This window comes from Stomoxys calcitrans, chromosome 1 (genome assembly GCF_963082655.1).
Source record: "Stomoxys calcitrans chromosome 1, idStoCalc2.1, whole genome shotgun sequence".
In the NCBI taxonomy this organism is placed as follows: Eukaryota; Metazoa; Arthropoda; class Insecta; order Diptera; family Muscidae; genus Stomoxys; species Stomoxys calcitrans.
Window position 1 is genome coordinate 166,749,029 of NC_081552.1, and position 1,153,433 is coordinate 167,902,461.

General features: G+C 38.6%; 11 protein-coding genes and 1 long non-coding RNA gene across 16 annotated transcripts; 5 read left to right on the forward strand and 7 right to left on the reverse strand.

Moving 5' to 3' along the window:
- Nucleotides 1-84,286: 84,286 nt before the first annotated feature.
- Nucleotides 84,287-962,326, forward strand: LOC106090296 (uncharacterized). The gene is made up of 9 exons (XM_059360384.1): nucleotides 84,287-84,480; nucleotides 555,537-555,631; nucleotides 612,224-617,800; nucleotides 622,879-623,136; nucleotides 831,918-832,105; nucleotides 946,840-947,541; nucleotides 952,774-953,281; nucleotides 953,337-953,485; nucleotides 961,415-962,326. The coding sequence occupies exons 1-9, from the start codon at nucleotides 84,362-84,364 to the stop codon at nucleotides 961,502-961,504; spliced, it is 7,686 nt and encodes a 2,561-aa protein (XP_059216367.1). The 5' UTR covers nucleotides 84,287-84,361; the 3' UTR covers nucleotides 961,505-962,326.
- On the reverse strand, nucleotides 631,249-631,632 carry LOC131994098 (probable insulin-like peptide 1). The gene is made up of 2 exons (XM_059360383.1): nucleotides 631,528-631,632; nucleotides 631,249-631,467 (listed from the first exon to the last, which is right to left on the reverse strand). The coding sequence occupies exons 1-2, from the start codon at nucleotides 631,586-631,588 to the stop codon at nucleotides 631,259-631,261; spliced, it is 270 nt and encodes an 89-aa protein (XP_059216366.1). The 5' UTR covers nucleotides 631,589-631,632; the 3' UTR covers nucleotides 631,249-631,258.
- On the reverse strand, nucleotides 869,342-927,546 carry LOC106093292 (uncharacterized). Of its 3 annotated transcripts, none has more exons than XR_009396433.1 (5): nucleotides 927,344-927,545; nucleotides 927,164-927,280; nucleotides 908,526-908,680; nucleotides 907,845-908,440; nucleotides 869,342-869,541 (listed from the first exon to the last, which is right to left on the reverse strand). It is a non-coding gene; the product is annotated as an uncharacterized LOC106093292 (long non-coding RNA). The 3 variants fall into 3 exon arrangements; XR_009396432.1 differs by having other exon boundaries at nucleotides 908,526-908,727; XR_009396434.1 differs by lacking the exon at nucleotides 869,342-869,541 and adding an exon at nucleotides 903,348-903,866 and having other exon boundaries at nucleotides 908,526-908,727; nucleotides 927,344-927,546.
- Nucleotides 962,327-1,009,717: 47,391 nt separating the features above from the next.
- Nucleotides 1,009,718-1,057,725, reverse strand: LOC106093160 (protein phosphatase inhibitor 2). 3 transcript variants are annotated; one of them, XM_059360169.1, is made up of 5 exons: nucleotides 1,057,396-1,057,725; nucleotides 1,030,409-1,030,693; nucleotides 1,029,854-1,030,018; nucleotides 1,029,699-1,029,790; nucleotides 1,009,718-1,010,762 (listed from the first exon to the last, which is right to left on the reverse strand). In XM_059360169.1, exons 2-5 carry the CDS (start codon nucleotides 1,030,531-1,030,533, stop codon nucleotides 1,010,494-1,010,496), a joined length of 651 nt encoding a protein of 216 aa, XP_059216152.1. In that variant the 5' UTR covers nucleotides 1,030,534-1,030,693; nucleotides 1,057,396-1,057,725; the 3' UTR covers nucleotides 1,009,718-1,010,493. The 3 variants fall into 3 exon arrangements, 2 of the variants coding, with proteins under 2 accessions (XP_059216152.1, XP_059216158.1); XM_059360175.1 differs by lacking the exon at nucleotides 1,057,396-1,057,725 and adding an exon at nucleotides 1,056,267-1,056,404; XR_001222645.2 differs by lacking the exons at nucleotides 1,029,699-1,029,790; nucleotides 1,029,854-1,030,018; nucleotides 1,030,409-1,030,693; nucleotides 1,057,396-1,057,725 and adding an exon at nucleotides 1,014,992-1,018,110 and having other exon boundaries at nucleotides 1,010,677-1,010,762.
- On the reverse strand, nucleotides 1,037,328-1,041,229 carry LOC106093159 (slo-interacting protein 1). Its single transcript, XM_013260175.2, has one exon. It carries the CDS (start codon nucleotides 1,040,830-1,040,832, stop codon nucleotides 1,037,926-1,037,928), a length of 2,907 nt encoding a protein of 968 aa, XP_013115629.1. The 5' UTR covers nucleotides 1,040,833-1,041,229; the 3' UTR covers nucleotides 1,037,328-1,037,925.
- A 6,211-nt stretch (nucleotides 1,057,726-1,063,936) lies between the features above and the next one.
- On the forward strand, nucleotides 1,063,937-1,080,203 carry LOC106093158 (trypsin beta-like). The gene is made up of 2 exons (XM_059367723.1): nucleotides 1,063,937-1,063,966; nucleotides 1,079,166-1,080,203. The coding sequence occupies exon 2, from the start codon at nucleotides 1,079,215-1,079,217 to the stop codon at nucleotides 1,080,118-1,080,120; it is 906 nt and encodes a 301-aa protein (XP_059223706.1). The 5' UTR covers nucleotides 1,063,937-1,063,966; nucleotides 1,079,166-1,079,214; the 3' UTR covers nucleotides 1,080,121-1,080,203.
- On the forward strand, nucleotides 1,070,911-1,071,762 carry LOC131997191 (trypsin alpha-3-like). Its single transcript, XM_059367714.1, has one exon. The coding sequence runs from the start codon at nucleotides 1,070,911-1,070,913 to the stop codon at nucleotides 1,071,760-1,071,762; it is 852 nt and encodes a 283-aa protein (XP_059223697.1).
- A 7,709-nt stretch (nucleotides 1,080,204-1,087,912) lies between the features above and the next one.
- On the reverse strand, nucleotides 1,087,913-1,088,952 carry LOC106093157 (trypsin delta-like; the record flags this gene model as incomplete). Its single annotated transcript, XM_013260174.1, has 2 exons — nucleotides 1,087,913-1,088,755; nucleotides 1,088,883-1,088,952. Coding segments are annotated over 2 exons (876 nt in total), but the record flags the coding sequence as incomplete, so codon positions are not given.
- Nucleotides 1,088,953-1,099,740: 10,788 nt separating this feature from the next.
- LOC106093156 (trypsin alpha-3-like) lies at nucleotides 1,099,741-1,100,592 on the reverse strand. Its single transcript, XM_013260173.2, has one exon. The coding sequence runs from the start codon at nucleotides 1,100,590-1,100,592 to the stop codon at nucleotides 1,099,741-1,099,743; it is 852 nt and encodes a 283-aa protein (XP_013115627.2).
- A 19,036-nt stretch (nucleotides 1,100,593-1,119,628) lies between these two features.
- On the reverse strand, nucleotides 1,119,629-1,120,501 carry LOC106093155 (trypsin alpha-3-like). Its single transcript, XM_013260171.2, has one exon. The coding sequence runs from the start codon at nucleotides 1,120,499-1,120,501 to the stop codon at nucleotides 1,119,629-1,119,631; it is 873 nt and encodes a 290-aa protein (XP_013115625.2).
- Nucleotides 1,120,502-1,131,660: 11,159 nt separating this feature from the next.
- LOC131997196 (uncharacterized) lies at nucleotides 1,131,661-1,132,029 on the forward strand. Its single transcript, XM_059367737.1, has one exon. It carries the CDS (start codon nucleotides 1,131,661-1,131,663, stop codon nucleotides 1,132,027-1,132,029), a length of 369 nt encoding a protein of 122 aa, XP_059223720.1.
- Nucleotides 1,132,030-1,139,305: 7,276 nt separating this feature from the next.
- On the forward strand, nucleotides 1,139,306-1,145,358 carry LOC131997201 (uncharacterized). Its single transcript, XM_059367745.1, has 2 exons — nucleotides 1,139,306-1,142,489; nucleotides 1,144,892-1,145,358. Exons 1-2 carry the CDS (start codon nucleotides 1,139,306-1,139,308, stop codon nucleotides 1,145,356-1,145,358), a joined length of 3,651 nt encoding a protein of 1,216 aa, XP_059223728.1.
- The last annotated feature ends 8,075 nt before the right edge of the window (nucleotides 1,145,359-1,153,433 follow it).

The following is a 1,153,433-nucleotide window of genomic DNA, read 5'->3' on the forward strand; positions in this document are numbered from 1 at the left end:
TAGAGGCTCAAGAAGTCAAGACCCAAGATCGGTTTATATGGCAGCTATATCAGGTTATAAACCGATTTGAACCATACTTGGCTCAGTTGTTGGATATCATAACAAAACGCGTCGTGCGAAATTCCATTCCAATCGGATAAGAATTGCGCCCTCTAGAGGCTCAGCTATATCAGGTTATAAACCGATTTGAACCATACTTGGCACAGTTGTTGGATATCATAACAAAACACGTCGTGCACAATTTCATTCTGATCGGATAAGAATTGCGCACGCTAGAGGCTCAAGAAGTCAAGACCCAAGATCGGTTTATATGGCAGCTATTACAGGTTATGAACCGATTAAAACCATACTTGGCAAAGTTGTTGGGTATCATAACAAAACGCGTCGTGCGAAATTCCATTCCAATCGGATAAGAATTGCGCCCTCTAGAGGCTCAAAAAGTCAAGACCCAAGATCGGTTTATATGGCAGCTTATCAGGTTATGGACCGATTTGAACCATACTTGGCACAGTTGTTGGATATCATAACAAAACACGTCGTGCAAAATTTCATTCCAATCGGATAAGAATTACGCACTCTAGAGGCTCAAGAAGTCAAGACCCAAGATCGGTTTATATGGCAGCTATATCAGGTTATGGACCGATTTGAACCATACTTGGCACAGTTGTTGGATATCATAACAAAAAACGTCGGGTCAAAATTCATTCCAATCGGATAAGAATTGCGCCCTCTAGAGGCTCAAGAAGTCAAGACCCTAGATCGGTTTATATGGCAGCTTATCAGGTTATGGACCGATTTGAACCATACTTTGCAAAGTTGTTGGGTATCATAACAAAACGCGTCGTGCGAAATTCCATTCCAATCGGATAAGAATTGCGCCCTCTAGAGGCTCAAGAAGTCAAGACCCAAGATCGGTTTATATGACAGCTATATCAGGTTATAAACCGATTTGAACCATACTTTGCACAGTTGTTGGATATCATAACAAAACACGTCGTGCACAATTTCATTCTGATCGGATAAGAATTGCGCACGCTAGAGGCTCAAGAAGTCAAGACCCAAGATCGGTTTATATGGCAGCTATATCAGGTTATGGACCGATTTGAACCATACTTGGCACAGTTGTTGGATATCATAACAAACCACGTCGTGCAAAATTTCATTCTGATCGGATAAGAATTGCACACGCTAGAGGCTCAAGAAGTCAAGACCCAAGATAGTTTTATATGGCAGCTATATCAGGTTATGAACCGATTTGAACCATACTTGGCACAGTTGTTGGATATCATAACAAAACACGTCGTGCAAAATTTCATTCCAATCGGATAAGAACTACGCACTCTAGAGGCTCAAGAAGTCAAGATCCCAGATCGGTTGATATGGCAGCTATATCAAAACATGGACCGATATGGCCCATTTACAATACGAACCGACCTACACTAATAAGAAGTATTTGTGCAAAATTTCAAGCGGCTAGCTTTACTCCTTCGGAAGTTAGCGTGCTTTCGACAGACAGACGGACGGACAGACGGACGGACATGGCTAGATCGACATAAAATGTCGCGACGATCAAGAATATATATACTTTATGGGGTCTCAGACGAATATTTCGAGTAGTTACAAACAGAATGACGAAATTAGTATACCCCCCATCTTATGGTGGAGGGTATAAACATACTTAGCACAGATGTTGGAAGTGATACCTAAACACCACGTGCAAAATTTTAGTCGAATCGGACGAGAAAAGCGACCTCTTGAAGCTCAAGAAGTCAAGACCCAAGATCGGTTGATATCTAGTTATATCAAAACATGAACCGATTTGGCCCATTTACTATCCCAACCAACCAACACTAATAAAATTTTTTGTGCAAAACTTCAAGCGGCTAACTTTACTCCTTCTAAAGTGAAAATTATAAGCAACTAGGATGCAAAATGTCAATAAAATTAACCTATCTCCATGCTTATTTGGAAAGATTTGCATTTTTAGGACAGCTGAGTGACGAGGCAAGGTGAAAGATAAGTAAGGAAAGGTAAAAGTCGGGCGGTGCCGACTTTTTAATAGCCTTCACCCATCCTATACATACAAAGTGGGAGCCATATCTAATTCTGAACCAATTTTGATAGACCTCGGCGGATGTATTCATATGGGTTATTAAAATTCCTGTATCAAATTTCGAGCAAACCAAATATGTTCAAAATTAATAACTACGGTTGACAAATGCCAACAAATTACCCAAGATCTGACAAACATATATATGGGAGCTACATCAAAATCTAAATCGATTTTGACCAAACTTCTTAGATTTTGTGGTAGTTGAGCAAAGAGGTGTGCACAATTTTGGTAAGATTGACCAATAAATGCGTTTGCAGTGGCTTTAGAAGTGAAAATCGGGCGATATACATAACTGACAGCTACATCTAAACCTGATAAAATTTCTGTGAAATTCACCAGTAATATTAAGAGTCATAAGAAAATCCTTCGTGCAAAATTTAGAGAGAATCGGTTAACAAATTAGCAATTTATTGCAATATTTCTCAAAATCGAACGGACATATACATGGGAGCTATATCTAAATCTGATCCGATTTCGACCAAACATTATGGATATTGTAGAAATCATCGAGGAAAACGTTGAAAAAATTTTTGGGAAAATTGGTCAATAAATACGCTTGCAGTGGGTTTAGGAGTTAAAATCGGGCGATATATATATATGAGAGCTATATCTAAATCTAAACCGGTTTCTATGAAATTCGCCAGTAATATCGAGAGTCATAAGAAAACCTTCCTGCCAAATTTTGAGTGATTCGGTTAACAAATAATCATTTTATTGCTGTATTACTGCAAATCGGGAGAACATATATATGGCAGCTATATCCAAATCCGAGCTGATTTCTATGAAATTTACCAGTAATATCGTGAGTCATAAGAACATTAATTTTTTCAAATTTCGAGAGAATTGGTTAACAAATGACAATTTTATTGTAAAGGGTGATTTTTTTGAGGTTAGGATTTTCATGCATTAGTATTTGACAGATCACGTGGGATTTCAGACATGGTGTCAAAGAGAAAGATGCTCAGTATGCTTTGACATTTCATCATGAATAGACTTACTAACGAGCAACACTTGCAAATCATTGAATTTTATTACCAAAATCAGTGTTCGGTTCGAAATGTGTTCAAATTTCATCAACATCAAATTATATGGACCATACTATCGATTCAAAAAAATGCATGAATTTTCTGAATTTTATGCGTTTTTATACCCTCCACCATAAGATGGGGGGTATACTAATTTCGTCATTCTGTTTGTAACTACTCGAAATATTCGTCTGAGACCCCATAAAGTATATATATTCTTGATCGTCGCGACATTTTATGTCGATCTAGCCATGTCCGCCCGTCTGTCCGTCCGTCCGTCCGTCCGTCCGTCTGTCTGTCGAAAGCACGCTAACTTCCGAAGGAGTAAAGCTAGCCGCTTGAAATTTTGCACAAATACTTCTTATTAGTGTAGGTCGGTTGGTATTGTAAATGGGCCATATCGGTCCATGTTTTGATATAGCTGCCATATAAACCGATCTTGGGTCTTGACTTCTTGAGCCTCTAGAGTGCGCAATTCTTATCCGATTGGAATGAAATTTTGCACGACGTGTTTTGCTATGATATCCAACAACTGTGCCGAGTATAGTTTAAATCGGTCCATAACCTGATATAGCTGCCATATAAACCGATCTTGGGTCTTGACTTCTTGAGCCTCTAGCGTGCGCAATTCTTATCCGATTGGGATGAAATTTTGCACGACGTGTTTTGTTATGATATCCAACAACTGTGCCAAGAATAGTTCAAATCGGTCCATAACCTGATATAGCTGCCATATAAACCGATCTTGGGTCTTGACTTCTTGAGCCTCTAGAAGGCGCAATTCTTATCCGATTGGAATGAAATTTAGCATGACGTGTTTTGTTACGATATCCAACAACTGTGCCAAGTATGGTTCAAATCGATCCATAACCTTATATAGCTGTCATATAAACCGATCTTGGGTCTTGACTTCTTGAGCCTCTAGAGGGCTCAATTCTTATCCAATTTGAATGAATTTTGGCACGTAGTATTTTGTTATGATATCCAACAACTGTGCCAAATATGGTTTAAATCGGTTCATAACCTGATATAGCTGTCATATAAACAGATCTGGGGACTTGACTTCTCGAGCTTCTAGAGGGCGCAATTCCTATCCGATTTGGCTGAAATTTCGCAAGACGTTTTTTATTGTTACTTTCAACAACTATGGCAAATAAAGTACAAGTCGGTTCATAACCTGATATAGCTGCCATATAAACCGATCTGGGATCTTGACTTCTTGAGCCTCTAGAGGTCGCAATTATTATCCGATTTGCCTGAAATTTTGTACGACGGATTCTCTCATGACCATCAACATACGTGTTTATTATGATCTGAATCGGACCATAGCCCGATACAGCTCCCATATAAATCGATCTCTCTATTTTACTTTTTAAGCTCACAAAGAGCGCAATTCTTATTCGAATTGGCTGACATTTTACACAGGTCTCCAACATATAATTTAATTGTGGTCCAAACAGGACCATATCTTGATGTCGCTCTAATAGCAGAGCAAATCTTTTCTTATATCCTGTTTTGCCTAAGAAGAGATGCCGGGAAGAGAACTCGACAAATGCGATCCATGGTGGAGGGTATATAAGATTCGGCCCGGCCGAACTTAGCACGCTTTTACTTGTTTTTTATTTTTTTGAAAAACTTTCCTGTTGCTCTAAAAAAATCGCTCTTTATATCACTATTGGTTTTAAAAGATTCGATTTAACTTTTTCAACAAAATTGAGCCGTGTAAATGACCATGAGAATTATGTTAAGCGAAAAGACATGAGTATTGAAGAGAGTTACTGGAAAGAAATTGCCTGAATAACAGATCCTTGGACATAGACATAGCAGCCATTGATATCCATTTAGTTCCCAAAGGTGTCTTAACTTTCTTGTTCGCTGCCATGGCTTTTGCTCATTACTTCTGTGTCTCCCGGCTTTGTAGCTCATTTTTGTGATACTTATTCAACATCCTGTGGAAATTGGCATATGTGATGCTGAGAAGACCTTTTTTGATTTTTGTATGAAATCAATTTTCAATATTTGTCCATTATTGCTGACTGTGTAGCTTCCACCGCGTTACCCCTATCGGGGCGTAGAGCTTATGTGACAGTTGGCGCTGCTAGAGTCTGTGGAATGAGAGAGAGAAAGAGAGAGTGCGTTTTTTCGCCGCTCAGTGTGTGCGGAATTTAAAAATATTTTCATTTCCATAGAGTCGAAAATACAGTGGAGATTATTTTTAGATCGAAATGAAATAAAAATTAACAGAGAATTTGGTATTTGTTGATGTTGGCTCTAGAAAAACTTTTTAATGTAGGATTTTTTTAGTTTTGAATAAATATTAAGGTGTGACAGAAGTGACTTGTAGATTAAAAAGAAAAAAAAAACTATTGTTTTACAAAGCTGTTGATGCATTCTTCGAATTCTTTTTATTTACCAATTACTATTATAAATACATTTTTTGCTGGAGTCGATGCACATAAATCCAATGCCGTGTTAACAATGGAACTTTTGCTGTGACGTTAAATTTCTGCAGTACAACACACAAACGAAATATTATAAAAATCATAAAAGCGAAATAAACAAAAAAAAAAATATATATATATACACATATCTCCCCTTACAATTTTTTTTTTCATAAATTTGATGTCCAGTTGTCATTTGGAGTGTTTTTGTTTCTTTGGAAAGGGCCACATATTTACATTGTAGTTTTCTTTGTGTTAAGGTTAGGTAATTGTTAGATAAGAAAATCGCCAAGATACCATCATTCTATGCAAGGATGTGAAGAGCTGAGTTTTAATTTGAGGTAATTTTCAGATACATTGGAACAATTTGCCTATAAATAAAAGCGCATTTTATTTTGCCTAACATTCGGCTGTTGCATAGCAATAAAAGCTTTTAGAGATTTTTCTTGTGCTTTATGTACTTTCATGCATTTCAATTTTTATACCCTCCACCATAAGATGGGGGGTATACTAATTTCGTCATTCTGTTTGTAACTACTCGAAATATTCGTCTGAGACCCCATAAAGTATATATATTATTGATCGTCGCGACATTTTATGTCAATCTAGCCATGTCCGTCCGTTCGTCTGTCTGTCGAAAGCACGCTAACTTCCGAAGGAGTATTGCTAGCCGCTTGAAATTTTGCACAAATGCTTCTTATTAGTGTAGGTCGGTTGGTATTGTAAATGGGCCATATCGGTGTATGTTTTGATATAGCTGCCATATAAACCGATCTTGGGTCTTGACTTCTTGAGCCTCTAGAGTGCGCAATTCTTATCAGATTGGAATGAAATTTTGCACGACGTGTTTTGTTATGATATCCAACAACTGTGCCAAGTATGGTTCAAATCGGTAAATAACCTGATATAGCTGCCATATAAACCGATCTTGGGTCTTGACTTCTTGAGGCTCTAGAGTGCGCAATTCTTATCCGATTGGAATGAAATTTTGCACGACGTATTTTGTTATAATATCCAACAACTGTGCCAAGTATGGTTCAAATCGGTCCATAACCTGATATAGCTGCCATATAAACCGATCTTGGGTCTTGAATTCTTGAGCATCTAGAGTGCGCAATTCTTATCCGATAGAAATGAAATTTTGCACGACGTGTTTTGTTGTGATACCCAACAACTGTGCTAAGTATGGGTCAAATCGGTCCATAACCTGATATAGCTGCCATATAAACCGATCTTGGGTCTTGACTTCTTGAGCCTCTAGAGTGCACAATTCTTATCCGATTGGAATGGAATTTTGCACTACGTGTTTTGTTATGATACCCAACAACTGTGCCAAGTATGGTTTAAATCGGTTTATAACCTGATATAGCTGCCATATAAACCGAACTTGGGTCTTGACTTCTTGAGCCTCTAGAGGGCACAATTCTTATCCGATTTGAATGAATTTTTGCACGAAGTATTTCGTTATGATATCCAACAACTGTGCCAAGTATGCTTGCAATCGGTTAATAACCTGATATAGCTGTCATATAAACAGATCTGGGGATTTGACTTCTTGAGCTTCTAGAGGGCGCAATTCCTATCCGATTTGGCTAAAGTTTTGCATGACGTATTTTATTTTTACTTTCAACAACTGTTTTAAATAAGGTTCAAATCGGTTCATAACCTGATATAGCTGCCATATAAACCGATCTGGGATCTTGACTTCTTGACCGCTAGAGGTCGCAATTATTTTCCGATATGCCTGAAATTTTGTACGACGTATCTTCTAATGACCATCAACATACGTGTTTGTTATGGTCTGAATCGGTCTATAGCCCGATACAGATCCCATATAAATCGTTCTCACTATTTTACTTCGTGAGCCCCCAATGGGCGCAATTCTTATACGAATTGGCTGAAATTTTACACAGGTCTCCAACATATAATTTAATTGTGGTCCGAACCGGACCATATCTTGATATCGTTTTAATAGCAGGGCAACTCTTTTCTTATATCCTTTTTTGCATAAGAAGAGATGCCAGGAAAAGAACTCGACAAATGCGATCCATGGTGGAGGGTATATAAGATTCGGCCCGGCCGAACTTAGCACGCTCTTACTTGTTTAATGTTAATTTATGAACATTTTCTGTGCTTTGCTTATTCTCTGAATCATCTTCTTCACATCTCATTATATCCAGTGAATGAAAAAAATAAAAAAAATCATACACATTTTTTTGAATAATTTAACACATAGAGAAGATCTTCTTCTCTGCGGGCAAATTTTTAAATGTGCCATCAACATGTATTTTGGGGCTCATCTGGAAAAACATTCGATTATGTAGTATCGTAAATTAACAAACCGAATAGTGTCTATAACAATGTTCTAGAAATAAACATCAATAATTTATACATTTGTACATACTTATGCTATAACAAACAACAAATAATCTATATTGATCATAGCGTATAAAAGGGTGCTCATATACAGTCGGGAGCAAAACTAGGGCAGTGCTAGATTCCAAATTGTGTTTCCTTTCATATTTCCGCAATACGTTGTCATGCAATGTTGTTTTCTATTTAGAAGTGATATCCGCCAATGTTGGTTCCTATTTAGAAGTTATACCCGTCATATTTCAACTGGATTGCGGTATAAATTTCGACCGAATATTCCTTGTTGATGTAGCCTGGTTGGAACTGCAAAGTTCAACGTAGCTATGTGATTTTGAAAGACGGTCGGACCGACGAACATCGCTAAATCGTTTCACAATGTCAAGACGATGAAGAAAACATATACATATATATGTTACGAAGTATTACAAAATGGCAAATATGCACAATATAAAGGGTGATTTTTTTGAGGTTAGGATTTTCATGCATTAGTATTTGACAGATCACGTGGGATTTCAGACATGGTGTCAAAGAGAAAGATGCTCAGTATGCTTTGACATTTCATCATGAATAGACTTACTAACGAGCAACGCTTGCAAATCATTGAATTTTATTACCAAAATCAGTGTTCGGTTCGAAATGTGTTCATTCACCGTTCAGCGACGAGGCTCATTTCTGGTTGAATGGCTACGTAAATAAGCAAAATTGCCGCATTTGGAGTGAAGAGCAACCAGAAGCCGTTCAAGAACTGCCCATGCATCCCGAAAAATGCACTGTTTGGTGTGGTTTGTACGCTGGTGGAATCATTGGACCGTATTTTTTCAAAGATGCTGTTGGACGCAACGTTACGGTGAATGAACACATTTCGAACCGAACACTGATTTTGGTAATAAAATTCAATGATTTGCAAGCGTTGCTCGTTAGTAAGTCTATTCATGATGAAATGTCAAAGCATACTGAGCATCTTTCTCTTTGACACCATGTCTGAAATCCCACGTGATCTGTCAAATACTAATGCATGAAAATCCTAACCTCAAAAAAATCACCCTTTATTAGCAAAAGCAAATAAAAGCATGCTAAGTTCGGCCGGGCCGAATCTTATATACACTCCACCATGGATCGCACTTGTCGAGGTCTCTTTTTAGGCAAACAAAGGATAAAAGAAAAGAATGGCTTTGTTATTGGAATAATATCAAGTTATGGTTAATTTTGGACCATAATTGAACTGAATATTGGAGACCATCGTAGAAGTCCTTGCGTAAAATGTCAGCCAAATCTAGTAAGAATTGCGCACTATAGAGGCTGAAGAGGTAAAATAGGGAGATCGGTTTATAGGGGAGCTGTATGAGGCTATAAACCGATTCATGCCATATTCGACACGTATGTTAAAGGCTAGAAGCCGTTGTACAAAATTTCAGCAAAATCGGATAATATTTGCCCTCTCTAGTGGCTCAAGAAGTCAAGACCCCAGATCGGTTTATATGGCAGCTATATCAGGTTATGGACCGAGTTGAACCATTCTTAATACAGTTGTTGGAAGTCATAACAAAACAAATCATGAATATTTCAGCCAAATCGGATAGGAATTACTCCCTGTAAAGGCTCAACAAGTCAAGACCCCAGATCGGTTTATATGGCAGCTATATCAGGTTATTGATCGATTTCAACTATTCTCAGCACAGTTGTTAAAAGTCATAACAAAACATCTCATGCAAAATTTGAGCCAGATCGGAAAATAATTGCGTCCTCTAGTGGCTTAAGAAGTCAAGACCCCAGATCGGTTTATATGACAGCTATATTAGGTAATGGACCGATTTAAACTATTCTTAACGCAGTTGTTGGAAGTCATAATAAAACTCGTCGTGCATAATTTTAGCAAAATCGGATACGAATTGCACACTCTAGACGCTCAAAAAGTCAAGACCCCAGATAGGTTTATATGACAGCTATATCAGGTTATGGACAGATTTCGACCATACTAACCACAGTTGTTGAAAGTTATAATAAAACACCTCATGCAAAAATGTTATAGCCTACCCCATCCTATGGTAGAGGCTATAACAAGTAAAAGCATTCGACCGGGCCGAATATTGGAAACCCACCACCATGGATTCTGCAAAAAATTTATTCAAAATAAGCTTAGTTGAAGGGCATAATTATACCCTCCACCATAAGATGGGGGTATACTAATTTCGTCATTCTGATTGTAACTACTGGAAATATTCGTCTGAGACCCCATAAAGTATATATATTCTTGATCGTCGCGACGTTTTATGTCGATCTAGCCCTGTCCGTCCGTCCGTCTGTCTGTCTGTCTGTCGAAAGCACGCTAACTTCCGAAGGAGTAAAGCTAGCCGCTTGAAATTTTGCACAAATACTTCTTATTAGTGTAGGTCGGTTGGTATTGTAAATGGGCTATATCGGTCCATGTTTTGATATAGCTGCCATATAAACCGATCTTGGGTCTTGACTTCTTGAGCCTCTAGAGTGCGCATTTCTTATCCGATTGGGATGAAATTTTGCACGACGTGTTTTGATATGATATCCAACAACTGTGTCAAGTATGGTTTAAATCGGTCCATAACCTAATATAGCTGTCATATAAACCGATCTTGGGTCTTGCCTTCTTGAGCCTCTAGAGTGCGCAATTCTTATCCGATTGGAATGAAATTTTGCACGACGTGTTTTGTTACGATATCCAACAACTGTGTCAAGTATGGTTCAAATCGGTCCATAACCTTATATAGCTGTCATATAAACCGATCTTGGGTCTTGACTTCTTGAGCCTCTAGAAGGCGCAATTCCTATCCGATTTGAATGAATTTTGGCACGTAGTATTTTGTTATGATATCTAACAACTGTGCCAAATATGGTTCAAATCGGTTCATAACCCGATATAGCTGTCATATAAACAGATCTGGGGCTTGACTTCTTGAGCTTCTTGAGGGCGTTTTTTATTGTTGCTTTAAACAACTATGTCAAATAAAGTACAAGTCGGTTCATAACCTGATATAGCTGCCATATAAACCGATCTTGGGTCTTGACTTCTTGAGCCTCTAGAGGTCGCAATTATTATCCGATTTCCCTGAAATTTTGTACGACGGATTCTTTCATGACCATCAACATACGTGTTTATTATGGTCTGAATCGGTCCATAGCCCGATGCGGCTCCCATATAAATCGATCTCTCTATTTTACTTTTTGAGCTCACAAAGAGCGCAATTGTTATTCGAATTGGCTGACATTTTACACAGGTCTCCAACATATAATTTAATTGTGGTCCAAACCGAACCATATCTTGATATCGCTCTAATAGCAGAGCAAATCTTTTCTTATATCCTATTTTGCCTAAGAAGAGATGCCGGGAAAAGAACTCGACAAATGCGATCCATGGTGGAGGGTATATAAGATTCGGCCCGGCCGAACTTAGCACGCTTTTACTTGTTTTATTCTACAAACCAAACTTCTGTCAAACCGTCAATGATTAATACTTTTAGGAACCAAACAAAGATAACCGAAAGACCGGTTTATATGGGAGCTATACCAGGTTATACACCGATTTAAACCGTACTTGACATAGTTATTGTTAGTCACAACGGAACACCACATGCGAAATTTCAGCCTAATCGGACAAAAGTTGCGGCTTGTAAGGTCTCAAGAAATCAAATTGGGTGATTGGTTTATATGCGAGCTGTAGCAGGTTATAGACCGATTCACATCGCACTAGGCACAAATATTCGATAAATATTGCGGCTTCCTGGGGCTCAAGAAGCCAAATCGGGAGCTATATCTAAATCTGAACCCATATGGCCCATTTGCAATATCCAACGACCTTCCTCAATATTTAGTATCCGTGCAAAATTTCAAGCGGCTAGCTCAACGCACGGCCAAACTTGGATATAATAATCATCATATTTTATTATAACTCCACTACTATATCCATAGTTATATCTAAATATAAGCTGGCCTCGATCATATTTTATTCAGGGCCCGAGAACTCATATAAAGTAACAGTTTCAGTGAAATCTGGCGATAAACCCACTTTTTAGGGGATTAAGGCACTAAATTGGAAGATCAGTCTATATGACAGTTATATATGTATAGTCTGAACTGAACCATATTTGGGTCGAATGTCGGAAGTCACTATCTCAAATTTCAGGAAATCGGGTGATAAATACATCTTTTATAGGATTCAGACCCTTTATCGGCAGATCGGTCTCTATAGCAGCTATATCCAAATATGGTCCGATTTGGTCCATCAATAACTTAACCTGCGTACAACAAAAAGATGCATTTTTGCCAAATTTCAGCTCAATTTCCCAATTTTTGAAGGTTGTAGAGTGATACAACAGGCGGACGGAAGGACAAGCGGACAAACACGCGGACATTGTTAAATCATCTTTGAATTCTACGACGATCCGAAATATATATACTTTGTAGGGTCAGAAATGGATATTTCGATGCAAACGGAATAACTAAATGAATAAATCTCCTGTCCTATGGTGGTGGGTATACAAATTTGCTTAAAATGAGGCGCACTCATTTTTTTATTGATTCACCAAACATATTCTTTTTATACCCTCCACCATAAGATGGGGGGTATACTAATTTCGTCATTCTGTTTGTAACTACTCGAAATATTCGTCTGAGACCCCATAAAGTATATATATTCTTGATCGTCGTGACATTTTATGTCGATCTAGCCATGTCCGTCCGTCTGTCCGTCCGTCCGTCCGTCTGTCTGTCGAAAGCACGCTAACTTCCGAAGGAGTAAAGCTAGCCGCTTGAAATTTTGCACAAATACTTCTTATTAGTGTATGTCGGTTGGTATTGTAAATGGGCCATATCGGTCCATGTTTTGATATAGCTGCCATATAAACCGATCTTGGGTCTTGACTTCTTGAGCCTCTAGAGTGCGCAATTCTTATCCGATTCGAACAAGATTTTGTACGGCGTGTTTTTTTATGATGTCCAACAACTGTGCCAAGTATGGTTCAAATCGGTCCATAACCTGATATAGCTGCCATATAAACCGATCTTGGGTCTTGACTTCTTGAGCCTCTAGAGGGCGCAATTCTTATCCGATTGAAATGGAATTTCGCACGACGTGTTTTGTTATGATATCCAACAACTGTGCCAAGTATGGTTCAAATCGGTCCATAACCTGATATAGCTGCCATATAAACCGATCTTGGGTCTTGATTTCTTGAGCCTCTAGAGTGTTCAATTCTTATCCGATTTGAATGAATTTTTGGCACCAAGTATTTCGTTATGATATCCAACAACTGTGCCAAGTATGGTTAAAATCGGTCCATAACCTGATATAGCTGTCATATAAACAGATCTGGAGATTTGACTTCTTGAGCTTCTAGAGGGCGCAATTCCTATCCGATTTGGCTGAAATTTTGCATGACGTATTTTATTTTTACTTTCAACAACTGTGTCAAATAAGGTTCAAATCGGTTCATAACCTGATATAGCTGCCATATAAACCGATCTGGGATCTTGACTTCTTGACCCCTAGAAGTCGCAAATATTATTACCGATATGCCTGAAATTTTGTACGACGGATCCTCTCATGACCATCAACATACGTGTTTGTTATGGTCTGAATCGGTCTATAGCCCGATACAGATCCCATATAAATCGTTCTCTCTATTTTACTTCGTGAGCCCCAATGGGCGCAATTCTTATACGAATTGGCTGAAATTTTACACAGGTCTCCAACATATAATTTAATTGTAGTCCGAACCGGACCATATCTTGATATCGTTTTAATAGCAGAGCAACTCTTTTCTTATATCCTTTTTTGCCTAAGAAGAGATGCCGGGAAAAGAACTCGACAAATGCGATCCATGGTGGAGGGTATATAAGATTCGGCCCGGCCGAACTTAGCACGCTTTTACTTGTTAATAATTTTTATTTGCAAATTTTTGCCCATGAATGTTGCACTACGGAACAGGGACAAACTTCTTACATATCAATTAGTGCAGTTGGACTCAAGTTTAAGCTCAATGATAAGGGGCCTGCTTTTTATAGCCGAGTCCGGACGGCGTGTCGAAAGCGACACCTCTTTGGAGAGAAGTTTTACATGGCAAAGTACTTCACAAATGTTGCCAGCATTAGAAGAGGAAAACCACCGCTGAAAATTTTTTTTGATGGTCAAGCCAGAGTTCGAACACAGGCGTTCAGCGTCATAGGTGGATATGGTAACCTCTGCGCTTCGGTGGCCTCCAATGATTTGTATATACTTTTAAAATTTAACTAGCCCAGCATGTTCGCTATGCCCGCTTTCACAATACGCTGAAAATTTTTTCTGATGGTCTCGCCAGGATTCGAACACAGGCATTCAGCGTCATAGGCAGACCTCTGCGCTACGGTGGCCTCCTGTAAAAAAAGGATTTTTCGCTGGAAATGGGAAAGCAAAAATTTTTTGCAAAAACGGAAAACATTTTCTGCTGTTTTCAAATGTTAAATGTCATAAATACTTTGAGATGATGTACATATCACCTTATCTTTAAATTTTGAGAGTTTCAAAATTAAATTTTATCAAATTTCTAAAACAAAATATCTAGTAATATTGTATTTAAGCTTTTTAATCAAAAATATACGTCTAAAATTGACAAAAATGTACATAAATATTTAGAAAATGAGTTAATTATTGTTTAGAAGTTCGAAAAGTTGAAAATGTTTCCTGCAAAGTTAAAAAAACCAGTAAGGTCGGCACCGCCCGACTTTATAATACACTAAATCTACCCTATTAATATAAAGTGGAAGCTATTGTATATCTAATTCTAATCCAATTTGGATGGACCTCAGCGTATATATTCAGATGGGTTATTAAAATTCGTGTATCAAATTTCGAGCAAAGCAAATATGTTCAAAATTGATAACTACGGTTGACAAATGACAACAAATTACCCAAAATCTAACGAACATGGTGAATTCCATAGGAATCGGTTCAGATTTGAATATAGCTCTCATATAGCGTTTGATATCCAAATTTCGGATGGGGTACCTAGGGGGGCTGCCCCACCCTAAAACCCACCAAACATAAATTTAAACAATCACGACAATATGGGACTTAAATAAAAGGTATTTAGGACAAGAAAACGTATATGATATCCAATTGTCGGTCCAAGTGCTAGGCGGACCACCCCAAGCCCCAAAACACCCCTAAATCGGACATATTAACCGACCATGGCAATATGGGATTCAAATGAAAGGTATTTGCGAGTAGAGTAGGAATCTGATATTAAAATATGGGACCACGTTTCTGGGGGTCCATCCCTTTCCCAAAACACCCCCCAAACAGGACTTATTTACTGACCATGAATCTGATACCCAAATATGGGACCAAGTGCCTGGGGGGCCGCCTCTCACCAAAAACATCCCCCAAAGGGGACAAATCTACGACCATAGGAATATGGGGCTCAAATGAAAGGTCTTCGGGAGTAAGGCACGAATTTGATATCAATATTCGGGAAAAGTGTCTATGGGGCCACCCCACCCCCACAACACCGCCCAAATAGGAAGTATTTGCTGACTATAGCAATATAAGGCTCAAATAAGAGGGTTTTTAGAGTCAACACTAATCCGATATATATTTTCAAGGCCAACTCACTCAATGGCCGCCCATCCCCCAAAACACCCCCCAAGCCGGTAATGTTTGCCGACTATGGAAATATGGGGCTCAAATTAAAGGTGTTTGGAAGTAGACCACGTATCTGATATCAACATTAGGAGCCAACTGTCTAGGGAACGTCCCACCACCATAACAAACCCCCATTGGACGTATTTGCCCACCAAGACAATTTGGGTCTTAAAGAGAGTGGAACTAAATATTTATAGTTTAAATAAGTTTAGAAAACGAATTTGATATCCAATTTTGAGGCCAATGGCAATATGTGGTTCAAATGAAAGGCATTTGAGATTAGAAAACAAATTTGTTAACCTATTTTGGGGCCATGTGTTTGGGTGACGCCTCATCCTGTAAACTCCCCTGAACCAATGGCAATATGGGGTTTTAATAAATGGTATTTGAGAGAATAATACGATGGCGATATTTTTTCAGGGCCAAGTGTCTCACCTACGAAAACACCCCTACAGCAGACATCATGAGAATATCGGGCTGAAATGAAATATTTGAAGAATGGAGTACACCATACATCCAAACTTAAATTTGTAGACCAATAAAGATCATATGGGACTCAGATAAATGCACTTATATTGTTAAACTGTTAGTCGATCGATATACTATTTTTGTGGCATGTTAATTCACTAAAAGCCCTTTAATTGTCGACAATAAATATTCCAAGGAAACTATTGATCCATATAAAGTAAAAGAAGGCGCAGCGGAGCGGGCCCGGGTCGGCTAGTATATATATATATATATATATATATATATATATATATATATATATATATATATATATATATATATATATATATATATGGGAGCTATATTCATATCTGAACCGATTTCTATGGAATTCACCATTAATATCAAGAGTCATAAGAAAACCCTACCTGCCAAATTTCGAGAGAATCGGTATAAATTTCCAAGCCTTCAAAGATCCTTCAGGGTCTCATCCTTATAATTTTTTGTGGCTAATTTTAGACGACTTCTCGAACTCCTACTCTACTATTACTTAAACTAAAATCGCTATGTCCTTACTTAAAATAAACAACAAGTAAAAAGGCTTTAAGTTCGGCCGGGGCGAACCGATTCTGCATAATCGGGTAAAAAATGCATAATATATGGCCCCCTAGCAGCTGTATCGAAATATGGTTCGATTTGGACCAAAATTCGACACGGATATTGAGTGGTTATTACAAGTTATTGTTAAAATTTGTAAAACTAAATATTGGTCTTTTTGGTAGTCATATCCAAATATAGACCGATCTGAACCGTATACAACGTGAATGATGAAAAGCCTTACATAAGTCACTGAGTCAAATTTCAGCGAAATTGGATTATAAATGTGCCTATTATGTCGCCAAGACTTTATATCGAGAGATCAGTCTATGTGGCAGCTGTATCCAAATCTGAGCCTATCTGGGCCAAATTGAAGAGGAATGTCGAAGGGCCTCACACAACTCACTGTCCCAAATTTCGGCGAAATCGGACCATAAATGCGTCTTTTATGGGCCCAAGACCTTAAATCGAAAGATCGGCCTATAGGACAGGTATTTCCAAATCTGAACCAATCTGGTCCATATTGCAGAAATATGTTAAAAAACTATCTTATCTCACTGTCCCAAAATTCGTCGACATCGGTCGAAAAAAGCTCTTTTTATGGATCCAAAAACCTTATATCGAGAGATCGGTCTATATGGCAGCTATATCCTAATCTGGACCGATCTGCGCCAAATTGAAGAAGAATGTCATAGGGCCTGACAAAACTCATTATCCCAAATTTTGGAGAAATCGGACAATAAATACGCCTTTTATGGGCCCAAAACCTTAAATCGAGAGATCGGCCTATATGGCAGCTATATACAAATATGGACCGATCTGGGCCAAATTGAAGAAGGATGTCGAGTGGCCTAATAAAACTCACCTTCCCAAATTTAAAAGCCAAGGCCAAAGCCCCTAAATTGGCAGATCGGTCTATATGGGGGCTATATCAAGATATAGACCGTTATAGCCCATCTTCAAACCTGACCTGCTTATGGACACAAAAAAAAAAATAGCGCAAAGTTTCAGCTCATCTATTTTTTAAGACTGTAAAGTGATTTCAACAGACGGACGGACGGACGGACGGACATGCCTAGATCGTCTTAGATTTTTACAGTGACCAAGAATATATATACTTTTAGGGTCGGAAATGGATATTTCGATGTGTTGCAAACGGAATTGCAAAATGAATATACCCCCGTCCTTCGGTGGTGGGTATAAAAATTGCTATTTCTGTTTAACTGAAACAAGAGAATATAATTTCAATAACAAGTAAAAGCGTGTTTAACTCGGCCGGGCCGCTTCTCGGGAATTTATTCAAAATAAATTTAGTTTAAGGGCATAATTTTAATCTACACACCAAACTTCTGTCAAACAAAAATTAAAACTTCTAGGAACCGAACAAAGTTGATCGAGAAAACGGTTTATATGGGAGCTATACCCGGTTATAGACCGACTTAAACCGTACTTGATATAGTTGTTGGTAGTTATAACGGAACACCACATGCGAAATTTCAGGCTAATCGGAAAAAAATATCGGGTTGTAAGGGCTCAAAAAGTCAAATCGGGAGATCGGTTTATATGGGAGTTATATCAGGTTATAGACCGATTTCAACCGTTGTTGGAGGATATAACAGATTACTATATGCAAGATTTCAGCCAAATCGGGAAAAAATTGCGACTTCCAGGGGCTCAAGAAATCAAATCGGGAGATCGGTTTAAATGGGAGCTATATCAGGGTAATGACCGTAGTTGGCACAATTGTTGGAAGTCATAACATGTCCATGCAAAATTTCAGTTAAATCGGACAAAAATTGCGGCTTCGAGGGGCTCAAGAAATCAAATCTGAAGGTCGGTTTATATAGGAGCTATATATAAATCTAAACCGATATGGCTTATTTGTAATCGCCAACGTACTACATCAATTTTATTTATCTGTGCGAAATTTGAAGCGGCTAGCTCTACGCGTTCGACCGTTATCGTGATTTCGACAAAAGACGGACGGACGAATATGGGTAGATCGACTCAGAACGTCGAGACGATCTAGAATATAAATGCTTTATGGGGTCTAAGATGAATATTTCGAGGTGTTACAAACGGAATGTCTAGATTAGTATACCCCCATCCTATCCATTATAGGATGTATATAGATGGGTATGAAAATGAGGTCCAATTGATTGGTACCCACACCCAAAAACACCCTAAATGGAAATATTACTCGATCATAGCAATATGAGACTTAAATGAGCCAATTACGAATATGACATTAAACTTTGTGCCCAATAATCTAGATGGTGCTTAACCTCCTTTAATCGCCTCCAATAGGTTTTTTTTGACCCATTTAAACAATGGCGGATCAAGTGATAGATATTTTTGAGTAGAGTGCGTCTTTCAAATTTGTGCTCAAGTGACAGATTGGATGTGGCGCACAACCCTTCTATAGACGACTTCCACCAAATGCCTGTATGAACCAATAGTGACATTATGGGGTTCTAATGAAAGGAATTGGGTTGTGGACTTCGAATCTGATATAAATATTCTGCTCATAAATTTAGTGGACCACTTCACTCCCAAACAGTCGTGTAATCAGAACGACCTAACATGACACATATCCCTAAAGTTATGATGTTCAGTGCGAAAGAAGGAGTTACAAACCTTAAAGTTAAGGTTGCCACCATTTTTAGCTCATCGATAAGTGGTCTTCTTTTCCTAGACAAGTCCAAACGACGTGTGCTGGGTAACACTTTCTTGTTCAAAAGTATTAAATGGTTTTATTACCAAGAACTGTCGCCACCGCATCAAATATGTAGACCAGAAAATTAGTTCTTTACCACGCGAAATCGTTATATATGACAATTTGATTTGATTTAAAAACAAGTAAAAAGGCGTTAAGTTCGGCCGGGCCGAACCACCTCGGGCATATATGTAAACCACCTTTCGTCAAATCCGGTAAAAAATGCATACCATATGCCCCATAGCAGCTATTTCGAAAAATGTTCCGATTTGGACCAAATAATAATAAGTACAAGTCATTGTTCATTTGTGTATAACAAAATATTAATCTTTTTAGTAGCTATATCTAAAAATAAACCGATTTGAACCATATACGACACGGATGTCGAAAAGCCTAACAAAAGTAACTGCGGCAAATTTCAGTGAAAGCGGATTATAAATGCGCCTTTTACGGCCTCAAAACCTTAAATCGAGAGATCAGTCTATATGGCAGCTATATCCAAATCTGGACCGATCTGAGCCAAATTAAAGAAGGATGTCGAAGGGCCCAACATAACTCACTTTCTCAAATTTTGGCGACATCGGACAATAAATGCGCCTTTTATGGGCCCAAAGCCTTAAATCGAGAGATCGGTCTATATGGCAGCTATATGCAAATCTTGATCGACCTAGGCCAAATTGCAGAAATATGTCTAGGGGATTAATTTAACTCACTGTCCCAAGTTTCGTCGACATCGGACAATAAATGCGCCTTTTATGGGCGCAAGACCTTAAATCGAGAGATCGGTCTATTTGGCAGCTATATTTAAGTCTGGACCGATCTAGGCTAAATTGAAGAAGGATGTCGAAGTGCCTAATATAACTCACTGTCCCAAATTTTGGCAAAACTGACAATTAATGCACCTTTTATGTGCGCAAGACCTTAAATCGAGAGATCGGTCTATATGACAGCTATATCCAAATCTGGACCGATCTAGGCCAAATTGCAGAAAGAGGTCGAAGGGCCTAACACAACTCACTGTCCCAAATTTCAGCAGAATCGGAAAGTAAATGTGGCTTTTATAGGCCTAATACCCCAAATCGGCGGATCGGTCTATATGGGGGCTATGTCAAGATATAGTCCGATATAGCCCATCTTCGTACTTAACCTGCTTATGGACAAAAAAAGAATCTGTTCAAAGTTTTAGCTTAATGTCTATATTGTTAATGACTGTAGCGTGATTTCAACAGACAGACGGACGCACATGTCTAGTTCGTCTTAGATTTTAACGCTGATCAAGAGTACATATGCTTTATGGGGTCGGAAATGGATATTTCGATGTGCTGCAAACGGAATGACAAAATGAATATACCCCCATCCTTCGGTGGTGGGTATAAAAAGACTAAGTGATGAATATTTAAAAAGTAGAGACAATTACCACATAATGATCAATGTTATAAGCGTTAAGCCACTCCAAGCGAGTACCACTAACGTTTAAATTAGCATCATCTACAGGTAAGTAGATGGATCAATTGATCCAATTGAAAATGGCCAGTAGATGGCGCTAATTTGGAGAAGCCAAAATAAACAGAGGGACGACAGAGTGAACAAAATTGATCATACAGCATTTATCTTTGTTGTGACAACCCATCGGTGCTTTAAATAAAAACAAGTAAAAGCGTGCTAAGTTCGGTCGGGCCGAATCTTATATACCCTCCACCATGGATCGCATTTGTCGAGTTCTTTTCCCGGCATCTCTTCTTAGGCAAAAAAGGATATAAGAAAAGATTTGCTTTGCTATTAGAGCGATATCAAGATATGGTCCTGTTTGGACCACAATTAAATTATATGTTGGAGACCTGTGTAAAATGTCAGCCAATTCGAATAAGAATTGCGCCCTCAAGAAGTAAAATAGAGAGATCGATTTATATGGGAGCTGTATCGGGCTATAGACCGATTCAGACCATAATAAACACGTATGTTGACGGTCATGAGAGAATCCGTCGTACAATTTTTGAGGCAAATCGTATAATAATTGCGACCTCTATAGGTCAAGATCCAGATCGGTTTATATGACAGCTATATCAGGTTATGAACCGATTTAAACCATACTTGGCACAGTTGTTGGATATCATAACAAAACACGTCGGGCCAAAATTCATTCAAATCGGATAAGAATTGCGCCCTCTAGATGCTCAAGAAGTCAAGACCCAAGATCGGTTTATATGGCAGCTATATCAGGTTATGAACCGATTTGAACCATTCTTGGAACATATGTTGGATATCATGGTAAAATACGTCGTGCGAAATTTCATTCAAATCGGATAAGAATTGCGCCCTCTAGAGGCTCAAGAAGTCAAGACCCAAGATCGGTTATATGGCAGCTATATCAGGTTATGAACCGATTTGAACCATTCTTGGCACAGATGTTGGATATCGTGACAAAACACGTCGTGCGAAATTTCATTCAAATCGTATAAGAATTGCGCACTCTAGAGGCTCAAGAAGTCAAGACCCAAGATCGGTTTATATGACAGCTATATAAGCTTATGGACCGATTTGAACCATACTTGGCACAGTTGTTGGATATCATAACAAAACACGTCGGGCCAAAATTCATTCAAATCGGATAAGAATTGCGCCCTCCAGATGCTCAAGAAGTCAAGACCCAAGATCGGTTTATATGGCAGCTATATCAGGTTATGAACCGATTTGAACCATACTTGGCACAGTTGTTGGATATCATAACAAACCACGTCGTGCAAAATTTCATTCTGATCGGATAAGAATTGCGCCCTCTAGAGGCTCAAGAAGTCAAGACCCAAGATCGGTTTATATGACAGCTATATCAAAACATGGACCGATATGGCCCATTTACAATACCAACCGACCTACACTAATGAGAAGTATTTGTGCAAAATTTCAAGCGGCTAGCTTTACTCCTTCGGAAGTTAGCGTGCTTTCGACAGACAGACGGACGGACGGACGGACAGACGGACGGACATGGCTAGATCGACATAAAATGTCACGAGGATCAAGAATATATATACTTTATGGGGTCTCAGAGGAATATTTCGAGTAGTTACAAACAGAATGACGAAATTAGTATACCCCCCATCTTATGGTGGAGGGTATACAAATAAAATATAGGAATTTCGTTGCTGTTTTTTTCGGTGTTAATTTTTAACTTTTCCACCCCAAAGCGGGCCTTTGCCATTGAAGCCATCACACCTAATATGGTTGAAAATTCTTCTAACCGAAGACGAAACGCGTCCCATAGTGGTTGGTGTGTGTTGCTATCTCTGGCTTTCCCTTTCGATTTTTAAAGAAAATCTCGTCTCGAAAGAGAAACAAACAAAATTTGTAAAATTTAATGATCTTCGGCCTAAAAGGCAAAAAAATTTAAAATGAAAAATTTTCGACACAGCTCTGCCGAGATTCGTACTTGGGCAACGTTGCCGTTGTCTAGCGTTCGAAGCCGTCAATACAACTTACAACAGATGCACAGATGATGTGTAGCATGGAAGTAATGTAATTTTCACAGAGAAAAAGTCTGTCATTACATAAAAACACATGCAATGGGAAAAAACACAGTTAATTGACAGGGTTGTCGAGCGTGGTTAATGTGGTAATTGTATCATAGAGGCGTTTTCGCAATTAATAAGATTCAAATACAACATACCAACGCACGGCCCTTGAAGCCATCACACCTAATATGGTTGAAAAGTCTTCTAACCTAAGACGAAACACGTCCCATAGTGGTTGGTGTGTGTTGCAATCTCTAGCTTTCCTATTCCATTTGCAAAGAAAATCTCCGTAATTGAGCTCGTTTGGAAAAAACAAACAAAAATAGATATAAATAGCACAAATTTCTATATTAATATGGTATGGTTTAAATCGGTCCATAACCTGATATAGCTGCCATATAAACCGATCTTGGGTCTTGACTTCTTGAGCCTCTAGAGCGCGCAATTCTTATCCGATCAGAATGAAATTTTGCACGACGTGTTTTGTTATGATATCCAACAACTGTGCCAAGTATGGTTCAAATCGGTTCATAACCTGATATAGCTGCCATATAAACCGATCTTGGGTCTTGACTTCTTGAGCCTCTAGAGTGCGCAATTCTTATCCGATTGAAATGAAATTTTGCACGACGTGTTTTGTTATTATATCCAACAACTGTGCCAAGTATGGTTCAAATCGGTTCATAATCTGATATAGCTGCCATATAAACCGATCTTGGGTCTTGACTTCTTGAGCCTCTAGAGGGCACAATTCTTATACGATTTGAATGAGTTTTGCACGAAGTATTTCGTCATGATATCCAACAACTGTGCCAAGTATGGTTGAAATCGGTTCATAACCTGATATAGCTGCCGTATAAACAGATCTGGGGATTTGACTTCTTGAGCTTCTAGAGGGCGCAATTCCTATCCGATTTGGCTGAAATTTTGCATGACGTATTTTATTTTTACTTTCAACAACTGTGTCAAATAAGGTTCAAATCGGTTTATATCCTGATATAGCTGCCATATAAACCGATCTGGGATCTTGACTTCTTGACCCCTAGAGGTCGCAATTATTATTCGATATGCCTGAAATTTTGAACGACGGATCCTCTCATGATCATCAACAAACGTGTTTATTATGTTCTGAATCGGTCTATAGCCCAATACAGATTCCATATAAATCGTTCTCTCTATTTTACTTCGTGAGCCCCAATGGGCACAATTCTTATACGAATTGGCTGAAATTTTACACAGGTCTCCAACACATAATTTAATTGTGGTCCGAACCGGACCATATCTTGATATCGTTTTAATAGCAGAGCAACTCTTTTCTTATATCCTTTTTAGCCTAAGAAGAGAAGCCGGGAAAACAACTCGACAAATCCGATCCATGGTGGAGGGTATATAAGATTCGGCCCGGCCGAACTTAGCACGCTTTTACTTGTTTATTTTACATTCCCTACCCAAGACTGTCTTTAATATTAGGTGTTTTACTTTTGTGACTTTATTGTTGACCTTTGGGATTTTATAATTTTGTCTTCGAGGTCATCGAACAAATAAAACAATTATATAAAACACCAACACCTGTCTTAGTAAATTGTTCGATGACCTCGAGCCAAACCAAGAAGACAAAGTTATTAGATGTTTTAGGTAGTTTAAGTTTCAATCTGAACCATAGATAAAAATAGAAAAACACCAGATCTCGGAGATGGCTAGGACGATTTAAGCAAAATATTGTTTGCTCACTTACAGCAACCTAAAGACAAAAATTTGGTATCAAAATTGGTTGGGTTGGTTGGGCGGCCCTCCAAGGCACCCCAACCCAACCCCAAAGCCCGCCAAACGATTTATAGACAAATCACTACAACGTAGGTATCAAATTTAAGGTATTTGAAAGTAGAAAACGAATCTGATATCCATTTGTGGGATTTAATATTTCGTGGGTCCCCCCACCCCCAAAATACCTCTCAAATCGGACATATCTACCGACTATAGTATTTTTGGGCATTTTGGGAAACTGAGATATCAGCACAGATAAGCATATTCTGAAGTATTTCGAAAAGGATCAAATTGGCAGGCAATATTTATATAATTGTGCTTACATTTTATGTCACCTCCGATGGGGCATGTCCTGGTCACACGATTTTCCATAAAAAATTGGAAGTATCTTTATCCATTTAATAGTTTGCAGAAAGATTTTGAGAACGTTTCGATTTGGAAAAACCAATCTCCAGATTATACGTCTTGAGCCTCTAGAGGGTCCAATTCTTACCCGATTTGGCTGAAATTACATGCAACCATCTCTCCTAGGACTTTCAGCATACATGCCAAATATGTTCTGAACCGGTCCATAATTTGATAAAGCCCCCATATAAACCGATCTCCCGATTTTACTACTTAAGACCCTATAGGGCGCAAGTCTTCTCGGATTTGGCTGACATTTTGCAAATTAACTTCTACTTTGGTCTCGAATATCCAAACTATGTATGGTCCAAATCGATCAATAATCTGATTAGCTTCAAAAGCATAGCAAAACAGGGCACCTTAACTCAGAGGTTATCACGTCCTCCTATGATGGGTTCGTATCCTGGCGAGAACATCATAAAAAATGTTAAGCGGTGGTTATCCCCTCCTAACTTCTCACCAAAGAGATGTCCCACTGCGGCTCACCGTTCGGACTCGGCTATTAAAAGGAACCTTCTTACCATTGAGCTGAAACTTAAACGGACAGCACCGACTAATATGTGAGAAGTTTTCCATGTTCTTTAATGGGAGGTTCATGGGCAAGTTTGCATTTCCAGCATAGCAATTCACATCCATTTTCCTTTGTTTGCCTATAAAGAGATACTGGGCAAAGAACTTGACAAATGCGCACCATAGTGGAGCGTATGTAAGATTCGGCACGGCCGAACGTAGCACGCTTTTACTTGTTTTTCATTCTCTCATAACTGCATACTTATCACTTACATAGTATTTATTACTGTGTAGGGTATCAAGAGATTGGCTTTGCTCAAGTTTAACTGCTGCGAGCAATCTTATAGGAATTACTGTGGCAAAAGTGTCGTTAGATTTCTTTTTTTATTTCTTTCAATGAACGTCCTCGAAGCCATTATAAAGCCGAATGGAAAAACGTCGTCTTTTTCAATTTCCAATCGCATTCATTATTTACTCCGTTCATTCATGCCAAACGATTATCACATTTCCTGAAAACAACAATAATTGTTGACCTGTGTCATGTGAGATGAGTTTTTCTCACCCTGGTTGGATACTTAATATTTCACAGACCATTTTGTTGCTGCAGTTATTCACATTAGATTGAAATGTCTCATTTACATGCAAATTCGTATGCACTTATATACACATGTACAATACACACTGGTGGAAATGGTGTGAGGCCCATAAAGGTGGTTAGTTACTCCAAGAATATATACATATACACGTACAACATGTGCGGGATCTTTGTGTGGGGGGATGTTGCTATCTTTAGTCATTGCACTATAGTCCTTTGCGTTCTATGCAACACTTTCGCAGAACATTAGAATAAACACGTGTTGGTTGTTGCTTTTGTTGGGGTCGTTTTTGTTTACCTACAAAATGGATGTCACTGTGGTTGCATTAAAACATGGCCAAAGGCAAACAAAGGCAGTTACCAACACCGAGACAACCATCGCTACCACAACCACCATCAATCTGTCTCTACAACAAAAGAAAGAGCTTAAAAAAGCCACAAAAGGCAACACAGCACACGACGACATATAGTCATACATACCAATAACAAACACATTCCAACACATCCTAAGAAAGTTATAACGAGTAACGACCAAGAACATGAAAATAGAAAAAACAAGTAAAAAGGCGTTAAGTTCGGCCGGGCCGAACTTGGGATACCCACCACCTCGGGAATATATGTAAACCACCTTTCATCAAAATTCGGTGGAAATTTCATACCTTATGTCCCATATCAGTTATATCACAATATGTTCCGATTAGGACCAAATACTAAAAGTACACTAGCTATATCTAAAAATAAACCGATCTGAACCATATACGCCACGGATGTCGAAAAGCCTAACATAAGTCACTGTGTCAAATTTCAGTGAAATCGGATTATAAATGCGCCTTTTATGGGGCCAAGACCTTAAATCGCGATATCGGTCTATATGGCAGCTATATTCAAATCTTGACCGATCTGGGCAAAATTGAAGAAGGACTTCGAAGAGCCTAACCAAACTCACTGTCTCAAATTTCAGCGACATCGGACAATAAATGCGTCTTTTATGGCCCCAAAACCTAAAACGTATATATCGGCCAATATGGCAGCTATATCCAAATCTGAACCGATCTGTGCGATATTGCAGAAGTATGTCAAGGGGTTTAACTTAACTCACTGTCCCAAATTTTGGCGACATCGGATAATAAATAAGCATTTTATGGGCCCAAAACCATAAATCAAGAAATCGGTCTATATGGCAGCTATATCCAAATCTGAAGCGATCTGGGCCAAATTGAAGAAAGATGTCGAAAGGCATAACACAACTCACTGTCTCCAATTTCAGTAAGATCGGATAATAAATGTGGCTTTTATGGGACTTAGACCCCAAATCGGATGATCGGTCTATATGGCAGCTATATCCAAATCTGGACCGATCTGAGCCAAATTCACGGAGGATATCGAAGGGCCTAACACAACTCACTGTCCCAAATTTCAGCAAAATCGGATAATAAAAGTGGGTTTTATGGGCCTAAGACCCTAAATTGGCATATCGGTCTATATGGCAGCTATATCCAAATCTGGACCGATCTGAACCAAATTCACGGAGGATGTCGAAGGGCCTAACACAACTCACTGTCCCAAATTTCAGCGAAATCGGATAATAAATGTGGCTTCTATGGGACTTAGACCCTAAATCGGATGATCGGTCTATATGGCAGCTATATCCAAATCTGGACCGATCTGAGCCAAATTCACGGAGGATGTCGAAGGGCCTAACATAACTCACTGTCCCAAATTTCAGCAAAATCGGATAATAAATGTGGCTTTTATGGGCCTAAGACCCTAAATCGGCCGATCGGTCTATATGGGGGCTATATCAAGATATAGTCCGATATAGCCCATCTTCGAACTTAACCTGCTTATGGATAAAAAAAGAATCTGTGCAAAGTTTCAGCTCAATATCTCTATTTTTAAAGGCTGTAGCGTGATTTCAACAGACAGACGGACAGACGGACGGACATGTCTAGATCGTCTTAGATTTTTACGCTGATCAAGAATATATATACTTTATAGGGTCGGAAATGGATATTTCGATGTGTTGCAAACGGAATGACAAAATGAATATACCCCCATCCTTCGGTGGTGGGTATAAAAAGATCAGAGTTATAATAACATGTTTATATGGATGGACGAAGACATTTGTATAAATGTCCCCTTAGCAGTGTGTCAGAAAAAAAACAGAAAGGATTTAGAACTACATTGTAATAGACGAGCTTGTTAAAACACGGATTTAAGAACGCAAATAAAAAATATATATGAAGACAAGTATGTGTGGACTTTAGTTGGGAAAATCGGATTTACACCCAGAGAAAAGTTCATACCAAACCTGCTCATTTCAGTACCATATGGTATTGATAGTAAAGCAACACCATATGGCACAGAATCAATACCGGATGGTATGGATGAGCCAAAAAATGATTAAAACCGTTTGGTACGAGCCTTATTACCGAACAGGTATTGGTGTTAATAACAATCTGTTATTGCTTTTAGTACCAGACCGTTACTGGGTTTAGTATCAAACCGTTTTTGATTATTTCACCCCCTAATGAAACAAAAAAAAAACATTGAAATTAATTTTAATATAATTTTATTTTGATTCGATTATTAATAATTACAAAAAGTAATGTCACATTGTGACCAACCTCAATTCAGCAATTGATTCCACATCCATTGATTCCTAGAAGTTGTTGTTGTTTTCATATGGATACACCAACACAGCATCGTTCTCTAAACAAGATCATGTTTTTGATGTAGAATGTCATTAAAATTTGTACTATTTCCATTTTCACCGCTTTCGAGTATTTGAACAGAGTTTTACGCACCCAAATTATATTAAAAGATTTTATTTATTTGTTTAACAAATATTTTACAATGAAGTCTATATTTTAAGTACAAAGCCCAACAACACTTCTGGCGCAATAACAAGAATACAAATGTGACGCCGTCAGTTACTAATAGCCTCCTTTGTCTGGTATTGAATTGATACCAAATGGTATTAAAAACATTCGCAAATGATGCGAAGAAAATAATACCAGGCGGTATTGGCAAAGTACCGTCATATTTCTATCAGTGTACATATAAATTTTGGCCCATATCCACAATTATTTTAGCGAATCAATCACAGAATGCGTGAGGTGGTGTGGTGTTAACGCAAGGACGTTGGGTTTTAACACGTTGAGTTTTAGGAACAGTAAACTGGCCCTCAGGACAACAACAGCCTGGGAGATAAGGTCACGAACACTCTTGGAGTGTAAAAATGATATTAACGGCTTCTATGAAGATGGCACGATCCGCATAGTTCGGATGGCGGGCCATAGCGGAGTAATGGGGAATGGAAGAACAGACGATTTGGCAGTGAAGTCTAGAGGACTGCCTTCAATATAAAGAATTACTTTTTAAGAGCTATAGGAATGTTTTTCAAAAAGAAAAAACACATAAAATTCAGAAAAATTCATGAAATCTTTATTTGAATTGATAGTTAAGTCCATATAATTTAATGTTTGTAGATTATTTCATGCAATGTTGACCGTGACTGCGGCTCAAATGGTCCATCCGCTAAGTCCAATTTTGGCTTACTCTTTCCAACATTTCGCCTGGTATCTCACTAATAAATGCTTCAATGTTGTCTTCCAATGCCTTTGATAGTGCTCACCATTCACAGTTACGTTACGTTTCGCATCATATTTGAAGAGTACGCTCCAATGATGCCACCATCCCATAAACCGCACCAAACTGTGGCTACTTCTGGATGCATTGGTAGCTGTTCCAATGCTTCTGGCTGAATTTCACCCCAAAATTGTCCAATCTCCTTACTTACGTAGCCAAAAGTTAGCTCCGTCATAAAATGGAAGAAGTTCTCGATGAAATTTCTTAACAGAGCACACATTTTGATAATAATATTCAATAATTTGAAAGTGTTGTTCGTTTGTAAGACGATTCATGGTTAAATTATATACCAAGCTAAAGATGTTTAACAGTGAAACAAAACCCGGAACGTGAGTTAGTTGTTTAAACCAGTGTTGCCGAAAAGATAAAAGCTAAACAAGTAAAAGCGTGCTAAGTTTGGCCGGGCCGAATCTTATATACCATGGATTGCATTTGTCGAGTTCTTTTCCCGGAATCTCTATTTAGGCCAACAAAGGTTAAAAGAAAATAATTGCTATGCTATTAGAGTTCTATCAAGTTATGGTCTGATTCGGACCATAATTGAATTTAATGTTGGAGGCCATAGTAGTAGTCATTGTTTAAAATTTCAGCAAATTCGAATAGGAATTGCGTCCTTTAGCGGCTCAAGAAGTAAAATAGGGAAATCGGTTTATATTGAAGTTGTATCAGGCTACAGACCTATTCAGGCCATATTTGGCACGTATATTGAAGGTCATAGGAGAAGCCGTTGTTCAAAATTTCAGCCAAATCAGATAATAATTGCGCCTTCTAGGGGATCAAGATCCCAGATCGGTTTAAACGGCAGCTATATCAGGTTATAGACCGATTTGAACCATATTTGGCACAGTTGTTGGAAGTCATAACAAAACACCTCATGCAAAATTTCAGCAAAATCAGATAAGAATTGCGCCCTCTAGTAGAAGCCATGATCCCATATCGGTTTATATCGCAGTTATATTAAGTTATAGGCCGATTTGATCTTGACATCTTTTTATCCGATTTGGATGAAATTTAACATAAGGCTTTTGTTAAGATTTCCTATTAAAATTCATACATTTTGATACCAAAATAGGTACCATTTGGTACTTTCTTCATTGATGGAGCTAGAGCTCTGCAATTTGACATGTAGGTACAACTAAGAAATATATGTTTAGTGACTACATGATCTATTAAAATTCATATATTTTGATACCAAAATAGGTACCATTTGGTTCTTTCCTTACAGATGGAGTCTGAAATTTGGCATGTAGGTACAAGAAGGAAATGTATGATGGGTGACTAAATAATCCATAAAAATTCGTAAATTTTGGTACCAAAAAGTGCAAAACGGTACGAAACAACTTATCTTCGGCAACAGCGGACGGGGACTGCTAAGATTAAACAATTTGACAAATTTATCCCAATCTTGACAAAAACACGATATGTGGAAGAAAACGAACTTCTTGTGGGGAAATTGGTACCATGAAGGAATGTATTGAGCAACTTGAAGATATTTTTTATTCGTATATTTAGGTACTCAAACCTACAAAATGGTACTTTCTTGACGGAGTGAGCGAAGGCTCTCAAAATTGGGATACAAAATTGGCTATAAATTTTGGACAACCAGAATATTTTTTTTTCATAATAGTACATTTATGTACTGAAACATACAAATTGTTACTTTCTTTACGAATTGAGCTAAAGCGCTTAAAATTGGGATTCATTTATATCTTGACAATATATATTGGGCGATTTTTCCGATGTATTGTTATTCTTGGTACTATTGGCACTTTCTTTACAGAAAGCGACAGATTTCTGAAATTTTATACGCAATTATTACCAAATTTCATAATCTTATAAACTGACTATCTAGATTTTTAGAAGTACACTGAAATGGGGGTATCAAAAACAGGGATAGCGAAGCGGACCACCGGGATACTAGTTTTGTATAAAATTTTAGCAGAATCCATGGTGGTGTGTTCCCAAGATTCTGTCCGGCCGAACTTAACACGATTTTACTTGTTTTTGTATTATGTTAATTTTTGGTTATAACCATGGAGGTCTCTCGATTTTAAGGCCTTGAAGGTTCTATTCTAGATGTCGCAATTCTTGCCCGATTTGGCTGAAATTTTGCTCGTTGCGTTTTGTTATGACTTCCCACACCTGTGCATAGTTTGACTCATACCGGTTTATAACCTGATATAACTGTATATAAACTGATGTCCCGATTTGACTTCTTGAGCCTCTGGAAAGCGCATTTACCTTCCGATTTCATTGATAGTTTAAAGTGACTTTTCTATGACCCTAAACACGCGTACCAAATATCCCCTCAATCGGTTCATAACCTGATATAATTTCCATATAAACCGATATCCCGATTTTTCTTCTTGAGCCTTTAGAGTGCGCAATTCTTAACCGCTTCGGCTGAAATTTTGCCTAGTAACTGAGTGTATAACCTCAACATACCTGCTAAATATGGTCTGAATTGGTCCATAATCAGATATAGTTCCCATATAAACCGATCTCCTGATTTTACTTTTAAACGACTAGAGGGCGCAATTCTAGTCCAAACCAAATATGGTTTGAATCGTTTTATAACCACTAGCAATCCTTATCCATTTTCCTTTGGTGGAGTTTATATAAGATTCGGCCCCGTCGAACTTAACGCGCTTCTACACGTTTTTTGTATTTTTATACCCACCACCGAAGGATGGGGGTATATTCATTTTGTCATTCCGTTTGCAACACATCGAAATATCCATTTCCGACCCTATAAAGTATATATATTCTTGATCAGCGTAAAAATCTAAGACGATCTAGACATGTCCGTCCGTCTGTCCGTCTGTCTGTTAAAATCACGCTACAGCCTTTAAACATAGAAATATTGAGCTGAAATTTTGTACAGATTCTTTTTTTGTCTATAAGCAGGTTAAGATCGAAGATGGGCTATATCGGACTATATCTTGATATAGCCCCCATATAGACCGATCGGCCGATTTAGTGTCTTAGGCCCATAAAAGCAACATTTTTTATCCGTTTTCACTGAAATTTGGGACAGTGAGTTGTGTTAGGCCTTTAGACATCCTTCGTTAAATTGGCCCAGATCGGTTCAGATTTGGATATAGCTGCCATATAGACCGATCCTCCGATTTAGGGTCTAAGGCCCATGAAAGCCACATTTTTTACCGATTTCGCTGAAATTTGGGACAGTGAGTTGTGTTAGGCCTTTAGACATCCTTCGTTAAATTGGCCCAGATCGGTTCAGATTTATCGCACAGATCGGTCCAGATTTGGATATAGCTGCCATATATACCGATTTCTCGATTTTGGGGCCATAAAAGACGCATTTATTGTCCGATGTCGCTGAAATTTGAGACAGTGAGTTTGGTTAGGCTCTTCGACGCCCTTCTTCAATTTTGCCCAGATCGGTCCAGATTTGAATATAGCTGCCATATAGACCGATCTCTCGATTTAAGGTTTTGGGCCCATAAAAGAGGCATTTATTGTCCGATTTCGCCCAAATTTAGGACAGTGCTTTGTGTTAGGCTCTTCGACATTTTTATGCAACTTGGCCCAAATCGGTTCAGATTTGGATATAGCTGCCATGTAGACCGATATCTCGATTTAAAGTCTTGGCCCCATAAAAGGCGCATTTATAATCCGATTTCACTGAAATTTGACACAGTGACTTATGTTAGGCGTTTCGGCATCCGTGTCGTATATGGTTCAGATCGGTTTATTTTTAGATATATCTAGTGTCCTTATTATTATTTGGTCCAAAAAGGAACATATTTTGATGAAACTGATATGGGACATAAGGTATGCAATTTTCACCGAATTTTGATGAAGGTGGTTTACATATATACCCGAGGTGGTGGGTATCCAAAGTTCGGCCCGGCCGAACTTAACGCCTTTTTACTTGTTTGAAATTAAGGTGGAGATCGCATTTGTACCCAACCATTGCGAACTTTTGCACATATCACATTTTTAGCCTAAAGACAAACGCTGTAAGTTTCGATAAAAATCGGTTCAGAGTTAAATATAGCTCCCATATATATGAATCGCTCGATTTCCACTTATATGTAAGTAATTACTATAATTTTCAACTGGTTTACACGAAATTTGGTTTTACCACGCATCTGAAAGCCTCTGCCAAATTTCATTTAAATCAGTTAAAATTTTTAATTATCTTACTAATTTCGAGCTAGGAGCTTAAATGTTTAGAAAATCCGTTGATAAGTTTTAGAAAATCGGTTGATACATATAAATGGGAGCTACATCTAAGCCTGAAAAGATTTCTAAAAAATTTAATGTAATTGATATCTATACGCTTTTATCTATATAGAAGGTATATCGAGAATATGTTTTCTTTTTAATCTTCTTCATTAGTTTCAACTAAAAGTGTGATTGCCAATATGTTTGAATGATTGCTTAGTTTTTGCAAATAACTACAGTTCATAATGCTGATATCAGTCTTTAACAAGTAAAAGCGTGCTATATACCCTCCACCATGGATCGCATTTGTCGAGTTCTTTTCCCGGCATCTCTTCTTAAGCAAAAGAGGGTATAAGAAAGGATTTGCTCTGCTATTAGAGCGATATCAAGATATGGTCCGGTTTGGACTACAATTAAATTATATGTTGGAGACCTGTGTAAAATGTTAGCCAATTCGAATAAGAATTGCACCCTTTGGGGGCTCAAGAAATAAAATGGAGAGATCAATTATTATGGGAGCTGTATCGGGCTTTTGACCGATTCAGACCATAATAAACAGGTATGTTGATGGTCATGAGAGAATCCGTCGTGCAAAATTTCAGGCAAATCGGATAATAATTGCGACATCTAGAGGCTCAAGAAGTCAAGATCCCAGATCGGTTTATATGGCAGCTATATCGGGTTATGACCCGATTTGAACCTTATTTGACACAGTTGTTGAAAGTAAGAATAAAATACGCCATGCAAAATTTCAGCTAAATCGGACAGGAATTGCGCCCTCTTGAAGCTCAGGAAGTCAAGTCCCCAGATCTGTTTATATGACAGCTATATCATGTTATGAACCGATTTAAACCATACTTGGCACAGTTCTTGGATATAATAACAAAATACTTCGTGTAAAAATTCATTCAAATCGGATAAGAATTGCGCCCTCTAGAGGCTCAAGAAGTCAAGACCCAAGATCGGTTTATATGACAGCTATATCAGGTTATGGAGCGATTTGAACCACACTAGGCATAATTGTTGGATACCATAACAAAACAGGTCGTGCAAAATTTCACTCCAATCGGATAAGAATTGCGCACTCTAGAGGCTCAAGAAGTCAAGAACCAAGATCGGTTTATATGGCAGCTATATCAAAACATGAACCGATATGGACCATTTACAATACCAACCGACCTACGCTAATAAGAAGTATTTGTGCAAAATTTCAAGCGTCTAGCTTTACTCCTTCGGAAGTTAGCGTGCTTTCGACAGACAGACAGACGGACGGAAGGACGGACATGGCTAGATCGACATAAAATGTTGCTACGATCAAGAATATATATACTTTATGGGGTCTCAGATGAATATTTCGAGTAGTTACAAACAGAATGACGAAATTAGTATACCCCCCATCCTATGGTGGAGGGTAAAAAAATGGAATGTCAAGGTCTTTGTGTAGTGATTTATTTGTATCACTAAAATGGAGCGTAAGTACAATAATTGAGCGTAATGACTTGTTTTGGAATATTTGCAAAATTTCTATCTTTGAATTGCTTGTTGTTCTCCACAACTGGATTTCCAGTTAGGTTTTAAAATAGTCTTGAAACGTAAAACTTTGTTTAGCTTGGACTAGTAACCAATTCATCTGCTTAAATTGTATATCAAGTGCCTTCCTCTTTGTGGTTTTTTGTGGTTTCCTTGTTAGGCCTAAATATTTAACTTCGATTTTGGTTGGAATAAGATCATTGTTTAGGAAAACAGGTGGGCAAGATAGTTTACGAAGAGAAAATGTCATATGTGTTGTTGTTGATGTTGTAACAGTTTATTGTGTTCTATCTTTTGTCTGCTTGATTTTGTTGAGTGTCAAGACCCAGGAACTCTGCGACTAAGATGGGGTGCGTCCACAGGGATCCGGGTCTAAGTCGAGTGGGTCTGCCTGGACAGTTAAACAAGTGTGGTCGTGTGGTCCCTGGTCGCAATCGGGAGATCAATTCTGCACGTTGGCATCAATCCTTCCTTTGTAGGAATTGAGGCGGCTGCATCTGCCGGACCGTAATTGAGCCAGAACTATTCTGGTTCGCCGGGGGAGGTCAATTTCTTCAGGTGCAATGGGAGGCGGTCGTTCTTCAAGCACTACATTTACCCTGTAGCTGTTCACCGCATCTGCATGAATGTTGTCTAGACCTGTTCGATATGTCGCTTGATCTAGAGCTTCTCTCTTGTAGCGCTGAACCTCACGCTCTAGATCATGTAGATCTATCTTAAGTCTTCTGGGCGGTGGATATCTATCCACAAGATGATGATTTGGATGGTCTCTGCGATAACAGCCCAAAAGACAGCCCGTCGCAGTTCAGAGGGCGGCATTCTGACAGATCTTAATATTATTCCACTACGTGTCACAAAGTTGACGAGAGCACACTGGCGCTGCATAACTTACCATAGACCGGCAATTGCTTTGTACGTGATCAACAAGGTTTCTTTATCTGCACCCCACGTGCTGCCAGCAAGTGATTTGAGAACCTTGTTTCTACTTTTGACTTTATCGTAAATTGCTGTGGCATGAGGGGAGTATGCCGTCTGGAGGGGTTGGAATGGAGGATAGGTAGAGGTTGAACAGTGTCGGAGATATCACCCCACCTTGGGCGGCTGTTTCACTCTACGTTGATTCGACTTCTTAATCCCTAAATTCCTCAAATCACTGGCGACCACACAGATAATTCGCGACCCATCGTTTCAGGCCTGGCTGGAGGAACGTGTTGGCGATAATTTTGCATTGCAGACCGTGTTGAATGCCTTCGATAGATCCAGTGCCACGAGGACCGTCCTTTCACATGGCCTGGGCTGATTGAAGCCACGGCAAATGTGTGCGGTGATGGCATGCAAAGCTGTTGTTGTGCTGTGCAGTCTTCGAAATCCATGTTGATGCTCGGCGAATGGAAATTCTACGAGGCTCGGGAGGAGTAATACCACAAGCGTCTTTGCTACTGGTAAGAGAAGGGAGATCGGTCTGTACGACTATCCCAAACTCGGGTCCTTCCAAATTCAGTAGCGGGATCACTCTGCCCATTTTCCAGACATCGGGAACTATGAGAGTGTTCAAAGACAGGTTGAGGACAGTAGTAAAGTACTCAACTCCATATGAATCCAGATTCTTCTACATCAATGTAGAGATTCCGTCGGGGCCCAACGACTTAGAAGATTTGGCGCCACGGATGACATTCATAACTCTGTCCACGTAAATTGTGATGGCTGTTCATCGGCTCGGAGACCACGAATACGGCGAACGGCTCTCCTCCTTGCCCTGTCTCTCTCGGGATGCACAATAAATTGACGGTTAAAAAACCTGGCGCATTTCTTCAGATCAGTCACGGTTATCTCGCCAAAAGTGACTGAGGTCCTGTCATCCCGTCTACCGGGATTCGAAAGTGGCCCACAGTTTGCCTACACCGGTGCCTAAGTTACATTGCTTCAAGTGTTCCAGCCACAAATTCCGCTTATGTTCGTTGACTACTCTGTTTATTTCCAGATTCAGTTCGCTGATTCTGGGGTTAGTGGGGTCCATATCACGCACGTCTGCGAGTACCACTGCATGCGCCGGGAAATTGGGCAGCACTTGGGGTATTCGACCGGCTGGTATAAAGCGAGCGGCTGCTGCGTTAATGATGTCTCGGAATTCCCTCTAGGCCACTAGCATATCCGAGGGGGGTGGCAGTTCACTGAAGCGGCGATTGGTATACTCTTTGAAGCCAGCCCAATCGGCCTTCTTATGATGTACACGTGGTATAGCTCTATTTCGGACCTGACTGCTATCCCCATGCACTCCATGTAGGGTGTCACAAGCGCCAGGAGCAGGCGAGATGGGTCTATATTGCACGGAATGGTGTATCACGATGGCCAATCCCCCACCTTCACTCCTTGTGCGATCCTTACGTAGCACATTGTATCCGTGACAACTGTCCAAACTGCAGGTGTTGGTCAGCTTTGTCTCCTGGATCGCTGCGACCAATATATCCTTGCGACTCATGAAATCCACAATCTCATCGATCTGGCCACGGAGTCCGTTGCAGTTTAGCTGCATAAACGATACACTCCCGGCATTGGCCTGGCAATATTTTGGCTGGGATGCTGCTGTTGCGTATATTGCTGTACAGGAGAGGTCGGGGGGGTCACATAGTCCGACGACGAGGACGCAGAAGGCGACGACGACGACGCTTGTGACACACTGTAGGCTATGTTCGCACAGCACCTTGCGACATAACCAGTATGACTATACTTCAGTAGTGGTAAACGAAGTACTCAAAAATACGAAACATCTCTCAGGAACAACCATATTCATTGAAAGAGATTTAAGTGGCTATCGTCTGGAAAATAAAAAAGTTATGCTACAAATGAAAAAAGAACTGCTAAAATTCGACAAAAATAAGAAGGTGGGAGTACGAGGCCATCAAATTGCTATTGAAGGAAGAATTTTTTACTGGAACGGGAAAAAGGAACTAGTTTGCGGCCAAAAAACTGGAAGAGAAACTCTGGTAACTATTTATGGAGATGGTATAGATAATTTAAAATTAGATTATGATACTCTTTTATACAACCTAAAGACAAAAAACTTCTAAAAGATAACGAAAGAAAGAAACCTATAGAAAATAAAAAATATAATTTAAAAAATAATACCAAAAAATACAATTCGGTCATAAATATAGTGGCATATAATGTTCATGGTCTAGGAAACAAGTATCTTCACCCCGAATTTTATGATTTTTTAGAACAGTTTGATATATTTATTTTATTGGAAACTCATGTGGAAGAGAAAAACCTAGTAAACTATGGGAATAAATTTAAAAACTTTAATACCTACTGGAAACCTGCTTCTAGAACAAATAATAGAGGAAGAGGAATTGGAGGACAAGTATGTGGGGTGAAAAAGGATTTGCGGGAAGCAGGCTTCAAGCATACATTAGTACATCGAAGAAGTTACGATATCATTTACTGTGAACTAAACACAATCAAATTTGAATTAATCCCTATATATCTAAGAGGAGTAAAATGGATGGAAGATTTCAATGAAATGAACAAAGTTGTAGAAGACAATGACTTTAAGAAAATTATTATTGGTGATCACAACATTCGTATTGGAGAGGAACAGCTGCTGCCTGAAGAAATTGGGGAGGAATTCCAGGTTCTAAATACTGGTAGGAAATCAAATGATAAAATTTTAAACGCCCACGGCAAAAAATATATCGAATTCTGCAATAACAACGGCCTAGTGATTCTAAACGGAAGAACTTTTGGTGATGAGGAAGGATGTTTCACATTTACCAACGGAAACGGAAGCTCGGTGATAGACTTATGTGCTGTATCCTTGGACATAATAAATAATGTGCAGTCTTTTGAAGTAAAACCTCAATTATGGTCAGATCATTTACCGATTGTAATAACTCTTAGGGTAAACAGTGATTTAGAAACAGGAATGGAAAAGTTAAAATTACTGCCAAAGCTAAAGTGGAAACAACAAAACAAGGAAAATTACCAAAAACAATTAAATGATGAACTATCAAGCTTAGAAAATAACCCCTCCCTATCAGACTTTACACGCCTTATCATGAGGGCGTACCCAGCCCCTTCAATCATAAGGAAGCCGGAATACCATAACCGATGGTTTGATAAAGAATGTATGAAAGCTAGAGATAAAACCATGAAACTTCTTAATAAATTCAGATCTTCGAAGAACTCTTCAGATAGAGAAGCTTACGTGTCACAAAAAAACCTCTACCAGAAACTTTGTGGAAAAAAACGATTGGATTATTATCGCAGCATAGAGATTAGACTAGATTTCATATCTGATAGCAAATCATGGTGGTCTTTGGCAAAGGAAATAAGACAGAAGGAGAATTGTATAGGCTGCGCCATTGCAACGGGCGCTCTGAAAACATATTTTGAAACTTTATTAAACCCAAAGGTCAACTCACAAGAGATTCTTTACGCCCCAAATCAAGTTCTGAATGAGATGTTGGATAGAGACTTTACTCTTCCAGAATTGCAGTGCCAACTGAAAAAGGTGCAAGAGAACAAAGCCCCAGGTGATGACAGGATACCATATGAGTTTTTCATACACGCAACAGATGAATTTTTAAATGAACTGTGCAAAACATTCACAAGAATTTTCAACGGATATGATGACTTTAGTAATTTTAAGTCAAGTATTATTTTTCCCATACACAAAAAAGGTGATCCCAATATCCCAAGTAACTATAGAGGAATCACATTCATGAATTGCATTGGTAAGCTTATGATTGGCATGATTAATACAAGAATAACTGAATGGACGAACGAGTACTGTATACTAAATGAATTCCAGGCTGGTTTCAGGAAAGGGTATTCAACGATTGATAATGTGTTTAATTTAAAATCAATAGTAGACCTAAAAAGATTGGAATCAAGAAAAGTCTACGCCTTTTTTGTTGATTTCAAGGCCGCGTTTGATAGAGTTCCGAGAAACCAATTAATTTATAAATTATATGAAATGGGCCTTTCGACAAAAATAGTGAATTTTATAGAAAAGCTATACACATATACGAAAACTGCAGTATGGAACGGCAAGGAGTTATCTGATCATTTTATAACTAAAACGGGAGTAAAACAAGGTTGCTTACTATCGCCATTGCTATTTTCTATATATTTAAATGATCTCCATGAGTCATTGGGTGGTGGACTTAGCATAGACGAAATTGACATCCGCCTGTTAATGTATGCGGATGACATCGTGATCCTAGCCGATGATCCACTGATATTGCAACGAATGATAGATAACCTATCATTTTACTGCAAAAGATGGGGGATGGAGGTCAACCAGGCAAAATCTGAAATAATGATATTTCGTAATAGCGGAAGATTAGCTGCAAATGAAAAATGGATATTTAACGGTGAACATCTGAGAGTTACTAATGAGTACAAGTATCTTGGGATCACGCTTACACCAAAACTGTCATTTAATAAGCATGCAATGGAAAAAAACGAAGCCGCCAAGTCTTGCCTAAATTCAACATGGGCAAATTTTATAGGCAAACCTAAAATTTCGCTCAAAGCCAAGTGGAAAATGTTTTTATCGGTATGCCGATCTATCCAGAGCTACGGTGCACAAATTTGGGGAAATGGATATTTTGACGAAGTTGACAAGCTATATAGATTCTTCATCAAACGTATACTTAAGCTGCCGGAAAATACCCCAAACTATATCATCGCTCTGGAGACTGGGTATGAACCAGGATATATATATACATACTCTTTGCACCTTAAATATTTGGCAAAAGTACTGTTCGATTTGGAAAATCATAGACTTCCACATATCCTTGCGGTGAAAATAATGCAGAACAATACCTCCTGGTATAAAGATTTTAAAGACCGATTGCAATGTTACGGAATAGAACACCAAAATGTCAACACAGATAAAATTTATTGGTACGAAGCCTGCCAACTATTAACATGCGAACTCCAAAACAGCAACTACCTCCACCATAGCCAAAAATCACAAGAAAGTGAAAGCCGAATATACAAATTACTTGACCCCACAGTAGGTTCATCTTATTGTAATGACAAATTTAGTCAAATACAAATATCTTATATAATGAGAGCTAGAGCTGGTGCGATGGGGCTAAATGGTGTTAGTTACAGAGAAGAACAAGCTCGAATGTGCTCCATCTGTAACCTAGGAGAAATAGAAACCACGCAACATTTCATAGGGGTATGTCCAATATTTAGTAGAATTAGAAGCAAGAATTTCAAAAAAAGCATTCTATCAGACACAGAAATTATATCTGTTTTAAACGGCGGTGAAGATAATTGTTGGATTAGACTATTTAATTTCTTACGAGAGGCAATGAATTATAGAAGAACTCTTATAAATGAATTTAATTACTAGCTAAAAAATAAAACTCACTTCTCCGGCAGACGGTTTACAAAAACCATGCCGTACATTTTCAAAACACATTTTAAATATTGATACTTACATTTAAAATATATTGTATATATAGTATTATAACGTTTTTGAAAAATTAATAAAAAAAATAAAATACTTCAGTAGTGAAGTGAAGACTGGGCAAGATCGGAAATGTACCCACTTCATGCACCGGTTACAACTCACCGACGCCGACCAATGATGGAGGCGGTTCTGGCAAACCGAACAGGTTTGGATGTGCCTCTCCCATGACGAAAAAAGACAAACACGTACACTGAGGGGGCAGCCCTTGGCGATGAGGGTTCCATCAGGTCAATCCGGGGCGTACAACCGGCTGCCATGGGATTGATCATATGTGTTGATTTACAAGATTGGTCCAAGTACACTGCCTTTGGAAACTCCGGCTCATTTTGACATATACGTGATTCAATCCCATTGATATTCACATAAAAGTATCTATTTTCTAGATACGTCTTAAAAAACATGAAGAAGGGAGCTGGTAACATTGTTTTAAGTTTATAAAGCAGTCCAGGGTGCCAAACTTTATCAAAAGCTTGCTTTATGTCGAGAAATACCACAGAGCAGTATTTTTTGTCTAAAAGCTGTAGTTATTTCTGGGGCATTGTTGTGGAGTACCGTGTTTGTGTCTAAAACCAAATTGGCGATCAGGAATGATATGGTTTTTGTTCAAAAAATGCTATAAACGTTTTAGTAACAATTTCTCGAAGATTTTTGAAAAAATTGGCAGGCCTGTATGACGAGACAACATTCTCAGGTTTTCCGGACTTCAAAATCATTATTATTTCTACGCAATCGGGTGATAAATGCGTTTGCAAAGTCTCTAGAAGTGAAAATAGGACAATAGCTACATCTGAATTTGAACCGATTTCAATCAGCTTCACTAATAATTCTGAGACTTATAAGACTCACTTGTGCCAACTTTTGCGAGAATCGGATCACAAATGCCGATATAATTTAGTTCAACATTAGTTCAAATTGGACGAACAAATATGTATATGGGAGATGGATATCCAAAACTGAACTGATTTCTTTCTTCAATAGGCTTCGTCTCTAGGCCAATAATAAAGCCTATGCCAAATTTGAAGCCGATCGGATGAAAATTGCCACCTGTACTTTGTATACAAATTAACATGGAAAGATGGATACACAAATAGACAGACAGACGGACGTAGCTTAATCGAATTAAAAAATTCTGAGTCGATCGGTATATTTATCAATGGGTCTAGCTCTTTTCCTTCTGGGGGAAACAAGCAAATGCACTAAGTTATAAAATCCTGTACCACAGTAGTGGAGTACAGTATAACAAATTGTCTATGCGAGCCTGGCACTGGAATGACAGGAACCTAAAACATCACGATTCCACTGTCACACCCAGTTGTAAACCTGAAATCAGCCCAAGGAAACCGAATAATAAAGATATCATTTTCTTAGCAAAAGATGCACACTCATGCATTTTTTTGCATGCATTATGTTGGCTCTCTTCCGTCTTTTGTTAAGTGTAAGGAAACCCCTTGAATAACCCCTGGGTCGTTGGCGGTGAGATACTTGTCACTTGGCTTTGATTCTTTTGCCACTTGTTTGTGTGTCAGTTTCTTAAGATTTTTTTTCGCATATGAGGCGGGGCATTGTAGGTCATAAGTTAATTGGCCTGGCAACACTTATTTGTGAAGCACTTTTCACACGTCCATGTATCGTTATAGATAAACAAACGTATATACACACACACTTTTTGTGGTCCTGTAAAATGGTTGTGAGTATGGTTGTTTGAACGAAAAGCATTTACTGCAATGTTTTGCATCGTTTATGCAATTGTAAACATTTCCGGTACATGTTCAGTATTGGCAACAAACTTTGTTTGTGGTTTTTTGTTTTGTCCCCTTCAAAAGTGTATGTATGTGTGAGTGAGTTTGTTCATTCGATATACAATATATTTTGTATGCATTAGATGGTTATATTTGTATGTTGGCAATTCATAATAAGGTAGATCTGAGATTTTTCAAATAGAATATCGACTTATGAGTATGAATTTTAGTCTCATAATTTCGTTCGTAACGTCTTGAAATTTTGATCTAAACGCCACCAATTATAAATGTAGTATACATGTTATGGCTTTATACTGGGCACTCGTTTGCCAGTAGAGTGATTGGAAAACATACGGTTCGAGTCGGAATCACTTTGTTTCTAATTTTGCTATATATGTGTATCTCCTTGTCCATCTCAATTTGTATGCAAAGTGCAGATCGCAATTTTCATAACACTGGCATTTTTTGTCTAAGAGCAGTGATGGTCACACTACCCCTATGGAAAAGACTAAACAGTGTTTGTGTGAGTACCATCAAACATCATCTTAATGCAATAGCTTTGAAATAGAGTCAGCCATACGAAGAAACACGAAGTTGTTTACACTGACCGTATGCTTCTGTTCGTTTTTTCTATGCACACGGGCATAAGGATTTATGCGTGGATTTGTATGCAGCCCATCTTAGTCTTATTCAAAAAGTGGGAACCCACCGCCATAGATTCTGTTAAAAATTTATACAAAATAAAATTCGTTGAAGGGCATAATTTTATTCTGTCAAACCAGCAGAAATTAAAGCTTCTAGGAACCGAACAAGGATGATCGAGAGACCGATTTATATGGGAGCTATATCAGGTTATAGACTCACTGTGCCAAATTTCAGCGAATTCTGGTAACAAATTCGCCTTTTATAGACTCAAGAGCTTAAATCTGCTGAACGGTATAATTGCCAGCTATGTTTATCCAAATATAGTCCGATTTATATGTATAAGTCAATACACAGTAACAAATTTCCACGAAATTGAGCAATTAATGTGGCTTTGATGGACCTTGGGCCTTTGCCCCATTTTAATTCATTACCCGTTCTTGTGGTTCAATCTCTATGAAACTTTCCATGTGAGAAGCTTTCGGCTCCCTGACAAAAAAAAAAAAACAGCCTCGGTGTTTTTATATAGTACTAGCTGGACCGTGCCCGCTCCGCTGCTCTTCTTTTACTTTATATGGAACAAAATTTTCCTTGGAATATTTATATTCGACTATTAAAGAGCTTCTTGACAAAAAGTGCTTTAATCTGAATCGCATATGATCTTTATTGGTCTACGAATTTAAGTTTGGATGTAGGTGTACTCCATTCTTAAAATTCTTTATTTCAGCCAGATATTTTCATGATGTCTCATTTAGAGGTGTTTTTGGGGGTGAGGTGGTCCCCCAGACACTTGGCTCTGAAAAATATCAGCATCGTGCTCTTCTCTATAATACCATTTCTTTAAACCCCATATTGCCATTGGTTTTGAAGGAAGTTTACAGGATGAGGCGTCCCCCAAATACATGGTCCCAAAATTGGTAATCAAATTCGTTTTCTAATCTCAAATACCTTTTATTTGAGCCACATATTGGCATGGTCGAAAAATGTTTACCATTGGGTGGTGCTTTGGGGAAGGGGTGATGCCCTAAATACATGATCCTACATTTGGATATCAAATTCGTATTCTACTCCCAAATACCTTTATTTGAGCCCCATATTGCGATGGTCACTAAAAAATTGCTGTTTGTGGGGTATTTTGGGAAAGGGGTAGACCCAAATTGTCTTGGTGAGCAAATACGTCCTACTTGGGGTTATTATGATGTTGGGACGTCCCCTAGACAGTTGGTCCCAAATGTTGATATCAGATTCATGGTCTACTCCCAAATACCCTTCATTTGAACTCCATTTTTCCATAGTTGGCCAACATGACCACATTCCCGAACACTGATACCAGATTCGTGCTTTACTTCAAAATACCTTTAATTTGAACCCCATATTGCTATGGTCGTAAATTTATCTTCTTGGGGGATGTTCTTGGGGATGGGCAGCCCCTTACTTCGTCCCACATCTGGATAACAGATTCTTTTTCTACACTCAAATACGACCCCCCCCCCCCCCCCCCTCCCCTAGGTACCCCATCTAAAATTTGGATACCAAATTTTTTTTGTAGGTTACTATAAGAAAGCACACAAAATTTCGGTTAAATCGCAGAACCCATCTTCGAGATCTAGCGTTTCTGAAAATTAGGGTAAGGGGGAGGGTCCGCTCCACCTTCAGATATCAAAAAATGTAGTACCCTATTTTCACCACGTGATTATGCACCATCTGTGAAAATTTCAAGAAAATCGGTTCAGCCGTTTCAGAGTCTATAAGGAACACACAAACAAATTAATCTTGTGGATTTTTCTACACTCAACTACCTCTCTTTTAAACCCCACATTGCAATGGTCAGTGAAAGTTCTTCTTGGGGTCTGGTGGATCCCTAGTGACTTGGTCTCAAAGGTGAAAGTCAATTTCGTGCTCTAGTCCCAAAGACCTTTCATTTAAGATCCATAATGCCACGGTCGGTAAATATGTCCGATTTGAGCGGTTTTTGGGGTGGGTTGATCCAAATATGTCCGATTAGAGGGGTTTTAAAGTAGTGGGGTGACCCACGAAACACTTAGTACCAAAATTGGATATCAGATTCGTTTTCTACTCTCAAATACCTTTAATTTGAGCCCCATATTGTAGTGGTTGGTCTATAAATCCGTTTGCCGGGTTTTGGGGGTGGGCGGCTCTGCTAGGCATCCCACCCCAAATTTTGATACCAAATTTTTTGCTTTTAGATCCCTCCTATCTTCCTATATTTTATATTTCTTTTCTTTGCACGGATTCTTTTTTTGTCCATAAGCAGGTTAAGTTCGAAGATGGGCTATATCGGACTATATATTGATATAGACCCCATATAGACCGATCCGCCGATTTAAGGTCTTAGGCCCATAAAAGCCACATTTATTAACCGATTTTGCTGAAATTTGGGACAGTGAGTTGTGTTAGGCCCTTCAAAGAGATTCGTAAATTTGGGTCAGATTGGTCCGGATTTGGATATAGCTGCCGTATAGACCTCCTCCGGTTTGGGGTCTTAGTCCCATAAAAGCCACATTTATTATCCGATTAAACTGACATTTGGGACAGTGAGTTTTCTTAGGCCCTTCGACATCTTTCTTCAATTTGGCCCTGATCAGTTCAGATTTGGATATAGCTGTCATATAGACCCATTTCTCGATTTAAGGTTTTGGGCCTATAAAAGGCGCATTTATTGTCCGAAGTCGCCGAAATATGGGACTGTGAGTTAAGTTAAGCGCCTCGACATTCTTCTGTAATATCGCACAGATCGGTTCAGATTTGGATATAGCTGCCATATAGACCGATATCTCGGTTTTAGGTTTTGGGTCCATAAAAGGCGCATTTATTGTCTGATGTCGTCGAAATTTGAGACAATGATTTTAGTAAGGCTCTTCGACGCCCTTCTTCAATTTGGCCCTGATCTGTTAAGATTTGAATATAGCTGCCATATAGATTGATATCTCGATTCAAGGTCTTGAGCCCATAAACCACGCATTTATAATCCGATTTCATTGAAATTTGACACAGTGGCTTATGTTCGGCTTTTCGACATCCGTTTCGTATATGGTTCAGATCGGTTTATTTTTAGATATAGCTACTAAAAAGTTCACTATTTTGTTATGTACAAATGAATGACCTGTACTCTTTAGTATTTGATCCAAATCGGAACACATTTCGATATAACGGCTATGGGACATAAGGTAATGAAATTTTCACTGAATTTTGATGAAAGGTGGTTTACATATATTGTTTTTAAATCATATTAAATTGCCATATTAAACGATTCTCTGTGGTAAAAAACTAATTTGCCAGTCAACATATTTGGAGTGGTGGCGATAGTTCTTACCTTATCGTAAAGGTTTGCAACACCTGTTTTCACGCTGAATGTTATAACTTCGGTGCTATGGCGGCCTACACATTAATTAAATTACACAGTGTCCCGTTAAGTCATTATAATGTATGAGCAGAATAATGATATCAGATTCGCAGTACACAAGCTTATACCTTTAATTTAACCTCATATTGTCATGATTGGTGTATACAGCAATTTGATTGAAGGCGTCCATATGAGGGTTGTGCGCCACAATGCCACTTGAGCACAAATTTGAATGACGCACTCAACTCAAAAAAATCTATCATTTGATTCCCGATTGTTTTAATAGGTCAAATAGCCTATTGGAGGCGATTTTAGAAGGTAAAACACCACCTCACTTCTTGGATACAAAGTTTAATGTCATATTCGTAATCTGCTTTCAAATGCCTATCATTTGAGTTTCATCAAGCTATGGTTGAGTAGTATTCCCATTTGTGGAGCTTATCGGGGATGGGGCGACTATCAATTACTTGGACCTCGTTTTTTATGTCATATTCTTAGTCTACTCCCGAATTACTTTCATTTAAGTCCTATATTGATATATACGTCCAATTTGTCTATTTGGAGCAGTTTTCGAGGTTAGGCTACCCCTTGGATACTTTAACCCATGTTTTTATACCACATTCGTTTTCTACTCTCCAATATCTTTCATTTGATACCCATATTGTCCTTATCGGTAAACTTTTGATTTTGGGGTGGCGTTTTTGGGGTAAAGGGGGAGGGTCCGCCCCCCTCAAACATCAAAAAATTACATGCCTATGCATCCTTCCTAACCATATTCGTAATCTGGTCGCGAATACTTTTCATTCGAGTCCCATATTGTCATTATCGTCCAATAAACCAATTTGAGGGGTTTTTGGGGTCGGGGCGGCCCCAAATTACTTGGACTCAATTTTTAATATGGAAATCGTACTCTACTCTAGAATACCTTTCATTTTAGTCCCATATTGTCCGAATCGGTCCACTTATAGTTTTGGGTGGTACTTTTGGGGTAAGTAGGAGGGTCCGCTCCCCTTGCGATATCAAAAACTAATATAACCTATTGCTCCTTCCGGACCATATTCGTAATCTACTCCCCAATACCTTTCATTCGATTCCCATATTGTCATTAATGTCCAATAAACCTATTTTGGGGGGTTTTTGGGGTCGGGCAGCCCTCAATTACTTGGACCCAATTTTTAATATGGAATATATACTCTACTCTTGAATACCTTTAATTTAAGTTCTATATTGTCCCAATTGGGTCCACTTTTATTTTTGGCTGGAACTTTTGGGGTAAGGGGAAGGTCCGCCTCCAATTAGATATTAAACAAGTAAGAGCGTGTTAAGTTCGGCCGGGCCGAATCTTATATACCCTCCACCATGGATTGCATTTGTCGAGTTCTTTTCCCGGCATCTCTTCTTAGGCAAAAAAAGATATAAGAAAAGATTTGCGGTTTGGACCAATATTAAATTATATGTTGGAGACCTGTGTAAAATGTCAGCCAATTCGCATAAGAAGTAAAATGGAGAGATCGATTTATATGGGAGCTGTATCGGGCTATAGACCGATTCAGACCATAATAAACACGTACGTTGATGGTCATGAGAGGATCCGTCGTACAAAATTTCAGGCAAATCGGATAATAATTGCGACCTCTACAGGCTCAAGAAGTCAAGATCCCAGATCGGTTTATATGACAGCTATATAGGTTATGAACCGATTTGAACCTTATTTGACACAGTTGTTGTAAGTAAGAATAAAATACGTCATGCTAAATTTCAGCCAAATCGGATAAGAATGGCGCCCTCTAGAAGCTCAAGAAGTCAAATCCCCATATCTGTTTATATGACAGCTATATCAGATTATGAACCGATTTGAACCATATTTGGTACAGTTGTTGAATATCGTAACAAAATACTTCGTGCCAATATGCATTCCAATCGGATAATAATTGCGCACTCAAGAGGCTCAAGAAGTCAAGACTCAAGATCGGTTTATATGGCAGCTATATCAGGTTATGAACCGATTTAAACCATACTTGGCACAGTTGTTGGATATAATAACAAAACACGTCGTGCAAAATTTCATTCCCATCGAATAAGAATTGCGCACTCTAGAGGCTGAAGAAGTCAAGACCCAAGATCGGATTATATGGCAGCTATATCAGGTTATGGACCGATTTGAACCATACTTGGCACAGTTGTTGGATATCATAACAAAACACGTCGTGCAAAATTTCATTCCAATCGGATAAGAATTGCACTCTCTAGAGGCTCAAGAAGTCAAGACCAAAGATCGGTTTATATGGCAGCTATATCAAAACATGGACCCATATGGCCCATTTACAATACCAACCGACCTACACTAATAAGAAGTATTTGTGCAAAATTTCAAGCGGCTAGCTTTACTCCTTCGGAAGTTAGCGTGCTTTCGACAGACAGACGGACGGACGGACGGACATGGCTAGATCGACATAAAATGTCGCGACGATCAAGAATATAAAATATAAAAAAAAAAAAATATAAAATAAAAATATAAAATAAAAAAAAAATAGAGAGATCGATTTATATGGGAGCTGTATTGGGCTATAGACCGATTCAGACCATAATAAACACGTATGTTGACGGTCAAGAGAGAATCCGTCGTACAGTCAGTTTATATGGCAGCTATATCAGGTTATGAACCAATTTGAACCTTATTTGACACAGTTGTTGAAAGTAAGAATAAAATACGTCATGCAAAATTTCAGCCAAATCCGATAGGAATTGCGCCCTCTAGAAGCTCAAGAAGTCAAGTCCCCAGATCTGTTTCTGTGACAGCTATATCAGATAATGAACCGATTTGAATCATACTTGGCACAGTTGTTGGATATCATAACAAAACACGTCGTGCAAAATTTCATTCCCATCGAATAAGAATTGCGCACTCTAGGGGCTCAAGAATTCAAGACTAAAGATCGGTTTATATGGCAGCTATATCAAAACATAGACCGATATGGCCCATTTACAATACCAATCGACCTACATTAATAAGAAGTATTTGTGCAAAATTTCAAGCGGCTAGCAATACTCCTTCGGAAGTTAGCGTGCTTTCGACAGACGGACGGAAGGACAGACGGACGGAAGGACAGACGGACGGAAGGACAGACGGACGGAAGGACAGACGGACGGACATGGCGAGATCGACATAAAATGTCACGACGATCAAGAATGTATATACTTTATGGGGTCTCAGGCGAATATTCCGAGTAGTTACAAACAGAATGACGAAATTAGTGTACCCCCCATCCTATGGTGCAGGGTATAACAATTATATAGCCTTCCGGGTTACTCCCCACAATCTGTGAAAATTTCAAAGAAATCGGTTTAGCCGTTTTTGAGTCTATGCGGAACAAACAAATTTACAAACCCACAAACAAACAAACGAACAAACAAACAGACAAACAAACATACAAACAAACAAACAAACAAACAAACAAACATATGTACAAGCAAACAAACAAATACATTTATATATTTATATAGATAGTTTTTGATAAATTGGGGTTGAAAAAAAAAAAATAGGGCAGACTTTAATTTAAATTTAAGAGAGTAGTCTAATATAAACGTGTATTTCTGTCGTTATTTTATAAGTGGGCCGTGAAGCCTAAAATTACGAAATTGGGCGGGGAGGTTCCGACTTTATAATACTCTAAACCTACCCTATATGTACAAAGTGGGAGTTATATATAATTCTGAACCAATTTTAAGTAAGCTCATTCAAAAACTAATAACTACTCATTTTTAGGCATCGTTTCCAATTACTTTTACATGGCGATGTCCTAGGAGGAAAGTCCTTCCGCACAAGCGTACCAATACTTATAAAATGGGTACTTATGCCTAAGCATACAAGTTGTCAAAACATAATGACATATTATCTTAATTGAACGTTGCTAAAAATAACTACTTAGAATCAAACGTGTTTGCTCCTTTCAGGTTTTTGCTCATTTAAATACTCATATATCTCCTGATGAACAACTCTTTCAAAAGCTTTTGACAGCAAATATGTTCAATCTCTTATAGACAAATGACAACATTATTGCAAATTATTTAAAATCTTACAAACATATATATGGAAGCTACATCTAAATCTGAACCGATTTTGACCAAACTTCTTAGATATTGTGGTAGTCGTCGATCAAAGCGTTGTGCAAAATGTTGGCAAGATTGGTAAATATATGCGCTTGCAATGACTCGGGCGATATACATATACGGCGGCTATATAAAAATTCGAACCGATTTCTATGAAATTCGCAAATAGTATCAAGAGTCAAAAATATTCGTATACCCTACACCACTACTGTGGTACTTGGTATTATAACTGAGTGCATTTGTTTGTAACACTCAGAAGGAATAGAGATAGACGGAATAGAGATAGATTGATAAGTATACCGATTGCCTCAGAATCACATTCTGATTCAATTTAGATATGTCCGCTGTGTACAAACTACAGGTCGCAATTTTCGTCCGATCGTCCTAAAATTTGGTACAGGCATGTTTTTCGGCCTAGAGACTAAGCCTATTGATATTGAAAAAAAATCGGTTCAGATTTGGATATAGTTCCCATAGATATATTCATCCGATTTGGACTAATATTGCAATAATGTGGTCATTTGTTAACCGATACTGTCGAAATTTTGCTGGAAGGATGTTCTTTTGACTCTGGACAATACTATTGAATTTCACAGAAATCGGTTCAGATTTAGATATAGCTCTCATATATTTCTTTCATCCGATATGTCTTTTTAGGGCTGTAGCAGCCACAATTTTCGTCATATTTTTACAAAATTTAGCATAAGGTGTTTTATGTGACCTAAATTTCATAAAAATCGGCCTAGATTCAGATATAGATTTTTTTAGATTTAGATTTTGGTGTGGGGGGGCCCACGCCATATTACTTCAAAATCGATAATTGCCAAAATTTTTCCGTTACTGTGAAATTGGTAAAGATACCTTAAATATTTTATTTTTGAAAACTGTGGTCGCTGTGGGTGCAGGAACTGACCCATCGGCGACAATATTTGGTCATAAAGTCAGAGCTGAATGCACATTTGCACTGATTGCCAAAACTCTATGTATAGGCCCATCCTAATCTTTCAAAGCCTCCAAAGTGTTACAGATTATTGCTTGTGTCGGTCTATTGGTTTTAAATGTCTTTTACTTCGGTAAAATTTTACATAAACAAACTGAAAACATTAAGCAACTGTAATTGTTAAATATTTCGAAAAATTAATTTTAACACATATTTACGAAGTTTTATCTACATTTTGCTTTAGCGATGTCGCTAATTTTTTTATCGATCTTTATTAAAGTCTGTTTTGGAAGGAAAAGATGTCCGGCAAATATTGGGTCCAACTATTGTCGTATATGCTTTTAATTTTCCTCATATCTTTATAAGCCCTAAAGTTTTCCTAATTTATTAGAGATAAAATAAGAAAAAGTTGAAGAACGTCAAATTTATACGTAATTGCAGTTGTAAACTTTTTCTTTCTTTGCCCACTTATTGGTGTCAAATGACCAAACGTAAATGCTCTCATAGATAAAAGTCTGCCGACTGATATAACTTTAACACATTTCCTTACTTAAGGTGGGTATTAAGTTTGTGTTTTCGGCTCTCGGCTCTCGTCAGCTGATTTTATTAAGGGAAAACAGATGATCGATCCATTAAATCCGGATTTAATGTGCAGCGTAAATGGGGTTTAATAGATTTTGAAGCAAAAAGACTATCTGATATCAATCATTAGGGCAATCCTATTATTTATGAAGAAATATTAATAAAAGTGTTGTGTTATCAGCATTATTTTTGTAGTTTTTGAGAAAAGTAATGGTGAAGAACATGAGTATTTAACAGTGAAACACGAACATAATACCTACCTTTTTGTGAAAACGCAATATGGCTCGTCAAATTTCATTGAAAATTTCCGTACATAACACATAAGGAAATCATTATTCCCAAAATATTTTCATTGTAAAAAGATTTTCTTGGAAGAAAATCTAAAATTCTAAAAGCAAATTTTAAAATATTTTGAATAATATTTCACTGTGCTCAAAGCTGCGGTCAAAGTCAACAGAAATAGCAAATTTCTACTAGACTTTTCATTCCATATTCACTATGAGTCCAGAATCAAATGCCTTAAGTACTGTGTTATGAATTATGGAACTTCAAAAAAAATATGGTTTTGTTTGAAATAATTGTTAAAAAATGTAAATTAATCTGGGTGATTATTTCGGGGTGTTCAAATTGTGTTTCCGAGTTCTTAAAATTTGTCATTCATTGCTGATGTAGTTCAAATAATTTATAATTAACAAGTAAAAGCGTGCTAAGTTCGGCCGGGCCGAATCTTATATACCCTCCACCATGGATCGCATTTGTCGAGTTCTTTTCCCGGCATCTCTTCTTAGGCAAAAAAAGGATATAAGAAAAGATTTGCTCTGCTATTAGAACGATATCAAGATATGGTCCGGTTTGGACCACAATTAAATTATATGTTGGAGACCTGTGTAAAATGTCAGCCAATTTGAATAAGAATTGCGCCCTTTGGGGGCTTAAGAAGTAAAATAGAGAGATCGATTTATATGGGAGCTGTATCGGGCTATAGACCGATTCAGACCACAATAAACGCGTATGTTAATGGTCATGAGAGAATCCGTCGTACAAATCGGAGAATCTGTCGTACAAATTCAGGCAAATCGGATAATAATTGCGACCTATAGAGGCTCAAGAAGTCAAGATCCCAGATCGGTTTATATGACAGCTATATCAGGCTATGAACCGATTTGAACCATACTTGGCACAGTTGTTGGATATCATAACAAAACACGTCGTGCCAAAATTCATTCAAATCGGATAAGAATTGCGTCCTCTAGAGGCTCAAGAAGTCAAGACCAGAGATTGGTTTATATGGCAGCTTTATCAGGTTATGAACCGATTTGAACCATACTTGGCACAGTTGTTGGATATCATAACAAAACACGTCGTGCAAAATTTCATTCAAATCGGATAAGAATTGCGCCCTCTAGAGGCTCAAGAAGTCAAGACCCAATATCGGTTTATATGACAGCTATATCAAAATATGGACCGATATGGCCCATTTGCAATACCAACCGACCTACACTAATAAGATGTATATGTTCAAAATTTCAAGAGGCTGGCTTTACTCCTTCGGAAGTTAGCGTGCTTTCGACAGACAGACGGACGGACATGGCTAGATCGACAGAAAATTTCACGACGATCAAGAATATATATACTTTATGGGGTCTCAGACGAATATTTCGAGTAGTTACAAACAGAATGACGAAATTAGTATACACCCCATCCTATGGTGGAGGGTATAAAAATTACTAATTATTTTTTGTCTTTTTATACCCACCACCGATGGATGGGGGTATATTCATTTTGTCATTCCGTTTACAACACATCGAAATATCCATTTTCGACCCTATAAAGTATATATATTCTTGATCAGCGTAAAAATCTAAGACGATCTAGACATGTCCGTACGTCTGTCTGTTGAAATCACGTCTTCAAAATAGAGATATTAAGCTGAAATTTTGCACAGGTTCTTTTTTTATCCATAAGCAGGTTAAGTTCGAAGATGGGCTATATCGGACTATATCTTGATATAGCCCCCATATAGACCGATCGGCCGATTTAGGGTCTTAGGCCCATAAAAGCCACATTTATTATCCGATTTTGCTGAAATTTGGTACAGTGAGTTGCGTTAGGCCCTTCAACATCCTCCGTCAATTTGGCCCAGATCGGTTTAGATTTGGATATAGCTGCCATATAGACCGATCCTCCAATTTAGGGTCTTAAGCTCATAAAAGCCACATATATAATCCGATTTTGCTGAAATTCGGGAGAGTGAGTTGTCTTAGACCCTTCGACATCTACCGTCAAAATGGCTCAGATCGGTTTAGATTTTGATATAGCTGCCATATAGACCGATCCTCCGATTTAGGGTCTTAGGCCCATAAAAGCCACACTTATTATCCGATTTTGCTGAAATTTGGGACAGTGAGTTGTGTTAGGCCCTTCGACATCCTCCGTCAATTTGGCCCAGATCGGTTCAGATTTGGATATAGCTGCCATATAGACCGATCCTCCGATTTAGGGTCTTAGGCCCATAAAAGCCACATTTATTATCCGATTTTGCTGAAATTTGGGACAGTGAGTTGTGTTAGGCCCTTCGATATCCTCCGTCAATTTGGCCCAGATCGGTTCAGATTTGGATATAGCTGCCATATAGACCGATCCTCCAATTTAGGGTCTTAAGCTCATAAAAGCCACATTTATAATCCGATTTTGCTGAAATTCGGGAGAGTGAGTTGTCTTAGACCCTTCGACATCTACCGTCAAAATGGCTCAGATCGGTTTAGATTTTGATATAGCTGCCATATAGACCGATCCTCCGATTTAGGGTCTTAGGCCCATAAAAGCCACATTTATTATCCGATATTGCTGAAATTTGGGACAGTGAGTTGTCTCAGGCCCTTCGACGTCCTCCGTCAATACGGCTCAGATCGGTTCAGATTTGGATATAGCTGCCATGTAGACCGATCTCTCGGTTTTAAGTTTTGGGGCCATAAAAAGCGCATTTATTATCCGATGTTGCCGAAATTTGGGACAAGGAGTTAAGTTAAGCCCCTCCACATATTTCTGCAAGTTGGTCTAGATCAATCAAGATTTGCATATAGCTGCCATATAAACTGATCTCTCGATTTAAAGTCTTGGCCCCATAAAAGGCGCATTTTTAATCCGATTGCACAGAACACATTGACACACTGACTTATGTTATGCTTTTCGACATCCGTGTGGTATATACTTCAGATCTGTTTATTTTTAGATATAACTACTAAAAAGACCAATATTTTGTTATATACAATTGAGCAATAACTTTTACTTATTAGTATCTGGTCAAAATCGTAACATAGCTGCTATGGGGCATAAGGTATGAATTTTGCACCGGATTTTGAGGAAAGGTGGTTCACATATATATCGAAGGTGGTGGGTATCCAAAGTTCGGCCCGCCCGAACTTAACGCCTTTTTACTTGTTCAGACTAACATGGTATGTTAGTCTTAAAAAAAACATTTTCAAAATAATTTGCTTTCTACAGTTAAAATTTTAATTAAAATAATAAAATGAGAATTAAGAGAGAATTTATATATTATTATGTCTTAGAACGATTTTTGTTAAATGTTTGACTTTAGGAACAATTTTTTTTATAAAATTTCATGAAGATGTTAGCTTAAAGAAACGTTTAAAACAATCACAAGAATTGTACCTTTTGAAAAATTTCATTGGCTTTCTGTCTTAAAAAAATTTGCATAAACCCAACAACGAGGAAATATAACCAAGAGTAGTGGTGCCTTAGAAAAATATTTATCTCGAGTTAGGAAAGAGGTATTGTAAAGAAATTTGTATTGGCCTAAAGTGGACGAAAAAACCAGTTACAACAATTTTTCCCCTCATGGTTTGGGGAAAATTGGCTTGCCGAAAAGTGGCAATATTTTATATACCCAGAAATCAAACTAAAATTTCTCGAAATTCCTAGGAGAAGTTATATGTGCAAAATTTCATCAAAATCGGCGTAGATTTATATAGATTTATTTATATTGCTCTCTGAGGCTGTAGAAATCCACAATTTTTATCCCATCGTTAGAAAATCTTAAAGGTTCTATGTGATATTTGGAGATAAATTCTATATATTAAAAGTAGTACGTAGACAAGGTGGCGAAAGGTATTATGTAGTCGCCTCCGCCCGAGTTTTGCCTTTCCATACTGGTTTTTTATTTAAAAGCATACAATGTAAGATTGTATTCTGAAAACCATTAAAACTAAAAGCAACTATGTAATGTAGAAGTTTTTAAAGTAATGTTTGAAATTTTGAGGGTACAAACAACATTTCATCATCTGAGAATAGCACAAACTCTTTGCTGCCTACGCCAAAAATTACTGCTGTAACATTTTCAGCATACTTTTAATTATCACAGCAAAAATTTTTGCTGTTTAGCAAATTTCTCTGAGTATAGTTATTTCAACAAATTACAAAATTGTGTTTATGTATTTGATAAGGCCACTCTATGGTTCATATGTTTGCTTGTGGAAGGATGTACATGTGTACTTAACAGCACCACAAGGCGGGGAATATTCATAACATGTTGGGTCACAGAACGACGCTGATGTAAATCTTCATATCCTAATTTATGGTCAATTTTCGCAATGAGTTGTGGTTAAGGGTTATTTTATACGTATTTATTTAATTAAGAATTTCGAATATAGTAACAAAGAAATATCGCTGGCCAGCTAAATTAAGAAACAACAATAAATAAAAAAGCATCGAAAATACGAAGGACATCGAATATATGAGGAGCATCGAACATACCTCTTATGTTCAAATCGGTGGATGTGTTTTAATGTTTTTATATAAACCGAAAATGTATATATAACATTTATTAAAAGCTTTTTGAAAGTATCTCAACTCCCTTGGGCGCAAAGCTTGAATTGGTGAGGAAGGTGGATATCCCACAGCTCACAAGGCGACAGTCTTCATTAAAGGATGGGACAAACGTTTGCGACGGACCGCATGGTGGAAGTCTTAAGCAAACAAAACCATAGCTACATTAGGTTTAGGAATCCGAATTCGAGAAGTTTCCACATTAAGGCGAAACCCAACTAGACAAAATTCGGAAGACCACAATAAGATGATCAGAGCGAATGATCAAAACTTACTTTCTTCTGAAAACAGAAATTCAAATTGAGAAATTTTTAATAAAAAGTTATCTAAAGATAACTATTAAGTTATCTCTAGATAACTTAATAGTGTTTGTTTATTTGTGGGTATGTAAGTTTGTTTGTTCCTTATAGACTTAAAAACGGCTGAACCCATTTTCTTGAAATTTTCACAGATTGTGGGAAGTGGTCTGGAAGGAATAATTGGGTATATAATTTTTTGATATCGGAAGGTGGGTGGACCCTCCCCCTTACACCAAAAGTACCACCTCACCGATCCGAAGAATATGGAACTTAAATGAAAGGCATTCGGGTGTGGATTACAAATGCGATATCAAAACTTGGGTGCAAGTACCATCCCACAAGTACCGTCCAAAATCAAAAGAGGATTTCGGGCGGGGCGGATATTAATCCGCCCCATTCCGCTATGGATATTCACCTAAGCTAGTAATCAGCTTGCTGTGCGCTCTTAAAACTAAAAAAAAACATCTAAAAAGAAAATTTGAAGTAAGGAATTCCGTGTTATTTACAAAAACCTTAATTGTTTTCCATACCACTCCCCTAAGTTGGTTCATGTCTGGTATTGTGTCCTCACCTAAGTACGGGTGTCTTTTAGCCGCGAAAGCCGGACAATAACGTAGGAAATGCTCCAATGCCTCATCATCTTACTCACATGCCCTACACATGCATAAGTGAGCACGTAGTCCTATATGTTCCGTTATGATACCAAAAGCTCTACTGACCTGCTTCTTACTTTACGATCCCGATCACCTCATAGGATTTTCGCCGTCCTACCGACCGTTTCGCTGTTCCACAACGTTGCATGCGCATTAGTCGCCCACTCCCTTAACTCGGACTGCGTCGACCCGAAAGGCTTTGGGTTAACCAAGTTTATTGACGGCAGTCCTCTGGCCTTCACCGCCAAATCGTCTGCCATTTCATTCCCCCTTGCTCTGTTATGGCCCGACACCAATACGATGCCATCTTGAGAGAAGCCGTTTTTTTATTGCCCTTATGGCCTGCTTACTGTCCGTAAAGATGTTCGTACTCGACGTCCTCGCGTTAACACCACACCACCTCACGCATTCCGTGATCGCCCGAATCTCTGCCTGCAGGACCGTATTATGTTGAGGCAATTCAAAACAGATCTTAGTCTCTGGGTTCCCAATGTAGACCCCAGGCCCACTCTGTTCTTCCAGATGGCATTACTAGGGTTCCGTCAGTCCAAGACTTTGCCGTTGGCAGCAGTGCCTCGCTCTCGACCTCATGTTGTCGTCTCCGGTATCAGATCGATCGGAAACCTCTTCCCTTCCTTCCGATTTTCTTATCGTCGCCTCGATTATCCGCGATAGTATGCGCTGCTCCCATCCTCAATCCATTCTCCCATCACCTTAAGTCTCATAGTCGCAGTGGCTTTCTCACACTTTCTCTGTATGTCAATAGGTCGGATATCTAGAATAGTCTTCCGTGGTCCTCATCGCTCCGACTACGCCAAGACAACATTTACTGTGAACCTGTTGTATGGTCCTTATATTGCACTTTTTCTCCATAGCAGTCCACCCAACTACTGAAGCGTAAGTAAGTATTGGTTTAACCACGCTCCTGTAGAGCCAGTGGACTATCCTCGGATTCAGACCCCATTTCGAGCCTACGGCGCATCTACATAGTGCCCGAGATCTGTGAGCCTTCTCAGTATACTCCTGAATGTGACAATTCCAATTCAGTTTCCTATCCAAGATCACTCCTAAGGTATTCGGGAGTAGAGTGTGAAGATGATATTATAAATTGGGTCTAAGTACTTAGGGGGCTCTCAAGCCCAAAGTCCCCCAAATAGGCATATAGACGATCATGCCAATATGTGACTCAAATGTAAAGTATTAGAGAGTTGATTACTAGTATGACATTAAAAATTAGGCCCAAGTAATGTGGGCGGTTTCAAGCCCCTAAACCCTTTCCAAAATGGGAATGGGAAGCCGATCATGGCTATATGGGGTTCAAATGAAAGGTACTTGGGAGAAATTTACGAATATCTAATTAAAATTTGTGTCCAAGTATCTATGTTGCGCTTAAACCAACCCAAATAGGTCAACTGACCAATCTTGGCAATGTGGGGATCAAGTGACAGATATTTTTAAGTAGAGTGCAAACCTATTATTAAAACTTAACCTACTGGTGGCGGACAAACCCGGCCTCAAAAAAGTGCTGGGGAATTATACATGATACATAGTAAGGAAATAAGGTAACTTCGCCCTTAACCTAATTTCAAAAAGTACCAGATCTCGGAGATGGGTGGTTAGTTGAAGGGTATAATTTTATTCTATATACCAAACTTCTGTCAAACCAGCAAAATATAAAGCTTCTTCAACCAAACATGGATGATCGAGAGACCGGTTTAATGGGAGCAATATCAGGTAATAGACTGATTTGGACCGTTTTTTTACGCAATTGTTGGAAGTCGCAAAAGAACACCGCATGCAAAACTTGAGCCAAATCGAACAAAAATTACGGCTTGTAAGGACTCAAGAAGTTAAATCGGGAGATCGGTTTATATGGAAACTATAAATCAATATCAAGTTTCTAAGTAAATCTTCAAGCGGCTAGCTTTACGAGTTCGACCGCTATCGTGGTTTGGACAGACGGACGGACGGACAGGGCTAGATCGTCTCAAAACGTCGATACTATCAAGAAAATATATACTTTATGGGGTCTTAGACGAATATTTCGAGGTGTTACAAACGGAATGACTAGATTAGTATACCCCATCCCCCATGTCAGATTAAAAACGAATCTGACATTCAAATGTGGGACCAAGTGTTTTGGGGGCCGCCCCACCCTCAAAACACCCCCAATCCTGGCCTATTTATCGACTATGGCAATATAGGGCTCAAATAAAAGGTAATTTATTGTAGAACTCGAATCTGGTATTTTTTAAGGGCCAAGTCGACTCTTGCATATTTGCCGACCATGGCTTCTTCTCAATGAAAGATATTTGAAAAAAGATCACGATTCATAGAAGCCACCGTAGCGCAGAGGTTTGCATTTGTGCCTTTGACGCGGAACGCGTTAGAATCCTTGTAAAAAAATCAGAAAAAAGTAAAATCGTACTAAGTTCATCCGGGCCGAATTTTAATATCCTCCACCTTGGATCGCATTTGTCAAGTTCTTTACCCGGTATATCCTTATATGCAACACAGGATAACGGATAAAATTTGCCATGGTATTAAAGCTATACCAGCTTATGGACTGATTCAGGCTATACATGGATTGGATGTTGGAGACCATATTGAAAGTCATTGAGCAAATATTCAGCCAAATCTGGTAAGAATTGGGCCCAGTAGGGGCTCAAGACGTAAAATCGGGACATCGATATTTTTAAGAGCTATATATGGGTTTGGACCGATTCCTGCCAGATTTGTATGTATATTGAATGTCAAAGGAGAAGTCATTGTAAAAAATTCCAGCCAAATCGTATAAGAATTGCTGCTTCTACGGGCTTATAAAATCAAAACTGAAGATCGGTTTATACGGGAGGTTGCAAAGATTCAGCTAAATCCGATAATAATTACACACTGTAGAGGCTCAGGAAGTCATGATCAAACATCGGTTTATATGGGAGCTGAAAATTAGCACAGTTGTTGAAAGAGATAACAAAACACTTCGTGCAAAATTTCACCCAAATCAGATAAGAATTGCGACCCCTATAGTCTCAAGAAGTCCAGATCCTAGATCGGTTTATATGGCAGCTAAACCAAAATGAAGCGATTAGGCCCATTTCAAATCCCATCTGACATGCACCAATAAGAAGTATTTGTGCCAAATTTCAAGTGCCTGGCTTTACTACTTCGAAATTTAACATGCTTTTGACGGAAGGACGGATGGACATTTCTAAATCGGTTTAGAAAGTTCAGACGATCAAGAATATATATACTGTGTTGGGTCTGATGGAATGACGAAATTAGTATGCCCCCATCCAATGGTGGAGGGTATTACAATTTTCAGCCGTGATTATCCCCTCCTATCAGTCAGCTTAAACATGAATCGGACAGCACTCATCGATACGTGAGAAGTTTGTCCCTGTTCCTAAATGGAATGTTCATGGGCAAATTTACAGAGCACGTTGAATCTGATATTTGTTTTAGAGCCAAGTATTTGGGAGACACCTCATTCCATATGGAGCTCAAATACCAGTTATTTGGAAGTTGAGTACGAATCTGTTATTCACTTTTGCGGCAATGGGTCTAGCCATCGCAATTCACCATCAAAACCAAACAGGATATACTTACCGACCATATCAATATGTGTCACAATTAAAAAGTGCTTGGGAGTAGAGAAAGAATTATGTATCCACATTCGAGGTGAAATGTTTGCGGGGACGTCCCACTTCCAAAATCGATGGGATATCGGGCTCAAATTACGGATTTTCGGAATGGACTACATCTAAAATGTAAACTACAATAAAATGACCCAAAACTCCCCATAGCTATTTAAAGGTACAGTTTTTAAGAGCTATAGAAAAGTTTTTTAAAAAAGAAACACATAAAATTCAGAAAAATTCATGGAATTTTTATTTGAGTCGATAGTATGGTCCATATAACTTAACACCGCCCAACAAACAGGAAGCCGACAAAGAGATAATCACGGCGTCTCATAATATTGGAAAGACTAGGAGAAGCAAAGATCATAATACTAAAATATCAGGCAGTGCAGTGGCGAGAGACCCAACACTGCCAGACAAACAAACTGGACCCATCACCGGCTTAAAGATTCGAAATACTGGGTAATGATCCTAATAATGAAACATTAGGCAGCTTAGAGACAGAAGTATCAATTCAACCCAACGTACAGGGAGCCGATGATGGTACCATCACCTCTTCCAAGAAGCCCATTAACTTAAGATTTGGACGGCTAAGATAGGCATAGATCCTAGTATTGAAACACCAGGCAGTACAGGGAATGGAAACCCAATAAAACTTAACGAACAGGAACCCTACGATGGAACCGTTACCGACTTTATAAAGAGCCGGAAGACTAGACTAGGCGAAGAACCTAAAACGACGACATCAGGCAGTGCAGTGACAGGAAAGTCAATGCAGCCTAAGCTGGGACAGGGAGCAGACGATGAGATCTTCATCTACTTTCAAGATGCCCATTTACTGGAGGACCAATGATTGAGGTAATCCAGATAAACCTCCACCGGAGCGAGCAAGGGCAAGATTCATATTGCCTTAAGTCAGGAGCCATGGACGCCCCGGAACAAAGTTTCTGAACTGAACCATATCAACTACCAATTATTCTATGCTAACACTAGTACTCGGCAGAGGACCTGCGTTATCTTATATAAAACAAGTAAAAGCGTGCTAAGTTCGGCCGGGCCGAATCTTATATACCCTCCACCATGGATCGGATTTGTCGAGTTGTTTTCCCGGCATCTCTTCTTAGGCTAAAAAGGATATAAGAAAAGAGTTGCTCTGCTATTAAAACGATATCAAGATATGGTCCGGTTCGGACCACAATTAAATTATGTGTTGGAGACCTGTGTAAAATTTCAGCCAATTCGTATAAGAATTGTGCCCATTGGGGCTCACGAAGTAAAATAGAGAGAACGATTTATATGGGATCTGTATTGGGCTATAGACCGATTCAGACCATAATAAACGCGTATGTTGATGGTCATGAGAGAATCCGTCGTACAAATCGGAGAATCCGTCGTACAAATAAACACGTTTGTTGATGATCATGAGAGGATCCGTCGTTCAAAATTTCAGGCATATCGGATAATAATTGCGACCTCTAGGGGTCAAGAAGTCAAGATCCCAGATCGGTTTATATGGCAGCTATATCAGGATATAAACTGATTTGAACCTTATTTGACACAGTTGTTGAAAGTAAAAATAAAATACGTCATGCAAAATTTCAGCCAAATCGGATAGGAATTGCGCCCTCTAGAAGCTCAAGAAGTTAAATCCCCAGATCTGTTTATATGGCAGCTATATCAGGTTATGGACCGATTTCAACCATACTTGGCACAGTTGTTGGATATAATAACAAAACACGTAGTGCAAAATTTCATTTCAATCGGATAAGAATTGCGCACTCTAGAGGCTCAAGAAGTCAAGACCCAAGATCGGTTTATATGGCAGCTATATCAGGTTATGGACCGATTTGAACCATACTTGGCACAGATTTTGGGTATCATAACAAAACACGTAGTGCAAAATTTCATTTCAATCGGATAAGAATTGCGCACTCTAGAGGCTCAAGAAGTCAAGACCCAAGATCGGTTTATATGGCAGCTATATCAGGTTATGGACCGATTTGAACCATACTTGGCACAGATTTTGGGTATCATAACAAAACACGTCGTGCAAAATTTTATTCTGATCGGATAAGAATTGCGCGCTCTAGAGGCTCAAGAAGTCAAGACCACAGATCGGTTTATATGGCAGCTATATCAGGTTATGGACCGATTTGAACCATACTTGGCACAGTTGTTGGATATAATAAAAAAACACGTAGTGCAAAATTTCATTTCAATCGGATAAGAATTGCGCACTCTAGAGGCTCAAGAAGTCAAGACCCAAGATCGGTTTATATGGCAGCTATATCAGGTTATGGACCGATTTGAACCATACTTGGCACAGATTTTGGGTATCATAACAAAACACGTCGTGCAAAATTTCATTCTGATCGGATAAGAATTGCGCACTCTAGAGGCTCAAGAAGTCAAGACCCTAGATCGGTTTATATGGCAGCTATATCAAAACATGAACCGATATGGCCCATTTACAATACCAACCGACCTACACTAATAAGAAGTATTTGTGCAAAATTTCAAGCAGCTAGCTTTACTCCTTCGGAAGTTAGCGTGCTTTCGACAGGCAGACGGACGGACGGACAGACGGATGGACATGGCTAGATCGACATAAAATGTCGCGACGATCAAGAATATATGTACTTTATGGGGTCTCAAACGAATATTTCGAGTAGTTACAAACAGAATGACGAAATTAGTATACCCCCCATCTTATGGTGGAGGGTATAAAAATCAATTTGTGTTTGTTTGTCAGTTTCTTTGTATGTTTGTGTGTTCCTTATAGACTCAGAAACGGCTGAACCGATTTTCTTGAAATGTTCACAGATGGTGCATAATGATCCCGTGGTGCAAAATAGGGTACTTCATTTTTTGATATCTGAAGGGGGGCGGACCCTCCCCCTTACCCTAATTTTCAGAAACACCAGATCTCGGAGATGGGTGGTGCGATTTAAGCGAAATTTTGTGTGCTCTCATAAAGTACCCTAAAAATAAAATATTGATATCCAAATTTCGGATGGGGTACGCCCCGTCCTAAAACCTACCAAACATATATTTTGACCAATTACGACAATATGGGACTCAAATGAAAGGTAATTAAGATTAGAAAACTTATCTGATATCCAATCGCCGAACCAAGTGTTAGGAGGACCACCCCAACCCCCAGAACATCCCTAAATCGGACATATTTACCGATCATGGGACTCAAATGAAAGGTATTCGCGAGTAGAATACAATATCTTATACACAAATACAATATCTTATACACAAATGTAGGACGACGTTTCTGGGGGTCCACACCTTCCCCAAAACAAAGGTATTTTAGTGTAGAATTCGAATCTGATTTCCAAATATAGGTCCAACTGTTTAGGGGGCCGCCTCTTCCCAAAAACATCCCCCAATGGGGACAAATTTACGACCATAGCAATATGGGGCTCAAATGAAAGGTATTTGGGAGTAAAGCACGAATCTGATATAAATATTCGGGAAAAGTGTCTTTGGGGCCACCCCACCCCCACAACACCACCCAAATAGGAAATATTTGCTAACTATTGCAATATGAGGTTCAAATAGGAGGGTTTTTAGAGTAGAACACGATTCCGATATATATTTTCAAGTCCAACTCACTGAGTGGCCGCCCATCCCCCAAAACACCCCCAAGCCGGTCATGTTTGCCGACTATGGAAATATGGGGCTCAAATTAAAGGTGTTTGGGAGTAGAACACGTATCATATATCAACATTAGGAACCAATTGTCTAAGGGACGTCCCACCAGCTTAACAATCCCCAATAGGACGTATTTGCTCACCAAGACAATTTGGGTCTTAAAGAGAGTGGAACTAAATATTTATAGTTTTTAGGGCCAATACCCCAAACGGAACATATTTGCTGACTTTTGCAAAAAGGAGTTTAAATCAGATTAGAAAAAGATCTGTATATCCAATTTTAAGGCCAATGGAAATATGGGGTTTAAATAAATCATATATAAATACATGAGAATAGAGTACTTTGCTGATATATTTTCCGGGCTTAGTGTTTGGGGGATCACTCCAATCCCCAAAACACCCCTAGATCGGGCATATTTACCGACCATGTCAATGTGGGGCATAAATGAAAGGAATTGGGGTTTAGAGCAAGAATTGATACCCACTTTCGGGACCAATTTTCTGGGGGTCTACTCCTTTCCATAAATACCCCACAAACAGCAATTTTTTACTGACTATCACAATATGGGGCTCAAATAAAGGTATTTGGGAGTAGAATACGAATTTGATATCTAAATGTAGGACCAGGTATTTAGGGCATCACCCCTTTCCCAAAACACCCTCCAAAGGGTAAAAATTTTTCGACCATGGGAATATGTTGCTCAAATGAAAGGTATTTGAGATTAGAAAACTAATTTGATAAACAATTTTGGGACCATGTGTTTGGGGGACGCCTCATTCTGTAAACTCCCCTTAAGAAAAAAGCAATATGGGGTTTAAATAAATGGTATTTGTAAGAAGAGCACTATGCTGATATTTTTCAGGGCCAAGTGTCTGGGGGATCACCTCACCCCCGAAAATATCCCTAAATCAGATATCATGAGAATATCGGGCTAAAATGAAGTATTTTAGGAATGGAGTACACCTTACATCCAAACTTAAATTCGTAGACCAATAAAGAGCATATGGGATTCTGATAAAGGCACTTATATTGTTAAACTGTCAGTCAAGCGACATACTATTTGCGTAGCATGGTATTTCACTAAAAGCTCTTTGTCGAAATTTGATATTCCAAGGAACATTTTGTTCCTTTTAAAGTAAAAGAAGGCGCAGCGGAGCGGGCTCGGGTCAGCTAGTTTGTCATAAAAATTTGAATTATATATTTTCCCCAGAGTTGTCAACGTCGGATGCAACAGTGGTGAGAAAGGGAGACGGTGGAGCATACCTGGCATCACTTTGTCTGTCTTTCGACTCTCCGACAGCGCCACCCACGTCGTAGCAGCAATGGCTGGTGAGGAAAGCAAAACAGACAGGAAACGAGGTACTAATACCAATACTAATATGCGGGGCCAAGCCCTGGCAGAGTTCTTGAATATTAACGGCCTAATAACACTTTATATTGGTAACACCGTTACCTTTGTTAATAGCATTAGGGAGGAGGTATTAGATGTGACGATATGTTCGGAAAATCTAATCGATGAGGTTCGGGATTGGAGAGTCTCCATGAAACACTCTCTCTCTGACCATCGCATCATTAGGTTTAGAATAGCTCGGCCAGCGCCGAATCCGATAAACTTCCGGAATAAGTTGAAAACCAACTGGACAAAATTCGGAAGGCTAATCAAAAGAAGACTTGAGCAAGATAATTTAGATTGTCCAAGCATAGAAGAGATTGACGAAAATGTCAACAGGATTACCACTGCACTGGTGGGGTTCTTCGAAGATAGTTGTCCTCTTAGAGAAAGGAAATCAGCCCAAGAAAAACCGCAGACTTTTTAACAGAGCACGTCGTATAAAATCGGAAGTTTATTGGAATGTGTATTATACACAGCTTAAGGTATAAAATAAGATTACCAGAGCGGTGCCTTCTGGAAGCTTTTCTGCGAACAGGTCGATAGCGTTAATGATGCCGCCAAGATAAAAAGTTTCTCTCAAAAACCATGTCCAAACTGAATCTTTAGTAGACGACGTGGAAGTGAGAGCAGAGACAACGTAAGACATGTTGAGGCTTTTGATGAAAACCCATTTTCCACAGAATACGAAGGGACTCACGGAGACACCGATCGAAGGTTTATAATTACGGAATTTGTTGTGAAGGAATCCTTGAAGAGCTTCAAACCATTTAAGTCACCCGGATCTGAAGGAATATTTCCGGCGTTACTACAGAAAGAGGGAGACTATCTGGCGCCTCATCTGGCCAAAATTTTCACAACGTGCCTAGGACTTGAATATACTCCGAAAGCCTGGCAGGCGGTAAGGATGGTGTTTATACCCAAACCCGGCTAGGCAATTTATGCGACATCAAAGGCCTTCAGATCCATAAGCCTAACGTCCTTTCTACTCAAAACTATGGAACGTATTGTGGACACCATGATAAAGAGTAGCACATCCAGCGAACTGCTCCAATACAAATAGCACGCCTATGTCAAAGTAAAGTTGGTGGAGACTGCCCTGCACGAAGTTTTGCATAAAATAGAAGAATCTTTCGATGCCAAAACGTACACCCTGGCGGTATGCATTGACGTCGACAGGCTTTTAACAATGTGCGGACCGACACACTGATCCAATCAATAGACCTGTACCGGGTCGACCCAGTCCTTAGAGACTGGATAAACCATTTGCTAAGGTGGTTAAATTGTGTATCCCATGGCGTAAATATAAGGGAGAAAGTGGCACAGGGCACGCCACAAGGGGTCATTTTATCGCCACTCTTATGGGTGACCGCCATAAATGACCTATTACTGATGCTGACTGAGGAGGGATTTGAACCCGCCTGCTACGCAGACGATGTTATAATACTTCTAAGGGGTAAGGATCCCAACGATCTATTCAGAAGGGCCGAAAGGGTCTTGCATATGGCATATGACAGGGCTAGACCCAGAGGTCTCAATGTTAACCCAGAGAAGACTGAAAACTGCCTATTCACGAGGAAGACGAAGGTGGGCCAATTGAACGCACCACGTTTCCTCAATAAGACGATTTCTATATCTGACAAGGTCAAATACTTGGCAGTGATGTTGGCGATAGGAAACCTGGAGGGAAGGGAAGAGTTTTCCGATCGAATACCTGAGATGAACCTTGAAGTGGAGTGCGAGGCACAGCTACCGTTGGCACAGTCTTGGATTGACGGAACACTAGTATTGCCATCTGGAAGATCATGTTACACGGAGGGATCAAAGCTAGAGGACAGGGTGGGCCTGGGGAATTACATTGAAAACCCAGGAACTGACATCTGTTTTAGACTGCCTGACCATAATACGGTCCTGCAGACGGAGATCCGGGCGATCACGGAATGCGTGGGATGGTGTGGTGCTAACGCGAGGACGTCGAGTGTGAACATCTTTACCGACAGTAAAATGGCCATAAGGGCAATAACAGCCAGGACGGTAAGGTCACGAGCAGTCTTGCAGTGTAAGAAAGAGATTAATGCCTTCTCTGAGGATGGCAAAATCCGCATCGTTTATGTGCCGGGCCATAACGGAGTATGGAAAAATGAAAGGGCAGACGATTTGGGGATGAAGGCCAGAGGACTGCCGTCAATAAACTTGGTTAACCCGAAGCCTTTCGGGTCGACGCAGTCCGAGTTAAGGGAGTGGGCGACGAATGCGCATGCAACATAGTGGAACAGCGAAAGGGTCGGTAGGACGGCGAAAAACCTATGGGGGAGATCCAGATCGTGAGAAGACGAGGCTATTACTAAGAAGGAGGTCAGTATAGCTATTGGTATCATAACGGTACACATAGGACTACGAGCTCACTTATGTAAAATCGGTGCGGCAAGTGAAAGCATGCGGAGAAGATGATAAAACGTTGGAGCATTTCCTTTGTCATTGCCCGGCTTTCGCGTCTAACATATACCGGTACTAACGTGAAAACACAATACCAGACATGAACGAACTTACGGGAGTGGTATTGAAAACAATTAAGGATTTTGTAAGTAACACGGAATTCCTAACTTAAAATTTTCTTTTTAGAGTTTACTTTATAGTTTTTAGAGCGCACAACAAGCCGATTACTGGCTTAGGTGTATGTCCATAGTGGCTTGGGTCGGATTAACATCTACACCCTCGTTTCAACCTAACCTAACCTAGTCCAATTTTGGCATACTCTCTCTAAAATGTCCGCCGGCATCTCATGAATAAATGCTTCAATGATGACTTCCAATGCGTCAATTGAAGCGGGCTTGTGTCTATAGACATGAGTTTTAACATAGCCCCCCAAAAATGGGTTAAAGGTCTTAAATCGCACAATCTAGGCCGCCAATGGACCTGTCCCGAATGTGAAATAAAATGTTCACTGAACTCTCCACTCAATAAATACATTCTTGTGAGGCATGTCCCCCGTCTTGTTGAAACCACATGTCATATAAATCAAGGTCTTGCATTTTGGGCAAAAAAAAAAAAATGGATATCATCTCACGGTAGAGCTCACCATTCACAGTTATGTTACGATTCGCATCATCTTTGAAGAAGCACTGTTCAATGATGCCAGCAGCCCATAAACCGCGCCAAACTGTGGGTTTTTCTGGATGCATTGGTAGCTCTTGCAATGCTTCTGGCTGATCATCACTCCGAAATCGACAATTCTGCTTATTTACGTACACATTGAGCCAAAAGTGAGCTACGTCGTAAAATAGAACAAGCGCGCGATGAACTTTCTTAAGAAAGCACGCATTTTGATAATAAAATTCAATAATTTGCAATCGTTGTTCGTTTGTTAGACTATTCATGGTTAAATTATAAACCAAACTGAAGATGTTCGACAATGAAACAAAGCACGAAACGTGCATGAGCTGTTTAAACCAGTGATGAGAAAAAGATAATAGCTAAAAGATCACCCTTTAAAAGTCTTTATTTTTATGGTCCCAGACGTAAAAGAGTTACTTCTTAAATTTTTTTTTTTTTGGATACACGTTTTTAAACTTTTTTTGCATATCATTTTTCCCACTATGTATTCCGTTCTTTCTGTAACTGGAAATATAAAAGCATATTTCCAAAAAAAGGACAATGCCTCTCAATTTCAAGGAAATTTGCATACTTTTCTTATGACGTTATTTGTAAAGATACGTGGACATAGCTTAATCGTTTTTTTTACCACGACCTGTAGTGGTGGGAATAAAACTTAATTTTTATATAAAACTAAATAATCAGTAAATCGTTCCCTTTGAGGGATTTTCTTCGGAGAACAACTCTTTAGTTATGGATTTTTTGGGATAATTTGTTTATAATTTTGGGGATCTCTCTCTAAAGAAATCGGGCAACCGTGGTGGTGGGAATAAAAAGTTTTGGTAGCCAGAACAAAATTCGAAAGCCTAAGGTGGCCAACTTTAGGGGTCTGCGAAGAGGCGCCCGGACCAACCAAGGCCTTGAAATTTTTCACGTTATCTCGTTAGCACTCAGTACTAACTGCTTAGAAAAATTGTCTCTTCCCGTTTATAACGGCAGATTATTCTTTGGTTCCATACTGTACAACATCGATGAGAATTGTCATTTCCTAACCCATTTCCTATATATTAACGTTTGAAATAGTATAACCATTTTTTTGCATAACACATGTGTACGTGTACTTTATTGAGTAACTGTATATGTTCTGCTGTCATATTTTCCCTTAGCAGGGCTTGGTGTATTAAAAATAAGCTTCCCAACTAAAAACCAGTAAGGAAAGGTAAAAGACGGGCGGTGCCGACTTTATGTTACCCTACACCTACTCTATGTACAAAGTGGGAGCTATGTCTACTTCTGAACCAATTTTGATGGCCTCGCCGGATGTTTTCAGATGGGTTATTAAACAATCCGTATCATATTTCGAGCAAATATGTTCAAACTGTAATAACTAGGGATCACATATGACAACATTATCGGAAATTATCCAAAATCTGACGAACTTATATATAGGAGCTATATCTAAATCTGAACCGATTCAGAGCAAACTTTTTAGATAATGTACTCGTTGGCAAAAGCGTTGTGCAAAATTGGTCACAAAATGCACTTGCAGTGGCTCATCTATAGTTTTGAGAGTCAAGAGAGAATTCTTATTCTTCCTGCCATATTTCGAGAGAATCGATTAACAAATGATCTTTTGATTGCAATATTACTGCGATTCGAAAGAACATATATATATAGACATTGTGAAAGTCGTCGAAGAAAGTTGTACAAAAATTTGGGAAGATTGGTTAATAAATGCGCTTGCAGTGGCCCTGGGAGTGAAAATCTGACGATATATATATATATATATATATATATATATATATATATATATATATATATATATATATATATATATATCTATATATATATATATATATATATATATATATATATATATATATATATATATATATATATATATATATATATATATATATATATATATATATAATATATATATATATATATAGTATATTTATACCCACCACTGAAGGATGGGGGTATATTCATTATGTCATTCTATTTGTAACACATTGAAACATCCACTTCCAACCCTATAAAGTATTTGACCGATATAAAAATAGAAGACGATCTGGGCATGTCGGTTCGTCCGTCTATCTGTAGAAATCACGCTACAGTCTTTAAAACAGAGATATTGAGCTGAAACTTTGCACAGATCCTTTCTCGGTCCATAGGCAGGCTATTTCGGAGACGGGTTATATCGGACTATATCTTGATATAGACTATATCTTGATATAGACTATTTCTTGATATAGACGCCATAGACGTCTTAGGCCCATAAAAGATACTTTTATAGTTCGATTTTGCTGAAATTTAGTACAGTGAGATGTGATAGGACACTCGATATCCTTCTTCAGTTTGGACCAGATCGGTTCAGATTTGGATATAGCTGCCATATAGTCCGATCTCCGATTTAGAGTCTTGTTCTTATAAAAGGCGCATTTATTGTCTGAGTCCGAAATTTGGGACAGTGAGTTGTTTTAAGCTCTTCGATATCCTTCAACTATTTGGCCCAGTTCGGTGCAGATTTGGATATAGCTGCCATATAGACCGATCTCCCGATTTAAGGTTTTGGCTCAAAATTTGGGACAGTGAGTTGTGGCTGGCCCTTCAATATCTTTCTCAATTTGGCCCAGATCGGTTCAGATTTGGATATAGCTGCCATATAGACCGATCTCGTGATTAAAAGTCTTGGGCACATTAAAGACGCATTTATTATTCGATGTCATTGAAGATTGGAACACTGAGTTGTTTTAGGCCTTTTGACATCGTTCTTCAATTTCGCCTAGATCGGTTCAGATATGGATATAGCAGCCACATAGGACGAACTCTCGACTTAAAGTCTTGGCTCCTTGCAAGGCGCATTTGATAATCCGATTTGGCTGAAATTTGACACAGTGATTTATGTTAGGCTTTTTGACATCCGTGTCGTATATACATGGTTCAGTTCAGTCTATGGATATAGCTGCCAAAAAGAGCAATAGTTTGTTCTACAAGATTGATCAATTACTTGTCCTTAAATTTTTTCTGATGGTCTCGCCAGTATTCCAACACAGGCGTTCAGCGTCATAGGCGGATCTGCTAGCCTCTGTGCTACGGTAGCTAAGTGCATTTGTTTGTAATATCCAAAAGCAAGGGAGAAATGTCCATTAATAAGTATACAGATCAAATTCTGGCAACATTTGTGAGATACTATTTATGTTTCTTTATTTGAATAATATCAATATGTAAAAATGCAAGAAGATCGTGTCTTTTAACACAAAAATGTTCTACAATATACAGAGAAATATCCAGCTAGGAACTGCAAATTGCTTTCACGTGTCTTAAACTGTTATGAACAATGACAACATGGTGAAATAGCTCCATGCCTGTCAATAACCAAAAGCTGAACGATGCAGTCTTATCCATTTAATTCAGTGAATCCTCGTAAATAAAATGTGCGCCAATTCAGACTTATAATTGGCACAGTTGTTGGAAGTAGTAACAAAACACCGCATTCGAAATTTCAGCAAAATCGGACAAAATTGCGGCTTTTAAGGACTCAAGAAGTCAAATCGGGAGATCGGTTTATATGGGAGCTATATCTAAATCTGATCCAATACGGCCCATTTTCAATCCCCAACGAACTTCATCAATATTAGGTGTTTGAGCAAAATTTCAAGCGGCTAGCTTTAGTTATCGACTGCTATCGTGATTTAGACAGACGGACATGGCCAGATAGGTTCAGAACGTCGAGACATCAAGAATATTTATATTTTATGGGGAAGTGTTGCAAAAGGAATCACAAGATTAATATACCCCCATCCTATGGGGGTATTTTATAAGCAATAAAATAAAACAAAATTGATGCCGGCTACCATTGCCGGTTTCAAGGGTTGCTTATATAATTTTTTTTTGTCATTTTCCTCACTATAAAAATAGTACTACTTTTTCGTCCATTCTTTTACTATTTTTCTCCTCCGTTTGCAAAAAAAAAAAAAAAACAAGTAAAAGCGTGCTAAATTCGGCCGGGCCGAATCTTATATACCCTCCACCATAGAGCGCATTTGTCAAGTTCTTTTCCCGGCATCTCTTCTTAGGCAAAAAAGGATATAAGAAAAGATTTGCTCTGCTGTTAGAGCGATATCAAGATATGGTGCGGTTAGCACCACAATTAAATTATATGTTGGAGTCCTGTGTAAAATGTCAGCCAATTCGAATAAGAATTGCGCACTTTTGGGGGCTCAAGAAGTAAAATAGAGAGATCGATTTATATGGGAGCTGTATCTGGCTATAAACCGATTCAGATCATAATAAACACGTAAGTTGATGGTCATGAGAGGATCCGTAGTACAAAATTTCAGGTAAATCGGATAATAATTGCGACCTCTAGAGGCTCAAGAAGTCAAGATCCCAGATCGGTTTATATGGCAGCTATATCAGGTTATGAACCGATTTGAACATTCTTTGACACAGTTGTTGAAAGTAAGAGTAAAATACTTCATGAAAATTTTCAACCAAATCGGATAGGAATTGCGCTCTCTAGAAGCTCAAGAAGTCAAGTCCCCAGATCTGTTTATATGACAGCTATATCAGGTTATGAACCGATTTGAACCACACTTGGCAAAGTTGTTGGATATCATAACAAAACACGTCGTGCAAAATTTCATCCCAATCGGATAAGAATTGCGCACTCTAGAGGTTCAAGAAGTCAAAACCCAAGATCGGTTTATATGACAGCTATATCAGGTTATAAACCGATTTGAACCATACTTGGCACAGTTGTTGGATGTTATAACAAAACACGTCGTGCAAAATTTCATCCCAATCGGATAAGAACTGCGCACTCTAGAGGCTCAAGAAGTCAAGACCCAAGATCGGTTTATATGGCAGCTATATCAGGTTATGGACCGATTTGAACCATACTTAGCACAGTTGTTGGGCATAATAACAAAACACGTCGTGCAAAATTTCATTCCAATCGGATAAGAATTGCGCACTCTAGAGGCTCAAGAATTCAAGACCCAAGATCGGTTTATATGACAGCTATATCAGGTTATGAACCGATTTAAACCATACTTGGCACAGTTGTTGAATATCGTAACAAAACACGTCGTGCAAAATTTCATTCCAATCGGATAAGAATTGCGCACTCTAGAGGCTCAAGAAGTCAAGACCCAAGATCGGTTTATATGGCAGCTATATCAAAACATGGACCGATATGGCCCATTTACAATACCAACCGACCTACACTAATAAGAAGTATTTGTGCAAAATTTCTGCAAGCGGCTAGCTTTACTCCTTCGGAAGTTAGCGTGCTTTCGACAGACAGACGGACGGACGGACGGACATGGCTAGATCGACATAAAATGTCGCGACGATCAAGAATATATATACTTTATGGGGTCTCAGACGAATATTTCGAGTAGTTACAAACAGAATGACGAAACTAGTATACCCCCCATTTAATGGTGGAGGGTATAAAAAATTATTATTCGCTTCACGGAAAAGAATTTTTTCAACCGTGGGTGATTTTTCTCGTGAGTCGTGATTTTTTCGTGAATCGTGCGTAATGTATAATTTTCTCGAGTATATGGGTGAAAAATCACTCACGTTCACATCTCTAGTATAAATATTTGTTCTTTATAGGGATTTTTTGTGTTGTGATTATGGAATACAATACGGACGGGCATAATAAACATCAAAATTACTTTTTATTTGGAAATATGCCCTGTGGTCTTCTGTCCTACATCCCTTCCATGAGTTGGACTGAAATTTATTTAATTATAGCGAACATGTTACAATTTATTTGATGTAACTTTTGTTATTAGTGATGGCGTTGTCTTTCTTAAAAAAACAATTAACATTTCGAATCAGATAGCCTCCAGTGAATATATTTCAAACAACAATCCAATTGAATTTATCAATATTTGATCTTTTTGTGAGTGAATATAGTTACGTTTTTGACATATGCATAGCGAAAAAAATTAGACATTACATTTTCTCAGCTCATATGTAAATTTTTTAAGCCTTGAATAATAAAATTGAAGTAAACAGCGAAATACCACATCCCTCCAACCACTTTTTCCATCCAGTAGGTTATTTAAAGAAGAAAACATTGCCCAGAGAGTTTCTGCTATAGTTGAGTAAGAAGTTTGTACGAAGAAACCTTGGTAGCGAAATTGAAATTGCTAAAAGTAATATATGTCTTGGAGTTAAACTGTCATAAAATCATTCCTTTAAGAAACACATTCAGAGGAAGCTTTCTGCCTAAAAACTTGCTATAGATTCTACATGGGGAAAGTATATTGATCATCCTAAGATTTCGAAGGAAAATAACATGAAAGTATTTAACATTTTTTTTGATCCATTCTGTGCTATACTGACCAAATCTGGAAATATGAACCATATACAGATGTAGAAAGATTATTGCGATCTGTTATCAAGAGAATGCTTTACCTCTCTTCTAATACACCGAAATTCGTATTGGAGTCAGATAAATTGAGAGAGTACTCAATCTTGGTCTACATCGCCTTCCACGTATTCTGGCTGATTAGGTAATTGAATTAAATGTTTATTGGGCAAGAGAGTGGTTAAATATTTGTCAGAGAGTCGATTAAAAAGTTCCAAATGCCACAATTCCGGCATGTGTGTACCGGCAAGATATAATACAATCTTTGAAATCCAAGGTTTTGATAGTGTCTGTATAGATGTGTCCATTCACAGTTTCACGATCTTTATCGACTATTGAGTAATAAAATCTCACCAACACTTTCCACTTTTCTTCATGTCGTGCTACAGGTTTAATTATTTGTGCTAGATGTGGTCTTTTTGACCTGTAGGAGTGAACGAGAGATGCTTCAAAACAATACCGATGGCATTTTTACTCAACACTCAACCAAATTTGTTATTCAAAACAGCATAAATGTTTCAGCAAACATAGAGCTGCTGTATTAGATATTTCAACTAAAACAAGTAAAAGCGTGCTAAGTTCGGCCGGGCCGAATCTTACATACCCTCCACCATGGATCGCATTTGTCGAGTTCTTTTCCCGGCATCTCTTCTTAGGCAAAACAGGATATAAGAAAAGATTTGCTCTGATATTAGAGCGATATCAAGATATGGTCCGGTTTGGACCACAATTAAATTACAAGTTGGAGACCTGTGTAAAATGTCAGCCAATCCAAATAAGAATTGCGCCCTTTGGGGGCTCAAGAAGTAAAAAAGAGAGATCGATTTATATGGGAGCTGCATCGGGCTATAGACCGATTCCGATCATAATAAACACGTATGTTGATGGTCATGAGAGGATCCGTAGTACAAAATTTCAGGCAAATCGGATAATAATTGTGACCTCTACAGGCTCAAGAAGTCAAGATCCCGGATCGGTTTATATGACAGCTTCGTGCAAAAATGCATTCAAATCGGATAAGAATTACGCCCTCTAGAGGCTCAAGAAGTCAAGACCCAAGATCGGTTTATATGACAGCTATATTAGGTTATGGACCGATATGAACCATACTTGGCACAGTTATTGGATATCATAACAAAACACGTCGTGCATTCCAATCGGATAAGAATTGCGCACTCTGGTGGCTCTTGAAGTCAAGACCCAAGATTGGTTTATATGGCAGCTATATCAGGTAATGGACCGATATGGCCCATTTACAATACCAACCGACCTACACTAATAAAAAGTATTTGTGCAAAATTTCAAGCGGCTAGCTTTACTCCTTCGGAAGTTAGCTTGCTTTCGACAGACAGGCGGACGGACATTGCTAGATCGACATAAAGTGTCGCGACGATCAAGAATATATATACTTTATGGGGTATCAGACGAATATTTCGAGTAGTTACAAACAGAATGTCGAAATTAGTATACCCCCATCTTATGGTGGAGGGTATAAAAATCTGCTGTTTTGAATACACAAGTCTGCTGAAAAAAAAATGTTATGCTACATTTTATGGAGGTGATTATAAACTTCCACTAGGCACACATTTACATGTATCAATTTTTCTTCTAACAACCCCTTCATAATTAAGCAGCAGTCATTTTAGGCAAACAAAACGGGTCGAACTTTGGATACCTACCTCCTCAGACATATATGTAAAGCACTTTTCATCAAAATCCGTTGAAAATTGCATACCTTACGTCCCATAGCAGTTATATCGAATTATGTTCCGATTTTGATCAAATACTGATAAATACAAGTCATTGTTCAATTGTGTATAACAAAATATTGGTCTTTTTAGTTGATATATCTAAAAATAAGCCGATCTGAACCATATACGACACGGATGTCGAAAAGCCTAACTAACCTAAAGTCACTGTGTCAAATTTCAGTGACATCGGATTAAAAATGCGTCTTTTATGGGGAGAAGACTTTAAATCGAGATATCGTTCTATATGGGAGCTATATCCAAATCTGGACCGATTTGGGCCAAGTTGTGGAAAAATGTTGAAAAGACTAACACAACGCACTGTCCCAAATTCGGAATCGGACAATAAATGCGCCTTTTAAGGACCCAAAACCTTAAATCGAGAGATCGGTCTATATGGCAGCTATATCCAAATCTGAACCGATCAGGACCAAATTGAAGAAAGATGTCGAAGGGCCTAAGACAACTCACTGTCCCAACATTCAGCAAAATCGGATAATAAATGTGGCTTTTATGGACCTTACACCTTTTTCGCAAATCCGCAATTACTTTTTGGGCAACCCAATATTTGATGGAGTGAATGTAGTCACTCGAAATTTGATATTACATATACTTCTTATATTTGTGTTGGTCGCTTGCGATTGTAAACTGGCCAGATCGGAATCTAAATGAACCAGTTCGGTTCATATGTATATATAACTCCTATATAAGCCGATCGCTTGTTTTCCTAGAGGGCACAACTATTATTCCTTTTGATCGATCGAAAAATATCGATCAAATAAACCGCAATTAGAATGAAATATTCCCCAAATTATTTTTGGGGGTTATTTAATTTGTATACCATACACAACGACTTTGGTACTGGGTATTATAACTTAGTGCATTTGTTTGTAACACCCAGAAGGAAGAGAGATAGACCCATTGATAAGTATATCGACCGAATCAGAATCACTTTTTGATTCGATTTATCTATGTCCGTCTGTCAGTCTGTCCATATTAATTTGTGTATAAATTAGAAGTCGCAATTTTTGTCCGATCGTCTTAAAATTTAGTACAGGCATGTTTTTTGGCCTAGGGACGAAGCCTATTGAAATTGGAAAAAATCGGTTCATGGCAGAATAAAGCTCCCATATATATGTCTGTCCGATTTGGGTTAATATTGCAATAATAGGGTCATTTTTAACTGATTCTGTCGAAACTTGGCAGTAAGGGGTTTGACCCTCGACATTACTGGTGAATTTCATAGAAATCGGTTAGAATTTAGATATAGCTCACATATATTTATATCGCTCGTTTTTAACTCCTAGAGCCACTGCAAGTGCATTTATCGACCAATCTTGCCAAAATTTTCCACAACGCTTACCTCGACGACTACCACAATATTTAAGAAGTTTAGTCGAATTCAAATCAGATTTGGATAAAACTCCTATATATAAGTTCGTCCGATTTTGAGAAATATTGCAATAATTGGTCATTTGTGAACTGAGTCTGTCGTAATTTGGCAAGAAGGATTTGTTTTTAACTCTCGATATTACTGGTGAATTTTATAGAAATATGCTCGGATTTGGATATAGCTCACATATATATTTATCGCCCGATTTTTACTTCTAGAGCCACTGCAATCGCATTTTTTGAACAATCATGCCAACATTTGGTACAACGCGTTCCTCGACCACTACCACATTATCTAAGATGTTTGGTCGAAATCGGTTCAGAATTTGATATAGCTCCCATATATATGTTCGTCAGATTTTGGGTAATTTGCAATAATATTGTCATATGTCAACCGTTGTTATTACAGTTTGAACATATTTGCTCGAAATTTGAAAACATCCGCCGAGGTACATCAAAAATGTTTCAGAATTGGATTTCGCTCCCACATTGTGCTTGTAGGGAAGGTGTGGGTTATTATACAGTCGGCAACGCCAGACTTTTTCCTTTCTTTACTGTTTTTTTGTTTTCGAGGTTATTTCTTTTGGTTTATTTTGCAGTGCCATAAGTTTCGTATTCCAATTATTGAATATTTGTATATCCTCCATTATAATATGGTAGAGGGTATAAAAATATGAAATTCGTTTTGTAACAACTCCATTTGTAACACCTCGAAATATTGGTCAAAGACCCCATCAAGTATATATATTCTTGATCTTCATAAAATTTAAAGTCGATATAGCTATGTCCGTCCACTGTCGAAAGCACGCAAACTTTCGAAGGAGTAGAGCTAGGCTCATACTTCCTATTGGTATAGGTCAGTTGTGATTATACATGGGAGATCGGTTTACATTGCAGCTATATCAATACATGACCTGACATCATGTTTTGATATAGCTGTCACGTAAACCGATCTCCCGATTATGCTTCAAGTGCCTCTAGAGGACGCAATTGTTATCCAGTTTGGCTGAAATTGTCCACTTCAACTCTTTTACGACTTCCAACATACATTACAAATATGGTCTGAATGACCAGATCTCCCGATTTTTATTCTTGGGCCCCTATAGGGCGCAGTTCTTATCTGATTTGCTTGAACATTTGCACAATGACTTCTCGTATGACTTCCAACATGCGTGCAAAGTATAATCTAATGTAGGTCTAAAAGCATATGAATTATTAACAATTATCCTTATTTTGCCTATAAAGAGATACCTGTCATAGAACTTCACAAATGAGTTCCATGGTGGATGTTAAATAAGTTTCGGCCCTGCCGAACTAAGCATGATGTTACTTGTCATAACCTACCTTCTTCTAGGACAAACACTATGGATGTAAGGTCTTCGAGTGAAGGAGCTGGTAAACGAAGTTGCTATTCGTGTGCCCTCTAACCTAAACTCTCCAAAGGTAAAACTTCTTCTGTTCGCCAGTGCGGGACCCACACCAGAACTGGCAAATTGTCGGTGGTGGCAACATTCGATATTTTCGATTTTCCAAAAACAATAAATATTGATATCATTAAATAAAATCCTATCACCTATAATTGAAACGAAAATCAGCTGTAACAAGTAAAAGAGTATTAATTTCGACCGGGACAAATGTTATTATCCTCTACCATGGAATAACTCTTTCTATATATATATATATATATATATATATATATATATATATATATATATATATATATATATATATATATATATATATATATATATATATATATATATATATATATATATATATATATATATATATATATATATATATATATATATATATATATATATATATATATATATATATATATATATATATATATATATATATATATATATATATATATATATATATATATATATATATATATATATATATATATATATATATATATATATATATGTGTGTGTATATATATATATATATATATATATATATTTATATATATATATATATATATATATATATATATTTATATATATATATATATATATGTATGTGTACATATATATATATATATATATATATATATATATATATATATATATATATATATATAAAGGGTGATTTTTTTGAGGTTAGGATTTTCATGCATTAGTATTTGACAGATCACGTGGGATTTCAGACATGGTGTCAAAGAGAAAGATGCTCAGTATGCTTTGACATTTCATCATGAATAGACTTACTAACGAGCAACGCTTGCAAATCATTGAATTTTATTACCAAAATCAGTGTTCGGTTCGAAATGTGTTCATTCACCGTAACGTTGCGTCCAACAGCATCTTTGAAAAAATACGGTCCAATGATTCCACCAGCGTACAAACCACACCAAACAGTGCATTTTTCGGGATGCATGGGCAGTTCTTGAACGGCTTCTGGTTGCTCTTCACTCCAAATGCGGCAATTTTGCTTATTTACGTAGCCATTCAACCAGAAATGAGCCTCATCGCTGAACAAAATTTGTCAAAATTTGAACACATTTCGAACCGAACACTGATTTTGGTAATAAAATTCAATGATTTGCAAGCGTTGCTCGTTAGTAAGTCTATTCATGATGAAATGTCAAAGCATACTGAGCATCTTTCTCTTTGACACCATGTCTGAAATCCCACGTGATCTGTCAAATACTAATGCATGAAAATCCTAACCTCAAAAAAATCACCCTTTATATATATATATATATATATATATATATATATATATATATATATATATGAGTTACTTCAAGTTAACTATATGGACCACTGTTGAAAGTCATAGATAAAAACCACATCAAAAATTTCAGGCAAATCGAATAAATATTATGCCCTCCAGTGGCTCAGGGTGTCAAATTGGGAGATATGTTTATATGGCACCTATATCAGGTTATCAACCAATTTAGACCTTACATAGAGTTGTTGAATGTCATACCAAAACGACATGTGCAAATTTTTAACCAAATTGGAAAAGAATTGCGCTCTTTAGAAGCCCAGGAAGTCTAATATGGTTAATATTGTGACTATATCAGGTTATCGACTGATAACTGTGGGGCCCACATGAGCATTTCCTTTGTCATTGCCAGGCTTTCGCTGCTAAAAGACACTGGTACTTAGGTCTGGGCACAACCAAACTTGGGGGCGTGGCATGGTAAACAATCAAGGATTTTGTAAGAAGCACGAAATTCCTAAATTAGATTTTGTTTTTCGAGGTTTCTTTTTTAGTATTTAGAGCGCAAAACAAGCCGATTACTGGTTTAGGTGTATATCCATGGTGGCATGGAGCGAATTAATAGTCGCACCCTCTTTTCAACCTAACCTAATATAATTATTAATAATTATTTAAATTATATGCCGCTTTGTTAAATCGTTTAATTAATATTTTAAAATACATACAGTGCTTTATATATCATATAAATGTAAAATAACTTTTTTTATAATTTGTACTAATTTTGTTTTCATTATTTATTTTATTTATAGAAAAATACACATGTATCACCGGGACAATAATAATAAATAAAAACAAAAATACCAGCTGAAGAATAACATTAAAGGAAATTTAAGTTTATTTTAAAATTATTTATTTGTTAGGACAGCAAAATTTTGTAAACTTAATTTTTCAGAATAACCTCAGGAAAGAAGTCAGATAATTTTTTTAAGTAATTATTTATTTACCAAGGCACGCACGTGTATAAAGCACAACACCAATATCTACGCCTAAATAGGTCTAGAGTTTACACAAATATATTTCTTATTTCTTATTCTTGCTCAAGTTTAGCTTTGCTTGCTCAGCTCAGTTAAGGTCATTTGAAAAATTTCGTGAAGACTACAGAAAAATATTAACAAACAAAAAATGGCAAATGTACAACGTAAATTGGTTCACATGCAATTCAACTCTCCCATCGGATTGTACTCGCAGCAAACTGTCAAGGAGACTTTGAATCGCGAATTGAAGGCTTTTGGAACAGATGGGTAAGTCTACGAATCGATATACAAAGAAGTAAAAATAGTATATAAATCATAATATTTAGCAGTAAGTTTAAAACGGAAACAAATTCAATGCAGATCGCGTCTTATGCCAAGGGTCTAACTTCAATTAACATTTTTCAAAACAAAAACAAGTAAAAACGTTTAAAGTTCGGTCGTGCTGAACTTTGCATAGCCACCACCATGGATATATTTATTAGCCTATTTTCTTATAACTCTACTATATCCAGATTGGGTTGGGGTTGGTTGAGGTAACGCGAAACCTTAAAAAAGCTATGGATTCAAATATCAGAGAAAACGTTGAGTGTATGAGGCTTTTATGAGCGTAAGACCGCAAAACGGCATATGGGACTAGACGGCAGCTATATCTAAACGAAGTCTAATGTGAACCATATTCGGTTCGGATATCGGTTGACCTAGCGCAACTAACTGTTTTAAATTTCATACGCTTTTTATGTTCTTAAGGCCTTAAAAGAAAAAATCGTTCTATATGGCGTCGTTCTATTTGACTGTACTCGGTTCGGATACCGGGTGCCTAATCCAACTCACTGATCCAAATTTTAGCGAAGTCGGATAATAAATGCGTCTTTTAAGCGCTTAAAGCCCAAAGTCGGTAGATTGGTCTTTATGGGAGCTATATGCAAGTGTGGTCTGATGTGAACCATACTCGGTTCGGATAACGAGTTGACTTGTCGAACTCATTGATACAAATTTCAGATTATTCGAATGATAAATGTGGCTTTTATGGGCTTAAGTCTCTGAATCCCCAGATCGGTCTTTATTATACTCCGTTCTTATATCGCATAATCTGCACTGATACAAATTTGTTTGTAAAAGCAGCAAAATTGTTTGCTGCTACAGCAGAAGGTCTCGTGAAAATGGGACAGCAGTAATTTCTTGCTAAAATGGTAAACATTTTCTACTGTTTTCAAACGGTAAAAAATTAAACAAGTAAAAGCGTGCTAAGTTCCGCCGGGCCGAATCTTATATACCCTCCACCATAGATCCCATCTGTCGAGATCTTTTCCCGAAATCTCTTTTCAGGCAAACAAAGGATAAAAGAAATAATTGATTTAATATTGGAGCTATATCAAGTTATGGTCCGATTCGGAACATAATTGAATTGAATGATGGAGACCATTGTAACGTTAGAAGTCATGTATAATTTCAGCCAATTCGAATAAGAATTGCGCCCTTTAGGGGCTCAAGAAGAAAAATAGGGAGATTGGTTTATTTGGGAGCTGTATCAGGGTCAAGGGAGAAGGCGTTGTACAAAATTTCAGCCAAATCCGATAATAATTACGCCCTCTGGAGGCTCAAGAAGTCAAGATCCCAGATCGGTTTAAATGGCAGCTATATCAGGTTATTGATCGATTTGAACCATATTTGACACAGTTGTTAGAAGTCATAACACAACACCTCATGCCATCTAGTGGCTTAAGAAGTCAATATTCATGATCGGTTTATAAGGCAGCTGTAACAGGTTATAGACCGATTTAAAGCATACTTAGCACAGTTGTCGAAACTCATAACGTAACACGTCGTGCAAAATCGGATAGGAATTTCGCCCTCTAGACGCTCAAGAAGTCAAGACCCCAGATAGGTTTATATGACAGCTATATTAGTTTATAAATCGATTTCACTCATACTCAGCACTGTTGTTGGAAGTCATAATAAAGCACCTCATGTAAAATTTCAGCAAAATCGGACAAGAATAGTGTCCTCTTGTGGCTCAAGAAGTCAAGATCTAAGATCGGTTTATATGGCAGCTATATCAACACATGGACGAATATAGCCCATTTACAATCCCAACCGACCTACACTAATAAGAAGTATTTGTGCAAAATTTTAAGCGGCTTGCTTTACTCCTTCGAAAGTTAGCGTGTTTTCGACAGACAGACGGACGGACAGACATAGACAAGATCGACTTAAGATGTCATGACGATCCAGAATATATATACTTTATCCCCCCTTCCTATGGTGAAGGGTATAAAAAAAAGTCTAACAAGTAAAAAGCCGTTAAGTTCGTCCGGGCCGAACTTTGGATACCCAACACCTCGGGTAAACCACGTTTCGGTACAATCCGGCGAAAAATGCATACATTATGCCCCAAAGCAGCTATATCGAAATATGTTCCGATTTGGACCAAATACTAATAAGTACAAGTCATTGTCCAGTTGTGTATAACGAAATATTGATCTTTTTAGTGGCTATAGCTAAAAATAAACCGAAACCACCGATGTCGAAAAGCCTAACTGTGTCAAATTTTAGTAAAATCGGATTATAAATGCGCCTTTATGGGGCCAGGACTTTAAATCGAGATGTCGGTCTATATTTCAGTTATATCGAATTTTGGACCAATGGAAGGGTCTAACAGAACGCACTGTCCCAAATTTTGGCAAAATCGGACAATAAATGTTCCTTTTATAGGCGCAAGACCTTAAATCGAGAGATTGGTCTATATGGGAGCTATATCCAAATCTGGACCGATCTGGGCCAAATTGAGGAAAGATGTTAAAGGCCCAACACAACTCACTGTCCCAAATTTTAGCGAAATCGTATAATAAATCCCTGAATCGGCGGATTGATTTTTATGGTAGCCAGAGACGCAGCCAGGATTTAATTTTTTTTTTTTTTTTTTTGATTTTTTCAAAATCGAAAATTGCAAAAATGTTTCTATTACTGTGAAATTGATAAAGATACATCAAAAAATATTTTTTTTGTGGTCACTTTTGGGCGCAGCAGCTGAAGCATCGGCGGTGACATTTGGTTTAAGTCAAAGCTGTAGTGATTGCCAACGCACTATTTATAGACTGATCCTAATTTTTCAAAGCCCCCAAAGTGTGGTTGTCTTTGCGAATATCTTATTTTTATAGTGAGTGTTTCGGCAAATTAGCTTCAATATTTTGATGACATTTTTTCGTTCGTGCTCATATTTGCTCTCAAACTAGTTTAATGATTACAACAGGTTATTGTTTGTATCGGTCTATTAGGTTTAAACTACTTTTATTTTCATGACATTTTACGCGAACAAACTGAAAACATTAAGCAACTATAATTGTTAAATATTTGAAAAAATAAATAACCATCCATATTCTGCTTAAATAATGTCCCTAATTTCTTATTCAAACTTAATTAAAATCGATTGAAAATACGTTTTTGATGGAAAAGATCTCAGGTAAAAATTGCATCCAACTATTGTCGTATATGCTTGTAATTTGTATCATATCATTATAAGACCTAAAATTTTCCTAATTTATTGGAGATAAAATAATAAAAGGCTACGTCCCTGTTGGCAGCTTTATCCAAATCTATACCGACCAGAGCCAAATTGGTAGGGGATTACACTACTCACTGGCCCAAATTTCAGCAAAAGCGGATAATAAATGTATCTTTTATGGGCCTAAGGCCTTAAATCGGCGGATCGGTCTATATGGGACCTATGTCAGCATATAGCCCATCTTCGTTCCTAACCTGCTTATGGACAAAAAAAAAAAAAAAAAGAATCTGTGCAAAATTTCAGCTCAATATCCCTATTTTTAAAGACTGTAGCGTGATTTTAACAGACAGACGGACGTCTTAGATTTTTACGCTGGTCAGGAATATATGTACTTTAAGGGTCGGAAATTCTTATTTCGATGTGTTGCAAACGGAATGACAAAATGAATATACCCCCATTCTTCAGTGGTGGGTATAAAAATGTCATAAATATTTCAAAATTTTTTATATCACATCTTATCTATCATTTTTACAAGCATATAACCCCAGCACTAGTCGGTTGTAAGCACTAAACAGGCTGGAATATTGAGGTCCGATCTGTGTGGTGTTTATTGCTGCCACGAGAAGCTTAGCTGGCAGCTACTGAGCGCGTCCACAGGTTGAAGATAGTGGAATGCTTCATACGGAGTAGCTGCAACGGCAGATGCGGGCAATGAGCGGAATCGAGCGGAGAATGTCATTAAGAGGCCGGGTGGCACGGGCTCTTGCACAAATGCCGAGTGCCTATGATGCTCGATGTGACAAGGCGAGTTATTGACGCCTTTAAATGACCAATAACCACTTTGTTCACGCGCGATCGGGAACATTGTATATATGTATATATATATATATAGAATAAGAACTGTTATGCTATTGGAGCTATATCAAGTCATAGTCCGATTCGGACTATAAATGAATGCTGAACATTGTAGAAGTCATTATGTAATATTTTAGTTCATTCGGATAAGAATTGCGCCTTGTTTGTAGGGGCTCAAGATGTCAAGATACCAGATCGGTTTATATGTCAAGATCCCAGATCGGCTATATCAGGTTATGTACCGATTTGCGCCATACTTAGCACAGTTATGGGAAGTCATAACAAAACGCCTCATGCTACATTTCAGCCAAATCGGGTGAGAATTGTGCGCTCTATTGGCTCAAGAAGTCAAGATCCACGAACAGTTTATACGACAGCTATACCAGATTATGAACCGATTTGAATCATACTTAACACAATTATTGAAAGTGATACCAAAACACTACTTGCAGTCAAATCGGATGAGAATTGCGCACTCTAGAGGCTCAAGAAGTCAGGACCCAAGATCGGTTTATATGACAGCTTTATCAAAATATGAACCGATTTGAACCTTACTAAGAGACGTTATTGGAAGTGATGTCAAAACACCATGTGCAAAATTCCTGTCAAATCGGATGAGAATTGCGCCTTCTAGAAGCTCAAGAAATCAAGACCCAAGATCAGTTGTTATGCCAGCCATATCAAAACATGGACCGATTTGGCCCATTTACAATCCCAACCGACCTACACGAATAAAAAGTATTTACGCAAAATTTCGAGCGGCTAGCTTTACTTCTTCGAAAGTTGGCGTGCTTTCAATAGACAGACGGACGGACAGACGGACAGACATGGCTAGATCGACTTAGAATTACATGACGATCAAGAATATATATATTTCATGAGTTCTCAGACGCATATATCGAGGTGTTACAAAGAGAATGATGAAATTAGTGTACCCCCATCCAATGGTGGAGGGTATAAAAAGCATAAAACAAAATTTTTCCAATTTTATACAATTTGCTCATTTTTGATCGAATTTGAATAACAGCGTACAAAATAACTACCGCTTTTATATTTATGCCTTTAAACCAAAAATTAACGCCATAAATACGCAATTTTTTTTTTTTTTCTATAGAGTCAATGCCTCTATTTTTGTGTAGAAGTTCAAAAAATTTTTAATTGATTTATTCGATAGTTTAAAATTTTTTATTAAATATCATCAGACAATGTTTGCTGAATCCACAGACAAATTTTTCTGAGTCTACTACAACTCACTGTTACCAATTTAGGCGAAATCGGGCAATAAATTCGGCTTGAGACCCTGAATCAGCAGATCGATCTATATGGCAGCTATATCTAAACATGGTCCGATCTCGACCTTATTCCGTTTGGATATCGGGTGCTACACTGCAACGCACTGTTCCCAATGTCGATGAAATCGGTTTATAAATGCGCCTTTTATGAGCTAAATCAGAAGATCGGTCTATATGAAAGCTGTATCCAAATATGATCTGACCTAACCTGTTGAAGAACTAGGCCTGTGTATTTATGAAATACGGATTGCAAAATTTCACCTAAATTTTGACATCGTTACATCGTCTTAGAATTTTATGAATTTTCGTCCAACTGCCACAAATTTCTGGATTTTGGATAAATCTGGATTTTGATATATATATATATATATATATATATATATATATATATATATATATATATATATATATATATATATATATATATATATATACATATATACATATATATACATATATATATATATATATATATATATATATATATTTATATATATATATATATATATATATATATATATATATATGTTCGTCCGATTTAGTCTAATACGCAAATAATTTGTTCGTTTGCTTATTAGGCACGGAGGACTCCAAATATTACTGGTAAATTTTATAGAAATCGGTTCAGATTTAGATATGACTTCCATATATATGAATCGCCGGATTTCCACTTTCGCAAGATAATTTATCAAACGATATTTTCTAAATATTACACAACGCTTTCCTCAACGACTACGACAATATGGCGGGATAACCCAATAGATTTGAATATAACTTCGTTGCTGGTGAATTACTGGTGAATTTCATAGAAATCGGTCCATAATTAGATACTAAATTTAGATGACAAAGGCTCTTACGCTAAAAATCAGGTGATACATCTCTATGGGAGCTATATCTTTATCTCAACCGATGGCTCTGAAGTTCACCAGTAATGACAATCTTCATAAGAAAATGTTTCGTGCTAAATTTCCTGAGGCTGAGCTGATTAATAAATTTGTATTGCATACAAATATGGCTGTCCCAAAATTTCCTTTGCATGGTAGAAAGGTGATGAAATGACGAATATTTTGAGGTAAGTTTAGAAATTGAAGAGGGCATTAAAAATTTTAATTTTGGAAAAAAAACTTTTAATTTTGCGATACTTAGTTAAGAATTTAGAAAAAATTCTGCAAAAACCAATCTTTTGGTGTTTTTAAATCCATTCATGTAATTTAAAGTTATGGTGGCTCAAAAATTATTTTGCAAAAAATGTTTCTTTAGTATGGCAACCCTGCATTACGCGACCTATAGTCATGCTCTTTCTTTTAGTTTTTACATGTACTAAAACATAAATATTGTAATTACCTAAAAAATGAGTACCTGTTTTAAGTGTTTTTTTTTTCAGAGAATGCCTGATATCTTAATCTAAACCGATTCCGATGAAAATTCGTACATATTGTGGTAGTCGTACAAGAAAACGCTGTAAATAATTTTGAGATCGGTTGATAAATGCTATTGCAAAGTCGCAAGAAGTGAAAATATCTAAACCGATTTCTACGAAATTCACTTGTGATCTCAAAAGAGGGTCGGTTAATAAGTGAAGTTATTGCAGTATTAGTTATAGTCGGACGAATATATGGGAGCTTTATTAAAAAATATAAACCGATATCTTGATTCAAGGCCTTTGGACCATAAACGGCGCATTTATTGTCCGATGTAGCCGAAATTTGTGACAGTGATTTGTGTTAGGGCCTTCAACACACTTCTTCAATTTGGCACATAAAATACGCATTTATTGTCCGATATCGCCGAAATTCAGGGCAGTGAGTTGTGTTGGGCCATTCGATATTCTTCTTCAATTTGGCCTAGATCGGTCCAGATTTGGATATATCTGCCATATATACCGATCTCTCGATTTAAGGTTTTGGGCTCATAAGAGGCGCATTTATTGTCCGATGTCCCCGAAATTTGGGAAAATGAGTTGTGCTGGGCGCTTCGACATTATTCAGCTATTTGGCTGAGATCTGTCAAGGTTTTTATAAAGCTGCCATATAGACCGACCTCTCGATTTAAGATTTTGGGCCCATAAAAGACGCATTTACAATTCCATTTCGCTGAAATTTGACACTGTGACTTATGTTAGGCTTTTCGACATCCGTGTCGTATATGCTTCAGATCGGCCTGTGTTTGGATATAGCTACCAAAAAGACCAATATTTTGTTCTACAAAGTTGAACTTGTACTTATTGGACTTCTCAATGTCCGTGCCGAATTTGGTCCAAATCGGACCATATTTCTATATAGCTGCTAGGGGGCATAAATTATGCATTTTTTACAGGATTATGACGAAAGGTGGTTTACATATATACCCGAGGTTGTGGTTTTGTTTTAATGAAATGTTTACTGTTTTTATACCCTCCACCATAAGATGGGGGGTATACTAATTTCGTCATTCTGTTTGTAACTACTCGAAATATTCGTCTGAGACCCCATAAAGTATATATATTCTTGATCGTCGTGAAATTTTATGTCGATCTAGCCATGTCCGTCCGTCTGTCCGTCCGTCCGTCCGTCCGTCCGTCCGTCCGTCCGTCCGTCCGTCCGTCCGTCCGTCCGTCTGTCTGTCGAAAGCACGCTAACTTCCGAAGGAGTAAAGCTAGGCGCTTGAAATTTTGCACAAATACTTCTTATAAGTGTAGGTCGGTTGGTATTGTAAATGGGCCATATCGGTCCATGTTTTGATATAGCTGCCATATAAACCGATCTTGGGTCTTGACTTCTTGAGCCTCTAGAGTGCGCAATTCTTATCCGATTGGGATAAAATTTTGCACGACGTGTTTTGTTATGACATCCAACAACTGTGTCAAGTATGGTTCAAATCGGTCCATAACCTGATATAGCTGCCATATAAACCGATCTTGGGTCTTGACTTCTTGAGCCTCTAGAGTGCGCAATTCTTATCCGATTTGAATGAAATTTTGCACGACGTGTTTTGCTATGACATCCAACAACTGTGCCAAGTATGGTTCAAATCGGTCCATAACCTGATACAGCTGCCATATAAACCGATCTTGGGTCTTGACTTCTTGAGCCTCTAGAGTGCGCAATTCTTATCCGATTGGAATGAAATTTTGCACGACGTGTTTTGTTACGATATCCAACAACTGTGCCAAGTATGGTTCAAATCGGTCCATAACCTGATATAGCTGCCATATAAACCGATCTTGGGTCTTGACTTCTTGAGCCTCTAGAGTGCGCAATTCTTATCCGATTGGAATGAAATTTTGCACGACGTGTTTTGTTATGACATCCAACAACTGTGCCAAGTATGGTTCAAATCGGTCCATAACCTGATACAGCTGCCATATAAACCGATCTTGGGTCTTGACTTCTTGAGCCTCTAGAGTGCGCAATTCTTATCCGATTGGAATGAAATTTTGCACGACGTGTTTTGTTACGATATCCAACAACTGTGCAAGGTATGGTTCAAATCGGTCCATAACCTGATATAGCTGTCATATAAACCGATCTTGGGTCTTGACTTCTTGAGCCTCTAGAGGCTGAATGAATTTTGGCACGTAGTATTTTGTTATGATATCCAACAACTGTGCCAAATATGGTTCAAATCGGTTCATAACCTGATATAGCTGCCATATAAACCGATCTGGGATCTTGACTTCTTGAGCCTCTAGAGGTCGCAATTATTATCTTATTATTATTTGCCTGAAATTTTGTACGACGGATTCTCTCATGACCATTAACATACGTGTTTATTATGGTCTGAATCGGTATATAGCCCGATACAGCTCCCATATAAATCGATCTCTCTATTTTACTTCTTGAGCTCACAAAGGGCGCAATTCTTATTCGAATTGGCTGACATTTTACACAGGTCTCCAACATAAATATAATTTAATTGTGGTCCAAACCGGATCATATCTTAATATCGCTCTAATAGCAGAGCAAATCTTTTCTTATATCCGTTTTTGCCTAAGAAGAGATGCCGGGAAAAGAACTCGACAAATGCGATCCATGGTGGAGGGTATATAAGATTCGGCCCGGCCGAACTTAGCACGCTTTTACTTGTTATACCCTCCACCATAAGATGGGGGGTATACTAATTTCGTCATTCTGTTTGTAACTACTCGAAATATTCGTCTGAGACCCCATAAAGTATATATATTCTTGATCGTCGCGACATTTTATGTCGATCTAGCCATGTCCGTCCGTCTGTCCGTCCGTCCGTCCGTCCGTCCGTCCGTCCGTCCGTCCGTCCGTCTGTCTGTCGAAAGCACGCTAACTTCCGAACGAGTAAAGCTAGCTGCTTGAAATTTTGCACAAATACTTCTTATTAGTGTAGGTCGGTTGGTATTGTAAATGGGCCATATCGGTCCATGTTTTGATATAGCTGCCATATAAACCGATCTTGGGTCTTGACTTCTTGAGCCTGTAGAGTGCGCAATTCTTATCCGATTGGAATGAAATTTCGCATGACGTGTTTTGCTATGATATCCAATAGCTGTGTCTAGTATGGTTCAAATCGGTCCATAACCTGATATAGCTGCCATATAAACCGATCTGGGGTCTTGACTTCTTGAGCTTCTAGCGTGCGCAATTCTTATCCGATCAGAATGAAATTTTGCACGACGTGTTTTGTTATGATATCCAACAACTGTGCCAAGTATGGTTCAAATCGGTCCATAACCTGATATAGCTGCCATATAAACCGATCTTGGCTCTTGACTTCTTGAGCCTGTAGAGTGCGCAATTCTTATCCGATTGGAATGAAATTTCGCACGACGTGTTTTGCTATGATATCCAACAACTGTGCCAAGTATGGTTCAAATCGGTCCATAACCTGATATAGCTGCCATATAAACCGATCTGGGGTCTTGACTTCTTGAGCCTCTAGAGTGCGCAATTCTTATCCGATTGAAATGAAATTTTGCACGACGCGTTTTCTTAATATATCCAACAACAGTGCCAAGTGTGGTTCAAATCGGTCCATAACCTGATATAGCTACCATATAAACCGATCTTGGGTCTTGACTTCTTGACCCTCTAGAGTGCGCAATTCTTATCCGATTGGAATGGAAATTTTGCCTGAAATTTTGTACGATGGATCCTCTCATGACCATCAACAAACGTTGTTTATTATGGTCTGAATCGGTCTATAGCCCGATACAGATCCCATATAAATCGTTCTCTCTATTTTACTTCGTGAGCCCCAATGGGCGCAATTCCTTTACGAATTGGCTGAAATTTTACACAGGTCTCCAACATATAATTTAATTGTGGTCCGAACCGGACCATATCTTGATATCGTTTTAATAGCAAAGCAACTCTTTTCTTATATCCTTTTTTGCCTAAGAAGAGATGCCCTGAAAGGAACTCGAGAAATGCGATCCATGGTGGAGGGTATATAAGATTCGGCCCGGCCGAACTTAGCACGCTTTTACTTGTTTTATTTTTATACCCTCCACCATAAGATGGGGGGGATACTAATTTCGTCATTCTGATTGTAACTACTCGAAATATTCGTCTGAGACCCCATAAAGTATATATATTCTTGATCGTCGTGAAATTTTATGTCGATCTAGCCATGTCCGTCCGTCTGTCCGTCCGTCCGTCCGTCCGACCGTCCGTCCGTCCGTCCGTCCGTCCGTCCGTCTGTCTGTTGAAAGCACGCTAACTTCCGAAGGAGTAAAGCTAGCCTCTTGAAATTTTGTACAAATACTTCTTATTAGCGTAGGTCGGTTGGTATTGTAAATGGGCCATGTCGGTCCATGTTTTGATATAGCTGCCATATAAACCGATCTTGAGTCTTGACTTCTTGAGCCTCTAGAGTGCGCAATTCTTATCCGATTTGAATGAATTTTGGCCCGACGTGTTTTGTTATGATACCCAACAACTGTGCCAAGTATGGTTCAAATCGGTCTATAACCTGATATAGCTGCCATATAAACCGATCTTGAGTCTTGACTTCTTGAGCCTCTAGAGTGCGCAATTCTTATCCGATTGGGATGAAATTTTGCACGACGTGTTTTGTTATGATATTCAACAACTGTGCCAAGTATGGTTCAAATCGGTTCATAACCTGATATAGCTGCTATATAAACCGATCATGGGTCTTGATTTCTTGAGCCTCTAGAGTGCGCAATTCTTATCCGATTGGGATGAAATTTTGCACGACGTGTTTTGTTATGACTTCCAACAACTGTGCCAAGTATGGTTCAAATCGGTCTATAACCTGATATAGCTGCCATATAAACCGATCTTGGGTCTTGACTTCTTGAGCCTCTAGAGTGCGCAATTCTTATCCGATTGGGATGAAATTTTGCACGACGTGTTTTGTTATGATATTCAACAACTGTGCCAAGTATGGTTCAAATCGGTTCATAACCTGATATAGCTGCCATATAAACCGATCTTGGGTTTTGACTTCTTGAGCCTCTAGAGTGCGCAATTCTTATCCGATTTGCCTGAAATTTTGTGCGACGGATTCTCTCATGACCATTAACATACGTGTTTATTATGGTCTGAATTGGTATAAATATAAATATAAATCGATCTCTCTATTTACTTCTTGAGCCCACAAAGGGCGCAATTCTTATTCGAATTGGCTGACATTTTACACAGGTCTCCAACATATAATTTAATTCTGGTCCAAACCGGACCATATCTTGATATCGCTCTAATAGCAAAGCAAATCTTTTCTTATATCCTTTTTTTGCCTAAGAAGAAATGCCGGGAAAAGAACTCGACAAATGCGATCCATGGTGGAGGGTATATAAGATTCGGCCCGGCCGAACTTAGCACGCTTTTACTTGTTTAATTTGGCTTTTTTCAATGCAAGCTCGGGGTCTTTCCGTTTTTATACCCTCCACCATACAATGAGGGTTTACTTATTTCGTCATTTTGAGTCGATTAAACCATGTCCACCCGTCCGTCTATCTGTCCTCCTGTCCATTAGTGTATGTTGGTTTCTAAAACGTGAATGTCAGTTGGGATTGCAAATAGGTCATATTGGTCCATGTTTTGATATAGCTCCTATTTAAAATGATCTCCAGATTAAACTCCTTGAGCCCCTACTACTACTAAATTTCCTATGAATATTCTACAATGAACAGGGCTTCAAAAGAACACAATTCCTATCCGATTAGGCTGAAATTTTGCACAATGACTTCTTTTATGGTCTCCAACATCCAAAGCAAGTATGCCCCGAATCGGTCCGTAACTTTATATAGCTCCAATAACATAGGAATTCTTATCCATTATCCTTTGTTTGCCTATACGGAGATACCGGGCAAAATACTTGACAAAAGCGATCCATGGTGTAGGGTATGTAAGATTCGGCCCGGTCAAACTTAGCACGCTTTTACTTGTTTATGAGACATTAGCATATATAAACATATCAAAATACAACTGTTGCGTTGGCTATGTCATGTTGTCAAAATGAATGAAAAGATGCGGCGAGCACTGTGGTAAACACATACCGGGACCACCAAAACGTCGATGGCAAGATCAAGCGCTGCGAGACATCTTGAAAATTGGTGTCAGAGATTGGAGGAAGATCAAGGCGCTTGGAACGCTATTCTACGGTTGGGTAATGGGACAAATGTTCGGTCATAGCCAGTTAGTCCCATGTAATAAATCTGATATTAACAGAATCCATACAATTCTACATTGATACGCAGTCCTTAAATGGAATTCCTCTTGTTTACAAGTGTGAGGCGCTCACTCGGTAGCGTCGAAATCTTACCCAAATGTTTCAAAATCATTTGAAGTAGCATACACAGCCAACATTTTAAAAGCCTTAAATGCACTTCGAGTTCTCAAAGGCCTGGAAAAATACTCGTACTGCAGATGCTCTTTTCCAAGTTTTGTGAATTGTCCGGCTTTGTTGTAATGAAAATACCAGATAAAATGTTTCACGAATGATTCTAAAAATACAACAAAACTCTTGCACTTATCCTCCTTTTATTCAATATTGGACTGCTAAAAGTCAGTAACAAATTCCAATCAGGAGCTTTTTACTAAACGAAAACATCAATCGCAAGTAAGCCAAATCCAATGGAAATACTTGCACACACCCATGTTAGGAGATTACATTGCCAATGTTTTACTTGATGGTATCGAAGTATCAAAGAAGAAACCCACAAATACTCATAGAAGAATAAGGGAAGCGAACAAAGCATTTAAAAGTAAAAAACCTCAAAACATTTGAAAAACAATATTGTAGTTCAAATACTGAGAAAATTCACTAAGCATCGATGAACATCAAAGCAATAAAGGAAGAAATAAACATTTGCCAAGTTGAAACCTATGATCGATTCAGGTAGCAAAACAATATACAATAACATTAGATTTGTACAGGAAAATGAAAAACAAAAAATTTGCAATAGTATGTTGTGTCAAAACAAAGATGACAAGCATTATTAAAATCGAAAAAATCTGCAATTTTTTTGGGAACGAACAATTACGGCCTTATTCACAAAACCTAACCTTAAAATAGGGTTATTTGTCAAATAAACCTATTTCAATACTATTTATATTTTCCAAAACCGCCACATAGCCATTTACAACGAGGCATGTTCGCAGTTACATTTCCGCTTACATTCTCATTATATTTCGCCGGAATCTTATATACCCCCCCATCACGACTCGCATTTGTTGAGCTCTTATCCCTGTATCTTTTATTAGGCAAACAAGAGATAAAATAAAAGCATTGCTATGCTACTGACCATAATTGAATTGAATGTTGGAGACCATAGCAGTTGTTATAGTAAAATTTCACCCAATTCAAATAAGAATTGCGCGCTTTAGGGGCTCAAGAAGTAAACTAGGGAGATCGGTTTTTATGGGAGCTGAATCAGGCTATAGATCGACCCGGACCATATTTGACACGTATGTTGAAGGTCATGGGAGAAACCGTTGTATAAAATTTCATCCAAATCGTATACAAATTGCGCACTCTAGAGGCTCACGAAGTCAATACCCCAGAACAGTTTATATGGTAGCTATATTAGGCTATGGACCGATTAAAACCATATTGAACAAAATTGTTGGAAATCATAAAAAATCACCTCATGCAAAATATAAGCCAAATCGGAAAAGAAGTAAGTACTGATCGGTTTTTATGGCAGCTATATCAGGTTGTAGGCTGATTTGAACCATACTTAGCACAGTTGTTGGGAGTTATAGCGAAACACGACATTCAAAATTTCAGCTAAATTATATGAGAGAAGTCATGACCCCAGATCGGTTTATATGGTAGTTATATCAGGTTATAGACCGATTTGAACCATACTGAGCACAGTTGTTAGAAGTCATAGCAAAACACGACGTGCAAATCGTATACGAATTGTGGACTCTACAGACTCAAGAAATCAAGGTTCAAGATCGGTTTATATGGCGCTATTTCAGATTATGAATCGATTTGAACCATACGTTGGAAGTCGTAACGAAACACGTCATGCAAAAATTCAGCCAAATCAGATAAGAATTGCGCCCTCTAAACGCTTAAGACCCCAGGTCGATTTGTAGAAAATTATAGTCAAATGTTTGATACCAAACATGTATACATTAGCTCCTATGAGGTTAAGCATTTCAAAAGTACGCATGTTATTAATTCGGTCTAACGATACTCTTAAAGTATAGCAACAAAAGATAGAATATGTAATTTCTTAGTTTCAGTCGTGCTTTAACCCTTTGAGGACGAAGAATTAACCCCTCGATAAAGTTTTGGTTTTATTGCATATTCGTTCTTAGAATAGTCCTATCTACAAAGTAAAGTGTCGCCAAAATGGTAAAAATGCTGCTTTTTCTATGAGAAAAATATGAAAAAAACATTCGTCTGTTTAGACTGCCAGAGATGAAAACATAAAAATAGTTCATGCGCGATTTGTTGTGGAGAGGTGGTGGGTATGATGGGGTATACAGTGATCGTCAAAATAAAGTGTAGAAAAGCATTTGATTATCAAAAACAATTTTCCATCTATATCTAGTTATACGGAATACGAAAATTATAAACTTTGCTTTCTGAAATAACTTTTATTTAATGATGAAAGTAAGTTTGTGGTATTTGGCAAAAAAAAGCCTGTACGAGTATGGCTTTTGTACACTTTATGTTGGCGCTCACTGCAAGCTTCCTTATATAACAACAAGTAAAAGCGTGCTAAGTTCGGCCGGGCCGAATCTTATATACCCTCCACCATGGATCGCATTTGTCGAGTTCTTTTCCCGGCATCTCTTCTTATGCAAAAAAAAAGGATATAAGAAAAGATTTGCTCTGCTATTAGAGCGAGACCTGGAGACCTGTGTAAAATGTCTGCCAATTCGAATAAGAATTGCGCTCTTTGTGAGCTCAAAAAGTAAAATATGGAGATCGATTTATATGGGAGCTGTATCGGGCTATGGACCGATTCAGACCATAATAAACACGTATGTTGATGGTCATGAAAGAATCCGTCGTATAAAATTTCAGGCAAATCTGATAATAATTGCGACCTCTAGAGGCTCAAGAAGTCAAGATCCCAGATCGGTTTATATGGCAGCTATATCAGGTTATGAACCGACTTGTACTTTATTTGACACAGTTGTTGAAAGTAACAATAAAAAAACGTCTTGCGAAATTTCAGCCAAATCGGATAGGAATTGCGCCCTCTAGAAGCTCAAGAAGTCAAGTCCCCAGATCTGTTTATATGACAGCTATATCAGGTTATGAATCGATTTGAACCATATTTGGCACAGTTGTTGGATATCATAACAAAATACTACGTGCCAAAATTCATTCAAATTGGATAAGAATTGCGCCCTCTAGATGCTCAAGAAGTCAAGATCCCAGATCGGTTTATATGGCAGCTATATCAGGTTATGAACCGACTTGTACTTTATTTGACACAGTTGTTGAAAGTAACAATAAAAAAACGTCTTGCGAAATTTCAGCCAAATCGGATAGGAATTGCGCCCTCTAGAAGCTCAAGAAGTCAAGTCCCCAGATCTGTTTATATGACAGCTATATCAGGTTATGAATCGATTTGAACCATATGAGGCACAGTTGTTGGATATCATAACAAAATACTACGTGCCAAAATTCATTCAAATTGGATAAGAATTGCGCCCTCTAGAGGCTCAAGCAGTCAAGACCCAAGATCGGTTTATATGACAGCTATATAAGGTTATGGACCGATTTGAACCATACTTGGCACAGTTATTGGATATCGTAACAAAACACGTTGTGCAAGATTTCATTCCAATCGGATAAGAATTGCGCACTCTAGAGGCTCAAGAAGTCAAGACCCCAGATCGGTTTATATGGCAGCTATATCAGGTTATGAACCGATTTAAACCATACTTAGCACAGTTGTTGGATATAATAACAAAACACGTTGTGCAAAATCTCATTCCAATCGGATAAGAATTGCGCACGCTAGAGGCTCAAGAAGTCAAGACCCAAGATCGGTTTATATGGCAGCTATATCAGGTTATGGGCCGATTTGAACCATACTTGGCACAGTTGTTGGATATCGTAACAAAACACGTCGTGCAAAATTTCATTCCAATCGGATAAGAATTGCGCACTCTAGAGGCTCAAGAAGTCAAGACCCAAGATCGGTTTATATGGCAGCTATATCAAAACATGGACCGATATGGCCCATTTGCAATACCAACCGACCTACACTAATAAGAAGTATTTGTGCAAAATTTCAAGCGGCTAGCTTTACTCCTTCGGAAGTTAGCGTGCTTTCGACAGACAGACGGACGGACGGACATGGCTAGATCGACATAAAATTTCACGACGATCAAGAATATATATACTTTATGGGGTCTCAGACGAATATTTCGAGTAGTTACAATCAGAATGACGAAATTAGTATACCCCCCATCTTATGGTGGAGGGTATAAAAAAATTATTTATCTGGAATCTCAAGAAGCAAATTCGGGGATATATTTATATATAAAACTATCTGGGCCGTATCTGGTTTGAGTACTTGAGGCAATAAGTGTACTATGAATGGTAAACTCCAGCCAAATTGGATAAATATTAAGGCTCGAAGAGCGAAAACTGGGGATTTTGGAATACATTCTTATATATGCCCCATTTGCCCCGATATTAAAAAAATATCTTTACAAAGGCTGTAAGACTAAAAGCTTATTTCGCTAGTACGCTCATTATTTCGATAGACGGGGTATACATAGATTGACTAAGAATGTGAAAAATATCAGAAATATATATCAAATGGGGTCGAAAATCGATGTTTTGAGGCGAGAGGAGTAAAAATGTTCTTCCTATCATATGGCGGTGAGCATAAACAAGTAAAAGCGTGCTAAGTTCGGCCGGGCCGAATCTTATATACCCTCCACCATGGATCGCATTTGTCGAGTTCTTTTCCCGGCATCTCTTCTTAAGCAAAAAAGGATATAAGAAAAGAGTTGCTCTGCTATTAAAACGATATCAAGATATGGTCCGGTTCGGACCACAATTAAATTATATGTTGGAGACCTGTGTAAAATTTCAGCCAATTCGTATAAGAATTGCGCCCATTGGGGCTCACGAAGTAAAATAGAGAGAACGATTTTTATGGGATCTGTATCGGGCTATAGACCGATTAAGACCATAATAAACACGTTTGTGGATAGTCATGAGAGGATCCGTCGTACAAAATTTCAGGCATATCGGATAATAATTGCGACTTCTAGGGGTCAAGAAGTCAAGATCCCAGATCGGTTTATATGACAGCTATATCAGGTTATGAACCGATTTGAACCTTATTTGACACAGTTGTTGAAAGTAAAAATAAAATACGTCATGCAACATTTCAGCCAAATCGGATAGGAATTGCGCCCTCTAGAAGCTCAAGAAGTCAAATCCCCAGATCTGTTTATATGACAGCTATATCAGGTTATGAACCGATTTCAACTATACTTGGCACAGTTGTTGGATATCATAATACTTCGTGTAAAAATTCATTCCAATCGGATAAGAATTGCGCACTCTAGAGGCTCAAGAAGTCAAGACCCAAGATCGGTTTATATGGCAGCTATATCAGGTTATGGACCGATTTAAACCATACTAGGCACAGTTGTTGGGTACCATAACAAAACACGTCGTGCGAAATTCCATTCCATTCGGATAAGGATTGCGCACTCTAGAGGCTCAAGAAGTCAAGACCCAAGATCGGTTTATATGGCAGCTATATCAGGTTACGGGCCGATTTGAACCATACTTGGCACAGTTGTTGGATATCATAACAAAACACGTCGTGCAAAATTTCATTCTGATCGGATAAGAATTGCGCACGCTAGAGGCTCAAGAAGTCAAGACCCAAAATCGGTTTATATGGCAGCTATATCAGGTTATGGACCGATTTGAACCATACTTGGCACAGTTGTTGGATATCATAACAAAACACGTCGTGCAAAATTTCATTCTGATCGGATAAGAATTACGCACGCTAGAGGCTCAAGAAGTCAAGACCCAAGATCGGTTTATATGGCAGCTATATCAGGTTATGGACCGATTTGAACCATACTTGGCACAGTTGTTGGATATCATAACAAAACACGTCGTGTAAAATTTCATTCCAATCGGATAAGAATTGCACACTCTAGAGGCTCAAGAAGTCAAGACCCAAGATCGGTTTATATGGCAGCTATATCAAAACATAGACCGATATGGCCCATTTACAATACCAACCGACCTACACTAATAAGAAGTATTTGTGCAAAATTTCAAGCGGCTAGCTTTACTCCTTCGCAAGTTAGCGTGCTTTCGACAGACAGACGGACGGACGGACGGACGGACGGACGGACAGACGGACGGACATGGCTAGATCGACATAAAATGTCACGACGATCAAGAATATATATACTTTATGGGGTCTCAGACGAATATTTCGAGTAGTTACAAACAGAATGACGAAATTAGTATACCCCCCATCTTATGGTGGAGGGTATAAAAAGATTTCCGCCTTAAACTTTGCCATTGGCAAAATTTAAAATGGGGACTGACACGATAGTTATTGGTCTATATCTATTTCGCGACAATTTTAAAATTACTGTACCACTATAACCGATTGGAACTACGATATCCCTGGTAACAGAAGTTACATAGACTTCTATACGGATGGTTCCAAACTAAACGACCAGGTGGGCTATGGGATGTACTCTTAAGATCTAGAACTGGTCATATCGAACAGGTTACCCGACCACTGCAAGGTGTATCAAGCAGATATCCTTGCAGTTAGGGAAGTGGTGGAATGGCTAAGACATGATGTCATTACGACTATTGGCATAAATATCTTCTCAGACAGCCAGGCAGCCATTTAATCCCTGGTGAACGAATTTCTGAACACAAAAAACCGCCCTCGACTATCGAAGATGGCTGAACAGTTCAAAATCCACCTGTTTTGGGTTCCGGGCCACAGATCTCATCTCAGGGAATTCTAAAGCAGACGAGCTTGCGAGACTAGGAACTACCTTACACATTCCAGGGATACTGGAACCTCTGGGTATGCCTCTAGCGACATGTAAGCTAAGTTTTCAGGACCAGGCCCGAAGGGCAACGATTGATAGATGGTAACAAAGAAGGGTATGTGAGCATACCAAAACTATGTGGCCTAATCTAGGCTTGAAGAAATCTATCGCTTTGCTGTCACTGGCTAGAACGGACGTCTCAGTCATTGTGCCCGTCATTAGAGGTCACAGACTAATCGGAAAACATGCTGACAGACTTAAGGTTGCCAGCAACGACTTTTGCAGAAGCTGTGAGGACATCGAAGAAGAAGAGACTATAGAACACCTTCTGTGTGTGTGTCCCGCACTAGCAGTCAGAAGGAGCTCCACTTAACGTTCTCATTTCTCTGAGAACCCATCAGATTTAGCGGATGTGAACATTCGCAAGTTATTGGGCTTTTTAAAGCGATCTGGATGGTTCAACGGTAGGAACTAGAAGGCATCTTCTTTCTTCTGTTCCTGTGGTATCACAATGGGCGAAAACGTCTAAGTGAGTCTGATGGCAGACTGCCACCAGAACACAGCATGTAAAATGCCAAATTGGACAAATATTGCAGCTCGTAAGTCAAATCGGCGGATCGGTTTATATGATTGGTTGACCTATTTGAACCGTACATGGCACAGTTGTTTTGGCTTCCTGGGGCTCAAGAAGTCAAATCGGGAGATCGGTTTATATGGGAGCTATATCAGGCTATAGACCGATTTGAACCGTACTATGCACAGTTATTGGAAAACATAACAAAACACTGTGTGCAAAATTCCAGGGTATCAAGAAGACAAATCGGGAGATCGGTTTTTGTGGGAGCTATATCAGGTTTTACACCGATTCGGACCGTACTTGGCGCAGTTTTTGGAAGTCATAACGAAACACAACATATAAAATTTCAGCCAAATCGGTTAAAAATTGCGGTTTCCAGAGAAGAAGTCTCAAGAAGTCAAATCGGGAGATCGGTTTATATGGGAGCTATATCCAAATTTGAACCGGTATGGCCCATTTGCAATCCCCTACGACCTACTTCAATATTAAGTGTCTGTGCAAAATTTCAAGCAGCTATCTTTTCGCGTTCGACCGATATCGTTATTTCGGCAGATGGACGAACGTACGGACATGGCTAGATCGAATCAGAATGTCGAGACGATCCAGAATGTATATACTTTATGGGGTCGCAGATCAATATTTCGAAGTGTTACAAACGGTATGACTAGGTTAGTATACTCCGTCATATGGAGGTGGATATAAGAAGAAGTAAAAAACAATATATTAGTAAAATACAGTGATCAAATTTATATTGAACAAATTCTTTGAATAACTTTTTATACCCTCCACCATAAGATGGGGGGTATACTAATTTCGTCATTCTGATTGTAACCACTCGAAATATTCGTCTGAGACCCCATAAAGTATATATATTCTTGATCGTCGTGAAATTTTATGTCGATCTAGCCATGTCCGTCCGTCTGTCCGTCCGTCCGTCTGTCTGTCGAAAGCACGCTAACTTCCGAAGGAGTAAAGCTAGCCGCTTGAAATTTTGCACAAATACTTCTTATTAGTGTAGGTTGGTATTGTAAATGGGCCATATCGGTCCATGTTTTGATATAGCTGCCATATAAACCGATCTTGGGTCTTGACTTCTTGAGCCTCTAGAGTGCGCAATTCTTATACGATTCGGTTGAAATTTGGCACGACGTGTTTTGTTATGATATCCAACAACTGTGCCAAGTATGGTTCAAATCGGCCCATAACCTGATATAGCTGCCATATAAACCGAGCTTGGGTCTTGACTTCTTGAGCCTCTAGAGGGCGCAATTCTTATCCGATTGGAATGAAATTTTGCACAACGTGTTTTGTTATTATATCCAATAACTGTGCCACGTATGGTTCAAATCGGTCCATAACCTTATATAGCTGTCATATAAACCGATCTTGGGTCTTGACTTCTTGAGCCTCTAGAGGGCGCAATTCTTATCCAATTTGAATGAATTTTGGCACGTAGTATTTTGTTATGATATCCAACAACTGTGCCTCATATGGTTCAAATCGATTCATAACCTGATATAGCTGTCATATAAACAGATCTGGGGATTTGACTTCTTGAGCTTCTAGAGGGCGCAATTCCTATCCGATTTGGCTGAAATTTCGCAAGACGTTTTTTTATTGTTACTTTCAACAACTGTGTCAAATAAAGTACAAGTCGCTTCATAACCTGATATAGCTGCCATATAAACCGATCTGGGATCTTGACTTCTTGAGCCTCTAGAGGGCGCAATTCTTATCCAATTTGAATGAATTTTGGCACGTAGTATTTTGTTATGATATCCAACAACTGTGCCAAATATGGTTCAAATCGATTCATAACCTGATATAGCTGTCATATAAACAGATCTGGGGACTTGACTTCTGGAGCTTCTAGAGGGCGCAATTCCTATCCGATTTGGTTGAAATTTCGCAAGACGTTTTTTTATTGTTACTTTCAACAACTGTGTCAAATAAAGTACAAGTCGGTTCATAACCTGATATAGCTGCCATATAAACCGATCTGGGATCTTGACTTCTTGAGCCTCTAGAGGTCGCAATTATTATCAGATTTGCCTGAAATTTTATACGACGGATTCTTTCATGACCATCAACATACGTGTTTATTATGGTCTGAATCGGTCCATAGCCCGATACAGCTCCCATATAAATCGATCTCCATATTTTACTTTTTGAGCTCACAAAGAGCGCAATTCTTATTCGAATTGGCAGACATTTTACACAGGTCTCCAGGTCTCGCTCTAATAGCAGAGCAAATCTTTTCTTATATCCTTTTTTTTTGCATAAGAAGAGATGCCGGGAAAAGAACTCGACAAATGCGATCCATGGTGGAGGGTATATAAGATTCGGCCCGGCCGAACTTAGCACGCTTTTACTTGTTCAATATATATAGGAGCAACATCAAGTAATTGATCGCTATGGACAGTACTTGTCATAGCAGTTAGAAATCACAGTCACATTGCCCCTTCCAGTGGCTCAGGATTTTAAATTGAGAGATCGGTATATATGTGCAAAATTGAAGCTAAATTGGACAGAAATGGCGGCTTCCAGGGTCTCAAGAAGACAAATCGGGAGTTTGGTTTATGTGGGAGCTATATCAGGTTATAGTCCGATTTGAACCATACTTCACACAGCGGCTGAAAGCCATGCCACAACAATATGTGCAAAATGGACGAAATTTGTGGCTTCCAGGGTCTCAAGAAGTCAAATTGGGAGATCGGTTTATATGGGAGCTATAGCAGGTTATGGACTGATTTAACCATACTTAGGGTATGAGATGTAAGTGATACCAAACCACTTCATCAAAATTTCACCCAAATCGGATAAGAATTGCGTCCTCTAGAGGTTCAAGAAGTCATAACCCAAGATCGGTTTGTATGGCATCTATATCAATGGACCGAATTTGCCCATTAACAATCCCAACCGACCTACACTAATAAGAATTATTTATGCAAAATTTCAAGCGCCTACCTTTACTATTTCGAAAGACGGACGGACAGACGTCCGTCTGGTAAATCGACTTTAAATGCCATGAAAACCAAGAAAATAAAGTTTGCTTCTTCAGCTATTATCTCTTTGGCAACACTGGTTTAAACAGCTAACGCACGTTTCGTGTTTTGTTTTACTATCAAACATCGTCAGTTTGGTTTATAGTTTAATCATGAATCGTCTTACAACCGAACAACACTTGCAAATAATTGAATTTTATTACCAAAATGCGTGCTTTGTTAAGAAAGTTCATAGCGCGCTTCTTCAATTGAGAAACGAAGCTCATTTTCGGCTCAACGGGTACGTAAATAAACAGAATTGTCGATTTTGGAGTAAAGATCAGCCAAAAGCATTGCAGGAGCTACCAATGCATCCAGAAAATCACAGTTGGGTGCGGTTTATGGGCTGGTGGCATCATTGGACCGTACTTCTTCAATGATGATGCGAATCGTAACGGTACTGTGAATGATGAGCGCTATAATTAGATGATCAGCTTAAAATGTTCAGCCGGCATCCCATCGGCTCCTGCTGCCAAATTGTTTTCAGGCGGGTTTCTACTTTGTGAACCTCGTTTTGACCAGATGGTACACATTCTAAACCATCATCATTAAATAAACAGAATTGTCGATTTTGGAGTAAAGATCAGCCAAAAGCATTGCAGGAGCTACCAATGCATCCAGAAAATCACAGTTTGGTGCGGTTTATGGGCTGGTGGCATCATTGGACCGTACTTCTTCAATGATGATGCGCATCGTAACGATAGTGTGAATGATGAGCGCTATAATTAGATGATCAGCTTAAAATATTCAGCCGGCATCCCATCGGCTCCTGCTGTCAAATTGTTTTCAGGCGGGTTTCCACTTTGTGAACCTCGTTTTGACCAGATGGTACACATTCTAAACCATCATCAGAAATTGGTTTCACGGTATATTCATGTCAACCATTATCGGATACCAGCAGCTAGTGATAGTGTTCTTTCCATATCTTCAGCACACTATCTGTATCAGTTACCAGATTATCTACATGTTTATCAAAATTACTAAAACAAAATAAAGATAAAACAGAAATTTTTGAATCCAAAATTAAACCCCGAAAAGTCCCAGTTTTCGCTCTGAATCCCCAATTCGGAAATTTCATCCAAATTTTCGAAAATAAATGTTTTTTCTATATCCTCAGCATACTATCTGTTACAGTTACCAAATTAATTATATGTTTATCAAAAATTACTAAAATGGATGAAGATAAAATAAGACATTTTTAAAACAAAATTCCTCTCCAAAAAGTTCAAATTTTTGCTCCGAATCCCCAAGTCAAAAATGTCCTCATTTTCGAATATAAATCCTCTATTTAGGGAGAAATCTCCAATACTGGTAGCACTGAAAAGTGTTACCGAATTGCAGAATTAAAGTTTTCAAACGCATACCTATGAAAGTGGCATCTTCAATTTTTGACGTCAGTGCGGCATGTGTTATCTTTAACTGACCGCCATAATATTTTGATTTTCTCTTATTGTAATAAAAAAAAAAAGGAAATTAAACTCTAGTTAATATTATCATATCTCAATGATGGAATATTTTCAATTGGTTCTATGAACTACAGATAAATAGCACTGGTGGGGTTAATAAGACCTCAAGCAATTTTGCCTTCAAGTATTTGAAAGTACGCATAATGTTGGACGCATTGATGACACTTTGTGGTCTGGCTGTGTATCTTTATGCCAAAATTGGTATCGATACAGAATTCTCTCATTCCAAATCTGACCAAATCTCATTCCAAAATGACCAAACATATACTCTTTCTGCCAGCACTTGCAGTAGATAATATCTCCTCTTGTGTGACCCAACTAAATTTATTGATGGTCGATTACATGTCCTTAAACGCAGTTCAAGTTTTCATTGTGGTACAGCAACACTTCATGTAAACGATTATTTCACGTTACTCTTTTGACAATAAAGGAATCAAGAATCGAAAAGTTTTTCCACTGCATTGCTTCTCCCTCACTTTGCGGAACAACTTTAAATATCAAATTTTCGTTGTACATCATCAATCTTTTCAAGTAATTTCTCCTCAGCATTGTGTTAACAAGGTGAAGCAAAAATTAAACCAGCAAAAAGAAGAAAGAAAATCTCACAAAGGCAAAGCAAAGGAAAAAATATAAAATCTAAGTCAGAACTCAAGTCATACATTTACGACCTATTGATACCCTAAGAAAAAAGAAGAATAATATGTTATATGTCTGGACTAGAGTCATGCAATTCCGATCTACTGGTAACCTATGCCACAGTGAATATTGTAAATGCAAAGAAGTTTTAAAAAAGTCAGAAAAATAAGGAAAAAAAGGCCTTTGTTGGACCGGACCGAATTTTGGATAACTACCACCTCAGGTATATTTTATTTTAGCACATATCACCAAAATCGGATGAAAATTAATCATTTGTGAACCCGTATCAAATATATCGAATTATGGTCTGATCTAGACCATGCCGAAATGAACGTCGAAAATCTAATTCATGTCACTAAACCAAAATTCAACGACACTCGGTAATAAAAAAAAACATTTATAGATGAAAGAGGTTAATCGGGAGATTGGTGTATATGGCTGATATATTAACATATGATACTCTGCACAGACGGCGAAAGGCCTAAAACAGCTCTTGGGGCAAAATTTAAGCAAAACCGATTAATAAGTGTTGCTTTTATGGTCCAAAGACCTTACATCGGGAGATCAGGCTGATTTAAACCATATTCGAAGCGGATTTTTAGGCTCCTTACACAAAACACTGTGCTAAGTTTTTGGGAAATCGTGCATTAAATGCGGCTTCTATGAGTCTTCGAATTTCAACGGGATAACGGTCTTTACAGAAACCATATTAACATATTGTTAGATGTAAACCATATTCGGCATGATTGTTAAGGGTTCAAACGAAATTCTTGGTGATGATTTCAACTAAATCAGGCAATAAATGCGACTTTTATAGGCCCAAGGCCATTTATCTGGAGATCGGTCCATATGGAAGCTATAGTTGTACCAGTAGTAGAATCTTTATTTAATCTATTTCAAATCATATAGTTTAACAATAATTATCAGGAATTGAGTATAAGACAAGTAAAAGTCATAATTAATTCTACATACCAAACTTCTGTCAAACCAGCAAAAATTAAAGCTTCTAGGAACTGAACAAGCATGATCGAGAGACCCGTTTATATGGGAGCAATATCAGGTTCTACACCGATTTGGACCGTACTTGGCACAGTTGTTGAAAGTCATAACAGAACAACACATGAAAATTTCAATCAAATCGGACGGTCGGAAGAAGTAAAATCGGGAGATCGGTTTATATGGGAGCTATATCAGGTTATAGACCGGTTTGTACCTTACTTGGCACAGTTGTTGCAAGTCAGAACAGAACAATAATTGCAAAATTTCAGCCAAATCGGACAAAACTTGCGGCTTGTAAGGGCTCAAGAGTCAAATCGGGAGACCGGTTTATATGGGAGCTATATCTAAATCTGAAACGGTATGGCCCATTTGCATACCCCAACGACCTACATAAATATTAAGCACCTTTGCAATATATCAAGCAGCAAGCTCTACGCGTTCGACCGCTATCGTGATTTCGACAGACGGACGGACTTTTACCCATGTTTACTGTTTTATCTATACTCGTGAGTAGTTAGTTTTATTTGTATAAAGTCAATTTTCTAACTGTTTAAGAATTTTTAATTAAAAATGGATATATGGTTGCCCAAAAAGTAATTGCGGATTTTTCATATAGTCGGCGTTGACAAATTTTTTCACAGCTTGTGACACGGTAATTGCATTCTTTCTTCTTTCAATTATCAGCTGTTACTTTTAGCTTGCTTTAGAAAAAAAGTGTAAAAAAGTATATTTGATTAAAGTTCATTCCAAGATTTATTTAAAATGCATTTACTTTCTTTTAAAAAATCCGCAATTACTTTTTGGGCAACCCAATATATCATAAACAAATATGTGGTATGTTAATAAACTCATAGTTGCGATAAGCATTTTCCTGAGTGTACTACTTGATTATGTAGGTTGTTGGGAATTGCAAGTTGACCATTTTGGTTCAGATTAGGATATAGCCCCCATATATGCAGATCTATCAATGCGGCTTCCTTCCTTACACTATGTCCTCTAACATGCATGATATAACTCCCATATAACCAACTTCTCGTTTTGACTTCTTGAGCAACTATGGAAAACAATTCTTATAATTTTACTGCCTATCTGCATATTAATATATATCGTGCACCGTATAACTATAAGCACCACACAGACTGGAACTTTAATGCGGAGTTTACTTGCACATATGATGCATGGTCATTGTAATAGAATTGGTGAAAACAAAGATGTATGCGTCACATGTACAAAGACCCATCAGTCATGTCTGAAAAACCATAATCATTTGATTTTTTCGATTACCGTTTACAAAGAAATGAGTAATCAATAATTGGCATATATTGAAAAACACGCACTGCGCCAACAAAGTTAGAAAAAGTGGGAAATAAAGTGTGAAAAATTAAATAAAATCAAAGAAAAGAAAAAATCTATGCACCATTTTTGGCAAAAGCTGTAATCAACATGTACACATGATCAGTACGATCATGAAGTGCCGTCTAAAAGGCCATAAGCTCCGATAGTGTTCATTGTTATCACGAGAAGCTTAGCTGCTAGTTACAATGCGCGTCCAAAGGTTGCGGATAGTGGAATGTTCCAAACATAGTTGCTGCAAATGCAGTCGCGGCCAATCAGCGGTATCGAGCGGAGAGTCTCATTGAGAGGCAGGGCGGTACCGGTGAACATAAGGCTTGTTGTAGGAAGTAATGTTCGGATATCATGTTATTGATGCTGCAGAAGTGGTCCCTCGCCTATACAGAAGAAAGCCGGATTCAGAAAAATACCGGCACGGTTTCTGTATGACTATCCTTTCTAGACCAGAAAAGGAAGTGGAAACTACGGAGGACATTATGGTTAATCGGATCACGAAGGCCCTGATTGACTTGTGTCAACATGTCCTAGAAGTGGTTGGTCTTAGGATGGACTGCGGAAAACTCTTCAACAGGGCGAAAGCCACAATGGCACAAATCTTGGGTGAAATTCTGCAGCTCCGTGGAGGATACATCAGAATCCTCTAGGCTAAGGAGGATCCTATCCTCGAGACCAATTATGGTGGGTTATATTCAGATGTCAGAGAATGTATGGGCAATGTCTAGTGAGGATATATTAGAACTGCTCGTCACTGATACGCATTCATCTGTTATTGGGGAAAATGTGTCTGGGTCGAAAAACCTTCGGGCGATAAGAAGTTTCAATTCCTTTAGGTCCCCATGCCCTAATCATATATCACCTTTTGAATTACAAGCTGTGCCTGATAGACCGGATCCTTGGCTTAGGGAGATATGCTCTGATTGTTTCAGCATGTCAGAGATACCTGAGAAGGCACACAAAGGATATTTTCTTTCCAAAAGCAGAAAAACTTTACCACTTGAAAGCGAAAGATTTTTATGCTATAGTCTGGAATATTTTATTATAAAGGCTCTGGAGAGGTTAATAGAAACATGTCATAGGGCAAACATCCCTAGAGATCATATGACTCGGCAACCGCATGCGTATAGTAAGGGCAAGTCCACTGAAACAGCCCTTCACGACCTAGTCGACTACATAGAGGGTTCTTTCGTTATCAAGGAATATACAATGGTAACAAGGAATATACAATGGTAACAAATCTCGGCATTGAAGATGCTTTCAATAATATAAAACCGATGTCAACCATGCAGGAGCTGAAGTTGTTAGGCATCAACATTACCGTAAGATAGTTTATTAATAACTTACTTGCTAAAAGATGCATTACGGCTGGTTTGGGATCTGTGGATCTAAGAAGATGAGTCAGCATAGGAACACCTCAAGGAGATGTACTCTCTCCTTTACTTTGAAATATAGCCGTTAAAAATATATTATTGTCTCTGGAAAAAATGCGTAAAAGTGGTCGCATATGCTGATGACGTGGCAATTGCGGTCAAAAGAATGTTTCCCTGATATAGAAGTGGTCAAGGCGTAAATCCGTGCAAGACAGAAGTAATTATTTTCAGCAGGAGACACAAGTTGCCTTGGGAGGAGAGAATGTTCCATATACTGGAAGCTCAAAAAACTTGGGTTTTTTGCTGGACAAGAAATTGAACTTACAACTAACATTTTGGAAAGAGAAAGAAATCCACGTGTTATGCACTGCAGTTGTCAGACCTATATGCTATATTGTATGTTGCTCTGGAGGATGGCATCAAAAGTCCACCTACTGTTCAAGACTCAGCCGGATCCAAAGGATGGCTTGTTTGTGCATCACAGCCGCACTGAGATCAACGTCATCTGATACATTGAATTTAAAGCTACACCTATCGCCTCTGGACAAGTTGCTGCCAACACTGTTGTGAGGTTAAGAGAGTTTCATCCTTGTTCATGCGGCTGCTATGGGCACTGTGTTATCTTTAATACAATGCGCGAAGTTGCAGGCATTGTGGAGTACACATTGTACTGTACTACTTTTCCTTATAGAATCGATTGGAATTACAATATTCCTGGTAATAAAATTTGCATAGACTTCCATGCGGATGAACCCAAACTAGATGACCGTGCGGGCTTTGGGATACTCTGAGAACATGGACTGGTCATATCGGGAAGGTTATTCGACCACTACAGTGTGTATCAAGAGAAGATCCTTGCAATCAAAGAAGTGCTGGAATGGCTTTGATGAAATGTCATAAAGATGATTGGCATTAATATCTTCTCAGACAGCCAGGCAGCCCTTTACTCCGAGGAGAACGTACTTCTGGTTTCAAAACCATCCCTCAACTGTCTCAGATCTTTCAACGATTTGGCTGAACAGTTCTAAATTCGACTGTTCTGGGTGCCAGGACATAGAGATATCATAGAGAATTGTCGAGCAGATGAGCTTGCGAGACTAGGAAGTACCTTACATATTCCAGGCGAACTGGAATCTGTGGGTATACCTCTAGCGACATGTTTATTTAAGATTTCAGGATCAGGCCCGAAGGGCAACCAATGATAGATTGGTATAAAGAGGAGTTGTGAACATTCCAAAACTATGTGGCTTCGTCTAGACTTGAAGCGGTCTGACAGAATTCTCAGTCATTGTGTTCGTCATCACTGTTCGATCGGAAAACATGCTGATAGACTGAAGGTTGCTAATAACGACTTTGCAGAAGCTTTGAGGACGTTGAGGACGTTTTTTAAGCGATGTGGATGGTTCAGCGATACGAACTTGAATGTAACTTCCGTATCCTGTTGTTGTTGTATCACAATACACGAAAACGTTTAAGCTAGTCAGTCGCTTAAACCTTACCTAACCTATCCATGTCTGTCCGTCTGTAGAAATAACGACAGCGGTCGAACGCGTAAGGTAGCCACTCAAAATTTTTCAGAGATTTTTTTTTTATTGATAAAGGTCGTTGGACATTTCAAAAGGCCGCATTGGTTCAGATTTAGATATAGATATTGGTTCAGATTAAGATACGACCTCCAACAATCGTGTCAAATATGGTCCAAATTGGTGTATAATCCCATATTGCTCCCATATAAACCAATCCCCCGATTTGACATCTTGAGCCCCAAGAAGCCGCCTTTTTCACCCGATCGCTCTCTTTTTCACCCGATCATTCTGCGTCACAAAAAAGGTTTAATTTGTATCTGGTTCGGCAGAAATTTGGTACGTAAAGTACAACTATGCCCATTCTTTAAATTCCTCATAGATTTTACTAAACTCTGTTTCAATATCTCTCTCTTCTCAAATGTACCCGTATTTGGGGGTTTTCCCACAGTTCTGATCGATTCGTTCATGTGTTTGAATAAACTTTTGCCATGCCCAGAAAATTTCATGTGCTAAATTTAATACCAAATACATTTTCCTGAAAGCCAATGTCTTCTTCTACAAATGGCTACAAAAATTAGTACCACTCAAATCAACAGATAAAAAGTTGTGGACAATTTTTTTCCGTTTGGACCACTGTGCGACCAGCATAATCCACCAAAATTTGGCGCAATATTGTTAAAAATTGCCATTTTTGCGAAATCAAGGATTGGAATTGTAAGGTCGGTCTATATAAAATTTCTGTCATACAAAACAAAAGTTAAGTCATCATTTCCTGTCGGTATTACATTATTCAATACCAAACGTCATCAAATTTGGTATGGATGCTACTATACGATATTGTTTTTGCAAAAAGGGGTTCTTTCACTATCAGTTCCAGTTTTTATTAATTCTTTATTCAGTGTTTAACCTTAACCTGCTCTCAGTTTGAAACACAGCTCCTGATCACATGCTACAGAGATATGGACAAACAATAATATATTCCTCCTCCTCGAAATCCTCGAAATTTTCGTCTAAGATCCTCGAAATTTTCGTCTAAGACCCCATAAAGTATATATATTCATGTCCGTCCGTCCGTCTGTCTATCGAGAGCACGATAACTTGGAGTGAAGCAAGCCACTTAAAATTTTGCACAAATACTTCTTATTAGTGTAGGGATTGGGATTGTAAATGGGCTATATCGGTCCATGTTTTGATATAGCTGTCATATAAACCGATCTTGGATCTTGACTTTTTGCGCTACTAAAGGGCCAGTTTTTGTCCGATTTGACTGAAATTTTGCACGAGTTGCTTTATTATAACTTCTAACAACTGTACTGAGTATGGTTAAAATCGGTCTACAATCTGATATAGCTGTCACATAAACCTATCAGGGGTCTCGACTTCTTGAGCCTCCAGAGGGCATAATTATTACCCGATTTGAAATTTTGTACAACGGCTTTTCCCATGACCTTCAATATACGTGTTAAATATGGTCCGAATCCGCTAATAGCCAGATACAGCTCCCATATAAACCGATCTCTCTATTTTACTTCTTGAGCCCCTAAAGGGCGCAGTCGAATTGCCTTAAATTTTACACATTGACTCTACTACTACTATGGTCTCCAACATACAATTCAATTATGGTTCGAATCGGACAATAATTTGATATAGATCCAATATTAAATCAATTATTTTCTTTTATCCTTTGTTTGCCTAAAAAGAGACATCTTGAAAAGAACTCGACAATTGCGATATATGGTGGAGGGTATATAAGATTCGGCCCGGCCGATCACAAATCAAAAAATAACTTGACTCTCATACATTTTTCCTCTTTTCCTTTATAATTTTTTGCTTTACTCCCACTTGATTTGTAAACTATTTAAAATAAACAAAAGGGAATAGCAAAAAGCAGAAAATGTTCGTTATTATTTCTTTCGAATTCCTTGCTGGCAATAGAAGCAGTTAACGAGTGCCAATGAAAACGACTTTCATAACAAACAATTTAATTTTGCCCCTGCCAGTTCGACAAGTTTTGCAAATAACTGAAAATTGGAAATGGGTTAGTATCCCGTATGGTGCATTCGCAGCGATGGTGGCAATAACTTAAAACGAGAATATAAAACAAAAACTGCAGTAAACATTTTTCCTTTAAATAACAAAATTGTTTGTGGGAAGGGTTAATCAACTTTACGATAGGAATTTTACAAGCCAACTGAGTTGTTACCCAAACATACAATCATACGGTAATTGATTGAAACAGCAAATCAAGAGATTAACTTACATGATAGCTGACACAAAATGTAACCAAACTGGTCTATCGTCAAACTAGTAATGCCACTTTCATTCATTCATTAAGCTTGCAATCCCACAAATATATTTGCTTCAAAAAAGAAAGTTATTCCTGATGGAGTTAATGCGTGTGATTCCGTTATATTTGCCTGGAATATCACAACCATTGTTGGCGAACTTAAACACCTCAAAGTGAACAAAATATTTGTGTAACGTTGACAAACGCCATGGTGGTGGACCAAAAGAAAACTGCATTAACTCCGTAGTGGCAATCAAATGGCTAAAGATCTGAAATGAAGCAAAATACGGCGAAACGGTCGGTAGGTCGGTATGGGGAAACCCGGTTATTATACCCTCCACCATAGGATGGGGGTATACTAATTTCGTCATTCTGTTCCTCGAAATATGCGTCTAAGACCCCATAAAGTACATATATTCTTGATCGTCGTGACATTTTAAGTCGAACTAGCCATGTCCGTCCGTCTGTCTGTCGAAAGCACGCTAACATCTGCAGGAGTAGAGCTAGTCGCTTGAAATTTTGCCCAAATACTTCTTATTAGTGTAGGTCGTTTGGGATTGTAAATGGGCCAAATCGGTCCATGTTTTGATATAGCTGCCATACAATCCAATCTTGTGTCTTGACTTCTTGAGCCTCTATAGGCCGCAATTCTTGTCCGTTTTGACTGAAATTTACGTGTGCAATATGGTCAGAATCGATCTATAGCTTGATACAGCTCCCATATAAATCGATCCCCCGATTTAGCTTCTTGAGCCCCGAATCGACTAAAACTTGATATAGCTGCTCCTCCGTCTTTATGCATTATACTTTGTTTGCCTAAAAATAGATACTGCGCAAAGAACTCGACAGATGCGACCATGGTGGTTTCGGTCCGGCCGAACTTAGTAGATCTTACTTATTACGAACGAAACTTTACATAGATTCTTTTTTGTCCATAAGCAGGTTTAGTTCGAAGATGGGCTATATCGGACTTTATTTTGATATAGCCTCCATATAGCACGATCCGCCGATTTAGGGTCTTAGTCCCATAAAAGCCACATTTATTATCCGATTTTGCTGAAAGTTGGGTCAGTAAGTCATGTAGAACCCTTCGACAGTCTTCTTTTATTTGGCCCTAATCGTTCCAGATTTGGATATAGCTGCCATATAGATCGATCCGCCAATTTAGGGTCTTAGGCCCATAAAAGACGCATTTACTGGCCGATTTTGCAAAAATTTGGGACAGTGAGTTTTGTTACGCCCTTCGACATCTTTCTTTCATTTGGCTCAGATAGGTTCAGATTTGGATATAGCTGCCATATAGACCGATCTCTAGATTAGAGGTTTTGGGCCATTAAAGGCGCACTTATTGTCCAATGTCGCCGAAAATTGGAACAGTGAGTAATGTGAGGCCCCTCGACATCTTTCTGCAATATGGCACAGATCGGTCCAGATTTTGATATAGCTGCTATATAGGACGAACTCTCGATTTAAGGTCTTGGCGCCTTAAAGGCGCATTTATTGTCCGATTTCATCGAAATGTTGGACAGTGAGTTGTGTTAGGCCCTTCCACATCCTTCTTCAATTTGACCAAGATCGGTCAAGATTTTAATATAGCTGCCCTATAGACCGATCTCTCGATTTAAGTTTTTGGGCCCATAAAAGGCGCCTTTATTCTCCGATTTCGCCAAAATGATTTGGTAGTTCTGATAAGGCTAACAGTTTATAGCCTTTAAATATACTGAATATTCGTAATGTTTCCGTTTTATAAGGCCAGAATTTATTATTCATTTGGGTATTAATTTCATTTCATCAAATTAAAACAAGTCAGTCAAGTTTCTTTAAAAACAATAATCGTAATGTTTCCGTTTTATAAGGCCAGAATTTATTATTCATTTGGGTATTAATTTCATTTCATCAAATTAAAACAAGTCAGTCAAGTTTCTTTAAAAACAATAATCTCAATAGCTTTCTTGGTATTTAAGATTCCATTTTCTAATATTTATACATATTCATCCTTCGTTTGAAGTTATGCTGATAGGATACCGCAAAACTGTAAAAGCTTATTGTGACAAGGAGATCTACAATTCGTAATAACACTGTGACTTAGGACATCAACACTGCCCTTGCAGTCTTGAATTTGTCGACAATATTAGCCTGCATTCTTTCTTGCTATCATTTCTTATGCTCTCCTTTTATGAGTGTGCGTGCAACGAGTTACCGAGAATAATGCAATGATTCACGTTGCTTATGTTATTATGTGGGTATATGTCGCATTATACAAAGACTATCTCAGCTCTTTTTGGTTTGTAATATTTGCCAGGCTACTTGTACCGGAAAATAGGTTTCACAAACGACAGATACAGTGTGTATCAAAATTTCATTAAATGCATTTTAAAGTATAATTGTAACATGGATTTGGACTAAAAACATTAAAATATGAATATTCATGATGATTATTTATAAGAAATTCCCGGTCACTTAAGGTCGAACTGGCCAATATCGAACATTATTTGGATATAGGCGGCAAATCGACCGATCTCCCGATTCAGGGTCTTTAACTCCAACAATGTGTGTTAAAGTACCGATTTAGATATAATTTGAAACAGTGAGTTGCATTGTGTCTCCTGATTCAGAAAGGAGAAGGGTTCATAGCGGACAATTATTAAATACTCGTATAGCTGCACTCAACGCAAAAATGTTCGTTAAAAAAAAAACAGTTTTTGTCTGCTGAAAATAGGAAGTAAACAAAATCTGTTGTTTTAACTACAAAATCTGCTAAAATATTGAAGGCGTTTCAATGCTGAACTGACAAAACCGTTTTTGCTTTTTGTTTTATTTAGAGGCCTTTTTTCGATGGGCTTGGCTGAAATTTGGCCAAGGGCTTTTGTTCTGACTTCCAACCTCCACGCTAAATATGATCTGAATCGGCGTATAAACTGATATAGGCCTCCATATAATCCCAACCCCCAATTTGAATTCTTGAACTTTTAGAAGCCTTAAATGTCTCCTCATTTGGCAGAAATTTGGCGCAGACTTCAGTTCTGACTTTCCGCAACCGCGTCAAATATGATATGAATCGGAATCGGTGTATAAGCTGATAACGCCTCCATATAAACCGATCCCGGATTTGACTTCTTATTTTTGGCTAAAATTTAGTGCATGAAGTATACTCTCTAACACTAACGCCTATTTCTAACCAGGTAGTTTCATAAATTTATATAAACTTCTCATAAATCGGTCGCCAGATTTGAATTTTAGAGCTCCTAGAAACTCGGCACGTGCGCTTGTTTCCTCCAATACTTAGCAATACTCACAACGAATCAAAAATAGATAAAGACTTCTTAAAACCGATACCCCGATATGACTTCTTGAGACCATGGAAGCATAAATCAATACCTAATTTGATTGATACACAATAATGGAAATACAAAGTGAGTTAGTAAGTGTATACGAGGGTTTCCTTTTATATTTTGGAATAAGAAAACAACAAGTAAGATCATGCAACATAAGAGTTGTATTTTTAGCAGAATCCATTTTTACCAAATTTAACTTCTTTAAAGCGAACTTCTCTAAAACGAATACTTTTCTGTGACGAATTTTTTTAAAGCGCAAATTAATGACATTTTTATACCCTCCACCATAAGATGGGGGGTATACTAATTTCGTCATTCTGTTTGTAACTACTCGAAATATTCGTCTGAGACCCCATAAAGTATATATATTCTTGATCGTCGTGACATTTTATGTCCATCTAGCCATGTCCGTCCGTCCGTCTGTCCGTCCGTCCGTCTGTCTGTCGAAAGCACGCTAACTTCCGAAGGAGTAAGGCTAGCCGCTTGAAATTTTGCACAAATACTTCTTATTAGTGTAAGTCGGTTGGTATTGTAAATGGGCCATATCGGTCCATGTTTTGATATAGCTGCCATATAAACCGATCTTGGGTCTTGACTTCTTGAGCCTCTAGCGTGCGCAATTCTTATCCGATTGGAATGAAATTTTGCACGACGTGTTTTGTTATGATATCCAATAACTGTGCCAAGTATTGTTTAAATTGGTCCATAACCTGATATAGCTGCCATATAAACCAATCTTGGGTCTTGAATTCTTGAGCCTCTAGAGAGCGCAATTCTTATCCGATTGGAATGAAATTTTGCACGACGTGTTTTGTTATGATATTCAACAACTGTGCCAAGTATAGTTCAAATCGGTCCATAACCTGATATAGCTGCCATATAAACCGATCTTTGGTCTTGACTTCTTGAGCCTCTAGCGTGCGCAATTCTTATCCGATCAGAATGAGTTTTTGCACGACGTGTTTTGTTATGATATCCAACAACTGTGCCAAGTGTAGTTCAAATTGGTCCATAACCTGATATAGCTGCCATATAAACAGATCTGGGGATTTGACTTCTTGAGCTTCTAGAGGGCGCAATTCCTATCCGATTTGGCTAAAATTTTGCATGACGTATTTTATTTTTACTTTCAACAACTGTGTCAAATAAGGTTCAAATCGGTTCATAACCTGATATAGCTACCATATAAACCGATCTGGGATCTTGACTTCTTGACCCCTAGAGGTCGCAATTATTATCCGATATGCCTGAAATTTTATACGATGGATCCTCTCATGACCATCAACAAACGTGTTTATTATGGTCTGAATCGGTCTATAGCCCGATACAGATCCCATGTAAATGGTTCTCTCTATTTTACTTAGTGAGCCCCAATGGGCGCAATTCTTATACGAATTGGCTGAAATTTTACACAGGTCTCCAACATATAATTTAATTGTGGTCCGAACCGGACCATATCTTGATATCGTTTTAATAGCAGAGCAACTCTTTCTTATATCCTTTTTTGCCTAAGATGAGATGCCGGGAAAAGAACTCGACAAATGCGATCCATGGTGGAGGGTATATAAGATTCGGCCCGGCCGAACTTAGCACGCTTTTACTTGTTTTTCTTGAAGAGAAACAAAACTCATTAAATGTTTTATCATCAACCCACTTGCTGGCCGCAACAAAATTATAATCGCTGCAAAATACGACACGTTTTCCGTGACTACTATAGCCAGTTTTCTTATTCACCAAACAATGCTTTGGGTTAACTTTGCGTGTTAAAAAAGAACAAAACAGTGGTGTGTGAGAAGTTCAATTGTATTTTAGTGGTGGAGGTCATATAAGATTCGGCCCAGCTTAACTAAACTCGCTTTTTCTTGTTAGATATACGTTGGCCCCTTAACATTCTTGCCAAATATTTTCCAAATAGGAGCAGATTTTCACAAAGCTGTCATATAGGCCGATCTCCCAATTCAAAGTTTTGTTTCATAAATAAACCATTAATGGGGTTTTATATGTTGCTCCGGGGACATTTTTTAATATTTTAATATGGGGCTGTAGCTTAAACTGTATAATATAAGAGATCTTCGTCTAATTCCAAAATGCGATATTTACGGGAATGTAACAATCACATAAAAATTGGTTTAGTTTTTACCCCGAAACCTTGTATTATTATTTACCTTAGTGTAAATCGTACATTCATATTCAAAGGGAATAACTGTAATGGTAATTTTAGAAGAAGCTACAGCAGCAACAATTCGCTTTGATGATAAAAGGCTATCCCATTATGGTATTTCTTTGGTTGCACACTCCGTTGCAAACAATGCCATTATGTGTTGCACACTTAATCTGCTTAAAGTATAGCTGCTTTTGCTGCAGTGACTGCTTACTGACTCAGTTGCCGTTCTTGCTGCTTATGCATATTCCTTTTGTATGTCCATCTTGATGTCCTTCCTGAACGGCTATAGCAAATCCTGTTTGTATTGTATGTACACATACAGCTACGGATGGAATAACCAAGAGAGGCCAGATGAAGACAACACATCAAAAGGAGTCGAGTGTTAGTAGGCCTTATAAGGAATCCCTTAAAATTTGCTGATACTATTTTGTTTTTATACCCTCCACCATAGGATGGGGGTATGCTAATTTCGCCATTCTGTTTGTAACACCTCGAAATATGCGTCTAAGACCCCATAAAGTATATATATTCTTGATCGTTGTGACATTTTAAGTCGAACTAGCCATGTCCGTCCGTCCGTCCGTCTGTCTGTCGAAAGCACGCTAACTTTTGAAGGAGTAGAGCTAGCCGTAGTGTAGGTCGGTTAGGATTGTAAATGGCCAAATCGGTCCATGTTTTGATATAGCTGCCATATAAACCGATCTTGGATCTTGACTTCTTGAGCCTCTAGAGGGCGCAATTCTTATCCGATTTGACTGAAGTTTCGCACATAGTGTTTTGATATCACTTCCAACAACTGTGAGTAGTATGGTCCTATTCGGTTCATAACCTGATATAGCTGCCATATAAACCGATCTTGGGTCTTGTCTTCTTAAGCCTCTAGAGGGCGCAATTTCTTCCGATTTTACTGAAATTTTGCACGTAGTGTTTTGATATCACTTCCAACAACTGTGAGTAGTGTGGTCCTAATCGGTTCATAAACTGATATAGCTGCCATATAAACCGATCTTGGGTCTTGACTTCTTGAGCCTCTAGAAGGCGCAATTCTCGTCCGATTTGACTGAAGTTTCGCACATGGTTTTTTAATATCACTTCCAACAACTGCGAGTAGTGTGGTCCTAATCGGTTCATAAACTGATATAGCTGCCATATAAACCGATTTTGGGTCTTGACTTCTTGAGCCTCTAGAGGGCGCAATTCTCGTCCGATTTGACTGAAGTTTCGCACATAGTGTTTTAATATCACTTCCAACAACTGTGAGTAGTGTGGTCCTAATCGGTTCATAAACTGATATAGCTGCCATATAAACCGATCTTGGGTCTTGACTTCTTGAGCCTCTAGAGGGCGCAATTCTCGTCCGATTTGACTGAAGTTTCGCACATAGTGTTTTAATATCACTTCCAACAACTGTGAGTAGTGTGGTCCTAATTGGTTCATAACCTGATATAGCCGCCATATAAACCGATCTTGGGTCTTGACTTCTTGAGCCTCTAGAGAGTGCAATTCTCATCCGATTTGGTACAAATTTTGTACAACGGCTCCTCCCATGGCCTTGATACAGCTCCCATATAAACCGATCTCCCGATTTCGCTTCTTGAGCCCCGAATCGGACTATAACTTGATATAGCTGCTCCTCCGTCCTTATTCATTATACTTTGTTTGCCTAAAAACAGACACTGCGCAAAGAACTCGACAGATGCGACCATGGTGAAGGGTATATACGATTCGCCCCGGCCGAGCTTAGCACGCTCTTACTTGTTTCTTCTAAAATTATATTAATTATGTGGTTGTTAAAATTAACCATAATTTATCTCTCCAACTTTCTAGAAACTTAATCCATCGTAACGCATGTCCGCCGATCACCTGGGTTCGAATCCTGGCGAGAACATCAACAATAATTTTCAGTGGTGGTTATCCCCTCCTAATACAGGCGACATTTGTGAGACACTATACAATGTAAAAACTTCTCCCCAAAGAGCTGTCGCACTGGGGCATGTCGTTCGGACTCGGCTATAAAAAGGAGGTCCCTTATCATTGAGCTTTAACTTGAATCGGAGAGCACTCATTGATATAGGAGAAATTTTGCCCCTGTTCCTTAATGGAATGTTTATGGGAAAATTTTCATTCGTATAACTTAAATGGTGCTGAGACGATTTTTATCACTTCTTCCGTGTTTCCGTCGAAATTACATATAAACAAGTAAAAACGTGTCGGGCCGAATCTTACATACAATCCACCATTGATTGAATTTGTCGAGTTCTTTTGCGTTGCAATCGGAGCTATATCAAGTTATGGTCCGATTCGGACCATAATTGAATTAAATGTTGGGGACTATAGTAGAAGTCGTTTTGTAGGGGCTCAAGAAGTAAAATAGGGAAATCGATTTATAGGCAAACTGTATCAGACAATAGACCGTTTTAGACCATATTTGATGGTCATGGAAGGAGCCGTTGTAAATTTCAACAATTTCGAATAATAATTGGGTTCTCTAGAGGCTCAAGAAGTCAAGGTTCTAGATCGGTTTATATGACAGCTATATCAGGTTATGAACCGATTTAAACCATATTTAGCACAGTTGTTGGAAGTCATAACAAAACGCCTTGTTCAAAATTTTTGCCAAATCGGATGAAAGTTGCGCAATCTAGTGGCTCAAGAAGACAAGATCCCAGATCGGTTTATATGACAGCTATATTATGTTATATAAAGATTTGAACCATACTTAGCACAGTTATTGGAAGTCATAACAGAACACCTCAAGCAAAATTTCAGTCAAATGGGATAAAAATTTAGCCCTCTTGTGGCTCAAGAAGTCAAGATCTTAGATCGGTTTACATAGCAGCTATATCAGGTTATGAAACGATTTGAACCATATTTTTCACAATGGTTGAAAGTTATAGCGAAACATGTCGTGCAAAATTTCAGCCAAATCGAATAAAAATTGTTCCCTCAAGAGGATCAAGAAATCAAGACCCCAGATCGGTTTATATGACAGCTGTATCAGGTTATGGACCGATTTCCACAATACTTAGCATAGTCATTGGAAATCATAACAAAATACCTCATGCAAGATTTCAGCCAAATCTAATGTATAAAAATCAATTTGTGTTTATTTGTCGGTTTGTTTGTTTATTTGTTTGGGGGGGGGGGGGAGCGGCCCCTTCCCCTTACCCTAATTTTCAGAAACGCCAGATTTGGGGCCAACTCCCTTCCCCAAAACACCCCATAAAAAGCAATTTTTTACTAACCATCGCAATATGGGGCTCAAATAAAGGTATTTGGGAGTAGAATATATCCATATCCAAATCTGGGACCATGTATTTTGGGCACCAACCCTTTTGCAAAACACCCCCCAAAGAGTACGAATTTTGGGGCCAAGTGTTTGAGGACGCCTCATCCCATAAACTCCCCTTAAACCAATGGCAATATGGGGTTCAAATAAATGGCATTTAAGAGAAGAGCACGATATTTTTTTCAGGGCCAATATTTGTTCGGTTCAGCGTATTAAGATCCAAGATCGATTTATATAGCAGCTATATAAAAACATGGGCCGATGTATCGAAACATGGGCCATTTACAATCCCAAACGACCTACACTAAAAAGAAGAGTATGTGCAAAATTCCAAGCGGCTAGCTTAACTCCTTCCAAAGTTTGCGTGTTTTCGGCAGAAAGACGGACGGACGGACATGGCTAGATCAACCTAATATTTCGAGGAGTTACAAACAGAATGACGAAATTAGTACACCCCCATCGTATGATGGAGGGTATCTTATATATAAAAATCGTTTTGTGTTTGGTTGTAGGTTTGTTCGTTCGTTTGTTTGTTTGTATGTTTGTGTGTTCCTTATAGACTCAGAAACGGCTGAACCGATTTTCTTGAAATTTTCACAGATGGTGCATAATGATCCCGTGGTGAAAATAGGGTACTAAATTTTTTGATATCTGAAGGGGGGGGGGCGGACCCTCCCCCTTACCCTAATTTTCAGAAACGCGAGATATCAGAGATGGGTGGTGCGATTTGTATGCTCTCATATAGTACCCTAAAAATAAAAATTAGCATCCAAATTTCGGATTAGGTACCTAGGTGGCCCGCCCCACCCTAAAACCTACCAAACATATATTTAGACCAATCACGACAATATGGGATTCAAATAAAAGGTATTTAGGATAAGAAAACGTATCTGATATCCATTTGTCGAACCAAGTGCTAGGGGGACCACCCCAAGCCCCAAAACAACCCTTAATCGGACATATTTACCGACCACGGCAATATGGGACTCAAATGCAAGGTATTTGTGAGTAGAAAACGAATCTGATATCCAAATGTGGGACCACATTTCTGGGGGTCCACCCCTTCCCTAAAACAGCCTAAAAAAATAAAATAAAAGGTATTTGAGTGTAGAATTAGAATCTAATATATGAGACCAAGTGTTTGAGGGCCGCCTCTCCCCAAAAACCTCCCCCAAAGGGGACACATTTACAACCATAGCCACATGGGGCTCAAATGAAAGGTTTTTGGGAGTATAGCACAAATCTGATATCAATGATCGGGGAAAGTGCATATGGGGCCACCCCACCCCCATCACACCACCCAACCGCCAAAACACCCCTAAATCGGACATATTTACCGATCATGGCAATATAGGACTCACATGAAAGGTATTTGCGAGTGGAATACGAATCTGATATCCAAATGAGGGACCACGTTTCTGGTGGACCACTTCCCCAAAACTCCCCCAAAACAGGACTTATTTACTGACATGGGAATATGGAGCTTAAATAAAGGATATTTGAGTGTAGAATTAGAATCTGATATCCAAATATGGGATCAAGTGTTTGGGGGGCCGCCTCTCCACGAAAACATCCCCCAAATGGGACAAATTTACAACCATAGCCATATGGGGCTCAAATAAAATGTCTTTGGGAGTAAAGCACGAATCTGATATCAATATTTAGGAAAGTGTCTATGGAGCCACACCACCCCACACAACACCACCCAAATAGTAAGTATTTGCGGACTTTTGCAATATGAGGCTCAAATAAGAGCGTTTTTAGAGTGGCACTCGAATCCGATATATATTTTCAAGGCCAACTCACTGAGTGGGCGCCCATCCCCCAAAACACCACCCAAGCCGGCCATGTTTGCCGACTATGGAAATATGGGGCTCAAATAAAAGGTATTTGGGAGTAGACCACGTATCTGATATCAACATTAGGGACCAACTGTTTAGGGGACGTCTCACCACAGTAACAACCCCCAAATAGGACGTATTTGCTCACCAAGACAATTTGGGTCGTAAAGAGAGTGGAACTAAATATTTATAGTTTTTAGGGCCAATAACCCAAACCGGACATATTTGCTGACTTTTGCAATAAGGACATTAAATGAGAATTTGATATCCAATTTTGAGGCCAATGGCAATATGGGGTTCAAATAAATGATATATAGATATATGAGAATAGAGCACGTTGCTGATATATTTTCTGGGCTTAGTGGTTGGGCGACAACCCTAATCCCCAAAACACCCCTAAATGTCAATGTGGAGATTAAATGAAAGGTATTGGGGGGTAGAGTAAGAATTGATACCCACTTTCGGGACCAATTTTCTGGGGGTCCAACCCCTTTCCCAAAGTACCCCACAAGCAGCAATTTTTTAGTGACCATCGCAAAATGGGGCTCAAATAAAGGTATTTGAGAGTAGAATATGAAATTGATATCCAAATTTAGGACCATGTATTTAGGGAATCACCCCTTCCCCAAAAAAGCCAGGCAAAGGGTAAAAAATTTTCGACCATGCAAATATGTGGTATTTAAGATTAGAGAACAAATTTGATAACCTATTTTGGGCCATGTGTTTGGGGGACGCCTCATCGTGTAAACTCCCCTAAACCAATGGCAATATGGGGTTTAAATAAATGGTTTTTGAAAGAAGAGCACGATGCTGATATTTTTTCAGGGCCAAGTATCTGGGGGACCACCTCTCCCCCGAAAACACCACTAAATCAGACATCATGAGAATATCGGGCAGAAATGAAGTATCTTACACCAAACTTAAATTCGTAGACCAATAAAGATCACATGGGATTCAGATAAAGGCACTTATATTGTAAAACTGTTTGTCAAGCGATATACTATTTTCCTAGCATGGTATTTCACTAAAAGATCTTTAATTGTTAAAAATAAATATTCCAAGGAAACTTTTGTTCCATATAAAGTAAAAGAAGACGCAGGGGAGCGGGCCCGGGTCAGCTAGTAACAATTAAAAGCGTGCTAAGTATATCTAATATGCCCTCCAACATGGATCGCATTTGTCAAATTCTTTGACAGGTATCTCTTTAAAAGCAACAAAGGATAACGAATAAGAATTGTTACGCTACTGGAGCTATATCAGATTAGGAACCGATTTGAGCCATACTTAGCTTGGATATTGGAGGCCATAGTAGATATCATTGTGCAAAATTTTAACCAAATCACATTAGAATTTCGCGATCTATAGGCTCAAGAATTAAGATCGGGAGATCGGTTTATATAGGAGCTATATCAGACTATGGACCGATTCAGACCATATTTAGTACTTATAATAGAGGTCATACATTTAGTTATAGTGCACAATTTCAGCAAAATCGGATTAGAATTTCGCCCTCTAGAGACTCAAGAAATAAGGCCGGGAGTTCGGTTTATATGGGAGCTATTATAGGTTATGGATTCAGACCATATTTTGCGTATATATTAGAGGTCATAGATACAGTAATTTTGCAAATTTTCAGCGAAACAGTGACTGTGCAAACTTCAGCAAAATTGGATAAGAATTACCCCCTCTAGAGGATCAAGAATTAAAATCGGGAGACCGGTTTATATGGAAGTTATATCAGGTTATGTACCGATTCAGTCCATATTTGGAACGTATGATAAGGGTCTCTGTACAAAATTTCAATCAAATCGGGTGTTAAATGCTCTATCTAGAGCTCTATCTAGAGGCTAAAATCGATAGATCGGTTCATATTGCAGCTATATCAATTTAACGTACTTGGCCCCGATGTTGAAAGTCATAACAACACGCAACGTGCAAAGTTTAATCCAAATCGGTAAAGAATTACACCCTCTAGAGGGCCGAGAAATCAAATCGGGAGATTGGCTTATATGACAGCTATTGGCAGCTATATCAAGTTATTAACCGATTTTGACCATACTTAGTGGCTAACAATACTTAGTGGTTAACAAAACACCTCATACAAAATTTCAGCCAAACCGGATACAAATTCCCCTACCTAGAGGCTTCAGAAGTCAAGATCCGAGATTGGTTTATATGGCACATATATCAAAACATGGACCTATTTGGCCCATTTACTATTCCAATCGACCTACACTAATAGGAAGTATTTGTGCACATTTTCAAGCGCTTAGCTTAACTCCTTCGCAAGTTATTATGCTTTTCTCAGACGGACGGGCATGGGTTTTATACCAATATTTCGAGGTGTTACAAACGGAAAGGGTATAAGAATACCACGCTTAAAATTTTAATCAAATTATTGGGAACCATAGAGGCTCAAGAAGTCAAATCATTCGATCGGTTTATACGGTAGCTATGTGAGATTAACCGAACCTTTCAATACCAAAAGAGGTTTCAGACAATGGGACATCTTATCGTGTGATCTCTTTAATATCCTGCTGGAGAAGATTATACGAGATGCGAATGTGAGTATGGCACACTGCTCAAAGGAGAACACCTGCTACTTGCCTTTACCAACGACATCAATATCATAGGTTGTTCGCCGGAAGAAGTATTTACAGTCTTTGAAAGAATCGAAATAGAATCGGTAAAAGGGTCTGGCAGTAAATGGAGATAAGACATGGATGGTGGATGGATGGTATCAACTCCCAAAACGCCTTGTATATCCGAATAGATAATGAAGTGAGATAATGAAGATATTCACAACTTTAACATAGCCAGCAACTTTATCTACCTCCGCACTTCCGTAACCGGAAGGAATGACACCAGTTTTGAAATGAAGCGTAGAATAATACTGGCGAACAGATGCAAAATTGGATTGTGAAAGTAGGAAGCAGTGCTTGGAGTGCTTAAGAGAAAGATTCTTCGTAAAACTTATGGACCAGTCTGCATTGATGGGGTGTATCGGCGTCGTATGAACCACGAACTGTATGACGACATTAGCGTAGTTAAACTCATCAAAATAGAACGGCTGAGTTGGCTAGATCATGTTGTCAGACTGAATGAAGAAGCTCCAGCTAAAAAGTCGGTTGAAAGGAGATCACGGTGGTACTCGCAAACCGGGATGACCAAGAGCCCGATGGAAAGATCGAGTTGTGAAAGACATCTCGAGACTTAGTGTCAGAGATTTAAGAAGATGCGCAGAAGATCGACGCGCTTGGAACGCTGTTCTAAGTTCCGCTAATGTTTTATAGTCGACGTCCTCACAGCTTCTGCTGATGTCGTTACTTGCAAACTTCAGTCTGTCAGCATGTTTTTCTATCAGATAGTGACCTGTCGTGACGGACACACTGACTGAGACGCCTGTTCTAGTAAATCACCCAGAACAGGTGAATTTTGAACTTGTTGGGAGATCTGCGACAGTTGAGAGCTGCCGACAGCCTGGCAGCTCTCAACTGAGAAGATATTTATGCCAGGATCAATACTTGACATCTTGAGCCTCTACAAGGCGTAATTACCACCTGATTTAACAAACATTTTTAACGTAAAGTTTTGTTATGGCTTCCTACAGCCGTGCTAAATATGATCTAACTAGGTTTATATCCTGATGTAGCTCTCATATAAACCGATCGCCCAATTTGAATTTTCAATTCAGTTGAAATTTAAAACGTGGTGTTTTTTCTGACTTCTAAAGGGTGATTTTTTTGAGGTTAGGATTTTCATGCATTAGTATTTGACAGATCACGTGGGATTTCAGACATGGTGTCAAAGAGAAAGATGCTCAGTATGCTTTGACATTTCATCATGAATAGACTTACTAACGAGCAACGCTTGCAAATCATTGAATTTTATTACCAAAATCAGTGTTCGGTTCGAAATGTGTTTCGCGCTTTACGTCCGATTTATGGTCTACATAATCGACCAAGTGAGCAAACAATTAATGCGATTGTGACCAAGTTTCGCACTCAGTTTACTTTATTGGACATTAAACCAACCACACGAATGCGTACAGTGCGTACAGAAGAGAATATTGCGTCTGTTTCTGAGAGTGTTGCTGAAGACCGTGAAATGTCGATTCGTCGCCGTTCGCAGCAATTGGGTTTGTGTTATTCGACCACATGGAAGATTTTACGCAAAGATCTTGGTGTAAAACCGTATAAAATACAGCTCGTGCAAGAACTGAAGCCGAACGATCTGCCACAACGTCGAATTTTCAGTGAATGGGCCCTAGAAAAGTTGGCAGAAAATCCGCTTTTTTATCGACAAATTTTGTTCAGCGATGAGGCTCATTTCTGGTTGAATGGCTACGTAAATAAGCAAAATTGCCGCATTTGGAGTGAAGAGCAACCAGAAGCCATTCAAGAACTGCCCATGCATCCCGAAAAATGCACTGTTTGGTGTGGTTTGTACGCTGGTGGAATCATTGGACCGTATTTTTTCAAAGATGCTGTTGGACGCAACGTTACGGTGAATGGCGATCGCTATCGTTCGATGCTAACAAACTTTTTGTTGCCAAAAATGGAAGAACTGAACTTGGTTGACATGTGGTTTCAAGAAGATGGCGCTACATGCCACACAACTCGCGATTCTATGGCCATTTTGAGGGAAAACTTCGGAGAACAATTCATCTCAAGAAATGGACCGGTAAGTTGGCCACCAAGATCATGCGATTTGACGCCTTTAGACTATTTTTTGTGGGGCTACGTCAAGTCTAAAGTCTACAGAAATAAGCCAGCAACTATTCCAGCTTTGGAAGACAACATTTCCGAAGAAATTCGGGCTATTCCGGCCGAAATGCTCGAAAAAGTTGCCCAAAATTGGACTTTCCGAATGGACCACCTAAGACGCAGCCGCGGTCAACATTTAAATGAAATTATCTTCAAAAAGTAAATGTCATGGACCAATCTAACGTTTCAAATAAAGAACCGATGAGATTTTGCAAATTTTATGCGTTTTTTTTAAAAAAAAAGTTATCAAGCTCTTAACAAATCACTCTTTAGTAGTCATGGAAAGAAGGGTTCACTTGTATCGGTATCTCCTATATATTTGAAAAAGTCGTTCATAGAACGTGCCAAATGCGGTATATAAGATTCGGCCCGGTCGAACTCTCCGCGTTGTCGGTGGGTACCCACCACAGTGAATTGGGCTAAAATTCTTCGCAACATTTGATGTGAATGGAGATTCTTGTTTGAACCGTTGAGTGGAGCGGACATATTGTTATTTCACTACGATACGCTACGATAGTTTTATCCATTAGGCGGTTGTTGATCTGCATCTGTTTCCAGTGGAGCGGCAGTTCAAGAGCCTGCTCCAGGCTCCGCTAGCCGACATACGACTGGTCAACAGGGGCTTTCGACGAAGATACCTGGTTCGAGTCTCAAGGACAAGGCCGGACCTATTATTTCTTTGCATGCCTATAATTTGCCTAGGCCATCGGTCTTCCCCGGCAAACCAACACGCTCTTTAATAAGTTGGAATAATAGAAGACGCATCGCTCTCAGGTTTATTGAGAGGCTTGGTGCGAATGATCCTAAAATTCTCACTAATAGGTAGAGAGACTTCCTAAATTGCGCTCGGGAATTCGCTCCACAGGCTACCCCAAAGACTACACGTCTTGATTCGGAAACTGCACCGCAGTCAGCCAAAAGGCTGCTGTCACCTGGAGGCCATCCCATGCCTAAAAGAACTAGGGCGAACAACAGTAAAATGGGTCTTAGAACCTTTGCTTATGTCGCTAGAGACAGTTTGGTGATGGCAGTTGTCAACAATAGAAAAAAACAGGGCTGCATACTTTGGAATAACTGGAGTGGGATAGTCAATGGACTGTCATCAGTATACTCCGATGTCCTTGCGGTATTTCCTGTGACGGTGAAGGCTGGTATCGAGGTCGATACATGCTAATTGCCTTCGTCGATCAACGCTCAATTGAAATGTATCGTTGTACTAGGTTTAGTCAAGAAGGAAGATATTCCTTCTCGACCAATGGCGCATGCTTGGATACCAAGGACTCCCTCAGATCCTGAAGCGAAACTTGGAAGACTAAGGGAATGTAATCCCAATCTTTCAACCACCGACTAGAAGATTGGTAAACTGGATGAGGCTGATGTGACCGGAGGCATGCAGTATGCGTACTAAATTCCGACTGTCTCGCAGATCTCAACAAGTCTGAAGGGGTTGTATCCTACGGATTCAACAAGTTGAAACTGAAGGTCTGTAGAAGCGGTGGGGTTGGGGAATCAGGAGACAAGGAATCAGCATTTGTTGCCGAACACTTGCCTGAGGAACTATAGACTACATCGCTTAAGTCTGGCGGATTGCAGGAGACTGAAAACTCCCCTGCCACAATCGAGACAGGAGGGGATGGCATCGACACGGGACCCGACAAGCCCTCTGTGGGTGCCTCACAAAGTTGGACTGGGCTCAAAGTGTGCGCCATCGGGGAAGTACGGAACTCAGAAAGTATTTCGACAGCAGCAGTTAGTGAAGAATCTAAGGAAAAATCGTCCACACCGCAAGTGGCCAGTGTACTGAGGAATAGTGGTTCCACAGCTTTCTCACCTGCCCCTGGATGCGTACGGAAGCTCATCATGACAAAGTTTTACGCTCGCTTATATCAGCATGTCCTTGTGCCAAGCTTAGGGCTAAACAGCGACCGCCGTGGTGGACCCCAGAACTAGTTTGTCTAAGGAAGGACTGCAGAAAACTCTTCAACAGAGCAAAAGCCACAAGAACACCACACGATTGGACATCTATAAGGCTGAGCTAAGAAAATATAAAGGCGAACTGAGAAAGGCTCAGAACAAATCCTGGGTGAGATTCTGCAGCTCCGTGGGGGATACATCTGAGGCATCTAGGCTAAGGAAAATTCTGTCCTCGAGACCTATTACGGTGGGGTATATTCGGAAGTCAGAGAATGTACGGATATTGTCTAGTGAGGAAAAACTAGAACTACTCGTTGATACACATTTTCCGGGAAATTCTCCAACGGACAACGTGTCGCCAGAAGAGGTTGCCACTGATATGCATTAGGGAAATTGTGTCTGAGCCGAAAATCCTTTGGGCAATTAGAAGCATCGACTCCTTTAAGTCGCCAGGCCCTTATGATCACTTAGGGAAATACTCTCTACTTGTATCAGCATTTCATATATACCTGTGGGACGGAGGGACACGAAGGTCATTTCATTCCGAAAACAGGAAAACCCTACCACACGAAGGCGAAAGTTTTTCGTCCTATTTGTCTGTCATCCTTTATGCTGAAGACTCTTGAGAGGTTGATAGAAACATATTTTAGGGCAAAGATCCCTGGAGATCGCCTGTCGCGGCAGCAGCATGCATATAGTAAAGGCAAATCCACTGAAACAGCTCTTCATGACCTAGTCGGCTACAGATAGCGTTCTCTCGTTGTCAAGAAATACACAATGGTACCATTTCTTGACATTGAAGGTGCTTTCAATAATGTAAACCCGACGTCAATCACGAAGGAGTTGGAGTTTCTAGGCATCGACTCTAGCGTAAGAAAGTTTATTAATAACTTACTTGCTAAAGATGTATTACCGCAGGCTTGGGATCTGTGGACCTAAATAGATGGGTCAGTAGAGGTACTGCTCAAGGAGGTGTACTATCTCCTCTACTTTGGAATATAGCCATTAACAATATATTATTGTCTCTGGAAGAAAAAGGCGTAAAAGTTTGCAGATGACATGGCAAATGCGGTTAGGAGAAAGTCTCCCATCACTCTAAGAGATATATTTCGCGAAGCTCTTCGTGCAACAGCAAAGTTGGCTGCTGAAAGTCGTCTAGGTGTAAATCCGTGCAAGACAGAAGTAGTTCTTTTCAGCAGGAGAGCAGGAGAAAGCAAAATACCTGGATGTTTTTCTGGTCAGGAAATTGAGCTTCAAATCCAACATTTTGGAAAGGGCAAGAAAGTCCAATCTTGCCCTATACACCTGCAAGAGAGAGATTGGCAAAAGTTGGGGGTTGAGACCGCGTGTCATGCATTGGGTATATACTCCAGTTGTCAGACCTATAATGCTATATGGTGTTGTGGTCTGGTGGACGGCGCTTCAAAAATCCACCTTCTGCCGCACTGAGGACGACACCATCTGATCCACTGAATTTAATGCTATCTCTTATGCCTCTGGGCATTGTGGCTACCCAAATTGCAGCGACCACTGCCGTGAGGTTAAGGGAGCTTTCTTATTGGTCATGTAGCGGCTACGGACACTGTGTAATCCTTGATACAATATCCGATGTTCCAGTGTGGATTACACCCAACCTGAGCCGCTTTTTGGTAAAGATTACTGTAACACTATTCCTGATAAAACCGATTGAAACTACGATATACCTTGTAACAGAAGTTACATAGACTTCTATGCGGATGGTTCCAAACTGTACTTTAAAGATCTAGAACTGGTTATATCGAAAAGTTTATCCGACCACTGCAGTGTGTATCAAGCGGAGATCCTTGCAATTAAGGAAGTGGTGGAATGGCTAAGATATAATGTCATTATGACGATTGGCATAAATATTTTCTCAGACAGCCAGGCAGCCATTTAATCCCTGGAGGATGTATTTCTGAACACAAAACCGCCCTCGACTGTCGCGGATATCTCAACGAGATGGCTGAACAGTTCAAAATTCATCTGTTCTGGGTTCCGAGCCACAGAGATATCCCAGGGAATTCAAAAGCAGATGTGCTTGCAAGACTAGGAACAACCTTACACATTCCAGGGATACTGGAATCTGTGGGTATGCCTCTAGCGACATGTAAGCTAAGTTTTCAGGACCAGGCCCGAAGGGCAACGATTGATAGATGGTCACAAAGAAGGGGATGTGAGCATACCAAAACTATGTGGCCTAATCTAGGCTTAAAGAAGCCTATCGCTTTGCTGTCACTGGCTAGAACGGACGTCTCAGTCATTGTGTCCGTCATTAGAGATCACAGACTAATCGGAAAACATGCTGACAGACTGAAGGTTGCCAGCAACGACTTTTGCAGAAGCTGTGAGGACTTCGAAGAAGAAGAGACTATAGAACACCTTCTGTGTGTGTGTCCCGCACTAGCAGTCAGAAGGAGCTCAACTTTGGGTTCTCATTTCTTTGAGAACCCATCTGAATTAGCGGATGTGAACATTCGCAAGTTATTGGTTATTAAAGCGATCTGGATGGCTCAACGGTAGGAACTAGAAGGCATCTTCCTTCTTCTGTTCCTGTGGTATCACAATGGACGAAAACGTCTAAGTGAGTCTGATGGCAGACTGCCACGTGAACCAAACCTTACCTTACCTTGATGTGATTATTGAAAGACACATTCGCTCGAACGCTACCGTGCTTCAGATAGTGTAATTTGCATTGTTGAAGGCCTTAACGTACCTGTAAGTCCTTGCCCATCACGCCGCTGAAAATTATTGCTGCCTTATATAATTCTTTCTAAAGACCATCATGCGTTTGAACAGGGGTGTGAGTTCGTTGCAGTCGTTTGTCTCGCTTTCCATTGAATTTGCATTGTTGAAGGCCTTAACGTACCTGTAAGTCCTTGCCCATCACGCCGCTGAAAATTATTGCTGCCTTATATAATTCTTTCTAAAGACCATCATGCGTTTGGACAGGGGTGTGAGTTCGTTGCAGTCGTTTGTCTCGCTTTCCATTGAATTTCAGTTGCTAGTTGTCCTAAGTGCCTTGCCATGTACTAGAATTATTTATTTGCATTTATTTGACTAGGTGGCTTTAGGTTGTTGCAAACGCATTTCATTATTGCAATAATGTTGTAATTTCATGATGAGTTGTAGTGGCGTTACATTACTTTGTGTGCTGCAATTTCGCAATTTGGACTACAAATTGGATATCTTAATTAAATTAAGACATTTCTTCATCACTCGCTACACTCCTTATGCCATTACTGTACATTTTTCCAAGAACATGCTTTTGGTCACTATTCTTCTTCTGTTTGACAATGGAGGGTTCAAATCCGTTTGAAGAACTCCAAATATTTATATCTTGTCCCACAGGCTTTAAAAAATAATGACATTTTGAAATGCTCCGAGCCTGATGGTGAGCTGGTAGGTTTTTTATACGCATAACCATAGGATGGCGTTGGTGGGGGTGGCGGGGGGTGATTGTTGAATTATAATCTAGTCATTCCGTCTGTAACACCACATAAGGTTTATAAGTATACCCAGCAAAAAGTCAGATTACCGGGTAAGTCAGTGGATAACACAAATCAAAATTAAGTAACCAATACTTTCAGGTATACCCTCTTTATTACTTTAACATGGGCACGTCATTGCAAGAAAGTACTTCAGAGTAAACAAACCACCAAATGAGATATATATATAATTCAACTACCAATGTTTAATAGAGGCGATTTTGTGGTATATATTATTGTCAAAACGTCTGAATGTATTCTAATGAATTGGATATCAATCGAAAGATATTTTTCCATAGAAGCGACGTATGAGAATTAATTTTCCTTAAAAAAAGCCATCAAAAGGAGGAATTAATTTTCTATAAAACAAGAAGAAGCATAAACACAGAAAATTTTTGTTGGTTTTTTTTTCTAAAGCATTCATTATGGGTGTGAATGCAAAGCCATGGGTGGGAGTATTAGTGGTGAGAGTAAGAGAAACAACTGGTAGATGTAAGAGAGAAATAGTAGCTGAGGGTGTTGGGGGAGTGAGATAGGCCCTACTCGGCCGTTGGCCAGCCAATTTCTAAAGACTCGGCTTTGTGTGACATTTGCAATTTTGTTGTTTGTAAATATATAAATATATCTATGGGGAGCCTACACAAGAAAAAAACATTTTAACTAAAGTACAGGTCGTATGCAGTAGCCAATGCTCTTTGCTGATTTTATAATAAAACTTTTTAATATTGCAGGAAACAATTTCAACTTTTCGAAGTTCTTAACAATACTTAACGCATTTCTTACATATTTACATATGTAAATTTATGACAACTTTAAAGTTACATTTTTGGTTTAAAATATTTAATGTTTTGCTTAAGAAAATTGAGTTTGGAACTCAAAAAATTAAAAGATAAGGAGAAATATACACATATAGTGGCATTTAACATATGAAAACAGTATAAATGGTTTGCCGTTTTTGCGAAAAAAATGTTTGCTTTCCCATTTCCAGCAGGCTATCTTTGGTTGCTCCAAATTTTTTTTGATTTTCCTAATAAATTTCTCTGAGTGTAACTTTTTCTTTGCAATATTGTATACAAACCTTTAAATCCAAGATGCAACCACGAACTAGAACTGGCAAACTGTCGATAATCACAACATTCGATAGTTTTAATAATATTGGGTTGCCCAAAATATAATTGCGGATTTTTCGGTCGGCCAAATGAAGTTGATGATGACCAAATCAAAGCATTAATCGAATTGGATCGTCATTATCACATAAAAAGTCTTGGACTGGTGAAAAATCTTGATATTTGGGTACCACATGTATTGAAAGAAATTCATTTAACAAACCGAATCAACGCTTGTGCACCTTATGTACCTTAAACGCAATGAATTCGATCCGTTTTTAAAACGAATCATAACTGGAGATGAAAAATGGATTGTTTACAACAACGTTAGTCGAAAACGATCATGGTCCAAGCATGGTTGGATAGGAATTGCGCCCTCTAGAAGCTCAAGAAGTCAAGTCCCCAGATCTGTTTATATGACAGCTATATCAGGTTATGAACCGATTTGAACCACACTTGGCACAGTTGTTGGATATCATAACAAAACACTTCGTGCAAGAATGCATTCCAATCGGATAAGAATTGCGCACCCTAGAGGCTCAAGAAGTCAAGACCCAAGATCGGTTTATATGGCAGCTATATCAGGTTATAAACTGATTTGAACCATACTTGGCACAGTTGTTGGATATCATACCAAAACACGTCGTGCAAAGTTTCATCCCAATCGGATAAGAATTGCGCACTCTAGAGGCTCAAGAAGTCAAGACCCAAGATCGGTTTATATGGCAGCTATATCAGGTTATGGAACGTTTTGAACCATACTTCGCACAGTTATTTGATATTATAACAAAACACGTCGTGCTAAATTTCATTCCAATCGGAAAAGAATTGCGCACTCTAGAGGCTCAAGAAGTCAAGACCCAAGATCGGTTTATATGACAGCTATATCAGGTTATTGACCGATTTGAACCATACTTGGCACAGTTGTTGGATATTATAACAAAACATGTCGTGCAAAATTACATTCCAATCGGATAAGAATTACGCACTCTAGAGGCTCAAGAAGACAAGACCCAAGATCGGTTTATATGGCAGCTATATCAGGTTATAAACTGATTTGAATTATACTTGGCACAGTTGTTGGATATCATAACAAAACACGTCGTGCAAAATTTCATCCCAATCGGATAAGAATTGCGCACTCTAGAGGCTCAAGAAGTCAAGACCCAAGATCGGTTTATATGGCAGCTATATCAAAACATGGACCTATATGGCCCATTTACAATACCAACCTAACTACACTAATAAGAAGTACTTGTGCAAAATTGCAAGCGGCTAGCTTTACTCCTTCGGAAGTTAGTGTGCTTTCGACAGACGGACGGACGGACTGACATGGCTAGATCGACATAAAATGTCACGACGATCAAGAATATATATACTTTATGGGGTCTCAGACGAATATTTCGAGTATTTACAAACAGAATGACGAAATTAGTATACCCCCCATCTTATGGTGGAGGGTATAAAAATCAATTTGTGTTTGTTTGTAGGTTTGTTTGTTTGTATGTTTGTGTGTTACTTATAGACTCAGAAACGACTGAACCGATTTTTTTTGAAATTTTCACAGATGGTGCATAATGATCCCGTGGTGAAAATAGGGTACAACATTTTTTGATATCTGAAGGGGGCGGACCCTTCCCCTTACCCTAATTTTCAGAAACGCCAGATCTCGGAGATGGATTGTGCGATTAAAGCGACATTTTGTGTGCTCTCATATAGTACCCAACAAATAAAAATTTGGTGTCCAAATTTCGGATGGTGGTACCTAGCGGGGCCGCCCCACCCTAAAGACAGCCACACATATATTTACACCAATCACGGCAATATGGGACTCAAATGAAAGGTATTTAGGACAAGAAAACGTATCTGATATCCATTTGTCGAACCAAGTGCTAGGGGGACCACCCCAAGCCACAAAACACCCCTAAATCGGACATCTTTACCGACCATGGCAATATGGGAATCAAATGAAAGGTATTGGCGAGTAGAATACGAATCTGATATCCAAATGTGGGACCACATTTCTGGGGGTCCACCCCTTCTCCAAAACTCCCCCCAAACAGGACTTTTTTATTGACCACCGGAATATGGGGCTTAAATAAAAGGTATTTGAGTGTAGAATTAGAATCTGATATCCAAATATGGGACCAAGTGTTTGGGGTCAGCCTCTCCCTAAAAACATCCCCCAAAGGGGACAAATTTACGACCATAGCCATATGGGGCTCAAATGAAAGGTCTTTGGGAGTAAAGCACGAATCTGATATCAATATATGGGAAAAGTGTCTATGGGGCCACACCACCCCCACAACACCACCCAAATAGGAAGTATTTGCTGACTTTTCAATATGAGGCTCAAATAAGAGGTTTTTTAAAGTGGACCACGAATCCGATATACATTTTCAAGGCCAACTCACTGAGTGGCCGCCCATCCCCCAAAACACCCTCCAAGCCGGTCATGTTTGCCGACTATGTAAATATGGGGCTCAAACTAAAGCTATTTGGGAGCAGACCACGTATCTGTTATCAACGTTAGGGACCAACTGTCTAGGGGACGTCCCACCACCATAACAACCCCCAAATAGGACGTATTTGCTCACCAAGACAATTTGGGTTTTAAAGAGAGTGGAACTAAATATTTATAGTTTTTAGGGCCAATAACCCAAACCGGACATATTTGCTGACTTTTGCAATAAGGAGGTTAAGTGAGATTTGAAAACGAATTTGTTATCCAATTTTGAGGCCAATGGCAATGTGGGGTTCAAATAAATGATATATAGATATATGAGAATAGAGCATGTTGCCAATATATTTTCCGGGCTTGGTGTTTGGGCGACCACCCCAATCCCAAAAACACCCCTAAATCGGGCATATTTACCGACCATGACAATGTGGGCCTAAATGAAAAGAATTGGGGGGTAGAGTAAGAATTGATACCCATTTTTGGAACCAATTATCTGGGGGTCTACTCCTTTCCCAAAATACCCTACACACAGCAATTTTTTAGCGACCATCGCAATATGGGGCTCAAATAAAGGTATTTGGGAGTAGAATACGAATTTGATATCCAAATGATAACCTATTTTGGAGCCATGTGTTTGGGGGACGCCTCATCCTGTAAACTACACTTAAGCCAATGGCAATATGGGGTTTAAATAAATGGTATTTGAGAAAAGAGCACGATGCTGATATTTTTCAGGGCCAAGTATCTGGGAGTACATCTTATATCCAAACTTAAGTTCGTAGATCAATAAAGATCATATGGGATTCAGATAAAGGCACTTATATTGTTAAGTGCCCATGTGTTTGAGGGACGCCTCATCCTGTAAACTACACTTAAGCCAATGGCAATATGGGGTTTAAATAAATGGTATTTGAGAAAAGAGCACGATGCTGATATTTTTCAGGGCCAAGTATCTGGGAGTACACCTTATATCCAAACTTAAGTTCGTAGATCAATAAAGATCATATGGGATTCAGATAAAGGCACTTATATTGTTAAGCTGTTACTCAAGCGATATACTATTTTCGTAGCATGGTATTTCACTAAAAAATCTTTAATTGTCGAAAATAAATATTCCAAGGAAACTTTTGTTCCATATAAAGTAAAAGAAGGCGCAGCGGAGCGGGCCCGGGTCAGCTAGTAGTGCAATAAAATAGTCATTTGTTAATCGATGCTCTCGAAATTTAACAGAAGCGATTTTCTCTGTACTCTCTACAACACTGGTGAATTTCATTGAAATCGGTTCAGGTTTAGATATAGCTCTCACATATATATATCGCCCGATTTTAACTTCTTGAGTCACAGCAAGCGCATTTATTGACCAATCTTTTCAAAATTTTGCACAACGCTTTCCTCGTCAATTACCACAATATATGAGATTTTTGCGCGAAATCGGTTCAGATATAGATATACTCTACATATTTATGTTCGTCCGAATTTGAGAAATATTGCAATAAAGTGCTCAATTGTTTACCGATTCTCTCGCATTTTGGCAGGAGAGATTTTCTTATTACTATCGACATTACTGGTGGATTTCATAGAAATCGGCAATAATTTAGATATAGCTGTCATATATGTATATCGCCCGATTTTCACTCCAAGAATCAATCCATGCGCATTTATTGACAAATCTTGCCCAAGTTTTGCACAACGCTTTCCTCGACGACTACCACAATATCTGAGTTTGCTCAAAATCGTTTCAGATGTAGATATAGTACCCATATATATGTTCGTCAGATTTTAGGTAATTTGTAATAATATTGTCATTTGTCAACCGTAGTTATTACAGTTTGAACATATTTGCTCGAAATATGATACGAAATTTGATCGTCCCGGTTTGCGTGTATCACCGTGATTGCCTTCAAAAGACTTCTTTGCTGGATCTTCTTCATCCATTCTGACAACATGACCTAGCCAACGCAACCGTTGTATTTTGATACAACTCCCTCTAGAAGGAGCAATTCTAATCCAATTTAGCTGAAATTTTGCACAACGTCTTCTTGTATGACCTTTAACGTACGTGTTATATATGGCCTGCATCGTTCCCGAACCTGATATAACTCCCATATAAACAAATCTACCAATTTTATTTCTTGAGACACTATAGGGCGGTCGAATAGGACAATAATGGACTTAAATATAAGGTGTTGTGCGAATATTACATACCAAGTGTCTGAGGTCTTCCAAATATAACCGAAATCCTCATGTGGAATGTCTGGAACAATTTTGGACTTAAATGAAAGGAATTTGGGACTATTGTACCAATCTGATATCAGAATTGAGGGAAAATTATCTGGAGGCTACCGTGGCGCAGAGGTTAGCATGTCCGCCTATGATGCCTTCTTTACCATGTGGTGTCGCTATGCGGCACACCGTTCGGACTCGGCATGAACAAGGAGGCCGCTCATCATTGAGCTTAAACTTTAATACGACTACACTCATTGATATGAAAGAAGTAGCCCCTCTTTCTTAATGGAATGTGCATGGGAATTTTAGTAGTTAGTATTAGTATCTGGTAACCGCTACAATATACCTCTAACGGGCTTGGAGGCCGGTCGGGACAATATGGGACTCAAATTACTATTTGATAGTAGAGTACCAATCATACATACATCCTGAGAGACTTTGAAACTGTTGTATGCGACATAGCATGCATTCTAGCAACATATACGACAAAGTAACGTAGGTCCAAGAAAGACCGGTATCTCTGGGCAATGTTTCCGAAACATTTAAAGAAATATTCCATTAAAAAAGCCACTTTAGGGTGTAGCGAAGCGCATTTAGCCAGTTACTCTGCAATCTCTTGACAAAAATGAAAATGGGAATATGTATGCCGCCCTTTTGTCAATGATTATATACGAGTACTTAATGTTATTAACTTGGTCTGCTTGAAAAGACAAACAAATCGCTATTGAAATTTTCCAATCTAACATTTGCTACATCATAGAAAATTTCTCTAATGAGATTTGAAAACTTTCTAATGTTTGTTTTGTTTTCGGCAACATTATCTATTGTACATTATGTTTGAATTAGCAATTTTAGATCAATTGCATAATAGTTGCATATCATAATGGTGGGGAATATTTAAAATTGAGCTAATCCAATTAAATGTAGATAAGAGACATGTTAAGATAGGCTAATCTCGGACTGAGGCAGCCGTATGATATAACTGATATGCGTTCGTCGGGGATTGTTGGGGAAATTGGGTCTAAGCCAGTAATCTTCCGGACGATAAAAGAGTTTTGACACCAGGCCCTAATACTGTATCACCGGTTGAATTGCCATCTTAGCCAGTGAGTCTGGATGCTTGGCTTGGGTGGAAATACTCTGTTTGTATCGGAATGTCGTATATAACTGTGAGATGAAGAGGCACAAATGTCATTTTCATTTAAAAAGCAAGAAAATCGTACTTCACGAAAGCGAAAGTATTTTTGTTCTAAAGTCTGCCATCCTTTATGCTCAAGACTCTAGACAGGTTGACAGAAACATATCTTAGGGTAATGATTCTGCAAATTGCCTGTCTCAGCAACAGCATGCATATAGTAAGAGCAAGTCCATTAAAAAGACCTTCACGACCTAGTCGGCTACTCAGAGGTTTCTCTCCCTGTCAAGGAATATTCAGTGGTAGCTATTATTAATATTGACGGTGGGAGGGAGCTGGAGTATCTAGGCCTCATTACCTAAGGTAAAAAAATGTACCAGTTTTTGATGTACCAAGACAGACTTGAGATCTATAAAGATGGGTCAGCAGGGGGATACCAAAAGGAAGTGTACTCCTTTTACAAATTTTGCGAAAATCGAATAACAATTGTGTCTAGTATATAGTGTGAATATATAGAAAGATGTTTTTGAGAGCTACATATATCTAATTCTTAACCATTTTCTTCAAAGTCAATACCGTTCATTTGGCTCAAAAAAGTCAAATGTGGCAAATTTACTTTAATTGACAACTACAGAGCACAGAGCCGAATTTAGATTAATTTTCAGGCACCCGGATTTCCGCGCTTCTGCGCTTCAATTGCTGACACCTAGTTTCGTGATGTATCTCTCGTTTTGATCTTTCCCAAGGACTTCTTCGTTGGAGTTTCTTCAATCATTCTGACAACATGACCTAGCCAACGCAATCGTTGTATTTGGAATCGTTTATCGTCTGTATATTTTATGAAGGATCTTTCTTTCAAACCCTACAATTACTACTTCGTCTGCTTTCTTAAGTAGAAGTATCAGTGTCTTGTAGTGTATATTGTATTTTTTAGTTTGCCGAGAGTTGGTTTTAAACCTGAACTGCTTGCTTCCATATCATCTGTTTTCCATTATTATACATTGTCTTACTTTAAAACGGATGTCATTCGTTTCGTTCACGGTGGTGCGAATGTATTGTAGATGAAATTGCTGACAATCTCAAAGTTACAGTTTCCAACTTGCATTGTTTGCCCGATTGTACAGAGGATTCCGAGATACCTCCCACTTAATCTTATCTTCATTTTCTGCCATACCCACTTTCACTGATTCCCTTTCGATCTTCTCAAAGGCTGCAGTTCCTTATTCTGGTATCTGACCCAGAGCATCAATGTCGTCGGCATAGGTGAGCAGCATGTGGTCTCTTGTAAGTAATATACATTTGCATATGGTATTATTTTCTCCAGCACACGATAAGCTGTCTCCCTGCCCGAAATCTCTTTTAGAATTGAATGGTTTAAGGAGGTTGTTTCCTATACTTTTTGAGATACGTGTATCAGGAAACGCCACCCTGCAGAGTCTTGTCAATTTTGCAGGGAAATCAAGCTCAGACAAGGTTTCAAATACCATTTAACTTAAGGAGCTTTCGAAAACGGTTTTAAAGTCGACTATGAGATAGTAAGTGTCGACGTGCCATTCGCGGGTCTTTTCCAGGATTTGACGCCGTGTCGAAAGCAGCATTCAAAATTTTATGACAATCAGATCATAAATGCAACTTTTGCCTCGCAATAGATGGACGTTAAACTGTCCCACGCTTAAAAAAAAAACACATAAAAACGTACTAAGTTCGGCATGCCGAATTTTTGAAACCCACCACTATTTGCTAACAATTTATACAAAATAAATTTAGTTGAAGGGCATAATTTTAGCAAAAATTAAGGTTTGTAGGAATCAAATAAGCATAATCGACAGATGGACGGAGGGACATGGCTAGATCGGGCTTCGGGCCCGAGTCCCACATTTGAGGCAAATGGGATAACAATTGCGGTCATGAAGTCATCTCAAAAGACCATTTTATATGGAAACTTTTTCCTAATTTGCCCATTTGCAATTTCGGATAACTTGCATAAATAAAAGGATCTGTGCAAAATTTCGAGCAGCTAGCTTTATGCGTTCGGCCGTTTTCGACAGACTGAGGGACGGACGAATGGGCATGGCTAGATCGGATCAGAATATCGATCAATAATATATATTTTTTAAGGGGTCGCATATCAATATTTCGTGGTGTTACAAGCTAAATGACTAGATTATTATATCCACAATCCTAATGGTGGTGCTTATAAAAATGAAAACATCAAGTTACATAAGTAAGGTAAACTGAAAACCTCCAAGGAATTCCAATAAAATGGTGGACCCAGGTATAAAGAATACCTAATTGAACCGAAGTTTTGAGCGTTTGGCCTTCAATTGTATATTACAGTGTTATCGTGCATTATTCTGTATTTTGAGGATTTTGGCTAGGAAAACCACTTACGAGTTTGAATTGAAGTTTGTAATTTCAGTTAGAATGTTCATTTCTTTTGTGGACATGTGTGCTGGTGATTTCAAGTGGTAAACAATATGAGACAATGATGACAACATTAAATGATACTCCATAGCACTTAAGCCATATTGGACAGAAATATTAGCAAACACTTACATTTCCACTCTGCCAATCTGTGAAATTTAAGAACTCATTTTAATGCACCCATAATGCTAGCAATAACTACAAGAGTAAGCAGAGTATAAATAATGACAATAATTTGTTGTCAAACGGACGGACGGACAAATGGATTGTTTCCATTACCATTTTTGCTCTCCAATTTCGAAATGAACAAAAGATAGACATGAAACATACTCAACATTGTCCTTAATTTTGTGAATGTGTCTTTCTTGCTGCTTATACATACAATCGCATACATACATAAATTTCAAAGTTTGCATAGATTTCCAAACGGTTAGATATGGAAAATGTCATTTTGTGCCAAATCGCATACAAGATGGTTATAATGCTCCTTTTATTCCCCTACATAAACTAACATTAGACATTGTAAGAATTTCGTGTAAACAAAAGTATCAAATATTTTTGGAGGCTATACGATAAGAAAACAACACAATCCTTGGTGAAAATTGTGCAGTCATGCCTGAGACTAGACAAGGATTCAAATGTGGAACTAGGCAATAATATGAATTTTATTTCTATCCACACTTGTACTACTTTGGGCATAAGCCACCTACCTCCATCCGAAACGGCAGGCAGTATAACCATTGAAATTACAATATGGCAGCGATAAAAGAAAACATTTAAAGACAATTTATTTGGTATCAGCAAATGTAGAATTTTGGCAATATTCAATATGTGTAGATGCATGTGTGGTTGCCGACGCTGCGAAATAATCTCCAAAACTAAAAAAATTAATTAACCCTCAAAAGTAAGTTGGGGAATATTTCATCTTTTTTGCTTTAAACTGTAATAAATTCGGTTAACAAATGACAAAATTGTTGCAAATTACCAAAACTGACGAACATGCATATGGCAGCTATATTTACTTCTGAACCGATTTTGACCAAACTTCTTATATGTTGTGGTAATCGCCGAAGAAAGCGTTGTTCAAAACATTGGCAATATTGGTCAATAAATCGGCTTGCAGTTGTTGTGTGAAAGTGAACAAGTAAAAGCGTGCTAAGTTCGGCCGGGCCCAATCTTATATACCCTCCACCATGGATCGCATTTGTCGAGTTCTTTTCCCGGCATCTCTTCTTAGGCAAAAAAAAAGGATAAAAGAAAAGATTTGCTCCGCTAATAGAGCGATATCAAGATATGGTCCGTTTCGGACCACAATTACCTTTTGAGCCTCCAGAGGGCGCAATTCTCATCCGATTTGGCAGAAATTTTGTACAACGGTTTCTCCTACGACCTTCAACATACGTGTCCAATATGGTCTGAATCGATCTTTATGAAATATTCGACGGACTGAAATATTACACAATGACTACAATGTTAAGCATTGAAGTCGTTTATGGTCCGAAACGGACTTGATATAGCTCCAATAGCATAACAGATCTATTCATTATTCTTTGTTTGCATAAAAAGAGATATCGCGCAAAGAACTGACAAATGCTATCCATGGTGGAGGGTATATAAGTTTCGGCCCGGCCGAACTTACTACGCTTTTACTTGTTTCTTTAAATTTAGATAGAAAAGGACATGCCAGTCATGTGCACATTAGTAGAGCAATAACAACAAATGTGAGCTAGCTCAGTCACATTTTGAAATGTATACCAACAGATGGATCAGGTAGCATCTTTACAGTAATATTCAACAAATTAAAATAATCTCTTCCAAAAAAAATTCCAAAAAAATTTAAAAAATGACTAAAGTAATCAAAACGAGTAACAGACAGCCATAAAAAAGTATCATAAAAATTTATTTTTCAGCAGACTTGTATACTCAAAAAACAGATTTTGTTATTTGAAATAGCACTAAGAAATGTTTGCTAATACAGCAGGCCTATTTTGAATAACAAATTTGGTTGAGTGTGATAAATTCGACTGGGCCGAATCTTATATACCCTCTAACATTGACCATATTTGACACGTATGCTGAAGGTCATGCGAGGAACCGTTGTACAAAATTTTAGCCAAATCAGGTAAAAATTGCGCTCTCAAGAATTCAAGATCCCAAATCGGTTCATATGGCAGCAATATCTGGTTACAGACAGATTTAAACCATACTAAGCTCAAATGTTGGAAGTCGTAGCAAAACACGTCATGCTAAATTTCAACCAAATCGGATAAGAATTGCGCCCTCTAGAGGCTTATTAAATCAAGACCCTTGATCGGTTTTAATGACAGCTATGTCAGTTTATGCACCGATTAAACCCATTCTTAGTACACCTGTTGAAAGTCACAAGAAAAGACTTCATGCAAAATTTCAGCCAAATCGGATAAGGAGTGCACCCTCTAGAGGCTAAAGAAGTCAAGTTCCCAGATCGGTTTATATGGCAGCTATTGTATATCATGTTATGTACCGATTTAAACCATACTTAACACAGTTATTGGAAATCATAACAAAACACCTCGTGCAAACCTTCAGCCAAATCGGTTAAAATTGTGCCATCTAGTGGCCCAAGAAGTCAAGATCCCAGATCGGTTTATATGGCAGTTATATCAGGTTATATACCGATTTGCGCCATACTAGGCACAGGCATTAAAAGTCATAACAAAACACCTCATGCAAAATTTCATCCAAATCGGATGAGAATTGCGACCTCCAGCGGTTCAAGAGGTCAAAAGAAGAAGAAGAAGAGGTTTGTATGACAGCTATATCAGTTTATGAACCGATTTGAACCTTACTTAGCACAGTTGCACCAAAACACCACGTGCAAAATTTTTTGTCAAATCGAACGAGAATTCCGCCTTCTAGATGCTCAAGAAGGCAAGACCCAAGATCGGTTTATATGGCAGCAATATCAAAACATAAAAAACATTGGCCCATTTACAATCCCAACCAAACTGCACTAATAAGAAGTATTTGCGCAAAATTTCAAGCGGCTGGGTTTACTTCTTCGACAGTTAACATGATTTCGACAGACAGAAGGACGGGAGGTCAGACGGACGGAAGGACAGACGGACGTAAGGACAGACGGATGGACTAGGCTAGATCGACTAAAAATGTTATGACGATCAAGTATATATTGTATATATTTTATGAAAAAAAAACGGAATGACGAATTTAGTGTACTCCCATCCTATGGTGGAGGCTATAGAAAAACAAGTAAAAGCGTGGTAAGTTCGGCCGGGCCGAGTTCGGTAAATATTTTACTTCACGTTCGGGACCTGTCAATTGGCCGCCTGGATTGTGCGGTTTGACGCCTTTTGAATATTTTTTCTGAGACTATGTTAAAGCTCATGTCTATGCAGACAAGCCTGCTACAATTGACGCACTGGAAGACAACATTGAAGCATTTATTCCTGAGATACCGGCCGAAATGTTGGAAAGAGTATGTCAAAATTGGTCTAAGCGGATGAACCATTTGAGGAGCAGTCACGGTCAACATTTGCATGAAATAATCTTCAAACCTTCCATTCCACCATAGGATTGGTGCATACTTTTATCGTCGTTCCGTTTGTTCTCCATATGATATATATATTCTTGATCGTTATGACATTTGAAGTCCATCTAGCCATGTCCGTCCATCCTCTCGTCCATCTGTCTGCAGAAAGCACGCTAGCCGCTTGAAATTTTCTTGAGCCTTTCAAGGGCGGAATTCTTATCCGATTTGGCTGACATTTTTTCAACAATTGTGTTGAGTATGGTTCAAATCTTTGCATAATCTGATATAGCTGCCATATAAACCGATCGCAGGCCTTTACTTCTTGAGCTTTTACAGTACGCAATTCCTATCCGATGTGGCTGAAATTTTGCGCGAGGTGCTTGTTTTGACTAAATCGGTTCATAACCTGAAATAACTGCCATATAAGCCGATCTGGGATCTTGACTTCTTGTCCTGAAGGGTGCGCATTTATTTAGCTGAAATTTTGCATGAAGTGTTTTGTTTCATATTCCAACAACTATGACAATGATGGTCTAAATCGGTTTATAGCCTGATATGGCTCCCATATAAACCGATCTCACGATACTTATCCCATTTGGCTGAAATTTTGCTCAGTGACTTCCACTATGGTTTCCAATATCCAAACTAAGTATGTATATTCTGAATCAGTTCATAAACTGATATAGCTTTAATAGCATTTAAAACTTTATTCTTTGTCCCTTGTTTGCCTTTAAAGAGATACTGGACAAAGAATATGCCAAATGCGATCCATTGTGAAGGGTATATAACATTCGGTCCGGTCGAACTAAGCACGCTTTTATCTGTTTTACTTATATTTTATTCGAAATTATTTTCAAATCCCTTAATAGATATAGCAGATTAAAGAATTTTTTTCTCATCACAAAAACAAATCATATATTTTAATCGACAATAGCATAAAAATCTAGCGTTCGTCACGCAGGATTCTCCCATGTACGTCATGTTGATACAAGTAAAGTATACCTCCCTAAGTCAAGAAGTCAGTCTAAGGCACACAGCTTGTTATTTAACCGGTGATTAATCATTGGGGCATGGCGACTTAAGGAGTCGAAACTTTCTATCGCCCAAAGGATTTTCGATTCCGATACAATTTCCCCAATAAACTTCGACGAATGCATACCAGTGACAACCGATTTTAGCGCCACCTTTTCCGTTGGGGAATTTCCCGGGAAATGTGTGTCAACAAGTAGTTCTAAGGTTTCTTTAACTTCTGAATGTATACTACCGGTTTCGAGAGGAGGCCAACGTAGCACAGAGGTTACCATGCCCGCCTATGACGCTGAGCGACTGGATTCCAGTCCTGGCGAGACCAAAAAAAAAAAAAAAAATAAATCAGTGGTGGTTTCCCCTTCTAATGCTGGCAACATTTGTGAGGTACCATGTAAAAATTTCTCTCTTAAAAAGTGTCGCACTACGGCACGCCATTCGGACTTGGCTATGAAAAGGAGGTGCCTTATCATTGAGCATAAACTTGAATCGGACTGCACTAATTGATATGTGATAGTTTGCCCCTGTTCCTTAGCGGAATGTGCATGGGCAAAATTTGCAATAGGTTTCGAGGATAGGATATCCATTAGCTTAGAGGTTTCAGAAGTATTCTCCATGGAATTGGAGAATTCCACCTAGGATTTGCTCTGAGCCTTTGTCAGCTCGACCTTGGTAACAACACTGATTTTGGTAATAAAATTCAATGATTTGCAAGCGTTGCTCGTTAGTAAGTCTATTCATGATGAAATGTCAAAGCATACTGAGCATCTTTCTCTTTGACACCATGTCTGAAATCCCACGTGATCTGTCAAATACTAATGCATGAAAATCCTAACCTCAAAAAAATCACCCTTTATATTCTTAGCTCAACCTTATAAACGCCCCAGTCGTGTGGTGCCCTTGTAGCTTTCGTCCTGTTGATCAGTTTTATGCAACCTTTCTTGGCCAAACCACTTTGGCTCCATAATGGCCGTTTTCTTGTAAGAGCTCAAGAAGTCAAATCGGGTGATTGGTTTGTATGGAAGCTTTATCAGGTTGTAGACCGACTTGAACCATGCTTGGTACAGCCAAATAGGACAAAATTTGCGGCTTCCAGGGGGCTCAAAAAGTAAAATCGGTAGATCGGTTTATATGGGAGCTATATCTAAATCGGAACCGATATGGCCCATAGGAATCCCCAATGACCTACGTCGATTTTAAACATCTGGACAAAATTTCAAGCGGCTAACTTTACGCGTTCGACCTCTATCGTGACTTCGACAGACGGACGGACATGGCGAGATGGACTTAGAGCGTGGAGACGATCAAGAATATATATACTTTATGCGGTCTGAGCCGAATATTTCGAGGAGTTACAAACGGAATGATTATATTAGTATAACCCCATCATATGGTGGTGAGTATAATTACACCACGTACCTCCTGCCTGCTCCTGGTAATAAAGGTCGGTCTAAATCCTTTATTACAAATCGCCAGATTGCAACTCATAATATGTTCGAAAAGCAGATCTCCTCTTTCGTTTATATCCGAACATTCCCATATCTGGTGATGTGCATTAGCATCATTTCCTACAATGAATCACGTGCGATATATAACAATGTCAGCCAGTAATGGGATTTATTTATTACAAGGTTGGCTACTATTGAATTTTCAGAGCCTAGCGACGGAGGAAGAAAATCATTTTGATCACTCTTTACAAGAATAGAGGTTCTCCGTCTCCCATTCTCCGTACGCTTGAGTAGTTTAAATCCCGGAATTCTTACTCCACGAACCATTCCTCCGCACACCCATGGTTAATGGACAACAACCACGTCAAATCCTCCTGCCTTCAGAAGGACCTTAGTGCTGCTGAAGCAGACTTACATTTGAAGAGATTTATCTGCCGAAATCGAACCATTGTCAGGATTCAGAATTTCCACCACTATAGAGCTAGCCTCATCTGCTGCGATCTCGATCTTGTCATGATGAGTTTCCTTACCATCCGCTGAAATTTAATCGCGAGCGAAATTTAATGTTTTCCCGATTTCCACACGAATGTATTCCCGATTTCCACACCTAGAGCCCCTGCAAACGCATTTATTGACCAATCTTGCCAAAACTTTGTGCAATGTTTTCATCGACGATTACCACAATATCTGAGAAGTTTTTCGAAATTGGTTTAGATTTAGATATAGCTCCCATATATATGTTCGTCAGATTTTAGGTAATTTGCAATAATGTTGTCATTTGTGAACCGTGGTCTTTACAGTTTGTACATATTTTCTCGAAATTTGATACGGATTGTTTAATAATGTAATAATGAAAACATCCGCCGAGGTCCATCAAATTAGGCTCAGCACCGGCCGACTTTTGCCTTTCCTTACTGGTTTTACATAGAGTTTTACAGCATTTCGCCTAAACAGCTGAACAGAATACTCATCTTTAGATGCTTCATTAGCTGCTGTTGCCGAAGTACTTTTTGAGTTCCACACTTCCCCGCTGGCGCACACCTTGAGCCCAATCCAACAGAATAGTCCAATTCCGCAAGAATGTTGGAGTACACAAATGACAGACTGTTGGAATTGTTCCTGGGCAAACAGCCCTCTTCTTCTTCCTTGTCGACAACTACCATCACAAAGCAGACATTAGCAAACGTTCTTAGACCCGTATTACTATTATTCGCCTTAGTTCATTTGCCTCAGCCATTCGTCAGATAGTGGTACCGTTTACAAATCTACACGTGTAGCTTGTATAGGGAATTTCCGAATCTCTCTCTCTCTCCCTCAATTAACCTTAGAACAATGCGCCTTAATTATTCCAAACTCTCAAAGAGCGTACTGGTTTCCCACAGAAGTTCAAAGGCCAAGGCAATTAAAGAGATGCGAAGACAAAACCTACTTTATTATGTTTGTTGCGTTCTCTTTGTTAGTTCAAATACTTTTGAGACCATCCCTGCATAAATGGGGCAATTCATATATATCCATTCACATTGTGAGAGTCGTAGAAAAAAACATTTCGCAAATTTTTTGCGAAGATGGGTGATAAATGTTATTATTGTACATAAACTTTAGAAGTAAGAACCGGGCGATTTATATAAATATATATATATATATATAAATATATATATATATATATATATAAATATATATATATATATATATATATATATATATATATATATATATATATATATATATATATATATATATATATATATATATATATATATATATATATATATATATATATATATATATATATATATATATATATATATATATATATATATATATATATATATATATATATATATATATATATTTATATATATATATACATATATATATATATATGAAAATCTGAAGCGATTTGCACTGACCATCAAAAAAATTTCCGAATATTTTAAGCAAATGATGGTAGGCGTCCTATGCTTATTGGACAATTGCATTTAATTATGCAGCGATTAATATTCACATTTTTCAGATACAAATCGAGATTTGTTTTTCACACAGCATTGCCATGGCAGATGTTGAATACATTTTCTGTGGAATTTCCTCTTTGTGCTTTCGTTCATATTGCTTTAGTGAAATTATGCAGAACTAATAGAAATGTGGCATAAATGCAAGTTTTTCAAACGCATTTTAATAACGATACTCACCGTTGCTATTACGGGTGTTGTAGTTGTTCGCTCACAAACAGATTGGCGTTATGGACGAAGGGTAAAAATGCAAACTACACTGCAACGGAAACGGAAGTGTTACTAAAAAGCGGAAAAATACCAACAACAGCATTGAGTATTCCCACAGCAACACAATACCCTACGTAAGCAACAACAGAAATTTACCCTTAGGATATTTCAAGGTGTGGCATAGTTAAAAAACCACAAACATAAAAATTAAATTCCTTTAATATGAATTATAGGAGTAAGGAAGTTTGTTGGTATTAAATGTGAAATCAACGAATTGGTAAAGGGTGATTTTTTTGAGGTTAGGATTTTCATGCATTAGTATTTGACAGATCACGTGGGATTTCAGACATGGTGTCAAAGAGAAAGATGCTCAGTATGCTTTGACATTTCATCATGAATAGACTTTCTAACGAGCAACGCTTGCAAATCATTGAATTTTATTACCAAAATCAGTGTTCGGTTCGAAATGTGTTCATTCACCGTAACGTTGCGTCCAACAGCATCTTTGAAAAAATACGGTCCAATGATTCCACCAGCGTACAAACCACACCAAACAGTGCATTTTTCGGGATGCATGGGCAGTTCTTGAACGGCTTCTGGTTGCTCTTCACTCCAAATGCGGCAATTTTGCTTATTTACGTAGCCATTCAACCAGAAATGAGCCTCATCGCTGAACAAAATTTGTCAAAATTTGAACACATTTCGAACCGAACACTGATTTTGGTAATAAAATTCAATGATTTGCAAGCGTTTCTCGTTAGTAAGTCTATTCATGATGAAATGTCAAAGCATACTGAGCATCTTTCTCTTTGACACCATGTCTGAAATCCCACGTGATCTGTCAAATACTAATGCATGAAAATCCTAACCTCAAAAAAATCACCCTTTATATAAAGAGCAATATTGTTTAATTTTAATTTGTTTAATTTTCAGAAGGCCCTACAAACTGTATATATATATAGTTATATATATATATATATATACTAGCTGACCCGGGCCCGCTCCGCTGCGCTTTCTTTTACTTTATATGGATCAAAATTTTCCTTGGAATATATATTGTCGACAATTAAATAAAGAGCTTTTAGTGAATTAACATGCCACGAAAATAGTATATCGCTCAACAAATAGTTTAACAATATAAGTGCCTTTATCTGAGTCCCATATGATCTTTATTGGTCTACAAACTTAAATTTGGATGTATGGTGTACTCCATTCTTCAAATATTTCATTTCAGCCCGATATTCTCATTATGTCTGTTGTAGGGGTGTTTTCGTAGGTGAGACACTTGGTCCTGAAAAAATATTAGCATCGTGCTCTTCTCTCAAATACCATTTATTTAACCCCATATTGCCATTGGTTTAGGGGAGTTTACAGGATAAGGCGTCCCCCAAACATATGGCCCAAAATAGGTTAACAAATTCGTTTTCTAATCTCAAATGCCTTTCATTTGAGCCACATATTGGCATGGTTGAAAAATGTTTACCCCTTGGGGGTGATTTGGGAATGGGGTGATGCCATAGATACATTTTTGTAATTTGTAATTTATTGACACCCGCACAACAAGAACGCATGTTCTTATGATTATAGTACGGGAAATTAATCCTTTTAAAGTTACAATGTTAGACAAAGTATAAATAAATAAATGTAAAAAAAAGAAAAAAAAATCAAATATAATAAGCTTGAAACTAACAAAATATAAATAGGATGTTAATTTGAGTAATAAATCAAAAATAAGAAAAATATTGGTATACAATTATTTACCGCTCACAAATCAAAATTAACACTTGACATATTTATTTTTAACAAGACTTATCTAGAATCCCTAAAGTGATCTAGTAATTTACCTTTAAATGTTACAACGTTACTGATGGTTTGAAGGTCGTGCGGGAGAGAGTTCCAGAGCTGAACGGCGAATATAAATAGATGCCATTGAGAGACTAAGCTACGGTGTATCATTGGAATCAATTTGTTTCCTCGGTTCGACCTTGCAAATCTGATTCTCTCAAATAAATGAGATGGTGCCTGTGTATATATTATCCTATGTAAAAAGGTCAATGACCTCATGAGCAAAACATCACGAAATGATACACCATATAAGGATCTGGAGAAACGGAAAGTGGAGTCTCGTCGACGAAGACCATATACATAGCGTACCACACTGTTGAAGAAAGTATCGATCTTACGACTGCTTCGAGAATCACAGTTTGCAAATAGCTCACAACCGTAGAGTAGGCTAGGTATAATATATGACTTTGCCAAAAGTATTCTTACCCAAAGAGGAGTAAGTTGTTGAGTGGACCAAAGCGAGCGAAGCTTTGAATACCCTTGACCAACAGCAGCATTAATATGGTCTGTCCACGACAAGGTACTGTTGAAAGTCACCCCCAGGTTCTTTGCACGAGCCACGATCTCTAACCTCTCATTAGCAACAACAACAACAGGATCGCAAGTGAAACGTGAAACCCTTTTCTTAATAACCATGCACTTCGACTTGAGAGGATTAAGGCACAAGCCATTAGCATTTGCCCATTCATAAATTCTGGACAGGTCATGGTTCAGCATCCTGACATGGTCGTCTAAGCATTCCTTCGTGCTACTTATATAGACCTGCACATCATCAGCATACATGTGGGTCTTACAAAATGAGAGCTGGTCTGGCAGGTCGTTGCTATATAAAGAAAATAGAATAGGACCCAAGATTGAACCCTGGGGCACTCCTCGAATAACAGGCAAGGGACTAGAAACTGATGACTTCGAAACCACGGATTGGGTACGATTGGAGAGATATGACATGATTAAACGAACAGACGAAGACGAGAAATGAAACAGGTTTTTTAATTTTGCTGCCAACATGGTTCTACATTTGGATATCAAATTCGTATTCTACTCCCAAATTCGTTTATTTGAGCCCCATATTGCGATGGTCAGTAACAAATTGCTGTTTGTGAGGTATTTTGGGAAAGGGGTAGACCTCCAGAAAAATTTGTCCTGAAAGTGGGTATCAATTCTTGCTCTACCGCCCAATAACTTTCATTTAAGCTCCATATTGACAGGGTCGGTAAATATACCCGATTTAGGGGTGTTTTGGGGATTGGGGTGGTCCCCCAAGCACTAAGCCCGGAAAATATATCAGCAACGTGCTCTATACTCATATAACTATATATAACTTATTTAAACCCCATATTGCCATTGGCCTCAAAATTGGATATCAAATTCGTTTTCAAATCTCATTGAAACTCCTTATTTGGCCCTAAAATCTATAAATATTTAGTTCAATTCTCTTTGAGACCCAAATTGTCTTGGTGAGCAAATACTCCAATGAGGGTTTGTTATGGTGGTGGGACGTCCCCAGGACAGTTGGCCCCTAATGTTAATATCAGATACGTGGTCTACTCCCAAATACCTTTACTTTGAGCCCCATATTTCCATAGTCGTCAAACACGACCGGCATGGGGGGTGTTTTGGGGGATGGGCGGCCACTCAGTGAGTTGGCCTTGAAAATATGTATCGGGTTCGTGTTAATGAGCTTCATATTGCAATAGTCAGCAAATATTTCCTATTTGGGTGGTTTTGTGGGGGTGGGGTGGCCACATAAACACTTTTCTCGAATATTAATATCAAATTCGTGCTTTACTCCCAAATACCTTTCATTTGAGCCCCATATTGCTATGGTCGTAAATTTATCACCTTTGGGGGATGTTTTTCCTGAGAGGCGGCCCCCCAAGCACTTGGTCACATATTATGATATCAGATTGGTATTCTACATTCAAATACCTTTTATTTAAGACCCATATTCCCATGGGCAGTAAATAAGTCTTGTTTTGGGGGGTGTTTTGTGAAAGGGGTGGACCCCCAGAAACGTGGTCCCACATTTTAATATCAGATTCGTATTCTACTCGCAAATACCTCTCATTTGAGTCCCATATTGCCATGGTTGGTAAATATGTCCGATTTAGGGCGTTTTGCGGATTGGGGTGGTCCCCCTAGCACTTGGTCGGACAATTGGATATCAGATACGTTTGCTTATCCTAATAACCTTTCATTTGAGTCCCATATTGTCGTGATTGTTCTAAATATATGTTTGGTGGCTTTAAGGGCAGCCTCCCACCCTTAGGGTACTATATGAGAGCACAAAAAATTTCACTTAAATCGCACCATCCATCTCCGAGATCTGGCGTTTCTAAAATTAGGGTGAGGGGGAGGGTCCGCCCCCCCTTCAGATATAAAAAAATGAAGTACCCTATTTTCACCACGGGGTCATTATGCACCATCTGTGAAAATTTCAAGAAAATCAGTTCAGCCTTTTCTGAGTCTATACACAAACACACAAACATACAAACAAATAAACCTACAAACAAACACAAATTGATTTTTATACCCTCCACCATAACATGGGGGGTATACTAAATTCGACATTCTGTTTGTAACTACTGGAAATATTCGTCTGAGACCCCATAAAGTATATATATTCTTGATCGTCGTGAAATTTTGTATCGATCTAGCCATGTCCGTCCGTCTGTCCGTCTGTCCGTCCGTCCGTCCGTCGGACTGTCGAAAGCCCGCTAACTTCCGAAGGAGTAAAGCTAGCCGCTTGAAATTTTGCACAAATACTTCTTATTAGTGTAGGTCGGTTGGTATTGTAAATGGGCCATATCGATCCATGTTTTGATATAGCTGCCATATAAACCGATCTTGGGTCTTGAATTCTTGAGCCTCTAGAGTGCGCAATTCTTATCCGATTGAAATGAAATTTTGCACGACGTGTTTTGTTATGATATCCAACAACCGTGACAGGTATGGTTCAAATCGGTTCATAACCTGATATAGCTGCCATATAAACCGATCTTGGGTCTTGACTTCTTGAGCCTCTAGAGTGCGCAATTCTTATCCGATTGGAATGAAATTTTGCACGACGTGTTTTGTTATTATATCCAAAAACTGTGCCAAGTATGGTTCAAATCGGTTTATAACCTGATATAGCTGCCATATAAACCGATCTTGGGTCTTGACTTCTTGAGCCTCTAGAGTGCGCAATTCTTATCCGATTGAAATGAAATTTTGCACGACGTGTTTTGTTATGATATCCAACAACTGTGACAAGTATGATTCAAATCGGTTCATAACCTGATATAGCTGCCATATAAACCGATCTTGGGTCTTGACTTCTTGAGCCTCTAGAGGGCGCAATTCTTATCCGAATGGAATGGAATTTCGCACGAAATTCCCAACAACTGTGCCAAGTATGGTTTAAATCGGTCTATAACCTGATATAGCTGTCATATAAACAGATCTTGGGTCTTGACTTCTTGAGCCTCTAGAGTGCGCAATTCTTATCCGATTGAAATGAAATTTTGCACCACGTGTTTTGTTATTATATCCAACAACTGTGCCAAATATGGTTGAAATCGGTCCATAACCTGATATAGCTGTGATATAAACAGATCTGGGGATTTGACTTCTTGAGCTTCTAGAGGGCGCAATTCCTATCCGATTTGGCTGAAATTTTGCATGACGTATTTTATTTTTACTTTCAACAACTGTGCCAAATAAGGTTTTAATCGGTTCATAAACTGATGTAGCTGCCATATAAACCGATCTGGGATCTTGACTTCTTTACCCCTAAAAGTCGCAATTATTATCCGATATATATATGAAATTTTGTATGACGGATCCTCTCATGACCATCAACAAACGTGTTTATTATGGTCTGAATCGGTCTATAGCCCTATACAGATCCCATATAAATCGTTCTCTCTATTTTACTTAGTGAGCCCCAATGGGCGCAATTCTTATACGAATTGGCTGAAATTTTACACAGGTCTCCAACATATAATTTAATAATTTAATTGTGGTCAGAACCGGACCATATCTTGATATCGTTTTAATAGCAGAGCAAATCTTTTCTTATATCCTTTTTTGCTTAAGAAGAGATGCCGGAAAAAGAACTCGACAAATGCGATCCATGGTGGAGGGTATATAAGATTCGGCCCGGCCGAACTTAGCACGCTTTTACTTCTTATATATATTTATATACATACATACATATATATATATATATATATATATATATATATATATATATATATATATATATATATATATATATATATATATATATATATATATATATATATATATATATATATATATATATATATATATATATATATATATATATATATATATATATATATATATATATATATATATATATATATATATATATATATATATATATATATATATATATATATATATGTGTTCATTCACCGTAACGTTGCGTCCAACAGCATCTTTGAAAAAATACGGTCCAATGATTCCACCAGCGTACAAACCACACCAAACAGTGCATTTTTCGGGATGCATGGGCAGTTCTTGAACGGCTTCTGGTTGCTCTTCACTCCAAATGCAGCAATTTTGCTTATTTACGTAGCCATTCAACCAGAAATGAGCCTCATCGCTGAACAAAATTTGTCAAAATTTGAACACATTTCGAACCGAACACTGATTTTGGTAATAAAATTCAATGATTTGCAAGCGTTGCTCGTTAGTAAGTCTATTCATGATGAAATGTCAAAGCATACTGAGCATCATTCTCTTTGACACCATGTCTGAAATCCCACGTGATCTGTCAAATACTAATGCATGAAAATCCTAACCTCAAAAAAATCACCCTTTAAAATCGGGAGATCGGTTTATATGGGAGCTATTTCAGTTTATTGCCCGATTTAGACCGTACTTGGCACAGTTGTTGGAAATTTTAACAGAACACATGCAAAATTTCAGCTAAATCGGACAAAATTCCAACTTGTAAGGCTCAAAAAGTCAAATCAATGGGTTTATATGAGAACTGTATCAGGTTCTTAACCGATTTGGCGCAGTTGTTGGAAGTTACAGAAAAACACTATGTGCAAAATTTCAGCCAAATCGGATGAAAATTGCGGTTTATATTAGAGCTATTCCCAAATCTGAACCGATTTTGCGTATTTGCAATCCCCAATGACTTGACTTACATCAATATTAAGTATCTGTGCACAATTTCAAGCGGCTAGCTTTACGCGTTCGACCGCTATCGTGATTTCAACAGGATGTCGAGACGATCAACAATACATATACACTATGAGTCCTAGATCAGTATTTCGAGGTGAAATGACTAAAATAGTTTATCCCCATCCTATGGTGGTGAGTATAAACATCTTTAACAAGTTTAGGTTAGGTTGGACATTACACTATGGACATACAGCTAATCCAGTAATCGGGTAGTTGTGCGCTCTATATACTAAAAAGTAACCTCGAAAATGAAAATCTAAGTCAGCAACTCCGTACTACTTACAAAATCCCTTGTTGTTTTCCATATCGCGCTCCTAAGTTGGTTCATGTCTGGTATGGTGTCTCCATTTATGTACCGGCGTCTGTTAATCGCAAAAGCGGGGCAATGACTTAGGAAATGTTCCAACGCACAGTGGGAGAAAATCTTAAAAAAAAAACTTTAAAAAAATATGGAGTGTGAGAACGGGTATAGATATCACTTTTAATTTTAAAACGGTAAAAGGTGAGGTATCACCGAGATCATGTGCATAACTTCAAGGCCCTAGGTTGTCCTGGCGAGTTTTGAGAGCCCCTGAATTGGTCACCTCTGTGTCGAAATTTATTGGGGCAACAATATCTTCTTTTGTCGTCCGATTTACATTTTTTTGCTTGATAGTAATCATCCTTACAAAAAAGTTCTTTTGAGTTCAACAGTATCTCCACTGGCTTCGGGGTAATTTTTGAAATTTTGTTATTGCAATTTTGACCGAGACCTGCTTTGTATTTTGCAATTTACGAAAGCATTTGTTGTGCGATTTTCATTTTAATGCATGATTTAAATCTGTGACAAATATTACAACAGCTTTGCCGCAACAAGTGTCACAAATCTATTGGGTTGCCCAAAAAGTAATTGCGGATTTTTCATATAGTCGGCGTTGACAAATTTTTTCACAGCTTGTGACTCTGTAATTGCATTCTTTCTTCTGTCAGTTATCAGCTGTTACTTTTAGCTTGCTTTAAAAAAAAAAGTGTAAAATAAGTATATTTGATTAAAGTTCATTCTAAGTTTTATTAAAAATGCATTTACTTTCTTTTAAAAAATCCGCAATTACTTTTTGAACAACCCAATAAATCATGCATTAAAATAAAAATTGAACCACAAATACTTTCGTAAATTGCAAAATAAGAAGCCAATCTCGCCCAAAAATAGCAAATAAAAATTAAAACTCGTATATACCCGAAACCAGTGGAGATATTGTACTCCTCAAGCAGACTTTTTGTTATCGATTTTAGATAGTATCCGGCAAAAAACAAAGGATTAAAAATTAGACCACAAAAAATTAAGTTTTGGCAGCCTGAATAAATTTTCGAAATACCGAGGTGACCAAATTTAAGAGCCTGTCAAAAGGCGCCCAGATGACCAAGATCCTTGCACGCCATCTCCCCAACATCATTTTAAATTGCAGAGAGTTATCTCTACCCGTTCCCACATGGCATATTTTTAAAATTTTTTTTTAAGTTCTCCCACTGCTTAACGTCACATATTTCCCAAATTCCCTGCTGTCAATTGCCACACCAGCAGCCTTTTGTATCCAGTTACGATACCGAAGCTATACTGACCTCCTTATTACTTCCTTTCAGAAATAGGCTCCTCTTCTTACGATCTGGATCACCTATTGTCCAAAAACAAATCAAGTATAGTTAATCTTTAGATCAAACAAGTAAAAGCGTGCTAAGTTCGGCCGGGCCGAATCTTATATACCCTTCACCATGGATCGCATTTGTCGAGTTCTTTTCCCGGCATCTCTTCTTAGGCAAAAAAATGGATATAAGAAAAGATTTGCTCTGCTATTAGAGCGATATCAAGATATGGTCCGGTTTGGACCACAATTAAATTATATGTAGGAGATCTGTGTAAAATATCAGCCAATTCGAATAAGAATTGCGCCCTTTGTGGGCTCAAGAAGTAAAATAGAGAGATCGATTTATATGGGAGCTGTATCGCGCTATAGACCGATTCAGACCATAATAAACACGTATGTTAATGGTCATGAGAGAATCCGTCGTACAAAATTTCAGGCAAATCGGATAATAATTGCGAACTCTAGAGGCTCAAGAAGTCAAGATCCCAGATCGGTTTATATGGCAGCTATATCAGGTTATGAACCGACTTGTACTTTATTTGAAATAGTTGTTGAAAGTAACAATAAAAAACGTCTTGCGAAATTTCAGCCAAATCGGATAAGAATTGCGCCCTCTAGAAGCTCAAGATTTAAGACCCCAGATCTGTTTCTATGACAGCTTTATCAGGTTATGAACCGATTTGAACCATATTTGGCAAAGTTGTTGGATATCATAAAAAAACACGTCGTGCAAAATTTCATTGCAATCGGATAAGAATTGCGTCCTCTAGAGGCTCAAGAAGTCAAGACCCAAGATCGGTTTATATGGCAGCTATATCAAAACATGGACCGATATGACCCATTTACAATACCAACTGACCTACACTAATAAGAAGTATTTGATCAAGCGGCTAGCTTTACTCCTTCGGAAGTTAGCGTGCTTTCGACAGACGGACGGACGGACGGTCGGACGGACGGACAGACGGACGGACATGGCTAGATCGACATAAAATTTCACGACGATCAAGAATATATATACTTTATGGGGTCGCAGACGAATATTTCGAGTAGTTACAATCAGAATGACGAATTTAGTATACCCCCCATCTTATGGTGGAGGGTATAAAAATGATTTTTATTTGTCCTACATTCGATGACATATAAACTTTGGGTTTCATTGTATAGCTCCCATATTAACCGATCTCCCGACTTGACTTTTTGAGCCCCTTGCAGCCGCAATTTTTACTCCATTTGGCAGTAATTTTGCATGCTGTGTACTATTAAGGCTGCCAACAACTGCGCTAAGCACGATCCAAATCGGTTCTATTCTATGGCTATTATGGCTTTCCTTATTCGGTTCATAGAAACTTTAATGTTTGCTTGTTTGACAGAAGATTAGTATGTAGAATACAATTATGCCCTTTAGCTAAATTTATTTTGTATCATTTTTTAGCAGAATCCATGTTTGTGGGTTCCCAAGATTCAGCTCTGCCAAACTTAGCACGCTTAGCACTCATTTGAATTGTTTTTGGACACAAAAATGTGTCAAACAAATGTGTCTAATGTGAATACAAAATCATTAATATACGATTGTTACATATTTTTGCACAAAAATTATAAAACAAGTTAGCTCGATATATAAAGGTATAGTCCGTTGTAGCCCACCATTCAACTTTACCTGCCTATAAAAAATTATCTGTGCACCGTTTCAGATGGGCAGACAAACTGACGGACATTACTTGATCGGCTTAGAACTTAACGCCGACCCAGAATATATATACTTTATAGTGCTGGAAATGTATGGATAATTTAATCTATTACAAATGAAATGATGAATACTACCACTAATCCGGTCATTCCGTTTATAACACTTCGAAATATTTATCTAAGACACTATAGAGAATATATATTCTTGGTCGACCTACTGAGTCGACTAGCCATGTCCGCCCGTCTGTCGAAATCACAATAGTGATCGAACGCGTAAAGCTAACCGCTTGAAATTTTGCAGAGATACTTCTTATTGATGTAGGTTTTTGGGGATCGCAAATGGACAATATCGCTTTAAATGTGGGTATATCTCCCATATAAATCGATCTTCCGATTTGACTTCATTAGCCCCTGGAATTCGCAATTTTGTCCGATTTGGCTAAAATTTTGCAAATAGTGTTCTGTTATGACTTCCAAAAATGTCTAGTACGGTCTAAATCGGTATATAACTTGATATAGCACCCATATAAACCGATCTCCCGATTTCTTGAGCCCCTGAAAACCGTAATTTTTGTCCGATTTATCTAAAATTTTGCAGAAAAGTGTTCTGTTTTCACTTCCAATAACTGTACCAAGTACGGTACAAATCAGTCTATAACCTGATATAGCTCCTATATAAACCGATCTCCCGATTTTACTTCTTGAGCCCTTACTATCCGTATTTGTTGTCCGATTTGTCTGAAATTTTGCATGCGATGTTCAGTTCTTATTCTACGACGATCCAAATCAGTCTATAACCTTATATAGCTCCCATATAAACCAGTCTCTCGATTATCCTTGTTCGGTTTCTAGAAGCTTTAATTGTTGCTGGTTTGGCGGTAGTTTGGTATATAAAATAATGCCCTTCAACTGAACCTAATCGATGAGGTTCAGGATTGGAGGGTCTCCATGCAGAATTCCTTCTCACATTATCCCTACTTTAGGTTTAGAATAGCACGGCCAGCGCCGAATCCGATGATTTTCAGTAATAAGTTGAAAACCAGCTGACCACAATTCAGAAGACTACTCACAAGAAGACTTGGGCAAGATAATTTAGATTGTCCAAACATAGAAGACATTGACGACAATGTCAACAGTATTACGACTGCACTATTGGTGTCCGCTTCGGAAAACGAATTTAGCCCGAAAAAAAAAACACAGGATGAACGGAGAGATTCGTAACGTTGGGAAAGAGGTCCGCAGACTTTTTAACAGAGCACGTCTTAAAAAAGAGGAAGTATAATGGAATGTGCATTACACACGGCTTAAGGAATACAATATGATTACCAGGCGACAGAACGTGCCTCCCGGAAGCTTTTCTGCGAACAGGTCGATAGCGTTAATGACGCCGCCAAAATAAAAAAGATTCTCTCAAAAACCCGTATCCAAACTTTAGCAGACGACATGGGAGTGAGAGCAGAAACAACGGAGGACATGTTGAGGCTTTTAATGAAAAGTCATTTTCCACAGAATTCGACATGACTAAGGGAGACACCGGAATCTTGGAATAATGAGATTGATGGAAGGCTTATCATAGCGGAAATTATGGTCAACCCTTGAGTAGCTTCAAACCATTTATGTCACCCAAACCTGTAGAATATTTTCGGCGTTACTACAAAAGGAGACCGACTATATGGCGCCTCATCTGGCCACTATTTTCACAACATGCCTAGGACTTGTATATACTCCGAAAGCCTGTCAGGAGGTAAGGGTGGTGTTGATACCCAAGCCCGACACCCAAGGCCTACAGACCTATAAGCTTTACGTCCTTTCTACTCAAAACCATGGAACGTATTATAGGGGCATTTTATCGCCACTCCTATGGGTGACCACCATATATTACCTATTTTGAATGCTGACTGCGGAGGGATATGAACCCTTTTGCTACAGAGACGATGTTATAATACTTCTAAGGGCTAAGGATCGAACCAGCTATGTAGAAGCGCCGAAAGGGTCTTGCAGATGGCACACGACTGGACAAGACCTAGGGATCCTAATGTTAATCCAGAGAAGACTGAAATCTGCCTGTTAACGAGGTAGACGAAGGTGGGCCAATTTGACGCATCACCTCACAGATGTTGGGCACTATGTACACGAGCCGTAAGCTCGAAATGGAGACTGAAGCCGAGAATAGTCCACTGGTTCTACATCAGCGTGATTACGTCAATACTTACTTACCCCTAAGTAATTTTATGGACTGCTATGTAGAAAAAGTGCAACGTTAGGACTTCAGAGAACTACCCCAAACCTACCAAATATATATATAGACCAATCATGACAATATGGGACTCAAATGAAAGGTATTTAAGATTAGAAAATGTATCTGATATCCAATTGTCAGACCGAGTGTTTGGGGGACCCACCAAACCCCAAAACATCCCTAAATCGGGCATATTTACTGACCATGTTAATATGAGGCTTTAATAAATGTGGGACCAAGTGTTTGGTGGGCCGCCCCTCCTCAAAAACATTCCCCAAAGAGGACAAATTTACGACCATATCAATATGGGACTTAAATCAAAGGTCTTTGGGAGTTAAGCAGGAATCTGATATCAATATCGATATTCGGGAAAAAGTTTCTATTGGGCCACCCCCGCGTCACTGAGTGGCTGCCCCATCCCACAAACCGGTCATGTTTGCCGACTATGGAAATATGGGGCTCAAATGAAAGGTATTTGGGAGTAAACCATGAATCTGATATCAACATTTGGGACCAACTGTCTAGGGGACGTCCCAACACCATATAATTTTATAATAATTTTTTTCCATATAAAGTAAAAGAAGGAGCAGCGAAGCGGGCCAGGTTCAGCTAGTAAGAAGTAAAGAAAATAAAAAAAAATTCAAAAATGTGTCTTCATATTTTCGTTGTATGAGTCGTATTTTCTTCACGAATTTCATTCACCCATCACACAAAAATTTCCTGACACACACCCCTACCTTGAATCTTTACAAGCTGCACAAACTTAGGTGTGGCATAATTGGTCCCAAAAGTTTTATAAAAAAACACTCAAAGAGCCACTCAGTTTCATAAATCATTTAATATCTTGAATTCATAAATATGCAAAATGACACATTTTTACCAGATTTAAAAAGCAAACAAACACGAAAAACACATTGACTAGCAGCAGCATTCAACCATAAAACCGCGTTGAAACCGCATTACATTCACCACAATAAAGCAAATTGTTCGGTCACCCGAAAAAGTCAAACAGCCAAGCTAGAAACAACGACAGTCTGCCAGTTTACAAAAAAAGACACCAAAATTACTGTGAAACGTAAACAATGACCCGCACAGCCACAATGTTTTAACCGCAAAAGTCACAAAATCACATTAGTAAAATGAAATAAAAAAGCAACAATAACAAAAGTGAAAAAATTTTAAATAAACTTAAAATTGCCCCACACATTATCATCGAAATCCACAATATGAAGATTAGGTAGAAATTCTTTTTTAGATTTTATTTGCACTAAATTTGTCAATGTCAAAATGGAGGCCACCATAGCGCAGAGGTTAACATGTCCGCCAATGACGCTTGTGTTCGAATCCCGGCGAGACCATTAAAAAAAAACAATTTTAGCGGTGTTTTTCCCATCCTAATGCTGGTGAAGTACTATGACATGTAAAACTTCTCTCCAAAGAGGTGTCGTACTGCGGCACGCCGTTCGGACTCGGCTATAAAAAGGAGGCCCCTTATCATTGAGCTTACAATTGAATCGGAGTGCACTCATTGATATGTGAGAACTTTGCATCTGTTCCTTAATAGAATGTTCATGGGCAAAATTTGTATATGAAATTTGCATTTGCAAATATCTGAAAATAGCTGTCCATAGAATCATATTCGTGGTATTGAACATATGAAACCATATGGAATATTGTCCAGCCCTAGCATGCCCGCCTGTGATACTGAACGCCTTAGTTCAAATCCTAGCGGGAATATCAGAAACAATTTTCAGCAGTGGTTATCTCCTCCTAATGCTGACTACATTTGTGAGGTACGGTACCATTTGGTATGGCAGCCATGTAAAAACTTCGAACTCGGCTATAAAAAGGAGGCCCCTATTATTGAGGTTCAACTTGAGTCCGACAGCACTCATTGATAAGGAATAAGTTTGCACTTGTTCCTTAACGGAATGTTCATGAGCAAAATTGCATTTGCAAGAACAATATCTCTATTCAGAGAATGAAAATGCAAAAACCATATTTAAGAACTAAAAAGTAAGAGCGTGCCAAATTCGGCCGGGCCGAATCTTATATACCCTCCACCATGGATCGCATCTGTCCATGTCCCATTTAAACCATACTTAGCACAGTTGTTTGAAGTGTATCAAAACACTATATGCAAAATTTCAGTCAAATCGGACGAGAATTGAGCCTTCTAGAGGCTCAAGAAATCAAGACCCAAGATCGGATTATATGGCAGCTATATCAAAACATGGACCGATTTGGCCCATTTACAATCCCAACCGACCTACACCAATAGGGAGGATTTGTGCAAAATTTCAAGCGGCTAGCTCTACTCCTTCAAAAGATAGCGTGCTTTCGACAGACAAGCGGACGGACGGACGGACAGACGGACGGACATGGCTAGTTCGACTTAAAATGTCACGACGATCAAGAATATATATACTTTATGGGGTCTTAGACGCATATTTCGAGGTGTTACAAACAGAATGACGAAATTAGTATACCCCCATCCTATAATGGAGGGTATAAAAATGCATTAAGTTTGGCCGGGTCAAACATTGGGTATATATGTTAAACACCTTTCGTCATTGTCCGCAAAAAAATGCTTTATTTATGAACGCATTGCAGTTATATTAAAATATGGTCCAATTCGGACCACACTCGGCAAGGACGTCGATTGGTCTAATAAACACACTCCACTGTTTAAGTTTTTAAAACAAATTATTGGTCAATATGAAAGCTATATCAAAATGTAGACGGATCTGAACCATATAGCTTACGCATGTCGAAAAGTCTAACATACGCAAGATGCCAAATTTCAGAGAAATCGAACAATAAGTGCGCGTTTTTTGGGCACACAACCTTAAACCGGGAGATTGGAAAATGACAGCTATTTCCAAATATAGGCCGATCAATACCATACTCAGTACGAATGTCGAGGAGCCTAACGCCAAACATTGTGCCAAATTTCAGGGAAATCGGATAATACATGTGCCATTAAAGATACTTAAACCTTAAATCGGAAGATCGGTCTATAATGGGGTTATATCAAGAAAAAGTCCGATATAATCTATCTTCGAACATAACCTGCTTCTGAACAAAACAGGAATCTGTGCAAAATTTCCGCTTATTTTATTTTATTTTTTAAAGCCTGCACCGTGATTTCAACAGACAGAGGAACATGGCTGAATTGTCTTAAATTTTTGCGACGATCAAGAATATATATACTTTATAGGGTCTGAAACGGATATTTTGCTGCACTGCAATCGGAATGACAAAATGAATAAACCCCGATCATTCGGAAGTGGGTATAAAAATAGGGTAATATGTACTCTTGGTAAAACTAGCCAACAAAACGAAAAAGTAGGCTTCTTTAGAATTTTTTTATACTCAGTATCATAGGGTGGGGGAATACTAATCTAGTCATTCCGTTTGTAACACCTCGAAATATTGATCTTAAACCCCATAAAATATATATATTTTTGATCGTCTCAAAGTCGATCTAGCCATGTCCGTCCATCCTTCCGTCCGTCTGTCTGTCGCAGCCATGATAGCAGTCGAAAGCCTAAAACGAGCCGCTTGAAATTTTGCACAGATACCGATCTCCCGATTTGACTTCTTGAGCCCTTGGAAGCCAGAATTTTTTCCGATTTAGTCAAAATATTTTCCGTATGGTGTTCTGTTATGACTTCCAACAAGTGTGTAAAGTACTGTCCACATCGGCCTATAAACTGATATAGCTCCCATATATACCTATCTATTAATTTCACGTAGTGTTCTGTTTTGACTTTCCAACAACTTTTTCAAGTACGGTCTAAATCGGTCTATAACCTGATATAGCATGTATTCCCGTATAACATATTTCCCGATTTCAATTCATGATTCCATAAAAGCAGCAATTTTTGATTGGTTTGGCTTAAAATTTCCATATAGTGTTCTGTTGTGACTTTTAATAGCTGTGCCAAGTATGTTTCAAATCGGTATATTACCTGATATGCCTCCCATATAAACCGATCTCCTGATTTGGCTTCTTGAGCCCTTGGAAGCCACAATTATTGTCTGATTTGGCTTATATTTTGCACATAGTCTTCTGTTATGACTTCCAATAACTGTGCCTAGTACGGTCCAAATCGGCCTATAACCTGATATAGCTCCCATATAAACCGATGTCCCGATTTGACTTTTGGCTGATGTTTTGACGTTTTAGCTGATATGACTTTCAACAACTAAACTAAGTAATGTCTTAATAGGTCTATAACCTGGTTTAGCTCCCATATAAACCGGTCTCTCGATTATCCTTGTTCGGTTCCTTGAAGCTTGAATTTTTGCTGATTTGACAGAAGCTTGAGATGTAGGATAAAATGATGCCCTTAAACTAAATTTGGTCTGCCTGAATTTTTAGCAGAATCCATGGTGGTTGGTTTCCAAGATTCGGCTCGTCCGAGCTTAACACACTTTTACCTGTTTTTTTTAAGAGCTATCCATTCGAAGGCATATTTTAATATGCGGCTATAAATATACTGATGTCCTTAATTGAGACTTCGAGTTAGTTATTAAAAAAGTGAATATCCTTCCAAATTGATTGATTTGCTTGCATGTGACTGAAATAAAGCGAATATCTTGAAACCATACATTCCATCGAATGATGACTCCCTATGGCTTTGTATTGTTATCACAATTAAACACAAATTTATACAAAAACAGCCGAGAATTTGGTTGGAATCTTGGAGTTGCTGTCCTTCGATTTCAATAAATAATCGACCGCATAACTCCACCACAGTATTTTGGCTTCCATTTCGCAAGCGTTTTTATTATATTTGATCGCGTCACGGGGGTTTCATTTTTGCATTGTTTGCGGTTCCGTTAGTGGCATCTGGCGCCGTTGTTTTATGAATTATTTATATGTCATACTGGTTTCTGGTTTAATTTTATTGGGCAAAATGTGGAATACAATAACGAGAAAGCAGAAGTGGTCATAAATAAAATATAAAATTGGTGAATTTTCCTGCATGCACGAGAAACATAATTGGAAAATATATTTTGGATTCCTTGCTTTGCAATCATTTTTCGATGAATGAAAATTAAGAAAATCTGAAGAAAATCTGAAGAAAATTGAAAAACAGCAAAAAATTAAACATTGTGATGGTATCATAAGTTAACGATACGTATCCCAAAATGTGAAAATTGGTTCTATCTCTAGGAAAACTTTTTTTCTTACAGGAGGCCATCGTGGTGTGTAGGTTAGCCTTGAGTACTGAACACCAGGATTCAAATTCTGTCCAAAAAATTTATTTAATTATTTAATCACTCTACTTAGTTTGAACTCGGATGCAAATATTATAGAGCACTTATTTATGCAATAGAAGTAGTCCTTGCTAAACGTAGCCAAATTGTAAATTAATTATTGATAAATTGTAATTTTTTAATGAGTTAAATTTTTCGGGGTGTCATTAACACTTTTCCATAAATTTGCTTTGTAATTTACTATGGTGGATGTTCAAACTTAACTGCACGCTACAAAATAATTCATTAAACTTAAGAAAATTTTTGACAAATAAACTTCTTTTGTAAAAAAAACATTGGAGCTTTGTTTACAACAAAATTCCAGGATCTTTTATGTTAAATTCAAACAAATCTTAGTGACGTATACAATATTTCGATCAAATCTGTCAACAATTTTAATGACTAGAGCTTAACAGTGTAAATCGGACGATGCATATATTAAAAAGGATCTATATCCTGATCTGGTCTGATCAACAGTCATGAGAGAATGCTGTCCGCAAAACAAAATAAAACATTTGAGGCATTTTTAAGAGAAACAAAATACTTTTTATTATTTCTTTTATTGTAACTAATATGTATCAAACGGTAGCCATAAACATAACTTTATTGAATATAACTAACTTTGTTTATTTTTAACCTTCCAGCAAATTCGCTTACGATAAAAGTACCTTTCTTTTGATGCAAAACTCAAAAACTTTGTAATAGCGAAAGGGTCGAAGCCCCAATCGATTATTCGTTTACGGGACCAATAATTATTCCATTGTGCCTCTCCAATTAGATAGAGGGAGAGGGTGAGTTTTAAAACGTATGGATCGGTGATGGGTAAAAAGTGATCGGCGCATAGTAAACTCGAAAGTAGAAAATTTTTAAAGTTTCGCCTTAGGTACGCCTTAGGTAAGCCTGAACCTATTTCCACCAAGATTGGTGAATAAATGCGTTCGAAGTGGCTCTAGAAATGAAAAGCGGGCGATATAGATATATGGCAGCTATATCTAAATCTAAACCGATTTCTATGAAATTCACCAGTATTAATAAGAATAAGAAAATCCTTCCAGCTCAATTTCGAGGGAATCGGTCTTTAACATGCAGACCAAGCTTACATAGCTCAAATACTATAGCAATTCTTATCCATTATGCTTTGTATGAAGAGATACCGGGCAAAGAACCATGGATGGTATATAAGATTAGGCACGGCCGAACTTTGTACGCTTTCACTTGTTTGCGTTGGTTTTCAATAATATTGTTGTTAACTAATTTCGTCGTTGGTTTTTCGACAAAAGTTTTTGTTTTCCAAAATTATTTTTATCTGTGTAGCGTCTATATTGTGACACCATCGGCTGATATCATCATTTCTAATGCTTATGCTTCTGATTCCAATGATCGCACTTAAATGAATCTTCTCTGTTTGAACGTTCGTCCCACATCAGATTTGTTTGCTCACAGCTACTTAACCAATTTTCTTTGTAGTGCTCTTTGAGACCATCTTTATTTGAATCGATAGTACGATTTCTATAATTTAATGTTTGAAGATTATTTCATACAAATGTGGACCGTGGCTGCGCCTTAAATGGTCCTTCCGCTTAGTCCAGTTTTGGCATACTCTTTCCAACATTTCGGCCGGTGTCTCTCGAATAAATGCTTCAATGTTGGCTTCCAATGCTTTAATTGAGGCGGGCATGTCTGTATAGACATAAGCTTTAACATAGCCTCACAAAAATGGTCTAAAGGCGTTAAATCGCACGATCTAAGCGGCCAATTGACCAATCCCGAAAGTCAATTAAATGTTTACCGCACAAGTCTCTCAATAAGTCCATGTTACTCTTGCTAGGTGGCATGTGGCACCGTCTTGTTGAAACCACAAGTCAAGCTGCAATTTGGGCAAAAGAAGTTAGATATCATCTTACAATAGCGCTCACCATTCACAGTTACGTTACGATTCGCATCATCTTTGAAGAAGTACTATCCAATGTTGTCACCAGCCCATAAACCGCACCAAACAGTGAATTTTTCTGGATGCAATGCTTCTAGCTGCAATGCTTCTAGCTGATCTTCACTCCAAAATCGGCAATTCTGCTTCTTTAAGTACCCATTGAGCCAAAATTAGCGATGAACTTTCTTAACAGAGCACATTTGTAAAACGATTTATGGTGAAATTATAGACCAAGCTGAAGATGTTTGACAGTGAAACAAAACATGAAACTTGCGTGAGCTGTTTAAACCAAAAAGTTGCCAAAAAGATAATAGCTAAAACAACACCCTTTATATTTTAATTTTAACGAAAGATTTTATATTATATCTAATGAAATCCATTTAATTTTGTATTTCCAGGTATGTTCTATGTGACCTATTTAGCTTTAAATAATTATATTTATATATGGTTTGTGGTTATAAAACATTTATGCGCCCTATTTCATTTGAATATTTGACCCAGATTGTTTTATCATTTCAACCCAAAATATGTCAATTTGTGTGTGTCCGATCTCTTCTAATTTTGTATGAGGTACTTTAATTGACGTCGCAATACCTATGTTCATCAAAATCGGTTCTGATATATACACAGAAAAAAGTACTATAAAAAAGAACCAAATTACCAAATTTGTATGTCAAACAATATAAAGGGTGATTTTTTTGAGGTTAGGATTTTCATGCATTAGTATTTGACAGATCACGTGGGATTTCAGACATGGTGTCAAAGAGAAAGATGCTCAGTATGCTTTGACATTTCATCATGAATAGACTTACTAACGAGCAACGCTTGCAAATCATTGAATTTTATTACCAAAATCAGTGTTCGGTTCGAAATGTGTTCATTCACCGTAACGTTGCGTCCAACAGCATCTTTGAAAAAATACGGTCCAATGATTCCACCAGCGTACAAACCACACCAAACAGTGCATTTTTCGGGATGCATGGGCAGTTCTTGAACGGCTTCTGGTTGCTCTTCACTCCAAATGCGGCAATTTTGCTTATTTACGTAGCCATTCAACCAGAAATGAGCCTCATCGCTGAACAAAATTTGTCAAAATTTGAACACATTTCGAACCGAACACTGATTTTGGTAATAAAGTTCAATGATTTGCAAGCGTTGCTCGTTAGTAAGTCTATTCATGATGAAATACTTATACTGAGCATCTTTCTCTTTGACACCATGTCTGAAATCCCACGTGATCTGTCAAATACTAATGCATGAAAATCCTAACCTCAAAAAAATCACCCTTTATTAACATCGAATTGTAGCATTGGATAAAAGACATTAACGGCCTTATCACAAACCTTAATGAAGATTTGAAATAGGTTCAAATAAACCTACTTTAAAGTTTCAAAAAGTTTTGTGAATAACGCCGTAAATGTTGTAGTAGGTTTGTAAAGACTTGAGAGACAAAAGTTTAAATTCTGTGAATTTCAGTAATTTTTATACCCACCACCATAGGTAGGGGTACACTAATTTAGGCATTCCGTTTGTAACGCCTCGAAATATTCGTCTAAAACTCCATAAAGTGTATATATTCTTGATCACCCCGACGTTCTGAGTCGATCTAGTCCGTCCGTCAGTTGAAATCACGATAGCGGTCGAACGCCCAAAGCTTGCCGCTTGAAATTTTGCATACATATATAATATTGATGTAGATCATTGGGGATTGCAAGTGGGCCATATCGGCCCATATAAACCGATCGCCCGATTTGGCTTCTTGAGCTCCTGGAAGCCGTAGTTTTTGTCCGCAGTGTTCCGTTAGGATTTCCAGTAACTGTGCCAAGTACGGTCTAAATCGTTCTATAAGCTGATATACCTCCCATATAAACCGATCTCCCGATTTGGCCTACAAGCCGCAATTTTTGTTCGATTTGGCTGAAACTAAGCATGTAGAGTTTTGTAATGACTTTCAACAACTGTGCCGAGTACTGGAGATGCGTACAAGAGTACTCAAATATCCGCAGCGCCAAAATTAATAAAATTGTTTTTAGAGTTCTAGTAGGGAGACGGAAAAAAAACCCGTGACCAAGGCAGTAAACGAAAGAGTAGAGGTAGGGCGTGCAAAACAAAGAAAATAAAACAAATCACAAACGGAACACCAAGGCACAAGCAAAGAGCGTTAGAAAGAAGAAGAGCTGGCATTAGAGCCCTATTCGGGATGAAGAGTAAAAAGTTTAAAGACACAACATGTTTGAATTGCTTACAATATTTCGTTTTTCCTTTATTCCAACTTTCGGTTGCAAAAAAACAAAGCAAAATACGAAAAAATGTTCGAACGAATGACCGAATCAAAACAGAATAAGCCGAAAATGTTGTAACCCTCAATGTGAATCCAATTGGAATACACGAAAAATGTTGTGTCTATAACGCGAGTCATTTTCAAAGAGCGTAAGAAAAAAGAAGAGCTGGCATTAGAGCCCAATTCGGGATGACGAGAGACAAAGTTGAAATTCACATATACATCTTTTATCCGATACGCGATTTTAAAACTACAGCAGCCACAATTTAGGTTCAATCGTAAGAAATTTTGCATGGTTCCGTTGAATATTTCATTAGGTATACAAAATAACTCTGATATAGGTTCCATGTATTAAAGTTAGTAGGTATGTAGACTCGGTGGAGTAGGGTATTATACAGTCGCCCCCTAGTCCTAACCTAAGGCATCAATGGTCATTTCGAAATATATAAGTGATATATCTTATTGATTCATCATTTATTAAAATTTTTTCACAATTAACCAGATATTCTTCATAATTGTGAATTGTTTAGCGGCTGCCTCTTCTGCCGATAAAATATTTTTTGTAAGAAAATAGTAAAAAATACATAAATAAAGGCAATTAGTTTTTAATCCACAAGCAACCTATGCGAACATAAATATTTGAACTGAATTTCCACTTACACTAATAAGCACAATGAACAATAACCTATTTGTATCGTGCCTCAATTCCTTTAAGCGGGCACGCGTGCATGCGATTTGGATAATGTCCCTGGTGAAATTTAGACAATATTCAACAAGTCCAATTCACATCTCATTCACCCTCATTCAGATGCTAATTTTGAATGCTGTTTATATTAAGATTTGATGATAATGCGATACTCTACCATTAAGCATGTGTAGGAAGGTGTAGGCCGTGTATAGTCTGTGCAACAAATAAACGGCATTGTAAGGTAAGTACGATTTTTATCGTTAATTAACCACATGCCATCTACAATAACAATATCTATGACAACAACAGCGTAAGGGCTTCAGGCGATTATGCCATCGACTCTATTTTCTCTGGCAGAGGTAACTCCATCGTCATATAGGCACTTTAATGTTAGGGTTTTACATGGTTTCAACACCTGAAACATTTCGTATCAGATAACCATGAACAGAATACCGCAACCTCAACAATGTCAGCACAATTATGGCACTAAAGGTTTATAATGTTCTAATGGTCATATTTAAAATTATGAGAAAATCCCACAAATACATGCATGCATGTGAAAGGTTATTCAAAAATCTCTGGCAAGGAATTATTTGTTAAAACTTCGTAATTTGTTAACGATATTCCTACTGAAGTCACCTTAATATACAAACGAATAAATTGACTTATTAATTTATACCAGAGATGGGCAACAAGACACAACCACATTAAAATTCCTGTGCCAGCGGGCCTAGGAAAAGAAACAGTAACACACGTACGTGTAAGCAACTTCGTGTGCCATCGTTCGGTCGACGAACTTTTGTTATTTTACACTTGGTTGATAGTTCGGGATTTACTACCCTCACTAATTTACACAGATACTTTCTAGACCGGTTGAAAAAACACCAACAAGTGGAAAAAGGTCTGCAAGTGTCAAAGTTTGAATTTGAGCACTTATAATTGTTCAATTTCTAGACTATATCCTACTGTCTCTGAAATTTAATCTAAAAAGTGGTGACAAACAGTTGACCACATTTCGTGTCTGTCGTTTGGATTTAGCTACCAAAAGCTGTGGCAGGAAAGCAAAATTAGGGCTAGGGAGTCGGAGTCGAGCAATTTTGCCCAGAAAATGTTTCAACAAAAAAAAATTAATTCTAAAAACTTTAAGTATTAAAACAAGTAAAAGAAAGTTAAGTTCGGCCGAGCCGAATCATGGAAACCCACCACCATGGATTCTGCTAAAAATTTATACAAAATAAATTTTGTTGAAGGGCATAATTTTATTCTAAATGCCAAACTTCTTTTAAACCAGCAAAAATGTAAGCTTCTAGGAACAGAACAAAGATGATCGAAACACCGGTTTACATGGGAGCAATATCAGGTTATAGACTGATTTATACCGTATTTGGTACAGTTATTGGAAGTCGTAACAGAACAATAATTGCAAAATGTCAGCCCAATCGGACAAAATTTGCGTCTTCCAAGGGCTCAAGAAGCCAAATCGGGAGATCGGTTTAAATGGGAGCTATATCAGGTTATAAACAGAAATGAACACTACATTCAAAATTGCAGTCAAATCGAACAAAAATTGGGGCTTCCAGAGGCTTATGAAGTCAAATCGGGAGATTAGTTTATATGGAAGCTATATCAGGTTATAAATCGATTTAGACCGTAATAGGCAAAGTTGTTGGAAGTCCTAACAGAAAACTACGTACACAATTTAAGCCAAATCTGACAAAATTTCAAGGGTTTAAGAAGTCAAATCGGGAGATCGGTTTAAATGGGGGCTATATCAGGTCCTAGACCGATTCGGACAGAATTTGGCACAGTTGTTAAAAGTCATAACAGAACACTACTTGCAAAATTTCAGCCAAATCGGAAAAAATTGCGGCTTCCAGGGGCTCAAGAAATCTAATCGCTATATCGGTTTATATGGGAACTATATCAGGTTATAGACCTATATGAACCGTATTTTGTCATAGTTGTCGGAAGTCGCATTGCATGCAAAATTTCGGCCAAATCGGACAAAAATTGTGGCTTTCAGCCGCTTAATCCCCATTGACCTACGTTAATATTTAGTACCTGTGCAAAATTTCAAGCGGCTAGTTTTACCGGTTCGACCGCTATAGTGTTTTCGACGAACGGACGGACAGATGGCTAAATAGACTCAGAACGTAGAGACGATAAAGAATATATGTACTTTAGGGGTCCTAGATCAATACTTCGAGGTGTTACAAACGGAACGGACTAGGTTAGTATACCCCCATCCTATGGTGATGTGTATAAAAATTCATTCAAATTTGCGTTTGGAAAATTGTCATTAAAATTTTATGTCTATAAAAAATTTCATTGAAATTTGTGTTAAAAAATTGACATGAAATTTTATTTTTGGGATAATTTTATTGAAGTTTGGAAAAATTGTATTAAAAACTTTTTTGTGTAGAATTTGGAGCAAAATCCGTACATATTTTAGCAGTCATAGAGGAACTAGTTGCGAAAATTTTTGAAAAAATCGGTAGATAAATACGTTTCAAAATGCTCTAGAAGTTCTTATCCGATTTGGTTGACATTTTGTTCTGGTATGACTTCCACATCTGTGCCATTTATAGTCTAGATCAGTCTATAACCTGATAAGCTGCCATGTTAACCGATCTTCCGGATATACTTCTTGAGCTTCTAGAAGGCACAGTTCTCATCCGATTTTGCTTAAATAACACGGATATTTTTCTTACCTATTTTCATATTAAAATCTCTCAAAACGATTTTAATATCACGGTTATATTCCCTCTCTAGGCGCTCGTAAAAAGTATCCTTGGTTTGCTCGTTCTTTAATGGGAGCATGGTCACATGTTGTCATGTTGAAGAATTTGGCCTTTTTGTCAAATTCTCTCATCCACCGGAGAAAACCTGAAGATAAAGTGTTTCAAGCTTCGACTAACAACAAATCGACAGCCTAATTCATGCCTCGTGTCTTGGCAGCTTTAGTTTAGTTCGCCCGATCTATCGCACTTCCTATATGGCGGTAATGTGTGCCTCGTACTTTTCCTATATGGCGGTAATGTCTGCCTCGTACTTTTCCAATACAATCTGCTAATGCGTATACTGCACCTTCTCTAAAGAGAATCTGGACATTCCAGGTGCCGATCTGTAGATCATGGTCTTTTTTCGTTTGCGTGAGTCGTTTACGTTACGGGAGTCCGTTACGGGAGTCCGTTACGGGAGAGGGTTTTCCGGGTGCGGGTTACTGTCCCGGCGCCCCAACCACAAGGTTTATGTGGGATCACACATGCATCCCTCGATGTTGCGACCCGCTGGAATCAAAATCTGAGGATAGACGCTAATGTTTGAAATTAGTTATTCGAAGGCTCCAATAATTTGCCTTGTCATTTCGGGAATCTATGTCACTTAGTATTTAAGAAATAGTCAGTGCCACCTGACCCCTCACTGACACTTTCCTCTCGAAATCGCTCTTTGCCGCATTTGCAGCTACTTCGCATAAATACGAAACTTTTAGCTGTCCGCAACCGTTGCTATCAGCTAAGCTATAATGATGAACACCAAGCAAGTCGGAGCTGAAAGTTTTAGCCTGTGTGGCGCTCACCGTAGATCCGACAAACTATCGATAATATGATAGTTTAGTTTTTGTCTCAATATCAATACTTTTTAACACTATCGATACTATCAGTAAAATTTAATTTTTTGGTAAATGTGCCCTTTTCATACCCCAAACCACAACTGTGGTACAGGGAATTATAACTTTGTGCAATTGCTTCCAACGCTAAGAAGGAGTCGAGCCAGAGCCATTTTTAAGTATATCGATCGCTTAGAATTACTTAGTGATACGATTTAGCTATGTCCGTGTGCCTGTCCGTGTATTCTTGTAGCCAAGGTACAGGTCGTATTTGTTGTCCGATTACCATAAAAGTTTGCATATACCATTTCTTTGGGTCAAGGACAACCGCTATCGATTTAGGAAACAATCGATTCAGATTTAGATATAGCTCCCATCTATATCTTCCATCCAATGTGAGCTATTATGGACGTAGCAGCCACAGCTTTGATACGATCTTTATAAAATTTTAAGTGATCTTTATAAAATTTGGCGTTTCAATTTGTCCGCATAATTGCATCAAAATCGGTCTAGTTAAAATATAGCTCCCATACATATCTTTCATCCGATATGGTCTATTATGGCTGTAACACCCACAGTTTTCATCCGATCTTTACAAAATTTTGCACGAGGTGTTTGATTTAACGTCTCAACTTGTCCACAAAATTTCGTCAAAATCGGTCTATTTTAGATACAGCCCCCATATATATCTTTCATTTGATATGTCGTATGACTGTAGAAACTTTAATTTATTATCTTCTATTATAAATGAATAAATGAAATTGCTGCCCTTTGTTTGTTTGTTTATTTATTTGTTTACGTGTTTTTTTAGTTTGTTTGTCTGTTCCGTATAGACTCAAAAACTGCTGAAGCGATCTTCATGAAATTTTCACAGATGGTGGGGGACGGACCCTCCCCCTTGCCCCAATTTTCAAAAACGTCAGATCTCGGAGATCCGTGCACCAATTTAAGCAAACGTTTTTATGCCGCCTCATGGTACCCCAAAAACACGAAACTGGTAAAAATTTTGAGAGTCAACTAACCTGGGGGGACGCCCCATTTCAAAACCCACCCGAACGGACAAGTTTACCGACTGGGGCAATATGGGTATCAGATGAAAGGTATTAAGAGTAGGGAACGAACTTGGCATAAAAATGTCACACTTAGTGTCGGGGGGTCCCCCACCCCACAAAAACATCACCCAACAGCACACTTTCACTCCTTTGGGCAATATGCGTATCAAATGAAAAATATTTAAGAGTAGAGTACTTTCTTGGATATAATTTTTTGATATCTACCTAAAAATAAAAGTGAACCAATCGGGACAATATGGGATTCAAATGAACGGTATTCAAGAGTAGAGCACGAATTTTGTAGTAAAAATTGGGTCCAAGTACTTGGGGCCGCATCAGCCCCATAACCTCTTAACATAGGTTTATTTGACGATCATGACAATATGGGACTCCAATGAAAGGTATTAGGGAGTAGATTACGTATATGACATTCAAATTTGCGTTTAAGTCTAGATGGCGCTTTTCCTCCTAAAGATACTTCAAATGGGTTATTTGACCCATTATGACAATATGGAACTCAAATGAAAGGTATTTGAGAGTAGAAAACAAGTTTGATATCCAATTTTGGAGCCAAGTGTGCTCTAAAGCACCCCCCAAGCTGAACTTCATTTTCGTTGGGAATAAAGAACGAATTTGATATCTATTTTCTGTGCAAAGTGCCGGTGGCCGCCCTAGCCCTATATAAAAATGTATTCCTTGGTATCTGAGGCTCCCCCCACTCCCCAAAAAAATCCTCAACAGGACATATTTACCGATTGACATATTTATCGGCCATAACAGACATGAATGTCCAACTTTATACCATGGGTATAAAATGAAAGGTCTTTGAGATTTGACTACGAATCTGATATACACATTTGGAACAAAGTCTGGGACCGGCGCACCCACCTAATACGCTTCAATAAGATGTGTAGTTCAATCGGGATAATATGGAAATTAAAAGAAAGGTATACAAGTGTCACCTTAAATGTCGAGGGGTTTCCCATCCCCAAAAACATCATCCAACCGAACAATTTTACAGCTTTTAGCAAAGACGTGTAGTTCGATCGGGAAAATATAGAATTTAACGGAAGGTATACAAGTGTCGCCTTAAGTATTGAGGGGTTCGCCACCCCCAAAAACACCACCCAACCGGACATTTTTACCGCTTTGGGCAATATGGGTAGAGTTTAAATCTAATGTTGGTATAAGAATTCAAGTATCTGGGTCACGTCCTTACGTTCTGCAGGACATGTTGATAGCGACAATGCAGGACTCAAATAAATTGTCTTCCAGGTCTTAGCATCAGGAGGACCAACCCTAACCTCACAATAGAAAGAACACCAAACTATCATATGGGAAGACGGAGAAAATATTGTACTCAAATGAAATGACGTGTCATATATGAAGGCCGATCGGGATAGAATAGGACAGCAATAAAAGGTCTTTGGTAGTAGTGTACACTTTTTACCTTCTAATCGGGAGAATCTGCGGATTTTTAAAAATATGTTATCCTAAGTGGTAGCTTTGAAATATGATTTTGAATGTGGATTACCAGTAAAAAAAATTAATTAGTGTGGATCTGAAAGAGACACGTAACCCTGGATATCTTGATCGCCACCTTCAAAATGCTTGACATAATGGGGCTCAAACAAAATCTTGCTCTAGCAAGATGCTGATATTATTTCAGGGACCGCTGCCTCAACTCCCTCCAAACCAGCCATGTTAGCTAACTGTGGAAATAATGGGTTTAAAAAATAGATATTTGATAGGAGAAAACGAACTTGATATCCAATTTTGAGGCCAAGTGTTTGGGGGTCGTCTTACACTATAAACTCCCCCTAAACCGATTGCAATTGCGGCTCAAATAAGAGGAATTTAACGGTAGACCACGATGCTGATATTTTTTTAGGGCTAAGTGCGTGGGTGGCCGCCCCACCCCACATACACCTCAAACTGGACATATTTGTGGATTATGGCAAAAAGGGGCTAAAATCTGTTATCTGTTTTTTGGCCAAGTGTTTCAGGGACGACTCATCTCATTAACTCCCCCTAAACCACACATGTATACCGACTATAGCAATATGTAGCTCAAATGTGGTTTTTGGAGTAGAGTACGAATCTGATATCCACTTTTGGGGCAAAGGGTTTGGCTACTCCAATCCATCACCAAAACAAAGGGAATGGAGTAATATTAACATCAAAACTTTAGTGGGAGGAACCTTCCCTTACCCTATTTTCAGAAACGTCAGATCTCGGAGATGGTTGGAGCGATTTACGCGAAATTTAGTTTGTTTATAATAACTCAAAAACGGAAATTTGGTATACATACTTATTTAACGTGGGATGTCTAGAGCGGCTCAAAGCCCCCAAATGGAAACTTAAACCAAGAATGACAATATTAGGCTCAAATGAAAGTTATTTGAGACTTTATCGAACATATTTATGGACCATTGGGAGTAGAGCACCAGTATGATATCCACATTGGGGCGAAATATCTGAAAGGCCTTACTAGCACCCCTAAACAGGACTTTTTCCTGACCGTGCCGGTACAGGGCTCAGATAAAATTATAGAGTCAAAGAAGGCGGGCCCTATCCAGCTAGTAATATACATAACAAATTTGTCGATACTATTATCGATAGTTAGAAATAATAATACCCAAACTATCGAATGGGGCGAATATCGATAGTTTAACATCTCTAGGTCACTGTTATCCCGTGTCAAAACAAACCCTTTTCTAAATAATGTAATTACATAGAGTTGAGCACCAATTAGTTGAGACGTAGATTTGAAGCAAAATGTGGTCCTTCGAATTGACTTGAGCACCTAGAAGACGTAGTTTTCTGTTATGACTTCCAACAATCGTGCCTAGTATGGTCTTAATCGGTGTATAACCTGATATAGATCCTTTATAAACTGATCTGTCGATTTGACACCTAGGGCCTAGGAAAACGCAATTGTTATACGATTTGGCTCTCCCCATTGGGAGAAATAACATATAAGAAGTTTTTGCATGTTGTGTTTTAATATAACTTTCAACAACCATGGTTAGTATTGCTTTTGACTGATTTGGCAAAAATTTGTTGCGTAAAGTACACGTCTGCCCTTCAACTATTTTATTTGAGCAAATTTGTAGGAGAAGTCATGGTTTTGGGTCTCCAAATTTGGGACTGCCGAACTTGGCACATTTTCACCTACATTGAATTCTTTTTATTAGAAGTATTCTTGAAACGATAAGTAAATAATTTTGATCTTCGATTTTTGTACATTGGGCCAACTCTGTGTGCGTTCGGACTCCGCATAAGAAAGGAAGTCCCTTACCAATAATTTAAAGCAATAATCAGACTTCACTCATTAATATGCGAGAAACTCTTTCCAATGTTCCTTAATGGAATATTTGCTAAAACATTTGTTCTAACGGAATTGCAAATTTAGTATACCCCATTTCCAATGGAGGAGGATGTAAAAACATTGAAGATTGACATTTCCCAGTCGAATTTTAAATGAATTACCTTCGTGAACTATTTAGTCAGAATAGCATTGAATATTTACCAAAACGAATTGCGTTGAATAGGAACTGAATAATGTGATGTGAATCATTCTATTTAAAATAAGCGATTAGTTTAGAATGTCAACAAATGTTTCTACGAAGACAGACAAATCTGACGTATTCAAAAAAATATTGCAAGCACAAAAATTGGCATCGTTTTAGCTCATTGATAAGCACTACCTTTAGTATCTTTAAACGAATAAATTGAATGCATTTATAATGTAAAACAGATTATATGCAATTGCTATTCAATGATTTGTTATCAAAATAAAAAAAGTATATACAACATCTGTGAATTTCTTTCAATTAAACTACAAATTGTCTGCAAAATAAGAACGCTCCGGCAGGGACAACATCTACCTGGATAAAAAACTAACAAGTAAAAATGTGCTAAGTTCGCCAGGGCCGAATCTTACATACCCTCCCCATGGAGTCCCAAGTTGTTTGGACTGCTTTTCTTTATAGGCAGAAACTAAACAAATAAAAGCATGCTAAGTTCGACCGGCCGATTCTTGGAAACCTACCACCATGGATTCTGCTAAAAATTTATATAAACTAAATTTAGTTGCAGGGCATAATTTTATTCTACATATCAAATTTCTGTCAAACCAACAAAAATTAAAGCTTCTAGGAACCGAACCGGAGCTATATCAGGTTATTAACCGGTTTGAGCCATACTTGGCACAGTTGTTGGAAGTCATAACAGAACACTTCGTGCAAAATGTCAGCCACATCGGACTAAAATTGCGGCTGGTAAGGGCTTAAGAAGTCAAATCGGGAGATCGGTTTATATGGGAGCTATATCTAAATCTGACCCATGTGACCGATATGTCCATTTACTCTTTCGAAAGTTAGCGTGCTTTCGACCGACGGAATGACAAGATTAGTATACCACCATCCTATGGTAGAGGGTATAAAATGGTATTAAGTTCGGCCGAACCTTAGATACCCTCCACCTCGAATATATATATTACTAGCTGACCCGGGCCCGCTCCGCTGCGCCTTCTTTTACCTTATATGGAACAAAAGTTTCCTTGGAATATTTATTTTCGACAATTAAAGAGCTTTTAGTGAAATACCATGCTACGAAAATAGAATATCGCTTGACAAATAGTTTAACAATATTATAACAAAATTATCTGAATCCCATATGATCTTTATTATTCGACGAATTCAACTTTGGATGTAATGTGTACTCCATTCTTAAAATACTTTATTTCAGCCCGATATTCTCATGATTTAGGGGTGTTTTCGGGGGTGAGGTGGTCCCCCAGACACTTGACCCTGAAAAAATATCAGCATCGTTCTCTTCTCTCAAATACCATTTATTTAAACCCCATATTGCCATAGGTTTTGAGGGGAGTTTACAGGATGAGGCGTCGTCCAAACACGTGGTCCCAAAATTGGTAATCAAATTCGTTTTCTAATCTTAAATACCTTTCATTTAAGCCACATATTGGCATGGTCGAAAAATTTTTACCCTTTGGGGGGTGTTTTGGAGAAGGGGTGATGCCTTAAATACATGGTCCTACATTTGAATAGCAAATTTGTATTCTATTCCCAAATACCTCTAAATTGAGCCCCATATTGCGATGGTTAGGAAAAAATTGATGATTGTGGGGTATTTTGGAAAAGGGATAGACCCCCCTGAAAATTTGTCCTGATAGTGGATATCAATTCTTGCTCGACCCCCCAATACCTTTCATTTAAGCCCCACATTGTCATGGTCGGTAAATATGCCCGATTTAGGGGTGTTTTGCGAGTGGGGTGGTCCCCCAAATTCTAAGCCCTGAAAATATATCAGCAACGTGCTCTATTCTCATATATCTATATATCATATATTTGAACCCCACATTGCCATTGTCCTCAAAATTGGATATCAAATTCGTTATCTAATCTCATTTAAACTCCTTATTGCAAAAGTCAGCAAACATGTCCGGTTTGGGGTATTGGCCCTAAAAACTATGAATATTTAGTTCCACTCTCTTTAAGACACAAATTGTCCTGGTGAGCAAATACGTCCTATTTGGGGGTTGTTATGGTGGTTGGACCTCCCCTAGACAGTTGGTCCCTAATGTTGATACGTGGTCTACCCCCAAATACCTTTGATCTGAGCCCCATATTTCCATAGTCGGCAAACATGACCGGCTTGGGGGGTGTTTTGAGGAATGGGCGGCCACTCAGTGAGTTGGCCTTGAAAATATATATAGGATTCGTGTTCTACTCTAAAGACCCTCTTATTTGAGTTTCATATTGCAATAGTCAGCAAATACTTCATAGTTGAGTGGTGTTGTGGGGGTGGGATGGCCCCATAAACACTTTTCCCGAATATTGATATCAGATTCCTGCTTTACTTCCAAAGACCTTTCATTTGAGCCCCTTATTGCTATGGTCGTAAATTTGCCCCCAATGGGGGATGTTTTTGGGGAGAGGCGGCCCCCAAACACTTGGTCCCATACTTTGATATTAGATTCGAACTCTACACTCAAATATCTTTTATTTAAGCCCCATATTACCATGGTCAGTAAATAAGTCCTGTTTGGGGGTGTTTTGGGGAAGGGGTGGACCCCCAGAAACGTGGTCCCACATTTGGATATCAGATTCGTATTCTACTCGTAAATACCTTTCATTTGAACCCCATATTGCTATGGTCGGTATATACGTCCGATTTAGGGGTGTTTTGGGGCTTGGGGTGGTCCCCCTAGCACTTGGTCCGACAATTGGATATCAGATACGTTTTCTTATCCTAAATACCTTTCATTTGAGTCCCATATTGTCGTGATTGGTCTACATATATGTTTGGTAGGTTTTAGGGTGGGGCAGCCTCCCTAGGTACCCCATCCGAAATTTGGATACCAAATTTTTATTTTTAGGGAACTATATGAGAGCACACAAAATTTCGCTTAAATCGCACCACCCATCTCCGAGATCTGGTGTTTCTGAAAATTTGGGTAAGGGGGAGGGTCCGCCCCCCCCTTCAGATATCAAAAAATGTTGTACCCTATTTTCACCACGTACCATCTGTGAAAATGTCAAGAAAATCGGTTCAGCCGTTTCTGAGTCTATACGGAACACACAAACATACAAACAAACAAACACAAATTGATTTTTTAAGAAGAAAGATACACATTTCGTCATAGTACGGTGTAAAATCCATAATTTATAAACCCATAGTATATATATCTAAATATAGTCCGCTTGCCATCACATTCAAGAAGGCTATGTAAGGGTCTCACGCACCCCTTTGTACCAAATTCATCGTAATAATGCATCTTTTGTGGACCTAAGGATTTAAATAAGGAGATCGGTATATATATATATAGCAGCTTTATCCAAATATGTAGTGTTTTGTTACTACTTCCAACAACTGTGCCAAGTTCGGTCTAAATCTGTCTATAACCTGATATAGCTCCAATAAAAACCGATCTCTCGATTTGACTTCTTGAGTCCTTACAATATGCAATTTTTGTCCGATTTGGCTGAAATTTCCATGCGGTGTTCTATTAAAACTTTCAACAAGACAAGCGGTCCGAATCGGTATATTACCTGATATAGCTAACATGTAAACCGGTCTCTAGAACATCCTTGTTCGGTTCCTATAACTTTAATTTTTGCTGATTGGACAGAAGTTTGGTATGTAAATAGAATAAAATTATACCCTTCAACTAAGTTTATTTTTCATAAATTTTTAGCAGAATCTGAATTTAAAACTAAAACGTGATTTCAAGAGACTGACGGCCCGACGGACAGACAGATGGACGGACATAGCTAGAACGTGTAAGATTTTTACGACAATCAAGAACATGTAGTGGCACAGAAAATTCCACATACTCCAATGAAAAAATTGTTTTACATAACCAATTTTATTATGATAATTTTCTTTTGTCAAAAGTAATAGAAGATTATATAAAAATAAAATTGTTGCGTTTTGTTTGTTTGTTTGTTAGTTTGTTTGTCAGTTCCGTATAAACTCAAAAAACGGCTAAACCGATTTGTATGAAATTTTCAAAGATGGTACAATTTGGGCCCCCGGTGGAAATAGGGTACTGCAATTTTTGATATCCGAAGGGAGGACGGACCCTCCCACATACCGCAATTTTCAGAAACGCCAGATCTCGGAGATGCGTGCACGAATTTAGGCGAAATTTTGTATGCCACCTTATGGTACCCCAAAAACACGAAATTGTGATAAAATTTTGTGGTCAAATAATCTGGGGGGACGCCCCATTCAAAAACCCACCCGGACGGACATGTTTACCGATTAGCACAATATGGGTATCAAATGAAAGGTATTTAAGTGTAGAGCACGAACTTGGTATACAAATTTGGCCCAAAGCGTTCGGTGATCTCCCAGCCCCAAAAAACCCCCAACAGGTCTTTTTCACCGCTTTGGTATCAAATTGGTATCAAATGAAAGGTATTAAAAAGTAGAGTACAAATCTGACATAAAAATGTATTCCTTCGCGTCTGAGGGGCCTCCCCAACCCCCAAAACCCCCACACGGATATGTTTACCGGTTGGTAAACATTACCGCTTTGGGCAATACGGGTATCAAATGAAATACATATATTTAAAGGAAGAATACAAATCTGATATAAAAATGTATTCCTTGGTGTCTGAGGGGCCTCCTCACCACCTCAATTTGGGATAGACGCAGGAGGACCTGAGGATCTTTAAAAATGTTGTATCCCAAGTGGTAGCTCTGAAATATGATTTTATTTTTAGATAAAGAAAACAAAAGAGACAAAAAAAAAAGAAAATAATTAGTGTGGATCTGAACGAGACCCGTTGCCCAAAATATATTGATCGCCATCTTCCAAATGCCTGACATTATGGGGCTCAAACAACACCGTGCTCTAGCACAATGCTGATATTATTTCAGTGTCTGGCCCCTACATTTCCTTCAAACCGGCCATGTTTGCCTACTATGGCAATAAGGCGCTCAAATGATAGGTATTTGATAGTAGAAATCGAATTTGATATCCAATTTTGAGGCAAACCAACGCCCCCTAAACTGCAATTGCGGCTCAAATAATAGGAATTTAACAGTAGAGCACGATGTTGATATATTTTCAGGGTTAAGTGCGCCCCACCCTACTTACCCCTCAAACTGGACATATTTGTGGATTATAGCAAAAAGGTGCTCCAATTTGATACCCGTTTTATGGCCAAGTGTTTCAGAGACGAGTCATCTCATAAACTCCGCCTGAACCACATATATACCGAATATAGCAATATGTGACTCAAATGTGGTTTTTGGGACTAGTGTATGAATCTGATATCCACTTTCGTGCAAAGGGTTTGGCTACTTCGATACACCACCAAAGCCAAGAGAATGAAGTAGATCTAACATCCAAACTTTAATGGATGTTAGATCTACATCATCCATCCAGATCTCGGAGATGGATGGGGCGATTTATGCGACAAATGACAATATTAGGCTCAAATTAAAGAAATTTGGAAGTAGAGCACAAATATGATATCCATATTAGGGTGAAATATCCTTACCCATATCCCAATTTTCAAAAACGCCAGATCTCAAAAATGCGTGCACCGATTTAAGCGAAATTTTGTATGCTACCTTATGGTACCCCAAAAACACAAAAATGTTAAAAATTTTGGGGTCAAATAACCTTGGATAATAACCATTCCAAAACCCACCCGAACGGACATATGTACTGATTGGGACAGTATGGGTATCAAATGAAAGGTATTTAGGAGTACAGTACGAATTTGGTATACAAATTTTACTTTTAAATTTCAGAGGGGCCCCCCACCCCCAAAAACACCACCCAGCAAGACACTTTCACCACTTTCCGAAATATGGATATCAAATGAAAGGTATTTAGAAGTAAAATACAAATCTGGCACAAAAATTTATTTTTTGGTGTCTGCGGGCCCTCCCCATCCCTCAAAACCCCCCAGCAGGACAAATTTACCGATTGAGACAATATGGATATCAAATGAACGCTTTTTCAAGGTAGAGTCCAATGCTGATATAAAAATGTATTTCTTGGTATCTGAGGCGCCTCCCCACCCCCCAAAACCCCTCAACAGGACATAATATTTACCAATTGGGACAATATGGGTATCAAAGAAAGATATTTGGAAGCTGAGTACACATTTATTTGGTTCAAGTTGTCAACGGGGCCTTCCCATCCTCAAAAACCATCAAAACGGGCATACATATCCAACGTCACAAAATAGATATCGAATGAAAGGTCATTAGGAGTTGACTTCGAATTTGGTATGCACAATAAGGACAGAGTCTGGCCAACCCACCCTTCAATAGGACGTATAGTTCGATCGGGACAATATATTTGGAATCTAATGTTGGTATAAGGATTCAAGTATCTGGGTCATGTCCTACCGTTCCGCAGGACAGTAGATCGCGACAATAAAATAATCAAATAAATTGTCGTTTGGTTCTTAGCGTCGGGGGGAGCGACTCTCTCCTCCCAATAAATGCAACGCCAAACTGTCATGTAGGATGACCCAGAATATATGGTACTCAAATGAAAGGACGTGTCAGAGGGCAATATGAATAATATGAAATAATATATGAAGGGCGATCAGGATGGAATAGGACAGAAATAAAAGGTCTTTGGTAGTAGAGTATACTTTTTACCCTCAAATTGGGATGGACACAGAAAGACCTGTGGATCTTTTTTGAGAATGTGGTATCCCAAGTGGTCGTTTTGAAATATGATTTTGAATGTAGATAACCAATACAAAAAAATTAAGTTGTCTGAATCTGAACGAGAATATCCTGAATATTTTGATAGCCTCCTTCAAAATGCTTGAAGGGCCTCAAACAAAATCGTGCTTTACCGGTCATGATTGCCTACTACGGCGATAAATGTTTGGGGGTCCTGTCACTCCATAAACTTCCCGTAAACCAATGGCAATTGGGGCTCAAATTAAAGAAATTTGAGAGTAGAGCACGATGCTGTTACTTTTTCAGGGCTAAGTACGTGGGTGGCCTCCCCACCCTGCATACCCATCAAACTGAACATATTTGCGGATTATAGCAAAAAGGGGTTTAAATCTGCATCTGTTTCATATCCAAGTGTTTTAGAGACGCCTCATGCAGCTTTAATATGTTTTTTCGGAGTGGAGTATGAATCTGATATCCACTTTCGGGACAAAGAGTTTGGCTACTCCGAGAATGATATAGATCTTTCATCCAAACATTAATGGGCGGACACTCCCCATACACTATTTTAAAAAACGCCAGATCTCGGAGATGGGTGGGGCGATTTAAGCGAAATTTAGTTTGTTTATAATGACTTAAATACAGAAATTTGAATCCTTATTTAGGATGGGATATCTAGGGGGCCGCCCCACCTCCAAAGCCACCCTCCCCCTTACTTTTAAAGTACGACCCCAAAATAAAAGTGAACGGATCAGGACAATATGGGATTTAAATGTAACTGGTGGGCCGCCCCGACCCCAAAACTCCCTAAAATAGGTTTATTGGACGATAATGACAATATGGGACTCGAATGAAAGGTATTTGGGAGTAGATTACGAAAATGGCCAGGAAGGAGGAAAAGGCTTTTTAGTTTGTTGATATTGGAAGGGGGCGGGCCCTCCTCCGTTACCCCAAAAACACCACTTAAAATCAAAAGTGGACCGAAAGGGACAATATGGGTATCAAATGAAAGGTATTGGCTAGTAGAATACGAATCCATGGGCCACTCACCCCAAAAGTTCCCAATCAACCATATTGAACGTACATATAAATACGGGACTCAAATGAAATTTTTTCGGGAGTTGATTAGAAATATAAAATAAAAATTATGTCTAAGTGTTTGCGGGTCGCCCCACCCACAAAAAGCCCCCCAAATACGAATTTTACTCGATCATTGCTATATAAGACTCAAATTAAAGGAATTTGAGAGCAGATTACGAATATGACATTAAACTTTGTGTCCATGAATCTAGGTGGTACTCTACCTCCTAAAATCGCCTCCAATAGGTTATTTGGCCTATTAATTTGCGTCATTCAAATTTGTGCTCAAGTAGCAGTGTGACGCACAACCCCCGTATAGACGCCCTCCCCGAAATGGCTGTATACACCAATCATGACAATATGGGTTTAAATTAAAGGTATAAGGTTGTCAACTGCGAATATCTAGCGGACCACCTCACCTCAAAACAGTCGATCAATTATAATGACCTAACGGGACACAGTGTGATTTAATTAATGTGTTAGGACACAAAAAAATACAGACTGCCATAGCTCCGAAATTGTGACGCTCAACGTGACAACAGGAGTTGCAAACCTTAACGTTAAGTTTGCAATCATTTTTAGCTCATGGATAGACAAAACCAAACGACGTGTTGCTGGGCAATACTTCTTTGTTCAAAAGTTTTACATGGCTTAATAGTAAGAACTATCGCCACTGCACCAAATATATAGATTGGCAAATTAGACTGGTAAATTAGTTAATATTTGATTTGATTAAAAAAAGACTAAATGATGATTATGGTATCGTCTATGAATAGTCATTCATAGACAACCACCACGTGATGATACGCTCTAAGAGAGTAGCACTAATATTTAAATTAGCGCCATCTGGCTGTCTTCAATTAGATTTACTTGATCCAATTGGATTTAGTTGATCCAATTGAAAGCAGCCAGTAAATGGCGTGAATTTTGAGAAGCTAACATGAACAGAGAGAGGGCGGAGTGGTAAAAATTAAATTAAATTTTAGAGTAAGAATAAGAAACGTATTTTTCGCGAAAATAAAGGCACAGCGATGTGGGCTGGGTTCAGTTATCTATCTCTATATATCTTATATATAAAAATCAATTTGTGTTTGTTTGTATTTAGGTTTGTTTGTTTGTGTGTTCCTTATAGACTCAGAAACGGCTCAACCGATTTTCTTGAAATTTTCGCAGATGGTGCATAATGATCCCGTGGTGAAAATAGGGTACTACATTTTTTGATATCTGAAGGGGGGGGCGGACCCTCCCCCTTACCCTAATTTTCAGAAACGCCAGATCTCGGAGATGGGTGGTGCGATTTAAGCGAAATTTTGTGTGCTCTCATATAGTACCCCAAAAATAAAAATTTGGTATCCTAAAACCTACCAAACATATATTTAGACCAATCACGACAATATGGGACTCAAATGAAAGGTATTTAGGATAAGAAAACGTATCTGATATCCATTTGTCGAACCAAGTGCTAGGGAGACCACCCCAACCCCCAAAACAACCCCTTAATCGGACATATTTACCGACCATGGCAATATGGGACTCAAATGAAAGGTATTTGCGAGTAGAATACGAATCTGATATCCAAATGTGGGATCACGTTTCTGGGGGTCCACCCCTTTCCTAAAACACCCCCCAAACAGGACTTATTTACTGACCATGGGAATATGGGGCTTAAATAAAAGGTATTTGAGTGTACAATTAGAGTCTGATATTCAAATATGAGACCAAGTGTTTGGGGGCCGCCTCTCACCAAAAACATCCCCCAAAGCTGACAAATTTACGACCATAGCCACATGGGGCTCAAATCAAAGGTCATTGTTAGTAAAGCACAAATCTGATATCAATATTTTGGGAAAGTGTCTATGGGGCCACCCCACCCCCACAACACCACCCAACCCCCAAAACACCATTAAATCGAACATATTTACAGATCATGGCAACGTGGGACTCAAATGAAAGGTATTTACGAATAGAATACGAATCTGATATCCAAATGTGGGACCACATTTCTGGGAGGGGGTGGACCCCTTCCCCAAAACACCCCCCAAACAGGACTTATTTACTGACCATGGGAATATGGGGCTTAAATAAAAGGTATTTGAGTGTAGAATTAGTGAGTTAGAGGCGGCCACCCAAGTGTTTTGGTGGCCGCCTCTCCCCAAAAACCTCCCCCAAAGGGAACAAATTTACGACCATAGCCATATGGGGCTCAAATGAAAGGTCTTTGGAAGTAAAGCACGAATCTGATATCAATATTTTCGAAAAGTGTCTATGGGGCCACCCCACTCCCACAACACCACCCAAATAGTAAGTATTTGCTGACTTTTGCAATATGAGGTTCAAATAAGAGCGTTTTTAGAGTAGAACACGAATCCGATATCTATTTTCAAGGCCAGCTCACTGAGTGGCCACCCATCCCCAAAAACACCCCCCAAGCCGGTCATGTTTGCGACTATGGAATTATGGGGCTCAAATTAAAGGTATTTGGGAGTAGACCACATATCAACATTAGGGACCAACTGTCTAGAGGACGTCCCACCACCATAACAAACCCCAAGTAGGACGTATATTTTTGGCCATGTGTTTGGGGGACGCCTCATCGTGTAAACTCCCCTAAACCAATGGTAATATGGGGTTTAAATAAATGGTTTTTGAAAGAAGGGCACGATGCTGAAATTTTTTCAGGGCCAAGTGCCTGGGGGACCACCTCACCCTCGAAAACACCCCTAAATCAGATATCATGAGAGTAGCGGGCTGAAATAAAGTATTATAAGAATGGAGTACACCTTACATCCAAACTTAAATTCGTCGACCAACAAAGATCATATGGGATTCGGACAAAGGCACTTATATTGTTAAACAATTAGTCAAGCGATATACTATTTTTGTAACATGGTATTTCACTAAAAGCTCTTTATTTGCCGAAAATAAATATTCCAAGGAAACTTTTGTTCCATATAAAGTAAAAGAAGGCGCAGCGGAGCGGGCCCGGGTCAGCTTGTATATATATATAAATGAATTTTTGTTTGTTTCTCGATTTCTTTGTTTGTGTGTTCCATATAGGCTCAAAAACGGCTGAACCGATTTTCTTGACCCTTCCCCTTACCCCAAAAGTACTTCCCCAAAAATAAATGTGAGCCGATCGGGACAATATGGGATTCAAATGAAAGGTAGTCAAGAGTAGAGCACGAATTTCATAATAAAAATTGGGTTCAAGTACCTGGGGGCCGCCCTAGCCCCAAAACCTTTTAAAATAGGTTTATTTGACGATCATGACAATATGGGACTCGAATGAAAGCTATTCGGCTATATAATTTTTCGGTATCGGAAGGGGGACGGGCCCAAGTGCCCAGCGCCAATTCTCACCAAATTTTGCACGAGGGATTCTCTTATAAGTCTCAACATCATTGGTGAATGTCATAGAAATCGGCTAAGATTTATATATAACTCTTATATATATGTTCATCCGATTTGGACTAGTATTGCAATAATATGGTAATTTGTTAACAGATTCATACGAAAATTGGTACAAAGGATTTCCTTATGATTCCCGGCATTGCAATTAAATTTAATAGAAATTGTCTTAAATTTAGATATAGCTCCCTTATATATTTTCGTCCGATTTTGAATAATACTCAATAATTTAGTAATTTGTTAACCGATCTTGACAAAATTTGGCACGAAGGTTTCTCTTATAGCTCTTCTGATGACTGATGAATTTCACAGGTATTTGGTCAGTTTTAGATACACGTCCCATATATATGTATCTCCCGATTTTCACTTTTAAGGCCTTTGCTAAAACTTTTATCACTCGATCTTTTCAAACGACGACATTCTAGTCGATCTAGCGATGTCCGTCCGTCCGTCCGTCCGCCCGTCTTTCGAAATCACGATAGCAGTCGAACGCGTAAAGCTAGCCGTTTTAAATTTTGCACAGAAACTAACTATCGACGTTGGTAGTTGGGGATAGCCAATGGGCCATATCGGTTGAGATTTGGATATAGCTCCCAAATAAACTTATCTCCAGATTTGACTCCTTGATAGATCTGGAAAACTATAGATAATCGCAACATTCGACATTTTCGATAGCTTAAGTAATAAATATCGATAGTATTGATACTATCGTTAATTTCCCACCACCTATATTTCAAACGAAATTAAGAAGTAAATCTAGAGATAGATTTATATAGAAGCTATTTCAATGCACAGACCAAATAAAACCCAGGTAAATAAAGTCAGTTGGAAGACATGAGAGAAATCATTGTACAACATGTTAGTCTAATCGGATGAAAATTGCGTCTTTAGACGCAATGTATCTTAGAGAATCATTCAGTGTCGTATTGCTTATTATACCCTCCACCATAGGATGGGGGGTATACTAATTTCGTCATTCTGTTTGTAACTACTCGAAATATTCGTCTGAGACCCCATAAAGTATATATATTCTTGATCGTCGCGACATTTTATGTCGATCTAGCCATGTCCGTCCGTCTGTCTGTCGAAAGCACGCTAACTTCCGAAGGAGTAAAGCTAGCTGCTTGAAATTTTGCACAAATACTTCTTTGTAGTGTAGGTCGGTTGGTATTGCAAACGGGCCATATCGGTCCATGTTTTGATATAGCTGCCATATAAACCGATCTTGGGTCTTGACTTCTTGAGCCTCTAGAGTGCGCAATTCTTACCCGATTGGGATGAAATTTTGCACGAAGTGTTTTGTTATGATATCCAACAACTGTGCCAAGAATTGTTCACATCGGTCCATAACCTGATATAGCTGCCATATAAACCGATATTGGGTCTTGACTTCTTGAGCCTCTAGAGTGCGCAATTCTTATCCGATTGGAATGAAATTTTGCACTACGTGTTTTGTTATGATATCCAATATCTGTGCCAAGTGTGGTTCAAATTGGTCTATAACCTGATATAGCTGCCATATAAACCGATCTTGGGTCTTGACTTCTTGAGCCTCTAGAGTGCGCAATTCTTATCCGATTGGAATGAAATTTTGCACAACGTGTTTTGCTACGATATCCAACAACTGTGCCAAATATGGTTCAAATCGGTCCATAACCTGATATAGCTGCCATATAAAACGATTTTGGGTCTTGACTTCTTGAGCCTCTAGAGTGCGCAATTCTTATCCGATTGGAATGAAATTTTGCACTACGTGTTTTGTTATGATATCCAATATCTGTGCCAAGTGTGGTTCAAATTGGTCTATAACCTGATATAGCTGCCATATAAACCGATCTTGGGTCTTGACTTCTTGAGCCTCTAGAGGGCGCAATTCTCATCCGATTTGACTGAATTTTTGCACATAGTGTTTTAGTATCACTTCTAACAACTGTGCTAAGTATGATTCAATTCGTGCCATTACCTGGTATAGCTGTCATATAAACCGATCTTGGGTCTTAAATTCTTGAGCCTCTAGAGTGCGCAATTCTTATCCGATTAGAATGAAATTTTGCACCACGTGTTTTGTTATGATATCCAACAACTGTGCCAAGTATGTTTCAAATCGGTCCATAACCTGATGTAGCTGCCATATAAACCGATCTTGGGTCTTGACTTCTTGGGCCTCTAGGGAGCGCAATTCGTATCCGATTTGCCAGAAATTTTGTACGACGGATCCTCTCATGACCATCAACATACGTGTTTATTATGGTCTGAATCGGTCTATAGCCCGATACAGCTCCCATTTAAATCGATCTCTCTATTTTACTTTTTGAGCCCCCAAAGAGCGCAATTCTTATTCGAATTGGCTGACATTTTACACAGGTCTCCAACATATAATTTAATTGTGGTCTAAACCGGATCATATCTTGATATCGCTCTAATAGCAGAACAAATGCGCTTCATGGTGGAGGGTATATAAGATTCGGCCCGGCCGAACTTAGCACGCTTTTACTTGTTTTTTTATATTCTTGTTATACCCTCCACCATAAGATGGGGGGTATACTAATTTCGTCATTCTGTTTGTAACTACTCGAAATATTCGTCTGAGACCCCATAAAGTATATATATTCTTGATCGTCGCGACATTTTATGTCGATCTAGCCATGTCCGTCCGTCTGTCCGTCCGTCCGTCCGTCCGTCTGTCTGTCGAAAGCACGCTAACTTCCGAAGGAGTAAAGCTAGCCGCTTGAAATTTTGCACAAATGCTTCTTATTAGTGTAGGTCGGTTGGTATTGTAAATGGGCCATATCGGTGTATGTTTTGATATAGCTGCCATATAAACCGATCCAACAACTGTGCCAAGTATGTTTCAAATCGGTCCATAACCTGATGTAGCTGCCATATAAACCGATCTTGGGTCTTGACTTCTTGGGCCTCTAGGGAGCGCAATTCGTATCCGATTTGCCAGAAATTTTGTACGACGGATCCTCTCATGACCATCAACATACGTGTTTATTATGGTCTGAATCGGTCTATAGCCCGATACAGCTCCCATTTAAATCGATCTCTCTATTTTACTTTTTGAGCCCCCAAAGAGCGCAATTCTTATTCGAATTGGCTGACATTTTACACAGGTCTCCAACATATAATTTAATTGTGGTCTAAACCGGATCATATCTTGATATCGCTCTAATAGCAGAACAAATGCGCTTCATGGTGGAGGGTATATAAGATTCGGCCCGGCCGAACTTAGCACGCTTTTACTTGTTTTTTTATATTCTTGTTATACCCTCCACCATAAGATGGGGGGTATACTAATTTCGTCATTCTGTTTGTAACTACTCGAAATATTCGTCTGAGACCCCATAAAGTATATATATTCTTGATCGTCGCGACATTTTATGTCGATCTAGCCATGTCCGTCCGTCTGTCCGTCCGTCCGTTCGTCCGTCCGTCCGTCCGTCCGTCCGTCTGTCTGTCGAAAGCACGCTAACTTCCGAAGGAGTAAAGCTAGCCGCTTGAAATTTTGCACAAATTCTTCTTATTAGTGTAGGTCGGTTGGTATTGTAAATGGGCCATATCGGTGTATATTTTGATATAGCTGCCATATAAACCGATCTTGGGTCTTGACTTCTTGAGCCTCTAGAGTGCGCAATTCTTATCCGATTGGAATGAAATTTTGCACAACGTGTTTTGTTATGATATCCAACAATTGTGCCAAGTATGGTTCAAATCGGTCCATAACCTGATATAGCTGCCATATAAACCGATCTTGGGTCTTGACTTCTTGAGCCTCTAGAGTGCGCAATTCTTATCCGATTGGAATGAAATTTTGCACGACGTATTTTGTTATAATATCCAACAACTGTGCCAAGTATGGTTCAAATCGGTCCATAACCTGATATAGCTGCCATATAAACCGATCTTGGGTCTTGAATTCTTGAGCATCTAGAGTGCGCAATTCTTATCCGATAGAAATGAAATTTTGCACGACGTGTTTTGTTATGATACCCAACAACTGTGCCAAGTATGGGTCAAATCGGTCCATAACCTGATATAGCTGCCATATAAACCGATCTTGGGTCTTGACTTCTTGAGCCTCTAGAGGGCACAATTCTTATCCGATTGGAATGGAATTTTGCACGACGTGTTTTGTTATGATACCCAACAACTGTGCCAAGTATGGTTTAAATCGGTTTATAACCTGATATAGCTGCCATATAAACCGAACTTGGGTCTTGATTTCTTGAGCCTCTAGAGGGCACAATTCTTATCCGATTTGAATGAATTTTTGCACGAAGTATTTCGTTATGATATCCAACAACTGTGCCAAGTATGCTTGCAATCGGTTAATAACCTGATATAGCTGTCATATAAACAGATCTGGGGATTTGACTTCTTGAGCTTCTAGAGGGCGCAATTCCTATCCGATTTGGCTAAAATTTTGCATGACGTATTTTATTTTTACTTTCAACAACTGTTTTAAATAAGGTTCAAATCGGTTCATAACCTGATATAGCTGCCATATAAACCGATCTGGGATCTTGACTTCTTGACCGCTAGAGGTCGCAATTATTTTCCGATATGCCTGAAATTTTGTACGACGTATCTTCTAATGACCATCAACATACGTGTTTATTATGGTCTGAATCGGTCTATAGCCCGATACAGATCCCATATAAATCGTTCTCACTATTTTACTTCGTGAGCCCCCAATGGGCGCAATTCTTATACGAATTGGCTGAAATTTTTCACCGGTCTCCAACATATAATTTAATTGTGGTCCGAACCGGACCATATCTTGATATCGTTTTAATAGCAGAGCAACTCTTTTCTTATATCCTTTTTTGCATAAGAAGAGATGCCAGGAAAAGAACTCGACAAATGCGATCCATGGTGGAGGGTATATAAGATTCGGCCCGGCCGAACTTAGCACGCTTTTACTTGTTTTTATATAGTTTTGGAAACAATTTAACATTTGCGATAGTATCCATCAAAAAATATCAATCTATATTTAGTCAAAAAACTAAATATCGTTAGTGCCATCGATATTTTGTCAGCTCTACTTCTTGGGCGCCTGGAAGCCGCAATTTTTGTTCGATTTGGCTAAAATTTTGCACATAGTCATATCTGATTCCCACTCTCCTATATGGCTGCGAAGTTTTCTACAACTGTGATTTTGAAGATAATCGCAGACTTACTGTTGCCTTCAATGACATTAACAGATACATCTTTGATAGAAAACGTCATGAAAGTATTTCACAATTTGCGCTACAAGTTTTTAATGTATCCTTTAAAAATTATCTAAATATTAGAAGACTAATTCAGCGTCACAAAATTATCCAAACGAAAGGAATTATCCAAAATTATCGCTCATCTAAAATTTGCACGATCTAATAGACGACTGAAAATTATACCACCGAGAATAAACTGCCTGAACTCAGCGAGACAATTCTTCATTGCTACAATACGTCTCCGGAACAACCTTCCTTCGATCATTCAACACATAAACAATTTTACAACTTTCAGAAAAGAGCTTTTCTCATCTTTCCAATAATATTAATAATTAAAATTTTTATTTTTAAAAATTTAATTATTGTATTATTTAAATTTTATATCTATTTTTTTAGTTTTATATATTTAATTACAATATATAATGCTTTAATTTTAATAATTTTTTTGTAAACTAAACTTAATTATTGTCCACACATCTATGAAACCAACACTGTCATATATAAGAGCATACCTTGTTGTGTTGGTATCACAAATAAATTGAATCGTAAATAGTGTTGTGTTGTGATGTTCAACAACTAAGCCAAGTACGGTCTAACTCGGTCAAGAACCTGATACAGCTCCCTTACAAACCGATATCTCGATTTGAATTTTTAAGCCTCTGGAAGCCATAATTTTTACCCGATTTGGGTGAAATTTTGCACAAAGTGTTATGTTATGACTTCGCACCGATATCAAGATTTGTTTTCTAGATCCCCTGGAAGCCGCAAGCTTTGTCCAATTTGGCTGAAATTTTGCATGTATTGTTCTGTTCAACAACTGTACTCAATAAAGTCCAAATCGGTCTATAACCTAGTATAGCTCCCATATAAAACGATTTGCCTATTTGACTTCTTGGGTCGTTACTAGCCGCAATTCGCAAGTCCGATTAGGCTGGAATTTTGCATGCGGTGTTCTGTTACGACTTCCAACATCTGTGCCAAGTACGGTCCAAATCAGTCTATAACCTCATGTAGCTCCCATATAAACTGGTCTCTCGATTATCATTGTTCGGTTCCTAGAAGCTTTAATTTTTGCTATTTTGACAGAAGTATGGTTTGTAGAATAAAATTATGCCCTTCAACTAAATTAAGTTTGTATAAATTTTGAGCACAATCCCCAAGGGTTCCCAAGATTTAGCCCGTCCGAACTTAGCACGCTTTTACTTGTTGGTACTACAATGTACGAATTTTGAATAGATGATTTAGTCCCCAATTATATATGTATTTCCTTCTTGTCAGTTCTCTCAATGTGAAAAATTGCAATTACAACATTGTTGTAATGCTAAAATAAACATAAAATAAGAAAATATATTAATTTTTCTTACGTTCCAAGCGTTAAATCAGTAAATATCATTATTATACCCACCACCGACGGATGGGGGTATATTCATTTTGTCATTCCGTTTGCAACACATCGAAAAATCCATTATCGACCCTATAAAGTATATATATTTTTGATCAGAGTAAAAATCTAAGACGATCTAGACATGTCCGTCCGTCTGTCTGTTTAAATCACGCTACAGTCTTTAAAAATACAGATATTGTGCTGAAATTTTGCACAGATTCTTTTTTGGTCTATAAGCAGGTTAAGTTCGAAGATGGGCTATATCGGACTATATCTTGATATAGCCCCCATATAGACCGATCCGCCGATTTAGGGTCTTAGGCCCATAAAAGCCACATTTATTATCCGATTTTGTTAAAATTCGGGGCAGTGAGTTGTGTTAGGCCCTTCGATATCCTTCGTCAATTTGGCTCAAATCGGTTCAGATTTGGATATAGCTGCCATATAGACCGATCCTCCGGTTTAGGGTCTTAGGACCATAAAAGCCACATTTATTATCCGATTTTAGTGAAATTCGGTACAGTGAATTGTGTAAGGCCCATCGACATCCTTCGGTCCAGATTTGGGTATAGCTGACATATAGATCGATCCTCTGATTTATGGTGTAAGGCCCATAAAAGCCACATTCATTATCCGATTTTGCTGAAATTTGGGACAGTGAGTTGTGTTAGGCCCTTTGACATATTTCTTCAATTTGGTCCAGATCGGTTCAGATTTGGATATAGATCGGTTCAGATTTGGATATATATAGACCGATTTCTTGATTTATGGTTTTGGACCCATAAAATGCTCATTCATTGTCCGATGTCGCCGAAATTTGAAACAGTGAGTTAAGTTAAGCCCCTTGACATACTTCTGCCATATCGCATAGATCGGTCCAGATTTGGATATAGCTGCCATATAGACCGATATCAAGGTTTTAGGTTTAGGGGCCATAAAAGACGCATTTATTGTCCGATGTCGCTGAAATTTGAGACTGTGAGTTTGGTTAGGCTCTTCGACGTCCTTTTTCAATTTTGCCCAGATCGGTCCAGATTTGAATATAGCTGCCATATAGACCGGTCTCACGATTTAAAGTCTTGGCCCCATAAAAGGCGCATTTATAATCCGATTTCACTGAAATTTGACACAGTGACTTATGTTCGGCTTTCCGACATCCGTGTCGTATATAGTTCAGATCGGTATGAGGTATATGAGTATAAGGTATGAAATTTTCACCGAATTTTGATGAAAGGTGGTTTACATATATACCCGAGGTGGTGGGTATCCAAAGTTCGGCCCGGCCGAACTTAACGCCTTTTTACTTGTTTTTAAAATAAAACCAGAAGAGCGATGAATATATATGTGCTGTCTCAACAACGACTTAAACAAAGAGAATAACAATACGTATGACTTGCAATCATCGCTACCGTAAGGGCTGGACATTACTGTTCTAAAGGCCTAAACAGAATGACGATCGTAGCGTTGAAAAATGTAACTCTGCAAACAAATGGCAAAAAATCAACTAGCAAAAGTTAAACAATTTTTAAGTTTGCCGATTAAAAACTACTACTTCATGTATAGCAGCACAGAATGACACACGGTTTCAATCTTCAAAGTTTAATTTTTTAACTTTTCCGCTTTGCTTTTGTGGGATTTGTGCGCAGAGTTGCATATTTGCAACTTGACGCTCAAAAACGAAGCTTCAAGCGCTGATTCTGTTTCGGCCTTAATTCGTTCAGTGTACTTATTCAAGGGTTCGTCTTGTTTCCTTCTGCATGTTACGAATAAATGAACTAAGCCATAATTCGCTATTTCGCTAAATACATATTAATTTTCGTACACTATTTAAATCATTGTAGTACATAAAATCCCAAAACTTTCCCTCATGTTAGCCACAGCAATGACACATATTGCTTAGATGTATTATTCAAAAAACAGGTGTTTAAATTGAATTAAAAAATTTTTGCCACATATTTGTTCATATAAGATATCCCCATACAAACGAAAATGAGATAATATGTAAAATAGTCTTAGGTAGAATCATCGACTTAACAGCATAACACAGACAAATCTTGATGCTAATAACTATACAAAATATCTTAAAATTATTTTTAATTGTGAAGGTTGTTTGGCATTGTAGAGGGATAAATATGAAATTTATGAAATCTTCCAAAATATATTCTCATTAGCTCATTATATTCATTCTTCTTAAACAATAGAAATATGATATTAGGGAAATATGAATATAAGGGAAATCGATCGAAAAATGTAACAACCATTGCGTTATAAGAGAAAATCGAGCGGTACATATACATGGGTGTTGAATGAAATTCTGAGCCAATTGCTTCCAATTTGCGTATATGTGGTGGTAGCCATAGAAGTAAACGTTGTGCACTATTTTAAGAAGATCGACTAATAAATGCGCTCCTCAAGATTTTTGATATGAACATCGGGAGACATATATATTTATTTTTATTTATTTTATTTATTAAATATCTGAAATCCTAGTACAACAAGACATAATATCTTATAAATTACAGTACTAGGTATAAGATGAAGACTTTTAAATACAGTAGATACAATTTCAAACTATAAATATATAAAAATTAAGATTAAAAAATTATGTAGATTACGCATTACTGCAAATATGTTGACAAATCCTTTTTGAAGCGAGATGCGTTGCTAACTATTTGTAATGTTGTGAGGAGGTTGTTCCAAAGACGAATGGTATTTATCAAAAACTGGTATTCAGACTTAGTTTTTCTGTAGCGTAACTGGATAATTTTTCTTCCACGATTGGAACGAGCGAATTGCAATTTCGTATAAAGGTATGACGGTTCGCGAGTGTAGATTATTTTGTGTAGGAATGTAATACACCTAAATTGGAGTAAGTTGTCGAAACTCATGTTAAAAATTTTATACGAGTATGACGATATTCTCTCCCGCCGACTTTTTTGAAAGATATATCTAGCTATGTTATTGTATGCTACGGTCAACAATCGTTTATCAGCACTATTACAGTTGGCAAATAATTCGCATCCATACAGGAGCACTGGGACCAAATAGGTCTTTGCAAGCAGCATTCGAATATTCAGTGGGGTTGAGTTTTGTACAGCCCATAGATTTCTTAACATGCCATATGTCTTTGCAATATTTCTTTGGATGTGATTAGTCCAGTTTAAGCGTTCGTTAAAGATTACACCGAGATTTGTTGCATTCAACACAAATTCAATAACCGAGTTATTAATGTGTATTGGGGGTAGACTTTCTTTGTTTACTTTGTTGTTTGATATTAAAATGCATTTTGACTTTGTTGGATTGATTGTAAGATGGTTGCTGCTGGCCCATGTATATATGTATGTTTAGTAAATCATTGTTTATATCATCAATACACTGGGCTATATTGTTTTTTTTGTGAGCTGGCATACAATTGAACGTCATCGGCGTAAATGTGAACATCACAGTTACGTAAAATTGATGGTAAATCATTCACATACATGCTAAACAACAAAGGGCCCAAGATAGACCCTTGTGGCACTCCTCTATTGACTGTTATTACATTCGATGTTAGATTATTATGGCATACAGATTGTGTTCTATTATATAGATATGTTGATAACAATCGACAAGCAGATTTAGCGAAATTGAATAATTTTCTTAGTTTCTCGAGCAAAATTTTGTGGTTAACTGTATCAAATGCCTTACTGTGATCTAGTAAAACTAGAATGCACGTCATATTCTCATCCATTTTGCATCTTAATTCCTCAACTAAGTCAGTGAGAACTGTAATACAACTTCTTTGTGCCCTGTATCCAGATTGACGTTCAGTTAATAAATTGTGTCTGGCTATGTCATGATTGATCTGTTCGCATAAAAGTTTCTCCAATACTTTTGACAAAAAAGGTAAAATTGCAATTGGTCTAAAATCGCTATTCTTTTTTGGAAGTGGTATTATTTTCGAATACTTCCAGGAAGCAGGGAAATAAGACTTTGTTAAAATTGTATTAAATATATGTGTAAAGAAAGGTAGACATCTGGGTAACAATAATTTAAGAAATTTTGGGTTTAACCCGTCCATTCCTTCAGCGTTGGACTTTATTGAGCGAAATGCATGCAAAACTTCTGTCTGATCTACACAACGAAAAAAAAAGGAGTTTTGTGGAACAAAACAATTTCTCAGTGTCAATTGGTTTGAAAAGTTAGTGACTGGATCAGTGGTGTTTAAATTAGCAAATTGTGAGTTTAATTCATCCAAGTTGATTTCAACAGGTGCTTTATTTTTTTGTCCTATTCCGATGTTGCGTATGATCTTCCATTTAGATCCACTATCGACTGCAGTAGAGAATTTTTGCTGATAATATTGGTTTTTTGCAGTCTTTATTGAATCCGAAACTTTTTTTCTTGCCTTTTTGAACTGATCGTAGAGCAAGTGGGTTTTAAAACGTTTCCATCTCTTGTACAGCTCATCTCTGTAGTTAATTAGGCGTCTGATCTCTTGGCTAAACCATGGCTGTTGATTGTTGCACACAATTCGAGATTTTAAGGGAACACAAGCGTTGTAAAGATTTGTGATATGATACTCCATATAATCTATTTGATCTTCGACAGAGTCTAAATTATAGACCACGCTCCAATTAATTTCATTTTCTAATGTCCAGAGACTGTGGAAGTCAATTTTGCTAAAATCTCTGTACACTGTTTGAGATTTTGCTCTGTCAACAAAGGTGTCATAAGTAATGAAAATCAGATCATGTTTTGAGAATATATATGTATATAAGCATATATATGTATATATGGAAGCGATATCAAAATGTAAACCAAAATGTAAGCTTCGAAAAAATTCTACAGTAATGTCTAGAATCAGACAAAATCGTATAAGCTAAATTTAGTTTGCATCGGTTAGGTTAGGTTAAAAATCGGGTTCGGATATTAACCTTCCCCATGCCACTATGGCCATACACCTAAGCCAGTTATCGGTTTGTTGTGCGCTCTAAAAACAGAAAAAAGTAACATCGAAAAAAATCTAAGTCGGGAATTCCCTGCTGCTTACAAAATTCTTAATTTCGACCTAAGTGCCGGCGTCTGCTAACCGCGTAAGCCGGGCAATGACATGGGAGATACTCCAACGCACAGTGGGTAAAATCAAAAAGAAGAAGTAAAATACATGCCGTGTGAGAACGGTAAGAGATATCTCTTTGAAATTTCGTTTGGTAGAGCTGAGGTGTAAGCGAAACGTGTTTCGAGGCCCTAGTTTGTCCGAGCGGCTTTTGGCAGGTCTTTTGGCACTTGCGAGACTAGGAACTACCTAACACACTCCAGGGACACTGGAATCTGTGGGTATCCCTCTAGCGACATGTAAGCCAAGTTTTCAGGACCAGACCCGAAGGGCAACGAATGATAGATGGTTACAAAGAGGGGCCTGTGAGCATTACAAAACTATCTGGCCTCATCTAGACTTGAAGAGGTCTACTGCTTTGCTGTCATTGGCTAGAACAGACGTCTCAGTTATTGTGTCCGTCATGACATGTCACAGTCTAATCGGAAAACATGCTGACAGGCATGCTGGCGACATTTGTCAGGTACTTTGCCATGTAAAAACTTCTCCCCAAAGAGGTGTCTTACTGGGGCACTCCATTCGGTCTCGGCTATAAAGAGGAGGCACCTTATCATTGAGCTTAAGTGGACAGCACTCACTGATCTGAGAAGAAGAAATTTTCACCTGTTCCTTAATAAAACGTTCATGGCAAATGAATTTGCATTTATCAACCGTTTCGCTGTTTCATGCGATCGTGACCCTTGTCCTTAACTCGAACTGCGACGACCCGAAAGGCTTCGTGCTAACCAAGTTTATTGATGGCAGTCCTCTGGCCTTCACTGCCAAATCATCTGCTCTATCACGGTTAGTCTGTATGTCTAGGGATCGAATATCTAGAATAGTTCCAAGTGCCCTAGTGGGCGTGGTCCTCATCGCTCCGCCTATGCCAAGAACTCATGTTCTCAGAACCTGTTGTATTGTCCTTACGTTTCACTTTTTCTCCATCGCAGTCCTCCAAACTTCTGAGGCGTAAGTAAGTATTGATGGATCGGTTAAAATTTACTAAATTATTGCAATATTACTATAAATCAGGCGAACGTACACTCAGAGAAAATTTTTGCTGTAACAACAAAACTGGACTGAAAATGGGACAGCAATAATTTCAGGTGGTAAAATGTTACTTGTTACTTCAAAATGTCAAAAAAAAAAAAAAAACATTAAGAAAAATTATGTATTACATCTTATCTTTATATTTTAAGTGTTTTCGTTACACAATTTTAACAAATTGTCCACAATTTAATAATTTTTCTATGATGTAAATACCAGCAGACAAAATATCTATTAAAATCATATTTTTGCATTCAATTCATTCTAGAAAATTAATTGAGTTTCTGAATTTTCAATGTTCACAAAACAAAAATGTAAAATAATCTGTGGAGTGATTTTAAAATTAACCCTCTTTGAAAATTCGTGAGCACGAAGTAGGATTAAGTTTATATTTTCGAAAACGAACACTCAATTTAAAAAAATTAAAAACAAGTAAAAAGGCGTTAAGTTCGGCCGGGCCGAACTTTGGATACCTTCGGGAATATATGTAAACCACCTTTCATCAAAATTCGGTGGAAATTTCATAACTTATGTCCCATATCAGTTATATCAAAATATGTTCCGATTTGGACCAAATACTAAAAGTACACTAGCTATATCTAAAAATAAACCGATCTGAACCATATACGACACGGATGTCGAAAAGCCTAACATAAGTCACTGTGTTAAATTTCAGTGAAATCGGATTATAAATGCGCCTATTATCGGGCCAAGACCTTAAATAGCGATATCGGTCTATATGGCAGCTATATTCAAATCTCGACCGATCTGGAATTGAAGAAGGACTTCGAAGAGCCTAACCAAACTTACTGTCTCAAATTTCAGCGACATCGGACAATAAATGCGTCTTTTATGGCCCCAAAACCTAAAACCTAGATATCGGTCAATATGGCAGCTATATCCAAATCTGAACCGATCTGTGCGATATTGCAGAAGTATGTCAAGGGGTTTAACTTAACTCACTGTCCCAAATTTTGGCGACATCGGATAATATATAAGCATTTTATGGGCCCAAAACCATAAATCAAGAAATCGGTCTATATGGCAGCTATATCCAAATCAGAACCGATCTGGGCCAAATTGAAGAAAGATGTCGAAAGGCATAACACAACTCACTGTCCCAAATTTCAGCAAGATCGGATAATAAATGTGGCTTTTATGGGCCTAAGACCCTAAATTGGCATATCGGTCTATATGGCAGCTACATCCAAATCTGGACCGATCTGAGCCAAATTCACGGAGGATGTTGAAGGGCCTAATGCAACTCACTGTCCTAAATTTCAGCGAAATCGGATAATAAATGTGGCTTTTATGGGCCTAAGACCCTAAATCGGCCGATGGTTCTATATGGGGGCTATATCAAGATATGGTCCGATATAGCCCATCTTCGAACTTAACCTGCTTATGGACAAAAAAAGAATCTGTGCAAAGTTTCAGCTCAATATCTCTGTTTTTAAAGGCTGTAGCGTGATTTCAACAGACAGACGGACAGACGGACGGACATGTCTAGATCGTCTTAGATTTTTAAGCTGATCAAGAATATATATACTTTATAGGGTCGGAAATGGATATTTCGATGTGTTGCAAACGGAATGACAAAATGAATATACCCCCATCCTTCGGTGGTGGGTATAAAAAGAATAAATATATCTTAATGATTTTATCTGCGTTTTGCAGTGTCCTAAATAAACCAAAAATAAGTACTGCCCGAATTTTTTCACAAAAATAGCCAAAATGCCCATTTCAGGTAAAGATGGTTTCGAAATCACCATTTGTTGTAAATTGGCTGTGGAAGCTACAAATATTGCTTGAGCAAAAAATTTTTGTATGAGTTTAGAGTAAATGCGAAGTAAAACAAGTCAAAAGGCGCTAAGTTCGGCCGGACCGAAGTTTGAATACCCCCACCTCGAGTACCACCTTTCGTCATAATCCGGTGAAAAATTTATTATGTATGCCCCCATAGCAGCTATATCGAAATATGGTCTAATATGGACCAAATTCGGCACGGACATTGAGTGGACATATAAGCCTTTTTGGTAGCCATATCCAAACAAAGACAGATCTGAACCATATACGAAACGGATATCGAAAAGCCTAACAAAAATCACTGTATCAAATTTCAGCGAAATCGGATTATAAATGCCCATTTTATGTTGCCAAGACTTTAAATCGAGAGTTTGGTCTATATGGCAGCTACATCCAAATCAGCACGAATCTAGGCCAAATTGAAGAAGGATATCGAGTGGCCTTACACAACTCATTGACTCAAATTCTGTCGACATCGGATAATAAATGCGTCTTTTATGAGCCCAAGACCTTAAATCGAGAGATCGGTCTATATTGGCAGCTACATTCAAATCAGTACGGATCTAGGCCAAATTATGCGCCCAAGACCTTAAATCGAGAGATCGGTCTATAAGCCAGCTGCATCCAAATCATCACGGACCTAGGCCAAATTGAAGAAGGATGTCGAAGGGCCTACTACAACACACTGCCTCAAATTTCAGTGAAATCGGACAATACATGAGTCTTTTATGAGCCCAAGACCTTAGGTCTGTGTTGCAGCTATATTTAAATCTGAACCTACTCATTGGCCCAAATTTCCGCAAAATCGGAAAAAAAGTCTTGCTTTCATGGGCCTAAGACCTTAAATCGATGGATCGGTCTATATGGGGGCTATATCAAGAAATGCATATGTACAAAGTTTCAGCTCAATATCTCTAGTTTTAAAGACTGTAGCGTGATTTCAACAGACAAACGGTTTATAGCTTCCATATAAACCGATCTCCCGATTTGGCTTCTTGAGCCCTTGGAAGCCGCAATTTTTGTTCGATTTGGCTTCCAACAACTGTGTCAATTACGGTCCAAGTCGGTCAAAAACCTGATATAGCTCTCATATAAACCGATCTGACTTATTGAGCCCTGACAATCCACGATTTTTATCCGATTTGGCTGAAATTTTATGTTATGACTCAATGCTCAATTTCAGCCAAATCGGATAAAAAGCGGCTTGCCAGGGCTCAACAAATTAAATCAGGCGATCGGTTTAAATGGGAGCTATATCATGTCCTTGACCGATTTGGACCGTACTTGGGACTGTTGTTGGAAGTCATACAGGACACTATGTGCAAAATTTCTGCTAACTCGGATGAAAATTGAGGCTTCCAGGGTCTCAACGAGTCAAATCGGAAGATCGGTTTATATGGGAGCTATATCAGGCTTTTGACCGATTTGGACTGTGACACAGTTGTTAGAAGTCACAACAGAACCTTATGCGCAAAATTTCAGTCAAATCGGACAAAATTTGCGGCTTCCAGGGGGTCAAGAAGTTAAATTAGAAGATCGGTTTATATGGGAGCTTTATCAAAATCTGAACCGATATGGCCCATTTGCAATCCCCAACGGCCTACATCAATATTAAGCATCTGTGCAAAATTTTAGGCGGCTAGCTTTACGCGTTCGACCGCTACCGTGATTTCGACAGACGGACGGACTGACGGACATGGCTAGCTCGACTCAGAATGTCGAGACGATGAAGAATATATAGATTTTATAGGATCCTAGATCAATATTTCGAGTTGTTACGAACGGAATGACTAGATTGGTACACCCCCATCCTATGATGGTGGGTATAAAAAGAAAAAATTAATGTATTTAACACTAGAAAGTCCAAGCCGGTCACATGACCGGTTACAGTTTGGTTTTATCTTATATTTATATAAAAATCAATTCGTGTTTGTAGGTTTGTTTGTTTATATGTTTGTGTGTTCCTTATAGACTCAGAAACGGCTCAACCGATTTTCTTGAAATTTTCACAGATGGTGCATATAAACCTCGTGGTGAAAATAGGGTACTACATTTTTTGATATTTGAAGGGGCGGACCCTCCGCCTTACCCAAATTTTCAGAAACGCCAGATCTCGGAGATTGGTGGTGCGATTTAAGCGAAATTTTGTGTGCTCTCATATAGTACCCTAAAAATAAAAATTTGGTATCCAAATTTCGGATGGGGTATCTAGGGGGGCTGCCCCACCCTAAAACCTACCAAACATATATTTAGACCAATCACGACAATATGGGACTCAAATGAAAGGTATTTAGGATAAGAAAACGTATCTGATATCCAATTGTCGGACCAAGTTCTAGGGGGACCACCCCAAGCCCCAAAACACCTCTAAATTGGACATATTTACCGACCATGGGAATATGGGGCTTAAATAAAAGGTATTTGAATGCAGAATACGATTCAGATATCCAAATATGGGACCAAGTGTTTGAGAGGCCGTCTCTCACCGAAAACATCCCCCAAAGGGGACAAATTTACGACCATAGCAATATGGGATTCAAATGTAAGGTATTTGGAAGTAAGGCACGAATTTGATATCAATATTCGGGAAAATGGTCTATGGATCCACCCCACCCCGTCAACACCACCCAAATAGTAAGTATTTGCTGACTTTTGCAATATGAGGCTCAAAAAAGAGGGTTTTTAAGTGGAACACGAATCCGATATATATTTTCAAGGCCAACTCTCTGAGCGGCCGCCCATCCCACAAAACACCCCCCAAGTCGGTCATATTTGCCGACGATGGAAATATGGGGCTCAAATTAAAGGTATGTGGGAGTAGACCACATATCTGATATCAACATTAGGGGCCAACTGTCTAGCGGACGTCCCACCACCATAACAACCCCCAAATAGGACATATTTGCTCATCAAAACAATTTGGGTCTTAAATAGAGTCTAAATATTCATTGTTTTTATGGCCAATACCCCAAACCGGACATATTTGCTGACTTTTGCAATAAGGAGTTTAAATGAGAGTAGAAAACGAATTTTATATCCAATTTTGAGGGCAATGGCAATATGGGGTTCAAATAAATGATATATGAGAATAGAGCACGTTGCTGATATATTTTTTAGTGACCATCGCAATATGGGGCTCAAATAAAGGTATTTGGGAGTAGAATAACAATTTGATATCCAAATGTAGGACCATGTATTGAAGGGCATCACCCTTTTCCAAAATACCCCCAAAGGAAAAAAAATTTCGACCATGCCAACATGTGGCTCAAATGAAAGGTATTTGAGATTTGAAAACGAATTTGAACGCCTCATCCTGTAAACTCCTCCTTAATGGCAATGTGGGGTTTAAATAAATGGTATTTGAGGGAAGAGCACGATGCTGATATTTTTTCAGGGCCAAATATCTGGGGGACCACCCCTCCCTCGAAAACACCCCTAAATCAGACATCATGAGAGTATCGGACAGAAATGAAGTATTTTAAGAATGGAGTACATCTTACATCCAAACTTAAATTCGTAGACCAATAAAGATCATATGGGATTCAGATAAAGGTATTTCATTAAAAGATCTTTAATTGTCGAAAATAAACATTCCAAGGCGCAGAGGAGCGGGCCCGGGTCAGCTAGTTATATATAATAATGGGTTTTAATTTTTCCTTGAAAACCACACATCTGAAAAAACATCCATTGCTATGCCGCTTTGGGCAAAGTAGAAAAAGTTTTTTTCCAACTATGCAATACCTTGAATAAACTCATTCATGGTGGTGATCGTACAAACGCATCATAATGCAACGTTCATCGTTCTGTAGCATCTATCAAGGCATGAGATGCAGTGGCAACAAAGGCAACAGCACCCATATATAGCTGATGCTTAGACCGCGACAGTGCCAAAGGCATTCGCAATGAGTCACACTGCACAGTTTGCACACCATTGTTGTTGCGATTGTCGTCTAATACCGCATCATCATTAGTTTTTGTGTTGCCATGAATTTAGTTAAGCTCTGACAGCACTCAGATGCTATTTTGAAGTTTGTTTTTTTTTTTTAAGGTATCTATGTGCGTGTGTGTCTACGTTATCATCCAGTGGTGATGTAATTGGCGAGGCCTTACAGTTGTTCAAAAAATAATACGAAACTAAATCCCAAAAACGTTATATATAGAATCTTGTTTGAACGTTTGAGTGTAGCGGACGTATTTTTTTTTTTCGCTCCGCAAGAATTTTCTGTAACTCCTAATAGGTAGTTATTTTCGGAGAAAATTGTAAGTCACTCAAAGATATGCGGTTGAATGGACTCCAAGGACCCATGGGTTGCAGTGGTAGTATCAGGCCGTAGCATGTTGTTTGCTACTGAGACCGCGACTGGCGGAGCCAGCCTCCACTAATCGACAGATGTCTGGTCAGCAGATGCTTTTGAAGAAGACACCTGGATCGAGTCTTCAGGATAAGGCCGAAACTATTTTATCTTCGCTTGCCTATAATTTGCTTAGGCCCTCCGCCTTCTTTGACAAATAAATACGTTGGATTAAGAGGTTGGAACAATAAAAGGGCGCATTGCTCTCTGGTTTATTGAGAGGCTTGGTGCGAATGATCCTAAAACTCTCATATAAGGAGAGAGTCTCTCTTGACTGCGCTCAGAGATTCGTGGCGTGGGCCACCCCAAAGGCTTTGCGTCTGGATTCGGAAACGGCACCGCAGTTAGCCAAAAGGCTACGTTCACCGGGACGGCATTACAGCCCAATTGAACTAAGGCGAACAATAGCAATACGGGTCGAAGAACCTTTTTTTATGTCGCTAGGGACAGCTTGATGATGGTAGTTGTTGACAAGGGAGAAGAACAGGGCTGCATACCTAGGAACAATTAGAGTGGAATAGCCAATGGATTGTCAGCTGCATACTTTGATATCCTTGCGAAATTGCCTGGGCATTCTCTGGTTGGTGACGATGCAACTGAAGTGATGCGAATGCGTATCACTAGATATGGGGGATATCAACTAAAGGAGTGAGCTGCTTATCGGATGTATAAAAGGTTGCAATCAGGCGAGTTGTAATAAATGCAATAAACCGTACTTTATTACCAGGAACAGGCAGGAGGTACTAGATGTGACCGTTGTATCGGAAGATATAAGCGGAAGGATATGCGACTGGGAAGTGCTGAATACAGCTTCTCTGATAAACTTTATATTAGATTCAGTCTTGGCGAAAATACTGCAGAAGTAGTCCCTCGGCTAAACAGAAGAAAGGCGGATTTGGATAAATTTCGGCACATATTCTGAACGACTATCCCTTCTAGACCATAAAAGGAAGTGGGAAATGCGGAGTACATAGACACAAAGGTCAAGCGGATCACGAAGGCCCTGAATGGTACGCTTGTGTCAGCATATCCTAGTACTAAGCCAAGGGACAAACAGCGACCGCCATGGTGGACCCCAGATCTGGTTGGTCTGGGTAAGGGCTGCAGAAAACTTTTCAACAAGGCGAAAGCCATGGGGTCATCACACGATTGGGACGAACTCAAAAAAATCCTGAATTCTCCTGAAATTCTGCAGCTCTGTGGAGGATACCTCTAGGCTAAGGAAATACTATCCGCAAGACCTATTACTTTGAGATACATTCAGAAGTCAGAGAATGTATGGGTAATGTCTAGTGAGCAAACATTGGAACAACTTCATGATAGACATTTCCCGGGACACTCTCCAACGGACAATGTGGCGCCAGAAGTGGTTGTCACCGGTATGTATTCGCCGGAGGTTATTGGGGAAATTGCATCTGGGTCGAAAATTCTTTAGGCGATAAAATGTTTCGACTCCTTTAATTCGCCAGGCCTTGTGCAAAATTTCAGCTCAATGTCTCAATTTTTGAAGGCTTAACCTTGATTACAATAAACGGACTGCCAGACGAACGGAAGGACAGTCACACGGACATCGATAATCGTCTTTTAATATCCTCCACAAAAGGATGCGGGTAATATCGTTATTCCGTCTGTGACACCTCGAAACATGCATCTAGGACCCCATTAAGTAGATATTTTCTTGGTCGTCACCGGGATATCGATAATCGTCTTTTAATACCCTCCACCAAAGGATGCGGGTAATACAACGTAATTCCTTCATTCCGTTTTTGACACCTCGAAATATGCATCTAGGACCCCATAAAGTAGATATTTTCTTGATTGTCGATGAAGTCGATCTAGCCATGTCCGCCCGCCCGTCCGTCTGTCTGGTCGAAATCGGACCATAACTTGAAATAGCACAGCAATAACTTTATTTTTGTTGGCCAATAAAGAGAAACCAGTCAAAGAACTCGATAAATGGTATCCATTGTGTTGGGTATATAAGATTCTGCCCTGCCGAACTTAGGAATCGTTTACTTGTTATACCCTCCACCATAAGATGGGGGTATACTAATTTCGTCATTCTGTTTGTAACTACTCGAAATATTCGTCTGAGACCCCATAAAGTATACATATTTTGATCGTCGTGACATTTTATGTCGATCTAGCCATGTCCGTCCGTCCGTCCGTCCAAAATACTTCTTATTAGTGTAGGTCGGTTGGTATTGTAAATGGGCCATATCGGTCCATGTTTTGATATAGCTGCCATATAAACCGATCTTGGGTCTTGACTTCTTGAGCCTCTAGAGGGCACAATTCTTATCCAATTGGGATGAAATTTTGCACGACGTGTTTTGCTATGATATCCAACAACTGTGCCAAGTATAGTTCAAATCGGTTCATAACCTGATATAGCTGCCATATAAACCGATCTTGGGTCTTGACTTCTTGAGCCTCTAGCGTGCGCAATTCTTATCCGATCAGAATGAAATTTTGCACGACGTGTTTTGTTATTATATCCAACAACAGTGCCAAGTATGGTTCAAATCGGTCCATAACCTGATATAGCTGCCATATAAACCGATCTTGGGTCTTGACTTCTTGAGCATCTAGAGTGCGCAATTCTTATCCGATTGGAATGGAATTTCGCACGACGTGTTTTGTTATGATACCCAACAACTGTGCCAAGTAAGATTTAAATCGGTCCATAACGTGATATAGCTGCCATATAAACCGATCTTGGGTCTTGACTTCTTGAGCCTCTAGAGGGCACAATTCTTATCCGATTTGAATGAATTTTTGCACGAAGTATTTCGTTATGATATCCAACAACTGTGCCAAGTATGGTAGAAATCGGTCCATAACCTGATATAGCTGTCATATAAACAGATCTGGGGATTTGACTTCTTGAGCTTCTAGAGGGCGCAATTCCTATCCGATTTGGCTGAAATTTTGTACGACGGATCTTCTCATGACCATCAACAAACGTGTTTATTATGTTCTGAATCGGTCTATAGCCCGATACAGATCCCATATAAATCGTTCGCTCTATTTTACTTCGTGAGCCCCATTGGGCGCAATTCTTATACGAATTGGCTGAAATTTTACACAGGTCTCCAACATATAATTTAATTGTGGTCCGAACCGGACCATATCTTGATATCGTTTTAATAGCAGAGCAATTCGTTTCTTATATCCTTTTTTGCCTAAGAAGAGATGCCGGGAAAAGAACTCGACAAATGCGATCCATGGTGGAGGGTATATAAGATTCGGCCCGGCCGAACTTAGCACGCTTTTACTTGTTTTTTCTCTCGTAACCAATACTTAGGGAAAGTTAAGGATTGGAGGAGGGAAAGAGGGAGTAGTGTTTATTGATATTCCTTTTAAATTTGTGAACGTTAATGCTGGTGGGAAACACCAGTCGGAAGTTTTGGTCAACTGGTCTTAGAATTTTAGGACTATGCAGAAATAGAAAGTTTGTAGGGTTGGAAGTGGACTAAATGAATTTTAGGGGAATAAAACCCATGTTTTTTGCGATTTCTTTTTTAAAAACTACACAATTTTCAATGGTAAATGTTATTTTATGGGACAAATGTTCTGTCTAAGTCAAGTAATAGTTATAAGAATTTTATAAAAATGTTGCCATAAGTAATGAGGGAATGTCCAACTGAATGAAATCAACTAGCTTTTATACCCTCCACCCTAGGATAGGGGTATACTAATCTAGTCATTCCGTTTGTAACATCTCGAAATATTAATCTGACGTTCTGACGTCACGTCCGTCCATCCGTCTGTCGAAATCACGATAGTGGTCCAGAAGCTTTTCCGGTTCTTAGAAGCTTTAATTTTTTCTGGTTTGACAGAAGTTTAGTATGCAGAATAAAATAATGCCCTTCGACTAAATTTAGTTTGTATAAAATTTTAGCAGAATCCATGGTGGTGGGTTCCCAAGATTCGGCCCGGCCAATCTATTATCTATTAAAATTAGTCTGTGAAAAATATCGCGAAAAGCGAACGTAATACCAGCATTTAGATATTACTGACACACCCATAGATAAAACTTAGCACGGAGTATACAAATTGACTGCATTGGCTCATTAAAGTGAACCAACAACAAATGCTCATAAATAAACAGCAGTTTTCCTTAACGAAAATTTCACAGGCTTTTACATTTTCTCAACATATAGCATACAGGTTTCTTAAAGATTATGAAAAGTTTTTGTGTAAGAATCATTTCAACTTAAGATTGTTATACATACACATTTTGTAGGAATAATGTTCATAACGGTGGGTGCATGAAATAAACAACCCTCCAAACATTTGGAAGTGACTTTCTCACCCCCTCCCAGAATAATAATTTTTTAGGTCCTTTTGTATGATAGTTTTTAGAGATTTCATGATTTAAAACAACAAATTTACATTACTGTCGGAATTCTATCATTCATGTTTCGCTAATTAGTTTCTCATAATCAACTGTTATTGCTACAAATTTAAAAATAGATTTTTTGTTGTTATTTTGGACGCTTACTCAAGAATCCCCACACAAGAGAATGTATGTTTACTTAGCCTTCGGTAATGAAGAAAGGTCGGTAGTACAGAGGGATAGCATACGCCTGACAATCGTAAGGTTGGCTGTTCAAATCCCAGTCAGGGAAAATCATTGCAAATGAAATCTTCGATTATTAATTTTGATTTGGAAAAGAAATAAATTAGAAAGAAAAATAAAAATAAGCCTCACTCTAAAAGGTAAAAAAAACATTAGGCAAATAAAAAATTATTTTTATTAATGACGTTGATAATCGAATTTTAAACTTTTTTTAGCTCCTATTTAGTCACTCATGGGTATATATCGCCAAGTGGCAAGTTTTCTCCCGTACCGAGATACTAATTAGAGTAAAAAAAGTATCGCCTGAGATTGTTTTCAACTTACTTGAGTGCAGATTTAGTGACTCGCACGATAAAAATTGTTTGCAGGGAAAGTGCGTTTACGAAATTGTTCCATTACATGTTGACAATATTACCAACAACGCATGTGTATGATAACTACAATATTGGTGCCACTCTCTGATGATTTGAAATTTCTAGTGAATTTGATCAAAACCGATTCAGATTAAAATTTAGATTAGTTATAAAAATTTTCCATGTATTTTACGGAATTATGGTACGGATTGTTTTATTACCCATCTGTATATCTCTGTTCAGAACTAGATAAAGCTTCCATATAATGATATGGCTCAATTAACACTTCTACGGCAGGTGTTGGGTATTATAAAGCCAGCACCGCCCAACTATTACCTCATTTTACTTGTTTTTATACCCACCACCATAAGATGGGGGTATACTAATTTCGTCATTCTGTTTGTAACTACTCGAAATATTCGTCTGAGACCCCATAAAGTATATATATTCTTGATCGTCGCGACATTTTATGTCGATCTAGCCATGTCCGTCCGTCCGTCTGTCTGTCGAAAGCACGCTAACTTCCGAAGGAGTAAAGCTAGCCGCTTGAAATTTTGTACAAATACCTTTTATTAGTGTAGGTCGGTTGGTATTGTAAATGGGCCATATCGGTCCATGTTTTGATATAGCTGCCATATAAACCGATCTTGGGTCTTGACTTCTTGAGCCTCTAGAAGGCACAATTCTTATCCGATTTGAATGAATTTTTGCACGAAGTATTTCGTTCTGACATCCAACAACTGTGCCAAGTATGGTTCAAATCGGTTCATAACCTGATATAGCTGTCATATAAACAGATCTGGGGATTAGACTTCTTGAGCTTCTAGAGGGCCCAATTCCTATCCGATTTGGCCCAATTTTACATGACGTTTTTTATTCTTACTTTCAACAACTGTGTCAAATAACGTTAAAATCGGTCCATAACCTGATATAGCTGCCATATAAACCGATCTGGGATCTTGACTTCTTGATCCCTAGAGGTCGCAATTATTATCCGATATGCCTGAAATTTTGTACGACGGATCCTCTCATGACCATCAACAAACGTGTTTATTATGGTCTGAATCGGTCTATTGCCCGATACAGCTCCCATATAAATCGTTCTCTCTATTTTACTTCTTGAGCCCCCAATGGGCGCAATTCTTATTCGAACTGGCTGAAATTTTACACAGGTCTCCAACATATAATTTAATTGTGGTCCGAACCGGACCATATCTTGATATCGCTCTAATAGCAGAGCAAATCTTTGCTTATATCCTTTTTTGCCTAAGAAGAGATGCCGGGAAAAGAACTCGACAAATGCGATCCATGGTGGAGGGTATATAAGATTCGGCCCGGCCGAACTTAGCACGCTTTTACTTGTTAAAGTACAAATATGAGTTTATCCAATATTTTGTTTACAGTTTTCCTTTTTCTTTAAATCAATACATAATAATCAAATTGTCGAACATTATAAAAAAACTTATACTTTTCTAAAGCTACCATTTGAAACACGCAGAAAATTGTTGCTGTATTAGCAAAATTACTGCTTTCCCTATCTGTTGTTACAGCAAACATTTTTACTGTTTTACAAATACAAAATTTCTCTGAGTGTTTCTTATTTGGCGAGTGCACAAGCCATAAAAAATGCTGTGTATAATATTCGTGCCGTACAGTAGACTCGAGTTCACTTCTTACCATAAATATATAAAAAGAACTGACATAAGGAGGCCTTTTGTTACATTTCTTTTCCCTTTGTTAGCGTACCTTGGCAGTGGTTTTGTTTTAGATGTGTCGCGGAGCAGGCACCACTGCATTGGCATAGGCGACCGACTGCCAAGAACCACCAACTTACTTTTATTACATACGACAGGTGTTTGTGTGCATTGGTATGAGTGAGTTAGTTTAGATGTTGTCAACTTGAATTTTTTTTTTTAAATTTTACTATGCCAAAAAGCAACCATTCGAAGAAAACATCAAATGCAATGAATCCCATTGTGTAATAACATAGCATAATGTTTCTCCTCACTTTAAAGTGTGGAACCAATCATTACAAACATAAATCGAAGATGCCCAATTTTCAACTATTTGGGCGATAAAAACGATAACATGTGCCTTTGTTAAAATCACAATAAAGCTCTTCAAATAGGGGCGTCTTTCAATATTAATATTTTAAAGTAATGATGCTATATTTATTGTATAAATAGAACTTTTCACAAAAAAAAAATGGAATTGAAAGTTATTGACCAATCTCCTGATTTTACTTTTTGAACGTCTAGAGGGGGCAATTTTAATCTGATTTGATGAAATTTTGCACAATGACTTCTGCCATGAACTTCAACATTCGTGCTACCAAATACGGTTTGAATGGGTTTATAACCAATAGCAATTCTAATCCATTATACTCTGTTTGCCTATAAAGAGATAACGGGAAAAGAACTCGACAAATGCGATACATGGTGGAGGGTATATAAGATTCGGCCCGGCCACATTTAGCATGCTTTTACTTGGTTTTATATGTACATGTTCCTAATGTAGTGTAAGAAGATTAACGTCTTTTCTAAGGATGACCCAATCCGCATAGTTTGGGTGCCGAGTCACAGCGAAGGTAAGTAGAAATGAAATTGTTTTTAATTGCCCTCTTTAAGGAAACGTTTTTTTGAATTTGACAATTGTACGAAAATAATCTATTGTAGTTGACAACACTGCTGTGCTATCAAGAGTACTATTGCAAAGAGAATTTAGCAATTTTTTGTTGCATTTTACCACGACTTGCATATTTTGGCTTAAATATTTTGCGGTGGATACAAACAGAAAAATTGCACACTTTTAACCTATATAGTCATCATGAAAACAAATTTTAAAAGTGCCACAGGTAAAAAACTCTTGGCAACATTTAAAAGTTCAACGTTTACTACTAAACATGTGTTTCAGTGAGGACAATTATGGTGAGAGAAGAGTGTCAATAGCATCCAAAAGTTATGCTGCGTGCTATGCAAATTTATGAGTGCACTCCGTGATGACCATAGGAATATTCATATTGTGGAAAGCTTTTTAACCTCAAAAAATTCGGTAAAATGCATTTCATATGTATTTTTATATTCTTTTGCTATAGCTGGAATTTCAACTTCAAAATACTAGGTATGGTGTCTTGCATCATTATGTATTTGAGACAAAATTAATTTATATGACATTGCCAAGCCTTGTTGGTATGGCCATGGTTTACGACCGAAATATTTGCGTGCCCACAGCTCCAAAGGAGATATCAAAATGTTTTTTCGATAATAAGTCGTATTTAGTATGACACCAGGTTCGATGAGAATAATTGGAAAGCGCCCATATCATCACTTGAGATGGAAAATTACTTCGGGTGGCCGTTCGTAAACTCGTACATGCGCTCTACTGATTAAAGGCGCAATTAAATGATCAGAAATGTCATATGAGCTGTCACTTTCTGTAATCATACGACTTGTCTTTTGTACGTCACTTACGAATAGAGCGCGCTCTAATCGGTATGTGGTGGGTTTATACCCACCTCCATTTATACCCACCACCACCATAGGATGGAGGTAGGTATAAACGTCATTTAGACATTCCGTTTGCAACATATCGAAAAATCCATTTCCGACCCTACGTAGGATATATATATATTTTTGATCCTCGTAAATTTCTAAAACGATTTAATGACGTCTGTCCGTCCGTCTGTTGTTATCACGCTACAGCCTTCAGGTTAAGTTGCCATATCGGTTCCGATTGCGGTTCTCAAGCACAAAAAAAGTCGTATTTATTACCCAATTTCGTTGAAATTTGGAATAGCGAGTTGCAGAACTCGAAATCCGAGCGGAGAATGGTTCAGATAGGACCATATTTGAATATAGCTGCCATATAGACCCATCTAGACATCTAGACTCAGGCCCATAAAAGCCGCATTAATAACCCGATTTCGCATAAATTGGGAACGGTGAGTTGGACTCCACCGTTGAGTGCAGCAGTGCGGTGGTGGTACCAGGCCGTAGCATGTTGTCTACTACTGAGACCTAGACTGGTAGATCGACTGCGCCAGGCTTCACTAGCCTACAGACGACTGGTCAGCAGAGGCTTTTGACGAAGACACCCTGTAATTCGGTCTTCGTCTACAAGCGAATACGCTATTTAAGAGGTTGGAACAATAAAAGGAGTACCGCTCTCAAGTTAATTCAGAGGCTTGGTGCGAATGATCCTAAAACTTCCACCGATAAGGAGAGAGAGAATCCCTTAATTGGGCTCGGAGATTCGCTGCACAGGCTACCCCAAAGGCTTTCGGTGATGAACGCTCAATTGAGATGTATCGTTGCGTCCTAAATGGCATACGCTTGGATACCAACGATTTCCTCAGATCCTGAATCCATACTTGGGAGATAGAATAGTTTGAATAACAAATATTAATAGAATCGATACTATCATTAATTTCCCATCACCTATGTTTCAAATGAAAATGAGAAGTAAAAATCGGGACCGATTTATATAAAGCAATATTTATGCACAGACCAAGTAAAACGGAGGCTAACAAATCTGTTGGAAGTTATAAGAGAAATCATTGTTGAAAATTTTAGCCTAATCAGATGAAAATTGCGCCCTCTATAGGCGCAATGTATCTTAAAAGATACATACAGTGTCGGATTGCTTATTTTTTTTTTGTTTTGCAAAATATTAAACTTTTGCGATAGTATCCATCGGAAAAATATCAATCGATAATCAGTCAAAAAATTAAATATCGATAGTATCAATAGTGCCATCGATATTTTGCCAGCTCTACCGGAGACCGGAATATTGCATTCCTACTAAACTCTGGCTGACCTCAACAAATCCGAAGGAGTTTTATCCTACGAATTCAATAGCTGAAGGATTGCAGCTGAAGGTGTATAGAAGCGTTGGGGTTGGCGAATCAGGAGACGACCCATCAATCGATCCTGAACATTTGTCTGAAGAACTATGGACTATATGTCTCAAGTTCGGCGATTTCCAAGAAGCTGAATATTCCCTACCATGATAACAACATGAAGAAAAGGCGTCGAAATCGGAACCGATAAGGATTGTATGGATGGGTCTCCCGGTGGGATTGGGCTGAAGGTTAGATTGGGCTCAAAGGTACTTCGACAGCAGCAGCATTTTAGTCTGAATCCTGACTATGAACCGGTTTCTGTAGAAAAATCTCCACCATTGAAAGACCGTTTCGGCGGCACTAAAGGTCCTTTGACGTGTTTCTTATCCACGAACCATGGGAGTATGGAAGAATGGTTCGTGGATTAAGCATTTCTGGACTAACGGGATATGGGACACACAGAAGACTGTATTCTTGCAAAGAGTAGTCTAAATGTTCTTTATCTTCCGTTGCTAAGCACTGAAGATTCAGTGCTAGCCACCCTTGAAATTAATTAGTCTCATTACTGGGTAGATTTCCGCTATATATGACACATGATTCAGACATAACGCCTTCAAACTTTAAGTTGTTAGTTAAAAGCGCTTCCTCAGAGAAAAAGAACCTCATTGTAGGAAGTGATGCTAATGCACATCACCAGATATGAGGTCAATCTCATGGCAGCCGGATTGACCCGATGACGTATATCTTCGGCAAGGACTGCCGCCTCAGTGTACAACACACTGCTACAACAACAATAATACTACAAGGTTTGGGGAAGTTGGGATACCAACGAATGAGTCGCTTGTGCCAGCATGTCCTAGATCTAAACCAAAGGGCAAACAGCGACTGCCATGGTGGACCCCAGAACTAGTTGGTCTAAGAACAGACTGCTGAAAACTTATCAACAGGGCAAAAGCCACAAGAGCACCATACGACTGGGACGTCTATAAGGCTGATCTTAGTCACGGAACAAATCCTGGGCAGAATTCTGCAGCTCCGTACAGAATACATCTGATGCCTCTGGCTAAGGAAGATCCTATTCTCGAAGCCAAATACGGTGGTATATATTAAGAAGTCAGACAATTTATGGACAACTTGTAATGTGGAAACACTAAAACTACTCGTTAATACACATTTCCCGGGAAACTTTCCTACGAACAACGTGGCGCCAGAAGGATTGTCACTGGTATACATCGGAGGTTATTTGAGAGATTGTGTTTGAGTTGAAATTTCTTAGGGCGATAATTAGTTTCGAATCCTTAAAGTCGCGAGGCTCTGATGATTTATCACTGGTTTATTTACAAGCTGTGTCGACAGACTGACTCCTTGGCTTAGGGAGATATACTTTGCTTGTATCAGTATGTCGTATATACCTGTGGGATGAAGTTACACAAAGGAAATTTTCATTACAAAAACAGGTCAACCATGCCACACGAAAGATGTTCGTCCTATAAGTCTGTCATCTATTATCATCAAGACTCTAAAAAGGTTGATAGAAACATATGTTAAGGCAAATATCCCTGGAGATAGCCTGTCTCGTCAACAGCATCCATATAGTAAAGCCAAGTCCGCTGAAACAGCCCTTCATGACCTAGTCACCTACATAGAGGGTTCTCTCGGTGTCAAGGAATACATAATAATAACATTCTTTACATTGAGGGTGCTTTCAATGATGTAAACCCGACGTCAATCATGAAGAAGATGAAGTCTCTAGGCATCAACAATACTTTAAGAAAATTTATTAATAACTTACTAACTAAATGTGTATTACGGCTGGCTTGGAATCTGTAGATCACTAAAGATGGGTCAGCAAGAGGTTGTACTCAGTCCTCTACTTTGGAATATAATCATTAACAATACATTATTGTCGCATGAAGAAAAAATTTTAAAAGTGGTTGCGTGTGCTGAAGAATTGGCTATTTCAGAAAGGAGAAGTTTTTCGGCGCACTTTGATATATAATTTAGGAAGCTCAAAGTTTCGCTACCAAAATTGGTTGAAAGCCGCAATTTTTGTATGCAGTGTTCTGTTATGACTCTCAACAACTTACTAAGTACGGTCCAAATCTGGCAATAACCTGATATAGCTTCGATATAAACCGATCTCTCGAATTGATTCTGGAGCTCTTACAAGCCGCAATTTTTGTCCGATTTGGCTGAATTTGAGCACGCGGTCTTCTGTTATGACTTCCAACAACTGTTTCAAGTGCGGTCCAAATCGGTCTGTACTTGATACAGCCTCCATATAAACCGATCTGCGGATTTGACTTCTTGAGCGCTTACAAGCCGCAATTTTTGTCCGATTTGGATGAAAATTTGCGCGTAGTATTGGGTTGCCCAAAAAGTAATTGCGGATTTTTTAAAAGAAAGTAAATGCATTTTTAATAAAACTTAGAATGAACTATAATCAAATATACTTTTTTACACTTTTTTTCTAAAGCAAGCTAAAAGTAACAGCTGATAACTGACAGAAGAAAGAATGCAATTACAGAGTCACAAGCTGTGAAAAAATTTGTCAACGCCGACTATATGAAAAATCCGCAATTACTTTTTGGGCAACCCAATATTTTGTTATAAATAACTCCGAACAACAGTGCCAAGTACGGTTTAAATCGCTCTATAACCTGACATAGCTCCCATATAAATCGATCTCCCGATTTGACTTCTATAATCCCTACAAGCCGTAATTTTTACCCGATTAGGCTGAAATTTTGCATGCGATGTACTATTACGGCTTCCAGCAATTTGTGCCAAATACGTCTAAAATCAGTCTATAACCTGATATAGCTCCCATGTAAACCGGTCTCTCTGTCAACCTTTTTGGGTTCCCAGAAGCTTTATTATTTGCAGGTTTGGCAGAAGTTCGGTATGTAGTATAAAATTATGCCCAACAACTAAATTTACTTTCTTTAAATTTTTAGCAGAATTCATGGTGGTGGGTTCCCAAGATTTTGCCCGGGCTTGTTATAGCCGTTCATTAGAATGGGATAACCACCACAGAACATTTTCTTTTGTTTTCTCGCTTGGATTCGAACCCAGACGTTCAGCGTCATAGAAGGGCATGAAAACATGCACTACGGTAGTATCTTTGTTTCATTTTTTGAAAGCGCAAAAAACTGATTTTTTTGCTGGACGAAAATTGAACTAGGACAAGAAAGGCAACCCTGTACAACTGCAAGAGAGCCATTGGCAAAAGTTGAGGGCTTTAACCGCGTGCCATGTACTGGCAGTCGTCAGACCTATTATGCTATTAGGGTTTGTAATCTGGTGGACGGCGCTTCAAACATTCACCTACTGTTCCATACTCAGCCGGATCCAAATTATGGCTTGGTTTCAAGCTGGACGACCAAATAACTCCGAACAACAGTGCCAAGTACGGTTTAAATCGCTCTATAACCTGACATAGCTCCCATATAAATCGATCTCCCGATTTGACTTCTATAATCCCTACAAGCCGTAATTTTTACCCGATTAGGCTGAAATTTTGCATGCGATGTACTATTACGGCTTCCAGCAATTTGTGCCAAATACGTCTAAAATCAGTCTATAACCTGATATAGCTCCCATGTAAACCGGTCTCTCTGTGAACCTTTTTGGGTTCCCAGAAGCTTTATTATTTGCAGGTTTGGCAGAAGTTCGGTATGTAGTATAAAATTATGCCCAACAACTAAATTTATTTTCTTTAAATTTTTAGCAGAATTCATGGTGGTGGGTTCCCAAGATTTTGCCCGGGCTTGTTATAGCCGTTCATTAGAATGGGATAACCACCACAGAACATTTTCTTTTGTTTTCTCGCTTGGATTCGAACCCAGACGTTCAGCGTCATAGAAGGACATGAAAACATGCACTACGGTAGTATCTTTGTTTCATTTTTTGAAAGCGCAAAAAATTGATTTTTTTGCTGGACGAAAATTGAACTAGGACAAGAAAGGCAACCCTGTACAACTGCAAGAGAGCCATTGGCAAAAGTTGAGGGCTTTAACCGCGTGCCATGTACTGGCAGTCGTCAGACCTATTATGCTATTAGGGTTTGTAATCTGGTGGACGGCGCTTCAAACATTCACCTACTGTTCCATACTCAGCCGGATCCAAATTATGGCTTGGTTTCAAGCTGGACGACCAGGTGGGGTTTGAGGTGTACCCTGAAGAACTAGGACTCGTCATATCGATAAGGTTACCCCGCTGCCTTCGACTGTCGCGGATCTCTCAACAAGATAGCTGAACAGTTAAAAATTCACCTGTTCTGGGTGCCAGACCACAGAGATATCCCAGGGAATTGTAGAGCAGATGAGCGTACGAGACTAGGAAGTACCTTACACATTCCAAGGAAACTGGAATCTGTGGCTATGCCTCTAGCGACATGTAAGCTAAGTTTTCAGGACCAGGCCCGAAGGACAACGAATGATAGTTGGTCACAAAGAGGGGACTGTGAGCATTTCAAAAGAGGTCTACTGCTTTGCTGTCATTGGCTAGAACAGACGTCTCAGTTATTGTGTCCGTCATGATAGGTCACTGTCTAATCGGAAAACATGCTGACAGGCTGATGGTTGCCAGAAGCGACTTTTGCAGAAGCTGTGAGGACATCGAAGAAGAAGAGACTGTAGAACACCTTCTGTGTGTGTGTTCCGCACTGGCAGTTAGGTTCTCATTTCTTTTATAACCTTTTTGATTTAGCGGATGTGAACATTCGCAAGTTCTTGGGCTTTTTAAAGCAATCTGGGTGGGTAAACGGTAGCAACTAGAAGGCATCTTCCTTCTTCTGTTCCTGTGGTATCACAATGGACGAAAACGTCTAAGTGAGTCTGATGGCAGACTGGCACTTAAACGTAATCTTCTGTATTTATTACTAGATTTCCATTAATCTGTTATAGCTTTTATATAAACCCATCTCCCGATTTGACATCTTGAGCCCCTGGAAATCGTAATTGTTGTATGATTGGGGTAAAATTATGCGCGCACTGGGTTATTTTGACTTTCCATATCCATGGTAAGTATTGGCCAAATTGGTCTGTATCCTGATACAGCTTTCAAATAATTCGATCCCCCGAACATTCTTCTGTCGCCTTTTGAAGCTTAAATTTTTGCCTGATTTGGCAGAAATTTGTTACATAAAGTACTCATATGTCCTTTAGCTAAGTTAATGTGTGGAACATTGTCGCAGAATTCATGTTGGTGAGTTCCCAAGATTCGGCCTAGCCGAAATAAACACTTTCTACTAGTTCAGTGTCCACATCATTGAAGATATATGACATCTTTAGCAAATGGTTGGAAGTGAGCGATAGAAATAAATAATAAACGACTTCAGCAATTTAAGAATTGATTGAAGATCATATAAAAAGGAAAGTGGGTAAAACGAAAACGACAAACCTTAACTCTATTCATGCTAAACTAACCACAACCAAGAAACACAATGTACGAACTAGTTATCGAATAAGAATGATCTACAAAAATAACCAATAAGGAAGGGCAAAGGGTGCCGACTGTATAATACCCTACAAAATCGGGCGATATATATAAACATGAGAGCTTTATCTAAATCTGAACCGATTTCTATGAAATTCACCAGTAACGTCGAGAGTCATAAGAAAATCCGTCGCGCCAAATTTCGAGAGAGTGGGTTAACAAGTGACCATTTTATTACATTATAACAGCAAATCGGACGAACATATATATTGGAGCTATATCTAAATCTGAACCGATTTCAAACAAACTTCTCATATATTGTGGTAGTCGATGAGGAAGGCGTTGTACATATATATATATATATATATATATATATATATATAAATTCACCAGTAATATCGAGAGTCGAAAAAAATCCTTCCTGCCAAATTTTGAGAGAATCGGTTAACAAATGACCATTTTATTGCATTATTACTGAAAATCGGACGAACATATATATGGGAGCTATATCCGATGCCTGTACCTAATTTTAAGACGTCGTGGACCAAAACTGCGACCTGTACTTTGTACACATGATGGATGGACGGACAGACAGGCAGACGGACATAACTAAATCGAATCAAAAAGTGATTCTGAGTCGATCGGTATACTTATCAATGGGTCTATCTCTCATTCTTTTGGGTGTTACAAACTAATTCACTACGTTATAATACCCTGTACCACAGTAGTGGTGTAGGGTATAAAAAGAGTTTGCTGATAACAGCAAACAATGTCTGCTGAGTATAAGTAATTCATTTTTCTGCTACTCTAGCAGTAGTTCTGCTTTTACAGCATTAATTCTGCAATTTCAGAGCAGCAGGCTTACTTCTGAAAAGTGTGTTGTTTGCTGAAAATACGAAGGGGATGTCTTGTTTCTTAAAATTTAAACACAACAAGCCAATCCAGTCACGTGCACATTAGTAGAGCAATCAAAAAAAATCAGCGATCTCAGCCACATTTCAACATATATACCAATGGATGCGATGTCATGTGTACAAGTAATCTGCTTACCAGTAATATTCCATAAATTATATCATCTCTTCCAACAAAAATTTAAAAAAAATGCATAAAGTAATCACAACAAGTAAAAGCGTGCTAAGTTCGGCCGGGCCGAATCTTATATACCCTGCACCATGGAGGGCATTAGTCAGTTCTTTTCCCGGCATCTCTTCGTAGGCAAAAAATGATATACAAAAAGATTTGCTCTGCTATTAGAGTGATATCAAGATAAGATCCGGTTTAGACTACAATTAAATTATATGTTGGAGACCTGTGTAAAATGTCAGCCAATTCGAATAAGAATTGCGCCCTTTGGGGGCTCAAAAAATAAAATAGAGAAATCGATTTATATGGAAGCTTTATCGGGCTAAGACCGATTCAGACCATAATAAACACGTATGTTGATGGTCATGAGAGGATCCGTCGTACAAAATTTCAGGCAAATCGGATAAGAATTGCGCTCTCTAGAGGCCCAAGAAGTCAAGACCCAAGATCGGTTTATATGGCAGCTACATCAGGTTATGAACCAATTTGAACCATACTTGGCACAGTTGTTGGATATCATAACAAAATACGTGGTGCAAAATTTCATTCTTATCGGATAAGAATTGCGCACTCTAGAGGCTCAAGAAGTCAAGACCCCAGATCGGTTTATATGACAGCTATACCAGGTAATGGACCGAAATAAACCTTACTTAGCACAGTTGTTAGAAGTGATACTAAAACACTATGTGGAAAATTTCAGTCAAATCGGATGAGAATTGCGCCCTCTAGAGGCTCAATTAGTCAAGACCCAAGATCGGTTTATATGGCAGCTATAACAGTTTATAGACCGTTTTGAACCACACTTAGCACAGTTATTGTATATCATAACAAAACACGTCATGCAAAATTTCATTCCAATAGGATAAGAATTGCGCACTCTAGAGGCTCAAGAAGTCAAGACCCAAGATCGGTTTATATGGCAGCTATATCTGGTTATGGACCGATGTGAACAATACTTGGCACAGTTGTTGGAAATCATAACAAAACACGTCGTGCAAAATTCCATTTCAATCGGATAAGAATTGCGCACTCTAGAGGCTCAAGAAGTCAAGACCCAAGATCGGTTTATATGGCAGCTATATCAAAACATGGACCGATATGGCCCATTTACATAACCAACCGACTTACACTAATAAGAAGTATTTGTGCAAAATTTCAAGTGGCTAGTTTTACTCCTTCGGAAGTTAGCGTGCTTTCGACAGACAGACGGACGGACGGACGGTCGGACGGACATGGATAGATCGACATAAAATGTCGCGACGATCAAGAATATATATACTTTATGGGGTCTCAGACGAATATTTCGAGTAGTTACAAACAGAATGACGAAATTAGTATACCCCAATCCTATGGTGGAGGGTATAACAAGTAACAGCCATACATAAAACAAGTAAAAAGGCGTTAAGTTCCACCAGACCAAACTTGGATACTCATTACCTCGGGTATATATGTAAACCACCTTTCGTCATAATCCGGTGATAATCCCCATAGCAGCTATATCGAAATATGGTCCGATTTGGAGCAAATGCGGCACAGACATTGAGTGGTCTAATAAATACAAGTCATTGTTCAATTTGGTAGAACAAAATATTGGTCTTATTGGTAGCTAAAGGGTGATTTTTTTGAGGTTAGGATTTTCATGCATTAGTATTTGACAGATCACGTGGGATTTCAGACATGGTGTCAAAGAGAAAGATGCTCAGTATGCTTTGACATTTCATCATGAATAGACTTACTAACGAGCAACGCTTGCAAATCATTGAATTTTATTACCAAAATCAGTGTTCGGTTCGAAATGTGTTCATTCACCGTAACGTTGCGTCCAACAGCATCTTTGAAAAAATACGGTCCAATGATTCCACCAGCGTACAAACCACACCAAACAGTGCATTTTTCGGGATGCATGGGCAGTTCTTGAACGGCTTCTGGTTGCTCTTCACTCCAAATGCGGCAATTTTGCTTATTTACGTAGCCATTCAACCAGAAATGAGCCTCATCGCTGAACAAAATTTGTCAAAATTTGAACACATTTCGAACCGAACACTGATTTTGGTAATAAAATTCAATGATTTGCAAGCGTTGCTCGTTAGTAAGTCTATTCATGATGAAATGTCAAAGCATACTGAGCATCTTTCTCTTTGACACCATGTCTGAAATCCCACGTGATCTGTCAAATACTAATGCATGAAAATCCTAACCTCAAAAAAATCACCCTATATATCCAAATATTGGTCTTATTGGTAGCTATATCCAATCTGAAGCATATACGACACGGATGTCGAGAATCCTAACATAAGTCACAGTGTCAAATTTCAGAGAAATGGGATTGTAAATACGCCATTAATGGGCCCAAAATCTTAAATCAAGAGATCGAGCTACATGGCAGCTATATAAAAATCTTGACCGATCTGACTGCAAATTGCAGAATGATCTCGAATGGCCTAGCATAACATACTTTCCAAAATTTCAGCGAAATCGAACAATAAATACGACTTTTATGGGCCCAATACCTTATCAAAGGATCGGTCTATATGGCAGCTATTTCCAAATCTGGACCGATCTATACTAAAATGAACAAGTAAAAGCGTGCTAAGTTCGGCCGGGCCGAATCTTATATACCATCCACCATGGATCGCATTTGTCGAGTTCTTTTCCCGGCATCTCTTCTTAGGCTAAAAAGGATATAAGAAAAGAGTTGCTCTGCTATTAAAACGATATCAAGATATGGTCCGGTTCGGACCACAATTAAATTATATGTTGGAGACCTGTGTAAAATTTCAGCCAATTCGTATAAGAATTGCGCCCATTGGGGCTCACGAAGTAAAATAGAGAGAACGATTTATATGGGATCTGTATCGGGCTATAGACTGATTCAGAACATAATAAACACGTTTGTTGATGGTCATGAGAGAATCCGTCGTACAAAATTTCAGGCATATCGGATAATAATTGCGACTTCTAGGGGTCAAGAAGTCAAAATCCCAGATCGGTTTATATGGCAACTATATCAGGTTATGAACCGATTTAAACCTTATTTGATACAGTTGTTGAAAATAAAAATAAAATACGTCATGCAAAATTTCAGCCAAATCGGATAGGAATTGCGGCCTCTAGAAGCTCAAGAAGTCAAATCCCCAGATCTGTTTATATGACAGCTATATCAGGTTATAGACCAATTTCAATCATACTTGGCACAGTTGTTGGATATCATGACGAAATACTTCTTGCAAAAATTCATTCAAATCGGATAAGAATTGTGCCCTCTAGAGGCTCAAGAAGACAAGACCCAAGATCGGTTTAAATGGCAGCTATATCAGGTTATGAACCGATTTAAACCATACTTGGCACAGTTGTTGGATATCATAACAAAACACGTCGTGCAAAATTCCATTCCAATCGGATAAGAATTGCGCACGCTAGAGGCTCAAGAAGTCAAGACCCAAGATCGGTTTATATGGCAGCTATATCAGGTTATGAACCGATTTGAACCATATTTGGCACAGTTGTTGGATATCATAACAAAACACGTCGTGCAAAATTTCATTCTGATCGGATAAGAATTGCGCACGCTAGAGGCTCAAGAAGTCAAGACCCAAGATCGGTTTATATGGCAGCTATATCAGGTTATAAACCGATTTGAACCATACTTGGCACAGTTATTGGATATAATAACAAACCACGTCGTGCAAAATTTCATTTCAATCGGATAAGAATTGCGCACTCTAGGGGCTGAAGAAGTCAAGACCCAAGATCGGTTTATATGGCAGCTATATCAGGTTATGGACCGATTTGAACCATACTTGGCACAGTTGTTGGATATCATAACAAAACACGTCGTGCAAAATTTCATTCTGATCGGATAAGAAATGCGCACGCTAGAGGCTCAAGAAGTCAAGACCCAAGATCGGTTTATATGGCAGCTATATCAGGTTATGAACCGATTTGAACCATACTTAACAAAGTTGTTGGATATCATAACAAAACACGTCGTGCAATATTTCATTCTGATCGGATAAGAATTGCGCACGCTAGAGGCTCAAGAAGTCAAGACCCAAGATCGGTTTATATGGCAGCTATATCAGGTTATGAACCGATTTAAACCATACTTGGCACAGTTGTTGGATATCATAACAAAACACGTCGTGCAAAATTTCATTCCAATCGGATAAGAATTGCGCACTCTAGAGGCTCAAGAAATCAAGACCCTAGATCGGTTTATGTGGCAGCTATATCAGGTTATGGACCGATTTGAACCATACTTGGCACAGTTATTGGATATAATAACAAAACACGTCGTGCAAAATTTCATTTCAATCGGATAAGAATTGCGCACTCTAGAGGCTCAAGAAGTCAAGACCCAAGATCGGTTTATATGGCAGCTATATCAGGTTATGGACCGATTTGAACCATACATGGCACAGTTGTTGGATATCATAACGAAACACGTCGTGCAAAATTTCATTCTGATCGAATAAGAATTGCGCACGCTAGAGGCTCAAGAAGTCAAGACCCAAGATCGGTTTATATGGCAGCTATATTAGGTTATGGACCGATATGGCCCATTTACAATACCAACCGACCTACACTAATAAGAAGTATTTGTGCAAAATTTCAAGCGGCTAGCTTTACTCCTTCGGAAGTTAGCGTGCTTTCGACAGACAGACGGACGGACGGACGGACGGACGGACAGACGAACGGACATGGCTAGATCGACATAAAATGTCGCGACGATCAAGAATATATATACTTTATGGGGTCTCAGACGAATATTTCGAGTAGTTACAAACAGAATGACGAAATTAGTATACCCCCCATCTTATGGTGGAGGGTATAAAAAGGATCTCGAAGGCCTTAACACAACTCCCTGTCTCAAATTTCGGCGAAATCGGACAATAAATGAACCTTTTATGGGCCCAAGACCATAAATCGAGAGATCGGTCTATATCCAAATCTGGACCGATCTGTGCCAAATTAAAGAAGGATATCGAAGCCCTTAACACATCTCACTGTCCAAAATTTCGGCTACATCGGACAATAAATGTGCCTTTTTTGGGCCAAAAGCCTTAAATCAAGAGATTGTATGGCAGCTATTTCCAAATCTGGACCGATCTAAAACAAATTTAAGAAGGATTTCGAACACATTTCACTGTCCCAAATTTTGGCAAAATCGGTAAAAAATGCGTCTTTCATGGGCCCAAGACCTTAAATCGAGAGATCGGTCTATATGACAGTTATGCCAATCTGGACCGATCGGGACCAAATTGGAGAAGAACACCGAGTAGCCTTGCACAAGTCAAGCTCTTGAATTTTGGGCAAAAAAAAGTTGAATATCATCTGACGGTAGTGCTCACCATTCACAGTTACGTTGCGATTCGCATCATCTTTCAAGAAGTACGGTAAAATGATGCCACCAGCCCAGAAACCGCACAAAACTTTGTCTTTTTCTGGATGCATTGGTAGCTCTTGTAATGCTTCTGGCTGATCTTCCCTCCAAAATCGACGATTCTGCTTACTTACGTATCCATTGAGCCAAAAAAGAGCTTCGTCGATGGAATGGAAGAAGCGTGGGATGAACTTTTTTAACATAGCACGCATTTTGATAATAAAATTTATGAATTTTCAAGCGTTGCTCGTTTGTTAAATTATAGACCAAACTGTAGATGTTTGACAGTGAAACAAAACAGGAATCGTGCGTGAGCGGTTTAAACCAGAGTTGCCAAAAAGATTAAAGCTGAAAAATAACATTTTATTTTTGCTGTGACTTCCAACAACTGTGTCGAGTACGGTATAATTTCGTCAATATCCTAATATAGTTGCCTCTAGAGTGCGCAATTCTTTCCGATTTGGCTGAAATTTTGCACACATCGTTAATGTATGACGTCCAACAACTGTGTCAAGTATGGTCTAAATCAGTCCATAACGTAATATAGCTGCCATATAAACCGATCTTGGGTTGTTAGTTCTTGAGCTTCTAGAGGGCGCAATTCTCATCCGATTTGGCACATATCGTTTTGGTATGACTGGTGGGTTCCATACCCACCACCATGGATTCTGCTAAAAATGTATTCAAACTAAGTTTAGTTGAATAGCATAATTTTATTCTACATACCAAACTTCTGTCAAACCAGCAAAAAATAAAGCTTCTAGGAACTGAACAAGGATAATCGGGAGAACGGTTTATATGGGAGATATATGAGGTTATATAGACAGATTTGGACCGTACTTGGTACAGTTGTTGGAAGTAGTAACAGAACATGCAAAATTGTGGGTATAAAAATTATCTGTGTCAAGTTTCATCTATCTACGATGACTCCTTCTATTTTGTGATCAACTTTTCTATTAACTCACGACACTGTGCCCTGTGATCTTGTCTACACAATGAAATAACGAATCTGGAGTTCGGACATTCCAGGTGCTGATTTGTCTAGAATCGTTTTCGGGGTTTCATACAAAAGGGGGCTTATTTTTTTTTCTCTTCTTTACTTTTTTCAGCGGACGGGCATGGATAGATTGAATTAAAATATTAGATCGATACCTCAATATGCTAGCAATGGACTTACGAGATAAGCAACCATTGAATTTCTACGGTGGTAGTTGTTCAACTTAAGTGTCATTCGGTAATAAATGGGTTCTGAAGACATTACTTCGCCCGACCTTCTGAGAACTAAACCATTTGGAATATTAACCCCAATTTCATACTACAACCCTGTCTCAAATAGCGTCATTTTACATTAAGTTAAGATAGAAGAGATATCGCCAACAAAGAAACAAGCGCTACAATGAACATAATGCTGTTTTACACTTGCATTGCTTTTCTTTTTGTTTGCTTTGCGTTTGGCAGTCGTACAAGTGCAGTGCAATTCGGTTGCCAGGGAATGTCTGAGAATGACTCAATTTATTTGTTTCTTTAGAATATATTTTTGTTTTTGTGTTTCTAAAAGAGTCTTTTCGGTGCATAGCTTCAGAACATTTTTCTTTCGTGAAAGTTCACAAGTTGAAGATTTTTTGTTTTGTTATATTTGTTATGGGTTTTGGCGCTCTGTTCGACAACAAATGCAACAGAAATTAACAAAAACAAGTCTGGCAGCAAAGAAAAAAACTTAAAAATTAAAATATCCCGTGGATGTTTTAAAGGTTCTTCCGGTGCCAAACTTTATGAAGTTGTGCTCATAGACACAGACACAATTGTAATCAAAATAAAAAGGTAGTTATTTTGTTGAGCGCATGTAGAAACAAGCACATCCTGTACTACGCGTGGATACTACACAAACAAGAAGAGAAGTAAGGTGTAATAAATGGCACTTAAGGCCCCATATCGGCAGGGTTCTTAAAAACTTAACCAGCGTATTGAAGAAATAATCTGTGCAAAATTTCTTCTCAATATGACAATTTTTTAGGCTGTGGCGTGATTACAACAAACGGACGACCCACCCCATCCTATAGTGGTGGGTATAAAAAGGATAGACAGAAAAACGAATTTGTAGAAGTTTCTGAGACGATCCGTAACCTGCATGACTACCATAACAGTGGTGCAAGGTATAGAACATTAAGCGACTTTATATTTAAGTTTTATTAGAGGTAACAATTCCGCCCTCTAGAGGCTGAAGAATTCAAGATTCCAGATCGGTTTATATAGCAGCTATGCCAGGTTAAGTACCTAGTTGAACCAGTCAAATGTGATTTCAGTCAAATCGGAAAGAATTACGGTTTATATGGCAACTATATCAAAACATGGACCGATATGGGCGATTTACAATCCCAACCGACCTGCACTAGTAAAAAGAAGTATTTAGTCGTACTCCTTCGAAAGTTAGTGTGATTTCGACAGTTAACGTGATGACTTCCAAACGGATGCCACAGCCAGCATGAAAGGAGAAGATGGTCGCTGAAACGGTAAGCACCCACCCAATTATGTGGGAGAAGCAGAGCAAGCACAACAGAGACAAGCTGACGTATGCAGTCATCGATAACAGCAGTGCCTCCGGTAGGATTCCTCAAGATCATCGGTTCCAAGTGGAGGATCTGATTAACGATCGGATTATGGAACATGTGTAGTAGTCCGAAGAGGGTCCACCAATACAAATTATGAGCTGCGAGTATAGAGAGGACATCTTGATACTACGCTTTGCATCAGCAGAATCTATTAATACCATCAAAAGCTCGTTGGATGTATTCACAATCTCTGGGAGGAGCTCGAAGGAGACTCAATATCTGCTAACGAACAGGAGCCAACGAAGGGACTATCACTGGCTTTTTCAACATTGGGAAGACAAGGATAAGCAAATATACTTATACTAGCTGACCCGGGCCCGCTGTGCCTTTCTTTACTTTATATGGAACAAAAGTTTTCTTGGAATATGTTTTTTCGACAAATTAAGAGCTTTTGGTGAAATACCATTCTTCGAAAATAGTATATCGCTTGACTGACAGTTTAACAATATAAGTACCTTTATCTGAATCCCATGTGATCTTTATTGGTCTACCAATTTAAGTTTGGATGTAAGGTGTACTCCATTCCTAAAATACTTCATTTCAGCCCGATATTCTCATGATATCTGATTTAGGGGTGTTTTCGCATAGTATATCAGCATCGTGCTCTTCTTTTAAATACCATTTATTTAAACCCCATATTGCCATCGGTTTGGGAAGTTTACACGATGAGGCGTCCCCCAAACACATGGCCACAAAATGGGTTATCAAATTCGTTTTCTAAACTCAAATACCTTTCATTTGAGCCACATATTGGCATGGTCGAAAAATTACTACGCTTTGGGGTTTTTTTGGGAAAGGGGTGATGCCCTAAATACATGGACATACATTTGGATATCAAATTCGTATTCTAATCCCAAATACCTTTATTTCATCCCCATATTGCGATGGTCAGTAAAAAATTGCTGTTTTTGGGATATTTTGGGAAAGGGGTAGACCGCTAAAAAATTAGTCCCGAAATTGGATATTAATTCTTGCTCTACCCCCCAATACCTTTCATTTAAGCTCCACATTGGCATGGTCGGTAAATATGTCCGATTTAAGGGTGTTTTGGAGATTGGGTTGTCCCCCAAACACTAAGCCCGGAAAATACACCAGTAACGTGCTCTATTCTCATATATCGATATATCTTTATTTGAACCCCACATTGCCATTGGCCTCAAAATTGGATATAAAATTCGTTTTCTAATCTCATTTAAACTCCTTATTGCAAAAGTCAGCAAATATTTAGTTCCACTCTCTTTGAGACCCAAATTGTCTTGGTGATCAAATACGTCCTATTCAGGGGTTGTTATGGTTGTGGAACGTCGCCTAGACAGTTGGTCCCTAATGTTGATATCAGATACATTTTCTACTCCCAAATACCGTTAATTTGAGCCCCATGTTTCCATATTCGGCAAACATGATCGGCTTGGGGGTGTTTTGGGGGATGGGCGGCCACTCAGTGAGTTGGCCTTGAAAATATATATCAGATTCGTGTTCTACTCTAAAAACCCTCTTATTTGAGTCTCATATTGCAATTGTCCGCAAATACTCCCTATGGTGGTGTTGTGGGGGTTGGGTGGCCAAATAGACGCTTTTCCAGCATATTTACATCAGATTCGTGCTTTACTCCCAAAGACCTTTCATTTGAGCCCCATATTGCTATGGTCGTAAATTTGTCCCCTTTGGGGGATGTTTTTGGGGTGAGGCGGCCTCCCATACACTTGGAGCCATATTTGGATATCAGATTCAAATTCTACATTCAAATACCTTTTATTTAAGCCCCATAATCCCATGGTCAGTAAATAAGTCCGGTTTGGGGGTGTTTTGGTGAAGGTGTGGACCCCCAGAAACGTGGTCCCACATTTGGATATAAGATTCGTATTCTATTCGCAAATACCTTTCATTTGAGTCCCATATTGACATTGTCGGTAAATATGTCCGATTTAGAGGAGGTTTTAGATGCGATAAGATGTTTGGAAGAGCTAATCGATGAGATTCAGGAATAGATGGACTCCATGGAGCACTATTTCTCAGACCATCGCCTTATTAGGTCTAAAATAGCACGACCATCGCCTAATCCGATAAGCTTCCGTAATAAGTTGTAACCCAACTGGACAAAATTCGGAAGACAAGTCAGAATGAGGCTTGGGCGAGATAATTTAGATCGTCGAAACATAAAAAGACATTGATATATACGACCATATCAACAGGATTATGACTGCAATAGTGGGGTCTCTCGAAGATAGTTGTCCTCTTCGAGAAAGGACATCAGCACATGAAAAATCCTGGATGACCAGGAAATTCGCAATATTGGGAAAGAGTATCGCAGACTTTACAACAGAGCATGTCGAAAAAAGAGGAAGTTTATTAGGATGGTTATTAAACTCCATTCAATCAATACAATAAGATTACTAGAGCAGCAAAAGTGGCTCCTGGAAGCTTTTATTCAAATAGATCCATATCGTTAAGGACGCCGCCGAGATGAAAATTACCCTAACAAGTAAAAGCGTGCTAAGTTCGGCCGGGCCGAATCTTATATACCCTCCACCATGGATCGCATTTGTCGAGTTCTTTTCCCGGCATCTCTTCTTAGGCAAAAAAGGATATAAGAAAAGAGTTGCTCTGCTATTAAAACGATATCAAGATATGGTCCGGTTTGGACCACAATTAAATTATATGTTTGAAACCTGTGTAAAATTTCAGCCAAATCGTATAAGAATTGGGCCCATTGGGGCTCACGAAGTAAAATAGAGAGAACGATTTATATGGGATCTGTATCGGGCTATAGACCGATTCAGACCATAATAAACACGTTTGTTGATGGTCATGAGAGGATCCGTCGTACAAAATTTCAGGCATATCGGATAATAATTGCGACCTCTAGGGGTCAAGAAGTCAAGATCCCAGATCGGTTTATATGGCAGCTATATCAGGTTATGAACCGATTTAAACCTTATTTGACACAGTTGTTGAAAGTAAAAATAAAATACGTCATGCAAAATTTCAGCCAAATCGGATAGGAATTGCGCCCTCTAAAAGCTCAAGAAGTCAAATCCCCAGATCTGTTTATATGACAGCTATATCAGGTTATAGACCGATTTCAACCATACTTGGCACAGTTGTTGGATATCATAACGAAATACTTCGTGCAAAAATTCATTCAAATCGGATAAGAATTGCGCACTCTAGAGGCTCAAGAAGTCAAGACCCAAGATCGGTTTATATGGCAGCTATATCAGGTTATGGACCGATTTAAACCATACTTGGCACAGTTGTTGGGTATCATAACAAAACACGTCGTGCGAAATTCCATTCCATTCGGATAAGAATTGCGCCCTCTACAGGCTCAAGAAGTCAAGACCCAAGATCGGTTTATATGGCAGCTATATCAGGTTATGGGCCGATTTGAACCATACTTGGCAAAGTTGTTGGATATAATAACAAAACACGTCGTGCAAAATTTCATTTCAATCGGATAAGAATTGCGCACTCTAGATACTCAAGAAGTCAAGACCCATGATCGGTTTATATGGCAGCTATATCAGGTTATGAACCGATTTGAACCATACTTGGCACAGTTCTTGGATATAATAACAAAGCACGTCGTGCAAAATTTCATTCTGATCGGATAAGAATTGCGCACGCTAGAGGCTCAAGAAGTCAAGACCCAAGATCGGTTTATATGGCAGCTATATCAGGTTATGAACCGATTTGAACTATACTTGGCGCAGTTGTTGGATATCATAACCAAACACGTCGTGCAAAATTTCATTCCAATCGGATAAGAATTGCGCACTCTAGAGGCTCAAGAAGTCAAGACCCAAGATCAGTTTGTATGGCAGCTATATCAAAAGATGGACCGATATGGCCCATTTACAATACCAACCGACCTACACTAATAAGAAGTATTTGTGCAAAATTTCAATCGGCTAGCTTTACTCCTTCGGAAGTTAGCGTGCTTTCGACAGACAGACGGACGGACGGACGGACGGACGGACGGACGGACGGACAGACGGACGGACATGGCTAGATCGACATAAAATGTCACGACGATCAAGAATATATATACTTTATGGGGTCTCAGACGAATATTTCGAGTAGTTACAATCAGAATGACGAAATTAGTATACCCCCCATCTTATGGTGGAGGGTATAAAAACTCATGTGCAAACTAAAACGTTAGTAGACGACATGGGAGTGTGAGCAGAGACAACGAAGGGCATAATACGACGACACTCACGGAGATATAGGAATTTTAGAAAAATGAGATTGATCGAACGTTTTTCATGACGGCAGTCTTGTGAAGTTTCTATCCATTAAAGTCAACCGGACCTGATGGAATATTTCCAGCGATACCACAGAAGGAGGCCGACTATCTGGCGCACCGTCTGATCACTATTTCAACAGCGTATCTAGGATGCATATCTTCGAAGGCCTGGCGGTAGACAATTTCACGCTTCACGGATGAAATTAAGCTAAACAACAAAGAGGACCTGGTCTACATTGAGAACCCAGGAACTCATATTTGTTTCCAACTGTCAGACCATAATACAATACTGCAGGCGGCGATACGAGCAGTAAACTAGCCATTATGGCAATAATAACCAGGACCGTAAGATCACGAACAGTCTTGGACACGATGGTAGGACGACGAAAGTCAGGGATATCCGGATCGTTAGAAGACGATGCTATTACTGAAATGAAGTTAGAAGTAAGAAGTATAGCTTTCGGCATCATAACGGGACACAAAGCACTACCATGTGGTACCATGTGTAGGGCCCTTGCAATAACGCATAAAGAGACTTAAACCGACTTAGTGGCGTAGTTTGGAAAACAATTATGGAATTTACTAGTACTACAGAATTCTTGACATAGATTTTCTTTTTCGATGATACGTTTTAGTATTTAGAGCACACAAAATAGCTTTGGTGTACGTTCATAGTGGGATGAGGCGGATTAATATCCTCACCCTCTATTCAATCTAACCTAAGACCGGAGGCGATGAAGAACCCATACCGATAATTGCCATCTCAGCATACCATCCCGTACCCAAGAAAGGAGGCAAGCCAATATGTGCCAACTGAAAGGGAATGAGTCTCTTTGCAATTCTTATCCGATTTGGCTAAAATTTTGCACATATCGTTTTGTTATAACTTTTAATACCTGTGACAAGTATGGTGTTAATCGGTTCATAACCTGAAATAGCTGCCATATGAATCAGATTCCCAATTTGATTTTCTGAGCCTATGGGGGACGCAATTATTATTCGATTTGCCTGAAATTTGGCAAATACATTTGAAAAAGTCATTTAAAGAATTTGTCACATTCGATCCATTTTGAAGGGTATATAAGATTGGGCTTGGTAGTACTTAAAGCCCTTTTCCATGTTCATACCAAATTTATCTTATTTATCATACGATATGTGCAACTTTCTGGAGTTGCCACATTTTAAAAAAACATATGAGAATACATGTAAAACTGGTGTTGTTTGTTTCGGTGACGGCGGTCGTTGTAGTGTCCAACTCTCTTCATTTTCCTTATCTGATCGGGTTTACAGGGCGTTGTTAGAGTTGATATCATCCACTCTGTCTTATCTCCATTTTCTGCCAAACCCACTTTTGTTGATTCTCTTTCGATTGCTTCTTCGAGTGACCGACCTATAATATCGATATCGTCGGCTTAGGTAAGTAGCACATGTTCTCTCGTGAGTAGGGTGCCTTGCCTATTTTAACTGAGGAGCGTGTATTATTTCGTTGTTTTCAGACTGTAATCTTTCACAAAGTACGCCCGATATTATCTTATATTCTTCCGTAGTTGCCACATACCATCTTGACCACTTTCATGTGTACGGGACAAATTCTAGCCAAATTGCGCAGACGAGCTGATGCATTGGCCTTATCAGCGTGTCGCCAGTTTTGAAATAAATCAAAGGATAATATTGACTGACAGATGCTATTTTGGACTGAGAAGATGAGCAGCGAAACCACCTCTCGACAAACAAAAATTTCACTATACAAGACACTGATAATACCTGTGTTGTTATATGGCTCCTTAGCATGGCTATTTGCGAAAGCAATTGAAAATACAACGTTTGCTTGGCTAGGTCATGTTGTCAGAATAGAGCTTCTTCTCCAGTAAAAAAGTCTTTGGAGGCGACCACAAAAAAAAAACGTAAAGGGGAAGACCAAAACTCTGATGGAGTGACCAAGTGGAGAGCGACATCTCGAAACTGGGTGACAGAAATTGGAGAAGAAGTGCAAAAGATAGAGGCGCTTGGGCATCTATTCTACGTTCGGCTAGAGTGATAAAGTGTAATCAGTAATAATCAAATTTCGAAACATGGATTTTGTAATTGAAGGTGCTAATGAACATTCCATTAAGGAACAGGGGCAAAACGCTCACATATCAATGAGTGTTGTCCGATTCAAGTTTTTTAGCTCAATGATAAAGGTCGTATTTTTTTAACTGAGTCCGAACGGCGTGCCGCAGTGCGACATATCTTTGGGGAGAAGTTTTTACATTGCATAGTACCTCACAAATGTTGCAAGCATTGGAAGGGGAAAACCACCAATGAAAAATTGTTTCTGATGTTCTTGCCTGGACTCGAACCCAGGTGTTCAGCGTCATAGGCGGACATGCTAAAGAGAGCATTTTATATACTTCCGAAGTGACAAAGTGTGTTCTACTCCTACATCTTGTTAACTAATGTAGAATAGCATTGAATACGTTTAGTTCAAACGCTTCCGTGGAGTGTGATCTGAGGGGAAGTTATGAGTGAATTGCTTTGTTTGTAGTTTCAAATCGACATATCATTGGTTGAGTGCTGTGTATCCCATACTCCATTTTTGACTATTTCAGTAAGATGCTTTAAAAGGGGTTTTGTCGTACTTTTCTTGGATGGTTTTCCTTTTATAGTTTCTATAGTACATTTTTTCTATGCTGACTTTACATCCCACCTTGTAAACCGATTTAGGAAGCATTGAAACTCAATGAAATTTGTTATTCAAAACAGCAAAAATGTTTGCTAAAACAACAGTTTTTTTTTGCTGAAAAAGGGAAAGCAGACATTACTGTTGTTTCGGCAAACATAGTGCTGCTATTTTAGCAAACATTTCGTACTGAAATTTCAACTAACAAAATCTGACGTTTTAAATACAAAAACCTGCTAAAATATTGAAAAAGTATTGAAAACAAGTGAAATCGTACTAAGTTCGGCCGGGTCGAATCTTGGGAACCCACCACCATGGATTCTGCTAAAAATTTATACAAATTTAGTTGAAGAGCATAATTTTATTATACATACCAAACTTCAGTCAAATTAGCAAAAATTAAAGCTTCTGGAAACCGAACAAAGATGATCGAGAGACCGGTTTACATGAAAGCTATATCAGATTATAGACGTAATTGGAGCAGTTGTTGGAAGTCATAACAGAACACCGCATGCAAAATTTTCGTCCGATGCCAAATTGCGGCTTGTAGGGGCTTAACAAGTCAATTCGGGAGATCGGTTTATATGGGAGCTATATCCGTGTGGCCCATTTGCAATCCCCAACGTCAATATTAAGTATCTGTGCAAAATTTCAATCGGCTAGCTTTACGCGTTCGACCGCTATCTTGATTTCGACTTCAAGAATATATATTCTTTATCGGGTCTTAGACGAATATTTCGAGGAGTAACAAACGGAATGACTAGATTAGTATACCCCTATACTATAGTGGTGCGTATAAAAATATGCTAAATGAAAATATTTTTTGCTTTTTATTTTGTGCTATTATTTGTTTACATTTGACGGCCACTCATGTATTTTAATTACGGAGGGAGTCAAGCTAATGATAATGCCATATTATGTTGGAAAGGAGATTTTAATTTGTGTAATATAACTGAAAGGAAATTACCTGATCGACAGATCCTTGCACATCCTTGCGGCTATTGGTATTCATTGGCGAAAATCGTCTCGTCAATTTTATTGCTCTGCTAATGCCCACACTATCTGGATTTGAAGTTGATTTCTACTAATATCGATATATTATGAAAAACCATATGGAATTTAACAGCCATTTGCCTACTGGTCAATATCTCACTAAAGAAACTTCCTTAAATCTGTATATGAAAACATTTTTTTTTTGGACTACCTTCGTATTGTACCTTCTTACTCCCTGTTTTTGCGAGGAAACCCATATGAATGGGTTTTCTGATATTTTGCCATTTAACTGAACAACAATCTATCTTTCGTGTGCAGTAAAGTACAACAACAACAGTGCAAAGGTATTTTAAACAGGGAAATGCCGCATAACTGCTTTATAGCTTTTTCAGGTGTTATAAACGGAATGACTAGATAAGAATACCCCCATCCTTTGGTAGTGGGTATAACAACAAAAGGATAACATATCAGTGTTGGTGTGTGACCAAAACTTTTTATCTCATTTTTTTTTTTTTTTTTGTCAAAAAATTCCTCCTTCATTTTATTTCTTCAACAAACTCATCATAAATCATGCAGCATTCATTTTCAGCAAACAACTGACTTTTCAGCAGTAGGCCTGTTGTTCTGAAATTGCAAACATTGTTTGCTATTTTCAGCACATTTTTTCTATGATTGTACAAATTCCCCTTTTTGACAGTATTACAATTAAATACTGTCAAAAAGGCCCCACCACCATTATTCGTTGGTATTTTAATGGCAAACACGTTTCGCAAATATTTGTCAAATGCTACAACGTTCGCCTTTTGAATACACGTCATGTATAAGCTTCAAAATTCTAACTTGGCCTCAATCGCGAGCATACATATAAACATAGTTTTTGCAATATTCTATAGAATTGAAAGCTATTTGTAGTGTTAACTAGACTCAGGCGAGCATTTTTGTCAGGGCACAAGAAGGAAATCTCATGAGTGTTTTATTATCCTGTGAAACACAGCAACCTTCACTAGTATACCCAGTACCATTGACTCTCTGGTCATCGTATGTATGGCAGATCAGTTTATATTTATGGACTTAAGAAAAATTGCTTATACAGAGATCGCCCAATCGTTTGCATCAGATGAGGATATAATTTATAGCTCAGTCTTCATTAGATTGGTATCTGGTGAATTGGACCACAAGTATGTGAACGAAATGAAGTGTGGAACATGCTTTTTTAGCCATTCTTGGCTTACTCATACTTTATATTACAGCCCCGAGTCTTGTTGGTACATCCATCGTCTTCAACCGAAATGTTTCTCCAGAGTAAGTTGAATTTACTTTGACGCCATGCTCGATGAAAACGATTAGAAAGCGGCCATCGGAAGTCACAGCTGCCCATAGCACCACTTGAGATGGAAAATTACTTTAGATGGTCGTTTTTAGGCTGAAGTTCTCATACGTGGGCTCGGTTAAGTAACCACGATCATTTTGGAGGCATGTCAATTCCTCAATTAGAAAATATTGGATCGCGTTTGTCAAGTTCTTTGCCCGATATCTCTTTATAGGGAAACAAATGATTATGGATAAGAATTTCTATGCTATTGAAGTTTTATCAAGTTATAAACCGATTAGGGCCATAATTGATTTGGGTGTTGAAGACCAAAGTGGAAGCAAGAATTGCGCTCTCTATAGGCTCAAGATGAGGTATCGGGAGATCTGTTTATATGGGGGCTAAATCAGGTTCAGAAACGCAATCCCATAGCAGCCGGTTGAACGCACCGGATTGACCCGATGGAATCCTTCATCGGCAAGGACTGCCGCCATAGTGTACGTGTTTATCTTTTTTCGTCATGGGAGAGGCACATCCCAGAGTGCCTTCTCCGCACGCTTCTGGTCCGTGTCGGGATTGAAAAGAACCCCGAACCCTGGTTCTGTTCGGTTTGCCAGAACCGCCTCCATCATCGGTCGCTGTCGGTGAGGTGTGACCGGTGTATGGAGTGGGTACATTTCCGATCTTGCTCTGGCCTTACATCACTACGGGAGTATAGTCACACTGAATATGTTGCAAGGTGCTGTGCGAATATAGACAGGAGTGGGTTACAAGCGTCGTGGCCGTAGGACTATGTGACCCCCCCGGAGTGCATGGGGATACAGTCAAATCCGGTACTGCCAAGATGGAGCTATACAAGGCTTGCAAGACCGACAAAAGTGGGCTACTATCTAGCCATAATCGTCTGGTTCTGGGGGACTTTAATGCGCATCAAATTTCATGGCATTCTCCCCTAGGTAATGCAACTAGCGGGGCATAGCTTTGGCGGAGCAGATTGGAGGCTCCACGTTTTGCACGGTGAATTTGGATGCCCCCACTAGGATTACGAGAAGGTGTAGCGTCTCGCGAGATATTTCCATTGCATCCCCTGATCTCCTGAGTGAGTCATTCTTTGGGATTAGACCACCTCTCTTTAATATTCACCATCGACCGACCACCTAACTTCATAATCTCTGAGCGCCGGACGTTTAGGCCGATTGGGCTGGCTTCAGAGAGTACACCAATCGCCGCTTCAGTGAACTGCCACCCCCCCTCTGATGTGCTTGTGGCTGAGAGGAAATTCTGAGACATTATTAACGCAGCAGCCGCTCGCTTTATACCAGCCGGTCGAATACCCCAAGTGCGGCTCAATTTCCCGTCACAGGCAGACGTCGCAGACGAGCGTGATGAGATTCGTTGTACGGACCCCACTAACCCCAGAATCAGCGAGCTGAATCTGGAAATAAACAGTGTAGTCAACGAATATTAGCTGAATTTGTGGGTGGAACATTTGGAGCAATATAAAATAGGCACCGGTTAAGGCAAACTGTGGTCTACTGTTAAGTCACTCCCGAACTCTGGTAGACGGAATGAGAGGTCCTTTCATCACTTTTGGCGATGAAACCGTGACTGATTCGAAGACATGCGCCGGGTTGTTTAACCGTCAATTTATTGTGGATTCTTAGAATGACTAGACAAGGAGAAGAGCCATCCGCCTTATCCGTGGTTTCCGTGCCGATGGACAGCCATCACAATTTACCGTTGGTGAAGTTACGAATGTCATCCATGGCGCCAAATCATCCAAGGCCCCGAGGGAATCTCTACACTGGTGCAGAAGAATCTGGATTTACCTGGAGTTGAGTACCTTATTACTGTCCTCAACCTCTCTTTGAACTCACTTATATTTCCCGATATCTGGAAATTGGACGGAGCGATCCCACTACTGAAGCCTGGAAAAGACCCGAGTTTGAAGGAGTCGTACAGACCGATCTCCTTTCTCTCACCAGTAGTAAAGACGCTTGAGGTATTACTCCTCCCGAGCCTCGTAGGAGAATTTCCATTCGCCAAGCATAAACATGGATTCCGACGACTGCATAGCACAACGACTGCTTTATGCCATCACCGCATGCAATTGTCGTGGTGTCAATCAGCCCAGGCAATTTGATAGGACGGTCCTCGTGGCACCGGACCTATCGAAGGCATTCGACACGGTCAGCCATGCCAAACTATTTGAGGACATCGCCAACACGTCCCTTCAGACATCTGCGATAGGTTAAACGTCTACCTCAACGAACTAGCCTCATATTTCGCTGAAGAAGATATCTGAAGATATCTGCCACCAAATCTTCAGCCACATTGTTCACTACAAATACGCGTGAGGTGAATACTGAGTTGAAAGTGATGGTCGATGGAGAAATGATTCCGACCATCAAGTGTCCCAAAAAACTGGCAAACCAGAATAATTCTGGCTGAATTACGTTCGGGCAGATGCAGCCGCCTCAATTGATGCAGACGTGCAAGATGTATGTCCCGATTGTGACCAGGGACCACACGACACAAGTTATCTGTTTAACTGCCCAGCCACTCCCACTTGACACAGACCCAGATCCCTCTAGACTCACCCCATCTTAGTCGCAGAGTTTCTGGATCAGGACACTCAACAGAATCAAGCAGACGAAAGATAGAACATAACAAACAGCTACAACAACAACATGAACCGAACTGACCATACTTGGCGCTGTTGTTGGAAGTTAAAACAAAACACTTCAATTTTAGACAAATCGGACAAAAATTGCGGCCTCTAGTGGCTCAAGATTTGTTTATTTCACTGTCAAACATTTTCAGTTTGGTCTATAATTTAACCAAGAATCGTCTTACAATCGAACAACGCTTGCAAATGATTGAATTTTATTATCAAAATGCGTGATCTGTTAAGAAACTTCAACGTGCGCTTCGACCATTATATGGACGAAGCTCATTTTTGGCACAATGGGTACGTGAATAAGCAGAATTGTTGATGTTGGAGTGAAGATCATCCAGAAGTATTGCAAGAGCTAAGAATGCATCCAAAAAACGACAGTTTGGTGCGGTAAATGGGCTGGTGGCATTATTGGTCCGTACATCTTCAAAGAATATGCGAATTGTAACGTAACTGTGAATGGTGAGCGCTACCGTGAGATGATATCCAACTTTTTTTTGCCAAAAATACAAGGAATTGACTCGCATGACATGTGGTTTCAAAAAGACGTTGCCACATGCCACACAGCACGCGTAACAATCGACTTATTAAGACGCGAGTTCGGTGAACATTTTATTTCACTTTCGGGATTGGCAGCCAAGATTGTCCGATTTAACGCCTTTACACTACTTTTTGTTAGGCTATGTTAAAGCTAATGTCTATACAACAAGCCCGCTACAATTGACGCATTGGAAGACAGCATTGAAGCATTTATTAGTGAGATACCGTGCGAAATTTTAAAGAGTTTGCCAAAATTGGACTAAGTGGATGGACCATTTGAGGCGAAGTCATGGTCAATATTTGCTTGAAATAATCTTCAAACATTGAATTATATGGAACATACTATCGATTAAAATAAAGATTTCATGCATATTTCGGAGTTTTATGTGTTTTTTTTTTAAACTTTCCTACAGCTCTCACTCTTTACATCGACTTAAAGAATATACATTCTTTAGGGGATCTTAGCCGAATTTTTCGAGGTGTTACAAACGAAATGACGAAAATAGTAAACCCCCATCCTATGGCAGAAGGTATAAAAAAGGGTTTACTTATTCGGTCATTCATATTGTAACGCATCGAAATATTGATCTGAGTTTGAACAAAGTATATATATTCTTGATCGGAATGACATTTTTAGTGGATATAGCTATGTCCATCCGTCTGTCGAAAGTACGTTAACTTTCGAAGGAATACAGCTTGGCGCTTGAAACTTTGCTCGAATACTTTCTATAAGTGTGAGTCGGTTGGGACTGTAAGTGGACTATATTAGTCCATGCTTGAATATAGCTGCAATATTAACCGATCTCGGATCTTGACTTTTTGAGCCTCAAGGTGGCTTAATTCTCATCTGATTTAGCTGAAATTTTGCACCAAGTATTTTTATACCTTGCACCACCGGATATACTAATTTCGTCATTCTGTTTGTAACTCCTCGTAATATTCGTCTAAGACCCCGTAAATATATTATTGATTGTCATGACATTTTAAGTCGCTTTAGCCATGTTCGTCTGTCTGTTTGTCAAAAGCACTCTAACATTCGATGGAGTAAAGCTAGCCGCTTGAAAATTTGCACAAATACCTCTTATTACTGTAGGTCAGTTGGGATTGTAAATGGGTCCGGTCTATGTTTTGATATAGCTACCATATAATCCGATCTTGGATCTTAACTACTTGAGCCAATAGAGGGCGGAATTCTTTTCCGATTTTGCTGAAATTTTGAATGACGGGTTTTGTTATGACTTCCAATAACTGTGCCAAATACGGTTTAAGCCGGTTTATAACCTTATATAGCTTTCATATAAACTGATCTCGGATCTTGACTTCTTGAGCCTCTAGAGGGCGTAATTATTATCTGGTTTGACTGCAATATTGTACAACGAATTCTGCTATGACCTTCAACATATATATCAAATATGATCTGAATTGGTCTATAGCCTGATACAGCTCCTATTTATATAAACCGATTTCCCTATTATAGTTCTTGAGCCTTTCGAGGTCGGAATTCTTATTCGATTTGGCTTAATTTTTCACAAAGTCGACTTCTATGGTCTTAAACATATGTTGTAAATATGTTTGAAATCGATCCATAACCTAATATAGCTCCCATATAAACAGATCTCTCGTTTTCATTTTGTTTTTTTTTTTTTTGAGTGACAATTCGTATCCGATATGCCTGACATTTGGTAAACAACTTCCACTTTGGATTTCAGCAGCCAAACCAAATATGACCCCAATCGGTTCAAAAATTGGTTTTGTTCCAATAGCATAGCAATTCTTATCCCTTATCTCGGGCAAAGAACTTGACAATTGCGATCCATGGTGAAGGGTATATAGGATTCGCCCCGGTCTAACTTAGCACATATTTACTTGTTTTAATGTTAGGTAGAAAATGTGTTTTTGCTTTGTTATAGCAATTGACTGGCTTCCTATATCGCGATTAATGAGTGCAGTCCGTTTAAGCTCAATGATGAGGGACCTCCATTTTTATGCTGAGTCCGAACGGCGTGCGATACCGCTTGAAGTTGAATCGGGCCAAAATGGACCTAAATTACAATTGAGACCCATTGGCAAAGTCTCTTTAAATTGATCTACCTGGTCTAATGTATTCGCAAATTCTGTCAAATTCTTGGCAATTTTCACTGTCGACAAAAAGATGAATACGAGAAACACCAAAAACTAAAACAAAAAGTGTACCAAAGATAAATATGAATGTAGCCAAAGTTAGAAATTTGTCTCTATTTTCTAACACCATCAGCGCCAAAAGCGTTTTAGAGCATTTAGGGCGACAGGTTTTTGCCATCTTTTTGTGTCAGGGGAATGCAAGATTGGCCAGTTTTCCTCGATGCACAGCCTTCACACACATGCATGGGGCAAGCAGTACTCCACTAACACGAAAGTGAGCGAAACTTCCGTAAACACTACAGTTCACGACAACGAAGAGCGAAAATTTATTTTTATTACTTTTGAAGTTTTAGTTCTCCTGGCATTTTGCGTAAGTTGTGCAGCAGCATTAGTTGAAGTGAAGATATAACCATTTTCCACTATTCAAGTCATCTTTTCTGGCAATCCTTATGGTCCATTTTAACCATTTCCCGTAAGCATTCAAGTGTATCTTTGAGAGAGCGCTTGTGAAATGAGTGCCTTCAACCACCACCAAATACCACTTACTCACTTGCTGTGTTTGTCTGTGATGACTTCATATAAGGCAAAATGTTAGCCGGAGTTGTAGCTGCAGCTGAAAGTATGTAATTATTTTTTATTTGCTCAAACTTTGTCCACTCTTAGGGTCTTTAGATTTTCAGTGTTAATGTATATACACTCAGAGAAATGTGAATATGCAGGATGCTTTCATAAGGTAGTGTCATGTACACATATGAGCGGCAATTCGCCCCATTTCAGCTGCCAGGGTCCAGAGCCATCGAAGGGTGGCAAGAAACGTAGCGGCCGACGAGCTTGCCAGGAAATTTCTGATTTTCAACAATACCTAGAGAGAAATTGATACCAAATGTGCTTATTTTAGTACCATACGACAACACCGTTTTGTATCAAAACAATACCGTATGGAATTAATGAAATATAAAACAAGTAAAAGCGTGCTAAGTTCGGCCCGGCCGAATCTTATATACCCTCCACCATGGATCGCATTTGTCGAGTTCTTTTCCCGGCATCTCTTTTTAGGCAAATCAGGATATAAGAAAAGATTTGCTCCGCTATTAGAGCGATATCAATATATGGTCCGGTTTGGAGCATAATTAAATTATATGTTGGAGACCTGTGTAAAATGTCAGCCAATTCGAATAAGAATTACGCCCTTTGGGGGCTCAAGAAGTAAAATAGAGAGGTCGATTTATATGGGAGCTGTATCGGGCTATAGACCGATTCATAATACACACGTATGTTCATGGTCATGAGAGAATCCGTCGTACAAAATTTCAGGCAAATCGGATAATAATTGCGACCTCTAGAGGCTCAAGAACTCAATATCCCAGATCGGTTTATATGACAGCTATATCAGATTATGAACCGATTTAACCCTTATTTGATACAGTTGTTGAAAGTAAGAATAAAATACGTCATGCTAAATTTCAGCCAAATCGGATAAGAATTGCGCCCTCTAGAGGCTCAAAAAGTCAAGATCCAAGATCGAATTATATGAGAGCTATATCAGGTAATGGACCAATTTGAACCAAACTTGGCACAGTGGTTGGATATCATAACAAAACACGTCGCGCAAAATTTCATTCCAATCGGATAAGAATTGCGCACTCTAGAGGATCAAGAAGTCAACACACAAGATCGGTTTATATGGCATCTATATCAGGTTATGAACGGTATTAAACCATACTTGGCACAGTTGTTGGATGTCATAACAAAACACGTCGTGCAAAATTTCATTCTAATCGGATAAGAATTGAGCACTCTAGAGGCTCAAGAAGTCAAGACCCAAGATCGGTTTATATGGCAGCTATATCAAAACATGGACCGATATGGCCCATTTACAATACCAACCGACCTACACTAATAGGAAGTATTTATGCAAAATTTCAAGCGGCTAGCTTTACTCCTTCGGAAGTTAGTGTGCTTTCGACAGACAGACGGACGGACGGACATGGCTAGATCGACATAAAATGTCGCGACGATCAAGAATATATATACTTTATGGGGTCTCAGATGAATATTTCGAGTAGTTACAAACAGAATGACGAAATTAGTATACCCCCCATCCTATGGTGGAGAGTATAACAAGTAAAAGTGTGCTATGTTTGGCCGAGCCGAATCTTATATAGCCTCCATCATGGATCGCATTTGTCGAGTTCTTTTCCCGGTATCACTTTTTAGGCAAACATATGATAAAAGGTTCGAATTGCCATGGTAAAAGTCTTTGTGTAAAATTTCAGCCAATTTGAATAAAAATGGCGCCTTTAAGGGGTTCAAAATTTCAGTAAAATCGGACTAGAATTGAGCCCTATAGAGGCTGGAGAAGTCAAGACCCCAGATCGGTTTATATGACAGCTATATCAGGTTATGGTCCGATTTGAACCACACTTAACACGGTTGTTGGCAATCATAACAGAAGACGTCATGCAAAATTTCAGCCAAATCGGATAAGAATTGCGCCCTCTAATGGCTGAAGAAGTCAAGATCAAAGATCGGTTTATAGGGCTGCTATATCAAAATATGGACCGATATTGCCCATTTACAATCCCAACCAACCTACACTGATAAGAACTATTTGCGCAAAATTTTAAGCTCCTAGCTTTAAACCTTCGAAAGTTAGCGTGCTTTCGACAGACAGACGGAATGACATGGCCAGATTGGCTTAAAATGATATGACGATCAAGAGCATATATACTTTATGGGGTCTCAGATATTTCGAGGAGTTACAAACAAAATGGCGAAGATTTAATAAAAGGTAGAACAAAAACGGACATCTTTTCCATCTAAATGGATTTTCGATCGATTTTAATATATTGTTCGAATAGTTCGAATAATAGTAGTTCGAATAGTTCGAAGAATAATTTAGCGCCATCATTTAAGCAGAATATAGTTAGCTATTCGTAAAAATTGGTGAAAATTTATTTTTTTTAAATATTTGACAATTATAGTTCCTTAATGTTTCCAGTTGGTTTGCGTAAAATTAATGAATATGGATGTCTTTTAAAACCAATTGATCGACACAAACAAAAACCTATTGAAATCATAAAAGTAGTTTGAAAACAAAATTTAAATGAGCGCAAAAGCAACAAGTTGTAGTCCGATTCGAATCATAAATGAATTAAATGCTAAACATTGTAGAAGTCATTGTGTAATATTTCAGTATATTCGGATAGGGGCTCAAGAAACAAAATCGGAAGATCGGTTTACATGGGAGCTGTATCAAGCTATAAATCGATTCAGACCATATTTCACATGTATATTGAAAGTCATGGGAGAAGCCAATGTTAAAAATTTCAGCCAAATTGGATAATCACCGCGCCCTCTAGAGGCGCAAGAAGTCAAGATCCCATATCGGTTTGTGTGGCAGCTATATCAGGTTATGTACCGTTGTGCGCCATAATTAGCACAGTTATTGGAAGTCATAAAAAAAAGACGCCCTAAAGCGGCTCAAGAAGTCAAGATCTAAGATAGGTTTATAATGTAGCTATATCAGGTTATTATCCGATTTAAATCATACTTAGCAAAGTGGTTGGACAATAAATGCGAGAGATAGGTCTCTATGGCAGCTGTATACAAATCTGGACCGATCTGGGGCAAATTGAAGAAAGGTGTCAAAGAGCCTAACACAACTCACTGTCCCAAACTTCAGCAAAATCAGATAATAAATGTATCTTTTATGGGCTCAAGAACCTTAGTCGGTGGATCGGTCTATAAGGCCGATATATCCAAATCTGGACCGATCTTGCCCAAATTGAAGAAGGATGTCGAAGGGCCTAACACAACTCACTCTCCGAATTTTCAGCAAAATCGAATAATTAATGTGGCTTTTATGGCTCTAAGACCCTAAATCGGCGGTTCGGTCTATATGGGGGCTATATCAAGAAATAGTCCGATATAGCCCATCTTCGAATTTAACCTGCTTATAGACAAAAAAAAAATTTGTGCAAAGTTTCAGCTTAATATCTCTATTTTTAAAGACTGTAGCGTGATTTCAACAAACAGACCGACAGACGGACGGACATTGCTAAATCGTCTTAGATTTTTACGCTGATCAAGAATATATGTACTTTATAGGGTCGGAAGTGGATTTTTGGACGTGTTGCAAACGTAATGACACCCATCCTTCGGTGGTGGGTATAAAAATTAATAAATAATTTGGGACCACCCAATTTATTTTCCTACCTATATTTATGCATTATATATTTATTTCATTATAGAACATTCAAATGTTTTTATACCCCATACCACTACTATGGTACAGGTTGGAGGATATTGATCTAGTATATATTTATTGCCCGATTTTCACTTTTAGAGCCTCTTTCAGCGCATTTATTAACTTATCTTTTCAAAAATTGTTTTATTATCCATCTGAAAACCTCCGCCGAAGTCCAGTAAAAGCAGTTTAGAATTAGATATATCATTCATTCAGTAGTATTACCCAATTTGTATACACTACATCACTACTGCGTACAGGGTATTATAACTTGAATTTATTTGTGACGCCCAAAAGGAAGAGACCCATTGATAAGTATACCGATCGACTCAGAATCACATTCTGATTCGATTTAGCTACGTCCGTCTGTCCCGTTAATTTGTGTACGAAGTACAGGTCGCAGTTTTCATCTGATCGTCTTCAAATTGAAATTGGAAAAAATTGGTTCAAATCTGGATATAACTCCCATATATATGTTCGTCCGATTTTCAGTAATAATGCAATAAAATGGTCATTTGTTAACCGAAATTTGGCAGGAAGGATTTTTTTACGACTCTCGACATTCCTGATGAATTTTATGGATATCGGTTCAGATTTAGATATAGCTCTCATATATATATTGCCAGATTTTCACCCCAAGAGCCACTTCAAGCTCATTGTTTGACCAATCTGCCAAAATTTTCCATAACGCTTTCCTCGACGACTTCCACATTATCTGGGAAGTTTGCTCGCAATCGGCTCAAAATTAGATATAGCTTCCACATATATGTTCTTCAGATTTAGGGTAATTTGCCATAATGTTGTCATTTGTTAATTTTTACCCTTCCTTACTAATTTATAATGAATGAACTTTGTTCGAAAATGCACATTTTTCATTCATATCAAAGGCATCTTCACAAATGTTTAATATATTTGTCTTGGCATTTGTTTTTGTAAACACAAATTTAGTGTTATAAATTTCTCTCCTTAATGTAATTTTCCAATACAAAATATAAATTACTAGCTGAACCGGGCCCGCTCCGCTGCGCCTTCTTTTACTTTATAAGGAGCAACATTTTCCTTTGAATATTTATTTTCGACAATTAAAAATCTTTTAGTGAAATACCATTCTACGAAAATAGTCGCTTGACTACGAAAATAGTCGCTTGACTAACAGTTTAACAATATAACGCCTTTATCTGAATTCCATATGATCCTTATTGGTCTACGAATTTAAGTTTGGACATAAGATGTACTCCATTCTTAAAATACTTCATATCAGCCCGATATTCTCATGACGTCTGATTTAGTGATGTTTTCGGGGAAGAGGTGGTCCCCCAGACACTTGGCTCTGAAAAAATGTCAGCATCGTGCTCTTCTCTCAAATACCATTTATTTAAACCCCATATTGTCATTAGTTTAAGGGGAGTTTACACGATGAGGCGTCCCCCAAACACATGGCCCCAAAATAAGTTATCAAATTCGTTTTCTACTCTCAAATACCTTTCATTTGACCCTCATATTGGCATGGTCGAAAATTTTTCTCCCTCGGGGTGTTTTGGGAAAGGGATGACGCCCTAAAACATGGTCCTACATTTGGATATCAAATTCGTATTCTACTCCCAAATACCTTTATTTGAGCCCCATATTGCGGTGGTCACCAAAAAATTGCTCTTTGTGGGGTATTTTGGGAAAGGGGTAGACCCCCACAAAATTGGCCCCGATACTACCCCCCAATACTTTTCATTTAAGGTCGACATTGACACGGTCGGTAAATATGCCTGATTTAGGGGTGTTATGGGGATTGGGGTGGTCCCCCAAACACTAAGCCCGGAAAATATATATAAGCAACGTGCTCTATTCTCATATATCTATATATCATTTATTTGAACCACACATTGCCATTGGCCTCAAAATTCGTTTTCTAATCTCATTTAAACCCCCTTATTGCACAAGTCACCAAATATGTCCGGTTTGGGGTATTGGCCCTAAAAACTATACATATTTAGTTCCACTCTCCTAGGCATCCCACCCCAATTTGATACCAAATTTTTAGCTTTTACAATAGATACTTCCTATATTCCTATATTTTATTTTTCTTTATTCAAAGGACCGATAGGTTGTCATAACAAAGATACATGCTGATGATTAATTTTTACCACTCTGCCCTCTCTCTGTTCATGTTGGCGTGCTTTTAATTGGATCAACTAAATCCAATTGGATCAAATAATTTCAGTTGAAGACTGCTAGATGTCGCTAATTTAAATGTTAGTGCCACTCGCTTAGAGTGGATCATATGGTATAGTGGTTGTCTATAAATAGTCATTCAAAGATAACCACAATACCATATGACTACCTATTAAATAGTCCGCCCTGGGGGTGTATTCATTTTATCATTCTGTTTGCAACACATCGAAATATCCATTTCCGACCATAACTTTGAAGATGGGCTATATCGGACTATATCTTGATATAGCCCCCATATAGACCGATCTGCCGATTAAGGGTCTTAGGCCTATAAAAGTCACATTTATTACCCGATTTTGCTGAAATTTGGGAAAGAGAGTTGTGATAGGCCCTTCAAAATACTTCGACAATTTGGCTCAGATCGGTCCAGATTTGGATATAGCTGCCATATAGACCGAGCCTCCGATTTAGGGTCTTAGGTCGATAAAAGCCACATTTATTATCCAATTTTGCTGAAATTTGGGGCAGTGAGTTGTCTAAGGCCCTTCGACTTCTTTCTTCAAGTTGGCCCTGATCGGTTCAGATTTGGATATAGCTGCCATATAGATCGATTTCTCGATTTAAGGTTTTGGGGCCATAAAAGGCGCATTTACTGTCCGATGACACTGAAATTTGAGACAGTGAATTTAGTAAGGCTCTCCGACGTCCTTCTTCAATTTTGATCAATCGGTCCAGATTTGAATAAAGCTGCCATATAGATTGATCTCTGAATTTAAGGTTTTGGGCCCATAAACGGCGTATTTAGTGTCCGATTTCGCCGAAAAGTGTTGCCCAAATTTAACCTCATATTGTCATGATTGGTGTATACAGCCTCCTAGGTTCTTGGACACAAATTTGAATGTTATATTCGTAATCTGCTCTCAAATGCCTATCATTTGTGTTTCATCAAGCTATGATTGAGTAGCAATCCCATTTGGGGGGCTTAACGGGGATAGGGCGACTATCAATTACTTGGACCTCGTTTTTTATGTCATATACGTAGTCTACTCCCGAATACCTTTCATTTGAGTCCTATATTGATATATACTCCAATATGTCTATTTGGAGCAGTTTTTGGGCTTGGACTACCCCTTGGATACTTGAACCCAAGTTTTTATACCACATTCGCTTTCTACTCTCCAATATCTTTCATTTGAAACCCATATTGTCCCTATCGGTCAACTTTTGATTTTGGGTGGTACTTTTGGGGTAAGTAGGAGGGTCCGCCCCCTTGCGATATCAAAAACTTATTAGCCTATTGCTCCTTCCGGACCTTATTCGTAATCTACTGCCGAATACCTTTGGGGGGTTTTTGAGGTCGGGGCGGCCCTCCAATTACTTGGACCCAATTTTTAATATGGAGTTTGTGCTCTACTCTTGAATACCTTTCATTTAAGTCCCATATTGTCCTAATCGGTCCACTTTTGTTTTTGGCTGGTACTTTTGAGGTAAGGGAGAGGGTCCGCTCCCAATGTGAGTAAAAGCGTGCTAAGTTCGGCCGGGCCGAATCTTATATACCCTCCACCATAGAGCGCATTTGTCGAGTTATTTTCCCGGCATCTCTTCTTAGGCAAAAAATGATATAAGAAAAGATTTGCTCTGCTATTAGAGCGATATCAATATATGGTCCGGTTTAGAGCACAATTAAATTATATGTTGGAGACCTGTGTAAAATGTCAGCCAATTTGAATAAGAATTGCGCCCTTTGGGGGCTTAAGAAGTAAAATAGAGAGATAGATTTATATGGGAGCTGTATCGGGCTATAGACCGATTCAGACCATAATAAACACGTATGTTAATGGTCATGAGAGGATCCGTCTTAGAAAATTTCTCTAGAGGCTCAAGAAGTCAAGATCCCAGAACTGTTTATATGACAGCTATATCAGGTTATGAACCAATTTTAACCATACTTGGCACAGTTGCTGGATATCATAACAAAATACTATGTGCAAAATTTCATTCCAATCGGATAAGAATTACGCTCTCTAGAGGCTCAAGAAGTCAAGACCCAAGATCGGTTTATATGACAGCTATATCAGGTTATGAACCGTATTAAACCATACTCGGCACAGTTATTGGATATTATAACAAAACACGTCGTGCAAAATTTCATTCCAATCGGATAAGAATTGCGCTCTCTAGAGGCTTAAGAAGTCAAGACCCAAGATCGGTTTATATGGCAGCTACATCAGGTTATGGACCGATTTGAACCATACTTAGCACAGTTGTTAGAAGTGATACTAAAACACTATGTGCAAAATTTCAGTCAAATCGGATGAGAATTGCGCCCTCTAGAGGCTCAAGAAGTCAAGACCCAAGATCGGTTTATATGGCAGCTATATCAAAACGTGGACCGATATGGCCCATTTACAATACCAACCGACCTACACTAATAAGAAGTATTTGTGCAAAATTTCAAGCGGCTAGCTTTACTCCTTCGGAAGTTAGCGTGCTTTCGACAGACAGATAGACGGACGGACATGGCTAGATCGACATAAAATGTCACGACGATCAAGAATATAAAGGGTGATTTTTTTGAGGTTAGGATTTTCATGCATTAGTATTTGACAGATCACGTGGGATTTCAGACATGGTGTCAAAGAGAAAGATGCTCAGTATGCTTTGACATTTCATCATGAATAGACTTACTAACGAGCAACGCTTGCAAATCATTGAATTTTATTACCAAAATCAGTGTTCGGTTCGAAATGTGTTCATTCACCGTTCAGCGATGAGGCTCATTTCTGGTTGAATGGCTACGTAAATAAGCAAAATTGCCGCATTTGGAGTGAAGAGCAACCAGAAGCCGTTCAAGAACTGCCCATGCATCCCGAAAAATGCACTGTTTGGTGTGGTTTGTACGCTGGTGGAATCATTGGACCGTATTTTTTCAAAGATGCTGTTGGACGCAACGTTACGGTGAATGAACACATTTCGAACCGAACACTGATTTTGGTAATAAAATTCAATGATTTGCAAGCGTTGCTCGTTAGTAAGTCTATTCATGATGAAATGTCAAAGCATACTGAGCATCTTTCTCTTTGACACCATGTCTGAAATCCCACGTGATCTGTCAAATACTAATGTATGAAAATCCTAACCTCAAAAAAATCTCCCTTTATATACTTTATGGGGTCTATGGGGACGAATATTTCGAGTAGTTACAAACAGAACGACGAAATTAGTATACCCCCCATCCTATGGTGGAGGATATACAAATTATATAGCCTATTTCTCCTTCCGGACCACTCCCCACAATCTGTGAACATTTTAAAGAAATCGGTTTAGCCTTTTTGAGTCTATACGGAACAAACAAATTTACAAACCCACAAACAAACAAACATACAAACAAACAAACAAACAAACATGCAAACATACAAACACAAATTCATTTTTATAGAAATAGATTCAGAATATAGGTGCCTAATTTTCTAAGTGTAGCCACTGGCATATGCATTGAAAGAGTGCTAGTTTGCCTTTTATGGTTAGTGCCGTGCCATGAAAAATGTCAAACGTTATAGCTGCAGGTTGTTATCTAATGACAGCTTCAATGCATTTTGAGAATTTAAGGTCACTATGAAGCCACAGGCACTGCAATTCTGCGAAATGGAAATGAAGGAAAAAGATTCTTCTTAAAAGTTACTTTTAATGTGGTTTTGTAGAAAGTGGAGTACTATGTTTGGGGCGCTTTCTAAACGTTATCATAACGCTATAACTTTCTCACTATATTTAAAGAACACAATGATATGACCAACAAATATTGCTAAAAATATACAGTTAAAGAATGGGAGAGTTCTCTAGAAACAAGTTCTGACATTTAAACATTTTTTTTTTGCCCTAACATCTTTCAATAGCCGCAGTTTTGTTGTTGATTAGTAGCTGTTGCGTATTTCTATTATCGAATCTAAGGCATAGTTTTATGCACTTGATACGATCTAGTGATTTTATATTTATATTTTGGACAGCGCGTTGGGCCCCATAACTCTGTAAGAGGTTCACTATTCGATTTAATTAGTCCAGTATACAAAATAATAGCCAAAAAAGCATCGAACTCTTTCAAAGTGATTGGTTTCCATTCGTTTCCATTTTGTTAGATGTTGGATTTGTCAAATTCCATCCAGCATTCACTTCCCTGCCTTTCCCATTTGATTCGCGTATAATGATGTGCGCCATGTCTTCGGTGATGAGCGAGCGGAATATGGTAAAGGGATCATATGTGGTTCCTACTGGTCCCGAAAAACAAGCCAAAAGATAGTGAATTTATTTACGATTTCTTTAAATTTTCAGTACAGCAGAACTTTTCACACGTTCCCGTACTAAACAATGAAAAAAGGACCCCAGGACCTTCTTATCCGCCGGAGGGTTAAATTATAGACAAACGTTAGAGCATTATACAAAATTATATTCGGAGAAAAAGCTTGTATTAACTACACTAAGCGGCGTCGACATTCGGAAACCTGTAGGGCCACAGAAGTTTTCAAAGCAATTTGTTTCGCCACATTGTCCAGAGGCATTAGGTGCAGTGTTAAATTCATATGTGTATTAAACAGGAGGTGGACTTTTGAAGAGCCGTCCAACACACTAAAACACCACTCAGCAGTATAGATCATACAACTGCAATATTCAGTGCATGACGCGCTATTTAAACCCTCAACTTTTGCCAATGGCTCTCTTGCAGGTGTATGGGACAAGAATTGCCTTCTTACCCTTTCCAAAATATTTTATTTTAGGTTCAATTTTCTGCCCACCCAAACAACCAGGAATAATCGCGTTAAATGGAGCAATCTCTCCTCCAAGAAGTGGCACTGTGGGTAATTTGTATCTCCTGCTGGAAAGAACTACTTCTCCTTAGACGGATTAATGCCTAAAGCACTCTCGATAGCCCACTTCGCTGTCGCACGTAGAGCTTCCTGAAGTATATCTCTAAGAGTTCCCTAACCGCAATAGCCACCAAGTCATCAGCATATTGCTAATGGCTATATTCCACAGCAGAGAAGACAGTACAAATTCTTGAGAAACACTACGAAACATGCATATTTTAGCAAGAGTTATAAATAAACTTTCTTATGGTAGTGCTGATGCCTAGAAACTCTAGCTCCTTCATCTTTGACGTCGGTATTATATTATTGAAGCACCTTGAATATCAAGAAATATTGTCTTTGTTCATTCCATGACTTTGTTATTTGGCTTCCCATCAACTGATGTAGTGGAGAAATGTTGTTGTTATTTGATTGTTTTATGATTTTGTTTCTTTTTTATCGCTAGACATTTTTTTGAAATTTTGTCTCAATAAAAAAATGTTGTATTTGGCAAAAATTTCTTTGAATTTTGTATACAGAAAAAATTCCCTTGATATTTTGCCTTTAGAAGATATATCATTAAAATTGTTATACCCACCACCATAAGATGGGGGGTATACTAATTTTGTCATTCTGTTTGTAGCTATTCGAAATATTCGTCTCAAGCCCCATAAAGTATATATATTCTTGATCGTCGCGACATTTTATGTCGATCTAGCCATGTCCGTCCGTCCGTCTGTCTGTCGAAAGCACGCTAACTTTCGAAAAAGTAAAGCTAGCCGCTTGAAATTTTGCACAAATACTTCTTATTAGTGTATGTCGGTTGGTATTGTAAATGGGCCATATCGGTCCACGTTTTGATATAGCTGCCATATAAACCGATCTTGGATCTGGAATTCTTGAGCCTCTAGAGTGCGCAATTCTTATCTGATTGGAATCAAATTTTGCACGACGTGTTTTGTTATGATATCCAACAACTGTGCCAAGTATGGTTTATATCGGTCCATAACCTGATATAGCTGTCATATAAACCGATCTTGGGTCTTGAATTCTTGAGCCTCTAGAGTGCGCAATTCTTATTCGAATTGGCTGACATTTTGCACAGGTCTCCAACATATAATTTAATTGTGGTCCAAACCGGACCATAAGTTGATATCGCTCTAATAGCAGAGCAAATCTTTCCTTATATCCTGTTTTGCCTAAGAAGAGATGCCGGGAAAAGAACTCGACAAATGCGCTCTATAGTGGAGGGTATATAAGATTCGGCCTAGCCGAACTTAACACGCTTATACTTGTTCAGTCGATACGGAACAAACAAACCGAGTTCCATATATCCGTGATTGGCTAATGTGCCCATGTTAGGCGTTTTTGTGGAGAGGTGGGGTCCTATGCGTCGACATGAATTTGTGTGCCAGATTCGTTACATACTCCCGAATGCTTTTCATTTGATAACCATATTGTCTTTATCGGTCCACTTTTGATTTTGGATGGTGTTTTTGGGGTAACGTTATCAACAAATTATAAAGCCTTTTCCTACTTCCTGGCCATATTCGTATTGTCATGATCGTCAAATAAACCTATTTTAAGGGGTTTTGGGGCTGTGACCCAACTTTTATTATAAAATTCGTATTATACTCTTGAATACCTTTCATTTGAGTCCCATTTTGTTCCGATCGGTCCACTTTTTTTTTGGGTAGCACTTTTGTGGTGAGGGCGATATCAAAAAATGATCTGGCCTATGTTTCCTTCCAAACCAACCTACACAATCTGTAATAATTTCAATGTAATAATTTCAATGTAGTCGGTTCAGTCGTTTTTGATTCTATACGTAACAAACAAACAAACACAAATTGAATTTTATATATCAGAAGAAGAAGATAAGGTCTGAAATGAATATTTCGATGTGTTGCAAACGGAATGACAGAATAAATATACCCCCATCCTTCGTGGTGGGTATGAAAAAAATTATTAAAATCTTGTCTTTACAATAAGAAACATATGATTATAATTTCGAGCTGTTATTGTAGCTTCACTAGTTAAAAATTAAGTGTGATTTCGACAGAAAGACAGTTGTATAAACATATCAACTAAATTATGAAATCCTCTCTGGCATTGTATAGGTGTAACAAAATACCGCAGACAATCATTTATATCAGTCAATCAATTGTATTTAAATTGTATACTTGAATTTTTGCTAATTGCCATACTCTCAATAATAACTTTCTAATTATGCATACAATTGTGTTATCCGAACTATTTTACCTGTGTTCAATTTCAACGAAAATATGAAAATATTTCTCTCCATTTGCTCGCGGAGTGACCAGAATGGTAGTCGCAGGAAACGAATGATATGCTAAAGCTAATTCTTCAACTATTGTGGCACATTGTATTTCCACAAACAATAACAATTAAAAACAAGTAAAAAGGCGTTAAGTTCGGCCGGGCCGAACTTTGGATACCCACCACCTCGGGTATATATGTAAACCACCTTTCATCAAAATTCGGTGAACATTTCATACCTTATACTCATATACCTCATACCGATCTGAACTATATACGACACGGATGTCGAAAAGCCGAACATAAGTCACTGTGTCAAATTTCAGTGAAATCGGATTATAAATGCGCCTTTTATGGGGCCAAGACTTTAAATCGAGATATCGGTCTACATGGCAGCTATATCCAAATCTGGTCCGATTTGGGCCAAGTTGCATAAACATGTCGAGGAGCCTAACACTAAGCACTGTTCCAAATTTCGACGAAATCGGACAATAAATGCCTCTTTTATGGGCCCTAAACCTTAAATCCAGAGATCGGTCTATATAGCAGCTATATTCAAATCTGGACCGATCTGGGCAAAATTGAAGAAGGACGTCGAAGAGCCTAACCAAACTCACTGTCTCAAATTTCAGCGAGATCGGACAATAAATGCGTCTTTTATGGCCCCAAAACCTAAAACCTAGATATCGGTCTATATGGCAGCTATATCCAAATCTGGTCCGATATGTGCGATATTGCAGAAGTATATCAAGGGGCTTAACTTAACTCACTGTTCCAAATTTCGGGGACATCGGGCAATAAATGAGCATTTTATGGGCCCAAAACCATAAATTAAGAAATCGGTCTATATGGTAGCTATATCCAAATTTGAACCGATCTGAACCAAATTGAAGAAATATGTCAAAGGCCTAACACATCTCACTGTCCCAAATTTCAGCAAAATCGGATAATGAATGTGGCTATTATGGGCCTTACACCATAAATCGGAGGATCGATCTATACGGCAGCTATATCCAAATCTGGACCGATCTGAGCCAAATTAACGAGGGATGTTGATGGGCCTTACACAATTCACTGCCCCGAATTTCATCAAAATCGGATAATAAATGTGGCTTTTGTGGGCCTAAGACCCTAAACCGGAGGATCGGTCTATATGGCAGCTATATCCAAATCTGGACCGATCTGAGCCAAATTGACAAAGGATGTCAAAGGGCCTAACACAACTCACTGTCCCAAATTTCAACAAAATCGGATAATAAATGTGGCTTTTATGGGCTTAAGACCCTAAATCGGCGGATCGGTCTTTATGGGGGCTATATCAAGATACAGTCCGATATAGCCCATCTTCGAACTTAACCTGCTTATGGACAAAAAAAGAATCTGTGCAAAATTTCAGCTCAATATCTCTATTTTTAAAGACTGTAGCGTGATTTCAACAGACAGACGGACAGACGGACAGACGGACAGACGGACGGACATGGCTAGATCGTCTTAGATTTTTACGCTGATCAAGAATATATATACTTTATAGGGTCGGAAATGGATATTTCGATGTGTTGCAAACGGAATGACAAAATGAATATACCCCCATCCGTCGGTGGTGGGTATAAAAATAATTTGAAATGAAACTATATGCATAATTGTAAATATGGATGGATGAATAAATTAATTAGTGAACGGATGCTGACTGCAAATAACAATACAGCAATCAAATAAAACAAATCATCGAATATTTAGAGTTCCAACAAAATAAGGCTATAACCACATACACAAAAAACAATCATAAAGACCTTATGGAAATATTTCAAAATAAAATAGAGAACAAACGCAAGAGCTGAAGTTTATGCCTCAAGCTCTACACGCAATTGATTGAATGTGGCATTGAAATCTGCAAATGCGATTGCGGTCGATTGTAGATATTGTGTTTACCATACGAAAGAGGATATAGTAAACAAAAATAGATCTAATATTTTGATTTCTTTTTATACCCTCCACCATAAGATGGGGGGTATACTAATTTCGTCATTCTGTTTGTAACTACTCGAAATATTCGTCTGAGACCCCATAAAGTATATATATTCTTGATCGTCGTGACATTTTATGTCGATCTAGCCATGTCCGTCCGTCTGTCCGTCCGTCCGTCTGTCTGTCGAAAGCACGCTAACTTCCGAAGGAGTAAAGCTAGCCGCTTGAAATTTTGCACAAATACTTCTTATTAGTGTAGGTCGGTTGGTATTGTAAATGGGCCATATCGGTCCATGTTTTGATATAGCTGCCATATAAACCGATCTTGGGTCTTGACTTCTTGAGCCTCTAGAGTGCGCAGTTCTTATCCGATTGGAATGAAATTTTGCACGACGTGTTTTGTTATGATATCCAACAACTGTGCCAAGTATGGTTCAAATCGGCCCATAACCTGATATAGCTGTCATATAAACAGATCTGGAGATTTGACTTCTTGAGCTTTTAAAGGGCGCAATTCCTATCCGATTTGGCTGAAATTTTGCATGACGTATTTTATTTTTACTTTCAACAACTGTGTCAAATAAGGTTCAAATCGGTGCATAACCTGATATAGCTGCCATATAAACCGATCTGGGATCTTGACTTCTTGACCCCTAGAGGTCGCAATTATTATCCGATTTGCCTGAAATTTTGTACGACGGATCCTCTCATGACCATCAACAAACGTGTTTATTATGGTCTGAATCGGTCTTAGCCCGATAAAGCTTCCATATAAATCGATTTCTCTATTTTATTTTTTGAGCCCCCAAAGGGCGCAATTCTTATTCGAATTGGCTGACATTTTACACAGGTCTCCAACATATAATTTAATTGTGGTCTAAACCGGATCATATCTTGATATCGCTCTAATAGCAGAACAAATGCGCTTCATGGTGGAGGGTATATAAGATTCGGCCCGGCCGAACTTAGCACGCTTTTACTTGTTTTTTTATATTCTTGTTATACCCTCCACCATAAGATGGGGGGTATACTAATTTCGTCATTCTGTTTGTAACTACTCGAAATATTCGTCTGAGACCCCATAAAGTATATATATTCTTGATCGTCGCGACATTTTATGTCGATCTAGCCATGTCCGTCCGTCTGTCCGTCCGTCCGTTCGTCCGTCCGTCCGTCCGTCCGTCCGTCTGTCTGTCGAAAGCACGCTAACTTCCGAAGGAGTAAAGCTAGCCGCTTGAAATTTTGCACAAATGCTTCTTATTAGTGTAGGTCGGTTGGTATTGTAAATGGGCCATATCGGTGTATGTTTTGATATAGCTGCCATATAAACCGATCTTGGGTCTTGACTTCTTGAGCCTCTAGAGTGCGCAATTCTTATCCGATTGGAATGAAATTTTGCACGACGTGTTTTGTTATGATATCCAACAATTGTGCCAAGTATGGTTCAAATCGGTCCATAACCTGATATAGCTGCCATATAAACCGATCTTGGGTCTTGACTTCTTGAGCCTCTAGAGTGCGCAATTCTTATCCGATTGGAATGAAATTTTGCACGACGTATTTTGTTATAATATCCAACAACTGTGCCAAGTATGGTTCAAATCGGTCCATAACCTGATATAGCTGCCATATAAACCGATCTTGGGTCTTGAATTCTTGAGCATCTAGAGTGCGCAATTCTTATCCGATAGAAATGAAATTTTGCACGACGTGTTTTGTTATGATACCCAACAACTGTGCCAAGTATGGGTCAAATCGGTTCATAACCTGATATAGCTGCCATATAAACCGATCTGGGATCTTGACTTCTTGACCCCTAGAGGTCGCAATTATTATCCGATTTGCCTGAAATTTTGTACGACGGATCCTCTCATGACCATCAACAAACGTGTTTATTATGGTCTGAATCGGTCTATAGCCCGATACAGATCCCATATAAATCGTTCTCTCTATTTTACTTCGTGAGCCCCAATGGGCCCAATTCTTATACGAATTGGCTGAAATTTTACACAGGTCTCCAATATATAATTTAATTGTGGTCCGAACTGGACCATATCTTGATATCGTTTTAATAGCAGAGCAACTCTTTTCTTATATCCTTTTTTGCCTAAGAAGAGATGCCGGGAAAAGAACTCGACAAATGCGATCCATGGTGGAGGGTATATAAGATTCGGCCCGGCCGAACTTAGCACGCTTTTACTTGTTAATAATACTTAGAATGAACTTTAATCATATATATAATCGCCATTTTGTTCGATAACCTTTTGCCATCTTCCTGGCAAATTTAGTATTCCACGCTCATAGAAATTCTGGCCTTTATCTGCAAAAAACTGAACCAAGTGCAATTTTATAGCCTTATCATTGCCGAAAGTTTTACCATTTAAGGAGTTCTGCAAAGATCGAAATAAATGGTAGTCTGATTGTGCAAGGTTAGGGCTATATGGTGGATGTATCAAAAGTTTCCAGCCAAGCTCACTCAGTTTTTGGCGAGTGACCAAATATGTGTGCGGTCTAGCGTTCTCCTGGTGAAATATGACACCTTTACGATTGACCAATTCTCGCTTCTCGTTGATGACTGTATTCAATTTGTCCAAGTGTTGACAGTAAACATCCGAATTAATCGTTTGGTTCCTTGGAAGCAGCTCAAAATATACCACACCCTTCCAATCCCACCAAACAGACAGCATAACCTTCTTTTGGTGGATATCAGCCTTTGAAGTGGTTTGAGCTGGTTCACCATGCTTGGACCATGATCGTTTTCGACTAACGTTGTAATTTCGTAACTTTTTAGCAACCTGCTCCGCGTTTTTTCCTTTACGGAAATAATAAAGTAAAATATGACGAAAATGCTCCTTTGTGGGCTCCATATTAAAATTGACGCCAAACAAGCAAATGTAAACAAAATTTCGCGCACTTTTTTTCTAAAGCAAGCTAAAAGTAAAAGCTGATAACTGACAGAAGAAATAATGCAATTACAGAGTCACAAGCCGTTGAAAAAATTTGTCAACGCCGACTATATGAAAAATCCGCAATTACTTTTTGGGCAACCCACTAAAAATTTGGATGGGGTACCTAGGGGGGCCGCCCCACCCTAAAACCTACCAAACATATATTTACACCAATCACGGCAATATGGGACTCAAATGAAAGGTATTTAGGATAAGAAAACATAAATGATATCCATTTGTCGAACCAAGTGCTAGGGGGACCACCCCAAGCCCCAAAACACCTCTAAATCGGACATATTTACCGACCATGGCAATATAAAACTCAAATGAAAGGTTTATGCGAGTAGAATACGAATATGATATTCAAATGTGGAACCCCATTTCTGGGGATCCACCCCTTCCCCAAAACACCCCCCAAACAGGACTTATTTACTGACCATGGGAATATGGGTCTTAAGTAAAAGGTATTTGAGTGTAGAATTAGAATCTGATATCCAAATATGGAACCATGTGTTTAGGGGCCGCCTCTCCCCAAAAACCTCCCCCAAAGGGGACACATTTACGACCATAGCCACATGGGGCTCAAATGAAAGGTATTTGGGAGTAAAGCACAAATCTGATATCAATTTTCGGGAAAAGTGTCTATGGGGCCACCCTACCCCCACAACACCACCCAACCCCCAAAACACCCCAAAATCGGACATGTTTACCGATCATGGCAATATGGGACTCAAATGAAAGGTATTTGCGAGTAGAATACGAATATGATATCCAAATGTGGGATCACGTTTCTGGGGGGATGAACCCCTTCCCCAAAACACCCCCAAACAGGACTTATTTAGTGACCATGGGAATATGGGTCTTAAATAAAAGGTATTTGAGTGTATAATTAGAATCTGATATCCAAATATGGGACCATGTGTTTAGGGGCAGCCTCTTCCCAAAAACCTCCCCCAAAGGGGACAAATTTACGACCATAGCCATATGGGGCTCAAATGAAAGGTCTTTGGGAGTAAAGCACAAATATGATATCAATATTTGGGAAAAGTGTCTATGGGGCCACACCACCCCCACATATGGGGCTCAAATGAAAGGTCTTTGGGAGTAAAGCACAAATATGATATCAATATTTGGGAAAAGTGTCTATGGGGCCACACAACCCCCACAACACCACCCAAATAGGACGAATTTGCTGACTATTGCAATATGAGGCTCAAATAAGAGGGTTTTTAAAGTGGAACATGAATCCAATATATATTTTCAAGGCCAACTCACTGAGTCGGCGCCCATCCCCCAAAACGCCCTCCAAGCCGGTCATATTTGCCGACTATGGAAATATGGGACTCAAATTAAAGCTATTTGGGAGTAGACCACGTATCTGATATCAACATTAGGGACCATCTGTCTGTCGAGTTGACGTCCCACCACCATAACAACCCCCAAATAGGACGTATTTGCTCACCAAGGCAAGTTTTTAGGGCCAATACCCCGAACCGGACATATTTTCTGACTTTGCAATAAGGAGTTTAAATGAGATTTGAAAAATAATTTGATATCCAATTTTGAGGCCAATGGCAATATGGGGTTCAAATAAATGATATATAGACATATGAGTTTTTGGGCGACCACCCCAATCCCCAAAATACCCCTAAATCGGGCATATTTACCGACCATGACAATGTGGGCCTAAATGAAAGGTATTGGGGGGTAGAGTAAGAATTGATACCCATTTTCGGAACCAATTTTCTGGGGGTCTACCCCTTTTCAAAAATACCCCACACACAGCAATTTTTTGGTGACCATCGCAATATGAGGCTCAAATAAATGTATTTGGGAGTAGAATACGAATTTGATATCCAAATGATAACCTATTTTGGGGCCATGTGTTTGGGGGACGCCTCATCCTGTAAACTACACTTAAGCCAATGGCAATATGGGGTTTAAATAAATGGTATTTGAGAAAAGAGCATAATGCTGATATTTCTTCAGGGCCAAGTATCTGGGAGTACACCTTATATCCAAACTTAAATTCGTAGACCAATAAAGATCATATGGGATTCAGATAAAGGCACTTATATTGTTAAACTGTTACTCAAGCGATATACTATTTTCGTAACATGGTATTTCACTAAAAAATATTTATTTGCAGAAAATAAATATTCCAAGGAAACTTTTGTTCCATAAAAGTAAAAGAAGGCACAGCGGAGCGGGCCCGGGTCAGCTAGTGTATGCATAAAGGCATATTATTTAAAGATAACCGCATCAGTAAATTGTTACAACAAAGCATTTTTTTGAGAACTCGAAGTGTCAAAATTTGTAAACAAGGCGAATAAAATCAGTTCCAAAATGCTGAACCCATTGCCATCTCCAAGATGAAAATAACGCAAATAACATGCAGTCACATTCCAAACAATAGTCGAAAAATGCCCACGAAAGTAATAGGAATCAAATGGTTAGGAATAAGCAGCGCATCAGGCAGCGTTATTTCACGAGGACAGGGTGTATGTATGGCCGTTAACTTCACACGGTAATCAAGAGTGGTTGCAATCGATGTGATAATGATCAGGGACTATGCACTACGTATTTCATATACAGGGTTACCAAACGTGACGATTTTAAATCATTTGACGTTCTATTATTACCAAAATTTGGCCTTTTGATGCTTGTCGATTTTTGCTTAAAATCCCTTAAAGTTTTAGTTTTTTTTTACTTTTCAGGTCACACATAATAATTAAGATTGGTTGACATTGGAAAACAGGTTACGTTTTTTTTTGCTATATATGATAGTTCAGATAGGTTTCTAATACCTCGATTTTTGTGCCAAAAATGGGCGGTCTTTTTTAAGATGTATTATTACTTGTTCTTTGTCAGTATTCTATTAATAGAATAAAATCTATGAAAAAATCAACAATTAGAAGCGTGATTAATTGGGCCGGGCCGAATCTTATATTCCCTCCACCATGGATCGCATTTGTCAGTTACTAATGGATAAACATTGCCATGTTATTGGAGCCATATCAGATGATGGGCCGATTCGGACTATATTTGGTTTAGATGTTGGAGACAATAGAAGAAGTCTTTGTAATAAATTTCAGTCAAGTCGTATACGAATTACGCCCTATAGGAGTTTAAGAAATTATATCGGGAGATTATTTTATATGGGAGCTATATCAGGTTTTGAACCGATTAGGACCATACTCGGCAGTGGTTGAAAGTAAAAAAAAGACTTCATAGTAAATTTTAGCCATATAGGATGATAATTGCGCTCTCTAGCGGCTCAAGAAGTTAGGATCAAAGATCTGTTTATATGGCTGCTATATCAGTTTGTAAACCGATTTGAACCACCGTCAGCACAGTTTTTGAAAGTTAAAACAAAACACCGTGTGCCAAAATTCAGCCAAATCGGATAAGAATTGCGCTCTCTAGAAGCTCAAGAAGTCTAATCGGGAGATCGATTACAATCCCAACCGACCCTCACTAATAAGAAGTATTTGTGTTAAATTTTGAGCTGCATACTATACTCGTTCTTAAGTTCTAGCACGAGTATAGTATGGGCTAGAATGACTTAAAATATCGTGACAATCAAGAATATATATACTTTAGGGGATCTTAGACAAATATTTCTTGGTGTTACAAGCGGAATGACGAATGACCCTCTACCATCCCATGGTGTTTAAGAAAATTTCAATTCAATTTTTTCCATGTAGAAAATTTTATTGAAATCTTGCCTCTAGAGAAGATTTCATTGATAATTTATGTTTACAGAAACTATATTGAAATATTGTATCTGGATGGAAAAAAACAAGCAAAAAGTAAAACAAGTTCAAGGTCAAATTTGCATTTGCATTTGTTTGTAACAGTTAAAAATAATAGATTGACCCATTGATATGTAAACGGTTCAACTCCAAAACGATGTATGCATTAGAGATTCTTCTCACTATCCTGACAAAACGGGAATACAAGGTTTTGATTTCTCTGGGAATCCCCATGAATCAGCTTTCAATATTTCCATTAATAAATATACTAAATGGTCCAAGATTTTGACCTCAAATATGACATTTATACTAATCATTCATGAATTTGTTTTTGGATGATTGTTTTCAGGATTTTGTATTCGACTATTTGTTGATATTAAAGACCATGTGATATGATATAAACACATTAAACGATCGCTTGGTTAGGTTAGGTTGAAAAGAGGGTGCGGATATAAATCCGCCCATGCCACCATCGACATACACCTAAGCCAGTGAATGGCTCGTTGTGCGCTCTAAATACTAAAAAAAATAACCTAAAAAAATCTATATTAGCAATTCCGTGCTATTTACAAAATCTTTTTTGTTTTCCATACCACGTCCCTAAGTTGGTTCATGTCTGGTATTGCGTTTCCACCTTAGTGCCGGTGTCTGTTAGCCGCGAAAGCCGTGCAATGACATAGGAAATGTTCCAATGTCTCATCATGTTCCCAAGATACAAGTATAATTCCCATTACATAAATTCGTTCGAATTCGAATAATATTGAATGCCATCACTAACAGCATTTCATTTCAGCAAATTTATTAAACATTTCAGCGTTAAGCGCATGATTATGTTGCTGAAATGTTTATTGACTTTTTTTAAGGATTCCGATTAATATAGATCTCCCATATACATCTCCCATATCATTTCGTCATTCTGTTCGCAATGCATCGAAATATCCATTTCCGATCCTGAAAAGTATATAAATATTCTTGATAGTTTTTATTTTTCAAGTTTTTTACCTGTTAGGGCGAGATCATTAAATTTTACAATTTTTGTTTGTTTCTCTTTCGAGACGAGCTCAATGATTGGAGATGCAAATTAGAAAAGGAAAGCCAAAGATAGCAACACACACCAACCACTATGGGACGCGTTTCGTCTTTGGTTAGAAGACTTTTCAACCATATTAGGTGTGATGGCTTCAAGGGCCGTGCGTTGGTATATTGTATTTGAATCGTATTTATTGCGAAAACGCATCTATGATACAATTACCACATTAACCAAGCTCGACAACCCTGCTTATTAGCTGTACTTTTCCAATGCATTCATTTTTGTGTAATGGCTGACATTCTGTCTGTGGTAAATTACACTTTCTTCCGTACCACACATGATTTAGTTCATCTGTTGGAAGTTGTATTGATGGCTTCGAACAATGGCTCTCGCTATTCTTCTTGATAGTGGTAAAAATCTAAGACGATCCAGCCATTTCCGTCCGTCTGTCTTTGAAATCACGCTGAAGGCTTTAAAAATGGAGATCATTAGCTGAAACTTTGCACAGACTCTTTTTTATCCATAGGGTTAAGTTCAAAGGTGGGCTATATAGTCCGATATCTCGATTTAAGGTATTGAGCATAAAAGGCGATTTTATTTTTTTTTTTTTGAGCATAAAAGGCGAATTTTACACAGTGACTTATGTTTTTTTACACAGTGACTATTAGGTTTTTCGACATCCGTGTCCTAGCTGTTTCAGAGTTGGATAACGATGGCAAAAATACCAAAATTGAACAGTGACTTGTATTTATAAGACCACATCGAGCCATATTTCCATATAGCTGCTTTGGGTGCATAAATAATGCATTTTTTCATCGGTTTTTTACGAAAGGTGGTTGACATATATACCCGAGGTGGTGGGTATTGATGCCTTTTTACTTGTTCACTTATTCAATAGATATACTCCAAATTTGACACGGATTATTTTATACATCTAAAAAACCTCTGCCAAAGCCCATCAAAATCGGTGGTATTGCCCGTTTTCTTTATATATGACTAGCCGAACCGAGCCCGGTGCGCTGCGCTTTCTTTGACTCTCTAATATCTTTTTAGGGTGGGGACACTCCGCCCTAAATGCGGATATTGAATTTGTGCCATTGTAGACATGACGCTGAGCGTAATCGAATCCTGGCGAGAACATCGGGAAAAGGTGTGGTTGGCGATATTTGCGAGGTACAATGCCATACATGGTCATTTAACAAATTTTATACAGAAAGGTGGCGCACGGCGGGACGACGTTCGGACTCGGCTATAAAAAAAGGTCCCTTATCATTGAGTTTAAACTTGAATCGGAAGGCACTCATTAATGTCTGAGAATTTTGCCCCTGCTCAGTTCGTTTTTAAAAATTAAGGGTAATGAGAAATGCTTTTAAGGGGAGGGATGGCACTTCAGACATTTCGACTCAAATATGGATATCAAATTCGTGCTGCACTTCCAAATCCCTTTAATTATAGCCCCATATTGCCATGGAGGGTGTTTTGGGGCTGGGGCGACCACCGGAACTTTGCACTGAAAATAGATATCAAATTCGTTCTGTATTCCCAATGAAATGAAGTTCAGTTTAAGGGGTGCTTTATGGCTTACCCCAAAACACTTGGCTCAAAAATTGGATACCAAATTCGTTTTCGACTCTCAAATACCTTTCATTAAATCCCATATTGTTTAATGGGTCAAATAACCCATTTGACGTATCTTTAGGAGGAAAAGCGCCACCTAGACTTGAACGCAAATTTTAATGTCATATTCGTAATCTACTCCCAAATACCTTTCATTTGAGTCCGATATAGCCATGGTAGGCTTATATGCCCAGTTGGGGGTATTTGGGGGTGGGCGGCCTCCCATTACTTGGACCTTATGTTTTATGCCATATTTGTAATCTACTGCCTAATACTTTTCATTTGAGTCCCATATTGACAGGAACTTCGAATATATCTGTTTAGAGTAGTTTTGGGGTTGGGGGCCGCTGGGTACTTGGACCCAAATTTTAATACCATATTCGTTTTATGGTCTCCAATACCTTCCATTTGATACCTTTGTTGTGCCCATCGCACTACTTTCGGATATGGGTGGCGATTTTGTGGTAAGGGGGAGGGTTCGCCTCCACCCGATATCTAAAAATGATATAGCCTATGTTTCCTTCCAGACAAACGTACCCAACCTATGAAAATTTTAAGAAAATCGGTTCAGCCTAGTATCATATAGTCATAATGGGTCTAATTGCGTTTTTGAGGGGTGGAGTGGCCCTCTATACTTCGATCTGATTTTGTATGTCAGTTTCGAAATCTACTCCCGAATATCTTTCAGTTGTGCCCCATATTGAAATGAACGTCCAATATGTGTGCTTGGGGGAGTTTTGGGGATGGGGTGGCCATACACTCAAATTATAATACCATATTCGCATTCTACTCTCCAAAAGCTTTCCTTTGATACCTATATTGTCCTGATCGGTCCACTTTTGATTTTGGGTTGTGTTTTTGGCATAAGGGGGAGGGTCCGCCCCCCCGTCCAATATCGAAAAATTATATAACCTATGTTTTCTTCCAGACCAACCTACACAATCTGTGAAAATTTCTATGTAATCGGTTTGGCCGTTTTTCAGTCTACTCGGAACAAACAATCCGACAATCCAGCACAAATTGATTTTCATATATGAGACTAGCTGAGCCGGGCCCGCTCTGCTGCGCCCGATTATGCTATGTTGGAGAGAAGTACTCTAAATTGGAACATTTCTGCGTAATTGTAGTTGAAAATGTATTCCAATTTTCCTATGGATTTTTCTACACTCAAGTTCCTCTTATATAAACCCCACATTGCAATGGTCAGTAAAAGTCCTTCTTGGGGTGTGGTGGACCCCCAGACACTTGGTCCCAAAAGTGAAAGTCAATTTCGTGCTCTATTCCCAAAGACCTTTCTTTTAAGATCCATATTGCCATGGTAAATATGTCCGATTTGAGGGGTTTTATAGTGGTGGGGTGACCCATGAAACACTTAGTTCCTCAATTGGATATCAGATTCGTTTTCTTCTCTCAAATACCTTTAATTTGAGTCTCATATTGTGTATTGTAGTGGCAGGTCAACTGAAATTGTTTGATCCAATTGGATCAAACCAGATGACGCCAATTTAAATGTTAGTGCTACTCGCTTAGAGTGGATCATATGGTATGGTGGTTGTCTATGAATAGTCATTGATAGACAACCACCATACCATATGACCACCTATTAAATACTCATCATTTAGTCTTTTTTTATATACCACCACCGAAAAATGGGGGTATATTTATTTTTTCATTCCGTTTGCAACATATCGAAATGTCCATTTCAGACCCTATAAAGTATATATATTCTAGATCAGCGTAAAAATCTAAGACGATCTAGACATGTCCGTCAGTCTGTCTGTTGAAATCACGCTACAATCTTTAAAAATAGAGATATGAGCTAAAACTTTGCACAAATTCTTTTTTGTTCATAAGCAGGATAAGTTCGAAGATGGGCTATATCGGACTATAACTTGATATAGCCTCCATATAGACCGATCCGCTGATTTAGGGTCTTAGGCCCATAAAAGCCACGTTTATTAACCGATTTTCCTGAAATTTGGGACAGGGAGTTGTGTTAGGCCCTTCAAGATCCTTCGCCAATTTGTCTCAGATCGGTACAGATTTGAATATAGCTGTCATATAGACCGATGCTCCGATTTAGGGTCTTAGGCCTATAAAAGCCACATTTATTATCCGATTTAGCTGAAATTTGGGACAGTAAGTTGTGTTAGGCCCTACGCCTAAGGTTTTGGGTTCATAAAAGGCGCATTTATTGTCCAAAGTCGCCGAAATTTGGGACAGTGAGTTAAGTTAAGCCCTTTGACATACTTCTACAATATCGCACAGATTGGTCCAGATTTGGAAGCTGCCATATAGACCGGTATCTCGGCTTTAGGTTTTGGGTCCATAAAACGCGCATTTATTGTCCGATGTCGCTGAAATTGGAGACAGTGAATTTAGTTAGGCTATTCTTCGTCCTCCCAGATCGGTCCAGATTTGAATATAGCAGCCATATAGATTGATCTCTGGATTTAAGGTTTTGTGCCCAAAAAAGGCGCATTTATTGTCCGATTTCGCCGAAATTTGGGACAGTGAATTGTGTTTGGCTCTTTGATGTTTTTCTGCACCTTGGCCCAAATCGGTCCAGATTCGGATATAGCTGCCATGAAGACCGATATCTCGATTTAATGTCTTTGACACAGTAACTTACATTAGGCTTTTCGACGTCCGAGTCGTTTATGGTTCAGATCGGTTTATTTTTAGATAAAGCTACTAAAAAGATCACTATATTGATATGCACAATTGAGTTGTACTTATTAGTATTTGGTCCAAATCGGAACATATTTCGATATAACTGCTATGGGACATAAGGTACAAAATTTTCACCGAATTTTGATGAAAGGTGGTTTACATATATACCCGAGGTTGTGGGTATCCAAAGTTCGGCCCGGCCCTGCCGAACTTAACGCTTTTTTACTTGTTTTTAAATCATATTAAATTGCCATATTAACCGATTTTCTGTGGGAAAAAACTAATTTGCAAGTCTATATATTTGGTGCGGTAGCGATGGTTCTTACCGTGTAAAACTCTTGAACAAAAAAGTGTTGGCCAGCAACACGTTGTTTGGTCTCGTCTCTCGGTGATCCATAAATGGTTGCAACCTTATCGTTAAGGTTTTCAACTGCTGCTTTCACGCTGAATGTTATAATTTCGGGGCTAAGGCGGCCTTCACATTAATTAAGTCACATAGTGTCCCGTTAGGTCATTATAATTGATCGACTGTTTTGAGGTGAGGTGGTCCGCTATATATATGAGCAGAATAATGATATCAGATTCGCAGAACACAACCTTATACCTATAATTTAACCTCATATTGTCATGATTAGTGTATGCAGCTGTTTAGTGGAGGGCGTCTGCCACTTGAGCACAAATTTGAATTACGCACTCAACCCCATTGTTTTGATAGGTCAAATAACCTATTGGAGGCGATTTTAGGAAGTAAAACACCACCTAGGATCTTGGATACAAAGTGGATAATGTTATATTCGTAATCTGCTCTCAAACCTCGTTTTTTATTTCATATTCGTAGTCTACTCCCGAATACCTTTCATTTGAGTCCTATATTGATATATACGTCCAATATGTCTATTTGGCCCGAAAACTGGGCTTGGGCTACCCCTTGGATACTTGAACCCAAGTTTTTATACCACATTTGCTTTCTACTCTCCAATATCTTTTATTTGATACCCATATTGTCCCTATCGGTCAACTTTTGATTTTGGGTGGTACTTTTGGGGTAAGTAAGAGGGTCTGCCCCCCTTGCGGTATCAATAACTTATTAGCCTATTGCTCCTTCCGGAACATATTCGTTATCAACCTCCGAATACCTTTCATTCGATTCCCATTTTGTCATTATCGTCCAATAAACCTATTTTGGGGGGTTTTCTGGGGTCGGGCGGCTCACCAATTACTTGGACCCAATTTTTAATACGGAATTTGTACTCTTGGCTTTCATTTAAGTCCCATATTGTCCCAATCGGTCCACTTTAATTTTTGGCTAGTACTTTGGGGTAAGGGGGTAGGGTCCGCCCCCAATGTGATATCAAACAAGTAAAAGCGTGCTAAGTTCGGCCGGGCCGAATCTTATATACCCTCCACCATGGATCGCATTTGTCGAGTTCTTTTCCCGGCATCTCTTCTTAGGCAAAAAAAAAAAAGGATATAAGAAAAGATTTGCTCTGCTATTAGAGCGATATCAAGATATGGTCCGGTTTGGACCACAATTAAATTATATGCTGGAGACCTGTATAAAATGTCATCCAATTCGAATAAGATTTGCGCCCTTTGGGGGCTCAAGAAGTAAAATAGAGAGATCGATTTATATGGGAGCTGTATCGGGCTATAGACCGGTTCAGATCATAATAAACACGTATGTTGATGGTCATGAGAGGATCCGCAGTACATAATTTCAGGCAAATGGGATAATAATTCCGACCTCTAGAGGCTCAAGAAGTCAAGATCCCAGATCGGTTTATATGGCAGCTATATCAAGTTATGGACAGATTTGAACCATACTTAGCACAGTTGTTGGATATCATAACAAAACACATCGTGCAAAATTTCATTCCAATCGGATAAGAATTGCGCACTCTAGAGGCTCAAGAAGTCAAGACCCAAGATCGGTTTATATGGTAGCTATATCAGGTTATGGACCGATTTGAACCATACTTGGCACATTTATTGGATATCATAACAAAACACGTTGTGCAAAAGTTCATTCCAATCGGATAAGAACTGCGCACTCTAGAGGCTCAAGAAGTCAAGCCCCAAGATCGGTTTATATGGCAGCTATATCAGGTTATGAACCGATTTGAACCATACTTAGCACAGTTGTTGGATATCATAACAAAACATGTCGTGCAAAATTTCATACCAATCGGATAAGAATTGCGCACTCTAGAGGCTCAAGAAGTCAAGACCCAAGATCGGTTTATATGGCAGCTATATCAAAACATGGACCGATATGGCCCATTTACAATACCAACCGACCTACACTAATAAGAAGTATTTGTGCAAAATTTCAAGCGGCTAGCTTTACTCCTTCGGAAGTTAGCGTGCTTTCGACAGACAGACGGACGGACGGACGGACGGACAGACGGACGGACATGGCTAGATCGACATAAAATGTCACGACGATCAAGAATATATATACTTTATGGGACCTCAGACGAATATTTCGAGTAGTTACAAACAGAATGACGAAATTAGTATACCCCCCATCTTATGGTGGAGGGTATAAAAATTATATAGCCTATTGCTCCTTCCGGACCACTACCCACAATCTGTGAAAACTTCAAAGAAATCGGTTTAGCCGTTTTTGAGTCTATACGGAACAAACAAATTTACAAACCCACAAACAAACAAACAATCACAAATTAATTTTTATATATATAGATGGGTAGGGTGTTATAAAGTCGGCATCGGCTCACTTTGCCTTTTCGAACTTCTTTTGAGAATCATGATTAGGAAGTCATTGATCTCGGAAAGTCTAAGAGTCAGGCTCATTTATTGAAGGGCTTTATCTAAATATGCCACGATTAGAATTATCACATACAACTTTTGCTGGCTCATTTTACGCTATTTTCTTTTCAGTTTAGTAAACCAATACTATTTTTTTAACCCTCCTCCCTTGTATGTGGGTATACTAACATCGTCATTCCATTCGTAACACATCGAAATATTGGTCTAAGACCCCATCATGTATTAGAGTATACATATATCTTGATTGTCATGACATTTTAAGTCGATCAGCCATGTCCGTCCGTCTGACCGTCTGTCTGTGGAAAACACACCAACGTTCGAAGAAATAAAGCTAAGCGCTTAAAATTTTGCACAAATGCTTCTTATTAGTGTAGGTCAGTTAGGATTATAAATGACAAACTGTGCAAAGAACTTGACGAATTCGATCCATGGTGGAGGGTATTAAAGATTCGGCCTGGCCGAACTTAGCACGCTTTTACATGTTATTACAATATTTAACTATATCTTATTATACTTTATTTACTTCCAGGTATGTACACAACAACGAATATAATTGTTGCCAGTAAATCCATATATGTATGTAAGTATGTACTCAAACAGCCTTCCCCTTGGTGGAGCGTATCACTTTTTATTTGACAATGGTCCATAAGATGAAAGGAATGCCACTTCAAGGTGCTACAACTATTTTAACAAAACGTATATGGATTCTGTCCCAAGATAGATGTTAGAATAACTAAATCATTGGAGATTACAGCAGTAATGACTATAAACTGCAAACAGTTGGATCTATAAAATGGCAGAGAATTCGCACAAATTCGAGTCATTAAATAACTGTAGATTATAATGAGGGATAGTCTTTGTAGAGCAACTTAAATATCAACAATTTTACAAAGCGAAAGTTACTTCAAAAATTGCGGTTGAACTGAAAAGGGAAATTTAATAATTCCTTCACTTACCACTTCTTTTGAAATATTAGTTTACCCTACTCCATAGCTATGGTACATGGTATTATAACTTTATTAATTGTTTGTAACAGGAAAAAGGAGAATAGATAGATTCATTAATAAGGGAACCAATCCACACAAAATCACTTGCTGATTCGAAATAGCCTTTATCGTCTGTCCATGTTCATATCCCTGGTAATTTCAGCCAAATTGTAGAATAGTTGCACCTTCTAGGTGCTGAAAAATAATAATCGGGAGATCGGTTTATATGGGAGCTATATCTAAAGAGTACGAAGATAAGATAAGAAGTATCTGTATAATATTTCAAGCGAATCGGTTTATAAATCTAGACGCTATCGTGATTTCCTCAGTTGGACATAGCAAGATCGACTTAAAATTTAATGATGATCAAGTATTTATGTATATACTCAGGATTGTAAATCAATACAATCAATACCTTTTACAACAAGCGTTGAATATTTATTTCATCAGTCAGCCCTTTACTGTTCCCTAGTCCGTCAGTTAACCCCACAGCCTGGATACCCATCATTCAGATGGGTAAATATATGCTTCTTATGGCGGGTTTCTCGTAGAAAAAATAAAGTTCGTGTAAAGTAACCAGGAAAAGTAATTTATCGTGTGGATAAACCTCCTGTTAACAAATTTGCTTTTCTCGTACATTTTTAAGGTAATTAAGAAGATATGGCAGCAGTACGCAGCAATATTCGCGTACTCAAAAATGTACATAAACGTTACGGAGAGTCGTTCGTTTTCTTGTAAGAGAGAGTGTGAAAACGAAAAACACATGGAGAATTTTGAAAATGAGAGGTTGCAAATATCAGCTGAATGTTTTTTCCAAAGCAAACGTTTTTTACACTTTTGCAAATTTTTGCAGGCAAATTGTTACTGGATAAATACGCGAACATACGCTTATATAACGAAGCAATCGGTAAACAAAAAACAGCTGTATTTCTCACTAACCGCCACCTATCTGTCGGTTTAGATTTATAGTTAGGATAAGCTATAAAGCATATGTTCAGATAACCAAATTCCTTTAACCAGACGAATATCGATCCGACAAATTGTAACCGGAGAATGGGAAACCCTGTCTTATAATGAAACCTCACAATTTACACTTATAGTGTAAGTAAAGCATAGTGCATAGTCGGAACGGCCCGACTCTTGTCTTAGCTTGCTTTATTTCTACAATTTTATGTGTCACTGTACATCGACGCACATCCATGTGCACCCAGTGACATACTGACATGCTTGTTGAAAGATACACTTGCGTATATTAGTTGTGATGCCATTACCAAATATCTTAACCGCCAAAAAGAGCAACCAAAAGATAAACACACTCAAGTACCGGCTTCAATAGTTAACGTAAACAGCAATGCGTCGCTTGCTTGCAGCAAAACAGATTTGCTCGCACTTAATCGTAGATACCAAAATTGTTCATTTCTCAGATTGCCACAAAACGGTACACTAATACTTAAGGATATTAAAGTGGCTCACAAGAGTTAAAATAATATTTAAGTGAGTCGATTTAAAAACACGGGCGTTATGTAAGCGGGGAAGAAGGTTCGTAAAATTGCATTAAGGAACAGCGGGGATATTTCGACGGCTTAGCCTGCATATCCAATAAGGTGTTGGGTATCAAAAGGTCGGCTGCGCCCGACTTTAGCCCATCCTTACCTGGTTAAAGCTGATATATTTCGGGATTAAGAACACAAAAACAAATGTTAATTATTGAAAATCGATTTATTGTTTTTCAAAAATATTCCCCTTAAAGATCTATGCGGGTTTTTTTTTTTAATTTCGGGATTAGGGATCACAAAAACAAATATTAATCATAATAATGTTATTGTTTTTCAAAATATTCGCCATTAAGATCTATACACTTTTGCATGCGTTTGAACCAATTTCCGAACCGCTTTTTCAGGTGTAGTTTATTCTTTACATACAGGAATAAAAAGAAGTCGTTCGGTGCTAAGTCAGGATATACGGCGGATGGCTCCTCAAATGGATGTTTTGAGTGCTCAAAAATGCAGTTGCTTCGTATTTTTGGAGCATTTCTTTCGCCAATCGACACGAGCCTTTTTTTGAGCGAATGACAAATTATGTGAGATCCAACGCGAACATATCTTTTTGACGGTCAAATGCTCATGCAATGTTGGATGTATGCTGGTCCCACTAATGCCTAAGGTTGTCCCAATTTCAAGATAGGTTTCTTGACGATCTTGTTGCTTTTTAAACAACAACAGATTTTGGACAACCTCACGAAATTCGTCTTTGAGTGAACTACGACCTTGGTTGAATTCACCATACCATCGATAAACACTGGTGCTTGATGGAGCTTCATTGCCAAAAATTTAATTAAGTTCATCGATGCACTTTTGTTGAGTTAATCCACGTTGAAAGTTGTAAAAAATAATCGCACGAAAATGTTCACGATTTAATTAAATTTTTTGGGGCAGATGAATCTTTTATTTTACTGTAAACGACACAAATAGCGTTCGTAAGTCAAAACGTTCTGAATACGTATAACCTCAAAAATGTCAAGCTTTACGATAGAGCTGTCAGTTGGCAGATTGCAACACAAGGGTTGCCCAATCCGGAAATACATATAAAAGGCAACCCTCGTATGTTTATTTGAAAATCGAACTTAATTTGGTAAATCGTTAGCATACTTGGAATAGAGTGGTGGCCCAAGAACTGAGCCTTGTGGGACACCTCTTTTCAGTGGCAGTAAATTCGAGTTATAAGAACCCTTGTAAGTATATTTCAATCTTTGCGATAAGTATGAGGAAAATAGCCTTGTGACAATCCTAGAAAAGTTAAAATTATTTACCAATTTTTGAAAGGTTGAGGCAGTTAAATGCCTTCGAGTGGTCAAGCAAGACAAGAACCGCAATCTCATTGTTGTTCAGCCCTATTCGTAGAGCTTTAACCACATCAATGAGGAAGCTGTGATTTGGCCTAAGTCCGGATTGTTGAGTGGTCAGAAAGTCAGTTTCGTTTAGATAACTCTGTATTTGGTTATGAAGAAGTTTTTCAAAGACTGGACAAATATGATAAAATCGCTATTAGCCGAAACTCTCGTTTTTTTTTTTTTTTTGACAAATTTAGGATTGATGTCGTCATAACCAACAGAATTTGATGTTACTGCCTTTGTGCTGTAGTAGACTTCTGTTTGTGTGACCAATTGAAAAGCGGACTCAGACTCTCGCACTTCAGGGATTATATGGTCAATTGGAATGTTTATAAAGCGTTAAAGGCGTTGAGCTCCTTGACGTCAATGTTATTATTATTGTGGTTATTGTAAAGTAACTTAATGTAAGTGTTCAAAATATCCAGTTTTTTTCGCACCTGCGTAACAAAAAATGTTATCCCAACGCAGTGTTGATATATGAATTGATATTTGTACTTTTGAAATCCCGGTAGGTGAAGAAACATACCAATTATATGGCATGAATATCATATAACGTTTTGGAAAAGCAGAACCACATTGTTGACAAGGTAAATATCAAGTAACATATTAGCTGTTGATGAGAAGTGCGTTGGAGTCACTTTATTCACAGGCGTTAAATTATGAGCATCCATCGTTTGTTATAAGATTATTTTCTTTGAGAATATTACTATTAAGGTCAGAAAAATGTTAAGTAATGTAATAGCTGTAGATGAAAAGTGTGTAGGAATCGCTTTATTCACAGGTGTTAAATTAAAAGCATCCATCATTGTTTTAAGATTATTTTCTTTAAGAAGACTACTATTAAGGTTCCGCATCGTTATAAGAAATATCGATTTTTTTGCCACCAATGTTTGGATATCGATACTCCGGTGAGGTCTGCATATACATCCAAAAAGCGCCTTATTGTCAACACCATGGATTTTAAGAAATATGTACTCAATTTTATCATTGGATCTGAATTTCGATATTACTTTACATGCATTGGTATTTTTGAGATGTATGGCAACTCCCTCTCCGTGCGTAATTTCAGTTATATATGGTATCACTGATGTCATGATGGAACCATGTTTCTGATACGCATTAATAAGTCATATATAAAGGCCTTTTGTCAATTTCGCCAGAAAACGTAGCATGTGAAAATTCCCGTCTCTATTCCCAGATTTTTTTTTTTTTTTATTTAGGAGCAACTTAATGGTATGTCCTGAAAACAGCGACGCAGTGAGTTTTAAGAGTATTTAACGTTATATAATTAGGTTGTAATATCAAACGCATTTGAAAATAGGAATTTTTTAATAGTAATAAGGTTATATTTAAAAAGAATGAAATAAGTTATCTTAAGAAAAATGTTTCAATATTAATAATAAATCGTTTAAATAATATTTGTTTTTGATATGGTGTCTTCGACACGACTAAAATCGTCCCGAAAAATTGTTGCAGTTCAGCAGGAAACTCGATAAGTTTTAGGGTCTCAGTGTTGGTGATTTCCATATACACTAAGGTTGATCGCTGTTAAGGCCGATGTCACGTAGTATTAATTGTCTTTTATGTTCTTGTTTGAAGTTCAGAATTAGTTTCACAACAAAGATTCTTTTTGAACATATTTGCTCTAAATGTGATTCGGTTTGATTAATTATCCATATGAAAAAATTCGGCGAGGCCCATCAAAATTGTTTCAGAATAAGATATAGCTCACACTTTATACTTAAAAGGTAGGTGTAGGGTTTTATACAGTCGGTACCGCCTGACTTTTCGCTTTTCTTACTGGTTTCAGCATGCATCGGTAACTCTTGTACGGTTTGTGGTTGTTCTTCACCCCAGATACGACAGTTTTGCTTGTTTACTTATCCATCTACCCAGAAATGAGTCTCATCGCTGAACTTATCGAAGGACCACTTTATATGGAAGCTATATCCAAAGACCTACACCAATAAAATGTATCACTTAAAATATTCAAGTCAATATCTTTATTCGTTAAATCGCTATCGTAGGTCTATGATTAGACAAAACTCTTCCAACTTTACTTCTTGAGCCCCCATAAGGCGCAATTGTTAGCACATATGTCTGAAATTATACATGATGTGCATCTGTTATGCCATCTAATGTTCTAATAGATCTAGGTTCTAGACTCTTGAACCATTTTAGATCACTATTTCCCCAGCCCATCTTATTTTTAAGACCCCATCTAATATACACGGATAGATATGAGAACAGTATAGTCACTCAGTAGACAACTATAGTGTCATTTTGATAGTATCTATTATCTGCTAAATTGTTTGCTTGAAAATTTAATTGTATTTCAGCGATGCCAAGGAGCCAAGAGAGGTAACGCCAACTCGGACGCCAGACCACAGCGCTGTTACGAACCGCAGATTCGGTTGCCAGTGGTGATGCTGATGCTCCAATTGTATTTATCATTTTATATGCCTTGTAGTTGTTGTTGTTGGTGTTCATTTTATTTGTGAATGTCGTTTTACCTGTGAATCGCATTGGAATCAAATGCTGCTGCAGCTGTTGCCGCCGTTCTTCTACAGTCGGACAAACGCAGCGCTAGTTGCGTTTAAGGCGAGATAACAATGAGCGACGACGGCTTGTGAAAATCCACACGGACAACAAGTTTTTTAGTCTTTTTCGTGTTTTTACGTGGAAAACTTAAAATATCGGTGGCAACCAACTAAACGAAAACTCATCTCAGTTAGAAAAAACAACGTGTTCACACCTCTTTCACCATTAGTTTTGGCTGTTTTCGTAACTTTTGTCCAAAAACAAGTGCAATTTCTCTAATTGGTTAAATTAGCAACAGAATCGCTAACGACAGAACTAACCAACACGAAATAGAAGTTATACATAACAGCGTCAATTAAAATAAAATAAATTGCACAAACAATATAGGAGAGTGTCTTTTTAAGAATACCAAATATAATTGGCTGAATCAAACAAGAAAAAAGAAAACAAAAAAAATTAAAAGAATTCGAAGTTCATAGTTCATAAGAGTTATAAATTTTCTATCGTCGGGCTGAACAAGAAAAGTGATATCAAATATATCTACAGCTGTCACCGACATCGACAGTGTTGCGCATTAAACGCCGAAATATCAAAGAACTGCCAACAGTTAAAATGTAAGCCTGATCCAAATAAGTTTTAAATTTTCACTTCTAAAAGCCATGTACAATTTCGTTCGCTGGATATAAAACTAGCAATCCGAACTTAACAAGTTTGGTCGAGACGAACTTTCTCAAAATTCATTTAAAAATTTCCCATTTCTGAACCCACAGTAGCTTTATTCAAATATGAATCAATCTGGAACCAAAAACTTCAATCGATAGATCCGATATGCACTTAATTCCGTACGGATGTCGTTCCAGATTTGAATGAAACCGCATAATACATTCGCCATTTGTTAGATCAAGACCTCAATTCGACATATCGATATATATGGGGGTTGTATCAAGATATATTCCGATGTGGCCCATCTTTGAACTTAACCAGCTATGGTAAATATTTTATCTGTACCAAGTTTTAGCTCAACATCTTAATTTGTGCACTTAATACTATAGGATAGGTGGTATATTTATTTACCCATTTCGTTTGCAACACATCGAAGTATCAATTTCCGACACTACAAGCTATATATGGGGTTGCCCAAAAAGTAATTGCGGATTTTTCATATAGTCGGCGTTGAAAAATTTTTTCACAGCTTGTGACTCTGTAATTGCATTCTTTCTTCTGTCAGTTATCAGCTGTTACTTTTAGCTTGCTTTAGAAAAAAAGTGTAAAAAAAGTTTATTTGATTAAAGTTCATTCTAAGTTTTATTAAAAATGCATTTACTTTCTTTTAAAAAATCCGCAATTACTTTTTGGGCAACCCAATACATATATTCTTGAGAGGTGTTCGGCCCCTGGGGGTCCAGAGGCCTTTATTATAAAAAAGAACTTCAGGTTCGTGTTCCTGGGGTCAAACCAAATGTCAGCGAAATCGGAAGAATGACCTATAAAGTGCAGGTTTGGCAAAATATGTCACCTAATAGGATTAAATGCAATAAACCTTATTGAGAACCAGCCCTCCTCAGTTATGACACGTTTTCCACTACATCTAACGAAAATAAAAGGAAATTGTGTCGCACTTGCAAAGAAGTCTTCTGTTTGGTATTCCGAATGTGATGCTCTATGTCATTGTTAAATTTGTTAAGCATACATAATAACACCAGATATACAACGTAGAAACTCTTTGGGAAAATGTAGAACAACATTGAGTATAACCGAACAACAAATATGCGAACGGCAACATTTTTGTGATCACAACTAAAATCTTCACATGAATGTGAACTTTGTAGAAAAAAATCACAGAAAACGAAAATAAAAAATTCAAGCGATTTATACAGTTTTAGAAAAAATTTCCAACATGATAGAAATTGTGTGTGCCATATTATTTATAAGACAAGTAAAAGTGTGCTAAGTTCGGCCGGGCCGAATCTTGGGAACCCACCACCATGGTTAAAAATGTATACAAAATAAATTAAGATAAAGGGAATAATTTTTATACCCTCCACCATAGGATGGGGGGTATACTAATTTCGTCATTCTGTTTGTAACTACTCGAAATATTCGTCTGAGACCCCATAAAGTATATATATTCTTGATCGTCGCGAAATTTTATGTCGATCTAGCCATGTCCGTCCGTCTGTCCGTCCGTCCGTCTGTCTGTCGAAAGCACGCTAACTTCTGAAGGAGTAGAGCTAGCCGTTTGAAATTTTGCACAAATACTTCTTATTAGTGTAGGTCGGTTGGGATTGTAAATGGGCCATATCGGTCCATGTTTTGATATAGCTGCCATATAAACTGATCTTGGGTCTTGACTTCTTGAGCCTCTAGAGTGCGCAATTCTTATCCGATTTGAATGAAATTTTGCACGACGTATTTTGTTATGATATCCAACAATTGTGCCAAGTATGGTTCAAATCGGTCCATAACCTGATATAGCTGCCATATAAACCGATCTTGGGTCTTGACTTCTTGAGCCTCTAGAGTGCGCAATTCTTATCCGATTTGAATGAAATTTTGCACGACGTATTTTGTTATGATATCCAACAATTGTGCCAAGTATGGTTCAAATCGGTCCATAACCTGATATAGCTGCCATATAAACCGATCTTGGGTCTTGACTTCTTGAGCCTCTAGAGTGCGCAATTCTTATTCGATTTGAATGAAATTTTGCACGACGTATTTTGGTATGATATCCAACAATTGTGCAAAGTATGGTATAAATCGGTCCAAAACCTGATATAGCTGCCATATAAACCGATCTTGGGTCTTGACTTCTTGAACCTCTAGAAGGCGCAAATCTTATCCGATTGGAATGAAATTTTGCACGACGTATTTTGTTGTGATATCCAACAATTTTGCCAAGTATGGTTCAAATCGGTTCATAATCTGATATAGCTGCCATATAAACCGATCTGGGATCTTGACTTCTTGACCCCTAGAGGTCGCAATTATTATCCGATTTGCCTGAAATTTTGTACGACGGATCCTCTCATGACCATCAACAAACGTGTTTATTATGGTCTGAATCGGTCTATAGCCCGATACAGATCCCATATAAATCGTTCTCTCTATTTTACTTCGTGAGCCCCAATGGGCCCAATTCTTATACGAATTGGCTGAAATTTTACACAGGTCTCCAATATATAATTTAATTGTGGTCCGAACTGGACCATATCTTGATATCGTTTTAATAGCAGAGCAACTCTTTTCTTATATCCTTTTTTGCCTAAGAAGAGATGCCGGGAAAAGAACTCGACAAATGCGATCCATGGTGGAGGGTATATAAGATTCGGCCCGGCCGAACTTAGCACGCTCTTACTTGTTTTATTCTACAATACTTACCAAAAATCTGTCAAACCAACAAAAATTAAAGCTTCTAGGAACCGAACAAATATAATCGAGAGACCGGTTTATATGGGAGCTATGTCAGGTTATACAATGATTTGGCCCGTAATTGGCTTCAGTTGTTGGAAGTCGTAACAGAACAACCCATGCAAAATTTCTATCAAATCAGACAAAAATTGCGGCCTGTAAGGACTCAAGAAGCCAAATCGGGAGATCGGTTTATATATGAGCTATATAAGGTTATTGATCGATTTGGACCGTACTAGGCACGATCGTTGAAAGTCATAATGAAACACTACATGCCACATTTCAGTCAAATTGGACAACAACTGCGGCTTGTAAGGGTTCATAGTTAGATCGGTTTATATGGGAGCTTTATCATTTGGACCGTATTTGGCACAGTTGTTGAAAGTCATAATGAAACACTGCATGCAACATTTCAGTCAAATCGGACAAACATTGATGCTTGTAAGGGCTCCAGATCTCATGTGGGGAGATCGGTTTATAAGACTAATTTAGTTTAAATGACTAAATTAGTATTCCCCCATCTTATGCTGATGTGTAAAACAAGCAAAAGTGTGCTAAGTTCGGTCTGGCCGAATCTTATATACCCTCCAACATGAATCGCATTTGTCAAGTTCCTTGCCCGAACACATGCATATAAAGGATTATGGAAAAAGAATTGTTGTGCTATTGGAGGTATACCAAATTATGAACCGATTAGGGTTATACTCTGTTTGGCTGTTGAAGGCCAAAGTGAAAGTCATTATGTATAACTTCAGCCAAATCTGATAAGAAGAAGAAGAGATCTGTTTACATTTGAGCTATATCAGTTTATTGGCCGATTCAGACCATATTGAATACACTTAAAAGAAGTCGTTGTACAAAATTTCAGCCAGGTCGAAAAAGCCCTCTAGATGCTCAAGAAATATTATCGGGAGATCGGTTTATATGGGACCTGTATTAGGTTATGAACAGATTTAGACTATATTTGGCACAGTGCTTGGATGTCATAAGAAAACGCTTGGTGCAAAATTTCAGCCAAATATGCACATTCCACTAAGGAACAGGGGCAAATTTCTCACAAATCAATGAGTGCTGTCCGATTCAAGTTTGAGATCCTCCTTCAACTAATCGGCTTTTCCGTATGAAGTTTTTTTTAACAAATGAATGCTACATATTTTTTCCCAAAAATTCAAATTTTTGTTAATGTATGCAAAATGGATTTTTCAATTGGGGTACCAAAATAGACAAATGTCTTAAAGAGAACATAACTGAAAGCTCATTTGTCCACGGCAGATGTCACATACATGAACATATGATTAGCAATAACTGTCAAAATTGAAATTTTCAGCAGAGTGGATCTAAAAAGGGTCGTTTGTCAATGAAGTGTCCTGAATCAAAAAAAAAATTTCAGCTGCACGAACTTCCACCAATTTAACGTTTTGGGTTATTTTGTGAAAAATGATTTTTCTGTCGCTTTTGGAAACTAGTTTAAAAACTCTTTTAAATTGGGATTCTAACACATTAAAACATTCTACAAACATGTTCGCCAGAAAATTCTACTATAGTCTCCTGGAAATCAGTAAAAGGGAGAACACAATTCAGACGTAAGTTTAAGTAAACGCCTTCTATAGGCTTAATTACTCAAATCAAGAGATTGCTATATCAGGTTATATACCGATTTGTACCGTCTTTGGCGGAGTTGTTGAGAGTCACAGTAGAAGTCATTGTGCAAAATTTTATCGGATAATAATTGCACCCTCTGGAGGCTCAAGATGTTAAATCAGGATATCGGTTTATATGGGAGCTATATCAGCCTCTAGACTGTTTTGGACCATGCTTGTTGTAGTTGTTGAGAAACTTGAACAATGTTATTATGTTAAATTTCAGACAAATCGGGTAATAGTTGCGACCTCTTGAGGCTCAAGAAATTACATAGGGAGATCGGTTTGTATGGGAGCTATATCAGGTTATAGACCGATTTGGATCATACTCCACTTTTTATACCCACCACCGAAGGATGGGGGTATATTCATTTTGTCATTCCGTTTGCAACACATCGAAATATCCATTTCCGACCCTATAAAGTATATATATTCTTGATCAGCGTAAAAATCTAAGACGATCTAGACATGTCCGTCCGTCTGTCCGTCTGTCTGTTGAAATCACGCTACAGTCTTTAAAAATAGAGATATTGAGCTGAATTTTTGCACAGATTCTTTTTTTGTCCATAAGCAGGTTAAGTTCGAAGATGGGCTATATCGGACTATATCTTGATATAGCCCCCATATAGACCGATCCGCCGATTTAGGGTCTTGGGCCCATAAAAGCCACATTTATTATCGGATTTTGTTGAAGCTTTGAGCAGTGAGTTGTGTTAGGCCCTTCGACATCCTTCGTCAATTTGGCTTAGATTGGTCCAGATTTGGATATAGCTCCCATATAGACCGATCCTCCGATTTAGGGTCTAAGGCCCACAAAAGCCACATTTATTATCCGATCTTGCTGAAATTTGGGACAGTGAGTTGTCTTAGGCCCTTCGACTTCCTTCGTCAAATTGGCCCAGATCGGTTCAGATTTGGATATAGCTGCCATATAGACCGATCCTCCGGTTAAGGGTCTTAGGCCCACAAAAGCCACATTTATTATCCGATTTTGATGAAATTCGGGACAGTGAATTGTGTAAGACCCATCGACATCTTTCGTTAATTTGGTTTAGATCGGTCCAGATTTGAATATAGCTGCCATATAGATCGATCCTCCGATTTATGGTGTAAGGCCCATAAAAGCCACATTCATTATCCAATTTTGCTGCAATTTGGGACAGTGAGTTGTGTTAGGCCCTCTGACATATTTCTTCAATTTGGTCCAGATCGGTTCAGATTTAGATATAGCTGCCATATAGACCGATTTCTTGATTTATGGATTTGGGCCCATAAAATGCTCATTTATTGTCCGATGTCGCCAAAATTTGGAACAGTGAGTTAAGCCCCTTGACATACTTCTGCAATATTGCATAGATCGGTCCAGATTTGGATATAGCTGCCATATAGACCGATATCTAGGTTTTAGGTTTTAGACGCATTTATTGTCCGATGTCGCTGAAATTTGACACAGTGAGTTTGGTTAGGCTCTTCGACGTCCTTCTTAAAATTTGCCCAGATCAGTCCAGATTTGCATATAGCTGCCATATAGACCGATCTCTCGATTTAAGGTTTAGGGCCCATAAAAGAGGCATTTATTGTCCGATTTCGTCGAAATTTGGGACAGTGCTTTATGTTAGGCTTTTCGACATGTTTATGTGGCCCAAATCGGTTCAGATTTGGATATAGCTGCCATGTAGACCGATATCTCGATTTTTTTTATATTACAATCAAATATACCTCTGCGCAAAATTTTAGAATTCTATGTTAACTTTAACTATTTTTGCTCAAGGAATGCACTAAGAGGCAATACTGTGCGGCCTGCCGCAGTGCGACACTTCTTTGAAACGAAGTTTTTACATGGCTGCCATACCATTTTTTTCAATTGGCATAGTTCCTCCCAAATATCGACAGCAGTAGGAGGGAAAAACAACCGCTGATTATTTTTTTCTGATGTTCTCGCCAGGATTAGAACCCAGACTTTTAGAATCATAGGCGGACATGCTAACCTCTGCGCAACGGTGTCCTCCAAATTCTGATAAAGTTTCAGATATGAATATTTCGAAGTGATGCAAAGGGATTGACAAACTAAATTTTTACCCAATTCCTTCGACAACTATGATTTTTATTACGGTTGCCTATTATGGCTTGGTCATAGACTTCATATATTTCTTCCATTCAAATCACGAAGGAGAGAGACACGGACTGCTGACTATTAGAATGAATATCACTAGAATGATAATTTTGTTTATTAACAAGAACATTTTGAGAACCAATGCCTTTGTATTGGTCCTTCTTCTTTAAAATTAGGGTTGTTTACTAATGCAATGAATATGTTAAGTTTCAACGACCATGTTAAATTCTGCATCCATTTGGGTTAAATTATGCTATTCTAATAAACTTTTAATCTTTCTTTGAGTAACAAACAAAAACAAAAAAAAAATAACTAATATAAAAACCCATACTACAACGCAATTGTCAAGCATCATAGTATTAATATGCGGGATATTAAAAAACCATATCCGACAAATGGTATAACTTGTGCATCATCTTACCCATCCCCAACCGTATTCAATTTTCAATTCCTTTTTAATGAAATTCTCCCTTTAGTCCCTTTGTCATTGTTTGTGTATGCAACTCCATTCTCGGCTCAGCCTTCCATCGATGCAAAGCACTCTATTTCAATGTGAGAAAAATGACATGCAAGAACTGCCAAAGGCAAAATTACGAAATAATATCCCATTATCATCACGTGTCCGTCTGTAGAATATTCCAGTCGGTACGTCGGTTTGCTATACAACCTTCAAAAGACCAGCCGGAAAGTGGGAATGTTTCATTGCATATTGCAAACAATGCTGGATAGGGATTGAAGTGAAAAACGAACGTACGAATAAAATCATGGTTGTGCATAAAAACAATAGCGAAAAGCAGCGTTATGAATATTGGATTAAAAAAGAGAAATTCAATTGAAAGATAATCGGAAGGGAGTATTATGCAGAGGAATGTTGGCGATATTGTCCGCAAGTGAATATAGCGATCTGTGTGCATCACAAAATAAATTTTTCCGGACCCAAACAATATATCATTTCAATTTCTTTTACACAGTAATGGAAAGGGAGAATATTCGTTCGTCATTTGTAAATAACAAAATAAAGATTTTCGGTCTAACAAAATTTATATATATTTTTATATTCTGCATCGTCCTAAAATTCCTAAATGATGCCGTAAGCCCAGTACATGGGACAAATCGGTTCATTCTTATATATTACATACATATCTCCCACAGGAGTTCGGCATATCGTTATTTTGTTAGTAAGAAACATGTCCGTCCTAATATAGTACATGAATTAAATTAAATAAAATTGAAACTTTTCGTGATTTGTCGAGATCATATTCAATGTTTTCTATTCAAAGAATAGCACAACAAAGAACTTATAATAGTTTGCATGGTGGATCGCTATTTCAGATACGCCAGTATCTTCATCAACACATTTGTCAAGTTGATTAAGGTGCCCTACATACCCAACGACTATTGACTATGGTGAAAAGCGCGCTTTCGTTTTGAAACAGAGCTCAATAAGTCCTCTAACTCTCGTTAGAACAGAAAGAGAGAAGAAAGCCTTACATTTCACTATTCCGACAACAAGCACATAAACATTGTCAAACTCTTTTTGTTGTGCAGTTGAATAGAAAGCATTGAATGTAATCTCAAGCTAGAATATGTTCATAAAATCACAAATAGATTTTAACGATCAAAATAAGAGAGCTCAAACAGATAAAATTTAAATATTATAAAAATTAAAATGGAAGGTGCATATTTGGCGATACAATTCTATAGATTTCAAGGGTTTACAAGTTTCACATGGTCCACGCACATAGCGTATAATACATGTTCAGCTTGCATTGCCGCAATGAGGGAGCTCACAAAACAGGCACTAAATATGTCTTTGCCAAAAGATAACGTACTACAATAATTTATAATTAAATTTCCCATGAACATTAAGGAACAGGGGATAATTCTCTCATAGCAATGAATGCAGCCCAATTAAAGTTTAAGCTCAATGATAAGAGGCATTCTTTTTTATGCCGAGTCCGAACGGCGTGCCCCATAGCGACACCACTTGGTAGAGAAGTTTTAACATGGAAGGATACTTCACAAATGTAGCTAGCATTAGTAAGGGCACAACCACAGCGGAAAATTTTGTTGATGTTTATTCCGGGATTTGAAGGCAATCGGCGTCATAGGCGGACATGGTAATCTCTGCGCCACGGTGGCCTCCGTATTTATGTGATATTTCCAGCTCAGAGAACTGTTACAAACTGCACGCAAACTCTAAGCACTGATAACTATTGCAATCCTTTTACCACTAACAGTGCCTCGTAATGACAATATCTAATAGAAGTCAGGTTATAAACATATTTAGACCATCTTTGGCACGGCTGTTGGAAGCCATAGCAGCTTATTGCAGCTGTATCAGGTTAAAAACCAATTTAAATCATATTTGGCAAAGTTGTTGGTAGTCAGGACTAAGTACCTCATGCAAACTTTCTGCCAACTCTGATAAGAATTGCGCATTATAGAGGCTCAAGAATATATATATTCTATTTATATGAATTTCTGCCAAATCGGGCAAAAATTGCGGCTTGTAAAGGTTCAAGAATTCAAATCGGGAGATCGGTTTATATGGGTGCTATATCAGGTTAAGGACCGATTTGGACTTTACTTGGCACAGTTGTTGGAAGTCGTAACAGAACTCTACATTTAAAGCTTCAGACAAAAATTGCGGCTTGTATTGTCTGAAGAAGTCAAATCGGTAGATATGGGAGCTATATCTAAATCTGAAACGATATGCCACAATTTGTAATTCCCAACACCCCACATCAATATTAAGTATCTGTGCAAAATTCCAAGCTGCTAGCTTTACGCATTCGACCGCTATCGTGATTTCGACAGACGGACGGACATGGCTACATCGACTTAGAGCGCCCAGACAATCAAGAATATATTTACTTAATGCGGTCTTAGACGAATATATCGAGGTGTTACAAATGGAATGACTAGATTAGTATACCCCCATCCTGTGGTGGTGGGTATAAAAACGAGTAATAGCGTGCTAAGTTCGGCCGGGCCCAATATTATGTACCCTCCACCATTGAACGCATTTGTCAAGTTCTTTGAATAACTTTTTCAATATCTTATACATATATAAAAATCAATTTGTGTTTGTTTGTTTGTTTGTGTGTTCCTTATAGACTCAGAAACGGCTGAACCGATTTTCTTGAAATTTTCACAGATGGTGCATATTAACCCGTGATGACAATAGGATACTACATTTTTTGATATCTGCAGGGGGGCGGACCCTCCCCCTACTCTAATTTTCAGAAACGCCAGATCTCGGAGATGGGTGGTGCGATTTAAGCGAAATTTTGTGTGCTCTCATATAGTTCCCTAAAAATAAAAATTTTGTTTCCAAATTTCGGATGGGGTACCTAGGGGGGCTGCCCCACCCTAAAACCTACCAAACATATATTTACACCAATCACGACAATATGGGACTCAAATGAAAGGTTTTTAGGATAAGAAAACGTTTCTGATATCCAATTGTCGGACCAAGTGCTAGGGGGACCACCCCAACCCCCGAAACACCCCTAAATCGGACATATTTACCTACCATAGCAATATGGGACTCAAATGAAAGGTATTTACGAGTAGAATACGAATCTTATATCCAAATGTGGGACAAAGTTTTTGGGGGTCCACCCCTACCCCAAAACACCCCCAAACAGGCCTTATTTACTGACCATGGTAATATGGGACTTAAGTAAAAGGTATTTGAGTGCAGAATTCGAATTTGATATCCAAATATGGAACCAAGTGTTTGGGGCCGCCACTCCCCAAATGCATCCCCCAACGGGGACAAATTTACGACCATTGCATCTGATATCAATATTTGGGAAAAGTGTTTCTTGCTTACCAAGACAATTTTGGTTTTAAAGAGAGTGGAACTAAATATTCATAGTTTTTAGGGCCAATACCCCAAACCAGACATATTTGCTGACTTTTGCAATAAGGAGTTTAAATGAGATTAGAAAACAAATTTGATATCCAATTTTGAGGCCAATGGCAATATGGGGTTCAAATAAATGATATATAGATATATGCGAATAGAGCACGTTGCTGATAAATTTTCAGGGCTTAGAATTTGGGGGACCACCCCAATCCCCAAAACACCCCTAAATCGGGCAAATTTACCGACCATGACAATGTGGGGCTTAAAGGAATTGGGGGGTAGAGCAAGAATTGATACCCATTTTCGGGACCAATTTTCTAGGGTCTACCCCTTCTCCAAAATACCCCACAAACAACAATTTTTTACTAACCATCGCCTTAAGGGGCTCAAATAAAGGTATTTGGGAGTAGAATACGAATTTGATTACCTATTTTGGGGCCATGTGTTTGGGAGACTGTAAACTCCTCTTCAGAAAATGGCAATAGGGGGTTTAAATAAATGGTATTTGAGACAAGAGCACGATGCTCGGGCCCGGGTCAGCCAGTATAGCTATATGTGCTACATCGAGTTATTGACCGATATGAACCGTTCTTAGAAGTCATAGAAAATTAGCACCACCAACAATTCAGGCAAATCGAGTAGAAATTGGGCCTTCCAGTGGCTCAGAGTAGAGGTGTGCACGTAAGTTGTTGGTAGTCGTGTAATGCGTGAGTGACGTGATTCGTGAGTGAGATCCAAATCCAATCGCGTGACCGTACGTAAGCGAAATTGAATTAAAACTCTTGGTGCGTGAGCGTGAATCACGATCACAACGCTAATCACGAGATAATCACGAACCACGAGATAAGACGACTCATAAGAAAATCACGACTTAGGGTAGGTATTATTTTCTGCTAAGGGAAATGTCGCTAAAAATTTTAATGGTTTCGCGAGAGAAAATGACAGCAATCAAATGTTTTTATTATCATACCAAAACACGTTTTTCATCTGCATCTATTTAACTTAATTTTTTTCGGAAATAATTAAAAAAAAAATTTCATTTAAACCAACAAAACAAAACAAGTAAAAGCTTGCTAGGTTCGGCTGGGCCGAATCTTATATACCCTCCACCATGGATCGCATTTGTCGAGCTCTTTCCACGGTATCGCTTTTTAGGCAAACAAACGATAAAAGAATATTGAATATTGGAGACCATAGTAGAAGTCATTGTGTAAAATTTCAGCCAAATCTACTAAGAATTGCGCATTTAAGGGGCTGAAGAAGTAAAATGGGGAGATCGGTTTATAGGGAAGCTGTATTATGCTATAAACCGATTCACACACGTATGTTAAAGGTCATGGGAGAAGCCGTTGTACAAAATTTCAGCCAAATCGGATAATTCTTGCGCTTTTTAGAGGCTCAAGAAGTCAATATCCCATGTTGGTTTATATGGCAGCTATATCAGGTTATGGACCGATTTGAACTATTCTTGCCGCAGTTGTTGAATGTCATAACGAAACACCTCATGCAAAATCTCAGTTAAATCGGATAATAATTGCTCCCTCTAGTGGCTCAAGAAGTCAAGACCCCAAATCGGTTTATATGGCAGCTATATCAGGTTATGAACCCATTTGAACTTTTCTTAGCACAGTTGTTAGAAGTCATAACAAAACGGGTCGAGCAAAATTTTAGCCAAATCGAATGGGAATGGCGCACTCTAGACGCTCAGGAAGTCAAGAGTCCAGATATGTTTATATGAAAGCTGTGTTATAGACCGATTTCAACCATACTCAGAACAGTTGTTGGAAGTCATAATAAAACAACTCATGCAAAATTTCAGCCAAATCGGATAAGAATTGTGCCCTCTAGCGGCTAAAGAAGTCAAGATCCCAGATCGGTTTATATGGCAGCTATATCAAAACGTGGATCCATTTAGCCCATTTACAATTCCAACCGACCTACACTAATAAGAAGTATTTGTGCAAAATTTCAAGCGGCTAGCTTTACTCCTTCGGAAGTTAGCGTGCTTTCGACAGACATACGGACGGACGGACGAACGGACGGACAGACGGACGGACATGGCTAGATCGACATAAAATGTCACGACGATCAAGAATATATATACCTTATGGGGTCTCAGACGAATATTTCGAGGAGTTACAAACAGAATGACGAAATTAGTATACCCTCATCCTATGGTGGAGGGTATAAAAATTATGCCGGCGATAGCTATAATGGTTTCAGAGGTTGATAATACAATTTTTTATGCCATTTTCCTCACTCTAAGAAGAGTACTATTTTTTCGCCGTGGCGAAGTCCGTGGTTATGGACTGATTTAGACCATACTTGGCACAATTGTTGGAAGTCATTCCTCAAAGATATGTGCCAAATCTCAGGCAAATCGGATGAGAATTGCGCTCTTTAGGGGCCCAAGAAGTCAAGTCCCACGATCGGTTTATATGGCAGCTATATCAAATCATTGATCGATTTGGCCCATTTACAATCTCAACCGACCTACACATATTAGAAGAATTTATGCAAAAATTCAAGCGCCTAGCTTTACTTCTCCGAAAGTTAGCGTGCTTTCGACAGACAGACGGACGCACATGGCTAGATGGATTTAAAATGTCAAGACGATCATTAATATATATACCTTATGGGGTCTAATACGCATATTTCGAGGTATTACAAACGGATTGACGAAATTAGTATAGCCCCATTCTGTGGTGGAGGGCATACAAATATTGAATTCTTCTTTGAACCTATGAGTGGAGCGAACGTATTTTAATTTCGCTCCCAAGAGTTTTCGTTATAGCTCTTAGCACCAAGGCCGAACCTATTTTTTCTTCGCATGCCTATAATTTGATTAGGCTATTGGTCTTCTTCGGCAAATCAATACGCTCTTTACGAGGTTGGAATAATAAAAAGCGCATCGCTCTCAGGTTTATTGAGAGGCTTGGAGCGAATGATCCTAAAACTCTCATCTATAAGGAGACAGGCTCTCTTTGTTAGCCTCGGAGATTGGCTGCACAGGTTACCCCATAGACTACACGTCTAAATTTGAAAACGGCATCACAGTCAAGCAAGAAGCTGCGGTAACCTGGAGGGCATCTCATTCCCAAAAGAACTAAGGCGAACAATAGTAATACGTGTCCAAAAACCTTTGCTAATGTCGCTATGGACAGCTTGGTGATGGTAGTTGTCGACAAGGGAGAAGAATAGGGCGACATACCTAGGAAGTGGAGTGGGATAATTAATGGACTGACCTATGGCACATGTTTGGATACCAACAATACCCTCAGATCATGAGTCCATGCTTGGGAGACTAAGGGACTGCAATCCTAATCTTGTAACCCATGACTGAAAGTTTGTTAGATTGGATGGGGCCGATGGCTACCGGAGACATGCAGTATTTGTATTAAACCATAGCTGTCTTGCAAACCTCAAGTGTGATGGAGTTGTCTCCTACGAATTTAACAAGTTGAAGCTGAAGGTGTATGGAAGCTGGGTGTTGGGGAATTGGGAGATGACTCAGCAGTTGTTGCTGAACAATTGTCTGAGGAACTATCGACCACATCTCTAAAGGCAGTCGGCGACGTCTTCCCCTCATGTCTCGATGGACAGGAGGGGAAGACGTCGAAACGGGACCCGAAAAGCCCTATGTGGGTGTGTCATCCGGTAGTTTTGGCCTCAAGGTGTTCGCCAGCGGGGAAGCTACTTTCACAACTGCAGCTAGTGAAGCATCTATGGAAGAGTCGTCCACACCGAAAGTGTCCAGTGTTCTGAGGAAGAGCGTTTCCAATGGTTTATCAACTGCCCCTGGATGCGTAAAGGAACTCATCATGGCAAGATGTGACTCAGAAGATGAGGCTACCGCAACAGTGGTGGTAATTCTGATTCCTGACTATGGTCCGGTTTCTGCAGATATTACCTTTGTATAGGAAGATATAAGCGCAAGAATATGAGACTGGGAAGTGTTGGATGATCACAGCTTCTCTGATCATCGTTATATTAATTTTAGCCTTGGAGAAAATGATGCAGAAGTGGTCCCTCGGCTAAAGACGGAAGAAAGAGGGATTGGGATATATTTCGGCACAAATTCTGCACTTCTATCCCTTCTAGACCAGAAAAGGAAGTGGCAACTGCGGAGGATATAAACATAGTGGTCAAGCGGATCACGAAGGCTCTGAATGATTCGCTTGTATCAGCATGTCCTAGTGCCAAGCCAAAGGGCAAACAGCGCCCACCTTAGTGGACTCCAGAACTGGTTGGTCTAAGGAAGGACTGCGGAAAAAAGGGCACCACACGACTGGGACGTCTAATAGGCTGAGCTAAGAAAATATAAGGGCGAGGTGAGAAAGGCTCAGAACAAATCCTGTGTGGAATTCTGCAGCTCCGTGGAGGATATATCTGAGAGCTCTAGGCTAAGAAAAGTCCTTTCCTGGAGACTTATGACATTGGGATATATTCGCAAGTCAAAGAACGCATGAACAATATCTAGTGAGGAAACACTAGAACTACTCGTTGGTACACATTTCCCGGGAAACTCTCTAACGGATTACGTGGCGCCAGAAGAGGTTGTCTTTGTTAGGGCAAAGATCCCTGAAGATTGCCTGTCTCGGCAACAGCATGCATATAGTAAGAGCAAGTTCACTCAAACAGCCCTTCACGAACTAGTCGCCTAAATAGAGGGTTCTCGCTCTGCCAAGGAATATGCAACGGTAGCAATGTTGACCGTGGCTGCCCCTCAAATGGTCCTTCTGCTTAATCTAATTTTGGCATACTCCTTCTAACATTTCGTCCGGCATCTCACGAATAAATTCTTTAATGTTGTCTTCCAATGCGTCAATTGAAGCGGGCTTGTCTGTATAGACATGAGCTTTAACTTAGCCCCAAAAACAATAGTCTAAAGGTGTTAAATCCCATGATTTAAGAGCTGTCAGTTGACAAGATACAACACAAGGGTTGTCCAATCCCGGAATATTAAAGGCAACCCTCATGTACACCAAACTAAAGATGTTTGACAGTGAAACAAAAAAAAAAAAAAGAAACGTGCCTAAGCTGTTTGAAACAGTATTTGCAAAGAAAAAAAGATAGCTAAAAAGTCACACAGACAGGGCTTCAGAGTCCACCTACAATACTCAGCCGTATCCAAAGGATGGCTTGTTTGTGCATAACAGCCGCACTGAGGGCGACACCGTCTGATGCACTGAATTTAGTGCTACACCTAACGCCTCTGGACATCATGGCTAGACAAACTGCCGTGAACACTGTTGTGAGGCTATGGAAGCTTTCCCTTTGGTCATGCGGAGCCTATGTACACTGTGTTATCCTGGAGACAATGCCAAGAAGCGGAGATCTTTGCGATTAAAGAAGTTGTAGGATGGCTAAGATGTAATGTCATAACGCTCTCACACAGCCAGGCATCCATTAAATCGTTGGGGAAAGTATTTCTGAATTCAAAAACGACTCTCGACTGTCGCAGATCTCTCAACGAAATGGCTGAACAGTTCAAAATTCACCTGTTCTGGGTAGCGGGCCACAGAGATATCCCAAGGAGTTTTAGAGCGGACGAGCATGCGAGACTAGGAACTACCTTACACATTCCAGGGGATCTGGAATTTGTATAAGCTAAGTCTTCAGGATTAGGCCCGAAGAACAACGAATGATAGATGGTCACAAAGGAGGGTTTTGGGCATACCAAAATTATTTGGCCTGGTCTAAACTTTAAGAGGTCTACCATTTCACTGTCTCTGGCTAGAGCAGACGGATGTGAACATTCGCAAGTTGTTGGGGTTTTCAAAGTGACCTGCATGGTTCAACGATAGGAACTAGAAGGCATCTTCTTTTTAGTGTACCTGTGGTATCACGATGGACTAAAGCGTTAAGTAAGTCAGGTGATTGCCACTTAAACCAAACCTAGCAAAAAAATTGATGGTTAAAACAAAACACTCCATGCTGTTTCCGCCAAATCGGATAAGAATTGCTCCCTATAATAGTTTACAAAGTCAAGATCCGAGATCGGTATAAATGACAGCTATATCAGTTTATGGACCGACAGGTACAAAAAGTAGTATATAGTCTTGAGCTTGTATTGAAAAAGTAGGTGAAATGTTGTAATAAGTGCGGAAGAAGTATAGGTATAAACTTAGGACCAATAAGTAAATGCATGCTAAGTTCGGCCGGGCAGATTCTTCATAACAGAACATTACATGCAAAATTTCAATCAAATCGGACAATTCCAGGGGCTCAAGAAGTGAAATCGGGAGATCGGTTTATATGGGAGCTAAATCTGAACCGATATGGCCCATTTACAATCCCCAATGACCTACATCAATGCTAAGTATCTGCGCAAAATTTCAACAGACGGACGGACGGACATGGCTGGATCGACTTATTATGTCTAGACGATGAAGAATATATATGCTTTATGGGGTCTTAGTTAAATATTTCGAGGTGTTACAAACGGAATGACTAGATTAGAAGCTACTTTCACAACTGCAGCTATTGAAGCATCTATGAAAGAGTCGTCCACACCGAAAGTGTCCAGTGTTCTGAGGAAGAGCGTTTCCAATGGTTTATCAACTGCCTCTGGATGCGTAAAGAAACTCATCATGGCAAGATGTGACTCAAAAGATGAGGCTACCGCAACAGTGGTGGTAATTCTGATTCCTGACTATGGTCCGGTTTCTGCAGATAAATCTCCACTATTGTAAGGCCCCTTCGGCGGCACTAAAAGTCCTTCTGATGGCAGGAGTATTTGATGTGGTTCTTGTCGAGAACCATTAAAGTGCAGAAGAATGGTTCGTGGGCTATGAATTCCTGCATTCATACTACTCATGGGTACGGGGAATGGGAGACACAGAGCCTGTATTCATGCAAAAAGTAGTCGAAATGTTTTTATACTTCCGACGCTAAGCACTAAAGATCCAGTAGTAGGCAGTTCTTCTCTTCTCTTTCTCTTTATATGGCACACGATTCAGAGATGCCGCCTTTAAACCTTAAGTTGCTGGTTGTAACCGCTTCTGTAGGGAAGAGCCTCATTGTAGGAAGTGATGCTTATGAACATAACCAGATATAGGGAAGTTCGGATGTCAACGAAAGGGATGAGCTACTTATCGAATATATTATAAGTTGCAGTCTGGCGATTTGTAATAAAGGGCATAAACCGACCTTTATTACAAGGAACACGTAGGAAGTCATAGATATTACCTTTGTATAGGAAGATATAAGCGCAAGAATATGAGACTGGGAAGTGTTGGATTAGTACACCCCACCCTATGGTGGGTATAAAAATGGGAATCCCAGAATATTACATCACACAATCATGAGTGTGGTGCATGGTTAATAGAGGGAGCAATATTGACGCACGTATAATAAAGGTAAAGCACTGTTAGTAGAGGTTCAAAATCAAAAGCCCAGCGTGCCGATTAACGGGGGCAACCGGTTAATTCAGGCCCGTATAATCGAGGTTAAACTGTATATATATCGCCCGATTTTCACTCCTAAAGCCACTGCAAGTATATTTATTAACCAATCTTCCCAAAATTTTGCACAACTCTTTCCTCTACGTCTACCACAATATCTGTAAAGTGTTCGAAGTCGTTTCAGATTTAGATATAGGTCCTACATATATGCGGTTTAAACTAGAGCTAGCAAAATATCGATGGCACTATCGATATTTTATATTTTGTCTGTATATCGATTGATATATTTAATATCGATACTATCGGAAAGTTAATGCAAAATTTAACAAAAATAAGCCATTCGAAGCTGAATGCATCTTATTAGATACAATTCGCTTATAGATGCCGCATTTCATCTGTTTGGGCTAAAATTTTGTACATGATTTCCAACTGACTTATTAAATTCCATCTTAATCGGTCGGTAAATTGATATATCCACCGATCTCCTGTCGTTCCGTTTGCAACACATCGAAATATCCATTTCCGACGCTATAAAGTATATATATTTTTCATCGTCGTAAAAAAGATCTGCCATGTTCGTCCGTCTGTCTGTTGAAATCACGCTACAGTCTTTTATATTGACATATTGTGCTGAAACTTTGCACAGATTCATTCTTTGTCCATAAGCAGGTTAAGTTCGAAGATAGGCTATATCGGACTATATCTTGATATAGCCCCCATATAGACCGATCCGCTGATTTTGGGTCTTAGGCCTATAAAACCCACATTTAATATGCGACCTTGCTGAAATTTGGGACAGTGAGTTGTGTTAGGACAGTAAACTTTCTTCTTCAATTTGGCTCCGATCGGTCCAGATTTGGATATAGATGTCATATAGACCGATCTCTCGATTTAAGATCTTGGGCCCATAAATCCGATGTTGCCGAAATTTGGGGCAGTGAGTTAAGTTAGGCCTCTCGACAAATTTCTGCAATATGGCCTAGATCGGTCTAGATTTGGATATAGATGCCATATAGAGCGATCAATCGATTTAAAGTCGTGGCCCCATAAAAGGCACATTTATAATCCGATTTCGCTGAAATTTGACACAGTGACTTATGTTAGGCTTTTCGACATCCGTGTCGTATATGGCTCAGATCTGTCTATATTTGGATATGGCTACCAAAAAGACCAATATTTTGTGCTACAGGATTGCACTATGACTTGTACTTATAAGACCACTCAATGTCAATGTCGAATTTAGCCCAAATCGAACCACATTTCGATAGAGCTGATATGGGGGCATAAATTATGCATTTTTCACCGGATTATGATTAGAGGTGGTATTTATTTATATCCGAGGTGGTGGGTATCCAAAGTACGGCCCGGCCGAACTTAGCGCTTGTATATTGGTTAAACCCTCCACCATAGGATGGGGATATACTTATTTCGTAATTCCGTTTGTAAAATCTGGAATATTCATTTAAGACACTATATATATTCTTGATAGTCATAACATTTTAAGTCGATCTAGCCATGGCCGTCCGTTTGTGTGTCTGTCGAATGTACGCTAACTTTCGAAAGGGTAAAGCTATGCGCTTGAAATTTTGCACAAATCGATTTTATTAATGTAGGTCGGTTTGTAAATGGGCCAAATCGGTCCATGTTTTGAAATAGCTGCCATATAAACCGTTCTTGGGTCTTGACTTCATTAGCTTCTAGACTGCGAAATTTGTTTTGGTATGACTTCCGACGACTGTGCCAAGTATGATTTAAATCAGTCCATAACCTGATTAGACACAATTTAAACCGATATCCCGATTTTACTTTCTGAGTCTCTTAAAGGCAATTATTGCTCAATTTTCCTGAAATTTGGAGGTGATGTTTTTCTATGACTTGTACGGCATGACAGGTACGGTCCATGTCGTTCAATATTCAATAAGATTCGGCCCGGCCGAACTTAGCACGCCCTTACTTGTTACTTCTTATTTTCGTTTGAAATATAGGTGATAGGAAATTAACGACAATAACGATACTATCGATATTAATTTATTGAAATGTCGAAAATATCGAATGTTGCGATTATCGATAGTTTGCCAGCTCTAGTTAAAACACATGCAAGGTTTATTTGGATTTTTTGATATACAAACAGAACGGAACAGAGCTTGTCCCATTGATAAGTCTACGGATCGACTCAGAATCACTAACTGATTCGATTAAGCTATGTCCATCTGTTTGTCTGGCCATATAAATTTGAGTACTAAGTATATGTAGGTCACAATTTTCATCCGATGGTCTTCAAATTTGTCATAGGCATCTATTTTGGCCTTGAGGCGAAGTCTATTGAAATAGAATTTGGTTAAGATTTGGATATAGCTCCCCAATATATGTTCGACCGATTTAGACTAAAATTGCAATTATAACGTCATTTGTCAACCGATACACACGAAATTTTGCACGAGGGCTTTTTTATGACCTTTGACACCACTGTAGAATTTGATAAACATCGGTTCAGATTTAGATATTGCTCCAATTTATATGTTTTACCCGATTTTCACTTCTAAGCAAGGTCATCATCAACCGATTTTCTATTAACAATTATCAATTTTGCTGAACTTTTTATTTTAAAACTTTTAAACTTGTGGATTTTGGTGGAAATCGGTTCAGATTTGGATATAGCTTTCATGTATATGTTCATCTGATTTTACTTTTTTTTACAATTACTAGCTGACCCGGGCCCACTCCGCTGCGCCTTCTTTTACTTTATATGGAACAAAAGTTTCCTTGGAATATTAATTTTCGACAATTAAAGAGCTTTTAGTGAAATACCATGCTACGAATATAGTATATCGCTTGACTAATTGTTTAACAATATAAGTGCATTTGTCCGAATCCCATATGATCTTTATTGGTCTACGAATTTAAGTTTGGATGTAAGTTGTACTCCGTTCTTAAAATACTTCATTTTAGCCCGCTACTCTCATGATATCTGATTTAGGAGTTTTTTCGGAGGTGAGGTGGTCCCCTAGGCACTTGGCCCTGAAAAAATATCAGCATCGTTCTCTTCTTTCGAAAACCATTTATTTAAACCCCATATTGCCATTGGTTTAGGGAAGTTTACTCGATGAGACGTCCCCCAAATACATGGCCCAAAATAGGTTATCAAATTTGTTCTCTAATCTTAAATACCACATATTGGCATGGTCGAAAAATGTTTATCCTTTGCGGGGTGTTTTGGGGAAGGGATGATGCCCTAAATACATGGTTCTACATTTGTATTCTATTCGTATTCTACTCCCAAATACCTTTATTTGAGCCCCATATTGCGATGGTCACAAAAAAATTGCTGTTTGTGGGGTATTTTGGGAAAGGGGTAGACCGCAGAAAATTGGTACCGAAAATGGGTATCAATTCTTGCTCTACCCCCCCAATACCTTTAATTTAAGCTCCACATTGACATGGTCGGTAAATATGCCCGATTTAGGGGTGTTTTAGGGATTGGGGTGGTCCCCCAAACACTAAGCCCGGAAGATATATCAGCAAAATTTTATTTTCAATTATTTGAACCCCATTGTCCTCAAAATTGGATATCAAATTCGTTTTCTAATCTTATTTAAACTCTTAATTGCAAAAGTCAGCAAATATGACTGGTTTGGGGTATTGGCCCTAAAAACTATAAATATTTAGTTCCACTCTCTTTAATGTCTCCCTAATGTTTATATCAGATACGTGATCTACTCCCAAATACCATTAATTTGAGCCCCATATTTCCATAGTCGGCAAACGTGACCGGCTTGGTGGGTGTTTTGGGGGATGGGCGGCCACTCAGTGAGTTGGCCTTGAAAATATATATCGGATTCGTGTTCCACTCTAAAAACCCTCTTATTTGAGCCTCATATGTAAAAGTCAGAAAATACTTACTATTTGGGTGGCGTTGTGGAGGTGGGGTGGCCCCATAGGCACTACTTCCAAAAACTGATATCAGATTTGTGCTTTACTCCCAAAGACATTTTATTTGAGCCCCATATGGCTATGGTAGTAAATTTATCACCTTTGGGGGATGTTTTTCCTGAGAGGCGGCCCCCCAAACACTTGGTCACATATTATGATATCAGATTGGTATTCTACATTCAAATACCTTTTATTTAAGCCCCATATTCCCATGGTCTGTAAATAAGTCCTGTTTGGGGGGTGTGTTAGGAAGGGGTGGACCCCCAGAAACGTGGTCCTACATTTGGATATTAGATTCGTATTCTACTCGCAAATACATTTCATTTGAGTCCCATATTGCCATGGTCGGTAAATTTGTCCGATTTAGGGGTGTTTTGGGGGTTGGGGTGGTCCCCCTAGCACTTGGTTCTACAAATGGATATCAGATACGTGTTCTTATCCTAAATACCTTTCATTTGAGTCCCATATTGTCGTGATTGGGCTAAATTTATGTTTGGTAGGTTTTAAGGTGGGGCATCCCCCCTAGGTACCGGATCCAAAATTTGGATACCAAATTTTTATTTTTAGGGTACTATATGACAGCACACAAAATTTCGCTTAAATCGCACCACCCATCTCCGAGATCTGGCGTTATCCAAAGTTCGGCCCGGCCGAACTTAGCGCTTGTATATTGGTTAAACCCTCCACCATAGGATGGGGATATACTTATTTCGTAATTCCGTTTGTAAAATCTGGAATATTCATTTAAGACACCATATATATTCTTGATAGTCATAACATTTTAAGTCGATCTAGCCATGGCCGTCCGTTTGTGTGTCTGTCGAATGTACGCTAACTTTCGAAAGGGTAAAGCTATGCGCTTGAAATTTTGCACAAATCGATTTTATTAATGTAGGTCGGTTTGTAAATGGGCCAAATCGGTCCATGTTTTGAAATAGCTGCCATATAAACCGTTCTTGGGTCTTGACTTCATTAGCTTCTAGACTGCGAAATTTGTTTTGGTATGACTTCCGACGACTGTGCCAAGTATGATTTAAATCAGTCCATAACCTGATTAGACACAATTTAAACCGATATCCCGATTTTACTTTCTGAGTCTCTTAAAGGCAATTATTGCTCAATTTTCCTGAAATTTGGAGGTGATGTTTTTCTATGACTTGTACGGCATGACAGGTACGGTCCATGTCGTTCAATATTCAATAAGATTCGGCCCGGCCGAACTTAGCACGCCCTTACTTGTTACTTCTTATTTTCGTTTGAAATATAGGTGATAGGAAATTAACGACAATAACGATACTATCGATATTAATTTATTGAAATGTCGAAAATATCGAATGTTGCGATTATCGATAGTTTGCCAGCTCTAGTTAAAACACATGCAAGGTTTATTTGGATTTTTTGATATACAAACAGAACGGAACAGAGCTTGTCCCATTGATAAGTCTACGGATCGACTCAGAATCACTAACTGATTCGATTAAGCTATGTCCATCTGTTTGTCTGGCCATATAAATTTGAGTACTAAGTATATGTAGGTCACAATTTTCATCCGATGGTCTTCAAATTTGTCATAGGCATCTATTTTGGCCTTGAGGCGAAGTCTATTGAAATAGAATTTGGTTAAGATTTGGATATAGCTCCCCAATATATGTTCGACCGATTTAGACTAAAATTGCAATTATAACGTCATTTGTCAACCGATACACACGAAATTTTGCACGAGGGCTTTTTTATGACCTTTGACACCACTGTAGAATTTGATAAACATCGGTTCAGATTTAGATATTGCTCCAATTTATATGTTTTACCCGATTTTCACTTCTAAGCAAGGTCATCATCAACCGATTTTCTATTAACAATTATCAATTTTGCTGAACTTTTTATTTTAAAACTTTTAAACATGTGGATTTTGGTGGAAATCGGTTCAGATTTGGATATAGCTTTCATGTATATGTTCATCTGATTTTACTTTTTTTTACAATTACTAGCTGACCCGGGCCCACTCCGCTGCGCCTTCTTTTACTTTATATGGAACAAAAGTTTCCTTGGAATATTAATTTTCGACAATTAAAGAGCTTTTAGTGAAATACCATGCTACGAATATAGTATATCGCTTGACTAATTGTTTAACAATATAAGTGCATTTGTCCGAATCCCATATGATCTTTATTGGTCTACGAATTTAAGTTTGGATGTAAGTTGTACTCCGTTCTTAAAATACTTCATTTTAGCCCGCTACTCTCATGATATCTGATTTAGGAGTTTTTTCGGAGGTGAGGTGGTCCCCTAGGCACTTGGCCCTGAAAAAATATCAGCATCGTTCTCTTCTTTCGAAAACCATTTATTTAAACCCCATATTGCCATTGGTTTAGGGAAGTTTACTCGATGAGACGTCCCCCAAATACATGGCCCAAAATAGGTTATCAAATTTGTTCTCTAATCTTAAATACCACATATTGGCATGGTCGAAAAATGTTTATCCTTTGCGGGGTGTTTTGGGGAAGGGATGATGCCCTAAATACATGGTTCTACATTTGTATTCTATTCGTATTCTACTCCCAAATACCTTTATTTGAGCCCCATATTGCGATGGTCACAAAAAAATTGCTGTTTGTGGGGTATTTTGGGAAAGGGGTAGACCGCAGAAAATTGGTACCGAAAATGGGTATCAATTCTTGCTCTACCCCCCCAATACCTTTAATTTAAGCTCCACATTGACATGGTCGGTAAATATGCCCGATTTAGGGGTGTTTTGGGGATTGGGGTGGTCCCCCAAACACTAAGCCCGGAAAATATATCAGCAAAATTTTATTTTCAATTATTTGAACCCCATTGTCCTCAAAATTGGATATCAAATTCGTTTTCTAATCTTATTTAAACTCTTAATTGCAAAAGTCAGCAAATATGACTGGTTTGGGGTATTGGGCCTAAAAACTATAAATATTTAGTTCCACTCTCTTTAATGTCTCCCTAATGTTTATATCAGATACGTGATCTACTCCCAAATACCATTAATTTGAGCCCCATATTTCCATAGTCGGCAAACGTGACCGGCTTGGGGGGTGTTTTGGGGGATGGGCGGCCACTCAGTGAGTTGGCCTTGAAAATATATATCGGATTCGTGTTCCACTCTAAAAACCCTCTTATTTGAGCCTCATATGTAAAAGTCAGAAAATACTTACTATTTGGGTGGCGTTGTGGAGGTGGGGTGGCCCCATAGGCACTACTTCCAAAAACTGATATCAGATTTGTGCTTTACTCCCAAAGACATTTTATTTGAGCCCCATATGGCTATGGTAGTAAATTTATCACCTTTGGGGGATGTTTTTCCTGAGAGGCGGCCCCCCAAACACTTGGTCACATATTATGATATCAGATTGGTATTCTACATTCAAATACCTTTTATTTAAGCCCCATATTCCCATGGTCTGTAAATAAGTCCTGTTTGGGGGGTGTGTTAGGAAGGGGTGGACCCCCAGAAACGTGGTCCTACATTTGGATATTAGATTCGTATTCTACTCGCAAATACATTTCATTTGAGTCCCATATTGCCATGGTCGGTAAATTTGTCCGATTTAGGGGTGTTTTGGGGGTTGGGGTGGTCCCCCTAGCACTTGGTTCTACAAATGGATATCAGATACGTGTTCTTATCCTAAATACCTTTCATTTGAGTCCCATATTGTCGTGATTGGGCTAAATTTATGTTTGGTAGGTTTTAAGGTGGGGCATCCCCCCTAGGTACCGGATCCAAAATTTGGATACCAAATTTTTATTTTTAGGGTACTATATGACAGCACACAAAATTTCGCTTAAATCGCACCACCCATCTCCGAGATCTGGCGTTTCTGAAAATTAGGGTAAGGGGGAGGGTCCTTTCAGATATCAAAAAATGTGGTACCCCATTTTCACCACGGGATCATTATGCACCATCTGCGAAAATTTCAAGAAAATCGGTTCAGCCGTTTATGAGTCTATAAGGAACACACAAACAAACAAACAAACAAACCTACAAACAAACACAAGTTGATTTTTATACCCTCCACCATAAGATGGGGGGTATACTAATTTCGTCATTCTGATTGTAACTACTCGAAATATTCCTCTGAGACCCCATAAAGTATATATATTCTTGATCGTCGTGAAATTTTATGTCGATCTAGCCATGTCCGTCCGTCCGTCTGTCTGTCGAAAGCACGCTAACTTCCGAAGGAGTAAAGCTAGCCGCTTGAAATTTTGCACAAATACTTCTTATTAGTGTAGGTCGGTTGGTATTGTAAATGGGCCATATCGGTCCATGTTTTGATATAGCTGCCATATAAACCGATCTTGGGTCTTGACTTCTTGAGCCTCTAGAGTGCGCAATTCTTATCCGATTGGGATGAAATTTGGCACGACGTGTTTTGTTATGATATCCAACAACTGTGCTAAGTATGGTTCAAATCGGCCCATAACCTGATATAGCTGCCATATAAACCGATCTTGGGTCTTGACTTCTTGAGCCTCTAGAGGGCGCAATTCTTATCCGATTGGAATGAAATTTTGCACAACGTGTTTTGTTATGATAACCAACAACTGTGCTAAGTATGGTTTAAATCGGTTCATAACCTGATATAGCTGCCATATAAACCGATCTGGGGTCTTGACTTCTTGAGCCTCTAGAGTGCGCAATTCTTATACGATTGGAATGAAATCTTGCACAACGTGTTTTGTTACGATATCCAATAACTGTGCCAAGTATGGTTTAAATCGGTCCATAACCTTATATAGCTGTCATATAAACCGATCTTGGGTCTTGACTTCTTGAGCCTCTAGAGGGCGCAATTCTTATCCAATTTGAATGAATTTTGGCACGTAGTATTTTGTTATGATATCCAACAACTGTGCCAAATATGGTTCAAATCGATTCATAACCTGATATAGCTGTCATATAAACAGATCTGGGGACTTGACTTCTTGAGCTTCTAGAGGGCGCAATTCCTATCCGATTTGGCTGAAATTTCGCAAGACGTTTTTTTATTGTTACTTTCAACAACTGCGTCAAATAAAGTACAAGTCGGTTCATAACCTGATATAGCTGCCATATAAACCGATCTGGGATCTTGACTTCTTGAGCCTCTAGAGGGCGCAATTCTTATCCAATTTGAATGAATTTTGGCACGTAGTATTTTGTTATGATATCCAACAACTGTGCCAAATATGGTTCAAATCGATTCATAACCTGATATAGCTGTCATATAAACAGATCTGGGGACTTGACTTCTTAAGCTTCTAGAAGGCGCAATTCCTATCCGATTTGGCTGAAATTTCGCAAGACATTTTTTTATTGTTACTTTCAACAACTGTGTCAAATAAAGTACAAGTCGGTTCATAACCTGATATAGCTGCCATATAAACCGATCTGGGATCTTGACTTCTTGAGCCTCTAGAGGTCGCAATTATTATCAGATTTGCCTGAAATTTTATACGACGGATTCTTTCATGACCATCAACATACGTGTTTATTATGGTCTGAATCGGTCCATAGCCCGATACAGCTCCCATATAAATCGATCTCCATATTTTACTTTTTGAGCTCACAAAGAGCGCAATTCTTATTCGAATTGGCAGACATTTTACACAGGTCTCCAGGTCTCGCTCTAATAGCAGAGCAAATCTTTTCTTATATCCTTTTTTTTTGCATAAGAAGAGATGCCGGGAAAAGAACTCGACAAATGCGATCCATGGTGGAGGGTATATAAGATTCGGCCCGGCCGAACTTAGCACGCTTTTACTTGTTATATATAAGATTAGAAGAGGGAAAGTGCATGGGAGCGAATAAAATTTTCAGAATATGGTTGTTGGGAGCTTGCAAAATTCTGACCCGAATAGATGTTTTATGATAGCCAGCAGTTTTACTTATCTCCTAAAAAATTATACCGTAAAAGTACCCAAAAACACCTATTGTATAATGAAACATTCCATGCATAGGAATTCTTGCTGTTTCCACACTGACAGCGCCGTTGTTGTGGTGGTTTTTGTTTGTTCATATAAACATTTTCCTACCTAAAGCGAAAATGTGAAATTTTTCAAAGTTCACATCCGAATACGACCGAATTCATTTTCCAATTTTGACAGACAGCCAGCAGTCAATATTGCTCAATGAAAACCCCAAACATGGAAAGCACTCAAGAGATAAGCAAATTTCACATAAAAGAGATATCCTTTCCACAGATGTAGTTTCTTAAGGTTACGGTTCAACCTTAAGAAACTAAATCTGTATGAAATGAGCTTTACTTCAAAATTTAGCAAATTCATGGGAAAATGCTAGGTTGCCCAAAAAGTAATTGCGGATTTTTTAAAAGAAAGTAAATGCAAATATGTATACTAATCAAATATACTTTTTTACACTTTTTTCCTAAAGCAAGCTAAAATTAACATCTGATAACTGACAGAAGAAAGAATGCAATTACAGAGTCACAAGCTGTGAAAAATTTGTCAATGCCGACTATATGAAAAATCCGCATACATAGTTACCATAAAACAAGTAATTCCCCAACAAAGCAGGTTGTTGATAGCAAAGATATTCCAAACGTTTTTTTTCCAGTACAGGTAATCGTAAAGAAGGCCTAACCAACATCTTTTTATACCCTTCATCATAGGATAGGGGTATACGATATTAATCTGGGACCCAACAAAGTATATATATTCTTGATCGTCCCGACATTCTAAATCTTTTTTCTCATTTCCTCCCATCTGTCGAAAGTACACTAATTTCCGAAGAAATAAAGCTAGGCGGTTGAAATTTTGCACGAATATTTCCTATTAGTGAAGATCAGTTGGAATTCTAAAGGGTAAGTATCGGCCCATTTTTTTGTGTAGCTGCCATACAAACCGATCTCGGAACTTTACTTCTTGAGCCTCTAGAAAGTGCAATTCTTATCCGATTTGGCTGAAATGTTGTATGAGGTCCTTATCAGTCCATAATCTCATATAGTTCCAATAAAAAGAGATAGCGGGAAAAGAACTTGGCAAACTCGATCTATGGTGGAGGATATATAAAATTCGGCCCGGACGAACTTAGCACGCTTTTATTTGTTTTATTAGATTTAAGTTCAATAATCAAATTTTCTATCCTGCCATCTGGGTACGATTTAAATCGAAACCTTAGATTAACAAGTAAAAGCGTGCTAAGTTCGGCCGGGCCGAATCTTATAGGGTATCCTCCACCATGGATCGCATTTGTCCAGTTCTTTTCCCGGCATCTCATCTTAGGCAAAAAAGCGTATAAGAAAAGATTTGCTCTGCTATTAGAGCGATATCAAGATATGGTCCGGTTTGAACCACAATTAAATTATATGTTGGAGAACTGTGTAAAATATCAGCCAATTCGAATAAGAATTGCGCCCTTTGGGGGCTCAAGAAGTAAAATAGAGAAATCGATTTATATGGGAGCTGTATCGGGTTATCGACCGATTTAGACCATAATAAACACGTATGTTGATGGTCATAAGAGAATCCGTCGTACAAAATTTTTGGCAAATCGGATAATAATTGCGACCTCTAGAGGGTCAAGAAGTCAAAATCCCAGATGGGTTTCTATGGCAGCTATATCAGGTTAAGAACCAATTTGAAGCTTATTTGACACAGTTGTTGAAATTAAGAAAAAAATACGTCATGCAAAATTTCAGCCAAATCGGATAGGAATTGCGCCCTCTAGAAGCTCAAGAAGTCAAGTCCCCATATCTGTTTATATGACAGCTATATCAGGTTATGAACCGATTTGAACCACACTTGGCACAGAGTTTGGATATCATAACAAAATACTACGTGCAAAAATTCATCCCAATCGGATAAGAATTGCGTCCTCTAGAGGCTCAAGAAGTCAAGGCCCAAGATTGGTTTATATGGCAGCTATATGAAAACATGGACCGATATGGCCCATTTACAATACCAACCGACCTACGCTAATAAAAAGTATTTGTGCAAAATTTGAAGCGGCTAGTTTTACTCCTTCGGAAGTTAGCGTGCTTTCGACAGACAGCAAAAATAAATTTTTTCAAATGTTTAAAAGTGTTTTTTAACTGACAAAGTTTAATTTTTGTTCATACTGTTTGCTTGGCAAATCACCGTCGTGTTATTTACAAAAAAGAATACAACACAGGCTTCAAATACAAATTCAAAACAAAACAAAACCACATATCAAAGTGCTAAACTAGAAAAAAGTGAAGAACTAAAACAACAACAACAACAATTAACCCTGAGAAACATTAAAGTTAACTCATCATGTCTGAAGTGCCATCAGTGAAAATAATATCTTCATCCAACAACAATATTTCTCCTGGAGAGTCTCTGTTGTTGGCGCCAAAACGAATGAGAGAGGGGATGAGCATAAGTGAGGAAAGTGTCAACAAAACTCCGCGGCTTTCAAATTATGACTCTCCACACCGAATGCTTATGTTAATCGATAAGAGATTTGAGAAGCAAACAGAGCTTTTAAAATCTCTTTTATCTGAAACTGAGTCGCGTCTCTTAGCTGTCATAGATAAGAGTATGGCCGACATCATGTGCGAGATATCTAAATTAAATGAAAAATATGTGAAACTCAATGAAAGGGTTGACAAAGTAACAACAGTCGTGGACAAAATTGATTGACAAAATTTTAGAACCTCACAACTACATGAACATTTTAAAAATGCTAGAAGAGCTGTTGGAAAGTGTATAACTGAGGCAAAGACATTGTATTTTCATAATAAATTTCAGAATGCTGTTAATAGTCGCTCTAAATGGAATGAGATACGAAAAATTGGCGTTGGAGAAAAACGCAATACTCAGCTGGAACCCAACATGAACATAAATGAACTAAATGAGAATTTTGTTTCAATAAACACTGTCTATCCTACTGAAAATATATATGAAAATATGTGCATGATAGCTGTTGAAAATCCTTTTTCCTTTCGCTGTGTAAATGAAACTGAGGTTCTACACAGCATTCTGTCCATTAAATCTAATGCGATCGGAACTGATGAAATAAATCCACGATTTATTAAAATAATTGTGCCAAAGATTCTGCCATATTTAACATATATATTTAACACTGTTCTAACTAAATCCACTTTTCCGCTTGAATGGAAACATGCAAAAATTGTACCTATTCGCAAATCAAAAAATGAGTACCGTCCCATCGCCATTTTACCATACCTGTCTAAAGCACTGGAACGCATAATGGCTAACCAAATTGAGCATTTTCTGAAATCTGAAAATTTGTTATCTAACTGGCAATCTGGATTTAGAAAGAAAAGAAGTTGTACCACTGTTCTGATTGATGTAATTGAAAACCTTCGTCAAAGTATGGATAACGGAATGATATCCTTTCTCCTTCTTTTGGATCACAGTAAGGCCTTTGACACTGTAAACCATAATATTCTTGTCCTAAAACTTATGAAATTATTTAATTTCTCCGAGACGTCTTGCAAGCTGATATCATCATATTTGACGCAAAGATCGCAGTCTGTTTTTTATAACAATAGTTGGTCTAACTCTCTGAATGTCCTTAAAGGAGTACCTCAAGGTTCTATCCTTGGCCCTCTTTTATTTTCCATGTATATAAATGATCTGCCTGATGTGCCTGCAACATCTAAAATCCAAATGTATGCTGACGATGTCCAACTTTACACATACTGCAAACTGAAAGATATCCAAACCTGTGTGTCTAACATAAATATTGATTTAGACTTAATACATTGTTGGGCTGTTAATAATGCATTATGTTTAAATCCATCCAAAACCAAACTGATTCTGATAAGTAAAAGAAATGTGACAATAACTGATGATCTCGTTGTGAAAATTGGTAACTCTGTAGTGAATCTTGTACAAGTAGCCACAAATTTAGGATTGACTTTTAATTCAACCCTAACGTGGACAAATCACATTAATGCAACAGTTGGCAAAGTACGTGGGATGCTGCGAAATTTATGGACTGTTCGCTTGTCAACTCCTTTTCACATCCGAATGTTACTTGCAAAAAGTTATTTAATTCCCACACTGTTATATGGATGCGAGATATTTGCGAATTGTGATGCAGACACCAGTAGAAAGCTTAATGTTGCTTACAATGATATTGCAAGATATGTGTTTAACAAAAGTCGACAAGCTCGTATATCACAATTTACATACCAAATATTTAACTTAACTTTTTCAAACTTACTGAATGTCAGATGTCTACTTCTTCTGCACAAGGTAATCTACACAAAAGAACCTGAATACCTACACAAACATCTGAAATTCGCCAGATCCAACCGTGGCCTAAAACTCATTCAACCACGATTTGCCACACAAACCTCTGAACGACAGTACATTGTACATAGTACGCGTCTCTGGAACAACCTACCTCCCAACATACAGAGCATAAGCAATGCAACTTCATTCAAAAATGAGCTATTTAAATTTTTTAAATGAACTACGAATTATTTTTCTTTAAATGTCCTTAATATTTACTACTATAATTTAAAATGTTAAGATTAGTTAATATCCTTTTAAAAAGAATAATCATTATTTTATATACTCTATTGCGAATCAGCACATTAACATATAAGATATAATCTTGTTGTGCTGGTGTTACACTCAATAAACAAACAAACAATAAACAAACAAAGACGGACGGACGGACATGGCTAGATCGACATAAAATGTCGCGACGATCAAGAATGTAAAGGGTGATTTTTTTGAGGTTAGGATTTTCATGCATTAGTATTTGACAGATCACGTGGGATTTCAGACATGGTGTCAAAGAGAAAGATGCTCAGTATGCTTTGACATTTCATCATGAATAGACTTACCAACGAGCAACGCTTGCAAATCATTGAATTTTATTACCAAAATCAGTGTTCGGTTCGAAATGTGTTCATTCACCGTAACGTTGCGTCCAACAGCATCTTTGAAAAAATACGGTCCAATGATTCCACCAGCGTACAAACCACACCAAACAGTGCATTTTTCGGGATGCATGGGCAGTTCTTGAACGGCTTCTGGTTGCTCTTCACTCCAAATGCGGCAATTTTGCTTATTTACGTAGCCATTCAACCAGAAATGAGCCTCATCGCTGAACAAAATTTGTCAAAATTTGAACACATTTCGAACCGAACACTGATTTTGGTAATAAAATTCAATGATTTGCAAGCGTTGTTCGTTAGTAAGTCTATTCATGATGAAATGTCAAAGCATACTGAGCATCTTTCTCTTTGACACCATGTCTGAAATCCCAAGTGATCTGTCAAATACTAATGCATGAAAATCCTAACCTCAAAAAAATCACCCTTTATATACTTTATGGGGTCTCAGACGAATATATCGAGTAGTTACAAACAGAATGACGATATTAGTATACCCCCCATCCTATGGTGGAGGGTATAAAAATATTACCAGATTGTTTTCAGTTCAACTATCTTGTTTGTACTTTCTTTCCAAACTAATGTTTTATTGTTTATTGTTTTCCTTTTTTACAGGTAAGTCTTCATTATGCATTGCAAATGAAATGTGGTGAGTTTGTTGCTGTTAACTCAACTTCGACCGCTTTACGGAAAAAGATAAGTCATTAGCTTAACGTATTTTGCAACAAAGCTTTCGACAAAAACAAACTTCTTTTGCAAAAAAAGTTGTAACTTTGTTTACCATAGTATTTTAGATATTGTCTGTTAGTCTGATAAATTCATTCATGTGACGAGTTCAATACCTTTTTGCTCGAATAATACCATCTATTACTGATAAATAACACATGTTATTGCGAACTTCATGTGGCTTTATATGTTTATTCATAAATAATACCATATTTTCATATTGTTTGGGGTCAAACTAAGGGTTTTGCCTTTCGAAATAAAAAATCAGAGGGAGAATTAGGTTTAAAATTCAATGCTGTTGTAATGGTTTATTGTGTTTGTTGCTCATTTCATTATTTATAAGTAGTAAATCGAATTCAGTCCTTTGTTGTAGGTAAATTTAGATAGACAATTGTACATGTAGCATTAAGTAGTTAATTTCTTTTAGGATGAAGTAGCACAATTTATTCTTAGTTTAAGTAGCGAATTTTACCTTTAGTTTTGGATAGGAAATTTTAACTTTAGCTTTAAGTAGGAAAATTTAATTTTAGAGGGTAAGTAGGTTATTTCACATTTTGATTTTGGGTCTAAGGATATAGGAATTTGTTGATGGTGTGTAGAGTGGCCCGCACTTGTGTTTATTTTTGGTGTCCCGCACTTTGATGGTTTAACCATGTGTTGTGTTGATTTTGGGTCTTCTTGTGGGTTTATGTTGTATCTTAGTGTCTTCTTCACGTCTGAAAATTGAGTTTGTTAATTTTTGTTTCACTGTTTGTAATGTTCTTTTCTTTAACGATTGTTTATATGTATATATGTAAGATCACTTTTTTGCTTTTCACTTCACTTGGGTTCACTTTGAGGGGGAGAGAATACGATGCGCGGGTTTGAGATTTAAAAGCGAGACTGATCTTTTTTTGGTTGTTGCTTGTCACTTGGACCCCGCGAAAACGGTCAACTTTCCAAGCTACAAGCAACAATTCCAGGTAAACAAATATGAAGTCAAGGCGGAATCAGCGATTAAGAACTTACTTCAATGTACCGTTATGCACAGTGGGTCATGTGCATACGTGAACGCATGTCTGCACATGGGTGCACATGACTTCATGTTCAAACGTACTTTGAACATTCTCCCCCTCCAAGTGACGAAGTGACATCTTACCTTTTTAATTTTGGTTTCTTGCCTGTGAGGTGACTGGGCCGACGAACACGTATCCCCAATCTGTCTCCTGGGCGAAGACGGCTCCCAATCCGGGTTGTACAACACCACTCCTCCGGAGGTGGGCGTAGGCATCGGCCCCTACCTCTACATCGATTGGTTCGTTGCCCCTAGGGTCAGCATCTGCCAAAGAAAGGGATCTTAGGCTGCTTGTGGGGTCGGGAATGATGGGATCTGAATAGGGTCGTCGCGGCAAATCCCGGGTCACCACTGCCCGGATGGTATACATGGTCCCCCTCGACGCATGCCTTGACCGAAGTCTTATTGTTGCCAGACGGTGCCCTCTGCGCTCTCTCGTTGGTATCCCCAGGCGAGTTACTGTGGCTGCCGCGATTCGGGTGATGGTCGATGCCTGGCACAAAAGTACCCGTACCCCAGCCCAATCGTCCTGCTCCTCGGGTGCCAATTCCACCATCGCCGTGGGTACAAAAACAGTGGCCCGGCTGTAAGGTATCTCGACCGGGGGAGGGCCTTGGACGATGGGCATCTGGTTGGCTGGTTCGATTGCAAGTTGCCGTGGGTTGGCAATCTCCATTGGGGGCGGGCTGTAGCTGCCGTATGTCTCCCTAAGCTGTGGGGCTCCATGCAGCATTGTGTGATGGCGGTAGTCGCATGTTCGGCAGGCAGTGACCACGGGGCAGTCTGGGGCCAGATGGCTGCGCGCCAGACAGTTCCGACAGTAACTCCGTCTCTCAACCGTCTCGTATCTCTGATACGGTGTCATTTGCCGGAACCGCGGGCATGACCGTATGGCGTGGTCCTCCTGGCAGAGGCCACAGGCATACTGCCAAGATGCGGGGCGATACCTGGGTTCCCGTGGGTCGAAGCGAGGGCGTGTGGGTCTGGCGGGTCGTGGGGACTCTGGGCGAGGTAAATATCCGGCCATTATCTGTAACCAAAATCTCGTGAGTACCGTGTTTTGATGTGATTATGAATTGCTAGGGGTGTCTGAGAATAATTTGACAATCTTAGTTATGGGTCGACTGACTATGCCATTGGAAGTTCGAATATCTACAACTCGAGTGTTCTGATCAACACCGGGGTATGTTTTAAAAACTCGTCCTAACTTCCACTCGGTGGGATATCTCTCATCCCTGATGACAACTAAATCATTGACCTGTATGTTATCTTGCTGATACTTCCATTTGTATCTACGGTGAAGCTCATTTAAGTACTCTGACTTCCACCTCTGACAAAAGTTTTGGGATATAATCTTTAATCTCTTCCACCGATTTGCAAGCGTTATGTCCTCCTCTGAGATGTCGGGTTCTGCCGGGGTCAAAAGGGAAGAGCCTATAAGGAAGTGAGCTGGGGTCAAGGGTGCTAAATCGTTAGGGTCTTCAGAAGCTGGACTAAGGGGTCGTGAATTGAGGCAGGCCTCGATACGTGCCAATATGGTTGACAGTTCTTCGAACGTGAAGTTCATTTTGGGCATAGACTTCTTAAGGTGTATCTTGAATGATTTAACTCCTGCCTCCCACAATCCCCCCATATGGGGAGCTCCTGGAGGAATAAATTTCCACTCTAAATTCTGATGAGCATGTTGCTGAATGGCGCTGCTCTGTAAACTTTTCATAAACTCTTTCTGATCTTTCTTGAGCATTTCTGCTGCGCCTATAAAATTCTTTCCATTGTCGGAATATATCTTTTCTGGGCACCCTCTCCTTCCTATGAAACGAGCTAATGCCGCCAGAAATGATTGAGTCGATAAATCACTTGTTGCTTCTAAGTGGATGGCTTTTGTCGCAAAACAAACAAATATGCAGATATAACCCTTGGTTATTAAACACGCTCGTGCTGTTAAGCTTTTGATTCCGAAGGGTCCTGCAAAATCTACCCCTGTATTCGTAAAGGGTCTGGATAAAGTAGTACGCTCGGGTGGAAGAGATGACATAATTTGGGTCTGAGTCTTTAATCGATATAGGGTACAAACTCTGCAATTGTGTATAACTTTCTTGATCAACTGTTTCAATCTGAATATCCAAAACTCCGTACGGATGAGCCGGGTCATAAGTTGATTGCCTCCGTGCATTGAGACTTTATGAACAAATTCCACTAGAAGGAGTGCAAATCGCGAATCATATGGGATTAAGATTGGATGACGTTCGCTGTACGTCAAAGCTGGCGATTGAACTAAACGACCATTGGATCTAATTACTCCTTTTCTATCTATGAAGGGGTTGAATGGTAAAAGACTACTTCTAGGTGAAAGCCTTTTCTTTTGGGTCAAAGAACTGTATTCCTCAACGAAGTAATGTTTCTGAGTTGCCACTATAAGACGCATCTTTGTGTCTATGAGCTCTGGGCTGGTTATTTCTTGCGATGAAATTTTAAGTGAGGATCTAGTTGAACCTGTGTTACGCCAGAACCTAACTGCGTAAGACAAAACACGATATGCTCTAGCTAAAGACGAAAATCGAGTCAAAGGGTCATCAAAAGTGCCTGTTGCGAATACTTTAACTTGTTTTGCTTCAAGATTAGTGTCTGTATTAACTCGGTCTTGCGGCCACTGATCATGCGGCAATTTGAGCCACTGGGGTCCCGTCCACCATAAATTATGAGATATTAAGTCGTCAGGAGAACAGCCACGACTTGCTACATCTGCAGGATTATATTCTGAGTCAACATGTTTCCAATTCTCACCACCGACGTTCTCTAATATCTCTGAAACCCTGTTACCAACGAAAGCGCTCCATGAGCATGGTGGCTTTTGTAGCCAGGCTAGAACGATTGTAGAGTCGGTCCAGAAATGGGTCGTAAACTTTGATAATCGAAGCTTAGGCACAATGGCATTTGCTAACCTTGACAACATAACTGCACCGCATAATTCTAACCTTGGCAGAGAGATTTTCTTAACTGGGGCTACTCGGGTCTTGGCTGCTAGAAGAAAAGTGTCTACAGTTTTATCGATGTGTTCAACGCGTATATAAATTGTGGCTGCATATGCGCTTTCTGACGCGTCGCAGAATCCATGTATCTCCACAATACCAGCAGGTGTAAACCGAACCCATCTTGGTATCGATACAGTGTCTATAGAATGGCTGCCTCTCACAAAGTTATTCCAGTTCATTTGAGTCACTGGCTTCAACGAGTCATCCCATTCTACCTTATCTAGCCAAACCTGCTGCATGATTAACTTGGCTACAACAATTACTGGCGCTAACCATCCACATGGGTCGAAAAACCTTGCTATCGTTGATAATACTTCTCGCTTGGTGCTCATTTGCTTTTCTTCAACTGTAGGGGCCGTAAAAGTGAAATTATCACCTGATATATTCCAACGAATTCCTAGGGTCTTTGTCGAAGAAGCTTCGGAAATATTTAACCAATCTATTGGAAGAAGCATGTCTTCATTTAAATCCTTTAACAAACGTGTGTCATTTGACGCCCATTTTCTTAGCCTGAAACCAGCTGATTCTAATGCGGAGGCTAATTCTTTCCTAGCTGCTGTAGCTTCTTCTATGGAGTGTCCGCCCGCTAATACATCATCGACATATAAATTTTCTTTAATAATTCTTGATCCTAACGGATGAGAATCTTTCACGTCTTCTGCTAACTGGAGAAGGGTCCTAATCGCTAAAAATGGGGCGCAATTTATGCCGAAGGTAACAGTCAAGAGTTCGTAATCCTCAATTGGGTGGTTTTCTGATTTGCGAAAGAGGATCCTTTGAAATGCTGTTTGATTGGGGTCTACTAAGATCTGACGATACATCTTTGTCACGTCTGCATTGAAGACGTACTTAAAAAATCTCCAGTTCAACACTTGTACGACAAGGTCTTGCTGAAGTATGGGTCCTGTATGTAAGATATCATTAAGACTTTTCTTGTTTGATGTTGGGCTAGATGCGTTAAAAACCACTCTAAGTTTTGTGGTAACCCTATCTGGTTTGATAACTGCATGGTGAGGTAAGTAGTAGTGAGGGGTCTTGTATACGCTGTTTGGGTCTACCTTCCTCATGTGTCCTAATTCCAAATACTCTAATATGGCTGCATCATAATGTGCTTTAATATCTGGGGTCTTAGACAACTTTTTCTCCATTCTATGAAACTGTGCCAATGCGATGTTCCTAGATGAACCGATCTCTGAACAGCTTTTAAAAGGTAAAGTTACGATATATCTCCCCGCCTCATTACGTCGTGTTGTATTTTTGTAATTATTTTCGCAATAAATATCTTCTGCTGACCTCAAAACCTTTTTTGGGGTCTCTTCCACCTCCCAAAAGCGAGTGATTATCTTTTCTAATGATGATGCACTATAAAGTGTGATTTGTCTGTCGGATTTAGGGTCTTCCGTAATGGGTCCTCCTATGATCCACCCAAAAACGGTGTCCTGCGCTAAAAGTGATCCACAGGATTTCATAGTACCGCCTTTTGTGTATATAAGGGGTCCAATATCTAATCCGATTAACATGTCCACGGGTCGACTTTCAAAGAATCGAGGGTCCGCGAGACTAAGGTGTGCAAAATCTCCAAATTGATTTTGCCTTAAATCGTGTGTTGGTAAATGAGAAGGTAGGGTCTTTAAGACTGGTGCCCAAACCTCCAGCTCAAAACTAGGATTTACTCGTGAGCAAAGATTGAAGACGCAAGCTTTTGTCGATGTTTCAGAAACTGCGTCGTTTAAACCTGTGACGTGAATTAAATTCTTAACTGTTGGAAGTTGTAGTTTGTTTCTAATTTTCTCTGAAATGAAAGTTGATTGTGACCCAGGATCGATGATTGCCCTGGCATCATATCTATGTCCTCTAGATTTGATTTGAACTATTGCTGTGAACAAAAGTGTCTCTTTGGGTTGCGGAGTGGGTCTGATTTCCTGAAGTGTCAAAGTCGTTGAACAAGGTGCTTCTAAACAAGGTGTGGACTGTATATTTGGCGATACCGATGGTTGTACTAGGGTGGTTAAAGCGGCAGCACTGGTACTAGGGCGTGCGTATTCGCTAACCGGTTGAGCTAGGGTGGTAGGATCAGTAGCACTGGTGCTAGGTCGTTCTTCCTGTCTACCGGGTTGAACTAAAGTGTTGAGAGCGGCAGCACTTGTGCTGGGTCGTGCTCCGTCTCGTTGGAGTGTGCCTGTTGTAGGGTACTGGGTCTGGTTGCCTTTATGTATCAAACTGTGGTGTCGTTGACTACATTCCCTACAACTAAAACGACTTTTACACTCCCTGACTCCATGATCCGAAGAAAGGCAGTTATAGCAAAGATGACTGGTCTTAACAATGTTTATTCGATCGTTGATCGACCTTTCTAGAAATTGAGGACATTCTCGCAAAGAATGATTGGATTTACAAAGTTGACAAACCGGTTTGTTATTCTGAGCATTATAGTGTGATTGTGTGTTGTTGCTGGGTCTTGAGCCCGTGTTCTTGAAATTGGGATTTACATTTGTTTGAAAACTATTAACTCGCTTTTCCCGCTTATCGTACTCCGATCTGGGTTGATTATATCTCGAATATTGTGGCTTGATATTGCCGACTGATTCTAGGGTCTTGAATTTATGGGTCAAAAATACATCTAGTTGATTCCACGATGGAAGAGACGAACAATCTGCTAGGCTGCTTTCGAATTCTTCTAAAAATATTCTTGGTAGTTTGGTTGACACAAGATAAACTAAGATTGGGTCCCATCCCCCCGTTTCTACTTCAAGGGTCTGTAAAGTTTGGGTACAACTACCTATAGTGCGCTGTAATTTCTGGATTGTTGACGCGTTATCAACGGAAACCGAAGGTAAATTAAAAAGAGCTCGCAATTGCTCATTTACCTGCATGCGTTTATTTTCGTACCTATGAACGAGATTTCTCCACGCTATGTCGAAACCCTCATGGGTCAGTGGAACATTGGAAATTATTTCGCGGGCTTCTCCTGCTGTTTTCTGGGTTAAGTGAAACAACTTCTCGACTTTACTTAATTTTGAATTGTTAATGTAAATTGCTGAAAATAAATCCCTAAAGGTAGGCCATTCGCGATATCCCCCTTTAAAAACATCTGTGTCACAGGGCGGCAATCTTAGAGCTGGTGAAAAATCATTAGTGTCTCGCTGTTGGGTCATCGATATTCTCTCCTGTTTTTCTTGATCTTGTTGCTCGTTAAGGGCCAAAATTTCTCCGTTAAGAGAGCTTAAACACCGTTTATAAGTTTCTAGTGCCTGTTTGTAGCTATTTCGAAGCTTAGTTTTATCTATAGGTGTCTCATCCTTTTCCGGAATGCGATCCCTACAATCTAAGTATGCCTTCTTGATTTGATCCCATAAAGAATTGAGTTCTACCCGCGTGATTTCTAACGAATGTATATTATCATCCGACTTAGCCGCGGAGTAAACGGTCTCAAAATCCACTAAATCATCCACACAGTTTACAAATCTTTCGCGTAAATTCTTATCCATTTTGTAATTGGCTTGTATATGTTTTAAATAGGGTCAAAAAACTATAAAACCAAGGAAAATTTTACAACAAAATGTCCTAAAAAAAACTGGTTATTTGTAGAAATCAAATCTATTTCAAAAAAAACCTAATGCGAGAAAAAAAAATGTGTGTCTTGATGATGGGTCAAATATCTAAGGGTCAAACCTGAAACTTTTTACAAAATTCGTAATAAATGTTTTATCTGGGTCACTAGAAAAAAAAACAGGTTAATATTTCTGATGATATCGATTATACAATAGCCGCAAAAAATTGTAAGAAAAATTTTCCTTTCAAATCGCAATACACCAGCAATTTAATTCCGCTCGAATTAAAGTTGCAAAAAAAATTTATTTTTCTCCAAAAAAAATTAAACTTTCACTTTTCAAAATTTGGCATACAGAACTAGATGATTCTTTACAATAATACTGCTTTGACTCGTTGGGTCAATTTGCTTTCTGTATAAAAAACAACAAAGGATTGCACAAACAACCACAGTCCTTTCCGACCGTTTCCACTTAAATTTGTGCAATAGAATGAAGTTTTAAAATTTCGAAGACAAATGAGGCCAGCACGCAATATTATTTTCGTTATTTCTCACACAAAAACAATTCTTGATAAAAAAACTTCTTCTTTTCTAAAAGCACTTCGATTTTTCTTAGACACTTTTCCTTTTCTTTATAAAAAATTTCAACAAAAAATCTCGTGGATGTCTGTCCCGAAAATCCTACACACTGCCTTGAAAGTAGGGTCTGCTATATTGGGTCAAATTCACTTGGATCAAATTAATTTGGGGCAAAATTAATTGGGTCAAAATTTATCAGACAACCGAATTAGCGATTCATAATCAGAAAACGATCAAAAACAATATTAAAGTACGCTGGGTAAATGTATGAACTTTTCCTTTTTTGAAAAAAAAGTTATGTATGACGTAATACCCAAGCGCACTTTAATAGAAAAACAAAATGGTACTCACTTTGAAGCTTCTTTTTTGATGTGTGTGTATGTGTGTGTGTGTGTAGGTGGGCGCTTGGCTTGGGTCCAGAATTGTGTGTTGGCGCCTTTTGCAATTTTTGTAGCTTTGTGTCGTTAGAGTCTTGGATTTTGTTGTTTTAGTGTTTTTGATTTGATGAAGTTTTGGGAATTTAACCGTTGTAGCGGGTTTTTCCGTTTTTATCCCAGAGCGTAGATTTTTTGTTTTTGTGTTTTTACACGGAACGCACGAATTTGATTTTGTTGGGGTTTTTTGAAAATGCACAATATTTTATGTTTGATAGAAAAAGAAAGAATTAGTTTGGGATAAAATTTACAAATTTATCGAGCAACCCATAATTCTGTTTTAACACTCTAATTTGTTTTTTAAGTTAAAATACTGAAAAATTTATGATTTTTAGAGAAAAAAAATTTTTCAAAATATGTAGAAAAAAATTAACATAAATTTTGGGTTGGACGATAAATTGTTAAATTTTTCAATTTTTTAGCTCTTTTTTTTCAATTTAACACAAAGAAACTTCTTTAAACAATTTAAAAATTTTTGATTTTTATAATTTTTTTTGAAATTCCACTTTTTTCCACTTCTGTTCCACTGTGCGGGTCACTTTACGTTTTTTGGGTCTTTTGCACACTTCTTTTTTGATTTACCACAACTTCTAATGATTTTGGGGTCAATTTTTTGCACATTAAAATTTAATTAATTATTTTTATTTTTACACGGGTCACCCTGTTAATTTAATTAGTTTTTGTTTTATTTGAGTCTTTATGTACTTTAATTGTCACTTTGCAATTTGGTTATTATTTTCTTTTGTTATTTCGTTTTGATCTTCATTTGGTTGGAATATTTTATCAAATTTTCAATAAAATAAATGCCACAACCAAACGATGAACACTGAGAGCCGCTATATATTTTTTAATTTGTGATTTGTGTATTATTTTGTTTTTAATAAATTGCCAAAACTGATCTTTTATGTGTTTTGATATTTTTGTGTTGGCCGTCCGTCCATACGTGTATGTATGTACGGTTGTGTGTAACCAACCCTTTTTTCGCACTTTTCTCTATTTCATTTGCTTTTAATTGTTGGGTCACTGCACTTTTGTTGTTGCGAATTTTTTTGTGTTTCGGTCACTGGGTCTTTTGAAATGAAAATGAATTATTTTTGGGCACAAAACAGAAAAATTTTTTTTTGATTTTTGGTTTTTTAATTATTTAAAAAAACCACTTATCCGGCTCGAAGGACCAAATGTTTGGGGTCAAACTAAGGGTTTTGCCTTTCGAAATAAAAAATCAGAGGGAGAATTAGGTTTAAAATTCAATGCTGTTGTAATGGTTTATTGTGTTTGTTGCTCATTTCATTATTTATAAGTAGTAAATCGAATTCAGTCCTTTGTTGTAGGTAAATTTAGATAGACAATTGTACATGTAGCATTAAGTAGTTAATTTCTTTTAGGATGAAGTAGCACAATTTATTCTTAGTTTAAGTAGCGAATTTTACCTTTAGTTTTGGATAGGAAATTTTAACTTTAGCTTTAAGTAGGAAAATTTAATTTTAGAGGGTAAGTAGGTTATTTCACATTTTGATTTTGGGTCTAAGGATATAGGAATTTGTTGATGGTGTGTAGAGTGGCCCGCACTTGTGTTTATTTTTGGTGTCCCGCACTTTGATGGTTTAACCATGTGTTGTGTTGATTTTGGGTCTTCTTGTGGGTTTATGTTGTATCTTAGTGTCTTCTTCACGTCTGAAAATTGAGTTTGTTAATTTTTGTTTCACTGTTTGTAATGTTCTTTTCTTTAACGATTGTTTATATGTATATATGTAAGATCACTTTTTTGCTTTTCACTTCACTTGGGTTCACTTTGAGGGGGAGAGAATACGATGCGCGGGTTTGAGATTTAAAAGCGAGACTGATCTTTTTTTGGTTGTTGCTTGTCACTTGGACCCCGCGAAAACGGTCAACTTTCCAAGCTACAAGCAACAATTCCAGGTAAACAAATATGAAGTCAAGGCGGAATCAGCGATTAAGAACTTACTTCAATGTACCGTTATGCACAGTGGGTCATGTGCATACGTGAACGCATGTCTGCACATGGGTGCACATGACTTCATGTTCAAACGTACTTTGAACACATATATTTTAAATTTTAAGTGGATTGTGGCTATTCCAACTAAAATAAATGTTGCAACATGAGAACATGTGCACTCAACGAAAGCGAAACTCAAATAAATGTTCCAATATGAGAACATGTACACGGAAATTGTTATTCAAAACAAAACATATGTTCTAAAACAACAGTTGTTTTTTTCTTTTGCTGAAAAAGGGAAAGAGGGCATGACGGCTGTTTAAGCAAACATAGTGCTGATGTTTAGGGAAACATTTCGTACTGCTATTTAAGCTTACAAAACCTGCTGTTTTAAATATAACAAGTAAAAGAGCGCTAAGTTCGGCCGGGCCGAATCGTATATACCCTCCACCATGGATCGAATATTTCGAGTTCTTTTCCTGGTATCTTTTTTTTAGGCAAACAAAGAATAAAAGATAAGAATTGCTATGCTATTGAAGCTATATTAAGTTATGGTCCGATTCGAACTATAATTGAATTGAATATTGGAGACCACAGTAGAAGTCATTGTGTAAAATTTCAGCCAATTCGAATAAGAATTTCAGCCAAATCTGATAATAAATATGGCTTCAAGAAGTCAAGATCCCAGATCGGTTTATGTGACAGCTATATCAGATTAAGTACCGATTTGAACCATACTTAACAAAGTTATTGAAAGTCATAAAAAAACATGTCATGCTAAATTTATTCCAATCGGAAAAGAATTGCGCCCTCTAGAGGCTCAAAAATTGCTGATCCAAGAGGACAGAGGCACGGACATGGCTAGGTCGAATTAAAATGTCATGTCGATCAAGAATATATATAATTTATGGGGTCTTAGACGAATATTTCAAGGAGTTACAAACAGAATGACGTAATTAGTATACCCCTATACTATGGTGGAGATTAAAAAATCGGTTAAAATGTTGAAAAATAAGTAAGAGCGTGTTAAGTACAGCCGGGCCGAAACCTATATATACCCTCAACCATGAATCTCTTTTTAGGCAAACAAAGAATAATGAATAAGATCTGTTATGGTTTTCGAGCTATATCAAATTATAGTCCGATTTGGAACATAAATGAATTTAATGCTTAACATTGTAGAAGTCATTGTGTAATATTACGCTCCAATCGGATAAGAATTTCGCCTTGTAGGGGCTCAAGAAGCAAAATCGGGAGATCGGTTTATATAGGAGCTGCATCAACCTCGCCTCATGCTAAATTTCACCCAAATCGGATGAGAATTGCGCCCTCTAGCAGATCAAGAAATCAAGATCCAAGATCGGTTTATATGGCAGCTATACCAGATTATGAACCGATTTGAAACATATTCAGCAAAGTTGCTGAAAGTGATACCAAAACACCAAATCGGACGAGAATTGGGCCCTTCAGACCCAAGATCGGTTTATATGGCAACTATATAAAAACCATGAATTCTAACCGACCTACACTAATAAAAAGCATTTGTGCAAAGCTTCAGGCGCCTTGCTTTACTCCTTCGAAGTTAGCGTGCTATCGACAGACAGACAGACGAACGGACAGGCATGACTAGGTCGACTTAAAATGTATAGTATACCTTAGAATGTAACATTTTTTTTGCTTTTTTATGAAACTTTCTTTCTTCGGATGAGAAGCTTTCGAGGGAGTAAAGCTAGGAGTTTGAAATTTTGCACAAATACTTTTTATTAGTGTAGGTCGGTCGGTATTGTAAATGGGCCAAATCGGTCTATGTTTTTATATAGCTGCCATATAAACCGATCTTGGGTCTTGACTTCTTCAGCTTTTAGAGGGCGCGATTCTCATCCGATTTGGCTTTCGAGGGAGTAAAGCTAGGCGTTTGAAATTTTGCACAAATACTTTTTATTAGTGTAGGCCGGTCGGTATTGTAAATGGGCCAAATCGGTCTATGTTTTGATATAGCTGCCATATAAACCGATCTTGGGTCTTGACTTCTTCAGCTTTTAGAGGGCGCGATTCTCATCCGATTTGGCTGAAGTTTTGCACGTGGTATTTTGGTGTTACTTCCAACCACTGTCCAAAGTATGGTTTAAATCGGTTAATAACAGGGTAAAGCTGCCATATAAACCGATCTTGGATCTTGATTGATCTCATGACTTTCAACATACATGTGAAACATGGTCTGAATCGATCTATAGCTTGATACAGTTCCCATATAAAACGATCTTCCGAATTTGCTGCTTGAGCCCCTACAAGGCATAATTCTTATCCGAATGGACTGAAATATTACACAATGACTTCTACATTGTTCAGCATACAATTCATTTATGGTCCGAATCGGACTATAACTTAATATAGCTCCAATAGCATAACAGTTCTTATTCATTATTCTTTGTTTTCCTAAAAAGAGATACCGCGCAAAGAACTCGACAAATGCTTTCTAAGATGGAAGGTATATAAAATTCGGCTCGGTCGAACTTAGCACGCTCTTACTTGTTCTTTTGTGCTATTATTTACGTTTGCCTTTTAGGGCCTGTCACGTGTTTTGATTACTTTGGGTATCCTTCCCAAATTTTTTTCCATAGTCGAGCTAATGACAATGACAAATTATAAGAGAAGATTTTAATTTGTGGAATATTACTGACAGGAAATTTTCTGATCAACAGATCCTTGTACACCTAGCCATTGAGGCCATTGGTATGAAGGTAGCGAAAAGACTCTTTTCAATTTAGTTGATCTGCTAATGTCCACAATGTAGTGGCTACTGGCTTTATAGCTCACTTTCCAAACCGGGTCCGCTCCACTGTGCCTTCTTTTACAATGTAAGGATTCCATGGTTGGTATATGTTGTCTTGTTTAGGGTTTTTAAGCAGATGGAGCGGCCTCAGATACTTGGTATAGAAAGATTTTATCGGTTTCTTACTTCAGTCCCAAATACCTTTCATATTAATCCCATATTCCCATGGTCGTTTAATAAGTTCTGTTTGGTCCGCTAATATATTCCGTTTTGATATAAGATTCGTGCTCTACTTTAAAATAACTTATATTTCAGCCCAATATTGTCGTGGTCAGTAAAATGTCTTATATGTGGGGTGTTTTGGGAGTGGATGGACCTAAAAGACTTAGCGAAGCAAATATATTCAGATTCTCTACTCACAAACTCCTTTTCTTTGAGCCCTATATTGCTATGAACTGAAAATAAGTAATTTTTGGGAGTGGATGGAGCGTTCCCCCAAACACTTGGCCCCACTATTGGATATCAGATTCGTTTTCTACTTACAAATATCTTTCGTTTGAATTCTATATTGCCCTAATTGGTCTACAGAGCTATTTGGCTTGTTTTAAGGGTGGTAGCACTGTACCTCAAATTTGGATACCATTTTTTTTTTGTTTTAGGTTACTGTAAAAGTACAATACAAACAACTGTAAAAGTACAATACAAACAACTGTAAAAGTACAGTACAAACAACTGTAAAAGTACAATACAAACAAAATTTCATTGAATCGCACCAGCCATTTCCGAGATCTAGCGTTTCTGAAAATTGTGGTAAGGGGAATGGTCTAGTAAGGAAAGACTAAAGTCGGGACCACATCGAGTCTACCTACTACTCTTGATTATAACAATTATGTCTATATCTTCTCAAACTCTAATTTTGTATACTTACTGAAATATCGAACAGCAAGATGTTTTTACAATAGGATCCAAATTCTGGCTATAGCAGTTTTAAAGGCGAATGTCGGATAAGAAATATATATGATAACGGCGTTTAAATCTTATCCGATTTTAATGAAATTTAGCACATATATTGGGACGTCAAATACATCACATTATGCTATATTTTGTAATGATCGGACCAAAATAGTGGCTTTTACAGCCTTAAGAGGCCATATCGGATGAATGATATATATGGGAGCTATATCTAAATCTAATCCGATTTTAACAAAATCTTTAATACATATTGGGAAGTCAAATAGATCAACTCATTCCAAATTTTGTAACTATCTGACCAAAATTGTGGTTTCTATAGCCTTAAAGCGTCATATCGGATGAATGATATATATGGAAGCTATATTTTCCTAATTTTTTGAAATTCAATAGAGTTTGTCCTTGGATGAAAAAAGTGACTTGTGCACAGTTTTATGACAGTCGGACAGCAAACGCGACATGAAACATAATTGAATTTGCTGACGAATTGTGTGGACTTTTCCATTAATCCGTTAATCAAGGAAACTAGATAAAAAAAAAGTACCTTTACTATACCGGCCAGCCATGAATCCCGATTTGATTCACATTGATGATCCATGGTACTGATACTATCTGCAAAGGTTTTTCTAAAATACAAACCCTACAGGACGCTGAAGAACTTGAAACAAGCGATAATGACGAAATAGTACATGACCATATTTTTGCCTATCTATGCCATAGATACTCCAAAATTTCCTTGTAAACAAGGACAAACAAATATTTTCTTAAATATTTAATTGAAGACAAAAAATAAAATAAAACAAATTTTAGTTATTCAAAATTTGTTTTCATATTAAAACCAGTAAGGAAAGGCAAAAGTCGGGCGGTTCCGTCTTTATAATACCCTTCACCTACAGTATAAATCCAAAGTTGAAGCTAAATATAATTCTGAACCAATTTTGATGAACCTCGGCGGATGTTTTCAGATGGGTTATTTAAATCCCCGTATCAAATTTCGAGCAAAGCTAATATATTAAAAATGTAATAACTGCGGTTGACAAATGACAACAATTTACCCAAAATCTGAGGAACATGTATATGGGAGCTATATCTAAATCTTAATTGATTTTGATCAAACTTCTTAGGTATTGTAGTAGTCATCGAGGAATGCGTTGTGCACAATTTTGGCAAGATTGGTCAATAAATGCGTTTGCAGTGGCCATAAAAGTGAAATCGGGCGAAATACATATATGGCAGCTATATCTAAATCTTAACCGATTTCGACCGAACCTTATGGATATTGTGGAAGCCGTCGAGGAAAGCGTTTTATAAAGTTTTTGAGAAGATTGGCCAATAAATGCGCTTGCAGTGGCTCTAGGAGTGAAAATCGACCGATATATATACATATGAGAGCTATATCTAAATCTAGACCGATTTCTATGAAACTCACCAGCAATGTCGAGAGTCAAGATAAAATCCTTCCTAACAAATTTCAAGAGAATTGGTTAGCAAATGATAATTTTATTGCGTTATTACGGAAAATCGGACCAACATTATAAGGGAGCTATATTCAAATCTAAAGTAATTTCTATGAAATTCAACAGTAATGTCGAGAATCAAGAGAAAATCCTTCCTACTAAATTTCGAGAGAATCGGTGAACAAATTACTATTTTATTGCAGTATTACTGCAAATCGGTCGAACATATATATAGGAGCTATATCCAAATCTGAACCGATTTTTTCCAATTTCAATAGGCTTCGTCTCTAGGCCAAAAAACATGCCTGTACAAAATTTGAAGACGATCATGAAAATTGCGACATGGACAGACGGACAGACAGACGGACATAACTTCATCGAATCAGAAAGTGATTCTGAGTCGATCGGTATACTTGTCAATGGGTCTATCTCTCTTCCTTTTGGGTGTTACAAACAAATGCACTAAGTTATAATACCCTGTACCACTGTAGTGGTGTAGGGTATAATATATTGGTAATAAATAGGGTATAATAAGTTAATTGAGTTCCCCCGGAATTTTCTGATTTTCAACTATACCCAGAGAAAAGTTGATACCAAACGTACTAATTTTAGTACCATACGACAACATCGTATTGTATCAAAACAATACCGTATGGAATTAATGAAATATAAAACAAGTAAAGGCGTGCTAAGTTCGGCCGGGCCGCATTTGTCAAGTTCTGTGGCCGATATCTCTTTATGGACAAACAAAGGATAATGGAAACGAATTGCTATGCTATTTCAGCTATATCAAGTTATGAACCGATTGGGGCCGTACTTGATTTGGCTGTTGAGGACCAAAGTGGAATTCGTTGTGCAAAATATCACCCAAACCATATAGGAATTGCGCCCTGTAGTGGCTCAAGAAATAAAATTGGGAGATCTGTTTATATGGGAGCTACAATATATCAGGTTATGAACCGATACGGCGAAATTTAACATGCATGTTAAAGGTCATACAAGAAGACGGTATTCAAAATTTCAGCCAAATAGGAAAAGTTATCCCTATAGAGGCTCAAGAAGTATAATCGCGAGATCGGTTTATATTGGATCTTTATCAGGTTATGAACCGATTTAGACCATACTTGACGCAGTTGTTGACGGTCAAACCAAACCACTTCAAAATTGCAAAATTCCAGCTTAATCGGATAATAATTGCACCCTCAAGAGGCTTACGAAGTCAAGATCCGAGATCGGATTATATGGGAGCTACATCAGTTCATGAACCGATTTAAACCATACTTGGAGCAATTATTAGAAGTTAGGATGAAGCTTTTCATGCAAAAATTTAGCCATCTCGGATAATTATTGTGCCCTTTAGAGACTTAAAGTCAACATTCGAGATCGGTGTATATGGGAGCTATGAAATGGTCAAACCAAAACAGGCCGTGGAAAATTTCACCTAAATCGGATAATGATTACGCCCTCTAGCGGCCCAAGAAGTCAAGATTCGTGATATTATTTTCATGTATATAATTTTTTTGCAAAATAAAATTTGCTGCACTTTTCATTGCTTTGAAAGAAAAAGGCAGCCATAAATCTATCGCCAATGTTGAAATCCTCTTTGATCTGCTTTCATATGCACATCACGTTCGTTTAGATACGCGACAAAATACCTTCAAACATTTTACATCATTTGTAAATCTTGTTTGGTGTTTCGAAGACTACATATGTATGTTACATACGTATGTAAGAGTAAACGAGAAAATAAAGAGAGGTCTGATGTTTCGTTTAGTTGTTTTTAACACTTACTTTCACCCCCATGTTGGGGATTTGTGGCATTATGGAAGCATCTCATGGTATTTGGCGAAATCCGAAGAGGAAGTACAACTAGAGGTAAAATTTATTACCTCGATTAGAATAAGCCCTGTTTTGCAAGTCAGTGCGAATACACATACATAGAAGACTGCTTTGTTAGGTGGATTGTGTTGTATCAGCAGGTCATCGCATAACTCACATGATATCGAAGGCAACTGCTCGTCACATACACAACAGATATTTTTTCGAATGTGACGATTTCTTTAGCATGATTAAGGTTGCAATTGCAGCGAATTCGGCGATCTATTTAAAATTTGTGTTGACAAAATAGAATAGGATTCTAAAGAAAACATAATTTTTGGGTTAGAGGTAAAGCGATAACAGTCAAAATTCAGATTTTCGGCTGTGTCGACTCGATTAACCTTAACTATCTTTACGCGTTCTGAGTCATATTCCCTGAATCAAAATCGAATTGTGTATACCCTCCGCAATGGATTGCATTTGTAAATTTTTTGCACGATTAATCTTTAAGGGCAGAAACAAAAAAAAAAAAAAAAAACAAGTAAAAGAGTGCTAAGTTCGGCCGGGCCGAATCTTATATACCCTCCACCATGGATCGCATTTGTCGAGTTCTTTCCCGGCATCTCTTCTTAGGCAAAAAAGGGTATAAGAAAAGATTTGCTCTGCTATTAGAGCGATATCAAGATATGGTCTGGCTTGGAGCACAATTAAATTATATGTTGGAGATCTGTGTAAAATGTCAGCCAATTGGGGGTTCAAGAAATAAACCAAAGAGATCGATTTATATAGGAGCTGTATCGGACCGATTCAGACCATAATAAACACGTATGTTGATGGTCATGAGAGGATCCGTCGTACAAAATTTCAGGCAAATCGGATAATTATTGCGACCTCTAGAGGATCAAGAAGTCAAGATCAAAGATCGATTTATATGGCAGCTATATTGGGTTATGAACCGATTTGAACCTTATTTGACACAGTTGTTGAAAGTAAGAATAAAATACTTCGTGCAAAATTTCAGTCAAATCGGATAGGAATTGCGCTCTCTCTGACGCTCAAGAAGTCAGGTCCCAAGATCGGTTTATATGGCAGCTATATCAGGTTATGAACCGATTTAAACCATACTTGGCACAGTTGTTGGATATCATAACAAAACATGTCGTGCAAAATTTCATTCCAATCGGATAAGAATTGCGCACTCTAGAGGCTCAAGAAATCAAGACCTAGAATCGGTTTATATGGCAGCTATATCAGGTTATGAACCGATTTAAAGCTTATTTGACACAGTTGTTGAAAGTAAGAATAAAATACGTCATGCAAAATTTCAGCCAAATCGGGTTGGAATTGCGCCCTCTGGAAGCTCAAGAAGTCAAGTCCCCAGATTTGTTTATATGACAGCTATATCAGGTTATGAACCGATTTAAACCATACTTGGCAAAGTTGTTGGATATTATAACGAAACACGTCGTGCAAAATTTCATTCCAATCGGATACGAATTGCGCACTCTAGAGGCTCAAGAAGTCAAGACCCAAGATCGGTTTATATGGCAGCTATATCAAAACGTGGACCGATATGGCCCATTTACAATACCAACCGACCTACACTAATAGGAAGTATTTGTGCAAAATTTCAAGCGGCTAGCTTTACTCCTTCGGAAGTTAGCGTGCTTTCGAGAGACAGACAGACGGACGGACGGACATGGCTAGATCGACATAAAATGTCGCGACGATCAAGAATAAATATATACTTTATGGGGTCTTAGACGAATATTGCGAGTAGTTACAAACAGAATGACGAAATTAGTACACCCCCATCCTATGGTGGAGGGTATAACAAGTAAGAGCACGCAAAGTTCGGCCGGGCCGAATCATATACCCTCCACCATAGATCGCATTTGTGGAGTTCCTTGCACGGTATCTCGTTTTAGGCAAACAAAGTTTTAGGGATAAGAATTGTTATGCTTTTGGAGCTTTATTAAGTTATAGTCCGATTTGGACCATATATGGATTGAATGTTGATGACTATAGATCGATGCTTTAGATCGATTCAGACCATATATGACACGTATGTTGAAAGTCATGGGAGAACCGTTTTACAAAATTTCAGCCAAATCGGATGAGAATTGCGACCCGCAGAGGCTTTAATATTCAAATTCCCAGATCGGTTTATATGGCAGCCATATCAGATTATGTAACACAACAGTTGGAAGTAATAACAAAACACTTCATGCTCAATTTCAGCCAAATCGGATAGTAACGGCGTCCTCTAGTGGCTCAAGAATTCAAGATCGGTTTATATGGCAGCTATATCAGGTTATGGACCGTACTTCTTGTAAAATTTCAACCAAATAAAATAAGAATTGCGCCCTATAGTGGCTCAAGAAGTCAAGATAACAGATCGGTTTGTATGGCAGCTATACCAAAATATGGAGCGATTAGACCCATTTCAAATCCTAACCGACCTATATTGATTAGAGTTTTTGTGCTAAATTTCAAGCGCCTGGCTTTACTCCCAAAGTTAGCTTTCGACAGACGGACGGACGGACGTGGCTAGATCGAAAAACGTCATGACGATCACGGGGTCTCAGACGAATATTTCGAGTTGTTACGAACGAAATGACGAAATTATTATGCTCCCATCCTATGGTGGAGGTTATAATAAATAAAAGCGTGTTAAGTTCGCCCGGGCCGAATCTTGGGAACCCACCACCTTGGATTCTGTTAACAATTTATAAAAACTAAATTTATTTGAAGTGCATAATTTTATTCTACATACCAAATTTGTCAAACCAGCAAATTTAAAGCTTCTAGAAACTCAACGTGGATAATTGACTGGTTTGTATGAGAGTTATATAAGGTTATAGACTGCATTGGAAAGTACTTGGCACAGTTGTTGGAAGTCGTACACAGGAAAAAAACTCTTAGAAAAAATTAACTACCAAATTTGTATATGAAACTTTAAATTATTATTGAAGTACGTAAGTAAGTCACTACAAGAGACTTGATAGACATAATTTTTGAAATTTTGTTGACTTTCAAAAAATTCTTTAGTTGAGGTAGTTGTAAACAAATAAAAGCGTGCTAAGTTCGGCCGGGCCGAATCTTACATACCCTCCACCATATATCGCATTTGTCGAGTTCATTTCCGGGCATCTCTTCTTTGGGAAAAAAGGATATAAAAAAAGATTTCCTCTGCTATTAGAGCGATATCCAGATATGGTCCGGTTTGGACCACAATTAAATTATATGTTGGAGGCCTGTGTAAAATGTCAGCCAATTCGAATAAGAATTGCGCCCTTTGGGGGCTCAAGAAGTAAAATAGAGAGATCGATTTAAATGGGAGCTGTATCGGGCTATAGACCGATTCAGACCATAATAAACACGTATGTTGATGGTCAAGAGAGAATCCGTCGTACAAAATTTCTGGCAAATCGGATAATAATTGCGACCTCTAGAGGCTCAAGAAGTCAAGATCCCAGATCGGTTTATATGACAGCTATATCAGGTTATGAACCGATTTGAACCATACTTGGCACAGTTGTTGGATATCATAACAAAACACGTCGTGCCAAAATTCATTCAAATCGGATAAGAATTGCGCCCTCTAGAGGCTCAAGAAGTCAAGACCCAAGATCGGTTTATATGACAGCTATATCAGGTTATAGACCGATTTGAACCATTCTTGGCATAGTTAATGGATATCATGACAAAACACGTCGTGCGAAATTTCATTCCAATCGGATAAGAATTGCGCACTCTAGAGGCTCTAGAAGTCAAGACCCAAGATCGGTTTATATGGCAGCTATATCAGGTTATGGACCGATTTGAACCATACTTAGCACAGTTGTTGGATATTATAACAAAACACGTCGTGCAAAATTTCATTCCAATCGGACAAGAATTGCACACTCTAGAAGCTCAAGAAGTCAAGACCCATGATCGGTTTATATGGCAGCTATATCAGGTTATAGGCCGATTTGAATCATACTTGGCACAGTTGTTGGATATTATAACAGAACACGTAGTGCCAAAATTCATTCAAATCGGATAAGAATTGCGCCCTCTAGAGGCTCAAGAAGTCAAGACCCAAGATCGGTTTATATGACAGCTATATCAAAACATTGACCGTTATGACCCATTTACAATATTTTTGCAAAATTTCAAGCGGCTATCTTTTCTCCTTCGGAAGTTAGCGTGCTTTCGACAGACGGACGGACGGACATAAAATGTCACGACGATCAAGAATATATATACTTTATGGGGTCTCAGACGAATATTTCGAGTAGTTACAAACAGAATGACGAAATTAGTATACCCCCCAACTTATGGTGGAGGGTATAAAAAGAGCGTACTACCATGTAGAGCACAAAACTCCCATGCCATTTACGACTTCCAAATCGAGGTTCAAGTCCTCCGGGTGGCAAAAAAAAAGTTTTTTTTCATTAAACTTATTAAAGAAAATTGGGCATAAAAAAACATGAATTTCATATTCAGAAAAAATTTCTTGAGTGGTTTTTTACCTTTTTTATACCCTCCACCATAGGATGGGGGGTATACTAATTTCGTCATTCTGTTTGTAACTACTCGAAATATTCGTCTGAGACCCCATAAAGTATATATATTCTTGATCGTCGCGAAATTTTATGTCGATCTAGCCATGTCCGTCCGTCTGTCCGTCCGTCCGTCCGTCCGTCTGTCTGTCGAAAGCACGCTAACTTCCGAAGGAGTAGAGCTAGCCGATTGAAATTTTGCACAAATACTTCTTATTAGTGTAGGTCGGTTGGTATTGTAAATGGGCCATATCGGTCCATGTTTTGATATAGCTGCCATATAAACTGATCTTGGGTCTTGACTCCTTGAGCCTCTAGAGTGCGCACTTCTTATCCGATTTGAATGAAATTTTGCACGACGTATTTTGTTATGATATCCAAAAATTGTGTCAAGTATGGTTCTAATCGGTCAATAACCTGATTTAGCTGCCATATAAACCGATCTTGGGTCTTGACTTCTTGAGCCTCTAGAGTGCGCAATTCTTATCCGTTTTGAATGAAATTTTGCGCGACGTATTTTGTTATGATATCCAACAATTGTGCCAAGTATGGTTCAAATCGGTCCATAACCTGATATAGCTGCCATATAAACCGATCTTGGGTCTTGACTTCTTGAGCCTCTAGAGTGCGCAATTCTTATTCGATTTGAATGAAATTTTGCACGACGTGTTTTGGTATGATATCCAACAATTGTGCAAAGTATGGTATAAATTGGTCCATAACCTGTTATAGCTGCCATATAAACCGATCTTGGGTCTTGACTTCTTGAACCTCTAGAAGGCGCAAATCTTATCCGATTGGAATGAAATTTTGCACGACGTATTTTGTTATGATATTCAACAATTTTGCCAAGTATGGTTCAAATCGGTTCATAATCTGGTATAGCTGTCATATAAATCGATCTTGGGTCTTGACTTCTTGAGCCTCTAGAGGGCGCAATTATCGTCCGATTTAACTAAAATTTTGCACGTAGTGTTTTGGTATTACTTTCAACAACTATGCTAAGTATGATTCAAATCGGTTCATAATCTGATATAGCTGTCATATAAACCGATCTTGGGTCTTGACTTCTTGAGCCTCTAGAGTGCGCAATTCTCATCCGATTTGGCTTAAATTTTGCATGAGGTGTTTTGTTATCACTTCCAATAACTGTGCTAAGTATGGCCTAAATCGATATAGAACCTGATATAGCTGCCATATAAACCGATCTGGGATCTTGACTTCTCGAACCTCTAGAGGGCGCAATTCTTATCCGATTGGAATGAAATTTCGCATCCGATTTGGCTAAAATTTTGTACAAGGCCTTCTCTCATGTCCTTCAATATACGTGTCTAGTATGGTCTGAATCGATCAATAGCTTGATACAGCTCCCATATAAACCTATCTCCCGATTTTGCTTCTTGAGCCCTTACAAGGCGCAATTTTTATCCGAATGAACTGAAATATTACACAATGACTTCTACAATGTCAATCAGCATTCAATTATGGTCCAAATCGGACTATAACTTGATATAGCTCCAATAGGATAACAGTTCTTATTCAATTAATATTATTTGTCTAAAAAGAGATACCGCGCATAGAACTCGACAAATGCAATCAATGGTGGAGGGTATATAAGATTCGGCCCGGCCGAACTTAGCACGCTCTTACTTGTTTAAATATATTTATTGAAGCACTTATTACCGTGCAGCAGTACTTATTGATTTATTTAATCCTAAAAAATATGATGTAGGTTAAGGGATGCGTGCAAGACTGCCAAACATGAGATCATGAGTTCAATACTCTGCGGCACCAAAATTATTAAAAGTTGTTTTTATTGGTAGTAGTAGAGAGTGACAGAGGAAAACCCGAGAGCACCAGTAAAACGAACGAGACAAAGCAACGCGAGCCGAACAAAGAAAACAAAAACACCACCACTCGAAGCAAAGCAGATGCGTTGGAACTGGTTAGATGGTTTTTTGCCTTGCTTATGGATATATTGTTGTTGTTGTTATATGTTGGACTGCAAAGAGTGCCTTTCACCAACAAATTTGTACTTTGCGTCGTTGAGATTTAAAATAAATTGTTGCAGGAAAATTAACAATTTTCGTAGTCTTTTTTCGACCAAATTTGTTGTTTTTCAAAATTATTTTTATCTGTGTAACAGAACACTGCACGCAAAATTTTAGCCAAATCAGACAAAAATTATGAGACCGGTTTATACGGCAGATATATCAGGTTGCTAAAAGTCATAAGAGAACACTATCTGCAAAATTTCAGCCAAATCGGACAATTGCGGCTTCCAGGGGTTCAAAAAGTCGAATCGGGAGATCGGTTTATATGGGAGCAATATCCAAATCTGAACCGATGTGGCTTATTTGCAATCCCCAACGTCCTACCTCAATACTTAGTTGCTGTGCGACATTTAAAGCTGATAGGTTTACGCGTTCGACCGCTATCGTGATTTCGACAGACGGACGGAAATGGCTAGAAATGTCGAGACGATACTTTATAGGGTAACCGATCAATATTTTGAGGTGTTCAAACGGAATGACTAGATGAGAATACCTCCATTCTATGTTGGTGGGTATGACAATAAAAAAATTCTCTAAGTACTCATTTCTGCTCGTTAAAGCAAACACCAAATAATAGTACTTCATTTAGTTGACGATTTTCTATTTGTTTGCGAAAACAGCTGTTATGTCGATTATCGTTAAAAGTGGCAACTGGATACCAAATTCGATAACTTTTCTGTTATCACTTTTTAACTATATAATTTTCGTTTAAACACTCTACCGAATTTCAAGCACAAGTTAATTAACAAATTAGCCCACTGTAGCGCAGAGGTTCGTCTATGAGACTGAACGCCTGGCTTCGAATCCCAGCGAGAACATAAGAATAATAAGTTTTCAGCGGTGGTTATCCCTTCCTAATGCTGGTGACATTTGTCAGGTACTATGCCATGTAAAATCTTCTTCCCATAGAAGTGTCGCACTGCGGCACGCCGTTCGGCTATAAAAAGGAGGACCATTGCCATTGAGCTTAAACTTGAGTCGTACAGCAGTAATCGGTAAAGACCAAAAAAGTAACCTCGAAGACGAAAATCTAAGTTGAGAATTCCGTGCTACTTACAAAATCATTAATTGTTGTCCATGCCACTCTCCTAAGTTGGTAAATGTCTGGTATTGTATCACCACCTAAGTGCAGGTATCTGTTAGCAGCGAAAGTGACATTGGAAATGCTCCAACGTCTCATCATCTTCCGCGTATGCCCTACAGATGCTATCACTTGCCGCACCGATTTTTTCATAAGTGAGCTCGTGGTCCTATGTGTCCCATAATGATGACATAAGCTATACAAAACTCCTTACATCCATTCACTAATAGTCTTGTCTTCTCACGATCTGGATCATCCAATAGGATTTTTCGCCGTCCTACCGACCCTTTCGCTGTTCCACAGTGTTACATGCGCATTTGTCGCCCATGCTCTTAACTCGGACTGCGTCGACCCGAAAGGGGTAACCAAGTTTATTGACAGCACTCCTTTGGCTTCACTGCCAAATCGTCTGCTTTTTCATTCCGAGTTACTCCATTATAGCCCGGCACCCAAAACTATGCGAATCGTGTCATCCTCAGAGAAGGCCTTAATCTCCCTCTTACATTCCAAGATTATTCGTGATCTTACCGTCTTGGTTGTTATTGCTCATATAGCCTGCTTATTGTCCGTAAAGATATTCTCACTCGACGTCCTCGCGTTAACACCACACCGTCTCACGCATTCTGTGATCGACCGGATCTCTGCCTGCAGGACAATATCATGGTCAGGCAGTCTAAAACAGATCTCAGTCCCTCGGTTTTCAATGTAGACCTCCATATCCACTCTGTCCTCTAGCTTTGATCCACCTGCATAGCATGAGCTTCCAGATGGCAATACGAGAGTTCCGTCAATCCAAAACAGATCCGCCGGAAGCGGTGCCTCGAACTTAAATGTCGCTTCAAGTATTTTATCCGAAAACTTTCCATTCCTTCCAGGTTTCCTAACGTCACCTCGATTACAATGCGATGATGTGAGCTGCTCCTATCCTCAATCCATTGTCCCATCGCCATAAGTCTCATAGCCGCCGTGGCTTTTAAAATCAAAAAGTCTCCTCGACATACTCACGGCTTCTGCAGAAGTCGTTACCAGCAACATTCAGTTTATCAGCTTGTTTTCCGATCAGACAGTGACCTTAAACGACAGTCAGAATGACCGAGACCTCTGTTCTGGCAAACAAGAGCATAGTCTATATTAGGCTACATAATTCTGGAGTATCCACAACCCATACTTTGTGATAATCTGTCATTCTGAAGAATAAGCTTACTTGTCGCTGGAGAAATACCCACATATTCCAGCTCCCCTGGAATGAGTGAGTTCTTAGTCTCGCAAGTTTGTCTTCTCTTCAATTCCTTGAATTATCTCTGTGGGCCGGCACCCGGCATTTGCAACAACTTTAGATACCAACCACCTCGGTTATATTTGTAAACCACTTTTCGCCATAAGCCGGATAAAAGTGCTGAACCCATTGCAGCTATATTGAAGTATGGTCCGATTTGGACCAAACTCGGCACGGAGGTCGAGTGGTCCAATAAATACAGCACAGATGTTGAAAAGCCTAGCATAGTCCACTATGCCAAATTTTAGCAAAATCGGATAAGTGCGCCTTTTATGGGCCAAAGACTTTAATTCGGAAGATCGCTATATATATGGCAGCTATATCCAAAGACTGGTGGGAGCCATATTGAACGCGGATTTCGTAGGGTCTGCTCACTGTGTCATATTTCAGCGAAATTGGGTAAACAAGCTGCTTTAATGGTCCAAGGACTAAAGTCGGAAGATCGGTATATACGACATCTATATCCAGCTATAAGCCGATCTGAACAATATAGGGCGCAGATGTCGAAAGCCTTAAATAAGTCACTGTGTCGAATTTAAGCGAAATCGGATAATAAATGCGCCTTTTATGGGCTCAAATGACGAGATCAGTATATATGGCAGCTATACTTTAAATGGCTGGCGAAATATACTTTAATTGGCTATGACAGAATATTTGTTCCACTAGCCGAACGTAGAATAGCGTTCCAAACGCCTCGATCTTCTGCGCTCATTCTAAAATCTCTGACACCAAGTTTCGAGGTGTCTCCCACAACTTGATCTTTCCATCGGGCTTTTGGTCTTCCCGGTCTGCGTGTACCACCGTGTTTGCCTTCAAAAGACTTCTTTGCTGGAGCTTCTTCATCCATTCTGACAACATGACCTAGCTAACGCAACCGTTGTATTTTGATGCGTGTAACTATGCTATCGTCGTCATACAGCTCATACAGCTCGTGGTTCATAAGTCGCCTATATTCTCCGTTAACACAAACTGGTCCATATATTTTACGAAGAATCTTTCTCTCAAATACTCCAAGCACTGACTCATCTGCTTTCACAAGTACCCATGCTTCAGAACCATATAACACCACGGGTAGTATCAGTGTCTTGTAAAGTGTAGTCTTCGTCTGTCGAGAGGTGGCCTTGTTTCTAAACTGCTTACTTAGTCTAAAGTAGCATCTGTTTGCCAGTATTATTATTCGCTTTATCTCAAAACTGGTGTCATTCGTTTCGGTTACGGCGGTGCCGATGTAGATAAAGTTACTGACTGTCTCAAAGTTGTGGTTCCCAACTTTCTCCATTTTCATTATCTGCTCGGTTGTGTAAGGCTTTTTGGGAGTTGAAACCATCCATTTCATCTTATCTCCATTTACTGCCAGACCCATTTTCACTGACTCTCTTTCGATTCTTTCAAAGGCTGCAGTTACTACTTCCGGTGACCGACCTATGATATCGATGTCGTCGGCATAGGCGAGTAGCATGTGTTCTCTTGTGATTAGTGTGCCATATCTACTCACATCTGCATCTCGTGTAATCTTCTCCAGCAGGATATTAAATAGATCACACGATAGGCTGTCTCCTTGTCTGAAACCTCGTTTGGTATTAAATGGTTCGGATTCGTACTGAGGAACGCGTATCAGCAAGTGTCATCCTGCAGAGTCTTATTAATTTTGCAGGGATACCAAACTCAGACATGGCTTGAAATACCTTTGAACGTAAAGAAGTATCGAAGGCGGCTTTGTAGTCAACAAAGAGATGGTAGGTAGTAATTTGTCCTTCTCGGGACTTTTCCAGGATGTGGCGCAGTGTGAATATCTGGTCTTGGGTGGATTTACCAGGTCTAAAGCCGCATTGATAGGGCCCAATTATCTCATTGACTTTAGGTTTTAATCTTTCACACAGTACGCTCGAGAGTATCTTGTATGCGATGGGGAGGAGTCTTATTCCTCTGTAGTTGGCACATACCGTCTTGTCTCCTTTCTTATGTACGGGGCATAGTATGCTGAGGTTCCAATCATCGGATATGTTCTTTCCATATCCTCAGCATGTTATCTGTGTCAGTTACCAGATTTCCTTCTTTGTCTCTGCAGGAGGATGTGCCTGCACCAAAGCCATCGGTTTGGTGTTTAATTTTTTGGTAGAATTTCCGGACTTCATTCTGACTCTTGTACATCTCAATTCGCTCACACTCACGTCTTTCCATTTCCTTTTTCTTTCTGCGGAATAGAAGTTTCTCCTCTCTCCTTTTCTCCAGATACTTCTCCTTCATCCGGCGCGTTGCTACTGATTGCAAGGTTGCTCTATATGCCGCATTGTTGGCTTCAGTAGCATCACTCTTGGTCGACACTCTTGGTTGTACCATGGGTTTTTTGGAGGAGGCTTCCGGTACCCAAGTATGGATTTCGCGGCATTTTCCATGGAGTGGGCAATAGTTTGCCACGGCGCCATTATATCATCGGAGCAAGGAGTGCTTTCATGAAGCAGTTGGGTCAGTCGAGTGGAGTATGCCGCTGCCATTTGTTGTGTTTGCAGCTTTTCAATGTCCAGCTTCCGTGCAGTGTCAGATCGTACTTTCCTCGCCATGTTCAAACGGGTGCAAACCTTTGCTGCAACAAGGTAATGATCCTAATCTATATTCGCTCCACAGATCGATCGTACATCTAACACGCTGGATGAATGCCTTCCATCTATCACAAAGTGATCAATTTGGTTTCTCGTTTTGGTTTGGTTTTGATCGGGTGACAGCCATATGGCTTTGTGAATATTTTTATGTTGAAATCTGGTGCTACTAACTACCATGTTTTTTGCCGCGGCGAAGTCTACCAGCCTCAACCCATTACTGGATGTTATCTCGTGGACGCTAAACTTTCCGACTGTTGGACCAAAAATGTCTTCCTTCCCTATTTTCGCATTAAAATCTCCCAGAACAATTTTAATATCATGGGCGGGGCAGCGGTCATATTCTCTCTCTAGGCGCTCGTAGAAAATATCCTTGGTCTGCTCGTCTTTGTCTTCCGTCGGGGCATGGGCACAAATAAGACTGATGTTGAAGAATTTGGCTTTTATGCGGATGGTGGCTAGCCTCTCATCCACCGGAGTAAAGCTGGAGACAAGGTGTTTCAGTCTTCGACTAACCACAAATCCGCAGCCAAATTCATGCCTCGTGTTATGGCAGCTATAGTACAGTTCGTCACCGTTTGGTGTTGTAGTGACGCCATTCCCAGTCCATCGCACTTCCTGTAAGGCGGTTATGTCTGCCTTGTACTTCTCTAACTGGTCCAGCGCGTATACTGCACCTTCTCTATAAAGAGTGCGGACATTCCAGGTGCAGATCCGAAAATCATGGTCCTTTTTTCGTTTGCGTGGGTCGTCAACGTTGGGGGGTCCGTTTTTACTATTCCTTTGTTTTTCACAGTAGTTCTATGTTATCCGGGGGCGGGTTACTGGCCCAGCGACCCAACCGCATGGGTTTGTGGGATTGCATGTATCCCTCGTTGTGGCGAGCCACTTGCTTCGAGATCCGACGCTCGCCGCCAGCCGCCCCTAACCTGGGAACAGACGCTGATGTTGGCCATTGGTAATTTGAAGGCGCCAATAACTCGCCTTGTCATCTCGAGTATCATTGGCACTCAGTATTTAGTTAAGAGCCAGTGCCACCTGACTCCTCACTGAGACTCTCCTCTCGAAAATCGCTGACTGCCCGCGGCCGCATTTGCAGCTACTCCGCATAAAAACGGAGCTTTCCACCATCCGCAACCTGTGGACGCGCCCGGTAGCTTTCAGCTAAGCTTCCCGTGATAACGATGGGCACCACACAAGTCGGAGCACAAAGTTCCAGCCTGTGTGGTGCTCATAGTCATCAAGTATCGGCCGAAATATAGACCGATTGAGACTATATTATACACGGATGTTGAAGGGTCTACCACAGCTTACTGTGCCATTTCAGCGAAATCGGTTTATATACACTCCTTTTATGGGCCCAAGACCTTAAATCGGGAGATCGGTATATATGGCAGCTATATCCAAATACGTACCGATCTGAAACATATAGAGCACGGATGTCGAAACCATTGTGCCAAATTTCTGCGAAATCGGAGGCCGATATGGCCCACCTCGAACTTTACCTGCCAATGAACAAAAGAAGAATCTGTGCAAAGTCTCAGCTAATTATCATAATTTTTAAAGCTTGTAGCGTGAAGTCAAGAGACCGACAGACCAATGGATAAACGGACGGACATGGCTAGATCGTCTTAGATTTTTACGACGAACAAGAATAAATATGCCTTATAGGGTCGGAAGTAGATATTTCGATGTGTTTCAAACTGAATGACAAAATCCATATACTCCCATTTTTCGGTGGAGGGTATAAAAACTTTCTTCATAGACTTAGTGGCTGTCTGCGAAGATATATATGCCAATCGTAGTTATGACATTTTTTTGAGCCATTCCACTATTTCTTTTATTTCTGGCATCTCCGCTTGATAAACGATACAAGGGTCGAGTAAATTATTCGATATGGTCAGTCTTAGTTCTTTGAAATACACTCCAAAGCCCACCAAGTTATCTAGTCGGAAACCAAACGTACGTTCCTTCTATTACCAGCGATGTTGTAGTTCCAATCAGTTCTATCAGGTATCAGGTATTTTTGATACCCACCACCATAGGATCGGGGTATACTAATCTAGTCATCTCGTTTGTAACACCTCGAAATATTGATCCACGACCCCATAAAGTGTACCTATTCTGGATCCTCTTGACATTCTGACTTGATCTATCCATGTCAGTCCGTCCCTCCGTCTTTCGAAATCACGATAGCTGTCGAACGCGTAAATCTACCCGCACGAAATTTGGAACAATACTTACTATTGATGTAGGTCGTAGGGGATTGCAAATGGGCCATATCAGTTCAGATTTGGATATAGCTCCTATATAAACCGATCTCCCGATTTGACTTCTTGAGCCCCTGGAAGCCGTAATTTCTGTCCGATTTGGCTGAAATTTTGCGTGTAGCGTTTCGTTATGACTTCCAATATCTGTGACAAGTACGGTCCAAATTGGTCTATAACCTGGTATAGCTTCCATATTAACCGATCTTCCGATTTGACTTCTTGAGTCCCTGGAAGCCACAATTTTCATCCAATTTGGCTGATATTTTGCACATAGGGTTCTTATGATTTATCGTTTCCTAGAAGCTTTAATTGTGCAGGTTTGACAGAAGTTTGGTATGTAGAATAAAATTATGCCCTCCAACAAAATTATCTTTGTATACATTTTTTGCGGAATCCATGGTGGTGGGTTCCCAAGATTCGGCCGGCCCGAACTTAGCACGCTTTTACTTGTTTTCAACTAATAGCGGCTCAGCCAATATGTTATCCCCGCTTCGAAAACGGCATACCGGAATCGTGTGACGTACAATGTGGGGAAGCCAGCCAGTAGCGAGATTTATAAATTTCTCCGAAACTCTAAACACTTAACACGAACTCCAGAAATACCTAAATAATAAAAATTTTTTTAATGTTAAAAAGCAAGGTAAAGTGTCTCATATCAAATCAAATATGCTTTGGCGGAGGTTATGAAAACAAAATGGGGTCGAAAACTGGACAGTACCATGTGAAAACAGAAAATGAGTATATATAATCTTCAATAAAAACAACAACATAATTATTTGAAATAAATGTTCGAAATTCCGATTTTCAATGTTGACAAATACCGCCGATGGATGTCTTTGCAATATTTATGCGAAATCAAAAAAAAAAAAAAAAAAAAAACAGCAAACAAAACAAGTAAAACCGTGCTAAGTTCGGCCGGGCCGAATCTTACATACCCTCCACCATGGATCGCATTTGCCGAGTTTTTCTCGCGGCATCTCTTCTTAGGCAAAAGAGGATATAAGAAAAGATTTGCTCTGCTATTATTATATTATTACATGTTGGAGACCTGTGTAAAATGTCAGCCAATTCGAATAAGAATTGCGCCCTTTGGGGGCTCAAGAAGTAAAATAGAGAGATCGATTTATATGGGAGCTGTATCGGGCTATAGACCGATTCAGATCATAATAAACACGTATGTTGATGGTCATGAGAGGATCCGTAGTACATAATTTCAGGCAAATCGGATAATAATTGCGACCTCTAGAGGCTCTAGAGGCTCAAGAAGTCAAGATCCCAGATCGGTTTATATGGCAGCTATATCAGGTTATTAACCGATTTGAACCATACTTGGCACAGTTGTTGGATATCATAACAAAACACGTCGTACATGTCATTCCAATCGGATAAGAATTGCGCACTCTAGAGGCTCAAGAAGTCAAGACCCAAGATCGGTTGATATGCAGCTATATCAGGTTATGAACCGATTTGAAATATACTTGGCACAGTTGTTGGATATAATAATAAAACACATCGTTCAAAATTTCATTCCAATCGGATAAGAATTGCGCACTCTAGAGGCTCAAGAAGTCAAGACCCAACATCGGTTTATATGACAGCTATATCAGGTTATGAACCGATTTGAACCATACTTGGCAAAGTTATTGGATATCATAACAAAACACGTCGTGCAAAATTTCATTCCAATCGGATAAGAATTGCGCACTCTAGAGTCTCAAGAAGTCAAGACCCAAGATCGGTTTATATGGCAGCTATATCAAAACATGGACCGATATGGCCCATTTACAATACCAACCGACCTACACTAATAAGAAGTATTTGTGCAAAATTTCAAGCGGCTAGCTTTACTCCTTCGGAAGTTAGCGTGCTTTCGACAGACAGACGGACGGACGGACGGACGGACGGAAGGACGGACGGACGGAAGGACGGACAGACGGACGGACGGACGGACAGACGGACGGACATGGCTAGATCGACATAAAATGTCACGACGATCAAGAATATATATACTTTATGGGGTCTCAGACGAATATTTCGAGTAGTTACAAACAGAATGACGAAATTAGTATACCCCCCATCTTATGGTGGAGGGTATAGAAACACAATGTGTGCATGTGAACGTTTATATCTAAATAAGAGTTAAGTTGTCGCATTATTGTCGGTTAACATCGTCTTTAGCGGTTCGCACATCATTCTTGATTTAGTCTAAGCATATAAACGCGCTTATTCAGTGTGTTACACATGCCTTAGATAAAATTGATACTTTGCGTTCTTCTCAGCTTCCGTGTTTCGCTTTTTGAGTTCTACTGCAAAAGAAATTGCACGGATCTTAGTTTGAAAATGTGACATACTCTGGATGACGTATGCATGCCTTTGTCACCTTACATGAACATATACTCGTAAACATATCCTGATAGGCGAGGAAAACAATCACACCCACTCTCACCCAGACACACTCACACATTCCCAATGTGCACTATAGCGCACATGTACGTAAATACTCTCTGACACGTTTTGATTCCTAAATCACGTGCAAGTTTATTCGATTGTTGTCAGACGCTTTTAGTAACTTAACTTGTGATTCAATTCCAGATTTTTTACGTTTCCGTCTCATGTTGGTATGTAGTTTTTTTCTTTTTTTAAGATTTCCTTTCAGCTGTCGTTCATGTCAATCCAACGTTTATTTTTTTTTTTTTTCCTTAAAGACGAAATACTCCAATAAACATCTGGGGATGAAGTCGGTCGACTTTCTAATACCCCATGAAAGTCAATAGCAAATCAGTGTCTGCTACACAGAAAAGTTTTAGTAATAGTATTATCTACCTTCCAGAATTATTTACCATTGGTTCCGATATTTTCATTGAACAAAAAATGTTTCGGATAGCACAATGTGCACGGTATCAAAGTCACCTCTTTAAACAGGTGACACGCAATACGAATATCCTTTAATCCGATAAAATGAACAAGTGAAACGTGCTAAGTTCGTCCGGGGCGAATCTTGAATGCTACTCAAAGTTGAAGGGCACATGTGCACTTTACGTAAAAAATGTCTGCAAAATCAGCCCAAACTTAAAGTGTCTAGACCATACTCACCACTCATATTTGGAGTTATAACAGAAAACTACTTGGAAAACTTCAGCCAAGTAAGTCAACAATTGTGGCTTCCAGACGGATGGACGGACGGTCATGGCTAGATCGACTTAGGCATCTTCGCAACGACATCGATAAAGATACAACCTACCAAATGAAGAACCCCTTTAACCAAAAGGTCGAAACGCGTCATACCATTGTTGGTATGTGACACCTCTTGCCTGAGGTGAGGTATAATTTTCCAAAAAAATTATATATTACATGATTTTCAATATACGTGATGGTTAGTAATAAATCGTATTAAATGGAACTCATCAATTATTTGCTGCTGGAATCACTAAGAAAATAGTAATCAGATATAATTCGTAAATAACTATTGTAATTACTAATGTTTTTTCTCCAGAAACGTCGATTACTGTCAAAAAGGGCACTTAGGATGTCACTAAGGATGATATTGTTCTCTACCAATACCATCTTTAGTGCAATTATCTTTGTTGTCGTCGATAAATTTAGCCAAACGACTTTATTATAAGTTTCAGAGTTTCATCCTGGGTAAAGGAGTATACAATGCACTAAGGGAAAAAATCGCAAAACAGCGGCAAAAAGTCAAATTTTCAAAATTAATTTTTTTAAATGTTCTATTTGTAGATGCTTTGAAACCCCTTGAAGAGTAAAAATCACAAGTTATTAAGAAAATTTGCATTACTGGTTATTAGCAAACAGCTGTTAATTTTTACGAAACAACTGGTAAACAACAAACGGAGTTGAAATTTCAAGTACTTCGTTGCTTATATATTCTTTGAAGTTATTTGAATTTCAAAAATTTGTTTATTTGAATTCTAATGATAGAGGCGAGCACCTTTAAAATGTCGTCAACATTTTTATAAACACCACCATGGGATGGGGGTATACTAATTTCGTCATTCTGTTTGTAACACCTCGAAAAATGCGGCTAAGTCCCATAAAGTATATATAGTTCTGATCTTCATGTCATTTTAAGTCGATTTAGCCATGTCCGCCCTCCGTCCGTCTGTCTGTCGAAAGCACGCTAATTTTCGAAGGAGTAAAGCTAACCAGTTGAAATTTTCCACAAATACTTTTTTTTAGTGTAGGTCAGTTGCGATTGTAAATGGGCCAAATCGGTCCATGTTTTGATATAGCTGCCATATAAACCGATCTTGTTTCTTGACTTCTTGAGCCTCTAAAGGGCGCCATTCTCGTCCGATTTGACTGAAATTTTGCATGTGGTATCACTGCCTACAACTGTGCTAAGTATGGTTTAAATCGGTTCACATCCTGATATAGCAGCCACATAAACCGATCTGGGGTCTTGAATTCTACAGCTTTTAGAGGGCGCAAATCTTATCCGATTTGGCTGTAATTTTGTACGTGGTATTTTGGTATCACTTCCAACAACTGTGCTAAGTATGATTCAAATCGGTTATTAACCTGGTATAGCTGCCAGATAAACCTATCTTGGATCTTGATTTCTTGAGCCGCTAGAGGGCGCAGTTCTCATCCGATTTGGCTGAAATTTTGCACGAGGTGTTTTGTTCCAATAACTGTGCCAAGTATGGCGCAAATCGGTACATAACCTGTTATAGCTGCCATATAAAACGGATTGGGATCTTGATTTCTTGAGCCTCTATAGGGCGCAATTCTTATCCGATTTGGCTCAGATTTTGTACAAGGGCTTCTCCCATGACCTTCAACATACGTGTCCAATATAGTCTGAATCGATCTATAGCTTGATACAGATCCCATATAAACCTCTCACCCGATTTTGCTTCTTGAGCTCCTACAAGGTGCAAGTCTTATCCAAAAGAACTGAAATATTACAGAATGACTTCTACAATGTTCAGCATTCAAAATGGGAATCGAATGAAAGGTATTCGGGAGTAGATTACGAATATATTCCGGAAGGAGCAATAGGCTATATAAGTTTTTAATATCGCAAGGGGACGGACCCTCCTACTTACCCCAAAAGTACCACCTAAAACTAAAAGTGGACCGATTGGGACAATATGAGACTTAAATGAAAGGTATTCAAAAGTAGAGTACGATTTCCATATTAAATATTGAGTCCAAGTAATTGTGGCTTTTATAAGCCTAAGACCCTAAATCGGAGGATCGGTCTATATGGCAGCTATAACCAAATCTGAACCGATCTAGGTGAAATTAGCGAAGGAAGTCAAAGGGCCTAACACAACTCGCTGTACCAAATTTCAGCTAAATCGGATAATAAATGTGGCTTTTATGGGCCTAAGACACTAAATCGGAGGATCGATCTATATGGCCTATAAATATGGCTATATAAATTGTCGAAGGATTTTGAAGGGCCTAACACAACTCCCTGTCCCAAATTTCAGCAAAATCGGATAATAAACGTGGCTTTTATGGGCCTAAGACCTTAAAAAGGATCGGTCTATGTCGGGGCTTTATCAGGATATAGTCCGATATAGCCCATTTTCAAACTTAACCTGCTTATCGACAAAAAAAGGATCCGTCCAAAATTTCAGCTGAATATCTCTATTTTTAAAGACTGTAGCGTGATTTCAACAGACAGACGGACGGACATGTCTAGATCGTCTTAGATTTTTACGCTGATCAAGGGATAAGGTCGGAAATGAATATTTCGATGCGTTGCAAACGGAATGGCAAAATGAATATACCCCCATCCAATTGCGGAACTAAGTGTTTCGTGGGTCACCCCACCACTATAAAACCCCTCAAATCGGGCATATTTATCATGGCAATACGGTTCTTAAATGAAAAATCTTTGGAAATAGAGCACGAAATTGACTTAAATTTTTGGGACCAAGTGTTTGGGGGGTTTAAATAAGAAGTACTTGAGTGTAGAAAAATCCATAGTAAATGTCTCAATTACGCAGAAATGTTAAAATTTAGAGTACTTCTCTCCATAGCATAATCGGGCGCAGCAGAGCGGGCCGGGCTCAGCTAGTACATATATATATATATATATATATATATATATATATATATATATATATATATATATATATATATATATATATATATATATATATATATATATATATATATTGGATGAAATTTTGAGCACATAATGTGTCAAATAGAATATCTCATGCAAAATTTTGAAAAGATCGGAGCAAACTTATTACTTATATAGCCATAAAAGTACACATCGCATAAAATGTATATCAATATGGGAGCTATTTATAAATCTGATCTAATATTTTTAAAAAAAATTTTATCATTTGTTACATTTTTTGTGATAAGAAATGGCAATACAAAAAGTTTAGAAATATTGGCTAGATTGGAAATAATTTTTGCTGCAAATTTTCCATTTTCACACATAGTGCAATAGTGGCGTTCATTGCCAAAGTTTATCATGTATAAAATTTATAATGAACTTACACTGTCTGCTGAATATTAGTAATAATTTTGCTGCTATTGTAGCAGTAGTTCTGCTATTATAGCAGTAGCACTAAATTTTAGGAGTAGCAGGCTTACTGCTGATAAGTCAGTTGTTCGCTAAATATGACTGCTGCTTTGTTATGAAGGAGATATTAGAAGAAACAAGTAAAAGCGTGCTAAGTTCGGCCGTTGTTGTTGGGTATAATTACAAAACACGTCGTGCAAAATTTCATTTCAATCGGATAAGAATTGCGCACGCTAGAGGCTCAAGAAGTCAAGACCCAAGATCAGTTTATATGGCAGCTATATCAGGTTATGGACCGATTTGAACTATACTTGGCACAGTTGTTGGATATCATAACAAAACACGTCGTGCACTCTAGACGCTCAAGAAGTCAAGACCCAAGATCGGTTTATATGGCAGCTATATCAAAACATGGACCGATATGGCCCATTTACAATACCAACCGACCTACACTAATAAGAAGTATTTGTGCAAAATTTCAAGCGGCTAGCTTTACTCCTTCGGAAGTTAGCTTGCTTTCGACAGACAGACGGACGGACGGTCAGACGGACGGACATGGCTAGATCGACATAAAATATCACGACGATCAAGAATATATATACTTTATGGGGTCTCAGACGAATATATCTAGTAGTTACAAACAGAATGACGAAATTAGTATACCCCCCATCTTATGGTGGATGATATAAAAATAGAACACGTATGTAAATGTCTCAGTGGATGTTTATAATCACCACTGAATGAATACTTTCCATCAAAGAGCGTAAGAAAGAACAAGAGCTTTCGTTAGAGGGCAATAGGGGATGACGAGTGACAAAATTTAAAGACACAACATATTTGAAATGCTTAAGATATTTCGTTTTTCCTTTATTCCAACTTTCGGTTGCAAAGAGACAAAGCAAAATACGAAAAAATGTTCGAACGAATGCCCGAATCAAAACAGAATAACCCGAAAATGTTGCAACCCTCAATGTGAATCCAGTTGGAATACAATAAAAATGTTGTGTCTTTAACGCGAGTTATTTTACGGTACGGGGAAGACAAAGCAGAAACCCTCTCTTGTATTAGATCTTATACTCTTTGCTTTCCATTACCTTCTTTCTTTAAATTTAGATACAATCATAGCAATCATGTGCACATTAGTAGAGCAATAACAAAAAATGCGAGGTAGATCAGCCACGTATCGAAATGTGTATCAATGGATGGATCAGGATGCTTCTTTACAGTAATAATTCACAAATTAAAATTATCTCTTCTAAAAAAAATTATCAAAAACGCCAAAAGTAATCAGAACAAGTAAGCAGCAACCATAAAAAAATAGCATAGAATTTTTCAGCAGACTTGCGTACTCAAAACAGAAGATTCCGTTAGTTGAAATAGCAGTAAGAAATGTTTGCGAACACAGCAGCCCTAAGCTCGCTGAAACAGCAGTAATGTTTGCTTTCCCATTTTCAGCAGACAAAATCTGCTGTTTAAGCAAACATTTTTGTTGTTTTAAATAACGACTTTGGTTGAAGTACTTACTGGACAACATATTATGGGATCTGTTTATAACAATGCACCTTGGAAGAAAATCGAAAAAATAAAAACTATTACAAAAATATGCCATTTGATAATGGTTTGAGATAAAAAATTCAAGGCCCTAGATTGACCGGGCGCATTTTGGCTGGCCCGAACCACCTAGGGAAATGAAATTTTGCACATTGTTAGATTAGGTAAGGTTATTTAGGTTTAAATGGCAGACTCTCTGAGACGTCTTCGTCCATTGCCATACCACAGGAACAGAAGAAGGAAGATGCCTTCCAATTCAAACCGTTGAACCATCTAGATCGCTTCAAAAAGCCCAACAACTTGCGAATGTTCACATACATTCAATCAGACAGGTTCTCAAAGAAATGAGAACCTAAAGTGGAACTCCTTCTGATAGCCAACGCGTGAAATGTTGCATTTAATTTAGTGCATCGGATGGTGTCATCCTCAGTGCGGCTGTTATGCACAAACAAGCCATGCTTTGGACCCGGTTAAGTATTGAATAGTAGGTGGACTTTTGAAGCGCAGTCCACCAGACCACAACACCATATAGTATTATAGGTCTGACAACTGCAGTATATACCCAATGCATGACACGCCAATGGCTCTTTTGCAGGTATATAGGGCAAGAGTTGCCTTTCTTGCCCTTTCCAAAATGTTGGATTTGAAGTTAAATTTCCTGTCCAGCAAAACACCCAGATATTTTGTGTTTCCGTAAATGGAACATTATCTCCTCCCAAAGAGACAGGTGCCACTGTAGGTATCTTGTATCTCCTGCAAAAAAGAACTACTTCTATCTTGCACTGATTTATACCCAGACCACTTTCAGTAGCCCACTTTGCTGTTGCACGTAGAGCTTTCTGAAGTATATCCCCTAACCGCAATAGCCACGTCATCAGCATACGCGACCACTTTTACGCCTTTTTCTTCCAGATACAATTATATATTGTTAAAGGCTATATTCCAGATAGAGGAGACAGTGCACCTCTTTGAGGAGTTCCTCTGCTGACCCATCTTTTTAGATCCACAGATCCCAAGCCTGCCATAAGTCTTCTTTTGGAAGGTAAGTAAGTTATTAATAAACTTTCGTACGGTAGAGTAGATGACTAGAAATTCCAGCTCCTTCATGGTTGACGTCGGTTTTACATTATTGAAAGCACCTTTAATGTCAAGAAATGCTACCATTGTAAATATATTCCTGTGAAGGGCTGTTTCAGTGGATTTGCCGTTACTATATGCATGCTGCTGCGGCAACAGCCGATCTCCGGGGATCTTTGCCCTAAAATATGTTTCTATCAACCCCTCAAGAGTCTCTAGCATAAAATATCACATACTACCTGCTTTCCGAACGAGAATGACCTTCATGTCCCTCCATCCCACAGGTATTTATGACATGCTGAGACAAGCAGAATATATCTCCCTAAGCCAAGGAACCAGTCGTTCAGACACAGCTTGTAAGTCAATCGGTGATACATCACCTGGGCCTGGCGACATAAAGGAGACGAAACTTTTTATTGCCCAAAGGATTTTCGGCTCAGACATAATTTCCCAAATAACCTCCGACGAATGCCACTTTGTCCGTTGGAGAATTTTCGGGGAAATGTGTATCACAATCAAGATTTTGCACTGATCTTGGTAACACCTCAGCTTTAACCACTTCAAATTTCGAAGTGTTACCTCTGTCCGTTCCCAAATGGCATCCTTTTTACTAGTTTTTTTTTTTTGATTTTCTCCCACTGAGCAATGTGGGGAAATCTTAAGAAGTTGTTTTGTCTCAAATTTTTTCGTAGTACAAAGAGCGAGCTTACGAAAATGGCGTTAATCTATCACAGATAGAAGTTGTTCTTTTCTTCGGAAGATATAAGATACCGATGGTGGCACATATCTCTTTGAGAGAAAACAAGTCAAAAGTGCTTAGTTCGGCCGGGTAGAATCTTGAGAACAAATGGAATGACGAAATTGGTATACGCCCCATCCTATGGTGGAGGGCATATAAAAACTCATAAGCAAATGATTTTGGTGCCTTGTTATCATGCTCTCAATTAATGTAGCTGTCATTTGTAGTTTGACAGATATAGCAGTGTTAATTTGGTAAAATTTCATCTCAGCTACTTTGTACAATATATGATAATATCGGAAACCGAGCCACAACATCAAACATAAACCGTCCATACTTTAAGTGTTCTTTGGAAACGTCAACTAGATTCGTTAATAGCTAGTATCGTACAATGTCCACTTTAAACTTCAAAATGTACCATCCGTTGTCGACTGTTGATTCAAATCACCTCTAAGCAATAGGTAACGCCAAATGTCCATGAACTTGTGACCATAAAATTACTATTCCCTAGTTGAATTTATTTTGTTTAAAATTCTGAAATAGAAGCATTTGATGCTTGATTTGGACACTACATGTTTCAATTAATTTCATTAATTTAAAACTATTTTCGAATTCAGTGGCAATTGTCTTTCTCTTCTTGGCCATAGTCGTGGCCCGAAGACATCCGTGTCTAAGACCTTGTAAAGCAAATGGATGAACTGTGTCCTCAATTCCCCGTAGTTTGTTTAAACATTTGCATTCGTAAAAAGCAGATTTTCGAAGAATGGCTTTTGTGCATCTTCGGAAGGTATAAGAAAATTGACAACTATTTACACAAGCTCACAGCTGACTACTTGCAACATTTGCCACAAAAGTTAAGATGTCGCTGTTCAAGTGCTGCTCTACCTAAATCGATTTGTTAGTAAGGGGTTGTAGGAAGAAATTTAAAACTTTTCAACAGCTATGTTGAGGGTTATTGCAAAACATCCAATCACTACAAAGGGAAGTTAACAATTGCCCTGGCTGTCTCCATTCTATATTTTTCATTCAATTACGAAAATTCAGTTAACCTTTCATTATTGAAATCACGAGTTGAGTGGACCTTTTTAATCAGTCCCTTGAGTAGTTGGTGTTTACTTACGTAGCAGTACATTTTGACAGAGCTAAGGATTTCTGAAAAGGATTGTGTTTAAAGGAAGGAAGCCAAAAAAATCACGTTTTCTGTTTAAATAAAGAATAAAAAGGAGCAAACTTGTTTCCTGTTGCGACAATGCTTCCAAACAATAAAGAAATGCGATGAGCATTGCGAACAAAGGGTAAAACTTAATTGGCAATGTCCACGAAATAGAATCTAGTTTGGTGGTTCATTGAATACATTAAAATAGGAAAACTTTTAGCAATATTTGGTAAAAATATTCCGCTTCAAATAGGAAAAATTCCTATAAACAAAAGCGCGTGTTCTTTTGGGCCAAATCTTATACTCCTATTTCTTCCACCATGGGTCAGCCAAATTTAAAATGAATGATGGCATCTTGGGGCTTAAGAAATCAGATATGAAGATCGGTTTATATGGCAAATAATCAGTGCTGATAGAGGGCATTCTAAATTGTTTTTAAAAGCAGGTTTCTGTGAATGAAAAAAATGAAAATACGACAAGTAAAAGCGTGCTTAGCCTCCACCATGGATCGCATTTGTCAAGTTCTTTGGCCAGCATCTCTTTATAGACAAACAAAGGATAATTGCCATGCTTTTGGAGCCATATCACGTTATGGACCGATTCGGACCATACTTAGATTGGATATTGGAGACCATAGTAGAAATTATTGTGCAAAATTTCAGCCACAACGAATAAGAATTGCGCCTTATAGGGGCTCAAGGAGTTATATCGGGAGATCGGTTTTATGGGAGCTATATCAGATAATAAATCGATACAGACCATATTTGACACATACATTGAAGGTTGTGAGAGAAAGCGTTGTACAATACTTCAGCCAGAAGCATTGCAAGAGCTGCCAACGCATCCAGAGAAAGACACAATTTGGTGGGGTTTATGGGCTGGTGGCATCATTGGACCCTACTTCCTTAAAGATGATGCGAATCGTACAGTAACTGCGAATGGTGAACGCTACCGTGAGATGATATCCAACTTTTTTTCGCCAAAAATGCAGGAGCTTGACTTGCATGGCATGTGGTTTCAACAAGACGGTGACACATGACACAGCACGCGTAACAATGGACTTTTTGAAAGGCGAGTTCGGTGAACATTTTATTTCGGGACCGGTCAATTGACCGCCAGATCGTGCGACTTAACGCCATTAGGCTATGTTAAAGCTCATGTCTTTACAGACAAGCCCACATCAGTTGACGCATAAAAAGATAACATTGAAGCTATTAATCGTGAGATACCGGCTGAAATGTTGGGAAGACTATGCCAACATTGGACTAAGCGGATGGACTATTTGATTTGCAGTCATGGTCAATATTTGCATGAAATAATCTTTAAACATTAAATTATATGGAATGTAAATACTATCGATTCAAATAAAGATTTCATTATTTTTTAAATTTTAGGTGTTTTTATACCCTCCACCATAGGATGGGGGTATACTAATTTCGTCATTCTGTTTGTAACTACTCGAAATATTCGTCTGAGACCCCATAAAGTATATATATTCTTAATCGTCGCGACATTTTATGTCGATCTAGTCATGTCCGTCCGTCTGTCTGTCTGTCAAAAGCACGCTAACGTCCGAAGGAGTAAAGCTAGCCGCTTGAAATTTTCGCAAATATTTCTTATTAGTGTAGGTTGGTTGGTATTGTAAATGGGCCATATCGGTCCACGATTTGATATAGCTGCCATATAAAAAGATCTTGGGTCTTGACTTCTTGAGCCTCTAAAGGGCGCAATTCTCATCCGATTTGACTGAAATTTTGCAAATAGTGTTTTAGTATCACTTCTAACAACTGTGCTAAGTATGGTTCAAATCGGTTCATAACCTGGTATAGCTGTCATATAAACCGATCTTGGGTCTTGACTTCTTGAGCCTCTAGAGTGCGCAATTCTTATCCGATTGGAATGAAATTTTGCACGACGTGTTTTGTTATGATATCCAACAACTGTGCCAAGTATGGTTCAAATCGGTCCATAACCTGATAAAGCTGCCTTATAAACCGATCATGGGTCTTGACTTCTTGAGCCTCTAGAGTGCGCAATTCTTATCCGATTGGAATGACATGTACGACGTGTTTTGTTATGATATCCAACAACTGTGCCAAGTATAGTTAATAACCTGATATAGCTGTCATATAAACAGACCTGGGATCTTGACTTCTTGAGTCTCTAGAGAAATTTTGTACGACGGATCCTCTCATGACCATTAACATACGTGTTTATTATGGCCTGAATCGGTCTATAGCCCGATACAGCTCCCATATTAATCTATCTCTCTATTTTACTTCTTGAGCCCCCAAAGGGCTCAATTGAATTGGCTGACATTTCACACAGGTCTCCAACATATAATTTAATTGTTGTCTTAACCGGATCATATCTTGATATCGCTCTAATAGCAGAGCAAATCATTCCTTATGACAATTTTTGCCTAAGAAGAGATGTCGGGAAAAGAACTCGACAAATGCGCTCTATGGTGGAGGGTACATAAGATTCGGCCCGGCCGAACATAGCACGCTTTTACTTGCTTTTTATACCCTCCACCATAAGATCGGGGGTATACTAATTTCGTCATTCTGTTTGTAACTACTCGAAATATTCGTCTGAGACCCCATAAAGTATATATATTCTTGATCGTCGCGACATTTTATGTCGATCTAGCCATGTCCGTCCGTCTGTCCGTCCGTCCGTCTGTCCGTCCGTCCGTCTGTCCGTCCGTCTGTCCGTCTGTCCGTCCGTCCGTCCGTCTGTCTGTCCGTCCGTCCGTCCGTCCGTCTGTCTGTCGAAAGCACGCTAACTTCCGAAGGAGTAAAGCTAGCCGCTTGAAATTTTCCACAAATACTTCTTATTAGTGTAGGTCGGTTGGTATTGTAAATGGGCCATATCGGTCCATGTTTTGATATAGCTGCCATATAAACCGATCTTGGGTCTTGACTTCTTGAGCCTCTAGAGTGCGCAATTCTTATCCGATTGGGATGAAATTTTGCACGACGTGTTTTGTTATGACATCCAACAACTGCGCCAAGTATGGTTCAAATCGGTTCATAACCTGATATAGCTGCCATAAAAACCGATCTTCTGTCTTGACTTCTTGAGCCTCTAGAGTGCGCAATTCTTATCCGATTGGAATGAAATTTTGCACGACGTGTTTTGTTATTATATCCAACAACTGTTCCACGTATGGTTCAAATCGGTCCATAACCTGATAGAGCTGCCATATAAACCGATCTGGGGTCTTGACTTCTTGAGCCTCTAGAGGGCACAATTCTTATCCGATTTGAATGAATTTTTGCACGAAGTATTTCGATATGATATCCAACAATTGTGTGTTCATAACCTGATATAGCTGTCATATAAACAGATCTGGGGAGTTGACTTCTTGAAATTCTAGAGGGCGCAATTCCTATCCGATTTGGCTGAAATTTTGCATGACGTATTTTATTTTTACTTTCAACAACTGAGTCAAATAAGGTTCAAATCGGTTCATAACCTGATATAGCTGCCATATAAACCGATCTTGGATCTTGATATCTTGACCCCTAGAGGTCGCAATTATCATCCGATATGCCTGCAATTTCGTACGACGGATCCTCTCATGACCATCAACAAACGTGTTTATTATGGTCTGAATCGGTCTATAGTTCTCTATATTTTACTTCGTGAGCCCCAATGGGCGCAATTCTTATACGAATTGGCTGAAATTTTACACAGGTCTCTAACATATAATTTAATTGTGGTCCGAACCGGACCATATCTTGATATCGTTTTAATAGCAGAGCAACTCGTTTCTTATATCCTTTTTTGCCTAAGAAGAGGTGCCGGGAAAAGAACTCGACAAATGCGATCCATGGTGGAGGGTATATAAGATTCGGCCCGGCCGAACTTAGCACGATTTTACTTGTTTTTTTTTTTTTTTTGAAAATGCACATTAGCTCATTTTTTTGAAAATGAACATTAAATTATAGCACTTAAAAAATCACCCTTTATTTGGGAGCTATTTCAGGTTATGAACCAATTAAAACAATACTTGCCATAGTTTTTGGAAGTCAAAACAAAAGATTTCATGCAAAGTGTTAGCCATATCGAATAATAAGTGCGGCCTCTGCAGGCTCAAGAAGTCAAGATCCGAGATAGGTTTATGTGGTAGCTATATCAAGTTATGAACCGATTTCGACCATACTAAGCACAGTTATTAAAAGTCATAAGAAAACATCTCATAGAAAATTTCAACCAAATAGGAAAGATTTGTGTCCACCAGAAGGTTGAGAAATCAAGGCCCAAGATCGGTTTATATATAGAGCTATATCAAAACACGGACCGTTATAGCCCATTTACTATCCCAACCGACCTACACTAGTTGGAAGTATTTGTGCAAAATTTTAAATGCCTAGCTTTACTCTTTCGCAAGTTAGCGTGCTTTCGACAGACAGAAGGATCTCCGCTTTATACACAATGCAGTGGTCGAATAACCTTTCGATATGACCAGTTCCGATCTTTAGAGTACACCCCAAAGCCCACCTGGTCGTCTAGTTTGGAATCATCCGTGTAGAAATCTATATAACTTCTATTACCAGCGATTTCGTAGTTGCAATTGGTTCTATCAGGAATAGTGGTACAGTACTTTTTATCAAAAAAACGACTCAGGTAGGGTGTAGGGATAACACAGTGTCCGTAGCCCTCATATGACCAAGGAGAAAGTCCCTTAGCCTCTCGGCAGTGATCGCTGCATTTTGGGTAGCCACAATGTCCAGAGGCATAAGATGTGGCATTAAATTCAGTGCATCAGATGGTGTCGTCCTCAGTGCGGCTGTGATACACAAACAAGGTATCCTTTGGATCCGGTCCAGCATGGAACAGCAGGTGGACTTTTGAAGCACCGCCCACCAGACCACAACACCATATAGCACAATAGGTCTGACAACTGCAGTATATACCCAATGCATGACACGCGGTCTAAACCCCACCTTTTGCCAATGGCTCTCTTGTTGGTGTATAGGACAAAAGTTGTCTCTCTTGCCCTTTCCAAAATGTTGAATTTGAAGTTCAATTTCCTGTCCAGCAAAACAGCCAGGTATTTAGAGCTTTCTGTAAATGGAACATTCTTTCCACTCAACTAGACAAGATGCACTGGAGGCGACTTGTATCTCCTGCTGAAAAGAACTACTTATGTCTTGCGCGGATTTATACATAGACCACTTTCGGTAGCCTTACATGATATAGCTTCCATATAAACGGATCTCCCGATTTGACTTCTTGATCCCTTACAAGCTGCAATTTTTGTACGATTTGGCTGAAATTCATCACTCGATGTTGTGTTACGACTTCCAACAACTATGCTAAGTACGGTCCAAATCAGTCTATAACCTGATATAGCCCCCATATAAACCGGTCTCTCAATCATCCTTGTTCGGTTCCTAGAATCTATAGTTTTTACTGGTTTGACAGAAGTTTGGTAAGTAGAATTACGTTATGCCCGTCAACTAAATTTAGTTTGTATACATTTTTAGCAGAATTCATGGTGGTGGGTTAACTTAGCACGCTTTTACAGCACCAAAGGATGGAGATATACTAACACTAGGTCATATCGTTAGAAATTTTGTTAAAGTTCTTTTCAATATTTCAATAGGTATTTAAAATTAAAGTCTGACTTGATTACGACATAGGTTCTATTAACTAATAGTAGTGTGTAAACGCGGTGGTGTAGGATATTATATATTGTAGTTTTCTCTGCCTGACTTTTGCTTTTCTTTATTGGTTAAAAATATTTTTAAAGTTTTTTAGGACATGTCACAAAATGCCACAGGCAGAAATATTTTCTTAACTCGCTCGAGTTTTTGAAAATATATTTAATCTTTTTTTGAACTTATCACAAAGTGCCGCAGGTAAATACCTTAAAAAAATAAGTGAGTACCTTACTTGGTTAATTTTCAGAAAATATGACCCAGTTTGTTGTTTTTGTAGAAAAATGAAAATGTACCCCAATAGTATCTGCCCCCCAACGAAAAACTTAATTAGTCCCAATGGTTGCTTGAAAAAAGACACCACAAAGACGAAGATAGGCCGCAAATTTCGTTGGGCTAATGTTCATTTCGCCCCTTCTACAATCAGAGATGTTAATTTTTTAAAGGCCCCATTCAATTACTCTGCCTATTTGATAGTATATTTTCTTTTCGATTTCAATAAAACTTGGATGAATTTGCATATTATATTTCTACATGTGGAAATGATTGCTGTTGGGGAAACTTTCACTACTATTTAGCTAATAAAAGACCTCAGTAAATAATTGGAGCTAAACTAATTGTATATTAATATAATGAACTTTACCGCAATATTACAATTTCTAAAATGACCTAGAATATAAAAATTTGCCCATATATTCTTGACTTTATTATGCCAAAAACGAAATTTGGCACATGAATATCTGACAGAGTATTCCCATGCCCGCTGCTGTTGAAGCTGTTTACTAATGGGACATTTGATTCAAAAACATTTTGGCAAATTGGTCATGTAGCAACACATGTTCATGTGGATTCAAGCGCTTCGTATGACATACGGACATATTGTGCCACAGTTTGTTGCATCCGTGATATGTTATTTGCAGCAAACTATTGAGTACAATATTATGGGAATAAATTCTGTAGTTTTACATATTCTAGTCCATTAAGTGGACACCAACACCACCAACCCCACATTGGTGTAAACATTTATTTTACGCCAACTTTTGCTTATTATATTATTCTGCTGTGGACGTTATAATTACTGTCCATGGTGGATGAAATTTGCCTAAAAACCATGGCCCAACCAACATTTCGCATCTCCTCCCACTGCAGCTGTCACAAGTTGTTCTTTGTTTTATTTATTGTGTGGCGTAGCAGTTGCTGTTCCTATTCTTGGCTTGGCCTTAATTGAAAAGCACAAAAAGTCAAGAAACCATTAATAATATTCACAATTATAAATATGTACAAGTATTATTGTTATTATTACACAAAGTGAAACAAAATGACCAAGGATGCGATTGTCTGTCGCTCGGTCTGTTCGTCGGTTGCTCTGACGTAAATCGGTGGCAAAAAGGTCCATTAATTTTCAACAACAATAAAAACTAAATAAAATAAACAAAATCTCTCCTACAAATGACCATTGTGCCAGAACAATATGACCAAGATAGATATGCAATGAAGATATGACGAAGTACCCGCAGAGAGATGGCGATGGCAGTGACAGGGGAAATCGTAAAAGGACAAAAACGAATTGAATAGATGCGACCAAAGGATAAGACGTCATTTTGATGAATGGTTGTCGAAAGGGGAGTAAAACGAATATCTAAGGCAATGAGCAATAACCAGCCTCATTGTGAAACTCACTGCAGGCAATGCATATAACTTGTTCCGCTTCGCATTTCAAGTATATTGATTATAAAATGTAGGAACTGGCACTGCACGGAGGCTGCGCGTCAACTTCATAATCGCTTGTTGAAAGCACTCCTTGTCTCGGTTATATAACGGTGCAAGTCAAACCATTGCCCACTTCATGCCAAATGCAGCGAAATTCCCGCTTGGGTACCCGAAGCCTATTCTAAAAATCCTGTGGACGACCAAGGATGATGATATACAATGGTAGCATTTCTTGATATTGAAGATGCTTTCAAAAACGTAAAACCAGCGTCAATCATGAAGGAGCTGGAGTTTCTAGGCAACAACACTACCGTAAGAAAGTTTATTAATATCTTACTTATTAAAAGGTGAAAAGTGGTAGCGTAGACCAATGACGTGGCTATTGCGGATAGGTGAAAGTTTCCAAGCACTCAGGAAGCTTTACGTACGACGGTGAAGTGGGCTACCGAAAGTGGCCTTGGCGTTAATCTGTCTAAGACGGGGAACTTGTTCCTTTCAGTAGCATATACAAGCTTCCCACAGTGGCACCTGTCTCCTTGAGAGGAGAGAATGTTCTATTTACAGAGAGCGCAAAATACCTGGGTGTTTTGCTAGACAGGAAATTGAACCTGAAATCTAACATTAGGGAAAGGGGAAAGAAAGGCAACTTTTGCCCTATACACCTGCAAGAGAGCCACATAGATATCCCAGGGAGTTGTAAAGCGGACGAGCTTGCGAGACTAGGAACTACTTTAAACATTCCAGGGAAACTGGTATCTGTGGGTATGCCTCCAGCGACATGTAAGCTAAGTTTTCAGGACCAGTCCTTCCTGACCAGTGTCTTGTGTTCTTCGGGCACAACGAATGATAGATGGTCACAAAGAGAGGGCTGATGACTACTACAAGGCAGCATGACCCGATGGGTTGCCTGATGAACAATTAAAAACCAGAAGCGAAATGCTGATGAAATGTCAGATGCGTGATCTGGCTAGTATAGGGTTTTCCAATAAGAGCGCTACAAAGTTTTTTTTTTAATTAAACAAAAACGGTTGTGAATATCAATGAAATTCTTTATTTTTGTGAAAGTCCGTTCGATGCCATTATGTATGGATCTCGATTTCTTTTGCAAGACTTCTACGAGCACGATTGGGGAAGTCCAGACACTGAACCCAATTTTCGACAATTTTCAAGCATATATCGGCCGATACTGCTGCCAGCCTTCCATATTGGTATGAAATTCATCAATCGTCGCTAGCTTGTTGGCATAGACCCAAGACTTGACATAATCCCATGGAAATAGTATGTTAGTTTCAAATCGCACGACCGAGGCGGCCAATCGACTGGACCATTTCGGTAGCTTGTGCCGCCGTTCTATTGGAACCACATTTCCTCCAAGTCCATGTCATCTAATTGGGACCAAAAATGTAATTGAACGGTAGCGATTAGCATTCACAGTAAAGTGCCGGTCTTGATCATCACGAAAGAAGTGCGGCCCAATAACACCGCTAGCCAATATATCGCAGCAAACCGTAATTTTTTCGCGATGCAATGATGACTCATGCAGTACGTGTGAATTGCTGTCCGACCAATAAGGCATATTTTGCTTATTGTCGAAGCCACTATGTTGGAAATGAGCCTCATCGTTGAAGCTCTTAACATTGAGGCCACTGACTCCGAATTTCGTCAGTAAATTTTTAATATTTCGACTCGTTGTTGGCTCCTATATATTTCCATCATGAAATGGAAAACCTTACTGATGAAAAATGTCAAAAGAGCGACAAAAAATATGACGTCGTTTGCAGTCCCTATAGGTCTACTTTTGTAGCGTCCCTAAAAAACCCTGTATGAAGAATACCCGATGATTGAAACCTCAGCATACTATGTCTCTTGAGACAAGAGAGTATGTGCCAATCACAAAAGAATAAATATCCTTCCGATTACGCCTACAAGATGCTCTCCAGCGTGTGAAAAGTTAATACGGTTAAAACGGCTTTGGGCTTCATCAAACATCATGTCGCCTGTCGGTCCTTCAAAGAGAGGCAAGCGTCTGCTTCGAGCTGGGACAGAAATCTGTTTCCCCATGACAGGGGTAGATTCGGAATCACCTCCAGGCTTCTTTACCCCTGCCCAGCCGGTTTGGTAGCTATTGCGGATGATTCATTCATAGAACTTATCTTCTTACATTTTCTCCCTTCTTGATGAAGGGTTTCTAGGTAGATAGTGAATTAGGTGCCGTATTTCTTTATCCTACTGCTGGGGAAGGAGCTGCTACTTTATTATCGCCTTTCTCGGACTTTAACACAGGAGCGACTGCCGTCGATTGTCAACAGAGTGGATATGGATACAGAAGTTTCGAATTCTTCTCTACGTCAGGGTAATTTCTCGAAAAATTGCTGTTAATTTGAGTCTGATTAGTCCACTCTCCTGCTCTGTGAGGTCGGATCGCTCTTATCGACAAAGCCTATCAACAGCTTTGATAGGCTTTTTCGGTCTTTGATTTCTTCCTAATTTGACACATCAAAATGAAGTTCACTCTGCGTTTCGAGAACATAGCCTCCAACTTCCGATTGGTAGACATTTGGTCCTTTAAGATGCTGAACTCGTAATGGTGGATGGACATTTTTTGTGGCAAGGTCGTTGTTAATTTTGTCACGAATCTAAATAAAAATCGATTCATAAATGCCTTCCAAAATTGCAAAATACGAAGCAGGTCTCCCTCAAAATTGCAAAACAAAAATCAAAAGTTGAATATGCCCGAAATAAGACAACATATTGTAGACCTCAAGCGTATTTCTTCTAGGGATTCTTTAGTACTAACCAGAAAATAATTTTGGAAATCGGACTACAAACGAAGATTTCGCAGAATTAACAATTATCGAAAAACCGAGGTGACCAAATTAAGGGGCCTGTAAAAAGGCGCTCGGACAACCTAAGGCCTTGATATTTAGCACACGATCTCGCTATTACCTCAGCTACTATATTCAGGCATTTTTACTAGTTCTTTTTTCGATTCTATCCCACTGTGTGACGGGGCAGGGGCACAAAAAGCAGATGTTGACAAATTTGGTCTTTATGTGAATTGTGGCAAGCCTCTCATCCTCCTGTGTAAACCTAGTGACAAGGTGTCTCAGTATCCGACTTACCACGAATCCACAGTCAAATTCATGCTTCGTGTCATGTCGCCTTTGGTTGAAGTTGGGGCTCCTTTCCTAAACCATAGAATTGTAGGGTGGTAATATAAGCTATGTACCCTTCAAGTGCATTCAGCAGTGCGTATACTTCACCTTCTCTGCAGATAGTTCGGACATTTCAGGTGCAGATACGCATATCATTGTCCTTAGTTTGCGGGGATCGTTGACATACGGGTGATCAGTTTGAAATCTTCTTCTTTGTTTATTAAAAGTAGTATGGTCTTTTTTGAGTACTGGGCTACTAAACCGGCGCCTGAACCTAATTTATATACCCACCACCATAAGATAGGGGTTTACTTATCTAGTCGTCCCTTTGTAACACCTCGAAATATTCGTCTAAGGCCACATAAAGTAAAAATATTCTTGATCGTCTTGACGTTCTGAGTCGATCTACCAACGCCCGTCCCCCTGTCGAAATCACGATAGCGGTCGAACGCGTAGCTAGCCGCTTGAAATTTCGCACAGATACTTTATATTGATGTAGGTCGTTGGGGATTGAAAATGGGCCATATCGGATCAGATTTAGATATAGTTCATATATAAGCCGATCTCCAGATTTGAATTTTTGAGCACCTGGAAGCCGCAATTTTTGTCCGATTTGGCTGAAATTTTGCATACGGTGTTCTGTTATGATTACCACGACTGCATAAAGTACGGTCCTACTCGGTCAATAGCGTGATATAGCCCCCATATAAAACGATCTCCAGATTTGACTTTTTGAGCCCCTGAAAGCCGCAATTTTTGTCCGTTTTGGCTGAAATTTTGCACGTGATGTTTTGTTATGACTTCCAACAACTGTGTCAAGCACAGTTCAAATCGGTTTATAACCTGATATAGCTCCTATATAAACCGATCTCCCGATTTGCCTTTTTGAGCCCCCGGAAGCCGCAATTTTTGGCCGATTTGGCTGAAATTGAGCATTTTGAGTTTTATTATGACTTCTAACAACTCTGTCTAGTACGGTCCAAATCAGTCTATAACCTGATATAGCCCCCATGTAAAGCGGTCTCCCGATTATCCTTGTTCGGTTCATAGAAGCTTTTATTTTTGCTAGTTTAGCAGAAGTTTGGTATGTGGAATAAAATTATGCCCTTCAACTAAATTTATTTTGTATAACTTTTTTGCAGAATCCATGGAGGTGGGTTCCCAAGATTCGGATCGGTCGAACTAGGCACGCTTTTACTTGTTTATAGTTCCATAGGTTAACTCGCGACGAATTTTAACTCACTACCTTTAACGGATGTTAAAGAAAGCCTCCCCACCATGGGGAGGTTTGTGTGCACATTTGAGATGAAGGAAAACCAATATAAGCCTAGGTTTTGCCATTTGAAGTTTCAGCTGCATTAAAATTATTGTACTTTGATTTCATCTTTTGCTTTCGCAATATAACAATTTCAAAGAGAGGTCACCTAATTTGTGTCTTGAAGAAACCAAAGGATGGGCAAATATCATTTAATTGGTTTTAAATGAATATCTCCTTCATCAGCTATTTGTTTTCCACTCAAACCTGCGTCGACAAAATACCATGCCGCTTACAAATTTCCACATTCCAATAAAAACGGATCCAATGACAATTTATGGGGTATGTTAGTTACTTTGCCACTCCAACCATGACGGCAGATTTATTCTGTCTTATCTCAAGAATACAACTGCTCAATGCATTAATAAAATGAATGTTCTTGGGATATTCTTACCCTTGCATGCATTCCTTTGCAGTAAGGGAAATCAGTCATCTTACGGAAAAATGCCACAACCACTCCCATCATAATCAACAATCGAACCATTGCGAGAGCATAATAATGCATTTCTACGATTGCCATGGATATCCTTTGCATCCTGCCTGAATAAAATTCTATTGTAGATGCCATCATATTGCGGCAACGCAGTGCCATGCCGTAGTAGAAATATGGAAATGACCTTATTGAAGAAAAATGTAATATGGGAATAAATTATAATAAGTATTGTCATTTCTACAATGATCAGTTGTACTATGACAAATGTAAACCTAAGCATTGAAGATGATGAAATGAGATTTCATATAATCAATATCATCAGGGCTGAAATAATTGTGATTGCTGAATTTTGATGTTATGTGTGTTTAAATGTCTAATTCATTCTGGATGACCCGAAATTACAGCGAAGCTGACACCAAGGGTCACCAAGTTCACACTGGTGTATCTGTCCAACTCGAAATACAACTACAGGATATTTGTTTTATTGGTACTTCATTACATTGTTTACAAGCCATCAAAAGCATTTGATTTTGAGTTAATTTTAAAAGAAAACAAGTAAAAGCGTGCTAAGTTCGACCGGGCCGAATCTTGGGAACCCTTAACCGTGGATTGTGCTAAAAATTTAAACAAATTAAATTTAGTTGAAGGGCATAATTTAAATCTACATCAGAACTTTTGTTAAACCAGCAAAAATTAAAGCTTCGAGAGACCGGCATTCATGGGAGCTATATCAGGCTATAAACTGATTTGGACCGTATTTGGCACAGTTGTTGGAAGTCGCAGCAGAACACTATGTGCAAAATTTCAGCCAAATTGGAAAAAATTGTTGCTTGTAAGGGCTCAAGAAGTCAAATCGGGAGATCAGTTTATATGGGAGCTATATCAGGCTGTGGACCGAAAATGGCAGTTATTAGAAATCATAAGAGATCACAACATGCAGAATTTCAGCCAAATCGGACAAAAATTGTGGCTTCCAGGGTCTCAAGAAGTCAAATCGAGGATCGGTTTATATAGGACCTTTATCTAAATCTGAACCGATATGACCCATTTGCAATCCCCAACGATCTACATCAATGCAAAGTATCTGTGCAAAATTTCAAGCGGCTAACTTTACGCGTTCGCCGGCTATCGTGATTGCGAAGGACCGATGGACGAACGGGCATGGCTACTTCGACTCAGAAGGTCGAGACGATTAAAAATATATATAGCTGACCCGGGCCCGCTCCGCTGCGTCTTCTTTTACTTTATATAGAACAACAAATTTCTGTTTGTGGGGTATTTTGGGAAAGGGGTAGACACCCAGAAAATTGATCCCGAAAGTGGGTACAAATTTTTGCTCTACCCCCAAAACCTTTCATTTAAGCTCCACATTGACATGGTCGGTAAATATGCCAGATTTAGGGATGTTTTGGGGATTAGGGTGGTCCACCAAACACTAAGCCCGAAAAAAATCAGCAACGTGCTCTATTCTCATATATCTATATATCATTTATTTGAACCCCATATTGCCATTGGCCTCAAAATTTGGTATCAAATTCGTTTTCTAATCTCATTTAAACTCCTCATTGCAAAAGTCAGCAAATATGTCCGGTTTGGGGTATTGACCCTTAAAACTATGAATATTTAGTTCCACTCTCTTTAAGACCCAAATTGTCTTGGTGAGCCAATACGTCCTATTTGGAGGTTGTTATGGTGGTGGGATGTCCGCTAGACAGTTGGCCCCTAATGTTGATATCAAATACGTGGTCTACTCCCACATAACTTTAATTGGAGCCCCATATTTCCATAGTCAGCAAACATGGCCGGCTTGGGGGGTGTTTTGGGGGATGGGCGGCCACTCAGTGAGTTGGCCTTGAAAATTTATATCGGATTCGTGTTCCACTTTAAAAACCCTCTTATTTGAGCCTCATATTGCAATGGTCAGCAAATACTTACTATTTGGGTGGTGCTGTGTGGGTGGGGTGGCCCCATAGACACTTTCCCCGAATATTGATATCAAATTCGTGCTTTACTCCCAAAGACCTTTCATTTGAGCCCCATATTCCTATGGTCGTACATTTTTTGGGGAGAGGCGGCCTCCCAAACACTTGGTCCTATATTTGGATATCAGATTCGTATTCTACATTCAAATACCTTTTATTTGAGCCCCATATTCCCATGGTCTGTAAAAAGTCCAGTTTTGGGAGTGTTTTGGGGAAGGGCGGACCCCCAGAAACGTGGTCCCACAGTTGGATGTCAGATTCGTATTCTACTCGCAAATACCTTTCATTTGAGTCCGATATTGCCATGGTCGGTAAATATGTACGATTTAGGGGTGTTTTAGGGCTTGGGGTGGTTCCCCTAGCACTTGGTCCGACAATTGGATATCATATACCTTTTCTTATCCTAAATACCTTTCATTTGAGTCCCATATTGTCGTGATTGGTGTAAATACATGTTTGGTAGGTTTTAAGGTGGGGCAGCCCCCCTAGGTACCCCATCTGAAATTTGGATACAAAATATTTATTTTTAGAGAGCACTCAAAATTTCGCTTAAATCGCACCACCCATCTCAGAGATCTGGCGTTTCTGAAAATTAGGGTAAGGGGGAGGGTTCGCCCCCCTTCAGACATCAAAAAAGTTGGTACCCTATTTTCACCACGGGGTCATTTTGCACCATCTGGAAAAATTTCAAGAAACAACACAAACATACAAACAAACAAACCTACAAACAAATACAAATTGATTTTTATACCCACCACCGAAGGATGGTGGTATATTCATTTTGTCATTCCGTTTGCAACACATCGAAATATCCATTTCCGACCCTATAAAGTATATATATTCTTGATCAGCGTAAAAATCTAAGACGATCAAGCCATGTCCGTCCGTCTGTCCGTCTGTCTGTTGAAATCACGCTACAGGGTCTTAGGCCCATAAAAGCCACATTTATTATTCGATTTTGTTGAAATTTGGGACAGTGAGTTGTGTTAGGCCCTTCGACATTCTTTGTCAATTTGGCTCAGATCGGCCCAGATTTGGATATAACAGCCATATAGACCGATCCTCCGATTTAGGGTCTAAGGCCATAAAAGCCACATTTATGGTCCGATTTCGCTGAAATTTGGGACAGTGAGTTGTCTTAGGCCCTTTGACATGTTTCTTTTATTTGGTCCAGATCGGTTCAGATTTGGATAGAGCTGCCATATAGACCGATCCTCCGGTTTAGGGTCTTAGGCCCACAAAAGCCACATTTATTATCCGATTTTGATGAAATTCGGGGCAGTGAATTATGTAAGGCCCATCGACATCCTTCGTTAATTTGGCTTAGATCGGTCCAGATTTGGATATAGCTGCCATATAGATCGATCCTCCGATTTATGGTGTAAGGCCCATAAAAGCCACATTCATTATCCGATTTTGCTGAAATTTGGGATGTGTGATGTGTTAGGCCCTATGACATATTTCTTCAATTTGGTCCAGATCGGTTCAAATTTGGATATAGCTGCCATATAGACCGATTTCTTGATTTATGGTTTTGGGCCCATAAAATGCTAATTTATTGCCCGATGCCCCCGAAATTTGGAACAGTGAGTTAAGTTAAGCCCCTTGACATACTTCTGCAATATAGCACAGATCGGTCCAGATTTGGATATAGCTGCCATATAGACCGATATCTAGGTTTTAGGTTTTGGGGCCATAAAAGACGCATTTATTGTCCGATGTCGCTGAAATTTGAGACAGTGAGTTTGGTTAGGCTCTTCGACGTCCTTCTTCAATTTTGCTCAGATCAGTCCAGATTTAAATATAGCTGCCATATAGACCGATCTCTGGATTTAAGGTTTAGGGCCCATAAAAGAGGCATTTATTGTCCGATTTCGCCGAAATTTGGGACTGTGCTTAGTGTTAGGCTCTTCGACATGTTTATGCAACTTGGCCCAAATCGGTCCAGATTTGGATATAGCTGCCATGTAGACCGATATCTCGATTTAAAGTCTTGGCCCCATAAAAGGCGCATTTATAATCCGATTTCACTGAAATTTGACACAGTGACTTATGTTCGGCTTTTCGACATCCGTGTCGTATATAGTTTAGATCGGTATGAGGTATATGAGTATAAGGTATGAAATTTTCACCGAATTTTGATGAAAGGTAGTTTACATATATACCCGAGGTGGTGGGTATCCAAAGTTCGGCCCGGCCGAACTTAACGCCTTTTTACTTGTTTTCGAGGTGTTACGAACGGAATGACTAGATTACTATACCCCCATCCTATGGCGGTGGGTATAATTACTCGTGATGAAGTTTACACGTAACACAGTGAGCGAAACGGGGATTCGAAGCAGACCTAATATTCCCAGAGCGGAGCGGGAGCGTAATTTTTAGTACGCGGAGCTGAGCGGGAGCGGAGCGGTTTCCAATCTAAAAATCCGTTCCGACAAGATTAAAACTTTTTAGATACACTTCTTTTTATACCCACCACCGAAGGATGGGGGTATTTTCATTTTGTCATTCCGTTTGCAACACATCGAAATATCCATTTCCGACCCTATAAAATATATATATTCTTGATCAGCGTACAAATCTAAGACGATCTAGACATGTCCGTCCGTGTGTCCGTCTGTCTGTTGAAATTACGCTACAGTCTTCAAAAATAGAGATATTGAGCTGAAATTTTGCACAAAGTATTTTTTGTAATGAGTTCGAAGATGAACTATATTGGACTATATCTTGATATAGCCCCCATATAGACCGATCCGCCGATTTAGGGTCTTTGGCCCATAAAAGCCACATTTATTATCCGATTTTGCTGAAATTTGGAACAGTGACTTATGTTAGGCCCTTCGACATCCTCCGTTAATTTGGTTCAGATCGGTCCAGATTTGGATATAGCTGCCATATAGACCGATCCTCCGATTTAGGGTCGTAGGCCCATAAAAACCACATTTATCATCCAATGTTGCTGAAATTTGGGACAGTGAGTTATGTTAGGCTTCTCGATATCCTTCGTCAATTTGGCCCAGATCGGTTCTGATTTGGATATAGCTGCCATATAGACCGATCTCTCGATTTAAGGGTTTTTGCCCATAAAAGGCGCATTTATTATCCGACGTCGCCGAAATTTGGGACAATGCGTTATATTTGGCCCTTCGACATCCTTCGTCAATTTGGCTCAGATCGGTTCAGATTTGGATATAGCTGTCATATAGACCGATCCTCCGATTGAGGGTCTTAGGCCCATACAAGGCGTATTTATTGTCCGATGTCGCCGAAATTGGGGACATTGAGTTAGGTTAAATCCCTTGACATAGTTCAACATTATGGCACAGATCGGTCAAAATTTGGATATAGCTGCCATATAGACCGATCTCTCGGTTTTAGGTTTTGGGGCCAGAAAAAGCGTATTTATTGTCCGATGTCGCCGCAATTTGGGACAGTGAGTTGTGTTGGGCCCTTCGACATCCTTTTTATACCCGCCACCATAAGATGGGGGGTATACTAATTTCGTCATTCTGTTTGTAACTACTCGAAATATTCATCTGAGACCCCATAAAGTATATATATTCTTGATCGTCGCGACATTTTATGTCGATCTAGCCATGTCCGTCCGTCTGTCCGTCCGTCCGTCCGTCCGTCCGTCCGTCCGTCTGTCTGTCGAAAGCACGCTAACTTCCGAAGGAGTAATGCTAGCCGCTTGAAATTTTGCACAAATACTTCTTATTAGTGTAGGTCGGATGGTATTGTAAATGGGCCATATCGGTCCATGTTTTGATATAGCTGCCATATAAACCGATCTTGGGTCTTGACTTCTTGAGCCTCTAGAGTGCGCAATTCTTATCCGATTGGAATGAAATTTTGCACGACGTGTTTTGCTATGATATCCAACAACTGTGCCAAGTATGGTTCAAATCGGTCCATAACCTGATATAGCTGCCATATAAACCGATCTTGGGTCTTGACTTCTTGAGCCTCTAGCGTGCGCAATTCTTATCCGATCAGAATGAAATTTGGCACTACGTGTTTTGCTATGATATCCAACAACTGTGCCAAGTATGGTTGAAATCGGTCCATAACCTGATATAGCTGCCATATAAACCGATCTTGGGTCTTGACTTCTTGAGCCTCTAGAGTGCGCAATTCTTATCCGATTGAAATGAAATTTTGCACGACGTGTTTTGTTATTATGTACAACAACTGTGCCAAGTATGGTTCAAATCGGTTCATAACCTGATGTAGCTGTCATATAAACCGATCTTGGGTCTTGACTTCTTGAGCCTCTAGAGGGCACAATTCTTATCCGATTTGAATGAATTTTAGCACGAAGTATTTCGTTATGATATCCAACAACTCTGCCAAGTATGGTTGAAATCGGTCCATAACCTGATATAGCTGTCATATAAACATATCTGGGGATTTGACTTCTTGAGCTTCTAGAGGGAGCAATTCCTATTCGATTTGGCTGAAATTTTGCATGACTTATTTTTACTTTTAACAACTGTGTCAAATAAGGTTCATATCGGTTCATAACCTGATATAGCTGCCATATAAACCGATCTGGGATCTTGACTTCTTGACCCCTAGAGGTCGCACTTATTATCCGATATGCCTGAAATTTTGTACGACGGATCCTCTCATGACCATCAACAAACGTGTTTATTATGTTCTGAATCAGTCTATAGCCCGATACAGATCCCATATAAATCGTTCTCTCTATTTTACTTCGTGAGCCCCCAATGGGCGCAATTCTTATACGAATTGGCTGAAATTTTACACAGGTCTCCAACATATAATTTAGTTGTCGTCCGAACCGGACCATATCTTGATATCGTTTTAATAGCAGAGCAACTCTTTTCTTATATCCTTTTTTGCCTAAGAAGAGATGCCGAGAAAAGAACTCGATAAATACGATCCTTGGTGGAGGGTATATAAGGTTCGGCCCGGCCGAACTTAGCACGCTTTTACTTGTTTTAAATTTCACTCAGATCGATCAAGATTTGGATATAGCTGCCATATAGACCCATATCTCGATTTAAATCTTGGTCCCAAAAGAGACGCATTTATAATCCGATTTAACAGAAATTTGACACATTGACTTATGATAGGCTTTTTGACATCCATGTTGTATATGGTTCAGATCGGTTTATTTTTAGATATAGCTACTAAAAAGACCAATATTTTGATATACATAATTGAACATTGACTTGTACTTATTAGTATTTGGTCCAAATAGGATCATATTTCGATATAACTGCTATGGTACAAAAGGTATGCAAATTTCACTGGATTTTGACGAAAGGTGGTTTACATATATACCCGAGGTGGTGAGTATCCAAAGTTTGGCCAGGCAGAACTTAACGCCCTTTGGTTAATGAACTTGTTATTATGACGAATTTTAACAAGAATGTAAAATTATTAAATTAACCCGAAATAACTTAAGAGAGTTAACTTTCGTAAAATCTTTATCAAAAACATTTTAGAGACCCGATTTCCACCAATTTTAAAAGTAAAAACGAGCTCTATTCGGTGGGGCCGAATCTTGTTTACCATCTAAAGGGTGATTTTTTTGAGGTTAGGATTTTCATGCATTAGTATTTGACAGATCACGTGGGATTTCAGACATGGTGTCAAAGAGAAAGATGCTCAGTATGCTTTGACATTTCATCATGAATAGACTTACTAACGAGCAACGCTTGCAAATCATTGAATTTTATTACCAAAATCAGTGTTCGGTTCGAAATGTGTTCATTCACCGTAACGTTGCGTCCAACAGCATCTTTGAAAAAATACGGTCCAATGATTCCACCAGCGTACAAACCACACCAAACAGTGCATTTTTCGGGATGCATGGGCAGTTCTTGAACGGCTTCTGGTTGCTCTTCACTCCAAATGCGGCAATTTTGCTTATTTACGTAGCCATTCAACCAGAAATGAGCCTCATCGCTGAACAAAATTTGTCAAAATTTGAACACATTTCGAACCGAACACTGATTTTGGTAATAAAATTCAATGATTTGCAAGCGTTGCTCGTTAGTAAGTCTATTCATGATGAAATGTCAAAGCATACTGAGCATCTTTCTCTTTGACACCATGTCTGAAATCCCACGTGATCTGTCAAATACTAATGCATGAAAATCCTAACCTCAAAAAAATCACCCTTTACCATTGATGGCATTTGTCAAATTATTTGCACGGTATCTCTTTATATGCAGAAACTAAGAGGGATCAAGTAACAAACACCACGGATTTTTATATCCGCCACCATACGATTAGGGGTATATTCATTTAAACATTTCGTTTGTCCGTGATCGACCATTTAACGATGTCCGTGTTTCTGTCCGTCCGTCTGTTGTAAGTACGCATGGCATTCAAAAATTTAGATATTGAGCTTAACTTTGACACAGACTCGAATTTTGTCCATACGTAGGTTTTTGTTTTTGAAAGAGCAAAATCGAATTAAATTTACATATAGCTGCCATGTAGACCGATCTCCTAGTTTACGGTTTTAAGCTCAAAAAACCCGCGTTTATTATCCGATTTCACTAAAGTTTGAGACCGCGAGTTGCACCAGGTCCCCCGATAACTGAACGCAATATCACCCATATCGGCCCATAATTAGATACAGCTGCCATTTAGACCGAGCTACCGATTTTGGATCTAAAGCCCACAACAGGTGCTCTTACCACCCGATTCTATTGAAACTTTGAATAGTGAGTTTTATTTGTCCTATTGCGATATGACTGTTTTTAGATATTGTTGGCATACAGACCAATCTGCCTATTTAGGGACTTTAGCCCATTTGTGTATTACCAGGTTTCGTTAATATTTGGAACAGTAACTTTTATTATGAACGTTGACATCCAAACCGAATAGTTGTTAGTTGTTACATAGAATTTGCTGAATTAGGGGTTTCATCCCGTTTTCGCTGAAAATTAAGACAGTGATTTGGTCTAGTTGTTGTCCGAACTACAAATGCCCCAGCTCGGACTACATTAAGGTATAGCTGTCATATAGCCCGATAAGACGATTTAAAACAGTGAGTTGGACTAAATTTCCCATTTGGCAGAACCATATTTGTCCCAGATCAGACCATATTTTGCTATAAATTTGGAACATGGAGTTACCTATATTTGCATATAGCTGCCAAATTGACCGATCTGTGAATTTGATCTGAAATTTGATAATGTGACTTGCTTTTCGGCACCTGAACCGAATATGATCAAAATCGGCCTATACGTGGACATTTATATAGATATAGTAGGTTTATAATAAAATAGGATAATAAATAAATTCATGGTGATGGGTATCCATAGTTCAGCACGGCCGAACTTAATGCGTTTTTATACCCACCAAATTCTTTTTATTTTCTATGCTCCAACAACAAAAAATTATTTTGACCATTTAGCGAAAAAAGCTGGATTTAATGATTTTGGTATAAAATCGCACCTATTGTCAAAAGGTTTATTGTCACACATAAAATTTTTATTCCCCATAAATTATATATATTCTTGATCGTCCTGACATTTTATGTCGATTTAGCCATGTCCGTCCGTACGTCCGTCCGTCTGTCTGTCGAAAGCACGCTAACTTCCGAAGGAGTAAAGCTATTGTATTGTAAATGGGCCATATCGGTCAATGTTTTGATATAGCTATCATATAAACAGATCTTAGGTCTTGACTTCTTGAGCCTCTAGAGGGCGCAATTCTTATCCGATTTGAATGAATTTTGCCACTACGTGTTTTGTCATGATATCCAACAACTATGCCAAGAATGGTTCAAATCAGTCTATAACCTGATATAGCTGTCATATAAACCGACCTTTGTCTTGACTTCTTGAGCCTCTAGAGGGGGCCATTCTTATCCGATTTGAATGAATTTTGGCACGACGTGTTTTGTTATGATATCCAACAACTATGCCAAGTATGGTTGAAATCGGTTCATAACTTGATATAGCTGTCATATAAACCGATCTAGGATCTTGACTTCTTGAGCCTCTAGAGGTCGCAATTATTATCCGATTTGCCAGAAATTTTGTACGACGGATTCTCTCATGACCATCAACATACGTGTTTATTATGGTCTGAATCGGTCTATAGCCCGATACTGCTCCCATATAAATCGATCTCTCTATTTTACTTCTTGAGCCCTCAAAGGGCGCAATTCTTATTCGAATTGGCTGACATTTTACACAGGCCTCCAACATATAATTTAATTGTGGTCCAAACCGGACCATATCTTGATATCGCTCTAATAGCAGAGGAAATCTTTTCTTATATTTTTTTTTCCCAAAGAACAGATGCCCGGAAAAGAACTCGACAAATGCGATCCATGGTGGAGGGTATATAAGATTCGGCCCGGCCAAACGAAATGACAAATTAGTATACCACCATCATATGGTGGAGGGTATAAAAAATATGCCAGTATGGATGAGCTGAAGAAAGCCATAGTACGGAAATGAGCTAAAATATTGACATGTTAAATTCGTGGAGCTTGCAGCTTGTTTTTTGACCAACTCAGAGCACTAGTCAATGCAAAAGGAGGTAATATGGAACAAAAGTGAATGGATTCTAAAATATAGATTATTTCCACACATTTCTGCCATTTGAATCAATCCAAAACATTTTTTCAAAAAATATGTGCTCGTTTGAATTAGCAACACTTTCTATCTGCTACCCTGTACTTTATTCCTTATACACACACACCAACCAAACGCACAAAATGAGTCGTCATTGACTTAGTATGGATTGAAACATTTACTTTGACCTACCTCTACTTTACCACATCACTTCTTACTGTCACTTTCAAAATTTTATGAAATCACTGCACTTTTCTGTAACTCTCTGCCTACTATTGTATTTCCTACTTGTTGTGTTCCTAATCTACTAAAAATATGTATTGCCTATTATCGTTTTGTTGAAATGGTCAATTTCGTAATTGGATAGTCATGAAATAGCTATTAGATGTAATTGCACTATTTTCGGCAAATATTTCTCTAAGGATTACTCCAACTTTTTGCTAATTAATGTCAGCAATTAATCAAAAAATACTTTCATAGCGATTAAGCACATAAACTGAAACTGTGGGTTCCTTTCGATTTTCGATTCGATTTTAGGCGGAAGGTTTTGTGAGTGATCAAATGGAAATGGAAAGGCATTAATATACAATAACTAAATTATATTAAACTCACTCGTAAACTTACTCTAATCTACTCACTTACTGTCAAATAAAATGAATGTAATATTAGCATATAGAGAGTCATATTCACTGCATTAAAATTTAATTTGTAATGCGAATTGGTTAATTGTTTTTTAGTTTAGCTTCAGCTATGACAGTCTGTCTGTCGGTCCATCTCTGTTATGTTATGTAAAGGGTGACTTCTTAGCTATTACCTTTATCAACACTGGTTTAAACAGCTCACGCACGCCTCGTGTTTTGTTTCACTGTCAAGCATCTTCAGATTGATCTATAATTAAACCATGAATTATCTTACAAAATAACAACTCTTGCAAATTATTGAATTTTATTATCAAAATGTGTGCTCTGTTAAGAAAGTTCATCGCGCGCTTCTTCCATTGACCGACGAAGAACATTTTTGGCAAAATGGGTACGCAAATTAGCAGATTTGTCGATTTTGGGCTGGTTCGTGGGCTGGTGGCATCATTTTACCTTACTTCTTCAAAGATGATGCGAATCGTAATGTAACTGTGAATGGTGAGCGCTACCGTCAGATGTTATCCAACTTTTTTTGCCCAAAATGCAATAGCTTGACTTGCATTGCATATGGTTTCAACGAGACGGTGCCAAATGTCACACAGCACGCGTAACAATGGACTTATTGAGAGGCGAGTTCTGTGAACATTTTATTTCGGGACCGGACCAGTTGGCCGCCTAGATCGTTTGTTTTAACGCCTTAAGACTATTTTTGTGGGGCTATATTAAATCTCATGTCTATACAGACAAGCCCGCTTCAACTGACGCATTGGAAGACAACTTTGAAGCATTTATTCGAGAGATACCGGCTGAAATAGAAAGAGTATGCCAAAATTGGACTAAGCGGATGGACCATTTGAGGCGCAGTCACGGTCAACATTTGCATGAAATAATCGTTAAACATTAAATTATATGGAGCGAACTATTGATTTAAAGAAAGATTTAATGCATTTTTCTGACTTTTATGCTTTTTTTTTAAGCTTTCCTATAGCTCCTAAAAATCAGCCTTTACTTCAATTAGTTTTTGTAATTGTTTTTACACCCTCCACCATATGATTTGGTTTTACTAATTTCGTGATTCCGTTTGTAACACCTCGAAATATTCGTCTAAGACCCCATAAAGTATATATATTCTTGATCGTAGATCTGTCTAACCGTCCGTCTGTCTGTTTGTCGAATGAACGCTAACTTTCAAAGGAGTAAAGCTAGGTGTTTGAAACTAAGGTCGGTTGGGATTGTAAATGGGCCATATCGGTCCATGTTTTGATATACATGTCATATAAACATATCTCCCTATTTGACTTCTTTAGAGATCGCAATTCTTAGCCGATTTGGCTGAAATTTTGCACATATCATTTTGGTATGACTTTTAAGAACTGTATCATATAAGGTCATCAGTCTATAACCTGACAAAGCTGCCATATAAACCGATCTACCAATTAGACTTCTTGAGCTTCTAGAGGGCGTAAGTCTTTTCCTATTTGGCTGAAATCATGCACATATCGTTTTGGTATGACTTCCAACAACTGTGCCAAGTATGGTCTTAATGGGTTTATAACCTGATATAGCCGACAAATAAACCGATATTCCATTTTTGCTTTCTGAGCCTCTGGAGGGCGCAATAATTACTCTTTTTGCCTGCTATTTTGGTGACATATTTCTACGACTTCTAACAGCCATAAGTAGTGTCCATATCGGTCAGTGACTAGATATAGCTCATCTTTATTTTGAAAAGTCATTCAAAGAACTTGAAAAATTCGATCCATGGTGGAGGGTATATTAGATTCACCCAGCCGAATTTTGCACGCTTTTACTTCTTTTATTTGAGAATACAATGTTAAATTTTTTTCATGTAGTCTTAAAAGTGCCATGGGTTGAATGGCGACCCCCAATGCGCATACACTGATTAACTCGATTTTTTAAACTCTTGTCCACTCCTTGCAACATATCAATCGGTATGTTGATAATGACCTCGGGTACATGTTAATTACATTTCTTCATAATCCGGAGAAAAATGCATCATTTATAAACCCATTGCAGTTATATTTAAATATGGTCCGATTTGGAACAAACTCGGTACGGGCGTCGAGTGGTCTAATAAGCACAATTCACAGTTCAAGTCCTTAAAACAGAATTTTGGTTAATATGGCAGCTATATCAAAATATAGACCGATTTGAACCATATACTGCACGGATGTTGGAAAGCCTACCATAGGCCACTATTCCAAATATATAAGTGCTCATTTTATGGGCCCAAGACCTTAAAATGGGAGATCACTCTATATGACGGCTATATCCAAATATAGACTGATGGCGCCATATTGATATCCCTATTCAATTTGGCCCAGATCGGTTCAGATTTGGATATAGCTGCCAAATAGACCGATCTCTAGGTCCCTATAAAAGGCACATTTATAATCCGATTTCTCCACATCCCACATTCGTGTCGTATATGGTTCAGATGGATCTATATTTGAATATAGCTGCCAAAAATACCAATATTTTGAACAGTGACTTGTACTTATTAGACCACTCAATGTCCATCCGGAATTTAGGGCAAATCTGACCATGTTTCCATATATAATAAAATATATTATATATATTACTAGCTGACCCGGAAACAAAAGTTTCCTTGGAATATTTATTGTCGACAATTAAAGATCTTTTAGTGAAATACCATGCTACGAAAATAGTATATCGCTTGACTAACAGTTTAACAATATAAGTGCCTTTATCTCAATCCCATATGATCTTTATTGGTCTACGAAATTAAGATTGGATGTAAGGTGTACTCCATTCTTAAAATACTTCATTTCAGCCCGATATTCGGGGGAGAGCTGGTCCCCCATATACTTGGCCTTGAAAAAATATCAGCATCGTGCTCTTCTCTCGAATACCATTTATTTAAAACCCATATTGCCATTGTCTTAAGAGGAGTTTACAGGATGAGGCGTCCCCCAAACACATGGCCCCAAAATAAGTTATCAAATTCGTTTTCTAATATCAAATACCTTTCATTTGAGCCACATATTGGCATGGTCGAAAAATTTTTTCCCTTTGGGGGTGTTTTGGGAAAGGGATGATGCCCTAAATGCATCGTCCTACATTTGGATATGAAATTTGTATTCTACTCCCAAATACCTTTACTTGAGCCCCATATTGCAATGGTCACTAAAAAATTGCTGTTTGTGGGGTATTTTGGGAAAGGAGTAAACCCCCAGAATATTGATTCCAAAAATGGGTATCAATTCTTGATCTACCCCCCAATACCTTTCATTTAAGCCCCACATTGTCATGGTCGGTAAATACGCCCGATTTAGGGGTGTTTCGGGGAGTGGGGTGGTCCCTCCAAATTCTAAGCCTTGAAAATATATCAGCAACGTGCTCTATCCTCATATATCTATATATCATTTTTTTGAACCCCATATTGCCATTCGCCTCAAAATTGGATATCAAATTCGCTTTCTAATCTCATTTAAACTCCTTATTGCAAAAGTCAGCAAATATGTCCGGTTTGGGGTATTGGCCCTAAAACCTATGAATATTCAGTTCCACTCTCTTTAATTGTCTTGGTGAGCAAATACGTCTAATTTAGGGGGTTGATATGGTGGTGGGACGTCCGCTAGACAGTTTGCTCCCACATACCTATAATTGGAGCCCCATATTTCCATAGTCGGCAAACATGACCGACCTGGGGGGTGTTTTGGGGGATGGGCGGCCACTCAGTGAGTTGGCCTTGAAAATATATATCGGATACGTGTTCCCTCTTATTTGAGCCTCATATTGCAATAGTCAGAAAATACTTACTATTTTTGTGGTGTTGTGGTGGTGGGGTGGCTCCATAGAAACTTTCCCGAATATTGATATCAAATTCATGCTTTACTCCCAAAGACCTTTCATTTGAGCCCCATATTGCTATGGTCGTAAATTTGTCCCCTTTGGGGATGTTTTTGGTGAGAGGCGGCCCCCAAAACACTTGGTCCCATATTTGGATATCAGATTCGCATTCTGCATTCAAATACCTTTTATTTGAGCCCCATATTCCCATGGTCAGTAAATAAGTCCTGTTTGAGGTGTGTTTTGGGAAAGGGGTGGACTCCCAGAAACGTAGTCCCACGTTTGGATATCAGATTTGTATTTTACTCGCAAATACCTTTAATTTGAGTCCCATATTGTCATGGTCGGTAAATATGTCCGATTTAGGGGTGTTTTGGGGTTTGGGATGGTCCCCCTAGCACTTGGTTCTACAAATGGATATCAGATACGTTTTTTTATCCTAAATACCTTTTATTTGAGTTCCATATTGTCCCGATTGATCTAAATATATGATTGGATAATTTGGATACCAATTTATACCCTCCACCATAAGATGGGGGGTATACTAATTTCGTCATTCTGTTTGTAACTACTCGAAATATTCGTCTGAGACCCCATAAAGTATATATATTCTTGATCGTCGTGACATTTTATGTCGATCTAGCCATGTCCGTCCGTCTGTCCGTCCGTCCGTCTGTCTGTCGAAAGCACGCTAACTTCCGAAGGAGTAAAGCTAGCCGCTTGAAATTTTGCACAAATACTTCTTATTAGTGTAGGTCGGTTGGTATTGTAAATGGGCCATATCGGTCCATGTTTTGATATAGCTGCCATATAAACCGATCTTGGGTCTTGACTTCTTGAGCCTCTAGAGTGCGCAATTCTTATCCGATTGGAATGAAATTTTGCACGACGTGTTTTGTTACGATATCCAACAACTGTGCCAAGTATGGTTCAAATCGGTTCATAACCTGATATAGCTGTCATATAAACCGATCTTGGGTCTTGACTTCTTGAGCCTCTAGAGTGCGCAATTCTTATCCGATTTGAATGAAATTTTGCACGACGTGTTTTGTTGTTATGCCCAACAACTGTGCTAAGTATGGTTCAAATCGGTTCATAACCTGATATAGCTGCCATATAAACCGATCTTGGGTCTTGACTTCTTCAGCCTCTAGAGTGCGCAATTCTTATCCGATTGGGATGAAATTTTGCACCACGTGTTTTGTTATAACATCCAACAACTGTGCCAAGTATGGTTCAAATCGGTTTATAACCTGATATAGCTGCCATATAAACCGATCTTGGGTCTTGACTTCTTGAGACTCTAGAGTGCGCAATTCTTATCCGATTTACCTGAAATTTTGTACTACGGATCCTCTCATGACCATCAACATACGTGTTTATTATGATCTGAATCGGTTTATAGCCAGATACAGCTCCCATATAAATCGATCTCTCTATTTTACTTCTTGAGCCCCCAAAAGTGCGCAATTCTTATTCGAATTGGCTGACATTTTACACAGGACTCCAACATATAATTTAATTGTGGTGCTAACCGCACCATATCTTGATATCACTCTAACACCAGAGCAAATCTTTTCTTATATCCTTTTTTGCCAAAGAAGAGATGCCGGGAAAAGAACTTGACAAATGCGCTCTATGGTGGAGGGTATATAAGATTCGGCCCGGCCGAATTTAGCACGCTTTTACTTGTTGTTTTTATACCCACCACCGAAGGATGGGGGTATATTCATTTTGTCATTCCGTTTGCAACACATCGAAATATCCATTTCCGACCCTATAAAGTATATATATTCTTGATCAGCGTAAAAATCTAAGACGATCTAGACATGTCCGTCCGTCTGTCCGTCTGTCTGTTGAAATCACGCTACAGCCTTTAAAAACAGAGATATTGAGCTGAAACTTTGCAGTGATTCTTTTTTTGTCCATAAGCAGGTTAGGTTCAAAGATGGGCTATATCGGACTATATCTTGATATAGCCCCCATATAGACCGATCGGCCGATTTAGGGTCTTAGGCTCATAAAAGCCACATTTATTATCCGATTTTGCTGAAATTTGGAACAGTGAGTTGTGTAAAGCCCTTCGACATTATCCGTGAATTTGGCTCAGATCGGTCCAGATTTGGATAAAGTTGCCATATAGACTGATCATCCGATGTAGGGTCTAAGTCCCATAAAAGCCATATTTATTATCCGATTTCGCTGAAATTTGGAACAGTGAGTTGCGTTAGGCCCTTCAACATCCTCCGAGAATTTGGCTCAGATCGGTCCAGATTTGGATATAGCTGCCATATAGACCGATCATCCGATTTAGGGTCCAAGTTCCATAAAAGCCACATTTATTATCCGATCTTGCTGAAATTTGGGACAGTGAGTTGTGTTATGCCTTTCGACATCTTTCTTCAATTTGGCCCAGATCGGTTCAGATTTGGATATAGCTGCCATATAGACCGATTTCTTGATTTATGGTTTTGGGCCCATAAAATGCTTATATATTATCCGATGTCGCCAAAATTTGGGACAGTGAGTTAAGTTAAACCCCTTGACATACTTCTGCAATATCGCACAGATCGGTTCAGATTTGGATATAGCTGCCATATTGACCGATATCTACGTTTTAGGTTTTGGGGCCATAAAAGACGCATTTATTGTCCGATGTCGCTGAAATTTGAGACAGTAAGTTTAGTTAGGCTCTTCGAAGTCCTTCTTCAATTCCTGATCGGTCGAGATTTGAATATAGCTGCCATATAGACCGATATCGCTATTTAAGGTCTTGGCCCGATAATAGGCGCATTTATAATCCGATTTCACTGAAATTTAACACAGTGACTTATGTTAGGCTTTTCGACATCCGTGTCGTATATGGTTCAAATCGGTTTATTTTTAGATATAGCTAGTGTACTTTTAGTATTTGGTCCAAATCGGAACATATTTTGATATAACTGATATGGGACATAAGGTATGAAATTTCCACCGAATTTTGATGAAAGGTGGTTTACATATATTCCCGAGGTGGTGGGTATCCAAAGTTCGGCCCGGCCGAACTTAACGCCTTTTTACTTGTTTTAGGTTACTATGTGAGAGCCCACAAAATTTCGCTTAAATCGCACCACCCATCTCAGAGATCTGGCGTTTCTGAAAATTTGGGTAAGGGGGAGGGTCTCCCCACCTTCAAATATCAAAAATATAGTACCATTTTTTCACCACGGGGTCATTATGCACCATCTGTGAAAATTTCAAGAAAATCGGTTCAGCCGTTTCTGAGTCTATAAGGAACACACAAACCTACAAACATGCAAACAAACAAACACAAACTGATTTTTATACCCACCACCGAAGGATGGGGGTATATTAATTTTGTCATTCCGTTTGCAACACATCGAAATATCCATTTTCCACCCTATAAAGTATATATATTCTTGATCAGCGCAAAAATCTAAGACGATCTAGACATGTCCGTCCGTCTGTCTGTTGAAATCACACTACAGTCTTTAAAAATAGACATATTGAGCTGAAATTTTGCACAGGTTCTTCTTTTGTCCATAAGCAGGTTAAGTCCGAAGATGTGCTACATCGGACTATATCTTGATACAGGCCTCATATAGACCGATAGGCCGATTTAGGGTCTTAGGCCCATAAAAGCCACATTTATTATCCGATTTTGTAGAAATTTTAGACAGTGAGTTGTGTTAGGCTCTCCGACATCCTTCATCAATTTGGCTCAGATCGGTCCAGATTTGGATATAGCTGCCATATAGACCGATCCTCCGATTTAGGGTCTTAGGCCCATAAAAGCCACATTTATTATCCGATTTTGCTGCAATTTGGGACAGTGAGCTGTGTTAGGCCCTTCGACATCCTTCGTCGATTCGGCCCAGATAGGTCCAGATTTGGATATAGCTATTACATATACCGATCCTTCGATTTAGGGTCTTAGGCCCAGAAAAGCCATAATTATTATCCGATTTTGCTGAAATTTGGGACAGTGAGTTGTGTTAGGCCCTTTAACATATTTCTTTAATTTGGCCCAGATCGGTTCAGATTTGGATATGGCTGCCATATAGACCGATTTGGATATAGCTGCCATATAGACCGAGCCCATAAAAGGCTCATTTATTGTCCGATGTCGCATAAATTTGGGAAAGTGTGTTACATTAAGCTCCCTGACTTACTTCTGCAATATCGCACAGATCGGTCCAGATTTGGATATAGCTCCCATATAGACCGATATCTAGGTTTAGGTTTTGGAACCATAAAAGAAGCATTTATTGTCCGATTTCGCCGAAATTTGGGACAGTGAGTTGTGTTAGGCCCTTTGACATAATTCTTCAATTTGACCCGGATCGGTTCAGATTTGGATACAGCTGCCATATAGACCGATCTCTCGATTTAAGGTTTTGGGCCTATGAAGGCGCATTTATTGCCCGATGTCGCCGAAATTCGGGACAGTTAGTTAAGTTATGACCCTTGACATACTTCTGCAATATGATACAGGTCGGTCCAGATTTGGATATAGCTGCCATATAGACCGATCTCTCGGTTTTAAGTTTTGGGGCCATAAAAGGCGCATTTATTGTCCGATTTTGCTGAAATTTGGGACAGTGCATTGTGTTAGAGTCTTCGTCATTTTTCCGCAACTTAGCCCAAATCGGTGCAGATTTGGATATAGTTGCCATGTAGACCGATCTCTCGATTTAAAGTCTTGGCCCTATAAAAGGCGCATTTCTAATCCGATTTCACTGAAATTTGACACAGTGACATATGTTCGGCTTTTCGACATCTGTGTCGTATATGGTTCAGATCGGTTTATTTTTAGATATAGCTACTAAAAAGACCAATATTTTGTTCACAATTGTACAATGACTTGTACTTATTAGTATTTGGTCCAAATCGGAACATATTTCGATATAACTGCTATGGGAAATAAGGTATGCAATTTTCACCGAATTTTGATGGAAGGTGGTTTAAATATATACCCGAGGTGGTGGGTATCCAAAGTTCGGCCCTGCCGAACTTAACACCTTTTGATTTGTATAAGATTGTTCTTTAGGGTCAGAGCAATACATAAGTTAGTAACATACGGCCAACTCATACATGCAAATGTTCGTTAAGTAACTGATGCGAAAATTCAACTCCTGTCTAAAATGGGTAAACACCGATCGCTATGGCTGCGAGTTGGTGATTTAATTCCCAACAATGTAAATTTGGTCATTAACCATTAATAGTGGATTCTTACTTTACTTTAATTGGTTATGACAGATTATTTCTTCCACTAGTCGAACGTAGAATAGCGTTCCAAGCGCCTCGATCTTCTGCGCTCATTCTAAAATCCCTGACACCAAGTTTCGAGATGTCTCCCACAACTTGATCTTTCCATCGGGCTTTTGGTCTTCCCGGTTTGCGTGTACCACAGTGTTTGCCTTCAAAAGACTTCTTTGCTGGGGCTTCTTCATCCATTCTAACAACATGACCTAGCCAACGCAGTCGTTGTATTTTGATGCGTGTAACTATGCTATCGTCGTCATACAGCTCATACAGCTCGTGGTTCATACGTCGCCTATATTCTCCGTTAACGCAAGCTGGTCCATATATTTTACGAAGAATCTTTCTCTCAAATACTCCAAGCACTGCCTCATCTGCTTTCACAAGTACCCATGCTTCAGAACCATATAACACCACGGGTAGTATCAGTGTCTTGTAAAGTGTAGTCTTCGTCTGTCGAGAGGTGGCCTTGTTTCTAAACTGCTTACTTAGTCCAAAGTAGCATCTGTTTGCCAGTATTATTCTTCGCTTTATCTCAAAACTGGTGTCATTCGTTTCGGTTACGGCGGTGCCGAGGTAGATAAATTTACTATATCAAAGTTGTGGTTCCCAACTTTCTCCATGTTCTTTATCTGCTCGGTTGAAACCATCCATTTCGTTAATAGTGGATTCACTAGCTTGATTATGATGACCATAAAAAATCGTTACAAACGATAAACAATTGTCATATTGTCACAAAGCACAAATTTTGGCAAATAATAGCAACGATTTGCAGTCATTTATCAAATAGTGCTGCCTCCCTTTATTTGATAATTAACTAATGTATAGTTAATTATCAAATACTTTTTAGTTAATTATCAAATACTTTTAGTTAATTATCAATACTTTTTATACCCTACACCACTACTGTGGTACAGGGTATTATAACTTGTGAATTTGTTTGTAACACCCAAAAGAAAGGGAGATGGTCCGATTGATAAGTATACCGATCGACTCAGAATCACTTTCTGATTCGATTAAGCTATGTCCGTCTGTCTGTCCATGTTAATTTGTGTACAAACTACAGGTCGCAATATTCATCCGATCGTCTTCAAATTTGGTAGCAGCTTATTCTTCGATCTAAAGACGATGCCTATTGATGTTGGAAAACATCAGTTCAGATTTGGATATAGCTCCCATATCGTCCGATTTGCAGTGAAAATAGTCCGATTTGCAGCAATAATGCAATAAAATGATCATTTGTTACCCGATTCTCTTGAAATTTTAAGGAACGATTTTTCTCTTGACTCTCGTCAACTTCCAAAATGTCTATAAAGTTTTTTCGAAATTGGTTCAGATTTAGACATAGCTCCCATATATATGTTCTTCCGATTTGCAGTAATATTGCAATCAAATAGTCATTACTGGTGAATTTCATAGAAATCGTTTCAGATTTAGATATAGCTGTCATATATGTATATCGCCCTATTTCCACTTCTAGAGCCAATGCAAGCGCATTTTTTTACCAATTTTGCACAACGCTTTTCTTGTTTATTTATGTGTTTATGAAAATTGGTTTAAATTGAGATATGGGTTCCATATATATCTGTCATCCCATATGACCTTTTAAGGCTGTAGTCGCCACAATTTTGGTTCGAAATTAAAAAAATTTGTTGTCAGGCGTTTAACGTCCTAGCACGTGTGCTAAATTTCATTAACGTTTGTCTAGATTTAGATATATATCCGATATAGCTTTCATCCTCTATGGCCCTCAAAGTCTGTAGTAGCGACCATTTAAATGCTATCGAAAAAAAAATCTTACAAGGTTCTATTAAGTTTTCTATAGGTTTCATATATTGAAAGTAGTATGCATGTTGACTCGGTGGTGTAGGGTATTTATATAGTCGGCTTCGCCTGACTTTTGCCTTTCCTGACTGGTTACTTCCAATTGATGTATTGAGGCCGATGGAGACTGCAATTGGAACATAGGGTTTGATGTATTGATGTATTAGGTTGCCCAAAAAGTAATTGTCGGTAATATAGTAGTAATATAGTCGGCGTTGACAATTATTTTTCAACGGCTTGTGACTCTGTAATTGCATTCTTTCTTCTGTCAGAAAAAAAGTGCGCGAAATTTTGTTTACATTTGTTTGTTTGGCGTCAATTTTAATATGGGTACCACATGTATTGAAAGAAATTCATTTAACAAACCGAATCAACGCTTGTGATATGCACCTTAAACGCAATGAATTCGATCCGTTTTAAAAACGAATCATAACTGGAGATGAAAAATGGATTGTTTACAACAACGTTAGTCGAAAACGATCATGGTCCAAGCATGGTGAACCAGCTCAAACCACTTCAAAGTCTGATATCCACCAAAAGAAGGTTATGCTGTCTGTTTGGTGGGATTGGAAGGGTGTGGTATATTTTGAGCTGCTTCCAAGGAACAAATTGAATACAGCCATCAAGGAGAAGCGACCAGAATTGGTCAATCGTAAAGGTGTCATATTCCACCAGGACAACGCTAGACCGCACACATCTTTGGTCACTCGCCAAAAACTGAGTGAGCTTGGCTGGGAACTTTTGATACATCCACCATATAGCCCTGACCTTGCACCATCAGACTACCATTTATTTCGATCTTTGCAGAACTCCTTAAATGGTAAAACTTTCGGCAATGATGAGGCTATAAAATCGCACTTGGTTCAATTTTTTGCAGATAAAGGCCAGAAGTTCTATGAGCGTGGACTACTAAATTTGCTAGGAAGATGACAAAAGGTTATCGCACAAAATGGCAATTATATATTTGATTAAAGTTCATTCTAAGTTTTATTTAAAATGCATTTACTTTCTTTTAAAAAATCCGCAATTACTTTTTAGGCAACCCAATAGCTCCCATATAAATCGATATACCGATTTGACCTCTTTCGACAGGTAAGAAAATAGGTACAGCATCCACGTAAACTGATACCTCGATTTGACATCTTAAGCCACTAGACTCCATAATTTAAACTTGATTTGTTTGACATATTAAACATGACACTTATGGCCTCAAAAGCTCGCAACAACAATGGCTCACGTATGCCCATTAACTGATCAATGACTAATTTGATTTTATTCAAACTGATAAACTGAGTTAATTATAGAAATTTTAAGCAGAATCCAAGTTGGGTACCCAAATTACACGGTTTACTTCGTGTCAATAGTTTGCCAAATAGCCCACAAGATAAAATATTAAATGCTTTGATGTTTTCTTTTAATGAATTATTTGAAAATACTCAAAATTGTTGTGAAACTTAATAGCAATCAATTTCTAGCATTGCAGACTTTTGAGCCCATAGCAGGGCAAAGTTTTAGTAGGAATTATTTTAGAAATTCGCATAATGAATTATTTGTCTATCGAATGAGTTAAGATTTCTTTGCAATATCCATTTATCTAAAATTTTGTCTGCATTCAGCTACTAATAAAAGATGCACAAATCTTCTTAGATTTTATAATTGGAAGTTTTAATTTGATTGCAAGCAAATCACAAGAATTTTACTATACTTTCCGCCTCTTTTCGGCATTAACTATTTACCTTAGTTGGGATATTTGGCATGAATTTAATGAATTGCTTGATGACAATTTTACTAATTAAAATGTGGATAAGTATTAGTTGTTGGTTGTGATTTAGCTTCTCAACCATTATTTTCATAGGAACGAATGTCAAAGACAGAAAGAACTACACAGCGGATCACATATGGTCATCGAGACTGACTTAAATATAAATATTTAATTGCAAAATGTTCTTGGAATTGGGATATACGTAATGTTTTGCAAACAAAACGTAAGAGAGGAATTATAAGCTGCTTCATTAGTATCCGGCTCATGTAATACCTGTGTTATGGACATTACTAACAAATTTGTTAATTATGCCTTAAATTGCATATGCTCTCTACAAGTTAATGTAAAGTTTTGCCCAAAAAGGTCATATTTACAATCATGTATCTCCCATTTATGTATAGCTTTCGTGGAATAAAAGTTGTAATGACTTCAGTAGCAACGAATTTGCTCATATACACGCAAAAAAACATTTGGAACGTTTTTACGGCGAATAAAATACTTTTGTAACAAAGATTTTCTTTCATTGTAACCTTGTAAAATTTCGCTTGAACATATCAAACATTAGTCATAAGCGTAGTATTATTGAACGTAACTATCTTTGTTTGTTGTAAAACTTTCAGGAGCTCCGCCTACGGTAAAAGGACCTTGTCATGTTTTTACCTAAAGCAACATTTTAAAAATGTTCATTTTTCGAATATTCCATCTGCACTCGACAGTACCGGGTCGATAGAGACTGGATAAACCATATGCTAAGGAACAAGTGTATAAATTGTCAGTCCCATGACATAAATATTAGGGAGAAAATAGCAAACGACATGCCACTGTGTGCTCTTTATCGCCACTCCTATGGGTGACCACCATAAATAACCTATTACAGGTGCAGACTGGATTTGAATCCGTCTGCCACACCGACGATTATATCATGCTTCTAAGGGGTAAGGATCACAATCAACAGAAGGGCCGAAAGGCTCTTGCAGATGGCATACGACTGGAATTATGAGATCATGTTACACATGTGGATCAAAGTTAAAGGACAGAGTGGGCTTGGAGGTCTACATTGATAACCCAGAGACTGATATCTGTTTTCGTCTGCCTGGCCTCGATCTCCAGATCGTGGCGATCAGGGAATGCATGCGGTAGTGTGGTGTTAACGCAAGGTCGTCTAGTGTGAACATCTTTAAGGACAGTAAACTGGCCGTTAGGGCAATAACAACCAAGACGGTAAGGTCACGAACAGTCCTGAAAGCCAGAGGACTGCCGTCAATAAACTTGGTTAACTTGAAGCCTTTCGGGTAGACGGAGTCTTAGTTAAAGGCGTGGGCGTCGACTGCTCATGTAACTGGAACATGGAACAACGAAACGATCGGTAGGACGACAAAAATCTTATGGGGAAATCCAGATCGTGATAAGACGAGGCTATTACTGAATGAAAGTAAGAAGGAAGCCAGTATAGCTTTCGGTATCATAACGGGACATAGAGGACTACGAGACCACTTATGCAAAATCGGTGCGGCAAATGTAAGCATATCTAAGGCATGAGAGGAAGATAATGAGCATGTCCTTTGTCATTGCCCAGTTTTCGCGGATATAAGACGCTGGTACTCATGTATGTACACAATACCAGACATGAACCAGGTTAGGGGCGTGGTATGGAAAACAATTAAATATTTTGTAAGAAGCTCGGAACTTCTAATTTTTTCGAGTTTACTTTATAGTACTTAGAGCGCACAACAAGCCGATTACTAGCTGAAGTGTATGTCCATAGCATGGGGCGGATTATTATCCGCACTCTCTTTTCAACCTAACCTAAACTATGTATGTATGTATACTATTATAATAGATGCTTATACATTGTGTTAAATGCTTTCTATTTTTACGATAGGAAAAAAACGTTGTATTGCATACAAATCCCTATTTTTCTCTCTTATCCTATTATATAATACTAAAGTGAATTAAAAAGTACATTGGCTTTATGCAAATTTGATGCAGCTTTCTAGCCATACTCAGGTATTATCAATATTTCCAATAATGTCCATGACCATCGATATCGTCAAAGAGAAAATTTCTTATAAACTGAAATAAACATTACAGCTATGTTTTTGTCAAAGTTATTCATGGCGAAACACTAATGTAAACCCGAAAAAATTAATTGTATTTGGTTCAATTGATTATTCCAAATTTTGCCCATGAACATTTCAGGAACAGAGACAAACTTAATCAATGAGTGCTGTCCGATTCAAGTTTAAGCATGGTGATAAAGGACCTCTTTCTTTTAGTCGAACGGCATGCCACTATGCGACATATTGTATATTAGAGAATAAGTTTTTACATGTTAAAACCACCGCAGAAATTTTTTTTTGAATGCTCTCACGAGGATTCAAACTCAGACGCTTCGGTAAGGTTCGGTTCACAAGTATTCGAACCACAAATATTAGATAAAAAAAACAAATAAAAACGTGTTGAACATTCACCACAATGGATATATTAATCATCCTATTTTGTTATATATCCACTACATATCCATAGTTATCTATATAGGGGCTAGCCTGGATCATATTTGATTCAGGTCACGAGAACACTTATACAGGTCCCAGTTTTAGCGAAATCAGGCAACAAGTCCGTTTTTATGGGATAAAGACCCTAAATTGGAAGAGCGGCCTAAATGGTAGCTAGCTAAAGTCTGATCTGGATCATATTCCTGTCGGAGGGAGGCTTAACACAACTCACTATTTCAAATGTCAGCGAAATCGGGTACAAAATATAGCTTTTATGGACTTTAGACCCTTTATCGGCAGATCGTATAGAACCATTCGTATAGAAGTATGTATGTAACTTCTATTACCAGGGATATTGGTTCAATGGGGAACAGTGGTAAAGAACTTTTTGTCAAAAAGTGGGTTAGGCAATTTGTAATACACACTGGAACATCGGATAACACAGTGTCCGTAGCCACCGCATGGTCAAAGAAAAGCTCCCTTAGACTCTCAGCAGTGGCTGTAGCGTGATTACAACGGACGGACACACGGACGGAGAGACACACGGACATCGTTAAATCGTCTTAGAATTTTACGAAGATCCGAAATATATACTTTGTAGGGTCGAAAATGGACATTTTGATGTGCTACAAACCGAATGACTAAAAGTATATACCCCCTATCCTATGGTGGTGGGTATAACAAAACGTGTAAAATTTCAGCCAAATCGGACCAAAACTGAGGCGTTTAGTGGCTGAAGAAGTCAAACCGATGTACCACTTTATATGGAAGTTATCCAATCGGGGGCGGGTTAAAAAAGATTAATAACTATTTTTGTTGCAAAAATACTTTTTAAGACTTTAAAAACAAAAAGTAGGGCGAACGTTTTCGAACAAATTTTTCCCTAATCTACTTAAGTTGGGATTCATACGAGTTTGTCTTACTAAGTACTTAAGTTTTTGGTGACCGAGGTCTTTATTATAGTTACACCTTCCTGCAGAAAGAGAAATCTATTAATAGATACAGAAGGTTAGGTTAGGTTTTAGTGGCAATCTGCCACCAGACTCACACCGACGTTTTCGTCTATTGTAATACAACAAGAACAGAAGAAGGAAGATGCTCTCTAGTTCTAACCGTTGAACAATTCAGATCGCTTTAAAAAGCCCAACAACTTGCTTATGTACACATCCGCTAAATCAGACAGGTTCTCAAAGAAATGAGAACGTAATGTGGAACTCCTTCTGAATGCCAGTGCAAACACACGCGCATACAGAAGGTGTTCTATAGTCTCTTCTTCTTCGATGCCCTTACAGCTTCTACAAAAGTCGTTACTGGCAACCTTCAGTCTGTCCGCATGTTTTTCGATTAGACAGTGATCAGTCATAGCGGACACAATGACTGAAACCTCTGTTATAGCCAGTGACGACAAAGCGGTAGACCTCTTCAAGTCCAAATTAGGCCATATTGTCTTGCTCACAGACCCCTCTTTGCTACCATCTATCTATCTCGTTGTCGTTCGGGTCTGGTCCTGAAAATTTAGTTTACATGTCGTTCGAGGCATACCCACATATTCCAGTTTCCCTGAAATGTGTAAGGTAGTTCTTAGTCTCGCAAGCTCTTCTGCTTTAGAATTCCCTGGGATATCTCTGTGGCTCGGCACCCAGAACAGGTGAATTTTGAACTGTTCAGCCTCCTTGAGAGATCTGCGACAGTCTAGGGCGGTTGTTGTGTTAAGAAATACGTTCTCCAGGGATTTAGTGGCTGCCTGGCTGTCTGAAAAGATATTTATGCCAATCGTCGTTATGACTTTATATCTTAGCCATCCCACTACTTCTTTAATCGCAAAGATCTCCGCTTAATACTCAATGCAGAGGACGGGTAACCTTTTACATATGGCCAAGTTCTTCAGAGTACACCACAAGGCCCACCTGGTCGTCTACTAGCTTGGAACCATCCGGATAGAAATCTATGCCACTTCTAGTACCAGGGATATCGGTTATATCGGGAATAGTGGTACAGTACTGTTTGTCAAAAAGTGGCTCAGGCAATTTGTAAAGCACACTGCCTGAAACATCGGGCATTGTATCAAGGATAACACGGTGCCCTTAGCCACCGCATCATGACCAAAGAAAATCTCCCTCAGCCTCCCAGCAGTGGTTGCAGCACGATGTCCAGAGCCATTAGATGTAGTATTAAACTCTCCTCTCTCCTCTGTACGGCAGTGACGTACTAACAAGCCATCCTTTGGATCCGGCTGACTATTGAACAGTAGGTGGACTTTTGCAACGCCGTCCAAGAGACAACAACACCATAAGTCTGACAACTGCAGTTTACACCCAATGAATGACACTCGATTTAAACCCCCCAATTTTTACAACGACTCTGTTGCAGGTTTAAAGGGTAAAATTTGCCTTTCTTGCCCTTTTCAAAATGATGGATTTGAAGTTTAATTTGCTGTCCAGCAAAATTTACAGGTATTTCTCTATGTCATGAAAAGCTACCATTGTGTATTATTTGACAGCGAGAGAGCCCTCGATATAGCCGACTAGGTCGTGAGGGGATATTTCAGTGAACTTACCCCTGATATATGCATGCTGTTGACGAAACAGGCGACCACAATGGAGCTCTGCCGTAAAATATGTTTCTATCAACCTCTCCAGAGCCTTTGGCATAAAAGATGACAGACTAATAAGAGGAAAATCTTTGGCCTTCGTGTGGTACGGTTTCCTTGTTTTCGGAATGAAAATGACCTTTCAGTCTCTCTATTTTCCACAGGCATATGCTGATACAATCAAAAAATATCTTCCTAAGCCAAGGAACCAGTATATCGGACGCAGCTTGTAATTCAATTGGTGATACACAATCAGGGCCTGGCGATTTAAAGGAGTCGAAGTTTTTTAACGCCCAAAGGATTTCCGATTCAGACACAAAGTCCCCAACATCCTCCGACGGATGCATATCAATGAAAATCTCTTCTGGAGTCACGTTTTCCATTGGAAAGTTTCCCGGGAACTGTGTGTCCAGTGTTTCCTCACTAGACATTGTCCATACATTCTCTGCCTTCTGAATGTATCCTGTCATGAAAGGTTTCAAGGATAGGATCTTTCTTAGCTGGAGGCCTCAAATGTATCCTCCACGGAGCTGTACAATCCAATCTAGAAATTTTTGTTCTTAACCTTTTTCAGCTCGCCCTTGTATTTTCTTAGCTCAGCCTTATAGAAGTCCCTACAAAAAACAGGCTTCAATGTGCGGATATCTTTTATATTGTCCAAGAAATTTGACTACCAAAAAAAATCTTTTTTTTGAAATTTTCGCAGAGTCTGGTCTCTTATTTTGTGGCTTGTGAAAGCATTTCTGAACTGATTTCAAATTGCTTAACTGAAAAACTAATGAAAAACTATTTACTATTTTTGTCGCAATATATGTTAAGGTCCGATTCTTCAGTTAAAAGTTATGCGAGTTACAAATCATAAAATGTAAAAAAAAATTAAATTGTTTGCATTTATTCGTAAAAAAAAGTAGTTTCATTGTTTCGTCTCAAATATGAATGAAGTCTGATGCACCATCTGTTATATTTCAACTACAGTATAATTATCATTACCTGTTTTCCGCTTTTAAAATAGGAACAATTTAGACATAACTCGAAGGTACAATGTTTTTCACAAAAGTCATTTTAAAATCTTTAGTTGTGTTCTTACCTGTTGCGAAGATTTGGGTTATTTTTGGCAGGGGTAAAAACACTTCATGTTTTATGCCATAGTAGTTGACCCGGGCCCGCTCCGCTGCGCCTTCTTATACTTTATATGGAACAAAAGTTTCATTGGAATATTTATTTTCGACAATTAAAGAGCTTTTAGTGAAATACCATGCTAACTTGACTAACAGTTTAACGAAATAAATGCCTTTATCTCAATCCCATATGATCTTTATTGGTCTACGAATTTAAGTTTGGATGAAAGGTGTACTCCATTCTTAAAATACTTCACATCAGCCCGATATTCTCATTATGTCAGATTTAGTGGTGTTTTCGGGGGAGAGCTGGTTACCCCGATACTTGGCCCTGAAAAAATATCAGCATCGTGCTCTTCTCTCAAATACTATTTATTTAAACTCCATATTGCCATTGGCTTAAGAGGAGTTTACAGGATGAGGCGTCCCCCAAACACATGGCCCCAAAATAAGTTATCAAATTCGTTTTCTAATCTGAAATACCTTTCATTTTAGACACTTATTTGCATGGTCGAAAAATTTTTTCCCGAAAAATATATCAGCAACATTTTATTTTAATTAATTTGAACCCCATATTGCCATTGCCCTTAAAATTCGTTTTCTAATCTCATTTAAACTCCTTATTGCAAAAATATGTGCAAATATGTCCAGTTTTGGGGTATTGGCCCTAAAAACTATGCCACTCTCTTTAAGGCCCAAATTGCCTTGGTGAGCAAATACGTCCTATTTGGGGGTTGTTATGGTGGTGGGACGTCCGCTAGACAGTTAGCCCCTAATTGTGATATCAGGTACGTGGTCTACTCCCACATATCTTTAATTTGAGCCCCATATTTCCATAGTCGGCAAACATGACTGGCTTGGGGGGAGTTTAAACAAAGCTTAAATTTTAGTCCTATTGTTTGTGTAAAACCCAAAATAAGGCCAAAAAATACACTTTTGTGAATAATATTGTAGTATTAATATTGAAAATATCATAAAACCAAAACTACTAAAGATATCGTTCAAATTTTTCACAAATTTGTAGATAAATACTTTTGAAAAAAAAAATTGTACAAATATTGGCCACATTTCTTAAATAAAATACCCAAAATACCCACACTGGGGAAAGATGTTTTCAAAATTGGCATTTCTTTATAAAATGTCCGTAGAGACCTCAATCCTTGGATGGTGCAAACACTTGTTAGCTTGCAATTAGTTACTACTTGGGGCAAGGAAAATCTTATATATAAAAATCAATTTGTGTTTGTAAGTTTGTTTGTATGTTTGTGTGTTCCTTATAGACTCAGAAACGGCTGAACCGATTTTTTTAAAATTTCTACAGATGGTGCATAATGACCCCGTGGGTAGAGTACTACATTTTTTGATATTTGAGGGGGGAGGACCCTCCCCCTTACCCTAATTTTCAGAAACACCAGATCTCGGAGATGGGTGGTGCGATTTAAGCGAAATTTTGTGTGCTCTCATATAGTAACCTAAAAATAAAAATTTGGTATCCAAATTTCGGATGGGGTACCTAGGGGGTCTGCCCTACCCTAAAACTTACCAAACATATATTTAGACCAATCACGACAATATGGGACTCAAATGAAAGGTATTTAGAATAAGAAATCGTATCTGATATCCAATTGGAAGACAACATTGAAGCATTTATTCGTGAAGTACCGGCTGAAATGTTAGAAAGAGTATGCCAAACTGGAAAAAGTGAATGGATCATATGAGTCGCAGTAACGGTCAAGATTTGCATAAAATAATCGATTCCAATAAAGATATTACGCATTTTTCTAATTTTAATGACGGTGGCTGTTTGCCCCTTTGTCCGGCTCTATGACATGTCTACACAAGCGAATCATTAAGAGCCTTCTTGATTCGCTTGACCATTATATCCGCAGTTTTCACTTTGTGGGTACAAAACGCACCGCTATTTTATTACTAAAAGCACAGTACTCGAACGTAATTTGGTACAGTCAATATGATGAGGATTCGTGTACAAAAAATTATTTATATAACACTAATAAAGAAAATAAAAGCATATTCGATTGCGGAATACTCAAATACTTTTAATTTCCCTATTGAAATGTGACGAGGATTCGAGTAAAGAAACGAGAACAAGTAAAAAGGCGTTAAGTTCGGCCGGGCCGAACTTTGGATACCCACCACCTCGGGAATATATGTAAACCACCTTTCATCAAAATTCGGTGGAAATTTCATACCTTATGTCCCATATCAGTTATATCAAAATATGTTCCGATTTGGACCAAATACTAAAAGTACACTAGCTATATATAAAAATAAACCGATCTGAACCATATACGACACGGATGTCGAAAAGCCTAACATAAGTCACTGTGTTGAAATCGGATTATAAATGCGCCTATTATCGGGCCAAGACCTTAAATAGCGATATCGGTCTATATGGCAGCTATATTCAAATCTCGACCGATCTGGAATTGAAGAAGGACTTCGAAGAGCCTAACCAAACTTACTGTCTCAAATTTCAGCGACATCGGACAATAAATGCGTCTTTTATGGCCCCAAAACCTAAAACGTAGATATCGGTCAATATGGCAGCTATATCCAAATCTGAACCGATCTGTTCGATATTACAGAAGTATGTCAAGGGGTTTAACTTAACTCACTGTCCCAAATTTTGGCGACATCGGATAATATATAAGCATTTTATGGGCCCAAAACCATAAATCAAGAAATCGGTCTATATGGCAGCTATATCCAAATCTGAACCGATCTGGGCCAAATTGAAGAAAGATGTCGAAAGGCATAACACAACTCACTGTCCCAAATTTCAGCAAGATCGGATAATAAATGTAGCTTTTATGGAACTTGGACCCTAAATCGGATGATCGGTCTATATGGCAGCTATATCCAAATCTGGACCGATCTGAGCCAAATTCACGGAGGATGTCGAAGGGCCTAACACAACTCACTGTCCCAAATTTCATCAAAATCGGATAATAAATGTGGCTTTTATGGGCCTAAGACCCTAAATTGGAATATCGGTCTATATGGCAGCTATATCCAAATCTGGACTGATTTGAGCCAAATTCACGGAGGATGTTGAAGGGCCTAACGCAACTCACTGTTCTAAATTTCAGCGAAATCGGATAATAAATGTGGCTTTTATGGGACTTAGACCCTAAATCGGATGATCGGTCTATATGGCAGCTATATCCAAATCTGGACCGATCTGAGCCAAATTCACGGAGGATGTCGAAGGGCCTAACACAACCCACTGTTCCAAATTTCAGCGAAATCGGATAATATATGTGGCTTTTACGGGACTTAGACCTTAAATCGGATGATCGGTCTATATGGGGGCTATATCAAGATATAGTCCGATATAGCCCATCTTCGAACTTAACCTGCTTATGGACAAAAAAAGAATCTGTGCAAAGTTTCAGCTCAATATCTCGAATATTTATTGAAGATGCAATAAGATATGCTCATGACATTTGAAGTCGCACGTGCTTGATGACCATAGGCCGCGCTTGGACGCACTAGGTATCCTGGAAATTGCATAAATGTACACTTCAGCATTCGGCCAAAAATTAATTTTGAATTTTCGATTTCTTTCAAAAAATTATTTCAAGGATTTCTCGATTTAAAAGCGTGTGCTGTTCTATATGAAAATTTAGTCCATTGCTGCTTGTAAAAAAACCTATCTGTATGAAGTTGTTTAATTACAGGAAAGAAACATAAACCGGTAAGTTGCAGTAGAGGTTTATTGTAATCAAGAATATCTAAACGGTTAGCTATAAATATTTCGGAGACAACATGAATGTTCCCCCGTCTTTTGATGATGGGTAAAATATGCATTTGGGAATCCTGGGAGCATGGAATTAGCGAAATTCAATTATTAAATGAGGGGACATCTTTGGTTGAAAATGCTGTTTAATGTTCTCCCCAATATGTCGTAATACTCGTATATGTTCCATCAAATTTTATTAAATTGCACAAGGCAATCGATGTTTAAGCATTAATAAGTTTAAGTTGCATTTTGCTTCAAACTTTGAAATTTTGTCAACTGCATTTTTGTTGAACTAAATTATTTTTTGGGTTTAATCAGGCTTTTACACAAATTAATCATGGCAAATTTTCCTAGCTTCTGCTTTGTTTCTAACTTCGTAGGACTTTTTTACAAAGACTAGTGAAAAATTAATTAAAATTTGTTTTCCCTTTTGTGTACATCCATAAAAGTATAGGTAACGGTATAAATCAAGTTTTTTCCTTGCATTTTCCATAAACAGCCAAGTTTGTCGTTGATGAAAGGCAATGGTGTTGATATCGGCATGCTTAAATCATCTTTGACACTTCTTTTGAGAATTTATTAAAAACTCGGTAGGCGGTGAAATATGAAAAGGGAAAATAGTGAACTAATGTAAAAGAGATACCCATAACGTTTTTTTACTGTAGTGTAGGGTATCATAGCTTTGTGCATTTGTTTGCAACGCTAAGAAGGAGAAGAGGAAGACCCATGGATAAGTATACCCATTGGCTTAGAATCACTACTGTCCGCCTGTCTGTCCATGTATTCTTGTGATCAAGTTAGAGGTTTCATTTGTTGACCAATTGTCATGAAATTTTGCCCAAGTCTTTTTTAGTCCAAGGAAGAATGCAGTTGATTTTGAACAAGTAAAAACGTTTATTTCGGCCGGGCCGAACTTTGGATACCCACCAGCTTGGGTATGTATTAAAACCACCTTTCGCCATAATCGGGTGAAAAATATATAGTTTATACCTCAATAGCAGCTATATCGAAATATGGTTCGATTTGCGCCAAATTGCGGACATTGCGTGGTCTTATAAGTACATGTGATTGTTGAATTTTGTAGAACAAAATATTAGTCTTTTTGGTAGCTATATCCATATAAAGAATGATCTGAACCATATACGACACGAATGTTGAAAAGCCTAACCTAAGTTACAGTGTCAAATTTCAACAAAATCGGATTGTAAATGCGCCTTTTATGGGCCCAAGACCATAAATCGAGAGATCGGTCTATATGGCAGCTATATCCAAATCTGGACCGATCGGGGCCAAATTGAAAACAAATATCGAAAACCCTAACACAACTCACTGCCCCAAATTTCAGCAAAATCGGCGGATCGGTCTATATGGGGGCTATATCAAGATATAGTCCGATATAGCCCATCTTCGAACTTAACCTGCCTTAACCTGCCTGGCTAGGTCGTTTTGGGTTTTTACGACTACCAAGAGAATAGATATTACGATGTGTCGCAAACGGAATGACAAAATGAATTTACCCCGATTCTTCGGTGGTGGGTATAAAGAAATCGGATCAGATTTACATTTAGCTCCCATATATTTCTTACATCCGATAGGGCCTTTGAAGGATATAGAAGTTACAATTTGGTTCGATCTTTATACAATTTAGCGTGAGGTGTTTTATTTGAAGCCCTAGATATGTGCTATATTTCATCAAAGTAGGAACAGATTTAAATATAGCTCCCATGCATATGTATATCATTCTTCCGAAATGGCGGTTTAAGTAGTAGCCACAGTTTCGGTCCTACCGTAGCAACATTAAAGTCTGAGTGGATTTCAACATAGGTTCCATTTATTGAAAGTAGTACGTAGACTCGGCGGTATAGGGTATTATATAGTCGGGTCCGACCAACTTTTGACTTTCCTTACTGGTAAATTTTTATTTTATTTATGGTTGGCTTCAAAACATTATTGCTTGTGTCCAACTTAATATGAAGTGCAGCTAGCAATAATAGTTTATTGGAAGAGAAAACAAGTAAAAAGGCGTTAAATTCGGCCGGGCCGAACTTTGGATACCCATCACCTCGGGTATATATGTTAAGCACCTTTCATCATTGCATACCTTATGTCCCATAGCAGTTATATCGAAATATGTTAAGATTTGGACCAAATACTAATAAGTACAAGACATTATTCAGTTGTGTATAACAAAATATTGGTTTTTATACCCTCCACCATAAGATGGGGGGTATACCAATTTCGTCATTCTGTTTGTAACTACTCGAAATATTCGTCTGAGACCCCTTAAAGTATATATATTCTTGATCGTCGTGACATTTTATGTCGATCTAGCCATGTCCGTCCGTCTGTCTGTCGAAAGCACGCTAACTTCCGAAGGAGTAAAGCTAGCCGCTTGAAATTTTGCACAAATACTTCTTATTAGAGTAGGTCGGTTGGTATTGTAAATGGGCCCTATCGGTCCATGTTTTGATATAGCTGCCATATAAACCGATCTTGGGTCTTGACTTCTTGAGCCTCTAGAGTGCGCAATTCTTATTCGATTGGAATGAAATTTTGCACGACGTGTTTTGTTATGATATCCAACAACTGCACCAAGTATAGTTCAAATCGGTCCATAACCTGATATAGCTGCCATATAAACCGATCTTAGGTCTTGACATCTTGAGCCGCTAGCGTGCGCAATTCTTATCCGATCAGAATGAAATTTTGCACGACGTGTTTTGTTATGATATCCAACAACTGTGCCAAGTATAGTTCAAATCGGTTCATAACCTGATATAGCTGCCATATAAACCGATCTTGGGTCTTGACTTCTTGAGCCTCTAGAGGGCGCAATTCTTATCCGAATGGAATGGAATTTAGCACGACGTGTTTTGTTATGATACCCAACAACTGTGCCAAGTATGGTTTAAATCGGTCCATAACCTGATATAGCTGCCATATAAACCGATCTTGGTTCTTGATTTCTTGAGCCTCTAGAGGGCACAATTCTTATTCGATTGGAATGAAATTTTGCACGACGTGTTTCGTTATTATATAACAACTGTGCCAAGTATGGTTCAAATCGGTCCATAACCTGATATAGCTGCCATATAAACCGATCTTGGGTCTTGACTTCTTGAGCCTCTAGAGGGCACAATTCTTATCCGATTTGAATGAATTTTTGCACGAAGTATTTCGTTATGTTATCCAACACCTGTGCCAAGTATGGTTCAAATCGGTCCATAACCTGATATAGCTGTCATATAAACAGATCTGGGGATTTGACTTCTTGAGCTTTTAGAGGGCCTAATTCCTATCCGATTTGGCTGAAATTTTGCATGACGTATTTTATTTTTACTTTCAACAACTGTGTCAAATAAGGTTCAATTCGGTTCATAACCTGATATAGCTGCCATATAAACCGATCTGGGATCTTGACTTCTTGACCCCTAGAGGTCGCAATTATTATCCGATATGCCTGATATTTTGTACGACGGATCCTCTCATGACCAACAACAAACGTGTTTATTATGGTCTGAATCGGTCTATAGCCCGATACAGATCCCATATAAATCGTTCTGTCTATTTTACTTCGTGAGCCCCAATGGGCCCAATTCTTATACGAATTGGCTGAAATTTTACACAGGTCTCCAACATATAATTTAATTGTGGTCCGAACCGGACCATATCTTGATATCGTTTTAATAGCAGAGCAACTCTTTTCTTATATCCTTTTTTGCCTAAGAAAAGATGCCGGGAAAAGAACTCGACAAATGCGATCCATGGTGGAGGGTATATAAGATTCGGCCCGGCCGAACTTAGCACGCTTTTTTTTTTAATTATACCCTCCACCATAAGATGGGGGGTATACTAATTTCGTCATTCTGATTGTAACTACTCGAAATATTCGTCTGAGACCCCATAAAGTATATATATTCTTGATCGTCGTGAAATTTTATGTCGATCTAGCCATGTCCGTCCGTCCGTCCGTCTGTCTGTCGAAAGCACGCTAACTTCCGAAGGATTAAAGCTAGCCGCTTGAAATTTTGCACAAATACTTCTTATTAGTGTAGGTCGGTTGGTATTGTAAATCCGCCATATCGGTCCATGTTTTGATATAGCTGACATATAAACCGATCTTGGGTCTTGACTTCTTGAGCCTCTAGAGTGCGCAATTCTTATCCGATTGGAATGAAATTTTGCACGACGTGTTTCGTTTTTATATCCAACAACTGTGCCTAGTATGGTTCAAATCGGTCCATAACCTGATATAGCTGCCATATAAACCGATCTGGGGTCTTGATTTCTTGAGCCTCTAGAGTGCGCAATTCTTATCCGATTGGAATGAAATTTTGGCACGTAGTGTTTTGTTAGGATATCCAACAACTGTGCCAAATATGGTTCAAATCGGTTTATAACCTGATATAGCTGTCATATAAACAGATCTGGGGACTTGACTTCTTGAGCTTCTAGAGGGCGCAATTCCTATCCGATTTGGCTGAAATTTCGCAAGACGTTATTTCGTCATTCTGTTTGTAACTTCTCGAAATATTCATCTGCGACCCCATAAAGTACATATATTCTTGATCGTCGCGACATTTTATGTCGATCTAGCCATGTCCGTCCGTCTGTCCGTCCGTCCGTCCGTCTGTCTGTCGAAAGCACGCTAACTTGCCGCTTGAAATTTTGCACAAATACTTCTTATTAGTGTAGGTCGGTTGGTATTGTAAATGGGCCATATCGGTCAATGTTTTGATATAGCTGCCATATAAACCGATGTTGGGTCTTGAATTCTTGAGCCTCTAGAGTGCGCAATTCTTATCCGAATGGAATGGAATTTAGCACGACGTGTTTTGTTATGATACCCAACAACTGTGCCAAGTATGGTTTAAATCGGTCCAGGGTCCGGGAAAAGAACTCGACAAATGCGATCCATGGTGGAGGGTATATAAGATTCGGCCCGGCCGAACTTAGCACGCTTTTTTTTTTAATTATACCCTCCACCATAAGATGGGGGGTATACTAATTTCGTCATTCTGATTGTAACTACTCGAAATATTCGTCTGAGACCCCATAAAGTATATATATTCTTGATCGTCGTGAAATTTTATGTCGATCTAGCCATGTCCGTCCGTCCGTCCGTCTGTCTGTCGAAAGCACGCTAACTTCCGAAGGATTAAAGCTAGCCGCTTGAAATTTTGCACAAATACTTCTTATTAGTGTAGGTCGGTTGGTATTGTAAATCCGCCATATCGGTCCATGTTTTGATATAGCTGACATATAAACCGATCTTGGGTCTTGACTTCTTGAGCCTCTAGAGTGCGCAATTCTTATCCGATTGGAATGAAATTTTGCACGACGTGTTTCGTTATTATATCCAACAACTGTGCCTAGTATGGTTCAAATCGGTCCATAACCTGATATAGCTGCCATATAAACCGATCTGGGGTCTTGATTTCTTGAGCCTCTAGAGTGCGCAATTCTTATCCGATTGGAATGAAATTTTGGCACGTAGTGTTTTGTTAGGATATCCAACAACTGTGCCAAATATGGTTCAAATCGGTTTATAACCTGATATAGCTGTCATATAAACAGATCTGGGGACTTGACTTCTTGAGCTTCTAGAGGGCGCAATTCCTATCCGATTTGGCTGAAATTTCGCAAGACGTTATTTCGTCATTCTGTTTGTAACTTCTCGAAATATTCATCTGCGACCCCATAAAGTACATATATTCTTGATCGTCGCGACATTTTATGTCGATCTAGCCATGTCCGTCCGTCTGTCCGTCCGTCCGTCCGTCTGTCTGTCGAAAGCACGCTAACTTGCCGCTTGAAATTTTGCACAAATACTTCTTATTAGTGTAGGTCGGTTGGTATTGTAAATGGGCCATATCGGTCAATGTTTTGATATAGCTGCCATATAAACCGATGTTGGGTCTTGACTTCTTGAGCCTCTAGAGTGCGCAATTCTTATCCGATTTGAATGAATTTTTGCACGACGTGTTTTGTTATTATATCCAACAACTGTGTCAAGTATGGTTCAAATCGGTCCATAACCTGATATAGCTGCCATATAAACCGATCTTGGGTCTTGACTTCTTGAGCCTCTAGAGTGTGCAATTCTTATCCGATTAGAATGAAATTTTGCACGACGTGTTTTGTTATAATATCCAACAACTGTGCCAAGTATGGTTCAAATCGGTCCATAACCTGATATAGCTGCCATATAAACCGATCTTGGGTCTTGACTTCTAGATCCTCTAGAGGGCGCAATTCTTATCCGATTGGAATGAAATTTTGTACGACGGATTCTCTCATGACCATCCACATACGTGTTTATTATGGTCTGAATCGGTATATAGCCTGATACAGCACCCATATAAATCGATCTCTCTATTTTACTTCTTGAGCCCCTAAAGGGTGCAATTCTTATTCGAATTGGCTGACATCGGAGACCTGCAACATATAATTTAATTGTGGTCCAAACCGGACCATATCTTGATATCGCTCTAGTAGCAGGGCAAATCTTTTCTTATATCCCGTTTTGCCTAAAAAGAGATGCCGGGAAAAAAACTCGACAAATGCGATCCATGGTGGAGGGTATATAAGATTCGGCCCGGCCGAACTTAGCACGCTTTTACTTGTTTTAGTTGCTATATCTAAAAATAAACCGATCTGAACCATATACGACACGGATTTCCAAAAGCCTAATATAAATCAATGTGTCAAATTTCAGTGACATCGGATTGCGCCTTTTATGAGGAGAAGACTTTAAATCGATATATCGGTCTACATAGCAGCTATATCCAAATCTGGACTGATTTGGGCCAAGTTGCAGAAAAATGTCGTAAAGCCTTACACAACGCATGTAATGGACCACTTCGGACTGTCCAATAATATGGTCTCAAATTACTATAGAGCAAAGGAACGAGTGGGAGCCATTGACTGGGCTAGCTATCAGCCGGTTTGGGGAGGTTCTTGTTCACTCCACTCCATTAAACTTGGTCCACACAAGAAATAAATTTGTTTTTTAGACTCCCTACAAATATGAATACAAAATTCAAACTATGGGCTGACCACGACAACAATAGATGACATTAATACCCCACACTGGGTCAACATTTCGGAAATAAATAAAAACGTCTATCAAAACACGTCATTGGGTCTCCAGATGGATTGGAGCCCGGTGCTCTATACCCACCCTACCTATGATTTTAACCCTGCACCAAATATTGGCTAAAATCCCTAACGATCATCTAAGTCATTTTTTTATTACACCTTGTAAGAAGAGAAAAAAAATTTAGCCTTTCATTGTGGATTCAATATTTATTTTAACCAAAAAAAAAAAACATTTAATATAAATTTACTACAACTAAGAAAATTTAAGTGGCGGTATATAAAAAATTCATTTTCTTAATATAGCGAAAAAACTTATTCTGAACACCATAACTATTATTTAAAAAAAAAAACAATCTTGACAAATATTAATTGCAAGGGAAATGATCATTAAAAAAATTTTGCTGGGCATAAGAAAAAAAAACTGCGAACACACTTTGTTCACCGAGCCTAGCTTAACAAACAGCCAGATGTTGGTACAACCAAAGAACAAAATAATAAAAAAACAATAAATCTATGACGTCACTACATGACTTGTTAAGTTCGCTTTTGGTTCTTAGACGCGACATCAAAACAACAAAGCACAATGTAATAAATGATAGAAACAATTTTACTCACCAAACAAATACACCGCTGGATGAGGCCTCTTCCATTGTTGCTGTGGTTGGTTGCTAGGCTATGATAAAAGATCAATTCGTACTTAGGCTTGATTGCTTAATGATGTTTGTCAGCGATAGGTAATTATCCTCTTGGTTGTAACAAAATTTGTGACTGCAATTAATTAAATATGGGTGACTCCATACCTTTTCAAAAAAAAAAACTTATATGATAATTTTGGGCAATATAATTATACTCCCTGAGTAAAAATAAAAAAATTCTTCAATAAATTCTTATTTTTTCGGTGATACTGGTGGGGAATGATACTGGTCTTCATACTCTCATACTAGTTGGTTTCTTAGAATGGTGTGGTGCTTTAAATCCAAATAGCTTGGTGATTTTAAACCAAACTAGAGAACGGCATGGAAGGAAGTTTATATACTTAGGCCATCGATTCCCCTTCCGATGAACCTATCCACGGAGGGGGGATTTTGCCTTTTAATCAATTCACGGCAGTTCAAAGGCCGAGAGTGGAGTTTTCCTTTACTGGGTTAATTCTCTATTCAAAGGTAATTTTGGTTGGATTGGAAGGCAAATTTTGGGCTATGGCAGCAGCCTGCAATAAAAATCTTCGGGGATTTTGGATCGGTAACTTGGGGGGAGTGGTGACTCCGTTGGAGCCTCCGACTCGTTCAAATGAGGTTATGGTACCTCTTTCATCACGTTTTTCGTTCCTTATTGTGTATAATCGGTTGATTTCACGGAATTCAATACTTGGATACCGTTCCAGAAATATAAGAACCACGTGTGGAAAAAAGCACTTTCTGGCAATATAAATTTTCACTAAATTTTTAACAATTCCACATGAAAACGGATATATTTACCTCAAAAATCCTTAAATCCACAAAGAAGTAATTTAATTTAAGTATCATAAAAGTGATAATTGTAATATTTAAGAACAAAACTATCGAACTTTGAAAATTTTAATGATTCACCATAGGCTTAATTCGTTCACTTCCTTGCTGGTTAATAGATCAACGAAAAAGAATGATAGTGGAGATCAAATTGTCTAAGCAAACCTCTTGAAGGGGTATGGTGAAGCAGGAGAGAAAACGTAGCAGAAAAATAACCATAGCCATACAAGTTGATTATCGATTTGACTCCCTTTTCATGGCTCTCAGTAGCAGTCATGAAATGTACTGTACCAAATAATTCAAAATGAATCGTTACGTTTGAAAACGCATATTACAAACCACATAATACTTGCATAGTATGTAAAAGTATTAGGGGGAGCATATCAGTTCAAGGACGTATGTCCTTGGCATGGTAGGTACCATTATTCTTACTATCGACATCTTGAAGTATATAATAATGACTTCCTATTTTCTCCTTAACCTCGGCCTTAATAAAAAGGGGTGCTAATTTCGAGTTAAATCTCTTCTCCTGACAACTCTGTGCAAAGTTCCTGCGGAACACAATTTGTCCTACTTTATAAACAATGGGCCTAGTCCTCAAGTTATATTGTTGACGATTTGTCTCGTAGGCAGCCGACAAGTGGTCTTTCAGAGTCTTCCTTAAGGTCTGTAGTTCGTCATCCCTATGCAACTGAGCGCCTGGCTCATTCAAAGCCTCTAAATTCCTAAGAAGTTTGTAAGAACTGCCATGGGTCACCATATCCAAACCGAAAACGGCGCGGTATGGGGAGCATTTAATCGCCTGGTGATATGTGTTGCGCAAGGCACAACTTATAGCACTAAGATGTTGGTTCCACTTGGTATGGTCGCCCTTGAGGTATGTTCGAATTCCCGCTATAATAGAACGGTTGACCCTCTCCGAGGCATTTGCCTGTGGAGAGTATAAGGCGGTATAGGTATGCGAAATGCCAAGGGATGTCAGGAAGGCGTTGAAATCATGGGCTTTGAATTGGGAACCATTGTCGCTCACAATAGATTCCGGTACTCCATAGATATGGAAGATATCAGAAGTCAAATAGTCAATAATGGCAGCGGACGTAAATTTCCTTAGTGGGCATAGCCAGTGGAACTTGGTCAAATGGTCCAATACTATCAACAAGCCAATGTAGCCCTGCTTGGTACGAGGATATGGTCCTAATAGATCTATATACATCCTCTGAAAAGGGCGAGATATTTCCACCTGCCGACCCATGTCCGGCTTCATTATAAAATTCGGTGCCTTACAAGTCTTGCAATTCTCACAAGACCGAATGTAACTGCGAACGTCCGAAACTAACCCAGGCCAGTAAAAATTCCTACGAATCAATTCCACCGTCTTTGCAGTGCCACAATGAGCAGAAACCGGCGAGTCATGAGCGCGAATCACCACACTCTGCCTTAATTTCTCCGGAACCCAAAGCTTCCAACAAGTGGCTTCCTGCTCAGGATCTCCGTCATAGTGGTCAGTTCGGATATAGGCAAATCGGTCTACGATTTTCAAATCAGGGTATTGTGCAATATCAGAATTGATCCTATCCCTCAATCGACAATAATCCTCATCGTCAAAATGGGGTGAATCCAAATCTATCTCAGGCTGAAGGCACTCGATTCCGGTTACTTCCCCAAAGGGAATTCTCGAGAGTGCGTCAGGCACCACATTCTCTTTACCCTTTCGATGGCGAATGGTAAATTTGAAGCCTTGCAGCTTGAATACCCACCTGGCCAAGCGTCCAGTTAAATCCGGTTGCCTCATTAACCACAACAATGAGGAGTGGTCGGTGACTACCTCGAATTCTTGCAACTCGAGATAGCAACGAAACTTCTTTATCGCCTCGACCGCCGCTAAGCATTCGCGCTCGGTCACACTATAGTTCCGCTGTGCTGTACTCAGTTTACGTGACATGAATGCAATTGGCTTCTCATTTCCTTCCTCATCTAATTGTACCAGGACTGCTCCTATGCCAAAGTCGCTGGCATCGCAGTGTAAATAAAATTTTTTGGAAAAATCTGGATTAGAGAGTACCGGAGCAGAAGTCAAGAGCTTTTTAAGACCGTCAAATGCCGTCTGCGCCTCGGATGTCCAACAAAACTTCCTCTTGGTAGATAATACCTCTGTAATGGGAAATACGATCGATGAAAAATTAGCCACAAATCTTCGATACCATCCTGCAAGGCCAAGGAAGCCTCGGACCTGCTTAATATTCCTGGGTATAGGCCAAGACAAGATGGAATCGATTTTTTGTGGGTCGGTCTTAATGCCACCATCCCCGATAATATACCCCAAGTAATTCACTTCGGTGACACAGAAATGCGATTTGGCAATGTTCAATGTCAGATTTGCCTTACGAAATTGATTGGCAAGTCTCACTAGTACGGCGAGATGCGAAGAAAAATCCTCCGATACGACTACCAAGTCATCCAAATAGCCGAAAACACAATTTCGCAAATCCGGAGGAATAATCTCATCGACCAAACGACACATTGTAGCAGGAGCGTTGCAGAGGCCAAAAGGCATGACAACGAATTGATAGAGAGGCCTGCCGGGAATTGTAAAGGCTGTTAAGGCTTTAGACGCCTCAGTAAGGCCAATCTGCCAATAGGCATCTTTCAGGTCAAGCTTCGAAATGATGTTAGCCTTAGGGAGTCGAGCGAAAATTCCCTCGATACTCGGCAAAGGGTAAGCATCTTTTCGAGTGACCTGATTGAGCCTCCGAGCATCGAGACACAATCGCACTTTATTAGGCTTTAAGACGAGCCGCATCGGCGAACTCCAGGCCGAAGTGGAAGGCTCTATCACCCCCAGCGACAACATGCGGTCTACCTCCTGGTACATCAATTGTTCCACGGCGGGTGACACAGGGTAGTACCGTTGCTTTACGGGGGGAGCCCCATCCACCTCAATGTGGTGTCGAATCAAGGGTGTTCGGCCCAAGCCCTGCCCGTCACAATTTGGAAACAAATCAACAACAGCAGTAAGTTGTTGACGCTGTCGTAAAGTGAGAGGGTATGCCTGTGCACCACCTAATTTGGAATCAGACGTATCAGCAGCCGCCAACATCTCGGAGACAATTTTGGACGAGTCCTCACCAATAGAGGAAAAACCAATATCTCCGAATAAATCTGGTGCTAAATCGAAGGACCTCCAGAAATCCAATCCCAAGATAAGTCTCTGTGATATCGCCGGCACAATTAGTAGTCTCATCCTGTGGACAGTATTCTTAAATTCAACGTCGACCTCCAGATAACCTGACACATTCAGTCTACTACCATCCGCAGTTCTAACGCAAGTCCGTAAAGGGAAAAATTCCTTAAAAGTACTAAAATTGGTCTGGGCTAGTTCTGCACCGATACATGACACATTCGCCCCAGTATCGAGCAAACCTAATTCCGAAAATGTCAAAAATTTCACCGAGGCATAATAACGTTTGTCCAACGTATTATTGACAATAGCAGATATGCAAAACTTCGAAACGAACCGCCTCTGTTGGTAATAACGACGTAGTCGTAAAGTAGAACGTTTTGGTCTCCGAATCAAGACAGAGTCTACAAATATCTCATTCCTTTTAGACAAATATCTCTCCCATCTCTTATGATAAGGTAAAATCGGGTATAATATGGGTTCAGGACAATTATCAATACGTCTGTCCGTGCCTGGTCTAGTCAAAATCCGTATAGTCTTTCCAGTTTCCATCTCGGGAATATGTAAGTCAGAGTCAGAAGAAACTGGCAATAGGACGGTAGTCCGATCCTGCTCTGAACTGTTGGCGCTATTTAGTTTTTTGACCGGGAAATCCTCTTTAAGGCGCATTTTTGGCATTGAGGCTTATAGGTATTTTTAGCCCCACAGCCATAGCAGAAAATGTTCCTTTCCTCCTCACAATCTTCCCAAAAATGTCCTATGCCATCACAATTCCAACACCTGACCGGGCGGGAAGATGACTGAATAGCATCGACGGATAAAGCTGGTGGAACTGCCTCATTCTCAAACTCATCCTCAGCAGAAAAATCCACTTCTGCTATCTGACGACGACTAAATGGAATTTTCGAAGGCACATTCCTTTTAAAGTAGTCCTCGCCTAAAAGCGACTCCCTCATCTGCACTAGCTTGCGCAAATGTGCAATAGAAAAAACGGGGACATACAGTAACTCATGTCGAATCTCCGGACGTAAGTTGCGTGTTAAAACCTCAATCAACTCCTGTTCCGGCATTGGAGAATCGAGCCTATCTAACATCGACGAGATCGCCTCGTAAAAAGTTTCAAAACTTTCATTAGGCTTCATTTTCCTAGCGCGTATCTCCTCTTTGATATCAAATGATGATCGAAATTCCTTATATTGGTACTTCAACGCCGCACAAAACGACCCCCATTCGATTTGGTCTACTTGTTTATGGTAGCGCCAATACCAATCCTGCGCCTTACCAGTCAATAGTAATGGTAAATTTTTACAAAGCTGTGTAAAATCATTATTCAAATTCTCCCTGGTCAGTGTCCGGACCCTGTATAAGAATTCGTCCACACTTATTCCCGCGGAAGAGCCATCGAATCGTATGTGCCAATCCCGAATGATTGAAGTAACCTTGTCAGGTCTGATCTGCTGTGTATCCAGTGAAAAAGGTGATCTACTTCCCCGAGAAGGCGCATCCCTCAATACCTCAACCTGTGGCCGACCATCAAATGCCGGTTGTGAAGGAATATTAGCAGTATTCGGATTTGAACACGAAGGTCTATCAATAGTGCCTGTCTGAACTTGTGAACCCATATGATTCATGTGTAAAGAAGCACTCGTATTAGGTTCCACTGCCGAAGCAGAAGGTGCAAGGTCCAAATTCCTAAGAATTCTAGTCATTGTGTGTTCAATGATTGTCACTAACTGAGAATAATCAATTGCTGGCTGAATAGCACATTGCCTGGCATCTCGACTAGCATCACGATTACCGTTCGCATAAGGTGACTTTGGCAGATTTAGTCTTGGATCATCATCCAACGGAAGCCCCATATCTATCACATCATCGTAAGACCGATCCTTGAATAAATTCCTAATTGTACTCCTCGTATTGTGCTGTTTTGGCTTCGCCCCTCGACCTCGCCCCCTATAATTCCTACCTTTCTCCGGTAGAAGAATTTTCTTAAGCTCGGTAAGCGAACAAGGCCTTTTGCACGTCGGACAATCCGCGGAGTTAGACAAATGAGACTCAATACAATTGCCATGAAAAGTATGTTTACATTCAGAAATGAATAAAGCGTCATGTTCGGGCAATATAGGCTCATCACAAATTATACAAATATTCTCCGATATAGAATCAGAAGCATCAGCTGCAGCCGCAGCGCCTAAAGGTTGCTGTGGTGTTCTCTCCATGATTATTCTAAAAAATGTATAGCTCTATTTCCTGAAACAATTTCTCGTTTAACGACTTTCGTATTCTCATGAAAATAATTTCTTACAATTTACGGTGTAATTAAAAAAATGACTTAAATTTTACATATTTTGATTGACGATACAAAACCGGGCTATGGAATGGCAATCTAAGATAAAATGTTTCAAAACAAACCAACCTCTATTTTCTTTTCTTGGTACTACCCTACGTGGACAAGATGTGCCACCAGCAACTATCTTGTTAATCCTACAATATGGTAGGAGGAAGGAAAACTAGCTTCGAAAAACTTATATCCGTAAATTCCAATGGTCAATGAAATCTAAAAGGATCTAGCAATCCCAGAGGATTATATGTAGAAGAAACTCAAAATTAATTTAGTTGATGTGTTCGAGATATTGACTCAAACAATCAAAATTCCAAACGCTTTGAATTTTATCTACACAAAAATTACTTAGAAATCGCTAAAACTTCCTCTTCCATTGTTTGGTAAGAAGACTATAACTTATTTTGGATGATAATGCAAGGGAAAGAAGATACAAACGTTTACAAATCTACATCTACTAGGCCCCACGTTGGGCGCCAATTTCTGTAATGGACCACTTCGGACTGTCCAATAATATGGTCTCAAATTACTATAGAGCAAAGGAACGAGTGGGAGCCATTGACTGGGCTAGCTATCAGCCGGTTTGGGGAGGTTCTTGTTCACTCCACTCCATTAAACTTGGTCCACACAAGAAATAAATTTGTTTTTTAGACTCCCTACAAATATGAATACAAAATTCAAACTATGGGCTGACCACGACAACAATAGATGACATTAATACCCCACACTGGGTCAACATTTCGGAAATAAATAAAAACGTCTATCAAAACACGTCATTGGGTCTCCAGATGGATTGGAGCCCGGTGCTCTATACCCACCCTACCTATGATTTTAACCCTGCACCAAATATTGGCTAAAATCCCTAACGATCATCTAAGTCATTTTTTTATTACACCTTGTAAGAAGAGAAAAAAAATTTAGCCTTTCATTGTGGATTCAATATTTATTTTAACCAAAAAAAAAAAACATTTAATATAAATTTACTACAACTAAGAAAATTTAAGTGGCGGTATATAAAAAATTCATTTTCTTAATATAGCGAAAAAACTTATTCTGAACACCATAACTATTATTTAAAAAAAAAAAACAATCTTGACAAATATTAATTGCAAGGGAAATGATCATTAAAAAAATTTTGCTGGGCATAAGAAAAAAAAACTGCGAACACACTTTGTTCACCGAGCCTAGCTTAACAAACAGCCAGATGTTGGTACAACCAAAGAACAAAATAATAAAAAAACAATAAATCTATGACGTCACTACATGACTTGTTAAGTTCGCTTTTGGTTCTTAGACGCGACATCAAAACAACAAAGCACAATGTAATAAATGATAGAAACAATTTTACTCACCAAACAAATACACCGCTGGATGAGGCCTCTTCCATTGTTGCTGTGGTTGGTTGCTAGGCTATGATAAAAGATCAATTCGTACTTAGGCTTGATTGCTTAATGATGTTTGTCAGCGATAGGTAATTATCCTCTTGGTTGTAACAAAATTTGTGACTGCAATTAATTAAATATGGGTGACTCCATACCTTTTCAAAAAAAAAAAACTTATATGATAATTTTGGGCAATATAATTATACTCCCTGAGTAAAAATAAAAAAATTCTTCAATAAATTCTTATTTTTTCGGTGATACTGGTGGGGAATGATACTGGTCTTCATACTCTCATACTAGTTGGTTTCTTAGAATGGTGTGGTGCTTTAAATCCAAATAGCTTGGTGATTTTAAACCAAACTAGAGAACGGCATGGAAGGAAGTTTATATACTTAGGCCATCGATTCCCCTTCCGATGAACCTATCCACGGAGGGGGGATTTTGCCTTTTAATCAATTCACGGCAGTTCAAAGGCCGAGAGTGGAGTTTTCCTTTACTGGGTTAATTCTCTATTCAAAGGTAATTTTGGTTGGATTGGAAGGCAAATTTTGGGCTATGGCAGCAGCCTGCAATAAAAATCTTCGGGGATTTTGGATCGGTAACTTGGGGGGAGTGGTGACTCCGTTGGAGCCTCCGACTCGTTCAAATGAGGTTATGGTACCTCTTTCATCACGTTTTTCGTTCCTTATTGTGTATAATCGGTTGATTTCACGGAATTCAATACTTGGATACCGTTCCAGAAATATAAGAACCACGTGTGGAAAAAAGCACTTTCTGGCAATATAAATTTTCACTAAATTTTTAACAATTCCACATGAAAACGGATATATTTACCTCAAAAATCCTTAAATCCACAAAGAAGTAATTTAATTTAAGTATCATAAAAGTGATAATTGTAATATTTAAGAACAAAACTATCGAACTTTGAAAATTTTAATGATTCACCATAGGCTTAATTCGTTCACTTCCTTGCTGGTTAATAGATCAACGAAAAAGAATGATAGTGGAGATCAAATTGTCTAAGCAAACCTCTTGAAGGGGTATGGTGAAGCAGGAGAGAAAACGTAGCAGAAAAATAACCATAGCCATACAAGTTGATTATCGATTTGACTCCCTTTTCATGGCTCTCAGTAGCAGTCATGAAATGTACTGTACCAAATAATTCAAAATGAATCGTTACGTTTGAAAACGCATATTACACGCACTGTCCCAAATATCGTCGAAATCGGACAATAAATGCGCATTTTGAGGACCAAAACCTTAAACCGAGAGATCGTTCTATATGGCAGCTATATCCAAATCTGGACCGATCTGAGCCAAATTGACGAAGGATGTCGAAGGTCATAAATGCGGCTTTCATGGGCCTAAGACCCTAAATCGGACGATCGGTCTATATGGGGACTATATCAAGATATAGTCCGATATAGCCCATCTTCGAACTTAGTGTAGGTCAGTTGGGGCTGTAAATAGGCAAAATCGGACAAAGTTTTTATATAGCCGTCATATAAACTGTTCTTGAGTCTTTGCTTCTTGAGCTCCTACGAGGCGCAAATCTTATAAGAATGGACTGAAATATTACACAATGACATCTACAATGTTTAGCATTCAATTCATTTATGGTCCGGATCGGACTGTAACTTGATATAGCTCCAACAGCATAACAGTTCGTATTCATTATTCTTTGTTTGCCTAAAAAGATATACCGCGCAAACAACTCGACAAATGCAATCCATGGTGGAGGGTATATAAGGTTTGGCCCGGCCGAACTTATCACGCTCTAACTTGTTCAAAATAAATAGATATATATGGGAGCTATATCTAAATATGACCCGATTTTTATGAAGTAAGGTCGTCAAATAAAATATCTCATGTAAAATTTTGTAAAGAACGGACCAAAACTGTCGCTTCTTGGGAACCCATCACCATGGATTTTGCTAAAAATTTATAGAAAATTAACCAAACTTCTGTCTAACCAGCAAAAATTAAAGCTTCTAGGAACCGAACAAGGATGATGGAGAGACCGGTTTACATGATAGCTATATTAGGTTATAGACTGAATTGGACAGTATTTAGCACAGTTGTTGGAAGTCGTAACAGAACACTATATGCAAAATTTCAGCCAAATCCGACAAAAATTGCTGCTTCCTGTGGCTCAAGAAGTCTAATCGGGGGATCGGTTTATATGGGAGCAATATCTAAACCTGAACCGATATGGCCCATTTACAATCCCCAATGACTTACATCAATATTAAGTATCTGTGCAAAATTTCAGGCGGCTAGCTTCACCCGCTTGACCGCTATCGTGATTTCGACAGACGGAGGGACGGACATGGCTAAATAGCCTCAGAGCGTCAAGACGATCAAGAATATATATACTTTATGGGGTCTTAGACTAATATTTCGAGGTGTTACAAACGGAATGACTAGATTAGTATACATGACATAAGGTTTTAACAAGATGATGCCACATGCCACACTGCACGCGTAACAATAAAGTTATTGAAAGGCGTGTTCGGTGAGCACTTTATTTCACGTTTGGGACCGGCCAATTGGCCGTCTAGATCATGCGATTTAATGCCTTTAGACTATTTTTTGTGTGGCTATGTTAAAGGTCATGCCAATACAGAAAACCCCGTTTCAATTGACGCATTTTAAACAACATTGAACAATTTATTCGTAAGATACCGGCCGAAATGTTGGAATGAGTATTCCAAAATTGGACGTTTTGATGGACGTTTGCATGAAATAATCTTCAAACATTAAATTATATGGATCGTACTATCGATTCAAATAAAGATTTAATGAATTTTTCTGAATTTTTCTGAATGTTATGTGTTTTTGATTTTGAAAAACTTTCCTATAGCTCTAAAAAAATCACCCTTTATATGTATGGATTGAAAAATACCAATATTGGTATTATACCCTCCACTAAAGGCGGGGGTACACTCATTTCATCATTCCGTTTGTAACACTTCGAAATAAAAGTCTAAGACCCCATATATTATATATAATCTAAATCGTCATGACATTTTAAGTGGATCTAGACATGACCGTCAGTCCGCCCTCCAACCGTCCGTCTGTCTGTCGATATAGCTTTCTTATAAATCGATCTTGGATCATGACCTCTTAAGCTTCTTGAGGCCGCAATTCTTATCCGATTTATCGGAAATTTTGTGTAACGACTTCCCCATGACCTTAAACGTATTTGTCAAATATGGTCTGAATCGGTCTATAGCCTGATAGGAGGGTTGCCTTTTATTGTTTGGGATTTGAGAACAAATACAAATATTAATCATCGGAAATCGCTCTATTGTTTTCAAAATATTCCCCATTAAGATCTATACATTTTTTCTTGCGTTTGAACCAATTGTCGAAGCTCTTTTGCCACTCTGATTGACGTATCACCAAAACATCAATTCTGAACGCATCAACCGATTCTTCAGGTGTCGAAAAACCTTGAGCTCTCATGTTCATGCAATATTCAACGTATGCTGGTCCCACTAATGCCTAAGGTGACGATCTTGCAATATCAGTTGGCGCACAGCATCAATGGTTTTTGGAACAACAACTAATTTTGGACGACTGGGATGATTAGGGACACAAAAACAGAACGTGTTCTATAGTATCTTCTTCTTCGATGTACTCACAGCTTCTCCTTCAGTCTGTCAGCATGTTTTCCGATTAGACAGTAACCTGTCATGACGGACACAATGACTGAGACGTCTGTTCTAGCCAATGACAGCAAAGTTGTAGACCTCTTCAAGTCTAGATTAGGCCACCTAGCTTTGGAATGCTCACAGCCACCTCTTTGTTACCATCTATCATTCGTTGTCCTTCGGACCTGTTCCTGAAAACTTAGCTTACATGTCGCTAGAGACATAGCCACAGATACTAGTATCCCTGGAATGTGTAGGATAGTTCCTAGCCTCGCAAGCTCATCCGCTTTACAATTCCCTGGGATATCTCTGTGGCCCGGCACCCAGAACGGGTTAATTTTGGACTGTTCAGCCATCTCGTTGAGAGATCTGCGACAGTTGAGGGCGATTTTTGTAATCAGGAATACCTTTTCCAGGGATGTAATGGCTGCGTGGGTGTCTGAGAAGATATTTATGCCAATCGTCGTAAGGACATTATATCTTAGCCATTCCACCACTTCCTTAATTGCAAGGATCTGTGATTGATACACACTGCAGTGGTCGGGTAACCTCTTCGATATGACCAGTTCTAGATCTTTCGAGTACATCCCAAAGCCCACCTGGTTGTTAAGTTTGGAACCATCCGTATAGTCTATGTAACTTCTGTTACCAGGAATATCATAGTTCCAATCGTATCTATTATGAATAGTGGTACATTAATTTTTATTAAGAAACGGCTCAGGTAGAGTGTAATCCACACTGCCTGGAACATCGGATATTGTATCAAGGATAACACAGTGTCCGTAGCTTCCACATGACCAAAGAGAAAGGTCCCGTAATCTCGCGGCAGTGGTCGCTGCAATATGTCTAGCCACAATGTCCAGAGGCAAAAGATGTAGCATTAATTCAGTGCATCCAGTGATGCACAAACAAGCCATTCTTTGGATTCAGTTAAGTATTGAACAATAGGTGGAAGCGCCGCCCACCAAACCACAACACCATATAGCATTATAGGTGTAAAACTGCAGTATGTACCCAATGCATTACCCGCGCTCTAGACCTCCATCTTTTGCCAATGGCTCTCTTGGAGGTGTATAGGGCAAGAGCTACCTTTCCAAAATGATGGATTTTAATTTTAATTTCATGTCAAACAAAACACCCAGGTATTTTGCGCTTCCTATAAATGGAACATTCAATCCACCCAAGGAAACAGGTTCCACTGTAGACAACTTGTATCTCCTGTTGAAAAGAACTACTTCTGTCTTGCACGGATTTATTCCTAGACCATTTTCGGTATGCCACTTTGCTGTTGCACGTAGATCTTCCTGAAGTATATCTCTTAGAGTGCTAGGAAACTTTCCCCTAACCGCAGTTGCCACATCATCAGCATATGCGACCACTTTTACACCTTTTTCTTCCAGAGACAATAATACATTGTTAATGGCTATATTACAAAATAGAGGGGACAGTACACTTCCTTGAGGTGTTCCTCTCCTGACCCATCTTTAAGATCCTCAGATCCCAAGCCTGCCGTAATGCATCTTTTAGTAAGTAAGTTATTAATAAACTATCTTACGGTAAGTTATTAATAAACTATCTTAACTCCTTCACGATTGATGTCGGTTTTAGATTCTCGATAGCACCTTCAATGTCAAGAAATGCTATCATTGTGTATTCCTTGACAGCGAGAAATCAGAATCAGTCGATTTCTCTTTACTATATGCAACTGTTGCCGCGAGATACCGGACAAAGAACTCGACAAATACCCTCATGGTGGAGGGTATATAAAATTCGGTCCGGACGAGCTGCGCACGCTTTTACTTATTATAGATATTAGTTTTTAAGCCATTTGAACAAGTTCGACGTTTTTTAATCACTCTATTTTTTATTTTTTATTTTCAGGTAAGCTCACCAGTTCATCTCATGCTGAATAAAAAATCAAAAAAGAAGACTAATTTGTTAGCGTAATGCAAATATAATTGGTAAATCGATTGCTCAAAATATATTGGTATAATGTGAAATCAACCATTTGTACACCCTTCACCCCTTATAACTTAGTATTTTTTAGCACCTAGAAGGAAGAGCGATAGACCCATTTATAAGTACACCGATCGACTCAGAATCACTTTTTGATTCCATTTAGCTATGTCTGACTGTCTGTCCGTCTGCCCATGTTAATTTGTGTACAAAGTACAGGTCGCAGTTTTCATCCAATCGTCTTCAAGTTTGGTAGAGGCATGTTTTTTGGCCTAGAGAATTGAAATTGGAAAAAATCGGTTCAGATTTGGATATAGCTCTTATCGCCCAATTTGCAGTAATATTGCAATAAAATCGTCATTTGTGAACCGATTCTCTCGAAATTTGGCAGGAACGATTTCCTCTTGCCTCTTGATATTATAGGCCAATCAGCAATCAGTTCAGATTTAGATATAGCTTTCATATATATATATATAAATATCGCTCGATTTTAACTTCAAGGGACACAGCAAGCGCAGTTATAATCTTGACCAAATTTCGCACAACGCTTTCCTCGACGACTATCACATTATCTGAGAAGTTTTCTCGAAATCGGTTCAGGTTTTGAGAAATACCGATTTTGAGAAATACTGCAATAAAGTGCAGATATGAACCGATTCTCTCGAAATTTAACAGGAAGAATTTTCTTATCACTCTCGATATAAGGTATCAAAATCTAATAAGAGCCACGCCCCTGGCACAACACAAATACAAAGAAACTCATATGTATGTATGTTAATAAGTGAAAAATTTATTTTGGGTTTTCCATCAGGCTTTTATCTTTAACTTTGCATCTTTCAAATATGGTTGGTTATCTCGGTACGCATCTTATAATAAATAAATTTCTATTTAAATAAAATAATTGTTTTTTGGTTGATTGAATAATTTATGTAATGAAAATATCTCACATACCCAACAAAAATATTTATTTCCAAAAAAAGGACGGTTGGAAGTAGTTCTAATAAAATTTTCAACAGATCATTAAATTTTACAATTTTTGTTTGTTTCTCTTTCGAGACGAGCTCAATGATCGGAGATGCAAATGGAAAAGGAAAGCCAAAGATAGCAACACACACCAACCACTATGGGACGCGTTTCGTGTTTGGTTAGAAGACTTTTCAACCATATTAGGTGTGATGGCTTCAGGCCCGCGCGTTGGTATGTTGTATTTGAATTGTCTTGGTGAGCAAAAACGTCCAATGAGGGGTTGCTATGGTGATGGGACGTCCCCTGGACAGTTGGCCCCTAATGTTGATACCAGATACGTGGTCTACTCCCAAATACCTTTAATTTGAGCTCCATATTTCCATAGTCGGCAAACATGACCGGCTTGGGGGTGTTTTGGGGGTTGGGCGGCCACTCAGTGAGTTGGCCTTGAAAATATATATCGGATTCGTGTTCTACTCTAAAAACCCTCTTAATTTAGCCTCATATTGAAATAGTCAGCAAATACTTCCTAATTGGGTAGTGTTGTGGGGTTGGGTTGGCCCCATAGACACTTTTCCCGAATATTGATATCAGATTTGTGCTTTACTCCCACATACCTTTCATTTGAGCCCCATATGGCTATGGTCGTAAATTTTTCCCCTTTGGGGGAGGTTTTTGAGGAGAGGCGGCCCCCAAACACTTAGTCCCATATTTGGATATCAAATTCTAATTCTACACTCAAATACCTTTTAGTTAAGCCCCATATTCCCATGGTCAGTAAATAAGTCCTGTTTGGGGGGTGTGTTGGGGAAGGGGTGGACCCTCAGAAACGTGGTCCCACATTTGGATATCAGAATTGTATTCTACTCGTAAATACCTTTCATTTGAGCCCCATATTGCTATGGTCGGTAAATACGTCCGATTTAGGGTGGTTTTGGGGTTTGCGGTGGTCCCCCTAGCACTTGGTCCGACAAGTGGATATCAGATACGTTTTCTTATCCTAAATACCTTTCATTTGAGTCCCATATTATCGTGATTGGTCTAAATATATGTTTGGTAGATTTTAGGGTGGGGCAGCCCCCCTAGGTACCCTATTTTCACCACGGGGTAAATATGTACCATCTGTGAAAATTTCAAGAAAATCGGTTCAGCCGTTTCTGAGTCTGTAAGGAACACACAAACATACAAACAAACAAACACAAATTGATTTTTATATATAAGATTCGTAGTCTACTCCCGAAGAGCCTAACACAACTCATTGTCTCAACATTCAGCGACATCGGACAATAAATGCCCCTTTTATGGCCCCAAAACCTACAAACGAGAGATCGGTCTATATGACAGCTATATCCAAATTTTATCCGATCTGTGCCATACGTCAAAGTACGTCAAGAGTCTTAACTTAACTCACTATCCCAAACTTCGGCGACATCAGACAATAAATGCGCCTTTAATGGGCCCAAACCCTTAAATCGAGGGATCGATCTGTATGGCAGCTACTTCCAAATCTGATCCGATCAGGGCTAAATAAAAGAAAGATGTCGAAGGGCCTAAAACAACTCAATGTCTCAAATTTCATCAAAATCGGATAATAAATGTGGCTTTTCTGGGCCTAAGATCCTAAATCGGAGGATCGGTCTATATGGCAGCTATATCCAAATCTGAACCGATCTGAGCCAAATGGACGAAGGATGTCGAAGAGCCTAAGGCAACTCACTGTCCCAAATTTCAGCAAAATCGGATAATAAATGTGGCTTTTATGGGCCTAAGACCCTAAATCGGAGGATCAGTCTATATGGCAGCTATATCCAAATCTGAACCTATCAGAGCCAAATGGACGAAGGACGTCGAAGAGCCTAAGGCAACTCACTGTCCCAAATTTCAGCAAAATCGGATAATAAATGTGAATTTTATGAGCCTAAGACCCTAAATCGGAGGATCGGTCTATATGGTAGCTATATCCAAATTTCGATCTGAGCAAAATTGACTAAGGATGTCTAGGGGCCTAAGATAACTCACTGTCTGAAAGTTCAGCAAAGCGCATAATAAATTTGGCTTTTATGGGCCTAAGACCCCAAAGCGGCCGATCGGTCTATATGGGGGCTATATCAAGATATAGTCCTATATAGCCCATCTTCGAACTTTACCTGCTCATGGACAAAAAAAGAATCTGTGCAAAGTTTCAGCTCAATATCTCTATTTTTAAAGACTGTAGCGTGATTTCAAAAGACAGACGGACGGACATGTCTAGATCGTCTTAGATTTTTACGCTGATGAAGTATATGTATACTTCATAGGGTCGGAAATGGATATTTCGATGTGTTGCAAACGGAATGACAAAATGAATATACCCCCATCCTTCGGTGGTGGGTATAAAAAAACAAGAGGCAAAATCGGGAGATCGGTTTATATAAGAGCTGTATCAAGCTATTGATTGATTCAGACCATATTTGACACGTATATTGAAGGTCATGAGAGAAGTCGTTGTACAAAATTTCTGTCAAATCGGACAAGAATTGCGCCCTCTATTGGCTCAAGAAGTCAAGATCCAATATTGATTTATATGACATCTATAACATATTATGAACCGATTTGAATCGTACTACGTGCAAAATTCAGTCATATTGGACGAGAATTGCGCCCCCTAGAGGCTCAAGAAGTCAAGAAGTCAAGACTCAAGATCGGTTTATATGGGAGCTATATCAAAACATGGACCGATTTGGCCCATTTACAATCCCAACCGACCTACACTAATAAAAAGTATTTGTGCAAAATTTCAAGCGGTTAGCTTTACTCCTTCAAAAATTAGCGTGCTTTCGACAGACAGACGGACGTATGGGCGGACATGGATAAATCGACTTAAAATGACATGACGATCAGGACTATATATACGTTATGGGATCTTAGCCGCATTTTTCGAGGTGTTACAAACAGAATGACGAAATTAGTATACCCCCATCCTATGGTAGAGGGTATAATAAATCTTTGGAAATAAGCCCACTTCTTTTGACAGCATTATAGGATAGGTGTAGGGTAAAACATAGTCGGCTCTTGCCGACTTTTGGTCTTTCTTACTTGTTAAGCACTTTTTTTGAGGTGTTACAAACGGAATGGCGAAGTTAGTATACCCTCATCATATGGAAGAGGGTATTCAAATGTTGTGACAGTTGGCGATAATTGCAAACTGTACATTAAATACGAACATGACTAAATGAAATCGGAAAATGATTCTTACTCGATCATAGCACGCAATAACTCCCCTGGAAACACATGATAAGCATGAAGTATGAAAATCAAACAATGTATGTTATTCACAAGACCATAACCAATGAAAGGAAAATAAAAATAATTCTTATCTGAATTAAAAGAATTTTGTATTTAATAGATTTTTGATTAGCTAAGCAAACAATTGAATTTGCAATTTCCTGCAATAATAAATTGTGTATATAAACCAGTAGAATATATAAAATGAATGACAAAAAAGAAAAATTTTAAAGTGGCTTCTCATGGCTACTGAGTATTTGAGTCTATTCCCAGTAACAATTCTTAATGGATTTTCCAACAGGGAAAATCATAGCCGATGTTTTTTCAAAAAAAAGCTACCCTTCGATGTTTTAAAGTATCATACAACATAAATGTAGAATGATATTATGGTTTAAAACAAAACGTCGAAACACTTGATCCTTTGTCTGAGAATAGAAAATGTTTTCCAACAATCCGTACAAATTTTAAATCTGTTAAAAATTTTTGTTTGTTTCTCTTCGGAGGCAAGCTCAATGATCGGAGATGCAAATTAAAAAGGAAAGCCAACGATAGCAACACACACCAACCACTACGGGACGCGTTTCGTCTTTGGTTAGAAGACTTTTCGACCATATTAGGTGCGATGGCTTCAAGGGCCGTGCGTTGGTATGTTGTTGAAAATTTTATTAGAACTACTTCCAACCGTCCTTTTTTGGAAATAAATATTTTTGTTGGGTATGTGAGATATTTTCATTACATAAATTATTCAATGAACCAAAAAACAATTATTTTATTTAAATAGAAATTTATTTATTATAAGATGCGTACCGAGATAGCCAACCATATTTGAAAGATGCAAAGTTAAAGATAAAAGCCTGATGGAAAACCCAAAATAAATTTTTCACTTATTAACATACATACATATGAGTTTCTTTGTATTTGTGTTGTGCCAGGGGCGTGGCTCTTATTAGATTTTGATACCTTAAGGCTTTGAATGGGAAATAACATACAATGTATATCCATTCTACATACACATAGACGAGGTCTGTTCATTGACAAAGGTACATTTTTACTTCTTCCATATCAATGAGTGCTGTTGATTCAAATCTAAGCTCAATAGTAACGGACTTCTTTTTTATACCCACCACCGACGGATGGGGGTATATTCATTTTGTCATTCCGTTTGCAACACATCGAAATATCCATTTCCGACCCTATAAAGTATATATATTCTTGATCAGCGTAAAAATCTAAGACGATCTAGACATGTCCGTCCGTCTGTCCGTCTGTCTGTTGAAATCACGCTACAGTCTTCAAAAATAGAGATATTGAGCTGAAACTTTGCACAAATTCTTTTTTTGTCCATAAGCAGGTTAAGTTCGAAGATGGGCTATATCGGACTATATCTTGATATAGCCCCCATATAGACCGATCCGCCGATTTAGGGTCTTAGGCCCATAGAAGCCACATTTATTGTCCGATTTTGCTGAAATTTAAGACAGTGAGTTGTCTTAGACCCTTCTACATCTTCCGTCAATATGGCTCAGATCGGTTCAGATTTGGATATAGCTGTCATATAGACCGATCCTCCAATATAGGGTCTTAGGCCCATAAAAGCCACATTTATTATCCGATTTTGCTGAAATTTGGGACAGTGAGTTGCCTTCGGCCCTTCGACATCCTCCGTCAATATGGCTTAGATCGGTCCAGATTTGGATATAGCTGCCATATAGACCGATCCTCCAATTTAGGGTCATAGGCCCATAAAAGACACATTTATTATCCGATTTTGCGGAAATTTGGGACAGTGAGTTGTGTTAGGCCCTTCAATATTCTCCGTCAATTTGGCTAAGATCGGTCCAGATTTGGATATAGCATCAATATAGACCTATCCTCCGATTTAGGGTCTTAGGCTCATAAAAGCCACATTTATTATCCGATTTTGCTGAAATTTGGGGCAGTGAGTTGTCTTAGGCCCTTCGACATCGTCCGTCAATATGGCTCTGATCGGTTTAGATTTGGATATAGCTGCCATATAGACCGATCCTCCAATTTAGGGTCTTAGGCCCATAAAAGCCACATTTATTATCCGATTTTGCGGAAATTTGGGACAGTGAGTTGTGTTAGGCCCTTCAACATTCTCCGTCAATTTGGCTTAGATCGGTCCAGATTTGGATATAGCTGCCACATAGACCGATCTCTCGGTTTTAGGTTTTGGAGCCAATAAAAACGCATTTATTGTCCGATGTTGCCGAAATTTGGGACAAAGAGTTATGTTAAGCCCCTCCACATATTTCTGCAATTTGGTCTAGATCGATCAAGATTTGCATATAGCTGCCATATAGACCGATCTCTCTATTTAAAGTCTTGGCCCCATAAAAGGCACATTTTTACTCCGATTGCACTGAAATTTGACACACTAATTTATATTATGCTCTTCGACATCCGTGTTGTATATAGTTCAGATCGGTTTATTTTTAGATATAACTTCTAAAAAGACCAATATTTTGTTATATACAATTGAACAATAACTTTTACTTATTAGTATTTGGTCTAAATCGGAACATGTATTGATATAGCTGCTATGGGGCATAAGGTATGCAATTTTCACCGAATTTTGATAAAAGGTGGTTTACATATATACCCGAGGTGGTGGGTATCCAAAGTTCGGCCCGGCCGAACTTAACGCCTTTTTACTTGTTACAGTCCAAATGGCGTGCTGCAGTGCGATTTCTCTTGGGAAGAAGTGCATACATAGCATACCATCTCTCCAATGTCGCCAGCATTATTAGGGGATAACCACCGATGAAAATTTTTTCTGTTGTCCTCACCAGGATTTGAAACCATGTGTTCAGCGTCACAGGCAGACATGCTAACCCATGCGCTATGGTGGTCTTTAGAATTTCATTATTTGAGAATTTATAGGTTTGACGTCATTTGTATATACAGACTCTGTAAGGATCTGCTCACTATGTTTCTTCTAGAATGCTAACTACGTACTTAATTTAATTGACTTTTGGATGTTGTTTATTCTCATTTATATAGGCTAAACTCCTTCTAGTAGCCAGGCCCTGATGTATCATCGGTTGAATTGCAAGCTGTGTCCGATAGACTGGTTCCTTTGCTTATGGATATTTACTCTGCCTGATACTGGCAGAATGTCATATGGATTTGTGGGATGGAGGGACACGAAGGTCAATTACATTCAGAAAGCAGGAAAACGGAAAGATTTTCGTCCTAGTAGTGGTTGCATATGTTTGTTTTCTGGTTAACCAAATCAAAAAGTGAAAATTAAATATCGTTCTGTGCTTGGAAGGAACTGCAAAAAGAGCCAGTGGTTTTGAATTTGGTTTTATTATTGGCCACATATATATTTAATTGAAAAATTTACGAAACGAATGTGACACAATCAAAGGATCTTAGAAGATGGGTCAGCAGAGGAAGTGTACTGTCCCCTCTATTTTGTAATATAGCCATTAATAATATATTATTGTTTGTGGAAGAACAATCAGGAGTATGCTGATGACGTGGCAAATGCGGATAGGGGAAAGTTATCCAGCACTCTAAGAGATATACTTCAGGAAGCTCTACGTGCAACAGCGAAGTGGGCTACCGAAAGTGGTCTAGGTATAAATCCGTGCAAGACAGAAGTAATTCTTTTAAGCAGGAGATACAAGTTATCTACAGTGGCACCTGTCTCTTAGAGAGGAAAGAATGTTCCGTTTTCGGAAAAACAAAATACCTGGGCGTTTTGCTGAACTGAAAATTTTAGTTCAAATCCAACATTTTGGAAAGGGCGAGAAAGGCAACTCTTGCCCTAGACACCTGCAAGAGAGCCATTGGCAAAAGTTAGGGGTTTAGACCGGATGTCATGCATTGGGTATATACTGCAGTTGTCGGACCTACAATACTATCTGAAAGTACTATACCACTATTCCTGATAGATCCGATTGGAACTAAGATATCCCTGTTAATAGAAGTTTCCAAGTCTTCTTTATGTATGGGTCCAAACTCGACGACCAGGTGGGTTTTGGGGTGTACCCTGAAGACCTTGGACTGGCCATATGGAGAAGGTTACCCGACCTCTGCATGAGATCTTAACAACGATTGGCATAAAATCTTCTCAGACAGCCAGGGAGCCACTAAATCCCTGGAGAACGTATTTCTGAACACAAAAATCGCCCTCGACTGTCTCAACGAGGCTGAACAGTTCAAAATACACCTGTTCTGGGTGCCGGGCCACAGAGATATCCCTGGGAATTTTAAAGCGGACGAGCTTGCGAGACTAGGAACTACCTTTTACATTCCAGGGATACTGGGATCTGTGGGTATGCCTCTAGCGACATGTAAGCTAAGTTTTCAAGACCAGGCCGAAGGACAACGAAGATGGACACAAAGATGTGGCTGTGAACATTCCAAAACTATGTGGCCTAATCTAGACTTGAAGAGGTCTACCGCTTTGCTGACATTGGCTAGAACAGATGTCTCAGTCAGTGTGTCCGCCATGACAGTTCACTGTTTTATCGGAAAACATGCTGACAGACTGAAGGTTGCCAGCAGGGACTTTTGCAGAATCTGTGAGGACATCGAAGAAGAAAAGACTATAGAACACATTCTGTTTGTGTGTACCACACTAGCATTCAGAAGGAGTTTCACTTTGGGTTCTCATTTCTTTGAGAACCTGTCTGATCTAGCAGATGTGAACATTCTCAAGTTATTGGGCTATTTGAAGCGATCCGGATGGTTTAACGGTAGGAACTACAAGGCATCTTCCTTCTTCTGTTTCTGTGGTATCACAATGGACGGAAATATAAATGACGCTTCTGCTTTTTTACAAAACATTTCTATGCATTGGTCCGCATCGAATTTTATTCCTCATGGAAAATTTTTGCATTTAGTTCAACATGACTGCATCCTTAATTTCCTAAAAGTACGATTGTGTGAGTGTCTGCATTTAGTAGTGGTTGCATATGTTTGTTTTCTGGTTAACCAAATCAAAAAGTGAAAATTAAATATCGTTCTGTGCTTGGAAGGAACTGCAAAAAGAGCCAGTGGTTTTGAATTTGGTTTTATTCTTGGCCACATATATATTTAATTGAAAAATTTACGATACGAATGTGACACAATCAAAGTTGGTGTAAGGAAAATATGAGTTGCAGTCAAGCCCATTTCCCACAGTTAAGAAATGAGATGCTAAGATGTTTAGAGAGGTAATAGACCAATTACTAAATCTAAAATCCAAACTTCAGCCATATTAAATTTATCTAAAAAAAATCCTTTAGCGAAAATAAAACTTAAACGTTATTACAATAGAAGCCTCATCGTTCCTCCCTTATAGGATATTGATGGGGACATTTTTTTTATGTCCACCACCATATGATGGGGATGAACTTATTTGGTCATTCCGTTTGTAAAAACTCAAAATATTGACCTGCGGCACCATAAAATATATATATTCATGGTTCTTGTGCACCTAGAAGACGCAGTTGTTCTTCGATTGGGGTGAAGTTTTGCGAATTTCGTTCTCTAATGACTCCAAGTAGACGTATTAATCAGATATGGTCCATAAGATGTTTTTAGTATTTTGACTGTCCAAAAGCTGTAAACGTCAGAAACACCATATAGTTGAAAAAAAACGTATAAAAAGTAGTAAAATACATGAACGTCATAAACCTCGAAAAGCCCTGCTACTTGTTAAGTTTCGACATCACATATATCTTTTACCGTCCGTCATAGAATGGGGGTATACTCATTTCGTCTTTCCGTTTGTAACACCTCGCAATATCGTCGTGATCGTTATGATATTCTAAGTCGAATTAGTAGTGTCCGTTCGTATGTCTGTCAGTCCGTCTGTCGGTCAAAAGCACGCTAACTTTCGAAGGAGTAAAGCTAGGCGCTTGAAAATTTGCACAAATACTTTTTATTAGTATAGGTCGGTTGGGATTGTAAATGGGCCACATCGGCCCATTTTTTTATGTGGCTGCCATCAGGGACGTAGCCAGGATTTTATTTTGGGGGGCCCACCCCACATTTTTTTTAAACCAAAAATTGTCAAAATTTTTTTTGTTACAGTGAAATTGGTAAAGATACCTCTTTTTTTTGACAATTGTGGTCGCTACTTGGTGCACGAACTGGCCCATCGGCGGTGACATTTGGTTAAAGTTAGAGCTGAATTTGTAAAGCTTGCCAACACACTTTTTATAGGCCGATCCTAATCTTTCAAAGCCTTCAAAATGTGCTTGTCTTTGCAAATATCTTAGTTTATAATGACAGTTTTGACGAATCAACTTAAATATTTTGGTGAAATCTTTTCTTTTGCGCTCATTTTAATTTGCTCTCAAGCTAGTTTTGTGCTCGGGTTACGTCCCTGACTGTCATATAAACCGATCTTGGATCTTGACTTTTTTGCTTGAAATGTTTTGTTTTAACTTCCAAAAAGTATGTTAAGTATGGTCCAAATCGGTTTATAACCCGATATAGTTCATATATGAACCGATCTTGACTTCTTAAGCAGGTACAGGGCACAATTGTTATCGATTTGGCTGAAATGTTGAAGTGTTTTGTTATGACTTTCAACAACTGTGCCAAGTATGGTCTAAATCGGTTAATAACCTGCTATAGCTCCCATATAAACTGGCCTCCTGCTTGTAAAGGGTGATTTTTTTTAGGTTAGGATTTTCATGCATTAGTATTTGACAGATCACGTGGGATTTCAGACATGGTGTCAAAGAGAAAGATGCTCAGTATGCTTTGACATTTCATCATGAATAGACTTACTAACGAGCAACGCTTGCAAATCATTGAATTTTATTACCAAAATCAGTGTTCGGTTCGAAATGTGTTCATTCATGTGTTCAGCGATGAGGGTCATTTCTGGTTGAATGGCTACGTAAATAAGCAAAATTGCCGCATTTGGAGTGAAGAGCAACCAGAAGCCGTTCAAGAACTGCCCATGCATCCCGAAAAATGCACTGTTTGGTGTGGTTTGTACGCTGGTGGAATCATTGGACCGTATTTTTTCAAAGATGCTGTTGGACGCAACGTTACGGTGAATGAACACATTTCGAACCGAACACTGATTTTGGTAATAAAATTCAATGATTTGCAAGCGTTGCTCGTTAGTAAGTCTATTCATGATGAAATGTCAAAGCATACTGAGCATCTTTCTCTTTGACACCATGTCTGAAATCCCACGTGATCTGTCAAATACTAATGCATGAAAATCCTAACCTCAAAAAAATCACCCTTTACTTCTTGATCTTATAAAGCACAACAACTTCCACTTTGGTCTCCAATAGCCTAACTCATTATGGCCTTAATCGGTTTATTACTCTGTATAGCTCCAATAGCATAGCAGTTTTTGTCCATTATCATTTGTTTGTTTCTCTATATAGAGATATCGGGTAAAGAACTTGAAAAATGAGATCCATGGTGGCGGGTATATAAGATTCGGGCGGCCGAACTTGAAATATTGTCCAAAATACTTTTTATTAGTGTATGTTAGTTGGGATTGTTAATGGGTCATAACGGTTTCCTCTCCGATTCGGCTGCAAAATTGAGGTATTTTTTCTGATTTCCAACAACTATGCTATGTATGGTCTATATCGGTTCATAACCTGATATAGCTCCTATATTAACCTCCAGATTATGATTCTTAGTTGCGATAGGGCGAAATTCTTATCCGATCTGGCTGCTCTTTTGTTCAACGGCTTCTCCACTGACCTTCAACATACGTGTCAAATATGGTCTGAATCGGGATAGCCTGATACATTTTCTATATAAACCGATTTCACGATTTTTCTTTTTTAATCCCAAAATTTGCTCAATTCTTGTCAGAATTGGCTGAAATTTTACAAATCAGGCGATTGGTTTATATGAGAACTATATCAGGTTATATACCTATGTGGTTATATACCTTGGCACAGTTGTTGGAATTCATATAGGAACACTATTTGTAAAATTTGAGCCAAGTCGGACAAAAATTGCAGTTTCCAGGGGCTCAAGAAGTCAAATCAGGAGATGGGTTTATATGGAAGTTATATCTAAATCTGAACCGATATAGCCCATTTGCAATCTCCAACGTCCCACCTCGATATTAAGTATCTGTGCATAATTTCAAGTCGCTAGCTTTACGAGTTCAACCTCTATCGTAATTTCGACAGACGGACGGACATGTCTAGATCGACTCAGAAAGTCAAGACGATCAAGAATATATATACTTTATGGGGTCGTAGGCGAATATTTCGAGGTGTTACAAAAGGAATGACTAGATAAGTATACCCCAATCCTATGGTAGTGGGTATTACAAGAAAACCTAAGTAAGGAATCAGGGGCTACTTACAAAATCCTTACAAAAAAAGTGTTTTACATACCACTCCCTAAATTGGTTCATGTCTGGTATTTTTTCCTCACCTGTTAGCCGCGAAAACCGGGCATTGACATGGGAAATGCTCCAAAGTTTTATCATCTTTCCCACATGCCCTACACATGCTATCACATGCCGCACCGGTTTTGCATAAGGTAGTCAGTAGTTCGTTATGATACCGAAAGCTATACTGAACTACTTTTTACTTTCTTTCAGTAATAGCCCCGTCCTCTCACAATCTGGATCTCCCCGTAGAATTTTGGCCGTCCGATCGTTTTGCTATTCCACAATGCTACATGTGCGTTCGTCGACCACCCCCTTAACTAGCACTGCGTTGATCCAAAAGACTTCAGGTTAACCAAGTTTATTGATGGCACTCCTTCTGTTCTTTCATTCCACTTTACTCCACTATGACCCGGCAGCCAAAAATGCGGATCGTGCCATCCTCAGAGAAGGCGTAAATCTCCTTACACTTCAAGACTGATCGAAACCTTACCGTAATGGTTGTTAATGTCCGGATAGCCAGTTTAATGTTGGTAGAGATGTTCAAACTCGAAATCCTCGCGTTAGCACCAGACCACCTCACGCATTCCGTGATCGCCAAGATCTCAGTCTGCAGGACCTTATTATGGTCAGGCAGGAGAAACAGATCCCAGCCCCCATTTCGAGCCTACTGCCCGTCTACATAGTGTCCAACATCTGTGAGCATTTTCAGTACTCTCCTAAATGTGACACTTCCAATTCAGTTTCCTGTCCAAGATAAATAAATAATAAATAATTCACTTTGTCAGATATCGAAATCTTTCTATTGGAGAAACGTGGTGCGTCAAATTGGTCAACATTTGTCTTCCTCGTGAACAGGCATATTTCTCTCTTCTCTAGGTCATCATTGAGACCCCTAAGTCTAGCCCAGTCGTATGCCATCTCCAAGACCCTTTAAGGTCATTCTGCATTGCTGATTCGGATCCTTACACCTTCGATGTATTTTAATATCATCAGCGTAGCAGACGTTTTCAAATTCCACCTCAGTCAGCATCCGTAATATGTTATTTATGGTGGTCAACCATAGGAGTGGTGATAAAGTGCTCCCCTGTGACATGCCCTGTGCCACTTTCTCCCTTATATTTATGTCATGGGACCCGCAATTTATCCACCTGTTCCCTAGCATTTGGTTTATCCAGTTTCTAAGGACCCAGTCCACCCGGTACTGGCCTAAGGATTGACTCAGTGTGTCGGTCGGCATATTGCAAAATGCCCCCTCGATGTCAACGCATACCACCGATGTGTACGTTTTGGCATCGGAGAATTATTCTATTTTATGCACATCCTAGAGCAGGACACACTCCACTGACGTTCCCTTGACATAGGCATGCTGTTTGTGAGCAGTTCGCTGGATGTCCTACTCTTTATCATGGTATCCACAATACGTTCCATGGTTTTGAGTAGAAAGGACGAAAGGCTTATACGTATAGCCTACTTTTTTAGTAACGCCAGAAATAATGCATCAGGTCCGGGTGACTTAAATCATCAAGGACTCCTTCACCACAAATTCCGTTTTGATAAGCCTTCGATCAATCTTATTATTCCAAGATTCCGGTGTCTCCGTGAGTCCCGTAGTATCCTGTGGAAAATATGTTTTCATCAAAAGCCTCAACTTCTCCTTCGTTGTCTCTGCTCTCACTTCCATGTCGCATATTAACGATTTAGTTTGGACATGGGTTTTTGAGTGGAAATTGTTCACCTTGGCGGCGTCATTAAGGCTATGCGACCAGGTCGAGGCAAGATTTGCCGCTCTGGTAATCTTATTGTATTCCTTGACCAGTGTATAAAACACATCCCAATATACTTCCGCTTTATCCATGGTTTTTCTTGTGATTATTTCCTTTCTCGAAGAGGACAACTATCATCGAAAGACTCCACTTAGGCAGTCTTTCCTATTGACATTGTCGTCAATGTCTTCTATGCGTGGACAATCTAAATTATCTTGCCTAAGTCTTCTTCTGAGTGGTCTTCCGAATTTTGGTCAGTTGGTTTTCAACTTATTTTGGAAGCTTTGCGGATTCGGCGCTGGCCGTGCAAGTCTAAGCCTAATGTTGCGATGGTCTGAGTATGCTCCATGGAGACCCTCCAATCCTGATCCTCATTGACCAGATTTTCCGAACATATTGTCACAACTAATACCTCCTTCCCTCCAGAGTTAGCATAGAATAATTGGTAGTTGATATAGTTCATTCCAGAAACTTTGTTCCGGTTCGTCCATGACTCCTGAATTAAGGCAATATGAATCTTGCACTTGCTGATTTTCTCCATCAGAGCGTGTGTAGTTGTCTAGCCCCAGTGGAGGCTTAGTTGACTGCCCTCAATCATTGGTCCTCCATTAAATGGGTTTCTTGGAAGAGGGTGATGGTCTCATCGTCCGCTCCCTGTTCTTTAGGATGCATTGACTTTCCTGCCACTCCTCTGCCTGATGTTTCCGTATAAGGTTCTTTGCCTATCACAGTCATCCAAATCTTGATATTGTCAGTAATGGTTCATCGTCGGGTCCCTGTTCGTTAGACTGTATTGAGTTTCCCGACCTTACATTGCCTGGTGTTCGAATATAAGGGTCTTTGTCTATCCTAGTCTTTCAAATCTTGAGTAGATGGGCTTCTTGGTACACTGAAACCGGGACGACCAAAAGCTCGATGGAAAGATCAAGTGCTGGTAGACACCTCGAAACTCGGTGTCAGAGATTTTAGAATGAGCCATCAGATGCTATTCTACGTTCGGCAAATGGGACAAATGTTATGTCATGGCCAATTATGTTATGTCATGGCCAAGAAAAAGATAAGGGGCCTCCTTTTTACAGAGTACGAACTGAGTGCCGCAGAGTGACACCTCTTTCGATAGATGTTTTAACATGGCATGGTGTAGATCAGATCATATTTTGCTATTGCTGTTATATTGACCCATTTCTGGTAACATATAGACCGTTCTCTTAATTTAAGGCCTTTGGCTTGGTCTCAAATCCTATTTAATATCCGAAATCCACAAAATTTCCCGATATATCCAATTCCCAACCCAATTCTAGAATAAACTTTTTTGTTCATAAATAGTAAATTTTTATCGCATATCGTCGAAATGTGAATACGATATACATATATCCGTGGTGGTGGTCTAGAACGCCAAAATCGACTTGCGCAAATGTTTCAATCGGAAACGATAATTTCGATTGAAACATTTGCATTACACCCAAGGATGGGGGTATATTCATTTTGTCATTCCATTTGCAACACATCAAAATATCAATTTCCAACAATATAAGGTATATATATTCTTGATCGTCGTAAAAGTCTAAGACGATCTAGCCATGTCCATCCGTTTGTATGTTTAAACCACGTTACAGTCTTTAAAATGTCTATTTTTTCTTCTTTGTGACCTGAAAGTTTAAACAAATTCTTTTTTTGTCCATAGGCAGGTTAAGTTCGAAGATGGGTTATATCGGACTATATCTTGATATAGCCCCCATGTAGACCGATCGGCCGGTATAAGGTCTTAGGCCCATTAAAGCCACATTTTCAATCCGATTTCGCTGGAATTTGGGACATCTTTGTTGGATATGGCCTAGATCGGTCAAAATTTGGATATAGCTGCCATATAGACCGATCTTGCGATTTAAAGTCTTAGGCCCATCGACATCATTGTTCACTATGTTCCAGATCCGTCTAGATTAAGATATAGCTGTCATATATTCCGATCTCCCGATGGTCATGGGTCCATAATAGGAGTATTTTTTGTCCGATTTCTCCGGAATTTCGTATAGCGAGTTGTGTTAGGCCCTTCGGCATTCGTATCAAGTGTGGCCAAGATCGGGCTATGTTTGGATATAGCTGCCTGATCTCCCACTTTGAGTTCTTGGAATAATAAAGCATCTTTAATACTAGATTTCGCTGAAATTTGACACGTGGGCTGCATTAGGCTCTTCGACATTCATGCTCAATATGATTCAGATCGGCATCTATTTTGATAAAGCTGCCACATACATATACCGATCTTCCTATTTAAGTTCTCAGGCCATAAAAGTTGAATTTTTTAACCGATGCATTTGGTACAATGAGTTCAGTTTGACCCTTCCATATCCTTCCTGAATATAGTGGAGATAGGACTTCATTTAGATATAGCTGCTATGGGTTTATAAATGATGAATTTTTTACCGCATTGTGACGACATGTGGTTACTATATATCCGAGGTGGTTGGCTTTTAAAGTTCGGACCGGCCGAATGTTTACTTGTATCCCGCTTCTACAAGTTTCCCTTTAACTTGACACATTATTTTGGTGGATATTGAAGGTTGTATTGACTTACAAATACATAAACTTTGTGATTTATCCAGGATCTTGATCATTCTTGTCATTCTGCAAAAACTGCCACTTTAAGACATTAAGTGCGTATGTGTGTTCACGCATTTATTGTTGAAACAAATCGTATGATATGCGTATTGTACATTAAAACGAATTGAAATTAAATCGCACAACAAATTGTTTGACAAAGTAATTCAAGTAATCGCTGCTGTCAAATGAAAAACGTGATTCTTGTCAGTTTGTCCAGATTACTGCTTTGTCAACATATGTCCGCATGTCTTTATGTCGGTGCTTTATTTTTCCTTTGTACGAGTGTGTGTGTGTGTGCGTGGGCCCGTCTGTGTGACCAAAGGCCAGCCAGTGAGTGGGCAAAGAACTTCCGGGAAGTCTCAGCAGTTTCCTCTTCTAGTGTCAGAATATTATGCAAAGTCGTAATCTGATTTTATGCCTGCATAAACTTTTGTATGAAATGGACTTTTTATTTTGTGTTAAAATTGAGTGTTTCGAATTTGCGCCATTTATTTTTAATATACGAGGGAAGGCTGATGTTTTTAAAAAAATAAGTAATGTCATTTTAGTTTTCGCTACCTACTTTCAATATGAAGCTTTTAGGGGCCGTACAAGATTAATCGGGAGAACGGTTTATATAGGATCAATATTAGGTTATAGACTGATTTCGACCATACATACCATGATGTTGGAAGTCATAACGGATATTGAAACATAAAAACTGAGGCTTCCAGGGACTCAAGATTTAAAATCAGGACATAGTTTCATTCTGCCAACTCGGGCAACAATTCCGTCTTCCAGGCGTATAAGATCTTAAGTCGGGAGATCGGCTATCGCCATTGATGGAGACACCTCCAAAACATGGTTATTGAACTCTTACTTTATTTTGATTGGCTATGAGAGAACATTTGTTCCACTAGCCGAATGTAGAATAGCGTTCCAAGCGCCCTGATCTTTTACGCTCATTCTAAAATCTCTGACACCAAGTTTCGAGGTGTTTCCTACCACTTGATCATTCCATCGGGCTTTTGGCCTTCCCGGTTTGCGTTGTACCAGCGTGTTTGCCTTCAAAGGACTTCATTGCAAGAGCTTCTTCATCCATTCTGACAACATGACCTTGCCAACGCAGCCGTTACATTTTGATGCGTGTAACTATGCTATCATCGTCATATAGCTCGTGGTTCATACGTCGCCTATTTTCTCCATTAACGCAAACTGGTCCATATATTTTACATAGAATCTTTCTCTAAAGTACTCCAAGCACTGCCTCATCTGCTTTCACAAGTACCCATGCCTCAGAACCATATAACAACATGGGTAGTATCAGTGTCTTGTATAGTGTTTAGGTCGATGTGTGAGAGCTCGTATTGTCATAATCAACAATGATTTACTTGTTCTTTTTTCGAATTTCTCCCAAGACTTCAGGCAGTCAAATTGTGGCGTACCACTCAGAATTGACCGTCCTATGTTGTTCAAGCGGAACAATCGCCGCATGACCAGTTTTGCGGAAAAAAAATGCTTTGCTTCGAAATTCTTTTTCCACTACCAACTTTCGTTGGATTTGGCTTATCTCCGAAGACTCAAATAGTCGATTGTTGATATGATTCGGGCTCATACGCATAGATCAACTATTCGCCACCTGTGACGATCTTGTAAACGTATTTCGAGGCACCGCGATAGTATTTTTTCAACATTTCTTTGGACTTATCAACAGAAGCTTTTTTTTATCGAATTCAACGAGTGCTAACCACTTTTACTACAAGATGTTCATGCAATATCGAATGTATGGCAGTGAAAGAAATGCCCAAGGATGCCTCTAACATTATATGCCTCTTGAATTATAAGTTCAAGCACGGCATGAATGTTCTTTTATACAACGGATACTTCCTGTTAGTGTGAGTTTCTTGGGATTGTTAATGTATATTGCCAAGTATGGCGCAAATCGGTTCATTACCGACATCAGTTTATATGGGAGCTATATCAGGTTCCCATATCAACTTATCTCGGAACTTCACTTATTGAGCCGCTAGAGCGCGCAATTACTAACCGATTTGGCTGAAATTTTGCATAACAGCCTTGATCAATACGCCCAGATAAGTCCAGATTTAGATATAGCTACCATATAGACCCATCTCTCGATTTAAGGTCCTGGACCTATAAAAGGCGCATTTATTGCCCAATTTCGCAGAGATTTAGGGCAGAGTATAATCTTAGACCCCTCGACATATATGTTTAATTTGACCGAGATCGGTCCAGATTTGGATCTGGCTGCCATGTATACCGATCTCCAGATTTAAGGTTTTAGGCTTATAATAGGTGAATTTACTAACCGATTTCGCTGGAATCTAAGCTCTTCGACATTCGTACCGAGTAGGGTCAAGAACGGACTATATTTGGTTACAGGTGTCATATATACTATCTCCCAATTTAAGTTCTTGGGACAAGAAAAAAACGTTTATTATTCGATTTTGCTGAAATTTGACACTGTGGGCTGTATTAGGCTCTTCGACATTCGAGTTTAATATGGTTCAGATCTGTCCATATTTCGATGTAGCTGTCATATACATAGACTGATCTCCCGATTTAAGTTCTAATCCCAAAAAAAATCGTTGTTATACCCTACACCACTACTTTGGTACAGGGTATTGTAAGTTAGTGCATTTATTTGTAACACCCACCAGAGGGAAGTGAGATAGACCCATTGATAAGTATACCGATGTCCGTCTGTCAGTCCAAGATAAACTGTGCACAAAGCACAGGTCGCAGTTTTCATCCGATCGTCTTCAAATTTGGTACTGTTGAAATTGAAAAAAATCGATGCAGGTATGGATATAGCTCCGATATATATATTCGACCGATTTGTAGTAATATTGCAACAAATGGTCATGGACAAACTAAACTGCCTTCTTACTTGATTTTGTTCAATATTCACACTAAGAAAATATCATATTTATTTATATTTTATTTTTCTTACGCGATTACTTAATAAAGTATTTTAAAGATGCTTTCGTGTCTTCTTAACCTTGGTAGCTTCACTTTCATCACTTCCTTCACAATACTTTAATATTTTGTCTTTATATTTCAATAAATCATAAACTGTCTTTCTTCCAATGCCATATTTTTGTAATAATATTTTAATAAAAACATTTATTTTAGAGTAGGTGGGTTGCGTTAGTGTTGCTCAAACGTTTAAAGCAACTATCCACAAAAAAATCAAATGATTTACAATCCCGGATAACAGAGGTAATCACAGTCAATCGATTAAACAAAAAATTTTTTCTTTGGTAATCTATCCCGGATAATGGATGTACTCTGTTAATCGGATCACAGATAATCGATGTGTTGCAAACGGAATAATTAAATGAACACACCCCTAAACCAATGTTTAAAAACAAAGAAAAACTACTGCCACATAATCTTAGGAGTTTGCTCGAAATCGGTTCAGAATTAGATTGAATTAGTTGAAATTCCGAATAACATGTTTTTTATATATCAAGAATGAAAGGTATTGTCAGTGTAAAAGCAGTATTTACTGTCATCGCAAAGAAATTCCAATGTTTTTCACAAAAGATGTTTACTTGTCAACAAAATTCTTTTAGGTTAAGTAAGGTTGAAAAGAGGTGCGGATATTATTCCGTCCCATGCCACAATGGACATACATCTAAGCCAGTACTCTGCTTGTTATGCGCTCTACTTACTAAAAAAAGTAACCTCGAAAAAGAAAATCTAAGTTAGGAATTCCGTGCTACTTATAAAATCCCTAATTGCTTTCCATGCCACTCCTCTAAGTTGGTTCATATCTGGTATTGTGTCCAAACCTAAGTGCAGGTATTTGTTTGCTGCGAAAGCCGGGCAATGACATAGGAAATGCTCCAACGTCTCATCATCTTCCCCACATGCCCAACACATTCTATCACTTGCTGCACCGATTTTGCATAACAGATCTTGTAGTCCTATGTGTCCCGTCATGATACCGAATTCTATACTGACTTCCTTCTTACTTCCTTTCAGTAATAGCCTCGTCTTCTCACGATATTGACCTCCTCATAGGATTTTCACCGTCTTGCCGACTGCTTCGCTCTTAACTCGGACTGCGTCGACCCAAAAGGTTTCGGATTAACCAAGTTTATTGACGGCAGTCCTCTGGCCTTCACTGCCAATTCATCTGCTCTCTATATCCAAGTTACTCCGCTATGGCCCGACACCCAAACGATGTGGATCGTGCCATCCTCAGAGAAGGTGTTAATCTCCTTCTTACATTCCAAAACTGTTCGTGATCTTACAGTCCTGGTTGTTATTGCTCATATGGCCTGTTTACTGTCCGTAAAGATGTTCGTACTCGACGTCCTGGCGCTAACACCATAACTCCTCACGCACTCCGTGATTGCCCGGATCTCCGCCTGCAGGACCGTATTATGGTAAGGCAATTTAAACAGACGTCAGTCCCTGGGTTCTCAATGTAGACCCCCAGGCCCAATCTGTCCTCTAGCTTTGATCCATCCGTGTCACATGATTTTCAAGATGGCAATACTAGTGATCCGTCAATCCAAGATTGCGCCGCTGGCAGCAGTGCCTCGCACTCAACCTCATCTCAGGTATCCGATCGGGAACCTCTTTCCTTCCTCCCAGGTTTCCTATCGTCGCCTCGATTGAGGCGACATTAACATTGAGACCCCCAGGTCTTGCCCAATCGTGTGCCATCTGCAAGACCGTTTTGGCCCTTCTACATAGCTGGTTCAGATCCTTACCCCTTAGAAGTATTATAACTTCGTCTGTGTAGCATACGGGTTCAAATCACTCCTCAGTCAGCATCCGTAATAGGTCATTTATAGTCGTCATCCATAGGAGTGGCAATAAAATGATCCTACAATACGTTCCACAGTTTTGAATAGAAAGGGCGTAAGGCTTTTAGGTCTGTACGCTTGCCTTCCTGTCAGGCTTTCGAAATATATGCCAGTCCCAGGCACGCTGTGAAAACATTGGCCAAGTGGGGCGCCAGATAGTCGGCCTCCTTTTGTAGTAACGCAGGAAATACTCCATCACGTCTGGGTGACTTAAATGGTTTGAAACTTCTCAAGGATTCCTTCACCATACATTCTGTAATGATAAGCCTTTGATGAACATCATTATTCCATGATTTCGGTGTCTTCGTGGGTCCTATCGGATCCTGTTGAAAATGGGTTTTCATCAAAGGCCTCAACATGTCCTCCGTTGTCTCTGCTCTGGCTCCCATGTCGTCTACTAACGCTTCAGTTTGGACATTGGTTTTTGAGAGAAACTTTTTTATCTTGGCGGCGTCATTAACGCTATCGACCTGGTCTTGCCGCTCTGGCAATCTTATTGTGTTCCTTGAAACGTGTGTAATACACATCCGAATATATTTCCGCTTTTTTGTGACGTGCTCAATTGAAAAGTCTGCAAACCTGTTCCTTTTTCTAGGGATGATTCCCTTTCCCGAAGAGGACAACTGTCTTCGAAAGACCCCACCAGTGCAGTCGTAATCCTGTTGACATTGTCGTCAATGTCTTCTTTGCTTGGACAATCTAAATTATCTTGCTCAAGTTTTCTTCTGAGTCGTCTTTCAAATGTTGTCCAGTTGGTTTTCAACTTATTCCGGAATCGGATTTGGCGGTGGCCGAGCGATTCTAAATGTAATGTAGCGATGGTCAGAGAAAAAGTGTTCCATAGAGACCCTCCAATTCTGTACCTCATCGATTGGATTTTCCGAACATATCGTCACATCTAAAACCTCCTCCCTCGTCCTATTAACAACGATGGCGGTGTTACAAATATTAAGTGTTATTAGGTAGTTAGTATTCAAGAACTCTGCCAGGGTTTGGCCCCGCTTGTTAGTGTTGGTTATACCAGACGAAATGTGGTGAGGCTTCACATTGCACCCTATTAGGACCTCGTTTCCTGTCTGATCTGCTTTCCTCCATAGCCGTTGAAGCTCCGACGTGGGTGAGTCGAAAGGCAGATAAAGTGATGAAAAATGGCATAATTGGCTCTAAAATTTCTTTTAAGTGAAACGAATTATTTTTTGAGTGTGGTTTATAGTAGTCATGATGGTGGCCATCATTTTTCAACCCAGCTGAAATTAATTAACATTCAGTCAACTTTTGCATCTTGTACAATTTTCATTAAAGATTTACATATACAGTTTTAATTCTCTTAATACGAACTAGTATTCAAGGACAGTGTTTTTATACCCACCACCGAAGGATGGGGGTATATTCATTTTGTCATTCAGTTTGCAACACATCGAAATATCCATTTCCGACCCTATAAAGTATATATATTCTTGATCAGCGTAAAAATCTAAGACGATCTAGACATGTCCGTCCATCTGTCCGTCTGTCTGTTGAAATCACGCTATAGTCTTTAAAAATAGAGATATTGAGCTGAAATTTGCAAAGATTCTTTTTTTGTCCATAGGAAGGTTAAATTCGAAGATGGGCTATATTGGACTATATCTTGATATAGCCCCATATAGACCGATCCTCCGATTCAGGGTCTTAGGCCCATAAAAGCCACAATTATTATCTGATTTTGCTGAAATTTGGGACAGTGAGTTGTCTTAGGCCCTTCGAAATCCTTCGTCAATTTGGCCCTGATCGGTCCAGATTTGGATATAGCTGCCATATAGACTGATTCTCCGATTTATGGTCTTAGGCTCATAAAAGCCACATTTATTATCAAAATTTGCTGAAATTTGGGACAGTGAGTTGTGTTAGAACCCTCGACATCCTTCATTAGTTTGGCTCAGATCGGTCCAGATTTGGATATAGCTGTCATATAGACCAATGTCTCGGTTTTAGGTTTTGGGGCCATTATAGGCGCATTTATTGTCCGATTTTGCCGAAATTTGAGACAGTGAGTTGCGTTAGGCTCTTCGACGTCCTTCTTCAATTTTGCCCAGATCGGTCCAGATTTGGATATAGCTGTCATATAGACCGATCTCTCGATTTAGGCTCTTAGGCCCATAAAAGGCGCATTTAATGTCCGATTTCGCCGAGATTTGGGACAGTTCGTTGTGTTAGGCTTTTCGTCATCCGTTTCGCATATGGTTCAGATCGGTTTATTTTTAGTTATAGCTTCTTAAAAGACCAATATTTTGTTATACACAATTGAACAATGACTTGTACCGATTAGCATTTGGTCCAAATCGAAACATATTTCGATGTAAATGCTAAGGGACATATATACCCGAAGTGGTGGGTATGCAAAGAACTTAACGCCTTTTTACTTGTTTTATATTTTTGGACAGTGTAGTGTTTCCAATGCACTCAATAGGGCAAGTTGTAGCATGCTATGCAGCATTTTCCCTGGAAATGTCAACATTTACACTGTACACAACGATAGCAAAAACCAAGGCGCATCGCAAGCCAACAGGGAAGTTCGCTAGCTCTTGGCCGCATTGTTTTTACGCACTATCGATGAAAGTGGTGCTCATACCGCGGCCTTTTCAATGGGTGGTGTAAATTGAAAACGTAAATATTTTCACAAAATTAATGGCACTCCATTGTGTTGCAACAGCCATACAATAACACTTTAATGTCACTTTCGGGGCACATTATAAAGAACGCACCAAACAACACAGTGAATGCGATGAATAAAAAGTTCCTTTTCTTTAACGTGTTTGTTGTCCATTTGCCAGAACGTTGGCTTGTGAATGAAAACTTTTTGTGCGATTTTTTCAATTGAGTCAGACAGCAGACTTTTTCCTTGTTGTAGCTGTTTTTATCTTCAATGGGTTTAACAATGGGTGTAGTTTACACTCACAAACTTAAATAAGCCAACAATGAAGTGTACACACATGCTTCTTATAGACAATAGCGCTCCACTAGCTTGTGATGAGATGGGTAGCAACCCTGTAGGAAGTCTGAGGTTAAGTGTCCCCATATCAACACTTTTGTCTACTATGTATGTGACATTGTCACCAAATTTTCTACAATATTGTCTACATTGTTTTATTGACAGGTGACAAACCATAATTTATCTTATATTTTAATCGTTTTCTCATTTGTTTTGTTTAAAATAATTTTGCTGGTTCATAAATCTAAGAAAAAGCAAGAATAAGGGCGTTAAGTTCGGCCGGGCCGAACTTTGGATACCCACCACCGCTGGTATATATGTAAACCACCTTTCATCAAAATTCGGTGAAAATTGCATACCTTATGCCCCATAGCAGCTATATCAATATACATATGTTCTGATTTAGACGAAATACTAATAAGTAAAAGTTATTGTTCAATTGTATATAACAAAATATTGGTCTTTTTAGAAGTTATATCTAAAAATAAACCGATCTGAACTATATACGACACGGATGTCGAAAAGCATAATATAAATCAGTGTGTCAAATTTCAGTGCAATCGGAGTAAAAATATGCTTTTTATGGGGCCAAGACTTTAAATCGAGAGATTGGTCTATATGGCAGCTATATGCAAATCTTGATCGATCTAGACCAAATTCCAGAAATATGTGGAGGGGCTTAACATAACGCTTTGTTCCAAATTTCGGCATCATCGGACAATAAATGCGTTTTTATGGCTCCAAAACCTAAAACCGAGAGATCGGTCTATATGGTAGCTATATCCAAATCTGGACCGATCTAAGCCAAACTGACGGAGAATGTTGAAGGACCTAACTTAACTCACTGTCCCAAATTTCCGCAAAATCGGATAATAAATGTGGCTTTTATTGGCCTAAGACCCTAAATTGGAGGATCGGTCTATATGGCAGCTATATCCAAATCTGAACCGATCAGAGCCATATTGACGGAAGATGTCGAAGGGTCTAAGACAACTCACTATCCCAAATTTCAGCAAAATCGGATAATAAATGTGGCTTTTATGGGCCTAAGACCCCATATTGGAGGATCGTTCTATATGACAGCTATATCCAAATCTGAATCGATCTGAGCCAAATTGACGAAGGATGTTCAAGAGCCTTACATAACTCACTGTCCCAAATTTCAGCAAAATCGGATAATAAAAGTGGCTTTTATGGGCCTAAGACCCTATATAGGAGGATCGGTCTATATGGCAGGTATATCCAAATCTGGACCGATCTGAGCCATATTGACGAAAGATGTCGAAGGGCCTAAGACAACTCACTGTCTTAAATTTCAGCAAAATCGGAAAATAAATGTGGCTTTTATGGGCCTAAGACCCTAAATCGGCGGATCGGTCTATATGGGGGCTATATCAAGATATAGTCCGATATAGCCCATCTTCGAACTTAACCTGCTTATGGACAAAAAAAGAATCTGTGCAAAGTTTCAGCTCAATATCTCTATTTTTGAAGACTGTAGAGTGATTTCAACAGACAGACGGAGAGACGGTTTTTGTTATGATATTCAGCAACTGTGCCAAGTATGGTTCGAATCGGTCTATAACCTGATATAGATCTCATATTAACCGATCTTGGGCCTTGACTTCTTGAGCCTCTAGAGGGCGCAATTCTTATCCGATTTGGTTGAAATTTTGCATGACGTATTTTATTCCTACTTTCAACAACTGTGTCTAATAAGGTTTAAATCGGTTCATAACCTGATATTGCTGCCATATAAACCGATCTGGGGTCTTGACTTCTTGAGCCTCTAGAGGTCGCAATTATTATCCGATTTGCCTGAAATTTTGTACGACGGATCCTGTCATGACCATCGTCATACGTGTTTATCATGGTCTGAATCGGTCTATAGCCCGATACAGCTCCCATATAAATCGATCTCTCTATTTTACTTCTTCTTGAACCCCCAAAGGGCGCAATTCTTATTCGAATTGGCTGACATTTTACACAGGTCTCCAACATATAATTGTTGGAGACCTGTGTAATTGTCCAAACCGGACCATATTTCGATATTTCTCTAATAGCAGAGCAAATTTTTTCTTATATTCTTTTTTTTGCCCAAGAAAAGATACCGGGAAAAGAACTCGACAAATGCGATCCATGGTGGAGGGTATATAAGATTCGGCCAGGCCGAACTGAGCACGCTTTTACTTGTTTTACTTTTTGAGCCCCCAAAGGGCGCAATTCTTATTCGAATTGGCTGACATTTTACACAGGTCTCCACCATAGGATGGGAGTATACTAATTTCGTCATTCTGTTTGCAACTACTCGAAATATTCGTCCAAGACCCCATAAAGTATATATATTCTTGATCGTCGCAACATTTTATGTCGATCTAGGCATGTCCGTCCGTCTGTCTGTCGAAAGCACGCTAACTTCCGAAGGAGTAAAGCTAGCCGCTTGAAATTTTTCACAAATACTGTGTAGGTCAGTTGGGATTGTAAATGGGCCATATCGGACCATGTTTTGATATAGCTGCCATGTAAACCGATCTTGGGTCTTGACTTCTTGAGCCTCTAGAGTGCGCAATTATTATCCGATTGGAATGGAATTTTGCACGACGTGTTTTGTTATGATATCCAACAACTGTGCAAGGTATGATTCAAATCGGTTAATAATCTGATATAGCTGTCATATAAACCGATCTGGGATCTTGACTTCTTGAGCCTCTAGAGAGCACAATATTTATTCGATTTGGCTGAAATTTTGCTTGAAATGTTTTATTATGACTTTCAGCAATTGTATAAAGAATGGTTGAGATCGGTCTATAACCTAATATAGCTGCCATATAATCCGATCTGGGGTCTTGGCTTCTTGAGCCACTACTACAACGGCTTCTTTCATGACCTTTTACATATGTGTCGAAAATGGCATGAATCGGTTTATAGCCTAATGCAGCTCGCTTCAAACCGATCTCTCTATTTTAGTTCTTCAGCCTCTTTAGTGCGCAATTCTTACTAGATTTGTCTGAAATTTTACACAATGACTTTTACTATGGTCCCCAATATTATGTTCAATTATGGTCCGAAATGAACCATAACTTGATATTGTTCCAATAACAATTATTTTCTTTTATCCTTTGTTTGCCTTAAAAGAGATACCGTGGCAAGAGCTCGAGAAATGCGATCCATGGTGAAGGGTATATAAGGTTCGGCCCGGCCGAACTTAGCACGCTTTTACTTGTTACTTTTTAAATTTGTCCTAAGTCTGTCCAGATTTGAATCAGTCAGGTGTGTTAGGCCACTCGACATCCATTCAGGTTAGGCCACTCGACATCGTGCCGTGAGATTTACCTGTGACGTGTTCCAAAAAAATCTAAGAATTCCACTGAACAAGCACTTGTCTATCTGTTTGTTCTTTGGCATTTAAAAAGAGAAACTATCACTCAATAAATAGTAGCGTGAAAAAATAAATTGTCGTTATCTTTGAATTCAAACATGGGCAATAATGATCATCCCTTCGGGAGGGGGATTTTCAACACCATTAAGAGTAACTAGAATTTTAATAATTCAAAAAGAAAATGAAGATGAAAACTTGAAAAATACAAACGAGCAAATTAACAATGAACTGGAAATGCTGAGAATATAATTATATGAAAGAACCGCCTACATATTCGCGAACAGCTTCAAATCTTTTTGGAATCCTGGTTACGGATGACCCTATCGTTCAAAATCATTACCATACATATGAGGCCAAGAAAAAACAAATCAAAAATATCAGATAAAATAATCAACGAAACCGAGGTACCAAAAAAAAAATGTCAGTGCATGAAAATTAATCTAAAATTCCACCACAAATTAACCAGGTTGGAGTTTCAACGTATAATGCCGTTCAAAATTTGTTAAATGAAGCTAAAGTGCCCGATGTCAAAATCACTACACTTAACAATAATTTGTGAAAAATCAACACGTATAAACCGTAAGACTACAGATTGCTTTCGAGTGTTCTTACAGAACACTATGTACAGTGGTAAACATACGACAGTAAAACCACGAAGCCCCATAGGGTAACAGCATCGCACATGCCTAACTAGTCTGCATCGCACACGCCTAACTAGTGAAATCATTACAGATCTCAAAGAGAAAAGGTTTAAGCCCATAGATGCTGTAAACATAATGAAAAAAGTCAAAGATAGTGAAAACGTATCATAACCTACCGTTATTTCGAATAACTTTTTCGCACGAAGATGACATCCAGAAAATATTTGGCATTACGGACATCGCTCAAACAATAATTCAAAACTAATAGTGCAATGAAAACAAATAAAAAGACATTTAGTTCGGCCGAACTTTAAATACCCACCACCTCGGGTATATATGTAAACCCCCTTTCGTCACAATCCGGTGAAATTTGGATAACTTTAGCACCCAAATTCGACACGAACATTGAGTGGTTTTATAAATATAAGTCAATGTTCAACAAACAAAATATTGGTCTTTTTGGCAGATATATCCAAATATAAACCGATCTGAACAATAAAGGACACGGATGTCGAAAAGCATAACATAAGTCATTGTCGGGAGGCTGAAACCAACTCACTATTTAAAATTTCATAAAGCTTTTATGGGCTTCAGACCCTTAATCGGCATATCGGTCTTTATGACAGCTATATCTAAATAATACATTCCGATATTTACTATATTTGGGTCAGATGACGGGTGGCTTAGAACAACTTACTGATTCGGATTTCAGCGAAATTGGGTAACAAATACAGCTTTTATGGGTTCCAGACCCATTAACGGCAATCGGTCTACATGGTAGCTATATCTAAATGTAATTCGATCTGAAACATATTTGGGGTGGATGCCAGGAGGCTTAAAACAACTCACTGTTTAAAATTTCAGCGAAATCGGGTCATAAATAATGCTTTTATGGGCTTCATATCCTTTATCGAAAGATCGGTATATATGACAGCTATATCTAAGTATATTAAGGTAGGACGTTAGGAGGCTCAAAACAACTCACTATTTCAAATTTCAGCGAAATCGGTTAAAAAATAAAGTTTTTGTGGGCTTCAGACCCTTTATCTGGAGATCGGTCTATATGGCAGCTATATTTAAATAAAGTCCGATCTTAACCAAATTTGAGACAGATGTCGGAAAGCCTTAAACTACTCACTGTTTAAAATTTCTTCGAAATCAGATAAAAAAAAGAATTAGTGGGCATTATACCCTTTATCGGCAGATCGGTCTATATAGTAGCTATATCCAAGTATGGTCCGATTTGACCCGTTCAAGAACTTAACTAGCGTGCATCAAAAATACGTATCTGTGACAAATTTCAGCTCAATATCTCAATTTTTGGAGGCTGTGGAATGATTACAACAAACGGACGGACAGACACACGGATATCGTTAAATCGTCTTAGAATTTTACGACGATCCGAAATATACCGATCCTTTGTAGGGTCGGAAATTGATATTTCAATATGTAGCAAACGGAATGACTAAATGAATATACCCCCTATCCTACGCTGGTGGGTATAAAAATGTCAAGGATTTAATCACACTCAAAACTTTTGTGATCGTGAATCGCGCTGTGTTAACCATTTCAAATCCGCATACTGCTTGCATAATCATATCTGATTTCCACTCTCTTTTGAAGATACTCGCAGACTTACTGTTGCCTTCAATAACAATACCAGATACATCTTTAATAAAAAACGTCATGAAAGTATTTTACAATTTGCGCTACAAGTTTTTAATGTATCCTTTAAAAACTATCCAAATATTAGAGGTCTAATTCTGCTTCATAAAATTATCCCCACGAAAGAACCTGGGTATCTCTTCGCTCATCTAAAATTTGCACGATCTAATAGAGGACTGAAAATTATACCACCCAGAATAAACTGCCTGAACTCAGAGAGACAATTCTTCTTTGCTACAATGCGTCTTTGGAACAACCTTCCTTCAACGCATAAGCAATTTTATAACTTTCAGAAAAGAGCTTTACTCATTTTTCCAATAATATTAATAATTAATTTTTTTTAAATTTTAATCATTAAATTATTGTATTATTAAAATTTTAAATCAATTTTTTGTTTTTAATTTTAATATTTTTAATTACAATATATAATGCTTTAATTTTTATATTGTTTTTGTAAACTAGACTTAATTATTGTCTCCACATCTATGAAACCAACAATTTCATATATAAGAGCATATCTTGTTGTGTTGGTAAAACAAATAAAATAAATAAATCGTGATTATATTATAAGGCCGACAACCCTTAAAGAACTGAACCTAACTATTAGAAATGATCTAAGTCCAAAAAAGGCGCCTGATTATGATTTAAGAACTGGAGCAATACTTGTTTTCGTCTCAACTATGTTCCACTTAGATGGGAATTACCTGAGGTCAGAATGATACAAAAACCTGGGAAAAACGCGAACATAGTGGCTTCCTACAGGCCAATGTCACTATTGCCAGTGCCCTTAAAATAATCAATAATTCAAGAAAGGAAATTCATTCCAGCTCATCAATTTGGCTTCAGAACCTGTCATTCCACAGTGGAGCAACTGCATAGAATTTAAGATGTTACAGAATCAGCGCTGGAAAATAAAAACATTTGTTCCGCAGTATTTCTGGATGTGAAGAAAGCATTTCATAAGGTATGGCATGACGGCTTGCTATTTAAATTGCATAGAGATCTTCCAAATTAATTTTTTAAAATACTTGAATCATATCTTACAAAACGTCATTTTCGTGTTAGATATGACACTGAATACTAATCATTGAGGAAAATTAAAGCAGGAGTAGCACCGTACCGCAAAGGCTAGCATGTCCGCCTATGACACTGAACTCCCGGATTCTAATCCTGGCGAGACCATCCGAAAAAAAATTTTTTCAGCGGTGGCCTTTCCCTCCTTATGCTGGCAACATTTGTGAGGTACTACGCTATGTAGAACTTCTCTCTAAAGAGGTGTCGCACTGCGGCACGCCGTTCGGACTCGGCTATAAAAAGGAGGCCCCTTATCATTGAGCTTGAACTTGAATCGGACTGCACTCGTTGATATGTGAGAAGTTTGCCCCTGTTCTTTGGTGGAATGTTCATGGACAAAATTTAAATTTCTACCACAAGGGAGTGTTCTAGGCCCCATACTTTACCTTCTCTACACTCATTCCTTCCGACACCTCTAGTACAATTGCAACATTTGCAGACGATACTTCAGTGCCAGCTACAGGAAAAAGTTCAATGAAGTTACAAATAAACTGCAAACCTCCCTCCTCTCCATTGCAATATAGCTGAAAAATGGAGAATGGCATTAAATGAAACAAAGTCTATACATATGTATTTAGCAAATATTTATTATTACCCATTGCAAATAAATAACATTACAATTCCTTACACTAATACAACAAAATACCTCGGAATGACTCTTGGCACCAAAACTAGGTGAAAAGAGTACGTCAAAAGAAAAAGCAGGAAGTTCAACTGAAATATTTAGAACTGAAATGACTTCTAGGCCCTCACTCAAAAGTATCGCACGACAACAAACTAATGATATACTGTCAAATGATCAAACCAATATGGAGTTATGGAGTCTTGCTGTGGGAGTGCTCCAAATGTAGCAATGTGAACATATTTCAAAAACATCAAAATGAAATTTTGCGGTCGATAGTAAAAGCTCCTTGGTACATTCGTAACCAGGATCTGATACGAGATTTAGGAATCAGTACTGTTAAAGAAGAAGCCATACGTCAGGCCCAAAGACATGCATCAAAACTGCAAAATCATGATAATACAGAGCTGAAGAGAATCTGTTGCGATAATATTTGCATGGAATAATCTTATATTTTATGGAATATTTCAATTACTATAAAATATTATTAGCTATTGGTTTGCCTAAAAAGTAATTGCGGATTTTTTAAAAGAAAGTAAATGCATTTTTAATAAAACTTAGAATGAACTTTAATCAAATATATCAAATATATAATTGCCATTTTGTTCGATAACCTTTTGCCATCTTCCTGGCAAATTTAGTATTCCACGCTCATAGAACTTCTGGCCTTTATCCGCAAAAAACTGAACCAAGTGCGATTTTATAGCCTCATCATTGCCGAAAGTTTTACCATTTAAGGAGTTCTGCAAAGATCGAAATAAATGGCAGTCTGATGGTGCAAGGTCAGGGCTATATGGTGGATGCATCAAAAGTTCCCAGCCAAGCTCACTCAGTTTTTGGCGAGTGACCAAACATGTGTGCGGTCTAGCGTTGTCCTGGTGGAATATGACACCTTTACGATTGACCAATTCTGGTCGCTTCTCCTTGATGGCTGTATTCAATTTGTCCAATTGTTGACAGTAACCATCCGAATTAATCGTTTGGTTCCTTGGAAGCAGCTCAAAATATACCACACCCCTCCAATCCCACCAAACAGACAGCATAACCTTCTTTTGGTGGATATCAGCCTTTGATCGTTTTCGACTAACGTTGTTGTAAACAATCCATTTTTCATTTCCAGTTATGATTCGTTTTAAAAAGGGATCGAATTCATTGTTAAATGAATTTCTTTCAATACATTTGGTACCCATATTAAAATTGACGCCAAACAAACAAATGTAAACAAAATTTCGCGCACTTTTTTTCTAAAGCAAGCTAAAAGTAACAGCTGATAACTGACAGAAGAAAGAATGCAATTACAGAGTCACAAGCCGTTGAAAAAATTTGTCATCGCCGACTATATTACTATTATAGGCAACCCAATAAATAGTACAAGTTTTACTAAAAGATTATTCATTCGTAATAAAAAGATTTAAAAAAAATATTTATAGACCTATCTGCCGATTTAAGGTGTTAGGCCCAAAAACCACATTTATTATTCAATTTTGCAGAAATTTGAGGCAGTGCGAGAGATCCATATGGACCGATCTCTCGATTTAAGATATTAAGCCCATAATAGGCGCATTTTTTGTGCTATTTCGCTGAAATGTAGGACGATGAGTTGTGGTAGTCCCCTCGATATCCTTCTTGAAGATAGCCCAAATCGGTCCAGATTCGGATGTAGCTGACATATAGACCGATCTCTCAATTTAAAGTCTTGGCCCCATAAAATGCGCATTTATTTCCGATTTCGATGAAATTTTACACAGTAACTTATGTTAGGCTTTTCGGCATCCGTGTTCTATTTGGTTCTGATCGGTCTGTATTTGGATATAGCTGCCAAAAAGAACAATGTTAAATCAAGATTGAACAGTGACTTGTATTTATTAGACCAATTAATGTCCGAGCCGAATTTGATCCAAACCGGACCATATTCGGATATAGCTGGTATGAGTGCATAAGTAATGCATTTTTCACCGGAATGTGATAAAAGGTGGTTTACCTATATACCCGAGGTGGTGGGTATCCAAAATTCGGCCTGGCCGAACTTAATGCCGTTTTACTGGTTTAACATCAGTGTAGAATTTTTATTTGAACGTGCAGTGCAGGCTGGCATTTCTCTAGCACATATTAACAAAACCACCAAGGCACACATATGTATATATGAATACCGAATCCGTTTTGCTATCGCTATCGATGATGCCCCATGAATGCCATGACCAACGGCAGTTTGGTTTCTAATTGGAAAAGTGAACTGAATATCTGAAATAATTGTGTTCACCATTGGCTGAAGATGCAACCTCTCATAGATGGACGCAGATAGTTCTTATTGAAGCCGTCATTGTCGATGTATCCAAGTCTCATTTCAATTACTAATCAATAAGAGTGGATAAATCATCAAACTGTGAAATGCAATAATAATGCCCAGGAACTCGTCAACTTTAATTTGGTTAATTAAAAACCTTTAAAGATATCAGCCAAGGAAATTCTTGTTTCCATTCATTGCCCTTGAGCTTGTGTATACAAATGGGCTTAGCGATTGTTCAACAAGATATCTTTGTATTGGGGCCTTAAAGCAAATGTAAAATCGCAGGGTTATTCTTCCCATTCGTTTCATTTGCTAATTAGTCTAAATAAAAGTGTCAGCTAGCAAGCAGACTCACTTAGAAATGTTTAGTTTATTAGGATACTACAGTCATAAAAAGGGTGATTTTTTAAAGGGCTATAGGTAAGTTTTTCAAAAAAAAAAAAAAAAAAAAAAAAAAAAAAAAAAAAAAAAAAAAACAAGTAAAAAGGCGTTAAGCCGAACTTTGGATTCCCACCACCTCGGGTATATATGTAAACCACCTTTCAACAAAATCCGGTGAAAATTCCATACCTTATGTCCCATAGCAGCTATATCGAAACATGATGCGATTTCGACAAAAACCTATTAAGTACAAGTCATTATTCAATTGTGTATAACAAAGTATTGGTCTTTTTAGTAGCTATATCTAAAACCAAACCAATCTGAACCATATATGACACGGATGCCGAAAAGCCTAACACAACTCACTGTCCCCAATTTCGGCGAAATCGGACAATAAATACGCCTTTTATGGATCCAAAATCCTAAATCGAGAGATCGGTCTATATGACAGCTATATCCAAATTTGAACCGATCTGGGCCAAATTGAAGAAAGATATCGGGAGGCCTAACACAACTCACTGTCCCAAATTTCAGCAAAATCGGAAAATAAATGTGGCTTTTATGGCCCCAAAACCTAAAACCGAGAGATCGGTCTATATGGCAGCTATATGCAAATCTGGACCGATCTGTGCCATGTTTCAGAAGTATGTCGGGGGGCTTAACTTAACTGACTGTCCTAAATTTTGGCGACATCGGACAATAAATGCGCCTTTTATAGGCCCAAAACCTTAAATCGAGAGATCGGTCTATATGGCAGCTATATCCAAATCTGAACTGATTTGAGCAAAATTGAAGGAAGATATTGATGGGCTTAAGAAAACTCACTGTCCCAAATTTCAGCAAAATCGGATAATAAATGTGGCTTTTATAGGCCTAAGACCCTAAATCAGAGGATCGGTCTATATGCCAGCTATAGCCAAATCTGGACAGATCTGGGCCAAATTGACGAAAGATATCGAAGGCCTAACACAACTTACTGTCCCAAATTTCAGCAAAATCGGATATTAAATGTGGCTTTTATGGGCCTAAGACCCTAAATCGGCGGATCGGTCTATATGGGGGCTATATCAAGATAAAGTCCGATATAGCCCATCTTCGAACTTAACCTGCTTATGGCAAAAAAAAGAATCCGTGCAAAATTTCAGCTCAATATCTTTATTTTTAAAGACTGTAGCGTGATTTCAACAGATAGATGGATAGACAGACAGACGGACGGACATGTCTAGATCGTCTTAGATTTTTACGCTGATCAAGAATATATATACTTTATAGGGTCGGAAATGGATATTTCAATGTGTTGCAAACGGAATGACAAAATGAATATACCCCCATCCTTCGGTGGTGGGTATAAACAAGTAAAAGCGTGCTAAGTTCGGCCGGGCCGAATCTTATATACCCTCCACCATGGATCGCATTTGTCGAGTTCTTTTCCGGGCATCTCTTCTTTGGGAAAAAAGGATATAAGAAAAGATTGCCTCTGCTATTAGAGCGATATCAGGATATGGTCCGGTTTGGACCACAATTAAATTATATGTTGGAGGCCTGTGTAAAATGTCAGCCAATTCGAATAAGAATTGCGCCCTTTGGGGGCTAAAGAAGTAAAATAGAATGATCGATTTATATGGGAGCTGTATCGGGCTATAGACGGATTCAGACCATAATAAACACGTATTTGATGGTCATGAGAGAATTTCAGGCAAATCGGATAATAATTGCGACCTCTAGAGCCTCAAGAATTCAAGATCCCAGATCGGTTTATATGACAGCTATATCAGGTTATGAACCGATTTGAACCATACTTGGCACAGTTGTTGGATATCATAACAAAACACGTCGTGCCAAAATTCATTCAAATCGGATAAGAATTGCGCCCTCTAGAGGCTCAAGAAGTCAAGACCCAAGATCTGTTTATATGACAGCTATATCTGGTTATAGACCAATTTGAACCATTCTTGGCATAGTTGTTGGATATCATGACAAAACACGTCGTGCCAAATTTCATTCCAATCGGATAAGAATTGCGCACTCTAGAGGCTCTAGAAGTCAAGATCCAAGATCGGTTTATATGGCAGCTATATCAGGTTATGGACCGATTTGAACCATACTTAGCACAGTTGTTGGACATTATAAAAAACACGTCGTGCAAAATTTCATTCCAATCGGACAAGAATTGCACACTCTAGAGTCTCATGAAGTCAAGACCCAAGATCGGTTTATATGGCAGCTATATCAGGTTATGGACCGATATGGCCCATTTACAATACCAACCGACCTACACTAATAAGAAGTATTTGTGCAAAATTTCAAGCGGCTAGCTTTACTCCTTCGGAAGTTAGCGTGCTTTCGACAGACAGACGGACGGACATGGCTAGATCGACATAAAATGTCACGACGATCAAGAATATATATACTTTATGGGGTCTCAGACGAATATTTCGTGTAGTTACAAACAGAATGACGAAATTAGTATACCCCCCATCTTATGGTGGAGGGTATAAAAAACATAAAATTCTGAAAAGTGCATGAAATCTTTATTTTAATCGATAGTACGGCCCATATAGTTTAATGATTGAGGATTATTTCATGCAGATACTGACCGTGACTGCGCCTCAAATGGTCAATCCGCTTAGTCCAATCATATATTCTTGTTTGAACCGCTGAGTGGAGCGGATTTTCTTAGTTATTTCGCTCCGCAAGAATTTTTCTCTAACTCGTAATTGCATTATTATTTTTGGAAGAATAATTTAAGTCACTCAAGGATAGGTACAATAGTGATATCCATTAGGCGGTTGATGATCTGCGTCTGTTTCCAGTGGAGCGGCATGTCTAGAGCCCGGGAGTAGGCTTAACATGGACTCCAAAGACTCGACTGATGGAGCGGCTGCTTACGGCTCCACTAGCCGACAAACGACTGGTCAGCCGGGGCTTTTGACGAAGACACCTGGTTCGAGTCTTAAGACAAGGCCGAACCTATTATATTTTCGCATGCCTATAATTGGCCTAGGCCATCGGTCTTCCCTGGCAAACCAACACGCCATTTAAAAGGTTGGACTAATAGAAGGTTTATTGAGAGGGTCTCAGTTTTATTGAGAGGCTTGGTGCGAACCACTTAAATTGGGCTCGGGGATTCACTGCACAGGACACCCCAAAAGACTACACTTTAGATTCGGAAACTGCACCGCAGCCAGCCAAAAGGCTACGGTCACCTGGAGGGCATCCCATGCCTAAGAGAACTAGGGCGAACAACAGTAAGATGGGTCCAAGAACCAAGAGAAGAACAGGGGTGCATACCTAGGTATAATTGGAGTGGAATAGTCAATGGACTGTTATTAGTATACTCTGATGTCCTTGCGGAATTTCCTGGGTCTCCTCCAGTTTGGGACGATGTAGGCTGGTATCGGGGCCGATATATTTCTATTGAGCCTTGGGGGATCAACGCTCAATAGAAATATATATCGTTGTGCGCTAAAAAAGACTGGTGAGATCTAGCCAGGTGCAGCACTAGATTATGTCAAGAAGAAAGATATTGCTTCTCGACCAAGGATTCCCTCAGATCCAGAATCCATACTTGGAAGACTAAGGAATGTAATCTCAATCTTTCAACCCTCCGTTTGGAAGATTAGTAGAGTGGATAAGGCTGATGGCGACCGGAGTCATTCATTCGTTCTTAACTCCGGCTGTCTCTCAGACCTCAACAAGTGTGAAGGGGTTGTATCCTACGAATTCAACACGTTGAAACAGAAGGTCTATAGAAGCAGTGGGGTTGGGGAATGAGGAGACGAGTCAGCAGTTCATGCTAAAAACTTGCCTGAGGAACTATTGACCACATAGCTAAGGTCTGCCGGATTTCAGGAGACTGAAAATCCTCCTGCCATAATCGAGACAGGAGGGAAAGGCATCGAAACGGAACCCGACAAGCCCCGAATGGGTGGGTCATCCGGTTGGACTGGGCTCAAGGTATTCGGCAGCGGGGAAGGACGGAACTCAAAAAGTACTTCGACGGAAGAGGCTAGTGAAGCATCTAAGGAGGAATCGTCCTCACCGCAAGTGTCCAGTGTCCTGAGGAACAGTGGTTGCACTGCATTGCAACCTGGATGCGTACGGGAACTCATCATCTAAAGAATCTTGTGAGGATGAACTCCTGGCGGAATCAGAAGACGAGGCTAACGCAACAGTGGTGGAAGTTCTGAATCCTGACTATGGTCCGGTTTCTGCAGATAAATCTCCATAATTGTAAGGCCGCTTTGGCGGCACTAAATCCTTCTAATAGCAGGGGGTTTGATGTGATTCTTATCCAGGAACCATGGGTGTGTGGAGGAATGTTTTGTGGACTAAGAATTCCGCGATTTTATCTATTTAAGGGTGCAGGGAATGGGATACACAGAGCCTGTATCCTTGCAAAGAGTAGAAGTGATAGAAACATATCTTACGGCAAAGATCCCTGGAGATCGCCTGTCGCGGCAGCAGCATGCATATAGTAAAGGCAAATCCACTGAAACAGCCCTTCACGACCTAGTCGGCTAAATAGAGGGTTCTCTCGCTGTCAAGGAATATACAATGGTACCATTTCTTGACATTGAAGGTGATTTCAATAATGTGAAACCGACGTCATTCGGGAAGGAGTAGGAGCTTCAAGGCATCAACTCTACCGTTAGAAAGTTTATAAATAGCATAATTTCTAAAGGATGCATTACGGCAGGCTTGGGATCTGTGGATCTAAAAAGATGACTCCTCTACTTTGGAATAAACCTATTAACAATATATTATTGTCTCTGGAAGAAAAAGGCGTATAAGTGGTCGCGTATGCTGATGACGTGGCAATTGCGGTTAGGGGAAAATATCCCTGCACTCTAAAATATATATCTTAGGAAGCTGTACGTGCAACAGCAAAGTGGGCTACCGAAAGTGGTCTAGGTATTAATTTGTGCAAGACAAAAATAGCTTTCTTCAGCAGGAGATACAAGTTGTCTACAATGGCACCTGTCTCTTGGAAGAAGAGAATGTTCCATATACAGAAAGCTCAAAATACATGGTTTTTTGTTGGACAGGAAATTGAACTCCAAATCCAACATTTTGGAAAGGGCAAGAAAGACAACCCTTGCCCTATACACCTGCAAGAGAGCCATTGACAAAAGTTGGGGGTTCAGACCGCGTGCCATCCATTGGATATATACTGCAGTGAGGCTAAGGCAGCTTTCTCTTTGGTAATATGGCGGCTGCGGACACTGTTATCCTTGATACAATATCCGATGTTCCAGTCAGTGTGGAATATACCCTACCTGAGCCGATAGAAGCGATTGGAACTACAATATCCCTGTAATAAATGTTCCATAGATTATGTGCTAGACGGTTCCAAACTAGACGACCCGGTGGGCTTTAGGGTGTACCTTAAAGATCTAGAACTGTTCATGTCGAAAAGGTTACCCGACCACTGCAGTGTTTATCAAGCGGAGATCCTTGCAATTAAGGAAGAAGTGGAATGGCTAAGATATAATGTCATTACGACGATTGGCATAAATATCTTCTCAGACAGCCATTAAATCTCTGGAGAACGTAATTCTGAACACAAAAACAACCTCGACTTCGCAAAACTCTCAACAAGATGGCTGAACAGTTCAAAATTCACATGTTCTGGGTGCCAGGCCACAGAGATATCTCAGAGAATTGTAAAGCGGACGAGCTTGCGAGACTAGGAACTACCTTACACATTCCACGGAAACTGGAATCTGTGGGTATGCCACTAGCGACATGTAAGCTAAGTTTTCAGGAGCAGGCTCAAAGGACAACGAATGATGGATGGTCACAAAGAGGGGGCTGTGAGCTTTCCAAAAAAATGTGGCCTAATCTAGACTCGAAGAGGTCTATCGCTTTGCTGTTATTGGCTAGAACAGATGTCTCAGTCAAAGTGGTCGTCATGGCAGGCCACTGTCTAATTGGAAAACTTGCTGTGTGGCATGTGGCACCGTCTTGTTGAAACCACATATCATGCAATTCCCTTGCATTTTGTGCAAAAACAGTTGTATATCATCTCATGATAGAGCTTACCATTCAAAGTTACGTTGCGATTCGCATCATCTTTGAAGAAGTACGGTCCAATGATGCCACTAGCTCATAAACCGCGCCTAACTGACTTTTTCTGCATGCGTTGGTAGCTCTTGCAATGTTTCTGGCTGAACTTTTCTCTAAAATCGACAATTCTGCTTATTTACGTACCCATTAGATCAAAAATGAGCTTCGTCGCTGAACACAATTTTTCGATGAAAAGTGGATCTTCGGTCATTTTTCCAAAAAATTTTGCGTTGCGGTACACGCAGAGAAAAAAATATGGTTGACGTAATCGTATTTGTGCAGCATAATACATATATTTTAAGAATATTGTCACTTTTTATACCCACCACTGAAGGATGGGGATATATTCATTTTGTCATTTCGTTTGCAACACATCGAAATATACTTTTCCGACCCTATAAAGTGTATATATTCTTGATCAGCTTAAAAATCTAAGACGATCTTGACATGTCCGTCTGTCTGTTGAAACCACGCTTCAGTCTTTAAAAATAGACATATTGAGCTGAAACTTTGCACAGATTCTTTTTTTGCTCATTAGCAGGTTAAGTTCGAAGATGGGCTATATCGGACAATGATATGGCCCCCATACAGACCGATCCGCCGATTTAGGGTCTTAGGCCCAAACAAGCCACATTTATTGTCCGATTTCGCTGAAATTTCTGACAGTAAGATATGTTAGGCCCTTCGACATTCTTCGTCAATTTGGCCCACATTTGGATATAGCTCCCATATAGACCGATCCTCCGATTTAGGGTCTTAGGCCCAAACAAGCCACATTTATTGTCCGATTTCGCTGAAATTTAGGATAGTGAGTTTTGTTAAGCCTTTCAACATCCTACGTTAATTCGGTCTCGATCGGTCCGGAGTTGAATATATGGTTCAGATTGGTTAATTTTAAGATATAGCTAATAAAAAGACCAATATTTTTTTATACACAATTGAAAAATGACTTGTACTTATTAGTATTTGTTCAAATTGGTCCAAATCGGAACATATTTCGATATAACTACAATACTATGGAACATAAGGTATGTAATTTTTACCGGATTTTGATGAAAGGTTGTGGGAATCCAAAGTTCCGCCCGGCCAAACTTAATGCCTTTTACTTGTTATCATATGATATAAAATATTCTACAATATGTTTGGTCAAACTGCCGTGCTAATTAAAAAAATAATAAAAATGACAAATTTAACCACAGTATTTTAATATTATTTAAAAATATGTATTGTAAATTATTATTTGTTCGTTATTTATCTGGCCTGCTTTGCTGCTCTCCTAGTTCTCTACGAATATGTTTACAATTTTTTTAGTTTTATCTATTGGTGGTTGAGGCGATATATATATATATATATATATATATATATATATATATATATATATATATATATATATATATATATATATATATATATATATATATATATATATATATATATATATATTTTATAGGGTCGGAAATGGACATTTCGATGTGTTGCAAACGGAGTGACAAAATGAATATACCCCCATCCTTCGATGGTGGGTATAAAAATGTAGAAAACACTTTTTAAACAATTTTTTTAAAAGAAATTCATATTTTTTACAACCCATTTTCTTAAAATTGTTTCAAGAAAAAAAAAAAAAAAACAAGTAAGATCGTGGTTCGGCCGGGCCGAATCTTATATACCCTCCACCATGGATCGCATTTGTCAAGTACTTTTCCCGGCATCTCTTCTTAGGCCAAAAAAGGATATAAGAAAAGATTTGCTCTGCTGTTAGAGCGATATCAAGATATGGTGCGGTTAGCACCACAATTAAATTATATGTTGGAGACCTGTGTAAAATGTCAGCCAATTCGAATAAGAATTGCGCCCTTTGGGGGCTCAAGAAGTAAAATAGAGAGATCGATCTATATGGGAGCTGTATCGGGCTATAGACCGATTCAGATCATAATAAACACGAATGTTGATGGTCATGAGAGGATCCGTAGTACATAATTTTAGGCAAATCGGATAATAATTGCGATCTCTAGAGGCTCAAGAAGTCTAGATCCCAGATCGGTTTATATGGCAGCTATATCAGGTTATGAACCGATTTGAACCCTCTTTGACACAGTTGTTGAAAGTAAGAATAAAATACTTCATGAAAATATTCAACCAAATCGGTTAGGAATTGCGCCCTCTAGAAGCTCAAGAAGTCAAGTCCCCCGATCTGTTTATATGACAGCTATATCAGGTTATGAACTGATTTGAACCACACTTGGCACAGTTGTTGGATATCATAACAAAACACTTCCTGCAAAAATGCATTCAAATCGGATAAGAATTGCGCACTCTAAGGGCTCAAGAAGTCAAGACCCAAGATCGGTTTATATGGCAGCTATATCAGGTTATGGACCGATTTGAACCATACTTGGCACAGTTGTTGGTTATCATAGCAAAACACGCCGTGCAAAACATCATTCCAATCGGATAAGAGTTGCGCACTCTAGAGGCTCAAGAAGTCAAGACCCAAAATCGGTTTATTTGGCAGTTACATGAAAACATTGACTGATTAGGCCCATTAACAATCCCAACCGACCCACACTAATAAGAAGTATTTGTGCAAAATTTAAAGCGTCTAGCTTTACACCTTCGTAAGTTAGCGTGCTTTCGACAGACAGACGGACGGACATGGCTAGATGGACTTAAAATGTCATGACGATCAAGAATATATACTTTTGGGGTCTAAGACGCATATTTCGAGGTGCTACAAACAAACTGACGAAATTATTATACCCCTATCCTATGGTGGAAGATATAAAAATATTCCACGCTGTTGATTAACAGAGGCTCAGTTGCTGCGAACGGCAACGAATTGATAATTGATAACCATCATTAACACTGGCCGATACAGCTGCGATATTATCTTCGCATTCTTCTGTTGGTGGTATAATTTCCATCAATGTAAATTTGGTGCGAAATTTTGATACAATAGCCCGAATAGCCCTTACAGTCCTTCAGTGTGTTGATTAAACTGACCATAAAATGGAAGAAGCGCGCAATGAACTTTCTTAACAGAGCACGCATTTTGATAATAAAATTCAATAATTTGCAAGTGCTGTTCGTTTGTAATAGGATTGGCTAAATTATAGACCAAACTGAAGATGTTTGGCAGCGAAGCAATACGCGAGACGTACGTGAGCTGTTTAAACCAGTGTTGCCAAAAATATAAAGTCTAAAAAATTGACGTTTATATACTTTGTAGGGTCTCAGATCAATATTTAGATGTGTTAGGTTGGCCGGGCCGAATCTTATATATCCTTTACCATGGATTGAGTTTGTCGAGTTAATTTCCCGGTATCTCGATATATGCAAACAAAGGATAATGGATATCAATTGTTAAGCTATTAGAGCCACATCAGGTCATTGACCGATTCGGACCATACTTGATTTAAATATTGGAGACCAATGTAGAATTATTGTGCAAAATGTCATCCAAATCGGATAAGAATTGCGCATACAAGAACTCAAGAAGTAATATCGGAAGATCGGTTTATATGGGGGCTATAACAGGTTATAGATCGATTCAGACAGCATTTGGCACCCATCTTGAAGATCATAGGTAAAGTCGTTGTGCAAAATTTTAGCCAAATCATATAAAAATTGCGCCCTCTTTAGCCACAAGAAGTATTATAGTGAGATCGGTTGTTGACCGTACTTATCTCAGTCATAACTTTACTTTAATTGGCTATAACAGAACATTTTTCCCATTAGCCGAACGTAGAATAGCGTTGCAAGCGCCCTGATCTTCTGCGCTCATTCTAAAATCTTTGACACCAAGTTTCGAGGTATCTCCCACCACTTGATCTTACCATCGGGCTTTTGGTCGTCCCGGTTTGCGTGTACCAACGTGATTGCCTTCAAAAGATTTCTTTGCTGGAGCATCTTCTTCCGTTCTGACAACATGACCTAGCCGACCCAACCGTTATATTTTAATACGTGTAACTATGCTATCGTCGTGCTACACGAAGTCATAACAAAACCCCTTATACAAAATTTCAGCAAAATCGGAGTCAAGATCCCAGATCGGTCTATATGACAACTATATCAAAACATGAACCGGTATGGCCCGTTTACAATCCCAACCGTCCTACACTTATAGGAAAAATTTGTGCAAAATTTCAAGCGCCTAGCTTTACTTCTTCGAAAATAAGGGTGCTTTCCACAGACAGATGGACGGACATGGCTAGATCGACTTAAAATATCATGGCGATCAAGAATATATATACTTAATGGGGCCTTTGATGGTAGAGGTATACCCATCCTATAGTAGAGGATATAAAAACATCTAGTTTTTTCGTAAACAAAATCCAACGTTTTTTAAAAAAGAAGTTTACTTGGCGAAATTCTCTTTTATGTGAAAAAATATAATTTTTTGCGTGTACTACTACCCAGCATTTTTAAACCCTCCACCATAGGATTCTACTAGGGTCTCCAATATTCAGTTGAATTATGGTCCGAAATGACCCATAACTTGATATTGTTCCAATAACATAGCAATTGTTTTCTTTTATCTTTTGTTTGCCTAAAAAGAGATACCGAGGCAAGAGCTCGACAAATGCGATCCATGATGGAGGGTATATAAGATTCGGCCCGGCCGAACTTAGCACCCTCTTACTTGCTTTTTTATACCCACCACCGAAGGATGGGGGTATATTCATTTTGTCATTCCGTTTGCAACACATCGAAATATCCATTTCCGACCCTATAAAGTATATAAATTCTTGATCAGCGTGAAAATCTAAGACGATCTTGACATGTCCGTCCGTCTGTCTGTTGAAATCACGCTACAGTCTTTAAAAATAGAGATACTGAGCTGAAATTTTGCACAGATTCTTTTTTTGTCCAAAAGTTCGAAGATGGGCTATATCGGACTATATCTTGATATAGCCCCTATATAGACAGATTCGCCGATTTAGGGTCTTAGACCCATAAAAGCCACATTTATTATCCGATTTCGCTGAAATTTGGGACAGTGAGTTGTCTTAGGCCTTTCGACTTCCTTCGTTAAATTGGCCCAGATCGGTCCAGATTTGGATATAGCTGCCATATAGATATCTAGGTTCTGGGTTTTGGGGCCATAAAAGACGCATTTATTGTCCGATGTCGCTGAAATTTGACACAGTGAGTTTGGTTAGGCTCTTCGACGTCCTTCTTAAATTTTGCCCAGATCGGTCCAGATTTGCATATAGCTGCCATATAGACCGATCTCTCGATTTAAGGTTTAGAGCCCATAAAAGAGGCATTTATTGTCCGATTTCGCCGAAATTTGGGACAGTGCTTTGTGTTAGGCTCTTCGACATGTTTATGCAACTTGGCCCAAATCGGTTCAGATTTGGATATTGCTGCCATGTAGACCGATATCTCGATTTAAAGTCTTGGCCCCATAAAAGGCGCATTTTTAATCCGATTTCACTGAAATTTGACACAGCGTCTTATGTTCGGCTTTTCGACATCCGTGTCGTATATAGTTCAGATCGATATGAGGTATATGAGTATAAGGTATGCAATTTTCACCGAATTTTGATGAAAGGTGGTTTACATATATACCCGAGGTGGTGGGTATCCAAAGTTCGGCCCGGCCGAACTTAACGCCTTTTTACATGTTTTTTATATATATTGCCTAATTCTTAGAGTGTTCCTCGAAGTAGAAGTCACATGGTTTGATAGTTTTGTAAATATAACAAGTAAAAGCGTTCTAAGTTCGGCCAGGCCGAATCTTACATACCCTCCACCATGGATCGCATTTGCCGAGTTCTTCTCCCGGCATCTCTTTTTAGGCAAAAAAGGATATAAGAAAAGATTTGATCTGCTATTATTATATTATTTAATGTTAGAGACCTGTGTAAAATGTCAGCCAATTCGAATTAGAATTGCGCCCTTTGGGGGCTCAAGAAGTAAAATAGAGAGATCAATTTATATGGGAGCTGTATCGGGCTATAGACCGATTCAGATCATAATAAACACGTATGTTGATGGTCATGAGAGGATCCATAGTACATAATTTCAGGCAAATCGGATAATAATTGCGACCTCTAGAGGCTCAAGAAGTCAAGAACCCAGATCGGTTTATATGGCAGCTATATCAGGTTATGGGCCGATTTAAACCATACTTGGCATAGTTGTTGGATATCATATCAAAACACGTCATGCAAAATTTCATTCCAATCGGATAAGAATTGCGCACTCTAGAGGCTCAAGAAGTCAAGACCCAAGATCGGTTTATATGGCAGCTATATCAAAAAATGAACCGATTTTAACCATACTTGACACAGTTGTTGGATATCATAACAAAATGCGTTGTGCAAAATTTCATTCCAATCGGATAAGAATTGCGCACTCTAGAGGCTCAAGAAGTCAAGACCCAAGATCGGTTTATATGGCAGCTATATCAGGTTATAAACCGATTTGAACCATACTTGGCATAGTTGTTGGATATCATAACAAAACACGTTGTGCAAAATTTCATTCGAATCGGATAAGAATTGCGCACTCTAGAGGCTCAAGAAGTCAAGACCCAAGATCGGTTTATATGGCAGCTATATCAAAACATGAATCGATATGGCCCATTTACAATACCAACCGACCTACACTAATAAGAAGTATTTGTGCAAAATTTCAAGCGGCTAGCTTTACTCCTTCGGAAGTTAGCGTGCTTTCGACAGACAGACGGACGGACGGACGGACATGGCTAGATCGTCATAAAATGTCGCAACGATCAAGAATATATATACTTTATGGGGTCTCAGACGAATATTTCGAGTAGTTACAAACAGAATGACGAAATTAGTATACCCCCCATCTTATGGTGGAGGGTATAAAAACATGAGATGGGGGCACCGTAGCGAATAGGTTAATTTGTCCGCTTATGGTGCTAAACGCTTAGGTTCAAATTCTGGCGAGAACATCAGAAAAAAATTCATTGGCTGTTATTCCCTAGTAATCTTGGCGACATCTGAGGTTTCAGTCATGTAAAACTTCTCCACTAAGTAGTATCGCTCTGAGGCCATAAATGTAGAAACGCCGCTGGGATTGGGCTACGCACCCCCCAGAAAAGTTTTCTTAAAAATTACTTTGGTTTTGGCAAAGTTTGCTAATTTTATCGCAAGAGGTTGTATCTCACCCCTCCAGTCCTATCGACTGGTTTCACTAATGTCTGCGACACGCGTTTGGGCCCGGCAGTAAGAAGGACGTCACTTATCATTGAGCTTAAAGGTGAATCCTACAGCACTAATTAATATGAGAGAAGTATCCCCGCGGTCCCTCGTCGGATTCATGGACAAATTTTGTAATATACATGCGATGGCTTGTTAGAAATTTTGCATAGAATACACTGCATTTTCCTACGTCTTCAGGTTCAATCTTTATTGGATCACTCAAAATGTTTGAGTACAAAGTATTTTAACTCATCGAAATAATGGACTGAGATTCCACAAATTTATATATTCTTGATTGGCTTGAGAGTTTTAGTTAATTAGGTCGTATGCGACCGTTTGTCTGTCTGTCTGTACACAGCACGCTAACTAACGAGTTTAACTGGACGCTAACGAATTTTACAAAAATACTTTGTGTTGCTATCTCTGGCTGTCCTTTTCTGAAAATGAAAAAAAAAAAATTTGCAGAGACCGGCCGGAATTCGAACCTGTGCACACGAAACAACAGTGAGAGTCGTTACCATTGTCAAGCTTCCAACAGATGCACAGATCATGTGTGCCAAGGAAGTAGTGTAATTGTCACAGGAAAAAAGTCTGTCATTACACATAAACACATGCATTGGGAAAAAGTACAGCTAGTAGACAGGGTTGTTGAGCGGTAATTGCATCTTAGATGCGTTTTCGCAACTAATACGATTCAAATACAACATACCAACGCACATCCCTTGAAGCCATCGCGCCTAATATGGTTGAAAAGTCTTCTAACCAAAGACAAAACGCGTCCCATAGTGGTTGGTGTGTGTTGAGACCTCTGGCTTTCCTTTTCCATTTGCAAATGAAATCTCCGATCATTGAGCTCGTCTCGAAAAAGAAAAAAACAAAAATATTTTTTATTAGTGCAACTCTGATTGGACTGTAAATGGGGTCAAATCGGTCCGACCCGAGTTTGGTCTGAACCGGTGCATAACCGGATATAGATTGCATATAAACTGATCCCCCAAATGGCTTCTTGCGCACCTTAAAGCCGCAATTTTGATCCGATTTCGCTTATATAGCTCCCGATATCAATATTCGTTGTAATTTCTGCCAAAAAAAGCTCTATAAAGGCGATTTATTCGGGCAGACCAAACTAAACGCAATTGTCTTTTGTGTTTTGTAATCATCTGTGATTGAAAGTCAAAGATCTCTTCCTTTTCAAGAACAAGCATTCTCCATTTTGCTTAATGTAAAACATTTTTTCCTTAAAACATATGCTGCAGCCGGGTCACCCGGGTGGGTATTGGTAAACTACGTATACAAAATTCTTTGCTATGGCGAAGGTTGAACATGCATTGTATTGAGACATAATTTTGACCAATCGAAATGAAGAATATCCCAATCAATAATTCCTAGATGAATTGAATGATGGGTGACTGAACATGAATGCATGATAACACATATGTGCATGAACATGAATGTATGACGACATATATGTGTACGAGTATGTGTATGAACTCTTATGCTTTTTGTTAAGAGTTGATCAACATTGAGTATTTTGTAATATAGAAAAATGAACATTGGGAAGGGGGTCCGCAGACTTTATAACAGAACGTCGAAAAAAGCGAACGTTTATTGGGATGTGTGTCGTGGAGAACACACGACTAAAGGAATACCATAAGATTATCCGAGCGGCAAAAACGTGCCTCCTGGAAGCTTTTCAGCGAACAGGTCGATAGTGTTAATGACGCCGCCAAACTGAAAAACTTTCTCTAAAAAACCCATGTCTAAACTGAAACGTTAGTTATGTCGACAAGCGGAGGACATGTTGTGGATTTTGATAAAAAAAAACGAATTGTTCACAGGATATGACAAGACTCAATAATGAGGTTGACCGAAGGCTTATCATTACGGAAATTATAGTAAAGGAAGTCTTGAGGAGCTTGCAACCATTTTAGTCACCCGGAACTGATAGAATATTTCCGCCACTAGTATAGAAGGAGGCCGACTATCTGACGTCCCATGTGGCCACAATTTTCACAGCGTGCCGAAAACCTGGCAGGCGGCAAGGGTGGTATTTGTGCCCAAGCCCGGCATGCAATGCACGGATCGACACACTGCTCCAATCCTTAGACCAGTGCCGGATCTTTACAGGAAGGTCGGTGGAAACTTCCCTGCACGAGGTTGTGCATAAAATAGAAAAATCTTTCGTGCCGAGGGGGCTTTTAACAATGCACGGATCGACAAAATGCAAATTTGCCCATGAACACTCCCTTACGGAACAGGAACAAACTTCTCACAAGTATTAAACTCAATGATAAAAGGCCTCCTTTTTATAGCCGAGCCCGAACGGCGAGCCGCAGTGCGATACCTCTTTGGGGAGAAGTTTTTACATGGCATAGTACATCACAAATGTCGCCAGCATTAGGAGGGGATAACCACCGTTGAATGTTTTTGTATTCGAACCCAGGTATTCAGCGTCATGGGGGGACATGCTAACCTCTGCGCTACGGTGGCCTCCATATATGTTATGGTGGATAAATTGTGGGTCGCATGACATAAATATTTGGGAGAAAATAGCAAACGGCATGCTAAATGGGCACTTTACTGCCACACTTATGGGTGGAACCATAAATAACCTATTACGGATAGTGACTGCTACGCAGGCGATGTTATGATACTTCTTTGGGGTAAGAATTCGAACCAGCTATGCAGAAGTTCCGAAGGTCTTGCAGATGGCATATGACTATGCTAGATCTAGGGGTCTCAATGTTAACCCACGAGGACGAAGATGAAGTTAGGCAAATTTGACCCAAGACGTTTCCTCAATAGAACGATTTCGATATCAGACATGGCCAAATACTTAGGAGTGAACTTGGATAGGAAATTGAATTGGACGTGTCACATTCAGAAGCGTACCGTGAGGCTTGAAATGGGGCCTGAATCCAAGGATAGTCCACTGTCACTACAGGAGCGCGATTAGACCAATACATACTTACGCCTCAGTAGTTTGGTGGACTGCGATGGAAAAAAGTGCAACGTAAGGACCATAGGCGGAGCGATGACTACCAGGCCTACTAGGGCGCTGGAGACTATTCTAAATATCTGACCCATAGAAATACAGATTATGAGTGAGGCAGCCACTGCGGCTATGATACTTAAGGCGGTGGGAGAACGGATTGAGGATAGGAGGAGGTCATACCATCACGATATAATCGAGGCGCGGTATAATAGATAGGAAAGGAAGGAATGGAAGTATATTCCAATCGGATACCTTACACCACACTTGCGGTTGAGTGCGAGGGACAGCTGCCAGCGGCACATTCTTGGATTGATGGAACTCCGGTATTGCCATCTTATAGTTCATGCTACACAAAGGCATTAAATCTGGAGGACAGAGTGGGCCTGGAGTCTGACTGCCTGACCATAATGCGGACGATCACTAAATGCGTGAGGTGGTATGGTGTTAACGCGAGGACGTCGAGTTTACGGACCGTAAACTGGCCATCAGGGCAATAATAACCAGGACGGTAAGGTCACGAACAATCTTGGAGTGTAAGAAAGAGAGTAACGCCTTCTCTGAGGATGGCACTATCCGCATCGGCTGGGTGCCGGGCTATAGTGAAGTAAGGGGGAGTGAAAGGGCAGACGATTTGACAATGAAAGCCAGAAAACTGCTGTCAATAAACTTGGTTAACCCGAAGCTTTTTAGGTCAACGCAGTCCGACTTAAAACCGTGTGCGACGAACGCGAAACGGTCGGTAGGACGACGAAAATACTTTGGTGAGATCCGAATCGTGGAAAGAGTAAGCTATTATTGCAAGGAAGTAAAAAGGAAATCAATATAGCTTTCGGTATCATAATTTGACACATAGGACTACTCTCCCATGTGTAGGGCATGTGGAAAGATGAGACGTTTGAGTATTTCCTATGTTATTGCCCAGCTTTCGCAGCTAACAGACACCAGTATTTAGCCGGGGACACAATAGCAAACATGAACCAAAATATGAACGTGGTATGGAAAACAATTAGGGATTTTATCCAAAAAAAAATTTGGCCCAAAATTTTAGATTATTCTTTATTCATAGGATCTAAGCAATGAAAACGAGCAAAAGAACCAAAACTTTCAAATAAAGATGAGATCTTTTAATTAAATCTCCAATTTACTAACGAACATAAACATTCGTTTCAAATTTTGATATCTGACTGATTCTTATTTTACTTCATAGATGACTGTCCAATCATTATTTTCTGAAAAATTCTTTTTTGTACCCTCCACTATAGGGTGGGGTTTACTAACTTCGTTGTTTCGTTTGTAACACCTCGAACAAAGCCAGCGATGCCAATTGGAAGTTTGTATGGGTGAAGCATGGGGAAATTTATGCACGAAAAATTGAGAAATCTCCCGTAGTCAACATCAACTGTGAAAGTGATTTACAAATGATATGCTAAACACAGCGATTATAAATTATTGATTGCAATAAAAACAATAAGAGAGAACTGGGAAAATATAGGAAAAGTTGAACTATTTGTTGAAAAGAAAATACAAATATATATATATATCAAAATCGAAGAAATAGACTTCATAATACATTAAAAGTGAATTACGTCTAAGGACTGAATTTGAAAAGTACAATTACATAGATAAAGAAAAAGATTGATAAAAAAGTAAAATAAAATGAACAATAATACTGAATTAATTTATAATTACAATCAAATAAGTGAGTTTTATTTGAAGTATCCACTTTCATTTATTTATATGAACATTAGATCGTTAAGAAAAAACTTCTCAACCTTCTTGGCCAACATAAATAAAATCATCGATTCAATTGAATTAATTATACTCGTCGAAACAAATATTGCAGATGATCCAATCACGACAATATGGGACTCAAATGAAAGTTATTTAGGATAATAAAACGTATCTGATATTCAATTGTCGGACCAAGTGTTAGGGGGACCACCCCAACCCCCAAAACACCCCTAAATCGGACATATTTACCGACCGTGGTAATAAGGGACTCAAATGAAAGGTATTTACGAATTTGATATCCAAATGTGGGACCACGTTTCTGGGGGGGTGGACCCCTTCCCCAAAACACCCCCCAAACAGGACTTATTTACTGACCATGGGAATATGGTGCTTAAATAATAGGTATTTGAGTGTAGAATTAGAATCTGATATCCAAATATGGGACCAAGTATTTGGGGGCCGCCTCTCACCAAAAACATCCCCCAAAAGGGACAAATTTACGACCATAGCAATATGGGGCTCAAGTGAGGGTCTTTGGGAGCAAAGCACGAATTTGATACCAATATTCGGGAAAAGTGTCTCTGGGGCCACCAGCACCACCCAAATAGGAAGTATTTTCTGACTATTGCAACATGAGACTGAAATAAGAGGGTTTTTAGAGTGGAACACGAATTCGATGTAAATTTTCAAGGCCAACTCACTGAGTGGCCGCCCATCCCCCAAAACACCCCCAAGCCGGTCATGTTTGCCGACTATGGAAATAAAGGTATGTGGGAGTAGACCACGTATCTGATATCAACATTAGGGGCCAATTGTCTAGCGGACGTCCCACTACCATAACAACCCCCAAATGGGACGTATTTGCTCACCAAGACAATTTGGATCTTAAAGAGAGTGGAACTAAATATTCATAGTTTTTGGGGTCAATACCCTAAACCGGACATATTTTCCGATTTTAGCAATAAGGAATTTAAATGAGATTAGAAAACTAATTTGATACCCAGTTTTGAGGGCAATGGCAATGTGGGGTTCGAATAAATGATATGTAGATATATGAGAATAGAGTACGTTGCTGATATATTTTCCGGGCTTAGTGTTTGGGGGACCACCCCAATCCCCAAAACACCCCTAAATCGGGCATATTTACCGACCATGTCAATGTGGAGCTTAAATGAAAGGTATTGGGGGGTAGAGCAAGAATTGATACCCATTTTCATGATCAATTTTCTGGGGGTCTACCCCTTTCCGCAAATACCCCACAAAGAGCAATTTTTTACTGACTACCGCAATATCGGGCTCAAATAAAGGTATTTGGGAGTAGAATACGAAAAATGTAGGACCATGTTTTTAGGGCATCACCCCTTTCCCAAAACACCCCCAAAGGGAAAAAATGTTTCGACCATGCCAATATGTGGCTCAAATGAAAGGTATTTGAGATTAGAAACCGGATTAGACAACCTATTTTGGGGCCATGTGTTTGGGGGACGCCTCATCGTGTAAACTCCTCTTAAGCCAATGGCAATATGGGGTTTAAATAAATGGTATTTGAGAGAAGAGCACGATGCTGGTATTTTTTCAGGGCCAAGTATCTGGGGGACTACTTCTCCCCCGAAAACACCACTAAATCAGACATCATAAGAATATCGGGCTGAAATATGCTGAAATATGGATGTACACTTTACATCCAAACTTTAATTCGTAGACCAATAAAGATCATATGGGATCAAGATAAAGGCACTTATATTGTCAAACTGTTAGTCAAGTGATATACTATTTTTGTAGCATAGTATTTCAATAAACGATCTTTAATTGTCGAAAATAAATATTCCAAGGAAACTTTTGTTCCATATAAAGTAAAAGAAGGTGCAGCGGAGTGGGCCCGGGTCAGCTAGAAGCTTCCATATAAACCAATTTCCCGATTAGACTTCTTTTGCCACTAGGAAGCGCAATTTTTATCCGATTTGGCTGAAATTGCATTGCAGTGATTTTTTTATGCCCTTTACAATACGTACCAAATATGGTCTGAATCGATTTATAAACTGATATATCTGCCATATAATCGTGGATCGATCCATAACCTGATGTATTGTAGCTCCTATGCAAACCGATCTATCCATTTTACTTTTTAAGTCCATCTAGGGCACAATTTTAGTTGGTTGAAATGTTGCACAATGGGATCTACTATTATCTTTAACACCCAAGCCAAGTATGGCCGGAATCTGTTTACAACCTGACTTAGCCCCAATAACATGGCAATTCTTATCCATTATCGTTTGTTTGCCTACAAAGAGATACCGGCCAAGAACTTAACAAATGCCATCCATGATGGAGGGTATATAAGATTCGGCCCAGCCTAACTTAGTACGCTTGAGAAGTTGGAAAATTGATATTCGTTAAATAAAGTTTGCTTGTATGGCTTAAATCTCTGCATAATTATACGTTTAATATGAATATACATGATGCAATATGGAATCCACAGATCTGACCCATATATAGGCATGCTGGCACCTACAGAAGTAAGATGTAACCAAATTTCTTTCAATGTGAAAATCCAAACCCCTTCCAGCATCCCAAACAAGCCAAGAGGACAGACGCCCAGTGGGAAAGAAACATAAAAAACTAGTAAAAAATATGCAACTTGACAACTGATAGAGATAACTCTTTGAATTTTGAAATGCTGATCGTAATCGGAAATGGATATTTTAATGTGTTACAAACAGAATGACAATATGAATATACCCCATCCTCCATTGGAGGCAATATTCAATCATTTTTACACCAACCACCGAAGGCTGGTGGTAAAGTCGTTTGGTCATTTGGTTTGCAACACATAAAAATATCAATTTCCGACTCCATAAAGTATATATATATATATATTCCTGATTGTCTACAAAGCCTAAGACGAACTAGCCACGACCGTCCGTCTGTCTTTACTTTAAAAATAAAGATACATAACTGAAACCTTGCACAGATTCTTTTTATTCCATTGGCAGATTAAGTTCGAAGATGAGCTGAAATTTGGCACAATCGGTTGTGCTAGGCTCCTCGACGTTCGCACTGAATATTGTTCCAATCGCGCTATACTTGGGTATGCAAATGTAAATTTGCCCATGAACATTCCATTGAGGAACAGAAGCTAATTTGTCATACAGGGTGGCTGATGAAAGCCGCTACCAAAAAAAAATGTAATAACTTTTTTTCTATTTAATAATAATAATTTAATAATTAATTTAATTAATTAATTAATTAATTTAATTAATAATAATTTAATAATTAATTTAATAATTTAATTTAACATGAATAAAAGAAAAATGTATTCCATACACCGAAAAAAAAAATGTAGCAATATTCATCATTGTAGCAATATTCATCAGCCACCCTGTATATCAATAAGTGTTGTCCGATTCAAGTTTAAGCTCAATGATAACGGACCTCTTTTACTAGCCGTGTTCGAACCTTTTTGGGGAGAAGCTTTTATATAGTACCTGGCAATTATTGCCAGCTTTAGGAGAGGTTAAACCACCGCTGAATATTTTTATACCCTCCACCATAAGATGGGGGGTATACTAATTTCGTCATTCTGTTTGTAACTACTCGAAATATTCGTCTAAGACCCCATAAAGTATATATATTCTTGATCGTCGTGACATTTTATGTCGATCTAGCCATGTCCGTCCGTCTTTCCGTCCGTCCGTCTGTCTGTCGAAAGCACGCTAACTTCCGAAGGAGTAAAGCTAGCCACTTGAAATTTTGCACAAATACTTCTTATTAGTGTAGGTCGGTTGGTATTGTAAATGGGCCATATCGGTCCATGTTTTGATATAGCTGCCATATAAACCGATCTTGGGTCTTGACTTCTTTAGCCTCTAGATTGCGCAATTCTTATCCGATTGGGATGAAATTTTGCATGACGTGTTTTGCTATGATATCCAACAACTGTGCCAAGTATGGTTCAAATTGGTTCATAACCTGATATAGCTGCCATGTAAACCGATCTTGGGTCTTGACTTCTTGAGCCTCTAGCGTGCGCAATTCTTATCCGATCAGAATGAAATTTTGCACGACGTGTTTTGTTATGATATCCAACAACTGTGCCAAGTATAGTTCAAATATACCTGATATAGCTGCCATATAAACCGATCTTGGGTCTTGACTTCTTGAGCCTCTGGAGTGCGCAATTCTTATCCGATAGAAATGAAATTTTGTACGACGTGTTTTGTTATTATATCCAACCACAGTGCTAAGTATGGTTTAAATCGGTCCATAATCTGATATAGCTGCCATATAAACCGATCTTGGGTCTTGATTTCTGGAGCCTCTAGAGTGCGCAATTCTTATCCGATTGGAATGTGTCAAATAAGGTTAAAAACGGTTCATAACCTGATATAGCTGCCATATAAACCGATCTGGGATCTTGATTTCTTGAGCCTCTAGAAGTCGCAATTATTATCCGATTTGTCTGAAATTTTGTACGATGGATCCTCTCTTGACCATCAATCTACGTGTTTATTATGGTCTGAATCTGTTTATAGCCCAATACAGCTCCCATATAAATCGATCTCTCTATTTTACTTCTTGAGCCCCCAAAGGGCGCAATTCTTACTCGAATTGGCTGACATTCTACACAGGTCTCCAACATGTAATTTAATTGTGGTCTAAACCGGATCATATCTTTATATCGCTCTAATAGCAGAGCAAATCTTTTCTTATATCTTTTTTTGCCTAAGAAGAGATGTCGGGAAAAGAACTAGACAAATGCGCTCCATGGTGGAGGGTATATAAGATTCGGCCCGGCCGAACTTAGCACGCTTTTACTTGTTTCTAATATTCTCGCCATGAGAGAATACTAGATAAGCATGTCCGTCATAGGCGCACATACTAATCTCAGCGCTATGTGGGTATGGCTACCGATTTAAGTTCTTGAGTCCATAAAAGGCGCATTTATTAACCAATATCATTGAAATTTAGCACAGTGGAATGCATTAAGCTCTTTCATCCACATCCCTAATGAATATGGACTAGATAAGTATACATTTGGCTATAGCTGCCATATATACTGATCTGCCGATTTAAGGTCTTGGGTCCATAAAACTCACATTTATTAACTGATTTCAATGAAATCTGACACAATGAGTAGCATGAAACTTTTTGACGTTCGTACCAGATCCGGCAATATTTAGGTATGGGTGTCATATATACATCGATCTTCCGAATTAACTCCATGGGTCGATGAAAGGCGCATTTATTAACAGATATCCCTAAAATTTGGCACAGTTAGCTGTGTAAGACTCTTTGAAATCTGGGCCCTATATGGTCCAGATCTAAGGGCGAGCTGTAAAAGGCTCAGAAAAAATTCTGGGTAGAATTATGCAGCTCCGTGCAGGATACATCTGAGGCCTAAGGCTAAGTAAGATTCTGTCCTCGAGACCTATTACGGTGGGATATATTCAGAAGTTAGGGAATGTATGGACAATGTCTAGTGAGGAAACATTAGAACTACCTCTTAATACACATTTCGTGTAGGGACACGAAGGTCGTTTTCATTCCGAAAAAAGAAAAACCCTACCACACGAAGGCGAAACATTTTCGTCCTGTTAGTCTGTCATCCTTTCTGCTGAAGACTCTTGAGAGGTTGATAGAAACATATCTTACGGCAAAACATATCTTAAGGAAAATCCCACCACAGGAAGGCGAAATATTTTCGTCTTGTCAGTCTGTCTTCCTTTCTGCTGAAGACTCTTGAGAGGTTGATAGAAACATATCTTAGGGCAAAGATTCCTGGAGATCGCATGTCGCGGCAGCAGCATGCACAAAGTAAAAGCAAATCCACTGAAACAGCCCTTCACGACCTAGTCGGCCATATAGAGGGTAGCATTTCTTGACATTGAAGGTGCTATCAATAATCTAAATCCGACGTCAATCATCAAAGAGTTGGAGTTTCTAGGCATTAACTATACCGTAAAAAACTTTATAAATAATTTACTAACTAAAAGATGCATTACGGCAGGCTTGGGATCTGGGCATCTAAAAAGATGGGTCAGCAGAGGAACACCTCAAGGAAGTATATTGTATATATATTCATTAACAATATATTATTATCTCTGGAAGAAAAAGGAGTAAAAGTGGTCGCGTATGCTGATGATGTGGCTATTGCTGTTAGGGGAAAGTTTCCCAGCACTCTCAGAGATATACATCAGAAAGCTCTACGTGCAACAGCAAAGCGGGCTACCGAAAGTGGTGTAGGCGTAAATCCGTGCAATACAGAAGTAGTTCTTTTCAGCAGGAGATACAAGTTGCTTACAGTGGAACCTGTCTCCTTGGGAGGAGACAATGTTCCATTTACAGAAAGCACAAAATACATGGTTGGTTGTTGTGCTGGACAGGAATTGAACTTCAAATCCAACATTTTGGAAAGGGCAAGAAAGGCACTTCTTGCCCTATACACCAACAAGAGAGCCATTGGCAAAAGTTGGGTGTTTAGACCGCGGGTAATGCATTGGGTATATACTGCAGTTGTAAGACCTATAATACTACATGGTGTTGTGGTCTGGTGGACGGTGCTACAAAAGTCCACCTACTATTCAATACTTAACCGGATCCAAAGGATGGCTTGTTTGTGCATCACAGCTGCACTGAGGACGACACCATCTGATGCACTGAATTTAATGCTACGTCTAATGCTTCTGGACATTGTGGCTAGACAAATTGCTGCGACCAATGTCATGAGGTTAAGCGAGCTTTATCATTGGTCATATGACGGCTCCGGACTTGATACAATATCCGATGTTCCAGGCAGTGTGGATTACACCCTACCTGTGCCACTTTTTGATAAAAAGTACTGTACCATTATTTATGATAGAAGCGGTTTGATATACGACATCCTTGGTAATGGAAGTTAGATAGACTTCCATACGCATGGTTCCAAACTAAACGACCATGTGGGCTCACATCGAAAAGATTACCCGACCACTGCAGTGTGTATTAAGCGGAGATCCTTGCAATTAAAGAAGTGGTGTATTGGCTAAGATATAATGTCATTACGACGACTGCCATAAATATCTTCTCAGACAGCCAGGCAGCCATTAAATCCCTGGAAAACATATTTCTGAACACAAAAACCGCCCTCGATAGTCGCAAATCTCTCAACGAGATGGCTGAATAGTTCACCTGTTCTGGGTGCCGGGCCACAGAGATATCCCAGGGAATTGAAAAGCGGACGAGCTTGCGAGACTAGGAACTATCTTACACATTTCAGGAAAACTGTGGGTATGCCTCTAGCGACATGTAAGCTAAGTTTTCAGGACCAGATTCGAAGGACAACGAATGATAGAGGGTCACAAATAGGGGGCTGTGAGCATTCCAAAACTATGTGGCCTAGACTTGAAGAGGTCTACTGCTTTGCTGTCATTGGCTAGAACAGACGTCTCAGTCATTGTGTTCGTCAAGACAGGTCACTGTCTAATCGGAAAACATGCTGACAGACTGAAGGTTGCCAGCAACGACTTTTGCAGAAGCTGTGAGTACATCGAAAAAGAAGAGACTATAGAACACCTGTGTGTGCGTCCCGCACCACCTGTCAGGAGGAGTTCCACCTTAGGTTCTCATTTCTTTGAGAACCTCTCTGATTTAGCGGATGTGAACATTAGCAAGTTATTGGGCTTTTTAAAGCGATCTAGATGGTTCAACAGCAGGAACTAGAATGCATTTTCCTTCTTCTGTTCCTGTGGTATCACAATGGACGAAAACGGCTAAGTGAGTCTGATGACAGACTGCCACTTTAACCTTACCTATGGTCCAGATCGGGTTATAATTGCATATTGCTGTTTTGCGGCATACATAATTTTAGGTTTAGGGGCCATAATTAATTTCCGATTTCTCTAAATTTTGGTACAATGCGTTGTATAGGATCCCTAAACATCCTAAACATGGTAAAGATCGGACTATGTTTGGATATAGCTACCATATAGAGCAATATCCCATTTTGGATATGGAAAATGAATTGTTTTAGACCTTTCGATCTATCGATGTAGCTGGCGTTTCATAAATGGTATATTTTTCACGGACTAGACGTTATGAGTTTACTATGTATATCCCAGGTGGTGGGTATCCAAAACCGATCTTGATGCAATTGTACTTGTTTTAATAATAATCAATAATCTTTTTAATTGGGTCAAATAAAAATGAATATATCCTCTATCCTATGGCGGTTTGCATAAAAATTAAAGAAATAATTGGACATTTTTAAAATGTTCAATTATTTCCTTGAATTTTTAACTTCTTTGATTAAAAATTGTTTGAATCACCTTTTTCAAAACGGGATCGTTATCATTTTCTTGATTGAAACATTTTTAATTAAAAACCGTAAGATAAATTAATTTCGTAAATGAAACAGATATTTTTTTTGGTGTAGATTTCCTGCCATCGGTTTAAGAACAAGGAACATAGGCAAATCTTTTTACATGCCCTTGTCTGTTAAGTCGTAGAACGCCTCTCCAAACATTCTTGGATAAATAACGTCCGTCGCTGGGGATTAAAAATGTGTACAATATATATTGCCCAGCGGACATAATCATGAGTCACCAGTCTACTGGCGAAGTCCTCTGCGTCAATATCAATCCCATGTTTCGTGGGTTATATCTCTGACAACTGTGATAGGTTGCCCAGAGGAGACACAATCCACTCTCTATTTGTCCTCTTAAAGCGCCCCATACATGGCCTATACTTCGCATTAAGCTTCTGCAATCTCTAAGTATCCTTATAATAGAAAACTCCGCTCTCCTTATCTCCTTCTTATAGGCCTTGAATGTCATTTTGTGAGTCTAATGGTGCGGTATTACCACTAACCCAGGCTGCATATAATCCTCCTCTAGGATCTTTCCTAAGTATCTTGAGGTCACCCGTCAACCATATCTTATCCTTCTTCTTCTGTGTCCTAACTGGACAAGCCGATACAAAAGCAGCGTGTAATTATCTATGTTCTGAACAAGGTAGTCAATATCATCTTCAACACAAATCTCAACTGGATCACTATGAATCGTTTGGTGGCTCTGGAGACTTTAGCGTGTTTTTACTTGTTGCGCCCAATACAAACAAATCACCTGATTTGACTTCTCGAGCGCCTATCAGATGCAAATATTCATGGGGGTATATTCATTTCGTTATTTCATTTGACACACATTGAAATATCCATTTCCGACCCGATAATGCCGATAATGTATTTTATATATACTCGATCGTCGTAAAAGTCTAAGACGATCTAGCCATGACCTTCCTTCTATCCGTCCTTCCGTCTGTCTATAAAAATCAAGCTACACTCTTCAAAAATTGAGATATTGAGCTGAAACTTTGCACCGGTTCTTTTTTTGTCCATAGACAGGTCAATTTCGAAGATGGGCTATATCGTACTATATCTTGATACAGCCCCATACAGGTCTTAGATCTATATATGTGTTTTTGTTAATTATATTAGGTAAAAACGTGCTAAATTTGGCCGTGCCATGCGGACCTATCGCCATGGATTCTGCTAGAAATTTCCACATATAAGCATAGCTAAAAGGCTTTTGTTTTTTACATAACAAACTTCTGTCAAATCAGGCAAAAATATTGTAACAAACCACCATGTGAAAATTTTCAGCCAAATCGGAAAAAATTGAGGCTTTTAGAGGTTCAAATTCAAATCAAAGAACCCCTTCAAAAGGGATTTATATCCAACTCTGGAACGATCTGACCATTTGCAATCCTCAACGATCTACACCAATAGTACCTGTATCTGTGCAAAAGCGTAAGGCCGCTACCTTGCTTTCGATAGACGGATGTGGCTTGATCAACTTAGAATGTTAAGATGATCAAGAAAATATATACACTTTGTAGGGTTGTACAATATATGAATATTTCGAGGTGTTTGGTTAAGTTTCTAAATCTTTACCCCTTCTAATATGAGCACCTGCGCTTTTACACACTTCAACAATGTTGACTAGTGCAATTGTCTATTTGCGTTTTTTATTGCCGACTAGAACTGTGCACATAGTTCTAGTCGGCAGGAATGGCAACTGCAATGACAATATCATCCATGTTCGGCACTGCAGCAAATGTGCGGACATCCTTTGTGCGTGGCTCTATCAATTCTACTCGAAAATAATTATTCTTTATGACCTGCCTGTCTGCCTGCATAGCCCTCTACCATTCTACCATATTTGCAGTTTCGCGTTACGTTTTATTGCATCCGGTTGAGGGAAACAGTCTAAAACTGTTGCAATAGAGGATAGGGGAGCCATGAAGGAAAAAATATCAATTTCACACAATGGCAAATCTATACAGCCATCAACAACGTCTGAAAATAATAGAGGCTATAAAATAATTAGAAAATTCTCGATGATCGAAACACATTTCGCTGTGAATTGGAATTGCAAACTGATTCCCATTGTCGATAGCCCATCGAAATGAATTAAAACCCAAGAGGGTGCTCATCATGATGGGTGATGAAATGTATTGCTCTATGGCAAACACAGGCACCTACGTCGAACTGTTGCCACACTGGTTGGGTGTGCGCGTATAAGTGGTCCTTAAATTTATCTTCAATTTTAATTAAATCTGTTGGTGGAAAATCTTCTCTTAACTCTGTAAACAATTCTACGAATATGAATGATTTAATGATAGCACCTGGAGTTGTAACTTATAATTTAATTATAAAACAAGTACAAACGTGCCAAGTTCGACGGGGCCGAACCATAATAGTACCATACACAACCGAGAATACGTATTCTTTCAATACATGGAACCTATGTTGAAATCTATTCAGACTTTAATTATGCATACCTATTAAAATATTGGATAGAACCTTGTAAGATTTTCTTACGATAGGATCTAAATTGTGACTACTACAGCCTTAAAGGGTCATATCGGATGAAAGATATACGACGGAGCTTTACCCAAATCTGCACCGACTTTGGTGAAATTTTGCACATGTATTGGCACGTTACATAAAACATCTACAGCCTTAAGACGTCAAACAAAACATCTCATAAAAATTGTTCAAAAATAGAATCAAAACTGTGGCTTTTACAACCATATCGGTTAAAAGATATATAGGGGAGCTATATTTCAACTAAACCGATTTTGACTAAATTTTGCACACTATGAGGACGTCAAAAAAATCACATCATGCCAAATTTTGTAAAGATCTGACCAAAACTGAAGCTACTACAGGCTTAAAAGGCCACGTCGAATGAAAAGTGTATATCGGAGCTATATCTTAAGCTGAACCGATGTTTCCCAAATCCCAAAATCAGTAGGAAAGTCAACTATTTCATGACAATCGGACAACAAATGGGACCTGTACGTTGATCCCAAGATTACATGGACAGACAGACGGACATAGCTAAATCAAATCAGCAAGTGTTTCTAAGCCGAGATCGATATATTTATCAATGGGTCTAGCTCTTCTCCTTTTTAGCGTTGCAAACAAATGCATAAAGTTATAATACCTCAGATTTAAATATATCTCCTATATATATGTATTATCCGATGTGGTCTTTTACGTTTTCAGTACCTACAATTTTGGCCCGATCTTTACAAAACTTTATATGGGGTATTCTATTTGACGTCCCATTATGTGTGCAAAATTTCATAATAGCTCCCACACATATCTCTCACCCTATATGATTTCTTAAGGCTGGAGAAGCCACAATTTCGATCCGACCTTTTCAAAATTTAGCATGAGGTGTTTTATTTGACTCTTAATATGTGTGTCAAATTGCATAAAAATCGGTCCAGATTTACATGAGGCTCCCATATACATTTTTAGTTGGGTATTTGCTTTTGAAACTGCGGTAGAAAGAATTTGGGTCCCTTCGTAAATACCTCTTGCTGTTCTATTCTATATTTAGCTAACTATACAAAATTAAAGTCTGACAAGATTTAGACATAGGTTAAGTGAGGTTAGGTTTAAGTGACAGTCTGCTATCAGACCCACTTAGGCATTTTCGTCCATTGTGATACCACAGGAACAAAAGAAGGAATATCGCTTTAAAGAGCCCAACAACTTGCGAATATTCTTATCCGCTAAATAAGACAGTTTCTCATTGAAATGAGAACCTAAAGTGCAACTCCTTCTGACTGCCAGTGCGGGACACACACACAGAAGGTGTTCTATAGTCTCTTCTTCTTCGATGTACTCACAGCTTCAGAAAAAGTCGTTGCTGGCAACCTTCGGTCTGCCAGCATGTTTTCCGATTAGACAGTGAACTGTCATGACGAACACAATGACTTAGACGTCTGTTCTAGCCAATGACAGCAAAGCAGTAGACCTCTTCAAGTCTAGGCCACATAGTTTTGGAATGCTCACAGCCCCCTTTTTGTGACCATCTATCATTCGTTGTCCTTCGAATCTGGTCCTGAAAACTTAGCTTACATATCGCTAGAGGCATACTCACAGTTTCCCTGGAATGTGTATGGTAGTTCCCAGTCTCGCAAGCTCGACTACTTTACAATTCTCTGGAATATCTCTGCGGCCCGCAACCAGACAAAGATTTTGGACTGTTTAGCCATCTCGTTGAGATATCTGAGTTCAGAAATACGTCGTCTGGAACATCGGACATTGTATCAAGGATAACACAGTGTCGGTAGCTGCCACATTACCAATGAGAAAGCTCCCTTAGCCTCACAGCAGTGGTCGCAGCAATTTGTCTAGCCATAATATCCAGAGGCATTAGACATAGCATTAAATTTAGTGCATCAGATGATGTCGATCTCATTGCGGCTGTGATGCAGAAAAAACCATCCTTTGGATCCGGTTGAGTATCCAAAGGATGGTATGACAACTGCAGTATTTAGCCAATACATGACGAGCGGTCTAAACCCCTAACTTTTTCCAATGGCTCTCTTGCAGGTGGATAGGCCAAGAGCTACCTTTCTTGGCCTTTACATGATGTTGGATTTGAAGTTCATTTTCCTGTCCACCACAACAACCAACCAAGTATTTTGCACTTTCTGTAAATGAAACATTCTCTCCTCCCAAGGAGGCAGGTGCCACTGTGGGTATCTTGTATCTCCTGCTGAAAAGAACTACTTCTGTCTTCCACGGATGAACGCCTACACAATTTTCGGTAACCCGCTTTGATGTTGCACGTAGAGCTTCCTGATTTATCTCTCTTAGAGTGCTGGGAAACTTTCCTCAACCGCAATTGCTACGTCATCAGCACTTTTACATCTTTTTCTTCCAGAGACAAAAATATATTATTAATGGTTATATTCCAAAGTTGAGGAGACAGTACACCTCCTTGAGGTGTTCCTCTGCTGACCAATCTTTTACACATTTATACATAAGTTCGATTAATTAAAAGATGCAGGTAGATTCGGTGGTGTAGGGTATATATAGGCTGCGCCCGACTGTAGCCTTTACATATGGTTTTATACTGTGTTTTGACAGCTGCTCGGGCGAAAAGTCGAAGTCTGTATTCATAAAGTTTTGTTGGCTTAATTACAAAGCCAAAATTGAAGAGGGCAGTACTTGTTGATGTGCTAAAAGTTTCTTCTTTTCCTAAAGAGGAAGTGAGTGATAAATGGGCACGTGTTTATAAATAAGTCGTTTCTTTTACTTTCTTCATTAGTGCAGTACGCAAAGCAAACTTTCCAATATTGACAATGACACTTGCATTAATTGGTATTGCTCTGTAAGCTATTACTTACCAATACATTTTAATAAACTGTTTCCATAGAATATTGGTAATTATAATAAACAACGTGAGTGTATGTGTGCTTGGTGGTGCATGCTGCATGTACAATCTCATGTATGAGAACAAGGCCACTTGTTTATGTGTGCAAAGTAGTGAGGTTATATTCAAAATTAACTACACTGGGATACACACACATATCACCAACTAAGCCATCAACAAAATTGTCAACTGCATTCTAATACCGGTCAGATTTTACAGGCAATTTAATAGCATTCTACATCTAATGTCAAATAACCAGGATATTTTAAATATACCAATAGATATGCATGTGTGCGTACAAGAATATTAGGTTTTCTAGTTTCACCCAAACAATAAACTACAGGGGAGTAAAAGTGTTCCCAGCCCATACTGAGGACATTTTTGTTAACCAAACAAATCGGCTAACTCAAAAAGGTCAAGTAACATAAGTCACATTAAATTTCAGGTGATATCCAAAATCTATATATTAGTGATCGTAATGGATGCATTGATTGACAATTAATGGATATATTACAATTTGTTAAACCATTCACCATGGGTTGGGAAATATAATAATACTAATTTCGTGATTCTGTTTATAAAACTTCGAAATATAAGCAGAAATATTGGAGTTGACAGGACCTCCTCCAGATTATTATGATATAGGCTGGTATAGGGAAGTTCAGTGCTCCGCCAATATGATACGTGGCGCACTAAATATGATTGAAGTTTTGCTTGGAACAGCACTTTATTTGGTCAAGAAGAAAGTTATCGCTTCAAGACCAATGACATACGCATGAGTTCGAAAGAATCCTTAAGATCCCGAAACTGTATCGAAATCTTTCAACCACCGACTGGCAGATTGGATAAAATTTGTGCTATACTCCGGCTGAGTCAAATAGAAGTGCTGACTCAACAAGTGTATGGTAGTTGTATCTTACGGCTTCAACAAGCCAATTGTTGCTGAAGACTTGTTTGACGGAATACCGTTCAATTCGTCCAGTTCGCCAGTAAAACTTTGCAGAAAAGTAAAAAATTTTTGTTGTGGAAAAAATCTCTAGTAAAAATATGCAACCTCTTATTTACAATATTCGCCAAACACTCCTTAAAAGTGTACGAGAACACCTAATTTGTTAATGTTTTGGTTAGTAAACAAGAACTTTATTTTTTCTACGAGAAACCGTCTTAAATTTTTACGGGGGTACTTTTTATTAAACCCTATACCACTACTGTGGTACAGGTATTATAACTTAATGAATTTGTTTGTAGCACCCAGAAAGAAGAGATATAGACCCATTGATAAGCATACCGATCGTCTCAGAATCAATTTCTGATTCATAGAAATCGGTTCAGATTTATTTATAGCAGCCATATATGTATTTCGCCCGATTTTCACTTCTAGGGTCACTGCAAGCGCATTATTGGCCAATATTGCCAAAATTGTGCACAATTCTTTCCTCGATGCCTACACAATATCTAGGAAGTTTGGGCAAAATTAGATTTAGATATAGCTCCCATATATAAGTTCATCAGATTTTGGCTAATTTGCAATAGTGTTTTCATTGTCAGCCGTATTTATTACAGTTTGAACATATTTCCTCGAAATTTGATTGTTTATTAACCCATCCGAAGACATCCGCCGAGGTCCATCCAAATTGGTTCAGAATTAGATATAGCTCCCACTTTAACCTAACTTAACTCAACCTAACCCATATCAGCTTCAGCCTTTGCGAAAATACAGCGGAAGTGGTCCCTCTGCTTAACAGAAAGAAAGCTTATTGGGAAAAGTTTCGGAACATAATGTTCAATGATATTTCTTGTAATCCTGAAAAGTAATGTAATGAAATTGATCGCTAATGTTTTTAAATCAAACAAACCACGACTGCTTGGTCTAAGTGAGGATTGAAGAAACTCGTCAATAAAAGGAAGCCAAAGAGACACCACACTGACTAGGACATCTAGAGCTAAGAAGATTCAGGGGCAACTTCAAAAAGGCTCAGAAGAAATCCTTGGAAGAATTTTGTAGCTTCGTGGAATATACATCAGTAGACACTATGCTGCAGAGGTCCTATCCTCACATTCTGAAGATGGTATATTTTCGGATGTTGGAGAACGCATGAATGAAAATTTTCCCGGGAAACACTCCAATGAACAACATGGGCCCTGAAGATGTTGTCACTGATATGAGTTCGACAGGGACTGTTAAGGAAATGATGCCTGAATTGAGAATTCCTCAGGCAATCAAAACTTTCCACTTATTAGTAACTAATTTGCATCCGTTAGAATTCCAGCAGATAATCAGTCCCAAGCGAGGATCTGGTTAATGGAAGGGTTTTCAAAAATGTGTTGAACTCTAAAGGGGGTCCACCTATACGAATTATGAGCTGCGAGCATGGACATCCTTACGTTGCCCTTTCTATCAGCAGAATGTATCGATAACGTCAAAAAGCTTGTTAGAAGTATTCACACTTCCTGGGGCACAGATCTCGCACTTGTGAGAAAGATGAACATCCCCCAGTTCACAAAGGTGACGGTCTTCATTAATGGTTGGTGCGGCAAATTTGCAACGGAACGAATGATGGAAGTCTTAAAAAAGCAAAACCAAGGTATTGTCGAGGAGAAATGGAAGGCAGGAAAAGAAAGTCTCCTTGTGGTGGGCATTGATCAAGTCTCCATGACATGTTTGGCTAAAATAAAGGCATGTACTACAGAGGGGGCCGACGATGAGAACATCACCTTTTTTTATCAATAATAGGAAGACTGGATAAGCAAAGATCCTAACATCAAAACATCAGGCAGTGCAGCGACGAGGGACTCCACACAGCTTAACGAACAGCAAATCGACGATGGAGCCATAAATGACTATAAAGATAAGAACACTCAATATTGGTAATACCTCAACCTTTGTAAATAGGATATAGGATGAAAAAAAAGTGCAACATAAGGATAGTTCAACAGGTTCAGAGAAGATGTTGCCTTGGCATAGATAGAGCGATAAGAACCGGCCCACTAGGGCACTGAAAACTATTCAAAATATTCGACTGCGGCTATGATACTTAAGGCTATGGGAGAATTAATAGAGGATAGGAGCAGGTCATACCGTCGCGGTATAATCGAAGCAACGATAGAAAACCTGGAAGGAATGAAAGAGGTTTCCGATCGGAAACCTGAGACCACACTTGAGGTCGAGTGCGAGACACTGTTGCCAGCGGCACAGTCTTGGATAGACGAAACTCTGGTATTGCCATCTGGAAGATCATGCTACGTCGATGGATAAAAGCTAGTAGTACGGTCCTGTAGGCGGAGATCCTGGCGATCATGGAATGCGTGAGGTGGTGTGATGCTAATGAGAGGACGGCAAGTGTGAACTTTGGATACCCACCACCTTGGGTATTTATGTAATCCAAGTTTCGTCATAATCCGGTGAAAAATATATTATTTATGCACCTATAGCAGCTGTATCTATATATCGTCAGGTTTGGACCAAATTCTAATAAAAAAGTGGTGATCTTTTAAGAGCTATAGGAAAGTTTTTCAAATAAACAAGTAAAAGCGTGCTAAGTTCGGCCGGGCCGAATCTTATATACCCTCCACCATGGATCGCATTTGTCGAGTTCTTTTCCCGGCATCTCTTCTTAGGCAAAAAAGGATATAAGAAAAGAGTTGCTCTGCTATTAAAACGATATCAAGATATGGTCCGGTTCGGACCACAATTAAATTATATGTTGGAGACCTGTGTAAAATTTCAGCCAATTCGTATAAGAATTGCGCCCATTGGGGCTCACGAAGTAAAATAGAGCGAACGATTTATATGGGATCTGTATCGGGCTATAGACCGATTCAGAACATAATAAACACGTTTGTTGATGGTCATGAGAAGATCCGTCGTACAAAATTTCAGCCAAATCGGATAGGAATTGCGCCCTCTAGAAGCTCAAGAAGTCAAATCCCCAGATCTGTTTATATGACAGCTATATCAGGTTATGAACCGATTTCAACCATACTTGGCACAGTTGTTGGGTATCATAACAAAACACGTCGTGCGAAATTCCATTCCAATCGGATAAGAATTGCGCCCTCCAGAGGGTCAAGAAGTCAAGACCCAAGATCGGTTTATATGGCAGCTATATCAGGTTATGGACCGATTTGAACCATACTTGGCACTGTTGTTGGATATAATAACAAAACACGTCGTGTAAAATTTCATTTCAATCGGATAAGAATTGAGCACTCTAGAGGCTCAAGAATTCAAGACCCAAGATCGGTTTATATGGCAACTATATCAGGTTATGAACCGATTTGAACCATACTTGGCACAGTTGTTGGATATCGTAACAAAACACGTCGTGCAAAATTTCATTCTGATCGGATAAGAATTGCGCACGCTAGAGGCTCAAGAAGTCAAGACCCACGATCGGTTTATATGGCAGCTATATCAGGTTATGGACCGATTTGAACTATACTTGGCACAGTTGTTGGATATCATAGCAAAACACGTCATGCAAAATTTCATCCCAATCGGATAAGAATTGTGCCCTCTAGAGGCTCAAGAAGTCAAGACCCAAGATCGGTTTATATGGCAGCTATATCACAACATGGACCGATATGGCTCATTTACAATACCAACCGACCTAAACTAATAAGAAGTATTTGTGCAAAATTTCAAGCGGCTAGCTTTACTCCTTCGGAAGTTAGCGTGCTTTCGACAGACAGACGGACGGACGGACAGACGGACGGACATGGCTAGATCGACATAAAATGTCACGACGATCAAGAATATATATACTTTATGGGGTCTCAGACGAATATTTCGAGTAGTTACAAACAGGATGACGAAATTAGTATACCCCCCATCTTATGGTGGAGGGTATAAAAACACATAAAATTCAGAAAAATTCATGAAATCTTATTGTTTGAAGATTATTTCATGCAAATGCAGACCGTGGCTGCGCCTCAAATGGTCCAACTCCTTAGTCCAATTTTGTCATACTCTTTACAACTTTTCTGTCGGTATCTTACGAATAAACGCTTCAATGTTGTCTTCCAATGCGTCAATTGAAGCGGGATTGTCTGTATAGACATGAGCTTTAACTTGCATTTGGACAAAAAAAGTCCGTAGCGCTCACCATTTACAGTTACGTTACGATTCGCATCATATTTGAAGAAATACCGTCCAATGATGTCACCAGCCCATAAATCGCACCAAACTGTGACTTTTTCTGGATGCACTGGTAGCTCTTGCAATGCTTCTGGCTGATCTTCTCTCCAAAACCGACAATTCTGCTTATTTACCCATTGAGTCAAAAGTGAGCTTCGTGGTAAAACGGAAAAGGAGCGCGATGAACTTTCGTAACAAAACACGCATTTTGATAACAAAATTCAATAATTTGCAAGCGTTGTTCGTATAGACGATTCTTGTTTAAATTGGAGACCAAAATGTAGATGTTTGACAGTGAAACAAAACGCGAAACATGCGTGAGATGTTGCTAAAAAGAAATTAGCTAAAAAATCAACCATTACTAATGACTGTTCAATTTTGGTTCAACATTGGTCATTTTGGCAGCTATATCCAAATATAGACCGATTTGAACCGGATGCCGAAAAGCCTAACACAAGCCATTTAGTACAATTTCAGCGAAATCGGATAATAAACGCTCCATTTATGAGGCCAAGATCTGAAACAGGGAGATCGGTCTATATGGCAGCTATATCCAAATCACGACTGGCTTCATACGGCCCGTATTAGACAAAGAGGTCGACTGGCTTAACACAACTCACTAAAGATATTAAGGATAATAATATCTCAGGTTTCCGATCGGAAACCTCTTTCATTCCTTCCAGGTTTTCTATCGTTGCTTCGATTATACCGCGACGGTATGACCTGCTCCTATCCTCTATTAATTCTCCCATAAAGTATCATAGCCGCAGTCGAATATTTTGAATAGTTTTCAGTGCCCTAGTGGGCCGGTTCTTATCGCTCTATCTATGCCAAGGCAACATCTTCTCTGAACCTGTTGAACTATCCTTATGTTGCACTTTTTTTCCATCCTATATCCTATTTACAAAGGTTGAGGTATTACCAATATTGAGTGTTCTTATCTTTATAGTCATTTATGGCTCCATCGTCGGATAATAAATATGGCTATTATGGGCCTACGACCTTAAATCGGCATATCGGTCTATATATCAAGATATAGTGCGATATAGCCCATCTTGATATATGGATATAAAATTGGTAAAAATATGCCATTAGAGAACTGATAAAGATATTTCTTTGGAATTTAAAATGGTTAAAGCTGATGTGCTATTGAAATCATTTGTAAATTTCAAGGCTCTAGGTGGTTCGGGCGCCTCTTGGCAGGCCCCTAAATTTGGTCACCTCAACATTTCGAAAATTTTTGTGATCTGCCAAATCTTCATTTGTGGTCCGATTTTCACAATTCTTTTTTATACCCTCCACCATAAGATGGGGGGTATACTAATTTCGTCATTCTGTTTGTAACTACTCGAAATATTCGTCTGAGACCCCATAAAGTATATATATTCTTGATCGTCGTGAAATTTTATGTCGATCTAGCCATGTCCGTCCGTCCGTCTGTCTGTCGAAAGCACGCTAACTTCCGAAGGAGTAAAGCTAGCCGCTTGAAATTTTGCACAAATACTTCTTATTAGTGTAGGTCGGTTGGTATTGTAAATGGGCCATATCGGTCCATGTTTTGATATAGCTGCCATATAAACCGATCTTGGGTCTTGACTTCTTGAGCCTCTAGAGTGCGCAATTCTTATCCGATTGGAATGAAATTTTGCACGACGTGTTCTGTTATGAAATCCAAAAACTGTGTCAAATATACTTCAAATCGGTCCATAACCTGACATAGCTGCCATATAAACCGATCTTGGGTCTTGACTTCTTGAGCCTCTAGCGTGCGCAATTCTTATCCGATCAGAATGAAATTTTGCACGACGTGTTTTGTTATGATGTCCAACAACTGTGCCAAGTATGGTTGAAATTGGTCCATAACCTGATATAGCTGCAATATAAATCGATCTTGGGTCTTGACTTCTTGAGCCTCTAGAGTGCGCAATTCTTATCCGATTGAAATGAAATTTTGCACGACGTGTTTTGTTATGATATCCAACAACTGTGCCAAGTATGGTTCAAATCGGTCCATAACCTGATATAGCTGCCATATAAACCGATCTTGGGTCTTGACTTCTTGAGCCTCTAGAGGGCGCAATTCTTATCCGATCAGAATGAAATTTTGCACGACGTGTTTTGTTATGATATCCAACAACTGTGCCAAGTATGGTTTAAATCGGTCCATAATCTGATATAGCTGCCATATAAATCGATCTTGGGTCTTGACTTCTTGAGCCTCTAGAGGGCGCAATTCCTATCCGATTTGGCTGAAATTTTGCATGACGTATTTTATTTTTACTTTCAACAACTGTGTCAAATAAGGTTCAAATCGGTTCATAACCTGATATAGCTGCCATATAAACCGATCTGGGATCTTGACTTCTTGAGCCTCTAGAGGTCGCAATTATTATCCGATATGCCTGAAATTTTGTACGACGGATCCTCTCATGACCATCAACAAACGTGTTTATTATGGTCTGAATCGGTCTATAGCCCGATACAGATCCCATATAAATCGTTCTCTCTATTTTATTTCGTGAGCCCCAATGGGCGCAATTCTTATACGAATTGGCTGAAATTTTACACAGGTCTCCAACATATAATTTAATTGTGGTCCGAACCGGACCATATCTTGATATCGTTTTAATAGCAGAGTAACTCTTTTCTTATATCCTTTTTTGCCTTAGAAGAGATGCCGGGAAAAGAACTCGACAAATGCGATCCATGGTGGAGGGTATATAAGATTCGGCCCGGCCGAACTTAGCACGCTTTTACTTGTTTTTTTTTTTGCTGGATAATGCCCAAAAATCTCTACGAAAAAATTAGCTTGTGGTGTACAATGATTTTGCTATAAAAAGTGTCCTCATCTGATTTTTCATTTTAAAGTTATACAATTTGGTAATAAAAAAGAGTAATTTTTGCACTTTTTGGTCAAAGTTTTTTTTCGTTGAGTAGTTTTTTTTTGGAAAAACTTGCCTTAATATCTTTAGTTTAAACATATTGTAAAGAAATCATATTTTAAAAGCTTCTTAGGTGAAACTTGGAAAATATATTTAAACTTAAACTGGTTCTATATGTACTTCAAAATAGGCATTTTTTAATAAAAAAAAATTGGAAAAAACCCTCGAGTTCTCCAATTCCAAAGCCCAGATCCCCCATCTGGTCACATGTTTTATTTACCCCATATGTCCCCTTAATCAATGCAAAACATTTCTTCCACCAAACAATGTTTGTACCCTTCACAGCAAATTAACTAAAAAAATCCGATGTGAAAACTAGCCTTGGTGCAAGGTATGGGCATTTTGGCGATTTTTGTAAAAAAATTCGGAAAAAAAATATTTTTGGTTTTTTAAAGACTTTTTATCTGTGATTTTTTAAAGACTCTTTTATCTGCAAAGTTCAAAAAGAATTTTTAAGATATCTCTATTCGTTTTTTTCTGATCGGAATACATGCTGGCAGACTGAAGGTTACAAGTAACGACTTTTGCAGAAGCTGGGAGGACGTCGAAGATGAAGACACTATAGGACATCTGTTGTGTGTGTGTCCCGCACTGGCATTCAGAAAGAGTTCCACTTGAGGTTCTAATTTTTTTGAGAACTTGTCTAATTTAGCGGAAATGAACCCATATGCAACCATCTCATTATAAAGATTTATGGTCCGATACACAAACATTATGTTTACTTTGAGGTGTTTGGGTTCACGAAATATAGCCGGATGTGATTTGTAGCCAAATATAAAGCAGTCACACATTGTGCTTCAATTAACTTACGAATAACATACTATTCAAATAAACTCAGAAGCAAATGCTTTTGGTGTCTTGTAAACAATATAATGAGCTGTGACTACAACAAATACCAGAATGCTGTTTTGACAGATAAACCAGTGTGAATTTTTTATCATTTCATATCAACTACTCTTCGAAATCTTTAAAAATTATTAAATTGTAGAAAATAAAAGAATAGATACAATATACAAATTCAATTATTATCATCTGAAAATAATAATATGAATATGTTTCCAGTTATCATTGCAACATTCACCTAACTATTCACATTCGGGCAATAACTGAGATAAGCTACTTTTTCGATAAAGGTAGTTTTCGAAATTTGTATTGACATATGTTATGTGTGTGCGTGTTGCCTCATAAATGCTTATGTGTATTTCGTGTTATATTTGTGTCTACACAGTAGATGAATTTTTGATTTAATATGGAAGAGAAAATTTGATCGAGAATGGTTTACATTTGTCAAGTTCTTCGGGCTGTTATTTTATATGCCGAAAGTAAAAAAGGCAAAAGGAGAGTGCTAACGGAAGTTCGGCCGGGCCGAATCTTGGGAACCCACCACCATGGATTCTGCTAAAAATGTATACAAAATAAATTACATTGTAGGGCATAATTTTATTTTGCACACCAAACTTCTGTCAAACCAGCAAAAATTAAAGCTGCTTGGAACCGAACAAGGATGATCGAGAGACCGGTTTACGTGGGTGCTATATCAGGTTATAGACTGATGAGCCGCATTTGGCTTGCTTTTGGAAGCTGTATAAGGCCGTTGACCAAATGAGATCATCATGTCATGTATTTTTGCCAATTTGATTTCTTTTGGGCAACTAAAGCGTAGGTTTTGTTAGATTTCTATGATATTTGAAGTAGCTGTCAGATCTCCTTTGTACGCCCTTTTTACTATGGTGTATATGGATTTACTTCCCACTGTAGCCTACATGATGTAAGTTACAAAAATTGACTTTTACAAGGAACGGCTAATATTGGACAACTTACACTTACATAGAAAAAATACCAAAATTTTGTTTTAATTCCTTTTTTGGAGATTTTTCACTAATTTTCAATAAACACGCTATTAGATTTACAATTTTGATTATTATTAATATTTCTAATTAACAATTCGATAAAATTTTCAATTACCGGCAATGGCCTGGGTTTGTAAATTCAATTATAACCTGTAATTTATTTGGTGACAAAAGAGGAAATTTTAAACCCAACAAGTAAAAGCGTGCTAAGTTCGGCCGGGCCGAATCTTATATACCCTCCACCATGGATCGCATTTGTCGAGTTCTTTTCCCGGCATCTCTTTTTAGGCAAAACAAATTATATAAGAAAAGATTTGCTCTGCTTGCTCGATTTATATGGGAGCTGTATCGGGCTATAGACCGATTCAGACCATAATAAACACGTATGTTAATCTAAAAGCTCAAGAAGTCAAGTCTCAAGATCTGTTTATATGACAGCTATATCAGGTTATGAACTGATTTGAACCATATTTGGCACAGTTCTTGGATATCATAACAAAATACTACGTGCCAAAATCCTCAAATTGGATAAGAATTGCGCCCTCTAGAGGCTCAAGAAGTCAAGACCCAAGATCGGTTTATATGACAGCTATATAAGGTTATGGACCGATTTAAACCATACTTGGCACAGTTATTGGATATCGTAACAAAACACGTTGTGCAAGATTTCATTCCAATCGTATAAGAATTGCGCACTCTAGAGGCTCAAGAAGTCAAGACCCCAGATCGGTTTATATGGCAGCTATATCAGGTTATGAACCGATTTAAACCATACTTAGCACAGTTGTTGGATATCATAACAAAACACGTTGTGCAAAATTTCATTCCAATCGGATAAGAATTGCGCCCTCTAGAGGCTCAAGAAGTCAAGACCCAAGATCGGTTTATATGGCAGCTATATCAAAACATGGACCGATATGGCCCATTTACAATACCAACCGACCTACACTAATAAGAAGTATTTGTGCAAAATTTCAAGCTGCTAGCTTTACTCCTTCGGAAGTTAGCGTGCTTTCGACAGACAGACGGACGGACGGACGGATGGACGGATGGACGGACGGACAGACGGACCCCCCATCTTATGGTGGAGGGTATAAAAAGAGAAGTTTTTTATACCCACCACCATAGGATAGGAGTTTACTAGTCTAGTCATTCCGTTTGTAACGCCTCGAAATATTCGTCTAAGACCCCATAAAGTATAAATATTCTTGATCGACTCGACGTTCTGAATCGACCTAGCCATGTCCGTCCGTCTGTCGAAATCACGATAGCGGTCGAACGCGTAAAGCTAGCAGCTTGAAGATTTGCAAAGTTACTTATTATTGATGTAGATCGATGGGGATTGCAAATGTGTCATATTGGTTCAGATTTGGTCATATTGGTCCCATATAAACCGGTCTCCCGATTTGATTTCTTGAGCCCCTGGAAGCCACCATTTTTTCCGATTTGGCTGAAATTTTGCACGTAGTGTTCACTTATGATTTTCAACAACTGTGCTGAGTACAGTTCAAATCGGATTTTAACCTGATATAGCTCCCATATAAATCGATCTCACGATTTGACTTCTTGAGCCCCTGGAAGCCACCATTTTTTCCGATTTGGCTGAAATTTTGCACGCAGTGTTCACTTATGATTTTCAACAACTGTGCTGAGTACAGTACAAATCGGATTTTAACCTGATATAGCTCCCATATAAATCGATCTCACGATTTGACTTCTTGATCCTCGGAAGCCGCAATTTTTGTCCGATTTGGCTGATATTTTGCATTTGGTGTTCTGTTATCACTTCCAACAACCGTGCCATGTACGGTCCGAATCGGTCTATAACCTGATATAGCTCCCATGTAAACCGATTTCCCGATTTAAATTCACGATTTGGTTGAAATTTTGCATGCGTTGTACATTTACGATTTCTAACAACTGGGCCAAATACGGCCCATATCAGTCTATAACCTGATATAGCTCCCACGTAAACTGGTCTCTCGACCATCCTTGTTCGGTTGATAGAAGCTTTAATTTTTGCTGGTTTGACAGAAGTTTGGTAAATTTTCTTGTAAACATTTTTAGCAGAATCCATGCTGGTGGGTAACCTTTTTCAAATACTTTAACAACCAAAACATAGTCTTTTAGTTTAAGAAAACATGTGTTTTGCAAATAGGAATTTATATCGTTAAGTATCAATTATAAATTTTTATACCCACCACTCAAGCATGGGGGTATATTAACTTTGCCATTCCGTTTGCAACACATCGAAATATCTATTTCCGACCCTATAAAGTATATTTATTCTTGATTGTCGTAAAAATCAAAGACGATTTATTAATGACTGTCCGTCTGTCTGTCTGTTTGTTGAAATCACGGTACAGGCTTTATTGGAATTAAAACAACCAACTTTAACTTTACACAGATTCTTTTTATGTCCATAGGCAAGTTAAGTTCGACTTATATCTGACTATATCTTGATAAAGCCCCCATATAGACCAATCTTTTGATTTAATGTTTTAGGGCCATTAAAGCTACATTTATTTTCCGATTTCGACAAAATTTGGCTCAATCTTTTGCGTTAGGTTCCTTGACATACGTACTGAGTATGGGCTATATTTGGATATAGCTGCCGTATAGACTGAGCTCCCGATTAAGGGTCTTGGACCCATAAAAGTCTCATTTATTACCCGATATCGCTGAAATTTGGCACAAAGATCGGTGTTAGGTTTTTCGACATCCGTGGCATATATAGTTCAGATCGGTCTATATTTGGATACGGCTTTCATATGCATATACCAATTTCCCGATTTAAGTTTGTAGGCAACTGAAAGGTGCATTTTTACCGATGAATTTGGTACAATGACCCCATACATAGCATTCCTGGATATGGTGGGGATCGAACTATATTTAGATGTAGCTGCTATGGGTTCATAATTGTTCATTTTTTACCGTATTATACGTAAACAAGTAAATTGATGCCTTTTTACTTGTTTATGTATTGAACTGCAATCGAACAGCAGATTGTAAGTATGAACCACGACAAAATCGACAAAATAATGTGGAATAAATTTTTTGATATGCTATTGATCCAAATAATATAATATTTCGAGTTTTCGCTTGAAAGTATCGAATATGTTTCGTTAAACAGTAAATGCATTGTGCGATATATCAGCACAAGTTAAAGCGCGTTAAGTCTGGCCGCACTGCACCTTATATAGGCCCTCTACAGGACTCTTTATGATTTTTTCAAATAAAAAGCACGGTTTAAATAGGAGACATATCATGTAATGTACCGATATGAGCCAATAGACTGTTCAAAACCATAAGAACATTTTAGCTCCATGGAATAATAATTGCACCATCTAAGGCTCAAGATTTCAGATCGGGAGATTGGTTTACATGGGAGCTTAATATAAACATGAATCGATTTGGCCCAGACATAGTCATATAAAAAGTACATGTACACAATTTGGAGCGGCTAACTTTACTTGTTCGAAAGTGAGAGTGCTTTCGACAAACAGAAGTACGTGGCAAGATCGACTAACAATGTCATGAAGATCAAGAATGTATACTTGGTATTTATGTGATTTTTACTAATTTTTATAATCACAGTCGATATTGTTAAGGTTTCTGGGGTCGCGTTCTTTTGAAATAGTCTTCCCGTCAAATTCTGCTTTTCTACTTTGAAAATCCCGCTTTATGGGCAAATTGAGATGGTCACGTTACCTATGAAGGACCGTACATTAAAGGAATCCTAACATAAATCACTAATTTAAATCTGAGAGATCTTATTGATATACTCGTAAAAGTATGTCAAAGTTCATTGTTCTCGAAATTTTCTTCAGCGGGAGTATATCAAACTTTTAAAATTTCAAAGCATTTAGAGCAAAATAAAAACGCAGCTAATATGTGCAAAATTTATTTGGTCAATCATTTACACAAACAGAGCAACAGTGAAAAATGTATAGTCTATTTGTGTGGATACGTCAGTAGAATGATGTTAACAAGTGACAGCGATGAGCATGTGGTAGACCACATTTTGTACACATATGCACACTAGCACACTTACTCATTGGCTTTGTCCGAAATGTGAATGCCAGAGGGGCAGCCAGCTATGCCGCTGTTATCCTTGACAGGGCTGGTGATGTTTCTGCTGCAGTTGCATGCATCGTCAATATGTGTATATGCGAGTATCTTATGGTGTGTGTGTGGTATGCGTGTTAGTAAAGGGTGATTTTTTTGAGGTTAGGATTTTCATGCATTAGTATTTGACAGATCACGTGGGATTTCAGACATGGTGTCAAAGAGAAAGATGCTCAGTATGCTTTGACATTTCATCATGAATAGACTTACTAACGAGCAACGCTTGCAAATCATTGAATTTTATTACCAAAATCAGTGTTCGGTTCGAAATGTGTTCATTCATGTGTTCAGCGATGAGGCTCATTTCTGGTTGAATGGCTACGTAAATAAGCAAAATTGCCGCATTTGGAGTGAAGAGCAACCAGAAGCCGTTCAAGAACTGCCCATGCATCCCGAAAAATGCACTGTTTGGTGTGGTTTGTACGCTGGTGGAATCATTGGACCGTATTTTTTCAAAGATGCTGTTGGACGCAACGTTACGGTGAATGAACACATTTCGAACCGAACACTGATTTTGGTAATAAAATTCAATGATTTGCAAGCGTTGCTCGTTAGTAAGTCTATTCATGATGAAATGTCAAAGCATACTGAGCATCTTTCTCTTTGACACCATGTCTGAAATCCCACGTGATCTGTCAAATACTAATGCATGAAAATCCTAACCTCAAAAAAATCACCCTTTAGAATGCATATTACAATTCAAATTGTTGCATGTGATGTCCTTCCAGGCAACGGGCGATGGAATGCAATGATGCCAACAACGATGCTAAATTCGCATGCATTTTGGTTAGTGTGTCCGATGTTTGCTTTGTGTCGCTGCGGTCAGATGTTGTCACCAACTTTATAACTCTGACATCAGCGTAATTCTCTACAAATTGAGTGACAAGTCAATTTGTAAGCTTTAAAATAATTTTTAGTTTTGCTGCAAATAATCATTAATATGTCATAAAGGGGAATTGCTGTATGATACATTACATTAAAGGGTCGTTTATTGCGAGGTCCTCAAGTTTTTATTACAATCAAAATGTGAATAAAATCAACAGAGGAAGGTTTTAAGGAAACGGATTTATATTTAAAATCACTGGTCATGTTATCAATAAATTACTCATCTTGACAGTAAAGAATACAAAAAAATTTTGAGGAACAAGTAAAAAGGCGTTAAGTTCGTCCGGGCCGAACTTTGGATACCCACGGATATATATTTAAACCATCTTTCATCAAAATTCGGTTGTATCGAAATATGTTCCGAATAATAAGTACAGTAGCTATATCTAAACATTAACCGATCTGAACCATATACGACATGGATGTCGAAAAGCCTAACATAAGTCACTGTGTCAAATTTCAGTGAAATCGGATTACAAATGCGCCTTTTATGGGGCCAAGACTTTAAATCGAGATATCAGTCTACATGGCAGCTATATCTGAACCGATTTAGGCCAAGTTGCAGAGAAATGTCGAAGAGCCTAACACACAGCACTGTCTCAAATTTCAGCGACATTGGACATTAAATGCGCCTTTTATGGGCCCAAAACCTTAAATCGAGAAATCGGTCTATATGGCAGATATATCCAAATCTGAACCGAATAGGGCCAAATTGAAGAAGGATGTCGAAGGCCCGAACACAACTCACTGTCCCAAATTTCACCAAAATTGGATAATCAATTTGGTTTTTATGGTCCTAAGACCCTGAATCGGCGGATCGGTCTATATGGCAGCTATATCCAAATCTGAACCGATCTAGGCCAAATTAACGAAGGCCAAACGAAACTCACTGTCCCAAATTTCAGCAAAATCGGATAATGAATGTGGCTTTTATGAACCTAAGACCCTAAATCGGAGGATCGGTTTATATGGCAGCTATATCCAAATCTGAACCGATCTGAGCCAAATTGACGAAGAATGTTGAAGGACCTAACTCAACTCACTGTCCCAAATTTCAGCAAAATCGAATAATAAATGTGGCTTTTATGGGCTGAAGACCCTAAATCGGAGGATCGGTCTATATGGCAGCTATATCCAAATCTGGACCGATCTGAGCCAAATTAACGAAGGTTGTCCAAGGGCCTAACTCAATTCACTGTCCCAAATTTCTGCAAAATCGGATAATAAATGTTGCTTTTATGGGCCTAAGACTCTAAATCGGAGGATCGATCTATATGGCAGCTATATCCAAATCTTGTCCGATCTGAGCCAAATTAACGAAGAATGTCGAAGGGCCTAACACAACTCACTGTCCCAAATTTCAGCAAAATCGGATAATAAATGTGGCTTTTATGGGCTGAAGACCCTAAATCGGAGGATCGGTCTATATGGCAGCTATATCCAAATCTGGACCGATCTGAGCCAAATTAACGAAGGTTGTCCAAGGGCCTAAGACAACTCACTGTCCCAAATTTCAGCAAAATCGGATAATAAATGTGGCTTTTATGGGCTGAAGAACCTAAATCGGAGGATCGGTCTATATGGCAGCTATATCCAAATCTTGACCGATCTGAGCCAAATTGACAAAGGATATTGAAGGGCCTAAGACAACTCACTGTCCCAAATTTCAGCGAAATGTGGCTTTTATGGGTCTAAGACCCTAAATCGGCGGATCGGTCTATATGGGGGCTATATCAAGATATAGTCCGATATAGCCCATCTTCGAACTTAACCTGCTTATGGACAAAAAAAGAATGATATAGGGGATGGGGCTACCATCCAAAAATAAAAGTGGAGCGATTGGGACAATATGGGACTTAAATGAAAGGTATTTGAGAGTAGAGTACGAATACCATATTAAAAATTTGGCCCAAGTAGTTAGGCAGCCGCCCCGACCCCAAAACCCCCCAAAATAGGTTTATTGTACGATAATGACAATATGGGACTCGAATGAAAGGTATTGGGGAGTAGGTTACGAATACTGTCCGGAAGGAGCAATAGGCTATATAATTTTTTGATATCACAATGGGGGCGGATCCTCCTTCTTACCCCAATAGTACAACTCAAAAATAAAAGTGGACCGATCGGTCAAATGAAAGGCATTCAAGAGTAGAGTACGATTTTCATATTAAAGATTGGGTCCAAGTATTTGGGGGCCGCCCAAACCTCAAAACCCCCTAAATAAGTTTATTGGACGATAATGTCAATATGGGGCTCGAAAGAAAGGTATTCGGGAGTAGATTACGAATTTGGTCAGAAAAATGGTATAAGCTATGTAATTTGTTGATGTTGGATGGGTGCGGACAATCACTCATTACCCCAATAACGCCACCCAAAATCAAAAGTGGACCGATAGGGACAATATGGGTATTCAATGAAAGATATTGGAGAGTAGAAAGCGAATGTGGTATAAAAACTTGGGTTCAAATATCCAAGGGGTCGCCCCACCCCAAAAACTACTCCAAACAGACATATTGGACTGAAATGAAAGGTATTCGGGAGTAAACTACAAATATGACATAAAAAATAAGGTCCAAGTAATTGATGGTAGCCCCATCCCCGATAGGCTCCCCAAATGGGAATATTACTCGATCATAGCTTGATGAAACTTAAATGAAAGGCATTAATCTTTGTGTCAAAGAATCTAGGTGGTGCTTTACCTCCTACAATCGCCTCCAATAGGTTATTTGACCTATTAAAACAATGGGGAATCAAGTGTTTGATTTTTTTGAGTAGAGTTCGTCATTAAAATGTGTGCTCAAGTTACAGATGGGGTGTGGCGCACAACCCTCATATAGACGCCCTCCACCCAACGGCTGTATACACCAATCATGACAATATGGGGTTAAATTAAAGGTATAAGGTTGTGAACTGTGAATCTGTTCAAATATCTAGCGGACCACCTCACCCCAAAACATTCAGTCAATTATAATGACCTAACAGGACACTGTTTGATTTAATTGGTGTGTGTGGACACAAATTAATGTGTCCATAGCCATAGCCATAGCCCCGAAATAATTACGTTCAGTGTGATAGCAGGAGTTGCAAACCTTAAAGTTAAGGTTGCGACCATTTTTAGCTTATCGTTAGACAAGACCAAACGACGTGTTGCTGGGCAACACTTTTTTGGTCAAAAGTTTTACATGGTTTAATAGTAAGAACTATCGCCACCACACTGGCAAATTAGTTCTTTACCACAGAAAATCGTTTAATATAGCAATTTTATTTGATTTAATAAAAGACTAAATGATGACTATTTAATAGTTTTATGGTTGTCTATGAATGACTATAGATGATGATCCATTTATAGATGATGATCCACTCCAAGCGAGTACTTCTAACATTAAAATTAGCACCATTTTCTGGCTGTCTTCAATTGGATTTAGTTGATCCAATTGGCGCCAATTTGAAGAAGCTAACATAAACAGAAAGAGGTCAGAGTGGCCAAAAATCGGTCCATTGAATAAAGAAAAATAAAATATAGGAATTTCGTTGCGGTTGTTTGAGGTATTATTTTTTAACTTTCCCACCTAAGACGGTGTTTAAGGTAGTTTAATTGCCAATCTTTGCCATAGAAAAAATAGATATAAATACAAAAAAATTCTATAGAAAAAAGTTTTGCAGATAAATCTTATTATTGTAGTGCATATTGGACGTTCATTTCAATATGGGGCTCAAACGAAAGGTATTCGGGAGTAGATTTCGAAACTGGCATTCAAAATCAGATCGAAGTATAGGGGGTCACGCCACCCCTCAAAAACGCAATTAGATCCATTATGACTATATGATACTTGGCTGAACCGATTTTCTTAAAATTTTCATAGATTGTGTTCGTTTGTCTGGAAGGAAACATAGGCTATATAATTTTTAGATATCGGGTGGAGGCGGACCCTCCCCCTTACCACAAAATCACCACCCATATCCGAAAGTAGTGCGATGGGCACAACAAAGGTATCAAATGGAAGGTATTGGAGACCATAAAACGAATATGGTATTAAAATTTGGGTCCAAGTACCCAGCGGGCCTCCCAACCGAAGTTTATGTCAATGTGGGACTCAAATGAAAAGTATTAGGCAGTAGATTACAAATATGGAATAAAACATTAGGTCCACGTAATGGGAGGCCGCCCATCCCCATATATACCTAACTGGGCATATTAGCCGACCATGGCTATATCGGGCTCAATGGTATCCAATTTTGGAGCTAAGTGTTTTGGGGTACGCCCTAAAGCTCCCCCTAAACTGGCCTTCATTTCCGTTGGGAATAAAGAACGAATTTGACATCTATTTTCAGTGCAAAGTGTCGGTTGCCGCCCCAGGCCCAAAACACCCTCCAAACGGTTCATATACACCGGCCATGACTATATGGGGCTTAAATTAAAGGGATTTGGAAGTGCAGCACGAATTTGATATCCATATTTGAGTCGAAATGTCTAAGGTGCCATACTTCCCCTTAAAATTAATTCTCAGTACCCTCATTTTTAAAAACACCAGAAACCGACTCCATGATAAGGGTCCTAAAAGATATAAGCTAGTCCCCCATATAAACTGATTCCCGGATTTGACTTCTTGAGCTCCTAGAGACCTCAATTTTCACCTCATTTGGCTGAAATTTCACACAAAAACTTTTGCTATGAGTTCCAGTGTCCCTGGCAAGTATGACCCAAATGGGCCTACACGTCCTGATTCGATTTAGCTATGCCCGTCTGTCTATCCATGTATACTTCTGATGGAGGTACAGGTCGCATTTACTACCCCGCTGACATGAAATTTTGCACATGTCACTTCCTTGGCCAAAGGACGAACACCATTGATTTCGAACAAAATCGGTTTAGATTTAGATATAGCGCCCACATATATCTTTCATTCGATATGGCCGCCATTTTCGTTCGATGTTTACAAAATCTGGCACGAGATGTTTTGTTTGACGTTCCAATACGTGCGCAAAATTTCCTAAAAATAGGTATAGATTTGGATATATCTTTCATATATTTCTTTCATCCGATATAGAGTATTAAGGCTGTAGCAGCCAAATTTTTCATCCGATATTCACAAAATTTGGCATAAGGTGTTTCAATTGACGTCCTAATGTGTGTGCAATAAAAATCGGTCCAGATTTAGATATTGCTCCCATATATATCTTTCATCCGATATGGAGCTTAAAGGCTTTAGCAGCCAAAATTTACGTTCGATATTTTCAAAACTTAACACGAGATGTTTCATTTGACGTCCTAATATGTGTGCAAACTTTCTTAAAAATTCGGCGCAGATTTAGATATAGCTCCCATATATATCTTTCATCCGATATGTTGTTTTAAGGCTATGCCAGCCACAATGTACGACCGATCTTTAGCACGAGATGTTTAATTTTACGTCCTAATAGTGTGCAAAGTTTCATAAAAATCGGCGCAGATTTAGATATAGCTCTCATATATAACGTTTATATAATATGACTTACACAAGTTGGTTTATTTGATAAACCAATGCGTGTGAAAAATTTCATTAAAATCAGTCCTGATTTAGATATAGCTCATATAAATATTTTTCATCTGATATTGACCTTTAAGGCAGTAAAAGCCATAATTTTCAGATCTTTACAAATGTGTGCAACACTTCAACCAAATCGGTACAGATTTAAATATAGCTCCCAAATACAACTTTTATCTGATATAGACTTTTGAGGCTATAGAAACTCACAATTTTTGTCCTATCGTATCGTAATCAGCGTAAAAATCTAAGACGATCTAGCCATATCCGTCCGTCTGTTCGTCTATCTGTTGAAATCACGCTACAATCTTTAAAACTAGATATATTGAGCTGAAACTTTGCACAGATTCTGTTTTGTCCATAAGCAGGTTAAGTTCGAAGATGGGATATATCGGACTATATCTTGATGTAGCCCCCATATAGACCGATTCACCGATTTAGGGTCTTTGGTCCATAAAAACCACATTTATTACTCGATTTTGCTGAAATCGGGACAGTGAGTTGTGTTAGGCTAGTCGACATCCTTTTTCAAATGTGGCCCAGATCGGTTCAGATTTGGATATAGCTGCCGTATAAACCGATCTCTCGATTTAAGGTCTTGGGCCTGTATAAGGCGCATTTATTGTCTGATTTTGCCAAATTTTAGGACAGTGAGTTGAGTTAGGCGTTCCGATATCTTTCTTCAATTCAGCTCAGATCGGTATCCCTGCTTTAAAGTTTTAGGCACATAAAAAGCGCATTGTTGTCCGATGTCGCCGAAATTTGGGACAGTGAATTGTGTTAGGCCTCTCGACATCCTTTGGTCCAGATCGGTCCAGATCATAAGAAAATAAATCCCTCGTGCCAAATAACGAGAGAATTGGTTAACAAATGACCATTTTATTGCATTATTACTGCAAATCGGACGAACATATATATGGGAGCTATATCTAATTTTAAACCGATTTCGACCAAACTTCCGATATAATATGATAGTCATGGAGAAAGCGTTGTGCAAAATTTTGGCAAGACTGGTCAAAAATGCGTATGCAGTGGCTTAAGAAGTAAAAATCGGGCGATATACATATATGACAGCTATATCTAGATCTGAGCCAATTTCTGCAGTATTACTGCAAATCGGACGAACATATATATGCAAGCTATATATTTAAATCTCAACCGATTTCGTCTCAAGCCCGAAAAACATTCCTGCACCAAATTTGAAGACGATCGGATCGGTTGCGACCTGTACTTTGTACACAAATTTACATGGTCAGACGGACATACAGACAGGCAGACATACAGACGGACATAACTAAATCGAATCAGAAAGTGATTCTGATCCGATCGGTATGCTTATCAATGGGTCTATCTCTCTTCCTTCTGAGTGTTACAACCAAATGCGCTTAGTTATAATACCCTGTACCACAGTAGTAGTGTAGGATATAAAAACTTAAAAAATATTTAAGCAAAATGTAGTGGCGCAAATGCATTGAGCAGGCACAAAAAAAATTATTGAAAATTTTTTTTTCTTTAGGAAAAAATGATTAAACTCTAGTCTTTAGAAAAAGTTTATTGAAATTTTGTCTTTAGGAAATATTGTAATGAAATTTTGTCTTTAAAAAAATTAATGTCGATGGAGGTCCGGCCCGGGCTGAAGAGAATTTTACGCTGAGTTATTAAAATGTTGTCTTCAGAAAAAATTGTGATGAAGTTTTGTCTTTATTAAAAATTAATTAAAATTTGTTTAAAAAAAATTTCATTAATATTTGTTAAGAAAAAATTTCATGAAAATTTGTTTAGAAAAAATTTCGTTATTTTAGGTTGAAAAAGAGTATGGGGATATTAATCCGCACGTCCCTTTCGTCCTTGAGCCAGCTCAAAATAACAGGGGCCCCGTTTCAGCTAGTAACAAATAAATTGATCAGTACAACATAACCAATGGTACGAACACAATCGAAAACTGACAAGAAAGGATAGAGGTCCCTATAGATTTTTTGTCATAACTTAAAAGATTGCAAACGTTTGTAGCTGAACTTTTACTTTCTTGAATTAAAAGACCTTGGCCGATATTGGAAAAAGATTTCGATGGGGAAAGCAAAGGTGAACATAACTTAAACTTTACATGAAGTTCAATTATACTGAAGGGACAACATTGTAAAAGACACTTAGAATAGAATAATTTTAAATAATATACTTAAAACTACATAAAACTTAAGTTAACACCTCTATTCTCAATTTTAGGTATAATGTTTGCCATAATAACTTTGATTTGATTTGAGATTCGTATTCTACTCGCAAATACCTTTCATTTGAGTCCCATATTGCCATGGTCGGTAAATATGTCTAATTTGGGGGTGTTTTTTGGGGGTTGGGGTGGTCCCCCTAGCACTTGGTTCGACAAATGGATATCAGATACGTTTTCGTATCCTAAATACCTTTCATTTGAGTCCCATATTGTCGTGATTGGTCTAAGGTACCCCATCTGAAATTTGGATACCAAATTTTTATTTTTAGGGTACTATATGAGAGCACACAAAATTTCGCTTAAATCGCACCACACATCTCCGAGATCTGGCGTTTCTGAAAATTAGGGTAAGGGGGAGGGTCCGCCCCCCTTCAGATATCAAAAAATGTAGTACCCTATTTTCACCACGGGATCATTATGCACCATCTGTGAAAATTTCTAGAAAATCGGTTCAGCCGGAGTCTATAAGGAACACACAAACATACAAACAAACAAACAAACACAAATTGGTTTTTATACATAAGATTTTAAAACCGAATAAATGTAACGCAAACATTGTGAAAAATTGTTTTGTTAAACATTTTACTAAAATTTACTGCATTAAAATTGGACAAGGGATCGAGAGTCAAGCGTTGATGGGTTAAGTGACAATATGATATTGTTTTGTAGCACAAAATATTTATAAAGCAATTTGTAACTCGTGAGGTGAAGGGAAAATAAAAATAAAATATGTAATTAATATCCACTTGGTGGCGAACCAAAATTTTTTTGTGTGAATGCCACAATGTGCCCATAAATTTGCCATGTAAGTCATGCGTTTAAGTCATATTCTGGTTATTCCTTTGTTCTTATGCAATGTGCGGTATTTTGCAACATCTGGAGACTGACACCGTGTGGTGACATCAGCCCTCATTTTGCGTTTGCTTGAGTGAGTCTTGGTGCTTTTATGCCTTGTAAGCTAAGGGATGCCTTTTCGTCCAGAGGATGTGGTAGCTCTTGTGCTTTTTCAATGAACGAAATATATCGTCAATGAGTCGGTTTAATTCATGGGATTCAAAACCACAAAAAAAAAAAAGAATTCACATAATTTACGAAAACTATTTAAATTTATTTTCAGCTCATCTCAAGCTCAAGCAGCCATATATTACTTGTAAAGCTTACAGACGAACAGATAAGGTATTCAATTAGGGTCATAATATTCACCATTACAATATTCCTACTGTGGAAAAAGATTATAAAGCAAGTAAAGGCTGGCTAAAGTTAGGCATAGCCGACCTTTTAACACTCTTTACCACATTGAGTAAGTCTTAGGTCTTCGAAATTAAAATCAATTAGAACTAGGATTGGGAAATTTCGATCAAGATTACTATATACATTGTGGAAGTCATATAGGATAAATTATATAAATCTAAACCTAATTTTGTGATTATCGGTTTACAACTCACTAAATTAATCTAAAATTAACAATGTATACATATTATTGGTCGTTTTGAGATTTAAAGTCGATTTAGACATGTCCTTCCGTCTGTTCGAAGTAATAAAGCTAGGCTCTTGAAATTTTGCCCGAATACTTTCTATGAAAGTAGGTTGGTTGGGATTGTGAATCGGTCCATTACCTGATGACCAATTTCCAGATTATATTTCTAGAGCCACTATGGGGCGCAATTCTTATACGGTTTGGCTGAAATTTTGCGCAATGACTTTTACTATGGTCTTCAACATTTCAACATAGATGTTGTCGATAAAATGGAAGTTCGAGTTTGATATTGCTTGGGAAATGTTTTTAGAATTTGAGTGAATATACATATATAAAATATATAAGAATATCTAATGCATATGAACAATTGAAATGTGTGCTTCTTTGATTAAATACTTGGATACAGCTAAAGTGGATATGGATTTCGCATACTGTATATTCATGTATTTCGGCTGTCAATGAATTTTTAAACAATCCTGCCCCGACTGAAATTTTGTTTATTGTGTTTTGTTAGGACTTCTTACGGCCATCCCAAATACGATGCATATCCATGCATATCTTGATATACAGTAAATCATATATAAACCGATATCTAATTAAAACTCTCATTAAAATGAGAATATGTATTCTCCCCTCCATAAAGGAATGTTCGTGAAGGATATTATTTTAGGATAAGGATATTTATTTTATATTGGAACGAATCAGGGCATATCCATCAAGATGCAGTGTAACCATAAGTCAGAAATCTAAGTCAAATATTGGTTAACTTTATCTCCTTACGCAATAATTGAATGAGTGCTCTCACCATGGGAATGGTATAGTCCAACGTTGAAAGACTCCGTAACTGTCAATTCGTATTCGTATGTGGATTTATGGGCCACATCATATTTCTTAAAAGCTGTGGTATTTTTCCGGCTTATTACAATATGTTATGAATACGATGTACATTGAAAATATGTACACATTATGGCGTTTGACAGCTACGAGCATGTTTTAAAACAAGTAAAAACGTGTAAAATTCGGCCGGGCCGAATTTTGAATACCCACCACCTCGGTTATACCCCTCATAGCATTTATATCGCAATATGGTCCGATTTGGAACAAATTTGGTACGGACATTGAGTGGCTTAATAAGTACAAGTCATTGTTCACTTTTGTTGCACATAATATTGGGCTCAAAACCTTAAATCGCGAGATCAGTCTTTATGACATCTTTATCCCAATATGGAGCGATCTGAGCCAAATTGCAGAAAGATGCAATTTTTAAGAGCAAAATAGTGGTCTTTATGGTAGCTATATCCAACTATACACCGATCTGATCTGGGCCAAATTGCAGAAAGATGTCGAGGGGCCTAACCCAACTCACTTTCCCAAGCTGGCGACATCGAATAATAAATGCGCCTTTTATGAGCCCAAAACCTTAAATCGACAGATCGGTATATATGGCAGTTATATCCAAATCTGGACCGATCTGGGTCAAAGAAGGGTGTCGAAGGGCCTAACACAACTCACTACACCAAAATCTTGGCAAAACCGGAAAATAAATGCGCTTTTTATGGACCCAAGACCTTAAATCGAGAGATCGGTCTATATGACAGCTATATCCAAATCTGGACCGATCCAGGCAAAATTTAAGAATAATATTGAGGGGTCTAACACAACGCACTGTCCCAAATTTTAGCTAAATCGGATAATAATTGTGGCTTTTATGGGCCTAAGACCTTAAATTGGCGGATCGGTCTATACAAAGGATATATCAAGATAGAGTCCAATCTAGCCCATCTTCGAACTTAACAAGCCCATAGACAAACAAAAGTCCATGTGAAGTTTCAGCTCAATATCTCTATTTTTAAAGACTGTAGCGTAATTTCAACAGACAGACGGATCAAGAATATATATACCTTATAGGGTCGGAAATGGATATTTCGATGTGTTGTAAACGGATTGACAAAACGAATATACCCCATCCTTCGGTGGTGAGTATAAAAAGGGAAGTATGGAGCATACAACGTCATATTGTGTGGAATAGGATGTACAATACATAAATTTCATATAAAAGAAGGAAAAGTGGGCTAAATTCAGCCGGGTCGAATCTTATATACCTCCACCATGGATCGCATTTATCGAGTTCTTTTATATCCGGTATCTCTTTTTTAGTCAAACAAGGATAAAAAAATGTCTATGCTATTAGAGCTATATCAAGTTATGGTCCAATTCAGACCATAATTGAATCGAATATTGGAGACCATTGCAGAACTCAATTCGAATAAGAATTGCGCCCTTTAGAGGCTCAAGCAATAAAATAGGGAGAACGGTTTATATGGAAGATGAATCAGGCTATAGACCGATTGAGACCATATTTGACACGTATGTTCAAGGTTATGGGAGAAGCCTTTGTACAATATTTTAGCCAAATCGGATAATAATTGAGCCATCTAGAGGCTCAAGATCCCAGATCGATTTATATGGCACCTATATCAGGTTATGGATCGATCTAAACCATATTTGACACAGTTGTTGGAAGTCATAACAAAACATGCCAGCAAAATTTCAGCTAAATCGGATGAGAGGCTCAATAATTCAAGATTCAAGATCAGTTTATATCACAGCTATATCAGGTTATAAACCGATTTCAACCATACTTAAAACAGTGCTTGAAAGTCATAACAAAACACGTCCTGCAAAATTTCAGCCAAATAGGATAGGAATTGCGCCCTCTAGAGGCTCAAGAAGTTAAGACCCAAGATCGGTTTATATGACAGCCATATCAGGATGTGGATCGATTTAAACCGTACTTAGCACAGCTGCTGAAAATCATAACAAAACACCTCATGGTTAATTTCAGCATAATCGGATAAGAATTGTGGCCATATTGTTACGGTTCGCCTTTTTGCAGCAGACGGACAACTATTGCACCAACTAGCCTTAGCCGCTCTTAGGGGATGTCCCATCCCGTTGTCCTTGCCCAGGGCCGTACCAATAAAAAATAAAAAAAATTTCATCATCTACATCAAAAAAACATAGTAACATCATAGTCCACAATCTGATCTGTTGGGAAGCAGATGGTAACTTCCAGTTGCCCTCCCTACCATGGTTACTTGGTCTCCAAAGCATTGTCTAGTGACCCCACAAACCCGCCCACATCACATGACTTACCTCACGTTTACTTCACCAGATCGGTTTATATGACAGCCATATCAGGATGTGGATCGATTTAAACCGTACTTAACACAGCTACTGAAAATCATAACAAAACACCTCATGGTAAATTTCAGCCAAATCGGATAAGAATTGTGGTTCAAGAAGACATGATCCAAGATCGATGCATATGGCAGTTATACCAAAACATGGACCGATATAGCCCATTTACAATCCCAACCAACCTACACTAATAAGAAGTATTTTGGAAAAATTTCAAGCGGCTAGCTTAACTAGTTTGAAAGATATCGTACTTTCGACAGACACACGAATGGGCGGACTGATATGGTTATATCAATTGTAAATGTCATGGCGATCAAGAATATGTATACTTTATGGGGTCTTAGACGAATATTTCGAGGCGTAACAAACAGAATGGCAAAATTATTATACTCCAATCCTATGGTGCATGGTATAAAAACTGTCATACATAGAGTAGAGCAGTTTCACGCTGCTAGATTCGTTTTCATCCTATTCAATTACAACACATCATTGGTTAGGTTGGTAGTGGTACTAGGACATCAGCAAAAAGCTATGAGAAAGCAATTCTCTACCTTTATGGACCTATCTTGGGCCAATACTGCACATGCCAAAAAATATCAAAATGCCAACTGAGCGTTTCAATTGGCTTCGTTGAAATTATATGGCAATTATGTCTTGGCAATTCCCTTGTTTCCATTTTCTCCAAGGTGTCCTTAGAGCATAGATGGGCAACAGTACACAACCGAACATAACAACGAACAGTTGCACATGTACAGTGTAAGCAATTTCGTGTGGTTTCGTTCGGTTGACGCATTGTTGTTATTTTATATAGCTTCTCAATTTAGTATTTTCAATTGTGTTAGAATGCGCCCCACTGTTCTAGAGACATTGACAAAAGTCGCAATTCTATTGCTTGCCATTGTCCCCCAAAGGATTGGATGATCACTAGGCTTCGACTTCTAAAGCTTCTGTAAACCACTTGCCTTTTATCGTGATCACCCATTGGAGTGGCGATAAAATGCCCCCTGGGGTTTGCCCTGTGCCACTTTCTCCTTTATATTTATGTCATGGGTGGATAAATTGTGGATCCCATGAAATAAATATAAGGGAGAAAGTGTCACAGGGCACGCCACAGGGGACATTTTATCGCCACTCCTATGGGTGACCATCATACAAGATGCTGCCTGAGGAGGGATTTGATAGATGCTGACTGAGGAGGGATTTGAACACGATGTTATAATAGTTCTTAGGGGTAAGGATCCGAACCAGCTATGAAGAAGGGCCGAAAGGGTCCTGCTGATGGCATACGACTGGGCTAGACCTAGGGGTCTCAATGATAATCCAGAAAAAACAGAAAACTGCTTGCACACGAGGAAGATTAAGCTGGACCAATTTAACGCGCCACGTTTCCTCAATAGAACGATTTCGATATCTGACATTGTCAAATACTTAGGAATGATCTTGAACAGGAAACTGAATTGGAAGTGTCATATTCAGGAGCGTGCCGAGAAGGCTCACAGATGTTGGGCATTATTTAGACTGGCCATAGGCTCGAAGTGAGATCTGACTCCAAGGATAGTCCACTGGCCCTACGGGAGCGTGATTAGACCAATTCATAGGTATGCCTCAGTAGTTTGGTGACCTACGATGGAGAAAAAGTGCAATGTTAGGATAATACAATAGGTTCAGAGAGCATGTTGTCTTGTCATAGACGGAGCGATGAGTACCACGCTTATTAGGACACTTGAGATTTATCTAGATATCCGACCCATAGACATAAAGATTAAGTGTGAGGCAGCAATAGCGGCTATGTGACTTAAGGTGATGGGAGAATGAATACAGGATAGGAGAAGGGCATACCATCATGGTATAACCGAGTTGACTATAGAAACCTGGAAGGAATGGAAGAGGTTTCCGATCGGATACCTGAGATTACACTCGAGGATGAGTGCGAAGCACTGCTACCTAGGATTGATAGAACCCTAGTATTGCCATCTGAATGATCATGTTACAAGAATGGATCAAAGCTAGAGAATAGAGTGGGCCTGGCGGTCTATTTGAGAACACAGGGACTGAGATCTAGAATGCGTGAGGTGGTGTGGTGCTAACGCGAGGACATCGAGTGTGAACAGTTTTGGAGTGTAAGAAGGAGATTAACGCCTTCTCCGAGAATTGCACGATCCGCATCGTCTGGGTGTCGGCCATCGCGGAGTAAGGGGGAACGAAAAATCAGACGATTTGGCAGTGTAGGTCATAGAACTGCTGTCAATAAACTTGGTTAACGCGAAGCCTTTAAGGTCGACGCAGTCCGAGTTAAAACCGTGAGCTACGAACGCGTATGTAGGTTCGTAGGGGGTTAGGTTAGGTTGAAAAGAGGGTGGAGATTTTAATCCGCCCCATGCTATATGGACATACACCTAAGCCAGTAATCGGCTTGTTGTGCGCTCTAAAATCTACAAAGTAACCTCTAAAAAGAAAATTTTAAGTTAGGAATTCCGTGCTATTTAAAAAATCCCTAATTGTTTTCAATACCGATCCCCTAAGTTGGTTCATGTCTGGTATTGTATCTCCACCTAAGTGCCGGTATCTCTTAGACGCAAAAGAAAATGCTTCAACGTCTCATCACCGTATTATGGTCAGGCAGTCTAAAACAGATCTCAGTCCCTGGGTTCTCTATGTAAACCCCCAGGCCTACTCTGTCCTCTAGCTTTGATCGATCCGAGGCGCCAGATAGTCTGCCTCTTTCTGTAGTACCGCCGGATATATTCCATCAGGTCCGGATGACTTATATGGGTTGAAATTCCTTAAGGATTCCTTCACCATAAATTCCGTAATTATAAACCTTCGATCAACGTCGGTGTCTCCGTGAATCCCTTCGTATCCCGTGGAAAATGAGTTTACATCAAAAGTATCAACATGTCCTCCGTTGTCTCTGCTCTCACTCCCATGTCGTCTACTAAAGTTTCAGCTTGGACATGGGTTTTTGAGAGAAACTTTCTTATCTTGGCGGCGTCTTTAACGCTATCGACCTGTCCGCAGAAAAGCTTCCAGGAGGCACGATTTGCCGCTCTGGTAATTATACCCTGCACCACCCCTGTGGTACAGGGAATTATAGATTTGTGCATTTGTGTGCAACGCTAAGAAGGAGGAGAGCTAGACCCATCGATAAGTGTACGGATCGGCTTAGAAGCACTTCTTGATTCGATTTAGCTACGTCCGTCTGTCTGTCCATGTATTGTTGTAATCAAGGTACAGGTCGCATTTGTTGTCCGATTTTCACCTAATTTTGCATAAGTGTCTTTTTGGTCCAAGGACGAACGCTATTGAATTTTAAAAAAATCGGTCCAGATTTAGATGTAGCTCCAATATATATCTTTCTTCCGATGTGCACTTTTAAAGCTGTAGAAGCCACAATTTTCGCCCGATCCTTACAAAATTTGGCGCGAAGTGTTTTTTTTTAACAACTCAAATCGCTTGCGAAATTTTATTGAAATCGGTCCAGATTTAGATAAATCTCCCATATATATTTTTCATCCGATATGGACTTTTAAGGCTGCAGGAACCGTAATTTTGATGCGATCTTTGCCAAATTTGGCATGAAAAGTTTCATGTGATGTCCCAATATGTGTGCAAAATTTCATCTAAATTGGTTCAGATTAAGATATAGCTCCCATATATAACTTTCCCCCGATTTGACCTATTAAGGCTGTAGAAGGCACAAGTTTTGTCCGATCTTTACAAAATTTGGCATGGAGCGTTTTATTCAATATGTGTGCGAAGTTCCATAAAAATAGGTCCAGATTTAGATAAATCTCCCAAATATATTTTTCATCCGATATGGACTTTTAAGGCTGTAGAAGCCACAATTTTCCTACCATCGTAAGAAAATCGTATAAGGTTTTATTCAATATTTCAATAGGTATGCAAAATTAAGGTCTGACTAAATTTGGATATAAGTGTTATCTATTAAAAATATTACGTATACTCGGTGGTGTAGGGTATAATATAGTCGGCTCCGCCCGGCTTCTGCCTTTCCTTACTGGTTTTATTGTAGTCCTTAAGCCGTGTGTAAACTACATCCCAATAAACTACCGCTTTTTTACGACGTGCTCTGTTAAAAAGTCTGCGGACCTCTTCCCAATATTGCGAATCTCTCCGGTCATCCAGAGGTTTTTTTTATACCCTCCACCTTAAGATGGGGGGTATACTAATTTCGTCATTCTGATTGTTACTACTCGAAATATTCGTCTGAGACCCCATAAAGTATATATATTCTTGATCGTCGTGAAATTTTATGTCGATCTAGCCATGACTGTCCGTCTGTCTGTCGAAAGCACGCTAACTTTCGAAGGATTAAAGCTAGCCGCATGAAATTTTGCACAAATATTTCTTATTAGTGTAGGTCGGTTGGTATTGTAAATGAGCCATATCGGTCCATGTTTTGATATAGCTGCCATATAAACCGATCTTGGGTCTTGACTTCTTGAGCCTCTAGAGTGCGCAATTCTTATCCGATTGGGATGAAATTTTGCACGACGTGTGCCAAGTATGGTTCAAGTCAGTCCATAACCTGATATAGCTGCCATATAAACCGATCTGGGGCCTTGACTTCTTGAGCCTCTAGAGTGTGCAATTCTTATCCGATTGGAATGAAATTTTGCACGACGTGTTTTGTTACGATATCCATAAACAGTGCCAAGTATGGTTCAAATCGGTCCATAACCTAATATAGCTGTCATATAAACCGATCTTGGGTCTCGACTTCTTGAGCCTCTAGAGGGCGCAATTCTTATCCAATTTGAATGAATTTTGGCACGTAGTATTTTGTTATGATATCCAACAACTGTGCCAAATATGGTTCAAATCGGTTCATAACCTGATATAGCCTGATAACCTGATAGCTGTCATATAAACAGATCTGGGGACTTGACTTCTTGAGCTTCTAGAGGGGGCAATTTCTATCCGATTTGGTTGAAATTTCGCAAGACGTTTTTTATTGTTACTTTCAACAACTATGACAAATAAAGTACAAGTCGGTTCATAACCTGATATAGCTGCCAAATAAACTGATCTGGGATCCAGACTTCTTGAGCCTTTAGAGATCGCAATTATTATCCGATTTGCCTGAAATTTTGTACGACGGATTCTCTCATGACCATTAACATACCTGTTTATTATGATCTGAATCGGTCTATAGCCTGATACAGCTCCCATATAAATCGATCTCTCTATTTTACTTCTTGAGCCCACAAAGGGCGAATTGGCTGACATTTTACACAGGTCTCCAACATATAATTTAATTGTGGTCCAAACCGGACCATATCTTGATATCGCTCTAATAGCAGAGCAAATCTTTTCTTATATAATTTTTTTTTTGCCTAAGAAGTGATGCCGGGAAAAGAACTCGACAAATGCGATCCATGGTGGAGGGTATATAAGATTCGGCCGGGCCGAACTTAGCACGCTTTTACTTGTTTGGGTTAATTTCCTTTCCCGAAGAGGACAACTATTTTCAAAAGACCCCACCAGTGCAGTCGTAATCCTGTTGACACTTTCGTTAATGTCTTCTATGCTTGGACAATCGAAATTATCTGATACCACATATTTTTATTTATTTATTTATGGATTTATTGTCTACACAAGAAGATAATAATCTTATAATTAGAGTGTAGATTTATTGTTATATAATACATCCGGCTAAAGTAGTTTCCTAATAAATGAACTAGGTTACAATGAATAAAAAGTAGAACAAAACAGTGTTTACAAATAAAAAGTTTTAAAAAAAACAGCAGTATGTAATCGGGAATTTAACAAAAAGCACAAATCAAAAATAATTACAAAAACATAATAATTTAAAAAAAAATTTCAAAGCTAAATTTAAAAAAATTAAATATCAGTTAACTATGAAAAAATTGAATAAGCCGTTTTATAAATGTAATCGTGTTGCTGATGAATTGAATATCGTGTGGTAGATTATTCCAAAGACGTATGTTGCTAATATAAAATTGTCGTTCAGACATAAGACTCCGTCTTCTAAAATGTATTAACTTTCTTCCTCTATCAGATTGGGCAAACCTCAGTCTCTCAAATAAATATCTGGGTTTCTTTTCCACAATAATCTTATGTAAAAATATTAATGATCTGGTATTTAGAAGATTGATGAAACTAAGTCCAAATAGAGAATCTAGATATTATGAAACATGCTGACTCCTTTTTAAACCATACATATAACGGACTATGCTGTTAAAAGCTACATTCAATTTTCGGAGGCTCGAAGAATCACAATTCGAAAAAAGTTCACAACCATATATCAAACCTGGAACTAGGAATGCTTTATCTTGCCCAAATCTTCTTCTGAGCAGCCTTCCGAATTTTGTCCATTTGGGTTTCAACTTATTCCGGAAGCTTATCGGATTCGCCGCTGACCGTGCTATTCTTAACCTAATGTAGCGATGGTCAGAGAAAGAGTGCTTCATGGAGACCCTTCAATCCTGAACCTCATCGATTAGATTTTCCGTACATATCGTCACTTCTAAAACCTCCTCCCTAATCCTATTAACAAAGGTAGCGGTGCTACCAATATGAAGTGTTATTAGGTCGTTAGTATTTAAGAACTCTGTCAGGGCTTGGCCCCGCTTATTAGTGTTGTGGTGAGAATTCGCATCGCACCCTATTAGTACCTCGTTTCCTGTCTGTTTTTCTTTCCTCATCAGTCGTTGCAGCTTCGACGTGGGTGGCGGTGTCGGAGAGTCGAAAGGTAGATAAAGTGATGCTCCAAGTATGCTCCGCCGTCTCCCTGTCTCACCACTGTTGCATCCGATGTTGATTACTCTGGGGAAAATATATAATTCAAATTTTTATGACAAATAACGCAGGTCCTCGGCCGAGTACCAGTGTTAGCATAGAATAATTGGTAGTTGATATGGTTCAGTCCAGAAACTTTGTTTCGGGTCGTCCGTGGCTCCTGAATTAAGGCAATATGAATCTTGCCGTTGCTGCTTTTCTCCATCAGAGTGTGTGTAGCAGTCTCGATCCGGTGGAGGTTTATCTGGATTATCTCAATAATTGGTCCTCCAGTAAATGGGCATCTTGGGAGTAGGTGATAATATCCTCGCCTGCTCCCTGTTCTTAAGGCTGCATTGATTTTCCTGTCACTGCACTACCTGATGTCATCATTTTAAATTCTTTGCATAATCTAGTCTTCCGACTTTTTAAAAAGTCGGTAATGGTTCCATCGTCGGGTCCCTGTTCGTTAAGTTGTATTGGGTTTCCATTCCCTATACTGCCAAATGTTTCAATACTAGGATCTTTGCCTATCTTAACCTTCCAAATCTTAAGTAAATGAGCTTCTTGGGAGGAGGTGATTGTACCATCATCGGCTCCCCGTTCGTTGGGTTGCATTGAGACTCCTGTTGCTGCGCTGCCTAATGTTCCAATATTAGGATCTTCACCTATCCCAGTATTCCGAACCATTAAGTCGGTGATGGGTCCGCCGTCAGGTTCCTATTTGTTAGGCTGTGTTGGGTCTCTCGCCACTGCACTGCATGATATTTTAGTATTAGGATCTTTGCTTCTCCTAGTACTTCCAATATTGAGATATGCCGTGATTGTCCTGCTGTCGGCCCCCTGTTTGTTGGGCGGTGTTGAGTCACCTACCACTGAACGGCCTGATGTCGCAAAATTAAAATTTTTGCCTATCCTAGCCTTCCCAATCTTGAAAAAGACAGCTTTGATCCCGTAGTGCGCCATGCCTTTAGTCTTAGCCAAACTTATCACGGAGACTTGATCAATGCCAACCACAAAGAGAGTTCCTTCCTCCTTCTCCTCCCTGTGGAAGATCTCCCACTTCTCTGCGACCAAACCTTGGTTTTGCTTGCCCAAGAATCCCAACATGCGTTCCGTCGCAAATTTACTGCCCCATCCCTTGATGAAGACCGTAGCCTTTGTGAGCTGAGTTATATCCATCTTTTCCACCAGGTCGAGCTTTTCGCCCTCCCAGGGAGCGTGAATACCTCTGACGAGTTGTTGACGGTATCAATACATTCCGCCGACGCAAAACGCAGCGTAAAGATGTCCCCTCTAAACTCGCAGCTCATAATTTGTATGGGTGAACCCTCTACAGAGTTCCACACATGTTCAAAAATCCGATCGCAAACCAGATCCTCCACTTGAGACCGATGATCTGGTAGAATCCTACTGGATGCATAGCCGATATTGATGACTGTATAAGTCAGCTCATCTCTGTTGTGCTTCCTTGCCACTCTGGCGTAAGAGGGCGGCTCCTTACCATTCTCAGCGACCATCTTCCCCTTCCGTGATGGCTGAGGGCTCCTATTGGAAGTCACAGTCCACCATGAAGACTTAGGGGCTGTGGAAGCGCCTTCGTTCCTGTTCTAACTTTGTCTACCTCCGCAGGACACAGTCTGGAGTCTCCATTGCGGTATGGCTGGCTTGATTTTCCCAGAGTACTTGAAAGCGGGGAGTTCTTTTTCTTTTTCAGTATATTAGCAGTGTTATGCTCTTCACGAGATCTGATTCTTTTTCCAGGTTCCGCTTAAGTGCTTGGAATGTCAGTTCTATCCCTTCCAGCAACTTGCACTTTCGCCCGATTACGGTGCCGGTACATACTCCTCTGTCTCCTTCGTCGTGCACCGGATCGCTTTTTCGGTCTGCTTGTGAGAAAAGCAGAGCCACCGCTCACTTCTGCCGTCATCCTGATGCCCTCATCTCTCGATTCAGATGCGGTGACTGTTTTATTGACACAGTCGCTGTCTGAATCCGATCCAAAAACTTAAAGGCTGGGGACGAACTGTGCATCCCTCTGGTTTATCCGTTTCTTCTTCATTAATTAGTCTGACGACTAGTTGTGCGCTTGAAGTATTACTCTCAACTACAGGTGCCAAGGCACCCACACCTATAGGCGGAGAGGACAACATGCTACGGTCTGACGCCACCACCACAGATGTTGAGTCTTTGGAGTCCATTTCTATCCTACTCCAAAAGAGGGCCCAATTATTATCCGACTTAGCTGAAGCTTTGTACAACGGCTTCTCTCATGACCTTCATCATACGTGTCGAAAATAGCATGAATCGGAAGCCTAATGCAGCTTCCCTATAAACCGATCTCCCTATTTTACTTCTTCAGTCCCTAAAGTGCGCAATTCTTACTAGATTTTGGTGAAATTTTACACAATGACTTCTACTATGGTCTCCAATATTCAGTTCAATTATGGTCCGAAATGAACCATAACTTGATATTGTACCAATAACATACCAATCCTTTTCTTTTATCTTTTGTTTGCCTGAAAAGAGATACCGTGGCAAGAGCTCGACAAATGCGATCCATGGTGGAGGGTATATAAGATTCAGCCGAATAATAAGGCCGAACTTTGCACGCTTTTACTTGTCTTTTTTTTTTTTTTTTTTTTGAGGAGCGAAATAAAATTACGTCCGATTCACTCAATGGCTACATGCACACAGTGTCACAACGCATATGTAACACTGAAATACCGAAACCATCAGCAGGACGACGAAAACCCTATTGTGATTGTGAGAAGACGAGGCTATTACTAAAAGGAAGCAAGCAGGAGGTCAGTAAAGCTTTCGGTATCATAAGAAGACACATAGGACTACGAGCTCACTTATGCAAAATCGATGCGGCAAGTGATAACTTGTGTAGGGCATGCGGGGAAGATAATGAGACGTTGGAGCATTTCCTATGCTATTGCCCGCCTTTCGCGGCTAACGGACACCGGCACTTAGGTGGGGACACAATACCAGACATAAACATACTAAGGGAGCGTTGTATGGAAAACAATCAGGGATTTTGTAAGCAGCACGAAATTTCTGGCTTAAAATTTCTTTTTTCAAGGTTACTTTTTAGTATTTGTGTATGTCCATGTCCAATTGACTGATGGTGCCTGAAAATCTGAACTTGAGATTTTTATAACCTCCACCATAGGATGGGGGTATACTAATGTCACCATTCCGTTTTTAACACATCGAAATATGGGTCGTTGAAAAACAAAGTATATTTATTATTGTTCGCCATGACATCTTAAGTCGATCTAGCCGTGTTCGTCCTTCTGTCGTTATGTGGAGGGCACGCTAACTATGAGAAAAGGCCGGTTGGGATTGTAAATGGGCCACAATGGTCCATATTTAAATATAGCTCGCATATAAACCGATCTTCCGATTATACTTCTTGAGCCCCTAGAGGGCGCAGTTTTTATCCGATTTGGCTGAAACTTTGCACAGTAACTTTTTACCTTTTAAAACATCTTAAGGGCGTAATTCTTATTTGATTTGGCCAAAATTTAAATGTAAAGCGTGCCAAATACGGTCTTAATCGGTCCTTAACCTAATAAAGCTCCCATAAAAACCGACCTCCCAATTTTATTTCTTGAGCCCTCGTAGGGCGCAGTTCTTTTTCGATTGGTTAAGATTTTGCACAGTAGCCTCTACTATGGACTCCAACATCTAAGCCAAGTATAGCCTGAATCAGTTCATAACTTGATATAGCTCCAACAGCATAGCCATTCTTAGGCATTATCCTTTGTTTGCCTATGAAGAGATACCGGGCAAAGTACTTGAACTATTGTATCCGGCCCGACCAAACTTAGGACGCTTTTACTTGTTTTTGCTATAATTGTTCGTTGTTATATGAAAGCAGAGTACTCCGTTCTGATTTCTAAATAGTTGTGATAAACTTTAGGATTATTCTAAAGGAGTGTAACACATGTTAAATGAAAAAAAGTATCAAACCTTAATGGCGAAAGTGCGTTAAGATTGTTCCTAAATTAAAAGTTCGCGAACGCACCTTGTTTGCGTTGTGTGCACGTTTATGTGTTTGAGAATTTGTGCGAATTGAAGTACTCCTCTTATGCCACAGGAACGCCTGTAGGTATTTCGCACTGCAAGAAACAACAATACACATTCATTGGTTGAGTTCATTCGATCACCCAACAAACATTTTATAAATAGCTTTCATTTTCTCACTTACATGCACTTGTGGGATATAATATAGTCGAATGGTTCCAGATTTGCACATTTCTATACGGATGGTTCCAGATGTGGGTATATATAAATGGGACTGAAGGCCACCGTGGCGCAGAAGTCAGCACGACGCGGAACGTCTGTGTTCAAATTTTGGCGTGGAAATTAGAAAAAATTTCAACGCTGTTTATCCCCTTGCTAATGCTGACTTGTGAGGTATCCTGCCATGCCGCTATGCGGCACGCGGTTTGGCCTTGGCATTAAAATGGAGGTCCCCTATCATTGAGCATAAACTTTAATCGGACTACACTTAATGGTATGAGCGAAGTAACCACCATTCCTTTATGGAATGTTCATGGGAAATTAAGTAGTAGTATATCGAGAAGATTACCCGATCACTGCAGTGTGTTTGAAGCGGGGATCCTTGCAATAACAAGTAAATCGATTCCTTCATTGTTTTGAGAAAAAAAATTTGACTGGTGAAAAAATGGCATTGTGAAAAATTGCGACTATTTTTGCATAGGACCAATATCTAAATTTCCTATGAAGCACGTTGACCTTGAAATCATAACACATTGAGTTTATAAAAAAGATTGCAAACTTTGTCTTAAGTCGTTTGAGCGAAAAAAATAATGTAATGTGAAAAATTTCAAAATATATTATGGAAAATCATTATAATCAAGTTTGGCTACAACGAAGCAAGTCAACGACTAGACACATTCTTTTAAAAATTATTCTGGGTATTGGTAATATCCATGCATTCGTCATTGCACTCTTATATGCTGCCGCGCACAGAGTATGTAGTCAAAACCCCACAACTTTCATTCCATCACTCTCATATTTCAATGCAATTGAGTTTAATTAAAACACTGAAGTAGGCTGCTTGTATCATTTTCTTTCCATTGAGCATTTACAACGATTTATTGCATTCACTCTTCGAACCTTTTTAATTTCATTGACCATTGTCATCATTGGAAATTGGCTCGTTTGTCCGCGTTATTGCCTTAACATTGCGTTATTTGCTATTGGAAAATAAGAAATTGATTTTGATATGAGTATTGACTTGTAAAAATTGCATTAAGTTAATACTCCTGTGCCATCACAGTAGACTATAATATTTAAGTGAGTCTAAATGCAGACTGCCAATAAAACCAAACCTAGTTCGCATTATAAATTATATGCACATTATTTCTGGAGTCACCGCTTGGCTAAAAAGTTTAACAATATAAGTGCCTTTATCTCAATCCCATATGATCTTTATTGGTCTACGAATGTAAGTTTGGATGTATAGTGTACTCCATTCTTAAAATACTTAATTTCAGCCCGATATTCTCATGATGTCTGATTTAGTGGTGTTTTCGGGGAAGAGGTAGTCTCCCAGATACTTGGCTCTGAAAAAATATCAGCATCGTGCTTTTCTCTCAAATACCATTTATTTAAACCCCATATTGCCATTGGCTTAAGAGGAGTTTACAGGATGAGGCGTCCCCCAAATACATGGCCATAAAATAGGTTATCAAATTCGTTTTCTAATCTCAAATTCCTTTCATTTGAGCCACATATTTGCATGGTCGCAAAATTTTTACCCTTGGGGGGGTTTTATGGGAAAAGGGGGATGCCGTAAATACATGGTCCTACATTTGGATATCATATTCGTATTCTACTCCGAAATACCTTTATTTGGTCCCCATATTGCGATGGTCACTAAAAAATTGCTGTTTGTGGGGTATCTTGGGAAAGGGGTAGACACCCAAAAAATTGGTCCCGAAAGTGGGTATCAATTCTTGCTCTACTCCCCAATACCTTTCATTTAAACTCCACATTGACATGGTCGGTAAAAATGCCCGATTAAGGGGTGTTTTGGGGATTGGGGTGGTCCCCCAAACACTAAGCCCGGAAAATATATAAGCAACGTGCTCTATTCTCATTTATCTATATATCATTTATTTCAACCCCATATTGCCATTGCCCTCAAAATTGGAAACACAAATTCGTTTTTTAATCTCATTTAAACTCTTTATTGCAAAAGTCAGCAAATATTTCCGGTTTGGGGTATTGGCCCTAAAAACTATAAATATTTAGCTCCAATCTCTTTAGAACCCAAATTGTCTTGGTGAGAAAATACGTCCTATTTGGGGGTTGTTAAGGTGGTGGGACGTCCCCTAGACAGTTGGCCCCTAATGTTGATATTAGATACGGGGTCTACTCCCATATACCTTTTTTTTGCGCACCATATTTTCAAAGTCGGCAAAAATTACCGGCTTGGAGGATGGGCGGCCACTTAGTGAGTTGTGGGGGTGGCGTGGCTCCATAGACACTTTTCCCGAATATTGATATCAAAGTCGTGCTTTACTCCCAAAGACCTTTCATTTAAGCCCCATATTGCTATGGTCGTAAATTTGTCCCCTCTGGGGGATGTTTTTGGTGAGAGGCGGCTCCCCAAACACTTGGTCCCATATTTGGATATCAGATTCGTATTCTACATCTAAATACCTTTTATTTAAGCCCCATATTCTCATGATCAGTAAATAAGTCCAGTTTGGGGGGTGTTCTGGGGAAGGGGTGGACCCCCAGAAACGTGGTCCCACATTAGGATATCAGATTCGTATTCTACTCGCAAATACCTTTCATTTGAGTCCCATATTGCCATGGTCGGTAAATATGTCCGATTTAGGGTTATTTTGGGGCTTGGGATGGTCCCCCTAACACTTGGTCCGACAATTGGATAACATATACGTTTTCTTATCCTAAATACCTTTCATTTGAGTCCCATATTGTCGTGATTGGCCAAATATATGTTTGGTAGGTTTAAGGGTAGGGCAGCCCCCCTAGGTACCCCATCCGAAATTTGGATACCAAATTTTTACTTTTAGGGTGCTATATGAGAGCACACAAAATTTCGTTTAAGTCGCACCACCCATCTCCGAGATCTGGCGTTTCTGAAAATTAGGGTAAGGGGAAGGGTCCGCCCTTCTTCAGATATGAAAAAAAGTAGTTCCCTATTTTCACCACGGGGTCATTATGCACCATCTGTGAAAATGTGAAGAAAATCGGTTCAGCCGTTTCTGAGTCTATAAGGAATACACAAACAAACAAACAAATTGCGTCGACGTCGACATCGGACAATAAATGCGTTTTTATGGGAATAAGACCCTAAATCGTAGAATCGTTGTATGTGGGAACTATGGTGTTGCAAACGGAATGACAAAATGAATATAACCCCATTCTTCGGTGGTGGGAATAAAGATATATATATATGGCAGCTATATTGAAATCTTGATCGATCTCGACCAACTGTCCCAAATTTCGGCAACATCGGACAATAAATGCGTTTTTATGGGAATGCGTTATATATATATATATATATATATATATATATATATATATATATATATATATATATATATATATATATATATATATATATATATATATATATATATATATATATATATATATATATATATATATATATATATATATATATATATATATATATATATATATATATATATATATATATATATATATATATATATATATATATAATTGCAGAAATATGTGGAGGGGCTTAACTTAACTCTCTGTCCCAAATTTCGGCAACATCGGACAATAAATGCGTTTTTATGGGAATGCGTTATATATATATATATATATATATATATATATATATAACGCATTCCCATAAAAACGCATTTATTGTCCGATGTTGCCGAAATTTGGGACAGAGAGTTAAGTTAATATATATATATATATATATATATATATATATATATATATATATATATATATATATATATAACGCATTCCCATAAAAACGCATTTATTGTCCGATGTTGCCGAAATTTGGGACAGAGAGTTAAGTTAAGCCCCTCCACATATTTCTGCAATTTGGTCGAGATCGATCAAGATTTCAATATAGCTGCCATATAGACCGATATTGTAATGTAAATTATTTAACTTTTGCTTGAGTTAAAGTCTCAAGGTTGATTTGGCTGATCCTACAAACAGCCTTTTCCACGGCTATGAAAACAGAGACGGCGGGAGCCATCAATAAGCTAGCTAGCATTCGGGATTATGGGGGAGTTCGTGTCTCAATTTCCTATAACCGCGCTGTTATTACAAAATTTTAAATAGACTCCCTAGGATTAACTATTTATAATTCATTCTACTTTATAAAATCTACGTAGCCAGACAACCATAGAAAAAAAAAAAAAACAAACAACACAAAGCCCCTCTAAAGTCATATAAACAATATTGAGAATAAAACCGAAAAAAGTATTGATCCCACCACAAACAAATGGATCTACCATATGGACATAGATCCGCGCCTCAAAACCCTCACCAGCCTAATTTCCTAGAGGCGTACATTTTCCTAGGAACCCACGTTGCAACCCCTTACACAACCGATCACACAGGAGACCTTAGGATGAATTTAACGCAACATTATGCTCGACTTGATATCCATTTCAAAACTATTTTTTGAAAACAATTCAGTTATTTTATTAGTTAACACGATGATGAGGAGAATACATATATAGAATAGAGAAAAGTACGTGACTTCATTGTGAATATATAAAAAATCTAATTTCGTAAAATTTCTATATTTTCTAAACCGTAGGCTAGATACTAATTAATACTAATATTTTTTTTTAATTATACCCTCCACCATAAGATGGGGGGTATACTAATTTCGTCATTCCGATTGTAACTACTCGAAATATTCGTCTGAGACCCCATAAAGTATATATATTCTTGATCGTCGTGAAATTTTATGTCGATCTAGCCATGTCCGTCCGTTTGTCCGTCCATCCGTCCGTCGGTCTGTCGAAAGCACGCTAACTTCCGAAGGATTAAAGCTAGCCGCTTGAAATTTTGCACAAATACTTCTTATTAGTGTAGGTCGGTTGGTATTGTAAATCCACCATATCAGTCCATGTTTTGATATAGCTGCCATATAAACCGATCTGGGGCCTTGACTTCTTGAGCCTCTAGAGTGCGCAATTCTTATCCGATTAGGATGAAATTTTGCACGACGTGTTTCGTTATTATATCCAACAACTGTGCCAAGTATGGTTCAAATCGGTCCATAACCTGATATAGCTGCCATATAAACCGATCTTGGGTCTTGATTTCTTGAGCCTCTAGAGTGCGCAATTCTTATCCGATTGGAATGAAATTTTGGCACGTAGTGTTTTGTTAGGATATCCAACAACTGTGCCAAATATGGTTCAAATCGGTTTATAACCTGATATAGCTGTCATATAAACAGATCTGGGGACTTGACTTCTTGAGCTTCTAGAGTGCGCAATTCCTATCCGATTTGGCTGAAATTTCGCAAGACGTTTTTAATACCCTCCACCATAGGATGGGGGGTATACTAATTTCGTCATTCTGTTTGTAACTTCTCGAAATATTCAACTGAGACCCCATAAGGTATATATATTCTTGATCGTCGCGACATTTTATGTCGATCTAGCCATGTCCGTCCGTCTGTCCGTCCGTCCGTCCGTCTGTCTGTCAAAAGCACGCTAACTTGCCGCTTGAAATTTTGCACAAATACTTCTTATTAGTGTAGGTCGGTTGGTATTGTAAATGGGCCATATCGGTCAATGTTTGGTTATAGCTGCCATATAAACCGATGTTGGGTCTTGACTTCTTGAGCCTCTAGAGTGCGCAATTCTTATCCGATTTGAATGAATTTTTGCACGACGTGTTTTGTTATAATATCCAACAACTGTGCCAAGTATGGTTCAAATCGGTTCATAACCTGATATAGCTGCTATATAAACCGATCTTGGGTCTTGACTTCTTGAGCCTCTAGAGTGTGCAATTCTTATCCGATTAGAATGAAATTTTGCACGACGTGTGTTGTTATAATATCCAACAACTGTGCCAAGTATGGTTCAAATCGGTCCATAACCTGATATAGCTGCCATATAAACCGATCTTGGGTCTTGACTTCTAGAGCCTCTAGAGGGCGCAATTCTTATCCGATTGGAATGAAATTTTGTACGACGGATTCTCTCATGACCATCAACATACGTGTTTATTATGGTCTGAATCGGTCTATAGCCTGATACAGCACCCATATAAATCGATCTCTCTATTTTACTTCTTGAGCCCCTAAAGGGTGCAATTCTTATTCGAATTGGCGGACATTTTACACAGGTCTCCAACATATAATTTAATTGTGGTCCAAACCGGAACATATCTTGATATCGCTCTAGTAGCAGGGCAAATCTTTTCTTATATCCCGTTTTGCCTAAAAAGAGATGCCGGGAAAAAAACTCGACAAATGCGATCCATGGTGGAGGGTATATAAGATTCGGCCCGGCCGAACTTAGCACGCTTTTACTTGTTTTTAATTATTTTTGATAATTTAAATTTCTCAAGAATAATGATTCGTAACACTGTGCCTCTATGCAATCTTCATTCATTGATCTTTTTCGCTAAATATTATCAATGAAGTACAACAAAATCCATGAATGAGTTTCAAGTTCAAAGCGTAGCCGTAAAACAAAAAAACAAGTAAAAGCGTGCTAAGTTCGGCCGGGCCGAATCTTATATACCCTCCACCATGGATCGCATTTGTCGAGTTCTTTTCCCGGCATCTCTTCTTAGGCAAAAAAGGATATAAGAAAAGAGTTGCTCTGCTATTAAAACGATATCAAGATATGGTCCGGTTCGGACCACAATTAAATTATATGTTGGAGACCTGTGTAAAATTTCAGCCAATTCGTATAAGAATTGGGCCCATTGGGGCTCACGAAGTAAAATAGAGAGAACGATTTATATGGGATCTGTATCGGGCTATAGACCGATTCAGACCATAATAAACACGTTTGTTTATGGTCATGAGAGGATCCGTCGTACAAAATTTCAGGCATATCGGATAATAATTGCGACCTCTAGGGGTCAAGAAGTCAAGATCCCAGATCGGTTTATATGGCAGCTATATCAGGTTATGAACCGATTTGAACCTTATTTGACACAGTTGTAAAAATGTAAAAATAAAATACGTCATGCAAAATTTCAGCCAAATCGGATAGGAATTGCGCCCTCTAGAAGCTCAAGAACTCAAATCCCCAGATCTGTTTATATGACAGCTATATCAGGTTATGAACCGATTTGAACCATACTTGGCACAGTTGTTGGATATCATACCGAAATACTTCGTGCAAAAATTCATTCAAATCGGATAAGAATTGTGCCCTCTAGAGGCTCAAGAAGTCAAGACCCAAGATCGGTTTATATCGCAGCTATATCAGGTTATGTCCCGATTTGAACCATACTTGGCACAGTTGTTATATTATAACGAAACACGTCGTGCAAAATTTCATTCCAATCGGATAAGAATTGCGCACTCTAGAGGCTCAAGAAGTCAAGACCCCAGATCGGTCTATATGGCAGCTATATCAGGTTATGGACCGATTTGAACCATACTAGGCACAGTTGTTGGATATAATAACGAAACACGTCGTGCAAAAATTCATTCAAATCGGATAAGAATTGTGCCCTCTAGAGGCTCAAGAAGTCAAGACCCAAGATCGGTTTATATGGCAGCTATATCAGGTTATGAACCGATTTGAACCATACTTGGCACAATTGTTGGATATAATAACAAAACACGTCGTGCAAAATTTCATTCCAATCGGATAAGAATTGCGCACGCTAGAGGCTCAAGAAGTCAAGACCCAAGATCGGTTTATATGGCAGCTATATCAGGTTATGAACCGATTTGAACTATACTTGGCACAGTTGTTGGATATAATAGCAAAACACAGCGTGCAAAATTTCATTCCAATCGGATAAGAATTGCGCACGCTAGAGGCTCAAGAAGTCAAGACCCAAGATCGGTTTATATGGCAGCTATATCAGGTTATAGACCGATTTGAACTATACTTGGCACAGTTGTTGGATATCATAGCAAAACACGTCGTGCAAAATTTCATTCCAATCGGATAAGAATTGCGCACGCTAGAGGCTCAAGAAGTCAAGACCCAAGATCGGTTTATATGGCAGCTATATCAAAACATGGACCGATATGGCCCAGTTACAATACTAACCGACCTACACTAATAAGAAGTATTTGTGCAAAATTTCAAGCGGCTTTACTCCTTCGGAAGTTAGCGTGCTTTCGACAGACATACGGACGGACGGACGAACGGACGGACAGACGGACGGACGTGGCTAGATCGACATAAAATGTCACGACGATCAAGAATATATATACTTTATGGGGTCTCAGACGAATATTTCGAGTAGTTACAAACAGAATGATGAAATTAGTATACCCCCCATCTTATGGTGGAGGGTATAAAAACTAAACGTATGTATGTTTTTTTCACATTGCAGTTTGCCATATATATATGTCTGTACACTGTGGCTTAAGAATATCCATTTAAGGGCACTGAAAGCAACAAAATTATGGGTTCATTCCAACCATTCCTCTCTTTTGTGTGGGAGGTATTTTACTACGCTTTGCGTTCTTATTCATAAATTGTAAATCATCATTATTCATATGGATATTTTTCTCTTTTTAATGATAATTAAGGTACTCTACTCACCATACCAAACCAAACCTCAGCGATCGATGGGTTGATGATAATTATGTTCTGATGGTAATAGATTTTTGCTAGATATGAAGAGACTCGTAAGGTGGTTAATTATCGATATGATGATGATGATTAATATGAATATTGGAAAAAATACCTGGTAATGGTCGAATTAAGATAAAGATATTAAACTAATTTAAATCTAGCTTCTTGCAAAAGATACAAAAAAATTATAACACCATTGCAAGGCTAGTGGTAGCGCCATTCGATGCACAACTTCTGGTTTCGTCATCTTTTAACTTGTAGACAAGAGTTGGGCCAGACTTTCATTCGTTGGTGTACTTTGGAACACTATTTAAGACCAAAGTGCTCCATTAATTGAGGGTCTTCATATTCTTCGGAACCTTAGAAGGTCATCTTCCCGATCCCAGTGGGATTATTGGTGCTCACTTGGCTTAAAATAAATTCTCTACCGCCGTGTGGTGTGGCTGCCTATAGCACTTATAAAGGCCTCTGTCGGGTATTTCCAAGTGCTCTTAACCCAGAGAACTGTGGTACAGCTTGGATGTTACTTAACTCTTAGCACTGGACAGCCTGTTCTTGTATGATATCTGGTTCATGGGAAGGTCTAATGAGGGAAGAAAAAATTAAGGGCTCTGGTGGTATGTGAAGACAAATTGAAAAGGCTTCTGCCACCAGACCCGTTTTTAATAATTTCTTGGATTCTTTTTTTTCCTGCCGATGCTCCGCGTTTACTCCGATTTCTTGGTTCAATGGGATGACAATTTGGACTTGGAAATTAATGTAAACCACGTGCGGACAATCGCAAGTACACTTTTTCCTTCGCCAATTTCTATAAAAATAGTCGTCGTTTTACAAAAATAATTTTTTTATGCACCATTTTCTCAAGATTTACCTTTTCCAATACAATAAAGAATTTAAGCCCCTTATAAGGGAAAATTATCTTAGAATTTTAATTGGATGACGAGATTTCACAAGATTTATAGACTTTTAACTAATTCCACTGAACTTTCTCGATGTGTGATCTCTTTGAATATTGATTGAAAAAGGAAGCTGCAAAATATTTGTGCAAACGAGGTAAGCAGCAGTGTTGGAATAATGAGCAGTTTTAGCGTGCTAAGTAACTAGTACGATAAAGAGTACTAGGAGCGAGCTATGATTAGTCGATTGACCAACTACGTGTGTACGTAACTTGTACTGTATAAATCAAGCAGTACCGCCTGGTAAATTACGGTTAAAGTCAATTAGGTTTTTTTATTTGCCGATTTAGAAGTAAGATACAAAAAATTAATTCCAGCCAAAATGTAAGAGAGTCTAGAGGCATGACATAAGAACTTAGTCTTGCTATTACAAAACTGAATAATATGGTTGCTTTGTAACAGCATATTAGTCAGAATTCGTACATTCTGAGGTCAAATCTGCTTAGTCCTATACCCATCAACCGAATCATGTCGATCAAAAAAGGTCTATGCAAATTGACGAGGTTGGAAACCTCTTTCAAGCAGAGTGGTTCTGATCAACAGACATATAGGTAAATGATGAAAGGGGAACAGCCAAAGTAGGGAGACTCTATGGGGTAAAATCAATTTCTCTATGCGCAACATAGTGACGATACCAGTCTTCCTCGGGAACTACTTCTTAAAGGTATTTAAGGAAAATTCCAGGGACTAGTGACTATCAGGGCTGATTACGGACAGGTCCAGAGTCTTTCTTTCAAGTTCTAAGATCTTTTGCATGAAAGGTGCCTATATTCTTACCGGTCATATCTTCTAAAATGTAATAATGACTACCATCCTTTTCCTTCACACGAGCCTTTAAATATAATGGAGCTAATTTCGCATTAAAGCGTTTGTCTACACTACTTTGTGCGAAGTTTCGCCTTAAAACCTCCTGCCCGATCTTAGAGGTCTCATTCCTTGTCCGTAAATTATAACGGCATTGATTGGCATCATAACTTGCATGTCGGCTCACCGAGCAAGTTAAGTCGTCTCAGTAGCGAATATGTTGATCCGTGTGTGATCATATCGAATCCGTATAATGCATGGTACGGAGACATCCGAATAGCCTGATGAATGGAATTTCTTAATGCGCAACTAATGGCACTTAGATTCTCATCCCATCTTGTATGATCACCCTTCAAATATGCGCGAATACCAGCTATTAGCGATCTATTCACACGCTCTGAAGCATTAGCTTGCGGTGAATATAATGCTGTATACATGTGTCTGATGCCTAAAGAGGTAAAATAGGCGTTAAGGTCATTTGCCTTAAATTGGGACCCATTGTCACTAACAACGGTCTCCGGTACCCCGTAGCAATGAAAAATCTGCCTCTCTAAGAAGTCTTTTATAGCAGTGGACGTGAATTTCCTCATTGGATGTAACCAATGAAATTTGCTGTAATGGTCTAGCACTATAAGTATATGCCCCGATTTACTTTTCGGATACGGACCCAGTAAATCTATATAAAGCCGTTGGAAAGGTCTTTCCGAAAATGCAGGCTTTCCCAGTTCAGGCTTCATAATGAAGTTTGGTGCTTTAGTCGATTTGCAAATATCACATTTGCCAATGAATTCCCCCATAATCCCGACTGCTAGCTTTCAGATCGGTTTATTTTTAGATATAGCTACTAAAAAGACCACTATTTTGTTATACACAATTGAACAACGACTTGTACTTATTAGTATTTGGTCCAAACCGGATCATATTTCGATATAACTGCTATGGGACAATGCAATTTTCACCGGATTTTGATGTAAGGTGGTTTACATATATACCCGTGGTGGTGGGTATAAAAAGTTCGGGCCGGCCGAACTTAACGCCTTTTTACCTTTTTTTTTTAATTTATATTTTGTTTATTTATTTTATGATGATCGGCCGAAAATGACTACCTGTAGTTTGTACAAAAATTAGCATGGACAGACGGACATAGCTAAATCGAAAGTGGTTCTGAGTTGATCTGTATATCTATCAATGGGTCTATCTCTCTTCCTTCTGGATGTTACAAACAAATGCACTAAGTTATGATACCCTGTACCACAGTGGTGAAGTAGTGCATGAAAACACTTTTTTTTGTTACATAGTGAGATTTTAGTAAGTGGGATCGAATAAAATAAGTAAAAGCGTGCTAAGTTCGGCCCGGCCGAATATTATGATCGATCCACCATGGATCGCATTTGTCAAGTTCTTTTCCCCTTTATCTCTTTTTAATCAAACAAAGGAAAAAAGAAAAAGAATACCTAGGCTATTGGAGCTCCATCAAGTTATGATCTAATTCGGACCATAATTAAATTAAACGTTGGAGACCACAGTAGAAGTCATTGTGTAAAATTTTAGCCAAGTCGAATAAGAATTGCGAAAGAAGTAAAATTGGGAGATCGTTTTATTGGGAAGCTGTATCAGGTTATACAACAATTCAGATCATATTTAACACGTATGTTGGAGGTCATACGGGAAGCCGTTGTACAAAATCGGATAATAATTGCGCCCTCTATAGGCTCAAGAAGTCAAGATCAAGGTTATATACCGATTGGAACCATATTTGGCATAGTTATTGGTCATAACAAAACACGTCATTCAAAATTTTAGCCAAATCTGATAACAATTGCGCCCTCGAGTGGCTCAAGAAGTCAAGATCCGATTGTTAGGAGTCGTAACAGAACACTTCGTGCAAAATTTCAGCTTAATAGGACAACTTTTGCAGTTTCTAAGGGCTCAAGAAATCGAATCGGGAAATCGGTTAATGTAGGAGCTATATACAAATCTGAAGCGATATGACCTATTTGCAATCCCCAACGACCTACATCATCAACAAGTATCTGTGCAAAATTTCAAGCGGCTAGCTTTACGTATTCGACTACTATCATGATTTCCACAGAAGGGCGGCAAGACGAGCGGACAAATGGGCGGACGTATGAACATATCTAGATCGACTTAAAATGTCAAGACGATCAACAATATATATACTTTATGGGGTCGCAGAGCAATATTTCGAATGACTAGATTAGTTTACCCCTCATCCTATGGTGGTGGGAATGGTCAAAATAAAACAGTAAGGAAAGGCAAAAGTTTGGCGCAGCCGACTATATAATACCATACACCCCAGAGTATACGAAATACTTTTAATAGATAGCACTTATATCCAAATTTAGTCAGACCTTAATTTTGCATACCTATTGAAATATCGAATATAACCTTTTACGATTTTCTTACGATGGTACGAAAATTGTGGCTTCTACAGCTTTAAAAGTCGAAACGCATAAAAGATATATATGGGAGTTTTATCGAATTTGATGAAATTGTGCACGCGTATTGGGATAGAAGTTTTGTAGAGATCGGACCAAAATTGTGGCTTCTACAGCCTTCTATCGGATAAAAAATATATATGGGAGCTACATCTAAATCTGGACCGATTTTTATGGAACTTTGCACACATATGGGAACGTTGAATAAAATGCTCCATGCCAAATTTTGTAAGGTTGGGACCAAAATTGTGGCTACTAAAGCTTTAAAAGCGCATATCAGATGAAAGATATGTATGGGAGCTATATATAGATCTGATGTGTCACATATTTTGACGTCACAAAAAGCACTTCGTGCCAAATTTTGTAAAGATCGAACCAAAATTGTGCCTTCTATAGCCATAATAGGTCAAATCGGGCGAAAGTTATATATGGGAGCTATATCTAAATCTGAACCGCACACATATTGGGACATCGGGACAAATTCGGTAGAGATCGCACAAAAATTGTGGCTCCTACAACTTTAAAAGGGCATATCGGATGAAAGATATATATGGGAGCTATATCTAAATCAGGACCGATTTCAATAAAATTTCGCAAGCATTTTGGATTGTTAAAAAAACACTTCGCGCCAAACTTTGTAAGGATCGGACCAAAATTGTGGCTTCTACAGCTTTAAAAGTGCACATCGGATGAAAGATATATATTGGAGCTACATCTAAATCTGAACCGATTTTTTCAAAATCAATAGCGTTTGTCCCTGGACCAAAAAATACATTTATGCAAAATTTTGTGAAAATCGGACAACAAATGCGATCTGTACATTGATTACAACAATACATTGACAGACAGACAGACGGACATAGCTAAATCGAATTAGGAAGTGCTTCTAAGCCGATCCGTACACTTATCGATGGGTCTAGCTCTTCTCCTTCTTAGCGTTGCACACCAATGCACAAATCTATAATACCCTGTACCACAGTAGTGGTGCAGGGTATAAATAATCAGAGCTGAGTTGGTTTAAACAGCTCACTCACTTTTCGTGTTTTATTTTACTGTCAAACATCTTCAGTTTTGTCTATAATTTAGCCATGAATCGTCTTACAAACGAACAACGCTTGCAAATTATTGAATTTTATTATTAAAATGCGTGGTCTGTTAAGAAAGTTCATCGCGCGCTTCTTCTATTTTACTACGAAGCTCATTTTTCAAATCAAATCAAAAATCAAATTTATTGTTTCTCCAAAATGCAAGAGCTTGACTTACATGACATGTGGTTTCAAAAAGACGGTGCCACATGCCAAACAGCACGCGTAACAATGGACTTATTCAGAGGCGAGTACGGTGAACATTTGATTTCACATTTGAATGAAATCATTATCAAACATTAAATTATATGGACCGTACTATCGATTCAAATAAAGATTTCATGCCTTTTTCTGACTTTTATGTGTGTGTGTGTGTGTTTTGTTTTAGCTCGTTAAAAATCTCCCTCTATCTACGAAACCAGAAGATAAATTAACGCTATACAGCAATTTATGGCTATCTGGCCACAAATGAAGATTTGGCAGCCTCGACAATTGTAAGGGAGGCCACCAACTTTATAGGCCTGCCTGTCTATAACTATGTATTAGTTTAAAATATTTGAAATTCAATTAAGTTTAACTCAAATTGTCTTTCGTTGTAGGATTGAAATGGACGAAAGTATTACCAAGCCCCTTAACCTGGCCAACTCAGCTGTCTTGCGGGCCGTTGAAGAAGAGGAACAGGAAATGAAAAGTGGTAAGCCTGAAATAAACGTTGAACATCTCATCTTTATTTTCTCCTTCCCAATGTCGTATTTGTTTTTGAATGTAAATAGTACTGGAGACCATGAACAAATTCTTAAAGTTAAAACATTCTTAAAATTCTTAAATTCTTAAAGTTAAACAAGTTTAAAGTAAAATTCAAACCAGAAAGGAAAGGCAAAAGGGGAAAGAGCCGACTATGTAATATACCTGCTCTTTAAGTGGAAATTTGGAGCTATATCTTATTCTGAACCGAATTAAGTGGACATTGGTGGAGGTTTTCAGATAGGTTATAAAACAATCCTTATCAAATTTCGAGCAAATGTGTTCAAAATTGTAATAACTAGGGCTCTTTATATGCAAACAGAATGGTTTCAAATTTCAGGGAATTCGGGAATTAAATGCATCTGGTATGGTCAGTACGGCAGCTAAGTTTAGACCGTTTAGGACTATATTTGGCACGGATGTCAACAGATTTAATTGTACGCACTGTTCCAAGTTATTGCGAGATCCGGTTATAAATGCGTCTTGTTTGGGCTTTAGACCCTTAACCGGCAGATCGGTCTACATGACAGGTATATCTAAATATTGTCGTATGTGGCCCATATAAGATTTGGATATCGAGAGGCATAGTGCAGATTTGGATATCGAGAGGCATAGTGCAAATTTCATAAATGAGGTTTTAGTGAAACTAAAATCATAAATCGATCTACATGGCAGGTATATTGATACACAACTCACCAAATTTCAGCGTAATCAGATTATAAATGCGCATTTTATGGACTCAAGGCCTTTAATCGGCAGATCGGTCTATATGGCAGCTGTATTCAAATATAGCACGATTTGGCGAATTCAAGAACCTAACCTGCGTATGAAAGAAATACGAATCTTTGCCAAATTTCAACTCAATATCTGTTTTATTCAGTGTAGAGCGAATACAACAGATGTACAAACAGACGAACGGAGAGACACACGGACATACTTAGGTTAGATTTAAGTGGCAGTCTGCCATCAGACTCACTTAGACGTTTTCGTCCATTGTGATACCACAGGAAAAGAAAAAGGAAGATGCCTCTAGTTCCCACCGTTGAACCATCCAGATCGCTTTAAAAGGCCGAACAGCTTGCGAATGTTCACATCCGCTAAATCAGACAGATTTTCAAAGAAATGACATCCGAAGTTGAACTCCTTCGGACTGCCAGTGCGGGACACACATACAGAAGGTGTTCTATAGTCTCTTCTTCTTCGATGTACTCACAGCTTCTGCAAAAGTCGTTGCTGGCAACCTTCAGTCTGCCAGCATGTTTTCCGATTAGACAGTGAACTGTCATGACGAACACAATGACTGAGTCGTCTGTTGTAGCCAGTGACAGCAAAGCAGTAGACCTCTTCAAGTCTAGGTTAGGCCACATAGGTTTGGAATGCTCACAGCCACATCTTTCTGTCCATCTATCATTCGTTGTCCTTCGGGCCTGGTCCTGAAAACTTATCTTACATGTAGCTAGAGGCATACCCACAGATTCCAGTTTCCCTGGAATGTGTTAGGTAGTTCCTAGTCTCGCAAGCTCGTCCGCTTTACAATTCTCTGGGATATCACTGTAACCCGGCACCCAGAACAGGTGAATTTTGAACTGTTCAGCCATCTCGTTGAGAGATCTGCTACAATCGAGGGTGGTCTTTGTATTCAGAAATACGTTCTCCAGGCTGTCTGAGAAAATATTGATGCCAATCGTCGATATGGCAATACATTTTAGCCATTCCACCACAAGATCTCCGCTGGATACACACTGCAGTGGTCGGGTAACCTTTTCGACATGAACAGTTCTAGACCTTTAAGGTACAACCTAAAGCCTACCTGGTCGTTTAGTTTGGAACCATCCGTATAGAAGTAAGTAACTTCTATTACCAGAGATATCCTGGTTCCAATCGGTTCTTTCAGGAATAGCGGTACAGTACTTTTTATCAAAAAGCGGCTCAGGTAGGGTGTAATCCACACTGCCAGGAATATCGGACATTGTATCAAGGATAACAGTGTCCGTAGCCGCCACATGACCAAAGTGAAAGCTCCCTTAACTTCACGGTATTGGTCGCAGCAATTTATCTAGCCACAATGACCAGAGGCATTAGATGTAGCATTTAATTCAGTGCATCAGATGGTGTCGTCCTCAATGCGGATGTGATACACAAACAAGCCACGCTTTGGAGCCGGTTGACTAATGAGCAGTAGGTGGACTTTTGAAGCGCCCTCCACCAGACCACAACACCATATAGCATTATAGGTATGACGACTGCAGTATATACCCAATGCATGAAACGCTGTCTAAAACCCCAACTTTTACCAACGGCTCTCTTGCAGATGTATAGGACAAGAGTTGCCTTTCTTTCCCTTTCCAAAATGTTGAATTTGATCGCATTAGAATTTTACGGAGATTGGAAATATGTATATTCTTTGTAGGGTCGGAAATTGATGTTTCAATGTGTTGCAAACGGAATAACAAAATGAATGTACCCCCTATTTTATAATGGTGGGTAAAATGTTTCGATGCAGCTGCCAGCATATACACCACAACAAACTGTTGCTTTTTCGCCATTCATCGGCAGCATTTGGCTTTTCTTTTTCCCAGATCTGAAAGAATTTTGATAATAAATTTTACGGATTTTACACTCAAAGAAAAAGTCAAGCACAGCGTTGAAAAAGTTACTAAATTCGTTCATAAAAGTGAATCAACACACAGATATTACTAGACTTAAACCCAACCAATTTAAGGTAGCAATAGGGTTTTTGGCCACTCTATATTGCCTCAACTAAGTTATTCACTCTAATGGAGAAAAGGTCTTTTATAAAGTAACCATAAATACAGCTTTGTTCCTTGCTCAATGTCTGTATGTATTGGTTGAATGTCATGGTTATGATGGCTTATAAAATATTAAATTTTTGATTTTGTTAGTGCAACTTTAGCTTCGGCTTATCCATTGTTTGTTCTTCCATAAGTCCATATCCAGTTCGTATTGTATAACCTACAATAATGGCAACCATATTAAATGTTTGTGTGTATGTAAGAGATAATTCCCATCTCACTTAAAATTGAATATTTTCCAATGTATGACTTGTGACAAGAACAGTAATCCTCAGTAGATGTCATATACACTGGGAGAAAGATTAAAGCTTAACATTATTTAGATAAACGCTAAGAAAAGTGTGTCGTTACATTTCATTGTTTATATAAAGGGCCCAAAGTGATGCTTATTTTGGGACTACTTTACTACGTAAATAGTCAGTAATTCGTTCATATGGAACATTAATGAACTTTAACGAAGTAGTTCCTGTTTGGTCCCATCTTTTTCGAAACCTGCTTATAAATGAAGGTCCCTCATCAATAGTGGCCTGTTACACATTTTTCTTTGTGACCCCACTAAGAAATGGCTAGATTTTGATTCAATCTTTAACAATCAAAAGCGTGCTAAGTTCGGCCTGGTCGAATTTTAAGAACCCACCACCATGGATTCTGTTAAAAATTTATACAACATATATTCAGTTGTAGGGCATAATTTTATTCTACAAACTAAACTTCTGTCAGACCAGAACCGAACAAGGATGATGGAGAGACCGGTTTATATAGGAGCTATATCAGGATATAGACCGATTTGGACCGTGCTTGGCACAGTTGCTGGAAGTTATAGAAAAACACAGCATGCAAAATTTCAGCCAAATCTGACAAAAATTGCGGCTTCCAGGGGCTTAAGATGTCAAATCGGGAGATCGGTTTGTATGGGAGATATATTTATATATGAACCGATATGGCTCATTTACAATTGCCAATGACCTACATCAATATTAAGTATCTGTGCAAAATTTCAATCGGCTAGCTTTCCACGTTCGACCTCTATCGTGGTTTCGATAGACGGACATAGCTAGATCGACTCAAACTTCGAGATAATGGGGTCTTAGACGAATATTTTGAAATGTTACATACGGAATGACTAGATTCATATACCCCCGATCCTATGGTAATGGGTATAAGAAATAAATAGCTTTATATCCCGGCATGTATACATTTGCTTACTTAAAAAGATTGGGATCTGTTTTAGAGTGCCTGACCATAATACCTGCAGGCAGAGATCCGGGCGATCACGGAATGCGTGAGGTGGTGTGGTTTTGACGCGAGGACGTGGAGTGTGAACATTTTTGCGGACAGTAAACTAGCCATCAGGGCAATTACAACCAGGACAGTAAGAAGGAGATAAACGTCTTCGCAGAGGATGGCACGACCCGCATCGTTTGTAAGTAAGGGGAAAGGAAAAGCAGACGATTTGGCAGTGAAGGCCAGAGGACTGTCGTCAGCAAACTTGGTTAACCCGAAGCCTTTAGGGTCGACGCGGTCCGAGTTAAGGTCGTGGGCTACTAACATTGTGGAACAGCGAAACAGTCGATACGACAGCGAAAATCCTATGGGTGATCCGGATCGTGAGAGGACAAGGCTATTACTGACAGGAAGTAAAGAGGAAGTCAGAATAGCTTTTGATATCATTGCGGGACACATAGGACTGCGAGCTCACTTATGCAAAATTGGTGCGGCAAGTGATAGCATGTGTAGGGAAGATGATGCGACTTTGGAGCATTTCTTAAGTCATTGCCAGGTTTTCGCGCTTAACAGCGGTACTTAGGTGGGAGCACAATACCAGACATGAACCAATTTAGTGGCGTGGTATGGAAATCAATCAAGGATTTTGTAAGTAGCACGGAATTCCTAACTTAAATTATCTTCCCCGAGGCTACTTTTTATACCCTCGACCATAGGATGGGGGTATACTTATCTCGTAATTCCGTTTGAAACATCTGGAAATATGCGTCTAATACTCCAAAAAGTATTTATATTCTTGTCCGTGATGACATAAGTCGATCTTGCCATGTCCGTGCTGTCTGTGGAAAGCACGCTAATTTTCGAAAGAGTAAAGCTAGGCGCTTGAAATTTTGCAAAAATACCTCAATTTGTGTAGGTCGGTTGCGATAGTAAATGGACCAAATCGGTCCATGTTTTGATATAACTGCCATACAAACTGATCTTGGGTCTTGACTTCTTGACTCTAGAAGTCACAATTCTTACTTCTAACAGCCATGACAAGTACGATCCATATCGGTCAATTATTTGATGATGCTCATATATATATTGAAAAAGTCGTTCAAAGAACTTGACAAATGCGATCCATGGTAGAGCGTATATAAGATTCGGCCCTGCCGAACTTAGCACACTTTTACTTGTTAGTATTTAGAGCGCACAACAAGCCGATTACTGGCTTAGGTGTATGTCCATAGTGGCATGGAGGGATTTTTCAACCTAACCTAATCTACTTAAATTTGCTATGACAGAACATTTGTCCTATTAGCCGAACGTAGAATAGCGTTCCAAACGCCTCGATCTTCTGCATTCCTTCTAAAATCTCTGACACCAATCCGAGGTATCTCCCACCACTTGATCTTCCCATCGGGCTTTTGGTCTCGGTTTGAGTGTACCATTGAGATATCTCTCAAGAAGCATCTTTGCTGGGGCTTCTTCATCCATTCTGACAAGATGACCAAGACATAGTATGTGAGGTTCCAATAATTGATTGTGCGTTCTTCTAGCCAAATTGTGCAAACGAGCTGATGCATACGTCTTATCCGTTCTAAAACAGTTCAGCCGGCTACCCATCGACCTGTGATGCCTTATTGATTTTTATCCGGGTAACTGCTACGTGGACCTCGTTTTTACTAGGTGGTACACGTTCTATACGATCATCAGGAAGTGGTTCTGATGTAAACTAATGGCCGTCATCATCGGATACCAGCAGTTGGCGAAAGTGATATTTTCTGTTGCCACCTGTTGTGTTTGCTGCTTCCGATACCCAGCTCCCTTTCAATGCCAGATCGTACGTTTCTTGCTACACTAAGGCGTGTGTGAACTTTTGCTGTATCAAGGTAATGATCCGAATCCATTTTCGCGTCTCGGATCGATCGTACATCTATCAAGCTGGTTCAATGCCATCCATCTATCTCAACATAATCTATTTGGCTTCTCGTGTTTTGATCTGGTGGCAGCCATGTGCCCGTGTGAATCCTTCGATGTTTGATTCTGGTGCTGCTAACTACCATGTTCTTTGCCGCGGAAAAGTCTATTAGCCTCAATCCATTATTGGAATTTTCTTCCCTTGGGCTAAAATTTCCGACTGTTGAGCCATTTCCATCCCTTTCTTCACATTAAAATCACCTATTTAGAATCATTTTAATATCGTGCGCGGCACAGCGGTCATATTCTCTTTCTAGGCGTAGAGCATAGAGCACGAATAGAGCTGATGTTGAAGAATTTTGCCTTTATGCGGATTGTGGTTAGCCTCTCATCCACCGGAGTATATAGCCTCACATCCACCGTGGGGATATTCCAGGTACAGATACGTAAATCATGGTCCTTAAAACGTTTGCAGGGGTTGTCAACATAAAGGCAATCCGTTTTTAATCTTTTTTCATAGTAATTTATTTAAGTTTTTCATGTGAAGCGCTACTAACCCGACCCCGCCCCAACTCATATTTGTGTACCCACCACCAAAGCATGGTGGCATACTAATCTAGTCATTCCGATGCAACACCTCGAAATATTGATCTGCGACGTAATATATAAATATATTCTTGATCGTCTCGACATTCTGAGTCGGTCTAGCCATGTCCGTCCGTCTGTCGAAATCACGATAGAGGTCGAACGCGTAAAGCTAGCCTCTTGAAATTTTGCACAGATACTTAATATTGATGTAGGTCGTTAGAGATTTCAAATGAGCCATATCGGTTTAGATCTCTATAACCGATCCTCAATTTTTTAGCTGAAATTTGGGACAAAGACTTGGGCTATGACTTCCAACATCCACACCAAGTATAATCCGAATAGGGCTATAAACATATACAACGATCCCGATATTTAACTTCTTCAGCCCTTAGAAGCCTAAATGTTCACCTTATTTGGTTGAAATTTGCCCAAAAACCTATCTTATGACTAACAAGTTAAAGCGTGCTAAGTTCGACTGTCGATTCGAGCCGATTCTTATATACCCTTCACCATGGATTGCATTTGTCAAGTTCTTTTCCCGGTATCTCTTTTTAGGCCAACAAAAGATAAAAGAAAATTATTGCTATCTTATTGGAGCACAATCGATTTGAATGTTGGAGACCATAGTAGAATTCATTGTGTAAAATTGCAGCCAATTTGAAAAAGAATTGCGTCCTTTAGGGGTTCAAGAAAAAATATAGGGAAATCGGTTTACATAGGAGCTGTATCAGACTATGGACCGATTCAGACCATATTTGTCATATGTGTTGAAGGTCATGGGAGAAGCCGTTGTACAAAATTTGGATAGTAATTGCGCCCCCCAGTGGCTCAACAAATCAAGATTCCAGATCGGTTTTTATGACAGCTTTATTAAGTTATGGACCGATTTGAACCATACTTAGCACAGAAGTTGGAAGTCAAAAAGAAACACATCATGCAAAATTTCAGCGAAATCGGATAAGAATTGCACGTTCTAGTGGCTCAAGAAGTCAAGATCCAAGATCGGTTTATATAGCAGCTATATTAAAACATGCACCGATATGGCCCATTTTAAATCCCAACCGACCCACACTTGTAAAAAGTATCTCTGCAAAATTTTAAGCGGCTAGCTTTACTCCTTCGAAAGCTAGCGTGCTTTCAGCAGACAGATCGATTTAAAATGTCAGGACGATCAAGAATATATATACTTTATGGGGTCTTAGCCAATTATTTCAGTGAATTACAAACATAATGACTAAATTAGTATACCCCCATCCTATGGTGGAGGGTATAACAACATCATTGCCAAGTTTGATCCGAATCGGTCAATATGGCGATATAGTCCCCCCTAAGTATTGATATCTTGATATAACTTCTTGAGACCAAAATAATTTAAATATATTTAATTACCCAAGATTCGGCCCGGCCGAACTTAGCACGCTTTTTCTTCTTTCTCGTTCTTCAGGTGAACTCGTGGCTTATTTCACTCACTACCTTTAACGGATGTTAAATGTGGCTACCCAGGTGACGCCGGGAAGAATTGTGTCCACACTTGAGATGAAGGAAGAACAAGATATGCTAGTCAAATCCATTCAGAACCGTTGTTTGATTTTCAACATCCCCAAGCCACAGTTATACACAATTTTACCACAACTTTGATCGGATTATGTTACTTAGCATATCGTAGTTGTGGTAGATACAAGCAAAAACGTGTTAAGTTCGGCCGTGCCACACTTTGGATACCAACCTTCATGAACATATTAATCATTCTAGTTAATTATAACTTCAATATCCAAAGATGAGCTGATCTGTTTCATATTTGATTCAGGTCCCGAGAGCTCATATACAAGTAATGTTTTCGGCGAAGTTGGGCAATAAATCCGCTTTTTATGGGGTTAAGAGCCTAAATTGGAAGATTGGTCTATATGGCAGATATATCTAAATAGGATCCGATTTGGACCATGGTCGCATCGGATAACCGTAGCCTTAAAACAACTCCCTGTTTCAAATTTCGGAATCGGGCTATAGATGGCTTGAGCTTAAGACCGTAAATCGGCAGATCGGTCTATATGGAAGCTATATCTAAATAAAGTCTGATCCAATCCATATTTGGGCAGGGTGTCGGGAGACTTAATAAAACTCACTATTTCAATTATGAGCAAAATAAGGTAGACATTTGCTTTTATGGGATTAAGATCCTAAGGCCACGGACGCCACTGTAGCGCAGAGGTTAGAATGTCTGCCAATGACGCTGAACCCCTGCGTTCAAATCCTGGTGAAAGCAACAGAATATAAATTGTCAGCGGTGGTTCCCCTCCTAATGCTCGCGACATTTGTGGAGAATATGTCATGTAAAAACTTCTCCCCAAATAGGTGTCGCACGGCGGCACTTCATTCGGATTCGGCTATAAAAAAGAGGTCCCCTATCATTGAGCTTAAAAAAATTTTATCGGACAGCACACATTGATGTGTGAGAAGTTTGCCCCTCTTCCTTTATGGATTATTTATGGACAAATTTGCATTTGCAACACCTTTAAACTACTGATCGGTCTATTTGGCAGGTATATCCAAATAAAATACTATCTAGACCATATTTGGGGCGGACGTCAAGAGGCTTAATATTAATCCCTGTTTCAAATTCCAGCAAAATCGGTAGACAAATGATTTCTTTAAGGCCTGTGCCTTAGACCCTATATGACAGCCATATCCGAATATGGTGCAAGTTGCCCTGTTTAAGAACTTAACCTGAGTGTAGAGGAAACACGGATCTGTGGCAAATTTCTGCTCAATGTGTCAAGACTGTAAAGTTTTGAAATTACAACATTACGGACGGACGGACAGACGGACAGACATACGGACATACGGACATCATTAAATCGTCTTAGAATTTTATGACGATTAAGAATATATTTAATTTGCAGCATCGAAAATACACATTTCGGTGTGTTTCAACACATTTCGATGTGTCCCCTATCCTATGGTGGTGGGTATAAAAATAAAGAATATGCTAATGCAATTCTTTCAGTGTAGAAAAAGTTGAATATTGTTTATAGATAAGTTTGATAAACTAATGCCAAACTCAAACAAACGATCCAGCAACATTTACATAAAATTGCATCAGCAGAAGTGTACATATATCAATATAATAATATGCAATAAATATGTGTTCGGCGTTTTCATGCAAAGAGATGGGAATGGTCCTTATATTTTATCAAGACGTTGTTGTTCAAAATCCACCAATATATACGTGGAGAGAATATGTAGATGGTATCCTACAACACTCTTAGGGAACATGCATATATGGAAGTGCCTTAAAGAATGTTATATAACAACTATTGTATAATAACAGTTTGAAATGGAGAAACTATGAGTCAACATCTAAAATTGTGTTCTGTGTAAATTTTTAATATAGCATTTTCAAAAACACAGACTGTAATTATACCCTATTATTTTGTGCATTTGTTTGCAAGAAGGAGAATAGCTAGACCCATTGATAAGTATCTGATCTGCTTAGAATCATTTCATGATTCTATTCAGCTATGTCCGCCTGTCCATGCATTCTTGTGATCAAGGTACATGTGTCGTACAATTTTGCACAAGTCTCTTTTTTGGTCCAAAGACAGACGATATATATTTTAGACAAAATCTGCTTAGATTTATATATAGATTCCATATATAACATTTATATATAACTTTAAGGCTGTATTAGACACAATTTGGGTCCGATCTTTACAAAATTAAGCATGAGGTTTTTAATTTTTATACCCTCCACCATAAGATGGGGGTTATACTAATTTCGTCATTCTGTTTGTAACTGCTCGAAATATTCGTCTGAGACCCCATAAAGTATATATATTCTTGATCGTCGCGACATTTTATGTCGATCTAGCCATGTCCGTCCGTCTGTCCGTCCATACGTCCGTCCGTCCGTCTGTCCGTCCGTCCCTCCGTCCATACGTCCGTCCGTCCGTCTGTCTGTCGAAAGCACGCTAACTTCCGAAGGAGTAAAGCTAGCCGCTAGAAATTTTGCACAAATACATCTTATTACTGTAGGTCGGTTGGTATTGTAAATGGGCCATATCGGTTCATGTTTTGATATAGGTGCCATATAAACCGATCTTGGGTCTTGACTTCTTGAGCCTCTAGCGTGCGCAATTCTTATCCGATCAGAATGAAATTTTGCACGACGTGTTTTGTTATGATATCCAACAACTGTGCCTAGTATGGTTCAAATCGATCCATAACCTGATATAGCTGCCATATAAACCGATCTTGGGTCTTGACTTCTTGAGCCTCTAGAGGGCGCAATTCTTATCCGATTGGAATGGAATTTCGCACGACGTGTTTTGTTATGATACCCAACAACTGTGCCAAGTATGGTTTAAATCGGTTTATAACCTGATATAGCTGCCATATAAACCGATCTTGGGTCTTGACTTCTTGAGCCTCTAGAGGGCACAATTCTTATCCGATTTGAATGAGTTTTTGCACGAAGTATTTCGTCATAATATCCAACAACTGTGCCATGTATGGTTGAAATCGGTCCATAACCTGATATAGCTGTCATATAAACAGATCTGGGATTTGACTTCTTGAGCTTCTAGAGGGCGCAATTCCTATCCGATTTGGCTGAAATTTTGCATGACGTATTTTATTTTTACTTTCAACAACTGTGTCAAATAAGGTTCAAATCGGTTCATAACCTGATATAGCTGCCATATAAACCGATCTGGGATCTTGACTTCTTGACCCCTAGAGGTCGCAATTATTATATATATGCCTGAAATTTTGTACGATGGATCCTCTCATGACCATCAACAAACGTGTTTATTATATTCTGAATCGGTCTATAGCCCGATACAGGTCCCATATAAATCGTTCTCTCTATTTTACTTCGTGAGCCCCAATGGGCGCAATTCTAATACGAATTGGCTGAAATATTACACAGGTCTCCAACATATAATTTAATTGTGGTCCGAACCGGACCATATCTTGATATCGTTTTAATAGCAGAGCAACTCTTTTCTTATATCCTTTTTAGCCTAAGAAGAGATGCCGGGAAAACAACTCGACAAATTCGATCCATGGTGGAGGGTATATAAGATTCGGCCCGGCCGAACTTAGCACGCTTTTACTTGTTTTTTATTTGTTATTGTATATTTAATAATATTTTGCATAATAAAAAAATGTTTAACAAGTAAAAGCGTGCTAAGTTCGGCCGGGCCGAATCTTATATACCCTCCACCATGGATCGCATTTGTCGAGTTCTTTTCCGGGCATCTCTTCTTTGGGAAAAAAGGATATAAGAAAAGATTTCCTCTGCTATTAGAGCGATATCAAGATATGGTCCGGTTTGGACCACAATTAAATTATATGTTGGAGACCTGTGTAAAATGTCAGCCAATTCGAATAAGAATTGCGCCCTTTGGGGGCTCAAGAAGTAAAATAGAGAGATCGATTTATATGGGAGCTGTATCGGGCTATAGACCGATTCGGACCATAATAAATACATATGTTGATGGTCATGAGAGAATCCGTCGTACAAAATTTCAGGCAAATCGAATAATAATTGCGACCTCTAGAGGCTCAAGAAGTCAAGATCCCAGATCGGTTTATATGAAAGCTATATCAGGTAATAGACCGATTAGAACCATTCTTGGCATAGTTGTTGGATATCATGACAAAACACGTCGTGCGAAATTTCATTCCAATCGGATAAGAATTGCGCACTCTAGAGGCTCTAGAAGTTAAGACCCAAGATCGGTTTATATGGCAGCTATATCAGGTTATGAACCGATTTGAACCATACTTAGCACGGTTGTTGGATATTATAACAAAACACGTCGTGCAAAATTTCATTCCAACCGGACAAGAATTGCCCACTCTAGAGGCTCAAGAAGTCAAGACCCAAGATCGGTTTATATGGCAGCTATATCAGGTTATGGACCGATTTGAACCATACTTGGCACAGTTGTTGGATATCATAACAAAACACGTAGTGCCAAAATTCATTCAAATCGGATAAGAATTGCGCCCTCTAGAGGCTCAAGAAGTCAAGACCCAAGATCGGTTTATATGGCAGCTATATCAGGTTATGAACCGATTTGAACTATACTTGGCACAGTTGTTGGATATCATAACAAAACACGTAGTGCCAAAATTCATTCAAATCGGATAAGAATTGCGCCCTCTAGACGCTCAAGAAGTCAAGACCCAAGATCGGTTTATATGACAGCTATATCAAAACATGGACCGATATGGCCCATTTACAATACCAACCGACCTACACTGATAAGAAGTATTTGTGCAAAATTTCAAGCGGCTAGCTTTACTCCTTCGGAAGTTATCGTGCTTTCGGCAGACAGACGGACGGACGGACGGACGGACAGACGGACGGACATGGCTAGATCGACATAAAATGTCACGACGATCAAGAATATATATACTTTATGGGGTCTCAGACGAATATTTCGAGTAGTTACAAACAGAATGACGAAATTAGTATACCCCCCATCTTATGGTGGAGGGTATAATAAAAATGTTCACGTTTGAACTTGAAGTGTCAATCATTAATGTTCGCCTTATTTCATACATTTGTGCCAAAAATAAGATACGAGTATTCCAAAGTTCCTTGTACTTAAGAAGGTAGATAAAATTGCCAAAATACTAAGTGGGAAAGTGAGACGGCGAAAGTCCTATGGGGTGATCTGAATTGTTAAAGCACGAGGCTATTACTGAAAGTAAGTAAGAAGGAGGTCAGTATGGCTTTTGGTGTCATAAGGGGGCTCAAATGACAGCAAGCTCACTTATGCAAAATCGGTGCGGCAAGTGATAGCATGTGTAGAGCATGTGGGGAAGATGATGAGAAGTAAGGGCATTTCCTATGTCATTCATGTCAACAGACAACGGTACTTAGGTGGGGACACGATACCAGACATGAACCAACTTAGGGCAGTGGTATGGAAAACAATTAGGAATTTTGTAAAACTTTTCTAAAAATATTGCTATGGTTTTCATAGACTCAAATCCGCGTTAATCCAGAGAATACAGAGTCAACCAACCAAAACAGGCCACCGCGGCGCAAAGGTTAGCATATCCGGGTTCGAATGCTGGCGGGAACATAAAAAAGTTATTTTGTGAAGTACTATGTTTTATTTAAATGGCAAAGCACCCATGTAAAAACTTCTTCCCAAAAAAGGTTTCGCCTGTTGCCATATCATCGAACTCAAACTTGAATTGAACAGCTCGTTGTTTTCCCGCTGTTCCAGAATGAAATACTCGTGTAATCATCAGAGGTTTGCTTCACCACATGTATCCCCAATCTCACTTATTTAATGGAAAATGTTGTCGGCTGGTTGACCCTTAACCTAACCTAAACTTAGCTTTTTTAGATCTTTAAAGAAGAATGTTCTAAAGATACTATTTTTTCATTTGAATAAGTCTTAAAAACTCTAACACCAGTATTCCTATGTGTCGAGCATATATGTAAAGGTCACCCTAAGCCGTAATGCTTTATCGTGTCTGCGAATATTCACTATCACTATCCCTTATAGCTAATGAGACATTCCAGCACATATACTACTACACCCCACGTTCTTGTTCCCGCTATTCATTTATGGCGAGCATGGCACGCTGACGTGTGGTGGTAATGGTGGTTGTAATAGCGGTTGAATTTAACCGCTTTACAGCACATTTACATTTCATTTTATTGATTAAATTTTTTCCAAATGGTTTTTGGAGCTTCCCCCGTTTCTGCCACATTTCTCGTCAGCAATCCGGTAAGGGTGTTGGTTGAATTCGTGGTGTTTTTGTTGGCTTGATGTACTTGCAGAACTAACATTTGAGCTTAGGGTTCATTTGCTCTCAATGGGTCTATCATTTTATAGTTACATTTATGAAACCAATTATCCTTTTCTTTTTAGTAATACATAGATACCCCATATGTGCGTAAATGTGCGCCTGCACTTATATGTGATCTTCATAGCCATAAAACATACGCACCGTAGGCCGAACGAGGATTGGTAACAAAATGTTGGTAATGGTTATTCCAATTATATGTTTGAAATTAATTTGTATTTGAATTGACAAGAATAAAGAAGGAAATTAAACAAGAAAAAATGTGTTAAGTTCGTCCGAATCTGGGGTACCAATCTCTATTGATCCTAAAAAAATATACTCAGCTTAGATCTGTATTAGTTTGATGAAATCAAATCGCATATTGACTGACGCTCTTGGTAAATCAAGAAGAACACTGGGGGGATGGATTTTTATGGAGGTTACCAGGGACGTAGCCAGAGGTGCCGGGCCACCACTTCAAAATATTTTTTTCAAATGCAAAATTTGAATAAAATACGTTCTAAAGAAAAATTCCAATAAAATATTCTCGAGAGACGAAATTTGGCTCAGGCCATGGGCATCTCTAATTTATTTTTCTAAAGCTGCCATTAGACGATAAAACATGTCATTTAAATTGCCACTTTCTGCGTTCATATGATTTGTCTTATGTACTTCGAATACGAATAGGAAATGTATTCTCATATGTATTGAACTTTTTGTTATTTTATATACATGTATCTACATGTATTTTCGATGAAATAAAAGCACGATTTAGTCGAAAAAGTTGCACTTTTATTCCAAAATCCATTTGTCATATTAAATTTTTCGTACGTATCACACGATGTGTGCAACCTTCAGAATTGTGTTTTTTTTTTTTTTTTTTTTTTTTTTTTTTTTTGAAATTGCGTAAGATATTTCTTATCGTCTAATGGCAGCCTAAGCACAAAATTGAAAAAAATCCCAACGGAAATTGTGTTTTTTTAATTCTTTTCTAAACACAATATGAATAGCCCTTTTTTGAGATACATAATTTTCTTTCAAATTTTATTTTAATTTCTTAAAGACAAAGTTAGAAAAAGTTTTTTTTTTTTAGACACAATTTTAATAAATTGTTTTGCTAAATGAAAAAGTGTTTAGTTTTTAGTATTTAGAGCGCACAAGAAGCCGATTACTGGTTTAGGTGTATGTCCATAGTGGCATGGGGCGGATTAATATCCGCACCCTCTTTTGAATCTTACCTAATCTAAATGAAAACTAGTAAGGAAAGGCAAAAGTCGGGCGGTGCCGTCTGTATAATACCCTACACATATCCTTAAAGGAACTAATTCCGAACCAATCTCGGTTGACCCCTGCGAATATTTTCAAATATGTTCAAACTGTAATAACTACGGTTGAAAAATGACAACATTATTACAAATTTCCCAAACACTGACGAACATGTCAATGGGAGCTATACTTTAATCTGAACCGATTCTAATTAAACTTCTTAGGTATTGTGGTAGTCGTCGTGGAAAGCGTTGTGCAAAATTGGCAAGATTTATCAATAAAAGCGCTTGCAGTGGCTCTAGAAGTGAAAATCGGGCGACATACATATATTCCAGCTATTTCTAAATCTGAACCAATTTCTCTGAAACTCATCAGTAGCATTAAGAGTCATAAGAAACTCCTTCCTGCCAAATTTCGAGAGAAACGGTTAACAAATGAGCACTTAATTGCAATATTTCTTAAAATAGACCAACATATATATGGGAGCTATTTCTAAATCTGAACCGATTTTGAGCAAACTTCTTAGATGTTGTGACAGTCGCCGAGGAAAGCGTTGTGTAAAATTGTGGGTAGATTGGTCTCTAAATGCACTTGCAATGGTGGAGTAAACCGATTTCGAGCAAACTTCTTAGATGTTGTGGTAGTCGCCGAGGAAAGCGTTGTATGAAATTGTGAAAATCGGGCGATATATATCTATGAGAAATATGTAAATCTGAACCGATTTCAATGAAATTCACCAGTTACGTTGAAAATCAAAAGAAACCTGGGCACACGAAGCAACAGCGAGAGCCGTTGCCGTTGTGTAGCGTTTGAAGCCATCAATACAACTTATAATAGACGCACAGAATCATGTGTACCATGGAAATAGTGTAATTGTCGCATAAAAAAAGTCTGTCATTACACAGAAACACATGCATTGGGAAAAAGTACAGCTAGTAGACAGAGTAGTTGAGCGTGGTTAATGTGGTAATTGTATCATAGAGGCGTTTTCGCAACTAATACGATTCAAATACAACATAACAACACACGGCCCTTGAAGCCATCGTATCCTTTTCCATTTGAAAAGATAATCTCCGATCTTTGAGCTCGTCTGGAACTGCAAACAAACAAGAAAATCCTTCCTGCAAATTTAAATTATCAAATAACCACATGGTTGGAATATTAGTCCAAATCGGACGAACATATATATGGGAGCTTTATCCAAATCTGAACCTATTTTTTCCAATTTTAATAGACTTCGTCTCTTTTCTACAAAAAATGCTTGTGTAAAATTTGAAGATGATTTGATGAATATTACAATTTGTACTTTGATCACAAATTAACATCAAAAGACAGAACGATAGCTAAATCGAATCAGGAAGTGATTTTGAGTCGATCGGTATACTTATCAATGGCTCTCTTGCTTCTGGGTGTTACAAATAAATGCACTAAGTTATAATACCTTGTACCACAGAGATGGTGCAGGGTATAACTAAGATATCCGCACAAAAATGTCTAATTGGCAATCAATTCAAATTTAGCAAGCAATACAAACTTTAGCTCTTGTTTTATGAGCAAATGTCACCGCCGATGAGTCCCTTCTTTTAACCAGCGACTACAATTTTCAACTAAAATTTTTTACATAAAAAAATTGATTTATTTTTATCCATTTCACAGTTACAAAGGTTAGGTAAGGTAAGGTTAGGTTTAAGTGGCAGTCTACCATCAGACTCACTAAGACATTTCCATCCATTGTGAACAGAACAGAATAAGGAAGATGCCTTCTAGTCCCTACCGTTGAATCATCCAGGTCACTTTAAAAATCCAAACAACTTGCGGATGTTCACACCCTCTTAATTAGGCAGGTTCTCAGAGAATTAATCCTTTTTAAGTTAACATCGCCATACGAAACAAATTTATTCCTAAAATCTATAACAAGCTATAAGAAACGAAATAGCAGATAAAATTTCCTTTTTTTATTCCGAAACCCTTGATGAATATAGGAGCCAGCGAGACGAAGCTGGTATGGATTTACAATTCTAACTTTAAAGCTGGTTTACTTTATATTCTTCTACCATATAATAGCATTTTTATACCCTCCACCATAGAATGGGGGGTATACTAATTTCGTCATTCTGTTTGTAACTACTCGAAATATTCGTCTGAGACCCCATAAAGTATATATATTCTTGATGGTCGGGACATTTTATGTCGATCTAGCCATGGCCGTCCGTCTGTCCGTCTGTCCGTCCGTCCGTCCGTCCGTCCGTTCGTCCGTCCGTCTGTCTGTCGAAAGCACGCTAACTTCCGAAGGAGTAAAGCTAGCCGCTTGAAATTTTGCACAAATACTTCTTATTAGTGTAGGTCGGTTGGTATTGTAAATGGGCCATATCGGTCCATGTTTTGATATAGCTGCCATATAAACCGATCCTGGGTCTTGACTTCCTGAGCCTCTAGAGTGCGCAATTCTTATCCGATTGGAGTGAAATTTTGCACGACGTGTTTTGCTATGATATCCAACAACTGTGCCAAGTATAGTTTAAATCGGTCCATAACCTGATATAGCTGCCATATAAATCGATCTTGGGTCTTGACTTCTTGAGCCTCTAGCGTGCGCAATTCTTATCCGATTGGATTGAAGTTTTGCACGACGTGTTTTGTTAATATATCCAACAACTGTGCCACGTATGGTTCAAATCGGTCCATAACCTGATATAGCTGCCATATAAACCGATCTTGGGTCTTGACTTCTTGAGCCTCTAGAGTGCGCATTTCTTATCCGATTGGAATGAAATTTTGCACGACGTGTTTTGTTATGATATCCAACAACTGTGCCAAGTATAGTTTAAATCGGTCCATAACCTGATATAGCTGCCATATAAATCGATCTTGGGTCTTGACTTCTTGAGCCTCTAGCGTGCGCAATTCTTATCCGATTGGATTGAAGTTTTGCACGACGTGTTTTGTTAATATATCCAACAACTGTGCCACGTATGGTTCAAATCGGGACATAACCTGATATAGCTGCGATATAAACCGATCTTGTGTCTTGACTTCTTGAGCCTCTAGAGGGCACAATTCTTATCTGATTTGAATGAATTTTTGCACGAAGTATTTCGTAGTGATATAAAACAACTGTGACAAGTATGGTTGAGATCGGTCCATAACCTGATATAGCTGTCATATAAACAGATCTGGGGATTTGACTTCTTGAGCTTCTAGAGGGCGCAATTCCTATCCGATTTGGCTGAAATTTTGCATGACGTATTTTATTTTTACATTCAACAACTGTGTCAAATAAGGTTCAAATCGGTTCATAACCTGATATAGCTGACATATAAACCGATCTGGGATCTTGACTTCTTGACCCCTAGAGGTCGCAATTCTTATCCAATTTGAATGAATTTTGACACGTAGTATTTTGTTATGGTATCCAACAACTGTGCCACTTATGGTTCAAATCGGTTCATAACCTGATATAGCTGCCATATAAACCGATCTGGGATCTTGACTTCTTGACCCCTAGAGGTCGCAATTATTATCCGATATGCCTGAAATTTTGTACGACGGATTCTCTCGTGACCATCAACAAACGTGTTTATTATGGTCTGAATCGGTCTATAGCCCGATACAGATCCCATATAAATCGTTCTCCCTATTTTACTTCGTGAGCCCCAATGGGCGCAATTCTTATACGAATTGGCTGAAATTTTACACAGGTCTCCAACATATAATTTAATTGTGGTCCGAACCGGACCATATCTTGATATCGTTTTAATAGCAGAGCAACTCTTTTCTTATATCCTTTTTTGCCTAAGAAGAGATGCCGGGAAAAGAAGTCGACAAATGCGATCCATGGTAGAGGGTATATAAGATTCGGCCCGGCCGAACTTAGCACGCTTTTACTTGTTAAATTTGTTTGATAAGATTTTTATCGTGTATCACTTTAATGCTTTTTTACACACTTATAACCGTTTTAAATTCAATCTTGCCATCCATAAAGGAAATTCTATATATAATTGCGCTGCTGATGGCATATTCCTTAATTTTTTTACATTGATAAATAATGCAAATTGGTAAAGTTAATACAAATTCCAAAGACGAAATAAAAAACTTGGTTCGAATATTGGTTAGGTAAAGAAATGGTTTAAAGATATGCCACATAACTTCTCAAAGTCTGGTAAAGAAGATTGATGGATTTACAAATATTTTTGAAGGATCAGGCATTGGTATTTTATGTCTTTCGGAAACATGGCTTAGCACTTCCACAGCTGACAGTCTCGACAACTTGAATGGATATACTGTGTTCAGATCGGACAGCGCAAGTCACGGAGGTAGTGTTCCCATTTATGTCGGAAGAAACCTGAAAGCAAGAATTCGTTTAAAGTCTGAATTCGGGGACTAGATAGAATACGTGTTTGTTGAACTATCTTCAAATCGTGAGAAAGATTAAGTTGGTTGTTCCTACCGTCCGAATAATACGATTTACATGAATGGGCTTCAGGTTATACTGGATTATACTGATATTATAATCACTAGGGACTTTAACTCAATCATATCTATAGATTCAACTCTGATTGATGCTTTGTTGAAACTTGGTCTATTCGTCACCTATAATACAAACCTTAGACATTTCCCGTGAACCGTCACCCTTAGATTTGTTCCTTGTCAATAATGCTTTGAAGATATCATTGTATGATCACATTTCATATTTATCTCACCTACGATTTTGATTTGTGGGAGGAGGAGAAGGGCATATCTCATCGTGACAACGGAAAATTTAATTAAATATTAACATTTAGTTGATATGGTCTACCAGGTGAACAGGGATGACATATTAACACTTTTAACTGTCAATCCGCAGACGGCTTTCATGACGGATAACATTTCACGTCTCTATGAAGCAACAGTTCCAATAAGGATTAAAAGAGCTTCGGCAATACAAGGCCATGGTTCAATTCAAGAATCAAGGCGCCTTTCGGGGACATGGACTTGGCTTACAGTAGATGGAAACGTCTCAAGTCTCCACAGCTGAAAGAAGAATTCTGTGAAGCCAGGAAGAAAGTTAACAGTTTTATTAATGCGGCTAAAATGGAGTATTATTATTCAAGACTTGATTGGGCAGTGTGCTCGAAGAGTAAGTGGAAGGTGATACATGATATCGGAGTGGATAAACCCAAGCCAAACACTCTCCTACCGTACTTTACGTATGTGTTTAATACAATTTTGAGCTCCAGTACCCTATTAGCTGGAAGCATGCAAAGATTATCCCCATTCCCAAATCCAACTTTGATTATCGGTTTTCGAGAAAATCCTCCATAGATAGAAGTCGGTTTATCACTGTTGTCACTGTTGTCAGAAAGGATGTCCGTCTTCCGTTCTGATCATAGTTGCATTACTTACTTACGTTAACGGTCAGAGGATTGATACTCTATCTAGTAAGAGAATTAAGGCGTGGTTTTTTACAGTTCTTTGAGCTCCTATTGCTTGATAGTGGTCAAAATCCGCACAAAAAGTCGGTTTGAAGTAAACGATATCTCTACCTGTTTCGGAATATTCGACCATCCCACCACTGAAGGATGGGGGTAAACTCATTTTGTCATACCGTTTGAAACACTTCGAAATATCCGTTTCCGACCCCACAAATTCTTGATCAGTGAAAAATCTAAGACGATCTAGCCATGTCCGTCCGTCTATATGCTGAAATCACGCTACAGTCTTTCAAATTAGAGATATTGAGCTGAAACTTTGCACAGATTTTTTTTTTGTCGATAAGCAGACGGGCTATATCGGACTATATCTTGATGTAGACCCCATATAGACCGCTACGACGAATTATAGCATTAGGCCCATAAAAGCCACGTTTATAATACGATTTTGCCAAAATTTGGGACAGTGACTTGTGTTACGCCATTCGACATCCCTCTTCAATTTGGCTCAGATCGATCCAGATTTGGGTAAGCTTTCAGGTTTTAAGACAATAAAAGGGGCATTTATTATCTGGTTTCTATGAAATTTGGGACAGTGAGTTGTGTTAGGTTCTTCGACATATTTCGACAATATGACGTACATCAGTTCAGATTTGGATATAGCTGCCATATAGACCGATCTGTCGATTTATGGTTTTGGACCCATAAAAGGCGCTTTTATTGTCCGATGTCGCCGAAATTTGGCACAGTGAATTGAATTAGCTGCCATATAGACCGATCTCTCGATTTAAAATCCTGGCCCCCTAAAAGGCGCAGGTATAATTCGATTTCGCTGAAATTTGACACAGTGACTTATGTTAGGATTTTCGACATCCGTGTCCTATATGTTTCAGGTCGGTATATGTTTGTTCTAGAAAATTTATCAATGACTTGTACTTATTGGACCACTCAATGTTCGCGCCGAATTTGCTCCAAATCGGACCATATTTCGATTTAGCTGCTATGGGGGCATACATAATGCATTTTTCACTGGATTATGACGAAAGGTGATTTGCATTTATATCGGAGGTGGTGGATATTCGAAGTTCGGCCCGAACTTAACGCCTTTTTACTTGTTAATTTTTATTTTTTGAAATTTTGGCAGAGATTGGCTCCGTAAGTTGCGATTTAGGAAGATTCGATTTCGGTTCGATTTTCATTTTGATGCATAGTTTGGATTGGTGCTGGAAAATGCATCAATTTCGAGAATTTAGTTAAAAGTTATACAGTTTGAAATTAAAACAACTTAAAGCGCGCTAAGTTCGGCCGGGCCGAATCTTGGGTACCCACCATAGATTCCGGTAAAAATGTACCCATATTTACTGAGTTTGTATTTGAAGTATTTTGGTCTCAAGAAGTCATATCGCGATATCCGTATTTAGCGAGGCCTATATCACCATATTGACCGATTCGGATAAAACTTGGCATGGAAGTTGTAAGTATAAGATTGAGTTTTGGGCCATATTTAGGATTCTAGGGGTGAAGAAGTAAAATCCGTGGACTGGTTTGTATGGGGGTTATATCTGTTTATCGACCGATTCGGATCATACTTGGCATGGATGTTGAAATCCATAATAGAAGTCTTTGTTCCAAATTTCAGCAAAATGGGGTGAAAATTGACGCTTTTTAAGGCTCACGATGTCAAACCAGGGGATCGGTTTGTATGCGGGCTATATCCAAATCTGAATCGATTTGCCCCATTTGCAATCTCCAACGACCTAAATTAATAAGAAGTATCTGTATAAAATGTCAAGCGACTAGCTTGACGCGTTCGACCGCTATCGTGATTTCGACAGACAGACGGACGGACGTACATGGCTAGGTGGACTCAGAATGTTGAGACGATCCAAAATATATGTACTTTATGGGGTCGAATATCAATATTTCGAGGTGTTACAAATGGAATGAATAGACTGTAGTGGGTATAAAAAGAACATCAGCCAAATGGCTACCACCACCACGCTTACATCACCATATACTTTACATTGAATTTTCCATAACCAATAGCAAAGTGGCTGCCATATGTCCTCGATAGCCACAGGACGAATTCTTGAATCGACGCTGGGCTGTTATCTTTTACTTGGCTCTTAAGGAAAAAGAGGCAAGGTGTTCAATCGCGAGAACTCGGTGGCCAATTGGGATCATATCTTTAAGAGATTACACGGCCCGGAAAATTATGGCTTGTGTGGCACTTAGGGATGTATTGTTGAAAGTAAACATTGCTCAATACAATCCAACTTCGAAAATCATTAATCATCTTTCGATAGCGCAATCCATTCAATCCGTAACTGTTGATCCAACCCCTTTTTCGAAAATGTAAGGTCCAATGACCTCGCTGGACCATTCACTGTAAAAAACAGTCTCACGTTGAGGATGGAGAAGCTTCTCAACAAGAGCTCTTGGATTTTTTGAGCCCCAGATGCGACAATTTCGCTTTTTGACGTAGCCACCGAGATGGAAATGGGCCTCTTCAGTCAACATGATTTTTCGATTTCGATGCGAACTGTGTCTGTTTACCATTTTTTTACCATGTTTGTAGTGCGTTTTAATAATTTTAATGCGTTGTTGAATCATGCATCTTTCCAATTTTATAGTCACCACCGCACAGTGTTGCCCCGGTGGACAAAAATGCAAAAATTTAAAATTAAAATTGATATGAAATGTTTGCTAATCTTTTAAAAAATCCTTCAAATGAAAAGATTTGAAAAATATTTATATTTGAGGTCCCCCTTCAACTTATCGATGTTTTCTTTTTTAACATATTTTTTGACATTAATGAATGCTACATATTTTTTCTCAAAAATTAAAAATTTTGTTTATATAAGCAACATGGATTTTTATAACTTACAGTATTATAATTTAGTGCTATTGTTTGTAACACCTCGAAGGAAAAGAGATGGGCTCATTGATAAGTATACCGATCGACTCAGAATCACTTTCTATTTTTTTGTTTTTGCTATGTCCGTCTGACCATGTTAATTTGTGTACAAACTACAGATCGCAATTTTCATCTGATCGCCTTCAAATACTTATTTGATAGGCCTTTCCTTACTGGTTTATTAATTGGGGTACTAAAATAGAATAAGATTTTAAAGAGGACATCACTGAAAGCTTATTTGGCAAAGACTGGCGTTACTGACATGAACATGTGGTTATTACCGTTAGTTTTAAATAAGAGGCAAAAATAAAGCAATAATTGTCAAAATTTTAATTTTCAGCATATGACCAACTTTGGCCGCCCTAATCCTTTTTCAGTGTTCTTCAGTGAAGTGTCCAGAAACAATAAGCTAAAGTTTAGCTGCACGAACTTGCACCGATTCAGTATTTTGGATTATTTTATAAAAAATGAATTTTCGGCCCTTTTTGAAAACAGGGTTATGAACTCCTTTAAATTGGGATCCTGGCATATCAAAATAGTCTACAAAAATGTGAAATTTTAATATAAACACCGGAAATTCGTAAAACGGAAAACACAATTCAGGATAAAGCCGTTAATTCAAGTAAAAGCCTTTTATAGGTTTCATAACTCAAATCAAGAGATTAGTTTAGACTATTCTTAGCTGAGTTTTTGAGAGTCATAGCAAATATAGCCAAATCGGATAATAATTGCACCCTCTGGAGGCTCAAGAAGTTAAATCGGGAGATCGGTTTATATGGGAACTATATACACTAAGAGGCAACACTGTGCACCGTAGGGTGGGGATACATTTATTTTGTCATTCCGTTTGCAACGGAATGCAACGGATCGTCTTAAAAACTTAAGGCGATCTACCATTTCCGACGGACTCTGTCTCTAGAAATCACGCAGCAGTCTTTAAGAATTGATATATAGATTTTAAACTTTGCACAGATTCTTTTTTATACCCACCTCCGAAGGATGGGGGTATATTCATTTAGTCATTCCATTTGCAAGACATCGAAATATCCATTTCCCACGTTATAAAGTATATATATTCTTGATCAGCGTAAAAATTTAAGACGATCCAGCCATGTCCGTCACTCTGTCTGTTGCAAACACGCTAGAGTCTTTAAAAATAGAGATATTGAGCCGAAATTTTGCACAGATTCTTCTTTTTTGTTCATAAGCAGGTTAAATTCAAAGATGGTCTATATCTTGATATAGCCCCCATATAGACCGATTTCTCGATTTAAGTCTTGGGCCCATAAAAGGCGAATTTATTGTGTGATGTCGCCGAAAATTGGGGCAGTGAGGTTAGGTTCTTCGACAAGTTTCTGCAATTTGGCCCAGATCGGTCCAGATTTAGATATAGTTGCCATATAGACCGATGTCTCGATTTGATATTTTGGGCCCATAAAAGGTGAATTTTTTGTTCGATTTCGCCGAAATTTGGGACAGTGAGTCGTTTAAGGTCCTTCGACATTTTTCTGCAACTTGGCCCAGATCGGTTCAGATTTGGATATAGTTGCCATATAGACCGATCTCTCGACTTTTACACAGTGACTCATGTTAGGCTATTTGACATCGGTCTATATTTGGATATAGATACCAAACAGACCAATATTTTGTTCTACAAAATTGAACAGTGACTTATACTTATTAGACCTCTCAAAATCCGCATAGAATTTGGTCCAAATCGGACCATATTTCGATAAAGCTGCTATGGGGGCATAAATAATGCATTTTTCGGATTATGACAAAAGGTGGCTTACATATACGGCGTTTGTGCCGAGTATGGTCTAGATCGGGCTACATTTGGATATAGCTGACACTTATAACGATCTTCCGATTAAAGTTCTTGGGCACATAAAAGTCGCATTTATTAAACGATTTCGATGAAATTTGACACATAAAGCTGTTTTAGGTTTTTCAACATCCATACTTTATATGGTTGAGATGAGCCGTAAAATAATGGGTGTAGCTGTCAAATGTACTGATGTCCTGATTTTAAGTTATGAACGCATAAAAAAAAACATTTATTTTCCTATTTCACTGAAATTTATCACAATGAATGTGTTAGGCCTTTCGATATTTGTACCGAATAAGGTCCAGATCGGGTCCAGGTCTGTCACATCGGTACTTAGGGGGGCTTATATCCCCATATTGACCGATTCGGATAAAATTTGGCACTGATGCTATAAGTCATAACATTGGGTTTTGGGCTACATTTCGGTCAAAACAGATGAAAAATTTGGCTTCTAAGGGCTGAAGAAATCAAATCAGGGAAATGGTTTATATGGGGGCTATATCTGTTTATAGACCGATTCAGATCATACTTTGCATGGATGTTGAAAATTATAACTCAAGTCTTAGTTATAAATTTCAGTCAAAATTGAGGCTTTTAAGGCCCCAAGAAATCAAATTCGGTGATCAGTTTATATGGGGGCTACAACAAATACAAATTTTGCCCATGAACATTCCACTAAGGAACACGGACAAACTTCTTACATATCAGTCCGATTCAAGTTTAAGCACAATAATAAGGGGCTTCATTTTTATAGCCGAGTCCGAACGGCGTACCGCAGTGTGACACCTCTTTGGAGAGAAGTTTTACATGGCATAGTACCTAACAAATGTTGCCAGCATTAGGAGGAGAAAACCACCGCTGAACATTTTTTCTGATGGTCTGCCAGGATTCGAACCCAGGCGTTCAGCGTCATAGGCGGACATGCTAACCTCTGCGCTACGGTGGCCTCCATGGGAGCTATATCTGTTTATAAACCGATTCAGATCATACTTGACACGGAAGTCAAAAGTCAAAACACAAGTCTTTGTTACAAATTTCAGCCACATCGGATGAAAATTGAGGCTTGAGGAAAATTTAGAAGTCAAATACGGGGATCGGTTCATATGGCGGCTATATCCAAATCTGAACCGATACGGCCCATTTGCAATCCCCAATGATCTACATAAATAATAAGTTTCTGTAAAATTTCAAGCTGCTGGCTGTACACATTCGACCGCTATCATGATTATGAAAGACGGACGGACGGACATGGCTAGTTCGACTCAGAATACCGAGACGATCCAGAATATATATACTTTATGGGGTCCCAGATCAATATTTTGAGGTGTTATAAACGGAATGATGAATGGTGGTGGGAATAAAAATAATTATTATTCGTTTGTTTCTTACAATTGTTTGAAATGCCGAGGTGACCAATTTTACGGACTGCCTAAGGCTTTGAAATTTTACACATGAGCTCTATCCAGCTTTATCCAGTTCACATTTCAAAAAGTTATCTCTATCCGTTTCAAATGACATATTTGTTACAAGTTTACTAGGGAACACCTGAATTCGAATCTTGGCTGGAACATCAAAAAAGTTTTCTGCGATTGCTATCCCCTCCTAAATTTAACAACATTTGTGAGTTACTACGTCATGTAAATACTTCTCTTCAAAGAGGCATACTTCTCTCCCTGTGGCACGCCATTCGGACTCGGCTATAGAAAGGAGATCCCTTATCATTAGGCTTAATTAATTGATAAAATATATCTCGATCATAACAAGTCGATTACATAGATGGCAATTAGATGAGTCTGAATTGAGCTTTAGTGCAAAATCTCTATTTGAAGACTATGCGTGATTGCAACAAAGAGAGAAACGTCATATAATACAAGTTAAAAAGTGCTAAGTCAAAACTGAAGATGGGGGGCTATATCCAAATCTAAACCAATGTGGCCCATTTGCACTCCCAAAAGGCCTACAATAATAACAAGTAAAAGCGTGCTAAGTTGAGTTCTTTTCCCGGTATCTCTTTTCAGGCAAACAAAGGATAAAAGACAAGTTCTTTGAATGACTTTTTATACCCACCACCGAAGGATGGGGGTATATTCATTTTGTCATTCCGTTTGCACCACATCGAAATATCCATTTCCGACCCTATAAAGTATATATATTCTTGATCTGCGTAAAAATCTAAGACGATCTAGACATGTCCGTCCGTCTGTCCGTCTGTCTGTTGAAATCATGCTACAGTCTTTAAAGATAGAGATATTGAGCTGAAATTTTCCACTGATTCTTTTTTTATCCATAAGCAGGTTAAGTTCGAAGATGGGCTATATCGGACTATATCTTGATATAGCCCCCATATAGACCGATCCGCCGATTTAGGGTCTTAGGCCCATAAAAGCCACATTTATTTTCCGATTTCGTTGATATTTGGGGCAGTGAGTTGTGTTAGGCCCTTCGACTTTCTTCGTTAAATTGGCCCAGATCGGTTCAGATTTGGATATAGCTGCCATATAGACCGATCCTCCGATTTAGGGTCTTAGGCCCATAAAAGCCACATTTATTATCCGATTTCGTTAAATTGGCCCAGATCGGTTCAGATTTGGATATAGCTGCCATATAGACCGATCCTCCGATTTAGGGTCTTAGGCCCACAAAAGCCACATTTATTATCCGATTTTGATGAAATTCGGGACAGTGAATTGTGTAAGGCCCATAAACATTCTTCGTTAATTTGGCTCAGATTGGTCCAGATTTGGATATAGCTGCCATATAGACCGATTTCTTGATTTATGGTTTTGGGCCCATAAAATGCTCATTCATTGTCCGATGTCGCCGAAATTTGGGACAGTGAGTTAAGTTAAGCCCCTTGACATACTTCTGCAATATCGCACAGATCGGTCCAGATTTGGATGTAGCTGCCATATAGACCGATATCTAGGTTTTAGGTTTTGGGGCCATAAAAGACGCATTTATTGTCCGATGTCGCTGAAATTTGAGACAGGAAGTTTGGTTAGGCTCTTTGACGTCCTTCTTTAATTTTGCACAGATCGGTCCAGATTTGAATATAGCTGCCATATAGACCTATCTCACGATTTAAGGTTTAGGGCCCATAAAAGAGGCATTTATTGTCCGATTTCGACGAAATTTGGGACAGTGCTTTGTGTTAGGCTCTTCGACATGTTTACGCAACTTGGCCCAAATCGGTCCAGATTTGGATATAGCTGCCATGATATCGAGATATCGGTCTATATCTCGATTTAAAGTCTTGGCCCCATAAAAGGCGCATTTATAGTCCGATTTCACTGAAATTTGACACAGTGACTTATGTTCGGCTTTTCGACATCCGTGTCGTATATAGTTCAGATCGGTATGAGGTATATGAGTATAAGGTATGAAATTTTCACCGAATTTTGATGAAAGGTGGTTTACATATATACCCGAGGTGGTGGGTATCCAAAGTTCGGCCCGGCCAAACTTAACGCCTTTTTACTTGTTCAAGTAGAAAGCGCCAGTCATTGAAAAACACCACCTCCAAATTTCAGGCGAAACGAGTAATTATTGCGCCTTCCAGAGGCTCAAAAAGTCAAACTGGGAGATCGATTTATATAGCAGCTATATTAGGTTATAAACCGATTTAGACCATACTTGGAATAATTGTTGGAAGTCGAACCAAAACGACAATGTAAAATTTGAATTAAGAATTAAGCCCTCTAGGAGCCCAAGAAGTATAATCGGGAGATCGGTTAATATGGCAGCTATATCACGATATGGATTGATTTAGACCACACTTGACATGTTGGAAGTAAAAACAAGTAAAAAAGCATTAAGTTCGGTCGGGTCGAACTTTGGATACCCACCACCTCGGGTATATATGTAAACCCCCTTTCGTCACAATCCGGTGAAAATTGGATAACTTAAGCACCCATATTCGGCACGGACATTGAGTGGTCTAATATATATCACTATATTACACCACTATTCAATTTTGTAGAACAACATATTTGTCTTTTTTGCAGATATATCAATATATATAAACCGATCTGAACCATATTAAGGTCGGATATCGGGAAGCTCAGAAAAACTCACTGTTTCAAATTTCAGCGAAATCGGGTGATAAATAAAGCTTTTATGGGCTTCAGTCCCTTTATCGGCAGAACGGTCTATATGATAGCTATATCTAAATATAGTCCGATCTGTACCATATTTGTGTCGAATGTTGGGAGGCTTAAAACTACGTACTGTTCCAAATTTCAGCGAACTCGGCTAATAAATAAATCTTTTATGGGCTTCAGACCCGATTTGGCCCGTTCAGGCCAAATTTCAGCTCAATATATCAATTTTTGACAGACAGCTCTAGAGCGATAACAACAGACGGACGGACAGGCGGACAGACACATGGAAGTCGTTAAATCGTCCTAGAATTTTACGATGATCAGAAATATATATAACTAGCTGACCCGGGCCCGTTCCGCTGCTCCTTCTTTTACTTTATATGGAACAAAATTTTCCTCGGAATATTTATTTTCGACAATTAAAGAGCTTTTAGTGAAATACCATGCGATGAAAATAGTACATCACTTGACTAACAGTTTAACAATATAAATGCCTTTATCTGAATCCCATATAGGCGTACTCCATTCCTAAAATGCTCCTTTTCAGCCTGATATTCTCATGATATCTGATTTATGGGTGTTTTCGGGTGTGAGGTGGTCCCCCAAACACTAAGCCCGAAAAATATATCAGCAACGTACTCTATTTTCATATATCTATATATCATTTATTTGAACCCCATATTGCCATTGGCCTCAAAAATGGATATCAAATTCGTTTTCTAATCTCATTTAAACTCCTTTTGCAAAAGTCAGCAAATATGTCCGGTACCCTAAAAATAGAAATTTTGTATCCCCATAGGGGCACCCCATAACCTACCAAACATATATATAGGCCAATCACAACAATATGGGACTAAATCGAAAAGTATTTAGGATAATAAAACGTATCTGATATCCAATTGTCGGACCAAGTGCTAGGGGGACCACCCCAAGCCCCAAAACACCCCTTAATCGGGCATATTTACCGACCATGGCATGAATGAAATGAAAGGTATTTACGAATTTGATATCCAAATGTGGGACCACGTTTCTGGGGGGTGGAGCCCTTCCCAAAACACCCCCCAAACAGGGCTTATTTACTAACCATGGGAATATGGGGCTTAAATAAAAGGTATTTGAGTGAAGACGTAGAATCTGATATCCAAATATGGGACCAAGTATTTGGGGGGCCGCCTCTCACCAAAAACATCCCCCAAAGGGCACAAATTTACGACCATAGCAATATGGGGCTCAAGTGAAGGTCTTTGGGAGTAAAGCACGAATTTGATATCAATATTCGGGAAAAGTGTCTCTGGGGCCACAAAACAGCACTCAAATAGGAAGTATTTGCTGACTATTCCAATATGAGGCTCAAATAAGAGGGTTTTTAAAGTGGAACACGAATCCGATATATATTTTCAAGGCCAACTCACTGATTGGCCGCCCATCCCCCAAAACACCCTTCAAGCCGGTCATGTTCGCCGACTATGGAAATATGGGGCTCAAATTAAAGGTATGTGGGAGTAGACCACGCATCTGATATCAACATTAGGGGCCAACTGTCTAGCGGACGTCCCACCACCATAACAACTCCCAAATAGGGCGTATTTGCTCACCAAGACACAATTTTGATCTTAAAGAGAGTGGAACTAAATATTCATAGTTTTTGGGGACAATACCCCAAACCGGACATATTTGCTGACTTTTGCAATAAGGAGTTTAAATGAGGTTAAAAAACGAATTTGATAACCAATTTTGAGGCCAATGGCAATAAGGGGTTCAAATAAATGGTATATAGATATATGCGAATAGAGTACGTTGCTGATATATTTTCCGGGCTTAGTGTTTGGGGGACCAACCCAATCCCCAAAACACCCCCTAATCGGGCATATTTACCGACCATGTCAATGTGGAGCTTAAATGAAAGGTATTGGGGGTAGAGCAAGAATTGATACCCATTTTGGGACCAATTTTCTGGAGGTCCATCCCTTTCCCAAAATACCCCACAAACAGCGATTTGTTAGTGACCATCGCAATATCGGGCTCAAATAAAGGTATTTGGGAGTAGAATACGAAAAATGTAGGACCGTGTATTTAGCGCATCACCCCATTCCCAAAACACCCCCAAAGGGAAAAACTGTTTCGACCATGCCAATATGTGGCTCAAATGAAAGTAATTTGAGATTAGAAAACGAATTTGATAACCTATTTTGGGGCCATGTGTTTGGGAGGCGCCTCATCCTGTAAACTCCTCTTAAGCCAATGGCAATATGGGGTTCAAATAAATGGTATTTGAGAGAAGAGCACGATGCTGATATTTTTTCAGGGCCAAGTATCTGGGGGACAACTTCTCCCCCGAAAACACCACTAAATCAGACATCATAAGAATATCGGGCTGAAATATGCTGAAATATGGATGTACACCTTACATCCAAACTTTAATTCGTAGACCAAGAAAGATCATATGGGGTTGAGATAAAGGAACTTATATTGTTAAACTGTTAGTCAAGTGATATACTATTTTCGGAGCATGGTATTTCACTAAAAGATCTTTAATTGTCGAAAATAAATATTCCAAGGAAACTTTTGTTCCATATAAAGTAAAAGAAGGTGCAGCGGAGCGGGCCCGGGTCAGCTAGTAAAGTATATATAGTCTTGATCACCGTAAAAATCTAAGACGATCTAGCCATGTCAGTCCGTCTCTCTGTTGAAATCACGCTACAATTTTTAAAAATAGAGATATTGAGCTGAAACTTTGCACAGATTGTTTTTTCGTCCATAAGCAGATTAAGTTTGAAGATAGGCTAAATCGGACTATATCTTGATGTAGCCCCCGATAAGCTGATTTAAGGTCTTAGGCCGATTTTGCTGAAACTTGGAATAGTGAGTTGCTTTAGGCCCTTCGACATCCTTCATCAATTTAGCCCAGATCGGTCCAGATTTGGATATTGCTGACGTATAGACCGATCTCTTAATTGGATGTGGGCCCATAAAATGCGAATTTATTGTCCGATGTCGCCGAATTTTGTGACAGTGAGTTATGTCAGGCCACTCGACAAAGTTTTTCAATTTGGCCCCGAACGGTTCAGATTTGGGTATAGCTGCCTTATAGACCGGTCTCTCGATTTAAGGTTTGGGGGCCATAAAAGACGCATTCATTATTCAACAGTGAGTTATGTTAGGCCCTTCGACATCCTTCTTTAATTTGGCCCAGATCGGTTCAGATATGGATATAGCTGCCATATTGACCGATCTCTCGAATTAAAGTCTTGGCCCCATAAGAGGCACATTTATGATCCGATTTCGCTGAAATTTGATACAGTGACTTATGTAAGGCTTTCCGACATCCGAGTCCTATATGGTTCAGATCGGTCTTAATTTGGATATGGCTAACAAAAGACCAAAATTTTGTTCTACAAAATTGAACAATGACTTGCACTTATTAGACCACTCAATGTTCTTGCCGAATTTGGTCCAAATCGGACCATATTTCGGTATAGATGCTATGGGGGCAAAAATTATGCATTTTTCACCGGATTATGCGAAAGGTGGTTTACATATATACCAGTGATGGTGGGAGTCCAAAATTCGGCCCGGCCGAACTTAACGCCTTTTTTCTTGTTTTTTTTTTTCTTTTTGGGTCTCACATCAATCTTTCGAGGCGTTACAAACGTAATGACCAGATTAGTGTACCCCCTGTAGTTGGTGTAGAAAGTAATGTTCAAATTTGCAATATTGTTTTGAGAAATTTTAAATTTCAATTTTCGTCTGGTTGCTGGATGCCTTTACCACAAAGAACCAGCATGAACAAACCAAATTGGCACACTCACACATACGAGTACATGTGTTAAGAAATGAGGGATGTTACGGCTAACGGAAACTATGTTTTGGGTCCTTTATGATTTATTCAAAGCCTTAAATGTGATTAAAATTTGCCTCGTAACTATTTTGGTGTGTGGCCCACTGGTAACACTTTGGTTGGAGCCCTTTCGTCTGTCCATTGGTCCGTTCATCTCCACACATGGCGGCTTTTGATGTTTTGTTTGATTCGTGCAATAGCAACCGCATAAAGGCACACATAGCCCCATAGCCACATGGGTATGAGCAAAACATATCAAATGATTTTTTAATAGTCGAATGTGTGTCATAAGCATAAAAATAGAAACCCTCAGTGTGAAATAAACAAATCCACGACGCATACACAGCCACACCAGCTATCCAACAAATAAGAAATGAATATAAAACAAGTAAAAGCGTGCTAAGTTCGGCCGGGCCGAATCTTATATACCCTCCACCATGGATCGCATTTGTCGAGTTCTTTTCCCGGCATCTTTTCTTAGGCAAAAAAAGGATATAAGAAAAGATTTGCTCTGCTATTAGAGCAATATCAAGATAGGGTCCGGTTTGGACCACAATTAAATTATATGTTGGAGACCTGTGTAAAATGTCAGCCAATTCGAATAAGAATTGCGCCCTTTGTGGGCTCAAGAAGTAAAATAGAGAGATCGATTTATATGGGAGCAGTATCGGGCTATATACCTATTCAGACCATAATAAACACGTATGTTAATGGTCATGAGAGAATCCGTCGTACAAAATTTCAGGCAAATCGGATAATAATTGCGACCTCTAGAGGCTCAAGAAGTCAAGACCCAAGATCGGTTTATATGACAGCTATATAAGGTTATGGACCGATTTGAACCATACTTGGCACGCATGTTGAAGATGGATATCGTAACAAAATACGTCGTGCAAAATATCATTCCAATCGGATAAGAATTGCGCACTCTAGAGGCTCAAGAAGTCAAGACCCTAGATCGGTTTATATGGCAGCTATATCAGGTTATGATCTGAGTTCAACCATACTTGGCACAGTTGTTGGATATAATAACAAAACACATCGTGCAAAATTTCATTCCAATCGGATAAGAATTGCGTATGTAGAGGCTCAACAAGTCAAGACCCAAGATCGGTTTATATGACAGCTATATCAGGTCATGAACCGATTTGAACCATACTTGGCACAGTTGTGGGATATCATAACAAAACACGTCGTGCGAAATTTCATTCCAATCGGATAAGAATTGCGCACTCTAGAGGCTCAAGAAGTCAAGACCCAAGATCGGTTTATATGGCAGCTATATCAGGTTATGAACCGATTTGAACCATACTTGGCACAGTTGTTGGATATCATAACAAAACACGTCGTGCAAAATTTCATCCCAATCGGATAAGAATTGCGCACTCTAGAGGCTAAAGATGTCAAGACCCAAGATCGGTTTATATGGCAGCTATATCAAAACATGGACCGATATGGCCCATTTACAATACCAACCGACCTACACTAATAAGAAGTATTTGTGCAAAATTTCAAGCGGCTAGCTTTACTCCTTCGGAAGTTATCGTGCTTTCGACAGACAGACGGACGGACGGACGGACAGACGGACGGACGGACGGACAGACGGACGGACGGACGGACGGACAGACGGACGGACATGGCTAGATCGACATAAAATTTCACGACGATCAAGAATATATATACTTTATGGGGTCTCAGACGAATATTTCGAGTAGTTACAATCAGAATGACGAAATTAGTATACCCCCCATCTTATGGTGGAGGGTATAAAAAATTGAAACAAAACAAGCCAAGCCATAAAATTTTCATTTATTAACGCGAAATAGTCAAACGAACAACATGGCATTGTCAGCTCCAAAGAACCGGCACGGAAACTTTTTGAAAATTCATTGAATTTTATGCTTTTGTGCAAGGTTTTTTGAAAGCCGGTTTATATTGTTATTTTTCATTATTTTTTTCATATTTTTGCAAACTTTTCTATTTTTGATTTGAAAATAATTCACCTTGTCTCTTGTCCAAATACGGCCAGCAATCACCACAACTTCAACATCGGAAATGCCAACATCTGCTGTTATCAATTCATTTCAACATAAAATAACGCGGCAACTAAATATTAGCAAACAACTCATAAAAATGAATAAATATGAATATATTTTGAGGCGAGTGCTAAAATCAAAATCCGGGTTTCCGCAAATACCTAATTGGTTCGTGCATTTAAAGAGAATTTAAATGTTAGAGTCAAGCCCTACAAGCCTTCTGTTGGACATGAGGAGCAAAAGGGGTTTTCTTTTCAACCCATTGGATGGGAACTTACTAGTCTTGTCATTTTGTTCACAACACCTCGAAATGTTAATCTGCGACCCAAAAAATATTTATATTCTTGATTGCCTTGATATTCTTAGTTGAAGACCCGGTCCGTCCGTCCTGATCTTCCGTCTATGGCATTGACGATAGCGGTCTAACGCAGACACTACTTATCGATAAAGATCGTTTGGAATTGCAAATGGGACAAAAAGGTTTAGATTTAGATATAGCTCTCAAGTCCTTCGACTTGACTTCTTGAGCCCCTAGAAATTTTGCAAGTAGACCTCGGTTAAGACTTCAACAATTGTGCCACATATCTCCAGAGTTGACGTCTTGAGCCCCTGGAAATCACAATTGTTATCCGATTGGTCTGAAATTTTACACGTAGTGTTTTTTTATGATTTCAAACATCCATGACGAGTATTGCCCAAATACGCTTTCAACCTTATGACGCTGCTATGTAAACCGATCTCTATAATAAGCTTTAACGACCTTTAGTAGCTTCCATTTTTCCCTGATTTGGCGGAGATTTTTTAATATATATAACACATAAGTCCATGAAATGAATTAACTTCCAGAAATTTATATTAGAATCCATGTAGTGGGTTCCCAAGAATCGGCCCGGCCGAACTTGGCATGCTTTTACCTTTTTGGACACAAAAAAAATTATTGCTGTTTTTCGAAATGTTGTTGTGCGCTTGATACAAATATTTTTTGCTATATTTGCGGTGAAAAAAATATTTGATAAATATAAAAAAAGCCAATCGTAACAAGGAACAGCGTGCTAAGTTCGGCCGGGCCGAATCTTGGGAATCTGCTTAAAAATTTTCTTAAAATAAATTTAGTTGAGGAGCATAATTTTGTTTTACATACCAAACTTCTGTCAAACCAGCAGAAACTACAGCTGCTATATCAGGTTATATACCGATTTGGACCGTACTAAGCACAGGTGTTGGAAGTCATAAATGAGTAGTAGATGCAAAATTTCAGCCAAATCGGACAAACATTTCAACATGTAAGGACTCAAGAAGTCAAGTCGCATATACCAAATATATCAGGTTTCAGACCGGTTTGTCCCGTAGTTAACACAGTAGTTGGAAATTATAACGGAACACTACATGCTAAATTTCAACCAAATCGGACAAAAATTGCGGTTTGTAAGGTCTCAAGAAGTCAAATCGGGAGATCGGTTTATATGGGAGCTATATCAGGTTATAGACCGATTTGGATCATACTTCGCACAGTTTTTGGAAATATTAACAGAACACCATGTGCAAAGTTTCAGGGGCTTAAGAAGTCTAACCAAAGATCGGTTTATATAGGAGCTATATCTAAATCTGAACCAATGTGGCCCATTTGCAATCCCCAACGACCTACATCGATATTAAATATCTGTGCAAAGTTTCAGACGGCTAGCTTTACGCGTTCTACGTCTATCGTGATTTCGACAGACGGACGGACGGATATGACTAGATCGACTCAGAACGTCGAGACTATCAAGAATATATATATACTTTATGGGTTCTTAGACGAATATTTCGAGATATTACAAACTAAATGACTAGATTTGTTTACCCCATTCCATAGTGGTGGGCATAAAAATAGAATAACAGTAGAAGAGTGTCATGTCTACAGTTATGTTTCAGTGGAAGAAAAGGTGCCATAAAATCAGCACACAAGATTTGACAATTTGATTCGCAAGTCATTTTTGCCAGGTCTTTTTACAAGGAAAATGGGTGAACGAGGTGACATATGACATATGGCATATAGGGACATTACAATCGAATAGTAAACATGCGCAAGCACGTCCACCAATTTTAACAAAGAAATGGTTGGTGCTGCTTCATAGGTTCTTGCCAAATCTTGAAAGTTACGATCGGTACACCAAACGCTTAGTCATCGACTGTGTGTGTTAATTATAGTTTTTTCTTAAAAACAATACAGAGATTGCATATTTTCTTTGCTTTGCTAAATATTTTCTATCTTTTCTTCTCTTTTTTTATACCCACCACCTAATGCTAGGGGTATATTCATCATGTCATTCCGATTCCAGCACAGCGAATTCCGTGCCTATATAGTATATATATTCTTGATCTGTCTGTCCGTCTGTTTGTTGGAATCGCGCTACAGTCATTAAAAATAGAGATATTGAGTTGAAACTTTGCAAATTTTTTTTCCCCATAGGTATGTTAAGTACGAAGATGGGTTATATCGGATTATATCTTGATATAGCCCCCATATATACCGCATATGTCCCCATATACCCCCCATATAGGAGCATTTATTGTCCGTTTTGAAATTTAATAAAACGAGTTGTGTGGAATACGGCCCAGATCAAGACCGGGCTATATATGGGTATATCTGCATATATACCGATCACTAGATTAAAGTTCTTGGGACCATAATAGCACGTTAATAACTCGATTTCACTAAAATTTGACACAATAGGTCGTGTTAGGCTTTTTTACATTCGTGTTCATTACGGCCGAGATCAGTGCGAGATCAGTATCTAAATATAGCTGTCATATTGACCGATCTCCCGATTTGAGGTCTTGATACGTCAGGAACAAGATAACGATAATGCCTTCTAGTTCTCAAAATTTAAACATTCAGTTCCTTTAAGGAAGCCCAACAACTTGCGAATACTCAACTCCTCTAGGAAAGGAGATCCTTAAGTGGAACTCCATTTGCTTGCCAGTAAAATGCCCAATTTGTGTCCAAATTCGCTGTAATTTTCGCAGTGAGCCTTGTGAAGCTCTTTGTCGTCTATGCCTTATATAGTTGAGATCAGTGTATATTTGGATATAGCTCCCACATATATATACCGAACTCCCAATTTAACTTATAAATCCCATAAAATATAATGCCTTTTTACTTGTTTGTCAATAGATAGGTTATGATCGAAGATGTGCTATATCGGTCTATGTCTTTATATAGCCCTTCTACACACCGATATCCTGATTTAATTTGTTTGACCATTAAATACGCATTTATCCCCTATTTCGCTGAAATTCCGCACAATGTGTTGTTTATAGCTGTTATATATACCGATATTCCGCCCGACACAAGTTGCTATGAGCACTATACAGACTGTAATCTTGAGCTCCAATTATTATTTATGCCCTATACAACTCACTGTGGTACATGGTATTATAACTTAGTGCATTTGTTTGCAACACCCAGAAGCAAGAGAGATACACCCATCGATCAGTATACCGATAGAATCAGAATCACTTTCTGATTCGATTTAGCTATGGCCGTCTGTCTTTCCATCTGTCTGTCTAACAGCCTGTCCATGCTAATTTTTGTACAAGCTATTGGTCGCAATTTTCATCCGATCGTCTTCAAATATGGCACATACACGTTTTTTTGGCGCAGAAACGAAGCCAATTGAAATTGAAAACAATCGGTTCAGATTTGGGTATAGGTTCGATTTGGACTAATATTGCAATAATGTGGTCATTTGTTAACCGATTCTATCGAAATATGGCAAAAAGGATTTTCTCTTGACTCTCGATATTACCGGTGAATTTCATTGAAATGGGTTCCGATTAAAATATAGCTCCCATCAGGGACGTAGCCAGGATTTTATTTGGGTGGGGGCCCACCGCTTAATTTTTCAAAATCGAAAATTGTCAAAATTCTTGTTAGTGTGAAGCTGGTAAAGATACTTATTTTTTTTTTTTTATTGTGGTAGCTTTTTGGTGCAGGATCTGACACATCGGTGTGCCAAGGTTCGCATTAACGTAACGGCGTAAAGTAGACGACTGAAATCAGTTACAACAATTTTCCCGTCATGTTTCAGGGGGAAATTGTCAAAAGTCAGCAATTTTTTATATCCCAAAAGTCAAACGAAAAAAGGTCTCAAAATTCTTAGCCGTATCCTTACCCGTAAAGAAAGAACATTTTGAAAGTTTTAGTGCCCAAATGTAGGAAAGAAAAAACCCTCTAGTCGGTTGACAGATACTGTCAAGGAGTAATTGTATCGCAGTTTTGAGATCTGTAGCTCAATCCGTATATAAAGTACCATTTTGTAAATGCCGCTCAGTCTGTAAATAAAGTACTACTTTGTACGTTTTAGTATAAAAATTAACAAAAACAAAAAAAAAAGTAAAAAGGCGTTAAGTTCGGCCGGGCCGAACTTTGGATACCCACCACCTCGGTTATATATGTAAACCACCTTTCATCAAAATTCGGTGAAAATTTCATACCTTATGTCCCATATCAGTTATATCAAATTAGGTTCCGATTTGGACCAAATACTAATAAGTATACTAGTTAAATCTAAAAATAAACCGATCTGAACTATATACGACACGGATGTCGAAAAGCCTAATGTAAGACACTGTGTCAAACTTCAGTGAAATCGGATTATAAATGCGCGCTTTATTGGGCCAAGACTTTAAATAGAGATATTGCTATACATTGCAGCTATATCCAAATCTGGACCGATTTGGGACAAGTTTCATAAAAATGTCGAAGAGCCTAATACAAAGCACTGTCCCAAATTTCGGCGAAATCGGACAATAAATGCGCCTTTTATGGGGCCAAGACTTTAAATCGAGATATCGGTCTATATGGCAGCTACATCCAAATCTGGACCGATCTGTGCGATATTGCAGAAGTATGTCAACGCCCTTAACCTAACTTACTGTCTCAAATTTCGGCGACATCGGACAATAAATGAGCATTTTATGGGCCCAAAACCATAAATCAAGAAATCGGTCTATATGGCAGCTATATCCAAATCTGAACCGATCTGGACCAAATTGAAGAAAGATGTCGAAGGGGCTAACACAACTCATTGTCCCAAATTTTAGCAAAATCGGATAATAAATGTGGGTTTTATGGGCCTAACACCATAAATCGGAGGATCGGTCTATATGGCAGCTATATCCAAATCTGAACCGATCTGGACCAAATTAACGGAGGAAGTCGAAGGGCCTAACAGAACTCACTGTCCCAAATCTCAGCAAAATCGGTTAATAAATGTGGTCCCAAATCTCAGCAAAATCGGTTAATAAATGTGGCTTTTATGGGCCTTAGACCCTAAATCGAAGGATTGGTCTATATGGCAGCTATATGCAAATCTGGACCGATCTGGGCCAAATTGACGAAGAACGTTGAAGGGCCTAACACAACTCACTGTCCCAAATTTCAGCAAAATCGGATAATAAATGTGGCTTTTATGGTCCTAAGACCTTAAATCGGCCGATCGGTCTATATGGGGGCTATATCAAGATATAGTCCGATATAGCCCATCTTCGAACTTAACCTGGTTATGGACAAAAAAAGAATCTGTGCAAAATTTCAGCTCAATATCTCTATTTTTAAAGACTGTAGCGTGATTTCAACAGACAGACGAACAGACGGGCGGACATAGATCGTCTTAGATTTTTACGCTGATCAAGAAAATATATACTTTATAGGGTCGGAAATGGATATTTCGATGTGTTGCAAACGGAATGACAAAATGAATATACCCCCATCCTTCGGTGGAGGGTATAAAAAATCTTCTAGTCGCACGGTACAGTGCCTAGATTTAAATGTATTTCAAATTTCAGAGCTGTAGCTCAATCCGCAAAGATGGTGCCATATTGTACGTTTTAGTACCAAAATTTTCGAATATCAACAAAATTTTCTAGTCGTCCGGTACATGCTGCCAAGATGTGCCGGCATCCAAAATTTCGGATCTGTAGCTTAATCTATAAAGAAAGTACTAAATAGTACTAATTACAACACTTACGTACTTTTTATGCCACTCCTGGTACGATTTTAACATTTCATATTTGGTACAACTTATCGTATATTTGTGAAGACATCGATAATTTTTAGAAATTTTTTTAATTTTACCTACCGTTCACTATAAAAGTAAATAAGTTATGGCGTACTTTTTGGTACCAAAATGTATGACTTGTTTAAAAATCACCAAGTCAGCAAACATATATTTCTCAGTTGAATCTATGTGTTAAATTTCAGAGCTCTAGTCCAATCCGTAAAGAAAGTATGAAATGGTACCAAATACGGTACTAAACGTACGTTTCCTCCGTTTTCATTGCTATTTTTCATATCTTTTTTAATTTACCCCCTTTATTACGCAACAACAATAATTTAAGCCAAAACTCGAAGTTCTCGCTCTTTCCGTTCGACCTTTGCAAAGTTCACCTATTTCAAACCTTTTTATACCCTCCACCATAAGATGGGGGGTATACTAATTTCGTCATTCTGTTTGTAACTACTCGAAATATTCGCCTGAGACCCCATAAAGTATATATATTCTTGATCGTCGTGAAATTTTATGTCCGTCCGTCCGTCCGTCTGTCTGTCGAAAGCACGCTAACTTCCGAAGGAGTAAAGCTAGCCGCTTGAAATTTTGCACAAAAACTTTTTATAAGTGTAGGTCGGTTGGTATTGTAAATGGGCCATATCGGTCCATGTTTTGATATAGCTGCCATATAAACCGATCTTGGGTCTTGACTTCTTGAGCCTCTAGAGTGCGCAATTCTTATCCGATTGGGATGAAATTTTGCACGACGTGTTTTGCTATGATGTCCAACAACTGTGCCAAGTATGGTTAAAATCGGTTTATAACCTGATATAGCTGCCATATAAACCGATCTTGGGTCTTGACTTCTTGAGCCTCTAGAGTGCGCAATTCTTATCCGATTGGAATGAAATTTTGCACGACGTGTTTTGTTAGGATATCCAACAACTGTGCCAAGTATGGTTTAAATCGGTCCATAACTTTATATAGCTGTCATATAAACCGATCTTGGGTCTTGACTTCTTGAGCCTCTAGAGTGCGCAATTCTTATACAATTTGAATGAATTTTGGCACGTAGTAGTTTGTTATGATATCCAACAACTGTGCCAAATAGGGTTCAAATCGGTTTATAACCTGATATAGCTGTCATATAAACAGATCTGGGGACTTGACTTCTTGAGCTTCTAGAGGGCTCAATTTCTATCCGATTTGGCTGAAATTTCGCAAGACGTTTTTTATACCCTCTACCATAGGATGGGGGGTATACTAATTTCGTCATTCTGTTTGCAACTACTCGAAATATTCGTCTGAGACCCCATAAAGTATATATATTCTTGATCGTCGCGAAATTTTATGTCGATCTAGCCATGTCCGTCCGTCTGTCCGTCCGTCCGTCTGTCTGTCGAAAGCACGCTAACTTCTGAAGGAGTAGAGCTAGCCGCTTAAAATTTTGCACAAATACTTCTTATTAGTGTAGGTCGGTTGGTATTGTAAATGGGCCATATCGGTTCATGTTTTGATATAGCTGCCATATAAACTGATCTTGGGTCTTGACTTCTTGAGCCTCTAGAGTGCGCAATTCTTATCCGATTTGAATGAAATTTTGCACGACGTGAAACCAATTTATAAGCAGCGAATGCACAGCGAAGGGAAATGCAAGCATTAGCAAGGAGCCATCTAAATTTTTTTCAGTTAATTCTAAAAAAGTAAATGATCTTATAAAAAAAACAGATTGGAGGAATATAATTAATCAAAATGAAAGCTGCAACGCAAAATTTGAAAGTATGTATCTCAAATTCAAAGAAATATATTCAAACTCGACCCAAATGTCAAAAAAAATCAAAAAAAGAAACAATTATCCATGGCTGAGTGACCAAATTTTGAAATGTTGCGATATGAAAGACAAACTTTATCAACGGCATAGAAAAAACAGAAACAATTTAGAAAAAGAAAGAGAATATAAATCATTCAACAACAAACTTAACCAAATGATAAACAATGCCAAAAATGAATACAGGATGAAGGAATTCATAAAAAATAGAAAAAACATGCGTGGTACCTGGTCATTAATAAATGAAATTATCGGGAAAAAAACTCACAATGTGGATGAAGTCATAAAGAGAAACTTCAAAAATATAGACCTAAAAATAGTTACCGAAGAATTCGCTATACAATTTAAAGCAAATGTCCAAAATATTCTTCATGACTGTGATATAAAAACAAACTTTTCTCAAGTAATAAGAGCCCAAAATACAATTTTTATGGAACAAACCAATGAAACTGAAATTTTAAATATAATTAAAAACATTAATTCCAATAAAGGAGCCGGCTTTGATGGGATTCGACCGGTGGATATTAGAAAAAATGCAGAAATATTTGCACCAATAATAACCAACATTGTAAACTCCAGTTTAAATGAAAACGTAATTCCCAATATGTTTAAAACTGCACTTGTAAGGCCTATATATAAAAATGGAAATAAAACTGACTATAACAATTATCGACCAATATCTATTCTACCAGTGATCGAAAAGGTACTGGAAGAAATTGTTGTACGAAGGATGAACGATTTTTTGTGCAGATATAAGATTATAAGCAAGCAGCAATATGGTTTCCAAAAAGGACGAAATATTAACCAACTACTGGGTCACTTTTCATCATATATAAATAAATGTCTAGATACAAAAATGCATTGCCTCGTACTATTTGTTGACTTTAGCAAAGCGTTCGACACCTTATCACATGCAAAACTTCTTGATGTACTGGAAAGAGTTGGCATACGAGGAAACTGCCTTGAATGGATCAAAAACTACTTGTACTGCAGAAAATACAGAGTCAAAATTGATGAACATCTGAGCCAGGAGAAGGATTTGCATTATGGAGTTCCTCAAGGATCAAAACTCGGGCCCATACTATACCTAATATATGCAAACGAAATGATTAGACAAGCCAACTGCAGCAAAATATTTGCCTATGCTGATGATACGGCTATAATTGTTGCGCACAATGATTTGGAGAGAGCAGTAGAGAATATGCAAAATGAGCTTTACAACATAACAAAATGGTGCCATGACAATGGATTAATCATCAATGCGAACAAAACCAAGCTAATGCATATTAAACAGCCTCACATTCCAACGTGTGACATAAACATAAAGTTTCATAACAATGACTGCCTGCATAAGAAACAACTATCTACAACATTTGCAAATGATACATGCGATAAAATAATCGAGGTAGTTGGTACATATAAATACCTTGGAGTTATGGTTGACCATAATTTTAACTGGAAGGAACATATTCTGAACCTGAATAAAAAGTTAAGAAAAGTCTCCTATGTGCTTTATCATCTAAATAATTGTGCGCCAATACACGTAACCAAACAGGCGTACTACTCATTAGCGGAATCCTACATACGTCACGGCATTACAGCATATGGAAACTCTTCTCATTGCAATACACTACAAAAGTCTCAAGATAGGCTAATTAAAATATTAATGAAAAATAAATCAGCCAATTCACCCCGCAATCACTTACAATACGCCTCCACTCTCACCCAAAGATACACTTCCGTCCGACAAAATCAGATCAATTATAATACACCCGAAGAGACAATAAAGGAGTTCATGAAAATTCAAAATATAATGACCATCAAGAACATTTATAAAACAACAATAATCAAGGAATTCGAAGACGCAAATTTTTTGGAGCCTATCAGTCACTCCCATAATACGAGAAGAAGAGCTGAAGGAAGATTTAAAACGCCAAGATTCAATAACAAATATGGCAAGAACTCGATTGAAGTACAATTACCCAGCATTTTAAACGCCTTGCCAATGGAAATTTTTAGCTTACAAAACAAAATTAAGAGAAGAAAAAATATTAAACAATTTTTCTTAAACTCGCAATGAAGCGAAAAATTTAAATAATATTGTAAAATATGAACTAAGAATCAAATTTGTTAATTAATTTTTTTATACATTGTCTTTTATAAAACCTGCATACAAGCCACGGCTTCGCGGGGATTATTTGTTATGTATGGAAACAATGTGTTACTCAATAAAATTCAAATTGAAATTGAAAAAAAAAAAAAAAAAAAAAAAAGTTATGATATCCAACAACTGTGCCAAGTATGGTTCAAATCGGTCCATAACCTGATATAGCTGCCATATAAACCGATCTTGGGTCTTGACTTCTTAATCCTCTAGAGTGCGCAATTCTTATCCGATTTTAATGAAATTTCGCACGACGTATTTTGTTATGATATCCAACAATTGTGTTAAGTATGGTTCAAATCGGTCCATAACCTGATATAGCTGCCATATAAACCGATCTTGGGTCTCGACTTCTTGAGCCTCTAGAGTGCGCAATTCTTATTCGATTTGAATGAAATTTTGCACGACGTGTTTTGGTATGATATCCAACAATTGTGCAAAGTATGGTATAAATCGGTCCATAACCTGATATAGCTGCCATATAAACCGATCTTGGGTCTTGACTTCTTGAACCTCTAGAAGGCGCAAATCTTATCCGATTGGAATGAAATTTTGCACGACGTATTTTGTTGTGATGTCCAACAATTTTGCCAAGTATGGTTCAAATCGGTTCATAATCTGGTATAGCTGTCATATAAACCGATCTTGGGTCTTGACTTCTTGAGCCTCTAGAGGGCGCAATTATCGTCCGATTTAACTAAAATTTTGCACGTAGTGTTTTGGTATTAGTTTCAACAACTGTGCTAAGTATGATTCAAATCAGTTCATAATCTGGTATAGCTGTCATATAAACCGATCTTGGATCTTGACTTCTTGAGCCAAGTGATGGCGCAATTCTCATCCGATTTGGCTTAAATTTTGCATGAGGTGTTTTGTTATGACTTCCAATAACTGTGCTAAGTATGGCCTAAATCGATATAGAACCTGATATAGCTGCCATATAAACCGATCTGGGATCTTGACTTCTCGAACCTCTAGAGGGCGCAATTCTCATCCGATTTGGCTGAAATTGTACAATGCCTTCTCTCATGACCTTCAATATACGTGTCTAGTATGGTCTGAATCAATCAATAGCTTGATACAGCTCCCATATAAACCTATCTCCCGATTTTGCTTCTTGAGCCCTTACAAGGCGCAATTTTTATCCGAATGAACTGAAATATTACACAATGACTTCTACAATGTCAATCAGCATTCAATTATGGTCCAAATCGAACTATAACTTGATATAGCTCCAATAGGATAACAGTTCTTATTCAATTATTATTATTTGTCTAAAAAGAGATACCGCGCATAGAACTCGACAAATGCGATCAATGGTGGAGGGTATATAAGATTCGGCCCGGCCGAACTTAGCACGCTCTTACTTGTTATTGTTACTTTCAACAACTATGTAAAAAAGTACAAGTCGGTTCATAACCTGATATAGCTGCCATATAAACCGATCTGGGATCTTGACTTATTGAGCCTCTAGAGGTCGCAATTATTATCCGATTTGCCTGAAATTTTGTACGACGGATTCTCTCATGACCATTAACATACGTGTTTATTATGGCCTGAATGGGTCTATAGGCCGATACAGCTCCCATATAAATCGCAATTCTTATTCGGATTGGCTGACATTTTACACAGGTCTCAAACATATAATTTAATTGTGGTCCAAACCCGACCATATCTTGATATCGCTCTAATAGCAGAGCAAATCTTTTCTTATATCCTTTTTTTTGCCTAAGAAGAGATGCCGGAAAAGAACTCGACAAATGTGATCCATGGTGGAGGGTATATAAGACTCGGCCCGGCCGAACTTAGCACACTTTTACTTGTTAGTACTTTTTTGTTTCTAAATGTAAAAAAAAAAACTCTTTTGGCATCCCAATTTAGGTTGCCATATTGCGGTACTAAACGTACAATTTTTCATTTCCGGTACTATATTGGGAAATTTTTGTCTTGTATTTCGCACGATTTTCACTTTTAGAGCCACTGTAACCCCATTTATTGACCAATCTTGCTAAAATTTTGCACAACGCTTTCTTCGACGATTACCACTAGAAAAATAGAAGAAGTTTAGCCGACATCGATTCAAATTTAGATAGAGCTCCCATATATATGTTCGTCTGATTTTGGCAAATTTGCAATAATGTTGTAATTTGTCAACCATAGTTATTACAGTATGAACATATTTGCTCGAAATTTGATACGAATTGTTTAAAAAACCAACTGAAAACATCCGCCGAGGTCCATAAAAATTTGTTCAGAATTAGATATAAACTTTTGCTTTTCCTTATTGGTTTTACGATATGCAGGTTTAATTAGAATATGAAAAATCTCCAAATTTCGAATGGTGAATTGTTTGGACTATATTTATGTATATATACACACCATATAGACCGTTCCCCCGATGTTAGGTAGTGGGACCATAAAAGTTCTAATTCGTACTTGATTTCTCTAAAATTTGGCACAGTGAGTTGTATTAGATACCTCAATATCTTTGCTTTATGTGATCAATGGCGGACCGCATTTGGATTGACACCTGCACCGATATGGTCTAGATCTGATCATTGATATAGCTTTCTTCTGGTTTAGTGTATTCAGCCCATAAAAATTACATTTATTACCCAATTTTCCACGTTGTTTCATATTTTTAAGAGGAATGTTTGGTACCTCAATTCCAATATGTTTACATGCTAACGTTAAAAAAAAGTAGCTTTAAGCAGTGATTATAGTGAAAGCATATAGCAACGTTAAGGGAGGGACTAGAAAAAACAAGTAAAAGCGTGCTAAGTTCGGCCGGGCCGAATCTTATATACCCTCCACCATGGATCGCATTTGTCGAGTTCTTTTCCCGGCATCTCTTCTAAGGCAAAAGAGGATATAAGAAAAGAGTTGCTCTGCTATTAAAACGATATCAAGATATGGTCCGGTTCGGACCACAATTAAATTATATTTTGGAGACCTGTGTAAAATTTCAGCCAATTCGTATAAGAATTGCGCTCATTGGGGTTCACGAAGTAAAATAGAGAGTTATATGGGATCTGTATCGGGCTATAGACCGATTCAGACCATAATAAACACCTTTGTTGGTGGTCATGAGAGGATCCGTCGTACAAAATTTCAGGCATATCGGATAATAATTGCGACCTCTAGGGGTCAAGAAGTCAAGATCCCAGATCGGTTTATATGGCAGCTATATCAGGTTATGAACCGATTTGAACCTTATTTGACACAGTTGTTGAACGTAAAAATAAAATTCGTCATGCAAAATTTCAGCCAAATCGGATAGGAATTGCGCCCTCTAGAAGCTCAAGAAGTCAAATCCCCAGATCTGTTTATATGACAGCTATATCAGGTTATGGACCGATTTCAACCATACTTGGCACAGTTGTTGGATATCATAACGAAATACTTCGTGCAAAAATTCATTCAAATCGGGTAAGAATTGTGCCCTCTAGAGGCTCAAGAAGTCAAGACCCAAGATCGGTTTATATGGCAGCTATATCAGGTTATAGACCAATTTGAACCATACTTGACACAGTTGTTGGGTATCATAACAAAACACGTCGTGCGAAATTCCATTCCATTCGGATAAGAATTGCACCCTCTAGAGGCTCAAGAAGTCAAGACCCAAGATCGGTTTATATAGCAGCTATATCAGGTTATGAACCGATTTGAACCATACTTGGCACAGTTATTGGATATCATAACAAAACACGTCGTACAAAATTTCATTTCAATCGGATAAGAATTGCGCACGCTAGAGACTCAAGAAGTCAAGACCCAAGATCGGTTTATATGACAGCTATATCAGGTTATGGACCGATTTGAACTATACTTGGCACAGTTGTTGGATATCATAACAAAACACGTCGTGCAAAATTTCATTCCAATCGGATAAGAATTGCGCACTCTAGAGGCTCAAGAAGTCAAGACCCAAGATCGGTTTATATGGCAGCTATATCAAAACATGGAACGATATGGCCCATTTACAATACCAACCGACCTACACCAATAAGATGTATTTGTGCAAAATTTCAAGTGGCTAGCTTTACTCCTTCTGAAGTTAGCGTGCTTTCGACAGACAGACGGACGGACGGACGGACGGACGGACGGACGGACGGACAGACGGACGGACGGACGGACGGACAGACGGACGGACATGGATAGATCGCCATAAATTGTCACGACGATCAAGAATATATATACTTTATGGGGTCTCAGACGAATATTTCGAGTAGTTACAAACAGAATGACGAAATTAGTATACCCCCCATCTTATGGTGGAGGGTATAATAAACATATATCTGAGTGTTTCCATCACACCTCTATACTTTCCTGTCAAAATGCGTAGGTCAAAACATATATCTTTTTTATCGGAACGGGGAGGGTTCAAGATTGAAAACTGTTCTGCACTTAATGTTGTAAAGTTGTAAAAACTTCGCCGCTTTAATTCGAGTCCCTGGTTAAGAAACTTTTAAATGAAGTTTTCAAAGGTTAACATTTATTATTAATAAAATGTGATTCGTATTCCTCTTAATCCTAATTGTTATTCACCATGTTTCATTATCCTATTTATCTGTTGATTTGAATAAATTTCGTTTTCAGGGAAAAATATCTTATATAATAGAACGAATAAAAACAATTTAAAAAAAATGATCAATAAATCAATCGTTGTCCGTTTAAAAAAAAAAAATAAAAATACAAATTTCGTTTTAAAAATTTAAATCAAAATATGAGCAAAACAAGAGTTTTTGATAGTTTTCCTGCAATAAGCACGAAGTGCCAAAGAAAATCAAGAGTAGATTTGCTATGTAAATCATAATGAATACCCTTTATGATGTGTCAGGAACAAGATGACTAGTTCTCAAAATTGAAACATCCAGTTCCTTTAAGGAAGCTCAACATCTTGCAAATATTAAACTCCTCTAGGAAAGGAGAACCTAAAGTGGAACTCCATTTGCTTGACAGTGCGGGACACATACATATCAGATAGTCTTCTGTTCCTCGACGTCCTCCCAGCTTCAGCAGAAGTCGTTAATTGCAATCTTTAGTCTATCAGCATGATTTCCGATGAGACAGTTAGTAACCTGTCAGAACGGACACAATGCCGGAGACGTATATTCTAGCCAACGATAGCAAATCGTTAGACCTTTCCAAGTCTTGATCGTGCCACATAAGTATCTGATGAACTGAATTTGGGATCTGAGTGAGTATTGAACAGTAGGTGGAGTTTTTACACACCGTCGACCCTAATACAACTCCATATTACATTAAAGATCTGGCATCTTCAGTATATAGCCAGTGCCGTTTATACCACAAACTTTTGCCAATGGCCCTTTTGTAGGTGTATAGGACCAGATCTGTCTTTATTTCCCTAATCAGAATATTGGATTTGAAGTTCCATTTCCTGCCAGGAAAACCCCCAGGTATTTAACGCTTTCAGTATATGGAAGATTCTCTTCTCCCAATCAGACGGTTTTCTACGTGGATAACTTGTTGTTGTTCTTTACTGATGGAGAAATGAACCACTTCTGTCTTAGTCGAATTTAAACCTTTCAAGACATTTCGGGGATATTACTTATCTGATCATTCCGTTTGTAACACCTCGCAAAATTGATCTGCGACCCCAAAAGTACTCCGTCCGTCCATCTGCGGAAATCACTATAGCATACGAATGCGTTAAGCTATTCGCTCGAAATCCGGATCCTCTTCAAATTTGGTATGGGCATCTTTTTCGGCCTAGAAAAGAAGCCTATTGAAATTGGAAAAAATCGGTTCAATTTGGATATAGCTCGCATATATACGTTTGTCCGATTTGCAGTAATACTGCAATAAAATGGTCATTTGTTAACCGATTATCTCGAAATTTGACAGAAAGAGTTTTCTCTTGACTTTCAACATTACTGGCAAATTTCATAGAAATCGGTTCAAATTTGGATTTAGATATATGTTCAGATGTAGATGTAGCTCCCATATATATGGTAGTGAGATTTGGGTAATTTGCAATAATGTTGTCATTTGTCAACCGTAGTTATTACAGTTTGAACATATTTGTTCGAAATTTAATACGGATATTTTAATAACCCATCTGAAAACATCCACCGAGGTCCATCAAAATTGGTTCGGAATTAGATATAGCTCGCACTTTGTAACTATAGGGTAGGTGTAGGGTATTATAAAGTCGGCACCACCCGACTTTTGCCTTTCTTTACTGGTTTTCTGTTAAATTGGTACATCTATGTTGGTAATATCAGCCATTTCGGATTGTCAGTTTGTGTTTGGCAGATAAAAAGGTTAGTCGTGTTTCGGTGTGCTCTTCGACATTTAACGAGGGCTGCCTTTTTTAATTCGGGATTTGACAAGCCTTGTGTTGTGCAAAGCTTGACATTTTTGGGGGTATACGTACTCAGAACGTTTTGAAATACGAGCGCTATTTGTGTTCTTTATAGTAACTTAAAAGATTCATCTCGCCCAAAAAATTAAATTAAATCGTGAACATTTTCGTGCGATTTTTTTTACAACTTTCGACGTGGATTAACTCAACAACAGTGCATCTATGAGCTTACTTAAATTTTTGGCGATGAAGTTCCATCAAGGACCGGTGTTTATCGATGGAATTATGAATTCAAACGAAGTCGTAGTTCACTCAAAAACGAGATTCGTGAAGGTCGTCCAAAATCAGTGGTTGTTCCAAAAACCGTTGATGCTGTGCGCCAAGTGATATTGCAAGATCGTCGTGTGACCTTCCGTGAGATTGAGACAACCTTAGGCATACATACAATGAATATTGACCTCAAAAAAATTTGTTCGCATTGGATCCCACACAATTTGTCAATCGCTCAAAAAAGGCTCGTGTCGATCGGTCGAAAGAAAGGCTACAAAGATACCATCGCGGTGCTTCAACACCCATATGACATCGTGAAAGGTGATAAATCGTGTATTTACGCATATAAACCCGAAAGTATACAGCAGTCGAATGTATGGGTGTTTTAAGATGAGCCAAATCTAACGAAAGCTCCTCGCACACGAAGAACTTCCAAGCAAATGATCGCCTGTTGTTTTTTCGGAAAAACTGGACATGTCGCACTCGAACCACTAGAACAACGTAGAACAGTCAATACTGAGTGGTACACAACCATTTGTTTGCGAGTTGTCTTTCAAAAAATCGGGAAAACCAACCATCGAAGACGGATCACTCTTCACTACGACAATGAGAGCTATCACACATCGGCTCAAACAACTACATTTTTGATGATTCAACCGCCTTATAGTTCTGAATTGTCACCGAATGGCTTTTTTTATTCCGGTACGTTAAAAATAAAATGAGAAGTCAACGTTTTTGGACACCTAAGGGCCTGAGCCCCTACAAGGCCCAATTCTTATCCGTTCAATTCATTTGTGGTCTTAATCGGATATAACTTGATATAGCTCCAATAGCATAACAGTTCTTATTTAGTATTCTTTGTTTGGCTAAAAAGAGAAACCACGCAAAGAACTCGACAAATGCGATCCATGGTGGAGGGATATAAGATTCAGCCTGCCCGAACTTAGAACGCTCTTACTTGTTTTTTAACATCGTCAACGACGATCCAGATTACCACAAAAAGGTCATAGCTGGTGACGAATCATGGATGTGGGGCTATGGCATTGAAACCAAAGCCCAATCTCCCCAATGGAAATGTCTAGAAGAGCCAAGATCGAAAAAAGCACGTCAAGTTCGGTCAAATGTGAAGGTTTTCCTCACTGTTTTCTTCGACTGCTATGGCGAAGGGCATCATGTTTTTTTCCTAATTCCTAACGCACCAGCTCACACATCCATACTTGTCATGAGTTTTTGGCCTAAAACAAAACAGTTATAATGCCTCAACCAGCGCATTCACCGGATTGGCCTCGCTGAATTTTCCTCTTCCTAAAACTGAAGACATCGATGAAAGGAAAGCGTTTTGCTACGATTGAGGAGATAAAAGAAAAATCGAAACAAAATATACTCTTTGGTTCAGAAGTGTTTCGAGGAACATTACATTGAAGAACAAGGGCACACTTATCACATATCAATGAGTTTAGTCTGATGCAAGTTTAAGCTCAACGTTTATGAACCTCCTTTTTATAGCCGAGTCCGAACGGCGTGCCGCACTGCGACAACTCTTTGTGGATAAGTTTTTACATGGCTTTTATGCATGGCATTTTATTGCTACTCCTTTGGGTTACACCCGTAAATAAACTATTAAGGATGCTGCCTGAGGAGGGTTTCGAACCCATCTGCTATACAGAAGATGTTATAATACTTCTTAGAGGGCCGAAAGGGTCTTGCAGATGGCATACGACTGGGCTAGACCCAGAGGTCTCAATGTTAACCCAGAGAAGACTGAAATCTGCCTATTCACGGGTAAGACTAATGTGGGCAAAATTGACGCACTACGTTTCCTCAATAGAACGATTTCGATATCTGACAATGTCAAATACGAACAGGAAACTGAATTGGAAGTGTCACATTCAAGAGCATACTGAGAAGGCTCACAGATGTTGGGCCCTATGTAGACAGGCTCGAAATGGGGCCTGAATCGCGTAGTTACGCCTCAGTACTCAGCGACGGAGGAGAAGTGCAACGTAAGGATAATACAACAGGTTCTAAGAACATATTGTCTTGGCATATGCAGAGCGATGAGAACCACGCCCACTAGGACACTAGAGACAATTTTAGATCTCCGACCCATTGACATACAGATTAAGTGCGATGGGAGAATGGATGAAGGATAGGAGTAGGTCATACCATCTTGAATTAACCGAAGAAACAATAGGAAACCGGGATGGATCAGAATTGGCTTCCGATCGGATTCCTGAGATGACACTTGAGGTCGAGTGCGAGACTGCTGGCAGAGGCACAGTCTTGTATTAACGGTATTGCCATCTAATAAATCATACTTTACAGATGAACCAAGACTAGAGAACAGAGTTGGCCTGGAAGTGGAACAGCGAAACGGTCGGTAGGACGGCGAAAATCATGTGGAAAGATCCGGATCATGATAAGACAAAGCTATTTTTGAAAGGAAGTATCAATGAGGTATATGAGTATAGCTTTTGGTATCATGACGGGACATATAGGACTACGAGCTCACTTATGCAAAATCAGTGCGGCAAGTGAGAGCATGTGTAGAGTATGTGGGGGTGCGTTGGAGCTTTTCCAATATCATTGCCCGGCTTGGGTGGTGACACATTACCAATTAAGGATTCTGTAAGTAGCACGGAATTCCCAACTTTGATTTTCCTTTCCGAAGTTATTTTTTATACCCACCACGATAGGACAGGTATATTGTTTTTACCATCCGTCATCACACCTTAATATGGTCCAGATCAGAAAATATTTAGATACAGCTGCCATATAAACCGATCTGCCGATTGAGGGTCTTACACATAAAAAAGCTGCATTTATTACCCGATTTGATACATTGACATGTATTAAGCCTTTCGTCATCCGACCAACATATGGTCTAGATCAGACTTTATTAAGATATAGCTGACATATAGATCGATCATCCAATTTAGGTTCTTAATCCCATAAAAAACTGATTTGTTACCTCATTTCGCTGAAACTTTAAGTTCCCTGAGGAAAATGGAACAGGTCCCAAACCTATTCCATTCCTACTATTTGGGGCAATTGACTACACATTTCCCGTAGGGTTGTGCAAGAGTTCTCGGGACCTGAATCAAATATGATCCAGACCATTACTATGGATATTGTAGTTTGTTGTATTGCAATGGAGTTGTTATAAAAGGGGATGGTTATTTTTCGCCAAGGCCGAACCTAACAGGTTTTTATTTGTTAGTATTTAGATAGCACAACAAGCCGAATGCTCTTAGGTGCATGCCCATAGTGGCATGGGGAAGATTAATATCCACACCTAGAAGTGGAGTAAGATTTTAAGTCTATGTACACGAAATGCATTAAAAAACAAAATCAATGATCAAATTAAATTAAGTGGGTGCAATAAATAAGCATGATTAAGTCTTAATCATTGTACTTGTACTTATGTAATTGCTCCCTGCACAACGATGGTTAGGAAAACATCAAACTCTGAATTGTTTGTGGAAAATGTTCTTTGGTTTGATAATTGAATTTGGCACATCATAGCTTATCGCAAGAAAACTATAAAAAATTATCTTAAAAAGCAAATAATGATCCATCATTTTGCAAAAAAAATCAACTCGTTTAAAGACAATTTCTCACAGCAAAATTTTTGTCAAAACCATTTGCTATGCTTTGGGGATAAAGCCATGTAAGAATTGGAATAAAGCACAAAAATATGACAAATGTTCTGGCTTTCTGTTACCGTTTTCTTCGACATGGGGGAATCTGTATACAACAACAACGATAAACAAAGATGACAAAAAAAGAGAAAACGGAGTTTGATGCAGGTATTTGTGTGTCTTTGTGTGAGTAATAAATTTAGCTATTAAAATGAAATATATTGCTGGAAAATTAATATAAGAAATTTTTCCCAAAACGATCATAAAATAAAATCCCTCAGAAACTAGACAAAAAGCTAAAAAAATACATCTGCAAGCAACACACAGCTAAACAGACACTGATACACTCCAATACAGTTAGTAAAATGCGAATGATTTAACAAAAAGCTACTACTTGTGTCCCCGCTTCCTTATCCTCCCCCTATGCCTAATCTTCTCGTTTGTGATTGTTGTCTTCCGGAATGAAAAATGGTTACAACAACAACAACAACACACACACACACACACACACACAACAATACATGTGAACATGCAAACATAGCCATTGAAATGTTCACCACCTGCCCGGCCAGAAGTGAAAAAGCTAGCACCGAGAGAAAAAGTCGTTCGAGGCAACGCTTTGAGGAAAGGCCGCACACGCCATTGCATCACCAGCAGCTGGAACAAATCAAAACGCAGTACTTGAACCATCAACACGACATCACCATTGACCGTGATACAGTTTTAAAGATAAATCGCTTGGCAACTCGGAGAAATCTACATAAACGTGAACATAGCTGGCCACCGGAAACAATGATAGTAACTCCGCCAGACACAGAAGCTGGCAAAAGACTTAATTGCCAAACTCAATCCAAGAATAGCGGAGACACTTGGACAAATCGACTACACGAACACCATGTACGCAGTACCTCGACAGACAATGCCTTGCAATTTGATGAGAGCGTCTGCAGACGTCATGGCATTGATGCGATACGGGAAAAATTCAATAGTCCCACTAGGATAATTGAACCCACGGCCAAAGAGGTGCGAATACAGCGACAACGACGGCAACATCAACAAGAGCCGCAAATAAGATATCCTTTAGAGAACTACTTGTCGAACCAAAGTTCCAAGACAACGGATGAATTGTTCAAACTCCCGCAAGAAGACAAAAGAACTGAGCAAAAAAATCTTCCAAAAAAATCAGCAAAAACGTTTAACTCAAATGATGCTTCAAAGACCGATGAAAAAGAATTAGTCAACGGCTACGTACAGGAAGAAAACAACACAAATCTGTCATCGAAAATCAAAGTTGCATGGCAACACCCTAGCATAAGCGATTCTAATATTATAAACGATGGCAAAGTTAAAACCAAGGAATCGCCACTAAGTCCGTACAAAGATCTCACCAAACAACCCACAGATGGGCAGCAGGTACAGGAGCAGCATCAGGACGAATCCGAGGAAGAGGATGAGGCCTATCAAGCCACTAGCTTACCCAAATCCAAAGGCTTTTCACACCCTGAGACCAAAGCAGCAGATGAAGATATAGGCCTGGTGGAGCCCAAAAGGCAATTCTTCGAACAACTAACCTCTTGCAAAAAATGGTTTAGCTATGAAAACCTCAATGCCGCATCCCAATGTGATAAAAGCACTAAGACCAAACCTCTACAGCCACCCAGTGGCAAACATTATCATCCTAAACGCCAATCATTCTCCTTGGAGAGGGGCCGCGACTCCAAATATACAACACGTCGTCAATTGCCACCACAAAAGCCCCGCAATGCTGTGACAGATATTGGCGAGCAAAAGTCGCCGAAATTACAAAGACGCTCCATAAAAATGGCCACTGAGATTAAGATATGCTACGATGCTGATGCGGAGGAACATGAAATACAGGTGAAATCTTTAAATCATCCCCGAAAAGCCATGATGGACGATTTGGAGAAGATGCCACTACCACAGCCGCCCCATGTACCCCCATCCACCAATCGGTCGCAGATAAAAGACACAGAGTTAATACACCAAATACCAATTTCTTTGGAAAGCCAACAAGATGGCTCAGAGCAGCTTTTGTCTAAATCTCCCAAAAACTCACAAATGTACGATGATGCCTGTATTTATTTGCGTTCAATAGATTTACAAGACAATACGGTGGCTTACATACCGGCAGCCTTAACCATTGTACCCTCACCCAGCGAGGAAGCAATGCACCATTGGCTGGAAACGGGCGGGCAGCTTAAAGCCAATATACTGCAAAACGAGGTAGGCAGCGAGTCACAAAAAGTCAAGACGACAAAAAACAACAAAATTAAAAAGGACACTTCGGCCACTGCTGAATCAGAGGCAGTCAACCATTTAAAGTCAAATGAAAATTTAATGTCATCTTTTAAACCAGAATCTATGAAATCTACCCCAGAGGTTATAAAACAGCCACAGCAGCAGGCAAATGGCAATAAAGCTTCAGGTCCTGTGCCGGAGCCAGAAACATATGTAACACGCTTGCCAAGCACACCCAACGGCATACAGCTTACACGTCAAACAAGTGTCAACACTAAACGTAAATCGCAGTTAAATAATAGCAGCTCTGGCAAAGACAGCATCAAAGTCAACAGTGGCATCACAGAGCCCAAAGCAGCTGGTGACGGTGACGGTGACTGTGCTGGTGCTTCAGCGGTGTCAACAACAGTACCGCCATCGCCAACAATACTATTACCATCAGCACCACTAACAACACCCCAAGGGGTCATACATACATATGCATCGGCCCCTGGCTCAGATGATGGTACTGTCACCAAGACAACACACCCAGCTATGGGGCAGAGCAACAATTGCAACAACAGTGCCGACTCCAGCACAGGTTCCAGCCAAACCAACAAACCCCATGAAAGTGATAAAACCCAAAGAGGTATTTATTACACAGATGGTGAATACCTATATGGCCCCTATGATCCCACTAATGGTATGCCCCTCTCGCGCATAACCATACAGGCGATACAAGCTTCCAACAGCCAACAACAGCAAAAACCCCAGCCAACAACAGATCAAACATTGCCATCATCAATGAACCCACCACCACCACCATCCGTTTGCCAACATCCAAGTGAGTCTGGAATTAAAAAAGATATTGAAGCGGAAACAATTGAAAAAAATCAGCATAAAAATGAGATTGCCAGCCTAACGGCCAAATATGAGCACATTCAGAAATCCATAACCGAGCACCTAAGGCAAATTGATGCATACATCGAAAATGCTAAAACTGCTCTAAAATGCTCCCTTCGCGAGGGAAGAGAGGGGGGAGGGAATATCATCACGCCACCACAACAACCCGACAAAGCTGAATCGCACGATAATGGGAAGTTGGAAGAAAATCATAACTCGCAGTCATGTGAGACGACGACACCCTTGCAAGAGATTCTTAGAAAAATTTCACACATCATGCAGGATGTTGAGCAACAACAGCAACAGCCGCAATCTAATCAAGCGCACCACTCGGCAACGCAGTCAAAATCCACATTAACAACCACCACATTATCGCACAACAAGGAGGCCACTGTAACAGCAAAACCACCAGCCTCAACACAATCGGCTTCAAATGACCAAGAGAATACCGCCATTGTGGATAAGGTCCTGATGGATCTAAATAAGTTGACCACCCATTTAAAGGAATACGAGCAGGCTGATATTACAGCCAACCACAAAAGCCTACAGCCACTTATTGACAACCTAAGGCAAATGCAACCTTTAGAATTAACATTTGAGACTCGGCCAACGGCTCAAAGGGCATCCTATGTAACCGTTAGTGAGGATAATGTTCGGGTTAAGGAGCGGGAGCGAAAGGTCAAAAAGGATGCAAAGAAACAGGAAAAACAAACAGGTGAGCCACAGCCTCTATCGGCACGAAATAGCTGCCAAACCCAATCGCCAGAACTCATGCCTCATCGTCCACCTAATCACCTACAGCAGCGACAAAAACTTAAGAATATGACAAATGTGGTGGCAAACTACGAGCTTTTAGGTGCCACTGGCAATCAAGTTATAAACTCGTCTCAAGAAAAGCAGGCCCCAGATATGTTGGTGGAGGGAAAAAATCTAGTTTCCGATTTTATAGCAGCACGTCATCAACAGCAACAACTTATCGGTCAAGTAATAGACACGCTTGGCAAATGCTGCACAAAGGGAAAGGAGCAGAAATACCCTCAGGCTAAAGTCAGCCCTAACGACAAACATGGTGCAGTGATTGCTGATGCAACCTCAACTGCTGAGGTGACGAAATCAAATTTAAATCAAACCACATCATCATTTTCTGGCCATAGCAAGAAAATTGTTAGCCATGGCCCTGTTCCAAGCCCATCCATGTTGATGAGTAGTGTCGGCCAGAGTAAAGATGCTGATCACCATGATGCACAGAAGCAGGAACCAATTGGGCCGTCATTACAATCACGTCGTGGTAAACGAAATGAATCTCAGCTCAAATTGGTTATTAAAAATTCTCGGGGCATTATAGCTGATAAGCAATTTCCCAAATATGACAAACAACTAATGAACTCCAAGGTTCAACATCATCGTTCTCCGGCAGCCAACCGAGCACAGCATCAAGGAGACAAAAAACCAACGGTGATTGACAAGAATGCCAAGCAGCCACATGACCAGCAGGCAAAGGAAATTGCTGCTGGCGACACTTACAAGTCTTCATATGAAGTACGTAGTCCCTATGTAACAGAACGTCAAATCTCTTGGGGGGACATGCAAGTTAGTAGCTCCATGGCCGTGGGACAGGGAACAAAAAACACCTCGATTGAAGGTGGTGATATTGCAGAAACAACTAGAAAATCCATGGACGAAAAAAAGCACACTGGCATCGGTGAACTGCAAATCTTGGCAAATGTGCCAACACACAGTCCGAGTGGCAAGAGCAGTGGTGCTGTGACAGCATCAACTACACGGACGACAAGTGGTCTCGTTGAAATGCAATCAACGGTGCCTTCAAAACCACGCATACAAACTAGACTACAAAATCAGCAGCAGCATCTGCATCAAGACACATTAGAAACAGCACAGCTGGAAACTGATAGAGAGGTAAGCATGCACACAGGAAGATATCCAGCTCCTCTAATTGAGCCACACATACCCAAACGTGCCGCCTCACCATTTGGCCTCAATGCTGTGGACACTGTGATAAGCTGCAGGCAAGGAACACCTTCACCGCCCATCACCAAAAAACAAGAAGTCCGATGTCCCACACCCCCTCTGCCACCTCCTCCCCCACCACCGCCGCTATCGACAGAGGCACATGACAATGATTCAATTCAAACCATACGAAAATATCCCAAAGCATTAGTGGAGCCGCATGTGGCCACCACACGACGTTCAGTGTCACCGTTTGCAACAACTCCATCGAAACAACGCAGTGTGTCAATATCGCCGACACGTCGAGCCGTTAACAGCAAAAAAAGCAAAAGTCCTCCAACGAGAGCCTCACCTGGTCGCAATAATGAAACTAGCGAACCGCTACGAAAATATCCAGCTCCATTGGTGGAGCCTCTACCACCAACTAGATCCAACTCACCATTTGGCTTGAATTCGGTGGTGGTGCCTAGCCCACCGCCACCTCCACCGCCGCCACCACCACCATTTGAGGATTTTAACACTTCTGACAAAATTTCGCCCATACGCAAATATCCACCGGCCTTTATAGAACCGCATGTTCCCAGAAGGTCCGCTTCGCCGTTTGGATTAAATGTTGTGGAAGTTACATTATCTCACAGCAGCAAAGGCAGGGCTCGTACTCCCTCTCCGGCACGCGCTATGAATAGAACCAACAATTCAGCCTGCCACAATAAACCAACGGCAATGGCATATGTGCCACAGGTGGAAGGTCACAATGTAGGGTTATTGGTGCGCACCGCAGCTGTCCTACCACCTGCAGTTGTCAACCATGCCATTGTAATTGATTCGTTAGCCAAGAATCAAACTACTTTAAAAGCTGAGGATAATATTCCGGCGAATGGTGGCGCCCGAGAGTGCACAGCTTTGCCAATTCCACATGCAGAAACCGACCAACAATTCGTTAACGAAGTCGACGACTACGATGATGATGACGAAGATGAATTACAGCGTTTTAATACACGGAATTCAGGTAGCAAGCATCCATACCTCAATACACCAATCAAGCACGCACATCCGCTCCCAATATGAGCGTTAAAACTCAGTGTGTCAGTTCTAACGACCACATCAAAATAAATACTTAAAACGTGCTGAACATTTATGCACCATACAATGACATCTTCATTAGGACAGAAATGTTTTTGTGTTGAAATTGACCATTAAAGCATGTCCTAAACGTGCACCCAGGACATTTGCTCTATGAGGAAGCAAGTTAAGTACATCGCTTTCGATAAGCTCTACATTCATGGGGTTGGCGACATAATAATATAAAGCTAAAGCCATTAAAAGCTCCCTATGAGTCTGAAACTTTGCAAACGTACAGCTACAAACTTGAAAGATTTATTGTTATTTTAGAGATGATTTTCGATAACGTTTCTGAAATTTCACACAAAAACATCCTATTGGTTTTAGGTCGGTTGGGATTTTAAATGTGCCATATCGGTTCATGTTTCGCTATAGCTGCCGATATTGAATGTTGACTTCTTGAGCCTCTATAGGGCTCAATTCTTATCCGCTTGGGCAGAAATTTTGAACAAGGAGTTTTTGATTGATTTACAACTAATGTTACAACTAATGTGACAAGTATAGTCCAAAATGGTTTATTACCTGATGTTGCTCCCATATAAACCAATCGCCCCATATGAGCGAGCCTTACAGAACAAACACAACATTAGTGGACGTTGTGGTGGTTGGTTAGGCCACCATCATCGGCACTATCATGTTTTCTCTAGGCGTCCTGTCTGCTGGTCTACAGTTCATAGCTTGCTTTTTATACCTTCCACCATAAGATGGAAGTCTACTAATACCTCATTCTGTTTGTAACACCTCGAACTATGCATCTTAGACTCCATGAAGTATATACTTTCTTGATCGTCATGACATTTAAAGTCGATCTAGTCTGTCCTTCCGTCTGTCTGTCGAAAGCACGCTAACTTTTGAAGGAGTAAAGCCAAGAGCATAAAATTTAACACAAATGCTTCTTATTAGTGTAGGTCGGTTAGGATTATAGATGGATCAAATCGGTCCATGTTTTGGTATAGCTGCCACATAAACCGATCCAGGTTCTTGTCTTCTTAGGCCTTCAGAGGGCACAATTCTTATCCAATTTGGCCGAAATTGCACACTATTTTATACCCACCACCGAAGGATAGGGGTATTTTCATTTCCTTATTCCGTTTGCAACACATCGAATCATATAAGTATAAAGTATATACATTCTTGATCGTCGTTAAAATCTAAGACGATCTAGCCATTCCCGTCCTTCTGTCCGTCTGTCTGTTGAAATCACGCTACAATTTTTAAAGGTAGAGATATTGAGCTGAAATTTTTCACAGATACAAGATATGGGCTCTATCTTGATATAGCCCCCATTTAGAGCGATCCACCAATTTAAGGTCTAAGACCCAAAAAACAAATTTATTATCCGATTTTGCTGAAATTTGGACAGTGAGTTGTGCTCTTCGACATCCTTCTTCAATTTGCCAAAATTTGGGGCAGTGAGTTGTGTTTGGGCTTTCGACATCCTTCTTCAATTTGGCCCAGATCGGTTCAGATTTGAGGTCTTAGGCCCATAAAAGGCGTATTTATTTTCCAATTTCGACGAAATTTGGGACAATGAGTTGTGCTACGCCTCTGGACATCTTTCTGCAATTTAGCTCAGATCGGTTCTGATCACTTTAAGGTTTGGACCCATAAAAGACGCGTTTAATGTCCGATGTCGCCGAAATTTACGACAGAGAGTTGTGATAGGGCTTTCGATATCCTGCTTAAATCTGGCCCCAAACGGTCCAGATTTTAATATAGCTGCTATATAGCCCGATCTCTCAATTTATGGTCTAGGGCCCATAAAAGACGCACTTTTTGTCCGATCTCACCGAAATTTGGGACAGTGTGTTGTGTTAAGTGCTTTGACATCCCTCTTATATTTGGCCCAGATCGGCCCAGATTTGGATATAGCTGCTATATAGACCGATCTCTCGATTTAAAGTCTTGGCCCCCTAAAAGGCGCATTTAAAACTCGATTTCCATGAAATTTGACACATTGTCTTATGTTAGGCTTTTCGACATCCGTGTCATATATTGTTCAGATCGGTCTACATTTGGGTATAGCTACCAAAAAGACCAATATTTTTTTTAGAAAATTTTACAATGTACTTATTAGACCACTCACGCAAAAATTATCCATTTTTCACCGGATTGTGAAGAAAGGATGTTTACATATATACCCCAGGTGGTGGGTATCCAGAGTTCGGCCCAGCGGAACTTAACGCCTTTTTACTTGTGTTTACTTCCCACAACTGTGCCTTATATGGCACAAATCGGTTGGTAACCTGATATAGCTTCCGTATAAACCGATAGCGGATCTTGACTTCTTTAGCCGCTAGAAGGAGCAATTACTATCCGATTTGACTGAAATTTTGAATGAAGTGTGCCAAGTATTGTCTAAATCGGTTCAAACTCTGTTATAGCTCCCATATAATCCGATTTCGGATCTTGATTCTTGAGCAGCTAGAGGGCACAATTATTACCCGATTTGACTGATATTTTGAATGAAGTGTTGTGACCATCAAAAACTGTGCAAAGTATGGCCCACATCGGATCATAACCTGATATAGCTCCGATATAAACCATTCTGGGATCTTCATTTCTTAAGCCGCTACCGGCCGCAATTATTAACGGATTTGGCTGAAACTATGTTTTGATTTCCAGCTACTGTGCCAAGTATGGTCTAAATCGGTTCACAACCTGATATAACTCTCATATAAACCGATCTCCCGATGAGCCACAATGGGCGCTATTCTTATCCTGGAATTGAAACTTTGCACAATGAATTCCACTTTGGTCTCCAACAGCAAAAGTATGGGCCCAATCGGCTCATAACTTGGTTTAGCTCAAATAGCAAAGCAATTCTTATCCATTATCCTTTGTTTGCCTATAGAGAGATATCGCTCAAAGAATTTGACAAATATGATCCGAGGTGAAGGGTATATAAGATTCGACCTGGCCGAACTTAGTATGCTTTTACTTGTTCCATTTTTATGCCCACCACCATTTCCGACCCTACAAAGCATATATATTTTTGTGATCGTCGTAAAATTCTAAGACTATTTAGCCTGTCCTCTGTGCCTGTCCGTCCGTGTGTCAGTCAATTGTAAACACGCTACAGTCTTCAAAAATTGAGAAGTTAAGTTGAAATTTTGCACAGACTCGTATTTCTTCTATTCTTCTTCTAAGCTCTTGAATAGGCGAAATCAAACTATATTTGGATATAGCTGCCTTATAGACCGATCTGCGATTTAGGGTCTTAAGCCTGTAAGAGCCAAATTTTTGATCCGATTTCGCTGAAATTTGAAACAGGAAAATGTTCTACATGCTCCGCTATTCAATCCAAACATGGCCTATTTCGGTTCATATTGACATATAGCTGCCATATTGACTGATATGCCGATTTTGGGTCTTGAGCCCGTAACAGGAGCATTTATTATCCGATTTCGATGAAAATGGAAACAGTGAGTTGATTTAAGCCTCCCGGCATCCGATTCAAATATGGTTCAGATCGCTATTTCGCTGAAACTCGAAACAACGAGTTTTTGATTTGAGGTCTTAAGCCCATAAAAGCCGCAATTATTATCCGATTTCGCTGAACTTGAAATAGTGAGTTGATCAAGGCCTCCCGATATCCGACTTAAATATGGTTTAGATCGGTCTATATTCATATATAGCTTTCTATTTCTACTTTAAACCTTTATCCCACTCGCTCATCCTTTGACAAAATATATATTTTTATACCTCGTAGAATTCTAGGACAATCTAGCCATGTCAGTCCTTTCGTACGTCTATCCGTCTGTTGATTATCACTCAACATTCTTTAAAACATCAGATCATGAGCTCAAACTTTGCACAGATTCCTTTTTTGTCCATTGCCAGGTTAAGTTCGAGGATGGACTATATCCGACTTTATCTATAGCCCTTATATAGACCGACCTTCCGATAAATGGTCTTGGGTCCCATAGAAGCTGCATTTATAACCCGATTTCGCTGAAATTTTTTATTGTGAACTGTGTCAGTCCCTTCGCCATTCATGTAGAGTATGATTCATATCGGACCACATTAGGATATAGCTGTTACATATATTGATCTTCCGATTTTAGGTCTTGCGTATTTATAACCCGATTTTGCTCAACATTTGTATGGTAAACTGGGTTATACCCTCGAAGTCCGTGCTGGGTTTAGCACAGATCGCACCATAGTTCGATATAGCTGCTACGAGTTCATAAACGATGGATTTTCACAGGCTTCTGGCGAAATGTGTTTAATATCTAATGCCTTTTTTACTTGTCAATATTTGCAGCGTGCTGCGACAGACAAATGAACAGGGTCTTAGATTTTTAGGATTTTCGTTAGTGGGTAAAGTCTTTGTCTACTAATGTATACGGTAATGTCTTTGTCTACTTCCTCACAAGTAGCACATAAAAAGAAACTGTAAATAGTTCCGTTACTTTGAAACGGATAATGGGAAGGCTAAATCCTAGCTTCCAGTCCTAATTCACGAACTTTTTGCAACAATATCGATGAAACTTAAAACAACATATGGTTCCTATGCCATTGTGAACATGAGACTATCTTAAACAAGGAATTTCTTACGTGGACAACAAGATTAATACATTTTTAAATTATACTGCTGACGATAACAATATCACACTGATATTTATTCACTTTTAAGGTGCGTTTATTTCACACTGTAAAACGTTTCTTTTATATTCCTCTTTACCGAAAAATCCATTTAAAATCGCCAAATATTACAAATTGATTTGATGGATACTCGAATAGTTCCACGCAGCTAGCATAGTGAACTTCACATGTGGCATAACTGACCATTAACTAGTAATAATTATGCAAGGGTCAAATAAGACCACATAGGGGCTATATCGCAGCCATTTAATGTACATACTCACATACATGCACACTAAAGATTATACGTACTGCCCGTACAGCAATGGAAATTCCTCCCACCTTTGTCCTGTGTGAACAATTTGATTCTATTTCTAGCACCAGTGAAAAAAATCACAAATACGCAACACGATGATACCACAAAGACTGGAAGTAATTCTGCAGCGTATACGACGGATACGATGATGATGACATCAAATTTACTGGCACCGACATCAGTGCAAGGAAATCAACTATTCCACGAACAGCATGACGACCATTGCCTCATGACCGCAGAGTCATCGATGCCACCATCAACATCTGTTATTAATCGGTCATTTGATAATGTTTCGCCTCGACCATACATCTCCATTGAAGGTATGTCCTTGCCACCTCAAAAGCATGTTGTCCATCAATGCTGTTTGACAAAGTGTTCGTCCATGTGTGTAAGAACGAGACCTTGATGATGGTAACGATAGCTCATCAATTAGGCCATTGTAATGGCAGAACATAAATGCAAGTCTATCTAAACATTCGCGTAGTTTGTGACTCCATCGTTTAAAATGAATTCATCAAAGAGACATCTAAACGTGTGTGTGGTTTCATTTTGACATGTTAGTACTTGTTCATATATGTATGTATGTAAGTGTGGTTAGTGTCGTTCTTGTTTGGCCAACTAAGTAGTTTGCTATAATTTTCCTAAAGCCATAAACTAAGATTGCCCCGCGTAGAGTTTAATGAGAAACAAGTAAAAGCGTGCTAAGTTCGGCCGGGCCGAATCTTATATACCCTCCACCATGGATCGCATTTGTCGAGTTCTTTTCCCGGCATTTCTTCTTAGGCAAAAAAAGGATATAAGAAAAAGATTTGCTCTGCTATTAGAGCGATATCAAGATATGGTCCGGTTTGGACCAGAATTAAATTATATGTTGGAGACCTGTGTAAAATGTCATCCAATTCGAATAAGAATTGCGCCCTTTGTGGGCTCAAGAAGTTAAATAGAGAGATCGATTTATATGGGAGCTGTATCGGGCTATATACCGATTCAGACCATAATAAACACGTATGTTAATGGTCATGAGAGAATCCGTCGTACAAAATTTCAGGCAAATCGGATAATAATTGCGACCTCTAGAGGCTCAAGAAGTCAAGACCCAAGATTGGTTTATATGACAGCTATATAAGGTTATGAACCGATTTGAACCATACTTGGAACAGTTGTTGGATATCGTAACAAAACACGTCGTGCAAAATTTCATCCCAATCGGATAAGAATTGCGCACTCTGGAGGCTCAAGAAATCAAGACCCAAGATCGGTTTATATGGCAGCTATATCAGGTTATGAACCGATTTGAACCATACTTGGCACAGTTGTTGGATATCATAACAAAACACGTCGTGCAAAAGTTCATCCCAATCGGATAAGAATTGCGCACTCTAGAGGCTCAAGAAGTCAAGACCCAAGATCGGTTTATATGGCAGCTATATCAGGTTATGGACCGATTTGAACCATACTTGGCAAAGTTGTTGGATATAATAACAAAACACGTCGTGCAAAATTTCATCCCAATCGGATAAGAATTGCGCACTCTAGAGGCTCAAGAAATCAAGACCCCAGATCGGTTTATATGGCAGCTATATCAGGTTATGAACCGATTTGAACCATACTTGGCACAGTTGTTGGATATCATAACAAAACACGTCGTGCAAAATTTCATCCCAATCGGATAAGAATTGCGCACTCTAGAGGCTCAAGAAGTCAAGACCCAATATCGGTTTATATGGCAGCTATATCAGGTTATAAACCGATTTGAACCATACTTGACACAGTTGTTGGATATCATAACAAAACACGTCGTGCAAAATTTCATCCCACGCGGATAAGAATTACGCACTCTAGAGGCTCAAGAAGTCAAGACCCAAGATCGGTTTATATGGCAGCTATATCAAAACATGGACCGAAATGGCCCATTTACAATACCAACCGACCTACACTAATAAGAAGTATTTGTGCAAAATTTCAATCGGCTAGCTTTACTCCTTCGGAAGTTAGCGTGCTTTCGACAGACAGACGGACGGACGGACGGACGGACAGACGGACGGACATGGCTAGATCGACATAAAATTTCATGACGATCAAGAATATATATACTTTATGGGGTCTCAGACGAATATTTCGAGTAGTTACAATCAGAATGAAGAAATTAGTATACCCCCCATCTTATGGTGGAGGGTATAAAAAGTAAGAGCGCGGATTGCATACTTTTTCAAATAAGGAAAATGCCCTCTATAGGCTCAAGAATTAAAATCGGAAGATACATTTCTAAGAATATTATACCTGGTTATGGACGTACAAGGATCAGTGTTTTATATTGAATGGGTAGGATGCCCCGAAAGGTGATTTCACTCCTAGGCCAGTTCGGAACGTTGTAACACCCAAGCAAGAAAAGGAAGACCTGGTATCTGGGGAGCCTCCCCAGGGAAACATCTGCAAACTCGGAGAAGAACCTCCTCCCTAGGATGGAAAGCCTGTGCCATAGTACACGCGGGAATGAACGGAGCACGCATAGCGGATCGTCTCCTCCCCACACTCATTAAGATATCATTCACAGTAGCCATGCGGGACTCCAATGCGCTTGGCCATTTGGCATATCGCACATTGTCCAGTTATGACTTCTGTAATCGTACTAAGTGACCCCTTATCGAGGGGCACCAACTCCCTCGTTCTCTTCCGGTAAACTGGCAGCCCAACAACCATCCAGTTTTGAAGGTGGCATGTCCATCTTTGAACATTTGCGGCCAACGTAATGACTCAGACCTCTGTCTGAAAGATCGTGCCCTCCTCCAGGATCAAACTGACATACTGATATTGAGTGTCTCCGAGTAAACCCCAGTCCTGTCCCTGTCTCCATCCAGCAGCCGTCAGTGAAGACCTAGGGCTCATGCAACTCAACCACAGCATTCGCTTCCACTCTTCCCTTCCGGGAAAACGAATCCGGAACAACCTCTCCCGAATCAGTACTGTAGACAGGTAGTCTGAGACCCTCTTTAGACTTCCTCCCGCATCCATGGCCTTTAGAATGGAGCAGTGGCCGCATCCCCCTTCTCTCAGCATACCAAGTTCCCTCAGAGAATAAGTACCTCAACAGGTTGTAAATTCAGCATCGCCTCCAGACCCACCTGCGTTGCGAATCTTAAGGCCCCCGTGATCCCGACAAAGGCCAGTCTCTGTATCTTTCGAAGTTCCTTGGGTCGTGCACTCTTCTCCAGAGCCTGGCCGCATCCCCCTTCTCTCAGCATACCAAGTTCCCTCAGAGAATAAGTACCTCAACAGGTTGTAAATTCAGCATCGCCTCCAGACCCACCTGCGTTGCGAATCTTAAGGCCCCCGTGATCCCGACAAAGGCCAGTCTCTGTATCTTTCGAAGTTCCTTGGGTCGTGCACTCTTCTCCAGAGCCTTCTATCATAAGTGTGCTCTATGCGTCAACACTGGTCTCACAACGGTCGTGTACATTCAGTATATACTCTTCGGACTTACTCCCCACTTTCAACCGAACATCCTACTGCAGGACTAGAATTCGCACATGCGGATCATTCTTGTTACGGTTGTTGGAAATCACAACAGAAAAGTTTTTGCCACTTTTGGACATACATACATGCTACTATGGATATACAATTAAGCCAATAATTAGCTTGGAGGCCACCGTAGCGTAGAGGTTAGCATGTCCGCCTATGACGCTGAATGCCTGGGTTCGAATCCTGGCGAGACCATCAGAAAAAAATTTTCAGCGCTGGTTTTCCCCTCCTAATGTACTATGCCATGTAAAACTTGTCTCCAAAGAGGTGTCGCACTGAGGCATGCCGTCCGGACTCGGCTATAATAAGGAGGACCCTTATCATTGTACTTAAACTTGAATCGGACTGAACTCATTGATATGTGAGAAGTTTGTTCCTTAGTGGAATGTTCATGGGCAAAATTTGCAATTTGCTCCCTTAATCCGAAGAGTATGTCCCTAAGTTGGTTCGATCGCAGCCAAGTCTGTTAGCCGCGAAGGCCGGGCATTGACACAAGAAATGTTCCAACGTCCAACCCATTATGATACCGAGACCCATACTAACCTCCTTCAAACTTCCCACCAGTAATAGACTAGTAATCTCACGATCCGGCTTCATAGGACTTATATATTCGTTTCAGTGTTTCTCAAAGTGAAATAACCTTGGACATAAGCAATTACCACATTTCGCTTAAACTAGACATCCTTAAGATATATAAAATTCGCCATACTATCATTCTATTACTGAAAGGAAGTAAAAAGGAGGTCTGTATAGCTTTTGGTATTATAGGGATGCCCAAAAATAATTGCGGATTTTTCATATAGTCGGCGTTGACAAATTTTTTCACAGCTTGTGACTCTGTAATTGCATTCTTTCTTCTGTCAGTTATCAGCTGTTACTTTTAGCTTGCTTTAGAAAAAAAGTGTAAAAAAGTATATTTGATTAAAGTTCATTCTAAGTTTTATTGAAAATGCATTTAATTTCTTTTAAATAATGCGCAATTACTTTTTGGGCAACCCAATATTTGAACAAAACTAAAAGTTTAAAAAAATATACGGTCCCAAGGCTGTGTTTTTCAAGACTGGGAAGACTAGGATAGACAATGATCTTCATATTGAGACATCATGCCGTGCAGTGGGGGAGACGGCAGGAAGTGCAGAGACTATCGTATCCTCGACGGGACTCACAGATACACCAGATTCTTGGAAAGGTTGATCGAAGGTTTATCATTAAGGAATTTATGGGAAAGGAAGCCTTGAGTAGCTTCAAACAATTTAAGTCATCCGGACCTGATGGAATAATTCCGACGTTACTACAGAAAGGGACCTACTATATGGCACACCATCTGGCCACTATATTTAACAGCGTGCGTAGGACTTGCATATTCTCCGAAAGCCTGGCAGGAAACAAAGGTTGTGTTTATACCCAAGCCCGACAAGGAAAGTTATGCGACATCAAAGGCCTACAGATCTATAACCCTTACGTCCTTTCTACTCAAAACCATGGAACATATTGTGGACACGATGATACAAAGTAGGACATCCATCGAACTGCTCAAATACAAACAGCATGCCTATGTTAAAGGAAGGTCGGTGTAGACAGCCCTGCACGAGGTTGTGCATAAAATAGAAGAATCCTTCGATGCTAAGACGTACACATTGGCGGTATGCATTGACCTTGAGAGTGTTTTTATCAATGAGCGGACCGACATACTGATCCAGTCCTTAGCGACTGGAAATACCATATGCTAAGGAACAGGTGGATATATTGTGGGTCCCATGAAATTAATATAAGGGAAGGTGGCACGAGGCACTCCACAGTGGGTATTTTATCGCCATTTCTATGGGAGACCACCATAAATAACCTATTACGGATACTGAATGAGGCGGGATTTGAACCCGTCTGCTATGCAGACGATATTATAATTTGCACCACATTTCCTCAATAGAACTATTTCGATATCTGACAAGGTCAAATACTTAGGTGTGATCTTGGACAGGAAACTGAATTGGAAGTGTCGCGTTCAGGAGCGTACTGAGAAGGCTCACAAATATTGGGCACTATGTAGACGGGCAGTAGGCTCGAAATGGGGCCTGAATACTAGGATAGTCCACAGGCTCTACAGGAGCGTGATAAGACCAATATTTACTTACGCCTCAGTAGTTTGGTAGACTGCTATGGAGAAAAAGTGCATCATAAGGGCCATACAACAGGTTCAGAGACCATGTCCGCATAGTCGGAGCGATGAGGACCACGCTTACGAGGCGACGATAGGAAACCTGGAAGGAAGGGAAGAGGTTTCCGATCGGATACTTGAGATGAACTTTGAAGTCGAGTGCGAGGCACTGCTGCCATCTGCACAGTCTTGAATTGACGGAACCGTAGTATTGCCATCTGGAATATCATGTTACACGGATGGATCAAAGCTAGAGGATAGAGTGGGCCTGGTGGTTTACATTGAAAACCCAGGGACTGATATCTGTTTTAGACTGCCTGACCATAATACGGTCCTGCAGGTGCAGATCCAGACGATTACGGAATGCGTGGAGTGGTGTGGTGCTAACGCGAGGACGTCGATTGTGAACATCTTTACCGACAGTAAAATTGCCTAAGGGCAATAACAACCAGGACTACCGTCCGAACAGTCTTGCAGTGTAAGAAGGAGATTAACGCCTTCTCTGAGGATGGGAAAATCCGCATCGTTTGGGTGCCGGGCCATAACGGAGTAAGGGGAAATGAAAGGGCAGACGATTTGGCGGCGAAGGCAAGAGGACTGCAGTCAATAAACTTGGTTAACCCGAAGCCTTTCGGGTCGACGCAGTCCGAGTTGAGGGAGTGGGCCACGAATGCGCTTGCAACATTGTGGAATAGGGAAACGGTCGGTAGGACGGCGAAAATCCTATGTGGGGATACATATCGTGGGAAGACAATAGTATTACTTAAAGGAAGCAAGAAGGAGGTCAGTATAGCTATTGGTATCATAACAGGACACATAGGACTACGAGCTCACTTATGTAAAATCGGTGCGGCAAGTGATAGCATGTGTAGGGCATGCGGGGAAGATGATGACACGTTGAAGCATTTCCTTTGTCATTGCCCGGCTTTCGCGTCCAATAGATACCAGTACTTGGGTGGAGACACAATATCAGACAGAAACCAACTTAGGGGAGTGGTATTGAAAACAATTAACGATTTTGTGGGTAGCGCGGGGTTCGTGGCTTGACATTCTCTTTTTAGATGTTACTTATTAGTTTTTAGAGCGCACAACAAGCCAATGTGGCATGGGGCGGATTAATATCTGCACCCTCTTTTCAACCTAACCTAACCTAACAATATCTAAATTTGATCCGATTGTGATGAAATATTGAGCACATATTTGGACGACAAAAAAAAGCACTTCGTGTCAAATTTGGTAAAGATCATACCAAGAGAACCCACTATCTCCAGCTTTAAAGGGCATATCGGATGAAAGATATATTACTTACTTACTATAATTGGCTATGACAGAACATTTGTTCCACTAGCCGAACGTAGAATAGCGTTCGAAGCGCCTCAATATTCTGCGCTCATTCTAAAATCTCTGACACCAAGTTTCGAGGTGTCTCCCACCATATTATCTTTCCATCGGGTTTTTGGTCTTCCCGGTTTGCGTGTGCCACCGTGTTTTTTGTATCGTTGTATTTTATTTTATTTTACTTATATGGTTTGTACATAGCTTCTGGATTGTTTCAACGCTCTTAGATCAAGATAGTTTTAAGTAGGCTTGGTATAAATGTTTAGTTAGTTTTAAGGAGTTTGGATCCCGGATTTGGTCCTTTTATTCCATGGATTACTACCATAGATAAGATAATGATATGAATGGACGAGACTTACGACCTCAGGTCATTCAACGTATGAGGAAATATCCATGATAGTTGGAGTAAGGTAAGTAAGTGACATCTTATAAATGGAATTAAATAAATCGGAAAATAAAACATGAATATTAGGACCCGAGTAGCCTTCTACTGCTTTTAGAAGTTTACATTTTTGTCTGGTTTGGCAGAAATTTTGAATTTTGGCTTAAATCAGACTCACATAGCCATTTTAGTCGATTGTGATACCACAGGAATAGTAGAAGCAAGTAGCCTTTCACGTAGCTTCTATCGTGGAACCATCAAGATCGTCTTAAGTATTTAGATGAGCTACAGGGTGGCTGATGAATATTGCTACAATGATGAATATTGCTACATTTTTTTTTCGGTGTATGGAATACATTTTTCTTTTATTCATGTTAAATTAAATTATTAAATTAATTATTAAATTATTATTAATTAAATTAATTAATTAATTAATTAAATTAATTATTAAATTATTATTATTAAATAGAAAAAAAGTTATTACATTTTTTTTTGGTAGCGGCTTTCATCAGCCACCCTGTATGTCTCTCTATATAGTAATTTAGCTCCCGTATAACTTGACATATGGGATTTGGGATGTACTCTAAGGAATTAAGACTGGTCATATTTAAAATGTTACACGGAAATCATTGAGAGATGGCTGAACAGTTTAAAATTCACCTGGTTTGGGTGCCGCACCATAAAGATATCCCCCGACTTTAAAGAGGATTCGTCTTTATATCTCTAAAGCAAGCTCTGTCAAATTTCAAGAAAATCAAATGGGGGCTTTGTATACGAATTTAGGCTGACGGAAAGGCCTACATCGGATCTGAAAGTGTGCCATAAGTAATCAGTTTACTTAGCAATGGGTCTCTCACTTCTTCTCTTTGATGACTTTACGGAATACATATATTTGTAAAATAATGTGCAGTAAGAACTACTTACAACTTAAAAATTTGCTTTAATTTATTTGGTTTTAAAATATAGGTGTTATGAAACATAAAATTCTCATCTATTGGATACATTAATATATTTCCAAGGTCGAGGATTCTTATCAATTATATACGCATTACAAACAATATCCGGCCAATTCATCCAGGGTACAATCTTTACGACAACATTCATCGTAGACTCCAGGCAAATGCCGTTGCCTTCGTGTTTTCGTCAGTGTGTTAACGTGGTTACCATAAAGCAAGTCATTTAAAACAGTACCAGTGTTCAAATTTGACATACCATCCATTTCTTTCAATTTGTCGGGAATATCCAAATCATGGGTTACTGGGAAAAAGAGTAGATTTTTATGAAGTTATGTCAGATATAGTTTACAGACGTATTTACCGAGTGTACTGCTAGATTTTTTACTTAATGTCATTGGGTTATAGCCATTAATACAGACCATTTCTAATACTTGTGTCAGCGAAGGGCCACAAAACCGTGAGCCGTGAATTCCGTACAAAGCAGCGATAAAGATAAAAACGCTTACCAGTTTCATATTTTAAGCACAATTTTTAAGTCTTAATGCTTGTGTTATATCAGTGAGGTGTAATTATTGACTACTTTCTATAATTTTGGGTTTCAATATTTATAGCAAGTGCATATCAATAATAGCACACATGTCTTCCCACACAGGATTTTTATAATATGCAAATATTTGAATAATTTTTTGTAATAAGGCTTTTAAATAGAAGGCTCTTAAATATTTTTTGTACAGTTTTCTCCTACTACTAAATTGCAAATTTTTGAAATTTAGTAGTAGGAGAAAATTCCATTAAAGAACAGTGGCAAAATTCTGACATATCAATGAGTGCTGTCTTCTTTTTATAGCCGAGTCCGAACGGCATGCCACCGTGCGACACATCTTTGAGGAGAACATTTTACATGGCTGTCATACTATTCCATATCTGGGACGACATTCGAGGTCGAGTACGAGACAATGTTACAAGGGACACAATTTGCTACGCGGATCAATCGAAGATAAAAACAAAACCGGTCCAGCATCTTAATTGAGGACAGCGATGATGAGTTCTGTTTCCGGTGCCCTGACCTTAACACGGTCCTGTACGCGGGAATTGCGGCTATCACATAAAGCGTGAAGTGGTACGGTCTTAACACGAGGACTTCGATTTTTACGGAGCGTAAGTCGGTCATTTTATCGCCACTCCTATGGGTGACCGTCATAAATAGCTTATTCTGCTACGATGGTAAGACGTAATGATCTGAACCAGATATGAGAAGGGCCAAATGGGTTTAGCAGGTGGCATACGACTGGGATAGACCCAGGGGTATCAACGTTAACCCAGAGAAGATTGAAATCTGCCTGTTCACAAGAAAGACGATGGAGAGTCAATTTGAGGAACCACGTTTCCTCAATAGAACGATTTTTATATCTAACAGGGCCAAATACTTAGGAGTTATCTGGGACAGGAAACTTAATTTGAAGTGTCATATTCAGGAGCGTACTGAGAAGGTTCACAGATGTTGGGCACTATGCAGACGGGTCGTAGACTCAAAATGGGGCTTGAATCCGAGGAGAATGGGGCTCTACAGGAAAGTGATTACACCAATACTTACATACGCCTCAGAAGTTATCCTGATGGAAGTAACATTATGATTTTAGCGTGATATTTTGTGGTTCCTAATTGTTAGAAAATATTGGATCACCATACAACGGAAAACGCAAGGAAAGCATTTGTGGTTCACAACATGCAAACTTCATTCGTAATTATGGACCATAATGTTCAAAAACTTCCCTCCAGGGGCGTTTAACCATGGTTTTTCAAATAAAAACATACATTTGGTCAGGTTTGTTCCTTTCAGATCATCGTATTCAAACACATTTAAAAACTCTCGGAAGCTTTGTGAAGGAGAATTCGCCTCCTGTTCCTATTCCAATTTATTGAAGAATTTCGGCTAAAACTCTCTAAATCTCCCAGTTTCGTTAAAAAAATTGTTGCAGTCTTTCGCTCAAGATTACTAAACTAGTTATTAGAGCTAACTGTGCCCTACGAACCTTAAAGACAATCCGAAGAACTTATTTAAGTTATAGAAATCATACCACTCTTTACTTAATACACGAAAAAAAAGAAGTATCTGTGTAAAATTTCAAGCGGCTAAGTTTACGCGTTAGACCGCTATCGTGATTTTGACATACGGACGCACATGGCTGGATCGACTCAGAATGTGATGAAGATCAAGAATATCTATACTTTATGGGGTCTTAGATCAATATTTAGAGGTGTTACAAACAGAATGACCAGATTAGCTTACCCCCATCGTATGGTAGTGAGTATAAAAATATAGATTTGTGCCAAATTTCTGCTCAATAACTCAATTTTTAAAGGCTGTAGCGTGATTACAACAGAGCGACATACAGACGAAAATATACACGGGCATCATGAAATCGTCTTAAAATTTCACGACGATCAGAAATATTTGTGCTTTGTAGGGTCGAAAATTGATAATTCGATGTGCTGCAAACGTAATGACTAAATGAATATACCCTTCATTTCAATGTATTAATGCTCTTTCACTATTCCGTTAGTTATGAGCAAAAAATTCAATTGTATGAAAGTTTAATCAAATCTGTTGCTTTAATCGACTTTGAACGTCCGAAGTCGATTATTAATAATGAAAAAAGTCGCAAAGTCTATATTTTCTGAAAAAAAATCGACTATTTCATAATCGAAAAAAGTCTAAAAGTCGACTTTTCAATTTTACTTTAGATCTCTAAGCGCCGCGCTTTTCGGACTCGGCTATAAAAAGGAGTTTAAAATTGAATCGGGCAGCATTTCATTGATATATGAAAATGTTGCTTGTTAATGGGAAAATGTTTATGTTATGTTATGAATTCATGTTATCTACTGATTTGCTTCTAGCATTTGTTACTTGTCGGTCTATGTTAATTACTATTATTAATTTTTTTTAATATATTTAACTGTAATTCAGAACTTAAATTCACAAATTTTAACTAATGCCGTTTCTTTCTTTATTTCTAGGTAAGTGTTAATGTCCCATAAAATGCCATTCAATAGGGTAAGTTAAAGTTACAAATAAATATGGGAACAAATTAAAAACATCAATTATGTACAATATGTTCGACTTTGAACAATAATAAATGACAATTTCAATAATTTAACATGTCCTACTCTTTAAAAAGTTAATTATGAGAGCTCAAGAAATACAACAAAAGGTAAATGTTCTAAAGAGCCGAAACTTGGGAAATTTCAGCCAAATCGGACGAGAATTGCGCCCTCTAGAGGTTCAAGAAGTCAAGACCCCAGATCGGTTTATATGGCAGCTATATCAAAACATGGACCGATTAAAGCCATACTTGGCGTAGTTGTTGAAAGTGCTACCAAAACACTACGTGCAAAACTTCAATAAAATCGGACGAGAATTGCGCCCTCTAGAGGCTCAAGAAGTCAAGACCCAAGATCCGGTTATATGGCAGCTATATTAAAACATCGACCGATGTAAACCATACATAGCATAGTTGTTGGAAGTGATACCAAAACACTACGTGCAAATTCTAATAAAATTGGATAAGAATTGCGCCCTTTAGAGGCTCAAAAACTCAAGACCCGAGATCAGTTTATATGGCAGCTATATCAAAACATTGACCGATATGGCCCATTTACAATACCAACCGACCTACACTAATAAAAAGTATTTGTGCAAAATTTCAAGCCGATAGCTTTACTACTTCGAAAGTTAGACGGACGGACGTACGGACAGGCGGACTAACATGGCTAGATCGACTTAAAATGACATGACTATCAGGAATATATATACTTTATGGGGTCTTTGACGCATATTTCAAGGTGTTACGAACAGAATGACGAAATAATTGTAATATACCCCCATCTTACTGTGGAGGGTATAAAAATCTACTTGTGTTTGTTTGTATGCTTGTTTGTGTGTTCCTTTTAGACTCAGAAACGGCTGAACCGATTTTCTTGAAATTTTCACAGATGGTGTATAACGATCCTGTATTGAAAATAGGGTATTACATTTTTCGATATCTGAAGGGGGGCGGACCCTCCCCCTTACCCTCAGAAACGCCAGATCTCGGAGATGGGTGGTGCAATTTAAGCGAAATTTTGCGTGCTCTCTTATAGTAACCTACAAACAAAAATTTGGTATCCAAATTTCGGATTGGGTACCTAGGGGGGGGGGGGGGGGGGTAGTCGCCCCGCCCCCAAAACCTACCAAATATATATATACACCAATAACGACAATAAAGGACTCAAATGAAAGGTATTTAAGATTAGAAAATGTATCTGATATCCTGTTGTCCCCTAAATCGGTCATATATACCGACTATAAAAAATGGGACTCAAATGAAAGGTATTTGAGAGTAGACGACGAATCTGATATCAGCATTCGGGACCAACTGTCTAGGGAACGTTCCATCACCATAACAACCCACAAATAGGACGTATTTACTCACCAGAATTTGGGTCTTCAAGGCAGTGGAGCTCGATATTGATCGTTTTTGGGGCCCATACCTCAAACCGGACATATTTGCTGACTTTTGCAATAAGGGGCTTAAATGAATGTTATTTGAGATAAGAAAACGAATTTGATATCAAGTTTCGAGGTCAATGCTAATATGGGGATCAAATAAATGATATATAGATACATGAGAATAGAGCACGATGCTGATATTTTTTTAGGGCTAAGTGTTTGGGGGAACACCACACTCCCCAAAACACCCTTAAATCGGGCATATTTACGGACCATGTCAATGTGGGGCTCATATAAAAGGTGTTAGGGAGTAGAACACAAAATTGATACCCATTTTCGGGACCAATCTGGGTGTCCACCCCTTTCCCCAAATAGACCACAAACAGCAAGTATTTACTGACCATCGCAATATGGGGCTCAAATAAAAGCATTTGATAGTAGAATACGAATATCCGCTCTTTCCCCATAAAAGGGTGAATATTTGCCGACCATGCCAACATGTGGCTCAAATGATAGATAATTGAGATTCGAAAACTAATTTGATAACCAATTTTGGGTCCAAGTGTTTGGAGCACGCCTAACCCTATAAACTATACTTAAACCAATGGCAATATGGGGTTCAAATAAATCGTATTTTAGGCAAGAGCACAGGGCCAAGTGTCTATGGGACCACCTCACCCCCGAAAACACTCCTAAACCGGACATCATGAGAATATCGGGCGGAAATAAAGCCTTTTTAGAATGGCCTTAAATCGTCCGAGCGAATTCGTGGTCCAACAAAGATCATATCGGATTCAGATAATATTGTTATACTGTCAGTCATACTGTTATACTGTCAGTCAAGCGATATGCATATACTTTTTTCGTAGCATGGTATTACACTAAAAGCTGTTTAATAATTGAAAACCAATATTCAAAGGATAATTTTGTTCCATAAATGGTAAAAGAAGGCGCAGCGGAGCGGGCCCGGTTCAGCTAGTAAAATATATATTTCCTAGTCAAGACGATGACATTATAATACGTTAGTGGTGTCGCCACAGTCTATAAGTCTTGGTGAATACTTATGTAATACGGAAGCATGTTGATGTTATTGGATAAATAAAGATTATGGTTCTGTGAAGTAATTAAATGCTCTTTTATATTTTCTATTTGTTTCTTGTCATATCTTTTGCATACGCATTTCTCTTTGACATTTGAAAACTGAAACTTTTTGCTGATCAGCACCAACTTCCATAGAACTTATAATTTAGTCGGCATTAAACATTTAAGCAAGTAAGCTAGAACAAGTAATAATGTGCCAAATTCGGCCGGGAATCTTGGAAACCCATCACTATGAATTTCGCAAAAAATTTCTGCAAATGCAAATTTGCTCATAAACATTACATTAAAAAACAAAGGCCAACTTCTCATATATCAATGAATGCTATCCAATTCAAATTTAAGCTCAGTGATAAGCGATCTCCTTTTTATAGCCAAGTCCGAACGGCGTGCCGCAGTGCGACACCTCTTTAGGGAGAAATTTTTACATGGCTTCTATGCATGGCAGAGTACTTCACAAATGTCGCCAGTATTAGGAGGGGATGAGCACGACCGAAATTTTTTCTCCGATTTTCTCGCCAGGATTCGAACTCTGGAGTTCAGTGTCATAGGCGGACATGCTAACCTCTACGCTAAGGTGGCCTAAAATTTTTATATACCAAATCAGGCAAAAATTGAAATTATAAACCGATTTCGGTTAAGGCTCAAGATTAGAGCTAGCAAAATATCGATGGCACTATCGATAATTTATTTTTTGTCAAAATATCAATTGATATTTTTTCTATCGATACTATTGGCAAAATTCAATTCTAACTAAGTCATTCCGTTTGTAATACCTCGAAATATTCGTCAAAGACCCCAAAAAATATATATATTCATGATCGTCTCGACGTTCTGAGTCGATCTAGCCGATCTAGTCGATGTCCGTCCGTCTGTCGAAATCACGATACTGGCCAAACTCGTAAAGCTAGCAGCTTGAAATTTTGCACAGATACTTAACACTGATGTAGGTCATTGGAGATTGCAAATGTGCCATATTAGTTCAGATTAAGATATAGCTCCCATATAAACCGATCTCCCTATTTCACTTCTTGAGACCCTGGAAGCCACAATTTTTCTCCGATTTAACTGAAATTTTGCACCTAGTACTCCGCTAAAACTTCCAACAACTGTGCTAAGCACAGTCTGAATTGGTCTGTAACCTGATATAGCTCCCATATAAACCGCAATATTTGTCCGATTTGGCTCAAATTGAGCAGGTATGTAAAATTAAATTATGCACTTCAATTAAATTTATTTTGTATGAATTCTTTGCAAAATCCATGATGGTAGGTTCCCAAAATTCGGCTTGAGCGGACTTGGCACGCTTTTACTTGGTTATTTTTGTCTTGTGATGAGAAGTGTCCATACCCCATACCCGTCGAGCTCCAGATAACTCCACAATGCCCAAATACCATTAGTTAGTCACATCTGAGATGAATATGAACCACAACAAGTAAAAGCGTGCTAAGTTCGGCCGGGCCGAATCTTATATACCCTCCACCATGGATCGCATTTATCGAGTTCTTTTCCCGGCATATCTTCTTAGGCAAAAAAGGATATAAGAAAAGATTTGCTCTGCTATTAGAGCGATATCAAGATATGGTCCGGTTTGGACCACAATTAAATTATATGTTCGAAACCTGTGTAAAAAGTCAGCCAATTCGAATAAGAATTGCGCCTTTTGGGGGCTCAAGAAGTAAAATAGAGAGATCTATTTATATGGGAGCAGTATCGGGCTATAGACCGATTCAGACCATAATAAACACGTATGTTGATGATCATGAGAGAATGCGTCGTACAAAATTTCAGGCAAATCGGATAATAATTGCGACCTCTAGAGGCTCAAGAAGTCAAGTCCCCAGATCTGTTTATATGACAGCTATATCAGGTTATTAACCGATTTGAACCATAGTTGGCACAAATGTTAAAGGTATCATAGCAAAATACTATGTGAAAAAATTCATTCAAATCGGATAAAAATTGCGCCTTCTAGAGGTTCAAGAAGTCAAGACCCAAGATCGGTTTATATGGCAGCTATATCAGGTTATGGACCGATTTATACCATACTTGGCAAAATTGTTGGATATCATAACAAAACACGCCGTGCAAAATTTCAATCCAATCGGATAAGAATTGCGCACTCTAGAGGCTCAAGATGTCAAGACCCAAGATCGGTTTATATGGCAGCTATATCAGGTTATGGACCGATTTAAACCATACATACCAAAACATGTCGTGCAAAATTTCATTCCAATCGGATAAGAATTACGCCTTCTAGAGGCTCAAGAAGTCAAGACCCAAGATCGGTTTATATGGCAGCTATATCTGGTTATGAACTGATTTGAACCATACTTGGTGCAGTTGTTGGATATCATAACAAAACACGTCGTGCCAAAACTCATTCAAATCGGATAAGAATAGCGCCCTTTAGAGGCTCAAGAAGTCAAGACCCAAGATCGGTTTATATGACAGGTATATCAAAACATGGACCGATATGGCCCATTTACAATACCAACCGACCTACACTAATAAGAAGTATTTTGTGCAAAATTTCAAGCGGCTAGCTTTACTCCTTCGGAAGTTAGCGTGCTTTCGATAGACAGACGGACGGACGGACATGGCTAGATCGACATAAAATGTCGCGACGATCAAGAATATATATACTTTATGGGGTCTCAGACGAATATTTCGAGTAGTTACAAACAGAATGACGAAATTAGTATACCCCCTTTCCTATGGTGGAGGGTATAAAAAGTGTTGTGTTTCATATTCATCTCGGCTAGCTTTAAGCGTTGGACCGCTATCGTGATTTCGACAGACGGACAGATGAACGGACGGACATTGCAGGATCGACTCTTAACGTCGAGACGAACAAGAATATATATACTTTTTTGGGTCTTAGACGGATATTTCGAGGTTTTACAAACGGAATGGCTAAATTAGTATATTCCCACCCTATGTTGGTGGGTATAAAAAAGAGCTAAGCTCAATTCGTCAAATTAGTTAACTACAGAAACTCTAAAACCAGGATTGTGCCCCTCAAGTGCGCAATTTGGCTGAAATTTTTAACATGGTACTTTTTTATGATCTTCTACATCAGTGTTAGGTTAGAGTGACTAGGCTGATCTAAACAGACTAACTTGACCATTTTATTCCTTTGTGATACCACAGTTGTAACAAACCAGGTCTCTGATAGGAATCAAACCTACAACCCCCGCACTGGTAATACAAGTACGCTGGCAACATGGCTACAGGTTCGATGAAGCTCTTTGCATGCTAAGTATGATCTAAGCCAGGTTTAGCTGCCATGTTAACCGGTCGCCCGAAGTTGCTTATTATGTTAAGCAAATAACCTATTATAATCAAGTATAGTCCATTGTGGATGATAGTTGACCGAAACTACTTCCTATTCCAAATTATAGGCCCAAGATCCTAAATTGGGTTATTGGTTTATATGCCAGCGTTTGTATCCAAATACAGTTTGATCTAGACCATATTCGGCAGCTATATAACGGCGTCAAAAATACCTTTTGTGTCCAAGTTTCTTCTTATTCTCTCTTATGGACCTAAACCCCTTGATTATACCCCTCTTCCAATGAAGTTGGATATAAAACCTCTGCTAATTATGGCAGAAATTGTGGTTATGATATTTATAATTTTGGGTCTTAGAAATGCTACGCCCATCTTTTCTGCCACTTTCTTTTAGTGTACAATTTTGAAAAAATATTTGCCATACTAAAACCTTATATATAACAAGTAAAAACGTGCTAAGTTCGGCCGGGCCTAATCTTATATACCCTCCATCATGGATCGCATTTGTCGAGTTCTTTTCCCGGCACCTCTTCTTAGGCAAAAAATTATATAAGAAAAGATTTGCTCTGCTATTAGAGCGATATCAAGATATGGTCCGGTTTGGACCACAATTAAATTATATGTTGGAGACCTGTGTAAAATGTCAGCCAATTCGAATAAGGATTGCGCCTTTGGGGGCTCAAGAAGTAAAATAGAGAGATCGATTTATATGGGAGCTGTATCGGGCTATAGACCGATTCAGGCCATAATAAACACGTATGTTGATGGTCATGAGAGAATCCGTCGTACAAAATTTCAGGCAAATCGGAAAATAATTGCGACCTCTAGAGGCTCAAAAAGTCATGATCCCAGATCGGTTTATATGACAGCTATATCAGTCTATGAACCGATTTTAACTTTATTTGACACAGATGTTGAAAGTAAGAATAAAATACGTCATGCATAATTTCAGCCAAATCGGATAGAAATTGCGCCCTCTAGAAGCTCAAGAAGTCAAGTCTCCAGATCTGTTTATATGACAGCTATATCAGGTTTTGAACCGATTTGAACCATACCTGGCACAGTTGTTGGATATCATAACAAAAGCGTCGTGCACAATTCCAATCGGATAAGAATTGCGCCTTCTAGAGACTCAAGAAGTCAAAACCCGAGATATGGCGGATATATCAGTTTATGGACCGATTTGAACCATACTTGGCACAGTTGTTGGATAACATAACAAAACACCTCGTGCAAAATTTCATTTCAATCGGCTAAGAATTGCGGACTCTAGAGACTCAAGAAGTCAAGACCCAAGATCGGTTTATATGGCAGGTATATCAGATTATTTACCGATTTGAACCATACTTGGCACAGTTGTTGGATAACATAACAAAATACGTCGTGCAAAATTTCATTCAAATCGGATAAGAATTGCGTACTCCAGAGGCTCAAGAAGTCAAGACCCAAGATCGGTTTATATGGCAGCTATATCTAAACGTGAATCGATATGGTCCATTTACAATACCAACCGACCTACACTAATAAGAAGTATTTGTGCAAAATTTCAAACGACTAGCTTTACTCCTTCGGATGTTAGCGTGCTTTCGACAGACAGACGGACGGACAGACGGACGGACATGGCTAGATCGACATAAAATTTCATGACGATCAAGAATATATATACTTTATGGGGTCTCAGACGAATATTTCGAATAGTTACAAACAGAATGATGAAATTAGTATACCCCCCATCCTATGGTGGAGGATATAAAAATCAATTTGTGTTTGTTTGTATGTTTGTGTATTCCTTATAGACTCAGAAACGGCTGAACCGATTTTTTTAAAAATTTTCACAGATGGTGCATAATGATCCCGTGGTGAAAATATGGTACTACATTTTTCGATATCTGAAGACCCTTCCCCTTACCCTAATTTACAGAAACACCAGACCTGGGAGATGGATGGTGCGATTTAAGCGAAATTTTGTGTGCTCTCACATAGTACACTAAAAATAAAAATTTGGTATCCAAATTTCAGATGGGGTACCCCAACCTAAAACCTACCAAACATACATTAAGACCAATCACGACAATTTGGGACTCTAATGAAAGGTATTTAGGATAAGATAACATATCTGATATCCAATTGTCGGACCAAGTGCTAGGGGGACCACCCAACCCCCAAAACACCCCTAAATCGGACATATTTACCGACCATGGCAATATGGGACTCAAATGAAAGGTATTTGCGAGTAGAATACAAATCTGATATCCAAATGTGGGACCTAGTTTCTAGGGGTCCACCCATTTCCCAAAACACCCCCCAAACAGGACTTAATTACTGACCATGGGAATATGGGGCTTAAATAAAAGGTATTTGAATGTTGAATACGAATCTGATATCCAAATATGGGACCAAGAGTTTGGGGGGCCGCCTCTCACCAAAAACATCCCCCAAAGGGGACAAATTTACGACCATAGCCATATGGGGCTCAAATGAAAGGACTTTGGGAGTAAAGAACGAATCTGATATAAATATTCAGGAAGCGTCTTTGGAGCCACCCCACCCCCACAACACCACCCAAATAGGAAGTATTTGCTGACTTTTGCAATATGAGGCTCAAATAAGAACACCCCCCAAGCCGGTCATGTTTGCTGACTATGGAAATATGGGGCTCAAATTAAAGGTATTTGGGAGTAGACCACGTAACTGATATCAACATTAGGGACCAACTGTCTGGGGAACGTCTCACCACCATAACAACCCCCAAATAGGACGTATTTGCTTACCAAGACAATTTGGGTCGTAAAGAGAGTGGAACTAAATATATATAGTTTTTACGGCCAATACCCCAAACCGGACATATTTGCTGACTTTTGCAATAAGGAGTTTAAATGAGATTAAAAAACGAATTTGATATCCAATTTTGAGGCCTATGGGAGTATGGGGTTCAAATAAATGGTATATAGATATATGAGAACAGAGTACGTTGCTGATATATTTTCCGAGCTTAGTGTTTGGGGGACCACCCCAATCCCCAAAACACCCCTAAATCGGGCATATTTACCGACCATGTCAATGTGGAGCTTAAATGAAAGGTATTAGGGGGTACGGCATGAATTGATACCCACTTTCAGGACCAATTTTCTGGGGGTCAACCCCTTTCCCAATATACCCCACAAGCAGCCATTTTTTAGCGACCATCGCAAGATGGGGCTCAAATTAAAGTATTTGGGAGTAGAATACGAATTTGATATCCAAGTTTAGGACCATGGAATCACCCCTTTCCCAAAACACCCCGCAAAGGGTAAAAATTTTTCGACCATGCCAATATGTGGTATTTAAGATTAGAAAACGAATTTGATAACCCATTTTTGGGGACGCCTCATCGTGTAAACTCCCCTAAACCAATGGCAATATGGTTTAAATAAATGGTTTTTGAAAGAAGAGCACAATGCTGATATATTTTCAGGGCCACGTGCCTGGGGGACCACCTCACCCCCGAAAACACCCCTAAATCAAATATCATGAGACTAGCGGGCTGAAATAAAGTATTTTAAGAATGGAGTACACCTTACATCCAAACTTAAATTCGTAGACCAATAAAAATCATATAGGATTCGGACAAAGGCACTTATATTGTTAAACAATTAGTCAAGTGATATACTATTTTCGTCGAATGGTATTTCACTAAAAGCTCTTTAATTGTCGAAAATATATATTCCAAGGAAACTTTTGTTCCATATAAAGTAAAAGAAGGCGCAGCGGAGCGGGCCCGGGTCAGCTAGTAAAGTATATATATTCCGTCTGTCGACATCACGATAGGGGTCGAACGCGTAAAGCAAGCGCTTGATATTTTACATAAAAATATTGAAGTAAGTCATTGGGGATTGCAAATGGGCCATTACGGTTCAGATTTGGATATAGCTCCCATATAAACCGATCTCCCGATTTGACTCCTTAAGCCCCTGGAAGCCGCAATTTTTGTTCGATTTGGCTGAAATTTTGCACCACTGTACCAAATACGGTTTAAATAGGTCTATAACCTAATATAGCTCCCGTATAAACCAAACACCCAATTTGACTTCTTGAGCCCCTGGAAGCCTCAATTTTCATCCGAATTGGATGAAATTTTCACATAGTACCGTTATAACTCGCAACCCTCATATGATGGGGGTATACTAATATAGTCATTCCATTGGTAACACCTCGACATATTGATCTAGGACATAGCTAGCTGCTTCAAACTTTGCATAGAAATATTGATGTAAAGGGTGATTTTTTTGAGGTTAGGATTTTCATGCATTAGTATTTGACAGATCACGTGGGATTTCAGACATGGTGTCAAAGAGAAAGATGCTCAGTATGCTTTGACATTTCATCATGAATAGTCTTACTAACGAGCAACGCTTGCAAATCATTAAATTTTATTACCAAAATCAGTGTTCGGTTCGAAATGTGTTCAAATTTTGTTCAGCGATGAGGCTCATTTCTGGTTGAATGGCTACGTAAATAAGCAAAATTGCCGCATTTGGAGTGAAGAGCAACCAGAAGCCGTTCAAGAACTGCCCATGCATCCCGAAAAATGCACTGTTTGGTGTGGTTTGTACGCTGGTGGAATCATTGGACCGTATTTTTTCAAAGATGCTGTTGGACGCAACGTTACAGTGAATGAACACATTTCGAACCGAACACTGATTTTGGTAATAAAATTCAATGATTTGCAAGCGTTGCTCGTTAGTAAGTCTATTCATGATGAAATGTCAAAGCATACTGAGCATCTTTCTCTTTGACACCATGTCTGAAATCCCACGTGATCTGTCAAATACTAATGCAGAAAATCCTAACCTCAAAAAAATCACCCTTTAGATCTCTGGGGATTACAAATCAGTCATATCGGCTCAGATTTAGATATAGCTCCCATATAAATCGATCTCCCGATTTGACGTCTTGAGCCCCTGGAAGCCGCAATTTTTGTCCAATTTTGTTAAAATTGTTCCATGTAATGTTCTGTTAAAGCTTCCAATAACTGTGCCAAGTACAGCTCAAATCGGTTCATAACCTGATATAGCTCGCACGTAATCTGGTCGCTCGATCATCCTTGGTTCCTAGAAGCTTTAATTTTTGCTGGTTTGACAGAAGTGGTATGTAAATAGAATAAAATTATGCCCTTCAAATTAATTTATTTTGTATACATTTTAGCAAGAATCAATGGTGGTGGATTCCCAAGATTCGGCCCGGTCAATCTTAGCACGCTTTTACTTATTTTTTTATACCCACCAACGAAAGATGGGGTATATTCATTTTGTCATTCCTTTTGTAACACATCGAAATATCCATTTCCGACTCTATAAAGTATAAATAATCTTGATTGTCGTAAAAATCAAAGACGATCTAGCCATGTCCGTCCGTCTGTTCGTCTGTCTGTTGAAATCATGCTACAAGCTTTTAAAATAAAGATCATTAGCTGAAACTTTGCACAGATTTTTTGTTTTTTTGTTAGAAGATGAGCTATATCGGAATATGTATTGATATAGCCCCCAGATAGGCCGATCTGTCGATTTAAGGTTTTAAGCCCATTAAAGCCACATTTATTAGCCTATTTCGCTGAAATTTGGTTTGGGTTAGGGTCCTCGATCTTCGTACTGAATATTATCAAGATCGGGCTATATTTGGAAATGGCTGCCATATAGACTGACCACCCAATTTTGGGTCTTGGGCCCATAAAAGGCGAATTTATTACACGATTTCGCTGAAATTTGTCAAAAGCACCTATGTCAGGCTTTTCGACATCCATGCTCTTTATGCTTAAAATCGGTCTATATTTAGATATAGCTCCCGATTTAAGGTCGTGGGTCCTTAAAAGGAGCATATATTACCCGAAATTTGGCACAGTAAGCTGTGTTAGACCCTTCAACTTCCGTATCGTGATCTCCTGACCTAAGGTCTTGAGCCCATGAAAGGCGCATTTATTATACGATTTCGCTAAAATTTGGCATAGGATATAGCTGCCATATTGACCAATATTCTGTTTTAACATTTTGAACAGTGAATTGTATTTGTTAGACCACTCGGCCTGCGTGCCGAGTTTGGTCCATATAGAACCATATTTCAATATAGCTGCAATGGGTTCAGCATTTTTATCCGGATTATGGCGAAAGGTGGTTAACATATAAACCCGAGGTAGTAGGTATCCAAAGTTCGGTCCGTCCGAATGTAATGCTTTTTAACTGTTTTCAATTTAAAAAGGTTTAGAGGAATCCCCACTTATCGTGACATATAATTGTGGGTTCCCCGACTTCTTTCTTTGGACAACTGGCCATCCTACTCCCGGCCTATATGACTTGTTTAAAAATCACCTAGTTTTAAACAAAAATTTATATTTGTTTAACATATTTATTGTCGTCTTATAAAATAAGAAAAGGACGAAGTAACGAAACAGAAACATCAAGTATTGCTAGTTGGCTTTCTAGTCAAGATAATTTACCTATTCACAGTATCAAACCATAAACAAGGAGCCGCGATAAAAACACACAGATCCAAGCGCATTCACAACATAACAAAGTAAAAACATAATTCACCACCCACTGTGAAGCAATATGCTGCAGATATCCTTTATGTATAAAACGGATGTGCCTGCACAGCACAGTCCGTTTGAATGCTAAAGGGAAAAAGGCCTTAAATGTATCTGCAATGCAAATGCAAATTTGCCCATGAACATTCCATTAAGGAACAGCACAGGAAAAGCTCCTCATAAAAAAAGGATAACCACCGCTGAAAAGTTTTCTGATGTTCTCGCCAGGATACGAACCCAGGCATTCAACTTCATAGGCGGATATTCTAAACTCTGCGCTACGGTGGCCTCTGCCAACTTTCATTAATCACAATAGGCAAATGCATATCTGTTTCAATATCATTATTAATCGCCGTAAAAGAAAAGTGAAATAAAAAAAGTGGTAAAAAAACAAACTGGTTGTTTTGGTAAGAAACCAAAGGATCTGACATTCAAAAGTCTATTCGCTTTGAAGGCCAAGGACTGACAAGGCCTATATTGCTCCCACTTTCATCGTCTACCATACAATAAGTGGTTTGCAACGAAGTCAGTACTACTATTAAATTTGTGATGCTTTGTCATATTTCTTGTTACTTCCTTCTTTTGTGCTCATCTGCGTCTGTGCGTATGGTGGTGGTATATGTTTCTAACAGATTCATATCCTTTGTTGATGTTAATATTACGAACCCTGTTGTATGTGCCTGCGTCTGTAGCTGTGCCACTACATAATTATTAAATGGGTACCTATGCTCATAATATATATATATATTTTTATACCCTCCACCATAAGATGGGGGGTATACTAATTTCGTCATTCTGATTGTAACTACTCGAAATATTCGTCTGAGACCCCATAAAGTATATATATTCTTGATGGTCATGAAATTTTATGTCGATCTAGCCATGTCCGTCCGTCTGTCCGCCCGTCCGTCCGTCCGTCCGTCCGTCCGTCCGTCTGTCTGTCGAAAGCACGCTAACTTCCGAAGGAGTAAAGCTAGCCGATTGAAATTTTGCACAAATACTTCTTATTAGTGTAGGTCGTATAGGTATTGTAAATGGGCCATATCGGTCTATGTTTTGATATAGCTGCCATATAAACCGATCTTGGGTCTTGACTTCTTGAGCCTCTAGAGTGCGCAATTCTTCTTCAATTATGATATCCAACAACTGTGCCAAGTATGGTTCAAATCGGTCCATAACCTGATATAGCTGCCATATAAACCGATCTTGGGTCTTGACTTCTTGAGCCTCTAGAGTGCGCAATTCTTATCCGATTGGGATGAAATTTTGCACGACGTGTTTTGTTATTATATCCAACAACTTTGCCAAGTATGGTTCAAATCGGTCCATAACCTGATATAGCTGCCATATAAACCGATCTTGGGTCTTGACTTCTTGAGCCTCTAGAGTGCGCAATTCTTATCCGATTGGGATGAACTTTTTCACGGCGTGTTTTGTTATGATATCCAACAACTGTGCCAAGTATGGTTCAAATCGGTTCATAACCTGATATAGCTGCCATATAAACCGATCTTGGGTCTTGATTTCTTGAGCCTCCAGAGTGCGCAATTCTTATCCGATTGGGATGAAATTTTGCACGACGTGTTTTGTTATGACTTCCAACAACTGTGCCAAGTATGGTTCAAATCGGTCCATAACCTGATATAGCTGCCATATAAACCGATCTTGGGTCTTGACTTCTTAAGCCTCTAGAGTGCGCAATTCTTATCCGATTGGAATGAAATTTTGCACGACGTGTTTTGTTACGATATCCAACAACTGTGCCAAGTATGGTTCAAATCGGTTCATAACCTTATATAGCTGTCATATAAACCAATCTTGGGTCTTGACTTCTTGAGCCTCTAGAGGTCGCAATTATTATCCGATTTGCCTGAAATTTTGTACGACGGATTCTCTCATGACCATTAACATACGTGTTTATTATGGTCTGAATCGGTATATAGCCCGATACAGCTCCCATATAAATCGATCTCTCTATTTAACTTCTTGAGCCCACAAAGGGCGCAATTCTTATTCGAATTGGATGACATTTTACACAGGTCTCCAACATATAATTTCATTCTGGTCCAAACCGGACCATATCTTGATATCGCTCTAATAGCAGAGCAAATCTTTTCTTTTATCCTTTTTTTGCCTAAGAAGAAATGCCGGGAAAAGAACTCGACAAATGCGATCCATGGTGGAGGGTATATAAGATTCGGCCCGGCCAAACTTAGCACGCTTTTACTTGTTTTTAATAAATTTTTTGCTTCATGCTGATGCCAACTTTGAAGCTTATTATAAAATCTGTTATTTGAGACCATGACAGAATATAAAGCAAACAATACGACCTGCCGTTAATTTTCACATGAAAACGTGATCACACTCAAAAAAAAGTGACCCCGGGCCGAGTGTATATCCTTCCCCTATAGATTGCATTGGTCAAGTTCTTTGCACGGTATTTATTTATAGGCAACAAAGCATAATGGATAATAATTGATATGCTATTAGATTTATAATAGGTTATGGACCGATTCGAGCCATACTTGCATTGGATGGATAGAGACCAAAGTAGAAGTCAAGTAAGAAGGGAGATCGATTCATATGGGAGTTATATTAGGTCATGGGCCGATTCAAACTACATTTAGCACATATATTGACGGTCATAGGAGAAGTCGTTGTACAAAATTTCAGCCAAATCGGATTAGAATTGCTCGCTCTAGAGCTTCCATGTAACCCATCTCCGATCTTCTTTAGAAGCTTAATCTTTCCCGGTTTGGCTGAAAGTTGGCAAAGCTACTCCTATTATGACCTTCAGCATATGTGCCAAATATGGTTCCAATCGACCGAATTTAGGTCTTGAACCTATAGGGCGCAATTCTTATCCCATTTGGATCAGATTTTGCACAATAACTTCTAATATCTTCTAACCCAACATCCAAACCGAATGGGTCCATCACCTAATATAGCTTCAATAGGATAGCAATTCACATTTATTATCCTTTGTTTGCATATAAAGAGATATCAGGCAAAGAACTTGTCATATGCGATCCATGGTGGAGCGTGTATAAGATTCGCTTTTACTTGTTATACCCACCATCATAGGATTAGGGTATACTAATCTAGTCATTCCGTTTATAACACCTTAAAATATTCGTCTAAGACCCCATAAAGTATATATTCTTGATCGTCTCAGCGTTCTGAGTCGATTTAGCTCTGTCTGTCCGTCAGTCCGTCTGTTGAAATCACGATAGCGGTCGAACGCATAAAGCTAGCCGCATGAATTTTTGTCCCTTTTGGCTGAAATTTTGCATGTAGTGTTCTGTTATGACTTCCAACAACTGTGCCATGTACGATCTGAACTGGACTGTTACCTGATATAGCTTCCATATAAAGCGATCTCCCGATTTGACTTCTTTAGTCCTTACAAGCCACAATTTTTGTCCGATTTGGCTGAAATTTTGCATGCGTTGTACTGTTACGACTTCCACCATTTCTGCCAAATACGGTCCAAATCAGTCTATAACCTGATTTAGCTCCCATGTAAACTGGTCTCTCGACCATCCTTGTTCGGTTCCTAGAAGCTTTAATATTTGCTGGTTTGACAGAAGTTTTGTATGTAGAAAAAAATTATGCCCTTCAACCAAATTTATTTTGTATAAATTTTTAGCAGAATCCATGGTGAATGGTTCCCAAGATTCGGCCCGGCCGAGCCTAGCACGCTTTCACTTGTTTTCGTTTTGTGTTTTTTTTTTTTTTTTTTCAAGTAAATACATAGGCTCCTCAATGAAAAACAGAAATTTTTGTTTAACTAGTTAAGACAATAGCAAATTTATAATCTGTTTGATCATGCAATAAAAAAGCCCGGGGCAATGCTTAGTACGCACCCGCTGCTGGGTTTGAAAGTTCAAAATCGAGTTTTGCGGCACTTGATCGGTCATTTCGCCCATAGTGGGTCGCTCACTTGTTCCTTTTTATGATTTTATTTGAAATCCCTGGTTTTTGTAGATCGACCACGGACCATAGCGCACCTCAAGATCAATATTCGCGACGGCCTCGCCAACATACCAATTGATATGCTGCAAAGAGTGGACACGAGTTCCAAAAATCGACTTAATCAGTGGGTAGCCATTTACCCGATGTCAGTTTCAAGACTGCAAAAAATTGGTATATTTCCTTCTCAAATAAAACAAGTAAAAGCGTGCTAAGTTCGGCCGGGCCGAATCTTATATACCCTCCACCATGGATCGCATTTGTCGAGTTATTTTCCCGGCATCTCTTCTTAGGCAAAAAAGGATATAAGAAAAGAGTTGCTCTACTATTAAAACGATATCAAGATATGGTCCGGTTCGGACCACAATTAAATTATATGTTGGAGACCTGTGTAAAATTTCCGCCAATTCGTATAAGAATTGCGCCCATTGGGGCTCACGAAGTAAAATAGAGAGAACGATTTATATGGGATCTGTATCGGGCTATAGACCGACTCAGACCATAATAAACACGTTTGTTGATGGTCATGAGAGGATCCATCGTACAAAATTTCAGGCATATCGGATAATAATTGCGACCTCTAGGGGTCAAGAAGTCAAGATCCCAGATCGGTTTATAATGCAGCTATATCAGGTTATGAACCGATTTGAACCTTATTTGACACAGTTGTTAAAAGTAAAAATAAAATACGTCATGCAAAATTTCAGCCAAATCGGATAGGTATTGCGCCCTCCAGTAGCTCAAGAAGTCAAATCCCCAGATCTGTTTATATGACAGCTATATCATGTCATGGACCGATTTCAACCATACTTGGCACGGTTGTTGGATATCATAACGAAATACTTCGTGCAAAAATTCATTCAAATCGGATAAGAATTGTGCCCTCTAGAGTCTCAAGAAGTCAAGACCCAAGATCGGTTTATATGGCAGCTATATCAAAACATGGACCGATATGGCCCATTTACAATACCAACCGACCTACACTAATAAGAAGTATTTGTGCAAAATTTTAAGCGGCTAGCTTTACTCCTTCGGAAGTTAGCGTGCTTTCGACAGACAGACGGACGGACGGACGGACGGACGGACGGACGGACGGACGGACATGGCTAGATCGACATAAAATGTCGCGACAATCAAGAATATATATACTTTATGGGGTCTCAGACGAATATTTCGAGTAGTTACAAACAGAATGACGAAATTAGTATACCCCCCATCTTATGGTGGAGGGTATAAAAATATTAAAACAATGACTGCAGTACTTTTTTATACCCTCCACCATAAGATGGGGGGTATACTAATTTCGTCATTCTGTTTGTAACTACTCGAAATATTCGTCTGAGACCCCATAAAGTATATATATTCTTGATCGTCGCGACATTTTATGTCGATCTAGCCATGTCCGTCCGTCCGTCCTTCCGTCCGTCCGTCCGTCTGTCTGTCGAAAGCACGCTAACCTCCGAAGGAGTAAAGCTAGCCGCTTGAAATTTTGCACAAATACTTCTTATTGGTGTAGGTCGGTTGGTATTGTAAATGGGCCATATCGGTCCATGTTTTGATATAGCTGCCATATAAACCGATCTAGGGTCTTGACTTCTTGAGCCTCTAGAGTGCGCAATTCTTATCCGATTGAAATGAAATTTTGCACGACGTGTTTTGCTATTATATCCAACAACTGTGCCAAATATGGTTTAAATCGGTTCATAACCTAATATAGCTGCCATATAAACCGATCTTGGGTCTTGACTTCTTGAGCCTCTAGAGTGCGCAATTCTTATCCGATTGAAATGAAATATTGCACGACGTGTTTTGTTATTATATCCAACAACTGTGCTAAGTATAATTCAAATCGGTCCATAACCTGATATAGCTGCCATAAAAACCGGTCTTGGGTCTTGACTTCTTGAGCCTCTAGAGGGCGCAATTCTTATCCGATTGGAATGGAATTTCGCACGACGTGTTTTGTTTCGATACCCAACAACTGTGCCAAGCATGGTCCAAATCGGTCCATAACCTGATATAGCTGCCATATAAACCGATCTTGGGTCTTGAGTTCTTGAGCCTCTAGAGGGCACAATTCTTATCCGATATGAATGAGTTTTTGCACGAAGTATTTCGTCATGATATCCAACAGCTGTGCCAAGTATGGTTGAAATCGGTCCATAATCTGATATAGCTGTCATATAAACAGATCTGGGGATTTGACTTCTTGAGCTTCTAGAGGTCGCAATTCCTATCCGATTTGGCTGAAATTTTGCACGACGTATTTTATTTTTACTTTCAACAACTGTGTCAAATAAGGTTCAAATCGGTTCATAACCTGATATAGCTGCCATATAAACCGATCTGGGATCTTGACTTCTTGACCCCTAGAGGTCGCAATTATTATACGATATGCCTGAAATTTTGTACGACGGATCCTCTCATGACCATCAACAAACATGTTTATTATATTCTGAATCGGTCTATAGCCCGATACAGATCCCATATAAATCGTTCTCTCTATTTTACTTCGTGAGCCCCAATGGGCGCAATTCTTATTCGAATTGGCTGAAATTTTACACAGGTCTCCAACATATAATTTAATTGTGGTCCGAACCGGACCATATCTTGATATCGTTTTAATAGCAGAGCAACTCTTTTCTTATATCCTTTTTAGCCTAAGAAGAGATGCCGGGAAAACAACTCGACAAATGCGATCCATGGTGGAGGGTATATAAGATTCGGCCCGGCCGAACTTAGCACGCTTTTACTTGTTTTATTGTAAGTTGGTTTTTCTGGGGCACCCTGCACATCCATGCTAATTTTTTTTTTTTGTTATGAATTCCTATAAAAGTGGGATAGAGAGTGATAGTTTTATCGTCATTGTGCATATACCACTTTCCTATTAAAAATGCATCTAATTTTGTTGAATTTTCCCATTGATCCACCTTAGTGTATACACATTCCCCTTGGAAATATACATGGGAAAGTAAATTCCAGGCGGCAAACGCAGTCTGCCAATGGCAAGGAGCAACAGTTAACTGCAAATTTATATATTATGGTCTGATATGATTTCCGCTCCTAAAAGGGACATTAAAATTTCATTAGCATGTAATGTTAATTAATTTCATCCCGTTCATTATAGACGCAGTTTGCTCTGTAATAACAACAAAACACGGATACGTAACATGAGCTGCTGCTGTCGTAGTATGCAAGCAAGCAAGTGAACAAGAGAGCAATATGAGCAACATTTACGGCTTTCCTTCCATCATAATAAGTAATAATTTTATTAAAACAAAACAACCCTGGGTTTTTCAAAGCCAGCGGCAGCAATGATGGTCTAGGTTGGTTCACTTTGTATTTTGCATTATCTGAGTTTAAGAACTCCATAAAACAGGAAGAAGATTATCCTTTTTCCATCCTTTGTCAGTCATGGAATTTGAACCATTGTGCTGGGAAATTTGTTCCTTACTGTTGACTCCTTCTCTCTTACTCTCACTAGCGCACTCATTTTCATTAAAAATTAGACCTATTCTCAAAGCTTTTCCTGTTGGCGTTGTTGGAAAATAAAACATTATCGTATCTATGAAATGTAGGGGTATCTTATTACAGTTCGCACCCTACCACACACACATTAATACATGACCAAATTTTACTAATAATGAAAATAATGCACTTAATGTTAAGATTAGGATATCTAAATAACAAAAACTAACAAAAAGGACATCGAATGCTGGATAAATGCTGAGTTAAGAAGATACATGTACGAGTGAAAAAAGGCGGGAAGATAAATCCGTTGCCTCTGGTTACCGAAAATCTTAACCTCTATACCCATTACGATAACGATGTATGGACAATGAGTGAGGAAACACTAGAATTACCCAAAGATATCGAAGGTATTGAGCTGAAACTTTGCCCAGATTCTTTTTTGTCCGTAGGCAGTTTGTTTTCGAAGATAGTTACATCGGACTATATCTTGATATAGCCCCCATATAGACCGATCTGATGATTGAAGGTCTTAGGCCCATTAAAGCCACATTTATTATTCGATTTCGCTGAGATTTGAGACAGTGATTTTTTAAGAACTCTCGACATACTTGAACAATACGACCGACCCAGATCGCTAAACCTCTTGACCTTCTTGTTCAATACGGCCCAGATCGGTTCAGATCAAAGGCCTGCGCAAGACCATTCATTTCTGCTTTCAAGACACACTAACAACTATAGAGTATTTCAAGAACTGAACTCTTCATTTAAAAATACAACATTGTATAAGGCAATTGAGAACTGAGTAAAACTGATAAACAAGACACCAAGTAACGAGATGAATGAATGGATAAAATGAGCCCTTTAGCAAAATGAAAGATTGATCGGACTTCGGTGAGTGCACGTTGTACAATGCATGTATTCGGGTACATTTTGCTTTATATAAAGTACTAATTTTCTTGTCGTCTGCTTTCGTAGTGCGAAATTCGTACCAGGGCACACGCAAGTTATTTTTTTTTTAATGAGGAAACAAATATGATTGCTAAAACAGCAGTTTTTGTCTGCTGAAAATGGGAAACAGACATTACTGCTGTTTCGGCAAACATAGTTCTGCTGTATTAGAAAATTGAAAAAAAATGTATGCTACTTTTTGTAGTTGCCTGTTACTTGTTATACCCTACACCACAACTGTGACCCGTACCACTATAACTTAGTGCATTTGTTTGTAACACCTAAAAGGAAGAGAGATAGACTCATTGATAAGTATACCGATCGACTCAGAATCACTTTCTGATTCTATTTAGCTATGTCTGTCTGTCTGTCCGTCCGTCCGTCTGTCTGTCCGTCTGTCCATGTTAATTTGTGTACAAACTATAGGTCGCAATTTTCATCCGATAGTCTTCAAATTTGGAACAGGCATGTTTTTCGGCCTAGAGACGAAGCCTATTGAAATTGGAAACAATCGGATCAAATTTGGATATAGCTCCCATGCATACGTTCGTCCGATTTGCAATAATAATACAATGAAAAGATCATTTGTTAACCGGATCTCTAGAAATTTAGCAGAAACGATTTTCTTATGACTCAGCACTATTAGTGAATTTCAAAGAAATCGGTTCAGATTTAGATATAGCTCTCATATATATATCCACACACACACACACACATATATATATATATATATATATATATATATATATATATATATATATATATATATATATATATATATATATATATATATATATATATATATATATATATATATATATATATATATATATATATATATATATATATATATATATATATATATATATATATATATTCGTCGAGGAAGGCGTTGTACAAAGTTTTGGGATGATTGCTTAATAAATGCGCTTACAATGGTAGTCAAAATGTATGAGAAGTTTGCTTTAAATTGGTTCCGATTAAGATATTTGCTCCCGTTTATATGTTCTTCCGATTTTGAGAAATATTCCAATAAAATGCTCATTTGCTAACCGATTTGGCAGAAGGGATTTTTTTTTGACTCTCGATATTTATGGGAAATTTCATAGAAATCGACTTAGATTTTGATATAGCTGTTGTATATGTAAATCGCCCGGTTTTAACTCCACGCATTTATTGACCAATCTTCCCTTCATCGGTGCAGATTTAGATATAGCTCTCATATATATGTTCGACAGATTTTGGCTAATTTGCAATAATGTTGTCATTTGTCAACCATAGTTTGAACATATGCTCGAAATGTGATACGGATTGTTTAACAACCCATATGAAAACATCCGCCGAGGTCCATCAAAATTAGTTTAGAATCGCCGCACATTGTACTTATAGGGTAGGTGTATGGTATTATACAGTCGGCATCGCCCGACTTTTGTCCTTCCTTACAGGTTTTGATTATTTTAGGCAGTGGTGGTTGTAAACATCCACTGAGACACACATTTACATTTGTGTTTTGTTTTTATACCCTCTACCATAGGATGGGGGTATACTAATTTCGTCATTCTGTTTGTAACTAGTTGACATATTCATCAGAGACCCCATAAAGTATATATATTCTTGATCATCATGACATATTAAGATGGTCTACCCATGTCTGTCTGTCCGTCTGTCTGTTGAAAGCACGCTTACTTTCGAAGGAGTAAAATTAGCCGCTTGAAATTTTGCATACATACTTCTTACTGGTGTAGGTCGATTGGGATTGTTAATGGGCCATATTGGTCCATGTTTTGATATATATAAACCGATCTTAGATCTTGACTTCTTGAGCCACTAGAGGGCGCAATTCTTATCCGATTTGGCTGAAAATTTGTATGGCGTGTTTTGTTGTTACTTTCAGTAACTGTGTTAAATATGGTTCAAATCGGTCAATAACTTGATATAACTGCCATATTAACCGACCTGGGATCTTGACTTCTTAAGCGTCTAGAAAGCGCAATTCTTATCCGATTTGGCTGAAATTTGTACATCGGCCTTTTCCATGCCTTCACCATTAGTGTCAAATATGGTTTGAATCTACCTATATCCTGAAACGCTCCCATATAAACCGATCTCCCGATATTATTTCTTGAGCCCCTATAAGGCACAATACTTATCCGATTTGGCTGAAATGTTGCAAGATAACTTCTACTATGGTCTTCAACGTTCAATTCCTTTATGGTCCGAATCGCAGTTTAAATTGATACAGCTCCAATAGCATTACAATTCTTCCGCACAAAGAACTCGACATATGCGATTTATGGTGGAGGGTATATAAGATTTGGCCCGGCCGAACTTAGCACGCTCTTACTTGTTTCTTCTAACATCCCCTTCATAATTAAGCAGCAGTCATTTTCAGCAAAAACAGACTTTTCAGCAATACGCCTGCTGCTCTAATATTGCAGTACTACTGCTGCAATAACAGAATTTCTGCTTCAATAAAAGCAAAATTAACTATTAATATTCAGCAGACAGTGGCTGCTATTTTCAGCAAACTTTTTTCTATGAGTGTATACAGCGAGTAATTTCTCATAACTCATTGTAGCGGCTATGAATTCAAGATAAAAATACTCCCAGGTATTGGAGGGTGGTAGTTTTTCAAAATTATCTACTCAACAGCAACTTGTTTACTTCCCTCTATCTTCAGTGTCCCGCTCTTCAGTACTCTTACAATATAGCATGATGTGGATGTTCACGAGTTCAGCAAAAACAGTCACCAATGAATGGTTTTGTGCAGGGCTTTGGCCTATAACAGGCGTATTTATTGTCCGATTTCGCTGAAATTTTGTATAGCGAGTAATGTTAGGGGCTTCAAAATCCGTGCTTAATACGGCCCAGATCGGTCCACATCTATTACCGATCTCCCGATTTAAGGTGTTAAGCCCATAATAGGTAAATTTATTTACCGATTTTGTTGAAATTTAACACAATAAGTTCTGTAAGGCCCTTCGACATTCGTTTCGTGTGACCAAGATCGGGCTATTTAGATTTCGCTGCCATATATACCGATCTCCCGTCTTAAGGTTTTGGACCTATAAACTGCGCAATTGCTGTCCGATTTCGCTCACATTTGTCACAATGACCCCTCTTTAGCCTTTCGACAACCGTCCTCTATATAGTTCAGATCGGTCCACCTTTGGATATAGCTGCCATATAATACCGGGCTCCCGATTTAAGTACTTGGGACCATAAAATCACGTTTATTACTCGATTCACATAATTTTAACACAAAGGGCTGTATTAGGCTCTTTGACATTCGTGTTCAATATGGCCCATATAAATGTTTATATTAAGACATAGCTGCATTTAGACCGGTCTCCCGATTTAAAGTCTTAGATGTATAAAATGCGCAATTATTATCTGATTTCGCAGAAATTTTACACAGTGGATCCTTTTATTCTTTTCGACATCTATACTCTATATAGTTCAGATCGGTCTATATTTGGATATAGTTGCCATATACATGTATCGATCTCCCGATTTTAGTTCTTAGGCCCATAAAAGGTGAATTTTAAACCGAGTTCGATGGATTTTGTACAATGAGTTGTGCTGGACCCTTTCCTTCACTCCATGAATATGGTGGGTTTGAACTATTTGCGCGCTTTCGACAGACAGATGGACGGACGGACATATCCATCCGTCTGTCCTTCCGTCCATCTGATATAGCTCCCATATAAACCGATCTCCCGATTTGACTTCTTGAGCCTTACAAGCTGTAAATTTTGTCCGATTTAACTGAAATTTTGCATACGGTGTTCTATTACGACTTTCAATAACTGTACCAAATACGGTTCAATCAGTCTATAACCTGAAATAGCTCCAAGTAAACCGGTCTCTCGATCATCGTTGTTCCGTTCCTAGAAGCTTTAATTTTTGCTGGTTTGATGGAAGTTTGGTATGCAGAATAAAATTATGCCCTTCAATTTAATTTATTTTGTATATATTTTTGGCAGAATCCATGGTGATGGGTTCCCAAAATTCGGCCCGGCCGAACTTAGCACGCATTTACTTGTTTTGTATATAGGCTTAAGTTCGAAGATGGACTATATCGGACTATATTTTAATATAGCCTCCCATATAGACCGATCTCCAATTTCATTGAAATTTAGCACAACTAAATGTGTTTATGTTCCAAATCAGTCTAGATCTTCATATTGCCCCCATATAGACCGATCTCCCCATAAAGGGTCTTAGGCTCATAGAAGCTGGTGAAACGTTGACTGAAACTTGACACAAAGGTTTGTGTTCAGATTCTAGACATCCGTGCCGAATTTGGTTTAAATCGGCCTATATCTTGCTATAAACCTCTTATAGACCGATCTCCCAATTTAAGGTCTCAGGCCAATAAATGCCGCATTTATTGTCCGATTTCGCCGAAGTATTACAAAGTGAGCTGTGTTCAGCCCTTCGACGTCCGTAACGAGTATGGTTTAGATTCGACCATTTTTAGGTGTAACATCCATCAGGGACGTAGCCAGGATTTGATTTTGGGGGGATCACCCCACATTTTTTATAAAATCGAAAAAATACCAAAATTCTTTTGTTACTGTGAAATTGGCAAAGCTACCTCAAATTTTTTATTGAAAGTTGTGGCCGCTACTGGGCGCAGGAACTGACCCATCTAGATGACGCTTCATCATTAAATCGGAACTAAATTTTGTACTGCCAACACACTTCACATTCCCTAAGGTTTTAGTGGCAGTCTGCCATCAGACTCACTTAGGCGTTTTCGTCCATTGTGATACCACAGGAACAGAAGAAGGAAGATGCCTTCTAGTTCCTACCGTTGAACCATCCAGATCGCTTTAAAAAGCCCAATAACTTGCGAATGTTCATATCCGCTAAATCAGATAGGTTCTCAAAGAAATGAGAACCTAAAGTAGACTCCTTCTAACTGCTAGTGCGGGACACACTCTCTTCTTCCTCGATGTCCCTACAGCTTCTGCAAGAGTCGTTGCTGGCAACCTTCAGTCTGTCAGCATGTTTTCCGATTAGACAGTGACCTGTCATGACGGACACAATGACTGAGACGCCTGTTCTAGCCAATGACAGCAAAGCAGTAGACCTCTTCAAGTCTAGATTAGGTCACATAGTTTTGAAGTGCTCGCAGCCCCCTATTTGTGACCATCTATCATTCTTTGTCTTTCGGGCCTGGTCCTGAAAACTTAGCTTACATGTCGCTAGTGGCATACCCACAGATTCCAGTGTCCCTGGAATGTGTAAGGCAGTTCCTAGTCTCGCAAGCTCGTCTGCTTTAGAATTCCCTGGGATATCTCTGTGGCCCGGCACCCAGAACAGGTGAATTTTGAACTGTTCAGACATCTCGTTGAGAGATCTGCGACAGTCGAGGGCGGTTTTTGTGTTCAGAAACGCGTTCTCCAGGAATTTAATGGCTGCATGGCTGTCTGAGAAGATAGTGATGCCAATCGTCGTAATGACATTATATCTCAACCATTCCACCACTTCCTTAATTGCAAGGATCTCTGCTTGATACACATTGCAGTGGTCGGGTAACTACTTCGATATGACCAGTTATAGATCTTGAGAGTACACCCCAAACTCACCTTGTCGTTTAGTTTGGAACCATCCGTATGGAAGTCTATGTAACTTCTGTTACCATGGATATCGTAGTTCCAATCGGTTCTATCAGGAATAGTGGTACAGTAATTTTTATCAAAAAACGGCTCAGGTAGGGCGTAATCCACACTGCCTGGAACATCAGATATTGTATCAAGTATAATATAGTGTCCGTAGCTGCCACATGGCCAATGAGAAAGCTCCCTTAACCTCACGGCAGTGGTCGCTGCAATTTAAGTAGCCACAATGTCCAGAGGCATAAGATGAAGAATTTAATTCAGTGCATCAGATGGTGTCGTCCTCAGTGCGGCTGTGATGGACAAACAAGCCTTCCTTTGGATCCCGTTAAGTATTGAGCAGTAGGTGGATTTTTGAAGCGCCGTCCACCAGATCACTACACCATATAGCATAATAGGTCTGACAACTGCAGTATATACCCAATGCATGCCACGCGGTTGAAATCCTCAAACTTTTGCTAATGGCTCTTTTGCAGGTGTATAGGGCAAGAGTGGCCCTTTTTGCCCTTTCCAAAAATAAGTTTTACATAATTGAAAGCACCTTCAATGTCAAGAAATGCTACCATTGTATATTCCTTGACAGCGAGAAAGTTCTCTATGTTGCCGACTAGTTCTTTCGCCTTCGTGTGGAAAATGACCTTCGTGTTTCCCCATCCCACAGGTATATATATCATTCTGATGCAGGGAGAGTATACCTCCCTAAGCCAGGGAACCAGTCTATCAGAAACAGCTTGTAATTCAACCGGTGATACATCATCTGGGCCTGGCGACTTAAAGGAGTCAAACTATTTCACTAATAACTTCCGACGAATGCATATCAGTGACAACCTCTTCTGGCGCCACGTTGTCCGTTGAAGAATTTCCCGGGAAATGTGTATCAACGAGTAGTTCCAGTGTTTCCTCACTAGGCACGGTCCATACATTCTCTGACTTTTGGATATACCCCACCGTTATAGGTCTCGAGGACAGAATCTTCCTTAGCCTAGAGGCATCAGATGTATCCTCCCAGGATTTGTTCTGAGCTTTTCTAAGCTCGCCCTTATATTTTCTTAGCTCAGCCCTATAGGTGTCGTGTGGTGCTCTTGTGGCTTTTGCTCTGTTGAAGAGATTTTTGCAGTCCTTCCTTAGACGAACCAGCTCTGGGGTCCACCACGGCGGTCGCTGTTTGCCCCTTGGCTTGGCACTAGGGCGTGCTGACACAAGCGAATCATTCAGGGCCTTCGTGATCCGCTTGACCACTATCCCTATATACTCCGTAGTTTCCACTTCCTTTTCTAGTCTAGAAGGGATAGTGGTGCAGAATTTTTGCCGAAATGTATCCCAATCCGCCTTTCTTCTGTTTAGCCGAGGGACCACTACTTCAGTATTTTCTCCAAGGCTAAAACCAATATAACGATGATCAGAGAAGTTGTGGTCATCCAACACTTCCCAGTAGCATATTGTTCCACCTCCTGCCTCTTCCTGGTAATAAGCGTCGGTTTATCCCCTTTATTACAAATCGCCAGATTGGAACTTATAATATATTCAATAAGAAGCTCACCCCTTTCGTTGACATCCGAACATCCCTATATCTGGTGATGTGAATTAGCATCACTTCCTACAATGAGGCTTTACTTCCCTACAGAAGCAGCTTCAACCAGCGATTTAAGGTTTGAAGGCGGCACCTCTGAATCGTGTGCCAGCCAGTAATGAGACTTGTTTATTTCAAGGCTGGCTACTACAAAACTTCAGTGCTTAGCGACGGAAGAAGAAAATCATTTAGACTATCCTTTGCAAGAATACTGGCTCTGTATCTCCCATTTCCCGTACCCTTGAGAAGTTTAAATCCTGGAATTCTTAGTCCACGTACCATTCCTCCACACACCCATGGCGCCTGGATAAGAACCACGTCAAATCCCCAGCCATGAAGAGGACCTTTATTGCCGCTGAAGCTGCTTTGCAATGGTGGAGATTTATCTGTAGAAACCGAAACATAGGGAGTGATACCTTCGGTGAATCAGGTTCAATATTTGATGAAAACATTTCTTTTAGGCTGATTTTAGTTTGCACTCAAATTAATTTTATGATTGCAACAGATTATTGTTTGTGTCGATCAATTGTACTTTTTCTACCTACCACCAAAGGATGGGGGTATATTCATTTTGTCATTCCATTTGCAACACATCAAAATACCCATTTCCGACCCAATAAAGTATATATATGCTTGATCTAAACTTTGAAACTTTGTATCCAAAGTTCAGACCGACCGAACTTAATGGTATTTTGCTTGTTTTTTTATGCCATATCCATCCGTCTGTCCGTCCGTCCATCTGTCTGTCGAAAGCGCGCAAACTTTCGATGGAGAAAAGCTAGCTGCTTGAAATTTTGCACAATTACTTCCTATTAATGTAGGTCAGTTGGGATTGCAAACATGTCAAATCGGTTCATGTTTTGATATAGCTGCCATATAAACCGATCTGGGGTCTTGACTTCTTGAGTATCTAGAGGGCGAAATTCCTATCCGATTTGGCTGCAATTTTGTACAACGGCTTCACCCAAGACCTTCAACATACGTGTCAAATATGATCTGAATCAGTCTATAGTCTGATATATATATATAAACCGATCTCTCTCTATTTTGTTTCTTGAGCCCATAAAGGGCGCAATTCCTATTCCTATTCCAATGACTACTACTATGGTCTTTAACAATGGCTATTATGGTCAACATTCATTTCAATTATGGTCCGATTCGGACCATAACTTGATATAGCTCTAAAAGCATCACAATTCTCTTCTTTTATCCTTTGTTTGCCTAAAAAGAAATACAGGGAAAAGAACTCGACAAATGCTATCCATGGCATATAAGATTCGGCCAGGCCGAACCTAGCACGCTCTTACGTGTTTTTTTTTTTAAATATTTAACAATTATAGTTGCTTAATGTTTTCTGTTTGTCATAAGTCGAGGGATCGGTCTATGGCAGCTGTATCCAAATCTAGACCATTCTATGCCATATTGCAGAAGTATGTCGATGTGCTTAACTTAACTCACTGTTTCGACGACATCGGACAATAAATGCACCTTTTATGGGCCCAAAGCCTTAAACCGAGAGATCGGTCTATATGGCAGCTATATCCAAATCTATACCTATCTGAGCTAAATTGAAGAAGGATGTCGAAAGGCTTAACATGACTCACTGTCCCAAAATTTAGCAAAATCAGATAATAAATGTGGCTTTTACGGGCCTAGACCCTAAATCGGCGGATCGGTCTATATGGGAGCTATCTCAAGATATAGTCCGACATAGCCCATCTTCGAACTTAACCTGTTTATGGAAAAAAAGAATCTGTACAAAGTTTAGATCAAGCATATATATACTTTATTGGGTCGGAAATGGGTATTTTGATGTGTTGCAAATGGAATGACAAAATGAATATACCCCCATCCTTTGGTGGTGGGTAGAAAAAGTACAATTGACCGACACAAACAATAATCTGTTGCAATCATAAAATTAGTTTGAGTGCAAACTAAAATCAGCCTAAAAGAAATGTTTTCATCAAATATTGAAGCTGATTCACCGAAGGTATCACTCCCTATGTTTCGGTTTCTACAGATAAATCTCCACCATTGCAAAGCAGCTTCAGCGGCAATAAATGTCCTCTTCATGGCTGGGGATTTGACGTGGTTCTTATCCAGGCGCCATGGGTGTGTGGAGGAATGGTACGTGGACTAAGAATTCCAGGATTTAAACTTCTCAAGGGTACGGGAAATGGGAGATACAGAGCCAGTATTCTTGCAAAGGATAGTCTAAATGATTTTCTTCTTCCGTCGCTAAGCACTGAAGTTTTGTAGTAGCCAGCCTTGAAATAAACAAGTCTCATTACTGGCTGGCACACGATTCAGAGATGCCGCCTTCAAACCTTAAATCGCTGGTTGAAGCTGCTTCTGTAGGGAAGTAAAGCCTCATTGTAGGAAGTGATGCTAATTCACATCACCAGATATAGGGATGTTCGGATGTCAACGAAAGGGGTGAGCTTCTTATTGAATATATTATAAGTTCCAATCTGGCGATTTGTAATAAAGGGGATAAACCGACGTTTATTACCAGGAAGAGGCAGAAGGTGGAACAATATGCTACTGGGAAGTGTTGGATGACCACAACTTCTCTGATCATCGTTATATTGGTTTTAGCCTTGGAGAAAATACTGAAGTAGTGGTCCCTCGGCTAAACAGAAGAAAGGCGGATTGGGATACATTTCGGCACAAATTCTGCACCACTATCCCTTCTAGACTAGAAAAGGAAGTGGAAACTACGGAGTATATAGGGATAGTGGTCAAGCGGATCACGAAGGCCCTGAATGATTCGCTTGTGTCAGCACGCCCTAGTGCCAAGCCAAGGGGCAAACAGCGACCGCCGTGGTGGACCCCAGAGCTGGTTCGTCTAAGGAAGGACTGCAAAAATCTCTTCAACAGAGCAAAAGCCACAAGAGCACCACACGACACCTATAGGGCTGAGCTAAGAAAATATAAGGGCGAGCTTAGAAAAGCTCAGAACAAATCCTGGGTAGAATTCTGCAGCTCCGTGGAGGATACATCTGATGCCTCTAGGCTAAGGAAGATTCTGTCCTCGAGACCTATAACGGTGGGGTATATCCAAAAGTCAGAGAATGTATGGACCGTGCCTAGTGAGGAAACACTAGAACTACTCGTTGATACACATTTCCCGGGAAATTCTTCAACGGACAACGTGGCGCCAGAAGAGGTTGTCACTGATATGCATTCGTCGGAAGTTATTAGTGAAATAGTTTGACTCCTTTAAGTCGCCAGGCCCAGATGATGTATCACCGGTTGAATTACAAGCTGTTTCTGATAGACTGGTTCCCTGGCTTAGGGAGGTATACTCTCCCTGCATCAGAATGATATATATACCTGTGGGATGGGGAAACACGAAGGTCATTTTCCACACGAAGGCGAAAGAACTAGTCGGCAACATAGAGAACTTTCTCGCTGTCAAGGAATATACAATGGTAGCATTTCTTGACATTGAAGGTGCTTTCAATTATGTAAAACTTATTTTTGGAAAGGGCAAAAAGGGCCACTCTTGCCCTATACACCTGCAAAAGAGCCATTAGCAAAAGTTTGAGGATTTCAACCGCGTGGCATGCATTGGGTATATACTGCAGTTGTCAGACCTATTATGCTATATGGTGTAGTGATCTGGTGGACGGCGCTTCAAAAATCCACCTACTGCTCAATACTTAACGGGATCCAAAGGAAGGCTTGTTTGTCCATCACAGCCGCACTGAGGACGACACCATCTGATGCACTGAATTAAATTCTTCATCTTATGCCTCTGGACATTGTGGCTACTTAAATTGCAGCGACCACTGCCGTGAGGTTAAGGGAGCTTTCTCATTGGCCATGTGGCAGCTACGGACACTATATTATACTTGATACAATATCTGATGTTCCAGGCAGTGTGGATTACGCCCTACCTGAGCCGTTTTTTGATAAAAATTACTGTACCACTATTCCTGATAGAACCGATTGGAACTACGATATCCATGGTAACAGAAGTTACATAGACTTCCATACGGATGGTTCCAAACTAAACGACAAGGTGAGTTTGGGGTGTACTCTCAAGATCTATAACTGGTCATATCGAATTGGTTACCCGACCACTGCAATGTGTATCAAGCAGAGATCCTTGCAATTAAGGAAGTGGTGGAATGGTTGAGATATAATGTCATTACGACGATTGGCATCACTATTTTCTCAGACAGCCATGCAGCCATTAAATTCCTGGAGAACGCGTTTCTGAACACAAAAACCGCCCTCGACTGTCGCAGATCTCTCAACGAGATGTCTGAACAGTTCAAAATTCACCTGTTCTGGGTGCCGGGCCACAGAGATATCCCAGGGAATTCTAAAGCAGACGAGCTTGCGAGACTAGGAACTGCCTTACACATTCCAGGGACACTGGAATCTGTGGGTATGCCACTAGCGACATGTAAGCTAAGTTTTCAGGACCAGGCCCGAAAGACGAAGAATGATAGATGGTCACAAATAGGGGGCTGCGAGCACTTCAAAACTATGTGACCTAATCTAGACTTGAAGAGGTCTACTGCTTTGCTGTCATTGGCTAGAACAGGCGTCTCAGTCATTGTGTCCGTCATGACAGGTCACTGTCTAATCGGAAAACATGCTGACAGACTGAAGGTTGCCAGCAACGACTCTTGCAGAAGCTGTAGGGACATCGAGGAAGAAGAGAGTGTGTCCCGCACTAGCAGTTAGAAGGAGTCTACTTTAGGTTCTTATTTCTTTGAGAACCTGTCTGATTTAGCGGATATGAACATTCGCAAGTTATTGGGCTTTTTAAAGCGATCTGGATGGTTCAACGGTAGGAACTAGAAGGCATCTTCCTTCTTCTGTTCCTGTGGTATCACAATGGACGAAAACGCTGCCACTAAAACCTTAGGGAATGTGAAGTGTGTTGGCAGTACAAAATTTAGCTCCGATTTAATGATGAAGCGTCATCTAGATGGGTCAGTTCCTGCGCCCAGTAGCGGCCACAACTTTCAATAAAAAATTTGAGGTAGCTTTGCCAATTCCACAGTAACAAAAGAATTTTGGTATTTTTTCGATTTTATAAAAAATGTGGGGTGATCCCCCCAAAATCAAATCCTGGCTACGTCCCTGATGGATGTTACACCTAAAAATGGTCGAATCTAAACCATACTCGTTACGGACGTCGAAGGGCTGAACACAGCTCACTTTGTAATACTTCGGCGAAATCGGACAATAAATGCGGCATTTATTGGCCTGAGACCTTAAATTGGGAGATCGGTCTATAAGAGGTTTATAGCAAGATATAGGCCGATTTAAACCAAATTCGGCACGGATGTCTAGAATCTGAACACAAACCTTTGTGTCAAGTTTCAGTCAACGTTTCACCAGCTTCTATGAGCCTAAGACCCTTTATGGGGAGATCGGTCTATATGGGGGCAATATGAAGATCGAGACTGATTTGGACCATAAACACATGTAGTTGTGCTAAATTTCAATGAAATTGGAGATCGGTCTATATGGGAGGCTATATTAAAATATAGTCCGATATAGTCCATCTTCGAACTTAAGCCTATATACAAAACAAGTAAATGCGTGCTAAGTTCGGCCGGGCCGAATTTTGGGAACCCATCACCATGGATTCTGCCAAAAATATATACAAAATAAATTAAATTGAAGGGCATAATTTTATTCTGCATACCAAACTTCCATCAAACCAGCAAAAATTAAAGCTTCTAGGAACGGAACAACGATAATCGAGAGACCGGTTTACTTGGAGCTATTTCAGGTTATAGATTGATTGAACCGTATTTGGTACAGTTATTGAAAGTCGTAATAGAACACCGTATGCAAAATTTCAGTTAAATCGGACAAAATTTACAGCTTGTAAGGCTCAAGAAGTCAAATCGGGAGATCGGTTTATATGGGAGCTATATCAGGTTATAGACTGACTTGAACCGTACTTGGCACAGATGTAGCTAAATCGGACAAAAATTGTGTCTTTCAAGGGATCAAGAAGTCAAATCGGGAGATAGGTTTATATGGGATCTATATCAGGTTATAAACTGATTTGAACCGTATCTGGCAAAGTTGTTGGAAGACATAACAGAACACGGCATGCAATATTTTAATAAAATCGGACAAAAATTGCGGAATGTAAGGGCTCAAAAAGTCAAATCGGGAGATCGGTTAATAAAGGTGCCATATCAGGTTATAGATCAATTTTGACGGTACTTAACACAGTTTTTGGAAGTCATAACAGAACACTATGTGCAAAATTAGATGAAAATTGAGGCTTTCAGGGACTCAAAAAGTCAAATCGGCTGATCGGTTTACATGAGAGCTATATCCGGCTATAGACCGATTGCTTGGCGCAGTTGTTGGGAGTCTTAACAGAACACCACATGCTAAATTTCAGCTAAGTCGGACAAAAATTGCGGCTTCCATGGGCTCAAGAAGTCAAATCGGGAGATTGGTTTGTATGTGAGCTATATCAAAATCTGAACCGATATGGCCCATTTGCAATTTCTAATGACCTATATCAATAAGAAGTGTCTATGCAAAATTTCAAGCGGTTAGCTTTACGCGTTCGATCGCTATCGTGATTTCGACAGACCCACGGGCGGACGGACATGGCTATATCGAATCAAAATGTCGAGACGATTCGATAAACTAAACGGTGGAATTGCTAACTTAGAATGTCCACTTTTCAAAATGTACTTGCTCTGCGTGCCAGGCAACGGGGACATCCAAGAAAATTGATTGTAGAACAGAAGAACTTGCATGATTTGGAACAATTTTATATTCCAGGAAATTGGAATATAAGGGCTTGCCTCTTGCCACATTTAAGGTATATCTCTACCCATATGTAACATAAGTCCCAAGTGGCAACGAGCTGATAAGGATTTCAGCAGTAGCTATATGGACTTCATGAAAGAGGAACAACTTTACGTTCCAGGGAAAATGCAATGTATGGGTTTGCTTTTAGCCAAATGTAAAGTATGTCTCTACCCATATGTAATATAAGGCCCTAATGGCAATCGATGGTCACAAATAAGTAATTGTAAACTCTCCAAATTTATTAGACCCAACCTAAACTTAACGAAGCCCATTTAAGAATTACAATTTTTACATACAACGATATCATAACTACACCCAATTATTTCTTTGAGGAGTAGTCGAAATTAGCGGATGGGTACATTTGCAAGTTATTAAGCGATCTGGCTAATTCAACGGTAGGAACTAGAATGAATTTTCCCTCTCCTGTTCCTGTGGTATGGCAATGGTCTGAAATGTTTAAGTGTAGTCTGATTACAGACTAGCACTGAAACCTAACCAGCCTATTCCATAGGTTTTAAAATATATGCATTACAAATCTCTTGGTTTGTAAAACGCAAAAAAATATACAAACATTGTTCAAAGACTACTGTTTTTAGTAGCTTATGTTTTTAGATGCCTTTTAGGTCAATATTTCATTACTAACTACACAAGACAACCCATAACAACTAAGTTGTTCGATATAACCATTCCCGTGTCTAAGTACGTCTTTCTGTCAATCAATATGTGGCCCAGATTTCGTTTTTTATCAAACAAATTCTAAATAAACCAATTTCGTTGAATCCAATATATGTTTGAAGAAATATTACTAAATTAAATGTAAAATAAAATGGGAAATGGAGTACTATCACAGGTAAACCATTTTAGTATTTGTGGCCACATATGAATTCATGTGCATACACGAACGTATATTTAGCAAATCAACATTTTCATAACAATAGGAATGCGATTCAAACCTAACAATTCCACCTATGTGTATCAAATAATTGAAATATTTGAATATTTGTGACAAAATGGATATACGAGTTCATACGTAAACAGGGTTAGGCAAAAGAAGTGCGACCATTTCAAAATATATATATATATATATATATATATATATATATATATATATATATATATATATATATATATATATATATATATATATATACAATATATAATATATAATATATATTTTAATCTAATTTTATTTCGACTATTTATGTTAATACAATAAATACAAAAAGTAATGTTACACTGCGACCAACCTCAATTCATTGTATTCAGCAATTATATCTATATCATATGATTCCCAGAAGTGGTTTTCATATGAATACACAACAACACAGCATCGTTTGCCACACAAGAAACTATCATGTTTTTGATGTAGGATGTCCTTAGAATTTGCACTATTTCCATTTTTACCGCGTTTGAGCATCTGAACAGGTTTTTAACGCATTCAAATTGCATTAAAACGTTTTATTTATTTGTTCAACAAATATTTTATAATGGGGTCAATATTTCAAGTTCAAAGCAGAACAACACTTTTGGCGCGACGAGAAGAATGCAAATGTGACGCCGTCAATTCTTAATAGCCCCTTTTCCTAGTATTGAATTGATACCAAATGGTATTAAAAACCTTTGCCATTGACGCGAATAAAATAATACCAGGCGGTGTTGGCAAAGTACCATTATTTTTCTATTAGTGTAGCTCATGCTTAACAGACAAGCTCGCTTCAATTGACGTATTGGAAGACAATATTGAAGCATTTTTTCGTGTGATACCGGCCGAAATGTTGGAAGAGTATGCCAATATTGGACTAAGCGGATTCATCAATTGAGGCGCAGCCACGGCCAGAATTTGCATGAAATAATCTTCAAACATTGAATTATATGGCCGACTAGCTGACCCGGGCCGCTCCGCTGCGCCTTCTTTTACTTTATATGGAACAAAAGTTTCCTTAAAATATTTATTTTCGACAATTAAAGATCTTTTAGTGAAATACCATGCTACGAAAATAGTATATCACTTGACTAACAGTTTAACAATATAAGTGCCTTTATCTCAATCCCATATGATCTTCATTGGTCTACGAATTTAAGTTTGGATGTAAGGTGTACATCCATATTTCAGCATATTTCAGCACGATATTCTTATGATGTCTGATTTAGTGGTGTTTTCGCGGGAGAAGTGGTTCCCCAGATACTTGGCCCTGAAAAAATATCAGCATCGTGCTCTTCTCTCAAATACCATTAAATTAAACCCCATATTGTTTACAGGATGAGGCGTCCTCCAAACACATGGCCCCAAAATAGGTTATGAAAATTCGTTTTCTAATCTCAAATTACTTTCATTTGAGCCACATATTGGCATGGTCGAAAAATTTTTTCCCTTTGGGGGTGTTTTGGGAAAGGGGTATCAATTCCTGCTCTACACCCAATACCTTTCATTTAAACTCTACATTGACATGGTTGGTAAATATGGCCGATTTAGGGGTGTTTTGGGGACTGGGGTGGTCCCCCAAACACTAAGCCCGGAAAATATATCAGCAACGTACTCTATTCTCATATACCTACATATCATTTATTTGAACCCCATATTGCCATTGCCCTCAAAATTGGATATTAAATTCGTTTTTATACCCTCCACCATAGGATGAGGGGTATACTAATTTCGTCATTCTGTTTGTAACTACTCGAAATATTCGTCTGAGACCCTATAAAGTATATATATTCTTGATCGTCGCGACATTTTATGTCGATCTAGCCATGTACGTCCGTCTGTCCGTCCGTCTGTCTGTCTAAGGCACGCTAACTTCCGAAGGAGTAAAGCTAGCCGCTTGAAATTTTGCACAAATACTTCTTATTAGTGTAGGTCGGTTGGTATTGTAAATGGGCCTTATCGGTCCATGTTTTGATATAGCTGCCATATAAACCGATCTTTGGTCGATTCTGGGTGCCGGGCCTCAGAAATATACCCGGGGAATTGTAGTACAAACGAGCTTGCGAGACTAGTAACTACCATTACATTACAGTGGAACTGGAATGTGTGGTTTTGCCTCTAACGACATTTAAGCCAGGTATTCAGGACCAGATTCGAAGGGCAGAGAATGTCAGATGTTCACAAATGAGGTTGTGAATACTCCAAAATTATGTGGCTAAATCTAGATTTGAAGAGGTCTACCGCTTTGCTACCGCTGGCTAGAACAGAAATCTAAGTCATTGTGCCCGTCATGACAGATCCCTGTCTGATCGGAAAACATTCTGACAGACCAAAGGTTGGAAGAAGAGACTATAGAAATCTGATGTGTGTGTGTTCCATACTGGCAGAGAAGGACTTTCACTTTAGGTTCGCATTTCTTTAAGAACTTGTCTGATTTAGCGGGCCCCGTTCATATCCGCGGACTTGCGGATATGAACGGGGCTCGTAGCCTTGATAGCCACCTACAAAATGTTTGACATTATGGCACTTGAGCACGATGCTGACATTATTTCGGGATCCGCCCCCTAAACTCCCTTCAAACTGATCATGTTTGGCTAATAAGGCAATAAATAAGAGGTATTTGGTAGCAGAAAACGAATTTGATATCCAATTTTGAGGAGTCAAACACTGGGGGTCGTCTCACCCCCCAAACTCCGCCTAAACCAATGGCAATTTGGGCTCACATTAAAGAAATTTGAGAGTAGAGCAAGATGCTGATATTTTTTCAGAGCTAAGTGCGTGGGTGGCCGCCCTACCCTACATACTCCACAAACTGGACATATTAGTGGATTATAGCTAAAGGGGATCAAATCTGATATCTGTTTTATGGCCGAGCGAAAAAAACACGATTGCATACACAAAAAAAGTAACAAGTAAAAGCGTGCTAAGTTCGGCCGGGCCGAATCTTGGGAACACCATGGATTGTGCTAAAATATAGGAGCTATATCTCTAGTTATAGACTGAATTGGAACGTACTTGGCGCAGTTGTTGATAGTAATAACAGAACACTCTACAGGCTCTAGAAGTGAAATCGGGAGATCGGTTTATGTGGGAGCTATATCAGGTTTAATTTAATTTACTTACTTTAAACCGTACTTAGCACAGTTGTTGAGAGTCTCAACAGAACACCACATGCAAAACTTCAGCCAAATCCGATAAAAATTGTGGCTTCCATGGGCTCAAGAAGTCAAATCGGGAGATCAGTTTATATGGGAGCTATATCAGGTTATAGACCGATTTGGACCGTACTTGGCTCCGTTATTGGAAGTTATAACAGAACACTATGTGCAAAATTTCTGCCAAATCGGACAAAAATGGAGGCTTCCATGGACGCAAGAAGTCAAATCGGGAGATCGGTTTATATGGGAGCTATATCCAAATCTGAACCGATATGGCCCATTTGCAATTCCCAGTATAAGTATATAGGTATAAAAAGGCATTAAGTTCGGATACCCACCTCAGGTATATATATGTCGACCACATTTCGTCATAACAAGGTGAAAAATACATTATTTATGCACACATAGCATAGCAATGCGTTTTTTATGCCCAAGACCTTAAATCGAGAGATCGGTCTATATGGTAGCTACAACCAAATCTGTACCGATCTCGGCCTAACTGACCAATTTAAAGCGTGCTAAGTTCGGCCGGGCCGAATCTTAAGAGCACACCACCATGGATTCTGCTTAAAATGTATAAAAAAAATTTAGTTGAAGGGTATAATTTTATTCTACAAACCAAACTTCTCTCAAACCAGCAACAATTAAAGCTTCTAAGAACCGAACAAGGATGATCGAGGAACCGGTTTACATGGGAGCTATATCGAATATAGACTGATTTGGACCGTATTTGGCGCAGTTGTTGGAAGTCGTAACAGAACACCGCATGCAAAATTTCAGTTAAATCGGAATCCGTTGGATGTCTTCATTTGGTAGAAACATATGAAGTGGAGTAATTTTCTTTCTTGCAGCGCTACAAATGAAAATACTCTTAAGAGAATAGTTTCAACATTTTGACAAATCCTAACGACGAGTTTGGGTGGTTCCAAACGAAATCGCGATATAGGAAAGCAGTCAAATGCTATTACAAAGCAAAAATCACTTTTTTCTGCCTAACTTTAAAAAACGGATTTTTTTATACCCACCACCGAAGGATGGGGGTAAATTCATTTTGTCATTCCGTTTGCAACACATCGAAATATCCATTTCCGACCCTATAAAGTATGTATATTCTTGATCAGCGTAAAAATCTAAGACGATCTAGACATGTCCGTCCGTCTGTCTGTTAAAATCACGCTACAGTCTTAAAAAATAGAGACATTGAGCTGAAACAGTGCACAGATTCTTTTTTTTTTTTTTTTGTCCATAAGAAGGTTAAGTTCGAAGATGGGTTATATATGACAATATGTTGATATAGCCCCCATATAGACCGACCCTCTGATTTAGGGTCTTAGGCCCATAAAAGCCACATTTATTATCCGATTTCGCTGAAATTTGGGATAGTGAGTTGTCTTAGGTCCTCCGACATCTTTATTTAATTTGGTCCTGATCGGATCAGATTTGGATATAGCTGCCATATAGACCGATATCTCGATTTAATGTTTTGGGCCCATAAAAGACGCATTTATTTTCCGATGTTGCCGAAATTTGGGACAGAGAGTTAAGTTAAGCCATTCCACATATTTCTGCAGTTTGGTCGAGATCAATCAAGATTTGCATATAGCTGCCATATAGACCGATATTTTGATTTAAAGTCTTGGCCCCGAAAAAGGCGCATTTAAAATCCGATTTAACTGAAATTTGAAACATTGACTTATGTTAGGCTTTTCGACATCCTTGTTGTATATGGTTCAGATCGGTTAATTTTTAGATATAGCTACTAAAAAGACCAATATTTCGTTATACACAATTGAACAATGACTTGTACTTATTAGTATTTGGTCCAAATCAGATTACATTTCGATATAACTGCTATGGGACATAAGGTATGCAATTTTCACCGGATTTTGATGAAAGGTGGTTTACGTACATACCCGAGGTGGTAGGTATCCAGAGTTCGGCCCGGCCGAACTTAACGCCTTTTTACTACCCTATGGTCTGCAGCCGGACAATATCCGATTGTATATTTGGAAAATAATTTTTTGTTGTAGGGTCTTAGGAAATAAAAGATTTTTTTCAAAAATGATGAATAAATCTGTTTCTATTATAAATTCTCTTAATTATGAATATAGTAGCATATGACCGGTCGCTTCGCTGCCTTTGATGGTACACCCAATATCAAGGTGTAACTGTATCGCAGTTTTAATAGCTTTAGCCTTATCCGTAAAGAAAGAACATTTTTGAAGTTTTAGTGCCTAAATGAACGAATTGAAAGTAAAATCCCTCTAGTCGGCCGATTAGGTGTAACTCTGGTCGGCCGATTAAACTTAACTCGACGATTAGACATAACAATTTTGAGTTCTTTAACTCAATCCGCAAATAAAGTTCCATTTTGTACGTATTAGTACCTAAATGTACAAATTTTAAAGCCATCTTCTAGTCATCCGTTCCATACTGCCACGATGTACCTGTATCCCTAATTTCACTGATATAGCTCAGTCTGTATATAAAGTACCACTTTGTACGTTTTAGTACCATAATGAACGAATATAAAAAAAAATCTTCTAGTCGCTCGGTACATAGTGCCTGTATTCCAAATTTCAGAGCTGTAGCTCAATCCGTAATGAGTGCCATAATGTACGTTTTAATACCAAAATATGCGAATATCAAAAAAGTCCTCTAGTCGTCCGGTACACACTGCCAAAATTTCCGACATTTCAGATCTGCAGCTCAATATATAAAGAAAGTACTAATTAGCACTTATTACAACACTTATGTACTTTTTATTCCACTCCTGGCACGATTTCAACATTTCATATTTGGTAAAACATATCGTATATTTGTCAAGACATCGATCATTTCTAGCAATTTTTTTAATTTACCCTCCTCCGTTCCGTTCCTTTTGTTCGTTCGTTCCGTTCGTACTTTTTGGTACCAAAATGTATGATTTGTTAAACATTTCTTAGTCAGCCAACATATATTTCTTAGTAGAATCTACATATTAAATTTCAGAGCTCTAGTTCAATCCGTAAAGAAAGTATGAAATGGTACCAAATACGGTACTAAACGTACGTTTCTTTCGTTAGCCGTTTGGGCTGGTCTATGATCAGTCAGTCAGCCAATCTGTCATTCATCAAAATCGGACAACGGAATCGAGAGTCAGACGTAATGGGTTAAAATTTTGTCTTTAAAAATATTTCATCAAGTTTTTCCTTCAAGTTTTTTTGCCTGTTGGGGCGAAGATCATTAAATTTTACAATCTTTTTTTGTTTCTCCTTCCATACGAGCTCAATGATCGGAGATGCGAATGGAAAAGCAAAGCCAAAGTTAACAACACACACCAACCACTATGGGACTCGCTTCGTCTTTGGTTAGAAGACTTTTCAACCATATTAGGGGTGATGGCTTCAAGGGCCGTGCATTGACATGTTGTATTTGAATCGTATTAATAGCGAAAACACATCTATGATACAATTACCAAATTAACCACACATAAAATTTGCCTATAGAAAAAAATTTAGGAAAATGTTGTTTGGGACAGATAAGCATAACAAAAAGACTTTTAAATGTTTATGTAAAATTTAAATTTTGTTTTAAAAAATAATCTCGAGGTTAGTATGGCTTTAGACAGTTTTTCGCTGAAAGGAAGTCCTAAAAAATTCATTAAATTTAAAATTCTTTTTTTTTTAAATTTTGTCTTTAGAAAAAGTTTTAAAGAAACTTTGTCTTAAAAAAATAATTTCGAAGGGTGTCCGGCTCGAGCTAAAGTTTCGGGCCCGAGGGCTAAATGCCCTCGGTGTGTTCATAACAGAACACTAAGTGCAAAAATTCAAAAAAATCGGACAAGTCAAATCGGCTTATATGGGAGCTATATCTAAATCTGAACCGATATGGCCCATTTGCGATTCTTAATGACCTACAACAATATTAAATATCTATGCAAAATTTGAAGCAGCTAGCTTTACGCGTTCGACAGCTATCGTAATTTCGACAGACGGACGGACATGGATTGATCGATTCAAAACGAGACGATTAAAAATATGAATTAATTTTGGGATCTTAGACGGATATTTCGAGGTGTTACAAACGGAATGACTAGGTTAGAACCTATGGTGGTGGGTATAAAAAGGATGTCGATGTTTCCTAACACAACTCACTGTTTTGGTTGGTAGACCGTTTCTGGGATCTACTCATATATTTATAAATTATAGGGCCGTAGACCAATATTTGTCGATATTGCAAACAGAATATGGTAATAAGTATAACACCATCCCATGGTTAAGTGTTTAAAAAATGTCTCATTTATCCATTTGTGTTTGCTTTCCATTGTAATATCAATATGCATGTTTCAATGAATGCATACAAAAATAATTAATAGTTATCCAATTAATTAGTAGTTTGTGGAGTATGAAATATACTATTCGCTGCAGGCTATCTATTGGTTCGGTAGATTCAGAAGATAATCACTAACAGTAACATTTACACCATGACTTGTTTTAATGAAAGAATATTTACTATAATTTGAAACATGTGCATTGTAATTGAAAACATTTCACACAATAACTTTTATACAAAACTCATTGAATTGTATTGCACATGACCACTGGGCATATTTCCAAATAAAAAGTAGCTTTGATATCTATTATTTCCATATAGCATTTCATAATCACAATAATATTCCCCAAAAATAATAGCTATTTATACCCTAGACCACTCATACAGTTATGCTTGTTTAGACTTATTTAATCGACACCGCTTTAACTTCAATGGAATATGTAAGCAGTATCAACAGGTAAAAGCGCGTTAAGTTCGGTCGGGCCGAATCTTATATACCCTCCGACATGGAGGGCATGTAGGAGCTCTATGAAGTTAAGTACCGAGATGGGTCGTACTTGTCATGGCTGTTAGAAGTCATGAAAAAAATCTCGTTCAAAAATTTCAGCCAAGTGGGATAGTAATCTGCCCTCTAGAAGCTCAAGTAGAGAGACACTGCTGCCAGAAGCACAATATTGGATTGACAGAACTGTGGTTGCCATTTAGGAGATCAAGTTACACGGATGGGTCAAAGCTAAAAAGCAGAGTGGGCCTGGGGTCCACATTGAGAACCCAGGAACTGAAATCTGTTTTAGACTGCCTGACTATAATCCTGCAGGTAGAGATCCGGGCGATAACGAAATGCGTGAGGTGGTGTGGTGTTCACGCGGGGAAGTCGAGTGTGACTATCTTTACGGACAGTAAACTAGTCATAATGACAATAACAACCAGGACGCTAAGGTCACTAATAGTCTTGGAGTGTGAGAAGGAGAATAACGCCTTCTCTAAGGATGGTACAATACGATGGCGAAAATCCTATAGAGCGATCCGAATCGTAAAAGACGATGCTATTACTGAAAGGAAGTAAAAAGGAGGTCAGTATAACTTTCGGTATCATTACAGGACACATAGGACTACGAGCTCACTTATGCAAAATCGGTGCGGCAAGTTATAGCATATGTAGGGCATGTGGGGAAGATTATAAGACGTTGGAGCATTTCCTATCTCATTGTCTATTTTTCGCGGCTAACAGACACCGGTACCTAGGCGGAGACACAATATCATACATAAACCGTGGGATGAGTATGGGAAACAATTAAAGATCTTGTAAGTTGCACTAAATCCCTTACTTAGATTTTCTTTTTCCATGTGAATTTTTATACCCACCAGCATAGGATAGGGGGTAAACTAACATAGATATTCCGTTTGTAACACCTAGATATAGTGATCTGCGACCCCATAGAGAATATTTATTCATGATCGTCTTGACATTTTGAGTCGATCTAGCCCTGTCGATCGGTCCGTCTGCCGAAATCCCAATAGAGGTCGAACGCATAATGCTAGCCCCTTGAAATTTTGCCCAGATACACTTTGTTGATGTATGTCATTGGGGGTACAAATTATCCATATCGTTTCAGATTTGGATATAGCTCCCATATAAACCGATCTCCCGATTTGACATATTTAGCCCCTAGAAGCCGCAATTGTTGTCCGATTTGGCTGAAATTTTGCATGTTGTGTTCTGTACCACGCCGCACTAAGTACGGTTGAAATCGGTTCATAACCTGATATAGCTCCCATATAAACCGAATTCTCGATTTTCTTTGTTCGGATCCTAGAAACGTTCATTTTTGCCTCGCTTGGAATAAATTTGGTACGAAGAAGAGTACAATTTATCTTTCAACTAATTTTATAGAGGAGCAGATAAAATACTGTTTAAAGACAAAATTGCAATCAAATCTTTTCTAAAGACAAAATTTCAATGAAATTTTCGCTAAGGTCAAAATTCCAATGAATTTTTCTCTAAAGATAAAATTTCAATGAAATTGTGTATTTATAAAAGATTTGATTGAAACTTTGTCTATAAGTGTTTTTTCTAAAAAGAAAAATTTTAATGAAATTTTTTCTTAAGGCAAAATTACGATCAAATCAATGAACTTTTTATACCAGTTTCATTTTCATTTAAAGACAAGATTACTAAGATTTTTTGTTTTTTGTTTTTCCAGAAGACAAAATCTTAATGAATTTATTTTGTTCTTTTTGTGCGGAGTTGGATTCGAGGTAATTTTCTCTACTCTGACTCCTACTGACTCTCTACTCTGACTCCGAAAATTGCTCAACTCAGTAGCCCTGTGGAGAGTTAAAAAAATTAATCGAGTAATCGTTTTTGGTACTTTTTCGGTTCAAATTCTTTTTGAGTTGATATATGATTGTGAGAACATTGTAACACTTAAATTGCCTAACCCTGTATGTATTACCTGTCAACGTGTGGTCATCGATGTTAAATTCTGTCAGAACATTGTGTCCACCAGCTATACAAGAACAATTGTACATCATAAAAAAGCATCGTGAATCCAATCAATTTTCCATTCAGAACAGAATGTAAAACAAACAAATAAAAGCGTGCTAAGTTCGGCCGGGACGAATCTTATATACCCTCCACCATGGATCGCATTTGTCGAGTTCTTTTCCCGGCATCTCTTCTTAGGCAAAAAAGGATATAAGAAAAGATTTGCTCTGCTATTAGAGCGATATCAAGATATGGTCCGGTTTGGACCACAATTAAATTATATGTTGGAGACCTGTGTAAAATGTCAGCCAATTCGAATAAGAATTGCGCCTTTTGGAGGCTCAAGAAGTAAAATAGAGAGATCGATTTATATGGGAGCAGTATCGGGCTATAGACCGAATCAGACCATAATAAACACGTATGTTGGCGATCATGAGAGAATGCGTCGTACAAAATTTCAGGCAAATCGGATAATAATTGCGACCTCTAGAGGCTCAAGAAGTCAAGTCCCCAGATCTGTTTATATGGCAGCTATATCAGGTTATTAACCGATTTGAACCATAGTTGGCACAAATGTTAAAGGTATCATAACAAAATGCTACGTGCAAAAATTCATTCAAATCGGATAAGAATTGCGCCTTCTAGAGGCTCAAGAAGTCAAGACCCAAGATCGGTTTATATGGCATCTATATCAGGTTATGGACCGATTTAAACCATACTTGGCAAAATTGTTGGACATCATAACAAAACACGCTGTGAAAAAATTCTTTCCAATCGGATAAGACTTGCGCACTCTAGAGGCTTAAGAAGTCAAGACCCAAGATCGGTTTACATGACAGCTATATCAGGTGATATAGCTGCCATATAAACCGATCTTGGGTCTTGACTTCTTGAGCCTCTAGAGTGCGCAATTCTTATCCGATTGGAATGAAATTTTTAACGACGTGTTTTGTTATGACATCCAACAGCTGTGCCGAGTATGGTTTAAATCGGTCCATAACCTGATATAGCTGCCATAAAAACTAATCTTTGGTCTTGACTTCTTGAACCTCTAGAGTGCGCAATTCTTATCCGATTGGAATGAAATTTCGCACGACGTGTTTTGTTATGACATCCAACAACTGTGCCGAGTATGGTTCAAATCGGAATGAAATTTTGCACGACATGCAAAATTTTATTCCAATCGGATAAGAATTGCGCACTCTAGAGGATCAAGAAGTCAAGACCCAAGATCGGTTTATATGGCAGCTATATCAAAACATGGACCGATATGGCCCATTTACAATACCAACCGACCTACACTAATAAGAAATATTTGAGCAAAATTTCAAGCGGCTAGCTTTACTTCTTCGGAAGTTAGCGTGACAGACAGACGGACGGACATAGCTAGTTCTCAGACGAATATTTCGAGTAGTTACAAACAGAATGACGAAATTAGTATACCCCTCATCCTATGGTGGAGGGTATAAAAATAAAACATTTCATATAATCCTGTTCATTCAAAACAATCCATGTAGTTTAAAACAAACAAATAAAAATAAACCATATGTTAAGCAAGATAGTACGGGTCCTTTAAGGAACATTCCTTTCAGAAATATCCCTTTTTGGAAAAGCTGATAGAAGCCTCTTACATTATTGAAATTTTAGCCCAATGATAAAGAGTCTTGTTTTTAAATCTGGGAGACACCTTTTCGCAGGAATTCCAGCAAAGATTCCAGCACAAGCGTCGTAGTCGGTCATGCCTCCACGGTATCCTCCAATCTCAGACTTGAAAATATTAAAAAATTCAGCTATTGCAATGTTCACTTATGTCTGGGGTTAACTGTCATTAATTGAATTTCGTGCGATTACCCTCTAAATAAAAAAGAACTAAAAAATGCGAACAAAAACATTGGCCAAGTATCTTATCGCAGCATACTGAAAACTATTGAAATTTATTTGCTTTCAAATAATAAATTGTATTCATGGCAACGAATGCATCGTAGAGCATGACATCGAATATATCGTTGTACAAAATCCGGTCACTAGTGTTTGTAGTGTATTTTTTCGCCTTTTTTAAACAGCTGAAATGGAAACAACCAAAATAACAGATCAACGGACAAAGGGCAAAAGAGTCGACAGAAATTATAGAGACCAAATGCAAAAAACAAAAAGTGCACATTGAATAAGAATAAAGAGAAAATGGGCTGGATTATCAATTGTGAATGAATGACATAGGAGAAATATATTTAAAATATATATTTCTATAATATAAAATATAAAATATTATTTTGTAAAAAATACCAAACCAATGACGATGTGAACAAATTACTCGAAATTTACAAAAACAAAAAAAAATGTTTTATCAACTCCAAAATCTAGTTTACTCGCTCACTCAGACGATTTCGTCCGGAATAGGAGAAGGAAGATGTCTTCTAGTTCGGTACCATAATGAACAAAAACGTGCAAATGCAAATGAACAGAAGTTTTTGCATGGCTGCCATACCAAATGGTATAGTAGCCTCTAAATGTCGCCAACTTTTGGAGGGGATAACCACCGCTGAAAATTTTCATGATGTTCTCGCCTGGTTTGGAACCCAGGCGTTCAGCGTGATAGGCGGACATGCTAACCTCTGCGCTACGGTGGCCTCCAATTGGCACAGATATGTAAAACTTGGCTTGTTCCCAATAGGACTAAATGGGACCATATTTGGATATGCCTGCCGTATAGACCGATTAAAGGTCTCGAGCCCAAAACAGGCGCATTTATTTTCCGATTTTGTTGAAATTTCGAACGGTCTGTTTTTTTTTTGCAAAATATGTTCCCGATCGGACTAAATTTAGGTATATATACAATATAGACCGTCTCCCGGTATAGGGTCTTAAGTCGATAATATACGCAATTATAACCCGATTTCGCCAAATATAGTCTCGATCAACTATTTTGAAGTACAACTGCCATATAGACTGATTTCCAGGTATAGGGTAGAATTTATTACCCGATTCCGCTGATATGTGAAAAGTTAGTTGCACCAGGTCCCTCGATATACGGACCGAATATGATCCACATACGATATTGGTTAGATATAGCAGCAATATAGACGGATTTGTCATTTTATGGTCTTAAGCTCTTAAAATGTGCACCATTTAACTGATTTCGCTGAAACTTGCAACCGAGAGTTATTTGACATCCCTGCCAAATATGGTCTCGATATTGGTATAAGCCCAATATCGCCAAGAGGTGCATTTATTATTCGATTTCTTTGAAACGGGAAACAGTGAGTTCTACAAAGCCTTTCGTCATCCAAACCGAACCTGGTAGCTGCAATTTAGAAAGATTTGCCAATTTAGGGTCTTAAGCTCACAGCAGGCGCTTTTGATATCCACGATATAACTTTAGATAAACGTATTAAAAAACCGATTTCTACCAATTTTAAAAGGTTTCGTCTTAAAGTCACAACAAATAACAACGATCTAAATTGGTTCGGGCCAAAACTTGTATACCATCCATCTTATTGGTCAAGTTCTTTGCATAGTTTCGCTCTATAGACAGAAACGAAAAAGGATCAAACAACAAACTTTGTTGATATTTTTAAAAATTTACTATCAGCTTAGAGACGTATTCAAACCATACTTGGCATGTATGTTGGATTCTATAGGAGAAATTATTATGCAAAATTTGAGACAAATCGAATAAGAATTGCGCCCTCTAAGGGCTAAGGAGGCTAATAAAATCGGGAGGTCGGATTATATATGAGTTTTATCAGGTTATATATAAACTGATAAAACTCACATAACCGTATATAGCTCTCCTATAAACCGATCTACCGATTATACTTCTTGGGCCTGTTGAGAGCGCAGTTCTTATCTGATTTGGTTGAAATTTTGCACAATTTCTCTAATGATCTCTAACATTTTTGCTAAGTATGGTCTAAACTAGTCTATAAGCTCAATAGGTATAATCGGGAGATCGGTTTTTATGGAAGCTATATACGGTTATAGACCGATTGGGACTATACCTGACAAGAATTTTGGAGGTCATAAAAGAAATAGATTCGCCAAATCGGATGACAATCGCGTCGTCCAGAGGTTTAAGTACTTGGTAGCGTACTTGTATTACCAGTGCAGGGGTCGTGGGTTCGATTCCTGCAAGAATCCTTGGTCTGTCGCTACTGTGGTAACACAATGGACCTAAAAATGTCTAAGTGAGTCCGTAAAGGACTGCCACTCTTACCTAACCTAACCATTAAATATGAAAAGAGATCGTCTTCACCTTAGTGTCTATTCATTCCAAATACCATTCACACTTCACTAAATTCGGTGCAAAATTCTCCATTTGTGAAATGTACCCTGATATGTGGCTTATATAGAAAATTGTTCGATTCGTCCATGCATTGGAATGTACATTTGCCATGCCGGGAAAATTTCGCTTGCCAAATTTTACTCAAATTGATTTTCAAAAATGTGAGTTTCATGGCAAAAATACCGAAAATTGGGGTTATGTAAGTATAGTATATGGACCATATTCGATTTATTCGCATTTTATAGGCCAAATTTTAGAAAAATATGACATTAAATTAAACGTTTCAAATCTGGAGTCCGGGGTAATGAAAAAATATAGTCCCATAGAGCCCATCCTCAAACATAAACGCCTAATGGATTAAAAAAATTCAGCTACCGTAAACATAAAACTGTTAAGACGAATCCCTAAAATTTGCTTAGATATGCACAAACTTTGACACGAATTGCTATAACCCATCTGAATACAGATGCCGAAGTTCATCACATCGAATCATGATGATATTACCAAATATAGCCTTCGGTATAAATAATGTGTAAACGTTTAAATAACTAACCGTTAAAGCGTGCTAAGTTCGGCTGGGCCGAATCTTATATACCCTCCACCATGGATCGCATTTGTCAAGTTCTTTTAATTACTTTTTCAAATATATATTTACTATATGAAGTTATTGACCGATATGGACCGTACTTGTCATGCCGTACAAGCCATAGAAAAATATCTCGAAAATTTCAGGCAAATTCAATAACAATTGCGTCCTCAAGAGTCTCAAAAAGTCAAATTGGGAGATCAGTTTATATGTCAGCTATATCAGGTTATGAACCGATTTAAATCATACTTGGCACAGTTGTTGGAAGGTTATGGACTGATATAGACCATAACCATAAAAAAACACCTCTCGTAAAATTTCTGTCAAATCCAATAAGAATTGCGCCCTCTTGAAGCTCAAGAAATCTAATTGGGAGATCGGTTTATATGGCGGCAATATCAGGTTATAGACGGATTCAGATCATATTTAGCACAGTTGTTGGAAGTCATACCAAAACGATAAGTCCAAATTTCAGCCAAATCGGAGAAGAACTGCACCCTCTAGGAGCTCAAGAAGTCTAATCGGGAAATCGGTTTATATGGTTCGAGGTGTTATAAACGAAATGATGAAATTAGTATACCCCCATCCTATGGTGGAGGGTAAAAAAATACATTTGTGGCAACAAGAATAAACCAAAGAGCAATGAACCGTGGCATCTCGGAAAAATTGGAAACAATTCTTAGCTAGCAACCTAGCACCAACGTAAGCAAAACGAAACTTGTATCTATGTGTAAATTTTTTCGGTTATTCAACATCAAAATCGATTATTTGACTTTTTATTCTTTAAAAGTCGACTTTGACTTTTTTACACTAAGAGTCGATTAATCGATTAGTAAAAAAGGGACTTTAAGACTGCCTCTTAAACTTGATCTAAGGATTGTAGTAGTGAGACAAAAAAGTAAATCCTCAAAATAAAGATGTTATCTTTTAATTTATGTCACTATATACTCACAGATATAATCTTCCGATTCGAATTTCGATCGCTGATTGATTTTTACGTCACAGATAACTCAAATTTTACGTCACAGATGACTCTCAATTTCCGAAAATTAGATAAGAGATATTCTCCCTTCGTTTCATGGCATAAAAGATTTTTATGTTATGTGCGGGGCTTTATTCATATTCATATGTTCTCTCTAGCTGCTCACCAAACTTATATATCTTGGAACTGGGGAAATATACTTTTAACCTTCGTATTAAGTCAAAAGTGACCTTTGTTTGTCGAAAAGTCCATTAGCAGTCCCCAAAAGATTGGAAATTAACCATATTGGTTCATATTTGGATACAGCTGCAAGTTTTCCAATGAATATTCATTACATCACATAACTATAAGGATACTTATCCCATATCAATGAATGCTGCCCGATTCATGTTCTAAGTTCAATGCTAAGGAACCCTATTTTTATTGCCGAGTCCAAATAGTGTACCGCAGAACCAACAACTTAATATAAAACTTTTAGATTGCTAAATACCTCACAAATTTAGTGTCATAGCAGGACATGCTAACCTGTGTGCCACGGCAACTTAACGTTTTAAGATCTATGTTATATCGATATTTGTTCGGAACAGCAGACATTTTTAGCAAATATCGGACTTAAGTCCTCGACTCCGCTGCCCTGGATCGAACTTCGTTTATACTGCTGGGTATGAAGTTCGAACCAGCGCTGCGGGGTCGAAGACTTAAAGCCGGAGTCGAAGTTGGAGTAGTAAGCCGGAGTAGGAGACCAGCTCGCTTTAAGTCCTCGACTCTGCAGCCCTGGTTTGGACTTTATTTACTTCAGCAGTGTAAATGAAATTCGAACGAGGGCTGCTGTGTCGAGGAGGCCACCTACGACTTCGGGCCGAGTTCGGAAACTGTAGTCAGACTTCGCAGCTCTGCTTGCAATAATTTTACATTGCAAACATATTGCTATAACAACAATACATCTGCTAAAACAACAAATTAAATACAATAACTATGGACAATCAGCTGGCAGTGATTTTTATTATTAATAGCCGAATTTTTACCAATAGTGTATTTAGAACGCAGTTGTATAAGAATACATTTTGTGGAATTTGAAAATAAGTTTTTATTTTTCGTATTCAGTTGTAAATTTATATTAAATCTCTTTTCAAATTTCGACCATAGAAATTATAAATGACCAATTTTTCCTTGAATATTGGAATATTCTCACTTGAATTCACTGTGAGCGGCGATGTCAGCTAGTAGAAATATTAAAAATGACCAAAACATTTGTGAACAACTGCATGCCAAACGAGGCAACGTATATTAAAACTGTTGGCAACTATTTAAGAATTTTGACAAAAACACCACTGAAGAGGACCAAAACATAACAAAACATTTCCAAATACACACACACAACTAGTCTATGTATGTATATGCGCACAAACCTCAATAACAGAGTAGACAAAAAAGGAACAAAAGAGGAAAAAAAGCCATGGAGAGATGTTAACAAAACTAAATATTATTAGCCATAATTTATGGATTTTTATTATGATCACAAAAGATTTATGAAGGCAAACATTTTTGTTGCCAACGGCAGCATTCATTTCTTTTCGTTCTTGGCCGTCACAGCGATAAAAGTTGTAAATGGAAATTGTAGATGTTTTGTTTTGCTAAATTTCCAATCAATTCAATTTTAGAAATTTTCAATACCTTTCCACTTTGAGTGAAACTATTGGGACATAGTGTGGGTGGTCCTGATGAATATTACATGGGAGTCGAAAGAGAGGTATGCGACAATGTTCGAGTGGCCTGCCAAGTATTGGATTGTAATTTTGAATCGAATACACTTGGATATGTGAATAATTAATGGGTGATATATTTGCTTAATTAATAAGAACAACATGAAAATGGAAATTCTTGGCTGGCTGGCATTCAAAAGTTTATTTGCTTTTTTGTGAAACTAACATCAATAATGTATATGTCGTTAGATTTTAAAGTTAAAGCAAAAATTGAGAATTGTTTAGCAATATAAAAATTATATAAAAACAAGTAAAAGCGTGCTAAGTTCGGCCGGGCCGAATCTTATATACCCTCCACCATGGATCGCATTTGTCGAGTTCTTTTCCCGGCATCTCTTCTTAGGCAAAAAACGGATATAAGAAAAGATTTGCTCTGCTATTAGAGCGATATCAAGATAGGGTCCGGTTTGGACCACAATTAAATTATATGTTGGAGACCTGTGTAAAATGTCAGCCAATTCGAATAAGAATTGCGCCCTTTGTGGGCTCAAGAAGTAAAATAGAGAGATCGATTTATATGGGAGCTGTATCGGGCTATATACCTATTCAGACCATAATAAACACGTATGTTAATGGTCATGAGAGAATCCGTCGTACAAAATTTCAGGCAAATCGGATAATAATTGCGACCTCTAGAGGCTCAAGAAGTCAAGACCCAAGATCGGTTTATATGACAGCTATATAAGGTTATGGACCGATTTGAACCATACTTGGCACGCATGTTGAAGATGGATATCGTAACAAAATACGTCGTGCAAAATATCATTCCAATCGGATAAGAATTGCGCACTCTAGAGGCTCAAGAAGTCAAGACCCTAGATCGGTTTATATGGCAGCTATATCAGGTTATGATCTGAGTTCAACCATACTTGGCACAGTTGTTGGATATAATAACAAAACACATCGTGCAAAATTTCATTCCAATCGGATAAGAATTGCGTATGTAGAGGCTCAACAAGTCAAGACCCAAGATCGGTTTATATGACAGCTATATCAGGTTATGAACCGATTTGAACCATACTTGGCACAGTTGTGGGATATCATAACAAAACACGTCGTGTAAAATGTCATTCCAATCGGATAAGAATTGCGCACTCTAGAGGCTCAAGAAGTCAAGACCCAAGATCGGTTTATATGGCAGCTATATCAGGTTATGAACCGAAACACACGTCGTGCAAAATTTCATCCCAATCGGATAAGAATTGCGCACTCTAGAGGCTCAAGATGTCAAGACCCAAGATCGGTTTATATGGCAGCTATATCAAAACATGGACCGATATGGCCCATTTACAATACCAACCGACCTACACTAATAAGAAGTATTTGTGCAAAATTTCAAGCGGCTAGCTTTACTCCTTCGGAAGTTAGCGTGCTTTCGACAGACAGACGGACGGACGGACGGACGGACGGACGGACGGACAGACGGACGGACATGGCTAGATCGACATAAAATTTCACGACGATCAAGAATATATATACTTTATGGGGTCTCAGACGAATATTTCGAGTAGTTACAATCAGAATGACGAAATTAGTATACCCCCCATCTTATGGTGGAGGGTATAATAAAGAAGTGTAATTTTAATAAAGAATTGCCTATTTTGAAGTACATATAGCAGCTATTTAGGTTGACAAACAAAAAAGAAAAAATTAAGGTATTGAAGAAAAAGAATCAATAGAAAAAATACACATTTTCACATTTTTTGACATCCAAGCTGTATAACTTATAACTGAATAATCGGATGTGAACACTTTTTGCAACATAGTCACTATAAATTTTGTCACGAATTCAAATCATGCACAAAAATGCAAATCAAACCCCAATTGTCTTCGTAAATTGCAAAATACAAAGCCAATTTCTGTCAAAATTTCCATGAATCAAAATTAAAACTCGTTTATCCGTAAAACCAGTGGACGTAATGTAAAGCTCAAGCGGACTTTTTTGTAGAGACATTTGAGCACTATCCAGCAAAAAATGCGAATTTTGAAAACAGACCACAAATGAAGATTTGGCAGATTCTTCGAAATGCCAATGTGAGCAACTTTAGGGGCTTGCCATTTCAAACTAACACCTCAGCTCTAACCATTTCAAATTTCAGAGAGATATACCTACCTGTTTTCACACGGCACATTTTTTAATATTTTTTTTTTCGATTTTCTTCCACTGTGCAACGCTTTTATCGACGACTACCATAATATTTAAGGATATTCATTGGAATCGACATCGGTTCAGATTAAGATATAGCTCTCATATATATTTACGACCGATTTTAACTAATACTGCAATAACTGGTGATTTTTTTTACCGATCCTCATGTAATCTGGCAAGTAGGATTATCTTGCCATTCAGATAAAGACATAGCTCCCTTATACATATATGTATCTCCCGCTTTTCACTTTAATGACCTTTAAAAACACATTAATCAACCGTATTCAAAAAATTTTATACCACGATTTTCTTAATGACTCTCTCATATTGTACGGAGTTTGGTCGAAATTCCTCATTATAAATGTAAGCTGGACGCCTGGGTTCGCATACTTGCAAGAACATTAAGAAATTCGCACTGCGGCACGCTGTTCGGATTCAGCTATAAAAGGGGCCCCTTATTATTGAGCTTATACTTGAATCTGACAGCACTCATTGATATGTGAGAAGTGTGTGACAAATTTGCATTTGACCCTATAAAGTATATATATTCTTGATCGTCGTGGAAATTTAAGACGAACTAGACATGTCCATCCGTCAGACAGTCTGTATGTTGAAATAGCGCTACACTCTTTAAAAATGAAGATAACGGGCTACTACTTTGGACAGATTTAATTTTTGTTCATAGGCAGGTGAAGTTCGAAGAGGGCTATTCTGAACTATATCTTTATACAGCCCCCATATACAATAGATCGATCTGCCGGTTTAAGGTCTTAGGTCCAATAGACCCGCATTTATTATCCGATTTCGCTGAAATTTGATACTCAAATTTGTCACAGTAAGCTGTGTTGAACTCCTCGACATTTGTACCGAGTATGGTCTAGAGGCCATAAAAATGCGTTTATCTTCCGGTTTAAAGGAATTTTTGGAAATACAATCAGTGTTATTAGTCCTACACATCCTGAATATTGCGCAAATCGGACTATATTTAAACGTAGCTACCATATGGACCAATCCACCGATTTAATTTTTTTTTATTTTATTTTTAAACTGAATCGTCAGATTATTTATGATTAGCATCATCAGAAACATCGCTTCCTTCATTTACTTCACGTCTAGGTTGATTTCATCAATCCCTTGTTTAGAAAAAGCAGGATCAATACTTTGAATCTGCTTGAGTTTGGATGTAATGTTTGGTATTCCAACTCAAAAAAAACCTGATGGGCTTTTTGAACTCAAAACCAGTAAGGAAAGGCAAGTGTTTTACATAACACTCCCCTAAGTTGGTTAATGTCTGGTATTGTGTCTCCACCTAAGTGCCGGTATCTGTTAGACGCGAAAGCCGGGCAATGACAAAGGAAATGTTCCAACGTCTTATCTTCTTCCCCGCATGCCGCACACACGCTGTCACTTGTCGCACCGATTGTACATAAGTGAGCTCGTTGTTCTATTTGTCCCGTTATGACACCAATAGCTATACTGACCTCCTTCTTCCTTCTTCTCAAGATCTGGATCCGCCATGAGATTTTCGCCGTCCCATCGACTGTTTCGCTGTTCCACAATTTTGTTATGCGCATTCGTCGCCCACTCACTTAACTCGGACTGCGTCGACCCGAAAGGATTCTGGTTAACCAAGTTTATTGACGGGAGTCCTCTGGCCTTCACTGCCAAATTGTCTGCCCTTTCATTTACCCTTACTCCGTTATGGACCCGCACTTAAACGATGCGGATTTTCCCATCCTCAGAGAAGGCGTTAATCTCCTTCTTACACAGCGAGACTATTCGTGACCTTACCGTCTTGGGTGTTTTTGCCCTAATGGGAATTTTATTGTCGTTAAAGATGTTCAGACTCGACGTCCTCGCGTTAACACCACACCACTTCACGAATTCCGTGATCGCCCGGATCTCCGCCTGCAAGACCGTATTATGGTCAGGCAGTCTAAAACAGATCTCAGTCCCTGGTACTCAATGTAGACCCCCAGGCCCACTCTGTCTTTTAGCCTTGATTCATCCGTGAAACAGGATCTTTCAGATGACAATACTATGGTTCCGTCAATCCAAGACTGTGCCGATGGCAGCAGTGCCTCGCACTCGACTTCAAGGTTCATCCCAGGTATCTGATCGGAAACCTCTCCCCTTCCTTCCAAGTTTCCTATCGTCGCCTCTATTATACCGCGATGGTATGAGCTGCTCCCATCCTCAATCCATTCTCCCATCGCCCTAAGTCTCATAGCGGCAGTGGCTGCCTCACACTTAATCTGTATGCCTATGGGTCAGATATCTAGAATAGTCTCCAATGCCCTAGTGGGCGTGGTCCTCATGCTCTGCCTATGCCAGAACAACATTTTCTCTGAACCTGTTGTATTATCCTTATGCTGCACCTTTTCTCAATCACAGTCAACCAAACTACTGAGGCGTGAGCGAGTATTGGTCTACGCTCCTGTAGAGCCAGTGGACTTTCCTTGGATTCAGGCCCCATTTCGAGCCTACATAGTGCCCAATATCTGTGAGCCTTCTCAGTACGCTCCTGAATGTGACACTTCCAATTCAGTTTCCTGTCCAAGATCACACTTAAGTATTTGACCTTGTCAAATATCGAAATCGTCTTATTGAGGAAACGTGGTGCGTTAAATTGGCCCACCTTCGACTTCCTCGTGAACAGGCATATTTCAATCTTCTCTGGGTTGACATTGAGTCCTCTGGGTCTAGCCTAGTCATATGCCATATTCAAGACCCTTTCGGCCCTTCTGCATAGCTCGGTCGGATCCTTACCCCTTAGAAGTATTATAACATTGTCTGCGTACCAGACGGGTTCAAATCCCTCCTCAGTCAGCATCCGTAATAGGTCATTTATGGTGGTCACCCACAGGAGTGGCGATAAAAGCCCCCTTTGGCCTGTCCTGTGCCACTTTCTCTCTTATATTTTTGCCATGCGACACACATTTTATCCACCTGTTCCTTAGCACATGGTTTTTCCAGTCTCTAAGGACCAGGTCCACCCAGTACTGGTCTAAGGATTGGATCAGTTTGGCGGCCCGCATATTGTTAAAAGCCCCTTCGATGTCAATGCATACTACCAGTGTGTACGTTTTAGCATCGAATGATTCTTCTATTTTATGCACAACCTCGTGCACGGCAGCCTCCACCGACCTTCCCTTGACATAGGCATGCTGTTTATGTTTGAACAGTTCGCTGGATGTCATACTCTTTATCATGGTGTCCACAATATGTTCCATGGTTTTGAGTAGCATGGACGTAAGGCTTATGGGTCTTTAGTCTATTGATGTCGCATAACTTGCCTTGCCGGGCTTGGGTATGAACACCACCCTTGTCTCCTGCCAGGCTTTCGGAGTATATGCAAGTCCTAGGCACGTTGTGAAAATTTTGGCCAGACGAGGCGCCAGATAGTCTGCCTCTTTCTGTTGTAACGCCGGAAATATTCGACCTGTTCCGGGTGACTTAAATGGTTTGAAGCTCCTCAAGGATTCCTTCACCATAAATTCCGTTATTATAAACATTCGATCAACATCGTTAAAAACTCTGGGGAAAATATATAATTCAAATTTTTATGACAAGTTATGCAGGTCCTCGCCCGAGTACCAGTGTTAGCATAGAATAATTGGTACTTGATATGGTACAGTCCAGAAACATTGTTCCGGGTCGTCCATGGCTCCTGAATTAAGGCAATATGAATCTTGCCCTTGAAGATTTTTTCCATCAGAGCGTGTGTAGCAGTCTCGCTCCGGTGGAGGTTTATCTAGATTACCTCAATCATTGGTCCTCCAGTAAATGGGCATCTTGGGAGTAGGTGATGATCTCATCGTCTGATCCCTGCTCTTTAGACTGCATTGACTTTCCTGCCACTGCACTGCCTGATGTCATCGTTTTAAGTTCTTTGTATAGTCTAGTCTTCCGGCTTTTTATTAAGTCGGTAATGGTTCTATCGTCGGGTTCCTGTTCGTTGAGCTGTATTGGGTTTGCATTCCCTGTACTGCCTGACGTTTCAATGGTAGGATCTTTGTCTATCTTAGCCTTGCAAATTTTGGTGATGGTCCCATCATCAAATCTTTAAGTCGGTGATGGGCCCGTCGTCGGGTTCCTGTTTGTTAGGCTGTGTTTGGTCTCTCGCCACTGCACTGCCTGATATTTTAGTAATAGGATCATCAGGCTTCTCCTAGACTTTGCAATATAGAGAGATGCTGTGATTGTCTCGTTGTCGGTCCCCTGTTTGTTGGGCGGTGTTGAGTCACTACTACTGCACGGCCTGATGTCGCGGAGAATATATATATATATATATAAATATATTCTCTGCGACATCAGGCCGTGCAGTGGCGAGAGACCCAACACAGCCTAACAAACAGGAACCCGCTACAAACAAATTCACTAAGTTATAATACACTGTACCACAGTAGTGGTGTAGGGTGAAACAACGTGAGAAAATTTGCGTGAAATAATTAGAAAATAAAACTGTAGCTTTGCTCTAAGAAACACTATTTTTTAATATTTAAGGTGAAAACAAAAATTTGTCTACTAATTTTTAATTTAAAATTACTTCTTGAAGTTTCAGTGTTAATTTCATAAAGATTTAAATAAAATGTATTGCTCCCAACAATGTAGGTAGTTAACAACTTAATGTGGTTTTATCCTGATGAACCAATTCGAAACAGCAAATATTCCGACTTTTACCGTTAAGGTCGAAAAAGTACCGTTGTACAGAGCTTAGAACAAATTTTTGTAAAGTTTGGTAGCTCTGAGTGCCGTCTCATTTATAAATTTTATAAAATAAAATCGAAGTATTCGCCCCCATTTTAATATAATATGATTGCTTTCGCCAATATTTCAGTGGGTCTATACTAGTGAACCGGAGTGTATATTTAAAAAATATACAAAATCTATATTGGACATTGTCAAAATCGCGTATTAGCAGTATTTGAAAAAGTACTGCTTTTACTAGTTAACATTGATATTATTATTTATTAAACCTATAAGGGAATTAGTAAGAAAGTCCGGTTGGGATTAAGTATTCTATTGATTCATGTCTTGTGATTATTTTCATCTCTCTTTCTATTTTACCGCTCTTAAACAATTGCCCATTGAGCAAATTTCAAAATGCATACTGCAATAAATGTCAGTTCTCAAAAATGAATTTAATAAATTATGTTTATTTACGATAAGCGTTGTGCGTCAATGAGAGCATTTTTAACCAACACTGTGAGGTTATATATACGGCGAATAAAGTCGTTATGAGCAAAAAAAATATAAATGGCACACATTCGTTTATAGGCGAATATTTATATTAAACCAAATAAAAAAGCAGAGAAAAGTACATATTTGTTGTTAAGCTATTCAATTTTCAATATCATGTACAAAGGAATGCCAAAATGTATACAAACAAATAAATCGCACAAAAAACTCTTCACCTGAATGTTAAAAAAAATTCGCCCACTATCTATGATCTCAACTGCTCGTAGCCAAAGATGTGGCTGGCGAGCAACGTATTATTCATTAAAATATTTCTTCTAAAGAATCCCAGAGCTATGAAATGCCTTCTGCCTTTGTTCGGTTACACATAGCGAATGTTATACGATTAATCGAATGTATATTTTATATACGATATAATAAACAGGTAAAATCCTATGTACATAACTCAATATTATCCGCACTTTTATAAGCGGGGACGGACCCTTCTCCTTACCCCAAAAACTCCACTCAAAATGAAAATTGGACCAATCGGGACCATATGGAACTTAAGATATTTGAGAGTGGAATATAAATATTATATTGGCTTTATTGGTGCCCGATATTCTCATCTTAACCCACCAACCACCCCCCTGGGTAAATAATTGCTGTTTGTGGGTTGTTTTGGAGGAATGGGTAGAAATCCAGAAAGTTGGTTCCGCAAGTGGGTATCAATTTCGTGCTCTCCCCAATACCTTTTATTTGAGCCCCACATGGACATGGCTGTTAAATATGTCCGATTTAGGGGTGTTTTGGGGAGTGAGGTGGTCGCCTAAACACAAAGCGCTGAAAATATATCACCATCTTGCTTTACTCTCAAATATCATTTATTTGAACCCCATATTGCCAAAATTGGATATCAAATACGTTTGCTAATCTCATTTACACCCCTTATTGCAAAATTCAGCAAGTATGTCCGGTGTGGGGTATGGGCCATAAAAACTATCAATATCAAGCTCCACTCCCAGACCCAAGACTGTCATGGTGAACAAATATGTCCTATTTTCAGGTGGGACGTCGGTTAGGCAATTGGTCCTGGTCCTGAATGTTGATATCGCATTCATAGTCTACTCCCAATTACCTTTCATTTGAGCCCCATATTTCCATAGCCGACAAACGTGACCCTTTTGGGGGCTGTTTTGAGGGAGGGGGCGGCCACTCAGTGACTTGGCCCTGAAAATATATATCAGATTCTTGGTCTACTTTAAAATACTTCTTATTTGAGACCCATGTTGCAATGGTCAGCAAATGCGTCCTATTTGGGTGGTTTTATGGAGTTGGGGTGGCCCATAAACACTTTTTCCCGAATATTGATATCAGATTCGCGCTTTACTCCCAAAGACTTTTTATTTGAGCCCCATATTGCTATGGTCGTAAATTTGTCCCCTTTGGGAGTATTATGGGAAAGGGGTGGGCCACCAAAAACTTGGTCCTATATTTGGAATCAAATTCCTAATCCACTCGCAAATACCATTCATTTGAGTCCCATATTACCATTGTCGGTCAATATTTTATTTATTTATTTATGGATTTATTGTCTACACAACAAGTTAGTAATCTTTTAATTAGAGTGTAGATTTATTGTTATTTAATACATCCGACTAAAGTAGGTTCTTAATAAATAAACTAGGTTACAATAAATAAAAAGTAGTACAAATCAGTGTTTACATATAAAAAGTGTTAAAAAAACAGCCGTATGTAATTGGGAATTTAACAAAAAGCACAAATAAAAAATAATTACAAAAACAAAATAATTTAAAAAAATTTCAAAGCAAAATTTAAAAAAAATAAATATCAGTTAACTATGAGAAAAATTGACTAAGCCGTTTTTTAAATGTAATCGTGTTGCTGATGCATTGAATATCGTCTGGTAGATTATTCCAAAGACATATGTTGCTAATATAAAATTGTCGCTCAGACATAAGACTCCTTCTTCTAAAAGGTATTAACTTTCTTCCTCTATCAGATTAGGCAAACCTCAGTCTCTCAAACAAATATCTGGGTTTCTTTTCCACAATAATCTTATATAAAAATATTAATGATCTGGTATTTAGAAGATTGCTGAAACTAAATCCAAATAGAGAATCTAGATATTGTGAAACATGCTGACTCATTTTTAAACCATACACATAACTGACTATGCTGTTAAAAGCTACATTAAATTTTCGGACGCTCGAAGAATCACAATTCGAAAAAAGTTCACAACCATATATCAAACCTATAACTAGGAATGTTTTCGCCAGAAATATGTCCGATTTAGGGGGGTTTTGGGGATTGGGGTGGTCCCCCAAACACTTGGTCCGACAATTGGATATGAAATACGTTTTCTGCTCTTAAATACCTTTCATTTGAGTCCCATATTGTCGTCATTGGACTATACATGTATTTGGTAGGTTTTAGGGTGGGGCCCCTAGGTACTCCATCCAAAATTTGGATACCAAATTTTTGTTTTTAAGGTACTATATAAGAGCACTCAAAATTTCGCTTAAATCGCACCACCCATCTCCGAGATCTGGCGTTTCTGAAAATTAGGTAGAGGGGAGAGTCCGCCCCCCTTTAGATATCAAAAATTGTAGTACCGTATTTTCACCTCGGGATCATTATGCACCATCTGTGAAAATTTCAAGAAAATCAGTTCAGCCGTTTCTGAGCCTATAATGAACTCACAAACAAACAAACACAAATTAATTTGTATATATAAGATTCGACCCGACCGAATCTCCCGATTTATAGTCGTGGACCTAGAGACGACTCATTTATTACCCGATTAATATTTGATGTAGTGAGCTGTGTTAAACCCCTCAATATCCCTGCAGGTTATGACTCATATGTGGGTCATAACCTATATAAAGGGTGATTTTTAAGAGCTATAGGATCGTTTTAAAAAACACATATGATTCAAAACAAGTAAAAGCGTGCTAAGTTCGGCCGGGCCGAATCTTATATACCCTCTACCATGGATCGCATTTGTCGAGTTATTTTCCCTGCATCTCTTCTTAAGCAAAAAAGGATATAAGAAAAGAGTTGCTCTGCTATTAAAACGATATCAAGATATGGTCCGGTTCGGACCACAATTAAATTATATGTTGGAGACCTGTGTAAAATTTCCGCCAATTCGTATAAGAATTGCGCCTATTGGGGCTCACGAAGTAAAATAGAGAGAACGATCGGTCTATAGCCCGATTTTATCGGGCTATAGACCGACTCAGACCATAATAAACACGTTTGTTGATGGTCATGAGAGGATCCATCGTACAAAATTTCAGGCATATCGGATAATAATTGCGACCTCTAGGGGTCAAGAAGTCAAGATCCCATATCGGTGTATATGGCAGCTATATCAGGTTATGAACCGATTTGAACCTTATTTGACACAGTAGTTAAAAGAAAAAATAAAATACGTCATGCAAAATGTCAGCCAAATCGGATAGGAATTGCGCCCTCTAGTAGCTCAAGAAGTCAAATCCCCAGATCTGTTTATATGACAGCTATATCATGTTATGGACCGATTTCAACCATACTTGGCACAGGTGTTGGATATCATAACGAAATACTTAGTGCAAAAATTCATTCAAATCGGATAAGAATTGTGCCCTCTAGAGGCTCAAGAAGTCAAGACGCAAGATCGGTTTATATGGCAGCTATATCAGGTTATGGACCGATTTAAACCATACTTGGCACAGTTGTTGGGTATCATAACAAAACACGTCGTGCAAAAATTCCATTCCAATCGGATAAGAATTGCGCCCTCTAGAGGCTCAAGAAGTCAAGACCCAAGATCGGTTTATATGGCAGCTATATCAGGTTATTATCCGAATTGAACCATACTTGGCACAGTTGTTGGATATCATAACAAAACACGTTGTGCAAAATTTCATTCCAATCGGATAAGAATTGCGCACTCTAGAGGCTCAAGAAGTCAAGAGCCAAGATCGGTTTATATGGCAGCTATATCAGGTTATGGACCGATTTGAACCATACATGGCACAGTTGTTGCATATCATAACAAAACACGTCGTGCAAAATTTCATTCTCATCTGATAAGATTTGCGCACTCTAGAGGCTCAAGAAGTCAAGACCCAAGATCAGTTTATATGCCAGCTATATTAAAACATGGACCGATATGGCCTATTTACAATCCCAACCGACTCACACTAATAAGAAATATTTGTGCAAAATTTCAAGCGGCTAGCTTTACTCCTTCGGAAGTTAGCGTGCTTTCGACAGACAGACGGACGGACGGACGGACGGACGGACAGACGGACGGACATGGCTAGATCGACATAAAATGTCGCGACGATCAAGAATATATATACTTTATGGGGTCTCAGACGAATATTTCGAGTAGTTACAAACAGAATGACGAAATTAGTATACCCCCCATCTTATGGTGGAGGGTAAAAAAATGCATGAAATCTTTATTTGAAGCGTTAGAACGGTTCCTACAATTTAATGTTTAAAGATGATTTCATGCTAATGTTGACCGTGACTGCGCCTCAAATGGTCCGTCCGCTTAATCCAATTTTGGCATACTCTTTCCAACATTTTGGCCGGTATTTCACGAGTAATGCTTCGGGCTTGTCTGTGTAGACATGAGCTTTAATATAGCCCTACGAAAACTCGTTTAAAGGCTTTAAATTGCACAATCTAGACCGGTCACGAACGTGAAATAAAATATTCACCGAACTCGCCTCTCAATAAGTTCATTGTTACGCGTGCTGTGTGGAATGTTGTACTGTCTTGTTGAAACCACATGTCATGTAAATCAAGCTCTTGCATTTTGGAAAAAAAGTTGGATTTCATCTCACGGTAGCGCTCACCGTTCACAGTTACGTTACAATTCATATTATCTTTGAAGAAGTACGGTCCAATGATGCCACCAACCCATAAACCGCACCACACTGTGACTTTTTCTGGATGCAGTGACAGCTCTTGCACTGCTTTTGGCTGATTTTCACTCCAAAATCAACAATTCGGAGCCAAAAATATGCTTCGTCGTAAAATGGAAGAAGCTCGCGATGAACTTTCTTAACACCACGCATTTTGATAATAAAATTCAACAATTTGCAGGCTTTGTTCGTTTGTAAGACGATTTATGGTTAAATTATGGACCAAACTGAAGATGTTTGACAATGAAACAAAACACGAAACGTATATGAGCTGTTTAAACCAGTGGTGCCAAAAAGATAATAGCTTAAAAGTCAACCTTTAGAACTAAATTGGAATAAACTTCTTGGGTTCAGGATTTTTGTTACAAGATTTTTAACATGCTATAACAAAATGTTGTTACTATTTGTATTCGAGGTGGTGGGTATCCAAAGTTCGGCCAGGCCGAACTAAATGCCTTTTTACTTGTTACTTGCTATGGTTATTTCCCTTTCAAAATACCCTTTCATATGATATTCCTTACTTTTCGCCTCGTTGTCTGGGGTACAATGTCAAAAGTGACAATGGCAAAAAACCGAATATAAATCCCACTCACAGACCATGTTATCCGTCACATTGGGGTACATTGTGTTGATATATATCTTTCTATATATATTCTAATTCAAAGATACATTCATATATGCGCTATTTTAGTTGGCTTTCACTCAACAGGTAATGACTAAGACATCTGTTCCCAAGTTTATTTCTGAAAGATGATGGTGCTTTCGTTAGATTTGTCTGTTTTATATTTGGCTTCTAATTTTAGTTTTAGTTCATTTCTTTGCATTTTGCTATAAAATTAAATATCTATTCTTGAAAATGTGATAGATGGCGATTATAATGGATTAGTTTTTAGAACAATTAGTCAATTTGTTCAGTTGTCATGTCTCCACAAGCACAATGGTTAATCAAGTTTAAAATGGGCGAAAATTGCAAAGATTTCTCTTCAAAGCAAATGCATACTCAGATTTGCCTCCCGCCCCACCCTCCACGAAGAAATGCAAAACTACTAGAACTCGTACATATATTTTGGCCCCCAAAAAAATATTGGACTTGCCAGATATGAACAATGAATCACATTGAGTGCGAACTAACAAAAATATGATTCATTTGAGTGAATCTACGACTACGAAATGTCAGACATTATCGATAATTAGAAAGTCCCATGAAAGACTACGATATTTAATCCTGCATGATGTATCGTCTTTGTTTCAGTGACGAATAAAAAATAATTTTTTTTTAAAAGAACTGAAAATGTACCGTTCCGCAGAAAGAGTACTGCAGTTAGATACAGTTAGAAAAACTGCCGCCAAGAACTCAGTTGTCGTAATATTCGCGTTAGGTCTTCGTGTTTGTCACTCGCAATGCCTACTAAATTTCCCATGAACATTAAGGAACAGGGGATACTTCTTCTCTCCCAACCAGAGCTGGCAAATCGATAATCACAACATTCGATAGTTTTAATTATAAATATCGATAGTATCGATACCACCACCTATAATTCAAACGAAAATGAGAAGTAAAAATCAGGATATCGATTTATATAGAAGCACAGACCCACAGTTGGGAGTCATGAGTGAAATCATTTTACAAAATGTCTTATCGGATGAAAATTGCGCCCTCTATAGGCGCAATGTGTCTTAAAGAATGCATTCAGTGTCGGATCGCTTATTTTTGACTAGTTTTGCAAAATATTTAACTTTAGCGATAGCATCCATCGGAAAAATATCAATCGATATTCAGCCAAAAAATTAAATATCGATAGTATCGGCAGTGCCATTGATATTTTGCCAGCTCTAGTCCCAACGGAGTGTCACACAGCGACACCACTTGACTGAAAAGTTTTAACATGGAAAGATACGAGTACCTCGCATATGTAGCCAGCTTTGCTAAGAGGATAACCACCGCTGAACATTTTTCTGATGTTCACTCCACGCCATGTTCGCTTTTGACACCGAACCCAGGCGTTTGGTGCCATAGGCGAACATGGTAACCTCTGCGTTGAGTTGGCCTCGCAATACCAGCTTGTAGAAAATGGAAACAACATTCACAGAAGAACCAAGAGCACCCATAAAAAAATCAACCACGGCGTCGTTAAATGGACCCCATTGGTTCATAATAGTGAGTCAACACTCAGATAATATCAGACCATAAATATTGGGTTGCCCAAAAAGTAATTGCGGATTTTTTAAAAGAAAGTAAATGCATTTTTAATAAAACTTAGAATGAACTTTAATCAAATATACTCTTTTAACACTTTTTTTCTAAAGCAAGCTAAAAGTAACAGTTGATAACTGAGAGAAGAAAGAATGCAATTACAGAGTCACAAGCTGTGAAAAAATTTGTCAACGCCGACTATACGAAAAATCCGCAATTACTTTTTGGGCACTGGGGACTTGACTTCTTGAGCTTATAGAGGGCGCAATTCCTATCCGATTTGGCTGAAAATTTGCATGACGTATTCTATTCTTACTTTCAACAACTGTGTCAAATAAGGTTCAAATCGGTTCATTACCTGATATAGCTGCCATATAAACCGATCTGGGATTTTGACTTCTTGAGCCTCTAGAGGTGGCAATTATTATCCGATTTGCCTGAAATTTTGTACGACGGATCCTCTCATGACCATCAACATACGTGTTTATTATGGTCTGAATCGATCTATAGACCGATAAAGCTCCCAAAATGGCGCAATTCTTATTCGAGTTGGCTGACATTTTCCACAGGTCTCCAACATATAATTTAATTGTGGTCCAAACCGGATCATATCTTGATATGACTCTAATAGCAGAGCAAATCTTTTCTTATATCCTTTTTTGCCTAAGAAGAGATGCCGGGAAGAGAACTCGACAAATGCGCTTCATGGTGGAGGGTATATAAGATTCGGCCCGGCCGAACTTAGCACGCTTTTACTTTCGAGACGAGCTCAATGATCAAAGACGTTTCGTCTTTGGTTAGAAGAATTTTCAACCATATTAGATGTGATGGCTTCAAGGGCCATGCGTTGGTATGTTGTATTCGAATGGTATTATTGTACTTGCGAAAACGCATACCAACGCAAAGCCCTTGAAGCCATCACACCTAATATGGTTGAAAAGTCTTCTAACCAAAGACGAAACACGTCCCATAGTGGCTGATGTGTGTTGTTATCTTTGGCTTTCCTTTTCCATTTGCAAACTCCGATCATTGAGCTCGTCTCGAAAGAGAAACAAACAAAAAAAACTCAGTTTTTTGTGAACAAAATGTTCAAAGCTATCTTCAGGCGTTCACACTTTGATAATTTCTAGTGTACAGTTTTCGTATCTCCACCACTTACTTACATCTTCATTCCGTTTGTAACATCTCGAATTATTCGAGACCCCATTAGACCCCATAAACTATATACATCCTTGATCGTCATGAAATTTTAAGACGATCTAGCCAAGCTCGTTCGACCGACCCTCCGTCTGTTGAAAGCAAGGTAACTTCCGAACGAGTAAAGCTAGAGCTCGAAATTTCGCACAAACATTCTTTATTGGTGTAGGTAAATAGATTGGGATTGTAAATGGGCCAAATCGGTCAATGTTTCGATATAGCTCCCATCTAAACCGATCTCCCGATTATACTTCTTAAGCCTCTTGAGGTAGCAATTATTATCCTATTTAGCTGAAATTCTGTATATTGTGTATATTGTGTGACTTCTAAACGTGCCAAATATGGTCTTAATGGGTTTATCACCTAAGTTAAGTTGGGTTAGGTTAGGTTGAAAAGAGGGTCCATGCCACTATGGACAAAGACATAAGCCAGTTATCAGCTTGTGATGCGCTTACCTACGTTAGTTCCCATATAAACAGATCTCCTGGGTTGTCTTCTTGGGCCTTTAGAAGTTCTACTAATTACTCAATTTTATTGAAATTTTGAATGTACTACTTTTTTTATGACTTCCAACAACTGTGCCAAGTGTGTACAAACCTGTCGATAACTTGCTAAGGTCTTATCGAAATTGATCCATCTGGTCTTTGTAAATTTGCCCATGAACATTCCATTAAGGAACAGGGGCAATCTTCTCATATATAAATGAGTGCTGATTCAAGTTTAAGATAAGTGATTAGGGGATAAAGTTTTTAAATGGCATATTACCACACACATATCGCCAGCATTAGGAGGGGATAACCACCGCTGTTTTTTTCTGATGTTTTCGGCAGGCTTCTAACCCAGCGTTCAGCGTCGTTGGCGGACATAGTATCCTCTGCGCTACGAAGGGCTCCGCGGCCGATCTTTATTTTTTTTAAATGCCATGATTTTGTGTTTAAAAATGCCTTATTACAATGCACCACAAACGCCTATATAAATTCCAAGTCATCTAAATTTGAGATTGGTATATCTTAATTTGAGAATTTGAGATTGGATACACATTTTGTGGGGATGATGTTCGTTTCCATACTCTTCAAAATAACTTCTGCATTTCGTTTGCAACACCTCGAAATATTGATCTAGGGCTCTTTATTGTTACACTAATTTTATTTAACGCGATTCGAAAATAATGCTGCATACTCTTTCGATGCGATTGGATTTAACGCGGTCTAAAAACGAAGGCTCAAGAAGTCAAGACCCAAGATCGGTTTATATGGCAGCTATATCAGGTTATAAACCGATTTGAACCATACTTGGCACAGTTGTTGGATATCATAACAAAACACGTCGTGCAAAATTTCATCCCAATCGGATAAGAATTGCGCACTCTGGAGGCTCAAGAAGTCAAGACCCAAGATCGGTTTATATGGCAGCTATATCAAAACATGGACCGATATGGCCCATTTACAATACCAACCGACCTACACTAATAAAAAGTATTTGTGCAAAATTTCAAGAGGCTAGCTTTACTCCTTCGGAAGTTAGCGTGCTTTCGACAGACAGACGGACGGACGGACGGACGGACAGAAATAAAATCTCTCGAAAACGAAAAACTAAGTGTCAGCACTGTACGAAAAATTGACTACCCGAGAAAAAAAGTTGATATGGTCAATTATATCTGACATCAGATATAATTTTAAGAAATGCCAGATCTCGGAGATATCTGATGCGATTTAAGCGAAATTTTGTGTGCTCTCTTATAGTAACCTAAAACCAAAAATTTGGTATCCAAATTTCGGATGGGGTACCTAGGGGGCCGCCCCACCTCCAAAACCTACAAAATATATATATAGACCAATCACAACAATATGGGACTCAAATGAAAGGTTTTTGAAATTAGAAAACGTACCTGATATCCAATTGTCGGACCACCCCAACCCGAAAACACCAACCCTAAACCGGACATATTTACCCACCATGGCAATATGCGACTCAAATGAAAGGTATTTACGAATTTGATATTCATATGTGGGACCAAGTTTCTGGGGGTCGACCCCTTCCGCAAAACGCCCCCCAAACATGACTTATTTACTGCCATGGCAATATGGGGCTTAAATAAAAGCTATTTGAGTGTAAAATACGAATCTGATATCCAAATGTGGGACCAAGTGTTTGGGGGGCCGCCCCTTCTCAAAAACATGCCACAAAGAGGACAAATTTACAACCATATCAATATGAGGCTCAAATGAAAGGTCTTTGGGAGTTAAGCTCGAATCTGATATCAATATTCGGGAAAAAGTTTGGGGCCACCCCACCCCCACAACACCCAAATAGGAAGTATTTGCTGACCATTGCAAAATGGGGTCATATAAGAGGTATTTTAGAGTAGGACACGAATCTGACATATATTTTCTAAGCCAAATCACTAAGTGGCCGCCCCATCCCCCAAACCGGTCATGTTTGCCGACTATGGAAATATGGGGCTCAAATGAAACGCATTTGGGAGTAGATCACGAATCTGATATCAACATTCGGCACCAACTGTCTAGGGGACGTCCCAACACCATAAAAACACCCAAATATGACGTAATTGCTCAACAAGACAATTTGGGTCTTAAAGACAGTGGAGCTCAATATTGATAGTTTTTGAGGCCCATAACCCAAACCGAACATATTTGCTGACTTTTGCAATAAGGGGTTTAAATGAAAGGTATTTGAGATTAGAAAACGAATTTGATATCTAATTTCGAGGCCATTGAGAATAGAGCAAGTACCTGATATTTTCAGGGCTTAATGTTCGGGGGACCACCCCACTCCCCAAAACACCCCTAAATCGGGCATATTTACCGACCATGTCAATGTGAAGCTCATATGAAATTGATACCCACTTTCGGGTCCAATTTTCTGGGGGTCTACCCCTCTCGCAAAATAGACCACAATCAGCAATTATTTACTCACCATCGCAATATGGGGCTCAAATAAAGATATTTGGGAGTTGAATACGAATATCCAACTGTGGGACCATGTATTTGGGGCACCACTCTTTCGACAAAAACCCCCCAAAGGGTAAATGCCATTATGTGGCTCAAATGAAAGGTATTTGAGATTGGAAAACTAATTTGATAACCAATTTTGGGGGCAAGTGTTTGGGGGACGCCTCATCCTATATAATCTATTTAAACCAATTGCAAATTGGGGTTTAAATAAATGGTATTTGAGACAAGAGTACGATGCTGATTTTTTTTTTGCCAGTGTCTAGGGCACCACCTCACCCCCGTAAATACTCCTAAATCGGACAACATGAGAATATCGGGCGGAAATAAAGTCTTTTTAGAATGGCATTAAACCCTCCGAGCGAATTCGCGGTCCAATAAAGGTCATATGTAATTCAGATAAAGGCACTTATATTGTTATATTGGTAGTAAAGCGATATGCATATACTGTTTTCGTAGCTCTTTTTTGTCGAAAATAAATGTTCAAAGGATAATTTTGTTCCATATAAAGTAAAAGAAGACGCAGCGGAGCGGGCCCGGGTCAGCTAGTTATATATAATAATATCTAATTGGATCTTAAATCTGTAATTAAAAACAAATTGCTGTTCCTTTTTTTATATCCACCACCTAGGATAGGGGGTATATTCATTTAGTCATTCCGTAAAATTCTAAAGCGGTTTATGTCGAAATCACTATAGCGGTCGAACGCATAAAGCTACCCGCTTGAAATTTTGCACAAATACTTAATACTTAAGGACTGCCACTCTTACCTAACCTAATCTAATAGTGACGTAGGTCAATGGGGATTGAAAATGGGCTATATCGGTTCATATTTAGTAATAGCTCTAATAGAAACCGATCTCCCGATTTAACTTCTTGAGCCCCCGGAAGCCGTAATTTTTGTCCTATTTGGCTGAAATTTTGCATGTAGTATTCTGTTATGACTTCATTCCAATCGGATAAGAATTGCGCACTTTAGAGGCGCAAGAATTCAAGACCCAAGATCGGTTTATATGGCAGCTATATCAAAACATGGACCGATATGGCCCATTTACAATACCAACCGACCTACACTAATAGGAAGTATTTGTCCAAAGTTTCAAGCGGCTAGCTTTACTCCTTCGGAAGTTAGCATGCTTTTGACAGACAGACGGACGGAAGGACAGTCAAACGGACATGGCTAGATCGACATAAAATGTCGCAGCAATCATGAATATATGTACTTTATGGGGTCTCAGACGAATATTTCGAGTAGTTACAAACAGAATGACGAAATTAATAAACCCCCCATCCTATGGTGGAGGGTATAAAAATAGGTCCATTATGATTGAGCTTAAACTTGTGTCGTACAGTACTCATTGATATGAGAAAAGTATCGCCGCTGTTTCTTTTAAGGAATGTTCATGCACTTCCCCTTCACTTCAAGCGGAAGTATAAAAATTGCAATAAATGTATAAACAAATGTTAGCTCTTAATTCTTCGTCTTCCTCTTTAGAATTTTGATATGCGCTGTGCGCCTTTATTAATATGACCTCCTGTTTCCGTTGTCCTGTAATTATTCAAATTGCAAAATTTCGCTACAAAACATCACCTTTCGCACACAAAAAGGGCTCTTTAAGTATTTGGTTATCTTGAGAAGTTCGCCCCTAATGGTGGGCGGATGATTCCTTGTGATGTATGAACGATTTCCGGCAGTAATTTTAGCCCGGTTTCTCTCTTGCCCAAAGGTTATCTGGCACAGGATGTAATTAAATCTTGTTTACATTCCCTTAAATAGGCGATGTAAAATTTATGCAGTTTCATCATAATTCCCATTTGACAATGTTATGGGCAGGCGGTGCTTTTTATCTTTTGCCTCAATGATGCTCATTAACTGCCTTATTTTTAGCATTAACATTTTTTATGAAGATAAGAAATTATGTTTGTATAAAACATGCTATTAATTATAATAAATTCGCAAATTCACTGTGTGCCTATGCAGGATGTTAAGAAAACTAACAAGCTAACAAATAAAGTGTGCTTTTTACTAAAATTTAAATCTTGTTTAAAGTAAGCTGAGGAAGACAGCAGTCGGAGGCGGCGAACCATAAAATGACCTAACACTACTACTTTAAATGCAATATTGCATGAGTTTAAATAATCTGTTACCCCCAAATATATTATAAGGTTAATTTTCAAATAACTCTATGTTTCCTCATTCATTCTGGCAATATTATCTAAGGTAGTCGTAGTATTATAATTCCTTACCTATGCCAACGACATACAGCTCGTGATTTTTAACAAGTCGAGCAAGTTCTCTATCAACGCAGATTGGTCCATAAATCTAACGAAGATTCTTGCTTTTAAATTCGACAAGTAATGCGTGGTCTGCTTTCGCAACTCATCAAAACAAGAAGTATGGTATTAATGTCCCGTATATTGTAATTTTTTTCGGTATTTTGGCTTATTTCCGTACAAAGGCTATCTTCAGAGCATCCATACAGTCTTGACTCTGCTTTCTAAAATGGTCCAATTAGAAAAATCCATCGAATTCGCATCAGGCGAATTGGATTGTCTGACTGTGTGGACACAATGAAGTGCGAAACATAGTTTTTTGACATACACCAAGTATGTCAAAAAACTATGTTTACGATATGTAATGGTGCCAAGTCTTGCTTGTACCTCCATGGTCTACAACCGAAATGTGTGTGTACGCACCGCTGCAAAGCAGATTTCGAAATATTTTCCCTATAAGACGGACAGGACCATTGGACAGGACCATCGGCAGTCACAGCTGCCCATACAATCACCTGAGATGGAGAATTATTTCGGTTGGCCGCTCGTAAGGTCGAATTCTCGTATGTGCGCTCGGTTAAGTAAATACGATTAATTTGAGAGTTTACGAATTGCTCAATTGGGAAATTTTCTCGTTAGAGAACACAATTTTCAAAAATTCATGACTTTTGTGCAAGTGAAGAAACTTCTTAGCTATTTAGATTTTACCCTTTTTTATATGGTGTAAATTCGTGTGTATTTTAGAACTTGTTAGGCTTTACCTTAAGCTTATTATACCCACCACCGAAGGATGGGGGTATATTCATTTTGTCATTCCGTTTGCAACACATCGAAATATCCATTTCCGACCCTATAAAGTATATATATTCTTGATCAGCGTAAAAATCTAAGACGATCTAGGCATGTCCGTCCGTCTGTCCGTCTGTCTGTTGAAATCACGCTACAGTCTTTAAAAATTGAGATATTGAGCTGAAATTTTGCACAGATTCTTTTTTTGTCCATAAGCAGGTTAAGTTCGAAGATGGGCTATATCGGACTATATCTTCATATAGCCCCCATATAGACCGATCCGCCGATTTAGGGTCTTAGGCCCATAAAAGCCACATTTATTACCCGATTTTGCTGAAATTTGGGACAGTGAGTTTTGTTAGGACCTTCAACATCCTTCGTCAATTTGGCCCAGATCGGTCCAGATTTGGATATAGCTGCCATATAGACCGACCCTCCGATTTAGGGTCTAAGGGCCATAAAAGCCACATCTTTTATGCGATTCCACTGAAATTTGGGACAGTGAGTTGTGTTAGGCCCTTCGACATCCTTTGTCAATTTGGCCCAGATCGGTTCAGATTTGGATATAGCTGCCATATAGACCGATCCTCCGATTTATGGTGTTAGGCCCATAAAAGCCACATTTATTACCCGATTTTGCTGAAATTTGGGACAGTGAGTTTTGTAAGCACTTTCGACATCCTTCGTCAATTTGGCTCAGATCGGTTCAGATTTGGATATAGCTGCCATATAGACCGACACTCCGATTTAGGGTCTAAGGGCCATAAAAGCCACATCTTTTTTTCCGATTCCACTGAAATTCGGGACAGTGAGTTGTGTTAGGCCCTTCGACATCCTTTGTCAATTTGGCCCAGATCAGTTCAGATTTGGATATAGCTGCCATATAGACCGATCCTCCGATTTATGGTGTTAGGCCCATAAAAGCCACATTTATTACCCGATTTTGCTGAAATTTGGGACTGTGAGTTGCGTTAGGCCCCTCGACATCTTTCTTCAATTTGGCCCAGATCGGTTCAGATTTGGATATAGCTGCTATATAGACCAATTTCTTGATTTAAGGTTTTGGGCCCATAAAATGCTCATTTATTGTCCGATGTCGCCGAAATTTGGGACAGTGAGTTAAGTTAAGCCCCTTGACATACATCTGCAATATCGCACAGATCGGTCCAAATTTAGATATAGCTGCCATATAGACCGATATCTAGGTTTTAGGTTTTGGGGCCATAAAGACGCATTTATTGTCCGATGTCGCTGAAATTTGAGACAGTGAGTTTAGTTAGGCTCTTCGACGTCCTTCTTCAATTTTGCCCAGATCGATCCAGATTTGAATATAGCTGCCATGTAGACCGATCTCTCGATTTAAAGTCTTTGCCCCATAAAAAGCGCATTTATAATCCAATTTCACTGAAATTTTACATAGTAACTTATGTTAGGCTTTTTAACATCCGTGTCGTATATGGTTCAGATCGGTTAATTTTTAGATATAGCTACTGTACTTATTAGTATTTGATCCAAATCGGAACATGTTTTGATATAACTGATATGGGTCATAAGGTATGAAATTTTCACCGAATTTTGATGAAAGGTGGTTTACATATATACCCGAGGTGGTGGGTATCCAAAGTTCGGCCCGGCCGAACTTAACGCCTTTTTACTTGTTTTTCTATAATTGTTGCATTTTTTCATGGGATATTTTCAGATCTTTAGCCATATGATTACCACAACGGAGCACAGTATTGCCAAATCGAGAAATATAGGACAAAAATGTAGAACTTTTGAACGGATAGAGATATGCACACTACCAAACAAAATCGGCGTAAGTCAAATAACTCATAAACCACTAGGGATATTGGGAAAATATGGATATCAAACGAAAGGTATTTAAGAGTATGATAAGAACTTGGCATAAAAATTTCACACTTAGCGTGGGGAGGGTCCACACCGACGGGAACAATATAGGACTTTAATTAAGGATATTCGACAGTAGAGTACGAATATGATGTCAAAAATCTAAACCCCTAGGGCGCCGCCCCAAGGCCAATGCCGCATCAAAAGTACCGCCCAAACGCCCAAATAAAAAAGTGGACCGACCGGGTCCATATGGGACGACAATGAAAGGTTTTCCAGAGTAGAGTGCGAATATGATTACCGAATATTAAAAATTGGGTGTAATTACCAAAGGGGCCGCCCCAAAACCAAAACCGTCCCAAGTGGGTATATTAGACCATCATGAAAGGTCTATGTCAATAGAGTTCCAATTTAATGTTGATATAAGGATTCGAGTATCTCGGTCACGTCCTGTCGTCCTGCCGTTCAGCAGGACATGTAAATCACGACAATAAAGGACTTAAATAAATTGTCTTTTGGGTCTTAGCGTCATTGGGTCCGATGCTCCACTCCCAATAAAAACAACACCAAACAGTCATGTAGGACGGCAGAGAATATATTGTACTCAAATGAAAGGCTGTATGAAAGGGCAATCCCCCTCCCCCTATTATACCCAAAAAACGAATTAAAAACAGGTAAAATCGTGCTAAGTTCGGCCGGGCCGAATCTTATATACCCTCCACCATGGATCGCATTTGTCGAGTTCTTTTCCCGGCATCTCTTCTTAGGCAAAAAAGGATATAAGAAAAGAGTTGCTCTGCTATTAAAACGATATCAAGATATGGTCCGGTTCGGACCACAATTAAATTATACGTTGGAGACCTGTGTAAAATTTCCGCCAATTCGTATAAGAATTGCGCCCATTGGGGCTCACGAAGTAAAATAGAGAGAACGATTTATATGGGATCTGTATCGGGCTATAGACCGACTCAGACCATAATAAACACGTTTTTTGATGGTCATGAGAGGATCCATCGTACAAAATTTCAGGCATATCGGATAATAATTGCGACCTCTAGGGGTCAAGAAGTCAAGATCCCAGATCGGTTTATATGGCAGCTATATCAGGTTATGAACCGATTTGAACCTTATTTGACACAGTTGTTAAAATTAAAAATAAAATACGTCATTCAAAATTTCAGCCAAATCGGAAAGGAATTGCGCCCTCTAGTAGCTCAAGAAGTCAAATCCACAGATCTGTTTATATGACAGCTATATCATGTTATGGACCGATTTCAACAATACTTGGCATAGTTGTTGGATATCATAACGAAATACTTCGTGCAAAAATTCATTCAAATCGGATAAGAATTGTGCCCTCTAGAGGCTCAAGAAGTCAAGACCCAAGATCGGTTTATATGGCAGCTATATCAGGTTATGGACCGATTTAAACCATACTTGGCACAGTTGTTGGGTATCATAACAAAACACGTCGTGCAAAAATTCCATTCCAATCGGATAAGAATTGCGCCCTCTAGAGGCCCAAGAAGTCAAGACCCAAGATCGGTTTATATGGCAGCTATATCAGGTTATGAACCGAATTGAACCATACTTGGCACAGTTGTTGGATATAATAACAAAACATGTCGTTCAAAATTTCATTTCAATCGGATAAGAATTGCGCACTCTAGAGGCTCAAGAAGTCAAGACCCAAGATCGGTTTATATGGCAGCTATATCAGGTTATGGACCGATTTGAACCATACTTGGCACAGTTGTTGGATATCATAACAAAACACGTCGTGCACAATTTCATTCCAAGCGGATAAGAATTGCGCACGCTAGAGGCTCAAGAAGTCAAGACCCAAGATCGGTTTATATGGCAGCTATATCAGGTTATTGGCCGATTTGAACTATACTTGGCACAGTTGTTGGATATCATATCAAAACACGTCGTGCAAAATTTCATTCCAATCGGATAAGAATTGCGCACTCTAGAGGCTCAAGAAGTCAAGACACAAGATCAGTTTATATGGCAGCTATAACAAAACATGGACCGATATGGCACATTTACAATACCAACCGACCTACACTAATAAGAAGTATTTGTGCAAAATTTCAAGCGGCTAGCTTTACTCCTTCGGAAGTTAGCGTGCTTTCGACAGACAGACGAACGGACGGACGGACGGACGGACAGACGGACGGACATGGCTAGATCGACATAAAATGTCGCGACGATCAAGAATATATATACTTTATGGGGTCTCAGACGAATATTTCGAGTAGTTACAAACAGAATGACGAAATTAGTATACCCCCCATCTTATGGTGGAGGGTATAAAAAATATATGAAGGCCGATCAGGGTAGAATAGAACAGCAATAAAAGGTCTTTGGTAGTAGAGTACACATTTACCTTCAAATTGGGATCGACGCAGGAGGACCCGCGGATATTAACAAATGTAATATCCCAAGTGGTAGCTTTGAAATATGGGTTTTGAATGCAGATATCCAAAACAACCAAATTAAGTAAGTAAGTCTGTATTTGAACGTTACTCCTAGCCCTGAAAATCATGATAGCCACTTTTAAAATGCTTGACATTATAGGGCTCTAACAAAATCGTGTTCTAGCACGATGCTGATATTCTTTCAGGGTCCACCCCTAAACTCCCTTTAAATTGGCCATATTTGCCAACTATGGCAGTAAAAAATAGGTATTTGATAGTAGAAAACGAATTTGATATCCAATTTTGAGGCCAGGTTTTTGGGGGTCGTCTCTCCCCTTAAACTCCCCATAATCCAATGGCAATTGGGGCTCAAATAATAGAAACTTGAGAGTAGAGCACGATTTGGATATTTTTCAGGGCTAAGTGCGTGGCTGGCCTAACCACTCCCTACCTATCCCTCAAATTTGGCATATTTGTGGATTGTGGCCTAATGGGGCTCAAATCTGATATCTGTTTTATGGCCAAGAGTTTCAGGGATGACTCATAAACTTCGCCTAAGCCGTACATATATACCGACTATAGCAATTTGAGCTCAAATGTGGTTGTTGGGAATAGAGTATGAATCTGAATCAGGGCATAGAGTTTGGCTACTCCAAAAAACCAATGGAATGAATGATGGTCTCGCCAGCATTCGGACCTAGGCGTTCAGCGTCGTAGGCGGACATGCTAACCTCTGCGCTACAGAGGCTTCCATAGGGTGGTATCCTTATATGGGGTGGGATATCCAGGGGGCCGCTCCACCTCCAAAGCCCGCCAAATGGAAATATAAACCAATAATGACAATATGGGGTTCAAAGAAAAGTTATTCGAGACTAGAGCACGAATCTGCATATGGGGTCTACCTCGTCCCCAAGAAAACCACCATACCGGACATATTTACCGACCATAGCATTATAAGGCTTTACCAGCACCTCAAACAGGACTTTTTTCTTGACCGTGCCAGTATAGGGCTCAGATAATATAAGAGATTGAAAGAAGGCGCAGCGGAACGGGCCCCGTCCAGCTAGTATTTAGATATAGTTGACATATACGATAGTTGCTTTTTATATTTCGTGATTAGAGAACACAAAAACAAATACTTATCAGCGAAAATCACTTTATGGTTTTTCAAAATAATCCCCATTTAGATCTATACACTTTTGCATGCGTTTGAACCAATTGTGGAAGTACTTTTGCCTCTCTGATTGAGGTATCTTCAAAACATGCATTCTGAACACATCAAGCGCTTCTTCAGGTGTCGAAAACGTTGACCTCTCATTTTATTTTGTACGTACGGAAATAAAAAGAAGTCATTCGGTGCCAAGTCAGGACAATACGGCGGATAACTCGTCAAATCGATGAGTGTCAAAAATGTAGTTAATTCGCATTTTTGGATCATTTCTTGCGACCAATCGACACGAGCCTTTTTTGAGCGATAAACAAATTGTGTGGGATCCAACGCGAACAAATTTTTTTGACGGTCAAATGTTCGTGTAATATTGAATGTATGCTGGTGTCACTAATGCCTAAGGTTGTCTCAATCTAACGATAGATCAGTGAACTACGGCCTCGGTTGAATTCACCATACCATCGATAAAACTAGTCCTTGATGGAGCTCCATCGCCAAAAATTGAATTAAGTTCATCGATGCACTGTTGTTGATTTAAACCTCGTTGAAAGTTGTTTAAAATAAACACACAAAAATGTTTAAGATTTGATTAGATTTTTTGGGTAAACAATACAAAAAGCGCTCGTATGTCAATACGTTCTAAGTAATTATAACCTCAAAAATGTCAAGCTTAACGATAGAACTGTCAGTTGGCAGATTGCAACACAAGGGTTCTCCAATCCCGAAATATAAAAGGCAACCCTCGTATACCGATCAGGCGGTTAAGGGTCTAGGGCCCATAAAACTCCATTTATTACCCAATTTCGCTGAAATTTAAAACTGTGACATCCAACCTACATATGGTTCCGATCGGTCTGTATTTAGATATAGCTGCCATATAGACCGATCTGACGGTTAAGGGTCTGGAACCCATAAAAGCTGCATTTATTACTCGATTTTCCTGAAACTGTTACTTGTATATGAGTTCGCGGGACCTGAATAAAATATGATCGAGACCAGCCCCTATTTAGATATAACTATGGATATAGTAGTGGAATTATAATAGTATAGGGTGATTATTATATCCTTGGTGGTGGGTATCTGAAGTTCAGCACGGCCGAACTTAATACGTTTTAACTTGTTTTGTTTTTGTCCACCACCATGCCTTTTTCTCATTTGCATGCCCAGTATCATTATAATGATTTATGTTGCGATATACAAAAATTTTGTCACCAAAGGTGTGTCAATTCGCCAACTATAGCCAGTTGTGGTTTTCCGGCCAAATATAACGCAATCACACTAATACGCTTGAACTTTTAGGATCCTTTAATATTTCAAATAGATAGATAGATAAGGTTATAGACAAGGTTATACTGCTGTCATCCCATGGTAAATTGTAATTTGTTTACCCACCTACTACCATTTTATGATTCAAATAATGTAATTGCGGTAACACATGCGAATCGTACAAATTTATCAAATTCGTGTGTAATTTTACAACTATTAACAATATTAAATATTCGTTGTTCTTTTGGTGGGAAGAGATCAGTGAAAATGAGCAACTGATTTGAAATAAAATCAAATTCTGCAAAATTTGTGGTCCATGCATAAACACCAATATAATCTGTATGACCTATATGATGATGATATAAACTAATGAGTGTTTGGTGCGGCAATCACTTGTTGCTGGCAGCAGTCGTGCAATATAATAGATGTGTTTTATTTATGTACTATATAGTGCAGTACAATCCAATTTGTAACATAATTGCATCTATCCAGGACAACGAAGTTCTGGAAAAATAACCATTGTAGGCTTATGTAGAACATCTGTTGTCAGGATTAACATACTATGATTTCACAAATAAGTGTGTCCACTTGCAGAAATACCTCACTTGTGAATGGTAAAATAAAATTTAAAACAATTATATATACAATTTTGTCCACAAATCTCAATAAATTGTATTTGACTGCTATGCCCACACATGTTTTGCAAATTTTAGTTGTAAATTTTGCACATATTTGCACTTTTTTCCTTGTATTGTTTTGACAGATTGGCAAATGGAGTTACCACATCATGGCGCACAAACAGACTTGCACTGGAAACTTTTTAGAGTTTTATTTTTGCCCTTCACGGCTTAACTATCCAGTACTAAAATAAAACACAGCAAATATTAAACATTAGCAAATTCTTTAAAATGGATATACAATAGAATGGTTTCAGCATGTTACAAACACGTGTGTATATTGCAATGCAAATATAGCATAAGGTCATCCATCTGGCGGTTGCTCTTTAACACATGGCTTTTTTAAGCTTTGACATTTGACAATATTCAGTACAAGGTTCACCGGAAAGCAGAGGTACTAATAAGAAAGAGGTGGTCATAGCAAAAGTTAAAGGGAGTTCTATAAAGGCAAAATTATATAAAAATTCGTCTATATATTTTTGAAAACAATTTGAAAATACAACTCTTTAGTGGCCCCCCCAATCAATACATAAATAATAATATATTTACCTATACATACTATAGTATGCTAATAATAGACATATTTGAATCGATAAATAGTTTCAAACACAGAATTACACAATGGTGAAATGTATAAGCTTAATTTATTGGGTTATATGAATTTCCTCCCGTATCTACAAATTAAAACGGAAATAAGGTATGAGTAATCAATTCGATTAGTATTTTATACAGTGTCGCACAAAAGTATTGGCACAGTTAGAACATTTGAAGAAACCAACAAATATCATATTAAACAAAAACAAGTAAAAGCGTGCTATGTTCGGCCGGGCCGAATCTTATATACCCTCCACCATGGATCGCATTTGTCGAGTTCTTTTCATGGCATCTCTTCTTAGGCAAAAAAGGATATAAGAAAAGAGTTGCTCTGCTATTAAAACGATATCAAGATATGGTCCGGTTTGGTCCACAATTAAATTTTATGTTGGAGACCTGTGTAAAATGTCAGCCAATTCGAATAAGAATTGCGCCCTTTGGGGGCTCAAAAAGTAAAATAGAGACATCGATTTATATGGGAGCTGTATCGGGCTATGGACCGATTCAGACCATAATAAACACGTATGTTGATGGTCATGAGAGGATCCGTCGTACAAAATTTCAGGCAAATCGGATAAGAATTACGCTCTCTAGAGGCCCAAGAAGTAAAGACCCAAGATCAGTTTATATGGCAGCTACATCAGGTTATAAACCGATTTGAACCATACTTGGCACAGTTGTTGGGTATCATAACAAAACACGTGGAGCAAAATTGTATTCTATTCGGATAAGAATTGCGCACTCTAGAGGCTCAAGAAGTCAAGTCCCAAGAACTGTTTACATGACAGCTATACCAGGTAATGAACCGAATTGAACCATACTTAGCACAAATGTTAGAAGTGATACTACAACACTACGTGCAAAATTTCAGTCATATCAAATGAGAATTGCGCCCTCTAGAGGCCCAAGAAGTCAAGACCCAAAATCGGTTTATATGACAGCTATATCAGGTTATGGACCGATTTGAACCACACTTGGCACAGTTATTGAATATGATAACAAAACACGTCGTGCAAAATTTCATTCCAATCGGATAAGAATTGCGCACTCTAGAGGCTCAAGAAGTCAAGACCCAAGATCGGTTTATATGGCAGCTATATCAGGTTATGGGCCAATTTGAACCATACTTGGCACAGTTGTTGGATATAATAACAAAACACATCGTGCAAAATTTCATTCCAATCGGATAAGAATTGCGCACTCTAGAGGCTCAAGAAGTCAAGACCCAAGATCGGTTTATATGGCAGCTATATCAGGTTATGAACCGAGGTGAACCATACTTGACACAGTTGTTGGATATCATAGCAAAACAATTCGTGCAAAAATTTCATTCTAATCGGATAAGAATTGCGCACACTAGAGGCTCAAGAAGTCAAGACCCAAGATCGGTTTAGATGGCAGCTATATCAGGTTATGGACCGATGCGAACAATACTTGGCACAGTTGTTGGATATTATAACAAAACACGTCGTGCAAAATTTCATCCCAATCGTATAAGAATTGCGCACTCTAGAGGCTCAAGAAGTCAAGACCCAAGATCGGTTTATATGGCAGCTATATCAGGTTATGGACCGATTTAAACTATATTTGGCACAGTTGTTGGATATCATAACAAAACACGTCGTGCAAAATTTCATTCCAATCGGACAAGAATTGCGCACTCTAGAGGTTCAAGAAGTCAAGACCCAAGATCGGTTTATATGGCAGCTATATCAGGTTATGAACTGATTTGAACCATACTTGGTGCAGTTGTTGGATATCATAACAAAACACATCGTGCCAAAATTCATTCAAATCGGATAAGAATAGCGCCCTTTAGAGGCTCAAGAAGTCAAGACCCAAGATCGGTTTATATGACAGCTATATCAAAACATGGACCGATATGGCCCATTTACAATACCAACCGACCTACACTAATAAGAAGTATTTGTGCAAAATTTCAAGCGGCTAGCTCTACTCCTTCGGAAGTTAGCGTGCTTTCGACAGACAGACGAACGGACGGACGGACGAACAGACGGACGGACATGGCTAGATCGACATAAAATGTCACGACGATCAAGAATATATATACTTTATGGGGTCTCAGACGAATATTTCGAGTAGTTACAAACAGAATGACGAAATTAGTATACCCCCCATCTTATGGTGGAGGGTATAACAAATATTTGGCAAATTTAAATGTAAATTTATAGCGAATGTCCATACTCATTCTGCTTTCTCCCCCTTCCAATTCATTACTTCCGAAAAGATAACACAATGCGTATATTGGACACATAACCCGTGTGATGATGAAAACAAGTAAACGCGTGCTAAGTTCGGTCGGGCCGAATCTTATATACCCTCCACCATGGATCGCATTTGTCGAGTTCTTTTCCTGGCATCTCTTCTTAAGCAAAAAAGTATATAAGAAAAGATTTGCTCTGCTATTAGAGCGATATCAAGATATGATCCGGTTTGGACCACAATTAAATTATATGTTGGAGACCTGCGTAAAATGTCAGCCAATTCGAATAAAAATTGCGCCCTTTGGAGGCTCAAGAAGTAAAATAGAGAGATCGATTTATATGGGAGCTGTATCAGGCTATAGACCGATTCAGACCATAATAAACACGTATGTTGATGGTCATGAGAGGATCCGTCGTACAAAATTTCAGGCAAATGGGAAAATAATTGCGACCTAGGCTCAAGAAGTCAAGATCCCAGATCGGTTTATATGGCAGCTATATCAGGCTATGAACAGATTTGAACCTTATTTGACACAGTTGTTGAAAATAAAAATAAAATACGTCATTCTAGATTTCAGCCAAATCGGATAGGAATTGCGCCCTCTAGAAGCTCAAGAAAGCAAGACCCAATATCGGTTTATATGACAGCTATATATAGGTTAAGAACTGATTTGAACCATACTTAAGACAGTTGTTGGATATCATAACAAAATACTTCGAGCCAAAATTCATTCAAATCGGATAAGAGTTCCGCCCTCTAGAGGCTCAAGAAGTCAAGACCCAAGATCGGTTTATATGACAGCCATATCAGGTAATGCACCGATTTGAACCATATTTGGCACAGTTGTTGAATATCATTACAAAATAAGCCATTCAAAAATTAATTCCAATTGGATAAGAATTGCGCACTCTAGAGGCTCAAGTCAAGACCCAAGATCGGTTTATATAGCAGCTAAATCAGGTTATAGACCCATTTGAACCATACATGGCACAGTTGTTGGATATCATAACAAAACACGTCGTGCAAAATTTCATTCCAATCGTATAAGAATTGCGCACTCTTGAGGCTCAAGAAGTCAAGACCCAAGATTGGTTTATATGGCAGCTATATCAGGTTATGGAGCGATTTAAACCATACTTAGCACAGTTGTGGGAAGTGATATCAAAACACCATGTGCAAAATTAAGTCAAATCGGACCAGAATTGCGCCCTCTACAGACTCAAGAAGTGAAGACCCAAGATCGGTTTATATGGCACCTATATCAAAACATGGACCGAAATTTCAAGCGGCTAGCTTTACTCCTTCGAAAGTTAGCGTGCTTTCGACAGACGGACCGTCGGACAGACGGACGGACATGGCTAGATCGACATAAAATGACGACATGAACGATCAAGAATATATATACTTTATGGGGTCTCAGACGAATATTTCGAGTAGTTACAAACAGAATGACGAAATTAGTATACCCCCATCCTATGGTGGAGGGTATAACAAGTAAGAGAGTGCTAATTTCGGCCGGGCCGAATCTTATATACCCTCCACCATGGATCGAATTTGTCGAGTTCCATGCGCAGTATCTCTTTTTAGGCAAACAAAGAATAATGAATAATAACTGTTATGCTATTGGAGCTATAACAAGTTATAAACCCATTCTGACCATAATTGAATGCTGAACATTGTAGAAGTCACTGTGTAATATTTCAGTTCATTCGGATAAGAATTGCGCCTTGTAGGAGCTCAAGAAGCAAAATCGGGAGATAGGTTCATATGGGAGCTGTATCAAACTATTGATCGATTCAGACCATATTAGACACGTATGTTGAAGGTCATGAGAGTAGGTCATGTACAAAATTTTTGCCAAAACCGATGAGAATTGCGCCCTCTAGAGGCTCAAGAATTCAAGATCCCACATCGGTTTATATGGCAGTTATATCAGGTTATGTACCGATTTGCGCCATACTTATCGCAGTTTTTGGAAGTGATACCAAAACACCACGTGCAAAATTTCAGTCAATGCGCCCTCTAGAGGCTCAAGAAGTCAAGACCCAAGATCGGTTTATATGGCAGCTATATCAAAACATGGACCGATTTGGCCAATTTACAATCCCAACTGACCGACACTAATAAAAAGTATTTGTGAAAATTTCAAGCGTCTAGCTTTACTCCTTCGATAGTTAGCGTGCTGTCGACAGACAGACGGACGGACATGACTAGCTCGACTTAAAATGGCATGACGATCAAAATTATATATACTTTATGGGGTCTCAGACGCATATTTCGAGGTTTTACAAACAGAATGACGAAATTAGTATGCCCCCATCCTATGGTGGAGGGTATAAAAACAAGTAAAATCGTGCTAATTTCGGTAGGGCTGAATCTTGGGACACACCACCATAGATTCCGCTAAAAATTTATCATTAATAATTGAGTTTGTATTTAAATTTTTTTGTAACAGTCAAATAGGAATTGATTGCGGCTTCTATGGTCTTAAGAATTCATATCTGTTTATCGATATTTTAGGGCCTATATAGTATATATACCGATTTGGATCATAGTTGCCACAAATAGTGGAAGTCCGAACAGAAGTTCTTGAGCCAAATTATGAAAAAATGAGTACTTAAGAGGCTCAAGAAGTCAAAACTGGGGATCGGTTTATATGGGGGCTATATCACTTTACAGACCGATTCGGTTCATACTCTGCTCGGATGTTGGAAGTCCGAACAGAAGTTGTGAAATTTCAGCCAAATCGGATGGAAATTGAGGCTTCTAGGGGCTTAAGAAGCCAAAACTGGGAATTGGTTTATATAGGGGGTATATCCAAAGCTAAACCGATATGACCCATTTGCAACCCCTAACGTGCTTTGGATACACCACAATAATATTCATCCTATATAACTCCACTACTGTATCCACAGTTATATCTAAATAGGAGCTGGTGTCAATCATATTTTGTTCAGGTCTTGAGAACAAATAACAGTTTCAGCGAAATCTGGATCCGATTTGATCCATATTCTGGTCGGATGTTAGGAAGCTTAAAACAACTCGCTGCTTCAAATTTCAAATCGAGTAATAAATGCAGCTTTGAGGGCCTTAAACTCTTAATCGGCAGATCGGTCTATAGGACGGTTGCATCTAAATATAGTACGATCTGAATACTTGAATCGGATGTAGGGAGGCTTAAAACAACTCAGTGTTTCAAATTTCAGCGAAATCGCTTTTATGGACCTCAGACCAGTCTCTATAGCAGCTATATATAAATATATTCCGATCCGAATCATATTTTAGTCTGATGTTAGAAGGCTTGGAACAACTGACTGTTTCAAATTTCAACGACATTGGGCAATAAATGCAGATCGGTATATATGGCAGTTATAGGAGTTATATGTAATTTTAGCGAAATCGGGTAGTAAATAAAGCTTTTATGGGATTCAAACCCTTTATCGGTCTATATAGCAGCTATATCCAAATATGGTCCGATTTGGCCCACTCAAAAACTTAACCTGCGTGCAGCAAAATCTCAATTTTTGAAGGCTGCAGAGTGATTACAACAGTGGGACGGACAGACACACGGACATCGTTAAATCGTCTTAGAATTTACGACGATCCGAAATATATATACTTTACAGGGTCAGAAATTGTTATTTCGATCTATTGCAAAAGGAATGACTACATGAATATACCACCTATCCTATGGTGGTGGGTATAAAAAACGCATAAATTCAACCGGGCCGAACTTTGGGTAGCCACCACTTCGCATGTACATATTAAACTCATTTCGTCAAGTTTGGTGAAAAATACACCAATTATGAAACCGTACCAACTGACAACTGTCGATGCACAAGTATCTTTCATTCAATATCGTATTATATCACAGTACAATAACTGTGTTCCAATAATATATTTTCTTATAAAATCATTGCAACCACAATGGCTTAATGAGCATATCAAAATACTGATTGAAGGAATTCTGTGTAAAAATGTTGCAAGCGGTTTAAAACCCCCTTTCTCCATCGCCAATTCAAATCTGGCTGAAAACTGCTTCTAAACCTATCAATATTGCAAAATCGTCTTTCTTCCAACACAAATTCCAAAACGCTGTCAAAGCTAAAAGCCAGTGGAAAAAAATTAGCAATATTGAAATTGGTGAAAGTTTCCATTCAGCTGACAATTCTAGTGTCAACATAAAATCGCAAAAGTTATACCAGTTCCCAAACCAAATAAGGAGTACCGTTCAATTGCCATACTACCTTTCTTATCTAAGGCTCTTGAGCGAATTATTTGTGATCAAATTGGCAATTTCTTAGCTGAGAAGAACTTGCTATCTGACAAACAATCGGGATACCAAAAGGAGAGGAGTTGCAACACTGCCCTGATGTACCTAATTAAACACGTACACCTCTCAATCAATCGGCAAATCAAGCAGGCCTAGACAACATTCATGCAGACATGGAAGCAGAATTGGTAAATAGCCATCGGGTGAATGTGGTCCTTGGAGAACGACCGCCTCCCATTGCACCTGAAGAAATTGACCTCCCCCGGCAAACCAGAATAGTTCTGACTCAATTACGATCCGGCAAATATAGCCGCCTCAACTCCTGTAGAGGATTGATGCCGACGTGCAGGATGTATGTCCCGATTATGACCAGGGACCACACGACACACGTCACCCGTTTAATTGCCCAACCAGAACCACTCGACTTAGACCCAGATCCCTCTGGACGCACAAAATCGTAGTCGCAAAGTTTCTGGATCTGGATACTCAACAGAATCAAGCAGACGAAAGATAGAATACAACAAACTACTACAACAACAACGTACTTGAAAATTACCGACATAACATGGATAACAACAAAGTGTTATAGACCACAATAAGGCGTTTGACATTGTTGATCATCACATTTTGATACTAAAACTGCAAAACCTTTTTCATTATTCTCATTCGGCCTGTAAACTTATGTTGTCATATAGGTCACAAACAAGACAAGCTGTACCCATCGGAAATCAATCTTCCAATTTAATTATCCCATTGTGTTCCTCAAGGATCTGTCCTTGGCCCTCTTTTGTTATCCGTCTATATAAATGATCTTCCCGATGTTTTGACAAGCTGTAAAGCACAAATGTACGCTGATGATGTGCAGCTATATATTAACCCGTCGAAACTATTAATAATTTGCAGGCCTAAATTAATTGAGTGTGCATCTTAAGAATGATCCGATATCTCGAGTTAATACTGCTTGTAACTTGGGTGTAACCTTTAATTGTAATTTGACCTGGATTTATCACATAAGTAAAACGCTTGGCAAAGTATATGGAATGTTGCGTAATCTTTTTACAGTCCGCCACTCAACGTCATTTCAAAATCTTATCTGATTCCCAGTCTCCTATATGGGTGAAATTTTTTCTAACTGCAGTTTTGAAGACGATCGAAGACTTAATATAACATTCAACTATATTTTCTAGATATATCTTTAGCAGAAGATGACAGGAAAAGATTTCACTATAAGCCGTCAAATCATCAGTGAAACGTTCAGCAAGTAAGAGCGTGCTAAGGCCGAGTCGAATCTTGGGAACCCACCACCATGGATTCTGCTTAAAAATGTATCTAAACTTAATTTTGTTGAAGGGCATAAAATTTATTTTACATACCAAACTTCTGTCAAAGCAGCAAAAATTATAGCCTTTAGGAACCGAACAAGGACAATCGAGCGACCGGTTTATATGGCAGCTATATCAGGTTATAGACCGATTTGGACCGTACTTAGTACAGTTGTTGGAAGTCATAACAGAAAAATACATGTAAAATTTCAGCCAAATCCGTGCCATGTCTAGATCTGCTTAGAGCGTCGAGACGATCAAGAATGTGTATACCTTATGGGGTCTTAGACGAATATTTCGAGGTGTTACAAGCGGAATGACTAGATAAGTATACCCCCATCCTATGGTGGTGGGTATTAAAACTATCTTAACATATAAGCCTTATCCTTCTTCACAACATTTTTCAAAGTAAACAACCTGATATAATAAAGGGTGATTTTTTTGAGGTTAGGATTTTCATGCATTAGTATTTGACAGATCACGTGGGATTTCAGACATGGTGTCAAAGAGAAAGATGCTCAGTATGCTTTGACATTTCATCATGAATAGACTTACTAACGAGCAACGCTTGCAAATCATTGAATTTTATTACCAAAATCAGTGTTCGGTTCGAAATGTGTTCATTCACCGTAACGTTGCGTCCAACAGCATCTTTGAAAAAATACGGTCCAATGATTCCACCAGCGTACAAACCACACCAAAGAGTGCATTTTTCGGGATGCATGGGCAGTTCTTGAACGGCTTCTGGTTGCTCTTCACTCCAAATGCGGCAATTTTGCTTATTTACGTAGCCATTCAACCAGAAATGAGCCTCATCGCTGAACGGTGAATGAACACATTTCGAACCGAACACTGATTTTGGTAATAAAATTCAATGATTTGCAAGCGTTGCTCGTTAGTAAGTCTATTCATGATGAAATGTCAAAGCATACTGAGCATCTTTCTCTTTGACACCATGTCTGAAATCCCACGTGATCTGTCAAATACTAATGCATGAAAATCCTAACCTCAAAAAAATCACCCTTTATAAAATTTGCACGATCCAACAGAGGAATGCAAATTATACCACCCTAAATAAACTGTCTAACATCTGAAAGACAATTCTTCATAGCTACTATACGGCTTTGAAACAACCTTTTTTCCAACATTCAGCGCATAAGCAACTCTACACATTTCAGGATAGAGCTGTTTATTCATTACATAATAATAAAATTTTTATACCCTCCACCATAAGATGGGGGGTATACTAATTTCGTCATTCTGTTTGTAACTACTCGAAATATTCGTCTGAGACCCCATAAAGTATATATATTCTTGATCGTCGTGAAATTTTATGTCGATCTAGCCATGTCCGTCCGTCTGTCCGTCCGTCCGTCCGTCCGTCCGTCCGTCCGTCTGTCTGTCGAAAGCACGCTAACTTCCGAAGGAGTAAAGCTAGCCGCTTGAAATTTTGCACAAATACTTCTTATTAGTGTAGGTCGGTTGGTATTGTAAATGGGCCATATCGGTCCATGTTTTGATATAGCTGCCATATAAACCGATCTTGGGTCTTGACTTCTTGAGCCTCTAGAGTGCGCAATTCTTATCCGATTGGGATGAAATTTTGCACGACGTGTTTTGTTATGACATCCAACAACTGTGATAAGTATGGTTCAAATCGGTCCATAACCTGATACAGCTGCCATATAAACCGATCTTGGGTCTTGACTTCTTGAGCCTCTAGAGTGCGCAATTCTTATCCGATTGGAATGAAATTTTGCACGACGTGTTTTGTTATGACATCCAACAACTGTGCCAAGTATGGTTCAAATCGGTCCATAACCTGATACAGCTGCCATATAAACCGATCTTGGGTCTTGACTTCTTGAGCCTCTAGAGTGCGCAATTCTTATCCGATTGGAATGAAATTGTGCACGACGTGTTTTGTTGCGATATCCAACAACTGTGCCAAGTATGGTTCAAATCGGTCCATAACCTGATATAGCTGTCATATAAACCGATCTAGGGTCTTGACTTCTTGAGCCTCTAGAGGGCGCAATTCTTATCCAATTTGAATGAATTTTGGCACGTAGTATTTCGTTATGATGTCCAACAACTGTGCCAAATATGGTTCAAATCGGTTCATAACCTGATATAGCTGCCATATAAACCGATCTGGGATCTTGACTTCTTGAGCCTCTAGAGGTCGCAATTATTATCCGATTTGCCTGAAATTTTGTACGACGGATTCTCTCATGACCATTAACATACGTGTTTATTATGGTCTGAATCGGTTTATAGCCTGATATAGCTCCCATATAAATCGATCTCTCTATTTAACTTCTTTTCTTATATCCTTTTTTTGCCTAAGAAGAGATGCCGGGAAAAGAACTCGACATATGCGATCCATGGTGGAGGGTATATAAGATTCGGCCCGGCCGAACTTAGCACGCTTTTACTTGTTTTATTTACGACCGAAGGATGGGGGTACATTCATTTTGTCATTTCGTTTGCAACACATCGAAATATGCATTTCCGACCCTATAAAGTATATATATTCTTGGTCGTCGTGAAAATCTGAGACGATCTAGCCATGTCCGTCCGCCTGTCTTTTGATTCACGCTACAGTCTTTAAAAATATATTTAAATAGATACTGTTCTAAAACTTTGCACAGATTGGCTCAGATCGGTTCAGATTTGGATATAGCTGCCCTATAGATCGATCCTCTGATTTAGGGTCTTAGGCCCATTAAAGCCACATTTATTATCCGATTTTGCTGAAATTTGGAGCAGTGAATTGTGTTAGGCCCTTTGATATCCCTCGTTAATTTGGTGCAGATCGGTCCAGTTTTGGATATAGCCGCCATATAGACCGATCTCTCGATTTCATGTTTTGGGCCCATAAAAGACGCATTTATTGTCCGATGTCGCAGAAATTTGGGACAGTGAATTGAGTTAAGCCCTTCGACATTTTTCTGAAACTTGGCTCAAATCGGTTCAGATTTGGATATAGCTGCCATATAGATATCTCGATTTAAAGTTTTGGCCCCATAAAAGGTGAATTTATTGTCTGATGTCGCCGAAATTCAGGACAGTGAGTTAAGTTAAGACCTTCGACTTCCTTCTGCAATATAGCCCAGATCAGTCCAGATTTGAATATAGCTGCCATATAGACCGATCTCTCGATATAAGGTTTTGGATCCACAAAAGGCGCATTTATTGTTCGATTTCGCCGAAATTTGGGACAGTGAATTGAGTTAAGCCCTTCGACATTTTTCTGAAACTTGGCTCAAGTCGGTTCAGATTTGGATTTAGCTGCTATATAGATATCTCGATTTAAAGTTTTGGCCCCATAAAAGGTGCATTTATTGTCTGATGTCGCCGAAATTCAGGACAGTGAGTTAAGTTAAGACCTTCGACTTCCTTCTGCAATATAGCCCAGATCAGACCAGATATGAATATAGCTGCCATATGGAACGATCTCTCGATATAAGGTTTTGGATCCATAAAAGGCGCATTTATAATCCGATTTCACTGAAATTTGACACAGTGACTTATGTTAGGCTTTTCGAAATCCGTGTAGTATGTAGCTCAGATCGGTTTATTTTTAGATAAAGCTACTTAAAAGACCAATATTTTAATATATACAATTGAACAATGACTTGTACTTATAAGTAGTTGGTCCAAGTCGGAACATATTCTAATATAACTGCTATGGGACAAAAGGTATACAATTTCCACCGGATTTTAATGAAAGGTGGTTAACGTATATTCCCAAAGTTCGGCCCGGCCGAACTTAACGCCTTTTTACTTGTTATACCCTCCACCATAAGATGGGGGGTATACTAATTTCGTCATTCTGTTTGTAACTACTCGAAATATTCGTCTGAGACCCCTTAAAGTATATATATTCTTGATCGTCGTGAAATTTTATGTCGATCTAGCCATGTCCGTCCGTCTGTCCGTCCGTCCGTCCGTCAGTCCGTCTGTCTGTCGAAAGCACGCTAACTTCCGAAGGAGTAAAGCTAGCCGCTTGAAATTTTGCACAAATACTTCTTATTAGTGTAGGTCGGTTGGTATTGTAAATGGGCCATATCGGTGTATGTTTTGATATAGCTGCCATATAAACCGATCTTGGGTCTTGACTTCTTGAGCCTCTAGAGTGCGCAATTCTTATCCGATTGGAATGAAATTTTGCACGACGTGTTTTGTTATGATATCCAACAACTGTGCCAAGTATAGTTCAAATCGGTTCATAACCTGATATAGCTGCCATATAAACCGATCTTGGGTCTTGACTTCTTGAGCCTCTAGAGTGCGCAATTCTTATCCGATCAGAATGAAATTTTGCACGATGTGTTTTGTTATTATATCCAACAACTGTGCCAAGTATGGTTCAAATCGGTCTATAACCTGATATAGCTGCCATATAAACCGATCTTGGGTCTTGACTTCTTGAGCCTCTAGAGTGCGCAATTCTTATCCGATTGGGATGAAATTTTGCACGACGTGTTTTGTTATGATATCCAACAACTGTGCCAAGTATAGTTCAAATCGGTCCATAACCTGATATAGCTGCCATATAAACCGATCTTGGGTCTTGACTTCTTGAGCCTCTAGAGGGCGCAATTCTTATCCGATTGGAATGGAATTTCGCACGATGTGTTTTGTTTCGATACCCAACAACTGTGCCAAGTATGGTTCAAATCGTTCATAACCTGATATAGCTGCCATATAAACCGATCTTGGGTCTTGACTTCTTAAGCCTCTAGAGGGCACAATTCTTATCCGATTTGAATGAATTTTTGCACGAAGTATTTCGTTATGATATCTAACAACTGTGCTAAGTATGGTTGAAATCGGTTTATAACCTGATATAGCTGTCATATAAACAGATCTGGGGATTTGACTTCTTGAGCTTCTAGAGGGCGCAATTCCTATCCGATTTGGCTGAAATTTTGCATGACGTATTTTATTTTTACTTTCAACAACTGTTTCAAATCTGATATAGCTGCCATATAAACCGATCTGGGATCTCTACTTCTTGACCCCTAGAGGTCGCAATTATTATCCGATATGCCTGAAATTTTGTACGACGGATCCTCTCATGACCATCAACAAACGTGTTTATTATTTTACTTCGTGAGCCCCAATAGGCGCAATTTTTATACGAATTGGCTGAAATTTTACACAGGTCTCCAACATATAATTTAATTGTGGTCCGAACCGGACCATATCTTGATATCGTTTTAATAGCAGAGCAACTCTTTTCTTATATCCTTTTTTGCCTAAGAAGAGATGCCATGAAAAGAACTCGACAAATGCGATCCATGGTGGAGGGTATATAAGATTCGGCCCGGCCGAACTTAGCACGCTTTTACTTGTTTTTTATTAGATTCGTATTCTAACTTTTGAATTTCTTTTACTTGACATCCAAATCGTCCTGATCGTGTGATATGTCAAATTGAAGGGATTAGGGGTGGGTCGCTCCCCAAGGTTATGTAACCACAAAGTGTACCAATTTAATTTTTTGGGTTACCACATGCAATTTCGCTTATATCTGTTCAATCTTCTTCAAGAACTGCGTGTTTAAAAATTTGGAGTACCTTTTATTCCGCAGGTAAAATCTGGAAAATATGTTCAGCCGTTCTTGAGTCTATACGAAACAGACAAGTAACCGTACAAAATGATATCGCCCAATTTACAAGTATATGCCCGACATTTGCTGCCTTACCTCAGTTGTTATATTTGGATCAGTAAGTTGTATTGTACCGTAATTCGTGCCTAATGTGGTCCAGAACGGCTTATGTTTGAAAAATGCTCAAAATTACGAGTGCTTATACTTAATAGTTCAAAAGTTATTTTCTCTGCCTGCAAATGACATGGTAGACAGACAGATAGACGAATGGACATCGCTTAAAAGTTCATGAGTTAGCTACTTAGATTTTTATACCTTACACCACTATTGTGGTACAAGGTATTATAAGTTAGTGGATTTGCTTGTAACACCCAAAAGAAAGAGAGACAGACCCATTGATAAGCATATCGATCGACTCAGAATCACTTTCAGATTCCGTTTAGCTATGTCCGTCTGTCTGTCTGTCTGTCCTTCTGTCCATGTTAATTTGTGTACAAACTACAGGCCGCAGTTTTCATCCGATTGTCATCAAATTTAGCACAAGCATTTTCTAGGGCTTAGAGACGAAGCCAATTGAAATTGGAAAAAGTCGGTTCAGATTTGGATATAGCTGCCATACATATGTTCGTCCGATTTGAATTAAAATTACAATTATATCGTTATTTGTAAACCGATTCTCACGAAATTTTGCACGAGTAATTATCTTATAAGTCTCGACTTTATTAGTGAGATCGGCCCTGATTTAGATATAGCTCCCACATATATGTTCGTCCTATTTGGACTAAAATTCCAGTCATATGGATATTTGTAAACCGATTCTCATGAAATTTTGCACTAGTGATTATCTTATAAGTCTCGACATTATTAATGAATTTCATAGAAATCGGTTCAGATTTTGATATAGCTTCCATATATATGTTCGTCCAATATGACTACAACTGGATTTTCTTATAAGTCTCGACATTATTGATGAATTTCATAGAAATAGGTTCAGATTTAGCTCCTATATATATGTCCGTCCAATATTGACTAGTATTGCAACAATTTGACCGACTTTAGCACGTCCTTACTTGTTTACCTTACCTCACAGAAAAAGCTATAACTGTATAACTATGGGTGCTGCATTGGCGCGTTTGTAAGTCTGTGGAACAGTTCTGATGTTATGATAGCCAATATTTTTCTGGCCCGCCCTTATTGTTTACCTTACCTCCTTGTATGAATAAAAACTCCTTACATACTCTTTAAATAGTTTTACATAATGCACTTTTTGTCAGTTTTAATATCTCTTTCATATGGTATTTGCTCTGAAGGAACGAAAAAGTTAACTGTTGCTTTGTTATATATCCGCAAAAGTTGTTCCGTACATTTATTCATTGAAAGTATTCATTTAAATTCACTTATACAGAAGAAAAAAAAATGACCTCAACTTTTTATAAATAAACAATTGAGAAATTACCACCCATCGAAAATAAAAAGATTTAATCTGTTTTAACATCAACGGAGCCAATGGTAATAAGAAATAAATAATAGAAATTTACTATAGAAAATATTCACAAAAAATCCGGCGAGAGTTAGAGAGTGTACCAATAGCAATTGATACTTTGTATGGTATTGGCAAAAAAGTGAGTCATTGTAGCTGAAGCTATAATTGAAGCATTTCAATTGCGTACAGTCCACATATAGACTATACTGTACACACAAAAAAAGATTACTCAAAGTAAAGAATTTTTACTTTGTTCTAACGATTTGGATAATGATTGCGGGACACAAATTATTATTATTTATAAAGATGCTTTCTTTAGTGGTTCATACGAAGCCGACACTTTTCATCAATGCAAACTGGTCCATACCATGGCAAACAGTAGGAAATCCAACGTACTGCTCAAATGCAAACAACAAGGTCGGTGGAGACTGTGCATAAGATAAAAAATCCTTCGATGCCAAGAAGTATACATCGCCGGTATGCATTGACATCGAGGGGGATTTTAACAATGTCCGGGCCGATACACTAATCCAAACCTTATAACAGTACCGGGAGGACTGGGAGACTGGATAAACCATATGCTAAGGAACAGGTGGATAAATTGTAAATCTCATGACATAAATATAAGGAAAAAGTTGGCACAAGGCACGCCACAGGGGGTATTTTAATGTCATCCTATCGGTGACCACCATAAATTACCTATTATGGATGATGACTGAGGACGGATTTGAACTTAAGCTGGCAAACTATCGATAAACGCAATTTTCGATGTTTTCGATATTTCTAATAATAAATATCGATAGTATTGATAGTATCGATACTATCGTTAATTTTCCGTCACCTATATTTCAAATGAAAATGAGATGCAAAAATCAATCAATTAATGAGTCAATTGGAAATAATGAGAAAAATCATTGAACAAAATGTTAGTCAAATCGAATAAAAGTTGCGCCCTCTATACGCGCAATGTATATTAAAAGCTACATTCAGTGTCAGATCAGTTTTTATACCCACCACCAAAGGATGGGGGTATATTCATTTTGTAATTCCATTTGCAACACATCGAAATATTCATTTCCGACCCTATAAAGTATATATATTCTTGATCAGCGTAAAAATCAAAGACGATCTAGACATGTCCGTCCCTCTGTCTGTTGAAATCACGCTTCAGTCTTCAAAAATAGAGATATTGAGCTGAAACTTTGCACAGATCCTTTTTTTTTTTGTCCATAATCGGATCATATATCATATAACTGCTACGGGACATAAGGTATGCAATTTTCACCAAATTTTGATGAAAGGCGGTTTACATATATATCCGAGGTGGTGGGTGTCCAAAGTTCGGCCTGGCCGATATCGATATTTTCCAGTTCTAATTTAAACCCCCCAATAGAACAATTTCGATATCTGACAGGAGTGATCTTGGACGGGAAACTGAATTGGAGGTGTCACATTCAAGAGCATACGGAGAAGCCTTACATATATTACGCTTGAATCAGAGAATAGTCCACCGGTTTTTTAGGGGCGCGATTAAACCAATACTTTCATACGGCTCAGCAGTTTAGTGGTCTACTATGGATAAAAAGTGTAACATAAGGATAATATAACATGTTAAAAAATATGTTGTCTTACCACTAGAGTACTGGAGATTATTCTAGATATCCGACCCATTGACATATAGGTTAAATGTGAGGCAGCCACTGCGGTTATGAGACAAAAGGCGATGGAAAAATAAGTGGAGGATAGGAGCGGGTTATACCATCGCGATATAATCGATGGGACGTAAGGAAACCCGAATGGATTAGAAGATGTTTCCGATCGGATACCTGAAAAGACATTTGAGGTCGAGAGCGAGTCAGTGCTGCCAGAAGAACAGTGTTGAATTGCTGAAGCGCTGGTATTGCCACCTGTCAGATCATGCTATACAGATATATCAAAGCTAGAGGAGGGAGTGAGCCTGGGAGAATACACTGAGATCTGTTTTCGAAGAGATCCGGGCATTCGCGGAATGAGTGAGGTGGTGTGGTATTCTTGCGAGGACGTCGAGTGTGAACATCTTTACGAACAGTTAACCAGCCATAAGGGCAATAACAACCAGGAAGGTAAGGTCACGAGCAGTCTTGGAGTGTAGGAATGAGATTATCGCCTTCTCTGAGGATGGCTAAATCCGCATCGTTTGGGTCCCGGGACATAGCGGAGTAAGGGGAAATTAAATCCAGAGAACTATCGTCAATAAACTTGGTTAACACGAAGCCTTTCGGGTCAACGCAGTCCAAGTTAAGGGAGTGGTCGACGAACGGTAGGACGGCGAAAATCCTATGGGGAGATCCGGATCGTGAGAAGATGACGTTATTGCTCAAAGGAAGTAAGCAAGAGGTCAGTATAGCTTTCCGTATCATAGCAGGCAAGTAGAACAACGAGCTCACTTACGCAAAATCGGTGCGGCAAGAAATACCATGTGGGCTTGAGACTTTGGAACATTTCTTATGTAATTGCCCGGATTTCGTCGCTAACAGACACCGGTAATTAGGTGAGGGCACAATACCAGACATGAACCAACTTAGGGGCGTGTTATGGAAAACAATCCAGGATTTTGTAAGTAGCCGATTACTGCCTTAGGTGTATGTCCATTGTAGCATGGGGCGGATTAGTATCCGCACCCTATTTTCCACCTTACCTAACCTAACTGGTCAATAAATCTTACAAAGAATCTTTTTCTCAAACACTCCTCCTTATCGGGTCTTTTCCAAGATTTAGCGTAGTGTGAATATCTATATTCACCTGGTAAATCTATGGTGGATTTACCAGGTCTAAAGCCGCATTGATAGGGCCCAATTATCTCATTGGCTTTAGGTTTTAATCTTTCATACAATACACAAGGGAGTATCTTGTATGCGATGGAGAGGATACTTATTCCTCCGTAGATGGCACATTAGGTTTTTTCTCCTTTCTTGTGTACGGGGCATAGTGTGCTGAGGTTCCAATCACCGGGTATGCATTCTTCTAGCCATATCGAGCAGACAAGCTGATGCTTACGTCTTATCAGCGTGTGGCCTCCGGTCTAGCAGGCGACCCGTCGGCTCCTGCTGCCTTCTTGTTCTTCAGTCGGGTCACTGCTACTTGGACCTTATTCTGACTAGGAGGTAAACATTCTACACTATCATCGGAGATGGGTTCTGCGGTATCATCTTCGCCGCCATCTGTATCAGTCTCTGCAGGAGGATGTGCCTGCACCAAAGACATCGGTTTGATGTATGATTCATTGGTAAAATTTCCGGACTTCATTCTGGCTCCTATTCATGTGAATTCGTTCACACTCACGCCTTTCCATTTCCTTTTTTATATCTTCGAAACAAACTTTTTTCCTCTCTCCTTTTCTCGTGATATATCTCCTTCGTCTGGCGCCTTGCTACTGATTGCAAGGTTGCCCTGCAGGCCCCTTTAATAAATATCAACGTTAGAGGAGTCCGTTTTTATACCCTCCACCATAGGATGGGGGGTATACTAATTTCGTCATTCTGTTTGTAACTACTCGAAATATTCGTCTGAGACCCCATAAAGTATATATATTCTTGATCGTCGCGAAATTTTATGTCGATCTAGCCATGTCCGTCCGTCTGTCCGTCCGTCCGTCTGTCTGTCGAAAGCACGCTAACTTCTGAAGGAGTAGAGCTAGCCGCTTGAAATTTTGCACAAATACTTCTTATTAGTGTAGGTCGGTTGGTATTGTAAATGGGCCATATCGGTCCATGTTTTGATATAGCTGCCATATAAACTGATCTTGGGTCTTGACTTCTTGAGCCTCTAGAGGGCGCAATTCTTATCCGATTTAAATGAAATTTTGCACGACGTATTTTGTTATGATATCCAACAATTGTGCTAAGTATGGTTCAAATCGGTTCATAACCTGATATAGCTGCCATATAAACCGATCTTGGGTCTTGACTTCTTGAGCCTCTAGAGTGCGCAATTCTTATCCGATTTGAATGAAATTTTGCACGACGTATTTTGTTATGATATCCAACAACTGTGCCAAGTATGGTTCAAATCGGTCCATAACCTGATATAGCTGCCATATAAACCGATCTTGGGTCTTGACTTCTTGAGCCTCTAGAGTGCGCAATTCTTATTCGATTTGAATGAAATTTTGCACGACATGTTTTGGTATGATATCCAACAATTGTGCAAAGTATGGTATAAATCGGTCCATAACCTGATATAGCTGCCATATAAACCGATCTTGGGTCTTGACTTCTTGAACCTCTAGAGGGCGCAATTATCGTCCGATTTAACTAAAATTTTGCACGTAGTGTTTTGGTATTACTTTCAACAACTATGCTAAGTATGATTCAAATCGGTTCATAATCTGGTATAGCTGTCATATAAACCGATCTTGGATCTTGACTTCTTGAGCCAAGTGATGGCGCAATTCTCATCCGATTTGGCTTAAATTTTGCATGAGGTGTTATGACTTCCAATAACTGTGCTAAGTATGGCCTAAATCGATATAGAACCTGATATAGCTGCCATATAAACCGATCTGGGATCTTGACTTCTCGAACCTCTAGAGGGCGCAATTCTCATCCGATTTGGCTGAAATTTTGTACAAGGCCTTCTCTCATGACCTTCAATATACGTGTCTAGTATGGTCTGAATCGATCAATAGCTTGATACAGCTCCCATATAAACCTATCTCCCGATTTTGCTTCTTGAGCCCTCACAAGGCGCAATTTTTATCCGAATGAACTGAAATATTACACAATGACTTCTACAATGTCAATCAGCATTCAATTATGGTCCAAATCGGACTATAACTTGATATAGCTCCAATAGGATAACAGTTCTTATTCAATTATTATTATTTGTCTTAAAAGAAATACCGCGCATAGAACTCGACAAACGCGATCAATGGTGGAGGGTATATAAGATTCGGCCCGGCCGAACTTAGCACGCTCTTACTTGTTACTTTTCTTTTGTTTCTCAGAGTAATCCTCATAATTTTCCGGGGCGAGATACTGGCTCAGCGCCCCAACTGCATGGGTTTTGTGGGATTGCACATGTATTCCTCTATGCCGCGAGTCGCTTGCTCCAAGATCCGACACTCGCCTCCAGCCGCCCCTTACTTGGGAACAGACGCTGATGTTGGCCATTGGTTATTTGAAGGCGCCAATACCTCGCCTTGTCATTTCGCGTACTATTGGCACTCAGAGTTAGTGCCACCTGACCCCTCACTCTCCTCTTGAAATCGCAATGGCTCCGCATAAATACGAAGCTTTCCACTATCCGAGACCCATGAGCGCGCCCGGGAGCTTTCATTCATTTCAACAAACACCACACAAGTCGGAACTCAAAGTTCCAGCTCTTGTGTGGTGCACATTCTTATCCCGTGTCGGCCGGGCTCCTAGAAGTTTCAATTATTATCTCCCGATTTCTCATCTTGAGCCCCTAGAAGCCGCAATAGAATTGGGGTGATAGCAGAATTCGGCATGTTAATTAATCAAAAAAAAAACTCATTCTAATTAAAAAACGTAAACTTACCACAAGGTGAGGAGCATTTTTTTTAATATTAGAAAGCTGTCTGATGCTACTACAAATAAATTTCAATTGATCCCAACACCACTGATGTTCCACAAACAAAACGCCCACATGCCATTCCATTATCACATAGAACACCCAAAATATCTCTACATTTGCATGAATTCATATATATGTATGTAGAAATATACATATAAAGTTTTATATATTGATTGAGATTCTTCGACGGCAATGATTTCTTAAGACACAACTGAATTTCCTCCCCTTCATTAAATATTTAGCACATTCATGAGGGAGGGGTAAAAGGAGGGAAAAAAGAAGAAAGAGATGGAATGTGTTTTTTTACCAAACCCCACTCACTTTACATGGAAAGATCGCGCACATTGCCAGGTGCGCCACTTAATTATGCTTCTGAAACGAATTTAAAAATAAATTCAAACGCCATTCAATGATAATCTGACATGGCAAATTTTTTATATAGGATATCCAAAAAAAGAAAATGAGTGAAATGCTTATGCCACCGAGTGGTCAATAACAAAGTGTTTTTATACCCAGCACCATATGAAAGGAGGTCTACTACTTTCGTCAGTCAGTTTGCAATACATCGAAATATTTTTCATCGCTTAAATCTAAGGCGATCTAGGCAATATTGAGATGGAACTTTGCTCAGATTCTTTTGGCCATAGGCAGGTTAAGTTCGAAGTTGGGCTTTATCGGACTATGTGTTCGTACGAACGTATAAATAAATGATAGAACGATCTGTCGATTGAAGGTCTTGGGCCTACAAAAGTATTTAGTATGTAGTATCCACTGAAATTTGGGATATTGAGTTGTATAAGGCCCCTCGAATATCCGTGCTCAATAGGGCCCAGATCGGTCCATATTTAAATATAGCTGCCATATATACCGATCTCCTTATTTAATATCTTGAGACGATAAAAGTAGCATTTATTACACGATTTCGCTGAAATTTGTCACAGTGAGCTATATTATACTTTTCGACATACACGTTCAATATAGCTCAGATCGGTCCGATTTCGCTGAAATTCGTTTATAACGAATTCTGTTAATATATAGTATAGTCCGATCTGAACCACACTTCACAGAAATGGGTAGGGGCCTACCAGAACTCACTATGCCAAATTTCATCGAAATTGGAAGAAAAATTACCAATTTATTGCCTCAAGACTTTAAGTCTGGAGATCGGGCTATATAGCAGCTATATATTAATAAAATCCGATTTTATGATATTAGAAGATCAGGTTTATATGCAAAGAATACGAAATCATCAAAACTTGTTTGGAAAATATTTTTATGTCCAAGATATCGGAAAAATAATAAATACCCAAAAAAGGTATTTATTGGGTATTTCCCCAATAAATACCCAAGCGTTGGGTATTTACCCGGTAGAAACCAATCTCTACAAATGATGCATTTTTCGCCGCATTATGGCGAAAGGTGGTATTGAGATTCCAATGCAGTACATTGGTTAATGGTGGTTAGTATTTGATAAAACTTAGGTAGTTGTTATCCAAAGCTCGGTCCGGTCGAATTTAAAGTATTTTTACTTTCTTTCATTACCTCGATTATTTGTGATTACCTATATTATCCAGGATTATAATCACATTTTATGCTTACGTTTGAATATACATACAAAGCGAAAATGGGAATTCCTTTTTATACGATTTCTGCATTTTTCAAACAACAAAAACTAAACAAAGCTACACATTTAGGAATGTTCACTAAAAGCTTTAAAATTTGCCTTTTCCAGAATCATATAGACCTTTCTCAGGATTTAACTTCTTGAGCTCACAAAAACCGTATTTTTGATTCAATTTCTCTGAAATTTGAAGCTGTAGGTCTTATTAGACCCCTCGACATCGATTCCTAGTGTAAACCAGATGGGATCACAATCAAATATAGCTTCTTTATAGGACGATTTCCCGATATACGGTCATGAAGTGAGAATGCATTCATCCAGTGTGTTAACAAAGATATACGATCGATCCGAGCAGCGAACAAAGATTGCAGCAAAGATTAGCACTCGTCTAAGCCGTCCTACAAAGGTACGATCATACATTGAACCGAAAATGGCCCCAAATCTGAACTTGGGTACCGGAAGCTAGGACCAAGCATACTATCCCCCATATACAAGAATGGAGAAAAGACAGTATGTCACAACTATAGAGGACTAAGTCTCCTTCCCATCGCTTACAAAATACACACGAGTGTACAGTGTGAACAATTGAAATCATAAGTTAATAAGATAATTTGGCTCTATCCATGCGTCTTTAGAATTTGCAAATCCACCATAGAAAAAAAAATTTTTACATTGCCTTGGAAAAGATAGTTTAGTTTATTGACATTTTCAATTTCTGGAAGATGTAGGTAGCATGAAAGGCGTCCGCCGGAAGTCCATTCCACAAGCGAACCGTTTGTGTGAAAAAAGATAGCCTGGGTTCGAATCTCGGCGAGAACATCCGAAAATAATTTTCAATCGTGTTTATCCCTTCCTAATGTTTGCGACATCTGTTACAAAAATAGACTCTGCTACAAAAATCAGGCCGCTTATCAATCAACTTAAACTTGAATCGGACAGCACTCATAGATATTCATGGGCAAATTTGTGTTTGCATGGGTCGATCAGCTGGCCAATCGATCACAAACCGGTGTGAGCTTTTAGAAAGTCTTAAATAAAGGGTGATTTTTTAGCTATTATCACCTTGTCAACACTGGTTTAAATAGCTCACACATGTTTCGTGTTTTTTTTTTTCATTGTTAAACATCTTCGGTCTTTGGTTTGGTCTATAATTTGATCATGAACATACGAACAACGCTTGCAAATTATTGAATTTTATTATCAAAACGTATGCTCTATTAAGAAAGTTCATCGCGCACTCATTTTTGCCCATTTTTATACTCACCACCATAGGATGGGGTTATACTAATGTAGTCATTCCCTTTGTAACACCTCGAAACATTGATCTAGGACCACATAATGTACATATATTCTTGATCGTCTCGACATTCTGAGTCGATCTAACCATGTCCGTCCGTCTGTCGAAATCCCGATAGCAGTCGAACGCGTAGAGCTAGCCACTTGAAATTTTTCGCAGAAGCTCAATATTGCTATAGGTCTTTGGGGATTGCAAATGGGCCATATAGGTTCAGACTTGGATAAAGCTCCCATTAAAACCGATCTCCCGATTTGCCTTCTTGAGTCCTTGGAAGCCGCAATTTAGCAACTGCGCTAAGTAAATATTATTCAAATCGATCTATAGCCTGATATAGCTCTCATATAAAACTATCTCCCGAATTGACTTCATGAGCCCCTAGAAGTCGCAATTTTTTCGGATTTGGTTGACATTTTGCACATAGTGTTCTGCTATGACTTTCAACAACTGTGCCAAGTAATGTCCAAATCGGTCTTTAATCAGATATATTGGGTTGTCCAAAAAGTAATTGCGGATTTTTCATATAGTCGGCGTTGACAAATTTTTTCACAGCTTGTGACTCTGTAATTGCATTCTTTCTTCTGTCAGTTATCAGCTGTTACTTTTAGCTTGCTTTAGAAAAAAAGAGTAAAAAAAGTATATTTGATTAAAGTTCATTCTAAGTTTTATTAAAAATGCATTTACTTTCTTTTAAAAAATCCGCAATTACTTTTTGGGCAACCCAATATATTGGGCTCCTATTAGCTGCCACCATGGTGGTGGGTTCCCAAGATTTGGCCCGTCCGAACTTAATACGCTTTTAATTGTTTTTCTTATTTTTGGTTCAATGGTTACATAAAAAAGCAGAATTGTCGAGTTTGGAGTGAAAATCAGCCAGAAGAATTCCAAGAGCTACCAATGCACCAGAAAAAGTCACAGTTTGATGCGGTTTATGGACTGGTGGCATTATTGGACCGTACTTCTTGAAAGATGATGCATATCGTAAAGTAACTGAATGATGAGCGATATAGTGAGGTGGTATCCAACTTTTTTTTGCCCAAAATTCAAAAGCTTGATTATTGACATGTGGTTTCCAAATGCCACACAGCAGGCGTACTAATGGACTTATTCAGAGGCGAGTTCGGTGAACTTTTATTTCACGTTTGGGACCGGTCAATTGGCCGCCTAGATCGTGCGATTTAAGGCCTCTAGACTATTGTGGAGCTTCGTTAAAGCTCATGTCTATACAGACAAGACCGCTTCAATTGACGCATTGGAAATCAACATTAAAACATTTATTCGTGAGATACCGGACGATATTTTAGAAAGAGTATGCCAAACAACCACAAGCCAGGAATCAGAAGACTGACTTCTGAACAATACACTCCTTGGAAGAATCCATAAAACAGCGCCACTCATCGCATATTTCTACGATGTTCAAGATATTGACACTGCGCCAAATACAAAAAAAAAACCATTCAATACCAAACGAGGTTTCAATCAAGAAGACAGCTCTTTGTGTGATAGGATATGCTAATGTGAATAAGTAAAAACAAGTAAAAAGGCGTTAAGTTCGGCTGGGCCGAACTTTGGATACCCACCACCTCGGGTATATATGTAAACTACCTTTCATCAAAATTCGGTGAAAATTTCATACCTTATACTCATATACCTCGTATCGATCTGAACTATATACGACACGGATGTCGAAAAGCCGAACATAAGTCGCTGTGTCAAATTTCAGTGAAATCGGATTATAAATGCGCCTTTTATGGGGCCAAGACTTTAAATCGAGATATCGGTCTACATGGCAGCTTTATCCAAATCTGAACCGATTTGGGCCAAGTTGCATAAACATGTCGAAAAGCCTAACACAAAGCACTGTCCCAAATTTCGGCGAAATCGGACAATAAATGCCTCTTTTATGGGCCCTAAACCTTAAATCGAGAGATCGGTCTATATGGCAGCTATATGCAAATCGTCGAAGAGCCTAACCAAACTCACTGTGTCAAATTTCAGCGACATCGGATAATAAATGCGTCTTTTATGGCCCCAAAACCTAATACCTGGATATCGGTCTATATGGCAGCTATATCCAAATCTGGACCGATCTGTGCGATATTGCAGAAGTATGTCAAGGGGCTTAACTTAACCCACTGTTCCAAATTTCGGCGACATCGGACAATGAATGAGAATTTTATGGGCCCAAAACCATAAATCAAGAAATCGGTCTATATGGCAGCAATATCTAAATCTGAACAGATCTGGACCAAATTGAAGAAATATGTCAAAGGGCCTAACACAACTCACAGACCCAAATTTCAGCAAAATCGGATAATGAATGTGGCTTTTATGGGCCTTACACCATAAATCGGAGGATCGATCTATATGGCAGCTATATCCAAATCTGAACCGATCTGAGCCAAATTTACGAAGGATGTCGACGGGCCTTACACAATTCACTGTCCCGAATTTCATCAAAATCGGATAATAAATGTGGCTTTTGTGGGCCTAAGACCCTTAATCGGAGGATCGGTCTATATGGCAGCTATATCCAAATCTGAGCCGATATGGGCCAAATTAACGAAGGATGTCGACGGGCCTTACACAATTCACTGTCCCAAATTTCATCAAAATCGGAAAATAAATGTGGCTTTTGTGGGCCTAAGACCTTAAATCGGAGGATCGGTCTATATGGCAGCTATATCCAAATCTGAGCCGATCTGGGCCAATTTAACGAAGGATGTCGAAGGGCCTAACACAACTCACTGCCCCAAATTTCAACAAAATCGGATAATAAATGTGGCTTTTATGGGCCTAAGACCCTAAATCGGCGGATCGGTCTATATGGGGGCTATATCAAGATATAGTCCGATATAGCCCATCTTCGAACTTAACCTGCTTATGGACAAAAAAAGAATTTGTGCAAAATTTGAGCTCAATATCTGTATTTTTAAAGACTGTAGCGTGATTTCAACAGACAGACGGACAGACGGACGGACATGTCTAGATCATCTTAGATTTTTACGCTGATCAAGAATATATATACTTTATAGGGTCGGAAATGGATATTTCGATGTGTTGCAAACGGAATGACAAAATGAATATACCCCCATCCTTCGGTAGTGGGTATAAAAAGTGGATATAAGTCTAAAATGATGGTATGAGCGGTATAAATTTTTCTAGACTTTAATGGAGGAGGATATAGGCTATTAGGAAAATGCTTTTGTTGGTCTATATCTTCAATATAGAGTGAGATACAGGGTGTTAAAGTGAACTGAATATTGAACCAATATGCATTAATTATGAATAAATTAATTTTAAAATATCGGCATTTTTTCCTTGGATGTTCAATGTTTTCTTTAAAACTTTATCACTTTGTAAGCTATATACTGGAAATTTCACACAAATTGTACTAGAATATGTATGCACAATGCACATGTATTAAGAGCTTTTATTCTGCCTTTACAAAAACAAAAACGAATAACGAAAATATCTGTAATCTATCCGATTTAATGTAAACAGCAGCAAATAAGTAAATTTTTCACGAACGTCGAAAGTGTCACTACAAATAATGCAAAACGTCTATTTGAATCTCGTGGCCGACTGTCACTTGAACATAACCTAACCTAAATTTGGTCTATGTTTCCAGATAGTAAAGGTCTTAAAGACATTTTGTTAGTTTTTACAAATGGCATGATCAGATATATGCGGAAAGTTTAATGTTTTGCTCAATAGCAATTAGACCGATACTCTCTCTCTCTCTCTCTCTCTCTCTCTCTCTTCGTCCTTTGACTATATACCTGATGAAGCAAGTGTTCCTTGCATATTTCTCAAAACTCTAAAAATAATGACAGCTCATTAACGTGGTTTCTGTTAAAATATCAACCATAACAGCTAGCCAAAATTTTCTTCAACTAAGAAGATATTTAAATATTTAAAGTTGAAGTTGAAGCCCCCTTCATACTAAGGTTAAAATATCAACCATAACAGCTAGCTTAAATTTTTTTCCAAAGAGATACATTCGTTTAAAAAAATGTCAGCGGTGATTATCCCTTCTTGATGCTAGCGAAAATAAAAATTATTATGAAATTTTTACTAATCTTTAAAAAAATCTCTTCAACTAAGAAGATATTTAAATATTTAAAGTTGAAGTTAAAGCCCCCTTCATACTAAGGTGAATGAATGCTACATATATTTTCCTAAAAATTAATATTTTTTCTTTTATGTAAGCAAAATGTTTTTTTTTTATTTGGGTGCCAAAATAGAATAAGATTTTAAAAAGGGCATAACTGAAAGTTCATTTGTCAAGGAACAAAAAATGCAAAATTACTTCCAAATCGGATAATAATTGCACCCTCTGGAGGCTTTAGATGTTTAATTGGGAGATCAGTTTATATGGGAGCTATATTAGCTTATAATCTTATTTGGACCACACTTGTGGTAGTTGTTGAGAATTTTAAGCGATGTCATCGGGTTATAATTGCGACATCTGGAGGTTCAAGAAGTTAAATCGGGAGATCGGTTTATATGGGTGTTATATCAGGTTATAGACCGATTTTAAACATACTTCACTCTTTTCTATCTTAAACTCAACAAAACCTTTATGCAAAATTTGAGAGCTCCATGTTAACTCTAACTATTTTTTTCCAATGAATACACTAAGAGGCAAAACTGTGCGCCGTTCGGAGGCCAAATCATCTAGTTTAAAATTGAATCGGACAGCACTCTGTGATATGTGAGAAGTTTGCCCCTGTTTCTTAATGAAATGTTTATGGGCAAATTTCCATTTGCATATCAGGTTATGAACCGATTTGAACCATACTTGGCACAGTTGTTGGAAGTTGTAACAGAAGACTTCGAGCAAAATTTTAACCTATTTACAATCCCAACCGACTCACACTAATAGGAAGTATTTGTGCAAAATTTTAAGCGCCTAGCTTTATTTCTTGGGAAGTTAGCGTGCTTTCGACAGACTGACGGACATGGCTAAATCGACTTAGAATGTCAAGACGAAAAAGTATTAATATGCTTTGTTGGGTCTTAGATCAAAACTTCGATGTGTTACAAACGGAATGACGAAATTAGTATACCCCATTTTATGGTGGAGGATATAAAAATAGAAAATAGTTGTCATATATGCTTCTTACATTTTTATTGAGTGTGGCAGAAATTTGGTAAGTACAGTACACTTATGATCTTTAATATTCACGAGTAAATAGATCCATTAATAGAAACAAGTAAAAAGGCGTTAAGTTTTTAACTTTGGATACCCACCACCTCGGGAATATACGTTAACCACCTTATATTAAAATCCGGTGGAAATTGTATACCTTTTGTCCCATAGCAGTTATATTAAAATATGTTCCGATTTGGACCAAATACTTATAAGTACAAGTCATTGTTCAATTGTGTATAACAAAATATTGGTCTTTTAACACCAATAAATGCACCTTTTACGGGGCCAAAACTTTAAATCGAGATATCAGACTATATGGCAGTTGTATCCAAATCTGAACCGATTTGAGCCAAGTTTCAGAAAAATATCGAAGGGCCAAACTCAATTCACTGTCCCAAATTTCGGCGAAATTTAACAATAAATGCGCCTTTTATGGATCCAAAACCTTATATCGAGTGATCGGTCCATATGGCAGCTATATTCAAATCTGGACTGATCTGAGCTATATTGTAGAAGGAAGTCGAAGGGCTTAACTTAACTCACTGTCCTGACAACTCACGGCGACATCGAACAATAAATGCACCTTTTATGGGCCCAAAATCTTAAATAGAGAGACCTGTCTATATGGCAGCTATATCCAAGTCTGCGCCATATTGCAGAATTATGTTTGGGGCTTAACCTAACTCACTGTCCTGAATTTCGGCGACATCGAACAATAAATGCACCTTTTATGGGCCCAAAACCTGAAATCGAGAGATCGGTCTATATGGCAGCTATATTCAAAACTGGACCGATCTGCACCAAATTAATGAGGGATATCAAAGGGCCTAACACAATTCACTGCTCCAAATTTCAGCAAAATCGGATAATAAATGTGGCTTTAATGGACCTAAGACCCTAAATCAGAGGATCGATCTATAGGGCAGCTTTATCCAAATCTAAACCGATCTGAGCCAAATTGACGAAGGGTGTCGAAGAGCCTAACACAACTCACTGTCCCAAATTTCAGCAAAATCGGATGATAAATGTGGCTTTTATGGGCCTAAGACCCTAAATCGGAGGACCGGTCTATATGACAGCTATATCCAAATGTGGACCGATCTGAACCAAATTGACGAAGGATGTCGAAGGGCCTAACACAATTCCCTGTCCCAAATTTCATCAAAATCGGATACTAAATGAGGCTTTTATGGGCCTAAGACCCTAAATTGGCGAATCGGTCTATATGGGGGCTATATGAAGATATAGTCCGATATTGACTATATAGTCCGATATTGCCCATATTAACCTGCTTATGGACAAAAAAAAGGAATCTGTGCAAAATTTCAGCTCAATATCTCTATTTTTAAAGACTGTAGCGTGATTTCAACAGACAGACGGACGGACATGTCTAGATTGTCTTAGATTTTTACGCTGATCAAGAATATATGTGTGTTGCAAACGGAATGACAAAACGAATGTACCCCCATCCTTCGGCGGTGGGTATAAAAAGCTATGGTGGTGAGTTACCAGCATTTGGTCCAACCAAACTTAGCGCGATTTTGATTGTTTCGTATTCATTCATTTACTTTTATGCTCGTAGAATTGACAAATGTAAATTTTATAAATTTAAAAAAAAAAAATTTTATTTCCTAAGCCTCTACAAGAACTAAATCATTTTTTATAGTTGCCAAGACAACATTTTCTCTGAACTTGTTTTATTATCATTATGCTGCACTTTTTCTCAAGCACAGTCAACCAAACTACTGAGGCGTGAGTGAGTATTGGTTTAATAATGCTCCTGTAGAGCCAGTGGACATTCCTCGGATTCAGGCCCAATTTCAAGCCTTCGGCCCGTCTACATAGTGTCCAATATTTGAGAGCCTCCTTGGTACGCTTCTGAATGTGACACTTCCAATTCAGTTTCCTGTCCAAGATCACACCTAGGTATTTGACCTTGTCAGAAATCGTTCTATTGAGAAATGTGGTGCGTCAAATTGGTCCACTTTCGCCTGCCTCGTGAAAAGGCAGATTTCAGGCTTCTTTGGGTTAAATTGTAATAATATTAAATATCGATACTATCGTTAATTTCCCAACACCTATATTTCAGACGAAAATTAGAAGTAAAGGCAATATCAATGCTCAGACCAAATAAAACCAAGTTTATTAAAGTCAATTGGAAGTCATGAGAGAAATCATTGTACAAAATGTTTGCCTAATCGGATGAAAATTGCGCCCTCTATAGGTGGATCTCAAAGGACACTTTCAGTGTCAGATTGTGAATTTTTGTTTAGTTTTGCAAAAAAATTAACTTTTACGATAGTATCCATCGAAAAAATATCAATGGATAGTGCTATCTATATTTTCCCAGCTCTAATGCAATACCCTTTCGGCCCTTCTGCATAGCTCGTTCGGATATCTAAGAAGTGTATAAGTATTATATTATTATTATTATAGTATCGTCTGCATTACAGACGGCTTCAATCACTCTTCAGTCAGCATCCGTATTTTAATTTATTTAATTTATGGTGGCTATTGGTGGCGCAAGAGCCCCCTGTGGCGGGTCTTGTGCCACTTCCTCCCTTATATGTATGCCATGGAACACGCAGGTTATCTACATGTGGTTTATCCAGTCTCTAAGGACTGGGTCCACCTGATACTGGTCTAAGGATTGGATCAGTGCATCGCTCCACATATTGTTAAAAGCCCTCTTGATGTCAATGCATACCACCAGTGTGTACGTTTTGGCATCGAATTATGCTTCTATTTTATGCACAACCTCGTGCAGGGCAGCCTCCACCGAACTTTCTTTAATTAGGCATGCTGTTTGTATCTAAGCAGTTCGCTGAATGTCCTACTCTTTATCATGGTATCCACTAAACGTTCCATTATTTTGAGTAGAAAGGACCTAGCGCTTATATGTCTGTAGGCCTTTGGTGTCACGCCTGGGTATAAAATTTGGCAATATCATTATATGGTAAGAGGAAAGGATGGTATTTGGTACGAATTATGTTATTGCCCATAAAAATACCAATGTCCTTCAAAATCGGTTCAACTTTAGATAAAAGTTCCATATAATGATATTGCAAATTTACACTAATAGGTGTATTTGTAGGTTAATATATAGCCAACACCACCAAACTTTTGGCTGCCTTACTTGATTTTTAATAATTTTGTGGGCTTATTCATGTTTATTTTATTTGCAAGATACGTAAACACACCGTCATCCACCTGATCAGCATAGTCATTGCCAACGCCAGCAGCATCATCATCATCACCATTAAGATTTTCTGAAAAACACTCACAATTCTTTTGGTGATTTCTCTCAAATGAAACGACTAAATATCAATGCAAATCAACTCAAATGAGTTTTTTACACAGTACTCGCCTCTTTTATTCGAAATAAACGTCAGTTTCAACGATCTTCGACCAACGATACAAACGCGCTGAGTAGAACTGTGCGAAAAAATACAACAGAGAAAATCAAATATTAGCTAAATCCAATAACGAAACATTCTTTCCAAACAAAAGAAATCCAATTAAAATTTTCACAAATAAATTTAGAACGCGTATATTCGAAGTGGGTTTCTTCTGTAATCACAACGGATCATCGCAACGAAGTGTATTAGAAAAAAAATTTGCGCATCATAGTAGAAATCGTGACGCCGCCGCGACATAATTAAAGTATTAGAGCGTTACCGAAGTTCTCTTGCGGAAAGTGTAAACGAAAAGTATATGTAGTTCGGAATTTACAAAGTTTTAAACGAAAGAAAGCCTTGGTATAGCCAAAAAAAAAGCCCCTCGAAAAAGCCTTGTACATACCATACAAACATTTTCATTAGCTACCTTTTGGGGTTTATATACCAATTCATTTATATACAACAAAAAATAATATTTACACACACACACACACACAAGAACGCACAACTAGTAAATCTGTAATAGTGATCTGTGATTTTTATATATATACAAAGATTTTTTTTGAATTTTGAATATATATTTTAATATACAAAAAAAATAACTATAAAAATGGTTGCTCAGTGGAAACACATCAATGAAAATTACAAAAATCTTGAGGGTAATTTTTCTATAGATTATAAGTTAGAATTTTTAAATATTTTTATAACATTTGCTCTTTCTTCATTCTAACCAACATGCCAATCTAACTCAAACAAAAAGGATGATTTCTTAATATTTCTTCTTGTTCATAAGTGCTCGATATTGAAATAACAAAGTTAAAGTAATACAAGGAAAGCGTTGTACGGACTTAACCTATTTTCTCGAAATTTGGCAGGAAGGATTTTCTTTTCTCTCTCTCTCTCTCTCTCTCTCTATATATATATATATATATATATATATATATATATATATATATATATACATATATATATATATATATATATATATATATATATATATATATATATATATATATATATATATATATATACGGACGGAAGGACAGACGGACATGGCTAAATCGAATCATAGAGTGATTCTGAATCAATCGGTATACTTATCAATGCCTAGCTCTTCTCCTTCTTAGCGTTGCAAACAAATGCACAAACTTATTATACTCTGTACCACAGCGGTGGTGTAAGTATAAGTATTACGAAATCTCAATGCTTTTTGTTTTTATACCCTCCACCATAGGAGGGGGTATACTTATTTCGTCATTCTGTTTGTAACACCTCGAAATATGCGTCTGAGATAGCTCTCATATAAACCGATCTTGGATCTTGACTTCTTGAGCCCATAGAGCGCGCAATTCTCATTAATTCTCATTTCGCTGAAATTTTGCATGAAGTGTTTTGTTATGACTTCCAATAACTGTGTTAAGTATGGCGCACATTGGTACATAACCTGATATAGCTGTCATATAAACCGATCTGGGATCTTGACCTCTTGAGCCTCTAGAGGGCGCAATTCTCATCCGATTTGGATGAAATTTTGTACAACGGCTCCTCTCATGACCTTCAACATACGTGTCTAATATGGTCAATAGCTTCATCCAGCTCCCAAATAAACCGATCTCCCGATTTTGCTTCTTGAGCCCCTACAAGGTGCAATTCTTATCCGAATGAACTGAAATAGTACACAATGATTTCTGCAATGTTCAGCATTCATTTATGGTCCGAATCGGACTTTGACTTAATATAGCTCCAATAGCACAACAGTTCTTATTCAATATTCCTTGTTTGCCTAAAAAGAGATACTGCACATAGAAATCAACAAATGCGATCCATTGTGGAGGAGTATATAAGAACTTAGCAAGCTGTTGCTTGTTTTTTCCTACAAATTTTTCAATTTGGATTTTCGTTTTCAGACATTTGCTATTTAACCCCGTTTACTCTGCTCATCAAATCTGGATTTAAAGCTCACGTCAGCTGGTTCTATAAAAGAAAAACAGATGATCGAGCCATTATATCCGGATTTTAAGAGCAGTGTAAACGGGGGCTTGTAATTTTGGGCTGTTTAATTTATTTACTCATATATGCCAAAATTACAAATTATCTTCGCAATAAAATACACTTTGAAATATGCATGTGGATTTTGTTTTGATTAGATGTTTGTTTGTTTCGAAATAGTATATTATTTATAATAATTGTTATTATTATTATTTATTTTTTTCTGCTTATAGGTAAGTTGGGAATAACTATAAAATATACTTATATGGTAAGTTATACTTATTAGCAAGAAAAAAGTTTCCAATCATAAAATATTTGTCCGGACCATAGATTATCTGTAACAAACCCCTATCAGGCTTAACTCTAACACCAATTTTAGAGAACATTCTGCGTTCTACACTCAGAGAAATTTATTAGTAAAAACAGTAAAACTCTTTGCTGTAACAGCAGAAAGTCTGCTAGAAATGGGAAAGCAGTAATTATTTGCTATATCAACAAACATTTTCCAATGTCATAAATATTTAAAAACACTTTTTCTATATTATCTTATATTTGAATTTTACAATTTGCTAATTTTCGAACGAATTTTAATAACAGCAGACAAAATAACTACTATTATTATATATATATATGCTTTTACGCCTAAAATTGGTAATTTTTTTTACAAATACATAATGCAAATTTACCCATGAACATTCCATTAAGGAACTGAGGCAAACTGCTCACATATCACTTAGTACTGTCCGATTCAAATTTTAATCTCAATTATAAGGGGTCTCCATTTTATAGCCGAATCCGAACGGCGTGAAGCAGTGCGACTACTCCTTCTTGGAGAGAAGTTTTAACATGGGGGGTTAGCCAACGCTGAAAGGAGGGGATAGCCGACGCTGTTCTCGCCAGGATTCGAACCTAGGCGATCAGCGTCATAGGCGGACATCCTAACCTCTGCGCTACGGTGGCGCCCATCGTCGTACACTGCATAGTACATAATTAGACTTTTAAGCTCAAACTTGATACAAACAACTTTTTTTCCGAAGTTTCGGTGGAAGACTTTATGAAACTATATCTACGGGGTTTTCGAGTAAGAGGTGTTTTTTTTTTGTCACAATTTTGCTGTATTGCGGTCATGATGCCCCAAAATGGTTTAATTTTCCGAACTGCTACTTTAAGCATACTAATTTCGTCATTCTGTTTTTATACCCTCCACCATATGGTGGATGGGGGTATACTAATTTCGTCATTCTGTTTGTAACTACTCGATATATTCGTTAGAGACCCCATAGAGTATATATATTCTAGATCTTCGTGACATTTGGGCCATATCGGTCTTGGGTCTTGACTTCTTGAGTCTCTAGAGGGCGCAATTCTGGTCTAATTTGACTGTAATTTTGCACGTGGTGTTTTGGTATCACTTCCAACAACTGCGCTAACTATGGTTTAAATCGGTCCATGTTTGGGTCTTGACTTCTTGAGCCTCTAGAGTGCGCAATTCTTATCCGATTGGTATGAAATTTTGTACGAAGTATTTTGTTATGATTCCCAACAACTGTGCCAAGTATGGTTCAAATCGGTTCATAACCTGATATAGCTGTCATATAAACAAATCTGGGGACTTGACTTCTTGAGCTTCTAGAGGGCGCAATTCCTATCCGATTTGGTTGAAATTTTGCATGACGTATTTTATTCTTACTTTCAACAACTGCGTTAAATAAGGTTCAAATCGGTTTATAACCTGATATAGCTGCCACATAAACCGATCTTGGATTTTGACTTCTGGAGCCTCTAGAGGTCACAATTATTATCCGATTTGCCAGAAATTTTGTACGACGGATTCTCTCATGACCATCAACATACGTGTTTATTATGATCTGAATCGGTCTATAGCCCGATACAGCTCCCATATAAATCGATCTCTCTATTTTACTTTTTTGAGCCCCTAAAGGGCGCAATTCTTATTCGAATTGGCTGACATTTTACACAGGTCTCCAACATATAATTTAATTGTGGTCCAAACCGGACCCTATCTTGATATCGCTCTAATAGCAGAGCAAATTTTTTCTTATATCGTTTTTTGCCTAAGAAGAGATGCCGGGAAGAGAACTCGTCAAATGCGCCCCATGGTGGAGGGTATATAAGTTTCGGCACGGCCGAACTTAGCACGCTTTTACTTCTTTTATATTTATATACACTACACCACCACTGTGATACAGGGTATTATAAATTTGTGCATTTGTTTGAAACGCTAAGAAGGAGAAGAGCTAGACCCATTGATAAGTATACCGACCGACTCAGAATCACTATGTCCGTCTGTCCGTCCGTCCGTCTGTGAGTCCATGTATTTTTGTAATCAAAGTGCAGGTCGTATTTGTTGTCAATCACCACGAAATTTTGCACATATCACATATCAAGGATAGACTCTATTGATTTTGGTAAAAATTGGTTCAGATTTAGATATAGCTCCCATATATATGTATCGCCCGATTTGCACTTAAATGGTCGTAGTAGCTAAAATTTACAACCGATCTGCACAAAATTTGGCACGGATTGTTTTGTTGCTGATCCTAACATATCTCCCAGATTTCATCAAAACCGGTTCAGATTTGGATATAGCTTCAATATATATATTTTGCCCGATTTACACTTATAAGGCTGTAATAATCAAAATTTGTAACCGATCTGCATAAAATTTGGCACGGATTTTTTTGTTACTGATTTTAACTTATGTGTAAGATTTCATCAAAATCGGTTCAGATTAGGATATAGCTCCCATATATATGTATCGCCCGATTTGTACATAAATTCCCGTAGTTACTACAATTTTCAACCGATCTGCACAAATTGTTTTGTTACTGATCTTAACATATCTGCAAAATTTCATCAAAACGGTTCAAATTTAGATATAGCTCCCATATATATTTATCGCCTGATTTACACTTAAATGGTCGTAGTAGAAGCTCTGCAGAGGAAGATGGTTAGAAGTTATAATATAAGTCTTTGTTCCAAATTTCAGCCAAATCGGATGAAAAGGCTGAGGAAGTCAAATCCGGGGATCGGTTTATGTGGGGGCTATATCAGTTTATAGACTTAATAGGATCGTACTTAGCATGGATGTTGAAAATCATAACACAAGTGCCAAATTTGAGCCAAATAGGATGAAAATTGAGGCTCCTTCCGATATGACCTATTTGCTATCCCCAACCTATATCAACACGAAATATCTGTGCAAAATTTCAAGCAGTGTTTTTGACGAACGGACGGGCGGACGGACATGGCTAGATCGACTCCGAAGAGAGATCGTCGAGATCGTCCAGAATATATATACTTAATGGGGTCGCAGATCAATATTTCGAGGTGTTACATGAGATCATTGTGCAAAATTTTAAGAAAATCGGCAAATATAGGTGCTTGCAAAAGCCCTAGTTGTAAAAATCGGAGAATTCATTATATGGGAGCTACATAAAACCTGACCCCAATTCTATGAAATTCCGAAAAGTTTCTCCTCTATTCTCTATTTCTCCCTATTCCTCTAGAATTGTTTCTGGACAAAACGTAAAGTAAAGCGGAATATATTTGTCCATTACAAGCCTATTATCATTGAAATCATATCAAAACCGCGCTTTCTAATTGTCTTACTCCCACTTTAAGCTCCCACATAAAGCCACCTTATAAAGCTACCCTTTAAATGTGTGATCCGATATGACTTCTTAATTTGTACAAATTATGCTCTCCAATAGACATAAGGTGTGGATTTAAATTTTATAGACTTGAAAGCTCTGCAATATCATTTTGCAATAATTTTGATGAAAATTACATTTAACGCATTTGGCTTCACCACATTTGTTGCCTAGCATTGGCACCCTATTTTGGTTAGCATGATTGGCTACAAAACAGGTTGTTGGTATATCTCCCTCGAAAATGCAGAGTCACATACCAAAGGACATTGCATCATTAAAGATGTATGCTCCAATGCCGCTGCTTGTTTATTTATTTATTTTTATACCCTCCACAATAGGATACTTATTTCGTCATTCTGTTTGAAACTTCTCGAAATATTCGTCTAAGACCCCATAAAGTATATATATTCTTGATCGTCATGATATTTTAAGTCGAACTAGCGTCCGTCCGTCCGTCTGGCCGTCCGTCCTTCCGTCTGTCTGTCGAAAGCATGCTAACTTTCGAAGGAGTAAACTAGCCGCTTGAAATTTTGCACGAATACTTCTTATTAGTGTAGGTCGGTTGGGATTGTAAATAGGCTATATCGGTCCACGTTTTGATATAGCTGCCATATAAACCGATCTGGGATCTTGTTTTCTTGAGCCGCAAGAGGGCACAATTCTTACCCGATTTGGCTGAGGTGTTTTATTATGACTTGCAACAACCGTGCTGAGTATGGTTGAAATTGGTCCATAACCTGATGTAGCTGTCATATAAACCTATCTGGGGTCTTCACTTCCTGAGCCACTAGAGGGCGCAATTATTATCCGATTTCGATGAAATTTTGCATGAGGTGTTTCGTATGACATTCAACAACTGTGCTAAGAATAGTTCAAATCGGCCCATAACCTGATATAGCTGCCATATAAACCGATCTGGGGTCTTGACTTCTTGAACCTCTAAAAAGCGTATGAATTATCAGATTGTGTACAACGGCTTCTCCCATGACCTTAAACATACGTGTCGAATATGGTATGAATTGGTTTATAGCCTAATACAGCTCCCCTATAAACTGTTCTCCCTATTTTACATCTTCAGCTTCTAAAGTGCGCAATTCTTACTAGATTTGGCAGAAATTTTACACAATGACTTCTACTATGGTCTCCAATATTCAGTATTCTTTTATATTTTGTTTGCCTAAAAAGAGATACCGTGGGAAGAGCTCGACAAATGCGATCCATGGTGGAGGGTATATAAGATTCGGCCCAGCCGAACTTAGCACGCTTTTAATTGTTTGTGTTCTATTCGTTATTTGTGTAGTCCCTTGTATTTTGTTTGGTTGCTGCGAGAATTTTTTTCATGAATATTTTTAGACCACCTTTTTGCCATTTTCATTTTCTATAAACACAATGAATGTATTAAAAATTTAAATATGCAACAAATTTTCGAGTTCAAATTAATTGTATTGGGTTGCCCAGAAAGTAATTGCGGATTTTTCATATAGTCGGCGTTGACAAATTTTTTCACAGCTTGTGACTCTGTAATTGCATTCTTTCTTCTGTCAGTTATCAGCTGTTACTTTTAGCTAGCTTTAGAAAAAAATTGTAAAAAAAGTATATTTGATTAAAGTTCATTCTAAGTTTTATTAAAAATGCATTTACTTTCTTTTAAAAAATCCGCAATTACTTTTTGGGCAACCCAATATAAACCAAACAACATTGCAGTCCTTGCGCAAATATGTATGTGTATGCTAACATATGTATGCATATATGTACGTGTATCATACAAATGGGCGTAGGCCCACAATATTAAGGTAATATGATTAACACTGTCCGTCAAAAAAGGCAGATAGATTTCAAAATAACGAATTTAGAACAAAACACTGTTCATATGCCTATTTATATAGCCGAGAGGTCAAAATAATACTTAAACTATACCTTAAAGATTTTAACGGGACAACCCAATCTAAATTATAAATTTTTGCTGCTTTTTATACCCTCCACCATAGGATGAGGGTATACCGATTTCGTCAAGCGTGTAAAAGCGTGCTAAATTCGGCTGGGCTGAATCTTATATACCCTCCACCAGGGATCGCATTCGTCGAGTTATACTCCCGACATCTCTTCTTAGGCAAAAAAGGATATAAGAAAAGATTTGCACTGCTATTAGAGCGATATCAAGATATGATCCGGTTTGGACCACAATTAAATTATGTGTTAGAGACCTGTGTAAAATGTCAGCCAATTCGAATAAGAATTGCGCCCTTTGGGAGCTGTATCCGTCTATAGACCGATTCAGACCATAATAAACACGTATGTTGATGGTCAAGAGAGGATCCGTCGTACAAAATTTCTGGCAAATCGGATAATAATTGTGACCTCTAGAGGCTCAAGAAGTCAAAATCCCAGATCGGTTTATATGGCAGCTATATCAGGTTATAAACCGATTTGAACCTTATTTGACGCAGTTGTTGAAAGTAAGAATAAAATACGTCATGCAAAATTTCAACCAAATCGGATAGGAATTGCGCCCTCTAGAAGCTCAAGAAGTCAAGTCCCCAGATCTGTTTATATGACAGCTATATCAGGTTATGAATCGATTTTAACCATACTTGGCACAGTTGTTCGGTATCATAATACTACGTGCAAAAATTCATTCAAATCGGATAAGAATTGCGTCCTCTAGAGACTCAAGAAGTCAAGACACAAGATCGGTCTATATGGCAGCTATATCAGGTTATGGACCGATTTGAACCATACTTCGCACAGTTGTTGAAAGTGATATCAAAACACTATGTGCAAAATTTCAGTCAAATCGGAAAAGAATTCGGCTTTCTAAAAGCTCAAGAAGTCAAGACCCAAGATCGGTTTATATGGCAGCTATATCAGGTTATGGACCGATTTTAACCATACTAGGCATAATTGTTGGATATCATAACAAAACACATCGCACAATATTTCATTCCAATCGGATAAGAATTGCACCCTTTAGAGGCTCAAGAAGTCAAGACCCAAGATCGGTTTATATGGCAGCTATATCAAAACATGGACCGATATGGCCCATTTACAATACCAACTGACCTACATTAATAAAAAGTATTTGCGCAAAATTTCAAGCGGCTACCTTTACTCCTTCGAAAGTTAGCGTGCTTTCGACAGACAGACGGACGGACATGGCTAGATCGACATAAAATGTCGCGACGATCAAGAATATTATACTTAATGGGGTCTCAGACGAATATTTCGAGTAGTTACAAACAGAATGACGGAATTCCTATACCCCCCATCCTATGGTGGAGGGTATAAAAATAGAATCCTTTTTTCGTTTTAGCATTTTTTAAATTTTTTTTATTATTTTAAATAGTTGGTTTTGTGAGTTGAAATAGCAGACGGAAATGTTTGCTGAAATAGCAGTAATGTCTGCTTTCTCTTTTCAGCAAACAACAACTGTTGGTTTATCAAACATTTCTGCTGTTTTGAATAAAAAATCCGTTGTGTCTATACTTAAACGAATTGTTACAAACGACTAGATTGGTATATTCCAAATATTATGGTGGTTGGTATAGCAGTGAGAATAATAATCAAATTAAAATTATATTGACACCCACTGTACTTTGTAATACTGTAAGGTTGACGACAGTTTGGTGTTTTTATGTGTGTGTGTGTGCGTTTTGAATAAATGTCTGTATAATTGTGGATTTATATGCGAAAAGAAGAAGTACACACTAATTCTGTCTGGGCTTTGTCTATATTTTTTCAGGTTCTTAGGGGCTTTATTTATTTTTTCAGCATTCATGTTTTTATACCCTCCACCATAAGATGGGGAGTATACTAATTTCGTCATTCTGTTTGTAACTACTCGAAATATTCGTCTGAGACCCCATAAAGTATATATATTCTTGATCGTCGTGAAATTTTGTGTCGATCTAGCCATTTCCGTCCGTCTGTCCGTCCGTCCGTCTGTCTGTCGAAAGCACGCTAACTTCTGAAGGAGTAGAGCTAGCCGCTTGAAATTTTGCATAAATACTTCTTATTAGTGTAGGTCGGTTGGTATTGTAAATGGGCCATATCGGTCCATGTCTTATCCGATTGGAATGAAATTTTGCACGACATGTTTTGTTATGATATCCAACAACTGTGCCAAGTATAGTTCAAATCGGTCCATAACCTGATATAGCTGCCATATAAACCGATCTTGGGTCTTGACTTCTTGAGCCTCTAGCGTGCGCAATTCTTATCCGATCAGAATAAAATTTTGCACGACGTGTTTTTTTATGATATCCAACAACTGTGCCAAGTATGGTTCAAATCGGTGGATAACCGGATAACCGATCTTGGGTCTTGACTTCTTGAGCCTCTAGAGTGCGCAATTCTTATCGGATTGAAATGAAATTTTGCACGACGTGTTTTGTTATGATATCCAACAACTGTGTCAAATGAGGTTCAAATCGGTTGATAACCTGATATAGCTGCCACATAAACCGATCTGGGATCTTGACTTCTTGACCCCTAGAAGTCGCGATTATTATCCGATATGCCTGAAATTTTGTACGACGGATCCTCTCATGACCATCAACAAACGTGTTTATTATGGTCTGAATCGGTCTACAGCCCGATACAGATCCCATATAAATCGTTCTCTCTATTTTACTTCGTGAGCCCCAATGGGCGCAATTCTTATACAAATTGGCTGAAATTTTACACAGGTCTCCAACATATAATTTAATTGTGGTCCGAACCGGACCTTATCTTGATATCGTTTTAATAGCAGAGCAACTCTTTTATTATATCCTTTTTTGCCTAAGAAGAGATGCCGGGAAAAGAACTCGACAAATGCGATCCATGGTGGAGGGTATATAAGATTCGGCCCGGCCGAACTTAGCACGCTTTTACTTTTTTTTGCCTAAGAAGAGATGCCGGGAAAAGAACTCGACAAATGCGATCCATGGTGGAGGGTATATAAGATTCGGCCCGGCCGAACTTAGCACGGTTTTACTTGTTTATATTTGCAGACTTTCTGATAGACAGATTTCACTTTCATACCTTGCTATGTGAATGAAATTTAGTGGCTTCCCACTCCGCCGCTAACAGGTCGTAACAGTTTTTAAGGTCCTTGTTTAAAGCGAAACGGCGGGAGTTAAGTGCATTTGTGAATTCTATAATTTAGGTCTGTTGTCATTGTAATTGTCATTATTATGATTATTGTTATCATAAAAGTGTTTATTATCCTTGCTTTATATGTCGTTCTGGTAATTAAGTGATATATTCATGTTTTTGCATATGCGCGTGGTTGTGTGTGTGTTCATGTGTGTGCGTGTGTGTGCGATTGTGAAGTAGTGTGTCCAAATGTCAGCTCAATTGTAATTAGTGGCAGTAATTATTATTTTACCAAGCGTTAAAATTAAAATTAAAACAACAACGGCACTGACAAACAAAACAAAAAACCAAAGCGAACCGTTGAAACATTTTCATTGTGCTCTGCATTGTCGTCGGGTGAATTAAAACAACAGTTGGTGTTTAAGCGGATTAACTTAATTGCGTTTTAAAATACTAAGGTGTCAAAATGAGCGGTTGACCGAAACCACTAAATCCAAAAAAATCACTTCATCATATGTGACGAAGCTTTGCTGATTTTAGCCCATCTTCATGTCGCATATTTTTTCCTGAATCCTATAGTGTTGAAAATATTTTCCAATGTCACACAAATCTAAGAAAATATTACAACTAAAAACATGTTAAGTTCGGCCGGGCCGAATCTTGGATACCCACCACCAAGGACTCCGCTTAAAATTTACCGTTATTAACTGAGTTTGTATTTGAATTATTTTGGTCTCAAGAAGTCATATCGCGATATCTGTACTTAGGGGGTCCTATATCACCATATACAGACCGATTCGGATAAAACTTGGCACTGATAAGAAATTAAAATTTCAGCCAAATCAGGTGAAAAAGGGCTGAGGAAGTCAAATCCGGGGATCGGTTTATGTGGGGTCTATATCTGTTTATAGACCGATTCGAATCATACTTGGCGTGCATAAGTCATAACTTAAGTTTTTGTTCCAAATTTCTGAAAAATAGGATGAAAATTGAGGTTTGTAAGGGCTAAAGAAGTCAAGTCCAGGGATCGGTTTATATGAGACTATATATGTTTACAGACCGATTGGGAAAATACTTGTCATGGATGTTGGAAGTCAGAACTTAATTCTATGTTCTAAATGTCAGCTAAATAGGATGAAAATTGATGCGTCTAGGTTAGGTTAGGTTTAAGTGGCAGTCTGCCATCAGACTCGCTTAAACTTTTTCATCCACTGCGATACCACAGGAAAAGGAGAAGGAAAATGCCTTCTAGTTCCTACCATTGAACCATCCAGATCGCTTTAAAAATCTAAGGATTACAGCTTCGGAAAAAGTCGTTACTGACAACCTTCAGTATATCAGCGTGTTTTCCGAATAGACAGTGATCCATCATGACGATACAATGTAGACCTCTTTAAGTCTACGTAGACCTCTTCTAGTCCAGACTAGGTCACATAATTTTGGAATGCCCACAACCCACCTTTGTGGCCAACTATTATCCGTTGCCTTTCGGGCGTGGTCATGAAGACTTAGCTTACATGTCGCTACACAGATTCCAGTCCAGTCTCGCAAGCTCGTCCGCTCTACACTTCCGTAGGATATCTCTGTGACCCCGCATCCAGAACAGGTGAAATTTTAACTGTTCTGCCATCTGGTTGGCAGCTCGTAGACCGTAGAGTGCTGTTTTAAAATTTAGAAATACATTCTTCAGGGGTTTAATCGCTGTCTAAGAAGATATTTATGGCAATCGTCGTTATGACATTACATCTTTGCCTTGCCATCACTTCTATAATTGTAAGAATTTCCGCCTAATACACACTGGAGTGGTGGGGTAACCTTCTCGACATGGCCAGTCTAAGTTCTTCAGAGTACTCCCCAAAGCCCACCTGGTTGTCTTGTTTGGAACTATCCGTATAGAAGTCTATGTAACTTTTATTACCAGGGATATTGTAGTTCCAATGGGTTCTATCAGGAATAGTGATACAGTACTTTTTATCAAAAAGCGGCTCAGGCAGGGTGTAATTCACACTGTCGGGAACATCGGACGTTGTATCACGGATAAAACAGTGTTCGTAACCGCCACATGACCAAATAGAAAGCTCCCTTAGCCTCACAGCGGTGGTCGCAGTAATATGCCTCGCCACAATGTCCAGAGTCATTGGGTGCAGCGGCTGTGATGCACAAACAAGCCATACTTTGGATCCGGTTAAGTATTGAACAGAATGTGGATTTTTGAAGCGCTGTCCACCAGACCACAACACCCTATAGCATTATAGGTGTGACAACTGAAGTAAATACCCAGTGCATAACACGGGGTTTAAACCACTATCTTTTGCCAATGGCTCTCTTGTAGGTGTGTTGGACAAGGGTTGCCTTTCTTGCCCTTTCCAAAAGGTTTGATATGAAGTTCAATTTCTTGTCCAGCCAAACACCCATGTATTTTGCACTTTCTGTAAATGAAACATTCTCTCCTCCCAAGGAGACAGGTGCCACTGTACGTAACTTGTATATCCAGCTGAAAAGAACTACTTCTGTCTTGCACGGATTTATACCTAGACCACTTTCGGTATCCCACTTTGCTGTTGCACGTAGAGTTTCCTGAAATATATCTCTTAGAGTGCTGGGAAACTTTCCCCTAACCGCAATAGCCATACGCGATCACTTTTACGCCTTTTTTCTTCCAGAGACAATAATATATTGGTAATGGCTGTATTCCAGATAGATGAGACAGTGCACCTCCTTGTGGTGTTCCTCTGCTGACCCATCTTTTTAGATACACAGATCCCAAACCTGCCGTAAGTCATCTTTTGGAAAGTAAGTAAGTTATTAATAATCTTTCGTACGGTAGAGTTGATGACTGGAAACTCTAACTCCTTCACGTTTGACGTGGGTTTTACGTTATTGAAAGCACCTTCAATGTCAAGAAATGATACCATTGTGTGTTCATTGATAGCAAGATAACCCTCTATGTGTGTGACTAGGTCGTGAAATTCCGTTTCAGTGGACTTACCCTTACTATATGCATGCTGTTACTGAGACAGGCAACCTCCAGGGATTTTTGCCCTAAGATATGTTTCTATCAATCTCTCAAGGGTCTCCACCATAAAGAATGACAGACTAATAGGACGTAAATCTTTCGCCTTCGTGTGGTAGGGTTTTCCTACTTTCGGAATGAAAATGACCTTCGTGTCCCTCCATCCCACAGGTATAATTGGAGAATTTTCCGGGAAATGTGTATCAACGAGTAGTTCTAGTGTTTCCTCACTAGATATTGGCCATAAATTCGCTGACTTTTGAATATACCCCACCGAAATAGGTCTCGAGGAAAGAATCTTCCTTAGCCTAGAGGTCTCAGATGTATCCTCCACGTAGCTACAGAAATCCAACCGGAATTTGTTGTAAGCCTTTCTACGCTCACCCTTATATTTTTAGCTGAGCCTTATAGATGTCCCAATCGTGTGGTGCTATTGTGGCTTTCGCTCTGTTAAAGAGTTTTCTGCAGTCCTCTCTTAGACCAATCAGACCAAGGCTGAAACTAATATAACGATGATCAGAGAAGCTGTGATCATCCACCATTTCTCAGTCACATATTCTTGAGCTTATATCTTCCTATACAAAGGTAATATCTATGACCTTCTGTCTGTTCCTTGTAACAAAGGTCGGTTTATCTCTTCTTTATTACAAATCGTCAGGTTGCAACTTAAAATATATTAGTAAAATATATATATAGTATCACTTCCTACAATGAGGCTCTCCTTCCCTGCAGAAGAGGCTTCAACCAGCAACTTAAAGCTTGAAAGCGGAACCTCTGAACCCTGTGTCATGTATAGGGAAGCCAGCCAGTAATGAGACTTATTTATTTTAAGGCTGGCTACTACAGAACCTTCATTGCTTTGCGACGGAAGAAGAAAAAAATTCAGACTACTCTTTGCAAGAATACAGACTCTGAGTCTCCCATTCCCCTATCCTTGTGTAGTTTAAATTTATGAATTCTTATTCCACAAACCATTCCTCCGCACACCCATGGTTCCTGGAAAAGAACCACATTAAATCTTCCTGCCAACTTAAGTTCCTTTTGTACCGCCGAAGCGGCCTTACAATGGTGGAGAATGCGAAACACTAACTCGAGCTAAAATTTAACTAAGACATCTGTATTCTTGAGTATTTTTCTACACAATACCACCTCATTCATTCCGTGATCATCCGAATTCCCGCCTGCAGAACCGTAATAAGATCAGGCTGTCAAAAAAATATCTCAGTCCATGGGTTCTCAATATAAGCCCCCAGGCCCACTTGTTCCTCTAGTTCTGATCCATCCGTGAAGCGTGAACTTTCAGATGGCAATACGAGAGTTCCGTAAATAAAAGACTGTGCCGACGGCTGCAGTGTTTCGCACTCGAACTCAGTTGTCGTCTCAGGTATCCGATTCATTCTTCCAGGTTTCCTGTCGTCGCCTTGATTATACCGCGATGGTGGACCTAATCCTGCCCATTCTCCCATTGCCTTAAGTCTCATAGCCGCAATACTTAATTAGTATGTCTATCGGTCAGAGATATAGAACAGTCTCCAGAGCCCTAGTAGGCTTGTTTCTCATTGCCTCGACTATGAAAAGGCAAAATGTTCATTGACCTTGTTGTATTGTCGTTGTGTAGCACTTTTTCTCCACCGCAGTCAACCAAACTACTGAGGCAAAAGTTTGTATGGTCAGATCTCGTTGATAGTACTTGGTGAGCTTTAAGGTCATTTCGCTTCCTATGGTTTGAAAGATGTCAGTTAGAAGCGGTTTGTGACACAACTCCTTGTGTGCCCTTCCAATCGTAACTAATTGTACCACATATCTTAGCGAAAACTTTAAATGATTTTCCGCAATATTCTCCATACTAAACACAGCCTTTTGAATCACAATTTGTAGTATGTATCAAGCTACAAAAAAGTGATTTCGCATTCTGTAAACATTAGCCGTTGATAAATCCTTCGCATTTAGACATTGCCCCATTTCTCTCACGTAAATGCCAATTTATGACGTGGCTCTAAGTGTGCAGTGCTACAGCACGGCCTCATTCGAAATTATGCGGGTCACAATTTTATTTGATTTATGCTTTAATAAAACAGCATTTCATATTTTGTAATTATCACGTACTAATCGAAAGGCTATTTATATATTGATTTTTCGGTCCTTAGAGGCCTTTTTAATAACACATTGCCATTGATTTACTTTCCGACCTAAATGTCTGAACTAAATATGCCCAACGTGGAAACAATAACAAAATCACAAATACAAAGCTAGCAAACAAACAAACAAATAAATCTATTAGGGAAGGCTGTTGCAGGTGAACTTCCGGCTTCAGTTTTCCAAAAGTATGGATGGAGTCTTATGAGCATTCAACCAGGACATTTGTTAATTTCCATACTAATGACTATGGCCACAGTCATTAGCCCATGGTGGACTAACTCTTCCAGATGGTCGTTTGGTACACTCGTACGATCGTTGGTTGGTTTGCTCTTTCCTTCCTTCATTTATTCATTCTGTGCTGAGCTACTGCTGGCATGCATATATATGTATGTGTGTGTGTGTGCGTGTGTTGCCAACTGCTATCGAACATTTTCCAACACCACCAACAAAAACAGCCACACAGCAATAGAGACCGAAAGGAGGAAAACATAAATTCCAATATTTGTGTAGCCTTTAATCAAATAAAATAAATCACGTTAACACCTTTTGGTAAATACAATAACAAACACGACCAAAAACAAAATACCAACAGACAACCCTAACAGCCATTCAGAGCTTTAGCCAAGACGTCCATGCCAACCTAACAGCCAGCAGCAAGCAATGAAATGAGGAGAAAAAGTACAAAAAAAGAGCGGGGATCACAAAAAGGACGAGAAATAACCCTTGAAAATTATTACCCAAAAGTACTGTTAATAACTTTTCATGCCATAACTTAGGTATAACTAAGGTAACATTAAGTTGGGTACAAACGCCAAAAACGAGCATTTCACATAATGTGTAGATATTTAATTTTTTTCTAGTTTAGAAATGATGACAACAAACGAGTCATTATAACCACATAACCAAGTCTTTCTTAAATCTAAAGAAAATTTCATATCTACCAGATTTTATGCCTGTCTGTTTGTTTGTTCCATATAGACTCGAAAACGGCTCAAGCGATTTTCTTGAACACCGAAAACAACACCCATAATGGAAAGTGTTCCAATTGGGATATTATGGGACCCAAATGAAAGGCTTTCGGGATCAGAATACGAATCTGATATCAAAATTCTCCACCACGTCTTAGGAGGTCCAACCCACCCCCCAAAAGCCCAATAAAAGAAAAACAACCAAAAAGCCTTTAAGTTACGCCGGGCCGAACTTTGGATACCTCGGGTATATATGTAAACCACCTTTCATCATAACCCGGTGAAGAATGCATAAACTATGCCATATCGAAATATGGTCCGATTTGGACTAAAGTCGGCACGGACATTAAGTGGTCTTATAAGTACAACTCATTGCTCAATTTTGTAGAACAAAATATTGGTCTTTCTGGTAGCTATATACAAATATAGGCCGATCTGAACCATATATGACACGGATGTCGAAAAGTCTAACATAAGTCACTGTGTCAAATTTGAGCGAAATTGGACTATAAATGCGTCTTTTATGGGACCAAGACTTTAAATCGAGAGATCGGTCTATATGACAGCTATATTCAAATCTGTGCCAAATTGAAGAAGGATGTCGATAGCCTTAACACAACTCACTGTCCCAAATTTCGGCGACAAATTTCGAGAGATCGGCACGGGCTACCACATATGCTGGAACATTGAGGTCCGATCTGCGTGGTGTTCGTTGCTGTCACGAGAATCTTAGCTACGATCTACCTGGAGCGTCCACAGGTTCCGGATAGCGAAATGCTCCAAACGAAGTAGCTGCAACCGCAGTCGCGGACAATCAGCGGTATCGAGGGGAGAGTCTCAGTGAATGATCGGGCGGCACCGAATCGTGCACAAATACTGAGTGCCTATTAGGCTCGATATGACAAGGCGAGATAAACGCACCTTTAAATAACCAATGGCCACCCTGTTGCCGCGATGATCGGTCTTTTGGACCGGAACGAGCCTGCTCATCTACAGGAGTTGGACGAGGATCGCTACCTGCGTGCAATGTGGCTACAACAACAACAACATCAAGATATAGTGCGATATAGCCCATCTTCCAACTTAACCTGCCTATGGACAACAAGTAAAAAGGCGTTAAGTTCGGCCGGGCCGAACTTTGGATACCCACCACCTCGGGTATATATATAAACCACCTTTCGTCAAATCCGGGGAAAAATGCATACCTTATGACCCCTAGCAGCTATATAGAAATATGTTCCGATTTGGACCAAATACTAATAAATACAAGTCATTGTTCATCTGTCTAAAACAAAATTTTGCTCTTTTTAGTAGCTATACCAAAAAATAAACCGTTCTGAACCATAAACGACACGGACGTCGAAAAGCCTAGCATACGTCACAGTGTCAAATTATAGTGAAATCGGATTATAAAAGCGCCTTTTATTGGGCCAAAGCTTTTCATCGAGATATCGGTCTGGACCGATTTCGACCAAGTTGCAGATACATGTCGAAGAGCCTAACACAACTCACTGTCCCAAATTTCGGCGAAATCGGACAATAAATACGCCTTTTATGGCCACAAAACCTTAAATCAAGAGATCGGTCTATATTGCAGCTATATCCAAATCTGGACCGATCTGAGCCAAATTGAAAAATAATATCGAAAGTTTTATCACAACTCACTGTCCCAAATTTCGGCGACATCGGACAATAAATGCGCCTTTTATGGGCTCAAAACCTTAAATCGAGAGATCGGTCTATATGGCAGCTATATCCGAATCTGAACCGATCTGAGCCAAATTAACAATGGATGTTGAAGGGCTTAAGACAACTCACTGTCCCAAATTTCAGCAAAATCGGACAATAAATCTGGCTTTTAAGGGTCTTAGACCCTAAATCGGAGGATCGGTCTATATGGCAGCTATATCCAAAATTAGACCGATCTGGGCCAAACTGGCGAAGGATGTCGAAGGGCCTAAGACAACTTACTGTCCAAAATTTCAGCAAAATCGGATAATAAATGTGGCTTTTATGGGCCAAAGACCCTAAATTTGAGGATCGGTCTATATGGCAGCTATATCCAAAACTGGACCGATCTGGGCCAAATTTGCAAAGGATGTCGAAGGGCCTAAGACAACTCACTGTCCCAAATTTCAGCAAAATCGGACAATTATTCTGGCTTTTATGGGTCTAAGACCCTAAATCGGAGGATCGGTCTATATGGCAGCTATATCCAAAATTAGACCGATCTGGGCCAAACTGGCGAAGGATGTCGAAGGGCCTAAGACAACTCACTGGTCGAAATTTCAGCAAAATCGAATAATAAATGTGACTTTTATGGGCCAAAGACCCTAAATCGGAGGATCGGTCTATATGGCAGCTATATCCAAAACTGGACCGATCTGAGCCAAATTGGCGAAGAATGTCGAAGGGCCTAAGACAACTTACTGTCCGAAATTTCAGCAAAATCGGATAATAAATGTGGCTTTTATGGGCCTAAGACCCTAAATCGGCGGATCGGTCTATATGGGGGCTATATCTAGATATAGTCCGATTTGGCCCATCTTCGAACTTAACCTGCTTATGGACAAAAAAAGAATATGTGCAAAGTTTTAGCTCAATATCTCAATTTTTGAAGACTGTAGCTTGATTTCAACAGACAGACGGACAGACGGACAGACGGACGGACATGTCTAGATCGTCTTAGATTTTTACGCTGATCAAGAATATATATACTTTATAGGGTCGGAAATGGATATTTCGATGTGTTGCAAACGGAATGACAAAATGAATATACCCCCATCCTTCGGTGGTGGGTATAAAAAAAGAATCTGTTTGCCCCTGTACCTTTGTGGAATGATCATGGACAAAAACTTGCAATTTGTAAAGTTTCAGTTCAATATCTCGATTTTTATACCCTCCACCATAGGATGGGGGTATACTACAATAATTTCGTCATTCTTTTTGTAACTACTCGAAATATTCGTCTGAGACCCCATAAAGTATATATATTCTTGGTCGTCGCGACATTTTATGTCGGTCTAGCCATGTCCGTCCGTCTGTCCGTCCGTCTGTCCATCCGTCAGCCCGTCTGTCTATCGAAAGCACGCTCACTTCCGAAGGAGTAAAGCTAGCCGATTGAAATTTTGCACAAATACTTCCTATTATTGTAGGTCGGTTGGTAAATGGGCCATACCGGTTCATGTTTTGATATAGCTGCCATATAAACCGATCTTGGGTCTTGACTTCTTGAGCCTCTAGAGTGCGCAATTCTTATCCGATTGGAATGAAATTTTGCACGACGTGTTTTGTTATGATATCCAACAACTGTGCCAAGCATGGTTCAAATCAGCCCATAACCTGATATAGCTGTCATATAAACCGATCTTAGGTCTTGACTTCTTGAACCTCTAGAGTGCGCAATTCTTATCCGATTGGAATAAAATTTTGCACGACGTGTTTTGTTATGATATCCAACAACTGTGTTAGATATGGTTCAAATCGGTCCATAACCTGATATAGCAGTCATATAAACAGATCTGGAGACTTGACTTCTTGAGCTTCTAGAGGGCGCAATTCCTATCCGATTTAGCAGATATTTTGCAAGACGTATTTTATTCTTACGTTCAACAACTGTGTCAAATAAGGTTCAAATCGGTTTATAACCTGATATAGCTGCCATATAAACCGATCTGGGATCTTAACTTCTTGAGCCTCTAGAGGTCGCAATTATTATCCGATTTGCCAGAAATTTTGTACGACGGATTCCCTCATGACCATCAATATACGTGTTTATTATGGTCTGAATCGGTCAATAGACTGATACAGCTCCCACATAAATCGATCTCTCTATTATACTTCTTAAGCCCCCAAAGGGCGCAATTCTTATTCGAGTTGGCTGACATTTTACACAGGTCTCCAACATATAATTTAATTGTGGTCCTAACCGGACCATATCTTGATATCGCTCTAATAGCAGAGAAAATCTTTTCTTATATCCTTTTTTGCCTAAGAAGAGATGCCGGGAAAAGAACTCGACAAATGCGATCCATGGTGGAGTGTATGTAAGATTCGGCCCGGCCGAACTTAGCACGGTTTTACTTGTTTAAGATTATAGCGTGATTTAAATGAACAGACGGACGGACAGATGAACGGATATGGCTAGATCGTCGTAGATTTTTGTGACGATGAAGAATATATATACTTTATAGGGTCAGATATGGATTTTTCGATATATTACAAACGGAATGAAAAAATATAATAAACCCTCATCTTTCGGTGGTCGGTATAAAAATAAATCGATAGGAACGATATGTGACTCAATTGAAAGGTATTGGATAATAGAACACGAATATGATATCAAAATTTGTCCCTAAGTATCAGGTGGCCCCCACTGCTCGAAAATACCCCTCCACTGATAATCAGAATTTGCTAATAATTTCCGTCCCTAAAAGCATCCCAAAAGGTGAAGAAGTGTGATCAGAGTAAAAGTCTCTTGAAAATTTGACTTCCCAATTTGGAAGGAAGCGTGGAGGCCAGCAAACCCCATTGGACGCGTGGGCCGATCAAAACAAGATGGAAATCAAAAAAAAATTTCATTGGAAATGGAGTACCACTTTAGGGTATATTATTTAAGGACAAAAATGCATAAAAAAATTCGTCGCGGACTACGTTTTAATTAAGTCTTGATATGTATTATCGGTGCTTACAAATTGACCTACTCTAATGTACATCTATAAATGTATATAACCCAATACATGCTAAACGAACATGCCAATATTTGGAACTATCATATTGGTAGAGAAGAAACAAATTCAATTTTTGTCCGTCTGCCTATCCCATAACCATTTATTAGTAAAACAGAACAGAAGTATTATAAGTTTGAAGTCCTCTAGGTCGACTTTTTGAACAAAAATGTATCCAAAGATAAAACTAACAATAACTTGAAATTTAAGTTAGGTACAATTTCTTTGAAGAGCTAAATTTGCCGTCCATCAATGGTAGTTGTGCGTAGAAATCGATGTGCTAGTATGTAACTCAGTATTTATCGGAGCATGAAAAGAAGTTTGGCATGCAACATAATCAATGTTAACTGAATTTCACATCAATCAATATTAATTTCCGTTAATAATAAAACAGCAACCACAACAGAAATAAGAGTTGGAGATTTTTCCAAGATTTTGCCCGTTAAAGATTTTAGGAACTCAGTTAGGAAAAGCACAGTGGCTTTAAATTCAGATTGGTTATGAAAGTACCTCAGGGAAAAAACAAAGACAATGTTAAAGATTTATTATAGAAGACACCTTTCGGAACATTGTATCACCACCACAATGCATATATTTATAATTCTACATAAAGCTGAACTACTAACTAAAGGGTAATTTTTTAACTATTTTCTTTTTGGCAACACTGGTTTAAACAGCTAACGCGCGTTTCGTGTTTTGTTTCACTGTCAAACATCTTCAGTTTAGTCTATAATTTAACCATGAATCGTCCTACAAATGAACAACTCTTACAAATTATTTAATTTTATTGTAAAAATGCGGGCTCTGTTAAGAAAGCTCATCGTGCGCTTCTTCAATATTTTTGGCTCAATGGGTACGCAAATAAGCAGATTTGTCGAATGCATCGAAAACAAGTAAAAGCGTGCTAAGTTCGGCTGGGCCGAATCTTATATACCCTCCACCTTGGACCGCACTTGTCGAGTTCTATTCCCGGCATCTCTTCTTAGGCAAAAAAGGATATAAAAAAGATTTGCTCTGCTATTAGAGCGATATCAAGATATGGTCCGGTTTGGACCACAATTAAATTATATGTTGGAGAGCTGTGTGCCCTTTGGGGGCTCAAGAAGTAAACAAGTAAAAGCGTGCTAAGTTCGGCCGGGCCGAATCTTATATACCCTCCACCATGGATCGCATTTGTCGAGTTCTTTTCATGGCATCTCTTCTTAGGCAAAAAAGGATATAAGAAAAGAGTTGCTCTGCTATTAAAACGATATCAAGATATGGTCCGGTTCGGACCACAATTAAATTATATGTTGGAGACCTGTGTAAAATTTCAGCCAATTCGTATAAAAATTGCGCCCATTGGGGCTCACGAAGTAAAATAGAGAGAACGATTTATATGGGATCTATATCGGGCTATAGACCGATTCAAACCATAATAAACCATTGATGGTCATGAGAGGATCCGTCGTACAAAATTTCAGGCATATCGGATAATAATTGCGACCTCTAGGGGTCAAGAAGTAGAGATCCCAGATCGGTTTATATGGCAGCTATATCAGATTTGAACCTTATTTGACACAGTTGTTGAAAGTTAAAATAAAATACGTCATGCAAAATTTCAGCCAAATCGGATAGGAATTGCGCCCTCTAGAAGCTCAAGAAGTCAAATCCCTAGATCTGTTTATATGAGAGCTATATCAGGTTATGAACCGATTTCAAAAATACTTGGCACAGTTGTTAGATATCATAACGAAATACTTCGTGCAAAAATTCATTCAAATCGGATAAGAATTGTGCCCTCTAGAGGCTCAAGAAGTCAAGACCCAAGATCGGTTTATATGGCAGCTATATCAGGTTATGGACCGATTTAAACCATACTTGGTACAGTTGTTGGGTATCATAACAAAACACGTCGTGCGAAATTCCATTCCAATCGGATAAGAATTGCGCACTGTAGAGGCTCAAGAAGTCAAGACCCAAGATCGGTTTATATGACAGCTATATCAGGTTATGGGCCAAATTGAACCATACATGGCACAGTTGTTGGATATAATAACAAAACACATCGTGCAAAATTTCATTCCAATCGGATAAGAATTGCGCACTCTAGAGGCTCAAGAAGTCAAGACCCAAGATCGGTTTATATGGCAGCTATATCAGGTTATAGACCGATTTGAACCATACTTGGCACAATTGTTGGATATCATAACAAAACACGTCGTGCAAAATTTCATTCCAATCGGATAAGAATTGCGCACTCTAGAGGCTCAAGAAGTCAAGACCCAAGATCGGTTTATATGGCAGCTATATCAAAACATGGACCGATATGGTCCATTTACAATACCAACCGACCTACACTAATAAGAAGTATTTGTGCAAAATTTCAAGCGGCTAGCTTTACTCCTTCGGAAGTTAGCGTGCTTTCGACAGACAGACAGACGGACGGACGGACGGACGGACGGACGGACAGACGGACAGACGGACAGACGGACGGACATGGCTAGATCGACATAAAATGTCACGACGATCAAGAATATATATACTTTATGGGGTCACAGACGAATATTTCGAGTAGTTACAAACAGAATGACGAAATTAGTACCCATCTTATGGTGGAGGGTATAAAAGGAGAGATCTATTTATATGGGAGCTGCATCGGACTATAGACCGATTCAGACCATAATAAACACGTATGTTGATGGTCATGAGAGAATCCGTCGTACAAAATTTCAGGCTAATCGGATAATAATTGCGACCTCTAGAGGCTCAAGAAGTCAAGACCCAAGATCGGTTTATACGGCAGCTATATCAGGTTATGAACCGATTTGAACCATACTTGGCACAATTGTTGGATATCATAACAAAACACGTCGTGCGAAATTTCATTCCAATCGAATAAGAATTGCGCACTCTAGATGCTCAAGAAGTCAAGACCCAAGATCGGTTTATATGGCAGCTATATCAAAACATGGAACGATATGGCCCATTTACAATACCAACCGACCTACACTAATAAGAAGTATTTGTGCAAAATTTTAAGCGGCTAGCTTTACTCCTTCGAAAGTTGGCGTGCTTTCGACAGACGGACATGGCTAGATCGACATAAAATGTCGCGACGATCAATAATATATATACTTTATGGGGTCTCAGACGAATATTTCGAGTAGTTACAAACAGAATGACGAAATCAGTATACCCCCATCCTATGATGGAGGGTATAAATAGTCACAGTTTGGTGCGGTTTATGGATTCGTGGCATCTTTGAACCGTACTTCTTCAAAGATGCTTCGTAACGTAACTGTGAATGGTGAGCGCCACCGTGAGATGATATCCAACTTTTTGGTCTCAAATGCAAGAGCTTGACTTGCTTGACATGTTTTTTTCAACAGGACGGTGCCACTTTCTACACAGCACGCATAGTAATGAATTTATTGAGGGGCAAGTTCGGTGAACTTTTTATTTAGGGACCGGTCAACTGGCAGCCTAGATCGTGCGATTTAATGCCTTTAGACTATTTTTGTGGGGCTGTTATAGCTCATGTCTATATAGACAAGCCCGCTTCAATTGACGCATTGGAAGACAACATTAAAGCATTTATTCGTGAGCTACCGGCCGAAATGTTGGAAAGAGTATGCCAAAATTTTATCCGGAGCATTTGAAGCGCAGTCACGATCAACATTTGAATAAAATAATCTTCAAACATTAAATTATATGGACGTACTATCGATTCAAATAATGATTTCATGAATTTTTCTGAATTTTATGCGTGTTTTTGTTTTTGAAAACCTTTCCTATATCTCTTAAAAAATCACCCTTTACTAACCATTAACCAAGTCTTTACATTTGTAACACCATGAAATAGTGATCTGAGACCCCTATGACGTATAAATGTTCCTAATCATTTTGACCTTCTAAATCGATCTATTCATGTGCGTCCGTCCGTCTGTTGAAATAACGAAAGCGGTCAAATGCATGTAGCTTACTGTCGAAGTTTTGCACAGATACATTTTATTGATGTAGGTTAGGTAAGAGTGGCAGTCCTTTACAGACTCACATAGACAATTTTAAGTCCATTGTGAAACCACAGTTGCGACAGACCAAGCTCTAGCAATCCGAGCACGTTACCAACTCGGCTACCGGGGCGCCTTTTTATTGATGTAAGTCATTGGAAAATGCAAATCAGCCATTTCTGTTCAGATTTTGATATATATCTTGTACAATGTTGTCCTTGGACTTGACTTCTGGAAGGCGCACAACTTATACCATTACTGCAATTGTGCACAGTGTTCTGTTGCGACATCTAACAACCGTACCAAGTACGTCTGACGTCCGAACACTCCGCACCTTATTTCAAACACATATTTGTCCTTTTTGTGTCCAATTTTCCAATCTGTCGTCCAGCCACTTAAAAAATTATATTGGGCAGATATTAATCATCACACACTTTACTTAAGATAAAACAAAGCATTGTGTGGAAGAAACTAGGGATAGTGGTCATTGAAAATGTAAGGAATTTTACAGAATTTTTAGAGTCTGTCTGCAAGTGCCTTGATGATTAACATTGAATGAGTTTGATTTTCTTCCTATTTTTTTATGTGAACTTCAACAACAAAAAAAAGTTTGCCAAGTAGTGGTTATAGAAAAATTATTGTGTGTGAGAATTGCAACTTCCGCTTCGAAAAAATCGTTACAGAGAAGTATTAAAGAGAGGTTAAAAAAAGTGACAAGGTCTGAAAAAAGTTGTGTTTTCAATTTTGTTCGTTCATTTATACATTTATCGGAAATGATTGAGGAGGGCCATTGAAGGGCTAAAGAAGTCAAATCGGGGATCGGTTTATATGGGGTCTATATCTGATGATGACCTATCTGGGTGACATTTGCCATAAGTATTGGATAGGAAGTTTTCGTGACGCACTATATATCAGTTAGATCGTATGAAAACTGAGGCTTTTATGAGCTCAAGAAGTCAAACCTGATAAGATTTGTAAGGGAGCTACACCCAGAAAAATTAGTCAGCCGATTTTAAAGTTTTCAATAAAATCTTTAAAATTTTGTAAACTACTAAACAACAATTCAGGCATTTGCTAAATATATTAAAAAAAAAACAAGTAAGAGCGTACTAAGTTCGGTTGGGCCGAATCTTATATACCCTCCACCATGGATTAGAACTGTTATGCTATTGGACCTTTATCAACTGACAGTCCGATTCTAACCATAAATTAATTGAATGCTGAACATTGTCGAAGTCATTGCGTTATATTTCTGTCCATTCGGATAAGAATTGAACTTGAAGCTATAGATCGATTCAAACCATGTTGCACGCGTATGTTGAAGGTTATGGGAGAAGCCGTTGTACAAAATTTCTGCCAAATCGAATGAGAATTGCGCCCTCTAGAGACTCAAGAAGTCAAGATCCCAGATCGGTTCACATGGCAGCTATATCAGGTTATGCACCGTTTTGCGCCATACTTAACACAGTTGTTGGAAGTCGCAACAAAACACCTCATTCAAAATTTCAGCCAAATCGGATAAGAATTGCGCCCTATAGCGGTTGAAGAAGTCAAGTTCCAAGATTGGTTTATATGGCAGCTTTATTAGGTTATGAACCGATTTGAACCATACTCGGCACAGTTGTTGGAAGTAATATGAAAACACCACGAGCAAAATAACAGCCAAATCGAATAATAATTGCCCCCACTAAAAACTGAAGAAGTCAAGACCCAACATCGGTTCATATGGCAGCTACTTCAGGTTATGAACCGATTTGAACCATACTTAGCAAAGTTATTGGAGGTGATACCAAAAAATCAAAATTTCAATGTCAAATCAGATGACAATTGTGCCCTCTAGAGGCTAAAGAAGTCAAGACCCAAGATCGGTTTATATGGCAGCTATATCAAAACATGGTCCGATTTGGCCCAATTGCAATCCCAACCGACGTACACTAATAAAAATATTTGTTGCAAAATTTTAAGCGGCTAGCTTTACTCCTTCGAAAGTTAGCATGATTTCGACAGACAGACGGACTGTCGGACATGGCTAGATCGACTTATAATATCATGTTCATGTCAAGAATATATATACTTAATAAAGTCTTAGACGCATATTTCAAGGTGTTACAAACAGAATGACGAAATTAATATACCCCATCCAATGGTGGAGGGTATCTTCTTGAGCCTCTAGACGGCGCAATTCTTATCCGATTGGAATGAAATTTTGCACGACGTGTTTTGTTATGATATCCAACAACTGTGCCAAGTATGGTTAAAATCCGTTCATAACCTGATATAGCTCTCATATAAACCGATCTTGGGTCTTGATTTCTTGAGCCTCTAGAGTGCGCAATTTTTATCCGTTTAGAATGAAATTTCGCACGACGTGTTTTGTTAGGATATCCAACAACTGTGCCAAGTATGGCTCAAATCGGTTCATAACCTGATATAGCTCTCATATAAACCGATCTTGGGTCTTGATTTCTTGAGCCTCTAGAGTGCGCAATTTTTATCCATTTAGAATGAAATTTCGCACGACGTGTTTTGTTAGGATATCCAACAACTGTGCCAAGTATGGCTCAAATCGGTTCATAACCTGATATAGCTGTCATATAAACCGATCTGGGATCTTGACTTCTTGAGCCTCTAGAGGTCGCAATTATTATCCGATTTGCCTGAAATTTTTTCCGACGAATTCTCTCATGACCATCAACATACGTGTTTATTATGGTCTGAATCCGTCTATACCCCGATAAAGCTCCCATATAAATCGATCTCTCTATTTTACTTCTTGAACCCCCAAAGGGCGCAATTCTTATGCGAATTGGCTGACATTTTACACAGGTCTCCAATATATAATTTAATTGTGGTCCAAACCGAAATTAGCAGAGTAAATCTTTTCTTATATCCTGTTTGGCCTAAGAAGAGAAGCCGAGAAAAGAACTCGACAAATGCGATCCATGGTGGAGGGTATATAAGATTCGACCCGGCTGAACTTAGCACGCTTTTACTTATTTCTACCCAACTTTTTCTATGAGTGTATAGTGATGGTTATAAAAACCATACGATTTTTTTGTTACGACCACCATCCCGCACTGGTTGTCGGAACTCTCTGCCAACTCAGCTATGGGGATCATTTCGTAACCATTATTTCTGATATCTTACGCAAGATTTGAACTCAGGCGTTAAGCGCTATAGGAGTTGCGACCCAACTTTTGTCTTTCTTTAATTATTGACATATTTTTTTTGTAACTTTTTTTCTTTTTTGTTCCACTGTAAAACTTTTCACGCAGGCTTTTCTTTTTGGCAAATGTGTGTGATTTACATTAAACCCAAAAGCACGTATGAAAAGGTTTCACATGTGTCTAAACGCTTAACTACGGAAATGTTGTTAGCAAACATTCTTAAGTTACGGCAAAAGCATTGATTTAATTCTACTTTGTACAGCAGCAAGATGCTCTAAGTTATAGAGAAAATTTCAAGTCTAAAACAGTTTCTCAATAATGTTTGCTGTAATGCATTGGTAATGGGTAACGTAAAAATTTGCACTTACATGAAATGCCAAAGCTACTCAGAGTTGTGAAATTATTGAAGCGAATAAATGAAATTTTTGTGAAGAAACTCATTCGGCTTGTTAGGAGTTCATGTTCTCGTTAAAGAAAATGAAAGAACTTTGAAAAATGAAGATTTTCTTTTCTGATTGGATATCAGACATCATTGCACAAAAGCAGCTTAAAGAATGTTCTTTCAACTATGTAACCTTTAAGTCAACTAAATATAGAATCTAATCAGCTAAAACCAATAGAAAGTAAACTTTTTTTAAAAGAAGCTAAACGCCAAGTTTTTATCTTAGTAAGAATATTGATAACAGTTCTCAGTGACAATCATCTCGCACTTATACAGGCAAGGGGATATCTATCATAAGTTCAAGGTACTTCCTTTCTTCAGTTTAGTGCCTTTATTACGACTGAGTCCTGTTTTTCACTGAGTCCAGAACCTAAAATTTAAGGCCTACACCTCGCTCAGATTTCATATAAACTACTAACCATGGATACAAATGGCTCGATACTCACCATAGGTTTTGTACTGTCGCTACTATGATACCATAATGGATAAAATTCTCTCAAGTTATTTCGTTTACAAATTTTTGCTCTTTGAGGGGGCGGACCCTTTCCCTTGCCCCAATTTTCCAAATCGCCCTATCTTCTGGATGGTTTGGCCGATTCAAGCAAATTTTCATTTGCACCCTTACTCAGTAGTGCAGTGGCAGGTGACTCAACACCGCTCAACAAACAGGGGGCCGACAACGAGAAAATCACGGCATCTCTCGATATTGGAAAGACTAGGAGAAGCAAAGATCCTAATACTAAAATATCAGAAGGTGCCACTGCACTGCGAAAGACACAACACATCCTAACAACCAGGAACCCGACGACGGATTGGTAAAGATCCTAATATTGAAATATTAGGCAGCGCAGCGACAGGAGTCTCAATGCAACCCAACGAACATGGAGCCGATGATGGTACCATCACATACTCCCAAGAATCCCATTTACCTAAGATTTGGAAGGCTAAGATAGGCAAAGATCCTAGTATTGAAACATCTGGCAGTACAGGGAATGGAAACCCAATACAGCTCAACGAACAGGGACCCGACGATGGAACCATTACCGACTTTATAAAGAGTCGGAAGAAAGAACCTTAAACGATAACGTCAGGCTGTGCAGCAACAGGAAAGTCAATGTAGTCTAAAGAACAGGGAGCAGACGATGAGATCATCACCTATTCCCAAGATGCCCATTTACTGGAGGACCAGGAGGTAATCCAGATTAACCTCCACCGGAGCAAGACTGCTACACACGCTCTGATGGAGAAAATCAGCAAGGACAAGATTCATATTGCTTTAATTCAGGAGCCATGGACGACCCGGAACAAAGTTTCTGGGCTGAACCATATCAATTACAAATTATTCTATGCTAATACTGGTACTCGGCTGAGGACCTGAGTAATTTGTCATAAATATTTGAATTATATATTTTCCCCAGAGTTGTCAACAACGGATGCAACAGTGGTGAGACAGGGAGACGGTGGAGCATAACTGGAGCATCACTTTATCTGTCTTTCGACTCTCCGACATCTCCACCCACGTCGGAGCAGCAACGGCTGGTGAGGAAAGCAAAACAGACAGTAAACGAGGTACTAATAGGGTGCCAAGTCATGGCAGAGTTCTTGAAAACTAACGACCTAATAACACTTAATCTTGGAAACACCGTTACATTTGTTAATAGGATTATGGAGGAGATATTAGATATGACGATATGTTCGGAAAATCTAATCGATGAAATTCAGGGTTGGAGGGTCTCATTGGAACACTCTTTCTCTGACCATCGCTACATTCGCTTTAGAATAGCACGGCCAGCGCCGAATCCGATAAGCTTCCGGAATAAGTTGAAAACCAACTGTAAAAAATTCGGAAGGCTAGTCAGAAGAAGACTTGGGCAAGATAATTTAGATTGTCCAAGCATAGAAGACATTGACGAAAATGTCAATAGGATTACGACAAGGCGGCAAGGGTGGTGTTTATACCCAAGCCCAGCAGGGCTAGTTATGCGACACCAAAGGCCTACAGACCCATAAGCCTTATGTCCTTTCTACACAAAACCATGGAACGTATTGAGGACACCATGATGGAGATTATTCTACAATAGATATCTGACCCATAGACATACAAATTAAATGTGAGGCAGCCACTGCCGCTTTGAGACTTAGGGCGATGGGAGAATGGATTGAGGATGGGAGCAGCTCATACCATCGCGGTATTATCAAGGCGAAGATAGGAAACCTGGAAGGAAGGGGAGAGGTTTCCGATCGAATACCTGCGATGAACCTTGAAGTCGAGTGCGAGGCACTGCTACCATCGGCACAGTCTTGGATTGACGGAACCCTAGTATTGCCATCCGGAAGATCATGTTACACGGATGGATCAAAGCTAGAGGACAAAGTGGACCTGTAATTCTACATTGAAAATCCATGGACTGAGATCTGTTTTAGACTGCTTGACCATAATACAGTCCTGCAGGCGGAAATCCGGGCGATCACGGAATTCGTGAAGTGGTGTGGTGCTAACGCGAGGACGTCGAGTGTGAACATCTTTACTGACAATAAAATTGCCATAAGGACAATAACAATCAGCACGTTAAAGTCACGAACAGTCTTGCAGTGTAAGAAGGAGATTAACGCCTTCTCTGAGGATGGCAAAATCCACATCGTTTGAGTGGCGGGCCATAACGGAGTAAGGGAAAATGAAAGGGCAGACGATTTATCAGTGAAGGCCAGAGGACTGCCGTCAATACACTTGGTTAATCCGAAGCCTTTCGGGTCGACGCAGTCCGAGTTAAGGAAGTGGCGTCTAACAGAACAGATACCGGTACATAGGTGGAGACACAATATCAGACATGAACCAACTTAGGGGAGTGGCATTGAAAACAATTAAGGATTTTTTAAGAAGCACGGAATTTCTAACTTAAAATACTCTTTTTAGAGGTTACTTTATAGTTTTTAGAGCCCACAACAAGCCGATTACTGGCCCCATGCCCCATAGTGGCATGGGGCGGATTAAAATCTGCACCCTCTTTTCAACCTAACCTTACCTAACTTTACTCAGTGAAATATGAATGTTTATAAATGGTATTTGGGAGTGGAATGCGGATCCGCGGAAATCCAAGGAGCCCAGTATATGGGGGATGTCCCACCTCCCAAATTTCTGACATTTATATTTGAGACAAAGCGTATGGGAAAGTCTTTAAACCCTATTTTTACAATACCCACTATAACAAAGGAAAAGAAAATGGATATATACTTAACTAAATTTCCCATTAACATTTCATTAAGGAACAGGGGATACTTCTCTCATATCAATGAGTGCAGTCCGATAAAGTTAAAACTTAATGGTTAGGGGCCTCCTTTTACGGCGTGCCGCATAGCAACCAGAGAACTGCATGAGACCCAGCAATTGCCACTCAATCGTCACTTATGCCAAACCAAGTGTATGTGTCGCATGCCACTTAGAAAGTAAGTTTGCCAAAAACTCTTATTTATAAGACAATAGAATGAGCTTTGCCCGATCGTTTTGTTAATCCTTCAGTATTTGTGATTTATGATTTAGTTGTCGGACATCGTGTTCTGTCTCCGAGCAAGCACCACTCAGCCCATGGTCTTATACTAGGCAAACCACATCTGCTACCTTAGGTACAACAAAACCCTCCACCATAGGATGGCGGGTATACTCATTTCGTCATTCTGATTGTTACACATCGAAATATTGATCTGAGACCCAACAAAGTACATATATTCTTGATCGACTCGTCATTCTAAGTCTATTTAGCCCTGTCCGTCCGTCGAAATCACGCTAATTTTCGAAGGCGCTCGAAGTTTTGCACGAATACTTCCTACTAGTGTGAATCGGTTGGGATTGTAAATTGGTTATATCGGTCCATGATTTGATATAGCTGCCTTATAAACCATCCCTGGATCTAGATTTCTTGAGTCTCTAGAGGGCGCGATTACAATCCGATTTGGCTGAAAGTTTGCATGAAGTATTTTGGCATGACCATCAACAACTGCATTAAGTACGAGTATCGTCTAAATCGGTTCATAGCCCGATATAGCTCCCAAATAACCGATATCGGATCTTCACTTCTTGAGCTGCTAGAGGGCGCAACAATTGGGTTGTCCAAAAAGTAATTGCGGATTTTTCATATAGTCGGCGTTGACAAATTTTTTCACATCTTGTGACTCTGTAATTGCATTTTTTCTTCAGCTGTTAATTTTAGCTTGATTTAGAAAAAAAGTGTAAAAAAAGTATATTTGATTAAAGTTCATTCGAAGTTTTATTAAAAATGCATTTACTTTCTTTTAAAAAATCCGCAATTACTTTTTGGGCAACCCAATATTAACTGATTTGGCTGAAATTTTGCATGATCCGGTATATGTTGATGGTCAACATATGCTCCGGTATATGTTGACCATCAACAACTGCACCAAGCGTGGACTAAGTCGATTTACAACCAGATATAGCTTCCATATAAATCGATTTCGGATCTTGACTTCTTGAGCCGCTAGAACGCGCAATTATTATTCGATTTGGCTGAAATTTTGCATGAAGTGTTTTGATATGACCAACAATACCTGGCACAACAACTGTGCCAAGTATGGCCCAAATCGGTCCATTACCTGATAAGCTGGCATGTAAACCGATATCGTATCTTAACTTCTTGAGCCTCTAAAGGGCGCAATTATCATCCGATTTGGTTGAAAATTTGCATGAAGTGTTTTGGCATAAACATCAACAACTGCATTTGGAATTTCTAAATCGATTAACAATCAGATATACTCCCATTTAAACCGATCTCGGATCTTGACTTCTTGAGCCTCAAGAGGGCACAATTATCAATCGATTTGGCTGAAAATGTGCATAAAGTGTTTTGGTTTAACTATCAACAACTGTGCCAAGTATGGTGCGAATCGGTTCATAATCTGATATAGCTCGAATATAATCCGATATTGGATCTTGACTTCGTGAGCCTCTAAAGGGCGTAACTATTAACCGATTTGGCAGAAAATGTGCACGAAGTGTTTTGGTTTGACCATCAACAACTGTGCCAAGTATGGTGCCTGTTGATGTTAAATTAAAAATTTTTAACTTTTGAATGAATCCCTTCAAAATTGTTTAAATTATAAAACCAATTGAGGCCTTTGCTACATATAAATGAAAAAATTTGCCAATTTTAAGCGCATTTTTTTTTTTTGTTAGAAATCTAAAACGTAGTGGTAGTCTTTCTATCGGCTGAAATTTAAATTCGATCAAAAATTTACAAATTGTATAAAATATATAAAAATTTTAAGTTATATGCTTTTAAAACTGAAAACAAGACGGAATATACAAATTTTTGAAATATTTACATTTTTGAGTTTTTTTTTTAACTTTTTTATATTTGAAAACAGCAGAAATGTTTGCTGTTTTACCAACAAATTACTGCTATCCCATTTTCAGCAAACTTTCTGCTGTTTCAGCAAACATTTTTGCTGCTGTTACTAACAAATTTCTGTGAGTGTAGCATACGTGTTAAATATGGTTCGAATCGGTCCATGACCTGATATAGCTCCCATATAAACAACTCCCGATTTTATTTCTTGAGTCACTATAGGACGCAATTCTTATCCGATTTGGCTGAAATTTTGCATAATGACTGACTTCTTCCTTGGTGTCCAACAACCAAACCATGTATGGACCCAATCGGTTAATAACTTGGTATAGCTCAAATAGCATTGCAATTCTTACCCATTATCCTTTGTTTACCTATAAAAAGATATCGGCCAAGGAACTTAACAAATGGGATCCATGGTGGAGGGTGTATAAAATTCAGCGCAACCGAATCTAGCTCGCTTTTACTTGTTAGCATCTCATCTCTTTCCATTTTGAATTTCGTAGAGATATCTCCGACAGACTTGCTTCATTGTTATACTCACCACCATAGGGTTATACTAGTCTACTCGTTCCGTTTGTAACACCTCGAAATATTCGTGTAAGACCCCATAAAGTATATATACTCTTTATCGTCTCGACGTTCTGAGTCGATTTAGCCATGCCCGTCCGTCTGTCGAAATCACGATAACCCTCGAACGCGTAAAGCTAGCCACTTGAAATTTTCACAGATACTTAATATTGGTGGCCACCGTAGCGCAGAGATTAGTATATCCGCCTATGACGCTTAATGCCTGGGTTCGAATTCTGACGAGACCATCAGAAAAAAATTTTCAGCGATGGTTTTCCCCTCCTAATGCTGGCAACATTTGTGAGGTAATATGGCATGTAAAATTTCTCTCCAAAGAGGTGTCGCACTGCGGAACGCCGTTCGGACTCGGCTATAAAAAGGGGGCCCCTTATCATTGAGCTTAAAACTTGAATCGGACTGCACTCATTGACATGTGAGAAGTTTGCCCCTGTTCCTTAGTGGAATGTTAATGGGTAATATTTGCATTACTTTGGATTGCAAATGGTTCATATCGGTTCAAATTTAGATATGGCTCCCATATAAACCGATCTCCCAATTTGACTTTTTGAGCCCTTACAAGCCGCAATTTTTGTCCGATTTGGCTAAAATTTTGCATTTAGTGTTCTATTACGACTTCCAACATATATCTAATTTTAATGTGTTTTATTTTTTACTTTCCTATAGCTCTTAAAAATCACCCTTTACTTTGTAGGGTCTGAAAGGATATTTCGACGGAATTACTAAACTAATATAAAAATGATTGCTGATATAATGTGTGAGTCATTTGCTTCATGTCTAGCAAGTGCATTAGTTTTTATGGTGGCTTGCTGTTGTTCTCTGATAGCGACACCACTAGGTAGAGAAGATTTACAGAAGATTCACAAATGTAGTCAGCATTCGTAAGAAGATAACAACAAGCGAAAAGTTTTCTGATGTTCACGCCAGAATTTGAACCTGGACGTTCGGCGTCATAGGTGGACAAACCAACCTTTACGGCACGTTGACATACGATTTTGACCGTAAGCAGTTGCATTTATTTGCCGATTTCGTTGGAATGACCATATTTACATATAGCTGTCACGTAAACCAATCTCCTGTTTTAAAGGCTTGAGCCCATAAAAGGTGAATTTATTACCCAATTTCGATGACATTTAGAACAATGAGTCATACCCCCGATGTCCGAACCGTATACGGTTCAGATCGGACCATATTTCGATATAACCCCCATAAAGAGCGATTTAAGGTCTTAGGCCCATTGAAGGTAAAATTAAATTCCGATTTCGCTGAAATTTGGGACAGTGAGTTGATCTAGGCTTTTTGCTAGATCTAGATACAGCTGATCTCTCAATTGGGCCAATAAAAGGCACATTTATTGACGGTTTTCGCCAAAATTTGGGACAGTAAGTTATGTTAGACCCTTTGATATTCTTATTTAATTTGGCTCAGATCGGTGCAGATTTGGATATAGCTATCATATAGACCGATCTCGCGATTTAAGGTCTTGGGCGAATTTATTAACCGATTTTGATGAAATTAGACACAGTTGCCTTAGGCCCCTCGACATTTGTACTGAATATGGTTAAAATCGATCTATTTTTCGTCATAACTACCATAAAGACCGATTTGGATATAGGTGCCATACATTTCGATCTCCCGATTTAACTTCTTGGGACAATAAAAACAAGTTCATTACTCGATTTCGCTGAAATTTGACACAGTCGGCTGTGTAAGGCTCCTCGACATTCCTGTTCAGTATGGTTCAGATCGGGTTATATTTGGATATAGTTGTCATATACCTATACCAAACTCCCGATTTAAGTTCCCATAAGAGCTGAATTTTTAACAGATGAATGTGGTACAATGAATTGTGTTAGACCCTTACATAGACTTTTTGAATATGGTAGAGATCGGACTATATTTAGATATAGCTGCTATGGGTTCGTAAATGATACGTTTTTCACTGTATTATGACGAAAGGTTTTTAGTAAATATATCCGAGGTTGTTCGGCTGAACTTAATGCCTTTTTACTTATTTGATCTTTGGTCCACATCGGACTGCATTTGTATATATATACAATATCAACCTATCTGCCGCCTTAGAGTCTTAAGCCCGTAAAAGTCGCATTTATTATTGAGTTGTGCTAGACCAACCGACTTCGTAGATGAGTGTGGTATAGAAGCCTTATTTATCATGGCCATAAAAGCCTCGTTTAACTGAAATTTGAATATGTTATCCAGATCAAAGCGATAGCAGTATTATTGGTATCCAAAGTTCAGCACGGCCAAACTTAATGAATTTTTATACTCTCCACGTTAGGATGGGGGTATACTAATTTCGTCATTCCGTTTATAACACCTCTAAATATGCGTCTACATCCCAATAAAGTATATATATTCTTGATCGTCATGACAATTTAAGTCGATCTATCCATGTCCGTCCGTCTGTCGGAAGCACGCTAACTTTCGAAGGAGTAAAGCTAAGCGCTTGAAATTTTGCACAAATATATCTTATTAGTGTAGGTCGGTTGGGATTATAAATGGGCCATATATGTCCATGTTTTGATATAGCTACCGCATAAACCGAACTTGGGTCTTGACTTCTTGAGCCTCTATGCGGCGCAATACTTATCCCATTTGGTTGAAACTTTGCGCACATCGTTAGGGGAATGACTTCCAACAACTGTGTCAAGTATGGTATAAATCAGTCCATAACCTGATATAGCCGTCATATAAACCAATCTCCCGATTAGACTTCTTGAGCTTCTAAAGGGCGCAATTCTTATCCGATTTAGCTGAAATTTTGCACGTGGTGTTTTGGCATGACTTCCAACAACTTTGATGAGAATGGTGCAAATCAGTCCATAACCCCTAAAATAGCCGCCTTATTAAACGATCACCCGGTAGACTTTGGTTGAAATTTTGCATAGGTCGTTTTAGTATGCTTTCAACAACTGTTCTAAGCATGGTCTAAATCGGTTGAAAACTCGATATAAATTTCGAAGTTGGTACGACTACTAACAGCCATGACAAGTTCGGCTGCTATATCCAAATCTGAACCGATTTCTATGAAATTCACCAGTTATATCGAGGTTTATAAGAAAATCCTTCCTGTCAAATTTCGAGAAAATCGGTTAAGAAATGACCATTTTATTACTGTACTACTGCAAATAGGACGAACATATGTATAGGAGCTATATCCAAATCTGAACCGATTTCTATGAAATTCACCAGTAATATTGAGAGTCATAAGGATATCTTTCCTGCTAAAATTCGAGAGAATCGGTTAACAAAAGACCATTTTATTGCTGTATTACTGAAAATCGGACGAACATACATATGACAGCTATATCCAAATCTGAACCGATTTTTTCCATTTTCAATAGGCTTCGTCTCTAGGCTGAAAAACATTCCCATACCAAATTTTAAGACATCCGATCGTCTTGCTACCAGTAGTTTGTACACAAATTAACATGGGCAGACAGACGGACATAGCTTAATCGAGTCAGAAAGCGATTCTGAGTCGATCGGTATACTTATCAATGTGTCTATCTCTCTTCTTTTTGGGTGTTACAAACAAATGCACTAAGTTACAATGCCCTGTACCACAGTGGTGGTGTAGGATATAAAAATGCGGATTATCACTGCACTCGTACCAAGCTCACAACTTTAATAGTCCATATGCCAAGATTCCAAGTCTTTCCATAGCACTGAATTCGAAAACCTAAAATTTTAAAACATGCACACAGCGGGTTTCCACTTGTGGTCACTAGATCTACAGCGGGGAATAGTGTGAGAGGTAAACCAGACCAAAGGTAAATTATAAGATTTAAAAAAGTATTTTTTACAAATTTAACCAAACTGGTCCGTCGTATGCAATCCCCTAGTTACACTCGGATCAGTCCCTTTTCTGAAAGCAAACAAACAAAAGCCCCTGGAAATGTGATTTCTATTAAATTTTGTGCTGAGGAGCATAAACAATATGAAATTATGAGTATCCTTTCGGTTTTATAGAACAACTTGTACTGCTGACTGCAAAGTAAATGTGTACATGACCTTTAGCTCGTGTTTATAATTCAAGGTATTCTTTGCTAGGATTGTTTGGTGAAATTCCGCAGTCACCAACAACGACCCACCCACAAAAAAAAAAACAATTTTCCTAACAGTAGAGGACAATAACCTACATAAGCGTACTCTTAGACACAAAAAAGGAGTAGAACGGGAAAAAGGAACAGGGACAGGGACAGGGGCAGGAAAAAAACCAAACATATCGCTTTAATGGATTTTATACACACATGTACACATAAGGTTAGCTCAGGCAAAACTAGGGTGTATCGCTTGAAACAAAAATTATTTTTATTTACAAACTTTTACATTTACTGGCTGATACCTAGGAATGATTAGCAATAGCTCTAGATTAGCTTCATTGTGAGAATAGCAGCCCAGTTTTATTAACTCCCCCGGAAAAACTCCCTTGTATTAAGTCTTCATTTTCCAATTGAATGGGTAGAGGGATTTTCGAATATTTAAAAACCAATGGTTTTTCATAACCTACTCTGTGGGCGGTCTCCAAACTGTTGGTCTCCAATAATAATATCAAATTCCCACTGTATTCTGAAATACCTTTCTACCTTTCTTTTAAATTCTGATATTTGTACATAAGACCGTCCCATGCTATAGAGGAGAATTTGTTTTTGCAAATAGAGAAACGCACACCCTCCATTTTGTTCATCTTGATACCAATATAATATGGAACACTCGTATTATGGCGATCGTTTAACTATAACCCGTGTCGCCACAACCTCAAAATTGGATGTAGTGCTTTCTGAGGAATCTAGTCGTATAGTTTAGGTTCTACCATGAAATTGGTAAACTAAGAATACATTTTTGTGGAAGTTATCACAAAACCACAAATTGTATTCTGCTCCACTGCTGTGACTGTGATAAAATGTGTAGTTCGAATCAGAAATTTCTGCTGCTTCGGCTTAGCCATGTCCGTCTGTCCGCATATCCCTTTTGTGCTGATAGTCTGTCTGTCGTTTTTTTGTAACTGGGGTGGAGATCGCATTTGTTATTCAATCATCATGAAAATTTACATGTTTCTTTTTTAGCTCAAAGGTAAACGCTATTAATTTTGGTAAAATTTTTTTCAAATTTAATATAGCCCCCATAACACTTATAAGAGCTGAAATTTTTCATGAAGTGTTTAGGTTTGACCGTCAACAACTGTGCTAGGTATGGTCAAAATCCGTTCATAACCTGACATAGCTGCCATATAAACTGATCTGGGGTTTCGACATCTTGAGCCTCTAGAGGGCGCAGTTATTATCCGATTTGTCTAAAATTTTGTACGAGGTTTTTTGTTATGACTTTCAACAAATGTGGTAAGTAAGGTTCAAATCGGTTTATATCCTGATATAGCTCCCATATTAACCGTTCTCGGATCTTGACTTCTTGAGCCTCAAGACGGCGCAATTTTTATCCGATTTTGCTGAAATTTTGTATGAGGTGTTTTGTTATATTACTTTTAACAACTGTGCTAAGTATGATCTAAATAGAAACCCATCTCCTAATTTTATTTCTTGAGCCAATATAGGACGCAATTGTTACCATAATCCTCTGTTTCCCTATGAAGAGATGCCGAGCAAAGAACTTGACAAATGCTATCCATGGTGGAAGATAAGATTCAGCCCGGCCAAACATTGCAGGCTTTTACTTTTTTATATCAGATTGATACTCTACTCCAAAGTACCCTTCATACCTATTTTGTCCCAATAAGTTAACACGCCCGTTGGGGTAGAGTTTGTGTGTTGTGAACTCTTCGATCATTAACCCTGATCGCCCTGGATTTGACATATGGCAACGCAAAAATTTTCATCTGTTTTTACTGTATTTTAACTATAGAATTGCAATGGTTTGACATTAGTAAAGTATAGTTAGATGACTTTGACAGATGAGAAGTGTGTCTTAAAACAAGTGTTCTTTTGTCATTCCCAAAAATTAGACACGTAATATTGTTTAAATAGAAATTTAAAAGTTTCAGGGTGTTTCGGGTTACGAGCTTAAGCCGGATCACCCTGAAACTTTAAAGAAAAACAAATAAAAATGCGTTAAGTTCGGCCGGGCCGAACTTTGGATATTCACCACCTCGGGTATATATGTAAACCACCTTTCATCAAAATTCGGTGAACATTTCATACCTTATGTCCCATATCAGTTTCATCAAAATATGTTCCGATTTGGACCAAATACTAATAAGGACACTAGCTATATCTAAAAATAAACCGATCTGAACTATATACGACACGGATGCCGAAAAGCCTAGCATAAGTCACTGTGTCAAATTTCAGTGAAATCGGATTATAAATGCGCCTTTTATGGGACCAAGACTTTAAATCGAGATATCGGTCTACATGGCAGCTATATCCAAATCTGAACCGATTTGGGCCAAGTTGCATAAAAATGTCGAAGAGCCTAACACAAAGCACTGTCCTAAATTTTGGCGAAATCGGACAATAAATGCCTCTTTTATGGGCCCAAAACCTTAAATCGAGAGATCGGTCTTATGGCAGCTATATTCAAATCTGGACCGATCTGGGCAAAATTGAAGAAGGGCGTCGAAGAGCCTAACCAAACTCACTGTCTCAAATTTCAGCGACATCGGACAATAAATGCGTCTTTTATGGCCCCAAAATCGAGAAATCAGTCTTTATGGCAGCTATATCCAAATCTGGACCGATCTGTGCGATATTGCAGAAGTATGTCAAGGGGCTTAACATAACACACTGTCCCAAATTTTGGCGACATCGGATAATAAATGAGCATTTTATGGGCCCAAAACCATAAATCAAGAAATCGGTCTATATGGCAGCTACATCCAAATCTGAACCGATCTGGACCAAATTAAAGAAATATATCGAAGGGCCTAATACAACTCACTGTCCCAAATTTCAGCAAAATCGCACAATAAATGTGGCTTTTATGGGCCTAACACCATAAATCGGAGAATCGGTCTATATGGCAGCTATATCCAAATCTGGACCGATCTGGGCAAATTTAATATAGCCCCCATAACACTTATAAGAGCTGAAATTTTGCATGAAGTGTTTAGGTTTGACCGTCAACAACTGTGCTAGGTATGGTCAAAATCCGTTCATAACCTGACATAGCTGCCATATAAACTGATCTGGGGTTTCGACATCTTGAGCCTCTAGAGGGCGCAGTTATTATCCGATTTGTCTAAAATTTTGTACGAGGTTTTTTGTTATGACTTTCAACAAATGTGGTAAGTAAGGTTCAAATCGGTTTATATCCTGATATAGCTCCCATATTAACCGTTCTCGGATCTTGACTTCTTGAGCCTCAAGACGGCGCAATTTTTATCCGATTTTGCTGAAATTTTGTATGAGGTGTTTTGTTATATTACTTTTAACAACTGTGCTAAGTATGATCTAAATAGAAACCCATCTCCTAATTTTATTTCTTGAGCCAATATAGGACGCAATTGTTACCATAATCCTCTGTTTCCCTATGAAGAGATGCCGAGCAAAGAACTTGACAAATGCTATCCATGGTGGAAGATAAGATTCAGCCCGGCCAAACATTGCAGGCTTTTACTTTTTTATATCAGATTGATACTCTACTCCAAAGTACCCTTCATACCTATTTTGTCCCAATAAGTTAACACGCCCGTTGGGGTAGAGTTTGTGTGTTGTGAACTCTTCGATCATTAACCCTGATCGCCCTGGATTTGACATATGGCAACGCAAAAATTTTCATCTGTTTTTACTGTATTTTAACTATAGAATTGCAATGGTTTGACATTAGTAAAGTATAGTTAGATGACTTTGACAGATGAGAAGTGTGTCTTAAAACAAGTGTTCTTTTGTCATTCCCAAAAATTAGACACGTAATATTGTTTAAATAGAAATTTAAAAGTTTCAGGGTGTTTCGGGTTACGAGCTTAAGCCGGATCACCCTGAAACTTTAAAGAAAAACAAATAAAAATGCGTTAAGTTCGGCCGGGCCGAACTTTGGATATTCACCACCTCGGGTATATATGTAAACCACCTTTCATCAAAATTCGGTGAACATTTCATACCTTATGTCCCATATCAGTTTCATCAAAATATGTTCCGATTTGGACCAAATACTAATAAGGACACTAGCTATATCTAAAAATAAACCGATCTGAACTATATACGACACGGATGCCGAAAAGCCTAGCATAAGTCACTGTGTCAAATTTCAGTGAAATCGGATTATAAATGCGCCTTTTATGGGACCAAGACTTTAAATCGAGATATCGGTCTACATGGCAGCTATATCCAAATCTGAACCGATTTGGGCCAAGTTGCATAAAAATGTCGAAGAGCCTAACACAAAGCACTGTCCTAAATTTTGGCGAAATCGGACAATAAATGCCTCTTTTATGGGCCCAAAACCTTAAATCGAGAGATCGGTCTTATGGCAGCTATATTCAAATCTGGACCGATCTGGGCAAAATTGAAGAAGGGCGTCGAAGAGCCTAACCAAACTCACTGTCTCAAATTTCAGCGACATCGGACAATAAATGCGTCTTTTATGGCCCCAAAATCGAGAAATCAGTCTTTATGGCAGCTATATCCAAATCTGGACCGATCTGTGCGATATTGCAGAAGTATGTCAAGGGGCTTAACATAACACACTGTCCCAAATTTTGGCGACATCGGATAATAAATGAGCATTTTATGGGCCCAAAACCATAAATCAAGAAATCGGTCTATATGGCAGCTACATCCAAATCTGAACCGATCTGGACCAAATTAAAGAAATATATCGAAGGGCCTAATACAACTCACTGTCCCAAATTTCAGCAAAATCGCACAATAAATGTGGCTTTTATGGGCCTAACACCATAAATCGGAGAATCGGTCTATATGGCAGCTATATCCAAATCTGGACCGATCTGGGCCAATTTAACGAAGGATGTCGAAGGGCCTAACACAACTCACTGTCCCGAATTTCCGAGAAATCGAATAATAAATGTGGCTTTCATGGGCCTTAGACCCTAAATCGGAGGATCGGTCTATATGGCAGCTATATCCAAATCTGGACCGATCTGAGCCAAATTGACGAAGGATGTCGAAGGGCCTAACACAACTCACTGCCCCAAATTTCAGCGAAAACGGATAATAAATGTGGCTTTTATGGGCCTAAGACCCTAAATCGGCGGATCGGACTATATGGGGGCTATATCAAGAAATAGTCCGATATAGCCCATCTTCGAACTTAACCTGCTTATGGACAAAAAAGAATCTGTGCAAAATTTCAGCTCAATATCTCTATTTTTAAAGGCTGTAGCGTGATTTCAACAGACAGACGGACGGACATGTCTAGATAGTCTTAGATTTTTACGCTGATCAAGAATATATATACTTTATAGGGTCGGAAATGGATATTTCGATGTGTTGCAAACGGAATGACAAAATGAATATACCCCCATCCTTCGGTGGTGGGTATAATAAACCGATAATAATGAACTAAATGATCTTAACAGGCAATATAAACATACTTGGTATAACTGTTGGTAATCATAGGATTAAATTGAGCCATATAGACGCTCAATAAATCATGAGAGATCGGTTTATATATAGGGTTTACCAACAAGAGGTGATATTGTAAATCGCCCGGTGTAACGATAGCTGTCACTTTTGGAGTTTTTATTTATTGACATTTGACAAGTAGAAACTACTGCATTATGTACAAGTAAAAACGCATTTAGCTTGGCCGGGCCGGACTTTGGATACCCATCACCTTGGATGTACATATTAACTTCAATACGTCACCACAGTTGAAAAATGCAGCAATAATAACCTACATCGAAATCTGATTCACTGTCCAAGACCATTCAGGATGTGTAGAGGTCTAATAAAACTCATTGAACCAAAATCCAGAGAAATCGGGTAATGAATGCGCCGATATGAACCATATAGGGCACGGAAATCGATGAGCCTAACACAGCTCTCTGTGCCGAATTTCAGTGAAATCGGTTAATAAATGCGCCTTTTATGGGTTCAAGCCCTTAAACTGATAGATCGGTATATATTGGGGCTATAACCAAATAAAAACCGACTTCTACTATATTAAACAGGGATGTTAAAGAGTCAGCTCAACCATATAAAGTATGGATGTTGAAGAACCTAAAACAGCTCTCTGTGTCAAATTTCATCGAAATCGTTTAAAAAATTCGACTTTTATGTGCCCAAGAACTTTAACCGGGAGATCGTTATAAGTGCCAGCTATATCCAAACATAGCCCGATTTAGACCATACTCGGCACAAACGTCGATGGGCCTGACACAACTTATTGTGCCAAATTTCAGCGTAATCAAGAAATAAAGAACACAAGTAATTACATCTGGAAATCGGTCTACATCAAGAAATATTCCGATAAATCCCATCTACGAACTTAACCTGCCTGGACATAAAACAAGACGAAAGGCATTAAGTTCGGCCGGCCCGAAATTTGGATATATGTAAGCCACCTTTTGTTATAATCCGGTGAAAAATGCATAATTTATGGTTCCATAGCAGCTTTATCGAAATATGGTCCGATTTGGACCAAATTCGACACGGATTTTGAGAGGTCTAATAAATATAAGTCACTGTTCAATTTTGTAGAACAAAATATTGGTATTTTTGGTAGCCATATCCAAATATAGACCGATCTGAACCATACACGACACGAATGTCGAAAAGCCTAACATGAGTCACTGTGTAAAATTTGAGCGAAATCGGATTATAAATGTGCATTTTATGGGGCCAAGACTTTAAATCAAGAGATCGGTCTATATGGCAGCTTTATCCAGAGCGGAGCCGATCTGGGAGAAATTAAAGAGCGATGTCGAAGGACCTAACACAACTCACAGACCCAAATTTCGGCGAAATCGAACAATAAATGCGCCTTTTATGGGTCCAAAACCTTAAATCGAGAGATCGGTCTATATGGCAGCTATATCTAAATCTTGACCGATCTGGGCTAAATAGGAGAAACGAACGTAACTCACTGTCCCAAATTTCGCGGACATCAGACAATAAATGCGCCTTTTATGGGCCCAAGACTTCAATAGAGAGATCGGTCTATATGGGGGCTATATCAATATTTAGTCCAATATAGTCCAATATATAGCCCATATTCGAACTTAACCTGCTTATAGACAAAAAAAAGAATCTGTGCAAAATTTCAGCTCAATATCTCTATTTTTAAAGACTGTAGCGTGTTTGCAACAGACAGACGGACGGATATGGCTAGATCGTCTTTGATTTTTACGCTGATCAAGAATATATATACTTTATAATGTGGGAAATGGATATTTCGATGTGTTGCATACGGAATGACAAGATGAATATTCCCCCATCCTGCGGTGGTGGGTATAAGAAAGAGTCTGTGCAAAGTTTAAAATCTATATACCAATTTTTAAAGACTGCTGCGTGATTACTAGAGACAGCGTCCGTCGGTAATAGTAGATCGTCTTACATTTTTAAAGACAATACGTTGCAAACGGAATTAAAAAAGGAATATATCCCCACCCTACGGTGCACAGTGTTGCCTTTAGTCCATATGGCTCCCACATAAACCGATCTCCCGATTTAACTTCTTGACCCTCCGAGAATGCAATTATTATCCGATTTGGCTGTAATTTTGCGCAATCACTTCTGCTATGACTCTCAAAAACTCCGCTAAGAATAGTCTAAACCAATCTCTTTATTTGAGTTATAAAGCCTATAGAAGGCTTTTACTTTAATTTACGGCTGTTTATGTTTAGTTTTGCGTTTTGATGTATTCAGAGTACTATAGTAGAATTTTAAATTTTTATAGACTACTAGCTGACCCGGGCCCGCTCCCCTGCGTCTTTTACTTTATATGGAAAAAAGTTTCCATGGAATATTTATTTTCGACAATTAAAGAGCTTTTAGTGAAATACCATTCTACGAAAATAGTATATCGCTTGACTAACAGTTTAACAATATAAGTGCCTTAATCTGAATCCCATATGATCTTTATTGGTCTACGAATTTAAGTTTGGATGTAAGGTGTACTCCATTCTTAAAATACTTCAGTTCAGCCCGATATTCTCATGATGTCTGATTAAGGGGCGTTTTCGAGGGAGAGGTGGTCCCCCAGATACTTGGCTCTTAAAAAAAAAATCAGCATCGTGCTCTTCTCTCAAATACCATTTATTTAAACCCCATATTGCCATTGGCTTAAGAGGAGTTTACAGGATGAGGCGTCCCTCAAACACGTGGCCCCAAAATGGGTTATCAAATTCGTTTTCTAGTCTCAAATACCTTTCATTTGAGCCACATATTGGCATGGTCGAAAAATAGTTTCCCTTTGGGGGTGTTTTGGGAAAGGGATGATCCCCTAAATCATCCTAAATGATCCTACATTTGGATATCAAATTCGTATTCTACTCCCAAATTCCTTTATTTGAGCCCCATATTCCGATGGTCACTAAAAAATTGCTGTTTGTGGGGTATTTTGGGAGAGGGGTAGACCCCCAGAAAATTGTTCCCAAATGGGTTTTAATTCTTGTTCTACCCCCAAAACCTTTCATTTAAACCCCACATTGTCATGGTCGATAAATATGCCCCATTTAGGCGTGTTTTGAAAATATATCAGCAACGTGCTCTATTCTCATATATCTATATATCATTTATTTGAACCCCATATTGCCATTGCCCTCAAAATTGGATATCAAATTCGTTTTCTAATCTCATTTAAACTCCTTATTGCAAAAGACAGCAAATATGTCCGGTTTGGGGTGTTGGCCCCTTAAAACTATGAATATTTAGTTCCACTCTCTTTAAGACCCAAATTGTCTTGGTGAGCAAATACGTCCTATTTGGGGGTTGTTATGGTGGTGGGACGTCCGCTAGACAGTTGGTCCCTAATGTTGATATCAGATACTTGGTCTACTTCCAAATACCTTCAATTTGAGCCCCATATTTCCATAGTCGGCAAACATGACCAGCTTGGGGGTGTTTTGGGGGATGGGCGGCCTCTCAGTGAGTTGGCCTTGAAAATATATATCTGATTTGTGTTCCACGTTAAAACCCCTCTTATTTGAGCCTCATATTGCAATAGTCAGAAAAAAACTTCTATTTGGGTGGTGTTGTGGGGGTGAGTGGCCTTATAGACACTTTTCCCGAATATTGATATCGAATTCGTGCTTTACTCCCAAAGACCTTTCATTTGAGCCCCATACTGCTATGGTCGTAAATTTGTCCCCTTTGGGCTTTGGGGGATGTTTTTAGTGAGAGGCGAGTGAGTGGTCCCATATTTGGATATTAGATTCGTATTCTGCATTCAAATATATTTTATTTAAGCCCCATATTCCCAGGGTCAGCAAATAAGTCCTGTTTGGGGGGTGTTTTAGGAAAGGGGTGGACCCCCAGAAACGTGGTCCCACATTTGGATATCAGATTCGTATTTTACTTTCAAATACCTTTCATTTGAGTCCCATATTGCCATGGTCGATATATATGTCCGATTTAGAGGTGTTTTGGGGCTTGGGGTGGTCCCCCTAGCACTTGGTCCGACAATTGGATATCAGATACGTTTTCTTATCCTAAATACCTTTCATTTGTGTCCCATATTTTCGTGATTGGTCTAAATATGTGTTTGCAGGTTTAAGAGTGTGGCAGCCCCACTTGGTACCCCATCCGAAATTTGGATACCAAAATTTTTATTTTTAGGGTACTATATGAGGGCACACAAAATTGCGCTTAAATCGTATCACCCATCTCCGAGATCTGGCGTTTTTGAAAATTAGAGTAAGGGAGTGGGTCCGCTCCCCCTTCAGATATCAAAAAATTTAGTACCCACGGGGTCATTATGCACCATGTGTGAAAATTTCAAGAAAATCGGTTCAGCCGTTTCTGAGTCTATAAGGAACACACAAACATACAAACAAACACAAATTGATTTTTATATATACAATTTTGATATGCCAGAATCCCAATTTAAAGGAGTTTATAACCCTGTTTCCAAAAAGGGGCCGAAAATTCATTTTTTATAAAATAATCCAAAATACTGAATCGGTGTAAATTCGTGCAGCTAAACTTAAGCTTCTTGTTTCAGGACACTTCACTCAAAAAGGATAAGTGCCTCTTATTTAAAACTAGCGGTAATAGACATATGTTCATGTCTGTAAAACCAGTCATTGCCAAATAAGCTTTCAGGGATGTCCTCTTTAAAATCTTATTCTATTTTAGTACCCCAATTAAAAAGCCAGTAAGGAAAGGCAAAAGTCGGGCGATGTCGACTGTATAATACCTTACGACCTGTAGTTGTACACAAATTAACATGGACAGACGGACATAGCTAAACAAAGTAGAAAGTGATTCTGAGTCGATCGGTGTACTTATCAATGAGCCCATCACTTTTCTTTCGAGGTGTTACCAACAAAGGCACCAAATTATAATACTGTAAGTTATAAAAATCCATGTTACTTATATAAACAAAATTTTTATTTTCTGAGCCTTCGTGCGAAAACATCGATTAATTGAAGGGGGACCTCAAATATAAATATTTTTCAAATCTTTTTATTTGAAGGATTTTTTAAAAGATTAGCAAACATTTCATATCAATTTTAATTTTAAATTTTTGCATTTTTGTCCACCGGGGCAACACTGTGCGGTGGTGACTATAAAATTGGAAAGATGCATGATTCAACAACGCATTAAAATTATTAAAACGCACTACAGGTAAAAATAATGGTAAACAGACACAGTTCGCATCGAAATCGAAAAATCATGTTGATTGAAGAGGCCCATTTCCATCTCGGTGGCTACGTCAAAAAGCGAAATTGTCGCATCTGGGGCTCGAAAAATCCAAGAGCTCTTGTTGAGAAGCTCCTCCATCCTCAACGTGCGACTGTTTTTTACAGTGAATGGTCTAGCGAGGTCATTGGACCTTACTTTTTCGGTTAGTTACGGATTGAATGGATTGCGCTATCGAAAGATGATTAATGATTTTCGAAGTTGATTTTCGTGCCACACAAGCCATAATTTTCCGGCCGTGTTATCTCTGAAAGATATGATCCCAATTGGTCACCGAGATCTCGCGATTGAACACCTTGCATCTTCTTCCTTAAGAGCCAAGTGAAAGATAACAGCCCAGCGTCGGTTCAAGAATTCGAGGAAATATGGCAGCCACTTTGCTATTGGTTATGGAAAATTCAATGTAAAGTATATGGTGCTGTAAGCGTGGTCGTGGTAGCCATTTGGCTGATGTTCTTTTTATACCAACTACAGTCTAGTCATTCCATTTGTAACACCTCGCCAATCTCAACATTCTGAGTCCACCTAGCCATGTACGTCCGTCCGTCTGTCTGTCGAAATCGCGATAGCGGTCAAACGCGTCACGCTAGTTGCTTGAAATTTTATACAAATACTTCTTATTAATGTAGGACGTTGAGAATTGCAAATGGGCCATATCAGATTTGTGTATAACCCCCATAGAAACCGATCCCCGGGTTTGACTTCTCGAGCCCTTTTACTTCTTCAGCCCCTAGAATCCTAAATTTGGCCCAAAACTCAGTCTTATACTTACAACATCCATGACATGACTATTTGAGACCAAAATAATTCGAATACATACTCAGTTAAAAAGGGTATATTTTTAGCGAAATCCATGATGGTGGGTTCCCAAGCTTCGGCCCGGGCCAACTTAGCACGCTTTTACTTTTTTCAATAAAATAGAAATAAACATCCGATCATTTAACATTTTTCTTTGAATATCAACAACTTATTGGAAAACCCTTTATATCAGGCTATGAACCATTTTGGGCCATACCTGTAATAAAAACAGAAGTCGTGGTGCAAGATAAGGAATCTATCAGATCGGATCAGATAAGAATTGCCCCCTCTAGGTAGAAGTAAAATTGTAAGACCCATATCTATATATGGACCAATTCGGACCACACTGGATATAACTGTTGGAAGTCATAAGCGAAATGCTAAATGCAAAATTTCTCGAATTTATTTATTTTTTTATTGTGTATTTTGCTTGACCAAGCTTAATTTCCGAAAAAAATCGACCCCCCTTGATACAGTAACAGATATTGCAAAGCCTTATGCTCTGTACGTTTTATGACCTGCCCTCTCTTCGAGCCGCAAGCCAAAGCACGAAAAACGGATATCCGTAAATTACCACTCTTGGCATTTATTGATTTTTGATTCCCATACCTTTTTTGTTTGCCTTCTTGCTGGACGCCAATGGACAAATCCAGGATAGTCTTGGCGAAACGTACAACTGTGGCAGAGGGTGATTGCGGCCATAGAGTGTGTGGTCGGTCGCTAGGTTGCCATGTTTGTCAGCACCCATATTAAGTCACTTCAAATACCGGTAAAGACCCTTTTTGCACATATGTTTCGATTTAGGCTTTTTTCTTTTTTTTTTTTGCGTTCGTGGTCGTTATATGCGTTTTCTTTTCGTTTGGTGGAGTTCATGGTACATCCATATCTGCCTTTTATGCCGTTATTAATCTTCTTTGTGAAATTTTCAAACAATTTCCACTCCCAACACACGCACCATGTGTTTCCAAGTGAGTTTCTGACTAAATGCGGGTCAATGTTTTCACGTTGCAGCGGTTAGCGTTGGTCTACTTCTAGATGGGCATAAAGGGTATGTGTTTCATTATTTCACCTTAATCCCTGTGTACGGCTCAAACACCTTTTCTTTTTGCTAGGGGCTTGTCGTACCATTTGAAGAGAAGAACATGGGTGGATACTGTAACTCGCTTGTGACGAAACGGTTATGTTATTTCATCAACTTTATTCTACATGTTAGCAACATTGATGCGTTTAGAATTTTATGGTTGAAAGAAATTGGAAAAAGACACTTGAATGTGTTGTAAAACTTTTCGGCAAACTTGCAATTTCACGCTTTAGTATCCTTTGACATTTTAGTTTAGGGTAAAAGTCCTTTTGGTCCAGCCAATCTTCTTCTAAGGGACATTTGAATGTTCTTGTATCTTGTGCAACAAAATACGAAATGTTAATTGATAGCCTCATAGTTGTAATAATTCGCGGTAATTTTAAAGCCATCATATTTTGCAATATTTGCCTTGTTGTAACACCTAGTGGCAGTTATTTGAAATGGCACATGATGAGTTAGGACAAGTAAAAAGAAGCTAAGTTCGGCCGGGCCGAACTTTGAATACCCACCACCTCGGGTATATATGTAAACCACCTTTCATCAAAATACGGTGAAAATTGCATACCTTAGCAGTTATATCGAAATATGTTCCGATTTTGACCACATACTAATGTGTACAGTAGCTATATCTAAAAATAGACCGATCGGAACCATATAAGACAAGGGTCTACATGGCAGCTATATCCAAATCTGGACCGATTTGGGTCAAGTTGCTGCAAAATGTCGAAGAACCTAAGACAAAGCACTGTCCCAAATTTCGGCGAAAGCGGACAATAATGCGCCTTTTCTGGGCCCAACACCTTAAATCGAGAGACCGGTCTATATGGCAGCTATATCCAAATCTGGACCGACCTGAGCCAATTTAAAGAGGGATGTAAAGGGGCCTAACACAACTTACTGTCCCAAATTTCGGCGAAATCGGACAATAAAAGCGCCTTTTACGGACCCAAAACCTTAAATCGAGAAATCGATCTATATGACAGCTATATCCAAATCTGAACCGATCAGGGCCAAATTAAAAAAAAAAAGATGTCAAAGGGCCTAAGACAACTCACTGTCCCGTATTTCAGCAAAATCGGATTATAAATGTGGTTTTTGTGAGCCTAAGATCCTAAATCGGAGGATCGGTCTATATGACAGCTATATCCAAATCTGGACCGATCTGAGCCAAATTAACGAAGGTTATCCAAGAGCCTAACTCAACTCACAGTCCCTAATTTCAGCAAAATCGGATAATAAATGTGGCTTATATGGGCCTAAGACCATAAATAGGAGGATCGGTCTATATGGCAGCTATATCCAAATCTGTACCGATCTGAGCCAAATCAAAGGAGGATGTCGAAGGGCCTAACGCAACTCACGGTCCCAAATTTTGGCAAAATCGGATAATAAATGTGGCTTTTATGGGCCTAATACCGTAAATCGGAGGATCGGTCTATATGGCAGCTATATCCAACTCTGGACCGACCTGGGCCAAATTAACGAAGGATATCGAAGGGCCTAATACAACTCACTGTCCCAAATTTCAGCAAAATCGGGTAATAAATGTGGTTTTTATGGGCCTAAGACCATAAATAGGAGGATCGGTCTATATGGCAGCTATATCCAAATCTGGGCCGATCTAGGCTAAATTAAAGAAGGATGTCGATGGGCCTAACACAACTCACTGTCCCGAATTTCAGCAAAATCGGATTATAAATGTGGCTTTTATGGGCCTTAGACCCTAAATCGGAGGATCGGTCTATATGGCGGCTATATTCCAAATCTGGACCGATCAGGGCCAAATTGAAGAAGAAAGTCAAAGGGCCTAACACAACTTACTGTAACAAATTTCACAAAATCGGATAATAAATGTGGCTTTTATGGGCCTAAGACCCTAAATCGGCGGAACGGTCTATATTGGGGCTATGTCAAGATATGGCCCGATGTAGCCCATCTTCGATCTTAACCTGCTTATGGACAAAAAAAAAGAATCTGTGCAAAGTTTCAGCTCAATATCTCTATTTTTAAAGACTGTAGCGTGATTTCAAAAGACAGGCGGATAGACGGATGGACATAGATTTTTACGCTGATCAAGATTATATATACTTTATAGGGTCGGAAATGAATATTTCGATGTGTTGCAAACGGAATGACAAAATGAATAAACCCCATCCTTCGGTGATGGGTATAAAAATATAAGCACAAGCTGAAAGAGGCTCAGATATCCATCCAATTCCTATAGATACATTAGATCCACCTATTACGATAGGGTAAATTTAGAAGTCAGGAATGTTTGCTTATTGTCTGATGAGGAAACAAAAAAAACATGTTAAAGCGTGCTGAGTTTGACCGGGCCGAATTTTGGAAATCCACAACTATGGATTCTGCTAAAAATTTATACAAAATAAATTTAGTTGAAGGGTATAATTTTATTCTACATACTAAACTTCTGTCCAACCAGCAAAAATTAAAGCTTCTAGGAACCAAACAACGATGATCAAGAGACTGGTTTACATGGGAGCTATATCAGGTTATAGACCGATTTAGTTTAGCGTTCGAAGCTGTTGACACAACTTTCGAAAGATGCACAGAAACATGTGAATAACATGGAAGCCATTGTAGTTGCATAGACAAATAATCTATCACTACAATACACAAACGCATGCATTGGAAAAAGAACAGCTAGCAGACAGGGTGTCGAGCTTGGTGAGTGTAGTAGTAGCAATATGTTCGATGTACGGCCTTTGCAGCCTTCATACCTAAAAATATCCCATGAGACTTCCTTAAGCAGTCGAAAAACATCATACTATGGTTGGATTTGTGGTATCTTCCGGCTATACTTTTCGATCATTCGATCGTCTCGAAAAAGAAATAAGGAAAATTATAAACATTCAAATTTCTAGTTGCAATTAATATAGACTAAGACAAACTGAATCCTATGGTGCAAATGCAATTTTTGCCCATGAACATTCCACTAAGGAACAGGGGCAAACTTCTCACATATCAATGAGTGCAGTCCGATTCAAGTTTAAGCTCAATGATAAGGGCCTCATTTTTATAGCCGAGTCCGAACGGCGTGCCGCAGTGCGACATCTCTTTGGAGAGAAATTTTACATGTCATAGTACCTCACAAATGTTGCCAGCTTAAGGAGGGGAAAACCACCGCTGAAAGTTTTTTCTGATGGTATCTCCAGGATTCGAAACCAGGCGTTCAGCGTCATAGGTGGATATGCTAACCTCTGCGCTACAATGGCCTCCTATGGTGATGGTTATGAATTTGGGCATCTAAACAATGGGCCTACTATAAGCGGCCTCAATATGTGGAAGCCCAAACAGTTTCCCCACATTTTGGCACATTAAACAAACTAAATACATGCGTATGTTTGCTTATGCGTAGTTATTTGAATGTGGCACTTTGCTACGACTATTAACAAATGATTCATACAGTGATTAATTGTTTGTGTACGTGCTGTGTTAGGTCGTGTTAAACAAATTGAGATACTATCGAGACCAGCATTTATTATAGGCCATTAAAAGGCTATGTGGTAGACTCTTCAATGGTCATATTGAATTACTACTAAAACAGTTGCAAGTGGCAGGTTTTGGCAAAAGACGAGATTTAAATTTAGGAATAATTTCGTCAAAATATAGCAATGTCGAGTTAGAGTATTATTTTACAGCAAACTCACAAATTGTTCTGTGTGTAATTTTTTTTTCGAAAAAGTGGGGATTGTGCAACTAATGTAGAATACTTGTCGTCATTAAAACATTTTCTGCATTTTTGTACTATTTCTAATTATTATATATAAAATTCTTATATATAAAAATCTTATATATAAAAATCAATTTGTGTTTGTTTGTATGTTTGTGTGTTCCTTATAGACTCAGAAACGGCTTAACCGATTTTCTTGAAATTTTCACAGATGGTGCATAATGACCCCGTGGTGAAAATAGGGTACTAAATTTTTTGATATCTGAAGGGGAGACGGACCCTCCCCCTTACCCTAATTTTCAAAAACGCCAGATCTCGGAGATAGGTGGTGCGATTTAAGCGAAGTTTTGTGCGCCCTCATATAGTACCCTAAAAATAAAAATTTGGTATCCAAATTTCGGATGGGGTACCTAGGGGGGTTGCCCCACCCTAAAACCTACCAAACATATATTTAGACCAATCACGGCAATATGGGACTCAAATGGTATTTAGGATAAGAAAACATATCTGATATCCAATTGTCGGACCAAGCGCTAGGGGGACCACTCCAAGCCCCAAAACACCTCTAAATCGGACATATTTACCGACCATGGCAATATGGGACTCAAATGAAAGGTATTGGCGAGTAGAGTACGAATCTGATATCCAAATGTGGGACCACTTTCTGGGGGTCCACCCCTTTCCCAAAACACTCCCCAAGCAGGACTTATTTACTGACCATGGGAATATGGGGCTTAAATAAAAGGTATTTGAATGTTGAATACGAATCTGATATCCAAATATGGGACAATGTGTTTGGGGGGCCGCCTCTTACCAAAAACATCCCCCAAAGGGGACAAATTTACGACCATAGCAATATGGGGGCAAAATGAGAGAGGCGTTTCAAAGTGGAACACGAATCGGATATATATATTTTCAAGGCCAACTCACTGAGTGGCGCCCCATCCCCCAACTTAAAGGTAAGTGGGAGTAGACCACGTATCTGATATCAACATTAGGGACCAACTGTCTAGCAGATGTCCCACCACCATAACAACCCCCAAATAGGACGTATTTGCTCACCAAGACAATTTGGGTCTTAAAGAGAGTGGAACTAAATATTCATAGTTTTAAGGGGCCAATACCCGAAACCGGACATATTTGCTGACTTTTGCAATAAGGAGTTTAAATGAGATTAGAAAACGTATTTGATATCCAATTTTGAGGGCAATGGCAATATGGGGTTCAAATAAATGATATATAGATATATGAGAATAGAGCACGTTGCTGACATATTTTCCGGGATTAGTGTTTGGGGGACCACCCCAATCCCCAAAACACCCCTAAATCGGCCATATTTACCGAACATGTCAATTTGGAGCTTAAATGAAAGGTATTGGGGGGTAGAGCAAGATTTTCGGGACCAGTTTTCTGGGGGTCTGTCCCTTTCCCAAAATACCTCACAAACAGCAATTTTTTAGTGACCATCGCAATATGGGGCTTAAACAAAGGTATTTGGGAGTAGAATACGAATTTGATATCCAAACATAGGACCATGTATTTAGGGCATCACCCCTTTCCCAAAACACCCCCAAAGGGAAAAATTTTTTCGACCATGCCAATATGCCAAATTAAAGGTATTTGAGATTGAAAACAAATTTGATAACCTATTTTGGGGCCATGTGTTTGGGGGACGTCTCATCGTGTAAACTCCTCTTAAGCCTATGGCAATATGGGGTTTAAATAAATGGTATTTGAGAGAAGAGCACGATGCTGATATTTTTCAGGGCCAAGTATCTGGGGGACCACCTCTCCCTCGAAAACACCACTAAATCAGACATCATGAGAATATAGGGCAGAAATGAAGTATTTTTAGAATGGAGTACACCTTACATCCAAACTTAAATTCGATAAGAATTGCGTCCTTTAGTGGCTTAAGAAGTCAAGATCGGTTTATATGGCAGCTATATCAAAACATAGACCGATATGGCCCATTTGCAATACCAACCGACCTACACTAATAGGAAGTATTTTTCCAAAATTTCAAGCGGCTAGCTTTACTCATTCGAAAGTTAGCGTACTTTGGACAGGCGGACGGACGGACATGGCTAGATCGACATAAAATGTCAAGAATATATATATATTTTATGGGGTCTCAGACGAATATTTCGAGCAGTTACAAACAGAATGACAAGATTAGTAAACCCCCATCCTATGGTGGAGGGTATAAAAAAAATTATTCACACCAATAAAAAAAATATTTTGATATTTTATAAGTTAATATTAAAAGCATATCATCTATTTAAAGTCCATCGCGCTATTCTTCCATTGAGCGACGAAGCACATTTTTCGCTCAATGGGTTCGTGTTGTTGATTTTGGAGTGAAGATCAGCCAGAAACATTGCAAGAGCTGCTAATGCATCCAGAAAAGCCACAGTTTGGTGCGGTTTTTGGGCTGGTGGCATCATTGGACCGTACTTCTAATCTTTGATGCGAATCGCAACGTAACTATGAATGGTTAGCGCTACCGTGGAATGATATCCAATTTTTTTTTGCCCAAAATGCAACAGCTTGACTTGCATGACAAGAGGTTCCAACAAGACTGAGCCACATGTCACACATCTCACGTAACAATGGACTTATTGAGAGGCGAGTTCGGTGAACATTTTATTTCATGTTCCTGACCGCCTAGATCATGCGATTTAACGCATTTAGACTATTTTTTGTGGGGCTGTGCTAAAGCTCTTGTCTATATAGACAATGCCGCTTTATTTGACGCTTTGGAAGATAACATAGAAGCATATATTTTATGGTTTATATGAGAGCTATATCAGCTCATACACCGATTTGGACCGTAATAGCACAGTTGTTGAAAATCATAACAGAACACCATTGCGGCTTCCAGGGGCTCAAGAAGTCGAATCGGGAGATCGGTTTATATGGGAGCCAGGGACATAGCCAGGGGTGCCTCGGTCCCGATTGTCTGATTGGCTGTCTGACTGATTGACTGATCAACGCCCAAACGGCAAAAGCTAGGCTCATGAAATTTGACCCTAATGTGGGTCTTGGTTTGTAGGTGCGCGATAAGACGGAGTTTTGTGATATTCGTACGTTTAGGTACTAAAAAGTACGAAATGGTGACTTTTTACACAGCGCGAACGGATGTGACTAGAATTATGATTTTGGGCTCAAATTATAAAGCGCATCGAACAAATAAAATTCGGTGACAAAAATTTTCCGAAATAGTACCGGATGTGGGAAAAATGGTAAGTTTAGTACCGCAATTAGTACGTTTTGGTACCTTGTCTGTTAATTAAGCTAGAGCTTTGAATTTTCGAATTTAGGTACACTATGGCAACCTAAATTGGGATGTCAAAAGAGTTTTCTTGGACATTTAGAAATAAAAAAGTACCAAAAAAGGTACGAAATAAGTGAACTTTGTAGAGGGCGAACGGGTAGAGTTAGAACTTCGAAATTTGCCTTAAATGATTATTGTTGCGAAATAAAGGTACAATTTTATACTTTTTATACGGATTGAACTAAACCTCTGAAATTTAACATGTAGATTCTACTAAGAAATATATGTTTGCTGACTAAGTGATTTTTTAACAAATCATACATTTTGGTTCCAAAAAGTACGAAATAGCTTACTTACTTTTATAGTGAACGGATAAGGGTAAAATTAAAAAGTTTACTAAAAATGATTGATGTCTTGACAAATATACTAAAGGGTGATTTTTTTGAGGTTAGGATTTTCATGCATTAGTATTTGACAGATCACGTGGGATTTCAGACATGGTGTCAAAGAGAAAGATGCTCAGTATGCTTTGACATTTCATCATGAATAGACTTACTAACGAGCAACGCTTGCAAATCATTGAATTTTATTACCAAAATCAGTGTTCGGTTCGAAATGTGTTCATTCACCGTAACGTTGCGTCCAACAGCATCTTTGAAAAAATACGGTCCAATGATTCCACCAGCGTACAAACCACACCAAACAGTGCATTTTTCGGGATGCATGGGCAGTTCTTGAACGGCTTCTGGTTGCTCTTCACTCCAAATGCGGCAATTTTGCTTATTTACGTAGCCATTCAACCAGAAATGAGCCTCATCGCTGAACGGTGAATGAACACATTTCGAACCGAACACTGATTTTGGTAATAAAATTCAATGATTTGCAAGCGTTGCTCGTTAGTAAGTCTATTCATGATGAAATGTCAACGCATACTGAGCATCTTTCTCTTTGACACCATGTCTGAAATCCCACGTGATCTGTCAAATACTAATGCATGAAAATCCTAACCTCAAAAAAATCACCCTTTATTAGTTGTACTAAATATTGTATTAAATGTTGAAATCGTACCAGTATTGGAATAAAGAGTACTTAAGTGTTGTAATTGGTACTATTAAGTACTTTCTTTATAGATTGAGCTCCAGATCTGAAATTTGGGAAACGGCACATGTTGGCAGTATGCACCCGAAGACCACCAGATTTTATTAATATTTGTTCATTTAGGTACTAAAACGTACAAAGCGGTACTATATTTACAGACTGAAGTACATCTGTGAAATAAGGGATACAGGTACATTGGCAGTATTGGCAGTATGTAACGGATGAATAGAAGAATGTTTTGAAATTTGTACATTTAGGTACTAAAACGTACAAAATGGTATTTTATTTACGGATTGAGCATAAGATCTAAAACTTGCGATACATCTTGACAGTTATTATCAGCCGAAAAAGGTTTTGTTTTAATCCGTACATTTAGGTACTAAAACTTTCAAAATATTCTTTCTTTATGGATAAGGCTAATGCTATTAAAATTGCGATACAGTTACACCGTGATATTGGGTGTACCATCGGGGGTGCTCGTATATTCATAGTTTAAAGAATTTATATTGACGTAGCAATTTTTCAAATATTTTGAATTTAAAAAAAAAATGTTTTTATTTCGAAGCCCCACAACAAAAAATTAATTTTCTTAATACTTTATGGCCATTTAGCGAAGAAATTTAATGATTTTGGCATAGTAAAGAACCTGCTGTCAAACAATTTAGGATTATTGCCATAATTTTATTTTTTTTATAGAAACTATCAAATGCAAATGCAACAGACATTGAAACGGAATCCAGAAATCTCACTCCCAAGAATTTTGAGAATTTGTATACCCTCCACCATAGGATGGGGGTATACTAATTTCGTCATCCTGTTTGTAACTACTCCAAATATTCGTCTGAGACCCCATAGAGTATATATATTCTTGATCGTCGCGACATTTTATGTCGATCTAGCCATGTCCGTCCGTCCGTCTGTCTGTCGAAAGCACGCTAACTTCCGAAGGAGTAAAGCCAACCGCTTTACTCCATATATATATGATATAGCTGCCATATAAACCGATCTTGGGTCTTGACTTCTCGAGCCTCTAGAGGGCGCAATTCTTATCCGATTTGAATGAATTTTTGCTCGAAGTATTTTGTTATGATATCCAATAACTGCGCCAGGTATGGTTTAAATCGGTTCATAACCTGATATAGCTGTCATATAAACAGATCTGGGGACTTGATTTCTTGAGCTTATAGAGGGCTCAATTCCTATCCGATTTGGCTAAAATTTTGCATAACGTATTTTATTTTTACTTTCAACAACTGTGTCAAATCGATTCATAACCTGATATAGCTGCCATATAAACCGATATGGGATCTTGACCTCTTGAGCCTCTAGAGGTCACAATTATTATCCGATTTGCCTAAAATATTGTACGACGGCTCCTCTCATGACCATCAATATACGTGTTTATTATGGTCTGAGTCCATCTATAGCCCGATACAGCTCCCATATAAATCGATCTCTCTATTTAACTTCTTAAGCCCCCAAAGGGCGCAATTCTTTTTCGAATTGGCGGACATTTTACACAGGTCTCCAACATATAATTTAAATGTGGCCCAAACCGGACCCTAACTTGATATCGCTCTAATAGCAGAGCAAATCTTTTCTTATATCATTTTTTTGCCTAAGAAGAGATGTTGGGAAAAGAACTCGACAAATGCGATCCATGGTGGAGTGTATATAAGATTCGGTCCGGCCGAACTTAGCGCGCTTTTACTTGTTGTAACTGGTTTCAGTTGTCTACTTTACTCCAACCCAAATTCCTAACACGAGCTAGAATTTTTCTAAGGCCACTCTATTCTGGGATATTTTTCGATGTTAATGCGACCTGGGCACACGGAGCAGCAGCAAGAGCCGTCGCCGTTGTATAACGTTCGAGGCCATTAATACAACTTCCAATAGATATTTGCACTGTGTTGGCAATCAGCATAAAATTTAGCTCTTACCTTATGACCAAATGTCAGTGCCGATGTGTCAGTTCCTGCACCCAATAGATTCCACAATGTTCAAAAAAAAAAAACAAGTAAAAGCGTGCTAAGTTCGGCCGGGCCGAATCTTATATACCCTCCACCATGGATAGCATTTGTCGAGTTCTTTTCTTAGGCAAAAAAAAAGATAAAAGTAAAGATTTGCTCCGATATTAGAGCGATATCATGATATGGTCCGGTTCTGACCGCAATTAAATTATATGTTGGAGACCTGTGTTAAATGTCCGCCAATTCGAATAAGAATTGCGCCCTTTGGGGGCTCAAGATGTAAAATAGAGGGACCGATTTAAATGGGAGCTGTATCAGGCTATAGACCGATTCAGACCATAACAAACACGTATGTTGATGGTCATGAGAGAAGCCGTCGTTCAAAATTTTAGGCAAATCGGATAATAATTGCGACCTTTAGGGGCTCTAGAAGTCAAGATCCGAGATCGGTTTATATGGCAGCTATATCAGGTTATGAACCGATTTGAACCTTATTTGGCACAAATGTTGAAAGAATAAAATTCGTCATGCAAAATTTCAGCCAAATCGGATAGGAATTGCGCCCTCCAGAAGCTCAAGAAATCAAGTCCCCAGATCGGTTAATATGAGAGCTATACCAGTTTATGCGATTTGAACCATACTTGGCACAGTTGTTGGATATCATAACAAAATACTTCGTGCCAATTTCATTCAAATCGGATAAGAATTGCGCCCACTAGTGGCTCAAGAAGTCAAGATTCACGATCGGTTTATATTGCAGCTATATCAGGTTATTTACCGATGTGAACCTTATTTAGCACAGTTGTTGGAAGTCATAGCGAAACATGTCGTTCAAAATTTCATTCCAATCGGGAAAGAGGCTCAAGAAATTAAGACCCAAGATCGATTTATATAGCTGCTATATCAAAACTTGGACCGATATGACCCATTAACAAACCCAACCGACCTACACTAATAGGAAATATTTGTGCAAAATATCAAGCGGATAGCTTTACTCCTTCGGAAGTTAGCGTGCTTTCGATAGACAGACGGACGGACGGACAGACGGGCGGACATGGCTAGATCGACATAAAATGTCGCAACGATCAAGAATATATATACTTTATGGGGTCTCAGACGAATATTTCGAGAAGTTACAAACAGAATGACGAAATTAGTATACCCCCATCTTATGGTGGAGGGTATAAAAATGAAGGTATCTTTACCAATTTCACAGTAACAAGAATTTTTTCAATATTCGATTTTGAAAATGTGTGTGGTGTCTAAATGAGTCCGCAAAGGACTGCAATGCATCCTAACCTAGATTGCTTCCACACACTTTTGTCACTTGTATCAATAAGGGGTCGTTTGAATTAGTAATTTTTCGTCTCAGCGACTCTGTATATAAGAGAAGATTTTTTATGTAAGTAACTTCATTTCTTTGCAAATAAAGGTGTGATCAAAGTACACAGAAAACCACAATTTTAGGTTGCACTAATCTGTAACGTCAACATGTCCACAATTAAATACAATTAACTTAATTTAACTAAACGATTACTATCTTAGGTGTATGTCCATAGTGGAATGGGCGGATTAATATTCGCACTCTCTTTTCAACCTTACTTTATACTTTATATAACTAAAACTTAATTTCTTGGATTTAAGCATTGATATCTGAATTTACTTTTACAAAAAAAAAAAAACTCTCAGGCCAAACAAGTATATCATAATAGGTTGGTGGTTTGAGATATTTACACTGCCATACAGCAACGCAACTATGGAGGGCATTAATTTTAATTGGCATTTCGTATATCTTATGTAACAAAAGAATCGACTAAAGCAACAGCTACAAAATATTTCTTTACTTACGTGCGTTCATACAATTGCATAAATCTCTTTTTAATTGCCCCAAATCCCATTCAATATAGAAGAAAAAAGATAAAAAGCAATTATAGGGAATCGGAAGGCCTTGAGTAATCTTAAAACCCGGGGGCCTTATCAGAGTTATGAATGCAAATAAAACCAGTAAGGAAAGCCAAACGTCGGGCGGAGTCGATTTTATAATACCCTACACTTACCCTACAATTATAAATTCGGGCAATAAATAAATATATATGTATATGAGAGCTATGTCTAAATCTAAACCGACTTTCAAACAGTTCGTTTGAAAATTGTTGTTACTACGTCCATTTAAATGCAAATCGGGCGATACATATATATGGGAGCTATATCTAAATCGGAACCGTTTTGATGAAATTTTGCAGACATGTTAAGATCAGTAACAAAACAATCCGTTCCAAATGTTGTGCAGATCGGTTGAAAATTGTAGTAACTACGGCCATTTAAGTGCAAATCGGGCGATACATATATATGGGAGCTATATTTAAACCTGAACCGATTTTGAAGAAATTTTGCAAATATGTTAGGATCAATAACAAAACAATCCGTGTCAAATTTTGTGCAGATCGGTTGAAAATTGTAGTAACTACGGCCATTTAATTGCAAATCGGGCGATGCATATACTTGGGAGCGATGTCTTCATTTGAACCAATTTTTACCAAAATCAATAGCGTCCGTCCTTGGGCCGAAAAAGTGATATGTGCAAAATTTCGTGATTATTGGAAAAAAAATGCGACCTGCACTTTGATTACAAGAATACATGGACTCACAGACGGTCAGACGGACGGACGGATAAGCGGACATGGCTAAATCGAATCAGAAAGTGATTCTGAGTCGATCTGTTCACTTATCAATGGGTATAGCTCTTCTCCTTCTTAGCGTTGCAAACAAATGCACAAACTTAAAATACCCTGTACCACAGTGGTGGTGTAGGGTATAAACATCAAAAACATATAAATCATAAATTTCATCTAAAAATAAAAAGTTCTCTTACACACAAAAAAGATTGGTTAAAATTAAGATTTTGTCCTTGATCGAAGAATTTGGGCAATGAATTTGACACAAAATGAAGATCTTATCTAAGTCAAAAAAATCGATTATTTAGCTCATCTCGAAAGAGAAATTGACACATGTTACTAGCACTAACCGGCAAACAAAATTCGAAAAAAAATGTTTTCTTTAAGAGATTCATGAAGCCGTCAAGATGAACAAGTAAAAGCGTGCTAAGTTCGGCCGGGCCGAATCTTATATACCCTCCACCATGGATCAAATTTGTCGAGTTCTTTTCCCGGTATTTCTGTTGTGCTGTTTAAGGCTATAGACCGATCCAGACCACACGTTGTACGAAATTTCAGCCAAATCGGATAATAATTGCACCCTCTAGAGGCTATATCAAATTATGGACCGATTTGAACTATACTAAGTAAAGGGTGATTTTTTTGAGGTTAGGATTTTCATGCATTAGTATTTGACAGATCACGTGGGATTTCAGACATGGTATCAAAGAGAAAGATGCTCAGTATGCTTTGACATTTCATCATGAATAGACTTACTAACGAGCAACGCTTGCAAATCATTGAATTTTATTACCAAAATCAGTGTTCGGTTCGAAATGTGTTCATTCACCGTTCAGCGATGAGGCTCATTTCTGGTTGAATGGCTACGTAAATAAGCAAAATTGCCGCATTTGGAGTGAAGAGCAACCAGAAGCCGTTCAAGAACTGCCCATGCATCCCGAAAAATGCACTGTTTGGTGTGGTTTGTACGCTGGTGGAATCATTGGACCGTATTTTTTCAAAGATGCTGTTGGACGCAACGTTACGGTGAATGAACACATTTCGAACCGAACACTGATTTTGGTAATAAAATTCAATGATTTGCAAGCGTTGCTCGTTAGTAAGTCTATTCATGATGAAATGTCAAAGCATACTGAGCATCTTTCTCTTTGACACCATGTCTGAAATCCCACGTGATCTGTCAAATACTAATGCATGAAAATCCTAACCTCAAAAAAATCACCCTTTACAATTGTTGGAAATCATAACAAAACATGTTATGCCAAATTTCGGATAGGAATTGCGCCCTCTAGAGGCTCAAGAAGTAAAATAGGGTGATCGGTTTATATGGGAGCTGTATCAGGCTATAGACCGATTCGGACCGCATTCGACACGTACGTTGGAGGTTATGGGCGAAATCTTAGACTACTATTTCGAGGAGTTACAAACAGAATGACGAAATTAGTATACCCCCATCCTATGGTGGAGGGTATAAAAAGTTTCTAAGACTTTAATAAACGACATGGGAATAAGAGAAGAGACAAAGGAGGACATGTTGAGGCATTTGATTAAACCTAATTTTCAAAAGTATACGACGCGATACAATGAAACACCAGAATCTAGGTACAACACGGTTAATGGAATCGGCAAAGCAAGCTATGCAGCACCAAAGTCCAATAGAATTTTAAGCCCTACTTTCTTTCTACTCAAAACCATGGAGCGTAGAGTAGATATATAGATGGAGATCTACAGGAGGTTGTGCACAAAACAGAAGAATACTTCAATTGATATCGAAGCAGCATTTAGCAATGTTAGAACCGACACACATATCCAATCCTTAAACCAGTGTCTGGTGGACCGGGACCTTAAGACTGGATAAACCATATGCTAAGGAACAGATAGATACATTGTAGATCTCATGACATAAGTATAAGGGACAAAGTGGCACCAGGGACGCTACAGAAGGCATTTTATAGCCACTCCTTTGGATGACCACCACAAATAACCTCCTATGTATCCTTACAATATTTTATTACTTCTAAGAGGTAAGAGTCCGAATATGCTATGCAGAAGGGCCGAAAGGTTCAGAGAATATGTTGCCTTGGCATAGGCAGGGCGATGAGGATCACGCTCACTATGGCACTGGAGACTATTATAAATACCCGACCCATAAACATTGGATTAAATGTAAGGCAACCACTTCGGCTATCAGACTTAAGGCGATGGGGAAGTGCGTTGAAGATAGGAGCAGGTCATACCATTGCGGGATAATTGAGCCGACTACAGAAAGACAGCATGTGTTGGAAGAGGTTTCCGAACGAAAACTGAGACTACACTTGAGGTCGAGTTCGCACCCGGTACTACTACCAGCGGCACAGTCTTAATTTGACGGAACTTGGTATTGCCATCTGGAAGTTCGTGCTACACATGTGGATCAAAGCTAGAGGACCGAGTGGGTATGGGGATCTACATTGAGGATCGAGGGACTGAGATCTATTTCCGACCGACCGACCATGAAACCGTCCTGCAGGCGGAGATCCGGGCGATCAAGATATGCGTTAGGTGGAATGGTGTTAACGTTGAGTGTAAACACCTTTACGAATAGAAAAACTGGCCATCAAGCCTGTAACAACCTGGACGGAAAGGTCACAAACAGTCGTGGAGTGTAAAAAGAAGATTAACTCCTTCTCCAAGGATGACATTATCTGCATTATTTCGGTGCCGGCCGATAGCAGAGTAAGGAAGTAACAACAAGTAAAAACGTACTAAGTTCGGCCGGGCCTAATCTTTTAAACCCACTACCATGAAATTCTGGATAAAATTTACACAAATTAGTTGAGAGGCAAAATATTACTTTACGTACCAAATTTCTGCCAAACCAGACAAAAATTAAAGCTTCTAGGAACCGAACAAGGATAATCGAGAGATCGGCTTATTTGGGAGCTACGTCAGGTTAAATACCGATTTGGGCCGTACTTATCGCAGTTATTGGAAGTCGTAACAGAACACCACGTGCAAATTTCAGCCAAATCGGTTAAAAATTGCGGCTTTTAAGGGCTAAATATTTCTAATCGGAAGATCGGTTTATATGGGAGCTATATCCAAATCTGAACAGATATGGCCCATTTGCAATCCGCAATGATCTACATCATAAAATATGTATTTGTGGAAAATTTCAAGCGGGTAGTTTTATGCGTGCGACCGCTATCGTGATTTCGACAGACGGACAAGCCTAGATCGATTAAAAATGTCCAGACGATCAAGAATATATATATACTTAATGGGGTCGCAGAACAATATTTCGAGGTGTTACAAACGGAATTACTTGGGTGATATACCCCTATCCTATGGTGGTGGGTATAAAAAGGCTGGCGAATTGGCCACAGGGGCCAGAGAAATGCAGTCAGTAAACTTTGTGAAACATGCTAAGTACGGCCGGGCCTAATCTTGGGAACCCACCACCATGGATTCTGCTAAAAATTTATTCAAAATAAATTTAGTTGAAGTTCATAAGTTTCTTCTACATTCCTAACTTCTATCAAACGAGCAAAAATCAAAGCATCTAGGAACCGAACAAGGAAGATCGAGAGACCTTTTTACATGGGAGCTATATCAGGTTATTGACCGATTTAGACCGTACTTGGCACAAAGTACTACATGCTCAATTTCAGCCAAATCGGACAAAACTTGCGGCTTGTAAGGGCTGAAGAAGTCAAATAGGGAGATCGGGAGATCGGTTTATATGGAAGCTATATCAGGTTATGGACCTAATCGTATCGTACTTGGCGCAGTTGTTAAAAGTCCTAATGGAACACTACATGATAAATTTCAGCCAAACTAAACACAAATTGCGGCTTGTAAGGGCTCAAGGAGACAACGGGTAATAGACCGATTTGAACCGTACTTGGCACAGCTATTGAAAGTTGTAAGGAACACTACATGCAAAATTTAGCCAAATCGGATGAAAATTGCGGTTTACAGGATCTCATGAAATCAAATCGAGGGATCGGTTTATATGGGAGCTATATCCAAATCTGAACCGATATGACCTATTTGCGATCCACAACGACGTACGTCAATACTAAGTATATGTCCAAAATTCCAAGCGACCAGCTTTACGCGTTTGGCCGCTATCGTTATTTCGATAGGCGGACTGACGGACATGGCTAGATCGAATCAGAATGTCGAGATGATCAAAAATATATATACTTTATGGGGTCTTACACAAATATTTCGAGGTGTTACAAACGGAATAACTAGATTAGTAAACCGTCATCCTATGGCAGTGGGCATTAAAATTGCAAATCTGAAAGTTTTCATATTGTGTGATACATACGAACATTGTAATACGACACTTTTTTCGATTAAATCGAGCTTTTAGTGTGTGTTCGATATAATAAAAATTCGATAAATTAAAAAAAGTATAAAAACATATGAGAATACATGCCGATTATAGCTCGCTCTATTCGAATTTGACGTACATACATAAGACAGGTCTTGTGAATACAGAAAGAGAGTTTAGTTTCAACTTTCAATAACAATCGGTTTATAACCTGATATAGCTGTCATATAAACCCATCTGGGATATTGACTTCTTGAGCCTTTAGAGGATGCAATTATTATCCGATTTAACTGAAATTTTTTTTCCGATTGTGCCGTTAAGGGGCGCAAATATAATCCGGTATGGCAGAAATTTTGCACGAGGTGTTTAGTTTCAACTTTCAATAACAATCGGTTTATAACCTGATATAGCTGCCATATAAACCCATCTGGGATATTGACTTCTTGAGCCTTTAGAGGATGCAATTATTATCCGATTTACCTGAAATTTGGTAAAACGGCTTCTCCCATTACCTTCAAAGTGTATTTCAAATATGGTCTGAATTGTTCTATAGCCTGATACAGCTCCCATATAAACCTACATCCCTATTTTACTTCTTAAGCCCTAAAAGGATGGAATTTTAAAGGAATTTTACACAATGACTTCTACCAACAATCAATTCAATTATGGTCCTAATCGGACCATAACTTGATATAGCTCCAATAGCATAGCAAAAGAACTCGACAAGTGCGATCCATGGTGAAGGGTATATAAGATTCGGGCCAGCCAAACTTAGCACATGTTCCCTTGTCTTGCCTTTTAAGAGTTTTCATGCAAAGAACTTGGCAAATGCTATCCATGGTGGAGGGTATATGAGAATCCGCTCGAAGGAACTTAGCACGCTTTTAATTGATTAGCTTAGAGACGAGGCCGAGTGAAACTGGAAAAAATCGGTTCAGATTGCATTATAGATCCCACATTTACATATGTGCTATCACCCGGTTTTCACTTTTATAGCTTTTGTCAGCGTTTTACTAAAAGATTTTTTCATAATTTCAAACTATGTGTGCCGATTTTAATCGAAATTGGTAAAGATTTAGATATCGCTCCCACATAAAGACTACTCCGTCCGATTTTTACTAATACTGCAATAATTTGGGCATTTCTTTACCTTTCCTCCTAAAAAATGGCATGAAAGTTTCTCCTATGTCTTTTAAGATAACTGGTGAATCAAATAGAAAACGGAACAGATGTGTGTATCTACCAACATCTTGCTTTCTTACCAACATTTTGAACATTTTCGTCAATGCCCACAGTATGTACGGGTTTTGGTCGAAATTCTTCATTTCAAATTTAAGCAAATTTTAACTCCGATGGGTTTGCGTACACACCCAATTTGATGTAGGATATCAATAGGTCGACTTTGACTGTTCTCTTTTGTTTCGCGATTACTTTTTAGTACTTATAGCGCAGAACCTGCTGATAATTTATAATCGCACCCTCTTTTCAAACCCAGTCTAACCTAACCTAAACAGTGCTCAAATACTATCAGCTACTTTTAACAAGTAAAAAGGCGTAAAGTTCGGCCGGGCCGACCTTTGGATACCCACCACCTCGGGTATATATTTAAACCATCTTTCATCAAAATTCGGTGAAAATTGCATACCTTATGTCCCATAGTAGTTGTATCGAAATATGTTCCGAATAATAAGTACAGTAGCTATATCTAAAAATTAACCGATCTGAACCATAAACGACATGGATGTCGAAAAGCCTAACATAAGTCACTGTGTCAAATTTCAGTGAAATCGGATTATAAATGCGCCTTTTATGGGGCCAAGACTTTAAATCGAGATATCAGTCTACATGGCAGCTATATCTGAACCGATTTAGGCCAAGTTGCAGAGAAATGTCGAAGAGCCTAACACAAAACACTGTCTCAAATTTCAGCGACATTGGACATTAAATGCGCCTTTTATGGGCCCAAAACCTTAAATCGAGAAATCGGTCTATATGGCAGCTATATCCAAATCTGAACCGATTAGGGCCAAATTAAAGAAGGATGTCGAAGGCCCGGACACAACTCACTGTCCCAAATTTCAGCAAAATTGGGTAATAAATTTGGTTTTTATGGTCCTAAGATCCTAAATCGAAGGATCGGTCTATATGGCAGCTATATCCAAATCTGGACCGATCTGGGCCAAATTAACGAAAGATGTCCAAGGGCCTAAGACACTGTCCCAAATTTCAGCAAAATCGGATAATAAATGTGGCTTTTATGGGCTGAAGACCCTAAATCGGAGGATCGGTCTATATGGCAGCTATATCCAAATCTGGACCGATCTGAGCCAAATTAACGAAGGTTATCCAAGAGCCTAACTCAACTCACAGTCCCTAATTTCAGCAAAATCGGATAATAAATGTGGCCTTTATGGGCCGAAGACCCTAAATTGGAGGATCGGTCTATATGGCAGCTATATTCAAATCTGGACCGATCTGGGCCAAATTAACGAAGTATGTCCAAGGGCCTAAGATTACTCACTGTCCCAAATTTCAGCAAAATCGGATAATGAATGTGGCTTTTATGGACCTAAGATCCTAAATCGGAGGATCGGTCTATATGGCAGCTATATCCAAATCTAGACCGATCTGGGCCAAATTAACGAAGGATGTCCAAGGGCCTTAGACAACTGACTGTCCCAAATTTCAGCAAAATCGGATAATAAATGTGGCTTTTATGGGCTGAAGACCCTAAATCGGAGGATCGGTCTATATGGCAGCTATATCCAAATCTGGACCGATCTTAGCCAAATTGACAAAGGATATTGAAGGACCTAAGACAACTCACTGCTCCAAATTTCGGCAAAATCGGATAGCAAATGTGGCTTTAATGAGCCTAAGACCCTAAATCGGGAGATCGGTCTATATGGGGGCTATATCGAGATATAGTCCGATATAGCCCATCTTCGAACTTAACCTGCTTATGGACAAAAAAAAGAATCTATGCAAAATTTCAGCTCAATATCTCTATTTTTAAAGACTGTAGCGTGATTTCAACAGACAGACGGACGGACATGTCTAGATCGTCTTAGATTTTTATGCTGATCAAGAATATATATACTTTATAGGGTCGGAAATGGATATTTCGATGTGTTGCAAACGGAATGACAAAATGAATATACACCATCCTTCGGTGGTGGGTATAAAAATAAGGCCCTCTTATTAGGATATACTACATATGAATACCGCTGAAGACATATACGCAACTCATCCCATTCCTACGCACCTTGTCTTGATTGCATTGTATTTAGTGGGGATGGAAAATTATATTGCATGATGTGGATGGTAAACATTTACTTACATAAATACTAATAAAAATTAGCAATTAAAGAGTTTTCTCTTAATTATTATTTATTGATAATTACAGTAACTGATTCTTGATACAAAACAGAAAACTGGATATTCCTTCGCCTCAAGCTCTGCATTGTTAAACATAAGCTGCAATAAAAATATTTTCATTTTGAAAGAAAAAAAGTTAAACCATCAGTACAACTAATGAGTGTGGCAAGAGTTAATAGACATTTACATTTCCTTATAAAGTTTGAAATTCCTATTGCTTTACAAATTGTTAAAGAAAATTTGTATGTGTTAGAAACAAAATGTATATACCATGTTTATGTAGTAGTGGACTTATTGTAAATTGATAAATTTTATATTTTAGGCAACCAAGATGTGTTACAAACAGAATAAGTAATTTATTGAATAATTAAGCTTATAGTAAATACAATCATAAAAAAGCGGAAAAATAGCATTGTCTACTAAGGTCACCAGCTAGAAACGGAATAATAAAAACTATATACCCTCCTATCCTTCGGTGGTATAAAAGTAATCGTTTCTCAGTTTTAATTGTGGTATTAACCTTGATTTATTACTTTTCTTGATATCCATATTTCCCTACCATTCCATCCTTTATCACAACATCGTTGTATGAAAGTTATCCACCAATGTGTATATATTGTATTTGCGCCAACTCGCTACCGCCGTACTAATTTAATTATTATAATTGACATTAACTAATCTATCCGTTCGCAGGTCCAAAACCATTTGCAGAGTCCAATTAAAGTATTTGATTTTATTGAGAAATGCGATAGGGCAACCTAGGCACAAAAATGAGGATAGATAATATTAGTTCATACATTTAAATAATATTGGTAACACATTGCATGATAACACTGTGGAACACAACAACAAGTAAAAAGGCGTTAAGTTCGGCCTGGCCGAATACCCACCACCTCGGGTATATATGTAAACCACCATTCATCAAAATTCGGTGAAAATTTTATACCTTATACTCATATACCTCATACCGATCTGAACTATATACGACACGGATGTCGAAAAGCTGAACATAAGTCACTGTGTCAAATTTCAGTGAAATCGGACTATAAATGCGCCTTTTATGGGGCCAAGACTTTAAATCGAGATATCGGTCTACATGGCAACTATTTCCAAATCTGGACCGATCTGGGCAAAATTGAAGAAGGACGTCGAAGAGCCTAACCAAACTCCCTGTCTCAAATTTCAGCGACATCGGACAATAAATGCGTCTTTTATGTCCCCAAAACCTAAAACCTAGATATCGGTCTATATGGCAGCTATATCCAAATCTGGACCGATCTGTGCGATATTGCAGAAGTATGTCAAGGGGCTTAACTTAACTCACTGTCCCAAATTTCGGCGACATCGGACAATGAATGAGCATTTTATGGGCCCAAAACCATAAATCGAGAAATCGGTCTATATGGCAGCTATATCCAAATCTGGACCGATCTGAGCCAAATTAACGAAGGATGTCGATGGGCCTTACACAATTCACTGTCCCGAATTTCATCAAAATCGGATAATAAATGTGGCTTTTGTGGGCCTAAGACCCTAAATCGGAGGATTGGTCTATATGGCAGCTATATCCAAATCTGAACCGATCTGGGCCAATTTAACGAAGAAAGTCGAAGGGCCTAAGACAACTCACTGTCCCAAATTTCAGCGAAATCGGATAATAAATGTGGCTTTTATGGGCCTAAGACCCTAAATCGGAGGATCGGTTTATATGGGGGCTATACCAAGATATAATCCGATATAGCCCATCTTCGAACTTAACCTATTTATGGACACAAAAAGAATTAGTGCAAAATTTCAGCTCAATATCTCTATTTTTAAAGACTGTAGCGCGATTTCAACAGACAGACGGGCGGACATGTCTAGATCGTCTTAGATTTTTACGCTGATCAAGAATATATATACTTTATAGGGTCGGAAATGGATATTTGATGTGTTGCAAACGGAATGACAAAATGAAAATACCCCCGTCCTTCGGTGGTGGGTATAAAAAGTAACGGGTAAAACTACACAGATTATGAAAGAGGGGGCAAAAAGAAGAGACACTTGTATCGGCGTTTTGAAGGTTAACATCGAAAAGTAGTCAAACAAGAGGGTGGAAGTTCCTCCCATCTGACTATTTATCTAAATTTTGCGGCTTACGATAACTTGTACTTTTATTTTAATTGTATAATGTTTTTCGGCAATATTACACACAAGACAACGAACAATATTATTGTAGAACATTTTAACCTGCGCTTGTGGCTGAACAAATTTGTTACAAAAATCTTCTCAATGAAATTCTATTACCGGTTTTTGAATACACCGAAAGCGAAAGTCAAATCAGGAGGTTGCTTTATATGAAAGCTCCTAATCTGAACTGATATGGCCAATTTGCAGTCCCCAACGACCTACATTAATATTAAATATCTGTTCACAATATCAAGGGGCTAGCTTTACGCGTTCGACTGCTATCTTGATTTTGACAGATGGACGGACCGACATGGCTAGATCGAATCAGAATGTCCAGACGACCCAGAATATATATACTTTATGGGGTCCCAGATTAATATTTCGAGGTGTTACAAACGGAATGACTAGATTAGTATACCCCCTTAATATGGTGGTGAGTATAAAAATGTTTAGCGGTGGTTTTCCCCTCCTAATACTGGCGACATTTATGAGGTTCTATGCCATGTAAAAACTTCTCTCCAAGAGGTATCGCACTGCGACACGCCGTTCGGATTCGGCTATAAAAAGAAGACCTCTTTTCATTGAGCTTAAATTAGAATCGGACTGGACTCATTGATTTGTGAAATGTTTGACCCATACCCATACCCACCACCATAGAATGGGGTTATACTAATCTAGTCATTCCGTGTGTAACACCTCGAAATATTCATCTAAGACCCCATAAAGTTTATATATTCTTGATCGTCTCGACGTTCTTAGTCGATCTAGCTATGTCCATTCGTCCATCTGTCGAAACCACATTAGCGGTCGAATGCGTAAAGCTAGCCGCTTAAAATTTTGCACAGATACTTTATATTGATGTAGGTCGTTGGGGATTCCAAATAAGTCATACCGCTTCAGATTTACATATAGGTCCCATATAAAACGATCTCCCGATTTGACTTCTTGAGTCCTTACAAGCCGCAATTTTTTTCCGATTTGGCTGAAATTAATCATGCGGTGCTCTGTTACGACTTCCAACAAATGTGCATGCAACCCATGTAAACCGGTCTCTCGATCATCCTTGTTCGGTTCTTAGTGCTTTTATTTTTGTTGGTTTGTCAGAAGTTTGGTATGTAGAATAAAATTATGCACTTCAACTAAATTTATTTTGCATAAATTTATAGCAGAATCCATGTTGGTGGCTTTCCAAGATTCGGCCCGGCCGAACTTAGCACACTTGTACTTGTTTCTTCTAACATCCCCCTCATTATTGAGCAGCAGTCATTTTCAGCAAACAACAGACTTTTCAGCAGTTAGCCTGTTACTCTGAAATTGCAGTACTACTGCTACAATAGCGGCAAAATTAACTACTGCAAATGCAAATTTGCCCATGAACATTCCATTACGGAACAGGGGCAAACTTCTCACATACCAATAAGTCCGATTCAAGTTTATGCTCAATAATAAGGGACCTCCTTCTTTAGCCAAGTCCGAACGACGTGCCGCTGTGCGACACCTCTTTTTAGGAGAAGGATAACTACCGCTAAAAATTTTTTGATGACGTCGCCAGGATTCGAATACAGGCGTTCAGCGTCATAGGCGGACATGCTAACCTCTGCGCTGCGGTAGCTTCCAGAATTAACTACTCATATTCAGCAAACAGTGTTTACTATTTTCAGAAAACTTGTTTCTATGAGTGTAGGCAAACAAAGAATAATGGATAAAATTTTGCCATGCTATTGTAGTCATATCAGATTATGGACCGATTCCGACCATACTTGATTTGACTGTTGGAGACCATAGTAGAAGTCATTGTGCTACATTTCAGCCAAATCGGATAAGAATTTCGACCTATAGGGGATCAAGAAGTAATATCGAAAGATCGGTTTGGTACGCATATTGAAGGTCATTGGAGAAGTGTTGTACAAAATTTCAAACAAAACAGAATAAGCATAACCGGATAAGAATAGTGCCCTCTATAGGCTCACGAAGTAAAACGGTGAGATCGGTTTACATGGGAGGTATATCAGGTTATCAACCGATTTGGACAATAGTTTGTTGCAGGCCATCCTAAGGCGAACAGTCAGTCGCAAGGCCACGATAGCTATAAGGGGGTGGGGGTGCTATGGTAATCCACATGTTACAATTGCTATGGCCGAAGCACGCCACCACCGATGTATGAATTAGGACGGCGATCCAAATAGTGAGATATTCCTAGATGGATGAGCACAATTTTTTTTCTGTTATAATTAAATATATATTTTTTTGTATGTGCTCTCCGGCGTGCTTCTGGTTAATGTTGTGAGGTGGTGGTGGCGTGCGAGTGAATGTGGAAATGCATGACGTTGGCTGCAAGTGTCACCAGATTGTCAGAGTGGCTTAGAGTTAGTGGATGACGTGGGGTAGATCGCACGGGTGTAGAGCAACGAATTGTCCGACAAATCTGTTGTCCGTTAATTTGAAGGTTGAATGGCCAGGGTTGATACTGAAGAAACATTCACCATAACAAAATACCGGCCCTGACATTGAAGAAAGAGTAGCAAAGAAAGTTGTGTATTTTGGGAGAAGAGAAAATGCGGCCAAAAGAAAGTAAAGAGGAAAATGGTCGATCGTGGAAAATTGGCATTTGGCGGAAGGAAAATGGGCCTATATAAGCTGGTGGGGCCAAAAAGAAGCCATTTAGCAAAGAGAAGTCGTGGGAAGAAGTAAAGTGATCGTTTTGCCCGGTTAATAAAAATACCTTTGTTTGTGTGGTCCAGTTGAATAAAAAGGCAGTTAAACCAAATTAATTTTAATTTTTTTGTGTATTGTGTGATAAGATTTGAATGTGAGTGAACTGTAGTTTCTAAAAATGTGTAGTAGATTTGAGATTTTGTCATTTCTTTTGCTGTATAGAAAGTGATTCCTGTGATTTGGAGAATAGCACTGGCCATCCTAGCTATAAAGGGGGCCAGTGCGACACTTTATTGCGGAAAATCAGCAAGTTGTGAGACTTTCCCCAGCTACCATCAGGCCATCGGACTGGGAACGGTGTTAATTGTTGAGACATCTACCTTGTAGTGCACGTTGAAGCCGAAATTGTATGGAAGCCTGTGCCGACTGTGATTCCTTTTGTGATGTCTGGCCAAGAGCTGTGTAAGACACCTACCATACGAAGACAGTCCTAAAATAAAAGAAAGAGAGCAAAAAAAAATCAAATCACTAATCAGATTTAAACGGTAAATTTTATGAAAGAAGCTTATAAATGAAGTAACGTAGAATAAAAGAAAAAAACTATATTGTGAGGAGAATAATACCTGTTCCAATCAGAAAAAAAAAGGATTAAGGGAATCAATGAGCCCCAAACTTTGTTCTAAATTGTGTTTTGGTCTGCTATAAATGAATGGCAGAGATCTGTTAAGAGAGCTCTTTTAGTAGATAGGAAAAGTAGCATATTCGCGCCAATTAAAGCGTCTTAGGACAAGGGATAGAGGTGAATTGAGTGGTCTCCCCTTAGATTAAGGAGCCAAAACTTCTTTCGATCATTCTTTAATTAGTACGGTATTGTTCTTTGTGTTTTGTTTGCCGTTTTAAAAGTGTAATATTAATATAAGAAATTTTTTCAAATTTTTTCTATCCCCTTAAAAAACTCAATAAATTTTATTATGTCTTAAGTGTTTAACAGAAAGAATATGTGTTGGTAATTGTTATACTTGCGGGGGTGAAGCGATGAAGTAAGTGCGTGTGCTAATGTGTGTGGTGTTTGAGGTCCAAGAAGAAAATGGGTAAGAGGACGCCTTGGACCATGGTTGGGAGGGCAAGTGTAGGATCGTAACAACAAGATCCCTGTGTAAAAAGTTTTTCCTCTCGTGTTTAGTCACTAGTTAGTAAGTGAAATAGTGTCCCCTCAGATTTTCAATGTTTGTGAGCAGGGTTTGATTTGGCGGGTTGAGGCCCCTAGCCCTGAGTGTCTCCCTACAGCTAACCGGTAACCATTTCAAACGCCGACCAAGCGCACACATAACAAGTTGGCATTATTGTTGGAAACAAAAGAATTCACGCAAAGTTTCAGCTAAATCGGATAAGAATTGCGCCGTCTAGAGTCTGAAAAGGTCTAGATCTAAGATCGGTTTATATGGCAGCTATATCAAAACGTAGAATGATGTGGCTCATTTACAATCCAAACCGACCTAGACAAGTAAGAAGTATTTGTGCAAAATTTCAAGCGCTTAGCTTCATTCCTTAGAAACTAAGCGTGCTTTTGCCAGACGGACTGACATGGCTAAATCGACTTAGATGTCAAGAAGATCAAGAATATATTTACTTTGTTGGGTTTCAGGGTCTGGAAGGACACAGTAACGCAGAGGTTGTCATGTCCACCTATGACGCAGAACGCTGGTTAACCCTTCCTAATACTGACGACGTTTCAGAGGTACAATGCCATGTAAAAACTTTTTCCCAAAGTGATGTTGCACTGCGACACGCTTTGAATCGGACAGCTCTCAGTGATATGTGAGAAGTTTGTCCCTGTTTCTTTGTGGAATGATTAAGGGCAAACTTTGCATTTGCATTTGTTTGGTTTTAAATGAATAATTCGATGTTTTACAAACACATTGACAAAAGCAGTAAGGAAAGTCAAAAGTCGGGTCGTGCTGGCTGTATAATACCCTAAATCTACCATAAAAGTGAAAAGTGGGAGCTATATGTAATTCTGACCAAATCTGATGGACCTCGTCGGATGTTTTCAGACGGGTTATTAAACAATCCGTATCAAATTTCGAGTAAATGCATTGAAACTGACGAATGGCATCATTATTGAAAATTACCCAAAATCTGAAGAACATTCATATATATATATATATATATATATACTAGCTGACCCGGGCCCGCTCCGCTGCGTTTTCTTTTACTTTATATGGAACAAAGTTTCCTTGGAATATTTATTTTCGGCAATTTAAGAGCTTTTAGTGAAATACCATGCTACGAAAATAGTATATCGCTTGACTAATTGTTTAACAATATAAGTGATTTTGTCTGTCCCATATGATCTTTATTGGTCTACGGATTTAAGTTTGGATGTAAGGTGTACTCCATTCTTAAAATACTTTATTTCAGCCCGCTGCTCTCATGATATCTGATTTAGGGGTGTTTTCGGGGGTGAGGTGGTCCCCCAGGCACTTGGGCCTGAAAAAATTTCAGCATCGTGCTCTTCTTTCTTTCTTGGTTTAGGGGAGTTTACACGATGAGACGTCCCCCAAACACATGGCCCAAAATAGGTTATCAAATTCGTTTTCTAATCTTAAATACCACACATTGGCATGGTCGAAAAATTTTTACCCTTTGCGGGGTGTTTTGGGAAGGGGTGATTCCCTAAATACATGGTCCTAAATTTGGATATCAAATTCGTATTCTACTCCCAAATACCTTTATTTGAGCCCCATTTTGCGAAGGTCACTAAAAAATTGCGGTTTGTGGGGTATTTTGGGAAAGGAGTTGACCCCCAAAAAATTGGTCCAGAAAGTGGGAATCAATTCTTGCTCTACCTCCCAATACCTTTCATTTCCACATTGACATGGTCGGTAAATATGGCCGATTTAGGGGTGTTTTGGGGATTTGGGTGGTCCCCCAAACACTAAGCCCGGAAAATATATCAGCAACGTGCTCTATTCTCATATATCTGCATATAATTTATTTGAACCCCATGTTGCCATTGGCCTCAAAATTGGATATCAAGTTCGTTTTCAAATCTCATTTAAACTCCTTATTGCAAAAGACAGCAAATATGTCCGGTTTGGGGTATTGGCCCTAAAAACTATAAATATTTAGTTCCACTCTCTTTAAAACCCTAAATTGTCTTGGTGAGCAAATACGTCCTATTTGGGGGTTGTTATGGTGGTGAGACGTTCCCTAGACAGTTGGTCCCTAATGTTGATATCAGATACGTGGTCTACTCCCAAATACCTTTAATGTGAGCGCCATATTTCCATAGTCGGCAAACATGACCGGCTTGGAGGGTGTTTTGGGGGATGGGCGGCCACTCAATGAGTTGACCTTAAAATATATATCGGATTCGTGTTCTACTCTAAAAACCCTCTTATTTGAGCCTCATATTGCAAAAGTCAGCAAATTCTTACTATTTGGGTGGTGTTGTGGAGGTGGGGTGGCCCCATAGACACTTTTCCCAAATATTGATATCAGATTCGTGCTTTGAGCCCCATATTGCTATGGTAGTAAATTTGTACCCTTTGGGGGATGTTTTTGGGAAGAGGCGGCCCCCCAAACACTTGGTCCCATATTTGGATATCAGATTCTTATTCTATTGGGTTGCCCAAAAAGTAATTGCGGATTTTTTAAAAGAAAGTAAATGCATTTTTAATAAAACTTAGAATGAACTTTAATCAAATATACTTTTTTTCTAAAGCAAGCTAAAAGTAACAGCTGATAACTGACAGAAGAAGGAATGCAATAACAGAGTCACAAGCTGTGAAAAAATTTGTCAACGCCGACAATATGAAAAATCCGCAATTACTTTTTGGGCAACCCAATACACTCTAATACCTTTTATTGAAGCCCCATATTCCCATGGTCATTAAAAAAGTTCTGTGTGGGGGGTGTTTTGGGGAAGGGGTGGACCCCCAGAAACGTGGTCCCCCATTTGGATATCAGATTCGTATTCTACTCGCAAATACCTTTCATTTGAGTCCCATATTGCCATGGTCGGTAAATATGTCCGATTTAGGGGTGTTTTGGGGGTTTGGGTGGTCCCCCTAGCACTTGGTTCGACAAATGGATATCAGATACGTTTTCTTATCCTAAATACCTTTCATTTGAGTCCCATATTGTCGTGATTGGTCTAAATGTATGTTTGGTAAGTTTTAGGGTGTGGCGGCCCCCCTAGGTACCCCATCCGAATTTTGGATACCAAATTTTTATTTTTAGGGTACTATATGAGATCATATAAAATATCGCTTAAATCGCACACCCATCTCCGAGATCTGGCGTTTCTGAAAACTATGGTAAGGGGAAGGGCCGCCCCCCTTCAGATATCAAAAAATTACCACGGGATCACCACAAACATACAAACAAACAAACACAAATTGATTTAATATATATATAAATATATATATATATATATATATATATATATATATATATATATATCGATTTAAAAATTACAACATTACTGCAATATAAATCCACATCGGACAAACATATATCTGTAATTTTTAGATTTTTAATTTTAGGTTTCTTAACAACACTTTTATCTACAAAATTCTTAAAACAATTTTGAACATTGGACCTCAAATGAAGATTTGGCGGCACGAACAATGTTTCCAAATGCCGAGGTGACCAACTTTAGGGCCCGGCCAAGAAGCACCCCGTCCACCTAGGGGCTTTTACACATGAAATCGATAAAATCTCAGCGCCAACCATTTCGAATTTCGAACAGTTATCTCTATCCATTCTCATATGACATATTTTTATTAGTTTTTTTTTCGTGTCTATCCCCCTGTGCTTCGTTGAGGATTGCAAATAGGTCATCTAGGTTCCGATTTGGATATAGCTCCCACATAAAGTTGTCCTTCGATTTGACTTCAATTGTTATCAGATTTAGCTGAAACTTTACATGTTTTGTATCTTCCAAATTTATCAGTAACCTGAAAGGCGCATTGTTGTCCGTTTTGGCTAAAATTTTGCACGGAATATTTTATTTAGACTCCCAACAACCGTTAAAAGTTTATCCAAATCGATCTATAACCAGATATAGCTATAAGATATAAATTGACCTTCCGATTTAACATTTAGAGCCCATGGAAGCTGCAATTTTTGTCCGATTTGGCTGAAATTTTGCACATAGGTTTTTTGTATGACTTCCAACATCCATTGTAAGTATAGTTCATTTAAAGATTTTGGATTTAATAATAATAGGCAAAGTAAAGTATATATATATATTAATATTCTTTGAATAGAAAGCATTAAACAATGGTCTAAACCCGGACAATATCCTGCAATGGAACCTCAATAGGTACCATTTAAGATAAAAATTGTCTAATATCAAGTAAAAAATATATCACCAAAGGAATTATTTATATAAAACATTGGAAAATTTTACATCTTTAAATTAGATTAGGACAAATATTTTTTGCAGTGTAGAGTGTCCTAAAAAACACTATTTTTTTTCTTTTTGACGCGAATACAATGCATATTTGCACATATCACTTTTTTCGCCCAAACTTTTTCCAACGAGGGCAGAAAGAAAACATATTCAACTATATAATTTCTAACAAGCTTTCAGAATCATCATCGAGCTAAGTAAAAATTACATTTGCTCTTATTCTAATTTTTGTCCTAATATATTTTTAATTTTATATTTAAATCCCCTTTCTATCTTTCCTTTTCATATCTACAACTTACACAGGTTACAAGCGTGTAGCTTGGCCTCCAGCAAGCGAGGAGAGGGTTGTACGTGAATTTACCCCTCAACCCCATGCTCAATACTCGGCCCCGGCCTATAACCCACAGGCCCAAGAGCAACAGCAACCACCTCAATCTCAGCAATATCAACCAACTGCTGCTGCTGTTGCTGCTACATTGCCCCCAACTCAGGTGAGTTCACAACTTCAAATTAAATGAAAAATTGTGTAGAAAGAAAATAAATTCGAATTTGTACATGTGCAGGATATGAATGTATCCTATCCCATTGTGTAAATATGATATAAAACCAAACTGACACTTGTTTGTTTTTTTTTCATTTTCATTGACTAAATGAACAACGGACTGCAACAACAACAACAATAACAATGAGACACATTTATTTTTATTATATTTTGTTTAAAAAAATACATCCGGAAACTCCTCTTGCAAATACAATAGTCACAAAAAGTAATGGCAAAGCATTTTAAAAGAGCAAAAGTAACACATAATTTTTGTTTTTCAACATAATTTTTTGGTCTTGAAGCAGAGCTCAATAGTTATAAAGTCTCCCATGGCAACGCTTAATATCTGCCATTTTCATTGATGGAGAACTCATCTTCATGCATCAGTGCAGGGGAATTTCCAGCATTGTAAATAGTTTGCAAATCGTTGCGTTTCACTATTGTAGTTGTTGTAGCTGTTTCCGTTTATTTGTTCCTATTTTTGGAAAACTGAAATCAATATTGATATATGAATGTATGTTTATGTAAGGTATTATGTTCATTGAAAAAAATATGTAACCATGTATAAATACGTTTATATCATTCTGGATTCTCATATCCTGGGAAAATACATATTTGTTGTCAACATGTAAACTTTTTTGCAGCTTGTGTTATGGTATTGGGCTTCTCTTTCCAAAAAAAAACACCAAACATTATTTTAAGTCCAATATATTTTTTTTATAATTTAATCTAGTTAGTTAGGTTTCGCCTATTATGGAATTAAATCTTAAACAATTTTGCTAGTGTCATAGTCTAATTCAGCAATTACGCATAAGAACGGGAAACCGAATTCCAATATAAGACCATACAGTTTGGAATCAAATTTAAATCAATTTTGTAATTGTCGTAACCTAACTCAGCAATTTTAATTTAATTTAATATATGTATATTACGGAATCAAACCTAAAGCTATTCTACAATTGTCGTTCCGGCTCAACCGATTTGCTTGAAATTGTCACAGATGGTAGAGTTTGTCCACGCGGTGAAAATAGGGTACCTCATTTTGTGATACCCGCGAGGGGGCGACCCCTCGCCCTAACCCCAATTTTCAAAAACGCCAGGTCTCGGAGATGGGTACATCGATTTAAACGAAATGTTCTATGCCCCTTGTGGTCAAATAACCATGGGGAACGCCCTATCGAAAAACCCACCCAAACAGACATGTTTGCCGATTGGGACAATATGGGTATCAACTGAAAGGCATTTAAGAGAAGAGTACAAACTTGAAATAACAATTTGACCCCAAGTTTCGAGCGCCTACCCCACCCCCAAAAACAGCCAAAAAATTACATGTTAACCGATTGGGACAGTAGGGATATGAAATGAAAGGTAAATGCGAAATGTATATAAAAATTTGGGGTAAAGTTTCAGGGGGGCCACCCCACCTCAAGAACCACCCCTATACGGATATGTAGGCCATCGTGACCATGTGAGATTCAAATGAATGTTACTTGAGTGTAGAATATGAAACCTATATAAAAATTTGGGTTAATTATCCACCCTAAAATATGCTCCAATTGGAAATGTATACCAAACGGGACAATATCGAATTCAAATGAAAGGTATTTGAGAGTTATTTACGAATAAAAATTATTTGGACCATGTCGCAAATATTTAAGGGTGTAGCGAAGCACCCCGGGCCAGCTAGCATATATAAAATACAAGCTGAACCGGGCCCGCTCCGCTGTGCCTTATTTTACTTTATATGGAACAAAATTATCCATTGAATATTTATTTTCGGCTCTTAAAGAGCTTTTAGTGGAATAGCATGCTACATGTATATCGCTTGACTAATAGAATAACAATATAAATGCCTTTATCTGAATCCCATATGATCTTAATTGGTCTATCAAATCGCTCGGAGGGTCATTTAAGTTTTGATGTTAGATGTACTCTATTGTAAAAAGACTTTATTTGAGCCAGATATTCTCATGGCGATTTGGAGTGGTAAGGCCCCCAGGGTGGCGGTTGGTGAGTTTAGGGCGAGGTGTGGACCCCCAGAAACGTGGTCCAGAAAGTGGCTATCATAGTCCTGGAAAATATTAGCATCGTGCTCTACTCTCAAATACCATTTATTTAAACCCCGTAAACACTTGGTCCCAAAATTAGATGTCAAATTTTCTAATCTCAAATACCTTTCATTTGGGTCCCATATTGTTGTGATTTGTCCATATATATTGTATATAGGGTTGCCCAAAAAGTAATTGCGGATTTTTCATATAGTCGGCGTTGAAAATTTTTTCACAGCTTGTGACTCTGTAATTGCATTCTTTCTTCTGTCAGTTATCAGCTGTTACTTTTAGCTTGCTTTAGAAAAAAAGTGTAAAAAAGTATATTTGATTAAAGTTCATTCTAAGTTTTATTAAAAATGCATTTACTTTCTTTTAAAAAATCCGCAATTACTTTTTGGGCAACCCAATATTTGGTGGGTTTTGTGGGTGGGGCGGCCCCCTAAATACCTCATCCGAAATTTGGATACCAATTTATTGTTTTCAGGTTACTATAAGAGAGCACATAAAATTTCGCTTAAATCGCACCTCTTATTTCCGAAATCTGGCGTTTCTGAAAATTAGGGTAAGGGGTTTAGCCGTTTTTGAGTCTATACGGAGCAGACAAACAAACACAAATTGATTTGTGTACATAAGACTAGCTGAGCCGGCCCGCTCTGTTGCACCCGATTATGCTATGTTGGGAGGAGTACTCTACATTTGAACATTTCTGCCTAATTTCAGTTGAAAATGTATTCCACTTTTCCTGTGGATTTTTCTACACTAAATTTTTTAAATCCCACATTGCAATGGTCAGAAAAGTCCTTCTTGGAGTGTGGCGGATTCCCAAAGACTTCCAAAAAGCGAAAGTCAATTTCGCACTCTACTCCCAAAGACCTTTCATGTAAGATCCATATTGCCATGGTCGGCAAATATGTCCGATTTGAGGGGTTTTTTGACGGTGAGGAGAACCACGAAGCACCAAGTCCCAAAATTGCATATAAGATTCGTTTTCTACTCTCGAATTTGATTCCCTTATTGTAGTGATTGGTCTATAAATCCGTTTGGGGGGTTTTGGAGGTGGGCAGCCCTCCTATGCACCCACCCCAGATTTTGGTACACAATTTTTGTTTTTAGGTTACTGTTAGTGTACAAACAAAATTTCTCTTAAATCGCCCTACTCATCTCCGAGATCGAGTGTTGTGCGCCACACCCCATTTGCCACTTGAGCACAAATTTGAAGGAAGGGGGACTTATCGGGGATGGGGCGACCATCAATTAGGATAGGTTAGGTTAGGTTGAAAAGAGGGTGCAGATATTAATCGGCCCCATGCCACTATGGACATACACCTAAACCAGTAATCGGCGCTGTTGTGCGCTCTTAAAACTATAAAGTAACCTCTACTGAAAGGTAACAAGAAGGAGGTCAGTATAGCTATTTGTATCATAACGGGACACATAGGGCTACGAGCTCACTTATGTAAAATCGGTGCGGCAAGTGATAGTATGTGTAGGGGAAGATGATGTGACGTTGGAGCATTTCCTTTGTCATTACCCGGCTTTCGCGTCTAACAGATACCGGCACTTAGGTGGACCAACTTAGGAGAGTGGTATTGAAAACAATTAAGGATTTTGTAAGCAGTACGGAATTCCTAACTTAAAATTTTCTTTTTAGAGGCTACTTTATAGTTTTTAGAGCGCACAACAAGCCGATTACTGGATTAGGTGTATGTCCATAGTGGCATGGGCAGATTAATATCTGCACCCTCTTTTCAACCTAATCTAACCTAACCTCTAAAAAGAACATTTTAATTTAGGATTTCCATGCTACATACAGAATCCTTAATTGTTTTCAATACCACTCCCTTAAGTTGGTTCATGTCTGGTATTGTGTCTCCACCTAAGTGCTGGTATCTGTTAGACGCAAACGCCGGGTAGTGACAAAGGAAATTCTCCAACGTCTCATCTTCTTCCCCGCATTCCCTACACATGCTATCACTTGCCGCACCGATTTTACATAAGTGAGCTCGTAGACGTATATGTCCCGTTATGATACCCATAGCTATACTGACCTCCTTCTTACTTCCTTTCAGTAAAAGACTCGTCTTCTCACTATTTTCGGATTTTCGCCGTCCTACCGACCGTTTCGCTGTGCCACAATGTTGCATGCGCATTCGTCGCCCACTCCCTTAACTCGGACTGCGGCGACCCGAAAGGCTTCGGGCTAACCAAGTTTATTGACGGCAGTCATCTGGCCTTTCATTTCCCCCTCCGTTAAGGGCCGGCACCCAAACGATGCGGATTTTCCCATCTTCAGAGAAGGCGTTAATCTTCTTCTTATACTACAAGACTGTTCGTGACCTTACCTTCCTGGTTGTTATTGCCCTTATGGCAATTTTACTATCGGTAAAGATGTCCACACGCGACCATCAATTACTTGGACCATATGTTTTATGTCATATTTGAAGCTACTCCCGAATACCTTTAATTTGATATGTACGTCCAATATGTCTGTTTGGAGCGGTTTTTGGGGTAGGGCGACCCATAGGATACTTGAACCCAAGATTTTTACCATATTCGTATTTTACTCTCCAATATCTTTCATTTGATACCCATTGTGTCCCTATCGGTCCAAAGGTTTTAAAATTTGAATATTTTTTTCTAAATTTAACTAAAAATTTGCAAATTTTGCCGATGAACATTCCTCTAAGGAACAGGGCAAACTTCTCACATATCAATGAGCGCAGTCCGATTAAAGTTTATGCTCAATGATAAGGGGCCTCCTTTTTATAGCCGAGTCCGAACGGCGTACCGCAGTGCGACACCTCTTTGGAGAGGAGTTTTACATGGCATAGTACCTCACAAATGTTGTAGGAGAGGAAAATCACCGCTGTTTTGACTTCTCGAGCCCCATAGAAGCCTCACTTTTCATCAAATTTGGCTGAAATTTGTGTCGTCCATCATCCATGCCAAGTATGATGCTAGTCGGTCTATAAACTGATATAGGCCCCATATAAACCGATTCTCGGATTTGACTTCTTGAGCCCTTAAAAGCCTCAATTTTTTGAAATTTGGAACAATGAATTGTGTTATGACTTTTATCATCCATGTCAAATACGATCCTAGACGGTCTTTTAACTATTGTAGCGCCCATATAAACAGATCCCCGGATTTACCTTCTTGAGCCCCTAGAAGCGTCAATTTTCATCCGATTTGGCTAAAATTATGAAAAAAAGGCTTGTATAGTGACTTCCAAAATCCATGCTAAGTATGATCTGAATCGGTCTATAAACAAATATAGCTTCCAAGTAAACCGATCCCCGGATTTGAATTCTTGAGCCTCTTAAAGCCGCAATTTTAATCCGACTTGGTTGAAATTTGGAACAACGTCTTGGGCTATGACCTGCAACATTCATGCCTAGTATGATTTGAATCGGTCCATAAACAGATATAACCCCTATATAAACCGATCGCCGGATTTGACTTCTTGAGCCCTTAGAAGCCTCAATTTTTATCCGACTTGGCTGAAACTTGGAACAAAAACTTGTATTAGGACTTTCAACATCCATGTCAAGTATGATCCGAATCGGTCTATAAACAGATATAGCCCCCATATAAACCGATCCCCGGATTTTACTTCTTCAGCTTCTAGAAGCCTAAATTTTTACCTGATTTGGTGGAAATTTGACCCTAAAACCTATTATATGACTTACAACATCAGTGCCAAGTTTTATCCGAATCGGTGAATAAAGGCCCCCTTAAGTATCGATATCCCGATATGACTTCTTGAGACTAATGAAGCCTCAACCAATTCCCGATTTGATTGCTACAAAATAATTAAAATTTTCTAGCGGAATCCATGGTGGTTGATTACCAAGATTCGTCCCGGCACGTTTTTACATGTTTTTTTAAAGTTTTTTTGGAGTTGTTACATTTTTGATGAAGAAACTAACGCATTTTCAGATCTTCCAAGCGAAAAACGTGCATCTCCTACAGAATAATATTTAATAAATATTACAAAACACTTATTTGCTATTCGTCCAGGCGAGCATTAATTTTTTACTCATCCTTACGATTCTTGTGTGATTCTAAAATCTTCCAAGACTCTTCTGACTTACTCATTAGCAACTCATATGAAAGATTCGCGATACACTCTTCCAGAAGATTCGTCTTGATGATACAACGAAGGGGGAATCGTCTACGACTCTTAGGCGATCTCGTCAGCGATCGCAACCTTCTTCTAAAAATGTTTCCCGGGTGGGTGGCAGTGGTGCAATGGTATGTGTTAGTAAATACACAATCATAGGATGAAGGCAATACTGATTCGATTCTAAGCATTATGAAAAATTTTGAGTCTTTATAAAACTATGCATTAGACATTGTCAGAATGTAAACGGATGTAGACAATTTCGTTCACAAAAACTGTTGTCGATATATGAACTTTTGTTTAAAATTCACAGCTACAATAAAAATAAGGTTCTATAATAAAATTATTTTGCTTTTCGCTTAGACATCCCAAAAGTTATAGTTGTTTTCGTACAGGTGCCTTACATGAATCGACGAAACTTATATTTATCATTCACCGAGCAACAATGTGGAACAACAATCCATTTTTCATACATCTTCAACCTTTATTTTCGAGCCCTTTTAAGGTATCACTTTAAGGCAGCAGCAAACAATGTTTCCAAACTTTGTTATGAAAAATAAAGTTTTGTTATTAATTCTATTTTGCTTTGCTGATATTCATCCATATATTGTAGCATTTGCTTACTTCAGATCTATTGTCACGTTAGTGCAATGAAACTGCTCAAAGAGCCCAAACACAATAACAACCATACGAGCAATCAAAAGCGAAATAAACAAGAACAAGAAAAAAAACGTTAAGTTCGGCCGGGCCGAACTTTGGATACCCACCACCTCGGGTATATATATTAACACCTTTTGTCATAATCCGAGACAAAAAGCAAAATTTATGCCATAGCAACTTCATGGAAATATAAAGATTTGGAACGAATTCGACGCGGATATTGAGAGGCCTAATAAGTACAAGTTATTGTTCAATTTGGTAGAACAAAGTATTGGTCTTTGTGGTAGCCATATCCAAATATAGACCGATCTGACACGAATGTCGAAAAGCCTAACATAAGTCACTGTGTCAAATTTTAGCGAAATCGGAGTAGAAATGTGCCTTTTATGGGGCCAAGACTTTTAATCGAGATATCGGTCTATATGGTAGCTATATCCAAATCTGAACCGATCTGGGCCAAAATAAAGAGGGGAGTGGAAGGGCCTAACACAATTCACTGTCCCAAATTCCGGCGAAATTGGACACTAAATGCGCCTTTTATGGGCCCAAGATCTTAAATCGAGAGATCGGTTTATATGGCAGCTATATCCAAATCTTTACCGATCTGAGCCAAATTGAAGAAAGATGTCGAAGGGCCTAACGTTACTCACTGTCCCAAATTTCGGCAAAATCGGATAATGGATGTGGCTTTTATGGGCCTAAGACCCTAAATAAACGGATCGGTCTATATGAGGTCTATATCAAGATATATAGTCCGTAATAGCCCATCTTCGAACTTGACCTGCTTGTGGACAAAAAAAGAATCTGTGCAAAGTTTCAGCTAAATATCTGTATTTTAAAGACTGTAGCGTGATTTCAACAGAAAGGCGGACAGACGGACGAAAATGGCTAGATCGTCTTAGATTTTTACTATGATCAAGAAATGGATCAGAGCAAACGGAATGACAAAATGAATATACCCCCATCCTTCGGTGGTGGGTATAAAAAGTTATTTTTTTCTTGCGAAGTTAAAAATACAGTTTTTTGATTAATTCTATGTTGCTGTGTTAATATTTCTTTACTGCACACCGAAATATGAATTTAGATCAATTTCACTAACGTGGATATTTTTATACCCTTCAACATAGGATGAGGGTATACTAATTTCGTCATTTTGTTTGTAACACCTAGATCGTCATGTCATTTTAAGTCGATCTAGCCATGTCCGTCCGTCCATCCGTCTGTCTGTCGAAAGCATGCTAACTTACGAAGGAATAAAGCTAGCCGCTTGAAATTTTGCAACAAATATTTTTTATTAGTGTACGTCGGTTGGGATTGCAAATAGTCCAAATCGGACCATGTTTTGATATAGCTGCCATATAAACCGATCTGGGGTCTTGAATTCTTGAGCCTCTAGAGGGCCCAATTCTTGTCCGATTTACTGAAATTTTCCACGTGGTGGTTTGGTATCACTTCCAACAACTGTGTTAAGTATGGCGCAAATCGGTACATAACCTGATATAGCTACCATGTAAACCGATCTGGGATCATGACTTCTAGAGCTTCTAGAGGGCGCAATTCTCATTTGATTTGGCAGAAATTTGGTCTGAATCGATCAATAGCTTGATAGAGCTCCCATATAAACCGATCTCTCGATTTTGCTTCTTGAGCTCCTACAAGGCGCAATTCTTATCCGCATGAACTAAAATATTACACAATGATTTCTGCAATGTTCAGCATTCATTTATGGTCCGAATCGGACTTTGACTTGATATAACTCCAATAGCATAACAGTTCTTATTCAATATTCTCTGTTTGCCTAAAAAGAGATACCGCGCATTGAACTCGACAAATGCGATCCATGGTGGAGGGTTTATAAGATTCGGCTCGGCCTAACTTAGCACGCTCTTACTTGTTTATCCTTGAAATTTCACAACTACATCATTTAAGTATTTTTGACAATGCAGAAAGAGGCCAACTACAATAACAACCCTACCGGCAGTCAAAAGCGATATGAAGAAGGTTCTAGTTTTTCCTTGGAAGTGAACAAAACTTTTGCAATAAATTAAAATTTCACTTCATAACTGTGCATAGTTGGGCCACTTAATAATAATTAAGGATGGAACTTTAGATTTTTTTTCATGTGTGTGTGAATGTTGATCGCAACAATGCATTTCCTCGAGAGTATGCGATTAAAGATGCACAAGAAAATGAAGGCGTTATACAAACTGAATTCCATGCAGATACGCATACAGATGACTTAATATGAAAAAGGCCTAACTCGTTTTTCTTTTGTTATTTTACAGAAGAAGGAAAATACTGCACCTAGGCGTTTTCTGGAAATTGTTTTAAGTCTGGTATATCCAATTACATTCGCCTAAAAATCTAAGGCAAGGTGCAGGTGACATTTGTCTTCCAGAATAACTAAAGAAAGCTAGTTCCATATTTTCTTAATGTACAGGACAATGAAAAACTTTGACTCAGGCCTTTTTAGAAATGATAATAAATCTATTATTTGCGTCTGAAATTCGTCTGAAATTTGTCCTCCAGAATAAACCAAAATACCCATTTTGAAAAAAAATATAGTTAGGCTCTTTTTATATGAGGCCATCGATGTAGTTCATTAGGGTGGGTCAATTTGTAAGGGCCAAAAGCTACTCACCATCCGGTGAGTTATCTACAACAATTTCTAAGAATTTTTGCCAAGAAACTAAGATCAAGCTTCCGGCTTTTGATGTTAAAGTTTTGTATTTGGATTTTGTTGCTTAAATCCGGAACCTAGATTTTGATTTAAGCCCACTGTTTCGCTTGCGAAACTTTTTAGAATTTGTCGTCGATTAGGATTTTGAGAACGGCAAAAATTGGCCAACCCTAATATACATTCAAGTGATGACATTTTTACATCCTTAAATCTCTGTATGATATTTTGATGAGTTTTTATATAAGACTAGATAAAACTTACAAATAAGGTGATTCATAAAAAAAACCTCTCGCACAAAATGGTTTAAAAAATTTCACAAAAATTTAATAGCAAAGTAGTTTGTGCATGACCTTCCTATACCCACCTCCGAAGGCTATTTTCCTTTTGTCATTCCTTTTGCATCACATCAAAATATCCATTTCTGACAGTATAAAGTATACATATTCTGGATTGTCGTAAAAATCGAAGACGATCTAGCCATGTCCGTCCGTCTATCCGCCTGTCTATTGAAATCACGCTACAGTCTTTAACAAGTAAAAGTGTGCTAAGTTCGGCCGGGCCGAATCTTATATACCCTCCACCATGGAGCGCATTTGTCGAGTTCTTTTCCCGGCATATCTTCTTAGGCAAAAAAGTATATAAGAAAAGATTTGCTCTGCTATTAGAGCGATATCAAGATATGATCCGGTTTGGACCACAATTAAATTATATGTTGGAGACCTGTGTAAAATGTCAGCCAATTCGAATAAGAATTGCGCCCTTTGGGATAATAAACACGTATGTTGATGGTCATGAGAGGATCCGTCGTACAAAAATTTCAGGCAAATCGGATAATTATTGCGACCTCTAGAGGCTCAAGAAGTCAAGATCCTAGATCGGTTTATATGGGAGCTATATCAGGTAATGAACCGATTTGAATCATACTTGGCACAGTTGTTGAATATCATAACAAAACACGCCGTGAAAAATTTATAATTTCAAATCGGATAAGAATTGGGCCCTCTAGAGGCTCAAGAAGTCAACACCCAAGATCGGTTTATATGACAGTTATATCAGGTTTTATTGTTGGATATCATAACAAATCACGTCGTGCAAAATTTCATCCCCATCGGATAAGAATTGCACACTCTAGAGGCTCAAGAAGTCAAGACCCAAGATCGGTTTATATGGCACCTATATCAGGTTCTATTGTTGGATATCATAACAAATCACGTCGTGCAAAAATTCATTCAAATCGGATAAGAATTGGGCCCTCTAGAGGCTCAAGAAGTCAAGACCCAAGATCGGTTTATATGACAGCTATTTCAGATTCTGGACCGATTCGAACCATACATGGCACAGTTGTTGCATATCATAACAAAACACGTCGTGCAAAATTTCATTCCAATCGGATAAGAATTGCGCACTCTAGAGGCTCAAGAAGTCAAGACCCAAGATCGGTTTATATGGCAGCTATATCAAAAAATGGACCGATATGGCCCATTTACAATACCAACCGACCTACACTAATAAGAAGTATTTGTGCAAAATTTCAAGCGGCTAGCTTTACTCCTTTGAAAGTTAGCGTGCTTTCGACAGACAGACGGACGGACATGACTAGATCGACATAAAATGTCGCGACGATCAAGAATATATATACTTTATGGGGTCTCAGATGAATATTTCGAGTAGTTACAAACAGAATGACGAAATTAGTATACCCCCCATCCTATGGTGGAGGGTATAAAAGTAGAGATATTGAGCCGAAACTTTGTACAGATTCTTTTTTTGCCCATAGGCAAGTTAAGTTCGAAGGTGGGCCACATCGAACTATATCTTGATATAACCCCCATATAGACCAATCTGCTGATTTAAGATCATTTATTGCCCAATTTCTCTGAAATTTGGGACAGTTAATTATGTAAGGCCAGTCCACATTCTTGTTTAATTTCGCCCAGATTGATCCAGAATTGGGTTTAGCTGTAATATAGACCCATCTCGCGATTTATACTCTTATAAGGGCCCATAATAGGCGCATTTGTTGTCCGATTTCACAAAATTTTGATATAGCGTATTGTGTTAGGCCCCCACACCCCTGTTCAATGCGGCCCAGATCGGTCCAGATTTGGATATAGCTGCCAAATATACCGATCTGCCAATTTAAAGGTTTAGGCCCATAAAAGGTGAATTTAATAACCTATTGCGATTGGCACAATGAGTTCTGTAAAGCCCTTCGACATTCGTCCCGAGTATGGTCAAGATCGGGCTATATTTGGATATAGCTGACGACATATATACCGATCTCCCGATTTTAGTTCTTTGAAAAATTAAAGCAAGTTTATAACTCGATTTCACTGAAATTGACACAGTGAGCTGTGTTAGGCTTTTCGAAATTCGTATTTAATATGGTTCAGATCGGTCTATATTTGGAAATAGCTGTCCTTAGGCCCATAAAAGGTGAATTTTTCTACTGATGAACTTGGTACAATAATATGTGTTTGACCCTTACATAAACCCGGAAAAATTATTCTGCTCATATCAGCAAACACTGTCTGCAGATATTAAATCAATTCAAAATTTGTATGCTTCTAAACTACATTTGTGTTATTTGTTATATATATTAATAAAAAATTGACAATTTAAGGCGTACATATTTTGTTTAAAAGCATAAATATAATAGTAGTAGTTATTTTGTCTGCAGTTATTTAAATCCGATCAAAAACAAGCAAATTGTAATAAATTTAAAAAAAAACTAGGTTATATGCTTGGAAAATTGAAAAACAAGATGGAATATAAAATTGTTTGGAATTGTTTGAAATATTTAAAACATTGTTGAGCTTTTTTGCCCTATAGCAGCTATAACGAAATATGTTCCGATTTGAACCAAATACTAATAAGTACAAGTCATTGTTCAATTGTGTATAACGAAATATTGGTCTTTTTAGTAGCTATATCTAAAAATTAACCGATCTGAACCATATACAACAAGGATGTCGAAAAGCCTAACATAAGTCAATGTTTCAAATTTCAGTTAAATCGGATTTTAAATGCGCCTTTTTCGGGGCCAAGACTTTAAATCAAAATATCGGTCTATATGGCAGCTATATGCAAATCTTGATTGATCTCGACCAAACTGCAGAAATATGTGGAATGGCTTAACTTAACTCTCTGTCCCAAATTTCGGCAACATCGGACAATAAATGCGTCTTTTATGGGCCCAAAACATTAAATCGAGATATCGGTCTATATGGCAGCCATATCCAAATCTGATCCGATCAGGGCCAAATTAAATAAAGATGTCGGAGGACCTAAGACAACTCACTATCCCAAATTTCAGCGAAATCGGATAATAAATGTGGCTTTTATGGGCCTAAGACCCTAAATCAGAGGGTCGGTCTATATGGGGGCTATATCAACATATTGTCATATATAACCCATCTTCGAACTTAACCTTCTTATGGACAAAAAAAAAAAAAAGAATCTGTGCACTGTTTCAGCTCAATGTCTCTATTTTTTAAGACTGTAGCGTGATTTTAACAGACAGACGGACGGACATGTCTAGATCGTCTTAGATTTTTACGCTGATCAAGAATATACATACTTTATAGGGTCGGAAATGGATATTTCGATGTGTTGCAAACGGAATGACAAAATGAATTTACCCCCATCCTTCGGTGGTGGGTATAAAAAATCCGTTTTTTAAAGTTAGGCAGAAAAAAGTGATTTTTGCTTTGTAATAGCATTTGACTGCTTTCCTATATCGCGATTTCGTTTGGAACCACCCAAACTCGTCGTTAGGATTTGTCAAAATGTTGAAACTATTCTCTTAAGAGTATTTTCATTTGTAGCGCTGCAAGAAAGAAAATTACTCCACTTCATATGTTTCTACCAAATGAAGACATCCAACGGATTCCGATTTAACTGAAATTTTGCATGCGGTGTTCTGTTACGACTTCCAACAACTGCGCCAAATACGGTCCAAATCAGTCTATATTCGATATAGCTCCCATGTAAACCGGTTCCTCGATCATCCTTGTTCGGTTCTTAGAAGCTTTAATTGTTGCTGGTTTGAGAGAAGTTTGGTTTGTAGAATAAAATTATACCCTTCAACTAAATTTTTTTTATACATTTTAAGCAGAATCCATGGTGGTGTGCTCTTAAGATTCGGCCCGGCCGAACTTAGCACGCTTTAAATTGGTCAGTTAGGCCGAGATCGGTACAGATTTGGTTGTAGCTACCATATAGACCGATCTCTCGATTTAAGGTCTTGGGCATAAAAAACGCATTGCTATGCTATGTGTGCATAAATAATGTATTTTTCACCTTGTTATGACGAAATGTGGTCGACATATATATACCTGAGGTGGGTATCCGAACTTAATGCCTTTTTATACCTATATACTTATACTGGGAATTGCAAATGGGCCATATCGGTTCAGATTTGGATATAGCTCCCATATAAACCGATCTCCCGATTTGACTTCTTGCGTCCATGGAAGCCTCCATTTTTGTCCGATTTGGCAGAAATTTTGCACATAGTGTTCTGTTATAACTTCCAATAACGGAGCCAAGTACGGTCCAAATCGGTCTATAACCTGATATAGCTCCCATATAAACTGATCTCCCGATTTGACTTCTTGAGCCCATGGAAGCCACAATTTTTATCGGATTTGGCTGAAGTTTTGCATGTGGTGTTCTGTTGAGACTCTCAACAACTGTGCTAAGTACGGTTTAAAGTAAGTAAATTAAATTAAACCTGATATAGCTCCCACATAAACCGATCTCCCGATTTCACTTCTAGAGCCTGTAGAGTGTTCTGTTATTACTATCAACAACTGCGCCAAGTACGTTCCAATTCAGTCTATAACTAGAGATATAGCTCCTATATTTTAGCACAATCCATGGTGTTCCCAAGATTCGGCCCGGCCGAACTTAGCACGCTTTTACTTGTTACTTTTTTTGTGTATGCAATCAATGATTTGCAAGCGTTGCTCGTTAGTAAGTCTATTCATGATGAAATGTCAAAGCATACTGAGCATCTTTCTCTTTGACACCATGTCTGAAATCCCACGTGATCTGTCAAATACTAATGCATGAAAATCCTAACCTCAAAAAAATCACCCTTTATATGAGAGTACACAAAATTTCGCTGAAATCGCACCACCCATCTCCGAGATCTGGTGTTTCTTAAAATTAGGGCAAGGGAGAGGGTCCGCTCCCCCTTCAGATGTTAAAAAATGTAGTACCCTATTTTCACCACGGGATCATTATGCACCATCTGTGAAAATTTCAAGAAAATCGGTTCACCGTTTCTGAGTCTATAAGAAACACACAAACAAACAAACATATATTGATTTTTATGTATAAGATTCCAGATCCGTTTGATTGAGGCGATCTAGCCATGTCGGTTTGTCCATCTCCACGTGTGTCGAAACCACAATGCACTGAAAAAAGGTTGGCCCAAAATGTAAGATTTTTCCTTATTCGTAGGATTTTGACTTTAGCAATGAAAACGAGCAAAGAACCAAACTTTAACATAAAGATGTTTCCTCTTACGATCTCCGATATTGACATTTCAGCCGCTAGAGGGCGCAATTATTACCCGATTCGGCTGAAATTTTGGATTAAGTGTTTTTTAATGACTTCCAACATCTGTGCCAAGTATGGTCAACAAAGGGTTATTAACTGATATAGCTCTCATGTAAAGCGATATCCCGATTATAATTCCTGAGCCTATAGAGGGCGCAATTCTTATCCGATTTTGCTCAAAATTTTGCACAATGTCATTCACTTTGGTCTCTGACAGATAAACTAAGTATGGCCGCAATCGGTTTATAAACTGGTATAGCTCTAATATCATAGCAATCCTTTTTATACCCTCCACCATAAGATGGGGGGTATACTAATTTCGTCATTCTGATTGTAACTACTCGAAATATTCGTCTTAGACCCTATAAAGTATATATATTCTTGACCGGTGGGAAAATTTTATGTCGATCTAGCCATGTCCGTCCGTCCGTCCGTCCATCCGTCCGTCCGTCCGTCCATCCGTCCGTCCGTCCGAAAGCACGCTAACTTCCGAAGGAGTAAAGCTAGCCGATTGAAATTTTGCACAAATACTTTTTATTAGTGTAGGTCGGTTGGTATTGTAAATGGGCCATATCGGTCCATTACCTGATATAGCTGCCATATAAACCGATCTTGGGTCTTGACTTCTTGAGCCTCTAGAGTGCGCAATTCTTATCCGATTGGAATGAAACTTTGCACGACGTGTTTTGTTATGATATCCAACAGCTGTGCCAAGTATGGTTCAAATCGGTCCAGAATCTGAAATAGCTGTCATATAAACCGATCTTGGGTCTTGACTTCTTGAGCCTCTAGAGTGCGCAATTCTTATCCGATTGGAATGAAACTTTGCACGACGTGTTTTGTTATGATATCCAACAGCTGTGCCAAGTATGGTTCAAATCGGTTCATAACCTTATATAGCTGCCATATAAACCGATCTTGGGTCATGACTTCTTGAGCCTCTAGAGTGCGCAATTCTTATCCGATTGGAATGAAATTTTGCACGACATGTTTCGTTATTATATCCAACAACTGTGCCAAGTATGGTTCAAATCGGTTCATAACCTGATATAGCTGTCATATAAACAGATCTGGGATCTTGACTTCTTGAGCCTCCAGAGGTCGCAATTATTATCCGATTTGGCTGAAATTTTGTACGACGGATTCTCTCATGACCATTAACATACGTGTTTATTATGGTCTGAATCGGTCTATAGCCCGATACAGCTCCCATATAAATCGATCTCTCTATTTTACTTCTTGAGCCCACAAAGAGCGCAATTCTTATTCGAATTGGCTGACATTTTACACAGTTCTCCAACATAAATATAATTTAATTGTGGTCCAAACCGGACCATATCTTAATATCGCTCTAATAGCAGAGCAAATCTTTTCTTAAATCCTTTTTTTTTGCCTAAGAAGAGATGCCGGGAAAAGAACTCGACAAATGCGATCCATGGTGGAGGGTATATAAGATTCGGCCCGGCCGAACTTAGCACGCTTTTACTTGTTTTTTCCCTACATAATTTTTTATTTTTATAAATGAACAAAAATAAAAGCTTGTTGCCAAAATAATAGCTAGGACGGACGGATGGACGGACGGACGGACGGACGGACATGGCTAGATCGACACATTTCACGACGATCACGAATATATATACTTTATAGGGTCTAAGACGAATATTTCGAGTAGTTACAATCAGAATGACGAAATTAGTATACCCCCCATCTTATGGTGGAGGGTATAAAAACACAACACGCGCGATAACCTTTTTGTTCGAGTACGCATTTTCAACTGATGATATTTAACTCTCTTTAAAGCGCGCGGATAAAGATCGTGCCAATTTTTTTTTTCGTGAAGAACAAATTATTTTTGTTGATCTTCGTTCAATGAGCTCAAAACACTATTAGCATACACAATCGCTGATCAGAAGCAATATGGATTCAAAACAAATTCGTCTTTACCATACTTTGAAGCCATATTTCATGCATACCCTATGTAATAGATTACTGCACAAAAGTATGTTAAAACCTTTTTTTTATAAAACTTTTAAAAAATATTTCTTTACATTATACTATAGTTTCATGCATACTTATTGAGCATTCAATCTTTGGCTCGAATCCTTAAAATGAGGACAAACATTTTTTCTGTGTTGGAAATGTAAATTTCCTATGATTTGACTTCTTAAGGCCCTGGAAGCCTTAATTTAGATTTTTGATTTTATTTAAATTTAGTATGCGAGTACGTATATGCCCTTACACCCACACCAATTACCACCGAGATATGGATATTGACCCCATATAAACCAATCCCACGATTTTATTTCTTAAGCCCTTAGAAGTCTCAAATTTTGTCCGATTTGACTGAAATTTTGTTAAGGTAAGTAAGCGTATGCTTTTCAGAAACCACAGGGTAGAAATGCAGTGCAGATGACACGAAGTGTAACCAAGCTCACACAAATACACATATCTGTCAAAGTAGAAATGACAGCTACACAAATAGAATTTTTCGTCATAAATATAATAATCGGCACCTTTCACTTCATAATTATTTCATTCATAATTTCAATTCATAATTATTAGGAAAATCTAATTAAAAACTTTAAGAATTAAAAAAAATATTATACATATATGAAATTTTATTTCATACATCTAAGGACCCTATAAAGTATTTAATCATTTTCAATTAAAAAATTAATTGATTCAATAATTTTTTAATTACATATGATTTTTTTTCAATTACAGTCATGATTGAATCTTTTGCCATTTTCAATTAAAGATTTCAAAGACCCATACGGCACACATTTCGACAAATCTATAGAAATACGCTGGCATCCAGTTCTACTTGACCCATGGAGTCCTTCATGGGGCAAAGGCTGGCGCCTTAGCACACAACACACTCCTACGACAACAACAAACCATAGGACACACCTACCCGACACTCGAAATATTTTGCAGACCTCCCGCGGGGGAGCTTTTTTATACGAATGCCTTTTGCCAAAACAATGCACCTCAAGTTCATGTTTCAGGCGTACCAAATTATACACAGCAAAAATATCACAAAAAATAAAAATGTTTTCAATTAAACAATTTATTGAATCGATCATTTATTAATTCGATCTGGATAATTTTTTCAATTACTACCGTGATAGCTGTTTTGGGAGTTTTCAATCAAAAAATTAATTGATTCAATCATATTTTTTAATTGAATCCGAACTTTTTTCATTTACGATCGTCCTTAAAATTTTTGTCATTTTCAATTAAAAAATTAATTGATTCAATAATTTTTTTAATTGAATCTGAACATTTTATCAACTACGACCGTGATTGAAATTTTTTAAAATTTCAATCACAAAATTATTGAATCAATAATTTTTAAATTGAATCCGGATATATTTCGACAAATTCAATCATTTTTTAATTATATTAATTAAAAATTTTAAACAATGCAATCATTTTTTTAATTGCATCAATTAAAACAATAATTGGAAATTTTAAAAATTTCATTTTTAAAAAATTTTCAATCACCTTTTTCAAAAACTTTGATCAATAATATCATTTTCGTGATTGGAACAGTTTCAAATAAAATAATTGGATCAATTAGTTTCGTGATTAAAACTGATTTTATTTTCTTCTGTGTAGTAATGAATTGGCGTTTTCAAAAATTTTCAATCACTTTTTTAATTGGATCTATTATTTATTTAAATGCAGGTGTAATTTTTTAATTGAAAATCTTTTCAATAACTTTCTCAAAAATAACTTCAATAAATTTTCTTCAAAGAAGAGCGTTCGTCCCTGCGATGAATAAAACAATCTTCAGGAAAAATTTTACGCAATTGTTCTTCCGTATGAGTCGCGAAACACTCTTCTAAAGGGTGATTTTTTTGAGGTTAGGATTTTCATGCATTAGTATTTGACAGATCACGTGGGATTTCAGACATGGTGTCAAAGAGAAAGATGCTCAGTATGCTTTGACATTTCATCATGAATAGACTTACTAACGAGCAACGCTTGCAAATCATTGAATTTTATTACCAAAATCAGTGTTCGGTTCGAAATGTGTTCATTCACCGTAACGTTGCGTCCAACAGCATCTTTGAAAAAATACGGTCCAATGATTCCACCAGCGTACAAACCACACCAAACAGTGCATTTTTCGGGATGCATGGGCAGTTCTTGAACGGCTTCTGGTTGCTCTTCACTCCAAATGCGGCAATTTTGCTTATTTACGTAGCCATTCAACCAGAAATGAGCCTCATCGCTGAACAAAATTTGTCAAAATTTGAACACATTTCGAACCGAACACTGATTTTGGTAATAAAATTCAATGATTTGCAAGCGTTGCTCGTTAGTAAGTCTATTCATGATGAAATGTCAAAGCATACTGAGCATCTTTCTCTTTGACACCATGTCTGAAATCCCACGTGATCTGTCAAATACTAATGCATGAAAATCCTAACCTCAAAAAAATCACCCTTTAGTACCCTAAAAATAAAAATTTGGTATCCAAATTTCGGATGGGGTAACTAAGAGGGCCGCCCCACCCTTAAACCAACCAAACATATATTTAGACCAATCACGACAATGTGGGACTCAATTGTCCGACCAAGTGCTAGGGGGACCACCCCAACCCACAAAACACCCCCAAAATCGGACATATTTACCGACCAGGGCAATATGGGACTCAAATGAAAGGTATTTGCGAGTAGAATACGAATTTGATATCCAAATGTGGGACCACATTTCTGGGGGTCCACCCCTTCCCCAAACACCCCCCAAACAGGACTTATTTACTGGCCATGGGAATATGGGGCTTAAATAAAAGGTATTTGAGTGTGGATTAGAACCTATTATCCAAATATGGGACCAGGTGTTTGGGGAGCCTCCTCTCTCCAAAAACATCCTCAAGGGGGACAAATTTACGACCATGGCAATATGGGTCTCAAATGAAAGGTCTTTGGGAGTAAAGCACGAATTTGATATCAATATTCGGTAAAAGTGTCTATGGGGCCACCCCATCCCCACAACACCACCCAAATAGTAAATATTTTCTGACCATTGCAATATGAGACTCAAATAAGAGGGTTTTTAGAGTGGAACACAAATCCGATATATATTTTCAAGGCCAACTTACGGAGTGGCCGCCCATCCCCCAAAAAACCCCCAAGCCGGTCATGTTTGCCGACTATGGAAATATGGGGCTCAAATTGAAGGTATTTGGGAGTAGACCACGTATCTGATATCAACATTAGGGACGAACTGTCTAGGGGACGTCCCACCACCATAACAACCCCCAAATAGGACGTATTTGCTCACCAAGACAATTTGGGTCTTAAAGAGAGTGGATCTAAATATTTATAGTTTTTAGGTCCAATGCCCCAAACTGGAAGTATTTGCTGACTTTTGCAGTAAGAAGTTTAAATGAGATTAGAAAACGAATTTGATATCCAATTTTGAGGCCAATGGCAACATTGGGTTCAATTAAATGATATATAGATATATGAGAGTAGAGCACGTTGCTGATATATTTTCCGGGCTTAGTGTTTGGGGGACCAGCCCAATCCCCAAAACACCCCTAAATCGGGCATATTTACCGACTATGTCAATGTGGAGCTTAAATGAAAGGTATTGTGGGGTAGAACAAGAAATGATACCCACTTTCGGGACCAATTTTCTGGGCGTCTACCCATTTCCCAAAATACCCCTCAAACAGTAATTTTTTAGTGACCATCGCAATATGGGGCTAAAATAAAGGTATTTAGAAGTAGAATACGAATTTGATATCCAAATGTAGGACCATGCATTTAAGGCATGAAAAGGTATTTGAGATTAGAAATCGAATTTGATAACCTTTTTTGGGGCCATGTGTTTGGGGGACGCCTCATCGTGTATACTCCCCTAAACCAATGGCAATATGGGGTTTAAATAAATGGTATTTGAAAGAAGAGCACAATGCTGATAGTTTTTCAGGGCCAAGTGTCTGGGGGACCACCTCACCCCCGCAAACACCCCTAAATCAGAGAAAACATGACAATATCGGGCTGAAATAAAGTATTTTAAGAATGGAGTACACCTTACATCCAAACTTAACGTCGTAGACCGATAAGGATCATATGGGATTCAGATAAAGGTTCTTATATTGTTAAACTGTTAGTCAAGCGATATACTATTTTTGTGGCATGGTATTTCACTAAAAGCTCTTTAATTGTCAAAAATAAATATTCCTAGGAATCTTTTGTACCATATAAAGTAAAAAAAGGCGCTGCGTAGCGGGCCCAGGTCAGCTAGTATATTTATATACTTTTTACAAACTAAATGGTTGTGCTTTAGAGAGTAAAATTTTTCACCATAAAATGCGGTTTATCTTGAAAGTTGCTAGCTGTTGTTATTCAACGGTAACACTGTCAGGAAGTATTTCTTTGCATACATCCTTGGTATGCCAGTGCATGTGAGTGTATATTTTGGGTATTTGTATGTTTAAATCTCAATGGGAATAACACTCCTTTGTGTTTTATGCTGAACAATTAGCCTAAGCACGGCAGTATATAATGCTCCACATTCATCAGGTCACAAAGGAATTCCTTTGTTGTTGCGAATGGTTTAGTGTGTGTTCGTTGCAAATGAATATGAATGGCAATGAGACTTCTTGGCATGAATTGACTGTTATGGCTCCCAAAAACACATAGACCTTGGCACACACATGTAGACGGATATACGCATACGAACTTCATGCTAAAATATGGGTGTTTGTGTTCAAGCAGTGCAAAACCATTATCCATGTTGTGGTTTTTTTCTTAAAGACTGTCTTCAAAAACTTTAATCTAGCGAAACCGGTTTTTATGTATTAGGACAATAGGCATCGCAAGTAAAAACGTACTATGTTCGGCCGGGCCGAATCTTGGAAACCCATCACCTGCTCAAAATTTACACAAATGGACCTAGCTCATATGTGTACTTTGTTTGAATGTTTATTAAGTGTAACAACAACACAGTGTCAAACTACTGCCAAAAGGGAACAATTTAAGCTTTAAGGACCGTAGAAGAATTATGGGGAGATCGGTTTATATGGAAGCTTTATTAGGTTATAAACCGATTTCGACCAAACATACCGCGGATGTTGGCCATCATAATAGAACACAGCATGTAAAATTGCGCCAAAACGGACAAAAATTGCAGCTTCCAAAGGCCCAAGATCTGAAATCGGAAGAAACGAATTGAACCGTATTTATCACGGTTGTTAAAAGTAGTAACAGAACAGTGCAAAATGTCAACCAAATTAGACAACAATTACGTCTTCCAGAGGCTTAGGAATTGAAATTGGGAGATCGATTTGTACGTTAGCTATACCAGATTATACGCCGGCAATACTAGCCATGGATATTGGAAGTCATAAGAAAACACTCCATGGAAAATTTCAGCCAAATCGTACAAAAACTGAAGATTCTAGGGACTCAAGAAGTCAAATCAAAAGACCACTTATGGGAGCTAACTCTATATCTGAAGCGATATGGCTCACTTGCAATCCCCAATGACCTACATCAATAAGAAGCATCTGAGCAAAACTTCAAGCGGATATCCTTATTCGATTGACCGCTTTCGTGATTTCAAGGGACGGACATGCCTAGATTGACTTAAAATGTCAGGACGATCAAGGATAATATACTTTTAGGGGTCGCAGATCAACATTTCAGAGTTTTCCAAAGGGAATGACTAGATTAGCATACCTCCATCATATGGTGGAAATACAAATTCGTCCATGAGCATTCCACTAAGGAACAGGGGAAAACTTCTTACATATCAGTGAGTGTTGTCCGATTCAACGAGACGTGTAGACTTTTCTACTCAGTGGTGTCGATTTGCGAACTCGGAAATAAGAACGAGGTCCATTATTATACCCTACACCACTACTGTGGTACAGAGTCTTATAACTTAGTGAATTTGTTTGTAACACCCAGAAAGAACAAAGATAGAACCATTGATAACTATACCGATCGTCTCAGAATCACCTTCTGATTCGATTTAGCTATGCCCGTCTGTTTATCTATCTGACTGTCCGTCTGTCGATGTTAATTTGTGTCCAAAGTACAGGTCGAAATTGTCATCCGATCGTTTTCAAATTTGGCACAAGCATTTCCTTGGGCCTAGAGAAGAAGCCTGTTGAAATTGGAAAAAAATTTGGATATAGCTCCCTTAAATATATTTCTCTAATTTGGACTAAAATTGCAATTATGTCGTCATTTGTAAACCGATTCTCACGAAGTTTTGCACAAGGTGTTCTCTATAAGTCTCAACATTATTGGCGAATTTCATAAAAATCGGCTCAGATTAAGTTATTTCTCCCATATATATGTTCGTCCGATTTGGACTAATATTGCAATAATTTGGCCATTTGTTAACCGATTCACACGAACATTGGCACAAAGAATCGGTTCAGATTTAAATATAGCTCCCATATATATTGTCGTCCAATTTTGAATAATACTCAATAATTTAGTAATTTGTTACCCGATCTTCACAAAGTTTGGCAATAAGGTTTCTCTGATGATAGATGAATTTCATAGAAATTTTTTCAGTTTACGATAAAGCTCCCATATTTAAACTCCCATTTTTTACTTTTAAGGCCTTTGCCAACCCATTTATCGATATTCTCAAAAATTTGCAAAACGATTTACTCTATGGCTCCTACAATATGAACGGATTTTGATCGAAATTCTACATATCAAATTTAAGCAAATTTTAAATTCGACGACTTAGCCTGCATATCCATTGTGGTGTAATGTATCTAAAGGTCGGCTTTTTAAGTTTAAACTTGTATCGGACAGCACTCACTGATATGAGAGAAGTATCGCCGCTGTTGCTTAAAGGAATGGAATGGAAAATTTTTAGGAATGGAATGGAAAATTTTAGGCTCTTTGCCATATAAAAAGTACACCCTAATCACGTGTCGTACTGCGACACGCCGTTCAGACTCGGCTATAAAAAGGACGCCCCTTATCATTATACCCTACACCATCACTGTAGTACAGGGTATTATAACTTTCGGCATTTGTTTGCAACGCTAACAAAGAGACGAGATAGACCCATTGATAAGTAAACCGATCGGCTGAGAATCCTCCACCTCCTGATTCGATTAAGCTATGTCCGTCTGTCTATATGTCCCTGTATTCTTGCAGTCAAGGTACAGGTCGCAAGTTGCTTCTTGGTCCAAGGACAAGCGCTATTGATTTGAAAAAATCGGATCATATATATATATGGCTTCCATATATATCTTTCATCCGATATAGCTTTTGAAGGCTGTGGATGCTACAATTTTGGTCATCTTTAAATTGACGTCCCAATACGTGTACAAAATTTCATAAAAATCGGTTATAGCTCCCTTGTATAACTTCCATCCGATATGACCTATTAAGGCTATAGAAGCTACAAATTTGGTCCGATCTGTACAAAACTTAGCATGAGATGTTTCATTTGAGGTCTTAATACATGTGCAAAATTTTTTCGAAATAGGATTAGATTTAGTTATAGCTCCGATATATATCATTCATCCGATATGGCCTTTTAAAGCTATAGATGCCACAATTTTTTTCCGATCTTTACAAAATTCCGCATTAGAAGTTTCATTTGACGTCCCAATACGTGTACAAAATTTCATAAAAATCAGTTCAGGTTTAGATATGCAGCCCCCATATATAGCTTCCATCCGATATGGTCTATTAAGGGTGTAGAATTTCACAATATTGGTTCGATCTTTACAAAATTCCGCATGAGATGTTTCATTTGACGTCTTCGTACCTGTGCTACATTTTTATCAAAGTCGGTCCAGATTTATATATATATATATATATATATATAAAATTAAAGTCTGATTATATTTCAACAAAGGTTCTATGCATTAAAAGTAGTACGCAGACTTGATAGCCTTTTGCCCTTCCTTACTGGTTGAGCTTAAACTTGAATCGGACAGCACTCATTGAGAACTTTACCCCTGTTCCTTATTCGAATGTTAATGGGTAAATTTGCATTTGCATTCACAAAAAACGAGGTTTGTCTGAAAAGTATCACGATTCAGAGTCCGATCGCCACTTCATTTGCACATAAATTGCTCAATTTCGACCAAAAACCTGGCTTACACCACTGCTATGGTTCAGGGTGTTAAAACGTTATAAATTCCATCTAACACGATTCAGACTTGTTTAAATCTAAACATACATATATACCGATTTCTACTTACAAGGTAAAAATTTCCAACGGATTCATTTTGGGTGTATCATCACCAATCGACTTTTGTCTATCTTCACTTGTTTTCTTTAGACACAAAACTTTTTCTCCATACGTCATTTTTTATACCAAGAGGAATGCCGTCTTCAACATTTTTAAAGTAATTAAAAATTCCTCTCACTTTCGAGTTTGAGCCCAATAACCCTTTCGACTTCTGATGGAAATTGAAAATGGTGGTGAAACCAAATACATGCTTATCCAATTTTTAATTCGCCGCATGCCTAACACTTACAGGATTTCCTCAATTTTAATTAAATTGGAAACCTTTCCTAAATCAGTTAATTTAGTGATTTAATATCAAAATGTCGAGTGTCTTTTGTAACCGTGTATTAAATTATTTAAATTTTATGCAAAAATCCCTTAAAGAAGTTGGCGGTTTTTGGACAGTTAGCGGTTCAAACATCCCTAGTGCTGTAGAGCAATAGAGCTTAGGAGTGGCACACAATTGGAGTGAGGGTCGTTGACCAATTTCGCATTATGTTTATTTAATGCCATAAGTGACAACAATGGTAGAACGTCTTACCATTTACAACATTTCTATGGTGTTTTTCGAATGCTGGTTTGTGTGCTTATAAACAAAACAATTTGCTGCTCCAATCTCCCCCAAAAGCCAAATAAGCAAAGTTCTTGTCAAACTCTCTCTCACTTCTACTCTCATACAAACACACAAGAGAACATAGTATATCTGCCGCTCTCCGACTTCTTTCTGGCTTCCGTTTCACTAAACGCATATGTTGGCAAGTTATCCTTTCATGTGGGAACTGTTTCTCAGTGTCATTTCAATGTGTTTGTATATGCGTGCTAATGTGTGAGTTAATTGTATGCCAATTATTTACAATAAAATTTACATAAGCATTTCTACCCATTATCACCCCCTTTCATTGCCTTATCATGCCTCAGAATCAGTACCCACTGCCGTAGCAAAAAGTTCGACATCATTGCCGACATCTATTATGTCTAGACTTTTGTTAGTTAGCCACGAAAACGGCAGTTGGCAAACAAAAGTAAGAAAATTAGCAAAGGGCCGGAACTTTCTTGTCAGTTTTTAATCAGTTTTGGGAGCAGAAAAAAATCATTGCGCTATTAAAAGTTGAAAATTTCTATCAACCAAAAAATGGCTAACTTACAACTGTAAACTATAATTTGTTAAGACCTATTGTACAAGAACACCATGGATCTCAAAATATATCCTCAGCAAATGAAGCAATGTGCACAACACTCATGATATGAGTCGACCTAATCAGACCGTACACTTTGCTCAATCACTCTACTAAGATGAGATAGGCCCGTAAATAGATATAGTGTCCATATAGTCTGGTCCTGGGGGGAAAAGTACTCTTTAAGTACTCTAGTCGCCCCAGTTTTCATACCCTACACCATAGGATGGTGGGAATACAAATTTCGTCATTCCGTTTGGAACACGTTGAAATATTGACCTAAGACCCAACAGTATATATATTCTGTCCTTCCGTCAGTCAGTCCGTCTGTCTGTCGAAAACTCGCTAACTTCCAAAGGAATAAAGTTAGGCGCTCGAAATTTTGCACGCAAACTTCCTTTTAGTGTAGGTCGGTTGGGATTGTAAATGGGCCATATCATGCGTTGATATAGCTGTCATATAAACCAATCCTGAATCTTGACTTCTTGAGCCTCTAGAGGCGCAATTATTACTAGATGAAGCTGAAATTTTGCAAGAAGTGGTTCTCTGATATTGACTTCTTGAGCCGCTAGAGGGCACAATCATTACCCGATTTGAATGCAATTTTTCATGAAGTGTTTTTTTCTAACTTCCAACAACTGTGCCAAGTACAAGCTAAATCGGTTTATTACCTGATATGGCTCCCATATAAACCGATCTCAGATTTTATCTTCTTGAGCCTATGGAGAGCACAATTATACTCCGATTTGGACGAAATTTTGCTCGAAGTGGATTGTTTTGGTTTCCAATAACTCTGCCAAGTATAGTCTTAATCGGTCCATAACCTGATACAGCTCCCATATAAACCGATCTCCCAATTATACATCTCGAGCCCCTAGAGGGCGCAATTCTTATTCGATTTGGCTGACATTTTGCATAATGACTGACTTCCACTTTTATCTCCAACAGCCAAACCAATATGGCCCCAATCGGATCAAAACTTGGTAAAGCTCCAAAAGCATAGCAATTCTTATCCATTATCCTTTGTTTGCCTTTAAAGAGATATTGGGCAAAGAACTTGACAAATGCGATCCATGGTGGACGGTATATAAGATTCGGCCCGGCCGAACCTAGCACGCTTTTACTTGTTATTCCATTTAATAATAACTTGACTAAACTTTTAACACCCTTCTTGATCGTTCTAAAATTCTAAGACGATTTAACGATGTCCGAGTGTCTATCTACCCGTCTATTGTAATCACGCTACAGCCTTTAAAATCGAGATGTTGATCTGATATTTGGCATAGTTCCATATTCTTTCCAGAGGCAGAATAAGTTGGTGGATCGGCCAAATCGGATTTTATTTGAATATAGCTGGCATATAGACCAATCTGCTGATTTAAAGTCATAAGCCCGTAACTGCCGCATTCATTGTCAGATTTCACCGAAATTTCGGTCAGTGAGTTGAATTATATTCCTTGGCATCTTTGATTATATGGTCCAGATCGTATCGTATTTAGATATAGTTGCCATATAGACGACTGTCCATTAACTTTCCGCTCTTGCGGAATTGCCTGGGCTTACTCCGGTTTGTGATATCGGGGTCGATTCATTTGAAGTGTATCATTGCGCTCTAAAAAGATTGGCAAGACCTGGGCAGGCGCAGCACTGGATTAAGCCAAGAAGGAAGATATTCCTTCTCGACCAATGGCACACGCTTGGATACTAAGGATTCCCTCAGATCCTGAGTCTATAAATGGAAGACTAAGGGAATGTAATCCGAATCTTTCAACCACTAATTAGAAGATTAGTAAATTGGATGAGACTGAGAGCGACCGGAGACATGCAGTTTTCCAACTAAACTCCGGCTATTTCGCAGATCTCAACAAGTCTGAAGAAGTTGTATCCTACGGATTAAACAAAGTTGAAACTGAAGGTGTATAAAAGTGGCTGGGTTTGGAATCAGGAAACTGCGGAACTATCAGCTACATCTGTAACGTCTACTGAATTGCAGGAAACTGGGAATCCCCCTGCCATGATCGAAACAGAAGGGGAAGACGTCAACACGGGACCCGACAAGCCCTGTGTGGGGGGGGTCATCCGGTTGGACTGGGTCTAAGGTGTGCGCCAGCTGGGAAGGACGGAACCCAAAAATTACTTCGACAGCAGCAGTGAGTGAAGCACCCCAAGAGAAATCGTCCACGCCGCAAGTGTCCAGTGTCCTGACGAAGAGTGGTTCCAATGCTTTCTCAGCTGCCCCTGGATGCGTAAAAAAATTCATTATGACAAGGATTTTGACCTGGTTCTTATGCAGAAACCATGGGTGTGTAGAGGAATGTTTCGTGGACTAAGAATTGCTGGATTTAAACTACACAAGGGTACGGGGAATGGGAGACACAAAATCTGCATTCTTGCTAGAGGTAGTTTTAATGTTTTTCTTCTTCCTTTGCTTAGCACTGAAGACTCAGTGGTAGCCAACCTTGAAATTAATAAGTCTCATTACTGTTTGACTTCCCTATATACCGCACACGATTCAGAAATGACGCCTTCAAGCCTTAAGTTGCTGGTTGCAGCCTGCAGAAGGGGGAAAAGAGCCTAATTGTAAAAAGTGATGCTAATGCACATTGCCAGATATTGAATATTAACGAAAGGGGTAAGCTGCTTATCGAATATATTATAAATTGCAATCTGGTGATTTGTAATAAAGGGAATAAACGAACTTTATTACCAGGAAAAGTCAGTATGTATTAGATGTTAACTTCGTGTCGGAAGATATAAGCGGAAGGATATGCTACTGAGAAGTGTTGGATGAACATATCTTCTCTGATCATCGTTATATTAGTTTCAGCCTTGGAGAAAATACTCCAGATGTGGTCGCTCGGCTAAACAGAAGGAGGCGAATGGGTATGAATTTCGAAATTTATTTTATACGACTATTCCTACTAGACCAGAAAAGGAAGTGGAAACTGCGGAAGACATATAGACATAATGGTCAAGCGGATCACGAAGGCACTAAATGATACGCCTGTGTCAGCATTTCCAAGAGCCTAGCCTAGAGGCAAACAGCGGTCCACCATGACGTTGGAGGATACCTGAACTGTCTGCAGCCCTTCCGCAAAAAAACTCTTGAAGAGGGCAAAAGCCACAAGGGCATCATACGGTTGGGACGTTTATAAGGCTGAACTAAAAAAATAAAAGATAAGATAGGCTGTGTGGAATTCTGCAGCTCCCTAGAGGATACATCTGAGGCCTCTAGGCTAAGGAAGATCCTATCCTCGAGACATTTTATGACCATATAGACCGATTTACCAATTGAAGGTCTTTCCCCCACCCACTAAGGACTTATAGGTAAATGAAAACGTTGTTGTTTTCACCTCAACAGTATTTCTTATAGACCAACCACAGAATTTACAGAGTTAGGCTTTTAAATGGCGCCTTTATTATTCAATTTGTATATTGGGTTGTATTAAACCCCTTCATATCTTCCCCAATTATTGTAGAGATCGGTCCATATTTGCACATTGCTGCCATATAGTATATCGATCTTCCGATTTAAGGTCTAATCTGGAGAACGCCTGGTTTCAAATCTGAGATTGTTTTTTTCCACAATTACTATGTCCAATATGCCTGGCTGATGAATGTAGGGCGTTAAGCAACTGCTCAATTTGATACGCAAGCAGGCGTGTGACCCATGTGTCTGAATGTTTAACTGCCAATCATAAAACAAAACGAAAATGTGAAAACTTCAAATTTTGTTGATAACTTTTTCACTTTTTCCCTCATGTTTTGATTACACCATTCATGGAGTTTTTAATGTTTATATGCTCATTTATGTTTATAAACTATAAAACGCTCAGTAGTCCCTTCCTGGAAGACACACACACACACAAGTGTTGTAAAATTGCCTATGTACATATATGAGATGATATCCACAACATTATGGAGAGTTCTAACCCCCACACACAATTTTCTTGTATCGTACTGGTCAGGGTTGCCAACTATAAAATTTTCTCAGTTGATTAAGATGAAGAAAGCAAATGGGCAATTGGATTTGGCTAGCGGCTCAAGAAGTGAAATCGAAGATTTAACATAACTTTGACATGACTCTAAAGGGTCATATGTGTACTTCACATGCCATATATAAGGGCTCAAGATGTCAACCCAAATGAACGTTTTATATAGTGTCATATCTATAAATTTACTACACCTACCAAATTTCATTCTAATCGGAAGAAGTTAAGGCTTCTAGAAGCTCAAAAAGGAAACGAGAAGACTAGCTAATGTGGGAGCTATGATAAACACTTAACCAAAGGTCCATTAAAAATACCCAACTAACTTTATAAAAAAGCTTCTAGAACCGGACAAAGGTAATTGAGTCATCGGTTTATATGGAAGCTATATCAGGTTATAGACCAATTTGGACCGTACTTGACAAAGTTGTTGGAAGTCGTAACAGAACACTACGGACAAACATTGCGGCTTCCAGGGGCTCAAGAAGTCAAATCGGAGCTTTACGCGTTCGACCTCTATTGTTATTTAGACAGACGGACTGACGGGATGGCTAGTTTGACTCAGAATGCCGAAACGAGCAAGAATATATGTACTATATGGGGTCGCGGATCAATATTTCGAGGTGTTAATGACTAGATTAGTACACTCTCCATCCTTGGTGGTGGGTATAAAAAGGAGACATATGTTGATTTGGCGTATTGGATAACTCTGGAACCAGAAAGGCCAGAAAGACCCTGGGAAAGAACTGCATTCAAAGATACATTACGTCCAAAAATCCTGGAAAACTGTCATATATCGAGATAGGCTGTTTTGTCAAATGTCCACGAATTGTTATGCATTTGCATAATGGCAACACTGATTTCTTGGTCTTCACCTATTGTGTGGGACGCATAAACACACTTGAGACTACTACATGTATGTGTGTGTGGGTGTGTGTAAATGCTGTTTGTTTACAACAGCACTCATACGGACACTAAATGTACGGGCGTATGGAGTGAATGACTAGTTTGGTCATGCTAAAGTTAACGAGCCCCAAATAGGCCTCAGGGGTAACGTTAAATAGAAAAATATGACCAGGAATTAAGCTCAGACAACCAAAAAAAAAAAAATAAAGCACAAAAGTATCACATCAGGACCAACACCAAAAAAAAATATACAAACACCAACACACACTCAAAAGCTGTCAAGTCAACTAGACAAGAAGTAGGTATATGGAAAGGGGCTAAATAAAGCCCAGTAAAGACCAAATAAAAAACAAACAAAAATTTTCAGAAGCAACAAAAGTGTTGTATTGCCATTGAATTACCCATTGCATAAGTGTGTAATTATGGTGGTTAAATAAAACATCACATATACATGCATGCACACTCTCAAGGCTAGTGAACTTTGATGGGTGGGTGAGTGTATAAGAAAATGGGCCATATCGTTTTTTTTTTCATTTTAACATGTGCTTTGTATTAAATGGAAACAACTTGTTCAACAATGCTCTTTGTTGTCCCTTTTTTATACCCACAACCGAAGTATGGGGGTATATTTATTTTGCCATTGCGTTTGCAACACATCAAAGTAGTCCTCGTAGTCCTATGTGTTCCGTTATGCTACCGAGAGCTATACTGACCTCCTTCTTACTTCCTTTGAGTAATAGACTAGTCGTCTCACGATCTGGAGCTCGCCATAGGATTTTCGCCGTCTTACCGACCGTTTCGCTAGACACTGAATTAATCATATACTAAAGAATAGGTCGTTGTCATTGTTGGTCCCATGATAAAAACATAAGGGAGAAAAAGTCACAGGGCACGCCACAAGCTGGCATTTTATCGCCACTTCTATGGCTGACCACAAAAAATAACCTATTACGGATGCTGACTGAGGAGGGAATTTAGCCCATCTGCTCCGCATAGGCACTAGGCTTAAACTTGCACTCATTGATGAGTGAGAAATTTGCCTCCTGTTCCTTTAAGGAATACTCATGAGCAAATTTTCATTTGTATAGACTAATTTGGATCCATACTAAAGATGATGGAAGTCGTAAAGCAAAGCTGGGTAAAAAATATAAACCAAATCGGATATAATTTGAGATTTATTGAGGTTTAAGGAGTAGAGTTGGAAGATCAATTCATAAAGGAGATCATACTTTGCATGGATGTTGAAAGTTGTAACAAAAAACTCAGCCAAACCAAATAAAAACTCATCGTTGGCGGATGTCTTACCAAAACCCCAGGCGTAAAATTTCATCCAAGTCGGGTAATAACTGCGCCCTCTAGAAGCTCGAGAAGTATAATCGTAAGATCGTTTTACAAACCCACCCGAATTACACAGCGAATCTGCACCTGGAATATCTGAACTCTTAACAGAGAAGGCGCAGTATACGCACTGGCGTATATAATGAATAAGTATACCGAAAGTTATCCGTCTTATCTGTGCCCATGCGCCGAGAGAAGACAAAGACTTTAACGCCAAATTAGAAAGGGTCAATATCTTTAGTTCGATTGTGGGAAAATTCAACTTCCATCGAAGCCTCGCTTAAGAAGCTACTGAAGCCACAAACAAAGCTACAGCACTGCAATCTGTAGCAACGTGCCAGTTAAAGACGAAGAGAGAACTGGAAAAACATTAGAGTGAACGAGTCGAGATGTTCAGAAGTCATAACTCCGGAAATTCTACCAATGACATTCTACCAATGGCACTTCTTCCTGCAGAGAAAAAAAAAGAAATCTGGTAACATATACAGATGGTGTGCTCAGGATATGGAATAACACTTTTCTCAGCTGCTATTATCCAATAATGGTGGCGACGTGGACACCGCAGAACCAATCCCTAATGATGGTATAGCATGTATGCCCCCAGGTCAAAATGAGGTCTAAGAAGTAGTTACCAGACTCAATTACATATACTTGCTGTATTTGACACATTTTTATATCCCACACCACCACTATAGTACAGAATATTTTATCTTTGTGCATTTGTTTGCAACACTAAGAAGAAGAAGAGCTAGACCCATCGGTAAGTATACCGATCGGCTTAGAATCCCATCATGATTCGATTCAGATATGTCCGTTTGCCCGTCTATGTATACTTGTAATCAAGGTACATGTTGCATTTGTTGTTCGACTGTCATAAAATTTTGCACAAGTTACCTTTTTGGTCCATGGGAAAACGCTGTTGTTATTGAAGAAAAAATCGGTCAGATTTAGATATATATACAAAATCGGATAAGAATTGCGTCCTCTAGAGGCTTAAGAAGTCAAGATACGAGATCGGTTTCTATGACAGCTACAACAAAACATGGTCAAATATGGTCCATTGACAATCCCAACCGAAGTGTTTGTGCAAAATTTCAAGCCCCTAGCTTTACTCCTTCGATAATTAGCGTGGTTTCGACAGACAGACGGAAGGAAGGGCAGATGGACGGGCATGGCTAGATCCACTTAAAATATCATAGCGATCAGGAATATTTATACTTTATGGGGTCTAAGACGAATATTTCGAGGTGTTACAAACGAAACGGCGAAATTAGTATACCCCCATACTATGGTGGAAGGTGTAAAAGTAAAAGTGTGCTAAGTCCGGCCGGGCCGAATCTTGGGAACCCATGGATTCTGCTAAAAATTTATACAAACTAAGATAAGTTGAAGGGCATAATTTTATTCTACATACCAAACTCCTGTCAACCCAACAAAATTAAAGCCTTTAGGAAACGAAAAAGGATAATCAAGAGCCTGGTTTATATGGGAGCTATATTAGGTTATAGACCGATTTGGACCGTACTTCGCACAGATATTGAAAGTTAAAACAGAACACCGCATGCAAAACTTCAGCCAAATAGGACAAAAATTGTTGCTTCCAGGGGCCCAAGAAGTCAAATCGGGAGTTTTTATGTGATTTATATGGGTTTTATATGGGAGCTATATCAGATTATAGACCTATTTGGACCATACTTAACGCAGTGGTTGGAGGTAATGGGAGAACACTATGTGCAAAATTTTGGCAACATCGGATGAAAATTATGGCTTCCAGGGGCTCAAGAAGTCAAAACGGGAGAATGGTTTACATGGGAGCTATGCTAGGTTATTTAAACCGCACTCAACACAGTTATTGAAAGTCGTAACAGAATGCCATGTGCAAAATTTCAGCCAAATCGGATGCAAATTGTGGATTCTGTGGTTTATATGGGAGCTATACCAAGTTATAGACCGATTTGGACCGTACAGAGATGTTGAAAGTCATAACAAAACACTACGTGCAGCCAAGTCGAATGGAAATTACGGCTTCCAGAGGCTCAAGAAGTCATATCGGGAGATCGGTTTATATGGGAGCTATAACCAAATCTGAAACGATATGGCCCATTTGCAACGATCTACATCAATATTAAGTATCTGTGCAACATTTCAAGCGGCTAGCTTTACGCGTTCGACCGCTATCGTGATTTCGACAGACGAGCGGACGGACGTGGCTAGATCGAATCAGAATGTCGAGGGGATCCGGAATATATATACTTTATGGGATCGCTGATCAATATTTCGAGGTGTTACAAATCGCGAACCTGCTGACATGACAGTAGCCATGTTGAATAGTTATAAAGAGCATGGTAATTTGACTTACTCGGGTAAGAGATCGCAATCTGTTTGGCAGAACGGGAACTTGAGGAGACTTAGATGGACTACAGGATCTACAATTGGGCTTACAAAACTAAGCTGCGTTGTGACTGAGACCTGTACAGGCAATCCCTAAACAAAAGCAAGAGCAAAGTGAAAACTTCGATGAAAAAGCAGACAAATAAAAATGCATTAAGTTCGGTCGGGCCGATCCTTGGATACCCACCTCCTCGGATACACTTATACAGTGGCACAGATATGTATACAGACCTTTCCATAAATAGCAGTTACATAAACTGACAGTTACGTAGTAAGGATAAGATTTTTTATTTATTTATTTATTTAAGTTGTAATCACACGCCACAAGATGTAATAATCTAATATTAAGCACATATATATATATATATATATATATATATATATATATATATATATATATATATAATCTATAATATAACTTATTGAATTATTTTTATTATAAAAAAAAACACAGTAAATAAGGTTACATAGCAAATAAAATTTAAGAACTGATAAAGTAATTAAAAAGTGAACGTTAGAATTTGCCTCCGACGCAATAGAATTCTTGGAGTTGTGTTGGGTACCAAAGCCGAACTGAATAGATAAAGTATTGCCATTCTGAGAATAAGACCTCGCTTTGATCTCCCAAACCGCAGTTGATCATATAAGTATATCGGCTCCTTTACATAAATAATACGGTGTAGAAATACTAAGTTTGTATTTTCAGCAAGTCGGTAAATGTATACCCCTATAATGGTTTAGTGAAGGCTGAACAGTTTTGGTACTTCTTGATTCTGTAGACATATCATATGACTGCGTTTTATGCGACTTGTAATCGTGATTCACTTCTGTTATCACAGCTAGCAAATAATTAACATCCGTAGGGTAATATAGGCATTAAATGCGTTATTGCGAGAAGAATTCGAATATTTAACGGTGTATAGTAGTGTGTTTTGCATCGTGTTTGTACTATTCCAAAGATTTTACCGGCTGTAACTATCATATAACCAAGTACGTCGTTCGTTGAAAATTTCTCCCAGATTTTTTGCTTTGTCGACTGTTTAAATTTGTAAGTTGCCAGTGAGAATATTTTGAGCGGCTTAAACGTTTATGTATTTCATGGCGATTACGAAACATCTTCTTTTACCTGTGTTTAAGTACAGTTTTTTGGTTAGTTCCCAGATGGATGTTCTTTCTGTATCGCTGTTAAGCTTTAGAATACCATCTGACAATAGAGTGAAAGTACTAACTAAATTTCCCACTCATACCAATGAGTGCAGTCTGATTAAAGTTTAAGCTCAATGATAGGGGGTCTCCTTTTTTATGCCGAGTCCAAACGGGGTGCCGTATAGCGACACCACTTGGTAGAAAAGTTTTAACATGGATACCTTACAAATGTAGCCAGCATTAGCAAGTGGATAACCGCCATTGAAAATTTTTTTGATGTTCACTCCTGGATTTGAACCCCGCCATGATGGCCTCCGAATTGTAGCTAGTCTGGACATCATCGGCATGCATATGGATACGCGAATACTGAATATGCTGTGGAAAGTCATTAATATACATACAGAAAACAATTTAAAACATGCTATGTTGGCCGGACCGAATCTTGGGAACCCATCACCGTGGAATCAGCCATAAAATTATACAAAATAAAATTAGTTGAAGGGCATAATTTTACTCTACATACCAAACTTCTGTCAAACCAGCACAAATTAAAGCTTTTAAAAAGTACGAACAAGGATGATCGAGAAATCGGTTTACATGTGGACTCAAGAATTCAGATCGGGAGATTGGTTTATATGAGAGCTATATTAGGTAACAGGACGATTTTATCTTACTTACTATCTTACAGCTAATCTAAACTCAAAGTCGCTATTTGTTGGAAATGGGTTTATTACATTGCATTTTAATTGGCCATATACCAAGTTTGGCATTCTTCTGCAACGTATTCCAACATTCCGTCATATGTATAATTAATCAATTCTAATCACATTCGCCGTTTTTATTGTCTACATTAATATCTTGACGATGTTTGTACTTGCCTTATTATTACCATTTTATTATTGGTGCAAAAAAAAACAACCTTTGCAAATGGACCACTCTTTTCCAAATCAAATAATTTATTTGCAATTCCACAAATACCCACAAATGATGGCTGCTGAGACAAATTAAGCCATGGTCCATGGAGCGTATGATTTATAAAGCCATTGATCTAAATTAGCTATTATACGCTTCCATTTGTTACGTACACACGCATATTTTCTTTAGTTTAATTGCAAAACGCCTAAAAGCAAAAGTACAAAGCAAACGATATATCATCAGTCAGATAATTAAAATGGTAAATATTATGAGGCCAACTTAAGGCAGGTTATAAAAACAAAACGTTTTCAATGAATTACAATTGCCTTGACAAAAGTTAGGATATTGTTATTTTTACATATCGAATTCTCTCTTTAATATTGCACAACATCTAATTTTAACAAAAATGTCATTCTATCACTTCCTATTAAATAAAAATTAATTAATACTCACAATGAAAAGCACACTGCATTTGATTCCTACATTTACTGTTGCAATAGTGTAAAATTCAATATTATTGGCGCGATTCAAATCATAATTGGCATTTAGCTGATGTGATTCACATTTCACACTTCAACCATTTCATTAAAATACACATAGAAACACACTTCAACCATAAGTCAATTTCTTGTGTACATGTCTCATTTCATACGAGTAATCTACTTTGTGACAATTTTGCAAATTACAGCTGTATATTATTGGATATCATTACAAATATAGCAAAATAAAAGGCAACTTATTATCTGTTGTATAAACGAGAAAGTGTTGCACTTTGTTTTTATATATTTTTTGTATGTTTGTTTTTATGTTCCGCATAGATTCAAAAACGGTTTAACGATATTATCGTATACACAGCAAAAATCTTAAAATCGGTTTCAATCGCGAAATTAATTGACACAATTAACTATTTAATTGATACTGCTTCAACAACAAATATGATAATAGCAAAAAAAGGTTTTGAAAAAGGTGATTGAAAAAATGTTCAATTGTAAAAATTATTGGAAATTTTGATACTCCCAAATAATTTTGTAATTGATCCAAATAAAACAAGTAAAAGCGTACTAAGTTCGGCCGGGCCTAATTTTTGGCACCCACCATCAGGATTCTGCTAAAAATTTATGCAAAATAAATTAAGTTGAAGGGCATAATTTTATTCTACATACCAAACTTCTGTCAAACCAGCAAAAATTAAAGCTTCTAGGAACCGAACAAAGATATCGAAAGACCAGTTTACATGTGAGCTATATCAGGCTGAAGACTGATTTAGACCTCATTTGGCACAGTTGATGGAAGTCTTAACAGAACACTTTATGCAAAATTTCAGCCAAATCGGACACAAATTGCGGCTTATAAGGACTCAAGAAGTCAACTCGGGAGATGAGTTTATATGGAAGCTGTATTAGATTGTAGACCGATTAAAACCGTACTTAACACAGATTTTAGAAGTCGTTACAAAACATTACATGCAAAACTTCAGCCAAATTGGACAAAAATTGTGGCTTCCAGGGGCTCAAGAAGTCAAATCGGGTGATCGGTTTATAAAGGAGCTATATCAGGTTATAGACCGATTTGAACTGTACCTACCACAGTTATTGTAAGTCATAACAGAACACCGCATGCAAAATTTTAACCAAATCGGTCAAAAATTGCGACTCGTAAGGGCTCCAGAAATCAAATCGGAAGATCGGTTTATATGGGAGCTATATCAGTTTATAACCCGATTTAAACCGTACTTATCACGGTTATTGGAAATTAAACAGAACACTACGTGCACAATGTCAGCCAAATCGGACAAAAATTGCGACTTCCAAGGGCTTGAGAAATAAAATCGGGAAATCGGTTTGTAGGGAGCTATATCAGATTATAGACCGATATGGGCCCTACTTAACAAAGTTGTTGGAACTCATAACAGAACACTACATGCAATATTTCAACCGAATCGGACAAAAATTGTGGATTGTAAGGGTCAAATCGGGAGATCGGTTTATATAGGAGCTATATCTAAATCTCAGCCGATATGTCCCATTTGCAATCCCGAACAGCCTACATCAATATTAAGTATCTGTGCGAAATTTCAAGCGGATTGCTCTACGCGTTCGACCGCTATCGTAAAGGACATGGCTAGACGGACGGACATGGCTAGATCGACTCAGGAAGTCGAGATGTTCAAGAATATATATACTTTATGGGCTCTTAGACTAATATTTTGAGGTGTTACAAACGGAAGGACTAGATTAGTATACCCCCATCCTATGGTGGTGAGTATAAAAATTATTTTCAAACGTGCTAAGTTCATGTACAACCATGAATCTCAATTGTCAAGTTCTTTGTCCAGCTTTTCTTTAAAGCCAAACAAAGGATAATAGATAAAAATTAATATTGGTTAAAAAACGATTCAAACCATATTTGGCACTTACATTGAAGGTCATAGGAGAAGTTTTTGGGCAAAATTGTAGCCAAATCGAATGGCGCCCTCTAGACATTCAAGAAGTAAAATCATGAGATCGGTTTATATATGAGCTATATCAGCTAATGAATCAATTCAGACCATATTTAGCACGAATGTGGTTATGGTTATAGAATGTAGGGTTTATAGAGACAGTTAATGTTCAAAATTTCAGCCAAATCGGTTAACAATTACGCCCTTTAAAGTCTCATGAAGTACAATGGGGAGATGGAATTATATGGGAACTGTAGATTATGTATCAGATTCAGACCATATTTGGCACGTATATTAAGGGTCTTCGTAAAAGTCACTGTATGAGGTTATAGACCGATTTTAACCATACTTGGCACAGATGTTAGAAGTTGTAACAAAATGCAACGAGTCAAATTTCAGCCAATTTTGATAAGAATTGCGCCCCCCAAAATCTCAAAGTCAATTCGTCAAATCGGTTTATATGGCAGCTATATCAAAGCATTGAAGCAAAACTTCAACTGTCTAGCTTTAATCCTTCGAAAGTTTGCGTGCTTTCTACAGACGGACGGACATGGCTAGAACGACTAAATATGTCATAAGGATCAAGAATATATATATTTTATTGGGTCTTAGACGAATATTTCGAGGTGTTGCAAACGGAATGACGGAATTAGTATTCCCCCATCCTATGCTGGAGAGAATAGAAATCATTTAAGGCTGTAGCAAAGAGCGCCGAACCAGGTTAAATTTATGTGGCAGTCTGCCATCAGACTCACTTGGACGTTTTTGTCCATTGTGATACCACAGGAACAAGAAAAGGAAGATATTCCTAAGTTCGTTTCTCGATACCCTAGCGACACAAAATGATCTCTCGGGGGTTGTTTTTGGCGCTACCCAGGGATTGCCGCGTCACATGTTAATGCCCTCAGGTGTATATTTAATTTTGGCTCCCTTTACACCCAAGATGTGGTATCTTCATACTCATTCTCCTCCTCCCCTTCATCCAAAATCATCCCAAGTTTTGAGTAAAAATTAAAATTGGAAAAAGCACTGTAGTCGACTCGATCAAAATTGCTCGACTCCGCAGCCGTGCACCAGACTACAACACCATTATATGTCAGACACTTGCATTATATACCCAGAGCATGACACGCTATTTAATCCTCCAACTTTTACCAATGGCTCCTCGCAGTGTTATAGGGCAAGAGTTGCACTTCCTGCCCTTTTCAACGGAGTCGAGTAAAAATTGCTCGACTCCGCAGGCATGCTCAGGTTTCAGAATTTACACCACTATTGTTTTCGACTCATTTTCTAAGTCCAAGCCAGGAGTTCATCCTCACAAGATGCGTTCGATCTTGCCATGAAGAGTTTCCTAATGCATCCAGGGAGAGTTGAGAAAGCATTAGAAAAACTCCTCCTCAGGACACCGGAGATTTGCGGTGTGGACAATTTCTCCTTTTTATACAATTTCATATTATACCCTCCACCATAAGATGGGGGGTATACTAATTTCGTCATTCTGTTTGTAACTACTCGAAATATTCGTCTGAGACCCCATAAAGTATATATATTCTTGATCGTCGTGACATTTTATGTCGATCTAGCCATGTCCGTCCGTCTGTCCGTCCGTCCGTCTGTCTGTCGAAAGCACGCTAACTTCCGAAGGAGTAAAGCTAGCCGCTTGAAATTTTGCACAAATACTGCTTATTAGTGTAGGTCGGTTGGTATTGTAAATGGGTCATATCGGTCCATGTTTTGATATAGCTGCCATATAAACCGATCTTGGGTCTTGACTTCTTGAGCCTCTAGAGTGCGCAATTCTTATCCGATTGGAATGAAATTTTGCACGACGTGTTTTGTTACGATATCCAACAACTGCGCCAAGTATAGTTCAAATCGGTCCATAATCTGATATAGCTGCCATATAAACCGATCTTGGCTCTTGATTTCTTGAGCCTCTAGAGGGCGCAATTCTTATCCGATTGAAATGAAATTTTGCACGACGTGTTTTGTTATTATATCCAACAACTGTGCCAAGTATGGTTCAAATCGGTTTATAACCTGATATAGCTGCCATATAAACCGATCTTGGGTCTTGACTTCTTGAGCCTTTAGAGTGCGCAATTCTTATCCGATTGAAATGAAATTTTGCACGACGTGTTTTGTTATTATATTCAACAACTGTGCCAAGTATGGTTCAAATCGGCCCATAACCTGATATAGCTGCCATATAAACCGATCTTGGGTCTTGACTTCTTGAGCCTCTAGAGGGCGCAATTCTTATCCGAATGGAATGGAATTTCGCACGACGTGTTTTGTTATGATACCCAACAACTGTGACAAGTATGGTTTAAATCGGTTCATAACCTGATATAGCTGCCATATAAACCGATCTTGGGTCTTGACTTCTTGAGCCTCTAGAGGGCACAATTCTTATCCGATTTGAATAAATTTTTGCACGAAGTATTTCGTTATGATATCCAACAACTGTGCCAAGTATGGTTGAAATCGGTCCATAACCTGATATAGCTGTCATATAAACAGGTCTGGGGATTTGACTTCTTGAGCTTTTAGAGGGCGCAATTCCTATCCGATTTGGCTGAAATTTTGCATGACGTATTTTATTTTTACTTTCAACAACTGTGTCAAATAAGGTTCAAATCGGTTCATAACCTGATATAGCTGCCAATAAACCGATCTGGGATCTTGACTTATTGACCCCTAGAGGTGGCAATTATTATCCGATATGCCTGAAATTTTGTACGACGGATCCTCTCATGACCATCAACAAACGTGTTTATTATGGTCTGAATCGGTCTATAGCCCGATACAGATTCCATATAAATCGTTCGCTCTATTTTACTTTGTGAGCCCCAATGGGCCCAATTCTTATACGAATTGGCTGAAATTTTACACAAGTCTCCAATATATAATTTAATTGTGGTCCGAACCGGAACATATCTTGATATCGTTTTAATAGCAGAGCAACTCTTTTCTTATATCCTTTTTTGCCTAAGAAGAGATGCCATGAAAAGAACTCGACAAATGCGATCCATGGTGGAGGGTATATAAGATTCGGCCCGGCCGAACTTAGCACGCTTTTACTTGTTTTTGAGTTAGGTTTGAACACAAAATGTCGCTCAAATCGGTGCACCCTTCTCAAAAAACTAACATTTTTGAAAATTGGGGTAGGGTGCAAACGCATGCAAATTATTAACTAAAATAATTTAAAAACACTCAAAAAATTTTATATTGACATGCGAACTATATTTGGATATGGGCCGTTCCAAAACAAAAATGTTGGAAGTCCCAACTGAACAACTCATCCAATTTTTAGTAAAACTGGTTAGAAATTATGCTTTCCAGTTATTTAAGAAAACACTTCTAAAAAGTAGTTTAAGAAGCAATTCGTTTAAGTTTGGTGGGTTATCGAAAATGGTTAAGCCCTAAATCCCCCTAAAAAGGAAGTAGTTTTATTTAAACAGGAGATATGAGTTCACCAGGAAAACTATACGGGTTTTTGTGAAGTATAATCTTATATATAAAAATCAATTTGTGTTTGTTTGTAGGTTTGTTTGTTTGTTTGTTTGTTTGTATGTTTGCGTGTTCCTTATAGACTCAGAAACGGCAGAACCGATTTTCTTGAAATTTTCACAGATGGTGCATAATGACCCCGTGGTGAAAATAGAGTACTCCATTTTTTGATATCTGAAGAGGGGGCGGACCATCCCCCTTACCCTAATTTTCTAAAACGCCAGATCTCGGAGATAGGTGGTGCGATTTAAGCGAAACTTTGTATGCTCTCATATAGTACTCTAAAAATTAAAATTTGGTATCCAAATTTCGGATGGGGTACCTAGGGGGGCCGCCCCACCCTAAAACCTACCAAACATACATTTAGACCAATCACGACAATATGGGACTCAAATGAAAGGTATTTAGGATAAGAAACGTATCTGATATCCAATTGTCGGACTAAGTGCTAGAGGGACCACCCAAGCCCCAAAACACCCCTAAAGCGGACATATTTGCCGACCATGGCAATATGGGACTCAAATGAAAGGTATTGGGGGGTAGAACAAGAATGGATACCCATTTTCGGGACCAATTTTCTGGGGGTCTACCCCTTTCCCAAAATACCCCACAAACAGGCAAGCAAATTTTTTAGTGACCATCACAATATGGGGCTCAAATAAAGGTATTTGGGAGTAGAATACGAATTTGATATCCATATGCAGGGGCATCATCCCTTTCCCAAAACACCCCTAAAAGGAAAAAAATTTTCGACCACGCCAATATGTGGCTCAAATGAAAGGTATTTGAGATTAGAAAACGAATTTGATAACCTATTTTGGGGCCATGTGTTTGGGTGACGAATCATCCTATAAACTCCTCTTAAACCAATGGTAATATGGGGTTTAAATAAATGGTATTGGGGAGAAGAGCACGATGCTGATATTTTTTCAAGTATCTGGGGGACCACCTCTCCCCCGAAAACACCACTAAATCAGACATCATGAGAATACCGGGCTGAAATGAAGTATTTTAAGAATGGAGTACACCTCACATCCAAACTTAAATTTGTAGACCAATCAAGTTCATTTGGGATTCAGATAAAGGCACTTATATTGTTAAACTGTTAATCAAGTTAACATGGTATATCACTAAAGGATCTTTAATTGTCCAAAATATATATTCCAAGGAAACTTTTGTTCCATATAAAGTAAAAGAAGGAGCAGCGGAGCGGGCCCGGGACAGCTAGTATACAATATAATGCAATTATTTCCAATTTAAAATTATTTTTATGTATTTCAAACCACTTAGAATTTAATTTACTTTCTATAACTAGGTTAGGTAAGATTGAAAACAGGGTGCGAATATTAATCCTTGTTGTGATCTCTAAATTCGAATTCTAAATAATTAAAAAGTTTTTTTTGGCCAGTAGCCATATATTGTCACAAAACGCATCAATTTAATTTTTAAATTTAAAACATTTTTAAAGTCGACTAAAGTTAAATTTTATATATATTTCCTGAACCCAATACTACATAAGAGTTTGCCATTGACATATCAATTTTTGTTTTACTTTTACAACAATTGCCAATTGTATCGATTAATATTTAAGTAATTATGACACAATCACTTAAAATAAGTTAACTTTGAACCATATCGATGTGCAGACATGTAAGCGATTTATGGTAAAATGTTAAATAAAAAAATCCATTGACCAATGACCACATCAGCATCAACATAAAAGGATATGTTTCACATTTCTGTTGAGTTAAGAAGAATGTTGTAAAGGGTGAACCAAAAGATAACATTATTTTTTGGAAAAAAATGGCTTCTATAATCTTCAGCATACAAATGTATGATCAAACAGACTTGACGTGAATACAGAATATGGTAATTTTACTATGTGTTGTGTATCTTAGGGTATTGTACCAAAGATTTGAAGTGAATAGCAGTTGAAAAGATGAGTGGTCTTTATCCACAACTTGTGTGTTACGCATATTCATCCTGGACCGCGTTTTGGAATAAACACAGTTTAAATACAATAAATATAGTTTGATTTTATGATTGGATTTACTTTCCATTTAGACCAATGTGTTTTTGTTTTTCTTAATTTTTCGAAGGAAAAGGCAAAACAATTAAAACCCTGTAGACAGTCTCCCCAAATGTGCTGAGCAAAAAGTATTGTGGGCAGGCTACAATGAACTCGATTTCGGCCTTGACAGGGATGTCATCGGTCTGTTATGCCCCAGAAGATTACATGCTTCTACCTTAAGTGGCATAACAATCTGATGAGACCCATGTTAAGGCCCACAATACGTTTTGCATACCACATTTGGCAAGACTCTCCAAATAAAAGAAGCGCAAGAACAAATTAATATAGTTTGAATAAACACAGTTTGAAAAAGAATTAACACAGTTTGAAAAATTCTTGAAATAGCATTTTCAATAATAGAGTCCTGTTTTTGGCTCAGGCTGTGGATGCCTCGTGTACTCGTATGGCCACATCATAAATGCCTGATTTTTTTCCATCCGCACATTAATCCACTGTGACAGCATCAAAAGGCGTATGCAAACCATAAATTATTTAAACGTAAAACTGGACGCCGACCAGTAAATCCTCCCATTTGCCTCATTCAGCCCATTCAAAAATTTTCATTTTCCATGAGCATCGTGCCAAATACAACACACGCCTTCAGGGACATGCTTTTGTGCTACATTAACACACATACACTCACACACTCCCAAACAAATATGAATTCACTCACTTACCCGGATTCACACACTTTTGGTGTAAATGGAAAAGCTTTGTTTTACCCTCCACCATAGGATGGGGGGTATACTAATTTCGTCATTCTGTTTGTAACTACTCGAAATATTCGTCTGGGACCCCATATTCTTGATCGTCGCGACATTTTATGTCGATCTAGCCATGTCCGTCCGTCTGTCTGTTGAAAGCACGCTAACTTCCGAAGGAGTAAAGCTAGCCGCTTGAAATTTTGCAGAAATCCTTCTTATCAGTGTAGGTCGGTTGGTATTGTAATTGGGCCATATCGGTCCACGTTTTGATATAGCTGCCATAAAAACGATCTTGGGTCTTGACTTCTTGAGCCTCTGGAGTGCGCAATTCTTATCCGATTGGAATGAAATTTTGCACGACGTGTTTTGTTATGGTATCCAACAACTGTGTCAAGTATGGTTTAAATCGGTTCATAACCTGATGTAGCTCTCATATAAACAGATCTGGGGACTTGATTTCTTGAGCTTCTAGAGGGCGCAATTCCTATCCGATTTGAGTGAAATTTTGCATGACGTATTTTATTTTTACTTTCAACAACTGTGTCAAAAAAGGTTCAAATCGGTTCATAATCTGATATAGCTGCCATATAAACCGATCTGGGATCTTGACTTCTTGAGCCTCTATGGTTTGAATCGGTCTATAGCTCCATACAGCTCCCATATAAATCGATCTCTCTATTTAACTTCTTGAGCCCCCAAAGGGCGCAATTCTTATTCGAATTGACTGACATTTTAAACAGGTCTCCAACAAATACTTTAATTGTGGTCCAAACCGGATCATATCTGGATATCGCTCTAATAGCAGAGCAAATCTTTTCCTATGTCCTTTTTTGCCTAAGAAGAGATGCCGGAGAAAGAACTCGACAAATGCGATACATGGTGGAGGGTATATAAGATTCGGCCCGGCCGAACTTAGCACGCTTTTACTTGTTACTTTTTACCGAATTGATGTACATACAAAGAATGCTGCTGTTGAGAGTGCCAGTATGTAGTATGTGTATTTGTTGGTTTTTTAAAATTCATATGTAATTTACATTAAAAATATATTTGTACTTTTTATTATTGTAGTCCAATTGTAATATATTGCTGCATGCTATCCATGACAAGTGATGTGGGAGATGAGAATCGCTGATAGTATAGAGAACTCAATTGCGTTCTTTAGGTATGCATCTGAAATCGTCACCAACCATCGTCAGTGACATCAATTAAAAATGCTACCAGAAGAGGATAGGAGATTGCAAAATGCATTAAAAAAATATGCTGTCTTGGATACAAATTACATACGACAAGGGAAAATAGGGATGATATTTAGCCGCATATGCATGACGGACAGAAATAGGATTTAAATAAATAACAGAAAAAAGCACCAGCCTATTAGCGGGCGGCTAGATAATTAAACAACTAACTGTACTTTCCGAAGGCTCAGAATAAGAGAATCGATTTATATATGGACCTATAAAACCATATATGGTTTTATAGGTCTTCTTGTCAATGCATAAAACTGTACTCAAGTTTAAAATCACCGTCACCAGTCATGCAACAGCGACGACCTGTGAATCCGCCACTATGGTCGGATTTGGACAATATACGTCCCGATTTTTCAAAGCTATAACACAATTCTTTGCTGCGAATTTCATCAAATTCGGATGATAAATGTGCCACAATTTTCAATCGAAGGAGTGCGCCAGTATCCACATAAAGTCAAACAATAAATAAATGGGCAAATAATTATGGGAGTTATATCCAAATCTGAACCTATTTGGCCCATTTGCAATCCCCAACGACCTACATCAATATTATGCATCTGTGCAAAATTTCAAGCGGCTGGCTTTACGCGTTCGACCGCTATAGTGATTTCAACAGACGGACAGACATGGCTCGATCGGTAGGATATATATTTGGGATAGCGGCTTGTGTCAGGCTCTTCGACATAAAATGTGAATTTATAAACAGATTTTGATGAAATCAGACACAATGAGATGCGTTAGCACCCTCGACAGTCGAACCGAGTATGGTCAAGATCGGGCTATATTTGGATATAGCCGACATATGTACCGATCTCCCGACTTAAGTTCTTGGGACAGTAAAAACACGTTTATTACTCGATTTCGCTGAAATTTGACAGGGTGGGCTGTGTTAAGCTCCTCGACATTCGTGTTCTTAATGATTCAGGACGGCCTTTATATTTGGCATAAAGCTGTCATATACATATACCGATCTCCCGATTTAAGTTCTTCGGCCCATAAAAGATGAATTTTTTAACCAATGAATTTGGTACATTGAGTTTTGTTAGACCTTTACATAGCCTTCTTGAATATGGTGGAGATATATTTGTAGATATAGCTGCTATGGGTTCATAAATGATGCATTTTTTACTGTATCATGGCGTAAGATTTTTAATATATATCCCAGTTGGTGGGTATCCTAAGTTCCGCCCAGCCGAACTTAATGCCTTTATACTTGTTATTACCACAATTAGTTTTATTGGTCTTCAATTTTTGCCCCTTAACATTCCACTTAGGAACAGGGGCAAACTTCTCACATATCAATGAGTGCTGTCTTTGTCTGTCTGCTTTTTATAGCCGAGTCCGAACGGCGTGGCCCTGTGCGACACCTCTTTGGAGAGAAGTTTTTACATGACATTGTACCTTACAAATGTCGCCAGCTTTAGGAGGGGAAAAAACCCGCTGGAAAATTTTTTCTGGTGGTCTCGCCAGGATTTGAACCCGAGCGTTCAGCGTCATAGGCGGACATGCTAACCTATGCCCTACGGTAGCCCCTATTGTTCTTTAAAGCAAAGCATAATCGTTGGCGCTGGTTTGTGCCGATGTGCCAGAGGTCGCATTGGCGTGGTGAACAATGATTCATGTTCTCTTGTTCGTTTTTCGAATCTCTCCCAAGACTTTATGCAATTAAATTGTGGTGTACCCCTCAAATTTGACCGACTTACATTGCTCAAGCGGAACAGGCAACCATTTGCTTTGAAGTGCTTCTTCCACCAACAACTTTCGTTTAATTTAACCGCTTGTGACGATCTTATAAACGGACTTTGAAGCACCATGATTGTATTTTGTCATAATTTCTTCGTACTAATCGACACAAGCATTTTTTCAGCGATTGTCAAATTGTGCAGAATCCAACAAGAACAAACGTATTTTTACGGCAGAAGTTTATGGAATATCGAATATATGTTGGTGGAAAAAATGCCCAGCATTCCTCCATCTCACGGTATATCACATGATGATTTTGCTTTATAAGTTCACGCACGGCTTCAATGCTCTCTAGTTCAACGACCTTCACTAAATTCAACTCTGAGGGAACGTCGACCACGACTGAATTTATTAAACCAGTTTTTCACAGTGCTATAGGATGGTGCTTCATCGCTATACAAAGATTGAAGTTCACCAATACATTTTGTCATGATAATCCTGGTCGAAAGTTATGAAAAATGCTCGCAAAAAAATGTTCACGAAATGTTCGATTTTAATTTTATCCAGTCACTGTAAACAGCACAAATGATGGTAGTGCATCAAAACTTTCTGAGTACGATTATGCTAGAAAATGTAAAATTATCCAATGGGCCTTGCAACACTTAGTGTTGATTAGGCCAAAAACTTATATAGCAGTCCTCGTATGATCCCAAGATCTTAAATCGTGAGTTGGGTTGTAGCGTAAATAGAACAGATGGATGGACAGACACTAGTAAGTCGTCTAATCGTCTTGGAATTTTAAGACGATCAAGAATAATCATACCATGTGGGGTCCGAAATCCATATGTGTACCCAGCTTTACTAAATCTAAACCGATTTTGATGAAATTTAGCAGAGGCAAATTGGTAGAAAATTATTGTAATTACTTTCTTTTTAGTGTAAATCGTGCTATCTACAGGGTGGCTGATGAATATTGCTACAATGATGAATATTGCTACATTTTTTTTTCGGTGTATGGAATACATTTTTCTTTTATTCATGTTAAATTAAATTATTAAATTAATTATTAAATTATTATTAATTAAATTAATTAATTAATTAATTAAATTAATTATTAAATTATTATTATTAAATAGAAAAAAAGTTATTACATTTTTTTTTGGTAGCGGCTTTCATCAGCCACCCTGTATATATATGGGAGCTATATAAAAACCTAAACCGATTTTTATCAAAACTCACAGCGTTTGTCATTGGGCTAAAAAAGTGATAAGTGCGAAATTTCGTGATTATTAAGTATCAAATTCGATCTGCACCTAAATTAAAAAAAAAACGACGGACGGACTATCAGCTTAGAAAGGATATGCGGACAGGCGGACATGTCTAAGCCGAATCAGGATAATTTCTAAATCAAACTACACATTTTATCACATCTACAGAAATGGCGCAGGGGTTTTATGATTTTGTATAAATTTTATATAAATATGTACTTAGTTTACAAATTTCATGCTAGGACCTAAAGTACTCAACTAGACTCCTTAGAAAGCACTACATCCAACTTTGGACGTCGGGGCAGCATGGGTTATCGCTTACCGATCATCATAATATTTCGTATTTCACTTATCAAAAGAAAACGAAATGGGTGGTATGCTTTTCTCAATTTGCAAAAACAATTTTTCTCTCTTATGGGATGGGACGGTCTCTATAGGATCGCAGATCAATATTTTGAGGTGTTACAAACGGAATAACGAGATTAGTATACCCCTATCCTATGGTGGTTGATATAAAAGAAATAGTAAATTAAAACAAAAGTCGGGGGGTGCGGTCTATACAATACCCTAAACCTAGCCTATACAAATCCTTGTGCTAAATTTGGAGATGATCGAAAGAAAATTGCGATTTGTTCTTTGTAGGCGAATTTACAGATGGACAGACAGACTTATGTACATTTCTAAACCGGATCAGGAAGGGATTCTGAGTTGATTCGCATACTTATCTATGGGTCTAACTTTCTCCCTTCTACGTATTACAAACAAATTCACTATAATACCCTGTACCACAGTAGTGGTGTAGAGCCAACAACAAAAAATAAACTATTTATGATTGTTGGGTAAATAAAGTTATTTAAAGATTTTGGTATAGTTTCAGCTTGGTTGCTGCATTGCTGTTATGCAATTGGGCCTTAAATTTTTTTTAATATTCAGGTTTTTTTTCGTTTCAAATTAATTTACACACAATTAATTGCATTTTTGTGAACTCTACCATGATATTTATTTTATTTCATTACAATTATTTTATGGCCTTTCACACGCATACGTTAACTTGCACACCGACACCGACACACACTCAACTTACACATAAGCAACCCACATTGGCACAACCACGCATTCATTCACTGTATGTAGTATATTTAAATGGCAAACCATTTTATTTTTTTTTCGTTTTTTTTTTTTTTTTTTTTTGCTTCAGTAGTGTGTCAGTGGTTGTTGCCTTAGCATCCCTTGTCGTTAACAATTTTATTTTATTTAAATAAATAATTCATTCCATATTTTTTACACCCTGAATTTCCGGTGCATATAACGAAAACGCTATTGTCTGGACTTTAAAATGCATAAAGCGTATGGTCTGCCATGGTGTGCGGCTAAACTCTTGGCTTAATATTCAGCATAAGCGAATTGTGTGCACACTAAATCGATGGATTGATCATTTGTTTTGTCTCGTTAAGCTGATGTTTTTAAATTTTACAAGCGGCAATCATCAATAATGCTGCGTCTTTTATGGATGTTCCTGCTTTCAAATACACCCAACCAAATTTGTTACAGCAAATATGTTTGCTAAAACAGCAGTTTTTGTCTGCTGAAAATGGGAAAGCAGACATTACTGCTATTTCAGCAAACATTGTCCTGTTGTAGTAGCAAACATTTCGTACTGCTATTTCAACTAATAAAATCTGCCATTTTGAGTACACAAGTCTGCTCAAGAAAAAATTTATGCTACTTTTTATGGTTGTCTGTAATTATTTTAATTACTGTATGCATTTTTATACCCACCGCCAAAGATGGGGGTATATTCATTTCGTCATTCCGTTTGTAACACATCGAAATATCCATTTCCGACCCTATAAAGAATATATATTCTTGATCAACGTAAAAATCTAAACCGATCTAGACATGTCCGTCTGTCTGTATGTTGAAATCACGCTACAGTCTTTAAAAAAAGAGATATTGAGCTGAAACTTTGCACAGATTATTTTTTGCCCATAAACTGGTTAATATCGAAAATGGGCTATATCGGACTATATCTTGATATAGCCCCCATTTAGTCCGATCTGCCGATTTAGGGTTTTAGGCCCATAAATGCCACATTTATTATCCGATTTTGGTGAAATTTGAGATAGGGGTTGTGTTAGGACCTTTGGCATCTTTCTTCACTTTGGCTCAGATCGGTCCAGATTTGGATATAGCTGCCATATAGACCGATCTCTCGATTTAAGGTTTTGGGGCCATAAAAGGCGCATTTATTGTCCGATTTCGCGAAATTTTGGGACAGTGAGTTAAGTTAAGTTCCTAAACAAACTTCTGCAATATGGCACAAATCGGTTCAGGTTTAGATATAGCTGCCATATATACCAATCTCTCTATTTAAGGTAAAGGGCTCATAAAAGGCGCATTTATTGTCCGATGTCGCCGAAATTTGGGACAGTGAGTTGTGTTGGGCTCTTCGAAATTTTTCTGCAACTTGACCCAAATCGGAACAGATTTGGATATAGCTGCCATATAGACCGATATCTCTATTTAAAGTCTTGGCCCCATAAAGGCGCATTTATAATCCGATTTAACTGCAAGTTAACACAATAACTTATGTTAGGCTTTTTGGCATCCGTGCCGTATATGGTTCAGTTCGGTCTATATTTGGGTATGGCTACCAAAAAGACCAATATTATGTTCTACAAAATTGATCAATGACTTATAGTGATTAGACCTCAAAATATCTACGTCAAATTTTTTCACCGGATTATGACGAAATTCGGTTTACATACATACCCGAGGTTGTGGGTACCCAAAGTTTGGCCCGGCCGAACTTAACGCCTTTTTACTTGTTTAGAATGTTTTTTAGAAATTTTGTCGAAAGAGGTGATTTTAATTTGTGGAATATAACTGTAAAGAAGCTACCTGTTCCATCCACGGGTATACATTTGGATATGTGGCTGAGTTAGCTCCCATTTTTTGTTATTGCTCTTCTAATGTGCACATGACTGGCCTTTGTATCTTATTGTAATTTAAAGAAAAAAGGTTATGGAAAGTATACATTCAGTGGTGATTATAAACATCCACTGAGACACGATTTTTCATGTGTGTTCTATTATCTTTTTCTAACACCCGCTCATGATTAAGTATCAGTTATTTTCAGCAAACAACAGACTCTTCAGCCGTAAGCCTGCTACTCTGAAATTGCAGTACTACTGCTGTAATAGTAGAACTACTGCTACAATAGCAGCAAAATTAACCACTAACATTCAGCAGACAGTATTTTCTATTTTCAGCAAACTTTTCTCAATGATTGTATGACTGTATGAGATTATTGGAATATGTGGACCATATTTTATATTGGAATATATACACATTTGGATTTTTCCACCACATTTTATATACATATGATAAGAGTAATTTCTTATCAAATTAAAAAATTACTCTTAATATTGGTCGATTCTAACAAGGGATATTTAAGATGAAATGCCGCAGTTGCCATAAGCCGTAACATGTGGGTTATAAGGTGTTGCGTTGTGATAAAAGATTTGGTAGCCAAACGCATACATCAATTGAAAACAATTGCGGATTTTTTAAATGAAGGTAAATGCATTTTTAATAAAACTTAGAATGAACTTTAATCAAATATACTTTTTTTACACTTTTTTTCTAAAGCAAGCTAAAAGTAACAGCTGATAACTGACAGAAGAAAGAATGCAATTACAGAGTCACAAGCTGTGAAAAAATTTGTCAACGCCGACTATATGAAAAATCCTCAATTACTTTTTGGGCAATCCAATATTTCTAATCATAATCACTGATATCACTGATATCTACCAGATATGTTTGTCTTCTCAAGTACGTGGATATGAAAGGATTGTTGTGACGGAAAAGCGATGAGATCTTACAAACACCTTTGTTGTTATTGTTATTGTTGTGGCCACATGTCTATATGTGGTGCTCATAGCTATCTCTTGCTGGGATTATGTATGTATGTATAGAAGTATAAAATCACTAGATGACAAACGCCGAGAAGACACTCATGTGGACTGGACCATTGCTCCAAGCCTACAACGAGTATATGTGTAGTGCACTTAACTCCGGGTGCACTACTCTGTTCTTATATTTCTTAATCTTCCTATCTAGTCTCTAGGTCTGATCTGCGGACTCACTCCTTTTTCTTTTTCTTTATCTGTCAACTTAGACTTCCTTTCTCGATGGGTTATCACAATGACCCTTACTGATATCTGAGTGAATTAACCTTTATGATGGGCTACCATTCAACCTAAACCTTAACCTTACTACTTCTTTATAAAATATCACTGTATCCACATAGGACAAAAATCTTAAATGATTTTATCATACGCATAAAGAAGAAGAGCTCACCGATGTTTTATAACATCGAAATATCGAAAATATCAAATACATATGTATGGTTGGTTGGTTGGTTGTCGTGAAATCTAGGACCATCTAGCCGTGTCTGTGTTTCTGTGTATTCAAATCGCGCTACAGTCTCTAACAATAAAACAAGTAAAAGCGCGTTAAATTCCCCCTGGCCAAATCTTATATATCCTCCCACATGCACAAGTTCTTTCAATGACTTTTTCAAATATCATGTTATGGACTGATATGGACCTTCTTATTAAAGCTTTCAGAACTCATAAAAAAACAAGTAAAATGCATTAAGTTCGGCTGGGCCGAGCTTTGGATACCCACCACCTCCGATATATATACTAACCACCTTTAGTACCAATACGGTGAAAAATGCATCAATTAAGAACCCACAGCAGCTATATCTAAATATGGGCCGATCTGAACCATATTCAGGCTAGAGATCGGTATATATAAATGACAGCAATATCCAAATATAGAAAGATCTGAACTGTATTGACACAGCTTACTGTTTCAGCGAAATTCGAGAGATAAACGTGATTTTATTGACACAAGAACTTAAATCGGTATCGGTATATATGGCAGCTATATCCAAATATAACCCGATCTTGACCATACTCGGGATAAATGTCGAAGGGCTTAGCAGAACTCATTGTGCTAAATTTCATCGAAATCGGTTAATAAATTCACCTGTTATGGGTCGAAATCCTTAAATCGGGAGATCAGTATATATGGCAGATACGTCCAAATGTCCATATTTGGATCTGAGCCGTATTAAACAGGGATATCGGGGAGACACAACTCGTTATTCAAAATTTCAGCGAAATCGAACAATAACTACGTCTATTATGGGCCCAAACCATAAATTGAGAGATTGATCTATATGACAGTTATATCGAAATAAAGGTCAAAATTAAATTAAAGAAATGAGACACAAAATGCGTCTTTTATGTGCCCAAGACCTTAAATCGAGAGATCGGTCTATATGGCAGCTATATCTAAAGCTGGACCGATACGGCCCAGGTATTGAAAAACGATGTTGAGAGGCATAACACAACTCACTGTCCCAAATATCAGCGAAATCGGATAATAAATGTGGGATTTATGGGCCAAAGACCTTAAATCGGCAGATTGGTCAATATGGGGCTATATTAAGATAAAGTCCGATATAACATAACCTACCATGGACAAAAAAAGAATCTGTGCAAAGTTTCGGCTCAATATCTCTATTTTATGAAGACTGCAACGTGATTTTAACAGACAGACGGACAAACGGACAAATGGACAGACGGACATGGCTAGATCGTCTTAGATTTTTACGAGGAATATATCTTACTAGCTGACCCGCTTCGCTGCGCCTTCTTTTACTTTATATGGAACAAAAGTCTCCTTGGAATATTTATTTTCGGCAATTAAAGAGCTTTTAGTGAAATACCATGTTACGAAAATAGTATATCGCTTGACTAATTGTTTGACAATATAAGTGCCTTTGTCCGAATACCATATGATCTTTATTGGTCTACGAATTTAAGTTTGGATGTAAGATGTACTCCATTCTTAAAATACTTTATTTCAGCCCGATATTGTCATGTTTTCTCTGATTTAGGGGTGTTTTCGGGGGTGAGGTGGTCCCCCAGGCACTTGGGCCTGAAAAAATATCAGCATCGTGCTCTTCTTTTAAAAACCATTTATTTAAACCCCATATTACCATTGGTTTAGGGGAGTTTACACGATGAGACGTCTCCCAAACACATGGCCCAAAATAGGTTATGAAATTCGTTTTCTAATCTTAAATATCACATATTGACATGGTCGAAAAATGTTTACCCTTTGCGGGGTTTTTTTGGGGAAGAGGTGATTTCCTAAATACATGGTCCCAAATTTGGATATCAAATTCATATTCTACTCCCAAATACATTTATTTGAGCCCCATTTTGCGATGGCCACTAAAAAATTGCTGCTTGTGGGGTATTTTGGAAGAGGGGTTGACCCCCAGAAAATTGGTCCCGAAAGTGGGTATCAATTTTTGCTCTATCCCCCAATACCTTTCATTTAATCTCCAAATTGACATGGTCGGTAAATATAGCCGATTTAGGGGTGTTTTGGGGATTGGGGTGATCCCCCAAATACAAATCTCATATAAACTCCTTATTGCAAAAGTCAGCAAATATTTCCGGTTTGGGGTATTGGCCCTAAAAACTATAAATATTTAGTTCCACTCTCTTTAAAACCCAAATTGTCTTGGTGAGCAAATACGTCCTATTTGGGGGTTGTTATGGTGGTGGGACGTCCCCTAGACGGTTGGTCCCTTATGTTGATATCAGATACGTGGTCTACTCCCAAATACCTTTAATTTGAGTCCCATATTTCCATAGTCGGCAAACGTGACCGGCTTGGGGGGTGTTTTGAGAGATGGGCGGCCACTCAGTGAGTTGGCCTTGAAAATAGATATCGGATTCGTGTTCTACTCTAAAAACCCTTTTATTTGAGCCTCATATTGCAAAAGTCAGCAAGTACTTACTATATGGGTGGTGTTATGGGAGTGGAGTGGCCCCATAGACACTTTTCCCAAATATTGATATCAGATACGTGCTTTACTCCCAAAGACCTTTCATTTGAGCCCCATATGGCTATGGTCGTAAATTTGCCCCCTTTGGGGGATGTTTTGGTGAGAGGCGACCCCCAAACACTTGGTCTCATATTTGGATATCAGATTCTAATTCTACACTCAAATACCTTTTATTTAAGCCCCACATTCCTATGGTCAGTAAATAAGTCTACTCGCAAATACCTTTCATTTGAGTCCCATATTGCCATGCTTTGTAAATATGTCCGATTTAGGGGTGTTTTGTCGGTTTGTTGGTCCCCCTAGCACTTGGTTCGACAAATGGATATCAGATAGGTTTTCTTATCCTAAATACATTTCTTTTGAGTCCCATATTGTCGTGATTGGTCTAAATATATGTTTGGTAAGTTTTAGGGTGGGGCGGCCTCCCTAGGTACAATAGGGACCAAGTGTCTAGGGGACGTCCCACCACCATTACAACCCCCAAAAAGGACGTATTTGCTCATCAAGACAATTTGGGTCTTAAAGAGAGTGGAACTAAATATTCGTAGTTTTTAGGGCCAATATCCCAAACCGGTCATATTTGCTGACTTTTAAAATAAGAAGTTTAAATGAGATTAGAAAACGAATTTGATATCCAATTTTGAGGGCAATATGGGGTTCAAATAAATGATATATAGATATATGAGAATAGAGCACGGTGCTGATATATTTTCCGGACTTAGTGTTTGGTGACCACCCCAATTCCCAAAACACCCCTAAATCGGGCATATTTACCGACCATGTCAATGTAGAGCTTAAATGAAAGCTATTGGAGGGTAGAGCAAAAATTGATACCCAATTTCGGGACCAATTTTCTGGGGGTCTATCCCTTTCCCAAAATACCTCACAAACTGCAATTTTTTATTGACCATCGCAATATGGGGCTCAAATAAAAGTATTTGGGATTAGAATATGAATTTGATATCCGAATGTAGGACCATGTATTTAGGGCATCACCCCTTCCCCAAAACACCCCCCAAAGGGTAAACATTTTTCGACCATGCCAATATGTGGCTCAAATGAAAGGTATTTGAGATTAGAAAACGAATTTGATAACCTATTTTGTGGCCATGTGTTTGGGGGACGCCTCATCGTGTAAACTCTTCTAAAGCGATGGCAAAATGGGGTTTAAATAAATGGTTTTTGAAAGAAGAGCACGATGCTGATATTTTTTCAGGACCACCTCACCCCCGAAAACACCCCTAAATCAGATACCATTAGAATATCAGGCTGGAATAAAGTATTTTAAGAATGAAGTACACCTTACATCCAAACATAACATCGTAGACCAATAAGGATCATATGGGATTCAGATAAAGGTACTTATATTGTTAAACTGTTAGTCAAGCGATATACTTTTTTCGTAGCATGACATTTCACTAAAAGCTCTTTAATTGTCAAAAATAAATATCCCAAAGAAACTTTTGTTCCATATAAAGTAAAAGAATGCGCAGCGGAGCGTTCCCGGGTCAGCTAGTACTTTATAAAGTCGGAAATGGATATTTCGATTTGTTGCAAACGGAACGACAAAATAGATATACCCCCATCCTTCGGTGGTGGGTACAATTACACGTTCAGCCACCTCGGATAGTAATTGCACGCTCTAGAGACTAAAGAAGTCACATCTGGTGATAGGTTTATGGGAGCTCTATCAGGTCATGAACTGATTTGTACCACAATGAACACGGTAGTTGGAAGTCACACTCGTGGCAAAATATTATGTGCACAATTTCAGACAAAATGGGTGGAAATGGCGCTTTCTATAGGCCCAAGAGTCAAATCCGGACATGCGTTTTTATAGCAGCGATATCAGGATGGGCCAATTTTAACCATACTTGGCACAGCAGTAGGAAGTCATTACAAAACGCTATCTGCAATCGGAGCCCAATCGGAGAAGTATTGCGCCCTCTATCGGCTCAAGAAGTTAAATCGGGAAATTGGTTTATATGGCAGCTATATCAGCTTATAATCAAATTAAGACCCTACAAAGTAGAAATGTTGAAGGTCATAACAAAAGCCACGTGCAAAATTTCAGCCCAATCTGATAATAACTACGCCCTCTAGAGGCTCAAGAAGTCAAATCGAGATTTGGTTTATAAGGGAGCTATATGTTATGAAACAAATGCTACGTGCAAAATTTGATCTCTATCCGTGCTCGAATGACTGACTTTTTAATAGTTTTTTTCGATTCTATCCCACTTTGCGACACATAGCTTATTTCAACGTTTCAAAACACATCGATTGCTTTGGTTAGGTAATGCTGTGAAATGAATAAAGAAGCTCCAGCGAAGAAATTTTTGATGGAAAACATTGTAGTAGATGGAAAAGGAGACGACCAAAACTCAGAAAACGTCAGGTACTTAGTAGTCCATTCTGAGTTCGGCTAGTGGAATAAATGTTCTGTCATACTCCATTAAACAAATAATCTGGCCATTGTTGTTCAAAATTCCGAATGGCTAGTTTTATTCATTTTGAAGTTAGCTTGCTTTCGACAGATGAACAGAAAGACAGACAAAGAGACGGACTGGCACTGCTAGAGCGATCTTAAATGTAATAATGACGAAAATGGGGTCTTAGCCCAATGTTTCTAGGTGTTATGTTAGGTTAGGGTGAAACAAGTAAAAGCGTGCTAAGTTCGGCCGAACCGAATCCTATATTCCCTCCACAATGTATCGCATTCGTCGAGTTCTTTTCCCAGTATCTGTTTTTAGGCCAACAAAGGATAAAATAAAATAATTGCTATGCTATTGGAGCTATATTAAGCAATTGTCCGATTCGGACTATAATCGAATTGAATGTTGGAAACCGTATTAGAAGTCATTGTGTAAAATTGCAGCCAACTCGAATAAGAATTGCGTCCTTTAGGGGCTCAAAAAGTAAAATAGGGAAATCGCTTTATATGAAAGTGTATCAGGCTATAGATTCAGACCATATTTGACACGTATTTTGAAGATCACAAGAGAAGATCTTGTCTCAAGAAGTCAAGACCCCTGATCGGTTTATGACAGCTATATCATGTTATGGACCGATTTCAACAATACCGAGCACAGTTGTTGAAAACCATAAAAAAATAAGTCGAGCAAAATTTCAGCCAAATCAGATAAGAATTGCGACCTTCAAGATTCAACATCGGTTTATATGGCAGCTATATCAGGTTATGGACCGATTTGAACCATACTTAGCACAGTAGTTGTCCTAAGTCATAACGAAACACGCCATGCAAAATTTCAGCAAAATCGGATAATAATTGCACCCTCTAGCGGCATATTTTGCACCCTTTGTGCAAAATCTAAAGCACCTTGCTTCACTCCTTCAAAACATAGCAAGTTTTCGATAGACAGACAGACGGAATAGGCTAGATAGACTCAAAATGCCATAACGATCAAGAATATATATACTTTGTAGGGTCTCAGATCAATATTTCCATATGTTACAAACGGAATGACGAAATATGTATACAAATCGATTTCGTCATTCTGTTCGTGACCTCACGTCCTGGTTGTTATTGCCCTGATGGCCAGTTTACAGTCCGTTTAAACTTGACCTCCTCGTTAACACCACAACACCTCACGCATTCCATGATCGCCCGGATCACTGGGTGTTACAAACAGAATGACGGAGTTAATATACCCCCTAACCTATGGTAGAAGGCATAATAAGATCATTTGAATGGGCTAAACTTCAATCGCCTAACTCTAAGAATTGATTTATTTTGCAAAGCCAATACGGTGTAGAGTTACTTCGGCCATTATGAATTAAAATTTTGTTTGTTCCCTTCTTTTTTCTCACCAACTATTTTCGTTAATTTATAGCTCTCTGTAAGTGAATTACCCCTGAATTTGGTTTTTCTACTGTACGCTGTGCTCAACACGGCTTGTTTCCCATCCTTTCGGCTGAGTGTTAACAGACATGACTTGTGGCTAGATGAGTTTAATAGACACCTTGGCGTTTTTACACCACAAAAATAGCTTACGCTGATGTCAGTGTGGAAAATAACCGTCAGTATCTGTAATTACTGGCCAGAAAGTGATTTAAGAATGTTAATTTATTTGCAATTGCTTGTTAGCCTATGAAATTGAATATAATCAAAGGATGCAAGTGCCATCGAGCATTTGGTGAAAATTAAATGAAATTATAGATCGTTGGGGAAAAGACAACATTTTTTTTAATTGAGCCATCACAATGGAGCAATCAGTAGAACAAAATCAACTGGACGAAGACAATGCAAAAAACAAAGCACTGTACATTAACAAGTTAAAGCGTGCTTAGTTCAGTCGGGCCAAATCTTATATTCCCTCCACCATGGATCGAATTTGTCAAGTTCTTTGGCCGATATCTCGTTAAAGGCAAACAAATGATAATGAATAAGAATTGCTGAACAATTTGAGCTATACGAAGTAATGACCCGATTGGGACCATACGTGGTTTGACTGTTGGAGATCAAAGTGGAATTCATTGTGCAAGTTTTGGGCCTAATCAGTTAATAATTACACCCTCTAGCTACTCAGGAAATGAAGATCCGAAATCGGTTTATATGGGAGCTATATCTGCTAATGAACCAATTAAGCTCAGTTGTTTATGGTCAAACTCAAACACTTTATGACAAATTTCAGGCAAATCGGATATTAATTGCGCCCTCTAGAGGCTCAATAAGTCAAGATCCGAAATCGGTTTATGTGGGAGCTATATAAGGTTATACACCGATTCAGACCATACTTGACACATATATTGAAGGTCATGGGAGAAGCCGTTGAAAAAATGTCGGAAAAATTGGTTAAGAATTGCGTCCTCCAGAGGCTTAAGAAGTACAATCGGGAGATATGTTTATATGGGAGCTATATCCGGTTATGAACCGATTTTGACCATACTTGGCATAGTTCTTGCGAGACAAAACAAAATACTTTGCGCAAAATTTAAGCGAAGTGGGATAAGAATTGTGCCCTCTAGTGAAGTCAATATCCAAGATCTGTTTATATGGCAGCTGTATGAAAACATGGACCGGTATAGGCCATTTACAATTCCAAGTAACCTACAATGATAAAAGATAATAATTTGATAATAATTTGTGCAAAATTTCATGCGCCTAGCTTTACTCCTCCGAGAGCTAGCGTGCTTTCGACAGACAGACGGACGGACATGGCTAGATCGGCGTAAAATACGATCAAGAATATCTATATTATATATTCATATTATATTATATATTCAAAAATCAATTTGTGTTTTCTTTGTTTGTTTGTATGTTTGTGTGTTCCTTATAGACTCAGAAACTGCTGAACCGATTTTCTTGAAATTTTCACTGATAATGACCCTGTGGTGAAAATCCCCCTTACCATAATTTTCAGAAACGCCAGATCTCGGAGATGGGTGGTGCGATTTAAGCGAAATTTTGGGTGCTCTCATATAGTACCCTAAATGTAAAAATGTGGTATCCAAATTTCGGATGGGGTACCTAGGGGGACTGCCCCACCCTAAAACCTACCAAACATATATTTAGACCAATCACGACAATATGGAACTCAAATGAAAGTTATTTAGTATAATAAAACCTATCTGATATTCAATTGTCGAACCAAGTGCTAGGGGGCCTACCCCAAGCCCCAAAACACACCTAAATCGGACATACCGACCATTGTAATATGGGACACAAATGAAAGATATTTGCGAGTAGAATATGAATCTGATATCCAAATGTGAGACCACGTTTCTGGGGGTCCACTCCATTCCCAAAAAAAACCCTTAAACAGGACTTATTTACTGACCATGGGAATATGCGGCTTAAATAAAAGGAATTTGAATGTAGAATACAAATCTGATATCCAAATATGGGACCAAGTGTTTGGGGGGCCGCCTCTCACCAAAAATATCCCCCCAAGGGGACAAATTTACGACCATAGTCATATGGGGCTCAAATGAAAGGTCTTTGGGAGTAAAGCACGAATTTGATATCAATATTCGGGAAAATTGTCTACGGGGCCACCCCACCCACACAACACCACCCAAATAGTAAGTATTTTCTGACTATTGCAGTATGAGTCTCAAATAAGAAGGTTTTTAAAGCGGAACACGAATCCGATACATATTTTCAAGGCCAACTCACTGAGTGGCCGCCCATCCCCCAAAACACCCCCCAGGTCGGTCATGTTTGCCGACTATGGAAATATGGGGCTCAAATTAAAGGTATGTGGGAGTAGACCACGTATCTGATATCAACATTAGGGGCCAACTGTCTAGCGGACGTTCCACCACCATAACAACCCCCAAATTGGACGTATTTGCTCATCAAGACAAATTGAGTTGTAATTAGAGGGGAACTAAATATTCATAGTTTTTAGGGCCAATACCCCAAACCGGACATATTTGCTGACTTTTGTAATAAGGAGTTTAAATTAGATTAGAAAACGATTTTGATATCCAATTTTGAGGGCAATGGCAATATGGGGTTTAAATAAATGATATATAGATATATAAGAAGAGAGCACGTTGCTGATATATTTTCCGGACTTAGTGTTTGGTGACCACCCCAATTCCCAAAACACCCCTAAATCGAGCATATATACCGACCATGTCAATGTGGAGCTTAAATGAAAGGTATTAGGGGGTAGAGCAAGAATTGATACCCATTTTCGGGACCAATTTTCTGGGGGTCTACCCCTTCCCAAAATACCTCACAAACAGCAATTTTTTACTGACCCTCGCATTATGGGGCTCAAGTAAAGTAGAGTAGAATACGAATATAATATCCAAATGTAGGACCATGTATTTAGAGCATCACCCCTTTCCCAAAACACCCCCAAAGGGAAAAAAATTCTCGACCATGCCAATATGTGGCTCAAATGAAAGGTATTTGAGATTAGAAAACGAATTTGAAACACCAAAAAAATACCCCAAAGGGGACAAATTTAGGACCATAGCAATATGGGGCTCAAATTAAAGGTATGTGGGAGTAGACCACGTATCTAATATCAACATTAGGGTCCAACTGTCTAGCGGACGTTCCACCACCATAACAACCCCCAAATTGGACGTATTTGCTCACCAAGACAATTTGGGTCCTAAAGAGAGTGGAGCTAAATATTCATACTTTTTAGGGCCAATACCCCAAACCGGTCATATCGCAATATGGAGCTCAAAAAAAGTATTTGGGAGTAGAATACGAATTTGATATCCAAATGTAGGACCATGTATTAATGGCATCACCCCTTTCCCAAAACACCCCCCAAAGGGAAAAAATGTTTCGACCATGCCAATATATGGCTCAAATGAAAGGTATTTGAGATAAGAAATCGAATTTGATAACCTATTTTAGGGCCATGTGTTTGGGGAACGCCTCATCCTGTAAACTCCTCTTAAGCCAATAGCAATATGGGGTTTAAATAAATGGTATTTGAGAGAAGAGCACGATGCTAATATTTTTTCAGGGCCAAGTATCTGGGGGACCACCTCTCCCCCGAAAACACCACTAAATCAGAAATTATAAGAATATCGGGCTGAAATGAAGTATTTCAAGAATGGAGTACACCTAACATCCAAACTTAAATTCGTAGACCAATAAAGATCATATGGGATTCAGATAAAGGCACTTATATTGTTAGACTCTCAGTCAAGTTAGCATGGTATTTCACTAAAAGCTCTTTAATTGTCGAAAATAAATATTCCAATGAAACTTTTGTTCCATATAAAGTAAAAGAAGGCGCAGCGGAGCGGTCCCGGGTCAGCCAGTATTCTACATTTTTCAACAGCGCCTAAGCAGCCGTGAATTTCGCTGTCAAATATCTTGCTATAGCATGACAATGACAATATTCTTGATTTTTCTGTCACCATAAAGTCGCTGTAATGTTCATAAGCCCATTAGATAAATGTCCTTTAGCGTTGTAGTCGTTTAATACTTGTAGTAATACACATGGCGTTCTCAAATTCACATTTATGTAAAATCTATAAAAATCAAATATCTGCAATAATTATTGCCCCATGAACGACACTCATAAAAATAGCGCCAGCATTTCGCCAAGATTTGCAAAATGGCCAAAAGTTAAGAGCAAATACTGCAGTCATACATAATTCAGTTGGTGAATTCATATCAACAATTGACTGGTCACAGCATAAAATATTGATACAATGACTCCATTCTATATTTTACTGCTCTGCTCTTTTATGAACAAAGACCGTGGCCTTTTAACTGCCGGCTGCCATACAATCGAAATGGAAAAAAAAAAAATAGCTCCAAAGTGGAAAGGTGCTGATATTTCCCATTAGAACCATAATGATTGAAGTGCTCGCTATTGAATACTTAGCTTGTCAAACTCAAATTTTATATAAAGCGAATAGAAACAAGTAAGAACAGACTAAGGTCGAGCAAAACCGACCTTTTGACAAATTTGAAACCGCGCGCGCGATTTTGAGAAATTTGTGAACTTGGGATGATTTTTTGATGAAACAATTAAAAGCGTGCTAAGTTCAGCCGTGCCAATTCTCGGGTATCCACCACATAATGTCACACATAAAATCTTTTTTTCCAAATTTCAGCCAAACCGGGTGAAAAATGAGGCTTCTAAGGGCTTAAGAAATCAACTCCAGGGATTGGTTTATATGGGGGCTATATCTGTTTATAGACCGATCCAGTTTATACTTGGCATGGATGTTACTTGGTCGTAACTCAAGTCTTTATTCCAAATTATAGCCAAATCGGAAGAAAATTGAGGCTTTTGATGCTCAAGAAGTCAAATCGGGGGATCGGTTTAAACGGCGGCTATATCCAAATCTAAACAGTTAAGGCCCATTTGCAATCCCCAATGACCTACATAAGAAGATAAGAAGTATCTGTGCAAATTTCAAGCGGCTAGCTTTTTGAGTTCGACAAACGGAAGGACAGGTATATATATAGACGATCGAGTATATATATATATATATATATTTATATATACTTTATGGGGTCTTAGATCAATATTTCGAGGTGTTACAAGCGGAATGACTAGATGAGTATACCCACATCCCAGGGTGGTGCGTTTATGGATATGGCTAAATATAGTCAGATTTGAATTTGTTATCGGGAGGCTAAAAATAAATCACTATTCAAAATTTCAGCTAAATCGGATAATAAATAAAGCTTTTATGGGCTTCATACCCTTAATCGGTTGATCGGTCTACATGGCAGCTATATCTAAATATAGTCCGATCTGAATCATATTTAGGACGGATATCGAGAGTCTTAATACAACTCACTGTCTTAAATTTGGGCGAAATTTAAACCGGCATATCGGTCTATATGGCAGCTATATCCGATCTGAACCATATTTAAGTCGAATGCCGGGAGGCTTAAAACAATTGTTTTATTGTTTTCAAATTTCAGCGAAATCGGATAATAAATGCAGTTTTTATGGGTTTCAGACACTAATCGATAGATCGGCCTATATGGCAGCTATATCCAAATATGGTCAGAATTGGCCCGCTCAAGAACTTAACCTGCGTGCAGCTAAAAGACATATCTGTGTCAAATTTCAGCTTAATATCTCAATTTTTTAATGCTGTAGCGTGATTACAACAGACGAAGGACAGACACACGAACATCGTTAAATTGCCTTAGAATTTTACGATTATCCGAAAAATATATACTTTGTATTGTCGGAAATGGATATTTCGATGTGTTGTAAACGGAACGACTAAATGAATATACCCCATATCGTATGGTGGTGGGTATAAAAATTAAGGCATATGAAAGTTTTTATGCCCTCCACCATATGATGGGAGTATACTAATTTCGCCATTCCGTTTGTAACACCTTGAAATATTCGTATAAGACACCATAAAGAATATATAATCTTGATAGTCATTACATTTTAAATCGATCTAGCCATGTCCGTCCGTCGGTAACTTTCGAAGGAGTAAAGCAAGGGGCTTAAAATTTTGCACAAATGCTTCTTATCAGTGTAGGTTGGGATTGTAATGGGTTATATCGGTCTATGTTTTGATATAGCTGCCATATAAACCGATTTGGATCTTGACTTCTTGAACCACTAGTGTGCGAAATTCTCATCCGATTTGGCTGAAATTTTGCATGAGGGGTTTGCTATAACTTCCAACAACTGCGCTAATTATGCTTAAAATCTTTACATAATCTGATATATCCTCCATATAAACCCATGTGAGATTTTGACTTCTTAGGCCCTAGTCGGCGCAACTCTCTTCCGATTTGGCTAAAATTTGGCATGAAGTGCTTTGTTATGACTTTAAACAACTGTGCTTGGTATCGTTCAAGTCGATACATAACCTGTCATATCTGCCATATAAACCGATCTTGGATCTTGATTTTTTAGGCCTCTAGAGGGCGCAATTCTCATTCGATTTGGCTAAAATTTGCAAAAGGTGTTTTGATATGACTTTCAACAACTGTGCTAAGTATGGTTCCGAACTTGCATCTTGACTTCTTATGCCTCTTGAGAGCGCAATTCTTATCCGATTTGGCAGAAATTTAGTACAATACTTGTCCAATATGGTCTGAATCGATCAACAGCCTGATGCAGCTCCCATATAAACCGATCTCCCGATTATAATTTTTGAACTCCTACAAGGCGCAATTCTTATCAAAATGTGCTGAAACATAACCCAATGACTTATACTATAGTCTTCAACACTCAATTCATTAATGGTACGAATCGGACTATAACTTGATATAGCCCTAATAGCATAGCAATTCTTATCCATTATTCTTTGTTTGAATAAAAAGAGATAACGCGCAAAGAACTCGACAAATGCGGCCCACGGTGGAGGGTATATAAGATTCGGCCCGGCCGAACTTAGCACGCTCTTAATTGTTTTTAATGAAAACTAATTAATGAGAATACTTCTTTCAACCAGCAAATTAAAAAATCCATTTTTATACCCTCCACCCAGGATTCACTAATAGAAGGTTAGGTCACATGCAAAAACACAAAGTGGATAGGCCCCATAAACATCATTAAGGATGTCAAATCTGACGATTAAAAATGTCATCATATAGGAGAAAACGTAAACAAAGAATGAATGTAAAAAGAGAACAAGTTGACATCCTCAATGCCAAGTACTGCCAAATATTAAAAAAAAAGTATATCGGCTGATCGCTTGGCTTAACCTTATTCAGTGAATCCTGCCCTCCACCATAGGATGACAAAATTAGTAAGCATACCCCTTACAAATTTCGTCATTCTGCCTGTAACTCCTTGAAGTATTCGTCTCAGACCCCATAAAGTACATATATTCTTGATCGTCATGACATTTTATGTCGATCTAGCCATATCCGTCCGTCTGTCCGTCCGTCCGTCTGTCTGTCGAAAGCACGCTAACTTTCGAAGGAGTAAAGCCAGCGGCTTGAATTTTTGCACAAATACTTCTAACAGGTGTAGGTCGGCTGGACCATATCGGTCCATGTTTTGATATAGCTGCCATATAAACCGATCTTGGATCTTGACTTCTTGAGCGACTAAAAGGCCACAATTTTTATCCGATTTGGCTGAAACTTTGCATGAGCTGTTTTTTATGATTTTCAACAACTGTGCTAAATATGGTTGAAATTGGTCCATAACCTGATATAGCTGTCATATAAACCGAACTGGGGTCTTGACTTTTGGAGCCTCTATAAGGCGCAATTCCTATCCGATTTGGCTGAAATTTTGCACGACGTGTTTCGTTATGATTTTCAACACCTGTACCATGTATGGTTGAAATCGGTTCATAACCTGATATAGCTGGCATATAAACCGATCTTGAACCTTAACTTCTTGAGCCAATAGAGAACGCAATTCTTATCCGATTTGGCTGAAATGTGGTGTTTTTTTACGATTTCCAGCAACTGTGCCAAGTACAGGTGAAATCGATGCATAACCTGATATAGCTGTCATATAAACAGATCTGGGGTCGTGACTTTTTGAGCCTTTAGAGGGCGCAAATCCTATCCGATTTCGCAAAAATTTTGCACAACGTGTTTCGTTATGACTTTCAATAATTGTGCATAGCATGGGTCAAATCGGTCCATAACCTGATATCTGGGATCTTGACTTCTTGAGACTCTATAGGGCGCAATTATTATCTGATTTGGGTGAAATTTTGTACAACAGCTTCTCCCATGACCTTCATCATACGTGCCAAATACGGTCTGAATCGGTCTATAACCTAATACAGCTCCCCTATAAAACGATCTCTATTTTACTTTTTGAGCCAGTAAAGGGCGAAATCCTTATTCGATTTGACTGAAATTGTTCACACTGATTTCTACTGTGGTCTCCAACATTCATTCCATTATGATCCGAATCGGACCATAACTTGATATAGCTCCAACATCATAGCAATTATTTTCTTTTATCCTTTCCTTTCCTTTGTATATAAGATTCGGCCCGGCCGAACTTAGCACATTTTTACTTGTAACTGTATAATTGGATGTGGAAACTTTTTGTAGCAAAGCCGTTGCAAATTTTGTCACCAACCTCTATCATGCATATACATGAAAATCGACTCACAAATACCTTCGCAAATACGAAGCATGTCTTTACCAAAATTCCAAAACAAAACAAAATTGGAGACGAAAATTGCCGAGATAAGAAGAGATATGGAAATCGGACCACAAATGAAAATTTGGCAGCCTGAACAAATTTCGAAATGCCCAAGTGACAAACTTAAGAGGCCTGCATAGAGACGCACAGACCACCAAGGGCCTTCAAAATTTGCACATGATCCGGTTTATGCCTATCTAGTATGTTTAGATTCTAGCGTTCGTCCCATAGTTGTTTCGTATGCTCACAACTTGCTGTTTAGCTACGTCTGTTGAACCAAGTTTTGCCAATGCAATCGTCCTAACATAAGCCGGATAGCGACACAGCGCTTTAAAATCACTCTCTCGCAGTCCATTGAAAAGTTGGGCATTTTCAAAAATACTTTTATAACCTCCACCATAGGAAGAGGGTATACTAATTTCGTCATTCTGTTTGTAGCACCTCGAAATATGCGTCTGAGACCCCATAAAGTATATATATTCTTGATCGTCATGTCATTTTAAGTCGATCTAGCCATGTCCGCCCGTCTGTCCGTCCGTCTGTCTGTCTGTCCGCCCGTCCGTCCGTCTGTCTGTCTGTCGAAATCACGCTAACTTTCGAAGGGGTAAAGCTAGACACATGAACTTTTGCACTAATACTTTTTCTTAGTGTAGGTCCATTGGGATTGTAAATGGCCCAAATCGGTCCATGTCATATAAACCGTTCTTGGGTCTTGATTTCTTGAGCCTCTAGAGTGCACAATTCTAGTCCGATTTGACTGAAATTTTGCACGTAGTGTTTTGGTATCACTTCCACAAACTGTGTTAAGTACGATTCAAATCGGTTCATATTCTCGTTTAGCTGTCATATAAACCGATCTTGGATCTTGACTTCTTGAGCCAATAGAGCGAGCAATTCTCATCCGATTTGGCTAAAATTTTGCATGAGGTGTTTTTTATGACTTTCAATAACTGTGTTAAGAATGGCGCAAATAGGTACATAACCTGATATAGCTGCCATATAAACTGATCTGGGTTTTGACTTCTTGAGCCTCTAGAAGGCCCAATTCTCTTCCGATTTGGCAGAAAATTTGTACAATGGCTTCTCTCATGACCTTCAACATACGTGTCTAATATAGTCTGAATCGATAAATAGCTTGATACTGCTGCCATATAAACCTATCTCGCGGTTTTGCTTCTTTAAGCCCTTAAAGGCGCAATTCTTATCCGAATGAACTGAAATATTACACAATGACTTCTACACTTTTCAGCACTCATTTATGGTCCGAATCGGACTACAACTTGATATAGCTCCCATAGCATAACAGTTCTTATTCAATATTCTTTGTTTGCCTAAAAAGAGATACCGCGCATAGAACTCTACAAATGCGATCCATGGTGGAGGGTATATAAGATTCGTCCGAACTTAGCACGCTCTTACTTGTTTTTTGTCATTGTGGGGCATTTTGAACCTTAAATTGTGGCCATACAAATCAAATTAATCCGTGAAGCATTTGGTATGATGAGTTTTTACGATTTGTGGAAAACCCCAATTTCATATCAGAATGCATGATCAAATCATGCCAAAAAAATCAAAAACAAAATGCAAGGGGTTTAAGGGTTTTTGCTTTATTTTTTCCCTACATAATTTTTTATTTTTATAAATGAACAAAAAAAAAGCTTGTTGCCAAAATAATAGCTATGCCAGTACCATCATTGAACAAATATTTATGAGTTTGTACTAACCACCTCACCCAATTGCCTTGGATGACTGACAATGTTCTCTTGTAGATTCTGGTACTGTTTACCTTGGCAACGTAAACCGATTTTACGTGTACTTGTCACTTCAATGATTTGTTTTTGGCCCTCTAGCTCACTATGATGATGATGGTGATATTTATCTACAAAAAATCATAAATATGTTTTTCGGCAAAACGTGAAATGCATTTTGAGGGGTAAATGTTTTATGTCTTTCATATGCAATCACAATAATTCAGCAGCTTGGCAATATGTTTTGGCAACATCCCAATAATCCTTGCCGTTCGTGTATGAAAAATTAACTGTAAACATTTATGAGGAGCATGTGATTCATGTGATGCAGCAAAGAGGTGCTTAAGCGCATTGAAACCCATCTAAAGCAAAGGTATATTTTGTAGTAGAATCATTAGTTCGTAATTCCTTGTTATATGTTCGACGGATTTATTTTGCAGTGGAATAGTTGTTCTATAATCCTAGTTGTAGAAATATGTCGAATGTATTTATGAACTTTTAACACAAATTCAAAATTGAAATTTCACCAAACAATTGTTTTTCTATAAAAGCTTTAAGAATCGAAATTAAATCCCGCTTAATTTGGCCAAGCAAATTAAATTATATACTGCAAACGTTTTGCATATGGCACAAAATCTTTAACCATTTGTTGCACTCTCTAACAAATGTTCACCTCATTATTTTCGTATATTTTAAAACAATTAAGAAGGCATTTTTATTTTGGAAAGTCACAGTCTCAACTTTGTGCAAGAATCCACTAAAAATAAAAAACTTTCCCAACCTATAATCACATTCATATTTGAAATGTGAGTGTGTACACTTTACAATTTTGCAAAGCACATATTTTGGCCTTAACGAAAATGCGCCACAAAAATACTTGCATGACCTCGTTCTTGCCTAAAATTGTTGTTGGTAGCATTTTTAACATCGTCAGACATATGAAAAATATATATGTCGATCTGGTAGGCTAACGTTTCTAAACGTATAGCCAAAAACCACACAACAAACCATGAGCAGATTAAAATTGAAAAGATTTGAAGACACCATGTGCGTTGTGTATGTGCCGCCAAGTTAATGACATACTTCAAATTCCTAAAATTCTATTTTATAAAGAAAAAAAATAAATGCTCTGATGTAGGAAATGGCAAAAACAACCTAAACGTATTTACCAAATGGGGAAAAAAATTACAATTACCAAAAATATTTTTCATATGCAACATTTCAGCATATCATGTAAGAGTGAAGGTGCATAATTAGCATAACAAAGCTCTAAAAGTTTTTTGAAGTTCTCATATCCCCGTTTTTTTATCGCCCTTTAAATATAGCCTCAACCGAAGATGAATCCGCAATATTTTACGCTAGATTTCCCAGTCTTTACGAGTTTTGGCATTTGACACAGACATATATGTTAATTGTAAGATATTTGGCTTCAGGTTTGGGTATAAGCCGATATAATGGTACGCACGATTCCACCCACATTTTTAACTGAATTGGAGCTTATTTTGGATTTCCAGCTGTATAGAAATCATGATTGCAAAAAATTGTCCAAGGGTTCCGCCTGATTTAAGGTATTGTTAAGGTACCTTTTTCACTCAATTTGGATGTAATTTGATAGTTCGGCATGAAATAAAGTTAAAACCTTATTAAATAAAATTGGCTGTTAATGGGAATTTCGATTTTGCATTTCTTTGTAGAAAATTGGCGTAATCCCAATAGAATAACGCCATCGCTTTCTAAATAGTTACAAGATATAATTCACATTTTTATACACACCACCGAAGGGTGGGGGTATATACTTTTGCCATTCCGTTTACAATACAGCGATATATCCATTTCGACCCTATAAAGTACCCCAGACAAATAATTATATGTGCAAAAATATTTTGCTGTTTTCCATCTAAATGAGAAATAAATTGAACAACAATTAAAAGAGAAAATTTTCACTACCTTGAATAGTTCGCCATTCCATAGCCAATTCTCTGTTTCAACTCTATACAAAGTAAGGTTATTTTTAGTTTCTGTGGAAGTTTAAAATCTCAATAGAAAATAATAATATGTACATTATTAAAAATTAAAGTTTTAGGAGCTGAAGGCCAATAATTTCCACTTTTTTCGGTGATTACTTTGAAATATATAGGACGAAAAATGCCCATGTAGACAAATTTTTGGGCACGGGACATTAAAATGATTGCTGAAATGAGATTAGCTACTAAAATAATAGTGGAAATTACAGCTGCAGTCAATCCACTCTGCAATACAGTAGCTTTTTGTTAAAAGTCTGTATGGTAACCATAGACAGAAGGGCTAATGAAAATATGAGTTGCAAACAAATAAAATAGGAATTGGATCCATGTGTTTTTATAGCAAAGTAGAGTTGCACAACTTTCGTAACTCTTGCTTTAAAGACACACGAATTTTGATAGCAGAAAAATCGAAATTTTGGGGGGAAGAATTCGATTTGTATAATTTTGTGACGAAATAAACTTCAATATTAATGAACCCGATGGTCATCATATATATTGGATGGTACCTTCGAAAAGAGTGCTGCATCAAAACAATGGCCACGGATCCCTTATAGTATTTGGAACACTTTAAAAGTTAGAAATATGCTTTGTTCCAACTAAAATTAATGCAGTACCATATAAAGACATTCTAAAAAATATCAAAATTGAATTTGCTGACGAATTGTTTGAATTTTTCATAAAACAATGCTACCTCCGTGTTGAACTGTTGAAAAAGGCTTATTTTAGACCAAGAAACATACATTTACTATAGCGGCCAGCCATGAAAATCGATGAGAACCTCATAAAAGATCTCTGGCGCATAGTATCTGCAAAGGTTTTTGCAAAATACAAGCCTGTATGACGCTTAAGATTTTCAAAAAGTCGATAAGGACGAAATAGTACGAAATTGATATGGCAAACATAAAAAATTAGGTAGGATCTATACCAGATGGCAAAATGGCCTTATATACAAGAAAAAATAATATCGGACTAACTATTTGATTAAATACAAAGAAACATAGCAATATATTATGAAATATAAAAATTTTTAGTTTTTTCCTATGAAAAAAATTCCAAATGCTTTGAAATTTGATGTGATAATAATAAATAAGTAAAGAAAAAAAGTAAAAGCGTGCTAAGTTCGGCCGATCCGAATCTTGGGAACCCACCACCATGGATTCTGCTAAAAATTTTTACAAAATAAATTTAGTTGAACATTGCAGCTTCCACGTGCTGAAGAAGTCAAATCGGGAGATCAGTTTGTATGGGAGCTTTATCCAAATCGGAACCGATATGGCCCATTGGCAATCCCCAACGACCTTCATCAATACTAAGTATCAATGGAAAATTTCAAGCGGTTTGCTTTACGCGTTCGACCGATATCGTGGTTTCGACAGACGGACGGACGGACATGACTACATCGACCCAGAACGTCGAGACGATCAAGAATATATATAATTTATATAATTTACCTCCATAGCAGAGGTAAGCATGTTCGCGTATAACGCTGAACGCTTGAGTTTAATTTCTGGCGAGAAGATCAGAAAAATTTTCAGCGTTGGTGACATTTGTGAGGTACTATGACATGCAAAGTAGCCATGTAAAAACTTATTTCCAAAGAGGTCTCTACCTGCGGCACGCCATTCAAACTCGTCTAAACTTGCATCGGACAGCACACAATGATATGATTTTTTAATAGAATATTCGCCTCCAAATTTGCAATTGATTTCCTTGTACGGAAAGAATCCTAATATACTCGATTGTCTCGCAAACCTACGACCTACCTTACAAATTCCAGGAGTACTAAGCGAACTCTACGAGATAAGGTCCAAAGAGATTCAAAAACAATTGGGAATATTTTGGGTACTGTGAACGCTCCAAAGTTATGTGGCCTAATCCAAACTCGAAGATGTCCCTGTGTTTGCTGCCGTTGGCTCGAACAGAAGTCTCATTCATCGCAATGACAAGGTCACTTAGGTTATCATTTCTTTGCTTTGTTTCAACAGCATGAACTAGAAGACATTTTCCTTCTCTAGTTCCTGTGGTATTACAATGAACTAAGTGAATCTGATTGAAGACTGCCACTCAAAGTTTTGCAAATACAAATTTACCGTGAACATTCCATTAATGAGGACTGTTCGATTCCACCTCTGAGCTATGGTGTCCTCCTCAAGCCTTTACGACCTATAATATGTATTCATAATGGGGTCGGAGACGACTATTCCAATGTGTTGCAACCGGAATGACAAAGTTTTATTCTAGTTACTCTCATGTGAACGTAAAAACTTTTAATTTTATCATTGGACATATTTCTGTTTGTTTTTCATTGACATTTACCTTTTTGGGGTTTTTCTTCGTGCACTGCAAATTATTCTTTGAATTCGGTGACATCCTGGCGGAGCCATTCATATTCCAGGTTGGTGGTCTTCTATTTTTGTTTTTTCTCATGGTTCGATGGTTTTTTTATTTGCTCTCATTATTTTGTGAGTTTAGTATCTATGTATATGTAGTGTTTGAGTGTGTGTGCGTGAGAGTTTTGTTTACAGTTTGTTATAACTTTGTTTTCATTGAGTTTCCTTCGAGTGTGTGAATGTATGCCGACACATCTGTGAAAGTATGTATATGTGTACATGTTATGCCAAACAAGTGCTTAGAGACGACGTGGCAAACATGAGTGTGTTTGAGTGGGTGGTTGGGTGTTCATGTGATTGTGTGATATTACTACGATTATTATACAATTTTTCTTGATCGAAAATTATGATTACAACCGTAATGTGTAACGCCTGCACGGGGAATTTTTTGCTGCCTTTTTTTTCTTTGTTTCATACCGGATGTCAGACCAAGCCAACAGTCATAGCTAGACCCCTGCTACAGAACACAACGTCCATCCACCCACACACCCATATAGCCATCATACATTCCTTCGTTGAACCCTGAAATTGAGTGCAGAATTTTTATTTTTATTTGTAGTCGTTGTTGCGAAGTGAAAGAAAAAATTTGGGGGGAAAATGCCTTTACCCGCAAGCAATACATGGAGTAGGCCTCTTTTTTCTGCTGTTTTGTTGTCCATAGTCTGTATGGCGTTCTTTTTTTGCTCTTCTTTGCCCTTTGAGCCACAGAGTTTAAAGACATTATTCTTCGTATGAGTCCTTTGAGGCCTTGGTATTTCTTCTCTGCTGTAACGAAACGACTATTTTACCCAATAACGAAAATGTAATGCCTGCAAGAGCAGAAGAGCAAAAAAACGACGTAATGTTTCAAATAAGAACTTTGAATGTTTGGCTGGAACATTTCGAGTATTCGTTATTGTGTGTTATTATTCTTTATTTGGGGGGACTCGAAAGAGGTCTAACACCAACTCCCAAATTGAATGGGCGAATGTAGGTAAATGTCTGACACTAAGGGCCCCCTAGACCTTCTCCTCCTCTTAACCCACCCCATGCCATATGATTGTCTCATTGTATGCAAATTACATGGCGTTTTGGAGTTTTATTCAATGCTGGCAAAGAGACATTCCACAAACTTCTTTATTTTCGATATGACAATTATGGTGGCGGTAGATTACAAAGGAGGTTAATATTGATTCAATTTATGGATTACAAATGGTTTCTTGTCCTACTCCACCTCTTCTGCTTTTGTGTCTTTCCGTAAATGTGATTTCGCATCAAAAGAAGGCAACGAGGTGTGATAAGGCAACACGTCCTAAGGCATAAGACTATAGGTTGGCAAAAAAAGGACAGGGCTAAACAAATGTTAAAATTGAAAATGTCAAGCCACAAACGAATGGAAAGATAATAAATAGAAAGAAAAATCAGCATACAAAAATTCCTCTTAACAGGTTAGAGCTATTCAATATAAAAAAAGAACATAAACAATTTGATAAAGAAATTAAATTTTCAATTTGAATTTCAAACAAACTCGAAAATCGAGAAATGAACATGCTAAGTTCGGCCGGGTCGAGCCTTGGAAACGCATCACCATGGATGCTTCTAAAAATTTACACAAACTAAACTTAGTTGAAAGGCATACCAAACGTCTGACAAACCAGGCAAAAATTGTAAAAAATTTTTGTTCTAGAAGCAGTAGTAGGCAAATCGTAAGATGGGTTTATATGGGAGCTATAACAGTTCATGGACTGATTTGGACAATACTTACCATGAATGTTGGAAGTCATAACAAAACACAACGTGCAAAATTTTAGCCAATCAGTCAATAATTGCGTCTTTTAGAGTACAAGAAGCCAATCGTTTTATATGCGAGCTAAATCATAATAAATTTGGGCCATACTTGTCACGATTGTTGGATGTCATAACAGAACACTAAGTAAAATTTCGACCAAATCGGATAACAATTGTGGTATCTAGTGGCTCATGTGTCAAGTCGGGATATCAATTTATATAGGAGCTATATCAGGTTATACACCAATTTGAACCACACTTGGTACGTTCGTTGGAAGACGTGACAGAACACTGCGTGCAAATTTTAACCCAATCGGAAGAAGTCAAGTCGAAGGACCGATATATATGGGAGCATTATCCAAATCTGAACCGATTATAAAAAGTGCGTGTGCAAAATTTCAAGCGGATATCTTATTCGTTCGACCGAAAAGCATTTTTGTCCGATTTGGCTGAAATCTTCCAACAACTGTGCCAAGTACGGTACAAATAGGTCTATAACCTGATATAGCTTCCACATATAACGGTCTCTCGGACATCCTTGATCGGTTCCTAGAAGCTTTAATTTTGCTGGTTTGGCAAAAGTTTGGTAGGTAGAACAAAAGTATGCCCTTCAATAAAATTTAGTTTGTATTCATTTTTAGCAAAATCCATGATGGCGGGTTTCCAAGATTCGGCCCGGCCAAACTAAGCATGGTTTTACTCAATTTTTTAAACATTTGTATACCCATCACCATAGGATAGGGGTATATTCATTTAGTCATTCCGTTTGCAACACATCGAAATATCCATTTCCGACCCTACAAAGTATATATATTTCGGATCGTCGAAAAATTCTAAGACGATTTAAAGATGTCCGCGTATCTGTCCATCGGTCCATCCGTCTGTTGTAATCACTATCCAGCCTTCAAAAATTGAGACATTGGGCTGAAATTTGGCACAAATACATATTTTCGCTGCACGCAGGATACGTTCTTTAAAGGGCCAAATCGGACCATATTTGCCAATAGCTGCTGTATAGACCGATCTGCCGATAAAGGGTCTGAAGTTTTAAACAGTGAGTTTCTTTAAGCCTCCCGACATTGGATCCAAATATGCTCCAGATCGGACTATATTTAGATATAGTCGCCATATAGACCGATCTGCCGGATAAGGATCTGAGGCCCATAAAAGCTGCATATATAAGACAATTTCGCTGAAATTTAAAACAGTGAGTGAGTTTAAACCCCCCAACATCCGACCTAAATATGTTTCAGATCGGACTTTATTTAGATAAAGCTGCTATATAGACCGATCTGCAAATAAAGAGTCTTAAGCACATAAAAGCTTTATTTATCTCCTGATACCGCTGAAATTTAAAACAATTAGTTGCTTCCCGACATCCGACCCAAATATGGTTCAGATCGGACTATATTTAGATATAGCTGCCACATAGAACAATCTGCCGAGTAAGGGTCTGGAACCCATAAAAGCTGCATTTATTATCCGGTGTCGCTGAAACTGTTAACAGTCTTCTCCCTATGGAAGACCTATTATTATAACAGTGTTATAATAATAGGTCTTCCATAGGGAGAAGAAGGAGAAAGGAACTCTCTTTGTGGTTGGCATTGATCAAGTCTCCGTGACAAGTTAAGACTAAGTGGCTAAGAGTAAAGGCATGTCGCACTACGGGAGCAAAGCTGTCGTTTACAAGATTGGGAAGACTAAAATAGGCAGAAATTTTCATTCTGCGCTCAACAAACAGGGGGCCGACAACGGGACAATCACGACATCTCTCAATATTGGAAAGACTAGTAAAAGTAAAGTTCCTAATAATAAAATATCAGACAGTGCAGTGGCGAGACACTCAACACAGCCTAGCAAACAGGAACCCGGAGACGGACCCATCGCCGACTTAAAGATTCGGAATACTGGGATAGTTAAAGATTCTAATATTGAAACATTAGGCAGCGCAGTGACAGGAGTCTCAATGCAACCCAACCAACAGGGAGACGATGATGGTACCATCACCTACTCCCCAGAAGCTCATTTACTTAAGATTTGGAAGGCTAAATTAGACAAAGATCCTAGTATTGAAACTTCAGGCAGTACAGGGAATGGAAACCCAATACAGCTTAACGAACAGGGACCCGACGATGGAACAATTACCGACTTTATAAAGAGTCGGAAGACTAGACTAGGCAAAGAACCTAAAACGATAACATAAGGCAGTGCAGTGACAGAAAAGTCAATGCAGTCTAAAGAACAGGGAACAGACGATGAGATCATCACCTACTCCCAAGATGTCCATTTACTGGAGGACCAATGATGGAGGTAATCCAGATTAACCTCCGCCAGAGCGAGACTGCTACACACTCTCTGATGGAGGAAATCAAGGGCAAGGGCAAGATTCATTTTGTCTTAATTCAGGAGCCATGAACGACCCGGGACAAAGTGCCTGGACTGAACCATATCAACTACCAATTATCCTATGCTTACACTGTTACTCGGCCGAGGACCTGCGTTATTTGTCATAAAAATTTAAATTATATATTTTCCCCAGAGTTGTCAATGTCGGATGCAACAGTGGTGAGACAGGGAGACGATGGAGCATACCTGGAGCATCACTTTATTTGCCTTTCGACTCTCCGACACCTCCACCCACTTCGGAGCTGCAACGGCTGGTGAGGAATGCAAAACAGACAATCTATGAGGTTCAGGATTGAAGAGTCTCTTTCTCTGACCATCGCTACATTAGGTTTAGAATGGCACGGCCAGCGCCGAATCCGATAAGCGTCTGGAATAAGTTGAAAACCAACTGGGCATAATTGGGAAGGCTCTCAGAAGAAGACTCTGGCAAGATAATTTAGATTGTCCAAGCATAGAAGACATTGACGAAAATGTCAACAGGATTACGACTACACTGGTGGGGTCCTTCTAAGATAGTTGTCCTCTTCGGGAAAGGAAATCAGCCCAACAAAAACCCTGGATGATCGGGGAGATCCGCAATATTGGGAAAGAGGTCCGCAGACTTTTTAACAGAGCACTTCGTAAAAGAGTAGAAGTTTATTGGGATGTGTATTACACACGGCTCAAGGAATACAATAAGATTACCAGAGCGGCAAAATGTGCCTCATGGAAGCTTTCCTACGAACAGGTCGACAACGTTAATGATGCCGCCAAGATAAAAAAGTTTTTCTCAAAAACCCATGTCCAAGCTGAAACTTTAGTAGACGACATGGGAGTAAGAGCAGAGACAACGGAGGACATGTAGAGGCTTTTGATGAAAACCCAATTTCCACAGGTTACGAAGGGACTCACGGAGGCACCGGAATCTTGGAATAATGACGTTAATCGAAGGTTAATAATAACGCAATTTATGGTGAAGGAATCCTTTAGGAGCTTCAAACCATTTAAGTCACTTGGACCTGATGGAATATTTCCAGCGTTACTACAGAAAGAGGCAGACTATCTGGCGAGGCATATATATATATATATATATATGCCAAGGAACAGGTGGATAAATTGTGCGTCCCATGACAAAAATATAAAGGTGTAAGTGGCACAGGGCATGCCACAGGGGGGGCATTTTATCGCCACTCCTATGGGTGACCACCATAAATGACCTATTATGGATGCTGACTGAGGAGGGATTTGAACCCGTCTGCTACGCAGACAATGCTATAAAACTTCTAGGCGTAGGGATCCGAACGAGCTATGCAGAAGGGCCGAAAGGATCTTGCATATGGCATAAGACTGGGCTAGACCCAGAGGTCTCAATGTTAACCCAGAAAAGACAGAAATATGCCTGTTCACGAGGAAGACGAAGGTGGGCCAATTTAACGCACCACGTTCCCTCAATAAGACGATTTCGATATCTGACAAGGTCAAATACTTAGGTGTGATCTTGGACAGGAAACTGAATTGGAATTGTCACATTCAGGAGCGTACTGAGAGGGCTCACAGATGTTGGGCACTATGTAGACGGGCCATTGGCTCGAAATGGGGCCTAAATCCGAGGATAGTCCACTGGCTCTACAGTAGCGTGATTAGACCAATACTTATTTACGCCTTAGTAGTTTGGTGGACTGCTATGGATAAAAAGTGCAACATAAGGACCATACAACAGGTTCAGAGAACATGTTGTCTTGGCGGAGCGATGAGGACCACGCCCACTAGGGCACTGGAGACTATTCTCGATATCCGACCAATTGACATACTGATTAAGTGTGAGGCAGCCAATGCGACTATGAGAGTAAGGGGAAATGAAAGGGCATACGATTTGGCGTTGAAGGCCAGAGGACTTCCGTCAATAAACTTGGTTAACCCGAAGCCTTTCGAGTCGACGCAGTCCAGGTTAAGGGAATGGGCGACGAGTGCGCATGCAACATTGTAGATCAGCGAAACGGTCGGTAGGACGGCGAAAATCCTATGGGGAGATCCAGATCGAAAATAGCTATTGGTATCATAACGGGACACATAGGACAACGAGCTCACTCATGTAAAATCATTGCGGCAAGTGATAGCATGTGTAGGGCATGCGGGGAAAATGATGAGATGTTGGAGATTTCCCGGCTTTCATTGCCCGGCTTTCGCGTCCAACAGATACCGGCACTTAGGTGGGGACACAATACCGCACATGAACCAACTTAGGGGAGGGGTATTGAAAACAATTAAGGATTTTGTAAGTAGCACGGAATTCCTAACTTAAAATTTTCTTTTTAGAGGTTACTTTATAGTTTTTAGAATGCACAACAAGCCGATTACTGGCTTAGGTGTATGTCCATAGTGGCATAGGACAGATTAATATCTGCACCCTCTTTTCAACCTAACCTAACCTAATAATAGGATGATTATTTTATCCATGGTAGTGGGTATCCAAAGTTCGACACGGCCGAACTTAACATGTTTTTACTTATTTATTTTTGTTGTTGTTTACTATCCCACTGTGCGACCTGACATTGGTTTTTGACATGACATTCGGTTACATACCACATTTTCAGCAAGTAAGTCACATTTGTAAGTACCCATGTTCCCAAATTTCCTACATAACTCCAATATACCAGCTTACGCAGAGTGTGAATGACATTAACCTTTTTTCTCATTCAAATTTCAATTTAAATTACATTGAACATCGCTCATAATATAATCATTAATATCAAATCCACTTAATGACCTTTTTATGATTCCACATTTAATCCTAAGTAAACAAGGCCCGGCTCTTTGCCAGAAAATCATTACACAAAATTACCACAATATCCCAAAATGTCATCGCCAATCAGTGCAAATAAATGCCTACCACCTTCCTCACAACGCCTAACCTTTTCCAAAGGGGCGGACAAATTTCCCTACTCAAACATAAATTCGCAATACATCCACCATCAGCATTTCCTGAATGTCTAACTGACTGGCTGACTGATTTGGAAACGCGTTTGTGTTTGTAAAAATGATGATGTGCCCCGCAGGCACGCACAGTTCGCAAACAACTTTTCAGCAATGGAATTTAAAATAACTTCACTCACTGCAAGGGCATGTGTATGGATGAACACATTATTAATTAAATGAAATCACGTTATTATAATTTACAAACTTTTCCAATTTTCATTTATTCCTCTCTCTTGGCATTGTTGCCACTTCCTCTGTTTTCGCTTTATATTAATCGCATTAATTATACCTGGGGTAAAATAAACATCTGTTGATTTTAGCTTGATTTATGAAAAGTTACAATTAAATGTCTTCTCTTCTTTTCACACGGTCACAAAGGAGGAAATTGTAATTTCAATTTGAAGTACCAAAGAGATAGCTTAATACTTCTATATGAGATGTGCCGTGCCGTGCACGTATGAATTGATATGGAAATCTACAATTCAACATTGAAAGCATATGACAAACAATAGGCCGAGTTAAAATTAAAATAGGCCACAAGGCCACAAAATGCCCACTCGCTATTGATCAGCAAATTTTTAGTTACAGGGGAGCTCATTAAAACCGCTTTTACGATGGCTGCTATATAAGGAATTTTTATCATCAAAAATGGTTTTATTGTTTTTCAAAGTATCCTTCATTATGCTTTATGCACTTTTACATGCGCTTAAACCAATTTTCAAATCACTTTTCCACTCCGATTGAGACACCTCCAAAACATGGGTATTGAACGCTCCAACAGCTATTTCTGGCGACGAAAATCATTGATCACGCATTTTTACCTTAATGTAAGGGGATAAAAAGAAGTCACTGAGTGCCAAGTCAGGACTGTACGGCGAATGACCCATAAATCGACGTGTTTGCCTGCAAAAACGGTGTTGGTTTGAGCCGACGTGTGAGAGCTCGCATTTTCATGGTGAACAATGATTCGTCTTCTTTTGTTCGTTTTTATACCCACCATCGAAGTATATTAATTTTGTTATTCCATTTTCAACTAATTTCCGACCATGTAAAGTATATATCGAGCCCTTTCCGCGAAAATGATGTTAGCGACATTTTTGGAAGCGATATATTCTTGATCGTCGTAAAAATCTAAAACGATCTAGCCATGACCGTCCGTCTGTCTGTTGAAATCACGCTACAAGCTTTAAAAATTCAATTATTAGCTGAAACTTTGCACAGATTCTTTTTTGTACATTGGAAGGTTAATTTCGAAGATGGGTTATATCGGATTATATCTTGATATAGCCCCCATATAGACCGATCTTCCGATTTAAGGTTTTAGGCTCATAACTACCACATTTATTATCCGATTTAGCTGAAATTTAGCACTATGTTTTGCGTTAGGCTCTTCGACTTTCGTACTGATTATGGTCAAGATCGGCCTATAGTCGGATATTGGATATTGGCAATGATTATATCCATTTTTTTTTAATGCAACAGCTTAACTTGCATAACATGTGGTTTCAACAAGACGATGCCAAATGCCACATAGCACGCGTAACAATGGACATATCGAGAGGCAAGTTCGGTGAACATTTTATTTCACGGTTTTACGGTATTTTCGGGGGCCGGTCAATTGGACAGATTTAACGCCTTTAGACTATATTTTATGGGGTTATGTTAAAGCTCATTTCTATAGAGACAAATTCATAAAGATTTCATGAATTTTATGTGTTTTCTTTTTATAAACTTTCCTATAGCTCTTAAAATCTCCCGTTTTCAGGACTGAGCCCATGAAATACGCACTTTTTATCCGATTTCACTTAAATTTGGCATAGTGACTTATGTTAGGCTTTTTGACATCCGTGCCCTATATGGTTCAGATCGGTCTATATTTTGATATAGCTACCATATTGACCAAAATTCTCTTTTAACAACTTGAACAGTGAATTGTATTTATTAGACCATCGACTAGAGGAAAATAAATTGTATTGTTCAACTTAGAATTGACCTCCTATGTTGCTCAAGCGGAATAGTCGCCAAAATAATCAGTTTTGCCCAAGAAACAAACAATCATTTACTTAGAAGTGCTCTTTCCACGAAAACAATTTCTTGGGATTTGGATCGACTTCGAAAATCCACACGGTCGATTGTTGTTTTGTTTCTGGCTCATACGCAAAGATCCACCTGTGACAATCTTTTGAAGCACCGCGAGCCTATTTTTATACCCTCCACCATAAGATGGGGGGTATACTAATTTCGTCATTCTGTTTGTAACTACTCGAAATATTCATCTGAGACCCCATAAAGTATATATATTCTTGATCGTCGTGAAATTTTATGTCGATCTAGCCATGTCCGTCCGTCTGTCCGTCCGTCCGTCCGTCCGTCTGTCTGTCGAAAGTACGCTAACTTCCGAAGGAGTAAAGCTAGCCGCTTGAAATTTTGCACAAATACTTCTTATTAGCGTAGGTCGGTTGGTATTGTAAATGGGCCATATCGGTCCATGTTTTGATATAGCTGCCATATAAACCGATCTTGGGTCTTGACTTCTTGAGCCTCTAGAGTGCGCAATTTTTATCCGATTGGAATGAAATTTTGCACGACGTGTTTTGTTATGATATCCAACAACTGTGCCAAGTATAGTTTAAATCGGTCCATAACCTGATATAGCTGCCATATAAACCGATCTTGGGTCTTGACTTCTTGAGCCTCTAGCGTGCGCAATTCTTATCCGATCAGAATGAAATTTTGCACGACGTGTTTTGTTATTATATCCAACAACTGTGCCAAGTATGGTTCAAATCGGTTCATAACCTGATATAGCTGCCATATAAACCGATCTTGGGTCTTGACTTCTTGAGCCTCTAGAGTGCGCAATTCTTATCCGATTGGAATGAAATTTTGCACGACGTGTTTTGTTATGATATCCAACAACTGTGCCAAGTATAGTTTAAATCGGTCCATAACCTGATATAGCTGCCATATAAACCGATCTTGGGTCTTGACTTCTTGAGCCTCTAGAGTGCGCAATTCTTATCCGATTGAAATGAAATTTTGCACGACGTGTTTTGTTATTATATCCAACAACCGTGCCAAGTATGGTTTAAATCGGTTCATAACCTGATATAGCTGCCATATAAACCGATCTTGGGTCTTGACTTCTTGAGCCTCTAGAGTGCGCAATTCTTATCCGATTGAAATGAAATTTTGCACGAAATATTTCGTTATGATATCCAACAACTGTGCCAAGTATGGTTTAAATCGGTCTATAGCCTGATATAGCTGTCATATAAACAGATCTTGGAATTTGACTTCTTGAGCTTCTAGAGGGCGCAGTTCCTATTTGATTTGGCTGAAATTTTGCATGACGTATTTTATTTTTACTTTCAACAACTGTGTCAAATAAGGTTCAAATCGGTTCATAACCTGATATAGCTGCCATATAAACCGATCTGGGATCTTGACTTTTTGACCCCTAGAGGTCGCAATTATTATACGATATGCCTGAAATTTTGTACGACGGATCCTCTCATGACCATCAACAAACGTGTTTATTATGGTCTGAATCGGTCTATAGCCCGATACAGATCCCATATAAATCGTTCTCTCTATTTTACTTCGTGAGCCCCAATGGGCGCAATTCTTATACGAATTGGCTGAAATTTTACACAGGTCTCCAACATATAATTTAATTGTGGTCCGAACCGGACCATATTTTGATATCGTTTTAATAGCAGAGCAACTCTTTTCTTATATCCTTTTGTGCCTAAGAAGAGATTCCGGGAAAAGAACTCGACAAATGCGATCCATGGTGGAGGGTATATAAGATTCGGCCCGGCCGAACTTAGCACGCTTTTACTTGTTTTTTCTCAAAATTTCTTCACAATAATCGAGACGAGCTTTTTTTGAGCATTTTAAAATTGTGTTCATGGAATAACGAATGTACGCTGCTGGAAGAAATGTCCAAGGATGTATCTATCTCATGGTATGTCACACGACGATCTTGCATTATAATTTCAGGCACGGCATCAATTTTCTCTGGTACAACGATAATACAAAGATTTAAGTTCACCAAAGCCCTTTTGTCGTGACAATCCACGTTGGAAGTTGTGAAAAATGGTCGCACTAAGATGTTCGCTAGTAAATTCCATTTTTATACCCACCACCGTTTATATTCCGTTTGTAACACCATGAAATATAGATCTAGGACCCCATAAAGTACATATATTTTTATCGTCTCGAAATTATGATTCGAACTAGCTATGTCCATCCGTCCGTCCGTCTGTCGAAACCACAATAGCGGTCGTACGCGTAGAGCTAGCCGCTTGATATTTTGCACAGATACTTTATATTGATGTAGGTCGTTAGGAATTGCAAATGGGCCATATTGGTTCAGATTTGGATAAAGCTCCCATATAAACAGATCTCCCGATTTGACTTCTTTGAGCCCATGGAAGCCAAAATTTTTGTCCGATTCGGCTGAAATTTTGCACATAGTGTTTTGTTATGACTTCCAATAACTGTGCTAAGTACGGTACAAATCGGTCAAGAACCTGATATAGTTCCCATATAAACCGATCTTCCGATTTGACTTCTTGAGCCCCTGGAATCCTCAATTTTCAACCGATTCGGCAGAAATTTTGCACATAGTGTTCTGTTATGACTTTCAACAACGCAGCCAAGTACTGTTCAAATCGGTCAATAACCTGATATAGCTCCCATATAAATCAATCTTGGGCTTTGGGCTTTGCAACACTTAAGGCCAAAACAGAATAAGCGAGTTGTGCTTTGTTTTTGAGCGTCGCGGTGACACTCTACAAACAAATGCCACAAAAACAACGCCCAAAAGTTAAAGAATTTACAACTTTGACGACTGAGTATGCTTTAAGGCGTAAAAATTAACATGTAAAAGCGTGCTAAGTTCGGCCGGGCCGCATTTTATATACCCTTCACCATGGATCGCATTTGTCGAGTTCTTATCCCGGTATCTCTATTTAGGCAAACTAAGGATAAAAGAAAAGAATTGCTATGGTATTGGAGCTATATTAAGTCATGGACCGAATCGGACTGAAGTGAATGTTGGATACAATAGTTGTAGTCATTATGTAAAATTTCAGCCAATTCGAAGAAGAATTGCGCTCTTTAGGGGCTCAAGAATCAAAATAGGGTGACTGGTTTATTTGCGAACTGTATCAGGCTATAAACCGATCATACTAGAAGCTGTTGTACAAAATTTCAGCCAAATCGGTTATTAATTAAGCCCTCTAGAGGCTCAAATCAAGATCCCAGTTTTATGTTGGAGCTATATCAGGTGTTGGACTGATTTGAACCATACTTAGCACAGTGTTTGGATGTCATATCAAAATTTCAGTCAAATCAAATATGAATTGCGTCCTCTAGTGGCTTAAGAAGTCAAGATTCAAGATTGGTTTAAATGGCGGCTATATCACGTTATGGACCGAGTTAAACTATACTCAGTTCAGTTGTTGGAAGTCATAAGAAAACACTTCATGCCGAAGTTCAGATAAATTAAATAAGAATTCCACCCTCTCAAAGCTAAAGAAGTCAAAACCCAGATCAATTTATATGGCAGTTATATCTATTGTGTTTAAACGTTTTATTCAAACAGAAAATTATGTATTCATATGAAAATACAGAAATACTAAATGACAATGTCTACTCGATAGGTTAACAAAATTAAAAGTAGTAATATAAAAAGGTGTTTTTACATTGATTTAACAACACTCTCCCTGAATGTAAACTCCTTTCATTAAATTCAAAGTAATAACATAAATAGTAGATATTGTGTGGATTTACAAAAGACCGAACTTATTTCTAAGATATTGCAATTTTTGCGATGATACAGCTTTGGTAAATACATCAGCTAACATTTCGTTTGTAGGAATGTATTCCAAAGTTACTTCTTCTTCATAAATTTTCTGCCTTATAAACTTGGCTTTGGCCACGTGTTTTGTTCTATTAGAGTAGTTATTGTTCAAAGCAACTTGAATCGCTCCCTTGTTGTCGCAGAAGATTTTCATAGCTTCTTCAATTTTTGGATTAAGCTCCATCTCGAGTTTTTTTAGATACACAGATTCCTGTATGGCAGCAGTTAAAGACATGAACTCTGCTTCTGTTGACGACAAAGCTACAGTCTTCTGTTTCTTAGTTACCCATGACACAGCTGCTGATTGATGCAAGAACACCTATCCGGTGGTTGATTGTCGATCATCAATATTTCCGGCCCAGTCTGCATCGCAGTAGCCTTTTATGTTAGATTCTTTCAAATCAGCTCTATAAACAAGTTGTGAATCTAAAGTCCCCTTGAGGTATCGCATTACCCGCTTTGCGGCTTCCCAATGAGCTTTTCCAGGATTTTTGCTAAATCGGCTTAACATATTTACAGCATAGGTAATATCTGGATGCGATACTTGTGATGCAAACAAAAGATATCCAACTGCTTGCATATATGGAACTTGCGACATTTCTTTAATTTCTTTTTGATTTTTGGGACACATTGAAGTTGAAAGTTTTTGATTCACATCTATTGGCGTTGTTGTGGGATTGCAATCAAACATTCCAAAACGCTTTAAAACATCTTCAATATATTTTGATTGGTCGATCTTTATACTATTTTTTCTCGTGTTATCCGCATACCAAGTATATTTGACACCTCTCCCATGTCCTTCATTTTGAATGCCTTCGATAACTTTTTCTTTAAATTCATAATTATCTTAATTTTGTCGAAAAAAATAAGAACATCATCGACGTATATTGCTACATATAATTTAAATTCGTCTGTTACTTTAAAGTATATGCATTGGTCGACTTCGCTACGAATAAGCCCCATCTTTAAAAACTCAGCATTTATAGTCTCGTTCCAGACTCTTCCAGACTGTTTCAATCCATATATTGATTTTAAAAGTTTACACACCTTCTTTGAACCATCCTTGAAACCTTCCGGTTGCTGCATATATATGGTTTCTTTGAGACTCCCGTTAAGATACGCACTAACTGCATCCATTTGATGTATCATCATATTATATTTAGCGGCCAAAGAAACTAAATATCTTATGGAACTGTATCTTACAACTGGTGCGAATGTTTCATTAAAATCTATACCTTCTCGCTGAGTGAACCCTTTCGCAACAAGCCGTGCTTTAAACTTCATAGGCGTGGCATCATCATTGTACTTTGTTTTGAAAACCCATTTAGATTGAATCGACTTCTCAACTGGTGGAAGTTCAGTCAAGATCCATGTTTTATTTGAATCCAACGAACTAATTTCTTCTTCCATCGCTGTTTTCCAATGATATTGCTTCTTGAAAATTGCCAGGATCACTTGAAACATAATCTGTGGCGCAAAAAGTCGACGACTGTTGTCTTTTTGCAGCAATGCGCTCAGATTTCCTGACAGGTCCCTCGTGATTCATTTGTCTGTTGTTTGTTCTCGATGACCATGGGCTATCGCATTGTCTTTCATTTTCTTCAGCATTTGAAAAACACTCTGAGTCTGCATATTCATCTTCTGTGTCAGAGCCTTAATCGGATTTTCGTTTGGTGTTAACGTTTCGTTCATGTCAGCCAATACAGAATCCTTATCATTAAAGCTCGATGTGGATGTTGATTCATTCTTCAATACATTATCATTGTCTTTCTCCCTTGGTTATCAGGTTATGTACCGATTTGAACCATACTTAGAACAGTGTTTGAATGTAAAATCGGATAGGAATTGCGCCCTCTAGAGGCTCAAGAAGTCAAGATCCAAGATCGGTTTATATGGCAGCTATATCAAAGCATGGACCGATATGGCCCATTTACAATCCTAACCGACCTACACTAATAAGAAGTATTTGTGCAAAATTTCACTTTTTACTTTTACGCGTTGCTTTTGTGGGATTTGTTTGCAGAGTTGCATTTTCCAACGCGACACTCAAAAACAAAGCACAAGTAGCAATTTTTCGACATGTTGCACTAAAATCCAAGTTATGTGTTCGTTTGTCCAAAAAAAAATGTAACCCCACCTTCGGGTGTACTGTTCTTTTGTAATGTTGTTGCCTGCAGAGAATGTACAAATGTTGCATTTCTTACACCGTGCCAAGTCAACGTTGGAGAATGTCGCACTTAAAATCAGCGCTTATCATTCAAGCATATTTTGTTTGAACAGAAGAAGTCAAAATTTGTTGAATGTTTGGAAATAAAGCGGCAAAATATTTAAAATAAATACATAAAAATGGGAAAGTGATTGCGTTTTATTTGGCTAACGGCATATTAGATGCATTCCTACATGTGCGATTAAAAATTCAAAAAATGTAACACTATGAGAGGGTTGGGGCGACATTTGCTAAATGTTGTCCAATATTGTTGTACGCTAGCCAAGAACTTATACAGCAGCCGTCAGGTGTATGTCATGATTTTAAAATAGTGCTCTCGCACGAAAATGCTACTTTTTTCTTTTGAATTTTACTCTACTATTTTAAGAAAAAAATTGAAAAAAGTAGCATGTAATTCACATAATTGAGTGAAGAAAAATGAAATAGCATTCGAGCGACTGACCTATGTTAAAATCATGACATTTAATGTAGCTTTGGAAATAAAAGTTAAAACAAGTAAAAGCGTGCTAAGTTCGGCCGGGCCGAATCTTATATACCCTCCACCATGGATCGCATTTGTCAAGTTCTTTTCCCAGCATCTCTTCTTAGGCAAAAACAAGGATATAAGAAAGGATTTGCTCTGCTATTAGAGCGATATCAAGATATGGTCCGGTTTGGACCACAATTAAATTATATGTTGGAGACCTGTGTAAAATGTCAGCCAATTCGAATAAGAATTGCGCCCTTTGGGGGCTCAAGAAGTAAAATAGAGAGATCAATTTATATGGGAACTGTATCGGGCTAAAGACCGATTCAAACCATAATAAACACGTATGTTGATGGTCATGACAGGATCCGTCGTACAAAATTTCGGGCAAATCGGATAATAATTGCGACCTCTAGAGGCTCAAGATGTCAAGATCACAGATCGGTTTATATGGCAGCTATATCAGGTTATGAACCGATTTGAACCTTATTTGACACATTTGTTGAAAGTAAGAATAAAATACTTCATGCAAAATTTCAGCCAAATCAGATAGGAATTGCGCCCTCCAGAAGCTCAAGAATTCAAGTCCCCAGATCTGTATATATGACAGCTATATCAGGTTATGAACCGATTTGAATCATACTTGGCACAGTTGTTAGATATGATAACTAAACACGTCGTGCAAAGTTTCATTCCAATCGGATAAGAATTGCACACTCTAGAGGCTCAAGAAGTCAAGGCCCAAGACAGACGGACGGACATGTCTAGATCGACATAAAATGGCGCAACGATCAAGAATATATATACTTTATGGGGTCGCAGACGAATATTTCGAGTAGTTGCAAACAGAATGACGAAATTAGTATACCCCCCAATCCTAGGGTGGAGGGTATAAAAATTGCTGGGAAATTGCACAGCAAACAACAGATTTTTCAGCCGCCACCCTGCAGTTCTAAAATTGCAGAACTATTGGTGTTATATTGGAACTACTGCTGTAATATTTACTACTTACAGTCAGCAGATAGTGTCTGCTATTATCAGCAGACTTTTTTTTATAGGTCTTAAAGATAGTTTTTGATGGTAATAATGCCTGACGAGCACTCTTATGAATAGCATATTGTAAACCCCTGCAAATTGTCTACCTTAATGATGAAACAATTTTTCTTACTAAATGAACTTAAAGTCCCATAATATTATAATATTATGATCATGCAAGAACACACCGACAGTTTTACAGTTAAAACTTATTTTTAATGTTCTCAAAAGTATTAAAAGGTATAGCTTAATGCATTGTATTAAAGTGATAGTATTTCCCAGAATAAGAAACTTTCTCTTGAGTTTACTCGCTTTTTCGAATTTTTATACCCTCCACCATAAGATGGGGGGTATACTAATTTCGTCATTCTGATTGTAACTACTCGAAATATTCGTCTTAGACCCTATAAAGTATATATATTCTTGATCGTCGGTAAATTTTATGTCGATCTAGCCATGTCCGTCCGTCCGTCCGTCCATCCGTCTGTCTGTCGAAAGCACGCTAGCTTCCGAAGGAGTAAAGCTAGCCGATTGAAATTTCGCACAAATACTTCTTATTAGTGTAGGTCGGTTGGTATTGTAAATGGGCTATATCGGCCCATGTTTTGATATAGCTGCCATATAAACCGATCTTGGGTCTTGACTTCTTGAGCCTCTTGAGTGCGCAATTCTTATCCGATTGGGATGAAATTTTGCATTACGTATTTTGTTATGATATCCAACAATTGCGCCAAGTATGGTTCAAATCGGTTCATAACCTGATATAGCTGCCATATAAACCGATCTTGGGTCTTGACTTCTTGAGCCTCTAGAGTGCGCAATTCTTATCCGATTGGAATTAAATTTTGCACGACGTGTTTCGTTATTATATCCAACAACTTTGCCAAGTATGGTACAAATCGGTCCATTACCTGATATAGCTGCCATATAAACCGATCTTGGGTCTTGACTTCTTGAGCCTCTAGAGTGCGCAATTCTTATCCGATTGGAATGAAATTTTGCACGACGTGTTTTGTTATGATATGCAACAACTGTGCCAAATATGGTTCAAATCGGTTCATAACCTTATATAGCTGTCATATAAACCGATCTTGGGTCTTGACTTCTTGCGCCTCTAGAGGGCGCAATTCTTATCCAATTTGAATGAATTTTGGTACGTAGTATTTTGTTATGATATCCAACAACTGTGCCTCATATGGTTCAAATCGGTTCATAACCTGATATAGCTGCCATATAAACCGATCTTGGGTCTTGACTTCTTGAGCCTCTAGAGTGCGCAATTCTTATCCGATTGGAATGAAATTTTGCACGACGTGTTTCGTTATTATATCCAACAACTGTGCCAAGTATGGTTCAAATCGGTTCATAACCGGATATAGCTGCCATATAAACCGATCTGGGATCTTGACTTCTTGAGCCTCCAGAGGTCGCAATTATTATCCGATTTGCCTGAAATTTTGTGCGACGGATTCTCTCATGACCATTAACATACGTGTTTATTATGGTCTGAATCGGTCTATAGCCCGATACAGCTCCCATATAAATCGATCTCTCTATTTTACTTCTTGAGCCCCCAAAGGGCGCAATTCTTATTCGAATTGGCTGACATTTTACACAGGTCTCCAACATAAATATAATTTAATTGTGGTCCTAACCGGACCATAACTTAATATCGCTCTAATAGCAGAGCAAATCTTTTCTTATATCCTTTTTTTTTGCCTAAGAAGAGATGCCGGGAGAAGAACTCGACAAATGCGATCCATGGTGGAGGGTATATAAGATTCGGCCCGGCCGAACTTAGCACGCTTTTACTTGTTTTTATTCACATTTCTACGATGTGAAAATCATTAAGGTTTTTTCCAACAAAAAAGGACATCTCGCTATGTTTGATATTTTCATGAAAATGTGTTTCATTCGCAATCAGAAACAAGTCATAAATATACCTATGGCGAAATTTACTACTCGCAGCTTGTACTTATTTTTCTTTCATCAACAAGTTTGCGAATGTTTTGAGCAGAGTCTAACAGTTTTCGCAGGCCGTTGAGTAGGCCTTTATACAATTGCAACAATTTGCAGTTCGACGCATTGCAGTTGAGCTTGCAAAACGACAGACAGTTGTGAGAGAAATTATGACTACGAAAAATTATTAAATTGGCACAAAGTTCGAAGGTTTTTCATAAAACAAAATAGCAAAACAGTACACTCAAAAACAAGTTCACTCGGACATAAAAATGTTGTACTTAATCTAAGGATTTTGATAATGATTGCGAGCCAAAGAAACGAATCTTCAAAATAAAAATGGTATCTTTAAACTAATGTCGCTATATACTAGAAGAACATAACCTTCCGATTTGAATTTCGATTGCTGACTATTGTTAATTTTACTTCACAGACGACTCTAAAGTCCCAAACGACGACCCAAAGTCAATTTCCTAATTTCCCCTTTGCCTATAGAAATGATATGCAAAATTAAGGATGCATTAAATTACCATTAAAGATAGACATTTTTATACCCACCACCGAAGAATTGGGGTAAACTAACTTGGTCTAAGACCCCATAAGTATATATATTCTTAATCGCCATGACGTTTTAGGTCGATCCAGCCAAGTCCGTCTGTCTGTCTGTCTATCGATCTGTGGAAAGCACGCAAACTTTAGAAGGAGTTAATCTAGGCGCTTGAAATTTTGCAAACATACCTATCAGGGTAGATCGATCGGGCTTGTTAATGGACAATATTGGTCCATGTCTTGATATAGCTGCCATATAAACCGATCTCGGATCTTGACTTCTTGAGATTCTGGATTGTTTCTGTTGTTTCCTTAAAAAAATAGAAAATTGGACATCTTTAAGTTGCCAAACTATTAAGAAGAAAATCGTGTGGTTCGGTTTTCCTGCTTTTGAAATGAAAATAACTTTTGTGCACCTTCACCCCACAGGTATATATGACATCCCAATATAATCAGAGTATATACTATATCTCCCTACTCTAGGAAGCCAGTTTATCGGACACAGCTTGTAGTTCGATCGGTGGTACATTATCAGGCGATTACCTGGCGATTTAAAGGAGTCGAAAGTTTTGATCTCCCAAAGGATTCTTTGTTCAACATATCATATCAGGACAACCTCTTCTAGCGCCATGTCGAAATATTGATCTGAGACCCAACAAAGTATATATATATTCTTGATCGTCTTGACATTCTAAATCGATTTAGCCCTGTCTGTCGAAAGTACGCTAACTTTCCAAGGAATAAAGCCAGGCGTTTGAAATTTTTCACTAATACTTCCTATTAGTGTAAGTCGTTTGGGATTGTAAATGGGCTATATCAGTTCATGTTTTGATATAGCTGCCATATAAATCGATCCTGGATCTTGACTTCCTTTCGGTACGCAATTATTATCCGATTTGGCTGAAGTTTTGCATGAAGTGTTTTGTTCTAACTTCTAAAAACTGTGCTAAGTATAGTCCAAATCGTTTCAGTAAAGGCACATTTGCAATTCCGAACGACCTAAATCAATAGTAAGTATCTGTGCAAAATTTTGTGCAGCTAACTTTACGCATTCGACCACTACCGTGATTTCGAAAGACGGGCCGCCATGACGGATGGGGTTTGATAAATCGTCTCAGATTGTCGAGACGGTCAATAATATACATACTTTATGGGGTTTTAGATAAATATTTCGAGGTGTTACAAACGGAATGGTTTGTTTACCCCCATCCTGTGGTGTTGGGTATAAAAATAAAACGATATAAATTCTAAAGTTTTGCTAGGATTTTTATTGCAATGTCAGACGGACGTATAGATCATCAAATGGCAATTAGCGTAGTTTAACAAAATCCGGCAGATGGCGCTGTGAGGATATTGTTGCTATTGAACCCAACACATTTTTCTTTTGAGCTCCATATCGATTTGGCGTGTATTTGGGGGTTGGGTGGGCACACAAGCACTTGACCCTGAAATAAGATATACGATTCGTGCTCTACTCACAAGTACCTTTAATTTGAACCCTATATGCTTAATCGCGAAGGTGAATATAAGAATCTACACCATCTGTGAAAATTAAAAAAAAAAATCGGTTCAACCGTTTTTGAGTCTATACGTAACAAACAAACGAAGGCAAATTGACTTTTTTTAATATATATAAGAAGAAGATGGGGCCTGATTTAATGCTTCCCGATGCTTTTGTGAAAACTTTGCTAGATGCAGCAACAAAAGTGAATATGAATACGTGAATGGGTTGTTTACGAATGGCGTTTTCATTAAAATGGCTAAAAGGCAATTTCAAGTAAATAAATGAAGTTTTAATGAGTAAAACAACGCATTCACTGGTGTTTTGTTTCTTGTTTTTTTCCTCACATTTTTCCATGGAACAAGAACGGTTTTTCACGACCCCCTTAGTGGGAGCTCCCATTCGGATCCATGTCAGCGAAATAAAGGATCAGCGAGGTATAAAGTGAGACATGAATTATAAGCCAATAAATCGCTTCAGTTGTTGTTTTGCCGTGTGTCAGTGCGTGGGTGTTTGTTAACAAATAAACACCCCAACACCATGCTGTTGTTGTTTTTTTTTTTAATATATTTGCTCGCTCGCTCGCTTGCTTGCTGGCTCATTCAGTCGTCCTCGGCACGGTACGATATGGCTGCGGAGTAGTTCCTGCGTAAAACCGTGTATTCAGGCTGCATAATGTTATAATATATTCACACAATGACTGGAGTTAAAGTAATTTGCAGTTGGCTTATCTCCATTTACGGCTTTGCGTCTTCTTGTGTATTTGTTTCCTGCTTTTTTTCTTTGTTTTCTCACAGAATTGGCTTACTTGTGTGTTGGGCTGTTGTTATTTTATAACTTCATGGGAACCAATAAAGCCTGCCTGAAATGTCAGAAATTTAAGAGCACACACATACGTGCGGTAACTCTTCCTTAGGAAGGTTTCCTGCGGCTACTATTACCGTTGCTGATACCACCCAGCAGTGGCACCACACCGCCAGCAGTTGTTCTTTTGTTTTATTAGCAGCCCAACGAAACAATGTGCAGCAGTGTCGAGTTCATTATGATGTGTTTTTGAAACATTCTCATTTACAGCCTAACACAATGAAGCAAGCAATAGCTGCGACCACAGGATCACTAATAATACTTCCAATATAAGAACATCGCAAATATGCAACTTTCTCGTAATAACGCCATGAGAAATGTCCTATATTTGGTGTGCCGCCATGCCTACAACGTTGAACACATCAAACATCAATAATAACCCAGCGATAGTTTTGCAAATTCAGTTTTCGAATTCGGGTCGAATCTTACATACCCACCACCATGGATCTCATTTGTCAATTTATTTGTCCGATATCTCTTTAATAGGCAAAGAAATAATGGATAAGAATTGATATGCTATTGGAGCTAAAACAAGTTATGAACCGATTTGAGGAATACTTGGTTTGGCTGTTAGAGACCAAACATGTAATTTATTGTCCAAAATTTCAGCGAAATCGGATAAGAATTGCCCCCTGTAATGGCTCAAGGAATAAAATCGGGGGATCCTTTATGTGGGAGCTATATCAGGTTGTTAAAAGATTCAGACCATATTTAACATGTAAATTTAAGGTCATAGAAGAAGTAGTTGTGCAAAATTTCAGCCAAATCGGATAAGAATTGCGCCCTCTAGAGACTAAAGTAATATGATTGGGAGTTTGGTTTATATGGGAGCTATATTAGGTTATGAACCGATTTAGACATACACATATGAAAAGACACAACAAACTACTTATTGCAAAATTTCAGGCAAATCGGGTAATAAATGCGTCCTATTACCACTCAAGAAGTCAAAATAGATGATCGGTTTGTATGGGAACTACTTCAGGTTATGAATCCATGAGAATTGAGCCAACTAGAGGCTCAAGAAGTTAAAATCCGAGATCGGTTTATAGCTTCCATATAAATATAGCAAAAGATGGACCGATTTGGCCCATTTACCCTTCCCAACCGATTTACACAACGCTCCTTCGAAATCGCTAAATCGACTTAGAATTTCAAGACGATCAAGAATATATATACTTTGTTGGATGTCTGATCAGTATTTCGATGTGTTTCAAACGGAATGTCGAAATAGTGTACTCCCATCCTATGGCGGAGGGAATAAAAGGAAGGACCGCTATACCGCGGCAGGACCAAACCTGGAATAATTAAGAACAAACCCAGGCCTTTAGAATCGAACATGCTAACCTCTGCACCGCTGTGGCCTCCATATTGATAAGAAGTTACTTCTGGAAAATTTCAAGAGAATAGCTTCATTCTTTCGAGTACTATCGTGATTTCGACATTTCGATATCATAGATCGATATTTCAAGGTTTTTTAAATAGTATCATTATACCCCCACCATAGGATGGAGGTATAATAACCTAGTCATTCCGTTTGCAACACCTCGAAATATTGATCTGAGACCCCATAAAGTATATATATATATAATCCAGATCGTCTCGACATTATGATTCGATCTAGCCAGGTCCGTCCGTCTGTCGAAACCACGATAGCGGTCGAACGCGTAAACTTTGCCGCTTGAATTTTTGCACAGACATCTAATATTGATGTAGGTCGTGGAGGATAGTAAATGGGCCATATCGGTTCAGATTTGGATGTAGCTCCCATATAAACCCTTCAGATTTGAATTTTTGACCCTCTGGATGCCGTAATTTTTGTCCGATTTTGCATGTAGAGTTCTGCTATGACTTCCAACAACTGTGTCAAGTACGGTTCAAACAGGTCTATAACCTGATATTGCTCCCATATAAACCAGTCATCCGATTTAACTTCTTGAGCCCCTGAAAGCCGCAATTTTTGTCCAATTTAGCTACAATTTTGCACATAGTGTTTTGTTGGGACTTCCAACAACTGTACAAAGTTCGCTCCAAATAACCTGATATATTGTAGCTCCAATGTAAGCCGGTCTCTCGATCATCGTTGTTCCGTTCCTAGAAGCTTTTATTTTTGCTGGTTTGACAGAGTTTGGTATGTAGAATAAAATTATGCCCTTCAAATAAATTTAGTTTGTACAAATTTTTAGCAGAATCCATGGTGGTGGGTTCCCAAGATTCGGCCCGGCCGAACTTAGCACGCTTTTACTTGTTTGATAGTAATATCCGCCATCCTTTGGTAAAACTACAAAAACAACAACTTTATATTAACTTGTCAGACTTATAATGCTATATGGTGCTGTGGTCTGGGGGATGTAGCTGCAAAATCCAGCCTCTGTTCAATACTCATTAAATGCTACACTTAATGCCTCTGGGTATTGTGGCTAGACAAATGGCAAGAAGCACTGCTGTTAGATTGAGGAAGCATTGATTTTTATCAAGCAGCTACTATAGATACTGTGCTATCCTTGATACAATACCCACTTTGCCAGACTGCGTGGATAACGCATTGTCGTAGCCGGAAATACTTCAAACTACATTATCGCTGGTAATAGAAGTTAACAAGTAAAAGCGTGTGAAGTTCGGCTGGGCCGAACTTCGACGGTGTCTCTTTATAACTAGAAAATAAAACAAGGTAATGGGAGATCATAACAAGAAACCCCCATGAGTTTTTCAATATTCTTTGATAAAACTACGCCCTCCAGAAGTTGAAGAAGTATATTCGGGTGATCGGTTTATATGAGTGTAATCTCAGGTTTTGGATTTATTCGGAATATACTTGGTAAAATTGCAGCCAAATCGAATAAGAATTGATCTAGAATCTCAAGAAGTATATTTAGGAGACGCTTTATATGGGAAGTATATCAGGTTATACACCGATTCCAAACATAATTGGTACATATGTAATAGGTCATAGGAAAAATCATTGTACAAAATTTTATACAAATGGTATAAGAATTGTGCTCTCTAGAAGCTAAAGAAGTATATTCGGGAGCTCGGTTTACATGAGAGCTATATCAGGTTTTGAACCGATTCGATCCATATTTGGTACATCTATTGAAGGTCAAAGGAAAAAGCACCCTGCAAAATTTCAACTTGTACTCTCTAGAGGCGGAAGAATATAATCTGGAGATAGGTTTAAATGGGAGCTTTATCTGAACATGGACATATGCCCCAATTACAATCCTAACCGACCAACATTAATAATAAGTATTTGCGAACATTTTCAGGAGCCTGATTTTACTCCTTCGAAAGTAATCGCGATTTCGACAGACGAACGGATGGGCATGGCTAAACCGACTTTAAATGACATAAAGATCAAAAATTCATATACTTTATGGGGTCTTAAAAGAATATTTCGGGGTGTTACAAACGGAATTAATATACGGTAGAGGGTATAAAAGCACTTCTTCTATGCGGATGGTTCCAGACCAAACGAGAGACGACCAAACCGTTTGGGGTGTACTACGATGAACTACTTATTTAAATTGGCTATGTCAGAACATTTGTTCCACTAACCGAATTCCAAGCGAGTCGCACCTTCCCCAATTTCTGACATCTTTGACACCTATTCACATCTGCATCTCGCATAATCTTCTCCTGCAGGATACTGAAGAGATCATACGAGGAGCTGTCTCGTTGTCTGAAACCTCGTTTGAAGAGCTTCTTTTCTATTCTTACTGAGGAATGTGCTTCTGCATGGGTTATTCCGCAGAGTCTTACTAATTTTGCGGGATACCAAACTCAAACATGGCTTGAAATACATTTGAACATATACGACTGTCAAAAACAACTCTGTAGTCAACGAAGAGATGGTAAGTGTTTAACAAATCCAGGCCCCAATTAACTGATTGACTTTAAATTCTAGCCAGATCGCGCAGACGAGCTGATTCATGCACCTTATTAGCGTGTAAATAGTTCAGCCAGCAACCCATCGGCTCCTGTTGCCTTGTTGTTTTTCAGTCAGCTCACTATTACTTGGACCTCATACTGTCTTGGCGGTAAACATTCTACGCCTTTATAAGAGATTTGTTCTGCGGTACCCTCTTCGCTGGCACTATCGAACGCTAGAAGTTGGGAAAAATTTTCTTTCCATATCCCAGGCACACTAGCTGTATCTGTAACCAGACTTCCTTCTTTGTCTCTGCAGGAGCATGTGCCTAATCGGTTTGATGTTTTTAGTTAAATATGTTGTACCTCATTCTGACTACCGTACATCTACGCTCACACACATGTCTTTCCATTTCCCACCTTGGCCTCCAATGATTATTTACCAGTAGGTTTTTGGAAAAGTTTCCCAATTACTGTAGTAGGTATCAAGCTGAGATGCTTAAAATGTATGTGATGCAGTAGCTATGGCAACAATTAAGACTTCAAACTTCCAGGCAGGCATTAAATCTCTGGAGAACATATTTATGAGTTCAAAAGCCGCCTTAACTGCCACAGATTTCTAAAAAGTAAGGCTGAACCGTTCAAAATTCACATGTTCTCGCTGTCGGGCCAAAGTAATATCCCAAGGAATTCTACAGCAAACGAGCTTGCAAGACCAGTAAATACTCTACATATTCCAGCAGAACTGGATTTGATTATAACGGCATGTTAGGTTAGGTTAGGTTAGGTTGAAAAGAGGGGGCAGATATTAATCCGCCCCATGTCACTATGGACATACACCTAAGCCAGTAATCGGCTTGTTGTGCGCTCTAAAAACTATAAAGTAACCTCTAAAAAGAGTATTTTAAGTTAGAAATTCCGTGCTTCTTACAAAATCCTTAATTGTTTTCAATGCCACTCCTCTAATTTGGTTCATGTCTGATATTGTGTCTCCACCTATGTACCGGTATCTGTTGGACGCGAAAGCCAGGCAATGACAAAGGAAATGTTCCAAAGTCTCATTATCTTCCCCGCATGTCCTACACATGCTATCACTTGCCGCACCGATTTTACATAAGTGAGCTCGTAGTCCTGTTATGATACAAATAGCAATATTGACCTCCTTCTTGCTTCCTTTCAGTAAAAGCCTCGTCTTCTCACGATCTGGATGCCCCCATAGGATTTTCGCCGTCCTATCTACCGTTTCCCTATTCCACAATGTTGCATGCGCATTCGTCGCCCACTCCCTTAACTCGGACTGCGTCGACCCGAAAGGATTCGCGTTAACCAAGTTTATTGACGGCAGTCCTCTGGCCTTCACCGCCAAATCGTCTGCCCTTTTATATCCCCGTTATGGCCCGGCACCCAAACGATGCGGATTTTGCCATCCTCAGAGAAGGCGTTAATCTCATTCTTACCTTGCAAGACTGTTCGTGACCTTACCGTGCTGGTTGTTATTGCCCTTATGGCAATTTTACTGTCGGTAAAGATGTTAAAGATAACGGCATATAGGCTTTTCCATAAAAACTAAAGGGCAACGGATAACAGACTCACGAAGTCAGGAATTAGGAACTATGAAGACTCCAAGATTATATTGACCATTCTAAACTCGGAAAGGTCTATCACTTTCCTCTCGTTAGCAAGAACAGAAGTCTCACTCAAGTGTCTGTCATGCCTGTCTGTTTGAAAAACCCCAAATAACTCCCAAAAGAATATGCAAGCTGATGGAAGCAATATGAGGCTCGAACATAAATTCATTACAAGTAGAGAATTATTATTATGCGCCAAGATCTGCGGAACCGCCCGACCCAGAAAAAAAAATAGCCAAAACGAACTGTAGGTCGACCAGAAAAAAATGGGACCCCCATGAAATGCCTTTAGAAATATACAGTGAATCTGATAATAGTATAAGAGACGAAGTATTGCCAAAAAACCTCCAAACGAATATGCAGACCTACCGGGTCTGTAAGTAAAAGGGTGCTAAATTCTACCGGGCCGAATCTTATGTACCCTCCACCATGGATCGCATTTCCGAAGTTCTTTGCCCAGTATCTCTTGACAGATAAAAATTGCCATGCTATTGGAGCCATATCACATTATGTACCAAATCGGATAAAAGTTGCGCCCTATTGGGGCTCAAGAAGTAATATCGGAAGATCGGTTTGTATGGGAGCAAAATCAGATTATAAACCGATACAGGCCATATTTGGCATATATGTCGAAGGTTATAGGCGAAGTCGTTGTACAAAACTTCAGCCAAATCGAATAAGAATTGCGCCCATAGGCTCAAGAAGTATAAATGAGAGCTAGATCAGGTTAAGGACCGGTTTGAATAATTCTTGCAAGAGTTTTTGAAAGTCAAAACAAAAGATTTCATGCAAAATTTTAGTCAAGATCCGAGATCGGTTTATATGGCAGCTATATCAAGTTATGAACCGATTTTGACCATACTTAGCACAGTTATTAGAAGTCATAACAAAACACCTCAGAAAAACTTCAGCCAAATCGGAAAAGAATTGCGCCGTCTAGAGGTCAAGTCAAGATCCAAGATCGGTTAGTATGGTAGCTATATCAAAACATGGACCGATATGGCTCATTTACAATCATATCCGACCTACACTAGTAAAACGTATCTGTGCAAAATTTCAAATGCCTAGCTGTACTTCTTTGTAAGTTAGCGTGCTTTCGACAGACAGACAGATGGATAGACGGACGGGCATGCCTAAATCGACTTAATAGATATAAAATTTGTCGGGTTTCAGATCAATATTTCGATGTGTCACAAACGGAATGACGAAATTAGTATACCCCCATCCTATGGCGGAGGGTATAAAAATTGTCAATGGTGGTTATACACTTCTAATGCTGGCATCATTCGTGAGGTACTTTGTCATGTAAAAGCTTTTCGCCAAAAAGGTGTTGCACTGCGGCACGCTTTTCGAACACTGCTGTAAAAAGGCGGTCCCTTATCTTTGAGCAAATAATATAAGATTGAGATATTTAAATAAATAGTTTTCAAATATTTAGGGAAGAATACCAAGTAAGCTAGTTTAATATATTTGTGTCCTCACAAATTTTGCTGGGTTCGCTGTATTTTCGCACAAATATACACATATTTAGAAAAATATATAGTGGTATGTGTGTTGGTAGGTAGTTTTTCGCTACTGTTATAAATTACCAAGGTATGGCTTCACTCACATCTCTCCAATCTTCCTCTTCATCCCATTATTGATGAAGTTTTTGCCGCAAACAGCAAAGAAGCAAACAACAAATTTCTGAGTTTCAGACAAGAAGAAGAAAAAAAAGACTAAAAGGAATTTTTGCAATTTTCTTTTTGCTTGTTTTCACATAATTTTGGTGTTTTGTTGCTTTTTTTGTTTTTCAGAACAATAAAAAGAAATCATAGGGGAAAACGTTAGTTGTACTGTGGCGATGGTGGCATCAGTTTAGTGGCGGGCTTTCTTGTTTCATGTCGCACGCGATTGCAAATTAACTTAAATTCGAACAATATCAACAATTTCTTTAATGGTCTTTGTTTTGACACCGCTGCCCCTCCACAAACACCCCGCTTGCCTACAAACAAAGGCCATACAATTTGTTTTATATCTAGCTTTTATTGTTATTTTCAGGTTATTATAATTCAGGTTTGCATATACCTATTGCAGATGCTACGGATATCGAACAAATAGTGTTTAATGGTAAATTTAATTTGGAAAAATTGTGTAACACAAACTACTACACAACTTTCGCATTTCTAACTAAATTTAAACTTTTTGTTGTTGACAAAAGACTTAGTTGAAGAAATAAAAAAATAATAACTATCTGGACTATCAAAAGTTTTTTTTACGCTTTATGTTTAGCTTAAATAAAAATGTTCTCTTCATTTCAACCTATTATAAACAACTTAACTTGCCAAGTCCTACTAAGCGTTACATCTTAAATCGATTATTCATGTTCCCTGTTTGCATCGTGACAAGTTAACATCAGACAATATAAAAGTCATTTGTTTGATTAGTTTGCATCTAGCATAGCCTACACCACTACTGTGGTACAGTCGGGTTTGAAAGGGTATCAATTTTTTGTGCGGACATTTTTAACGAAACCTATTTAAAAAAATATTTTCATCTTGTAATTCAGTCTTTTAATTTGTACCTTTTTTATACCAACCACCGAAGGACGGGGGCATATTCATTTTATCACTCCGTTTGCAACACATCGAAATATCCATTTCCGACCCTATAAGTATATATATTCTTGGTCAGGGTAAAAATCTAAGACAATCTAGCCATGTCCGTCCGTCTATCTGTTGAAATCACGCTACAGTCTTTAAAAATATAGATATTAAGCTGAAACTTTGCACAGATTCTTTTTTTGTCCATAAGCAGATTAAGTTCGAAGATGGGCTATATCGGTCTATATCTTGATATAGCCCCCATATAGACCGATACGCCAATTTAGGGCCTTTGGCCCATAAAAGCCACATTTATTATCCGATTTTGCTGAAATTTGGAGCAATGAGTTGTGTAAGGCCACTCGACATACTTCTGCAATATGGCACAGATCAGTCCAGATTTGGATATAGCTGCCATAAAGACCGATCTCTCGATTTAACGTATTGAGCCCATAAAAGGCGCATTTATTGTCCGATGTCGCCGAAATTTGGGACAGTGAGTTGTGTAAGGACCTTCGATATTTTCTTCAATTTGGCCCAGATCGGTCCAGATTTGAATATAACTGTCATATAGACCGATCTCTCGATTTAAGGTTTAGAGGCAATAAAAGGCTCATTTATTGTCCGAGTTCGCCGAAATTTGGGACAGTGAGTTGTGTTAGGCTCTTCGACATTTTTCTGCAACTTGGCTCAAATCGGTTCAAATTTGGATATAGCTGCCATATAGACCGATATCTCGATTCAAAGCCCCATAAAAGGCGCATTTATAATCCGATTTCACTTAAATTTGACACAGTGACTTATGTTAGGCTTTTCGACATCCGTGTCGTATATGGTTCAGATCGGTTTATTTTTAGATATAGCTACTAAAAAGATCAAAATATTGCTATTCACAAGTGAGCAATGACTTGTACTTATTAGTATTTGGTCCAAATCAGATATTTCGATATAGCTGCTTTGGAGCATAAGGTATGCATTTTTCACCGGATTTTGATGAAACGTGTTTTAAGTATTTATGTCCCGAGGTGGTGGGTATCCAAAGTTCGGCCCGGCCGAACTTAAAGCCTTTTTACTTGTTTAGAAAGCACTTAGTTATAAGCAACAAATATTCTTTAAGAGTTTCCTTATGAAAACATCTTTTTATACCCTCCACCATAGGATGGGGGTATACTAATTTCGTCATTCTGTTTGTAACTACTCGAAATATTCGTCTGAGACCCCATAAACTATATATATTCTTGATCGTCGCGACATTTTATGGCGATCTAGCCATGTCCGTAGGTCTGTCCGTCCGTCCGTACGTCTGTCTGTCGAAAGCACCGAAGGAGTAATGCTAGCCGCTTGAAATTTTGTAAATGGGCCATATCGGTTCATGTTTTGATATAGCTGCCATATAAACCGATCTTGGGTCTTGACTTCTTGAGCCTCTAGAATGCGCAATTTTTATCCGATTGGAATGGAATTTTGCACGTAGTATTTTGTTAAGATACCCAACAACTGTGCCAAGTATGGTTCAAATCGGTTAATAACCTGATATAAACAGTTCTGGGGACTTGACTTCTTGAACTTCTAAAGGGCGCAATTCCTATCCGATTTGGCTGAAATTTTGCACGACATATTTTATTCTTACTTTCAACAAATGTGTAAAATGAGGTTCAAATCGGTTCATAACCTGATATAGCTGTCATATAAACCGATCTGGGATTTTGACTTCTTGAGCCTCTAGAGGTCGCAATTATTATCCGATTTGCTTGAAATTTGGTACGACGGATTCTCTCATGACCATCAACATACGTGTTTATTATGGTCTGAATCGGTCTATAGCCCGATACAGCTCCCATATAAATCGATCTCTTATTCTTATTCGAATTGGCTGACATTTTACACAGGTCTCCAACGTATAATTTAATTGTGGTCCAAACCGGACCATATCTTTATATCGCTCTAATAGCAGAGTAAATCTTTTCTTATATCCTTTTTTGCCTAAGAAGAGATGCCGGGAAAAGAACTCGACAAATGCGATCCATTGTTTTACTTGTTAAACAATATTTAGTAATATATTTCCAGATCTCACAATTGAGACAGCTGGGTCCGAAAAGGTAAATGAGTTTGTTTGTAACAACAAAAAGACGAAGAGGTAGACCTATTGAAAAGTTTACAGTAAAAAGTTTTTATCTAGCTTCAAACATTTTAGTCGAAGACCACGAACTTTATTAAGAGTTACTCAATTTTCGAATTTTTTAGAAAAGATTTCCTTGTGTGGAAGATTTTTCACTTGATAATAAAGTATTGTTATTTTAAATAAAAGTTTAATACAAGTCAAAATAACTTTGAATCTTAGCAAATTTACTTTGGGACAAAGACAACGTAAGACCTTAGCTTAAAACAGATTAAAGCCTAACAAAAAGGAAGACATTTACAAAGTTCAAAGTTTGAAATCGAAATTTTGAAAAAAATAAATTGAGAGTCAAATATAAATTAAAACCAGTAACGAACTAAGTGGGAGACATATCTAATTCTGACCTACTTTGATAGACCTCGGCGGATGTTTTCAGATGGGTTATTAAGCAATCCGTATCAAATTTCGAGCAAATATGTTCAAACTGTAACAACTACAGTTGACAAATGACATCATTATTGCAAATTAACCAAAATCTGACGAACATATATAAGGGAGCTATATCCAAATCTGAACCGATTTCGAACAAACTTCTTAGATATTGTGGCAGTCGTCGAAGAAAGCGTTTTACAAAATTTTGGGAAGATTGGTCATTAAATGCGCTCGCAGTGGCTCTAGCAGTGAAAATCGGGCGATGAGAGCTATATCTAAATCTAAACCGATTTCTTTGAAATTCATCGGTAATGTGGAGAGTCTAAAAAAAATGTTTCGATTGAATCGGTTAACAAATGAGCACTTTATTGCAATAATTCTAAAAACCGGACAAACATGTATATGGGAGCTTTGTCCAAATCTGAACCGATTTCAAGCAAACTTCTTATATAATGTGGTACTCGTGAAGAAAGCGTTGAGCAAAATGTTGACAATATTAACCAATAAATGCGCTTGCAGTGTCTCAAGATGTGAGAAGTGATATATGACATATATGGCAGCTATATCTAAATCTAAACCGATTTTATGAAATTCACCAGTAATGTCGAGAGTCAAGAGAAAATCCTTCTTCCCAAATTTCGATAGAATCGGTTAACAAATGACCACATTATTGCAATATTAGTCCAAATCGGACGAACATATACATATATGAGAGCTGTATCCAAACCTGAATCGATTATTTCCAATTTCAATAGGCTTGGTCTGTACGCCATAAAATGTATATGCCAAATTTGAAGACGATCGGATGAAAATTGCGACCTGTAGTTTGTACACGAATTAACATGGACAGACAGACAGACGCAAGAATCAGCAAGTGATTCCAAGTCGATCGGTACACTTATCAGTGGGGTCTATGTCTCTTCCTTCTGGGTGTTACAAATAAATGCACTAAGTTATAATACCCTGTATCACAGTAGTGGTGTAGGATATACAAATATTTATGTGAATAATCTGTTTTTTGAATGTAGTGCATTGCGTTGTCAAGTGGAAAGTTAAGGATCGGAGGGGGAAAGAGGTAGTAGTGTTTGTTGTCATTAGTTTTATATTGCTAGATATCATAGTCAGTTAGAAAGATATTGGCAGGAAGCCGATTCTACATATGAACAAATCGAGCAAGAAAAGAATTTTCTCTATAGCGCATGGTCCGATCAGCTGCCCAATCAATAACAAACGGGTCTGAGTTCCTGGAAAGTCTAGTATTTCTGACGAACATCTTTACATCAGGAATAATTAACACGATTAGTTAACAATTCCTAAAGAGTGAGAAAATAAACGTTGTGCGAATAAAACTAACTACTCGTGAGTATAGATAAGAAGCTTACAATCCAGGTGGAGTTAGTAATTTTCCTTAAACGATTATTTTTGAAATAAGCGAGAATTTTACTAAACATTGGCAAAAACATATCATCGTTGACGATACCTTTCCTGAAATGTATTACTGAATGAACTATTTCAAGAAATAAAGATTTTTAGTTCAATATAACTAAAACGTTCATTCCCATTTCTTGAGTTCACTAATACATGCTCGAAATTAAGAACAATTTAATAAACACTATTTTAATGGTGAGACATTGTGTCTATAAATAGAACATGACAAAGCTGAACAAAATAAGCTTTGCCTTCTTTATTGAAAGGAAGTGTTGTTAGTAAATATTGTAATGGGAAAATAGTCGAAGACTCAAACAATACTGAAGTGGATGAATGCGTAGAGCGTCTGCTTTGTAAACAGAAGGTTCTTGGTTCAATACTCGTCTGGGACAAAAGGTAAAGTTTTATTTAATTTATAGTTGCAATGTTTCGTATTAAATTTGTATTCTTCACCATAGGTGAGCAATTGATAGCGTGGGGATGGGAGACAGGCGGAGATAAATGGGTTGAGTAATTAATATTTGTCCAATTGGATGCTCCGGAGCGTTCGGAAACGCGATTTTTCAATAATTTTATATTTAATTTTTAATGCTCCTTAGTTCCAATTGTACCTGTGGTAAGTTAAAAATGGGCTAATACTTTGTATAAACAATTTCATAGCTTTAAAGGAATTGTTGAACTCGCAACGACCATATTATTCTTTAGCGCCATAGGAAGTTCAATATTTCCCAAATTAAGTTCATTTCAATATTTTTTGAGTGTGAATGCGGCCCAGAAGTTCCCATACATTTGAATGTCATTCCATCTTCGGTCTGATGTAGGTAGTTTCGATATTGAGAAGGTCAGAGGGAGTAAAGTAATTCTTGCACCGATTAAGAAATCCTAAACACTTGGATGCTTCTTTCAAGAGTTAATATACATGGTTTGATCAACGAACATCACATTGTATCTTCATGCTCAGAACATCAAGATAATCTGACTCATCAACATCCATATAGGGTGACAAATTATCGATATTCGCCACGTTCGATATTTTTAACAATAAATATCGACAGTATCGTTGCTATCATCAATTTCTTATCACCTATATTTAAAACGAAAATGAGAAGTATAAGTTCAAGACACCGGTTTATATAGAAGAAATACCAAGTCATAAACTGATTAAAACCAAATTATATAAAGTCAGTAGGATTTAATAAGGGAGCTATATCTGGTTATGACCCGATTCGAAAGATACTTGAAATATTCAAAAAGAAGTACGATTGAAAAATTTATGATTAGGATACATTCTGGATCGAATAGCTAATTTTTTGTTGAATTATGGAAAAAATGGAACCTTGCCGATAGTTTCGATGGGAAAAATATCGATCAATATTCAGACAAAAACTAAAGTATCAATAGTGCCATCGATATTTTGCTAGCTCTACATCTATGGCGTCGATAGATTTTGATGATTGCATTGAGTCAGCGTATCATTTGTGTGAATGTGTTGAATGATTATGAAGGACAACGGCTGCTGTCATCCACAAATGAGTAGATTGGACTCGAAATCTGGCTTAATAGACGGTCAATGAAAATGAGAACAAGTAGAAATGTGCTATATTCGGCCGGGCCGAATTTCACACATTTAGGTTTGATACAGTATCCTCTGAACGGATCTATTCATAACGAGATTAAATTAGGCTAGACTACAGTGCTTTTTTAAGCATAATTTTCGTCAGATCAACTGCAATTTGTAATTTAACTACCGCCGACCTTCAATTCAATGTTCAACGAAACGTTCATCAACTTAATAATTATACGATTCCGTAGAGAACTAAACGTGTTAGTGCAACTTGTAAGCCCTGGTTTGACTAGACTATCACAGATTATACTGTCGAAAGAGATAGAGCTTATAACAGGTGGAGTTGGAGTTGTATAATGTATTTCGTCACGCTCGGAGACGAGTAACGACTTGTATTAACCTTGATAAGACTGATTTAATTCTGCATTAGACTCCAAGAGGCGCCCCGGCAGCCGAGTTGGTAGCATGCTTGGATTACCAGTGCAGGGGTCGTTCGATTTCCGCCAGAAGCCTTGGTCTGTCGCTACTGTGGTATTACAATGGACTTAAAATTGTCTAAGTGAGTCTGTAAAGGACTGCCACACTTACCTAACCTAGACTCCAAGAGTAAGTGGAGAGTCTTTCAAGAGATTGGTACTGGAAATCTAAGGGTTTGTTCCTCGGTTCAGTTTGATGTGGATAATCTTAACAAATCTTTCACAAACCTGGCAACCATTCCTTTAGACGTATCCGGCTGGGGATGTATCCTTCAAACGATCTTTTGAATTTTGCTGCGGTACCAACGATGATGTTTTTCATGTTTTTGGTAAAGTAAAATCTAATGTCATTGGTGCTGACGGCATTGATCCGTAGTTCATTGGTATTCTTCTTCCCTATCTTTTACCTTACTTGACTTTTTTTCAATACTATATTATCCACTAGTATTTTCCCCGCTCATTGAAAACATTCTCAAGTTGTCCCTGTCCCGAAATCTAATATGGAATACCGTCCCATCGCGATTTTACCATTTATATCTAAAGTCTTATTATTTCTGAATAAGGTTATCTATAAACACATACCAAGATATCTATTTAATAGATTAAAATTGGAATTAATAAAATTATTTGATTTGATATGCATAAATATGTGGTTCGCAAGCTTTATAAAAAATTATATATTTTTTGTATTAGGTTAAGTTGGATATTTTCTTGATAAATATGTGGTTCGCAAGCTTTATAAAAAATTATATATTTTTTGTATTAGGTTAAGTTTGATATTTTCTTGATACTTGTTGTCCTGCACTATAATTTATAAAATTTTGTCTTGTTGTACAGGAAGAAATAAATAAACAAATAAAGGGTTTTTGGTTTTGCAACAAAACAAACGTCCTTTTACCGTAGGCGTAACTGCTAAAGGGTTTACAAGAAACAAAGTTAGTTACTTTCATTAATGCTACACAGAAAGAAATATCACGAAATTGTTTCCAATTAAACATTTAATTAAATTACAAATGTTTTCAATTCAAAAATTAATTGAACCAATCGTTTTTTAATTGAATCCAGATTTCTTTTTCAATTACGATCGTGATTGAATTTTTTGAAAGTTTCAATTAAAAAATTAATTGATTCAATATTTTTTTTTTTTTTTTGAATCTGAACTTTTTTCAATAAAACGGAAAAAATCTTTGTGATTTTAATTTAATCGGGAATTTTTTAGATCCTTTAGCACTCTTATAATTGTCCATTTTTGAATAAGTCTAGCAACTAGAAATTTTGATAAATACATTCTATATATGAAAGATAAAACTACCCCACAAACAGTACTTTTTTAAATTTCTAGACGCAATTCGATTTTTTTATCAAAATGGCATAACGGCTCTTTAGCATGGATCTAATTATAACATATTCTAGATAAATGTTTTGCTGTTGGGGTTTTCCCCATTACACGTAATTTATAAAGTTACTGCAATAAATAAAAATAATTACTGTTAGTCTATGTCGATAGTTAGACATAAACCAGCCCCAAAATATATTCCGTTGCTTTCTTGAGAAAATCCTCGGAAGTGTTTTGTTTCAGAGGAGTGATCATGGACCCAAAAATAAACCTCAAATTCGTGTTCCAGGAGTTTTACATATGTGAAAGATGTTGCATCGAAATCGTGGATGCGCCCTATACAGCACGCTTTTCACAAAAATTTGAATATAACATTTGCATATTACATTTTTAATTGATCCAACTAATAAATTAATTGGATATTTCAGCAATTTCAATCATTTTTAAATTGGATCAATTAAAAAATTAATTGAAAATTTTAATAATTTTTTTAATTGGATCAATTAAAATTTAATTAGAAATCTCAAAAAATGTCTATCATTTTTATAATTGAATACGCAATTTTTTAATAGAATTTTTTTCAATCGCCTTTTTCAAAACGGTGATAGATATTATCATTTTCGTGATTGAAGCAGTTTCAATTAAAAAATTAATTGGATCAATTAATTTCGTGATTGAAACCGATTTTTATTTTTTTTTTACACAGTTGCAATAAAAGAAAAACTTCGTAAAACAAGTATTTTGTTTGTGATCACAATATCTTAAACGTATATATATATATATATTTATAGATATTTTAGCCATTTGAACTAATTTTGCAGTAAAGTTGTCATATGTCAATCAATTCTTAAGACTTCATAGAAATGGATCAGATTTAAACATAACCCAAAAATAGATTATGGGGCCCGATCTTAACTTCAAGTGGGTAAGAGTTCTATTTCAGATACGTATTTCTTTGAAGTCTTGTTTAAATAAGGGGACTTGATCTTAGAGCTTTTTAAAAATTGTTCTTTAATTTATTAAAACCAACTGAATCAATTTGTTCCTAATGGCTGGTACTCTGTTAGTTGAAAACACATGTTATGGGGGAATATCCTGCCGAAGGAAATCAGCAAGATTTATTGCTTCAAAATCTTGTATTTAAAAAAAGTAATCACGAAAAAATTTCACGAAAGCGAACATAAGCACCGCCCTTAATAAAATAATTAAAAACCCATTTCAATATCCTTATTAAATTTGTATTCAGCACAATAATAAATGATTGAACTAAAAGGAAATCCTAACCATAACAATATAATTTTTATTACATTTAATTTATATTTCCTTACAAGCGAAACCCAATACCAAACACATACATATATATGCAAACATGCATAGCATTTAATAAAATCTTTTTTTTTTTGGTAACAGTGATTTTTATGTAACGAATTGAATTGCTCTATACTTAGAATGAGAATATAATGCCACATAAAAAATTTCAAGCATCAATAAAAGCGAAAATGTAAATAGATACATTTTATGACAAACCATAAATATGACAATTAGTTTAATTGCGAATAATAAAGAATAAAATCAAAGTGGACGACATTGCAAAGCAATATCGACCTGCATACATACATACATACATTCATGTATACGTCATTGCAATTCAATAGCGATTGTAAATAGCCACAAGTATGCATTTGGCATACAAGAACTTTGTAATACACATGTGTAAATATTTACCACTAATCGTACTCTAATAACTCCAATGATTTAAGCCAAACCAACCATCCACCATAAAGCAAGTAATCAACCCATTTTCACCAACCCACGTCTTACTATTTTGATGTATTATATTTGTATATATATTTGTGTGTGTGTGTGTGTGTGTATATTGAAATTACAGGGTCCACTTTACAATAACGCCCACAACTACCAACAGCAGCTCCACCACCACCTCAACCAACAACAAAACCAACCTCATACACCTTATAGTAATTCCACTAGCACTCATAACAATAACCATCCACGTGAAAGTATTTCACCCTATTACCAGAGGCAACAAGGCGAAGATCTCCCAGAGCCTTTTCCCCCTCAAACTCCAGAAACACCCATTGTATTGGTAGACAAACAATTCAGCAGACTCGCCTCCCAAGAGCCAATGCCAAAGAACAACAACAGCAGCTTCGATGCCTCGTCCCCGGCGGCCGCATCTGCTTCGTACCAACCGGAATGGCAAAAGCCAAGAGAAGAAGTGGCCCCTACATTTAATCAGCCATCCCAATACTATCAACAGCAGTACCAGACACCAAGGTATCAGCAAACAGCTCAACATCAACATCAGCAACACCAATACCAACAACAGCAAACCCAGTACCAACCGCAAAACCGGGAGACAACTCCCGGTGGTGGCTGGAGCAATGTGCATAGACCACAACCTAAGCAGGAATTTGCATATGCAAAACCAGCAGGTGATGTAGGTCATGATGAACCAACCGGTCCTGCTACTCCTATTTATCAGAAACAGTTTGAATCCTACCACAAGCAACAGCGTCAAGAAACATACCAACACCACCAACATCACTCGCAGCAAGAGTATCACCAGCAGGTACTAGTGGATGCACAAATAGCAAGCAAGGCATGCTTAGAAAAGCTCTCTTGGGCAGCTTTTGAGTAGAATATTTTATAGGAAGCAGAATGAGAAGACTTGCAAAATTGTTGCTTCTTCATGGTGCGTTGTTAGAGCTTTCTTTTTTCTAGGAAGCTTTTTTCGAGCAAGTTTTTGGTGAAAAGCACTTTGCAAAGTTTCTTATACACCCAGAGAAATTACCACGGTCTGCTGACATTAAAATCAAAATTTTAAAAAATCAACATTTTTTAACTTCTTAGCAACAACTGAAGCATTTGCTATATATTAATAAAAAAAATTATAAAAGCAAAAAAAAAATATAAAAGCATGATTCGGCCGGGCCGAATCTTATAAACTCTCCACCATGGATCGCATTTGTCAAGTTCTTTGCCCAAATCAGTCCATGTTTTGATCTAGCTGCCATATAAACCGATCTACCGATTTCTTGAGTCTCTTGAATGTGCAATTCTTGTTCCATTTGGCTGACACTTTGCACAAGGTGTTTTGTTATGACTTTCAACAACTGTGCTAAGTATGGTACAAATCGGTTCATAACCTGATATAGCTGCCATATAAACCGATCTCAGATCTTGACTTATTGAGCCTCTAGAGGTCGAAAATCTTATCCGATTTGTGTGGAATTTTACAATTATGCCAACTATGGTCTAAATGGGTCCAAAACCTGATGATAGCTCCCATATAAACCGACTTGATTTGGCTGAAAGTTTGCTTGATGACTTTTATGATTTTCAACCTATTTGCCAAATATAGTCAGAATCGGTGTATAACATGATATAGCTCCCATATAATCGGATCTCCCGATTTTACTCCTTGAGTCCCTTCACCCATAGAAATAATCAAGAACAGCGTTGTGAAAACCAAAGAGCGTAAGAAAGAAGAAGAGAGGGTTTCTGCTTTATCTCGCCTATACCGTAAAATAACTCGCGTTAAAGACACAACCTTTTCCATGTATTCCAATTGGATTCACATTGAGGGTTGCAACATTTTCGGGTTATTCTGTTTTGATTCGGGCATTCGTTTGAACATTTTCTCGTATTTTGCTTTGTTTCTTTGCAACCGAAAGTTGGAATAAAGGAAAAACGAAATATCGTAAGCAATTCAAACATGTTGTGTCTTTAAACTTTGTCTCTCGTCATCCCGAATTGGGCTCTAATGCCAGCGCTTCTTCTTTCTTAAGCTCGTTGGTGGAAACGACCACATTCGTTCTTAAAAGTGAATCAACACATCAAATCTGCTGAGTATCGCATCAGTGTTCCATATATCACGTTGAATGTTTACATATACCACATAGCACATCAAAGAGCGTAAGAAAGAAGAAGAGAGGGTTTCTGCTTTGTCTTGCCTGTACCGTAAAATAACTCGCGTTAAAGACACAACCTTTTCCATGTATTCCAATTGGATTCACATTGAGGGTTGCAACATTTTCGGGTTATTCTGTTTTGATTCGGCCATTCGTTCGAACATTTTCTCGTATTTTGCTTTGTTTCTTTGCAACCGAAAGTTGGAATAAAGGAAAAACAAAATATCGTAAGCAATTCAAACATGTTGTGTCTTTAAACTTTGTCTCTCGTCATCCCGAATTGGGCTCTAATGCCAGCTCTTCTTCTTTCTTAAGCTCTTTGTACCACATTGCACCACAGCCGGCTATGTATACACAATGTTTTTGAGTCATTTAAACTTTAGGTTGGAATTCATACACATTTTGTAGGGATGATGTTCATAACTGTGGGTCCATGAAACAACAACGCGTGTTCACAAAATCATCCACGCTTGTTAACAATATGTCCAACAACGTCTGTTTATGATGACAACATTGGTGCATGACTTTGCAACGTCTTTTTCTATCAGTGTATAGGGCTATCCTGATATAGCTCCATAATCTGATATAGCTCCAATAGCATGGCAATTCTTATCCATTATTATTTGTTTGCTATTAAGTTATACCGAGCAAAGAACTTGACAAATGCTATCCATGGTGGTGAGTAAATAAGATTCGATCCGGCCGAACTTAGCACGCTTTTTATATTACAACTTAGTCATTTCGTTTGTAAAACCTTAAATTATTGGTCTCAGATCTCAGAAATATGGTTTCATTTGACAACTTTGTATTGAAATTAGGCAATTTTTCAATTAATTGTAAGTTGCAATACGAGTAATGGGACGGCGGACTCGACACCAACTCTAAAATTTTGCTAAATATGTCAGATAGAATGAAAACTTGCAGAAATCCTATCAAAGATATTGGAAGAAAAAATATTTTACTGTGCTACAATCATGGCGGTATAAAAGCTTAACTGCGTTATAGCAAGCATTATTTGTTCAATATTGGCTACAAAAAAAAATGAAACACGAAAATGGACTATTGGCGTAAAACACATGGCTAAGTTTACACCACTGAGGGTGTCAATCGGACTACCAAAGCTTTTAGAGGCGGAAATACTTTTCTGTGCTTCAGCAATAATAGTAGTAGAAGCCAAGCATTTAGCAACCATTATTTGCTTTAAAAATGATCCTAAACATATCAAACAACTGAATTTATGCTATACTAACAAATACAACAGCTATTAACATTTTTTGTAAATAAAGAATCTAAACAAAAGCATTCTTCTGGGAAAAGAAAATTTTTCTGAGACCTTGTGTCACAACTATTTTGGTACTTATTAAGATATTCGTTGGTAAGTCATTTTAGAGTCCAACAAATATGGGCAAATTAATTTTCTGATCTTAATTGAAACAAATAATAGTTCGTTTCTCATTTTCCTGTTAGAATTTGTGGAATGGATACTCTTCTTGTTAATGGCATTTATTTTTCTGAATATATTCTTATACCTTATCCTATCGATGAATGTTAAACGGCAGATGGGTGCCGGTTAGTGAGTTATCGACCCAATAAATGAAACAATCAGTTGTTTTATTGTTTACCGATTGATGTGTAATAAAAGATTTGTTTGCGTACTTTTCCAGTTACAATTTACCCGTCAAAATTTGCTGGGGAGTAAGAAATTTTCGCGAGGGAAAATCTCTAGCTGAGATTTGCTAGCTCTCATTTACAAAATTCTCCAAACGTGTTTACCCTCTTTTACTGGCAAACGAAATGACTTATACTATGGTCTCCAACATTCTATTGTCTATATAGTCTATAGCCTGTTATAGCTAAAATTTTTATCCATTATCATTTGTTTGCATATAAAGAGATATCGGGCAAAGAGCTTACCAATTGCCATCCATGGTGGAGGGTATATAGGATTCGGTTTTCCGGTTCAAATGGTAAATTTTGTAATGATTCGTCTTTGAAGAAAAATGTGCCGATGCACATAAACCACACAAAACCGTCGTTTTGCATCATAGCTCTTATACGGCATGTGACTGTTCTTCACACCAAATGCGACAGTTTTGCCTGTTTAAATATCCATTAAGCTAGCCGATAACAATCGACTATACAAATTTAAATTTGCCCATGAGCTTTTCCTTAGGGAACAGGGAAACTTCTCTCATAACACTGAGTGCTGATTTATTCATGCTTAAGCTTAATGATAAGGAACCTCCTTGTTATAGCCGAGTCTGAATAGCATGCCGCAATGTGACACCTCTTCGGGAAGAAGTTTTAATATGGCATAGTACGACACAAATGTCGCCAGCATTATGAGGGGTGTACCACCGCTGAAAATTGTTTTCTGATCTTCTCCCCAAGATTTGAACCCAGGCGTTCAGCGTCATAGGCGGGCATGCTAACATCTGCGCCACGGTGGTCTACGATGATGACGACCATAAAAAAGGTCGTAATAAACAAGGAACATCAATCATACTACTAAATTTCCCATGAACATTCCATTAAGGAACAGGGGATACTCCTCAAAAATATAGCCACCATCAGTAAGCCGGGATTTGAACCCAGGCGTTCGGCGTCATAGGTGGACATGCTAACCATTCAGTTAGAGTTATCTTTACCTGTTGTAAATTGCAAATTTTTTACTATTTTTTTTCGATTCTATTCCACTGTGCAACAGTACATGTTGAGCTGCTCCCAAAACATATTAACCCCTCTGGCAATTCTGTAAGGACGTCGGAATATACAGATGATAGCCCATTAACTATCACACTCCATATGTTTATAGGTTTGAAACTCACTTCAACTCCCCTGTTAATAACCGCCATCACCAGGCTCTCTTGAACGAAATTAGCAAAGGTTCTTGGACAAGTAATACTATTGTTCACCTGAGATTTTTTGGTGATCGCAGTCTTTTCAATAACTCTTGTACCGTTGCCGAATCAGGATAGGATCAACTGGTGTGACCTGGGCATCTACTATACTCGAGCCAAATTAAGGGAGTCTCCCTCGTATTGTGCTTAAAATATGATAATTCTCTTTTGGAACAATTCCGTTATTTCTTGTTCTGGCGTTTTCACAAAATTTTCAGTAATAAAACAGATTTAGTTCTTTTTAAATTATTTTACGTAGTCACACCAAGTACGGCAGAAATCCAAAGATATTTAGGTAATACAAACAGAAACACATGCAATTTAACACTATAATTGTATGTGTCTGTATTTCCTTTTTTAATTTTTGTACCTTCCAGGTCTGATGATTTTAACCCCTCTCTCTCAACCTCTTTATGTACCAAGTTCTTCACCAATAACCCTCAACTTTGTGTATTTGTATATTATATTTGTAAAAATAAGGCCTTGTTTAAAAGATCTGCTTACCATTGTAAAATGAAATTCAAAATTTGCTTTCTTTTCTCTTTTTAACCATACAAACAATTGCAGCTACTACAACGAGCTTGAGATTAATCCAGCGCTATTGATATATAAAAGAAATAATTTAATAAAAACAAACCAATTTTAACATGTAACCCCTATAACATTTAACTTCTAAAACAATAACAACTCTATTTGTACTTCCCATATCAATACCCATCCTACAACAATACCTGAACTAATGTGGTTGTTGTCTTTTCTCTCTTTTTCCTCACAACCAACACAAACTATCACCAAACACACTGTCTATCTTCCAAATGTGCAAAACCACCTACCAATATCACCAATTACATTATCCTTAAATAAATGTCGTCTGTGTAAATATGAATCCTCCTGGAAAACACAATGTGATGTCCATTTCTCGATAACATTAACTAAATACAAAAAAATGGCCTACTGTGGAAAAAAAAAACTTTCAAATTATTCCAACAGCACCAGTACCAACCACCTAAGCAATATTCCCCACAGCCACAATATCAGGGACAAGCTCCTGGTCAAATTCAATATCAACCCCAGCAGCAACACTCTCAACCATCTTATCAACAACAGCCCTGGGTGCAGGAAAACCACCTTCCCCAGCCTTATAAGCCACCAACACAGCAGGGTGCATACCAGGCGCTCCAGCAACGTCAGGCTTCACCCTATCAGCAACAGCCTGCCTATCAGGTCCCTTCGAATAATCAATATCAAGCACCCCATTACCAACAACAACATCAACAATATCAAAATCAATATGTATCACAAACCAATCAACAACAACAATTTAATTCTTATTCACAGCCCCAACAAACTAATGGCCACGACCAGCTTGACCATTTGCAGCAGAGCCATGATCAACGTGGCGCCAGTCCCGGCATTATCACTTTGCGCAAGGAGGCTCCCATATCTCAGGCACCAGCTCCTGTATACACGTCCCAACCGGCAGCCGTAAGCTATCAGGGTTAGTATTGCCTCTTTCATATCCCTCCTTTGCATATTCTATAAAATAATTGAAGGCTATGATGATGAAATTTCAGGCGGCAACAAATTGCGTGGAGATTTAAAGTGGCCCCCACCAGAGTACAAGGAGGCTGCTGCTGTTGAAAATGCAGAACGTCGCAAATTGGCCGCGGGCCCTGTATGCAGACCAAGAAGAGTCGCTCGCGTAAGTATAAATAACTTTAACAACCTTACATTCTTAATGCAAACAAATTAGAAAAGGCAAATGTCGGGCGATGTCGGCTATATAATACCCTATGTACATAAGGCGTCTAAATAGGCAATATCATTATATGGACTCTAAGTTCAAATCTAAACTGGTTTTGGTGGACTTCTGCAGAAGTGTTCACATAGGCCACAAAACAACCCGTACGAAAAGCAGTCAAAGTTATAGTAACTTCGGCTTTATAAGTGAATACTGAGCGATGCGTGCTACTACGGTCTTGTGTAAGTCGATGCGTGCTACTACGGTCTAGTGTAAGTCGATATACAAAAAAAAAACAAGTAAAAGCGTGCTAAGTTCGGCCGGGCCGAATCTTATATACCCTCCACCATGGATCGCATTTGTCGAGTTCTTTTCCTGGCATCTCTTCTTAGGCAAAACGAAAAAAAAAAATTTCAGGCAAATCGGATAATAATTGCGACCTCTAGAGGCTCAAGAAGTCAAGATCCCAGATTGGTTTATATGGCAGCTATATCAAAACATGGACCGATATGGCCCATTTACAATACCAACCGACCTACACTAATAAAAAGTATTTGTGCAAAATTTCAAGAGGCTAGCTTTACTCCTTCGGAAGTTAGCGTGCTTTCGACAGACAGACGGACGGACGGACAGACGGACGGGATCTCAGACGAATATTTCGAGTAGTTACAATCAGAATGACGAAATTAGTATACCCCCCACCTTATGGTGGAAGGTATAAAAACAAGTAAGAGCATGCTAAGTTCGGCCGGGCCGAAACTTATATACCTTCAACCATGTTTAACATTTGTCGAGTTCTGTGCGCGGTATCTCTTTTTAGACAAACATGGAATAATGAATAAGAACTGTTGTGCTATTGGAGATATATCAAATTATAGTCCGATTCGGACCATAAATGAATTGAATGCTGAACATTGTAGAAGTCATTGTGTAATATTTAAGTCCATTCGAATAAGAATTGCGTCTTGTAGGGGCTCAAGAAGCAAAATCGGGAGATCAGTTAATATGGGAGCTGTATCAAGATATAGATCGATTTAGACCATATTGTACACGTATGTTGAAGGTCATTGGAGAAGCCTTTGTACAAAATTTCTGCCAAATCGGATGAGAGTTGCGCCCTCTAGAGGCTCAAGAATTCAAGATCTCAGATCGGTTTATATGGCAGCAATATCAGGTTATGCATCAATTTGAGCCATACTTCGTACAGTTGTTGGATATCATAACAAAAAACGTCGTGCAAAATTTCATTCCAATTGAATAAGAATTGCGCACTCTAGAGGCTCAAGAAGTCAAGACTTCAAACATATCAAAACATGGACCGATATGGCCCATTTACAATATCAACCGACCTACACTAATAAGAAGTATTTGTGCAAAAGCGGCTAGCTTTATTCCTTCGAAAGTTAGCGCGCTTTCGACAGACAGACTGATGAACGAACAGACGGACGGACATGGCTAGATCGACTTAAAATGTCATGACGATCAAGAATATATATGCTATATGCACCGAATCTTGGGAACCCACCACCATGGATTCTGCTAAAATATGAGACCTATATCTGGTTATATACCGATTTGGCACAGTTTTTGAGAGTGATAACATAAAATTTTAGCCAAATCGGATAAAAATCGCGGCTTGTAAGAGCTCAAGAAGTCAAATCGGGCGATCGGTTTATATGGGAGCTTTATAATGTTCTTGACCGATTTGGACCGTACCGCATATAAAATTTCTGCCAAATCGGATCAAAATTGCGGCTTCCAGGGGCTCAAGATGTCAAATCAAAATATCGGTTTACCATGGAGCTATATCACCGATTTAAACCGTACTTAGCACAGTTATTAGAAGTCATAACAGAACACTATGTGCGAAATTTCAGCAAAATCGCATGAAAATTGTGGCTTCCAGGGGGTCAAGAAGTCAAATCAGGAGAACTCTTTATATGGGAGCTATATCCAAATCTGAACCGATATGGCCCATTTGCAATCCCCAACGACCTAAATCAATATTAAGTATCTGTGCGAAATTTCAAGCGGCTACCTCTTCGTGTTCGACCGCTATCGTGATTTCGACGTACGGACGGACATGTCTAGTTCAACTCAGAATGTCGAGACGATCAATAATATATACTTTATGGGGACCTAGATAAATATTTCGAGGTGTTACAAACAGAATGACTAGATTAGTATACCCCCATCATATGGTGATGGGTATAAAAATGATTGAAATTTTCAAGTAATTTTTTAATTGATCCAATTAAAAAAAAATTGTAATTTCCGAAATATCCAATTCATTTTTTAGTTGGATCAATACAGTGAATTGGCGATCGCATCGAGTGGCAAAATGAAAAGAAATTGTGGAAATTTTCAATCACATTTTATATATAAAAATTTTTAATATATTATCTTGCAATGGAATCTCAATTTTTTAAGATTCAAAAAAAAATGTTGAATCTATTAATTTTTTAATTGAAAATTCCAAAATATCAATCACCATCGTAATTGAAAACAAGTAAAAGCGTGCTAAGTTCGGCCGGGCCGAATCTTATATACCCTCCACCATGGATCGCATTTGTCGAGTTCTTTTCCCGGCATCTCTTCTTAGGCAAAAAAGGATATAAGAAAAGAGTTGCTCTGCTATTAAAACGATATCAAGATAAGGTCCGGTTCGGACCACAATTAAATTATATGTTGGAGACCTGTGTAAAATTTCAGCCAATTCATATAAGAATTGGGCCCATTGGGGCTCACGAAGTAAAATAGAGAGAACGATTTATATGGGATCTGTATCGGGCTATAGACCGATTCAGACCATAATAAACACGTTTGTTGATGGTCATGAGAGTATCCGTCGTACAAAATATCAGGCATATCGGATAATAATTGCGACCTCTAGGGGTCAAGAAGTCAAGATCCCAGATCGGTTTATATGGCAGCTATATCAGGTTATGAACCGAATTGAACCTTATTTGACACAGTTGTTGAAAGTAAAAATAAAATACGTCATGCAAAATTTCAGCCAAATTGGATAGGAATTGCGCCCTCTAAAAGCTCAAGAAGTCAAATCCCCAGATCTGTTTATATGACAGCTATATCTGGTTATGGACTGATTTGAACCATACTTGGCACAGGAGTTGGATATCATAACGAAATACTTCGTGCAAAAATTCATTCAAATCGGATAAGAATTGTGCCTTCTAGAGGCTCAAGAAGTCAAGACCCAAGATCGGTTTATATGGCAGCTATATCAGGTTATGGACCGATTTGAACCATACTTGGCACAGTTGTTATATAATAATGAAACACGTCGTGCAAAATTTCATTCCAATCGGATAAGAATTGCGCACTCTAGAGGCTCAAGAAGTCAAGACCCCAGATCGGTTTATATGGCAGCTATATCAGGTTATGGACCGATTTGAACCATACTTGGCACAGTTGTTGGGTATCATAACAAAACACGTCGTGCGAAATTCCATTCCATTCGGATAAGAATTGCGCCCTCTAGAGGCTCAAGAAGTCAAGACACAAGATCGGTTTATATGGCAGCTATATCAGGTTATGAACCGATTTGAACTATACTTGGCACAGTTTTTGGATATAATAACAAAACACGTCGTGCAAAATTTCATTCTGATCGGATAAGAATTGCGCACGCTAGCGGCTCAAGAAGTCAAGACCCAAGATCGGGTTATATGGCAGCTATATCAGGTTATGGACCGACTTGAACCATACTTGGCACAGTTGTTGGATATAATAACAAAACACGTCGTGCAAAATTTCATTCCAATCGGATAAGAATTGCGCACTCTAGAGGCTCAAGAAGTCAAGACCCAAGATCGGTTTATATGGCAGCTATATCAAAACATGGACCGATATGGCCCATTTACAATACCAACCGACCTACACTAATAAGAAGTATTTATGCAAAATTTCAAGCGGCTAGCTTTACTCCTTCGGAAGTTAGTGTGCTTTCGACAGACAGACGGACGGACGGACAGACGGACGGACATGGCTAGATCGACATAAAATGTCACGACGATCAAGAATATATATACTTTATGGGGTCTCAGACGAATATTTCGAGTAGTTACAAACAGAATGACGAAATTAGTATACCCCCCATCTTATGGTGAAGGGTATAGAAAAGTTTAGGTTCAATTAATTTGTTTAAGATTCAATTAAAAATACAATTGAATTTATTAATTTTTTAATTGAAAATTTCAAAAATTTCAATCACGTTCGTAGTTGAAAACAAGTAAAAAGGCGTTAAGTTCAGCCGGGCGGGCTATGGATACCCACCACCTCGGCTGTATATGTAAACCACCTTTCGTCATAGTCCGGTGAAAAATGCATACCTTATACCCCATAGCAGCTATATCGAAATATAGTCCGATTTGGACCAAATACTTGTAAGTAAAAGTCATTGTTCAATTGTGTGTTCAATTGTGTATAACAAAATATTGGTCTCTTAAGTAGCTTTATCTAAAAATAAACCGATCTGAACCATATACGACACGAATGTCGAAAAGCCTAACATAAGTCACTGTGTCGAATTTCAGTGAAATCGAATTATAAATGCCCCTTTTAAGGCACCAAGACTTTAAATCGAGATATCTGTCTATATGGCAGCTATATCCAAATCTGGACCGATTTGGGCCAAGTTGCAGAAAATTATCGAAGAGCCTAACACAACTCACTCTCCCAAATTTCGGCGAAATCAGATTATTAATGCGACTTTTATGGCCCCAAAACCTTAAATCGAGAGACCGGTCTATATGGCAACTATATCCAAATCTGAACCGATCTGGACCAAATTGAAGAAGGCTGTCAAAGGGCATAACACCACTCACTGTCCCAAGTTTTGGCAAAATCGGCCCTTTATGGGCGCAAGACCTTTAATCGAGATAACGGTCTATATGACAGCTACATCTAAATCTGAACCGATAGGGGCCCAATTAAAGAAGGATATCGAATCGGCGGATCAGTTTATATGGGGGCTATAGCAAGGTATAGTCCGAAACAGCCCATCTTCGAGCTTAACCAGCTTATGGGCAAAAAAAAAGAATGTGTGCAAAATTTCAGCTCAATATCTCTATTTCTAAAGACTGTAGCGTGGTTTCAACAGACAGACGGACAGACGGATGGACATGGCTATATTTTCTTAGATTTTTACGCTGATCAAGAATATATATACTTTATAGGGTCGGAAATTGATATTTCGATTCCTTCGGTGGTGGGTAATAAAAAAATCGGATTTAATCCCAGATCGGTTTATATGGCAGCTATATCAGGTTATGCACAGATCTGCGCCATACTATCTACATACACAGTTGTTGGAAGTCATAACAAAACATCTCATGAAAAATTTCAGCCAAATCGGATAAGAATTGCGCCCTCTAAAAGCTGAAGAAGTCAAGACCCAAGATGAGTTTATATGATAGCTATATCAGGTTGTGAACCGATTTGAACCATACTTAGCACATTTGTTGGAAGTGATACCGAAACATCAATTCAGTCAAATCGGCCGAGAATTGCGCCCTCTAGAGGCTCAAGAAGTCAAGGCCCCAGATCGGTTCATGTGGCAGCTGTATAAAAGCATGGACCAATTTGGCTCATTATAATCCCAACCGACCAACACATATAAAAGTAGTTGTGCAAAATTTCAAGCGCCTAGCTTTACTCCTTCGAAAGTTAACGTGATTTCGACAGACAGACGGACGGACGGACGTACATGGCTAGATCGATTTAAAATGTCATGACGATCAAGAATATATATCTTTTTATAGGGTCTTAGACGCATATTTCCACCATCCTATGGTGGAGGGTATAAAAACGTGCGATTCACATATGTATTCAGGAGGCAGGAGCATTATTATTATGGAGTAGGAAAACAAGAAAAAGAGGCCGGTCGAAACTTGGAAGCACACCACCATAGATTTTGCTAAAAATGTATACAAAATAAATTTATTTGAAGGGCATGATTTTATTCTACATACCAAACTTCTGTCAAATCAGCAAAAATTAAAGCTTCTTCGAAAGGATCAAGAATAATCGAGAGCCCGGTTTATTTGGGAGCTATATCAGATTATAGACCGATTTGGATCGTACTTGGCACAGCTCTGGGAAGTCGTAACAGAACACCGCACGCAAAATTTCAACCAAATGCGGCTTCCAGGGGCTCAAGAAGTCAAATCGGAAGATCGGTTTATATGGAAGCTACATCTTAATCTGAACCGATATGCAATCCCCAACGACCTACATCAATATTAAGTATCTGTGCAAAATTTCAAGCGGCTAGCTTTACGCATATGACAGCTATCTTGATTTCGACAAACGACTCAGAATGTCGAGACGTTCAAGAATATATACACTTTATGGGGTCTTAGACGAATATTTCGAGGTGTTGCAAACGGAATGACTAGATTAGTATACCCCCGTTCTATGGTGGTGGGTATAAAAATAAATTTGTGTTTATTTGTGTGTTGCGTATAGTCTCAAAAACGGCTGAACCGATTTTCTTCAAATTTTCACAGATGGTGCATTATAAACCCGTGGTGAAAATAGGGTATTTCATTTCATACTCACCACAGAAGGATGGGTGTATATTATACCCACCACCGACGGATGGGGGTATATTCATTTTGTCATTCCATTTGCAACACATCGAAATATCCATTTCCGACCCTATAAATTATATATATTCTTGATCAGCGTAAAAATCTAAGACGATCTAGACATGTCCGTCCGTCTGTCTGTTGAAATCACGCTACAGTCTTCAAAAATAAAGATATTGAGCTGAAATTTTGCACAGGTTCTTTTTTTATCCATAAGCAGGTTAAGTTCGAAGATGGGCTAAATCGGACTATATCTTGATATAGCCCCCATATAGACCGATGCTCCAATTTAGAGTCTTAGGCCCATAAAAGCCACATTTATTATCCGATTTTGAGAAAATTTGGGACAGTGAGTTGTATTAGGCCCTTTAACACCCTCCGTCAATTTGGCTGAGATCGGTCCAGGTTTTGGGGCCATAAAAAGCGCATTTATTGTCCGCTGTTGCCGAAATTTGGGACAAAGAGTTAAGTTAAGCCTCTCCACATATTTCTGCAAGTTGGTCTAGATCGATCAAGATTTGCATATAGCTGCCATATAAACCGATCTCTCGATTTAAAGTCTTGGCCCCATAAAAGGCGCATTTTTAATCCGATTGCACTGAAATTTGACACACTGACTTTTGTTATGCTTTTCGACATCCGTGTGGTATATAGTTCAGATCGGTTTATTTTTAGATATAACTACTAAAAAGACCAACATTTTGTTATATACAATTGAACAATAACTTTTACTTATTAGAATCTGGCCCAAATCGGAACATAGCTGCTATGGGGCATAAGGTATGAATTCTGCACCGGATTTTGAGGAAAGGTGGTTCACATATATATCCGAGGTGGTGGGTATCCAACTGTTTGACAACAATATCAGTATCATTATAACGACTTATGGTCGGTTGAACAAACATTTTGTTCACTTTGAAATGTTTGAATTCGCCAACCATAGCCGATTGTGATTTTCCAGGCAAATACAACACAATCACACTATTGCACTTGAACTTCATCACGAATAAGTTTATTTTTAAACTCGGAGGCTAATGCTTTTAGTGTCTTGAAAACAATATAATGAGCTGTCAATAAAACAAATATTATGTGGCTGTCACTTCTAGTTTGACAGATATACCAGTGCGTACTTTAAAACACTTTATGTCAGATACCCTAGTTTATACATAAAGCCGTGTATGATATTGAATATCGGCTCCGTCTGATTTTTGCCTTTCTTAAGTTCTTTCCGTTTATTAATTAATTTTTTTATTTAATTGTCTTATTTTCCTGTTTTTAGGACTACACTGAATTCTTTGCTAAGAATGCTTTGAGTCATCACTACCCAAGCTACAAAGTTCCACCAGGCACCCAACATATGATTAACTAAATCTTATGGAAAACCCCCAACATCAGCCAGTGAAGGATACAAGACGTCGGAACCTCAATGCTTTACAAAGAATGAAAATAATTATTGATAACACACAAATAGTTAGTTCACTTAAATGAAACTTTATTAACGAATTACCAACTTCTACTAACGAATCAATAACTCACAAAACAAAAATAAAAAGATAATGGAACAATTAAACATAACAAAATGATTAAAAAAAAACCATAAAAAACCAAAAGATTTATATTTAATTATGTATATGCAAACACTTCACTTTAGATGTAATGAAAATAACTATCAAAAAGGGTTGTGAAAAAAAAGAAAAACAAAATCAATCGAAGCAGCAACATTTTTCACAATCATACAATATATAAAAGAAGTGTTTTAAATGATGTAGTTTTTTGTACAATTTTAAAGTTTTTTATTGTTCCTCAACAAGTTCGAATTGAATAAACAAAAAGATTAAACGCTAGGCCAATTTATGTTTAGTTTATGTAAGGTTTGATCACCTGATCGATTTTAACACGTAAAAAGAATAACGAAAATTAGCTTTAAGTCTTTCAACTAATTGAATTCACAAAACGAAGCAAATGTTCCTCAACAAAGGTTTTGAATGAATGAAAACGCAAAATAAAAATTATAATGATGTTGTTCAAAAAATATTAGTTTTAGCATATATATATCGATGTTATTGTTCTTATTTTTGAGTTAGAATATTTATCCTTATTTGTATTTGCAACTAACGAAACAATAGCAAACTTTTCGAAGAAAGAAACCCTGCACTAACAAATAAATGTTAATGATGAAAATCCCAATAAACCACTTAGTATGAATTTAATGCGTCATCAGGTAAGGTTTGGTTAGGTATAAAAGAGGCAGCCGCGGAGGATTCCGCCCCATGCCACTATAGACATACACCTAAGCCGGTAATCGGCTTGTTGTGCGCTCTCAATCCTAACAAATGAACAGGCGTTAAGTTCGGCCGGGCCGAACTTTGGATACCCACCACCTCCTGTGAAAAATTCATACCTTATGCCCCATAGCAGCTATATCGAAATATGTTCCGATTTGGACCAAATACTAATAAGTACAAGTCATTGTTCAATTGTGTATAACAAAATATTGGTCTTTTTAGTAGCTATATCTAAAAATAAACCGATCTGAACCATACACGATACAGATGTCGAAAAGCCTAACATAAGTCACTGTGTCAAATTTCAGTGAAATCGGATTAGAAATGCGCCTTTTATGGGGCCTAGACTTAAAATCGAGAGATCGGTCTACATAGCAGCTATATATCCAAATCTGCACCGATTTGGGCTAAGTTGCAGAAAAATGTCGAAGAGTCTAACACAACGCACTGTCCCAAATTTCAGCGAAATCGGACAATAAATGCGCCTTTTATGGTCCCAAAACCCAAAACCGAGAGATCGGTCCATATAGCAGCTATATCCAAATCTGGACCGATCTGTACCATATTGCAGAAGTATGTCAAGGGTCATAACTGAACTCACTGTCCCAAATTTCGGCGACATGGGGCAATAAATGCGCCTTTCATGGGCCCAAAACCTTAAATCGAAAGTTCGGTCTATATGGCAGCTATATCCAAATCTAAACCTATACGGGTCAAATTGAGGAAAAATGTCAAAGGACCTAAGAGAACTCACTGTCTTAAACTTCAACAAAATCGGATAATAAATGTGCCTTTTATGGGCCTAAGACCCTAAATCGGCCAATCGGTCTATATGGGGGCTATATGAAGATATAGTCCGATATAGCCCATCTTCGAACTTAACCTGCTTATGGACAAAAAAAGAACCTGTGCAAAATTTCAGCTCAATATCTATATTTTTAAAGACTGCAGCGTGATTTCAATAGACAGACGGACGGACATGTCTAGATCGTCTTAGATTTTTACACTGATCAAGAATATATATACTTTGTAGGGTCGGAAACGGATAGCAGTAGTACTGCAATTTCAGAGTAGCAGGCTTACTGTTGAAAAGTCTGTTGTTTGCGGATACTTACTGCTGCTTAATTATGAAGGGGATGTTAGAATAAACAATTAAAAAAGCGTTAAGTTCGGCCAAACTTTGGATACGCAGCACCTCGGGTATATATGTAAACCACCTTTCGTCATAATCCGATGAAAAATGCATGATTTATGCCCCATAGCAGCTATATAGAAATAGGATCCGATTTGGACCAAATTCGAAACGGACATTGAGTGGTCTAATAAGTACCATTTTGTAGAACAAAATATTGGTCTTTTTGATAGCCATATTCATATATAGACCGATCTGAACCATATACGACACGGACGTCGAAAAGCCTAACATAAGTCACTGTTAAAAATTTCAGTTAAATCGGATTATAAATGTGCCTTTTATGGGGTCAAGGTCTATATGGGAACTATATCCAAATCTGAACCGATCTGGGCCAAATTGAAGATGGATTTCGAAGGAACTAACACAACTCACTGTTTTGGCAAAATCAGACAATAAATGCGCCTTTATGGGCCCAAAACCTTAAATCGTGAGATCGATCTATATGCCAGCTATATCCAAATCTGGACCGATCGGCGCCAAATTGAAGTAGAAAGTCGAAGGGATTAACACAACTCACTGTCCCAATTTCAACAAAATCGGATAACAAATGTGGCTTTTATGGGCCTAAGACCCTAAATCGGCGGATAGGTCTATATGAGGGCTTTATCAAGATATAGCTCATCTTCGAACTTAACCTGCTTATGGACAAAAAAGAATCTGTGCAAAGTTTCAGCTCAATATCTATATTTTTAAAGACTGTAGCGTCATAATCTGGTGGAAAATGTACGATTTATGCTCCCATAGCAGCTATATCAAAATATGGTCCTATTTAAACCAAATTCGACACGGATATTGAGTGGTCTAATAAGTCATTGTTCAATTTTGTAGAACAAAATAAATTTTTTGGTAGCCATATCCAAATATAGACCGATCTGAACCATATACGACACGGATTTCGAAAAGCCTAACATAAGTCATTGTGTCAAATTTCATCGAAATCGGATTATAAATGTGCCTTTTATGGGACCAAGACTTAAAATCGAGAGATCGGTCTATATGGCAGCTATATCCAAATCTGAACCTATATTTAAGAGGGATGTCGAGGGGCATAACTTAACTCACTGTTTCAAATTTCGGCGACATCGGACAATTAATGCGCCTTTTACGGCTCCAAAACCTTAAATCGAGAGATCGGTCTATATGGCAGCTATATCCAAATGTTCATCAATCTGGGCCAAATTGAAAAGGATGTCAAAGGACATAACACAACTCACTGTGCCAAATTTTAGCTAAATCGGATAATAAATTTAATTTTATGGGCCTAAGACCCTAAATCGGCGGATAGGTCTATTAGCGTTCTATATCAAGATATAGTCCGATATAGCCCATCTTCGAACTTAACCTGCTTATGGACAAAAAAAAGAATCAGTACAAAGTTTCAGCTCTATATCTCTATTTTTAAAGACCGTTACGTGATTTCAACAGACAGACGGATAGGCGGAGGGACACAGCTCGATCGTCTTAGATTTTTACAGTGATCAATAATATATATATTTTATAATGTCGGAAATGAATATTTCGATGTATTGCAGATGGAATGACAAATTGAATACACCCCCATCTTTCGGCGATGGGTATAACAAGTAACTGGCAGCCATAAAAAGTAGCATACAAAATTTTTTTCAGCAGACTTGTGTACTTAAAACAGCAGATTTTGTTAGTTGAAATAGCAGTGAGAAATGTTTGCTAATACAACAGCTGAAACAGCAGTAATATCTGCTTTCCCATTTTCAGCAGACAAAAACTGGTGTTTTAGCAAACATTTTTGCTGTTTTGAATAACAAATTTGGTTGAGTGTAGTCGGATCTCCACCATATTCAGGAAGGCTAAGTAGGGGTCTAACACAGCTCATTGTACTACATTCATTGGTAAAAAAAATCACCTTTTATGGGCCTAACAATTTAAATCGGGAGATCGGTATATGTATATGACAGCTATATCCACGAACTGTATGACGACGATAGTATTTACACGCATCAAAATATAACGGCTGCGGTGGCTAGGTCATGTTGTCAGAATGGATGAAGAAGCTCCAGCAAATAAATCTTATGGAGGCAAACACGGTAGTACACGCAAACCGGGAAGACCAAAAGCCCGATAGAATCAAGTCGTGGGAGGCACCTCGAGGAGGAGCCTAACACAACTCGCTATACCAAATGTCTGCGAAATCGGACAATAAATGCGCATATCAAAGGCCCAAGAACCTAAATCGAGAGATGGGTCTATACGGCAGCTATATGTAAATCTGGACCGATCTGGTCAGTATTAAACAAAGATGACGAGAGGCTTAACACAACTCAGAGTTCCAAATTTCAGCTAGATAGATCACTTTATATGGGGGCTATATTAAGATATAGTCCAATATAGCCCATTTCCGAACTAAACCTGACTAAGGACAAAAAACAAAAACATTTGTGTAAAGTTTCAGATCAATATCTTTGAAGACTGTAGCGTGATTTCAACATTTTTGAAGATTTCAACAGACAGGCGGACGGACATGGCTAGATGGTCTTAGATTTTTACGACGATCAAGAATAAATATACTTTATAGGATCGGAGGAGGATATTTCGGTGTGTTGCAAACGGAATGACAAAATGAATTTATCCCCATCCTTCGTTTGTGAATATAAAGCAAGTAAAAGCGTGCTAGGTTCGGCCGGGCGGAATCTTATATACCCTCCACCATGGATCGCATTTGTCGAGTTCTTTTCCCGGCATCTCTTCTTAGGCAAAAAAGGATATAAGAAAAGATTTGCTCTGCTATTAGAACGATATCAAGATATGGTCCGGTTTGGACCACAATTAAATTACATGTTGGAGACCTGTGTAAAATGTCAGCCAATTCGAATAAGAATTGCGCCCTTTGGAGGCTCAAGAAGTAAAATAGAGAGATCGATTTATATGGGAGCTGTATCGGGCTATAGACCGATTCAGACCATAATAAACACGTATGTTGATGGTCATGAGTGGATCCGTCGTACAAAATTTCAGGCAAATCAGATAATAATTGCGACCTCTAGAGGCTCAAGAAGTCAAGATCACAGATCGGTTTATATGGCAGCTATATCAGGTTATGAACCGATTTGAACCTTATTTGATACAATTGTTGAAAGTAAGAATAAAATACGTCATGAAAAATTTCAGCCAAATCGGATAGGAATTGCGACCTCTAGAAGCCCAAGGAGTTAAGTCCCCAGATCTGTTTATATGACAGCTATATCAGGTTATGAATCGATTTGAACAACACTTGGCGCAGTTGTTGGATATCATAACAAAATACTTCGTGCAAAAATGCATTCAAATCGGATAAGAATTGCGCCCTCTAAAGGCTCAAGAAGTCAAGAACCAAGATCGGTTTATATGACAGCTATATCAGGTTATGAACCGATTTGAACCATACTTGGCACAGTTATTGGATGTCATAACAAAACACGTCGTGCAAAATTTCATTCCAATTGGATAAGAATTGCGCACTCTAGGGGCTCAAGAAATCAAGACCCAAGATCGGTTTATATGACAGCTATATCAGGTTATGGGCCGATTTGAACCATACTTGGCACAGTTATTGGATATTATAACTAAACACGTCGTGCAAAAAATCGGATAAGAATTGCGCACTCTAGAGGCTCAAGAAGTCAAGACCCAAGATCGGTTTATATGGCAGCTATATCAAAACATGGACCGATATGACCCATTTACAATACCAACCGACCTACACTAATAAGAAGTATTTGTTTCAAGCGGCTAGCTTTACTCCTTCAGAAGTTAGCATGCTTTCGACAGACAGACAGACGGACGGACATCGCTAGATCGACATAAAATGTTGCGACGATCAAGAATATATATACTTTATGGGATCTCAGACGAATATTTCGAGTAGTTACACACAGAATGACGAAATTAGTATACCCCCATCCTATGGTGGAGGGTATAAAAAACTATAAAATTTGACAAAAGTTTGACATCGTTTTTAGAAAGGTAAAAATTGATAGCTTTCCCAAAATGCATACGAATGTAACTCTTATTTGCTTACAGTAATGCTTTATTAGAGGAGGCCATCATAGCGCAGAGGTTAGCATGTCCTACGACGCTGAACGCCTGGGTTCGAATCCTAGCGTGAACATCAGAAAAAAAATTTTAAGCGGTGATCACTTAATGATGAGGACATTTGTAACGTACTATACCATGCATAGAAACCATATAAAAACTTCTCCTCAAAGAGGTGTCGTTCAGTGCTGTTAGAACTCAGCTATAAAGTGGAGGTCCGGCCCTTATCATTAATCGGACAGCACTCATTGATATGTGAGAAGTTGGCCACTTCCTTAATGGAATGTTCACTAGCAAGTTTGTAATGTTTCGTCTGAAGTTTAGAAGAATAAAGCATTGCGGGAATATGATTGGCATCATACGTATATGGTCGCTTTTACTTAGATTTTGTATGCATTACAAACTAAATAAAAAAATATTTTATCCATATCCAATTGTTGAATTTCTAAATATATTTTGTCTATATACGAGTATGTATTTGCTTGTTGAAAAGTTCAGCTCATTAGTGAGAATTCTCAAATAAAACAATAATTTCCTATTATTTAACAATTTGCTTTAAAGTGCACTACATACACCATTCTAATTTCAATGATCTTTGTAATAATGGTACAGGAATCATTCGGCAAATAAGAGTTTAAATTACCTCAATTTGGAAATAAAGTGCCACTGCAAATGGTGACAATTGTTGTTATACCCTTCGCCATAGCATGGGGGTATACTAATTTAGTCATTCTGTTTATAACCACTCGAAATTTTCGTTTGAGACCCCATAAAGTATATATATTCTTAATCGTCGTGACATTTTATGTCGATCTAGAAATGTCCGTCCGTCCGTCCATCCGTCCGTCCGTCCGTCCGTCCGTCTATCGAAAGCACGCTAACTTTCGAAGGAGTAAAGCTAGCCGCTTGAAATTTTGCACAAAATACTTCTTATTAGTGTAGGTCGGTTGGGATTGTAAATTGGCCATATCGGTCCACGTTTCGATATAGCTGCCATATAAACCGATCTTGGATCTTCCTTCTTGGACCTCTTGAGTCTCTATTGGGCGCAATTTTTATCCGATTGCAATGAAATTTTGCACGACGTGTTTCGCTATGACTTCCAACAACTGCGCCAAGTATGGTTCAAATCGGCTCATAAACTGATATAGCTGTCATATAAACCGATCTGGGGTCTTGACTTCTTGAGCTTCTAGAGGGCGCAGTTCTTATTCAATTTGGCTGAGATTTTGCATGAAGTATTTTATTATGACTTTCAACAACTGTGTTATAGCCTGATACAGCTCCCATATAAATCGATCTCTCTACAATATTTTACTTCTTGAGCCCCCAAATTCTTATTCGAAATGGCTGACATTTTACACAAGTGTCCAGCTTATAATTGAATTGTTGTCTGTACCGGACCATATCGTGATATCGTTCTAATAGCAGAGCAAATCTTTTCTTTTATTCTTTTTTGCCTAAGAAGAGATGCCAGGAAAAGAACTCGACAAATGCGATCCATGGTGGAGGGTATGTTAGATTCGGCCCGGCCGAACTTAGCACGCTTTTACTTGTTTTATTCTTATAATTTTTTCCGCAAAAATTAGGATGTATGTTAAATAAAGAACCGGTTGTAGCATTCATTTATTTGTTGTTACTGAACCCTTTAGTTAACTCTGGCTTAAATCTTAGCCATACATGAACTATCCACACTGTTAAAGTTAGATTCATCGAGCCTTTTTCAGAGGCTTTCGAAGTATATGCAAGTCCTAGACAAATGCAAATTTTGCCCATGAACATTCCACTAAGAAGCAGGGACATATCAATGAGTGCAGTCCGATTGAAGTTTAAGTCCTAGGCACTCTGTGAATATATTGGCCAAATGGGGCGCCCGATAGTCGGTCTTCTTCTGTTGTAACGCCGGAAATATTCCATCAGGTCTGAGTGACTTAAATGTATGGAAGCTCCTAAAGGCTTACTTTACCATAAATTCCTTGGATTCCTCGTATCTCCTGCTACAAAGAAAACTTCAGCTTAGACCACATTCTGCAGTCCATTTCGCCGTCCTGGCATTCACTTTTTTCCAAAGACAATAATATTGTCCCGTTACCGCCAAATAGATGTAAGTGCCAAAATCAAAACTTTACAGGAGAAGGTTTTTATTGAATAAAACTTAGAATATCTAAATTTAAATATGATTTTTGCATCTTCTCTTCACTTCACTTCTCATCCACTTCTTTGGCTGAAGCATATAGTGGTAAAAAAAATTTTGTGTATTTAAATAAAGATAACGGTATTTTTGGCACTTACATCTTTTTCGCTGTCACATAAATCACCTCGTTTTAAGTAATTAAGAGGTAAGTGCAATTAATACCATTGTTTGAAAGTGAGCTGGAAGTCTCATTTAATATCAGATTTTATTGCAATTTGGAACAGAGGGTCATATTGGACACCTATACATTTATGTATAGACCGATCTCCCGACTTGGGGTCTGAAGCTCATAAAAGACTCATTTATTATCCGATTCCTCTGAACTTTAGAAAAGTGTATTGCATAAGGCCTCGTAACAACCGCACCAAATACGGTCCAGACCGATTTCCCAATATATGGTCTTGGGCCCATAATAAGCGCATTTGTTATCCGATTTCGCTGAAATTTAGAACAGAGATTTGAAATGGCCGAAGCCCGAAGTTTCTTTGGGTGTCCCCAAATTTGGACATGACCTACGTACTTTACTGTCGTATGTTTACTTGTCGCGGATGACCAATATGAGTTTATATGGCGACCACTGTACGTCTAAAGACTTTAAATTTATGTCCAATATTGTCCCGGTCGGCCAACATTTCTCTTTGGCAGTTTACTCGAGGTTGGGGCGCCTCTTAGATACTTAACCCTACTTTTACACAACCGATTAGTACTCTACTTCCAAATATAAAACGTTTATTTATGATAACTTACATATGTTTTGCAATATTGCTTAATTTGTTTGAGGTACTTGTGTCTAGCGAAAATAATGTAAGTGCCTTTCGCTGTAACAGAATTTGTTTTTGTAGTAAAATCACAACAGCTTTATAAAATCTTAACGACACTCTTTAATCTTAACTGAAGGGGGAAACAGTCTCAGTTATCGATTCCTATTAAAAACTAGAAATCCCAAAATTTGGCACTTACATCTTTTTGGCGGTAAGTGAACGATATATTGTTAATGAAAATAATCCAAAGAAGTGGAGACAGAGCGCATCATAGAGGAATCCCTCTACTGACCCATATGTGTAAATCTACAGATCCCAAGTCTGTCTAGAGTTTCTAGCTTCTTCAAAATTGACGGTTTGCATTATTAAAGGCATCCTCAATATCAACAAGTAAAAAGGCATTAAGTTCGGCAGGGCCGAACTTTGGGTACCCACCTCCTCGGGTATGTATGTAAACCCCCTTTCGTCACAATCGGGTGAAAATTGGATAACTAATGCACCCAAATTCGGTACGAACATTGAGTGGTCTAATAAATATAAGTCACTGTTGAATTTTGTATTTTAAATTTCAACAAAATTGGCTAATAAATAAAGCTTTTATGGGCTTCAGACCCTTAACCGGCATATCGGTCTATATGATACCATATCTAAATACAGCCCGATCTAAACCATATTTGAATCGGATGTTGGGAAGCGTAAAATTACTCACTGTTTCAAATTTCAGCGAAATCGGTTAAAAAATAATAAAGCTTTCATGGGCTTCAGACCCATAATCGGGAGATCGGTCTGTATGACAGCTATATCTAAATATAGTCCTATCCGAACCATATTTGGGACGGATGTCGGGAGACCTAAAACTACACAATGTTTAAAATTTCAGCGAAATCGGGTAATAAATAGAGATTTTATGGGCTTCAGACCCTTAATCGGGAGAATGGTCTATATGGCAGCTATATCTAAATATAGTCCGATCTGAACCATATTTGGGTGGATGTTAGGAGTTTTAAAATAACTAATTGTTTCAAATTTCAGCGAAATCAGGTAATAAATAAAGCTGTTATGGGATTCAGACTCTTGATCGGCAGATCGGTGTATATGGCAGCTATATCTAAATATAGTCCGATCTGAACCATATTTGGGTCAGATTTTGGAAGGCTTCAAATAACTCACTGTTTCAAATTTCAGCGAAATCTCTTTATATATAACAAGTAAAAGCGTGCTAAGTTCGGCCGGGCCGAATCCTATATACCCTCCACCATGGATCGCATTTGTCGAGTTCTTTTCCCGGCATCTCTTCTTAGGCAAAACAGGATATAAGAAAAGATTTGCTCTGCTATAAGAGCGATATCAAGATATGGTCCGGTTTGGACTACAATTAAATTATATGTTGGAGACCTGTGTAAAATGTCAGCCAATTCGAATAAGAATTGCGCCCTTTGGGGGCTCAAGAAATAAAATAGAGAGATCGATTTATATGGGAGCTGTATTGGGCTATAGACCGATTCAGACCATAATAAACACGTATGTTGATGGTTATAAGAGAATCCGCCGTACAAAATTTCAGGCAAATCGGATAATAATTGCGACCTCTAGAGGCTCAAGAAGTCAAGATCCCAGATCGGTTTATATGACAGCTATATCAGGTTATGAACCGATTTGAACCTTATTTGACACAGTAGTTGAAAGTAAGAATAAAATACGTCATGCAAAATTTCAGCCAAATCGGATAGGAATTGCGCCCTCTAGAAGCTCAAAAAGTCAAGTCCCCAGATCTGTTTATATGACAGCTATATCAGGTTATGAACCGATTTGAACCATTCTTGTTGCACAGTTGTTAAGTATCATAATATAGTAAAAACATTAACCGATATGGCCCATTTACAATACCAACCGACCTACACTAATAAGAAGTATTTGTGCAAGCGGCTAGCTTTACTCCTTCGGAAGTTAGCGTGCTTTCGACAGACAGGCGGACGGACGGACATGGCTAGATCGACATAAAATGTCACCACGATCAAGGATATATATACTTTATGGGGTCTCAGACGAATATTTCGAGTAGTTACAAGCAGAATGACGAAATTAGTATACCCCCATCCTATGGAGGGTATACAAATTGTACTCAGCTCCATCAACGCAAACTGGTCCATAAATTTTACGAAGAATCTTTCTCTCAAACACTCAAACCTGCCTCGTCTGCTTTCACTAGTACCCATCTCTCAGAACCATATAACAAAAACTGCTAGTATCATTGACTTGTATAGTATAATTTGCGTCTGTCGATAAATGGCCTTGTTTCTTGTCGTCGTAGGCGAGTAGCATGTGTCCTTTGTGAGTTGTGTGCCATACCTATTCACATCTGTATCTCACATAATCTTCTCCACTCAGAAAAAATATAGTCCAAAATTAGACCGATTAAATATGGAATTGACTTATAAAAATCTTTTGCTTTAATTATTTTTTTGGACATTGAAATTCGACATTTTTTGTATCACGGCAAGTGATTGGTAAAGAAGGCATACGCTGAACATATTTTTAATTGTACTAATTAAATAGTTTTTTAATAGTATAAATTATAATGCATATCTAATGCGAAAAGAAGTGCGAATGAGTCAAATATATGTCTAACCTCCATCACATACAGAATCAAAATAGCGAGGCTAGAACAAAAAAAATATCCAAAAATTAGAATTTTTTATTATATTTTTAAAGTAAAACAAATTTATTGTTAAAAATGTTGCGTTGAAATAGTGTAATGCAGAAAAATGTCGGATGTTTACAAATACAACATTGTAAAATGTAAGCGTGGTATTTATAAATACATATCATTAATACCATCTTATTTTATTATTCAATAGCCGAACCGGTCCCGCTCCGCTGCGCCTTCTTTAACTCTCTCATATCTTTTTAAGGTGGGGAAACTTTGCCCTGAACGTGGATATCGAATTCTTGCCTATGTCCGTCTATGACGCAGAACGTTGAAACCTGGCGAGAACATCGGACAAAATTTAAAGCGGTTATCCCCTCTAAATGCTGGCGACATTTGTGAGGTACCCTGTAATGCAGTCATGAAAAAATTCAAAGAGGTGTCGCTCAAATATGGATATCAAATTCATGCTCCACTCTTTAATCCCTTCAATCTGAGCTCCATAGGGTGTTTGGGGCTGGGGCAGCCACCGGCACTTTGCCCTGAATATAGATATCAAATTCGTCCTTTATTCCCAACAAATACATTCATTTGAGCTCCATGAAGTTCAGTTTAGGGGGTGCTTTAGGGCGTACACCAAAACGCTTGGCTCCAAAATAAGATCTCCCAAATACCCTCCATATAGCCATAGTCGGCTAATATGCCCATTTGGGGGTGGGGTAACCTCCCATTGCATGGACCTGCAACCTCCCATTTGCCATATTTGTAATCTACTGCCGAATACTTTTCATTTAAGTCACATATTGACATGAAAGTCGAATATATCTCTTTAGAGGAGTTTTGAGGTTGGGGCGGCCCGCTGGGTACTTGGACTAAAATTTTTATACGATATTCGTTTTTGAGTCTCCAATACCTTTCATATGATTCCCATATTGTGAGGGTCCGCCCCTATCCAACATCTAAAAATTATATAGCCTATGTTTCCTTCCAGCAAACGTACACAATCTGTAAAAATTTTGAAAAACGGTTAAGCCCTTATTGATTCTGCGGAACAAACACACATTTGTTTGATACCCTTATTGTCCCGATCGGTCCACTTTTGATTTTGGGTGGTGTTTTTGGTATAAGGGGAGGGTCCGCCTCTCTTCCGATATCAAAACAAGTAAAAGCGTGCTAAATTCGGCCGGGCCGAATCTTATATACCCTCCACCATAGAGCGCATTTGTCAAGTTCTTTTCCCAGCATCTCTTCTTAGGCAAAAAAGGATATAAGAAAAGATTTGCTCTGCTGTTAGAGCGATATCAAGATATGGTGCGGTTAGCACCACAATTAAATTATATGTTGGAGTCCTGTGTAAAATGTCAGCCAATTCGAATAAGAATTGCGCACTTTTGGGGGCTCAAGAAGTAAAATAGAGAGATCGATTTATATGGGAGCTGTATCTGGCTATAAACCGATTCAGATCATAATAAACACGTATGTTGATGGTCATGAAAGGATCCGTAGTACAAAATTTCAGGTAAATCGGATAATAATTGCGACCTCTAGAGGCTCAAGAAATCAAGATCCCAGATCGGTTTATATGGCAGCTATATCAGGTTATGAACCGATTTGAACCTTCTTTGACACAGTTGTTGAAAGTAAGAGTAAAATACTTCATGAAAATTTTCAACCAAATCGGATAGGAATTGCGCCCTCTAGAAGCTCAAGAAGTCAAGTCCCCAGATCTGTTTATATGACAGCTATATCAGGTTATGAACCGATTTGAACCACACTTGGCAAAGTTGTTGGATATCATAACAAAACACGTCGTGCAAAATTTCATCCCAATAGGATAAGAATTGCGCACTCTAGAGGCTCAAGAAGTCAAGACCCAAGATCGGTTTATATGGCAGCTATATCAGGTTATGGACCGATTTGAACCATAATTGGCACAGTTGTTGGGCATAATAACAAAACACGTCGTGCAAAATTTCATGACAATCGGATAAGAATTGCGCTCAAGAAGTCAAGACCCAAAATCGGTTTATATGACAGCTATATCAAGTTATGGACCGATTTAAACTATACTTGGCACAGTTGTTGAATATCGTAACAAAACACGTCGTGCAAAATTTCATTCCAATCGAATAAGAATTGCGCACTATAGAGGCTCAAGAAGTCAAGACCCAAGATCGGTTTATATGGCAGCTATATCAAAACATGGACCGATATGGCCCATTTACAATACCAACCGACCTACACTAATAAGAAGTATTTGTGCAAAATTTCAAGCGGCTAGCTTTACTCCTTCGGAAGTTAGCGTGCTTTCGACAGACAGACGGACGGACAGACGGACGGACGGACGGACAGACGGACGGACGGATATGGCTAGATCGACATAAAATGTCACGACAATCAAGAATATATATACTTTATGGGGTCTCAGACGAATATTTCGAGTAGTTACAAACAGAATGACGAAATTAGTATACCCCCCATCTTATGGTGGAGGGTATAAAAATTATATAGGCTGTGTTTCCTTCCAGACCAACCTACACCAACTGTGAAAATTTCAAGGTAATCGGTTTAGCCGTTTTTGAATATATACGGAACAAACATACAAACACAAATTGATTTTTATACCCCTGCACCACCACTGTGGTACAGGGAATTATGACTTTGTGCATTTGTTTGCAACACTAAGAAGGAGAAGAGCTAGACTCATTGATAAGTTTTTTAGATTCGATTTAGCTATGTCCGTCTGTCTGTCCATGTATTTTTGTGATCAAGGTACAGGTCGCATTTATTGTCCGATTGCCATGAAATTTTGCACATGTCACTTCTTTGGCCCAAGGACGAACCCTATTAATTTTGAAACAAGATATGGTCCGGTTCGGACCACAATTTAATTATATGTTGGAGACCTGTGTAAAATTTCAGCCAATTCGTATAAGAATTGCGCCCATTGGGGCTCACGAAGTAAAATAGAGAGAACGATTTATATGGGATCTGTATCGGGCTATAGACCGATTCAAACCATAATAAACACGTTTGTTGATGGTCATGAGAGGATCCATCGTACAAAATTTCAGGCATATCGGATAATAATTGCGACCTCTAGGGGTCAAGAAGTCAAGATCCCAGATCGGTTTATATGGCAGCTATATCAGGTTATGAACCGATTTGAACCTTATTTGACACAGTTGTTGAAAGTAAAAATAAAACACGTCATGCAAAATTTCAGCCAAATCGGATAGGAATTGCGCCCTCTAGAAGCTCAAGAAATCAAATCCCCAGATCTGTTTATATGACAGCTATATCAGGCTATGAACCGATTTGAACCATACCTGGCAGAGTTGTTGGATATCATAACGAAATACTTCGTGCAAAAATTCATTCAAATCAAGAATTGTGCCCTCTAGAGGGTCAAGAAGTCAAGACCCAAGATCGGTTTATATGGTAGCTATATCAGGTTATGGACCGATTTGAACCATACTTGGCACAGTTGTTGGGTATCATAACAAAACACGTCGTGCGAAATTGCATTCGAATCGGATGAGAATTGCGCCCTCTAGAGGGTCAAGAAATCAAGACCCAAGATCGGTTTATATGGTAGCTATATCAGGTTATAGACCGATTTTAACCATACTTGGCACTGTTGTTGGATATAATAAGAAAACACGTCGTGCAAAATTTCATTTCAATCGGATAAGAATTGCGCACTCTAGAGGCTCAAGAAGTCAAGACCCAAGATCGGTTTATATGGCAGCTATATCAGGTTATAGACCGATTTGAACCATACTTGGCACAGTTGTTGGATATCATAACAAAACACGTCGTGCAAAATTTCATTCTGATCGGATAAGAATTGCGCATGCCAGAGGCTCAAGAAGTCAAGACCCAAGATCGGTTTATATGGCAGCTATATCAGGTTATAGACTGATTTTAACCATACTTGACACAGTTGTTGGATATCATAACAAAACACGTCATGCAAAATTTCATTCAAATCGGATAAGAATTGCGCACTCTACAGGCTCAAGAAGTCAAGACCCAAGATCGGTTTATATGGCAGCTATATCAAAACATGGACCGATATGACCCATTTACAATACCAACCGACCTACACTAATAAGAAGTATTTGTGCAAAATTTCAAGCGGCTAGCTTTACTCCTTCGGAAGTTAGCGTGCTTTCGACAGACAGATGGACGGACGGACGGACGGACGGACGGACGGACGGACGGACGGACGGACGGACGGACGGACATGGCTAGATCGACATAAAATGTCACGACGATCAATAATATATATACCTTATGGGGTCTCAGACGAATATTTCGAGTAGTTACAAACAGAATGACGAAATAAGTATACCCCCCATCTTATGGTGGAGGGTATAAAAATCAATTTGTGTTTGTTTGAAGGTTTGTTTGTTTGTATGTTTGTGTGTTCCTTATAGACTCAGAAACTGCTGAACCGATTTTCTTGAAATTTTCACAGATGGTGCATAATGATCCCGTGGTGAAAATAGGGTACTACATTTTTTGATATCTGAAGGGGGAGGACCCTCCCCCTTACCCTAATTTTCAGAAACGCCAGATCTCAGGTATGGGTGGTGCGATTTAAGCGAAATTTTGTGTGCTCCCATATAGTACCCTAAAAATAAAAATTTGGTATCCAAATTTCGGATCGGGTACCTAGGGGGCCGCCCCACCCTAAAACCTACAAAACATATATTTAGACCAATCACGACAATATGTGACTCAAATGAAAGGTATTTAGGATACGAAAACGCATCTGATATCCAATTGTCGGACCAAGTGTGAGGGGTCCACCCCAACCCCCAAAACACCCCTAAATCGGACATATTTACCGACAATAGCAATATGGGACTCAAATGAAAAGTATTTGCGAGTAGATTACGAATCTGATATCCAAATGTGGGATCACGTTTCCGGGGGTCCACCCCTTTCCCAAAAAACCCCCAAACAGAACTTATTTACTGACCATGGGAATATGGGGCTTAAATAAAAGGTATTGTCTTGGTGAGCAAATACGTCCTAGTTGGGGGTTGTTATGGTGGTGGAACGTCCGCTAGACAGTTGACCCCTAATGTTGGTATCAGATACGTGGTCTACTCCCACATACCATTAATTTGAGCCCCATATTCCCATAGTCGGCAAACATGACCGGCTTGGGGGTGTTATGGGGGATGGGCGGCCACTCAGTGAGTTGGCCTTGAAAATATATATCGGATTCGTGTTCCACTTTAAAAACCCTCTTATTTGAGCCTCATATTGTAATAGTCAGAAAATATTTACTATGTGGGTGGTGTTGTGGGGGCCCCATAGACTCTTCCCGAATATTGATATCAAATTCGTGCTTTACTCCCAAAGACCTTTCATTTGAGCCCCATATTGCTATGGTCGTAAATTTTTTACCCTTTGGGGATGTTTTTGGTGAGAGGCGGCCCTCAAACACTTGGTCCCATATTTGGATATCAGATTCGTATTCTGCATTCAAATACCTTTTATTTAAACCCCATATTTTTGGTTTTTTGGGTGGACCCCCAGAAACGTGATCCCACACTTGGATAACAGATTCGTAATCTACTCGCAAATTCCTTTCATTTGAGTCCCATATTGCCATGGTCGGTAAATATGCCCGATTTAGGTCGGACATTTGGATATCAGATACGTTTTCTTATCCTAAATACCTTTCGTTTGAGTCCCATATAGGGACTCAAAAAATGTGTCTCAAAGGAACACACAAACAATCAAACAAACAAACACAAATTGATATTTATATATAAGATTTATGATTTTTTAGTCAATTCTTCAAAATCAGTTTTACATTTTTGCTTTTTACGATCACAAATAGTTTTCCCGATAGAGATGTGCCGAGATTACTCAAATTTTTATACCCTTCACCATAGGATGGGGGTATACTAATTTCGTCATTCTGTTTGTAACACCTCGAAATATGCATCTAAGACCCCATAAAGTATATATATTCTTGATCGTCGTGACATTTTAAGTCGAACTAGCCATGTCCGTCCGTCTGTCCATCCGTCTGTCCGTCCGTCTGTCCATCCGTCTGTCCGTCCGTCCGAGTAGAGCTAGCAGCTTGAAATTTTGCACAAATACTTCTTATTGGTGTAGGTCGGTTCGGATTGTAAATGGGCCAAATCGGTTCATGTTTTGATATAGCTGCCATATAAACCGATCGCAATTCTCAGTCGATTTGGCACAAATTTTGTACAACGTCTCCTCCCATGGCCTTCAACGTGTACAATATGGTCAGAATCGATCTATAGCTTAATACAGCAACCATATAAACCGATCTCCCGATTTTGCTTCTTGAGTCCCGAATCGGACTATAACTTGTTATAGCTCCTCCTCCGTCCTTATTCATTATTCTTTGTTTGTCTAAAAACAGATACTGCGCAAAGAACTCGACAGATGCGACCATGGTGGTGGGTATATAAGATTCGGCCCGGCCGAACTTAGCACGCTCTTACTTGTTTATTTTATTACCCATTTTTATACCCTTTCGGTCGTGGGTACAAAAATGTAACATACAAACATTTGTTACATCAAACAAAAACGGCTAAGTGGAAGGAAGATGTTAAAAGATGGGCGATGGGTAAATACCCAAAAGGTATTTATTTACCCAAACCCGCTTCAAATCGAAACTAGCACATCATATTCTTCTTGTCGTATATTATAACAATCAACAAGTAGAAGATTGCTAAGTTTGGCTAGGCCGAATCTTGGGAACCCACCACCATGGATTCTGCTAATAATTTATACAAAATAAATTTAGTTGTAGGGCATAATTTTATTCTACATGCCAAACTTCTGTCAAACCAGCAAAAATTAAAGCTTCTAGGAAACAAACAAGGATGATTGAGAGACCGGTTTACATGGGAGCTATGTTAGGTTATAGACTGGTTTTGGCCATATTTGGCACAGTTGTTGGAAGTCGTAACAGAACATCGCATGCAAAATTTCAGCCTTATCGAACAAAAATTGCGGCTTGTATGGTTCAAGAAGTCAAATCGGGAGATCGGTTTATATGGGAGCTATATTAGGTTAGGGACCGATTTGGATCGTTGGACAGTTGTTGGAAGTCATAACAAAACACTTCATGCAAAATTTCAGCATAATCGGACAAAAATTGAGGCTTGTAAGGGCTCAAGAAGTCAAATCGGGCGATCCGTTTATATGGGAGCTATATCGAGTTATAGACCGTACTTAGCACAGTTGTTGGAAGTCATAACGGAACACTATCTGCAAAATTTGAGCCAAATCAAATAAAAATTGCGGCTTCCAGGGCCAAAAGAAGTCATATCGGGGGATCGGTTTGTAAGGGAGCTATATCTAAATCTGAACCGATATGGCCCATTTGCAATCCCCAACGACCAACATCAATATTAAGTATCTGTGCAAAATTTCAAGCGGTTAGCTTTACGCGTTTACCCTCTATCGTGATTTCGACACAAGGACGGGGTCTTAAACGAATATTTCGAGGTGTTACAAACGGAATGACTAGGTTAGTATTCCCCCATCCTACGGTGGTGGGTATAAAAATGCAGTTGTTTTGTATTTTTGGAGCATTTCTTTCGGCCAATCACGACACGAGTCTTTTTATGAGCGGTTGACAAATTTTTTTGACAGTCAAACGTTCATGCATTATTAAATGTATGCTAGATCGACTCAGTCCCATTAATGTCTAAGGTTGTTCCATGTCCCAATCTCATGATAGGTCACATAAAGATCTTGCAACATCAGTTCACGCACAGCATCAATGGTTTTTGGAACAACAACTGATTTTGGACGACCTTAACGAAATTCGTTTGGAGTGAACTAAGATCTTGATTGAGCTCAGCATACCATCAATAAACACTGGTCCTTGATGGAGCTGCATCGTCAAAAATTTAATTAATGTCATCGATGCACTGTTGTTGAGTTAATCCACTTCGAAAGTTGTAGAAAATAAACGCACGAAAATGTTCACGATTTAATTCCATTTTTTGGGCGAGATGAATCTTTTAAGTTACTGTAAACAACACAAATATTAGCTCGTTTGCTAAAACGTTTCGAGTACGTGTAACCTCAAAAATGTCAAACTTTACGACAGAGCTGTCAGTTGGCAGATTGACAATCCCGAAAAATATAGTGCAACCCTCGTATACCGTTCTACCATGCCCCTACCTAATTAACTGAGCTCAATTAGTGGTATTAAAAGTAAGCTTGCCAGGTCCCCAAAACTCTAAATCGGGAAACGCAAAACTGATGGTCGAGATTCTGAAAAAAAAAAAACAAAATTTTAGTCGAAATTTAGTTTTTATTACAAAAAAAGGTGTTTAAGCATTCTTGGTTTAAACGTACTATATGTAACGGTGCAGCTTCCAAAATATTTTCCCGATAGCTGCCGCATTTTCTTTGACGAAAGGCTCAATGGAAACAATTAGAGAACGGCCATCGACGGTCACAGCTGTCCATCCATTATTTGAGATGAAAAATTACTGGCCGTTCGTAGACTCAAATTCTTGTATGATCGCTCTCTTCACCACACTCAGAGCAAAAGGGTATCATATCAAGAATGAGTGAATGGATTATGGACTATAGATTACTTCCACACAATTTTATACCCTCCACCATAAGATGGGGGGTATACTAATTTCGTCATTCTGTTTGTAACTACTCGAAATATTCGTCTGAGACCCCATAAAGTATATATATTCTTGATCGTCGTGAAATTTTACGTCGATCTAGCCATGTCCGTCCGTCTGTCCGTCCGTCCGTCCGTCTGTCTGTCGAAAGCACGCTAACTTCCGAAGGAGTAAAGCGAGCCGCTTGAAATTTTGCACAAATACTTCTTATTGGTGTAGGTCGGTTGGTATTGTAAATGGGCCATATCGGTCCATGTTTTGATATAGCTGCCATATAAACCGATCTTGGGTCTTGACTTCTTGAGCCTCTAGAGTGCGCAATTCTTATCCGATTAGAATGAAATTTTGCACGACGTGTTTTGTTATGATATCCAACAACTGTGCCAAGTATGGTTCAAATCGGTCCATAACCTGATATAGCTGCCATATAAACCGATCTTTAGTCTTGACTTCGTGAGCCGCTAGCGTGCGCAATTCTTATCCGATCAGAATGAAATTTTGCACGACGTGTTTTGTTATGATATCCAACAACTGTGCCAAGTATGGTTCAAATCGGTCCATAACCTGATATAGCTGCCATATAAACCGATCTTGGGTCTTGACTTCGTGAGCCTCTAGAGTGCGCAATTCCTATCCGATTGGAATGAAATTTTGCACGACGTGTTTTGTTATTATATCCAACAACTGTGCCAAGTATGGTTCAAATCGGTCTATAACCTGATATAGCTGCCACATAAACCGATCTTGGGTCTTGACTTCTTGAGCCTCTAGAGGGCGCAATTCTTATCCGAATGGAATGGAATTTCGCACGACATGTTTTGTTATGATACCCAACAACCTTTCCAAGTATGGTTTAAATCGGTCCATAACCTGATATAGCTGCCATATAAACCGATCTTGGGTCTTGACTTCTTGAGCCTCTAGAGGGCACAATTCTTATCCGATTTGAATGAATTTTTGCACGAAGTATTTCGTTATGATATCCAACAACTGTGAGAAGTATGGTTCAAATCGGTCCATAACCTGATATAGCTGTCATATAAACAGATCTGGGGATTTGATTTCTTGAGCTTCTAGAGGGCGCAATTCCTATCCGATTTGGCTGAAATTTTGCATGACGTATTTTATTTTTACCTTCAACAACTGTGTCAAATAAGATTCAAATCGGTTCATAACCTGATATAGCTGCCATATAAACCGATCTGGGATCTTGACTTCTTGACCCCTAGAGGTCGCAATTATTATCTGATATGCCTGAAATTTTGTACGACGGATCCTCTCATGACCATCAACAAACGTGTTTAATATGGTCTGAATCGGTCTATAGCCCGATACAGATCCCATATAAATCGTTCTCTCTATTTTATTTCGTGAGCCCCAATGGGCGCAATTCTTATACGAATTGGCTGACATTTTACACAGGCCTCCAACATATAATTTAATTGTGGGCCGAACCAGACCATATCTTGATATCGTTTTAATAGCAGAGCAACTCTTTTCTTATATCCTTTTTTGAGATGCCGGGAAAAGAACTCGACAAATGCGATCCATGGTGGAGGGTATATAAGATTCGGCCCGGCCGAACTTAGCACGCTTTTACTTGTTGTCTTTTGAATCAATAAAAAATATTTGATCATGGACAAAAACTGAATTGGAAGTGTCACATTCAGGAGCGTACTGAGAAGGCTCACAGATGATGGGCACTATGTAGACGGGCCTTAGGCACGAATCCGAGGATAGTCCACTGGCTCTACAGGAGCGTGATTAGACCAATACTTACTTACGCCTTAGTAGTTTGGTGGACTGCTATGGAGAAAAAGAGCAACATAAGGACCATACAACAGGTTCAGAGAACATGTATTGTCATCTGGAAGATCATTTTACACGGATGGATCAAAGCTAGAGGACAGAGTGGGCCTGGGTGTCTACATGTCTACATTGAGAACCCAGGGACTGAGATCTGTTTTAAACTGCCTGACCATAATACAATACGATCCTGCAGGGGGAGATCCAGGCGATCAAGAATGCGTGAAGTGGTGTGGTGCTAACGCGAGGACGTCGAGTGTGAACATCTTTACCGACAGTAAAATTACCATAAGGGCAATAACAACCAGGACGGTAAGGTCACAAACAGTCTTGCAGTGTAAGATGGAGATTAACGACTCCTTTAAGGATGGCAAAATCCGCATCGTTTGGGTGCCGGGCCATAACGGAGTAAGGGGATATGAAGGGGCAGACGATTTGGTGCTGAAGGCAAGAAGACTGCCGTCAATAAACTTGCTTAACCCGAAGCCTTTCGGTTCGACGCAGTCCCACTTAAGGGAGTGGGCGACGAATGCCCATGCAACATTGCGGAACAGCGAAACGATCGGTAGGACGGAGGTCAGTATAGCTATTGGTATCATAACAGAACACATGGGACTACGAGCTCACTTATGCAAAATCGGTGCGGCAAGTGATAGCATGTGTAAGGCATGCGGGGAAGAGATGATGAGACGTTGGAGCATTTCCCGGGTTTCATTGCCCGGCTTTCGCGTCTAACAGATACCGGCACTTAGGTGGAGACACTATACCAGACAGGTGGAGACACTATACCATTGAAAACAATTAAGGATTTTGTAAGTATTGGGTTGCCCAAAAAGTAATTGCGGATTTTTTAAATGAAGGTAAATGCATTTTTAATAAAACATAGAATGAACTTTAATCAAATATACTTTTTTTACACTTTTTTCTAAAGCAAGCTAAAAGTAACAGCTGATAACTGACAGAAGAAAGAATGCAATAACAGAGTCACAAGCTGTGAAAAAATTTGTCAATGCCGACTATATGAAAAATCCGCAATTACTTTTTGGGCAACCCAATAGAACGGAATTCCTAACTTAAAATGTTCTTTTTAGAGGTTACTTTATAGTTTTTAGAGCGCACAACAAGCCGATTTCAGGCTTAGGTGTATGTCCATAGTGGCATGGGGGGGATTAATATCTGCACCCTCTTTTCAACCTAACCTAGTCTATAGCAGATTCTATATCTTTCTTTGGTATATAAATTACTTAAAATACTGAACACTTTTTCGAAATGGCCATTACTTATAGGTGTAGAAAATATAAAAGAGATCAAATCGTGGTCTGTACTGTTCTCAATAGCTGTTGGGTATTTAGAGCACCTTAAACAATTTGACAGTGGTGTTGTCACGATCCACTATGCCATCCACCAGCCAAAGTGCTTTTACAGCAGCCCACACTTACCGAACTCTTTGTTCGACGTTCTTTGCTATGCTATTATTGAATTGAAAGCATTGAATTTGAATGATTTCGAGCTGGGATATATTCGAAAATCAAAAACGAGATCAGTTTGTATAAATTGACCAATTTGCTCCACCGCGTGTTGAAGAAATACCGTTTTTGCCATTTGGCAGACCTTTAGGTAATGTTTCATAAATTAGCATTATGTGTATTTGATATGAGAGCTAAACGATATATAATCACATTAATACTGAAATTTCATTTGATTACCAAGTTTTTCACATTCTATATTTTTTCACGACTATCTGGCAAGCCTAATTAGAAGCCTAAACGAAGTTTCAGACACTCTTGTGACCAATTAAAAATAAAAAAAAGAAACCCTTTAAATTTTGTTTGTCTTGTTTTCCAAAGCGGAATCGAGCTTAAAGACCATGATAATTATGTTAAGCGGAAAGATTTGATAATTGAATTATTGCAAAGAAACAAAGCAAAATACGAAAAAATGTTCGAACGAATGACCGCATCAAAACAGAAAAAACCGAAAATGTTGCAACCCTCAATGTGAATCTGCTTTCTCTTCCCCATACCCTTAAATAACTCGCGTTAAAGACACAACCTTTTCCATGTATTCTAATTGGATTCATATTGAGGGTTGCAACATTTTCGGGTTATTCTGTTTTGATTCGGACATTCGTTCGAACATTTTTTCGTTTTTTGCTTTGTTTCTTTGCAATCGAAAGTTGGAATAAAGGAAATACGAAAGATCGTGAGCAATTCAAACATGTTGTGTCTTTAAACTTTGTCTCTCGTCATCCCGAATTGGGCTCTAATGCCAGCACTTCTTCTTCCTTCGGTTGCAAAGAAACAAAGCAAAATACGAAAAAATGTTCGAACGAATGTCCGAATCAAAACAGAATAACCCGAAAATGTTGCAACCCTCAATATGAATCCAATGACCGAATCAAAACAGAAAAAACCGCAAATGTTGCAACCCTCAATGTGAATCTGCTTTCTCTTCCCCATACCGTAAAATAAGTCGCGTTAAAGACACAACCTTTTCCATGTATTCCAATTGGATTCACATTGAGGGTTGCAACATTTTCGGGTTATTCTGTTTTGATTCGAGCATTCGTTCGAACATTTTTTAGTATTTTGCTTTGTTTCTTTGCTACCGAAAGTTACAATAAAGGAAAAACGAAATATCGTAAGCAATTCAAACATGTTGTGTCTTTAAACTTTGTCACTTGTCATCCCGAATTGGGCTCTAATGCCAGCTCTTCTTCTTTCTTACGCTCTTTGGGCACCTAGACACCTAGACTGGTTGGTGGCGCTTGTGAATATAGATAAATGTGAGTAATCTACAAACATGCCGCAAACAGAATTCTGTTCTCAATGGCATGATGTTTGCGTTTTTTTGGCAGAGTTTTTTGCTTTGTTTCTTTGCAACCGAAAGTTGGAATAAAGGAAAAACGAAATATCATAAGCAATTCAAACATGTTGTGTCTTTAAACTTTAACTTTGTCACTTGTCATCCCGAATTGGGCTCTAATGCCAGCTATTCTTCTTTCTTACACTCTTTGCTCTAAATGTCAAGCTGTTTACATCGTTTACATTTTCTAAATATCGATTATTTCATTTCCCTGGTGGAAACCATGGCTTTATGCACGTGTTCTTAGATAACTTAGATAACTCTCATTTGTCTATTTTCACAAGCTTCACCAACCCAAAGAGCGTAAGATAATACAAGTTTGGGTGGATGTGCAGATCAAAGAGTATAAGATCTAATACAAGAGAGGGTTTCTGCTTTGTCTTCCCCGTACCGTAAAATAACTCGCGTTAAAGACACAACATTTTTATTGTATTCCAATTGGATTCACATTGAGGGCTGCACATTTTCGGGTTATTCTGTTTTGATTCGAGCATTCGTTCGAACATTTTTTAGTATTTTGCTTTGTTTCTTTGCTACCGAAAGTTGCAATAAAGGAAAAACGAAATATCGTAAGCAATTCAAATATGTTGTGTCTTTAAATTTTGTCACTCGTCATCACGTATTGCCCTCTAACGCCAGCTCTTATCTTTCGTACGCTCTTTGCACCAACCAGCCTATGTGCAAACTTCAAATTCTTTATCTGTATACAATTAATCTATGCTATCTATAAGTAATTTGTCTGATAAAAAAAAATTCTCAGAATAGCTTTTAGGGGCTATCTCTATTAACTTGCCAATCTGCACCAAAGAGCGTAAGAAAGAACAAGAGCTGGCGTTAGAGGGCAATACGGGATGACGAGTGACAGAATTTAAAGACACAACATATTTGAATTGCTTGCGATATTTCGTTTTTCCTTTATTCCAACTTTCGGTTGCAAAGAAACAAAGCAAAATACGAAAAAATGTTCGAACAAATGCCCGAATCAACACAGAATAACCCGAAAATGTTGCAACCCTCAATGTGAATCCAATTGGAATACAATAAAAATGTTGTGTCTTTAACGCGAGTTATTTTACGGTACGGGGAAGACAAAGCAGAAACCCTCTCTTGTATTAGATCTTATACTCATTGATCTGCACATCCACCCAAACTACAGATAGTGTTTTTTATTAACGTCTTTTGGATGCCAGACGTCGTTAGCAAAAAATGCACAATCATTCAATACAAGCAGTGGTCAACAGGTGTCGATAATCAAAATATACCCAATCTTTTTTAGCGATATTCCTAAAATTGGATATTTAAACTGTAATTTTACTTCAGTGAGCTCTTATATTCACAAAAGTGCACATGCACTTTTCATAGAATAAGTGATAGTGGTGCCATCCCAATGATCACAATGCCATGTAAATGGAAAGATACAGTATCTCAATTGTGCTTTTTGGATGCCAGAAGTCGTTATTAAAAATAGGCCCGATCTTTCAGTTATATTTTAGTTACAAATAGTGGTCAACAGGTGTCGTTGAAAAAAATGGACCCAATCATTTTTAACGATTTTTATAAAATCTGTAATTAAATTGTAATGTTACCTCGGTGAGCTCTCATATTCATGGATCAAATTAATCCGCACATGCACTTTTTATAGAATATGTGATAGTGGTGCCTTCCCAATGAACACAATGCCATCCAAAGAGGGATTAACATATTCTTATATGTTAATCCCTCTTTAAGCGAAAAATACGGGATGGCCAGTGACCAAGAATAGGGTGCAATATGTGGATAATGCAGTCTACAACCTCACGACATTTCGTTCGTTTGTGTTCATACTTTCATACAACTCTTTGATAAGGAGAACCTCACTATCTATCTATCGAAATTTACTTCGGCAATCTTACTCAACATTAAAGCAGTTTAATTAAATACCTAAAATTATGCTTTGAATAAAAAAACGAAACAACCTCACGATCAAAGAAGGATAATATAATAGTTTGATAACTCTTTGATTTTAACGAGCCAACTTTAATCAAGGCGCACCCGGAACGGCAATACCAATACATGTTTCGATGTTTGACACCAAACATGGCCGCCGAACGAAGAACCAAAACAAAAAACCTATAATATGTTCGATATCGTAAACGACATGGCGAACCCTAATCTCAACTTTTTTACGATATCGCGATGAAGAAGCACAAAAACACTCTTGATAATTAATCCCTCTTTGCTAAAAACACAATTGTTAAAGTTCATTTTATTTTTCGGTGAGCCCAACAACGCTCATATATTTTTGTGCCAATATCCGTCAGGCAGATAACCTCATATAAATCTTTTTTATCTTTCTGTTACCTTTGGCGTTATTGTGCGAATGTAACCTTAGATAAAGTAAATGTAGATAAAGAATTTGATTTTGCACATAGGCTAGTTGGCTGCGCTTGTGAATATAGATAAATGTGAGTTGTCTACGATCATGCCGCAAACAGAATTCTGCTCTCAATGGCGTGATGTTTGCGTCGTTAGCATATTTTAATCAAAGAGTATAAGATCTAATTCTTCTAATTTCTTACGCTCTTTGATTTTAATATCCACTATTTTCTTTCCTATGAAGGAAACTATGGCGTAATGCACGTATATATATTTATTTTGCTGTAAATTTGATTTTTTTTTAATTTTTCGGCAGAACTGCTTGCTTTGATGAAAAATAAAATAATGAACGACACCTTTAAGCTTGACATTTGCTCTTAAATTTTTAGAAAAAATAAATTTATCTGTTATTTCTATCGTCTTTGAGACAAATGAGATAGCTCCTAAAAGCACTCCAGAGAAATTTTTCTTTGATCAGACAAATGCCTCATAAGACGAAATAGATAAAAAATATATAGATAAAGAATTTGAAATTTGCACATAGGCGCTTGTGAATATAGACAATAAGAGTCATTTAAGAAAATACCGCAAGCTGAATTCTGCTCTCAATGTCAAGCTGTTTACATCAAAGAGCGTAAGAAAGAACAAGAGCTGGCGTTAGAGGGCAATACGGGATGACAAGTGACAAAATTTAAAGACAGAACATATTTGAATTGCTTACGATATTTCGTTTTTCCTTTATTCCAACTTTCGGTTGTAAAGAAACAAAGCAAAATACGAAAAATGTTCGAACGAATGCCCGAATCAAAACAGAATAACCCGAAAATGTTGCAACCCTCAATGTGAATCCAATTGGAATACAATAAAAATGTTGTGTCTTTAACGCGAGTTATTTTACGGTACGGGGAAGACAAAGCAGAAACCCTCTCTTGTATTAGATCTTATACTCTTTGGTTTACATCGTTTGCATTTTCTAAATATCGATTATTTCATTTCCCCTGAAGGAAACCATAGCTTTATGCACGTTTCTTAGATAACTCTCATTTGTCTATATTCACAAGCTTCACTAACCAGCCTATGTGCAAACTTCAAATTCTTTAGCTATATACATTTTATCTATGCTATCTTATAAGGCATTTGTCTGATCAAAGAAAAATTTCTCAGATGAGCTTTTAGGAGCTATCTCTATTGACTTGCCAAACTGCAGATAGAATTTTTTATTAACGTCTTTTGGATGCCAGATGTCGTTAGCAAAAAATGCACAATCATTCAGTAATATTTTAGTTACAACAGGCGTCGATGATATACTTTGATATATATATATATATAAAGGGTGATTTTTTTGAGGTTAGGATTTTCATGCATTAGTATTTGACAGATCACGTGGGATTTCAGACATGGTGTCAAAGAGAAAGATGCTCAGTATGCTTTGACATTTCATCATGAATAGACTTACTAACGAACAACGCTTGCAAATCATTGAATTTTATTACCAAAATCAGTGTTCGGTTCGAAATGTGTTCATTCACCGTAACGTTGCGTCCAACAGCATCTTTGAAAAAATACGGTCCAATGATTCCACCAGCGTACAAACCACACCAAACAGTGCATTTTTCGGGATGCATGGGCAGTTCTTGAACGGCTTCTGGTTGCTCTTCACTCCAAATGCGGCAATTTTGCTTATTTACGTAGCCATTCAACCAGAAATGAGCCTCATCGCTGAACAAAATTTGTCAAAATTTGAACACATTTCGAACCGAACACTGATTTTGGTAATAAAATTCAATGATTTGCAAGCGTTGCTCGTTAGTAAGTCTATTCATGATGAAATGTCAAAGCATACTGAGCATCTTTCTCTTTGACACCATGTCTGAAATCCCACGTGATCTGTCAAATACTAATGCATGAAAATCCTAACCTCAAAAAAATCACCCTTTATATACCCACCTTGTTTAGTGATTTTCCTAAAATTGGATCTTTAAACTGTAATTTTACATATTCATATTAATCCTTAATCCTTTTCATAGAATAGCCATCCCAATGAACACAATGCCAGAGATAAGTATCTCAATTGTGCCTTTTGGATGCCAGATGTCGTTATTAAAAATGGGCCCGATCTTTCAGTTACATTTTAGTTACAAGCTGTGGTCAACAGGTGTCGTTGGTCAAAATGAGCCCAATCATTTTTAGCAATTTTTATGAAATCTGTAATTAAATTGTAATTTTACATCGGTGAGCTCTCATATTCATGGATCAAATTAATCCGCACATGCACTTTTTATAGAATATGTGATAGTGGTGCCTTCCCAATGAACACAATGCCATCCAAAGAGGATTTTTAAGTGAAAAATACGGGATGGCCGGCAAGTGACCAAAATTAGGGTGTAACATATAGATAATGCAGTTTACAACTTCACGACATTTCATTCGCTTTTGTTCATACTTTCATACAACTCTTTGACAAGGAGAACCGCACTATATATCTATCGAAATCTTCAACGGTAATCTTTCTCAACATTAAAGCACTTTAATTAAATGCCTGAAATTATGCTTTGGATAAAAAATTCACAAAATGTTGGAATTTCTTTGTTAAGATGTGAAAATTATTTGCAGCATGCAAAGCGGCTTTTGAACGTAGACTGGCTGTTGGCGCTTGTGAATATCAATGAGAGTGAGAAATAGAAGAGAGGGTTTCTGCTTGGTCTTCCCGATATATGATCCCGTAAATCGCGCTAAAGCCAACTCTTCTATTTACCACGCTCTTTGGTGAATATAGACAAATGAGAGTTATATAAGAACATACCGCAAGCAGAATTCTGCTCTAAATGTCATGCTGTTTTCGTCGTTTGCATTTTCTAAATATCTATTTTTTCCTTTCCTGTGAAGGGAACTATGGCTTTATGCACGTGTTGGGGTTTCGACAGTCTAGCTTCCAACATGTTCATATTTTTTTCTTTTATTCATTTTCTTTTTCAGCAGAACTGTTTGCTTTGAAGAAAAATAAAATAATAAACGACACCTGTAAGCTTGACATTTGAATCAAATTTTGAGAGAAATCAAATTCCTCTAATATTTCTATCCTCCATGACGAAAGTTACATCATAGACGATAGAAATATAAAAGGAATTTAATTTCTCCCAAAATTTGATAAGAAATTATAAGAGTCAAATTTACCGCAAAAACAAAATAAATGAAAGAAATAAAGGTACACATATTGGGAGCTAAGACTGCTGAAACCCAAATACGTGCATTAAGCCAAAGTTTCCTTCACAGAAACAACAAGTAAAAACGCGTTAAGTTCGGCCGGGCCGAACTTTGGATACCCATCACCTCGGGTATTTATGTAAACCACCTTTCGTCATAATCCGGTGAAAAAATGCATAATTTATGGCCCCATAGCAGCTATATCGAAATATGGTCCAATTTGGACCAAATTCGACACGGATATTGAGAGGTCTAATAAGTACAAGTCATGTTCAATTTTGTAGAAATTGGTAGAAATATTGGTCTTTTTGGTAGCCATATCCAAATAAAGACCGATCTGAACCATATACGACACGGATGTTGAAAAGCCTAACATAAGTCACTGTCCCAAATGTCGGCGAAATCGGATTATAAATAAATGTGCCTTTTATGGGCCCAAAACCTTAAATCGAGAGATCGGTCTATATAGAAGCTATATCCAAATCCGAACCGATCTAGGCCAGATTGCAGAATATTGTCGAAGAACCTAACGCAACTCATTGTTCCAAATTTCGGCGAAATCGGATAATATATGCGCCTTTTATGGGCCCAAAACATTATATCGAAAGATCGGTCTATATGGCAGCTATATCCAAATCTGGACCGATCTGAGCCAAATTGAAGAAGTATGTTGAAACACCTTACACAACTCACTCATTGTAGGTAGTGATGCTAATGCACATCACCAGATATGGGGAAGTTCGGATGTCAACGAATCTGGCGATTTGTAATAACCAGAAACATGCAGGAGGTACTAGATATTACCTTTGTATCGGAAGATATAAGTGGAAGAATATGCGACTGAGAAGTGTTGGACAACCACAGCTTCTCTGATCATCGTTATATTAGTTTTAGCCTTGGGGAAATTACTGAAGTAGTTGTCCCTCGGCTAAACAGAAGGAAGGCGGATTGGGATAAATTTCGGCACAAATTCTGCACCACTATCCTTTCTAGAAAAGAAAAAAAAAACTACGGAGGATATAGACATAGTGATCAAGCGGATCACGAAGGCCTTGAATGTCTCGTTTGTGTCAGCATGCCCTAGTGCCAAGCAAAGGGACAAACAGCGACCGCTTGTGGACCCCAGAGCTGGTTGGTCTAAGGAACGACTGCAGAAAAGACTGTAGCAAAAGCCACAAGAGCACCACACGATTGAGATATCTATAGGGCTGAGCTACGAAAATATAAGGGCGAGCTTCGAAAGGCTCGGAACAAATCCTGGGTAGAATTCTGCAGCTCCGTGTAGGAAACATCTGAGGCCTCTAGGCTAAGGAAGATTCTATCCTCGAGACCTATTACGGTGGGGTATATCCTGAAGTCAGAGAATGTATGGACAATGTCTAGTGAGGAAACACTAGAACTACTCGTTGATACACATTTCCCGGGAAATTCTCCAACGGACAACGTGGCGCCAGAAGAGGTTGTGATATGCATTCGTCGGAGGCCATTAGGAAAATTGTGTCTGAGCCGAGAATCCTTTGGGCTATAAGAAGTTCCGACTCCTTTACGTCGCCAGGCCCTGATGATGTATCACCGGTTGAATTACAAGCTGTGTCTGATTGGTTCCCTGGCTTAGGGAGATATACTCTGCTTGTATCAGAATGTCATATATACCTGTGGGATGGAAGGACACGAAGGTCATTTTCATTTCGAAAGCAGGAAAACCTACCACACGAAGGCGAAAGATTTTCGTCCTATTAGTCTGTTAGCCTTTATGCTGAAGACTATTGAGAGGTTGATAGAAACATATCTTAGGGCAACGATCCCTGGAGATCGCCTGTCGCGACAGCTGCATTGCATGCATATAGTAAAGGCAAATCCACTGAAACAGCCCTTCACGACCCAGTCGGCTACATAGAGGGTTCTCTCGCTGTCAAAGAATATACAATGGCAGCATTTCTTGACATTGAAGGTGCTTTCAACAATGTAAAACCGACGTCAATCATGAAGGAGTTGGAGTTTCTAGGCATCAACTCTACCGTAAGAAAGTTTATTAATAACTTACTAACTAAAAGATGCATTACGGCAGGTTTGGGATCTGTGGATCTAAAAAGATGGGTCAGCAGAGGAACTCCTCAAGGAGGTTACTGTCTCCTCTACTTTGGAATATGGTCATTAACAATATATTGTCTCTGGAAGAAAAAGGCGTAAAAGTGGTAGCGTATGCTGATGACGAGGCAATTGCGGTTAGGGGAAAGTTTTCCAGCACTCTAGGAGATATACTTCAAGAAGCTCTACGTGCAACAGCAAAGTGGGCTACCGAAAGTGGTCTGGGTATAAATCCGTGCAAGACAGAAGTAGTTCTTTTCAGCAGGAGATATAAGTTGCCTACAGTGGAACCTGTCTCCTTGGGTGGAGAAAATGTTTCATTTACAGAATGCGCAAAATACGTGGGTGTTTTGCTGGACAGGAAATTGAACTTCAAATCCAACATTTTTGAAAGGGCAAGAAAGGCCACCCTTGCCCTATAGAGCCATTGGCAAAAGGAGGGGATTTAGGCCGCGTGTCATGCATTGGGTATATACTGCAGTTGTCAGACCTATTATGCTATATGCTGTTGTGGTCTGGTGGACGGCGCTTCAAAATTCACCTGTTCTGGGTACCGGGCGACAGAGATATCCCAGGGAATTCTAAAGCGGACGAGCTTGCTAGTCTAGGATCTACCTTACACACTCCAGGGACACTGGAATCTGTGGGTACGCCTCTACCGACATGTAAGCTAAGTTCTCTGGACCAGACCCGAAGGGCAACGAATGATAGATGGTCACAAAGAGGGGGCTGTGAGCACTCCAAAACTATGTGGCCTCATCTAGACTTGAAGAGGTCTACTGCTTTGCTGTCATTAGCTGAAACAGACGTCTCAGTCATTGTGTCCGTCATGACAGGTCACTGTCTAGTCGGAAAACATGCTGACAGACTGAAGGTTGCCAGCAACGACTTTTGCAGAAGCTGTAAGGACATCGAGGAAGAATAGACTATAGACCACCTTCTGTGTGTGTGTCCCGCACAAGCAGTCAGAAGGAGTTCCAATTTAGGTTCTCATTTCTTTGAGAACCTGTCTGATTTGCAAGTTATTGGGGTTTTTAAAGCGATCTGGATGGTTCAACGGTAGGAACTAGAAGGCATCTTCCTTCTTCTGTTCCTGTGGTATCACAATGGACGAAGACGTCTTAGTGTGTCTGATGGCAGACTGTGTTTTGCCAATTGTTGTTGTTCGGACCACATAGGACTTGTGTCCTCAGTCGCCATTGGCGTAGCTAGACATATTCCCAGAGGGGCTACGACCCAACTAAAAAAAAAATTAAAACATTTGTTTTTGTTTTCTTATTAAAAGCTCTATTAGACAGCATGTAGTTGTCTCATGGCATGTCTAATTTATGACATTTTGAGTTGTACATGTCGTGTGATGCAAACGAAACTGACATATGAAAATCACTTTTCAAAATAGCATATGTAATTTTTTTTTTGATTAGAGCGTGCTTTATTCCATCTAACAAAAACATAAAGAAATCAGCTGTTTTTGTTGTCAGTCGAATGAAAGCAATCCCAAATTGTTTTCACAAATTTGTAGTTTAACCAGCTTTCTCACAATTTTAACAATTATTACGCATAAAAAAATTGGATTTTGCTCCAATTTTTAGGTTATTATATACGAAAAAACATACAGGTGTGATAGCAAAAACGACGAAACATGAAATAAATATATTTGCAAACGAAAACGATTAATTACAGCATATATGTACTTTGTTAGAAAACAGTTATTAAAATTCGTCCAAAATTATAAATATATATATATATATATATATATATATATATATATATATATATATATATATATATATATATATATATATATATATATATATATATATATATATATATATATATATATATATATATATATATATATATATATATATATATATATATATATATATATATATATATATATATTATAAAATTCGAATACTTATGTTCTAAAAATTAAATCAATAGGGCCCGTTTTTACCACATAAAAGGTCTCGTATCTCTTATTATTTAATTGTGAGCGTAATGCCATGGGCAATACATACTTCTATATGACTTCTTGGCAAAAATCGCGAAGTCGATCGCATAAGTCGGTTCTAAACGATCGTCTAACTGGTGTATGAATACAAATTCAGATTCCTATTTTAATTTGTTTACTCGGCCTAGACTTCTTTGCTTCAGAAATAGTTGATAGGTTTGCAGATCGTTAGGACGGATGGCGTAATGCCAGCAGGGAAATGCACCAAAATTGATTTTAAATTGAACAAATATACCAAAATCTCATTTTGTTTAAGAAATATTTTATTGAAGTAAAATCGGATTATGTTTAGCTTAGCCGAATCTTATGTACATACCTCCCACCAAGGATAGCATTTGTTAGGTTCTTTGCACTTATATATTTTTAAGCTGAAATTTAAAGTCCATTCAAGCTCATTGCAGGTTCTCAATTAGTCAAATCGGGTTTATGGATTAAAAGTCATAACAGAAATCTTTGTGCAAAAGTTTAGATAAATCGGATAAGATATACGTCTTCTATGGGCCGAAGAAATCAAGTGGGAAAATCGATTCGATTTTCCAATTCCAACTGATTCACTTCAATAAAAAGTACTTTGGGCAATATTTGGAGCTGCAAGATATACGAATACTTAAAATGTCATGGCGATTGAGAATTCATTAGGGTCTTCCACCTTCAATGTTTGGAGGTGAAACAAACGGAATTCGAGAAATCACATCTCATGCTGGATCTTTTGAAATCCCACTTTTCAAGGAAACATTTAACAAGTGTTGCTGTTAAGGCAAATACAACAACTCTAAGTTCAAATTTCTATTCCACAAAAATTGGCTACATCTAATCGTCAAGTAATGTGAATTTGTTCATGAACGTTCCATTATATCTCACAAATGTCGCTGGCGTTAGAAGGGGATAACCACCACTGAAAACTGTTTCAGATGATCTCGCCAGGATTCGAACCCTAGATTTCAGCGTCATAGGCAGACATGTTAACCTCTGCACTACTGTGGCCGTCAAGTACAAGTCATAAATTTTGTCCCAATGTCGAGAAAAATTCCCCAATTTCAAACTTTGCAGCTTCTTAATTGCCGAAATTTTAAAATTTTGCTTGCTGTTTGTGTGTAAATGCAATAAATTATATCGGTCGCATATTCTTAGGATTTTTATATCCTCCACCATAGGATGGGGGTATACTAATTTCGTCATTCAGTTTGTAACACCTCGAAATATGCGTCTAATACTCCATAAAGTATATATATTCTTGATCTTCATGACAATCTAAGTTGATCTAGCCATGTCCGTCCGTCTGTCTGTTGAAAGCACGCAAACTTTCAAAGGAGTAAAGCTATACGCTTGAAATTTTGCACAAATACTTTTTATTAGTGTAGGTCGGTTGGGATTGTAAATGGGCGATATCGGTCCTCGTTTTGATATAGCTGCCATATAAACTGATCTTGGGTTTTGACTCCTTGAGGTTCTACAGGGCGCATTTCTCATCCGATTTGATTGAAATTGTGCACGCGTTGTTTTGGTATCACTTCCAACAACTAAGTATGGCGCAAATCGGTACATAACCTGGTATAGCTGCCATGTAACCCGATCTTGGGCCTTGACTTCTTGAGCCTGTAGAGGGCGCAATTCTCATCCGATTTGACTGAAATTTTGCACACTGTGTTTTGGTATTACTTGCAATAACTGTGCTAAGCAAAATCGGTTATTAACCTGATATAGCTGCCATATAAACCGATTTTGGATCATGACTTCTTCAGCGCAATTCTCTTCCGATTTGGCTGAAATTTCGCATGAGGTGTTTTGTTATGATTTCCAACGACTGCGCTTAATATGGCTTATATCGGTAAAAACCCTGGTATAGCTGCCATATAAACCGATCTGGGATATTGATTTCTTATGCCTCTAGAGGGCGCAATTCTCATCCGGTTTGGCACAAATTTTGTACAACGGCTTCTTGAGCCCCTACAAGGCGCAATTCTTATCCGAATGGACTGAAATATTACACAATGACCTCTGAAATGTTCAGTATTCAATTTATTCAGGACCGAATTAGACTATAACTTGATTTAGCTCCACTAACATAACAGTTCTTATTCATTATTCTTTGTGTGCCTTAAAAGAGATACCGCGCAAAGAACTCAACAAATGCGATCCATGGTGCAGGGTATATAAGATTCGGCCCGGTCGAACTTAGCATGCTCTTATTTGTTTCTTCATTGCTGTTCACTTTTAGAATGAAAATTTCACAGTGAAATGTAAATTATTTATTGTCAGTTCTACTTCGTTAAGCTTAACGAAAATGTGTTGACGAAAAATCCTGGGGTGGGGCTACAGATTCTCTGGGAGTGGCTAAGCCCCCCAGGACCCCCACACGGCAACGCCGTTGTCAGTCACGCAAAAATTGCCGTGGTAGGAGGAACCCACATTTTTTGGACCGTTGAGTTGAACTGACGAAAACAAATGTAAATTTATTAAAAAAAATATATGTATTGACGAAAAATCCTGCGTGGGGGGCTACAGATTCTCTGGGAGTGGCTAAGCCCCCCAGGACTCCCACCCAGCAACGCCGTTGTCAGTCACGCAAGAATTTCCGTGGTAGGAGGAACCCTCATATTTTGGACCGTCAAGTAGAACTGACGTGTTTTTTATTCCCTACGCACAGTGGTTCACAATCGTTTGGAAAAACACGTACCCCGCTTTTGTAGGATTTGTCGTCACTTTTTACATAGTGCACAGTCCTTTTCACGTAGTGCACAAATTTTACATCTTGGATACACCTTGAGTGTCATAATCCTAACACTCTTAATGTCCACAAATTTGATGAATTCCAAGCCAGAAAAAAAGTTTTTTCCCATTAAATGAAAATACATTATTTTGCTTATTTCAGACAAATTCTTCTTTCACATAAAACGTTTTCCTGGTCAAACACTAAACTCATTAATCTAACTTTCCACACTTTGTTCCTTAAATCTCACTATCTCTTAAACTTTCCATATATTATTTATTAAATTACAAACACGACGTGCACAACCATCCCTTTCCATCTTCTCCGTGTTTTTTTTATCATTAAGTTTCAATCTTAATTCTTATTTTAATTCCCCTCATACGAAGTCTCACAAATAGTTTTCATCAATGAACGGACTTATCTACCCTAGCACAACAATATCGTACAGTGTATTTTCTGTGAGAAAAAGTGGGCAACGCCACCAACTGTTAGACGCATAGATAAGTTATATATTGATAAAGAATTTGAACTTCGCACGTAGATTCGTTGGTAGCGGTAGTCGATAAATGCGAGTTGTCTAAGGACGTGCCGCGAACAGAATTCTGCTTTCAATGGTGTAATGTTTGTGTCTTTAGCATTCTTTAATATTCATTATTTCCTTTCCGTGAAGGAAACTATGGACAGAAGGCATAGCTTCCTATATCTGTATCATTCTTTCTTTTATTTCTTTTCTTTTTGCTGTAAATTAGATTTGTTCATTTTTTGTCTGTTAGGGCGAGATCATTAAATTTTACAATTTTTGTTTGTTTCTCTTTCAAGACGAGCTCAATGATCGGAGTGCAATTGGAAAAGGAAAGCCAAAGATAGCAACACACACCAACCCATATGGGACGCTTTTCGTCTTTGGTTGCTAGACTTTTCAACCATATTATGTGCCATCACACCTCCGATCATTGAGCTCGTCTCGAAAGAGAAACAAACAAATATTGTAAATTAAATTTTTTAATATTTTTTGCAGAGCTGCTTGCTTTGAAGAAAAATAAAATAATAACCGACACCCATAAGCGTAACATTTGCTTTAAAATTTTGAGAGCAAAAAAATTTCTCTGTTCTTTTAATCCTCTTTGGCTAGGCTATAAACGGTGCTAAAGGTTAACGACTATTTTAATTTGCATATTTTACAAAACACAATTGAGCGTAATTACGTAATAATTTGCAAATTAATTTTCTATTTACCTAGGAACAAAAAGAGGAATTGGTAGTAGTAGACGTTTCGACATTTTGTAAAAAATTTGCAAAATTTTCTACATAAGATACTTCTTTTTTTAAAACCCTCCACCATAGGATGGGGGTATACTAATTTCATCATTCTGTTTGTAACTCCTCGAAATATTCGTTTAAGATCCCATAAAGTAAATATATTCTTGATCGTCATGACATTTTAAGTCGAACTAGCCATGTCCGTCCGTCTGTCTGTTGAAAGCACGCTAACATTCGAAGGAGTAAACTAGCCGCTTGAAATTGTGCACAAACACTTCTTATTAGTGTAGGTCGATTGGGATTGTAAATAAGCTATATCGGTCCACGTTTTGATATAGCTGACATATGAACCGATGTAGGATCTTGACTTCTTGAGCCGCTAGAGGGCACAATTCTTATCCGATTTGGCTGAAATACATGAGGTGTTTTATTATGACTTCCAACAACTGTGAAATCTGAGTATGGTTGAAAATCGGTCCATAACCTGATATAGCTGTCATATAAACCTATATGGGGTCTTGACTTCGCAAGTGCACAAGAGTGCGCAATTCCTATCCTGTTTGGCTGAAATTTTGCACGACGTGTTTTGTTATGACTTCCAACAACTGTATTAAGAATAGTTCAAATCGGTCCATAACCTGGGATCTGGGATCTTGACTTCTTGAGCCTCTAAAGGGCGGAAGTATTATCCGATTCGGCTGAAATTTTGTACAACGGCTTTTCTCATAACTTCTAACATACGTGTCGAATATAAATCGGTTTATAACCTAATACAGCTCCCCTATAAGCCGATCTCCCTATTTCTTCTTCTACTTCTTGAGCCCTAAAGTTCGCAATTCGTACTAGATTTGGCTCAAATTTTACACAATGACTTCTACTATGGTCTCCAATATTCAGTTCAATTATGGTCCGAAATGAACCATAACTTGATATTGTTCCAATAACATAGCAATTCTTTTCTTTAATCCTTTGTTTGCCTTAAAAGAGATACCGTGGCAAGAGCTCGACAAATGCGATCCATGGTGGATTATATATATAAGATTCGGCCCGGCCGAACTTAGCACGCTTTTACTGGGGTTTCCTTTTAATAGAAAAATAGTCGCTTGCCAAATTTTAGACAAATCGAAACAAAAATGTGGGTTTCAGAGCAAAAATACCAGAGCTACACCTAAAGTTGGACCGATATAGACTATATTCGATATTTTCGCATTTTATACGCTGGAGATGTTTAATCTGGAGATCGATCCATATGGCAGCTATATCAAACTATGGACTGAGAAGAGTATATAATAAAAAAATTCTGCAAAATCTGACATTAAATACGCCTTTTGGGAGATGAAGATTTCAAATCTGGAATCCAGTCTATTCGGGGCAATGAAAAGATAAATTCCTATATAGGGCATTCTCAAATAAGATGGATAATAACTAGATTTGTGCCAAAATTCAGCTTCATTAAATATAAAACTATTAAGAAGAGTCTTACACTTATAAGGACGTAATCCCTTAAAATTGGCTTGGATATGTACAAACTTTGCCACGAATTATTATTACACCGCTACTGAAGTTAACCAAATCGGTTCAACCGTGTGATGATATTACCACATTTTGTCTTCCGTTCAAATAACTATTCAATTTAAAAATATGATAATGTACAAGAGTAAACCAAAGAGAATGAATCCTAATATTGTAAAAAGGCTGGAGTTAAAGACACATGTTCGAAGTATTCCAATTGGAATCATATTGAGGGTTGCAACAGTTTCTGGTTTTTGTTTTGATTTGTTCGAAAAATGTTTCGTATTTTGCTTTGATTCTTTGCAACCGAAAGTTGAAATAAAAGAAAAAATGAAATATCGTAAGCAATTCAAATATGTTGTGTCTTTAACTTTTGTCATTTATGATCCCGTAAGTTGCACTAAACCCAACTCTTCTTGAAAAGACCAAGCAGAAACATTCTCTTCTATTTCCCACCCTCTTTGATTGGGAAGACCAATCAGAAATCCTCTCTTCTATTAGGTTAGGTTGAAAAGAGGGTGCAGATATTAATCCGCCCCATGCCACTATGGACATACACCTAAGCCAGTAATCGGCTTGTTGTGCGCTCTTAAAACTATAAAGTAACCTTTAAAAAGAAAATTTTAAATTAGGAATTCCGTGCTACTTACAAAATCCTTAATTGTTTTCAATGCCACTCCCGTAAGTTCGTTCATGTCTGGTATTGTGTCCCCACCTAAATGCCGGTATCTGTTCTGTTAGACGCGAAGGCGGCAATGACAAAGGAAATATTCCAACGTGTCATTATTTTCCCCGCATGCCCTACACATGCTATCACTTGCCTCACCGATTTTACATAAGTGTGCTCGTAGTCCCATGTGTCCCGTTATGATACCAATAGCTATACTGACCTCCTTTTTACTTCCTTTCAGTAATAGCCTCGTCTATTCACGATCTGGATGCCCCCATAGGATTTTCGCCGTCCTACCGACCGTTTCGCTGTTCCATAATGTTGCATGCGCATTCGACGCCCACTCCCTAAACTCGGACTGCGTCGACCCGAAAGGCTTCGGGTTAACTAAGTTTATTGACGGCAGTCCTCTTGCCTTCACCGCCTGGTTGTTATTGCCCTTATGGCAATTTTTCTGTCGGTAAAGATGTTCACACTCGACGTCCTCGCGTTAGAACCACACCACTTCACGTATTCCGTGATCGCCCGAATCTCCGCCTGCAGGACCGTATTATGGTCAGGCAGTCTAAAACAGATCTCAGTCCCTGGTTCTCAATGTAGACCCCCAGGCCCACTCTGTCCTCTAGCTTTGATCCATCCATGTAACATGATCTTCCAGATGACAATACTAGGGTTCCGTCAATCCAAGACTGTGCCGATGGCAGCAGTGCATCGCACTCGACTTCAAGGTTCATCTCAGGTATGCGATCGGCAATCTTTTCCCTTGCTTCCTGGTTTCCTATCGTCGCCTCGATTATACCGCCATGGTATGAGCTGCTCCCATCCTCAATCTCTTCTATCTCTCTCTCTATATCTCTAATCTCTCGTCTATTACTCAACCTCTTTGATATCAACTTGCATGAATTTAAACTATGTCACTTTAACGATATTAAGTACACCCTTTTCTGGGGTAAAACTGGCATTGGTTTATGTAGCACAAGAAGCGGTTGCTGACCTCATCTCTACTTTCTTTTCTTTGGGTTCGTATTATAATTTATTTATCAGAGAACTGCATGAGATTCAATATTTGACACTCAATAGACACTTATGAAAAACACTCAATAGACACTTACACACTTGTTTCGCTTGCCACCACAAAAATAAGTTACATAGGACTTAAAAACTAAGTTATAACTTAAATTGTTTGGTGGCATACTATTTTAAGTTGTAACTAAAAAATTAATTTGGGTGCTATTTCATAAATTTATTTGTTTGGGTATTAGTACACAATGAAATAATTGAGGATTATTTCGTAGCGCCGAAAATTCACAACGCCCAATTTTGGGCGTTATGTCCCCAGGGGCGTTATGACCGGTCACCTACTAATAAAAGTAAAACTTCCTTCTTCATCGCCATTTGTTTGCCCATTCAAAACTGTAAGACTGAAATCATTACTTTCTACCTTTTGTATTTGTTACTGTTGTTGTAGCCACATTTTCATGTGGAGGTGGCAATCCTCGTCAAGCTCCTGTTGGTCAGCAAGCGCGTTCCGGTCCAATGGACCGATCACCGTGGGGGAAACAAGGTGGCCATTTAAAGGCGCCAATAATTCGCCTTGTCATATTGAGCATTACAGGCACTCAGTATTTGTGCACGAGCCAGTACCGCCCGGTCTCTCATTGAGACACTTCGCTTAGATTTAGATTTAGATTTATTTGTTCGTTTTCACATACAACAAGATAACAATGATCTTATAATTACTGTATGTGAGATATCAATGACATTTAACACAGTTCAACAGAGATTAGTAGTATATAAAGTAACATTTGTAATATATAATTAATTAACAAATAATTTTGACAATATAAACATTATTTAATTAAGACATTATCAATATTAAGATTATTTAAAGATTTTTCTGTAAAGCTTTTTTAAATGAATTTGCGTTGCAAATAGATTGTATTGACAAGGGTAGTGAGTTCCATAGGCGGATCGCATTTGTTAGATATTGCCATTGTGATATCAAAAGGCGATATCGAGGCATCACCAATAGTATCCTTCTGTTTGTTCTCCCAAACTGCAGCTTTTGGTACAGGTATTCTGGACATTTTTCATAAATGATTTTATGCAATAGTAACAGATTTTTTATATCTAGAAAATCGCCAAATTTCATATTGCATATGCTTTTTTCATAGGGTGAACAGCTCTCGTATCGATTTAGGCCATGAACATATCTTATTATTGCATTGTGAGCTGTCTCCAGTCGTCTAGTGCTCCTAGAGTCACATTTACTAAACAGTTCACTTCCACAGCAGAGCACAGGCAGTAAGTACGTTTTAGCCAAAAGGAGGCGAATGTGTTTTGGCGTAAACGATTGTGTTTGGTACAGTGTTCTTAGCATACCAAATATTTTTCCAGTAGTCGCAACTATGTGATCGGTCCATGTCAGTGAGTTATTGAAAGTTATACCAAGATTTTTAGCCTTTTCGACTAGCTGTATGTGTTGCTCACCAATTAATATATGTTCTTCAGTAATAATATTATGGTTGCGATTTGAAATTAAGATGCAGTTTGATTTTTTAGGGTTTATGTTAAGATAGTTGGCATGAGCCCAGTTGGAAATAATGCCCAAATCTTCATTTATTTTTAAAAAACCTTGACGTATTTCAGGTTTAGCAAAACTCAGATAGAGCTGGACATCATCAGCGTATATATGTATAGAGGAGTATCTGAGCCGTGGTGGTAGGTCATTTATGTACATCGAGAAAAGCAGTGGTCCCAAAATCGAACCCTGCGGTACACCCTTATTCAATTGAAGAGATTTGGACATTATATCCTTGATTACAACAGACTGAGTTCTTTGGCAGAGATAGTTTTTAACTAACAACACAGCAGATGCAGAAAAATTAAAATAGTGCTTCAGTTTCAAGCACAACAGCTCATGGTTAACACAGTCAAAAGCTTTTGAGTGATCCAACAGTACTAGGCAAGTAGCCAGTCCATCATCAATATTTGACCTAATATCTTCGGTAACATCGATTAAAGCAGTAACACAGCTGTGTCTTGGCCTAAAGCCAGACTGTTTGCTGGATAAGAGGCGATGCTCGTTTAAGTATGCGCTTATTTGCTTGTGAATTATCTTTTCAAAAGCTTTTGAGACGAAAGGCAGAATTGATATGGGACGATATTCATTTCCATTTTTCGATTTTGGCACAGGTATAACTTTTGAATGTTTCCATGTGGTCGGATATTTGCCAGTTGTTAGAATTGTGTTGAAGAAGTATGTGATATACGACAGTGTGTATGGTAAGGTGGATTTTATGAATTTTGGGTGTAGGTTATCCAAACCAACTGCATTTGATTTTATACTCATGCAACCCTCATAAACATCAATGGGCCGAATACATGCAAATTCAAAAGTTGTAAAGTCAGGAAATGCTGGTGTGTTTGATATGACATTTACTGGGTTTGTTTCTATATTATTATCTTCAAGATATGTTGTGCTGTTTAGGAAAGATGCGTTCAGTTCATCAGGATTTGCATCAATTTCAACTATAGGAGTGGACCCGACACTAATTTCTCGTATTGTTTTCCACTTTTTTTTGGAATCGGTAGCCTGGCGGAATTTGTTGGCGTAATAGCCAGCTTTTGCGCGATTAATTGTTTTATTTACATCAGTTCTGAGTGTTCGGTATTCTTCATGGAGCATTGGGCATTTAAAACGTTTCCATCGTCTGTAAGCCAAATCTCTCTTGTCAATTAATTTTTTAATTGACTCACTAAACCAACAGTTCTGAGCTTTTCGAGGACGTGGTGTGCAAATAGGTACGGTGCAGTCAAGAAGATACAATAGATTTTCACTAAGAAACGTTAACTGATCATCAGTAGAATAAATGTCATATATCTTACTCCAATCAATGTTGTGTATTTCAGAAGCAAGTGTATCATAATTTATTTTATTAAAGTTAAAATAACTTGTCTGTTTTTGTTCTGGTGTGTGCACAGCATCATATGTCAGAAATATTAGATCATGCTTAGAAAAACAGGGCATACTAAGCTGATCGTATAGTAGAACATTATCAGATTTTAAAACAAGAAATATGTCAATCAGGCTGTTCGAAGTTGTTGTATAGTGAGTTGGTATTGTAGTATTTACCCCATACAATCCCATGGAGTTAAACGACTCAATAAGTGTTTTTTCCTTTAAAAGGTTAGAATTGAGATCGCCGGCTATTATAACATCATCGTAGTGCACAGAAATATCAAGGATAGTGTCGAAAATATATTCATACGGTATATGACAATTTGGTCTATATGCACAACCCAATAGAATTTTACGGGTATTAATAACAAGCTCGACAAAGATTGATTCAATTTTCTCATTTTGTTCAGATTTAAAAATTACTTTGCAGGGTAAGTTATTCTTTACATATAACGCCACACCACCTCCAAGGGAGCTTCGATCATTTCTATATACATTATATCCTTCAACACTTATTATGCTGTCAGTAATAGAAGAATTAAACCAGGTTTCACTCACACATATTATGTCAACTCCAGACATTACGAAATTGTGCCGAAATTCATCTATTTTCCTCTTCAGGCTTTGTGCATTAATATGACAGATATTCAGGCCAGTTTTCTGTCTACAGAGTACTTTAATCATGTAATATGATCCGTTATTGGAACCCAAAGTACTATTGGTTAAAGACATTTATTAGAAGTGGCAACGCTTTCAATTTGAGAATTTGAAATGAAGGAGAATTTTGTAATGAATTCGTTAAAATATGTATTACTATTTTCGCTAATAAAAAAATTAAAAAATATGCAAAAGATTGGTTTGAAAAAAATATAGTTTGGAAAGACATTAAACAGTATCAATAGCATGACGAAAAAACTGGTCAAAATCTACCTCGTTTGCAATATGAATTGGCTCAGTGTTGGGGGCAGTCTTGGCATATATTAAGCCGCGAAAAGAGTAGATCGAGGTGATTTTTTTCTGTCTTTTCAATTTAATACCCGTTTGCAAGATTTTAAAATTCGTCGAAGTAAGATTTTCATTGATGTATACACATTGATTGGAATCAAAACCAATGTGATGTAAACATAATTGACCATTAAATTTTTTCCTGAACTGTGCCAGCATCTTTAAGATATAGTTTTTCACGAATGGCGTTAAAAGTTGAACAATTATAGTAGTATCAGGGCTATTGTTTCCTCTTTTACCTTTCAATCGATATACTGACTTATATGGAGGTGTTGCTACATTCAGTGCCTTACATATACAGTCAAAAATATGATCTAAATTCTCCGACGGGTAACAAGGAATGCCATTAACACGAAGATCGCATGATACCGCCAAGTTTTCTTGTTTTGCCAGATGGGCTCGAAGGTTTTTTATATCTTCTCTCATGCTAACTATTTCTGCACATTCAGTTTCAGCTTTCAGTAGTCGTTCATTTATTTCGTTTGACTTTGCCTCAATTCGTTGTATGTGTGTATCTACATAATTTAACAGCTTCAGTTCCACTTCTGCAAATCTCTTATTCATGGACGTATTCAATCTCTCTTCAGTTTCTTTAAGAGCTTCTTTGAACATCGTCCACTGCCTCTCAAAACGCACTTCCATTTCATGTATTATATCTCTTTCATATCGAGCCAGCTTAGGTGTTTTCGCTTTGCTCTCTGGATTTGACGAATCATCTCTCTCCCTCTTTGACGATCCCGTTAACTTAGCCACCAGCTCTTCTTCAAGCTGATTGTTGGCGTATGTAATGTCAGCCATCAGTTTCTCTTGAAACGATTCACTTAGCTGAGACATAATATTTTTGTTGTTGGCGTTGAGCACAGAATGTATTTTTCTTTTTTATGTATGTATGTGTGTACCGCACTGCACTGATTTTGTTTATTTCAATTGATTCAAAACCAAAATAAAATGTTTGCTTTTATCTGATAATATACAGGACAGTTTTTCTCAAAACAAACAGATATTGTGTCAGATACAATTTCACGTGGAAATAGACAAACAGTGATGAACTTTTGTTATATTTTATTGTAAATAACCAGAAAATTATTGGAGCAAAATGAAAACAGAACTGTCTCTCACAAGACACAAGGGCCAATGATACCGTTGATTTTCCGCGACTGCCGTTGCAGCTGCTCCGTATGGGGCATTCCTCTACCCGCATCCTGTGGACGTGCACGGTAGCTCGCAGCTAAGCTTCTCGTGGCAGCAATGAACACCACACAGATCGGACCTCAATGTTTCAGCCTGTATGGTGCTCATAGCTATCCCGTGCCGAGTGGTCACCCAAAAGAGTAGTGCTTAAATGCCCCCTTGCGGAGTGGCCTTCAATTCCACTTTCTCTTATCTTTTTCATAGGACCCACAATTTATCCAACTGTTCCTAAGCTGTTCCTAGTACCGGTACCGGTCTAATGATTTGATAATTAGCGTGTTGGCCGCACATTATTAAGAGCCCAATCGGCGTCAATGCATACCGCCAACGTTTACATCTTACAATAAATATTCTTCTATTTTGTACACAAACTCGTGCAGGGCGGTCCCCTATCATATACTGCTAATTTTCATGAATGTCCTACTCTTTATCAACTATATGCTCCATGGTTTTAAGTAGAAAGGACGTAAGACTTATAGGCCTTCGGTGCCACATAACTTACCTTGCCGGTCGCGGGTATAAACACCACCCTTGCCTCGTGCCAGGTCTTCGGACGCAAGTCCCAGGCACGCTGTGAAGATAGTGTGCAGGTGAGTCTCCAGGAAGTCCACCGCTCTCTGCAGTGATGCCGAAAATATTCCATCAGGTCCTGGTGACTGAAATGGTTAAAAGCTCTTCAGGACTTGCTCAACCATAAATTCCGCAATGATGAGCTCTCGATCAAATACTCTTCACATTTTTTGGAGCGCAATCGGACGTAAGGTCGACAAAATAAACGTTCTCATAGCAATCGACTTCTTAAGACTAAATTCCACATCCGATACGATTTGCGATCCGACGATTCAGGCCTGGCTGGATGGACGTATGGCCGATGTTTCTAAAGAGTGGCATGACCGACCGAATAGATAGCCTTCGATAGATCAATTTAATCACTAATTATCGAGTTTTAGCCGCTCTATTACTAACGAATAATAAAAACACCAATTTTCAAATAATTTTTGTTTAGTTGTAACTTATAGTTTATGCAAATCTTGTGTTAATATTACAGTTTTGTTATTTAAAATTGAATAGGTTTAAAACTGAAAAATGTAAAAATTATTATTACATTACGTTGGCAAACTAATTTTGTTTAAATAAAATCAGTCAGTATTACGTGTGTTTTTGTATTATATTCAATGTATTATTAATGATTATTACAACTCGTTCAAACCTTTTTTTAGTTTTTCTTCTCTCATTTTATTTGTTATAATTTATGTTGTTAAAAGTTTTTCATACGTTTTGTTTTTCTGGATGAGTGTGTGTTAAACGTGTATAAGTGTGTTTGGCTCGGAAGCATAAAGATTTGAGGAAAATATTGAATGGGTAGTTAATTATACAAAAACAAAAAAAAAATACGACTCTAAACCAAGTTTAAAACCATTTGGAATTAAAACTAAAAACAAAAATTATATTCAATGTGGCACTTAAATTAGGAAATATGTGTGGAACATTTCGCATATATAAATGTAGTTAAATACGGGGATTGGCTACTACGATTGAAGGTAGTAATACAAGTGAATTCAACCAAAATAAATGCAAAACAAAATAAGTTTTATTCGCCCATTACTCCTTGATTGGTGTTATTTATGGTATATTATTTTGTAAAATACGCTTCATAATAATTTTTTCTACATCTGCTTTGTTTGTTTTTTGTCTGTCTGTCTGCTGTTTATGAACCTAAGACAATAGAATGCAATTTATCTTCTTTTTTCTATTCTTGTTATTAATTATTATCGAATAAATTGGTTTTTTACGATTTAAGTGGAGTTAAAATCGTAGTGCTAGATTCAATTGTTTTTCAATTATGTTAATATCCGTAAAATGTTGTAGATTTGATTGATTTATACATATTCATGTTTTTATTTCAATTTCACAGTGTTTAAGTTTTACTGCCCCTGATCCACTTCCATTTGCTTGGAATCTGCCGACTTCCGTTCACTAGTACAAGATGTAGCCGTGGACTTTGGGATTTTTGGATTGGATTCCTTAGATTGATCTGAGGACTCTGCATTCGCTTTTTCAGCACCTGAAGGGTCGGCGGCATCGTCTTCCGCATCCTCGTCGTCTTCTTCTTCGATGAGTTTTCGTGCCAGTTTCACTGCCTCAAACTCTTTGTAATGCTCCTTTCTGCGTCGCTCAAATTCTAAACGGCGTGCTGAAAAAAAGATTTCATTTCAATGATGAATGTTTGGCGTAACGAATAAAGTCTATTTTGCAAGGAGGTATTGGTAGGTATTGTCAATCAGTCATAACGTCCTAGCAAAATAAAATAGACATTTTTTCTAAACAAAATACATTAATGCACTTCCAAAATGAACTTCTTCCATTCCAAAATCAAAGGAAGTATTGTAGAATAGTACTGAACAGAAAAGTTTTAAGCGTCTCGGTAACATAAATTATTGATACATCAAAATGATCCGCACCGGATTGACTCGATGGAATCCTCATCGACAAGGGCTGCCGCCTCAGTGTACGTGTTCGTCTTTTTTCGTCATGGGAGAGGCACATCCCGGAGTGCCTTCTCCGCAGACTTCTGGTCCGTGCCGGGATTGAAAAGAACCCCGGACACTGGTTCTGTTCGGTTTGCAAGAACCGCCTTCATCATCGGTCGGTGTCGGTGAGGTGTAACCGGTGCATGGAGTGGGTACATTTCCGATCTTGCTCTAGCCTCACTTCACTACGGGAGTATAGTCATACTGGCTATGTCGCAAGGTGCTGTACGAACATAGCCAACAGTGGGTCACAAGCGTCGTCGTCGGACTATGTGACCGACGGGGACCTCTCCCGTACGGCAATTTACGCAACGGCAGCATCCCAATCCAAATATTGCCAGGCCAGTGGCGGGAAGTGTATCGTTCTTGCAGTTAAACTGCAACGGACTTCGTGGCAAGGTCGATGAGATTGTGGACTTTATGAGTCGAAAGAGCATATTGGTCGCAGCGATCCAGGAGACAAAGCTGACAAACACCTGCAGCTTGCACAGTTGTCACGGTTACAATGTGCTACGTAAGGATCGCTCAAGGAATGGAGGTGGGGGATTGGCCTTCGTAATACACCATTCCATGCAATATAGACCTATCTCGCCTGCGCATGGCGCTAGTGACCCCTACATGGAATGCATGGGGATAGCAGTCAGGTCTGGTACTGCCGAGATAGAGCTATACAACGTGTACATACCGCCGGTTGGTAGCTGTGTCCCGATTAATGGCCAGGCTTACAACCCCGACATAAGTGGGTTGCTACCTGGTCATAATCGTCTGGTTCTAGGGGACTTTAATGCGCATCACACGTCATGGCATTCTCCCCTAGGTAACGACCAGCGTGGCATAGCTTTGGCAGAGCAGATTGAAAGCTCCACGTTTTCCACGGTGAATGAGGATGTCCCCACTAGGATTACGAGGAGGTGCAGCAGCTCGCCAGACATCTCCATTGCATCCCCTGATCTCCTGAGTGGCGTATCCTGGCAAGCCGTCATCTCTTTGGGGTCAGACCACCTCCCCATAATTCTCACCATCGACCGACAACCCGACTTCATAACCTCTGAGCGCCGGACGTTTATCAATCATAAGAAGGCCGATTGGACTGGCTTCAGAGAGTATACCAATTGCCGCTTCAGTGAACTGCCCCTCTGATGTGGTAGTGGCCGAGAGGAAATTCCGAGACATCATTAACGCAGCAGCCGCTCGCTTTATACCAGCCGGTCGAATACCCCAAGTGCGGCCCAATTTCCCGGCGCAAGCAGTGGTTCTCGCAGATGAGCGTGATGGGATTCGTGCTATGGGCCCCGCTAACCCCAGAATCAGCGAACTGAATCTGGAAATAAACAGGGTAGTCAACGAACATAAGCGGAATGTGTGGCTGGAACACTTGGAGCAATGTAACTTAGGCACCGGTGTAGACAAACTGTGGTCTACTGTTAAGTCACTCTCGAATCCCGGTAGACGGGATGACAGGACCTCAGTCACTTTTGGCGAATTAACCGTGACTGATCCGAAAAGATGCACCGGGTTGTTCAACCGTCAATTTATTGTGCATCCCGAGAGAGACAGGGCAAGGAGGAGAGCCATTCGCCGTATTCGTGGTCTCCGAGTCGATGAACAGCCATCACAATTTACCGTGGGCGAAGTAACGAATATCATCAGTGGTGCCAAATCATCTAAGGCGTTGGGCCCCGCCGGAATCTCTACATTAATGTTGAATAATCTGGATTCACCTGGAGTTGAGTACCTTACCACCGTCCTCAACCTGTCATTGATGACTCTTATAGTTCCCGATGTCTGGAAAATGGGCAGAGTGATCCCCGAAGTTTGGGGGAGTCGTACAGACCGATCTCCCTTCTCTCACCAGTGGCAAAGACGCTTGAGGCACTACTCCTCCCGAGCCTCGTAGGAGAATTTCCATTCGGCGAACATCAACATGGATTTCGAAGACTGCACAGCACACATGATCATGGCATCAGGCCTCCCACCCATTGATGACATCTGCGATAGTTTGAACGTCTACCTCTACGCGCTTGCCTCATATTTCGCTGCAAGAAATCTGAAAATATCCGCCACCAAATCTTCAGCCATATTGTTCACTACAAATACGCGTGAGGTGAATACTGAGCTGACTGTGATGGTCGGTGGAGAAATGTTTCCGACCATTAAGTGTCCCAAAATACTTCGCGTCACATTTGACAGCTCTTACACATTCTCCCTACATGCCACAGAAATCTGCGATAAAGTCAAAAGAAGAAACAAGGTCCTCAAGTCACTTGCTAGCAGCACTTGGGGTGCAGACAAAGAAACCTTGTTGACCACGTACAAAGCAATTGGCCGGTGCGTGATAAGTTATGCAGCGCCAGTGTGGTCTCGTCAAATTTGTGACACGAAGTGGAATAATATTCAGATCTGCCAGAATGCCGCCCTCCGAACTGCGACGAGCTGTCTCCTCAGTTCTCATGTGGACCACCTCCATCAGGAGACAAAGACCCTACCAGTACGAAGACATAACTACATGCTGTATATGCAATACCTTTTGGGCTGTTATCGCAGAAACCATCCAAATCATCATCTTTTGGATAGATATCCACCGCCCAGAAGCCTTAAGGTAGATCTACATGAACTAGAGCGTGAGGTTCAGCGCTACAAGAGAGAACCTCTAGATCAAGCGGCATATCAAGCAGGTCTAAACAACATTCATGCAGACACGGTAGCAGATGCGGTAATTGGGTACGGGGGAAAGTAGTCCTTGGAGAACGACCGCCACCCATTGCACCCGAAGAAATCGACCTCCCCCGCCAAACCAGAGTAGTTCTGGCTCAATTACGTTCCGGCAGATGCAGCCGCCTCAATTCCCACAGAGCTAGGATTGATGCTGACGTGCAAGACGTATGTCCCGATTGTAAACAGGGACCGCACGATACACGTCACCTGTTTAACTGCCCGGCCAGACCCGCTCGACCCAGATCCCTGTGGATGCACCCCATCTTAGTCCCAGAGTTCCTGGGTCTTGACACTCAAAAGAATCAAGCAGACGAAAGATAGAACACATTAAACTGCTACAACAACAACAACGACTGTAACAATGGAATCTTTCGAAGATAGTTGTCCTCTTAGAAACCCCTGGAATCCGGGAGAATTCGCAACAATGGGAGAGATCTGCAGACTTTCTAAAAGAGCGGCAGTTTATTGGGATATGTATTACACGCAACTCAATGAATACAAAACAAGTAAAAGCGTGCTATGTTCGGCCGGGCCCACCACCATGGATTCTGCTCAAAATGTATAAAAAATAAATTTTGTTGAAAGGCACAATTTGATTCTACATACCAAACTTCTAGCAAACCAGCAAAAATTAATGTTTCTAGGAACCGAACAAGGATAATCGAGAAACCGGTTTATATGGGAGCTATATCAGGTTATAGTCTTTTTTTGGACCGTATTTGACACAGTTGTTGGAAGTCGTAGCAGAACACCGCATGCAAAATTTCAGTAAAATCGGACAAACATTGTGGCTTCCAGGAGCTCAAGAAGTCAAATTGGGGGATCGGTTTCTATGGGAACTATGTCAGGTTACAGACCGATTTGGACCGTATTTGGCACAGTTGTTGGAAGTCAGAACAGAACACTACATGCAAAATTTCAGCCAAATCGGACATAAATGCGGATTCCAGGGACACAAGAAGTCAAATCGGGAAATCGGTTTATATGGGAGCTATATCAAATCTGAACCGATATGGCCCATTTGCAATCCCCAGCGACCTATATCAATAGTATCTGTACAAAACCTCAAACGGCTAATTTTACGCGTTCGACCGCTATCGTGATTTCGAGAGACGGACGGTCGGACTGGCATGGCTAGATCGACTCAGAACTCCGCGACGATCAAAAATATATATACTTTATGGAGTCTTAGATGAATATTTCGAGGTGCTACAAACGGAATGACTAGATAAATATTAGATTGAAAAGTTTTATTGAAGTGAAGTTTGAAAAAATAATTTCTCGAACATACAAATACATAAAATCATTGCCTAGTAACATAATAACAAAGAACGATACAAGTAGATATTAATTTGTTAAACATATACTTCAACACTTTCCCTTGTTTAATTAAATTATATTTAAACGAGTACACAAGTACTGTAAACGTGACTTTGGTAAAGGCTTGGTCATCATATCTGCGAGTTGATTTTCAGTTGAAACTTGAGTCGTTGACAATAAACCTTCTGTTACCTTTTCACGTACGAAGAAGTGTTTTAGATCAATGTGCTTTGTTCGTTTATGAAATTCTGGATTCTTTGATAGACGAATCGCAGCTGCATTGTCTATATTTATAATTGGAATGTCCTTATAATTTATTATGTCCTTGAAAAGTCGTGTAAGCCATATTACTTCTTTTGCGGCTTCACTTGCAGCTATAATTTCTGCTTCAGTTGTTGAAGTTGACACTGTTGGTTGTCGTTGACTCATCCAAGATAAAGCTCCACCTGCATAAGTTGCAACAACACCTGTTGTAGAACGTCCTGTAGTGACACATCCACCATAGTCAGCATCGCTGTAACATTCTAATAGCTTGGGTCCTTCTTTATTATAAGCTATTCCAACATCTTTGGAACCAGCTATATATCTGAATACTCGCTTGAGCTTTTGAATATCTTCACAAGTGTAGTTGTCAAGGTGTCTTGATAGATAACCGACACTATATGCCAAATCTGGTCTTGTTCCTAGCATCAAATACATCAGAGCACCTACAGCTTGTCTATAAGGAAACTCGATTCGTGCTTTCCCTGGTTTTGAAATGCATTTGACTGTATTTTCCATTGGTGTTGAAACTGGACGACACTCTGAGAAATTAAATCTTTCCAAAATTTTCTTGGCATAAGACTTTTGCGAGATTCTAATTTGATCATTGCTGTTTTCAATTTTTATACCAAGAAAGTATGAAGCTTCATTAGAAACGATCTTGAACTCTGATTTTAAACTGTTGAGAAAATGCTCAAGTTCTTCTTTGTCTGATGCAGCTACTAAACCATCATCGACATAGAGAGCAAGGATTAACTTTTTACCATCTTTCTCTCTTATAAACAAACAGCTATCTGCAGAGTTGGCCTTAAATCCATGTTTCTTTAAGAAATCTCCCATTCTTTTGTTCCAACATCTGGGTGCTTGCTTCAAACCATAGAGACTTCGTTTTAACAGACAAACTCTATTTGATCCATCGTTAAAACCTTCTGGCTGTTCCATGTACACGGTCTCGTTCAATTCACCGTATAAAAAGGCTGTAGACACATCAAATTGTGACAAATGTAGTCTTTCAGTTGCAGCAATACTTAGGACAGAGCGTATACTAGACATTCTTGCTACTGGACTGAAAGTTTCATCATAATCTTCACCTTCCTTTTGTTTAAATCCTTTTACAACCAGTCTTGCCTTGTACTTTTCAATGGTGCCATCTGATTTTGTCTTCACACGATATACCCATTTCGAGGGAAGTGCCTTTGCTCCATTAGGAAGATTCGTGAGTACCCAAGTTTTGTTCTCAAGCAATGAATTCATCTCTGATTTCATGGCTTGTATCCAATTGATTCTCTCTTCACTTTCAACAGCTTCTAAATATCTTGATGGAGGTTCGGTTTGACAAACAAAATCATGTGCCATCATCACCATCTCATCGCTGACACAATTTGATATAATTACAGTACGATTTCTTAAGCGTTTCACAATAGTATTATCGCACGTATCATCTAATTCATCTCTTCGACGCTTTTTACGTTGGATTTCTTCAAATCCTTCAAAGTCTTCTAAATCACTTGTCGAATCTTGATTTTCGTTGTCGCCATCTTGGAGTTCGGCATCTTGCTCTTCGAAATCCTCTATATCATTTGTGAAATCTTGATTTTCGTTGTGGCTTTCTAGCGGTTCGGCATCTTGCACCGCTTTCTCTTTAACTAATTCTTGTTGGTATTCATCTTGTTCTTCACCTTCGTGATTATATGGACCGATGCGTATTGATATTTCTTTCCCATTTTTTTTCTTGGATATTATTGGAATTCTTGTTGTTTTGCTCATTCACAACTTCATCTTCTTTAACTTCTTCATTAGCACAACCATTTATTTCTTCGGAAAATATCACATCTCTTGATATTTCTACTATATTTTGTTCTTTAATATAGACACGATATCTCTCATCGCCGTCATAACCAACAAGATAACCTACTATTGCCTTCTTGTCCATTTTCTTCCTACGCTGACGGGGAACATGAACATAGCATTTTGATCCAATAATTCTTAGGTGTTTAATTCTAGGTTTCTTGTCGCACCATAGCTCAAATGGACTTTTATCCTTTTCTGACGATTTTCCCGTTCGATTTAAAATATATATGGCTGATTTCACAAATTCGGCCCATAACGACAAAGGAAATTCAACATTCTTGTTTGAGTTCATGAATGTTCTTGCCATCTCTACAATGGTTCTATTTTCTCTCTCAGCACCACCGTTCTGTTGAGGTGTATATGGAGCGGTAAACCGTTGACTTACTCCATGTTTTGCCAGAATTTTCTTCACTTCTGCATTGTTGAATTCACCACCATTATCACTAAGCAATGTTTTAACTGTGTGTCCTTGAGATCTGGCATGTGCAAGCATTTTTATTAATGTATCCTTCACATCTGATTTGTTCTTCACAACATATCCATAACGAAATTTTGTGTAATCATCCTTATAAACGACAAGATATTTATATTCTCTAAATGAAGAGGGAAATGGTCCGCAAACATCTGTCGATATTAATTCTCCTGGAGCTTTTGCAGTCTCACGTCTTCCAAATGGTAAACTTGACAACTTACCAAAAACGCAAGGCTCACAGATTTCACTGTTGTTCTTTACTCGAATTCCCATCTCCTTTTCTAATCTCTCCTTTACATGCCGTTTATCTTGATGTCCCCATCTTTCATGGTATAATTGCAGTTTTGAATTTTCTACAGAGAATGAAACACACTGATTTGCAGACACGGGTCGAAAATCTATTCTGTATAAAGTTCCATTTGGCTCACGGTGTCCACATAAAATTATTTCTCCATTGAGATCTAGCTTGCACTTTTTTATTGTCGAATAAAACTTACTTGAGGGGTTTCTGTCATGTGAAGCCAATACAGAAAAAAGTTTCTTGATATACCAGGAACATACCAAACATCATACAACTCCACTGTCTTCTCAGCATTGTTTACTTTTGATAAAACTTGAATTGTTCCTTTTCCCATTGCACTTAAAGTCTCTTTACCAGCAGCTTGTATTGAATGTGGTTCTTTGAATGCTTCGTAGTCAATAAAAAATTCCTTCGCATTTGTTACGTGCCTTGTTGCACCATTATCAACCCACCAATCGCTGACAGATGTGCTCAAATTAACTTCATTTGACACCGAATGAAGAGCAACATTGGAGTGCGATGTATCCAATTGTTTTGACTTACTTGGCTTTCCATCAGCTATCCACTTTCTGCAGTCTTTAATCCAATGTCCCTTTTTCTTGCAATAGTGACAAATGTCATCTTTCTTGACATTTGCAAAATTCTTATTTTTCCGCTTCTCATTTAGAACCAATGCTTCTTGTTTCTCCGAAATCGTGTCTTCAGATTTCTTAAAATTTCTTTCAAATAAACAAAGTTGCATAAGAAGTTCATCTAACGACTTATCTTCATCTCGTGTGAGCATCATCCAACTGAATTTAAACATTTCAAATGATTTTGGCAATATGTGTAAAATCTTGCATATCAGGAGCAATTCTGGTAATTTTTTTTCTCCTTTTATTACCAAACCAGCATTGATTTCGTTCCATAAGCTCTTGAGCTTGGATATATGTGTAGAAACATCGCTTTCTGCCATCCATTCGAAAGAAAATAGCTCCGTGCACATCTTGAATAATTGATCTTTAGATGTCGCTTCAAATTGCTTATGTAGCGCTTGCCAGACATCACATGCAGACTCTTTAACTCTTCTGTTACTCCTTCTTCCAAGGGTTCCGGCTTTGTAATTCTATGCTCAACCACATCCAGATCTCCCTCGTAGAAATCTAGAAGATCCTTCACCTTCCGCTTCCAAATTGGCCAGTCCGACTCGACACATAACGGCTTTATGTTTTTGCAAAATTCCATTGTAATTTTCTTTTCTTGATACCTCTTTTTCACAAAATTAATTTCTCCAATATTCTTTTTTTTTTTTTTTTCTTTTCACAGACTTCAAAAATTTTCACAATAATTATTTTATTTTCTTCGAGCTTGCTGGGCTCATAACCTATTAGATTGAAAAGTTTTATTGAAGTGAAGTTTGAAAAAATAATTTCTCGAACATACAAATACATAAAATCATTGCCTAGTAACATAATAACAAAGAACGATACAAGTAGATATTAATTTGTTAAACATATACTTCAACAATAAATACCCCATCCTATGGTGGTGGGTATGAAAATGAACACAGGAAGGGGCATACCACGATAAAGAGTACGACATCCAGGGATGGCAAGCAGCATACATATGGGATATCGATGGAAACCGCCCTGCACGCGGTTATGAAATAGAAGAATCTATGGATGCCAAGATGTACACATTGGCGGCATGCATTGACATAGAGGGGCTTTTAACAAAACTGGGTGGACCAGGTCCTTAGAGATTGGATAAACCATATGCTAAGGCCCGGTGAATAAATTGTGGATGGCTCATAAGGATAAGGAAGAAGGTGGCAAAGGGCACGCCATAGGAGGGTATTATATCGCCACTTCTAAGGATGGTAATATACCCTTGACTGAAAAAGGGTTTCAACCCGTATGCTGCGGAGACGATATTTTATTACTGCTAAGCGTATGGATCCGAATCAGCTATGAAAAAAGACCGAAAGGACACAGGATAGCTGTGTGCACCACACAAACTGGAACTTTGAGGTCCGATCTGTGTGGTGTTTTTTGCTGTCACGAGAAGACAAGCGATTGGGACCACGCCTTCTGTGACACTGAAGATTGTTCTAGATATGCGGCCCATAGACATACAGATGAAATATAAGGCAACCAATGCGGCTATAAGACTTAAGGCGATGGAAGAATGGATAGAGGATAGGAGCAGGTAATACCAGGCATTTGAGGTCAAGTGCGAGGCACGGTCTTAAGTTTGGCATTTGGAATTTCATGATACACAGAGATGAATCACAGCTAGATGACAGAAAAGGACCCCCAGACTGAAATCTATCTCCGACATAATATGGTACTGCAATCTTGAAACAACAACGATTCTGCTGGCGGAGATTCGGGCGATTACGGATTGCATGAGATGGTATTGTGTTAGCGCGATGATATGGATTGTGAACATATTTGCTGACAATAAAGTGGTCATCAGGGCTGAAACAACTTGGAAGGTTATGGCATAAACAGTCTAGGAGTGTAAGTACGAGGGTTGATGCTTTTATTTTTCGGGATTGGACAACCCTTGTGTTTCAATCTGCCTTCTGACAGTTCTATCGCTAATCTGGACATTTTTGAGGTTATACGTACTCAAAACGTTTTGACATACGAGTACTATGTGTTGTTTACAGTTTATGGAATTAAATCGAGAACATTTTCGTGCGATTATTTTTTACGGCTTTCGACATGGATTAACTCAACAACAGTGCATCGATGAACTTAATTCAATTTTTGGCGATGATGCTCCATCAAGGTCCAGTGTTTATCGATGGCATGGTGGATTCGTAGTTCACTCCAGGACGAATTTCTTGAAGGTCGTCCAAAATCAATTGTTGTTCTAAAAACCATTGATGCTGTGCGCAAACTGATATTGCAGGATCTTCATGTGACAAATCGTGAGATTGATACCACCTTAGGCATTAGTGGGACCAGCACCGTCAAAAAAATTTGTTCGCGTTGGATCCCACACAATTTGTCAATCGCTCAAAAAAGGCTGTGTCGATTGGTCGAAAGAAATGCTCCAAAAATACGATCATGGTGCTTCGAAACACGTCTATGACATCGTGACAGGTGATGAATCGTGTATATATGCGTATGAGCCCGAAAGTAAACAGGAGTCGACTGTATGTATGTTTCAAGATGAGCCAAATCCAACTAAAGTTACTCGGGCACGAAGCACTTCCAAGCAAATGATCGTGTTTGCAGAAAAACTGGACATGTCGCAATCGTACTACCAGAACAACACAGAACAGTCAATTGTGAGTGGTACACAAGGCGGATTACTCTTCACCACGACGCCGAATGACTTCTTTTTATTCCCGTATTTAAAAAATAAAATGGAAAAAATAGGCGCGGCAGGCAATACCGTGTGTAAGGCATATAGAGAAGACAGGGACAGGCGATTTGGCTGTGAAACAAAGCCACTACACAGAATACGAATATTTTGTGGGCAAGGCAGTCCAAGTCAAGGGCGTGGGCGACGAAAGTGCATGTAGCACTGTGGAACAGTGAAACGGTAGGTTTGAGGGACACCGATCGTGATCAGTATAGCTTTCGGTATCATTACGTGACAGTTCTGTGTGTTCGAAAGCACTTATACAAAATAGGCGCGGCAGGTGATAGCGTGTGTAGGGCATATAGGGAAGAGGATCCGGCGTTGGAGCATTTTCTATGTCATTGCCCGGCTTTTGTGGCTAACAGACACTGGCACTTAAGTGGAGACATAATACCAGACTTGAACCGACTTAGAGTGTTAGAATGGAGAATAGTTAGAGATTTTGTGACTAGCACCAAATTCCTAACTTAGTTTTGTTCGTGTTTACTTTTTTAGTATTTAGATTACACAACAAGCCGATCACTGGCTTTGTCAAGTGGATAAATGTGCTAAACATGCCCACAACTAGTGAGTACAGTTTAGATCTCAGCACGGGTGAACGATGAGCACCATATGGGCCGGAACTTTGACGTCCAATCTGTGTGGTGTTCGTCGTTCCGATAAGTTTAGCATATTGAGGATAGTGGGATGCTCTATTTGCGGACTAACTGCAGCTGTAGTCACGGACAATCAGGGGTATCGAGCGGAGTGTCTCAGTAAAAGGCCGGCCGGAACATGATACTCGATATGACGAGTTATTGGCGCTTTTAAATAACCAATAGCTACCTTGTTCCAGCGACGATCGGTGTTATGGTTTGGAACGAGCTTGCTCCCCTTTGGAGCTGGACGAGGATCGCTAACTCCACATGCAAATATATGCAACAACAACAGTTTAGAGCACTCATAGCAGCCGCTTGTACGTACCATATTGACCCAATGGATTCCTTCATCGACAAGGCTGCCGCCTCAGTGTACTACACACTGCTAAAACAACAGCAACAGAGCACACATCTGAGTTCGAAACGGGAGTCTTTAAGTTTACTTCCTTCCAACCGCAATAAGAAATAAATAAAACTAATTTCCCTCGTTTTCTGCCAAATTATCCGCCAATACTAAAAACAAAAATTTCCAAACTCGTTTTCATTTGGCAGCCGGTTGTACGTAAAGGATTGACCTGATGGGGTTCTTCATCGGCACTGCCTCAACAATTACAACGCAGTCAGACAACGACAATCCCATGCCAGCCGGTTATTCATATCGGATTGACCCGATGGAGTCCTCATCGGCAAGGCCTGCCGCCTCAGTGTACAACACTCTGCTATAACAACAACAACAGCTTATGATGCACGCAGTGTTGCCACTCAAGAAAATTACTTCGTACTAAAAATTTTAAAAAAACCGGACCAAAACATACCAAATGTTCTACAAGCCAAAAATGCGGTATATGTTTTTATACCAATCACCGAAGAGCTGGCCATTTCGCCATTCCATTTGCAATACAAAGTATACATACTAGATGGTCGTTATATCCATAGCCGATTTAGACATGTTCGCCCGTCTGTTGTTGATATCACTACAGCCTTAAGTTCATAAATGGCCTACATATTGATATAGCTCCCTTTATACGGATCTCCTGATATTTTGAGTTCATAGAAGTCGTCATTTTGCCCCGATGTAAACGAACAACCGTCGGGAGTTTGGTTAAAGCGATTACCCAATATAAGGGATTTAGCCGAGAAATACGCTTTTACTACCCTTTTCGCCTTTACATTGAGTTGCATGGACCCCTCAACATCTGAGTATGGACCACATCTGACCATATTTGTATGAAGCTGCTATATAGTCCTGTTATCCGATTGAAGGCGTTGAGCGCACAAAAGCCGTATTTGAAGATCTCTTAATACTCGTACCCGTTACAGTCTATACATTGAAAATTGAAGCAGTGATACCCTTGAAAGAGTATTTGGCCCCTCGACATGCATGCTTTCATTTTGGACTCTAAATTAATGCACATAAACGACAAGGGTTCAAATAATTTTGAGTTATCCCCGGCGATTTTTTCAGTAAATAACTTGGTATTTATATGTTAGAAAAAACCTACCAATATTGGTAGGAACCTACCAGCAACGGCAACACTGGCTGCAAATGCTTTTTACATTTAAAATATTTTCCAATTTCAATGAAATTTTCTCTTTAGACCAAATTTCGATGAAAGAAAGACCAAACTTTGATTTTTTAAAGACAGAAAACTTGAATCGGACAGCTCTCTTTGATATGTGAGAAGTTTGCCCCTGGTCCCTAATGAAGTGTTCATGGGCACATTTGCGTTTGCAAGATTTTATATACTTTAATATGATATGATCTTCTTTTCTGGAGAAATTAAAACTTGTTCAAAGATTTTAAAGTATGGACACACGCCTAAAGCAGGGTTGTTGTTGTTGTTGTATCAGTGTGCTGTGTTCTATCTTTTGTCCGCTTAATTCTGTTGAATATCCAGATCCAGGAACTTTGCGACTTATGTCGGGTGCGTTCAGAGGGAAATAGGTCTGAAACGAGTGGATCTGGCTGAGCGGCTAGCAGTTGACGTGTGTCGTGTGGTCCCAGGTCACAATCGGGACACAAATTCTGCACTTTGGCATCAATCTGTAGGGGTTGAGGCGGTTGCCGGATCGTAATTGAGCCAGAACCACTATGGTTTGCCGGGGGAGGTCAATTTCTTCAAGTGACCTGCTTGATATGCCCCTTCATCTAGAGGTTTTCTCTTCTGATGCTGGTGTCCATTTGTTATTTAAAGGCGCCAATTATTTGTCAGCAGCCCAAATGCTACCGGCAAGTGACTTGAGGACCTCGTTGTTACTTTTGACCTTATCGAAAATTGATGTGGCATGTGGGTAGCATGTGTAAGAGCTGTCAAATGTGACGCCAATTATTTTGGGACACTTGATAAACGGAAACTCCATCAAGTCCAACGACTTTCACATTCAGCTCTTTATTCACCCCACGCTTATTTGCAGTGAACAATGTGGCTGAAGATTTGATGGCAGATAGCTTCACATCTCTAGCACCGAAATAGGCTGTTAGTTCGTTGAGGTAGACATTTAACCTATCGCTGTTTCACTCTACGGTGCTTCGACTTTCAATCCCTAAATTCCACAAATGACTGGCGCTACCCAACTTTTCAGGCCTGGCTTGAGGAACGTATTGGCGATGTCCTCAAATAGTTTGGCATGGCTGACCGTGTCGAATGCCCTCGGTAGGTCCAGTGCCACAAGGACCGTCCTATCACATGGCCTAGGCTGACTGAAGCCACGGCAAAGGTGTGCGACGATGGTGCTATGCAGCCTTCGATATCCATGCTGATGCTGGGCGAATGGAAATTCCCCAACGATGATCGTGAGGAGTAGTCTCTCAAGCATCTTGGCTACTGTTAAGAAAAGGGAGATCGGTTTGTACGACTCCCCCTTACTCGGGTCCTTCCCAGGCATGATTCCGCTTAAATTCGTTGACTACCCTGTTTAGTTCCAGACTTAGTGCTAGTGGGACCCGTGCAATGAATCCCATCACGCTCATCGGCGAGTACGGCTGCCTTCGCTGGGAAATTGGAACGCACTTGGATATTCGACCGGCTGGTATAAAGCGAGCAGCTGCTGCGTTAATGACTGAAGTGGCGATTAGGGCCCATTAGGTCGATTGATGAACGTCCAACTCTCAGAGATTATAAAGTCGTGTAGTCGGTCGATGGTAGGAGGTCTTCTGATCCCAAATAAATGACGGCTTGCCAGGATACGTCACTCAGGTGATCAGAGGAAGAAATGCAAATGTCTGGTGAGGTGCTGCGTCTCCTCGTAATCCTAATGGAGGCAGCCTTATTCACCGTGCAGAACGTGGAGCCTTCAATCTGTCGTGCCAATGCTATACCCCACTGGTCGTTACCTACGGAAGAATGAAAGAAACCTGATTCTCATTAAAGTCTCCTAGATCCAGACGATTATGGCCAGACAGTAGGCCACTAATATCGGTCCTGTAAACTTGGCTATTGACTGGGTAACAACAGCCAATTAGCGGTTATCTCGGCACGGGATAACTATGGGCATCACACTGGCTGAAACTTTGAACATCAATCTGTGTGGTATTCTCCGTTATTACAAGAAGCTTGGCTGGGAGCTACCGGGCAAGTCCACGGGTTTCGGGCAGTGGAGAGTCTCAGTGAGTCTCGGTATCGAGTGGAGTCTCAGTGAGAGGCTGGGTGGAACCGGCTCTTGCTTAAATACTAAGTGCCTATGATGCTCAATACGACAAAGCGAGCTATTGGCGCCTTTAAATAACCAATGGCCATCATGTTCCCGCGGCGATCGGTGGTATAGACCTGAACGAGCTTGACGAGGATCGCCAACTCCACCTGCAAATGTGGCTTCAATAACAAAAACTGGTGTTGGTGTTGTTGTATAGCTCTATCTCGACACTACCGGATCTGACTGCTATCCCTATCAATTCCTTGTAGGGGTCATTAGCACCCGGCGAGATTGGACTATACTGCACGGAATGGGTGAATCACGAAGGCCAATCCTCCACCTCAACTCCTAAAGGGTGACTACCGTTGTATCCGTGACTACTTTTGTTGTTGTAGCAGTCTGTTGTACACTTAGGCGGCAGCCCTTGCTGATGAAGGACTCCATCAGGTTTATCCAATCCTCCACCTCAACTCCAAACGCGTGAATACTGTTGTTGTTGTAGCAGTGCGTTGTACACTTAGGCGGCAGCCCTTGTCGATGAAGGACTCCATCAGGTTAATCTGGTACGTACCACAGATTGCCATTGGGTTGCCGTAACAACTGTGCAGACTGCAGGAGCTGTTCAGCTTTGCCACCTGGTTCGCTGCAACCAATATGTTCTTCCAACTCATAAAATCTACTACCTCGTCGATCTCCTAAAGCGATCATTACGTAGCACATTGTATCCATGACTACTGTTGTTGTTGTACCAGTGTGTTGTACACTTAGGCGGCAGCACTTGCCGATGAAGAACTCAATCGGGTAAATCCGGTACGTACAACCGGCTGTCATGGGATTGCCGTGACAACTGCTGCAGGTGCTGTTCAGCTTTTTCACCTGGTTCGCTGTGACTACTGTTGTTGTTCTAACAGTGTGTTGTACACTTATGCGGCAGCCCTTGCCGATGAAGGACTCCATCGGGTAAATCCGGTCCATACAACCGGCTGCCATGGGATTGCCGTGACAACTTTGCAGGCTTCCGGTGCTCATCAGCTTTGTCTCCTGGGTCGCTGCAACCAATATGTTCATCCGGCACATAAAATCTACTACCTCGTCGATCTTGCCTCGGAGAACATTGCAATTCAATTGCAAGAATGATAAACTTCTCGGCACTGGCCCGGCAATATTGGGATTGGAGTGTTGCTATTGCGTATATTGCCGCACGGGAGAAGTCGAAGGGGTCACATAGTTCGACAACGGGGATGCCGAAGACGACGACCCACTGCTGTCTATGCTCGCACAACATCTTCCAACATATTCAGTGCGACTATGCTCCCGTAAAGACGTAAGGCCAGAGCAACATCGCAAATGCACCAACTCCACGAACCCTTTACACTTCACCGACACCGACCGATGATGAAGGTGGTTCTGTCCAACCGAACAGAACCAGGGTCCGGGGTACTTTTAATACGGGCACGGACCAGAAGCGTACGAAGAAGCACTCCGGGATGTGCCTCTCCCATGACGAAAAGAGGAAGAACGCGTACACTGAGTCTACAGCCCTTGCCGATGAAGAAGTCCATCGGGTCAATCTGGTACGTACAACTGACAAGTAAATTATTCTCCAACCACGTCCCTTAGTAGGTTCATGTTAGGTTTTATGTCCCCACCGAGCTCGTAGTCCTATGTGCCCGTAATAATACCGAAAGCTATACTGACCTCCTTCTTACTTCCTTTCAGTAATAACCTCATCTTCTCACGATCCGGATCTCCCATGGGATTTTCGACATCCTACCGACAGTTTCGCTGTTCTACATTGCTACATGCGCGCTTGGCGCCCACGATCTTAACTCGGAATGTGTCGCCCCCAAAGGCTTCGGATCGCCCAAGTTAATTGACGGCAGTCCTCTAGCCTTCACAAACAAATCATTCTATATATTTATAATCTTATATATAAAAATCAATTTGTGTTTGTTTGTAGGTTTGTTTGTATGTTTGTGTGTTCCTTATAGACTCAGAAACGGCTGAACCGATTTTCTTGAAATTTTCACAGATGGTGCATAATGACCCCGTGGTGAAAATAGGGCACTACATTTTTTGATATCCGAAGGGGGGGCGGACCCTCCCCCGTACCCTAATTTTTAGAAACTCCAGATCTCGGGTGGTGCTATTTAAGCGAAATTTTGTGTGCTCTCATATAGTACGCCAAAAATAAAAATTTGGTATCCAAATTTCGGATGGGGTACCCACGGGGGCTGCCCCACCCTAAAACCACCAAACATATATTTAGACCAATCACTACAATATGGGACTCAAATTAAAGGTATTTAGGGTAAGAAAACGTATCTGATATCCAATTGTCGGACCAAGTGCTAGGGAGACCACCACAAGCCCCAAAATACCCCTAAATTGGACATATTTACCCACCATGGCAATATGGGACTCAAATGAAAGGTATTTGCGAGTAGAATACGAATATGATATTCAAATGTGGGACCCCATTTCTGGGGATCCACCCCTTCCCCAAAACACCCCCAAACTGGACTTATTTACTGACCATGGGAATATGGGGCTTAAATAAAAGGTATTTGAATGTAGAATACGAATCTGATATCCAAATATGGGACCAAGTGTTTGGGGGGCCGCCTCTCACCAAAAACATCCCCCAAAGGAGACAAATTTACGACCATAGCAATATGGGGCTCCAATGAAAGGTCTTCGGGAGTAAAGCACGAATTTGGTATTAATATTCGGGAAAAGTGTATGTGGGGCCACCCCACCCCCACAACGCCACCCAAATAGTAATTATTTTCTGACTATTGCAATATGAGTCTCAAATAAGAGGGTTTTTAAAATGAAACACGAATCCGATATATATTTTCAAGGCCAATTTACTGAATGGCCGCCCATTCCCCAAAACACCCCCCAAGCCAGTCATGTTTGCCGGCTGTGAAAATATGGGGCTCAAATTTAAGGCTGTCTAGCGGACGTCCCACCACCATAACAACCCCCAAATAGGACGTATTTGGTTACCAAGACAATTTGGGTTTTAAAGAGAGTGAAACTAAATATTCATAGTTTTTAGGGCCAATATACCAAACCGGACATATTTGCTGACTTTTGCAAGGAGTTTAAATGAGATTAGAAAACGAATTTGATATCCAATTTTGAGGCCAATAGCAATATGGGGTTCAAATAAATGATATATGAGAATAGAGCACGTAGCTGATATATTTTCCGGGCTTAGTGTTTGGGGCACCACTCCAATCCCCAAAATACCCCTAAATCGGGCATATTTACCGACCATGTCAATGTGGAGCTTAAATAAAAGGTATTGGGGTAGAGCAAGAATTGATACCCATTTTCGGGAACAATTTTCTGGGGGTCTACTCCTTTTCCAAAATACCCCACAAACAGCAATTTTTTAGTGACCATCGCAATATGGGACTCAAATAAAGGTATTTGGAAGTAGAATACGAATTTGATATCCAAATGTAGGACCATGTATTTAGGGCATCACCTCTTTCCCAAAACACCCCCAAAGGGAAAAAAATTGTCAACCATGCCAATATGTGGCTCAAATGAAAGGTATTTAAGATTAGAAAACAAATTTGATAACCTATTTTGGGGCCATGTGTTTGGGTGACGTCTCATCCTGTAAACTCCCCTCAAAACCTATGGCAATATGGGGTTTAAATAAATGGTATTTGAGAGAAGAGCACGATGCCGACATTTTTTCAAGGCCAAGTATCTGGGGGATAACCTCTCCCCCGAAAACACCACTAAATTAGAAATCATGAGAATATCGGGCTGAAATTAAGTATTTTAAGAATGGAGCACACCTTACATCCAAACTTAAATTCGTAGACCAATAAAGATCGTATGGGATTCAGATAAAGGCACTTATATTGTTAAACTCTTAGTCAAGTTAGCATGGTATTTCACTAAAAGATCTTTGAAAATAAATATTCCAAGGAATCTTTTGTTCCACATAAATTAAAAGAAGGCGCAGTGGAGCTGGCCCGGGTCAGCTGATAGCAATATAAAATTTCGTAACATTCGTATACTTCACCTTTCTCTTCGGGCGTTTCTTCAAAATCGTCGTCTGATAATTCATCTTCATCTTCAAAGGAAGGAGTTTGAGTGTTGGCAGCAATACGTAGCCTTGAAGAAAAAAATTAAACGGTGGTTAATTGTTATTTCGCAAAACATATTCAGTATTTATACTTTTCAGCCAATAATTCAGCATCAAGTTGATCACGTTCAGCATCGGGTTCACTATAACTAAATGGCGTTTTCGGTTCATCTACTTTCATATGACCATAATCTTTATCAGCTGGATGAAATGTTTGCAGAACATTTAGTTCATCGAATTTAGCACTTTTGCGACAGCTGAAAAAATAACGAATGATGAATTCCACTTAAAATTATTAGTATTATTTTCTATACAGGTAAGAAAAAGCTAATTCAGAGCATAGCTGTCTATGTAATACTATGCTGCACCATTTTGTAATATATTTGCAATTTTCGCAAAGATCTACTTTGAATTCTAAAAATTGTTCATCCATTCCTCCAAAATAGGTGTACAATTTCGGGCTTACAAGAATACATGAACACATTAAACGGACAAACGAACATCGCTAAATGAAATTAGAAAGTTATTCTATTCTATAACTTTTCCCTTTTTAGATTCACAAACAATTAAAAAATACTTGGTATTGCAGGTTAAACAATTGGTATGTTAAGGAATATGTTTTTTTAATTAGTAACTTTCTACATTACCTTGCTCCGGTGCGGTCAAAACTACTTGATGTTTTCAAGATTCCCTTTTTAGGACGTTTGTTACTGCCACTGGCACCGCTGCCGCCAAGTGCATCTACATTGCTGCCGTTGGAAACATTCTGCATTTTTGTTGCTATCAAATGTACAATTTACGGATTTCAAATCTATTTCGTCTACTACAAATATGTTTCTGATTTGTTATTGCCAATTCTCGTTTTGATAATTATATCTGAGTATTGGTACGATTGTTCATTGGCGAGAGATAAGAGTTGCACACACTTAAGGCTAAAAATAGGAAAAAATTAAAGTTTAGATATTTTAAATATATTTTTAATTCAATTATAATTTACAATCTCAAACCCACTCCAACCCATTTAATGTAATTTTACTGTGTCTGTTTGCTCTTTCTTTTGTCGGTTTTAAAAACTTATTGAGATTCTATTGCAGGATATTGTCCGGATGTGTGCTTTACAACCTAGTGCAGTTGGGATGGTATGTAAAGCACCATGATACATTTGACGATATTTCTTGGTCGACATTGAAATCCCGATACGGATAGCCAGTCAAATGCTTCTAGGAAGCATTAAACAATGGTCTAGAGCTATTCTTTGGATAGGAAGCATTTAACAATGGTCTAGAGCCGAACAATATACTCCAATGGAATCTCAACAAGATTTTAACACCGAAAAAAGGAAGCGCAAACAGACAAACGAAAGGAAAGGCACGTCGCATGTGGTGTAGGTATCACTTCATATACGCAAAATAGCACGGACAGCATCAACCGTTGGTTGATCGCTGTGCGAAGAGCAAAATATTTTTGTATTCGTTGCTATTGGCATTGTTGTATAAGTTTGATTGGAATAAGGGAAGTAAGATTTTACTTGTTTTCTAGTGCGCTTCTAAATCAAGTCGTCTTTAAGATCACCGTTCAAATTCAGATGTGGGCTTTACAACCTACTCTAGTTGGGATGGTATGTAAAGCACTATAATCCATTTGACATCGTCCGCTGATGATATTTCTTGAATTGAAATCGCGATACGGAAAGCCAGTCAAATGCTTCTAGCAGCATCCCTCTTTTGTTGAATTTTAAATGTTTTTTGCTGTTCTATTCTTAATGATAAGCTGAATCCGAACGCCGTGCCGCAAGGTGACATCTCTTTGGGGAGAAGTTTTTCAAGATTCACAAATATCGTAAGCATTAGGAGGGGATAACCACCGCTGAAAACTTTTCCAATGTTCTCGCGAGGATTCGAACCAAGACGTTCAGCGTTAAAGGTGGGCATGATAACTTTTGCGCTACGCTGGCTCGAATTTTACTGTTATTGTTTACAAAAAAAGATCAAATAATTTGTTCAAACGGTAGGTATCTTCCAGCTAAGCTTCTCGTGATGACGAAGAACACCACACAGATTGAAACTCAAAGTTCCAGCCTGTTTGACCCTCATAGTTATCCCGAACCGTTTGATAGGTGGATGCGAGTTCCCCCGAAAAACTATGTCCCTTATATTTTTGGGTTGCCCAAAAAGTAATTGTCGGTAATATAGTCGGCGTTGACAAATTTTTTCAACGGCTTGTGACTCTGTAATTGCATTCTTTCTTCTGTCAGTTATCAGCTGTTACTTTTAGCTTGCTTTAGAAAAAAAGTGCGCGAAATTTTGTTTATATTTGTTTGTTTGGCGTCAATTTTAATATGGGTACCACATGTATTGAAAGAAATTCATTTAACAAACCGAATCAACGCTTGTGATATGCACCTTAAACGCAATGAATTCGATCCGTTTTTAAAACGAATCATAACTGGAGATGAAAAATGGATTGTTTACAATAACGTTAGTCGAAAACGATCATGGTCCAAGCATGGTGAACCAGCTCAAACCACTTCAAAGGCTGATATCCACCAAAAGAAGGTTATGCTGTCTGTTTGGTGGGATTGGAAGGGTGTGGTATATTTTGAGCTGCTTCCAAGGAACCAAACGATTGATTCGGATACTATCAACAATTGGACAAATTGAATACAGTCATCAAGGAGAAGCGACCAGAATTGGTCAATCGTAAAGGTGTCATATTCCACCAGGACAACGCTAGACCGCACACATCTTTAGTCACTCGCCAAAAACTGAGTGAGCTTGGCTGGGAACTTTTGATGCATCCACCATATAGCCCTGACCTTGCACCATCAGACTACCATTTATTTCGATCTTTGCAGAACTCCTTAAATGGTAAAACTTTCGGCAATGATGAGGCTATAAAATCGTACTTGGTTCAGTTTTTTGCAGATAAAGGCCAGAAGTTCTATGAGCGTGGAATACTAAATTTGCCAAGAAGATGGCAAAAGGTCATCGAACAATATGGCAATTATATATTTGGTTAAAGTTCATTCTAAGTTTTATTAAAAATGATTTTACTTTCTTTTAAAAAATCCGCAATTACTTTTTAGGCAACCCAATATTATCAGTTTCGTAGTCAACTTCTATAGACCTTTCATATGAGCCCCGTATTGCCCCGATCGGAATACTGGTCCGCACAAGTTGTTTTATGGGTTGAAGCGGCCCCATAGACGCTTCGAGCACAATTTTTATATCAGAGTCATGCTACACATCCAAAATATCTTTTATTTAAGGCCCTAAATGTCTCAATCTCATTGTAATCTGTCTTGAAGACTATACAGAAGTAGTCATACTAACTGCCCATAAGCTTCGTCGACTTCAGACTTCTCCCACCTGACAATATATGCTGCAACAGCACGAAACCCAAATATTGTCTTATCAGTTCAGGCGAATTCATCTTTTGTTTGTTGCCATGGTCTTTAAGTCAAAGTCGATGAGATAGTGAAATTTGTAAGTACTAATATACACAGTGGTCGCGGTTACAATGCGCTACGCAAGGATCGGTGGGGGAAGTAGTCAAGTCCAGTACTGCCGAGCGGAAAGCCAAAGATAGCGACACACACCAACCACTATGTGACGCGTTTCGACTTTGGTTAGAAGACTTTTCAACCATATTAGGTGTGACGGCTTCAAGGGCCGCGTGTTGGTATGTTGTATTTGAATCGTATTAATTGCGATAACGCCTCTATGATACAATTACCAAATTTACCACGATCGACAACCCTGTCTATTAGCTGTACAACCCTGTCTATTTTTCCCAATGCATTTGTTTTTTTTTTCTTTATACCCGAAAGCACCTTTATGACTGTCCGTTTTTTAAAAAGTGGAGCCGCTCAAAATTTTTATAAGTGCTCTTTATATATGGACGGTAAAACTCCTCAACAAACAGTCTTTTGACTACTTTTTAAATAAATAGACGCAATTTAAATCTTATTAATGATCAAAATATGCAAATGCATGTAATTCATATAGTTACTACTTCGCTACTCTTTCTTTTATAATTCGGAAAACAATATTTTCCGTTTCATTTTTGGAAAAACCCCCGGAGGTGTTTTCTAAATATTGATCATGGACCCAAAAATAAACCCAAATTCATGTTCCAGGAGTTTTACATATGTTAACTATGTTGCATCGAGTTGCGCCCTATACAGCGCACTTTTCGCAAAAATTTTAATATTTGAATATTTTAAATTTAATTTTTAATTGATCCAATTAAAAAATTAATTGGATATTTCGAAAATTTCAATATTTTTTTTTTTTAATTCGATCAATCATTTTTTTAATTGAATATGCAATTTTTTTGCTGAAATTTTTTTTCAATCACCTTTTTCAAAAACTATGATTGGTATTATCATTTTCGTGATTGAAGCTGTTGTAATTATGGGTCGATTATGGATGGCAACCTTACTTCAAAATTGCACTACGCATGGCAACCTCCAACTAAAGTTGCCAGTGCCAGTTAAAGCAAAGAAAAAATTAAACTGGTGGGTAGTAAAAGAAGGAAAAAAGGAATCACAGGCCGTCGGCAACCGGCGCCATAAGATGATATTTCACACGTTACTAAATAAAAAGATAGTTCAACAGTGCTATAAATTAAAAATAAAATGTTTATTCATGGAATTTGGTTTGGTAGTTTCGTTATTAATTATTAGACGGCACTTCAAAAATGCACCGTTTGTTTTCCTGGGATAGCTGTGAGCACCATACAGGCTGGAACTTTGAGCTCCGATCTGTTTGGTATTCATCTTTACCATAAGAGGCTTGGTTGGCAGCCAAACCATCCAACTGATGCTGAAGAATCGGGATCTACCTGGAGTCGAGTTGTTGTTTTAGCAGTGTGTTGTACAACAAGGCGGCAGCCCTTGCCGATGAAGGACTTCATCGGGTCAATCCGGTACGTACAACAGGCGGCCTTTGGATTGACCTGGAATCAAGTAGCTTACAACTGTCCTCAACCTATCAACCATCGCCAATACGTCCTTCCAACCTGGCCTAAAACGCTGGGTCGCGAATAATCTGTGTGCTAGCCAGTCATTTGTGGAATTTAGCGATAAGAAATCGAAACACCGTAGAGTGAAGCAGAGAGTTCCCTAAGGCGGGTTATATCTCTGGAACTGTTTAACCTCGACCAATCCTCCATTCCACCCCCTCCTCAGACGACATAGAGATCGTATTATATGCGCACGATTGTACAATCATGGCATCAGACCCCCACCCATTGATAGCATCTGCTCTGTGACACAGTGGAATTGTTGTTGTAGCAGTGTGTTGTTGTTGTAGTAGCAGTGCGTGGTACGCTAAGGCGGTAGCCCTTGCCGATGAAGGAATTCATCGGGTCAATCCGGTACATACAACCGGCTGCCATGGGATTGAGAAGTGTGTTGTATACTGAGGCGGCAACCTTAGCCGATGAAGGGCCCCATCGGGTCAATCCTGTACCTACAACCGGCTGCCATGGGATTGTGTACACGCAGTGGAATAATAGTCACATCTGTCTCCCTGTGAAGACAAAACTACATGCTGTCTAAGCAATGCCTTCTGGGCTGTTATCGCAGAGACCATCCAAATCATCATCTTGTGGATATGTATCAAACAACCAGAAGCCTTAAGACAGATCTACACCTTGAGGTTCAGCTGAAGAAATTGATCTCCCCCGGCAAACCAGAGTAGTTCTAGCTCAATTACGATCCGGCAGATGCGGCCGCCTCGACTCCATGTCCCATTTGTGCCCAAGGACCACACAACACACGTCACTTGTTTAACTGCCCAGACCCAGACCCACTCAACTCAGACCCAGATCCCTCTGGACGCACCCTATCTTAGTCGCAGAGTTCCTGGATCTAGATACTCAACAGAATCAAGTAGACGAAACATAGAAGACAACACACTACCCACCGACAACAACAACCAATATGGCTGCTATATCAACAACAATAAATGGTGCCAAATTGAAGGCTGTGAATGCTTCATTATATGGTACATTCTAAACTTGAAGAAGTAAATCGCTTTGCTGTCGTTGATTAGACCACAAAACTTACTCACGGTGTCCGTAAGAAAGAGTTACTGTCTGATTGGAAAACATAATAAATGTTTTAAGTAAAGATGTTGAGCAAAAATAAACTAAATAACAATTGCGCAGTGCATATCGCGCACCGACATTGGACATTCACATGGTACTAGGATTTTTGAAGCGATCTGTTTCAACTTGAAGGCATCGTTCCTCCCTTCTAATGGACTAAAATGCCTAAGTCTGATTTTAGACTGCCGCTATAACCTTACGTAGTTTTCAAGGTAAACCACTAGTTTGAGCGAACAACAATACAGACCGATTGCGGACTGGGGTGCATAACCAAAAGACCTACATACATATGTGTAAGTCCTATTCTTACACATTGAACAACTCTATCCCTTCCAATAACCACGATTATAAATTTAAAACGATTTTTGTTTTTTGTGTAATTAAATATTTTATTGTTAATATTACTTGCTTTAATAAAAACTATAACAAACGAATTGATATTTCATATATAGGAATAGGAAAATTAAAAATAAATATTTCTTTAACGTAATTAGTTCTATTTCTCGCTCAAAATTTCTTTTTTTGATAAGTTGCAAATTTAGCATTTTTCAATTTTACAAACATTTTATTTGTAAGAGGTTTTTACTGCCAGTCAAATTTGTGGCAATACTGAATTTTTGAAACAGAAATTAGATTTTCATATCTTCCGTGGCAAACAATGGGGAATTTTAATCGCAAAACCATTGCTTTTTGTGATACAATGTGCATTGTTTTTAATGTAAAATCCCACAAACAATTAACTGAAAAATTAAACTCTATTATGAATTCATATATGATTTTTTTTCCATTGTAACAAAATCCTAAAAAGCATTTAGCAAAATCGAATATACATTTTTGCAAAGAAATCGAATTCGGATTATGGGCTTTTTTTGTATCGTATCGTATTTTGAAACAAATGCATCTTGGTATCTAAAGGATTTATGGTAGTATTCTTTTTTTTCGTTTTGTAATTTTTATCGTTATACAATATTATTTACTTAACATATTATATTAAACACACATTTTTAGAAAAGGGTTTTTTAAATTGCTATTGTGCTTGGAAACAAACATGTTTTCTTGTATACTTTTTGTTAAGGAATGGAGAATTGTTGTTGAAGGCGGGCTTCAGTTTGCCGCAGTGTACATATGTATAGAGGACAGCTGCTGAAAAGATCTTAGGGTTTGTTTTTTAGGAAAATGAGAACGATGCACAAAGTGCATTTGTTTTCTTATATGTTAGGTAAGGATAGAATAGGAGGATCAATGCCGTTGTTCAATGTTGCCAACACAACATAAAACTGTTAACTTTGAACAATTTAATAACGGTCATTGAGAATACTGAAGATAAATATGGAATCAGGGGCCATATGTATAAATGGCCATGTATACTTGATGCGTTTCTTTTTTTTCATGAATTCACTCATTCGGATGGCGCTTATTGTTTTGTTTTATGTATACATTTGTATGTCGTACTTAAGATTTATTGTAATATATCTCTTTAGTTTGGTAATTATTATGTATTGGGATAAAAGCTAATAAAAAAAAATTCAAACTACTAGACACCACTACTGTGTTTCCCCCCATACATTTTATGGATAGTTGTATTAACATTTTACGATTACTTTCATGCATTTATGTGTATAAAGTTTTTATGTACAAGAATTCTTTCAATACTCGAAGCTATTCGTGATTAACTCGTCAAACAGTTCTTAAATTTGGCACATTGTCTCATTTAAATATATTCTTTGATTTGTCTACATATGGAATACATAATTCATAATATATTTATGTACATCATCCATATACATAAATGTTCTGTTTTTGGAATATACTATATGTGAATGTGTAGTGTATAGAGGTCCTGGATATATAGATATTTTACATAAATGGGATATCGGTTATGTATACTATTGTGTGGTTGTCGATTAAGCGCAGCAGGTAAATCGAGTTAACTCTACAATTATTGTTTCTATTATTGTGGTTTGTGTTTGTGTGTGTAGTGGAGTTTTTTTGCTTTAAAGCATGAAATTGAATTTAAAAAAATTATTGCAAATGGTTAGGTAGGTTGTATTTATACAGTTGTGACGGATATCATATTGCTATTAAGGTTATTGCGTTCCGAGGACGTGATTAAATTTGAGGCGGATGTGGTTGTCGTAATTGTCGTCAAGTTTCCACCGACTTCTGCTTGGTCTGTTGTACCATCATCGGCAGTTGTTCCCGCCGTGGATGCATTGTGATAGGTTAGCGAAGATTTATGCTTTTGAACTGCATCCGAGTGAGCTGCAGAATTGAATTGCAGTTGATAGTGTTGTCGGTATTTTTGCCTGGTAAAACTTTGGAAATTCGCATGTCGCACTTGCTCGCGGTCCTGCAAATCGGCAGCATTTTCTTCATAGGGCATAGTTATCTTCTGCTGCTGTAACTGCTGCAACTGTTGTTGGTACTGTAGCTGTTGCTGTTGCCTTCGTTCTTTGGCTCTCTCGATGTGTTTCTTGCGCTCCTCCCTGGTCCAGTAACGACCGGTTTTTATTTCGGACATTGTATCATCCTCGGTTGTGGTATTTTCGTCTCTTAGACGTTCCACATTCAGACGAACATTGCGTTCTTTGACGACGCGACTTTTAGCCGGTCGCCGTACTATGTAGCGTGTTCCATCCGGTCGCCGCTTCACCTTCCACACCATGGCCTCCTCTTCGTCGGCATTATTTTTCGAATTATTGTTGGTTGTTTCAGCTATTGCTGGGGAAGACTTTGGTATTTTGTTATTAAGGGACAGATTGTTTACCTCTTGACTACTAACAAAGTGGTATTGACTTAAATTAGGTGCCGTGAATTGGGGGCAATGTATTTGATCGGCAGCTCCTGTTGCCGCTATTTGATGCTGATAATAAGGCTGGTGCATCATCTTATCCAAAGGGATTGTCTGTTTTAGTAAATGCTGTGGCAACATGGCACTCCGCTGAGCACTTGCCTCACTATTCGTGAACATGGCCAGTTTTCCTCCTCCTGGGGCTGCTCCAGTCACAGCAGACTGACCCTGCATTTCCATTACGGACATTTTGTTACCACTTTTGGGACTTGTTATTTTGTTTTTATCCTTAGGCGAGAGAATTTTTTGTTGAGAGGCTATTTTGTGTTGTAGCAAGAGCTGCTGCATCCCTATGACATCATCTATGGATGATGCTGAAGCCATTGGTGGCATACAACCTGCTGCAGCTTGGTAAGCTTCTGTGCGTGTTTTGGGGTTAAGCAACAATGAATGAGGAGATACACTGTTGTTGGATCCCCCAGTATTGTAAGCGCTTGACGAATTATCCTGGTCGTCGACTTGGGAAGCGGGCAACGTCATCGCCGAACCAATGCCATCAATTGAACCATTGGTAAGCGATGTCATTGTACTTCGTATTGTGCCGCCCGTAGCTGTTTTATGGCGATTTTTAAGACTACGTCCACAACCACTGCTGCTTCTTAGGGAATGACGAGGTATGGCAGTATTGCAAACACCCTGTGAGGAGTTAATGCCCAACCACTGAACCACACGCTGTTTGTGCTGCATTTGCTGTTGCAGAGCATCAGTTGCGGTTGAGGAGGAACAAGAGGCAATGGCAGTGACATATACTGAACTATCATAAGGCGAGCAATAGAATGGCTCTGACTCTGGATCTTCGGGAATAGTTTCATATATATGTTCAGATTCATAGTAATCGCTTGTCTTATTGTCAGTGGGATTGGCTTTGGGCGCTATCACCGACAACGTCGTAGCCTTGTTTGCTTCGTTGCTTGCATTCTTCGTTGTCGCTGTGACATTGTTCCTCGAAGAATTTGATGATTTCTTTTCAATTTTAGCACCTTTTAGTTTATTCAAATTGGATGGTAGAGTTGCAGATGTGGCCTCCAAGACAGAATTGTTCTGCGTATTGTCCTGCTGCTGCTTTTGCTGTTCTACTTGTGACATAATGGCCTTGTCAAAGTCGTCCACATTGTTTAGGCAGCACTCATTGTTGGCAATACAATTAACATAGGTCATGTTGTTCTCATCATAAAACTCCTCCTCATCATCGTCGTCCTCGTCATCCTCCACCACAAGCACCTCATCGTCTTCCTCATTTGTAGAGGGGTCATTAAAGTCGTCTTCACCATACAAGTAGCGACTAATCAACAGTGTCACCGCATTATTGTTTTCGGCTATCAACGTTTCTGTCTCCTCTCTGGTAGTTATATCCTTGCCATTTATCTGCAAGATCTGATCTCCTTGCCGTAGACGACCGTCCCGTCCCGCTACACTGTCGACATGTATGTCACTAATATATACCTCGGTCACGCCAGAAGTGCCACCGTACATTTCATTACCACTGCCGCCACTGCCACCACTTCCACCAACTTCGCCCCCAATTTCACCGTACTCCTCGCCATTACTGTAGCATACTGTCAAACCAAGTCTTTCGTCACTGTGCGTTTTCCTCAGCGTTATTTCCTCAATATCTATTTCGGGGGCCAAACTTTGTTCGAATAAATTGTGTTCCTCCTCTATCAAGCGTTCGGTATCCTTTTCCATATTACGTAACTGTTCATGGACATAGTAAGCCATGTCATCGGTTTGAGTCGACTTTGAAAGGCCACCATCCTCCTCCCCACATGCCGATGAGTTCGGCAAATGCAAATTTACAATTATTTCTGTGGACGAAGGCGCTGCATTGTTCGCTATCGCGGAAGCATTCCCGGTATTTGGTTGTATCTTTAGGAAGCATATTTTCTTACTTATCTCGATTTCATCATTGTCATCGACCAAACACTTGCTGGCCAAGTTCCAGCAAGCTTTTCGCTTCAAATGAAGCACAACATTTTCCGACTCATTGTTCAATAGAATATTGAGGGCAGCAGCAGCGTCGCGCTTCTCCTGTTGCAATTGACCGATATCTGTGTCATTTATCTTCAGTAGAACAAAACTAAGATTGGCCATCATCATCGCCACCATCACCGCTGTGTGTGTCTGCACAGCTACCTTTCCAAAACAAAGAAATTCAAGTTCCCGTTTGATGGTAACAGGAAAGGTGTAAGCCTACAAAATATCCATGTTGATTTCTCCGAATTTTTCGATTTCTATTTATCAGAGTATAGGATTTTTTCACAGAATTAAGAATTTTCTCAACTGGACGGATTGATGGATGTTGTACCGAGAAATAAATCTACACAAAAACTGATGATGTTGCCACACTTAGGAATTTTCACTCCAATCATTCGGTGGACGAAACAAAGAAAATAAAAGGAAAACACAGAGTTGCCAAAAATGTCTTTTGTGTATCCGAAATGAGAGTTCCCGGATGTTTTCGATGTTAAAACGATAGTGGCCGTTTAGACATGGCAACGTGCCTCGGCGACAAATTCAATGAGAGCGAAATTCAGGGGTTACTTAAGATGTTATCACACTCTATGTCCTTGTCTTATGACATGTCAAATTTTGAATTTGTTAATGTTGCACACATAGTGTGATAAGAATGGCGCGGATTGGTAACATACAACTGCTCCTACCTGTAAATGAATTCATCTTGGTCTATTCCTTCTGACAAAATCGTAAGGCAATCAGCTGCTTTTGTTGTCAGTCGAATGAAATCAAACCCAAATTAAAATGAATTCACAACTTTATGATTAAACCAGGTTTCTCACAACTTTAACAAGTGTAATAGCAAAAATGATGAATGGTATGTAAAGCAGAGTATTCTGTTCAGCTTTTCAAGCGGAATGCTGTCGAACTCCATATAAAAAATGTTGGTTAAATATAGGCGAAAGAATAGTACTCTGCTTATCGTGAGGAAAATGACTTGACACTTGAAACCATTGCCGGCATCATTTTTGTATGTTTTATTGATTTCAATGGCTCACTTCTTAATATATTTTCAAAAAAAAATTAAAGCGAAAAGAACAAGTGCATATAAAAAAGTGTTTTGTTATGGAAACAAAAACACTTGATTGCTGTCAAATTCCGCTCGAAGAACACTTAAAAATTTCCGATTTTTATATGTTAATTTCATTTGTATCACACGACATGTACAACTCTACGTGTGTTAAATTAGACATGTCATTAGACACCTACATACCGTGTAATAAAGCCTTTATCAGTTTCACATTTGAGTATACATATCGTGTATTACGTCGCCATCAATTCTTGCTCTGTAGGAGTTGAGGCGGTTGAACTACTCTTGTTTGCCGGCGGTCAATTTCTTCAGGTGCAATGGGAGGCGGTCGTTCTCCAAGGACAATGTTCACCCGGTAGCCGTTTACCGCATCTGCTACCATGTCTGCATGTATGTTGTCTAGACCCGCTTGATCTAGATGTTCTTTCTTGTAGCGCTGAACCTCACGCTCTAGATCATGTCGATCTAGCCTAAGGCTTCTGGGCGGTTGATATCTATCCACAAGTTGATGATTTGGAAGTCTATGCCTTCGCTCTGGTAGGATCTTTGTCTCCTGATGGAGGTCCACATGAGAACTGAGAAGACAGCACGCCGCAGTTTGGAGGGCGGCATTCTGACAGATCTGAATATTATTTCACTGCATGTCACAGAGCTGATGATACCACACTGGCGCTGCATAAGTTACCACAGACCGGCCAGTTGCTTTGTAAGTGGACAATAAGGTTTCTTTGTCTGCACCCGAAGTGCTGCCGGCAAGTGACCTTCTTTCTACTGTTGACCTTATCGCAGATTGCTGTGGCATGTGGGGATAATGTGTTAGAGCTGTCAAATGTGACGCCAAGTATTTTGGGACACTTGATGGTCGGAATCATTTCTCCATCGACCATCACAGTCAGCTCAGTATTCACCTCACGCGTATTTGTAGTGAACAGTGTGGCCGAAGATTTGGTGGCGGATATCTTCAGATTTCTTGCAGCGAAATATGAGGCAAGCTCGTTGATGTCATCAATGGGTGGGGGGCCTGATGCCATGATCGTACAATCGTCCGCATATGATACGATCTCTATGCCGTCTGGAGGAGGTGGGATGGAGGATAGGTAGAGGTTAAACAGAGCCGGAGATATCACCCCACCTTGGGGAACTCCCTGTTTCACTCTACGATGCTTCGACTTCTTATCCCTAAATTCCACAAATGACTGGCGACCACACAGATTATTCGCGACCCAACGTTTCAAGACTGGCTGGAGGGACGTGTTGGCGATGTTTTGCAAATACCTTCGATAGGTCCAGTGCCACAAGGACCGTCCTATCACATGGCCTGGGCGGATTGAAGCCACGGCAAATGTGTGCGGTGATGGCATGCAAAGCAGTTGTTGTGCTATGCAGTCTTCGAAATTCATGTTGATTCACGGCGAATGGAAATTCTCCTACGACGCTCGGGAGGAGTAATGCCTCAAGCGTATTTGTTACTGGTGAGAGAAGGGAGATCGCTCTGTACGATAAATTGACGGTTGAACAACCTGGCGCATCTCTTCTGATCAATCACGGTTACGTCGCCAAACGTGACTGAGGTCCTGTCATCCCGTCTTCCGGCGTTCGAGAGTGACTTAACAGTAGACCACAGCTTGTCTAAACCGATGACTAAGTTACTTTGCTCGAAGTGTTCCAGTCACAAATTCCGCCTATGTTCGTTGACTACCCTGTTTATTTCCAGATTCAGCTCGCTGATTCTGGGGTTAGTGGGGTCCATACAACAACTCCCATCACGCTCGTCTGCGAGTACCATTGCCTGCGCCAGGAAATTGGGCCGGATTTGGGGTATTCGACCGGCTGGAGTAAAGTGAGCGGCTGCTGCGTTAATGATGTCTCGGAATTTCTTCTCAGCAATGAGCACATCAGAGGAGGGGTGCCAGTTCACTGAAGCGGCGATTGGTGTACTCTCTGAAGCCAGCCCAATCGGCCTTCTACTGATTGAGAACGTCCGGGGCTCAGAGGTTATGAAGTCGTGTGGTCGGTCGATGGTGAGAATTATGGGGAGGTAGTCTGACCCATCGAGATGACGGCTTGCCAGAATGCAATGGAAATGTCTGGCGAACTGCTACACCTCCTCGCAATCCTAGTGGGGGCATCCTCATTTACCGTGCAAAACGTGGAGCCTTCAATCTGCTCTGCCAAAGCTATGCCACGCTGGTCGTTACCTAGGGGAGAATGCAATGAAATGTGATGCGCATTAAAGTCCACTAGAATCGGACGATTACAGCCAGATAGTAACCCACTTATGTCGGTATTGTAAGCTTGGCCATTAATTGGGACACAGCTGTTGTTGTTGTTGTAGCAGTTTATTGTGTACTATATTTCGTCTGCTTGATTCTGTTGAGTGTCAAGACCCAGGAACTCCGCGACTAAGATGGGGTGCGTCCACAGGGATCTGGGTCTGAGTCGAGTGGGTCTAGCCGGGCAGTTAAGCAGGTGACGTGTATCGTGCGGTCCCTGGTTACAATCGGGACATACATCTTGCACGTCGGCATCAATCTTAGCTCTGTGGGAATTGAGGCGGCTGCATCTGCCAGATCGTAATTGACTCTGGGGGAGGTCGATTTCTTCGGGTGCAATGGGTGGCGGTCGTTCTCCAAGGACTACATTCAACCGGTAGCCAATTAACGCGTCTGCTACCGTGTCTGCATTAATGTTGTTCAGACCCGCTTGATATGCCGCTTGATCTAGAGGTTCTCTCTTGTAGCGCTGGACCTCACGCTCTAGATCGTGTAGATCTACCTGATGTCTCGGAATTTCCTCTCGGCCACAAGCACATCAGAGGGGGGTGGCAGTTCACTGAAGCGGCGATTGGTATACTCTCTGAAGCCAGTCCAATTGGCCTTCTTGTAATTGATGAACGTCCGGCGCTCAGAGGTTATAAAGTCGGGTGGTCGGTCGATGGTGAGGATTATGGGGAGGTGGTCCGACCCCAAAGAGATGACGGCTTGCCAGGATACGTCACTCAGGAGATCAGGGGATGCAATTGAGATGTCTGGCGAGCTGCTGCACCTCCTCGTAATCCTAGTGGGGGCATCCTCATTCACCGTGCAAAACGTGGAGCTATCTATCTGCTCTGCCAAAGCTATGCCACGCTGGTCGTTACCTAGGGGAGAATGCCATGTCGTGTGATGTGCATTAAAATCCCCCAGAACCAGACGACTATGGCCAGATAGCAACCCACTTATGACGGGGTTGTAAGCCTGGCCATTAATCGGGACACAGCTACCAACCGGCGGTATATACACGTTGTATATCTCTATCTCGGCAGTACCAGACCTGACTGCTATGACCGATATGCTCTTCCGACTCAAAAAATCTACGATCTCATCAATCTTGCCACGCAGTCCGTTGCAGTTTAACTGCAAGAACGATACACTTCCCGGCACTGGCCTGGCAATAGTAGGGCTAGGGTGCTGTCGTTGCATAAATTGCCGTACGGGAGAGATCGGGGGGGTCACATAGTCCGACGACGAGGACGCCAAAGGCGACGACGGCGACGCTTGTGACTCACTGCTGGCTATGTTCGCACAGCACCTTGCGACATAGCCAGTATGACTATACTCCCGTAGCGAAGTTAGGCCAGAGCAAGAACGGAAATGTACCCACTCCAAGCACCGGTTACACCTCACCGACACCGACCGATGATGAAGGCGGTTCTGGCAAACCGAACAGAACCAGGGTCCGGGGTTCTTTTCAATCCCGGCACGGACCAGAAGCGTACGGAGAAGGCACTCCGGGATGTGCCTCTCCCTTGACTCCATGTAGGGATCACTAGCGCCAGGCGCAGGCGAGATGGGTCTACTTTGCGCAGAATGGTGTATCACGAAGGCCAATCCCCCACTTTCATTCCTTGAGCGATCCTTACGTAGCAGATTATGTACCCACTCCATGCACCGATTCCACCTCACCCACCGATGATGGAGGCGGTTCTGGAGGTCGAACAGAACCAGGGTCCGGGGTTCATTTCAATCCCAGCACGGACCAGAAGCGTGCGGAGAAGCCACTCCGTGATGTGCCTCTCCCATTACGAAAAAAGGACAAACGATGAAGGATTCCATCGGGTTAATCCGGTGCGTATAACCGGCTGCCATGGGATTGGTTGTTGGTGTTGTAGCAGTTATTGATTATAGATAAAATATATACAACCAGATTTCCAAAATCTCGTTTTTGGAACGCTCGCAAATCTGGACTGTTATGCATTGATGAAGAGTATCGGCGTCGTATGAAACACGAACTGTATGAGCATATGTATTGTATGACGACGTGAGCATAGTTAAACGTATCAAAATACAACGGTTGCGTTAGCTAGATCATGTTGTCAGAATGAATAAAGAAGTCTTTTGAAGGCAATCACGGTGGTACACGCAAACCGGGACGACCAAAAGCCCAATGAAAAGATCAAGTGGTAAAGGACATCTCGAAACTTGGTGTCAGAGATTTTAGAAGGAACGTAGAAAATCTATTCTAAGTTCGGCTATCGGGACAAATGTTCTGTCATAGGCAATTAAAGTAAAAGTTAAGCAAAGCCGCAAATCTAGATTTGCGATAAGTTTAAACATGATGTAAGAATTTAACGCATGACAGCCTTAAACTAAAGCTATGTTAACTAACATTGACTGCTTAACCGAGTATTATTTTTTATGTATAGGGTGGGCCAGTGATGGGGCGCATCTAGAGGGTGAAGTCCCCATGTTTGTTTCTCTCTCCAGTCATTTGTCATCATGCTCTGGTCTAGGGAACAGCGGGCCTTCGCCTTCGAAGTGTCTTCCGCGTGACGAGGCTCACTCACATTTCCGGATGCGTCAAACTATTGGAGTGGTGTAAATCCACACGAAGTACGCCAGAAGCCACTTCATTGTGAACAAGTTACTGTCTGGTGTGGGATGTAGGTAATGAGAAAAATCGGTTCTTATTATTTTTTTTGAAGCAAACAAACGCGCAATCACTGTGTACGCAGTTCGTTAAAGAAAAATGATCGAGTAATTTTTTCATTCAAGCCTCAAAGAAATGAACGTAAGAAACTTGTGATTTCAGTCAGATGGAGCCACAGCACGAGACTCAATAAATTTGTTGCGACATTTCCCCGACATTTCTCGGAGGCGATCTTCGATTGCGATTTCTTTATGGGGTTATTTGAAATCCCTGGTTTAAGTCGATCGACCGCGGATCATAGCACACCTCAAGAACAACATTCGGCACGGGATAGCTGTGAGCACCACACAGGCTGGAACAATGAGGTTCGATCTGTGTGGTGTTCATTGCTGTCACGAGCCTGTGTGCATCCCCAGGTTGCGGTTAGTGGAATGCTCGATACGGAATAGATGCAACGGCAGTCGCGGACAATCAGCGTTTTTTTTTAATTTGCTCAATTATTAGTCAAGTCGTCAGACCATATATGACTATAATACTACAAAATTAACAATTCATAAACATTTTCTTAAAAATAAATCAGGAATTAAATACTTAAAGTAATTAGTTTTGAGCGGAGAGTCTCAGTGAGAGACTGGGCGGCACCGGCTCTTGCATATATACTGAGTGCCTATGATCCTCGATATGACAAGGCGAGTTATTAGCGCCTTTAATTAACCAATGGCCACCATGTTCCCTCGCCGATCGCTCCTTTGGACCGGAACGAGCTTGCTCACCTACAGGAGCTTGACGAGGATCGCTACCTCCACATGAAAATGTGGCTACGACAACAACAACAACGAATTTCAAAAATCGACTTAATCAGTGTATGCGCAATGGGGGTACCCATTTATTCGATGCCTTTTCAAGACTGCATGCAACAAAATTGGGATTTTGTATTTTTCAAGAATTAAAACTAAATAACTGAAGTACTTTTGTTTTTATTGTCCTTTCAAATAAACAAGTTTCTCTGGCGCACCCTGCACTAAAAAGTGTATTGCTTGACATAATATGCTATTAAAACCTAAAAATGCTACGCACTCGTTTGTTTTTTCTTTCTGCAGAATAGGTGTTTTCTCCCGATACCTCTCCTTCATCTGGCGCGTTACTACTGATTGCAGTATTGCTCTGACACATTCTTGGCATCAGTAGCATTTCGACACTCGTGGTCGTACGTAACATGAGTTTCTTGAGAGAGGCTTCTGGTATCCAATTATGGATTTCGCGGCATTTTTCATGGAGTTGGCAATGGATTGCGCCATTATATCATAAGGACAAGAAGTGCTTTCATCAAGCAGATAGGTCAGCCGATTGGAGAATGCCATTGCCATCTGTTGTGTTAACAGCTTTTATGTTGTAGTAGCAGTGTGTGGTACACTGAGGCGGCAGCCCTTGCCGATGAAGGAATTCATCGGGTCAATCCGGTACATACAACCGGCTCCCATGGGATTGAACAGCTTTTATGTCCAGCTTCTGTGCAGTGTCAGATCGTACTTTTATCGCAATGTTCAAGCGGGTGCGAAACTTTGCTGCAAAGATGCAATGATCCGAATCTATATTCGCTCCTCGGGTCGATCGTGCATCTAACACACTGGATGAATGCCTTCCATCTATCAAAACGTGATCAATTTGGTTCCTTGCTTCTTGATCTGGGGACAACCATGTGGCTTTGCGATTTTTTATGTTGAAATCTTGTGCTGCTAAGTAAGATTTAGGTGAGAGTGACAGTCCTTTACAGACTCACTACAACTACTACTACTAAATTTCCCATGAACATTCCATTTAGGAACAGGGGATACTTCTCTCATACTCTCATATCAATGAGTGCAGTCAGATTAATGTTTAAGCTCAATGATAAGGGGCCTCCTTTTTCATGTAGAGTCCGAACGGCGTTCCGCATAGCGACACCACTTGGTAGAGAAGTTTAAAATGGCAGGATACCTCACAAATGTAGCCAGCATTTGTAAGGGGATAACCACCGCTTAAATTTTTCTGATGTTCACGCCAGGATTTGAACCCAGGCGTTCGGCGTGATAGGCGGATATGCTAACCCCTGCGCCACGGTGGCCTCCAACTCACTTAGACAATTTTAATCCAGTAATACCACAGTAGCAGCAGACCTAGACCCCTGGTGGGAATCGAACTCACGACCTCGAACTGACAATCTAAACCCGTTACCAACTCGGTTACAGGGTTAGGTTAGGTTTAAGTGGGAGTCTGCCATCAGACTCACTTAGACGTTTTCGTCCATTGTGATACCACAGGAACAGAAGAAGGAAGATGCCTTCTAGTTCCTACCGTTGAACCATCCAGATCGCTTTAAAAAGTCCAATAACTGGTGAATGTTCACATCCGCTAAATCAGACAGGTTCTCAAAGAAATGAGAACCTAAAGTGGAACTCCTTCTAACTGCTAGTGCGGGACACACATACAGAAGGTTTTCTATAGTCTCTTCTTCTTCGATGTCCTCACAGCTTCTGCAAAAGTAGTTGCTGGCAACCTTCAGTCTGTCAGCATGTTTTCCGATTAGACACTGGCCTGTCATGACGGACACAATGACTGAGACATCTGTTCTAGCCAATGGCAGTAAAGCACTAGACCTCTTGAAGTCTAGATTGGGCCACATAGTTTTGGAATGCTCACAGCCCACTCTTTGTGACCATCTATCATTCGTTGCCCTTCGGGCATGGCCCTGAAAACTTAGCTTACATGTCGGTAGAGGCATACCCATAGATTCCAGTATCACTGGAATGTGTAGGGTAGTTCCTAGTCTCGCAAGCTCATCCGCTTTACAATTCCCTGAGATATCTCTGTTGCCTGGCACCCAGAACAGGTGAATTTTGAACTGTTCAGCCATCTCGTTGAGAGATCTGCGACAGTCGAGGGCGGTTTTTGTGTTCAGAAATACGTTCTCTAGAGATTTAATGGCTGCTTGGCTGTCTGAGAAGATATTTATGCCAATCGTCGTAATGACATTATATCTAAACCATTTCTACCACCACTTCCTAATTTGCAAGGATCTCTGCTTGATACACACCGCAGTGGTCGGGTAACCTTTTCGATATGACCAGTTCTAGATCTTTAGAGTACACCCCAAAGCCCACCTGGTCGTTTAGTTTGGAACCATCCGAGTAGAAGTCTATGTAACTTTTGTTACCAGGGATATCGTAGTTACAATCGGTTCTATCAAGAATAGTACAGTACAGTAAGTTTTATCAAAAAGCGGCTCAGGTAGGGTGTAATCCACACTGCCTGAAACATCGGATATTGTATCAAGGATAACACAGAGTCCGCAGCCGCCACATGACCAATAAGAATGGTCCCTTAACCTCACGGCAGTGGTCGCTGAAATTCGGGTAGCCACAATGTCCAGAGACATAAGATGTAGCATTAAATTCAGTTCATCAGATGGCGTCGTCCTCAGTGCGGCTGTGATGCACAAACAAGCCATCCTTTGAATCCGGTAAAGTATTGAGCAGTATGTGGACTTTTGAAGCGCCGTCCACCAGACCACAACACCATATAGCATAATAGGTCTTACAACTGCAGTATATACCCAATGCATGACACGCGATCTAAACCCCCAACTTTTGCCAATGGCTCTCTTGTAGGTGTATAGGACAAAAGTGGCTTTTCTTCCCCTTTCCAAAATGTTGTATTTGAAGTTCAGTTTCCTGTCCAGCAAAACACCCAGGTATTTTGCGCATTCTGTAAATGAAAAATTCTCTCCAACCAAGGAGACAGGTTCCACTGTGGGCAACTTGTATCTCCCGCTGAAAAGATCTATTTCTGTCTTTCACGGATTTATACCTAGACCACTTTCGGTAGTCCACTTTGCTGTTGCACGTAGAGCTTCTTAAAGTATATCTCTTAGAGAGCTGGGAAACTTTCCCCTAACCGCAATTGCCACGTCATCAGCATACGCGACTATTTTTACGCCGTTTTCTTCCAGAGACAATAATATATTGTTAATGACCATATTCCAAAGTAGAGGAGACAGTAACCTCCTTGAGGAGTTCCTCTGCTGACCCATCTTTTTAGATCCACAGATCCCAAGCCTGCCGTAATGCATCTTATAGTTAGTAAGTTATTAATAAACTTTCTTGCGAGAGTTGAAAGCACCTTCAATGTCAAGAAATGCTACCATTGTATATTCCTTGACAGCGAGAGAACCCTCAATGTAGCCGCATGTAGGTCGTGAAGGGCTGTTTCAGTGGATTTGCCTTTACTTTGTGCATGCAGCTGCCGCGACAGGCGATCTCCAGGGATCGTTGTCCTAAGATATGTTTCTATTAATTTCTCTGACTTCTGAATATACCCCACCGTAATAGGTCTCGAGAACAGAATCTTCCTTAGCCTAGAGGCCTCAGATGTATCCTCCACGGAGCTGCAGAATTCTACCCAGCATTTGTTCTGAGCCTTTCTCAGCTCGCCCTTATATTTACTTAGCTCAGCCTTATAGATGTCCCACTCGTGTGGTGCTCTTGTGGCTTTTGTTCTGTTGAAGAGTTTTCTGCAGAGCTCTAAGGTCCACCATGGCGGTCGCTGTTTGCCCCTCGGCTTGGCATGCTGACACAAACGAGTCATTCAGTTCCTTCGTGATCCGCTTGACCACTATGTCTATATCCTCCGAGTTTCCACTTTCTTTTCTCGTATAGAAGGGATATAAGTGCAGAATTTGTGCCGGAATTTATCCCAACCCGCCTTTCTTCTGTTAAGCCGAGGGACCACTACTTCAGTATTTTCTCCTAGGCTGAAACTAATATAACGATCAACAGAGAAGTTGTGGGCATCTAACGTCGCATATTCTTCCACTTATATCTTCCGATACAAAAGTAATATCTAGTACCTCCTGCCTGTTCCTAGTAATAAAGGTCGGTTTATCCCCTTTATTAAAAATAGCCAGATTGCAACTTATAATATATTCAATAAGCAGCTCACCCCTTTCGTTGACACCCTTCCCCATATCTGGTGATGTGCATAAGCATCACTTCCTACAATGAGGCTTTTCTTCGCTACAGAAGCGGCTTCAATCAGCGACTTAAGGTTTGAAGGCGGCAGCTCTGAATCGTGTGCCATATATGGGGAAGCCAGCCAGTCAAGCAAGCGACTTTTTTCGTTTGCGTGAGTCGTCTACGTTAGGGGAGTCCACATGTATCCCTCTAGGATCGCTCATGTATCCCTCTATGTCGCGAGCCGCTTGCTTCAAGATTTTGTCATTTTGAGTATCATTGGCACTCAGTATTTATGTAAGAGTCAGTGCCACCTCCTGACCCTTCACTGAGACACTCCTCGCGTAGTCGCTGACTGCCCGCGGCCATATTTGCAGCCATCCATCATAAATACGAAGCTTTTCACTATCCGCAACCTGTGTAATGGTACATGATTCAAAGTATTGTCCATCTGATTCCGTGTTAAAAGTACTGCCTCGGTTTCAAGGTAATGTATGAAATGAGCAACATTCGAATAACCTGTTCTTATGTGAAGAGTATTTATTTATCGATCGAAACAAATGATTTTTGGAAAGAGCAAGTTCTGAGCTATCGAGCGGGTAAGCCAACACATCCCATTCTTTGTTTTGCAAATAGATTTTGACGAACTGCGGCGTTGTCAATAATAATATGAGGTAATTGCTATTTTCAAGCAAATTAAGTTGTTGTTGTAACAGCGTGTTGTACACTGAAGCGGCAGCCTTCGCCGATGAAGGAGTCCATCGGGTCAATACAGTACGTACAATCTTCTCGCTATTGATATTCGGCTTTGGCGTTGACTGGCAAAAAAGTAGGGAATTCAGACGAAAAGGGAGAGGGTTTACAAAAGAGAAACGTCCAGTCAAACAATTCAAATCACTGCAGAACGCCAGAATGGCGAGAGAACTAAGTGAATGGATGTAATTCAGTCGGGGAGAAAATTTGGTAACCCAGTAAAGCTAAAGTCAGGAAATTTTGCACGAAATTTTTAGATCCACAGATCCCAAGCCTGCCGTAATGCATCTTTTAGTTAGTAAGTTATTAATAAACTTTCTTGTGAGAGTTCAAAGCACCTTCAATGTCAAGAAATGCTACCATTGTATATTCCTTGACAGCGAGAGAACCCTCAATGTAGCCGAATGTAGGTCGAGAAGGGCTGTTTCCGTGGATTTGCCTTTACTTTGTGCATGCAGCTGCCGCGACAGGCGATCTCCAGGGATCGTTGTCCTAAGATATGTTTCTATTAATCTCTCAAGAGTCTTCAGCATAAAGGCTAACAGACTAATAGGACGAAAATCTTTCGCCTTCCTGTGGTAGTTTTCCTGACCTTCGTGTCCCTCCATCCCACAGGTATATATGACATTCTGATACAAGCAGAGTATATCTCCCTTAGCCAGGGAACCAGTCTATCAGACACAGCTTGTAATTCAACCGGTGATACATCATTAGGGCCTGGCGACGTAAAGGAGTCTTGTGTTATAGGCACGGGATAAGGCTGGATTTGGTGATATTCGTACGTTTAGATACTAAATAGTACGAAATGGCTCATATTTGTCCAGCGCGAACAGAAAGGATTAGAATTATGTTCTTGGGCTTAAATGAAAGAGAAAAATAAGGTTTGGAAAATCGTACTGGAGAGGAGAAATAGTACGTTTATTACCGCAATTGGTACTTTCTATGTTAATTGAACTAGAACTTTCAATTTTGGAACTATGGTACACTATGGCAACCTAAATAGACTATTGACCATAAGAGTTTTTGGATATTTGTACATTAAGGTACTAAAAAAAGTAGAGGTAGAATTTTGAAATTTGACACAATAGACATCTGGTGCAAAAGCATGATGAATAAATGAAAAAATAGTACTGGTAACGAGAGAAAACGTACATTTAGTACCGCAGTTGGTACTGTTTGGTACTTTCTTTACAGATGGAGCTAGAGATGTGAAATTTGGCATGAAGTTTGCCCCTGTTCTTTAGTAGAATGTTCATGGGCAAAATTTGCATTTGCAATTCGTATAACTAAGAAAAATATTATGAGTAACTAAATCATCTATTCACAACACGTACATTTTGGTACCATTTTGTACTTTTTTTACAGAAGGAGCTAGAGGTTTGAAATTTTTGTTACTAGGATATATATAATGGGCGAATAAATGATCCACCAAAATTCGTACAAAATAAATTATCTTTGCCAACAGCAACCGAGGACTGCTAAAATTAAGCAATTTGACTAACATTATCGCAATCTTGACAAAAATGCGACATGTGGAAGAAAACCTTCTAATTGTGGTGTAATTTGTACGTTGAAACAATATATTGGGCAACTAGAAGATATTTTTTATTTGTATTTTTAAATACTCAAACGTTCAAAATGGTACTTTCTTATTGAAGTTAACAAAAGCTCTCAAAATTGCAACACAGGTACACTTTGACTATAAATTTTGGTTGACCAGAATATTATTTAAAATCGTACATTTGGTACTAAAACGTACAAAATGGTACTTTCTTTACGAAATGAGCTAATGCACTCAATATAAGGATACGGTTACACCTTGACCGTAAATAGTGTGCGCTTAGAAGATTTGTTTTTACTTCGTGAATTTAGGTACTAAAACATTCAAATTTGTTCTTTCTTTACAAGTTGAGTCAAAGCGCTCAAAATTGGGATTTATTTAAAACTTGACAATATATATTGGGCGACTTAACGATTTTTCTAATGTTTTGCTATTCTTGGTACTATTTTGTACTTTCTTTTATACCAAATGATTACAAAACTTCACAATCTTTTAAAGTGAGTGTTTGGAAGTCCTACACTAAAAATCAGGTATCAAAAACGGGCCAGTGAAGCGGACCACCGGGATGCTAGTACACATATATATTGAAATACGAAAACAATGTCTCGAAGCAGCAGTTGTTGGTCTTGCACGAACATTATGAATTTCCGGAAATTTTCTCCGATGAGAAAAACTGGGCAACTGGGCAATTCATAAACTCCATAAATGATCGTGTTTACTTAACCGAGCGTAAGTAATGGTAAGGGCAGACGTGATCCATTGTGTTCATCATCGCGAAAAAAAATTTCAAAGCTGCTTTGGAACAAAGAACGAAAAGATTTTGATCGTAGACCATAGACGTACGCCGACGCCGTCACACAAAGCTCGTGTAAAACAATAATCGTTAAAAAAATGTTGTTCCCCACTTCATTTTGTCCACACAGCGCCTGTCCAATTCGACGATGGACTTTTCTATTAGGGCCAGTCCTTTGAATGTGAGAATCGATCGGCCATCAACTATCCCAAACTATTTGGTTCCACTCTTTTAACATCCTTTGTTGCTGTAGCCAAATTTTCATGTGGAAGCTAATCAAAGCCATCGCCGCGGGAACATGATGGTCATTGGTTATTTAAAGGTGTTAATAACACGCCTTGGCATATCGAGCATCATAAGCACTCAGTATTTTAGCAAGAGCCAGTACCGCCCGGCCTCACACAGAGAGTCTCCACTGGATATCGCTGATTTTCCAAAGCCGCAATTGCGCCCGGTAGCTCGCAGCTAAGCTTCTCGTGACAGCGATGAACAACACACAGATCGGAGGTCATGTTTGAGGAGCTCCAGCGTGTGAGGTACTCATAATTATCCCACCGCACGCTGCTGGAATTTGTAAGTCGGAATTAGAAACAACGTCGAATGACCGGTCCGGTTCTCATATGGATGACCTTCATCAGCAGACAAAGACCCTAACCATACGGAGACATAACTACATGCTGTATTAGCAATGCCTTCTGGACTGTTATCGCAGAGACCATCCAAGTCATAATTTTGTGGATAGGTATTCACCGCCCAGAAGCCTTAAGGTGGATCTACATGATCTAGAGCGTGAGGTTCAGCGCTACAAGAGAGAACCTATAGATCAAGCGCCATATCAAGCGGGTCTAGACAAAACTCATGCAGATACGATAGCAGATGAGGTAAATAGCTGCCGGGTGAATGTGGTATTGGGAAAACGACCGCCTCCTATTGCACCTGAAGAAATTGACCTTCCCCGGCAAACCAGAGTAGATCTGGCTCAATTACGATCCGACAGATACAGCCGCCTCATTTCCTACTGGGCAAGGATTGATGCCAACGTGCAGGATGTATGTCCTGATTGTGACCAGGGATCACACGATACACGTCACCTGCCCAGTCAGACCCACTCGTCTCAGACGCAGAACCCTGTGGACGCACCCCACTTTAATCGCAAAGTTCCTGGTTCTTGACACTCAACAGAATCAAGCAGAAGAAAGATAAAACACACAACATGCTACAACAACAACCGGTCGGTCTAATTTCGAATACGGGGTGAAATAAGATTCGGACATGCCAGAATGCTATTCCATCAGGAGATAAAGATCCTTCTAGTGTATAGGCAAGCACCGCCCAGAGAAGTCAGGTTGGAACTTCATGATCGAGAGCGATGGGTTAACGCTACAAAAATAAGCATATAGATGAAGTACTGAATTACCACATTTCCTACTGAGCTATCAAAAAAAAATACTTTTAAATATATGCAATAATAAGAGTTTAAAAATGCAACATTACCTTGACTAGGTTATGTTACAAGCAGCGGAAAAGACGAAAAACGGGAAGACCAAAACTCTGATGAAAACATGGAGTGCAGGAACACATATCGAAACGTTTTGTCAGATTTTGAAAGTACAATACATTTGTTCTAGTTTACACAAATTAGGCTTGTCTTCGATGGAAAGGTCATATCGGAAACGAAATCTTGACACTTAGAAGTTAAATATGAAACGCAAAAAAAAAAATAATGAAAACACATGTGACATTGATGTATAGACTTGTTAAATATATATGATCCCCTGCATCGAATTAATCGATTCAATAATAGCAGATATATGTGAAAATCACTTAAAGGTAAATAAGCTCATCATGTCACGGCATACCTCCCTATTACCTTACAATCAAATATTCATTTTCGTGCTAAATTTTCATTTAATATTGGGATAAAAAGGGCGAGAATTAAAAAAAGGTTATACTTTTCATATAGTACTCTGAGTGTTGAAATCATAGCGTAGTAGCTCCATTAACCAAACCAAACACTCGCCATAACATACCTAACTGCAAACCATGTTTATTACACAAGTTCCCAGTGAGTACACTTGACCTTCAAACAAATGCAGCAACGTCCAAATTCTGTTGCAAGTCAAATAATGCCGAGGAAAAAAGCGGAAAACAATTGTTTCGCCACTGATAGATATAAGAGCAGTAGCACAATGCAGCGAAATCTCAAAAAGTGGACCGAAGTAGACACACAAAGAAAAGAAAGTGAACAAGTGTAATATTCTTTAAAATGGTCATTAAGTGGATTAATGGAAATCAACAATATAAACAACGAACCGAATGGCTATGACAGGCAAACGGGAGAGGATGTAATCAAAATACAATATTAATTTGCCAATTCATGGAAGGGCTGGACGCAGACACCTGACACCGCAATGCAGTAGCACACCCGACCGAAATGTATCAGTAAACGGCAGAGAAACAATGGACAGGGGGGAGAAAAGCGTGCAAATAGTAAATTTATATTTCGTAATCGATAAAAATGCAACATCGCCAGTTCTATTATTGATTGATGACATTTACAAATCTACGACCCGTGATGCATGAATAAGAGAATCACAAGGGTTATTTTAATAAATTTACTTACCCGAATGATAGAATTATTATGTTCTTTACTTTAATTGGGAATTTCAAGTTTTTTTCACCCAAATATTTCAATGCTTGACTTTTAGTTGCACTATCTTTGACTTTTTTTCAAAGTACCTTTCACAACACAATGTTTTGATTTTCAACAAGCACGAGTTGATATTTATTTTTTTATTTTGCTATGTCGCAAGGGTGTTAACATCAAACCATTGCTTATCTACCGCGCTTTGAAAGCGTTCGCTAAATGCTTCTAAAAATATAATGCTTATTTTTACTTTACGAATTGAAGCAATTCCTCCTGTATTCTTCTCACTGTAAATTCTAATTGGGAAAGTATTTGTTTTGTTTTTCTGACATTTAGATTTTCGCCCCCTAGGGTTGCATTTTACATATACACTGGAAAAAAATTTGGGATTGGCAGCTCGACCTAATGGCAAACGGGAACAATTGTCAATGACAGAGTACACTAATAACGGTAGTCAAAAACTAATTTATTGGGTTGCCCAAAAAGTAGCTGCGGATTTTTCATATAGTCGGCGTTGAGAAATTTTTTCACAGCTTGTGACTCTGTAATTGCATTCTTTCTTCTGTCAGTTATCAGCTGTTACTTTTAGCTTGCTCTAGAAAAAGAGTGTAAAAAAGTATATTTGATTAAAGTTCATTCTAAGTTTTATTAAAAATGCATTTACTTTCTTTTAAAAAATCCGCAATTACTTTTTGGGCAACCCAATATTTTGCCTGTCTCGACAACAGCACGCGAGCCACTCAGTACTAGGCTAATAGTAGCACATTATTGAGTTTGACTTTACGTCCGAACAACCGTCACGACGCATTATAAAAAATTGTGTCGAAGAAAATACGAACACATTCCGCAGAAATGGCACTGAATTCTATGAGCTAATAGCGAATAATTGCGAAATGTCGCTACGCGCAAGGTGCACTCAATAGCACGTTTACATTGAAATGTTACTGTTCTGGATTTAACTATATCCAAAACAAATCCTGTCCGTTTACAATGCGTTTTTGGGGATTAAGATCACATACACAAGCGTACATGCATATACATGAATATGCATAACACACATATCTATACACAATTCTTGAAAACAGTTGCATATTTTGGTACTTTTACCAATTATTCAGTCGTGAAATCGGGTTTATTTGTGATTTAAAAATACATCCTGTAAAATTTGGATTTATTTTTGTATGGTGAAACCTGCAAACAAAAAACACTAGATTTAGCAATTAAATCTCGAAAAGGCTATAAATCCGGATTTAGTAGCCAAGGTAAATGTATTTTCAGATAAATTCATTTGCAGGTAGGAGCAGTTGGCCAACAACAAAACAACCTAGGACACTATCTGTCAAAATCGGTGTTTGGTGCAACTCTGATTTTGAGTATGCTACTAGTTCACGCCATTATTATTTTTTTGTGTGTGTTATGGCTCTTCACTGCAATGCACACTCATTGACAGATGGAGTACTCCGCGCCACTGTTTGCGGTACACTACCTGTAAATGAATTTATCTTGGATGCACTTATAATGCTTGTTGATGCCCTATGTTCACAGTTTACAGTATACTATTGGTCACATTTTATTGTAACATATTTAATATACACCAATTTTAAATACACTTTTAAGGCGAGGATATGCGAACAGCTGAGTACAATTTTGTCGTTTTTGTTATGATTTTTCAATAACTCAGAATGTTAAATGCTTGTTAGGGCAGCTGTGTTGTTTTCTAAAATTTAAAACAACCTTTTACTAGATCCCATATTTCTCACATAAGCACCAAAATAGTGTTAAACCCCGTTTAAACTATTCCTTAAATCGGGATTTAAGGCGTCAGCTGATTTTATAAAGGGAAAACAGATGATCGAGACATTAAATCCGGATTTAAAGATGAAAATAGAAATATAATACACATTCAAATTAGATAAGTTGTCGTGGACCCCGGAGGATCCGGGCTGTTTCGACGGAGAAGGTGGACACAATGTGCTGGCGGGCGCTGACTGTTGGCGTTTAAAGCACCGGCTGTGGCTCAGCTCTGGATGGAACGGAAAAACAGGGACGCACACTCATTAAGGTAGCTACATTGAAATTTTTCACGCTCGCACTTACCGCCGCCTTGATCCGCTCTTTAGTGGGCACTCAGATACTCTTCAGTGCTCTGGACGGCCCACCCTAACCATGGTATCCGATGTCCAAGCGTTTTGGATACCACAGAATCGTTCCACTCATCCCCCTCTACAGCAAGGTGCACTACCCCTTTCCTACCTTAACAACTACTCCCCTATTGTGGAAAGAGAAACTAGCCGAAGATGATTTTTATTTCAACGTTATAAAAATGGTGAGTATTTATTCGAATAATGCAAAATTCATAGCTAAATTCCAATGGCGAGTAGAAGAAGATAAAAAACTAACAAAACAGGAATGATCGTGACAACAGCCACTTAAAATTCTAATAATTTTAATCTTAATTCATTATAAAAACTTCAAAGAAAATAATATTAATAAACTTTCTCTTCTTTCTATGCAGGTCCAGCCGGTTTTCCTGGAGTATTGGTTTTTCCTTTTGGCAACAGGTATTTTCGCCGGCGTCAGTGCTGGAGCGGCTGATCGGTGTCAACGCCTTCCCTCTTGTCTGTCCGTCCGTCTAGTTGTGGCAAGTGTGTGTAATCTGTCTGTATCGTGTTTCCCGTAAATAAAAGTATTTTCTTTCTTTTTTATATGTTTATATTTCTTTCTCCAAAGGCCTAAGTTCGCAAAGTAGGGGCTCCTTTTCGCCCAAAAGCTAGAACTGCTACTCCCCTGGCCCTAGGTTAAGCTCACCTTAACAGCTGAGGATGACGCCTATTTCGTCGTTACAAAAAAAAAAATAAAGGTAAGTATATGGCATTTGCCTGCCTAGCCGCTTTATTAATAAATTATTTCTTTTTTTCTTTTATTCGTCCGCAAGTCCTGTCCTGTTTATACTGTCCGCAAGTCCTGTCCGTCCGTAGGAGTCTCGTATGTGTCCCGTAAATGTATTCAAGAAGAAAGGGGTACCTGGCGCACTGTCGGCTGACCAGTGCCTGTGATGTCACCCGGATGTTCCCACGATGGACAACGGAGGTGGAGAAGCTTATGTTTCGCCGTTTGGTTTTTGTGTGATTTCAGTTTTTGGGATTGTCTTTATAGATTAAATTTTATTTAGTAGCCTTTGGCTTCACCTCTATTTGCCTTACAAATTTCCTTTTTTGTTTCTTTTTTTCTTAGCAAATTTTCTCCTCTTTCAGATTTTAACAGTTTTCTGTTTTTTTTTATTTAGTTTCAGTTTTTTTTTGCATGACTTCTCTCTCATTTTAGATTTTAAATAATTTTTCCTTTTTTCAATGTATATTTCTTTATTTATTTGTCAAGCTTTGTTTATTTTGCTTTATCACTTTAGGCTTTGTAATTATTTATGATTCTTCACCGTATCTTTAAAATTTGCACTCAATCTTAAACCTTTTTCTTTTTGTACATCAACCACAACCACACAAGTCTAATAAAAAAAACTACTTTAAACCCTTGATGTTCGTTTTATCTTTTTCCTGGGTTGTGTTGTGTTCCACCTCATTTTCGCTGCCGAGGCCAAACCAAAAAAGAACGCTTCATTTTGTCGGTTTTAGCCAGCTTCGCTTTGGTTGACCTTCATCATAAAGTCGGTCTTCCAGCCGGCACCAACAAAATATATGGGACAGCCATTATGAAAGGTTGGTGTTAGCTGGTTATCTCTCTCTCTCTCCCTTATGGGGGCCAAACAAAGGCAGCAGGGGTCGCTGGCATCATATTAGTGACATAAAGGTGGCGCTGAGTATGTACACTACAAAGTTGTAAAACAAAGTTTATATCCCAAAACCAGGATGACATTTTAAGTTATGGCATTTGCCAATCAAAGCAATTTCACTGGGGGTAGATTTTTGTTGATATGCTCTTAATTGTAGATGCTAACAGCTGAGTAAAATTTTTTTATTTTTGTTTTGATTTTGTCAAATTCTTGTTAAAACAGATGTAATTTTTTTCTAGAATCTTAAAACGATGTTTTATTTGATCCGATATTCAACATATAATCAACAAACCATTGTTATAATGATAAAAATACAAATATAAAACACATTTGAAGAAGATACGTTTTAAAACAAAACCTATCTCTAAAGGCGTTGAGAAGCGTCGCATAGATGCAATTCTGCAAACTGATATTAAAAAGTAACTCGCAAAAAGTTAAACAATTTTTAACTTTGACGACCAGAAACACTACTTCAAGTATGGCAACACCGAATGATGATCGGTTTCATATGATGGTGGCGCGAATTCCCACTAGGCTGTCAAATTGCTGGACACTTCCTAATTGACATTCTTGTTTTTATTTGTATTTTCATGTGTAGCAGCAACAGGATAAAATGATTTATGATTAAAAACGTGTTAATTATAAAGTAAAACAATTAACATGTGAACAAAAGAACAATATGTGAAAAAAATTTAAATCCACACTTTTGATGTTCTAGTGGGATTTGGAAACATCTCTAGAATTGGACAATTCCATCAGCTGGACAAGTCAGCCAACCTTCTTAATTCAACCATGTTTTTGGCGTTGCTTTTGTGGAATTTGTGTGCTGAGTTGCATTTTTGGAACGCGGCGCTCAAAACCAAAGCTCAACTCATTCTATCTTGGCCTTGGCATTTGCATTTACGGCATTTGCCAATCAAGGTACCAAGATATATGCATTTACAGGTAGTGACAGTTGCACAACAATAAAATATTGAGTTCACTATCTGTCAAAATCAGTGATTAGTGCAACTCTCATTTTGTGTATGTTACTAGTTCGCGCCATTTTCCGTTGTTTGTATATGTATCGTTCTTAACTAAAATACACACACAACCAAAACACGTTGACAGATAGTGTATTTCGCGAGAAAAATTTGTACTCAGCTGTCAACGTTACACTACCTGGTAGTTCTGTCATGCAAGGCACGTCGCGCAGCGCTATTGCGTACTTATGCGTGCATGTCCAAAAAAATTAAAATAGGTGTTGTTTGTGAGTTACACTACACATGCATCTGATGGAATAAGTTAACCAACTCATAACTTTGAACGGGTTTCAGGGCGCAAAACATATGAGCTAAATATATTTCTGTTCAAAAATTGTTTTGCAATCCGTAAATTATTCACCATTTCCATTGAAATTAACTTTGAAAATGATATAAATAATTTGATTTTTAGAAATCCGTGTGAAACAAAAGACGCATGACATGTAACCCAAAGAACGTTTGTTGGCGCATCTGATTTCTTAAGTACGCATAAGTGCTTGAAGTATGTACATCCACCTTTAATTATACATGATGAATACATGGTACAATTAAGAGGTACCGCCCATTAGACTGGCAAATCCCGTAGATTGAAATGTCAAAGTGGTTTTCGAAATAAACTTTGTTTTACAATTTATCTTCTTCAAATGTGTGTTATATTTAGATTTTCATCATTATAACATTGTTTTGTTATAATATATAAGTGCATCCTGTGATGAATAGTATTTAGACAAACCCAGGATGCACTAATAAGGTGAAACCATGAGAACTGCTAAGCAACTTTTTTTATTTTTATTTTTGGCCATGCGGCAGATACAGACACTGCGTTATTTTTGATACAATGCCAGGCAGTGTGGATTACACATTAGAAGCTCCGGATAGAATATCAGTGCAAAGTTGCACTGCTAAGTTATCGATATCATGCAATAATAGATAATAAGAACCGATTATCGTGATTGCACTATATAGTAATAAAATAAAACGCAGCTAAATGTCATACCGACGATTATTATATCTTTTCAGACAGCCAGGCTATTAAATCTTTAGGGAACGTTTGTTGTTTCTAATTCAAAAACAACCTTCATCTATCGCAAAAATCTCAACGAGTTGGTTGAACATTTCAAAATTCAGCTATTCTGGGCATGACATAATTACCAGGTAGTGTAACGTAACCACGAGGTGCACTGTCTGTCAACGAGTTTTGGTTGTGTGTGTGTATTATAGTTAAGAACTATGACACACACAAACAACGAAAAATGGCGGAACTAGTTACATACACAAAATCAGAGTTGCACTAACCACCGATTTTGACAGATAGTGTTCTCAATATTTTGTTGTTGGCCAACTGCCATTACCTGTAAATAAATATATCTTGATTCGGGGTCCAAGACTACAGCGACACCACAGGTTATTGAAACGCAGACGAGCTTTCGCGATACTAGAAAATATCTATGGTATGTCCTCCACAGTTTCTGCTTTCCATTCAGGTAGTCTTGTATGCCGAATTTTATCCCAATCCGCCTATGTTCTATTTAACCGAGGGGCCACTTCTGCAGTATTTTCTCCAAGGCTGAAATTAATATAGCGATGATCATACGAGAAGCTTTGGTCATCCAACAGTTCCCAGTCACATATCCTTCCGTTGGCATTCGCACAATGAAGCTCTTTTACTTTGCAGAAACAGTTCCAATCAGCAACGTAAGACATGAAATGGCATCTCCGAATCGTGCCCTATATATAGGTAAGCCAACCAGTAATGAGACCTATTAATTTTAAGGCTGGCTACTACTGAATCTTTAGTGCTTAGCGACGGAAAAAGAAAAACATTAAGACTACTCTTTGCAAGAATATAGGCTCTATGTCTCCCATTCTCCGTACTCTTTATCCACAATTCCCGTGGATAAGAACAATCTCAAATCCTCCTACCATCCTTTAAGCGGCCTTACAATGATAGAGATTTATCTGCAGAAACCGGACCATAGACAGGATTAAGAATTTCCACCACTGTTGCGTCAGTGGTGGAGTTATTAAGAGACACTGAAAAAACCAAGGCAACATTTTGATATTTTTTTTAAATTAAACTATTCATGTAACGGTGTCCTATGGTATATTAGTATTTGTATGTTTTCTTTATATCTCGTCAAGCTCTTTCTCCTGAGTCCTTAATCATTTATATCGCTTAAAGGTTGGAGAAGCGGAAAGTAGTCAACTATGATACCCTGCATGATACAATTATGAGGTAGCGTCGTTAACAAAGTTGTTTTAGAAATTAACATTATTTTACAACTTATCTTCTTCAAATGTGTTTTAAATTTGTATTTTCATCATTATTAAACTGTTTTTTTTTTGCTTATGTGTGGAATATCGGATCAAATAGAAATCTTTTTACGGTTTTAGAAAAAATCTCAGCTTTTAAGCTTTTACCATTTAGATGTAGTGCAAAATCAAAACAAATATACAAAACAAGTAAAAGCGTGCTAAGTTCGGCCGGGCCGAATCTTATATACCCTCCACCATGGATCGCATTTGTCGAGTTCTTTTCCCGGCATCTCTTCTTAGGCAAAACAGGATATAAGAAAAGATTTGCTCTGCTATAAGAGCGATATCAAGATATGGTCCGGTTTGGACTACAATTAAATTATATGTTGGAGACCTGTGTAAAATGTCAGCCAATTCGAATAAGAATTGCGCCCTTTGGGGGCTCAAGAAATAAAATAGAGAGATTGATTTATATGGGAGCTGTATTGGGCTATAGACTGATTCAGACCATAATAAACACGTATGTTAATGGTTATAAGAGAATCCGCCGTACAAAATTTCAGGCAAATCGGATAATAATTGCGACCTCTAGAGGCTCAAGAAGTCAAGATCCCAGATCGGTTTATATGACAGCTATATCAGGTTATGAACCGATTTGAACCTTATTTGACACAGTAGTGGAAGGTAAGAATAAAATACGTCATGCAAAATTTCAGCCAAATCCGATAGGAATTGCGCCCTCTAGAAACTCAAAAAGTCAAGTCCTTATATCTGTTTATATGACAGCTATATCAGGTTATGAACCGATTTAAACCATACTTGTTGCACAGTTGCTAAGTATCATAATATATCAAAACATTAACCGATATGGCCCATTTACAATACCAACCGACCTACACTAATAAGAAGTATTTGTGCAAAAACTAATAAGAAGCATTTGTGCAAGCGGATAGCTTTACTCCTTCGGAAGTTAGCGTGCTTTCGACAGACAGGCGGACGGACGGACATGGCTAGATCGACATAAAATGTCACCACGATCAAGGATATATATACTTTATGGGGTCTCAGATGAATATTTCGAGTAGTTACAAGCAGAATGACGAAATTAGTATACCCCCATCCTATGGTGGAGGGTATAAAGTTGTACTCAGCTCCATCAACGCAAACTGGTCCATAAATTTTACTAAGAATCTTTCTCTCAAACACTTAAACCTGCCTCGTCTGCCTTCACTAGTACCCATCTTTCAGAACCATATAACAAAAACTGCTAGTATCATTGACTTGTATAGTATAAGTTGCGTCTGTCGATAGATGGCCTTGTTTCTTGTCGTCGTAGGCGAGTAGCAGTAACTCCTTTGTGAGTTGTGTGCCATACCTATTCACATCTGTATCTCACATAATCTTCTCCACTCAGAAAAAATATAGTCCAAAATTAGACCGATTAATCGACCGAAATATTTTGCTTTTATTATTTTTGACATAGAAATTCGACATTTTTTGTATCACGGCAAGTGATTGGTAAAGAAGGCATACGCTGAACATATTTTTAATTGTACTAATTAAATAGTTTTTTAATAGTATAAATTATAATCCATATCTAATGCGAAAAGAAGTGCGAATGAGTCAAATATATGTCTAATCACATACAGAATCAAAGTAGCGAGGCTAGAACAAAAAAATATCAAAAAATTGGAATATTTTATTATATTTTTAAAGTAAAACAAATTTATTGTTAAAAATGTTGCGTTGAAATAATGTAATGCAGAAAAATGTCGGATGTTTACAAATACAACATTGTAAAATGTAAGCGTGGTATTTATAAATACATATCATTAATATCATCTTATTTTATTTTTCAATAGCCGAACCGGTCCCGCTCCGCTGCGCCTTCTTTAACTCTCTAATATATTTTTAAGGTGGGGACACTTTGCCTTGAACGTGGGTATCGAATTCTTGCCTATGTCCGTCTATGACGCAGAACGCCGAAACCTGGCGAGAACATCGGACAAAATTTAAAGCGGTTATCCCCTCTAAATGCTGGCGACATTTGTGAGGTACCATGTAATGCAGTCATGAAAAAAATTCTCCCCAAAGAGGTGTCGCACTGGGACACGCCGTTCGGACTCGGCTATAAAAAGGTCCTTATTATTGAGTTTAAACTTGAATCGGAAAGCACTCATTGATGTGTGAGAAGTTTGCCCCTGCTCGGTTCCTCGGCAAATTTTAACTCTACTCCCAAATGCCTTTCTTTTGAGTCCTATATTACCGCATTGGTAAATATTTCCGGTTTAGGTGATATTTCGGGGCCCTTAAAATAAATTTAACCTTCGTGCTCCGTGGATTGGACGCCAGGTTCTTTGTCCCGAAAATGAGTATCAATTTCCTGAAAATCAATCAATATGCATCTCAAAAGCTTTTAAATATGGCTGTTCAATTTAATATCAAATTCGTTTTTTTCTATGAAGCACCTTTTGTTTGAGCTCTATATTGTCTTGATTAGTCTATATATCCATTTTGCGGATATTGGGTGGCCGACGAGGCACCCGACTCCAACAATAGAAACCATATTTTGTATTTGGTGACTGTGAGGGTGGAAAAAAAAGAATCGCATTACCCATCTTCGAGATATTGTGTTTTTAAAAATTATGGCAATGAGAAGTGCTTTTTAGGGGAGGGATGGCACCTCAGACATTTCGACTCAAATATGATATGGATATCAAATTCGTGCTCCACTCTTTAATCCCTTCAATCTAAGCTCCATAGGGTGTTTGGGGCTGGGGCAGCCACCGGCACTTTGCCCTGAATATAGATATCAAATTCGCCCTTTATTCCCAACAAATACTTTCATTTGAGCTCCATGAAGTTCAGTTTAGGGGGTGCTTTAGGGCGTACTCCTAAACGCTTGGCTCCAAAATAATAGCTCCCAAATACCCTCCATATAGCCATAGTCGGCTAATATGCCCATTTGGGGGTGGGGTAACCTCCCATTGCATGGACCTGCAACCTCCCATTTGCCATATTTGTAATCTACTGCCGAATACTTTTCATTTAAGTCACATATTGACATGAAAGTCGAATATATCTCTTTAGAGGAGTTTTGAGGTTGGGGCGGCCCGCTGGGTACTTGGACTAAAATTTTTATACGATATTCGTTTTTGAGTCTCCAATACCTTTCATATGATTCCCATATTGTGAGGGTCCGCCCCTATCCGACATCTAAAAATTATATAGCCTATGTTTCCTTCCAGCAAACGTACACAATCTGTAAAAATTTTGAAAAACGGTTAAGCCCTTATTGATTCTGCGGAACAAACACACATTTGTTTTATACCCTTATTGTCCCGATCGGTCCACTTTTGATTTTGGGTGGTGTTTTTGGTATAAGGGGAGGGTCCGCCTCTCTTCCGATATCAAAAAAATTATATAGGCTGTGTTTCCTTCCAGACCAACCTACACCAACTGTGAAAATTTCAAGGTAATCGGTTTAGCCGTTTTTGAATATATACGGAACAAACATACAAACACAAATTGATTTTTATACCCCTGCACCACCACTGTGGTACAGGGAATTATAACTTTGTGCATTTGTTTGCAATACTAAGAAGTAGAAGAGCTAGACTCATTGATAAGTTTTTTAGATTCGATTTAGCTATGTCCGTCTGTCTGTCCATGTATTTTTGTGATCAAGGTACAGGTCGCATTTATTGTCCGATTGCCATGAAATTTTGCACATGTCACTTCTTTGGCCCAAGGACGAACCCTATTGATTTTGAAACAACAATTTTGGTCCGATCTTTAAAAAAATTAGCATATATATATTTCATCCCATATGGACTTTTAAGGCAGCAGAAGCCACAATTTTGGTCAGATCTCTTCAATATTGGGAGTGAAATATTATATTTGACGTCCCAGATTAAGATATTACTCCCATTAATATCTATTATCCGATATGGTCTTCTAAGGCTGTAGAAATTCCCAATTTTTGTTCTATCGTAAGAAAATCTTACAAGGTTCTATTCAATATTCAGATTTGAAGATAAGTTCTTTGTATTAAAAGTAGTACTTTGACTAGGTAGTGTAGGGTATTGTCGGCTCCGTCCGACTTTTGCCTTTCCTTACTGGTTATATATAAGATTTGCTTGATGTAGCTCTAAGGTAGAGTAACATACTATGCGCGCGCATTAAAACCCGATTTAATTTCAACTCTGCAACCAAATCCCACAGAAGCAAAGCACAAAACTTAATCAATTTTTAACTTTGCTGCCTACAAACACTACTTCACGTATGGCAACGCAGAATTAAGTTAAAAATTTTTAACTTTTGCGCGTAACTTTTGTGGGATTTGTTCGCAGAATTGCATTTTTCATGCGCGCATAGTATGTAACTCCACCTTTAAAGCTAGATGGCTGGGTGTGTCTATCAGCAGCACGGTCAGTGAGGGGTACGATGGGTCGGTTTGCGAGCGGCCACACCTTAATACGGAAGCACACTCTAATACATGGTGGGTCACGCAGATTGGTGGCTCAGAGGCACATCCCCATACACGGTTGGCACTGATTGGTGGATAGGAGCCACACCCTAATGCATGGCACTGTTCGGGTTACCGACATTCACGGCACGAGGATGCGGAAGATCACGCTGTTGCGGAACAAGAGACATTCGAGCACGATAAACAAAAGGACCACACCCTAATAAACGATATGACACGCGGTTGGTGGATAGAAGGCATACCGTAATACGCGGCCTTGTTCCGGCTCACTGGGTATAATGGATGATGAGGCAAGAGTGCATTCCTTGGACATTAAACGGGGTTTTGGGCGCGGTGGCTAGAAGACACACCCTATTATACGGCACAATATGGGGATTGGTGGCAGCGACGCACACACTGGTGCACTGTTCGGATTCACTGGGTGACAGCTCGAGGAGGCAAGATAGGGCACTCCTATTATACGACACAATACACTTGGTTGGTGGCTAGGAGGCGCACCCTAATACACGGTACTGTTCGGGTTCACTGGGGAACGACACGGGGAGGTGAGAGGACAATCCCTTTGCTAAATAATAAGGTTCGGGGCGATGCCAGATAATAAATGCGCCTATTATGAGCAAAAGACCTTAAATCAAATGATCGCTATATATATGGCAGCTATTTGAAATCTGGACCGATCTGAGTCGTGTTGAACAGGGATGTCGAGGGGCCTAGCACAACTCACCGTCTCAAATTTCAATGAAATTGGGTAATAAATGTGGATTTAATGCGCCAAAGCCTTAAATCGGCAGATCGGTCCTTATGGGGGCTATATCAAGAGGGGGCTATATCCGATATAGCCCATCTTCGAATTTAACCTGCCTATGGACGCACGGGCGAACATGCCTAAATCTAAGTCTAAGATTTTTACGGCGATCAAGAAGGTGGGAAATTGATATTTCGATGTGATGCAAACGTAATAACAAAATGAATATACCCCCATTCTTCACATATCTTCATTATTATCACATGTCAAATACGATTTTTGGCGAGTAAAATGCGTAATTTGTCCCATAGCGCTTTGGGTTTGGGTATAAAAAGTAGCGAGCTCAGAAAAATGCCTGAAGTCTTTATTTGAGTCGATAGTACGGTCCATATAATTTAATGTTTGAAGATTATTTCTTCGGTATCTCACGAATAAATGCTTCAATGTTGTCTTCCAATGCTGCAATTGAGGAGCGCTTATCTGTATAGACATGAGCTTTAACATAGCCCCACAAAAAATAGTCTCAGGCGCTAAATCGCACGATCTAGGAGGTCAATTGACTGGTCCCGAACGTGAAATAAAATGTTGACCCAACTTGCCTCTCAATAAATCCATTGTTACGACGCCATTGTAAGACGATTCACGGTTAAATTGTAGACCAAACTGAAGATGTTTGACAGTGAAACAACATACGAAACGTGCGTAAGCTGTTTAAACCAGTGTTGCCAAAAAGATAATAGCTAAAAAATCACCCTTCACATACATAATAACTGTTTATGTGAAAATTGCCCTTCCAGTTAACTTTCGTCATGTAAGTCCATTGCTTTTGTTACAACTTACCTTCTTCATTATTTTCCTCCGCAAACGAATTGTGATTAGCTGTAGGTAATAATTAAAAATTCTTGACCTCGCCAAAATATTTGAAATATTTGTTTATTGTATATCAAGAATGAAGTAGACAGAGAAATGACTGCGATAAAGCGGGTTTAAAAATCGTTTATCTAGTTGCTGTCACTTTTTTGAATATATAAAAGGGTTAATTAGGTTTCCAAACCGTATTGGGGACGTCTATTTTTTTAATAAACACATGCATATGAAATGACCTCAAGAAAGACAAACACATTGAGAGAGTGTAAAGAACATCAGGTCAAGCGGCGGCCCTTAGTTTCGTGCGGATCTTCTTATCGTTAGGATGCGGACCAATGCGGTGTCCCCACTTGTTTGCGGTATTGTTTTGCTACTGGGTTTTAATGGCTCTTTAGCGCAGTTGCGAAATGTAACTTTGCTTGAGTTGGGAATCGATGATTTGGATTACTTTGATCCTGAGATATACAATGTGAACGGGACACGTATAGTTGGGGGCAAAGAAGTGGACATACGTCAGGTGCCGTGGCAATGTGCTCTTTATTATTATGGATATGCCATTTGTGGGTGCTCTGTAATCAGCGCGGATTGGGTTTTAACGGCTGCCCACTGTGTGGAAGGTGGAGGGAGGTTTTCGGTTCGTGCTGGTTCATCTTGGATCAACAGGGGTGGCCAAATTCGCAGAGCCCGCAGAGTTATCATCAGTTCTGGATATAATCCTTACACCTATAATCATGATATCGCTATGATTCGAACGCGGCGAAGGTTTAGGTTTACCCGCTTTGTACAACCCATTGCGCTGGCAAAGCGTGGAAGGCGTTTACCCCAAAGGTACTTCGTGAGTGGTTGGGGTACTCTAAGAGAGGGTGGATCGACGCCAAGACATTTAAAAGGCGTTACATTACGAAGAGTAAGTCGTCCCAAATGCAGAAGAAGATATAGGGACGTTGTATATATCACAAAGTACATGATTTGTGCAGCTGCCCCTGGAAAGGACGCATGTCAAGGTGATTCTGGAGGGCCTATGGTACGACGAGGAATACAATACGGCATTGTTTCTTTTGGTATTGGCTGTGCACGGCCCTACTATCCAGGTGTCTATACGAATGTTCGAAGAGTAAACCGATGGATAAAGAAAGTTTGTAGACGTTGGGGAGGACAGAAGCCGACATTCAAGTAGTATAAATTTATTTTTTTTATTATTTTCTTAAAGTAATTAATTTGAATTCCGTCTTAAAAACCCCAAATTTTATTTGCATCTATGACGCATGAGATAAAACTTGACTACATATTGAAAAAATTGTGATCTCATATATTTTGCAATTTAATTTTTCGTTTTAAATTCATTTTAAACTTTTGAAAGTTCCGACCAAAATGTTAATAAAAACTGTGTGAAAAATAAAAAAAAAAAACTATTAGTAACACTTAATCCTATTTAATAAGTCAGAACGAAAATTTTTTGTTGTTTCGAGCTTTAATGATGTGTATATTTAATTCTTAATTCGATATCCCACCCGTTCCACACATGACGTCGTCTAGAATTCTGTTCCGATTGCAAATACATCAACCAGTTTTAATATAAAACATGTAAGGACGGGCTAAGGTCGGGAGAGCCTGCTAAGTCGTCGAAACTAATATTTGCTTAAATTTGTTATGTAGAATTTCGACCAAAATCCGCACATAATGTAGAACCCATCGAGTAAATTGTTGTGCAAATTTTTGAGACGATCGATTGATAAATGCGGTAGCAAAGACCTTTAAAGTAAAAATCGGAAGACGCATATATATGGGAGCTTTATCTAAATCTGAACAGATTTCTATGAAATTCATGAGTCGTCAGAAGTGTTATAAGAGAATCCTTCGTGTCACATTTTGTGAGGATCGGTTAACAAATTACTTAATTATTCAGTATTAGCCAAAATCGGACCAAAATATATATGGGAGTTGTATCTAAATCTGAACCGATTTGTATGAAATTCTATAGCAATACCGGGAGTCTTTATCCTTTGTGCCAATTTTCATGTGATTTGGTTAATAAATGACCAAATTATTGCAATATTAGTCCAAATCGAACGAATACGTTTTGTGGTGGAAGTCACAGAAGCAAGCGCAGTTCAAAGTTTTGAGAAGATTGGATGATAAATGAGCTTGCAAAGGGCCTAGACGATAATGATTTTGTCTATATATATAAACCGACCATGGGCCTTGACTTCTAGAGGGCGCAATTCTTAAAAGATTTGGCTGAAAGTTTGTATGAAGTGTTCTGGTATGACTCTCAACAACTGTGACTAGTATAGTCTAAATCGAATAATAGCTGCCATATAACTCGATCTCCCTATTTTCTGAGCCTCTGTAGGGCGCAATTATTACTCGATTTGCCTGAAATTTTGGTGGTGATATTTTAATTGTAGATGTACTATTTATTCTCATATTAATCCTTCGTTTTGTTTTATTTATATATTTCGAATTTACACTTCGCTAATACGTACATAAAGGGTGATTTTTTAAGTGCTATAGGAAAGTTAAAAAATACATACAATTCAGAAAAATACATGTATTTTTTATTCGAATCGATAGTGCTGTCAATATAATGTAATGTTTGAAGATTATTTCATGCAAATGTTGACCGTGACTACGCCTCAATGGGTCCATCCGCTAAGTCCGATTTCGGCATATTCTTTTCAACATTTGGGCCGGTATCTAATGAATAAATGTTTCAATGTTGTCTTCCAATGCGTCAATTGAAGCGGGCTTGACATAGCCCTAAAAAATACTTTAAAGGTGTTCAATCGCATGATCTAGGCAGCAAATTGAAAGGTCCCGAACGCGAATGCGTACATCAGACAGTTTGTGCGACACTGAAATGGTTTGCATGATTTCAGCTCTTACCTGCGTGTGTTGCTGACGTCTTTTTGTCGGCGGCACATACATCTGCATTGCTCTGAATGGTTTATAACGTTGCACATGACGAGTTCAAAAAACACCTCCATTAAAGATAGGTTTGGAATTACTGAGAAGTTAATGAATTTAATCAACTCTGTTACAAAATTTGTCAACATAAATCTATTTTTAACAATATTTTAAGTTAAAACTTCTTTTTCAATTAAATTTATTCAATAATACTCAAATTTGGGAAGTTCGTAGACTTTTTTTGAATGAATATTCATTCAATTTGAAGAATATAGGTTTGTATCAAGCGTTGCACTTATGTCCCATATTGTAACAATCGGTCTTTATGTCTACTTTACTTTCGAATACCTTTCATTTGAGTCCAATATTGGCATGATTGCTCAATATGACTGTTTAAGAGTGTTAGGTTTTTGAAGTCAACATTTTAATGACCACATTCATAATCTACATCCGATTACCTTTCATTTGAGTCATATATTGTCTCGATTGGTCCACTTTTGTCTTTGAGTGGTGCTTTTGGGGTAAGAAGTCTGTATCGTACGAACAAACTTATTTCATAAACCCATAATAAACAAACATACGAAGATACAAACAAACACAAATTTATATATATAGATAGAAGAGAGCTAGATAAGAAGATTAGTAAAAACTAGAACAATAATCACTTTGTGCCTTAAAAAAATAAAGTCTTCTTTTGAATTTAAATACAATCGAATATAATCATAAATATTTGTGCTTAAAAAGGGAACCAGGGGTTTATGTAACACATCTTTTCAAATTTTATCAAAATCGGATAAAAAATGAGCCTTGTGTGCCCTCAAGAAGTGGTATACAACGTCGTTTAATTGATTAGATCAACAGTTCTAAATAATTTTGAACGATGTGTGAACGTCTTGTCGAATGTTTTTTTTTCTAATTTTTCTTCCGAAAGGTTGGAATTAATTCTGAACTCCGTGTTTGATGTTTTTTGAGCTTGTTTTGTATATATTAATTTGTTTGAACCGTTAGGAATTTTTATTCCGACAGTTCTGTTGGAATTCGTAACGTACTTTGAACTTTGACGGATTTATTTTGGGTTCTTTCTGCTTATTTCTTTGTGGCACATATTTTTAATACCTTCAGAAATGAATGATAACTGATCTCGTCGAATGTTTATATGCTTGCTTGTTTGCATATTTTTGTTTGTGAACCGTTGAAGGCCACCGTAGCAAGAGACTAGCATGCTCGCCTATGACGCTGAGTTCCTGGGTTCGAATCCTGGCGAGAGTATACATGCAGCATAGGATGGATTTTATTACCAGTACTTTACTTGTTTATTCTTTTATGGTACTTTGAAACTGTCTTTTTATTGTTGTTTGTTTTAACCTCTAGGTAAAGAATGTGTTTCTTAATAATATCTTAAATATTGTTGGTAGGAAAGCATGATTTCATTAAATATGAGATGGATGGAAAAAAGATAATTAAAAAAATTCAGTTTTAGAGAGGGGAAAGAAGAAAAGACCGATTATGTTGTTGTGTCTTCATTAGGTTAGGACAGGTCGAAAAAGGGTGCGGATATTAATCCGCCCCATGCCGCTATGGACATACACCTAGCTGGTTCGGATCCTTACCCCTTAGAAGTATTATAACATTATGTCATTGTGGTCATCCATAAGAGTGCCTGGAAAGTGTTGAAAATTTTTACATAATAGGTAGTACCTATTCCGAGATACAGATATTGTTCTCTGCCCAACGGTAACATATCCTTATTTGTTTACCCTTATGCGTTTCAATGAAAAAATCAATTCAGTTTGTTGATTGATCTCTGTATGAAGTTTCGGAAGGTACATCCGATTTCTATACGAAATTACATCAGAAATCTTACAGAAGGTACGTCCGATTTCAATACGAAAATACTTCCGAAATTGTTTACAATTCTTTACGAAATTTCGGAAAGAACATCCGATTTCAGTACGAAATTACTTCAGAAATCGTTCAGAATTCTTTACGAAGTTTTGGCAAGAAATTTCCCTTTCCAAATTTCTCAAGGTTTTTTTCAGAATTCGTTCCGCTTTCTCTCCGAAACTTCGACGTTTCGTTCTGAAAACCAGTCAACCACTCTATATAACATTCGCAAACATTTCGTTACCATTTCGGATCCGAAGTCGGAAGAATCATCCGAAGTTCTCACAGATTTAGTTACGATTTCGTAACGATTGGTTTGCTCTGAGGCAACAAAATAAAAAAACGATATTCCGCTGCACACTAGTGTTGTCGTGTGCAGACCTCTATTACGTAATCATTAACGACAATTTGAGTCCACGAACGGGAACCCGAAGTAATTTTCCATCACAAGTGATAGTTTAGGCAGCTATGATCGCCGATGGCCGCTCTCCAATAGTTTTTAATGAGCCGGCAAAGTCAAAGTAAATGCAACTTGTTGTCTGGAAAACATTTTGGAAGCTGCTTTGGAGCCGGATGTACGCAAACGGTTGTAGACCATGGATGTACCAACATGACTTGACACCGTCACATAAAGAACATGTAAACCAAGAATGGCTTAAACTTATGATCCGCACTTCATTTCGTTCACACAGTGACAGTAACATCCGATTTTAATACAAAATTTCTTCAGAAATCGTTCAGAATTCTTTACGAAGTTTCGACAAGAAATTTCCCTTTCCGAATTTCCCAAGGTTTTTTTTCAGATTACGTTCCAAAACCGGCACGAATTCGTTTCGAAATCATGTCAACCACTCCATATAGCTTTCGTAAAGATTTCGTTATCATTTCAGATCCGAAGTCGGAAGAATCATCTGAAGTTCGTACAGATTTCGTAACGACTGGTTTGCAGACAGGCAACTAAATAAAAACGATATTCCGCTGCACATAATCATTTAGGACAATTTGAGGCTACGAACGGCAATCCGAAGTGATTTTCCATCTCAAGTGATGGTTTGGGCAGATATGACCGCCAATGGCCGCCCTCCAATCGTTTGTAATATACCTGGCGCCAAAGTAAATGCAACTTATTGCCAGGAAAACAGTTTGGAAGCTGCTTTGGAGCCGGTTGTATGCTAACGGTTGTAGACCACGGAAGTACCAACAAGACTTGACACCGTCACACAAAGAACATGTAAACCAAGAATGGCTAAAACTTATGTTCCACACTTCATTTCGTTTACACAGTGGCTGGCCAATTCGATGGATTTTTCTATTTGGGCTATTTTAGAGAGCAATGTAAGGACTAAAAGTTATGCCAGTATGAATGTGCAAAAAAAAACATTGCACGGAAATGGGCCAAATACCGGGAGATTACATTCGTGTATCTCGTTTTTTGACCGGGCAGCAATAAGTACTTTCCAATTTAAGTTTCGAGATCACTGAGAAGCAACTTTCTGTTTATAGCTGAATGTGATAGGCGTTCTTCTTTACAGAGAAGTTGTTCATTAAAAAATTTGTAAGCGGATAAGTTCAGAACAAATTTTTTCTGATGTATCGCCAGGACTTAAACCAAAGCGTTCAGTGTCATAGGTAGACATGGTGGCCGATGTTTGTTGTTTAGTTTCTAGTTTCCAATGAAAACATGAATGTCTTAGCTGTAACGGAACATTTCACCAAAGCTTCGTACTAACCTTGACCCTTTTGATGACATCAATAATTATAATCGGAGTTACGTCTACGAGCTTGGCTAATCAGATATTGCAACTTTCTCCATTCAAAATATGACCAAATAAAACACGGTTAACATTCTGCCCTAAATTATAACTGTTACCCCGATTCGTCCAATATCTCTGCAATATGCAAATTGATATGACTGTTATAAACACATTTTTATATCCTCCACCATAGGATGGGGGTATATTAATTTCATCATTCCGTTTGTAACACCTCAAAATATTAGTGTAACACCCCATAAAGTATATATGTTCTTGATCGTCATGACATTTAAAGTCGATCTAGCCATGTCCGTCGGTCTGTGAAAAGCACGCTAACATTCGAAGCAGGAAAGCTAGGCGCTTGAAATTTTGCACAAATACTTCCTTTTAGGGTAGGTCAGTTGGGATTGTAAATGGGTCCATGTTTTGATATACGCCCAGAGAAATGTTGATACCAAACGGTATTGATAGTAAAGCAACACCGTATGGTAACAAAGTGATACCGCATGGTATGGATGAAATATAAAATGATTGGCACCGTTTGGTATTAGCTTAATTACAAAACTGGTATTGCTTTCAATACCAATCTGTTACTGGCTTTTGTACCAAACCGTTATGGAATTCCTAATGAATCATAATAAAATACTATTGAAAATAATTTTAATCTTATTTTATTTCGACTATTTATGTTAAAAATTACAATACAAAAAAATGTGACAACGTAACAAACCACGACTCGATTGTATTGTACGAATACACCAACGTTTTATCACGTTTTTGATATAGATATCAACCATAAGGTTTGTACTATTTCTATTTTTACCGCTGAGTATTATTTGAGTATTTGAAAAGGAATTTACGCACACAAATTGTTTTAAAAATTATGTTAAATTAAAACAAATATTTTATAATGGCGTCAACATTTTAGGTACAAAGCCAAACAACACTTTTGAAGCGGTGGCAAGAATACAAATTTGATGCCGTCAATTTTTTATAGCCTGGTATTAAATTAATATCAAATGGTATTAAAAATATTTTCTAATAACGCAAACAAAATAATACCAGCAAGGATTGGCAAAGTACCGTCCTTTTTCTATCAGTGAAGCTGCCATATAAACCGATCTCCCGATTTGATTTCTTGAGCTTCTAGAGGGCGCAATTCTGAACAGATTTGGCTGAAATTTTGCACATCGCGTTTCGTTATGGCTTCCAACATCTGGGCTTAGTATGGTTCATATCGGTCTATAATCTGATATGGCTGCCATATAAAAATATCTCCTGATTTGGCTTCTTGAGCCTCTAGAAAGCGCATTTACCGCCCGATTTGATTGAAATTTTGCACAGTGACTTTTTCTATGACCCTTAACATACGTGCTAAATATGGTCCGATCTCATTATTTTACTTCTTGAGCGTCTAGACAGCGCAATTCTAATTCGATTAGGCCGAAATTTTGCGAAATGACTTCTGCTATGTGTCAAATATGATTTGAATCAATTTATAACCTGATATAACTCCCATACAAACCGATATCATGATTTTACTTCTTGAGCCTTTAGAGGGCGTAATTCTTATCCGATTTGGCTGACATTTCGAACAGTGACTTTTTCTATAACCTTAAACATACGTGTAAAGTATGATCTGAATCGGTCTAAAATCTGATATAGCTCCAATATAAACCGATCTCCCGATTGTACTTCTTGGCCCTCTAGAAGAAGCAACTCTTATCTACAATTTTGCGATCCATGGGGGAGGGTATATAAGATTCGGCTCGGCCGAACTTAGCACGCTTTTACTAGTTATTCATATCTATGCTCCGATTATTCTTTATTCGGTTATTGGGAGCGCGACTAATTTATGCTATGTAAATATAAAGTTCATAAAAAAAGAAATTACCAAGATAGATCCACAGCCCTATTCAGGTTTGGATTTTCCATTTCTCTTTTAATTGTCAAATGATGTTAATCGAAATTGATTTCTGTCATTTGGATGGGTATTATGTTGTTATTTCAAACTGATTTCGATATCTTGATTAAGCTTTCTTCCAGTGCTTCGCCATTCGTAGAAGTTCGGGTTTGGCGTTAAGATGCCATCAACAAAACTTCCTGTGATTTTAGCGGCCATTATAGTCATTTATATTCGTAGCAATGGTGCAGTGTCTGCGAATACTAATAAAATGGAATCGACTGATGCCAATTCCAATATGTCCAAACTAAGTAATGCAATCGAAGTGGAAAAACGAATGCCTGGAAACATGTATCAGATATCGGGAGGCAGGTTGTTGGAAATCAAGGAGGTGCCATATCAAATTGCCTTGTTCCGAAATAATTTTTTTATTTGTGGTGGTTCTATATTGAGCCAGGATTGGATTGTCACAGCTGCCCATTGTGTCTATGGAGGCGGTCACTTTGGCATACGCGTTGGTTCCGCAAATAGTGGAAAAGGTGGTCAAATTCGTTTTATCAATACTGTCGTCATTAACGGAGGCTTTACTTCGCTAAATCTACAGAATGATATAGCTATGCTTCGTGTCGATAAACCCTTTATTTGGTCGTCAAGTGTTCTGCCTATACGACTCGCTGCCAATAACACCAGCATACCAGAGAAATTGTTCGTCAGTGGATGGGCCAGTGTTGGGGAAAACAGTAAGCCAGAACTTCATTTGCGGGGAGCCACATTGGAAGTCGTTTCGAACAAGGAATGCCGTTCGGCATATAAGAAAAAGTATTCTATAACGGAGGACTTGATTTGTACAGTGGCAACCGGAAGAGATGCCTGTCAGGGAGATTATGGCGGACCATTGGCCCACAAGGGTGTATTATATGGAATCATATCATTTGGAGTAGGATGTGAAAGTTTTCATGTTCCTACTGTCTACACAAGTGTGCATCGTCAATATCGATGGATAATGAATGTTGCACGTCGTTATGGAGGTCAGGAACCTATGCTTGCGCAGCATTTATTAAGGGGCCCAACGAACGAAAAACCATAGGCGTTTATTTTTCTCCCTCCAGATAGCGAATTTGCAAAATAAGATAGGCAAGAGAATTTCAATAACAACACTGATTTTATGTGAAATGAACTAACACAAGTAACTATAAAATAAAATTCTTATATGTGAATAAATTAGAATTTTCGTCTTATTTATGTCTCTTAAACATGTTTGGTTTTGTGATTTTCTTTGATTTTTTAGCTATTATCTTGTTGGCAACACTGGATTAGACGGATCATGCGTTTCGTGTTTCGTTTCACTGTCTTCTTCAGTTTGGTCTATAATTTAACCATGAACTGTCTTACAAACGAACAACTCCTGCAAATTATTGAATTTCATTATCAAAATGAGTGCTCTGTTAAGAAAGTTCATCGCGCGCTTTTTCCATTGAGCGACGAAGCTCAGTTTTGGCTCAATGAATACGTTAATAAACAAAATTGTCGATTTTCAGCCAGAAGCATTGGAAGAGCTACCAGAAAAAGTCACAGCTTGGTGCGGTTTATGGGCTGGTGGCATCATTGGACCGTACTTCTTCAAAGATGATGCGAATCGTAACGTAACTGTGAATGGTGAGCGCTACCGTGAGATTATATCCAAAATGCAAGAGCTTGATTTGCATGACATACCACATGCCACATGCCACGCAGCACTCGTAACAATGGCCTTATTGAGAGTTGAGTTCGGTGAACATTTTATTTCACGTTCGGGGCCTGTCAATTTCCCGCCCTGATCATGCTATTTAACACCTTTAAACTATTTTTTGTGGGGCTAAACTATTTTTTGTAAGCCCGCTTTAATTGACGCATTGGAAGACAACATTGAAGCATTTATTCTAGAGATACCGGCCGAAAACGTGGAAATAGTATGTTAAAATTGGACTAAGCGGATGGACCCATTGAGGCGTAGTCACGGCCAACATTTGCATGAAGTAATCTTCAAACATTAAATTATATGGCCCATACATGCATTTGTCTGAATTTTATGTGTTTTTTTTTTGGAAAACTTTCCTATAGCTATTATAAAACCGCCCTTTATAATACCCACCACCGAATGATGAGGGTATATTCATTTTGTCATTTAGTTTGCAACACATCGAAAAATCCATTTCCGACCCTATAAAGTGTATATATTCTTGATCGTCGTAAAAATCTAAGACGATCTAGGCATGTCCGTCCGTCGCTACAGTCTTAAAAAAAAAGAGATATTGAGCTGAAACTTTGCATAGATTCTTTTTTCCACAGGCGGGTTAAGTTCGATGATGGGCTATATCGGACTATATCTTGTTATAGCCCCCATATAGACCGCCGATTTAAGGTCATAGGCCCATAAAAGCCACATTTATTGCCTAATGTCGCCGAAATTCGGAACAGTGAGTTGCGAAAGGGCCTTCGACATCTTTCAGCAATTAGGGCCAGATCGGTCCAGATTTGGATAAAGCTGCCATATAGACCGATTTCTTGATTTAAGGTTTTGGGCCCATAAAATGCGCATTAATTGTGCGATGTCGCCGAAATTTAGGAGAATGAGTTGTGTTATGGCCTTCGACATCCTTCTCCAATTAGGCCCAGATCGGTCCAGATTTGAATATAGCTGCCATATAGACCGATCTCTCGATTTAAAGTCTTGGGCTCATAAAAGGCGCATTTATAACCCGAATTCGCTGAAATTTGACAATAGCAGTTTACTTTCTTGAAAACTTTTGCAGCTTCTGCGAGGAAAAAAAGCCTCATTGTTGGAGGTGATGCTAATGCACATCACCAGATATGGAGAAGTTCGGATATCAATGAAAGGGGTGAGCTGCTTATCGAATATAGCACAAGTTGCAATCTGGTGATTTGTGATAAAGGGAATAAACTGACATTTATTTCCAGGAACAGGCAGAAGGTACTAGATGTAATCTTTATATCGCAAGACATTAGTGGAAGGATATAAGACTGGGGAGTGTTGGATGACCACAGCTTAAGCTGCCATTAGACGATACTAAGACATATCAGCTTTCACTTTCTGTATTCATTAGACTTGTCTTACGTACGTCGAATACGAATAGAGCGCGCTATAATGGGCATGTATTCTCATATGTATTGTACTTTTTTATAGCATGTATCTACATGTATTTTCGTTGAAATAAAAACTCGATTTGATCGAAAAAGTTTCATATTTATTCCAAAATCCATTTGTTATATTAAATTTTTCATACGTATCACACGAGTTGCTGTTTTTGAAATTACATATTACATATCTTATGATCTAGGGGCAGCTTTATCTGATCATCATTATATTAGTTTCAGCCTTGGAGAAAATACTGCATACTGTGGTCCCGCGGTACACATTTTGCACGACTATCCCTTCGAGACCAGAAAAGGAAGTGGAAACTGTGGAGTTAAATATAATGGTCAAGCGAGTCATTCAGGGCCGATTCGACCACGAAGGCCCTGAATGACTCGCTTGTGTCAGCATGTTCTAGTGCCAAGCCAAGGGGCAAACAGCGACCGCCATAGTGGAGCCCAGAACTGCTTGGTCTAAGGAAGGGCTGCAGAAAACTCTTCAACAGAGCGAAGGCCACAAAGGCACCACACGATTGGGACGTCTATTAGGCTGAGCTGAGAAAATAAAAGGGCGAGATGAGAAAGGCTCAGAAAAAATCCTGGGTGGAATTCTGCAGCTGAGGTCTCAGAGCTAAGGAAGATCCTACGCAAGGACAATGTCTAGTGAGGAAACACTAGAGCTTCTCGTTGACACACATTTCCCGGGAAACTCTCCAGCGAACAACGTAGCTCTAGAAGAGGTTGTCACTGGCATGCATTCGTCGGAGGTTATCATGAAAATTGTGTCTGAGCCGAAAATCCTTTGGGCGATAAGAAATTTCGACTACTTTAAGTCGCCAGGCCCTGATGATATATCATCGGTTGAATTTCAAGCTGTGTCCGATAGACTGGCTGCTTGGCTTACGGAGATTTTCTATGCTTGTATCAGCATGTCGTGTATACCTGTGGTATGGAGGGACATAGGTTATTTTCATTCTGAAAGCAGGAAAATCTAACACGAAGGCAAAGGATTTTCGTCACATTAGTCTGTTATACTCTATGCTGAAGAGTCTACAGAGGTTGATAGAAACATATCTTAGGGCAAAGATCCCTGGTGATCGCCTATCTCGGCAACAGCATGCATATGGTAGGGGCAAGTCCTCTTAAACAACTCTTCACCACCTAGTTGCCTACATAGTGTTTTATCGATGTTAAGGAATTTTTTGTCATTGATGGTGCTTTCAATAACGTAAAACTTGCGTTAAGCTAAAGGAACCGGAGTTTATACTCATCAACACTACCGTAAGAAAGTTTTTAATAACTTGCTAAGAGATGCATTGCGACAGGCTTGAGATCGTAGATCTACAAAGAGGAACACCTCAAGGAGGTGTACTGTCTCCTCTAATTCGGAATATAGCCGTTAACAATATATTATTTTATCTAGAAGAAAAATGTGTAAAAGTGGTCACGTATGCTGATGACGTGTCTTTTGCGTTTTGGCGGAAGTTTCCCAGCACTCTTAGAGATATAAGTACTTCAGGAAGCTCTACGTGCGACAGCGAAGTGGGATACCGAAAGTGGTCCAAGCGTTAGTACGTGCAAGACAGAAGTGGTTCCTTTCAGCAGGAGATACAAGTTACCTACAATGGCACCTGTCATCTTGGGAGGAGAGAATGTCCAATTAAGAACATACATAAACGTCTATACGAATGGTTCCAAACTAAACGACCAGGTGGGTTTTGGGGTGTACTCTCAAGAACTTGGACTGGTCATATCGAGAAGATCACCCGACCACTGTTGTGTGTATCAAGCGGAGATCCTTGGAATTAACGAAGTGGTGGAATGTTAAAGATATAATGTCATAATGACGATTGACATTAATATCTTCCTAAATATCTCTGGGGAACATACTTCTGAATTCAAGAACCGCTCTCGTCTGTCGCAAATCTCTAAACGAAATGGCTGAACAGTTCAAAATTCACCTGTTCTGGGTGCCAGGCAACAGAGATATCCCAGGAAATTGGAGAGAATATAAGCTTGAGAGACATTACAGGGGAACAGAAATCTGTGAGTATTCCTCTAGCGACATGTAAGTTTCGTTTTCAGATTAAGGCCAAACGGCAACGAATGACAGATGGTTACAAAGAAGGAGGTTGTGATCACTCCAAAATTATGTTGCCTAATCTAGACATGACGTCTCAGTCATTGTGTCCGTCATGACAGGTCATTATCTGATCGGAAAACGCGTAGACAGACTGAAGATTGCAAGAAACGACTTTAACGGAAGCCATGAGGACGTCTATGAAGAATAAACCATAGACCATATGCTGTGTGTGGTTTCACACTGGCAGTCAGAAGGAGTTCCACGTTAGGTTCTCATTTCTTTGAGAACTTGTTGGATTTAGCGAATGTGATTATTCGCAAGTTGTTGGGTTTTTAAAGAGATCTGAATGGTTCAACGGTGGGAACTAGAAGGCATCTTCCTTCTCCTATTCCTGTCGTTTAACAATGGACGAAAACGTCTAAGTGAGTCTGACGGCAGCCTGCCACTTCAACCTCATCTAACCTTATCTTTAACAAATTATGGAAAGCTTTAGAAGTCAAATGGCTGTGGTTTCTAATCCGCCCCTGCCCATGGGGAATGTCGAACGGCTGGTCATCTTCCCCACATGCCCTGTCACTTGCCGCACATATTCTATATAAGTGCGTCGGTATTCCTATTTCCTCATAGGAAAACGTCTGCTGATACATATTAGCAAACAATGTCTGCTTACTGCTATTAAACGGCTTACGTCAGAATAAGAATCTATGACAATTGTGTGAAACAAAATAGCTGTCTGTTGAAAGAAAACACGAGTGTGGCGAATGAAGGATCCTTAACAACACGAATGCACCCATGGCTGCTGTAGCTCAAATTCGCATGGAGCATAACCGTTCATCCAAGGCACACTCCGCGAAATTTGTTAGTAAAAATGGCCAAAATGTTTGCTGTAACAACAAAATGTATACTGCAAATGGGACACTGTAATTTTTTGCTAAAGTAGCAAACATTTTGTGTGTTTCGTATAATGTGGATTGTCAAATGACAAAAATACTTGTACCTGTATATTATATCTTATCTTTTAAATTGAAAGGTTCTAAGAAAGCTATTTTGCTAAATGTTATTCAATTATATACTTTTTTCAAAATATCAAATAACAGCTGACAGAATGTCTGCTAAATCACATTTATGCTTTTAAACTATATATAAGCGCCTAATATTGCAAAAAATGTACATTAATATAAAAGAAATGTCTTAAATATCGGTGAGATGCTCAAGATTTTGAAACAGTTTGCTTCAAAGCTTGGTATAATTAAGAGGTAGCGTCATTATCACAACAACAAAAATTTACCCTCAAACTACCTTAAGTGGCAAATGCCGTAAATTGAAATGTCAAAGTGGTTTAAGAAATAAACTTTGTTTTACGACTTTTCTTCTTCAAATGTGTTTTATATTTGTATTTTCATTATTATAATACTGTTTTGTTGCTTATGTGTGGAATATCGGATCAAATAGAGCATTTTTTTAAGATTTTAGAAAAAAATCAAAGCTGTGTTATAACTCCTTTGACATTTAGATTTACTACAAAACTAAAACAAAAATAATAAAATTGTACTCAGCTGTTCGCATGACCTTACCTTTTAAGTGGATCCTGGCTTCAAAGGTTAAAATTTTAAATCAGCAGACATGTGCCAATATCAGCAAATTTATTTTTCTGGGTGTAGGCTTCTTCTCATAAACTGAAGTAACCTTTTGTAAATAAATGAGCAGTAGTTGGGTGTAGGCTTCTTCTCATAAACTGAAGTAACCTTTTGTAAATAAATGAGCAGTAGTTGGAGTAACTACATTGTCAAAGAAAGTGTATAAAAAAGTGTATTTTCCATAAATATTTGAATTAAAAAACCAGGAAGCCGACCTAGCATAAATATGGCGGTACTAGCATGAAAATAAATATTTTATTGAAAAGTGGGAACCTTCGTAAAACGATCACAGTGAATTTGTAAATATGGAAGAATTTGGTCACCGATATGTAATACACACAGGCTGGAACAGTGAGGTGCGATCTGTGTGGTGTTCATTGCTGTCACGAGAGCGAGCTACCGGGCGCGTCCACAGGTTGCGGATATTGGAATGCTCCATACGGAGTAATTGCAACGGTAATCCCAGACAATCAGCGGTATCGAGCGGAGAGTCGCAGTGGGAGACCGGGTGGCATCAGCTCTTGCACAAATACTGAGTGTCAATGATGCTCGATATGACAAGGCGAGTTATTGGCGCCTTTAAAAACCAATGGCCACACTGTACCCGCGGCGATCGGTCCTTTGGACCGGAACGAGCTTGCTCACATACAGGAGTTTGACGAAGATCGCAACCTCCACATGAAAATGTGGCTACAACAACAACAATACTTTCATTTGAAAGATCTTAGTCCAACCAATATATAAACCGAGCTAGATTCTACCGAAGACCACTAAGCGCAGGTGTTAGCATGTCAATATATGACGCTGAATGTCTAGCTACATCAGGTAATCGACCTATTCATATATATTTGGCACGTATGTTGAAAATCATAGGAGAAGTCGTTGTGCAAAATTCCAGCCATGTCAGAGAAGAACTGCCCGCTCCATAGGCTCGAGAGTGCAATCGGGAGATCGGTTTGTATGAGAGCTTTATCAGGTTTGAGGCCGATTAAGAAAATACTTAACACGTATGTTAGAGGCCATAGAAGGAGTCATTATGCAAAATTTCACCCAAATTTGATCAAGATGTATAATCGAGAGATCGGTTTGTATGGGAGCTATATCACATTTCAGATATTTCGACGTAAATATAAATGCTCAAAATAATAAATATATCTTAAATTTCATCAAAATCGGTTAAGGGAATCGAGGTTCAGGCTTCAATGGTTTAATTTGTAAGCTATCGTAGCAACTATTGTTTGTCAGTTTAGCAGTTATATGTATCCAATACGATGGCAGATTATGCAGTTAAAACAGAAGATTTTGCTAGTCAAAATAGTAGACTGAAATGTTAGCTAAAACAACAGCCCTATTATTGTTAAAAAATCAGTCATGTCTGCTTTCCCATTTTCAGCATACAAAAACTGTTTTTTGAACAAACTTTTTTGCTGTTGTGACCGTGACCAAGAAGCTAGCATTTCCGCCAATGACACCGAACGCCTAGGCTCTAATGCGTGCGTGAACTTCAGAAAAAATTTCAGCGATGGTTATCCCCTTACTAATGTTGGCTATATTTGTGAGGTATCCTGCCATGTTAAAACTTCTGTACCAAGTGGTGTCGCTATGCGGCACGCCGTTCGGATTCGGCGTTAAAGAGGAGGCCTTATTTCATTGAGCTTGAACTTTAATCGGACTGCACTCATTAATATGAGAGAAGTTTCCCCTGTTCCTTAATGAAATGTTCATGGGCAATTTAGTAGAATAACAAATTCCGTTGGGTGTATTGACCCCATAGGATTTTCGTCATATTTGATTATATCGCGATGTTACGACCTGCTCCTATTTTCTATCCACTCTCTTGCCGTCTTAAGTCTCATTCCTTGGATTGGAAAATGTACCTTTTGTTGTCGAGGTTTTTAACAATGGTAAATTTCTTAACAGATAAACTGTTATTGCTCTAATTTAGAATACATTTTACCTCACACGCATCTTGTTTGTTTTTATTATATGTAATAATCTACTTCAACTACGAATATAACTATGCTATAACAACTTTAATCCAAATTTTCACGATCACCATAGTTCTCATCTGAAGCTGGGCTTTCTTCCACCCCACCGATTTACTACACTTCTAATCCAACCATTCATTTGTCTGACATTGGTGTAGACAGAAGGTGGTAGTGTACATTGAAGTCCCATTGAGACAATTCCATACTGAATCCTTCGCCAAACCATGGGTCCTCCAGAATCACCATGGCACGCATCGCGGCCGGGACCACCAGCACAAACCATATTCCTTGTAATAGTAATACCAACACTTTGATAAAGTTGACTGCACTCCCTGCGGCTATATTTATTCAATGTCACACCACGGATACGATTTGGAACAGGGCCTTGGTAGAATTGACTACCCCAACCGCTTACATAGACTTTTGCTGGCAAACCCCTTCCATTTTTCGCCAGTGATATTGTTTTGACCAACCGACTAGTTCGAAAATGTCTGTTTACCCGGATCATGGCGATATCACTATCGAAAGTATTGACATTGTATAGTCGATGCATAACAACAATCCTTGCCGTTCGATACTGACCACCTCGATTTAGGAATGATGAACCTGCCCGCATAGTAAAACTTCCACCATTCGCTATACAATGAGCAGCTGTCAAAACCCAATCCAAGCTTATTAATGAACCGCCACATACAAAGTTTCCATTATTGTAAAGGGCGATTTGCCATGGCACTCGTCTTATATTTATGGCTCTTCCTCCTATTATACGGGTTCCATTGATGTTACTAGCATGTGTTCCCTTAACGGAGTAATCTTCGACATCGCTTGAGTACAGTCCAATAAACGTGCCATTACGCCTATGTGCAGCATTTAAGGTGATATCTAGAAAAATGAAACTGATGAGTATAACTTGCAGCCACATCTTTTCAAACCGACGTCACTTTTGAAACTGTTCAGCGAATGTAGTATTTAAAAGATTCTCTATTTGGAAACCAAAAAATTTATTTACATTTAACTTTATTGTAGAAATTTAGTAAAGATCTCAATCCAAAATATACATATGCATGGATCTCTGGTGGTCATGATGGCAATTTTATGAGTTTGCAAATTTGTTGTTGCAAAAGAATGCAAATATTAAATCTTTCGCAAAAGATCCATAAATGTTGGACAATATTATGTATATTTTAATAAAAAGAACTGAAGTCTAAACATTCTGTGGCAATTTCGAGTGTATGGGTGTGCAAGAGCTACACTCAGAAAAATGCTTATCGTTAAAGAGAGTTTGTTACCATATATATCTTAGTTAAAGACATTTACCCACGTGCAGTTAAAAAATTTTTTTTTGGGAGTTTAATGCTATGGCTTTGTGCCGATTGAAAGCAAAGTTGTAGGGTTTTTCAAAATATGACGTTTAGTGAGGTGAATAATTTTGCAAGACAAATTTTGACGTTTATAAAGAAGAGTTTCATGTTGCTAGTTGTGAATAGATACGCAAATCTAATTAAATTTGCGAGCGGCGATTACTAGCCGCTTACACAAACATATTTATTTGTTTATGATTTTGTTAAATATTTATTTTTTCACATTGCCATTTGGAAAAACAAAATGTTTTTATTTGAGACATTTGCATGTTTATAAAATCTTGGCACAATAAATTCATTAATCCAAAGAGACTTTTATCTGTGAACAATACCCAAGCATTTAATTGTTCTTATTGCAAGTTTACCAAACAATTGCTTCTAGGCTAGTTATGAGTAATTATCGATAAATTTTGATGATTTAAAATAGCTTGGTTTGTTTCTGTTCAGGCAGAAATGTCAAAAAAAATTTGTATAGTGAGAAAGTTAACGTTTGGCACAGCAAGATATAATTTTTTTCTCAACATTGTAAAAAAACACCCTCTACGTCATTTTTACATCTCACCAAAGGAGATTGCTACCAATTGGCACACCCTCTATGTAAAAATAAATTCGCAACTGTCAAGGTATTGTTGAACTCATAACAAGCATATAATTTTTTTTACCGATATATGAAGTTCACTCGGCCGACACGGGATAACAATGAGCACCACACAGGCTGGAACTTTGAACACCGACTTGTGTGGTGTGTCTGGCAAACCGAACAGGACCAGGGTCCAGGATTCTTTTCAATCCCGGCATGGACCAGAAGCGTGCGGATAAGGCACTCCGGGATGTGCCTCTCCCATGACGAAAAAAAGACAAACACGTACACTGTCTGTCCCTTGTCTGTTAAGGATTCCATCGGGTCAATCCGGTGCGTACAACCGGCTGCCATGGGATAACGTACGTAAATAGGTTGAGGGTGCTAGATTTCGCTGCGGCGAACAACATGGTAATTAGCAGCATCAGGTTTCAACATGGTTGTTGCCAGATCAAGAAATAAAGATCCAAATTTAACACGTTATAACAGATGGAAGGCATTAATCCAGCGTGTTAGATGTACAATCAATGTGAGGATCATTACCTTGTAGCAGCAAAGGTTCGCACCCGCTTGAAAATGGCGAGAAAAGTACGATCTGACACTGTACGGAAGCTGGAAATTGAAAACAGTAAGCACTGGTATACTGATCTTGACTTTATCAACTGTTTGATGAAATCACTCCTTGTCCCAACAGATACTATGGTGTACTTTGTTGATACTAGAGTCTCCATTTATTTATTTTGCATTATTCAAATAACCATTAATCGAAAAAGGAAGAAATCGATTAACCGATTAGACGGTTAAAACCCAAATTTAAAATATATTTTGCATTTTATGTAATTTATTTAAACAAAAGATTAAAACTCTTTACATAAAACATAAAAACAGTACGTGAAAACAAAAGCCAGAGTTTTACTTTTTATACATTTTATTTCCCCTACTTGTATTAACACTAGCGAAAATATTTCATTTGACATTATATTTACTGTTATTGTGAAAAAATTAAGCATTCATGCACTGCCAAAAATCATAAATGTTACATTATTTGCGCCCTTTTTGATGAGTACGATTAAACGATTAATCGTCCTAATTTGTCCGATTTATTCTTTATTTGAAAACGTGGATTGTTCAATTTTTTGCTTATACTTATGTATATTCAAATAATAAAATCTCTTTAAAATGTTGAAATGTTCGAGACTGGACATCGTCCGCGCAAGGGCAGGGAAGAAAGAAAACTTTGATACTCTGCACAAAAAAATAGTTGGAATCCATCTATATATCACGGTATCAAACAAAGGCTATGGCCAACGATAACTAGATAGAGAGAAATTGTTGATGCTTATGTTCACGCTAAACTTATCAGATTATTTGATATGGTTTCATTTTTGGTCTGTCTTTTCAAATGGTTTGCAAGGTAAAAAAAAATTGTCTAAGTGAGTCCGACAGACTGCTAACTAACCTACTCTACATCCAGAGAATTTTCCCCTCCTAATGTTGGTAACATTGGTGAGGAACTATGCCAAGTAAAACTTCTCTCCAAAGAGGTGTCGCACTGCGGCACGCCGTTCGGACTCGGCTATAAAAAGGAGGCTCACTCATTGATATGTGAGAAGATTGCCCCTGCTCTTAAGTGGAATGTTCATGGGTAAAATTTGCATTAGCAATTTTACATCCAGAGAAATAAGTTTTCTGATATGAACAAACACAATACCAAATTTTTTAACTAATTAAATTAACGACAATTGAACCTTGTGCTACAATTGCGTACTTTTTATACCCTACGCCACCATTTTGTTTGTAACACACAAAAGGAAGAGAGATAGGCCCATTGATAAGTATAGCGATCGACTCAGAATCACTTTCTGATTCGATTTAGTTATGTCCGACTGTCCATGTTAATTTGTGTACAAACTACAGGCCGCAATTTTCATCCTATCGTCTTTAAATTTGGCACATACATTTTATATGCCTAGAGACGAAGCCTATTGAAATTGGAAAAAATCGGTTCAGATTTGGATATAGCACCCATATATTTGTTCGTCCGATTAGGACTAATATTCCAATAATGTTTTCACTTGTAAACCGATTCTCTCGAAATTTGGCAGGAAGTATTTTCTTATGACACTTCATTTTACTGATGACTACACCTTTTTCAAAATCGAAAATTGCCAAAATTCTTCTGTTACTGTGAAATTGGTAAAGATACCTCAAATTTTGCGTGCATGAAGTGGCCCATCGGCGGCGAAATTTGGTTAAAGTCAGAGCTGAATTTTGTACTGCTTACCAACACACTGTTTATAGGCCGATCCTAATCTTTCAAACCCTTTGTGAATATCTTAGTTTTGTGATGATAGCTTTGGGGATTCAGCTGCAGTATTTTGATGAAAATTTTTCTTTTGCGCTCAAACAAGTTTTATGTTTTTAAGACATTATTGTTTGTGTCGGTCAATTGGTTTTAAATGACTTTGATTTCCATAAAATTTTACGCAAACAAATTGAAAATATTTACCGCAAATGTTCAATATTTCAAAAAAGTAAATTTTGACCACTTTTTACGACGAGTCATCTGCATTCTGCTTAAATGATGCCGCTAGCCGCTAAATTCTCCTCCGAACTCTATTAAAATCGATCGAAATCCCGTTTTTGACGGAAAAGATGTCCGAGATTTGAATTGCATTGAACTATTGACGTATGTGGCTATAATTTGTATCATGTCTTTATAAGTTCTAAAGTTTTCCTTATTTATTGGGGATAAAATAAGAAAAGGTAGTAGAGCTAGAAATCAGAAATACTAATAGATTTCCACGTTATTACAGTTGTAAACTTTTTTCTTTCTTTGCCCACTAGTTTTGTCTCGGTAGATGAAAAAAATAAATAATTGATGTCAAATGACCTAGCGACAACCGTAAGTGCAATATAAAACTTGCTCTTATAGATAAAAGTCCGCTGACATTTCCTTACTTAAGGTGGGTATTAAGATTTTGTAAATTGTAAAAAGACAATCAAAAGTAAATTTTAAAATTTTTTAAAAAATATTTCACTGTGTTCAAAACTACGCTCAAAGCGTACATTTCTACTAGAATCAACGCTGCTTGCTATTGACTGATAGATTTCGACCCTAACTCACTACGAGCTCCGTATCAACTGCCTTAAATACTGTATGTGAAATTCCAAGGAAAAAATTAAATGGTTTCACTGAAATAACTATTTCAAAATGTAAAATAATCTGGGTGATTCGCCCTTTAAAGAAAATCTGATTAACCTATCAAATGCGAATGGAAAGTGGACGACTAAAAATAGGTGAAAACAAATTTTCCCGTTGTATAAGGTCATGTTTTGGGGGAAATTATCTGTCGAATGTCGGCAATTTTTTACATCCAAAAATATCCAACAAAAATTTTACTCAAAATTATTAGGAGTGAAATTTCTGGAATCCATTTTAGTGTTTTGTTGCATTTGATGATTTCTATATTAAAAAAATAAATAAATGTCAAATAAATAAAATGTCAATGCAATTAATTTTCTTCTCTAAATGGTTATTAAATATTGGCTTAGGAAATAAAAAGATTTTTTAATGCTCTAAAATATGATTATATGAAATTCCAACAAATTGGCAAAGAAATCAAGGGTCAAGCGGGTTAATATTTTGTCTTAAAAAATATTTATCGAAAATTTTTTATAGAAAAAATTTTAGGAAAATGTTTTTGCTTGAAAAGATGTTATTGAAATTTATTAAAATCTTTCTTTGAGAAAAAATAATTTCGAGGATGCCTGAGCAACATTTTGCCTTCAGAAAATATTTCAAAAATCGCTTTCAAATTTAATCCTTACATAGAAAAAATTCATTTAAAAATGTTAAGGCTAAATGTAGTGTCGCAAAATCCATGAGCAGGCACAAAAAATGTTATTGAAATTTTAGATTTATAAAATAATTTCAATATAAGTAAGCTATGCAAAAATTTGTCTTTAGAAAAATTTTCATTGATATATTATTGTCTCAAAAAAAGTCATTAAAATGTAATCTTTAAAAAAATTTTATTGAAATTTTGTCTTTAGGAAAAATTGTGATGAAGTTTTGTCTTAAAAATATCATGCTAAAATTTTGTCTTTAGAAAAAATTTCATTACAATTTGGTAAAAAAATTTCATTAAAATCTTCCATTGAACATAAATTTATTCTTGTTTTATTTCGATTATTTATGTTTATAATTACAAAAAATAACCAACCAACCTCGTGACCAACCTCATTTTTTTTGTATTCAGCAATTGATTCTTGGAAGTGGTTTTCATATGAATACACCAACACAGCATCGGCTACCACACAAAAGACCCATCATATTTTTGATGTACACTGAAAAAGAAGGGTGTCGTATTATGTAGTAAAAAATTTCACCAAAATTGCTATAACATATTTCTTACGCTTTATGAAAATTTCCCTTTTTTATGAAAATTTGCTAAACTACGAGAACATATCCTATTTTCAAAGAAATTGCAATTAATTCATATACTTAAAGTGCGTATGGCAATTTCCTAAAAATTTTTTCTTATAACCAGTTTAAAAAAATTAACGTTCAAATATAATCCCGGCAGCTTATTACCATATATTTTAAGGAAATGTGGGTATGAAGTCCACCACGTTAGCATGTACGTTTTGTTCTTTTTTGTATCCATCTGCGATGTCTATCCACATTTATATACCCTCCAGCGTAGGATGGGGGCACACTTATTTCGTCATTCCATTTGAAACACCTCGAAATACTCGTCTAAGACCCCATAAAGTATATAAATTCCTGTTCGTCATGACATTTCAAGTCGATCTAGCCACGTCGGGCTATCGAAAGCACGCTAAACTTTCAGAGGAGTAAAGCTAGGCGCTTGAAATTTTTTATAAATACTTCTAATTAGTGTCGGTTGGGATTATAAATTGGCCATATCGGTCCACATTTTGATATAGCTGCTATATAAACGATCTTGAATTTTGACTTCTTGAGCAACTAGAGGGCGCACTTCTTATCCGATTTGACTGAAATTTTGCATGAGGTGTTTTGTTATGACTTCGAAAAACTGTGCCAAGTTTGGTTCAAATTGGTTCATAACCTGATATAGCTCCCATATAAACCGATCTCCCAATACTATTTCTAAAGCCCCTAGAGGACGCAATTCTTATTCGATTTGACTGAAATTTTGTACAACGGCTTCTTCCATATGTGTCAAATATGGCCTGATACAGCTCCTGTCATTGGCTAGAACAGATGTCTCAGTCATTGTGTCCGTCATGACAGGCAACTGTTTAATCGGAAAACATGCTGACAGACTGAAGGTTGCCAGCAACGACTTTTGCAGAAGCTGTGAGGACATCGAAGAAGTAGAGACTATGAAACACCTTCTGTGTGTGTATCCCGCACTAGCAGTCAGAAGGAATTCTACTTTAGGTTCTAAATTCTTTGACAACCTGTCTGATTTGTGAGTCCGACCGTCTAAGTGAGTCCGATGGCAGACTGCCACTTAAACCTAACTTTACCTAAGTCTACCATCCTTTATGTTTAAGATTCTAAGAATGTTGATAGATATGATGATGTTATTCGTCTGTTTGTTGGTTATCGTGGTTAATCAGTTGGACAGATATTGCATTGCACCTCTGTTAATCACCTTACAGTCAATACTTGGATCTTATGATCATAACATCTTTGATTCGAATATTGTGATAAACGTAGTCCGGATTAAATTTATGCATAAATTAAAATGTCTTGGCGTTTTCCTCAATTCGAAACTCACATTAAAACCTTACCACGATTTCCTTTCTTGAAGGGTGTGGAGCTGCTTGAGAAGAATTTATGCTTAAAAAAATACCTATTTGCCTACTTCTGCAAGGAAATGTCTTGCTCATAGTATTTTGCTGTCCCAAGTAATGTATGGTCGAATTTTTTTCCGGCACTAACTTAGTTAATATACATAGCGTCTATAAAATGAATGATAAAGCTCGTCGAGCAGATGAGGGATAAAGTTGTGAGCTATGTCGACGAAGTTATTGTTGCGTCCGTTATTTATGAGGAAGGCCTACGTAATTTGGAAATTAATGGATATGTTTCTTCATGAAGGATAACGTAACGTTCTTGGGTGGACAAAGATAATATGCGACCAGGCCGATTGAAAACTATTGCGATTGATGAATTTCCAACACCGATGAATGTGAGCGAAGTTAGAACATTTTTGGGCTTAACTGGGTATTTTCGTAAGTTCGCCTCACTGACCAGGTTGACTAATAATGATGTTCATTCGATTGGCCAGATGAATGTGTTAATGCTTTTAGAATTTTGATTTGAACGATAACCATTGAACCAGTTTTAGGTATTTACGATGTCAACAAGGACTACGAACTGCACGCAGATGCAAGTAGCATTCTCATCCAGGTTGAAGATGACGGATCGAGAAGACCATCTGCCTATTTTAGTCCACACATGCGACTAAAATAGGCAGATGGTCTTCGAAGAGGAATAACCATGCATATGAATTGGAGGTTCTTGCGCGACTGATTCAGAATGTATCTATTTGGAAAACATTTTATTATTTACACTGATAGTTATGCTATTTCGAGTATGAAAACCATAACAACGATGGTTCCACGTATGTCGCGTTAAACTGTTAAAGCTGCTCGAATATGATTTTAACTCTTTTTATCGTCCGGGAAAACTCATGACAGATGTTGACGCGATAAGTAGAGCCCCTGTGGAAGAAGAAGCAGACCCACAAGATGTAACTACCAAGCTGATGCAGATAGACATCACGATAGATGACTGGATTAACACGACGCAGAAAAAGGATCCTGAGCTTGTGCAGATAATGGCTATAATTAGAGGTAAAGTTGAGTCATCATCTTGAGTTTCTCATTCAATCACACAGGCTCTACAAAAGAAGACGAACCAGCGAAGAGAATAATCTGTTGGTCATTCAAAATGGTTTGCGCTGGACAATTGTTCGACAATGTCTGAATGAAGTTGGACATCCAGAAGATGGTAACATTAAGAAGATAGGGCAACATTTCTGGTTCAGATGAATAAAGCCCTATGTGAAAAGCTACATGAAATCTTGTTTCGAATGCTTGTTACGAAGAAGATGGTCATCATGAGGACCATTCCAAAGAGCCCTTGTAACTCGAGGATGACTCATTATCAGGTTGGCCGAATTGTCATCCTTTTTTATTATTATGGCTACCCTTATGAATAACATATAACGGCAACTCTGGACAGCTACCAATCCTATGAAGATGAGTGCAGCAGGGAGTATTGTCTTGGTCGTTAACGGAGATTCATCTCAACCGAGCTGTGCCATACTATTTTTATACCCTCCACCATAAGATGGGGGGTATACTAATTTCGTCATTCTGTTTGTAACTACTCGAAATATTCGTCTGAGACCCCATAAAGTATATATATTCTTGATCGTCGTGACATTTTATGTCGATCTAGCCATGTCCGTCCGTCTGTCCGTCCGTCCGTCTGTCTGTCGAAAGCACGCAAACTTCCGAAGGAGTAAAGCTAGCCGCTTGAAATTTTGCACAAATACTTCTTATAAGTGTAGGTCGGTTGGTATTGTAAATGGGCCATATCGGTCCATGTTTTGATATAGCTGCCATATAAACCGATCTTGGGTCTTGACTTCTTGAGCCTCTAACGTGCGCAATTCTTATCCGATCAGAATGAAATTTTGCACGACGTGTTTTGTTATGATATCCAACAACTGTGCCAAGTATAGTTCAAATCGGTCCATAACCTGATATAGCTGCCATATAAACCGATCTTAGGTCTTGACTTCTTGAGCCTCTAACGTGCGCAATTCTTATCCGATCAGAATGAAATTTTGCACGACGTGTTTTGTTATGATATCCAACAACTGTGCCAAGTATGGTTCAAATCGGTCTATAACCTGATATAGCTGCCATATAAACCGATCTTGGGTCTTGACTTCTTGAGCCTCTAGAGTGCGCAATTCTTATCCGATTGGAATGAAATTTTGCACGACGTGTTTTGTTATGATATCCAACAACTGTGCCAAGTATAGTTCAAATCGGTCCATAACCTGATATAGCTGCCATATAAACCGATCTTGGGTCTTGACTTCTTGAGCCTCTAACGTGCGCAATTCTTATCCGATCAGAATGAAATTTTGCACGACGTGTTTTGTTATGATATCCAACAACTGTGCCAAGTATGGTTCAATTTGGCCCATAACCTGATATAGCTGTCATAGAAACCGATCTTGGGTCTTGACTTCTTGAGCCTCTACAGTGCGCAATTCTTATCCGATTGGAATGGAATTTCGCACGACGTGTTTTGTTATGATACCCAACAACTGTACCAAGTATGGTTTAAATCGGTCCATAACCTGATATAGCTGCCATATAAACCGATCTTGGGTCTTGACTTCTTGAGCCTCTAGAGGGCACAATTCTTATCCGATTTGAATGAATTTTTGCACGAAGTATTTCGTTATGATATCTAACAACTGTGCCAAGTATTTTTGAAATCGGTTCATAACCTGATATAGCTGTCATATAAACAGATCTAGGGATTTGACTTCTTGAGCTTCTAGAGGGCGCAATTCCTATCCGATTTGGCTGAAATTTTGCATGACATATTTTATTTTAACTTTCAACAACTGTGTCAAATAAGGTTCAAATCTGATATAGCTGCCATATAAACCGATCTGGGATCTCTACTTCTTGACCCCTAGAGGTCGCAATTATTATCCGATATGCCTGAAATTTTGTACGACGGATCCTCTCATGACCATCAACAAACGTGTTTATTATGGTCTGAATCGGTCTATAGCCCGATATAGATCCCATATAAATCGTTCTCTCTATTTTACTTCGTGAGCCCCAATGGGCGCAATTTTTATACGAATTGGCTGAAATTTTACACAGGTCTCCAACATATAATTTAATTGTGGTCCGAACCGGACCATATCTTGATATCGTTTTAATAGCAGAGCAACTCTTTTCTAATATCCTTTTTTGCCTAAGAAGAGATGCCATGAAAAGAACTCGACAAATGCGATCCATGGTGGAGGGTATATAAGATTCGGCCCGGCCGAACTTAGCACGCTTTTACTTGTTTTTATTTTTTCTTTATTGAAAACACACAGTACACTTATTTGAATTAATAAACACTTTGAATTGAAACCATTATTCTACTCGCCCATCCTTTGACATTAGTATGTAGGTGGAAGCTTGTAATCTTTTAGTTCGAAGAGGCCCGTAGTAAGACCGAAATCGCGATCACTGTAGCCTGTTCAATGCATTTTGCACAATATTTTTCCTAAACTTTTTAAAGGGTTTTTTTATTGCTCTTTTCTATTCTCAATATAAACAAAAACCCATTGGTCTAAGCTGGATGCAAATCAAAGAACAAAATAAAACTTACAGGCATATTTCTAAAATAATTATAGACTTGAAGATTGTGGTGCAATTTATTTATTATCCTATGGACTTTTCAGCACATGTGTTAACACTCGTAACTAGATTTTTTCAATAAGAACTTAAACTTAAACTTGACATTAAATATTTTATGCACTTTAAACCATTAAACTTGAGTTATTGTATGTAAATGTAGATATGTCATTTTTCATTTATATCGTGTCAGAATTATGAGATCCTTTCCTCATCTTATAATAATTAATAATAACTGCTTAACCGTAATAATTGCAACGAGTAGGAAAGAGTTTTGGAACAATACATCGAAATGCTATTTGTTGAGGCACAAGTCGTCACTACACAATTATGTAGGTCAAAAACAATTGGACTACAAATGCGATAAATTAATTTTTTCATTGCCATTGAGCGTTGGAACTTGGCATTACAATTTTTTTATTCTTATAAATATGAATGTAGGTATATTAATAACATTAGGATTATCACCGTCTATGACATCAAACAAAAGTTGGCATTTGTCCACCCCAACGCCTAATGACAATTCTAATCCATTGATTTAATCTTCGAATATTTGTATAGACACCTGGATATCTGGGACGCGCACATCCAATGCCAAAGGAGACAATCCCATATTGAATTCGACCACTCACCAATGGCCCACCCGAATCGCCTTGGCACGAATCCTTTCCTGGGGTAGAAGCACACACCATGTATTTAGTGATGTAAATATCATTGGCGTATTGTTCTCTGCATTTTTGGCGCACAAGTCTATCAAGCGTTACGCCTCTAAGCTGATTAGAGGCAGATCCTCCTTCTCTTCGAGTACCCCAGCCACTGACAAACAATCTTTTAGGTAAAACTCTATTGTAAAGTGCAAGTTTCACAGGTTTCACAAATTCCGTAAATCTAAATCGTTCGCGAACCCGAAGCATGGCTATATCCAGATTTGCTGTGTATGAATTATATTCGGAATGCATGATGACTACGCGTGCCCGTCTTATTTGGCCACCACGACCTAAAAGAGGCGAACCGGCACGTACAGCGAAACTGCCTCCCCATTCAACACAATGAGCAGCAGTTAACACCCAATGTCTGCTAATTATGGATCCGCCGCAAATGAAGTAACCACTGTCGTACAAAGCTATTTGCCAGGGCACCTGTCGTATTCTTATAGGTTTTCCTCCAACAATGCGTGTTGTGTTATCACTATTTTCATTGTACAGTAACGGATCGAAGTAATCCAAGTCGTCTATGCCTTGTTCGAACAAAGTGATATTCCGTAGTTGAGTGGAGCCGGTACGAATTGAAAGAAAAATTCCAAAGATGCAAGCGAGAGACGACAGTTTCATCTTGAAGATGTAACGACAACTTAACAAATAATTTTAAAATGTTACGTTGGCAGCGATTTTAAATAACGTCACACCGAATTGTACACTTGGTTTCGGCCAAAATTTATTAATGGAAATTAAAAAATAAACAAGTAAAAGTTCGGCCGAACGGATTCTTGGGAACAAACCACCATGCATTCTGCTAAAAGTTTACACAAAACGACCCAATTTAAGTTGTACTTTACTTACCCAATTTTAGCTAAATCAGGCAAAAATAGAAAGCAAATCGGGAGATCTGCTCAAGAAGTCAACGCGGGATATAGGTTTATATAGGAGATGTATCAGGTCATACCCCGATTTGGACCATACTTACTCAAGATGTAAAATCGGGAGATCGGTTTATATGAGACCTATATCAGGTTTTACACCGATTTGGGCCATACTTGATAAGATTTGGGAGCCATAACAGAACATTATATGAAAAAATGCAGCCCAATCGGATACAAATTGAGGCTTCTATGGTCTCAAGAGGCCAAGTCGAAGGACTTCTTTAAATGGGAGTTTTATCTAATTGTACACTGATATTCCCAACGACCTACATCGATATCTGTGCAAAATTTCGAGTGGCTATCTTTACGCGTTTGACCGTTAACGTTATTTCCACAGATGTACGACCAGACATGGCTAAATCGACTTAGAATGTCAAGACAATCAACAATATATATTTCTTATAGGATCGCAGTCCAATTTTTCGAGAAGTTACAAACGGAATGATTAAATTCCTATACTTCTATTTTATGGTGGTGGGTATAAAAAAATGGGCAAAACTTTAGTAGATATTAGTCAAAGACGGGTAAGTTCGAAATTTAATAAATAATAAAATAAAGCAAGCAAAAAAGGATTATGTTCGGCCGTGCCGCATTTTGGATAGCCACCATGATGGTGGGTTTAACTCTACTACCATATCCATAATCAAATCCCAATATGGACCGATTTGGATCATATTTGGCTAGAATACCGAGAAACCTTATACAAACCCCAGTTTTAAATATCAGCAACATCAGGCAATGCAAATTTTTAATTGTTTCAAAGGTAAACTAAAATTTTAAATTGATCTAAATGTAAATAATATTTTCTTCGATTTAGTGTATGAAATTATTGTCAATAATAGCTTTTAAGTACTTTTTATGTAACTTACGTTATATATAAAGTTTAAACATTTTATCTTGATCTAAAACTCCTGTACTGGAATATGAGGCCTTCCTGGACTTGTCTACGGGAATTCAAATAAAACAAACAAAAAAGCGCAATTTATTGATTTAAGACCTTGAATTGGCAGATCGGTATATACGGCAGCTATATCTAAATAAGGTCCTACTCAATGTTTTTAATTTCAAATAAATCAGGTAATAAATTCGTCTTTTATGGGTTAAAGGCCCTTTACCAGCATATTTATAAGACCCCTTGCCGCGGAGATAAAACACCTTACTATTTCAAACTTCAAGAAAGTCGGATAATTAATTTTGCTTTTTTGGGCTTCAGACCCTTAACCGGCAGATCGGTCTATATTCCAGCTATACCTAAATATAGTCCGATCTGAACCATATGTTGACCGGGTATTGGGACGCTTAAAATAACTCAATATTTCGATTTTCAGCCCATAAAATGAGCTTCAGACCCTTTACCGGCAGATCGGTCTATATGACAGCTCTATCTAAATCCGATCTAAGCCGATCTATATGGCTAGATATAGTCCGATCTAAACCATATTTCGGTCCAATGTCGGGAGGCTTACAACAAGTCACTATTTCAAATAATAGCGAAATCGGATAATAAAAGCAGCTTTAATTGGCTTCAGATCCTCTATCGCAGATCGGTCTATATGGCTATATCTATCCGATCTTAACCATATATGGTTGGATCTTAACCATGTTTGAGTTGGATGTCGAGAAGCCTAAATCAACTCAATGTTTCAGATTTCAGCGAAATCGGAGCCTTTATTGGCAGATCGGTCTATATGGCAGCTATATCCAAATATGGTTTGGATTGGGTTTAAAAACTTAACCTGCGTGCAGCCCAAAAACGTATCTATGCCAAATTTCTGTTATCTCAATTGTTGAAGACTGTAGAGTGTTTACAATAGATGGACGGACAGACACACGGACATCGTTAAATCGCTTTAGAATTGTACGACGATCCGAAATATATATACTTTGCAGGGTCGGAAAAGGATATTTCGATGTGTTGCAAACGGAATGACTAAATGAATATACCTCATATCCTATGGGGTGGGTATAGAAATATTTGATTATTCAAAACAATAGCATTGGAAGTTATGAACATTTGTTTTCAAGTCTCTTTTTAAATGTATATACATTGTTGATCATTGCCAATCAAATGGAAGAGAGTTCCAATGACATGCCAAAAAAATTGTCTTTCAGAAACCAGACACCTCCTGCTAAAAGGTATAATCCTACTTCCTCTGTTGGATCTCGTAAACATAATTCTATCAAAAAAATATTTTGGTTTTGCTTTGATAATAACTTTGTGAAGAAATTGCAAGGCTCTTATCTAAAGCAGTGAATCGAAGGGCTGCCAGATTTGCCGATTTTTCGACATTTTGCCGATTTTTAGCTTCAAAAATAGCAAGGTGCCTATTTCTGATTTTTACTCTAAAAATTCCGATTTTTTAAAAAATTGAAAGATGGTTGTTTTAAGTAGGTATTTTTACTTTGGGCAGATAAAGTTCGAAGGTAAGCCATGTCTTGATATCAATCAACACCATTCATTTCTACTTTCATGACACACTGGTAATCATATAGTATTTCAACATTATATGAGACAATTGAGAACTGAGTAAAACAGATAACAGGAAACCAAGAAAACGAGATGAGTGAACGCAAAAAGAAAGATTTATTCAGATTTCAGTGAGTGCACGTTGTACAATTCATGTATTCGGGTATATTTTTTACATTCAGATAAAGTATTTTTCTTGTCGTCTGCTTTCGTAGTCCGAAATAAGGACAAAGGCAACGTGGGTCATTTGACAAAAGCATGGGTAAACACACACTCACACATACGCCTAGTTTTTTTATATGAGAAAACAAACAGTTTACAAACGATTTGTGTGATCAGTTGATCTTTTGAAAATGACAGCGAGGCACTTTCATATGACTCAGTGTACAGCAAGTAATTTCTCATATTTCATTGTAGTGGCGATGAATTCGTAATAAAAAATACTCCCAAGAACTGAATGGTGGTTGTTTTTCAAAATTATCTACTCAACAGCGACTTACTTGTGGGTTCAACTTTCACAAGTTCAGCAAAAACAGTCACCAATGAATGGCGAATGCAGGCCTTTGACATCAACCGATCATCAGAACTTCTTCAGTTCACAAAAGGCGTATTTTTACCAGATTTGGCAAAATTGGGCACAGAGACCATTTTTATGTAACTGCTATAAATACAGGTCTTCTTATGATTTTTTTTTCTCTTTTAAAGCCTATGTTTGACCCTATATACTCCAAATCTGAAGTAATTTGAATTTAGCTGCCATGAACATAGATCCTTAGACTTCTTGAGTTCATTCGTCGGTGTGTGGAGTGGTATTAGACTCCTAACATCCACGCCAAATCCAGTCTAAATAAGACCATGTCTCGATATATCTACCATTTAGACCTAGCTGCTGAGCATAAATTGGCCACAGGTGTATCTAAGGGATCTGTTCTTTCTCCTTCTCTATTTCGTATTTTCATCAACAATCTGTTGAGTCAGACATGGAATCTAATTTTCAGATATCTGCTAATTTTCTTCTAAATTTTTCTTAAACCATATGCATAACGTATTACTCTGTTAAAAACCACGTTCAATTTATGACGGCTCAACGAATCACAATTAGCAAACAGTTCGCAGCCGTACAATAAACCTGGCACTAAGTACGTTTTACGAATGTTTAGTGGAGAATGTGATTGCGTTATCCATAAGGCACGAAGTTTTGAATAGTTCTGTCATACGACAGCGTTTATATGGTTTGTCCAGCTATCTAACTTAATTTAGATATGTGCCACCTTTCCTATCCCTTATTTTATAACCCTAACTTGCACTGGACATCTTGACACCCAAACCGTTTTGGTACATTCACAACTATTATTGGATGTTGGGGTATTGGATATTTCGGTGTAGCTGTCATTTATCTTCTATTGTATCTGCTGGTTAAACTTCTTAAGATCGATGGTATTTAGAATAATTGAACCTCCCAGTACAAATTCACAAAGGGTCTAACTCGGTCCATATGTGGATATAGAAGATAGGTAATTGTTAATATTAGAAATACATACACATATCGAATATTCATGGTTTTAAAGAATTCGTGTATTTCATCGGTAATACTAATATTTAATTGTCTTATAGACTTCCGGCCTTATGGCTGGTACCATGTTAGTTTTTCACCGTTGAAACCCCATTTTTTCGCGATGAGGGAATGTCCTTTGAATGAAATCAGCAAGTTGTTTTGTTGCTTTAAAATCTATTATCTAAAAAAAAGTAATTGGCGAAAAATATCGAGAAAATCGAACATAGTAAAGGCTTGTTACTTACAAAACTTAATATATAGATTTGAAATAGGTTTATTTGACAGATTTCCTTTAAAGAAATATCAAATAAACCTTTTTGAAGGCTTCATAAAGTTTTGTGAATGAGGCCGTTCGTCTTCGGCTGAATATTAGATTTAAGCCGAAGACACGCTTGGCTTCGGTTATATATGTTTCTCCATCTTGCCTCTCATTTCAATTTATGGGATATTAATGCATAATTAGTTGATACGGACTTAGAAAGAATGCTCCACCGAAATAAGAAATTCAAAAACGAGTTTTGTAAATGTATTGTAATTTAGTAGCACATATTTTGAATATGGGATTTACTGATTTACATTTTTTTCTTATTTTCTATGCTATGTTTGCACTGGTTTCCTTTAGTCACTCGTTTTAGAAAACATTTCACTGCCCATACCAAAGCTATTCTTTTAAAAACAATATATTAGTAAAATTTTCACAATTAAAAAAGGCTAAAATAGTAGTACTTTTGATCTTCCGTTGGCCTTATGTCTACGCCAAATCAGGAACTTGATTTATGCATATGACGGCTATATCAGAAGGATGACCTCCATATACGAGTATATATGTAACGTTTTCGCCATTAATATTGAAGAAACTAATAAACCATACCTATTTGTAGTAAAACAACACACAGAGCTTGATTTATATGTCGTCTATTTCAAGAGTCAACACATTATGGCAACGAAACGCTACGGCTCCTTACCTTCTTTTATGAAGTAATATTACAACATTTGCTTTTGTCGATTGGACTTTTAAAAATTGGCAACCAAACAGTTAAAAATACTGTTTGTGAGACGCATTTCCGACTCCTTGTAAATTGACATGAAATGACAAAAAATAAAGGCCTTCCATTCTCACATCCCAATATAGAACGTAGACGACCCAAAAATGAGTCATGCTCTCTCAATTTTATGCGAGTAATGGGTAAGCGTAATTTTTTAAAATTTAATCAAATTCTCAAATAAGTATCATACACTCCAAAAAAAAGGGAAGGGAAGGGAAAAATTTACCATGATTTGGCGCTTAAGATTTTTTTGTCCCGTTTGGTAAACACGATTCCTTATTTTAGGTATATGCGAGTGAACTCCATTTCAGCATATTTTGAACATTATTAAAAGGAAATTTCTTTTGCAATTTAATACCAATTTCATACAAATTTTCCATACGATAACCTTTAATTTATTACATATAAATTTGGAAAGAGTCATGTATTTCTTAAAAACAGTTCTCTTTTTACTGCTTTATGAAAATTAATCTCAACGTATCCGGTATGAAGGGAATAAATAAAAGTAGGTTTTTATTTGCATTAGGAGTAGAGGCCACCGGAGCGCAGAGGTTGGTTGTCCTTAGTGGAAGGTTCATGGGCAAAATTTGGAGTAGAAATAACTAGTTCCCATGAAAACATTACCCAAAGCTTTTATATTGTGTAATAAATTGTGGCTTCAAAGTAGTATTAATTAAAAAAAATATTATTTTATTTGCAAAAAAGTGTAGCATATTTTCGACATGTTGCACAGAAATTGAAATTATGTGTTCGTTTGTCCAAAAAAATTTAACCCTACCACCGGGTGTAGTGTTCGTTCTCTACAGAGAGTGGAAAAATGTTGCATTTCTTACACCGTGCTAATTCTACGGTGGAGAATGTCGCACTTAAAATTAGCGGTTATCATTCAAGCAAATTTTGTTTGAACAGAAGAAGAACGCAAAATTTGTTGAATGTCGTGGCGAAACAATTAAAAGTGGTCTCAATTGTACAACAACCATAAATCATATAGTGCAAACGCCATTTTGCTATCGAGCTGATCGACGGTTTGCCAACACACGCAAAGAAATTTGTGTGTGTGTGTGTGCGTACATGAGCGGAGAATATGAGAGAAACAAAAATCTGACATCTTAATACCGTCAAATCTGGCCCGTTAACAGCTGGTCGCGTGAGACCACCTTGTTAAATCCGCCTTGATTGAATGTTTAGATCAAAGCCGCAAAATATTAAATACAAATACATAAAAATGGAAAAAGTGAACGGGATTTATTTAGCTAACGGCATATTAGATGCATTTGTAGAAAGTTCTTCATGCGAAGACAAGGATACTGCATCCTTTTTACCGTATTATTTTGTCGAAATGACTACATATGGACATATGAACATGTTTGATTGAAAATGCAAAAAGTGTAACACTAAACTCAGAAAAAAGGAGCGCATAATATAAAGTAAAACCCTTATCCCAAATAAGTTAGCAGAATTTAATTTGATTAAATGTTGATTAAAACAAGGAAAAAATGCAAATTTAAATAAGTTTAACTCCTCTGTAATTAGTGACAAATTGGGTTGCCCAAAAAGTAATTGCGGATTTTTCATATAGTCGGCGTTGACAAATTTTTTCACAGCTTGTGACTCTGTAATTGCATTCTTTCTTCTGTCAGTTATCAGCTGTAACTTTTAGCTTGCTTTAGAAAAAAAGTGTAAAAAAAGTATATTTGATTAAAGTTCATTCTAAGTTTTATTAAAAATGCATTTACTTTCTTTTAAAAAATCCGCAATTACTTTTTGGGCAACCCAATAGTTCACGAACTTGTGTTTGGGAAGTCATTTTACTTAACCAAGTTTCTTCTCAACAAATTAAATAATTCTATAGCAAACAACGTTTTTTTTACCCAATATAAACATGTTGTTATGTTGAGTTCAATGCTTCCTATAACCCTATATTCTTCAATTTGAATAAATATTCGTTCAAAATAGTTTACGAATTTTTCAAATTTGAGCAAAATTTAATAAATTTTATTCAGATTTTGTAACTGAGATGATTAAATAACATTCTTTTCAGTAATACCAAACATAGCTTATATGCAATTATAAATGTGTTTTTTAAACACGTTGTTTCGCCAGTCATACCATAATCACATGATTAGAATCTTAGAATATCATTATATAAGAACGTTTGATTTGTGACTTCACTTTGTATAGGATAAATAGATCCATGTTAGAAACTCTAAATAAGAAAACTTTAGAGACCTTTAAAGGTTTGGGTAAGCATTAGCATTTAATAATAATAAAAAACAAGTAAGAGCGTGCTAAGTTCGGCCGGGCCGAATCCTATATACCCGTCACCATGGCGGTATCTCGGTATTATGCTATTGAAGCTATATCAAGTTATAGTCCGATTCGGATCATAAATGAACATTGTAGAAATCATTGTGTAATATCTCAGTTCATTCGGATAAGAATTGCGCCTTGTAAGGGCTCAAGAATTTAAATCGAGAGATCGGTTTATGTGGGAGCTGTATCAAGCTATTGATCGACACATGTGTTGAAGGTCATGGGAGAAGCCGTTGTACAAAATTTCTGCCAAATCGGATAAGAATTGCGCCCTCTAGAGGCTCAAGAAGTCAAGATCCCAGATCGGTTTATATGGCAGCTATATCAGGTTATGTACCGATTTGCACAGTTATTGGAAGATATAAAAAAACCTTATGCAAAATTTCAGCAAAATCAGATGAGAATTGCGCCCTCCAGCGGCTGAAGAAGTCAAGATCCAAGATCGCATATTTCGAGGTATTACAAACAGAATGACGAAACTAGTATACCCTCATCCTTCGGTGGAGGGTATAACAAAAATTATTCTGTTGTTTTACTGATCTTTATTTAACTTTGTTTGCAGTAACTTTTAAAATTGAAATGCGATCTACAATTTATGCAGCGATGGAATATTTTAACGCAAATGATTTCGCAAAGGATATATACTACTAATTACAGACGGACACTTTTGATGGTAAGTATTAGAATGGAAATAAAACTACGTATCTATACTCAATACTTTTGTTTCTGTGTAAATGGCGTAACGGAACTTCTGGGAAAATATGGTGCTTACTCCTATGCGACTTAAGGCCGGTACTATATTCGCTTTTCGCGTTGAAACTATATATAAAAAATTTAAGGGAAAAATATGCCGAAATGTGTTCGTTTCATCATAACTTTTTTTCACCTGGGGAAAATTTACATTTCGGGACGCCTATTGAAAGCACAACCACAGTCGCTGTGCAACAAGTCATTTTCTTACGCAAAATAAACGCGATCGTCAAACTTCTAATTGTAACTAGATGTTTGTTAGTGTTAGTGATGTTGCTCACATGTACTCTGGTTGGAAAAAATATAAAATGTTTGTGGATGCATAAATAAGAAAGTATTTTTTTAATATAAGTAAATATACTCGAAAGAAAAATAAATATTTCTTTCACAGTATGCAATAAGCAACAACAGGTAGTGGCACTGCCACTACCTGTAAATGAATATATGTATCTTGTATAGACATGAGCTTTAACATAGCCCCACAAAAAATAGTCTAAAGGCGTTAAATAGCACGATCTAGGCGGACAATTAACCGGTCACGAACGTGAAATAAAATGTCCACCGAACTCGCCTCTCAATAAGTCCATTGTTACGCGTGCTGTGTGCCATGTGGCACCGTCTTGTTAAAACCACATGTCATGCAAGTCAAGCACCTGCATTTTGGATAAAAAAGCTGGATATTACCTTTCGATAGCGCTCACCATTCACAGTAACGTAACGATTCGTATAATCTTTGAAGAAGTACGGTCCAATGATGTCACCAGCCTATAAAGCGCAAAATACTATGTCTTCTGGATGCATTGGTAGCTCTTGCAATTCTTCTGGCTGATCTTTACTCCAAAATCGACAATTCTACTTATTTACGTACCCATAGAGTCAAAAATACGCTTCGTCTCTGAACACAATTCGATCACGATGAATTTTCTTAACAGAGCACGCATTACGATAACAAAATTCAGTCATTTGTAACCATTGTTCGTTTGTAAGACTTCATGGTTAAATTATAGACCAAACCGAAAATGTTTGATAGTGAAACAAAACACGAAACGTGAGTGAGCTGTTTTAACCAGTGTTGCCAAAAAGATAATAGCTAAAAAAGTACCCTTTAGATTGTGGACGGGCTATCGTCGACTATCGATAGTACTATCGTCACCTATCGATGGTTGTAAAATTACTATCGTCGTCTATCGATAGTTCTCCATCTCTAATGTAAATGTTGCCCGCGGCCCCATTTCGAATGGTAACATTTTGCACCACTTCGATTGACGGTAACGTTTCTCCCACGGTTGTTTTTTGAGAAAAATGGAACGATAAAGCCACCAGCCCATAAACCATAACTAATTTTCGGCATTGAGATGGTAAAAAATTAGTGGAAATAATTCTGTTATTTTCTAATGGATAAAGATATCCTCACGAAATTTTATAAGGTTATAGCTCAGGTGTTAACGAGGTAATGTGGCCCTAGATGGAATTGTGCAAGGAAAAAATTAAAAACTAGGTTCAAATTAAGAAATTTGTACATTCAATTAAAAATTTTGCTATTTTCGGTCCAGTTAAGGAATTTGTAATATTGATAAGCTCAATAATCCAATTGAAGTGATTATTAATTCCATAAATCAATTATTCCAAAGTTACCCTTTCTTTTAAGCAACTTGTTTATTATTTTAATAATATAAACAATAGATATTTTCCACATGAATAAAAAACTTTTTATTTAATTGGACTAAATTGTGTATAAAACATGAAATACACTGCTTAAAAATATATACTTCCTATTTAATGATCAAAGGCTTTGAAAAAAGTCGAAAAATTGACGTTTCCGTTAGGAGCTTCTTCATTGTCATGGCCATGGTAAGGAGTATTATAAACAAATTAATTTATATACATATATAAAATGAATCGTAATAATTACCAATCTTAGCATTTTGTGAATGAGGCCGTTCGTCTTCGGCTGAATATTAGATTTAAGCCGAAGACACGCTTGGCTTCGGTTATATATGTTTCTCCATCTTGCCTCTCATTTCAATTTATGGGATATTAATGCATAATTAGTTGATACGGACTTAGAAAGAATGCTCCACCGAAATAAGAAATTCAAAAACGAGTTTTGTAAATGTATTGTAATTTAGTAGCACATATTTTGAATATGGGATTTACTGATTTACATTTTTTTCTTATTTTCTATGCTATGTTTGCACTGGTTTCCTTTAGTCACTCGTTTTAGAAAACATTTCACTGCCCATACCAAAGCTATTTTTTTAAAAACAATATATTAGTAAAATTTTCACAATTAAAAAAGGCTAAATTAGTAGTACTTTTGATCTTCCGTTGGCCTTATGTCTACGCCAAATCAGGAACTTGATTTATGCATATGACGGCTATATCAGAAGGATGACCTCCATATACGAGTATATATGTAACGTTTTCGCCATTAATATTGAAGAAACTAATAAACCATACCTATTTGTAGTAAAACAACACACAGAGCTTGATTTATATGTCGTCTATTTCAAGAGTCAACACATTATGGCAACGAAACGCTACGGCTCCTTACCTTCTTTTATGAAGTAATATTACAACATTTGCTTTTGTCGATTGGACTTTTAAAAATTGGCAACCAAACAGTTAAAAATACTGTTTGTGAGACGCATTTCCGACTCCTTGTAAATTGACATGAAATGACAAAAAATAAAGGCCTTCCATTCTCACATCCCAATATAGAACGTAGACGACCCAAAAATGAGTCATGCTCTCTCAATTTTATGTGAGTAATGGGTAAGCGTAATTTTTTAAAATTTAATCAAATTCTCAAATAAGTATCATACACTCCAAAAAAAAGGGAAGGGAAGGGAAAAATTTACCATGATTTGGCGCTTAAGATTTTTTTGTCCCGTTTGGTAAACACGATTCCTTATTTTAGGTATATGCGAGTGAACTCCATTTCAGCATATTTTGAACATTATTAAAAGGAAATTTCTTTTGCAATTTAATACCAATTTCATACAAATTTTCCATACGATAACCTTTAATTTATTACATATAAATTTGGAAAGAGTCATGTATTTCTTAAAAACAGTTCTCTTTTTACTGCTTTATGAAAATTAATCTCAACGTATCCGGTATGAAGGGAATAAATAAAAGTAGGTTTTTATTTGCATTAGGAGTAGAGGCCACCGGAGCGCAGAGGTTGGTTGTCCTTAGTGGAAGGTTCATGGGCAAAATTTGGAGTAGAAATAACTAGTTCCCATGAAAACATTACCCAAAGCTTTTATATTGTGTAATAAATTGTGGCTTCAAAGTAGTATTAATTAAAAAAAATATTATTTTATTTGCAAAAAAGTGTAGCATATTTTCGACATGTTGCACAGAAATTGAAATTATGTGTTCGTTTGTCCAAAAAAATTTAACCCTACCACCGGGTGTAGTGTTCGTTCTCTACAGAGAGTGGAAAAATGTTGCATTTCTTACACCGTGCTAATTCTACGGTGGAGAATGTCGCACTTAAAATTAGCGGTTATCATTCAAGCAAATTTTGTTTGAACAGAAGAAGAACGCAAAATTTGTTGAATGTCGTGGAGAAACAATTAAAAGTGGTCTCAATTGTACAACAACCATAAATCATATAGTGCAAACGCCATTTTGCTATCGAGCTGATCGACGGTTTGCCAACACACGCAAAGAAATTTGTGTGTGTGTGTGCGTACATGAGCGGAGAATATGAGAGAAACAAAAATCTGACATCTTAATACCGTCAAATCTGGCCCGTTAACAGCTGATCGCGTGAGACCACCTTGTTAAATCCGCCTTGATTGAATGTTTAGATCAAAGCCGCAAAATATTAAATACAAATACATAAAAATGGAAAAAGTGAACGGGATTTATTTAGCTAACGGCATATTAGATGCATTTGTAGAAAGTTCTTCATGCGAAGACAAGGATACTGCATCCTTTTTACCGTATTATTTTGTCGAAATGACTACATATGGACATATGAACATGTTTGATTGAAAATGCAAAAAGTGTAACACTAAACTCAGAAAAAAGGAGCGCATAATATAAAGTAAAACCCTTATCCCAAATAAGTTTGCAGAATTTAATTTGATTAAATGTTGATTAAAACAAGGAAAAAATGCAAATTTAAATAAGTTTAACTCCTCTGTAATTAGTGACAAATTGGGTTGCCCAAAAAGTAATTGCGGATTTTTCATATAGTCGGCGTTGACAAATTTTTTCACAGCTTGTGACTCTGTAATTGCATTCTTTCTTCTGTCAGTTATCAGCTGTAACTTTTAGCTTGCTTTAGAAAAAAAGTGTAAAAAAAGTATATTTGATTAAAGTTCATTCTAAGTTTTATTAAAAATGCATTTACTTTCTTTTAAAAAATCCGCAATTACTTTTTGGGCAACCCAATAGTTCACGAACTTGTGTTTGGGAAGTCATTTTACTTAACCAAGTTTCTTCTCAACAAATTAAATAATTCTATAGCAAACAACGTTTTTTTTTACCCAATATAAACATGTTGTTATGTTGAGTTCAATGCTTCCTATAACCCTATATTCTTCAATTTGAATAAATATTCGTTCAAAATAGTTTACGAATTTTTCAAATTTGAGCAAAATTGAATAAATTTTATTCAGATTTTGTAACTGAGATGATTAAATAACATTCTTTTCAGTAATACCAAACATAGCTTATATGCAATTATAAATGTGTTTTTTAAACACGTTGTTTCGCCAGTCATACCATAATCACATGATTAGAATCTTAGAATATCATTATATAAGAACGTTTGATTTGTGACTTCACTTTGTATAGGATAAATAGATCCATGTTAGAAACTCTAAATAAGAAAACTTTAGAGACCTTTAAAGGTTTGGGTAAGCATTAGCATTTAATAATAATAAAAAACAAGTAAGAGCGTGCTAAGTTCGGCCGGGCCGAATCCTATATACCCGTCACCATGGCGGTATCTCGGTATTATGCTATTGAAGCTATATCAAGTTATAGTCCGATTCGGATCATAAATGAACATTGTAGAAATCATTGTGTAATATCTCAGTTCATTCGGATAAGAATTGCGCCTTGTAAGGGCTCAAGAATTTAAATCGAGAGATCGGTTTATGTGGGAGCTGTATCAAGCTATTGATCGACACATGTGTTGAAGGTCATGGGAGAAGCCGTTGTACAAAATTTCTGCCAAATCGGATAAGAATTGCGCCCTCTAGAGGCTCAAGAAGTCAAGATCCCAGATCGGTTTATATGGCAGCTATATCAGGTTATGTACCGATTTGCACAGTTATTGGAAGATATAAAAAAACCTTATGCAAAATTTCAGCAAAATCAGATGAGAATTGCGCCCTCCAGCGGCTGAAGAAGTCAAGATCCAAGATCGCATATTTCGAGGTATTACAAACAGAATGACGAAACTAGTATACCCTCATCCTTCGGTGGAGGGTATAACAAAAATTATTCTGTTGTTTTACTGATCTTTATTTAACTTTGTTTGCAGTAACTTTTAAAATTGAAATGCGATCTACAATTTATGCAGCGATGGAATATTTTAACGCAAATGATTTCGCAAAGGATATATACTACTAATTACAGACGGACACTTTTGATGGTAAGTATTAGAATGGAAATAAAACTACGTATCTATACTCAATACTTTTGTTTCTGTGTAAATGGCGTAACGGAACTTCTGGGAAAATATGGTGCTTACTCCTATGCGACTTAAGGCCGGTACTATATTCGCTTTTCGCGTTGAAACTATATATAAAAAATTTAAGGGAAAAATATGCCGAAATGTGTTCGTTTCATCATAACTTTTTTTCACCTGGGGAAAATTTACATTTCGGGACGCCTATTGAAAGCACAACCACAGTCGCTGTGCAACAAGTCATTTTCTTACGCAAAATAAACGCGATCGTCAAACTTCTAATTGTAACTAGATGTTTGTTAGTGTTAGTGATGTTGCTCACATGTACTCTGGTTGGAAAAAATATAAAATGTTTGTGGATGCATAAATAAGAAAGTATTTTTTTAATATAAGTAAATATACTCGAAAGAAAAATAAATATTTCTTTCACAGTATGCAATAAGCAACAACAGGTAGTGGCACTGCCACTACCTGTAAATGAATATATGTATCTTGTATAGACATGAGCTTTAACATAGCCCCACAAAAAATAGTCTAAAGGCGTTAAATAGCACGATCTAGGCGGACAATTAACCGGTCACGAACGTGAAATAAAATGTCCACCGAACTCGCCTCTCAATAAGTCCATTGTTACGCGTGCTGTGTGCCATGTGGCACCGTCTTGTTAAAACCACATGTCATGCAAGTCAAGCACCTGCATTTTGGATAAAAAAGCTGGATATTACCTTTCGATAGCGCTCACCATTCACAGTAACGTAACGATTCGTATAATCTTTGAAGAAGTACGGTCCAATGATGTCACCAGCCTATAAAGCGCAAAATACTATGTCTTCTGGATGCATTGGTAGCTCTTGCAATTCTTCTGGCTGATCTTTACTCCAAAATCGACAATTCTACTTATTTACGTACCCATAGAGTCAAAAATACGCTTCGTCTCTGAACACAATTCGATCACGATGAATTTTCTTAACAGAGCACGCATTACGATAACAAAATTCAGTCATTTGTAACCATTGTTCGTTTGTAAGACTTCATGGTTAAATTATAGACCAAACCGAAAATGTTTGATAGTGAAACAAAACACGAAACGTGAGTGAGCTGTTTTAACCAGTGTTGCCAAAAAGATAATAGCTAAAAAAGTACCCTTTAGATTGTGGACGGGCTATCGTCGACTATCGATAGTACTATCGTCACCTATCGATGGTTGTAAAATTACTATCGTCGTCTATCGATAGTTCTCCATCTCTAATGTAAATGTTGCCCGCGGCCCCATTTCGAATGGTAACATTTTGCACCACTTCGATTGACGGTAACGTTTCTCCCACGGTTGTTTTTTGAGAAAAATGGAACGATAAAGCCACCAGCCCATAAACCATAACTAATTTTCGGCATTGAGATGGTAAAAAATTAGTGGAAATAATTCTGTTATTTTCTAATGGATAAAGATATCCTCACGAAATTTTATAAGGTTATAGCTCAGGTGTTAACGAGGTAATGTGGCCCTAGATGGAATTGTGCAAGGAAAAAATTAAAAACTAGGTTCAAATTAAGAAATTTGTACATTCAATTAAAAATTTTGCTATTTTCGGTCCAGTTAAGGAATTTGTAATATTGATAAGCTCAATAATCCAATTGAAGTGATTATTAATTCCATAAATCAATTATTCCAAAGTTACCCTTTCTTTTAAGCAACTTGTTTATTATTTTAATAATATAAACAATAGATATTTTCCACATGAATAAAAAACTTTTTATTTAATTGGACTAAATTGTGTATAAAACATGAAATACACTGCTTAAAAATATATACTTCCTATTTAATGATCAAAGGCTTTGAAAAAAGTCGAAAAATTGACGTTTCCGTTAGGAGCTTCTTCATTGTCATGGCCATGGTAAGGAGTATTATAAACAAATTAATTTATATACATATATAAAATGAATCGTAATAATTACCAATCTTAGCATTATGCGCACAATACCACGGAATCTAGATCCACTTATCTTCCGTCCTCAGTGCCGTTTCCCAAGACCACATAATCTCTATATGGATAATATACTATTAAAATAAGATAATGTTAACAATATTGCGATTCCATTGCAGGATATTGTCTGGCTTTAGATCGTTGTTTTATGCTTTCTTTTCAAAGAAAAGTATAGCAAAAAAACATTTAAAAGACAGCAAAAGTGTGTTGTTGCTGAAGCATTTTACTGGTTTCCCGTATCACGATTTCATCAGCGGGAGATGTCAAATGCATCATGGTGCTTTACAACCATTCCAACTAGAGTAAGTTGTAAAGCACACATCTGAATTTATAAAGGCCTCTTAAAGACGAATTGATTCATAAGCGCAATAAATAACAAATCAAATCTTACTTCCCTTATTCAAGTCCTTAGCCTTATCCAACGATGCTAATAGCAACAAACACAAACATCTTTTGTTCTTCGCACGGTGGTCGCCCAACGGTTGATACTGCCAGTGCTGTTTTTGTGTATAGGCAGTGACCCACACCACATGCGACGTGCCTTTCGTTTGGTTTGTCTGTTTACGCTTTCGTCTTTGGTCTAAAGCCGGACAATATCCTGCAATGGAATCTCAATTAGATTTTAAGACCGAAAAAAGAAAGCGCAAGCAGACAAATGTTAGTAATGTTTGTAAATACCGCGTTTGCATTCTACAACGTCCTCCAATTTGTTGCGTTTGGTATTCATCCATTCTATTTGTTCACAACCTAATTTTTTCTGCTTTTCAATATTTCAACGTAACGTTTTTCACATTTTTTACTTTGAAATTATAAAAAAGTAATTGTAAAAAAACTGCATTTCTATTTTTCTGCATATTTTTTATCTATCCACTCCACTTTGTGTCTGTATATGATAGAGGTGGACATATGTTTGACTCATTCTCACTTCTTTTCGCAATGGATATGAGTGAATGGGAACACAATATAATCTTGATTAATGCACAATAAAATAACAGTGTTAACACATTGCCTGAGTCGCTTTTTGATTGAAAGTACTGTGCCCCTATTCTAACGTAGGGGTTTCTGGTTCTATTACAAAAAGAAAAACAAAAAACCTTATTTTAAAAGTTAAGCAGAATATTCTGTTCAGCTTTCGAAATTGTTGCGAATAACTTTAACGAAATATCATAATTTTTTAAACATAATTGCACATATTTTTCTTTTACTAACTGAATCTATCATTGATATTACACTAGGATTAATCGTTTAGATGCGTTCCTTTTAAGCCAGCGGTAAACTTGCGTATAACCCACATTTAGAAACCTTCCATACGATCTCGAATTCAACCTCAAACAAAGCAAACCAAACTCTAAAAGGCCTTCCAAATTTTTAAATAGTATATAACCTTTGACGAATTTTTTTCACTTTCCAAACTCACTTCGTTCAAAAGCTCCTTCTATATGCGCAATTCTTAGTGAGTAAAAACAAGTAAAAGCGTGCTAAGTTCGGCCGGGCCGAATCTTATATACCCTCCACCATGGATCGCATTTGTCGAGTTCTTTTCACGGCATCTCTTCTTAGGCAAAAAAGGATATAAGAAAAGATTTGCTTTGCTATTAGAGCGATATTAAGATATGGTCCGGTTTGGACCACAATTAAATTATATGCTGGAGACCTGTGTAAAATGTCAGTCAATTCGAATAAGAATTGCGCCCTTTGGGGGCTCAAGAAGTAAAATAGAGAGATCGATTTATATGGGAGCTGTATCGGGCTATAGACCGATTCAGACCATAATAAACACGTATGTTGACGGTCATGAGAGAATCCGTCGTACAATATTTCAGGCAAATCGTATAATAAGTGCGACCTCTATAGGTCAAGATCCCAGATCGGTTTATATGACAGCCATATCAGGTTATGAACCGATTTAAACCATACTTGGCACAGTTGTTGGATATCATAACAAAACACGTCGGGCCAAAAATCATTCAAATCGGATAAGAATTGCGCCCCCTTGAGGCTCAAGAAGTCAAGACCCAAGATCGGTTTATATGGCAGCTATATCAGGTTATGAACCGATTTGAACCATTCTTGGCACAGATGTTGGATATCATGACAAAACACGTCGTGCGAAATTTCATTCAAATCGTATAAGAATTGCGCACTCTAGAGGCTTAAGAAGTCAAGACCCAAGATCGGTTTATATGGCAGCTATATCAGGTTATGAACCGATTTGAACCATACTTGGGACAGTTATTGGATATTATAATAAAACACGTCGTGCCAAAATTCATTCAAATCGGATAAGAATTGCGCCCTCTAGAGGCTCAAGAAGTCAAGACCCAAGATCGGTTTATATGACAGCTATATCAAAACATGGACCGATATGGCCCATTTACAATACCAACCGACCTACACTAAGAAGAAGTATTTGTGCAAAATTTCAAGCGGCTAGCTTTACGCCTTCGGAAGTTAGCGTGCTTTCGACAGACAGACGGACGGACGGACAGACGGACGGACATGGCTAGATCGACATAAAATGTCACGACGATCAAGAATATATATACTTTATGGGGTCTCAGACGAATATTTCGAGTAGTTACAAACAGAATGACGAAATTAGTATACCCCCCATCTTATGGTGGAGGGAATAAAAAGAACACATATTAGCTTTTAGTTGTTGTTTTTCCCTGCAATAAAAATTGATAGACATTGAATTTGACAAAAGGCAGTCCATGGTGGATGGTGTACAATTTTACCTAGATGAAGATGTAATTTTAAATTTACACACTATAAAAAATATACTACTTAAAATGATTCAGTACCAAATACGTTCAATAATCTTGCATATCCTGCAAGAATTTTTAATACGATTTTTTTGCAACATGTAGCAAATTTTATTATGTGTATGAATTGAATGTTTAATACTTAACTAAAATCTTTTTGCTTAAATCAATCGAGATTAATTATTGGTTTTAAATTATATCGCTTTTTTCTTTTGTTTGATAGCTTTAAATGTTGGCATTGCTCCACCTCTAAGATTTATGACTGATCGAACCCATTGGTTTAAGCGTCGTAGGTTTGTGTAAACCCCTGGGTAGTTTGGCCTAGCGCAACCGATTCCATACGATACAATTCCGTATTGGATTCGACCATTAACTAATGGACCTCCTGAATCACCTTGACATGCGTCTTTCTGAGGCGACGTTGCGCATATCATGTTGACTGTGATGCCAATGCCAACTGGCGCATACTGTCGTTGGCATCTCGGCCGAGTTATTTTGGCGATAGTTACGCCTCTCAGGCGATTCGAAGTTTGACCATTTTCTCTGGTTCTACCCCAACCGCTGACAAAAAATCGATCGGGTAAGCTCCTGTTACGCTTAGCAAGCGGTATAGGTCTCACATTTGGGGTTATTCGAAAACTTTGCCTCACTCGTAGCAGAGCAATATCATAGTTAAAGGTGCGTGAATTGTATCTTGAATGGATAATGACAGCATTTGCATAACGAATTTGACCGCCTCGATTAACGTATGTAGAACCGGCGCGAACTGCAAAATTACCGCCTCCTTCGACACAATGGGCCGCTGTTAATACCCAATCTCGACTAATGATTGAAGCTCCGCATATAAAGTAACCACCGTCGTAAAGGGCAAGTTGCCAAGGTACTCGGTTAATACTGATTGGTCTACCGCCAACTATTCGTGTGTCGGTAAAATTATAAATCTCCGGATCGTAGTAATCCAAGTCGTCTATACCCAGCATTGCCAATGTAGAATTTCGTATTTGTGCCATACAGGTGGGTACAAAAACAAAAACACTCAGCGACAGTAGAACTCTCGATGACCACATCTTAACTTTCCAACGATGCTATCGAAAATGATTCTGACAAATGTTTGCATACTGAAGACAGTCATCATCGTTTTCTGGTTTCGCCTGTGCGTTCTCAATATTGAATTTTGCCAATTTTTGATGCGATTTTTACCGTTTGATTTCAGATTAAATAAGCATTTAATTAATAATGTGCTAATTTGTTGGTAGGCTCTAATATCGTCTATAGCCATCGGTATAAATTATTCAATTTTTTGCATTTATCCAAAAATAGTTCTTTGGGTCAAGTCAACGACATTCTGAAGGCACGCATATTAACTGGTTATGGAAATAAACTGTAGAATATTTATCGAACTTATTGCATAAAAATACCATGAAGATGATAACTAATAGACTAATCATGTGCCGCACAGTGGAATGAGCATGAACATCATAATAGTGGTCATATGTTATGTTGACCGGTGGTGCATAGTGTCACGGCCGTACCCAAAATGGTAAAAAATCACCATATCACAATTAATTGATTACTTTTTGACATAATTCGGAAGGAAACATACCAATTACACTGAAAAAAAGGATATGTAGTAAAAAATTTACCCAAAGTTGGTATCAAAATTGTACTACGCCTTATGAGAATTTTCTCTTTTCGTATGAAGATTTCCTAAACTACGGGAACATATCTATTATCAAAGAAATTGCAATTAGTTTATATACTTAAAGTGGATATGTGAATTTCCTAAAAAATATCATTACAACCAGTTAAAAAAAAATTAATTCAATTTTGAAAAAAACACCCTGTACAATTTGGGTAGCTAGTAGCTGTAAGGGGACTATAGGTTTTATTGGAGTTCCCAAATTGTAAGATATGACAAACAGAACAGGTGAAAAAAACACAGTTACAGTTTATTCAGTTTCAACAAGCCCTTACCTTACTTCTTGAGATGATTCTGCACAAGTGATTTAATAGCGGTGCAAGAAAGTGAAAAGTGCTTAGATTTAGGAAAAGCCGAATTGGAAATTTAGTCAACATTGCCACTCTTTATTCATTTGAATAAAAGCTTTGGCCCTTTTGCATAGAATGGACAAAGGGTTGCCAAGTTGACCAATATAAGCAAATCCGCGGGAAAATAGTAAAGCTAAAGTCACTTAAAACAATTTCAAATTCATTTCACTGTAATTCAGTAATGTATGTAATTCGATTATATCATTTCGATTATTTCATTTAGGATAAGGATAGTTTTGTTAAACTGGCTTCAACACTCCCCAAAGGGAAAATTACATCCGAAATTGCAATCTGTGACATACAAAAACATTTTGCATGGAAAAAAATTTTATATAGCAAATTTTTACTGAAGCTTATTACCATTAATTTTCGGGACATGTCAGTTTGAAGTTCACCACGTTGTAGAGCAAGTTTAGTATACAATTTTTTTGGTAAAGGCTGGTACTATATTCGTTTTTCGCTATATTTTTCGCCGATTCCGTTTTTGAAATATTACATTTTAAAGCAAAAAACTTGTTGATTTTGTTCAGTAGGACATTCCCTCATTATTAATGGTAAAATTTTAATGAAATTCTTATTTTATCATTGTTATTTTCGAAATGTTTCAAAAAAGTAAACGCGAAAGAAAGGGGTTTCAATGATGAAAAACGAACATAGTACCATGCAGAAGTGGGAAATGAAATATGGTATGCATGATCCTTTAAATATGGAATTGCACTTTTAAGACATTTTCATTAACATCTTGTAGAAGATATACTCCTATGTTTTGTTATGACTTTTTTCATTAATTTTCATTAACGCAACTAATTTAGTTTTTTTTTGGGAATTTCTTAAACATATTCAAAACACAATTCTTTTATGTGTAGTCAATTATTTATTGTTTATGATTAAAATCATATTTTTCAAATGGTGGTCCCAATAATCCTAATTTAATATTTTTAACAGGATTTCAGCAAAGTAGAAAACAACCTCTTGCCAAAAAAATGGTTGATAAATTTATGTATTTCTTCTTCTTTCTTCTTTATGTATGTGTGGATATGGTTTGTCTGGCATTGCATGTGTTGGTATATTTCGGTAGCGGTAGCGGTTCGTGGTTTTTCCATAATATAAAATTTCCGACAAATGTATGTCATTGTATGAGAGTGAGTATGAGTGTGTGTAAGAGCCTGTAATATCCACACAATCATCGTAACAGAAAGGGTAAAATTTTTATACCCACCACCATAGGATGGGGGTATACTAATATAATCATTCTGTTTGTAACACATCGAAATATTCTTCCATAAAGTACATATATTTTTGATCGTCTTGACGTTCTGAGTCGATCTAGCCATGTTCGTCCGTCCGTCTGCCGAAATCACTATAGTGGGTCGTTGGGGATTATGGGGCCATATTGATTCAGATTTAGATATAGCTCCCATACAAACCGATCTCCCGATTTGACTTCTTGAGCCCTTACTAGCCGCAATTTTTGTCTGATTTGGCTGAAATTTTGCACATAGTGTTCTGTTATGACTTTCAATATATGTGCCGAATACGGTCTTAATCGGTCTATAACCTGATATAGCTCCCATATAAAGCGATAACCAGATTTGACTTCTTGAGCGCTTATAAACCGAACTTTTTTCTGATTTAGCCGAAATTTTGCATGTGGTGTTCTGTTATAACTTCCAATACCTCTGCTTAGTACAGTTGAAATCGGTTTATAACCCAATATAGCTCCCATTTTGCATGTGGTGTTCTGTTATGACTTCCAACAACTGTGCTTAGGATGGTTGAAATCGGTCTATAACCTGAATAGCTAATATAAAAAACGATCTCCCAATTTGACTTCTTAAGTCCTTATAAGCTGCAAATTTTGTCTGTTGTATGCGGTGTTCTGTTACAACTGTGCCAAATACGGTCCAAATCAGTCTAAAACCTGATATAGCTTCATGTAAACCGGTCTCTCGATCATCCTTGTTCGGTTCCTAGAAGCTTTAATTTTTGCTGGGTTGACAGAAGTTTGGTATGTGGAATAAAATAATGCCCTTCAACTAAATTTTTTTTTGTGTAAATATTTAGCATGGTGGTGGGTTCCAAATTCGGCCCGGCCGAACTTAGCACGCTTTTACTTGTTTTGTAAGCTTTTGTTGTTGTACAAGCGTGTGTGTATAGTGGCGTGTCGATCAATAGCTGCTTGTTTTGTTATTTGGCAGACAGTGGCTTTGATATTTGAAGGAATGAGGATCGGAAGAGATCAACGGAGAACAAGTAAAAGCGTGCTCGGCCGGATCTTATATACCCTCCACCATGGATCGCATTTGTCGAGCTCTTGCCACGGTATCTCTTTTTAGGCAAAGTATAAAAGAAAATAATTGCTATGTTATTGGAACAATATCAAGTTATGGTTCATTTCGGACCATAAATGAATTGAATATTGGAGACCATAGTAGAAATCATTGTGTAAAATTTGAGCCAAATCTAGTAAGAATTGCGCACTTTAGGGCTGAAGAAGTAAAATATGGAGATCAGTTTATAGGGCTGTATTAGGCTATAAACCGATTCATGCCATATTCGACACGTGTGTTAAAGGTCATGAGAGATGCCGTTGTACAAAATTTCAGCCAAATCGGATAATACTTGCGCCCTTTATAGGCTCAAGACGTCAAGATCCCATATCGGTTTATATGGCAGCTATATAAGGTTATAAACCGATTTGAACAATACTTAGCACAGTTGTTGAAAGTTATAACAAAACACCTCATGCTAAATTTCAGCTACATCCGATAACAATTGCGCCGTCTAGTGGCTTAATAAGTCAAGACCCCATGGACCGATTTGAACCATTTTTAATACTGTTGTTGGAAGTCATTACAAAACACGTCCTGCTATATTTCAGCCAAATCGGATAGGAATTGCTCCCTGTAGAGGCTCAAGAAGTCAAGACCCCAGATCGGTTTATATGGCAGCTATATCAAGTTATGGACCGATTTAAACTATTCTTAGCACAGTTGTTGAAAGTCATAACAAAACTCCTCATGCAAAATTTCAGCCAAATCGGATAATAATTGCGTCCTCTAGTGGCTCAAGAAGTCAAGACACCAGGTCGGTTTATATGGCAGGTATATCAGGTTATGGACCGATATGAACTATTCTTAACACAGTTGTTGGTAGCCATAACAAAACACGTCGGGCATAATTTTAGCCAAATCGGATAGGAATTACGCCCTCTAGACGCTCAAGAAGTCAAGAACCCAGATATGCTGTATTAGGTTATGGACCGATTTCAACCATACTCAGCACAGTTGTTGGACGTCATAATAAAACACCTCATGCTAAATTTCAGCCTAGCGGCTCAAGAAGTCAAGATCCCAGATCGGTTTATATGGCAGCTATATCAAAACGTGGACCGATATAGCCCATTTACAAAATTTCAGGCAAATCGGAGAGAAATCGCGGCTTGTAAGGCTCAAGAAGTCAAATCGAGAGATCGGTTTATATGGGAGCTACGGGATCATCTTCTTGACCGACTTGGAGCGTACTTAACACGGTTGTTGGAAGTCATATTTCAGGCAAATCGGACAAAAATTGTGGCTTCCAGGGGCTCAAGAAGTCAAATCATGATATCAGTTTATATGAGAGCTATATCAGGTTATAGACCGATTTGGTCCGTACTCGGCACAGTTTTTGGAAGTAATAACTGAATAACAAAATTTCATCCAAATCGGACTAACATTGTGGCTTCCAGGGACTCAAGAAGTCAAATCAGGAGATCGGTTTATATGGGCAGTATATCCAAATCTGAACCGATATGACCCATTTGCAATCCCCAACGATCTACATCAATATTAAGTATATGTGCAAAATTCAAGCGGCTAGCTTTACGCGTTCGACAGCTATCGTGATTTCGACAGACTGACGACGGACGTGGCTAGATCGACTCAGAATGTCGAGACGATCTAGATCAATATTTCGAGGTGTTACAAACGGAATGACTATATTTGTATACCCCCATTCTATGGTGGTGGGTACAAAAATAAAACAACAAATGGCCCTTTGTGTGACTTTTTAACAATTTATGATGTGGAAGAAAAATAAATAAACGGGTGTAGCATTCTGCTTTGATTTAAAAGGTGAATATTTCGAAACGAAATGTAACTATTTTGCTAACAAAATTATAATTAAATATAGAATTTGCCTAGATGAATGGTAAAAAACGAGTCAAAGGATGCGGACAATAACCCATATTAAAAATAAATAAATGTTTTAGATAATTTATTTATAAATGCTAATGAAAAGTGAAGTGCACGTGTTAGTAAGCAATAAAATTTGTATTTTTATCTTCACTGAAACTTTAAAATTAATAATCATTATTCAAAGTTCACTACATTGGTTAAGCAAGAACTGTACATGTAAAGTTAATAATGCTTTTAAACTCAATTTATTATACAATATATAAACTTTGGGTATTTATTTCCACTACCTAATGCAAATAAAACCTTACTTTTATTTATTCTCATTATACCTAATATTTTGAAATTAATTGTCATAAAACAGGGAAAACAGAATATTTTTTAAGAAATGCATCACTATTTCCAATTTTATATGTAATAAATTACGGGTTATCATACGGCAAATTTGTATGAAACTGGTATTGAAACGCATAAGAATTTTCCTTATAATAATATAAAAAATATACTGAAATTGAGTTCAGATATTCAACTTCTTGAAAATTTCAACTCGATTTTATTACACTCGCATATACCTAAAATAAGGAATTGTGTATACCGAGGTTGGGTTAGGTAAGAGTGGCAATCTATTTCCCAATAGACTCACTTAGACTTTTAGTCCATTGTGATATTACAATAGCGACAGACCAGGCCCTGGTAGGAATCTAACCCACGACCCCGCACTGATAATCCGAGCTCGCTTCCAACTAAGCTACCGGGGCGACCAAACGGGACAAAAAAATCTTAAGCGCCAAGACATAGTCAATTTTACTCCCATTTAGGTCAATTTTCATTCATTTGACATTCTTTGCCGATACATCAAATAGTTTTGTGTGTATTGTGGTTCAAATCCAAAAATTATATTTAAAAAATATATATATATATATACTCCTTAAATATGGAAATGTGATTGTAAATATTGGCCATATGAGTTTTAGCTTCCTAAAGTTGGATTACTCAGAAGTTCTTTGCCCGTTATCTCTTTTCAAAACACCGCTTGTAAAATTTCAACCAAATCGGGCAAAAATTGCAGCTTCCGGGGGCTCAAGAAGTCAAATCGGTTTATGTGGGAGATATATCAGGTTATCGACCGATTTGGACCGTACAGTTGTTGGAAGTCAAAACAGAACACTATGTGCAAAATTTTAGTTAAATCGGACCAAAAATTGTGGCTTCCAGGGGCTCAAGAAAATCTAATCGGGAGATCGGTTTATACACTCTACCAAATTTGTTATTCAAAACAGCAAAACTGTTTGCAACAACAGCAGTTTTTGCCTGCTGAAAATGGGAATGGCATACATTACTACTGTTTCAGTAAACATAGGGCTGCTTTATTGGCAAACATTTCTTACTGCTATTTCAACTAACAAAATCTGCTGATATGAGTACACAAGTCTGCTAAAAAAATTGTATTGTATTTTTATGGTTGCCTGTTACATTTTAGTTACTTTAGGCATATTTTAGAATTTTGTTTAGAAATTTTTTGGAAGAGATGATTTTAATTTGTGAAATATTACTGTAAAGAAGCTACCTGATCCATCCATTGGTATACATTTTGGAAATGTGGCTGAGCTAGCTCGCATTTTTTGTTATTGCTCTGCTAATGTGCACATGACTGACATGGCCTTTTGTATCTAAATTTAAAGAAAAAAGATTATGGATAGTATACATTCAGTGGTGATTATAAACATCCACTGAGACACACATTTACATATGTGTTTTATTTTATCTTCTAGCATACCCTTCATAATTAAACAGCAGTAATTTTTAGCAAAAAAAAACAGACTTTTCAAGCCTGCTACTCTGAAATTGCAGTACACTGCTGTAATAGCAGAAATATTGCTACAACAGCAGCAAGATTAACTGCTAATATTCAGCAGACAGTGTTTGCTATTTTCAGCAAACTTTTTTCTATGAGTGTATTGGAGCTATTTCAAGTTATAGACCGATTTAGAGCGTACTTGGTAGACACAGTTGTTGGAACCCGTAACGGAACACCGCATGCAAAATTTAAGCCAAATCGGACAAAAATTGTGGCTTCCTGGGGCTCAAGAAATCAAATCGGGAGATCGGTTTATATGGGAGCTATATCCAACCCAACCGATATTGCCCATTTGCAATCCCCAACAAGCTACATCAATAGTAAGTATCTATGCAAAATTTTAAGCGGCTAGCTTTACGCGTTCGACCACTATCGTGATTTCGACAGACGGACGGACATGGCTAGATCGACTCAGAATGTCAAGACGATACAGAATATATATATACTTTATGGGGTCGCAGATCAATATTTCGAGGTGTTGCAAACATAATGACTAGATTAGTATACCCACATCCTATGGTGGTGGGTATAAAAAGTTTCATGCTATTGGGGCAATATTAGTTAACGGCCCGATTCGGAACGTACTTGGTTCAATATTGGAGACCATAGTAGAAGACATTGTGCAAAACAGGGGCTCAAAAAGTAATATCGGAAAATCGGTTTATGTGGGAGCTATATCAGGTTATAAACCTATCCAAGCCATAATTGGCACACATGTTAAAGGCCATAGGAGAAGTTGTTGTACAAAATTTAAGGATAAGAATTGCGACCTTTATAAACTCTAGAAGTATAATAGGGAAATCAGTTTATATGAGAGCTATGTCTGATTGTACACTAAAAGAAAAAGTTTGTTGAAAATAACAAACACTGTTTGCTGAATATCAGTAGTTAATTTTGTTGCTATTGTAGCAGTAGTTCTGCTATTACTGCAGTAGTACTGCAATTTCAGAGTAGCAGGCTTACTGCTGAAAAGTTTGTTGTTTGCTGAAAATGACTCCTGTTTACTTATGGAAGGGGATGACAAAAAAATAGAATATATATGTAAATGTGTGTCTTTGTGTATGTTTATAATCACCACTGAATGTATTCATTCCATACACCCAGAAAAATTAGTCTGCTAATATCAGCAAACAGTGTCTGCTGATAATAAATTATAAATTTTAAACTTTTGAATAATTCCATTCAAAAATTTTGAACTTCTATACACAAAATGTGGCGTTTGCTACACATTCATTTTTATTTTTAATTTTAGGCAATAATTTTTTGTTTAAAAGCTTAAATATAATAGTTGTAGTTATCTTGTCTGCTATTATTTAAATTCGATTAAAACATTACCAAATTTTAGAAAATTTGAAGTTATGTCTTTGTGAAATTGAGAAATAAGATGGAATATAAATTTTTTTTTAATTATTTGTGAAATTTGTGAGACTTTTTCAACTTTTTAAAATTTGAAAACAGCAGAAAATGTTTGCCGTTTTATCAACAAATTACTGCCGTTCCATTTTCAGCAGACTTTCTGCTGTTTCAGCAAATATATTTGCTGTTTTTACTTAAAAATTTCTATGAGCGTAATAATTTTTTCCATTAAATTGAGATACAAATGGCCATGTCAGTCATGTACACATTAGTAGAGCAATAACAAACAAGTAAAAAGGCGTTGTTTCGCAACAACAGCAATTTGAGCTCGACTTTAAACACAACAGAGCTTGGTTTGTCAACAACACAGACCAAGACATTCCAATCAATGTTAAATGGTTATTGTCGTTGGGCCCCAAATTCTCACTTCCGACAGCAAAAACAACATTTCCACTCCCAGTGGCGGAATTACATATCGCTCCCAACATGTAGGCATATAAATATACCTCTTTTAGGAGTCAATCCAACATCTGTCACAACTTCTCAAAATATGCATGCTATAACACATATTTTGGACTTTTCTTTCCCTTGAACGAAAATGCTCCTACACCTTCCCACATAACTCCTCAAAATTGTTGTTTGTTTGCTTATCGGCTCAAAAAGATGCGCTACTTACTGCTCCTTCATTTCTTAAAATAGGGCAGTAAACATGCCTCAATTTCAGCTCAAAATGATTAATTTTAATATTTTTTAATATTTTCTTCTACTCTATACATAAAAACCGCGCGTGATTTACTGACTTAAGCTAGAATTATGAAATTTTGCACGAATGTGGGTTTTAGGTAGTAGACGCGGAATAAGATTGGATTTGGCGATATTCGTTCGTTAAGATACTAAATAGTACCAATATATTACGAAATGGTCATGTTTGTGCAGTGTGAACGGAAAGTGCTGGGAGAATGATTTTGGGCTCAAATTAAAAAGCTCTTAAAAAATTGGATTAATGAAAAAATCTTCCAAAATAGTACCGGAAGTGGGAGAAATAGTACTTTTAGTGCTGTATTGGGTACTATTTGGCACTTTCTTTGTAAATTGAGTTAGAGCTCTGAATTTTGAAATTTAAGTACACCATGGCAAACTTAATTGGATGATTATAAGAGTTTTTGGAAATTTTTAATTTAGTTACTAAGAAAAGTATCAACAATTTACGAATTGGAAATTTGTCTTAAAAGACCTTTGCTACAAAATTATGAGGATGAAAAAGTATTGGAAAAAAAGTACTGGTAATGTGAAAAAACGTACATTTAGTACCGTATTTGGTACTTTCTTTACAGATTGAGTAAGAGGTCTAAAATTTGGCATGTAGGTGCATCAAGGATATATATAATGAATTACAAAATGATCTATACACACATCGAAAATTTCGGTGCCAAAATTGATACCATTTGGTACTTTCTTTACAGATTGAGCTAGAGGTCTGAAATTTGGTATGTAGGTACAAGTAGGCAAAATATGTTAGATGTCTAAATGATCTTTTTAAATTTTGAACTTTTTTATAGATGGGGCTACAGGCCTGAAATTTGGCATGTAGGTACAACTAGGAAAAATATAATGGGTGACTAGGTTAGGTTGAAAAGAGGATGGGGATACTCATCTGCCCCATGCCACTATGGACATACACCTAAGCCCAAGTGCCGGTGTCTGTTAGCAGCGAAAGCCGGGCAATGACATAGGAAATGCTCCAACGTTTCATCATCTGCCCCACATGCCGTACACACGCTATTACTTGCAACACCGATTTTGCATAAGTGAGCTCGTAGTCCTATCTGTCCTGCGTCGACCCGAAAGGCTTCGGGTTAACCAAGTTTATTGAACGCAGTCCTCTGGCCTTCACTGCCAAATCGTCTGCTAATAAATTCCCCCTTACTCCGCTAGGGCCCGGCACCCAAAGCGTATCGTGATGGGTGACAAAGTGTTCTATTCGTACATATTGGTATCAAAAAGTGCTAAATAGTACGAAATAGTTTATCTTCGTCTACAGCGAGCGGGGACAGATAGAATTAGGCAAATTGATACGAATTATCAGTCTTGACAAAAATACTGTTAACCGCAAGTCCGGCCCTGTTTGGTTTGGCTACTGCTGTTACCCAAAAATTTTATGCAAATTATTGTTATTGTACTTTCATTGCAACATCCCACATCTTTTACCTGCCTACCATATAAATGTATGCATGCACTTTCACACATACCCCTGCGCATTTCTGTCTGGTCGCTGTCTGTGCTAATAGATTGGGGATACACTTTTATCTATGTGTGAGTGTATGTACTTAAACCTTTTTTGTACATGAAGCCTTTTTTTGCATGAACGCAGTTGCATTTTTGGTTGAAATTATATTTTTTGCTTTGCATACAACATTAGTCTTTTTGGTTAGCAACAAGCAAGTCAATAAAGTTGTTCAATTCGAAACTTTAATTTTTTTTGAAAAGCTTGTTGTGTTTTATTTTCGATTCGAACAGCCTGTAAAAATTATTACAGACTCAAACATTGGTGACCCCGACGTGATCTATTTGATGATCACTAGAAATATATTGTCAAGTCGGATAATATTTCGTCTATTTTTGAAAGTGTTTGGTGAAATAAACGCGAAGTTGTTAAATTAAAAAAGCAAATATGCCAGACGCAGAGCATACAAACAACGCAAATGATGACGCAGATTTGTCCGTCCGTCTCGACTTTGTGGAGCAGATAAGCCCCTGATTCGAAGAGGCTCAGTCAGCGTTGGAGGAGATGGTAACTGCCGAAATGGAAAGTGAAGAACGGATGAAGTTTGCCGCCTTGTATCTGGATGTGAAGGCCAAATTGACTCGACAGATGAATTCCATCCGGAGATTGGAATCAAATCCACGTTCATCTTCGACACGCAAAACACGCCTACCAGAGATACAGTTGCCGAAGTTTGGTGGAGCTTATGCCGATTGGCCGAATTTCTTCTCACTATTCTCAACAATTGTCGACAGCAGAACGGATTTAAGTGACCTGGAGAAATTCCATCATCTGCGCTCAAGCTTAACTAGTGCCGCCTTGGACACAATTTCATCGTTGGAGCTAAACGAGACAAATTACATGGAAGTGGTAAAATTGTTGAAAAATTGTTAAATTTTCAGACCCACATTAAAGCCATTTTTCGCTAAAGGTTCCCCATCCATTGGCTTACGTCACCTTAGTGATAAATTTAATTCCCACCTGCGGGCTATGCAGACGATAGCCAGTAGGGAACAAATTGCAGATGGCCTCTTAATTTATTTAGCTGCCACTAAAATGGACAGAGATAACCAAATAAAGTGGGAGTAGAGTCTGGCTGTAAATGAGCCATCCTGGTCATTCATGTCAAGTTTTTTGGAGCAAAGATGTCGAATGTTGGAAAATTTGGACAACTCTGTCGTTTGTGCCAGCTCTTTGCAAACAGAACAATAAAAAGCAAACATTTAAAAATCGTGATGTGCATGTAGCCTCTGGAAGTTCATCCCCGCTGTGTGACTTTTGTGATTCGATGGACCATTACATTGTCCATCTTTCTGCAACCTCTCTCCATCTCTTCGTTTCAAGGAGGCAAAGCGTTTGAAATTGTGCCTTAATTGTCTTCGGAAGGGCCATGTGTTGAAAAAGTGCAATTCGAGTGCTTGCAGACAATGCTCTTCAAAACACCATACAATTTTGCATATACACCAAACGCCAGCAACCCAGCCATCTGATACAGTGGAACCATCAACATCCCAATCAGTGCTTATTTCGTCAGCTGATTCATCTGGGAAATCAGCAACCACAGGTAGAACCGTCCTGTTGTCCACAGTCATTATTCTCGCCAAAAATAAGTTTGGGAATTTCGTGCCATGTCGTGCAATTTTAGATTTTGCATCCCAGTTGAACTTGATTGCAAAGCGTTTTGCCAAGATTCTTGGCTTAAATTGCAATCGGGTGTCAGCCATAGTTTACAGGATAGGGGACGGAAGTATGCTGGTTGAGAAATCTGTTGATTTGGTTGTGAAATCTTGCGATAGTGATTTCACCACTTCGTTCGCTGCAATTGTGGTAGCAAACATCACAGATTACAAGCCAAACATAAATCTTGATACTTCCAACTGGAATATACCAGAAAAAATACAATTGGCAGACCCAGCATTCAACAAGCCGGATCATATCGACATGTTAATTGGTGCCGAATTGTTTTTCAATTTGATGTCAGCCGGGCAAATAAAGATTGGTGCCAACCTTCCTGTACTACAAAAAACATTATTCGGCTGGGTCGTAGCAGGTGGTAGTTTTCATCCATGTCAATCCTGGTCACTTGCCGCATCGTATGCCGAGGTTAAGAAAGAAGAAGAGAAGCTTTCAGCCGTCATTACATCTTTTTGGGAAATCGAAACCAACTTTTTGCATGATTAATCCAGATCTGAAAATGAACTCTATTGCGAAAATCATTTTCTAAGCAACTTCGTTCGTTTGCCTTCTGGGGCATATTCAGTTCGGCTGCCGCAAATCGAAAGCAGAGGAGTTTCATCACTTGGTGGTTCATACCAGCGTGCATTGCAAAGGCTGAAGTCCTTGGAAAGAAAGTTTCGCCGGAATCCAGAAATAAAGGCTCAATATACAGCTTTTATGAGTGAGTATGCCACATTAAACGATATGTCGTTACTTTCGTCACAGGTACGAGATTTTAAGTACTATTTGCCAGACCATTGTGTTCAAGGCTGGACAGCATATCGACCAAACTTAGAGTGGTTTATAATGGATCGGCAAAAACTACAACCGAACTGTCGTTAAACGATATTTTGCATTCCGGTCCTACTATACAACCAAAGCTCTTCAACACCCTCCTCAGGTTTAGATTTTTCAAAGTGGCCCTTAGCGGAGACATTTGCAAAATATACAGATGTGTGCGAGTGTCTCACCCTGACGATGTCTCACCCAATGCATTCTGTGGCGAGAGAACGAGACGAATGAAATAAAAACATATAAATTGAACACAGTCACCTAGGCATAAAGCCCGCTGCGTTCCTGGCTATCCGAGCAATGCATCAACTTGCAATCCATGAAGAGGAGAATTTTCCACTGGGTTCCAAAGTGGGTTCCATAGCGGAGATCGAAGAGTTAAGTCATCAAGTTACAGCTTTGCTTAAAAAGGGCGAATTATTGATTCGCAAATGGAGCTCCAACGATCCAGATGCTCTACGAGATATTCCTACAGAAGACTGCGAAACATTGTTGAAATTTTACGACGGAAGCGATGGCACCAAAACTCTTGGGCTCATTTGGGATCCCCAGAGTGACAATTTCATGTTTTCGTTTACGCCCATTGATGACTGCAAGGTGGTGACAAAACAGTCCATATTGCCCGTCTTCGATTGTCCGTCTTTACGATCCCTTGGGTTTGATTGGTCTAGTCATTCCAAAGGCAAAAATGTTTGGACAATCCTGTCCTTAACATTTGATTTTATATTTTGTTTTTTGTTTTGAATACTTGAATTTAATTGTACCATTGAATTATAATTGAATTAAATTGTTAAATTGTACTTCCCAACTCTGATTGTAATAGAATGCTAAAAGGCATGTCAGTTTGTACTAAAGGAATGATATGGAATTAGAACATTCCTGACTACATGCCCTTTTTAGAAACTTACCATCAAACACTTGGTCATCAGCGTTCGATCGGTAAGGTTTGAAGATTCTAACTCCTCTTTTCATCTCTTTCCCTAGCGTAACATCTACCTAACCCACTAACCCTATTTAAATAAACTTACATATTATAACGTTTTACTGAAACCAAACTTGTGTTTTGCTTTTTACTCCTTTGCGGTGTTGCTGTGGGTATTCTATTTCTTTGCTTGTTATTCCCCAACTCTGAGGAATAACAAGCTGCTACATACAGTCCACTCATCTACGACCTTCGCTTTACATCATATATTTGGAATCCCCCCCCCAAAGCTATTCATGGTCCTCCGCAGCCGTTCACTGGAAACTGCAAGAAAAACTCACACACACAACAGAAGGTAAAACCAAACCAAAATCCCAAAGTTCCCATGTTAGTTGTGTGAAGCACCGGTAAGTGCAAAACCATTTTTTGTTCTCTTGAAGAAAAAACATTTGCAAACAACCGCGAAAAAAATCGTACAGAAAACAGGAAAATCGAACTAATTATCATAAAAAGTGCTCAAAATTTCAAAAATTCCATAAATTTGAAAAATCTGTGATAAAATGTGATAAAAGATAACAAAGAAAAAAAAAAAAAAAGTCAGTTTGTAATGCAAAGTTGTTGTTTTCGTCGTTTCGACATTAAAAATTGTTAATTTTCGTTAGTTTGAAAGTTGAAAATGGTCAAATTAAAAGCCTAAAAAGCCAAAAAAAAATTGACATAATAACTGCCAAAAACCAATCAAAATTCGTTTGTTTGCAAATGTTCGTTTGTGTGCCAATAAAATTATACACTCAACAAAAAAATCTGCAGAAAATTCAAGAAAAAGTGCAAAGTGCAAAGTGCAAAATTTTTTCGGTTGAAAGGGTGTTTGAAAAATCCATAATTTTTGCTATAACGGTAAAAAAAAAACGGTGAAAATAACGGTCGAACACGTGCCCAAAAATCCGAAAGAATCGTCTTATATACATATAGATACAAATACATAAGGTGCACTTATGTACAGGAAAGGCAATAAAGAAGAAGAAACCCAGTCTGTAATCCAAATAGATAGAAGAAGAAAAGCCCATGTAAAAAAAAGAACCGTTTTTGTTTAAAAGAAATTCGAAAAAAAAAGGAGAAAATAAAATTTTTTGTTTTCGTTGTGCATGGAGGCTAATATAATACAACAAAAAGGTATTTAAAAAAAAAAAAAAAAAGAAAAAAATTTTTTTCCTCAAATTCATCTCATCATATTCATTTCATCCTCATCATAAATCATCCCCCATTTTCCTTTTGTCATCATTTGTTAAAATAAAAAAAAAAAAAAAAAAAATTATTTAAAATCGTAATTTACAAAAATTTTCCTGAATTATTGCACTATCATCATTAAAATTGCACTGCCCCTTAATCATCTTCAGTTTATTGCACTTTACTCATTTATCATATTGCACACAAACATTATCATTATTTTCCCATAAAATTATATTTCCACTAAAATATTAAAACAAATCAATACAACAACATACACTACAATTTAAAATCATTTCCCATAAACATATCGCTTAAATTTTGCAATTAACTAAGCTACCCATCAAATTGCATTGTATCAAAAAGCATTTTTTTTCGAGTGTACATGATCACCTAATAAGAAAAAGAAAATCAATTCCAACCAACCTCAATTGTGATGAAAAAGGGCCAAAGCAATGTATGCCTATTTGAATATACAAACGAACGTACATACATAAAGTCATCGGTGTACAACGAAAGCCAATGTCTGGCCGCTAACAGCAACGAAAAAAAAAAAAATAAAGCAGAGTTCTTGTATGTAAATATACACGTGTGTGTGTATACTTGAATGTTCATCGACGGCCACTGCCTGGCCCTAGAAGCAACGAAAAGAAAACAAAACGAAGTAGAAGCATATATGGTTATACACGCGTGTGTGTATACATAAATACTCATCGACACTCAGTCAAAGCTCGCAGCCTTATCCACTGGCAGAGACAAAGAACACACGGCAATAGCAATAAGCGAGGCTGGAAATACAGCCTATGAACATACGTATGATCACAGTACACTGGAAAAAATTGTTGGTAATTTTTTTTAAAGGAAAAGTACAACGTATAATATTGGAAAATTTTTATGTTGATTTGTTTTAACATCTCCATCACAAACATACAAAACCACATACATTTATTCATCGTTAACAACAAGTAAATATCGAAATTGAACAGACAAAGAGTTAGAATCAAATATATAAATCGTTATATCGTTCGAAATTTTAAATAACAACGTTGTGGCTACACAGAGAATCAACTATTGATGTTTGCATCTACAGTAAAACACACCTAGACATGATATGCAAATCATATGCCCATGAATAAGAAAGAAAAGCATTGATAATTTTCTCAAATGAATTGAAACCCCGTCTCTTGATACAAAATTATTTGGTTTGTTTTTAATATTGTGCTGGCTTTTCGCATCGCTTTTATTGATTTCAATATAATTTTTTCCGGAAAGTTAAAAAAAAAATTAAAATTTTACAACAACTTTTCTTGAGAATAATGCTCGAACAGTGAAAGTTTATGCCGAACATTTAGACTTTGTCAACATAAAATATATTTTCATCGGTCTTAACAAAAAACAATTAAAATTGTCAACTGTTGCATAAAATCCCTAATCAATTAAAATTGATTTTTTTTGTCGGAATTAACATTTTCATAGTTTCGCCGAAATTATAGAAAAGCTATTATTTCTCAATAACTCCAACAGCTCTTATTAAATTTTAATGTAAAATAAAAAATTTTTGTGTTCGATAATATAATCATTAAACTCGACTCGTATTATTTTTCACGTGTACCGGTGTCCCTAACAAAACGAAAATATCCAAACCTACTTCATCAACATATGTACGTATATATGCAGGAGTCGCCCAACGAAAGGGAAAAAATAGTCAAAGCAAATTCGTCAACATAGGTACGTGTGTATATACATCCATTTGTACACGCAGTCATCGTAACAGCATATCATTCCCCCACTCGCATGAGCAGCGACGGTCGTAGGCAACAGCGGTGATCATTTGCGAATAGAGAAACAGCAAACTGCATAAGGTCAATGCCCTTTCATAGTCAAATATATTTACATGAAGAAAGAATTTAGAAATCATATGGTACAGCACCAGGCCAACATATTAAGACCAAAACAATTCATTTGAGAAAAATAAAAGTTAAGGGAAAAAAAGCCAACATATTGTCAACAGTGTATCTTTACAACGAGCCCAACGGAACCCCTCTTTTCACAAACAAGTGTTTTGATGATTAGAGATTGAAATATGTTTAATATAAAGCGTTTTTTATTGGAAAATTGTGGAAATTAAAACACAATTCTTCCGTTCTACGACAATAAACAAAATTTATTCAACGAAAGCGAGCTGTTGGAATATTGTGAAGAAGCAACACAACGATTCCATTCTACGAAAAATAAATTTAAATATTTTAGCGTTATAAGGAAAATTGTGAAACGTAAGCACAATTGTTCCCATCATCAAACAAATAAATAAAATAAAACTATTATAAATGAAAATTACAACTTCATAAAATAACAAACACCATAAAACACATCTTTATTTTCATCATTTTAAAACTAACAACACACATTTCTGAACTAACACAAAACATTGGTCCGCATTTGATACAATTTGCTATCAAATGGAAATACATTTTTTTGGGAATCTCTAATTTATCTGCAGACAAGAATATTTCGACTTGGGACCCTTTGACGTTTTTCGATTCGATTTGGATATTCGCGTCGATTTCTTTTCCCGTCGATCTCTTGCTCTATTGGAAACTTCATTCCCAATCGGAAGTCACATGATTTTTCGAGGAAATTTCTCTTCGTTTGACTGGATTTCTACAAAAATTCGTACTCAATAAGAATTTTTTTTTTTTTTTGTCGTTTATTGGAACTTTTTCAGAGAAATTCTTACTCGAACGAAATTCTGCTATTTCACTGCATTTTACTACGATAATTCTTACTCCAGCAGAATTTCACTACTTTTTATCGTACCTTTCCCAAGAATTCTTGCTCGATAGGAGTTTATAGCCCTTTATTGGATTTCCACGAGAGTTCTTGCAGCGGAGGGTTTGGCTGCCTTTTATGAATTTTTTATCTCAGGAATTCTCAGTGACTGGGATTTCGATTCTTCCACTTTTGATGGAGAGATTCTACGAAGGCCTAACGTTTTCAAATCTCGACAACTCTTGTGGTTTTGAAATTGTAAGGTACATATTTGGCAATTCGTTGCATTCCCGCTAGTCACTTACAATTTTCAGGATCAAACCTTTGCATAGAAGAAGGGATCTGTTCTTCCATTTGCTCCTGGTAATTCTGTACCTCACAGAATTTTCGCAATCCATTGCATCACCCCGATCGGCCCACATTCTTCGACTTTGCATTCTGCTTTGAGTGAGACTATTTTTACATTGATTGTTGGCATTTGTAAGTTGTATTTTTTTGGCAATTCGTTGCATTCCCGCTCTGCAGCTTACATTTCCTGATCGCTCTACATTTTGATTGCACTTACAATTAAAATAACAGTTTCTCATTCAACGGATCACATCACGCTTGGGGTTCAAAAGCCATACAGATTCGCGCGAAGATCTTTTTTTGGTGAACCTACGAGATATCGATTCTTCTTCTAGCTGACTCCATCCATATCATATTTGTCATTGTCGTACAGTTCTGTTCTTCCCTTTTTTCGAGATGAGTCTGACGACTAAAGGTGCTAAGACCGGCACAGGGGACACTGGATGTATGGATACCAATCCGACATCGGGGTCTACTGACCACAGTAATTCCACCGGAATTACAGGTGGTGCATCTATGGAGACTTCCCTCAACAACGATAAATTTTTGTTCGATTGTGATCACTTGATCTCATTTTGTACACAATTTGAACAAAGTGACATTTCTGACCAAACCGACTCGGTTTTGGAGGTGAAACTAGAGGACTTGGAGAGCCGTTGGCAAAGGCTACAGGCAACTTATGAAGGTGTTATGCTGTCTCCAAGGTCTTCGAACACCAGGGACTTCAGGGAAAATGCGAAGATAAATTTCAACGCCAGTTCTGAGGCGTATTACACAGCCAGATCTCAAATTCTGGATATTCTCAGAATAGCTAGCGGGAATACTAGACAGTCTACGAGACACAGTCTTATCCCCAGTTATATACCACAACAGCAATATATTCCTCAAAACACGTCTCTGGAAGTCTCAAACAGCTGCATTAAGGTACCGCCTTGTGACACTGAGATTTTCAAAGGAGGCTACGAGGAATGGCCGTCATTCCGTGATATGTTCACGGCAGTCTATGTTAACCACCCCAAGTTAACGAAAGCTCAGAAACTTTACCATTTGCGGAATAAAACCAGAGGTGCCGCTGGTGCAATCGTCAAAAGGTACACCTTATGTGACGAGAATTTCGACATAGCATGGAGTGCTCTGAAATCCCGCTACGAAAACAAGCGTGTGCTTGTTGACAATCAACTGAAGATGCTTTTTAACATTCCTACAGCAACAGTAGAGAATAGTGATTCCATTCAGAGAATCCAATCGGCAGTAAATGATTGTCTGTGTACTCTCAAGACACTTGACGTTGACGTCGAAAGTTGGGATCCGATTTTGATATATCTGGTATCGACGAAATTACCAGATGAAACTCTTTCTCTTTGGGAACAATCTTTGAAATCCCACCGAGATTTACCGACATGGAACCAACTTGACGAGTTCCTCATAAACAGATTCGAGGTTGTAGAACGCATCACCAGCATTAAGTCTACGAAACAACAGAATAACATCCCGTCTCAAAATTCTGCCAAGACTCAGTCACCAAATAACTCATCTGCCAAAATTCAAACGTATCACTCCCAAGAGAAACTAAATTCGTCATGTCCTGTTTGTGTTTCCAAACATTCAATTAGGACTTGCCCAGATTTTCGCAAATTTACAGCACAACAGCGTATAGACTTTGTCTACAAGAATAAAATTTGCAATAATTGTTTGGCCTCAAACCATCTAAAAGCAAGTTGTAAAAGCAAAAATACATGCATTATTTGTCACAAAGCACATCACAGTCTTCTCCATCTTAGGAAAACCACTGATAACAACAATAATGTCTCTCAACCACAAACTTCCGAGACGAAGTCAAGTGACGCAGAACCAAATTATCAGTCACAAGACAATATTCCTTCTACATCAAGACAAAATCGTCCTTCCGGTGTTCAAGCAAATTTTGCCTCAAACAACGATATGATTCTTCTAAGGACAGCTTTAGTCCAAATTGAACATCAGGGAGAATTATTCACTGTTAGAGCCCTAATAGACCCGGGTTCTCAACGAACATTTATCTCAAAACGAATTCAGAATTTATTACAAATTCCCACTACTAAAGCCCAATTCGAAATTTTCGGTATTGGAGAACAAACTCAGATCTCTGACAAAGAATGTCAATTAGTGGTGGTATCCGAAAAACACGATGTACGTTTCACTATTTCAGCAATTGTGCTGCCAAAATTAACCAGACGTTTACCGTCTTACTCATTCAAAATACCACATCCTTCAGATTTAGAAGATCTCGATCTGGCGGATCCCCATTTTAATAAATCAGCCCAAATTGATTTAGTTCTTGGCAATGATTCCGAACGTTTCATCAATATTGAAGGAATCAAGAAGAATATTTGTGGTGACACTTCAGCATACAATACTATATTCGGTTGGGTGCTCAGTGGCCCAATGCGAGCTGAAACTGTATTCTCTTTCTCTGTGAACGTTCTCAAACCAGAAGAACCCGCAATAAGCGATCTTCTCAGGAAGTTTTGGGAACAGGAAGAAATACCCTCGTCTCCTCTCGTCTCAGATTCTGATGCGTTCTGTGAAGAATTCTACAGGAAAACTACAACTCGAATATCGGACGGTCGTTATATGGTGAGGTTACCGTTCAAAGACGAATTCTCATACTCTTTGTATTTAGGATCGTCTAGATTCTTGGCTCTTGCTCAGTATAATCGTATGGAGCAAAATCTTTCGAAAGAACCCGAATTAGAATCTCAATACAACGCTGTTTTAGGCGAATATCTGACTCTTAATCACATGGAAGAAACGTCTTCTCGTGAGATATCCATGGAGGGTAAATTTAACTCTTTTTATTTACCCCATCACGCCGTTGTACGCCCTGAGCACAAGTCGACGAAAGTCCGAGTTGTTTTCAACGCTTCTCGAAGGACAAAGTCTGGCTACTCATTGAATGATGTACTTCACGTAGGACCCACATTGCAGTCTGATTTGACTTCTGTGCTTCTCAATTGGAGGAAGTACCGATACGTTTTCTGTGGAGACATCCAGAAAATGTACAGACAAATTCTTGTTCATCCCCACGACAGACCATACCAGCGGATATTGTTTAAACCCGAAGCGAATGGTCCGGTTAAGGACTATCAACTTAGGACCGTCACTTTTGGCGTAAATTGCGCTCCGTTTCTCGCTATACGTACACTGTTACAACTGGCGTCAGATTCAGAACACGATTATCCTCATGTCGCAGGTATTCTCAGACGAGAAACCTATGTCGACGATATATTGTCCGGAGGCTTCTCTGTGGACGAAGCGGTCCAAGCCCAGAAGGACCTGCTTGTGGTTTTGAAACAAGCAGGATTTCCCCTTAGGAAGTTTATTGCCAACGATAATCAGCTACTGGCTCATCTCTCACCTGAGGATCTTTACGATTCTGAATTTTTACGCTTCCAGGAGTCAAGTTCAGCTAAGACGCTGGGAATCAAATGGAACGCTTTAACTGACACTTTTGGTTATTCCGTCAAACCCGTTGAGTCAAGTCATGAAATGACGAAACGCAAAATTCTCTCTGCAATTGCCCAGCTATTTGATCCCGCTGGTTGGATCACACCTATTATTATTAGGGCCAAGATTCTTATGCAACAACTGTGGTTAGAAGGACTTGAATGGGACGACTTTCTCGGCAGGGATTCTCAGCTTGCGTGGGATGCAATTGTCTCCGATCTATATCACGTGGAGAGCCTTTCTATACCCAGATGGATTAGATTTGTCCCTGACGACGTCATAGAAATCCATGGATTTTCAGACGCTTCACAAGCTGCATACTGCGCTTGCGTTTATATGCGATGTCAGAACGAGAAGTCTGTGGTTTTCTCTAATCTTCTGGTCGCCAAAAGCAAGGTTGCGCCTCTTAAGCCTGTTTGTCTCCCACGGCTGGAGCTGAATGGTGCATACCTTCTTGCCAAGTTGGTCGATTATGTTTTATCTACATGCGACTACGAGATCAGCAGCATAACTCTATGGACGGACTCTTCGATAGTACTCGGCTGGCTTTCAAAGCCGCCTTGGTCTTGGGAGACATATGTTGCTAATCGAACCTCAAAGATTCACGATCTTGTCCCTAATGGTGTTTGGCGTCACGTCCCGACGCATGATAATCCTGCCGATCTTGGCACGAGGGGATGTACACCTCAGTATTTGAATATGAACCCTCTATGGTTCAATGGCCCATGTTGGCTGACTCAACCAAGTTCGTCATGGCCAAGGAACAATCCCTTGGAGTCGCCGGAGTTGGGAAGGCGTTCGAAGGTACAGACATTTCACGAGACGAATGAAGAATCCGACATATTGCAGAGGTTTTCTTCTTATACTCGGTCTCTAAGGGTGGTCTCTTATATTTTTCGATTCTACGGCAACTGTCTTAGTAGATATCGCTCTACCGAGAAGAATACTTCTTTATATCTTTCGCATAAGGAAGTGAAATTTGCTAAGATTCGCCTAATTTCACTGTCTCAAAGGAAATTTTATCATGATGAATACGACCTGTTAGGCAAGTCCGAGGCAATAAGCGAGAGAAGTTCACTAAAGGTGTTGAATCCATTTCTGGATCGCGAAGGGGTCATGCGAGTTGATGGACGACTGGCTGATTCTTCTCTTCCATATAATGAGAGACATCCCGTGATCTTACCCGGAAATTCCCGATTATGCCACTTGTACCTACTCCATTTACATCATTTCCTGGCTCATGCCGATTGCACACTTATGTGCAGAATGGTCCAAACGGAGTTTTATATTTCTAGACTCAAGCCTAGGGTAAAGGGCGTCATACACAGATGCAGGACGTGCATCATTTTTAAGCATAGACCATGTGCTCAGATCATGGCTCCACTACCTCCTTCGAGATGCGCTCTGACTCCTCCTTTTCACATTACTGGAGTCGATTTTGCAGGGCCTTTCGAGCTTAAAAGCTCTACTTTACGCCGCTCCCCCATGGTAAAGGGATATGCTTCCGTTTTCGTCTGTTTCGCGACGAAAGCAATACACTTAGAGCCATGTTCCGAGCTCTCTTCTGCAGCATTTGAGGCTGCATTCACACGATTCGTCGGAAGGCGGGGGCTACCCCAGAGGGTAGTTTCCGATAATGGTAGAAATTTCGTCGGCGCCAGCCGAAAAATGCTAAGAGAATTCATGACTTTCGTGAAGACTTCAGCAGACGATATAGCCGAGAAGTACTCCAGTCATGGCTTCGAATGGCAGTTTATTCCTCCCTACGCACCGCATATGGGCGGATTGTGGGAATCCGCAGTGAAGAGTTTTAAGCACCATTTTAAGAGAATTACTGGGGCTCACCGATTCACTTTCGAGCAGTTTGCTACTCTTCTTGCCCGTATTGAGGGAATTCTCAACTCCAGACCCATATCAGCGATTTCTGCTGATCCGAGTGATTTGACGGCTTTGACACCCGGCCACTTTATTAAGGGGTCCCCTATCATGGCACTTCCTGAGCAGGATTCACAGAGGTTGTCCCTGGTCAACAGATGGACAAAACTCAAAGCCCTTCATCACCAATTCGCTATAAGGTGGAGGGAAGATTATCTTAAGGCACTCCATAAGAGATATAAGTGGAAGGGTTCGGATCGGAACTTGAAGATAGGCGATTTGGTCGTGGTCATGGATGACCTGCTACCTCCTAACGACTGGCGTTTAGGGAGAATAATCCGGACTCATCCAGGATCCGACGACAATACTCGAGTCGCGGATATACGGATATCGTCTGGTACAATAACTCGTCCCATAGTCAAACTTTGTTATTTACCTCTCTTGGACCAAGATCCATTAGACTCATCACTATCATAATCTTCCTCCCATTCATACTCGCCTTAAATAACACTAACATCACCGCTTAAATCCACATCTAACCCTCATCTAACCCCACATTTCACCTCATTTCATTGGCTTCTTCTAATCCGTAAAAACCTTACTTACCTTCTTCATTTCCAGAAAAAAAAATGGGCTCAAAGCAAATGAATCTCAACAAGATTTATGAGTGCGCCATCTGTTTGGAGAGGCACTCGCTCCGCTACTGCCGAATCTTCTGCGGCATGACGGTGGCAGATAGGAGGGTGACCGTCCGTAACCACAAATATTGTATGAACTGCCTGGCCCGGAGTCACGAGGTGGAGGACTGCCACTCAGCCGCCACCTGTCGAAAATGCGGCTACCAGCACCATACGATGCTGCACCCACAAATTCCGGTGCCTCCTACCGCCCTCACACCAGCATATGTAAGCCCCAAAGTTGCCAACCGCTACACGAAGAAAGCGACGACTGAAGCCACCCCCAGACGCAAGAAGTTGAGGACAAGAAGCCAACGACCAGAAATCAAGCCGTCTGAGCTGCTGCAGAAACAGCTGCTCGCTGAGGCGCTGAAATGTGTGGCAACAGTTATCTGCGAAGATGTTGCGTAGATGCAAGGCCGGCGGCATGGACAATCCTGTCCTTAACATTTGATTTTATATTTTGTTTTTTGTTTTGAATACTTGAATTTAATTGTACCATTGAATTATAATTGAATTAAATTGTTAAATTGTACTTCCCAACTCTGATTGTAATAGAATGCTAAAAGGCATGTCAGTTTGTACTAAAGGAATGATATGGAATTAGAACATTCCTGACTACATGCCCTTTTTAGAAACTTACCATCAAACACTTGGTCATCAGCGTTCGATCGGTAAGGTTTGAAGATTCTAACTCCTCTTTTCATCTCTTTCCCTAGCGTAACATCTACCTAACCCACTAACCCTATTTAAATAAACTTACATATTATAACGTTTTACTGAAACCAAACTTGTGTTTTGCTTTTTACTCCTTTGCGGTGTTGCTGTGGGTATTCTATTTCTTTGCTTGTTATTCCCCAACTCTGAGGAATAACAAGCTGCTACATACAGTCCACTCATCTACGACCTTCGCTTTACATCATATATTTGGAATCCCCCCCCCAAAGCTATTCAATGTTTATGCAGCATCTGTGGAAACTCTATCTTCAATGGGATGAAAGCTTGCCCCAATCGTTGTATTCATCATGGATTGAGTAAATTTCGAAATTCGATCTGATGCACCGTTTAACATTTCCACGGCTGGCTGCTTACGGCGCAACAAGGTCATCAAATGTGAATTGCTGTGTTCTAAGTCGAGAGTTGCCCCATTGAAGACGCATGCCTTCTAGCTGAGTTGATTGATACCGTTGTGAAATCTATGGCGTTTCACTGTGAAGTCCATTGTTGGTCCGATTTGATGGTGGTTTTGTCCTGGCTTCGAGAGTTACCACCCAAAAATTTTATGCAAATTATTGTTATTGCATTTGCATTGCAACGTCTCAAATCTTTTACCTGCCTACCATATAAATGCATGCATGCACTTTCACACATACCCCTGCGCATTTCTGTCTGGTCACTGTCTAGCCGCTGGCAGTGCTAATAGATTGGGGATGCACTTTTATGTATGTGTGAGTGTATGTACTAAAACCTTTTTTTGTAAATGAAGCCTTTTTTTATACATGAATGCAGTTGCATTTTTGGTTGAAATTACATTTTTTGTTCTGCAGATAATATTAGTCTTTTTGGTTAGCAACAAGCAAGTGAATAAAGTTGTTCAATTCGAAACTTTAATTTTTTGGTGAAAAGCTTGTTGTGTTTTATTTTCGGTTCGAACAGCCTGTAAAAAATATTACAGGCTCAAACAAATACGATATGTCCTTACAAATCGTACCAGATGTGGAAGTAAACTTACTAATTGTGGTGTAATTGGTACCTTGAAATCATTTATTGGGCGAATAGAAGACTTTTTTGAAAATCGTACATATAGGTATCTAAACGTTCAAAATAGAAGATTTTTTGAAATTCGTTCAATCAATTTCTAAAACGTAGAAAATGGTACTCTTTTGCACAGTGGGCAAAACTCTAAAATTTGAGATGCAGTTACACCTTGACAGTATATTATGGGCAACTAGCAGATTTTTTTAATATTTACATTTAAGTACTAAAACGTATAAAATGACACTTTCCTTATGTATTGAGCTGGTGCTCTGAAACTCGGAATACAGTTACACTTTGACAGTATGTCTTGAGTGACTAGGAGATATTTCGTATATTTAAGTACTAAAACGAACTACATTGGATTTTTATGGAGCTAGACTTAGATGAAGAAACAAATAAAAAACAAACATTATAATTGCTATTTTCATTGCCGTATTTATTTACAAATAGCGGTCCGCTTCGTCAAGGCATAGCTATATCCCAATTTTGAGAGCTTAAGATCACTCTGTAAAGAAAGTACCATTTTGTATGTTTTATAACCAAAAGGCACGAATTAAAAACAAATCTTCTAGCCGCCTTATATTTAATGTCAAGATGAACCCGAATCCAAATTTTGAGTGCTGTAGCCAAATTTGTAGAGAAAATATAATTTTTAAGTCTTAGTACCTAAATGTACGATTTTGAAAAAAAATCTTCTGATCGCCCAAAACTTGTCGTCAAGGTATAGATGTATCCCAATTTTGAGAACTTTATCTTACTTTCAAGGTACAAATTGCACCATAATTAGTACGTTTTCTTCCACATGTTGTATTTTGGTCAATATTGCGATGATGTTTGTCAAATTGCTTTATTCTAGCTGCTCCCGTTCGCTGTATGCAGAGATGAGCTCTTGTGTATCATTTTACACTTTCTGCTACAGCAATATACGATTTTTTCCTCGTTGTACCTACATGCCAAATTTCAGACCCCTAGCTTCATCTGTATAGAAATAAGCAAATGGTATCAATTTTGGTACCAAAACGATTGAATTTATATAGGTCACTTAGTCACCCTTTATATTTTTCCTCGTTGTATCTACATGCAAAATTTCAGACCTGTAGCTACATCCATAAAAAAGTACCAAAATTTACGAATTTTGAATAGATCAATTTGTCACCACCATCATATTCTCCCTAGTTGTACCTACATGCCAAATTTCAGACCTTAAAATTCTAGCTCTATCAGTATTCTATTCAGTGCTCTAGCTCAATTTACAAGGAAAGTAACAAATAGTACCAATTGCGGCACTAACGTACTATTTCTCCCACTTCCAGTACTATTTTGGAAAAGTTTTGCCACCAAATCTTATTTTATCGAGACGCTCTTTAATTTGGCCTAATATCATAGGTCTAGACCTATCCGCTCGTGCTGGGTAAAAACACATAATTTCGTACTTTTTGGTTGTTTTTAGTACCTAAACTTATGAATATCACATCTTATTCCGTGCCTTTGATCCAATACCAACGTTTGTGCAAGATTTCATGATTCTACCTTTAGCCGTTTGGGCTGGGCGACGGTCAGTCAGTCAGTCACGCTAATCTTTTATATATTTTGACAATGACATAGTTAATGAAAATGAATAAAAACCCCAACAAATAAAAATTTAAAAAAGCGTAGAAATCACTGTTAAAATTTTTGTTTAATGAGAAATACATGAAAAATTGCGCCGAATTTTCTAAAATTACTTTAAAGAAAAAAATAAAACAGGAAAAATTGCCGGCCGTGGGAATCGAACCTGGGTTCGCGGTAGAAATGGAGTCGGATTGTACATGAGCATTTTTACCCTTGCCGTATTGCATGCACCTACGTATGCCTGCAAACTGCAATGAAGGGGTATGTTGTCTACTACAATTTTGTTGTTAAGTTAAAGTAAACCGTTCGCCGTTCACTACATTAATTGTGTGGTGGCTGAGTTGGTAGAGTATGTGCTTTGCATTTAAAGGGACCTGAGTTCAAATCACGCTGACAGCAAAAAGTCAACTTCAACGTTGAAGGTGGGTATGAAAATAATAATTAACACTCGAAAAGGGGCAAAATGTCTCAAATATAATTGCCTAAAATAAAAAAATTGATCTTTCTATTTTTTCGATTTTTTAGGTCATACAAATATCCCATTTTTCGTAGGGCTGCAAAAAAACTTTAGGCAGGCCTTATTTAATTGGTGTTGTAGCAGGCCAGTCCTAAACACTGCTTTTGTAGGACTCGTAAATGGACATATTTGCATATATTTGCCTTCTGCAGTTGTATATCGAGCAATGGGAGGTGCATGACATCGTCCATATGACACACAATGTTATTTTGAAATGGAGTTTACATTTGTGTGGAAGTACTAGCAACTGCCTTTGCAGGCACATGCGTATGCATGTATTTCGCCTCTATCCGCTACTGGGCTGTTTAATGTATTGGCGGAGGGGGAGGAGTGTGTTCAGATTTTGGAAAGCAGAGAAATGCAAGAGAATGTGAGAGTAATGGTGATTTCGATTCTGAAAAAAAATGTTACACTAATGTTGCACTTATACGGGACAACATTTTGGTAATGCTGCCTTATCCCTCTCATAGTTTTACACTTTTTACATTTTCAATCGAACATGTTAATATGCCCGTATATTGTAATTTCAACCAAATAATGCTGTAAAATGTAGCAATGCATCTAATATGCTGTTAGCTAAATAAAACGCGATTACTTTTTCCTTTTTTTATGTATTTCTTTTTAATATTTTGCCAAACATTCTACAAATTGTTTTCTTCTTCTTCTTTTCAACCAAAATTTGCTTGAACGGTGGCATGCACATGAGATGATAGCAGCTGATTTAAAGTGCGGCATTCTCCATCCTAGCCTAGCCACGGTGTAGAAAATGCAGCATTTTTTCACTTTCAGTGGGCAACACCATTACAAACGAACATTTACCCGGTGGTGGGGTTACACTTTTTTGGAGAATCGAACACAAAATTTCGATCTCAGTGCAACATGTCGAAAAAATGCTGCACTTTTTTTCACAATCGAAATCACCATATGACTAGTTACATTGATAGACAACCACTTACAGAAAGATAATTTGGGTAGGAAAGACAAATTTATTCTAAGCACAGTGGAAGAAACTCGAAAATTTCTAAAGGAAAATGAGGAGATTTTAATATTAAGCACAGATAAAGGAGGAAAAACTGGCGATGAAAAAGGAAGAATATGACGCGAAAATGATATTCATCCTAGGGAACATCTGCAAATATAGACTACTAAGAAGAGACCCAAAAATCAAAAATAACAAAATTGTGGACAACCTTTTTAATCAAAACATCATAAATACGACGATAAGAAACAAGTTATTGAGTAAAACTGCTAACGCTCCAAGAATATATATGGACTACCAAAAATCCATAAACTCCTCTACATACGGATTATCCAAATACATCACAGAGATATTAAACAATGTTGAAATTGCACATTTTTGCCCATGAACATTCCACTAAGGAACAGGGGCAAACTTCTCACATATCAGTGAGTGCAGTCCGATTCAAGTTTAAGCTCAATGATAAGGGGCCTCCTTTTTATAGCCGAGTCCGAACGGCGTGCCGCAGTGCGACACCTCTTTGGAGAGATGTTTTACATGGCATAGTACCTCACAAATGTCGTCAGCATTAGGAGGGGAAAACCACCGCTGAAAATTTTTTCTGATGGTCTCGCCAGGATTCCAATCTAGGCGTTCAGTGTCATAGACGGACATGCTAACCTCTGCGCTAAGGTGGACTCCTAAATTAAACAATGTTAAGAAGGACTTAATATACAACATAAAGGACGGAATAGAATTCAAGACAAGAATCAACGACCAAGAGATTAAGGACACGGAATTGCTAGTCTCGTTCGATGTTGTATCCTTGTTCCCCAGTGTTCCTGTCAATCTAGCAATATCGACAATAAACGAGAAATGGACAATTATTCAAGAATATAAAAAAAAATTCCAATGGATTTATTTTTGGGACGGTAAACGGGAAGACTCATTAACTACTATTCAAGGCATCCAAGGAGGATAAAAATCAACACTGCCACAAATTTTGTCGATAGGGTGTTCAAAATATGCGACAAATTCTTCCACATCGAAAATGAAAGGAGAATTCGACATATTAGAGCAAAATGATTTCCCAAGAAAAACGGTAACGGATCTAATACTAAGGATACGAAGGAACTTGCACCAAGAATATATAAAAGGGCAACATATATTTCATACCTCATACCAACTGGCACTAAAAAGCGGCAATACCGTCAACAACCTATTCAGCAAGGCTAAAACCAGGATAAGAAATGAGGAAAAATCGAAAGTGGTATACAAGATAAGCTGCGATGGGGACAAGTCCAATATATGCCCAATGGCATATATTGACACTACAAAATCAAAACTAAAGACAAGGGGTTCCGCTCATAAATCGGATCAAAAGGCAAAGGGTAAGCCTTTAGAACAGAAGACTGCCCTCACAGCCCACTGTGCAACTCGAGGACATGTACCAAATTTCAAGAACGTCAAGATATTAGCCCAAGTACCTAACTACAAAAGAAGAAACACATTAGAAATGCTGCAACATAATTAACACCCCAACTGTCGAACGTATGAACTACAAAACGGATACAGACCACTGTGCACCAATATATAGAAACTTAATACAAAAATATAAGCAATAGACTAATATAAACAATAGACAATAAGATTCAGTCATTCTAGTTTGGTGTAAGAAATAAGTTCACTTGTTTTAAAATGTAATTTCTGTTTTAAACGTTAAATTTTAATCAAATTCATATTTTGTTTCTGTGCTTTTGTTAAATTATGTTTTATGTTACTATAATATTTTTAGTTATACATTTCCTGATGAAGATTACCGGCGGTAATCGAAATATTGGAAAAATTAAAAATAAAACAATTAATAAAAAACACCGACACTTGTTTTTAATAATTGTAAATGACCTCAAGCCGAACTATCCACTATATAATATTTTTTTGTAATAACAACAAGAACAACAGAAAGGAAACGCAAAACACCCCCAGGACTCAAACACAGCCAAAAAAAAAAAAAAAAACTACAAAACCAACAACTAAGACAAGTCTACAGTTTAAAGAAATAACAACGTTAATATAGAAATACAAAATACAATTTTGAAGCCGCCGCCGTTGCCTCAAAGACGTCGCGTCGCTGTTCAAGGAAAATAAAAGCAAAACGCAACAATACAACGGAAATACATAAAAAATAACTGAGGAGATAAATGAAATAAATGAAAATTAAAATGAATAAACATTTAAACAAATTATTTTATGAATTTTAATATTTTCCCTTTTTACGGATGACGAGCCCATTACACGCAGTGAAGATCTTAAATGAAGTGATGGTAACAAATGGAAGGAAGTCATGCAAGTGGAATATAATGCACAAAAGAAAAACCAAACCTGGGAATTGGTAGAACTGCGAATAACCGAAAACCTCAACGATACAAGTGGGTTTACAAGATAAATAAGTATTTCGATGGATCTCTGGAGCGATACAAAGCTCGCTTAGTCATAAAAGGGGTTTCCCAAGTAAAAGGTGTGGATTATGACGATACATATGCCCCTGTTGTGCGATATGCCACAAGCGATCTCGGCTTTCCTGCAAGGTTATCTAAGAAAGGAGGAAATTTATATGGCGCAGCCAGAAGGTTTTGTTGATCAAAATTCACCCAAAAAAGTTTGCGTTTGAAAAAGGCACTTTATCGACATAAGCAACCCCCACAAGGGTTGGAATCAAAAGCTTGACAATGAACTGAAACGCAATGCATTACAGCGATCAGCACATGATTCCTGTGTATATTTCAGAGGAAGATAAGAATGGTTGGAAAATATTATCTTCCGAGAGCTAGTCGGTTGTCTGCAGTATCTGGCATAGACCAAACGACCAGACAAAAGTTTCTCTGTCAATATGGTTAGCCAATTTTGTGAGAACCAGGGAAAGGCCCATTGGGTGGAGGCGAAAAGGGTTCTGCTATATCTTAAAGAAACGAAAGCAATGAAACTAACTTATTAAAAGATTCCAATGAAGGTTTCAATCATTGGATATAGTGACGCAGATTGGGAAAACGATTTAGAGACTCGTCGATCAATCACAGGATATATTTTTAAACAATCAGGAGGTGCGGTTACATGGAGCTGTCGCAAACAGCCTACAGTTGCGTTGTCCACTAAAGAAGCAAAATACATGGCTTTATCGTCTGCTACTCAAGAAGCTTTGTGGTGGCGTGGATTTCGCACGGAATTGCATGAAAAGGTGAAAACAATTCCAATTGTGATAATCTCAGTGCAGTCAAGAATGCGGCATACAGAGCAACCCTGCAATAGGTGGTAACACGTCTATTCCGCAGAAAGAAAAAAGAAATGAAAAGAACCAAAGAATTAAACATCAAACCAATGGTTTTGATGCAGGCACATTCTCCTGCAGGGACAAAGAAGTAAATCTGTGTCAGTGTAGCTAGTGTCCGACGATAGCGGCGAAAATATATCGCAGGACCAATCACTGATGACGGTATAGAATGTTTACCTCCTAGTCAGAATGAGGTCCAAATAGCAGTGACCCAAGAGCAGCAAGAGCCAACGGGTTACGCGCTGAACTATTTAAGACCGGAGGCGACACACTGATAAGGCGTATGCATTAGCTTGTCTGCGCAATCTGGCTAG

Excerpts from the sequence above, each read along its gene's own strand:
- LOC106093155 (XM_013260171.2), bottom strand. The coding sequence starts at position 1,120,501 with ATGTGGTCATCGAGAGTTCTACTGTCGCTGAGTGTTTTTGTTTTTGTA.
- LOC131997191 (XM_059367714.1), top strand. The coding sequence starts at position 1,070,911 with ATGCGGACCAATGCGGTGTCCCCACTTGTTTGCGGTATTGTTTTGCTA.
- LOC106093159 (XM_013260175.2), bottom strand. The coding sequence starts at position 1,040,832 with ATGGTGGCGATGATGATGGCCAATCTTAGTTTTGTTCTACTGAAGATA.
- LOC106093160 (XM_059360169.1), bottom strand. The coding sequence starts at position 1,030,533 with ATGCAGAATGTTTCCAACGGCAGCAATGTAGATGCACTTGGCGGCAGC. Across the intron at positions 1,029,791-1,029,853 it reads GCTGAATTATTGGCTGAAAA|GCTACGTATTGCTGCCAACA; the intron begins GTATAAATACTG and ends TTTTTCTTCAAG. Across the intron at positions 1,010,763-1,029,698 it reads AGAAACGCCCGAAGAGAAAG|CACGCCGTTTAGAATTTGAG; the intron begins GTGAAGTATACG and ends TCTTTTTTTCAG.
- LOC131997196 (XM_059367737.1), top strand. The coding sequence starts at position 1,131,661 with ATGGTAACTGCCGAAATGGAAAGTGAAGAACGGATGAAGTTTGCCGCC.
- LOC106090296 (XM_059360384.1), top strand. The coding sequence starts at position 84,362 with ATGGCAAATGTACAACGTAAATTGGTTCACATGCAATTCAACTCTCCC. Across the intron at positions 84,481-555,536 it reads AAGGCTTTTGGAACAGATGG|GATTGAAATGGACGAAAGTA; the intron begins GTAAGTCTACGA and ends CTTTCGTTGTAG. Across the intron at positions 947,542-952,773 it reads AGCAAGAGTATCACCAGCAG|CACCAGTACCAACCACCTAA; the intron begins GTACTAGTGGAT and ends TTATTCCAACAG.
- LOC131994098 (XM_059360383.1), bottom strand. The coding sequence starts at position 631,588 with ATGGTCTGTATTAATGGCTATAACCCAATGACATTAAGTAAAAAATCT. Across the intron at positions 631,468-631,527 it reads AAAATCTAGCAGTACACTCG|TAACCCATGATTTGGATATT; the intron begins GTAAATACGTCT and ends TCTTTTTCCCAG.
- LOC131997201 (XM_059367745.1), top strand. The coding sequence starts at position 1,139,306 with ATGAGTCTGACGACTAAAGGTGCTAAGACCGGCACAGGGGACACTGGA. Across the intron at positions 1,142,490-1,144,891 it reads CCAGCTATTTGATCCCGCTG|AAAAAAAAATGGGCTCAAAG; the intron begins GTTGGATCACAC and ends CTTCATTTCCAG.
- LOC106093156 (XM_013260173.2), bottom strand. The coding sequence starts at position 1,100,592 with ATGAAACTGTCGTCTCTCGCTTGCATCTTTGGAATTTTTCTTTCAATT.
- LOC106093158 (XM_059367723.1), top strand. The coding sequence starts at position 1,079,215 with ATGCCATCAACAAAACTTCCTGTGATTTTAGCGGCCATTATAGTCATT.